Source organism: Amblyraja radiata, chromosome 5 (assembly GCF_010909765.2).
Source record: "Amblyraja radiata isolate CabotCenter1 chromosome 5, sAmbRad1.1.pri, whole genome shotgun sequence".
NCBI classification, from domain to species: domain Eukaryota; kingdom Metazoa; phylum Chordata; class Chondrichthyes; order Rajiformes; family Rajidae; genus Amblyraja; species Amblyraja radiata.
This window is the reverse complement of record NC_045960.1, coordinates 100,561,711-101,471,710: the sequence shown is the minus strand read 5'-3', so window position 1 is coordinate 101,471,710 and position 910,000 is coordinate 100,561,711. Positions and strand designations below refer to the sequence as shown.

At 43.3% G+C, this 910,000-nt stretch overlaps 1 protein-coding gene and 1 long non-coding RNA gene across 7 annotated transcripts; both read right to left on the bottom strand.

Annotated features, from left to right (window-relative positions):
* Window positions 1–25,655: 25,655 nt before the first annotated feature.
* Window positions 25,656–739,060, bottom strand: adgrb3 (adhesion G protein-coupled receptor B3). Of its 6 annotated transcripts, none has more exons than XM_033021883.1 (33): window positions 738,636–739,060; window positions 735,018–736,148; window positions 413,470–413,580; window positions 404,155–404,316; window positions 398,883–399,047; window positions 386,131–386,295; window positions 382,993–383,157; window positions 372,434–372,535; window positions 371,456–371,562; window positions 366,573–366,767; window positions 361,757–361,825; window positions 348,087–348,195; window positions 294,447–294,593; window positions 292,036–292,111; window positions 253,790–253,892; window positions 252,289–252,332; window positions 179,991–180,117; window positions 152,213–152,316; window positions 151,327–151,429; window positions 99,540–99,690; window positions 99,226–99,295; window positions 94,414–94,480; window positions 91,599–91,684; window positions 91,184–91,282; window positions 90,627–90,798; window positions 89,358–89,453; window positions 77,319–77,358; window positions 70,842–70,931; window positions 49,811–50,460; window positions 33,683–33,718; window positions 32,805–32,909; window positions 32,637–32,690; window positions 25,656–26,456 (listed from the first exon to the last, which is right to left on the bottom strand). In XM_033021883.1, the coding sequence occupies exons 2-33, from the start codon at window positions 735,805–735,807 to the stop codon at window positions 26,268–26,270; spliced, it is 4,749 nt and encodes a 1,582-aa protein (XP_032877774.1). In that variant the 5' UTR covers window positions 735,808–736,148; window positions 738,636–739,060; the 3' UTR covers window positions 25,656–26,267. The 6 variants fall into 6 exon arrangements, with proteins under 6 accessions (XP_032877774.1, XP_032877776.1, XP_032877775.1 ...); XM_033021885.1 differs by having other exon boundaries at window positions 413,491–413,580; XM_033021884.1 differs by having other exon boundaries at window positions 735,018–735,822.
* Window positions 700,281–715,865, bottom strand: LOC116973637. The gene is made up of 3 exons (XR_004412098.1): window positions 715,854–715,865; window positions 704,890–704,892; window positions 700,281–700,437 (listed from the first exon to the last, which is right to left on the bottom strand). It is a non-coding gene; the product is annotated as an uncharacterized LOC116973637 (long non-coding RNA).
* Window positions 739,061–910,000: the final 170,940 nt, after the last annotated feature.

The following is a 910,000-nucleotide window of genomic DNA, read 5'->3' as shown; positions in this document are numbered from 1 at the left end:
AGTGTGAGGTGTTGCATTTTGGGATGTCGAACAAGGGCAGGACCTACACAGTAAATGGTAAATGGTAGTGTTGTAGAGCAGAGGGATCTAGGAATACAGGTGCATGGATTCTTGAAGGTCGAGTCGCAGGTACATGTGGTCACAAAGGCTTTATTGTCAGATTATTGAGTATAGAAGTTGGGAGGTCAAGTTGCAGTTGTATAAGATGTTGGTGAGACAGCATTTAGAATATTGTGTTCAGTTCTGGGCATCATGGTATAGGAAAGATATTGTCAAGCTCGAAAGGGTTCAGAAAAGGTTTACGAGGATGTTGCCAGGACTAGAGGGTGTGAGCTATAAGGAGAGGTTGAGTAGGCTGTGTCTCTATTCCATGGAGCACAGGAGGATGAGAGGAGATCTTATAGAGGTATACAAAATCATGAGGGGAATAGATCGGGTAGATGCACAGAGTCTTTTGCTCACAGTAGGGGAATCAAGGACCAGAGGACATAGGTTCAAGGTGAAGGGGAAAAGATTTAATAGGAATCAGAGGGGTAAATTTTTCACACAAAGGGTGGTGGGTGTATGGAACAAGCTGCCAGAGGAGGTAGTTGAGGCTGGGACTATCCCATTGTTTAAGAAACAGTTAGGCAGGTACATGGATAGGAGAGGTCTGGAGTGATATAGACCAAGCGCAGGAAAGTGGCACTAAGGTAGCTTGGACATGTTGGCCAGTGTGGGCGTGTTGGGCCGAAGGGCCTGTTTCCACACTGTATCACTCTATGACTGTATAGTATCTACCTCAACTACCTCCTCTGACAGCTTGTTCCATTTACCCACCACCCTCTGAATGAAAGAAATTGCTCCTCAGGTTCCTATTGAATCTTTCCCCTCTCAATTTAAACCTATGACCTCTGGTTCTTGATTCTCCTACTCTGGGCAAAGGACTGTGCATTCACCCTATCTATTTCCCTCGTGATCTTATACACCTATAAGATCACCCTTCAGCCTTGTGAGCTTCAAGGAATAAAGTCCCAGCCTGCTCAACCTTTCCATATAGCTCAGGCCCCCACATCTTGACAACATTCTTGTAAATCCTCCCTGCACTCTTTCCAGTTTAACAAAATCTTTCCTATAACAAGGAGACCAAAACTGAGCACAATACTCTAAACTCGGCCCCACCAATGACTTATACATGTGCACAATAGACAATAGGTGCAGGAGTAGGCCATTCGGCCCTTTGAGCCAGCACCGCCATTCAATGTGATCATGGCTGATCATCTTCAATCAGTACACCGTTCCTGCCTTCTCCCCATATCCCCTGACTGCTATTTTTAAGAGCCCTTTCTAGCTCTCTCTTGAAAGCATCCAGAGAACCTACCTCCACCACCCTCTGAGGCAGAGAATTCCACAGACTCACCACTCTCTGTGAGAAAAAGTGTTTCCTCATCTCCGTTCTAAAAAAAAGTGTTTCCTCGTCTCCGTTCCAATGGATTCTAGTTCTAGTGAATTCTATGCACATTCATATCCTGGATGCAAGTGGCCCTAAATTAAAAATGCATTGTTCTCACATCCCAGCTCCTCTCCCACATTCCCTACACCTCTCTCTCCCTCACATCCTGCCTCTCTCCTTTCCTCACACTCCCACATTTTTCCCTCCATCACATTCCCTCCATGCCTTCTGCTTCCCACCCTCCGTCACACCCCATCGCATTCACCTCTTACCCCTCCCTTTATCCTTGGACCTCCCTTGTTCAGATCTCCACTCCTCTCCCACACTCACACTCAACATCTCCCTGCTGCTCCCCCTCCCTCACGTCATCAATTATCTCTTTAAAGATGGCACAGTTGTGCAGCAGGCACTGCTGCTGTTCCCACGCACATCAGTACGACTGTCCCCCGGTTCCAGGATTCCTGGAGAACTCTGATCCTCTTTGAAACATGAGATGCCATATTCCTTAAATGACCTGGCAGTGCAACACTTGCTCAGCACTGTTTTACAATATCACAGTGCAGCGTAGGTTCACGAGATTGATCCCTGGGATGGCGGGACTGTCATATGAGGAAAGATTGAAAAGACTAGGCTTGTATTCACTGGAGTTTAGAAGGGTGAGGGGATATCTTATAGAAACATATCAAATTATAAAAGGACTGGACAAGCTAGATGCAGGAAAAATGTTCCCAATGTTGGGTGAGTCCAGAACCAGGGGCCACAGTCTTAGAATATTAGGAGGTCATTTAAGACTGAGGTGAGAAAAAAAAATTCCACCCAGAGAGTTGTGAATTTATGGAATTCCCTGCCACAGAGGGCAGTGGAGGCCAAATCACTGGATGGATTTAAGAAAGAGTTAGATAGAGCTCTAGGGGCTAGTGGAGTCAAGGGATATGGGGAGAAGGCAGGCACGGGTTATTGATAGGGGACTGGTGACTAAAATCAGCCATGATCACAATGAATGGCAGTGCTGGCTCGAAAGGCCGAATGGCTTCCTCCTGCACCTATTTTCGATGTTTCTATCAGCGTAGATTGCGTGATTATGTCCCGGGAGTATGATTTGAACCCTCAACACAAATGAAAGTTCCGCTATTGACCAAAAAAGTGTCACCAGGGTTTGAGTCTAAGTTGAAAAAACTATTTCCTAAAACAAATAAATCAAGTGTGGTGGTGCTTCTTTGGCACAAATACAGAACTTTCTTGTTAAAGGATAAATGCGAATTTCAGATATCTTTACAGCATATTCAATTGGCCAGGGCTGTTCCAGTTTGCAGGGTCCTACTCCCAATCAAGCAACACTGATCCCCTTAATCCACATTTGGATCAATGTGAGCCATCTGTCTCTGTCTGCTTGGGTGGACTCTGTCTTGCTTGATCTGCAGCTTCACTCCACAACTCCTTGATGCAGTCATGACTATTTTGGGGATGAAATGCCCAACAGCCAAAATCACCATTGCCGGGCATCTATGCCATCATACAGGCTAATATGATTCAATACTTAAAGTTAATGCTTATGAAAACTCATCTATTCCTTAGGTAGCTAAACTCTCCAGTGTGTAAAACCCAGTGTGTTGCCAGTAATGTTCATTTCTTGATGGCCATAAAGCACTGTTAAATAAAAGTGCTTTCCATTTTAATTAAAATTCTACAAGCACAGCTGTAAAACCTGTGCAGATCGATCTGGTGTGATGATGTAGAAACGTCACGTGAACATGACCTTGTGAAACTGAGTGGTCCAATTTCATCTCTGTGTGCTGAGGGGATGATGGACACAAGGTGCTCATTTTTGGTTATTGGGTGATATCATGAACATGATGCTCCTAACACATTAAAGTGGTTGGTGCACACTTGGTAGTAAGCTCTGATGCAATTTTCAGTCCACTCCCTTCTCTCCTTAAGGAATCTGGTGTTATTTCTCCTTTGGTTGCTTAATTGCGACTGATAGAAATTTCCAAGGATTTTCAACCCCCTGACCAGAGATATTTCCATGTCTAAACAAATAAATAAAATAAAAAATAAAAATAAAATAAATAAAATTAAAAAATTAAAAAGTCTTAACCATAAATTCTATAAACCAAGGAAATACTCCAGGGCAGCACAGTGCTGCAACTTGTAGAGCTGCTGCCTCACAGAGCCGGGTTAAATACTGACCTAGGTTGCTGTCTGTGTAGAGTTTGCATGTTTTCCCTGTGACAGCGTGGGTTTCCTCTGGGTGCTCAGGTTTCCTCAAAGACGTGTGGGTTTGTAGGTTAATTGGCATCTGTAAATTGCCTCTTGTGAGTAGGGAGTGAATGAGAGAGTGGGATAACAGAGAGCTGGTGTGAACAAGTGATTGATGGTCGGCGTGGATTCGATGGGCCGGATGGCCTGTTTCCATGCTGTATCTCTAAATTAAAACTCTCTTGGCTGCTACAAACTTGCCAGAGTCTCATGTTCAAATTACAGCTACACTCTTAAGGGCCTGTCCCACGAACATGCGACTGCATGCAGTAAGCGCTACCTAACGTGGTCGCCTGAGCCGTATGGCCTCGCAGGGCCGGTCCCACTTCGCTTGCCGGAGCCGTATGGAGTTGTGCGGAGCTGGTCCCGACATCGCGCGGGGTTCTGAAAAACTGACACTGTTCAAAAATTCCGCGCGGCAACGGCCTGCCGGCCCGCAGCCGCATTGAGGCCGTACGCGCCGTCTCGATGCCATACACAACGTCTTGATGGCGTACGCATAGCGCAAACTTCCCGCGGACTTCGCTCGAACTTCACGTCAACTCGTAGAGGATCACTTGACCTCCGTGCGGCCCTCGCTTCCGGTTTGGTCGTGCTCGCCGCATGCAGTCGCATGCTGGTGGGACAGGCCCTGTACGGGGATCACTCAACCTCCGCGCGGCCCCCGCTTCCGGTTTGGTCGCGCTTGCCGCATGCTCGTGGGACAGGCCCTTTATTGTTAATTAATCTCAGTTTTGTTGGCAAAATCCAGTTCTTCTGGTGATTTTTTTATGCACCCTTTGAAACAAGCCTATTATTCCTTGAGGAAGTACTCTAGGTGTGCTCTAGGTGTGGTCTCAGTAAGGCCCTGCACAACTTCAGCAAGATATCTATATACTCATACTTCAACCTTCTTGCAATAAGTCAGCATAATATTTAGAACATAGGACTATGAGCAGTATGGCACAGGAACAAGCCTTTCGGCCCACAATGTCAATGCAGAACATGGTGCCAAGAAAAATTAATCTCATCTGCCTGCACTCGATCCATATCCCTCCATTCCTGTTTATTCATCTACCCGTTTAAAAGCCACTATTGCATCTGCCTCCACCACCATCCCTAGCAGAGCATTCCAGGCACCCACCACCCATTGCTTAAAAAAATGCCCCATGCATCTCTTTAACCTTTGCCCCACCCACTTTAAAGTTATACCCTCTGTCTTACCCTGATATTTCCACTCTGGGAAAAAGGTCTGACTGTCTATCCCATCTAGACATCTCATAATTTTATAATATCAGGTTTCCGTCCAACCTCTGGCAATTCAATTAACAGTCCGAGTCTTTCCAAACTCTCTTGATAGCTAATAGCGTTAGGTTTATTATTGTCACATGTACTAAGATACACTAAAAAGCTTTGTTTTGCATGCTATACAAAAACAGGTCAGGCATACTATACATGGATACAATGAAATCAAACTCAAGTACAATGGATAGACAATGGGGAAGATACAGAGTATAAAATATAGTTCTCAGCATTGTAGCTCATTAGTTCCATATACAAAGCCCAATGTCTATAATGGTGTAAAAGTGAATCGGACAGTACTTTAGCTTATGGAAGGACTGTTCAGAAGCCTTATAACAGAGAGGACAAAGTTGTTCTATTCTGCATCCCCTCCAAAGCTTCTTCCTGCAAAGGGGTGACCAGAATTTCACGCAATACTTCAAATGTGGCCTAACCAAAGTCTTAAAGAGTGGCATCATGACTTCCTGACCATTTCACTTAATGCCATGACCAAAGAAGACAAGCATACGGTTTACATTCTTTATCGCTCTATCTACTTGCATTGCCACTTTCAAGGGGGCTATGAACTTGGACTCCAACTACTGTTGAGGGTCCTGCCATTAATTGCATCCTTACATTTGACCTCCCAAAGTGCAACACCTCACATTTGCTCGGATCAAACTCCATCTGCCATTTCTGCGACATTTCTGAGGGTGATCTATATCCTATGTATACTTCAGCAGCCTATCTCACTGTCTGCAACTCCAAGAATCTTGGTGTTGTCTGTGAGCTTACTAAACAACCTATCTACATTTACGTCCAAATCATTTATATATATATAAACCAAATAACAGAGGTATCTGCACAGATCCCTATAAAACTGTACTGGTCACAGATCTCAGCCAGTATAACATCCATTGGTCCATTCTCTTTCAAATGGAAATAAGTTATATCCTGAAGTATCCTCTCTGATAGCTTACCAGTGACATGAGGCTCATTGGCCTACAATTCCCTGAATTCTTACTACTTCCCTTCTTATACAAATGAACAGCATTGGCTGCTATCCAGTCCTCTGGGGTCTTGCCTGTGGCTGGAGAAGATACAAAGATCTTTGTCAATTATTGACCCCCGCAATCAGGTTGCATCTCTCTTGCATCTCCCAATAATCTGGGATAAATCCCGTCAGGCCCTGGGGATTTATCCAGCTTAATGCTCTTCAAGTATCCCATCATCACCTCCTTCTTGATCTCAAACTTGCCCCTAGCATATTAGTATTTTCCTTTTGTAGTATTAGTATTCTTGTTTTATGTACTTGGATTTTGATGAGAAACGGGGTGAATTCACACTAAATATCTAGTTGTTTAATTTCTCTTAATTTTCTGTTTTTTATTTGCCGTGATAAAGAAGCAGTGTGGAGTGGTAAATAATGAGCCTGTAGCCTTCCAGATAATATGGTGATTGGTGAGGTGATAGGGTGCAGACTGTCCAGCCTATGGTGATGTCAAGTTAACATGTGAGTAGCAAAAGAGGTAAAAACATGCTGGGATCATGAAATACAACTTTGGTAGCAAAAACAGGAAGGCAGATTACTATCTAAATGGCGTCAAGTTGGGAAAAGGGGAAGTACAGTGGGATCTGGGGGTCCTTGTTCATCAGTCTATGAACGTAAGCATGCAGGTACAGCAGGCAGTGAAGAAAGCGAATAGCATGTTGTCCTTTATAAGAGGAGCCGAGTATAGGAACAAAGGGGTCCTTCTGCAGTTGTACAGAGCCCTAGTGAGACCACACCTGGAGTATTGTGTGCAGTTTTGGTCCCCTAATTTGAGGAAGGACATTCTTGCTATTGAGGGAGTGCAGCGTAGGTTTACAAGGTTAATTACAAGGTTTACAAGGGACTCATATGCTGAGAGAATGGAGCGGCTGGGCTTGTACACTCTGGAGTTTAGAAGGATGAGAGGAAATCTTATTGAAACATATAAGATTGTTAAGGTTTTGACACGCTGGAGGCAGGAAACATGTTCCCGATGTTGGGGGAGTCCAGAACCAGGGGCCACAGTTTAAGAATAAGGGGTAAGCCATTTAGAATGGAGACGAGGAAACACTTTTTCTCACAGAGAGTTGAGAGTGTATGGAATTCTCTGCCTCAGAGGGCAGTGGAGGCAGGTTCTCTGGATGCTTTCAAGAGAGAGCTGGATAGGGCTCTTAAAGATAGCAGGGTCAGGGGATATGGGGAGAAGGCAGGAACGGGGTACTGATTGGGGATGATCAGCCATGATCGCATTGAATGGCGGTGCTGGCTCGAAAGGCCGAATGGCCTACTCCTGTGCCTATTGTCTATTGTCTATAAAAAAAATAGCAGGCGGTGGAAGTCTGAAACAGAATGCTGGATATACCCATTGGATCAGGCGGAGATCGCAACATCTACAAGAAGGTTGAAGTATGAGTATAAGGAGATCTTACTGATGTTGTGGATGGCTTTAGTGAGACCACACCTAGAGCACTCTGTGTGGTCTTGTAGTACCTCCTCAAGGAATAATAGGCTTGTTTCAAAGGGTGCACCAAAAAATCACCAGGAGAACTGGGTTTAATTACCAGCAAAACTGAGATTAACTTTTATTACATTAACTTTTAATGCCGCTGTGCAAAATGGTGAAGGAGGGATGGCTGAAGTAATAAAGAGTGAGATAACATGGCGGAGAGACTGGATCTTAGCCCATGATCAAGAAAAGAAATAGCTTGGATGCACCTAAGAAACATGCAGATGAAAATGGTGGGAGTCATTGAAAGGGTGCCGCAGATGTGATAAGATGATGTTACCATCTTTTAAAATAAAAAATAGGAGAATGGAGCCTTTGTGTAAATAGCAACAGACACAAAATATTTGGTTAACTCCTCCGTTATTTCTCTGTTCCCTGAAACCTCATTACTGACATAATTCTCCTATTCACTCTGTTAATTCAGACTCATGCTTCTTTTTCTATATATATTTATGACACTTATTTTTCTATATTCTATATTCTTCCCAAATTTACCTTCAGTTTATTTTCTATTCCTTACCATTTTCTCCTCCTTTGGTGGATCCTGAATTTACCCCAATCTTTGTAAACATCACAAAACTTTTAAGTCCTATTACATTTCTCTTGCAATTTACCGGTAATATCTCCCTTGATTTCTTTGGTCAACCATTTTTGGTTAATTTCTCTTTTGGGATATTTTCTTCTTACTGGGATATATTTTTGCTGAGTTCATCAATTACCTCCTTAAATATTTTCCACTGCTTGCCTATTGTTTTGTGTATGAAAGAACTGTAAAACTGAAGAGAGGCATAACATGTTGGAGTAACTCAGCTGGACAGGCAGCATCTCTGGAGAGAAGAAATGGGTGACATTTTGGGTCGAGACCCTTTTTCAGACTATTGATTTTCCTGTTAAGCTATCTGCCTAGTCCATCGCAACCAACTCTATCCTTATTCCATTATAATTCCCGATATTTAAGTCATATTTGAAGGTTTATGACCCATTTCGATTTCTTAAACCAAATACAAATTTCTTTCATGATATTGTCACTACTTCTAGGAGATGTTTTACTCTTCATTAGACCTGCCACAGTAACCATTGATGGATGATTGATTATAACGTCAGTTGCCAAAAGCATCAGCTCTGTGCAAATGTATCAATAAAAAAGGAAAGAGGTCACAACATAATGTGCCCAAGCTTGCTGACCATGTAGAAACTGGGAAATAAGCTGTGCAGAGGCTACAAAGTGTCTACAAAGGCATGGAGATAAGTTAATGACACTGACAAGAGCGTGATTAATGAAGAATAACAAGGGAAATGAATGGAAGAATGGAGAAATAGAAATTCTTAAAGGAGCAAGAGCAGGCCCTTCAGCTCTGCATCTTGGTCTGCCATTCAATATAATCTTTTATCTTGGTACCATCTAGTATTCATGAAATACATCAAAAACATTGTTATGAAGTTGGAACAGTGATATTAGTCTTGGGCTCTGGCAGCTTAATCTCTTAAATACATAAGACAAGCATGGCATACTTGGAATCAAGATGGTAAACCATTCCTTCACTCAATTCATTGCAAGTATATTCTTCCTTAGGTGGCTAAAGTCGCGCATATCTCTATAGATCTCCCCTGGGCTCAACATGATACCATCACAAAGAAAGCTCATCAATGTTTGTCTAACAGTTTTGTTTTGGGGATTCTTTCGTTTTTCTATGTGGGGGAGGGGGGAGGGGTAAAGGGGAAACCGTTTCCCAGTCGCTTCCTGGCGAGGATGCGGCTATTTCTCAGAGTCGCGCCCTCGCCCCCCACCTCGGGGCCTACCAGCTGGATTGGAGCGGCCTTTTCTACCGGAGACCTGGGACTGGACCAGAGCTTCGGCAGCGGCGGCGCGGCGCTGGATTCACCGCGGAGCGGGTGATAACTACTTGAATCGCCGTTTTGGAGCTCCGGAGCGTTGGGCCCGCTGCTCCAACATCGCAGAGCTGTGGTTCACGGAGTTCCCAGCGCGGGCGGCGCTGACCGACATCACAGAGTCCCTGGGGCCCTTTGCCGAGGGCCGCCAGCGGGAGTCTCCGCCCGGCGCGGCCTGGGGACGTCGGGAGCTGCGGACTCCGGTGGGAAGCGGCCGTTTTGGAGGTCCAAGCCGCTGAGGTTGGCCTCCAGTCCCGACGTCGGAGAGCCAACATCCCGGCGAGCGGGCATGAGTGGCGGGCTGACCGTAGCGGCGACTGTGGAGGGCTCCGGAGGCCTCGACCATGGGTGAACATCGAGGAAGAGACTGACTTTGGTGCCTTCCCTCACAGTTTGATTCTGCTGTGTGGGGATGTTTTATGTTTAAATCTATCGTGTGTTGTGTTCTTTATTTTAGTGTATGGCTGTATGGTAATCACATTTCACTGTGCCATCTGGCACACGTGACAAATACATGTATCTTGTATCTTGTATTTTCCTAGAAGATTGAGGAGAGTCGATATGATGATGAATATTTCAGTAAACCTCTACAGATGTACGGTAGAAAGCATACTAACTGCTTGCACCATGGCCTCCAGCCTAAATATTGTCCTTCCTCTTCCTCCGATCAGTAAACCTGTCATGAATCCATGCAAGCAAGTCACTGTTAATCCTGTGCATCTTAATCTCCTGGGGGACTTTACTAACTTCTGGGGGACTTTACTAAATTCCCCCATGGAATTTCAATTGCTTTACTAAAATCCAGAAAGCCAACATCTGCCGCCCTATCCTCATCGATCACTTCCACAAATCTGCCATGTACAAAGCCATGCTGACTGTCAATAATTAATCCATTTCAATGGGATAAATCCTATCCCTAAAAATCCTCTTCAATAGCTTCCCTACCACCAATGTGAGGCCCACCAGCCTAGAAGTCCTTGGATTTTCTCTACTTCGCTTCTCAAATAGAAGGACAACATAAGTTACTCTCCTGTGGCTCGAGGTGCATTGTGTACACCTATCGATGTACACAATTGTTTTGCACTATAATAGTCTGGTTACATGGTATCACTGATTATTAATTGATTGTATTATTGATTATTTTATTTATTTTGTGTATTTATTGTGTTAATGGTCCTGCAGCAAGTGAGAATTCCATTCTTCCACTGCTGGTAAATGTATCAATTAAACTCTCTTGCCGTTAACTTTCAGAGTGCAAAGTTTCAGACTCTTCTGAACACCACTACTTTTTATAGAAGATATTGATAACATTCCATCAATTCTGAATAATGGTGGGGAGGAATCATACACCATCGCCATCAATGGAGAATTAGTCCAAAGCAAACAAAAGGGTCTGGAGACAGAGATATCTTTTGGCCAGGAGGATATGCATCCTATGTTCCTTAAAGAAATGCGTACCAAGATATTAGCTTGATAGTGCACGTATAATTAAAAAAAACCCTTATATTCTGGTAAAGTACCTGAGGATTGGAAAACCCTTAATGTGATGCCCCTGTTCAAAAATGCTGAGAGGCATTTAACAAAAGAATGATTTTTCCAATTACATCCGTTGATGGAACAATGTTAGAATCAATTATTAATGAAAGAACATTTGAATAATCATGGAATCGTAGAGTCATGCAGTAGGGAAACAGAGCCCTCAGCCAACTCATCCATGCTGGGCAAGACCCATCTAAGCTGATCCCATGTGTCCATGTTTGGCCCATGTCCCTCGAAACCTTTCCTCTCCATGTACCTGTCCAAATGTCTTTTAAATTTTGTCATTGTAAATAACATAATCCAATTAAACAACTTCATAATGGGAAAATCATGCCTGACATACATATTTGGTAGGTGGAATTAATTCCAATTTTCAATTGAATAATATAGCTCCTTGCATTAGTTGGTTAAAATATGTTTATCCGGCTTTGGGATGTTTGCAACTCATAGGCAACATGATAACATGTTTAAAGTACATTACGTTTTGTGAATTATGCCCCTGTCCTACTTAGGAAACCTGAACGGAAACCTCTGGAGACTTTGCGCCCCACCCAAGGTTTCCGTGCGGTTCCCGGAGGTTGCAGGTGGTTGCCGGAGGTTGCAGGTAGTGGAAGCAGGTAGGGAGACTGACAAAAAACCTCCAGGAACCGCACGGAAACCTTGGGTGGGGCACAAAGTCTCCAGAGGTTTCCGTTCAGGTTTCCTAAGCGGGACAGGGGCATAAGGATGTTGCCACACTGACATAAGCTTGCGGCTGAATTACAGGAGACAGTTTTGATGAACTTGAGTTTATTGCACTGCTCATGGTTTGTGCTAAATAATCAGTTAACTTCAACGATAAATCTGTCACCTCCAGCTTTTATAGGACTATTAACAACACTTGAGCAAGATGAAGCATTGGCCTTGGTGGAGGGATCATTCTCATTTGTCATGGTCACTGCAGTTTAATCTCTAAGGAAATGGCAACTATCTAAATAACTGGTTATAAATGAAAGCTAGACCTTACTGGGCAGTGTCTGGGAGGAGCCATCATTCAATGACCTGCTTGCCAGACCAGCGGGCAGTAAATGGCTACAGTACAGTTAGCTATACTTGCCATTATTGTGGGTGTGCAATAGTTTAGCTTACTTTAGTTTATTATCAGGTGTACCGAGGTACAGTGAAACGCTTTTTGTTGCATGCTAACCTGCTCGCCTGCATGCCCCGGGACTGGCTGCAGTTCCCAGGTCGCGAAAACGGATTGGAATAAAAATACGCCTGCGGACCGGATGATTTCTGGTTACGTTCCGGATCCAGCCCGTGGGCCGTAGGTTGGCGACCCCTGTCCTAGATGTTAGGCCTCATTGTGTCGTCCCCCCCCACCATGTTTTAAAAGCGATTTCCACTTGATAAGAGATCAGGGGGTGTGACGAGTGCCTTGGGAACGGCACGAAAAAGACTATTAAAAAGAAAACCATTGTATCTTGGAGAAAGTACAAATAGGAAAAAAAAATCTGAAAGTAAAAGTTGTGGCATTGGAAGATTTCACGGGCAACTGGGCTGTCATGTTCAAAGTTATTGCAAAGTTCAGAAGAAATCAAAGAATGTAGGCCTTTGTACACAGAGTTGTCGAGTACTTGCCTGTGGAGTTTATTCTGAGGATTTGAATGCAATTATCGGGCCTCACTTGGGAAGAGCATGCAATTTTAGTTTCGTGAAGAGAAACCACTTTTCCAAAGGTTGCAGAGAATTTTCAACAATAGTACAAGGAGTAGTTGAGGCGAGCAGCATTGAAGGGAAAGCAGGTGTAAGTAAACAGTAAGAAGTGGAACCTGCTGAGATGAAGGTCAGAGCAGAACGGGGGCGGCACAGCGGCAGAGTTGCTGCGTTACAGCGCCAGAGACCCGGGTTCAATCCTGACTGCGCGAGCTGTCTGAACGGAGCTTGTACGTTCTCCCCGTGACCTGCGTGGGTTTTCTCCGGTTTCCTCCCACACTCCAACAACATTCGGCTTCGGTTAAATTGTAAATTGTCCCAAGTGTGTGTAGGATAGTGTTAGTGTGCGGGGATCACTGGTTGGCACGGATTCGGTGGGCCGAAAGGATTTCCGCGCTGTATCTCTAAACTAAACATATTCGCTGGCAGAGAACAGCGATGAGGATGGCCAGCTGACCTGCTGTAAATGCAATATAATTCTTCTTTAACATAAAATGTAAATGCCTGTGAATGTGAAGAGAAAAACCTAGGTAATAAGCCGGATGGGCGTTGCTGCAAGATTAGTAAACACTCACTGGCCTAGAAATTGTTTTTTTTTTTTAAATGGATTGTCAGTTTAACTGTGAAGATTGTTGGGCCGAAGGAACTATTTCCCTGCTGTCTATGACTCAGGCAAATGAAATGTTGGCATTTATCACAAGAGGTTTTCTCTACAGTTTGCATCTCCTTATCTCAGATAATAGATACGTGCCACAGAAATAGTGGAATGGGCATTTACCAGATTCCTGGTAAACATAGAAACATAGAAAATAGGTGCACGAGGAGGCCATTCGGCCCATCGAGCCAGCACCGCCATTCATTGTGATCATGGCTGACGTCTCCAATCAATAACCCGTGCCTGCCTTCTCCCCATATCCCTTGATTCCACCAGCCCCTAGAGCTCTCTCTTAAATCCATCCAGTGATTTGGCCTCCACTGCCCTCTGTGGCAGGGAATTCCACAATTTCACAACTCTCTGGGTAAAAAAGTTTTTTCTCACCTCAGTCGTAAATGGCCTCCCCTTTATTCTAAGACTGTGGCCCCTGGTCCTGGACTCGCCCAACTTTGGGAATATTTTTCCTGCATCTAGCCTGTCCCGTCCTTTTATAATTTTATATGTTTCTATAAGATCCCCCTCATCCTTCTAAACTCCAGTGAATACAAGCCTAGTCTTTTCAATCTTTCCTCATAAGACAGTCCCGCCATCCCAGGGATCAATCTCGTGAACCTACGCTGCACTGCCTCAATCACAAGGATGTTTTTCCTCAAATTACAACTGCAGAAGAACCTCTCTACTCCTATACTGAAATCCTCTTGTTATGAAGGCCAACATTCCATTAGCTTTCTTCACTGCCTGTTGTACCTGCACGTCAACTTTTAATGACCGGTGTACAAGGACACCCAGGTCTCGCTGTACCTCTCCTTACCTAACCTAACCCCATTGAGATAATAATCTGCCCCCTTGATTTTGCTGCCAAAGTGGATAAACTCACATTTATCTATATTATATTGCATTTGCCATGCATCTGCCCACTCACTTAACCTGTCCAGGTCACCCTGCAACCTCCTAACATCCTCTTCACAGTTCACACTGCCACCCAGCTTTGTGTCATCCGCAAACTTGCTAGTGTTGCAACTAATTCCCTCTTCCAAATCATTAATATATATGGTAAACAGTTGCGGCCCCAACACCGAGTCTTGCGGCACTCCACTCGCCACTGCCTGCAATTCTGAAAAGGACCCGTTCACTCCTAATCTTTGCTTCCTGTCTGCCAAACAATTTTCTATCCATGTCAACACCCTACCCCCAATACCACGTGCTCTAATTTTAGTCACCAGTCTCCCGTGCGGGACCTTATCAAAGGCTTTCTGAAAGTCTAGTTACACTACATCTATACTACAAGACTGTCATAGAGAAGGGGGAAAAAAAAAGGATTTTCGAGATTTGTAGTCTCTAAGGTTCAGAGGATTGTGAGGGGAATTAACTGAACCAAACAACAAGTCTTGGACAGGTACACAAAATTGCTGGGGAAACTCAGCGGGTGCAGCAGCATCTATGGAGCGAAGGAAATAGGCGACGTTTCGGGCCGAAACCCTTCTTCAGAACCCAGAACCCAGCAATTTTGTGTACCTTCGATATTCCAGCATCTGCAGTTCCCTTTTGAACAACAAGTCTTGGACAGTCTGGATCCATGTGCAACTGCAGTCACAGTGCAGGGTTGTTCATTACAAATCCTCGCAGCTACCAGCAATTGGCCTCTCCTTTGCAATACGGGATTAGCCAGCTCTTAATGTTACATGCAGCAATACAAGTGCTACTATACAGAAGATAATCACAAGATGCTGGAGCAATTCAGCGGGACAGGCAGCATCTCCGGAGAGAAGGAATGGGTGATGTTTTGGGTCGAGCCCCTTCTTCAGACTGAGGGACAGGGGAGAGGGAAACTGGAGATATGGAAAGGTGAAGTGTGAAAACGACAGATCAAAACAGACGAGGATCAAGGAAATGTAGAATGGTTCACTGTTGACAATGAGGCTTATGAACAGTAAAATTAATCAGGAGGACAGTGAAACTAGTCAGAGAACTACAGTGGAGGAGTGACGGAGAGAGAGGAAAAGCAAGGGTTACTTGAAGTTAGAAAAATCAAAAGTCATACCATTGTGTTGTAAGCTGCCCAAGCTAAATATGAGTTACTTAATGAATGGATACAGTGATAATGTGATGGTGGAGGTGGGAAAGTGTTCCAGTGGTTCTGAGGGACGTCTAAAGACTGGTGAAGAACAATGGACACAGGAGGTATGTTCTCTGTTTAAGTAATATCCACCTACCCCTCACCTCTCTTTCCCTTGCCCCCACTCCAGACACCCTGCTCTGATCCCAGAGTCTCCTACTTCATTTTACTTGATCCTACACCCTACACCCTTTCACCTGTATCCCTCCCTCTGGCTTTACATTTCAATCTTCTTCTTTCTTTATCTGACACCCTTTTGTCTCCATTTCAACTCTAGAGTTTGTCACTGACTCCCCTCATCTGTATCCAGCTATCTCTTCAGGCTTTGCCCTTTTCCCATCTACCCCACCCCCAGCTTTCTTCCTCCTTTGTCAGTCCCACCAGAATTGTCAACTATCCATTCCAAACCACAGATGCTGCCCGACCCGCTGAGTACCCCCAGCACTTGTCCAACAAATAATCCTCCGCCATTTCCGCCACCTCCAACGTGACCCCACCACTCGCCACATCTTCCCATCTCCCCCTATGTCTGCCTTCCGCAAAGACCGCTCCCTCCGCAACTCCCTTGTCAATTCTTCCCTTCCCTCCCGTACCACCCCCTCCCCGGGCACTTTCCGTTGCAACCGCAAGAAATGCAACACCTGTCCCTTCACCTCCCCCCTCGACTCCATTCAAGGACCCAAGCAGTCGTTCCAGGTGCGACAAAGGTTCACCTGTATCTCCTCCAACCTCATCTACTGCATCCGCTGCTCTAGATATCAGCTGATTTACATCGGGGAGGCTAAGCGGAGGTTGGGCGATCGTTTCGCCGAACACCTCCGCTCAGTCCGCAATAACCTACCTGAACTCCCGGTGGCTCAGCACTTCAACTCCCCCTCCCATTCCCAATCCGACCTCTCTGTCCTGGGTCTCCTCCATTGCCAGAGTGAGCAACACCGGAAATTGGAGGAACAGCACCTCATATTCCGCCTGGGTTGCTTGCGTCCGGATGGCATGAACGTTGAATTCTCCCAGTTTTGCTAGCCCTTGCTGTCTCCTCCCCTTCCTTAACCCTCGAGCTGTCTCCTCCCATCCCCCCCGCCCTCGGGATCCTCCTCCTCCCTTTTTCCTTCCTTCTCCCCCCCCCACCCCCCAACAATCTGAAGAAGGGTTTCGGCCCGAAACGACGCCTATTTCCTTCGCTCCATAGATGCTGCTGCACCCGCTGAGTTTCTCCAGCATTTTTTTGTGTACCCCCCAGCACTTTGTTCTTTGGCTCAAGAATCCAACATTTGTGGTTACCTGTGTCCATTTTAGGTTAGTGAAAGTTGGCTATTCTGGGAGTTGATAAAAACCGTCATTTTCCAGATCATAAATATTCAGACAGCAGCTGACAATGAGGTGTTGCATTACAGTTTGTGCCCTTTGTCAATTGGAAAAGGTAAAAAACGAATTACTTGACCAGTAGCCTAAAGCATTCAGCAATAGTCAAGGTTAAGCCAAATTGTGACTTTACACCCACATTTTGTTGGGAGTTTGTGTTTAGATTTTAGAGATACACGTGGAAACAGGCCCTTGAGCCTACCACAATCACCCCACACACTAGGGACAATTTTACCGAAGCCAATTAACCTACAAAACTGTACATCTTTGGAGTGTGACACAAAAAGCTGGAATAACTCAGAATTTACGTCTTTGGAGCGCGGTAGGAAACCGGAGCACCTGGAGAAAACCCACACGATCACAGGGAGAAGGTACAAACTCCGTGCCCCGGTGCTGTAAGGCAGCAACTACCGATACACCACCTTGCCGCCCAACTTGTTTGAAGGATGTTCCAGGGCATTAATTGTTGCAGTACAGCAATATGTTTAATGGAGAAATCTGGGGAGTGTGCCCTTAACGGTTCCAGAAAATATTCTAAAGCATTCACAGGTCCTTAAATAGTTTACATGCAGTCACTGGAATGGCTGGAAACATATCATCCCTTTTATTCATGGGAAATTCAAATATTCAAGCCAAATGATTAATAGACAGGAAAACCATTCTAGTGATGTTGTGACATAAGAATAACTATTGGCCAAGATAAAAGGGAAAATTCTTAACTATTCTCCCGAATGGATGGCATGAGTCATAACAAGGCAAATTGTATTTGATGCAATTAATATTTGGGATCTGGGGAGCACTGTCGGAGTGTAGCATTTAAAACCGAGGCGGGTCGCTGTTTGAAAGGAATGATTTGCAGAGTAGGGGATTGGGACAAGCTGGATTGTTCTGACATAGAGATTGTGCACAGTGCAATGCAGGGACTGTGAGGCAGTGAAGCACACATTACTATTTACTTGAATGAAATATATCAGGACATATCTCTTTCCTCAAAGACCAAGAAACATTGGGAATGATTTACCAGGCAAATTGTTCAAGGTTCAACAATCTGAAAACAATCATGAGCAGAACTTTCTCAGTCCCGTTAATTATAAATGGGCACCGTTCCCAAGATGCCAATTTCCAACCAGCTAAGGCCAACACTACCCTGACGAATGTGCTGAGTGCTCAAAATTAATAGCCTTGGGAGACTGTCAACTAGCGGGGCACTAAACTAACACTCCAAAGTTCTTTGCTTTGCACTGGAAACAGACAACTGAGAAGTGTGATTTTAAGATTCACCAACAATAGACATTTTAACCAAATGCACATTATTGACCTGGACTTTAGCTGAGTTTATCACCTTCATTGCTGCACGACTTGCTGAGTATTTACAGCATTTTCATATCAGTTTTGCAATATCCACAGTGTTTGTCTTTGTTAAGATGAGCGTTTATTTTGTGAAATTTGAGCCGGGGGAAAGACTCTTAAAGATAGCGGAGTCAGGGGATATGGGGAAAAGGCAGGAACTGGGTACTGATTGGGGATGATCAGCCATGATCAAATTGAATGGCGGTGCTGGCTCGAAGGGCCGAATGGCCTACTCCTGCACCTATTGTCTATTGGAACTTTAAATGAAAATAATTTTTCTTCCTAACAGCTCTAATTATCAGTTTTTAAGTGCATACTTAATTGGCAGAGATGAGATCAATCAGACCTTGAACACAGCTGCTAAATTTATCCATTCAAATCTTGGTGTGTCCACATAATAGTTCAGCAGTCCAGAACTACTATCTATCTCATTGGGGACCCTCGGACTATCTTTGATCGGACATTAGTGGCTTTATCTTGCACTAAACATTACTCACGTTATTCCCTTTATCATCTGTACATAGAAAATAGGTGCAGGAGGAGGTCATTCGGCCCATCGAGCCAGCACCGCCATTCCTTGTGATCATGGCTGATCATCCAATCAATAACCCGTGCCTGCCTTCTCCCCATACCCCTTGATTCTGCTAGCCCTCAGTGATGGAAATGGGTTTTAGGAACTAGGGGTACTCTAAGGTCCGTGAGGCTGTGGTTGGGAAAGAAGGGGGTGGAGGGGGGGGGGGGGGGGGTTATGTGTGGTCATACCCATGTAAGAGTACAAGAATGCATAACTTGTTTAATGAGTATTTATAATATAGTTTATTGTGTATTATATGTCATAGCTGTTTTCTTGCCAATGGAGGAGGCCCAGATTGGGTCAGATTGGGAATGGGAGGGGAATGGTGTGAATTCACAGCTTTATCCTGCCCTACTTAATCCAAGGGCGCGCGAACGAGTGGACAGACGGACGAAAGCAATGATCATTGAGTGGAATAGGTGACATTTCGGGTCGAGACCCTTCTTCAGACTGACAGTCAAGGGAAAGGGAAACAGGAGATATAGGCATATCTTCCATTCATTTGTCCTTAGTACCATCTATATCTCTTGTTCCTCTTTCCCCTGACTCAGTCTGAAGAAGGGTCTCGACCCCAAATGTCATCTATTCCACTATGATCGTTGCTTTCGTCCGTCTGTCCGCTCGCCCTTGGATTAAGTAGCGCAGGGTAAAGCTGTGAATTCACACCATTCCCCTCCCATTCCCAATCTGACCTTTCTGCCTTGGGCCTCCTCCATTGTCAGAGTGAGGCCCAGTGCAAATTGGAGGAACAACACCTCATATTTCGCTTTTGAAGCTTACACCCCAGCGGTATGAACATTGACTTCTCTAGCTTCAAATAGCCCTTGCTCTCCCTCTCTCTCCATCCCCTCCCCCTTCACAGTTCTCCCACCAGTCTTACTGTCTCCGACTGCATTCTATCTCTGTCCCACTCATCCCTGACATCAGTATGAAAAAGGGTCTCGCCCGAAACGTCACCCATTCCTTCTCCCCAGAGATGCTGCCTGTTCCGTTGAGTTATTCCAGCATTTTACACAGATACATAGATAATAGGTGCAGGAGTAGGCCATTCAGCAACTTCGAGCCATTCAATGTGATCATGGCTGATCATCCACAATCAGTACCCCATTCCTGCCTTCTCCCAATATCCATTGATTCCACTAGCCCTAAGAGCTCTATCTATCTCACTTTTGAATGCATCCGATGAGTCGGCCTCCACTGCCTTCTGAGGCAGATAGCTCCACAAATTCACAACACTCTGGTGAAAAGGTTTTTCCTCATCTCAGTTCTAAATGGCCTACCCCGTATTCTTAAACTATGGCCTTGGTTCTGGACTCCTCCAACATTGGGAACATGTTTCCTGCATCTAGCATGTCCAATCCCTTAATATTTTTATGTTTCTATAAGATTCCCTCTCATCCTTCTAAATTCTAGTGGATACATGCCCAGTCGTTCCATTCATCCATCATATGACATTTCTGCCATCCCGGAAATTAACCTCGTGAACCTACGCTGCACTCCCTCAATAGCAAGAATGTCCTTCCTTAAATTAGGAGACCAAAACTGCACACAATACTCCAGGTGTGGTCTCACTAGGGCCCTGTACAACTGCAGAAAGACCTCTTTGCTCCTATACGCAAATCCTATCATTATGAAGGCCAACATGCCATTAGTTTTCTTCACTGCCTGCTGCTTCTTGCAAGCTTACTTTCAGTAACTGATGTACAAGTACAATCAGGTCTCGTTGTACTTCCCCTTTTCCTATCCTGACACGCTACAGAAGAAGGGTCTCGACCCGAAACGTCACCCATTCCTTTGCTCCAGAGATGCTGCCTGACCCGCTGAGTTACTCCAGCATTGTGTCTACCTACCATTCAGATGATAATCTGCCCCTTGTTCTTGCCACTAAAGTGGATAACTTCACATTTATCCACATGATACTGCATCTGCCATGCATCTTCCCACTCACCTAATCCATCCAAGTCACCCTGCATCCTCATAGCATCCTCTTTACAGTTCACACTGCCATCCAGCTTTGTGTCATCTGCAAATTTGCTAATGTTACTTTGAATTCCTTCATCTAAATCATTAATATATATTGTGAATAGCTGCGGTCCCAGCAACGAGCCTTGAGGCATCCCACTAGTCACTACCTGCCATTCTGAAAGGGAACCGTTAATTCCTACTCTTTGTTACCTGTCTGCCAACCAATTTTCTATCCATGTCAAACCCTATCCCCAATACCATGTGCTCTAATTTTGCCCACAAATCTCCTGTGGGGGACCTTATCAATGGCTTTCTGAAAGTCCAGGTACACTACACCCACTGGCTCTCCCTTATCCATGTTACTGTCTACCTGAACTTAGTTGTTAGGGATAACGTTCATTTCTTTTCATTCATTTTTGAATGACGTATAATTTCAATTCAATTCAAAATGTACAGGTCTATTACCAAGAAGATTTTGGAACATTTCACATTGTTTGTCAATGCTCTGCATAGTCTACTCTTCTGCCTCACTTTCCCAAAGTTTACTTAAATTTAGAGCCTTGTTTTCTGACTCATCCTTCTCCCTTTTAACCAGTATATCGAATACCATTCAACGGTGACTGCTAGCCAAGTGTTACTGCACCATTAACTAATTGACTAACTCAGACTAATTATTCATTATTTTTGTTAGCTGAAGGAAATATAATTCCAGAAAAATCGAACACAATATTCTAACTATGGCACAACCAATGATTTATACAAGTTTTCTATTAGCTTCTTAAGCATTATTTCCCATTTGAAAATGTAGCATAGCATTGGCTTTTGAAGGTTTGTATATCTGAAGCCTGATTTTTTAAATGTGCACATTTTATGCATCTCCTTTCCCCAAAATACATCATCGAGTTTTCGAGAGTGGGCAGAGCGGGGGAGAGGCACGGAGGCAGAGAGGCACGAAGGCAAAAAAATAACGTGGAATAATAAAATAATGTGACTTTACCTGAGCCTGTGCTGTGCTCCGGTAGCCCTGACAGTGAGTTTAAGAAATTCTCCCTTGAATTTTATTTAAAGGAACACGGTGTTAAAACACAATTACATTTACTGAGGAATGTGGATCGATGTATTGATGATACATTGTATAACTACTGTTAACTACTGGCTGTTAACAAGTGCTAACAGTGGCCGTTAACAAATCGTTTTCGTCTGGGTTGAATAAAGTGAGAAACAGCTTTAATCTTTCTGCAGTACTCATTAAACCCGAGCTGGAAATTGAAAACTAGGGGAACGCCGTACCCCTGCGTACCCCCCATTTCCATCACTGCCCTAAGAGCTCTATCTAACTCTCTTTTAAATTCATCCAGTGAAATGGCCTCCACTGCCCTCTGTGGCAGAGAATTCCATAAATTCACAACTCTCTGGGTGAAAAGGTTTTTTTCTCATCTCAGTTCTAAATGGCCTCCCCTTTATTCTTAGACTGTGGCCCCTGGTTTTGGACTCCCCCAACATCGGGAACATTTTTCCTGCATCTAGCTTGTCCAGTCCTTTTATAATTTGATATATTTCTATGTGTCCTCTCATCCTTCTAGATTCCAGTGAATACAAGCCCAGTCTTTCCAATCTTTCCTCATCTGACATTCCCACCATCCCGGGGATTAACCTTGTGAACCTACGCTGCACTCCCTCAATAGCAAGGATGTCCTTCCTTAAATTAGGAGACCAAAACTGCACACAATACTCCAGATGTGGTCTCACCAGGGCCCTGTACAACTGCAGAAGGACCTCTTTAATCCGATACTCAAATCCTCTTGTTATGAAGGTCAACATGCTATTAGCTTTCTTCACTGCCTGCTGTACCTGCATGTTTACTTTCAGTGACTGGTGTACAAGGACACCCAGGTCTCATTGTACTTCCCCTTTTCCTAATCTGACACCATTGATATAATAATCTGCCTCCTTGTTCTTGCCGCCAAAGTGGATAACCTCACATTTATCTACATTATACGGCATCTGCCATCTCACCCTACATGTCCAAGTCACCATGCAACCTCCTAGCATCCTCTTCGCAGTTCACACTGCCACCCAGCTTTGTGCCATCTGTTAATTTGCTAGTGTTATTTTTAATTCCATCAACTAAATCATTAATATATATTGTATAGAATATGACGGATGGCTCGCCTGTAATCATATATTGTCTATCCGTTGACTGATTAGCATGCAACAAAAACTTTTCACTGTACTCGGTATACGTGACAATAAACTAAACTCAGCATGGTATTGCTTTCAGATTCTGAGCATTTTACAACATTTTCCGGAGCAGAGAAAACACAATTGTTGAATACTGTTGGAGGCAATTGTATTAACTGCAGGCAAGCACAGAGTGAACCATCCTGTGTAACCATTCGAGGTAGGTCTTTTACCAAGGAATGCGCATCAGGGGAGAAGCTTCAGTCTGAGTGCAGGAGGAGATGTTTGGAACATAAATGTATAGAACAAAAACACAGTAACATTCATTTGTGAGCAGCATGCACACAGGCTACTGGGGAGAGATGTTTGATCTTGAAGCAAGGACTACATGAAAAGGTCATTCAGTGTGAGACTGGCCATCCCGCAAAGGCCAGAGGGATCTGTGTACTCAAGGGCTGGAGGGTCAGTCTTCCTGGAAAAATAAACAGAAAATGTAATCAAAGTCAAAATGACAACACTTATTATTTTATGTGCTCTGATTTGTATGTTTGAACAAAAAATGACATTGCTGCGATGTTAAATCAAACGAAGCCTTATTTTTCAGCACATTCAGCTTGGGCTGGAATGCTTTAACTGCCAGGGCCTAAAGTCCAAATCTGTCACTGCCTGTCGCTACCTCTATCACTCAGTCGGATTTCAGCTGATCTGGGGCCTTAACTCAGTTTAACCAGCTTGGTTCTGCAACCATGCTTACTGCCTTCACCCGACAGAAAACAAACCTACCAGCTCGTCTTGAAAATCGTCCCATATCATTCTTGTGGAGTGTTTCAGATTCCCATTACAGTGGGCCAGGCAACACCTCAGGAGAAAAAGGGTTGAAGTCTGAAGAAGTTCCCACCCGAAACGTCACCCGTTCTCCTGAGATGCTGCTTCAAATTCTTGGGCGTGCACATCTCTGAAGATCTTTCCTGGTCCGAGAACACTGATGCAATTATCAAGAAAGCACATCAGCGCCTCTACTTCCTGAAAAGATTACGGAGAGTCGGTTTGTCAAGGAAGACTCTCTCTAACTTCTACAGGTGCACAGTAGAGAGCATACTGACCGGTTGCATCGTGGCTTGGTTCGGCAATTTGAGCGCCCTGGAGACGAAGAGACTACAAAAAGTAGTAAACACTGCCCAGTCCATCATCGGCTCTGACCTTCCTTCCATCGAGGGGATTTATCGCAGTCGCTGCCTCAAAAAGGCTGGCAGTATCATCAAAGACCCACACCATCCTGGCCACACACTCATCTCCCTGCTACCTTCAGGTAGAAGGTACAGGAGCCTGAAGACTGCAATGACCAGGTTCAGGAATAGCTACTTCCCCACAGCCATCAGGCTATTAAACCTGGCTCGGACAAAACTCTGAACATTAATAACCCATTATCTGTTATTTGCACTTTATTAGTTTATTTAATCATGTGTTTTGTAGTCAATGCCTACTATGTTCTGTTGTGCTGAAGCAAAGCAAGAATTTCATTGTCCTATCAGGGACACATGACAATAAACTCACTTGATCTCACTTGAACTTGACCTGCTGAGTTACTCCAGCATTTTGTGTCTGCCTTCCATTGTTGGAAAACGCAGCATTTGGAGAGGGGAGTGGGGGGGTGTTGAGCAAGGGGAGAAGGGCAAGAAGTGAAGGTTGAGTGTGGGCATTGTCAAGATGATGATTAAAGAATACGATGGTGGTTATGAACAAAGGGAACCATTAATAACGTAAGAAAAGGTAGTTGTGTCCACAGCTTGAAGCTGACAATGGAGGGGAGAGAGGCAAAGTTGATAGGAGGGGTTGTCCCAACTCTCATGAGTAATCCCAGAGTAGCAAATCAATCTTCAGAGAAAGAGAGGTACAATATAAACTATGATTACAGTTGAAGTCCACTGTAGTTAAGACACACATTGAATATCCATCTTCACTGGCTGCAGAATGACATTTTCTTGTCCCATCTCCTCAAAGGGAAGGTTGGGAGAATAAAATGTGATGAGTAAAATGGGATGCTTGATGGTCAGCATGGATTCGGAAGGCTGAAGGGCCTGGTCCATGGTCTATCACTCTAAGATGCTGAGTGCCACTGCTACGTAGCTGCACCCTCCAGCCATTGACAATGGCTCAGCCACACAATATGCATTGGCCCACTGTTCCACTAGGGGTAAACCTGCTTATCTTCTTCCCACCTGTTCCAGCATCATCAATACCCAACTTAACACTCTTTACAGTCACCAAGGTAAAATTGACTGCCCAGATACCAAAGGGAAACGGCAAACGGTGAAAGTGACCATTTATGAAGTAGGTATGAATTTCAGCTATTTTTCACATTAAGATACTGTGTATTAATATAGCTCAGTGCTTAGAAACAAAGTAAGTGCAGGAGTAGCCATTCAGCCCTTCGGGCCAGCACCGTTCAATATGATGATGGCTGATCATCCAGAATCAGTACCCCTTTCCTGCTTTTTCCCCATATCCCTTGATTCCGTCAGCCCTAAGAGCCATATCTAACTCAAGTCACTTCATGAATAGCGCAGTATGGCCAAGGATGTCCATTTTGAAATAATGTAAGTACAGCAGCAAATGCAGCAGCAGTAAGTAGCCAAAGAAACTGAGGAAGCTTCTGAGAGCTAATGTATTATTTGGAACCCGTGTACACTGGTGGTCTTCAGGCTGACCTGAATTTGAAGTTTAAAACAAAATAGTGTGCAATATCTGCATCCAATGGCCGAGGGACATTTGAGACATCACCAGGAACTGCTCCAACTGTGGACTGGTCTATAAAATGTAGGAAGTAGATGAAACTAATATGTAGACAAAAATTTATTTACACCATACAACATTTTAAATATTTTATACACGTTTGCAGCCAAGAAAGCTATTTCTGTGCTTTCGTGTGAGATCTGCAATAATAAAGATGTGAAATATATTATTCATATAAAAGTGAGAGTATTACTTTATTGCATTGAAAGCAATGAAGAACGTAGCTCAACAACCATTCATTTAAATGACAGAAAATTGTTTGCTTTTATATTATAAAGTAAAAAGTGTAGTAATGGCCAAACAGACTGTTATAAATCTTAAAAACTGCATAAATATATACATTGCGCTTCATGGTGAAGTTTTCTTTTTAAAACTAAACCAAATGAAGCTAGTACAACATGTATCTTTGCTTGAGGTTTATCTATAAAGATTACCTTACAAATTCATTCCACATTAACGTACAACACATGATGGTAATAATTGTACATCTTGTATTCTCACTAAATAAGGTAGTGAGAAATGTTAAAGACATGGACATCTTATTCCTGGTGCATAAAGTCCCTAAATTACTCTAAGAGAGTCCAGACGTACAGACCAGGTTTTTTGTAAAAATTTCTGAAGTGCAAGTGCAAGAGATTTCATTTATAATTGACTTGAATTTAAACTTCAGTTTGAAAATCCCCTTCCTGCACATCTAAGGGTATAGAGAGACACTTTTCCCATTCAGCTTGTCTCAATTCTAATGCTTCTTTTGTGTCTGTATCCAATACATTCATTGGCGCATAGTGTTGGTAGTCACTAGGGTTCTTGTAAGTGTCCCATTCATGCTTGCTGGGTGTTGGGTTGTCCTGTAAAAACACATGAATGCAGCATTAGTGGTACTTATTGATTTTAACTTCACAAAGCTTGCTGTAATGTTTAAGTATCATCAAAGGGATATCATTTCAGACAGGCAGCCAATACAATTTTAAAAACTCATTTTGATGTTGTCAAATACCTCTGTGGCCTCATCTCTCCTTTCATTCATGCCCTCCTCCATCTCAGCACTCTCTCTAACTGTTCCATCAATAGTGACCATGCCGTTAGCTACAACAACCACAAACTCTTGTAGAAACATAGAACCATAGAAAATAGGTGCAGGAGTAGGCCATTCGCCCTTCGAGCCTGCACCGCATTCAATATGATCATGGCTGATCATCCAACTCAGTATCCCTGTACCTGCCTTCTCTCCATACCCCCTGATCCCTTTAGCCACAAGGGCCACATCTAACTCGCTCTTAAATATAGCCAATAAACTGGCCTCAACTACCTTCTGTGGCAGAGAATTCCACAGATTCACCACTCTCTGTGTGAAAAATGTTTTTCTCATCTCGGTCCTAAAAGACTTCCCCTTTATTCTTAAACTGTGACCCCATGTTCTGGACTTCCCCAACATCGGGAATAATCTTCCTGCATCTAGCCTGTCCAACCCCTTAATAATTTTGTAAGTTTCTATAAGATCCCCCCTCAATCTTCTAAATTATAGCGAGTACAAGCCGAGTCTATCCAGTCTTTCTTCATATGAAAGTCCTGCCATCCCAGGAATCAGTCTGGTGAACCTTCTCTGTACTCCCTCTATGGCAAGAATGTCTTTCCTCAGATTAGGAGACCAAAACTGTACGCAATACTCCAGGTGTGGTCTCACGAAGACCCTGTACAACTGCAGTAGAACCTCCCTGCTCCTATACTCAAATCCTTTCGCTATGAATGCTAACATACCATTCGCTTTCTTCACTGCCTGCTTGTGGTATTTTACCCCCAAATTCATCACTTTCCACTTGTAATGCCTTCCTTAAACACCACATCAATCTCCTAAGAGGGAGTAGGCAAAACTAATTTGCAGTCTTTTAAAATACATTAACCATTTTAGTGTATAAAATTGAGAGTGTAACAACAAAGCTCTATGGCACAACATCTTTTTATTTTGTTTGTGATGATCCAGTAGGGCACCTTTGGATGTTTGTCTATGATAATTAGCCATAAAAGTGTGTGCCCGTTGTGCAAGGATGCAGCAATCGGAACAGTAGACCCCTTCAGTCCCATGTTTTTCAAGGGAAAGAGCCATGGTTTTCAAGGGAAATTGGACACTTGGTTCGGAAAAAGAGGGAGATCTACAATAATTATAGGCAGCATGGAGTAAATGAGGTGCTTGAGGAGTATAAAGAATGTAAAAAGAATCTTAAGAAAGAAATTAGAAAAGCTAAAAGAAGATATGAGGTTGCTTTGGCAAGTAAGGTGAAAGTAAACCCAAAGGGTTTCTACAGCTATATTAATAGCAAAAGGATAATGAGGGATAAAATTGGTCCATTAGAGAGTCAGAGTAGACAGCTATCTGCAGAGCCAAAAGAGATGGGGGAGATATTGAACAATTTCTTTTCTTCGGTATTCACCAAGGAGAAGGATATTGAATTATGTGAGGTACGGGAAACAAGTAGAGTAGCTATGGAAACTATGAGATTCAAAGAAGAGGAAGTACTGACACTTTTGAGAAATATAAAAGTGGATAGGTCGCCAGGTCCGGACAGGGTATTCCCTAGGACATTGAGGGAAGTTAGTGTAGAAATAGCAGGGGCTATGACAGAAATATTTCAAATGTCATTAGAAACGGGAATAGTGCCGGAGGATTGGCGTACTGCGCATGTTGTTCCATTGTTTAAAAAGGGGTCTAAGAGTAAACCTAGCAATTATAGACCTGTTAGTTTGACGTCAGTGGTGGGCAAATTAATGGAAAGGATACTTAGAGATAATATATATAAGCATCTGGATAAACAGGGTCTGATTAGGAACAGTCAACATGGATTTGTGCCTGGAAGGTCATGTTTGACTAATCTTCTTGAATTTTTTGAAGAGTTTACTCGGGAAATTGATGAGGGTAAAGCAGTGGATGTTGTATATATGGACTTCAGTAAGGCCTTTGACAAGGTTCCTCATGGAAGGTTGGTTAATAAGGTTCAATGGTTGGGTATTAATGGTGGAGTAGCAAGATGGATTCAACAGTGGCTGAATGGGAGATGCCAGAGAGTAATGGTGGATGGTAGTTTGTCAGGTTGGAGGCCAGTGACTAGTGGGGTGCCACAGGGATCTGTGTTGGGTCCACTGTTGTTTGTCATGTACATCAATGATCTGGATGATGGTGTGGTAAATTGGATTAGTAAGTATGCAGATGATACTAAGATAGGTGGGGTTGTGGATAATGAAGTAGATTTTCAAAGTCTACAGAGAGATTTATGCCAGTTGGAAGAGTGGACTGAAAGATGGCAGATGGAGTTTAATGCTGATAAGTGTGAGGTGCTACATCTTGGCAGGACAAATCAAAATAGGACGTACATGGTAAATGGTAGGGAATTGAAGAATGCAGGTGAACAGAGGGATCTAGGAATAACTGTGCACAGTTCCCTGAAAGTGGAATCTCATGTAGATAGGGTGGTAAAGAAAGCTTTTGGTGTGCTGGCCTTTATAAATCAGAGCATTGAGTATAGAAGTTGGGATGTAATGTTAAAATTGTACAAGGCATTGGTGAGGCGAATTCTGGAGTATGGGGTACAATTTTGGTCGCCTAATTATAGGAAGGATGTCAACAAAATAGAGAGAGTACAGAGGAGATTTACTAGAATGTTGCCTGGGTTTCAGCAACTAAGTTACAGAGAAAGGTTGAACAAGTTAGGGCTTTATTCTTTGGAGCGCAGAAGGTTAAGGGGGGACTTGATAGAGGTCTTTAAAATGATGAGAGGGATAGACAGAGTTGACGTGGATAAGCTTTTCCCACTGAGAGTAGGGAAGATTCAAACAAGGGGACATGACTTAAGAATTAAGGGACAGAAGTTTAGGGGTAACATGAGGGGGAACTTCTTTACTCAGAGAGTGGTGGCTGTGTGGAATGAGCTTCCAGTGAAGGTGGTGGAGGCAGGTTCGTTTTTATCATTTAAAAATAAATTGGATAGTTATATGGACGGGAAAGGAATGGAGGGTTATGGTCTGAGCACAGGTATATGGGACTAGGGGAGAATACGTGTTCGGCACGGACTAGAAGGGTCGAAATGGCCTGTTTCCGTGCTGTAATTGTTATATGGTTATATGGTTGTATCATTATACAACAGGAAGGCTGCTTCAATGTTGGCTTTAGTACCACTTTCCTGCACTCTTCCCCTTCCCCACGACTCCCTTGTCTAATAAACTGCTTATACAATTAAAATAGTCTTAGTTGTTGCTTTCTCATCCTTAAAAAGTAACAATCCACTTTTTTTTGTTTATTGGAGTGCATTTATCCACAAGAGATGCAGTTTTCCCATCATCAGCTGCATTTCCAGACCCAGTTAGAATGTGCGTCCAGTGGCGTTCATGTCTGCAAGCTATGTATCGGATACCAAGCAAGAGCACTGCTCAGCAATTAAGACTTAATTCACCTCCCCCCGTAGAAGCCTCATTGGAGATTCCAGGATTGCACTTTGCAGAATGGCTGGGAAACAATGCTCGCAGAAAATCAACTGCTGCAGCAGCATGAGGGGGCCTCAGGTTCACTTTCTCTCTAGTCAATCACAATAGATTGTGTAGGTGGCTCAATGCCCCACAAGTCTTCCTTCCAGAATGGTGTGTGGGGCATAATACAGGAATACAATTAGGCTGTCCCCGCCTTTGTCTCTGTACCACCATTCAGACAGATGACGACTTAATTCCATTAACCCCAACTTTAAAATAACAAAAAATACACAGTTGCAATCTTACAAATCTACAGGGAGAAAAGCATTCCTATTCACTGACAGTCTCCACGTGTAACCAAGGGCATTGATTTCCCTTTGAAACCTGTGGGTGGCTAGTCAAAATAAATGCATTGTATTGCATGTCTGAAGAAGGGTCCTGACCCAACATGTCACCTATTCTTTTTCCCCCCAGAAATGCTGCCTGACCCACTAGGTTACTCCAGCACTTTGTGTCTAATGCCCCTGTCCCACTTAGGAAACCTGAACGGAAACCTCTGGAGACTTTGCGCCCCACCCAAGGTTTCCGTGCAGTTCACGGAGGTTGCAGATGGTTGCCGGAGGTTGCAGCTAGTGGAAGCAGGTAGGGAGACTGACAAAAACCTCCGGGAACCGCACGGAAACCTTGGGTGGGGCGCAAAGTCTCCAGAGGTTTCTGTTCAGGTTTCCTAAGTGGGACAGGGGCATTACTATTGTATTCAATAGTTTCTTCAGTTTGTTTGCATCTGCTGAAGGAAACCCTGAGGACTGAGGTTTGTGTGGTGTGTGAAGCAAGTTTTTAACTTGGACAAACCACGTGTTTGCTGAAGGAGCTAATAACTAACCAGCAGCCAATCATTTCATTTCAAGGAACAAATTGCCACAAGAATCAATGATGCAACATGTGTGGTTAACCAAATATTCTATTGTACCGCTAAAACAATTATGTGCAATGCTTGTGTCCTGTGGGAATGTTCCTGATGTTTTCAATTTTTAAATTCCTATTCCAATATTCAAATCCCTTCATAACCTTACCCTCTCTATTTCTGAAATCCCACAACTGTATAACATATCCTTGTTCCTCAGCTGTGGTCTCCAGTGCTTTTCTATTGGTACCTGTGCCTGCAGCTACTGAAGCAAAGGCTCTGGAATTTCCTTTCTACATCTCCTGATTATGCAGTCCCTCAGGACTACGGTTGCCTTGCTTCCACTCCAGTGCTGTTGGCTGAATGTTGATTGATGAACCCATATAGGAATTGCAGATATTTCCACTGATCATGGGGCAGGGGGTGCCCTGGTGCATTTTGTTTGCAATGTGGTGCATTTTACTACAGGCCTTCTGTACTTCCAAGCACTTGAGGTTCACAGTGCCATCCTGAAAGTTCTCCAAATGGAGTGAGATGAATCAGAAATTCACAGAAGAGATAATGTAGTTGTTGCACTACCCCAAGGAGGCTTTGAGGACTTCTTGAATCTTCCTTTGACTGTCCAGTAATCTCCCCTCGTGATAGGGCTCAGAATGGTGTCTGTTTCAGGAGTCTGGTATTGAGCATGCAGATTCTGTAGCCAGCTCATTGAAGCCTAACTGAATGTATTCAGGGTCTGTGTGGTGATGATGTTGGCTTGCTTATCTTTTTGTAGATATGGAGCAAACTGGTGGTGTTTCTCCAGCTTTGAAGTGCCTGCTGGTAGACCAAATCATAGAAGTGAATGGAAGGGGAGTGATCATTACTGCCTTGCACCATGGTAAAGCAGTCTGCCCCTCTCGTGTACCCTTTGGGGTGTCCCTTTGAACTTCCCTCTTTGACACGACATTTTGATAAAGTTCCAGTTATACTACATAAAGGTTTTTATGAATGTAAACTGATGTTGGCATGATTTTTGTGTTTACCCACTTTTCCCCAGACAACCTTTGCCTCACCTCTGCTGCCCCTTTATCAAGGTTTACTGATTAACAGGACGTCACTTGGGTAGCTAAGCTGGTATTGTGGGAATTGCACTAGAGAAGACAACAGTGGGCTGCCTTCAAGGCTGGTTGTGCACTTCAGAGGGAAATTAAAAGTCAATTGCATTGGAATAACTTCCAGGCCAGTTCGAGGTAAGGGTGATAGACTCTTTTTCTCAAAGTCCTGGAGGGGCATTCAAAACAACCAGACAGCTCTGTGGTTATTGGGAATTGGACTATCCTCGATCGGACTTTGCTGGCTTTAACTTGCACTAAACATCATTCCCATATCATGTACCCACACACACTGTAAATGTGATTGTAATCATGTATTGTCTTTCTGCTGACTGGATAGCATGCAACAAAAGATTTTCACTGTACACGTGACAATAAACAAAACTTTAAAAAAAAATCTACTGGAACTATTCTTTTATTCCACATTAATGAACTAACTGCACCCAGTTTAGATCAAGTATGGAAGACAGGAAGCAGAGATGCATAATGTAGTTATGGTGGGATGGAGTACATGCACATATGGTTGTGATGCGTTCAATACAAACAGACATAATCACTTGAGCTGCAATACTTACACTTCCACTACCCCTTTCGTACATAGCTGCTGACATGGCCCATGTTTTCTCATTCTTTAGAAGCAAGCAAAACAACCAGTGAATACATCTGTACATGATGTGTTGTAACATTCTGGTATTGCAAAAGTTTGTTTCAGTCGTCCTGTACATAAAAAAATCTGTACATACCACACTGCCTGTACCCGGAGGCTCACGGAACCTATCCAAAGTCTGGAATTTTTGATTGAGTTCCTGAAAGAGTTCCATGTGCCGCTTTCTTGTGTGCATGACTTTCTGCGAACCAAATAAGATTACACCATTTGCCATTGTGAACTTATGAAAAATTGTACAAATCAAAAATATGCAATTACAGGAATGAGCCTAGCAATTAAAAATGGGAAATCCGCTCATTTTGCAGCAAAGTTTCCGAGAGAACAAGTAAAGAAATATATTTAAATAACAATTAATGTCAGGAACATACGTTAGAAAATAATAATCGCACAATGAATTTTAATAAGTGCACACGCATTGTCAATGTACGGACTTTGTAAAAAAATTGGTGTAACCTTCACTGTGTTATCTCCAAATGATGAGTAGGCATGATTGTGTTAAGTATGCAGGACAGTTGTATTGAGAGTGGCAATTTGCCACTAAGATTTGGTTCTATTGACTTCAGTGGGACTAGATGTTGGGACTGTTGTACGCTACTCTGCCCCACTATATTGCATGTTTAGTGCAAGTGAGAGTGGACGAATTTCTAGTCCTTGAGTCTGAGTGGAAAAGAACCAATACTGGAAATTGAAGAATAAGCAATAAAAAAAACCTTCCAGACATTCAAATACTTGTTGAAAAGTCGTTGAGAAATTGCGTGCACTCAGAGTAATCGCTGGGGAGGCGCTGGGAGCTGGGGTCAAGGCTGTTTTCTTTCTCCCTATTGACCAGTATTGCTGAATTCCCAAAGAGGTCAATTGACATAACTGTTGGCTAGTTGTATGGGTGAATCCATTTAGGAAAATGAAAGTGTTGTGCATTTTAGATTCATTTTATTTTTGGCCCCCGAAACTTACTTCAAAATCCAGGTCTGAATAACGAGACTTTCTTCTCTGCAAAACATCAAAGGATTCATTAGATGGGTTTAGGTGTGCATGATTTTGAAAAACAATTTGATCTTCTAATTTTCGCCCCATTTGTTAAAATGTATTTTAAGATACATTTCACTGGTGCAATGTTAAAACAGGTTACTGTATCAGACACATTCCAATTATGCAGTTGATGGAGATAGAGAATTGGATAAAGTTCCGGTTTCATACGTTCATAGGTTACAGGAGCAGAATTAGGCCATTCGACCCATTAATGGGGCTGTCCCACTGTACGAGCTAATTCAAGAGTTCTCCCAAGTTTCCCCTGGAGAATTACGGTAATAGCCGCTCGTAGGTACTCGCGGCTCTTGTGGACATTTTTCAACATGTTGAAAAATCTTCACGAGCTTACCGCGTTTCCCAAGTACCTGCCGTTAGCGTTACGAACCGCTAAGAGACGTTCTGAGTTCCGATGTACCCGCGACGTACATTCTACGTGCTTATCATGAGTTCAATTTTTTTTAAACTCGGGAGAGCTCTTGAATTACCTCGTACAGTGGGACAGACACTTAAGTCTACTCCACCATTCAATAATGGCTGATCTATCTTTTTCTCTCAACCCAATTTCTCCTGCCTTCTCCCCATAACCCCTGACACCCGTACTAATCAGGAATCTGTCAATGTCCACTTTAAAAATACCCAATAACTTGCGAATGAAATACATTATTTATTTTATCAGTACAGGTACTACCTTATTATCCTGAACATCATATGTTGTGAACAATTCCTCTGGACAAAGGTGCCCCCTTACTAAATATAGGGGTCGCATAAGACCCTGACAATGTGCTTCAACATTTCTGGGCCAGAGAGGGGACAAATTAAGATGTAGAGACAAGAGGCTGCACATGCTGGACTCTGGCGCAACAAACAATCTGCTGGAGGAACTCAGTGGGTCAGGCTGCATCTGTGGAAGGAGGTGACATAAGATTATAATGGGATCTTCATCAACTGAGCCAATGGGCCAAGGAATGGCAGATAGAGTTTAATTTAGGCAAATTCAAAGTTTGTATTTTGGTGAAACAAACTAGGGCAGAACTTGCACTGTAAATGGTAGTGCTCAGAGGAGTGTTGCAGAACAGAGAGACCCAAGGGTACAGGTACATTGTCCCTTGAAGTTTCAATTCATGTAGACTGGGCGTGGAAGGTGTTTGGCATGCTTGCCTTCATTCATCAGGGCATTGAGTACAGGAGTTGGGCCATTATGTAAAACTATGTCCAAGACGTTGGTGATGCCACATTTGGAGCACCATGTCCAGTTCTGGTTGCCTTGCTATAGGAAGGATGTCATTAAACTGGAAAAGATGCAGAGGATTTACAGGGTATTGCCCCAGTTCAGCGTGGAGGCTGATTAATTGCCCAAATTTCCATAAATGCAAGCAGCAGAGGACCATTCTCCAGTTCCCTGACATCATGCACCCCAGGCCACAAAATTACATTGGATGCAAGGTTTCAAGGTGCTAGCATTCATGAAAGTCATCTAACTGTGTAAGGGAACAGTGACCTTGATGTAGGAAACAACTGCATAACATTCTCTGATTCTTTGTGGCAATCTATAAGAAAAGTAATGGAGTTCTTTGCTTGGCTTAGCAATGGGTTAGTGATTGCTCGATAGTTCTGTCGCCACTGGCCAACAGCTAAAAGCATGATAAAAACACAAGCCAACTTTATATGAGCAACTTTACAGTGAGAACAGAAGTAGACCAATAAATTAATGGTGTTTAAAAAGCTTAAGAATTGATAACAGCTTAATTGGGAGTGTTCTCCGATATGGATTGATTAACCGCAGAATCGTGAATCAGGAAATGTTTTGAGAAGCTCTCTGTGGCAATTAAACTGTGAAACTCACTAAAACCAGATCTTTGTGATATGAAGAAACCAAGTTGCAAAGTAACATTCTCTCAGTATCATTACTCTGATTGGGAAATTACCCCACTTTATTCAGACTCAAGGTCCTAGAAGCTCAATCAACTGAAAACAAGATGGCAGACCTTCTAGTAATAAGAAACAATGGGTTCACTCTGAAAAATCCAAGACCTCAACAGCAGAAGAGTTACTTTGCTCATGAGTCCCAAATTAGAAAACGATCTGGTGCGATAAATCACATTCTCCTTGGAGTCTGATTAGCTCAGTTGGTGTTTGGGGAACCCTGACTTTCTGAAGGATTTGGTGAAAATCAGGTACAACAGCAGTGATAGCCCAGTCTGAAGAAGAGTCACCCATTTCATCGCTCCAGAGATGTTGTAGCGATGTTACAAAACCTACCTTCAGCGGCGCTGCAGATCTGCCACTGGCTGTGTGTGCGACTACTGCGCCTTTGAGGGGGGGGGGGGATTAAAATGCAGGTTTGTATCGCTTGTCGGAGAGGGATTTCCTCGGGCTGCTAGTCAATGAAGAAAAATTGATCGGACTTCCGTTCCCGTTTAAAACTTTTTTTTTGATTTGCTGGACAATTTAATATTTGGATTAAAGTAAAAAGCCAATTTGAACGCCCTCAACGCCTTCAACGTGACCGATCGTAATATCAGGACAAAACAAAGGGTAAGTCGTGTATTTCACATATAATCTTGCTTCTTGGGGTGGCTTTAGTCTAATTTTACGACTCAAAAATGTTATTTAGTCACCAAACGATTCGGCCATGTCTTTGCCTGCCGATATGGGGTTAAAATTCACGGCAAAGGCAATGTTCCAATCGATCACATTCCAGAAACACCCACTCACAAGATGATTAAAATTATCTTTTTTTTTGGACAATCATGTCATAAATCGTATATATTTTGTGTAATTGTCTATCCATAATCAATATTTTTATACTAAATATCCACAACAGTTTTAGTCACATGTATTGTGCATAAAATAATAATTTTGATTATATTGAGAGTGGATGTTTCTAGATTAATTTATGGGAATTAAACATTAAATTCCTTCCAATTGGCATATATGTTAATGACAGTGAGATTTAAAAATCATGTTATATTGTCAATTCATGTGTGAATGGGATTAGTTTGTTATTTGGATACTTAGGCTATTTAAAAAAATTAGCCTTTTCTTAAGAAATGGATAGATGTTTAGATCTAGTAATTGAATTTAGATGAATTTAATTGATTAGATGAATTTAATTGAATTGATGAAACTGATGAATATGATTTTTTTGTTGGGTATTTACTATTTGTTTTAGTGTTTAACTTTATCATTTCTACCTTTTTTCTAAAACTGCAAATAATAGCTTGTTTCTGTTAATGCTGTTCAGTGTTTTTTTTCTTTACATTTTAAACAGATGTCTCCGAAGAAGAAATGCAAAATTGTCAATCCAAATGCCCAACAAAAGAGACTGATTTTGACAGCATTCGCAAAGATTATCCGAATTTGGACTACTCCAAATGTGATGATCTACAGGGCATTCTTAATGGGAAAGTAGTGGGCAGAAAGGCATGTCATGAGTGGTTTGAAGAGCAAAAACCTGTTGTTTACAATGCCAAAATTGAAAAGTTGAGGAAAAACATGGTGTACAGAGTTGCTTATTGGTTACAATCTGAGGAGAATGATGATGCTACGGATTATGATATGCCAATGTACCAGCTAGCAACTGATCTTCTCCATAAAGACTTGGTCTATTGCTAGAAATTGTAATTTATTTACCTATCTGTTACGGACTTACATTTTTGAATTTTCAAGGCAGTCTGGGGGTTTATTACTATTTCCGTCACAACGGTCAATTTTGTAATTAGCTACAATTAGGTAACTAACTAATTATATGCTTTAATTTCAGGTCATCCAAGTAAGATGTTTCATATTTGTTTCAGAATGCTTCAATCTATAATAACTGAACATTTCATTCAGTTTTCTTAATTTTAAAGAATGTTATGTGCTTTTGACTGTCCTCGATCACAGCTTTTGTGTTAAGTCAATGGAAAAGCAATAGGGAACAAAATGCTAATTTCCGAGTATGAAAATGGGCATAATTTTTTTAATAATGAAGATATGAAAGTGAATTAGGTATCAAATTAAACTTCTTTTCATGCTTTATCTTTTTTTTTTTAATTTTTAAATTTGGATTTTTATTAGAAGCTGTGTACTTTTCATGCTTTATATGATGGGATAAATTGTAGATTTGATTTTTTAAATCTCAAAATTTTGTAACATTGCGAGTCTGTCCCGCTGATTTACTCCAGCATTTTGTGTCTAAATTCAGTTTAAACCAGCATCTGCAGTTCCTTCCTACACATAACCCAGGAACAACTATCTAATGAATGTGGAACTCAGAGAAGACTATGACCCATCAAAGGGACCCTGGGAGAGAGGGGTGGAGAGGGGGGGAGGGGCAGATAAAGTGGGGGGGAGAGGAGGGAGAGGTGGGGTGAGAGGGCTGCGTCTTTTGAATAACGGGGGGAGGAGGGAGAGGTGGGGGGGGGGGGGACATCACTCGCAGAACGCAGATCCAAGATGACAGCACGCAGACCCTTTGTGACGGAACTTGCCGTTGCAATGTCTATTTTGTAGTCGCAGCTTAAACCTTTTAGCAGAGTCCGAAGGCCATGTACAAGGTGATTCCAAAATTCCCTTTTGAGAAACAGTGATTTCAAATATGTTTCAACATAACACAACTGACATCTCTAGACAGCACTCAGACAGAAATTGGTTTTGGTCAGCTTTCTTTCAGTACAGGTGACCTGCACTCCTTTACGCCAGAGATTTAGTTAACAGAACTTAACATCAGAAGAAGAATCAACAACAATATGGTTCTATTTAGGTGCTACTGAGAGGGCTAAGGTTCTACCCCCTAGTCCATATCTCTGCTCTCCAAGTCCATTGTAGACAAGCAGACTCAAAGCCTGAGAACCTTCTTGACAGCTGCAGAAAATTGTGCACAGTTATTAATAATAATGTTTCTTATTGTGAAATATTGGCATAATGATACTGAGGATAAACATCGCCAATCATTCTGAAAATAAAGCTCCCGGTAGTTTTCAATTTGATCTCAAGCACAACTGTACACGTCTGGTCAGAGATGCAGCGAGTTTGACCAATCTCTGCAACTTCCCCTATGCCTATTCTGTTCTCTGATTGCACCAGTAGGGAAGACATCAGCATTTTCTATTTGAACCGAGTTATCTGTGGAAAGGAGATTTGGTCACTCCAATTACACGACTTAATCTTCCAATACCACGGCTGTCGATCATGATGTATTAAGTCTTTATAGTTGTTAGAAGCTCAGAGGATACCCGAGAGAGTGTATGAAAACCCGGATTAAAGGTCTGATGGGGGATTTAATATAATAAACCACTGAAAGCAGATTAGAGGAAGAATTTCAAAAGACCGCCGTGTCAAGTTGGTAAAGAGAGCCGACTGCAGCCAACTCAGGCCTGCAAGGAGCCAGGGAAAAGACATCAGGCAGTGGAACAGTCTGAGCAGAGACCAATGGATGGCACTAGCAGGCTTAAAATGAGCACCCTTACAATCCAACAAGAATCTTCTCTTGCTGGACATGGGAGGAGAGATATCGAGAGCAGCTGATTGCACAAGTGAAGTGCACGTTGTGTGAAAAATCCCCACCCCCTCCTCTCACCTCACTAAAATCAGAACAGTGCAGGGATACATCATAAAGTTGTGGCTGGACATTCTGCATTGGAAGTCAATGGAATCCTCATATCAGTGGATGTGGGTGACATCCGCTCAACAAATGGGTTTCAGGAGCCTTTAACATTATAGTCACCTGATTTGCTTGCAACTTTTGAAGGAACATTAATGTTGCAGCCTGCCTAGCTCTGTAAAAGTTGTGGCTGGTTACTGGGCAAAGTATGGCAATGGCCATTTTCCAAAGTGCACTCCAGAAATTTGGCTAAACAGCAGGGAGATAGCAGTAGACACAAAATGCTGGAGTAACTCAGCGGGACAGGCAGCATCTCTGGAGAGAAGGAATGGGTGATGTTTCGGGTCGAGACCTTTCTTCAGATGGCAGTGCCAGGTGTACAACTATTCAGAGGCAACAGAGGCTGGTACAAAGTAACAAGAAGATAGTGCTGTCTGTTACAAGAGAACACTGAGACAGTGGAACCTGGAACATGACAACTTGAAGATAGCAGAAGGTAGACAAAAAATGCTGGAGGTACTCAGCGGGTGAGGCAGCATCTTATGGAGAGAAGGAATTGCCGATGTTTCAACCTGAAACATCGCCAATTCCTTCTCTCCATAGATGTTGCCTCATCCGCTGAGTTTCTCCAGCATTTTCTGACACCCTTCGATTTTTCCAGCATCTGCAGTTTTTTCTTATACAAGAAGATAGCACAGGCTGGTATAAAACAAGACGACAGTAGAGGGTGGTACAAAGCAACACAGAAACAGCGAGAGGTGGTACAAGACAAGAAGGAGACGGCAGAGACTGGCAGAAGAGAACACATAGACAGTAGAACTTGGGAGAAGCCACCAGAGGATGGTTAATAACAAGAAGACAAAAGAGTGTGGTACCAGCCAACAAGGAGAAAGTAGAGGGTGGTACCAGATAACAAAGGAGACAGCAGATAAACACAAAATGCTGAAGAAGGAATCTGAACCGAAACGTCACGTATTCCTTCTCTCCAGAGATGCTGCCTGACCCGCTGAGTCACTCCAGCATTTTGTGCCTATCTTTGGTATAAACCAGCATCTGGTAAGGTACAAGGTAAGGAGACAGTACAGGGTGGTATGAGAAATCAGGAGAGAGTGGAGGGTGGTGCAACCAGCATGGAGACAACAGAATATGGTCCAAGACAAGGAGACAGCAGAGGCTGATACAAGAGAACAGAGGCAGATGAGGCAGGAACAAGACAGAAAGCTAGCAAGCAATGGTTTATTTCAGCCCAGAGGTGCAAATTTGTGCAAATTCCACAAGCAACGAATGAATAAATGACATGTTGACCTTGGCTTGATAAATGAGTGTTGACGAGAATATCAAAGCTCCCGGCTCTGCAAGCGATTCCAGGAACATGATTACGTACACTGAAACAGGCAGCAAGAGCTGGAAGGTAATAATACCACATAAGGCTTTAGAACTCATCACAGCCTTGGACCAAACTTCAGAAAGAAAGTGCTGAAGCCCGCAGGTGAGACTCCCAGTTGGAGAAGAGGTTCCAAGACATCATGACTTTGTTGTTATATTTCTGTAATGGCAGGCTAGGGCCGGGCTAGGGTCTGGCCTAGGGTTTGTGAATAACCCACCCGCTGCTATTGTCATTTTGGCTCCGTTGAAAGATGTGATCTAACAATCAGACATAATCCATGCTATAAGGAAGTGTCCATTCAGGAAATCGGTAGCATCTTGGAAAGTATCTGTGATTAGGTCCAGGGTGATGTGCGTCTCCTTTGCTGCAAGAATCCCTAAGACCATGGTGTAGTTTTTGTGAAACCAGAGTGTCCAGGGCCTCGGAATCACCTGTGTGTAGCACCTTACTTATCGACTATAGCTCCACCTTAACACCATAATCCCATCCAAACTCATCTCCAAACTCCTGCAAACACCTAGGAATCAGCAACCCCTCTACCACTGGATCCTTGACTTTCTGACCCACAGACTACAATCAGTGAAGGTGGGTGACAATACTTTCTCCAAAATAATTCTCAACGCCTGTGCCCCAAAAGAATGCATTCTCCATCCTCTATTATACTTCCTTTGCGGCTCCTATCTGGCAGAAAATACAGAAGTTTGAAAGTGTGCCCTACTATACTTTAAACAGCTTCTTCCCCTCAAACCCCTGTCCCACGGTACAAGTTCATTCCAAGAGTTTGCCCTGATTCGAACTCTGAGATTTACGGTAATGGCCACTCGTCAGTACTCGGGGCTCTTGTGGACATTTTTCATCATGTTGAAAAATCTTCACGAGTCTTCCCATGCTTGACTTTCTGATCCACAGACTACAATCAGTGAAGGTGGGTGACAATACTTTCTCCAAAATTCACCTTTGGAGGGTAGCTAATGTAACCCCACTTTTTAAAAAGGGAGGGAGAGAGAAAACGGGGAATTACAGACCAGTTAGTCTAACATCAGTGGTGGGGAAACTGCTAGGGTCAGTTATTAAAGATGGGCACTAGTTCCTCACCTAGGCTTCTGCAGCAGTACTTCCGGTTCATATGGACTCGAAACCAAGAAGGGCAAAGGTAGAAAATGCCTTGGAACGCCGTCACCATCAGGTTCCCCTCCAAGCACAATCCTACTTGAATAATATGTAGCCTGTAAATTGTTGCTGGGTTTAAATCTTGGAGCAACCTCCCCAAAATCAGGATCGAAGCCGGGTCCCTGGCACTGCAAGACTGCAACTCTACCTCTGTGCTACCGTGCTGCCCTGTCTAAGGGCGCCCGCTATCTGCTGGCTGAGTTGGTGCAAAAAAATTCCATGACTCCATTTTGACGGGGATCAGGTAAGTTTACCCCATGGTCTGGCCAATGTCAATTCACCAGCTAACATCATGAGAAAAGAGTAAACTCTTAAGAAGGCAAAAGGGAGGGAGAGAGAAAACGGGGAATTGCAGACCAGTTAGTCTAACATCGGTGGTGGGGAAACTGCTAGAGTCAGTTATTAAAGATGGGATAGCAGCACATTTGGAAAGTGGTGAAATCATTGGACAAAGTCAACATGGATTTATGAAAGGTAAATCATGTCTGACGAATCTTATAGAATTTTTCGAGGATGTAACTAGTAGAGTGGATAAGGGAGAACCAGTGGATGTGTTATATCTGGACTTTCAGGAGGCTTTCGACAAGGTCCCACATAAGAGATTAGTATACAAACTTAAAGCACACGGTATTGGGGGTTCAGTATTGATGTGGATGGAGAACTGGCTGGCAGACAGGAAGCAAAGAGTAAACGGGTCCTTTTCACAATGGCAGGCAGTGACTAGTGGGGTACCGCAAGGCTCAGTGCTGGGACCCCAGCTATTTACAATATATATTAATGATTTGGACGAGGGAATTGAATGCAACATCTCCAAGTTTGCGGATGACACAAAGCTGGGGGGCAGTGTTAGCTGTGAGGAGGATGCTAGGAGGCTGCAAGGTGACTTGGATAGGCTGGGTGAGTGGGCAAATGCATGGCAGATGCAGTATAATGCGGATAAATGTGAGGTTATCCACTTTGGTGGCAAAAACAGGAAAGTAGACTTTTATCTGAATGGTGGCCGATTAGGAAAAGGGGAGATGCAACGAGACCTGGGTGTCATGGTACACCAGTCATTGAAAGTAGGCATGCAGGTGCAGCAGGCAGTGAAGAAAGCAGATGGTATGTTAGCATTCATAGCAAAAGGATTTGAGTATAGGAGCAGGGAGGTTCTACTGCAGTTGTACAGGGTACAGTATTGCGTACAGTTTTGGTCTCCTAATCTGAGGAAAGACATACTTGCCATAGAGGGAGTACAGAGAAGGTTCACCAGACTGATTCCTGAGTGGTGAATCTCTGGAATTCTCTGCCACAGAAGGTAGTTGAGGCCAGTTCATTGGCTATATTTAAGAGGGAGTTAGATGTGGCCCTTGTGGCTAAAGGGATCAGGGGGTATGGAGAGAAGGCAGGTACAGGATACGGAGTTGGATGATCAGCATGATCATATTGAATGGCGGTGCTGGCTCGAACGGCCGAATGGCCTACTCCTGCACCTATTTTCTATGTTTCTATGTTGGTTTTCTCCAGATGTTGCAGTTTCCCTGTGCACATTCTCCCTGTGACCGTGTGGGTTTTCTCCGGGTGCTCCAGTTTCCTGCCACATTCCAAAGACGTACACGTTTGTAGCACAATTAGCTTCTATAACTTATCCCTAGGGTGTAGTAGGATGGACCTACACAGCTGTAGGGGGACGATGTATGGGGAACGCTGGTCGGCACGGACTCGGTGGGCCAAAGTGCCTGTTTCCACACTGTATCTTTAAACTAAACTAAACTAAACGTGACAATAATAAACTTAAATCTTAATTAGCAAGCAGACTGAAGCTGCCCATTATCATTGCTCTGAGGTTGGAAGCAAATGTTCATCAGCCTTCATATGCTCTCTCTCCTCTGGATACAAACAGAGGATATCCATCTGCCCCATTGGGACTAAGTGCCCCAGTTGGTGTTATCCTACAGCTGAGCCCAGCACATTGATGCAATCACAAGGAAATCTCTCCAACCCTTCTACTTGTCAGTTCACGGAGATATTGCTGAATACTCTGTTGAACTTGCACAGGTATATGGTAGAGAGATAGTGACTGATTACATCATGGCCTGGTTTGGTTACTCAAATACCAAAGAACGAAGGTGGCTACAGAATGTGAAGGTAGACCTTGTCTGGTCTATCAAGGGTACTAATCTCCTCAACATCGTAATGATCTATAGAATGTCCTACCTCATGAAGACAGCAAATATCAACAAAGACCCACACCATCCTGGCCAAGCTCACTTCTTGCTGCCACCATTGGAAGGCACAGAGACTGAAATTCCACCACTATACCACTGTGCCGCCCTTCATAAAAAAGGCACAGGTGTAGTGAGGTTCAGTGAAAAGCATTGCTTTCCATGCTATCTAGATCAGATCATCTACATATAAATACAATCATGTCAAACTCAAGTACAATAGATAGAGCAAAGGGGGAAATACAGAGTGCAGAATATATAGTGTATGTAGAGGAATGCTCGTTTAAACCGTTGACTTAAAATTCTGGAGTAACTCAGTAGGACAGGCAGCAACTTTGGAGAGAAGGAAAGGGTGACGTTTCGGGTCGAGACCCTTCTTCAGACTGAAAATCACGGGACAGGGAAATTAGATATATAGATGATGATGTAGAGAGAAATAGAACAAATGAATGAAAGATATGCAAAAAAGTAACAATGATAAAGGGATAAAGCTGTAGCTAGGTGAGAACGAAAGCTGGTGTGACTTAGGTGGGGTAGGGTTGGAGAGAGAGAGGGAATGCAGAGCCGCTGCCTGTCCCGCTGAGTTACTCCTGCATTTTGTGTCTATCTGAGTGTAGAATATAGTTCTCAGCACTCAAGAAGTGCCACCATTGGAAGGTAGAGAAGGCTGAGAACTGCTTCTTCCCATAAATCATCAGATTCTTGAATCACCCGCACAATCCTAACCATGACCCTTCCTCAGCACCAAATCACGACAGGCTTTGCACTATTGTAGTGCTATCATGGTCTGGTTCAAAGATCCTATAGCAAACAAGATAGATCACTCGACGAAAAAGACGTAGTACGGTCATGGGCAGATTCATGGGTAATTTTCGGCCCCATTTCCGTAACCAGCTTCCGTCTCCGCACCAAAGATCCCATAGGATACTAGTGCGGAGACGGAAGCCGGTTATGGAAACATCCTCGTAAAAATAAAAGTTATTTGGGAAAAATCTTCTCCTCATTTTCAGAATTATAATTTATTAACACAAACTGTTCCCCCGCAACGTTGATTACACTGCGAGTCTGGTCGGGTCGGGTCGGGTTACTGAAATGGATGAAAAAAAGGCCCACGTTCCGCTCCGTTGCATACTACACGTCAGCCCATTGCATTTAGAAGGAGTGGTCTATCTTGCTTACTATAGGATCTTTGGTTTGGTTTACTGAGAATAACAAATAATTTATTGTATATTTATTTGTTGTTGTTGTCGTGTATAATGTGCCTGTGGTGCTGCAGAGAGTACGAATCTCGTTGTTCTGGTTCAGATCCGGTGCATGTGACACAATAAACTGACTTGAATCTCTTGGTTTTACTGACTTCCATAATCTGTAGAATTAACAATCCTGACACAAGATGCAATTAATTATTCAAATGGTTTCTATGCATCCGTAAGCACCAAGTACAATAAAAACTTAAGCAGGATTTAATAATGTGCAAACGTACACTAAGTCTTGCGCTGTCCCTACTGCTCTTCAACTGCCCACTAATAGACCTGCTCTTAAATTAGGCTGTGGGCCGAGCATCAAAAATGTGTCTAGAAATAGGATTTCGTGACCCAAGTCACCAAACTACATGAAATTTTCACATATTGTGTAAAAAAAAGTATATAAATCACCCCTGACACTCGATATGAAGAAGACTTGCACATTTTTTATTAAATTAGAGAAAAACCGGAAAAATTTTGGGTAATTTTTAGTCCAATCAAAGCACATTTAACATTGAGTTGTCTGCCACTTGGCCAATCACGCGCTTTGTTTCAGGCTAGCACACAAAATGGCTGAGGGGGCTTCACTGATGCCTGTTTTACTGGAGATTCCGATTTGTTGTTCTGTGGAATAAATGTCGTGGAAACTTGCAGCAGGTAAAACTTACCGGGAAAAAGTGCTCCGATCGCGGGACATAGGTACTCGTGGTAAAGTGAAGCCGCTGTCTCAAATAATAAGCGGCCGATTCGCGAACGCGGAGCTGCGGATCATCTCCGCGGGCGGGCAGGGTGGGGGGGGGAGGCTGTACATAGTGCCGTCTATAGCGGCCGTTTTCAGACCCCGATAACGGGAGAAAAACGGAGGGATATCTGACCATTTCTCACTGCAATGGAAGCCTATAAATAGCGATCGATATCCCTCCGTTTTTCTCCTATGCACTATGTACAGCCTCCCCCCCGCCCGCCCGCGGAGATGATCCGCGGCTCCGCGTTCGCGAATCGGCCGCTTATTAATTGAGACCGCGGCTTCACTTTACCACGAGTACCTATGTCCCGCGATCGGAGCACTTTTTCCCGGTAAGTTTTCGCAGGCAGCTCCGAGATTAGCTGTTAAAGACTTATTACTCTACAACAGGCTGGCATTAGTGACAATGTTTAATTGACTGTGTTATTGAAACATATAGTATAGGCCCGCAACTTCATGAATGAATGAATGAAGTGAATGAATGAAGTAAGTGAATGAATGAATTTATTCACATTATAAAAGGGTGCAATTAAATTAATTAAACTCCATACAGATAGATTTTCATAAATTCAGACTTTACATCTTACCTTTTAGTTAGAGTAGGTTCCTGACTGTCTTAATCTTTGTGTTCCAGGACCTCAGCAGGGGCTTTGCTTTCAAGGCTTTCTTCCACTTCCTCAACTTAGCAGCACTTTCTTCAGCCTTTTTAATGCTTTTCCCACTAAATACAATTACCTGCTGCAAGTTTCCACGACATTTATTCCACAGAACAACAAATTGGAATCTCCAGTAAAACAGGCATCAGTGAAGCCCCCTCAGCCATTTTGTGTGCTAGCCTGAAACAAAGCGCGTGATTGGCCAACTGGCAGACAACTCAATGTTAAACGTGCTTTGATTGGACTAAAAAATACACGAGATTTTTCCGGTTTTTCTCTAATTTAATAAAAAATGTGCAAGTCTTCTTCATATCGAGTTTCAGGGGTGATTTATATAATTTTTTTTACACAATATGTGAAAATTTAATGTAGTTTGGTGACTTGGGTCACGAAACTGCAGAATAAAGCTCCTCGGCCCACAGCCTAAATGGAGTGGGTCCTCTGCTGTGAATTCTCTCAACTTGGTTGATTGCTAAGGTCCCAAGGCCCATTGCAGCACACCTCATAACTGTTCAGCCCAATAATAGATCAGTTTGATCTAACGCGGACCCAGCACAGCCCAGCATATACCAGTCTGGTCTGGCACAGGCCTAGTGTAGCCCAGTCCGGCCTAATACAAGGTCCAGCGCTGATCATTTTAAACCAGTCCAACCTGGACCCGGGCAGAGCACAGCCCAATATAGACTAATCTGGCCTAGCACAACGCCCATCACACATCCCTGAAGAAGGGTCTCGACCCGAAACGTCACCCATTCCTTCTCTCCAGAGACGCTGCCTGTCCCGCTGAGTTACTCCAGCTTTTTGTGTTTATCTTCGGTTTACATCAGCATCTGCAATTCCTTCCGACACACATTCCAATATTGCACAGGTTCCACCATAGCCAAAGATAGACTAGTGCAGCCTAGCACAGACTTTAGAGATACAGCGTGGAAACAGGACTTTCGGTCCATCGAGTTTGCGCCGACCAGCGATCGCCCCATACATTAGCATTAGCCTACACAAGAGGGACAATATTACAATTTTACCAAAGCCAATTAACCTACAAACCTCATAACAGGGCTCAGCCCAATATAGACCATACTGATCAAGCAGTGGACCCAGCGCAATCTTTGGAGTGTGGGAGGAAACCGATGCACCCAGAGAAAACCCACGCAGTCACAGGCAGAACATACAAACTCTGTACAGACGGTACCCATAGTCAGGACCGAACCCGAGACTGGCGCTGTAAGGCAGCAACTCTAAAGCTGTGCCACTGTGCTGCCCATACCCAGCTTAGCCCAATATACACCAGTCTGGCCTTGCACAGTGCCCAGCACAGCTCATTGGATCCCTGTAGTATTGGACCTACACAGCCCAATAACAGTTCAGTCTGGAGTATCACAGGGCCCCGCACAGCCCACGGTTCAGTTTAGCACAGCTCTATCCAGCCCTGTAGACCTCCACTAAACTCAGCTCAGCATGTTCCAGCCTAGCACCTCTCACAGCCCAGTCATAGCATAGCCCGGCCCTGCATAGGCCCCAGCTCAGACCAGCTTTCAGCCCAGAATAGAGCCAAGTGCAACACAGGGAGTCACCCATGATGCTAAATGGAAGACTTACCCACATGTTAGTGGCCAGAGCTAAAGTCATTCGCAGACATTCAGAAGCAATTAAACATACATACTGTTCAAACCTTTAAAGACGTAAAAATAAACAGAATCGAGGAAAGCAACGGCAATGAACTTAATTTGATTTCAAAATTAAAATGTTGCAAAGGTAAATTATCATGCACTTACCCTTCATCACGGGAGCATCTGCTCTCCTTACAGTAGGCAGGGGTCACAATCGCAGTTCCTTATCTAGGTGCTGGGAATCTATGGAAGTGCACACTCCACCACTGGACTCCATGAGGAGGCAGTGCCGGAGTGCAATCAGAAACTCTCAGCAAATGGCTGTGCACAGGATCAAGACCTCCGCATCTGTGTAGGATTCCCAAGCTTCCACAGGCTCACAGAGGGAAACACCAGCAGTTCTACACGGAACCACAGGCAGTTCTTAGACCTCTCCACACAATAATCCCGCAATCCATAAACAGGTGATTTAAAGGTATTCCGTGCACACTAAAATTGCAAATTGAATAACTTGTACAAACTGTCGCATTTGATCCTTAAACATCTTGTACAGATGATAACATGCAACATCAAGCTGTTCTCTACAATTTATAATATATTCTGTTGTAATCTTTTCCCACCTCATGCTCTCTTGACAGGGAAGAAGCCTGTACAAATATTTGATGGCCATAACCCGATAAGGAGAAAGTCTTAATTCTGAACTTGTACTCTTGGGATGGGAGGAAGCAATGGGGAACCAGGTCTATTCAAGGTCTAGGCTTACAGAAGACCAACAGTAGGCATGGTATTAAATATAATAGTCTAGGAACTAGAATCCGGCTTGGACTGGGAATCCCACCTTTGGCCACCTCCTGTGTCGTAGCAAGGGATGGGCTGGTTGGACAGTTGAAGGTTCCTGGTTAGGCCCACAGGGAACCACCATGTACAGCTCAGACCCTGGGGTCTTCTGCCATCTTCAATTCATCCTTTTTTTAAATCAATTCAATTACACTTAGAAAACCCATGATAACCTTCTCCAACAATGATCTGACACAAGTTACCCAATCTGTTTAATCCGCTGTCTGTTTTAGAAGAGCCAGTGAACTTCTATTGGCAATATTCGTGGATGATAGTTAATGCATGCACATGGTGTTCTTCACCTGCCACTTCAGTAGCGATGCTATTACAAATAATGGAAATATAAATAGACAGAATTCTAGAAAAGGTGAAATGTTGACTGTCAGTTCTGGCCAAAGTTATTTAAAGATTTACAGAGTTTACTTGGTTATTTCCTTCCGAGGGCTTTGACGACTAAGATAGAGCTTATATTGGATTAAAATGCAACCACCATGATATGACACAACACATTATCTGCTACAAACAAGCACGTCAAACAACCCACTTCAATGGGAGATCATCACACGGACATCACCAAAACACATTTTCTATGTTGTTCTGGTGCAGACCTACTAACCTCTAAAGAACTCATGGATACTGTTGAACCTGTTTCACTCCTTGATAATGCAGTGTTATTTTCATCAAGTTCTGAAACAATGAAGTTCTTTGCAGCTGACCGGGATTCATATGGTATATTCTGTTTGTGTTCCTGTGCGGCGAGATGTTGATCTAAATTGAAGGTGATGTGATCCATCATGGGCGCACTTGTATTAAATTCAGGGTTAACCTTAAAATGCATTAACCTATCGTGTGGCATGCCTTCCATGCTGATATTTAATTTGCTTTCATCCTTAATGATAGGTTGGACATTTGCGGAGCCTCTTGGCATGACAATGTAGTCACTCTCCATCATCCTCTCTTGGGCCTGAGCCAATTCAGCGTCCCCAGCTCGTAGATTGTCGTCAGTGCATAAGTAGACTGTCCGTCGCAGTTCACAGTTGTCCTTCTTTATACACTGCTCAGTCAACTCATTCATTCCAATTGGCACATGCATAGTCGGTGGCTGTTGTATCAAAACTTTAGAAATCATATTTCCTGGGAGAGTTGAAAAATTCATGCCTTTGGGATTCATCCCTTTCTCATCTTCATCATCGTTCAGAGATATCCTTGCCAGGGTGCCGCCTGTAATGGTAGCAGCTCGACAGCTTCCCATATCCTTGTGAAGGACTGTGGGTCAAAGAATCACCAGTCAGAAATGAAAATTCAACAACGGCTAAATTCCTCTAATTGACCTTGTGGTTCTGTCTCGTGCATTAAACATACTGTCACGTTGTGTTTCATTTTATTTCACCAAGTAATTTTCCTTCAACGAAGGCAATAACTCCAAGCTAATGATCATTAATACTTAACAGTAATCTCATAATTAGAATGTAACTGTGCCACGTACATGGGTTGCGTTTGGAATTACAATGTGAGAAAACGGTGGTTGGTGGCTAGAAACAAAAAACAGATTTATCTTCTGGTCACTTTAATCGATGATGCTTAATATAATGCTTCATATGTTAATGTGTGAATTTAAATCCATCTTTAATTCCATAAATTAAGATGGAACACATTTATTTAATATATACCTCTCCTTATATTAGTAATTTAATAGCCGGAAGCTAACGAACACAAATAACACAGAACAGGTTGACAGAACATGAAATTGAAGGATTACAGTAGTTCTTACTTACTTCACATCTTACGTCACCATAATGTCATTTTACAAGGTTTATTATTCAATGATGGCTAAATTTCACTATGCGGAAAGGATAAATTGGCACAGATCTGACACTGTGTGTTCCAATATAGTTAAAAGTACATTCCGATATGACCATGGTCAAAGAAAAAGAAGCCAACATACATACAATAGCAAAATGCCACAGAAGGGGGCCAATCCACTCCGTACTGAGTCTGTACTGGCCATATGTGAGGGCAATCCAGCCCGTATACCTGCAGCGTACTTCTTTCATTTACATATCCTGCCCCTTGTTTGGATGTTAGAATGAAATCTGCCTCGACTACCATTAGAAATATAGAAACATAGAAAATAGGTGCAGGAGTAGGCCATTTGGCCCTTCGAGCCTGCACCGCCATTCAATGTGATCATGGCTGATCATCCAACTCAGTATCCCGTACCTGCCTTCTCTCCATACCCCCTGATCCCCTTAGCCACAAGGGCCACATCTAACTCCCTCTTAAATATAGCCAATGAATTGGCCTCAACTACCTGGTGTGAAAAATGTTTTTCTCATCTCGGTCCTAAAAGACTTCCCCTTTATTCTTAAACTGTGACCCCTTGTTCTGGACTTCTCCAACATCGGGAACAATCTTCCTGCATCTAGCCTGTCCAACCCCTTAAGAATTTTGTAAGTTTCTATAAGATCCCCCCTCAATCTTCTAAATTCTAGCGAGTACAAGCCGAGTCTATCCAGTCTTTCTTCATATGAAAGTCCTGACATCCCAGGAATCAGTCTGGATTACCATTCTTGTATTACCATTCTTGTAAACGAACACCAGAATGCTGGAAATAAAGCTGCTAAAGTCCCAGGCTTGCTCCAATATCCAGACATAGATGATTCATCTTTTGGATCGATCTGTGAACAGCTCAAAGGAAAAGTGCAAGCATAAGGGCATTTAAAAAAGTGCCTGATTTCCCCTTTCTTTCACACACTTTTGCTTCTGAGCTACAGAAATGCTGAAAATTAGAAAGTAGGTTTGTGTTACTGGGCAGAGCCTATAGCAATGAGAAATCCGGCAATATTGTCCCAACCAAGTGGCAATTTTACTTGGAAGAGAGGAGTGCCCTCTGAAACGACCAGGCAAACTACTCAGTTGCATAAAACTGCTGAGATAGCCAATGAAAACAAGCTGGGTGAATCACTCACCATCAGCCTAGATTCTAGACTGGCCAAAAAGCTATCATACCCAGTGTACTTTTCAATATCCTCCTCTCAAACACCTGGGAAGTATCAAAATGTTCATAGGTGACCCATGATTAAACAATCAACAGCCTGATATAGTCAAACGTAAAAATTCAAACCCAATAGTCAATAACCAAGTCTAATTCCATAACTCTGGGCGCCTTCTGAATTGTGGTGCAATGTTATCTGATCAAGATGGATTCCATGGCTTTAACTCCACACCCCATGGCATCTCGTGCATTAGAAACATAGAAAATAGTTGCAGGAGTAGGTCATTCGGCCCTTCGAGCCTGCACCACCATTCAATATGATCATGGCTTATCATCCAACTCAGTATCCTGTACCTGCCTTCGCTCCATACCCCCTGATCCATTTAGCCACAAGGGCCACATCTAACTCCCTCTTAAATATAGCCAATTAACTGGCCTCAACTACCTTCTGTGGCAGAGAGTTCCAGAGATTCACCACTCTCTGTGAAAAATGTTTTTCTCATCTCGGTCCTACAAGATTTCCCCCTTATCCTTAAACTGTGACCCCTTGTCCTGGACTTCCCCAACATTGGGAACAATCTTCCTGCATCTAGCCTGTCCAACCCCTTAAGAATTTTGTAAGTTTCTATAAGATCCCCCAATAAGATAAGTTCTTGGTCTGCAGCCTTTAGTTTAATGCTCTTTAGGGGCTCATTCAAGTACTTCTTAATACAATTGAACTTTCTCTTTTTACTGCATTTTGATACATATTAGAAATCAACGCACTTTTAGGGTGAAAATTACTCGTCAGCTTTCATTCTTTTGCCTTTTAATCTCTTTACATAGAACCTACGTCTTCTGGGTTTTGGTCTCTCTACTAAGAGAAACGCAAGGCTCCTCATAATTTTATCAAACCTCTACAAAATATGCAATCATTGTCTCAACAATGTCTCTGGATACTTTCAAGAGAGAGCTAGATAGGGCTCTTAAAGATAGCGGAGTCAGGGGATATGGGGAGAAGGCAGGAACGGGGTACTGATTGGGGATGATCAGCCATGATCACATTGAATGGCGGTGCTGGTTCGAAGGGCCGAATGGCCTACTCCTGCACCTATTGTCTATTGTCTAATGCCATGCTGACTACTCTCACTAAGTTGCTTACACTGATATTATATGATAGTCCTATAAATGCCTTTTGTATCCATTACTCCATTTTAGCAATGATACTAGGTTAATTATTTTCTTGTCTCCTGGCAACAATTGTAACTAGAGCGACTGGGATGATTATGGACATGGCCTCCAGTGGCTGAGATACATTTAATCCAATCTGTTTTCAAAGATGCTAAATGCCTTAATACTTTCCTTCTTTGTGTGTTCATCTCATCCAGTATTTCACAATACTCCTCCTTTACCACATTCTATTATTAAGCTGATCACATATATTCATCAGGAACCACACACATATATTTTACCTCCACAAACATTACAATTTTGGTCTTTCATAGACTGTATTCTTTCATTACCTATATTCTTGCTTATTAGATCTTTGGAATTTTGTAAATTATTTTAGTCGACAATATATTTTTCAAGCTTGGCTTTACTAATTCCCTCTTTAATGTCTGATGCATTTTTAAAATCTATCGAGGCTTTCTGCACTTCTGAATGCTCAGACACAAGATTTATGTCCAATGCTACCCGGTTTGCTTCCCATCATCCATGCCACTTTGAGACTATTACCATTCCTATCTGCGGGAATATTGTTCCTCCCAAGACTCACTATCTCCTCCTGAACCCTCTAGCTGCGCTGATATTGGTATCCCCTCTACCAAATGTACTGCTCTAAGGTACAGATTTGCCTCACTACTTTTAGGTCGAGTTATTGACTAAAAAATTATCCTGAATTCACTTTGAACTTGCATAGTTTCTCACAACTGTGACTTTACTGCATAAGCAGTTTTTGGAACTTCGTCCAACTACTGATAAGGACCTTGAGCTTTTGCTGTTCACCCACCCCTCCAGAGTGCTTTGCAAACGTTTTAGTGATCTTGTCTCCCAAAGAGACAATAATTAATTTGAGAATCATGATGGTGACACACAACCTTTGTATTCCCAACTCTGGAATTTCCCAGAAGACGACACATAGTGCTGGAGTTCTATCAGTGGAAAATAATTAATCTAAAAATACTAATAAAATTTTCAAACAAGAGGACATGACTTCAGAATTAAGGGACAGAAGTTTAGGGGTAACATGAGAGGGAACTTCTTTACTCAGAGAGTGGTAGCGGTGTGGAATGAGCTTCCAGTGGAAGTGGTGGCGGCAGGTTCGTTGGTATCACTTAAAAATAAATTGGATAGGCATATGGATGGGAAGGGAATGTAAAGTTATGGTATGAGTGCAGGCAGGTGGGACTAAGGGAAAAAAGTTGTTCGGCACGGACTTGTAGGGCCGAGATGGCCTGTTTCCGTGCTGTAATTGTTATATGGTTATATGGTTATATGGTTAAATTTAACGCTCGAGGGCTCCTCAGCCTTTGCGTGATATAAAAATTAGAAGGGAACATTTTGGCAATTTATGGTTTGACCATAAATATATAATTTGAAAGTTTTAAAGAAGAACTTATGAATTAGCATATTTTATTACTATTTTCAATCGGAAACATGGTCAAATTCAAGTATTAATTTACATGGCCTTTCTAACCCAAAGCTGCTGCTGCTGCTTCAATAGGATACTGGCTCTGATACACTGATTAGCTTGAAACCCACTGTGGATGTTGGCTCAGATTCTGTTGGCAATCCTACAAGGAACTACGAGCATTGCTCAGCGGGGAGTCAGCAGGATTTGGGATTCCTTTGCAAACGTGGAAATCCCGAACTTCCTGGCCAACCTCTGCTGGCGTTTCCCAACTGGAGATTTGCTCTCGGATCCTGTGCCAAGTGAACGATGATCAACAATTGCAGGGAAGAAAGAGAAAAAGAAGGTACGATCCATTTGTAAAAGTTATGTGTTTTCTTATAACTAATTTATAAAAACCTCAATAATTTTATTAACTGAAACCATGTGATTATTTCATTTAGAAACAGTTTTATTAGATGATTCAGAAAGAATGAAATCCTTTGATGGCTTTGATAGCTGGGAAGCCTAGAGATATGTTTTTACATATCTCTAGGGGGTGGAGATTGACTGCTTGCAGTGCCCCCTGGGGATGAAACACTACCCAGCCACTCACCGGGTGCCTGATTGAGAAAAACTATCACAATGCACGCATTCAGCAAATGCTTTGCAATCTTGCAGAACCCAGGAGTGATCTTCTCTTGTGCGTGCTAAGGACACCAGTCTAACTCCGTACCTTGACAAGGAACAAGCCCTTCAGCTTCACAGGCAATGTCTGACACTTGGATTTTCTTTAATTCCTTCTAAAGCAGGAGGCACAGAACCGTAGGGCTATACGGCACGGAAACAGGCCTTTCGGTCCAACATGTCTGTGCCGACCAAGTTGCTTATCTGAGCTGGTCCCACCTGCCTGCGCCTGACCCCTATCCATGAAACCTTTCCCTTCCATGTACCTGACTAGGTGTCATTTAAATTATTTTTAGGAAGGCGTTGGGGAGGAATTTCTTTAGTCAGAGGGTGGTGTGGAATACTTTGCAACAGAAGGCTGTGGAGGCCAAGTCAGTGGATATATTTAAGGCAGAGATAGATAGATTGGAACGGGTGTCAGAGGTTATGGAGAGAAGGCAGGAGAATGGGGTCAGGAGGGAGAGAAAGATCAGCCACGATTGAATGGCGGAGAAGATTTGATGGGCCGAATGGCCTAATTCAGCTCCTATCACATGATCTCATAGTTGTACCCACCTCTGCCACTGTCTCCAGCAGCTCATTCCATATACACACCACCCTCAGTGTGGAAAAAGTTGCCCCTCACAATAAACTGTTCACCTTTCTCTTGCCCTTCATGGTTTAATGTACCTCTATAAAGTCACTCCTCAGCCTCGGCTACTTTAAAATATGTTAAACACGCATGTTCAGAGGAACATTCTGCTTAACTGTAACAGTCCATGGTTTTTGAAGAATACTTCTATTTCGAAGCCTAGAACCATGGCTGGATATAAATAATGTTTGATGATATTATGCAGTTACAATATCATAACAGTGACTACAACCCTCACCCCACCTTCTCCAAGCCCACTTCAAGATGTAAATTTACAATCCTTCAGATACAACATTCAGAATTATAAAGGATTCCCATGAAGGACCCCACCCACAAGCATCCATGGTGGATGTAACTTATACTGTTCCAGGAACAGAAGTTGTGGTGAACAGAGCCTTGTTTACCCATTGTACTCAACGTTTCCACAGCTTCCTTACTGGTTTACTGTAGTAACCCATGCCAGCATCCATTCACCTCACAAACACCTTTCCCAGAAGAGTTGCACGCCTGCTCGTTTTCATTAACCACCATCTATTCACCTATTTATCAATAGTCTGCTTGCCTGTCTCCCTGCCAGCCATCAGACTTTATAAAACAGGAATGTCATAATCCTGTAACCCTCGCATATTCTTTTTAAGTTGAAATATTTTAGCAACCTCAAGTGTGCAGCCAGAGAAGGAGAAATACAGCGTGATCCCGTATCATCCTGTGTTCTACTCAACTGGGCCTTACACTGGCAGGAAACGTTGTCTAAAGGAAGTGTTCAGGAGCACAAGGAAGCTGGAATGGAAGTAGACACCTGGCTCCTCAGGCCTGTCCTGCCTTTCAACATGATCTTGGCTGATCTGCCCCAGGTCTCAACTCCTCCTGTGTGTCAGCTTTCCACTGTCCACCATTCCCTGACCCTTCTAAAAATGTATCCACCATCTTAGTTCAGTTTAGTAGAGATACAGTGCGGAATCAGGCCTTTCGGCCCACCGTGTCCGCGCCGACCAGCGATTCCCGTACACTAGCACTACCCTACACACTGGGGACAATTTATAATCCTTAATCAAAGCCAATTAACCTATTAACCTAGGAAACTGGAGCACCCGGAGAAAACCTATACGGTCACAGGGAGAATGTACAAACTCCATACAGACAGCACCCGTAGTCAAGATCGTACCCAGGTCTCTGGGTAAGGCAGCAACTCTACCGCTGTGCCACTGTGCATCTCTTTAAATATTCCTGCTGATCTAGCCTCCACAACCCTCTGGGGTAGTAATTTTCAGAGACTTGTCACCCTTCGATCATTTTTATCTATTTAAACTCGAGTGGTGATGGTACTTTTGGTCTTACTGATTGCATGTCACCCACCCCAAGGCTTGCCCGCTGACTATGAATTTTAGAATTAATAAATCATGGGCAGTGCATTTGCAATTTGCAAATTTGCAATTTGTGCCACAAGAGGAACTAGAAAATAAAATAATAAAGTTAAAGGCAGTTCACGTTTCTTCCAGCGTTTCTCTTTCAGCCTGAGGCTTGCTGCCAATCAAAGCTCAGAGGCACTGAAATATCTCAGCAGAGTTGGATCGCTGCCAATGCAAAGGCCAGAAGATTTCTCACTCCAATGGCAGAGTGAAGGGCTTGGGAGCTGCTGCCTCACGGCCCCCAGTGACCCGGACCCAATCCTGACCTCCGAGCTGGCGTGTGGAGACGGCATATTCTCCCTCTGACTGTATGGGTTTCCTCCTGGTTTGCTCCCACATCCCATAGATATGTGGATTGGAAGGTTAATTAGCTGCTGTAATTTATCCCTCGTATGCAGGTAAGTGGTGGAGTCTGGAGTTATGCGAGGAAAATAAAATGGCATTAATGTAGAAGTTGTGTAATGAGCTGCTTGATGTTCAGTACATACTTGGTGGGCCAAAGGGGCTGTTTCTGTGCTAATTGACTCTATGACTCTGGACTCAGCCATGTGGGAGAATGCGTGCAGGGGATATTTTGACAGTAAAATCTCTGTGTCAAAATCTAATGTATCTTTGTATTTTGCCCTTTGGTGCACTCTGTATTTTTCCCTTTGCTCTACCTATTGTACTTCACTTTGGCTTAATTGCATTTGAGTGCAGTATTATCTGCTTTGATCAGTATGTGCCACAATAATAAACCTAAACCTAATGCCTTCAAGACAACTGCGTTTCAAACCATACCAAAACCTTTGCAGACATGTACTAAACTTTATTGACCATTGCTCACTTCATGAGGGCAGCCTGTACTTCTGCAGAATCACCTTGCACTGCAACACCCTGTGCAAGGAAGAGATTCCACAATGTTATCAGGGATGAGGGACTTCAGTAACGAGCTGGTACTGAGACTCATTCTTTTCTATATAAATTGATATCATGTTCAGGACAGCAAGACATTTTGTCAGAGCAGATTACACTATTCCCCCTGGTGAATGGGTCAATAATGGAAGGTCTAAAGAGCTCTGACAAACTGGCTAGCTGGCACAAGAAAAGAGTATATTCTTATTCGGGGAATTCTCTGAAAAGCTGATTCTGTAGGTAATCTCTTACAAGGAGTTGTACTTAACCGCAAAGAGACACACAAAAATCAGGCTTATGGAATGAGTCCTGCAGCGAGCAGAGGGCAGGATCACCTTGTCCTGCACTGTAAGCCACTGAGATTTTAAGGATGTTGAACCTGCCATCTAATTTAATAACGGTGAAAGCCTGGGGATTTTTTTAGAAGCCTGAGGAAACTAAGCTTGATTCATGAATAATTCTCATTATAAAGGCTGGAACATTTATGATCTCCACCAGCATCAGTTGCTTATCCACTCCTGGTAGTGGGAGACAATTACTCTTTAAATACGCCGTACAGAAGGGACAAGGCGAGATAAATTATTTGTATGTAATATTGTGATATTAATGATCAAGGGAAAATAATTGCTTATTATGCTACCAATATTCCCGGCTAGAATGAATGGTTGGGTAATACCCCATCCTCTGTGCCTGGAACACTGCAAATGCATAGGATTGATATAATGTGCATTACATTTGTCCATTCACTGCATTTTTGTGAAGTTATTGATCTAATAACTGTGCTTTGCCTTTTTAAGTACATACCAAAGATCGGCATCAGTAGCAAAACCAGCATTTGTTGCCGATATCACGTACGTCATGCTGAGTAGATAATTCGGCTTATCTCGGGAGTGTTTGCTTTATTTTCAATCGTGAATTCTGTTTACTGTCACTTGCAAGAGAGTATGTTAAAAAGACTCATTGGACCCTTGCAAATAGACTGCTGTTTCCAGTCTCCCTTAATGTGATGGATTACACAATGGGATTAGCACTCTTTGGCAAATTGAAGTAATGCAAAACGGCAGAACGGAACATTGCACGAGGTTTCAGTGGGCCAATAATTTTAGACAAACTATTACCTTAACAAGCATTAGATTTTTAAATAAAATGTTTTTCTTGAAAAATGTTAATACTTGCCTTTATCCCTTTTATATCTGTTGGATGTTTAAACTGCAGGTTTACTGCAATTGCTTCTTATTTTGTTCAGTAAATATTACATTTTTGAATGTTAGTTTAAGATTGTATCAGGATGTATCTTTCTCGCAGCTTCCTATAATCTGGTTTTAACATTTCTGGGAAAATAGTGTGCTGGCCAAACACGCAAAAATATTAACACGCTGTGCCGTTGGGCAACACAGCATGACATCTCCTACTCTACATAGCGTAAACCACAGGATGTGGCTAATTAACCAGTAACAGGTAATCCAAAACCATGTAAAAGGAACCCTCAGCATCATGCCTCTGAAGAATGAATGGATGGTGTATTGCAATATGTATAAATAACATCTATCTATATATTACTAAAAGTCTGTTCTTGACCGGTTTTGGCCATCTGTGCTGCGATTTCCGAGAGAACGCCGCCACCTACGGCCGTCATTTTTGGCCACCTTGCTCAGAGCCCCCCCTCCGCCGTATGTGTGCCGAGGATTTTTCCCGTCGATGAAAAATGACAGAGATATTAATGATTTTACAAAATTCCCCATTCTCTCTGCTGCCCCTGCTGGCGGCAGGGGGGAGGGACTATAAAACCAGGAAGTGGTGTGCCTCAATCAGTGTCTGCAAGCTGGAGGAAGGCAGAGGGTCACATTTCTCTGAGCTGTGAATAACACTGAGCACATGTCTACTCAAATTTAAGTGTCCTTAGTGGTTCTAAAACGCTTGCAGAATGTGTCTATTGGTTCTAAAATGTTTGCAAAAAGTATCTCTTTTGGTTCTACAATGCTTGCAGAATGTGTCTTTTTGGTTCTAAAATGTTTTTTAGGTTCTCCCCCCTTTCCTCTCCTCTCCCCTCCCCCCCTCCCCCCCTCTCCTCTCCCCCCCTCTCCTCTCCCCCCTCTCCTCTCCCCCCTCTCTCCTCCCCCCTCTCCTCTCCTCCCCCCTCTCCTCTCCTCCCCCCCTCTCCTCTCCTCCCCCCTCTCCTCTCCTCCCCCCCTCTCCTCTCCTCTCCCCTCCTCTCCCCCCCTTTCCCCTCCTCTCCCCCCCTCTCCCCTCCTCTCCCCTCCTCTCCCCAACTCACCCCTCTCCTCTCCCCCCCCACTCCTCTCCTCTCCCCCCCCTCTCCTCCCCCCCCCTCTCCTCTCCCCCCCCTCTCCTCTCCCCCAATCCTCTCCCCCCCTCCTCTCCCCCTCCTCTCCTCTTCACCCCCCTCTCCTCTCCCCCCTCTCCTCCCCCCCCCTCTCCTCTCCCCCCCTGTGGGTGAGTGGTGGAATATTTGCTCCTTTTACCTCATAAACAACCTATCTACTGATGCATAGCCCCCAACTTGCAGTCACATCTAGAGAGGGGGGGGTGGGGGGTAGAGAGTGAGGGCAGAGAGAGAAGGGGCAGAGACAGAGAGAGACAGAGAGAGGCGCTGCTGCTCCGGGCATGCAAGGAAGGTGAGGAACGGCACTCTCGAGATCCTGGGGAGGTGGGGGAGAGGAGGGGGTAGGGAGGGATAGGGGGGAAAGTGAGGAGGAAGAGTGGGGGAGTTGGGGGAATAGAGGGAGAGGAGGAAGGAGTGTGGGAGGTAGGGAGTGGGGAATAGAGGGAAAGGTGGGCAGTGAGGGAGGTGAAGAGTGGAGGAGGTGCGGGATAGAAGGATGGGAAGGGGGTAGGGAGGGGAGAGGAGAGGAGTTATTGAGGGAAGGAGATAGTGACTGAGGGTATGGGAAAAGAGAGGGAGGGAGAGGTGAGGGAGGGATTGGGGAGGGGAGAAAGAGAGGGGAAAGAGGAAGGAGGATGAAGAGGAGGGGTAGGGAGTGCTGGGGGATACGGGGAAAAGAGCCGTGCCTGCGCAGTTGGGGGCTATGGCTGAATGGTGGAATATTGCGTTGGGGGAACGGGTTGCGTTGGGGGAACACGTGCGTGGTGGAAACAGGTTACTTTGGGCAAATGGGTGAGTGGTGGAATCTTGCGTTGGGGAACGGGTTGCGTTGGGGGACCAGGCTTTCCATGGGGGCTGTGGGTGAGTGGTGGAATATTGCGTTGGGGGAACGCGTTGCATTGGGGCACCAGGCCTCCCGTGTGACAGGGACCCAACGGGTCCCACTTGGTCTAGTTGTATATTAAAAATAAGGGATCTACTGAGCAGGTAATCTTCACTCTACAACCTTCACAGCTTTATTGTAGCATAATATGCTGAAGCTTCCTCCCTTGAATATGCAATGTCAAAATTTGGGAAGTGAAATTAAGAATGGTCACAATAAACTTACTAATAGTGGTAGGTTTGAAGGAGCATCTTGCCTTAAGGGATCAAAGTGCAGGGAAGTTTTCTCCAAGAGATAAGGGCCTGGGTAATGAAAGGCAATTCCTCTATGGTGGAGATCAGGTAAGCAAGACACCAAATTAGAGGATGACTCTTGCATTAAATAGTTATTGGTCTGTTGGAGACCCAAAGAGGCAATGGTTCTTGGAGAAAAAGAGGGATGGTTCTTGGAGAAAAGTGAAAGTTGAGCACGATTCCTGAAATCAGAACGCACTGAACTGGAGCCACATGATGGCATGACGTTATGCACCGATCCACACGTGATCCATTGTAGTAGCTGTTGGAACTAGCAGATCAAAGGCACCTTCAGTAAATATATGGTTTGTTTCGAAGATTGACACAGTGCTGGAGTAACTCAGCGGGTCAGGCAGCATCTCTGGAGATAAAGGATATGTAATGTTTTGGGTCAGGATCCTTCTCCAGACCGAAGAGTAGTGATCCAAAACGGTACCCATCCTTTTTCTTCAGAGATGCTGCCTGATCCGCTGAGTTAATCCATCATTTTGTGTCTGTCTTGGGTATAAACCAGCAACTGCAATTCTTTGTTTCTAACTTTCTATATCAAGTTTGTTTGGTCATTAATTTGGTTCTGTTCTGGGTTTTTTGGCTCCATGAGAGGTGAATAATTGTAGAAGCTGTCTAAATCCACAAATTGGGGCATGTGCCATGGAAATCATAATCCAATTCAGCTCTCCATGTAACCCGTTAAGACAACAGAACATAGAGCAGTACTGCCCAGGAAACAGGCCCTTCAGCCCACAATGCTTGTGCTGAACATGATGCCAAGTTAAAACTGATCTCATCTGCTGGTCCATGACCCATATCTCTCTCTGTTCCCTGTACTTGCATGTGCCTGTCTAAAAGCCTCTTAAAAGCCACCATCGTATATGCCTCCACCACCACCCCTGAATAATGAACAAGACTTCTGCTGTCAGAATGTAAAATCAAGCATGTGGTATATATTTTGGATAATCAGCCATGATCATGTTGGGTGGCAGTGCTGGCTCGAAGGGCCAAATGGCTTACTCCTGCACCTATTTTCTGTTTCTCTGTTTATTACATTATAAATTTATAATTCACTCACTCTTCGCGTTAGAATAAAGGCCAACAGAAGTGGGGACTGCTGTGCAAGAGACTTCCTGCGTGTATTCAATATAGTCCCAGCAATGGGGAACTATTGAGGGTAGTATTTCTACACATTCTGCATAAAAGTGGAAAGGAAAAGTAAAGACTGGTGGCATTCACAATGTCAAGGTGACTGTGAAGCACTTCAGACATTGCAATACTTCTGTGGTGATTAGCGTAACTTTGAGAAAGACAATGACTGCAAGTTCAAACATAAGATTAATTATTAGTATATTTAATTTATATATTGGCTTGGGGAAAATTCTCCTGATCTTCGTCAAAATAGAGCTGAGGGATCTTTCACTTTTACCTGAAAAATGGGATGGGACCTTAAATTAAGATCTCATCGAAGAGATGGCCCTCTGACTGTGCAGTGCATTTGTGTGTCAGTGGATTTAGTGCTCAAAACTTTACACTTTACATTACTGAGGCCTTCGTTCTGTTTACACAAATGAGTAACAGAACGAAGGCCTCAATGTACAAGCTAATCAGCATCCTTAAACATTAACTGAGCCATATCTCAATTTTAAAGCTTCGGCGAGGGTCAAAAAGATGCATTCAGTCAATATATCAAGGTTAAGTAGCAGCCTTTAATGAGGCAAAAATATGCAATGCGTTCCTCAATATAACCCAGGGGAAACATCAAAATAATCTTGCACATGCACAATCATTCCTTGTGATAACCACCCTCTCATCCTGATGCAAACCAATTGACATGGCTAGAATGAGGTGCTACTGGATTTCCTGCAAAGTTTAATCATACACCCTCCTTCCCACCTAATGCAGATGAAAGATGCCATGTCACGACTGTTCATAGAAACATAGAAAATAGGTGCAGGAGTAGGCCATTCGGCCCTTCGAGCCTGCACCGCCATTCAATATGATCATGGCTGATCATCCAATTCAGTATCCTGAACCTGCCTTCTCTCCATACCCCCTGATCCCTTTAGCCACAAGGGCCACATCTAACTCCCTCTTAAATATAGCCAATGAACTGGCCTCAACTACCTTCTGTGGCAGAGAGTTCCAGAGTCACACCACTCTCTGCGTGAAAAATGTTTTTCTCATCTCGGTCCTAAAGGATTTCCCCTTTATCCTTAAACGGTGACCCCTTGTCCTGGACTTCCCCAACATCGGGAACAATCTTCCTGCATCTAGCCTGTCCAACCCCCTAAGAATTTTGTAAGTTTCTATAAGATCCCCCCTTAATCTTCTAAATTCTAGCGCGTACAAGCCGAGTCTATCCAGTCTTTCTTCATATGAAAGTCCTGACATGCCAGGAATCAGTCTGGTGAACCTTCTCTGTACTCCCTCTATGGCAAGAACGTCTTTCCTCAGATTTGGAAACCAAAACTGTACACAATACTCCAGGTGTGGTCTCACCAAGACCCTGTACAACTTCAGTAGAACCTCCCTGTTCCTATACTCAAATCCCTCTGAATCTAACCAAGTTAATGTGGGCTGCCTGGCCTTTTTACTTGAATGAAAATACAGAAGCAAATTGTTGTGATGTCTTCATTCTGGTCCACCCCTTGATGTCCTCAATTCCTTAAAATGTCCCCATTTACCTGCAACCAGAACTTAAATATGGCAGAGAACTGAGGGCCAAGCCAGGATATTCTTGGTTGCTGGTCCTCACTGGATTGATACCGAGCCGAGGAACTGTTGCGACCCAAAACATTTACATCCATTCATAGAAACATAGAAAATAGGTGCAGGAGTAGGCCATTCGGCCCTTCGAGCCTGCACCGCCATTCAATATGATCATGGCTGATCATCCAACTCAGTATCCTGTACCTGCCTTCTCTCCATACCCCCTGATCCCTTTAGCCACAAGGGCCACATCTAACTCCCTCTTAAATATAGCCAATGAACTGGCCTGAACTACCTTCTGTGGCAGAGAATTCCACAGATTTACCACTCTCTGTGTGAAAATGTTTTTCTCATCTCGGTCCTAAAAGACATCCCCCTTATCCTTAAACTGTGACCCCTTCTTGTTCTGGACTTCCCCAACATCGGGAACAATCTTCCTGCATCTAGCCTGTCCAACCCCTTAAGAATTTTGTAACTTTCTATAAGATCCCCCCTCAATCTTCTAAATTCTAGCGAGTTTCAAAGATGTATCTGTAACTACTGGCACTATTACTGGTAGCTGCTGATTCTAGGTACAGGAGGCAGCAGGAATAATGTCCTTCAACCCACTCTATCATGAAGACCATCTTCCCTGATCATCCTCTTTCACTTTCCCTCACGGGCAGATACATATCCAAAGCAGGAGAGAGCTAAGGCACAGGCTGAGGTTCCAGCTTGTGCCAAATTCAAGGTGTAACTTAGTTTAGTTTACTTTAGAGATATAGTGCGGAAATAGGCCCTTTGTGCTACCGAGTTCGCGCCAACTAGCGAAACCCGTAGACTAGCACTATCCTACGTTTAAGGACAATTTCCAATTGTTACTGAAGCCAAATTAACCTACAAAATCTGTACGTTTTTGGAGAGTGAGAGGAGACTGGGAAAACCCAGTAGTCACGGGGAGAATGTAAAGACTCCGTACAGACAGCTGTTGTCAAAAATGAAACTAATGGCACAGGGTTTGACAATAGGAGACCAGGTGCAGCACCATTTATCATAAGGACACATTTGTACGCTTTCCCCAGAACTCATAATGTCGCTTTGAGCCACTGGAGGTGCAACATGGATAAAAGAACATTTGTTCAAATTAAAACAGTCACAGACAGGAGCTTCGCCTGTCAAATGGTGTAGCCGTTTTATAGAAAAAAAACATTCAGCACCCTAGAGTGCTTGATTGCAGCAGTGTGCGTGGGGACCTCCATCTCATGGATGGGTAAGTAGAGAGAATGGAAGGATTGCAGATATAAGCGATAGACCAGGATACGGCAACAAGAAGCCTCTGTTAAGTCCAAACACGTAGGGAGAAGGGGAAGGGAACTAAATGGAGTAGATAGCTGCAGTGATTCCAATGTTCTGAAATGAGAATCCCACAGTGTAACATTACGTCACAATCCTATAAACAGCATCAACACCATTCAGAAGAAAAATGATTAAGCCATACAGCACAGGAACGGGCCCTTCTGTCTACCAAGTCCATGCCAATCATTGATTGTCTGAATTCAATTACCATGCTCCATTGCTTTCTAAGCATTGGCAACTCAAATGCTTGTCCAGATACTTGTGGGTACTATCGGTTTCGATACTTGTGGAAACAAAATGTGGTGTAAGTATCTGCCCCCACCATCCACACGTTCCTCACTCCATCCACCCTCCGGATGAAAATGTTTTTTTATTCAGATCCCACTCAACCTCTTATCCCTCAACCTAAACGCATAATCTCTGCTATGGGGAAAAGTGTCTTATTATCTACTCTCTCCGTGCCTCTCATAATTTCGTGTACCTCAGTCGGGTACTCCCCATCCTCCATTTAAGGCTGTTTGGCATTATGCACCTCTATTCTTTAATACTTAGCAGGTCCCTCACATGATGCACATCTTCCCCTTATTAAGTCCTCAAAAGGGTATCACATGGGAAACAGGACATTTGCAACGATATTGCAACTGACCTATTTCAGTTCCGGTGCAACCTGTGCATCTTGTACAGGTCCCACATTCCCCAGAAATGGTCCCAATGATCCAGAAATCTACAGCCCTCTTTTTACAGATCATAACACATTTCATTACACACATTTATCCGAGCCATTCTATCCTTTTACTCACTCGCACATGGCAATTCAAGCAATTCAGAGATTACAGCCTTTGAGGTCCAACTCTTTCATCTACTACCTTGCTCTTTAATTTCATTTTACAGGATCTTATTCCTCTTTTATCCTGCATCTGTACCAGAATGGTGCACAGACACAGGCTATTTACCCAGGCTATAATGCCATAAGCTGTTCTGTGACATTGCTGACCCTGATACAAGGGAGGCAACACACATCTGAATTCACATATGTGACTCCAGAGCAACTCCCTGTTTTCCATACCATTGAATCTCCAACTATAAAACCTTTGGACTCTTGCACTTCCCTGCTTGTGCAGCCGAGTTGGAAGGGACATCAAATGTAAAAAAAAAAAGGTAATTTGAAAATGTCTAAGTTGAGTGCAAGAATAAAAAGATAATGAATTCATGTATGCACTATATGAATTGAAAAATGCGAAAGATATAATGCTTTCAGCAAAAAAACAGCTATGCTCCAGGGTACTTTTACTTTGTGCATATCTTGGGCTGCACTGAGCATAGGTTATTCCAAAATGAATCACTTATTATTTTAATTTTCTCTGACAAGATCATTCAGTGTTAAATAACTCCACTGCTGCAGATCTAATGGATTGTAAAAACAACCACGGCAGATTATTTAAATAAATCTCATCACTTTTAAATTAATATTACATGACCTTCACCTCAATATTTATACAGCATGTGTTTTATCTTTGATAGTATAATTCAATTGAAATCAATTTACTTCAGTGTACACTGCGTGAAGACAGCCCATGAGAAGGGCAGATACAAAGCATGTGTCTGGATATTCATGCCTACAGTTATCCCAAACTTATTCCTTTGCACTGTTTCACAGCATTTCAGAGAGCAGTCAGGACTCCATGCTGCGACAATCTAGTGTGTCCAAAATCTTGAGGACATCGGACCATGGGGTAAAGATTTGGAGGACAAGGGCCATCCTCTGGTTATCACTTAGAATTTCAATCACAAAAGACGATTCATACATTAGAAGCCATGTTTCCAGCTGTAACCCAATTGCTTGGGCTAAGGGTGTTGAGAAACAATAACTGGGTGGTTTTGGAGACAGCTTGCCATAAAATGCAGAGCAGGAATTAAAAGATGTATTAATCTAGTGTTGGGGCAGGAGTAAGTGTGAGAGGGAGGGAGATGCAACATTGAGAGATCACATCTGGCCGGCAAGTTAGTGAACAACTTATCGGCCTTGATTCCAATGAACAGTCCTCTACTTTCCCATCCTCTGAAATTCCCATCCCACCTATCATCTACTGCTGATCAACTCGATCCCAATAATCGAACACAATACCACACCAAATAAACAATACAAGCTATCCTTGGGCATTACATTATGACAAAGGTTAGGCAAGTATCTACTTATTACTCTTTTTGTTGCCTCTTGATCCTGCCTTTGTCAGCGCATGTGCTTCTGTGCATAGGCATCTTAGTGGGTGCAGTAAACCTGACTGCAGGCTGCTCGAGTGTGCGGGAGGTTGCAGAGGACATGCAGGAAGGCAATGACTACATCAGGGTCTGCAGAGCCTGGCTGTAGACTACTCTGCCTTATTCATAGCAAAAGGATTTGAGTATAGGAGCATTCATAGCAAAAGGATTTGAGTATAGGAGCAGGGAGGTTCTACTGCAGTTGTACAGGGTCTTGGTGAGACCACACCTGGAGTATTGCGTACAGTTTTGGTCTCCAAATCTGAGGAAAGACATTCTTGCCATAGAGGGAGTACAGAGAAGGTTCACCAGACTGATTCCTGGGATGTCAGGACTTTCATATGAAGAAAGACTGGATAGACTCGGCTTGTACTCGCTAGAATTTAGAAGATTGAGGGGGGATCTTATAGAAACTTACAAAATTCTTAAGGGGTTGGACAGGTTAGATGCAGGAAGATTGTTCCCGATGTTGGGGAAGTACAGAACAAGGGGTCACAGTTTAAGGATAAGGTGGAAATCTTTTAGGACTGAGATGAGAGAAAAAAAATTCACACAGAGAGTGGTGAATCTGTGGAATTCTCTCCCGCAGAAGGTAGTTGAGGCCAGTTCATTGGCTATATTTAAGAGGGAGTTAGATGTGGCCCTTGTGGCTAAAGGGATCAGGGGGTATGGAGAGAAGGCAGGTACAGGATACTGAGTTGGATGATCAGCCATGATCATATTGAATGGCGGTGCAGGCTCGAAGGGCCGAATGGCCTACTCCTGCACCTATTTTCTATGTTTCACCACTTTGCTTTTGATAAAATATATTATTGATTTATACCTAAATGTAGGGGTCCTGGTAAGGAATCTGGGACAGTAATTGTCCATGTGGTTGAGAGCAAGGATGAAAGCTGTAGGAAGATAACGATGATCTGGTCAATTGAGCAGAAAGGACCCAAATGGAATTTAATCCAGAGAAGAGCAGGGGAATGCTTTCTTCTTCTGAATCTGTTTCTTCGCACATAGCATCAGAAGGAAATTGGAGAATTCAATGGGAATGGAATGATGACAAGCGAATTGCAGTGTGAAACTAGAGGAAGGAATGTAGGTGGAGGAGGAGGGGAGAAATGGATGCAAGGCCAGATGGGGCACAAGGGACGGAGGAGCAGGCGATAAGAAAAGTGGGGTGCGGTGGAAGAAGACAGAGAGGGGAGATGTTGTGATTAGTTCCTAAAATGGGAGAATTCAGTGTTCAAATCTTGGGTTGCAAGCTACCCAAGTGTGGCTTACAACCCGTATAGATTTTAAATTCTCCAACTTTAGATAACTACAATCACATCTCCCCCCCATCGCCCTTCTGCCCATTACACCCCTCTTCCCTGTGCCTGACCGGGACTCACACCTATTCCCCCCCCGCCCACCTTTCAAGTACATTCCTTCCTCTAGCTTCACAGTTCATAACGCTTCAATCCTTTTGTCTCACATCTTTTATCTTTTCATCTGTGGCCTTTGTCCAACCATCTATCATAATCTCCCCTTCACTTGTATCAACCTATTCCCTGCCATGCTCTGTCCTGTTCCTCCTCTCCTCTAGCTTTCTCATCTTTTGCACTTTCTAGACATTTGGCACAAAGAAGCAATTTGAATATAAGTTTTGACTGTCATTTCCTGGGATTCACTTCACTGAGAGAATGCCAACTCCATGAAATAGCTAAATAGCTTTGAGGAAACATAAATTATTCCACATTTCTAATACAAGATAGTTGCGGCTGCAATAACATTTCCGAGGGTAGACATTCACAGTAATTTAAGGTGACACAGTCTACAACAGAATAATTTGAATTGCAGACACCCCAACTGCAAGCTTCAGAGTGCTTGAGAACAACAAGATTTAGCAACCACCTTCCCCTCCATTTCCTGCAATGCCAGCTCTGTATTTTCATTTCTGTTAACTTGTTTGCTGTGGTTTCTAAAAAAACTACATTAATAGTTTTGTTTTCTATCACTTTTAAAAATAAGTTTTTGCCATTTAAAAAAAACAGCAAGTTACTGTATTTTACTAAATTCATGAAAATACCATGCTCTGTAGAAGTACCTTTACAAATGTTATAATATAAAAAGGAAGCCATTTTGGTTTAGCCATTCAGTAAAAAACATCATGGCTGCTAAATTCCCCTCTCTATTGTCTTTCCATTAAAGTTACATAAAGGAGGGTTTCAGAGCAATGGGAACTCTAGAATGGCTTAAAAGGAAATGTCCATCCAGTCCATCATGCTTGTTCCTGCTTTTTGAGAAATATCCAATTTATCCTACTCTTCCCCAACACCCCCGCACATTTTGCATTACACATTTATCCAATCCCCTTCTGAAAGTTCCTATTAAACCCTGCTTCCGCCATCCTCCCTGGAAGTGTATTCAAGATCATATCAACATTTATTGTGAAGAAAAGATTCTCTTTACCACTACTCGAACTGTTTTTCTAATCAACTTTAATCCGTTTAATTGTATTTTAACTGATGCGTGTGTTCATATGTTCACTTTTACATGATGACTTCTGCTGTTCTGAGTTTCTAACAAGACAGCAACAAGACAGGAAACAAAAATAGCACTAAATCCACAAACCAAACAGAACTCAAGATCACCTGTGCTTGGATAGTTAGGCATCATTTTAGTATGGCCAGTTCTACAAAAACTCTTGATCTGGGATGATCGATGGTGCTGTTCAAGATGATCTTTGGTTTGGCATATCCAAAATAAAAGAAATAATACTGTCATCAATACCAAATGATTACATCCGCACAACCCTCCTACCCTCCAATTAGTAAACCGAACCCCATTGAAAAGGAGTACAAATACTGGAAAATGAAATATGGGAGATGCAGAGATGGATGAAATCTAACAAGGTCTTGTTCAGTTGATATGAACAACTCAGTTCAGGAAAGTGCTCAAGTGAACCCTCAGCATTTCTCACAGGGATAATCAATGTGAGCATAACAACGTTATTGATGCAGATGCACTTTTGTACCTGGTTCAGGACTGAATAAAAAGTTACACAACTAGAACTTTCAAGCTCTGCACATTTCTGGCGATTCAGTTTAATCTTGGAGATAAATTTATTTAAATAGAACTGGGCAAAGACAACAATATATAATGGATTTATTCATAGCTTTCCCCAAAGCTAATTCCTTGGGTCAATCATTCCCTGAATCACGGTTGGATGATGGCAATAATTCAAAACAAAGACTGAAATGAGCGAAGCAATCTTTGATGCTGCTGCTGCTGGACCTGCTCTGAGAATTAGGAATAAGTCCAAGTGCTAGAGTGTGTTCTTCTGAGCGAAGAGCTGAGGCAGCGGGGGAATAGAGGAAGTGTTACTGGCTGTGTGCCCGGGAGCTAAGGGATATATTTCCACTCTAACACACCTTTCCCTTGGACAAATCATCCCACTTCCTCAGAAAGACACAGGTATCAGTGGTGTTAAGCCTGTTGCACATAGTTTCCACGTAGAAGAACCAGGATCTAAGAGTAAACATTCATAAACACTCCCAAATGGGATGGAATGGTATGTTAACATACATAGCAAAAGGATTTGAGTATTAGAGCAGGGAGGCTCTACTGCAGTTGTACAGGGTCTTGGTGAGACCAAACCTGGAGTATTGCGTACAGCTTTGGTCTCCTAATCTGAGGAAAGACATTCTTGCCAAAGAGGGAGTACAGAGAAGGTTCACCAGACTGATTCCTGGGATGGCAGGACTTTCATATGAAGAAAGACTGGATAGACTCGGCTTGTACTCGCTAGAATTTAGAAGATTGAGGGGGGATCTTATAGAAACTTACAAAATTCTTAAGGGGTTGGACAGGCTAGATGCAGGAAGGTTATTCCCGATGTTGGGGAAGTCCAGAACAAGGGGTCACAGTTTAAGGATAAGGGGGAAGTCTTTTAGGACCGAGACGAGAAAATCCTTTTTTACACAGAGAGTGGTGAATCTGTGGAATTCTCTGCCACAGAAGGTAGTTGAGGCCAGTTAATTGGCTATATTTAAGAGGGAGTTAGATGTGGCCCTTGTGGCTAAAGGGATCAGGGGGTATGGAGAGAAGGCAGGTACAGGATACTGAGTTGGATGATCAAACCATGATCATATTGAATGGCAGTGCAGGCTCGAAGGACCAAATGGCCTACTCCTGCACCTATTTTCTATGTTTCTATGGAATGATGACGCACAGATTGTGCTGTTGCCTCATGGTTTCAGCAACTTGTGTTTGATCCTGACCTTCAGTGCTGCCTGTGTGGAGTTTGGATGTGGGTTTTCTCCAGCTGTTTTGGCTTTCTGTCACACTTCAAAGATGTGTGGTAGATTAGTGGGCCATTGTAAATCACTCCCAGTGCAGGTGATTGGCAAGGAATGCAAGGTGAGTTGACGGGCATGTGTAAGAGACAGTAAGATGTCAAGTTTCGGAAAAATATGAAGGGAAACGTGAATGATGGGTTTACTCCCCCAGGAGCCAGCATGGGTCGAATGGGTTGAATGGCCCATCTGCCTCAGACAAAGTAAAAACCACTGACTATTTGCATTCTTGCCAATTCAACAGCAATGAACAGCTCAAAATATTCCCTGAAAGTGCAAGAGGCCTGATTCATAAAAATGAATAAATATTTTGTTGGAAAATCAATGCTATTTGCATTCACCACCATCCATACAATAATCAGCTCGGGCTACGGAGAGTGCATACTGAAGTACCATATGACCTTTGCTGTGCTCTGAGCTGTCCTGATGTTGTTAAGCTTCTGCAAAAGGCCGCAGTGTTGCATTTTGGATTCTTGCCATGACATTTACACATTATTTTCAAGTGCACCTCTGTGGTTACCTTTCATTTGTAAACCCTAATACGAGAATTTATATCATGAATTTTGATTTAATGCAGCTAATGCAACCGTCTCCTGACACATTCCCATTAAAAAACAATTGTGAAAAAAATATTGTATCTTTTCCCTTTTTTTTTGAGCCGTTTTAAACCAAACAAATTAAATTTGTCTGCCTGCCACTTTGTCACTTCAGACAATAATATACCATTTAATGACCTCGTATGCCTCGGTTCCAGTTTCTCTATTTTCCTTCTAGATTTTCTCAAGATTCTGCCTCATGTTTTGGACCTTACAGTCACTCTGACCACTTAAGCAGAACCCATTCTCCCAGTGTGGGTCAACACTCGAGTAGAAATCTGCAGGGATTCAACTGATCATTACATGCAAAATCATTCTGGCTTTATATCTAAATTATGCAGGACATTAGGGAGCACTTGTAGAAAGCGGATCCTTAAATACAGTCAGCAATCTTCATCCATTCAGCAAATGATCATTCCCTCAGCTAAACATCGACCTGTAGGATGCCTGGAAGTTGCTGAACAGCCATCAGGAAGTGAATCGTCTGTCTGATTCATTATTAGTTGGGCCACAAACGGTGGGTGATGGAAGGGAGGGTCAAATCTCCTCCCGAGAATAGTGTCTTACTGCAGATCAACCATTGCAGACAAGGGAGGCCTGGTCTGATGTGGACAGCACTCTTGGCAATAAACCTTGGTAGGAACTGATGCATGAACTGGGAAGTTTCTTTACCACATTTTGGGGGGGAAATTCTTCAGTTAAGGGGAAAAAAAAGTGAAATGTTACAAATAAATATTTGATCCTGATGTTAAAAACTACAGCCTGTCAGCCCATGGTGCTTCTGCCAGTACCTCCAATTGGTAGTCCACATTTAGGGGAAGGTTTGGATTGGTTTACCACAGTGATGTGAGGAAGGAAATTTTTTTTTTCCAACAGGGTTTCCTCGCAATAGAGTCTGGAACCTCCAGCAATCCTGGAAAGGTTCACTGCTTCTAAGCTTCTGCAATGCATGAGGGCCAAGGTGCTGTTAAAGCTGGGCCAGTCCTCAACACTGTATGCACTTAAAGGTTCTCCACCCCACTGTGGAAGAGCAACAAAGTCACCTACAGTTTGGATTGTTTGTAAAACAAAGGGGGCTTGGTGGGGTTGTTGGGGAGAGGGTAGTGGTGGTGGTGGACAGTCAGGTCGTGCTCCCTCATGAGGTTTTTTTAAAAAATCAAAGAGGCCTTTCAGCCCATCAAGTTTATGCTGGCTCATCACTGCAGTCATTCCATTCCCTCCCCCCACTTCTTTGCCTGTAACCTATTCTCCCTCATTGTATGTCTATTTCTCAAGATTCTCCCACCAGCCGCCTGCAGATGCAGGGTAATTTCCAAAAGACAATTAACCCACAAACCCGTACAGGATTTGGGATGTGGGAGGAAGCCGGGTGGATCATCCAGGAGAAACCCACATGGTCGCAAGAAGAATGTGTAAACTCCACACAGGCAGCACTGGAGGTCTGCATTGAACCCAGGTCAATGGAGCAACCAGGAAGCAGATCTACCAGCTGCGTCAGACCTGGGTTGTAGGAACTACAGCCAGCTGCTCAGAAAAAGCATCAAGCCCATGGCCAGGGGTGGACCTTGGGCATAGAAGAGAGTGTGGAGTCATGAGGCTCTTGACTGCAGTGATGTGCCAGCATAAACGGAGTCAACAGTTGGACTGGGAGTGGATGTTTATGGGTTACACTTTTTCTCGCGGAGAGTTGTGAGTCTGTGGAATTCTCTGCCTCAGAGGGTGGTGGAGGCAGGTTCTCTGGATGCTTTCAAGAGAGAGCTAAATAGGGCTCTTAAAAATAGCGGATATGGGGAGAAGGCAGGAACGGGGTACTGATTGGGGATGATCAGCCATGATCACATGAAATGGCAGTGCTGGCTCGATGGGTCGAATGACCTACTCCTGCACCTATTGTCTATTGTCTCAATGGAGAAATGCATGAGGGGTGAATATGCAGCTTCCTGTATTTGAACATGAATGGGATCTGACTTAAGTGGTACACCTTCCCAGCTACTGGGCGCACCTAGGATATGTACTAATAACCAAGAAGAGCTAGCCATCCACTCATCCTGTCACCAAATTCTTCACAAAAATTCAGGCATGTAGACAATATAAATACTGTGCAATGTGTCAGAATTTCCAAACCACCATCACTTCCATGATAATTAACTACATCGGGTATTACACAATCTCCTCCACTTTGAAGCCCTTTGTTGTAAATGCTTAGGTTTCAAAAAAGTGAAAAACCATGAAATGTCAAAGTCTTTCTACCTCTTCTACAGCACATATTTCTCATGCATGTATTAATATGGGCACCAAGGTTCACTTATGCTGTGCTAATGGTGAAAGCAGACAAGGTGCAGAGACAGGGAAGGTATGATGCATCACCACAATTAAAATGGTCATCAAATCTCTGTTACTTTGCCTGCCATATTAATGGTAATTTAGTTGCTTCTAGCTTTACTTGGCTGATAAATCCTTTAATCTCCCTGCTCTGGATGACTCATTTTCATGTGTCATCTTGGAAAGAAAATAAGAAGTAAGAACTGAATTAGATTAGTCAGACCTGCACCGAGATTGATTGGGACTGAATTATATAAGGTTCACTTTTCTGCTCTATGGGAAAATTTCTTGCTTACATGAACCTGCATTGTTCTCAGGCTGGAATAAACACCAAGATGACAGGAACATCAGATAATTCTAGACATCCACAACCTGATTCATCTCAGTCCCAAGTCAACCTTTCCCAGTGTTCCTAGTTCATTTTTTTTCACTCATCTCATAGTGTCTATCTTGCCCAGCATTCCAGAATCTAATGCCCCTGTCCCACTTAGGAAACCTGAACGGAAACCTCTGGAGACTTTGCGCCCCATCCAAGGTTTCCGTGCGGTTCCCGGAGGTTGCAGGTGGTTGCCGGAGGTTGCAGGTAGTGGAAGCAGGTAGGGAGACTGACAAAAACCTCCGGGAACCGCATGGAAACCTTGGGTGGGGCGCAAAGTCTCCAGAGGTTTCCGTTCAGGTTTCCTAAGTGGGACAGGGGCATTAAGCATGTTAATTGGATTGGGTCCCTAATTGGTGAATGGACTGTGATGTATAATTATTTGTACACGTTGCTGCTGCTGTGTGTTACAATCTGTGTATTCACAATCGCTCAATGCTAGCTGTTGAGTGACCACTGTGAACATAGTGCTAACAATGCTTAGCAATGCTACTGCTGTGCAGTTCAGCAGAGAATGGGAATATTCAGCGGTTAGCATTAGCCAACATTGGAATTCAGACCTAGGTGAGGTGCAGCATTACTGAGACGGGTGCTGGCAGGAGTTATACATCTTGGAGAATGGCACAAGTAAGGAGAATTGGCTCCTTACTTCACACTTCCTTTGGAGGCAAGGGTCAAGCGACCCTCTGGACACACTGCAATGGCAAACAGTGGTATTCATCACAGGAGTTATATCTTGACCTGGCTGTTATCTAGCAGTCTCAGTCATGTTCAAGGTCAGTGAATCTTCAAATGCCACCACTGCTACCCGTGACATACACTCAAAACTCTCTTCAATGCACCACATGGCCATCACCACCTCTGTTAGTCAGAGCTCCTAGCTGATGTTCCAAAGCACCAGAAACATCCAGTATGTACTTCTAGTTAGCACATCTATGAACATCCAATCCACCTCTCAGCACTTGTAGGCTCGGCCAGCTTTTCAACCCAGTCGGAGGCAGTGCCCAACCCCCTGTCAATACCGCCTGTTACAATAATTCCTTGAAAATGTACAATGTTGCAACTAATTCAGGGTATTCTCCACCAAGAGTTTTGCTTGATGCTTTTGCATCACAATGATCTGACGGCTCTAGCAGAATATATGCGATACATGGGGCAACTCAACTCTGTCATGGTAACTGTGGGCCAGGCCAGGTGTTTGATCAATCTTTGACCTATGCTGAGGTTTGGCACTAGCTGCAGTGTGTTATCCAATGTTGCCACATTGCCTGACTACATCATAGCAGCTATGGTCAAATCCACCTAGTTCCACGGTACACCTAACTTCGCCACTGAGATCAAAGAGGAAGGGAAGGGTTAAGACAGATTGGGAGAGGAGCACAATGGGAGGTTGAGACATTGTCAGCTTTATGCCGCTGACTGAAATAGGACAATCCCTATTGTAGTTAATACACGTATATTTATTCTGTCAATTCTTACCTGACCGACATGCAATGTCCACGTCCTTTTCAAAGTCTGTCTGTTCAGAACAAATCAGAAAAATCCATTAAAACGTGAATGGCAACAATTAAATAAAAACAAGCAGACACAGTTGCTGCCTGACCTGCTGAGTTATTCCAGCAATTTGTGTTTTAAAATAAAAACATGCATTGATTTCTATTAAAAAATACTGAAGATAACTTTGCTTAACTTCCAATGAACCCAAGTTATTCTGAAGTAATTCTGAGCTATTCCGAATAAGTCTGAAAAAGGGTCCCGAAACATCACCTATCCATTTTCTCCAGCGATGCACCCAGACCGGCTGAGTTACTCCAATACTTTTGTGTCTATCTTTTGTATAGACTAGCATCAGCAGTTCCTGAGTTACAGCAGTTTCAGACTATTTGGAGCCTTTGGAATAAGTTGCAGGGTGCATTTTGCAGGTTATGAATCGGCTTGGGAAGAAGGCAAGTAAAACGGAAATATGGAGGATGATGGATAATTTCAAATGATAGTTCATTGTTCTGCCCTGTACAGAGCAGGTTCTTCACATTGCACTCATGTGTCAAGTGATGAGGACAGAAAATAGCTAGTAAATCCAATTCAACCTGCAATCAGAGAGCCTTTATAGTATGCCTGGAATTAAAAATGAATCACTTACTGGAAGAACAAAGTCATTTTTTTAAATCAAATGAAAAGAACTATTGAATTAGATTATTTCATGGGAAGATGCAGGTTAAGTTCACAACTGAGACAGCACAAAGCTATTGAAAGGATGAATGCGACTGAACTCGAAATGAGAGTACCAATTAGCACAAGCCTCATGGAACAATAGCTTTGTGTATAAATAAGAGAAATTAAATTCAAACAGCATGCAAAGTATGTGAAATCTCAACATAAGTCAAGCTTAAATGATTGACTTTCACAAATTGATTGTTTGATTTCCATTATGACCTTTTAGAAGTACTTTTGTGAGTCAATGTTGTTATGAGCTTGGGTCAAAGATTGGACTGAGTATTAAAAGCTCCAAGCCAGGCTTATGCTAATATTAGCAATTTTCTGTGCTGGGAACTAGGTCCTGTCCAATGCTCCCAAAGCTGCATTTTGTTGAAGTTAGTCTTCCTATGGGTAATATTTTAATTGCTTTGCTTTGATTGATAAACAAAATTAATGCAAATGAGCCCTAATTTTCCAAGTAAGGAGTGAAACAATGCAGAGAAGCTGAGGGTTTGCTGTAAATTGATTTCCTTTAATTTTGTTATTAGAGTGTGAATACAAATGTGCAGGCTGTTGTATAGGGCACAACAGCAAGTCCCTTATCCAGGCTTCTTGTGCTGCAGTGAAGTATAATGACAAATTTATTTTTGATACACTGAATTTCTGAATTTTATGCAATATCAAATGAAGCAAGCAATATACATTCCATATACATGTAGGAAAGAACTGCAGATGCTGGTTTAAATCGAAGATAGACACAGAATGCTGGAGTAACTCAGCAGGACAGGCGGCTTTTCTCTGGACAGAAAGCATTGGTGATGTTTCGGGTCGAGATACATTCCACATTCCAAAGGAGTCAAACAGCATTTAAGTAGATAGAGTAGCTACACAGAAGAGTGACAGTAGACTGTATAAATCAAGTTCAAATGACAATAACATGTCTACTTAGAGAAGAATTTGCTGGCTGACAATAGAAGCAATCACATTAAGTCTCATTCGAAGGGCAGGAGATTGGATAATGCTGCTACTTACACTAGCATTAGGAGGTTGCTTTGAGTTGTGTTACAGCAATCGAGATTCTTTCCAATTCTGCCTCCCTCCTTTGGGAATAGAGGCTGGTTTCTAATTACCACCCTCTCGGATGAGATCATGTGCTTACAAGAGAACTTCCAGAAGACCGAGGCAGAATCATAGATGGGTTGCCTGTGTCCATTGTCTGTATCAACGACAATGACCATAGAGGACAGATGTAGTGGAATAGCTCAAGTCAGGCCAGCTGGTCCAATAATCCATCACACCAATATTGTCAGGGTGACAAAGCATTCTGTAGTGTTTATAAATCAGTCATCTGTGGATAATTCTTCCCAGATATAGCGAGCCATCAATAGAAACATAACCTGGCAATATTTTCAGATGTTTATTGCTGTTGACTGAGTTCAATGACTAATGTCCATGGCCGTAAGGGATGGAAGATTTTCTATATGTAGATGTTACGATCAGGTCTTTCAGGTCATTCCTCATCAACCGTAAATGTTAACTTTGTTTCTCTCTGTGTTGATGCTGCCCAGCCCACTGATCATAGACAGTGCTGTTCTGTTTTAGTTTCAGTCATTAGCTGAGGTTTCAAGTGCCTACTGTTGTTGGACAAGGAGAATGTGAGGTGGGTAAGTATTACAGCTCCAAGCCTGGCTGGTGCTAACATTTTGTAAGGTTTTGTGCTGGGAGCTTGGTCTTTTCCAATTATATCATTGGCTTATTTTTTTTTTAAGTTCATTTTCCTATGGGTATTTTTTTAATTGCTTTCCTTCAGTTGATAGGGTTTCAACCACCAAATGCCAGGAAAGAAAAATACTATGTGGTCTGAACATGATGCGTTGGTGTGATATCAAGGTACTGATTATACTGATGGATCCATGCAGAGCCACTTCAGTGCAGTGCTTGGGGAGCACCTCGCTGCAGAATGAAATGCCAAATATGTTTCAGACACATATTTAAAAACATCCATTGAACAATTCTAAACTGTCTGCAAAGCTAGCGTTCAAACAAATATTTAACAGCCAACAAGCATAATGACAAAAGGTGAAAATCACTTTTGACATTGCAGTTTGTGGAGCCTTTATGTGTACACAATAACTGGCATCTGAATACAACCAAATAGCAATTGCACTGGCAATTGAAAACGCCTTAAGATATTATGGGGAAGCAAACACCACTGTAGAAATGTCAGTACTTCCTTGATTCCCTCTAATCCTTGAACAGAGCTCAGAATAGAATAGAATAGAATAGAATCTTTATTTGCCACGCAACCAGGGTTGGTGGTATTTGGGTTCGGTACATGATGATACACTGCTTTAGTCACATTAACACATATAACAACACAGATCATAGTAATAAAGTGCATCCATACCACATCACAAATCACAAATCTCACCAACAGAACATAGTGCAAAAGAACAGACAAAGACCATAGACAAGACACTATTTACATCAAGAGTCCTTAGTGTTGTCTGTTATTGGAGGGAATTGAGTGTTCTTATTGCTGAGGGGAAGAAGCTGTTTTTAAAACGAGTGGATTTTGTGGCAAGTGACCTGAGGCACCTCCCTGAAGGGAGAGACTGGAAAAGGTGGTTTGCTGGATGGGAGGGGTCCGAGATGATCTTCATTGCCCGTTTTGAGGTACATTGAAGGTAAATGGAATGGATTGAGGGGAGGGGGGAGTTGATGGTCCTGGAGGCCTTGGAGACAATGCGCTGTAATCTGAAGCATTAATTGAAACATTAATTTTCAAATTATACACCACAAATTACAGTATATGATGGCCATTCACTTTCTTGCACTGGTTTATTGCTATCAAGAGGGTGGGTGTGACCCTTGCAATCAATGAGCATAAACATTCAAGCTGAATTCAGTCTCTCAATATGACCTTTTAATACTTTCAAAACGATGGTAGCCATCCATTTGAAGTAATACACACCAGACATATTATTACCATCTTGCCTTCCCTCAAAGTCAAACTATGACAGGGTTGAGCTTTTGCAGAAAATGAATGAATGATAGTTCATGGCACACAGTTCTGATACCAGGACACCTGGGAATGTCAGAGCATCAACTGATTTATAATGACAGCCAAAATGCAACACAACTGATCGGAGTAGATTTAGAGAGCTTCTAGATATGCCAGGTGCATATCCCTTACTGTCTTTGTCCAGCTATCAGCGTTCTCCTCTCCCACACAGAGATCAGAGACAGATACTCTCCGCTGATGATGTGCATCCCATGTGACACCGGTAAGTGCTAGGGGAACCGATTGGTTTCCTGCTTTCTTAGCTAGGGTTAAAGTAACCAATACATAAATGTGGAATAAGTAGGAATATGTTAACTCATTCACATTTGAGGAGAATAAACAGAATCATTGAATGTATTTGATCTATTGCATCTTTGGCTTTTATGAAATAGATATTCAATAGATATTGGCTTTCCTCCTTTATCCCAGAAGGCTCAAAGATTTCCCCTTTGGCTTGTTATCCAATTTATTTTTGTAAGTTACTATTAAATATTGTTTTCCCATCATCTCAGGCAGAGCATTCCAGAATCTAACATCTTGATGTGCACACAATATACCCCAGACAGTCTTACCTATTTATTCTGTCCAAACACTTCTTAATTTTGGATCTATCTTTTAAATCTATCCTTACAGCTCCTTGGTCTCAAGAGAAAAGCTCCAGCTGCTTTGGGCTGTCCATCTAACTCTTTGTTATCTTGAAGATTCATAGGCATTTTAAAGAGAGAGAATAGGTAATATGCAAAACACAAAGTGCTATAGGAACTCTGTGGGTCAGGCAGCATCTTTAGAGGGAATGTACAGATGCCATTTTGAGTCAAGAGCCCTCTCTAGAGATCTGACCTGAAATGCCACCTGTCCATTCCCTCCATTACCTGACCCGTTGAGTTCCTAGAGCACTTTGAGTTTTGCTCAAGATTCCAGAATCTGAAGTTCCTTGTGCCTGCAGAGCAGATAATATTACAGACAGAGCCTCGCACTGCTAGTCATCAAACTGTAACTGCCACTCACTCCCTCTCTCGTGCTGATTTTCTCTTTCCCTTTCAGACACTGCATATTTTCTATTCTTGTCTCAGTCTGGATTTGGACATGTCATCTTGCATTTTAAAAACAAAAAAATGCTGGAAATACTCAGTAGGTCAGGCAGTATCTGTGGAAAAATAAACAGCGCAAATTGTTCAGGTCGATGAACGTTCATCCGAGTATCTGAAGTGCTAATTCTGTATCTCTCCTCTCAGCCTGACCTGCTGAATATTTTCAGCATTTGTGACTTGATTTCCAGTTTCTAGCCTTGACAATATTTTATAGTTGCGCGGTGAGAACACTTTGTGACCCGACTGTAAGTGTAGATGTCACATCCAAGACTAGGACAAGTTGATTAAAGGTCAGGCCATATGCACACTTTCACTGCTTTATCATCTCACACAGTTTCATGAACCAAGTCTAAAGTATCCTCAATGATCCATAGAGAGCTGTGAATAAGTATTAAGCAGTGGCAAGAATATATATTTTCCGAATGAATTCTCTGTGTCAGCTCCGATATGGCATTAAAATGCATTTCCAACTATTTCTTTTGGACAGCCACTTTATTGCAAGTATTTGAATGTTACATCACATTAAGGACTTTGCACGGCAAATAACACCAAGCTTAATAGTGTAACAGTTGATATCATTAACTGCTCAGAGTTGACAAATGGTACAGCGATTGTCTTGGCCAAAATAAATCGCTCAACCAACACCTAAAAGGCAAATTATCCAGCTGTTCCTCTCATTATTTCTTGGACTCAAATTGGCCAAAAAACAACTTTGCACCAGTGGCCACACATGATTCAATGGCTGTAAAGTGCTTTAGAAATGTCCCAAAGTGTTGGAAGTGGCCAAATAAACACAAATTATTTTATTTCTAGTCTAGGGATAGTTTGGGACGCAAATGTTATCTGAATGTAATCTGCCCAAGGTCACAAAGCATTGCGCTGTGAATTAATGCATGATACAAGATAACACTATGGAGTGTAATACACTCCAATGGCCACAGATGAAACAGGCCCCAGGATTACATTAGTTCTAAATGCCAGCTGTAAATTTGCTTGCCTGGCATCGAATTTCCATGAACACTCCCAAGATGTGCTCATATCTATCATAAACTATCTCTCCGTTTGCCATCCTCTCCTCTTCTAACGAGAGTGAACAAAGCATCTCCTTTGGTCCTGCTCCAAAGATGCATGTCAAAAGGGCCACCAGGGCTAGAAAGTGGAGAAGATTACAGTACTTGGTGCTTTAAGTGACTTACTGTTCAGTGCATTTACCCTGCATTAAAGAAACTGAGCTCTCCTCTAGGCAATACAGCTTGCAAAGGATATACCAGCCCTGGAACTAGTACATTGCAGAGTCACCAGAATTGGCCACTGCAAATCACCACTGGTGGGTGTATCGTAGTCGTGGTTCTGGTGGATTCTGGGGGAGGTTAATGGAAAATTGAAATAATATTGGTGCAGGTGTAGTGTAAGTGAGTGTTCGATCATTGTCCTGGACTCAGCGGGTCTAAGGATTTGTATCTGAGTTGCATGACTCTCTGACTAATGACAACAGTGTTATATTTGTGGAGAGATGGCTTCATCTCGGATTCCCCAGTATCCATAAAACTAATGACCTAGCCGACATCCTTAAACACCTAACTGAGGCATTAATAAAGATTAAATGTTTTTTAAAAATTGGCCTACAGGACTGAGACGAGATTTCTATATTCAGAGATTGTCAATTTTTCAAACACTCTGTCTGAAAGTGTGGTTGTTTGAGAATATTCAAACATCATTGAATATTATGAGACTACTTGCACTGATTATTGGTGAGACTGATAGCTTTTTGGACTCCATGTACGTTCACAAGTTCAAGGAGTAGAATTAGACCATTCGGCCCATCGTGTCCACTCCGCCATCCAATCATGGCTGATCACTACCTCCCAATCCCATTTTCCTGCCTTCTTCCCATAACCCTTGACACCTGTTTTAATCAAGAATTTGCCTATAGTAAAGTATGGTAAGTTAATCAGTGTGGCACTGAAAATATGACATCTACATGTTTTGGGCCAAATTCTCCTAGTTATTGGTCAGGCCCGTACGAAGCTTTTCAAAAAGGGGGGTGGCATGACTGGATTACAAAAAACGTAATGTGAAATAATGTGTGCGCTGCGCACATCACGAGCACGAAGCGTGAAGTCCCTCAATGCCGGGGTCCAAGGCCCACTTAAGGGCCCTGAAAGCTCAGGGGTTTTAGATGCTCTCTGATCCATTCTGAGCCTTGTTTTGGAGCATTTTTTGCACCAAATTTATGACCAATATTTCAGAAATTAACAGGAATCTGAGGTAGCTTTTTCACGCAAAGGGTGCTGGGTGTATGTAACGAGCTGCCAGAGGAGGTAGTTAAGACTGGGACTATCCTAATGTTTAAGAAACATTTGGACACGTACACGGATAGGACAGATTTAGATGGATATGGGTCAAACGCGTGTGAGTGGGACAAGTTTAGATGGGACATGTCGGTCCGTGTGGGCAAGTTGGGCTGAAGGGCCTGTTTCCACACTGCATCATTCTATGACTAAAAAGTGAAGAAGAAAAATGCATGTAGATAAGTAGAGCAGATTTGAAAGAGGAGTGAAATGTAAAGGCAGAGAGAGGTTTATGGGTGGCAAGGAACATAGGAAAGGAGGGGGAGAGTGAGCTTGGGCAGATGGGTGAAGGGAAAACAGTCACAAAGTGCTGGAGTAACTCAGCGGGTCAGGCAGCATCTGCGGAGAATATGAATAGGCGACGTTTCACAGAATGCTGGAGTAACTCAGCGAGTCAGGCAGCATCTGTGGAGAACATGGATAGGTGACATATCACAGAGTGCTGGAGTAACTCAGTGAGTCAGGCAGCATCTGTGGAGAACATGGATAGGTGACATGTCACAGAGTGCTGGAGTAACTCAGTGGGTCAGGCAACATCTCTGGAGAAAAGGTATAGATTATAGTTCGGGTCAAGACCGTTCTTCAGTAATATTCATGATGTGCCATGCATAGACATTCCTGAATGTTACCCAAACCATCGTGAGCTACTTTGTTACGGTGCTTGCCCTCTCCTATAACGTCTCTGCTGCCTTGGGTGATGCAGGACAGGACACAAGCTTTGGGACATGGTGTGAAGCTGTTGCCGTCTGTCCCAGCCTGGTAAAAACCTGGATGGAGTGGATTTGGAGAGGATGGTTCCACTAGTGGGAGAGTCTAGAACCAGTGGCCACAGCCTCAGAATTAAAAGACATTCCTTTAGGAAGGAGATGAGCAGGAATTTCTTAAGTCAGCGGGTGGTGAACTGTGGAATTCATTGCCACAGACAGCTGTGGAGGTCAAGTCAATGGACATTTTTCAGGAGGAGATTGATAGATTCTTGATTGATAGGGGTGTCAGAGGTAATGGGGAGAAGGCAGGAGAATGGGTTTGAGAGGGAAAGATAGAGTCATAGGGTGATAGTGTGGAAACAGGTCCTTCGGCCCAGCATGTCCCATCTGCATTAGTCCCACCTGCCCACGTTTGATCCATATCCCTCCGAACCTGTCCTATCCATGTACCTGTCTACCTGTTTCTTAAATGTCACAACTACCTCCTCTGGCAGCTTGTTCCATACACCTACCACCCTTTGTGTGAAAAACATACCCCACAGATTCCTATTAAATCTTTTGCCCTTGACCTTAAACTTATGTCCTCTGCGCCTCGATTCACTTACTCTGGGCAAAAGACTCAACCATATCTATTCAAATCATGATTTTATACGCCTCTATTAGATCGTCCCTCAGCCTCCTGTGCTCCATGAAATAGAGTCCCAGCCTACTCAACCTCTCCCTATAGCTCTGGCCCTCTAGTCCTGGCAACATCCTCATAAATCTTCACTGTACCCTTTCCAGTTTGATGATATCTTTCCTATAACATGGTGCCCAGAACTGAACACAATACTCTGAATGCGGCCTCACCAACTTCTTATGTAACTGCAACATGACCTCCAAACTTCTATACTCAGCCTGGCCCGCTGAGTTACTCCAGCACTCTGAAACGTCACAGAACAGGGCAAGATTAGCAAGTTTGCTGATGATACAGAAGTGAGTGGTTTTGCAGATAGTGAAGATGGTTGTGAAAGATTGCAGCAGGATCTGGATCAATTAGCCAGGTGGGCAGAGGAATGGTTGATGGTTGCATGGTTCCTTGAAGGTCGTGTCGCAGGTATATCAGGTGGTCAAAAAGTATTTTGGCACTTTGGCCCTCATCAGTCAGAGTATTGAGTATAGAAGTTGGGAGGTCATGTTGCAGTTGTATAAGACGTTGGTGAGCGCATTTAGAATATTGTGTTCAGTTCTGGGCACCATGTTATAGGAAAGATGTCAAACTGAAAAGAGTACAGAGATCCCCATCCTGGATCAGTCCAATCAGGGTTTTGTCATCCACAAACTTGAGAAGCTTGACAGAGGTGTCTGTGGAGGTGCAGTCATTGGGTGTGAAGTGGTGATTGGAGTGGGGTGGGTGTAGAAGGGCCCAGTCTTTGCAGACTGAGGTCAGGCTGTGAGTGGGTGTGAAGTGGTTGGGTGGAGTGGGAAAGGTTCCACTCTTTTCATACTGGAGTCTTGCCTTAAGTAGGTGTGAAGTGGTGAATGGGAAGGAGAGGGTGCCGGGTCCATTCTTTGCAGACTGGGGTCTGGCTGTGTTTGTTGGGGAGGGGGTACTAGGGTTACGTTTCTGATTTTCAAGCCTGCAGTAATATTCATTCAGGTTGTTTGTCAGCTGACGGTTGTCCAAAGAGCGGGGGGCTTTCCTCTTATAGCTGGTGATTTCTTGCATGCCCTTCCAAACTGAAGAAGAATCACTAGCTGAGAACTTGCTCCTCAACTTCTCAGAGTATCTTTCCTCGACAGCTCTGATTCCTTTTCTCAGCGCTTTATCGATTAGGCTATCTTTTAACTCTTTAACGATTAGGCTATCGGCTTGACGCATATTTGCCCCCAGCACTCCCCCCCTCCCCCCTCCACCCGATCTCAAAATGGAAATGTTACATCTGTATATAATGATCCCATTAAAATGTGTATTTATGTCACAAACTATGGAATTCATATTTTTCAGTATTGTTATCAAGGAAAAGAAAGCAGTTCCAATTGTTTGATATTATTTGATATTGTTTAATATTATTCTCTCCCCCCCTCCCCCCTCTCACATCCCCCCTCTTTCTTGCAGGGGGGGGCGAAGATGTAGGTGGCGCGGGCCCAGCGGGCGGGGGGAATGAAGGTGGCGTGGGCCCAGCGGGGGTGGCGTGTGCCCAGCGGGGGTCAGCGAGGGTGGCGTGGACCCAGCGGGGGTCAGCGGGAGTTGCGTGGGCCCAGCAGGGGTGGCGTGAGCCCAGCGGGGATGGCTTAGACCCAGCGGGGGTCAGCGGGGGTGGCGTGGACCCAGCGAGGGTGGCGTGGGCTCAGCGGGGGTGGTGTGGGGGGAAGATGGCTTGAGCCCCGGCGGCAGGGGGAGGCGAGGGGAGTGGGCTCCGCCGCAGCGGCGACTGGTGTTGGGGTTACAGTCGTTGGGTTCAGATTCAGCCACTCCCGCCCAGGGACGAGAGAACAGAGAACTGGCCGTTTCCAAAGTGGAAATATTGATTTATTTTTTTTCTCGATTTTTTTTTTTTTTTTGGGTGACTTTTTTCTTAAGGGAAAAAAAGGGGGGTGCGGTCGCACCCAGTGCACCCCCCCCTTCGGACGGCCATGTTGGTTCTTACTAAATTTTCTTCAACTCAAGGTAAAAACTCTGCCATGGTAGCTTTGCAAAACTCACATTTCAGTGTCTGGCTCATGGCTCAAGAGCAGTACATATGAATCAAACTCATCACAGATATTTTGGTTTCAAAGTCATCAGTCTGGTTAGCCTTTAAATAATGCGTGGGTGGCAATCACTGACAACCGACATCTCTGACATGGAAATTATTGCAATCATGTAGTTTTAACTCTTTAGGTTTTGAATTTTCAGGGAGATGTCAAAAATAACAGATAAAAAATGTTATCTTCTCTCCTTTCTTTTATTCCGCTTAGAAACATAGAAAATAGGTGCAGGAGTAGGCCATTCGGCCCTTCGAGCCTGCACCGCCATTCAATATGATCATGGCTGATCATCCAACTCAGTATCCTGTACCTGCCTTCTCTCCATACCCCCTGATCCCTTTAGCCACAAGGGCCACATCTAACTCACTCTTAAATATAGCTTCTTCTCATTCTTCTTCCCTGTTTCTTAGAGTAAATGTATTTACTTCAATTTGCCTTTCTACCCAGTCATTACTAATTATCCTTCATTTTCAATATCTCTTGCATTAGTTCATTCATGTCTCAGATATTGAATTCCTCACCGCACCATCATCAGCTGACAGTCTCAACAAAAATGTTCGCGCTGAAGAGTGCACAAACAAGTCGAGCTTAGAAACATAGAAAAGTAGGTGCAGGACTAGGCCATTCATCCCTTTGTGCCAGCACCGCCATTCAATATGATCATGGCTGATCCATCTAAAATCTGTACCCCGTTCCTGCTTTCCCCCCATCTCCCTTGATTCCTTTAGCCCTAAGAGCTAAATCTAATTCTCTCTTGAAATTAGCAGATTTGCAGAATATGCGATACCTTGAATGGATGGCTTGGGCAACATGCTTGGGCAAAATCGACCTCAACATGTGCTTTTATATAAATATTAGAAGTAAAATCATTGACTGTTCTCTTATGTGTTGATGTGTCCATTGGGAGACTTAGATCAGTAATCTCTCTGTACTGAAAGTAATGGGGATACAAAATACAAAACCACATAATATATATTGCTTGAGTCAACCTTCAGACTTACTGATCCCTTGCATTAAGCTTGTTTGCCAGGAAAAAAAGTTGAATTTGAAAACATTATGTTCCCCAATAATCTGATCAGTCGTCTGCCAAATAATAACAACCATGTGAACTTAACCCAATTTTAACCCAGAGAAAAAGGAGATGGTTTAAATTTGGAGGCCCACCTTCAGTTACACTGAAGACAACAGAGCATAAAAATGGGCCAGGATAAAGGGGTGACCTACGTTAACCTGTCTCAGTACATTTGTCAGGCTGAAATTATATGGTATAATTTGCCTGGATAGGGCACAAAAAAATGTTTTTCATTGGATCTCAGTGCACATGGCAATGGTAAATCAATAATAATACCAGCAAAACGAAGGGAAAAACTGATACTAACCATAATCCGAGCATGACCATTTGGAAAAGTGCCTGCAGTATCTCCAGCCATTGGATCCTGACAGTTCCTCAGCCGACATCGAACAGCATCTTGAACCTGTTGATCCGAAAAATAACGTTAAGTTGATGTCGAAACATAAATGCACACTAAGCATGCCGGAAGTTTCGAAAGGTTAGTCTGCATTATAATCAATTTACAATCAGTGTAACTGATTGGATTAAATATGGGTTAGAAGTGCTATGCACCTGGATATAGGAGATGGATTTTTTTCCTGTATCATTGGAGTCATAGAGTCATAGAGTGCTAAAGTGTGGAAACAGGGACTTTGGCCCAACTTGCTCATGCTGGCCAACATGTCCCAGCTACACTAGTCCCATCTGCTCGCATTTGGTCCATATCCCTCCAAACCTGTCAACCATGCCTCAGCCCACTTGACCAATTGATCAAGATCCTGCTGCAATTTTTCATAACCATCTTCACTCTCTGCAAAACCACCCACTTTAGTATCATCTGCAAACTTGCTAATCTTGCCGATAGTATACAAACAGTAACGAGCCCAGCACCAAACTGTGAGGCACACCACTAGTCACAGGCCGATAAGCAACCATCCACCATCACCCTCTGCTTCCTTCCATGAAGCCAATTTTCTATCCATTCAGCTATCTCTCCTTGTATCCCATGCGATCCAACCTTCCAGAGCAGCCTACCATGCGGAACCTTGTCAAATGCTTTGCTGAAGTCCATGTACACAACATCTACAGCTCTGCCCTCATCGACCTTTTTGGTCATGTCATTCATGAGGTTGTGTATTTCAACATGAATCTCCATAGCAAATAGAGGGAGTGAATGTACAAGCACCACCAACATAACATTACAACCAGAGAGATGGGACTGGGTATTAGACAGATGACCCTTCATGTCTGCTCCACCTTTCCGTAAGATCATGGTTTTTCATTTACCTCAAACGTTTCCCTTCCGATACCTATACCTTTTGTACCCAAATATCTAATTTATCTCATTTTTGAATATACTTCTTGACCAAGCATAACATCCCTCCAAACATTACAGCGCTGGGGCAATCTTATTGTGGGTGAAAGGATGGTTATGAAGCGGGGCTGATTGTGGAAATATTGCTCAGCTACGATGGCACAACCACCTTGGTGGTAAGCTTCACGTGCTTGTCGCTCTTTATCTGCCCGCCATTTTCCAATGTTTATTTTATTACTTCCGCTGGTTAATGCTTACTGCCGGCGGTAACTGTCCACTCACCTCTCTCCTCAGGACGCAGTGCACCATGACAATGACAAATCCTTGCAGTGAGTCAAACACAGCAAACAGGATCTGAAACAAGATGGATCGCTTGTCGGTCATTGCCAGCACTGCTGACATCCAGGTCAGAGCGAGGAGGGGTAACACCACACAGGAACTCCACAGAGACGCCCTGCACACAAACAGAAAGCCCATCAGAACTGGCCAGACACACGATTTTACACGATATTAAGTGTGACGTAAATTACAGATTTAGAGATAAAAAAAAGTTAATGTTTTTTCCGAAGACTTCAATCTGTACTTTACAGTTCTTGATATTCTATCCATCTCTACAGACACCTGGATTTACATCTATTACCTTTCCAACAGTCATTTGAAATTAAATGTTTATATATTTCCATAAAAAGAATCTATGATTACCAAAACAACAGTTTAATTATCTGGGCAGTTTATATTTATAACGTTTTAAGTCTATGTATACACACACACACATATATATATACATTATACATATATTATATACAGAGAGATACAGATTTAAAATGCTTGAGACTAACATGGCATTACTGGCAGTGGTGGCTGACAAGGCTGTCGTTGAAACAACTCCGCACTTGGAACATTTGAGGGTCAGGCCGCTATGGGGCTCACTCATCTGACTGGAACCAAATAAAAATTCAACAAAAAAAAGAGAAAGATTGCAGCTTTAAAATAAAAGCATCCAGCACCCTCAGGAATTAAAAGAAAATAATATAAGTGTAAGAATTCTCCATGGTAAATATGATAATTACATTACACCACACGAGTAAGAAAGCCATGCAGAATCTGGATCAATGTCAAATACATTTAAATTAAGAGGTGAAATACTATGATATACTTAATGCAAGGTATATGTTCTTTACAGCATCTTAAGAAAGCACTTGTCATGAGCATTTAAAAAAAAAAACAATGAATGTTTCAGCAGTCACCACCTACCCTCCTCTATGTTTTAGCTTTTTATCTAGGATTCCGTCTCTTGACACGAGTTTATTAAAAACTAAAATGCCGATCACCATGTTGACCTACGAAAGAAGAAATGCTTTTTGTCATCTTTATGCTGGGTGGACCACAACACTCATCACTGTTTCCTCACAGATCCACAACCTTTAAGCTCTGAAGCCGCTGCTGCAGCTGCTACTTTCACCAAACCTGCTGCGCAGCTGTGACACAGAGCATTCGGATTTATTTGCAAAGTTCTGTTTTCAAACCTGTTACTCCTCTTTTCGTTTTTTTTAAAAGCCCCGCTCTACCACAGGCACCAGTTACTACTCAATTGGGTTCTCAGGATTTGGGAGTGTTGCCAAAGTGCTCTGAGAAGTCACTGGATCAGGGGAGCATTTGGGGCGATAGTGCTCCCTAGTCTATTCGCTCAGAGCACTTCCCTTGGCCTCAACAATCAATGTGCTCCATCACAACGACAGAGTGGCCGCAGCATTGGTAATTTATATCAGCTTGTCAGACTTACTCTGTACTAGCCCCCTAACCTCCCACAGTGTGAAGTGATACGGGGCAGGGAAACACCAGGTTACCTTCGATATCCCCTTACGTGACACACCTTTGGGCACATTTGACGCTGTTCCACCGTTTCAAGTGATATTCCCCATCTATACTATTAAATTAAGGTGTGCTGTTGGGTCCTCAGAGACGAGGAAATCTGAACAACAATTCCTTGCTTATGCTTCAACTGAATTTGGATCTGGTAACTACCTGATCCCACCCAGGATTCCATGCCCATGTTACTTAATGCAACACACAAGTGCCTGTGCATTAGAGCAAAATAAAAACCTCAACAAAACAACAATGCCTTTTTAGGGCAAATAATAAAACCATTGCCATTGTTGTTTAATGTGCTGCATTTACACCAGCATCCTTAGTGTAAACAAGGAATGGGATAAGGTATCCCTTGCAGTAGTGCTAACTCAATAAGAAAATATATCATCTCTGAGTATCTGAATTGCATTACACAATTCCTGAAAGTGGAATCATATACCTCGCTAATTATGTCTTTGCTTTCCTTGTGTGCCTTGAGTTTTGCAATACCTTTGTGGGCAAAGTGGATGGTGTGGCTTTTACTGTGGGACGTGCCCGGCTAGAAACTCCACTGTGATCTTCCCACCAGTGATTCTGATGGCTAGAGTGTGGAGTGCTCTGATGTGCACTTTAGTGAGGTTTGAAACAGCCAATTGCCACTTTAAACTCAAACAGACATGGCAGCATCTGCTCCCATGTGAAACCATGTCACATTCAGAGTATCCGCAATGACCCAGAGAATACCCTAAACCTTCCCAAACCTGGCTGCAGCCAGGGAAATATCATCTTCCTCGCTGCTCTAAAAGCTCAAGCATCCACAGATATTTTTCTTTGCCATAATTAAAAATAGACGATGCTTGTTGCAAGTGTTTCGTCTCTGAATTTAGATAGCGGGTCACTGCAGTCATGGTTGGCACCAAACAGACTGCAGGATGAACTAATTCCCCCTCCCCATTGTTCTCCCATGCAAAGCCAGCCTGACTCTGAAATATAAACAGAAAATGACAGTAACACTTGGCAGGTCAGTCAGTGTCTGTGGAGAGATATAGAGTTGATGTTTCAAGTCATTTGATTTATATCTTAAACATAGACTCTTTCACTCCCCACAGCTGCTGCCTGACCTGCTGAATGTTTCTGCCACTTGATTCTTATTGCACATTTTCAACTTCTCAGGACATTCTTTTAGGAAAGAGATCAGTAGGAATTTATTTAGTCAGGTGGTGGTGAATCTGTGGAATTCTTTGCCACGGAAGGCTGTGCTGGCAAAGACAGTGGATATATTTAAGGCAGAGATGGGTAGATTCCTGATTGGTACGGGTATCAGAGGTTATGGGGAGAAGGCAGGAGAATGGGGTTAGGAGGGAGAGATAGATCAGCCATGAATGAATGGCGGAGTAGACTTGATGGGCCGAATGGCCAATATTCTACTCTACTTTAGGGAGTACAGAAAAGGTTCACCAGACTGATTTGACACTTACAAAATTCTTAAGGGGTTGGACAGGTTAGATGCAGGAAGATTGTTCCCAATGTTGGGGAAGTCCAGAACAAGGGGTCACAGTTTAAGGATAAGGGGGAAATCTTTTAGGACCGAGATGAGAAAAACATTTTTCACACAGTGAGTGGTGAATCTTTGGAATTCTCTGCCACAGAAGGTAGTTGAGGCCAGTTCATTGGCTATATTTAAGAGGGAGTTAGATGTGGCCCTTGGAGCTAAATGGATCAGGGGGTATGGAGAGAAGGCAGGTACAGGATACTGAGTTGGATGGTCAGCCATGATCATATTAAATGGCGGTGCAGGCTCAAAGGGCCGAATGGCCTATTCCTGCACCTATTTTCTATGTTTCTACGTTTCTATGTTACTCCTATCACTTATGATCTTATTATTTTGCTGCTATATAGAGCTGACTGAGATTGCAACGCGGGCGCTGAAGGCATCTCCCCACCAAGAGTAGGGACCTATCAATGCAGCCAGTTACTTAATATGCTTCACCTACATAGGAATTTTATAATTGAATACATTGTTTTTAACAAGCAAAAATAACCCCCACCCCCCCCCCCCACCCCCAAGATATTAATCACATAAACAGAAAAAAGGCACATTGCATTGATAAATTAGTCACTTTATGAAATATCAATACATGCAATAATCAAATTGCCTCAATGGCGTTTTAAGTGGGATGTGCAAGGTTTAATGATAAAAGCGCATGCATATTTGTTTTACCAGAACAACAGCTGCTGCAGGTCCAACAAATGCATATAAAAGGCCTCCCTCCAGTGACAGCCAGCAGCTGTGAACATAAAAATAATAACCAACACATTAAAATTAGAAGGGTGCATTTAATTAATCATCAGTGGGCAAATTCAAGAGCAGACAGATTCTCAAATGGTGCACACAAAATTAATTGCAATGGAGTTCCAGCATTCAAGATCCATGGGCCTCTTCACTAAAAATGGACCTGAGAAACTCTCTAACTGAGAACATCTATGATCTACTAATATATATCCAATGTCTCACTCATAGGAGAATATCGGAGTCCCTCCAGGGGCCAGGCCAACATTCATCATTAAAACAATGCCATAAAATGGCCAAAGATGGACATATGAGGAAAGTCATTCTTGCCATAGAGGGAGTACAGAGAAGGTTCACCAGACTGATTCCTGGGATGTCAGGACTTTCATATGAAGAAAGACTGGATAGACTCGGCTTGTACTCGCTAGAATTTACAAGATTGAGGGGGGATCTTATAGAAAGTTACAAAATTCTTAAGGGGTTGGACAGGCTAGATGCAGGAAGATTGTTCCCGATGTTGGGGAAGTCCAGAACAAGGTTGTCACAGTTTAAGGATAAGGGGGAAATCTTTTGCGACTGAGATGAGAAAAACATTTTTTACACAGAGAGTAGTGTTCTCTGCCACAGAAGGTAGTTGAGGCCAGTTCATTGGCTATATTTAAGAGGGAGTTAGATGTTGCCCTTGTGGCTAAAGGGATCAGGGGGTATGGTGAGAAGGCAGGTACATGATACTGAGTTGGATGATCAGCCATGATCATATTGAATGGCGGTGCAGGCTCGAAGGGCCAAATGGCCTACTCCTGCACCTATTTTCTATGTTTCTATGAATTAGCTTCATATCTCTTCTTTGTGTGGTGGTGCCTTTGCTGGTACTGAGGTGCCATGTTTTCCTTGACTTGGGGCCCTGGCTCTATGGGTGTTTTCCCTGGTGGGCCATTGACCAAAGGATCGATGATGTTCTGCTGCTGCACCACCCCAGTGTGCACACTAGAATATTTACCACTGGCCATTTTTATCTTTTACATCTTTGGCCATTTTATGGCATTGCACACTAGAATATTTACCACTGGCTTTAACCCGGCACTCCCATTGAAAGCAATTTGAGGGACAATCTCTCTGTGTTTTTATATTAATTCACAGGAGTTCGGTATTGCCGACAGGGCCGACATTTGCCCGAGAGAATGTGGTGGGAAACTTCTTGTAGTTCTTCAAGATTAATTTAATCAAATTATTTCCTTAAATCTTGCTGTAGGTCATCACCTGCATTTTCACTCAAAGTTACTATCATATTGATAATCTTCATTTGCTAGGCACACACCATTATTTTCAACGAACTGCCCATCCAATAATTATGGATCTGCCCATTGTGATCATGCTCAATCCACTGCCTAATGTTGATGTTAGCTCTTCACATATTTCACCCCAACTGACCAACGAGAAAGCTGTGGATTACTCAGAATTACTCTGAAGCACAGCCATTATAATGTAGGTTGATCTGGCAACCCTGAGAGGAAGAGGGATAAATCTAAGGAAACCAGGGCTATGGGTTGTCCATCATTACTTTTTGCCAAAACGGACACGATGCCACAGTGGCAGTTACTGCCTTTCTGCTCCAGAGACCCGGGTTCGATACTGACTACGGGTGCTGGTCTGTACGGAGTTTGTACTTTCACACTGTGACATGCATGGGTTTTCTCTGAGATCTTTGGTTCCCTCCCACACTCCAAAGACGTACAGGTTTGTAGGTTAATTGGCTTGGTATAAATGTAAATTGTCCCTAGTGTGTGCAGGACAGTGTTAATGTGCGGGGATCGCTGGTTGGTGCGGACTTGGAGGGCCAAAGGGCTTGTTTCCACGCTGTATCTTTCAGCTAAACCAAACTAAACGAGACATGCTATTCTGAGCTTGGCCATGGGAAGAGTACCAGGAGGACTGAGGTAAGCATTCAAAGATGTGCTCAAACCCTCCTTGGAAAATACAACATCCGCTCTGACTTCTGGGAATGTCTGGGGCACTATTGCCCGAGGTGTAGGAATGTCCGGGATGGCAATGAGAACCTGATGGGTGTTTTGGATCAGGAGCACATCGAACCCCTACCTAAGCAGTGCTCCACCTCATAAATGACCCACACGTTATTCTTTCAGGCATCTCCTGCACCATTTATTGGACAATCTGGGCCCCACATTGGCCTCATCAGTTACCTTGAGTCATCCTTGATCCTGAGAGACTGCCTGAGAAGTTGACTTTCTGCTGAGATGCAGATGGCTGAGTTTAAATCTAATTTTGTTTAAAGCAAAGTAATTAACAGAACTGAACTGAACTGTGGCTGACTCAGGGAACTCTAATTATTGATTCACACAAATACATTCTTTAATGATTTAATGCTTCACTAATTTTGGCGAAATCCTCTCCATGTAAGTGTGCTTGAGATGCACCGGTAATATATGCAAATCTTTTTAAGATGCAGAAAGAAGAATGAAGTAAGTGATCGGCTGTTGATTTCCAAGGCGTTGGGTAGGGAACAACCACCCCTGTAACAATAGGGGTTCTGAACAGGGAAAGGGAATGCTCAAAGCTAACACAGAGATGGATTGCTGCTAAGTCCCAACATATCCATTTGCAGCTGACAATCAGGCTACTGCTCCTTTTCCCTAGATGATGCTGAACGTCTGAATTGCAACAGCTGCATTCATCCATGCCACCCATGGTCAACTCTTCCTCTCACTTCCCTTTAGGATTTAGTTTAGTTTAGTTTAGAGATACAGCGTGGAAACAGGTCCTTTGGCCCACCGATTCCACACTGACTAGTGATCAGCCCATACGCTAGTACTAGGGACAATTTACAATTTTAACCAAAGCCAATTAACCTACAAACATGTACGTCTTTTCAATGTGGGAGGAAACCGGAGCTCTCAGAGAAAACCCATGCAGTCATGGAGAGAACATATACATACTCTATACAGTCAGCACCTGTAGTTGGGATCGAACCTGGGTCTCTGGCGCTGTTAGGCAGCAACTCTACTGCTGTACCACTGTGCTGCTGCTGTGCTAATCATAATTGGACCAAGACCTCGTCAAGGTCTGGAGACAAGAGATCTTGGATAGAATGGAAGGGGCTACAAGGAAAATAAGAAACCAAATTAGTAACCAGCATGGTTACACTGAAGATAAGAGACTGACTGATTATTTGACTGGTTGGGACCTGGATTCTGCTGCATGGAAGTGGATAGATATTAAACTGCTTGCAATTAACATAACTTGCAACTACAGTCCCTGCTCTGAAGGAAGTCAGCAGATTTTCAAGTCATAGGGCAAGATTTTGCCAAACAGGTTGCAGAAACCTGATCCATGGCAAAGGTGTTGAAAGCACAGCAATAGTTTAAATCAGGCTATGTTAGTGGGAGATGGAAAGGCAAACGTTTGGTGTATTTACGGGTGAGAACCCACATGGACTGACACTGCATCCTCATGTGATCATTGATTGGTTGGGGCTCAGCTCAAGACAGCTAGAAGCTGGAATGGTTGAGAGGCTTTTCTAATGAAACTACAAACGTAAATGGGATTTCCACTACAGCTCTGGTGGACATATGCAAGCATCCACAGAATGAATATTTATAACATTCATTGTAAGTTGTAGTACATTTTTTTACATAAAACAAAATCCAATTATTTTAAATAACCAATCCAATCAGAACACCTGTAACTACAAATGCAAAATATTGCGAACAGCCTTATCACATACACAAAAATAATGTTGAAATTATAAGGAGTAGCAATTACAACATATACCTAATTAAGCTCAGCATTTAAATCACATTCAGCAAGTAACATATTACACAAATATCATTTTATTGTTGGGAAACACAGTGTGAATTATGGGTGAATCCACAGTAATTCTGACTCCCGACTTTTAAAGCTATTCTTTTATTTGTACACTGAAAAGCTTCCTGTCTCATCCTCACAAATACATAATTTAATTGCAAAACATAAAAGTTTCCAACTCCAGACACCAATGTATTCTGGGTGAGCGCTGGCTGTGGGAAGTTGGGCCAGGTTAATGGTAGGGGGTTGGATCAGGTGGTGGGAGTGGGTAGGTTGGGCTAATGTGTTCTTTATCATTGTACCGCTGCTGGCAAATTCATTTCACTTGCACTTTATGTTCAATGTGATGAATAAAACCGTATTGTATTGTATTGTATTGTATTGTATTGTGTTGAGGGGTGCATAAGTGAGCAGACAAGCGAGATAAATGTGTTCAATGTTCCTTCAATTGCATACTTCCATTTGTGAGCACAGGGGACATGCTTAGTGTGATGTGTTGAAAGGGGCCAGTGAGTTGGGGATCCGTAGGAAGAACTAGTCAAAGTTTGATGAGATGGGTCTTGTACTGTTATCATTTGTGCACTGTCCAACTGCACATGGACACACACAGGATTTCAAAGGGCATTAGTAAAGAAAAGTAATTTTCAAATGTCACTGCCTCGCCATCTTCTGTGAAATGGTCTTCTCACCCAGGTGAACCTACACCCAGTTCTTTTGCGAATAATTGTGAGGTGCAGTGCTTCGTATTCCAGAAAGTGAGAGGAATTCAAGGCAAATAGATCGGGAGGTATAGGGAAAACCTGCTGATCCTGGCCTGACACCAAAAGCCTTATCTTTAGTCCCTCTAATTTGTCGAGAACAGTAGATGTTGACAGTAGCAGGCAGCTGTAGAAGAAGCCAAAGAGCTTTGATGCAACTTACTAATTTGATGTACCATATCCTTTAGCCTTTGTAAATCCCATAGATATTGCCACCACCAATGCAGGCAATCCTGAAGAAATAAATTATATTTCATAAGAAAACTGTATCACTGCACATAAGGAGGAGCACAAATACAACCTTTTTTTCACATGATGGTCAAAGATGGGCCAATTATCTCTCAAAATACTTATTTTTGTGATATCTTCAATAAAAGGGGAAAGAACATTTAAAAAAAAAAAAGCAAAATAGGTTTCTAAGGAATACATAAATGTAGTTCACCACAATGGAACATTGACATGGACATTAATGCTTACCCCAGCCAAGGCATAGAAAGCGTTTGCGGATGAGCCTTGTTCTAATCTTCCCTGTGACCGCCATGTAAGATTGCCAAGCCTCAGTCAAAACCCAGCAGAAGGAAGCCAGAAAGAAGAAATGCAGAAAGGCAGTGGTCATTGTGCAAACACCCTGTGCACACAAAACAAACAATTTCCTTTTTAGCGTGAATGGCTTGTGTCCCACCGGAGACCAAGGTCCTAGCAGTTCATCAATATTTATTGCCCGAGTCACACATGTTAAAAAGATGAACTAGGCACAAAAGGACTACTGGCTCTCAGAGCTTTATCTAAATCAAATGTATACCTCTGGAAGCAGAGGGGTGGAAAATAATACTGTACACCAAGCACTTGGGTCCCTGTGCATCAGTTACTCCTTAAGCACTTCACCCAACACAAAGTACTGTGATCCTTCTCTTCAATTCATATAATAGGCCCATTAGGTCCACACCTACCATCAAGTACCGTTTATACTAATACCATTTGTGAGCTCCTGATCCCTGGCATTTGTGCTTTGGTGTTTCAAGTACTCCTCGAGATGCTTCTTATCTGTTGCAAGAGCTTCTGTCACTGCCATCAATTCAGGCATGGTTCGAACCACCCTCTCGATGAAAATCATCCTCCTCAGATCCCCACAAACCTCTCACCCCATACCATAAATCTAGTCCTTCTAGTATTGGACACATCGGCTACAGGAAAACATTTCTAATTTCAATTTTTTGTTATTCAAAATTCTGCACACCATTACCAGGTTCCCCGTCGCCCTTCTCTGCACAACCTAGAACCATGTCTTTCCTCATAACCAAATTACTCCACCCAGATAACACTCTGCACCTTCTCCAGTGCAATTCTTATAACGTGATGCCCAAAACTGGTACCCCAGCTGCGGCTGATCCAATGCTCATAAAGTCCTTACATATTATGTCCTGGTCTTACGTTCTATGTCCTGGCTAATGAAGGTAAAGTCTGAAGAAGGGTCTCGACCAGAAACGTCACCCATTCCTTCTCTCCAGAAATGCTGTCTGTCCCGCTGAGTTACTCCAGCATTTTGTGTCTACCTTCGATTTAAACCAACATCTGCAGTCCTTTCCGACATAATAATGAAAGTAAAGGTCCTATTATGCCTTATTATACCGTGGAAACAAGGAACTGCAGATGTTGGTTAATACCAAGGAAAGACACAAAGTGCTGGAGTAATTCAACGGGTCACGCAGCATCCTTGGAGAAACTGGATGGGTGACGTTTCGGGTCGGGACCCTTCTTCAGACTGAAAGTAGGGAGTAAATAGCTAGAGGCGAGAAAAGACCAGGACCAAATGCCTGAGGTAATTTGTGGCTGGGCCCTGATCTTTGTAACTTCTAGGAGTAAAACTAGGCCATTCGGCCCATCGAGTCTACTCCACCATTCAAACATGGCTGATCAATCTTTCCCTCTCAACCACATCTCCTGCTTTCACCTCATAACCCCTGACACCCTTACTAATCAAGAATCTATCAATCTTCCTTAAAAATATCAATTGACGGCTTTTTACAGCCGTCTGTGGCAATGAATTCCAGCTCTTCACCCAACCCCCCCATCCAACTTTCAGACTAAAGGGTCCCAACCTGAAATGTCACCCTCTTTCTCAGAGCCTGACCCACTGAGTTACTCCAACACCTCATCTACCTGTGAACATGCATTCATCTGACCTTCCCTCTTATATTCCTATACACACTTGCTGGTGAGACTAGAAATAATCCTGATTGTAGCCTAGAAGGCTCCGCTCTTCTATCGGCTTGCTCCCAAAATACACGTGCAGGACCTCATTCCTCTTTTTGCTTCCCAATACTTCTTCCAAGGAATATGACAGTTCAGAGCCCACAAAGTGGGAAGTGAGTAGAAGAAAAACTCGAGAGGTCAAATAAAGGACATGCATTCCATCATGCTTCAGATGACTGATGTTATTTTAGGAATAGTGAGAGCAATACCAGCTACCTATTACAGGTGCACAACCTTTTATCCGGAGTTCCGGAAACCGAAATGCTCCGAAAACCGGACATTTTTTCCAGGATGTCGTCTGCACACCAAAGCTCGCGTTTGGCGCCAAACTTGACCCGAAACGACCCACGGCCAACCCAGGTCTGTACTACTGTAGCGGCTGCCTCCTCCCCGGAGACCGGGGAGACACTTAAACATCTGTAAATCATTGCTTAAATGTTAGTCAGTTAGTTTGGAGGGCTTTATGTGAAGGGGGGGGGGGGTGAAGGGGAAAACTTTAATTCTTAGTCCCCTACCTGGTCGGAGAGGCGGGGAGCGGGCAATGCCTTACCGGGTCGCCGTGCAGTAAGCTCCGGAGCGCTGTGGCCGCCGACTCCCAACATCGCGGAGCTGTGGCTGCGGGCGTCCGGCCGCGGGCGGCGCCGGTTGTAGCTCCGACCCCGGCAACTCTACCCCTGGCTGCGCGGCGCTCCAAATCCAGCGCCGCCCGCAGCCGGACGCGCGCAGCCCCAGCTCCGCGATGTTGGGAGTTGGCGGCCACAGCGCTCCAGAGCTTACCGCACGGCGACCCGGTAAGGCATTGCCCGCTCCCCGCTGGTATCTCAGCGCTGCGACGCCGCCGACTCCCAACATCGCGGAGCTGGGGCTGCGGGCGTCCGGCCGCGGGCGGCGCTGGATTTGGAGCGCCGCGCAGCCAGGGGTAGAGTTGCCGGGGTCGGAGCTCTAACCGGCGCTGCCCGCGGCCGGACGCCCCCAGCCCCAGCTCCGCGCTGTTGGGAGTCGGCGGCTACAGCGCTCCGGAGCTTACTGCACAGAGACCCGGTAAGGCATTGCCCGCTCCCTGCCTCTCCGACCAGGTAGGGGACTAAGAATTAAAGTTTCCCCCTTCACATAAAATCCCTCCAAACTAACTGACTAACATTTAAGCAATGATTTACAATGATTCCCCGGTCTCTGGGGAGGAGGCAGCCGCTCCAGACTTTTCCGCGCTACCTACCTAATCTTTTTTTTTTTTTTTTTTTTTTTTTAATTTATTTTTTTATTAAAGGTAATCAATTACAATGCCTCAAACAACTTTATATCAAATTAATTCAATTTGCATTAAGTAAAACACTAGTAATACTTATCTACTATTTTTTTAGAAATAATGATAGAGAAAGAATAGAACAGTTATAAATCATTAAGAGAGTGATTAAATAATAATTTGATTATATATAAGAAAGAAAAGAGAAACGAAAAAAAAAAAAAAAAAAAAAAAAAAAAAATTTTTAGTAACCACAATATGTATTATTAATAACACTACTACAAGTGATAGTATCAATAAAGACATATATGTAATTCCAATATAAAAATGAATTATTCTCACCAAATCCCGCAGGGTGCACGTCGAGCTGTGTTGCCAAGAACAGCTACTTCTCTAAATACTGTATATATGGAGACCTCTACCTACCTAATCTACGCTAAAAATCTTCCATTCCGAAATCCGAAAAATTCCGAAATCCGAGAAGTGTCTGGTCCCAAGGCTTTCGGATAAAAGGTTGTGCACCTGTATTGCTAAAAGGTAAATTAGGACAGAACACCAAGCTCCTTCTTGATTCAGAATAAGATGATTAATGCATGAATTAAAAAAGTTCAAACTTTCCCAGAGCTTCATGAATCAATTTGCCAAAATAAGCTGAATGTAAGTAGATGGAAGGTTGAATTTGTGAAGTCAATGGAATATTGTGCATTCTCTAAAGTTGACACACAGCTGTATTCTACAACTATTTTCTGAGTTTAATTTCTGGTTTTGATGCCATTGTTTACTTTCTGCATTATCAATCAATAATTTAGTCATTTTAAGAACAATGAAGAAAAAGATACAAGAACTTTGAAAATGTAATCTATTTAAGCTGCTCAAATGATTTTTAGAATAGATACTATGCAATGTAATTATATATTTTTCAGTTCAGGTGGCTAAGAAAGCTGGCTAACAGTACACAAAAGTCATGGATCAAAGCAAATTAGATTATTGCTGACATTGCACCATTTATTCCCAGTCTAATCATTTGATTACTGCACGTTTAAGGTTGTGTGCTTTTAGTGTAATCTCTGAGCATTACTTCAGAGTTCAATGATGTACAAACTCTGCATTTCAAGTCCTAAATCAAGGCTATTCTAAGCTTACAGACATGCACCCAAACCTCCGCAAAGTGCTTCTTTATGCAGCTTACTACATCGTTTCCTTACTTCCTAATTCCTGTCATCCTTGTCTTTGGCCCTCACGAGTGTCCCAATTCCTGTCTAATAGATGAATAATAAACCAAATACAAATACCAATATTCTCCATTAGAACATAGCTCAGATACTTTGCTATATTGAAAGCCCGGAAGAAGACAGTTTTATTGTGGCATCTTATCATCGACTCAGAATGTCCCAAAGTGCCTCAAATGCAATGAAGATAGATACAAAATGCTGGAGTAACTCAGCTGGACAGGCAGCATCTCTGGATAGAAGGAATGGGTGATGTTTTGGGTCGAGACCCTTCTTCTGAGTTACTCCAGTGTTTTGTGTCTATCTTTGGTGTAAATCAGCATCTGCAGTTCCTTCCTACACATTAAATGCAATTAATTTATTTTAAAGTACAGTATGTCTGACTATAAGCCGTCATCTTCATATACAAGGGATGTGGATGCCACTGGTAAGGATACCATTTATTGTCCATCTTTATCTGTCCCCTCGGACAATTAAGAGTCAACCCATTGGTGGGTCTGGAAGAGGACAACCCAAGGAAGTACGGCAGATTTCCTTTTCTAGAAACAGTGAACCAGTTGGGGTTTTAATGGCAGTGGAGTAGATTGTGTCCAGTGTTAAAGTTATAGTCCAGATCTTGAGCTTAGCTCCAAGAATGGAGCACCCACAACAAAATCCTGATGGATGATGGCGATATGTGAATGAGGATGGGTTCCTGTTCTCCTGACCTCTGAATACTAGCCCAGTTAATTAGGCCCTGTTCACGGAAATGGAAACAAATTATCAGCTGATCTTTGTCTTGACAGTGTCGTTCAAGAGATGATTTTGTTCAGATAACTCTGTTCCCATTCACTGGGATGTACAAACACAGTCTGTTGTAACAGCACCAGCACATGGCTTGGTTAGAGACACAGCCAGCTCTGGAAACATAGGTCTTCAGTACTACATCTGGGCCGATGTCTGGCCCACAGACTTTGTTGTATCCAATGTTTTTCTTGACATCACATTATTTTTTTTGAATTGATGGAAGACTGGTTTCAATTGTTTGGGTTCTCAGGGGGAAGCCAAAGTGGATCATCTATCTGGCTCTTCTGGCTGAACATATATCTGGATATATCAGCTTTGTCATTAGTCAGTGATAGAGAACTGTATCTCTCTATAAATTGATAGAGAGATACAGCATGGAAGCAGGACCTTCGGCCCACCAAGTGATCATCAGCTACCCTACACTAATCCTATTTTAATTTTAATTTTTATTATCCTCGAAGCTTTTTCATCAAAACTCTTCCTCATTTAGAACACCACTCACCTTTATCTTCTCTGTTCGAAGAACCACAACAATCTCTACAAAGCAAATCTTCATGTGGAATAAAAGCTACTGCACAATGCAAGCACATGTGCTCTCACACTCATAATAGGTTGCAGGATAGATGCTCAAATGTGCTCCTGACATACACCATCTAAACATTCCTTGGTTGCTGGCAGGAAAAGATGTAGTCTCACTGTGGGGAGCAGAGCCACATACTGTAGTAGGAGGCAGAGATAATGTCAAGCCTTTGGATAGTTTTGCACAGGTCACACTGAAAATCATTGCTACAGAATGTATTAAAAATGGGAAAGAGGAAATACTTCACTCCCAGACCAAGTTCCACCTGTCTCAGACTTGCACAGCATTACTGGGTCTATGCCATCCATCATGCCTATCCACACTAACCCTGCCTGCTTGCATTAAATCCACATCCCTCTCTGCCTTGCTCATTCAGGTACCTGTCAAATGTTGTTACTGTTCTGCCTCCATCTCCTGCTTTGGCAGCTGATTGTCGTCACTAACTCCTCATTGTGTGAAAGAGAATTACCTCTCACCTCTTTGCGATATATATAGAAATGACTTGGGCGTAAACATGGATGGGCTGGTTAGTAAGTTTGCAGGTGACACCAAGATTGCTGGGGGGTGGAGGCTGTCAAAGTATACAGCGGGATATAGATCAGCTACTGAAAAGGGCGGAGAAATGGCAGATGGATTCGAGCAAGTATGAGGTGTTGCTATTTGTGAGGATGAATGTAAGGAGAAAATATACAATTAATGGCATGACATTTACCAGCATTGATATACAGAGGGATCTTGGGATGCAAGTCCATAACGTCCTGACAAGTAGATAAAGTGGTAAAGAAATCAAATGGTATGCTTGGTTTCATAGGTTAAGGCCTTGAGAATAAAGATCAGGAGCCATGATTCAGCTTTATAGGATTTTGGTTCAGCAGCATTTGGAGTATTGTGTGGAGTCCTGGTTGCCCCATTTCAGGAAGGATGTGGAGGCTTTGGAAAGAGTGCAGAGGTTTACGGTTCAACAGTCACTTGTCCCATTTAAGGTACAGTGAAATTCGTTTTATCATATACCAGAAAAAAAGCAACAAGACACACACAACATAAAAGTTAACATAAACATCCACCACAGCGGATTCCCCACATTCCTCACATTGATGGAAGGCAGTAAAGTCTAATCTTCTTCTCTCTTTATTCTCCCGCAGCTGGGGCTGTTGAACCATCCACAGTTGGGGTGATCAAAGCAACCGCAGTCAGCGGTCGAAGCTCCTGCGGCTTGGAGCTCCCGAAATCAGTCCCTAACCAAGGGGAGCGAGCTCCACCATGTTAAAAGTCCCCGTGATTGGAGATCCGAGGTCGATGTTAAGTCCTGCAGGCTCCCGTGGTTGGAGCTCCCAAAGTCGATCCCCAGCAAGGGGCCGCCAGCACCTCGATGTTAGGCCGCAGTGTGGACGGAGATACGATACGTTTTTAAAAATCGCATCTCCGTCGAGGTAAGAGATTAAAAAAAGTTTCCCCCATCCCCCCTCTCCCCTCCCCCCCACATAAATCAAGCTAAAGAACACTAAAACATACATTCTGCTGGAGAGGCAGCCATTACTGCACCACCCAGTGGATATTATCAGAGATTTAGCAGCGAGATGCCTGTATTAGACGTATTGAATACAGGGAGAGGTTCAACAGACTTGGATTGTTTTCTCTGGAATGCCGGAGGTTGTGGAGTTACCATATAGAAGCATATAAATGAGAGGCATAGATAAGGTAGACAGTCAGGCCCTTTCTCTCAGCATGGAGAAATCAAATACTAGAGACATAGGTTTAAGGTGAGAAGGGCAGTTTAAAGGAGGTATGCGGAGGCAAATTTTCAGAGCACCCAACACCAGTCCCTGAGGTACACCATAAGACATAGGAGCAGAATTAATCCATTCAGTTCATTGAGTCTACACCATTCAATCATGGCTCATCTAGTTTTTCCTCTCAACCTCTTCAAGAGAGAGCTAGATAGGGCTCTTAAAAATAGCGGAGTCAGGGGAGAAGGCAGGAACGGGGTACTGATTGGGGATGATCAGCCATGATCACATTGAATGGTGGTGCTGGCTCGAAGGGCCGAATGGCCTACTCCTGTACCTATTGTCTATTGTCAATAACCCCAGTCTCCTGCCTTTCTTTCTGTAACCTTTGGCACCCTTCCTAATCAAGAACCTAGCAATCTCTGGCATAAAAATACCCAATGTCTTGGGTTGCACAACCGTCTGTGGCAATGATTTCCACAGATTCACCACCTTATAAAGAAATTCCTCCACATTTCTACTTTGAAGGAATGTAATTTTATTCTGAGGTTGTTCCTTCTGGATCTAGACTCTCCCCTGTGATCACAAGCCTCGAAGCCAGAAACCAACTTTCTACTGGCACTCTCTGACCCCTTCCACCATGTAAATCTTGCATTTAATTGGCTAAACCTTCCTGACGATGGGGACCTTGGCAAAGACTTTGCTGAAGTCCAAGTCTACCACCCTGCTCTCATCAATTCTCTCGGTCATTTCTTTAAAAAACTCAAATCAAATTCACAACGCATGATTTCCCATGCACTAAGCCATGTTGACTATTCCTACTAAGTCCTTACCTATTTCCAAATGCAAATAAAACCTGTCCATCAGAGTCCCCTTCAGCAACTTTCCCTCCACAACAGGCTCACTGGCCTGTGATCCCCTGGCTTATCCTTGCTGCCCTTTTGAAATAAAGGTACCAGTATCTCATCCGTTGATTACGGTGAAACAAGTCTCTGCCAAGATCCCAGCAATCTCCTCTCTTTCTTTCCATTACATGGGTGCAAGATGCACCTGGTCAGGTCCAGGGAATGTATCCATTTTTATGCATTTGAAGACATGCATTCTAACATGTCCTCCTTTGAAACATTGCTATGCTGCAGCAGTAATGGCACAGGATCACATCACACAGAATACTGTAACATGTCAAGCCAAGAACATATCATTTAGATGCATGCTTTTGCATATTCCACTCTATCTCACAAGAACTTCACACCTGAGATCACATCGGCTGGGCAAGTCAGGTTGTGGCCTGGAGCAGGCTTTCCCATGAGCAGGAACCCAGAGCCTGAGGAAATCCCCAGAACCCCAATGGCTAAAACATCTGGGAGATTTGGGAAATTCTTCTGTACAGTCACAGAACGATTGGACAAGGAGCACAGGCTCTACTTACCTTGTGGCAAGACAGCACAGTGCCACAAAAGGCAAGTCCACCCACAATACATGGATAACCTAACCAGATTAGCTCAGAAACCAGGAGCACAGATGTGGAATGGATATCGTACCCTTGAGTATTTCGCAGTACGTAACAGAGAGCAATTTCATTCTCAACAAGTTTATTTCAGGTGATTGCCTCGTATTAGGTCTAAAAATTTGTAAACAAAATTATTTGTCCCTTCAATTACTAATGTGACTGGTACTGCAGTGGAGGCTTATGAAAGTGATTAATTGCTTCATGAAATAGAACCAGAACCTGAGAGTATCATTCACCAGACCGGGCAGTATTTGTGGAGACAGAAACACAGTCAACATTTCAAGTCAACAACTTGTCTCTCTCCACGGATGCAGTCTCATTGGTTAAATATTTCCAACAATTGATGTTTTTAATCTAGATTTACATCATCTGCAGTTTCTTTGAGAAGTTAGAAATTTGCCCAAATCTACAGAAAAATATTCACAGGACCGTTGTTTTCAATGACATCCAAATGTCGTTGACAATTTTAGTTGCACAAGCTAAACACACATTTACCTGACATGATGCATATTATGCCCAATGCTTCAAGTCTGGGCGGCTCAATATTATGGCATTAAACTTATAATAGGCTTTCACGGAAAATAAACTCTTGACCATGAAAACCAGCAGCACATAGTCAAAGAGTGAAAACTCATTACCAAAATAAAAACAATGCACAGCCGACCAATTTGCTTCTCAGAGCGATAGAGCAGTGAAGATCTCATCTGCATTCAGAAGTGAAAAAGCATCACTTCAAATGAATGTGTCACTCCACTTCTCCAAGTCAACTGTGTCAATTGCAAACAGCTTCTTTGACAACATAAAATCTCTTCACCATTTGGTCAGTTTTTAAACTCAAGGCTGAACAGCCATGGTTTTGATAGCATCAGGTTTCAGAAGATTTGTTTAGCCAAAATCTGGATTTTGAGGATGTAAAGGCCTTTCCAAATTATTTTGAAGAGCAGCGTCCTTGCCAATATTTCATCATCAAGTTATTGGGCTATATCATATTACTATTTATTTATAGGAGCTTGCTATACAGTATGTAAATTGACTGTCATATTTCCTACATTATCACTTAAAAATGCATTACTGGTTCTATGCCACTTTGGAACATCATGTAGTATGTTCCAAGCAATTGCAAAGTTTCTCTTTTATCATTTAGTGGAGGTGGTGATTGATATTCATTAGATCAACAGATCAAAAACCACACACCAGCAAGGTCCAAATGAGTTGAATGACTAGAATTAGTTAATGTGGATATGTTTACCAGGGTTGGTGGCTAAACAGCCATGGTATTCTTCAAATAATATTGTGCGATTATTCTGTCCAAACATGCATACGAGGTCTCAGTTCAATGCTCATCCACAGAACAGCATCTTTGACAACATAAAATCTCTCTGCCATTTGGTCAGTTTTTAAACTCAAATCTAAGCAGCCATGGTTTGGAAAGCATCAGGTTTCAGAATATTTGTTTCCAAAATCTGAATTTCTTTTCCTTTCAGTTGCTGACTTACTGGGTCTTAATCTTATGCTTTTACAGTTTGCATTTCATTGTTTAACAGTTGTAAATTTTATTATTTATGTATTTATTTTAAGCCTAAAATACCTTGGGGGCTAAACCTGTTCTCCCTCTAAAAAAGGAAGAATGATCACGATGTCCAATGCACAAACTTGATGCTATGCTAAACTAACATCACTGGCCTACCTTTCAACATGGAACCATTTTTTTGAGCAGCTGACAACATTTAAAACTAACTTGCACTTCTTAAAGCAATAATAATGAAGGCTTTGGTGTGGAGGAAGATTTGTGGTTCAACAGTGACCACACTGACACTCGCATTTATTCTAGTGGTAAGAAAGTCCAGGACCACATGGGAGCGCTGTCCCTTGTCGTCAGAGCGCAAGTGTGATGACGTTCGCGATCTGGGCTTGTCTCGGCAGCTGAGTCCTGGTCTTCGAAGGAGGAGCCGTGGCGATCTCAGGCTTCTTCCTGCAGTTGCTCCTTGCCACGAGGAGGCGCTGATGGTACAGGTTTCTTCCTGGCAGCTCAGCTTTGAGCTTGAAGGGGCCATGCTGGCAGTCTCTGGATTATCCTGGTGGCCAGACCTTGCCTCTGTGGGTGTGTGTGGCCGCAGTCACTCGTTGTCTGGTACAGGAAGAGGTTCTGGCATCTCAGGCTTGCCCCAGCTACTCAGACGGCCTTAGGTAAAGTAGCTTGCTGTCCAGGGCAGTCCTGTCTTGACCACACAGTGGCACTGGTGGTCTCAGGTCTGTCCCAGTAGGTCAGACCTCCTTGGAGGGAGGCAGGCCACTTAATCTCCCTTCCTCAGTCTCTTCTTTCTTTCACTTTCTCTTCTGCTTCCTCTCCCATCCTCTCCCTTCTCCCAGTCTCCTCCTTTGGCACCAAAGCCTGGGTTTTATAGAGAGCGGGCAGACAGGGTTCAAGTGGCCAACCAATAGCAATAATGTTGGGAACTGGCCTCTCCTGGCCTCTCAGCCAGTTATAGTGGTCAGAGCAGCACCCAAAGAAGATGGCGCTGTCACAAGGGAGAATACCTGATCCCTCCATTGTAATCACTCCATTAGACAGACTGATGCAGTTCTGATGCAAATAAACTGTCTGAAGCTGCACAATTTAATATTTAATCCAGAAAACTGCAATGTGCCCAGTTGGAAGATGAGGCACGATTTCTCAAACTTACATGACGACTCATTATAACCATGTAGGAGGCAGCAGACAGCAAGCTCAACGTGATGTGCTATCCCACTCTCAGTCTGACCTTTCCCACTCCATCTCACCATTTCAGAGCTGGCCATTTCTGCAGTCAGTCATGAATTCTGGCTGTTTATCCTCTCTCCATCATCACATCCTGACATGTTGAGCATGTCCTACAGACGTGTATTTCAATGTTTGTCACGTTCCTTTGTCTGTATTCGCTCCGTTAACTGCCTTCATCTCAGAGCTTTTGACCTATTCATTTCCTTTGCTTAGCTGCCTCCCTCAATTAGATGGGTCAGGGACACTGTGGTTCCTGACGGTGCACGAGTTAGCAACTGTTAATTGGAAAACTTCTCATTTATCTCAACTCCAAATGTCCCAAGGGTTTTAGCGAATAATGACAAATATCCTACAGCATGTGGCAAGTGTGATGTTATCATCAAGATGGAGTGAAAAGATGACTGTGACAGCTGCCCAGAAGGGGATTTGTGTGAACATGCGAATCCCCCACTGACTGGTGCTACCCTTCTGTTAATAGCCTGTCCCACTTAGGCGACATTTTAGGCGAGTGCAGGAGACTCTGCGCTCGCCTCATGATCGCCACATGGTCGCCACATGTTCGCTGGTGGTCTCTGGTGAGTCTCCTTCATGGTCGCGAGGAGTTCCCGCATTCTGGGAACTAGTCGTGGCCTCAGTACGGTCGCTGCAAAATTTTCAGCATGTTGAAAATTTTTCTGTGACCAAAAATTGGTCGCCATGGAGAAAATCGATAATCCTGTAGTCGTAGGTGCAGTTGTAGTGGGGGCGCCATGTAGTTATAGGTAGTCGAGGTAGTCGTAGGTAGTTTTAGTTAATCGCCTTTGCTGACCGGTCATTTTCATTGGCTCATTGGGGGAAAAAACGTAAGCAGGAGTTTTCAGAACCAAGGATAACCGACCGGTAAAGTTAAATGCTCGCCGAACTTCACAGCTGCGTATCTCTGGCTTATTAAAAGTTGTCTGGCTTCTTAAAAGTGTCTCCACCGCTTCTCTTCCCCCCCTCCCCCTCTTTTACAGGACTTACCGTACACTGAGCCAGCCAAAGATTGTGTGTGTGTGTGTGTGTGTGTGTGTGTGTGTGTGTGTGTGTGTGTGTGTGTGTGTGTGTGTGTGTGTGTGTGTGTGTGTGTGTGTGTGTGTGTGTGTGTGTGTGTGTGTGTGTGTGTGTGTGTGCGCGCACGCGTGTGTGTGTGTGTGCGTGTACGTGTACGTGTGTTGCACTCTGACAGTCGACGTTCCAGTTCCCGGTTTTCCAGGCGACTGCTGGCGAATTGGCAGTCGCCGGCAGTCCGCTGAAAAATCGCCTAAGTGGGACAGGCCCTTCACTCCCCAAAACCACAGCTGAATCACACCTCTGTGAAAAACTTCCCCACATTCTCACAAGCATTCATTCAGCGAAAACCGTTGCATAAAAAGACCCCTATTAGTGACATTAAATTATAGAAACTTACAAAATTCTTAGGGGGTTGGACAGCGTAGATGCAGGAAGATTGTTCCCGATGTTGGGGAAGTCCAGAACAAGGGGTCACAGTTTAAGGATAAGGGGGAAATCTTTTAGGACAGAGATGAGAAAAACATTTTTCGCACAGAGAGTGGTGAATTTCTGGAATTCTCTGCCACAGAAGGTAGTTGAGGCCAGTTCATTGGCTATATTTAAGAGGGAGTTAGATGTGGCCCTTGTGGCAAAAGGGATCAGGGGGTATGGAGAGAAGGCAGGTACAGGATACTGAGTTGGATGATCAGCCATGATCATATTGAATGGCGGTGCAGGCTCGAAGGGCCGAATGGCCTACTCCTGCACCTATTTTTTATGTTTCTATGTTTCTATCTCTTTTGTAAAAGTAGCCATAACAAGAGAATTGCTCTCCAAAATGGAACCAGAGAATTAGCTTCAAGCTTATTTCCGCATTCAAGTAATTGTTTCCCCACTATGTGTGTAGCATGTCTTGCTCCATCACCACTAACACTCTTACTGTCCAAATGCTTCACAAACTCAGTCTTTCAAAATTCATTAGATCCAGCACCCGCAAACCTTTTACAGGAGACATTTACTTTTGTAAAACATGCTGCATGATTGCATTCCCAAGTGTTCCTGTTGCCAATTGCATCAATATGCTCTTTTATTTTGGATCCTCCCGCCACAAGAAACAGCTTTCCCATATCCACCTTTGACAATTCCATTATCATTTTAAATAGCACAGTTTATTCAGTGTTTGACTTTCTACACTCAAGGCAATAAAGGCCAGGTTTACCTGCTTTCATGTGCAACCCACCATCAGTCCACTGAATCTGAATAGTCTACACTCCAAGGCTTTCTTTCATGTGATGAAGAGAATAAAATTTAGTCTGAGGAAGGGAATTAAACCCAAAGCGTCACCTATTCATTTTCTCCAGAGATGCTGCCTGAACCACTGAGTTAAGCCCCTGTCCCACGATGCAAGTTCACCCAAGAGCTCTCCCGAGTTTAAAAAAATTAAACGTACAATGTACGTAGCGGGTATGTAGGTTGTCCCGTAGCGACTTGTAATGCGAATGGCAGATACTCGGGAAATGTGGCAACTCGTGAAGTTTTTTCAACACTGTGAAAAATGTCCAAGACTTTCCCGAGTGCCTACCGTAGTTACCGTATTTCCCGGGTACCTGCCGTTTGCATTACGAGCCGCTACGAGAGATCCACGAGGTCCCACCTTCCTGCTGCGTACATTCAACGTACTTACCACGAGTTTGATTTTTTTTTAAACTCGGAAGAGCTCTTGAGTGAACTCGCATCGTGGGACAGGGGCTTAATATACATATAATGGCATTGAATATATGTGATGCATACATATATTGTACCATAATTATGCAAGTAATATCTTGATGCTGATAGTCTGGCTCAGATGTTGATGGTCGTTGCCATTATACATTTGAAATAAGAATGATAATTCCCAGGAGGCACAATTCACAGCCCAGAATTGCAAACTAACACTAATTCACACCATTTCCTTATTCCAAATAGGTTTATGCTGTAACTCGACATCAGGTTGCTGTAGGCAGGGGGTTTTCGTGGTCAGTGTGTATATATATATTATTTTGTAGGAAATGATTGCAGATAATGATTTAAATCAAAGGTAGACACAGAATGCTGGAGTAACTCAGCGGGACAGGCAGCATCTCTGGAGAGAAGGAATGGGTCACGTTTCGGGTTGAGACCCTTCTTCGGACCAATATATTATTGTAGTTGAGGGAGTGACATGGCACATGCTAATCCTGCCTGGTGTTTTTGGCATTGACACAGAATGCCTGAAGTATGAGGGTATTTCACCGCCCAAAACAGGTAAGCATGGCTTAATGAGCACAATCAATAAATCCCCCCCCCCCCCCACAATACCTCCCAAAAACTAAAATACCTCATGAAGATATTTCTTTATTTTTGGTTAAAAAAAAATACTGAATCCTATGATAGTAAGTACATTAAAATTAATTAATTAGCCAAGTAGACACTTTAAGTATTTTCAGATTTAATACAATTAATTGAAGGATCGCTGAGAAAAACACCAAATCTTTTACCGAAGATAGATACAAAAAGCTGGAGTAACTCAGCGGGAAAGGCAACATCTCTGGAGAGAAGGAATGGGTGACTTTTCAAATTGAGACCCTTCTTCAGACTGGTTAGGAATAAGGGAAACAAGAGAAGTAGACGATGATGTAGAGAGATGAAAAACAATGAATGAATATGCAAAAAAGTAACAATGATAGCTGTTTGTAGGGTGAAAACGAGAAGCTGGCGTGACTTGGGTCGGGGAGGGATAGAGAGAGAACGAATGCTGGAATTACTTGAAGTTAGAGAAATCAATATTCAAACCACTGGGCTGTAAGCTGCCAAAGTGAAATAGGAGATGCTCTTCCTCCAATTTGTGTTTGGCCTCACTTTGACAATGGAGGAGAATGGGCAGTGTGGGAATGGGAAGGAGAATTAAAGTGTTTAGCGACTGGGAGATCAGGTAGGCTCAGGTGGACTGAGCGAAGGTGTTCAGCGGAACAATTGCCCAGTCTACGTTTGGTCTTGCCGATGTATAAGAGTCCACATCTTGAACAACGGATACAGTAGATGAGGTTGGAGGAGGTGTAAATTAACCTCTGCCTAACCTGAAAGGACTGTCGGGGTCCCTGGACAGAGTCGAAGGAGGGGGTATAGGGACAGGTGTTGCATCTCCTGCAGTTGCAGAGGAAGGTACCTGGGGAGGGGATGGTTTGGGTGGGACGGGATGAGTTTTTTACTGATGTTTCAAATTACCTCTTCAATTAAACCATTTTATCTAGCACATAGATTATTTGTATTCCAAGGTCTAACCTCATTATTTAAGTAATTTTGCACCCACTGATAAACTAGAAAGTGAAACAAGACAATGCTACTTTCTGCTATCTCTTGTGACCACTGTCTGTGCACACCTTGAGCTTTTTTTTTGACAGAAATAGCATTGATAAACACTCAGCTTGCATGAATAATAGCCTACCTAGATTAAAGTTTATGCAGAGGGCTGTGCGTGGTATGTTTAAAGCAACAAAAGTCAGCAGATTACGGGAACTAAATTAAGAAATTAGCCTAATAAACACTCCGCATAATTGGAAGCTACTAAGATATCGCTCATTCGACTGCAAACACAATACAGGAGAGCAACTGCAGTACCCATCTTGATCTGCAAATTATTGACGATAGACACAAAAAGCTGGAGAAGGTTCTTGACCCAAAACGTCACCTATTCCTTTTCTCCAGAGAAGCTGCCTGACCTGCTGAGTTACTCCAGCTTTATGTGTCTGTCTTCGGTTTAAACCAGCATTTGCAGTTCCTTCCTACACATCTCGCCTGTAAAATTATTGGCCAGTTTTGTTTATGCAGATAATCCAAGGGATAAAGAACAGCACATTCACATCAGGGTATCAAAGCATGCTGCAGACAATGAAGTACCTTTGTAGTGGAGTTACTGCAGAACAGCATGGGCTTTTAAGGGGATAGACCACGTTAGAATGATTACATAATAAGATCAGATTTCAATAGATGTCTTCACCTGAGTATTGAAAATGACAACTGATATGTTAGAATATCTGTTTAGATGATTAAAGGAGTTGAAGGGGAAAATATAGACATGTTTTTTCTGGCCATAACAAACTGTGATGCATCCAGATAGGATGCTTTCTGTGCAGACTCTTTTTTATTTGGGAAGTGCAGGTTTCAGGCTGTTTGGGGGGGGGGGGGGGGGGGGGATTAGAGATAAAGTGGAAGTGGAAAATAAGGATGGGAAATCAATATATACAAGCCAAGAAGTTCTAATAGGTTCATAAGAATCCACCAGTGCAGAAATAATGTGGTGAAGCAACAATGATTTTGTTTAATAGTTTCACTGAATCAATTATCAGTTGAAACCAAGACAAAGGCCTTGGTTGCCACAGCACAAGTGTTTCTAGTATATTAAAAATTACCCCTCTCCTCCACTTCCAAAGATAGGGTGAGGACAACAGCTGAAGCTTCTATGGTGTGTATGGCTTGGAGTTGGAGCATAGAGCGCAGACTGGATGGAGTCGAGTGAGAAAGGGTCATTGATGGCTAGATGTGAGTTGCAGGGGCAGGATTATCAACTTCATGTGCTTGTTGAAGAGGAAGGGACTGGGGTTGAGGTTTTATGGAGGAGTGGAAAATTGGAAGCTGGGAGTTATGGGGGAGCTGGGGACTGGAATTGGGAAATGTCAGAGAGTGGGAGATTGGAGAATGGGGATTGTGTGGGGAAAGTGGGGCAATGGGAGACTGGAGATTGTGGATGAACAGGGGCCATTGAATAGGGATTGTGGGGAGATAATCAGAAAATGGGGATTGTGCAGTAACGGGATATCAAGTGGGAATTGTGGAAGACCAGAGAGCGGGATTGTGGGGAGTTGGGAATCAGACTGAGGGGACTGTAGACGAGTGGCAGGCTGGATGATCAAATGTTGTGACAGAGTAAAAGATTGGAGACTGCGGAACATAAAGGTGAGGAAGATTGAGCAAAATATAAATCAGTACTGGCAAAGTTGAGGGAGAAAACTAAACTAAATTGTGAAAGCTATTCCCAGTAATGAATGCCAATATCCTTGCTTTAATTGCGGGGGGTATCCCCCAATTTCTATAATATGAACAAGCCGTCCAAATGTCATCCGGTCTTAATTCACCTTCTGTTTTAAAACTGAAACTAATGGGCTTGTCTCACCAAGGCGATTTTTCAGCGGATTGCCAGCGACTGTCAAGTTGTGCCTGAAAAACCGGCAATTGGAACGGCGACTGTCAGAGTGGAACACACACACAAACACATCGCTTTCTTCACCAGCCCGTTGTGCAGGCGGGGAACAGGGCAAGCGGGGGGAGAGCTCTCTAAAAAATTCACACAGTGCAAAGCCAAGGTGAAACAGACACACAGGAAAGTTAGATCTGGGATAATGAACAGGAAAGTTGGCGCTGTAAAAAGACGGCTAAAGCACAGTGTATGGCAAGTCCTTTATAAGAGGGGGGAGAGGGCGGGGAGAGGGGAGAGAAAGGGGGAGAAGGAGTGAGAAGGAGAGGAGACAACTTTTAAGAAACCAGAGATACACGGCTGTGAAGCTCGGCGGACATTTAACATTGCCGGTCGGTTATCCTTGGTTCTGAAAACTACTGCTTACCTTTTTTTTCCCCAATGAGCCAATGAAATTCATCGGTCAGCACCGGCTACAACCTACGAGAACCTCCGAGAACCTTCGACCTCCTGGCAACCTATTAGGACCTCCTGGCGACCCACCCACGGCTCGAGAATTCTCGCTACTCTCCATGGCGGCTTCATTCTAGTCGCCGCTAATTTTTCAACATGTTGAGAAATTCACGGTGACCATAATGAGGCCGCGACTAGTTCCCAGAATGCGGGAACTCCTCACGACCATGAAGGCGACTCTCCCGCAACCACCCGCGAACATGTGGCATCTGCATAGTCTCCGACAGTCGCCTAAAAAGTCTCCTAAGTGGGACAGGCCCGTAATGGTATAAAAAAAACATTGGTGTTCTGTAAAAGAGCCTCATGTTTTCCCATGTGTGTTATTCCCATAGCATTAGAGAAGGGAGCTGTGGACCATGAGCTGTGTTTCCATTCAGATCAATGGAGCAAGGCTTCAGAACCTGGCTGTGTGTGAGCTTGACACAAAATGTATTGTCTCACAACCTACCACAGCTTTCAAACAGAAAGTGACAAGGAGTGACTGGAAAACGTCAGTAGATAGAGTTATATGTCCCTGGCAGCATTTAGTATTGTTCAGCTGCTCCATAAAAAGGCTTTTTTTTCTTCTGCAAGGTAATAATCCTTCACAAAATCTCTGCAGAGTTTTGTATATCATTTAATAAAGGCAGCCTGCCATACAGCTTGAATACGATTATTCACCGTGTAATACGTTCAACTCACTTTACCACGTTTGACTCTCTTTTATTCACTCCGGCGGCAGGATCTCACAACACTGGGCACCATTCAACCCCTCATGCCTCTGCCTGAGCTTGGGTTTACCCATTTGTCCTGGTTCCCACTCCTCTTCCCAAACAGAGTGTTTCATTTCCATGAAACCTTCCATTCACCCACCAGTTAATCGATTTCCATTTGGTTTAATTCAATTTTCAATGTTGCCCTTGTAGCAGCAGACTCTACAACACAACCTCTGGTTGCATGAAATTAAGATTCTTATTTACCTACTGGCTTCTTTGCAAGGTATTCTAAATTGCTGTTAAAAATAATAACCACATTGTTATATAGGACTTCTGATGATGTAACTGACCCAAGCAGCCAGTCCAGGGCATAACCAAACAAAAATGGCCAACATCTAAACCACATGAGGTCTGCTGGACATAGGATTTAAGTCAGATTGTTAAGGAGGAGGGAGAAGAAGGAGGCAGTGGGATTAAAGAGGGAGTGCCAGAGTTTAAAGCAAAGGCATATGGCACAGCAGTAGAGTTGCTGCCTTACAGCGCCAGAGTCCAGGATTCGATTCTGACTGCGAGAGCTGTCTGAACAGATTTTGTACGTTCTCTCTAAGAAAGCGTGTGTTTTCCCCGGGTGCTCCGGTTCCCTCCTGCACTCCAAAGACGTACAGGATTGTAGGTTAATTGGCTTCGGTAAAGATTATAAATGTTGTGTAGGATAGCGTTAGTTTGCGGGGATCACTGGTCGGTGTGGACTCGGTGGGCCGTAGAGGCTATTTCCACGCTGTATCTCTAAACTAAACTAAACATAGCAGCTATCAGTTGCTCAGATGCACATATTTGTTAACAGCCATAGGTGACAGTGTGCTGAACCTGCTAATGCCACACGATGCCCTTTAGAGACGAGGGCTCAGTTTGACTAACCTAGACTGTCAAACGTTATCCTAGATCTAACCCATGTGGAACCTGACTCGGGAGTACTCACAGCCTCATCTTTGTCGTTCACTGCCTTGCTCAATTCAAAAATACATAAAACTATTTAAATTAAATATTTACACAACTAACTCTAATGATCAGGCACTGCAGTAGAGCTATCCATCTCAGTAACACCGCATTTTTGATGTATCATTGCATCTTCGGCAGAGAAAAGGATTTGAAGGCTGGAGTAAAGATGCCTTATGGCAGCTACTGTATGTAAAGCCTGAGTCAGCCTGTATCTGGACTAAAGTGAATGCATCACCTAAGTGGTTACTGGACAAAACTGGAGTGCACAGTATTCGGGTAATATACTGGTGTGGTTTGAGGATTAGTTAACAAACCAAAAAAAAAGAGGAATTAAAAAAAATCCTTTTTGTTTTGGGAAACAATAAGTAGTGAGGTGAAGAAGTCAGAAGAAGGGTCTTGATCCAAAATGTCACCTACTCCTTTTTCTCCTGAGATGCTGCCTGACCCGCTGAAACATTCCAGCATTTTGCGTCTATTTATAGTTGTGGGGTGAGGCAGGGACTGGTGCTGTGGGCCAGATTATTCACAATCTATATCAATGATTTGGATGAAGGACTGACTCATGAGCAATATATCCAACTTTGCTGATGAAACAAAGAAAGGTGGCAGTTAAATTAGGGGCTTTGCGGGGTACGGATAGGTACAGTGAATGGGTGAGAACGTGGCACATCAACATAATGTAGAAAATGGTGAGGTTGACCACAAAAAATAAAAATGCAGAGCTTCTTCTATACACCAAGACAGAAAGCTGTTTGTATTTAGAGGGAGCTGTGTGAGCCAGAAGGGAATTGAATGGTGGCCGATTAGGAAAGGGGGAGATGCAACGAGACCTTGGTGTCATGGTACACCAGTCATTGAAAGTAGGCATGCAGGTGCAGCAGGCAGTGAAGAAAGCGAATGGTATGTTAGCATTCATAGCAAAAAGATTTGAGTATAGGAGCAGGGAGGTTCTACTGCAGTTGTACAGGGTCTTGGCGAGACCACACCTGGAGTATTGCATACAGTTTTGTCTCCTAATCTGAGGAAAGACATTCTTGCCATAGAGGGAGTACAGAGAAGGTTCACCAGACTGATTCCAGGACTTACATATGAAGAAAGACTGGATAGACTTGGTTTGTACTAGATGCACGAAGAGTGGTGAATCTCTGGAATTATCTGCCACAGAAGGTAGTTGAGGCCAGTTCATTGGATATATTTAAGAGGGAGTTAGATGTGGCCCTTGTGGCTAAAGGGATCAGGGGGTATGGAGAGAAGGCAGGTACAGGATACTGAGTTGGATGATCAGCCATGATCATATTGAATGGCGGTGCAGGCTCGAAGGGCCGAATGGCCGAATGGCCTACTCCTGCACCTATTTTCTGTTTCTATGTTTCTATGGAATTATAACGCACAGATTGTGCTGCTGCCTCATGGTTTCAGCAACCTGTGTTTGATCCTGACCTTCAGTGCTGCATGTGTGGAGTTTGGATGTGGTTTCTATGAAAGCCAATGTCCAGATGATGCAAACAATTAGGGAGGCACATGCAAGATAGACACAACATGCTGAAGTAACTCTGTGGGACAGGCTGCATCTCTGGAGAGAAGGAATGGGTGACGTTTCGGGCTGAGCCCCTTCTTCAGACTAAAGCGGCCTTTTCACGGGGCGACTTGACGCAAGAGTTAACCGGAGTTTAACATCGTGGGAACCTCGTGCGATAACAGTACGGCATTCGTGGACCACCGTGGACCACCGTAGCGCTAACGGCAGGTAGTCGTGTAACTTGGTCACTCGGGAGAAAATTCAAGAAAGTTTGAATTTCTCCAAGATTGACTTGTACACTTGTGGTTGAGCATTGCAACATTATATGAACGTAGTGGCCAGTGCGATATCCGTAATAACTCTTGCGGGTACCGTGGGAACTCCTGCGAACGGTGAACCCGGAAGCTGGACAGAGGGGACAGAAGGTGAGTAAAAATTATCTTCTGTGGGATTGAATTTAAAAAATAAATAAAAATAAAGATTTGCATCCGCATATGGACATCAACTTATTCATGAATTATGTTAATGAGATTCAAGAAAATAACTATAATCTTTAAAAGGGACTTTAAAAGGGACTTTACTGAAGGGTTACGCATTTTTATGGTCCGTGAGAAATTTTTCACATGTACTTCTTTGAGAGATACAGGTCGGAGTCCTCGGGTCCAGGGGTCCGGAACGCTACCAATCAATGTTGTACAGAGACCCGTGTAAGGAATGAACTGCACATGCTGGTTTAAACCGAAGACAGACACAAAAAGCTGGAGTAACTCAGCGAGTCAAGCAGCATCTCTGGAGAAAAAAAGCTGATGTTTCGGGACGAGACACATCTTCAGACTCAATTCCGATTAGGCTGTCTGAAGAAGGGCTCCGATTCGAATCGTCACCTATTCTTTTTCTCCAGAGATGCTGCCTGACCCGCTGACTTACTCCAGCTTTTTATGTTTTTCTTCCCAGATCTGACTTACCTGCTGAGTTACACCAACAATTTGTGTCCTTCTGTGCGTATTAACCAGCATTAACCAGCGTCTGCAGTTCCTTTAGACATTACCTAACTTCAGATTTTAGAGATATAGCGCGTGGGAACTTCTGCGAACGGTAAACCCGGAAGCTGGACAGAGGGGACAGAAGGTGAGTAAAAATATCGACAAGGGAACATGTGTCCTTCGAGGACGTCCCACCTAATTGTCATTGTTGGATAATCTTTTTAACAGGAACACTTGCAGAGATGGCTCCCAGAAAATCTCAAAGAAAGGGGGTAAAGCGTGTCAGAGATGTTGCGCTATTCAGTTTCTATATTGTTTCAGTTTCTATATTGTTTCAGTTTCTATATCTATATTGTTGCTCTATTCAGTTTCCCAGGGGATCGGGACGGGACTGGAGTTGGGAGGGAAAGGTGGGGGAGTCGAGGGAGAGGAGGGGGAGACAGATGGGGGTGTCTTCATTTACTGGCGGCGGGTGTCTGTCACTGAAACAGGCAGGTGAGATTTCACATCCACCTTGTGTGTGCCTCTCTCTCTCTCTCCCTCCCTCCCTCTTACACAGGCTGAGAGACTCTGCCTCTGTGAGTGTACGTCTCTTTCTCCCCCTCTCCCACACACAGTAAGACCGAGGTACTGTGCTCAGTCCATCTGTGTCTCCCACATACACAGTAAAATATGTCTCCAAATGAGCCAATTCAACCAAGGGAGGATATATATAGTGTGTGAAAAAAAAAGTTACATCATTTGTGTCACGTGTAGTTCACGATGTTCATTCAAGATTTAACGCGAAAGCTCGGGAAACGGACAAGTCACTCGCACAAATAACAGAAATGCCGAGTACCGTGGGAACTCTTTATCTACCCCCGTTATATCGTGCGAGACTCGTGCTGGACCACGACCTCTTCACTCTGGTGACATCTTGCGTCAACTCGCCCCGTGAAAAGGCCCCATAAGGGAAACATGTAATGTGGCCATTGGTGCAGGAGTTATGCCCCTGTCCCACTTAGGAAACCTGAATGAAAACCTCTGGAGACTTTGCGCCCCACCCAAGGTTTCTGTGAGGTTGCAGGTGGTTGCCGGAGGTTGCAGGTAGTGGAAGCAGGTAGGGAGACTGACAAAAAACCCCGGAAACCGCACGGAAACCTTGGGTGGGGCACAAAGTCTCCAGAGGTTTCCGTTCAGGTTTCCTAAGTGGGACGGGGCATAAAGGTGCCTTACTGCAATGATGGTTCGCTTTGGCAAGACTGCAGCTGGACGATTGTGTATGTGCCAGGTCTCTCCCTCTATGAAAGGATATAATTGTCAAACATGAAGTGGAGCAAAGATTCACCAGATTGATTCCTGGGATGGAATGACTGGCCGATGAAGATTGATTAAGCAGAATGAACCAGAATTCTCTGGAATTTAGAAAGAGACATGATCGTATTGAAACATATCAGGGCTTGACAGAATGGATCGAGTATGATGTTTCCTCTTACTGCATACCAATGTTAGATGTTTGAAGAATGTAAGAAACAGAAGTAAACCTTTGGCCCTTCATGCTTGCACCATCATTCAATAAGATCACAGCTAGTTTTTTTTACCCAGGACCACTTTCCTGCACCAACCCTAGATTCTCTTAGACCTCTTAATAACTACATTTCAGGGGTCTGAGTCTCAAAGTCAGAGGTAGGCCAATCAGGATTGAGGTGAGTTACATTTCTTTATTCAGAAGGTGGTGAATCTTTGAAATTTTCTGCACGTGTGTTGTGAAGGCTCACATGTTGAATATATTCAGGACAGAGATGAACAGATTTTTAGATAATAAGAGAAAATAAAGAGACATGGGATTAATGCGGGGGAGTGCTGCTGAGGTTAAGGATTATTGGATAGCAGAGAAGCCCCTAGGGATCTAATGGCCTAAATCACATTTATGTTTCTTATAGACTTCAAACGTCAAAAATGAAACATGACAACCACAATTTTGTACATGTTAAAATCCAAAGGAACTTGAAACAAAGTCACCAGTCCTAGAATATTGCCCCAGCTGAAATTGTGGCACAATAAGTATTGAGTCCAAAGAGGTAATCCCAAAACCAGTTCTCGCACGGAACAAGTGTCAGGAACTGAGACCCAGGCCTCTCCAGCTATCTAACTGGGAGCACAAACATATCATTTCACTTACATCCCCCTGTACCTGGCACCATTTAATGTAGTAGCATTTAAAACTATAGTAAACAAATACATGACCTTTTAAAAAATATATTGCCAACAATAAATGCCAACAAAAAACTGAAGTAAAAGCACACCATTTAATTCTATAATCTTTAGTCAGAGGGTGGTGAATCTGTGGGATTGCCACAGAAGGTCGTAGAGGCCAAGTCAGTGAATACTTTTAAGGCCGAGATAGATAGATTCTTGATTAGTACAGGTGTCAGAGGTTAAGGGGGAGAAGGCAGGAGAATGGGGTTTAAGAAGGAGAGATAGATCAGCCATGATTGAATGGCGGAGTAGACGATGGGCCGAATGGCCTAATTCTACTCCTACCACTTATGACCTTATGACTTTACATTGTGAAAATCAACAAAAATGCAAATGCTGTAAATCTAAAATGCTGGAACTATTCACCAGGTCATGTCACATCTGTGAGAAAATCTAATTTAATATAGATTATATACATTTATATTTCATTGTATATACATTTTGTTGAATTGTTGGACCAGACCAAAATATTGTTTTTGTATTTATCAGAACCTTGACATAAATATTTAAAGAGTGGCGTGCTTCGGCTTGGCATAAATATAATGACTATTTTAGAGAAAAGATTAAGGCAAATTGATAACTCTCCAGCACCATGTTTCATTCCATTCTTGGAATTATGTGACGCTTTCAAGACCAGTCTAGGTCATTGTAATAAATTCATTAAAAAAAACAGGGGCTGACTGGACAGTCAGCTGATCCTGAAAAGTCAGCCAGGGCAAGGTTCAACCTGCTTTGGAAACTGCAAAATCCTGTTTTGCAACTGAGCGTTGCCATACTGATGTTAAAATTAAGTACAGGTGCACAACCTTTTATCCGAAAACCTTGGGACCAGACACTTTTCGTAATTCGGAATTTTTCGGCTTTCGGAATGGAAGATTTTTAGCGTAGATTTTAACGGCTGGCTCAGTGGTAGAGTGCTCGGCTCATATCCGCAAGGTCGCGAGTTTGCGCCTCGATCCCGGCAGTTACTCGATCGCGAGTTTGAGTCTTCAATGTAGTTTTTTCTTGCAGAATAGGAGAGAATAGGGAGGGTTAGGCTGGGATCATTCTCTGCGAGATGATCTTAGTGCGGGAGACAAGTGTAGGAGAGGTGTACTGACTGTGTGGGCAGAACTTTGGAAGTGATTGCCCACCATTCTCAAAAGCCGCTGTGTCTCCCTGTCCCTCCGACTCCAGAGGAATCCGCTCCCCGATGGGCCGCTACGGCGACAAGTGGCAGTTCGCCCACAGCCACCCCAAGAACAAGACGTACCTTGCACACCATCAGCTTCTGCCCCTACGGGGAGCATGTTCCTCTGGAGTTGGAGCGGGGCTGGGCTGGAGTTGCTGATCTGGGATCTCCGTGCTTGCAGTGGGCCTGGGGGTCGGTGTCCCGATGAGGGGGCGCAGCTCGGGCTGTGGGCGAACTGCCACTTGTCGCCGTAGCGGCCCATTGGGGAGCGGCTTCTGGTGGTCCTGACGTCTCTCAGCTCCTGTCCAGGGGGGTGGCCGCCGCTGGAGACGTCACAGCCCGAGCTGCGCCCCCTCATCCGCAACCCCAAGAACAAGACGTACCTTGCACACCATCAGCTTCTGTCCCTACGGGGAGCGTGTTCCTCTGGAGTTGGAACGGGGCTGGGCTGCTGCTGGCTGTGGGTCTCTGGGATCTCCATGCTTGCAGTGGGCCTGGGGGTCGGTGTCCCGTTAGTCCTGACGTCTCCAGTGACTGGCACTGACCTGGTGGCATCGCCGACGTGAAGACAGTGCAAAGCCCCCGCGCCGGTGCAATGGGCGGGGAGCTGGAGAGGGGAGGGAAGGGGTCACACACATGGCCGGGAAGCAGAGGGGTGTAGGTGGGGTGAAACTGAAGGGAGCGACAATCTGCTGCTGCCTGCCCGCTGAGTTAAAAAGTTCCCACGCAAGACTCATGATGCACTGTGTATCGTGAGTCTACCGTGGGAACTTTTTAACTCAGCGGGCAGGCAGCAGCAGATTGTCAATTATTAACCCTCCCGCGCAATATACCCTCACCTTCTCTTTTATGAATGAGGATTTAGTTCCCCTTTCCTCGAGGACCGACCGGAGGTTCCGCTGTCACCTCTGCGGGCCGCCCTCGGTGAACGTCTTCAAGGACCTTTCTTCAAGGACCGAAAAAATGTCCGCTATTCGGAGCTTTTCGTTATTTGGAATTCCGGATAAAAAGTTGTGCACCTGTAATATGCACTGTGTCATTTATCTCGATAAAAATCGTGTGATGTCAGTTATCCTAACCTTGAAGGACAAATATAATTTGTTCCCCCTATCTAGAGGAGCGGATGTAACATTGTGGAGCCCAGCTGTGCACTCAAGGAAATCGGAACGAGCATCAGAATGCGGTCCTGCATCATTCTAATTTCATTCTGCTCATTCTCACCATGGTGACCAAAGACAGGAAGCTCCCAGTGGCCCTCAGACATGAGAGCAATAATGACAAAGCTGCCACCGCACCGCGACTATTTTAGTCCCACGATGTACATCCAGCAGAATTAATACAAAACTAAATTGGTGCATGCAATTGGGAACCATGAGCGGCAAATAATTTGCACTGCAAATCTAGGACGATTACAAAAACATGCACGCATACATCACAGCAATACAGAATCATCAAACTTCCATGCCAGTATCTTTCACGTTATCAGGATTTCCCCAAACCGCATTCTAGCCAGTGATGTACCTTAAAACACCAGTCACTATTGTAAAACATTCAACTGCACACAACCAGCTCCTACACAAAGACACTGCCATTAATGACCTTAATGAAGAAGGGTCTCGACACGAAACTTCACCTATTCCTTCTCTCCATAGATGCGGCCTCACCCGCTGAGTTTCTTCAGCATTTTTGTCTACCTACCAATAATGAGCAGGTAACCTGCTCCAGTAATGCTGGGTGGGAAATAACTATTGGCCATCACTACAAGAAAGATGATCTGAAATGGTGCTGAAAGATCATACCATTTTATTGGTATGGAAAATTGCCCTGATATGCCTGATCACAAAAAGCAGGGTAAATGCAATCTAACTAACTCCCATCCTCAGTCTGCTCTCAGTGAATGCTAAAGTGATGGAATGTATTCCCGACGTTGTTAACAAAGGTACTTACTCGCCATTAGCTATCAGATAGAACTTACTCACCAATAGCCAGCTCACTGATGCACAAGATAGACACAAAATCCTGGAGTAACTCAGCGGGTGAGGCAGCATCTCTGGAGAAAAGGCATAGATAGGTGATGTTTCAGGTCTGAACCCTTAATCAGACTGAAGATGGGTTCCAACCGAAACATCAACTATTCCTTCTCTCCAGAGATGCTGCCTGACCTGCTGAGTTACTCCAGCATTTTGTGTCTTTCTTTGTTGCATCTGCAGTTCCTTCCTAAAGACTGATGCAAAATTTGGGCTTCTTCAGATCTCATCACGGACTTTGTCTAAACATGACAAAAGAGCTGAATTCCAGAGATGAGGTGGGAATAGACACAAAATACTTGAATAACACAGTGGGTTGGGCAACATCTCTGGACAAAAGGAATATGTGAAATTTCGGGTTGGAACCCTTCTTCAGACTGAAAGATAGAGGAGGCCAGAACAAAACTGTACCACACAGGAAGAGGCCCTTCGCCCCACAATGTCCATGCTGAACATTTTGCCAAATGAAGCTAATCTCCTCTGCTTGCACAACATCCACATCACTCCGTTCCCTGCATATCCAGGTGCTCATCGAAAAAGCCCCTTAAGGGCCTGTCCCACGAACATGCGACTGCATGCGGTGAGCGCGACCAAACAGGAAGGGGGGGCCGCGCGGAGGTCGAGTGAGTGACGTGAAGTTCGAGCGAAGTCCGTGGGAAGTTCGCGCATGACGTACGGCGTCAAGACGCTGCGTCCGGCGTCGATACGCTGCGTATGCCCGTCGAGGCGGTGCGTAAGCCGTCGAGGTGGCTGTGGGCCGGCAGGCTGTTGCCGCGCAGAATTTTTGAACACTGTCAGTTTTTCGGAGCCCCGCGCGATGTCGGGCCCAGCTCCGCACAACTCCATACGGCTCCGGCGATCGAAGTGGGACCGGCCCCGCGAGGCCGTATGGCTGAAGCGACCACATTAGGTCGCGCTTGCCACATGCAGTCGCATGCTCGTGGGACAGGCCCTTTAGTTGCCAATATTGTATCTGCCTCCATCGCCATCCATAGAAGTGCGTGCCAGGCACCCACCACCCTCTGCGTGAAAAGATTGCCCTGCATGTCTACTTTGCTCCTCTCACCATTAAAAAAAAATACTATTGCTAAAAGAACAGATCAGAGGCTAATCAGCGAGTGGAGAGACATCTCTTGATGCCTCAAAGCCTTTCCATCGCCATCAGAGCTTGTCCGGGCTGTGATGGGTATTCTCTTGTGGATAGGTAAGTACAGATTTTACTTCGGAGTCACGTGAGTGACTACGTGAAGAACCCCGCCAGGACGCATGCGTGTCATATCGCTTTCACGCTTGCGAAACGACAGGCGGGTGGAGCGTTCCCCCGCAGCGGTAAGTTTGAAACCGCGACCTGCAGGTAAGTGATTTACTCTGCGGGAGTTTTTTGTTCCCCGCGCTGTTTTTACACAGGGGGGGGAGCTGGACAAAATAGTGTCCACAAGTGCTGCGAGTAAAGCTGGCTGGGGAGGACCGCGAAGTTGCGGGAGCCAGCAGCAGCTGAAAGCACAAGCCCCGTAGGTGGGATCAGCTGTGCCGACTTTTGGTCCCGCGCCGGCCAGAACACCACGGCCGGGCGGGATACTATTCAGAATGGGGCCGTCGACTTTGACAAGTCGAAACGGCAGGAGGCGGGGTGGAACGACGTTCCCCCGTAGCGACAGTTTAAACCTGGACCTGCAGGTAAATGAAACTGCGGTCTTTATTCTCCCCATACTGTTTCACAGGTGGGGAAACATGGAGAGCTGTGCAAACAACGGCAGGCGGCACAGGAATCACCCGTAAGGGAACAGCTGTGCCCGACTTCGCTCCCGCACCGGCCAGATTAAACACCATGGCTGGGCGGGAGACTATACAGAACGGAGCCGTTGGCTTTGACAAGTCAAAACGGCAGGAGGAGGGGTGGAAGGACGTTCCCCCATAACGGCAAGTTTTAAGCCTGGACCTGCAGGTAAGTGATACTGCGGTCTTTATTGTTCCCATACTGTTCTACAGGTGGGGGAAACATGCACAAGGCAAAGAAGTCGACCAGAGCTGCGACAAAGCTGGCTGGGGAAGACCGCGGAGTTGCAGACACCAGCAGTGGCCGGCGGCACAGGAATCACCCGTAAGGGAACAGCTGTGCCCGACTTCGCCCCCGCACCGTCCAGATTAAACATTGCGTCTGCGCGGGAAGGCAAGAAGAAAACCAAAAGAATCGTTGACTGATGAGTCCGACTTTGAGCAGCCGCGAGCGGCCAGCGACTGTGAGCGCTGGAGCCGGTTGGAGCAGCTTATGTAGCCGAGCTCCAACATGACAGACTCCGGGAGATGGAGTCTAGTCACCGTGGGGATATAAAAAACACCCACAGCAGCACCTTACGTAGGGCTGCACAGTGCATCTCCCTCGTCAGAGGGGAGTACTGGGGGGTCAATTCTGGGTTGACCCTGAAGAGGGGTTTTGACAAACAAAACTACAAGTGTGCAGGGGGTGCAGGAAGGCAAAATCTACTGGTCATGGTGTCCAAATACATACAGCCAGACCACGATGGACACCACTGCAAAAATACCTGGGACCAGGAAACTGCGTATCCCTGAATGTTCCAGTCGTGGAAATAGCATCTGGAAACATGTCGGAGCAGGACTTAGGAAAGCCCTGGGGCTCATAAAGGCGACAACATTAAGGATCTCCTACAGCCAAAGACAGCACCCTTATGCACCCACCAGCAGAACAAGAGAAGCTGGTGAAAGCTCAAAGGCCGGGCATACAGGACAGCGGTCTTTTAGACCATAGCCCAGACCGGCCTTCCTGGAAGATACGCAAACCCCCAACCCGAAAACAAACCCAGACACCGGTGCCTCAACCTCCACGAAGACCACACAGAAGAAGCAAACTTCCACTGGTAACAATGGAGGTAGGTGGGTCTGGTCCCTTACAAATTATAGGAAGAGTGGATAATACACACATTGGTGGGAGATTACACTCTTTTGGATACATGGTGTATATCAACTACAGACACTTATATCCTAAGCAGTATCCAGGGATATACCATTGAATTGTGCAAAAGGGGTAATGGGTAAACCCAACATGATTGGCTGGAATTTGTGTCTTATATCTTTGCCAAAAACAAAATAGATGGTGACAGTCGCATCATCATCGAATTGACCAAATTGAATACATTGTACTATATATTCAGTACAAAATGGGAACTGGTAACTGCTAAAGAACTGATTTCCATGGCTAGCATCGACCTAAAAGTGCCGACACGGACTGATCACAAACGTTATTTAAAAACATTCAACTGGATGGGGCAGCTCTGGCAGTATAGAGCTCTACCAAATACATAATCATATGATCATACTAATTGTGGGCTTAACTTTGGAGTTGGCCTAACTAGCTGTAACAGCCACCATACAATTGGGTGAAAACTGGGGTTATCATCCATCCAGTTAAATCTAAACTAACGCCTACCAACATAATGGATTATTTGGGGTTCACTATTGACAGCTCACATGTCGGTGACTTTACCAAAGGACAAGGCTACAGTCTTAACTGAGGCCTGCAACAATCCCACTGACATCAGTGAACCGTCTATCAGATTGGTAGCAAGGGTAAATGGCATATAGTGTCTGCCTTTCCAGCCACACAATTTGGACCTTTGTATTACCAAAAATCTACAAAGGGCAAAAATACAAACACTCAAAGTTAATACTGGTCATTTCGACAGACCAATAAGCCACCAATCAAAGCTTATGGAATTAAAATGGTGGAGGGATAACATTCGGCATTGTTCCAACCCTATCGTTATCAGCAAACCCTTAGTGGTGCTACAAACTGATGCCAGTGCGCTTGGTTGGGGTACTACCAATTTCCATCTCCATCTGTGGAGGTAGATGAAAGGCACAGGAGGCATCATTATCACAGACACTGGGCATAAACTACCTGGAAATGTGGGGTGCGTTCTATGGCCTAAAGTCATACTGCTCTGGGATAAATCACCAGCATGCTAGACTAGAGTGACAATCTGACTAATACAATTTGGTAATGGTGTATCCAGAGAAATATTTGAATATCAGCTACTTACCTACCAGGTAACCCAAAATTCAGTGACAGACATCAGGTCACGCAAATTCAATAAAATAAGACTTAATCACCAGTTACTAAACTGTGTTTCTTATGAACCAGACCCTGGGACAGCAGGGACAGATGCTTTTCACTACATTGAGGGGGCAATTGTTTATCTATGCATTCCCTCCTTTTCTGCATCATCAGTCGGGTATTACGGAAAATACAACAAGACCCAGCGTCTGTTAATTGGTAGTGCCGATTGGCCTACTTAACCATGGTTCCCTGTGATACTCGACATGGGTTTTAACCATGTATCACCATCCTGAAACAACCAGATTATTGGTTCATCCCGTAACAGGGGAACCCATCCATGTCATATACAACAAACCTATCAATTTGTAGAGTCTAAAGAAACCTCTACTGCAACTGGGACTGGCGGACCGAACATTGAACATTATCTCAGCGGGCCACAGACAGTCCACCAAAAAACTATATCTGGTATACATCAGGAAATGGGAGATATATTGTCACAGAAACAACATCACCTACAGTTCGATGAACATAACGTCTGTTCTGGAATTCCTGGCAGGCCTCCATTATGATGAGGGGCTCAGTTACAGTGCCATTAACTGCGCCAGAAGTGTCCTTTCAACATATCTATGGCGAGGATCAGAGCATCATTCTGTTGGGACTCACCCCTGGTAACCAAACTTATGAGGGGAATTTTTAATATCAATCCCCCAAGAACCAGGTACTCTCTAAAATGGGATATGAGTATTGCCCTAACGTTGCTAAGGAATTGGTCTCCAGCAACAGCTCTGTCCCTGCAAAGACTGACGGACAAAACAGTCATGCTGATGGCTTTGGTCACGGCACTAAGGGTACAGTCGTACATAAGTTAAGGCTGGACTATATGACTTCTTCAACAGGAATATAACGTTTCATATTACGAATTAGTCAAACAGAACAGACCGGGATCATCAGGCCTCAAAATAGAATTTAGGGATTACCCTACAGATATCGTCTCTGTATAATAAGAAAATTATTGTTATATATGGAGAACACCAAAAACATTTGCGGCTATGAGATGGCACTACTAATCAGCCACAAAAAACCCACAAAAAAGTGTCGGTTCAAACTATTTCCAGATGGCTGAAACAGGTTTTAACAACAGCTGGGGTGGATACTAACATATTCAAATCTTATTCCACCAGGGCTGCAGCTACATCGGCAGCTATGGAGTTGGATGTACCAATGAACCAAATCCTCGAGACAGCAGGATGGATCAGGGGAAAATGTTCCAACTATTCTACCACAAACCAGTAGTTAAACTGGAACTTTGCAGAGTCAATTTTAAGTTCTATAATATAATTTCACCCCATAAATAGGGGCTATAATTTGTTGTTAACAATTTATCATGGATTTCAGTGTTGGATTCATGTCTAAACATGTTAACACAATTCCTCCCACAGTCAATTAAGGCAGATGTGATGCATGGACTCGTTTCCACGGCATGAAATCACAGAGCTTTGAAATCTTCACGTAGTCACTCACGTGACTCCGAAGTAAAATAGTAAGATTAAACGAGAACTTACCAGTTCGAAGTTTGATCGCTATTTTATGAGGAGTACGTTGAGGGAATACATGCCCTCCGCTCCCACCCTTGATCATATACTCAACTGGTATTTTCTTCTCTAATCTTACTATGTTCAGTCATTACAGTTATCTGTGATTTCATACCGCTGCTTTGAAGAATGACACACATGCGTCCTGGCGGGGTTCTTCACGTATTCCCTCAACGTACTCCTCATAAAATAACGATCAAACTTCGAACTGGTAAGTTCTCGTTTAATCTTACTATTAACAGCTTTTCAGCAGAGGCATAGTGCAGGCTCTGGGTTGTGAGGGAGCTTCTGAGAGGAGGACTGATTGGTGAATAGCAGCTGGTGGAATTTTATACATTTCTGTGCTGCTTCAAAGAGAAAGCCATAAAACATGGAAACAGGCCCTTTAGCTTAACTTGTCCATTCCAACCTGGATTTGACCCATATTCCTCTAAATCTTTACAAACGTTCTTCAAATGTTGTAATTGCTTCAACTACTTCCTCAGGCAGCTTGTTTCATCTCCATACCACCCAGTGTGTGAAAATATTGCCCTCAGGCTCCTATTAAATCTTTTCCCTCTCACCTTAAACCTACGCTTTCTTGTTAGTGATTCCCCAGGAAAAAAACTGCATGCATTCACCCTATCTGTTCCCCTTGTGATTTTATACATATCTATAAGATCACACTCCAGTCTCCTACACTCCAGGGAATAATGTACTAGCCTGCTTACCCTCTCCCAATAACTCAATCCCTCAAGTCCTGGCAATATCCGCATATATCTTTTCTACAGTCTTTCCATCTAAAAGGCCTTCTACGACAACTAACAAACTCAAAGTGCACTGCGTATATTGGCACTAGCCTTGTGCTTCTCCACCGCTGAATATGCCTGCCCAGCATTGAGCAGATCATGCCTTGCACGTAAAAGAGACCATATCCTCAACGAGACCTTCAGGATAGTGACTGGGTGCATCAAAACAACCCCCGTATATTGCCTTTATGCCCTCTCTGGGATCGTTCCCCCTGACATCCGCAGAGCAGTCACCACAAAAGCAGAGCGCACAAAGCAGGCCAATGACAACCGGCACTCACTCCATGAACACTCTGCTGCCCAGAAAATGCTCAGCTCCAGGAGCAGCTTCCTGGACACCACTGAAGTACTGGAGACCACCCCAACTGATGCCAGGATTACTGAATGGCAGAACCAGTGGGACAGCCTTGGCAGCCAGACAACCCAATGGATGGAGAGAGGCATCACCCCAGACGAATGCCTAGCTACCGGCCACCATCAACCGTGGGCTGTCTGGAAAACACTGAACCGCCTGCGGGTCGGCGAAGGACGTCCATGAAGGTGTCCATGAAGAAATGGAAAATAACAACTTCCGATGCATGTGTGTGTGTGTGTGGCAAATCCCAAACCATGGAACACATCATGAGATGTAGCCAAGCTCCACAATGTACCGAAGATGACCTGGCCGAACCAAATGCCGCTGCGCTCGCCCGCGCCAACCACTGGAAAGACGTGATATAGAAGATGGCTGGACACGAGGAAGAATCTAAATGGCATCTTTCCTATTGCCGGTTGACCAAAACTGAACACATACCCCATAACACAATGCAACGTACAAACTCTGTTACTCCGTAACGGAGTTTGTACGTTCTCCCTGTGACCATGTGGGTTTTCTCCGGGTGCACCGGTTTCTCCCCACATTCCAAAGACGTGTACATTTGCAGGTTAATTGGCCTCTGTAAATTGTCCCTAGTTTGTCGGATAGAACTATTGTATGGGTGATTGTTGGTCGGCTTGGACTGTGGGCCAGAGGGCCTGTTTCCACACTGTATCTCTAAAACTAAAACTAAATACTCCATGCAATATATCATCCCAGCTTATACCCATCAACCAGTCTAATGAAGACTAGCAAGACAAAAGCCTTCTTCACCATCCTGCCTACCAGTGACACTACTTTCAGGGAATTATGTACTTGTACTCTTCCATGTTGCAAAACCTATAAACTTAGTAATATGTTTTAAGGCAACAAACCCTCCCTCAACGCCAGCAAGATGAAGGAGCAAGTAAATGACTTTAGGAAACGGTGTCAGCATCAATGGTGTACCTGAATAGGCCACAAACTAAGTGCCAGTTGATAGGATTGGTGTAGATAAGTAATTGATGGCTGGCATAGCATGGTGGGCCAAAATGGCCGTTCCTGTGCTGTATAACTTTGTAAATCTAGGACAGCTCTGAAGAAGCTTGTTGCCAACTGGCACAAATCAGCCTGCTTGCCTGCTCTTCATCTATTACCATAACATTAATTCCTTCCATTATTGGTTCACTGTGACTGTGAACCAATAATGGTTCATAATTTCATAAGTCATAGGAGCAGTAGTAGGCCATTCGGCCCATCGAGTCTACTCCGCCATTCAATCAAAGCTGATCTATCTTTCTCTCTCAACCCCATTCTCCTGCCTTCTCCTCATATTCCTTGTCCCCCTTACTAATCAAGTATCTGTAAATCTCCGCCTTAGAAATACCCAATGACGCTCTCCACAGTCGTCTGTGGCAATGAATTTCACAGATTCACCACCCTCTGACTAAATAAATTCCTCCTCATCGCCTTTCTAAAGGTATATCCTCTTATTCTGGGGCCATGCCCTCTAGTTCTAGACTCTCCCACGTGGAAACATTCTCTCCACATCCACCTTATCTAGAGACCTTTCACTATTTACTCAGATTCAATAATGTCCCTCCTCATCCTTCTAAACTCCAGTGAGTACAGGCCCAATGTCACCAAATGCTCATCTTAAGTTAACCCAATCATCCCCGGGATCATTTGCGTAAACCTCCTCTGGACCCTCTCCAATGCCAACACATCCTTCTGCAGATATGGGGTCCAAAACAGCTCACAATACTCCAAATGCAGCCTGACCAATGCCTTATAGTGTCTCAGCATTATATCCCTGTTTTTGTATTTAGTCCTCTCAAAATAAATGCTGACATTGCATTTGCCTTCCTTACTACCAATTCAACTTTCAAATTAACCTGTGTAAGAAAGAACTGCCGATGCTAGTTTAAATCAAAGGTAGACACAAAATGCTGGAGTAACTCAGCGGGACAGGTAGCATCTCTGGAGAGAAGGAATGGGTGTTGTTACGGGTTGAGCCACTTCTTCATACTGATCAGTCTAAAGAAGGGTCTCGACCCGAAACGTCACCCATTTCTTCTCTCCAGAGATGCTGCCTATCAAATTAACCTTTTGGGAATCCTGCACCAGCACTCCCAAGTAACTTTGCATCTCCGATTTCTGATTCCTGCCCCATTTAGAAAACAGTCTATGCCTTTATGCCTACTATTAAAATGCATGACTGCATACTTTGCTACACTGTATTCCATCTGCCACTTCTCTGCCCATTCTCCCATCCTGTCCAAGTTCTTGTGCAGAATGCCAGCTTTCTCTACACTACCTCCACCTGTTTTCGTATCATCCGCAAACTTGGCCACAAATCCTTTAATTACCTCATCCAAATCATTGACATAAAACGCGAAGAGTTGGGGCCCCAGCACCAACCCATGTGGAAACCACCAGTCACTGGCAGCCAACCAGAAAAATCCTCCTGTATTCCCACTCTTTACCTTCTACCATTCAGCCAGCCTTCTACCCATGCTTGTATCTTCCCTTTAATACCATGGGCGCTCATCTTCTTTAGCTGCCTCACATACATAGAAACATAGAAAATAGGTGCAGGAGTAGGTCATTCGGCCCTTCGAGCCTGCACCGCCATTCAATATGATCATGGCTAATCATCCAACTCAGTATCCTGTACCTGCCTTCTCTCCATACCCCCTGATCCCTTTAGCCACAACGGCCACATCTAACTCCCTCTTAAATATAGTCAATGAACTGGCCTCAACTACCTTCTGTGGCAGAGAATTCCAGAGATTCACCACTCTCTGTATGGAAAAAATTTTTCTCATCTCTGTCCTAAACCACTTCTCCCTTATCCATAAACTGTGACCCCTTGTTCTGGACTTCCCCAACATCGGGAACAATCTTCCTGCATCTAGCCTGTCCAACCCCTTAAGAATTTTGTAAGTTTCTATAAGATCCCCCCTCAATCTTCTAAATTCTAGCGAGTACAAGCCGAGTCTATCCAGTCTTTCTTCATATGAAAGTCCTGACATCCCAGGAATCAGTCTGGTAACGTCTCCTTATTAAAGGATACATTATGGTAACCACAAAATGCACAGCATTTTCTTTCCTAGGCCATTCCAAAAGTTCCTTCCAATCCATCACCTCTACTGACAAGATGGACAGGGGCAGCAGGACTTGGGAACACATATAATTTGCAGGTTCCCCTCCAAGTCACGGAACATCTCAACTTGAACATACATTGCCAGTGCTTCCTTGTGCTGGAACACCCTGCATGGGCTAACAGAATCAATGGAAGGACTGCAGCAATTTAACAAAGTGTTTCCTCATCAAACTTCTCACAATAAACTCGAGATGAAAAAAATAATCCATGGCCTTGCCAACAATGCTAAAGATCTAGCTACTGCAAAAAAAACATGATTAATTTCCGTTTTCTCCCTCAGGTTGTATTCATAGAACCCGAGCACTTGGCAAAATCAACTGCTCAAACTTGACATACACAAAGAAGAACAACTGATTCTAATTGCTCCTCTTGGGTCCAAGGGTAAAAATGCCTGTATCTGCAGAGTTGCTATGGCAACATATTTTACAGTACTTGATTGCAAGGCCACTTAAGTTTCACATAGAAATGAATCAGGATTACATTAAATAAAGATATTTTCAAGGAAATGCTAAGTGCTAAAATTTGGAACTATAAGAAAAGTTAAAATCATCAAAATGCTTATTTATCACATCAGCATAGAAGCTGATTTTTTTTTAATGACAGACACCAGCGTTGTATTAAAGGCCTTGTATGTGTCATTCACTTGCTACAGGCATTGCACATTCACGTATCACACAATAGCTGTTATGCTCCATGCATCACATTTCAACACAACTTCTGCAGCAATATGAAGATAGACACAAAAAGCCAGAGTAACTCAGCGGGACAGGCAGCATCTCCAGAGAGAAGGAATGGGTGACGTTTTGGGTCGAGACCCTTCCTCAGACTGGTCAGGCAAAAGGGAAACGAGATATATAGACGATGATGTAAAGAGATAAAGTCCAATGAATGAAAGATATGCAGCGCTGGCTTGTGCAGAAATACTGCAACATTCCCATAGGAGTTCAGTTGTTCTGATATAAAAGTATGGATATGTTATGGAGAAGGCATAACTAATAATTTGGAAACATCTGCGTCCGGGAGGTTTGGGGGTTTAACATGCTTAACATGCTTCTATAAAATTTATTTCTTAAGAACAATGCCAAGGACAGTTTTACAATAAACTGCAGAAGGAAGTTATCTTCATCGGTTTAGACACAAAATGCTGGAGTAACTCAGTAGTCAGGCAGCATCTCTGTTGAAATGGAACAGATGATGTTGAGACCCTTATGCCCCTGTACCACTTAGGAAACCTGAACGGAAACCTCTGGAGACTTTGCGCCCCACCCATGGTTTCCGTGCGGTTCCCGGAGGTTGCAGGTGGTTGCCGGAGGTTGCAGGTAGGGAGACTGACAAAAACCTCTGGGAACCGCACGGAAACCTTGGGTGGGGCGCAAAGTCTCCAGAGGTTTCCGTTCAGGTTTCCTAAGTGGGACAGGGGCATTATGTTACTCCAGCATTTTGTGTCTACCTTCAGTGTAGACCAACATCTGCAGTTCATTCCCTCACATCTTCATCGGCTTCCTTGCTTTTAAGGCTCTCCACACACTCAGCCCTCCCTATCTCCCCCAGTGCCACAGCTCTTGAGATCTCATTAGCTTTCTAATTTAAGACTTGGTCATCAGCTGCCCAGATTCTGTTCACTGGACTTCTCCCATCTAAATCGCATCCTTCTTCTCACCATTCGGATTGGTTGTGACCAGGCATCTTCTTTATGTAGTTCAGAGTCAAACAGGGTTTTAGAATCACTCTGGTGAAGTACCGTGTGATGGGTACTGGCACTATATAATCGCAAGTTGTGATTCGTAAACTGTGATGGAAAGAATGTTTCATTGATGCAGTAAGCAGCATCCTGCCCGAGGAAACTGCAGCTGCTTTTGCATCGTGTGTGATCTGCACTGATGCCAAGTCTGACTTGCGCAGCCGACTGCAAGTTAAATGTGCTAATCTTGCTGCTGTGAGGTTACGTTCAGTGAGTGTTCTACTCCTGCATCTCGGGGTACTCTTGCATTTTGAAGAGATATGCCGTTTGAAAGGCTGGATGCACCAGTGAGCTATTATTTATGGTATCTGCATACTCCTTGGTCAAGACCTGCTCAGGATAGTAATGTGAAGGTAGACACAAAATGCTGGAGTAACTCAGTGGGACAGGCAGCATCTCTGGAAAGAAGGAATGGGTGACGTTTCGGGTTGAGACCCTTCTTCAGACTACTATACGAAACGTCACCCATTCCTTCTCTCCAGAGATGCTGCCTGTCCTGCTGAGTTACTCCAGCATTTTGTGTCTACCTTCGATTTAAACCAGCATCTGCAATTCTTTCCTACACACGGGTTAGTAATGCTGCATTTACAATTATGCTCACAATTAAATGCAAAAAAAGAGACTATCCTATTTAATGTCCATTCTTTAAACTGAAAATGAAACAAATTTTTACTTTAATCTGCAAATGTATTTTGATTTTATACAAAGCTTGGAACTGTTGTATCATTTGTGTTCTTCCTTGGAAGACTAATATTATTCCCAGTGAAAAAAAAGTCATTTAGAAATCTCCGTTATGAACTTTCCATGCTGTCACTGTGTTCTAATCCATTCTTTCCCAAATCCCCAAATTGTCGTATTCCTTCCTTCAGCCCATTCCCTTCATCTGACATCTTCCATACTCTTTCATCTGAATACACCGTTCCTACTTGTACTTTTCTGCCTCTCTGTTCAATCTCACTGGTTAGATTTTTCTCCAAATTCAAATCCGTGCAATAAAAACAAGATTATTTTCACAAGCATTGTAAGAATCGGTATTCCAATGTTTAGTATCTCGTTTCAGATATACAGTGCTCACAATATATTGTCATTTCTTTCAGTCTTTACATGAATCTTCTAACCTTTTACTTTGGACATGGAAGAATCTGGCTAATATGTTTTAAATGTCCCACTTGAAATCAGGGTCACTGCACCATATATAAGTGTGCTCTGAATTTTGATAGTATAACATGTAAATGAGGCAGGGAACAATTAGGCAAAGATTATTTAGTTTGTGATTTCATAATTTGATAATCATTCTTCCCTTTTTTGCAATAGCTCAGCAAACCTGAACACCTTCCAAATGTTCTACACACATCTGCATGGAAATCATCTGTGCAATTTCTCGCCAATTGTGACTCTCCTATTCCAAATTTTTAGGGAGATGCTGGTCTGAAAAATAACTGAGATCTGGTAGATCATTACTCTTTTTGAGTGTCATGCAGATTGTAAGATTTAGGTAAGTAGGTATTGGTTTTAATGCAACAATTTAGCTTATCAACATCTGTAAATACCCAGCCATAGAATAAGTAAAAATGGCACCACACTGCTCATTAAATAATATAGTGGAATAATTAGTCAGTTAAATTTACGCTACTAAATATGTTAAAATAAAGTCAAAGGAAGGAATGATGCATGAAGCTCAGCAAGTTTGTTTTTTAAATGCAGAAACACAGAGGTTTGGAAATTTAAAAAGAAACTCCTTACAAAATAACTCAGCATCAGGAAAGCAGCAGTTCTGTTGTACATAAGAGATAAGTAAGGCGTAAAAAAAAATGTTAATTTTCTGTCCTGCCATAAGGTAATTATGCATGCTAGAGAGAATAAATAAATCCACCAGAAACCAGATGGAAGAGGATTGATGAGAGTCAGGAATTTGAGCCAAATATGGAAATGGGTGCTGAAAATAAAAATGCTAAGGATCACGGAGAGAGCAGGAATATTCTTGTCCTTCCGTTCACAAGACGTATCAGGAGGTTTTATAACATGAACTGAATTCAAAGAAAAGATTCACTGAAATTGATCTATATCAAACTCGTTACACAGACATATGTGAATTCAAAGGCTTGGGTAGTCCATGTCCTCATAATTAAAAAGAGGAAGCAGTGATATCCAAAGGCCCATGTTCAGCTTACAGGGCATCTGTATATTTAAAATATATATGAATAGTTCAGCCAAAGGCTATTTATTTGCTGAATGGTGGAATGCAGGTCTGGGTTAGAAAACTCAAGGTTATGAGTAGGAGTGAATGGCTGTGCTCAGAGACTTCATTGCCTTCAGCCAATTGTCCGATGTGCCATATGAACCTGCTTGGGTGGAGTGTTATCTTTGTTTAATGTGTGCGCTGCTCAAGTGGCATGATAATTGAATAAACAGATTTTAAAGCTTGTTTTCACTAAGTTGCTCTGCATCATGAATCACCACATAGTCCCAGAGTGAGCGCTGCTCATACAACACGCCTCAACCTTCAGTCCCGGAGCTTCCTTCCAGTATTGTTCCATCCTGGCAGTCCATCAGGACCATGACAGCTCCCAACACAGTAATCTCTCCTCACGTGCCTGTCTTTCCAATTCATTCTATCTCACGAGCCCATCAAATCCCCATTGATCCTTTTGGCACTCGGGAGGGAACCTGGCCATTTCAACTGGTGCATTTCAGGCTGGCTAAATGCTTCTATAGTCTCGGGTACGGTGAGGGGCGCAGGGCAGCAGTGGAGTCATCACCGTGAGAAAGCATGTGGAAAGTGGAAAAAGCAGGAGCATCTTGTTCCTTCCATGTGAAGGTAAAATGATGGAAACATCTGCAACTCGATTTCCTGGCTAGGAGGCTCCTCCGTGGAATGTTGTAGGGAAGGTGTATGTATAGGTTGCTGTCACAGCTTCCTGAAGCACATCCAGGTCCATAACATCACAATCATGCCCAATTTCAAACCTTTATCTGTGGCTATTATGGGTTATCCTTTTTCTAGCCTGAGGAGTGAAGTCCCCTCGTTTGAATTAAAAGAAAAAGAGAAGCGCTGTGGCCTGCGTATGGCGGCAGGAAAACGGGTGTGCTGGTGTCTTCACTGAAGACACATGATGTTAATGCTTTTGATATTCAGGAATAAAGGACCTCTGCTGAAGCATGCTGGCTACAACGGACTGAGAACGGGAACATTCGCTCAAGTCAGTTCTGCATTTCCATTCAGCCACAATTCGTTCAGCTTGAACAGATTGCAATGCCGTTGATCCATGTCCCTTGATCCCACTGTGTAACGAACACCCATCAGAGGGAACAGCACAGATCTAGTCCTTTACCCAAGGATGGACAAAATACCATGGAGCAGGAGTGTTATAGGCTCACTGCACCAGGCTGACATTCTCTGGGGTTCAGATAATTGAAAGGTGAAACAGTCATGAGGTGGCTTCCATTCACTAGGTGGTCTTGGATCAGAGTCCAAGACGAAAGGGTTGATGATTTAGGAGAGGAGATTTTTAGAATATCTATAATTTTTTAATTATTTGGATAACTTTGGATACTCATTTGATGAGTACATTCCTACCTGATCATTAAGGTAAAAAGGAGGCAGTTTAGTCCATCAGGACCATGATGGCTTCCAATAGAGTTATCTCATTAGTCCTATTCTCACTCTCCTCATGTGCCTGTATTTGCAATTCATTTTCTCTCACGAGCCCATCAACTCCCCATTGATCCTTTTGGCACTCGGACACATTCTAGGAGCAATTTACAGTGGCCAGATAACCGACCAATAGTTCTCTGGGATAATGGGAAGGAAAAGATGCACTTGCAAGAAATCTGCACAGTCACAGGAAGAAACATGCAAGGTCAACTCAAACTAACCTGTCACTAAGGTGCAAGACAAAAGGATTATTTGCTACACCACTACACCAGTGAATTAAAGGCTAAAATTATTGCTTTTCAGGTACTGTAAAGAATTAAGGAATATAGGAATTGGGCAAAAAATGTAGCTGAAGACGAGGGACATCATAGAACAGTTCTGTACAAGAACAGGCCCTTCAGCCCATAATGTCTGTGCTGAACATGATGCCATGAACCTGACCATGCCTTGTTTCCAATGAGTACAGGTGAAGATTTCCTCAAATTGTTAAAAAAACATGTCCCAAAAATAGATGATTGCACAGCTGCAACTTTACACTATTTACAGACAGGCTGTAATTACCAATTAGTAACTGAGGTTGCTGCATTAGACAGAGCTATGTTTTGAAGAGGAGGATAATGTCAAATGCTTAGTCACCCAGAATACGACAGCTCTACACAATGCTCACAGTGCTTGCGGGCAAACATTTCGAAACCTCTTCTGGTGCAAAGCATGTTAACACAGCAGCATTGGTGTTTTGGGAATATTCATGTAGAGGTTTGATGGGTTGTGAAAAATTGCTCAGCATACATGTCATTGTAAGTTTGCACCAACAGGCACAGTGGGGCTTTCAAACGCATTGTTACTGTTTTAAAATTTTACAAAGGTTAATAAACTCCCTTGTGAGTGGGTGAGAACTATTACACGACAAAATGCAAGCTCTGAAGGTGGCACAATGGTGACATTTTTGGAGTAGCAATAGCTGGCATCTGGCTATGTTGACGATGAAAGAGATTCCCATAATTAGGTCAAAAAGGAAACAAATTATTACATGCAAGGATTTGATGATGTTCATGACTTTTGGGGTTGTAAGCGAATGGTATGTTAGCATTCATAGCAAAAGGATTTGAGTATAGGAGCAGGGAGGTTCTACTGCAGTTGTACAGGGTCTTGGTGAGACCACACCTGGAGTATTGCGTACAGTTTTGGTCTCCAACTCTGAGGAAATACATTCTTGCCATAAAGGGAGTACAGAGAAGGTTCACCAGACCGATTGCTGGGATGTCAGGACTTTCATATGAAGAAAGACTGGATAGACTCGGCTTGTACTCGCTAGAATTTAGAAGATTGAGCGGGGATCTTATAGAAACATACAAAATTCTTAAGGGGTTGGGCAGGCTAGATGCAGGAAGATTGTTCCCGATGTTGAGGAAGTCCAGAACAAGGGGTTTAAGGATGAGGGGGAAATCTTTTAGGACTGAGATGAGAAAAACATTTTTCACACAGAGAGTGGTGAATCTCTGGAATTCTCTGCCACAGAAGATAGTTGAGGCCAGTTCATTGGCTATATTTAAGAGGGAGTTAGATGTGGCCCTTGTGGCTAAAGGGATCAGGGGGTATGGAGAGAAGGCAGGTATAGGATACTGAGTTGGATGATCAGCCATGATCATATCGAATGGCGGTGCAGGCTCGAAGGGCCGAATGGCCTACTCCTGCACCTATTGTCTATGTTTCTATGTTTCTATGTAATACGGGTAAACTGTATCAATCTGAGATGAGACCCATCATGAAGCTTACGATTATTCCTAATTGTTTTATTTCTGATTAGGATGCGGCAGTAATGTTAAATCATACAGCTGGCTCCCAAATCTAGGCCACCGAGATAAAGTATAATTAAACTCTCCATAATTTTCACATCTGCTTAAATAAGAAAACATCTAATAAAGGGGGAGATGGGCCAGTCAAGAAAATGTGCAAGGGAGGTAGATTTGTACTGATTTAGCTATAGTCTTACAATGTGGAAGCAGGCCCTTTGGCCCAACTTGCCCACACCAGCCTACATGTCCCATCTACACTAGTCGCACCTGCCTACATTTGGCCCATACCTCTCTAAACGTTTCTTATCACTAAATGTGATTTGTCTGATTATGTACACTGAATCATTGTGAAAGGGTGTCCATGAGGCAAGGTGAATGCGTGAAGAGATCATTCTGATCTGACCATTACTTTGCCTTCACTTATATGCTCATAAAATTAATAAAGGCATCTCCCTCAAGGTTAGTCCAACAATGGATATATTTGCCTCAGATCTTGTTGGACTCAATTAAAGGTAGAGATGGCCAATTTGTTGACACAAAGGACTGCAGGTGTTGGCTTACAAAAAAAAAGACACAAAGTGCTGGAGTAACTCAGCAGGTCAGGCAGCATCCCTGGAAAACAGGGATGTCGCCTTTCCCCTTCCACTTGTATTAATTCCTCTGGCTGCACACTTCACATAGAAATATAGAAACATGGAAAATAGGCGCAGACCATGGAGTAGGCCATTCAGCCCTTCGAGCCAGCACCGCCATCCAATATGACAGTTGTGTATTTGGATGCTTAGAACAGACTTAAATACGGCTCGAACACGGGAGTAATCTTACAAGCTTCTTTATTCCAGGACGCCACCTTGAGTCTCCCCGTGCACATGCGTACTTGCACAAGACATCACAAGGTATCACATCTACTAATTACATATGCTAATTCTCACATACCTAACATTCCTCCCCCTTTAACTTGGAGGCAGGTAACACCATTTCTATTACATACAACGCAATGACCATGGCTGATCATCCAAAATCAGTACCACGTTCCGGTTTTTCCTCCCATATCCTTCGATTCCCTTAGCCCCAAGAGCTAAATCTAACTCTCTCTTGAAAACATCCAGTGAATTGGCCTCCACTGCCTTCTGTGGCAGTGAATTCCACATAATCACAACTCTCTGGATGAAAACATTTTTCCTCATCTCAATCATAATTGGCCTACCCCTTATTCTGTATCTAGCCTGTCCAATCCTCTAAGAATTTTATATGTTTCTATAAGATTCCCTCTCATCCTTCTAAATTCCAGCGAATACAAACCCAGTCTACCCATTCTTTCATCATATATCCTTGGAATTAACCTGGTGAACCTATGCAGCACTCCCTCATAAAACAATAATGTCCTTCCTCAAATTAGGAGACCAAATCTGCACACAATACTCCAGGTGCCTATGATTTTCTTATATCCTGTCACACAGTTTTGCTTGTTCACCTCTGGCCTTTTTCAAAACATTTACCAATCACCCCCCCCTTATCCCCCAGCCACCCTCCCCTATATCCACCTATTATTTGTCCCCCCCCCCCCCCCACATCTCTTCCCAGCTTTCTCCCCCCAATCAGTCTGAAGAAGGATCTCATCCAAAACGTCCCTATCCATGTTCTTTAGAGATGTTGCCTGACCTGCTGAGTTACTTCAGCATTTGTGGTCTTGGTCAATATGTTGGTCCTTTCCTGAAAATGTTTCAATTGTTCATTTATGCAACATGATCATAGATGTCTGGATCAGCTTCTCGTGCCTAGTCCAAACTGCATCTTAAATCAGTGGAAATAAGAGTCCTTGAGCTCCTGCAGTCTTGGTGAAGGCATTGCCATTGTGCCATCCAAAATTTAGACTTCCCAATAACAAAGAAATGGAGAAGAAGAAGAGGAAACACTAATGTATTAGCAAGTCAGGATGATGGCCTGGATGGGAGCTTGTTGCTATTGTCCTTCTTTGATACTGTAGACAGTGGGCATGGGAGGGACTAATGTGCACTGGGATTAACAACAGACACTGAGCCCTTTGCACCACTATAAATGGGAGTGAATGTCTGAATGGTGCATTGCAGAGATTACTTTGTCCAGATAGTGTGAATTGTTTGTGAAACATCACCCATTTGGACCACAGCAGAGAACCAGTCTGGAATCATTCCAGTCCCCAAACTGGTTTGTTCTCTCAGGTTGTTCATCTTTAATATCATATCGTGATAATTCATTGTCTCCTTTGTTTCCATTTTGAAATTTGTTGAGCAGATTGTATATCGTATGTAGAAAGAATGGGGCCTCCTGTGCTAAACATCATGCACATCTACACACACGGGTTTTCGTGGGTCCTTGTGTCAGAGATCTATTGTGCCTTGCGATTTTATGAATTTTAGGCAGAGCCGGACTCTCCAAAAGGCAAACACTCAGCTACACCCACATGCAATAAATGCAGCACAAAAGTAAGCCAGAGATGACATGGTGTCAATATGTTTCGCTAATGTGAACGTTCACCACACAACAGATGACTCTGGTAAGACGGTTGCCCTGTCAAGCCAAATAGACCCACAAAGGCAACCGGAGAGAATTTTTCTTGTAATCAGTGTAATCTCAAGTAGCACCCCTGGCCCAATGCAGAGTGGAACAATCAAGATGTGGAAACAGTCTCCACCTGACTCCATGCAATTTACAGGGATTTAATTCACAGGGATTTGAATTGAGAAATGAGGGAAGATACAAACCTCACAAAGATATATTTTTTCTCCCCCTTTCAAAAGAGTGTATTTTCATAGGTATAAGAGCACGATGACAAATGTTAATTTGGAGGGACCAAAAAAGTTATTCTGATATTAACTTTGTTCAGCTGAGACCATAGAGGTGTTTTAAAAAGAGAACATGTCAAAGCCAATGCTGATATGAAAAATATCTCTACTTGTAAATTACCTGGTCACTCACTGCTGGATATATTTGTCATATCTCGCTGTCTGCCTGACACCCATAACATTCATTTGTAAATTGCCAGAATCTGCAAGCAATAACTAACTCCGATGTTTGTGAACTAGACCTTTGAATAATGAATTTTCATTAAAATATCTCAGAGACCGATGCTTGCCAAGACAGTGAAATCAGGTAAATCACATTATTGTCTGAAAAAACCCCACATCTTTCTTGAATTATGTTCTCAATCATTTCAAGATAGAGCTAGATAGGGCTCTTAAAGATAGCGGAGGCAGAGGATACGGGGAGAAGGCAGGAACGGGGTACTGATTGGGGATGATCAGCCATGATCACATTGAATAGCGGTGCTGGCTCGAAGGGCCAAATGGCCTACTCCTGCACCTATTGTCTATTGTCTATCCACGACAACTGCATAGATACGCACAGCAAGAGACAGGGAAGATAGACACAAAATGCTGGAGTAACTCAGCAGGACAGGCACCATCTCTGGAGAGAAGGAATGGGTGCGACCCTTCTCCAGAGATGCTGCCTGTCCCGCTGAGTTACTCCACCATTTTGTGTCTATCTTCCATGTAAACCAGCATCTGCAGTTCCATCCTACACCCCAGGCAGGGAGTTCAGACTGATAGAAATCAAACCCATAGGACTCAAAATATCACACAAATGTTCAGCATATTCTCTACTAGGAACAAGTTGGAAGAGGCAACAGCCCTCCACAACATGTGCATCCCATCCTCTCCACGGCCGTCCTCAAACCCTGCTGTGCGCCAGACCTTGTCCATGTTTGTCCAAAGCAGGAAACACCACTCGTTGAAAACCCTATGTCAAGTTTCTGCATTGTCCAGCTGTTGAACAATCTCATGTCTTGGCTCTCTGTGAAACAAAGTTATGTCTTCACAGGTAGAATTCTCACAGTTATTAAGCATTATTTTTCTAACTGGTTACTGACTTATGATACATGCAATAATGCAAAACACAACCACTGCACCTTTGAAATCTGAAATATCAGTCGACAATGCTGTTAAGTGCCAGCTGCTCAGTCAGCCTTAGTCTGGAGAGAAATGGCTTCAATGCCTCGGGTCAATGACCCATCATTGGATCTGAAATATATTGTCAACCTGAAATGCTGCCTATGTTTCTCTCAGAGAGGAGCTTTGAGTGATTCTCCCCTTATTTTAAATGAAAGCCAGTGACTGGAGTTTCAATGAAAAATATCTCCACTATCTGGTCATTCACTGCTGGAAATATTTGCCATATCTCCCTGCCAGCCTCACGCACATAACTTTCATTTACAAATTGCTAGATTCTGCTAGCAATAACTCAGACCTGCTAGCAACAACTAGCTAGTCAACACAAGGTGGATGAGCAATTGAGTTATTATCTCACATGCTCTCCTAACTTCCTTCTCAGCACTTAGACGTTCTGGTCTAGAACCACATAATGACCTCAGTGCATTTATAATTGCAATTTACTAGCTTGCAGTTTACTTAATCATGAATATTCTTGGGAAGCTGAGGAGCGCATTTTTCTGGCGATATTAGCATAGGCTGTGTGCTTAAAAACACCACATTCTGCCACTTTTACCTGTTCTACCAATAGGCTGGCGGTACTACAACACCAGCTTCTGTTTTGGTTCAAGCACTATTGTCTGTCGGAACCTGACATAGACAATAGTCTATGTCCTGAATTCAAATGGACAAGGATGCATGATATGTGTGGTGCATATGAGTGTGTTTGCATGTGCCTGTCTATGTGTGGAAAGCTAATTGCTGAGACAATATGTATCTGACCTGGGAGTGTACCATGTTAAAATCTTGTGCAACGTTCACTTACTGAGTAGTTTTAATTTTTTTTGTTTCATAGATACAGCGCGGAAACAGGCCCTTCAGCCCACCGAGTCTGTGTCGACCAGCGATCCTCGCACATTACCCTACGCACACTAAGGACAATTTACAATTATACCAAGCCAATTTACCTACAAACCTGTACGTCTTTGGAGTGTGGGAGGAAATCGAAGATCTCGGAGAAAAACCCATGCGGTCACGGGAGAAGGTACAAACTCCATACAGACAGCACCCGTAGTCAGGTTCGAACCCGGGTCTCCGGCCCTGCAAGCGCTGTAAGGCAGCAACTCTACCGCCTTTGAGATGTTTCTTTTTTCTTTTTTTTTAAACGTATCAAAAATAAAACTCAACAGTGTTAAATCTGCAAATATCAATCGCAGAAAGTAGAAAATGCTGCCAAGCTGGCAGCCTGCTGGAGACAAAAGACCGGCCAAAGGGTTGTTCATGATTCCTTTATCAAAAGGCTGCATGAGAGGCCATCCATTCTTAGATGCTGTCAGATTTCCTTCACAATTCCATCATTTCTGTTTATTCAACCAACGAAACATCGTAGGTGAAAACAGCCCTGGGCAGTTCCATTAATATTGATCATTAGATTTGGATGCTTTTGTGATGTACCAGTAACCTAGCCTCATAATTTCACACACGTTCCTTCAACATCAAATGGCTCCAGTAACACTGATAAACTCAAGATTACAAGATCATTACAACTCTACTTCTATTGGCTTAATCCAGTTAATTTATCCAGAGAAATCCTAATACTCATTCCATCACAATGTAAAATGTAATTTTTAAAACCATTTCCAAATATTTGTGCGCCCACCAACTCTTGGATCACTCCTTGCATCAAGATGAACATACTGGAAAAATGTTCCCAATGTTGGACGAGTCCAGAACCAGGGGCCACAGTCTTAGAATAAAGGGGAGGTCATTTAAGACTGAGGTGAGGAAAAAAACTTTTTCACCCAGAGTTGTGAATTTATGGAATTCTCAGCCACAGAGGGCAGTGGAGGCCAAGTCACTGGATGGATTTAAGAGAGAGTTAGATAGAGCTCTAGGGGCTGGTGGAGTCAAGGGATATGGGGAGAGGGCAGGCACGGGTTATTGATAGGGGACATAGAAAATAGGTGCAGGAGTAGGCCATTCGAGCCTGCACCGCCATTCAATATGATCATGGCTGATCATAATTCAGCCATGACGATCAACCATGACGATCAGCCATGATCACAATGAATGGCGGTGCAGGCTCGAAGGGCCGAATGGCCTCCTCCTGCACCTGGTTTCTACGTTTCTATGCTGATATCAATGCCAACGATAACCTCCGAATGACCCTTTATCCAAGATGAAAGAGCAAAGTGTCTCCGGCCTTGATTCAAAACCCAAACCATGAACAACCGGGAATCAAGCTTACGAGTGTTCTCTGCACTCCTTACTCCATTTAATTAGTATCTCACAGGGTCTGCCAACCAAAGCAAACTTCCACACATCATTACAAGGAAGGTAATACTGAAACTCTACCTGAGCCACTGAGCAACAACAACCTGGTGCCGGGTGAATCATGCCTATAGCAATGTAAATACATGTAATATATTTAATCATTCTAAATGCAAAAACACACAAAATTCCACATTCATGTAATGTCACATCGCAACACCCAACACTATTTCTTCAAGTTATACATTCATCAAACTACATGGATTCTTTTTGCACCACTGGCCACTGATGCAGCAGCCACTGCCACAACCCGCCACAACATAGGGAACAGCATCCGTCTCCCTCATCACACCATTTTTTCATTTCAATCTCCCATTCTCGAGCGATAAAATAAGAGGTGGCTGCAAACTGCAGACTTTGGCACCTTATTATGAGTCTGTGTTTGTCCAACCACGATCAGGATATTGGATGAGATGATGGAGAGACAGAAGTTTATCAAAATAATCGACCTTTCCGATCGGATGTACCTGAGAAAAGATAACACAGATCTGCCTATTAGTTGGGTTGGTGCAGGGGAAGCAATAAACACAGATCTCTCAAGTTAATCATCTCGAGAGTAAAACTGATCGAGGCTCTATTTTTGGAAGTAGTAATTTGTATTTAACTCAGTTTGCATAATGTAAATGAGGACAAAGAACACCAAAAGAGATGCAAGTAAACAACAGTTTCAAAGGAGCAAGGCACAAGATAACAATTATTATTCATACTCTTTTTTTACATGAAGCTAATTGGAGTGCAAAATAATAAACTATTTAACAGTAAGTGATGCATTATAACTCCATCTGGCAAACCATGTTTTACTTATCCAATTGACTTCACTTGGTTTCCGCTTAATTATGCTAAACAAAGAACTCCATTATTACATAATTTGCCACACAACCAATTACCGAGAAGGCTTCAGCACCTTCAGGTTAGCCTCAGCAGAACATTGGGAAGAAGAGTTTAATAAACATTTGGCTAGTGAGCACAGAAACTTCATAATATAGTCAGTGAGAGAACATAGACTTTATTGTGATGAAAACCTGATTATGTCAGTCCCTGGATAACAGTGATGATGAGAATAACCACTTCAGTCTTCTAAAAATACTTCTGTGCAATTCCTGTCAAACCGTTGAAGACTTGCCTCCTTGAAACATGCAATAATTAAGACCGTATGTAAATAACTTTACAATTAAACTGGCTAGGGTTGCTGCAGGTTTTAGTTGCTGACAGGCCAACAATGGAATAAGCTTTCAATCAATGGTACACACCTCCACAACACAGCATAGACCACTGCTAGAGTGATGAGGGCTATACAGGAAAGACCACATCCTACGATTAGCGTGACCGAAGGCATATCAGCGTTGTCCATGTTCTGTGGAAAATAACCAGAAATAATTCAACAACACTTGTCCTCCTTGCAGTAAACATTTTGTTATAATATGATTTCTTGAATATAATTGGAATTAAGCCAAAACCCAGGCCATTTTTATTTATTTATTTTAAATATATATTTTTATTAGAAGCAATGTACAGTAGTATAGACCGCGGCATATGACAACATACATTTAATGTAAGGTACACAAAAAAGCTGGAGAAACTCAGCGGGTGCAGCAGCATCTATGGAGCGAAGGAAATAGGCAATGTTTCGGGCCGAAACCCTTCTTCAGACATACATATTTTTAAGACATTCTTCAGACAGACATTCAGACAGACATACATAATATACATTTAATGTACTTCTATTTTTAATTTAACAAGAGAAAAGTAGAACAAGAGAGAAAGAGCGCGAAAGAGAGAGAGTGAAAGAAATAGTGAATGTGTAAACCCCTAGACTAGCAAAAAGTGCAGTCCAGGAGTGAATGAGTAAAAGCCTATAGAAGAGTAAGAAGACAAAAACCAAAAATAATAAAGAAAAAAAAGAAAGAAAGAGACCCTTAAGTGTTGATATACCTGCTTCATTTCTCACCACACCCATCGCCCTGTTCGTGAATCGGGTTAATTCCAGTTGTATTGCACCATACTATACTTGTAATAGAAACATACAAATAGGTGCAGGAGTAGGCCATTCGGGGATTGTGTAATATTTCACAAAATCCCCACTTTGTGTTCCATAACTGTAATATAATTGGGGCTTTACCAGATATACAGTGAAAAAGATTACAGGGAAAATAAGAGAAAAAAAAGTATTGTGAGCTTAAAGCATCTTATATGATTTGTATCCTAAAGTCATCCTGCATCTTCTTCACATATAATAAATCAAATCTCTTCATTATGTTTCAAATTCAATTCCTGCACATTTTTAAGTCAGTAACTTATTTTAGTTTTTATTGAGTTTTGCTTAATTTCATTTGGAGATGGAAACTCAATTTTAATGGATGATAACATAAAACATTAGTGGAAGCTGAAATATTCAGCTTCATTCTACTTCTGCATACACATTGCTTGCAATGTCTTCAGAACTATTTTCGCAATAACATGCAAATGCAGTCGAGTGTCAGGACTTGAACCTGTGGTTTAAAGATGTTATCATAAAATATTCATATGACATTTTGTAGACAGGAAAGTCAAATATATACCATTATTTCTGCACAGATTGGACAAACACTCATTAATTACTCTGTTCTGTCAGTACACCATCGATAGTGAAATGCAAGATAGACGCTTTTCAACTACAAAGTACAGCTGTGGGGAACACCAATTTCCTTATGTTTGAACAATAATACATTTACATAGCGCCTTTACTGCAGTAAAAGACCCAACATACTTCATAAGAGCATTTTAGTCAGAATTAGGTCACAGCTACTAAGATATTATGGAGAGAAGCCATTCAAAGCTGAAGGAGGAAGAAAGGTTCGCAGGATTAGTGTGATGTGATCTGAAATAGATCATTACTTTTTTCCCCAATCTGTTAGAAAAATAACTTCCTAAAGCTAGCTGTTAGCCTTTGAAACATTTAAATGTAACTGCAATTTTATTTACAGGTTGCAAATGCCAAAAAGCACTGTGAAAAAAAACTTTCCTTAACCTGGCCATGTATTTGTTTTTAATGAATGGTGTAGCTCCAAAATGTATTCGATGAAAGCAATAGGGAAGGCTGTAAGCATTTTTCCAATGAGATTTGAAGATGACTTCTCATATATCAACTGAGTGTTCTTGGAACACGGGCAAGTAATTGGATATGCAACCAGCCAATTTATTCTCCAATGTTTTTGCTCACAAAGATCTGATCCACACAGGATGTATTCCCTTCTCTCAGTAGGCTGTGGCGTTTCCTACTGATACGTCCTACTTTCGTGCTCATGTTTTTTGTAATTTTATGTTGTAACTCACCTTTCAATGGTGCGCTCATCCTCAAAGTATAAATCTTTATGTGCATGTGGCGAGTACATTGCCATCTGTATCACTGATGTATGATTTTTCAATGTACCATGCCTGAAGGTTCAAATGTGATCAGTCCTTTCATCAATGCATGATACCACTCCACCTCTCCTAGGGTGAGCACAGATTTTTCGCATGCAATACCATTTGTAATATTAATGATTCTTTATCTGTTATCCAAGAGGAAATATAAAGAAATAATAATGTAGCAACAAGAAAGAAAATTGAAAGAAAATTTAGGTCTGTCAATCGCCATGCGTATGCAGATAAACAGGAGCCTGGTCTGCATTTCAAAAGAAGGAGCAATTAGTTAAAGGGGCTGTCTCACTTGGGCGTCATTTGCACCACATCATTTACGCGTCGCGATGCACGTATGGCGTGCGGTGAGACGTGGTGGTGTAGGCAGTGACGCGCGGTTTCTCAAAATCCTCGCCCGCCACCTGTGTTACGCGCAAATGACGCCCAAGTGGGGCAGGCCCTTTACAGATGATAAAACATATTTGGAGGCAAGAAACAAATCTCGGCTCCTCCAATGGTTCAACTTGTAGGCAATGCATGAATATAACACAAAATAAAAAATTGAGAATGCTGGAAATACACTGCTGGGCAGACAGCACCTGCGGTAAGAGAAATTAACATTTTAAGTCGAAGGCCCTACATCAGAACCAGGAAATGCTATTTGCAAGTGAACACGTTTTAAGTTGAAGAGAAGGGGGAAGAATGGAGGGATTAAAGGGAATACCTGTAATTGGATAGAGACCAAGAGAGACTGAATGACACAAGTATTTCTGGTGTCAACTGAGGGCTTTGAAGACTTGTTAATCATAATTGATATGACCAGAAGAGATGTAAATAGAAATATGAATGAGAAGAGAAAGAGATAAAAAAAAGTGCGGGGATTGTGAGACACAAAGCACAGTTGCTGGAAAACTGAATGAAAAGAGAATCCACAAAATAATTGACTGGTCAGGCAGTATGGTGCGGAGAGAAAACAAAACAAAGTCAATGTGACATTTTGATAATCTTACATCAGACCTTGTCAGTCAGAATATGGGATGCCTCAACATGAGCTAATGATGGGCTTTGATGAAATGGATAAAAAGCCAAATGCAGCAGGTCAGAGCGAGATGTGGAGCTCAATAATAATTTCCATTTATATTCCCACCAGACAGATCAGCCATGATTAACATGCCTTTCCCTTATGCCCCTGTCCCACTTAGGAAACCTGAACGGAAACCTCTGGAGACTTTGCGCCCCACCCAAGGTTTCCGTGCGGTTCCCGGAGGTTGCAGGTAGTGGAAGCAGGTAGGGAGACTGACAAAAAACTCCGGGAACTGCACGGAAACCTTGGGTGGGGCGCAAAGTCTCCAGAGGTTTCCGTTCAGGTTTCCCAAGTGGGACAGGGGCATAAGTGGGACAGGGGCATTACTCTCTCAGCCACCATCACTACTACTTGTCTCATCCAGTCTCTCTTCGTGTCCACTCGGTCACAGAACTTTCCTATATTCTCTCTACCCCTCTCTCTTCTCTGCAAATTGAACCATATTTGATCTCTAATTCATCCAGATTTTAACAGGTCAAATCTCTCTTTTTCTCTCTCTCTGTCTCATTTCAAATATTACCAACCTTGCCAAGTACTCCCAACATCATCTACTTTATTTCTTAACTCCATTGTTTTGTTTTTTTTCACCATTAGCAGCTGGGCAAGTTACCAATATCAGGAGTTATAATTATTACCTTTGAAATGTTCAGAGTACCATTTATAGGCGTTGGGGCTAAGCAATGAAGAAGTCAAAACTAAACAAATATGCATGGAAACATGTTCAAAATTTATTTCCAAGTGTGGCTCTTAAACTGTAAGTTCCTGGGGGATATTTGCTGATTTTTCTTTCCCATAATTAGAAAGAAACCCGTGTTACTGGCCAGGTAGCACGATGTTTGGTTCTTGCTCTGCTCCAGACAGTTTGAATTGGCACACAGTGGATGTCACATTTTACAGGTATGATATACCATCTTTCTTACTGGCATTTGTATCCAGAATTATCAAGGCTCAGACTAATTCCACGCCTTTAAAGATCAATGCAGCATAAGTAGATTATCTAGGCAACATGTTCTCCAAATCCTTTTTTTTTTACATCAAATTTTTCTATTCAAAAGCTTCTCCAACCATGCACTAAGCCAAACCATTAATTCAATAAGCGAGTTCGGTATCTCGATAAATGCAAGGAATCACGGGATTTCTCAAAGGTAAATTGAGATTTAAAAAAAAAAGCGAATGCAGTGCTGCATAAACTGTGTATAAATTGTGAACTATTCTACCAAGGAATTAATCTAGAATTCTGCCACTCAATAGCTTCCTTTCTTTCAAATCCACACACTACTTACACAGTCCCAGTTCTAGTTCACTTCATTAATCTGCAATTATGAGATATTCAAAAAGTTAAAGAATTTATTTTCATTTAATCCTTAATGTGTTTGCTACTGGAATAAGAAAATATTACTTGTGTTTGAAACATTTCTTATCGTTATACATTATTTATGTGTAAAAATATATGTAATCTGAGGCAGGCAGCGACTGCATCAGTGTGATGTGGGCTGATGCTTCACCTACAGGCAGTGTGAATGTACCGTTAAGGTAAAGATTCATCTCCGAGGAAAACTGAGTACAGGGTTGGCCCTGTGAAGGAGCCGCCAATCCGATATAAGACATTTAACTGCGAAATGCCTGTCCTTTAGTATTGGATAGATTGAGTGGAGGGTCTGTGCTGTTCCAAGTTTGCAGTGGTTGCGGTGCGTATCCCCAGCCATCTCGCCCAGTGCACGTTGAGCAGCACAGTTCGCCAGCCCTTGTTAGCAGAGGCTCTCTGTGCAGGTGTTACCCGAAGCCTAAAGGTTTTGTGGAGGTTCTGTGTTAGGATCAGGCACGCAGCGAGCTAGCGTGAGGGCTGTCAGATCAGATCAGCCCAGGTTGCCGAGTGGCCGAAGGGCAGATTTTATTGGGTCGTTATTAAACTGTTCCGTCTGTTCGGCATTTCCAGCTCTTTCTCTCTCTCCCAGAACCCCCACCCCAACTGTTGACAAAGTCTGACTGCGAAAATGCTCCCACTCATATTACGGGTTGGCTCCGCATTTGCCCACTCGCTGGGGCGGGCGGTGCCTCCTTCAAAGAGAGTGAGAACAGGTCCTGTCAGCTGGGGAGCTGCGACCCACTCCTGAGTGAAGCCTCTAGTTTGGCTGCGGTTCAAATGGGTGCAAATTCTCATAATTATCACCGCCCAGTCACTCGGATGGGGATCCCAATTGCGTGCCCTGACACGCTGGAACCAACCCCAGAGGCTAAAGCGACAGCATCTTTATTTAAGCCCACCCACTTCGAAAGTTCAAGCAGCTTGTGCAAATCCAATCTGAACTTTCCAACCTATCCCCAACACAGCACATTCTCCTCTTTTCTTTCAATCCAAGAAGGTTGTTTAGATAGGAATGTAAGGACTGTCTCAAATTGGTTGACTACACAACTTGTAATTCGAGTAAATCAATATCGAATTTGAATGGCTGTGACTCAGGCTAATGCCAGGGATTTGATAATTGACAGGTTCGTTCCAGGCATTCTTGCATTTTCAAGGCTGGTGCTGTATTGAGTCAATAATTTAAATAGATGCAATTGTGGATTTGTGCAGCCTGCAGTACGCTGTGGCCTACTGCTGACATATTTGATGGATGCATTTATTTATAAATCTCATTGAAATTAATACGCAGGCCCGTACACAAACAGTAGCTCAGCTGGTGAGAATGCTTATCCCGAATGACCCATGACCTGGGCATGCGCCGTTGTAATACCGAACTCTCTTATATAAGCAACCTTCTGTTGCATTTGTTTTGGGATGGAATGGGTCTGTGGGTAGTGTTGGTGGACAAATTAGGTAACAGAAGCAACTGGAAACAAAAGTTACTTTTTGCCCTTTGAGCACAATTATGATGATGATATTTTTGTTAAAAAATATAACCTCTCCACTCAGATCTGTGTTCTCTATTTATGTACTTTCAAGGCATTGCAAAAATACACTTTGCCCGTTGTTGTTTCTTACGTGAGTTGCAGCTGAAATGAATGAATGTTTTTTAACTCAGAAGAATCCTGCTCGCTTCCATTGCTGTTCCAGAATTACGCTCGTTTTGCCCCAAAGATAGGGAGGGCACAAATAAGAGCAACGAACACAAGTCTGGTCCACAGACTGGCCCTCAAAACTCTGTGCTAATTTATCAGGTATGCTTCGCACATCCATTATTCAGACCGTGATTCCAGATTGTTGCTGTCACGATTCAACATCAAAAGGTACAATTTATAAAAATGTAACAGCATCAAAAATTCCAATAGTCAATTGAAAATTGCAAATAAATGTTCAGTGCTATCAGAATAACAAATATCTCCTTTGATGTAACAATTCACCTCAAGGCACTTCACAGGAGCATTATCAGACAAATTTCAACACCAAAAAACGAAATGAGTCATTAGGAAAGATGGCTAATAGTAGGTGGGGATATTTAAAGGAGCGTCTCACAGGGAAGGTTTGGCAAGGAACAGGAGATGAAAGCGTTCATAGTTTAAGGCATGTCCACCCTGGAGGAGCAAAGATTAAAAGAGACAGGATCATAAAACAGATATTATAGAGAGTTTTGGGAGTGGAACAGATCAGACAACTATGGAGGAGTTGAAAACAAGATGGGAATTTTTTAATCAAAGTGCACAGCTGGGAGCCAAAGCAGATTATCCAATGATGCGAGCTAGGACATTGGAGCAGGATTATGGATGATATGAAGATTACCTGGGATGCCACTCAGGAGATGGTTAAAATGACCAGGCTTGTACTTGCAGTGGCCGAATAGCCAAGGACAGTCTTAGGCCAAGTTACAGACGAAATTGACAATAGTAGATACAGTGCAGCCACACTGTCAAAAGGCAAATTGCAGGATTCCATTATTCCATGAATAATCTGGATCCATTTTGGATAGCTAACAAGGTTAGGGATGGAAGTTGCGAGTTGGAAGTTAGGGGGACAAAGTTACTAACAGGGACCAAAGGCAATGCTTCTTTGTTTCCAATTTACAGTTGGAGGGATTCTCTGTTTATGCAGTACTGGAGATTGGACAGGTCATCTGACCATTTGGAAACTACGGCATGGTTAAACAAGATGGCGACGAGGTTGAATTCAGAGAAATAGCATGCATTTGAAACCAATTGTGTTTGCAGGTGACGTTACAGTGCAGCAAGCAGATGAGAGGTAGTCGAGAACCAGGACTGATCTGCAGGGCCACCAGGAATAATAGCACAGGAAGCGACGCTATGCATTGCATCTCTTTCTACGACGACCAAGAGAACATTGAGCGCAGTCCCACCAAACTGGTTGAGAGTGGATAGTCATTGTAGCAAAACTGTGTGGTCAAGCAGGCCAAGAACTTCAGACAGGTTGAAAAAGACATGGAAAGATGCTTAGGATTTGTCTTGGAGGATACTATAGGGTTTATTTATTCAGGTCAAAACAATTGTGGTGCATTGCTAAATATCATCTTGTTTTGTGAATGTAGAGTTAAAAAAATCACAGCTCAAAAAATACAAAAAATACAGAATTAAAAAAATACAGCAAACTTAATACGACATTTCTCATTAAAAGATATCAGGTATATAGCACAAAATAATGGACATTGGGGAATTATATTATTACTACTAACTGCAGTGCTCATAAAAGATTAGAGTTTGATATTCATGGTTTATGTTACCGCTTGAACCTCTTAATTGGGCGAAGGCAGTGAAATCTACTCCCTGTTGTCCATTACACGGTACAACATTTTGAGAGGTATAAGGAAATAAGGTCCTTCTCTTCAAGAAATTCAGGTAATGCCATTTAAATGCATGAAGACAGTTCAAGGAATCTCATTATCAGCAAAGCCCCTGAGGTCTGGCACCACTTGTCACTGGAACAGATTTTCACTTTGTGAGGTGGTGTAGAACAAGAGAGAGTGAGTCAGCCCACTTCACATTGCTTCAGATATCTGACACCATTGAAAGCAATGGAAATTTAAGACCAAAATTAGAGGAGATATATTTGAGCAAGCAGCTCATTTTCTCCATTACACTCCCTTGCACATAGTGCTATAGATATTGCGATAGTGTTGTTCAACTTACTAACTCTGCTGTTTCTAGGTTCCGTGTTGCTTACGTTTCTTCTCATCATTGGTACAACTAAAACATATGAACTGTAAGTGTTTACATTGCAATAAAATGGTTGAGTCAATATTAAGCATCACTATTGCCCACATTGCTAATTATTTTCCTCTCTAAAGCAGTCTCTAATTAAATCAATTCATAACATCAGAAGAAATTGAACCAGGAAACAATCTGGCCTTTCAGGCAATATTCTGAGCTGAGGGTTAGATCCAATGTTATGATCACAATTTATCCTTCAATCAACACAGTATTATCTGGTCTTTATTATTTTGGCTGGGACTTCCCTGTGAGATGCCAAATGCTTTGCATGGAACAACTAGCAATTTCCTACATAAGCATCAGGAAGCCTGCAGGGATGTAGAGGCATTTAATCGTAAAACGCCCTGGAAAGGAAAAGACTACAACAAGTAGTAAACACTGCCCAGTCCATCATCGGCTCTGACCTTCCTTCCATCGAGGGGATTTATCGCAGTCGCTGCCTCCAAAAGGCTGGCAGTATCATCACAGACCCACACCATCCTGGCCACACACTCATCTCCCTGCTACCTTCAGGTAGAAGGTACAAGAGCCTGAAGACTGCAACAACCAGGTTCAGGAATAGCTACTTCCCCACAGCCATCAGGCTATTAAACCTGGCTCGGACAAAACTTTGATTATTAATAACCAATTATCTGTTATTTGCACTTTATCATTTTATTTATTCATGTGTGTATATATTTATATTATAATATATGGACACATTGATCTGTTTTGTAGTAAATGCCTACTATGTTCTGTGTGCTGAAGCAAAGCAATAATTTTATTGTCCTATCAGGGACACATGACAATAAACTCACTTGAACTTGAACTTGATCCTGAAAACTGCAAATGTTGGAAATCTGAAGTAAAAACTGAAAATGCTAGAAAAACTCCGCAGGTCAGACAGCATCTGTGGAAAAGGAAACCTAGTTAACATTTTCGGGTCAATGACCTGATGAAAGATCTGCGATTTGAAATGTTAACTCTTTTCTCAGTCTGACTTGCTGAACGTTTTCAGTATTTTCTAATTTCAGTTCTGAGCATCTAGACTAGTGCTCGCTGGAACTGTGCCGGACTTTTCATGTATTTCATGGTCAAGGTTCCAACATTCAGCAATGATGCTGGATTTAGTTGAGAGATGCAGCATGAAAACAAATACTTTGGCCCGCCAAGTCCACACCAGCCATCGATCACCCATTTTCACTGGTTCTATGTTATCTCACTTTAGCACCCACTTCCTACACACCAGGAACAATTTATAGAGGCCAACTAACCTACAAACCCGTACGCCTTTGGGATGTGGGAAAAAGCCTGAGCACGTGAAGGAAACCCTCACAATCACAAGGAGAAGGTGCAAATTTTACACAGACAGAACCCAAGGTCAGAATTGAACCCCGGTGCCTGGTGATGCAAGGCAGCAGGTCTACCAGATGCAATACTGTACCACCCTCAACTGGATTACCAGCAGATTAAAACAAATCGGAGGACAGATTGTTCCCTGTTTAAATTCAAAAGTTGAAAGTCGGTGCCTTCAGAAATCCAATACTGAAGAAGGGTCTCGACCCGAAATGTCACCCATTCCTTCTCTCCAGAGATGCTGCCTGTCCCGCTGAGTTACTCCAACCTTTTGTGTCTATCTTCTGTTGAAACCAGCATTTGCAGTCTCTTCTTACACATTTACTCTTAACCCTATGCTGGGTGACATGAGAAATTAGCTTTTTAATTCCCAATGTACCAATGTACTTTGCAAATTTTGAATTCATCAAAGACCTTTGTTTGGAATTGGCAGAATTGTGGGAACAGGTGCAGATTCATGTGTGTGAAAACATATCTGAAAGCCTTAGTTTACGTTTCTGCGCAAAGTGGGTAAAGAATGTGAGTGCAATAAAATTACCTTCTTTGACTTCACTAGAAAGGAACTGCTGTGAGGAAGAAAGGCAACTTCAGATTGAAGATTATCTTATTGTTATGTGCACCAGGGTGCAATGACATTCCTTGTTCACATGATGCTCACAGTGTACACAGCATACACTATCTTAAATACAACAATATTTAGAATGAAAGGTACACAAAAATGCTGGAGAATCTATGGAGAATCTATGGAGCGAAGGAAATAGGCAACGTTTCGGGCCGAATTGCCCAAAACGTTGCCTATTTCCTTCGCTCCATAGATGCTGCTGCACCCGCTGAGTTTCTCCAGCATTTTTGTGTACCTTCGATTTTCCAGCATCAGCAGGTCCTTCTTGAACATATTTAGAATGACACTGGGAAAACGGTATACGGTCTAAGATTGTAATGTAAAAGGATACTGTGGTAAAATAACACAAATCTAGGCAATTTAGTTGAAAATTGGGATTATCAAAGTTTGTTTTTTAATTAATAAATATATAACGTCCTATCATCCTACCATTTGTAATAATTTGGACAATTCTTTTATTGTTTTGTTTTCCACAGTTTTTGAACATCAAGTAACATTCTCAGTTATTTTCACTGTACCTCGGTACACGTGACAATAAAATGCCATTGAACCATTGAGTTTATGCCAGCTGGCTAAGCCAAAGGTAATGTCTCGACCAGCTTTGAAAGCACTTAATAGTTTTAGTTTGTGGTTGGTGCTTGCCCTGCTCAGTCGCATGAGAGCACATTCATCCAGAGGCCCAGTGCTGGTCATGGCTTTCAGATTTGTATTTATTTTTTACTATTTATTGTTATTTATACCAAAATGCATTGAAATTCCTTTCTCACATGAAGCACAAAGTGAACAATAAATACAACATGTACACCAATTAAAGCAATGACCAATGCAAAACGGTGCAAGGATTGTAATGCAATATGATGTAGAATGTAAGTAAAATGTAATAAAGAAATAACCGAATGAGGTAGAGTAAAAAGTGAGTAGGTGGCAGGGGGTGGCCTGGAAGGTGGTGTGAAAGAGATGATTGGTTCAGGAATCTGACAGCAATGGGAAAGGAGTTGTTCTTATGTCTGAAGGTCCAATCTTTCACACCATTATATCTTCTCCCCAAAAGGTGGAAGATAAAAAGGGAACAGTTAGACTGGCAGGCATCCTTGATGATACCTCCAGCCTTCCTGTGTAACATGTCATGCGGATGTTGGAGTGGATAGAAGGAAGTGATGATCCAGTGATGGACAAGGCTGTGCTCACTCCTCTCTGCACATTCAGGTGGTCAAGGGCCGAGACATGTCCCATCAACTGCTCTCAATAGCACAACTGTAGATGTTCAGGAAAATCCTAGTGGACATGCCAAATCTTCTCAGATGCCTAACAAAATAAAAAAATCCTGAAATGCTTTCTTCATTACCTCATCAGTGAGAAGGTGCCAATATGGATGTCAAGAAACTTGACGTTGATGACCATCTTTACAGCAGCTCCACTGTGACGACAGGGTTGTGTTTACCCAGCATCTCCAACTCCCCCACCCAGTTTCTTCAGGTTACCAAGCAACTCTTTCACCTTGAGCAAAAAAACTAAGTGCCAAAAGAATTCAGTGGATCAGGCAGCACCTTTGGAGTAATGGGGAGATAATGTTTCAACTGGTGCCCGTCTTAAGAATGATGTGGAGCAGGAGAATGATGACACAGAAAGTGCAAGAAATGATTTTGTATTTCTGACTTCAAAGGCATAGTTGTTGATCCGACACCATGGCACAAGGTTCTCCATCTCTTTTCTGAACTCCGCCTCATCATTATTGTTGGTCCGGTCAACGGCAGTGATATTGTCGATTAACTTACAGATCGAGTTGGTGCTGTACGTGGCCACAAAGTGATGAATGCACAGGGAGCAGAGCAAGGGATTGAGCACCCAACCTGGTAGAACACCACTGTTGCAGTGCAGTTTGTGGTGGTGGAAATATTATGACCATTTATAACCGATTGAGATCTGCCGGTGAGAAAGTTCTGCAGCCAGTTGCAGGCGGAGGCTCCAAAGCAAGGTCCAGAAGATTAGAAAAACAAACTCAAAGTGCTGGAGTCAGTCAGCGGGTTTCTCTGGAAGTTTAGAAGTGAACTCATTCGGCATTGTGGCACTGAAGGCTGTGCTGAATGATTAGCATCCTGACATAGGTGTTCAGATTGTCAAGATGATCCAGAGCTACGCCTAGTGCAAGTACAGTTCCAATTCCAACACGTAGGAACGCAAGACGCTGCAGAGAGTAGAGGACTCTGTCTAGTCTTTCATGGGCATAGCCCTCTCCTCCATGAATAGCATCCACATGATGCGCATGTACATGATCAAGGATCTTCTCATTGGTAGCATGAAGCAGGAGGCATCTTCTCATTGCCAGCATGAAGTCATCTTCTCATTGGTACATAGATACATAGACAAATAGGTGCAGGAGTAGGCCATTCGGCCATTTGAGCCAACACCGTCATTCAATGTGATCATGGCTGACCATCCACAATCAGTACCCCATTCCTGCCTTCTCCCATACCCCTTAATTCCGCTAGCCCTAAGAGCGCCATCTCACTCTCTTTTGAATTAATCCAGTGAATCGGCCTCCACTGCCTTCTGAGGCAGAGAATTCCACAAATTCACAACTCTCTGTGTGAAAATGTTTTTCTTCATCTCAGTTCTAAATGGCCTACCCCTTATTCTTAAACTGTGGCCCCTGGTTCTGGACCCCCCCCAACATCGGGAACATGTTTCCTGCATCTAGCGTGTCCAATCCCTTAATAATTTTATATGTTTTTATATGATCCCCTCGCATCCTTCTAAATTCCAATGAATACAAGACCAGGCGCTCCATTCTTTCATCATATGACAGTCCCGCCATCCTGCGAATTAACCTTGTGAATCTACGCTGCACTCCCTCAATTGGTAGCATGATGCAGGAGGCAAAGCAGCCTGAAGTTAAACACCACCAGTTTCAGGAACACCTACTTTCAGGTTATTGAACCAATCTACACAACCCTAATCCTACTTGAACAGAATATTATGGCCCACTTTTTGCATTACCACGGACTTGTTCCTTTTTTTCCTTATTGTGTTCTGTGCCGATAACTTGTTTTTGCAGTCTTTTTCTTCTTTGCTGTCTTGTATAATTTATGGATATTTATGTTTTGGGTGTTTTCAGTCTATATGCCTGCAATGCTGCTGCATTGAAAATATTGCTTGCAGCAGTATTGCAGGCAAGCCTTTCCAATGTATTTTTGTATATCACTGTACTAGTGAGTACAACAATAAGCTCGGAAGGACGAAGACTCACTTTTCCTGGATGCAAATTCCAAGGGGTCTTGATTGTCCAGATGACCGGGACATACTTTAGACATGGCCAAAGCACTTCATGTGATCGATGTTACAGCTACTGGGCAGTGACAACTTTGCAGACTCCCTCGTTGAGGAAGCCACCGCTGGAAAACCTGCTGAAGGCAAACTGACTACCAATGGTCTCATAGCTACATGGGTGGAAATTAACTGCTGTTTCCTACCACACTGTGATGGCTGTGAAACGTACCATATACATTGTTATCACGAGATTGGCAATTGTGAATGTTCCAGCACTGAGGAAACCAATGCATTTGGGCAATTCTTGGTTCCATGATTAGCTAACTCCCAAGGATGGAGCGTTGAAGAGGAGACAACCCTTCAAAAAAAATAAAAGCTAGAAATATTTATTTATAGTGCTAGTTGATCGGAACTTCATAGTGGGAGTGATCAGAGTCTGCCATGAGTATGCAGCCTCTGAAAATCTAGAGGAATTAGAAGAGGTCAGGTCCTGACACAAATAATCCTCTCCATGCATGGAGACACAAGGCTGAATTGCTTAGTGTTAAAAACTGAAACTTAAAAAGCCTTTGCTCCATCTTGTCCTGCAGAGTTAGCTCTGGGTTATTACTCCAAATGAAGCCAATGCTGACTCTCATAAATACCTCAGAAAAAAATGTACTAGTAAGTGGAGCCAGAACACTTAGAAATTATAAAGGAGGTTTGAAAGACATTAATCTTCGGTAACTCTAATATATCCCGAGATAGATGGTGGAATGTACACACCTAACTAAATGATGTGAAAGAGACCTTAGTAAATTTTAAAACACTGTTCTCGCTCTGTTGCAGGAAGTTCAGAAGCCATTGCATAAGGATTACTCGAACATGTTCAGCCTTGATATTTTAATTTATCTTGACAAAAATATCCTGAGGTAATTGTGCTTAAACAGCAAAGACACATGAAAGTGTCTATATCTGCTACATATTACATAAATCTACATATTGATTCATGCACTCACCCCATCCTTGCATACAGAAGACCCCTGGTGATTCCTTGGCCCAGATTTTGCTGCAATTTACCAGCAGTTCTAGTGTAAGCATTTTGTTTTAGCGTAAATGCTGGCAGGTTATGGGACTCCTGCGCAAGAGAAGATGTCCCGAATTTACTGGCCAGAGGTTTTTAGTCTTTATTTTAAAGGTACAGCGCAGAAACAGGCCCTTCTGCCCATCGAGTCCGCACCGACCAGCAATCCCCGCACATTAACACTATCCTATACACACATTAGGGACAATTTACATTTATACCAAACCAATTAACCGACACACCTGTCTTTGGAGTGTGGGAGGAAAACGAAGATCTTGGAGAATACCCACGCAGTCACGGGGAGAACGTACAAATTCCATATGGACAGCACCTATAGTCGTGATCGAACCCGTGTCTCTGGCGCTGTAAGGCAGCAATTCTACCGCTGCGCCACTGTGCCGCCACCTTAGCTGTCGGCTATTTCTCGACTCATTTGAATGGGAACCATAGGGCTTATATGGAATGAGCTGCTGGAGGTAGTTGAAGCAGAAACTACAACAACATTTTTTTTAGGGTGGACATGGTGGTGCAGCTGCAGAGTTGCTGCCTAAAGGGCCGGTCCCACCAGCATGTGACTGCATGCGGCAAGCTCGACCTAACGTGGTCGCTTGAGCCGTACGGCCTCGCGGGGCCGGTCCCACTTCGATCGCCGGAGCCGTATGGAGTTGTGCGGGGCTGGTCCCGACATCGCGCGGTGCTCCGAAAAACTGACTGTCCAAAAATTCCACGCGGCAACAGCCTGCCGGCCCGCAGCCGCATTGAGGCCGTACGCACCGCGTCGACGGCGTGCGCAGCATCTCGACGCCGTACGCAGCGTCTCAACGCCTTACGCAGCGTCTTGACGGCGTACGCCTAGCGTGAACTTCCCGCAGACTTCGCTCGAACTTCACGTCAATTCGTACGGGATCACTCAACCTCCGCGCGGCCCCCGCTTCCGGTTTGGTCGCACTCGCCGCATGCTGGTGGGACAGGCCCTGTACGGGGATCACTCGTCCTCCGCGCTGCCCCCGCTTCCGGTTTGGTCGTGCTTGCCGCATGCAGTCGCATGCTCGTGGGACAGGCCCTTTACAGTGCTTGCAGCACCGGAGACCCGGGTTCGATCCCGACTACGGGTGCTGTCTGTATGGACTTTGTACGTTCTCCCCGTGACCTGCGTGTGTTTTCTCCGAGATCTTCGGTTTCCTCCTACACTCCAAAGACTTACAGGTATGTAGGTAAATTGGCTTGGTATGAATGTAAAATTTGTCCCTAGTGTGTGCAGGATAGTGTTAATATGTGGGGATTGCTGGTCGGCACGTATTCAGTGGGCCGAAGGGCCTGTTTCCGCGCCGTATCTCTAAACTAAACTTATTTAAAAGATATTTGGACAGGTACATGGACGGGAAATGTTTAGAGTGATGTGGTCAAATACAGGCAGGTGGACCCAATGTTGATGGCACCTTGTTTGGTGTGGGAAAGCTGGGCCGAAGGGTCTTTTTCTGTACTGTGTGACTGACTTCATGGAAGAATAAATTATGTTTTTGTCAATGTTCTTAACTATTTCAGTATTTATGTTGCTTTTATTGATAAATAATTTTACACATTTAATTCTTGTCAAATGTTTCTGAATGCCTTTGACAAATGGAAAAGCTGGTCTACCAATGTCCACTCATTGTGTTCTTCAAGACACTGCTACCACTCAGAGTCTCCCCACTTGGTTCCAGTGGGATCTGATCTGAAGTCGTATGTTTGAGGGAATGGAACATGTAATTGGCAAGTAAAGACATTGAGCCACGCTCACTAAAAACAGGACATTACATGAGCTGTAGGTTATCTCCCTTAACTTTATGAACATTATAGCCATATTTTTTGGGGCATTAAATGTCAGAACAGACAGATTATTTTTATCTTCTGTTATCTTGAACCAGTGTTGTGTGTGACTAAGAGGATGCTATGAATGAATTATTCTGAAGGCACAGTCTCTAGCTGAATATTTATCATCATAACAGCAAAGCTGTGAGAAAATAGCAGTCGATGACCGAGGCAATTGAACATCATTCACCCTCTAGCATATAGTGGCACTCCTTTTTATACAATTGTAGTTTAACATCTGGTCTAAAAGTGACACTTCCAACAATGAAGCACTTACTCAGTTCAGCACTGAGCCATTCAGTCAAATTAATCGTTCAAGTCAGGGTTGAATGTCGAAACTCCTGACTGAGAAATGGCATTTCCACTCACCGACGTTAAACCAACATTTGTCAATTTTGCTCCAATATGCATTATTGATGTACATCAAGAGCTGGTGTGAGATTGGCAGGGAAATGGAGGTCCCTAAACTCTGCACGAGTGCTTAAAGGAGATGATACACCGCAATTTTTTTTTTAAACTGCAGATTCCAGAAATTTGACATAAAATCAGAAAGGTCTCCGACCTGCAATTTTAACTGTTTCTCGTGCCGCAGATTCTGCCCAACTTGCTATGTGCTTCCAGTATTTTATACGAGGCATGTCAAGCCTGATGCATTGGTGATCTAAACGAAAATGGCCTTACGCTTTTACAATAAATGGCAACAAATGCTGGCGCCATTTGGTTTCCCCAAGCCGAACCAATTATAAACTGATAGTTTGATTTGAATTTTGGAACATTTTGGAGATTAGTGTTGAAGATATTTATAAAGACAAGTTAACACATAATGGGAGCTGCTTCCCACACTAAACACTTATTACAGTGGGTGTTCAATGTGGCAAAGACTCTGGATAAAGAATACGAAGACTTGTATAATTACTTATCCTGTGCTGTGTGAAACTCATAAATCAACTGCTTGGTTCTGCTTTAAAATGCTTTTACCATTGTTTGAAAGCTAACCACGTTCAACCAGTTGCCACCAACAACAATGTGACAGATGATCAGTCACTGTGTTTTTGGCAAGTGTTATTACCGATGGAGTGCATACCATGATTCTTGAGAACTCCCTGTGGTTTTACTAAATTACCTCCTGTATTTTTCCCCCCCATCAGTCAGAAGCAACTGGAGAAACCACAGTTTAATACTGTTGTACATCCATCGATGGTCCTCTCTATACTTTCTCTGCAACTTCATGCTGCTCTCCATTCTGTATGTGATCCCTGCACTCTGGCCAAGCATCCTTAAGTTTAACTGGTCCCCATTTCAGCTGGTAAGGTGCTAAGCTCTTGAATTTGTTCAGGAAACCTCTCCCATTCTCCATCGCCTTACCACCTTTCAATGACTTTAGAGGTACAGCGTAGAAACAGGCCCTTCGGCCCACCGAGTCCGTGCCGACCAGCGACTATCACTATCCCAAACACGAGGGGCAATTTACACGTTTTTTTTTGCCAAAGCCAATTAACCTACAAACCTGCACGTCTTTGGAATGACAAAGGTTCATGATCAACCAAGACAAGATCAACCACTTGCCTGCCAGCTTTAGGTCACCCACCCTCACACTTTCTTTGGTGACAGCCGTCAGATAGCCAGCTGTATGAAATGCCTGGGAATGATTAAACAAGCAATAAAAATAAAAGGTATTGTTTTTAATATTATCTCTAAAGTAGAACAATAGGACAGCAGTTGTTCAGCACTGCATTGGATCACTATCAGATCAGTTATCCAAACTTTTGTTTTCACCGATCACACAATTTTCCACTATCAACTTCAGGTCATACATAAGTAACCCACACACAGCATAAACCTCAAGCTGTCTGTGGCAACAGATTGCTGGAATTCCAGTTCACAATGTGCCCACTATTGAGACACCTTCACAACAACTGGATTTTTGCAGACTTAACATTCACAAAGCAAACCAGCAAATATGGTGCATTGAGATTCAAGAATTCTGGCTACTCACAGGTCTAAATACAATGCTAAAGTCCTGGAGCGGGGCTGGATGCTACAACCTCCATTGGTCAGGTGGACCGAGCTTGCAGTCCCCAAGATTGACATTCCTTTGATATCATGCAAGGATAAAGGAAATGTCCTTCCTCCAATGGAGTATTTAAACTGCACTTGCACAAGTGTCTCTGCCAATCTGAACATTTCATACTGATCATGGAGTGCTCCACATTGATTTTGTAGGAACCTAACAGAAATGTAAACATGAAAGACAGAAATCTCCAGCTTTTCATCCTATCAATGCATTATTTAAAATGCAATCTGCAAACAGAACTACAGCTGTAGGAACAGAGATTAAAGCTATTAGTGATCAGACCTAATCCCTGGAATACCTGCTTGGCACTTGGAGGCTTTGAGAAGGACTCCATTATGCTAGAAAACGTGGTGGCAGGGAAGGCCTGATGGAAATGTCTGTGCATTTGACCCTTCCCTCCCCACCCAGCATCCTTCTGGCCAATATATGGTCACTGGAGAACAAGATGGAAGACCCAAGAGTGTGACTGCTGTCTCAGAGAGATGTGAGAGACTGCAGAGTGCTCCGTTTCACAGAAACATGGCTCACGCCCAACTCTCCGGACATGGGGCTCCAGCCCGCGGGTTTCTCCATCCACCGCATGGACCAGGCGACAATATCAGGAAATGGAGGAGGTGATGCCATCTGCTTCATGGAAAACTCGTCATGGTGCTCTAACATATAACCATATAACATATAACAATTACAGCATGGAAACAGGCCATCTCGGCCCTACAAGTCCGTGCCGAACACTTATTTTCCCCTAGTCCCATCTACCTGCACTCAGACCATAACCCTCCATTCCTTTCCCATCCATATACCTATCCAATTTATTTTTAAATGATAACATCGAACCTGCCTCCACCACTTCCACTGGAAGCTCATTCCACACAGCTACCACTCTCTGAGTAAAGAAGTTCCCCCTCATGTTACCCCTAAACTTCTGTCCCTTAATTCTGAAGTCATGATGTCCTTGTCCCCAATATGACAACTATGCAGAACCTCCCGTTATCGCTTCCGAGATGGCGAAACTGTGTAGCATAAGTGGCAATGACGCATCACTGACAGATGAGCTCAATGCCTTCTAAGAATATATTGTAAGGGAGAACAATGACACACCTACACAAACTCCCACAGTCCCTGACGACACGGTGATCTCGTTCTCTGAGGCCAATGTCTGAGTGAGTACTCAGAGTACTCAGCCAATGTCATAGAGCAGGATCACATGAAGCATATCCTTCAAGAGGGTGAATCTACGCAAAGTGTCCAGCCCTGACAGTGTACCTGACCAAGTGCTAAAGTCCCATGCAGACCAACAGGCTGGAGTATTCAAGAAAATTGTCTTATCGCTTATGTGGTCCGATGTTCACATCTCCTTCAAATGGGCATCAGTTGTGCTGCTACCCAAGAAAATGATGGTCTGCCTCAATGACTACTAAGAGGCATATACATCCAAGAAAATGGACCTTTATACCTCAAGAGGTCGGCTATGGCTTGAATAACCTCTGCCTCAATTTGTTATCGTCACAAGATCATCAGCAGATGCTATCTCATTGGCTCTCCACTCTGCTCTGGAAGATCAGAGAACAGGATCACATAGAGCAGTTTGTTTTTCATGGACCACAGCTCGGTACATTACACTCTGTACATCCCTTTGTAACTGGAGCCTTCACTTCCTCATTGCCAGACCTGAATCAGTGCAGATCGATAACAATACATCCTCCTCACTGACCGTCAACACAGGAGCATCTCAGGTCGGTGTGCTCTACTCTATTTACACCCATCACTAAGTGCTAAGCACAGCTCCAAAGCCAAATCCACTATTGTTAGCTGAATCACAGGTTGTGGTGAATCAACATACATGAGGGATCGAACACTAGGTTGAGTGGTGCTGTAACAAGAAAACACTTGCTCAGCAAGGAACCAATCGTTGTCTTCAGAAAGGGGAAGTCAGTGGGTTGGCTTTGAAAAGAGTTAACGGATTCAAAATCCTAGGTGTTAACCTCTCCAATGATCAGCATATAGATGGAATCACAAAAAAAGGTGGGCTGTGCATTTACTTGATTGAAAATGTGAAGAGATTTGGCATGTCACCAAATAGACAATAGACAATAGGTGCAGGAGTAGGCCATTACGCACTTTGAGCCAGCACCACCATTCAATGTGATCATGGCTGATCATCCCCAATCAGTACCCCGTTCCTGCCTTCTCCCCATATCCCCTGACTCCGCTATTTTTAAGAGCCCTATCTAGCTCTCTCTTGAAAGCATCCAGAGAACCCGCCTCCACCGCACTCTGAGGCAGCGAATTCCACAGACTCAACACTCTCTGTGAGAAAAAGTGTTTCCTTGTCTCCGTTCTAAATGGCATACTCCTTATTCTTAAACTGTGGCCCCTGGTTCTGGACTCCACCAACATCGGGAACATGTTTTCTGCCTCCAGCGTGTCCAAACCCTTAACAATCTTATATGTTTCAATGAGATTCCCTCTCATCCTTCTAAACTCCAGAGTGTACAAGCACAAGTACAAGTATAAGTGCAGAATGTATCCTAACAGGTTGCATCATGGCCTGATGTGGTAGTTCTAAAGTACAGGGATGCAAGAGGCTGCGGAGAGTGGTGGACTGCATGAAGAGCACAACTCTCTCTATGATTGAAAGCATCTACATGAGGTGCTGCCTCAAGAAAGACGTAGGGGTGTCAGGGGTTATGGAGAGAATGGGGTTGAGAGGGAGAGATAGATCAGCCATGATTGAATGGCAGAGTAGACTTGATGGGCCACATGACCTAATTCTACTCCTATCACTTATGACCTCATTTATCATCAAGGATCTCCACCATTCGGGCTATGCACTCTTCGCAGTGCTACCATCAGACAGGAGCCACAGAAGCCTGAAGTCCCACACCACCAAGTTCAGGCACAGCTAGTTTCTTCAACCATCAGGTTCTTGAACTGACCTGCACAACCATAATCCAACCTCAGTGATGGAACAGTACAGACCGCCTCTGGCAATACCATGGACTTGTTTATCTAATCATGTTTTTGCACCAAGTCCTTTGTATACTATTTTTCACTGTCTTGGATGAATTATGCTCTGTGTTGTCTGAATCTACGTGCATGCGATGTTGCTGCAAGCAAGATTTCCATTGTATCTGTACGTACATTTGCCAGTGAACTCAGCTTAACTTCCCTTGTTGATTGTGCATGATCTTCCCTGCATCCACCTGGGTTTCATTCATGTGTTCCTGTTTCTTCCCACATCTCAAAAATGTGCTGCCTGGTAAGTTAATTAGCCTCAGACAGTGAATTAGTGGGCGAGTGGTTGAATCAAGGGAAGGGAGGGGCGAGTGGTAAATTGATGGAAATGCGAGGAGAATGGGTTAGGGTAGAATGCAGGATAAGAATAGGTGATCAATGGTGAACACAGACTCAGTGGGCTGCAGAGCCTCTTTCCATGTTGCATCCCACAATGAAACAAAATTCAAATTGTTCTAACAGGATTCAGACTAGGTAATTTGTTATAAGAAAAGCCTGTACATGAGATGTGAAGTTTCATATTTTGCTAAATCAGTTTACTTGTTTTATGCTCTATGTTAGAACTTCAAAAGGCAATGAATTTCAGTGATGGACTGCAGTCCAAGCCTGACTCACCATATGGATAATGAGTTTAAATTTCGAAGTCATATGACTGTGCCCTGCAGTACATAGACATAGAAACATAGAAAATAGGTGCAGGAGGAGGCCATTCGGCCCTTCAAGCCAGCACCACCATTCATTGTGATCATGGCTGATCGTCCCCTATCAATAACCCGTGCCTGCCTTCTCCCCATATCCCTTGACTCCACTAGCCCCTAGAGCTCTATCTAATTCTCTCTTAAATCCATCCAGTGATTTGGCCTCCACTGCCCTCTGTGGCAGGGAATTCCATAAATTCACAACTCTCTGGGTGGAAAAAGTGTGTGAAGTTCAAGGCTATTTTCTTTCTACACCATGTATGTTAGCAACATCTAAATAGTCTTAGCAATCCTTCTATTCCTCCACCCTTTGCCAGGAGGGCCTAAAGGCCTTTTGCTTCTTTCAGATTCAGTCCCCTCTACAACTGCTATCCATCTGGTTTAACTTATTTTTACATTGTAATGACATAGAAAATGCTGGAAATACTCAGGTCAAGCAGCATCTGTGGAGAGAGAAAGAGGGTTAATGTTTCAAGTTGGTGGCTCCTCGTAAGATCATCAATGTAAAGAATTAACTCTTTCCATCAACCTAGAGATGTTGCTGGACTGACCGAGTATTATTGGCTTTTATTTCAGTCATCCAGCAACTGCAGCTTTTTGCAATGTACAATTTATCTTTTGACCAAATTCATTTCCGCTGCAAATGTGCTGCAATGGAAACTTTACTAGTGCTAGATGTACCAGCCACCTCATGGTGGATGTGAAGAGCTGGAAGTGAGAAAAAACCCCAGAATAATCAGGGCCAGCCACAAAGGAATGAAGGGACAGAGGTTTAGGGGTGACATGAGGGGGAACTTCTTTACTCAGAGAGTGGTAGCTGTGTGGAATGAGCTTCCAGTGGAAGTGGTGGTGGCAGGTTCGATTTTATCATTTAAAAATAAATTGGATAGGTATATGGATGGGAAAGGAATGGAGGGTTATGGTCTGAGTGCAGGTAGATGGGACTAGGGGAAAATAAATGTTCGGCATGGACTTTTAGGGCCGAGATGGACTGTTTCCGTGCTGTAATTGTTATATGGTTATATAAGGCAGTGCCGGGTAGGCTCATTGTTGGCCAGGGAAGGTCTATTCTCAAGAGGAAAACAATGTGGAGAACTGTGGAACTGGTAACATGAATTGGGTGGAGGCAGGGATAAAGGTGGGGGGGGGGGGGAGGGGGAGGAATAAGTAAAAATTAATTAAAATTAAATAATTCAATGTTCATACAGCTGGGTTGTAAGCTACCAAAGCAAAATATGATGTGCTGTTCCTCTAATTTGCACGTGGCCTCACTCTAGTGATGGAAAAAGTCAAGGACAAAAAGGTCAGTATGGGAATGGGAAGGGGAGTTGAAATGGTTGGCAACTAGGAGATGCCGTTGGCCTTGGTGGACCAAGCAGAAGTGTTCGGCTGGTCGCCATGGCAGAATTTGGTCTCTCCGATGTACAGAAGCCCACATTGGGAACACCAGATGCACTAGACGAAGTAGGTCTATGCGAACCTCTGTCTAACCTGAAAGGACTGTCGGGGTCCCTGGATGGAGTGAAGGGATGAAGTATAAGTACAGATGTTGCATAGAAACATAGAAACATAGAAAATAGGTGCAGGAGTAGGCCATTCGGCCCTTCGAGCCTGCACCGCCATTCGATATGATCATGGCTGATCATCCAACTCAGTATCCTGTACCTGCCTTCTCACCATACCCCCTGATCCCTTTAGCCACAAGGGCCACATCTAACTCCCTCTTAAATATAGCCAATGAACTGGCCTCAACTACCATCTGTGGCAGAGAGTTCCAGAGATTCACCACTCTCTGTGTGAAAAATGTTTTTCTCATCTCGGTCCTAAAGGATTTCCCCTTTATCCTTAAACTGTGACCCCTTGTCCTGGACTTCCCCAACATCGGGAACAATCTTCCTGCATCTAGCCTGTCCAACCCCTTAAGAATTCTGTAAGTTTCTATAAGATCCCCCCCTCAATCTTCTAAATTCTAGCGAGTACAAGCCGAGTCTATCCAGTCTTTCTTCATATGAAAGTCCTGATATCCCAGGAATCAGTCTGGTCAACCTTCTCAGTACTCCCTCTATGGCAAGAATGGCGAGCATCTCCTGCGGTTGCAGGGGAAAGTACCTGGGGAGGCAGTGGTTTGCTGCTTCCTGATCTCATCATGAACTGGAAAACATTGTCAATTGTGCTTAGATTTTTACACCTCCTATATCTTAACTTATCTCCCCATTTCAGACTAGTTACCAGTATCCCATGTTCACAGACTCCCACAGCTACCTCGCACCCTGCCTCCTGCAAGCACACCATTCCATTCTCACAGTTACCCCAGCTCCGTCATCACAATTCTACCAATGCTATCTTCCACACCAATGCTTCTGACATGGTTTCCCTTTGCATCAACTGATAATTCTGTTACAGGGACCCTCAGGCAGGTCCGCTCCATTTCCCAACCTCTCACTGCTTCCCCTCACCCCTGGAAGCAATGCACAGTTCATCTTCTCCTCGCCTTCTGTTCTACAAGCCAGCACATTTAATAGATCATCATTCATTTCTTCTCACACCTCCTGTGTGATACCTCCATCAAGTATATATTCCTCTTCCTCTTTCAATACAGTATTCTGAAAGGACTGTTCCTTCCCCAACAATGGTCCACTTCTTAATCACTGTCAAGAGCCCCTCCCCTTCCCTTCCCAAACGCCTTCCATAGACCACTTCTGTTAGTTGATCTCTTGCCCTCTACTCTTCCCTCTTTGATCTTTTCTACTGTCTCTCTTTTCCCTGCAACATAAAAATAGTTCATCTTTTCATTTCCAAGATTGACAAAAAGACGTTAACCTGAAACTGTCTTTTTTCATCTTCAGAGAAAATGTCTGTTCTGCTAATATTCTCATATACTTTGCTTCTAATTTGGGTTTGTAACTGCTGTTTCATTTTTGCACATTCATATTTTCACAATGTTGGAGGCCGTTCTATGCTTGTATTCAGAGAAATCCCATTCCGCCCATTTATTTCCTTCACATTTATTTCCACTCACTCACAGAAAACTTGTTGTTTATCCAGCCAAATCATCCAGTGGTAATTTACAGCAGTCAAATATCTTGACAACCAGCATCTCTATGGGATATGGGAGGAAAGTGGAGCTCCAGGAGGAAACCCCCACGGCTACAGGGAGACTTTGAGAACTCTGTGTGGAATTCCTGGAATTCCCTGCCACAGAGGGCAGTGGAGGCCAAATCACTGGATGGATTTAATAGACAATAGACAATAGGTGCAGGAGCAGGCCATTCGGCCCTTCGAGCCAGCACCGGAGAGTTAGATAGAGCTCTAGGGGCTAGTGGAATCAAGGGATATGGGGAGAAGGCAGGCATGGGTTATTGATTGGGGACAATCAGCAATGATCACAATGTATGGCGGTGCTGGTTTGAAGGGCCGAATGGCCTCCTCCTGCACCTATTATCTATGTTTCTATGTTTCCACCAAATCCATGCCAACCACCGATCACACTAGTTCTAAGTTATCCCACTTTCACACCCACTCTCTACACATCAGAGACAGCTTTATCGCAGTCAATTAACCTACAAACCTTCACTTTTTTCAGATATGGGAGGGAACAGGAGCACCTGGAGGAAACATATGCGGTCACAGGAAGAACGTGCAAACTCCACACGTGCAGCATCCGAGGTCAGGATCGAACCATGGTCTCCAGTGTTCGATCCTGTGAATTCTACCAGCAGCACCACTGTGTTGCCCTTGCATGATTGAGGTATATGAAGACAGGCTCTTTGAACCACCAAGTCTCCACCAACCACCCAGCACCTATTTATAATAATCCCATTTTGTTCTCCCGATGTTCCTGTCAATTCTTCACAGATTTTAGGCAAAACAGGAGAAGTGATTAATTATTATCTATAACAGGTCTCAACTCAGACATCAGTTAGGTGCACAATCTCAACTGAATCCAAATAGGCTTGATAACTAAAATTTTCATCAGATTCATCCTAAAATTCTTGTGTCATTCAAACCAGCATCGGTACCAACTCCTTTGATCTCAGTCCATCCAGCGACTAATGTTTCACACTACAGCCGGTGCAGCACCCAGAACAGATAGTGAGGCACACAAACATGCTGGAGGAACTCAGCGGGTGCAGCAGCATCCAGCATGTTTCTCCAGCATGTTTGTGTACCTTCGATTTTCCAGCATCTGCAGTTCCTTCTTAATCACAGACAGTGAGGCAAGTGGGAGGACACTTTTGTGCCATCACCCCTTCTTGACGTAGAACATGAGACGATAATATTCTGCTCCAGGACAGTCAAGTGGGGTTTAGAAATAAAATATCATCTCAGAAGTAAAACAGGTCCAGAAGATTATGATCCATTTGAGTCTTTGGAAAATGAATGTTTGATTGCCCGAGATCATTTTTAAATGTTGCCCCTACCCTGTCTGGCAGGTCTCCAGCCTTTTACTATTATCCAAAACTTTCACTTAACCCCAGAATTCATACCAGCATAATACCAACAGCTTGTTTAAAACATTGTAGCAGTACCGAATATCATCATTGCAAAGGTCAAGTTCGCAGGGTGACTCCAAGCACCTTTGGGACAGTTTTCTCCAGCGTTAAAGGGATCAGTGCTTTTTACTCACGTCACGACAACAGACATTGGGCCCCAAGCCCCTTCATCCTTTACACATCTCACCCAGCAAGACGGAACAGGGATCAGTGGAGCGTTGGGGGCAGCTGCGAGAAGCAGGTCTGATCTCTCCTCGCCCCACACAACACACAGCTCTACACATTTTTGAGAGCTGATACCCTTGGCTATTTCCTGTGGGCGATTAATCAAGCGCAAGGTGCTGCTGAATGATATTTCATTTTTGTTAATGCATGAACGCGCAAGTTGTCCCTTTGCAATGAGTGCGAATTACAAAAACGGTGACAACGTGGGGGGCTAGTCCAGAGCAAGATAACCCTCACAATTGTGCGGCACCTACAAACACCTACACACACACACACACACAATCTCTTCGCGTTAACGTCTCGGGATTTTTCGATTACTTTTTCAGAGGCATTTTTTAACATATCACAATTCTGGAGATGTGGACCAATGCCCCACGGGGCAATAAAATGAACTTATTCTCCAAAACCCGTTAATAACCCGGTCAATAGGGATACAAATAAAAACCCCACCATGCTCCTCGAGTGGAGTGGAGTGGAGCAGGTGATCACATTTTAAATATATATTTCCACAATAGGTTCACTCCCCCCCACATCCACCCCCAGGATTATTATTTTGCCCGGTGCAACACAAGTAATCAATGATTTACTTAACCGCACATGACGAGAGGATTGATCAGCAGCGGGGGCCCGTCCTTTACAGCCGCTGGAGCAAACGAGGAGGGCAGGGAGGTGGGAAATCAGCATAGCTGCCAGCTCTTTTCTTCTCGTTTTAACACAAAAGGACATTTATCAAATCATATTTCTTTTATTTTGGAGGGTTACTTACTATTTCTCGGGGTTGGTGAGCCAAAATGGCGAATGTCGAGAGGCGATCACACAGGCATTTGGTGTGGGATGCATCGGTAAGCACAGTTTTGCATCCCAGAGTGGACCAGGCTCCGGCAGACTCGTTCCTGGAAAAGGAATACATGAGATGTGACGGGCAGTAGGGAGAGAGGGTTGTGTGTGTGTGTGTGAGAGAGAGAGAGAGACAGGGCGCGCTGCCACTTCACCTCCACTCGCATGGAGGGGGTGGCTTGAGGCTGGGGCTCTGCTGTCAGCCAGCATCCCCCCAGCGCAACAAGGCTACAAAAGAGAAAGACACACACATACACAAACACATATTAAAGGCTGTGTACCCCGCTGCTGTCCGACTGGAGCGGCATTAGTGGAGAGTTAGCCGCTGGACGCTGGCGCGCTTCCCCGGGGAGGCTTTGCATCGTGGAAACGGGCAGCATCCGCTCGCTGCAAGCGGGGGGGGGGAGGAGGAGGATGAAGCGGGCGGGGAGAGGGAGGGAGGGAGGGGGGGTGGTCTTTACTGCATGACTACTTTCGGGGCGAGGAGGAGGCGAAGGGAGGGATTGTTATTTTGTGTGTGTGTGGGTTTTTTTTTTGCTAAACACACACACCGGCGAAGGTGACTCGCCATGCACGGAGTAAGGGCGGGTGGAGATGGGTAGGTAGGGAGGGAGGGGAGTCCCGTGTCCCCTGTCCCGCTCCCCGGGTGCTGGGTGCTTGATCCGGAAGGCTGGAGGGGTGACGGCGAGCCCCGCAACTACTCCCCGGCTCAGGTCTCGCCACCGCTCCCCCGACTACGCTCGCAGATGGTACAAACCACACACACACACACACACACACACACACACACACACACACGAAGTAACCAGCGTATTGCAAAGAAATTATATTAATCAGATAGACGCGAACAATCTGCTTATTTATCACGTTTTATATTCCAAATGCATTCGCTGGAACCACAGCTGAGAGTGGTTTGGGTGGGGAAACATGGAGATTATTATCTTTCTCCTATTTATAGACCCCCCTCATCATTACGGATCGCAAAATTACCCGATTTAATAAATATCCCTCGATCTCTTTGCGGGAGCAGATTGTATCAGATCCCAAAGTGAAACTGATCAGAGCACAAAGATGAGAGGGAGAGAGATGATTCCTTATCTCATATCTGCGTTAACGTTACACAGTGACCAACAAAGTGCATTGCAGTCGGCAATGTGATGAACCTTGCAAATTAACCCCATCACAGCAATTATGGATGAAGCGTGTACATTCACAACCCCGACAGCAGAAAGACAACTCTTACAATTTAACTTGCAATACAGTGCAATTCCCCTTGCACGTCCAACCCCATCGGAACATCCACTTTTGTATAGGATGTTGTCAGTTTTCTTGACAAAATGTCAGATTGTAAATAAAAAATATTACAAGATCGTAAGCACCAATTATATAGAAAGTGAATGGCTATACTACTTTTCCACTGTCACGAATCACTGTGCCAATTTGCAGTGAAAACTTTTGTTTCTCGGGATGGGTCTTGTAACAAGTCACCACCAGCGTGTTTACAGGTGCTTCAGAATAGCTGCTGCCTGGAATGCACTGAGTATGTGGTAGAGGCAGGTACATTCAGTAGCTGGACAAACACTTGAATTGGCACGGCATGGAAGCCTACAGAACATTAATGGGATTAATGTAGATAGGTCCTGATGGTGGAATGAAGGGCCGGTTTCTCTCCTTTCTTCTTATAATATAATAAGTAGGATTAGATGTTGTCCATTCGAACTAGCTCTGCTGACCTACTAGATCATACCTCTGATTCTCACAGTTCCCTGAAATCTGACCCCTGTTCTGAATGAACTCAATTAGTGAGCCAACAAAATCTCATCCCCAAAATTCCAAAAGTTCACTACCTTTTGTGTTGCCTCATCTCAGCCTTAATCCTCTTGTTGCACGTCTTATTCTCAAACTGTGCCACAGTCTTGGACCTCACGGTTTGGGGAATAGCCTACCTATATCTATCCATTTAAACAGCGGTAGAGTTGCTGCCTTACAGCGCTTGCAGCGCCGGAGACCCGGTTTCAATCCTGACTACCGGCACTGTCTGTGTGGAGTTTGTACGTTCTCCCCATGACCACGTGGGTTTTTCTCCGAGATCTTCGGTTTCCTCCCACACTCCAAAGACGTACAGGTTTGTAGGTTAATTGGCTTGGTGTATGTGTAAATAGTCCCTAGTGTGTGTGGGGGATGATGCTAATGTGCGGGGATCGCTGGTCGGTGTGGACTCGGTGGGCCGAAGGGCCTGTTTCCACGCTGTATCTCTAAACATAACTAAATCCTGCAAGCAATTTTGACATTTCAAGGTCATCTGTCATTCTTCTGAACTCCACAGAATGAAGTACAATACTAGCCTGCTCAAATAAGCTCATACAACAGACTCGTCATCCTAGGAATCAGTGCAATGCTGCACTCTCTCACTATCTGTTTGTAAGTAAGGGGTTAAAAATTGTGTGCAATATTTCTCATATTGTCATACCAAGGATCTATACAATTGCAGTAATATCCATACTCATAACTTCCTACAGTAAAGGCCAACATACCATTTGCTATCCTAATTGATTGTTACATCTGCACCATCGCTTGTGTTCGGTGACTTGTGTACAAGCAGACTCACGTTGCACTTCAAGCTTATCCTCAATATCACCACTTTAAAAAATGCTTAGCATTTCTATTTGTTTACTGAAGTGGGTAACTTCACGTGTATCCATGTAATACTGCATCTCACTCAGCTTGCCTAGGTCTAACTGAAATCTTTGCATCCTCATCGCTACTCACCACCCACTTTGTTGTGTGTTATCAGAAAGCTTGGAATGTTACATTAAGTCATGTGAGTCAAATCATTGCCATGGTTAGTAAAAAGCACCGATCCCTGGAGTACCATCCCAGTTACAGCCATCCAGACACCAAAGAACGCACTTGTACCTTCGCTCAATGCAAACCACTATATTACCTGCAATCCAATGTGCTCTAACTTTGTTTAGAAATCTCCTTTGTGGGATCAATTCGAAAGCTTTTTAATAATCCAAATATTCCACTTCACTTGGTTCCCTTTATCTATTCTGCTCGATATATCCTTAAAGGATTCTGATAGATTAGCCAAGTATGAATTTCTTTTCATAATCCCTTGCTGACTCTACTCAGTCATATCCTCATTTTATACATGTCTTGGTGTTATGATTTTGAGCCCCTTCTGTAAAATGGCACGATAGTGAGAGAAATAGAACGTTTAATTTTGATTTGTTTAATTCAGACACCAGCTATTAACAAGCTTTTCTCAGTGAATGGAGTGGAACTCACTCCACACGGAGTAATTGAGGTGAACACCAGAGATACATTTTTAGGGGGAGGATAAATTAGCACAAAAGAGTAAAAAGAGTAGAACGCTTTGCTGATCAGTTTTAATGAATCCAGTGGGAAGAGATTCCTGTGAAGCGTGAACACTGGTGTTGACCTAATGAATTGACTGATACTTTCCAGGGCTCTACATTTTTGGAGAGGAGCTTGTGTCTACAAGGACGCAAGTGTTTGAGTTTGTGCAGCGCTGGCTGTTTTCTTGTGGGGTCTTCTTCTTGCGTATGGTATGCACAGCCTGAAGTTGCAGGTCAACTTTTTCTATTTGATCTATTTGTTTGTGCATATTGGGTTGATTGCATTAGTCGAAACAGGGTGGACCACGTGAAGGTTGCAATCTCCCACCCCATTGTGGGGTGCATTAATAGATATAGTGACATGATTTAATGAATACACCGATTATTTTTGGGCTAAACATATGAATTTTTGCTGCAATGTCCAAAGGATTGGCATGATGATCCAAGAGCGGAACTCGCTATCAAAACATGGAGGGGACGGGGGACACAATTTTTTGGCGGCCACGTGCGCATGCGCACACTCACACACACACGCGAGGCTTTGGAGGCTCAATCCAGAGCGGAGATTTTAAAATCGGGATAACGAAAACTTGGGGGGGATGTCCCCCACCTCTCAAAACACGGGGGGGACGTGTCCCATCTGGCCCCCCTCCCCCCCGGGTTTTCCGCCCCTGTGATAATAATAATAATGGATGGGATTTATATAGCGCCTTTCTAATACTCAAGGCGCTTGATCACTGTGTACTTGATTGAGGGGGGGATCTTATAGAAACTTACAACATTCTTAAGGGGTTGGACAGGCTAGATGCAGGAAGATTGTTCCCGATGTTGGGGAAGTCCAGGCCAAGGGGTCACAGTTTAAGGATAAGGGGGAAATCCTTTAGGACCGAGATGAGAAAAACATTTTTTCACACAGAGTGGTGAATCTCTGGAACTCTCTGCCACAGAAGGTAGTTGAGGCCAGTTCATTGGCTATATTTAAGAGGGAGTTAGATGTGGTCCTTGTGGCTAAAGTGATCAGGGGGTATGGAGAGAAGGCAGGTACAGGATACTGAGTTGGATGATCAGCCATGATCATATTGAATGGCGGTGCAGGCTCGAAGGGCCGAATGGCCTACTCCTGCACCTATGTTCTATGTTTCTATGTTTCTATGTTACTCCAACCCATGTGTATAAATGGCAGTCTCAGGCCAGTAGGACAGAGTGCAGTAGATTGGTGCTGGCAATGATAAGCTGAACATCACTCATGCAAGCCCTTCCTGCCACTGAAGACTGAGCACACTTACTGTCGGAGAACTGAGCCCCGTGTCAATTAATTTCGGAGAAGTCACTTCAAATTTTTAGAAACACTCCTCTGTTATTTTTCTTCTGTTCAAGGTTCAGAATGATGTACATATCTCCTTTGTCATTAAAATGTATCACCTAAGCAAAGCTTGTGGCTGCTTTTTACTGAAGTTATTTCTTTGCAGGATGAAACTTACCTTGGATAGACCCAAACCAAAGAAAAAAACTATAGTCAAGTTAACTCAAGTTAACTAGTTAACAAAGTGAACTAGTCGAGTCAACTCAAGTTTATTTGAAAATATGTACATTGATTTCTCTTTCTATGTTCACCCCAAAATATTTCACAGTCAATGAAATACTTCTCAATTTTATCACTATTACGATGTAGACAAACACGACAGCCGGTTTCCAGTAATCAGCATCCCACGATTAACATTTAATAAATAATATAAATTTCAAATAATGCAAAAGAAGAAACCACATTTGAGTAGTTATTTGGGGCCTGACGCTCTTGCTTGAAACGTGCTGGGAGGTTTTAACATCCAACAGTGGGTGCAGACACTGTAATGTTACATCCAAAATTCGATGCATCCAGCACTGAAATAAGGTGTGCTCCCCTCTCTAAAATGACCCGGAGATTTTCAGCACCGTACAAAATCATACAGTGCTTTTCTTCTACTTTTAAGTCTATAGTTTGCCTACTAACAATTATTTGATGTCGCAGTGCGTGCTCTGAAGTCTGTTCTACTCAGGGAAAATGCTTACTCTCAGTATGTCTCCAACAGCATGAGTGGGAAATAAGGAAACTCACTTTTATACTTGGTGATTGGAGGCAACAACAGGTTTTGTTTCAAAAAATACAATTGAATAATATGGGCAGGCTGAACTTAATCAAATTAAACATTGGAACAGAACCAATAAATTATCTGGGTCAAAACAATCAAATTAACATTAAAAAATGGGTAATTAGATTTGTGCTGGGCAATGAATTCCCTTGACAGAGATTTCTATAGGAAAACAAGCCCTCTCAAGCTGTGAAAACACCCCTTCGGGGGCAATATAAGCATAATCTGGCTCTGTTTCTTCCGATCAAGGAGGCAAAACCAGGCAAGCGTTCAATTGCCACAACATCACTAATTTATAGAGCACCTTTATTACAATAAACCATTCCAAGGTGTGCAGTCGTTTTAATGCACTGAAAGAGAGATTAGGCCAGGGAATCAAAAGGTTTCATATTTAGGAACAAATTGAAGGATGGTCTGGTAGAAAAACAGAGAGATTTAGAGAGAAATTCCAGAATTTAGGACCACCAGTAATGCAATAATTAATGTTCAGGGATTAACAAGAAACCAGAATATAAAAATGCAGAGATCTCGGAGGCTAGAGAACTGCAGGAGGATGCTGAATTGGGGAAGGTGATGCCACATTATTATTTAGTTAATTAGGCACAGCTCACCATGAAGAACTAATGTATAATATTACTATATAATCACCACTGCACAAAATAGTGATGGACCAATGAACTCCGATGGTCCACTTGCTTTAAACCCAGCAATAAATATTAAACCGACAGATAATAGTGGTGTCTACAGAGTTTATCTAAAAAAAACCTTGAATAAAGCGCTTAGAACTTAGTAGAACATTTTCAGGCTAAATTCCACCGTTAAACACATTTTCCATTCATAGTGATATCATTTCTTATTAAAAGTATGTTTTTCTTGACTGAATTCCAATTTAGACAGCAAATTGTTTTGGTATGTTCTGCTTGAAAAGCTGTGAAACTCAATACACACAGAGGCAACTAACTGATCAGACAACAAACTAGTACCCCAGATGGAGATGCATGTGTTTTTCCTGGAAATTTGATTGCAGGAATCAATGAGATTCTGCAGCAATGAAGGAAGAATTTCTGAAGCATTTCACATCAGAAATTGATGTAGAAGATTTTGAGAAATCTTTCATCGTGTTTTTGTTATCATTTTGGAAGTAATAGTTCGGAAACTCTGAATGAGGAGGGAAGAAAATCATGATGCCTCTTAAATAATACACTATAATTGTCTAACCCAAGACCAGATTTCAAAAAGTCTGGTTGGATCGTGTGCTGGCAGAAAGCCTTTGTATTACGCTACTCGTGTGGCCAATGATACTACTAGATTTTTTTAGAATAATATTTTTGCATATTACTCTGGTTACTCTGAAAGGAATTTGATATAAATAGAAGATTTTCTTGCATATCTGAATCTTAATGAACGCCTGAGACTGAGATCTCTGTAAACTGCTAGAATTAGACAGAGAATCTGAGATTATAGTGAGCCTTGGAGTTATGAATGGCATTGTGTGATCTAACACTAAAACGGCCAAACTTAGCCAACCTGTAGAGTCTCACGTGCAACCCAGTGAGTTGGCATTCTTTGAATTCCAAATATAGAAGGATGGGGTTTCTCCATCCCAAAAGGATAATGATTGCAAAATGAGCGGATAATTTAATTTTTACATAAGATAAATGAACTTTTACTTAAATTGGCAACACTTTTAGATTTGGCTACCATTCTTAATGTTCATTTTAATAACTATGTTTAAACTATGCAATCATTTGACTGGATTTTAACACCTGTGAAATGATTTGATAGTTTAAATAACAGGGTGTTACCAAATGTATTAGGGAAAGAAAATGCAATATTATTTGTCAATGGGTCTGAAGAAAGGTCTCGACCTAAAACGTCCTATACCCTTTCTCCAGAGATGCTGCCTGATTTGCTGAGTATCTCCAGCATTTTGTGTCCATCTTCAGTGCAAACAACCTTCTGCAGTTCCTTCCTAAACATTACTCATAGTGGTTTGTATGTATTCATTAAATATTCAAGCTATCAACAATGGATTTGTGGACAGTTTAAGATACGTGGAACAAACTGACCAAAAGTAGGCAATGCATATGCCCTTTCACAAGCATCATGCAGTATCAAGAATTTTATAAATGGATTATTTAAATATCCCAGTCTCTAACTCTTTCATTTGAAATAATAGTTATCAATTCCAATATTTGATTCTTCAGATACTCATTCTTCATGCATAAGCATAAAATTTCCCTACACTTTTTGGGACATCCTGTTCAGGCCCAACCCTGTACACTTTCCTTGCAATTCACATTCTCCAAAATGCATCAGTGAAAATCAATGGAAACTGGAATATTGAATGGTTTTCACAACCCTGCTGCACACCTCCTCCACCTCCCCAACCTTAGTCAAACTCATCAAAATCAATTGAAATCCGAGTTGAGTAAGGCTAACTCACGACAGACTGAGAACCAAAATGGTACACAATCTCACTGCGTCTCAGTGAGCAGCAATTAGTTTTGGGAACAGAAAACTGGTGATGGAAGGAGACATATAATAGAATTGAATAGAATTTACTTCAGATACAAGGAAAATATGCTAAAATACCTTTAATTTACCTGTGGAACAATAAGAGATATAGATATTTTAGCACATCTCTGAATAGTCCACCGTCTTGTAAATTAGTTGAGAGCAGGAAAGAGGCAGTGGCACTCTGCAGCTCCAATGCAAAGCCAAAAAGTAATAAATAAATGGTGGGAAGATTATAGGATCCTGGCAATCTGAGGTTTAGGATCAGGAGAAACATTGGATCAGTCTTGCCCTAGGTTGTTATTGATGGACTTTTGGCTCACCAGTTGAAGGGGCTCAACATGAAGGTTGGTTGAATGTTGAATTGCTATTGTAAGTGGATGGGTTAAATGTGGATGAATTATTAGTATTGGTTTATTTGTATTATCATGCATGCTGAGATACAGTAAAATACTTTGTTCTGTGTGCTATCCAGGCAGATCATACCATACATGAGCACAATCAAACTCTATATGAGTACAACATGCAATACATAAGGGGAAAGGGAATTGTGAAGCATATAGTGTTACAACTATAGAGAACATGCAGATTAAAAAAAGTAGAATTGTCAGTTAAAATGAGGAGGTCAGAATTGGAGGAAGGTTAGATCTTGCTGGGTTGCCGAACTGAAGAAGATTACAGCGGAAATATCGATGTGGAAGGGGGGCATTTGAAATGCAGGTGAGAATTTTGAAATCAGCATTTTGTTTCCATGAAAGGAACTGTATTTTTAGAGGCAGTCTCAGCCACATGCAGGAGAGTTAATTTCAAGTGCAAATCACATTTACTAATGATTCCAAACCAATGTAATTTGTTTTTGAATAATATCTGTTAATGAAACATGATTTACATTCTGTTAAATCCATAGATACAGTATCATCTTGAGGTGCCATCATTCATTCTGCATGTGAAGCATACATGAAACCCGGCATCCTTCCAGCAGATCATTGTCCTGATGCTAGGTTTTGTTGCCGAAAATGCCTTATAAAATTTCCAACTCATTTTTCATGACTTTAGAACAATCCCCTGTTTTCAATATCACCAACTATAGTCATAAAATCTTTAATTTCCTTAATCTAGACAATGCACTAAAAATCATAACAAACTGAAATGGATGCTACCTTTACCAACCATGATTTATACTACCCACCTTTTACTGAATGTTGTGTTTGAATGTTTGCTTTCTGAACATAACATAGTAGTGAAGGGAGTTCATGGTGGCGGAAAGAATTAATGTTTGCGATGGAGAATTGGCTGCCAATCAAGTGTGCTGCATTCTCCTGGATGGTGTCAGGTTTATTGAGAATCATTGGACCTGCACTTAACCAAGAAACTGAGCAGCATTCCTGTCTGAAGAAGGGTCTCGACCCAAAATGTCACCTATTCCTTCGCTCCATAGATGCTGCCTCACCCGCTGAGTTTCTCCAGCATTTTTAATCTACCTTCGATTTTTTTAACATCTGCAGATCCTTCTTAAGCATTCCATCAAACGCCTTGTAGATGGCTTAAGGCTTTGACTGTCAGCAGGAGATTTTTTTTAAAATGGGATTAATATAGGATTAGTGTAAATGTTTGGCACAGACATGGTGGGCCAAAGGGCCCGTTTCCATGCTGTATCTCTGTCTGGTTTGGGGACTGCAAACCCTCCGACTGGAAGTCCGTGCAGAGAGCCGTGAGGACGGCTGACGTGCGAGGCTTTGGAGGCTCAATCCAGCGCTAAATGCAGCTCAACTCTGCCTGTCTCACCGGGTTAACTACAGCCCTGTCTGGACTGACAGGATACCGGCTCTATTTCTCCGCGCTGGCCATATTTCCCGCAAGTCCAGGAAGGCTGTAGGCTCACCTGGCGGGACAGCCAGTAGAGCTGGGTTTAGCGCTGTTTCTCTGAGCTGGCCCGTCTGATTCCCGACCAAAGATCCTATAGCGGAGGATCTTTGCTACCGACCTCTCTGGCCACCCGTGGGGGGGGTTACTCGGGAGGGGACAGGACAGCGCCGCAGACCCGGCTGGGATCGATCCTGGCTGTGGATGAGGCGCACGTCTGTGCCACGTCTCCCTGCTCGAATCACTCTATCCTCAGTCCCACCCCCCCCTCCCCCCACTCCTCCCTTCTCCAATCATCGCGCCGAATGATTATGTCCCGCCCCCATTGCCTGCTGACCGACGTCTCTCTCGTCCAATCGGCGCCCTCGATCATCAGTCCCACCCCCACTATCTCACGGAAAGCGGAGATTTTACCTGGTTTTAAAATCCGGATTACAAAAACTTGGGGGGATGTCCCCCACCTCTCAAAACATGGAGGGGACGTGTCCCCCCTGCCCCCCCCCCCCCGGGTTTTCCGCCCCTGCACTCTGCTGCCCTCGGGCAAAAGGTATCGCAGTATAAGGAACATAACGGCCAGGTTTTGCAACAGCTTCTTCCCCCGAGCCATCAGGCTCTTGAATTCCATATAATGTGCTGCAACTATTATCTATTTTATCTATTTTATCTTTTTATCCATTTTATCCTTTTGTTGTTTTATGTTGCACGGTGAGCCAGATGCAACGAAAATTCGTTCAAACTTGCATTTGTTGGTGTATTTTCGAATGACAATAAACTCTTTGATTGATTGATTGATTGATTGATTGATATCTCTCTATGATTCTACCAACTAAAGTGAGTTACTTGTTGCAGGATACCTAAACACCACCCTGTTCTTGATGGTATGGTATTAATGTGCCTGATCTACTGTATGTTTATGATGTGATGTGTATGTGTATGTATGTATGGGATGTTGGTTGAGAGGATGGTAGGGAACTCAGAGATGGTAATGCCATTGTGTATCAGAGGTAGAGGTTGGACTCTGCCTTATTAGAGGTGGTCTTTGGCAGACACTTGTGTGGAGCAAATGTTACTAGCCAATGTCTGAATATTGTCTTTGTCCTTCTGTGTGCAGACATGGATTTCTTCATTTTCGGAGGAATTTCAAATGGGATTAAATATTCCGTAATTAAATGTTATGCGATAAGAAAGGACTTAGATTAAGTAGCTGAAGATAGTTGGGCTTTGAACACTGTCTTGAGGTATTCCTGCCCTAATATCCTGCGGCTTGGCCAGCAACCACAATCATCTTCCTATGAGTGAGGTTATGACCCCAAATGGTGCAGTATTTTATAGGCACAAGGACCTGCAGATGCTGGTTTACAGAAAAAGACACAAAGTGCTGGAGTAACTTAGTGGCTCAGGCAGCACCTCTGGAGAACATGGATAGGTGACATTTTAGGTCGGGATCCTTATTTAGACTGCAGTGTTTTTCCTTATGAGACTGGTTAATTTTTGATTGATCATATAACCATATAACCATATAACAATTACAGCACGGAAACAGGCCATCTCGACCCCTCTGTCTCTTCATATCACCCTCGACCAAATGCTGATTTGACATTAAGGATAATGACCGTACCTCTGTAATTTAACTCTTTGGTCCCTGGTTGGTTTAAAGTTTTGACGAAGTTGGGAACTAAAGGGCCTGTCCCACTTACGCGATTTTTTCGGCAACTTGCCGGCACCCGTCATAGTCGCAACAGGTCGCCAAAAAATGTCAAAATGTTGAAAATCCAGCGGCGACCAGAAAAAGGTACGACTCTGTGGGCCACTACTCATGACCCCGCGACATACCATCACTCACCCTGACGGAGATGCATTTTTTTTCCGTACCGTATCTCCGTCCCCATTGCGGCCTAACATCGTGGAGTTGGCGGTGTTTCCTGGAAAACCCACTCAGCACTCCAAGCCGTGGGAGTCTGCAGGACTATAACATCGCGGAGCTTGCGATCCCTTTGCCGGGGATCGAAGCTCCAACCGCGGGGCCTGTGGACTCTAACATTGTGAAGCCCACAATCTCTGGTAATAAGAAGAGGCCGATTCGGGAGCTCCATGCCGCGGAGCGAGCTGCCCCGACGCGTGAGTTTCGATCACCCCGACGGGGGCTTCGATTATCGGCTGCGGTGACTTTGATTGCCCCGACTGCAGATGGTTTGACTGTCCCGCCCGCGGGAGAACAAAGTGGAAGAAGATTGAACTTTGTTGCCTTCCATCACAGTGAGGAATGTGGAATCCACTGAGATGGATGCTTATGTTAATTTTTATGCGGCTGTGTCTTGTTGCTTTTATACAATACAATACAATACAATTCAATTTATTGTCATTTGGACCCCTTGAGGTCCAAACGAAATGTCGTTTCCGCAACCATACATTACAAAACAAAAAGACCCGAGACACAACACAGTTTACACAAACATCCATCAAATCGTTGTGATGGAAGGCAAAAAAAAACTTATCTCTCCACTGCACTCTCCCCCCCGATGTCAGAGTCAGAGTCAAAGTCAAAGCCCCCGGCTGGCGATGGCGATTGTCCCGCGGCCATTAAAGCCACGCCGGGTGATGCAAGGTCGCGCACCGGGTCTTGGTGTTAGAGCCCCCGGCGTGCGCTCGCAAAGTCCCGCAGCCATTCCAAGCCGCGCGGGGCGATGGTGTAAGGCCCCGCTCAGGTGCTCTTCAACCCCGCAACTCGGGCGGGAGAAGGCGCCGTTGCGGAAGCCCCGAAAAGCGGTCTCCCAGCAGGGACCCGCGGGCTCCCGGTGCCGCCGTCCACCAAACCCGCAGTTGCAGCCTCCGAAACTCCGGAGGTCGGGTGGCAGCAGCGCTCCACCACAGCTCCACCCGCTCTGGACTCGGCCAGCCCCGTGACGGTGAGTAGTCGGCAGCTCCGCAGCTGGAACCCCAGGTCGTTCCTGTTGGAGGCCGCTCCACGTTGCAGCCCCAACGACAACGGAGAGCCGACAAAGAAAAGGTCGGGTCTCCCGTGCAGTGGAAAGATTTTAAAGTTACCCCCTCCCCCCCCCACACATACCCCAACAAAAAAAATAACAAAAACTACATAAAAACGAGACAAAAAATAATAAAACACAGACGGACTGCAGAGGCCGCTGCTGACGAGAGTCGCGCCGCGCACCGATGGTATGGGTGTACGGTTTCACTTGGTATAGGTGTACGGTAACTCAAATTTCACTGTACCCTAATTGGTACATGTGACAATAAACTGACCTTGACTCCTTGAAGAACAGCTTATTTACATCACCCATCTCCCTCAGCAGCAATCTACTATGCACCATTATGGTCTGGTCACCTGGTATTAGTGATAATTTATTGTATAATTGATTCAATTATTTAGTTGTAGCACTGTGGCAGTAATATGCCTATAATGCTGCAGCACAAAAGGATGTAATTGTTCTGTGCACAGTGCATATTGACAATTAAACACTTGACTCTTGGGCATGTACATTGTTAATTGCAACTTCTTCGGCTCTACTTTCTCTGTACCTTAATTGGTTAAGTGACAATAATCGCGAACTTGAACTTGAACTGTAGAAAGACACGAACATGCCACATATTTTGATTTCAGCAGCCCAGATGAATGTCACATTGTACATTTCTTCACAATTCGGTAGCCTTCCACCTTTTTATTTTACTTATAGGGTGTTGGCACTATTGGCGCTACCAGCATTTATTGACCATCAGTATTTTATTGTCCAATCAGCTGTTACTGACTGCCATCCTAGAGAAGCTGCTATTTTAATGACCTGAACTCCCCTCCAAACCTTCCCTTAGCCTCCTTAGCCTCCCTGTTATCATTTTCACTGCTCCCACTCCCAAACCACTTAAGGGGTGATTAAAAATAACCAAGAATGACAAGAAGGGAGGGGTGCAAAGCTGGGTGGGACAAAGCCGTGCAAGGAATAGGGACAGACACCTCGGGCTTGTGGAGAGAGAAGAATTGTTAATCGGAATTTGTGGAAGGGCAAAAGTGAAGAGAGTGAAGGTGGAGAGAAATGGGGAGAGAGCAACTGAAACATAGAACAGTGCAGCACAGGAATGGGCCATCTGTGGAATTATTCTGTAGAGGCCAAGACATTGGATATTTTTAAGGCTGAGATAGATAAATTCTTGATTGATACGGGTGTCAGAGGTTATGGGGAGAAGGCAGGAGAATGGGGTTAGGAGGGAGAGATAGGTCAGCTATGATTGAATGGTGGAGTACACTTGATGGACCGAATGGCCTAATTGAGGGGGGATCTTATAGAAACTTACAAAATTCTTAAGGGGTTGGACCGGCTAGATGCAGGAAGATTGTTCCCGATGTTGGGGAAGTCCACGACGAGGGGTCACAGTTTAAGGATAAAGGGGAAATCCTTTAGGACCGAGATGAGAAAAACATTTTTCACACAGAGAGTGGTGAATCTCTGGAACTCTCTGCCACAGAAGGTAGTTGAGGCCACAGTTCATTGGCTATATTTAAGAGGGAGTTAGATGTGGCCCTTGTGGCTAAAGGGATCAGGGGGTATGGTGAGAAGGCAGGTACAGGATACTGAGTTGGATGATCAGCCATGATCATATTGAATGGCGGTGCAGGCTCGAAGGGCCGAATGGCCTACTCCTGCACCTATTTTCTATGTTTCTATGTTCTACTCCTATTCCTTATGACCTTATGGGTCCGAATGTGGCAAAAATGTTTGTGCCGAATGCGATGCCAAGTTAAACTGATCTCATCTGCTTGTACCTGATCCATATCCCTCTATTCCCTGCACATCCATGTGCCTATGTAAAAGCCTCTTAATTGCCACTATTCTATTAGCCTCCACCCTGACAATGCATTTCCAGGCCTCCACCATTCTCAGTGTAAAAAAACTTGCCCCGCACATCTCTATTAAACTTCCCCCCTCTCACCATATAGTACTGTCCTCTAGAACTGGGCATTTCCACCCTGGGGAATAAAGTCTGGAGATGAGATCTGAGTGAGAGAGTGACTGGGAGGCTGTGAGATATATTCAGAGATCGGGACTATGCAAAAATGTATTCTGCATCCATCGACAAAATGAAACAGTTCCCTGTAATGCAAATGACATTTCTGCATGAATAAATGAATCATGGATATTTCTTTCTGATACAGCATAAACTATCTGAAGATCTAGAAACAGATCCATAACATGTACCTTGCTTGTCTGCACAGTAAGAGAATAAAATTAGGTAAAACTTGAAGCTTTGTTACTTGGCTGGTAAATGAGTTGAGTAGATTACCCACCAGTGTAGAACCCATCTGATGGTATTCTCCACTGAATTTAATGTTACAAAAATTCTATATCGTGATAGTGTATTCCCAAAGTGAATGGATATGTTCATCAACCTAGTGAACCTCATCACTGCATTTTTCTGAAGCAATTACAGCTTTATGGGAGAATCTATTGTCATTTCTGTCCTCTCTGCTCTTCAATGGACTTTTGCTGAATAGGTTCACATTATTTGCTGGACTAATGACTATCTCCAGATCCTCCTCTTTGGCTGAGGCAGCAATATCAATGGACATTCTGTTTCTTGATAAAACAAAACCCCAGCAGGAATCTGCTGTTGTTAACAGCCTATACATCAAGCATGACATTCCTGTGCCATTCTTAGGGACTGGTGTGTGCTCAGAGCTATCAATAGACAGAAAATAGATCTTGTCTCCATTTTGAAGAACAGCTGGTGTATCCCTAGTGGCCTGACCAATATTTGTTCTTCAATCAACATCACTGAGACACGGTCACTCTGCCATTGGCGGAACCTCTGTGCAAATTGGCTTCCCTGTTTCCCATATAACAACAGTATCTAATCTTATACATTGTTGGCTGTATCGTGCCCTGTGCCCTGTGAAAATGCTCTGTTAACCCAAGTTTTTGTTCTGTGTTGCAGGAATAATTTCATTGTAAAATGAAGTGCCAGTTTTCATGTAGAAACAAACATAGAAACATAGACAATAGGTGCAGGAGTAGGCCATTCGGCCCTTCGAGCATGCACCGCCATTCAATATGATCATGGCTGATCATCCAACTCAGTATCCTGTACCTGCCTTCTCTCCATACCGCCTGATCCCTTTAGCCACAAGGGCCACATCTAACTTCCTCTTAAATATAGCCAATGAACTGGCCTCAACTACCTTCTGTGGCAGAGAATTCCAGAGATTCACCACTCTCTGTGTGAAAAATGTTTTCCTCATCTCGGTCCTAAAAGATTTCCCCCTTATCCTTAAACTGTGACCCCTTGTTCTGGACATCCCCAAAATCGGGAACAATCTTCCTGCATCTAGCCTGTCCAACCCCTTAAGAATTTTGTAAGTTTCTATAAGATCCCCCCTCAATCTTCTAAATTCTAGCGAAGAACTGCAGATGCTGGTTTGTCCCAAATACAATATAGACACATAGTGTGGAATATCTCAGTCGGTTGGATGGCATCTCTGGAGAAAAAGGATAGTTGACCCTTCTTCAGACTTGAGGTGGGATAGTAAAGGGGGAGAGGGGGTGGGGTTTGTGTGAGGAGCTGGTGTGAAAAGACCAGGACCATTCAGGGCTATACTGAACTATGTTGAGGTAATTGTGTAGGAAGGAACTGCAGATGCTGGTTTACACCGAAGATAGACACAAATTGCTGGAGCAACTCAGCGGGTCAGGCAGCATCTCTGGAAAGGAACAGGTGAGTCTGAAGAAGGGTTCCGACCTGAAATGTCAGCTGTTCCTTTCCTCTAGAGATGCTGCCAGACCCGCTGAGTTGCTCCAGCACTTTCTGTCTCTCTGTGCTGAGATAATTGCCTGGTCACTGCTTGCAAATGTTTCTCATCATTGGTATGTAAATCCGAAATTGAATTGAACCAGAGAAAACCACATTACCAATAATTTCCATATTAAATCACAAGCCAATCGCAGAACTGGACAGGGCTCCTTCTGATCCACATTAGTGCTTCCAATGTTAATCATCATATAATATGTGTGTCGATCCCTAACAACATCAATTGAAGCTCCCAAGTCCAGAAAATGAAGGTCATTGAATATTTATAGGGAAACAAGAAACAGAACATGCTACGTTATTCATTTAGGGGTCTTTTAAAGGGATGCTCCTGACATTGTGACCCTTCACAGGGCAACTCTAAATCTCAGTGGATACCGCTCATAAACATTCCCAAAGTGTGCAGTCTCTGCTCAAACTGGCAAAGTGCTTCTTGGAGAATCCAACCAATAACTAAAAATGGTAAATATTCATAGCAAAAGGATTTGAGTATAGGAGCAGGGAGGTTCTACTGCAGTTGTACAGGGTCTTGGTGAGACCACACCTGGAGTATTGCATACAGGTTTGGTCTCCTAATCTGAGGAAAGACATTCTTGCCATAGAGGGAGTACAGAGAAGGTTCACCAGACTGATTCCTGGGATGTCAGGACTTTCATATGAAGAAAGACTGGATAGACTCGGCTTGTACTCGCTAGAATTTAGAAGATTGAGGGGGGATCTTATAGAAACTTATAAAATTCTTAAGGGGTTGGACAGTCTAGATGCAGGAAGATTATTCCCGATGTTGGGGAAGTCCAGAATAAGGGGTCACAGTTTAAGGATAAGAGGGAAGTCTTTTAGGACCGAGATGAGAAAATCATTTTTTACACATTGAGTGGTGAATCTGTGGAACTCTCTGCCACGGAAGGTAGTTGAGGCCAGTTAATTGGCTATATTTAAGAGGGAGTTAGATGTGGCCCTTGTGGCTAAAGGGATCAGGGGGTATGGAGAGAAGGCAGGTACAGGATACTGAGTTGGATGATCAGCCATGATCATATTGAATGGCGGTGCAGGCTCGAAGGGCCGAATGGCCTACTCCTGCACCTATTTTCTATGTTTCTAATGGTGTTACGTTTGGCCAGCAAGAGGTTGGGACTGGGTGAGTCATGGGGCTGCCCCACTCACGTGACTTTTTAGGCGACTACAGGAGACTATGAAGTCGCCACAAGGTTGCCACATGTTTGCCGGAGGTTGCTGGGCCGTCGCCTGCATGGTGGTGAGTAGTTCCCGCATTCTCGTAACTAGTCGCGGCTTCATTCTGGTCGAATCTGACACCATGGTGAGTAGCGAGAATACTCGTGACATGGGTGCAGTGGTGGTGGGTTGCCAGGAGGTCGTAGGTTGTCATAGGTTATCATAGGTTATCGCCGGTGCTGCCCGATGAATTTCATTGGCTCATTGCGGAAAAAAAACGTAAACAGTAGTTTTCAGAACCAAGGATAACCGACCGGTAGTGTTAATGTCCGCCGAGCTTCACAGCCGTGTATCTCGGGCTTCTTAAAAGTTGTTCTCCACTCCTTCTCCCCACTTCTCTCCCTCTCCCCCCCCTCTTTTAAAGGACTTAAGTGACCCTTCCTGTACACTGTGCTTTCACCGTCTTAATTACAGTGCCAACCTTCCTGTTCATCGCGGTGTGTGTTTGTATCACATTGGCTTTGCACCATGTGAATTTCACTCAGACAGCGCTCCCTCCGCTTGTCCTGTCCCCCCACCTGCATAACTGGCTGGTGAAGGAAGCGATGTGTGTGTGTGTGTTCCACTCTGACAGTTGCCGTTGCAGTCGCTGTTCCAGTCGCCGGTTTTTCAGTGACCTACTACGACTTGACAGTCGCCTGAAACATCGCCTAAGTGGGACAGGCCCATTAGGTGACTACAGGAGGGTGGTTGGCAATGGGAGAGGAGGCGCAAATAGGCTCTTTCTCCCACAGCCTCCCTCTCCCACAAGGTAGGAGCTGCTGGTGCATGGCCACCTTGAAGACTGTGCCTTTCAGGATAACAACTTTCTCTGCCATCGGAGCAGCAAAATGGCATCAGCTGCATTACAACGATACTAGTTCCCCTCCCATCCTTGCACAGTTCATGACCCTTCACATCGTTCCAGTATGACCATGCTTACACTGTAGTTTTGAATACATTTTCCAATCACTCCGTAAAACCTGATTTGGTGCCACTGCTACACAACGCAATGTTTCAACACTACAAAGATAGACACAAAAAGCTGAAGCAACTCTGCTCTATTTCAACACAACAAAATAGGTGAAATTCAATTTCTGGCTAATTAGTATCAAACTTACCTAGTATCTGTAATGAATTAAAAACTGGATTTTTAATTCTTAAAATATGAATAATATGAAAGAAACTCTAACAAAACAATGATAATCCTATTTATGAAGTGCTATGGTGGAATATAAACAGAACTGTTTGAAAAGTCATATGTTTACTGAAAAGATTCCACAAGGGTTTCATATATAAGGCTAGAGTGGGTGACACAATGGTAAAGTAGGAGTTGTTGTCTTACTGCACCAGAGACCTGGTTTCGATCCTGACTCCGTGTGTTGTCTGTACGGAGTTTATATGTTCTTCCTGTGACCATGTGGGATTTCTATGGGTGCTTTGGTTTCCTCTTAGTTTCCAAAAACGTGCAGGTTTGTAGGTTAATTGGCTCCTGTAAATTGTCCCTAATGTGTAAGATAGAACTAGTGCACGGGTGATTATTGGTCAGCGCAGACTCAGTGCACCAAAGGACTCGTTTCCACACTGTATCACGATACCTAAACTAAAATTCCTACTCTTTATTTTCTCTCCTTTAACTAATCCTCAGTCAAAGGCAGGGGAAACTACCATGGGATCTTAAGCTGTGGAAACTACCATGGGAAGTTGGCAGTCTGAAGAAGGGTGTCGACCCGAAACGTCAGCCATTCCTTCCATCCAGAGATACTGCCTGGCCCGCTGAGTTACTGCTGCATTTTGTGTCTATCTTTGGAAGTCGACAAGCAGTGCATCCCTTGATCTTCACAGTGACCTCCATAAAAACCCTAGGATGGAGGCTATGATGTCCTGGACATGGCATGACTTCACCAGCCACCACCTTCCCACCCTGACAGGGAAATCTTGCTGTTCCTGCATACCTGCGGATTTCACATTGCCCTCATCAGAAATTTCAGATCCCATTGAACCAGTGGAGGCAAGATATCTTTCATCTAGAGGGATCAGTCAAGAAGGATATGGTACATATTGACTACACAATTTTGGCTAGAAATGTCAAAACAAGTATTTTATATAACGATGAATAATCAGGCTTCACACTTCACTGTGTATGATTTTTTTTTTAACTTATTCTCATGTCTGGTGTTTTTGTGGGGGACTGGGGTTTCATTATATAAATTTATCAGTCTACTGTCGAACTAAAGTTTCCTCTATCCTTCAGTCTTACTTGAAGTCGTGATTTTGAACTCACAGTGTAGATTTAGTTGGTTACCAGCCTGCATGCATAATAAATGTGTATTTCAGTACTTGGACTATGTTTACCTTTACACTTTTCTTTCAATGTAATTCTGTAATTAAATATATATCTTGCCTTTAATAATTGGGTTTAAAAAAAATATAATGCAATAAACTCAGGACAAAAACTGTAATAAAGTAGCTAAAGTAGTAATTAATATAGAGTTTGTGTCTGTGGTTGCTTCTTGAATACAAACATCCAATTTGTTTGGCAGACTTGGCAATTGAGAAACAGCTCACAGTCTATGAAGGGGAATTCTTGATCCCCTTTCTAGCTGTGAACAGCAAGATAAAGCTCACAACCACACACAGTCATTCAACAGAATTGGTGCGGGAGCCAGAATCATCTTTTAGAGAATTAAGATGTTGCACTGAAATGAAAAAAAAAAAATGAAGCAGATATATATATATATATATATATATATATATATATATATATATATAAATTGAGTTATTTGAATTGACGAAAGACCAGATTATAAATATGACCCTCTATGTTCATTGTATTGAAAAATAAGGCAGTGCTTGCAGCAGGAAGAGGTCGAGCACCTTTTGCTGCCGAGAGCAGCCCAATCATCCTGAGTGTGGGAACTTTACAACGGTGGATGCAAGGCAAACACTTTGCTCAAATGCATACTAACACAGCAGTGTGGTTTGAATCAGAAAGTATTCTGCGACATTGATCGACGAGCATGGAATCATTGAGGAAGACGCTGGAGATATCTCCACTTTGAAATGTGCCTATGGATCTTTCAGTTAGCGTGTAGGCCCTTGGTGTTACATCTGAGCTGGAAATATTTTGACAGTGCAAAACTCCTCCAAATACACCACAGGTATCAGCCAAGATATTTGTTGTTGAATCCTCAGCCTTCGGAGACATGAGCGCCACCAACTGAGCCGTAGGTGACTCTTACTGTATGAAAGGAGCTACACAAGTTCAGATCTGTGTTGTTGATTGCAATGAACTTCATCGTAACAAATGCCTGTTCAGCCTGAGATTGAAGAAATGCATTTGAGATAGACATCAGTATGTGGATCATATGGAGATACTTCCTGTTTTCCATAATATGACATCTTGAAAGGAGATAAAGCGCAAAGTGAACATAAAATGTTCAGATTGCTGACACAAATTAATGTCAATACTGGGCACAAAGTCTTATCTACAACAGGTCTGAATTTATAGCAGCTTGTCTCAACCTAGCTTCCACAACTGAAAACGATGTTCAGTTCTGTGAATTTATTATTCAGACCTAAGATGTCAAGGTCTTGAATTTATCCTTGTCACTTTTTGTTGAAGCAACCAAAACACATCAGTGTCATTTTGAAGGTGGCATGCCTGAATTGGTGGGTAGTTTTCTAAATGCATCCTTAGCAACATAATTAAATGCCCTTGAGATGCACTCCATTACTTGATTAGTCCTGTTGAAAACAGCTTTACATTAACTTTCAGTGAGCGGTTGATGATTGCAGTGAAATATTTATCTTCTTCACAATTGGCAAAGGAATTCTGTTCATTCAAGGCCAGATAGAGTTCCACCAAATGCTTGACTACCTTTATCATAATTACTTTTGAAAACCAGTGTGCACTGCCTTCTGACAGGATGTATATTGTTATATTTGACATGACTTTTCAAGAAGAATTTTGTTTAAACTTTTCTCAGCAGATCAGTTTCCGTACTCTATTCCTTCCTAGGCATCAAAATATGACAGCAGCTAGAAATCAAAAATGAAAACATATGTGGTGGAGAATTTCAACAGGTCAAGCAGTGTATGTGCAGAGAGAAACAGGGTTATCATTTGCAGTTGATGCCATTTTACCAGATAAAAGGTTTGTCATGAATAGATTCGCAGTGGGCGCGGGGTGGAGGGGTTTATCATGGGATAGACTTGATGTGGGTGTGACTTATAAAGGGAGGGTCAGGTGATGGGGAGGGGGGGGGGCTTGCTGTGGCCGTGGCATATCACGGGAGAGGATTGCTTTGGGCATCGCTTATCATGGGAGGGGCTTGCTGTAGGCATGTCTGATCGGAAGAGGGGCTTACTGTGGGTGGGGCTTATAGTGGGTGGGGCTTACAGTGGGTGGGGCTTACAGTGGGCGTGGCTTTCTATGGGCAGTGCTTGACGTGGGGAAGGCTAGTGGTAGGTGAACCTTCTTCTGGACATTCTGAATTTGTAGTCAGCAGGGCAGTCCTCTGCATATCGCCGACTTGGATGTGTTGTGCATACTAACATGCGGTTAGTGCCCCCTTAAAACTGTCTGGTGAAGGTGATTTGACTATATTGTTGTCTAGTTTATTCCATTCCCTTAAGGTTCTTACAAAGAATGAGTTCTTATAAATATCTGTCCTGGCAAATGGGGTTTCTACTTGCATATCATTTCTCTTTCTTGTTCTCCTTTCAGTTGAGTACATTATGTATCTATCTGCAGTTATGCCCAGGAATCTTGTACAACATGGCTAGTCTGTTCCTTGCCCTTCTTGTGTCCAGCGTTTCCCACTCCAGGTTGGAGAGCATCTGGGTGACACTGCTACCTCTATTGTAGTTCCCGATGCGAAAGTGCGCTGCTTTCCTATGTACCCCTAGTTTGTTGATATGACCAGTTTTGTAGGGTCCCAGGCGCATGAAGTGTATTCCAGTAAGGGTTTAACCAATGTTGTATATGCTGTGGTTTTCACTTCCTTTGGGCAGAACCAGAGGTTTCGTCTAAGGAATCCTAGTGTCCGGTTGGCTTTAGTGACCGTATTGTCCATATGTTCCCCCCAGGAAAGCTTGCTATCAAGAAGAACTCCAAGGTATGGTTGTGAAGTATTTGTCCACAGAAGACATAGTCTCGAGTAGGTGGTTTCTTCTTGTTTGAAATTACCATAATTGAGCACTTGTTTGGGTTGAAGCTCATCTTCCATGTGTTTTGCCATAATTCCAAGGACTTAAGGTCTTCATAGCAAAAGGATTTGAGTATAAGAGCAGGGAGGTTCTACTGCAGTTGTACAGGGTCTTGGTGAGACCACACCTGGAGTATTGCGTACAGTTTTGGTCTCCTAATCTGAGGAAAGACATTCTTGCCATAGAGGGAGTACAGAGAAGGTTCACCAGACTGATTCCTGGGATGGCAGGACTTTCATATGAAGAAAGACTGGATAGACTCGGCTTGTACACGCTGGAATTCAGAAGATTAAGATCTTATAGAAACTTACAAAATTCTTAAGAGGTTGGACAGGCTAGATGCAGGAAGATTATTCCCGATGTTGGGGAAGTCCAGAACTAGGGGTCACAGTTTAAGGATAAGAGGGAAGTCTTTTAGGACCGAGATGAGAAAAACATTTTTCACACAGAGAGTGGTGAATCTGTGGAATTCTCTGCCACAGAAGGTAGTTGAGGCCAGTTCATTGGCTATATTTAAGAGGGAGTTAGATGTGGCCCTTGTGGCTAAAGGGATCAGGGGGTATGGAGAGAAGGCGGGTACAGGATACTGAGTTGGATGATCAGCCATGATCATATCGAATGGCGGTGCAGGCTCGAAGGGCCGAATGGCCTACTCCTGCACCTAATTTCTATGTTTCTATGTTTCTTGTAAGGAGTTCATATCCTCTACATCAGTGACAGATGTATATACAAGACAATCATCTGCGAAGAGTCTTGTTTTACTATTTATGTGTTCAGGTAGTTCATTAATGTACGTCAGGAACAACAGTGGTCTGAGGACCATGCCTTGTGATACTCCTGACGGTACTTGTTCTTCTAAAGAAATGTTTCCTTCACAGGCCAGCCTCTGCGTCTGGTTTGTGAGAAAGTCCCTAATCCAGTTATGTAGACTATTTCTGATGCCATAGTAATCCAGTTTTCCTAGGAGCCTTTCATGAGGAACTTTATCGAATGCATTTGAAAAGTCCAGGATTGCCATATGTATAGATTTCCCCTTATCTAATGCCCTTGTGATGTCATCAATAGTGACAATAAGTTGTGTTTCCGTTGAACGTTTTGCTCTAAAGCCATGTTGTGTCCACCAGTATCCCATTCTTTTCGAAATGGTTCATGATGTGAGAGTGTATGAGAGTGAAGTTTTTTATTGTAGATAGTGTAGCAGCGCCTGCTGGCGCACGCAGATATTGAACCTGGCGTTCGGAAGTCGCGGTCACGTGACTCGGGAGGGGCTGCTGTGTTCGCGCAGTTTCGCTTTCGCGCCACAGTTGTTTTGCTGACCACCGTTGTGATCAGACGTGTATGCAGAGACCTGTTTGCTAAGGAGTGAGTGTTCAATAAAAACCGTTCGGAAAACTTAGTCGTCGTTTCTGCATCTGCTAAAATAGACACAAAAAGCTGGAGCAACTCAGCGGGTCAGACAGCATTTCTGGAGAAAGGAATAGGTGACATTTCGGGTCGAGACCCTTCAGACTTCGTGTCGAGACCGTTCTTCAGACCCGAAACAGCACCTATTCCTTTTCTCCAGAGATGCTGTCTGACCCGCTGAGTTACTCCAGCTTTTTGTGTCTATCTGCGGTTTAAACCAACATCTGCAGTTTCTTCCCACACACGTGGCTTATTGTGGGATGAACGACCATGTGTGTGTCTTATGGAGGTGCTTGCTGTGCACGAGGCTGTCATGGTCAGGTTTGCGGTGATCGGGGCTAGGCTTGAGTCAGTCTGCTGTGGGCAGGGCTTGTCTCTTGGGAAGAATAATCCCATGCATCAGTTCTTTGGAGTTTCTGGCCTGGTAAATTATGATTTACTTTGGTGAACTAGTTGTGCTTTCTGCTGACTGCAAGAACACCAAATGAACTAGTGTTATATGAGATGGCTAAGCATCCCTACAAATATGTGGTGGTCATTTGGCAACTATACATTAATCAAGAATCCTGTTTGCTCTCTCGGGATGATGTAAGTGATCCCTTGGTAATATATCAAGGAGAAGCAGTTAGCTTTGGCCAATATTTATCCCTTGACCAAATTATCTGATGAAATATAATCAACTGAAATGTCAATTCTGTTTCGCTGTCCGCAGTTGCTGTCTGAACTTCTGAATATCCCAGCTTTCTCTCTTTTTATTTATGGTTATTTATTTTCTTGCAGTAGATAAAATGAGTGCTGAATTTCCTACATTGGAAATAGACAAAGCTTCAGAAGCAACAGAGTGTCTGTGAAACATACTGGGACTGCCTGAACTGGTAAAAATGCAACTGAAACACATATAATTAATTTTGCTTTGTCTTTGATCTTGCTTGTGAGGGGACACACTTGTTGATGTCTTCTGCTTGGAGTCAACACACACTTTGCCTTATTATAAAATCTGCACCCCACTGAGTACAACATCTAATATCTCTAGTTATAGTAGCTTTACCCATTTGAAACCACTGTTCTCAAACATAGGACAGCGCAGCACAAGAACGGGTTCTTCAGCCCGTGATGTCTTTGCCCAACATGACGCTAAGTTAAACTAATCCCTTCTTACTGCACATGATCTATATTCCCGAATATTCATGTGCCTATCAAAACGCCTCTTAAATGCCACTTTTGTATCTGCTCTGCTTCTTACCGCGAGTTACTTATTTCTATTAGTTTTATAGACATTCCATCAAATGTGATAAGACAGCTTGTAAACGTTAATGCATCTGATTTAATAAACTTGAGTTGTAAAACTGGAAAAAAAAAGTCAGACCATTGCTCTGCATTAAGTTATTAATTATTGCAGAGAATTAATAATTGGTAGGCTATGAGTATGTTCACACTTCTGGTGAAGTAAGGTGACAGCTCCTTGCAAGTTCCCAGCAATGTAGCTATAAAACAGATTTATTGTTCAACAGAAGAAGCTGCAGCATGAGGCAAGCAACTAATCCATTTGTCCTGCTGTGCCATTCAGTAACGTTGTGGCAGATCACCTCTTGGCTTGGGTCTGATCTGGTCCTTGACCCCGCTATGGGTCATAAACCCACCTGGGGCTGGAATACATGCAATGAGTCATCCACCACAGGTCTCTGCGGTAGCAGATTCCATAGATAACCAACCTTCTGAAAGCACAGTGGCGCAGCGGTAGAGTTGCTGCCTTACAGCGCCAGAGACTCGGGTTCGATGCTGATTACGGGCGCTGTCTGTATGGAGTTTGTACGTTCTCCCTGTGACCGCATGGGTTTTCTCCGGGTGCTTTCAGTTTCCTTTCTCATTCCAAAATGTACAGGTCTGTAGGTTACACAAAAATGCTGGAGAAACTCAGCGGGTGCAGCAGCATCTATGGAGCGAAGGAAATAGGCAACGTTTCGGGCCGAAACCCTTCTTCAGATGCTGCTGCACCCGCTGAGTTTCTCCAGAATTTTTGTGTACCTTTGATTTTCCAGCATCTGCAGTTCCTTCTTAAACACAACAGGTCTGTAGGTTAATTGGCTTTTTGTAAATTATAAATTGTTCGTAGTGTGTAGGATAGTGCTAGTATATGGGGTGATCGCTGGTCGGCGCGGGCTTGCTGGGCTGAACGGCCTATTTCCATGTTGTATGTTTGAGGTCTAAAGCATAAAGTCCCCCTCCTTTCTGTTAGAATGAAATGATAACTCAGTACTCTGAAACCATGTCCAGTGGGTTTAACTTTCTCCCTGAGGTGAAATATTTTCTCATCATCCACCCTGTCAACCCTCACCAGAGTGAAGTTTTTTGATACCAGAACCTTGTATGTTTCAATAAGATCAACTATCATTCTCTTAAATCCCATTGAGGATGGACCCAGCCTAGTGAACCTTTATGTTCCATTTCATCCTTGGAACTAGCCTGGAGAACTTTCTCTGTGCTGTCTTCATTGCATGTAAATCCATCTTGAAGTACGGAAAGCAACATGACTCTGGGTATGGACTTGCCTGTAAAGTTGCAGCCAAGATATCCCTGCTTTCATGCTTCATTTCCTTTACAAGAAAGACTAACGTTCCATTTGACTTCCTACTTACTTGCGATAGCTGCACAATATTATTCATTAGTATCCTCCAGTTAATATTATTCAGCTCTTCTTGCACATAACTGCACATTTCCCCATATTAAACTTCATCTGCCAAAGTATTTATTATTCTTACAGTATTAATGTCAATCAATTGAAATAGTTATATTCTGGTATGAGGAGTAGTGTGAAGTAAACCGATTAGCTGTCTTTATACTTCACCAAATCTGATTCTCCGTTGAAACCATTAGAATAGAACAGTTTGTACGGAGTTTGTATGTTCTCCCCGTGACCGCGTGGGTTTTCTCCGAATTTTGGGCTTCCTCCCACACTCCAAAGACGTACAAGTTTGTAGGTTAATTGGCTTGGTATAAGTGTAAATTGTCCCTAGTGTGTGTAGGATTGTGTTAATGTGTGGGTATCGCTGGTCGGTGTGGACTCGGTGGGCCGAAGGGCCTGTTCCATGCTGTATCTCTAAACTGAACTAAATTAAACTAAACTAAACTAGTATAGCACAGGAACAATGTTTGTGGTGAACATGAATACCAGGTTAAACTGTTCTCATCTGCCTGTACATGATCCATATCCTATTCCCTGTACTTCCATGAGTCGATATATAAGTCACTCAAATGCCACTGTCGTATCTGTCTCCACACCACCCTGATGAATTGAATTCTGGGCCCCACCGTTCTCTGTGTAAAAAAAAAACTTGCCACACACATCAGCATTAAACTTTTCCCCTCTCACCTCACAGCTACGCCCTCTAGTGTTGGACATCTCCACCCTAGGATAAAGGTTCTGACTGTCCACCTGATCTATGCCTATTTACTGAGAAGTTATCAAACTGATGTTTCGCTAAACCTAGCGAGTTCCCTTCATTGGGTTGGATTAAAATAAGTCTCACTAATGTGAAACATTAATGCAGGAGCAGTACAATAGTTCAGTGAATCATTGTCGTGTACCCAAGTTATGAGTATTAAAAGCATTCCTCTTTCAGGAGATTTCAAGTTGCTGAGCAGCAGGAGTAACTATCCTTAATGGCAGATCTGATCAACAGGATAATTTAATTAGAAACATACTTTCCTAATTCATAGCTTTTTACTGCATTAGTGCAATGATATTTGGTAGTTCGTTAATATATTACAGTAATAGCTCAAGTACAATTTATTGATTCAGGAGACCTCATATGTCTCTTGTGAACTGGTGCTACACTGAATGTAGAAGGTGGATACAAATAAATAGACAAGAAAATGATCAGTGCAATGAATAGGCTCAAATGTCATTTGAGGGTTAGAGGAACAACAGAAAAGATAGTGTGCAATAGTGAGAATTTGCTTCTGGAAACTTCTAATTTAATTATTTAGAGAGTTAAGGGTCATACAGTACAGAAACAAGCCATTTGGTCCATCTTATTCATGCCAACTAAGATGTCCCATCTACACTAGTCCCACCTGCCCATGTTTGTCCCATATCCCTCTAAACCTTTCCTATCCATCTATGTCCTAAAGTTGTTTAAATATTGTTATAGTACATGGCTCAACTACCTCTCTGGCAGCTAGTTCCATATACTCACTACCCTCTGTGTCAAATATTTACACCTCAGTTTCCCCTCTCACCATAAACATATGTCCTCTAGTTTTTGATTCTTCTACTCTGGGTAAAAGACACTGTGCATTCAACTTGTCCGTTGCCATCATGATGCTATACATTTCCATAAGATCAGACCAGCCCTCCAAGGAATAAAATCCTAGCCTGACCAACTTCTTCCTATAGATCAGGCCCTCAAGACCAGGCAACATTTTAATAAATCTTATCTGCACTCTGTGCCAATGTGCTGAAAGCCTTCTTGGTCACCCTATCTACCTGTGATGCCACTTGCAGAGGACTATGTACCTCTACCCCTAGATCCCTCTGAACTACAACACTCCCATGAAAGCCGTATGAAATTCTTGCCTTCAGCAGCGGGGTAATGAGTTTAGAACTCAGGAAGTCATATTGCAGGCTCGAAGGGCCGAATGATCATATTGAATGGCGGTGCAGGCTCGAAGGGCCGAATGGCCTACTCCTGCACCCAGTGGCGGACTGGCCAGGGTGTCAGCTTGCCCGATGGCAAGTGGGCCCCTGATGAAGTGGGCCCTCTATATCAAGTGGGCCCCCTTTGTCTCCTGACAACCAATATCTTTAGACCCAGTCCGCCACTGCTGCACCTATTTTCTATGTTTCCATACAGCTTTATAGAACTTTGGTTAGGGCACTTTTGGTGTAATGTGTGCAGTTCTGGTCAAATTATTGCAGGAAGGACGTGGAGGCTTTGGGGAGGGTGCAGGAGAAGTTTCTCAGAATGCTGCCTGGGTTAGAGGATATTCGCTAGAAAGAGAGGTTGGACAACCTACCACTACGGTGCCTCAGGAAGGCCGTCAGCATCCATAAAGACTCATCACACCCCTGTAACGGTCTGTTCGAACTACTTCCCTCCGGCAGACGTTACAAGGCCTCCTACGCCCGAGCCACCAGACTCAGAAACAGCTTTATTCCAAGAGCTATAGCAGCTCTGAACCGGCCCTGATGAGTGGCCACCACCCCCCTTGGACTGTCTCCCTCGGATGGTCACGACACACAGCTTATTTATTTATTTTACTTTTCTTTTTCATCAGTTGGAGCTGCATACTAAATCTCGTTGCACTGACGTGCAATGATAATAAAAGATATTATTATTATTATTATTATTAACTTGGATTGTTTTCTCTGGAACATCAGAGGCAGAGGGGAGAGCTCATATATGTATATAAAACGATGAGAGGCAAAGATACAGAAGACAGTTCAAACCTCATTCCTTGGGTGGAAGTGCCAAGGATTAGAAGGCATAGCTTTAGATTGGGTGGAGGAAAGGTTAAAGTACAGGGCAAGTTTTTAATACAGAGGGTGTTGAGTGCTTGCAACATGCTGCGGGTCGGTGATGGAGACAGATACTACAGTGGCTTTACGAGACTTTTAGAGGGACTCATGGATATGGAGGGATATGGATCACATGTAGGCAGAGGCAATTAGGTGCATCATGGACATGGTGGAATGAAGGGCCTGTTCCTATGCTATGCTGTTCTGTGTTCTATTGAGTGGCTGGAGCTGCTCTCAGCTCAATAACTAGAAACTATTTCATCAAAGCAAAAAAAAAGTGCTGCAGTCTGGAAATCTGAAACAAAAATAGAAAATGCCAAAAGTACTCAGCAGGTCAGTCAGATACTATGGGACAGACAAAGTTAATGTTGCAGATCAGTCAACTTTCACCAGGCCTGCTTCTCTGCTTTCACAGGCACTGTAATTATGTGCCAGGTCCAGATAGGTTTCTGAGCAACTGTGACCATTCAGGATCTTATACATTGAGCAATGTGATATGAATATAGACACAAAAAGCTGGCGTGACTCAGAGGGGCAGGCAGCATCTCTGGAGATAAGGAATGGGTGATGTTTTGGGTTGAGACCCTTATTTAGACCCAAAACGTCACAAATTCCTTCTCTCCAGAGATGCTGCATGTTTACTGCAGCTTTTTGTGTCTATCTTTGGTTTTAAACCAGCATCAGCAGTTCCTTCCGACACAAATATGATATGAATGTTCCCTTCCAGTGAGTTATGTTCTGAACTATAACTCTTCATATACTCTGCGTACCACCAGGTACAAACTCTGCTGAACATTCTACATATAACCTGATTAAACAATTTTATTGCCCTCTGAGGTTTATTTTTCTGACTAAGTTCCTTTCGCTGAGAGAAACCTTGGATAAGAAAATGAGGTGAAGGTGTGGGATTAAATTCAAAAGTTGCATATGAGTACAAGCACTGATTGACCACACCAGATCATCACTTAAGGAGACACAAGACTGGAGATGCTGAAATTTTGAATGAATTTGAAAGCTGCTGGAGGAATTAGGCAGATCAGATGAGAAAATCATTTGTTACAAAATTCTTAAGGGGTTGGACAGGCTAGATGCAGGAAGATTGTTCCCGATGTTGGGGAAGTCCAGGACAAGGGGTCACAGCTTAAGGATAGAGGGGGAATCCTTTAGGACTGAGATGAGAAAAAAAATGTTCACACAGAGAGTGGTGAATCTCTGGAACTCTCTGCCACAGAAGGTAGTTGAGGCCAGTTCATTGGCTATATTTAAGAGGGAGTTAGATGTGGCCCTTGTGGCTAAAGGGATCAGGGGGTATGGAGAGAAGGCAGGTACAGGATACTGAGTTGGATGATCAGCCATGATCATATTGAATGGCGGTGCAGGCTCGAAGGGCTGAATGGCCTACTCCTGCACCTATGTTCTATGTTTCTATGTTTCTACACAGAGAGTGGTGAATCTGTGGAATTCTCTGCCACAGAAGGTAGTTGAGGCCAGTTCATTGGCTATATTTAAGAGGGAGTTAGATGTGGCCCTTGTGGCTAAAGGGATCAGGGGGTATGGAGAGAAGGCAGGTACGGGATACTGAGTTGGATGATCAGCCATGAACATATTGAATGGCGGTGCAGGCTCGAAGGGCCGAATGGCCTACTCCTGCACCTATTTTCTATGTATCTATGTTTCTATGACCCACGGGTCAGTCTGAAAAAGGGTCCAGACCTGAAACATAATTTCCCTCCACTAATGCTGCCTGACCCGCTGAGTTCCTCCAGCAGTTTGCTGTTTTGTTCATTTGTTAATGTTGTCTGAATGTGAATTTGTTTGTGGTTCATGAGATGCTCTGTGTAATAAGCAGATACCTTGTCTTGAGGATTTCCAGCTATGGCAGTCAGAAGCATTCAAGCCTAGCTGTGCAACCAATTTACACTTCTTCCTGTTACTGCTCAAACTGTCACTCAATTTAATATAACCTGACCATCATATTTCTCTCCCATTTCAATCCAAACTTCTATTTTCACTATCCCCTGCCAAGCTCACGTCGATATTCCTTCTCCTCACCAACTCAATCTTCCAACAGTCAGCCTGCAATCTTCCTCACCTGATCTGAAACTCTTCATCACCTCATCCCAAATTCAGATTGACACTTGATTAAGCCATTCCCTATCAAGCAACATTAGCACATGTTCTTTCATATCAACCAAAGTCTAGTCTTCTAAGCCCCTACCCCCTATCAGTCTGAAGAAGGGGTTTGGCCCGAAACGTTGCCTATCTCCTTTGCTCCATAGATGCTGCTGCACCCGCTGAGTTTCTCCAGCATTTTTGTGTACCTTCGATTTTCCAGCATCTGCAGTTCCCTCTTTAACATCTAGTCTTCTAATCCTTGGTTTCTCCCTATTGAGATAGCAGGTGGGTCAGAACCTGTCTGCCTTCTCAACTATTGTTCATGATATTTTCCCTTTCTTGATTTTCTCTTCTCAGTTCTTCTAGTTCTCTTCTTTACAGTCTACGTTTGTTGATCTTGTTGCGAGGTAAATATTGACCAGGGCACTGGGCAGAGCTCTATAGCACCTTTAGAAAGAATGTCACAGGACCATTTACACTGGAGCTGAAAGGAGTACCTAGAGAGTTACAGCTGACATCCAGCATAGTAAGAGTTTGCACAAGTTCTGTTTAAGACCTTGTTAAAACTCCAGGCTTGTTATTTGTCAGCTCAGTTGGAACCCATCTCCTGGTGTTTCTGGTTGTTTGAATCACCTTGAACCCCATAACGTCCTGCACCCCAGCTCGATTCCCGTACCTCTATACGTACGGGAAACCATAGGACTTGTTCCAATCTGAAGCCCAATCTGGACATCTTTTTGTTCTCTCCTAATGTTCCTGGAAAAGGAAAACCCCCAGGAAAACAGGAGAACTGGGTCGGAAATTAAACAACACTGCTCCTGAATTTCTTCCCTATGCTGTAACAGATTCGCTCATGAGAACACAAACAGAAACACAAAACCTTTCAATGCAATCCTCCTACCAACTTTAATAAATCATCTGCAGTAGACTTTGCATGACTGCATTAACTAGTTTTATTTATAAGCTTTACTAAACTAAAATCTTAAGGATTACAGCAGACAATGTTGCAGAGAGATATTTCCCTGCCTTTCTACGTTGTTCTAACAGTGCCTGAAGTAGATTAGTTAACATCATAACCAGTCCTGAATTTTGAGAGGCTCACTGATAGAACCTTGGGTTGATTTTATGGCCCACAGTTATTGGCATGTACTTGTTTATTGAGGAAGAAGTTAAACCATTATCCATCCCATCTGCCCTCTCAGGTGGAGGTAGAGCAAGTATCCTGGCCAATATTTATCTCTTTGCCAATATAAATAAATTAGTTTAGCTGGTTATTGTTATTTTGCTCATTGTGCATAATTACCTACATTATGATAGAGAACACGTTTCAAAGAAGGTTTAATTGGATAAAGTACATTTCAGAATAACTGCCAGTCTTATTTCTACTTTTAATTTGATTGCAAGTTTTGAACAATGAGGGATGGGGGCTGGTGGTAGGCATCCAATATTTGGCACTGAATCTTGCCAGATCTCAGGCATGTTGACCAGCAGTATCCTGAGAGGGGATTTGAGTGGGGGTGGTCCTCCATCTGTTAGTGTGGATTGGGAAAATTGGCACTGCGACCAGAGATTTAAGAACTTCTCAGTGTGGTTTATTTGTGTTAAATTTTGTAATTTTTTTAAAAGAGGTGACAGCCTATTGTGTTTCCTAGTCAATTCTGGTGTTTGGAATCACTTCTTCAACTAGGTTCCCAAAGGGGGTGAGTAGGAAGCGTGTGAAGCTTCCATTGAGAAACACACAATCAGCCATTTTGACAAGAACAAAGAAGCTGCTTAACAATCTGTTGAAGCAGCAATTAGACCATGACCTGCACCAGATCAGAGATATAATGCCTGCCTCTGGTCTCGTGAAATATTGTCAAACCGAGGATTATTTATTCATTTATTTTTATTGAATCCAGTTTTTATAAAACTCCCTTTTGAACATAGCAGTGAACCTTTCCTGCTGCAAAGGTCTCATCTTTGACAAAGATGTATTTTTGCGGGTCAGGCAGCATTTGATTGGAATTTTATCTATTTCCTGTACCTCTACTCTCACCAACTCTCATCCTTGACAGTACAGAAACAGTTCCCCAGGTCTACCACTTCCAGCTTCTACATTGAATGTATTTAAACATCTCGCAACTCCCCTTTCTGAAGAAGGGTTTCGGCCCGAAACGTTGCCTGTTTCCTTCGCTCCATAGATGCTGCTGCACCCGCTGAGTTTCTCCAGCATTTTTGTGTACCTTCCCCTTTCTGCTGCCCTTTCCTATTATATCTCCTTGGGCCACTTTTCCATCCCCGTCTTTCTGCATTTTCCTATGCAACTGCAGAAGATATCAGGTCTATCTTTACCTCTTTTCCTTTTCCACCATGTAAGAGCCCAAACAGTCTTTCCAGATGAAGCAATTGACTCACTTGCACCTCTTCCGAACTAGTTCACTCTATTCCAGTGCTCACAATGTTGTCTCCTCTACATTGGAAAAACCAAGCACAGATGGTGTGAATGCTTTGGGAAGCTCCTGCATTCAATCCAAAAAGGCAATTCTGGACTCCCTGTTAATTCTCCATCCCACTTTCACTCTCGCCCGGACCTATCTGTCCGCAACCCCCTGCAGTGTTGTAACAACATCTAATGTTGGCTTGAGGAAGGCTTGAGGAAGAGCATTTAATTTCTGTTTGGCACATTTTAAACTTTCGGGTTTGTAATTGAATTCTACAGCTTCTGGAAAATTACTTTCTTTGTTTGTAACAGAACTACCCCATTCTGTCGTCAGCCATCGATCAGTTATTTCGGTTAAATCGTCCTTTACTACCTTGCCTCGCCTAATCTGCCAGTCATTCCCTTATTCTGCACTTCACACCTTTCACATTCCATTGTTTGTGTTTCCTCTCTGAAATGTTAATCTATAATGATGACTTCATCTGTGGTTTAATCCAATGGTAACCCTAGCATGGACTGAGCACAAATATTTCCGTTGCCCTATATCCTTCCCCCACTCTCTTTGCAAACTATAATTAACAGATTTTTTTTCTCATTCCCAATCCCAATAATGGTTTTCACCATGAAACATTAATTCTGTTTCTTTTTCCACAAGTGCCCCTTGACCTGCTGAGTGTTTACAGCGTTTTCTCTTTTTTATTTCAGTCTTGCATCATCTTCTGGTTTTGAGTCATAGAGATATAGTCATATAGCATGGAAACAGGCCCTTCAGCCCATCCTGCCCATGCTGACCAAGATGCTCCATATACAATAGTCACCTGCATTTCGCCATTATTCCTCTTATCCCTTCCGACCCATGTACCTGTCCAACTGTCTTTTAAATGTTGTTATTTTACCTGTCTCAACTACCTCCTCTGGCTTGTTCCATATAGCCATCACCCACTATGTGGAAAAAGTTGCCTCTCAGGTTCCTATTAAATGTTCTTCTCTCACCTTAAAACCCTGGTTCTTGATTCCCTTACGCTGGGTAAATGACTTTGTACATTTACCCTATCTATTCCTCTCATGATCTTACACACATCTATAAGATCACTCCTCATTCTCCAGTGCTCCAAAGAATAAAGTCCTAGCCTGTCCAACGTCTCCCTATAGCCCAGGCACTCAAGTCCTGATAACTTCCTGGTAAATCTTCTCTGCACTCTTTCCAACTTAACAACATCCTTTCTACACAGGGTGACCAAAACTGAACATAATACTCCAAATGCAGCCTCACGAAGGTGTTGTACAACTGTAACATACCATCTCAACTTCTACACTCAGTATTTTGATTGAAGGTTAATCTTCCAAAAGCCTTCTTGACTACTCTCAAAGAATTACACCACTTTCAAGAAACTATGTACCTGCACTCCTAGATTGCTCCACAACACTTCCATGGGCCCTGCCATTCACTGTGAAGGTGCTGCCATGGTTTGGCTTTCCAAAATACAACTCATCACACTTATCTATCTTGTTTAAACTCCTTAACTGTCCCTACAGAACACTTGCCCAACTGAAGAAGATCCTGCAGTAACTTTTGATAACCATCTTCGTTCTCTACGAATCCACCCATTTTAGTGTCATCTACAAACTTTTGCATTTACATTCTCATGTAAATGTTATTTGAATTTCTTTTTCCAGGTGTATTTCTGGTAATTCATGTTTGACATGGTGCCAGTCATCATAAATCTATACAGTTGATCTTGATATTAGTCTTCCTGCTATTGGAAACTTCATTTATTATTTTGTTTCTATTTAAACTCATCATGATCTAAAACACTTCTATCAAATTGCCTGTTCCGCTAAGGAAAACGTGCCTGACTTCTCTAATCTTTATTCACAACTGAAGCCCCTCATTCCCTGCTACCTTTCTCATCAATCTCTTCTGCAACTTCTCCATGGCATTGTTATCATTCCTAAAAATATATGCCCAAAATTGTCCACAAGCTCCAGACACAATTGTTAAAGTTTAACACCATGCACGTGTTGTGTTAAATCTCTTATTCAATCTAACGCTTCCCAAAATGTATGGCCATATTTCCTTGCATTAAATTTAATCTCCAATATCCTGATACTGTATATTGTTTTTCTCCTTGATATTTATTATTGATCTCTCTCCCTGCCTCCCTCTCTCTATCTCTCCCTTTCTCTATCCCTCCCTCTCTCTCTATCTCTCCCTTTCTCTATCCCTCCCTCTCTCTCTATCCCTCCCTTTCTCTATCCCTCCCTCTCTCTATCCTCTCAGGGAATATGGGGAGAAGACAGGAACGGGGTACTGATTGTGAATGATCAGCCATGAACACATTGAATGGTGATGCTGGCTCGAAGGGCCGAATGGCCTACTCCTGCACCTATTGTCTATTTATTGTCTATTGTCTCGATCCCTCTCTCTCTCTCTCTCTATCCCTCTCTCTCTACCCCCCACCCCCCCCCCTCCCTCACCAGTGAAAAATAAGTCTTAATCGCTACTATTTTTTTGTTTCATTGCCAGTTTTGTAGCCGTTGCCTCTTTAATCAAGTGGGACTCCTTGGTGTTTGCATATATTATTATGGCATTAATGTTTTTTTGAGGTTTTTACACAATGCATCAGCACAGTACATATATTGTGTGCATTTGCCTATGTAAACTGTAGAATGGTAAATTGGAGATGCATTGCAAACATATCTCCATGTGATATTTCTTAAAACGCAGGGGCATTTTGCAGAACCAAACCATAAACGTGATATAGGATCAAAGTCAGAATGTTAACACCCAATTAAGTCTAAAATTGGAGCCAACAGCCTTTTCAGTGTACAAGTGCCACATCTAGTTGGCGCAGTGATGATATAATTACCATTTTGTCCCTTTCTCTTAAGTACATGAGCTATTTATTTTTAATCACTGTCTTCAAAGTTGATATTTAAATAAGGCAAATGTGATTCATGGACAAACTGCTGTAAAAATACACACTTATGTCAATTGCAAGGTAAATGTGGCCACATTATAACGCCATCATTGTAAATGATGGGTGAATCAGTTCTTGAGTAGCAAGATGTCACACAAATTTTCTACTGAATATGAAAACCTTGTGAAATATATTTTAAAGTAATAGCTGCCAAGCCAAAGAATATCTGGCATATGGTGGGATTAATTACAGCTACAGTTTATTTTTCCACTAGCTTATTTTATCTACACTCTATTTTGTGCCCATTAAGATGAAGGATATTATTGTTGGACTGATGTAAGATTTTTCCATTTCAGCTTGCTGACTTCTAGTGTTACGTACTGCTCACCAGGTCTGAGTTATGAGTAGAGGTTTCCCTATGGTGTCTGCCCCAGACTCAAAGAACAGCCCTCTACAACACGAATATGCCTGGGGTGGTACACAAGCCAATATTCCAGTCCTCAGCACTGGAAAATAATACAGATGAACTTATAAAGCGGAGCAGAGAGCAAAAGAAAGAGGAAAGAGAAAAACTCTTGAGCAGAGAAGACCCAAAATTAACCACAAAATATTTTGAAGAAAGAGGTAGTAAAATGGCCAAAGTGATATTTGCAGGATCAAAATAAAAGATGACAGAAGGGACACCTTGCAATAAAGCAGCACTTTTTCAGGTTGTTCCTATCCGCTTTACAGCAAAGATGTAATTATGTAGTTTGTGAAGTGTAGTTACTGTTTCTAAATAAAATATGTAGAAGAAAATTTGCACACCAGAAATCTCCCACACCCAGAATCCAGAAACAGACCCTCCCAAGGTCACGAACACCCAACTTGTGTATCGCCTGTGCATATGAGGGAGCAATTGGGAGGCAGGCAAGATGGATTTGCTGTTTGGTGCTGGGGTGCAGGCATCTTCTGCTAGGTGGTAACTCGGTTCACAGCAATACTGTTCCATTTTGCAGAGAAATCTGAAAGGTCCAGTTAAATACTGGTTTAACCCTATGCTGCCCTTGGTTGGCCTACATTTTTATTTACCGTAAATATATTGCTGGGGTACTGTATTTCTGACTTGCCGACTGTTTGGGTTATGGACAGTTCTTAGGAATGGAACCCTCTCGAAACTGTGGAGAACCTGTACTCTGTTCCAGTGAAGGATTGATGCAAGACTGCACACTAGGGAGTATTAAGGAAGCATCTGGACCATTGGTGACAAGGTACAGATCTATGTCTCAGTCAGCCTCCGTGGGCAGATATAATTGGCCACTCTTCTGGCCCCACAAGAAAGGGATATCACCCCAAGTGGCCACATGAGCAGCAAGGATGCAATGTATAATGATAGTTTTGTGAACACTACATACCTGTCTTAGAATACAGGGGAGGTTCTTAGAATAAAGGGGAGGTTCTTAGAATAAAGGGGAGGTTCTTAGAATAAAGGGGAGGTCATTTAAGACTGAGGTGAGAAAAAACTTTTTCACCCAGAGAGTTGTGAATTTATGGAATTCCCTGCCACAGAGGGCAGTGGAGGCCAAATCACTGAATGGATTTAAGAGAGAGTTAGATAGAGCTCTAGGATCTAGTGGAGTCAAGGGATATGGGGAGAAGGCAGGCACGGGTTATTGATAGGGGACGATCAGCCATGATCACAATGATTGGCGGTGCTGGCTCGAAGGGCCGAATGGCCTCCTCCTGCACCTATTTTCTATGTTTCTATGTTTCTATAACGCGAATGTATGTATTTTTAGCCGCAGAGAATGAGTTTTTGCACAGTTCTTGGTTTGTCTATATTTTTTATTATTCTGAATAAAGTTTATTTTTGAAAAATAAAACTATATTGGCTGCTTTGTGAACAATTCCCGCAGTCCCTGTAAGAACTGTTGGCTAGACCATTCAAGACCCCATTACCATCTCATTTATTTATTCATTCGTGTTTTTGCATGATCAGCATTTATTGCCCATCAGTAATTGCCCTTCTGAAAGTCACAGTGAGCTGCCTTCTAGAACAACTGTGTTCCTTCTGGTGAAGGTATCAGTTGGGAAGGGTATTCCATGAATTGGACCAAGTTACGATAGAGGACAAGTGATATACTTCCCAGTCAGGATGGAGGGGAAGCTGCATGTGGCTGCTGCCCTTATCCTTGGTGGCAGAGATGTTGGATTTGGGAGGTGCTGTCAGAGTGAACCAAGAATGCAGAGCACACACTAACCCCTGTCACTGCACCGCCCATACCCCTCACCTCTCACCCCATTGATGATGTAAATTTACTAAATAGGTCCTGCAAGCTCAGTGAGATGCTTAACTGAATGTCCACATGGGCTTCCATGTATTTCTGGGGGACAGTGCTGGCCTCCTGTTTACAGGTTGCTTGAATGGGGAGGACCTTGGGAAGCAAAGGGACCAGCATTGCATTTCATTGAACACTTACTAGTCACTTCTTTCCCCAGTGTCGACTGAAAACATATCCTGTACAGAGTTATGGATGGACACAAAATGCTGGAGTAACTCAGCGGGACAGGCAGCATCTCTGGATAAAAGGAATGGGTGGCGTTCTGAGTCGAGAAGAAGGGTCTCGACCCGGAATGTCACCCATTCCTTCTATCCAGAGATGCTGCTTGTCCCGCTGAGTTACTCCATCAATTTGTGTCTATCTTTGGTGTAAACCAGCCTGTGCAGTTCATTCCGAAACAGAGTTATGGGCACAGGGGCACAGTTAAGGGGTTGGACAGGCTAGATGCAGGAAGATTGTTCCCGATGTTGGGGAAGTCCAGGACAAGGGGTCACAGCTTAAGGATAAGGGGGAAATCCTTTAAAACCGAGATGAGAAAAACTTTTTTCACACAGAGAGTGGTGAATCTCTGGAACTCTCTGCCACAGAGGGTAGTTGAGGCCAGTTCATTGGCTATATTTAAGAGGGAGTTAGATGTGGCCCTTGTGGCTAAGGGGATCAGAGGGTATGGAGAGAAGGCAGGTACGGGATACTGAGTTGGATGATCAGCCATGATCATATTGAATGGCGGTGCAGGCTCGAAGGGCTGAATGGCCTGCTCCTGCACCTAATTTCTATGTTTCTATGTTTCTATAACAGAGTTATAGACGACAAGAGAAAAGATGATAATAAGAGTGTATAAAACATTGGTCAGGTCATTATGAATGACCAATTATGAATGACCAATGACCAGGTCACAGTGTGCTATTCTGAGCATCCCATCCCACAGCAGAAACATGAAGGGCAGGTTCACCAAAATTATGTCAAGAGTGGGAACGTACAGTTAACAGGAGAACCCTGCAGCACTACTGAATGTAAAGTAAATGACATTAACGATGCTTCATAATTTATTGTGGAAGATATGAAGTAAGTAGAATTTTAACTGGCTGGCAGGAAGCTTGTCACAAAAATTCATACTTATGATTGAAGGGAAAATAGGTAGAAAGTTGGGAACAAAAGAGTTATGGCAGGAAGATTTGTCTTGGATTGGAACAACAGTATAGCTCCGGGCTCTAATTATCGTGGCATTTTTCTGTAGCAGAGTGATATAATCGGAAACCATATAGGGCATCATGCCGGCTGACGGAGCCCCAGAATGGGTGAGGGCATCAAAATGGCCAAATGTGGGTCAGAAATGAAGTTTCCCAGGGGTCAATGTATACATAAAGCATTTGGACCAGGCATAAGAGTGCAGGGTTGTTTTAGTTGCATGCTAATATCTCTTGATATCCTTTTCTTCAAATGCAGAGTAGATATCTGTTTGCATGTCAGCATTTGCATCTCAAATAGCACTGCATGGGTTTGATAATTAACTAATTATCCGGGCTCTAATGTGATTGATTTCTATACAGTAGATTTTCTATATCCTTTTATACTTTTTGCCGGGTGCACTCAATAATATCCCGTCACTGTGCTGAATTAATTTCGAAGGAAGTCTAAGGAAAATCTGCCACTCATCTACAACATGCTGTGTTGAATTGCACTTTTTGTTCGGCATTAACCATGGGCTCACAGTAAGTACATCTAGTTGTCTATCTATCCACCTTGTTAAGCGTGCTGTTTCCTCCAGCTCTGTCCAAAATGTAGCTCAATATTGTAGCCCCATGAATTCTTCCAATATCTGGCATCCAACTAGGTTTACTGCTCACTGAAATCCCATCATCCTTCCACAAACATGAATTCATGCCGAGCAGATTGCATGGCTATTTTGATGGCCTCGCCCATTGTAGGGCACCATCAGCTGGCATGATGCCCTATATGGTTCCCGATTATATCCCTCAGCTACTGAAGAATGCCATGATAATTAAAGCCTTGAGCTATATTGTTGTTCTTCGTGCAAGAGCAGACAGTTAATCCAACAGGCAGTTCTATTTTGGGCCTTGCTTACTTAGTTGACATTGGTCCACGAGAAGCAGGTCACCCATCCACCCACATGACTGTGATGTTCTCAGTACAGCCTCGGGGTATTATTAAATATATTATCTCATTGAGGTATGCAAACTTTGTGGAAGGTAGATGCACTGGGAATTTGCTTGGGACCGAGATGAGTTATTTAGGGCTGACATGAGCAGAAATTAATCCACTCAGAGTTGCAGGCTTTTAAATTCTTCGAGGACTGTGGATGTTCGGTTTTACCATGTGAAGTAGTGATTTACTTTGTCCAATTTAGTGCTCTGTAATTTGTGGCTGATATCATGGCTCTTCTTACGGAGTAAACCAGGTAATCGGTTCTGTTCGGTGCCAGCATGACCTTGAGCTTCATAAAATCTGCCTCACTCTGCTCCCATCTCCCTGCCCCCGAGCTCCTTCACTGTTCTGATGAAGCTTGGAGCACCTCTTTTGAAATTAGACACTTCACATTGCGTTTAACAATTTACGACCAAGACCACTGCTCTTGTCATTGGAATGTAATTGGGAGGCAGTCATTGGAATGGATTTGGCTTTTTGTGCCATTCACACCTTCTCACCCCATACTTTGTGTCATCAACTATATCATCATGTGCTTTTACATTGTGGCGTCTATCCTTTCACCATTAGTTCTTTCCACCCTCTTATCCCATCGTTGACCTTCCCTCTTGTCCTTTCCTCCCCTCCCTCTTTCACAGACTCTGAAACTTGCCAGACTCACGAACATCTTGTTCTTTTTGCTGTTTTGGGCAATGTGTGCAATTTTGTGTAGGCTATGTATAATGTGCGTTTTTGTGTGCGGTCTGGGTAAATGTGCCTGTGATGCTGCTGCAAGCAAGATTTTCATTGCACCTGTACCTCACCATACTCGTGCAAAGACAATAAATGGCTTGACTTGCTTTGATTTTCCACTTCTGAAGAAAGCTCATCAGTTCCATAATGTTAGTTTTTCTAGCACCTTACCTCCTATCGATTCTCGCCTGTGTGGTTTTTCTTACTGGATGAACATATTCAAGACTGTTATACTAACTGAGGATCTTCAAAGAAACTGAGGATCAGTTGGAAAAACATTGTTGGTTTCAAAATCGGGATAGACCTGAGAGGATAGGAAGCCTATTCCTGCTCCCATGTTTTAACTGGATTAAATTTTGAGCGATCTTTGAAAATGCATCATCACCTATTGGAAAGATTGAATGCATGCTGCTTATCTGGCGATTTGTCCTTGTCTCAAGACTTACATTTAGTGTACACAAAGCTCAGAGAGTGATCAGATGATAAAAAGGTGTAATATGATAGACAGACAAAAATAATCCCTCTTGTGAGGAAGTGCAATGTTAATGGGAATGATCTTGAAATAATAGTTGGGGTGATATTACGAAGCACGTGGCAACAGAAAGCAATAGCTAAGTCTGAACCTCTTCCTCCTGTTAAATGCTGCCAAGCTAAGTCAGTCAAAGACGGTGTTATAAATGAGGATGTTCGATTTTGCTTGGGTAAAGGTATGAAAGGTTATGAACGTGGGGCAGGTTGATTGGAGCTAAGATACGAATCAGTCATGAATGGTGGAACTGACATGATATTCCGAGTGTCCTCATCTCACTCATATGTTTCAATGTATTCCAAAAACAAATGAAGTGTGACATTCAAACAAAAAAAGTACAGGCTTGATACAAGTTGAACAAACTCTGCAGTGAAACTGAGTGAATGAAGATGGTTGAACTATATAAAAAAATGTCCCTGTGCACAGAAATATCTTGACCTTCCCGTCACTGAGCTAACAACGCTGTAGTTGATTGATTTCTTAGTGGTGAGAGATATTGTGATAAATAGGTCACAAGCTGAAGATGAAAACACCAGAGTGGCTCAGAGGAAGAAATTGGAATATGCAAGGCAGGTGGGAGCAGTGATATGCACTTTTTGGGGTTAGGAGTGGAAGTCTCAGCAAAAACAATAATGCTGCAGAAAAGTCACATTGGAATTCATTACAAATGAACTCCTGAGGTATCATGCATCCCTGCTGCAATATGCATGGTGTCGAAGCCTTCGAACATCTGGATGCTTTCCTATTCCTGGGAACAATTCATCTGGGAAGTATCTACCACAGTTCAAATCTGTATCTTCTCCTTTTGGTGCACATTCATTTAAAATAAAATCCAATTTGCATTCTCGTTTCAGAAAGGAACTAGGAATAAACCCTTCAGCCCCTCCTAACTATTCTGCCCTTCAGCCACTGTGTAACTCAACTACTTTCACTCACCTTGGTTCCATGTTCCTTAATATCCTGAGAAAAATCTCAGCCTCAATGCTCATGTTGTTTATCAATGTATACCATGAATGATTTGTTTTTTTTTTGGGGCGGGGTGGAGGTGAGAATGGGTCTGAAGAAGGGTCTCGACCCGAAACATTGCCCATTCCTTTTCTCCATAGATGCTGCCTCACCCGCTGAGTTTCTCCAGCAATATTTGTCTGCTGGGAATGAGGGTGCCATCTTGAAGGCACCTTGCATCCCAGAGGGTATATTCGCTGGCCTGTGTAAATGCTGCAGCACAGCCAGGAAACAGAATATTTATCATGTGCAGTTTTGGTCTCCTAGTTTGAATTGTGTGCAGTTTTGGTCTCCTAGTTTGAATTGTGTGCAGTTTTGGTCTCCTAGTTTGAATTGTGTGCACTTTTGGCCTCCTAGTGTGAGAAAGGACTTTCTTGCTATTGAGGGAGTGTGGCGTAGGTTCACCAGGTTAATTCCAGGGATGGCAGGACAGACACATGATGACAGCATGGATCAGCTGGGCTTATATTCACTGGAACTTAGAAGGATGAGAGGACACATTTTGAAACATATAAAATTATTAAGGGATCAGACAGGCTAGATGCAAGAAAAATGTTTGTGATGTTGGGGGAGTCCAGAACCAGGGGTCACAGTTTAAGAATAAAGGGTAGGCTATTTAGGACTGAGATGAGGAAAAACCTTCTCACTCAGTGAGTTGTGATTCTGTGGAATTCTCTGCTACAGAAGGCAGTGGAGGCCAATTCACTGGATGTATTCAAGAGAGAGTTAGATATAGTTCATAGGGCAAACAGAATCAAGGGATATGGGGAGAAAGCAGGAACGGGATACTGATTCTGGATGATCAGCCATGATCATATTGAATGGCGGTGCTGAAGGGCCAAATGGCCTACTCCTGCACCTATTTTCTATGTTTCGATGTTTATTATAGTTCAATTATTAGATTGAACACATGCTTTTGTGTGACCATCCTCCTCCTCATTTGTCAGAGCCGGCAGAATAATATCACAGTAAATTTTGATGAGAGAAATAAATTATTAAACAATAAAGGGTGAAGGAAATAGCAATTATAATTCAAGATATTAAACTATTATCATTATTCGACATATCCAATTGTGTGTAGAAGAAACCAATTAATATTTCACAACAGCAGTTCTAAACGGTGAGATTCATGTTATTCTTAGATAACAATTCTTACTGGCTACCGAAGCTATCTGCCTGGCATTTACTCATAATAGTATGTCGAGGTTGTGCCTTTAGATTAAAGAAACATCTCACAGAGTGATAAGCCATAGGATGTTGCATTGAAGAAATGAAGGCTTGGGTAGAGGTGGCCATAATCTTCAAATACGTTGAAGAATGCCTTGGAGGAAGAAGAGCAAGTGCACAGTGGGGGTGGTGAAGAAGGAGCTGCCAAACGTGGGATAAAGGGCAAAGAGGAAAGTGGCATGAGTCCAGAAACAGAGGAACGGCGTGTTGAGTGTATTCGTTACAATTGTGGCAGGTTAAAATTGGCTATGATTTGTATTTAATTCTTAATGATCACAACTGAATCATTGTATTTATACCAACTCCTAGACAAAGATGCTTCACATCATGGATAAAACGTGTCAGAATATCCTCTTTTTTAAGAGTGCTTAGAAACATAGAAAATTGGTGCAGGAGTAGGCCATTCAGCCCTTCGAGCCTGCACCGCCATTCAATATGATCATGGCTGATCATCCAACTCAGTATCCTGTACCTGCCTTCTCTCCATACCCCCTGATACCTTTAGCCACAAAGGCCACATCTAACTCCCTTTTAAATATAGCCAATGAACTGGCCTCAACTACCTTCTGTGGCAGAGAATTCCAGAGATTCACCACTCTCTGTGTGAAAAATGTTTTTCTCATCTCGGTCCTAAAAGATTTCCCACTTATCCTTAAACTGTGACCCCTTGTTCTGGACTTCCGCAACATCGGAACAATCTTCCTGCATCTAGCCTGTCCAACCCCTTAAGAATTTTGTAAGTTTCTATAAGATCCCCCCTCAATCTTCTAAATTCTAGCGAGTACAAGCCGAGTCTATCTTTCTTTATATGAGAGTCCTGACATCCCAGGAATCAGTCTGGTGAACCTTCTCTGTACTCCCTCTATGGCAAGAATGTCTTTCCTCAGATTAGGAGACCAAAACTGTACGCTATACTCCAGGTGTGGTCTCACCAAGACCCTGTACAACTGCAGTAGAACCTCCCTGCTCCTATACTCAAATCCTTTTGCTATGAATGCTAACATACCATTCGCTTTCTTCACTGCCTGCTGCACCTGCATGCCTACTTTCAATGACTGGTGTACCATGACACCTAGGTCTCGTTGCATCTCCCCATTTCCTAATCGGCCACCATTCAGATAATAGTCTACTTTCCTGTTTTTGCCACCAAAGTGGATAACCTCACATTTATCCACATTATACTGCATTTGCCATGCATTTGCCCACTCACCCAACCTATCCAAGTCACCTTGCAGCCTCCTAGCATCCTCCTCACAGCTAACACTGCCACCCAGCTTCGTGTCATCTGCAAACTTGGAAATGTTGCATTCAATTCCCTCGTCCAGATCATTAATATATATTGTAAACAGCTGGGGTCCCAGCACTGAGCCTTGCGGTACCCCACTAGTCACTGCCTGCCATTGTGAAAAGGACCCGTTTACTCCTACTCTTTGCTTCCTGTCTGCCAGCCAGTTCTCTATCCACATTTAAACAGTGCAGTTCCACATTTAAACAGCATTAAACATTCCCTTCTGGATCCTGAAGAGCTGTATACGATTACAGTTGTGTAAAATGACCGTGGGTCAGGAGAAGACAAAATAAAATCTAACATACACATCTTGACATTCAGTCGGTAGCTGAAACTGATTCAAGATGTCAGCAGCTTCAATGTATTGATTGCAACTAAATCAGCTTCAAAAGGTTTGGATTCCAATCGCTCTCAAGACTTAAGCACAGACCTCAGGCTGACCCCCATTCCCGCAGAAGGATACTATTTAGAAGACAAAGCAGAGTTTTCTTCTGGTGCTCTGTTCAATGCATCGTTTCAAAAATCACCATAGAAGCTTATCTGGGTAATATTTCAATGCTGTTTGTGTGACCAGCAGCAAGTTGTGGGCCGAAGGGCCCGTTTCCGAGCTGTACAAATCTATGATGAGTAGCTTTAAAAATCTTTGGAAAGTTACTCTCAACAGTCAAAGGGTCGTAGATTTGTATAGCTCAAATCCGGGCCTTTTGGACCATCGCATCCATTATATCCATTTACACCAACTCATGAATTGTGTTTTTTAAAATATAATTTATGATGCTTTTATGTGATACTAGACCAAGTGCAGACCCGTTGGGTCTGGTCCCCCAATGGTGTGATCCCCCAACCCAATATTTGTCCAATGGAACTGAAGCCGTTCCCAAATGTAAGATTCCAGCACTCCCCTGCCTCCCTCAGCAGTGGATTAAAAAAAAAATCAAATTGCACCTCCCCTGCCTGCTGCAGCAGTGAAAGGTTCAGAGTGTTCCTGTCTTGCAAGTTTGTTTCGAAGTGTGTTGGAAGCTGTTTCGAAGTGTGTTGGAAGCTGATAGGAAGGAGCAGCCGTCAACAAATCAAAAGGCAGAAAGTCAACGAATCAAAAGGCAGACAGGCAGCCGGACGGACGGATGTCGGACGGATGGGGCGAGAGTTTTATAGAATAATAGATAGATACTAAAATTTTATATGTACTTTATGATGTTTTTTTAATATGCAATGCATTTTTATGTAATGTTGCCCCTTGTCTGGACCTCGAGTCCATAATAAAGTTTATTATATTATTATTATTTGCCTGCACCATGTCTGCATCCTTACTTGAGTAGGAAGGACATAGAAGGATCGGTGCAGGCAAGGAATCTAAATGTCTCTGAAACATAATAATTGTATCTAATTCCAGCACCTCCTCTGGCAGTGAGTTCCAGATATCAATCATTCTGCGTTAAAACTCCTTCCTCTCGTGTTAAACATCTTAAAAGATTTATTTACATCAAAGTTTTTCTTTTCAATTAGAGTCTTATACTTGAGGAAGACAAATAAGACAATCTACTATTAGATGGGATCTTGGTGCAATATATCTGACAATGCATCCCTTACTCAATGGTGCACTGCAGTGTACTTAGTGTTATCTGCTTGTGATTTGAGCCACTCCTTCATGATTCAAAAATGAGGACTATAAAGTGGCAGCAAGTAAGACTTTCATTATTCTCTTACCAGTAGTGAAAGATCATCATCTCTCTCTCTCTCCCTCTCACCCTCTCTCCCTCTCTCTCTCTCTCGCTCACTCGCTTTCTTTTTATTTTAAATGTGGGAGCTACCAACTGAGATGTGTTGATGCTGCCAGGGAGCAAATTCAGCACCACTTTTACACTCTCTGCAAGGAAGCATGTAGAGTACTGAAGTACTTACAGCTTCAGACTGGTGTGTTTACTTCATACAAGTCTTCTCCACCTCTCTCCAACAAGTGCCTCCCCCTTCTTCCTGAAGTTCCACCATCTACTTACTGTGGCTAAAGGCCTTTCTTAATTTCCCATCGGTCTCACTACTTGTGTGGACCTTACCTCTGATTTCACCCTCAAGTGAGAGCAACTTATCTATGTCTCCCTGTCAAATGTTTTAATGATCTTAAAGATCTCTTAATCTTCCTTTTACAGAGTTATGATAATTGATCCATTCAATATTGTTATGATCCCTTGGTTCTGGTATAATTTGGGAAAAAAGTTCTTCCTCGAATGCCCCGTGTCTTTTAATGGGAGCAGGGTCACGCAAACTCATGCAGCATGGAAACAGGCCCCTTTGGCCCAAGTTATCCATGTCAACCGAGATGTCCCATCTAAGATAGTCCCATCTTCCTGGCCCACAGCGCAAGGAACTCTTCCTATCCATGTACCTGTCCAAATCTGGTTCAGCTATAGAATCTGTATACACAGTGCCTTCTTGTTGAGTCATTCCCTAAAGTATGTGTCTTATTATATAGAAAATAAGTGAGTGACGCAAATTGTATTAAATGTTGTAATTGTATCTGCCTCACCCACTTCTTTGGCAGCTCGTTCTATATACAAACCCATCTGTTTGAAAAGGTTGCACCTCGAGTTCTTATTACATCTTCTCCAGGTATGATATAAACAAGCTCCAACACATCGAAGATACTTTCTCTGTTCCAATACTGACCCTCAAAATATGAACACCAGATTTCTTCAGATTATTATGCATGCCTTAAATTCTCCACCTGTTTATTAAATTGTTTTGTTTGATGTTGCTTTCTGTGCAGTTACACTCGAGTCTCAGAAGACTGTGCCTGCTGAGTGTACATCCAGCTTAAGTGCATTGATTTTTAAATGTCCAACATTTCATTTCTGTGAAGCATTTTCAATTAAGTACATTCACCCATCATTGTAATACAATCTGCGTCACTCACCTATTTTTTATATAATAAGGTACAGGCTTTAGGGAGTGACTCAACAGGAAGGCACTGTGAATACAGATTCTATTGCTAAATCAGATACCGTTATGAAGCTTAGAATAAAAGTGGAGGATTTTATTTTACAATCAATACACACATGAGTACTGTGATATTTAATAGGTTCCTCATCTCATAGATGCTAATTGTATTAACATTACATTTTAACTTATTAATTGGCCACATGGCTTCGCAAAACCGATGGGGAAGTCTGAAGAAGGCAAGATCATGGACTAGCGGGCCAATGTCTGGCGTTAATATCCATTCACATTTTGCACTTCAGTCTCCATGTTGCAGTGGCATAATGGCACAGCGGTAGAGTTGCTGCCTTGCAGTGCCAGAGACCCGAGTTCGATCCTGATTATTGGTGCTGTCTGTACGGAGTTTGTACGTTCTCGCTGTGACTGCACGGGTATTCTCCGGGTGTGCCAGTTACCTCCCACATTCCAAACATGTGCTGGTTTGCGGGTTAATTGGCTTTTGTGAATTGTCCCTAGCCTGTAGGATGGAACTAGTCTTTGGGTGATCGCTGGTCAGCACAGGCTGGGTGGGCTGAGGGCCCTGTTTCCACGCTGTTTCTCTAAACTAAAACTAAACTTAAAGTTACAGCATGGAAACAGGACCTTCAATCCACTGGGCCCACGCCGACCATTGGTCACCCATTCTATGCTATCCAACTTTCTCATCCACTCCCTATACACAAGGGGCAATTTCCAAAGGCCATATAACCTTAAAACCCGTATCTCTTTTGGATGTGGGAGGAAACCCACATGCTCACAGGGATAAAGTGCAAACTCCACATAGACAGCATCCAGCATAGTTCTCTGCGCTGTGATGTAGCTCCACCAGCTGTGTCACTGTACGCCAATAATCCATGGCAGAGGTTGTGCTCCAGCTATTGGTGATCTGCAGCAGAATCCAAGAGGTTACCCCCTCCCCCAGCAACCAACTCCTCACTCTCTCGCGAAAAGATATACTGTTGGAGGAACAGTATCTGTTAAAGGATATGGACAGACAAGGGTTATGGCCAGAACTGTTCTTCAGAGAGTGTCTCCCTCCCTATTAAAATGGCCACCTCTAGCTCGTTGAATAAATAAAAGAGAATATCACAAAATGTTTGCTAGATCTTTAGGTTTGTCTGCACTTGGCTGATGCAATGGTGCCACAGGCTGGAGATATGCCTGGAAGTTTCTTTACATAACCTCGCATTTCCATCTGTTGTTTTTCTACACTCCAATCCATCACTTCCATTTACTCTGTGCCCTGCCTTCATTTAGGTATACAATCTGATCAAATACAAGCTAGGAAATCTGCCTAGCCCAGGGTCCTTACTCAGCCCTTGCCCCTCCTACATTAGATTAATTCACCAAAAGGCAGAATGAAGAGAGGTTCACCTTAAACCATAACTTACCAAAACCTGTGGGCATGTCTGAAGAAGGGAAGATCAAGGACTAGCAGTGTCCAAGCCCAATGTCTGGCATTTGTATCCACTCACATTTAGTCATTTCAGACTCCATGTTACCTCTTTAAGTTTAGTTTTAGTTTAGAGATACGGCATGGAAACAGGGCCTTCAGCCTCCTGAGTCCACGTTGACCATAGGTCACCCGTCCACACTATTATCTCACTTTCTCGTCCATTTCCTACACACAAGGAGCAATTTACACAGGCCAATTAACCTACAAACCCTTTGGGATGTGGGAGGAAACCGGAGCACCCAGTGGATATTTTTAAGGCAGAGATAGATAGATTCTTGATCAGTACGGGTGTCAGATGTTATGGGGAGAAGGTAGGAGAATGGAGTTAGGAGGGAGAGATAGATCAGCCATGATTGAATGATGGAGTAGACTTGATGGGCCGAATGGCCTGATTCTACTCCTATCACTTATGACCTTATGACCTTATGAAACCCATCCCTCACAAGGAAAATGTACAAACTTTGCACAGACAGCACCCAAGGTCAGGATTGAACCGGGGTCTCTGGTGCAGTGATTGAACCTGGGTCTCTGGCGCAGTGACACACCAGCTCAGCCAACTGCACCACAGGGCTGCCCAACATTGGTAATGTTAATCTCAAAATGGGGCTCTTTTATACTGAATGTACAGCCAGGTTACTGAAACACACACAAAAACACTAGTCCTTAATCCAGTACATCGCATCTGGGCTTAGTTGTATTTGGAACCTATCCACTAACCAATTAACAACCCTGAGCAGATGGTTAAAATGTTATAAATCTGGATTTGGTTTTAAATAATGGCTTCGTTGAGAAGTGTGTTGTGAATGTAATGTTAATATATTTTCAAAATTTGGTATTCTTAATTATTATAACATTGCAGATGCCGTACAGCTAAATAAACATATACTGGAACTACTCAACAGGTCAGACACCATGTATGGTCAAGAGAAACTGAGTATTGATAACACAGTTGGTGAACAGTGGCGGGAGAGGCAGGTGGGAGGAGGGTGGGGGTTGTGGGTGGGGAGGCTCGAGTGGGCAAGTCGACAGAGTTTTGAATGGAGAACATGAAGTGAGGTGAATCTCTCACGCTCAACGCTCCTTCACAGGTTTACCATTTGTCTCCCCTCGTCACCCACCCACCCATCAGCCTCTCTCATAACTCTCCACTTGCACAACTTTTGAATGTCCAACTGTTCCAATTCTAATAAAATGTTGTCATAAAAACAGAAAAATATGAATTACTCGACAGGTCAGGCGGCATAGAAACATAGAAACATAGAAAATAGGTGCAGGAGCACAAGACAGACACCATTGTGCAGATGCCGAGAAGTGTGTTCAGCTCTGGCTGAACAACTTCTAATCTTGTGTGTGGACTCGATAAGAAGAAGAAGACCAGAACTGAATTATTGAATTTATACCAACTCCTAGACAAAGATGCTTCACATCATGGATAAAACGTGTCAGAATATCCTTTTTTTAAGAGTGCTTAGAAACATAGAAAATTGGTGCAGGAGTAGGCCATTCAGCCCTTCGAGCCTGCACCGCCATTCAATATGATCATGGCTGATCATCCAACTCAGTATCCTGTACCTGCCTTCTCTCCATACCCCCTGATACCTTTAGCCACAAAGGCCACATCTAACTCCCTCTTAAATATAGCCAATGAACTGGCCTCAACTACCTTCTGTGGCAGAGAATTCCACAGATTCACCACTCTCTGTGTGAAAAATGTTTTTCTCATCTCGGTCCTAAAAGACTTCCCCCTTATCCTTAAACTGTGACCTCTTGTCCTGGACTTCCCCAACATCGGGAACCATCTTCCTGCATCTAGCCTGTCCAACCCCTTTAGAATTTTGTGAGTTTCTATAAGATCTTCCCTCAATCTTCTAAATTCTAGCGAGTTCTGTGGAAAAGTAGAAATATTTCAGATCATTGACCTTTCATCATAACTGAAAGTTTGGGGGGTACTGAAGAAAGGTCAATGATATTTAGAGGGGTGTGGCTCAGTGCAAAACCTCCAGCCCACTGCATGTTTACTGCAAGCAACTATGAGTTTCACCCCATGGACATTTGTTTTTTACTTAACATCATAGAACATAGAACAGTACAGCACAGGAACAGGCCACTAGGCTTGTGCCAAACATAATGTTAAGATAAACTAATCTCATCTGTCTGCACATGATGCCTCCAATCGATTACTTCAGTTAAAAAAACATGAATGTTGAAGAAAATTGGTAGTTATTAATGCAGTCAGTGAAAAGCACTTACGCTTCTGAAATGATTTATTTCTGCCATCCATGATGTGGAGAGAAGGGACTCGGGAAATGCCAGAGAGAAGGAACGGAGGGGGTCATTTGGCCTTTGTGTGGTGATGTGTGGCAACCAATAGCAATTCTCTGGGCGGTTTTACTTTCTGCCGATATTAATTTCTGCAAATGAATACGATGCAGTGATATAGCAGATGCCGACATTAAGCAGAATATCGGAGGTTAAGAAAAGGTTTAAAGGAAAGATTTAATGCAGGAAGATAATTTATATTAGGTTTTAAGATATAGTAAGTGGGGGAAAGTAATTTGCAGAGGCAGGCGCACCAGCAATTAGGAGATAGAGATATGAGGTAATTGACAAAAAAGACAGCTTGGGGATGAAAATTATTTTTACACTGTGTAATGATGCAGTGGAATGTACCTCCTGAAAGGAGGCAGATTCAACAGTGACTTCCAAAAGGGATATATACTTAAAAAGAAAAAGCAAACTGCAGGGCTGTGGGAAGGAGCAAGGGAGGAGTACTAATTGGTAGCTTTATCTGCGACTGAGAACAGGCACCATGTGCGAAATGACTCCAGCGCGTGAGGCGTTGTTCTGAGATTCAAAGTGTAATTGAATATGGGCTGCGTAAATGAGCACGATGCATAAGTGAGTGTGGTGTTGTGTGCTTGTCATAGCAAAGGCTGGAAGATACTAATAAAGTAAGCTGCATACTGACTTACAAATGTAGACTTGAGAAACTATAGATCAAATTGGACCTGGGCATTTATTGCATTTGAACATTATTGCCGCAATGACTCAGCCATCGTGTTCAAGGGCATTGGAAATTTATAGCTATTCCAGGTATAACAAAATAAAAGTTCCTATGATTAACTTCATTGGAAAGTACATTAAAATGTTCTGCATTGACTATTAAAAAAATTTACTTAAATTAATAGATTCTACTGAGTAAAAACTGTCTCTGTTGCAGATGCTGCTGCTTAACATTTGTTTTTGTATTACAGCAATATATGGAGTCATTTTAATATGTTGAGCCCAAAGTGCCTCTAGTAACACAACCTGCTTGGTTGAATGTGGGCGATCAAATTACTGACATTTAAAAAATTCTATTATTTTCAGAGTAAAAAATAATTCAAAAGCCATGCCAGTTCTTTGGCATGAATTATTACATAAACATAACTCCAACTGAGTTAAATTAATCCAAGCTTACATTAAAATCTGCAATATATCCATACAACAGAATATTCCACAATTTAAAGAGGGCTATGTAACAACTTTTTTGTGCACTGATAGAGGTGGACAATAGGTTGTTAGCTATATTATATAATTCATATCACCATGTGACTTGCTCCCTCCCAAGCCTCAGACATTATATTTTTTCAGTGGGTTGACTGGTGTATCTATTCTCACTAAAAAATCACCTTCCTTCAGCCAATTTAAAAGCTGCTTTGATACCTAAATGCCGGTTCTTGCCAAACATTTGAAGTTGGGAAAATGATAAACAAATAATAAACAAAAATTTGGAAACATAATGATGATTTTTATATTAATCTTCACTTGCTAGAAAATGAAGGGCAATTGCTGAGAGTTGGCAACTCTCGTGTACGTGATTAGTGTGGAGGCTTTCTGGGATGTTTCACCTTGTCGCAATTAATAGTAACATTTCTCATTATAAATACTAATTGTTCATGTGTTCTGAATTAGAATTGATGCAATGAGCTGCTAAGAATAGCTCTTGCCAAACCTCTAGACCCAGCAGATTCATGTCAGATAAATCAATCCATATGAAATGTCAAAGTGGATGGGCACTGCTTGCCTTTGATGGGGTTGGATGGCCAGACCTGGGAGGTCACATGTTGCTAAAGGAGTTTGGTCTGTAATGCCCCTGTCCCACTTAGGAAACCTGAACGGAAACCTCTGGAGACTTTGCGCCCCACCCAAGGTTTCCGTGGGGTTCCCGGAGGTTTTTTGTCAGTCTCCCTACCTGCTTCCACTACCTGCAACCTCCGGCAACCACCTGCAACCTCCGGGAACCGCACGGAAACCTTGGGTGGGGCGCAATGTCTCCAGAGGTTTCCGTTCAGGTTTCGACAGGGGCATTAGCTTGCCATCGTAGTTTGCAATTCTGACAAATAGATGCGAGTCCAGGAGGGGCACAGGGAGGGGGTGGGAGTGGTGGGAGAAAGGGGTGGGGTTATTAGAGGTTACCTAAAACTGGATAATTTCATGTTCATTCTGTTGGGTTGGAAGGTACCCAAGAAGAATATGAGGTGATGTTTCTCCAGTTTGTGTGTGGCTTCACTCTGGCACAGCAGGAGGCCCAGGACAGGCAGGTCAATATGGGAATGGGAAGGGGAGATAAAATGATTAGCAACTAAGAGTTCTAGTGTGCCTTGGTGGACCGAGCGCAAGTGTTCAGCAATACCGTCGCCGAGTCTACGCTTGATCCACTGACTTTGTTTGCTTTGAACAGCAGTGAAACAAATGGAAAAATTGCAGAGATCTTCCCACATTACTTGTCTTCTATCCAGACTTTCATTTCATTCTGTGAACTCTGCAAGTTTTCCTTCAATATTCTTCTTGCGATTCCACCCTAGACCAGCCCAAGTTGTCAATTTACTCAAGAATAATGAAAGTGAAAATAAAAACTGCAAATGCTGGAAATCTTAAATAAACACGGAATATGTTAGAAATCTTCAGTAGGTCAGGCCACGTATGTGGAAAGGGAAATGGAGCCAATATTTCAGTTTGAACCTTCTTTATCAGAAGTCATATTTAATGCTTGGTTACATCACATAATCATACAATGATAAAAGTAGCCATTTTGCTCCAAGGTACTGTATTGACTATTGAAAAACCAATGCAATTAATCCGGACACTTCTGTTTTGTTTTCCAAATAGCTCTGTCAATTCCTCCTTTTGCAAAAGCACTTTGGATTCCCCTTAGTTCCATTAAATTTCTATCCTATATATCATAGACACAGAAAATAGAAAATAGATCAGCACAGCACAGAAACAGGCTGTTCAGCCCACAATGTGTGTGTCGACATAATGCAAAGTTAAACTAATCTCCTTTGCCTGCATGTGATCCACATACTGCCATTCCCTGACTATCCCTGTGCCTATCTAAAGCCTCTTAAATGCCACTATTGTATCTGTCACCCCCACCAACCATGGCAGCGTTTTCCAGGCACCAACCAGTCTCTGTGTAAAAAAAGCTTTCCCTACCCATCATCTTTAAACTTTCCCATCTGACCTTAAACCCCCCTTGACTGATTTTCTCTCTGGGGTGTTCGATTGGTCAGGGTCTTCATTCTCTGTTCATGTCCTGCCAGAGGGCTGACAAGTGCTCACTGGTCGCGCATATCTTTGGCTAAAGCAGCTTGCTCTGAGGATAATGTTGCACAAATACAGTGTTTTAAATGGTGATGTGGACCTATAATCACTGAGATAGGGATGCAAACCCACGCTGCACCAGTGCTATTTTTTTAAACTAACATACACTGTGTTTTATGCAAGTAAATGATGGACCAGCAAGAACCCAACGGGAAGGTATGCTAAAGGGCCTGTCCCACTGTACGAGGTAATTCAAGAGTTCTCCCGAGTTTCCCCTGATTCGAACTCGGAGAATTACGGTAATAGTCGCTCGTAGGTACTCGGGGCTCTCGTGGACATTTTTCAACATTTTTTGCGTTTCCCGAGTACCTGCCATTAGCATTACGAGCCGCTAAGAGATGTCCCGAGTACCGATGTACCCGCTACGTACATTCTACGTACTTACCACGAGTTTGATTTTTTTTTTAAACTCGGGAGAGCTGTTGAATTACCTCGTACAGTGGGACAGCCCCTTAATGCTACACAGGAGGGTTTAAACTAGATTGGCAGGTGTGGAATCTCGTGCTGGACAGAGGCATGAGAGAGGCTAGAAGTTGGTATGGAGGGTAATGTGGGGAAGGTTTGTGGATAGATAAGGCAGGTGAAAGGCGGAGAGCGAGGAAGGAGGGTTGGTTTAAACTGCCTGACAGGTAAGGCAGGTGAGCTTAGGGCATGGATAGGTACGAGTGACTGGGATGTTGTAGCCATGACTGAAACCTGGTTCAGGGAGGGGCAAGACTGGCAGCTCAATGTTCTGGGGCACAGGAATTTAGGAGAGATAGGGGTGAAGGAAAAAGAGGGGGGGGGGGGGTTGCATTGTTGGTTAAGTGGGATATCATGGTTGTGTTCAGAGGTGACATTACGGGCGGTTCGTCTAGTGAGGCGAGATGGGTGGAGCTGAGGACCAAGAAAGGGATGATCACCTTGTTGGGGGTGACTACAGACCCCCGAATAGTCAATGGGTATTAGAAGAACAATGTGCCGGGAGGTTGCACACAGCTGCAGGTCAAATCAGGTTGTTGAAGTAAGGGATTTTAACTTTCCCAATATAGACTTGGAAAAATCATAGCGTGAAGGGTTCAGATGGGGTGCAATTCCTCAAAAGAGTTCAGGACAGTTTTCTTAAGCAGTATGTGGAGGCCCCCACATGTGAGAGGGTGACGCTGGATCTAGTATTGGGAAATTGGGAAGGGAAAGTTAATGAAGTGTGTGTGGAGGAGACTTTTGGGATTAGTGAACACAGTTTGATTAGTTTTAAGATAGGTATGAATAGGGATGGAGAAGGTCCACGTGTTAAAATGCTCAACTGGGGTAAGGCCAACTTTGAGGGTATGAGAGAAGGTCTCGCTCAAGTTGACTGGAGCAGGTTATTAGAGGGGAAAGGAACATCAGCCAAGTGGGACGTTTTTAAAAGTGTACTGAAGAAAGCTCAGGATGGGTACGTCCCTGTTAGAGTGAAAGGGAAAGCAGGCAAACGTAAGGAAGCTTGGCTGACGAGGGAAATTGAGACGTTAGTCATAAACAAGATGGATGGATGGGACAGGTATAGGCAGCTGTGATCAAGTGCATCCCTGGAGGACTTTCGGGAACTAAGGAGTAAACTAAAAAAGGAAATCAGAAGGGGAAAAAGGGGCCAGGAGATAGCGCTGGTGGGTAGCATTAAGGACAATCCCAAAATATTTTTTTGAAGACGTGACCAAAAAGGTTGATAAGGACAGAGCTGTAGATGTTGTGTACATGGACTTCAGTAAGGCGTTCGACAAGGTTCCGCATGGTAGGCTGTTCTGGAAGATTAGATTGCATGGGATCCAAGATGAGATAGTAGCGATGTTACAATACCTACCTTCAGCGATGCAGCAGTTCTGCCACTGGCCGTGTGCGCGACTTTGGTGCCTTTGAGGGGGGAGGGCGGGATTTAAATGCCATCTTCTCCTGCCTGTCGGAGCAAACTTTCTCAGGCTGTTCAGCTGCTGCAGAAAAATCGTTCCGACTTCCGTTCTCGGAAGTTTTTAAAAAAAAATCGCGGGACAATTTAATCCCTGGAGTAAAATAAAAAGCTACTTCTAACGCCGTCAACGCCTACAACGGTACGGATCTCACGTAGGGGACAAAATATAAGGTAAGTCGTTTATTTTACATATAAACTTGCTTCTTAGGATGACTTTAATCCAAATTTCATTGGCGAAAATGCGATTTTGGCCCCATATGAACCAGCAGTGTTTTTTCTGCCGATATGGGGTTCAAATTCACTGCAACCGCAACATTCCAATCGATCGTGTTCCACAAAAACCCACTCGCAAGATGATTAAAATGGCCATTAATTTACGGGAATTAAACATTAATTTCCTTCCATTTGTCCTATAAATTCATGACAATGAGATTTAAAAATCATATTATATTGTGAATTGTGTGAATGTTATTTGGACCCAGGATATTTAAAAATGTTAACCTTTTCTTAAGAAATGGATAGATGTTTAGATCTAGTGATTGAATTTTGGAATTAGCTACAATTTGGTAACTAACTAATGATATGCTTTAATTTCAGGTCATCCAAGTAAGATTGTTTCATATTTGTTTCAGAATGCTTTAATCTATAATAACTGAAAATTTCATTCAGTTCTCTTAATTTTTAAGAAAGTTATGGGGTTTTGACTGTCCTCGATCACAGCTTTTGAGTTAAGTCAATGGAAAAGCAATAGGGAACAAGATGCTAATTTCAGAGTATGAAAATGGCCATAACTTTTTTTAATACTGAAGATATGAAAGTGAATTAGGTGTCAAATTAAACTTCTTTTTATGCTTTATCAGATGGGATAAATTGCAGACTTGATTTTTAAAATCTCAAAATGTTGTAACATTGCTAGAGATAGCTGAATGGATAGCAAATTGGCTCCTTGGAAGGAAGCAGAGGGTGATGCTGGAAGGTTGCTTCTCAGACTGGATGCCTGTGACTAGTGGTGTGCCTCAGGGTTCGGTGCTGGGCTCGTTACTGCTGGTCATCTACATTAATGATTTGGATGAGAATATACAGGGCAAGATTAGCAAGTTTGCTGATGATACAAAAGTTAGTGGCAGATAGTGAAGATGGTTGTGAACGATTGCAGCAGGATCGAGATCGAATGGCCAGGTGGGCGGAGGAATGGTTGATGGAATTTAATACAGAGAAGTGTGAGGTGTTGCATTTTGGGACGTCGAATAAGGGCAGAACCTACACAGTAAATGTTTGGCCTCTGGGTTGTGTTGTAGAGCAGAGGGATCGAGGAGTACAGGTGCATGATTCCTTGAAGGTCGAGTTGCAGGTTGATGTGGTCAAAAAGGCTATTGGCACTTTGGCCTTCATCAGTCAGAGGATTGAGTATAGAAGTTGTGAGGTCAAGTTGCAGTTGTATAAGACGTTGGTGAGACCGCATTTATAATATTGTGTTCAGTTCAGGGCACCATGTTACAGGAAATATATTGTCAAGCTTGAAAGGGTTCAGAAAAGATTTAGGAGGATGTTGTCAGGACTAGTGGGTGTGAACTATAGGGAGAGGTTGAGTAGGCTGGGACTCTATTCCATGGAGCGCAGGAGGATGAGGGATGATCTTATAGAGGTGTACAAAATCATGAGAGGAATAGATCGGGTAGATGCACAGAGTCTCTTGCCCAGAGTAGGGGAATCGAGGACCAGAGGACATAGGTTCAAGGTGAAGGGGAAAAGATTTAATAGGAATCCGAGGGGTAACCTTTTCCTACAAAGGGTGATGGGTCTATGGAACGAGCTGCCAGTGGAGGTAGTTGAGGCTGGGACTATTCCATCATTTAAGAAACAGTTAGACAGGTACATGGATAGGACAGGTTTGGAGGGATATGGACCAAGCGCAGGCAAGTGGGATTAGTGTAGCTGGGACATTGTTGGCCGGTGTGGGCGAGTTGGGCCGAAAGGCCTGTTTCCACACTGTATCACTCTATGACTCTAACTGTCTTCTTCTTTCAGCTTGTCCAATGCAAAATCAATTGATAATGTCAACAGAGGTGGCTCATCACCTCTCCCAAAGCAAAAACAAAATGAATCGCCCTCACCTGCCCAACCACCCTGACAATTTTCTGTAGTAATTACCAAGTGCACGAGCTGAAACAGGTCTGCCCTCAATGAACTGCCCTCCACTGTAAGTACAGGTGCACAACCTTTTATCCGAAGATCCAAATAACGAAAACCTCCGAATAGCGGCCATTTTTTCGGTCCTTGAAGAAAGGTCCTTGAAAACGTTCACCGAGGGCGGCCGGCAGAAGTGACAGCGGAACCTCCGGTCGGTCCTCGAAGAAAGGGGAACTAAATCCCCATTCATAAAAGAGAAGGTGAGGGTATATTGCGCGGGAGGGTTAATAATTGACAATATGCTGCTGCCTGCCCGCTGAGTTAAAAAGTTCCCACGGTAGACTCACGATACACAATGTATCGAGCAACAGATTGTCGCTCCCTTCAGTTTCACCCCACCTACACCCCTCTGCTTCCCGGCCATGTGTGTGACCCCTTCCCTCCCCTCTCCAGCTCCCCGCCCATTGCACCGGCGCGGGGGCTTTGCACTCACTGTCTTCACGTCGGCGATACCAGCAGGACCGTGCCAGTCACCGGAGACGTCAGGACCAACGGGACACCGACCCCCAGGCCCACTGCAAGTACGGAGATCCCAGAGACCCACAGCCAGCAGCAGCCCAGCCCCGTTCCAACTCCAGAGGAAAACTGCAAACTGGCCAGAGACGTCAGGACCACCAGAAGCCGTTCCCCGAGCTGCGCCCCCTCATCGGGACACCGACCCCCAGGCCCACTGCAAGCACGGAGATCCCAGAGACCCGCAGCCAACAGCAGCCCAGCCCAGCCCCGCTCCAACTACAGAGGAATCTGGGTTGCGGATGACGGGGCGCAGCTCGGGGCGTCGTAGGGGCCCATCGGGGAGCGGGTTCCTGTTGGTCCTGACGTCTCCGGCCACCTGCCACCCTCCGGGAACTGTACCGCCCTTGCAGGAGAGTGGGGTTGTTTGCAGTTGTAGAGGAAGGGGGCAAGGGCGGTACAGTTCCCAGTCTCAGCTCCAGTCCAGGGGGGTGGCCGGAGACGTCAGGACCAACGGGACACCGACCCCCAGGCCCACTGCAAGCACGGAGATCCCAGAGACCCACAGCCAGCAGCAACTCCAGCCCAGCCCCGCTCCAACTCCAGAGGAACACGTAGGGGCAGAAGCTGATGGTGTGCAAGGTACGTCTTGTTCTTGGGGTGGCGGATGAGGGGGCGCAGCTCGAGCTGTGGGCGAACTGCCACTTGTCGCCGTAGCGGCCCATCGGGGAGCGGATTCCTCTGGAGTTGGAGGGGGAGAGGGGTATTGTGCTATTTGATCGCCCCCTGCTATCCCAGGGACAGGGAGACACAGCGGCTTTTTAGACTGGTGGGCAATCACTTCCAAAGTTCTGCCCACACAGTCAGTACACCTCTCCTACACTGCATTTCATACAAACATTTATTCTGCAAGAAAAAACGACATTGAAGTCTCAAACTCGCGACCGAGTAACTGCCAGGATCAAGGCGCAAACTCGCGACCTTGCGGATATGAGCCGAGCACTCTACCACTGAGCCAGCCATTAAAATCTACGCTAAACATTTTCCATTCCGAAGACCGACAAATTCTGAATTACGAAAAGTGTCTGGTCCCAAGGCTTTCGGATAAAAGGTTGTGCACCTGTATTGGCATCTGTTCCCAGAGGCCTACTACTCTCCAGGGAAAAAAACACCTCTTGACATCTAACCTAGATAAATGGCATCGTACCGATTAAAATGTGATCTTGTGTCCTCCCTAATCTAATTAAATACAATAAATTTCCAAACAAAACAAGATGCATTCCCTTAGGTACACACAATTGCTGGGGAAACTCAGCGGGTGCAGCAGCATCTATGGAGCGAAGGAAATAGGCGACGTTTCGGTAAAATTTCGGTAAAATGTTCCTTCGATATTCCAGCATCTGCCGTTCCCTTTTGAACAAGATGCATTCCCTTTATTGTCTTACAAATCATGTTTCAATGGACAGAAACCTGCAAATGGAATTTTACTCATTTTCCACAGTTGTTCCACCCCTCCATTATTTTCCCTATCGTCAAATTGGTATAATCGATACATTGGCCACACCAACGCTGATGGCCTTGTAGCCATGTCCCAGTGATTTCTGATATGCCACGTCCTCTCAACTTCGAGCTCTGCATTTATTTAGCTTGTTCCTTCTGTTCTGTGGAATTCTTTGCCACAGAAGGCTGTGGAGCACGTCAACGGATATTTTTAAGGCAGAAATAGATAGATTCTTGATTAGTACGGGTGTCAGGGGTTATGGGGAGAAGGTAGGACAATGAGGTTAGAAGGGGGAGTTAGATCAGCCAGATTGAATGGCGGAGTAGACTTGATGGGCCGAATAACTTAATTCTGCTCCTATCACTTATGATCTTATGACCTGTGTTGATTTATAAATGATGCTTATTGGGACCAGACAACTATTTGACCAAGAAAAATCCAGTAGCTACTAATAGAGGCATCAGGAGCTACTAACTTGGCATTAAAACTGTGAAAAGTCTTCAGGAGATGGGGAAGGGGAAGTTGGAGATCAGTTTGAAGCAGGAGGTGGTTGAGTTGGAGAGCGGGAAGTCGAGAATATGTTTGAGGCAGAGAGGGTGAGGTGGAAGAGTGACCCAGGGTGAAGGGTGAGCTGGAGAGGGGCTTGAGTTGGGGACAGGGTAAGTTGGGGAAAGAGGTGAATCTGGAGTAGAGGTGTGTTGGTGGGAGGGTCGAACTGAGAAAGGAGTAAGTTTAGATGAGGTTGAGTCTGAGGAAAAATGTGAAATGGGGGAAGGATGAGTCAGGCAGTGGGTGACTTCAGAAAAGGGATAAATCAGATGGAGAGAGAGGTGGGGAAGGAGTTTTCCCAGGAAAGGTGAGTTGAATTGGCGGAGCAGTTAATTTGAGAAAGGATGAGATGAGGAAGGTTAAATTGGAGGATGGGATGAATAGGGGGCAGGTGGAATAGGTGAGTGGGAACACCGATGAGCCGGAGGGTGGGGTTCGTGAGGGAGGGGAGTGGTGGGGAGGGGTTGAATCAGAGTGGGGTGAATTGGGGGTGGTCAAGAGGAGGTGTCATTTGGGGAAATGGGTGAATCAGAGGCAGTGATAAGGAGAATGGAGACTGGCTTCCAGGGTAAAGGTGAGTTGGAATGGTGAGTCGTGTCAGGATGCAGTTGGAAAGAGGGGTGAATAGGATGAAAGGAATTGAATAAAGGTGAGAATGGAGAATTGAGTCGAGGTGGGATGATGAGTAGGGGAAGGGGTGAATAGACCTGATAATTTGGGGAAGTGGTGAGGAGGAGGGGCGTGTCAGCATTTGGGATGAATTGAGGAGGTATGATGGGAAGAGGGATTAGTTGGGAGGTGAGCTGAACTGAATCTTCAATAGCCACAAACAATGTACAGGAAGACTGCAGGTTAGCTAAAGTTGTTTTTTTTTTTAATTTAAGGAGGACAGAATGGAAAAGCCAGATAACGACAGGTTGGTGAGCCTTGCATCAGCAGTATGGAAATTACAGGAAAATATTCTAAAGGGCAAGATTAATTTTCATTTGCAAAGGCAGGGCCTAATATGGATAGTCAACATGGCTGACTCACTCAATCGTGTCTCATTAATTTGGTAGCATTTTCGAAGAGGCAACAAAGAAAAATGGTGAGGGCAGGGTAGTAGATGGGGTTGCAGAGTCATACAGTACAGAATGGCAATTGTTTTGTCTGAAAATCCTGTCTTCTTCTGCCATGTGACTGAATTGCTCCAGCTTTCCCCTATCCTCTGCATTTACTTGGGAACGGCAGGGTTTCTGGGCTTCCCTTTGCAGTTGCATGGAGAGGCTCCATTGGGTATTGGCAGCTTCATTAATACAAAAACCCTCTGTATTGGCTTCAGAACAAAGAACATATAACTGAGAGCGTGTAAGGTGGAAGCACAGGAACAGGCCCAACATATCTGCGCCAACCATGATGCTAAGCTAACTAATCCCATCTGCCTGCACACGTGCCATCTGCCATATCCCTCAACTCCATGACTATACATGTGTCTCTCTAAGTGCCTCTTAAACGTTGCTATCTTATCTGCTTCAACAAACTCCCTGGCAGCTCATTCCAGGTACACTCTCTGTGTAAACAAAACTAGTCTTTTTGCATATCTTTAAACTTTCCCCCACTCGCCCCATGCCCTCTAATATGGGACATTTTGAGCCTGGGAACAAGACAACAGGATATAAACCTGTTAGAAACCTGAGTGGAGAAATGGCAGATGGAGTTTGATTTGGCAAAGCATGAGGTGATGCATTGTGTAGATCAAATGCATCAGGAAAGTGTACAGTAAATTGGGAAAAAGGCCAACTATCCACCCTATCAATATCTCTCATAATGTTATATACTTTCATCAGGTTGTCCCGCAGCCTCTGACACTCCAGAGAAATCAATCAAATTGTTTCTAACCGCTAATAAACTCCAATCCAGGCAATCTCTTCTCCACCCTCTCCAATGCCCCAACATCCTTCCTGTAGTGTGATTACTAGTACTGCACACAATACCTCAAATGTGACCTTACCAACATGTTATACTGCTGCAACATGACTTACCAACTTTTAAACCTATTCCCTCAACTGATGAAGGCATGTAATCATATGCCCTCTTTATCACTTGTGAAGCCACTTGTGAAGCCACTTGTGAAGGTCATCCCAAAATGTATCACCTCTCCCCTCTGGATTAAATCCCATTTGCCATTTCCCCGCTCAGATTTCCAATAGATTTATATCTTGTTGTATCCTTTGACAATCTTCTTCTCTGGCCAAAACTCCACCAAGTTTCTTTTTGTCTACAAACTTACTTTTCAGACCGCCTACATTTGTATCCATATCATTTAAGTACATCTCAAATAGCAGAGATCCCAGCTCTGATCTTTGCAGGGCACCACTAACCACACTCAGAAAACACCCCCACCAATTTTATATTCAACTTATCGACTCACTTTACCAAATCCTCTCCCTAAAGCATCCACTCTCCCCATTCATATCGAGCTTCCATTAGTATCATAAAATCATAGTAAATGGACAACACAGAGGAAGGCCATCCAGTCCATCATGTCAATGATGGTCAATGGAGAGCTACCCATCCTTGTCCCACCTTCCAGCATTGGGTATGTAGCTAGTCTGTGATGGGAGAGCAAAAATGGAATCAACATTATTCCATGCAGCTACCTCTAATTGTTTGTAAATAAGCCATTAACAAATTAGCTACGGCCTCTAAATTTGCCCAATTATTCATCCAATTCATTAACTCTCACAATGCAACAATTATTTTTCCGTTCTTTTCAAAAGACACCGTGTGATAAGAAGTCAATCATCAAGGTAAAGAAGGCACAACTAGAACAAAAGGAAAATTACCTCCCATTGCCAACAAATAACCATGGGGCTAGACAGCGGCAGGCCATCCCTTTGAAATCTGCAATTATGCATCCCCTCAATAATCCCAATTATCATCTGACCTCCTGCTATTGCAAACCAATCTTCCAATAAGTAAAGTGACAGGTTGGGAGGACCCCTGATGAGACTCGGCTGTCTGGCCATCTGCATGCTTCTGCTTGTATCTGTGCTCTCTTTGGAATAGGATGGGTATGAATGTCATTCGAGAGGTGAATGGCTATTCAGAGAGTGGGTAGAACAGGAATGCAGGGTCTTGAGGGAGTCTACCAGTGGATTTTGATCATCTCTGAATTGCAGGGAGGTAGAGTGTATTGTTTGAATAAGAGCAGGCAACTAATACAGGAATTAATAAAATAATTTTGAAAGGTGAAAACATGGTTGGGCTATTCTCCATTGGCCGGGCTGGTCAGGCAGAGCAGACTGCCCAGAACGGAGTTCATTTTGTAGTTTACCATCTGTGGGTATCTGCAGGGGAGGATAACCTGTCCATTGCAGAACTCGCTTGCTTTTCATGTCATAGATTTCAGTGAATTACAAATCAGGCATATTCTACAACAGGCAGGCAGGTTTTCATCTTGAATGCCATGCTGAGAGTGAGTGGAGGTGAAGAGTGTGCTCTGTCTTTCTGCCAATGTAATTTTATTTGTAATTTGTAATTTATTTATTTATTTAGGGACAGTGCATATTAATAGACATTTACATGTAATACGCAAGATTGTAGCCAGTAGCTAATTTCCATCTTTAGTCCCTCTGGTAACCAAGGTAAACACATCACAACACAATCAATCAATAAGAAAAGAGACAAAACAAAAGACAAAAACAAAACAAAACAAACAATAAAGTAAAAAAGTAGCAATAAAAGAGTACCATAGGATAATTTTAAGGTAGATTATGATTGCAGTTTTGATTTTGCAGTAACCATGTTTTTAGATGTTTGGTAAATGAGGTAAGGGTTGGCAGATCCCGTATGACGCATGGTATCGCGTTCCAGGTCTGCGACGCTCAATATGAAAATACTGACTGCCCAAAGACACTTTTCCTAAACGGGACTATACAATCACCCCTGGAGGCTGCTCTTGTCGACCTATTTGTGTTTTTCTTTATGAAGTCCTTTAACGGAGGTGGGGCTAGTCCACGGAAGATTTTGTAAACCAAAATCGAGTCCGAATATTTTATTACGTTTTCCCAGCTCAGCAGATCAAATTTCTTCAGGATGCTACAGTGATGGTACATTCTGGGCTTTTTGTCAAGAGTTTTTAGGGCTTGTTTATAAGCAATTTCAACAGGCTTTAGTGTGGACTTACATGCCAGTGACCAAGTTGTTATACAGTAGGTCATGTATGGCACAATCATTGCATTAAAGTATAGTTTGGCTGAATCAATAGTTAAATTATTTCTAATATATCTAAAATTGGACAAATTAAATTTAATTAAATTTACTGTTCTTTTCACCTGTTGTTTGAAACAGAGCTGTGAATCGATCACGATTCCTAAATATTTAAACTCATGTACAATTTTAAGTTTTGTTCCATGTACAAACACATCAGGATCTCCATCAGTACCTGCCTTTTTGGAGAAAAACATACAGACAGTCTTTGACACATTAAGATGTAGATCAGAAAACTGCAACCAGTTTGACACATTAATCATAGCAGCTGATAGGTCTTGTGCAGCTTGATGTTTGTTTTTGGCATGTACATACACAACTGCATCGTCAGCATACATCTGGCAAGTTACATTTGATGTACAGCTACTTGGTAGATCATTAATGTACAGACTGAATAATAGCGGTCCCAAGATTGAACCTTGAGGTACACCAAGAGGGGTTTTAGAAGTTGCAGATTTACTGTTGTGCACTCTAACACATTGTTTTCTCTGTACCATATTTGACTCAATCCATTTCATCGTGCTCAAAGAGAGGTTAAAATAGGACAATTTGGTCATCAAGATCTGGTGGTTCACAGTATCAAAGGCTTTTCGTAAATCAAGAAAAACAGCTATAACACCACCTGCATCAATTTTGGACTTCAGATTTTCCAAAAGGAAGCAAAGTGTCGTCTCAGTGGAGTGATATTTTCTGAAGCCAAACTGCATTGGGTTTAGGGTATATGGACTATTGTTTAAATGTTTAATTATCTGTCCTGCAACCCATTTTTCAGCTATTTTGGAAATTGCCGGGAGAATGCTTATTGGTCTATAATTACTAATTATAGTGGGATTTCCTGATTTTAAAATTGGAGTTATTACTGCAGATTTCCAAGAATTTGGGAATACACATTCGTTTATGGACTTGTTGATGATGCTGGTAATTGGAGCAATGAGTGACTGCTTATGAGCTTTAAGAAACATTATATCCATACCAAAAGCATCTTCGGCTTTTGAATTTTTAAGACGACAAATAATCCTGTTAACCCATGGCTGAGACACTTCATTCAAAATAAGAACCGGAGAAGCAGTGTTCAGCGGCATAGCATGTCGGACTGCGGAACAGGAACTATGAGTCAAGTTCTTCATAGAATCTATAAAATACGTGTTAAGGGCTGTTGCAATCTCATTTGGATCATTAGTCAGATTTTCATTTAGTTGCAACTCCCTAATGTTCTTGTTGATGATATTATTTCCAGTTAGTTTCCTTATGTTTGTCCAAATCTCCTTAGTATTACCTCTTGCATTGCTTATTACATTAATAAAAACGTTTGCCTAGCATTCCTAAGGAAAGCAAACAGGCAAATTTTCCATCACTTCATTGACGATGTACTCACATGCCCTGCCTAGCCATTGTTTACTGCTGAGCTGCCAGTCTGAGTATAAGATGAGGGGAAGAGCATCACAGCACTTACATTGATGGGTTTTGCCCCTCACTTGTTATTCTTCAAATATAACTTTGCACCTTCTTAACTTCCCCAGCAAGGGTTCATTTGGTAGCAGTCTCTGAGGCAAAAGTTTACAGGTTTAAATGCCAAGTCCAGAGACCTCAGTGGACAAGTTTAGACAAAGTCTCACCATGTGCAAGCTACAGTCTGGAATAAGATTGATCATTTCCCAGTTGTCCCAAAGTGTACCAGTTCAACACTCTCCAGAATACAGAAATCCACAATTGTCACCCCACCCAAAACTGCACAAATACCTCGTCTTCCTCGACATCAGCTCCGAACCTGTGACCTCCTCCAAAGGCAGCAGATGTCAGATGATCTCAGTGGATAGTTTCCCTCCTTGACTTGAAAATATATCGCACTCCATTCATTATTGCTGGATAATGAATGGAGTTTGAGTATCAATTCATTCTACGGATGAAAGGATAATCGTTGCCCATCTAACAATGGGAACAGGTTCATTAGCTTAAGTAGGCATCTCACTACCACCTCCTCAAAGGTAATTTGGAATCAGCACTAAACACTAGCCTTACCCTCAATGTCCAAGGGTTGAATAGAGCACCATAATACTCATCACACTTGCTAACTTTTATTTTTAGGTAAAGTGCAAATATTTAACCAATGGATTATTACACAATGTTTACTTTATTTTGGTTTATTCTAATAAACTGATTATTATGCGCTTTTATTTTTTCAGCTTTGGAAATTATTATTGTAATATCAATTGTCATTTGATGCGTGCTGTTGGCATAAAGTGAACTTGAGATTCATCTATTGCAGAAAATGCTGTTAAGCTGCCTTATTTTTCTGTTCAGTGGTTAATTATTCACAGTGGGCTATCGTGTAAGTAGGTGATATTTTGAATGAGCAGCTGAATATACATATTCCTTGGTTTTCTTTGCATTTAGGTGACTGGGAGTCAAAATCAGTCAGGTTATATAATGGGACCGATGCCATTAAAATCTGGTTTCTGCCATTGATCGTAGCTGAATATAACCCACCCAGTTATCTAATTAACATAGAACATGGAACATAGAAAAGTACAGTACAGGAAAATACCTTTTGGCCTGCAATATCCACATGGCAAGCTCACATCTGCCTGCTTATTCCATTCCTAAAGGTGAAGGGTCTTGCTGTTAACTGTATATTTCCCCCTCTTAAAGTGCACCATCTCTTACTTGCGCAGATTCCCTCCATATCCATTTGCCTATCTAAAAGCCACTTAAATTCCTCTTAATCGCCACCACTCCTGGCAGCACATTCCAGGCACCCCCCACCCTCTGCGTATAAAACATGCCCAACGCATCTCCTTTAAACTTTCACTTTAAAGCTATGACCCTATTTATGTCTCTCATAATTTTACATACTTCTATCAGGTCTCCCCTCAACCTACAGCATTCCAGAGAAAACAATCCAAGTCTGTCTAACCTCTCCAAATAGATAACACTCTCTAATCCAGGCAGCATTCTGGTAATGCACCCTCTCCAAAGCTTCAACATCCTTCCTGTAATGGGGCAACCAGAACTGTACACAATACACCAAATGCAACCTAATTAAATTCCTATAGAGCTGTATCATGACTTATTTACTCTTAAACTGTATTCCCCGATCAATGAAGGCAAACATCCCACATGCCTTCTTTACCACTCTATCTACTTGTTTAGTTTGGTTAGGTTTCAAGGTGCAGCATGGAAACAGGCCCTGTACTCCACTAAGCCCATGCCAACTCTCGATCACCCATTGCCATTAGTTCTATATCATTCACTTCCTACACACTTGGGGCAATTTACAGAGGTCAATTAACTGACAAATCCGCACATCTTTGGAATGTGGGAGGAAACCAGAGAACCCAGAAGAAATCCACACGGTCCAAGGGGGAACGTGCAAACTCCACACAGACAGCACCCGAGGTCAGGATCGAACCCGAGTCTCTGGTGCTGTGTGGCAGCAGCTCTACCAGCTGCACCACAGTACCACCCACGTTCAGGGAGCTATGACCCCAAGATCCCTCTATTCTTTAATACTGTCAATGGGCTTGCCATTAACTGTATACTTTCCCCTTACATTCAACCTTCTAAAGTGCAATATCTCATACTTGCTTGGATTAAACTTGATCTGCCAATTCTGGTAGCTGAACTGTGTCTTACTACACATTTTGATAGCCTTCCTCACAGTTCACAAACTCCAACAATCATGTTTTTTTCTGAAAACATATTAACCAACCCATCTCCAAGTCATCTATATTTATAGCAAACAACAGCACGAACCCTTAAGGAACTCCCGCCTGTCACAACTATCTAGCCAAAATTATTGTCTTCCAGCAAAACCCTCTGTTGTCTATTAGTACACTAATGCTGACTCCAAATGGCTGAATCCTGTGCATCTTAGTCTTCTGGGTCAGCCTGCAATGGGGGACTTTATCAAATGCCGTACTAAAATCCATATAGACTACAACCACCGTCTTACCCTCTAGGATCACATAATTCTGAGCAGGAATTGCACACCAAGTGCTACGCCATCAATCTGGTGCCTTGACTCATAATATCTCTACCACTCAATGAATGATTGCCTCTACCAAAGCAATATCAAACAGAGTCCATATTTAAGAGCAGACATGAAAACCGTGCAGACACTGAATCAGCTCACATAATATTCCATCCGCAAATGAATTTTTAATACTGACTCAACATACATGAAACTCTCTGCCAATGCAATTTTACGAACTCTATTCCTTAGTGTATGATGCAGAAGTGATTATTGCTATATGGCTCTTTTGCATACTGCAGACATACTGTAGTTGCTTAATCACCATTGTGTTTGCTGGAATTAAGGTACAATGACAAATGGGGAAAGATCTCAGGTCAGTATAGCTTGTTACATAGAACTGTCATGCTAGTTCCATCACATCAAGCAGGTTCCACAATCCACCTCATTTCTTGGAAGAGGTAAATACATTTGGAAAAAAACCTTCAGACAATCAAAATAATTCCAAAGAATATGACTTTCCTAAATAATGAAGAAATAAGAGTGTATTGTTACTTACATTTTGCCATAATCCCACAGTGCACAGTATGGATTAAAAGTTCCCTAAAAATAATCAAAGACAATAGTTATAAGTACACCTCCTCAATACACTCTTTTTGGCCAATGAGATAGGCCACAAAAAATGGTCTGCTTTCATCATAATTTCTTTGGGTGATAAAATAAGAAGTTACCATTATCACTAATATCCACATCCCAGGTATACATACACCATGTGGAGGATGGAACTCCAGATGCTGGTTTACATAGAAAAAAGACACACAATGCTGGAGTAACTCGGTGTGTAAGGCAGTGTTTATCGGCGACCCATATGAAAAACACACGCATGGTGAAATCCAACTTTATTCCATTAAGTATACAGGAACATTAAAACAGCCAGCTGCTCACGTCTGGGAGGGAGGGAGGGGGGGGAGGGAGGGACGGGGGGAGGGAGGGAGGGGGGGTGGGGGGGGGGGGGGGGGGGTATTCTGGGAGAGGAGAGAGAGAGAGAGATAGAGAGAGAGAGAGATGAGAGAGAGGAGATAGATAGAGAGAGAGATAGAGTATAGAGAGAGATAGAGAGAGCTCTCTCTCTCTACTCTCCTCTCTCTCTCTCTCTGCTCCTCTCGCGCTCTCTCGTTCTCTCTCGACTCTCTCTACTGCCTTCTGCTCTCTCTCTCTCTCTCTCTCTCTTCTCTCTCTCTCTCTCTCTCTCTCTCTCTCCTCTCTCTCTCTCTTCTCTCTCTCTCTATCTCTCTCGCTCTCTCCTGCTCTGCTCTCTCTCTCATTCTTCTCCTCCTCTCTTCCTCTCGTCCCATCATCTCTTCTCATCTCTCTCCTCTCTCTCCTCTCTAACTCTTCTATCTCTCTCCTCGACTCTCCTGCTCTGTCCTCTCGTCTGCTGTCTGCCGAGGCTACAACCTAAAAAGCTTCTCCTCTCGCTTCTCTCTCTCTCTCTCTCTCTCTCTCTCTCGCTCTCAGAGAGAGAGAGAGAGAGAGAGAGAGACTTTGTGTAGTACTATAATACCATGTAAAGGGTGGCATGCACATATGTGTGGTGAAGGTTATAAATGGCGTGAATTAATAATGGTTAATCTACAGGCTGCATCTCTGGATAGAAGGAATGGGTGACATTTTGGGTCGAGACCCTTCTTCAGACTCAATGGGTGATATTTCGGGTCGAGACCTTTCTTCAACCCGAAATGTCACCCATTCCCACTATCCAGAGATGCTGCCTGTCCCGCTGAGTTACTCCAGCATTTTGTGTCTTGTACATACACCATGATTGGAACATTACACCATGAATGGTAGGGTTCCAGGGTGTATTAGGAAACAGAGCACAAGTCCTTAAAACACCAATGATGGCAGCAAATGTAGATTCATTGGTGAAGAAGGCAAATGTATCTGCTGGTATGATGCTTCTCAACTCAAGATTATCCTGTGCAAAACTGACGGGTTGGTCTTGGGGGATGGAGGCTCCAAGTTTCCTTGGAGCTGCATGTGGTGAACTTGGAGATACTTACATTCGCCAAGTGAGCCAGTTCGATCTCCAGCAAAGATTCGCTAATTTGTGGTTCCGGTCTAACTGTTACAGCAATCACTTTCGAATTCACAACTGTGTAATTTCTGGAATAGAAGAAACAAAAAGAGGAAACATTGAACAAAACAATTGTACCAAAGAAAATAAACCGGCTCCTTGAATTCAGATTCTTCCCCAGAAGCAATTAAAGTTCAAGAAATAGTTAAAGTCATAAACTCCGGAAGTCACACAATACAGAAACATGCCATTCGACTCAACATGGCCATGTGGTTATCTATATTAATAGACAATAGACAATAGACAATAGGTGCAGGAGTAGGCAATTCGGCCCTTCGAGCCAGCACCGCCATTCAATGTGATCATGGCTGATCATCCCCAATCAGTGCCCCATTCCTGCCTTCTCCCCATATCCCCTCACTCCACTATTTTTAGGTGCCCTATAGTTCTCTCTTGAAAGCATCCAGAGAACCTGCCTCCACCACCCTCTGAGGCAGAGAATTTCACAGACTCACCACTCTCTGTGAGAAAAAGTGTTTCCTCGTCTCCGTTCTAAATGGCTTATTCCTTATTCTAAAACTGTGGCCCCCTGGTTCTGGACTCCCCCAACATCGGGAACATGTTTCATGCCTCTAGCTTGTCCAAGCTATAAACAATCTTATATGTTTCGATGAGATATCCTCTCATCCATCTAAACTCCAGAGTGTACAAGCCCAGCTGCTCCATTCTCTCAGCATATGACAGTCCAGCCATCCCGGGAATTAACCTTGTAAACCTACGCTGCACTCCCTCAATAGCAAGAATGTCCTTCCTCAAATTAGTGGACCAAAACTGCACACCAAAACTGTGGTCTCACTAGAGCTCTGTACAACTGCAGAAGGACCTCTTTGCTCCTATATTCGATTCCTCTTGTTATAAAGGCAAACATGCCATTCACTTTCTTCACTGCCTGCTGTACCTGCATGCTTACTTTCATAGACTGATGAACAAGGACCCCCAGATCCCGCTGTTCTTCCCCTTTTCCCAACTTGATGCCATTTAGATAGTAATCTGCCTTCCTGTTTTGCTACCAAAGTGCTACCAAAAGTGCTAAAAAATATTATTCTCATTTACCAACAATCAGTCTATACCTTGGTGATTCAAGTACCAGTCTAGATACATCTTAAATATCGTGAGAGTATCCCCTTGCCAGATTTCAACCACCATATGGGTGAACATTTTATTTCTCAGATCCTCATTAAACCTTGTAGTCTTTACCCTAAACCTATTCCATTATGTTTTAGAAATCTGTGTTGCGGAGATGTTTACTATTATCACTCCCATTTATGTCTTTGAAATTTCAGTGTACCTCTGTCAAGAACGGGTCCTTTTCAGAATGGCAGGCAATGGCGAGTGGAGTGCCGCAAGGCTCGGTGTTGGGGCCACAACTGTTTACCATATATATTAATGATTTGGAAGATGGGAATTAGGAGCAACACTAGCAAGTATGCGGATGACACAAAGCTGGGTGGCAGTGTGAACTGTGAAGAGGATGTTAGGAGGTTGCAGGGTGACCTGGACAGGTTGAGTGAGTGGGCAGATGCGTGGCAGATGCAGTATAATATAGATAACTGTGAGGTTATCAACTTTGGTGGCAAAAACAAGGGGGCAGATTATTATCTCAATGGGATTAGGTTAGGTAAGGGGGAGGTACAGCGAGACCTGGGTGTCCTTGTACACCGGTCACTGAAGGCTGGCGTGCAGGTACAGCAGGCAGTGAAGAAAGCTAATGGAATGTTGGCCTTCATAACAAGAGGATTTCAGTATAGGAGTAAAGAGGTTCTTCTGCAGTTGTATAGGGCTCTGGTAAGACCACATCTGGAGTATTGTGTACAGTTTTGGTCTCCTAATTTGAGGAAGGACATCCTTGTGATTGAGGCAGTGCAGCCTAGGTTCACGAAATTGATCCCTGGGATGGCGGGACTGTCATATGAGGAAAGATTGAAAAGACTAGGCATGTATTCACTGGAGTTTAGAAGGATGAGGGGATATCTTATAGAAACATATAAAATTATAAAAGGACTGGACAGGCTAGATGCAGGAAAAATGTTCCCAATGTTGGGCGAGTCCAGAACCAGGGGCCACAGTCTTAGAATAAAAGGGAGGCCATTTAGGATTGAGGTGAGAAAAAAAACGTTTTCACCCAGAGAGTTGTGAATTTGTGGAATTCCCTGCCACAGAGGGCAGTGGAGGCCAAATCACTGGATGGATTTAAGAGAGTTAGATAGAGCTCTAGGGGCTGGTGGAATCAAGGGATATGGGGAGAAGGCAGGCATGGTTTATTGATTGGGGACGATCAGCCATGATCACAATGAATGGCGGTGCTGGCTTGAAAGACTGAATGGCCTCCTCCTGCACCTATTTTCTATGTTTCTAAGTTCTCCCCTCAACTGCATACATTCCAAGGTAAACGAACCCAGGTTATACAGTCTCTTCTTTTCATGGAACTCTCCATCCCAGGCTACATCCTGGTAAATCAGTTTGTGGGTGAGGGGAGACTGACTTGCTTTCTACTCTCCACTGCATCAGGCTTGGGTTCAATGCTTGTATGACTTTGCCATTGGTTCCTCAATACTTAGAGAATGGAGCAGCTGGGCTTGTACACTCTGGAGTTTAGAAGGATGAGAGGGTAGCTCATTGAAACATATAAAATTGTTAAGGACTTGAACACGCTAGAGGCAGGAAACATGTTCCCGATGTTGGTGGAGTCCAGAACCAGGGGCCACAGTTTAAGAATAAGGAGTAAGCCATTTAGAACGGAGACGAGGAAACAACAGAGAGTTGTGAGTCTGTGGAATTCTCTGCCTCAGAGGGCGGTGGAGGCAGGTTCTCTGGATGCTTTCAAGAGAGAGCTAGATAGGGCTCTTAAAAATAGCAGAGTCAGGGGATTTGGGGAGAAGGCAGGAACGGGGTACTGATTGGGGATGATCAGCCATGATCACATTGAATGGCGGTGCTGGCTCGAAGGGCCAAATGGCCTACTCCTGCACCTATTGTCTATTGTCTACTCCCTAAGGCCCTACCATTCATGTGTAGGTTCTACCTCTATTGATCCTACCAAAGTGCAGCTTCATCCAGTGGACCTCTGGATGATAGTTGCTCATTCACAACCAATTCAATTAATTTCACATGGTAGCAAGAAATGGATAAAGTCATTGGATGCATCAAAGGCTGTGGACCCTGACAACAATCTGGCAGTAGTACTGAAGACTTGCCTCAAGAACAGACCTGGACAACCATAATACTATCTCACAGGACCACCTCTTGCAGTATCGTGGAATTGCTTTCTAATTATATATTTTTGTACTAATGCCTTGTTTTTTGCATAGTCTATTTAATTTTACTGACTTGAGAATGTATGTGTGATTTGTATATAATTCATGTGTGTGTATGTTGTCTGAGTCTATGTGCCTGTGACAATGTTGCAAGCAAGATTTTAATTGCTTTTAACATCATGGTATTTATATGGCGGTCCAGTTGAGTTTCTGGTTTGTGATGAAACCTAGGATGTTACTAGTCGGAGAGCTGATGACAGTAATGCCATTGAATGTCAATTGTGGGGATTAGATTCTCCCTTGCAGGAAATAGTCATTGTCTGTCACTTGTGTGGCATGAAATTTACTTGCCTCTTATTAACGTTATGCATAAAAATGTTTCCTTTGATTCATTAAATATAACCAAGGCTGACAGATGGACCCAGCTGGTCTTTGGATCTTTGCACCTGTTTTTCTAACATTTTACATCTCTTCAAAGTGGTTTGACACATTTTCACATAATATGTATAACTGAAGGCACTATTATATTGCATATTGCTGATAGTGAAAGGGGTACAAGGGTATATTGAGGATAGTCTCCTGAGAAATTAATATCACATTGTTCGTGCTGATGTGACCTCAGTTCTGCAACAGCAGTTTTTGTTGCTGTCTGTTATCAGTCAGTTTTAAATGCCATTGACCCGAAATATCAACTCTTTTACACTGCGGCTAGTCCCAGCTAAATAATTCCAGCTTGCTTTTTTATGTTTTTGATTCCAATTATCTGGGATTCTGTGGAATGTCTGTCTCCCTCTCTTCCATGAGATCATCTATGTGCATTAATTAGATCTTAAAATGCAATGTTGTTAATTCAGAGATTTATCCTCTAAATGTCTCTTTTCTCACTTTTCTTCACTTGCCCTCCCTCAACCCACATTCCTAAATCTTTCGTTTTAACATCAATGCTGCAATTAATGGAATGAGTATGTGCTTTTTTTATGCGGCTGTTGATTTAATTTCACTCCCAACTGTTGTAATGCAAATGACTTCTTCTGTTTTGAAACCACATCGGTTTGAAATAAAAAGGCACCGTGGAATTGTTCTTTGTAGCTCGGCATAAAATTAGCCACATCTTTCAACTTGTGCAATGGTGAAACAGCTTGGATAAAAAAAGCAAATTAAATTTAGTTCAAAATGAGGAACGAAAGTTGATTGCATTGTTAGAGCTCAAAATAACAATGGAAGTTGCTTCGTTTATACATCGTTTTACACTGTATTATATTTACATATTCTGCTGTGCTGCAGCAAGTAAGAATTTCATTGTTCTATCTGGGACAAATGACAATAAAACACTCTTGACTTGATATAGTGCAAAATCTTTTTGTTTTCCATTCATAGTTATAATATTAGTTTTTCACTTTTTATTTGCATTAAAATTCATTTTTCTCCCCCACATGTCTGCATTTTGCTCCTACTTCAGTAGATGGATTAATAATCAGGCCAAAACAAACCAGTACTTTAGGAAAGATGGTATGCAATTTCTGCGGGTAAATGCACATATCACATTTTTAACGAGCTAACTGCAAGTTGTAGATCTGGTTGTCACCTATTCACCTTTTTCTGCCAATACAAACACAAAGGAAAGCGCGACTGTTTCAAGAAAACTTTCCATTGACCACAATACTGATCACCTCATATATAACGAATGGACACTGCAAAGAGTCTAAAATAAAATCCTTTCCGTAATTGTAAGAGGCAAAGAGTTAATTCCAGTGCTCACTGCATGCTAGGATTATACAGACAGTCAATTGCGACTTTAAGCAAGAGAGAGATGAATAACTTGCAGGGGTACTTAGAAAGAGCAAAGGAATGGAAGTGATTATATTTTTCTACAAAGAAGCTGCAGAGACTCAGAGGGCTAAATGGCTTCCTTCAAGGCTTCATAAATGAAAGGTACGATTGTTAGAATAAAATGGGAATCAAGGGATATGGAAAACCGGCAAGAAAGGCCAAATGCAGGGAGGTGGGACTAGTGTAGATGGGACATGTTGGTCGGTGTGGGCAAGTTCAGGACAAGGGGTCACAGCTTAAGGATAAGGGGGAAATCCTTTAAAACCGAGATGAGAAGAACTTTTTTCACACAGAGGGTGGTGAATCTCTGGAACTCCGTGCCACAGAGGGTAGTCGAGGCCAGTTCATTGGCTGTATTTAAGAGGGAGTTAGATGTGGCCCTTGTGGCTAAGGGGATCAGGGGGTATGGAGAGAAGGCAGGTACGGGATACTGAGTTGGATGATCAGCCATGATCATATTGAATGGCGGTGCAGGCTCGAAGGGCCGAATGGCCTACTCCTGCACCTAATTTCTATGTTTCTAAGGGATATGGCAAACCGGCAAGAAAGGCCAAATGCAGGGAGGTGGGACTAGTGTAGATGGGACATGTTGGTCGGTGTGGGCAAGTTGGGCCGAAGGGCCTGTTTCCACACTATATAGCTCTCTGACTCTCTATGACACTGTGGAAATGAAGCCAAGATCCGATTAGTCGTGAACTTACTGAATGGCTTTAGAGGATGAATGGCCCATTCCGCTACTAATTCCCATGGTTTTATGTTTTTTTTTATCATGTATTTAATGGCAAAGGTGATTTTTTTTAGTTTCATCTTATTATCACTTCTCTTTAATATTTTAAAACCGTTTCTGTGCAGTCTCAGGTGCAACAGTGGGCCCCTCCCCGATGAACTCAATGCATTCTACGCACACTTTCAACAGAGGATCAGTGGTGGAATGCCACCCACTCCACCAGTCTCAGGTATGCCTATACCAACAGTTACAGTGGCTATAGTGGTATACATCAAATTGGCTTTCCTGATAGTGGACCCATGGAAAGCAACTGGTTTGGATGGTCCCTGGTCGCGTCCTCAGGATCTATGCAAATAAGTTGACAGAGTATCACAGACATCTTTAACCTCTCACCACTTGGCGGCACGGCGGCACAGCTGGTAGAGCTGCTGCCTCACCAAACTAAAGACCCAGGTTCAATCCTGACCTCGGGTGGTGTCTGTGTGGAGTTTGTACGTTCTCTGATTGCGTGGGATTCCTCCGGGTGCTCTTGTTTCCTCCCACATCTCAAAGGCATGTGGGCTTGTAGGTTTAATTGGCACCTAATGTGTAGATTGCTCCTAATGTGTAGAAAGTGGTCGAGAAAGTGGGATTATAATACAACTAGTATGAATGGATGATCGATGGTTGGCATGGACTCAATGGGCGAAGGATATGTTTCTCTGCTGTATCTCTAGACAAAATTAAACTACTCCAATCTGAGGTTCACAAAAACACTATCATCATGGCGCGGATGTGGAATTGAATGAGAGATTCTTGGTGTTAACATTACCAATAATGTGTCATGGACCAACCATATTGATATAGCAGCCAAGAAGGCATGCCAGCGCCTGCACTTGCTCAACAGTCTTGGTTTGGGAACAGCTCTAGCCAAGACAAAGTAGTTGTAGATGTAGTCCAGTCCATCACACAGGCCAGATATCGCACCATTGACTTCATCGCACGTCATGTTGCCTTGGAAAATCTGCCAACATGATCAAAGACTTGCCCCACCCCAGTTATTTCTTCTTCTCCCTGCACCCGTCCGGCAGAAGCTTGCAAGCGCACCATCAGACTCAGGAAGATCGTCCCAGCCGTTTTCTGCCCTCTGAACGGTCCTTCCTTCTACCCCATTGAGGACATTGGACTTTGCCTAAGGAACTGATGCTCTACAATGAATTACAAGACTGAGAATTATATTCTGCACTCTCAATCTTACCCATCTGTAGTACTTGAGATTGAACTGATTGTATCTATTTACAGTATGTCTGAAAATAGATACAAAAAGCTGGAGCAAGACAGCGGGACAGGCAGCTTCCAAGAGATGCTGACTGCCCGGCTGAGTTACTCCAGGTTTTTGGTCACCGAAAATTTTCAACATGTTGAAAATCCAGCAGCGACCAGAACAAGGTACGACTCTTTGGGCGACTACTCACGGCCATACAGGCCTCACCCCGTGACATGTCGCCAGGGTGTCGCCTGTATGGTCGTGAGGAGTTTCCTAGCCACCCAAAGAGTCGTGGCGTCTTTCTGGTCGGCGCTTAATTTTCAACATGTTGAAAATTTTCGGCGACTTATGACGGGTGCCGGCAGTCGCCTATGTTTAAGCCCTTGCATTCGGATGATCGAAACTCCGGCGTCGGGACAGATCGGAACACCATGGAGCTCTTGATGTTGGCCCCATCTTACCGGAGCCCGTGGCTTCATGGTGTTAAAGTCCACAGGCCCCGCGTTCGGAGCACTTTCGCTGACGTTCCTCGGCAAAGGATTGTCCACTCTGCGATCTCCGCGCCCGCGGCTTGAAGCTCCGGGTTAGTCTCCCGGAAAGGCCACACCACTCCACGTTGAAGGCCACAGGGGGGACGGAGATGTGACACAAGAGAAAAATCGCATCTCCGTAGAGGTAAGTGAATGAAAAATGTTTCCCCCGATTCCCCCCTTCCACTCCCCACATAAAACATACCAAGAAACATTAAAGCATACATTTAAGACATAATCAAAATAATAAAAACAGAGAAGAGACGAGAGGCTGTTGGTGAAGCGGCCATTACGGGTGCCACCCAGTGATCACCTTCAAGTTGAATCCCATGTTGAAATGTATCAACCTTCACTATAGTCATCAGGAAGGCTGGCTCCATCCTGGGGGGAGAGTTGGAATCGTGGGAGGTGCTTTTGGAAGGGAGGATGCTCCTCAAACTGCGGAGCATACTGGACAATACAGCTCACCCCCTTAATGACACACAGGTCAACCCGAGGACTGGGAGTACCTTCAGCAACAGACTGGTTCTACCAAGATGCAGTACAGAACGCCACAGGAGATCCTTCTTCCCCGTGGCTATCAAACTGTACAACTCCTTCCCCTTCTGTCGTGGGGTAGACTGACTCCACTCCCCCTCCCCTCCCCCCTATCCCCCCTATCCCCCCCCCAATCTTTGCACATCCCCAATCCTTTCCACTCTTTACGTTAATTTCATATTTCATGTAGTTTGTGTTTTTTGACTGTTGGCAGATCAAATTTCCCTCCTGGGATAAATAAAGTTCTGTTGTATCGTATCGTATCGGTTATGAGTCTCAATCCTAGAACTCTCTTAATATTAACATTGTGGTAGTACCTCCACGAATGGTCTGCAGTGGTTACACAAATCGGCTCTCACCACCACCATCCCTGCGAACAATAGGGGGGTCGGCAATATTTTTCCCTTGCTCATTATGCCCCACCTGGGAATGGATTCAAAACGTCGTCATTATACAACATTTGGTCTTCACTAAGATACACTGTGGATAAAGGTACAACCTGGGGCATCGAGAACGTAACCTGGTATCTATATTCCCAACAACAATGTTTCTACTTCAGGTGTTGCAAAGTAGAAGGATTCATTTATATTTTACTGTTAATTATAAAAATAAAGTAAAGCCAATTACAGATTATAAAATTGTGTGCTATGTTAGGAAAGATTTTGGCTTGGAGCTTCTTGCTTCCTGAGCATCTCTGTCAGCGAGATAAACTTCACTAGGAACGTCAAATTAAAGAATATCTTGGATATATCTTCACATTCACACCTTCACCTCTCCAGTTTTAAGTCATTGACAAATGTGGAATGATAAAAGTACAGAAGGAGATTGTTCCGCTCATGATGGAGCTTTGGGGGGGAAATTCAATTCATCCCAATCTCAATGTCTGTCCTTGTAATCATGTCCCCTTCTCCCCTCAAAGTACTCATCTCAGCCCCTATTAAAGCTATTATTGAATCTGTTCCTGTCTCTTTCCATTTCAGTGGAACACAAATCACAAGAAGTTGTAATGTTTCCACAGGTCGACTGGTTCTTTCTTGTAAATCTGTATCCTCAGGTTGTTGACACTTTACTACTGGAGACAAGATTATGAAGGCATTGACAGAACATCCAAGAGGAAATTGGTCACCTCCATCAAACCTGTCTTCTCACTCTTTGTGCACTAAGAATAGTCTCGATCCGAAACGTCACCTATTCCTTTTCTCCAGAGATGCTGCCTAACCCAGTGAGTAACTCCAGCTTTTAGTGTCTGTAATGAGTCAACTCGAGCACACATCAATATACAACACATGTTTATCAAATCTACTTACAGCAAGGATCTGCAGATGTTACATCTCCGAGCTGCTACTCATACTAACTAGCATAAGCAAGCTCTTGATAATATGAAGCACATAATAGGCGGAGTCACTACTAACAAACATTATAATTGGCTAGTATGCAACAGCCATTCTACAGTGTCTATTTTCCAGCTCTGACAATGTCTATGGCTCAAGTGCAGCTCAGACTCACGATCAAACTTTTGTTACTTCTCTGCATGACTATGCCAATGCACTTAACACAAAGCGTTGGAGTAGTTCAGTGGGTCAGGCAGCATCTCTGGAGGGGCAAGGACAGGCAATGTTTCGGGTCAGGACCTTCATCAGACTCGAAACATCACCTCATCATCTCCTCTGGAGATGCTGCCCGACCTGCTAAGTCACTCCAGCGCTTTATGCTCTATGCAAGATTCGAGCACCTGTGCCTCCATTGCCAATGCACTCCTGGCCATCTTCAGTAAACTTACCATTTATAACTGTCATCTGTATTTTCATTTTCATCTTCATTCCTTTTGATTGCTGTTTTCTGTTTGATTTAAATTAAGGCACTAATTATCAGTTTTTTTGTTCATGTTTTCCAATCCTTTTGTGGACTCTTGCATTCCTACCTCTGTGATCCCTCTACTCTACTTTAGAGAAACAGCGTGGAAGCAGGCCCTTCGGCCCACCGAGTCCCTGCCGACTAGTGATCACCCCGTATACTAACACTAACACTAACACAATTTTGCAACTTACCGAAACCAACTTAAGGGCCTGTCCCACGAGCATGTGACCGCATGCGGCAAGCGCGACCAAACCGGAAGCGGGGGCTGCGTGGAGGTCGAGTGATCCCCGTACAGGGCCGGTCCTACCAACATGCGACTGCATGCAGCGAGCGCGACCAAACCGGAAAAGGGGGCCGCGCGGAGGTCGAGTGAGTGACGTGAAGTTCGAGCGAAGTCCGCGGGAAGTTCGTGCGTGATGTACGGCGTCAAGACACTGTGTCCGGCGTCGAGACGCTGTGTATACCCATCGAGGCGGTGCGTACGGTGTCGAGGCGGCTGTGGGCCGGTAGGCCGTTGCCACGCGGAATTTTTGACCCCTGTCAGTTTTTCGGAGCTCCGCGCGATGTCGGCTCCACACAACTCCAGCTCCGCACAACTCAATACGGCTCCGGCGATCGAAGTGGGACCGGCCCCGCAAGGCCGTACGGCTCAAGCGACCACATTAGGTCGTGCTTGCCGCATGCACTCGCTTGCTCGTGGGACAGGCCCTTAACCTACATGCCTGTAGGTCTTTGGAATTTGGGAGGAAACCGGAGCACCCGGAGAAAACCCACACGGGCACAGTGTGAACGTATAAACGGCATACATACAGTATCCTTAGTCAGGATCAAACCCGGGTCCCTGGAGCTGTAAGGCAGCAACTCTGCCCCACTGTGCTGCCCTGCTCATCCAATTCTTGTCTCAGTTGCCAAGGCTTTAATTTAAGGAATTCCCCAACACTCAACTCACTTATCTTCTTTGAACTCACCAAACAACTTTAGCCCGCCCTGCTAATATCTCTTTAAGTGTCTCAGTAGGGCTAAGAGAGATTTTATTATATCTAAGATGCTATAAATACAAATTATCGTTATTGGTTACATGCCAGTCATTTGGTTTATATCTATTCCACTTATATTTGCCAGCTCTCTTGTTTAATAAGCAGAAGGAAAACGTGAAATGTGAATTTTTGGCTGTGAACTTTACTTTATAAAAAAATATAATTAACCGAATTTAGGAATCGGATTGTGAGCCAAAGATTCTGCATTTTTGCTGAGAGTTTTTTTTTTAAAAGGTGGCTGTATTCTCCAGCAAATGTTGTTGTTCACAATGATAACCATGGTACAGAAAGTATTTATAGCCATCCGCCATGTGTTGCTGTGTTATTTTCTGTTCAATCATTCTCATTATTCATGGTGCTGAAAATCATTATGTGGTCCAGAGGAAACACTTGCCTAAGGATTGGCAGCTACCGCAATGTAAATCAATTTAACCTGAAATAAATTATCAGTTGTCAGCAAAGGTGTGAATATCTTAATGAGCTTGACGCCAAGTTAGCTTCTTCACATTTTCCCGTCGCTGATTTTGATTTATGGAGATGGGCAGTATTTTCAAAAACGAAATGCCAAGCTTCCCCGCAGCACAGAGAGAAATCTCCATCTTCAAAACAGCGTGTATGTCCTTGGGCTTCACATGGGAGAAGGGCAATCACTCTTGCTGTAAGACTCGCATGTCCTCTCTTTGTGAAATGTGCTCACAAGTGGAATAATCTCTTGAGCATACTATTGCTTATTGTATATTAAGTTGTTGTGTTATTGCATTCATGTGCCGATGAAGCTGCATCCAGCTAGAATTTCCTTGTTTTGTTCCTGGTAATATGATAATTAAACACCCTTCAATTGAGTCTTGACTCAGGTTGGCACAGCGGCGCAGTTTGTAGAGCCACAGCTTCTCAGAACCGGAGACGTGGGTTCAATCCCGACCTCGGGTGCTATCTGTGTGGACTTTGCATGTTCTCCCTGTGATCACGTGGGTTTCCTCCTGATGCTCTAAATCTCCCACACATCCCAACGATGTGCAGGTTTGTAGGCTAATTGTCCGCAGTAAATTGCCCTCGTGTGTACGTGAGTGATGGAATGTGGGACAAATTAATGCGTGGACTCTGCCTTAGCTCAGTGGGCCAGGAGGCCTGCATCCATGTTGTAGCTCTCGATGACCTTTGCGCATTTAATCTGCTTTATTTAACGTGGCAGTGTGGCTGACAGATCATAACCCGCACCTACACCCCAGATGAATTTGATCTTTTCAACGTTTTCAATAAAATGAAACAAGAAGTGCTGGAAATACTCAGTAGGCATCCAGCACCAGTGGTAGTTTGCTTTGGCATTTCAGTTTAATGGTTGTAAAAGATTGCAGCAGGATCTTGATCAGTTGGGCGGAGGAATGGTTGATGGAATTGACTACAGAGAAATGTGATGTGTTGCATCTTAGAGAAGTCTAACAAGGGCAGGGCCTACACAGTGAACGGTGGGCCCCTGGGGAGTGTTGTAGAGCAGAGGGATCTCAGAGTGCAGTTTCATGGTTCCTTGAAGGCCGAGTCGCAGGTAGATAAGGTGGTCAAAAAGGCTTTAGGCACATTGGCCTTCATCAGTCAGTGTACTGAGTATAGAAGTTGGGAGGTCATGTTACAATTGTCAGACATTTAGAGTATTGTATTCAGTTTTAGACACCATGTTATAGGAAATATGTTGTCAAGCTGGAAAGGGTGCAGAGATTTACAAGGATATTGCCAGTACTGGAAGGCCTAAGCTACAGGGAGAGGTTTAATGCATTCAGACTTCATTCCTTGGAGCGCAAGAGGATGAAGGGTGATCTTATAGAGGTGTACAAGATCAACAGAGGAATGGGTAGGTTAAATGCACAGAGTTTTTTGCCCAGAGTGGGGGATGAGGAACCAGAGGACATAGATTTAAGGTGAGGGGGAAAGATTTAACAGGGACCTAAAGGGCTTCTTTCATACACAAATGATGGTGGGTATATGGAACGAGCTACAGGAGGAGGTAGTTGAGGCAGGTACTATCATACATGCAAGACACATTTGGACAGGTACATGACTAGGGTAGGTTTATGTGGGACTAATGTAGATGGGGCATGTTGCTTGGTGGGGGCAAGTTCGTAAGGGTGCTGCAAAGTGCTGCACAGGCAATCCAATACTACAGAAATGGGCATTCCAATGACACAGTTGGTGAATGAGTTGGGTACGGGTATGTACCGGCACACAAGATCAGTTTACCTTTGCTTCATGTTCAGCACAGACATTGGGTGCCGAAGTGCCTGTTCCTGTGATGTACTTCTCTATGGTCTACGTTCCAACCTGCCTTGGCTGGTAATGGCTACATTGTGGAATGCATGCACTTCCTCATGTAGGTTGCTGGATCTTAGCAGGTGGGGCTCAGTTTACACTGGCTCTCAATAAATGGCGTCAGACATGATGATGTATTCCTCTGAACGTTGCGCAAGGTTTTGATCTGAAGCCATTGGTAGGATTTTAACTAAGCACTTCTAATTGCCAGGGCCAGCTGACACTTAAATCAAAGTCAAAGTCAATTTTATTCGTCACATGCGCCCAAAGGTGCAGTGAAATGAATTTGCCAGCAGCGTTACACTTAAAAAGAACACATTATACACAATAAGATTTAACACAAACATCCATTCTTCACTGTGGTGGAAGGCAGCAAAGTTCAGCCAGTCCTCCTCCTTTGTTCACCCGTGATCGGGGCCATAGACCCTCCGTAGTCGCCGCTACAGATGGCCTGATGTCCAGGCCCTCTCGTTGGGATGATCTAAACTCCGACGTCGGGATGGTGGAACTTGGGGGTCCCGAATCGGCACTTTCCTACCGGAGTCCGCGGCTTCGGGTTGTTATAAGCCGCAGGCCGGCGGTCGGAGCTCTTCTCCGGTGATCCCCAGCGAGGGATCCTAGGCTCCGGTTGGTAAGTCCACTCCACGCCCGCGGCTAGAAGATCAGCGGACCATGATGTCATCAACACCAGGCCAGCGATCGGAGCACTCCTCTCTGGCGAACAGGCCCACTCCGCGATGGAAAGTTCACTCTGCACCTGCTGCCGATACTCCGGGCCCGACTCCGGCAAAGACCGCTCCAATCCATGGTGTTAGGCCGTGAGGGAGGCGACATGGAAAAAGGTGCCTCTCCGTCGAGGAGGCGAACGAAAACAATTTCCCCCTTTCCCCTCCCCACCACCCGCCACATAAGACATACCAAGAGACAAGCAAACTAACACTAGACACACCAAAAAAAACAAAAAAGTAGAAGTAACGAACACGCTGCTGGCAGGGCAGCCATCTCATAGCGCCCCCACCGACCGGTGTTCCATGTGTTCCATGGTCTAGCACGCAGGAGTCAATGTCACACAAAAGTGGTCTGGAAAGGAATGCCAGTGGAGCTTGAATAGTACATCGCAGAGCCTTCCAATCCTAAATTGGATAGTTATATGGATGGGAAAGGAATGGAGGGTTATGGTCTGAGCGCAGGTATATGGGACTAGGGGAGATTATGTGTTCGGCACGGACTAGAAGGGTCGAGATGGCCTGTTTCCGTGCTGAAATTGTTATATGGTTATATGGTTATATGGTTCTCAGGGTGATTTTTTAAATGAAGTGGCTAATAAATGTTTGTACATCTCTACATAATGTGAAACCTTTCCGGTAACGTTTATATCTATGATGTGTAGGAAGGAACTGCAGATGCTGGTTTAAACCGAATATAGACACAAAATGCTGGAGTAATGCTGGAGTAAGAAGGAATGGGTGAAGTTTCTGGTCGGGTCCAATCTAAAGAAGGGTCTCGACCCAAAATGTCACCTGTTCCTTCTGTCCAGAGATAAGCTAATAGGCAAAAAGAATAAAAAGGGAGTTGAGATTATTTTATATGCAGCAAGTTGTGCTGATCAGCCTGAGAAACATAGAAACATAGAAAATAGGTGCATTCGGCCCTTCAAGCTAGCGCCGCCATTCAATATGATCATGGCTGATCATTTAAAGTCAGTACACCATTCCTGCTTTTTCCCCCATATCCTTTGATTCCTTTAGCCCTAAGAGCTAAATCTGACTTTTGCTTGAAATCATCCAGTGAATTAGCCTCCACTGCCTATTATGGCAGAGAATTCCACAAATTCATAACTCTCTGGGTGTAGAGGTTTTTCCTCATCTTGGTCCTAAATGGCCTACCCCTTATTCTTAAACTGTGACCCCGTGTTCTGGACTCCCCCTACATAGGGAACATTTTTCCTGCACCTAGCTTGTCCAATCCCTTAATAATTTTATATGTTTCTATAAGATCCCCTCTCATTCTTATAAATTCCAGTGAATACAAGCCCAGTTGATCCATCCTTTCATCATATGACAGTCCCGCCTGGAATTAACCTGATGAACCGACGCTGCACTCCCGCAATAGCAAAAATGTCCTTCCTCAAACTAGGAGACCAAAACTGCACACAATACTCCAGGTGTGGTCTCACCAGGGTTCTGCAAACATATTTAATAGTCACTATTAAGAAGATGCTGAGGAAACATTTGAAGGGAAACATTTAAAGTGCTACGGGGAATAAGAAGGATATTGAGACTTATTGGATGGTTTCCTATATTGTCTCAAACTGTGAATCAGTGATTCTATAATCCTTTTAACAACTATTTATGGTATCAAACATTGAATTTAACAATAAGATGATGCAGTTTTAATATTATTGCTTGTAAAATCATTGTCAAAATCTCAGTATCTTGATATTCTAAACAGAAATATCAGTCACCTAAAACCCATTATGCTCCTGCTACACATAATAAACAAATTGGTTTACCGTGTTTAGATTGCTATTGTAATTTTGAGTGTCATCAAACGATAGAAAACGATACTTATTGACAATCAAACAACAAGCTTGGGATAATGGTTAATTCTTGTTCAAATAAACACATTTGAAATGGCCATAAACATCCTGGGTTTCCAGAAAAATAAATCTCTTTGGCATTAACTAACGTAAGTAATTGCCATGTTGCAGATACTGCATGTGTACTCTTTAATTCTGTGTTTCACACTGAGACTGCCTTGTTTCCTTTACTGTCATTAATGAAAACAAATTTCTGTGTCCCTTCTGGTTGGACCACGTGACTTGCACACAACAGACGTCCAAAGCTGTAATATTGTGCCCAGAGGCCAAAAAAACCCCAAAGGTGATAAATCAAACGTGCTCAGAGCCTTGGAGCTGCAGTGTTCCCATATAATAAGTAACTGTGAATGTTAAAGTGACATTCAAATGTATCATAACTTGGGGATTGGTCTGGTATCAAGAAACACGTTTTACTTGGCACTGTGAATCAGACCAGACTACAAAATGGAGTTCCTCACCTACAGAATGTGCCTGCGTCTACATTTTTGCCGACATTGTCAGAAGTCGGACTTTATGGAAGGTTAATTGTTAGCATTTTTTTTTTTTTTTTATAGAGGATGACTCCTTGCTGTAAAATGGCTGAAATTGTTGCACCAGTTACCCTCCCCTCAGTGCCCAGAAAGTCCCATGTTTGGTATCAGTTTCGAGCATGTAGCTTGCCCCCGACTGAGGAGGTTGTGTGCTTGTCTGAATCTCGAGTCTGAGTACATGTCACTCTGGCCTTGAAGTGCAGCACGGATGCAGTCCCATCGCGTTGCAGCTCTCACCTCTGTGACCAATCGTTAAAGTAAGAACCTGGCCGTCCTAACAGGTGGGTGTAAAATATCCATCTGAAATTAGAAGACTCGGCGAAACCCCTGAGCTGCAGGTAACTTTAATCCCTTAACTACACTCAGGTTATCTGGTCAATTATTACATCCCTATTTGTGAGAAATAGCTGAAATTAGCTGCCATGTTGTTACATGCAGATTCACATTCCCTTTCGTCTCTCCCAGTTTTCTCTCATAAGTTCATAAATCATCGGGGCAGATTTAGGCCATTTGGTCCATCAAGTCTCCTCTGCATTCAATCATGGCTGATCTATCTTTCCCTCACAATTCCATTCTCCTGCCGTCTCCCCATAACCCCCGACTCCCATACCAATCAAGAACCTATCAATCTCCACTGTAAAAATATCTCAAACTCTCCACCTTAAAATTCTCCCCACCCCCAACAATCAATCTGAAGAAGGGTCTCGACCTGAAACGTTACCTCCCAATGTTCTCCAGGGATGTTGCCTGACCCACTGAGTTACTCCAGCACTCTGTGCCTTTTTCTGTAAACCAACACTTGCAATTCCTTGTTTCGACAGGTAGAAATCACAAGTCTAATTCCAGGGATGCCGAGACCACTAAATGAGAATAAATTAAGTCGACTAGATTTATACTTACTAGAGTTAAGAAGAGTGAGAGGGGATCTAATGACGCGTCAGTGCCAGGCAAACTGGCTGTGGGGAGAATGTTTCCTTTAGCTGTGGTATCTAGAACGTAGGGCTAGCCTGTTAGGGCAAGAGATTTAGGAATATGATGAAGGTAGGAACCTATGGAATCCATTACCACAAAGGATCCTAGGTGCCAAATCACTGAATATATTTGAGATGACAGCTTGATTTCTGGACATAAACATAGAAACATAGAAACATAGAAAATAGGTGCAGGAGTAGGCCATTCGGCCCTTCGAGCCTGCACCGCCATTCAATATGATCATGGCTGATCATCCAACTCAGTATCCTGTACCTGCCTTCTCTTCGTACACCCTGATCCCTTTAGCCACAAGGGCCACATCTACCTCCCTCTTAAATATAGCCAATGAACTGGCCTCAACTACCTTCTGTGGCAAAAATGTTTTTCTCATCTCGGTCCTAAAAGATTTCCCCTTTATCCTTAAACTGTGACCCCTTGTCCTGGACTTCCCCAACATCGGGAACAATCTTCCTGCATCTAGCCTGTCCAACCCCTTAAGAATTTTGTAAGTTTCTATAAGATCCCCCCTCAATCTTCTAAATTCTAGCGAGTACAAGTCGAGTCTATCCAGTCTTTCTTCATATGAAAGTCCTGACATCCCAGGAATCAGTCTGATGAACCTTCTCTGTACTCCCTCTATGGCAAGAATGTCTTTCCTCAGATTTGGAGATCAAAACTGTACGCAATACTCCAGGTGTGGTCTCACCAAGACCCTGTACAAGGTATCTAAGTATCTGGAGTGCGTCTGCAATATGGTATTGAGAACGAAGATTGGCCACAATTGCGTTGGATCACATGGCAGGCTAAAAAAGTTGAATTGCTTACCCCTGTTACTATTTTATTATGTTGCTTGGTAATAGTAAATAAACTTCAAAAATGATTTGTTATTGGGCATCCTCAAGCGTAATAAATGCTTTAAATATGTACATTTTTTTCCTACTTCTGTGAAATATACTAGATATTGCAACAGTAATGCTGGTGAAAATACATCATGAAGTTTAGCTCCGAGATATTAATGTGGAAATCTTCAGGTTGTTGCCATTGTTCTAGCCCTCCTCCATGGACCGTATTGCCTGTATCCTCCTCAGTTGCGACAGAAGGATATTGCTTGAATTTCAGATATTTACGAATAGTCAAACTGCAAAACACCCTGGAAACCATTTTCTTTGTTATGAGTTTTTGAAGCCAATACTCAGTAATTCTAAGTTGTCTGGCCCTAAAAACCTTTACTGATAAGTACCATAATTTCCTCATGTGATTATTTTCAAATAGAAAGATTTTAAAGTAGACAAGCTTAGGCTATCAATTGGTCGGCATCATAGTTAAACTTAAGCACGTGCATCTTTAGTTCATGGTAAACCGACACAGACACAAATATGATCAACATTTCCATCCCAGCTACCATAAGGAAGAGAACGGCTCCATGATGAGTTTTAAAAGCAGGCTGTGAGCTGAGAGGAAATGCTGAACAAATTGGCTGTACAAACTTACAGAAGGCATTTAGAATTTACCTAATCATGTTCTTCTCTGAACCCCTGTGGTGTGGCCACCAACAAGCCTGGATTTTGCTCTGCTAACGGTTCTGATGTTTACCGCTTTTGAAGGTTGGTGCGGAGTAAACAAGACTTAGCAGAATCATATTCATTAGTTGGCCGTGTGCTTATAAAATAAGAACTTTCCCCGTCTCAACTTTCTTGTTGTATTAATGGTTGAACATCAAATGGAATGACATTTTTTAAAAGGACCGGCATACGAATTTAAAACAAACAGGATAAAGATAGAGCAAACATTGGTGAGATAGACACCAAAGGCTGGAGTAACTCAGTGGGTCAGGCAACAACTCTGGAGAAAATGGATAGGAGACTGAAGAACGGTCCTGACCCTGAGGATGTGCTGGGTCTGGAGAGGGTCCAGAGGAGGTTTTTACAAGAATGATCACAGGAATGAGTGGATTAGGATATGATGAGCGTTTGACAGCATTGAGCATCTACTCGCTAGAGTTTAGAAGGTTGAGGGAGGACCTCATTGAAACTTACAGAATAAATGAAAGGCATAGATAGAGTGGATGTGGAAATGATGTATCCACTGGTGGGAGAGTCGAGGACCAGAGGTCACAGCCTCAGAATTAAAGGGCAGGTGATGAGGAACTTCTTTATTCAGGCGGTAGTTAATCTGTGGAACTCATTGCCACAGAGAGCTGTGGAGGCCAAATCAGTGGATATTTCTAAGGCAGAAATAAACAAATTCTTGATTAGAACTTGATTAAGTCAAGTCAAGAACTTGATTAAGTCAAGTGTTATGGGGAGAAGGCAGGAAAATGGGATTAGGAGGCAGAGATCAGCCATGATTGAATGGCGGAGTAGACTCGATAAGATGAATGGCCCGATTCTACTCATATAATTTGTGAGCTCGTGACCCAAAACCTATCCATTTTCTCCAGAGAGGCTGCCTGACCCATTGAGTTACACCAGCATTTTGCATCTATCTTTGGTATAAACCAGTGACTGCAGTTCATTTTTATTGCTAACATAGGTGAGTTCAGTCAGTCAAATTATCATGAATTTTTTCCTACCCCCTCTCCAGAGCTTTTTTTGTCCTACCCCCTCCCCTGACATCAGTCTGAAGAAGGGTCTCGAGCCGAAACGTCGCCAATTCCCTCTCTCCATAGATGCTGCCTCACCCGCTGACTTTCTCCAGCATTTTGTATCTATCATGAATTTGGTCTTTGTATTATAGAATGAAGAGAGTTCAGGTAAAACTTTAATAACCTGAAAGAAGTTGTGCATTGGACCGATGCCAACCCACACATATGGGGGCCTACCCTTCATCAGGCGTTAAAGAACAAACCTGTACAATGGGGAGGGATTGCCAGAGTAATCGAGTGGCAATCGATATCCATAGCAAGTTGTGTTCTGAGTCAGAGAGCGAGAGGCATGTGCAAGATGAAATCACAGTTACAATTAAGGTTTAAAGCTGTGCAAATCATTGGAGAACAAGTCACTTCAGTGCAAAGTACATTGTAGTACCTTACGTCATATAATCCATGTTGCTTTCATGTAATATATTTATTGAGCTTATATTTATGGCCCCGCCACCCTTCCCCCGCATCAGTCTGAAGAAGGTTCTATTAACATGATATCACAGAGAGCTTGTCTGCTGGACCCAGAGGGTTTCGGCCCGAAACGTTGCCTATTTCCTTCGCTCCTTAGATGCTGCTGCACACGCTGAGTTTCTCCAGCACTTTTGTCTACCTTCGATTTTCCAGCATCTGCAGTTCCTTCTTAAACCCTTATATTTATGGTATTTTGTTTGTGGTGTTTGCTTAGTCTTAAAAAACATTCAAACATTTATTCTGGCTTGTTGGCCCCCCTCGGTCATGACTGACCGTGGGTGATGCATCTTGGTCGGATGCAAGCCTGGGCGATGTCATATGGAGGACAGGCTGTCGCCCATGCAGCACGTCCCCCCTCTCCACGTCGCTGATCGATCCAAAAGAACAGGAGGGCCGTTACAGTTTGGCACCAGCGCCGTCGCAGGAGCTGCCAGAGCGAGGTTGTAGACAACGACAAACTGCCTTAGGGGCTCCGACTCCGGATTTTCTTGAGGTTTACTCCTGGAGCCTTTTCCATGACTGGAATTGGCCACAAGGCAGCGGAGGTTTTAAATCAGAGTTTTCCCTCCCCTAGATGGACTACCTTCCCAGGCTGACGAGCCCCATCTTCCCGAGACTCGTGGGGGCGGGAGCATCTACCTTCCCGTGCAGGTCTATAGCACCTGCCCAGCTTGACAGTTCTGTGAACCCTGATTAATTTTACCATGACTGGTCGGGATAGGTATAAAGGGACAAATTCCTACGGTATTAACAGGTGTGGTTAAACTTAAATGTGGATATACTTTATCAATGTATTGATTGTGCATCATGAATGAAGAAGGTGACCTCTTAAACATTGCTGCAGACAGCACCATCTGATGATCTATTATCTAAATGGTGGCCGACTAGGAAAAGGGGAGATGCAGCGAGACCTGGGTGTCATGGTACACCAGTCATTGAAAGTGGGCATGCAGGTGCAGCAGGCAGTGAAGAAAGCGAATGGTATGTTAGCATTCATAGCAAAAGGATTTGAGTATAGGAGCAGGGAGGTTCTACTGCAGTTGTACAGGGTCTTAGTGAGACCACACCTGGAGTATTGTGTACAGTTTTGGTCTCCAAATCTGAGGAAGGACATTATTGCCATAGAGGGAGTACAGAGAAGGTTCACCAGACTGATTCCTGGGATGTCAGGACTTTCATATGAAGAAAGACTGGATAGACTCGGCTTGTACTCGCTAGAATTTAGAAGATTGAGGGGGGATCTTATAGACACTTACAAAATTCTTAAGGGGTTGGACAGGCTAGATGCAGGAAGATTGTTCCTGATGTTGGGGAAGTCCAGAACAAGGGGTCACAGTTTAAGGATAAGGGGGAAGTCTTTTAGGAACGAGATGAGAAAAACATTGACTTCTCTAACTTCAGGTAACCCTTGCTCTCCCTCCCTCCAGACAGCACCATCTGATGAGGTTTTTAATCAAACCACTTATTGCTAATTGTATCTGTAATCAGCAGCCAGCATGGGATTGAATGAAAGATAGACACAAAATGCTGGAGTAACTCAGTGGGACAGGCAGCATCTCTGGAGAGAAGGAATGGGTGACGTTTCAGATCGAGACCCTTCTTCAGACTGATTGAATGGAGCAGAATCCCTCGTTGCTGCTGGGCTGAGGTTCTTGCTTGGGAGCTGTGTCCTGGTGGTAGGTCGGGAGCAGTGGCTGCTGGGAAATTATGGGTCACATGGACTCCGAGCTGTGGCCCCTTGCTTCTTGCTGAGGAAAGCTGGCCTTCAATTGCAATTCAGTCATGTGGCTGGGCCAGGCTTTTTTTTTTAACACAAAGGATGGTGGGTGTATGGAACGAGCTGCCAGACGAGGTAGCTGGTACTGTCATGACATTTAAGAAACATTTGGACAGGTGGATGGATAGGATAGATTTGGAAGGATGTGGGCCAAATGCAGACAGGTGGGGCTAGTGTAGATGGGGCATGTTGGTTGGCGTGGACAAGTTGGGCCGAAGGGCCTGATTCCACGATGTATGACTCTACGAATCTATGCCTCTTACTGCTCTATGCTTGTCCTCTCCCATAGTGGCATCCAAGAATCATCTCCCACCTTGTCACCCAACTGCTGGAGAAGATGGCATCCAGTGATGAATGCACTGCTTCAGGCATGAGCATGATCATTGTGCTGTCCCTACCATGGCTGACATACTGGCTCTTTCTGCAGCAGTGTCCCACCTGTGATGGTGAAGGCAAAACTGGAGCAGGAAGAACATGGAAATCTGAAGGCTGGACAACAGATAATAGGCAATAGGTGCAGGAGTAGGCCGTCGGAAACATGGAGGTAGTTACGGAGAGGGAGCGCGAGCCCCTGGAAGGATTAGAACACGTCAATGAGAATATTAAATCACATCACTAGAGGTTGTGAAACCAAAGCTTTTTCAAGTGGACCATCAAAGTTTAAATTGGACCTGTCACAGATATCACTTGAGAGTCGGAGGACTCGCGGCTGGGAGCAATGAAGGACCCGGCGTGGGGAACCGCTGTCAGGGAGAGGGTGGGGGGGGTAAGAACAAATGGGGACCTAGGGCTACTTTGTAAGTGCTCTTTACATGGGGACTATTTGCATACCTGGGTATGCAAAGAATTTCACTGTGACGTGTCACATGTGACAATAAAGTGTTCAATTCAATTCAATTTAAAGGAACTTGATATAGGTGTAGCAAAGAGGAAGGTGTGCCAGAGGATCTGTCTGATTGTGACTGGTACAAGCAGCAGTTAGAACACTGCTCTTGGTGCGGAGATGTCGGTAAAAGGTCAGAATATAGGCTACAGCTGCTTCCAAATAATATATAATTCACTCACATGCCAGAGTTTTGTAGTCCAAAGGAAGAAGTGAAAGATACACATAGTCCCACATTTGTGGGGTCTCAGATCATGTGTAGCACAGAGGTTAGTCATTTAAGGAAGGGATGGTGTGGAAAAAAGACATATATGTTCGGTGGAGTGGAAGAACAATTGGTTCAGTTAATTTAGATTTCGACAGGTGGTTTAGCAAAAAAAAGACATTATCTGTCACATCTTATACACCAGGCAATTACCAGGAGGCTTTACTCTTAAGTGTAGCCATTCAAAACAACCTGCTGACAAAGTGTATTGCACATTATTTCTGCATTATTCCTGTGGTAATAGAAATATTTGGAGCAACCAGTCATCTCAGCTGCACTATTTACTGTTCATGCAATCCATTACTCACTGTTATGGGCAATGGTTTGCTGCTTTAAGAAACAATACGATGGCACTGTTGGAATCCATAACATTTCAGGCTGAGCAGTGACAAAGGAGAATAGCAGAAAGGTCAAATGGTGGAAGCGCAGCTCCATTAATGTGAGTTAGTTCAACAACGTGAAGGGAATCACGGAGATCCTCCCTAGTAATCAAAATATAAAGAAGTCTCGGCACAAGAGGCAGATAGATATTAACTGAAAGGAATCAGCCTGAAGAGCTTGAATCTGCTTCAAATATTATCTGTCTCCCCGAGTTAAAGTCACCTTTGCTGAGCAGTCAACACGTCTGAGTAACCCGACAGTCAGAGCAAAGACTGAATGGCCCCAGGCTTTGCTGTAAATTTGTAGGATTCACCCTGCACCATCTGTACACCGCCGTAGGTACACAGCTCTCTCGTCTCCTTCAGTAGTCTAACCTTGAATACCGATCCAAACACTGGTCGGGTAATGTAAGCCTGCCCTCAACCTATTCTCCAACAAGTTACCAGGAAAAGTTTTCAAAGCAATATAAAAGGACAGATTATATCACCGAGCTATTGGTCTAGGTCTATTATTGTCATGTGTACCGAGGTACAGTGAAAAACTTTGTTTTGCATGCCCTTCAATCAAATCTGACAATACAAAAAAATAAATGCAATCAAGCCAAACTCAAGTACGATAGGTAGCGTGAAGGAGAAAATATAGAGTTCAGAATATGGTTCTCATCATTGTAGCGCACCAGTTCACTAGACTAGGTCCAATGTCTGCAGTGGTAAAGAAGTCAATTGGACAGTACCCTAAAGCTAATGGAAGGACCATTCAGAGGAGAAGCTGGTCCTGAGACTGGTGGTGCACATTTTTGAGTTTCTGTACCTTCTGTCCGGAGCAGGGAGAAGAAGGAATGACCGGGCTGGATGCTGGCATGGTGGCTCCGTTGAGATTTAGTGATGAGCTGCAGTTTGTGCATCTGTGCATTCCAGATCTCCATGGATGAGCTCTGCAGCAGACCGAGCCCTGCGAATGTGTTGTAGGTGCATGTCTGAATGTCTTTGAGTACTCGGGGGTAAATCATATTGTCACAGGGAGACTGGTCAGCACGCAACACAAAAGCTTTTCGCTGTACCTCGGTACACGTGACAATAAACTGAACTCAAACTCAAACTCAAACATACAAGCTCCACCCAGACAACACCAGAGATCAGGACTAAATTTAATGCAGGATTGATCCAATTAACTGATGTAAAGAAGATGAACACGTAACCAATAATCTAACTAATGCATTAAGTAGATTCCAAAGAAAAGGTTGCAAGCAAATTACAAATAGGACAGATAAATAGCCTTTGCTTGTAGTCTGGTGCCATGCATAGTCTCCCATTCATTGACTCCATGGGCATTAACCCAGGCAGTTCTCAGAGTCCATTTGCTTCCACGTGAATCCTTCCCCATCAGCCACCCAATACTTCCAATCTCTACTGACTGCACTTTACATGCGGCTTCTACAGTACATCTTTTCACTTCTTTCTTTTTTCTCAATGTGTTGATTGAATCATTGCAAATCGATCCCCACTGCGTCTTTGATTTGGCAATGAAAAATGTATTCCTTTCAGTCTTCGAAAATTTCACCAACGATTAACATTTCCTATCCATGGTGCCTTGGGACGATGGTCTTTATCTATTATTATTTTGGTTTCATTAATTCCTTAAATGGAACTTCTCCACTTCAATTACTATCGCTGTCTGCAATAATAGAAACATAGAAACATAGAAAATAGGTGCAGGAGTAGGTCATTCGGCCCTTCGAGCCTGCACCGCCATTCAATATGATCATGGCTGATCATCCAACTCAGTATCCTGTACCTGCCTTCTCTCCATACCCCCTGATCCCTTTAGCCACAAGGGCCACATCTAACTCCCTCTTAAATATAGCAAATGAACTGGCCTCAACTACCTTCTGTGGTAGAGAATTCCAGAGATTTACCACTCTCTGTGTGAAAAATGTTTTCCTCATCTCGGTCCTAAAGGATTTCCCCTTTATCCTAAAATTGTGACCCCTTGTCCTGGACTTCCCCAACATCGGGAACAATCTTCCTGCATCTAGCCTGTCCAACCCCTTAAAAGTTTTGTAAGTTTCTATAAGATCCCCCCTCAATCTTCTAAATTCTAGCAAGTACAAGCCGGGTCTATCCAGTCTTTCTTCATATGAAAGTCCTGACATCCCAGGAATCAGTCTGGTGAACCTTCTCTGTACTCCCTCTAAGGCAAGAACGTCTTTCCTCAGATTTGGAGACCAAAACTGTACGCAATACTCCAGGTGTGGTCTCCCCAAGATCCTGTACAACTGCAGTAGAACCTCCCTGCTCCTATACTCAAATCCAGCTTCTTATACACTTGTTTTTGCCAGTGCTTATTGTGTTTAATTTCCTTTGCTCTGCATTATCAGTATTGAAGGCTCAATAACCTGCCATCTGTCACTGTTTTGCATAGCCCAAGTCAATCAAGTGATAACATAACTGGAATGGGAGAAAGTCTTCCTTGAACCTGTGGGGCTACTCCTGAAGAAAAAAGATTGTTGCCCTGTTTGGGCAATAACATAGAAAATGCAAGGCTTGCTCCAAGATTCTGTAAAGCCCATTACTGCACAAACTTGGGGTGGCACGGTGGTGCAGCGGCAGAGTTACTGCGTTACCTGGGTTCGATCCTGACTATGGGTGCTGTCTGTACGGAGTTTGTACCTTTTCCTCGTGACCTGCGTGGGTTTTATCTGGAATCTCCACTTACCTCCCACATTCCAAAGATGTACAGGTTTGTAGGTTAATTGGTTTGGTAAAATTGTAAATTGCTCCTAGTATGTAGGATAGTGTTAGTGTGTGGGGTCGCTGGTCAGCGCGGACCCAGCAGGTCGAAGGTCCTGTATCTGCGCTGTATCCCAAAACTAAACTCTCATTGGCTAGCTGGCTGACTATCAGTTACACTCTCTCTTCTTTCAGATCTGCAGTTTTTGAATGGATGATAATTCTGTAAACTAGCCCGATTCATTCTTTGAATCAAAAGTTCATAAACCGTAGGAGCCAGAAGTAGGCCATTCGGCCCATCAAGTCTACTCCATCATTCTATCGTGACTGATCTATCTTTCCCTCTCAACCCCTTTTTCTTGACCTCTCCCCATAATCTCTGGCACCCTTAAAAATCAGGAATCTGCCAAGTTCAGCCTTAAAATTATCTATTGACTTGGCTTGAACAACTGCCTGTGGCAATGAATTTCACAGATTTACGACCCTCTGACTGAAGACATTTCTCCTCATTTCCTTTGGAATGCAGTTTATCAGTGAAAGGTTTTTCAAGTTCGGTGTGTAGGATAGTGCTAGTGAACGGGTGATCACTGGCCGGCTTGGACTGGGTGGACCAAAGGGCCTGTTTCCATGCTGTATGTCTAAGAAAACCTAAAGCGCAGTATAATCTTATTGAATGTGGCAACAGGGAGAGGGACCAATGGCAGGAATATTAAAATCCCATTGTACACGTCCTCACTGTAATAATACAAAAATCAGAGAATATCCATGGCAAGGGCTTCACAAGCTCCCGATCGTTTCTGCTGAACCTTTCTCTCTGAAAGGTTGTTGCCTGAAGCTGCAGTTAATGTGCAGAAAGTGCAATGCAGAGCTGAGTTGCTGCTCTGAGTTGGTCGAACACGCAATTCCCATTAGTCCAATAGCAACCTTAGGCTGTGACGGGGGTGCGGAGGGGAAGGTGATGAAGGGAAATGGTACTCCTGCAGTAAGCTGAGCAATTGGTGCTATCGAGAACAGTTACTGCTTTGTGGATTCTCACAAGCCTTTCTTCGTAAGCAAACAAGTTATTTTAATTCAGTGGATAAAAAAAAAACAAAGCAAATACTGAAAATGTACATAGACACAACTTGCTGGAGTAACTCGGCAGGTCAGGCAGCATCTCTGGTGAGAAGGAATGGGTGACGTTTCAGGTCGAGACCCTTCTTCAGACTGCTGCCTGTCCCGCTGAGTTACTCCAGCATTTTGTGTCTATCTTCGGTTTAAACCAGCATCTGCAGCTCCTTCCGACACATACTGAAAATGTCCAGCTCGAAGTTACTATCAGAAGCAGTAACTTGAGTCTATAAATCAGGCAGAGTTGTTCACCAATTCCACAAATGGTTTCATCCGAGTGATTTTTAATCAATTTCCTCTTAAGTTCTAACTCATCTGTAACCTGTTAAGTAGTTCCTCCTGTCCTAACACCCTTTGGGAGATTTGGTTGTAGGCAGAGATTAGGATGGGTTGCATAGGCCTCAGTTTGCCAATGGAAAGGCCCATGTACAGTGACATTCCCTGGCAATGGCTGCCACCCAAGGTGAAGAGGGACAAGGACTTCTCTTCCCACACAAAAGGTTATTGAGGGTATCAAGGGACAAATGCCGGGAGGAAAAGCTACAAGAGACTGCAGATGCTGGAATCTGTGGTGAAGTGCTGGAGGAACTCAGCGGATCAGGCTACATCATCAGACTGATGAAGGGTCCCTACCTGAAGAGCTGTCTGTCCAGGACTTCCCCTGTTACTGCTAGTACTGTTCAGTTCCTTCAGCACTTGTGTGTTACTCAAAATGTAGGAAGGTGATACTGACCTAAGAGCTCAGTGGATGGGCACAGTGTGACAGTGGTAGAGTTGCTGTTTTATGGCGCCAAAGATCCGTGTTCAGTCCTGACTACATGTGCTGTCTGTATGGAGTTTGTACGTTGTCCCCGTGATCGCAAGGGCTTTCTCCGTGTGCTTGGGTTTCTTCCCACAATCCCAAAGATGTGCATGTTTCGACTTTCGGTTTCGGCTAGCGAGACTCGGCTTGTACTCGCTAGAATTTAGAAGATTGAGGGGGGATCTTATAGAAACTTACAAAATTCTTAAGGGGTTGAACAGGCTAGATGCAGGAAGATTGTTCCCGATGTTGGGGAAGTCCAGAACAAGGGGTCACAGTTTAAGGATAAGGGGGAAGTCTTTTAGGACCGAGATGAGAAAACATTTTTTCACACAGAGAGTGGTGAATCTCTGGAATTCTCTGCCACAGAAAGTAGTTGAGGCCAGTTCATTGGCTATATTTAAAAGGGAGCTAGATGTGGCCCTTGTGGCTAAAGGGATCAGGGGGTATGGAGAGAAGGCAGGTACAGGATACCGAGTTGGATGATCAGCTATGATCATATTGAATGGCAGTGCAGTCTCGAAGGGCCTACTCCTGCACCTTTTTTCTATGTTTCTATGTTTGCATGCTAATTGGCTTAGGTAAAAATTGTAAATTGTCCCTAGTGTGTAGGATAGTGCTAGTGTATGGGTGATCACTGGCCGGCTCGGACTCGATCGACCAAAGGGCCCGTTTCCATGCTGTATGTCTAAAAAAACCTAAAGCTCAGTATAATCTTATTTGAATGTGGCAACAGCGAGAGGGACTGAATAACCTGCACCAGATCATTATTTCTAATATTCTCATTTCCTAATTGCTTTCCCTGGTGAGCTGGCTGCACATTGGCATTTGTGGCACAAATATTTAAAAACCTGTGGTGCCAGAGTTTGAAGCTTGAGGGCTCCGTCTTGGCCTATAGCTGCGTTCCCATTAAGCATCTGGTACCATTCGAGGCACAGACACGTGTTTGACACATTATCAAGCGCCGCCTATCAGTTTGTTTAAAATCCTTCTGCGATCAGCTGGTCGAGCACATTATTAACTAGTTTACAGGTGATGAGAATCAAAGCTTCATGTCATACTCAACGTTTAAAGTTTGGCCAGATGTGCCTTATGTAAGACTATACCCTGCTGGAAGGGCTTACAGGAATAACGTAGCATTTTCCTGGTGGAATTGACTGCATACCCAGCATCAACTCATCGACTTATCAACCTAGAGACAAAATAGAACCTAGGGTTTATTTCCAGCTTGTTCATTTTCGAATGGATCGGCTCAGCTGTGTTCAAACTACACAGCAAAAAACCATCAACGGGGGAACAAAGCTGTATGTCTTCCGATACATTTGACTATGACATGGTAGAGCTTTGATTCGAATTACGCAGTACAGTCAAAATAACAAAAGTATTTGTTTAATCTTAAGAAGTTCACGTGCCCACTGCTTTATTAAAGATATTAGTCAATATGAACAGAGTTGCAAGTGACTGGGTCAATATTGACGATGCCTTCCGAGCACGGTTTCGTTGAAAGATGATCAATAATTAGGGGCATTATTGCACAGAAATGCTTAGACTTTTGCTAATTATATCAGAAACAATGCTTAATGATCGGCACTTAAATTTCAATTATATTCATCACTTAAAGATTAGTTGGTTTATTATTTTACAATAATACAGCCTCAAACTGCTGCTGTTCCCTCTAATTGGCCAGAAATATCATAAAAATCTTAGCATGTGTGTGAGCCTGTCAATAAATTAACATAAAGCCTCCAGGAAGAATACAAGCAAACAAAGTACCTAGCTGAACCACTATCTTGTAAATTGTCTTTTTCCAAAGAATACTGACAGGTAGTGTACTCGCCGAAAAAAAATAACATCCCGTAGAGTTCCTGCCTGAGTAATTAGGATGTCTTCTTAACTTTACACTTTCGTTCGTTCACAGATATAATGTATTGTAAAATCATAATGATTACAGTGCAGTAGGGTACCATTTGGCCCATTGAATATATGGTGCTCTGTGGAGACTCCTTTCTTCCATCACATTGCTTCACATTTGCCACATCCCTCCAAATTACTCTCGTGCCTTCCCAGTTCTCTATTGAAAGTCTTCCACCAAAACATGCAGGACTGTGGGTTCCAAATAATCACTTGTGCATCTATTGTGCAGAAAAGATTTTGCTCAGCTCCCTCCATATCTTTTGCCCATCATTATCAACCAGTCTTATCAATAAACATTAGATAATAGACAATAGACAATAGACAGTAGACAAAAGTGCTGGAGAAACTCAGCGGGTGCAGCAGCATCTATGGAGCGAAGGAAATAGGCAACGTTTCGGGCCGAAACCCTTCTTCAAACAATAGACAATAAACAATAGGTGCAGGAGTAGGCCATTCGGCCCGTCGAGCCAGCACCACCATTCAATGTGATGATGGCTGATCATCCCCAATCAATACCCCATTCCTGCCTTCTCCCCATATACCCTGACTCCGCTATCTTTAAGAGCCCTATCTAGCTCTCTCTTGAAAGTATCCAGAGAACTGGCCTCCACCACCTACTGAGGCACCCACAGACTCACAACTCACAACAAAAAGTGTTTCCTCGTCTCCGTTCTAAATGGCTTACCCCTTATTCTTGAACTGTGGCCCCTGCTTCTGGACTCCCCCAACATCGGGAACATGTTTCCTGCCTCAATCGTGTCCAAACCCTTAACAATCTTATATGTTTCAATAAGATACCCTCTCATCCTTCTAAACTCCAGAGTGTACAAGCCCAGCCGCTCCATTCGCTCAGCTTATGACAGTCCCGCCATCCTGGGAATTAACATTGTAAACCTCGCTGCACTCCCTCAGTATCAATAATGTCCTTCCTCAAATTAGGGGACCAAAACTGCACACAATACTCCAGGTGTGGTCTCACTAGGGCTCTGTACAACTGCAGAAGGACCTCTTTGCTCCTATACTTGACTCCTTTTGTTATAAAGGCCAACATGCATTAAGGTGCCAGATGGTGGAGGGCTCTACCCGAGCCGGCTGCCTGCCCCTTTTCCGGGGATACGTCCGTGCCCGGGTGCGGATGGAAAGGGAATACGCCCTGTCTACGGGCACCCTGAGGGAGTTCCGCGATCGCTGGGCACCGAGGGGGGTTGAATGTATCCTGGACAAGGATTGCAATATAGTTGTTTAGCAGTTGCTTAGCATATTTCTTTCGTCTTGTATTATGATGCTGTTTTGTTTTATTGTATTGTAAATACTATTTTAATATTTGAATAAATATTTGATTAAAATAAAAAAAAAAAAAATTTAAAAAAAAAAAACATGCCTTTCGCTTTCTTCACTGCCTGCTGTACCTGCATGCTTACTTTCATAGACTGATGAACAAGGACCCCCACATCCCGTTGTACTTCCCCTTTTCCCAACTTGACGCCATTTAGATTGTAATCTGCCTTCCTATTTTTGATACCAAAGTGGATAACCTCACATTTATCCACATTAAGCTTCATCTGCCATGCATCTGCCCACTCCCCCAATCAGTCCAAGTCATCCTGCGTTCCCATAGCATCCTCCTCACAGTTCACACTGCCACCCAGTTTTGTGTCATCTGCAAATTTGCTAATGTTACTTTGAATCCCTTCATCCAAATGATTGATGTACAGTATATTGTAAATAGCTGCGGTCCCTGCACCGAGCCTTGCGGTACCCCACTAGTCACTGCCTGCCATTCTGAAAGGGACCCATTAATCCCTACTCTTTGTTTCCTGTCTGCCAACCAATTTTCTATCCATGCCAGCACTCTACCCCCAATACCATGTGCCCTAATGTTGCCCACTAATCTCCTATGTGTGACCTTATCAAATCTCTCCTGTACCATGTACCATCCGCTCATGGGAAGTGCTTCTGTTTTCCAACTCTGAACGCATAACCTGCACACAGTCACCAACCCCATGACTGTGCCAGTCCGAAGAAGGGTCCCAACCCATAAGGCCACCTGTCCATTCCCACCACATATGTTGCCTGACTCCGAGATCCTCCAGCACTTTGTGCTTTACTGAAGATTCCAGCTCTGCAGTTTGTCGCGTCACTACCATTAAAGCTACAATCAACCTGTTTTGTTCCATGGAGAAGAACCCCAGACCTCTCCAGTCTAACCCTGGAGCTGAAACAAACTAACACACATTTATAGGCATAGTGGATTGATTGAAAGGATAGGAAATCTCCTGAACAACGTGGTGTAATTCAAGCACCTTGGAGTGGTGTGTTTTAATTGGAGCCGATATCCAAACAATAGAAATTGTTTTTGGTAATGGGGTCAATCTTCCTCGCTGATATCAATTTAGTTTTAGAAACAGAGAAACATAGAAAATAGGTGCAGGAGGAGGCCATTCGGCCCTTCAAGCCACCACCGCCATTCATTGTGATCATGGCTGATCGTCCCCAACCAATAACCCGTGCCTGCCTTCTCCCCATATCCCTTGATTCCACCAGCCCCTAGAGCTCTATCTAACTCTCTCTTAAATCCATCCAGTGATTTGACCTCCACTGCCCTCTGTGGCAGGGAATTCCACAACTCTCTGGGTGAAAACATTTTTTCTCACCTCAGTCTTAGATGACCTCCCCTTTATTCTAAGACTGTGACCCCTGGTTCTGGACTCGCCCAACATTGGGAACATTTTTTCCTGCATCTAGCTTGTCCAGTCCTTTTATAATTCTGTTACGTTTATTATTGTCATGAGTACTAAGGTACAGTGAAAAGCTTCTTTGTTGCCTGCAGATGCAGGATAAATAAAGATTTAAAAATAGTGGAGCGATGGTAATGAGTGATAGCAGATTGACTGGATAGAAGAAAGACTGGATAGACTCGGCTTGTACTCGCTAGAATTTAGAGGATTGAGGGGGGAATCTTATAGAAACGTACAAAATTCTTAAGGGGTTGGACAGGCTAGATGCAGGAAGATTGTTCCCGATGTTGGGGAAGTCCAGAACAAGGGGTCACAGTTTAAGGATAAGGGGGAAATCTTTTAGGACCGAGATGAGAAAAACATTTTTCACACAGAGAGTGGTGAATCTGTGGAATTCTCTGCCACAGAAGGTAGTTGAGGCCAGTTCATTGACTATATTTAAGAGGGAGTTAGATGTGGCCCTTGTGGCTGAAGGGATCAGGGGGTATGGAGAGAAGGCAGGTACAGGATACTGAGTTGGATGATCAGCCATGATCATATTGAATGGCGGTGCAGGCTCGAAGGGCCGAATGGCCTACCCCTGCACCTATTTTCTATGTTTCTATGTTTCTATCCACTTCAGGGACCAGCACATAAAGAATCACCTGGCATTGGCACCATCTTGGATCAACATCGCACATTCTTGGACCAACAGCCAGGTGAAAGCCCAGTTTACAGAGCCGGTGTTGTTCTCAATCTGCAGCGGTGTATATGCTCACCTCTGTGCTGTTTCATTGCACAGAATTCAATAAAGCAGCATGAATTTCCAGAAGATCCTTTCTTTCAGGATGGAACTACCCTTCCTCCTCCCCTTCCTCACATCGAGCCTATGCTTGGTTCAACGGAGATATCAACAGGGGCAGAGAAGAAAGGAAGCAAGTAGGTATTTATTATTTATGGGGTTAGTTTTACTGATCTTAATTGATGCATCGGATGTAGACCTGCATCCTCATCTATTTATATACACGTCTTAAAAAGTAATGAATTTTGAAAATAAAAACAGAAAATACCATGAAAACTCCTTAGTTTTAGTGATACAGCATGGAAACAAGCCTTTCATCCCACCGAGAATGCACTGCCCAGCGATCACCCCATACACTAGCTCTATCCTACACACTAGGGACAAATTGCAGAAGCCAATTAACCTACAATCTTGCATGTCATTGTAATGTGGGAGGAACTGGAGCACCAAGAGAAAACCAACGCAGTCACAGGGAGAACGAACAAACTCCATGCAGACAGCACCCATAGTCAGCATTGAACCCGGGCTTCTGCCGCGGTAAGGCAGCAACTCTCCCGCTGCGCCACTGCGCCGCCCACAAACTCTGCAGGTCCGTGGAGAGAGAAACAGCGATACCAATTTAGGACAATGATCTCTCGTCCGATCTCAAAGCTGTTCGGTGGGCTTTGATGCCCTCGAAGGTAATGAGACAAATCTTGCACCCTACTGAGTCTGGGAGGTGGGGTCTCAAGGAGGACCGTACCCAGAACTACGCTGGAACACTCAGCTTAGTCCGGGGCAAACACCCAACAACGTTTGGAATATCTCCTGCCACACATTGGAAAAAAATTAAATAACCGACTGATGCAATCGTCTACAGCACATGAGGATGAATGAGTACTTGGAGTAGGATCATGAACCTCACATAGGATCATGAATTTATCTAGATAAACATTTTGTGTAAATTTTAAAAGGTAGCTAAACAACAGGGGATAATTGAATTGAATTGAATTGAATACCTTTATTGTCATCAGACCTTACGGTCTGAACGAAATTTCGTGCCTGCAGTCATACATACAATCATACAATAATAAACAACAATAAACACAAATTAACATCCACCACATCCACCACAAATTGCCTCCACCACAGCACCTCCTCACTGTGGTGGAGGCAAATATCTTAGGGTTACTGTCTCTTCCCTCCTCTTCTCCCTCTGCGCTGAGGCGCTTCCCCACCGGGCGATGGCACAACAGTCCCGCGGCTCACCGAACCCCGCAAACGGGCCGGTTCAAACACCGCGGCCCGGGGGTGGTCGAAGCTGCCGCCCCCCAGTCCAGCACACGCAGCCGCTGGCCCGCGGCTGAACCCAGGACTCAGGTCACCGCCTCAGAACGCCGTCCCAGCCACCGGAGCACCGTTCCAGCCCCGAGCCGGATCGCCCTCACGTGAGTGCCGCTCCTCCCTCGAGCTGGGCCACTCCGACGGGAGTGCCGTTCTCCCTCGGGCTGGGCCACTCCGACGGGAGTGCCGTTCTCCCTCGGGCTGGGCCACTCCGACGGGAGTGCCGTTCTCCCTCGGGCTGGGCCACTCCGACGGGAGTGCCGTTCTCCCTCGGGCTGGGCCACTCCGACGGGAGTGCCGTTCTCCCTCGGGCTGGGCCACTCCGACAGGAGTGCCGTTCTCCCTCGGGCTGGGCCACTCCGACGGGAGTGCCGTTCTCCCTTGGGCTGGGCCACTCCGACGGGCCACAGCCCCTCACGGGAGAGTCTCTCAGCCCCTCGCCAGGCCGCTCTCATGAGAGCGCAGTTCCAGCCCCGGGCTGGGCCACCCTCACGGGAGCGAGCTCAGGGCAAGTCCGGTCAGCTGCCTCCAGTCCCGAGGTCGCCAGCTCCGCCATTAGGCCTCAGCGTAGACAGAGGCAGAGAAGGGGGATACGACAAAAATGTCGTATTCCCCCGAAGGGAGAGACAGCAAGCCGCGTTTCACCCCGCACCCCACCCCACATAAACACAACCTAAAAACCAAAAACGTAACTAGACAAAACGAAAAAAAACAACACAAAAAAGTAAAAGACAAACGGACTGCAGGCGAGCCGCAGCCGTTCCCAGCGCCGCCAACTGGAACAACGACAGGGTAAATAGAGGGCCTTCCCGACCAAGAGCATATTCAGAATAGAAACTGAACAATGGGAGCAGTAAGCATCTGCCGAAACAATATTGAATAATTACAGTAACTGCATTAACACTAGGGACTAATTACAGATTCCTTTTAAAATATAAGGTATACATCTATCTAAAACCTGCTGATTTTCTGCATGTTATTTATAACACAGGCAGAGGACATTCAGCACCATTTCACCTGTGCAGGAAAGGAAACCCCACCAAGTCTATACCCTCCTCGAAGAATTAAGTGCATAGACCTGCAGGTCATGGATGTCTAAACCCACATTCAAGTACAGTTTAAAAGCTTTTATCACCCTTTCATGCAGTGAGTTTCAGATCCTTACTCCCCTCAGGGTGAGAATGTTGTCGCCCAAATGGTTCTGCACCTATTGTTTCAAATGTATACCACTCCCCACCCCATCAGTTTAACCTTTAGGGGATGGAAGCTCATAGATATGCACTATCTCAGCTTCTTCTGTCCCAAAGAACAATACCACAACCTATTCAAAAAAGAGCAGAGGTGTTCACTTGGTTTCACTCTCTACAGTCATTGCTTGAGCTTCTGTGAATAACTGCATTTGTTGGTTTTATTTCCAGCTTTATTCCTATTTTTTTCCTCGCAGAACTTTTCAATTCTACCAACATCTTTGCAAATCTTCTCTACATCCATTTCAGTCGGATCACAATTTTGGGCGTTAGTTTTAATTCGAGTTTTATCTTTTAGCGAATAGTATTTCGCAATTGGCAAAAAGCAATGTGAACATCTGCAGCATTGCTAGACGACTTCACAGAGTAACAATGCGATGGCAGAGCAGCGTGAAAATGTAAGATCATTCCCCTGATACACAAGTTTGGTGTCACTAAATGTGACTGGTATCATGCACCTGAAACGTCCATGCAGTCATCCACTGTTCACTGCATGTTACCACTATTGCTCTGCTTTTATTGGGATAACTTGCTCTGGTTTCTGTTCCCATTGCAATTCAAAGAATATTGGAAAAGCAGCCAACATAATCAAAGACATGTCCCATTCCAGTCCATGCTTCATCTTCCTGTTCCAACCAGGTAAAAGGTATAGAAGCTTGAAAGCGCGCATCACTAGACTCAGGAACAGCTTCTTCCACTCTGTTATCAGGCTTCTGAATGATCTGTCCAATTCATCTCTACCCTATTGTGTACTATGTCTATGGAACTGATGAGCTACAATGCTGAGATCTATATTCTGTACTCTGAAGATACACACAGAATTGTATCTTCCTCTGCGCTACCTATTGGAACTGAGATTGACTTTATTGAATTAATATATAGTATTATCTGATCTGGTTGGATAGCAAGCAAAACAAATCTTTTCTCTGTACCTCGGTACACGCGACGATAATAAACATAACCCCTTAACTTAATGAGGTACTGTTTCTGAGTAAAGTTGTCAAAGGGCAACTTGAATGTCCAGGAGCGGAAAAGACTGCAAACAGTGGTGAACGCTGCCCAGTCCATCACCGGCTCATATTGTTTACAGTGTACTACGTTTACATATTCTGTTGTGCTGCAACAAGATTTCATTGTTCATGACAATAAACCCACTCTTTACTGTTGATCATCTACCCTGTCCCAACTCCAGCTCTTTTCCTCCTGTAGCCTTGTCAGTGGTGCTTGTTTCTGCATTTATTATTTGAAGGCAATGTTACAATTATGTATCGTTACTTGTTAGAGTAATAGTTAGTTATGTTATTCAAGAAGTGTTGACATGAACCATGAAATTGATAAATAAGAAAAAAACATTACAGCAAAGGATAAAATATATTATTTAAAGGCCTCTATAAATTAAGTAACCCACAGTATAAATAAAAGACAATTTAATATTGGGATTCATGGTATCTGTGGGAATTGTTTGCGCAAGTACACGATTTGAAATATTGGCCTGGGTTAAAGACCTAGCGCTAAGAGCCACAGTGAAAGAGATAACAAAATCCACTTAAAGTATGATTTAAAGTGGCTTGTTTCTTTGTTTAAAAACAAAGAACATTCAGAGTAAATCAGCAGGAGCATGGAAAAAAGCAACAAAAAAGCATCAGCAGGCACCTCAGGCTGATAAACAAAGGCCGTCTGTCTGTCTTACCTTGGGGAGGGCAAAATAAGTCCCAAGTTCTTGTAAAATATCGTGCCAAGTACAAAAACAGAGGATTCATCCAAGTCTGAAAAATAAAGATTGTACATTACTCAAAGAGGCCATTTAACCCAACATACTCTTTCAAAGACTTGTTCAAAAACCCCATTGTCCAACCACATCCCCTAAGCCTGGAATTGTTCTTCTAACTCCATTTCTGATATATTTTCCGAATTCCTTAGGTTTGTTAAATATTATTTTATATCAGCGAGGGTTAGTGTTTCTGCTGAGGGGCTTTGATTTGTCTCTCTTCAGAGTCCCACAAATCAAAAAGTCATAAGGTCATAAGTGATAGGAGTAGAATTAGGCCATTCGGCCCATCAACTCTACTCTGCCATTCAGTCATGGCTGATCTATCTCTCCCTCCTAACCTCATTCTCCTGCCTTCTCCCCATAAACCCTGACACCTGTACTAATCAAGAATCTACAGTGTATTCAGAAAGTATTCAGACCCTTCACTTTTTACACATCTTGCTACGTTACAGCCTTATTCATAAATGGATTAAAACATTTTTTATCATCAATCTACACACAATACCCTGTATTACAAAAGTGAAAACAGGTGTTTAGAAATTTTTGCTAAGTAATTAAAAATAAATAACTGAAATATCACATTTACATAAGTATTCAGACCCTTTACTCAGTACTTTGTTGAGGCACCTTTGGCAACAATTACAGCCTCAAGTCTTATTGGGTATGCTACCACAAGCTTGGCACACCTGTATTTGGGTAATTACTCCCATTCTTCTCTGCAGATTTTCTCAAGCTCTGTCAGGTTGGATGGGGAGCGTCGATGCACAGCTATTTTCAGGTCCCTTCAGAGATGTTTGGTCGGGTTCAAGTCCGGGCTCTGGCTGGGCCAATCAAGGACATTCACAGACTTGTCACGAAGCCACTCCTGCATTGTCTTGGCTGTGTTTTGGGTCATTGTCTTATTGGACGGTGAACCTCCGCCCCAGTCTGAGGTCCAGAACGCTCTGGAGCAGGTTTTCATCAAGGATCTCTCTGTACTTTGCTCCGTTCATCTTTCGCTCAATCCTGACTAGTCTCCCAGTTACTGCCGATGAAAAACATCCCCACAGCATGATGCTGCCACCAGCATTCTTCACTGTAGGTATGGTATTGGCCAGGTGATGAACGGTGCCTGGTTTCCTCCAGATGTGACGCTTGGCATTCAGGCCAAAGAGTTCAATTTTGGTTTCATCAAACCAGAGAATCTTGTTTCTCATGCCTGTTGGCAAACTCCAAGCGGGCTGTCATGTGCCTTTTACTGAGGCGTGGCTTCCATCTGGCCACTCTACCATAAAGGCCTGACTGGTGGAGTGCTGCTGATATAGTTGGCCTTCTGGAAGGTTCTCCAATCTCCACAGAGGAACTCTGGAGCTCTGTCAGAGTGATCATCAGTTTCTTGGTCACCTCCCTGACCAAGGCCCTTCTCCCCCAATTGCTCAGTTTGGTCGGGCGGCCAGCTCGTGGAAGAGTCCTGGTGGTTCCAAAGTTCTTCCATTTAAGAATGACGGAGGCCACTGTGCACTTCGGGACCTGCAATGCTGCAGAAATTGCTTTATACCCTTCCCCAGATCTGTGTCTCGACACAATCCTGTCTTGGAAGTCCACGGACAATTCCTTCGTCTTCATGGCTTAGTTTTTGCTCTGACATGCACTGTCAATTGTGGGACCTTATATTGACAGGTGCGTGCCTTTCCAAATCATGTCCAATCAATTTAATTTACCACTGGTGGACTCCAATCAAGTTGTAGAAACATCTCAAGGATAACCAATGGAAACAGGATGAACCTCAGCTTAATTTTGAGTGTCATAGCAAAGGGTCTGAATACTTATTTCAGTTATTTCTTTTTAATTAATTTGCAAAAATTTCTAAACACCTGTTTTCGCTTCTTCATTCTGGGGTATTGTGTGTAGATTGATGATAAAAAAAAAGAATTTAATCCATTTTAAAATAAGGCTGTAATGTAACAAAATGTGGAAAAAGTGAAGGGGTCTAAATACTTTCTGAATGCACTGTATCTATCTCTGCCTTAAAAATATCCACTGACTTGGCCTCCACAACCTTCTGTGGAAAGTAATTTCACAGATTCACCACCCTCTGCCTAAATACATTTCTCCTCATCTCCTTCCTAAAAGAACGCCCTTTAATTCTGAGGCTATGTCCTCTCCTCCTAGACTCTCCCACTAGTGGAAACATCCTCACACTGGAAGCAATGGTATTAAGAACAGTGAAAACCATTCTCTCACCAACCCTCTTCAGAGTATGCTGCTTTATCAAGCTCGCCCACACTAGGGAGGTACATTACTGATTATCTGCAGAGAAGTTCAAAGAATTCTAGAAAGAAATACTGCACCTGGCGATGAGGGTATGAATATGTTTTTTGGAATAATAATTTTGTCTTCAGAGTTCCTTGCCCAGTCGACCATTCCCTTCCTTCCTTTCATGGGGAAGTTGATATCGGTCAGGACGGATGCTGCAGGCAGCTTGTGAATGCTGGCCACTGAAAGGGAACCACAAATATTTGAATTGGTCAAAGGTGTTCATTAAACTTGCAATCTTTATTTTTCATTTTATTTAACCATTGATATCTTCATGATTGAATAACTACTTCCGTTTGCAGCCCTGGAAGTGTATCTGCAAAGATAAACTACTTGCATCCTCAGGAGATTCAGGAACCATCAGAACTTGAGAAACAGAAGCGGGATTAGGCCCGCCATCTCTCAAACCAATGCTATTTGAAACATGGTTAATCTTTGCATAAATTTCTTCCTGACACTTAGATCCCTTTTCATCAGTGTCCAAAAATCATCAAAGTCCTGGAACTGAGCATCCATAGGCTGTCGAACAGGAGAATTTTAAAGTAGAGTTCCTTCTCATCTCTGTCTGAAATGGCTTACCACTAACTGAAATGGTGAACCCCATGATCCTGATTCTGCAGTTTTGTTCAAAATTGCCTCCCTGAATCGCTCTGACTGCTCCTTTGATGTTTTCCATAAAACCTATCTGGAAAGTGAAGCACTTTCTGTTATGTGTGTTTTGTGGAGGGGAGTGGAAGTGAGGATGAGAGCAAAATGGTCACTTAGTAGCCGCCAAAAATGTTTTTGTGGCTGTTTTCAGAGGAAAAATAGAGCGGGAGCTTTGTCAGAAACTGCAGGCCCAGGCCCCTCCCAAAACCGGGGGTTTTAATAATCGACACAAACCACCTACAATCACAATCATACAACTTGGAACCAGGCCGCTTGGTTCATCATGTCCACTCCAAGCCAAGTATCTGCCTGCTAATGGGAAAAGGGCTGAGTTGATCCGTTCAACTGACGGGGGTTTGGCGATGAATCTCAGGATCATATCCTGGGGTCCTACCGAGTCTGAACCGGCCTGTTCGCGGAGCACGGTTGAGCCACGGGACTAACCTACCATCATCCGGTGGGGTCACAACATCGGAGGCCTGAATCGCCTCAGCGCAGAGGGAGAACAAGGAGGGAAGAGACAAAGACTTAAGACTTTTTGCCTTCACAGTGTGGATGTTAAATTTGTGTTTATTGTGTGTTTTGCTATTTTATTATATGTATGACTGCAAGGCAACAAGATTTCGTTCAGACCGAAAGGTCTGAATGACAATAAAGTTCCTAGATTCCTAGAAAATATCCGACCTGCTGTTAAGCCTATTAAACTTTTTTGAAATGCTTCCTTTTGTCAAAAACATTAAAAACCATTTGAATTATTTGAAATTATATTTAAAAATTCAAATTTGTGATAAAGTGATTCAAAACGATTTTTTTAAAGTCTGGGGGCAATGTTAATGGAGTGGTGCGGTGGGTGGATGGGGATTATAACCAAACCCTCTCTCTAGAACATCAGTGTTCCACCACGGGACAATGCCAGGTCTGGTCAGGAAGGAAGGCAACACGCGATGGGAACCCATCTCCTGCTCAGCTCAGACTTCCTTCTCTTACAACATAGAACATAGAAAACTATAGCGTAGGAACATGCCCTTCAGCCCACATAGTTTGTGCCAAACATGATGCCTAGAGAAGCTAATATAATCTGCCTGCACATGATTCATACCCCTCCATTCCCTGCATATCCAAATGCCCATCTAAAAGCCTCAAACTCCACTATTGTATCTGCATCCACCCCCTCCTCCCCCCAATAGTGTGTTCCAAGCACCCACTACCCTGTGTAGTGTGTAAAAAAACTTGCTCTGTACATCTGTTTTAAACTTTGCCCCACTCATCTGGGGGAAAAGGCTCTGACTATCTACCCGATCTATGCCTCTTACACTTTTATATACTTCTATCAACTTCTGCTGTTCCAGAGAAAACAATCCAAGTTTGTTCAACTTTTTTTAGAACTGATGCCCTGAAATGCAGGCATTATTCTGGTAAACTTCTTCTGCACCCTCCAAAACCTCCACTTCCTTTCTAGCTGACCGCAACAGTACATAATACTCTAAATGTGTCTGATCCAAAGTCCTATAGAGTTGCATTATATTAATAATAATAATAATAATAATAATAATAATAATAATAATAATAATAATAATAATAATAATAATAATAATAATAATAATAATAATAATAATATCTTTTATTGTCATTGCACATAAGTGCAACGAGATTTGGTATGCAGCTTCTAACCGATGTAAAAAAAAAGAAATAAATGAACTGTGCGACGTGACCATCCGAGGGAGACAGTCCAGGGGGGGTGGGGGGCACTCAGCAGGGCCGGTTCAGAGCCGCTATAGCTCTGGGAATGAAGCTGTTTCTGAGTCTGGAGGTTCGGGCGTAGAAGGCCTTGTAATGTCTGCCGGAAGGAACTAGTTTGAACAGTCCATTACAAGGGTGTGAGGAGTCTTTATGGATGCTGACGGCCTTCCTGAGGCAACGTGTGTGGTAGATGCCCTCCAAGGCTGGTAGCTGTGTCCCAATAATCCTCTGCGCTCTGTGGACGACGCGCTGAAGAGCTCTCCTCTCCGCCTCCGTGCAGCTGAGATACCACACAGAGATGCCATACGTTAATATGCTCTCTGTGGTGCAGCGGTAGAAGGTTGTCAGCAGCTGTCAGCAGTCACTTCCTGACTCCTATATCCAATTCCCTGAACACACAGCCATGGTCATCTAATAAAGTATGAATCAATCAATCAATCAATCAACATGCTGAGCCATCAACAGCTTAAATACACCAAATGCCGAAGTAACTCAGCGGGACAGGCAGCATCTCTGGATAGAAGGAATGGGCGACGTCTTCAGTCTGAAGAAGGGTCTTGACCCGAAATGTCACCCATTCCATCTATCTGGAGATGCTGCCTGTCCTGCTGAGTTACTCCAACATTTTGTGTCTATCTTTGGTGTAAACCAGCATCTGCAGTTCCTTCCTACACAACAGTTAAAGGACAATGTTCCCACTGGGCTGCTGGATGTTGGATAGAATGATTGGACTCGGAGGGACACTGCAGACTAAAGGGAGTCACATAGCTGTGCGGATCAGACAGAACAGTGGAGTAAAGACCAGAGATGAGATCAACCTACATTTTATTGAACGGCAGAGCAGAGTTGAGGGGCCACATGGCCTGCTCCTGCCCCAAATTGGTATTGCACACAAACGGAAATCTGTAAAATATTGATGAGCATCACTCCATTTCCATTGTAGGTCAGGCAACGAGCCATGCTGATGGTGTGTGGAGGGGCCATCAACTCCATAATAGTGAGAGTGAAGTGAATCTGCCTGAATTGGTTGATGACTTTCGAGGAGACGTGATTAGAGATGATGGGTTTGGGGGCTGGGGGGGAGAGAATGCAGGCATTTGTGGATAAACGTAGATTAAAAGTGCTCCAGCACTGTTCCAGCTAACTTGCTGGATAATGTAGTTTGCCAAATTGACCATTTTTTTGAAAGGGAATTAGAAGCTTCTGAGCAGTTGCACAAAAGAGGAGAGAGCAGGCAATTCCACTGACAGGTGAGCTTGAAACCAGTCCTCCTGCCTGATTAATGCATCCACAATTGCTTGATGGACGACACACGGACACATGGTAAGACTGCTATTAAATCAAGCCTCTCTTGATGTACTCACGACTAGTCGCTCTTCATGGAAAAGCTCCCAGTAATTGCAGAGTTTTGATGAGTGACACTATATACATAGTAAATGGAGGCTGATGTGCCAGATTTAAAAGAGAAGGACTTGCTCAATTATTCCACTCAAAATGCTTTCCACATGTCTTCTGATATTTAAATCCTTACTTTCCTCCATTGCTTTATTTTTCACAACATTGATGACTTTAATATGCCATGTTTCCTTATCTCTGTGGAAAGTAAGGGGGAAAAAAAGTGATGATCAGTTCTGACTGATCATCTACCTCATAAACCAGCCCTATCTCCATATTTCCTTCTTCCTTTAAAATGTAAAATCTATTGATTTCTCTTTGCATTGACTGAGGCGTTGAGAATTCCACAGGTTTGCCACTCACTGAGTGAAGACATTTTTCCTCATTTCAATCTTAAATTGCTTACTCCTTAGTTTGAGACATGTGATTCCTAGTTTTAGACTTCTCAGCCAGGGAAACCTTTGTGATGTTTGGTGGACTGTGTGGGGTGGGAGGACCCGTTGCTCCTCCCGTGCTACAGGTGGCACTGCACAGGACAAAGGGAGATGTTTTGTATATAGTTGATCCTGTCTGTAGACAGTGTGTGTGCAGCCATTTTGAGTTGTCTTGCTGCCAGCATTGGGTAAAGTATTAAAGTCTTCTGTTGTAAATTGAAGACACTCAAGTTTTGTGCAGACCTAGAAAACGAGCACGAAAGTGGTGTCAGGAGTGGGATACTTCGGCTTGCATCCAAATACCCAGATAAGAGCCTATTTTTTACCTTTAAAAAAAACAGAATTCAAACTAACATGTCTCGGCAATTCTATTGTTTCGATCGCGAGCGAGAAAGGTGGTCATCGTATTTAATGCTCGCTGAGTTTTATATTGAAAGTATGGCAATTATGACTGACAAGAGGAAGAAGGCTCTCTTGTGTTCATCAATGTCTCCAGAAACTTTTGCACTGCTTCAAAATTTACATACAGAAGTAACTGAAGTTTCATATGCTGAAATCACAACGGCTTTGCAGCTGCATTTCGAAGAAAGTCGAAATTTCCTCGCAGCTCGCCTTGATTTCTACAGGACGGTGCAAAAGGAAGGGCAATCGATCACCGGATTTCTTGCCGAACTTCACACCAAGGTAAAGGCACGTGATTTTAAAACTCAATGCTGCGAAAAGTGCCAAGACAATGCATTGCGGGATAGACTGGTCATGGGCTGCAGGCATTCATTCATCCAGCAGGCGATTCTCAAGGAATCGGACGCCTCATTGAAGAATGTGCTGCAGTGTGCTAAGATGGCCGAGCTGCTGAGTAAAGAACTGCACAAAATGGCCGGCGAAACAGTGTCAAAGCTCCCTCAGGAGGTGCATACAGTTCGTCAGACTCATCTGCAACGCCAGAAACCACTTGATCAACCCAGAGCAAATCTGGAGAAGGTGGGACAGTTTCAGAAGAGCCGTCCCCCTGTGGGAGGAGGATCGAAACCCTGCTACTGGTGCGGCTCGACTGCCCGTGATAACCGTGACTGCCCGTATATAGAGTCCATTTGTTATGTCCGTTACCGAAAAGGTAATCTCCAGGCAGTGTGTCAATCCGTAGGAGAGCTGAGAACGGGCAAGAAAGCGCAAAACACAGTCGACCAAATCATGAAGACCATTTCTATTGAAGTGCTCAAGGTGTCTACAATCACCGACAAGCCGAGGATTTCGCTGCAGGTCTTGAACATCGATCTACAGTTCACATCTGGGAGAGGATCGGATCGCCGAAACTGAAACCGGCCAACATCCGCCTTTTCGGAAATGGACGACAGCCCATTCCCACGAAAGACAAACGCACTGGCGCCGTTTCCTGTAATGGTCTGACACAGATGTTGCCGCTGATCGTCGTTGGTAAAGAAGGTACATCCCTGTGCGCCATCGACTAGATCCATGCTTTCAAGCTTGACGTGAACGCCTTGATGTAAGATAGATCAACTATGGCATTGTCATCTACCACGGATTGCAACATGGTCAGCAAGTGCGAGAATAATCTGCGAAAACAGGACGTCGATTGGCACTGGTCCAACATTGGGTAAAGTATTAAAGCCTTCTGTTGTAAATTGAAGACTCTCATGTTTTGTGCAGACTGAGAAAAAGAACACAAAAACCTTCTCCCCATATTTACTCTGCACAGCCCTCTAAGAATTTTGTACACTTCAATGATGTTGCCCTTCATTCTTCTCAACTAAAGAACAGAGGCCCAGCTTTCTCAATTACTCCTCAATCTGACTGATTTTATGGAGATCCTTGAGAAAGTACGCTGTGGATAAATGCGGAATGGGTAGGTGCACTAAGGTTTCTAGAAATGATTCAATTAGATTATCTATGCTCCTCATCTCTATAATTATAAAACTCTGATCTTGGATGTGGATGTATTTTTGTGTGTGTGTGTGTGTGTGTGTGTCTTGTTTGTCTGTGATTCACATCTCCTCGAAAACACGACGCGCTAACGGTGAAACTGTTACATATTCCAATGGAGATTTACCACATGATTTCAAAATTCACCTCATCTGAAAATTTGATTAATTAATTCTTGAGTTATTTATTAAAATTGTTCACACAGATATTAAATATTTTTTAAAGCTAACGAGTTGATGATGTCACAATGACTCTGCTCCACGTGGCCCACTGCAGTGTTTCAATGTGCAGCCCGCTGAGCATTTTCTTTCGTGCACTGCGAGTTACGTCCCCCCCCCTCCTCTCCAAATCCTCTCCCCTTCCCTCCACCTTCCCCCTCTCCCCCAATTCCCCCCCTCTTTCTCCCCACTACCCCTCCCCATCCCTTCTTCCCCCTTCCCCCTCTCTCTCCCCCATCCCCCTCTCTCCCTCCCCTTCCCTCCACCCTACCCCCTCCTCCCTCCTCCCCTCCCCGACATTCCCCCTCCTCCACCCATGCCCCTCTCCACCACCCCCTCTCTCCCCCTACCCCTACCCCTCTCTACCTCAGTCCCCCCCTCCCCCTCCCCTCCTCCCCCTCCACCCTCCTCCCCATCTCTCCTCCCTGTCTTCACCCCCCCTCTCCTCCCCCCTCTGCCCCTCACCTCCTCCCTCTCCTTCCTCTCCCCCCTCTCCTCTCCCCCTCCTCTCTCCCCTCCCCCATCTCCATCCCCCCCTACACCCCTCTCCCCCCCCTCCACCACCTCCCTCTCCCTCCCCCACTCTCCCTCTCTCACTTTCTCTGCCCCACTCTCTCTGCCCCTCTCTATCTGTCTCTGCCCCCTCTCTCTCTGCCCTCTTTCTCTACCCCTCCTCTCTAAACGCGCCTGCAAGGTGGGGGCTATGCGTCGGTGGATAGGGCGGGGATGGGGAAAAAGGAGCCAATGAATAATAATATAATATCAAAGGCGATGGTTAGTGTGTCTGTGGGATGGTTAGTGTATGTGTGTGTGTGTGTGTGTGTGGGGGGGGGGGGGGTGGTTAGCGTGTGTGTGTGATGCTGCAGCCCCCCCCCTTCAGAGGTGAGTTGAAGTTTAGAATATTTTTAAGGATTAAATAAAATGGTACCCAATAAGTAAGAGGGTGAAAGGAAACGTTAGGTGGACAGGAATGTGGAAGTAAGATTACAATCAGATCAACCATGATCTTATTAAATGCTGGGCCGGCTTGAGAAGGTGAGTACCCATTCATTGCTCTGAATTCACGTATTGGGTGTCAGACTTGTCTTCCCAGACACCATTATGGTGAATCTTCACTACATCTCTTCTATAACATATATATTCCCTATCAGAGAAAGAGACCAAAACTATACACACCACTCCAGGTGTCTTCTCACAAAGTGCTTATGGAATTGTAATTGGGTATATTAATGTTTCCAACCTCTCTGCTACTTGAACCCAATGCTTGGAAACATCTTAGTTTCTCCACTCTGAATTATCTCAAGACTAATAACATCCTTTATGTAAGTTAAATAGTTCATCTTCTCATAATGGCTGAACATTGATCTAATAATGGATGCACATTGATCTAATAGCAATTGTATTATGATTAAGTTCTACATTGCATTTAAAGGAGTGAAATTCACAAAATGATACAAAGGCTCTGGATTTTTTTCCAGTTAACGGCTAAAACGGCAGTTCAATGGGAGATGACAACAGAGATTAATGTGATGCAGGGCCAGTTTATGGCAGTCCTCCCAAGAGCCAATTAGCTAATACTGAAGAGCAAGGAATTAAAGACGAATTATTGGTTAGGAAATTGTCTGAGCAGCAGGAAATAGTAGAGATAATAGGATGGTATTTGAATTGGCAAAATGGAACTTGTGATATCCCGCAGGCATTTGTGACGGGGCTGTAATTGTTTGCTGTAGTTATTAATAACCGATGTGCGGGTAGAGAGCATATAGCTAGACTGCGGACAGTGCAAGGATAAGTGACACTAAAAGCAGGGTCGATTGAAGCAAAACAGATGTGAATGGATTGAGTGAATCAAACTTTCTGAAATGGATGTCATGGTAGAACAAATTGAGACTTTTCACTTTATTTGGAAGTGGTGAAAAAACCCCCCAGTGGTTTAACCATATATAACCATATAACAATTACAGCACGGAAACAGGCCATCTCGACCCTTCTAGTCCGTGCCGAACACATAATCTCCCCTAGTCCAATATACCTGCGCTCAGACCATAACCCTCCATTCCTTTCCCATCCATATAACTATCCAATTTATTTTTAAATGATAAAAACGAACCTGCCTCCACCACCTTCACTGGAAGCTCATTCCACACAGCTACCACTCTCTGAGTAAAGAAGTTCCCCCTCATGTTACCCCTAAACTTCAGTCCCTTAATTCTCAAGTCATGTCCCCTTGTTTGAATCTTCCCTACTCTCAGTGGGAAAAGCTTTTCCACGTCAACTCTGTCTATCCCTCTCATCATTTAAAAAACCTCTATCAAGTCCCCCCTTAACCTTCTGCGCTCCAAAGAATAAAGCCCTAACTTGTTCAACCTTTCTCTGTAACTTAGTTGCTGAAACCCAGGCAACATTCTAGTAAATCTCCTCTGTACTCTCTCTATTTTGTTGACATCCTTCCTATAATTAGGCGACCAAAATTGTACACCATACAAGGTGTGTTTAGCAGAATGATGCCAAGAACAGCGGGTATCAGGTGCAGGGACAGGTTCGATAGACTTGGATGTTTTTTCCTCTGGAATACCAGAGGTTGATGGGAAACCTGTTTTGGAGTATATCAAATTATGAGAGTCATAGATAGGGTAGACAGTCGAAGTCTTTTTCCCAGAGTGGAAATATCAAAGACTAAATGGCAAAGTTTAAAGGAAATGTGTGGGGCAAGATTTTTACACAGAGGGTGGTGGGTGCCAGGAATATGCTGCTCAGGGAGGTGGTGGCATTACAGAGACTTTTGGACAAGCACATGAATGGAGAGATGTGGATGATGTGCATACAGATAAGAGTTGGTCTCTGCACCATGTTGGGCACAGACATTGTGGGCCAAAGGTCCTGTTCTTGTTCTGTACTTTTCTATGTTCAGTGGGAATTCATTTACATCAATATAATTAAAAGTCTCATCTTGACCACTTCCTGTCTGCGCTGTACATTGATTTTAGAAAAAGATCTACCCTGTATAGCTATGATTTTTGGCCATCTTACTCACAGTCCTCCTCCGCTGAGCCAGTCCCGAGGATTTTTCCCATCGATGAAAAGTAAAAAAGTTATGAGTGTTTAAAAAACCTTGAGATCAGCTGATTGGTCCTCTCGCATGTCAATCACCGCAATGAAGGTAATGCCCCTTCCGGGGGGGGGGGGGGGGGGGGGGTGGGCAGGACTATAAAACCCCAGATGCCTGGACGTGAGTCAGTCACTCTACAAGATCACGAGGGAGAGGTCACGACTGTCATTCTAACTTGTGAATCAACTGAACTTGCAATAAATGATTTGTTAGCCTTTAATGACAACGCTAGGAGTTGTTTGGCCTGCTGCCCTGCCTGTGATTGAAAGTGCAATGCTTAATTTGAAATGAAATAACCATATAACCATATAACAATTACAGCACGGAAACAGGCCATCTCGGCCCTACAAGTCTGTGCCGAACAATTATTTTCCCTTATTCCCACCTGCCTGCACTTATACCATAACCCTCCATTCCCTTCTCATCCATATGCTTATCCAATTTTGAAATGAAATGACAATGCCATGAGTTGTTTGGCCTGCTGCCATGCCTGTGCTTGAAACTGTGTGTGTGTGTGTGTGTGTGTGTGTGTGTGTGTGTGTGTGTGTGTGTGTGTGTGAGTGAGTGAGTGAGTGAGTGAGTGAGTGAGTGAGTGAGTGAGTGAGTGAGTGAGTGAGTGAGTGAGTGAGTGAGTTAGTTAGTTAGTTAGTTAGTTAGTTAGTTAGTTAGTTAGTTAGTTAGTTAGTTAGTTAGTTAGTTAGTTAGTTAGTTAGTTAGTTAGTTAGTTAGTTATTATGTTGGGGGACCAGCCCTCCCCAATGAAGCCGGGACCCAATGGGTTCCACTTAGTGGGATAGACAGAGTTGACGTGGAAAAGCTTTTCCCAGGGATAGACAGAGTTGACGTGGAAAAGCTTTTCCCACTGAGAGTAGGGAAGATTCAAACAAGGGGACATGACTTGAGAATTAAGGGACTGAAGTTTAGGGGTAACATGAGGGGGAACTTCTTTACTCAGAGAGTGGTAGCTGTGTGGAATGAGCTTCCAGTGAAGGTGGTGGAGGCAGGTTCGTTTTTATCATTTAAAAATAAATTGGATAGTTATATGGATGGGAAAGGAATGGAGGGTTATGGTCTGAGCGCAGGTATATGGGACTAGGGGAGATTATGTGTTCGGCACGGACTAGAGGGGTCGAGATGGCCTGTTTCCGTGCTGTAATTGTTATATGTTATATGTTATATGTTAGTCTAGTATATAATTAAACAGGGTAACAAAAGCTTGCCTTTGCACCTGGAAATCTTGCATTTAATTTAATTGTTTATGGGATGTGTGTAAAATCCCCATGTGTTGCTCTTAGTTGGTATTGACTGCTATTGTTTGGTTTTGGTTTATCATGTGTTCTGAGATACATTGAAAGGCTTTGTGTAGGATGCTATCCACGAAGATCCTATCATACATGAATACAATCATGCACAAAGAATAGGTAATGCAAAGAGAAAAATAAACAAAATGCAAAATATAGTGTTATAGCAATAGCGAAAGTGCAGATAATAAAAAAAAGTGCTAAAAGTGCACAAGGTAGGTTGGGAGATTCGGACCACACTCTTAGCTTCTGAGAGGTCCTTTCAGTATCTGAGAACAGTGGGGATTTGCTGAGAAAGTAAAGTCAAATATTTATGTAGTGAAATTACAAAACACTTCCACACACAGAGTAAACAAGTGGAACACTTTTCTGCTGTTGATATTCATCAGGTCAATTGTTATTGGGATTGATAGAGTTCTAGTTTTAGCAGAAGTGTTGAAGATCAGGTTATAATGATACAGGCCATGATAGATCAGCCTTGGCCATAATGAATGTTTGAACAGACCTATGAAGCTAAATGTCTGATGCTGCAAAATTACAACTGCTTCCATTTCCTTTTCTCTGAAAAGGAAACTAATCTTTGCTGCCAACAACCATTTCACACTAGTTAACATTAATGCCACCTCACCAGGGAAGCTTAGTTTAGTGGGTCGGGTACTTTTCGGTGCTGCCGTTCCGGCGCCGCTGTTTCGGCGCCTCCGTTTTGGCGCCGCACATAGTTAATGCTTATCACCGAAACAGCGGTGCTGAAACGACAGTTGCATTTCTGACATTTGCTTGGTGCGGTGAGCGAGGTCAGTCAGTTTCGAAGAGTTTTGAGGGAAGCCTGCAGTTTGGTAAAAGTTGTCGGTCTCTGCTGTTTTCCCAGTGCTGGAGCAGGGAGGCTTGTTTGTAGAATGGGAGTGAGAGCTTCCTATCGCTTTTATACACACGCGCTGGGGGTATAAAAGCGATACCTGTTTACCTTGCTTCATGTTTCGGGCAAGATACTGTTCTTTTTGGAGTAAATATATTAAAATGCCGAAACGGCGGCGCCAAATGGTACCATTCCGTAGTTTAGTAATACAGCACTGAAACAGGTTCTTCGACGCACCGAGTCTGCTCCGACAGCACACGAATGCTATCCGACACCCACTAGGAACAATTTTAGAATTTGACCAAGCCAATTAGCTTACAAACCTGTACATCTTTGGAGTGTGGGAGGAAACCGGAGCTCCCGGAGAAAACCCATGCAGGTCACGGGGAGAACATGTAAACGCCATACAGGCAGCACCCTTAGTAAGGATCGAACCCGGATCTCTGGCACTGTAAGGCAGCAGCTCTACCGCTGCGCAACTGTGCCGCCCATGCTACTGGTCCAAATGCTCAAAATTCTGCAGCCTTATCAATTTGCTTACACCCTTTCGTTGTATAACCTGGCTTTGGTGATAACTTGGAGGGGGCTTTTATTCCGAGTTATTGTGGTTTTCCATTTCCATTGCAAATGTCAAATCTCATATATCAGGACCTGAACATTTCTGCATCACACCAGTTAGCAGAATGATGACAGTTGATCCCACTAAATCAGACATTTCTTCTAATCTGTAATTAACCTCGAGACATGCTTAAAATCCATTACTCTATAATTGACCTAAAAAAAAATCCCATAGAAATGAAACTCCTCTGGCCTTAGAGCAATATATCAGGTTTCATGCAATTGGTTTTGGTGGAAGAATTATTGAGACTATGTCTGACAATGTTTCAGGCAATGCATAACTCACATACAGATACGCATTAATATGGAAAAGACAAGGATGATCCATGGTGTAACCTTACTCTTAACTCCTTTCAAATTTGAAAGGTTTCCATTAATGTGCACTCTCTTCGATTAGCTCTTTCTTTAAACCCTTGTCTTCACTTCTATTCTAGGCCTTCTTGTTATTTAAAGACAATATAGAACCAATCAAATATCGAAGTAGGTGCCACAAAGCCATTAATGTATCTGGCAGGTTACACAAGGGATAAGCTCAGGTTCAGTGCACCCTTGGACACATAGAGATGTAGAGGGAGAACAGCAAAGGACAGCACAGAACCCTGAGGAGCACCGATGTTGATGGTTAAAGTGAAGCCAATAAAGCCCCTGTCCCACTTGGGCGACCTCCACCTCGAGTTCTGGCGACCTTGCCCACGATCCATAGTCGCAGGAAGGTCGTAGGAGGTCTTCGTCACTCTCCTTCATGGTCGAGAGTGGTCTCCACGTGGTCGAGGCTTCAGCTAGGTCGCGGCGTATTTTTCACGATGTTAAAAATGGACCGCGACTAAAAATAGGTCGCCGTGGCAAAAATCGATACTTTTTTAGTGGTAGGTCTAGTCGAAGTCGGTCGTGATGCTAGTCGTAGGTACTCAAAGGTGGTCAAAGGTAATAGCTCCGGGGTGAAAAAAGGTCAGTAGAAATAAAAATGTTATTTAAACAGCAGCTCGTGACCTCTGTCACTCCAGGCATGTTCATTCATAGCTGGAGATTTTTTTTGGAGAGGAGACTTGTGTTTTAGAGATGGCACCAAAAAGCAGCAGCGCGGGGGGAGGGCACAACCCTCAAAAAAGCCTGCCATGCAGGTGTTGCCCACCCAGGAGGAGGAGTGGCAGGAGGTGATGCCACAGGAGGTGATAATGCAGGAGGAGGTAGCCCTGCATGAGAGACCCCTGGAGGAGGAGACCAGGGTGGTAGTATATGTCCCCACCACCACCCCATTCTTCACTGCCTCATTTGAAGGCAGCAAAGCAGCCCTTTCTCCTGTGTCTGACAGCATCAGAGGCAGATGCCCCATTGGTGGTGAGGGAGGGTTGGAGGAAGGTCATGCCCTACACCTTCACCAGGCAGCAGGAGGGGGACCTTGAGGAATGGTTCCAGCAGAATGCCATCCTGTACGGAAAGGAAAATGAGGGGTACAGGGATAGGGACAAGAATGGCATGCTTGCCATCCACTGCCCCACATGTGTGCTTAAAGTTTCATCTTTTGTCAAAGCCCAGCGCCATTCCCTTCCAGTCATCTGGTGTACTGGGACAGTCCATCACATCATCTCCATTCACCCATTGAGACCTCTTCTTGTGCTTCCTCTTCACCCTTGCTCTTCCCCTTCTGCCTTTCTTAAAAGGCTGCTGAAGCAAAAGGGCTACTGCAAACAGCAGCAGTTGTATTTTCCTCCAAACCAGTTCCTTCCTTGCTTGCATGGTTCAGAATGATTACAAAAAAAACTAGGGAGACATTTATTAGTGAGAAAAAAATGCAGACATGACATCATTTTATCAGGTGATCATTTGAGCTGCGAACACTCGTCACTGGTCATTGTTGGTTTTCGTCGTGGTCCTCTGAGGTCGAAGGGGGACGTGCTCATTCGCGGACCAATTTGCCAGAGACCATCCTCGAGTAAAACGTACATGGTCGAAGCCAGTCTTCAACACAGTCGAAGCAGGTCTTCTTCATAGTCGAGGGAGGTCTTCAACATAGTCGCAGTGGGTCGTACACATAGTCGAGGAAGGTCGTAGGACGTAGGTCACCGCGACCTTGATTTTTTTTTTAGTCGATTTAAGGTCGCCAGAACTCGCGGTGAACGTCTCCCAAGTGGGACAGGCCCTTAAGAAGCCTCAAAAATGAATAGGGCATATTTTTCTGAACCCCATTGACATTGGTCTTCATTTGGAAAGGGTGCTAGATTGGCTGTTATTAATAACACCAATATTGGAAGAGTAGAAGATTTATGTTAATATAATGTTCTGAGGAAGTCGGCGAAATAAATCAGCATAGAGGGGTTTGCTTTACTGTGCCCTCTCATTGCCTTGCTACTAAACTTAATTTCAGTCTCTTGAACAATTAGGGAACAACCTTGTTCAAGTAGTGGTACAAAGCAGCAAACATGGAAGAGGTTGACTGTCAAGAACACCGAGCTATGATATTGACTGGAGAAGTGGGTTTGACTGTGGTAACAGAGAGTACATTGCGGTATAATTGATCCATGATTCTCAGCAATAAGTTGACTGCATTCATTTCTGCTGCAAACCACACTTCCCAAAGGAGCACTTTCAGTAGAAACACGATGGATAGAGCAGTATAAAGGAAGCTAATCCTTTGCCCTTACAGTCACTTCATCCTTAAAGTCACTCTTCGGCAGAAATGCAAATACAATTATGAAGAACGAACAGATCTAAGGTTATTGATTAAACAAATAAATTGGCCAGTAAAGCCCAAATGGCTATGAAATAACTTTTGTAAAATTTTGTCCAGGATCCATATAAACAGCAATTTTTCAACACCAAATGTTTAATAATACTTTGAAGTGAGAAAAAGAACAATTTGCAATGGCTTGAGTTTTGGAGACAAATGAATTGGACATTAAGTTTGCACAGTTTCTGAACAGCACTCAGAGAAGAGAGTCTTTTGTCCGATTATGCGTAAGTATTTGAGTTCTGAAGGCGCAATGTAGCTTCTCAATCTCTTTCCGCAAAGCTGGATATTGCTGCTGCTCACATCTCCCTAGCACAAAGAAACATTGGAACTTGCTCTGATAGGACAATCTTCATTTCTCAGAGACAGCAAATTACTTGTCGAGTAGTTACAGCTATTACATAATAAATGGAGCCCCCAACATGGAGCCCCCAAATAAATGGAGCCCCCATTAAAGATGGAGCCCCCAACAGCAGCATTATTGCACTTAAGTGTCAACTATACACAGCAGGAAAATGTCATCCATCCGAATGCTGTTCCTTCAGGATGATTCTCAATCTTGGAAATATCATTTTCTTTGAAGTTAAGATTGCATTGAAGATGGGTGACATTTACATGAAGCTCCTCCTGAAACAATTTAAATGACCTCTTATGAGCATTTCTGCTTATTATCTATCCATTGCAATGCGAGAAAGTCATTAGTACTGAAACTCATTTGCTCATCAGTGCTGAAAGTCTCCCGTCAATCATTGCCAAATCAAAGAAAATCATGGAACTACTGATGTTTATTAGGTCTGACACCACCAGCACAGCTGTGAGTACTAATAAAACAGGTACGCGTGGCAAAAAACACAGTGCTGGAGTAACTCAGCGGGCCAGGCAGCATCTCTGCAGTACATGGAGGGGCGACATTTTGAGTCAAGACCTTTCTTCAGACTGATCATAGCAAGGGAGAGAAAGCTGGAACGGAGGTGGAAGTGGGACAAAGAAAGGCAAGTATTAGGTGGATACAGGACAGGGAGGTTCACTGGCAGATGAGTGGAAAATGGCAAGAGGTGAAATAAAGGAAACAAAAGACTGTGATATAAGGAGAGAAAGAGTGTGAAATGTTCAAGTTCAAGTGATTTTATTGTCATGTGTCCCTGTATAGGACAATGAAATTCTTGCTTTGTTAAGCACACAGAAAATAGTAGGCATTTACTACAAAACAGATAAATGTGTCCATATACCATGATATAAATATATACACACATGAATAAATAAACTGGTAAGTGCAAATAACAGAAAGTGGTTGTTAATAATCAGAGTTTTGTCCGAGCCAGGTTTAATAGCCTGATGGCTGAGGGGAAGTACTATTCCTGAACCTGGTTGTTGCAGTCTTCAGGCTCCTGTACCTTCTACCTGAAGGTAGCAGGGAGATGAGTGTGTGGCCAGGATGGTGTGGGTCTTTGATGATACTGCCAGCCTTTTTGAGGCAGCGACTGCGATAAATCCCCTTGATGGAAGGAAGGTCAGAGCCGATGATGGACTGGGCAGTGTTTATACTTTTTGTAATCTTTTCCTCTCCAGGGCGCTCAAATTGCCGAACCAAGCCACGATGCAACCGGTCAGCATGCTCTCGACTGTGCACCTGTAGAAGTTAGAGAGAGTCTTCCTTGACAAACCGACTCTCCGTAATCTTCTCAGGAAGTAGAGGCACTGATGAGCTTTTTTGATAATTGCGTTAGTGTTCTCGGACCAGGAAAGATCTTCAGAGATGTGCAGATTAATCTTTCAAACAACTTCAATCTGGACAATGTTAGAGCTACTGAATTTGCCCAGGAATTTGAAGTTCTTGACCCTTTCAACCATCGACCCGTTGATATAAATGGGGCTGTGGGTCCCCCTCCTACTCCTTCCAAAGTCCACAATCAGTTCCTTGGTTTTGCTGGTGTTGAGGGCCAGGTTATTGCGCTGGCACCATATGGACAGTTGCTCGATCTCTCTTCTGTACTCTGACTCATCCCCATCAGTGATACGCCCTACAATATAGTGGTGTCGTCAGCGAACTTGATGATGGAGTTCGCACTGTGGTTGGCTACGCAGTCATGGGTATAGAGTGAGTACAGCAGGGGGCTGAGCACGCAGCCTTGAGGTGCTCCCGGCCAGAATAAGGGATGTGGGTGGAAGAGGATTGGGGGGGGGGGGGGGGGGTGTAGGTAGGGGAAAGGGGGGAATAGTGGGAGAAATTGTGCAGATTCAGGAGGGTCACATGGAAGAGGGGGGGGGGGGGGTATAAAAAGAGGGGGGGTGGTTGGTGGGTTGGTTATTTACCTATAATTGAAGAATCCAATGGTCATATCTTTGGCTAACTCACAACCCAACGGTATAAGCGTTGGATTCTCCAAGAAAAATAAAGTGACCTGTCTCAATGTATTCAGTAGCTCTAACATTGTCCAGATTGAAGTTGTTTGAAAGATTAATCTGCTCCAGCCTACTAGACAATCTATATCACTTGTTTTTTGTATACAGGAAAAATAGGCGAAAAAAGTCACCATCTATAGGAAGGATCTGCAGATGGTGGTTTAAACCGAAGAAGTCATCATCTTCCTTGCACTACATTCAGTTCTGGATCACCTTGAATATAAAAACATCTCAGTCTGGATGGTATTCATTGACTGTAACTCAGCTTTCAACACCATAATACTGATTAACCACATCTCTAAATATTTGGACCTTGGCCTTGGGGCCTCCATCTGCTTCTGGACTTCCTGACTGTCAGACTACAGTTGGTTAAAGTGGGTTGCAATCTTTCCTTCACCTTAACTCTGAACAGGGGTGGAAGATTGCAACCTTCACGTGGTCCACCGTTTCAACTAATGCAATCAACTCAACGTGCACAAATAGAACAAGTTGTCCAACAACTTTAGGCTGTGCACGCCACACAAAAGAAGACGCAGAAGAACTCTGAACAATGGTGCTCCTCAGCTGCAGTGTTCTTTGTCCTTTGCTGCACTCCCCCTTCATCTCTGACTGAGGTCACTTACAACACCAACCCTATCTTTAATTTCACCGATGATAGCAATGTTTTGAGCCGAAAGGACAAAAACAATGAGGTACAGGAAAGAGGTCAATAACTTTGTATCATGGTGTCAGGACAAGTACCCAGCACTCAACGTCAGCAAGATAAATGAGCTGGTTCCGACCTAAGGAAGCAAGGGGATGAACACAACCATGTCTCATCAATGGACCTTCTCTAGAGATGGACAACAGCTTCAAGTTCATAAGCATCCATATCACTGGCAATCTAACCTGGTCAGTTCACATTCACATCAGTGCATAAAGTGCATCAGGGTATTTACTTTCTTGGGCATCTGAGTACATTCAGCATGTTCACAAGGATTTTCTCGAACCTTTCCTGTTTTGCACTTGTCATTGTATATATTGTTGTATTCAACATTACTCAGTAAAACACTTTTATGCAATGAACTTCATGTGAATAAGAATTTTGATTGCTCCCTGGAATATATGACAATCAAAAAATTTGAATCTGAACCAAAATCTTGCAGCAGATTTCTCCTACTCCCTGATCTTGGATGTCACCAGAACCATTCACCTTAAGGCCTTTTCATAGATATGGTCCAAATATGAACAATATAGATGAATTCCAGTGTTGCCTGTAGTACTGAGGCAACCTTTAACTGCATGGCTTCAAGGGGCCACAGTTAAAGTAAATCTCGCCCATAGCTGGAATCATATCTCACACAATGAAAGAAGGTTGGAGGTCAAACACCTGAGCGACATGATAGGACTGCAACAATACGTAGGGAGTGTCCCAGGCCCAACTCTCATTTGCTTCATCGATGGCATTTCCTTTTTATAATTTCAGAAATGAGGATTGCAGCATTGTACAGTTTTCAGTCCCATTTGTAATACGTCAGTACCTGAAACAGCATGTGTCACTATGCTGCTACACTGGGGCAAACTCAGTCAGCGTCATTCAGCGTGGAAACAGGCACTTCAGTCCAACCTGCCCACACCGACCAACATGTCCCAACTACACGAGTTCCACCTGCCTGCATTTGGCCCATATTGCTCCAAACCTATCCTATCCATGTACCTGTCTAATGTTTCTTAAAAGTTGTGATAGTCTCTGCCTCAACTACCTCCTCCGGCAGCTCGTTCCATACACCCACCATGCTTTGTGCAAAATGGTTACCACTCAGGTTCCTATTAAATCTTTCCCCCCTTACCTCAAACCATACATAGAAAGCTGAATACATAGGCATAGAGTTAACATAGTGTACACTGAAGCAATGATCATCTGAAAAAAGAGTGGAAGAATGCTCCCATGGTATTGAACTGCATTATGATTATTGACTCCTCAACCAGAAATATCCTGAAGGCTCATTGTCACTAAAATCTTTGAGTTTACAAGAAACATAGAAACATAGAAATTAGGTGCAGGAGTAGGCCATTCGGCCCTTCGAGCCTGCACCGCCATTCAATATGATCATGGCTGATCATCCAACTCAGTATCCCGTACCTGCCTTCTCTCCATACCCTCTGATCCCCTTAGCCACAAGGGCCACATCTAACTCCCTCTTAAATATAGCCAATGAACTGGTCTCAACTACCCTCTGTGGCAGAGAGTTCCAGAGATTCACCACTCTCTGTGTGAAAAAAGTTCTTCTCATCTCGGTTTTAAAGAATTTCCCCCTTATCCTTAAGCTGTGACCTCTTGTCCTGAACTTCAGATTAGGTAGGTCAAAGGTTGGGTATACCGTGGTGAGTTACTCTGCTCGCAATTCCCTAAGGCTTTTGCACCATCTGCAAGACATATCAGGATTTTGATGGAATTCTCTCCACCAGGTTGGATGAGAGCAGCTCCAAGAACAGATAAGCCTGTCCCACTTTCCCGAGTTACTCACGAATTCTCCCGAGTTTTTCCCTTGATTCAAACTCGGAGAATGTCGGTAGTGAGTCCGTAGATATTTCGTAGCGGCTCGTAATGCCAGCCGTAGGTACTCGGGGCATCAGGCAAGTCGGGACGTTTTTTTCAGCATGTTGAAAAATGTCCACAAGAAAAAAAATAGCCCCGAGTGGGCTGGCATAACGAGTTTGAATCAAGGGGAAAACTCGGGAGAATTTATGAGTAACTTGGGACATGGGGTTTTAGGAAGCTCAGCACCATCTAGCGGAAAGTAGTCCACTTGCTTGCCACCACATCCACTGCCCCAAACATCACTATTTCTTTCACCGTCTTTCTGTAGCTGCCGAGTGACCAATGTACAAAATGTTCTGAAACAACACTTTGGCAGCAGTTTCTAATCCTGCAATCTCTATCATCCATAGGCATAAGTAGCAACTTCAGCCATGTTTGTTCCAAGACAATTACCATGCTGATTTAGAAATCTGTGCTGTAAACAATTCCAGCAATTCACCACTTTCTCAGCGGCAATTAGCGAGAGGGATTACAATGTCAGGTCAGCTGGTAGAGCCCACATCTTATAAATGAACTAAAGGCTTAGGCTATAGCTCCCAGGGAGTTACATTGGTCGTGGGTATTAGTACAATTTCAAAGTAAATGGGATATGAACTGGCTGTCAATGTGCTATCATCAACAGTATTTTGTGCAACTGCCCTGAGACTAATTAACATTCACAATCCCATCCTTGCCCCAGCCATAAATCTATGGAGTGGTGCTAGGAAGTGATTTTGCTAAGACAAGGCTGATGACTATGCACAATAATCTAAATTGAAAGATGAACACTGGAAACTCTCAGCAGGTCAGGCAGCATCTGTACACAAAGCTATTTTTGAAATCAATGAACTTACATCACTTCTGATTGAAGTTTATTGATCACAATCTTTATCTGTTTCTCTTTGCCTCTCAAAGAGTGATTAATCTTTGGAATTCTCTACTCCAGAGGGCTCTGGAAGTACAGTGATTAATTGCATTCAAAGCAGTGAATATTAAGCAAATTAAGAAATAAGGATAGGGCAGGAAAATTATACAAATGTAAAAAGATCAATGGGGTTCTGGATGAATGGCAAAGCAGGTTGGAAAGGCTTTACTTGTTGTGTTTTACACTAATGTCTGGCTTTTTTGCAGTCTTTTTCTTTTTACTTCCTTGGAGAATTTATGCGTCATTTATGTATATTTATGTTTTTGTGTGTCTCAGTAATGTGTCCGTGATGTTGCTGCAAGCAGGATTTCCATTGTGCCTGTACTTCACTGTACCTGTGCCTGTAACAATAAACTTGACTTGGCTTAAACTAACATCCAAAAACATTTCAGAAAATGTTTGATCAACATGTGCAATGGAGTGAATATGTTAGTGAGGTGGAAATCTTGAATCACCTAGGGAGCAGTTTGTATGTACAGTTTAGGGTTAGGTTTACAGTGCAAAGCTTTGTTTTGCAATGCTATACAGTCGAATCAGGCAATACCATACGTAGCCAAACAAGTATAATAGGTATAGTAAAGGAAATGATATAGAGCTCAGCATTGCAGCTCAACAGTTCCAGAGACAAAGTCCAATGTCTGCAATGGGGTAGAGGTGAATCAGACAGTACCTTAGCTAATGGAAGGACCATTCAGAAGCCTGATAATAGAGGAGAACAAGCCATTCCTGACATCAGTGCGCTTTCAAGCTTCTGTATCTTCTGTCCGACGGGGGCGGGGGAAAGAAGACGTGATCGGGATGAGACAAGTCTTTGATTATCTTGGCTGCTTTTCCAAGGAAGTGTGAAGTGTAGATAAAGTCAAGGATGGGGTGTCTGGTCTGTGTGATGGACTGGGCTACATCCACAATGCTCGACAATTTCTTGCGGTCTTGGGCAGAGCTGTTTCCAAACCAAGCTGTGATGCAAACTGACAGTATGCTCTCGATGGTGCATCTGTAGAAGTTTGTAGGACTCACTGGCAACATGCTGAATTTCCTCAATCTCCTGAGGAAGTAGAGACCTTAGTGTGCCTGCTTGGCTGTCACTTCAATGTAGTTGGTCCATGACAGATCATTTGTAATATTGACTCTAAGGAACTTGAAGCTCACACCCATTTCCACTTCAGCACCATTGATGTTGATTGGAGCATTATCCCACCGTGCTTCCTGAAGTTGATAGCAAACTGCTTTGTCTAGCTGACATTGAGAGAGAGGTTGTTGTTCTGACACTATGTCACTAAGTTCTCCATATCCTTCTTGTACTCCGTCTTGTCATTGTTTGTGATCGGATCCAACACAAGTTTGGTATAAACTGCAAACTTGTAGGTATGAGCCGGATTTGACCGCATGGTCATGAGTACACAAGGAGTATAATAGGGGGCTGAGAATGCATTTTTGAAGATATGTTGTCACCCATCCTCACTGATTGTGGTCTGTGGGTCAGAAGGTCAAGGATCCAGTGGCTGAGGGAGAGGGCACGGACTCAGCAGGAACAGAAGCAATATTATAAGCTGAAGCAAATCTTATTTTTGGAATATTGGCCTCAGAAATTGCCCAAGTAAAAGTTAAATGAGATGTAAGGATCAAGCTGTAGGATGAGTCAGTGGGATGAGCAAACTGTTTTAATTTATATGTTCACAGGTTTGGAAATTGCTGGCTAGGCCAGAATTATTTCTTATTCCTAATAACAACTGAAAAGAGTGCCCATTAAAGAGGACATTAAAGTCAACTGTGATCCTATGTATAGTATGTGGGATGATACATTGACTACCAAATTTCCTTTCTTGAAGGACATTAACTAAACCTGCTTGTTTCATAGCTAAACTCAATGTTACCGGCCTTTTATTCCAGTATTATTCTATTACTTGAACTTCAAATTTTCAGCTGCCATAATGCCTCCAACTCAACAGTCCAGCGATCCATTTGCTAGTCCAGTAATTTAAACCATTATCCGCAAAATCCCCACATTGCAGGAAGGGTCGCTGTCTTAGAAAGAGCCAGCATTTCATGAAGGATTGGTGCTTGAAGAAATATTGAATATTGTAGGAAGAATCAATGCCAAAGGATCGATTCTTTCTCCAACACGTCGTACAGAACATTGTAGTCGGGGTGGCGTTAAAAGCAGTGCCAATGCTATTGACAGAGTCAATGTCAAAGGACAGGTTGCAGGGAGAGGCTGACAAACATTTCTGCAGACTAAAGGTTGTCAGGGTCCATTTGTTTGCAAAAGAACACAATGGGAAAGTGCTGAGATTGTCATTGCTATAGGCGAGCTAATTACAAATGCTTTGATTAACAGAAGTACTTCTCATCATAAATTTAAATAGGTAGGAAGAGGAGAGCTCTTTAAAGTCACAGATGGACAATCTTTTTGATGCACCACTTTCAGGAAGGAAACGGCACAAAGACCAAAGTACAGGCTTCAAATGTTTAGCATTTAAGCAAAGTTAACTAACGATCTTGAGAAGAGATGAGTGCCAGTAAAGATCTAATAAAAGCAATGGCTTCAGTTGCCAAAATTAATTTCCCATATTTATAAAGTTTTACAATCATAAAAGGAAATAGAATAGAAAAAACATTATGAGGGTGAAACATGTTAGAACATGTTATAAATATACAGATCGTCAATGGATTAAACTAAAGTGTTCACTTTGAACTTTAAACCATGAAGGAAATTCAGAACAGCTTGGATTATTAATGTGCATTCTATAAATGAGTACAGCATTATTAATGAGATTACAAGAGTAATACATTAGAAACATCTTAAAAACATATTTGTGGGGAAGTAGTAGGAAAGGATGTGGGTTAAAGAATGAAAAATGGCTTTATTATTAATGAACGCATTTACTATTGAACGTCTGTAACCAATGAGCATGGATATAAAACTAAAATAATGGGTAGCTTAAAAAAAGGAAGGCTTTTTACGAGATTGGACAAACACGATGGTTTTCTCTGGAGCATTGGGGTCTGAGGGGAGGCCTAATAGAAACTTATAAAATCACGAGACATAGGGAGAGTAAAATTCTTTATTCCAGGGTAGAAATGTTAAATAGTAGAAGGCATAGCCTTAAGATAAGAGGGGGAAAGATTAAAAGAGATATGCGGGGAAACTTTTTTGTTTACACAGTGGTGGGTGCATGTAATGCACTGCCAGGGGTGGTGATAGAAGCAGATAATAGAGTGATGCATCAGAGGCTTTTAGACGGGCACATGATATGAGGGGATGGATGGATATGGAGGCAGGCAGAGGAGTTTAGTTTAGTTTGGCACCATGTTTGGAACAGATATCATGGGCCAAAGGGCTTGTTCCTGCACTGTACTGTTCTGCATTGATAACATTCTTAAGGGGTTGGACAGGCTAGATGCAGGAAGATTGTTCCCGATGTTGGGGAAGTCCAGAATACAGGGTCACAGCTTAAGGATAAGGGGGAAAAATTTTAGGACTGAGATGAGGAAAACATTTTTCGCACAGAGAGTGGTGAATCTCTGGAATTCTCTGCCACAGAAGGTAGTTGAGGCCAGTTCATTGGCTATATTTAAGAGGGAGTTAGATGTGGCCCTTGTGGCTAAAGGGATCAGGGGGTATGGAGAGAAGGCAGGTACAGGATACTGAGTTGGATGATCAGCCATGATCATATTGAATGGCGGTGCAGGCTCGAAGGGCCGAATGGCCTACTCCTGCACCTATTTTCTATGTTTCTATGTTTCTATGATCAACATTTGATGATCTTCAAAATATGATGAACTGGTACGCAGGTTCGGTCCTTCTGAGGAAAGGTTGCCCAACTGGCCATTGGGTAGGGGTTTCAATGATTTATGTACTGTGGCTATCAAAGAACACTGATTGTCAGGATAGTGTATGATTTGCAGATTGCAGTGTCCAATGTGTCTGGATCGAATTCTCAGACCTGGCACAAAATCCTGGTCCATTATCCCTGCCTCCCTTTAAGCTTCTGAGACCACAACAGGCATCTCAATGAACTGGAAAGATGCCACCCAAGCTGTCTCCACAATGTCATCCAGAATCCACTGAAAGGAGGTGAATCTACAGTAACTCTCCCAGGCCAACATTACCAGCATTGAGGCCCTAGTTACACTCAGTCAACTACAACGGGCAGGCCATTTTTTTTCCATGCCCGACAACAAACCTCCCAAACAGACTCTCCATTCTGTGAGCTCTGCCATGGGAAGGGAGTATCAAGTGTGCTAAAGCCTTCCTTGGAGAAGTGCAATGACCCTAGTGTCTCTGGGAATGCCAGGCCCATGACCACGCAAAGTGGAGAAGGATCATTTGAGCTGAGATGGAGAACCTTGAGTCAGAGTAAATTATTAATGTGAGTATTCTAAATAGAATTTCCCATCACTTTACAGATGAGTATATTGGCTTGGTATTAATGAACTGAATTGAATTTGAATTGCTTTTTTGTAAATAAGACATACCAGGACAATTTTCCACAACATCCAAGAAATGATAGCGTGAACTGCCCTGGAAGAGTTTGGCTGGGGGTATAGCTAGTTCTGAAACTCAAGTATTCTGTACTATCATAAGGTCTTTGTTATATTCAGCGTTCTCAGCCACTTCTTAATACCACATGGAGCAAATCAAATTGGACGAAGATGACTTTTGTGATGGGAGGTCTCAAGTGTCTTTTGATATTTACATATCATTTTCTCTACCCCATCAATTTTCTAATGTTCATACCCACATTCGGGGTATTTTACAAAAGCCAATCAAACTAACAACACACATGGTCGCAAGGAGAACATACCAACTCCACATAGATGGCACCAAAGGTCAGGAATGAAGTAGGATCACTGAAGCTGTGGTGGCACATCTTTGCCACCTGCTTTATCACTGTGCTACTTCAAAGGTAACAAAACTGAATTAGATTTTGGTGCAGAAATTGATTTTTCATGCTGTTTCCCGGTAACAACCTGTGAAATCTAATTTTCTAAGGTATCTTTTGTATCTACGAGAGCTCCTGGCAGAGCAGGTCACAATGGCAAGGGAGATAATTGCTTATCACTGGGCTATACCACAATGAGCTTAGCCTTCTTACTGATGGAGGGTAATGGGAAAACAAGAAGGGTTGGACTCGTAGGGTTGGCTGCTTGGCATTTATGACTAATCATGAGAACCGTCAGTTCATCTCAAGACAAAGCCAAAAGGTTGTACAGAAACAGGTCCGTTGGATCCACCATGTCCTTGCCAATTTTTTTGCTCACCTATATTAATCCCAGTTGTCCATCTTAGGTCCTTATACTTCTGTGCCTTTCCTCTGTATATGACTGTCTGAATGCCTTTCCAATGTATTGGTTGTAATTGATTCCCGCCACCTCTCCTGGCAGTGATTTCCTGATACTCTCTGTGTGAAAAGAAATTCCCCTCAAATACCCACTTCAACTCCTTTTTGATATATATTTATATCTGCATAGAAACAGTCTGTGCTAACCATCAAGCATGATGTTACACAAAACCTACACCATTCCTGCTCTCTCCATGCATTCTCTTCAATTCCCACTGATTCTACCACTTCACACTAGACACACTGGGGAAATATACATTTGTCATTTAACCTAGTGACCCATATGTCTTTGCAATGTGGGAAGAAATCCGAGCACCCAAAGGAAACCCATGCATAAACAGGGTACAAATGCCACACAAACTGCATTGGAGATTAGGATTAAATTTGAGTCGCTGGTGCTGTGAAGTAGCAGTTGTACTAGAATGTGCTACTGTGCCACCCTAAAGAATGTCAAGGGTTTGTCTGCGGACTGATAGGTGGATGAATTTAATCACTATTTACTCACATTCATACTTACCTGTAATATTGCTGCTGAATATAAATGGCATTTGATGAATGTCAGAGACTTCACCCATGTGGTTGCCATAGCTGCGATCCACAGTCTGAGAGCAACAGCAATATCCAAGGCTACATTATTGAGTCTGAAGCTTTCTGTTGGGACGAGTGCAACCAATTGCTGTTGCAACTTCACCACAGACTTGCCTGTTTAGAATAGGCAGGTGTGACCAGATGCCAAAAGAAAAGGTCATATTGCACCAGCCGGCAGATCCAAGGCTAAGCAAAACACAAAGTGCTGGAGAAACTCAATGGGTCAAGCAGCATCTGTGGAGTGAATGGACAGGCAATGTTTTTGGTCAGGACTCTTCTTCTGACCGATGAAGGGTCCAGACCCAAAGCATCACCTGTTCCATTCCTTCCTCAGATGCTGTCTGGCCTGCGGAGTTGAATTCCAGACCATTTTGTGGTTTGCTTGAGATTCCAGCATCTGCACTCCTTTGTGGATCCAAAGCTAAAGCAAGCAGCAAAACATATTCCAGTGACAATTTGAAATGACAGAAGAAGTGAGGACTTCAGAGTTTGGCAGTTCATTCAGACAATTGGGAACTGGGATTATGCAGTATTATAACACAAGAATCAATAACTGTGGGCAGCAGAGGCTTATGCATAATGATGTTGATTAATTGACCAGTTCACTGACATGTGAAATTATATTGTTTGATATTGCAAAGGTCATATACCATCGACCTTGGCATTGTAAACCTAGTCTAGTGAAGCGTTATGCACAGTGGGCTGTAATGCTTAAAGTAGCTTACATGGTGGGGGTGGGGTGGGGGGTTAATGACAGAAGATCGAATGAGAAAACATATAGTTTGTGAGACATTTTTGTAATTGGATGATGGGGGGTTGATTATAAGAGCCAGCAATTCATTTAGTACAATTAATATTTTTTGAAGTGTGTGCATTTCTGTGCGTGTGGCTTTGTGTGTTGCAGTCAAATACTCTGTACTCTGATGAATAACATTTATGTTTAAACCAGAGACTGTGTGATTACATTAAACCTATAAATGTTGAACCCATTTATGAGCATTTATCTAGCTTTGATTGCCCATGGGTTTCATAACTTATCCTGCTCATGTACCTGTAAATGATTAATATTACTCCTGCACAGTTCATTGGTTAAGCTGCACATCTTCGATGCTTAGCATTAAAGACCACAAAAATAATGCAAATGATAATCGTGGAGAAAAAAAGCCATTGATTTTGAGAATGTAAACTGGTTTTATTTGACAAAAAATAAATAGGCTTCCATATGCCAATTTATGAAATAAAACCCAAATTCCGCACATAGAAACATAGACACATAGAAAATAGGTGCAGGAGTAGGCCATTCGGCCCTTCGAGCCTGCACCGCCATTCAATATGATCATGGCTGATCATCCAACTCAGTATCCTGTACCAAGAAACCAAGAACCAAGATGGGCCGAATTCTGCTTCTCTCACTTACAAACTTATGAAGCAGAAACATAGAAACATAGAAATATAGAAAATAGGTGCAGGAGTAGGCCATTTGGCCCTTCGAGCCCGCACCGCCATTCAATATGATCATGGCTGATCATCCCAGTATCCCATCCCTGCCTTCTCTCCATACCCCCTGATCCCTTTAGCCACAAGGGCCACATCTAACTCCCTCTTAAATATAGCCAATGAACTGGCCTCAACTACCTTCTGTGGCAGAGAATTCCACAGATTCACCACTCTCTGTGTGAAAAATGTTTTTCTCATCTCGGTCCTAAAAGACTTCCCCCCTTATAGAAACATAGAAACATAGAAATTAGGTGCAGGAGTAGGCCATTCGGCCCTTCGAGCCTGCACCGTCATTCAATATGATCATGGCTGATCATCCAACTCAGTATCCCGTACCTGCCCTCTCCATACCCTCTGATCCCTTTAGCCACAAGGGCCACATCTAACTCCCTCTTAAATATAGCCAATGAACTGGCCTCAACTACCCTCTGTGGCAGAGAGTTCCAGAGATTCACCACTCTCTGTGTGAAAAAGTTTTTCTCATCTTGGTTTTAAAGGATTTCCCCCTTATCCTTAAGCTGTGACCCCTTGTCCTGGACTTCCCCAACATCGGGAACAATCTTCCTGCATCTAGCCTGTCCAACCCCTTAAGAATTTTGTAAGTTTCTATAAGATCCCCTCTCAATCTCCTAAATTCTAGAGAGTATAAACCAAGTCTATCCAGTCTTTCTTCATATGAAAGTTCTGATATCCCAGGAATCAGTCTGGTGAACCTTATCTGTACTCCCTCTATGGCAAGAATGTCTTTCCTCAGATTTGGAGACCAAAACTGTACCAATACTCCAGGTGTTGTCTAACCAAGACCCTGTACAACTGCAGTAGAACCTCCCTGCTCCTATACTCAAATCCGTTTACTATGAATGCTAACATACCATTCGCTTTCTTCACTGCCTGCTGCACCTGCATACCTACTTTCAATGACTGGTGTACCATGACACCCGGGTATCTTTGCATCTCCCCTTTTCCTAATCGGCCACCATTCAGATAATAGTCTACTTTCCTGTTTTTGCCACCAAAGTGGATAACCTCACATTTATCCCCATTATACTGCATCTGCCATGCATTTGCCCACTCACCCAACCTATCCAAGTCACCTTGCCGTCTCCTAGCAACCTCCTCACAGCTAACACTGCCCCCCAGCTTTATGTCATCCGCAAACTTGGAGATGTTGCATTCAATTCCCTCATCCTAATCATTAATATATATTGTAAATAGCTGGGGTCCCAGCACCGAGCCTTGCGGTACCCCACTAGTCACTACCTGCCATTCTGAAAAGGAGCCGTTTACTCTTTGCTTCCTGTCTGCCAGCCAGTTCTCTATCCACATCAATACTGAACCCCCACTACTGTGTGCTTTAAGTTTGCATACTAAACTCTTATGTGGGATCTTTTCGAAAGCCTTCTGAAAGTCCAGATATAACACATCCACTGGTTCTCCCATGAAACAATCAGATGCAAAAGATTGTCAAAAAAATGCATTTCTTGCCAAAACCTGAATCCATAACCACAGCTAAAATGGAAATAAACAAATTTTGGGAAAAGAATATGTGCGAAAAGAGAGAGATGTAAGACAATGTCAAAGACAACCAGAGAGCTGATCAGGATTTGATTGGTCCCAAAAAGGCTTTTCCCATGTTCCAGAATTCTTTAAATCCATCACGCTCATTGGCAGTAAGTTGTAATCAGGAGAGAAGAAAAATACATCTCTTCATTCAGACACGGACATGCTTTTATAGAATTGCTTCAAGGGAAAATTCATTATTTTCAATCATATTGCCCATCCTAGTGTTTAGATTCACAAAATCGTGAGGGTTTCTATATTTTTGTACAACTGGTAAAATAAACAGAAGAAGAGTTCCACAATCTCGCTACTCTCTAGGCAAAGAGGTTTCCCCTCAATACCTGGCTGGATTTATTAGGTCCATTTGAACAACATGTTTCTGTGGCTGATTTGGAAAATAACAGAAGGATCAATCAACCATTGATCGCTATTATTGATATGGATCAGCGCATCGCTCAGATTTGCACTGTCTGGTCACCTGGGGGTTCTCCCTGGGACCACATGGATTCTCTTGGGTGCTCTGTGTTGCTCCCACATCCCAAAGATGGACAAATTATTAGGTTAATTGGCCACCGTACTTTATCCCGAGTGTAGACACAAAGTGCTGGGGTAACTCGTGTGTTAGGTTCAGGTTGGAACTGATGAGCATGCAATAGAGAAAGGGTTGTAAGGAAATAACTAGGGGGATGGGATTGATGGGAATGCTCTGAGAGTTGGCTTAGGTTTGATTGGACACAGAAGGAAGCCGTTTGTCCTAACTGTTATGAGAAACATAAGGGAAAAGAAAGGGCCATCAATCAAAGAGATTAGATTAATTTAATATATTGTCATATACACCAGGGTGCAGTAAGGATTCTTGTTCGCGTGAAGCTCAGAGTAAACAGTATAAACAGCAATGATTAATACAATGACAGGTGGAAAGTAGCAGAAATAGTGCAAATTGTGGTGCAAAATCCAACTTTAGTTTAGAGATACAGCGTGGAAACAGGCCTTTCAGCCCATTGAGTTTGCGCTGACCCACAATCACCCGTGCACTAGTTCTAACCTATACACGAGGGACAAGTCAAGAAGTTTGGGGAAGTCCAGAACTAGGGGTCACAGTTTAAGGATAAGAGGGAAGTCTTTTAGGACCGAGATGAGAAAATCATTTTTTACACGGTGAATCTGTGGAATTCTCTGCCACAGAAGGTAGTTGAGGCCAGTTCATTGGCTATATTTAAGAGGGAGTTAGATGTGGCCCTTGTGGCTAAAGGGATCAGGGGGTATGGAGAGAAGGCAGGGATGGGATACTGAGTTGGATGATCAGCCATGATCATATTGAATGGCGGTGAAGGCTCGAAGGGCCGAATGGCCTACTCCTGCACCTATTTTCTATGTTTCTATGTTTCTATGACAACGTGCAGAAGCCAATCAACCTACAAATCTGCTCGTCTTTGGAATGTGGGAGGAAACCAGAGCATTCGGAGAAAACCCCATGCGGTTTTCAAGCTAATACAATCACAGTTATAATGCAAGTAAAGTTAAGGGATTAACCGATATTCAATGCAGAGTGCCGAAGGGAACATTGAAAGTTGCAAAGAGTTTAAAAAGGAGATGCAGTCCGTGAAACTCCAGCACAGGACTGACTACCTGTGCACTAGAAAAACAACATGAAACAGAGATGAGTTAAATGATTCTACAACCAAATAGTTGTACCGCTCTACAACCACCATGAATGGCAATGGATAATTTAAGTTAACTGTAGGTAAAGTGTCCAAGAACATCTCTTTCCTCAACGAAGACAGAGCCCAGCATTAGAGTGTTATAAACAGGCAGGCACATTTACAACCAGGTTCAGATGTGCTAAACAGAAAACTTATCTCATCTTGGTGCTGAGAACCTGCTCTTACAGAAGCCAGTCTTCAGCCAGTTTGAATCTCTCCACATGATAATGCTTGTGAAAACGTTGTATGGCAGAGGCTGTGGGATCAGACAGTTGAGCTGTAGCACTGAAGACATGCTCTCCAGAATGAGCAGTGCCCCTCAAGCCAAGCAATTCCAATACAGTTTCAACAGCGGCATCTATGCAACACTCTACACTATGACAAAATAATATTTGCACCATCACTAGAGTGCCAGACAGCAATGTTACCAAGAGGAACTCTAACCTTCTATCTTGGATATTCACTAGCTATGTCTTCGCCAAGTTTTCCACCACCAACGGAGACTGTTTCACCCTTGTCCACAACCTTAATTGAACCAGCCACATGAATATCATGGCTACAAGTGGAGGTCAGAGGCTAGGTGTCCTGTGGTGAATGTCTCATCTTCTGACACCTGTATGACTTTCCACCGTCTACAAGGTACATGTCAGGATGGAATACTCAAATGACTGCAGATGCGGAAATATGAAGCAGAAATCAAACTGCTGGAGGATCTCAGTGGGTCAGGCAGTAGGACTGCTGTGGTGGTCCTGTGTGGACCAACTGGCTGGAGATTTTACGGACATTTTCAACCTCTCACTTCTGAGGTCCCCACCTGCTTTAAAAGGGCATCAATTATACCAGTGCCCAAGAAGAGTAAGGTGACGTGCCTCAATGACTATCGACCAGTGGCACTAACGCCGGTGGTGAAGAAGTGCTTTGAGAGGTTGATCATGAAGCAAATCAACACCTACCTCGACAAAAACCTGGACCCACTGCAGTTCGTTTACCGCCACAACAGATCAACTGTGGATGCGATCTCGCTGGCCCTCCACTCCGCACTGGACCACTTGGACAACAAAAACTCATATGTCAGGCTGTTATTCATCGATTACAGCTCGGCATTTAACACAATCATCCCCTCCAAGTTGGTTACCAAACTCGCAGAACTGGGTCTCTGCGCATCCCTCTGCAATTGGATCCTCGACTTCCTCATTCACAGACCACAGTTTGTTCGTATTGGCGGAAATGTGTCAGCCTCGATAACAATCAGCACGGGAGCACCTCAAGGCTGCGTGCTCTGCCCCCTGCTGTACTCACCCTATACTCATTACTGCGTAGCCAGTCACAGTGCGAACTCCATCATCAAGTTCGCTGACGACACCACTATTGTGGAACGTATCACTGATGGGGATGGGTCAGAGTATAGAAGAGAGATCGAGCAACTGTCCATATGGTGCCAGCGCAATAACCTGGCCCTCAACACCAGCAAAACCAAGGAACTGATTGTGGACTTAGGTAGGAGTAGGAGGGGGACCCACAGCCCCATTTATATCAACGGGTCGATGGTTGAAAGGGTCAAGAGCTTCAAATTCCTGGGCGTGCACATCTCTGAAGATCTTTCCTGGTCCGAGAACACTAATGCAATTATCAAGAAGGCTCATCAGCGCCTCTTCTTCCTGAGAAGTTTACGGAGAGTCGGTTTGTCAAGGAAGACTCTCTCTAACTTCTACAGGTGCACAGTAGAGAGCATGCTGACCGGTTGCATCGTGGCTTGGTTTGGCAATTTGAGCGCCCTGGAGAGGAAAAGACTACAAATAGTAGTAAACACTGCCCAGTCCATCATCGGCTCTGACCTTCCTTCCATCGAGGGGATTTATCGCAGTCTCTGCCTCAAAAAGGCTGGCAGTATCATCAAAGACCCGCACCATCCTGGCCACACACTCATCTCCCTGCTACCTTCAGGTAGAAGGTACAGGAGCCTGAAGACTGCAACAACCAGGTTCAGGAATAGCTACTTCCCCACAGCCATCAGGCTATTAAGCCTGGCTCGGACAAAACTCTGATTATTAATAACCCATTTTCTGTTATTTGCACTTTATCAGTTTATTTATTCATGTGTGTATATATTTATATTATGGTATATGGACACACTTATCTGTTTTGTAGTAAATGCCTACTATGTTCTGTGTGCTGAAGCAAAGCAAGAATTTCATTGTCCTATACAGGGACACATGACAATAAACTCACTTGAACTTGAACTTGGTTCAAGCAAGTGGCTCAAGACCATCTTCAGAGGAGCAATTAGGGAATGAGCTGACCTGGTTATTGACATGTTGCAAAGAAATGAAGGAACAGATTCATACACAGCAAAGTTCCACAAGGCATAATGCGATAATGAAACGTATAACATAGAAACATTGAAAAATAGGTGCATGAGTAGGCCATTCGGCCCTTCGAGCCAGAATTCAATAGGCCCATTCAATAGGCCCATTCATGGCTGATCATCTAAAATCAGTACCCCGTTCCTGTTTTTTCCCCATGTTCCTCGATTCTTTAGCCCTAAGAGCTAAATCTAGCAATGTTACAAAATTTTGAGATTTAAAAAATCAAGTCTTTAATTTATCCCATCAGATAAAGCATGAAAAGAAGTTAAATTTGACACCTAATTCACTTTCATATCTTCAGTATTAAAAAAGCTATGGCCATTTTCATACTCGGAAATTGGCATCTTGTTCCCTATTGATTTTTCATTGACTTAACACAAAAGCTGTGATCGAGAACATTTAAAAGCCCATAACTTTCTTAAAATTTAAGAGAACTGAAATAAATTTTCAGTTATTATAGATTGAAGCATTCTGAAACAAATATGAAACAATCTTACTTAGATGACTTGAAATTAAAGCATATAATTAGTTAGTTACCTAATTATAGCTAATTACAAAATTCAATTACTAGATCTAAACATCTATCCATTTCTTAAGAATAGATTAACATTTTTAAATAGCCTAAGTGTCCAAATAATATTCACACAAGAATTCACAATATAACATGATTTTAAAATCTCATTGTCATGGGTTTATAGGCCAAATGAAAGGAATTAAATGTTTAATACCTGTAAATTAATGGCCATTTAAATCAACTTGCCTGTGGGATTTTCTGGAACGCGACCATTTGGAACGTTGAGGCTGCATGTGATTTAGTCCCCCATATCGGCAGCAAATACACTGCCGGTTCTTCGGGGAAAAAAATCACCGTTTTGCAACTTAAAATGTGAATTAAATGCATCTTAAGAAACACTTAAATACATAAAAATAAACTACTTTGTTTTACCTGTCCCCTACATAAAATCCGGCCCCGTTGTCGGCATTGACAGCTTCAGAAGCTGATTTTAAAATCACTCCAGCGATTAACTTGTTGGGGGAATTTTTTTTAAAAACACAACGCACGTCGCAACGATTCTTTAGCAAAATCTTGCACTCCAACAAAATATAATCCAGGACCAGGTCGGAAAAAAAAAGCGTTTTAACCCCGCCGCCTCCTCAAACGCGCCAAAATCGCGCACACGGCCAGTGGCAGAATTACAACGCCGCTGAAGGTAAGTATTGTAACATACCTACTAAATCTAACTCTCTCTTGAAAACTGTGTTGGCACTCCTGAGTGAGACATCGCATTGACCAGGTCACAAAAATAAAGGCCTCCTGCTCTTCACCAACCTGTGCCGTGGGACCGATCACATTTATTTCCACGGCGTAAAGGTGTCAGGTCAGATTTATTGCACACCTCAGGAGTATGGTGTGATCCCATGACTTTCTGATTCGGAGGTGAGAGCGCTTCCCAATGTACCATGCCTGCCCGTACAACACCTACTTAAAATACAAAGCATTGATTTCAATCGGCTATAGTCAGAAAAACAAGCTTTGCATTTTCCTTGATTTAAAAGATTTATTATCATTTTAATATAAAAATAGGATATCTCAATTGCTCTTGTTAATTAACAGTAGTTCCTTTTGAGCTGATAAGCATATTTGATGCTGCAGAAGCAATTTGCTCTGAAGCATTCTCCCTTTTAAACCCTTAAAAATGTTTTTAAAGTTTTACCTTCTTTTCATTTAAATTGGATACAAAATGTTTGCATAATGAAAGAAAATGAAAACACAGAATATTTGATTGTCATGATCAAGATTAATAAATGCTGATTGATCACAAGTGCTTGCTAATGTTGGTATTCAGGCTCAAAACTGCTCTGTTGGTCAGAAAATTACTTCCACAGAAACAGGGACTCCAACCACTTAATACAACCACTTAATAGCTCGTGTCACTCCATCTTAGCTCTCTGACCACCTTTATAAAATATGTCAATCTAACAAATGAGAACCAATTCACAAAATGCTGAATGGTTGGGTCAAAATAAGGTTCTTGTTCTTAATGGAAATGCCTTTGGAACAAACTCCCTGAGAAGAGGTGTAAACAGCTGAGGAATCCACTTGCATCTATCTGTACATTGAGAAATAATGCACGTGGATTGTTTCAGAATTTAGTTGTTTGCATAATCACAAATTCTAAGGACCAGACACTTAGTTACGTCAAATTGAACTGGCAGGACAAAATTAATGAAGTATGAATTTATTCAAAACAGCCATCAAATTCAGGGGATTAAAAAAGTAATCTTCGAGTTGTGAATCTCCTGAACTTGCTGATAAACTAATCTATCAGCGAGATTCTCTGTTACTTCTAACTACTTGCTGCTTTGACTGACTGGTTACCGTTATGTTTACAACCTGAAGTTACAAACTACTAATTCAATTATTACTCCTGTAAGTTCTAAAAGAGTAATTATTCTTTTCGAATAATCGTCAATTTCTAAAAGAGTAATTATTATTTTAGAATAATAGAAGGCTGTGGAGGCCAAGTTAATGGATATTTTTAAAGCAGAGAGAGATAGATTATTGATTACTACGGGTGTCAGGGGTTATGGGGAGAAGGCAGGAGAATGGGGTTAAGAGGAAAAGATAGATCAGCTAGGATTGAATGGGTCGAATGGCCTAATTCTGCTCCTATCACTTATGAACTTATGAGCTACAAATAGAACTTATATGCAGCAGAAAGTGAACACCAAAAACATAAATTTGCACAACGTGTTAATATCAAACACTAGAGTGTGCTGCACAGGAGGAATTATCAAATTAGGTTTGATTCAAAATTGGGACGTCCAATTTTAATGGTATTAGCCAGGAACTTTCAAATGTTGAGTGAGGCAGAGCTGTTTGCATGAAAAAGGACATCCAATAACTGGGAGGTAGACAAAAATGCTGTAGAAACTCAGCGGGTGCAGCAGCATCTATGGAGCGAAGGAAATAGGCGACCTTTACGGCAGAAACCCTTCTTCAGACCGAGTCTTTTAAATGTGAGAGTGCAAGAGATCAGGGCCAGCATGTTCCTGTTAGAATGGTAGAAGTAGGGAACTCTCAATGCCTGAAGAAAAGTCAGGAAAAAATTGGTAACTCCCCTTCCCATTCCCATACTGACCTTTCCGGCCTGGCCCCCATCCATTGCTCTAGGCCACACGCAAATTGTAGGAACAGCACTTTAAATTCCACAGTAAATGATAAATCCCTGGGGCATATTGTGGAACAGAGTGACCTAATGGTGCAGGTGAATAGTTCCTTGAGAGGAACGACAATGTCAGACATATGGTGATGAAGATATTTGATATCTTTGCTTTCATCTGTCAGGATATTGTGTGCAGAACTTGGGACATCGTGTTACAGCCGTACAAGATGTGTTGGGAAGGCCAATTTGGAGTATCATGTATTTTTTTGGTCTCCCTGCCACAGGAAGGATGTTATTAAACTTGAAATGGTGCACATGAGATTTATGAGGATGAGACTAGGTCGGGAAGGTTGAGTTCTTAGAACTCCTTAGTTTGCTGGATTGACTGGGTCTTTTTTCCCCTGGAGCATAAGAGACTTACTGTGGTTTATTAAATCGTGAGGGGCATAGTCTTTTCCTCAAGGTAGGGAGTCTAAAACTGGAGGGCATAGGTTTAAGCGAATGGAGAAAGACTTTGAAGGGTTGGGGGGGGGCAACTTATTTTTTACACTCAGATGCATACATGGAACAAGCTGCCAGAGGAAGTAACAGAGGGGGGTACATTTCCAACATTTACAAGACACTTGCCAAATACGTGGATAGGAAAGATTTGGAAGAATATGGGCCAGGCACTTGGTCAGCATGGACATAATGGGCTACAGGGCCTCTTTCTGTGCTAGATAGCATTATGACTGTATCTTTTAACATAAATAAAATCAACTAATAATGCAAAAAAAAAATATTGAATAGCAAAGTAAAGAGAAATAATTGAAAAATGAAACTTACCTCATTGGTGCTGAGAGCTGTGCTATTACCGTTCACGGATCCTGCATCAGGTCCAACCCAGCCAAAACTCACTAGAAATACCCCAGCAAGCTCCTGGTCTACTCTTGGACTCCAGGCAGTTTCCAATGATGGAGCACAGTGATAGACCTCAGCCAGTAAACCTGGGACATCTGCATTCATTTAAGAGCTTTGAAATTCATCCACACAGACTGAGAATGGCTGGTGGATCGAAAAACAGGTTGAATTCGGGCCACTGTGATAGATGAATTGCCCCATCAGTGGCTACCACTGCCAAAGCCATAAGCTCAGGAAATCCTTCCAGCGTTGACTTGCTTCCAATCTCCTTGTTTAAAATGCTTCTTAAAGCAAATCTATTAGTCACTCTATGGATTTATGAGATTTGCCGTCACTTTTTTGTTTGATCACAATCATGAAGGGCCTTATGACACTCTGAAGTGGTTAAGAAGCAAAATACATGTAGTTTGTTGATGTTTTTATAGGTTTCATAAGAGCTCGTGTTCAATACCTTATTGTGCATCTGTCGTTAATGTGAATGCCCCCAGCTGGCTGCCAGCAGTACAAGCTGTTCCCATTCTAGCTGGCTTCTAATCAAGAAAGCTCCAAATGCTGCAGTGCTCACAAGACTAAAACAGACAATTCAGCACAGCAGACAAAACAAACTCAGTGTAGAAACAGTGCCAATGAAGATGGCAGGTGAATGTGCAGTAATTAGGCCCATGCCAGATATTCAGCACTGCGGTGCCCTGATTGAACACCACCACCAATGACGTGAACTGTTAGACTGGCCCGAGGGGCACTAATTACACAACCCGTCTCCCATGTTCCTGTCGTCGGGATGCTTATCTATAAGAGAAGCCCCAATTCTAGACAAGATATCTGGACTAGTCTGGGGGTGCTGTCTATCTTGAACCTCTGTACACCACCAGCATATGGCGATCCCCACCATTCGGAGAGATTCCTGTGGGTTGAAATTCCTTGCCTCAATTAAATTGTGATTTATTGAAGCTTGGCGCGGCTCTTTGCAATGACAAATATTAATCATCAGAATTGCCAAGACCTCCTACTTGCAGCCCAGGCAGTTCCTGGTGAAAATAACAAACGAGCACATGAAATAGTTTGTCGATCAATTTTGTTCGGCTGCACCCGAAAACTAGAATTCTAAAGTTTTGTTTCAAGAGGGAACGCATAAACGTGGAGTTTAGGTGTATCTCATTGAGCCATACAGCGTGGAAACTGGTCGACACAAAATGCTGGAGTAACTCAGCGGGTCAGGCAGCATCTATGCAGAGAAGGAATGGGTGATGTTTCGGGTCGAGACCCTTCTTTAGGCTGGTCTTTTGGTCCAATCTGTCCATGGCAACCAAAGTGCCCATCAAAGCCAGTCCCATTAGGCTGAAGTTATCCCATATCTTTTAAGACCTTTAAACATTTTAAATGTATTTTAAATGGTGTAATTGTACCTGCCTCCACCACTTGCTCTGGCAGCTCGTTCCATATACTCATTGCTCTCTGAGAGAAAATGTGCCTCTAAGATTTCCTTTAATCTTCCCTGCTCCCATTTAGCTTTTGAATCGCCTAGCCCAGATGTAGGAATGTGAATATCGACCATCTCTATGCCCTTCCTGATTGTATACACCTCTATAAGGCCACCGCTCATGCTACTTCCTGCCGGTGAAAACAGTCGGAACCGGCACAGTGGCGCAGCGCTAGAGTTGCTGCCTTACAGTGCCAGAGACCCAGGATCGAACCGGATAACGGGTGCTTATCTGAATAGAGTTCGTACGTTCTCCCCGTGACCTGCGTGGGTTTCCTCTGGGATCTCCGGTTTCCTCCCTCACTCCAAAAACATATAGATTTGTAGATTAATTGGCTTGGTATAATTGTAAATTGTTCCTATTGTGTGTTGGTTAGTGTTAATGCACGAAGATTGCTGGTCGGTGCAGACTCGTTGGGCCAAAGGGCCTATTTCCGCGATGTATCTCTAAACTAAACTAAACTAAACTGATCTATCTGAAGAAGGGTTTCGGCCCGAAACGTTGCCTATTTCCTTCGCTCCATAGATGCTGCTGCACCCGCTGAGTTTCTCCAGCATTTTTGTGTACCTTCGATTTTCCAGCATCTGCAGTTCCTTCTTATAAACTATTCTACCGTCTGAAGAAGGGTTCCGACCCAAAATTTCACCCATCCTTCTTCTCCAGAGATTCTGCCTGACCCGCTGAGTTACTCTAGAACTTTGTGTGCATCTTCAACCTATCCAATCTCTCCTTTTAACTCAAGCCCTCTGTAGATGGGTTATGCATGCAACCTATAATGTAGTTACCTCATCACCACTAACCACGCCCCATCATATTAGTATAACTGTAGTATCCTCCCTTTGTTCCTCCCACTAGGTTCCAGTACGCCTGAAGGCTGGATGCAGTCAGTGCTGGGACGTGTGTGCCACGTGCTACATTAAACTCACAGTAAAGCTTACAGTGTGTCAGTAATCACTCCTTTACACCCTCCAACACAGGCATTAACCTTGTGAATCTTTTATGCACCCACTCTCGAGGCTAATCACATCCTTCTTATAGTGTGGAGATCAGACCTGCACACATTACTCCAAGCATGATCTCACCAACATCTTGGACTGGATCCTGGAAAAATGGAGATCTATTTTCTCTGTGACTATCAAACTGTACAATTCCTCCCATTTCCGTCATGAGGTAGGCTGTCTCCCCATCCTCCCCCCATCGTTGCATATCCCTTATCCTGGACTTTTCCACTCAATAATTTAATTTCATGTTTGTGCAATATTACATATGTGCTGTGCAATAACTGGTCACTTAAATGTCATCATGATTATAATGCACAATGACACTTTCAATGCCTTGACTGTATCTTTTGACTGGTGGCAGACCAATTTCCCTCTGGTGGTATCTTATGGTATACAGTGGTATCTTATGGTATCTTGCCCCACCTTTTGCAATCAATGCCACAGCCAATACAGACAAGTGTGCCATACACCTTATTCACCACCCTGTCTACCTGTGTTGTACTTTCAGGGAACAATGCACTTGTATCCCTGGGTTTCTCTGTGCAGTAACACTACCCTGCACCCTGTCATTCACTGTGCATATTCTGCAAACCTTCCCCAAACACATCACTTTCCACCTCTCCTGAATTTGTTCTGTCTGGGACAGATTTGTGTACCAGGGTTAACATGTAGGTACAGTACATGTTGCTGGAGTTGAGAAACTGAGAAAGGGAAGCATTAGGGTTGTGGCGAGACACTATTTCATCGCACGAAAATAAAACCTCACGTAATATAAAGGCAAGCAGAAGTCTACTTTAACTTGAGAAAAGGTTGTGGAAACAGATGGACGCTGAGATAGACGGTACAAATGTAATGTTTATGGTTATATTCATCCACCTGCCATTCTCTTGGACTACAATTGTAACTTCTGTAGTTGTATTAAAAGAGTATAAAATACTGCCACTGTGTGTGCAGCAGGGTGCATTGGGCAGGCAGGAAGACGAGTGTTCCTACTGTGACCATGGAAGCACAATAAATGGAAAGGAAGAAAGGAAATAAATAACATTCACATCCTCTACAGCCAAAAAAATACTTCTTTGTAGGTTGTTGTGGCTGTTCTAATGAAGGGAATTCTGTAGCCGATTTGTTCACATCATATTCAGATATCATTCAAGCAAGCTGTTATATTAATGATGGTGTCTTGGGCGAAGAAAAATTGACCAGAATGAAGTGATCTCCAATGCTCTTCTTCACAATAGTGCCGTGGGACATTTTTGCCACAATCAGAGAGAGCGGAGGGTTGACTGGTTTAAAGGCTCACCCAAAAACATATCTCTGATCATGCAGTGCTTCTCCACAATCAAAGAGCACAACTCCAAATGGACATGTTTCCGCTTCATTCAACATCGCAACACCTGCTGTCTGTTCACAGTTCTGAGACATGGAAGGACAATCTTTGGTTGAGGGTAAAAACATTTAAGCAGTCCCTTTCAAGGCAGCACATTCTATTGCATCATCTTGTTTAGTTTAATGACATTGTTTTTGAAGAGAAAGCTTAAGCTAGAGTTTCAGAATAAATTCAGCATTCCTTGCAGGGACCAACGATAGAAACATGTTTATAGTTTAGTTTAGTTCAGAGATACAGCGCGGGAACAGGCCTTACGGCCAACCGAGCCCGTATCGACCAACGATCCCCGCACACTAATGGGCCTGTCCCACTTAGGCAATTTTTCAGCGGACTGCCGCCGACAGTCAAGTTGCCGGCAGTCGCCTGAAAAACCGGCAACTGGAAAGGCGACTGTCAGAGTGGAACACACTCACAAACACATCGCTTCCTTCACCAGCCCGTTATGCAGGCGGGGGACAGGGCAAGCGGGGGGAGCGCTGTCTAAAAAATTCACATGGTGCAAAGCCAAGGTGAAACAGACACACACCGCGATGAACAGGAAAGTTGGCGCTGTAAAAAGACGGCTAAAGCACAGTGTACGGTAAGTCCTTTAAAAGAGGGAGAGGGGGGAGAAGGGGAGCGAGGAGTGGAGATTACTTTTAAGAAGCCAGAGATACACGGCTGTGAAGCTCGGCGGACATTAACATTATGGTCGGTTATTACTGCTTACCCTTTTTTTTCACCAATGAGCCAATGAAATTCACCGGTCAGCATCGGCTACAACCTACGTGAACCTCCGAGAACCTCCTGACAACCCGTTAGGACCTCCTGGCGACCCACCTACGGCCCGAGAATTCTCGCTACTCTCCATGGCGGCTTCATTTTAGTCACCGCTAATTTGTCAACACGTTCAAGAATTCACGGTGACCATAATGAGGCCGCAACTAGTTCCCAGAATGCGGGAACTCCTCACGACCATGAAGGCGACTCCCCGGCAACCACCCGCGAACATGTGGCGACCATGTGGCGACTGCATTGTCTCCTGCAGTCGCCTAAAAGTCACCTAAGTGGGACAGGCCCATAACACTATCCTACACACACTAGGGATAATTTATATGTATACCAAGCCAATTAGCCTACAAACCTGTGCATATTTGGAGTGTGGGAGGAAACGAAGATCGCGGATAAAACCCACGCAGGTCATGGGGGAACCTACAAACTCCGTACATATAACCATATAATATAACAATTACAGCACGGAAACAGGCCATCTCGACCCCTCTAGTCCGTGCCGAACACATAATCTCCCCTAGTCCCGTATACCTGCGCTCAGACCATAACCCTCCATTCCTTTCCCATCTATATAACTATCCAATTTATTTTTAAATGATAAAAACGAACCTGCCTCCACCACCTTCACTGGAAGCTCATTCCACACAGCTACCACTCTCTGAGTAAAGAAGTTCCCCCTCATGTTACCCCTAAACTTCAGTCCCTTAATTCTCAAGTCATGTCCCCTTGTTTGAATCTTCCCTACTCTCAGTGGGAAAAGCTTTTCCACGTCAACTCTGTCTATCCCTCTCATCATTTTAAAAACCTCTATCAAGTCCCCCCTTAACCTTCTGCGCTCCAAAGAATAAAGCCCTAACTTGTTCAACCTAACTTGTACAGACAGCACCCGTAGTTAGGATCTAACCCTGATCTTTGGTGCTGTAAGGCAGTAGCTCCATTCGCTGCACCACTGTGCTGCCCTAATATTGGAAGACTCGAGTAGTAGCTCGCTAATCTGCGCATAGAGCACAATTCCCTGCTTGAGACACTCTCTTTTTAATAGAATATAAACTTTTGATGGCTCACCATTCCGTGGGGTTCTGAACAGCTGATTAATGCACAATATAATACATCCTCCACTCTCAAACTCCTGACCTACTCATCAATCTGCTGCATGAGACACCTTTCCAATCTCTGATTGCTGGACACCTGATCAATAGACATTAAGCAACCTAGAAAGATTGAATAGGAAAGCTAGAAATAAATAACTCTTCTGAAGATCAGCAACGAGGCCTCAGTCAGGTTTGCCCTTCCTGTGTCAGCATTTTGTGAAATGTCCTCATCATACTTGATGAAATGCCTGAACATCATACTTTTTTAAAATTTTATTTTATTTAACCTTTATTTAACCAGGAGAGGTCTCATTGAGATTAAAAATCTATTTTACAAGAGAGTCCTGGCCAAGACAGGCAGCAGCACAGTTCCATAGTTACAGACAATAATTTAAAAACAACAGAGAACATATAAATAGAGTCACAGTCAGAACAACAAAGCATGTACAGACAGAAGAGCCCGCTTCAACATCATTAAGAAGGGATTTAAATCTGTTTAGAGAAACCAGCTCCTTAAGTTTCAGTTCATTCTGCAGCTGGTTTCATGCGAAGGTAGCAGCATAACTAAATGCCCTTTTCCCCAGTTCAGTACGGACTTTAGGTACAGTTAGTAAGAACAAGTCCTCAGAGATAAGTTCCTGTGCTTTTTCGAATTACATACTTCTGCAGGTATGAAGGAAGAACACCGAGGATAGTCTTATAAATAAGGATATGCCAATGATGGAGTCTGCGGGTGGACAGGGCAAACCATCCAACTTGAGCATACAAAGTGCAGTGGTGCGTGAGGGTTTTAAAATTAGTAACAAATCTCAGTGCTCTGTGGTAGACCGTGTCCAAAGACTGTAGGCATTTTGAAGATGCATTCATATATAAAACATCACCATAGTCCAACACAGACATAAACGTTGCAGCAACAAGTCTCTTTTTGGCTTCAAAAGAAAAACAAGATTTGTTTCTAAAGTAAAAACCTAATTTTATCTTTAGTTTTTTCACAAGTTGCTGTATATGAGGTTTAAAAGAGAGAGAATCGTCAATTATAATTCCCAGATATTTATATTGAGACACAGATTCAATCACAGAGACCTTTGTCAGGGAATCCGGGGTAAAAATAATGTAATGAGGACACAGCTTCCAGTTATAAGTTATAATGCCCAGTGTTAATGCCCAGGGATTGCAGGTCGTTGCAGAATTGGTGGTCTGTAGGGCCTGTTTCCACGCTGTATCTCAAAACTAAACTGAACGACTGCAGGTAGGCACGGTTGCCTCATTTGTTGCAGAATTCCACATGGAAGGGAACATAACACAATCGTCGGTGAACATGCCCACTCATGACGCCGTGCTGGAGGGAAGGACACTGATCAAGCCGTTTAGGATGGGCGAGTCTGGATCACGGCCATGAATAACTCATGATGTGAGGTCCTGTGGTGGGATAATCCATCTCCAACAAACACAGCCATTGTCTGAGGTTGCACTCAAGTTCAACTTCAACTCAGGATGCTAGCTGATGCTATCAATAATAATAACTTGATAGAGGTCTTTACAATGATGAGAGGGATATACAGAGTTGACGTGGATAAGCTTTTCCCATTGTGAGCAGGGACGATTCAAACAAGAGGACATGACTTGAGAATTAAGGGACAGAAGTTTAGAGGTAACATGAGGGGGAACTTCTTTACTCAGAGTGGTAGCTGTGTGGAATGAGCTTCCGGTGGAAGTGGTGGAGGCAGGTTCGATTTTATCATTTAAAAATAAATTGGATAGGTATATGGACGGGAAAGGAATGGAGAGTTATGGTCTGAGTGCAGGTAGATGGGACTAGGGGAAAATAAGTGTTCGGCACGGACTAGAAGGGCCGAGATGGCCTGTTTTCCATGTTGTAATTGTTATATGGTTATAATAATAATAATAATAATAATAATAATAATAATAATAATAATAATAATAATAATAATAATAATAATACTCCTACTAATAATAATCATCATCATAACTGCAAATATTACTCTGCTGATCAAGATGGGAGAGAAGCAAAAGAGGGGAAGCTATAGGCCAGTTAGCCTGACTTTAGTAGTTCATAAGATTTCAGAATCCATTATACAGGATGAGGTTTGCGAGCACTTAGAAGCACATGATAAAATAGGCCGAAGTCAGCGTGGTTTTGGAAGGTGCGATCTTGCCTGACGAATCGGTTAGAATTCTTTGAGGAGGTTAATAGTAGGATAGACAAAGGAGAGTCTGAGGACATTGGATCTTCAGAAGGCCTTGGATAAGGTGCCACAAGTGAGGCTGCTAAAGAAGATGCGAGCCCATGGTATTTGATGGACGATACTAGCATGGATATCAGGTTGGCTGGATGGCAGAAAGCAGAGGAGCAATAATGGGGGCTTTTGCTGGTTGGCTGCCAGTGACTCGTGGAGTTCCGCTATTTTTCACATTATATATCAATGATTTGGATGAGGGGATTAAGGGCTTTGTGGCCAAGTTTGCAGATGATACAAAGATGGGTGGAGGGGCAGATAGTGTAGAGGAAGCAGGGACTCTGCAGAAAGACTTAGACTGGTTGGGAGAATTGGTTAAGAAGTGGCAGATGGAATACAGTGTAGCAAAATATGGAGTCATGAATTTTGGTAGGAATAAATCCCTAGTGGCGGCGCGGCTCTGGCTGCAGCGGCTCTCCGGCAGTCCTGTTTGTTTTGTGTTTTTTGTGTTATTTATTTTCGTTTTGGTTAGTCTAGTTTTGGTTTTTAGTTTCTGTTTTGGGGGGGGTGGGGTTGAAACGGGGCTTGCTGTCTCTCCCTGCGGGGGAATACGACTTTTTTGTCGTATTCCCCTTCTCTGCCTCCGTCTGCGCTGAGGCCTAATGGCGGAGCTGGCGACCTCGAGGCTCAGGAGGCAGAGCCCACCAGGACTCGCACTGGGCTCGCACTGGGCTCGCTCCCGTGAGGACGGCCCGGCTTGGGGCTGGAACAGTGCTTTCGTGAGGGGCTGTGACGCTCCCGGGAGGGCGGCCGGCCCGAGGAAGGAACGGTGCTCCCGTCGGAGTGGCCGAGCTCGGGGAGGTACGGCGTTCCCAGCCCGAGGGAGGAGCGGCGCCCATGTCGGGGCAGCCCAGCCCGAGGGAGGAGCGGCGCCCATGCCGGGGCGGCCTGGCGCGAGGCTGAGACGGTAACGGCACTCACGTGAGGGCGATCCGGCTCGGGGCTGGAACGGTGCTCCGGTGGCTGGGACGGTGTTCTGGCGGCGGTGGCCTGAGTCCGGGGTTCGGCCGCGGGCCAGCGGCTGCGTCAGCAGGACTGGTGGGCGGCAGCTTCGACCACCCCGGGCCGCGGTGTTTGAGCCGCGGGACAGTTGTAACATCGCCCGGAGGGGTATCGCCTCAGCGCAGAGGGAGAAGAGGAGGGAAGAGACTGGAGACCTAAGACTTTTGCCTCCATCACAGTGAGGATAGGCTGGGTGGACTCACTGTGGTGGATGTTAATATGTGTTTATTGTTGTTTTTTATTGTATTGTGTTGTATGTATGACTGCTTCAATTTCGTTCAGACTTCGGTCTGAATGACAATAAAGGCTATCTAATCTAATAAAGGCGTTGACTATTTTCTAAATGGGAGCAAATTCAAAAATCGGAGGTGCATAGGGACTTGGGAGCGCTGGTGCAGGATTCCCAAGGAAGTAAAGAAGGCAAATGTAATATTTGCATTTATTTCGGGAGGTCTATAATATAAAAACATTGATGTAATGCTGCGGCTTTGTAAAGCACTGGTCAGATTGCATTTGGAGTATTGTGAGCAGTAATAGGGCCTCAACATTACATCAATGTTTACATATTCTAGTCCTCTCGAATTGAAGCAGTAATAGTAATAGGAGAATAGTGAGATCTTGGGCCCCATATCTGAGGAAGCATATGCTTGCTCTGGAGAGAGTTCAGAGGAGGTTTACGAGAATGATCCCAGGGATGATTGGGTTAACATATAATGAGCATTTTGATGGCACTGGGCTAGTACTCGCTGGAGTTTAGAAGGATGATGGGGTACCTCATTGAAACTTACCGAATAGTGAAAGGCCTGGATAGAGTTGATGTGGAGAGGATGTTTCGAACCAGAGGGCATACTGTTAGAATAAAAGGATATGCCTTTAAGAAGGATATGAGGAGGAAATCCTTTAGACATTGGTTCATGAATCTGTGGAATTCATTGCCAGAGACAGCTTTGGAGGCAAAGTAATTTGGTATTTTTAAGGTGGAGTTTGACAGATCCTTGATTAGTAAAGGGTTTTGGGGAGAAGGCAGGAGAATGGGGTTGTGAGGGAAAGAAAGATCAGCCATGATAGGCTCGATGGGCTGAATGATTTATTAAACTCCTATGATTTATGAATTTGTGAATAATCCAGTCATTAAATTAATCCCCATCTGCTCCACAAGAGATCAATACCAGTTCAAAGAAGATCAGGGTAGCTCCGCTGGGTATTCTGAACAATTGGTGCAATTCCAACCAGAAGATGGTTTACCTTGATTCTGGGATATTTCCATTCCTGGCCTTGGTAAGACTTGGGAATGAGCTCAAGTTTTGTTGATGGCATCCCACGCATGTGAGGTTAGTGACTCTGCTTGTTAGCTTTCTTTTTTCATGGGGGCACCCAGCAGAAGTGTTTGCATTTCAAGCACAAACATGTCCATAATTTTAAAGAGTTCAATGACTTCTGATCGGGATGTTAACATTTAGTGCAAGGTAAAGAAAGCAAAGATAGTCCGAGGGACATCAAAGAGGTAGATAGCAGTTCGGCACTGCTCTCTGGCTGTGGTAGGATGATTCAGTTGCCTGTAACAGCTGGGAAGAATCTGTCCCTGAATCTGGTGGTGTGCGCTTTCACACTTCTGTACCTTTTGCCTGATGGGAGAAGGGGGAAGAGGGAGTGGCCAGGGTGTGACTCGTCCTTGATTATGCAGCTGGCCTTGCCGAGGCAGCGTGAGGTATAAATGGAGTCAATGGAAGGGAGGTTGGTTTGTGTGATGGTCTAGTCTGCGTCCACAATTCGCTGGGATTTCTTGCGATCCTGGACGGAGCGGTTCCCAAACCAATCTGTGATGCATCCTGATTCGGTGCTGAATGCACTGAATCATGATCACATCAGCAAGTTATCCACATATCAATTAGTAACATTCCTAGATTTATAGCATCACCACAGAATGCATTTCACATCCTCCTACATAGTGAATGCTAATTGGGGCAGCGAATACTCAAAAACCTCATGAATTGTGGCGGAAAAATGTTCTATGTTCTATTGAATTTTTTCACAAGTCACTTTCTATGAAGGACATGTTCAAAGCTGGTGGTATGGATGAGTACATTGGAGAGGTGAATATTACATTCCTACTTCTCTCCTTATTTTGGGTGTGGGACCTCTTCATTACCTCCACACCATGTGGATATTCACATGTACGCCTTGTTATTCTCATTAACCTTACTCAGCGCACCTTCACTTTTTAACCACACCATTCTACTTTACGTTTTCCTCTTACCTTCTTCACTATAAGTTGCCTGCCTCTCCCAATCCTCCACGCATCTTGACATATGGCTTGATGCTTCTTTCCAATTAAGTCCAAGCCATTGCTCACAACACTCATTAACCTCACTGCTAAATCACTGGTCACATTCCAGTCGGGGTGTACTTCATCTTGTTCAGACCATCCTACCCGAACGCTGCTCCCAGACTTCCTCTGATCTGAAGGCTTGTCTTGTTAGTACTCATTAGTGTGTGGCACTGCCAGATTATTAACGCTGAAGACTTGCTCTTTAATTCCTCGCAGTTTCTGAAACCGTGCATGGTCCATAACTCTTTCTGTCTACACAGTGTTGCTCCCCATTCATCAAAACCCACTATCCTGCTGGAAGATTTCTGCAGTGCCCATCTGGTATTCTTGTCCACTCTTTTACCCACGCACTTACCATCCTCCTGTCCTGTGTGTGACAGAGGGGTGACCACAGCAGTTAGGTACTTACTTGTGAAACTGATGCAGCACTCTGGTATCATTGGGTGCACCAGATCAAGACCATGCAAGTTTCCAACAACATGTGTTCATGGTGTGCATTTAACACCATGAAGTATTCCCCGGTGGTTGACTCAAGCGTCACCCAATAGAAAATCACACCAAGCCACAATGTTTGTATTCATTCGTGACAAGTGGATGTTTTACCTGAAGGTAGCAGGGAGCAGTATCATCAAAGACCCACACCATCCTGGCCACACACTCATCTCCCTGCTACCTTCAGGTAGAAGGTACAGGAGCCTGAAGACTGCAACAACCAGGTTCAGGAATAGCTACTTCCCCACAGCCATCAGGCTATTAAACCTGGCTCGGACAAAACTTTGATTATTAATAACCAATTATCTGTTATTTGCACTTCATCATTTTATTTATTCATGTGCGTATATATTTATATTATAGTGTATGGACACATTGATCTGTTTTGTAGTAAATGCCTACTATGTTCTGTGTGCTGAAGCAAAGCAAGAATTTTATTGTCCTATCAGGGACACATGACAATAAACTCACGTGAACTTGGAAAAAAAAAAAAAGGCTTTTATGACAATATCATATTTTCATTCTTACTGTTACTGACTTGCTTGTCTATATATTCCATGTTTATTTCATTTACTTGAATGCCCATCTGCCTTGATGGAATATTGACTCATCTATCCGGACCAATGATACATCCTTAATAGGTACAAAATGCTGGAGTAACTCAGCAGGTCAGGCAGGATCTCCGGAGAAAAGGAATGGGTAACTATTCGGGTCGAGACCTTCACACCAGTCTGATGAAGGGTCACCGCCCGAAATGCCGCCTATTCCTTCTCTCCAGAGATGCTGCTTGACCCGCTGAGTTACTCCAGCATTTGTGTCGATCTTGGGTGTTAACCAGCATCTGCAGTACCTCTTACACAATGAAATATCCTATATTAGCCTCTAAAATTCAGCAGGGGTTCCCCTTGGCTCCATGGCCAGTATTTTACCTGTGGTGATCCTGCCAAGCTTTTGTGTGAGTCAGAGAAGGAAGTGAAGAGCACCTCCTGGTGCAAGTCCATGAGCTTCTGAATACTTGGTATATTTTGTCACAGTCCACATGTGTGTGAATCAGAAATTTACATTTTCCTCTTACCTTCCCCACAATAAGTTGTCTGCCTCTTAAAATCCCCCACGTATCTTGAAATGTGTCCCGATGCTTCATTCTAAGTCCAAGCCATTGCTCACAACACTCTTGGCCAGCAGGGCTTGAAGACACTCATGAAGGCCAGTATGATTGCCCAACTCTCAGGTCTAATACATTGGAGGGATGATCTATTGAGAGCTATTAATCTCTATTCACTGTAGACATTCCAAATATGAGAATGTGCCATTTTGACCAATTTCCCTCCTGGGATTAATAAAGTTCTATTGTATCGTATCGTATCGTATCATGCCCTGCTGACATTCCAAAGGGCACATTCCCATATTTGGAATGTCTATAGGGCATAGAAATTAAGTACCTGGAATAGGATATGAGTTGTAATGTACTGAGTTGGGTGATCAGCCATGATCATATTGAATGGCGGTGCAGGCTCGAAGGGCCGAATGGCCTACTCCTGCACCTATTTTCTATGTTTCTATGATATCAGAAAACATATCTTCATAGTAATATCTCAAACCTATGGGAAAAGTGTGCCTTTGTACATATGGTTATATATGAGGGAAATTAGATTGTCCCATTGATGTGGCAACACTGTAATGCAACACAAACTGATCATTCATCCGGAGTACCTTGAGATTTAGACAGGAGAGCAAATATCAAATATTCCAATGGGAAGAAGGGTAATTTAGCCTGTGAAAGCTGTCCCTTCCAGTATATTAATTGACTGGATCCGGCAGAATATGCGGAGGAGATCATCATTTGGCGGTCCAACGGGTAGGAGGGTGGACCCAGCAAAGCGTCGTGGAGCGCAATGTTCACGCAGAACACTGGTGGCCATCCACTGCATCCTGACCTATTGCCAGCCGTCTTGACTATGTCTTGCCACTGGATCCAGATAGACCGGGGCGAGAGAGTGAGGCTGACGATTAGCGCAACTCTCCTTCACTTTAATCCAAGTCAAGCGCAAATCATGTCGTCAGGACCCGTACCGCCCAACTGGGTGAAGCAAGACCACAGGAGCGCATGCAGCTGAGAAGAAGCGCACTGCAGAAGCTCAGAGGAAACGCGCCGCGCGCAAGGCTCGAGCCACTTCAACTTTTACTGCGGCACCCACCCAACTGAGTCCCAGTTGTGGCGAGCCTTCTGGGCCTGGATCGGTCTCGCCAGTCACCTCCAGACCCACAAACAAAAACACTGAAGCCATGGACTTCTTCGACTACGAAGGACGAACAACAACAACATTCATTGCAGAGCACAGCACTCAAAGTTTTGGTGCAAAAACTCACAGTTGTGAAAAGATTTCACAACACTACACGACATTATGGTCCATGCACCATAATGAAGCTACTTGGCCCATCACACCCATGTTGCCTCTGCAAAAGAGATATCTAATTAGCTCCCTGTAATTGCACCCTCCTACTTAGTCTTGAATGCTTCCTTTTGAATATATATCGAGCATCTATTGAATCTTACAATTGAATCTGCACTCTCATTTTCTCACAATTCACTGTACAAAAAATTCTCATATCTGCTCTTATCCTCAGGGTGAGTACCTTAATTCTAGGACCCCTGGTTGTCCACCCTTCTACCAACGAAAATAATTCTCCTTGCTTATTATTTCAACACTACTTGACATTTTGAACACATCAGCTAACCTTCTCTACTTGTAAGAGATCAGTCAACTCTTCTTATTGTTTCAACACTGCTTATATTTTTGACCACATTAGTGAACCTTCTCTACTTCCAAGAGATGAATCAACTCTTCCGTCCTCCCCATCACTAATTAATATAAGAGATGCAATGTCTTCTCGAACCAAACACAGCATTAACATTATTTTATAATTTTTAACATAAAATTATTTCATTTTCCATCAGTGCTGACAAAGAAGAAAGAGTAAACATGACATAGCAGAGATTGCTATTTAAGGAAGTAGGTGTAACCAGACCTGCAAAGTTAAAGGCCTGTCCCACTTGGCCATCATTCGCGCGCCATTTACGCGACCTGCTAGCGTGTGGGTAGCGTGTGGTTAGCGCGTGAGTTTCGCGGGACGGGCGCATGGAGTGGTGTGGAGGAGTGTGGAGTGGCATGGACGAGTGTGGACTTCGTCCTGCACGAAATCTTCGCGCGCCACCAGCCTGTCGCGTAACTGACGGCCAAAGTGGGACAGGCCCAAGACCTTGGCATGGCGCAACATCTCACCTCCTACAGCAGCAGAAGCAGGCAAACGATCGCCGAACTCGGCCTGGGGCTCACGGCCGTTGCAGATCCGGATCCGCCCCCACTCCTACTCCCAGAGTGGGGCCAAAACGATTGGAGATAGACACAAAATGCTGGAGTAACTCAGCGGGACCGGCAGCATCTCTGGAGAGAAGCAATGGGTGACGTTTCGGGTCGAGACCCTTCTTCAGACTGAAGAAGAGTCTCGGCCCGAAACATCATCCATTCCTTCTCTCCAGAGATGCTGCCGGTCCCGCTGAGTTACTCCAGCATTTTGTGTCTATCTTCAAATGACGTCACGCGCTCCAGGCGGCTGTGCGGACGCATGATGACGCGCGCGACCGTCGCGCGTCAGTCACTACCTGCCTGTCGTGTAAATGACGGCCAATTGGGTCAGGCCGTTTAGGCTGCACAGTACGAATAATATCTCAAACCGTCAAATCCTTCGGAATTTGCCTAAACCACATAATTGTTTGCTATGATAATACAAAGAGCTTCTTTTTGAGAAGAGTTAATCACCAACAAATGCCAGTCAGAAAACATTAGCAATCTCACCCACCTAAGTTTCCAGTCATTAAGTAGGAATTGTGGAAATCCATCATGCCCATGCCTACAACATGGACGAAATCTTCAATAACTTGCATTAACTCCACCGATCCAGGGTACACCTGTGCAGAAAGGGAAACAGAATACAGCTCTTAAAATTGATGTCTCCAGTTCTCAATTAATGAGTTGTCAATATCCAAAAGAAACAGACATGCTTTTGCAAACTATGTAAACTATTTCCTTGAGATGAGCATGCCACAGACAGGAGGGGGAGGGATAGGAGATGATCTGAGATAAATGCCATCAATCTTAATGACGCTAGTCGAGTTCAACCTGTTGGCGTATACATCAACTTGAAAATGCTAACTGCTGCCAGCTCTTCTTTCATTCGTTTTTTCCTGTCTGTCCTGGGCCTCCTCCATTGCCAGTGAGGCCCAGCGCAAATTGGAGGAGCAGCACCTCATATTTCGCTTAGATAGTTTACCCCCCAGCGGTATGAACATTGACTTCTCTAATTTCAGATAGTCCTTGCTTTCTCCCTCCTTCCCCTCCCCTTCCCAGCTCTCCCACAAGCCTACTGTCTCCGTCTCTACCTTTCTTCCCCCCAAGACATCAGTCTGAAGAAGGGTCTTGACCCGAAACGTCGTCTATTCCTTCTCTCCATAGATGCTGCCTCACACGCTGAGTTCCTCCAGCATTTTTGTCTATCTTCTTTCATTCATTGTTCTTTATCTCTCCACATCAAGCCTATATCTCTCATTTCCCTTATCCATAACCAGTCTGAAGAAGGGTTTCGACCCGAAACATCACCCATTCCTTCTCTCCAGAGATGCTGCTTGTCCCGCTGAATTACTCCAGCTTTTTGTGTCTATCGTCTTTAATTTAGTTTCGTTTGGTTTAGAGATACAGCGCGGAAACAGGCCCTTTGGTCCACCAAGTCCGTGCCGACCAATGATCCCTGTACACTAACACTATCCTACACACGCTAGGGACAATTTACAATTATACCAAGCCAATTAGCCTAAAAACCTGCATGGCATTGGAGTGTGGGAGGAAGCTGGAGCTCTCGGAGAAAACCCATGCAAGTTCATGGGGAGAAAGTACGAACTCCGTACAGGCAAGTACCTGTAGCCGGGATCATAGAAACATAGAAATTAGGTGCAGGAGTAGGCCATTCGGCCCTTCGAGCCTGCACCGCCATTCAATATGATCATGGCTGATCATCCAACTCAGTATCCCGTACCTGCCTTCTCTCCATACCCTCTGATCCCTTTAGCCACAAGGGCCACATCTAACTCCCTCTTAAATATAGCCAATGAACTGGCCTCAACTACCCTCTGTGGCAGAGAGTTCCAGAGATTCACCACTCTCTGTGTGAAAAAAGTTTTTCTCATCTCGGTATTAAAGGATTTCCCCCTTATCCTTAAGCTGTGACCCCTTGTCCTGGACTTCCCCAACATCGGGAACAATCTTCCTGCATCTAGCCTGTCCAACCCCTTAAGAATTTTATAAGTTTCTATGATCCCCTCTCAATCTCCTAAATTCTAGAGAGTATAAACCAAGTCTATCCAGTCTTTCTTCATAATACAGTCCTGACATCCCAGGAATCAGTCTGGTGAACCTTCTCTGCACTCCCTCTATGGCAATAATGTCCTTCCTCAGATTTGGAGACCAAAACTGTACGCAATACTCCAGGTGTGGTCTCACCAAGACCCTGTACAACTGCAGTAGAACCTCCCTGCTCCTATACTCAAATCCTTTTGCTATGAAAGCTAACATACCATTCGCTTTCTTCACTGCCTGCTGCACCTGCATGCCTACTTTCAATGACTGGTGTACCATGACACCCAGGTCTCGCTGCATCTCCCCTTTTCCTAATCGCCACCATTTAGATAATAGTCTGCTTTCCTGTTTTTGCCACCAAAATGGATAACCTCACATTTATCCACATTATACTGCATCTGCCAAACATTTGCCCACTCACCCAGCCTATCCAAGTCACCTTGCAGTCTCCTAGCATCCTCCTCACAGCTAACACTGCCCCCCAGCTTAGTGTCATCCGCAAACTTGGAGATATTGCCTTCAATTCCCTCATCCAGATCATTAATATAATATATATTAATATATATTTTATTCTCTGGCTTTCGACACTGGCTGAGACATTGCTCCTGTTCTTAGTGCTTTTAATGTCTTTTAATCTTTACTGTTTTTAGTCCTTCGTTTTACGGTTTTTAATGGTTTGTAATAACTTTTTGTCCATGAGTTCTCATGTACAGCACTTTGTGGCAACTGCAGTTGTTTAAAGCGCTTTATAAATAAAGTTTATTATTATTATTATTATTGTAAATAGCTGAGGTCCCAGCATTGAGCCTTGCGGTACCCCACTAGTCACTGCCCGCCATTGTGAAAAGGACCCGTTTACTCCTACTCTTTGCTTCCTGTTTGCCAGCCAGTTCTCTATCCACATCAATACTGAACCCCCAATGCCGTGTGCTTTAAGTTTGCTTTAAGATCGATCCTGTGTTTCTGGTGCTGAAAGGCAGCAACTCTACCGCTGCTCCGTCGTGCCACCCACTATTAAAGCTTAACTCCACTTTATTATTTTTTCTGTTGCCTTCATGAAATATTTCTATCCTCATGGTTACAAATAATGAAACACTATTTTTCAGTGAAGATGATTGAAGAATTCTTTCCTCAATAACACTGATGATATTATTTTTAAAATAGACCCCAGAACTATTCAATGAAGTTTGCAGAGAAGTCATGGTTGTAAAGTAAATAACTGGATGTATAATTTAATAGATGCTACTGAATAACAAGACACCCTTTTTTGTAATTAGACCATTTGCTGGGATTTGAGAAATACACCACAGAATCAGGCCCGAATGCCCACCACATTATGCTGACCATTGAGTGTGCATCTCCACCAATGCTCTCTACTAGCACTTGATCTGTTGCCTTGATGACACTTTCTTTACATATTTCTTAAGTGTTGTAAATGTAGCTGCCTCCACGACACTGCCTCAGATAGCGCATTCCAGATTCCAACCACTCTCAGGGTGAAACTATTTTTTTCTCAGATCCCCACCAAATGTCTTATCTTTTACCCTAAACCCATGCCCACAAGTTTTAGACAACTCTCTTATGAATAAGGTTTCCTATAATCGACCCTGTAAACCTCATTTTATATAACTCTATGGTCACCCCTCAGCCTCCTCAAATCCAAGGAAAACTTATCTGCTTATCTGGACTCTCCTCATAACTGAAACTTTCCATCCCAGGCAACATCCTGGTAGACCTCCTTCATAGCCTCTCCAGTGCAACCTTGTCCTCCTATAATATGATGGCCAAAACTGTACACGATACTCCAGTTGTGACCTGACCGAGGTTTTATAAAATTGGACCATAACCTCTTGAGACTTGTATTCTAAGCCCTGTCTAATGAAGGGAGGTATTCTGTATGCCGTGTTCACCTCTTTACTACCTGTGTTGCCACTTTCAGGATCCTGCAGACAGTTTCAGCAAAGCATCTTGGTTCTTTTATGCTCCCAGGGGCCTTGTATTCATTGTGTATATTCTACCCTTGTTGTCCTCTCAAAATCCATCATCTCACACTTACTAGGATTAAATTCTATTTTCCATTGTACTGCCAATCGTACCCATCATTAACTAGTTTTGTTTGAACATCATCAAGTAATTTGAACTGATAGTAATGTTCTTATCCATTCAAAGAATTTAAAGATAAGGTTCTTCAGTTTGTTGCAAGATGTAATGTGTTTGAGTGTTTTTTCAGGTCTTTTAGTTTTTTATTCAATTTATAACCAGATACCTAGATAGGAAGTAACTCAGTGGGTTAGTCAGCATCTCTGGAGAAAATGGATAGGTGACGTATTGGGTTGGGCGCGTTCTCCAGACTGATTGTGACAATGAGTCTGAAGAAGGATCCTGATCCAAAATGTCACCAATCCATTTTCTTCAGAGATGTTGCCTGACCCACTGAGTTACCCCAGCATTTAGTGTTTATCTTAAGTATAAATTAGTGTCTGCAGTTCATTTTTATTACCTAGATAGGAATATAGGAACAGACATATGTCTAACACAGTGGTTCTTAACCTTTTCGGCACTAGTACGCGCATATGTGAACAAAATACTGTATGTGGTATGTACCTTTGTTAGGTTCCTAAACACGGGCTCCTCTTCAGATTGTTTACCTTGTTGTGGTGAAAAGGCTTGCGTGATCCCATGATTCCGAGAGCGATGCCGTCGGAAGCACCTGCTTCTGGTAGGGCCGCCCATGGCGGTAAGTTCAAGGATGAGGGTCCACACTAAGAACGATCCAACCTACAAGACCTCAACGGCGGACCAGGCGGACAAAGTTATCTTGACCTCAAAGTTATCAGCTCCAATCGGCTTGGTTCCCTCGCCATTGGAATGAGTTGATTGATTTGTGAAGGACCGTGTGCTCCTTGGAGCGCAACATCAAGTACACGTTAAACAAACACACGCACAGGCGTCTTCATTCTGTGAGCAGCGCAAAACTTCTCAAGACTTTCGGCGATTGGGGAAGGGCGACGGGAGCAGGCCACATGATGGCTGGAAACTCCTAGTCAAGAACCGACACGGAAGTGGTGAATACTTGATTCAATCGCTCAACTTTGGACAGAAGCAGGAACGTTGTTCAGTAGCAGTATTCATGTCTGAGCAGCCCTGTTTAGGATCCACTCTGCTCAACCTGAAGTGGGAAGGGGCTAGAAAAGGTGCCCTAAAAATAGTCTGCTTCGCCTCATCCTGTTTGGAAAGCCGCATCCAGAGGGATCACCATCATGTGGTCGAAAACCATCAAGAAGCGAAACTATGAAACTCGGAACTTGGAATATACGAACTCTGATGGACAACCCAAACTCAGACCGACCAGAGAGAAGAACTGCCTTTGTTGCTCGGGAACTCCAAAAATTCAGCTTTGACATCGGTGATCTGCGTGAGACCCGCAGAGCTGGAGAAGGGCAATTAAAGGAAGAACAAGGTCAATACACCTTTTTCTGAATCCTAAACAACCAAGGATCCAAGGAGTAGGTTTTGCCATCCGAAACAGCCTACTTCAGAAGCTGACAGAGCAAACACTGGGAATCAACGAACATCTTGTGACTCTACGAATCCAGCTCGTCAGGAACCAATACACCACCATCATCAGCGCCTATGCTCCAACTCTGGACACTGAAGATGAAGTAAAGGAGAACTTCTACGCCCAACTTGGCCACGTCCTTTCCTCTGTTCCCAACGACGACAAGATCATTCTCTTAGGAGACTTCAATGCCAGAGTCGGGAAAGATCATAGGCTCTGGACAAGAACAATCGGCAAAGAAGGAGTTGGCAAGGTCAATGCCAATGGAACACTCCACCTCACCAAATGTGTTGAACACAACCTGGTGATTACAAACACCTTATTTCGGCAGAAAAACAGGCACAAAGTCTCCTGGCAGCATCCATTCCAAATACTGGTTGATAAATGAAGACGTACCAAGAGACTTTAGAGACTCAGCAATCGTTACCATCTACAAAAGGAAATGCGATCGATTTGACTGCGGAAACTATAATGGAATTTGCCTATTAGCAACAGCAGGCAAAGTCCTCGCCCGCATCATGAACAACAGACTCAAACCTTTAGCCGAGAAGATCCTTCCAGAGACACGAGCTGGTTTTAGACCATCACGTGGAACAGCCGACATGATCTTTACAATGCGTCAACTACAAGAAAAATGTTGTGAACAACGTCGACCTTTGTACATGGCATTCATTGACCTCACAAAGGCCTTTGACTCGGTATCAAGGGAACTCTTATGGAACGTCCTATCACCTTTGGATGTCCTGAAAAGTACATTTGAATCCTGAGACTTCTCCATGATGACATGCTTGCCACAGTCATGGCCAGCAACAGCAACTGTGAGCCGTTTCAAGTCAGATCAGGAATGAAAGAGGGATGCGTGATTACCCCAACACTGTTCACCATCTTCATTGCGACAACCATCCACATCTTCAAGGACGACCTACCCCCAGGAATCGAAATCGTTCACAGAACAGATGGCAGACTTTTCTATCTTGCCCGTCTCAAGTCCAAAGCTAAGAAATCTCTGAGCTCCCTCATCGAGTTCCAATATGCAGTCGACAACTGTGTTGCAGCTCCCTCAGAAAATCATCTGCAACAGATCCTGACTGCCTTCAACAGTGCATACACGAAACTTGGACTCACCATCAACTCCAAGAAGACTTAGGTCATCTACCAATAGTCACCAACTGAGACAAATTGGAAAGAACCGTCAATTCAACTTGGTGAAACAACCCTGGAAAATGTGGATCACTTTCCGCACCTTGGAAGCCACCTCTCCTCCAATATCGACCTTGATGACGAGATCTAACATCGTCTTAAGTGAGCAGGAACAGCTTTTGGACGTCTTCGAACGAGAGTCTTTCCAAATCGTGACATCCGAACAGACACCAAAATGTTAGTGTACAAGGCAGTGGTTATTCCAACGCTCCGGTATGCATCAGAAACCTGGACATCATACCAACGCCATCTGAAAACAGCTGAAAAATTCCATCAACGATGTCTTCGAAGCAGCTTAAATATCAGTTGGGAAGACAGAAGAACCAACATCAGGGTGCTGAATGAAGCGACAACATCTAGCATCGAAGCCTTCGTCATCAAGAACCAACTAAAATGGGTCGGTCATGATGTTCGGATGGAAAACGAGCGTCTACCAAAGCAAACCTTCTACTCCCAGCTTAAAGAAGGCAAACGTAAAAGAGGCGGACAAAAGAAGAGATTCAAAGACGCCTTAAAAGCCAGCATGAAGAAACGTGAAATTGACATCGACAATTGGGAAACCAATGCCAAGGACAGGAAACTCTGGCGAACCATCATCCAAGAGGGATCAGCGACCTTCGAAGCCAAGAGATGTGCAGAATTAGAAGAAAACGGAAAGAGAGGAAGCCTGATCTGCCATCTGGAATTACCTGTCCTGAATATCGAAGAACTTTCAAAGCCAGGATTGGACTCATAAGCCACCTGAGAGTAAAAACAACATCCTCGACCTCGAGGGATAGCCGCAATGAAACATGGGCTCAACAAATCGATATGTTATTTGTGTCCCCCTCATGACCCCCGGCAAAGCCACAAACGACCTTCATAGGGGGTCATGACCCCCAGGTTAAGAACCACTGGTCTAACAGGTCCGGAGATTATGTTATTATTTGGTTAGATAATGACCAATGATGACTATTGTTTGGTTACATTGGACCTTAAATTCATTTACATATCTTTGTTCCATATTTCTAAATGAAGGGAAGAAACTGACATTCTCACTGCTCTTTGGGCATCCTTGTTGTTTCTAATCTCAGCCTTGTTCTAACTGTAAGATAACAACCATGTCTGCAATTGTTCTGCGGAAGATAATCTATCAAAACCTTTTATTATTTCAGATACCTCAATTCAATCACTGTTCAACCGTCTACATTTCAGAAAATAAAATCTAATTTATGCAGCCTGGCCTCATCAAGTTACCCTGATGATCTAGCATCACTCAGATGAACCTGAGATGGTGTAACTGTGAGGCTAATGCACCATTCCCGAGAAAGGGCATTGAGAACTAATCTCCAATGAGGTAAAACCAGAGCTTCAGACAACCAAAGCACAGGTGTCACTCCCTTATGTTTTATCTTATTTGAAATAAAGGCCTACATATTATTCAACCTCATTCTTTTTGGAAGTCTGTACTAGCCTCCCCCGCCCTTCTCCTCTGCTGCCTTAGCTCACATCCTGACTGTATTCCTCACAGCCTTCCTCCTAACCTCATTAAGTGCATCTTGCCCTGCAGGTTTGTCATGACCAACCTCTGTAGAACCTCCCTCTCTGTGTTTTGTTATAATGATGATTCTCATTTAGTTAACTGAGCACGATTCCCTCGCCCCACCCTTCTCCGTTTTACCAATTCCTATGCACTGAATTCCTGTTAATCTAGCCCTTATTCTGAGCTCATCTGATCCCATTCCAGTGATAGACACAAAATGTTGGAGTAACTCAGCGGGACAGGCAGCATCTCTGGATAGAAACGTTGAGACCCGAAATGGCACCCATGCCTTCTCTCCTGAGATGCTGCTTGTCCCACTGAGTTACTCCAGCATTTTGCATCTATCTTCGATGTAAACCAGCATCTACAGTTCCTTCCTACACATCCATTCCAGTGATGTTCCTCCAAACGTTAAGAGTCAACAATATCAGCTAAATAAATGCCCACTCCCCTGACATCAGTCTGAAGAAGGGTCTCGACCCGAAACGTCACCCATTCCTACTCTCCAGAGATGCTGCCTGTCCTGCTGAGTTACTCCAGCTTTTCATGTCTACCTTCAGCTAAATACTCATTACCTTGTTGACCCATTTCATTTAACCATATTGGTGCGGTGTTTTGAACATGACTGTTTAAATCTTGCTTATGTTGGAGTGTCTCTTTAAGGCCATGATTCTGGAACTGATATGGTTATCCAGGCAATTTCACTTTCCTCCTCCCAACAGTTTTGCAGTCCTTAGACAGTGTTTGGAGTGTTAGGGGGGAAGTGGTGGCGCAGTCGAACAGCTGCGGCTCGCCTGCAGTCCGTCTGTTTTTACTTTTGTTGTTGTTTTTTTTTGTCTTGTTTTAGTTACATTTTAGTTTATTAGGTTGTGTTATGTGTGGGGGGTGAAACATGTTTTTATGTCTCTTCCTTCGGGGAAATGCGACTCTTTTTGTCGTATCCCCCTTCTCTGCCTCCCTCTGCGCTGAGGCTTAATGGCGGAGCTGTCGGCCTCCAACTGCGACCGACCTCGAGGCTCCGGAAGCAGAGCCAGCCAGGACTTACCAATGGGAGGCTGGCCGAATTCGGAGCTGTGGCGGCGTTCCAGTGTTCCGGTGGCTGAGGCGGCCCGACTCGGGGCTGAGGCGGCGTTTCGGTGGCTGAGGCGGCCCGACTCGGGGCTGAGGCGGCGTACCGGCGTTCCGGCCGCGGCGACCCGAATCCGGGGCTCGACCGCGGGCCAGTGGATGAAATCGTCGGGAGCTCGCAGGTCACAGGCTGGTGACCTGTTTTTACGGAGCTCCCGCGGCAACAGCTGCGTCCGCTAGACTGGAGGGCGGCATCTTCGGCAGCTTCGACCACCCGGGCCGCGGAGCTTGAACCGGCCCGTTTGCGGAGCTCGGTTGAGCCGCAGGATTGACTTACCATCGCCCGGTGAGGTAACAATATTGGAGGCCTGGATCGCCTCAGCGCAGAGGGAGAATAAGTAGGGGAAGAGACAGTGACTTTAAGACTTTTGCCTCCATCACAGTGAGGAGGTGCCTGGTGAACTCACTGTGGTGGATGTTGATTTGTGTTTATTGTGTGTTTTGTTGTTTATTATTATATGTATGGCTGCAGGCAACAAAATTTCGTTCAGACCGAAAGGTCTGAATGACAAATAAAGGAATCTAATCTAATCTAATCTAATCTAATCTAGTTAGTATTACTCCATTCAATATGACAACATATATTTATTTATTTCCAGAGCTAACTGAACTAATTTTCATGATAAACTTTGATTACCTAGATTTCTTCCTTTCATTTATCTTTTATCATTAAGTTTAATTATCCTATTTACTTCTCTTATAGATGTCAATTCTTGTTTATTTAAATGTTATTACTTTTGGAAAATGCCAATTAAATTTTTGCCTTTGGTGTTTTGATGACATTTTTTAAAGTTGATTTATCCACTAAATATGTATGTTAAATGGATAATAGGTTATAAATAATTAAACACTAGAGGAATCAGTGCCATTTACTGGGGGGGGGGGGGCTCTATTGGGAGTAGATGGAATGTTCCCCTTAGCCAGAGTTCCACCAGATCTCCAACATCATGATGGCTAGTTGGGTGAAGGTTCCATGATTGTTATTTTGTTAACGGAGCATTTTCCCCTTTCTCCACCCCTCTCCTTTTTTGCAAATTCCCGTTAATCTAGTCCTTATTCTGGGCTCATCTGATTCCATGCCAGTTATGTTGCTCCGAATGTTAACTGTCAATAGTACCAGCTAAATACATGGGATGTGGGGTGTCAAGAAGCAACCCATTGATGTCCACACAACAAACAGTCGGCTTCTTAAACTGGAACAGTCAAAGCATCATTTGAGCACTATTTCCTCTGTGTGATAACTTCACAGGTTAATGTAAAGTTGCCATCAGTAAACCTGTTTGTTTTAGTTCGATTTATCCAAGTGCACTATAAACAAATTATTGACAATGTACACATCAGTAAGTTATTTTATGCACCCAAGAATGAATTCACTCAACTGAATGGTATTGCTCCGATTCATAGAATCATATAAAATAGGTGCAGGAGGAGGCCATTTGGCCCTTCAAGCCAGCACCGCTGTTCATTGTGATCATGGCTGATCATCCACAATCAGTAACCCATGTCTGCCTTCTCCCTATATCCCTTGATTCCGTTAGCCACGAGCTCTATCTAACTCTCTTTTAAATTCATCCAGTTAATTGGCTCCTGTGGCAAAGGATTCCACAAATTCATAACTCTCTGAGTGAAAATGTTTTTCCTCATCTCAGTTTTAAATGGCCTCCCCTTTATTCTTAGACTGTGGCCCTGGTTCTGGACTCCCCCAACATTGGGAACATTTTTCCTGCATCTAGCTTGTCCAGTCCTTTTATAATTTTATATGTTTCTATAAAATTGCCTCTCATCCTTCCAAATTCCAGTGAATACAAGCCTGGTCTTTTAAATCTTTCCTCATATGACAGTCCCGCCATCCCGGGAATTAACCTATGCTGCACTGCCTCAATAGCAAGGATATCATTCCTGAAATCAGGAGACCAAAACTGCAAACAATACTTCAGATGTGGTCTCACCAGGGCCCTGTACAACTGCAAAAGGATCTATTTTCTCCTATACTGAAATCCTCTCGCTATGAAGGCCAACATTCCATTAGCTTTCTTCAATGTCTGCTGTACCTGCATGTTTACTTTCAGTGACTGGTGTACAAGGACACCCTGGTCTCACTGCACTTCCCTTTTTTCCTAATCTGACACCATTGAGATAATAATCTGCCTCCTTGTTCTTGCTGTCAAAGTGGATAACGTCACATTTATCTACATTATACTGCATCTGCCATACATCTGCCCACTCACTCAACCTGTCCAAGTCACCCTGCAACCTCCTAGCATCCTCTTCGCAGTTCACAAAGCAACCCAGCTTTGTGGTATCTGCAAATTTGCTAGTGTTACTTTAAATCCCATCATCTAAATCATTAATATATATTGTAAATAGTTGTGTCTGCACCACTGTGCCTTGCCACTCACTACTGCCTGCCATTCTGACAGGGACCCGTTTATTCCTACTCTTTGTTTCCAGTCTGCCAAATGAGACCTTTAGATAAACTTCCACAACTGCACCATAGAAAGCAAACTGTTGTGTCGAATTAAGCTTAGTTTTGGAACAGCTCCGCCCAAGACCACAAGAAATTGCAAAGAGCTGTGGATGTAGCCCAGTCCATCCACATAGACTGGACTCCATCCATAGTTCATGCTGTCTTGGAAAAGCAGCTAACATGAACAAATATATTTCCCAGGTACACAAAATTGCTGGAGGAACTCAGCGGGTGCAGCAGCATCTATGGAGCGAAGGAAATAGGCGACATTTCGGGCCGAAACCCTTCTTCAGACTGATAGGGGGTGGGGAAAGAAAGAAGGACAAAGGGAGGAGGAGGAGGGGCCCGAGGGCGGGCGGATGGGAGGAGACAGCTAGAGGGTGAAGGAAGGGGAGGGGGGGAGGGGACAGCACGGGCTAGCCAAATTGGGAGAATTCAATGTTGATGCCAAGGGGACGCAAGGACCCCAGACGGAATATGAGGTGCTGTTCCTCCAATTTCCGCTGTTGCTCACTCTGGCAATGGAGGAGACCCAGGACAGAGAGGTCGGATTGGGAATGGGAGGGGGAGTTGAAGTGCTGAGCCACCGGGAGGTCAGGTAGGTTATTGCGGACTGAGCGGAGGTGTTCGGCGAAACGGTCGCCCAACCTACGCTTGGTCTCACCGATGTAAATCAGCTGACATCTAGAGCAGCAGATGCAGTAGATGAGGTTGGAGGAGATACAGGTGAACCTTTGTCGCACCTGGAACGACTGCTTGGGACCTTGAATGGAGTCGAGGGGGGAGGTGAAGGGACAGGTGTTGCATTTCTTGCGGTTGCAGCGGAAAGTGCCCGGGGAGGGGGTGGTGCGGGAGGGAAGTGAAGAATTGACGAGGGAGTTGCGGAGGGAGCGGTCTTTGCGGAAGGCAGACATGGGGGGAAGACATGTCTGCCTTCCGCAAAGACCGCTCCCTCCGCAACTCCCTCGTCAATTCTTCACTTCCCTCCCGCACCACCCCCTCCCCGGGCACTTTCCGCTGCAACCGCAAGAAATGCAACACCTGTCCCTTCACCTCCCCCCTCGACTCCATTCAAGGTCCCAAGCAGTCATTCCAGGTGCGACAAAGGTTCACCTGTATCTCCTCCAACCTCATCTACTGCATCCGCTGCTCTAGATGTCAGCTGATTTACATCGGTGAGACCAAGCGTAGGTTGGGCGACCGTTTCGCCGAACACCTCCGCTCAGTCCGCAATAACCTACCTGACCTCCCGGTGGCTCAGCACTTCAACTCCCCCTCCCATTCCCAATCCGACCTCTCTGTCCTGGGTCTCCTCCATTGCCAGAGTGAGCAACAGCGGAAATTGGAGGAACAGCACCTCATATTCCGTCTGGGGTCCTTGCGTCCCCTTGGCATCAACATTGAATTCTCCCAATTTGGCTAGCCCGTGCTGTCCCCTCCCCCCCTCCCCTTCCTTCACCCTCTAGCTGTCTCCTCCCATCCGCCCGCCCTCGGGCCCCTCCTCCTCCTCCCTTTGTCCTTCTTTCTTTCCCCACCCCCTATCAGTCTGAAGAAGGGTTTCGGCCCGAAACGTCGCCTATTTCCTTCGCTCCATAGATGCTGCTGCACCCGCTGAGTTCCTCCAGCAATTTTGTGTACCTTCGATATTCCAGCATCTGCAGTTCCCTTTTGAACACAAATATATTTCCCACCCTGGTCATTCCTTCATCCCCCTTTCTACTGGACAGAAGATACAGAAGCTTCAAAGTGCACACCATGCACAACACCATATTCTGGACAGCACCTTCCCCTCTGTTTTCAGGCCTCATGGACGGTCTTTTCATAAGCCAGGGTACTGACCAATTCTCCTCTACCTCATTGTAGATTTTGGACTTTGTCTCGGAACTGTGTGTTATAATATTGAGAACCACATTCTGCTCCCTGAATCTTTCCATTTGCTCTACTTATTGGAGGAGTTTGGCTCGACTGTATTTATGCACAGTATTATCTGACTAAATTGGATAGCATGCAAAACCAAGCTTTCCACTGTACCTGGTACACATGACCATAATAAACCTAATCCTAAACCTGCCTGAGTCCGCCCCATCTTCAGCAATAAGCTTTGGCCGAAACATACCTCTTTAGACTCTCAGTTACCAATCTTCAAAATTGTGTTCCAAGTCTATCATGTCTTTTTTTACCCTGTTAGTACAGTGTTTGTAGCAAGTTTAAAAGTTAAAGACATCAAATACATTTTAGTTATACCTGTTGCGCATCTTCCCACTTCTCCCTGTTTTCCTCTTCAAGAAGATTGCTGATGATTTGAAAGAAATTCTGTGGAGAAATGATACGATTCACTGAGATCCGTGAAATATTTTTGAACTTGGGAAAATGAATATGCAAGTTCAAGTCTAAAATTGCGATTACTTTGGATATTACACATATTCTTTATTAAAAGCTGAAGCATTCATCTTCTAACATCTCATCGCATCAGATTTTAGTTTATGGGCCTGACATTTCAGAGCCATTGCTGTAATAGCAAATCATATAGTAATCCAAATATATAAACTGCACCACACATTACTTTGTACAACACGAAGTAATATTATTGAAATTTGCAGAAGCATTTCATTTTTTCCCCTGACAGGAAATTAGCCAAATGCTCCAAAGATTTAGAGTCTAGAAATGCTGGGAATCCTTGTGAAAGAGATTGAAAACAAGTGTATGTTTTTCTACCACTTTATGTGGGCATTGATAGCTCATCTCCACCCTCATACCACTCCAAAGCTTGAGAATAGGATACACTTGTGGTACATTCACCAAATGTTGCCTGGATTAGAAGATCCTTCATCCAATAAACTGTTTATCAGGAAACACCTCACCTGGGGTCATCTGTTGCCGGCCATGATTTGTCCCTTCCAGTTCTTTTTCTCATCCACTGTTTATGTCCCGTTCCCCTGTGCATTCAGTCTGAAGAAGGGACCTGACCGAAAATATCACGATTCCATTTTCTCCAGACATGCTCCAGCCTGACCTGCTGAGTTACTCCTTCATGTTGTATCTATCTTAGGTATGAGGCACGGTTGGACACACTTGGATTAGTTTTCTCTGGAGCATCGGAGGTTGAGGGGAGATCAGATAAAAGTGATGGTGCGCCTCAACCTACTCATGTGTCAATACATTCACAAGAGTCAAAATGAAGCCAAATCTCTGCTCTTGATAACCTGGAGGGACCAAGTGTGTCCCAATAGCACCATTCATTTCCACACTCTGTGAATGATGCAAGAATTGGCTTAAGAAACCTTCTCAAGGATGCTCAATTTCCAGTAGTTAAGGGCCTGTCCCACTGCGGGGACCTAATTTGCGAGTTTAGAAGAGTTTTAGAGAGTTTAAAAAAGTGTCTGGTCGTGTTGTATCACCGAAGTAGAACTACCTCCTACGACCTCCTTCGACTATGTAGAGAACCTCTTAAGAATATGTAGAAGACCTCCTTTGACAATGAAGAAGTCCTCCTTCGATCTCCTTCGACCTCCTTCGACTATGTTGAAGACTAGCTTTGACTAGCCTCGACTAGCTTCGGGAAAATTGGACACCAAGTAGTGGAGAGTGAAGACGACCTCCTTCGACTACCTTCGACTTTACTAACAGTATCTACGACTATCTTCGACTACCTTCGATTAACTTCGACTACCTTCGATTACATAGAAACAGAACATAGAAAATAGGTGCAGGAGTAGGCCATTCGGCCCTTCGAGCCTGCATCGCCATTCAATATGATCATGGCTGATCATCCAACTCAGTATCCTGTACCTGCCTTCTCTCCATACCCCCTGATCCCTTTAGCCACAAGGGCCACATCTAACTCCCTCTTAAATATAGCCAATGAACTGGCCTCAACTACCTTCTGTGGCAGATAATTCCACAGATTCACCACTCTCTGTGTAAAAAATGATTTTCTCATCTCGGTCCTAAAAGACTTCCCCCTTATCCTTAAACTGTGATCCCTTGTTCTGGACTTCCCCAACATCGGGAACAATCTTCCTGCATCTAGCCTGTCCAACCCCATAAGAATTTTGTAAGTTTCTATAAGATCCCGCCTCAATCTTCTAAATTCTAGCGAGTACAAGCCGAGTCTATCCAGTCTTTCTTCATATGAAAGTCCTGCCATCACAGGAATCAGTCTGGTGAACCTTCTCTGTACTCCCTCTATGGCAAGAATGTCTTTCCTCAGATTACCTTCGATTGCCTTCGATTACCTACGAATACCATGCCGACCTACTATGACCTACTTCGACTAAACCTACGAGTAAAAAGAATATCGATTTATTTCCATGCCGACCTATTTTTACTCGCGGACAATTTTCAGCATGCTAAAAAAAAGCCTCGACCAAACTGAGGCCTCGAGTATCTGGGGACTACTCCAGAGCATGAAGGAGAGTTATATAGACCTCCTAGAACCACGCTGCGAGTATGAGTCGAGGGCAAACTCTTCGAAACTCGCAAATAAGGTCCCCACAGTGGGACAGGCCCTTTATTATTAGTGCAAACCTGCTGAAGAAAAGTTTGGTCCTGACTATGGTTCCTTGCACTGTATAGGGACTTGAACTTCCCACCCTCTATGGCCATTGTGTATATTTAGATTCTAAGAATCAAACTTAACCCTTTACGGCAAATGATTTACTCTGGAACAACTTATCATGATCAATGAGCAGCTGAAAGAATTGGCATTGCAAGGATTGCTAGGTGTTTTGCATAATTATATATAGATGTAGAATTAATTTGGAAATTAGATTGACGATTAAGACGTTTCTAAGATATCATCAGGTTGTGATGGCTACAGCTCCAGCAACAGGGTCAAGGTGGTGGAGCGTTACCTTCCCAGTATCTGAGGAGCCTTTAACGTATTACTAGCAGATTGAAAATCCGCTCCAATAAATTCACTGGGAACTATATTTTGATAAGTGCAATCCCATGGGAAAAATGTTGGGAGGAAAGCCAGATCAAGTTTATAGCACAAGTTGTCAGCTTTTCCCTTTTCCATTAGTCTGAAGGGTCTCGACCCGAAACATCGCCCATTCCTTCTCCCATCAGTCTGAAGAAGGGTCTCAACCCCAAAATGCCACCCATCCCTTCTCTGCAGAGATGCTGCCTGTCCCGCTGAGTTACTCCAGCATTTTGTCAAGTCAAGTCAAGTCAATTTTATTTCTATAGCACATTTAAAAACAACTCTCGTTGACCAAAGTGCTTTACATCAGTGCAGGTACTAACGTGCTACATACAATGGTACATACATAAATACAACAATACATACATAAATACATACATAAAGCGCTCCCTCAGAGGACCTCAAGAAACGCTTGTGTGTAGAAATAGGTTTTAAGTCTAGACTTAAAGGAGTCGATGGAGGGGGCAGTTCTGATGAGAAGAGGGATGCTGTATCTTTTTCCCTTTTCAGATACTGTTTGGCCAGTTTTGCTGATTCATCTTCACTTGTGATATTATTTTCTCTCCTTATCATTCCCACTTACTGGTGACTTTTACTCAGTACACCATTCGTGGGGGGACACTTTCCCTTTTCCTTGTAACAGGCAGAAACAAGGAACTGCAGAAGCTGGTTTACCAAAAAAGGCACTAAATGCTGGAGTAACTCAAGGGGTCAGGCAGAATCTCTGTAGAACATGGATAGGTGTTATTTCTGGTATCCTAGTTGAATTACCAAACCTAGAAGGAGAGGTCCCTATTGGTTTCATATAATTACTGAATCTCAAAAACATATGGGACCAGGCCATTCCACCTACTGTTGTTTCCCAGTCCCAGTAAGTTCTTCACACTGTGTTTTTGATTTTCTGTTTTTGGATTGAATTCTGTTTTTAATTTGTGTCTCTGTGATGTCTTTTTTACCTGTTCTATTCCGATTATATGTTTTTTTTCCGATTACTATGTAAGGTGTCCCTGAGATGTCTGAAAGGCGCCCATTAAATAAAATTTATTATTATTATTATTATTATTATTATTGACTGCCCCACCTAGCTCCGCACACCTGCGGTTGATCATCCAACATGTTTTGATCTTCCAACAGGTTTTCCTTGGAATCTCGAAGATTAAGGGGAGACATAGATAAAATTACGAGGGCAGACAGTCAGAACCTTTTTCCCAGGATGGAAATATCAAATATTGGAGGGAATAGTTTTAAGGTGAGAGGGTCAAAGTTTAAAGTAGATGTGCGGGGCATGATGATTTACACAGAGAGCGGTGAGTGTGAGAAACATGTTGCCACGGCTGGTGGTGGAGGCCGATTCTACACGATTCTAACTTTACACGGATTGATTTTGGATGATCAGCCATGATCGTATTGAATGACTGTGCTGGCTCGAAGGGCCAAATGGCTAAAGGGCCTGTCACACGAGCATGCGACTGCATGCGGCAAGCGCGACCAAACCGGAAGCGGGGGCCGCGCGGAGGTCGAGTGATCCCCGTACAGGGCCTGTCCCACCAGCATGCGACTGCATGTGGCGAGCGCGACCAAACCGGAAGCGGGGGCCGCGCTGAGGTCGAGTGATCCCGTACGAGTTGACGTGAAGTTCGAGCGAAGGCGTACGCCGTCAAGACACTGCGTACGGCGTCGAGACGGTGCGTACGCCCGTCGAGGCGGTGCGTACGGCCTCAATGCGGCTGGCCGTTGCCGCGCGAAATTTTTGGACACTGTCAGTTTTTCGGAGCCCAGCGCGATGTCGGGACCAGCTCCGCACAACTCCATACGGCTCCGGCGATCGAAGTGGGACCGGCCCCGCGAGGCTGTACGGCTCAAGCGACCACGTTAGGTCGCGCTTGCCGCTTGCAATCGCATGCTCGTGGGACAGGCCCTTTACTCCTGCACCTATTTTCTATCAATGTCTATGTCTATGACTGCACCGGAAGTCAGTATTGGAACAACAATGCTGCGGGCAGGTCTATCAGCTGCCCCCTCTGCCGGCCCAAGCAGACTCTGCTCCACAGCTGGTGAAGGCACGAATCACCCCCTAAATTTGCAACAGCAGAGTTTCTGACAGCATTTCTCTGGCATGCAGACAGAGGTATTTACCTGAACATCGTCGGATGAAGGTATGTAACTTGCTCTTTTAAACGTGTCGGTGACATTCCGAAGAATTTCAACACAGGCCAAAAGATCCCCACCATAGAAGTTCCTTCTTTGGGTTAAATCCAGGAGCGTTTTGGTTACTTGAGACATTCCTTCACCTGCTAGTGTCCTCTGTCCCTTTGCAAGATGTTCCTTAACCTAAAGGAAGCAGAGACATACATGAGTTTAGATAAAAAATAGTCTGGAGCCATTCTAGCCCCTCCCTTCCTCCCTCAAAGTTATGGAGTGTTTGTTGGAATGCAGCTCCCCAAGGGCTTGTTGCACGCCAGCACTTTTAACTGACCATTGCTTTCCTTTGAGTTGTTTTGTTATTTAACACCCTACCTATGGCCATCACTGTTGGACTTGAATCTACTGTACATTCACCTCATACCCACACGAGCATGGAGCGACAGCAGACAATGGAGAACCAAAGGCTTGCCCAGTTATATCCATTTCAACACAAGGGTACCAAGGCTAACTGTGGCATTAGAGCAGCCACCTTTGAGCAGGAATGTTTTGGATCAAAGGGTGACAATTCTAACCCCAGAGAGTGTGCTGATAGCCAGTAAGTTCATGGTTGATCAGTACCATAATCTTATACTCCTCCTTTATCTCCTACTCATAATACACCATCAAATCCTCTCTACTCCAAACTGGCCTGGTTCTCTAAGCATCATCAGCATCATCAGACGTTCTAGGTGGAAATAAACCTGGATCTGCGCTCTCTTTTGTGTTTTTTTAATTTTAATTTTATTAGAAGTAAGTACAATAATGTGGTACCTTGTAGATACCTAATGTATATTGACATATTACATTTTATGTACAACCTCTTATTTTTTTTTTAGCAGTGAAAGAAAGTAAAGAAAGAGGATACGAGAGAAATAGAGAAGTGTGTGATATTGAAAAGTGAGAAGAAGGAAAGGAGGAAAGAGAGAAAATAGAGAGAGAAAAAGAAGAGATAGAAAACAGGAGATTGAAGGAGAAATAGCTATTTATTATTCTTGACCACCCTTCACCCGATACTGAAATAGTTCATTTCTCCGGTTATGTTGCACCATATGCTTGTAAGAAGCTCTCTTTTGTGTTAGGAGGTGCGTGCTGATTACACTCTGAAATGGCTCAGCTCTCAAGTTAAGCCCCTTCTCTGTGACTGCCACCAGAAAAAAACTATTCTCCCTATTTACTAACTCTATCAGATTGCCCCTTCGAGTCTCCTGAACGGTGCACGGATTTTGGGGTCTTAGGCCATAACTTGCTGAAAGTGGCACCAAAAGTGGATAGAGTGGTAAAGAAGGCATATGGTATGCTTACCTTCATTGGTCGGGATATTGAGTACAAGAGTCAGGGAGTCATGATGCTGCCTTCGCTCCATAGATGCTGCTGCACCCGCTGAGTTTCCCCAGCAATTTTGTGTACCTGCTTTATAAAATGTTGGTTTGGTTGCATTTGGAGTATTGTGTGCAGTTCTGGTCATCACAATGCAGGAAGGATGTGGAGGCTTTGGAAAGGGTGCAGAGGACGTTTACCAGGATGATGCCTGGATTAGGGGATAATAGACTCAAGGAGGGGTTGGACAGACCTGCATTGTTTTCTTTGGAACACTGGAGGTTGAGGAGAGACCTGATAGAAATATATAAAATGATGAAAGGCACCAGAACCATTCATCTAGGGTGGAAATGTCCAAGACTATAGGCCATAGCTTTAAGATGAGAGGGGAAAAGTTTAGAGGCGATCTTGCAGAGCAAATGTATTTATACAGAGTGTCTCGTGCGAGCAGCTGGGGGTAGTAGTGGAGGCAGATACAATACCATTTAAGAGGCCTTTAGAAAGGCACATGCATATGCAGAGAAGCTATGTGTAGGTACTGTAGATAAGAGTTGGTTTTGGCATCATGTTCGGCACAGACATGTGGGACTAGTTCCTGTGTTGTACTAGTCTATGTTCTATTGTCACTGCAATCCACATTTATGCAACCTAACCAGCCAATATGACTCCTTCGACCCATGCTCTGTTTGTTTTTCACACAGCGTGGTGAATCTCTGAAATTCTCTGCCACAGAAGGTAGTTGAGGCCAGTTCATTGGCTATATTTTAAGAGGGAGTTAGATGTGGCCCTTGTGGCTAAAGGGATCAGGGGGTATGGAGAGAAGGCAGGTACAGGATACTGAGTTGGATGATCAGCCGTGATCATATTGAATGGCGGTGCAGGCTCGAAGGGCCGAATGGCCTACTCCTGCACCTATTTTCTATGTTTCTATGTTTCTATGTTTGATACTTGTGAGCTGAGATTGGACCTGGGCTCCAGATGGTTTGGAAAGTTGAGGAATAAACTCGCCTATCCATTCGGAGAGCTTTTTAATGTTTTCATTTGCCAGGTAAAGTGAATGATATTATATACAAGGAAGTATTCATGCAGTGGCAATACTTCAGTGTTTCTGAAATCCTCATCTGTGATCACGGTACATCTGGTGGTTCACAGTTGACAAGGACTGGAAGTCTACAAAGCACCAATTAGGCCCTCGTGCATTAATATTCAAAGATACACATCGGCTAAAATCTAATTGAATTGTACAGAACAAGCTTGAAGGCTGGAATGACCTACTTTTATTTCTATGGTTCTACATTGCTATACTTAATTAAATTGTAGTGTGCTCCACCAATTTTGGCCCCTTGTACTAGCCTGATTTAATCATTTCAATATTGATGATGTCTTCAGCTTCCTGGCCCTAAGGTCCAGAATTATCTGCCTTAATTACTCAGTCTCACTTTTCTCTCCTCCTTTAGGATGTGTTTTGTTGGTTGCTAGGTGGGGGAATGCAGGTCAGTCGCAGCCTAAATCATGCCAGTGTGCAGAAAGGAACTGCAGATGCTGGTATATACCAAAGATAGTCACAAAGTGCAGGAGTAACTCAGCGGGTCAGGTGGCATCTCTGGAGAAAAAGGATGAGTGACGTTTCAGGTCGGGACACTTCTTCACACTGGATTGTCTGAAGAAGGGTCCTGACCTGAAACGTCACCCATCCTTTTTCTCCAGAGATGCTGCCTGATCCGCTGAGTTACTCCAGAACTTTGTGTCTATCACCACCCCAGAGAGGCATCGTACTCTTTTCTGAAGCAGGCTATATCTTCTGGTTTACAGAAGGAAGGCCTGCAGTTACAGAGCACTTGGCTCGTTAAATGGGTTCAGTTCCAAGACAAATGTTTGGCCCCTCACGACAGAGATGAAAATAGGTTTATTTGAGAAGACGGAGAATGAGTAGAAGAGATGAAGAAAGGGACCTGAGGGGCAATGTTTTCCACACGGAGAATGGAACGTACATGGAACGGGCTGCCAGAGGAAATGGTGGGCACAATTAATAACATTAAATAATAACAGGTAAATTAATCTGGAAACTTTAGAGGGATATGGGGCAGGTGCAACTCAGTTAGGCAACTTGGCCAGCATGGGTGAGTTAGGCCAAAGAGCTTGTTTACATGTTCTATAGCTTTATGTCTATGAATAAGTTTCTTCTCCAAGAAGGTGGTTGGTCATTGCAATTCCCTCCAAAAAAAGAGCTAGGGAAGTTAATTTGCTGGGAATATTCCACTCAGAGGTTTTTGGCTATTAAGGGAACCTGGGATTACTGTCAGAAAGTAGTTCACAGGTAAAAGAGCAGAACATGATTTTATGAATGACAGATCATCATTAGGGGCTGACTGATCCACTTCTGCTCCTATTTCTTTGGTTTCTACCTTCAATTTAACTTTAACAATGTCCAGAAGTTTTTTATAGGCAGTGGCGTACTTCTGAAATATGATCATTCTTATTACGCAGGAAACATGACAGCTGATTTGTCCCAGAAAGAGCAATGTAATACTGACCAGACAATCTGTTCTAGTTTTCTTGAGTGAAGGATAAGCATTGGTGAGGGAACCAGAGATAACTTTCCAACCCTTTTTTTCAGAAAAGGCATCACTGTGAGAGACAGCAAGGCCTCTTTTTGACATCCCAACTAATTGGCAGCACCACTGCCAATGCAGCACTAACTCAACGCTGCATTAGTATGTCAGCCCAGATTGTGCCTATGTCTCTGGTGTAGGGAGATACAAGAGACTGCACCTGCTGGAAATTGGAGAAAACAAACTGCTGGACGAACTCGGCAGGTAAAGGAGATTGAGTCCAAATTAGGATTGAGACCAAATGTTCTGTTCCTGTGGTGTTTTACAGTCTATGTTCTATTGTCACTACAGCCTACGTTGATGCAACCTAACCAGCCAATGTGACTGCTTTGACCCATGCTGCGTTTGGCTGATACTTGTGAGCAGAGATTGGACCTGGGCTCCACATGGCCGAGAAAGTTGAAGAATAAACTCGCTCAGCCATTCAGAGCTTTTTAATATTTTCATATACCAGGTAAAGTGAATGATATTATATACAAGGAAGTATTCATGCAGTGGCAATATTTTCTGATTTTCTATTGAGTCCGTTTTTTTCCAGTTACTAACTTTCTTCTCTCACCACAGATGCTACTCGACATGCTCAGTATGTCCGGCAGTTTCTACTTTCCAGTCATATTGCTATTTTGCTATTCTAAGTGAATTTAGTATCTCAGTTATTTATAGTATATTTGTTCAATTATTTAAGAACAAGTAACTGATACTGTCTTTATTAATTATTTTATTTTAAAACCTGCCAAGCTAGATTCCAGATCAAACCTGTTCTCTAGTTGTTCATTGATTAATAAACTACCACATTTTGTGAGGATTTTCCAGGCACATTTATCATCAGTTAAATGCACAGTAGGATTGCTTCATTTCCAGTCACCTTCAGTGAACGAGAAATACTGCTGCTGACTTTGCACCTACTGTATGCTGTAAGTGTCGGTACTCGTTGGAGATGCATCTTCCAAAGCTGGGTGACTCCCAGTACGCAATTCCAGTACGATCAAGAGAGCAGCGTCGACTAGTAGTGCCTGTAGGTCGGAGAAGAAATAGATGGCAGCAGTGACACAGTATTGCATAGAAGGCAATGGATGTCAATGGACTGCTTAAGGCACCGAGTTAAAGCAACTATAACTTGTTTAGTTTAGTTTTGAGATACAGCCCGGAAACAGGCCCTTCGGCCAATCGAGTCCGCACCGACCAGCGATCCCTGCACATTAACACTATCCTACACACATTAAGGAGATTACCCAGCCAATTTACCTACATATCTGCACGTCTTTGGAGTGTGGGAGGAAACCGAAGATCTTGGATCTCGGACCAGCACATGGTCACGGGGACAATTATTATTATTTTATTATTATTTAATTCTTTATTTCGAACAGAATAAAAGAATAAAAAGCAAGTGTGAAACAGCATACAAAAAACAAAACAAGAATATTTATAAAGTGTCATAAACAATATCTATAAATAAATGAAATCATATGAAAGGAGCAGGAAGGAGCCAAAGCTTATTAATTCCCACCCCTTAGTCAACTGCTTATAATTATCTTATACAAATTTAGCAGCTATATGTACACCATATGTACACCAGCAGCTATATGTACACCAAATTATTTACATTTATATACTAATCAAATATTTACAAAGCCATACAAAAAAGAGAGAAAAAAGAGACAATGTACAAACTGTACAGACAGCACTCGTAGTCCGGATTGAACCCAGCTCTGATTGATTTCGGATAAATCATTTGATCAACAAAATTCTCAAAAGAGCTGACTGACGTTAAAATTATGAAGGAATTCTAAAAGAGGATGAACAAACCGACATGGAAGAATTCTCCATATTTTGTGAGACTTCATCACAAGTAACTATACAGGATGTCATGTGCTTTCAGTTTACCTGTTGCATTTGGTGGGCATCTATTGAATGCAAAGTCCCCCGCTGCTGTTCTCCTCCACACCATCGCCATCAGATAGTCTTCACGACATATCTCGTAGGGAGCTGAAATGAACGATAAATTATCACCAGCAGTCAAGCTTCAACCCATGACAATTCAGAACACCAGACAGCATTGAAATAGATCCCATGGCTTTTTTGAAGGAATGATATAATTAGCCTGTCTGAAGAAGGGTTTCGGCCCGAAACGTCGCCTATTTCCTTCGCTCCATAGATGCTGCTGCACCCGCTGAGTTTCCCCAGCAATTTTGTGTACCTTCGATATTCCAGCATCTGCAGTTCCTTTTTGAACAGATATAATTAGCACTCTGTTTTTCATCCCTGCAAACTTTCCCCTTTTAACTATTTATTTAATTCCCATTTGAACATCATGAGTCCATGTGCTTTCATTTCTCTCGGCAACCACACAATAGATCATTACAAACATCCTTTAGACTTTAAGAGATACAGCAGGGAACCAGGGCCACTGAGTCTGTGCCAACCCGCGATCACCCCGTACACTACCACTATCTTAAACACTAGAAAAATTGACAATTTTTTACCGAAGCCAATTAACTTACAAACCTGTACACGTTTGGAGAATGGGAGAAAACCGGGGCACCTGGAGAAAACCCACGCGGTCAAGGGGAGGACGTACGAACTCCATACAGACAGCACCCTTAATCAGGATCGAACATGGGTCTCTGGCGTTGTAAGGCAGCAACTCCGCCACTGTGCCATCCAACAGTGCAGAACGGCACCACCACACAATTGACTTGATTTCCAAATGTGGCTCGGTGGCTTGCAGCTCTGGAGACCGGGGTTCGATCCCGACTACGGGCGCTGTCTGTATGGCGTTCGTACGTTCTCCCCATGACCACGTGGGTTTTCTCCAAGATCTTCGGTTTCCTCCCCCATTACAAAGACGTACAATTATGTGGGTTAATTGGCTTGATATAAGTGTAAATTGTCCCTAGTGTGTGTAGGATAGTGTTAATGTGCGAGGATCACTGGTCGACACAGACTCGGTGGGCCGAAGGGCCTGTTTCCGTACTGTATCTCTAAACTAAACTAAACTAAACTAAAAATGATGAATCCACATGGTTCCAGTTTGCTCAGCCATCACACAATAGACCATTACAAATATACTCCTCACCTCCTTGCTGACGTGTTTGCCAATTACTTAGCATCCATGGCCTCAGGTCACTGATTCACCCGGCCACTGCAAGCAATTGCACTATCTGCATTATCAAAGCTCCAGGCTCAAATGACAAGATATCTACTACTCTCGCATGATCCCTATACAGAGAACTGATAAGTGTGATGGAAAATAATGCTTATCCTGTTTGCATGTTCCAAGATTTAAATTTGTGTAATAGCCCTGTCCCACGGTACGAGTTCATTCCAAGAGCTCTCCCGAATTAAAAAAAAATCAAACTCGTGGTAAGCACGGAGAATGAACGTAGCGGGTACGTCGGAGCTCGGGGACGTCTCTTAGCAGCTCATAACGCTAACGGCAGGTACTCGAGAAGACTCGCTAACGGCAGGTAAGCACGGAAAGACTCGTGAATATTTTTCAACATGTTGAAAAATGTCCACGAGAGCCCCGAGTACCGACGAGTGGCCATTACCGTAAATCTCCGAGTTCGAATCAGGGCAAACTCGGGAGAGCTCTTGGAATGAACTTGTACCGTGGGACAGGGCTTTAGTCTCCTTCATGGAATGGACTTGGCATTTCCTTTAGTACCTCATCGAAATTAAAATTTAATAGAAGGCGTTGGCAAGTAATATCATTGTGGATATGAGCCTCCATGGTGACCATGGAGTTTTGCTGGACAGATAGGGCTCCCTGGGTAACAATGCAGACTGTCAATTTTTAAATGATTTTCTTCTCTCTCCCAATGTGGTGAAATCCAGTGAAATGAACTGCAGTGACAAGATGACAACCCCTTACAACTAATCTTTCCATAGTGACCTCTAGACCTCTTCTGGCCTCTATGGCTCAGACCTAACCTTGCACACAGCAGGCCGCCTGTCCTGCTCGCCATGGTGACCCAGAGATGTAGGGAGAGCCACAGCGTGCCCATCACAAATCACGGCTGTGCTGCTCATTCTCAGATGGACCACTACCAGAGGCAGCTTGGATAAAGCTTCTCTCTTGCACCTTTGGCATGTTTAGTTTAGTTTAGAGATACAGCATGGTAACAGGCCTTTCGGCCCACCGGGGCCGTGCCGATCAACGATCCCCTCACATTAACACTATCATCCACACACTAGGGACAATTTACACTTATCGCAAGCCAATTAACTTACAGACCTGTACGTCTTTGGAGTGTGGGAGGAAACACAAGATCTCGGAGAAAACCCACGCAGGTCATGGGGAGAACGTACAAACTCCGTACAGGCAGCACCCATAGTCGAGATCAAACCTAGGTCTCTGGCATCGATGTGCGGTTTAGATATACAGAGTGGAAACAGGCCCTTCAGCCCGTCGACACCGCGTTGACCAGCCAACAATCACTGATACACTAACTATTTCTATCCTACACACTGCGGAACATTTACTGAAAGCAATTAACCTACAGACCTTAGAATCTCTAGTATGCGGGAGGAAACCAGAGGCCTTGGAGAAACCCCATGCAGGTCCCGGGAGAACGTCCAAACTCCGTACAGACAGCACCCATGGTCAGGATCGAACCTGGGACTCTGGAGCTGTAAGGCAGCAACTCTACCGCTGAGCCACCGTGCTGTCCACTTAGCATCTTGGCCATGGCAGTGCCTTTCCCTAGCCTTTAAATGGGCTGAACAGAATCTCCCCTAAGATTAATCCTTGCCATCTAGGATATGGAAGGCACGACTGTAGACTGTGGGTGGCATAGTTGTCCAGGTGGTAGAGCTGCTGCCTCACAGGGCCAGAGACCCGGGCTCAATCCTGACTAAGGGTGCTGTCTGTGCAGAGTTTGCATGTTTTCCGTGTCCACGTGGGTTTCCTCCGGGCGCTCCGGTTTCCTCCCACACCCCTGAGACGTGCGGGTTTATAGGTTAATTGGCCTCGGTAAATTTATCTGAGTGTGGAGGGAGTGGATATGAAAGTGGGCAAACATGGAACTAGTGTGAACGGGTGATCGATGGTCAGCGTGGACTCGGTGGGCCGAAGGGCCCGTTTTCATGCTGTACCTCTAAACTCAACTAAAGAGGTGATCGGCAACAAGCAGTTAACGTGTGCGTTTCCACTGTCCTGCCATGGGCTTCTTTGAAACACAGGTCGCTGGAGAGCAGCATCCTCAATGCCCTGGAGTATACACGTCAGAAAAGGAAGGATGGGCTGTGGAGTAATCATTCACTCCCACAGTGGCGCACTTTCCCTTTGGGAGGTGAAGCAGCAGGATTGCAGGAAATCGTTGTTTTGTCTCTTTTAAATTGACTAAAAAAAAAATTGACTGGTAGATGTGAGAGAGTTTAGGCTGAAAATTTAGAAAATAGGGAGATGAAGAAGAAAGCTAATCTCAACTTTTTTTTGAACAGCCCCAGAAATTAAATTTGCTTCCTTCCATTAAATCTCTCCTCTCTCACCTTAAATCTATGTCCTCTAGTTTTACACTCCCCTACCCTGGGAAAAAGACTGTGACCATTCAACTCATCTATGACCCTCGTGATGTTATAAACCTCTGTGAGGTCACCACTTAACCATTTACATTTAAAGTCCCAGCCTATTCAGCCTCTCCTTATAACTCAAGCCCTCCAGTCCTGGAAACAGCCTCATGAAACGTTTATGCATTACTCCCTGCATAATTTCATCCTTCCAATAGCTGGGTGACCGGAATGTCACACAATACACAACGTGTAGTTGCACGAATGAAATACACAGTAACATGGTTTTCCAACTCCTGTACTCAGTGCCCTGACCAATGAAGGCAAGGGGGCAAATACCTTCATCACCCTGTCTACCTGTATTGACACTTTCAGGGCACTTTACATTGAGTGGGTCTAACAGAATCACCCTCAGCATCATCCTTGCCACCCAGTGTATGGAAGGCATGTCTTCCCTAGACCACCCTTTCCTATAAAACTCCCCAGGGCCCTACTATTTGCTGTGAAAGTTTTGCCCTGGTTTAATTCACCAAAGTGCAACACCTCAAACTTGTTGCAGTTGGAGTACTTGGAATATTGTGTGTAATTTTGGTCTCCTAATTTGAGGAAGGACATTATTGCTATTGAGGGAGTGCAGCGTAGGTTCACCAGGTTAATTCCTGGGATGGCAGGACTGACATATAATGAAAGAATGGGTCGACTGGGCTTGTATTCACTGTAGTCTAGAAGGATGAGAGGTGATCTTATAGAAACATATTGGACAGGCTTGATGTTGGGGGTGTCCAGAACCAGGTGTCACAGTTTAAGAATAAGGGGTAGGCCATTTGGGACCGAGATGACGAAAAACCTTTTCACTCAGAGAGTTGTGAATCTGTGGAATTCTCTGCCACAGAAGGCAGTGGAGGTCAATTTACTGGATGTTCACAAGCGAGTGTTACATTTAGCTCTTAGGGCAAAAGGTATAGAAACATAGAAACATAGAAAATAGGTGCAGGAGTAGGCCATTCGGTCCTTCGAGCCTGCACCGCCATTCAATATGATCATGGCTGATAATCCAACTCAGTATCCTGTACCTGCCTTCTCTCCATACCCCCTGATCCCTTTAGCCACAAGGGCCACATCTAACTCCCTCTTAAATATAGCCAATGAACTGGCCTCAACTACCTTCTGTGGCAGAGAATTCCACAGATTCACCACTCTCTGTGTGAAAAATGTTTTTCTCATCTCGGTCCTAAAAGATTTCACCCTTATCCTTAAACTGTGACCCCTTGTTCTGGACTTCCCCAACATCAGGAACAATCTTCCTGCATCTAGCCTGTCCAACCCCTTAAGAATTTTGTAAGTTTCTATAAGATCCCCCCTCAATCTTCTAAATTCTAGCGAGTACAAGCCGAGTCTATCCAGTCTTTCTTCATATGAAAGTCCTGACATCCCAGGAATCAGTCTGGTGAACCTTCTCTGTACTCCCTCTATGGCAAGAATGTCTTTCCTCAGATTAGGAGACCAAAGCTATACGCAATACTCCAGGTGTGGTCTCACCAAGACCCTGTACAACTGCAATAGAACCTCCCTGCTCCTATACTCAAATCCTTATCAAGGGATATGGGGGGAAAAGCAGGAACGGGGTACTGATTTTAGATGATCAGCCACGATCATATTGAATTGCGGTGCTGGCTCGAAGGGCCGAATGGCCTACTGTATTTTTCTATGATTCTATGTTTCTAAACCACCCTTCTGTTGTGTATTAGGCATCATTGAAACTTGATGCATGAACAAAGAGTTGTGTAACACAAGTCTGATAACCTGTTGATTAACTTTATTTCATAACTGAACTGCTCTATGATCCCGTTGTCATTTTCATTGCAGAAAATCTCCCGCTGCAGTGTGTCAAAGAGCCACACTTCCAGCGACCAAAACGTTAAAACAGAGAACAGACATCCTATAATTATCAGCTTCAAAGATCTTGCGGCGTAGAAGAACACAGTTAAATCAATAAATGGAAAGAGGCAGGGTTAGTCATTGTTCAATGTCAATTCGAAACGATTAGGAAAGGCAGTAATCATGGGCAGATGGCCTCTTGCTACTCAACATCTTGTCTCTCAGACACACAGCACAGCACTAACACAGCATACATTTCACCAACCCCATCATCTCTACAGTGGCATGAAACACAGCTTAATGCTTGGGATTAATAGCAAAATCACCAGTTTCAAAAGCTTTCATACACAAGAGAGAGGAAATGGGCAAAACATGGACATCAGCACTAAGGCAGGACATACACCCTTGGGCCTGATCCACTATTCCATTGGCACAAGAATGGAACGTCATTACATAAAATAAACACATATGGCAGATCTGTATTTAATCCATTTGGTTCTATGCCTCTAAATAGCCTCACCCAGTAAGAGTCTCCACATTTCAGGTTTAATGTTCACTAAACTCTCTCCCACCGTGAATCCCTCACCCCCCCATACCCTCCCCCCCCTCCCCCCCTTCAACCTCAACAACCTTGGGAGAAGAGTTCTACATTTCCACAAACATCTGTGTGACAATTTCCTTGTTGCAATATGCTGATATTTGCCTCTTCTCTATTTGTTCTGTCCTCCTGTTTTTGACATTATCCATCAGGGAATACAGTCTTGAATTCCCTATCGTCTTTCTGTATAAATCCATACATCATCCTAAATTCCTAAATTAGGTTTTGACAGTGTAAAGAGAAGTAGTATCATTTACAAGCTAAATGGTAGAGCCCTGGTAAGTGTTGTCGAACACAGAAATTCGGGAGTACAGGTGGTGGGTGTATGGTACCATCTGTCAGAGGAGGTAGTTGAGGCAGAGACTATCCCAATGTTTAAAAAACAGTTAGACAGGTACATGGATAGTTCAGGTTTAGTGGGATATGGACCAAAACGCAGGCAGGTGGGACTAGTGTAGCTGGGACATGTTGGCCCGTGTGGGCAAGTTGGTCAGAAGGGCCTGTTTCCACACTGTATCACTCTAGGTGCATGTTTTCCCGGAAATGGCGAGTCAAGTGCACACTGAGGTGAGGAAGGTATTTGGCATGCTTGCCTTTGTTAGGAAGGGTATTGTGCAAAAAAAGCTGGGACTTCATGATGCAGTTGTACAAGTCATTGGTGAGACCACACTTCTCTGGTTGCCCATTTATGGGATGAATTTCATTAAGTTGGAATGGGTGCAGGAAATTCACCAGGATGTTATGTGGACTTAGGGCCCATCTGCCATAACTGAAATCTGTTAGAAAGAGATCCGTAATGTGCGGGGATCGCTGGTCAGTGCAGACTTGGTGGGCCGAAGGGCCTGTTTCCTGCAGTATCTCTAAACTTAACTAAACTAAGCAGAGTGGCAGATTAGACCGTTCAGAGGGTGTTTCAGAGTCAACCACATTGTTGCAGGGCTCCAGTCATATGTGAGCTGCATTGTCCAAGGATGATGGGCTTCATTCCTACTGAATATTTTAGTTTAGTTTAGTTTAGTGGCACATCACAGAAACAGGCCCTTCGGCCCACCAAGTCTGCACTGACCAGCTATCCCCGCACATCAACACTACTCTATGGGACAATTTTGCATTTATATACCAAGCCAATTAACCTACAAACCTGTACGTCTTTGGAGTGTGGGAGGAAATCGGAGATCTTGGAGAAAACCACGCAGGTCACACTGAGTACATACAAACTCTGTATAGGCAGCCCCTGTAGTTGGGATCGAACCCGGGTCTCTGGCGCTGTAACAGCTGTAAGGCAGCAACTCTACCGCTGCGCCATCGTGCCGCCTAAATATGGAAGCAATGTGTGAGATTCCCTGTCCATTCTTCACCCATTTCCTTCTGAATATTGAAGCCATATGCACTAAGTGCCATCAGTGAAATTTAAACTCGGTCTCTCTGGATTATAATCTAGGTTTGCAGTTTACCAGTCTAGCAGCATTATGTTACCTCTGACCAAAACATGAAATTCTACGCAAATTCAGCAAATCTTTTATTCATTGTCGGTTTAAGCCGTTTTCAACAACATATTCTTCAAACCGTATACACTCCATCCTATAGCAAAGGAACAGTTAAAGGACAACTTATTAGGTCCTCCGAATCAAGGAGACATGGTGAAGGAAGAGTTTCCACACAGGGGGCAGACCTACAGTCACCTGTAAACTTGATAGGGAGTCAGCAATGTCATTTATGTTTATGTTATATATGATTTATGTTTTTATGTGTTATCCAAGTCTATGCTCCTGTGATGCTGATGCAAGCAAGACATTCATCATTCCTGTGACTCACCAGATTCAGGCTCTCTGTCAGCTCCAAACTGCTTTTAACACTGTGCAACGTAACCTGTGTGATTTAAAACTTGTTTTAAATGCTGACAAGACAAAGCTCATGCTGTTCACTAAAGCTAAATCAAAGCCCTCGGACCTCCCTCCTATCACCACTTTGCAGGGCTCTGTGGTTGAATCTGTGTCTCAATATAAATATCTGGGAATTATAATTGACGATTCTCTCTCTTTTAAACCTCATATCCAGCAACTTGTGAAAAAACTAAAGATAAAATTAGGTTTTTACTTTAGAAACAAATCTTGTTTTTCTTTTGAAGCCAAAAAAAGACTTGTTACTGCAACGTTTATGTCTGTGTTGGACTATGGTGATGTTTTATATATGAATGCATCTTCAAAATGCCTACAGTCTTTGGACACGGTCTACCACGGAGCACTGAGATTTGTTACTAATTTTAAAACCCTCACGCACCACTGCACTTTGTATGCTCAAGTTGGATGGTTTGCCCTGTCCACCCGCAGACTCCATCATTGGCATATCCTTATTTATAAGACTATCCTCGGTGTTCTTCCTTCATACCTGCAGAAGTATGTAATTCGAAAAAGCACAGGAACTTATCAGCTCCGCTCTGAGGACTTGTTCTTACTAACTGTACCTAAAGTCCGTACTGAACTGGGGAAAAGGGCATTTAGTTATGCTGCTTCCTTCGAATGGAACCAGCTGCAGAATGAACTGAAACTTAAGGAGCTGGTTTCTATAAACAGATTTAAATCCCTTCTTAATGATGTTGAAGCGGGCTCTTCTGTCTGTACATGCTTTGTTTGATGATGTTCTGACTGTGACTCTATTTATATGTTCTCTGTTGTTTTTAAATTATTGTCTGTAACTGTGGAACTGTGCTGCTGCCTGTCTTGGCCAGGACTCTCTTGTAAAAGAGATTTTAAATCTCAATGAGACTTCTCCTGGTTAAATAAAGGTTAAATTAAAAAAAATAATTCATGCATTTACAACAAACTCGACGACTTGACTTGGAGGAAACTGTTCTCACAGAAATTGATTTGTTACAAGAACTGGCTGCTGAAGGGAGCCGTTGAGACAAACAGCACTGAATCATTTAAAGAAACTTGAAAAAGCATAAGGGAGACAGAAGAAAACTGCCATTTAAATAGGGCTGGTGGCTGGAGAGCAAGGGCAGGCTCGTAGAGCAGAAAGTGTGGCAAAGACCAGATGGTCCGCATCACTTGCTCAACTCGACTCAATGTTTCCAATGGGATTGGATACAATGGAGGATGGGATTGCAGAGAACCTGGTAATTTTATCAGAAATTCTTCCCACTAACGAAATTTCGTACAAACTTTTGTTTGTTTGAATGACAATAAAAGGCATTCTAATTCTAATTCTAATTCTAATTCTAATGGCCAAAAGTAGATCACAGAATAAAGGCCTGTCCCACGGGCATGCGACTCCATGCGGCAAGCGCGACCTAAAGGGCCTGTCCCACGGGCATGCGACTCCATGCGGCAAGCGCGACCTAACGTGGTCGCTTGAGCCGTATGGCCTCGCGGGGCCGGTCCCACTTCGATCGCCGGAGCCGTATGGAGTTGTGCTGAGCTGGACCCGACATCTCGTGGCGCTCCGAAAAACTGACCGTGTTCAAAAGTTCCACGCGGCAACGGCCTGCCGGTCCGCAGCCGCCTCAACAGCGTACGTACCTCCTCGACGGGCATACGCAGCGTCTTGACACCGTACGCACCGTCTCGACGCCGTACGTCACACGCGAACTTCCCGCGGACTTCGCTCGAACTTCATGTCACGCACTCGACCTCCGTGCGGCCCCCGCTTCTGGTTTGGTCGAGCTTGCCGCATGCAGTCGCATGCTTATGGGACATGCCCTTTAGGTCGCGCTTGCTGCATGGAGTCACATGCTCGTGGGACAGGCCCTTAATGTGTTTTCTTGTGATAGAAGCAAGGAACTGCAGGTGCTGATTTACAACAACAAAAAAGACATAAAGTGCTGGAGTAATTCAATGGGTCAAGCAGTATCCTGGTGAATATGATAGGTGACTAATCGGTCTGAAGAAAAGTCCCGACCGGAAACATCTCTTATCCATGTTCTCCAGGGATATAGCTTGACCCACTGAGTTACTCCAGTACTTTATGTCTTTCTTTGCTGTTTTGTGATGTGGTGTAAGGGATAACCATTGGAGAGGGCACCAGATCTGTCCCATCTACTCTTCTTTGAATAGCATGATAGGATTATTTTTTACATCCACTTGACAGGGCAGAGGGAGCCTTGGTTTAGCATCTCAGTCATCCCAATATTCCCTCAACCCTGGGGTTTGTGATCGATTTTTGTGATCAATTGCTGGAATAAGTCTATAACCAATGGATTTTGGATGCAGAGGCAGTAATGTAACCACTGAGCAGTCATCTTAGGATAGGCAACAATAAGCGTTGTGGCTTCAGCCTATTCCATTTTTGGTCATTGATTATGTGAACGTTGTGTGAAATGGATACAGTGTTGGTTCATATTCACACAGATCGTAAAGTTTTGTTCTTTTTAATGTATGACCGAAATAAACCATTCATTCTTTCATCTTGAAATCCTGCGCTTGGTTGTTCTTTGTGTGAGCACCTCTAGACTTACCCGGACACCTCTGCTCGCTGCACTTCTGAATCTCTTCACCGAGTCCTTCGCAAGGCTTTCCCGTGACGACCAGTCCCTGACACACACGGATCCTTCTCTGCCAGCCACCATCACACGACTTGGAGCATCCACTCCAGTGGCCCCAGGGATTCCACTTCCCATCCTCTTTAAGGTGTAAGAAAAGAGAATGGAGAGAAATGAAGACAAAGTCAGAACTCAAGATTGATAATGTTCATCCTTTGCTGGCTTCGAAAGTTAGGCCAATCTATACTTCAGCTTAGTGAGCACCGAAATGGACTGGAAAAACTGCTGGAGGCAAGGAGGCTGTATTGCAATGGAGCTAACGGTATTCAGCTGTTGAGCAGCACACATTATACACTTTATTTTTCACCATGCAATATTGAGACTAAACCCTATGTTTTTATTGTTCATTGCAGTCTATCTACCTGTTCCAGTTCTTTTGCAAATGAAGTGGCAATTCAGCTGCTGAAGAAAGCATCTGTCAGCACAGATATGAAGGTTATCAGAGGGCCAAGGCACTTCCCTTCTATTTGGCTTTATCACTGCAGTACGTGAATTGCCTTACCTAGTGGGCATTTGTGGCAGTGCCCTGGAATGGTTCAGGTCTTATCTGGCAGACAGAACTATGTGTGTAAGCCTTGCTGGTTTTGAATCCTCCTCCGCTCCTCTGTCATATGGGGTTCCACAGGGCTCAATTTTAGGGCCCCTGCTTTTCTCACTGTACTTACTTCCTCTGGGTTCCATTCTTAGAAAGCATGGCATCTCTTTTCATTGTTATGCTGATGATAGCCAACTATATATGCCGCTGAGGAAGGAAGATGCTTTCTCTGTCAAATCACTTCTGTTATGTCTTGATGACATTAAGTCCTGGATGGCCCTAAACTTTCTAGGTTTTAATGAAAAGAAGACAGAGGTGATAGTGTTTGGTCCCAATGGCTGCCGTGAACCTCCCCCTGTTGACTTGGGTCCCCTGGCACTGTATGTGAAGCCAACAGTTTTAAACTTGGGTTTTAAGATGGACAGTGATTTTAAATTAGATCATCAAATAGGCACGGTAGTTAAGTCCAGCTTCTTTCATTTAAGGCAGCTGGCAAAGGTGAAGCCCATTCTTGAGCGGCAGCATTTTGAAACAGTAATCCATGCCTTCATCACGTCTAGGCTGGATTACTGTAACGCACTCTATTTTGGAGTTACTCGATCTTCCCTGGCTCGTCTCCAGTTGGTTCAGAATGCTGCTGCTCGCCTTTTAACTGGAACTCGAAAGAGGGAGCACATAACGCCAATTCTGGCCTCCCTCCACTGGCTGCCGGTGTACTTTCGAGTTCATTATAAGATTATTTTATTCGTTTTTAAATCTTTAAATGGTCTCGCCCTGCCTTACCTCTCTGAGCTGCTTCATCCCTACGCTCCTGCCCGGTGCCTCAGGTCAGCTGATCAGCTGCTCCTGGACGTACCGAGGTCTAAGCGGAAGCTCAGAGGGGATAGAGCCTTCTCTGTTGCTGCTCCGGCACTATGGAACACTCTGCCGTTGCACATCAGACAGGCCCCCTCACTGTCCATCTTCAAAACCAGTCTTAAAACCCTTTTCTATTCCTTGGCTTTTGACCCTGCATGAGACTTTGCTCCTGTTTTAGTGTTTTTAATGTTTTTTATTGTTTTTACTCTCTTAATGTTTTTATTGTCTTGTAATAATTTTTTGTCCATGTCCAATTAGTCATGTACAGCACTTTGTTGCAACAGTGGTTGTTTTTAAAGTGCTCTATAAATAAAGTTATTATTATTATTATTATTACCTCTGCTTTTCTAGATTTGACGGCTTGCTTCTACTGTCCTTACAAATCAATACCCTTCAAATGGTAATGTGGTGATATTTCAACCCAGCAGGGGCTTTAAGCTAGGTGATAAGCCCATGGTATGCAGTGGGGTAGAAGCTTAGTCACGGGGAGCAGGTAAGTCACATTTAACAAACCCTTGCCATTGACGGTGGTCTATTGGATGGATGCCTGGGTTTCAGACCATCCTGAAAGTATTTCATTCATTAGAAGAGTAAAGCAGGAAAATGTCAAAAGATTGAAAGGGGGATGATACAAAGTATATGTGAAAGGCATTGAATGGTGGCCTTTGATATGCTTATGCCTCTCAGCAGTGCCAAGCAGTAGAGTGACGTGTTCCTGTCTCCCACGTACTATACGTATCACATAATTTGTCTGTGACATGTTAATAATTATTGACAGATGATGCCGTAGGCATTTACCACATCAGATTCCTGCTGGGATTTCAAAGCATATATCTGGTGACAGAACAAAATGCTGGAGTAACTGAGCGACACAGGCAGCATCTCTGGAGAGAAGGAATGGGTGATGTTTCGGGTCCAGACTCTTCTTCAGACCCAAATGGGTGACGTCTCAACCTGAAACATCACCCATTCCCTCTCTCCAGACATGCTGCCTGAGCCGCTGAGTTACTCCAGCATTTTGTTCCGTCACCGGATGCATACTTTGAAATCCCAGCAGGAATCCAATGTGGCAAATGCTGACAGTATTTGAGTATATCTTTGATTTAAACCAGACTCTGCAGTTCTTTCCTACACATATGTATCTGGTGATCTCAAACCCAGTCCTAAAATATTCAATCCCCAAAACTACTTTGAACAGTTTATTTTGAATTTATTGGTATTGTGTCGGGGAAGACTTCAAGATTCAAGAGAGTTTATTGTCATGTGTCCCTGATAGGACAATGAAATTCTTCAATCAAAATGGCAGATGAATTCTTCCAGTTACAAGATCAATTATGGAAACATTCACAATGCCAATAAATTCTGTGTTTTATGATTCTGCTTCACCCGAGCTTACAGTCTTGTCTTTCCTCGTCCTTTCGATCGTCATTGATTTCCATTCTCAGATAAGCACGTTGTTACAGAACTGGGCTCCCTCTGCTGGAAATGCTTGCAATTACACAGGATAGTCAACGACCTCACATTCTGACTCGGTGCAGACCACGCACCTAAACTCTGCTCTGCTCCGTCACTCCAATCCGAAGAGAAACACCCAGTAATCTGGTGATTGATTCTCGCATGCTGGCTGTAAATCTGTTGCTGCAGAGGCAAGCACCCCTTACCTGTGCAGTCGGAATTGAAGCATTCTCTGCTCTCAGCCCAGTGTCCCCTGCACTCGGAGCCACCGTGAGCTGCTGTCGTGCACTGGCGGGTTCTCTGCTGTGTCCCATTGGAGCAGGTCACCGAGCAGTCCATCCAAGGACTCCACTCTTTCCAATGCCCATCAACTGTAAAAACAGAGTGCGTACAAAAACATAATTTACAATTATGTTGCTGCCAATTAATCCCATAGGCACAGTCGAGTCACAGAGTCCGAACGTCTTACAGCGTGGAAACAGGCCGCTCAATCCAACTTGCCCACCCTGGCCCATATGTCCCATCTATATTAGTCCCACCTGCCTGTGTTTGGCGCATATCTCTCTAAACCTGTCCTATCCATGTACCTGTCCAAATGCTTGTTAAATGTTGCGATAGTAATTTAACATATTTTTTTGCTCTTTCATTGACATGCCTTGTCCCTCCCCCTCTAATTTTCTCTCCTTGTGCTTCCACGCCCAAAAGGTGACGAGGCGATGGTTCGCATCAGGGAAGTAAACCAAATGTTGCAGCACCATGCCGATAACTTGCCTTTGTCCTTCATCCTTCTATTTCCATTTCAATAGTGGGTTTCAGCAACCTATCTGCCAGGACCCCAACCAGGTTCAGGTCCTGCTGACCTCCCCATCCAACATGTACGATAAAGTTCTCAGCCACCCCTGGTCTCACCCCTCCCAATACCTATCTACATCTCTAACCAACTCTTGATTGCTCCCCTAATATGTACCATGGTACTGTACTGTGAAGTGTCTCTTTGTAGTTCGCAAAATTGTTAAGGATTATGTAACTTTAATTGGTGTCCTTCTGTTGCAGCCACATATTCTGAGTTGAAGGACATTCTTGCCATAGAGGGAGTACAGAGAAGGTTCACCAGACTGATTCCTGGGATGTCAGGACTTTCATATGAAGAAAGACTGGATAGACTCGGCTTGTACTCGCTAGAATTTAGAAGCTTGAGGGGGGATCTTATAGAAACTTACAAAATTCTTAAGGGGTTGGACAGGCTAGATGCAGGAAGATTGTTCCCGATGTTGGGGAAGTCCAGAACAAGGGGTCACAGTTTAAGGATAAAGGGGAAATTTTTTAGGACTGAGATGAGAAAAACATTTTTCACACAGAGAGTGGTGAATCTGTGGAATTCTCTGCCACAGAATGAAGTTGAGGCCAGTTCATTGGCTATATTTAAGAGGGAGTTAGATGTGGCCCTTGTGGCTAAAGGGATCAGGGGGTATGGAGAGAAAGCAGGTACAGGATACTGAGTTGGATGATCAGCCATGATCATATTGAATGGCGGTGCAGGCTCGAAGGGCCAAATGGCCTACTCCTGCACCTATTTTCTATGTTTCTATGAATGATACGAGGAATAATGGACTTAACGTTTGTGGAAAGACGCTGCGTACGGCATCAAAACACTGCGTATGTCCGTCGAGGCGGTGCGTAAGGCATCGAGGCGGCAGCGGGCCGGCAGGCCATTGCCGCGTGGAATTTTTGAACATGGTCAGTTTTTCGGAGCCCTGCGCGATGTCGGGACCAGCTCCGCACAACTCCATACGGCTCCGTGGATCGAAGTGGGACCGGCCCCGCGAGGCCGTATGGCTCAAGCGACCACGTTAGGTCGAGCTTGCCGCATGGAGTCGCATGCTCGTATGCCAAGCCCTTTAGGTCGCGCTTGCCGCATGGAGTCGCATGTTCGTGGGACAGGCCCTTTACTTAAGACATATATGTTGAGAAGGAAACATTCAAAGCAACTACTAAAGCAAATACAGCATTAAAAGAAAACGCAAACTTTTCCCTTTCATCTCTTGTGGAAACCATGTAGGAGAAAAAATTCTAACTGCAGGATGGAGAAGAAGTATGGCCTGTCCACCATTACCAGCAGCGAGGCTTTGAAGTGCCATTTGAAGTGTATTGCACTGTCTAACCCCTGCATCACAATCCCTGAGAGTGCAGGATTCACTCAGGATCACACTGCAGAACCAGCCTAGACTCTTGTGCTTGGCTCCCAAATGAGAACCTGAAGAAGACTGAAGAAGGGTCTCGACCTGAAACTTCACCCATTCCTTCTCTCCAGAGATGCTGCCTGTCCCGCTGAGTTACTCCAGCATTTTGTGTCCATCTTCAGTTCAAACCAGCATCTGCAGTTCCTTCCTACACAGAATCTGAGCCCTCTTGACTCCGATATTGAGATGGTATAATTATCACCTGGTTTCTACAAAGGAAAGTCTTATCTGAAATTGGGATTGGTATATGACTGAGTGAAAGCCTTGTGCCTAGGAGGATTGGGAAATTGTGACCGAGATGTTCAGAAGTAAATCTATCATTTTTAGGACATGGAAAGTCTTCTAAAGCCTCCAATATATCTGGCAGCAAACTCAATGCCAGGAATATGATCCTCACAATGTAGGTCAGACATTGACATGCAATGGCCACACTTGGTACAGAGTCTGAAAGTCAATTGAACTCCAGTGAATGAACCGCCGCGCCCTGAGAACATGAAAACTAAAAGCAGTAATAAGGCATCTGATCAGGTTTGCTCTCCAACCAACATGATTATGGGTGACTAGACAAAGTGCAGACCCGTTGGGCCCGCTCCCCCAACGCAATATTCCGCCAAACTGCTGCGTTCAATGTTGTGCCGTTGTTGGCTGAAATTAAGTTAAAGTGAATAAAGTGAATAGAGGACCCGTGGAGGCGTTTGTAAAGTAGGAGGAAAGTTACTCGTGGAGATGTTGGGTACCTGTTGACCCAGGCAAGTACACGCGAAAAAAAAAAATGCCAATTAAAAAAAATATGAAATTCAGGATCCCATTGTGACGTCGTATGCTGCTGACGGGCAGCGCAAGTGGAAAAGTGAGTTTTGTAAAAGTGATTTTTGTAAAGTTTAAAATGTCAATAACTTGTAAAATATACCATCAATCTGAACGAAACTTCTTTCATTTACATCACAGGACAATGGTGAGTTAGGTGGGCCAAAATTGTAGTGCTATCATGTACTGTTTTGGCAGTATTTCGGGGGGGGGGGGGGACACGCACACACACGCATATGTACAAACAAACAAGATGAGAGGTTTAGTAATATATAAGATATCTCAACTCAGCACCAAATCCCCACACGAATGCAGTATCTCTCAATTCCCTTTGTTTCTAAAAGTCTATCAGTCTCTGTCTGTCTTGAATATACTTAGCTATTGAGGCTGTCCCACCCTCTTGGGTAGAGATTGCCAAAGATTCACCTCCATCTGGGTGATATTTTTTCTCACTTGTGTTGAAAGAATGAACCTGGTTCATAGAAATCATCCTCCCTGCATTTAACCTGTCAAGCCCCTTACAAATGTTATATATTTCTTTGGGGTCTGCTTTTAATTTTTTCTAAACTCAATGTCGCTAACACTTGTCCACTTAATGCTTTCTTACGCAACAAACCTGCTATCCCAAGAATTAATCTGGTAAGCATTCACTAAATTCCCAATATCGCAAGTACTTCATTCTTTAAAAGGTCACGCCACCCGTACACAATGTTCTGGAAGAGGTCTTAATCGGAATGTCTGCTTTTGTATTCGGATCTTCGTGCAATGAAGGCTACCATTACCAATTATCTTCGTAAACACTTCCTAAATTTGCATGCTATTTTTCAGTGGATGGTATACAAGGACACACAGGTCCCTCTGCACACCAAAGATGGACACAAAAAGCTGGAGTAACTCAGCGGGTCAGAGTATCTCTGGAGAAAAGGAATGGGTGACATTTCAGGTCAAGGTCTGAAGAAGGGTCTTGACCCGAAACGTCACCTATTCCTTTTCTCCAGCTTTTTGTGTCTGTCTTTGGTGTAAACAAGCATTTGCAGTTCCTTCCTACACAATCCCTCTGCACACCAACACCTTTCAATCTCCAATTGCTTAGAAATAATGATTTGCTTTTATTAAACCAAAGGGAAAAAAATCATGAGAGGGATAGATTGGGTGGATGCACAGAATCTCTTGCCCAGAGTGGGGGAATCGAGAAACAGACAGCATAGATTTAAGGTGAAGCAGGAAAGATTTTATCTGAATCTGAGAGGTTAACTTTTATGCAAAGGATTGGGGCTGTATTGAATGAGCAGCCAGAGGAGGTAGTTGAGGCAGGGGCTATTAAAATGTTTAAGAAGCAATTAGACAGGTAAATGGATAGGGCAGGTTATGGACCAAACACAGGCAACTGAGACTAGTGTAGATAGGACACGTTGGTCGGTGTGAGCAAATTGGGCCAAAGGGCCACACTGTGACTCGAAAATTACATCACATTTTCCCACATCATATTCCATCTACTATGACCTCCCTCATTTGCTTAACCAGTCTCGATCCACTTGAAGTTTCTCTGCATCCTCCTCACGGCCCAAATTACCACCTGGCTTAGTACGAGCCACAAACTTCAAAGATCTACGACAGTTGTAAATTCCTAATTCTGGTACTCCCCACCTCACAACTCCATGGGAGTGCCTCTAGCGCAGTGACTGCCGCAGCTCAAAAAGGTGGAACACCAGCACCTCCCAAAGGGAGAGTTGGAAAGGGCAATAAATGCTGGCCTTGTCTGTGATTCCAACCACCACACTGATTAGAAACAGACAAGATACAAAACAAAGTATTTTACTCAATCACAGTGACCTGAAATGGTATGTTAACATTCATAGCAAAAGGATTTCAGTATAGGAGCAGGGAGGTTCTACTGCAGTTGTACAGGGTCTTGGTGAGACCACACCTGGAGTATTGTGTACAGTTTTGGTCTCCAAATCTGAGGAAGGACATTATTGCCATAGAGGGAGTGCAGAGAAGGTTCACCAGACTGATTCCTGGGATGTCAGGACTTTCATATGAAGAAAGACTGGATAGACTCGGATTGTACTCGTTAGAATTTAGGAGATTGAGGGGGGATCTTATAGAAACTTACAAAATTCTTAAGGGATTGGACAGGCTAGATGTAGGAAGATTGTTCCCGATGTTGGGGAAGTCCAGGACAAGGGGTCACAGCTTAAGGATAGAGGGGAAATCCCTTTGGACCGAGTTGAGAAAAACATTTTTCACGCAGAGAGTGGTGAATCTCTGGAACTCTCTGCCACAGAAGGTAGTTGAGGCCAGTTCATTGGCTATATTTAAGAGGGAGTTAGATGTGGCCCTTGTGGCTAAAGGGATCAGGGGGTATGGAGAGAAGGCAGGTACGGGATACTGAGTTGGATGATCAGCCATGATCATATTGAATGGCGGTGGAGGCTCGAAGGGCCGAATGGCCTACTCCTGCACCTATTTTCTATGTTTGTATGTTTCTATGAAATGTAGTGGGGAGGCAGATTTAGTGGGAACCTGCAGGTGATACTGGGTAAGTAGTTGATTTGCAAGGCAGTTGTGGAAGGGAGTAAAACTAACGGAGCGGCTCTTTCATAAAGCAGGTGGGGCCAAAGGTCTTGTTTCCTGCTGTATTATTCCAGGATCTTCATTCCCCTCAAGAAGGGTCTCAACGTGGAACTTCACCTATTCCTTTTCTCCAGAGATGCCGTCTGACCAGCTGAGTTACTCCAGCTTTTTGTGTCTACCCTTCATTCCACTAACTTTGGTTCAGTGACGTGTTTTGAATTCGGTGCCTCAAGGTCCTGGAGGAGATGGCTCTCTGTCAGTTCTTCCAGTGTTGTGACTGACATGAAAGGCCAGCTTGTTAAGCTAATTGGGAATTGATATTGGCTCACAGGCAGAGGTTGCTTTACAAAACAAAAGTGGTGCAGGCAGAGACATTTTCATTGGAAACACAACTAATAGACGTAACTTAAAGTGAAGTGTTGCAAAACTGTTTAATTTGTATTGCAATGTTCAAAGTATTTTAGCGGTGTGTTTAAAAATAAATGTGAGTCAATCTATGCGGATTGAGACTTAGAAACATGGCCAGCCCAGTATCCTGACAACAAACCTGTGTTTCTACACTACAAGTCTAGAGGCTGAAGGGTCCTGACATGAAACGCAGCTGTCTGATCTGCTGAATTACTCCAGCACTTTGTATCTTTTTTTGATAAACCAGCATCTGTAATTGCTTGTGTCTATGTTTAAAATAATAGAGTAGAAACAAATCCTGGCCTGTTTTTGTATTGACCTTGGTGCTTTTGTACTAAAAGAGTTAATCCCTGAGCACCAGTCTCCTAGGAGACTGCCACATACTGTCACTAATTATATGCTGTTAAATCACATCAAAGGGTGATTAACTTTAATGACCAGAAAACTAGGAGCATTACAAATTGGGAGCATTGACCTGGCACCTGATTCTCCTTTGCTGTGTATTCCTGCATTTAGATAATTTTAGAGGTGTGAAAATCTGAGCACTCAAATGAAAATACTAATTGCATGAAAAAAAGACAGAAAGCTTTTAAACTCAATCAGACAAATGTTTGTAAGAATTAACAAATGTAATCCTCAAAATATTACTTTTGAAATATAACACTACTTTTTTCCACAATCAGGTTTCAAATGCTCCAATTGATTTAAGGATTATTAGTTATGAATTCCTGAGATATCTACATTCCTTGGTTCAGACCATGCTGGATGCCCAGTTTTCATTGCTTTTTTTTATTGGCTGCTGCAGTCCAGAGCTTTTATAATTCCCTCCTCTCACATCTTTGAACTATGTCTGAATATCTTCTATCTAAATACTCAGACGATTTAACTGCATAAACATGCCCAGTTAATGATGATCATCGCTGATATTAAATCTGCTCCTTTGCAAAAAGCGTCAACAAAACCTGTCAGCAAATTGATTCATGCTCCCATCAATGCCAATTAAATTATTTTTGATCCACTGCTGTCATATAAAGAGTCAAAAAAAGAAACAATCCTCCCCTTTAAACAAGACTTGCTGCATAAATCCGTCAAGCCGGGACTAATTTTCTTTACTTCCATTGGAAATATATTTCCCCTGAGCCCTAGACCCTAGATTCAGCTAAGAACGATCATGGGAAAATGAGGCTTCAGTTTTGTGAAAGGGTACAGAGAGATTTTGTTGTTGAAAAATGTTTGAATCTTGAATGGGTAGACAGGGAGAAGGCATTTCTGTAGGCAGGATGTATGGTAGTGAAACGACATGGATTTGAGATAATTAACTGGCAAAAATAAATCCAAGAGGATATGTAGCAAGGTGCAATAATTTTGGATGAACTGCCCAAATATTTATGGGTACAGATTCAATAGTAATATTATGGGTAAAGGTAATTAATTTTAAGGGCAGGTATGTGCAGTGCTGTGGGGGGTTGCAATGGATTTATAGAGCTCTGTTAGGTAGCTGTCGCAGGTACAAGGGGGTGAATAGCTGCCTTTTGTGCATATGGTTCTGGGACACTTTCAGAGTGATTCAGAATCACTTGATGCAGAACCCACTTCCACCACTTGATGCTGCCAGTTCCCTTCACAAACAGTAAAGGTATAGCCATTTCCAAATCATACAAAGTTACCAACTGCTGGCTTGAAAACATAATATTAAAAGCATTTATGAGTTGATTCCAAAACATCTATTGGGGAGATGGCATTTTGCACATGCAGTTTCAATGCATAACTTGCCCTTCTGAACTCATCTAAAAATACTGAGCAAATCGTATCTAACCCCAGCAGTTTATTCCTAATTCCTAAACCAGCAACATGTCCTTTTCAAAATCCATATCTCTGTTTACAAATATGTGGTACTTCTATCCCTTTCTCCTCTACCCGAACCCTACACCTCCAGATTCAGGGACAGTTTCTTCCCAGCTGTTATCAGGCAACTGAATCATCCTACCTAAATCAGAGAGCAGTCCTAGACTGCTATCTACCTTATTGGTGATCCTCAGACTGTCTTTGATCAAACTTTACTTGCTTTACCTTGCTCTAAGTGTTATTCCCTGATCATCTATCTATGCACTGTAAATGTCTCGATTGTAATCATGTATTGTCTTTTGCTGACTGGATAGCATGCAACAAAAGCTTTTCACTGTAACTTGGTATACGTTACACTTAACTAAACCAAATTGATCTGAACTGAACTGTACTCTCCTCCACGACCTCTGGCAGCTTCCATTTCTCACCTTTTGCATATCCCCACTTTACATCACTCAAGCACTAAACTACTGAAATTCCTAGACCTGACTAAATCCTGCTGCCTCTCAATAAAAGCCACCTCTCCAATGGTAGATCATCGGTCCTACTAACTTCCTATTTTGCCGATATGTCCTTGAGATATTTTATTATATTAAAGCCAAGAGTTGCCATCTCGTGCAGAGGAGGGCATGGTCAATTGGCACCAGCCTCGGACAAAAGGTGAAATGAAAATATTGGGAAAAGAGCACGAGGTGAACAGCAGGTCAGTCAACATGAGTCAAGGGAACTGAAAATGGGAGGCCCATGGCTGGGGGAGAGTGGAATCACTACTTTTCCAACAGCAGGACAGAGCAAGGGAGTTGAATTGAAGCAAGCATAAATGTGTTGACCTCTGGAGAAAGATGCTTTTTCACATTAATGTGAAGTAATTCCCTGGTACTTGCCTTTTCCTCGCTGCTAGTCATGTCCAGCATGACGTTTTAGTTCACGTTTCGGTGCCTTTTAAATGCATTTCATATTTTTCTCCCCTAGCTGGCTGACTTCCCAAGCATTCTCTTTATCCTGTATCTGTGCACTGTGGATGGCTCGAGTGTAATTGTGTACAGTCTTTCCGCTGACTGGTTAGCAGGCGACAAAAGCTTTTCACTGTACCTCAGTAGATGTGACAATAAATTTAATTAGACTAAACTAAACTAAGTGTGGTGTTGGGTGCTGGTGGAGCCTACTTTGCAACCCAAGAGCAGATTGGCTAATACCCTGATATGTTTTCATGAGTGTGAGACTAATTAAGCAGAAGCAGCAGAATGAAACAAAATATATGTAACATGCAATTATTAATGAAGTCACTGAGAGAGGTAATAAGCTATAGTTTTGGCATGTGCATAAAGCAAACGGACTTCCTCTTACACTCACCGGCCTCGGAGTTTAAGATTCACATGCTAAATGTGCAATGCGGTCATGGGCGCTCATACTAAGTTAGGAAAGTAACTCTTCATATCGGGCATTGGTGTAACAACATCTGAATTACTGTGTGGACTGTGTCGTTATTTAAGGAAGGATGTTAATGTAATGGAAACAATTCCAAGATGGTCCCTAATATGAAGGATAGAACTAGTGTACGGGGGATTGTTGGTTGGCACGGGTTCGGTGGGCCGAAGGGTCTGTTTTCACTCTGTATCCCTTAACTAAACTAAGATAGTGGACTAGACTAATATCTGGTATGTACGGGAGGCCTTAGAAATTAAAATGGAACGAGCCGGGTGCTGGAGTTCAGCAAACTGAGACACCATTGAAATATATAAAATCCTGAGTGGACTTGACAGAGAGGATGTTTTCTCTTATTGGAGAATGTCGATCTAGAGTTTACTATTTAAAAATAAAGGGTTGCGTATTTAAGATAGAGATGAGGCATCGAATGTCATACTTAAGTTTTCTACCACTCTTGTGCTAACGTCAATCAGTCAAAGCAGCCATTAAAACCTCACCTGCCCTTTGAAATTCAATCCTCATAGCAACACAACAAACCGTGAAACTCAATAAATCGGTTCACTTGGAGACACGAAAATCTACAAATATTGGAATCTTAAATGAAAAATACTGGAGGAACTCAGCTGGTTAAGCAGCATCCGTATATGGAAATGGACAGACAATATTTCTGGTCATGTCCCTTCAAATTGATTGGGTCACTTGATAGTAGCATCACAGGAAAAAATGTCCATTAAAATAGTTGCTAGTTGGCCATAAAATATGATTGATGCAATTAATTTATTAATGGCCATGAAAAAACAACCCCATATTCTGGTGAAGTGACTGCACGTTAGGGAAATATTTTTACCCCAATAATCATCATTTTTGGCTGAAGCTATCCTTTTAGACCTCAATGGCACTTCAAAGATCAAAGATGCAATGCCATGGCTAGGTTAGTCCATGTAAAGAATTATCAGTTCATTGGAATTTGGCAAAGGTACATATGTAGAAGAGTGAGAGGTAACTTGACCAAAATATGTAAAATGTTGAGAGGCCTTGCCAGGGTAGACATAGAGAGGATAGTTCCTTCAAATGGAAGAATTTGGGACTAGAGAGTTATTATTTAAAAATAAGTGGATGCCCATTCAATGGACAGTTCACATGCAATTATTATGGCTTAAAAAGTTGGAACCAGTTCAATAATGTCATTTAGAGGTGGGAAGATTGCGGCTTTATACAGTCCAGTCCTTTCATAACTCAAGTCCCACGGAAATATTCTTAACACTTGGCTCAGGTTCTGTGTCTTATCTCGGAGCAAGAACATTCTTGTTCAACTCAGGTGCATGTAGATGATTACATGGTATTACTTTATGGAAAAGCAAAGGCACTATCCCATGTGCCTAAAACCGATGCCTATCCCTCAATCAATATTTTTGAAAAATCAAATTATCTGATCCTTATCACGTCAATGTTTGAGGGAGCTATCCATTTATACATTGGCTGCTACATTCCTTCCATTACAATGCTGGTGACACTTCCATATAACCATATAACAATTACAGCACGGAACCAGGCCATCTCGGCCCTTCTAGTCCGTGCCGAACACGTATTCTCCCCTAGTCCCATCTACCTGCACTCAGACCATAACCCTCCATTCCTTTCCCATCCATATAACTATCCAATTTATTTTTAAATGATAAAAACGAACCTGCCTCCACCAACTCCACTGGAAGCTCATTCCACACAGCCACCACTCGCAAAAGAAGTTCCCCCTCATGTTACCCCTAAACTTCTGTCCCTTAATTCTCAAGTCATGTCCTCTTGTTTGAATCTTCCCTACTCTCAGTGGGAAAAGCTTATCCACGTCAACTCTGTCTATCCCACTTCAAATGTACTTCAAATGTACTTTGTTCATTGTGAAGTGCTTTGAGGCACTCTGAAAGGTCCATGTAGGACACCACATAAATATCCATATTTATTTTTAATTGCCCTATAAAATGAACTCGCAAGCCGATGGATTGCATTAAACCACTACCTGCAGTTTGTGAGCCTCTTCCTCCGGAAACTAGAGATGCGAAGTGTATGCGAGCCTAACCTTGACATCTACATAATTATCATGGACATTTAGAATCGTAGATTCATAGAAATGTGCAGCACAGAAAGGGGCCCTCTCTGCCCACCATGTCCATGCCAACTGTGCTAACTATCTACTCGAATCCCATATTCCTCTATGCCTTTCCTATCTGAGTACCTGTCCAAATGTGTTTAAGCACTATAATTGTATCTGCCTCTTCCTCTGCCAGCTCGTTCCAAATAATCACCAACCTCTATGTGAAAAACATACCCTTCAGATCTATAAATATATTTTCTCTCACCTTAAACCTGTGCCCTCTTGTTCTAGACTCTCTTGCTCTGGGGAAAAGACTGACTACTTATCCTAGATATGCTCATTGTAATCTTATAAACATCGATAAGGTTGTCCCTCAGCCTCCTTCATTCCAAAAATAATGAATCCAGCCTATCCAATCTTTCCATATAACTGCAGCCCTCCAGTTTCAGTGAGAAGATAGGAGAATGGGGTTGAGAGGGATAATTCGGCCCATCAAGTCTACGCCATTCAATCATGGCTGATGTATCTTTCCCTCTAAGCCCAATACGCCTGCCTTCTCCCCATAACACTTGACTCCCTTATTAATTAAATATCGATCAATCTGCCTTAAAATATCCAATGACTTGGCCTCTACAACTGGCTGTGGCAATGAATTCCACAGATTCACCACCCTCTGACTAAAGAAATTCCTTCTCATCTCGTTTCAAAAGGCACATCCTTTTATTCTGAGGCTGTGTCCTCTCATCCTCGACTCTCCCACTAGTGGAAGCATCCTCTCCACATCCACTCAATCCAGGCCTCTCACTATTTGGTGAGCTTCAATGAGGTCCCCCTCATCCTTCTAAACTCCAGCAAGCATAGGCCCAGTGCCGTAAAAATCCTCATCATATGTTAGCGCAATCATGATGAATAGCAGGTCATTCTCGTAAACCTCCTCTGGACCCTTTTCAACATCAGCACATTCTTCCTCAGATATGGGGCCCAAAACTGCTCACGATGTCTCAGGATGTGAATGATGGCAAGTTGCATTATTATTGATGGAGACTTTCAATATTGTCCTTCGGGGCATCTTTATAAAACTTAATTTCATAGCTGCTTTATTTAATGACAACTCTCAAACAGTGGCCAGTTTCCACTGTTTAGCACCTCGTCCACTTCTGAGGCATGAGGCAAAAGCTTTCCCTCACTAGGCTTTACAGGGCGATGAATTGCGGATCTTTTACCGTGACTTTAACCAATCCTTTCAATAACCTAAGGAAAATGATTGTTACAAGAAGCAAGGAAGCATTACTTTAAAAATTAGATTAAAGTTGCTCATGAATCAGAAACCCTCTCACCCAAAAAAGCAGTAAATGGTTTGGATTTTCAACCGAACATTTCAGAATGGATGAAATATAGTTGGGCAAGGGTATTGAAGGGAATGAAACAACGGCATTAGCATGGGGTGAAGATATGGATCAACCAATACCTGACTGAAAGGCCGCGTGGAGCTGAGGGATGAATGGATAGTGCCAGTAGCATAACAAACAATCGACAAGCTCTTTAATGACTGTGTTGTACTAACCTGGGCACAAAGCGATGTTGCAGATCTTTGTTTGTGACTCTGGCCCATCACACACGCGCCCACCATACTGAGGAGAACTGCATGATCTAGACCTTGTCCGTTGGCCTCTGCCACAAGTAAATGAGCATAAGCTCCAGGGTGACCAGTCTTCCCAGATTCCATGCACTACAAAAGAGTTTGTAAAAACAGAGGTTAGACACAACAATCAGAATAATCTTGAAAAGATGATATGAACATCTTAGGATTCCTCAAGACCTGTTAGGGTGTGAGTGGAAGCAGGAAGGGGATCAGGTGGGAACAGGGAGGAGGGGTTGAGGAGTATTAGTGGTATCTGTCGGCACAGTGTGTGTGGGATGGTGTTCCCTTCTGCCACACACCGCTAATAACAACTCTTTAATTATCCCTCACCATTTTCCCTTCTGCACCCACCAGTTGCAGGGAGGAATGAAGAGGGGTGGGGGTTGGGTGGGGAGGGCAATTTGGTAGATACACTCCAATGTACTCCTGGAACAGCCAGAGAGTGGGAAACCAATATTCGTAGCATGGGTAGTTTAGTTATGAAGATCTGTAATTTTTACTGTCTATCCAAAAAACACATAAGAATCATTTACTTACACAATGATTAACACTTTGCAGGTTATTAATTATCAAATAAGGGATACAACATGTCATTCTGTAACATGAGATTATAGGTGGTCACATCAGTGAAAGGTGTGATAGTGCACATATGCTTGAGTTAGCATCATTTAGTGATTGATGGCAATCCCATCACAGAGACTTTACAGGTAACTTTTCAACAGGGCGATCTAACATGCAATTTGCAAGAATACTAAGCAATTCCTCATAAGGAAAGAGGGAAGCATATGGGAAGGTTGATCCTTATCTATGTTACTGGTTGGGAAGGGGTTCTGGGGGAGGCCATGAATTAAGATCATTAAGAAATGTGTTTGGGTTCAGAATGAGGAAGAAACAAGTTCATAGAATCTCAATGAAAATTAAACTCAAGATGTCTATTTAATGTCTATCATACAGATCGCAAATGTTTTTGTTATTTTTATTTATTTGTTCTCATGGCATGGAGGGTTTTGAGAATGTCTCTTCCTTAATTGCTCGTGAATTAAGAGTCAACTGTATGTGTGGGCTACAAGTCAATAACGGTGATAGAGGAAGTCTAATGGAAATGCATCAGTGAGTCAAATGGGATTTTTTACAGCAATTTTGTAGCTTCATGGTTATCACAATTGAAGTTAGTATTTTCTTCTATTTAGGTAACAAAGTATTTCAATTGCCACATTACCCTGTTGGGATGTGAACTCCCAGCAGTAGCCCAGACTCTGAATGCTGGTCCAGTAACTTAACTGCTTATGCTACCGTTCACAACCAATTTATTAAGAGCAATGAAGGGTGTGATTAAATGCTGGCCTTGCCAGTGATGCATATGTCCTATGAATGAATAGAAATATGAAAACTAATGCTGCAGCACTGATAGAAAGGGCCTTGTACCGAAGAGCAGGCAAATGATAGCAGAAACCTAGGAGGGAAAATGAAGGACATTGGCCTGATCTAGAGAGTCAAGGTCGTTTAGAAGAGTCTGAGGGCAGATGTTTAGGGGCGTGGATGGCGTTTTGAACAGGAGAATTTGAATGAAGTTGGGGAATGGAGTCCATAAATAGTTAGCCAGGGCAGGAATGTGGAATTGTGTGAGTGGTATTATGCATTGGGCTAAAAAAAAAGTGGAACTTTTGGAGGGGGCTGGGACCAAAAAGGGTCAGGAAAAAGCTGATGTAAATCCAATACATTTAGGGAGGAGACTGGAGCTGGAACCAAGTATTTGATGTGGTGGATGTAATAATCCTAGATCAGTGCAGGATGAAACATCTGATTCTGGGTGAGGAAGGATTTGAAAGGTGGAAATGGACTGGAGATCCCTGCCAAGGACTGAGGACAACCTCTTCAGTTTTACTGTGGAGGTCAAGTTATAGTATTTCTCAAACTTGATCTCTGAAGGGCAGCTCACAAAGTGGTAAAAGGTAGGAAGCTGAGAGATGGTGGGTAGCTTCAGCGAGTGTCAAGCATGTACGTGGGGCAACAGATGGTGGCTTCAAGGGGCATGACCGGTGGAAATGGTATCAAGTCCTGATAGTGACATTGCAAAGGGCCCAATTCAATCCATGGGGCAATTAAGATAGGAGCCACAAGCTCATGATTAATGCAAGAAGATTTGAATGCTTGGTGCATAATTGGGAACTCTAATAGGGTGAGTGAGCACTACGGTACTTTCCATGGAATAAACTGAGTTAAAATTGTTCCATTGTTTTTGCTTATTAGCAGGACATCAATTTACATAGTGATTAAAGGAAGGTATTTTCCTTGATTAGAAACAGCTACAAATGGAAATATTGATGGTGTTTTGCATATTTTACACATAACTGGGGAATAACAAAAAAATAAATAACTAATATGTTATATACTGATGTGGATTGATAAATCACAAACTGCATCACTGGCAGCATCAAACACTGTTGGAGGAGCATGTAGGTGACACTGTGAATCCCACACACTTCTGTGTCATCAGAAAAGGTTCATTTCTGAAGGGGATTCCAAATTAGTGAAGTATTGCTTGGACGTTTTATGAAGAAACAGCATGAGCAAAAGCCAATTTGTGCACTAATAACTCACAGCTGGGGAAGAGCTGACTGCATCTTAACCTGGGCCTGCTGGCTCAATCGGACGGACACGGCAGAGAAGGGAGATAACGTTTGGCACCTCGCTTAAGCTCTCCGCCCCTGTTCCCGATAGTGACCGATCCACCAAAATAATCACTGAAGAAATGCCAAAAAATGTTGGTGTAACTCAAGGGTTCAGGCAGCATCTCCGGAGAAAAGAAATAGGTGATGTTTCAGGTCGAAACCCTTCTTCAGACTCAATGTCTGAATGTTAATCTGGACCCAAAGTGTCACTCATCCCTTCTGTCCAGAGATGCTGCCTGTCCTGCTGAGCTACTCCAGCGTTTTGTGTCTATCTGCAGTGTAAACCAGCATCTGAAGTTTCTTCATTAATGTTAATCATTGTTTGATATGTGACGGCTGAATACCAAGTGCATTAATATTTCAAGTTTGCTGTAAAGTGTTATGTCGGCGTTGGATGACATAGTGGTATCATTAGGTCAGATTCTCACAGGGAGCCAAAATGAGAATCAGTGCAAGCCAGTCATTGCTCTCAGTAAACTGGAAATAGATCAACCTTGTTATTGCCTGAGGAGGGGAGCATGGTAGCGGTGAAATCACAGAGGATTTTAGATATTAAACAACATATATATCAAAATTAACAAAACATTAGGGGTTTCTAAACAAGAGTTCCTGATTCGCTATGAAGACCTGACTTTACCATTGTTGATGGTGTTGATGTATCATGGGCCGAGTATCACTCCAGGGGCGTATTCCTGGAGGCTGATTGTGTGCAGGTTATTCGGCAATGCAGGCTTCACATCGGAGTCTGATCCAGCTTTCCACAGTTTTTCCAGAAGGGATCACTGGAGACAGCTGAAACACTGGATCATTTCCCGTTGCATCACTCTTCAAGCCCAGTGAATGACAATCATGGTGTCCCGATTGCCCTACCAGAGATAGGCAGGGGGTGAAGCAAGGATCCTCTGGCCTTTGGCCCCGCTGAATGGTTTAAGCTTGCCATTTGTGTTATACTTTACCGTGTTCCTCTGGCCATCAACCACAGTTCACCATGCTGCTGGGGAGGAGGGTTTGATTTGAATGCTTTGTGCTTGCTGTTAGTTTTCAACTATATTTATCTGGCAAGTAATTGTCCAGCAAGAAATAACTTCCCTCTGCCGTGTGGCAGAAACTGAATGAAGGCATTTAAGTTTGAAGAGCTTAACTTTTCAGTCAAATCTTTCAATTTAATTCACCATATCCCATTCCTTGGAAGGGGAGCCAGCCCTTTTATTGCAGAAATAAACTGTGATCTGAAGGGAGGACAGTGCCAAACGGCAGATAATTTGTTTTTAATCCTGGCCATAGACTCTATCACCACTTCTGCCCTTTTCTCCTCAGGACTGTGCACAGCAGCAGAAGTGGGATGTTCAATGAGACCAGCTCAGAGGTGTCCTCTAAAGGGGACTTAATGAAGCACTCGGTTGCCTCAAACGGCAACAAAGATCACTACAGAGACTGTGGCTCTCTGAGAGTTTGGCTTTATCCTGGGGACTGGAGGTTGACGAGTGGCGTGTCTCACCAGCAGGCACCTCCTCTGCAGGAGCACAGCCAATTGCACAAGGTTTGTGCTGCTATTGAGCTTTGAGGACATTGGGATGGAAGTTATTTATCCTGCCATATCTGCCAAGATCAGTTACACTGTGGCAGTCCTTCCCCTTTTCTGTTCAATATCACGTGTATTATAACCCAACCCTGATGCCAATGAATGTCTGTCAGCTTGCATGCCTGGTACGCTCCTGTGCTATATTTTATGGGGGAGAAAAGGGACTTGAATTAAATTTGTCTGCTGTTATATAACAGACCTTTCCTGCATTGGGTAGGAATGCAAATTAGGTTTGATTTATTCTATTCCAGTGCTAAGAATCCTAATCAAATGCTAACACGCTCTGGCAGTTCATAGGATCCATTGCCATTAAATATATATTATCCTTGCAGTGAATATTTTTCACTTTATTTCCTCAACGCTCTTAGTTCCACTGTGATGACGTGGCTGCAGTATTTACGATGGAACTTGAACAAAACAGCAAGTCATTTTAAAATATTCAGACAATCTCTAGCAAACAACAATGTCCTGGTTGCGTGCCAGCTCGCTTTCAGAGAAACCACAATGTAAATAGTTCAGGTTCCACAGGAACATAAATAAATAAATAATACTGAACAGGCATCTGTACAAAGTGATGGGGCATAGTGACAATACATACTCCAATTTACCTGCTGTTGTAGCCTAAGCAGTGTCATCTGCTGAGAGGCCTAATTGAAAAAAAAAATTGATTTGACCTAGCCGCACACAGAGTGTGGGTCGTACTGTATCATGCTGGTCAAAAGCAAGTCACCGTGACACCAATTCAAAAGGTTTTTAGATTAGCACACTGCTTTAAGCTTATGCAGGTAAAATGTCCAAAACATTTAAACATACTGAAGAAAAAAAACGAATGGTAGCAGGAGCAAAATGCAAGAATGTGTGAATGATTTTTGGTCTTCTTGTCTATAGCTAGTCATAGAATTAAACATCCATACTTTTACTCATCCATTGCTAACACTACCTGGACAGAGGACAGTGTTATTGCAAACCCTTGATTCTCTTAAAGGCACGCTGCACAGTATCCCGTAAGATGATACACAAGCTCTGGTTCGCACCTGCGACCCTTGACCACATGTTACTGAACACATACTCCACTGGGTCCATTCTTCTGTAACAGGGTCTCCTGTATATAAAGAGTGACATAACAATTATTAAATAGCAGTAGCCTCATTACAATAATACAACAATTCTAAGAATAAACAAGGCAGAGACGGTTAACAATCTGGTGGCAGAAATAGAAACCATAATCGAGAGGAAATTGAAAGGAACAGCTGTTAAGATTTCCTATTGATCTCAGAAACTGGATTGGAATGATGATTACTGGGAAGATTCAGCCTATACAGTGCTGCGAGTCTGAATCCCGCAACAAGTGGCTCCTGATCGATGGTGCCTTGCTAGGTGTGATTGTTTTTTAGCTCCTGTAGATACATTTGAGATGTCTTGGGGCTTGGGTGGAAATCAGCCACAATTTAAAAATGGAAACAAACTTCTCCAGTAAGCTTATAAAGTGCCCTTGTAACTTCAGTGGACTGTCCTAATGCTTTATTGAACTCATTGTCTCTGTGCTGTGAATTCCCGCTGCATACTGTGACAAGCCTAAGCGGTGGGCGGCATGAAGAAAAGTGGAGAGAAGAGCTGGAGGGATCTCCCAACATTATATTTCTGAATCAGACAGGGTCTTGGCTCCAGACTTCCACCTTCCTCTTTCCCCGCTTCAGTGCAAAGGTATATTTGCAGTCAAACTATAATCTATGGCTTGGTCTGGAATCCCATGTCTTTTAGAATGGAAATCTATTTACATTTGTGGTGGTCATGACAAAATTAATAGTGGTCAGGAGACTGATGTTAATAAGAGACAATGACATCTCAAGGGACAACAATTGAGTCTCACTAACACTTAATGAAAGTTTGGTCCATGTGGTTGGTTATTATGCACCCACTGAATATGCGTTATGAATCGCTAAAATCTAATTTGTTTATCAAATGCACTGACTCATTAATGACAAGGTTATACATTGTCTTATGCTTTGCTCAATGGTTATCTTTGAAAATAATGAAACAATACACGGGAGCCTAACAATAACTACAATGCCCCCCAATCAATGCGATCACTTTATACCTGAAATCTAAATTTTAAAAAGTATGTGCTTTTTACTGAAAATAACATATTTTCAAGGCTTCGGTTCCTCATATCCAATCTCTGACACCTTTTGTTGTATCATTCAAATGGGGAAGTGTCATTTTTTGTATGGGTAAATTGTGCAGCAAAGATCGGTAATTGGCAGCGACCTCCATATGGGTTCACAGCCCTAAACCAGACAATGGTATGGCTGGTGTTTGAGTGAGATCAGTACCTCACAACTAGAATGTTGCTCCATGCACCATATAGTGGTCTGAGAGGAACTGCAGTAGAGGTTAACCAGAATGATACCTGGATGCTATTGGTGGTGTGCTATGGTGTTTGAAAGCCTTAAAAGTGAAATGATTGTGCACAGTGGCGCAGTTTAGCCTTTAGACTTTAGAGATACAGCGCAGGACCAGGCTTCAGCGATCACCCCATACGTCAGCACTATCGTACACAATTGGGGCAATTCATAATTTACAGAAGCCAATTAACATACTAACATCCTCCTTTGTCCTTCCTTCTCCCCGCCACCCCCTATCAGTCTGAAGAAGGGTTTCGGCCCGAAACGTTACCTATTTCCTTCGCTCCATAGATGCTGCTGCACCCGCTGAGATTTCCAGCATTTTTGTGTACCTTCGATTTTCCAGCATCTGCAGTTCCTTCTTGAACATACTAACCTGTCTGTCTTTGGAGTGTGGAAGGAAACCAGAGCACCCAGAGAAAACCCACGTGGTGTGGTCACAGGAAGAATGTAGAAACTCCATTTGTGCAGACTGCACCTGTAGTCAGAATTGAACCCTGGTCTGGCGTTGTAAGGCAGCAACTCTATTGCTGTGCACTGTTCATCGGGCACTGTCGGTCTAGAGATGGCGCATTCTCCTTGTGACCATATGGATTTCCTCTGGGTGCTCCGGTTTGTACCCACATCCCAAACAACATGTGGTTTGGTAGGTTCTTTGGGTGCTGTAAGTTGCCCTTTGTGTGAGTGGTAGAATCTTGGGGAATTGATAACAATATGGGGAGGATATGGTTGGATTCGATTAGTATAGGGTCAGTGGACGTGGGTGGTTGATGTTCAACATGGACTCAGTGGGCCAAAGGGGTCTGTTTCGGTGCTGTATCTCACTATCTACCTATCATGGTGAAAGAATAGAGTGTATAGAGAAACACTACTTGTGTTGCTATTGGAGTGTAGGCCTCAAAGTTAGTTTCAAGTAGGAAATATTTTATGCATTCAAAGGATGGAATTAATTTGGAACGTTGATTTGAAATCTGAGATTTATTTGTTAACCATATTAAGGAAATGAGGAAAATATAGGTAGATGGGAATAAGTTAGTGATCCAATCGATGGGCTAATTGGCCAACATCCAGTTCAATTAACCACATGCCTGGCATGCAAAACAAGGCAGTTATCATAAAGAGGGACTTGTACCCACGATCGATGCCTACATCACCAGATAGTCAAAGGTATCTGGTCCAAACGTGGAGGGTCTACCTTGCTAGCCTAAAGCAAACTTGATTTCAGCGATAAGTCCTGAGCAGTGATGGGCCACTAGGGAAACCCTGCCCCTAAAGACTTTGACAGCCTTCAAGCTTTGCAAGTTGTCAAAGTTGTTAAATGTATCAGAGTGTCTATGATATTGAACCAAAAATCAACTAAAACATTTAAAAATAATTCCAAATATCAAACAAACACAAATCATTAAAAAGAACAGTAATTTGGCAGATGGATAATTTTATTTTCTGCACCCCTACAATCTACATCAAAATATATGGAGCAGTGAATCCTGCGTCAGATTTAGCCCGGTACTGGATCTGAAAACAAATTCATTGCGTGAAAGTTGGGGAATTTTCAGAAAGCAACTGTCTACCACTGGTCTCCACAGTGGGTCCAACAGTAGAGCAGATTGCAATGTACGCCAACCATTGCAGAATAAGTTAGGGACTACTGCAGTTACGGACCTCTGCAGAGTGTCAAATGCAATGTTGGGGCTTTCTGCATTTGATTATGCATGTGCCAAAGTCTGCAAAACCCTTGCTTTCAAATGGGTGGGTGCTGCCTGCTCTACCTGGAACTGCTATTGCCATTAGCCTTCCCTCTTCAAGATACTGTGTCAGATCCAGCATTTTGCATTTTTATTTCAACTTGAAGACATTTTGTTTCAATTTATTAGAACTGCTCAAAACGTTCTCAGTTAAAGGATAACTGAGCACACTTGGTTAATGCAAAGAAGACGAAGAGTCAAAACAATTGGATTTTCAGTGGGCTGGGAGGATGTAACCAGTGGAGGAGCTTAAGGATCAATCCTTGACCTTCCATTATTTACGATTTAAATGAATGACCCAGAGGAGGGAGACTGACCCAGTCTGTGAGGTTGCCAACAATATGAAGAAAGGTAGGAGGGAGAATATTTGGAAACTGCGAGAGGATATCGATAGGTTGTGCGAGAAAGCAAAAGCCTGCTTAATGCCAAGTGTGAGTCATGCACTTTGACAAGCAGAGTCTAAAGATAGACTATTATCTAAATGGCTGAAAGATCGTAAATGAGTGAATCTGGGTGATAGATCTGGGTGTTCTTGTGTATGGATTGCAAAATGTTTTACAGCCAGATGTTATACGTGGTTAGGAAGACAAATGGCATATTGGCCTTCACTGCAAGAGGATTGGCGTTTAGAAATAGGGAAATATTGTTACAATAGTACAGGCGTTGGTGAGGCCACACCTAGCGTACTGAGCCCAGTTTTAATCCTCTTATTTAAGAAAGGGATTGGAGGCAGACCGAAAGAGATTCACCTGCAACTTATTGGAATGAAAGGCCTGTCCCATAAACCACGAGCATCCACAGGTCCTACCAAGGTCCTCCCAAGGTTATGAATGCCTGTCTTATGGACACATAGTGTTTGAGTAACTGGTGGGAATGATTTGCTGGCTGCTGCGGAGCTGCAGGTATTTTCTGCGGGTGGAAACAGGGCGTTCCCATGGTTTTCACATTACACGTGGGGTAGGATTGAGCCGAGCAGAGGTGGGAGCACTGAGCAGACTCCGCCGCCCACTCACTGAGACTTTGAGGCTGGCTGGTGCCTGCTCGCCCCATGCCCGCTAGTTCTCCCATCACAGCTGTTTCTGTGATCCTCTCCCGTGCACTGCTTTTGTTTGTTTCCAACTTATAGACTGTTTGGGTGATGGACAGTTCTTGGGAACAGAACCCTGTTGTAAACTGGGGACTTCCTGTCAAGAATTCAGATGTTCATTAGTTTAGTTTTGTGATACAGCATGGAAACAGGCCCTTCGGTCCAGTAACTTCACCCCGACCATCGATCACCCATTCACATAAGTTCTATGTTATCTCACTTTCGCATCAACTCCCTAGCCAACAGGAGCAATTTACAGAGGCCAATTAACATAGAAACATAGAAACATTGAAAATAGGTGCAGGAGGCCATTCGGCCCTTCGAGCCAGCACCGCCATTCATTGTGATCATGGCTGATCGTCCCCTATCAATAACCCATGCCTGCATTCTCCCCATATCCCTTGACTCCACTAGCCCCTAGAGCTCTATCTAACTCTCTCTTAAATCCATCCAGTGATTTGGCCTCCACTGCCCTCTGTGGCAGGGAATTCCATAAATTCACAACTCTCTGGGTGAAAAGGTTTTTTTCTCACCTCAGTCTTAAATGACCTTCCCTTTGTTCTAAGGCTGTGGCCCCTGGTTCTGGACTCGCCCAACATTGGGAACATTTTTCCTGCATCCTACAACCTACATTAACCTACAAATGCACTTGTCCTTGGGAGGAAACCAGGCATCCTCAGAAACCCACACATTTACAGGGAGAACGTGCAGACTCCACGCAGACAGCCCCCTGAGGTCAAGATTGATCCCAGATCTCTGAGGCAGCAGCTCTATCAGCACTTTGGAGTTAGAAAAATAAGGGGTGATTTAATGGAAACATATAAGATCTGGAGGGGACAGGACACATGTCAATATGTTTCTGCTCGTGGAAGAATCTCGAACAACAGAGTTACAAAATAAGGGAGCAGACTTTTAAAACTGACCTTGTTGTACCTTTTTCTGCAGACGGTGATGGGTTTCTGGAATTTTCTTTCTGGGGGTATTGTGAAGTCTAGATTATTGGAGTTATTTAAGGAGGAGGCAGATCATATTTTGCTGTGGGGATCCAGCACAATGGAAGAGTTGAGACCTGGAGCAGATAAGCCCTGATCATATTGAATGGAAGGAGACAGGTCAAGAGGCCTACTCCTTCCCCTATTTGCTTACGCTTTGAAGTTCTTAGGTGTTTAACATGCAGAAGACAAAGGATTTTTTAAAGCATTCAAACAAAAGCAGCAAAACTATTTATTTCATTAAGGAAAGTGGAAGCAAAGAATCAATACTGTTTCAGATATATGTCATGGTAGGAGTGGAGGAGAGGGGTGGGTATGAGTGGGGAAGAAAGGAAAAAGAGGAATAGCTTGTCTTCAAAATGATACCAAACAGCAAGGTTGAACAAATTGGAGTCATTTTTTTTTAATGAACAGAAATTATTGCTGAAATCTACCATTAGCAATCTAAACGTGTCCAATGTCCTGCCTCTCTCTCTGGTTGTTCCAAACAGATCATTTTGTAAGACTCTTGGGTCTCCTAATCTGAGGAAGGACATTCTTGCCATAGAGGGAGTACAGAGAAGGTTCACCAGACTGATTCCTGGGATGTCAGGACTTTCATATGAAGAAAGACTGGATAGACTCGGCTTGTACTCGCTGGAATTTAGAAGATTGAGGGGGGATCTTATAGAAACTTACAAAATTCTTAAGGGGTTGGACAGGCTAGATGCAGGAAGATTGTTCCTGATGTTGGGGAAGTCCAGAACAAGGGGTCACAGTTTAAGGATAAGTGGGAAATCTTTTAGGACCGAGATGAGAAAAAAAAATTCACACAGAGAGTGGTGAATCTCTGGAATTCTCTGCCACAGAAGGTAGTTGAGGCCAGTTCATTGGCTATATTTAAGAGGGAGTTAGATGTGGCCCTTGTGGCTAAAGGGATCAGGGGGTATGGAGAGAAGGCAGGTATAGGATACTGAGTTGGATGATCAGCCATGATCATATTGAATGGCGGTGCAGGCTCGAAGGGCCGAATGGCCTACTCCTGCACGTATTTTCTATGTTTCTATGTTTCTATGTTTCACTGTCTTTGTAAAACTCTGGAGCTGCTATTTTATGAACCCAGTTAAACTAAAGTCTCTAGTTCTTGCATTCCTGTGTGCTCGCAGCAATTTAATCAAAATGGACAGCAACCTGGTGAAATAGTTTGGGAAATTATCAAAAAAGAGGAAATGAAACCTATTTCCAACTGACGTGTTGTTTAAGAAGGAACTGTAGACGCTGGAAAATCGAAGCATTTGCTTTGTGCTTGTGCTTAAATGAAGTCAACACAGGGAACCGATAATTCTGCCAGGAAAAAATGATGCTTCATCTTTCTTATTACCTACTAAACTGGCAATTCTTAGAATTGCATCTCACTGTGTGGTTTAATTGAGGGTTTGAATTTAATTTCAATACTGACATATCTAGAGATCGTTTTAATGAAATTACTGAATTACTCCGCGGTAGAGTATTTTATTTTACCTAAGCCTACAATAGCTTTTTTTTCCCCATAAACGTTCAAGTTATTTTATTATAATAAACATTAAAAAAGCACACATTAATTCAGACAGAAATGGCAGGATATAACGTTCCACTCAATTTAAAATGCCTTTTTGTGAATTAATTCCAAACCTAAAACATTAAAAATATGTATTTGTAGAAATGGCCTTGCTTAATAAAATTAAAGCCAAAAAGTGCAGCATTTAAAAAAAAAAAAATGTTGGAGTTGAGTTTGAGTTTAGTTTATTGTCATGTGGGCGGCACAGTGTCACAGCGGTAGAGTTGCTGCCGTACAGCTCTTGAAGTGCCGGAGACCTGGGTTCAATCCTGACCACTGGTGCTGTCTGTGTGGAGTTTGTATGCTCTCCCCGTGACTAAGTGGGTTTTCTCCGAGGTCTTCGGTTTCCTCCAAAGATGTACAGGTTTGTAGGTAAATAGGCTTGGTATAAGTGTAAATTGTCCCTTGTGTGTGCAGGGTAGTGTTAATGTGTGGGCTCGGTGGGCCGAAGGGCCTGTTTCTGCGCTGTATCTCTAAACTAAACTACCGAGGTGAAAAGCTTTATACACTAATCAGGCAACATTTGTGAAGAGAGAAAAACAAGGTTCCATTTGAAGTAAATGAGCTTTAATCTGTTGTATTGCAAAGCCATCGACGTAAATCATTAACTCTGTTTTTCTCCCATCAGGTGCTGCCTGACGTTCTATGCATCTTGAGTATCTTCTGTTTTCATTTCAGATTTTAGCATCTGCATATTTTTTGCTTTTCATTCTCTTTAAATTATAGTTTGATGCTGAGACAGATTGGAGAGAGTGCAGCAGCAATTTGACATATTTTTTATATGTGTGGATGGTCCTGTTGCTCCGATTCCTTGGATGAAAACAACAGTTACATGAACACTAAGTGCAGTTATACACCAATCCTGAACTAGCGCACTTCGCAGCAAAACTGTCCACTGATTCTGGGCCGGTGCCAACAAAGTTAGAAGCACAAGCATGAAGACATGAAAGTTTAAAGGCAGGAAGCATGCAAAAGTAAAGATAAATGAAAATACTAATTTGCATTTGAATATCCTGAGACTCAGCACTTTGGAGAAGCTACTTACCATAATCTGACTTTTGTCAGGTAGGATGTTGGCCAAACTGAACTGAAGGCTCTTCAGCACAGTTATATGTGTCATTCCTTGGCTGGCTGGCTGGCAGAAAGGGTGCACCTTCATTCTAGGCAGCTAATTTTGTCAATCGCTTCGTCTGCTCTTTATCTACTAACCCAACCCTTTCTCTTAGCTCTGAACTCCAATGCCATGACAATTTCTTCGGAAGCACTTCTTGCTAATTAAAAACGCTTCTCAAGCGCCAGACTCCTGGGAAGCCTGAATGAAACGGGACAGGTGGGCATTGCCCACCATTAATGCCACTGAATGCTAATCTTGAAATAACTAACCATCTCCAAAATTTGGACGTAACCATTTCAATGTGCTTGTGCTTGTGCAAATCTGAATGCGTTTTCTTTAAAAGTAATAAACTTCCATGTCACGAAACCAAGAGGAAATAAACTGAAATAAACCTTTGTACAGTCTAAGAATATCAGAATGAACAGCCTGCAGTAAGTGAGAGTTTGGCAAGCTGCCCATTTCCTCAGTCAAGGAAGGATAACAGTTGTACCCCCAAACCATACTTAATAAGAGAAAATAGATGAAATGTTAGCAATTTGAACAGATGTATATATTCATCAGAGGTGAAAAATATGAGTTTGTTAAGCTTTTTAAATGATTAATATGTTAATTACAATTGCTTGAATTGAAGCAGGCGTTAATATTGCCTTGAAATCTTAATGTAAACATTATTCTACATCACAAGTCCTATTGAAGCTCTGGTAGCATGCACATTCTAGTTCTCTAACAGTAAACACAAAGTGACAAGATGAATGGCTACAGAGATCCTGGGGTAAACATTAACCAAATCCCGAGCAGGAAATCCATGGGACAAGTTGGCTTGACAGTGTAAGTAAAACCAGGTGTATGTAAAACCAGTGTTTCACTTGATCCCGTGTATTTCCTGACACTCGGGATAGGTAAAGAATTCCCAGCACTGTGACTCCCACGAGGAACTCTAAGCAAATGCACATAAGGAGCATAAGCACTCACACACAAACACTTGTTTCAAATTTCAACAAACTCAGTTCATGCATCAGTTTGGAGTATCATATGTTCAAAACTAGTGGAAGCCCGTGTAAATAATAAGAATAATTTTAATGTTTCCATGCAACATGTGTTTTTAGGACTCATTCTACTCTTCCAAAATGTCATTGCCAATTATGAATGCCTTCAAAATAGCTTCCGACTTGAAGGTACTTCTGGACACTTTGAGGTGACTGACCATAAAGAATACAGTTAATATACAAGAAACATCAGCTGAACAACTACAAGAAAAAAAAAGATTTATGAAAACATGCAGTGGGTTTGTTAAGTTGATCAAATGAAGACAGGTAGAGACTATTGAATTAATTACCAGTACGTGGCATAATTTTACCAGCATCAGCTTGTTCCTGAGGGACCTTTCTCTCATGAACTGATCGAGGTCGCTGACTTTTTATTGTATGCTCTTTCATCATTCCAAATTCTAAGGACAGAATAGAGGTTTATGAAAGCTCCAATGATTGCACAATTCACACATTCACATTTGTATCTTATGCATTTTTACTGATCTTAATGACAAGGTATGAATATAAAACAGGTTCAGAATGTTGTACTTCTTATTCCAATCCGTGTATTAAATCAAATTACACGCGCTCGTTGTAGTTTTGTCGCTGGATTGGGTGGGATTGGGATTTTCCTCGCGCTCTGGAAGTCAAATTTCTCCACAAATCCCTGACAGAGGCTGCTTAGTTCTGCAAGCATTGTTCCTGATGGCAGTGGCGGACTTGACAGGGTGTCAGCTTGCCCAATGGCAAGTGGGCCCCTGATGAAGTGGGCCCCCTATATCAAGTGGGCCCCTGATGAAGTGGGCCCCCTATATCAAGTGGGCCCCTGATGAAGTGGGCCCCCTTTGTCTCCTGGTAACCAATATTTTTAGACCCAGTCCGCCACCGTCTGACGGAACTAAATCGATGAAAAATAAAATTGATGAAGCTCATTGGCAGCTGAAACATCAACTGTTTCTCTCTCCACAGGCGCTGCCTGACTTGCTGAATATTGTCAGCATTCTCTTTTGAGTAAGGGTGATAAATTTTTGCAGCAGGTTTTAAGGCTGTAAATGTCAACAGTGCATAACATGTAGATATCTCAAAGAGACCCTTTTAAGTAAAATTACATTTGATGGGTAACTTATATGGAATTTACAGAACTGAACTGCTCGTTTGACTAAATTATTCTCTGCCAGTATTTATGCACTTCACAGGCTTCCAAGTATCACTGATCATTTCACATTATTCCCATAACTTTCTGATCCCTTATCCATTCCTCTGTTCAAGTTAATGAGCCTCCACCAACTGCAACAGCTATGCCTTGTGGTGTCAAGGTCCATGTACTTAACAATCTATGGAAACATTTTCCCCTGAATTGCCCATAAGAGTTATGAATGATTGTTCCTTTCCCCGTATATATTAATCTTGCTTCCCCTTAATGATTAAAGGTAGCTAAGTAAGCATTCACTTTCATTAAAAACTGCATTGATTGATTGTACATCACCTTAAAGGTGAAGCTTGGCTTGGGTCTAAGTCTAGGGTCATCAAGTGTGGTCGTTTTACAGTAGCAAAAGCAGTAAACTTATGTTCAGGATTTCCTCAAATGCAAACATTCATTCTGGGGGAAAGGATTACATTAGAACATAACAACATAAATAGCACATGAACAGGCCCTTCGGCCCACCATTGCTGGGCTGACCATGATGCCAAATTAAACTAATCTGATAACTCTCTATTCTCTGCCTATTCACGTGTCTGCCTAGATGCCCCTTAAGTGTTGATAATTGTGTCTGCATCGTGACCTTCCCTGTTAGCACTTTCCACGAACATACCACCCTTAAATACAAATCTCTTTTAAAATCCCCCCCCCACCTTAACCTATGCCCTCTAGTATATGACTTTCCCATCCTGAGATTCTGAGAATCCTGAGATTCTCTCTCTGATTATCTACCCTTTTTATGTCTCCTATAATTTTATATCCTTCCATTAAGTCACCCTTCAGCCTCTGGCACTCGAGCGAAGTCAATCCGAGTTTGTCCAATCTGTTCTTATAGCCAATATCCTTCAGTCCTGGCAGTATCCTGGTGAACCTCTTCTGCACTCGTTCCAAAGCTTCCACATCCTTCCTGTAGTGTGGCAATGAGAACTGTACACCAGACTGGAAATGTGGCCTAATGTTTTATACAGCTACAACATGACTTCCCAACGTTTACACTCAATGCCCCAGCTGCACATTATCCAGGCTAAACTTTATCCGCCCTTCGCTGCTCAAATTTCTAACTGATCATTATCCTTGCTAGAAATTGCCATGATAAAAATGACACCCCCTAGACTAACAATTGACAAGTCAATAAAAGCAAAGATTCAATTTGGGAATAATGGGGAGACATGTGCCAATTTGTCCCAATGCCCACAATGCATGATGTCCTTTAAAGGTTGCCATGTTATTCCACTGGTGTCGATAATTTAATGAGTCTAGCATTCCCACTGAAAACAACCCCTGCCCACTTTAGTCCTGTCTCCACCTCTAAATGGGAAGGAGATTATTGAGGCAGCCAGGACAGGAAGTCACTTGAGGTGCCCCCATAGTGCGCAGCTTGAGGTGCCCCCATTGTCATCAGGGCAGTCGATGTGCCTGATGATCTTGTTTCACCAACTACTGCTTGGAAATCTTCGTGGCAGAGGGGACCCGGGAAGCCCCAGAGGTAGGCCCGAGGCACTGCGGACGGAGATGGCCAGAGGGATTATCACTCCTAGTCAGGCCCGAAGGGCTTTGATCCATTGCCATGAGAAATTTAATGACCATTCATGTCTGATCAACGCACTGTGAGTCCAATCACACACCTCGTAGAGTCCTTCCATGCATCTTATACCATACACTTATAAAATCACACACACACACCAGGTCACAGACTCTTCTCTTCTTGTGGGAGCCTGCCGCTTGCAACTACAGATTGCAGCAGCAGAAACGTGGAGGGCAGACTACACCCATATTGTTAATACACGGGGGAAGGCATCAGCTGCCATGGAACCAGTGCTATGTCCAGGATCAATCTGGGTATAATGGTGTGACCAGACCAACTCCAGTTTCTCGGATCCCACCTTCCCCATCATCTCCTACTTCCATCAAAGTGTAACCGTCAAACGGGACGTTCTTGCCTTGTCCCCATCCACTGATCTTCCCGAGATGCACCAGATGCAAAGGATAAATATCTGATTTCCCAATTCCCAGCTCGGACTCTCAATTAGAGGGCAGCATTGCGAAATTCTGCATATGCTGAATCCCCAAGCATGCATTGCAACATGCTTGCAGGGGGAAAGGGGGAAAGGGTAGCCAGTGTATCTACTGACCAGAGAGGGAGTACACCTATGTTAGAGAACACAGACGTGGATTTGCTTTGAAACATTTGCAGGTGGAAGCGGATAGGCTTGCATGTCTGGTTATCAGTGCAATCTTAATCCAGCTCAATAGCTCGTGTGAGACATCTGGGAATGTGGAGGGGTCCACATCTAACCTTACACACTTTTTCTCTGAGCCTGGAGTCTACTTATTCCATGCAAGATTTAAGTCAATGAAATCAGACAGGGCCTTTAAGGCACGAAAGAAAAAGCTCAAGTGGGCAATTAGAAGGGCCAATATGGGCCGCAGAATGGCTCTGGTGAGTTGAATTAAAGAAATCTCAAGGCATTTTACACATAGTTTAAAAATAAAAGGAGAACCAGTGAGTAGGTTGGACAAGATTAAAGAAGGGAATTTATGCTCGTAGTCAGGGGGTGTAGGCAAGATACAAAATGAGTACTTTGCATCTTTTTTTCATCAAGGAGAAGAACATGGAGTGGGGAAGTGTGGATAATTCTAAAGGCAGACACAAAAAGCAGGAGTAACTCGGTGGGACAGGCAGTATCTGGAGTCTGAAGAAGGGTCTCGACCCCAAACGTCACCCATTCTATCTCTCCAGAGATGCTGCCTGTCTCGCTGAGTTACTCCAGCTTTTTGTGTCTATCTTCAGTTTAAACCAGCATCTGCAGTTCCCCCCTACACATTTTGTGGAGAATACTAATCAATGATGGCATTTTGAGATTTTAAGAAGGAGGAAGTGTTGGGGCTCTTGATGAAAATTAAGGTGGATAATTCTCCAGGACGTGATGTGAGCTATCTCAGGTTATTGAGAGAGGCCAAAGAGGTGATTGTGGGAGTCATCACATAGTCTCTTCCCTCGCCTCAGGCATGTTCTCAGAAGAGTGGAGAGTTGCTAATTTTGTACCATTTTTAAGAAGGTGGAGAGAATCCAGGCCAGCAAGTCTCATGCCAGTGATAGGGAAATTATTGGAGAGGATTGTTCGGGGAGGATTTGCTTCCAATTGGACGAGATTGGGTTAATTCGGGACAGTCAGCATGGCTTTGTACATGGCATGTCTTGCTAACCATATTGAGTTTTTTGAGGAGGTGATGAAGGTGATCAATGAGGGTCAGTTGGCGGATGTTGTCTCCATGGATTTTAGTGAGGCATTTGATAAAGTCACCCAGTGGCTAAATTGCACAGATTCAGAACCAGTTTAGACACAAAAATCTGGAGTAACTCAGCGGGTCAGGCAGCATCTTTGGAGAAAAGGATAGGTGAAGTTTTGGATCGAGACCCTTTTTCAGATTGAAAGTCAGGGGAATAGGAAAGGGAAAGTCAAACCGATTTACTGATAGAAGACAGAGGGTTATAGTGGAAGGGCAATATTCAGGCTGGAGTTCTGTCACCCGTGGAGTTCCACAGGGAGACACAAAATTCTGGAGTAACTCAACGGGTCAGGCAGCATCTCAGACTGAAGAAGGGTCTCGACCCGAAACGTCACCCATTTCTACTCTCCAGAGATGCTACCTGACCCGCTGAGTTACTCCAGCATTCTGTGTCTACCTTCGATTTAAACCAGCATCTGCAGTTCCTTCCTACACAAGTTCCACAGGGACCTGTGCTGGGAAATCTGCTTTTTGTGATATATATATTGGTTAGTAAATTTGCAGATAACGACAAGATTGCTAGGGTTTTGGACTTTGAGGAAGACTGTCAAAGTATACAGTGGGATGTAGATCAGCTACAGAAATGGACAGAGAAATGACAGATAGAGTTTAATCTGAGCAAGTGTGAGGCGTTGCCCTTTAGGAGGTCGAATGTAAAGGGAAAATGGCATGACCCTTGCAACATTGATATACAAAGGGATCTTGGGGTCCAAGTCCATAACTCCCTGAAAGTGGAAACACAAGTAGATAGAGTGGTAAAGAAGGCAAATGTTATGCTTGCCTTCATTAGTCGGGGGATTGTGGAACTCCATTGGTCACAAAAATAACCTTTTCCTTGATGCTCGCCCAGATTTGCCACACAATGTCCATCTGCATTGGAGGGTATTAGCTATAAGGAGAGGTTGGACAAACTTGGATTGTTTTCTCTAGAGTGTTGACGGTTGACCTGATAGAAGCACTGTATACAATTATGAGGGACATACATAAAGTAGGTAGAATCTTTTCCCAGGATGGAAATGTCAAATACTTGAGGTAGAACTTTACGATGTTGGGTGGAAAATTTAAAGAAGATGTTTGAGGAATATTCTTTAATACAATTATTTATGCATAGAAACATAGAATATAGGTGCAGGAGGAGGCCATTCGGCCCTTCGAGTCCCCACCGCCATTCATTGTGATCATGGCTGATCGTCCCCAATATAGAAACATAGAAGATAGGTGCAGGAGGAGGAGGCATTGAATGCGTAGCCCACATGAAGTGGTAGCAGTAGATCGTAGAGTGATATTCAGACAGGTGTATGAACAGGCAGGAAAAGGGAGACAGTCCAAGTGTTAGCATTTAGAATTAGTTTCGATTGTTATCATGATTGGGGCAGACATGGTAGACTGTATGGCCTATTCCTTTTCTCTGTTCAACGCAACCCTCCTCATAGCATGAAACAAACATACCAATTAACAGCAGCCCTTTCTGACTACCCCACCACAGTCGTTCCAGGTGCGACAGAGGTTCACCAGCATCTCCTCCAACCACATCTATTGCATCCGCTGCCCTAGATGTCAGCAGATCTATATCGGTGAGACCAAGCGGAGGCTGGGCGATCGTTTCGCCGAACACCTCCGCTCGGTCCGCAATAACCAATCTGACCTCCCGGTGGCTCAGCACTTCAATTCCCCCTCCCACTCCGTATCCGACCTCTCTGTCCTGGGTCTCCTCCATGGCCAGAGCTAGCAGCACCAGAAATTGGTGGAACAACACCTCATATTCCGCTTGGGGAGTCTGCATCCTGGGGGCATGAATATTGAATTCTCCCAATTTTGTTAGTCCTTGCTGTCTCCTCGCCTTCCTCAGCTCTCGAGCTCCTCCTCCTCCTTTTTCCTTTCTTCTCCCCGCCACCCCCCCCCACCCACCACCCCTCATCAGTCTGAAGAAGGGTTTTGGCTCGAAACGTTGCCTATTTCCTTCCCTCTATAGATGCTGCTGCACCCGCTGAGATTCTCCAGCATTTTTGTGTACCTTCGATTTTCCAGCATCTGCAGTTCCTTCTTAAACAATTCAATAAGATCTAATGGTCTGATTAGTAAGTTTGTGGATGACACAAAAATTGTTGGAGTCGTAGATAAAGAAGAAGACTGTTCATAGGTACATAGGGACAGAAATCAGCTGGAAAGTGGGGTGAAGCAGTAGCAGATGAGATTTAATCGAGACAAGTGTGAGGAGATGCACTTTGGGAAAGTAAAATTCTGGTAATAGGATTGATATACAGAGGGATCTAAAAGTGGTGATACAGGTGGATTGGGTGGTGAAGAAGGCATATGCCATGCTTGCCTTCATAGGCTGAGGCATTGAGTATGCGAGTTGGATGGTCCTATTGCAGCTCTACAAAGCAGAGGTTGGAGCATACTTGGAATATTATGTATCGTTCTGGTCACCACACTTCCAGGAAGGATATGGTAGCAATAGGAATATCCAAGGGCTGCCTAGAATGGAGGATGGTGTATAAAGGAGAGATTGGAGAGGCTGGGTTTATTCTCGCTGAACAGTGATCTTCTAGAGTTACTAAAAGCATGAAGGACATAGATTGGAGAGAGAGAGTGTTTTTCCCAGGACAGGGGTGTCTAGAACTAGAGGGTACAGGTTTAATTAGAGGGGGGGAAATTGAAAGAAGATCCAAGGGGCAGTTTTTACACATAAAGAGTGGTACTTATCTGGAATTATCTGCCAGAAGAGGTGGTAGAAATAGATACTATGACAGCATTTAAAAGGTATATGAATAGGAATTTAAATAGGAAATGAGATGAGGGAGATGTGCCTAATGTAGGCAAGTGGGATCAGCGTAAATAGGCATTGACATAGTGGGCAGATAAAGCATGTTTCCATGCCGTATGATTTGAGAAGATTACAGCTGATTGAATTTCAGCCTTTACTTCATATTCCCGTGGCACCCTTTCACCCCTTTGACTCTCCAATAAAATTGCAACTGATTAATAATCATCTTAGCAGAGCTTGTCACTGAGTGTAAAGAACTACTTTTCAGTGCGCAGTCTGCACCAAACGTTAATTCCATGGCTGTTCTTAGACTTCGGGGGTTGTTGTTTGATGTTGCTTGTAGATTAACACCACAGTTGCACATTATGTACACGGGCATGTCACGGGCATGGGGGCAGCTGTTCACATATCTCTGAGACTACTGAGCTCACACTAGCAATTCACAATCAATTTTACACTCAATAGAAACTTGACAGCACAACATAATAGACAATAGGTGCAGGAGTAGGCCATTCGGCCCATCGAGCCAGCACCGCCATTCAATGTGATCATGGCTGATCATCCCCAATCAGTACCCCGTTCCTGCCTTCTCCCCATATCGCCTGACTCTGCTATCTTTAAGAGACCTATCTAGCTCTCTCTTGAAAGTATCCAGAGAACCAGCCTCCACCGCCCTCTGAGGCAGAGAATTCCACAGACTCACAACTCTGTGTGAAAAAGTGTTTCCTCGTCTCCGTTCTAAATGGTCTACCCTTTATTCTTAAACTGCGGCCCCTGGTTCTGGACTCCCCCAACATCGGGAACATGTTTCCTGCCTCTAGCGTGTCCAAACCCTTAACAATCTTATATGTTTCAATAAGATAGCCTCTCATCCTTCTAAACTCCAGAGTGTACAAGCCCAGCCGCTCCATTCTCCATTCTCCATAAACATATGTTGGGCGACTGAATTTCTAAACCCGTATCCACCTGCAGGATAGAATTCCATGCTGTTAAAAATGTTGGCATTCAAAGAAAAGTATGGGATTATCGGACCGATGGAGATAACACAAGGCCTTAATAAAAAGTACTGACAAAAGCTGGGAAAGTGAAAATGGAAAATGTTGCAGACAAAGAGCAGCTTTGGCATCTGAAGAGAGAGATGACAGCTAAATAGTTCATGTACTAAGTCCGTGTCTTATCAATGTTGACTAAAGGGTTTGGCCAAAATACCCTTTTCAGTTCTGCTTTTTATCTTCAATAATTTCAGTTTATGTTGTTGTGCTATGCTTTCCAAATCAGGAGGCATATGTAGAGGTCAATGTGCTGAGGAAAGGAATAAAAGGCTGTACAGATGGGATGAGATGAGGGTGGTGTGAAGGGGAGGAATTGGTCATTTGAAAAATAGCTGTCAATTATAGTAACATCATGTGCCCTTTTGAATCACTGTTGTCCTGTAGTGCAACCCAGTTCAACACTCTGCCTCTGCACCTTGCAAATGGCCTGGATTGATTATGTTCCAAAGCAAAGACTGCTGGAGTTGCTTTGCTGAGATGAACTTCGATCGTGGTGAACCACTAATGGGGGAGTGTGCCAATTGGGTCATTGCCTACATCCAATGTGGGACAGAAGTGGTGGTGATTTTGATTCATGGTTATTCCAGGCAATGCAGCCGCGAATGGGGAAAAGACTGCACCTCAGGCCAACTGGTCTGCCTCTTCTCTGGCATCATCCGTCTATATCCAAAATCTGAGAAACTCTCTGTTGCCTACTCATTCTTCACAGTCTTCTGCCTGAGGAGACTGAGCAGTATTATCCCAGATTATTTTTCTCTCATTGGCCCAATGTTGTTTTTTTTTAACTATTTCTAAGCCAAGGGGTCATGTAGCCGTAGTGGGAGTGGGGAATGGGGAGTTAGGGAGGTGTTTGTAGGCAGGAGCAGGAGTGGAAGGAATTTGGTGGTCATGATGTTGCAGGAAGTATGTACTTCTCACGCTCTAGTTATCATGGTCTGCAACAGGTCTAAAGGATGGTTATTTTCTACCTATTATAATGGAAATAGTTTGATTTAGTCTAGTTACATGTAGTTTAGTTCAGCTTATTGCCACATGTACCGAGGTACAATGACAAGCTTTTGTTGTTGCGTGCTATCCAGTCAACCAAAATACTACACACAATTCCAAGCAAGCCTTCCACAGATACAGGATAAAATGAATAATGTTTAATGCAAGACAAAGTCCCATAAAGTCCGATTAAAGATAGGTTGAGGGTCTGAGAAGAAAGGTTTTGTGATAGTGATGTAGTCGTGCAGGAGGAGAATAAAGGAAAAAAATGTTAGGAGCTGCAGAGCCAAAGAAGACTTTACGTACATATCCGTTAGCATTTAATTAGATACAGAATAAGCTTCAGAAATTGAAAGGCCTACTTTGGTAAATGGCCAGCCTGACCTTACAGGATTGACGTGTGCACAGGGAAAGAAAATGGTGTTCAGGGTTAATTACCAAGTGAGAATTCTCTTAAAAAGTTCCAAGTAATGCACCGTTAGCTCTCAAATAGTGCAGATACAGCCATTTCCAGGGCAGTATTCATCAACTTCCTTCAGATTGCATGCCTCAGTGCAGACAACTTCTACTTCAATCACAATTCAATAGCTAAATGAATGTATCCAGAACTCCTCCTTGTCCTTGGAGGACAATGCAAATGGTGATTTCAATTTTTCAAAGGCATTTTCCCCAAATGCTAACTGCTGAAAGAACTCGATGACTCAGACAGTATCTGCAGAGACAAAGACATGGTCGATGTTTCAGGCTGAGATGGTCAACTGACCTTTTTGTTCCCATCCTGAACATGGACATTCATACATCAGATGAATAGATCCCAACCATCCTTCCGCCACCACCAGGAGTGTGGATACAGCATCAGCAAAAGGCATGTTGGTTCTTTCAAACACTCGTTGCAAGAAGCATCGTGATCGCAGAAATGTACCGATGCAATATGACACCAAAAATGGTACTGCTATTTAGAAACAGTATCATTAACAACTTCAATAGCACCATTATTGTGGAAAAATCACATTCAGAAAAATAATTAAGTCCTTTCGAGTGGATATAAGCAATTCCATAATCTAACACTTATCTCTGCCAACATCACCAATAACAAATTAACTGTCATTTATTTCATTAACATTTCTGGGACCTGGCTGTGTGTGAATCACCTGTGGCTTTCCCCACAGATCAGGTACAAAATCTTTTGGTGCAACCTTCTGTTGTGAAAGTAACCCAATAAACAATCATTCTTTCTTCCGGGACAGTAGTGGGACAGCACAGAAGAAGACAATAATGTCTAAACAAGCAATCCCTTTCCTATCCTTTTGGTATCATTGGTTATCATTTTTACTCGGGACAGCCTATACTTTAAGAATGGAGAGCACGGAAAGAGCTTATTGGTCCATTGTGTCTTTGCTGAGGAGGAAGGATTGATCAAATTAGTTCCACATTGTTGATCTTATCCCAATTCCCAGTAGCAGTGGTGCAGTTGGTGGAGCTCACAACACCAGAGACCCAGGTTCGATCCTGACTTTGAGTGCAATTTGGGTGAGCTTGTACCTTCGCCCTGTGACTACGTTGGTTTCTGCTGGGTGCTCCGGTTTCTTCCCCCATCCCGAAGTCATGTGGGTTTATAGGTTACAATTGGCCTCTGTAAATTGCTCCTGGTGTGCAGGGAGTGGATGCGAGTGGGATAATAGATCCGGGATAACAGCATGAATTTGGCGGGCAGAAGTGCCTGTTTCCATGCTGAATCAATCAATCAATTAATAAATGAATTTCTCCCTTCAAATACCACAGCCAATAGAAACATAGAAACATAGAAATTAGGTGCAGGAGTAGGCCATTCGGCCCTTCGAGCCTGCACTGCCATTCAATATGATCATGGCTGATCATCCAACTCAGTATCCCGTACCTGCCTTCTCTCCAATGTCACTGTGAATCTATTTCAGCATCCTTTTACATTATTATCGAAATGACTGCATAATAAAACAACTCATTACTCCCCTGCTTTCTTTTGCCAATTATTTTAATGAACTTTCCTCTCTTTCTGTTATTAAACTGCAGAGAGAGCTTTAATTCATCTTCCCTTCCACTCATTTCTACCTTGCCGCGCGTGTACAACCCTCCCACACAATGAACCTTGACCACTTTACCTTTATTTTCCAATCATGGAAATGCCATGCTTATTTTTGTAAACATTAGATCAAAAATATTAGAAGCAAATATAAAAGAACACGGGCAAGTGAATCAATTGATGCCTTTTCTTGTAATCTAAAAATGCTCTGTAGGCCTGCAATGATTCATGACTTATTCACAAATAATAATCAGTTTGATGCCTGCGATAATATTAAAACAAAAATTAAATTGCACACATTTTAACATGTTATGGTCTGAGACGTTGGGAAAAGACAGTGAAAATCAAAGCCGCGTTCCAGACAAACAGGGTTTGAAATCTGGGGGGACAACTAAATCACAAGCACGGGGAAATGCAATAGTTGGGGAATGAAGAGGCAGAAGGAGGTTTGATGGAAAAGAGAGAAGGGAGAGTGGAAGTAAGAGGGAAGGGTAAAGAGAAAGAATGAATAGAATGGGGGAAGAGACAGGGAGATGAATGGAGGTAATCAGAATGATGAGAGAGGTGATGGTGAAAGATGAGAGAGATGGAAGCTTGAGAGGTATTATTGGATAAATAACCATAGTGCATGTTGAAGATAGTATAGACTGCGCTGGTGGTGGAGGGCAGTGGGTGGATGTGTGGATGCCAAACAGGCAGGCTCTTTTATTCTTTGTTCACTAAGCTTTGTGAATGTTGCTAGAGAAATATAATATACAGGCAAGTGAAGAATATTTCATCATGCTTCAAGACTTGTGTCTTGCAGATGATGAGAACATCTAGAGTTGTTACGTGGTGAATCACTCATTGCAAGATATCCGGCCTCTGACAAGGCCTTATTGCTACAGCATTTATGTGACTGGAGCACTTGAGTTTCTGGTGAATGCTGACCCCAGGTTGTGGATTACGGAAATAGTAATAACACTGAGTGTAAAAGGATAGGTTGTTAGGACATAGAACAGTGCAACAAAGGAACATGCACTTTGGCCCATATTATCTGTGCAGAACATGATACCAAGATAGACCTATTTCATCTCCCTGCACACGATCCATATCTCTACACTACCTACATATCCATGAGCTAAAAAGCCTTCTAAATGCCGCAATCATATCTTCCTCCTCCAGCACCATACCTGGCAGTGCAATCCATGGACCCAACACATTCTGTGTAAAAGATTTGCCCCGCACATCTCCTTTAAACTTTCCCCCTCTCATCTTAAAGCTATCCCCTCTAATCTATGACAATTCCACTCTGGGAAAAATATTCTGACTGTCTCTCCTCTCTGTGCTTCTCATAATTTTATATACTTCTACTAGGCCAACTGGCAGCATTTGCGGAGAAAACAATCCAAGTTTCTCAATCAGGCTGAAGAAGGATCATGATCCGAAACGTTACCTTTCCACTTTCTCTAGAGATGCTGCCTGTCCCACTGTCCACCACTTTGTGACCTTTTCCAAGTTTCTCCAATCCCTGCTTGCACAAATATCCACGAGTCAAGTATCAACATACTTGACTTGGTATTGGGAAACCACCAAGGACTGGTGACTGGTACTTTACCAGTTGGATTGTCCACATACTAATTTAGGAAACTTTCTTTGATACACCTACTGCCCCGTCTAAGCCTTTTGCACTAAGTAAGTCCCAAGTCAATATTCGAGAAGTTAGTCATCCACTATGACAACCCTGTTGCTTTTGCATCCTTTCATAATTTGTCTTCATATCTGTTCCTCGATCTCCTGATGGATATTTGAGGACCGTTAGAGTGATTGCACCTTTCCTATGTTTGAGCACTATCCATATTGCCCATGGTATGTCCTCTCCGAGTGTCGCCATGACATTCATGTTATGGGACTTTCTCTGACTGCAGATCATGGTTGTTGTGGTTACGTCACGTTGTCACGTTATCTGCTACTCAATAGCCCGTGTCTGAAGGTTGTCTGCATCTTGCTCCATGCAGGCACAGGCTTTTTTTTTGTATTGAGAAATTGTGAATCAAATTGAATATTCTGCAATATTCAGCAAATCTCTCAACTTGTGATCTCGTGAAGGAAGGAGGGAAGGTGATTGATCTAGCAGCTGAAGATGTTTGGGCTTGAGGATGTGCTGGGGCTGGGATGACTGATCACAACCAGTTTCCCTTGTGTGAGACACAACTTCAACCGTGGAATGTTTCCCTTTGAATTCAGATTTACCAGAACTCCTTGATGCCATTATTGGTTCAATGGTTTATGTATTATCACATGTACCAAGGTACCATAAAACATTTTTTGTTGTATGCAGCTCAGCAAGACTATCACCATACATAAGCATAATCCCCCAATTATTTCAGAATGTACAGCCCACTGAGTCCATATGCAAGAGGTGCCAGTGGTTAAATGCTATCTGTAAGGTGAGGGCATTCACTGTCAATGCACCACTGGAGTTCAGCTTTTTGGTCCATGTTTGGAACAAAACTGTGATGAGGCCACGAGTCAGGTGGTCCTGGCAAACCCAAACTGGGCTCTGCTGACGAGCAACTACCTGATGGCAGGTTCTATCACTTTATTGTTATGAGCAGAATATTCAGAGGTAAATAGCTGGACCGATTTGTCCTACCCAGGCAATTTTCCACATTGTGAGGTTGATGCCAATATTGTAACTGCATTCAAGCACCGAGTTCTGGAGTACAGGCGTTCAGTAGAGCAGCTGGAATATTGTCCGCTCCCAAGGGTTTTGGTGTATACAAGTGATACTAAGGATTAGCTGAGGCCAGAGGAGACTGGCTATTGTGATGGAGGAGATCTCAGGAGAAAGGCAGGATACAACACCCACTTCCCACATTTGGCTGAACATGTTCACGACTGCTTCAGCCTGGTCTCTGGCACTAACTTTGGGAATTTCATTGTGAATGTGACAGGAGCATCCACCCGCCATGAGCACTTTAATTGTCCACCACTATTTTACAATCAGATGTGGTAGAGTTTTGAGAAATGAGATTGTGAGATCGAGCCCTTGCTTTTCCATGCTGTCTTTGCTGTTTAACACATGCAGTCCTCAGTGGCCCCTCATTGTATTTAGTTCTGCTTGATTCTTCATCTAGCATGCTCATCTGCACTCCTCACTGACCCAGGTTGATCCACTGGTTTGATAATAAAGCTCGGGTGAGAGATAAGCTGGGCCTTGAGGTCACACATTGTGATTGTGGTCATTTCTGTTGCTGCTGCTGTTTTGCCATTGCTCATGAAAGCCCATTTCATGCTGCCAGATCCCATCTGATGAGACCACACCTAACCCAATTTATAGGGCAACACAATACGATAGAAGGTGTCTTCACTATGAAGACGGGACATCACAAGGATTGTACAATGGTTACTTTTATACTTTAGAGATGCAGCACGGAAACAGGTCCGTCAACCCACAGAGTCCCCACTGACCAGCCAACACTGAAACTATCTAAGTGCAATTTACAATTTTACCAAAATTACCAAAGTCAATTAACCTACAAACCTGTATGTCCTTGGAATGTGGGAGGAAACTGGAGCAGCCAGTGAAAACTCATGTGGTTTTATAAAATATGTCATGGACAGGTAGACTAGAGAGGATAACGACAAAATGATTTATTCCTTGTATCTTGGGTGGGCGGCGCGACTCACGTTGCAGCAGCCTCTGCAGTCCGTCTGTCGTTTTTTTAATTTTTTGTCGCGTTTGAATGTTTGAATGGAGTTTAGTTTAAAGTGCTTTTTTTTTAACTGGGTATGTGTGTGGGGTTAGGGTTAGGGGGGTGGGGGAAACTTTTAAAATCTTTCCCCTGCACGGAGAACCCGACCTTTTCCCTGTCGGGTCTCCGTTGTCGTTGGGGCCTAGCACCGTGGAGCGGCCTCCAACCGGAACGACCTGGGGCTCCAGTCGCGGAGCCTGCGGACTTACCCACCATCGCGGAGCTGGCCGAGTTCGGAGCGGGAGGAGCTGTGGTGGCGCGCGGATGCGACCCGACCCCGGGGATTCGGAGGCTCCAACCGCAGGTCTGGTGGACAGTGACATCGGGAGCCCGCGGGTCCCTGCTGGGAGACCGCTTTTCGGGGCTTCCGCAACGGCGACTTCTCCCGCCCGAGTTGCGGGTCGAATATTACCTGGAGCGGGGCCTTACATCATCGCCCGGCACGGCTTTAAATGGCCGCGGGACTTGTTAGCGCCCTGCCGGGAGCTCCAACACCAAGACCCGGAGCGCGGCCTTGCCTCGCCCGGCGTGGCTTTAATGGCCGTGAGACACTTACCATTGCCCGCCGGGGGCTTTGACTCTGACATCGGGAGGAGAATGAGGAGTGCAGGGGAGAGATAAGACTTTGCCTTCCATCACAGTGAGGAGGAAATTCACTGTGATGGATGTTCGTGTAAATTGTGTTGTGTCTTGGTTCTTTTTCTTGTGTGTATGACTGCAGAAACCAAATTTCGTTTGAACCTCAATGAGGTTCAAATGACACAAATAAATCGTATTGTATTGACTCACTTATCACTTGCTGCAGACCTAATCTGGCAGCTTTGTCATTCAGAACTTGACCCTCCAGGTTAGTGATGCTGCTGCCAAGCTGCTATTGGTGAGTGACCTCCCAGTCACTCAACTATTGGTGAGTGACCTCCCAGTCCCTCAGCCTGCTACCTTCAGAGTTTATTTTATGTGTTAACATAGAAGCGCTACTGTCTCTACTAAGAACTGCCTACATTTGCCTGTCATCCTTTAACCCCACCTGATGCACCAAACCTTCCAACCCACTGATTCACCACCCGACACCCAATCTTTGTTCCAAGCTTCCAGTGTCCATCCTGACCCGCGATCTCATTTCTGTTTCCTCAATTTTGCCCCCAGGTCTCTGACCTCTCTGCCTCACGATCCAATATGTTCAGCCCTTTATCAGAGAAGCCAAGCTCAAGCATCCCTTCATCAAACCCAGTCCTCCCTGGCATCCACTTACAAGCCCATCACTCCTCTCACCTCCATGCCTCAAGTCAGCCACTGGTTGTTGACTGAACCTGACATCCCAACCCTCTGCTTATGGCCCTTGTTCTCTCTACTTCCGAACACTGCATCCTGGCCCACAGCTGCTCTTGACCCCTGGGCAAGGACCCCCCCCCCCCCCACCAATTGATAAAAATTTGAAGTTGCAACCAAAAGAATGAAACTTCAATTGGCTTGCTGTTTCTAGCACCATTTAAAAACAGAATGCTTGTCCCCTAATTCAATGTTGAAATTCTACCTCAACATTACTTTCCTGCAGTTTCTTGATTCCCTTAAAACCTAAAAATCAATTGTTCTCTGTCTTGAAAATACTCGACGACTGAGCCACTAGTTCTAAAAATTCACCACTCTTCGGATGATAACATTTCTTCTCATCTCTGTCCTGCTTGACTGACTCTTTATTTACTAACTGTGACCCTGGTTCTGCATATCACAGCAGAGAAAACATCAACTTCATAGCGCCCCTGTCAAGCCAGGAATACTGTACATTTCATTGAGATCACCTCTCATTCTATGAAATGTTACGGTTATGGTGCAGTCTGCTTGATTCCCATCCTAGGGCATAGCCCATCCCATGGAATCATTCTGGTGAATCACTGTTGCAGGCCCTCCTTCCTTTCATAGGGAGACCTGGCCAAAACATAATATTCTCGCTATGGTTTCACCCGGGGCTCTATATAACTGGTGCAAAACCTTTCTAATTTTGCACTCTAATCTTTTAATATTAGTCACAACACCAGCCTTCAGTTTAGTTGAGTTTAGTTTAGAGATAGCATTCCTCGCATATTAACACTATCCTACACACACCAGGGACAATTTTTACATTTACCAACCCAATTTACCTACATACCTATGCGTCTTTGGAGTGTGGGAGGAAACCGAAGATCTCAGAGAAAATTGCCGCAGGTCGCGGTGAGAACGTACAAACTCCTTACAGACAGCACCCATAGTTGGGATCGAACCAGGGGCTCCGGTGCTGCAAGTGCTGTAAGGCAGCAACTCTACAGCTGCGCCACTGTGCCGCCCTAACCGACCCTCTAACCTGAATTAAGAAGGCAAGAAGTATGTTGCCATTTATTTTAATATGTTGAACTTGCATGTTAACTTCCATTGATTGTTTGTCATGTACATCAATGATCTGGATGATGGGGTGGTAAATTGGATTAGTAAGTATGCAGATGATACTAAGATAGGTGGGGTTGTGGATAATGAAGTAGATTTTCAAAGTCTACAGAGAGATTTATGCCAGTTGGAAGAGTGGACTGAAAGATGGCAGATGGAGTTTAATGCTGATAAGTGTGAGGTGCTACATCTTGGCAGGACAAATCAAAATAGGACGTACATGGTAAATAGTAGGGAATTGAAGAATGCAGGTGAACAGAGGGATCAGGGAATAACTGTGCACAGTTCCCTGAAAGTGGAATCTCATGTAGATAGGGTGGTAAAGAAAGCTTTTGGTGTGCTGGCCTTTATAAATCAGAGCATTGAGTATAGAAGTTGGGATGTAATGTTAAAATTGTACAAGGCATTGGTGAGGCCAATTCTGGAGTATGGGGCACAATTTTGGTCGCCTAATTATAGGAAGGATGTCAACAAAATAGAGAGAGTACAGAGGAGATTTACTAGAATGTTGCCTGGGTTTCAGCAACTAAGTTACAGAGAAAGGTTGAACAAGTTAGGGCTTTATTCTTTGGAGCGCAGAAGGTTAAGGGAGGACTTGATAGAGGTCTTTAAACTGATGAGAGGGATAGACAGAGTTGACGTGGATAAGCTTTTCCCCACTGAGAGTAGGGAAGATTCAAACAAGGGGACATGACTTGAGAATTAAGGGACAGAAGTTTGGGGGTAACATGAGGGGGAACTTCTTTACTCAGAGAGTGGTGGCTGTGTGGAATGAGCTTCCAGGGAAGGTGGTGGAGGCAGGTTCGTTTTTATCATTTAAAAATAAATTGGATAGTTATATGGACGGGAAAGGAATGGAGGGTTATGGTCTGAGCGCAGGTATATGGGACTAGGGGAGAATACGTGTTCGGCACGGACTAGAAGGGTCGAGATGGCCTGTTTCCGTGCTGTAATTGTTAGATGGTTATATGGTTATATGATTCATGTACAATGAGAGCAAGATGCCCCTGAACTCCAGTCCCTTTCAAACATGCACCATTTAAAAGTGATACATTTTAAATTTCTATTTATGTATTGCGCCTAAGTGGATGACCTTAATTTTTTTCCGCATTCATTCCAATTGTCCTTGTGTTAACCATTCATTTAACTGTTTATATCATCCTGAAGCTTTTGTGCAACCTCTTCACAGCTTGAACAACTGGCCAAGTCTGGCTGAGCACCAGATACATTTGATTCTCTTGACAAAGACATTGGAATAAATTGTGAACAAGTGCAACTCACAGCAATAGACAATAGACAATCGACAATAGGTGCAGGAGTAGGCTTTTCGGCCCTTTGAGCCAGCACCGCCATTCACTGTGATCATGGCTGGTCATCCACAATTAATACCCCGTTCCTGCCTTTTCCACAGATCCCTTGATTCCGCTATCTCCAAGAGCTCTATCCAACTCTCTCTTGAAAGCATCCAGAGGATTGGCCTCCACTGCCTTTCACTGGCAGAGAATTCCACAGATTCACAACGCTCTGTGTGAAAAAAGCTCTTCCTCATATCCGTTCTATTGTTGTGGTCTCCAATAATCACAGCTTGTTGCGGTCTCCAATAATCACTGCAACACACTTGGCGTAATGCACTGAAGAGCAGCCATGCACACCATGCAACCAACTCCTGGCTTGAGGGTTAAATCCCATTCAGCTCCTGACTCAAGTTGTCCATCTCCGTGCACCATTTATTTCCCTCTATTCTCCGTTTCCTGCCCATTAACAGTACTCATTGTTTAATGGACCGACTGAGGTATATCGATAAATAGCAAAACAGCGTCCAGAATTCTGGAAGGTTGTATTTGCTTAATAATCTCTTCATTAGAATGCACCAGAATGAAATTGGTAACTCTTTTCATCATGGTCGTTATTTCGTAGCTAATATCAAGCGGGACCTAATGCTGCAAAACCATGTCACTCGAAGGGTGAATAAGTTATTGTTGTTTAATGTTGAAAACTTACAAGAATTTTCTCATGAAATATCATAGGACTTCAACACAATTTAGACTGGAACAATGGAGCCTACTGAGAGATTTTAATATATGATAAACCTCATTTCAAAATTAAATTACTTCATGTGTATCTTCATTTCACAATTATAATCATAACATTGAATATTAACTAATTCATACATTAATTAGTCCTCATTATCCTATTTTAACTCTGGCTCCTCACGATTTCCATTATTCTAATTTATGGATCTAATTTGCCACAGCAGTAGATCAGTGGGTTTACTCACTGCACTGTATGGAAGAAGAGAAGACCCTACGCTTGTGTTTCTATTGCACCTTTAATCCAGTATAATAATGGCACGTTTAGAATGTCTACGTTGTTTCCAATATAGAGAAAAATATCAGAAAATTTGAGATCCCTTACTGTGACCCAATTCCTCAGCCATTCAAAATTATCCAACATCAGAACAGCATCCAGAGGTGATTACTGGGAATATATCCTCCACCTTGTGCCAACTAAGATCCTTTACCCCCCACCCAACCTCCACCCCAACCTTATAACCCCAGTAACTCTCCGTCTCATGTGAACACCACTTGCTCCTGGGCGTGTGTGGAAGAAATGTTCCTGTTTGACAATTCTAGAGTTAAAACTTGGTACTCGCTTGTAATGTCTCCATTGTGCTTGCCTGTATGTTCCCTCACTTCTTAGGAGGGAAGTACTTACAGGTATCTGCAGCTGCAGATAACCATCCCCTATATATTAAAAAGCGAATGAACTAAATAAAATAGCAGGGTAAAGGTTACCACGCTGCTCTTGTTATTCTTATTTTTGTATCTTATTGCAAAGCAAAGCATGACTTTGGTCATGTAGACTTGCATGTTCTGAGGTATACAAGACATCGCTGAACTACTTGTAGCAGAGTTTGGCTCCAGCAGGTAGACAAAAGTGCTGGAGAAACTCAGCGGGTGCAGCAGCATCTATGGCGTGAAGGAAATAGGCAACGTTTCGGGCCGAAACCCTCTGGCTCCAACAGACAGGCTCTCCGTGATATGACATTAATAGAACCTCGCAACCTCGAAGTCTAGTTCCGACAGTGTTTCCTTAAGTAAATTCCCTGACAGCGTGTAAGTGTACAATAGATAGGGAATTCACAGGTCGAATACATCCAGAATTGTTAGCCTTCCTTTAGGGTGTTAAGGGTGGTGGAGGTTCTAACATTTTGCACATTTATTTCCACTCTATGCCTGATTTTTAAACCACCATTCTGATGAAGTTGACCCCTAGCCACCCTTTGCTGTCTTTCTTATTCTATTATCTGATATATTACTGGATTTTATAATATTTGACATTCTTACCCCATAAATAGGAAAGGAAGAGAAAGAATGTCTAACAGCAATATGTGTTTCAATAGCACCTTTAATATAGTATAATAATGCTGAACAAGATTTGACAATGACTTGCAACAGGAGATATTAGTGCTGTTCCTTTAAGGAATCTCTTAAAAGAAGAGAGGTGAAAAGAAAGATCGTGAAGGATCCTCAGCTATCTATGGACTGGCAATTAAAATTGGAGATACAACATATGCCCTGGAAGAGGCCAGACATCCCAAAGCTCTATAGGGTTGGTGAACATAAGGAGATGTGAGGCCATGGTGGGATTTGAACACAGGGATTGAGAGATGTTAAATTGAAGCTGTATAATTCTGCAAGTGCAAAGATGGTGAATTAATTGGTCTTGGTTGAGTGAAGGCACTGGGAGCAAAATTTACAGAAGGCGTGAGGTGGAGACCAGCTGGAGGTGCAAAGAAACAGACACAAATCTGGAGACATTTGATAAAGATATGACTGAGAGTTTTCGCAGATAAGCTGAGGCAGAGATGGAGTTGGGCCTTGCTACAGAAGTGGAAGTCTTTGTTATGCCATGGATAATAAATCTGTAATCCTTTTGCTGTAATCTTTTTGAATTAGATTTCAGGATATGGGCATTTTTCCTGAGAGGTGGCGGTGAGCTGCTTTCTGGTAAAGTTATACAAACTGTGCAGTGGGGTAGGGAGTTCCAGAATTTAGACCCAGCAATAATGAGGGAATGGTGATGTACTTCCAAGTCAGAATTCAGGTGGTGGAATTCCTACAGTTCTCCTCCTCTTTGGTGGTAAAGGTTGCAAGTTTGATGTAGCCAAGGCAATTATAATGCATTTAGTAGATAAGTATGAGGTGGTGCATTTTAGAGGGTAGTGGGGATCAAATAAGGGAAGGGTAACTATTTTGAGTGATAGTACCTTGGAGAGTATTAAGGGGTCATGAAATCTAGCGGTACGTCCAAAGGTTCCTTCCACCTACAGTATATCCCCATCGCTGGCTTTACATTTCACTATCTTCTCTCCTTATGTCACGTTCTTTTCTCTTATACCCATCTTTGCCCTTTGCCCAGTCATCTGCTAATCAAACCACCCTCTCCGATGTCCACCTATCACTTGCCAGGCTTTGTCCCACCCCCACCTCGCTTCCAGCTTTCTCCACCTCACTACAATTAGTCTGAAGAATAGTCCCGACCCAAAATGTCGCCGATTCATGTCCTCTATAGATGCTGCCTAACCCACTGAGTTACGCCAGCACTTTGTGTCTTTTTTTGAAAAACAGCATTCGTTGTTCCTTGTGTCTGCAGGTTTAAATAAAAATGACTCTCACCAACTCTGTCACCAACAGGGTAAATCTCAGTTTCTGGTCAAAGCCCTGATTCTTAATCTCAGCTAGAAGTTGGGTTGACTATCGCTGAACTGTTTCTAACATATGGACATAAGTTATACACGATTGATCTTAACTGTAGATGGTGGCCCAGGGGGGATAATTCTAGCGATAACTACCTTTCAGAATCACTTCTTGAGACTTTGTGTTTATTTTGCTGGCCGTACAGTCAATGTTTGTTGTTTCCTTCAATCCTTCCACATGCTCCCCTCATCAATCTTGTCATCTGCTCCCCATTGTTTATTTTCTGTATCTATTACCTTTCTCCAATCTTACAATTGGAGATCATACAATTATACAATGGCAGAACATGTCCTCGGGGCTGACTGGACCTCACACATTGCAATGGAAGTTAGTCATTTATTTTCTTTGAGTTTGACCTAAATAAAGCTGTGCAGCTTCTTCAGTTGAGATTTGCTGATCTTCTGAGAGTATGCAATTTAAGATAATCAGGTGGAGGTGAGAAACATAAATTCTGCATGTATACATAGTGGAAAATGCTAAAGGGCCTGTCCCACTGTACGAGGTAATTCAAGAGTTCTCCCGAGTTCTGCCCTGATTCGAGCTTGTGTAATGGACATAGCGGGTACGTAGGGGCTCGTACATGTCAAAAGTAACTATTTTTTTCATCACGAGTATTTATTTTACTCGTGGACATTTTTCACAGTGTTGAATAAACGTCACGAGCTTATCGGATTTCCCGAGTACCTACCGTTACTCGTGCGAGCCGCTACGTGACATCCACAAGCACCTACATACCCGCTACGTACATTACATGAGCTCGAATCAGGGGAGAGCTCGGGAGAACTCTTGAATTACCTCGTACAGTGGGACAGGCCCTTAAGTCAACAACAAAACTATACCAGACAAACATATGAAGAATGAATGTAACATTCTGAATATTCAAACTGCATATCACTGTTCTCAGGCCAAGCCGACCATGTTGTTTTGAGGTCTAAGGGAACTTTGTCACAGATTGTAACAGATTGTAAAGAATAAACATGGAACACAATGATTCACTCCACGATTTCTGCTGGTTATATTTTGCAATAAACTGAATTTACAATTTGTAGTCTGAAACAGATGGGCTGTCTTCTTTGTACATGTATAAAAGAGCTCTCAATTTACTTTATCCCAGTATACGTGTCAGCATTTTAACAAATCATTGTCCACCCTCAGTAAATTTGTTGAAATAGTGCCTTAGGCCAATTTTTCATTCACATGAAATGCCAAATCATCTTCCCCAGTCTATTGTCATTTCATTGCTCTAACATGCTGCTCCCTACAGCACTTCCGCCATATTAGCTCCTTGGCCTATATTCACACAAAGCCACTAAGAAAAGCCATGTTATGGGACTTTTCTGCACCCATGTTCTCATACATCACCATGGCCAATTCTGATCACTTGCTTCGATTCCCATTGTCCACAATCCACATCCGCTCTATCTGGGCCTTTCACTATTCAGTAAGTTTCAATGTTTTCAAGAGAGTTAGGTTTAGCTCTGAGGGCTAAGGGAATCTAGGGACATTGGGGATAAAGTGGGAACGGGGTACTGAATTTGGGTGATTAGCCGTGATCATATTGAATGGCAGCGCTGGCTTGAGGGCCAAAAGGCCTACTCCTGCACCTATTTTCTCTGTTTCTATGTTTCTTTGTAATCCCTTACAAATCCATGTCATTATTTATCCATCCTAAATTGGAAGAGTGGGGTAGAAAACTCTCTAAAACACTAGCAATAGCTCTGTTATCCTTCAATAATAGTTCTGGTTCTAACTATCTTCACCTCTGCCTTCAGTGTCATGTATGCTCACTGCTCTTATTTCTGAAATATCAACCCTGTTTGTACTTCCCCTCCCCTTCTCTGCACAGAGGATGAAGTGAATCTAAACTTAATTTGGAAGATGTTATCAATTGCCTTCTGAGCAGAGCAAAGAGCTAAAGGCTGGTGGAACGCAACCGGTCAGACAGCATCTGTGGAGGGAATGGTCTGAATATGTTGTGGGCATTGATGGACAGAATTGATATACAGAGGAATCATGGGGTTCAAATCTACAGCTCCCTGAAAGTGGCGACGCAAACAGACGGAGTGGTAAAGCAGACGCATGGTAATGCTTGTCTTCATCAGTCCGGCCTTAAGAGTGAGATCGGGAAATTGTGTTGCAGCTTTGTTGGACTTTGTTTAGACCACATTTGGAGTATTGCGTGCAGTGCTGGATGTGAACAATTTGGAGAGGGTGCCGATGAGGTTTACTGGAAAGCTGCCTGGATTGGAAGTTGTTATCTATAAGGAGAGGTTGGACAAATTAGGATTGTTTTCTCTGAGCAGAGGTGGATGAGAGGAGGTCTGATAGATATATACAAAACTTTGAGAGGCATAGTTTGGGTAGGAAGTCAGGATCTCTTACCCAGGCTAGAATTTAGAAGGCTGAGGGTGGATCTTATAGAAACTTACAAAATTCTTAAGGGGTTGGACAGGCTAGATGCAGGAAGATTGTTCCCGATGTTGGGGAAGTCCAGAACAAGGGGTCACAGTTTAAGGATAAGGGGGAAACGTGGGCAGACGGGACTAGTGTAGCTGAGACAATTTGGGCCGAAGGGCCTGTTTCCACACCATATTATTCTATGACTCTATGACCTGTGGTGTTCATCCACAAACTGCATTTGTAATTCCATCATCTTGTGTTCACTACTTCCTAGGCAATCGTTAACCACAAGATCATCGATTACTTGAGACCAAATCTTAACTAGAGATTGAAAGGTATTGCTGTTCAGAAGGACCTGGGTTTCCATGTATATGATTCACAGAAATGTGATATGCATGTTCAGCAGACAATGAGGAGGGCAAACAATATGGTCACCTATATTGGAAAATGATTTCAGTATAAGTACATAGATACTTTTTTCCAATTATGCAGTGCCTTGGTGAGGCTCTGCCAATCTGATCCTCATATCCAAGGAATAATTCACGCGATTGAGTCAGTCCAGAGAAGGTTCTCTAGAATGATTCTTGTAATTACGGCTTTATGCGATGAGAAATTAAGGAAAATCACGTTTAGTAGGACCAAATGAGTAGGAATCTTTCATTAACATACTTGCAGGGCTTGTAGTGTGTAGAGTGGCTGTGGAAAGCATCTTGTCCGGGAATATTACCATCTGGGTTGGGAATTGCTCTGCCCAGGACAAGAAGGCTCTGCAGAGAGTAGTGCGTTCGGCCGAACGCACTATGGGAACTTCACTCGCCCCCCTGCAGGAACTATACATCAGGAGGTGCAACTCCAGAGCCAACAATATCATGAGAGACCCCTTCCACCCCTGCAACGGACTGTTCCAGCTGCTACGATCAGGCAAACGCCTCCATTGCCATGCTGTGAGAACGGAGAGGTTGAGAAGGAGTTTCTTCCCAGAGGCCATTCGGACTGTAAATGCCTTTCTCACCAGGGACTAACTATACTGAACGTTTTTCCTTCCAATATTTATTATGTAAAAGAATATGTGTGTTTATGATTGTGTTTATAGTTTGTTTGGTTGTTTGTTTATTTGTCTTTTTGCACAAAGTCCGCGAGCATTGCCACCTTTCATTTCGCTGCACATCTCGTATGTGTATGTGACGAATAAACTTGACTTGACTTGACTTGATTAGAAGAATGAACGGTGATCTCATTAAAATGTAGATTTGTCAGGGCCTTGATGGGTTGGGGGCAGAATGGTCATTTCCCCTGACTAGGGTGTCTAGGGGTGATGATCTCATAATAATGGGTTGATCATTTAGGACAAAGACCAAGAGGAATTGCCTCACTTACTGTGTGGAGAAACTTTGGAATTCTCTAGAGAGGCTGATAGTATGTTCAAGTTACAGATTGACAAGTTTTTATATATTAAAGAAAATACAGGAAATGGGATTAGTGAAGGAATGTGGTGGCAAGAAAAACATATTAATCCTTCCTCATTATACGAGACCAAATCTAAACCAAAGATTGAAAGATATTGCTGTTCAGAAAGACCAGGGTTCCCACATTGAATGGTGGAGCAGACATGAGGGGACCTATTTCTATATCTATTTCTTAAATTCATATGTAACTTTGAGGTATTTTAATTATATCTAGATATCTACATAATGGTGCAATCGAGAAATAACTGTTAATAGGTTGAATAGTGTGGGAGGTGGAGTGTAAATTGCGATGTATTGCATTTCGTCCATATGGCTTGTTTCCGCACCGGAAAACATTTGCAATTCAATATTCAGAGGTTCTTATTTTCTCTCTTTGACTCAAAGCAAACTTTCTACAGTCTCTCGTAAAATAGATTTCTCATCATTCCATTCCTATATCGCATTCCTAGATTAATCCAGCCTTTAGACATTTCTCATGCATCAAAGTTCTAATTTAATGCCATATTAAATCCAAATTCAATAAGAAGGCACCTCTTACAGTTGTCAAATGCAATCTCAGACTGACCACAAAAAGGAATGACCAGCTATCTTCAGGCTATCAACAAGTCCAGTCTCATGACATAGTCTCTGCCACTTATTAAAATCTACATCATGGGAGAGTGTCATTTGCCTGTGCAGAGTTATAAAATTGGAGTTTGTCCTGTGCTTTGCAACATAGAACAGCAGAATGATTACACAACAGAAAATATTCCACTCAGAACATGCTGCCTCTGTGTAAAAAGCAATCTGGCTAATTTCACTCCCCACATTGCTCACTTCCAGACATTCATCCAGTTCCTGTTCGTACACTGTCAAATGTGATAGGAGCAGAATTAGTTCATTCGGCCCATCAAGTCTACTCTGCCATTCAATCATGGCTGATCTATCTCTCCTTCCTGACCCCATTCTCCTTCCTTCTCCTCGTAACCCTTGACTCCCATCCTAATCAAGAATCTATCTATCTCTGCCTTAAAAATATCCATTGACTTGGCCTCCACAGCCTTCTGAGGCAAATAATTCTACAGATTCACCACCCTCCTCATTTCCTTCCTAAAGGAATGTCCTTTAACTCTGAGGTTATGACCTCTAGTCCTAGACTCTCCCACTGGTGGAAACATTCTCCCCACATCCACTCTAACCTAGCATTTATGTTCAATGAGGTCCCCCCTCATTCTTCTAAACTCTAGCGAATACAGGCTCAGTGCTGTCAATCTCTGTATCTCTGTATCTCAATCTCTGGCAGTGTATCCAGAATGCTCCAGTTATTGTGACCTTGTTGGTCGAACTCTGTGGCTTTCAAATAACGTATGATGCTGGATACTCATTTAATCGTTTCTCAGCCCATCTTGCCGCTTCAGCAAATAATGTACATCCAGATCTCTTGGTCCTCGATTCCTTCTTGGGAACGTACACTTTGGTTTATTCTGCCTCTTCTGTTTCTTCCTCCCTGAATGTAACACTTCCCATTTCTTGGCATTACATTCCGTTTGCCATCTATTATCCCATTTCACTGGTGAGGTACAGTGGGCAGGATGATGTGATGAAGGCATAAAATGATAAGGGGGAATGCAAATATGGAGCAGGGGAAATGGGAAAATATATTGACCAATGGAATATGATTCCTGCAGATGTGTGGACAAAACATCAAATTCAGAATGGAAGCACGTTGACTCCATTGGGACATTTAGCACAATGTCCATGATGTCCACTAATTTTTAGTGTGTTTTTTATAGTCCTTCGTTTTACGGTTTTTAATGTTTTTTAATTGTTTGTAATAGCTTTTTGTTCATGAGTTCTCATGTACAACACTTTGTGGCAACTGCAGTTGTTTAAAGTGCTTTATAAATAAAGTTATTATTATTATTATGTTCTCTTGCGGCTGTTCACTGACGGTTCTCGGTTCCTCCTGGGAGCTCCAATTTGTATCAGTAAATTGAATTTGGGCATTGCATAAAAATGATAGAGCCATTACATGTGTACCTGATTCCAGGCAGTCCTCATCCATTATAACATGATTAGTGCCTGATACAATAATGAAGCCAGTGCATTTTTACTTAGAAATGATTGCAACTGTGACCTGCCCTGTGTCGAGTTGCTTCTCATAGCAGGTCAGGACTAACCCATGCATTTTCATTTAAAACAAATGTTTTGCATAAGTTTTTGGTTTTGGTACCCTGCACTTTAGTTCTGGCCATAGAATGCACATCAAATCGAGGATGCTTTATAAAACATAAGAATCCTATATATTTTTTGTAAACCGTCTTGCCCTTTCTATAGAGTAAGATAGAGCTCTAGGGGCTAGTGGAGTCAAGGGATATGGGGAGAAGGCAGGCACGGGTTATTGATAGGGGACGATCAGCCATGATCACAATGAATGGCGGTACTGGCTTGAAGGGCCGAATGGCCTCCTCCTGCACCTATTTTCTATGTTTCTATGCCACCTGGCCCTTAACTTCACTCAACCTCTACATTATTATAAAAATGGTCCCCTTTTCTGTTTGCAATTTAAAAACAAACATTAAATGGAGACCAACACTCCTCAAAGGAAACCAGCATAGGACTTCAAAATTGAGTCACTATCTACTGGGTTTTACATCTTATGATTCAATATAAATGAAGACAATTAAAACAGATTTACACTAGCTGAAGTATGGAAGTTATATTTCCCTCTTCTCCCTTAAAACTGCAGATGCAGACTGTAAAATTAAAACCACAACTATAAAAACTATCTTACTCTGGGCTTTATAGAAATGATTCTAGACTTTACATCCATTGCAGAAAATCAAAGTTGATGTGGCGGGGTCTTATTTCAGCAGAGCTAAATTGTGGTAGATTTCCACAAAAACATAGATTGTTGTATTTATATTCAACTGTGGGGCAAAAGTTCAAAACGATGTATCCAACTCAATTATTGAATTTAGATAAGGTTTCGTTTGAACGCAGTCTCTGAATTAACGGTATGACAGGGAAGTAAAGGAGCTGCTGTTGCAGGGACATTCGACCAAGAGAAATGTAACATGAATAATGGTGACAAAGCTGCCATATCAATCACAAGAAATAGGTGCACAGATCTCAGGGCATCTGTGTGGCAATCGAGGATCACATTAATGTCAACGTGCTGTACATCGTCACACCTTAAATGAGGCAGAAACACAAATGGAATAAATTAATTTTGATCGGAATTGATTCAACGGTTGCTCACAAGGAGAGGAAGAAGAACAGGGATTGCTTTCCATGGTAATCAATATTAACATTGTACATTGCTTTCTTGGTTTAAGCATTCTTGACAGTGATACAGTATTTGCTAATCTTCCGTACTCAAGTACAGGCGCTTCTCTGCAGGAATTGCCGGACCAGCAGGTTCTGGAACAGCTTCTTCCCTGCGGCTGTTACCCTACTTAACTCTGCACCATGGTGATTGCCAGTCACCCCCTCCCCCTCCCCCCTCCCCCCCCCCTCCCCCGGACACTCCTTCCGCAGTGACTGATCTCACCCCCCCCCCCCCCCCCCCCCCCCCCCCCGAAAATGGCACTAGTGCTACTGTATATACATATATATATTTTACTGTTCCATTATTCTGTGCTCGCTCTTCTGGGTGAGATGCTAACTGCATTTCGTTGTCTCTGTACTTGTACACTGCGCAATGACAATAAAGTTTGAACCTGAATCTGAATCTGAATCTGAATTTGCACAGACTTGTTTACAAATAAAGCATGTTATACTGCGGACTGCCACATAGACTGTGCCCCATAACAGTGCCGCTGACTTCCTCAGTACTGGAAGAATTGCGAGTTTAAAATCTGATCCATGACCACATTGTCTATTGCAGAGACGAATGCTAACATGGGGACACAGTAAATATGAGATTAAACATCATTACAGTAATATTATTAGTACACTCCCACTGGGGATTGGTAGAGAAATATCACTCCTAATTTTCTTCAGAGTATTTGGCATTTGGAATGCGTTAATAACACCCTTATCAATTTATAGCGCAGCCCAGCAGGGTTTTCTGAACAAGGATCATCAATAACAAACTTACTTTTTTTATTGGTTTTATTGAGTGCTTATTAATAAGTATAAAAGGTACACAAAAATGCTGGGGAAACTCAGCGGGTGCAGCAGCATCTATGGAGCGAAGGAAATAGGCGACGTTTCGGGCCGAAACCCTTCTTCAGACTCTGTATTAATTATATTAATACTATTAATAAGTATATCCTGGTTCTTTTCTCTTTCCCTATTTCTCTGGAATATACACAAATGTGAATACTATTCCCAGCCTTTCCATGGCTGCAGGCTGAATGAGCTAGAAAGCATGTTGAGCTAGAAACATGTGTTAAAAGGGTATTCCTGCGAGAGACCGTGTTGGGTGGAAGGGAGACCCTTCACTGCGCAATTATACTGTGAGTTCCAAGCCATTTTGAATGATGGAGCAGGGTGAGAACATTTTGGAGGTGGGAAAAAAATCCATAGACAGTTCAAGCTTCACTTAAACCAAACTGACGTTTTGATAAAATTGAGCGCACTAAAGCGACAGAATTTCTAGATCATTTACTTCAGGGCAACATCAAAGCTCCTCGTTTCTATTAATACCTCCAGACTCCCATCCCCATTTCTAATACTTAGCAAATTTGTGTATCAGCTCTGTATTCCATTTTCATAAAATTTCCATTTGTAATTTTTAAACTTCACTCAGTACCATTCTCTTCCTCATCCACTATACAAGTTTACATCCCCTCTAGCATCTTGCTCACTTTATTCCTGAAATTAAAAAAAAACCAACTTGGGCTTGTGTACTCTTGAATTTGGAAGGATGATACGGGCATCTTATTGAGACAAATAAGATTATTAAGGGTTTGGACGCGCGAGAGGCAGGAAACATGTTCCCGATGTTGGGGGAGTCCAGAACCAGGGGCCACAGTTTAAGAATAAGGGGTAAGCCATATAGGATGGAGACGAGGAAACACCTTTTTCACACAGAGAATTGTGAATCTGTGGAATTCTCTGGCTCTGAAGGCAGTGGAGGCCAGTTCTCTGGAGGCTTTCAAGAGAGAGTTAAATAGATCTCGTAAAGATAGCGGTGTGAAGGGATATGAGGAGAAGGCAGGGACGGGATACTGATTGGGGATGATCAGCCATGATCACAGTGAATGGCGGTGCTCACTCGAAGGGCTGAATGGCCTACACCTGCACCTATTTTCTATTGTCTATAGTCTATTAATACGTTCCTGTATATTGGCATTTTCCCTTCGTTACTAACTAATCCTGTCTCCAGTACTCCTCCTGAAATACCTAGTTAATGAACATTCTTCACTTAGCTGTCATAAGTTGTTCCGCCTCACTCTTTCTCATCACTTAGTTACCTTCTCCTTGGCCTTCGTTTGAAAGTCAGTTGAATTGTCAGTCTGGTTTGGAACCAAATTCCCGTAGGTCACAGACAGTTGTTGCTCACAGCTCAGGTGGTAAGCAGTAGGTTGTGTTTAAAAAAAAATATAAATTATGCAAAGCTTTGGAGAATGCTTGATTCCATATGTCTCTCTCCCAATTTAGTCAGATACATCTTGTAATTAAAATGTTACAGTGAATAGTAACCTCAACACAAGTTTGAGCCTGATGTTTCCTTTTCTGATTCTTCAACAACTGAATATGTGACCTAAATGTTAATCAAAACTCATCACAAAGTTCACACATCACTCAAACGGTCTCGGTTTTTACACTTCCACCATTGAAACAAGACCACTCCTATGGAGGAGGCAATTAAGCTCCCTCGGGAATTCTATATCTTTTTAATCCCCTTTTAAACATTTAGCAATTTCCATTCTGAATGCTATTATGGATTCTGCATTCATAATTTCTGATTGGGCACTTTTCATCTAAACTTCCCACAGAGAAAAATCGCTCCTAAAATCCACTTTTGTTGCATAGGAAATTACTTTACATTTACACACTCTATTTAGCAAAAGCTTTGAATAGCTTTATCACAGTTCTTCCTCAGTTTCTTTGTCCCAGCGAAAAGGTTTGTTTCCATGTAGATCATTTTGTTTCCTTATTGATCGTAACTTCATTCTATTTTCTTTGTAACTTTACTTTCATTCCTATTTTCATTGTGCGTCCCTGTTTTACAGACAGCTTGAACACATTCAAATGCAGTAATGAGCTTTCAAAATTAAATCTGAGAATATAAAAATCTATGTGTTTATGCCCATGGGGTTTGGTGGGGGGAGGGGTTCTCATTGGGAGCCAAGGTCTTGCAATTAGTTCTGGGATGTTGGAGCACACAGAGTGAAGTCATTATATGCATGGAAGAAGATGCCTTTGTGTGCAGTTAAAATTGCTTTATGAATCATGCAGAGCATGAAAAATAAGCAAGCTCTTGCAATGTTAAAGAAGCTCTCAAACGACTTGCAGAATTATATCTAATGAAGTCTGTTAATATTTGGGGTTAGCCACTGAAAATGGATTATTGCCTGAGAACGCACACTCTTTACGACAGGCTATGTGGTAAATTAAATAATTCCTCTTGCTCTAATTAAGTAGATGCCAAGTATGCACAAGGAATTAATGGATATCTGAGCAAATACTTTATTTTGTCTAACTTGCTATGTGATGTTGGAACCTGAGTACCTTCCAGGTACAGATTGTTTTGCTTTTAATTTTAAGATGCCACTTAATCACCTTGTTGAAGCCTGGGCAAAGTAGAAAGTGGCTGAATCGCAAAGTCACTGAGCAAATCTAATGTCCAATGCCACAAGTCACATGAGATAATTACCTATCCCATCCATTCTCTCACAAGCATATGGGACATTTGGACAGGTACATGGATAGGAAATGGTTCGAGGGATAAGGGTCCAATGTGCACACTGGTATAGATGGGCATCTTGATGAAGTTGTGTTGAAGGGTCTGATTCCACGCTGTGTGACTCTATGACCACAATTGGTACCTCCATAATAATCTGTCTTTCCTGATGTAGATGTTGAAAGAAGATTTCTCTTGTATGCAGGGGCTGAGGAATAAAATCCTCACAATAAACAAACAGAAAGTTCTCTAAGATGCGGTTTTATTCACTTCTCAAAACAAGGCTGAGGACGTACAAATACTGAATGAGGAATCCCTTGGCTCTGGTGACTAGTTTCAGTGTGTTGCTTGCCTGAGCTGAAATCATAAGAAATGTAAGTGGATTGCTGGAACAAGAGTTGTTTACTTAATCTTTCAATTGGATGTGGACCACATGAGCAAAGACACAATTGTCCAGGCTGGGAAAGAGACACATTCGTGACCTGCTATGGTCTGCGTGGTGAATGAAAGCAGTAAAAACGCACAAAAAAGGAGCAAAAATAGACCGTGTGGCCCTTGGGTCTGCACCGCACTTCCATAAGGTCCTGACCGATCCTCAGTGCCATTTCCTTGCCCTCTGTGGATTTTCTGGTGAAGTGGTCTAGCCCCATGAATACAAGCGATTCATCGCTGATGATTAGCAACAGCTTCCGACCACTCACGAAGGGGTGAAGAGCAGCCCACCAGTTCACAGAAGCTGCTGACTACCGAGGGCAGCTGGAAATGAAGTTTTATCGAAAGTAAAACTACAAATTGGCCAACAGTTTGGTTGCACAGCTCACAACTTTTTTCCGGATCTCAGTCAATGCATTTTGTCTATAAGGCTTTCCCCTGATTCTCCTGATTCGAAATCGGAGAATTACGGTAATAGCCGCTCGTAGGTACTCGGGGCTCTTGTGGATATTTTTCAACATGTTGAATAAACTTCACGAGCTTACCGCGTTTCCAGAGTACCTGCCGTTGGCATTACGAGCCGCTAAGAGACGTCCCAAGCTCCGACGTACCCGCTATGTACATTCATCGTACTTACCACGAATTTGATTTTTTTTTTAAACTTGAGTAAACTCGTATAGTGGGACAGGCCCTTAAGTCTATTATTACACAATGTGCAGAACCTCCCTCTCCACCTTCATAACTCACTGAATCCAGGTCTTACATTCGTAATGAGATTGTATTTTGAACTTAGTTATTGCTCATCTTACATCTTCAACCTTCTTTCTAAAGAAAACAAAGCTGTTATCCAATCCCATCCTTATAGTAAAATTCCCCTTAAAGTCATCGAGTCATACAGCCCAACTTGCCCACACCGATCAACAAGCTGCATTTACACTTGTTCCGCCTGCCTGTAATTGACCCATATCCACTCCACCCTGTCCAGCACAACCATGGCATTTTTCCACCAGTAATCAATGTATACGTTGAGTACATGCAAGATATGACAAAACAATATTACGTTACATGAATTCTAAAATAAATCAATTAATTTCTTGATGAGATAGGCAGGACTTCATCAGAAAACACACACAGGCACTGCAAAACATGCTCCCGATCTACTACTCCTGTAGAAAACACAAGTACAAATACATTTTCTCTCCTCAGTTTCTCGGCCACTCTTTGTTGACGGAAGGACTGAGTGACTGGATCAGCTAATGGAATTGGGGCTCAACACCTCCCTGTGTGCCTGGGTCCTGGACTTTCTCACCGCCAGGCCCCAGGTAGTCAAGATGGGAGGGAATACATCGAAGTCCCTCTCCCTGAGCACAGGATCGCCCCAGGGTTGCGTCCTCAGCCCCCTATTGTACTCCCTGTACACACATGACTGTGTGGCTAGGTTCAGCTCCAACTCAATAATTAAGTTTGCTGATGACACTGTGGTGGTGGGCCTGATCTCAGACAACGACGAGAAGGCCTACCGGGAGGAGGTGGCTGATCTAGCACTCTGGTGCCAGGATAACAGCCTCCTCTTGAACATCAAAAAAACGAAGGAGCTGATCATGGACTTTAGGAGGGCACATCATCCGAGGACGTACACTCCATTGAGGATAAATGGGGATCCTGTGGATAGGGTGAACTGTTTTAAATCTCTGGGAGTCCACATCTCCAAGGATATGACATGGGCATCACACGCCTCAGCACTCGTGAGTAAGGCAAGGCAGCGCCTTTACCACCTCAGGCAATTGAGGAAATTCAGCGTGCCTCCGAGGATCCTCCAGTGCTTCTACGCAGCGGCGGTGGAAAGCATCTTGTCCGGGAACATTACCATCTGGTTTGGGAATTGCTCTGCCAAGGACAAGAAGGCTCTGCAGAGAGTAGTGCGTTCGGCCGAACGCACTATGGGAACTTCACTTGCCCCCCTGCAGGAACTATACATCAGGAGGTGCAACTCCAGAGCCAACAATATCATGAGAGACCCCTTCCACCCCTGCAAAGGACTGTTCCAGCTGCTACGGTCAGGCAAACGCCTCCGTTGCCATGCGGTGAGAATGGAGAGGTTGAGAAGGAGTTTCTTCTCAGAGGCTATTCGGACTGTAAACGCCTATCTCACCAGGGACTAACTCTACTGAACGTTTTTCCTTCCATTATTTATTATGTAAAAGAATATGTGTGTTATGATTGTGTTTATAGTTTGTTTGGTTGTTTGGTTGTTTGTCGTTTGCACAAAAGTCCGCGAGCATTGCCACTTTCATTTCACTGCACATCTCGTATGTGTATGTGACAAATAAACTTGACTTGACTTGAAGGTACACAAAATTGCTGGGGAAACTCAGCGGGTGCAGCAGCATCTATGGAGCGAAGGAAATAGGCGACGTTTCGGGCCGAAACCCTTCTTCAGACCTTTGACTTGACTTGACTTGGGTGGGGAACCTTTTCATGTTGGAATGCCACATTAAGTTAGCTGTAATCTAACAAGGTCACATCCAAGAAACTTCAATTAGATATACTTCAAAATGTACATTATTTTGTTAAAATAACCCTCATGACTTACTAATGTTTTAATTGTGGCCGTCAGTCGGGGAGGATTATTTTGTTGAATCTTCTTTTACTCTTTGGTATTTTAAATACGTTCACTTTAAGATAAAAATAAAAATAATAAAAGACGAACAAAAACATATTAATAAAAATAAAAGGATTCGTTCTACAAAATTTGAATTCATTCAAAAGGCCGCACTTAATGGCCTAGAAAGCCGCAGGTTCCCCACCCCTGGACTGGATCATTGCAGGACTTCTCTGTGACCAGCAGAGGGTGCTTTTTCTCCAGCCAATGGGAAGAGAGTGCAGATGCCACAGAGCAGTCATGAGGAAGTGCCATTGGAGTCAGGGAGAGCAGCAAGGCTGCAGAAAGTTTGCTTGCGAGACCATACGTAAACTTTTCCAACGGTCCTAGGAGTGATAAACAAGGTCACACCACTGTCAAAAAACGAGAAGTTAGCCTCCATTCTCAATTTGTCTGCAGAAACAATACCTACCCAAACATTAAATATTTCCATGATACAGCAGCTTCACTATACCATGTGCAAATAGTTGACCCTTTCGTTAACTTTCTTGAAAAATTCTCACTGTAACTGAGCCAATACATTATAACTGTAATTCGGCAGCCTAGCCAGCAGTGTGTTCGTCCTTTCGACTTTATTTTTGTTTGTATGTCTAAATGTATGTTTTAGTGTGGGGAGGATGGGGGAAATAGGGGGAAACCGTTTTCAGTCACTTTTATCGACGGAGATACGACTTTTCTCATTGTTGCATCTTCGCCCCCCCCCCCCCCCTCGCGGCCGAACAACTGGATTGGTGCGGCCTTTCTCGGAGACTGGCCCAGAGTTTCAGCAGCAGGGACGGCACGGACTTTAACATCGCGGAGCTGGGTGATCCTTTGCTGGGGATCGCCAGAAGGAATGCTCCGACCTCCGGCCTGCGGACAATAACATCGTGAAGCTGCGGTCTGCGGAGCTTCTAGCCGCGGGCGCGCCGTGGAATTTCCATCGTGGAGCCTGGGATCCCTTGCCGAGGATCACCAGAAGAAGTCCTCCGACCGCCGACCTGTGGTCTATAACATTGTGAAATCCCAGTCTCCGGTAAGAAAGTGGTCGATTCAGGAACTCCAAGCCGCAGTGTGTGTGTGTTCCGATCTGTCCTGATGTCGGAGTTTCGATCATCCTGACGAGAGGGTTTTACACCGGGCTGTCCATATTGGCGACTACGGAGGGTTCAGGGCCCTCACCACGGGTGAACAAAGGAGGAAGATTGACTGAACATTATTGCCTTCCATAATGATGAAGAATGTTAATTCCACTGTGGTGGATGTTTACGTTAAATTCTATTATGTATTGTGTTCTTTTTGATTGTATGGCTGCATGACAAGTCAAATTTCACTGTACCTTAATTGGTGCATGTGACAATAAATGTGAACTTGAACTTGAACTAATTTACTACATTTGGTTCAAAGTTATGCCACCTTCTGTACAGGCATCAATGCACTTGGTTTTGCTTTCTGTAGGAGTAATCTGCCACATATTAGCTTTCAGAAATACCTGCACAGTGTTGCAGCCTCTGTGCCCGGCGAGGCACATCGCGAAATCTGCTCCGTGCTAATGTCCTTTAAGGAAGTAATTCCTTCATTATACTTGATCCCACCTGAAATGAGATGGGTCTACAATGCATGATGACAAGGAAATCTACTGATTAATGTTGTCTCGTCCTACTCCTGCACTTTTTTTTAATGTTTCTATGTTTCCTGGTGTATCCATCAGATTATGGTGGTAAGATCTAGAAATCAGCTTCTCCTGCCTAATGAAGAGGGCTAAATGTATTCTCTCTCCTGCCCTCACTTTTTTCCAAAAGCTTACCCGATCAGAGAGTGAGCCGCGGCCAAACCTTCACTGGGAATCTTAATCCAATTTCATGTTGCTTGGTCTTTCTGAGGACTGGGGTTTCATCATAGAAACCTAAAAACGTAGAAAATAGGTGCAGGAGTAGGCCATTCGGCCCTTCGAGCCTGCACCGCCATTCAATATGATCATGGCTGATTATCCAACTCAGTATCCTGTACCTGCCTTCTCTCCATACCCCCTGATCCCTTTAGCCACAAGGGCCACATCTAACTCCCTCTTAAATATAGCCAATGAACTGGCCTCAACTACCTTCTGTGGCAGAGAATTCCAGAGATTCACCACACTCTGTGTGAAAAATGTTTTCCTCATCTCGGTCCTAAAAGATTTCCCCCTTATCCTTAAACTGTGACCCCTTGTTCTGGACTTCCCCAACATCGGGAACAATCTTCCTGCATCTAGCTTGTCCAACCCCTTAAGAATTTTGTAAGTTTCTATAAGATCCCCCCTCAATCTTCTAAATTCTAGCGAGTACAAACCGAGTCTATCCAGTCTTTCTTCATTATGAAAGTCCTGACATCCCAGGAATCAGTCTGGTGAACCTTCTCTGTACTCCCTCTATGGCAAGAATGTCTTTCCTCAGATTAGGAGACCAAAACTGTACTCAATACTCCAGGTGTGGTCTCACCAAGACCCTGTACAACTGCAGTAGAGCCTCCCTGCTCCTATACTCCTTTGTGGTCGACAGATGGCACAATGGGCTAAGTGTTCGGCTGGCAACCGGTAGGTAGCTGGTTCGAATCCCGCTTGGAGTGCATACTGTCGATGTGTCCTTGGGCAAGACACTTCACCCACCTTTGCCTGTCTGTGTGGATGTAATTGTGTGAAGCACTTTGGGGTCAATGCAAGTTGACTAAAAATGTGCTATATAAATAAAGAAATTTAATTTAATTTAAATACTCGATTCCTCTTGTTATAAAGGCTAACATGCCATTCGCTTTCTTTACTGCCTGCTGCACCTGCATACCTACTTTTAATGACTGGTGTACCATGACACCCAGGTCTCGTTGCATCTCCCCCTTTCCTAATCGGCCACCATTCAGATAAAAGTCTACTTTCCTGTTTTTGCCACCAAAGTGCATAACCTCACATTTATCCACATTTATCATTGGTTTACACCTCACATCACTTCCTCTACACTCTAAGCCACAGAAATGCTGTTGGGACCTTAGTGAGGTCCAGTGATCATGGGTCAGACCAAGCTGGGCAAAGTCCACTGGAGTGACAGTGAAGTTCACCCTCTCTCAAAGATTGGAAGCTTTGCTTGAATTGCTTATGCATACATGTGTTCAAGGACCAGGAAGCCTCTGCCCTTCCAGAAATGCCATCCATAAGACAATAAAGACCCACCAAAAGCCTCAGTTTGAACCTCCTGATTTAATTGGTAGAAAACTTGCTTGCCCTGCTGTGCCGTAGGTCCAGCCAAAATAAATTGTAGCCAGCCCGTTATCAGAGGATCAAAGTATGTGGCTTCTCCTTGTCATCTTTCCTTCAAAGTGAAAAACCCTCTGAGGAAGGTGGATCTAAAATCACTTTGTAATTTTACAGAAAATTAGCCAGATTTGTGAATAGAAAACATGTTGTGACCAAAATCACAGATATAAGGTGTTGGAGTTATTACTGGTGTCTTTTGCCACACTCTTCTGGGACTTTGATTTCTTTTGGGGAGATGGCAGAAGTTTCCCCAGTGGATGGTTGGATCTGGAACTTCAGAACACTTTCCAACAATTTGATTCATTTGATGCATGGTTAACGGTGTTGGAAGATTATATCATACTTAATAACCACTTTCTGAAGATTCCTTTCTGTTTTTGGTGCATAAAATGTCAGTAGGTGGGCATCAGAACTCATCAAACTTTGCACATAATTTTCACAGTCAAAGGTTTTCATGATGTGTGCTTCAAATGTTCTCCAATGATTCAACGATATTTTATTGTCACATGTACCTAATTACAGTGAAATGCTTTGTTTTGCATTCAACTTGGTAAAATGATACAGCAAGCCCCACCTGGGCTGTATACAAGAGTCGCCATGTTTCGGGCGCTGATAAAGTTACAAAAAGTTAATCGGACAATTTTGTCTTCTGTTCGCAGCGGCAAACCAGGCCTGCACCGCAAGTGACAGCATGTGCCCCTCCCCCCCTCGTGTCCCTCATCATTCTCAGCAGCCCCACTGCCGGGTACCCCCTTCATTCTCTGTGGGGTCCCCCCAACTGGGTATCCCCCTTCGTTCTTGACAGCCCCTGCCAGGTAGCTACATAGGGGGCTTTGTGGTAACATATCTTAAAATGATTTAAATGTGGCTTCCAAGGGTTGAAATTCCCCCAGCAGCTGGGTTTTAGATCTAAGTTGGGTTAGAAAACCAAAGTCACACCAACAGATTAATAGAGTAGAAGTTAAATGCATGCGGAGATTAATTTCAACAGAAATTGGGGGGAAAAAAAGAACCTAATTCAGGATGCAATTGAAGTAGTGAGAATATTTCTGGTTTGTGTTTCTGGAAAGGTGCTTGAGGAGATGCAAAAATAAAAAGATTAATTACAGTTGCAGCATAATAGAGAGGTTATATCTCCCAGGAAAGAAAAAAAAAGGATTTTCTAGAACTTTCTTTGAAGAAAAGTGTTCTGCAGAATGATTAAGAGATCACGAGCCAACATATTCCATTTACAGATGGAACAGAGGGCCATCGATATTAGGCAGTCACAAATAAATTAAATAATTTTAGTGGAAAGATTTGTAATCAAAGACTGCCAAGATTGTGGCTACCAGACTGGACAGCTTAAACACATTTAAGGGGAAGTCAGTTAATGAAAGTAAAAGGAATATAAGTAGTCAGATAATGGATCAATTGGACTGAATCGACTCTTTCCATGCTGTAAATAATTCAAAAAATAGTGTTTTGATGGGACATCTGGATAAGTGTTCTTCAGATAAAGAACGTTAGTTTGGCATTCTGGAAATCATTTTCTCTCATTAATTTGGTGCTAACTGTTCAGATAAATCATGCAAGGATTCCACCTGATTAAGCTGATGGATTCTGCACTGGGAAGGAGTCCGTTTATTGAGTGATATGTGGAAGTTGTAGGGAGAAAAGGGGATAGCGGTGAGGTCAGGCTTTCCACTATAAACTGAGGCAGGTAGCAATAGAAGCCTTTTCATCTCTGCTAATAATCATTTTTATGTACTTTTTATGGTAAGGTTTTATTGTGAAAAAGATGTTGATACATTGCTGAGCTAAAGGAATATAAAGCAAACCTCACCTTATAGCAACAGCAAAGTAGAAGATATGGAGTGCTTGTGTTTCACTGAGCTGCCATGTGTTTCATCGTGGTGCCATGTGTGTGACATTGGTGCCGTATGTTTGACCTGTGACTGTCGTGCTAACCCCCAGTAGAAGGCCCGGCATGCCCGCCGCGGAGCCGGGAAGCTGCTCTTGAGAGGGAATCCGCCGAGCCCAGCCCCTGCCCATCCCCAGGAACCGGAGAACCAGTGAGGAGGGTGGAGAGAGTTAAGATGACCGCAGTGGTGGACGCAAGGAACAAAGGGGCGGAAGAGGACCCGGGGTCTTACCTTCCGCACCCTCAAGGTTGGTTGTGGGAGGCGCTCCGGGACACAAAGGCTGAACGGTGGCCGGGCAGGGAGAGGGACAACAGTTCACTGGCCAATGTGAGGATCTGGACCATCGCAACACCTGGAGGCCCTGTAGCAGCCGAGGGCTCGACCAAATTGGGTCCCGCTCCAGGAGATCGAGCACGGCAACCAGACGTGGCCTGTGGTGGCACAGAGTGGTGGAGGAGGCCTACAACATCACATAGCCAGGCCGACCCTCTAACTCCACTAGGACAATGGGGCCTTATAGCAAACTGCACTTAACACAATTTAGACTGAAAATGGTGCTAAAACAGCTGGATTATTTCTGCACACTTCTTATTTAATGTAAGTTTGTGTTTATGTAGAGTACTTTACTGAACTGTATGCAAAAAAAAAAAGAGTTTCACTGTATCTCAGTACATGTGACAATAAAGAACCATTGAATCTTTGAACCAATGATTCCTGGCTACATTTTTCATGACAGATTAGATCTCAGAGCTACTTTCCAAAACTTAGTTAGCAAAGTCTCAATTGAACGGTTAGAAGACAAAATAACAAAATTAGAAAATTATGCAAAGCCTTCGTCAAGGAGCCACAGAACTGTGATAAACTAAAGTCTGGCTGAGTTCCTCGTTCACAGTGCAGGTTGCAATACCACGAGCCAGTCACAGGTGGCATCTGGGTCTAATCCACCTCAGTTAGCAAACAGTCTCAACAGCAGAAAAGAATGTCTTGGTTGCTGCTGGACATAAATTTCATGTCCAGGAGGAGCCTTTGACCTCAGTTCAGATGCAATAGTAAACCTCAAAGGCGAACAACAAGAATACAAACAAAAATGTTGCCTCACTCACATTTGGGCAATCTTTCTACTGTAAACAAAGGCAGGTAGCAACAGGAAGAGCCTTTTCACATCCCCTAATAATTCCTTCATGTTCAATTAACTGTTGTGCATCTGAACTTCATATCTGTTTATTTGCTTCGTTTCCGTGATATCACCAGCAATAAAAATCCATTGATCAGTCCTGAAAGCCACAGTTATTGTGGGGCATGGAATTTTAGGTTTCACTTACAGTGCTTTGAACAAATTATTTCATTGTTAATTTTATTCCTTTCTCCACAAATATTATCTAACCTGCTAAACATTTGCAGCATTCTCAGTTCTTGTTGCAAATTCTGAGCACCTTGCACAGCATTTTGCTTCTTGCCCAGTATTATACATACTACTTCCTCAGCAAGCAGAGACACAGTTTCAGTTACCCATTTCAGCCATAACAACAATGACAACAAAACGACATAGCCAATTGCAAGAATCTATAATTAGGTCCTGCTTTGACATCCAGCAGTGTATTTATCAAAAGCAAAACACTGCAGCGCCAGAAATGGAAAATAAAAGCAGAAAAATGGTGGAAATACTCAGAGGACGAGACAACATTAATCATTAGTTATTGGAATCACACAGCGAGAATACAAGCCCTTCAGTCCACCGAGGCTGCACCAGCCATCAGACATCCAATTAGCCTTATCTTCCAGTAATCCCATTTTAGTTTCTCCACATTCTTATCAAAAGACTATTGCCTACCATCACAGTGAGGAATGTGGGGAATCTGCTGTAGTAGCTATTTATGCTAACTTTTATGTAGTTGTGTGTGTTGTTATTTTTTTTGTTTGGCTGTATGGTAATTCGAATTTCACTGTGCCTTAATTGGTACACGTGACAACAAACTGACCTTGAAACCTTCAAACTCTCCAAAGATTTTACAACCCCCCAAGGATGTAAGGGTGATTTACAGTATTCTATTAACCGATCAATCAGCACCTTTTGGGATGTGGAAAGAAACTGCAGCATCCAGGAGAAATCCACGTGGTTAGAGGGAAGTACAAATTCTATGTTGGCAGAACAGGACATCAGGGTTGAGCCTGGATCTTTGGTGGAGCTTTGAGACATCCACTCGACTGGTCTCTCGCCATTGCACCACCACCATGGGTGGAAACCAAGTCACTACCTCAGAATTCTCAAAATGGTTTGAAGTCCTAATGCATTCCTCATATTTCACTGCGATATACTAATACTTAATCACAATGATGCCCTTCCTCAAATTAGGAGACCAAAGCTGTACACAATACTCCAGATGTGGTCTTACCAGAGCCGTTACAACTGCAGAAGAACCTCTTTACTCCTAAACTGAAAACTATGGAAGCAAAGGATCTGAAGTTATTGAATTTGACTGCGATATACTAATTAGTATATCGCAGTGAAATATGAGGAATGCATATGCGTATGATTATTCTGTATTTAAGATGAACACTTTGTTCTGTTTCTTAATTGCAATTCAATATCAAATTCAATAACTTCAGATCCTTTGCTTCCATAGTTTTCAGTTTAGGAGTAAAGAGGTTCTTCTGCAGTTGTAACGGCTCTGGTAAGACCACATCTGGAGTATTGTGTACAGCTTTGGTCTCCTAATTTGAGGAAGGGCATCATTGTGATTAAGGCAATGCAGCGTAGGTTCACGAGATTGATCCCTTAGATGGTGGGATTGTCATACGAGGAAAGATTGAAAAGACTAGGCTTGTATTCACTGGAGTTTAGAAGGATGAGGGGATATCTTATAGAAACATATAAAATTATAAAAGGACTGGACAAGCTAGATGCAGGAAAAATGTTCCCAATGTTTGACGAGTCCAAACCAGGGGCCACAGTCTTAGAATAAAGGGGAGGTCATTTAAGACTGAGGTGAGAAAAACTTTTTCACCCAGAGAGTTGTGAACTTGTGGAATTCCCTGCCACAGAGGGCAGTGGAGGCCAAATCACTGGATGGATTTAAGAGAGGGTTAGATAAAGCTATAAGGGCTAGTGGAATCAAGGGATATGGGGAGAGGGCAGGCACGGGTTATTGATAGGGGACGATCAGCCATGATCACAATGAATGACAGTGCTGGCTCGAAGGGCCGAATGGCCTCCTGCTGCACCTAGTTTCTATAGTTTGTTTCAGAATTAGTCATTCCTGCTGTCGGGCATCTACCTGAAATACTAACTCCGTTTTTCTGTCTCTGCTAACATTGTCTCATATACTGTATGTGGCATTCCCTACAGTTCTGTTTTGCATTTCAAAACTTTTAATTATTTCTTTGTTTTGCCTCTAGAACTTCCCTCATTAACCTGTCAATCAGAGTGCTTCATTAATAATTTAATTCACGGCGGCCCTGACCTCATTATTTCAGGGATATTCCATGTGGTTTAGGCATCTCTCCATCCACCATCCTTATCAGCTTAAAACTAACTTGATCTCTCTCTTAGGTACACAAAATTGCTGGGGAAACTCAGCGGGTGCAGCAGCATCTATGGAGCGAAGGAAATAGGCGACGTTTCGGGCCGAAACCCTTCTTCAGACTGATGGGGGGTGGGAAAGAAAGAAGGAAAAGGGGAGGAGGAGGAGGAGCCCGAAGGCGGGCGGATGGGAGGGTGGGAGGAGACAGCTAGAGGGTTAAGGAAGGGGAGGAGACAGCAAGGGCTAGCCAAATTGGGAGAATTCAATGTTAATGCCATAAGGACGCAAGGTCCCCAGACGGAATATGAGGTGCTGTTCCTCCAATTTCCGCTGTTGCTCACTCTGGCAATGGAGGAGACCCAGGACAGAGAGGTCGGATTGGGAATGGGAGGGGGAGTTGAAGTGCTGAGCCACCGGGAGGTCAGGTAGGTTATTGCGGACTGAGCGGAGGTGTTCGGCGAAACGATCGCCCAACCTACGCTTGGTCTCACCGATGTAGTCTCACTTGATCTCTCTCTTTCTTGGTTCAAATAAAGACTCTCTGACCTGAAATGTTAATTAAACCTGTTTCTCTTTCCACAGATACTGCCTGGCTTGCTTTTCCCAGTATTTTCAATTTTATGTTAACAAACAAGCACACAAATTTGAAAAGGAATAGGATAAGAAGAAAGGTTTTGACCCGGAATGTCACCTATTCCTTTTCTCCAGAGACGCTGTCTGACCCACTGGGTTGTTCCAGGTTTTTGTGTCCATCTTTGGTTTAAACCAGCATCTGCAGTTTCTTCCCAAACATACTAATTTGAAATCCTAATGGGCCTGTCCCACTTACTTGACTTTTTCAGCGACTGCCGGCACCCGCCATAGGTCGTTGCAGGTCGCCGAAAATGTTCAACATGTTGAAAATCCAGCGACGACCAGAAAGACGTTACGACTCTTTGGACGACTGAGGAGACTACTCACGACCATACCCTGGCGACATGAAACCTGAATGGTTGTGAGTAATCGCCCAAAGAGTCGTACCTTGTTCTGGTCGCCGCTGGATTTTCAACATGTTGAAAAGTTTCTGCGACCTGCAACGACCTATGACAGGTGCCGGCAGTCGCTGAACATGTCGCGAAAGTGGGACAGGCCCATAATTCAATACTTGCACAACAATACTTGCGTACAGTTTTGGTCTCCTAATCTGAGGAAAGACATTCTTGCCATAGAGGGAGTACAGAGAAGGTTCACCAGAATGATTCCTGGGATGGCAGGACTTTCATATGAAGAAAGACTGGATAGACTCGGCTTGTATTCGCTAGAATTTAGAAGATTGAGGGGGGGGATCTTATAGAAACGTACAAAATTCTTAAGGGGTTGGACAGGCTAGATGCAGGAAGATTGTTCCCGATGTTGGGGAAGTCCAGAACAAGGGGTCAAAGTTTAAGGATAAGGGGGAAATCTTTTAGGACCGAGATGAGAAAAACATTTTTCACACAGAGAGTGGTGAATCTGTGGAATTCTCTGCCACAGAAGGTAGTTGAGGCCAGTTCATTGGCTATATTTAAGAGGGAGTTAGATGTGGCCCTTGTGGCTAAAGGGATCGGGGGTATGGAGAGAAGGCAGGTACAGGATACTGAGTTGGATGATCAGCCATGATCATATTGAATGGTGGTGCAGGCTCGAAGGGCCGAATGGCCTACTCCTGCACCTATTTTCTATGTTTCTATGTTTCTATCTGTCTCTATTTCATTGCAGGTAACATCTGCCCTTTCTATCTGTACTACAATGTCCATCTTCTTTGGAATCAGAAACATTCTTACAGGATGTAGTTACGGGGCATGTAGTTTAGGCAGGGTGTGGTGACTGCCTGGAACACACTGCCAGGGTTGGTGGTGGGGACAGATATGAGAGTGGTATTCAAGAAACTTTTGGATAGGCACATGGATATGCAGGGAATGGAGGGATATGGATGATGTGCAGGGAGCTAAGAGTTGGTATTGACATATGTTTGGCACAGACATTGTGGACTGACAGGCTAATACATCGGTGAGACCAAGCGTAGGCCTGGCGATCGTTTCGCCGTACACCTCCGCTCGGTCCACATTAACCAACCTGATCTCCCGGTGGCTCAGCACTTCAACTGCCCCTCCCATTCCCAATCCGACCTTTCTGTCCTGGGCCTCCTCCATGGCCAGAGTGAGCTCCACCGGAAATTGGAGGAGCAGCACCTCATATTCCACTTGGGCAGACTGCACCGTAGCGGCATAAACATTGACTTCTCCAATTTCCGGTAGCCCTTGCTGTCTCCTCCCCTTCTCAGCTCTCCCTCAGCCCTCGGGCTCCTCCTCTTACTTTCTCCTTTCTTCTCCCCACGCCCCACCCTACATCAGTCTGATGAAGGCTTTTGGCCCGAAAAGTTGCCTATTTCCTTCACTCCATAGATGCTGCTGCACTCGCTGAGTTTCTCCAGCACTTTCGGCTACCTTCTAATTCCTGTGATGTTCTGTTCTATGTTCTAATTTGAGAACCAATTGAGATGAATCTGCATGTTGCCAATGGCCATGATCACACCAATGTCTCTACTTGCTTAAAAGGCTTAGGAAGTTCGGCAAATCCTCACCTACGATGCGCCATAGAAAGTACTTTATCCAGATGCATGATAGCTTGGTTTGGGAACAGCTCCATCCAAGACCACAAGAAATGTCAATAAACTCTGGACGCAGCCCAGACCATCACACAAACCTACCTCCCTTCCATTGACTCCATCTACACTTCACGCTGCCTTGGCAATGCCCCCGGCAAAATCAAACCCGGTCACTCCTTCTTCTCCCATCTCCCATCAGGCAAGAGGTACTGAACTGTGAAAACACATAGAAAATAGGTGCAGGAGGAGGCCATTTTGCCCTTCGAGCCTGCACCGCCATTCATTGTGATCATGGCTGATCGTCCCCAATCAATAACCCGTGCCTGACTTTTCCCCATATCTCTTGATTCCGCTAGCCACCTAGAGCTCTATCTAACTCTCTTTTAATTTCATCCAGTGAATTGGCCTCGACTGCCTTCTGTGGCAGAGAATTCCACAAATTCACAACTTTCTGGGTGAAAACGTTTTTTCTCATCTCAGTTTTAAATGGCCTCCCCTTTATTCTAAGACTGTGGCTCTTGGTTCTGGACTCCCCCATCATTGGGAACATTTTTCCTGTATCTAGCTTGTCCAGTCCTTTCATAATTTTATTTGTTTCTATAAGATCTCATCCTTCTATATTCCAGTGAATTCGAGTCACATACCTCCAAATTCAGAGTGTTTCTTTCCAGCTGTTATCAGGCAACTGAACCATCCTGTCACCAACTAGTGAGCAGACCTAACCGACCATCTACTTAATTGGAGACCCTCTGAGTATTTTTCACGAGACTTTACTGGATTTTATCTTGCACTAAACATTATTTTCTTTTTCCTGTATCTGTACACTGCGGACGGCTTGATTGTAATCATGTATAGTCTTTCTGCTGACTGGATCGCACTCAACAAAAAAGCTTTTCACTGTACCTTGGTACGCATGACAATAATAATCTAAAGTAAACTAAACTGAGCCAGATGTGTGAGTGAATGTTAATTGCACTCAGTGCATTTTCTCATGAACACATCCACACTCACACACGGCAAGTTGTGGATACTTTAGCTGCTAATATATGTCATTTGTAAATCACTATGCCATAAACAAGCAGACTGAGTCAGTCCCAGGTGTAATAATTTAATCCCAACTCTGCTGAATTAAACAGGTGCTCCATTTGGCTCACACCAAGTACTGTGCTTTGTGCTTTCAGGGTTAATGCCAGTTCACGACAATGGTTCAATTAGGAGCTGCTCAAATATCTCACTATGGTGTCTACATCACTATAGCAGCTTGACAACATTATTGTCTGCTGCTGTTTCCAGAGATATAGCGGCTGAGATAATAAATTCATGCAAGTTGGAGCATATTGAGCATTAAATGAAGATTTTAATGCAAGTGGGAGCAGGTTGAGTATTAAATGGAGAATTGAATGCAGGTGCACGAAAATTCCACGTGTACCACCCAAGTTGCAACCCAACATGGTAGAGTATGCAGGGTGATCAAAAGGGAATAAACGTAAAGGATTTATTTTCTTGGTTTCTCTCCTTTCCTGAAGTCGGGGAACTCATACCAGGTTGGAGGGACTGCAGTGGGAGCAACCATCTCACTCAGGTGACTGATAGGAGGATAGGAATTAAAGGAGACCTTTCAGTCTCTGTGTTTATAGATAGAAAATGCAGAAAAGACTCAGCATGTAAGGCAGCGTCTGCGAAGAAAAGCACAGACAGGTCCAAACCCTTCGTCTGAACTGGGAAACAGTGAAAACAAATTATGTTTAAGTTGTAGAGAAGGAGCTGGGAAGATAGGTAGAACAAAGGGAATATATTTAATAGGATGAGACCAATTAGCTTAACTGGACAATTGGACAGCGGGAGTAAGATTATGTAGAAACAAAGAACGCAGATGCTGGTTCACACAAAAGGACCAAAAATGTTGGAGTGAATCAACAGGCCAGGCAGCATGTCTGGAGAACACAGGTGATAGAAACATAGAAAATAGGTGCAGGGGTAAGCCATTCAGCCCTTTGAGCCTGCACCAACATTCAATATGATCATTGCTGATCATCCAAAATCAGTACCCCGGTCCTGCTTTCTCCCCATATCCCTTGGGTGCTTGTGTAAATGCTGAAAGGTCAACTAATTCTCAAGGGGCATCTGAGCTGAGGACATCTATCCCTTGGTTGCCCTACCTTTGGTAACAGACTCATTGGGTGATGTTCAGAAAGAATAAAGATACCAAATCATGTCTTTTCTGATCTTGTTGAACTAACTATAGTCCCACTCCTATACCCATTCGCATAACCAAATAAGCACTGATCAATGCAGTGTATTCCAGATTTAAACCAGTACTTACACTATTCTGCTTGCTCGGTATCATCCCTCCAGCTGACGATAGTACTGGAACATATTTAAATATAACTTTTGTCTACCTTCGATTTTGTAGCATCTACAGTTCCTTCTTAAACACAAATGTTTAGAATTTTGTTGCATATCCTTTACATGCAATGACGACTTGAAGTCTGCGATTCATGGACATCACCAGTTGCTGGGTGTCTTCTCTGGTGATGCTCTGCCAGGTCTGTATTGCAGCCATCTTTAGCTTATGCTTGTTTTGGGGGCTAGTCCCCTTCAGTTTTATCTTCAGCATATAAAAAGCATGCTCAATTGGGTTCAGATCGGGTGATTGAAGGCCAATCAAGAATTAACCATTTTTTAGCTTTGAAAAACTCCTTTGTTGCTTTAGCAATATGTTTGGGATCATTGTCTTGCTATAGAATGAACCACTGGCCAATGAGTTTTTAGGCATTTGTTTGAATGAGCAGATAGGATGTGTCTATACACTTCAGAATTCATTATGCTACTACCATCAGCAGTTGTATCATCAATGACGATAAGTGAGCCAGTGCCTTCAGCATCCATACATGCCCAGGCCATAACACAACCACCATCATGTTTCACAGATGAGGGGGCATGCTTTGGATCTTGTGCAGTCCTTCTCTGCTCCACACTTTGCACTTGCCATCACTCTGATATAAGTTAATCTTCGTCTCATCTGTCCACAAGACCTTTTTCCAGAACTGTGGTTGCTCTTTCAAGTACTTCTTGGCAAACTGTAACCTGGGCATCCTATTTTTGTTGTTACCCAGTGGTTTGCATCTTGCAGTGTAGCCTCTATATTTCTGTCATGAAGACGTCTGCAGACAGTGGTCATTGGCAAATCCACACCTGACCCCTGAAGAGTGTTTCTGATCTGTTGGACAGGTGTTTGGGAATTTTTCTTTATTATAGAGATAATTCTTCTGTCATCAGCTGTGGAGGTCTTCCTTGGCCTGCCTGTCCCTTTGCGATTAGTAAGCTCACTAATGCTCTCTTTCTTCTTAATGATGTTCCAAACAGTTGATTTTGGTAAGCCTAAGGTTTGGCTGATGTCTCTAACAGTTTTATTCTTGTTTCTCACTCATAATGGATTATTTTACTTTTATTGGCACAACTTTGGTCCTCATGTTGGTAAACAGCAATAAAAGTTTCCAAAGGTAATGGAAAGACTGGAGGAAAGACTAGGTGCTGAGTGCTCTCTTATACAAGATTCAAGATTCAAGATTCAAGAGGGTTTATTGTCATTACAGCCGTATAGACAGTACACAGTGCAATGAGATAGCGTTACCCTAGAATCTCGGTGCTACATAGAACACAATTGGACAACATGCTACATATATAGATATACTACGCTATACACATGGTGCATTAAGGAGGCATTTAAACACCACCTGAGCAATTACAAACACTTATGAAGCCATGTGTTCCAAACATTATGGTGCCCTGAAATGGGGGGGGACAATGTATAAACACTTCTGTAATTTCTACATGGTGAAATGTATAAACATTCCAAAATGTATAAAAATGGCCTTTAATAAAATCTGACAATGTGCACTTTAACCACATGTGATTTTTTTTTCCTATTACAAATCTCAAATTGTGGAGTACAGGGTCAAATAAATAAATGATGGGTCTTTGTCCCAAATATTATGGAGGGCACTGTAACTCCGTTTTCAACATCTTTTACCATCAACAGTTTTCTCAGTGGAAAGACAGACTGAATGACAGAAGGGTTGGGAGAATTTTGAGACAGACCCCAGTCTGAAGAAGGTACATTTTGTAATCCGGGGACACTGCGTGAATTAGGAATTCTGCCTGGAGATCACTTTATATCAGCTGTGGTCAAATTGAATGATGGGACAGGCCCGAGGGACCTATTTTCTTGTGTTCTTGTTTGTTCCTTAGGAGTCAAGAAATTCGGCATCTTTCCAATGACTCTTACAAACATCTACGGATGCACCACAGAAATCATACAATTGCATCACATCTTGGTTTGGGAATAGCTCTGCATTAGACCACAAGAAATTGCAGAGAGTTATAGATGTAGCCAGTCCATCATACGGACCAGACTCCCACCTTCCATCCATGTACAAACTCCATCTACACCTCATGCTGCCTCAGAAAAGCAGCCAACATAATCAAAGGCTTGTCCCACCCCAGTCATTCCTTCCGTTCCCTGGATCCATCAGGCAAAATGTACAAAGGCTTGAATGCAAGCACCACCAGTCTCAGGAACAGCCTCTTTTTCTCTGTTAATGGTCCATCCATGAGCTGGGGTACTGTCCGATTCACCTCTACCCATTTGCAGTCATTGGACTTTGTCTTTGGAAATGATGCACTAAATGCTGAGAACTATATTCTAGACTTTTTATCTTCCCCTTTGCTCTATCTATTGTACATGAGTTTGACTTGATTATATTAATGTATAGTATTATCTGACCTGAGTGGATAGCACGCAAAACAAAGATTTTCACCGTACCTTTGTACATGTGACCAGAATAAACCGAAGATAGAATGGGATATCCAATGAATGGAAATACCATAGCATACCCTTTCATATAATCTATGCTGCATTTAAACCTGTCTTTTATCTTGCAAGGTGAAAATAAATTATCTCAACACCTATTTGTGCTGTGCATTATTTTACCTACTTGTTAAAGAGAAAAGGTGAGGCAGGCAGAAATGCTGACCGTGGCTTCACACTATGATGTGATGGAAGCAGAGAAGGCAACTATGGAGCATTCCAAACTGTGGCCCTGACTGAGCAAAATCAACAGCAAAATGCAACAACAGAGCATCTTGGTATTTCTGAAGGCAATGATACTTTGCAACATTGCCAGACTTCGTAGCACAACTGATCATTTTGTGCAGTGTGCTGCAAGCTATGCTTCGTTTAAACCTGGCACCAATCTTCATTATTTTTTTTTCTGTTCAAGAAGGTGCTGGAATTATAAAAGATTTGGGTTTAAAACGATTATCTGTTATCCATTTTTAAAATATCAGTATTATTTACTATTTGATAAAATATACCAATGCATATGAACATTTCCACACTGTTTTAAGCATGATAATCTAAATGTTCCATGAGTTTTTAGGAGATGGAAGGGTTGTTAAAAATGTGGAGTGGGATGACAGTAAATCACAAATTCTTGGCATAAACTTGACAACAGCAGAATATTCTTCTGCTATTGGTGCCTCATCTAAATCAGGGATTCCTGCCACGTGTTACAAGCACAGATCTTGATGGGAGACATATGGACAAAGAGAATGAAATGCACATAACAAGGAGGGAAAAAGCAAGCTATGTTTTTTTTAAATAGTTTCTCTCCATTGTTGCTCATTTGAATAGATTTAATTTGTATATACAAGACTTCGGATAATTTGCCGAAAACAAAAATCAGGATATTTTACACAGAATCGGCTTGGAGTCCATCGAATACGTAAAATGAAAGGTGCGATCTAACCATGATGTGTTTAATGATGCAATAGCAAAACGACATCCTCTGGCAGAGGAATTCAAAACAAAGATCTATTCATAAAATTAGAGTTCACTTGTACTAAAGTGAAGCACCGTTTCCACATAGAGGAAAAACACAAATATGGAATTTTCTCTCTTCAAAAAATGGCTCACTAAGCAGTTCAAAACAGATTTGATAATTTTTCATTATGCAATGAAATTAAGGGGTGTAGAACCAATTCCATGTTAGGTTGTCAGAATTAAGATGTAAATTAGCCATTTTTAATTGAATGGCAGAATGGGCTCCAGGGGCTAAAAAGTCACTTTGTTTTGCTTTGTTTCTAACTAAGGATGCTGGAAGACAAATCAGTTATGGACAGTTATCCAATTAGGAATATTACTCAATTAGGTGTTAATAGGCAGATATGTGACAGGAACTGGCCTGTTTTCCATAGTCTGGTCATGAAAGATCCATTTGATGAGAGTGATGTCAGATTACATTTTCCATCCATAATGAACTGAGCTGGATTTTAACAGGCATACAAAGCCAGCCAATAAAAATGCTCAAATAGCATTTGGCCGACATCTTTGACCTCTCGTTACTCCAGTCTTAGGTTTCCACTTGCTTTAGAAGACTACTACCATCCCGGTGCCAAAGAAAGGTATATAGAAAGGAAATATGGTGGCCGACTAGGAAAAGGGGAGATGCAGCGAGACCTGGGTGTCATGGTACACCAGTCATTGAAAGTGGGCATGCAGGTGCAGCAGGCAGTGAAGAAAGCGAATGGTATGTTAGCTTTCATAGCAAAAGGATTTGAGTATAGGAGCAGGGAGGTTCTACTGCAGTTGTACAGGGTCTTGGTGAGACCACATCTGGAGTATTGCGTACAGTTTTGGTCTCCAAATCTGAGGAAGGACATTATTGCCATAGAGGGAGTGCAGAGAAGGTTCACCAGACTGATTCCTGGGATGTCAGGACTGTCTTATGAAGAAAGACTGGATAGACTTGGTTTATACTCTCTAGAATTTAGGAGATTGAGAGGGGATCTTATAGAAACTTACAACATTCTTAAGGGGTTGGACAGGCTAGATGCAGGAAGATTGCTCCCGATGTTGGGGAAGTCCAGGACAAGGGGTCACAGCTTAAGGATAAGGGGGAAATCCTTTAAAACCGAGATGAGAAGAACTTTTTTCACACAGAGAGTGGTGAATCTCTGGAACTCCCTGCCACAGAGGGTAGTCGAGGCCAGTTCATTGGCTATATTTAAGAGGGAGTTAGATGTGGCCCTTGTGGCTAAGGGGATCAGAGGGTATGGAGAGAAGGCAGGTACGGGATACTGAGTTGGATGATCAGCCATGATCATATTGAATGGCGGTGCAGGCTCGAAGGGCCGAATGGCCTACTCCTGCACCTAATTTCTATGTTTCTATGTTTCTATGAAAGATTTAGAGGGATATGGGCCAAACAGGCAGGTGTGACATGCGTGGATGGGGCATCTTGGTCGGTATGGACAAGTTCGGCCTAAGGACAGGTTTCTATGCAGTATGTCACTATTAGTCTAACAATAAGGAGCATGTCTTAATGATTCCTTGTGAATTGCTCCTGGCAATTCGCTCATCACAGCAACAAGTCCACAGCTGATACCATCCCCCTGGCCTTACACTTATCCCTAAAACATTTGAATAACAAGGTCACCTATGGCAGACTTCTATTTATTGACTATATCTCTGTGTTCAACATCATCATTCCAACCAAACTCATCTCCATACTCCTGGACCTTGAACTCAGCAACCTTCTCTGCAATTAGATACTTGCTCAAAAATGTGCAATGACCTTACTCCATTGTTAGAGACACCACTTCGAACCAGCCCGGTGCAAAATGACACGTTTGGTGCCAACTTGAGGGCATTTTTATGGTATGTCATTCTACCAAACAGAGGCTAAGCTGAGAATGGCCAAACATATTTCATTTAGGATCTAGGCTGGTTAAAGAGGATGAACAATTTCACATTCTGCAAATTTAATTTTCAGATATTTAGCAGGGCCCAGTAAAATTGTGATAGTCAAGACGTTTGTGCCTTTACATTGCCAAACTTGATATTCAAGGCTTTTGGATATCACTTGTATTAATAATCAAACCCACTTTCATTTTACATTTTTTTATGACTTAAACAGCAGTAAAATAAATCTTCCAGTGATCCCTATGAGTTTAAAGAGAGCAGTTCTCTGGCTACGAACATACCCTTGTTAGACACAAAAAGCTGGAGTAATTCAGCGGGACAGGCAGCATCTCTGGAGAGAAGGAATGGGTGATGTTTCGGGTCGAGACCCTCCTTCAGACTGGTTAGCGATAAGGGAAAGGAGAGATATAGACGATGATGTGGAGAGATAAAGAACAATGAATGAAAGATGTGCAAAAAAGTAACGATGATCAAGGAAACCGGCCATTATACGCTGTTTGTAGGGTGAAAACAAGAAGCTTGGTGTAGGGGAGGGATAGAGAGAGATGGAATGTCGGGGCTACCTGAAGTGAGAGAAATCAATATTCATACTACTGGGCTGTAAGCTGCCCAAGCAAAATATGAGATGCTGTTCCTCCAATTTGCGTTTAGGTCTCCACTCTGACAATGGAAGAGACCTAGTATAGACAGGTCTGTATAGGAATGGGAAGGAGGATTAAAGTGTTTAACAGCCGGGAGATCAGGTAGGTTCAGGCGAGCTGAGTTACTCCAGCTTTTTGTGTCAATCTTCGGTTTAAACCAGCATCTGCAGTTCCTTCCTTACACAACATACCCTTGTCCCTGACCCCCTGGTGTTCAGCATCCCTACCCAGTTCTATCTGCACTCCTGGTCCACTGGTTAGATCCTGCCCCGCCAACACTCTGGCCCTTCAGTTTTACTTGTGCACCCTACTTGTTTTGGGACCTTCGGCTCACATTCTGCACTAATGGGTGATACTGAACAACGGGATTTGTGAATAATCCAGATGCCAGATTATCAGAGTTTCACAGTAATATTGCATCAACTATGTGTCTATCTTCATTATAAACCTGATTTTATTTTTGCTCAAGCTATGTGATTTGTAAACCAGACACATTTTATTCAGATGATACTTCATCCTCCCTTTTCTCCAGAGATGCTGCCTGACCTGCTGAGTTACTCCAACACTTTGTGTCTATCTTCAGTATAAACCAGCATCTGCAGTTCCTACCTGCGTGTGAATTTTATTCAGCCTCTATTGTTGTATTGTGCATGCTTCAGTTTGTTAATTCTGGCATGGTTGCCAATAGTGACAGAACTAGCAGTGAGTTTACCAGGTGTTTTATCATGTGAGACAGGATCAGGCTGCACATAGACAAGCTTTCCTGACTATTACATACTGTGCATGTTGATGGAACCCGAAGGACACCATGATTTAATGGGCACCATTCAATCATTCTGAAATGAATGTGGGCTGATATATTGATATTCAGTGGTTTGTTAGTTGCAAAGATGATACATAGGATGAACAGTAGGCCCATTTTATTGCTTCTCAAAACCTCACAGGTGACTAAGTCTAAGTAACAGACAGGAATAATCAGATGTTCTGTTGACAATGATAAATCCTTTGTTTGTGGCAATCCGATTGAATGGCGAAAATGTAGGAAAATCTAGAGAGTAATCCTGGCAGACCTTCACACAAAGAATCGATGCAACTGGATACATTCAGTGTGGGGATGGGCGACATGGGGGTCTAAAACATCTGGGGAATACAGTCTTATTGAAGCAATTCAGCTTGTTCTCAAACAGCATCTTAATTCAACTATTCAAATCTATCTTTCAATAATATCATCAATTTTCTTTTATGAACAAGCAGGCTGAATAATTTGATGAATTTGTTAGATGTGGTCATGCAAACTGAAGAACATTGACAATATGTCTACCTGTATATCATGTCAGACAATTAGAATTTGTGCAGCTCTGAAAACATTTAGATGGGCAGAAGGTTATTTTTATTTATTTATAGTTGACGCTGGTGGGCCTCAGTAAAATTACAGAAGACATTTCGGATTCGTGCTGCTTTGCATTTCACCTTCAGTGCCTTTCCAGACCCAGATAGCTACTACTCCCTGAAGCAGAGATTGAGTTTAAAATTCAATAGGCTGTCTCAATTTCCAAAATCCTTCTTTCACAATTGATTCGGAAGTTATTAAAAATGCAACGTTCTGCAAGTTCACACTGCCAAAAATGTTGAAGGATTGCTCCAAAGTAGCTGACATTTGCAATATGGGTGAAAATACAGTCTTTCAACTTCACTTTTATGCAGCAGGCTGTTTGCAGGCCACATTGAGGCTAGCTGTCCATTTCCATCTATCGCTGTCTCTATCAATCAGGCCAATCTACTATTTCCTCATGCCTGCTTCCCATTCCCAGAACCAGCAGAGGATTCTCTTTGTCCACACTTTCCACCCCATCTCCTTCAAAAAATTATCCTCCACAACATTCAACAACTTCAACGTGATGCCAAGTCCAATGGATGCTTCCCCCTCCTCCTTAGGAAGGATCATTCCCTCTGAGGCACATAATTCCCTTGTCACGGTTCCTTCCCATGTGACTGTAGGAGATCCTGTACAACTCCTGTACTTTTATCTCCTCTCTCCCCAGTTAAGGACACCAGATGCTCTTTCCACATGCAACATCAGTTAACCTTTGTTTCTTCAATTTAGTATACTACAATTTTTGCTCAAAATAGTCTCCTGTGTAACACTTTGAAGAACACTTCTCTTCAATCTTTACGGGTGGATGCAAGTTTCCAGTCAACTGCAACTTCAACTCTGTCTCATTCCATCCTAATTCCTCAGCCCACCTTTCTTACTTCTTTTCCCACCTTAGCAGACCTGTGTTTGTGCCTTCTGAGATGGTGAATGAAGCCAGTGTTGGACCCATATATGCTTCCAGTGATAGTATAGGAGGCACCATATGGAGTGGCTGGGTCGGTAGCTTGTGAAGTGGTGCAGCTCATCCACCTCTTATGCGTGGCCTATCAGCCCTCCCAAAGCATAGATAGCATCCCAAATCCCCCTTGTCCACTTTGAGCAGTTAAGAGCTGAGGATTCCCAGGTGTTTATGGGAAACACAGAAACACAAAAAACACAGAAATTAGGTGCAGGAGTAGGCCATTCGGCCCTTCGAACCTGCACCGCCATTCAATATGATCATGGCTGATCATCCAACTCAGTATCCTGTACCTGCCTTCTCTCCATACCCCCTGATCCCTTTAGCCACAAGGGCCACATCTAACTCCCTCTTAAATATAGACAATGAACTGGTCTCAACTACCTTCTGTGGCAGAGAATTCCACAGATTCACCACTCTCTGTGTGAATTTTTTTTTTCTCATCTCGGTCCTAAAAGATTTCCCCCTTATCCTTAAACTATGAACCCTTGTTCTGGACTTCCCCAACATCGGGAACAATCTTCATGCATCTAGCCTGTCCAACCCCTTAAGAATTTTGTAAATTTCTATAAGATCCCCCCTCAATCTTCTAAATTCTAGCGAGTACAAGCCGAGCCTATCCAGTCTTTCTTCATATGAAAGTCCTGACATCCCAGGAATCAGTCTGGTGAACCTTCTCTGTACTCCCTCTATGGCAAGAATTGCATTTCTTCAAGGAGTCTTTGAGCGCATACTTAAATCTTTTCCTCCATTTACCTGGTCATATCTTCCTCTGGCAGAATTTGGAATAGAATTCATATTTCAGTATTCTAGTGTTGGGCATGAGAACACTGTGGTCAGCCCAATTAAACTGTCTGAGTATAAATAGATAATTCGTATGCTGGGAATGTTGGCCTGAGAAAAAGAATGATGGTGGTTTGCTTATCCTTCCTGTGAAATTGTGGGGGCAACATTGGTGATACCTCTCCAGTGCTTTGAGACTCTGATTTATGTATCTGAGTGTCAGGAGCATTGCGTAGCTGTCTAAACTCTTGGCCTTGTGCCCAGCTTGAGATGTTAACACTCAACTAACCTTTTTGTCAACGTCAATGGCTACTCTGCCACATTGTTCCACTGTTTCTCCAAAGCTGAATATAAGCTCGAGAAACTGCTTCTCATCTTCCAACCAGACACACTACAGCCTCTAGCCTGAACAATGAGTTCATCAGTTTCAGATAATCAGTATGACTGGAATTTTAATTTCAGATTTGCAGTAGTCACTTCACTGCCTTTCATTCTCCAAAGCCACCTTCTTCTGAATTACCAGCCATTTTGTCACTCGATATCTCCTGTCTGCTGTGCTGTGTTTATGAATCTCTGTATTATTTTTGTTTCCAAACCTTATTTTCGTTTAACTATTTCCAATTTGGAAGAAAATTTGCAAAACTGAAGCATTCACCTTGCTTCTTTCTCAACGTGTGCTGCCTAAGCCAGCATGTACATTTTTTTTCCAGTTTGTATTTTATCCTAAACTCTTTAACCAGTGTAAATAATTTCTCTCCCTCCACCCTGTTAAAACACCAAGACAAACTGAAAATGGTGATATCCAATTTCCAGGAAATATGGACCTGGTTCTGTTAATCTTTCTCTCTAACTTAATCATTAGACAATAGACAATAGGTGCAGGAATAGGCCATTCGGCCCTTCGAGCCAGCAAGGCCATTCAATGTGATCATGGCTGATCATCCCCAATCAGTACCCCCCATTCCTGTCTTCTCCCCATATCCCCTGACTCCGCTATCTTTAAGATCCCTATCTAGCCCTCGCTTGAAAGTATCCAGAGAACCGGCCTCCACCGCCCTCTGAGGCAGAGAATTCCACAGACTCTTGTGGAGAAAAAGTGTTTCCTCGTCTCTGTTCTAAATGGCTTACCCCTTATTCTTAAACTGTGGCCCCTGTTTCTGGACTCCCCCAACATCGGGAACATGTTTCCTGCCTCTAGCTTGTCCAAACCCTTAACAAACTTATATGTTTCATTAAGATATCCTCTCATCCTTCTAAACTCCAGAGTGTACAAGCCCAGCCACTCCATTCTCTCAGCATATGACAGTCCCGCCATCCTGAGAATTAACCTTGTAAACCTATGCTGCACTCCCTCAATAGCAAGAATGTCCTTCTTCAAATTAGGGGATCAAAACTGCGCACAATACTCCAGGTGTGGTCTCACTAGGGCTCTGTACAACTGCAGAAGGACCTCTTTGCTCCTATACTCGATTCCTCTTGTTATAAAGGCTAACATGCCATTCGCTTTCTTCATTGCCTGCTGTACCTGCATGCTCACTTTCATAGACTGATGAACAAGGACCGACAGATCCCGTTGTTCTTCCCCATCTTCCCAATTTGACGCCATTTAGATAGTAATCTGCCTTCCTGTTTTTGCTACAAAAGTGGATAACCTCACATTTATCCACATTAAACTTCATCTGCCATGCATCTGCCCAGTCCCCCAACCTGTCCAAGTCACCCTGCATTCTCATAGCATCCTCCTCACAGTTCACACTGCCATACAGCTTTGTGTCATCTGCAAATTTGCTAATGTTACTTGGAATCCTTTCATCCAAATCATTGATGTATATTGTAAATAGCTATGGTCCCAGCACCGAGCCTTGCAGTACCCTACTAGTCACTGCCTGCCATTCTGAAAGGGACCCGTTAATCCCTACTCTTTGTTTCCTGTCTGCCAACCAATCTTCTATCCATGTCAGCACCCTAACCCCAAAACCATGTGCCCTAATTTTGCCCACTAATCCCCTATGTGGGACCTTATCAGTTAGGTTCTTGGTAACATTCCGATAAGTAAATTGTGTGCTGTATGGAAAGAAAGTAATGTTGTGAAGGCATAGAGTCCAGAGCTGCCTTGTACGCTAGCTGTGATTGAATTGGAACCTACCTTGTTCTCTTACATTCCAGGCTAGGTGTAGAATTCAGTGGGGTTTTGTGATTATATGTTTCTACCTGTCTGCAAGGTATTAACAATTAATGTGCCTATACCTCTGAGACACTGTGGATCCTCACTGCTTCCCGTTTTTCAACATTTAGAAAGAACTCCATTCTATTTCATGGGATCTAAGCTGGATGACCTCTTATTGGACTACAATATATTCTGCACAAACTCATTTACGCATTAAACTATTCTGCTCACAAGCATCATCATTTAATCTCTTTATGTACTTTAATGCTTCTGTCTAAGCCACCTTTCTTTTCATCATTTGCAATCTTGAATAAATAGCTTTTTATCGCATCATCTCATTTGTTTACAAGGATGCTACTAACTCCTGCATCAGTGCTGATTTTCACAGCACTCCATTTGTCACATCCAGCAAATGACAGTACCTATTCGCAATTTCTTCCATGTGTCTCCAATTCTTGGCTAGGTCAATGAGATTCAACTCTAGCTAACAGTCGTTTGGGTGTAGTTTTACCAAATGCCTACGAGACGTCCACATAATCAATATTACCTCACATCCCCATGTCTCCACTTTAGTCATCTCTTCAAAAAATTCTATCAATTTCCTTCACCACAATTTATGCTTTGTAAATCAATGCTGACTATCTCTGGTGAACAGAGACATTTCAAGGTTTTATTTTACTCCATCCATTATTATTGACTTCAACAGATGCCTGACAAGTGCTGTTGGACTAACTAGTCCTTAAATTATGAAGTTAGTAAGTTACAAAATGGACTCTGCTTGTAGGTTAGAAGTATACAAAATGGGTACCTTACCTTGCCCTTTAGCCTGATTAGTCAGCTAGATTGAAATGTACAGACACTGGGTACCTTCCACTTTAGCCTGATCAGTCAGCCAGATAGCAATGTACAGATGCTGAATGTTCTAGGTCAGAAGCAAGATTGCTTGAATCTGCAGAGATAAGGAATGCTCCTTCCTTGAGCAAAACCATATATGGACAATAGCTTTTCTGAAATCAGAAGAAACTACAGAGCTTTAACATTACCATCTATGGCCATGGCAGGACTCTCTAGGAGAATGTTCTGTAGATAAAGAATTGCTGAATTAACCATATAACCATATAACCATATGACAATTACAGCACGGAAACAGGCCATCTCGGCCCTACAAGTCCGTGCCGAACAATTATTTTCCCTTAGTCCCACCTGCCTGCACTCATACCATAACCCTCCATTCCCTTCTCATCCATATGCCTATCCAATTTATTTTTAAATGATACCAACGAACCTGCCTCCACCATTTCCACTGGAAGCTCATTCCACACCGCTACCACTCTCTGAGTAAAGAAGTTCCCCCTCATGTTACCCCTAAACTTCTGTCCCTTAATTCTGAAGTCATGTCCTCTTGTTTGAATCTTCCCTATTCTCAAAGGGAAAAGCTTGTCCACATCAACTCTGTCTATCCCTCTCATCATTTTAAAGACCTCTATCAAGTCCCCCCTTAACCTTCTGCGCTCCAGAGAATAAAGACCTAACTTATTCAACCTTTCTCTGTAACTTAGTTGTTGAAACCCAGGCAACATTCTAGTAAATCTCCTCTGTACTCTCTCTATTTTGTTGACATCCTTCCTATAATTGGGCGACCAAAATTGTACACCATACTCCAGATTTGGTCTCATCAATGCCTTGTACAATTTTAACATTACATCCCAGCTTCTATACTCAATGCTCTGATTTATAAAGGCTAGCATACCAAAAGCTTTCTTTACCACCCTATCTACATGAGATTCCACCTTCAAGGAATTATGCACGGTTATTCCCAGATCACCTCTGTTCAACTGCATTCTTCAATTCCCTACCATTTACCATGTACGTCCTATTTTGATTTGTCCTGCCAAGGTGCAGCACCTCACATTTATCAGCATTAAACTCCATCTGCAATCTTTCAGCCCATTCTTCCAAATGGCCTAAATCACTCTGTAGACTTTGGAAATCCTCTTCATTCTCCACAACACCTCCTATCTTGGTATCATCTGCATACTTACTAATCCAATTTACCACACCTTCATCCAGATCATTGATGTACATGACAAACAACAAAGGACCCAACACAGATCCCTGAGGCACCCCACTAGTCACCTGCCTCCAACCCGACAAACAGCCATCCACCATTACCCTCTGGCTTCTCCCATTCAGCCACTGTTGAATCCATCTTGCTACTCCTGCATTTATACCCAACAGTTGAACCTTCTTAACCAACCTTCCATGAGGAACCATGTCAAAGGCCTTACTAACGTCCATATAGACAACATCCACTGCTTTACCCTCGTCAATTTCCCTAGTAACGTCTTCAAAAAATTCAAGAAGATTAGTCAAACATGACCTTCCAGGCACAAATCCATGTTGACTGTTCCTAATCAGACCCTGTCTATCCAGATGCTTATATATATCATCTCTAAGTATCCTTTCCATTAATTTGCCCACCACTGAAGTCAAACTAACAGGTCTATAATTGCTAGGTTTACTCTTAGAACCCTTTTTAAACAATGGAACAACATGCGCAGTACGCCAATCCTCGGGGACTATTCCCGTTTCTAATGACATTTGAAATATTTCGGTCATAGCCCCGGCTATTTCTACACTAACTTCCCTCAATGTCCTAGGGAATATCCTGTCAGGACCTGGAGACTTATCCACTTTTATATTTTTCAAAAGTGTCAGTACTTCTTTTACTTTGAAACTCATAGTATCCATAGCTACTCTAATAGTTTCCCTTACCTCACATAATTCAATATCCTTCTCCTTGGTGAATACCGAAGAAAAGAAATTGTTCAATATCTCCCCCATCTCTTTTGGCTCTGCAGATAGCTGTCCACTCTGTCTCTCCAATGGACCAATTTTATCCCTCGTTATCCTTTTGCTATTAATATAGCTCTAGAAACCCTTTGGATTTACTTTCACCTTACTTGCCAAAGCAACCTCATATCTTCTTTTAGCTTTTCTAATTTCTTTCTTAAGATTCTTTTTACATTCCTTATACTCCACAAGCACCTCATTTACTTCATGCTGCCTATAATTATTGTAGATCTCCCTCGTTTTCCGAACAAGATGTCCAATTTCCCTTGAAAACCAGGGCTCTTTCCAATTTTTACTGTTTCCTTTCAACCAAACAGGAACATAAAGATTCTGTACTTAAAATTTCCCCTTTAAATGTCCTCCATTTCTCTTCTACAACCTTCCCATAAAACAAAATGTCCCAGTTCACTCCTTTTAAATCATTTCGCATCTCATCAAAGTTAGCCTTTCTCCAATCAAAAATCTCAACCCTAGGTCCAGTTCTGACCCTCTCCATAATTATATTGAAACTAATGGTATTGTGATCACTGGACCCGAAGTGCTCCCCAACGCATACCTCCGCCACCTGTCCCGTCTCATTTCCTAACAGGAGGTCCAGCACTGCCCCTCCTCTCGTAGGTACCTCTATGTATTGCTACAAAAAACTATCCTGCACACATTTTATAAACTCCAAACCATCCAGCCCATTTACAGAATGTGTTTCCCAGTCTATGTGTGGAAAGTTGAAATCTCCCACAATCACTACCTTGTGCTTACTACTAATATCTGCTATCTCCTTACATATTTGCTCTTCCAATTCTCGTTCCCCATTTGGCGGTCTATAATACACCCCTATAAGTGTTGCTACACCTTTCCTACTTCTCAGTTCCACCCAAATAGCCTCCCTAGATGAGCCCTCCAATCTATCCTGCCAAAGCACTGCTGTAATATCTTCCCTGACAAGCAATGCAACACCTCCACCTCTTGCCCCTCCAATTCTATCACACCTGAAGCTACGAAATCCTGGAATATTTAGTTTCCAATCACAGCCCTCCTGCAACCATGTTTCACTGATCGCCACAACATCATACTTCCAGGTGTCTATCCAGACTCAAAGCTCATCCACCTTTCTTACAATGCTCCTAGCATTAAAATTTGCACATTTAAGAAACCCCCCGCCTCTTATTCTCTGTTTATTTCCTTTTTCTTCTTTCTCCTCTTGTGTCCGAGTGCTTCCCTTTTCTGCTTCCTGCCTCCCATTCTGTCTACTAGCTTTCTCTATTTGAGTCCCTCGCCCCAACCATTCTAGTTTAAAGTCTCCCCAGTAGCCTTTGCAAATTTCCCCGCCAGGATATTGGTACCCCTCGGGTTCAAGTGCAACCCATCCTTTCTGTACAGGTCCCACCTTCCCCAAAAGAAGTCCCAATGATCCAGAAACTTGAATCCCTGCCCTCTGCACCAGTCTTTCAGCCACGCATTTATCCTCCACCTCGCTCCATTCCTACTCTCACTGTCGTGTGGCACAGGCAGTAATCGTGAGATTGTTACCTTTTTGGTCCTTTTCCTTAACTCTCCTCCCAACTCCCTAAATCCTCCCTTCAGGACCTCTTCCCTTTTTTTACCTATGTCATTGGTACCTATATGTACCACGACCTCAGGCTCCTCTCCCTCTGATTTCAGGATATCTTGGACGCATTGAGACACGTCCGAGACCTTGGCACCAGGGAGGCAGACCACCATCCTGGTCTCCCGACTGCGTCCACAGAATCGCCTATCCGACCCCCTAACAATAGAGTCCCCAATTACTATTGCCCTCTTCTTTTTTTCCCTACCTTTCGGAGCAACAGGACCGGTCTCTGTGCTGGAGGCCCGTCTGCTGTCGCTACCCCCGGGCAAGCTGTCACCCCCATCCGTACTCAAACAGGAGTACTCACTCGTCCCTGCCTCTGCCCCTTGCCCTTCCTTAGCGTGACCCACATGTCTCTCTCCCGTGGTTTTGGAGTGACCACCTCCCTATAACTCCTCTCTATGACCTCCTCACTCTCCCTGACCAGACAGAGGTCATCGAGCTGCTGCTCCAGGATCCTGCTGACTGTTGGGGTCTAGGTACATCTGTTTGAACATTACATCTTTGTGTGGAACACGAGCAGCTCTGTGTCTGAGTTGTCATACTCAGAGTTGCCTCGCACACCTGCCTGAGCAAAACAAAGTTGTTACTGCTTTACTAAGTTTATTGTGTGGTTGTCTTTTTGAAGCAAATCAAACTTTAACAGTTCACTATCTTGCGTGTTATAAAATAACGGACTGACGTATACTTTTTTTTGATCTGACTGAACTGTTCCAGAAATAAAAGAACTTGGGAGGAATGTAGTTTTGACAACCACAACATTTCCTTTCAATTATTTTAATTATTTTAATAATGGCTGAAATGTATCACCTGTGGGCTTTAGTACATTATTGATTACTGTATTATTGTTATGTTCAGTGCTTGCATTAATTTGGAATGATGCTGTCAAGAGCCTACTCCTTTAGCAAAACTACATGTATCTGCACAGAATTCACAGATTGGATTTAAAGGTTGGGTGCCCACATCTAAGAATAACCCTGTAGTTCTTCCACTGAAACTCATAAACCCACTCAAAGCAGATGGACCTTCACATCTACCTCTTCTGAAGAACAGCATTAGAAATAATGAAGTTTTATGCTCCACATTGGATTACAGTAGATTATGTATAGAAGTCTCTGGAGTGGGCCTTAAACCCACAACAGTCTCATGCAGAGTAAAAGTGTTGTACATTGCCCAATTGTCATATGCTTCAGTAAATTAAAGAGAATACCTCAGGGAGCAATGTATTCTATTCTGATTACTTGTGAATAATTTGGTGTTTGAAATGGCATCTCTGCTTGTATAGGAAACTGTTCTGGCAAAGAGAAGCTTCAGAAACATCAGCGACAGCCTGTTCCTGAAATCACTGTGGGGGGTGGATCATGAGGTGTCAGCTAATGTTACAGCTATTGCTTCCAAACCTCTGTAGTCTTTTTTAACTTTTAATCCAACCAAACAAACAGGTAAACAAAATTGCTCATATGGCCACCAAGCGTTGCCAGATAGTGTTAGTCCCTCTGTGGGAAAGGCTTAGGAAGATGCCCTGATCAGTGCCAATTTGCTTTCTTCATTACAAAGAATTTCATTAAATTTACAGCAGAGTAACAAGCGATAACAGACCAACAGGTGCAAGCTGGTGCTGAAGTTTCACAAGCCATAGGCTGTGGAGCACAGAAACAAGCCCTTTGACAGACCATGTCCTTGCTGCCTTTTGTACCTACTGCACTAATCTAATTTACCTGAAATAAGTCCGTGGCCTTCCATGCCTTATTGATTCAAATGTGCCTCCACAAGCACCTCAGGCAGCACGTTCCAGATTTCAACCACAGTGTGTGGGAAAATGCCCCTCCTTCTTTAGGCCTGTCATTTCACAACCCTCCCAGAGGATCCCACCATTTACTGTGACCCCTATAGATCAGTGTCACTCATGTTATGAGTCATGCTTTTGTAGTTACGCCCACTAGCTTTACAGTAACCCTCCCTGCCTAGTTCCCGCATTATTAGAAAAACGTGCTGGCATGAGGTTACCTGTGCTATGTCGTTAATAAAGTCTTTGGACCTTTATCATGGTGTCATGATATTCAGTTATTTGGACAGCCGCAACATGGTGTCAGAACTGGGATCCGAACCCACGCCTCCAATCTAATATTTCATCACTGTAGCGGCAGATTTTCAGGTAATTAGCACCTTAGCCGCTATTTGGATGAGAATGGTTGAAGGGGGTGTCTTCTAAACGCATGCGAGCTTACTCACAGAGACCTTCAGAGCCTCTTCTCAGATGTGGCTTCAAAACACAGTCTTTTGATGAATAAATGCTTTATTGTTGATAGAAAACAGTGAGATACATCCAAGTTTCTTCCAACATTACTACAATCTTCTCCGAACTCCAGCTTATTACTTCAGACATTAGAAAACTCCTCGTGTCTCTGTAACACTGGCAAGATCTGGCATGTGGCCCGCATGGCCCGCATGGACCCCGCATGGTAGAACCTTCCCCATCGTCTCTCCAAACTAATCTAAAAACTAAACTTCTGCGCAAGCATCTAAGCTCCAAACACGCCCAAAAACACGTCATAAATCCCACCCACAATATAACGGGCCGTCTAAAATTTAAAGGCACATGCCATCATGTCATCAATGACATGCAAAACAGGCCAAATGGCCACTACAATCACCTTGCACCGTGGAGACTTGGAGAAAGGGGAGAGGGAGAAAGGGGAGAGAGGTGTCAGAGATAGTCCAAATGAATTTGAGGACAGGGTGGATTTAGATTCACTTGCACTTGCACAGACTGAATAAGGGTCTTGACCCAAAATGTCACCCTTTCCTCCTCTCCAGAGATGCTGCCTGTCCTGCTGAGTTACTCCTGCAGTTTGTGTCTATCACTGCCTATGCATTCTATCAATGTAATAATGTCAAGAAGGTGAGAACTGGATAATTAAATGTTAGCATAAAAGACTGACCAATTCTTGGACACATGGTTGATAATCATATATCAGAAGTAGAGGCTAGTTGATCAGCTAATTCCTGTGCCTGGTACTCGAAAGAACTCTCTTTTCTCACTGATCTTAAAATTATCCGTCCTTCAAGTAATTTTCCAAATGCCTCGCCGATGCTCACATTGAATTTCCTTCCACCAACCTTCCAGGCAGCACATTGCAGTACATAACAACTCACTGGATAAAATATTCTCCTCACTTCTTCTCTGATTCAGCTGCAACCTCTTGTTGCTGCCCCCCCCACTGCAAGTGATTGTTTTAATTGGGCATTCTTTGATTTGGTGCCATGCATGTCAGGGTGATTCCAGAACTGTGCAGTGTAATTAAAATCCATGTGCTCTCGGTCATCTGGGCACAGAGGATAAAAGGCACCTTTCCGTGGGCTTCCAAATCCCCAGCAAATAGTGTAAAGGAAGGTCTTCAGGTAAGCGCCGTTAGTTCACTGCTGTGTTTCCATGTCTACGCAGCTGCTGTGCAGTACTAGAATAAAAACAAACTGCCTCCAGTTTCCAAATTTGCTGCATTCCTTTTTTTTAGGCCGGCTGTTTCTAAATTCATATTCTTTATTCACTTCAGAACAAATGATCTATTTCCATATAATCCTTTCCTTTCAGCGACCTCTGTGCAGTTTCCACAGATTCGGAACCTCACAATGGTAAAACGAAAACACAAAGAATCCCTCGTGACTTAATTTTTCCTTTCCCTGAGGTGATTATTCTTTTATGATCCGCAATCAATTTGCATCCAAAGAGTTTGATTGAGAGAAAACAGCAAATGCTGAGAGGTGTTAAAATTACAAACCATTTTTATTTATAACTGTGGGGAATTTCTGTTCCAGTAAGATGTTAAACAACAGCCTCTGCACCTAGTTCACATTATTGCCTTGAGCAATAGATTCCTGTACATTTTGGCCGAAACCTTTGGTATGTCTCATGCACTTCTGTACAAAGTTTCACTCTCGTAGGGACTGACTTGGTTTGAAGCAGAGTACCTTCTCCTCAGATTCAAAGTGCTTTTAATTATATGCGTACAATTAATTCCAACCATAATTGCACCAGCAGCAAGACTATTAAGATGTCAAAATAAAATCGTAAACCCAGTTGCACCAGAGTAATAAACTCATCTAAAAGGAGCATGATAAAAATGAAAGTAATCTTCTCTAAAGGAAAAAAAACAAAGCTGGAAGGATTATGTTTTGTAGGGTTTCATATATTTAAGATGTCTGATACTATGTATCCTACAGTGTTGTTGTAATATTTTACTGAGCACATCTTACATTTACTTCTGCTCCACATTGTACAGACTGTGATTCAAGTATGAATATTATATATTTATTCACTATAACTTTCTAATTTTAACTGGAATGCATGGGTCAAAAGGCATGAGGTTTATATGGAACTGGGATGAAAAGTTAAATATTTTATTTAATAATATTCGATTATCAATTTAATATTAACTGTTGTGTTCTCTAAAATTATGAGAGGAATATTTTGCATCAAAACATTAAAGATAAGGCTTAGTAAAGCAGTTAAATTTGCAAAAAAAAAGACAAGGAATCAACTTCCTCTCTTTAGGTGCATTACACTCATTGATCAGATGGAATGGAATGGGAAATAATGATGAGGTGATACAAAAATGAATGACTACACAAATGACCACACCAGTTTGAAGAAAATAAAACATAAAATCATCTGATTGATTCCTGGCTTGGAGGGATTGTCCCACCTGAAGGGATGAAGGAGACAAGGCCTAGAATCAAACTCAACAGCGATAAGACAAAATTCCTCCTCATAGGCTCCAAAGCCACACTCAGCGAAATCATTAACCCTACTCTCACCATCGACGGCACCACTGTCTCCCCATCTCCCCAGGCCCGCAACCTTGGCGTGATCTTTGATTCCACACTCTCGCTTGAGCCTCACATCCGCCATGTCATTAAAACCTCCTTCTTTCATCTCCGCAACATCGCCAAACTCAGACCCTCTCTCACACCGCCTGCTGCTGAAAGACTCATCCATGCCTTCATCTCCTCCCGACTGGACTATTGCAACTCACTTCTCCTTGGCATCAGCTCCACCTACATCAACCGACTCCAACTGGTCCAGAACGCAGCCGCCCGACTCATCACCCACACCAAATCCTGGCATCACATCACTCCAGTCCTCAAAAAACTTCACTGGCTTCCCATCTCCCACCGGATCACCTACAAAATCCTGGTCCTCACCTTCAAAGCCTTCCACCATCTGGCCCCCCCATATCTCACTGACCTCCTCTCCCCCTACCAACCCTCACGGTCCCTCAGATCCACATCAGCCGGTCTCCTCTCCATCCACAAGTCCAACCTCCGCAGTTTTGGGGACAGAGCCTTCTCCAGGGCAGCTCCCAGGCTCTGGAACTCCCTCCCCCAACTGATCCGCAATTCCGTGTCCCTCACCATCTTCCAGTCCCGCCTCAAGACCCATCTCTTCACCTCTGCCTATCCTTAGCCCCACGTCCCCGTCCCTTTTCATCTGTGCATTAATTGCCTCATACTGTGTTTTGTATTGAATTCTGTCTTTACTTTGTGTACTAGTCATGTCTCTACTATTTATTTCATTCCCCTTACATGTTTTTCCTCTACATGCTCAATTTTTGTAAGGTGTCCTTGAGACTCTTGAAAGGCGCTCATAAATAAAATTTATTGTTATTATTATTATAGAATTTAGAAGAATTTTATGTGACCTTATAACCAGATAACCATATAACAATTACAGCACAGAAACAGGCCATCTCGGCCCTTCTAGTCCGTGCCGAACACTTATTCTCCCCTAGTCCCATCTACCTGCACTCAGACCATAACCCTCCATTCCTTTCCCGTCCATATACCTATCCAATTTATATTTAAATGATAAAATCGAACCTGCCTCCACTACTTCCACTGGAAGCTCATTCCACACAGTTACCACTCTCTGAGTAAAGAAGTTCCCCCTCATGTTACCCCTAAACTTCTGTCCCTTAATTCTCAAATCACGTCCTCTTGTTTGAATCTTCCCTACTCTCAATGAGTAGGGACATACCTTGTCCAAGTTTATTGCCATGTGCACAAGTATGGTGAGGCTCAGGTATATAATGAAAATTCTTGCTTACAGCAGGCTGAGACGATTGCATAAAAACATATAACAGGGCTGGAGAGGGTAAATATAAGGACAATATTTATCCTGCCTATGGACTCAATAACTATAGGTCAAAGCCTCAATGTGATGGCTCATCCGTTCAGGACTGAGACGAGTGGAAATGTCTTCATCCATAGGAAGACCATACTTTGTCATCCTCTACCCTGCTGGACGGAGGAGGCTCATTTACAGCCCATGTTAAAACAGAGCTTGATAGATTTTTGTATGTTAATGAAATCAGGGTACATGGGACTAGCGCAAGCGGTGCTGAGTAAAAAGGTCAGGTATGATTTTCTAGAATGGTGATGTGAACATGAGGGATCAAATGATCTTCTCCTGCTCCATGTCTGGTGTTCCAAGTCACCTGGTTTTCCTTCCATTGATTTCAACTAATAATGCAAGAAAGATTGGCAGCGCTCTACAAACCTACATCTTGTAAAAATTCATCCCTGGTTTGCTCGTAGTTTGTTGCAATTTTTGTAGAGCATTGAATTCCTTGTCATACATTGACTGTTGTGTTTCAATAGACAATTGACAATAGACAATAGGTGCAGGAGTAGGCTGTTCGGCCCTTCGAGCCAGCACCACCATTCACTGTGATCGTGGCTGCTCATCCACACTCAGTACCCCGTTCCTGCCTTTTCCCCATATCCCCTGACTCAGATATCTTTAAGAGCTCTATCCAACTCTTTCTTGAAAGTATACAGAGAATTGGCCTCCACTGCCTTCTGAGGTAGAGAATTCCACAGATTCACAAAAGTCTTTCCTTATCTCCGTTCCAAATGACTTACCCAGTATTCTTAAACTGCCCTGGTTCTCGACTCCCCCAACATCGGGAACATGTTTACTGCCTCTAGCGTGTCCAAACCCTTAATAATCTTATATGTTTCAATAAGATCCCCTCTGATCCTTCTAAATTCCAGAGTATACAAGCACAGCCGCTCCATGCTATCAACATATGACAGTCCCGCCATCCCGGGAATTAACCTCGTGAACCTACACCGCACTCCCTCAATAGCAAGAATGCCCTTCCTAAAATTTGGAGACCAAAACTGCACATAATACTCCAGGTGTGGTCTCGCTAGGGCCCTGTACAACTGCAGAAGGACCTCTTTGCTCCTCGACTCAACTCCTCTTGTTATGAAAGCCAACATGCCATTCACTTTCTTCACCGCCTGCTGTACCTGCATGCTTTCCAAGCCTTAACATTGCCTCTTTCCATCACCAAGCTCTCCCTGACAGGCCACAGTCCATACTTCTTCCCCCCTACCTCACCATTTTCATCTGTCCCGCCTCTTTCAATGGGCAAGAAAGAACTGCAGATGCTGGTTTAAACCGAAGATAGACACAAAACGCTGGAGCAACTCAGCGGATGAGACAGCACCTCTGGAGGAAAGGAATAGGTGACGTTTCGGGTCGAGACCCTTGTCAGTCTGTGCAGTTCTCCAGCATTTTGTGTCTATCTTTCGCCTCTTTCAATTATCTCTTTAAAACTTAACCCATTATTCTAGTCCCTCAAAGGTCTTCCATTAGACTCTATTCTATTTTTAGCTTTCTTTAAGCGAAACACCAAAATTTAATTTATTTTACAAATGCAGGCCATTGTTGATTCTGTGGTGTCAAGTTGATTTTCTGGGAGAGCGACTTTAATTATATGTTATTTCAGTTAGTATGCTTCTGAGTGCTGAACTCTCTCATGTCTACTAAGTAAATACTACAATTTAAATGCAGCGCTTAAATGAATAACCAAAGTGAATACATTACTGTAAATATATGGATACGATGGATCCAATGTGCACCTACTACAAGATGCACTCATGGCAATTTACCAAGATTGCTTTCTCCTGAACCCATGACCTCAGAAGAGCACAAAGGACAAGGGCAACAGGCACACAGGGAAATCTACTTTCATGTGAAGATCAAAGAGTAACCCTTGCATTCCCTCTCTCTCTGTCCCTCCCCCACACTAGTCATCCTATTAGTTTCACTGTTGTCCTGCTCAGTTTCATTGTTTATCACCTTTTCATCGAAACATAGAAAATAGGTGCAGGAGTAGGCCATTTGGCCCTTCGAGCCTGCACCGCCATTCAATATGATCATGGCTGATCATCCAACTCAGTATCCTGTACCTGCCTTTTCTCCATAACCCCTGATCCCTTTAGCCACAAGGGCCACATCTAACTCCCTCTTAAATATAGCCAATGAACTGGCCTCAACTACTCTCTGTGGCAGAGAATTCCACAGATTCACCACTCTCTGTGTGAAAACAAATGTTCTCATCTCGGTCCTAAATGACTTCCCCCTTATCCTTAAACTGTGACCCCTTGTTCTGGACTTCCCCACAGCCAACAATGGACCATTGTGGGCTCCACCATTCCTTGATCTTCATTTCTGTCTTTGTTATTTTTCTTTTCATAACTTTCACCTATTTGTTCTTTCTATCTCTAAAAAAGGTCTCGACTCGAAACATCACCTATTCCTTTTCTCCAGAGATGCTGCCTGATCCGCTGAGTTACTCCAGCATTTTGTGTCTCTCCAAGGTAATTTTGAAATGTGCTACTGCTTGTGCATTCAAGGCAACTCGTTCCATAAGCTTAAAGTCTCCACCTAACTCCCTAACTGGTAGATTCTTCAACTTATAGGCAGTGGCACTACCTTCACAAACACAGTTAAAATGGCCAAGGAATGCTAGCCTTGACAGTGATGGCATGGACATTTTTAAGAAGTCTATCTTTGTCCAAACATAGAACATTTAATTCTTTCTACGTTTTACCTTATTTTTCCAGCTTCTTAGAACGGAGACAAGGAAACACTTTTTTGCACAGAGAGTTGTGAGTCTGTGGAATGCACAAGAATGGAGGAGGCCGGTTCTCTGGATACTTTCAAGAGAGAGCTAGATAAGGCTCTTAAAGATAGTGGAGTCAGGGGATATGGGGAGAAGGTAGGAAAGGGGTACTGATTGGGGATGATCAGCCATGATCACATTGAATGGTGGTGCTGGCTCGAAGGGCCAAATGGCCTACTCCTGCACCTATGGTCTATTGTCTATTCTCTTAGGGATATGGGCAAAATAGTTGAATCAGTGCCAGTTAGAACACAACATTTCACAAAAATGATTGGACAAACATGGATGGTAGGTTTGGCCAGGAAAGGATTATCGTCCAAAGTAGGGTCATCTGGAGTTGACAGTCAGATTAAGCTACAAAGAGGAGATAGAAAGCTGAAGGCTTTTCTCAGTCTCGGAAGGTGGATTATAACTTAAACAGAGTGTTCCAATAAACTCAGTTTCTCTCACCATGGGAGTTGTGTTCTCCTGATGATTTCCAACAATAAAATGCTTCATTTAAGGAGACAAGGCCGTACGGAAGGAGCTTTCAGCAAATACATTTTGGTTGATGAAACATTAGGCTAGAACAAGTAAATTAAACCAGACTTGTTTACCTTGTGCGGAGTACTGTTAGGCAAGAGTAAGATATTTGGATGTATGTAGTATAATTTTATTTTAACACTCATTCTATTTACACTGCTTTTAGACCAGCATGTTCAAAATTTCAAGCCTCGAAATGAAACAGCTAATTTTGGTGAGAATCATTCACAAATACTGGTGTGGGGTTTTGTGGGTTATTATGGAAAATAAAATCTCATGGTATAGAAGGTAACATATTGGTGTGGATACAAGACTGAATGGCTAACAGGATGGAGTGAGCAGGTGAAAATGGGTCTTTGACTGGTTGGTATGATGTAGTAAGTGTTGTGCTACACAGATCTTTTCAGAATCTCCATTTGTCATAAATAAAAATAAATGGATGAATGCAGCAAAGGTATTATTGTTAAGCAGCTCGTGCAGCTCTATAGGACTTTGGTTCAACTGCATTTGGAGTATGGCATGCAGTTCTGGTCACTCCATTACAGGAAATATTTGGACACTTTGGAGGTGGTGTAAATGAGGTTTACCAGAATGCTGACTGGACCAGAATCAGAATCAGAATCACACTTTATTCGCAAAGTATGTTTTGCAACATACAAGGAATTTCATTGGATTAGATGATTTCAGTACAGAGAGAGGTTGGATAGACTTGGATTGTTTTCTCTGGAACATCGGATGTTGAGGGAAGACTTAACAGAAGTATATTAAATTATGAAAGGCATTGATAGAATAGACAGTCAGAACCTTTTTTCAAAGGGTGAAATGTCCAACAAAGAGGGCATACAGCACATTCAGAACATATTCAGACTCCTTCACTTTTTCCACATTTTGTTACGTTACAGCCTTATATGGATTAAATTCTTTTTTTTTAATCCCCACATACCCCCCAGAATGAAGCGAAAACAGTTGTTTATAAATTTTTGCAAAGTATTTCGAAAGAAATAACTGAAATATCACATTTACATATGTATTCAGACCCTTTGATATGACACTCAAAATTGAGTTTAGGTGCATCCTGTTTCCATTGATTATTCTTGAGATGCTTCTACAACTTGATTGGAGTCCACCAGTGGTAAATTAAATTGATTGGACATGATTTGTAAAGGCACATACCTGTCTATATAAGGTCCCACAGTTGACAGTGCATGTTGGAACAAAAACCAAGCCATGAAGACGAAGGAATTGGCCGTAGAACTCTGGGACAGGATTGTGTCGAGACAGATCTGGGGAAGGGTATAAAACAATTTCTGCAGCATTGCACATCCCAAAGAGCACAGTGTCATTCTTAAATGGAAGAAATTTTGAACCACCAGGACTCTTTATAGAGCTGGTCGCCAGGCCAAACTGAGCAATCGGGGGAGAAGGGCCTTGGTCAGGGATGAGACCAAGAACCCAATGGTCACTCTGACAGAGATCCAGAGCTACTTTGTGGCGATGAGAGAACCTTCCAGAAGGACAACTATATCAGCAGCACTCCACCAATCAGGCCTTTATGATAGAGTGGCCAGACGGAAGCCACTCCTCAGTAAAAGACACATGACAGCCCGCTTGGCACCAAAAGGCACCTAAAGGACTCTCAGACCATGAGAAACAAGATTCTCTGGTCTGATGAAACCAAGATTGAACTCTTTGGTCTGAATGCCAAGCGTCATGTCTGGAGGAAACCAGGCACCACTCATCACCTGGCCAATACCATACCTATGGTGAAGCATGGTGGTGGCAGCATCATGCTGTGAATATGTTTTTCAGCGGCAAGAACTGGGGGACTATTCAGGATCAAGGGAAAGATGAACGGAGCAAAGTACAGAGAGATCCTTGATGAAAACCTGCTCCAGAGCATTCTGGACCTCAGACTGGGGCGGAGGGTCACCTTCCAACAGGACAACGACCCTAAGCACACAGCCAAGACAATGCAGGAGTGGCTTCATGACAAGTGTGTGAATGTCCGTGATTGGCCCAGCCAGAGCCCGGACTTGAACCTGATCGAACATCTCTGGAGGGACCTGAAAATAGCTGTGCATCGACGCTCCCCATCCAACCTGACAGAGCTTGAGAAAATCTGCAGAGAAGAATGGGAGAAATTACCCAAATACAGGTGTGCCAAGCTTGTAGCGTCATACCCAAGAAAACCTGAGACTGTAATTGCTGCCAAAGGTGCCTCAACAAAGTACTGAGTAATGGGTCTGAATACTTATGCAAATGTGATATTTCAGTTATATATTTTTAATTACTTTGCAAACATTTCTAATCTAATTTTTGCTTTTTTATTACGGGGTATTATGTGTAGATTGATGATGATAAAAAAATGAATTTAATCCATTTTAGAATAAGGCTGTAACGTAACAAAATGTTGAAAAAGTGAAGGAGTCTGAATTCTTTCTGAATGCACTATAGCTATAAGGTGAGAGGGGGAAAGTTTAATGGAGATGTGCAGGGCAATTTTTTTACACAGAGTGTGATAGAGGCCTGGAGTGGTGTTGGAGCCAGGTATGATAGTGGTACTTCAGGGGCATTTATATAGGCACATGGATGTTCAGGGAATGGAGGGATATGGATCATGTACAGGTAGATGAGATCAGTTTAACTAGGCATCATGTTCGCCACAAACATTGTGCACCAAATTGCCTGATCCTGTGTTGCACTTTTCCATATTCAATGATCTATGGTAAATTTGATGAAGATACAAAGGAACCGCAGAACACAAAGTTGCGAAGGGAATGGAAAGAGTCAATGAAAGTGTGTAAATAAATATCTGACAAATGGAGCAAAACAGAATTAGTCTCTTTGATGGTTCAAAGAAAAAAAGAGAGAAATTATTTAAAAGACAAGAGATAGCCGAACTCTAAGATACAGAGGTACCTGGATGTCCAAGTGTATGATTAACAAAGGGCGATATTGCAGGTATGGCAGGGAGCTAGGAAAGCCAACTGAATGTATAATTTATTACCGGGGTATTATTTATTGCTCAGGGAATCTAAGGAGTTTATGCTTCAGTTCCATATGGCCTTGGTGAGACCTGATGTGTACTGTGTCAATCACATCATTGCATCGGAAGCAGTTCGGAGAACATCGAGTGGAGTGATACATGGAGTGGCCAGGTTATCTCATGAGGAACGATTGGATAGGCTTGGCCAGAACTTGGAGGAGTGAGAGGAAATGTGAATGAAATATTTAAGATACTGGGGAATGTGGATGTTTTCCCATGTGGTGAGTCCAGAACTAGGTATCGATGCTAAAATAGAACAAATCACCCGTTTAAGATAGATATGAGGCAACATCTTTTCCCTGAGCACCATGTATCGTTGTAACTCTCTTCCTCAAGCGGCAGTGGAAATAGAGTAATACTATATTCTTTGAGCAGAAATATGTAGATAGATTTTTATATTCACTTATATCTGTGTAGAAATAGGCTCTTTATTCAGTAGGGCCCATGAGGGGTTCCAGCCAAATAATTACACCAATCCCACTTCCTTCCCCTTTACCCTATGTTCCTGCAACTTATTCACTCCTACATGCCCAGCGACTCTAACCAACAGTAAGGGCTATTTATTTCTGTGAACTAATGCCCCTGTCCCACTTAGCAAACCTGAACGGAAACCTCATGGAGACTTTGCGCCCCACCCAAGGTTTCCGTGCGGTTCCCGGAGGTTTTTGTCAGTCTCCCTAATGGTCGAAAGTGGTTTCCGCTTCTTTTATGTTCCTGCGATTATTTCAAAAAATTCAAAATTCAAAATTAGGTTGCCGTTTTAAAAATCTGGAATTTTTTAGTCGAAGCTGGTTGCGATGCTAGTTGAAGGTGGTTGCCGGAGGTTGCAGGTAGTGGAAGGTCTTACCTAAGTGTTCAGGTTTCCTAAGTGGGACGGGCAATCCTTATCAAGATCTCTTTGAAACGTGGAAGGAAACCACAGCACCCATAGAAAATCCACATGGTCACAGAGAGAAGGTTCATACTTCATGAAGAAAGCTCCAGAGGTCAGCATTGAGTCTCTGGAGTTACGAGACAGCAGCACTAACCGCTGCACTACCTCGCTGTGCCCACTTAAGAAACGAATGGGCGATAGGTTATTGAGGTAGATATGAAATTCTCGTATTCGATGGTGAGTGGCATACTCCTGCTTCTACTTTGAACATAGTAGGCAAGTTGGGGGGACCCGCCATTCCTGTCACTCCCATCACCCAGCCCCAAAGCAGCTGAAGTCAAGGAAGAGCTTCCTCCACGCAGCCCAGCCACTGTCACAGTCTCCTCAAGTAACCAGCCTTGTGGGGGGAAATAAAACACAGTGAAAACCACCCCCACGTAAAGATGCCTATCCCAACCAAAGAACAGCTACCACCTGGTCACAGGTGTGATTGGAAGATCTGGAAGTCCCTCAATAGGCTTTGTTCCAGGATGGGCTGATGCAAGACCAATATGAACAAACGGGGCTACGCAGATGCGGCAGACACAGAATGTGAATGTGGAACATCAGTACAATCCATGCCACACCTACTAAGATACCCACTACTTGGTGAGCAACGCTGCCTGGAAGATGTAGTGGTGGCAAACAAAAAGGCTGTCCTCTGTGCAAGAGCCTGGCCGAACATTTGAATCATAGATGGTGGACACGAAAGAAGAAGACTTTTTATGTTTATGTGTAAATATAATGTCTAAATAAACGGCACTGTTTATTACATGCTCAAAAAAGGTGAATGTGTTCACACTAAATGGTGACAAGGAGAGGACATGCACATATTCTACTTCACTTTTGTATTTTCAGCATTTGCTGTATTTTGATTATTTTCTGCACATATCAAACACTGATAACTCATAAGAGAAACTGATTTACTCATGTTAAATGTGCACATGCACATATTCCCTTTTGCCTCGTGTGTGGAATTCTCTGCCTCAGAGGGCGGTGGAGGCAGGTTCTCTGGATGCTTTCAAGAGAGAGCTAGATAGGGCTCTTAAAAATAGCAGAGTCAGGGGAATGGGGGAAAAGGCAGGAACGGGGTACTGATTGGGGATGATCAGCCATGATTACATTGAATGGCGGTGCTGGCTCGAAGGGCCGAATGGCCTACTCCTGCACATATTGTCGAATGTCTATTGCCTGGTCAATAAATTAACACCAATGAACACTTATATGGAGCACAGCAACCAACCTTGAGCCAAATAATTTTGCACCCATAGTGATCGTTAAATAATGTATACCAATGATGTATACCAAAGGTTTGTCACTAGATTTGAAATAAGGTATCCCATCTTATTAATGATCTCTGTAATAAAGTGCTGCTTTCTTTCTGCAGAGCTCCCCTAAAGCTGACCCAACACCTGTCCATTAAATAAAGATCTCACACAATCCTATTCAACTTCTCTGTTGCAACAAGTTAAGACGTCAAACATATTTAACCATCTGGTGCTGCAGTATGTCATTTTTATACATGGTTTTTGGCTGACATCTGTTTTAAATATCTGGGAGCCAACAGTCAAAAAGGTTGGAAAATACAACGTTTTCTGACAATGCCAGCAGAAAACCAAGATCATGCATCACTCTGAACAAACAATGTTGCATTAGTGACACTGAAACAATAACAGCAAATAAAGTGCATGATATCATGCAAGTTATTTTGAGGATTCCAAGATCCTAATTATAGAACATAAACTTGCAGTCGTTTAGAAACAAGGAACGACAGATGCTGGTTTAGGGGAAAAAAGGACACAAAGTGGGCCAGGCAATGTCTCTGGAGAACATGGATAGGTGAAGTTTTGATAATAATAATAATAATATATTTTATTGTCATTGCACATAAGCGCAACGAGAATTGGTATGCAGCTTCCAACCGATGTCATAACTTAAATAACTAATAAAATTTGGATTTAGATATCCAGAGAACGTGGATTGTAAAAAGAACAGTAAAACAGTCAAAACAGTTCGACAGACTAAAGTGCAGATGAGTCTGTGCGACGTGACCATCCGAGGGAGACAGTCCATGGGGGTGGGGGGCACTCAGCAGGGCCGGTTCAGAGCCGCTATAGCTCTGGGAATTAAGCTGTTCCTGGGTCTGGAGGTTCGGGCGTAGAAGGCCTTGTAACGTCTGCCGGAGGGAAGTAGTTCGAACAGTCCATTACAAGGGTGTGAGGAGTCTTTATGGATGCTGACGGCCTTCCTGAGGCACCGTGTGTGGTAGATGCCCTCCAAGGCTGGTAGCGGTGTCCCAATAATCTTCTGCGCTCTGTGGACGACGCGCTGAAGAGCTCTCCTCTCTGCCTGTTGTTTCTAAAGAAAGGTCCCGACCCAAAATATCATCTGTCCATGTTCTCCAGCGATGCTGCCTAACCCACTGCTTTACACCAGCATCTTGTGTCTTGCGGTTGAATAATTAGTTTAGAGTTATCCATGTGAAGCATATTTTACAAACCATTTTTTTTGGAGATAAAAACAGAAAATGCTGGAAATATTCAGCAGGCCAGAACACATCTATGGTGAGAGAAACGGAACTAACGTTTCAGGCCAAAGGTTTGTCACTAGATTTGAAAAGGAAATAGAAGAATCTTGTTAAACTGCATGGAGGGTGGGGAAATGCTGCATCTGATAGTGTCAATCTGAGTGACCATGGAGATAAGCTGCAAACAGCATTATTTGGTCAATTTGAGAATGGGAGCAGTTAGAGTGTGAAAATGCAGACAAAAAGAATATGCAGATTAAATAATGGAGAAGTTGCAAATTGCAGAGCAGGAAGAAATGTCCAGCATTGTATGTCCATCATGGAATAAATTTGAAAAAATAACAAAGTGAGCCAATATCATAGATGGACATAGAAACATAGAAACATAGAAAATAGGTGCAGGAGTAGGCCATTCGGCCCTTCGAGCCATTCGAGTAGGCCATTCGGCCATTCAATATGATCATGGCTGATCATCCAACTCAGTATCCTGTACCTGCCTTCTCTCCATACCCCCTGATACCTTTAGCCACAAGGGCCACATCTAACTCCCTCTTAAATATAGCCAATGAACTGGTCTCAACTACCTTCTGTGGCAGAGAATTCCGCAGATTCACCACTCTCTGTGTAAAAAATGATTTTCTCATCTCGGTCCTAAAAGACTTCCCCCTTATCCTTAAACTGTGACCCCTTGTTCTGGACTTCCCCAACTTCGGGAATAATCTTCCTGCATCTAGACTGTCCAACCCCTTAAGAATTTTGTACGTTTCTGCAAGATCCCCCCTCAATCTTCTAAATTCTAGCGAGTACAAGCCGAGTCTATCCAGTCTTTCTTCATATGAAAGTCCTGCCATCCCAGGAATCAGTCTGGTGAACCTTCTCTGTACTCCCTCTATGGCAAGAATGGCTTTCCTCAGATTAGGTGGCAAGAATGTCTTTCCTCAGATATCTGATACAGACATAAATCATCACCCCTGTTTTGCCCTATTCTCCCAGCTGCTTAACAGTCTTCATTTTCCTCCTTCCCAGTTCTAACGGAAAGCTTTTGACCAGAAGCATTAGCTCTGTTATTTTTGCCACAGATGCAGCCTGACCTACTGAGTATTTCTAGCATTTTAGCTTTATCCCAGATTTTCATCTCTTTCAGTTCTTCTGGTTTTATTTTCCAGTTTTTTGACATTTCTTTTCCTTATGCTTCTTTTCTTTTTTAGCTTTTTTTCACATTTCATATCTAATTTTGTTTTAGTTCCTTAAATCTCAGTGATTAAGAAGATAGATTGTGGATCACCAGAGGGCCAGTTGTTCTAATTATATGTTTGTATTTCAAGAAATAAACGATCAACAATATTTTTGAAGTGCAGGTTGAGGATTTTTTCTTTTGTTGGCTGCGTTTATGATATTTTGGATGTGGAGTGATTTTTTCCCTTGAGGGAGAATCTCAAACTAAAGATCATTGTTTAAAAATAAGGGGTCGCAAATTTAAGGCAGAGATGTGTTTTTTTTTCTCTGAGAGGGTCGTAAGTCCTTAGAACTCTTTTCTTTTTTTAAGATAGAGGTAAGTAGGTCTTTGATAAGCAACGGAGTGGAAGATTGAGGATAAATGCGAATGTAAAAATGGAGATTAGCCAAGATTTCATTAAATTATGGTATAGGATCGAGCAGCCAAATGGTCTATTCCTGCTCTTTATTCATATGTTTGCATGTTCTCTACCCCAGCAAGTTCTGGAGTGCTGAATTTGTTGTAAAAGAGATGGGATTAGATTTTTGCCTACATTGCATAAACAATAATCTGTTGTGGCTGACCACAAAGCCTTTACAAATCCGTTACAAAGCTACATTGCACTGAAACAAGAATGACCAGATGGGTTCTGTAAAGATGAGTAATCCCTGTGAATATGTGGGAAAAAATGGAAATTTACCACAGAATTTGATCTCACCGCACCAGAGAACCATAGAAACATAGAAAATAAGTGCAGGAGTAGGCCATTTGGCCCTTCGAGCCAGCGCCGCCATTCAATATGATCATGGCTGACCATCAAAAATCAGTACACTGTTCCGGCTTTTTCCCCACATCCCTTGATTCCCTTAGCCCCAAGAGCTAAATCTAACTCTCTCTTGAAACCCATGTTTGATCCTGACCTCGGCTGCTGTCTGTGTGGTGTTTTCTCATTCTCCCTGTCATTGCATGGGTTTCATATGGGTGCTCCAGTGTCCTCCCACACCCCAAAGACATGCAATTGGCCTCTGTAAATTGACCTTTGGTTGTAGGTAGTGGGTGCAAAAGTGGGATAGTGTAAAACTGTGGTGAACGTGTGATCAATGGTTAGTGCGGACTTGGTGGTCTGAAGGGCCTGTAGATTTTTAATAAATTCAATCAATATTTGCAGCACCACTGAAAAATACAAGTTTTGTAGAAAGGATGCAGCAAAAACTATTTGAATTGTGACATGAAACTTAAATTATGCATCATATTTGGTTGCAGAAGAAATATCATTGAACAAATCATTGTGATCATCCAATACACTCCTGCATGATACAAAGGAGAACATGCAAGAAATAGCATATCTGCAGGGTGGCTGGACTTTATGGAGACGAAAAATAAACAGAATATTCTGGAGGGCAAATTTGCTTGTTACTTAGAGATGGGAATAGATAAAAGAACTGGTGATATGTGACATGTCATTCAGCAAATCTATAATGATAAAACAATGCTGTCAAATATTTAAGCCAGGGATCAGTTGGGGGAATAGTTATATGTAATCCTGAAGAAAACTGCTTATACTTGCTGACACAAACCGCTGGATATTGTTAGTTTGTACTTTAGCCAGCAATCTGTGAAACAGCAGCTGGCAGTCTCAGTCTCACGTCATTGTGTGCAGGTTACAACAGTGAGCTCAAAGCCTGGCCCCGCTTAATACCTTCTTCATTAGCTCTGCACAACTTTCCTAAGGGAAGATTTTAAAGCTCTCCTTGCTATTACTCAGTTGTTCTATGTTGTCCTTCCATGACATTTCCTTTGTTCAAAATGAAAATAAAACACGAGAAGTGCTTTGATTTAGAAATATCAAAGATGGCAAATTGCAATTGTGCAGTGAAGAAGGGTTTCGGCCCGAAACGTTGCCTATTTCCTTCGCTCCATAGATGCTGCTGCACCCGCTGAGTTTCTCCAGCATTTTTGTGTACCTGCAATTGTGCAATTGTAAATATGACCGATCAAAGTTGGCAGTGCTCGACTGCAACATTTCCTGGAAGCGAGAGATAATATTGCATTGCTTGCAGTGGTTAGGTTGTTAATTCTGCTTGCTGCAAACCATCATGTCCATTGTCTTCCATAGCTAACAGCTGGCTTGTTTCCCAAGTGTATGCTGATGTTGTGACAACACTGTTGACTGCTTTCTCTCGGGTTTCATTAATTGATCCATGCATCCAAAGTACTGCTTTGGAAACTCAAATGTCCACTTATCTTCCCCTGTCCTTGCCAGAACTACTCGTATCCAGAGCGCTAGGCTCAGGAGTTTGAGGTTTACAGCAAAGATATTTTATCAGACCACAAAAATGGTATTGATTCTGCTTTTCAAATCATGCTTGATCCTTTTTCGTGTTCATGGGCTGTGAGATGTACCAGCACGTTTGTCTATCCTGATCAGAGATCTGGGGTCGGTCCTAACTACAGGTGCTGTCTGTATGAAGTTTGTACGTTTTCCCTGTGACTGCGTGGGGTTTCTCTGGAAGTTCCGGTTTCCTTTCACATTCCAAATAAGTGTAGGTTTGTAGGTTAATTGGCTTCTGTGAATTGTCCCTAGTGTTTCAGATAGAACTAGAGTATGAGTGACTGCTGGTCAGCATGGACTCGGTGGGCAGTAGGGCCTGTTCCACGCTGTATCTCTAAACTAACCTAAACACTGGGATCAATTTTGTTCTTGTGTGTCAGTTCTCCAACAACCCTGTTCATTTTCTCTGGATGTCCCTGGTTAAATTTAATCCTCATGGAGTTGTCCTTTATGCTCGAACCATTAAAGCAGGGGTCAGCAACCTTGTTCTGCATAGGGGCCGGGACGCATGTCTGTGAGCGGATGACGGGCCACATCTATCACGTGTACACACGGATCCCATCCCCATCCCGCCCTGGATGGCAGGCATCAAATCGCATGTTCGCAGAAGGTAGACAAAAATGCTGGAGAAACTCAGCGGGTGAGGCAGCCTCATACAATCCTTGCATGACTCACCCGCTGAGTTTCTCCAGCATTTTTGTCTACCTTCGATTTTTCCAGCATCTGCAGTTCTTTCTTAAACGTGTTCACAGAAGGTGTGCGGCCGTGCCGGCGGCTTTGCGCAGGGTGCGGTACAGCCAGAGCTCGGCCGCTGCTCGGGGCGCTCGGCAGGCCGGATTATTACGGGGGGAAAAAATCCGCCTGCGAGCCGGATGATTTTGTGTTACGGGCCGCATACGTAGATTGCTGACCCCTGCATTAAAGCATAGTAAGAAAGATGATCAATGCCCAAGACTAGAACATTTGACCCCACCCGACAAACAAAGACATAACTAAGAGTAGGAGTACGGCACCTCGATCCAACAAATATGTACCTATCTCTATCTTAAATATATCTTCAGATCTGGCGTCTATCACCATTGGGTGGGGGGGAGGGGGAATTCCAAATCCTCAGGGAAGACATTTCCATGCACTTCCATTTTCAATGACCGGATCCTTATCTTGGAAGCACAAGAAACTGCTGAAATCATGAGCAAGGCACCAAGTCCTAGAGGTCAGGCAGCATGTGTGGTCAGCAGGTCAGGCAGTGTGTGTGAAGGGAATGACCAGAAGATGTTTCGGGTCGAGACCCTTCTTCAGACTTATTTTGTAGATATGACTCCTTGTGAACTCTTGCCAAGATCACAGGTTGGAGTTCGTGTGCACTGAAGCAAGAGAGGTTTTAAATTTTCTGCGCAACACTGCAAGACGTTTAAAACTTTTATTTGTTTAAAGTCATTTATATCTGAAACATATCTAAACGAAGGGGTCTGATAAATTCAATGTTTTGCTAACAACAATGAAAGCTTCAAATTAATTTGCTGTGAACAAACTCTGGTACAGCTACTTTCCCAGCCCAGTGTTTTGATAAGGGCAGATGTGATCGTGCTTTGGAAACCCCTTGCAGAGAAAAAAACAGGGAAGCAGCCGCCTTTGCCCTGGGTGTGGCAGCACTTTGTTTTCCTCACTCCTTGCTGCCACATCACTGCCATCTACAGGGATTACTTTTCTTAGTCTTTTGATTATATTCATCTGACCGTCCGTCAGGTAATCAATAATTCAACAGATGCTTCCCATGAGTTGCTCACTGATGCAATGCAGTGTTTTCTTCATCTGGTTTTCGAATGCTTCTGATTGTTCCCACTTAAAGTTATTGAGGTCATTTAGGAGCATGTCTTATCACGACTGCTATGACCAGGCTATGCTTCAGGTCAACATTTTGATCTGATCCCCACCAGCTACTATCTATCATCTCAATAGGTTGTAGAGTGACCAATGATGAGGGAGTAACAAGGTGCTATTGTTCAGATAGGATGCTCAACTAGTCAACATCTACTCTCTGAGTGGATGTAACTGGCATTGTTTGATGAACAGTGGCATTCTGATGCCCCAAATAATACCTATTGCTCAATTCATATTACTGGTGCAGAGTCCAACGCATTGACACCATGGCCTTGAAAGCACACCAAAGCCTTTGCTTCCTCAGAAGACTAAAGACGTTTGGCATAGATCCCAATTTCTACAAATGCAACTTAGAAATCATCCTGTCTGGATGCATCACATCTTGGGTTGGTAACTGCACTGCCCAAGACACCAAGAAATGGCAGGAAGTTGCAGATGATCCTGATGGTGCAGCAGTCCATTGCACTCCAAGCACGTACAGGTTTGTAGGTTAAGTGGCTTGGTATAAATGTAAAATGGTCCCTAGTGTGTGTAGGGTAGTTTTAATGTGCAAAGGATCGCTGGTTGGTGCAGGTTTCCAAGCTGCATCTCCAAACTAAACTAAACCAGTATCAAAGCACCATGACAGAGAGGTGATAAAGGCGGAGTACGCATACACCACTTGAGAAGAAACTGTCCTGACTCATTGAGTGAGTTGAGTATAACTGCCACTATCCCACAGAGAGTGGTGAATCTCTGGAACTCCCTGCCACAGAGGGTAGTCGAGGTCAGTTCATTGGCTATATTTAAGAGGGAGTTAGATGTGGCCCTTGTGGCTAAGGGGATCAGAGGGTATGGAGAGAAGGCAGGTACGGGATACTGAGTTGGATGATCAGCCATGATCATATTGAATGGCGGTGCAGGCTCGAAGGGCCGAATGGCCTACTCCTGCACCTAATTTCTATGTTTCTATGTTTCTATCCACACAGCTGCGTGGTTGATTACCCCTTTAAAAAGGTGAAGTTGTTGTGCTGATTGTTGTTGCTATAACCTACTTTTCATAAGTTATAGGAACAGAATTAGGCCATTCGGCCTATCAAGTCTACTCCGCCATTCAATCATGGCTGATCTATCTTTCCCTCTCAACCACAATCTCTTGCCTTCTCCGTATAAACCCCTGACACCCTTGCTAATCTAGAATCTGTCAACCTCCACTTCAAAAATACCCACTGACCTGGCCTCCACAGCCATCTGTGGCAATGAATTCCACAGATTCACTATCTTCTGCCTGAAGAAATTCCTCCTCATCTCCTTTCTAAAGGTATGTCCTAATCTGAGCCCATGATCTTTGGTCCTAGACTCCCACTAGTGGAAACATCCTCTCCACATCCACACTATCCAGACCTTTGTTGTGGATGATTTATGTTGAATTGTAACCAGAAATATGCTATAGAATGCCAAAGAGAAAGAAGGAAATCCACATTGTGGGGGATATGCATCACCTTTGTTTTTTTTAAGCAGAGTGAAGAGAAGACAAGTGCAATGCTGGTGTTTATCGCAGTCAGCAAATGGTCGGGTCATGCCTGGCCCGACAGCACTGGGCAACAGGTCACATATTTGATCTTATTGGTTTGCCATTTTTCTACAGTAGCACCATACCCCTGGACTTTAGTATTGTGTGATATGTTCATGGGCAACTGTGACTGCTTCCTTCAGCTTACAGTTTTTTTGTCGTTCCGTGTTATTCATGCAGCTGTGACAATATGTAGCATTCCAATCGCCAACAACCAACACAAAAAGTGAAGTCGAACCTTTGTGTTTTCAGAATATGGGGCAAAGTAATGTTCTCATTTTCCACCCAATGCCTCTTGCCCTGTCCCTCACTAATGCTCATCTAACATTACTTATTGACACTAATATTTCGTGACTGTAAACATGGATGAAATGGTTTGGATTTGCTTGTTTAATACTTTATATTTTTCTCTGATTATAAAAGTGAACTGTGATATGGGAAGAAGGTAGTGTAAGGATTTATTTACATAGTGCTGCTATCTTTCATGACTATGCAACTGAAACCAAAGTAAAAGGTCAGAGCAACATCACTATAAAATTTCAACTGGGCACTTCCTGCCCGAGGTCCCCCTGGTGTTCCTGATCCAGATTCACCTCAGCTGTACTCGGTTTCCAATTTAATATTGCTCTTGGAACACTGCAGGAGAACGTGGACTAAGTTGCATGGCTCTCTAATCAGGACCGCATGCTTTATTAGTGCTGTGGTGGATTGGAACCTCTATTAATTTCAGTCCCTTACTTTCTTTTGATTCTTTGGATTACTCCTTCCCAACACTATGCTGACCTGATTCCCCTTGATCTCGCTCCTTACCCAATGAGATGCAGGCTCCAATCCATCATACTTCCAAGCCCCCAAGTGCAAATCCTCCATGGCCTTAACATTTCAATCCCTAATAGTCCCAATAACTCAAACCTCTTACTCTGCAATGCCTCAAATCTCCAATCCCTAATGCCCAATCTCCTCATGCCTCCAAAGTCTCTATTACACTATGTCCTCCCAAGGCTCAGGTCCTGATGTGACAATGTTCCCAACTTCTTGTGCAATCATCTCCCCAACCCAGCCACTGGTGGATGTTAATATGTGTTTATTGTAGTTTTTTATTGTATTGTATTGTATGTATGACTGCTTCAATTTCGTTCAGACTTCGGTCTGAATGACAATAAAAGGTAATCTATTAATCTATCTATCTATTAGTTGAAACCTGCCCCAATCCACAACACTGATTCACAGCACAGAGCCAGTAATCTGGCCCATCTCCATCTATATTTCTTGGAAAGCCAACTCTTTCCTTCTCCCCATGAGCCCCGTCACTGCAAATTTGTTCAGTAGCACACAAAATGTCAGGTGTTACTGAAATGTACAGTTGTACAGAAATGCCCATGTCAAGTGTTGCTATTGGCATCTCACTGCAATGACCATCTATGTGACTGGAATTTCTAGCCAATGCTCGCTCCTTTCATTCCCTTGGCATTGAACAGGCAAGGTTTGGTTTATTTGAAAGCATTGGGCTGTGGAACATCTCATCCATCAGCCAGCTTAGCATGAGTTGTCTGCAGAATTTTGCAGGCAGATGATCATTTAATGGGAATAGATCGGATGTTGGTGTAAAATCTGTATACCCTAAAAGAGCCAGATTATTCAATGTTTCTGCTGCAGCTACAGCAGTGAAATTCATAATCGATACAGTGTACAAGAGGCCCTTTGGCTAAGGTGTCCTTGCTGGATCTTTCCCAGAGGAACTCATTAGTTCTGTCCAAAACTACTCCCCTTTAATTTTGTTACTTTGCAATTTTTCTTCACCATATATTTATCCTAAAGGCCAGCAGTGGAACCTGCCTCCACCACATCCACATTCTAGAGTCTAATCAATGCTATGCTACTTCTCCTTCCCTTTGCAACTGGAACATCTTCTCATTTCCACTCTGTCCAGGTCCTGATCATTTTATTATTTTAATCAGATTTCCATTCTGTCTTTGCATCTCCAAATAAAAGAGTCCAATCTTCTCTCATCTATCGCTGCAACTCTAATCCCTCATTCACGAACCAATATTGTAAATCTTTTCTGGACCCTCTTTAAAATTATTTCTTTTATATGATGCCAAGAACTGAACTTGCTATTCCAGATGAGGCGGGAGCAGTTATTATGAAAATTCAGCTTAAATGCCTTGCCTTTATTGATAGAGCCAGAATCCTTCATGCCTTCTTAACCACTGTCTGAATTTACACCACCAATTTCAAAGACGTGCACACCCATCTGTTCCCTCTGTTCCTGAACCCATTTTAGGACAATATCCTTGATTCTATATTGCATCTCTTCATTCTTCCTACCAAAACACATCATCTCATATTGCACTACATTAAAATTCATCTGCCGTGCGTCTGCCCGTTCCGCCAACTTGTTAATATCCTGTTGCAATTTATCATCATACATGCTGTCCACAATACTGCCAAGTTTTGTGTCATCCGCAAATTGAGAAATTATGGCTTTCACCCCACCCAGTCACCAGTTACAAGTAATTGTCAGACAGAGCCCTGAGGGTTTCACAGTCAGATGTGGAGATGCTGATGGAAGAAATGAGTGCAAGGAGTTTTCCCCTTGAATCTACTGCTGTGCCGCAGAATGTTGTTAGTTAGGATTGGTGAGAGGCAACTCAGCGGGTTAAGTGTTGGCAATATTTCTCTCGGATAATTACTGCAGTCATATATAACAATGGAAAAATCTATGCTGATGACAGCAGCATTCACCACGATGATATTCTCCATTATACTTGTGTCATCTTTGCCAGCCGGATGCCACTGCTGTCACTGGACAATCCATCATTTATTTCTCAATTTTAATGGTCTCCAGTCCATCACACACATTCATAAAAGCTGTCATGAACCAATTGTTTTCTCCTGTGATCATCAGGCATTTTAGGGCAAGTTGGCTTAGATCTGGCAATAATTGCATGCTTAACAGAGGAGAATATGTCCCACAAACGGATGGAGCTAATCAGCACAGTGTCATGTTGTGCCATTCTTTCAACACTGAACCCTGCCGCCTCTGACAGCTTGATATAAGAGAGAAAGATTGATTGGATTAATTGATTGGTTGATTGATTGATGGAAAGATATAGCATGGAAAAAAAGTCCTCCGCCCCACAAAGCCCACACTGTCATCGAACACCCATTTACACTTGTTATATATTACTCCACTTACACATTCACACCCTGCAGTCCAAGGGCGTTCTAGAGATGTGTAGGTTAATTGGCTTCTGTAAATTGTCCCCAGTATGTAGGATAGAACGAATGCATGGGTAATCATGGGTTGGCACAGATTCGGTGAGTCGAAGAGCCTGTTTCCATGTTGTATCTCTAAACTAAGACCAATTAACCTGCAAGCCTCACATCTTTGGGATGTGGAGGAAACCTGAGCACCTGGAGGAAACCCACGCAGTCACAGGGAGAACATGCAAACTCTACACAGACAGCAAAGAAACATAGAAACATAGAAAATAGGTGCAGGAGTAGGCCATTCGGCCCTTCGAGCCTGCACCGCCATTCAATATGATCATGGCTGATCATCCAACTCAGTATCCTGTACCTGCCTTCTCTCCATACCCCCTGATCCCTTTAGCCACAAGGGCCACATCTAACTCCCTCTTAAATATAGCCAATGAACTGGCCTCAACTACCTTCTGTGGCAGAGAATTCCAGAGATTCACCACTTTCTGTGTGAAAAATGTTTTTCTCACCTCGGTCCAAAAAGATTTCCCCCTTATCCTTAAACTGTGACCCCTTGTTCTGGACTTCCCCAACACCGGGAACAATCTTCCTGCATCTAGCCTGTCCAACCCCTTAAGAATTTTGTAAGTTTCTATAAGATCTCCCCTCAATCTTCTAAATTCTAGCGAGTACAAGCCGAGTCTATCCAGTCTTTCTTCGTATGAAAGTCCTGACATCCCAGGAATCAGGAATCAGCAACTGCAGTCAGGATCAAACCCGGGATTTTGATGATGGTATCAGGCAGCAGAACTACCAGCTATGTCACTGTTCCTCTCCCCTCCCCAGTACAGCTGAAGAGAAATCTTGAGTACTGCCCTTTTGGATTTTTTTGTGTATTGGCAAGAAAGATGAAGATTTTAAACCAGCGATGGTGACAAAATGTTCCCAATTCAAGATAGCATGCAAAGTGGCATCTGCATTCTTCATTCTTCATTATTTTAAAAGTGGCAGAGGCTGGGGTATTGAACGAGGCTATTCAGGGAAGCTGTAGTTTATTACAAATATCACAACAGACAAGGAAGGGTATACTGCAGGTACAAAGCATCCTTCCATCTTTTCTTGTTCAACTTTCATGGTTAATTTTGGCTCAGTGTCCCAATGTAACACAGGTGAACATGAATTATCAGCCTGCGCTACTGCTCCCATCCGATGTATCTTCACTGGTTGTGATAGAAATAAGGACAGGGTGAGACCGGAAATGTTGCACTGGCGATCCACACCTTACATCACTGTCAGTGGCCTCGCAACAAATCAGACACATAGGACATACTGCTATCTGTGGTGCTGCCATAAATACTAATCTCACTTCTTGTTCTTCTGCATGTTTTCTGAGATTGTTAACTGATCGGGAGACAGTATGTTGATCTGAAGCAAGTGAACCATTGGTATCAATGCATTGCCGTCTATGTTAACTGCACCATGCATGTGTCTAACAACCAACATCCCTCGTCATTAGAGAACGTCTTTGGAGCTGCTCCCTCTTCATCAGTGTAAATCTGCTGGAAGTGATGCTTGAAGCAGCTGCAGCTCCGAGAACATTCTAAATCGAGGGGAAATGTTCAATCCCAGAAATAAAGACATAAAGGAGAGCAAAGAGACAAGCAGAGTGAGTACATCTTCAGTACCAGAAGCTCGACACGATCCAGTCCCAAACTGTCTGAGTGACTGGTACCACTACCCACAGCCTGAATACTTACTCCCTGCATCAATCACCCGAGCACAGTGGCTGTGGTGTGTACAAAGCAGAAAGCAACTGCAGTGCAGTTCCTCACATCAGCTATTCCTGAACCCATGATCTCCATTGCGGAGGAGGACGTATAGGAAAACCTCAACCAGAAATCACAGTTCATCGTGCTTGGAAATACATTGTTGTTCCTTCAACGTTGCTTATTTTACATCTTGGACATCCTTTCCAAGCAGCATTGCTCACCAGAAGGATTAGCAAGTTTGTGGATGACAGCAAAACTGGCGGTGTGGAGGACAATGAGGAAAGTTGTCTAAAGTTAACACAGGATCTAGGTCAACCCGAGAAGTGGGGTATGGAATGGAATTTGGATTTGCTGATAGAATTTAACTTGGATAGGCGTGAAGTGATGCATTTTCAGAAGTTAAACCAGGTCAGGACATGCACAGTGATTAGTAGGGCCTTGCAAAGTGTTGAGGAATAGGGAAACTTACGGGTGCAGGTATGTTGTTCCCTGAAAGTTACTCAGATTAACAAGGTGGTGAAGAAGACATATGCCACTCTTATCTCCATCAGTTGGGACATTGCGTATAAGAGTCAGGACATCATGTTACAGCTGTATAAGACATTGATGAGATCACACTTGGAGTATTGTGTACAGCAGGCAGTGAAGAAAGCGAATGGTATGTTAGCATTCATAGCACAAGGATTTGAGTATAAGAGCAGGGAGGTTCTACTGCAGTTGTACAGGGTCTTGGTGAGACCACACCTGGAGTATTGCGTACAGTTTTGGTCTCCTAATCTGAGGAAAGACATTCTTGCCATAGAGGAAGTACAGAGAAGGTTCACCAGACTGATTCCTGGGATGGCAGGACTTTCATATGAAGAAAGACTGGATAGACTCGGCTTGTACACGCTAGAATTTAGAAGATTGAGGGGGGATCTTATAGAAACGTACAAAATTCTTACGGGTTGGACAGGCTAGATGCAGGAAGATTATTCCCGATGTTGGGGAAGTCCAGAACAAGGGGACACAGTTTAAGGATAAGAGGGAAGTCTTTTCGGACCGAGATGAGAAAAACATTTTTCGCACAGAGTGTGGTGAATCTGTGGAATTCTCTGCCACAGAAGGGAGTTGAGGCCAATTAATTGGCTAGATTTAAGGGGGAGTTAGATGTGGCCCTTGTGGCTAAAGGGATCAGGGGGTATGGAGAGAAGGCAGGTATGGGATATTGATTTGGATGATCAGCCATGATCATATTGAATGGCGGTGCAGGCTCGAAGGGCCGAATGGCCTACTCCTACACCTATTTTCTATGTTTCTATGTTTCTATGTTTCTATGTTTTGGTGCTATAGGAAGGTTGTAATTATGGAAGAGAGGATGCAGAAAGGGTTCACAAGGATGTTGCTGAGACTGGAGGACTTGAGTTATGAGGGGAGATTAGATAGGTTGGAACTGGTTTCCTTAGAGCGATAGAGGGTGAGGGGTAATCTGATAGAGGTGTTAACTGTAACTCAGTAAATGTGGCAATAATAGAAATGGAACATCGAAAAGGCACTGCACTTCGTACCACAATACCTGTGCCAAACATGATGCCAAGATAAATTACTCTTATTTGCTTGCACATGATCCATATCCCTCTATTCCCTGCATATCCATGTGCTTATCTAAAAGCCTATTAAATGTCCCTATCATATCTGCCACCCTTGCTGCTGTTTCAGGCATCTACCATCCTGAGTATAAAAATCTTGCCGCATTTTTCTCCTTTCACTATATTACAGCATACATGACTATGCCTCTGCCGAGTGTCAGGGGTTATGGGGAGAAGGCAGGAGAATGGGGTTGATTGAATGGGGTCAGCCGTGATTGAATGGGGGAATAGACCGAATGTGCCGAATGGCCTAATTCTGCTCTTATCACTTATGAGCAATAATAAATTAATGCCAATATCAAGATCTTATTTTCCATCTGGGCACGTGCAACCTTTTGGAATGAATATTGAATTTCCAACCTCAGGTACAATTCTCTCTCATCAGTTCCTGTATCTTTGCTCATGTTCCTTTCACGTCACTATCTTCAAAAAGCCTTGCTAACAATCAGTACCTACACTCCTTGTCACCCGATCCCTCTTAACTTATCACCAGTCTTTTATTTTCTGGCTCGCTCTTAATCCTAGCTGTTTTAAAATCTCTAAATTCTAACACTTCACCTCTCCTCACCGTTCTGAGGCCAACCTGAAATATTGACTGTTTTTTACCCCATACTTGCTGTTTGACATAGAAACATAGAAACTAGGTGCAGGAGGAGGCCATTCGGCCCTTCGAGCCAGCACCGCCATTCATTGTGATAATGGCTGATCGTCCCCTATCAATAACCCTTGCCTGCCTTCTCCCCATATCCCTTGACTCCACTAGCCCCTAGAGCTCTATCTAACTCTCTCTTAAATCCATCCAGTGATTTGGCCTCCACTGCCCTCTGTGGCAGGGAATTCCATAAATTCACAACTCTCTGGGTGAAAAAGTTTTTTCTCACCTCAGTCTTAAATGACCTCCCCTTTATTCTAAGACTGTGGCCCCTGGTTCTGGACTCGCCCAACATTGGGAACATTTTTCCTGCATCTAGCTTGTCCAGTCCTTTTATAATTTTATATGTTTCTATAAGATGCCCCCTCATCCTGGCTGAGTTCTTCCAGCATTTCTGTTTTGGGTTTGGCTTCCAACATCTGCGGTTCTATCTGTTTTCCCTCTTGAGTTTTGTTGACTTTTCATGGTAATTTCGAAGCTGATTGCTAAGCTCACATGTGCTGGGATTCAATGTGAACTTATAATGGAATCTTCACAAACCCTTTATTTTCCTGCCTTACAATTTCCTTGCTGCATTTTCCTTACTTGCCTCCCTTTCAGCTGGATCCACTCTTGCATATTTAAATCAATGAAAGAATTATTGAATTATTTTGAAAGAATCATTAAAAGATACGGTGTGTGGGAAGGAACTGCAGATGCTGGTTTAAACTGAAGATAGACACAAAATGCTGGAGTAACTCAGTGGGACGGGCAGCATTTCTGGAGAGAAGGAATGGGTGACGTTTTGTGTTGAGACCCTTCTTCAGACTGAAACAGCATGGAAACATGTCTATCAGCCCAGGTAGGCCATGCCAACCATCCATCTCACGTTTGCATGAATTCTATATTATCCCACTATCTTATCCATTCACTCTCACATCAGGGGCATTTTACAGAGGGCAATTTACCTACAAACCACATGTTTTTGGGATGTAATAGGAAATCAGAGAAACCGGTGGAAATGTACCCACTCACGGGAGGAATGTGCAAATTCCACAAGGACAGCACCTGTGGTCAAAATAAAAATCTTGGTCTCAGGCACTTTGTCTACCAGCTGCGCCACTGTGCTGCCCTGTAAATTTCCAATACGCACTGCATTCTTTGCAGCTCTGAATTGCCGCCTAATGGCACACAAAACCTATTGAGACAGTTCTCAGTTTCTAGTTTTGTGTCCTAGCCGGAGAGAAGCTACAATCTTCACTGCACTTTTCACAGAAGAGGAAAATGCTTGTTGTTCTGCAGGGATACATGAATCCTGCCTGCTTTGCTTGCATTCTGCACTCTCTCATTTATGTGAATATCATTCAATCAATCATTTTTATTCAATCAATCAGTTTTATTCGTCACTTGCACATAAAGTGCAAGTGAAATGAATTTGCCAGCAGCGGTACAATGAAAAAGAACACACAAAAACACAATAAGAATTTAACATAAACATCCTGATGGCAAGCCCACGCCGCGCCCGCGGTAGAAGTTGGCCGCAGGCCGGTAGTCGGAGCTCTTCCCCTCCCGGGTCCGCAACGAGGGATCCCAGGCCCAGGATGCCGCGCCTGCTGGAGCTCTGCACACCCCGGCTTCAGGCTGCCGCGGGCCGGCGAATGGAGCGCTCCCCTCCGGATCTCGGCGACGAGAGTCCACGGTGCTCCCACTGCTGAAGCCCCGGGTGCGTCTCCGGGAAAGGCCGCACCGATCCTCGATGTTAGGCCATGGTGGAGGCGACATGGAAAAAGTCGCCTCCCCGTGGAGGAGGCGGCCGAAGCGGTTTCCCCCTTACCCCCCCACACCACCCCCCACACAAGACACACGAAGAAACATTTAAAACATACATTGAAACACACTAAAAAAATTAAAAAAGTTGAAAAAACTAACGTGCTGCTGGCAGGGCTGCCGACTTTCAGCGCCCCCACCGACCTTGAATAGCGATGCAAAAAGAATAATCTAATCCATATCCATGGATTAGGACAAGAACATCTACCTGTATTCAATGTCGACCATCGATCACCGGTTTACACTAGTTCTATGTTGCCCCATTTTCACATTTACTCTCTCCATACCAGGGGCAATTTACAGAGGTAGATTAGTCTCCAAGCCTCACATTTTTGGAATGTGGGTGGAAACCGGAGCACCGGAGAAAATCCACACGGTCATAGGGAGAACAAGCAAACTCCACACAGACAGCACCCAAGGTCAAGATTGAATTCTGGTCTCTGGCGTAAAGTGCTCAGAGTCTGAAAACCTTGCACTTCAGGTCAGTTTACAATTGTTAACAGACAACACAAGAAAATAAGTAGGAATATTGTTGGGTTGTGTGGAGATTTCTAGTTGCAGTTCTAAAAAAGTTATTTCTTTAGTATTGGTTGCTGGTTTTTTTTCTCAGTTTTAATTTTTCTTTTGCTGTACATTGTTCATTATCAGCTAATGTGATAATTTACTGAGCTAATTCGTCACAGCTGCTGTTCAGTTTCAGTCTTTATTCAATATATATTACCTGCATACATCTCCATATACTTTAACATCAGCTCCCCTTCCTCCCACTTTCAGCCACCAGATCCCTACTACTGAATATGCGAGACAATTATAAGCATACCAAACCTTTTTTTAGTAATCAATGAGGATATTTTTTAAAATAATTTTAATTTGAGCTTTTTTTCTTCTATTGTTCACAAAATAATAATTATAGTTGTGAATATCAGCAAGAGTGAGTGCTAGTTATTTCTAACGGGCCTGTCCCACTTCTGCGATTTTTCAGCGGACTGCAGAGACTATCAAGTTGCCGGCAGTCGCCTGAAAAACCGGCAACTAGAACGGCGACTGTCAGAGTGGAACACATACACACACAAACACATCGCTTCCTTCACCAGCCCGTTATGCAGGCAGGGGACAGGGCAAGTGGGGGGGAGCGTTGTCTAAAGAATTCACACGGTGCAAAGCCAATGTGAAACAGACACATACTGCGATGAACAGGAAGGTTGGCGGTGTAAAAAGACGCCTAAAGCACAGTGTACGGTAAGTCCTTTAAAAGAAGGGGGGAGAAGGAGTGGAGACAATTTTTAAGAAGCCAGAGATACACGGTTGTGAAGCTCGGCGGACATTTAACATTACCGGTCAGTTATCCTTGATTCTGAAAACTACTGCTTATCTTTTTGTCCTCAATGAGCCAATGAAATTTACCAGTCAGCACCGGCTACAACCTATGAGAACCTCCAAGAACCTTCAACCTCCTGGCAGCCCATGAGGACTTCCTGGCGACTCACCTACGGCACGAGAACTCTTGCTACTCTCCATGGCGGCTTCATTCTAGTCGCCGCTAATTTTTCAACATGGATTGTTCACGTTGAAAAATTCACCGTGACCATAACGAGGCCGCGACTAGTTCCCAGAATGCAGGAACTCCTCACGACCATGAAGGCAAATCCCCGGCAAACACCCGCGACCATGTGGCAACTGCATAGTCTTCTGCAGTTGCCTAAAAGGTTGCCTCAAGGGCCTGTCCCTCTTACGCGACCTTCACAGGTGACTGTCGGCACCCGTGATAGGTCGCCAAAATATTTAACATGTTGAAAATTCAGCGGCGACCAGAAAGACACTACGAATCTTTGGAGACCTCTCACCACCATAGGAGACCCCTAAAGGTTTGCGTAAGTGGGACAGGCCCTTAAGTGGGACAGGTCCATAACACACACAACTGGATACTGTCAGGTTACACACAGCATAAAGCTCATTCTCCTTCAACAATGTGTTTGAAGGTCCATTGGAAAAGATATTCTCCAATGCATTCTTTGAATGAATACAGGATATTTCTGTTTGCCTTACCAGAACTTCTTAAGATAAGTCAGGATCTTGCTGCAGCAGATATATGCCCATAGAAACTTGAATTGGATATATTATCAGGGATTCTTACACTAACATTGAGAAGAAGCTCACATTTAGAAACTTGAACATATAATTTAGGAGCCTTTGTCTCGTACTAACTGCCACAATTAAAAGCCTCAATTATTCCTGAAAAGCATTTAAAGCTTTGCACAATATTATTTGCATTTATATAGTGCCTTTCATAACCTCAGGGTGTCCCCTGCACTTACAGCCGCTTCAATATTTGTGAGATAGAAGATCTGTTGCCTCTGCCGCAGTCAATCTGCAATAAACAAGTTCCTATAAACAACAACATTACAACCAGATAATCTGTTTCTGTGATATTGATTAAGGAATAATTACTGGTTGAATTTCCAGGAATAGCTCTCTTTGAAGGAGTTGCAGGCTATCTTTTACATTCAAGGGGGAAGCAGGTAGGCTTTTGTTTAGCATCACATCTGGTCAATGCCATCTCTGAGTGCAGTGCTTCCACTTTCCCTCTGGATTGAGGCTCAAATGTATCACTTTTACCCCTGACCAATGGATTGTTGGTCTTCTTTCAAAGGGCGGCACTCTTCTCATCCTTCACAAGACCTTGGAAATATTACTTCACAGGCGAAGAAATCTTTTTTCATCACCTTGCATTCATAGAAACATAGAAACATAGAAAATAGGTGCAGGAGTAGGCCATTCGGCCCTTCGAGCCTGCTGATCATCGCTGATCATCCATTCGCTTGCACATGAATGACTTTTCCCCAAGAGGAACCATCAACAATGCCTCACCTGAACGAGTGCACATGAAGTCAGCTTCATGAGGGGTTTTAATTGAAAGCAAATGTGAGTAATTGTTGGATCACAGCTCGGATTAATAAGAAGTTGTCTGTTTGCTGATTGAAATATATCGAATCACTAGGACAGAAGAATTTTCTTTGAAAAAAACATGAAAAATGCATGTTTCAATTAATTTTATTTTTAGTTTATTCAACTGGTTTAAAAGCAGCAAATGCAACTGCACAATCAAGTGAAATAAAAAGTCAGTTTAACAGTCACTGCCATGAGAGGAACTCAAGAGAAAAATCCACAAGAGACAGCAGATGCTGGAATCCGGAAATAAAACTGAACTCTGTAAGATTTCACTGGATCCAGCATGTAGGATGGAACTGCAGATGCTGGTTAACACTGAAGATAGACACAAAATGCTGCTGGAGTAATTCAGCGGGTCAGGCAGCATCTCTGGAGAAAAGGAATAGTTGACATTTCAGGTTGAGAACCTTCTTCAGAGTTCTTCTTCAGACTGAAAATGGCTCGACCCAAAATGTCACCTATTCCTTTTCTCCAGTGATGCTGCCTGACCCACTGAGTTACTCCAGCATTTTGTGTCTATCTTCACTGGATCAAGCAGCATAAGGTGATATTTTTGAGTTGAGATACTGCATTAGGACTGCGATGGAAGAGGAAAGTTATCCAATACATAGCAGTACCAAGGGGTGGGGAGGGTGAGATGAGTGGGCGGGATAGAGATGGGTAAGTGATAGGTGGAACCAGATGGGGAAAGGATGTGCGCAGAGGGATTCAGGTGAGGTGAAGGGGGAAGTAAATGGAAAATAGAACAATGGGAGAAGAAAATTAGGTGGGCAGGTGAGTGGCAATGTGTGGCAATGTGTGGCTTAGCTCAAATTAAAAACTTGAATAGTTATACCATTGGGTTGTAAGCTATGGCCGCCATCGCATCTTCCCCTCCTTCTGCTTTTTGAAGGAACCACTCTATTCATGCTGCTCATCCCTCAAACATCCCCTTTCCACAGGCATTTATCCTGCAAACACGGCAGGTGTAGCACCCAACAATTTGCCTCCTCCCACCATCAGGGACCAAACCGGCCCTTCCATGCCAGGCAGAAGTTCACCTGTACCTCTTCCAACCCCTGATCGACTGCATTTGCTGCTCATGATGTTACCTCCTCCACCTTAGCCAAACCAAATGCAGACTTGATGACTATTTGCTGAGCACCCCTGCTCTGCCCACAATGACTGTCTTGTGTTTCCAGATGCATATCATTTTAACTTTTCACTCTCACACTGAACTGTCTGTGCTTTGACTTCTCAATTGCTATAGGGAGGCCAAATGAAAATAATAATTTTATTTTTTAATAATAAATAATTAATATTATTATTTTATAATGATAAAATGGGATAATAATATTTCCCATTCCACTTGGATAGCCTGCAACCCAATGGTGTGAACATTGAATTTTCCTGTTTTTAGGTAAACCATACCCCTGGTATTCTCCTCCCACGCACACTAATCCATCTAATTTTTCTTTCCCTTTCTTCACCTTCCACGTCTCCTCTTCCCCCACACAGTTCCATCTGCCCATCATCCCCTCCCCATCTACTTTCACCGATCACTTGCCAGCCTCCATCTCACCTCCCTTATACAGCTATATATTCACTATTTCCTCGTCCCTCTCAGCATTGCAAGGTAGGGAATGTTGCATTATGCCTTTTGCCTCCACAGATTCTGTTTGACCCACAGTACTTCCAGAATTCAGCTTTAATCATAATTGGCCTCATGCAGGTAACCTTGACTAATATTTCAAGTGGCTGAGATGTAACCCAGATGCCTGACTGACAGGCTGACATAGTCATGGGTTGGACAGGCTAGATGCAGGAAGATTGTTCCCGATGTTGGGGAAGTCCAGAACAAGGGGTCACAGTTTAAGGATAAGGGGGAAATCTTTTAGGACCGAGATGAGAAAAACATTTTTCACACAGGGAGTGGTGAATCTCTGGAATTCTCTGCCACAGAAGGTAGTTGAGGCCAGTTCATTGGCTATATTTAAGAGGGAGTTAGATGTGGCCCTTGTGGCTAAAGGGATCAGGGGGTATGGAGAGAAGGCAGGTACAGGATACTGAGTTGGATGATCAGCCATGATCATATTGAATGGCGGTGAAGGCTCGAAGGGCCGAATGGCCTACTCCTGCACCTATTTTCTATGTTTCTATGTTTCTATGTCATGATCAGAAGCATTTGTAGGAGAATCTACTGGGCTTTTATTCAATAATTATCAGGACTGATTGTTTCAGCCACCGTGTACCGTTAGTCAACTTTATTAATATTTGGGGATTAGCCATATATCGATCTAGATAACATTACTTTCACACGCTATTCACAAATCAACACACTGAGTGGAGTATGACGAAATAAAAAGGTCACTTACATTTTGGGAAGGGCAAGTTGAAAAAAGATGTAATTTCACATTGTACAATTAATTGAAGCCCTTTGATAGTTGATTGCTGTTCTGGTAAAAGGGCAATGAATCTGGAGATCCTGGATGTGAATCATGCACAGGGTGAATTTGAGATTGATGAATGTACTTGACATCAAGAATGAGTCACACAGTCTTCACATTCAACACTAGCTCAGGAAGGGGCACTAGACACATATTTCATCTTATCGCAGCATCAAATCCATCAGTACTTTGGCTACAACGATCACTCATGCTTATCGCAAGTTTTACTGCCATCATACCAACCCTAAGGATCTCGTTAGACAACTCATTAAACATTCTCTGCACTTGCACAGAATATTGCTGTCAACATAGGAATTAGTCCTGCAGCTTCCACTGGCATGAGACCAGAAATGAGAACCCATCGGAACATAGTTCGGCACGGACTAGAAGGGTCGAGATGGCCTGTTTCCGTGCTGTAATTGTTATATGGTTTATATGGTTATACAGTGCCATGGATTTTACAACCTCCCTTCCATTGACTCCATTTATACCTCAAGCTACCTCGGCAAAGCCAGCAGCATAATCAGGGACAAGTTGCACCCTGGCCACTCCCTCTACACCCCTCTCCCTTTTCGGGCAAAATGTATAGAATTGTAAAAACGCACACCTCCAGATTCAGGGATAGTTTCTTCCCAGCTGTTATCAGGCAACTGAACCTTCCTATCGCAACTAGAGCACAGTCCTGATCTAGTAACTACCTCATCAGGGACCCTCGGACTAAATCTGATCAGACTTTACTGGCTTTATTTTGCAAATACGTTATTCCCTTATCATGTGTCTGTACACTGTGAATGGCCCGATTGTCATCATAATAGAAACATAGAAACATAGAAAATAGGTGCAGGAGGAGGCCATTCGGCCCTTCGAGCCAGCACCGCCATTCATTGTGATCACGGCTTATCGTCCCCTATCAATAACCCGTGCCTGCCTTCTCCCCATATATCCCTTGACTCCACTAGATCCTAGAGCTCTATCTAACTCTCTCTTAAATCCATCCAGTGATTTGGCCTCCACTGCCCTCTGTGGCAGGAAATTCCATAAATTCACAACTCTCTGGGTGAAAAATGTTTTCTCACCTCAATCTTAAATGACCTCCCCTCTATTCTAAGACTGTGGCCCCTGGTTCTGGACTCTCGCCCAACATTGGGAACATTTTTCCTGCATCTGGCTAGGCCAGTCCTTTTATTGTCTTTCTGTATTGCCTTTCTGACTGTCTGGTTAGCATGCAACACAAGCTTTTCACTGTCCCCCAGTACACGTGACAATAAACTAAACTAAACAGAGGAACCAATGTCTCAGAACATATAGATTGTCTTTTTTGTGTTGTTTTTTTGTCTAGTTTAGTAAATGTTTTGGTTATTAGGTGGTGTTATGTGTGTGGGAGGGGGGGGGGGTGGGGGTGGGTGAAACAGGGCTTTCTGTCTCTCCCTTCGGGGGAATGCGACTTTTTTGTCGTATCCCCCTTCTCTTCCCCCGTCTGCGCTGAGGCCTAATGGCGGAGCTGGCGGCCTCCAACCTGCGACCGACCTCGAGGATCCGGAGGTAGAGCCAGCCAGGACTCACCAACGCGAGGCTGGCCGTGTTCGAGCTGTGGCGACGTCCGGGCAGCGGCACGACTCGGCGCTCCGGTGACGGCGGACGGCGCGGGGCTGAGACACTCCCGTGCGGGCGGCACGGCTACCGGCTGGAAGGCGCTCCCGTGTGAGCGGCCTGGGTCCCGGCTGGAAGGCGTTCCCGTGGGGGCAGCCCGGTGCGGGGCTGAGACGCTGCCGTGTGGGTGGCCTGGCTACCGGCTGGAAGGCGCTCCCGTGTGAGCGGCCTGGGTCCCGGCTGGAAGGCGTTCCCGTGGGGGCAGCCCGGTGCGGGGCTGAGACGCTGCCGTGTGGGCGGCCCGGTGCGGGGCGGAGACGGTGCTCCGGCGGCTGAGGTGGCGTTCTGGCGGCGGCGACCTGGAGCTCCCGTTGCAACAGCTGCGTCCGCTGGACTGGAGGGCGGCAGCTTCGACCACCCCCGGGCCGCGGAGCTTGAACCGCGGGACTGATACCATCGCCCGGTGGGGTATCGTCTCAGCGCAGAGGGAGAAGAGGAGGGAAGAGACAGTAGCTCTAAGACTTTTGCCTCCATCACAGTGAGGAGGTGTTTGGTGAACTCACTGTGGTGGATGTTAATTTGTGTTTATTGTGTTGTTATTATTACATGTATGGCTGCAGGCAACAGCATTTCGTTCAGACCGAAAGGTCTGAATGACAATAAAGGAAATCTAATCTAATCATCTAATCTACTAAATGTTGCACACAGTGAAAATATGAATATTGAACAATATACTTATATAGCACGACCAAAATTGTGAAATCACTCCAGTCAACCCACAACAGCAGTGTCAAAGTAAAATTACAAGTAGATGAGACGCAGAATATAAAATGTTTGTTGAAAAGGACAAGAGAAGGTAATTTGAAAAGACGCTTCAGTTGAAACATCAGCGCTGGAAATTAGAAATTTAAGGTGAGATTTGACTATTCAAAGTCAATTAAGGTTTAGGTGCGAGTACATTTAGAAAAACGATTTCAAGTAGCAGAAAAGCTGGTAAACAGAGGAGAAAGGTTTAAGAGGAAAAAAAGTCAGGAATATTGTTTCACAGAGCTGACATGGGTACAATGGGCCAAATGGCTTCCTTCAGGTCACTGATTGTAAGCCTTCATGACAAATGATACATCTGAAGCCCCTGTCCCACTGTACGAGGTAATTCAAGAGTTCTCCCGAGTATTCCCCTGATTCGAACTCGGAGAATGTCCGTATCGGGTCCATAGGAGTTTGTGGATGTCTCGTAACGGCTCGTACAAGTAAAAAGTAACCATTTTTTTCATCACGAGTATTATTTTACTCGTGGCCATCTTTCGCAGGGAGGAATGTCACGAGTTTACCGGATGTCCCGAGTACCTACCGTTAGCATTACGAGCCGCTACGAGACATCCACAAACTCCTACGGACCCGCTACAGACATTCTCTGAGTTCGGATCGGGGAAAACTCGGGAGAACTCTTGAATTACCCCGTACAGTGGGACTGGGGCTTGAAATTGTTTGTGGGTTCCACGAGGGGAATCCTTGCCAGGCTTTCCTCAGCAGCGAGAAACATGGAATGAAAATTAGAAGATGTTACAGATTCTGGGACATACAGTATGAAATAAGAACAAAAAATGCTGAAAAAATATCAGTAGTCTAGGTGGCATTTGTGAACAGATAAACAGTTAATGTTTCAGGCTAAAGATCAGAGATGAGAATGAAAAATAAGCAAGTTGGTCCAAGTAGTACAGAAGTTTGAGGAGAGCAATGGTGGAAGAAAAGTAATGCCTATATTAGGGTAAAATTATTTTACAGACATTCCCTTTAGGGCTCTCAGCACTTCGGAATACCCATCCATCACTGCAAGGAATGAAATTATTCGGTAAAATTTACATTCCATTTTACAGGGCTACAATTATTAGTTTCCTGAGGAATATGTAGAAATGGCTGTGTTTTGCTAGATTAAGGAATCAATAATGAAAACATACAAATGCAAGCCATTGAGAAAAGTGATTTCTGAGAATGTGAAGTGGTTAATAGCAACAGGAACTAACAGCTCACTGAAAAGCATTTCCAATAATGAGTGTTTAATGTTTCTGAAACAGTCAACGAGCCTTTTACTACTGGGATAAATGTTAGAGTTTATTAACCTATCAGTGAAATGTTCAATTGGAGCACAGAATGACTCAAAGAAGGCAGGGGAATTTCTCTTCATTTCCTGATGCACTGCCATTCTATGCATTAACACTAAGGCTCACGCCTATAATGGTTGCTTGAGGCATGCAAGGCACAAGGCCCTTCAATCCTATTTGTGAACACAATTTGAGAGCGGGAGGAGGAATGAGATGGAATGAAAAAAAGAACCCAAATCCTCATTGCTGGATCCCTGTTCTGGCTTAACTGTCACCACTAAAACAATATAGACACAAGGTGCTGGAGTGACTCAGTGGGACAGGCAGCGTCTCTGGAGAGAAGGAATGCGTGACGTTTCGGGTCGAGACCCTTCTTCAGACTAGAGTCAGGGGAAAGGGAAATGAGTGATATAGACAGTGATGTCGTGAGATATAAAACAAATGAATGAAAGATATGCAAAAATGTAACGATGATAAAGGAATCAGGTCATTGTTTAAACAACATTGCGGTTTCAGTCTCTGGGATTAGATGTTAAACTAAAACCCCCTTTGCTCTCTGAAGTAAAGGTAAATGATACAGGGAAAGTTCTCCGTGCCAATATTTATTTTGCATTGAATGTTTTAAGACATGATCTTTGGGAATTGGTTCTGTGATATGATCTGGTCATCTGTCTCTTTTCTGTTGATGCTGAAGAGCTGCTTCAGCAAATTCTGGCCCATCCTGGTTATACATATTCAATTTCCTTGTTTTGCATTCTCCTGGTAGCTTTACAAGGCTCTGCAGCTGACATGGAGTCCTGTCAGTGCTAAGTGGGCAAGGATCAGGTTTAAACTGTTCTGCCCATTTAAAGGGACATTGTACCATCTGGGAAATGTTGGAAGGTGCTGTTTGAGAAAGAGAATTCACAGCCATAGAGATTGAATGGCGTGGAGGAATAGCTTCTTAAAATGACCTGATTAATGTCTGCCTTAACTTTCTGCAGTTGTTTTAACACTGGAAATGCTGCTATTTTGTGAAACTCATGGGAAGAAGAGAACTACTCCTGTTTTTACAAGACCAAAAGAGGAGCAAAAAACAAATCTTCCTGCATTGTGTGGAATATCTCTTCCTTGCCCCAAGTTGTTCAATGTGTTGATAACACCAAGGACAAGGGTAAAGGTTTTGGCTTATTATTGTCACATGTACCAAGGTGCAGTTAAAAGCTGTTTGGTGTGCCATCCAATCAAATCAGATAATGCATTACATAAATACAATCATGCCAAACTAAAGGACAACAGGCAAAGGGAAAGACCAAGACTGCAAAATATAGTTCTCAGCATTGGAGCTCACCAGCTCCAATTCCAACATCCAGGACTAGGCTTGTATTCACTGGAGTTTAGAAGGATGAGGGGTTATCTTATAGAAGCATATACAATTATAATAGGACTGGACAAGCTAGATGCAGGAAAAATGTTCCCAATGTTGGGCGAGTCCAGAACCAGGGGCCACAGTCTTAGAATAAAGGGGAGGTCATGTAAGACTGAGGTGAGAAAAAAACTTTTTCACCCAGAGAGTTGTGAATTTATGGAATTCTCTGCCACAGAGGGCAGTGGAGGCCAAGTCACTGGATGGATTTAAGAGAGAGTTAGATAGGGCTCTAGGGGCTAGTGGAGTCAAGGGATATGGGGAGAAGGCAGGCACGGGTTATTGATATGGGATGATCAGCCATGATCACAATGAATGGCGGTGCTGGCTCGAAGGGCCAAATGGCCTCCTCCTGCACCTTATTTTTATGTTTCTAGTGGATTGCGGAGAATTGGACGGTTTCGTAGTTTATGAAAGGGCTGTTCAGAACCCTGATAAGAGAAGGGAAGAAGCAATTTCTGAGTCTGGTGGTGTGGACATTCAAGCTTCTGTATTTTGTAAGAAGGATTGACCGGGGTAACAAAATGATGGAATGCTGGTTACGTTACTGTGCCAGTAAGCTAGAAATCCAAAATTCAAATATCACCCTGTGAATTTATATAAAACTATGAATTGTTAATGATGATCATAACATCACCAGACGATTCTCAAACCTCACTATGTTTTTTCACCAGTGTGGTGGAAAGGTCTTAAAAGTCTTCTGAAGAGGTCCAGCAAGTTTCTTAGTTGACAGACAGGGATGGGCAACAAAAACTGGCTTTGGCCAAATCATGAAAAATGAATAAATACATCACAATCTGCAATTTACTCAACAAATTCTGCTCTATACAGGAACTACCTTGGCAGATGGCCATCCAATGGATTGATCTAAAGACTAATACAATCCAGATACATCTGCAGAGCTTCTGCCAATCTTATCCCGGGGGGTCTCGACCCGAAACGTCACCCATTCCTTCTCTCCGGAGAAGCTGCCTGTCCCGCTGAGTTACTCCAGCATTTTGTGTCTTATCCCTGCAACAGTGGTCCTCTGGTTTCCCCCACCAGAGTAATATCATATTTTTATTCTCACATAGACCTGTGAACACTAATTACTAAGGGGATTGGAGTAAAACTCTATCAAGAGCCTTTTATTAGGATTTTTTCACTGAAATTACTAGTTATCCAGAATTATTATTGATATGACAAGCTGTTTGGGTAACCATCTGTTTAAATATACTTTTTTTGGAAAATAAAAGTAATTTGCTTTGAATTGTAAGCACTGGTGAAATGTTTGAAGAGTTAATTTGGCAGAGGGGCTAAGATCAAATGTACAATAACCCTAACCCTAACCCTAAACGTACATTAATGTCTGCTGAATCAAAGTGATTCATGTAAGGTTAGGAACATTATAGATTCTACTATTGTTAATTCACTCTCCTCACATTGGCCGTGTCCAACAACTGAGTGCTTCTTTCCCCAGCTGAAGGTATTAGCATATTTAAACAAAAAATCCTAAAAAATGCAAACAAAGTAGAAACAGAGGTATCAAAGACATCTGCAGTCTGCATTTGCTTAAGTTAACGAAATGGATCCACATGACTTTGAAGAAATCTATTAGAATTAATATAAATAGATGTAAAATTAAGTTTTCCTCTGGCGTTGCTCAGGGAAAGCTGGACATTGAGTCATTGTAAAAGGAGCAGAGGAAGGATGCAATGATCAGTGAGTTGACTATTTATAGTGAGTGATGCACTAAAAAACATTTTTAAAGAGAGTCAGGATTCAAGAATGGAAAGTCAAGCGTGTGCAAGATCATAAGATTTGTAATTTGGCCCATCAAGTCAGAGTAGACTTGATGGGCCAAATGTCCTAATTCTATTCCTATCTCTTATAATAGGAATAGAATTAGGCCATTTGACCCATCAAGTCTACTCTGACATGCAATCGTGGCTGATCTATCTCTCCCTCCAAACCCCATTCTCCTGCCTTCTCCCCATAACCTCTGATACCTGTACTAATCAAGAATCTATCTACCTCTGCCTTAAATATATCCACTGACTTTGCCTACACAGCCTTCTGTGGCAACAGAAGAATTGAAGAATACAGTCTGTAGAATGGGACTATGCACTATATTCTTCTATTTGTATATTGGATATGGTTTAACTTTGAGTGTTCAAACTGTTGCCCTTTTTACACGCTGAAGGCTTCTGCATATCTATAGCTAGAAATAATAAAACAGTTTAATTGTTCCTAGTATGGTAAATTAAGTTGATTATTCTCCTTAGAAACAAGAAACTACAGATGCTGCTTTACAAAAAGTGCCGGAGTAACTCATCGGTTCTGGCAGCATTTCTGGAGAACATGGAGAGGTGATGTTTTGGGTCGGATCCTTCATCAGACTGATTGTGGGGGGTGGGGTTGTATGAAAGCAGGGCAGAATAAAGCATGGGAGGTAATAGGTGGCTACAGATCAGGGATGGTTCTGATTGGCAGATGGTTCTGTGCAGTTAGAAAGAACCCTGGTTCACTCATCCCTTTCCACACAAAATACCCCCTCCCAGAAATATCCCCCAAAACTGCAAGAGATTTTACAGATGTCCCTATACCACTTTCCTGGCCTCCATTCGGGGATCCCTGCAGTCCTTCCAGGTGGGGCCCTAACCCTAAACCTAACCCATTCCTCCCTCCCTTTATATTTATTTCCCTGCAGTCCTACAACATATTCTCTCCCATAAGACCATCAACACACCTTTTAATTATTTTCCCACTTACCTGCACTAAGGTGTAATTTACCGTGGCCAATTAACCTACCAGCACAACCTTGGGAGGTGGGAGGAAACCATTCACAGTTGAAATAAGGAACCATTTGAGTCTGAAGAAGGGCCTCTACCCGAAACGTCACCTATCGATGTTCTCCAGAGATGCTTTCTGACCCGTTGAGTTACTCGAGCACTCTCTGTCCTTTTTTTAAACAGAGAAAACGTGCATGGACATGATGGGCTGAATGACTTTCTTCTGTGTCACAAGAACTAAAGGACCTGTCCCACCTTCACAACCTAATTCATGACCTCTGCCGAGTTTGCCCTTGACTCATACTCGCAGCATGGTCGTCATGAGGTCATAGGAGATCGCAGGAGGTCGTAGGTAGGTCATAGGTAGGCCGTGATGCTAGTTGTAGGTACTCGTGGCATCAAGTAGGTCGGGGCGTTTTTTCTAGCCTGATGAAAAATGTCCACGAGTTAAAAAGGTCGTGAATTAGGTCGTGAAAGTGGGACAGGCCTTAGAGTTTCCAGTGCTAACTTGTAGATTCCTTCGCACAACAAAATATCCGGACCATGCAGTTAAATTAGATGTAACCCTGAGTAGCAGAAAATAATTCCCATCCAGTGGGAAACTTTTTTTTTTCTGAAAATATTTTTTATTGGAGATAGAAACTTAACTCCAAACTTTCCAGTTGGACTTTTGCAGTGTAAGAAATAGAGCTCAAGTGTAAAACTCCCTGTAAATGATGTAAAAAATGTTAATGTTCAGGCTCGCTGCTCTGAAAAATTACAGTCCTTATACATTGGCAAAACCACCAGCTTTTTACAAATTGCACCTCGCATGGAAAGGACAAATGTCCAGATTATATTTTTTGCTAAGACGCTCTGCAGCACAGTGCAGCCTCACTGCTTATGCCCCTGTCCCACTTAGGAAACCTGAACGGAAACCTCTGGAGACTTTGTGCCCCACCCAAGGTTTCCGTGCGGTTCCCGGAGGTTGCAGGTGGTTGCAGGTAGTGGAAGCAGGTAGGGAGACTGACAAAAACCTCCGGGAACCGCACGGAAACCTTGGGTATGGCACAAATTCTCCAGAGGTTTCCGTTCAGGTTTTCTAAGTGGGACAGGAGCATTAATCTGCACGCTGCTCACATAAAGACTAATCCTTCCTTGCATCCTCAATGACATTGCTGTCTAGCATTGAGATAACCACAGGGATAAAATGGTCATGGGCAGCACAAGAGAGGAGGCATCGACAGATTCCTGACCCAATACCTTAATCATCTAGGAGCACACACGCAAATCTACACATTGCTGAGGAAAGGGTACAATTCATTAAGTCCTCACTGAGATCTTTGACCTCCAGCACCTTCAGATGGAGTGTTTGCACTTGCGTAAGATACTTAGATCATAAGATACTTAGGTAAGTCAAAGTCATGACATGGTTCTCTTAGACCATAAGAACACTCTTCCATCATTGTACCAGCCATTATAGAAGCATCCACAGGCTGCAGTTGGCAGGAAGTATTGTGAAGACAAAGACACCACAGATGTTGGAATCTAGAACACACAAAAAAAGAATAATCCAAGGACTCAGTAGGTTATGCAGCATCTGTGGAAGCAAAAGATGCAAGTCGACATTTTGGGTTGAGACTTGAAACAGAACTGAAAAGGAAATGGAAATATTGTCAATGTAGAACAGTAATGAGGGAAGGGTTGGATAGGGGCTGGTAGGTGATTGGTGCAGCTAGATGGGGAGAGGATGAGGTGCGGATGAAACCAGAGGAGGGAGGGATGAACAAAGGGAAAAGAAAACTAGGTGAACATGCGAGTGTGTGGAGGAGCAGAGTGCCAAGTGCGTGGGTGATGAAATTGTAAAAGTCATTGTTCATACCATGTACGCTCCCCAAGCACAATATGAGATGCATACAACCCAATGGTATGAGCATTGACTTGTCCAATTTCAGGTCGCCCCCGGTGCTCTCCTATCACCTAATTTTCTTATCTTTGTCTTTATTCCTCTCATCACCCTCCCCTCACCTGGTTCTATGTGCCATCAACCCCTGCCCATCTGGTTCTACCCATCGCCTATCAGCCTCTTTGCCAAGTCTAAATGTGAAATGTCGATTTCCGCCTTTTATCTCCATGGATGCTGCTTGATCTGCTGAGTATTTCCTGTATTCTGCTGCATGTCCTCTCTTTAAGGACCCACTCCTAAAATCGCACACTGAGGCTCTGCAATAAAATGAAACCGTGTCACACCCTAAAAATGACACGGCACATAATTAAACAGGGAAACCCAACAAGCCTGACTGGGAATTTTGCAACATAACATTGCGATTGCTATGGGACATTTTAAAGCAATGATGGCATACTATACAAGAACGCAGAACATTGATCATTACAGCACAGGAACAGACCCTATGGCCCACAATGTTTGCACCGGACATGATGTCAAATGAAACTAATCTCTGCCTGCATGCGATCCATATCCTCCAGTTCCTTGCATATCCATGTCTTTTCTAAAAGCTACTTAAATGTCACGGTCGTACCCGCCTCCACCACCACCCCCGGCAGTGCGCTCCAGCAGCCACCACACTCTGTGCGAAAAACTATACTGAAGATAATTTCTGCAAGAGTGAAAAGCATGACAGAAGTTTCTCAGCTCCAACAGGCGATTGCACATTGATGTGTGAAAGTAAAATAATCTGGAATAATGTTATTAAGAGGTCTCCAGAGACGGTGTAACCATATAACCATATAACAATTACAGCACGGAAACAGGCCATCTCTGCCCTACAAGTCCGTGCCGAACACTTATTTCCCCCTAGTCCCATCTACCTGCACTCAGACCAAAACCCTCCATTCCTTTCCCATCCATACACCTATCCAATTTATTTATTTATCTATTCGGTTATTTATTTATTTATCTGTTTATTTATTTATTTATTTATTTTTTTTGGATAATGTTCATGTCCTGCGTTCTTGTGTAGTATGCTATCACTGTTTTTAAAAAGTCCCACGGCAATCACAATGTTATGTTGCAAAATTCCCAGTCAGGCTTGTTGGGTTTCCCTGTTTGATTTTGTTAATTGATCAGTTCACTGAAAACTAAAATTCACACACTGCAGGGAGATACTACAACTCCACAAACATCTATATGGTCTTTCAGATGAGATATTAAACAGTCTGCACTGTGTGGATGTAAAATAATATTGTATCTGGGAAGCTCCAGTTGGGATTCAGGACAATATTTATTCTCCCAACCAATACCGCACAAAAAATAATCTGATGATCTCATTGCTGTTTGCGGATCCTCGCTGCGTGGATATTGCTTGCAGTTTATGAAGGATTATTAACGGGCTGTCCCACTTGGGCGACCTAATCCGTGAGTCCTGGCGAGTTTGCCCTCGACTCATACTCGCAGCATGGTCGACACAAGATCGTCGGAGGTCTTTGTAACTCTCCTTCATGCTCGAGAGTAGTCCCCGTGTACTTGGAGCCTCAGCTAGGTCGCGGCGTATTTTTCAACACGTTAAAAAATGCCCGCGAGTAAAAACAGGTCGCCATGAAAAAAATCGATACATTTTTTACTCGTAGGTTTAGTTGTAGTAGGTCGTAGTAGGTCGGCATGTTAGTTGTAGGTAATCGAGGGTCGTCAAAGGTAGTCGTAAATAGTCTTCTTCATAGTTGAAGGAGATCGAGGGAGATTGAAGGAGGTCGTCTTCACTCTCCACTATTCAGAGTCCAATTTTCCTGAAGTTAGTCGTAGCTGGTCTTCAACATAGTCGAAGGAGGTCTTCAACATAGTCGAAGGAGGTCTTCAACATGACATTTTTTCAAACTCTCCAAAACTCTTCCAAACTCGCCAATTAGGTCGCCCAAGTGGGACAGCCCCTTAACAATGACGGCAGTTTCATAAGCTTTTCATGGCTGTCAAGACATCCAGAGGCAGAAAAGGGCACTGTATAATTACATCATTGTTAGTCTAAACAAATGTATATTTTTTACTTGCAAGTATAAAATATCCTGGTCTGCTAATGATACAAAGTGAGGAGGGAATGTGGGGTGTGGTGCAAGAGCCTGTTAATTAAGTTGGAAAGAAGATAAAATGGATTACGATGCAAGTCAGTGCACATGCAAGAAGAGTAGAGAGATAGATCATTTGTTTTAAAGTGTAAAACTAAGAAATGTTGATATAATGAGGGATCAGGATCTGTTGTTCCATGAAATGCAGAACGTAGCGTACAAGTACAGCAAATAATTAGAAAGACAAATTATATGCTGGTCTTTATTGCAAGGGGAATGGAGCAGAAAACCAGAGAGGTTTTGCTGAAATTATATGGGCTTATAGTTTTAGTTTTCTGTCCTAATGTCTTCCTTGGAACTGTTGTAGCATAGATTAATTCCTGAGAAAAGATGCCTTTCTTACAGGGGAGAGATTTGAGCAAAATCAGCCAGTACTCAAGGGATTCAGAAGAATGAGATATGTAAGATTCAGAGAGGGAGTGCAAGGATATTTGTCAAGATACCATGTCTTCAGATTGGGGTCGAGATAACAGACAAAGGTGAGGAGAAATTACTTCTGCCACAGGAAATCTCTGGAATTCTCTATAATAGAGGACAATGAATGTTCAATTATTGAGTGGATTTAAAGTTGAGATTAATAGGCAGCAAGACATTCGATGGGTAAATAGGAAATTAGATCTGCAGATCAGTTCAATTATGATCTTATCAAGCAGTGGAGATGTCTCAAGGAGTCACATGGTCAACTTATTTATCACGTTATGCCCCTTTCCCACTTAGGAAACCTGAACGGAAACCTCTGGAGACTTTGCGCCCCACCCAAGGTTTCCGTGCGGTTCCCGGAGGTTGCAGGTGTTTGCCGGAGGTTGCAGGTAGTGGAAGCAGGTAGGGAGACTGACAAAAACCTCCGGGAACCTCCGGGAACCGCACGGAAACCTTTGGTGGGGTGCAAAGTCTCCAGAGGTTTCCATTCAGGTTTCCTAAGTGGGACAGGGCCATAACTTTCTCAGATGTCTCCCTCTCCCTCTCCCTCTCCCTCTCCCTCTCCCTCTCCCTCTCCCTCTCCCTCTCCCTCTCCCTCTCCCTCTCCCTCTCCCTCTCCCTCTCCCTCTCCCTCTCCCTCTCCCTCTCCCTCTCCCTCTCCCTCTCCCTCTCCTCTCCCTCTCCCTCTCCCTCTCCCTCTCCCTCTCCCTCTCCCTCTCCCTCTCCCTCTCCCTCTCCCTCTCCCTCTCCCTCTCCCTCTCCCTCTCCCTCTCCCTCTCCCCCTCTCTCGCTCTCCCCCCTCTCCCTCTCCCTCTCCCTCTCCCTCTCTCCCTCTCTCACTCCCTCTCTTCCTCTCTCTCTTCATCTCTCCTTCTCTCCCTCTCGCTCACTCTCTCCCTCTCTCACTCACTCTCTCTCACTCTCTCTCCCTCTCTCTCTCCCTCTCTCCCTCTCTCTCTCTCTCTATCTCTCTATCTGTCTATCTCTTGGAATAGATAGGGGTTTGGACAGAGATTTTTTATATCCAGGCTGGTCATTGATGAGGGGGTACATGTGGTACCTTCATTCAAGAATGTCAGAAAGAACAAGCCATGTCATTATAGGCCCAGTGAGTCAAGCATCAATGACAAGGAAGTTAGTGGAAAAAAAGTTGAGGGATAGGAATAATCTGCATATGGAAAGGCAGTGATTAATCAAAGGTTGTCAACACGTGTTCATTAAAGGGCCTGTCCCACTTGGCCGTCATTTACGCAACAGGCCAGTAGTGACTGTCGCGCGCGTCATTATGCGTCCGCACAGCCACCTGGAGTGTGTGAGGTCATTTGGTGATCAGCCACGATCACATTGAATGGCGGTGCTGGCTCGAAGGGCCGAATGGCCTAATCCTGCACCTATTGTCTATTGTCTAAACCCAGTTTATGATATTTACCCAGTTTATGATATTTATGGTGATTTTCAAAAATGTTCCAATTTCTTGAGTGGTGCTAACAATTGGAAAAACTGCAGATGTAATGCCCCTATTCAAAAAAAGCAGGACTGGCAGCATCTCTGGAGAGAAGGAATGGATGATGTTTCAGTCTGAAGAAGGGTCTCGACCCGAAACGACACCCATTCGACCCGAAACGTCACCCAGTCCCACTTGGCCATCATTTACGCGACACGCCGGAGGCACACGAAGATTTTGTGCAGCACGAAATCCTGGCGCACTGCGCAACACCGCGCGCAACTCCACACTCCTCCACGCCACTCCATGCGCCCGTCCCACGCTACCCACACACTACCCACACGCTACCCACATGCTACCCACACGCTACCAGGTCGCGTAAATGATGCGCAAATGATGGCCAAGTGGGACAGGCCCTTAAGGGAATATCCTCTCTGACCAATCTGACTGGATTTTTCAGAGTTAACAAAGTTTATCGATGAGGGCAGTGTGGTTGATATAGTCAATGAGGACTTCAGTAAGGCTGTTGAAAATGTCCCACGTCAAAGGCTCGACCAAAAGGTCAAAGCTCAGGTGATCCAGGGCAAATCAAATCCAAAATTGTCTTGGAAATAGGAAGGAGAGCAGGTTGAAGATGGAATGTTTTTGAAATTGGAAGCCTGTGATCAGTAGTGTGCCCCAGGGATCACTGCTGGAACCCTTACTGCTTCCTATGTATATTATGAATAGCGGTGTAAATGTAGGTGGTATGATTAGTTATTTTATAGTTGATATAAAAATGGTGATGTTGTCAATAGTGAGCAGCTAATCCTAGACTCTACTATGAGACAGACAAGTTGATAAAATAGACAGAGTAAAACTAGATTAATTTTAATCACGAAAAGTGTGGACTAATATGTTTTTAATACATTAATAAGACCGGAACAGATCAGATCCAATGAATGGTTGGACCTGTGGCAGTATTAAGGAGTCGAAGGACCTTGAGGTACATTCAAGTATCCCTGAAGGTGGCAGCACAGATAGATAATGTGGTTTTGCCATGAAAGGATTAAATATTAATATTCAGTTTATTTTAAAACATTTCCAATTATAAATACTTCCTTGCCCTGAAAACTAAATTACTGTATGCAATTGTGAATCCTTTTACTACAATAACGACTTTGGGGGGAAAAAAAGGTTTTCAATAACCCCGAGGCCTTAAAGTAAAAGTATTAATGAAGGTACAGAATGTTACAATTTTATGGGATTATTATTTTGAAATGAATACGCATGTTGATGTAAGGGCCTGTCCCACTTGTCCGTCATTTGCTCGTAATTTACGTGACATCATTTAAGCGTCACGATGCACGCGTCGTGACACGCACGTGATGCGCGCATGGTGCGCATTACGCATACATGGTGCGCGATGACATAGGCAGTGACGCGCGGCTGCGCGCGGCATCGCAGGATTTTGTGATGTACAAAATCTTCGCGCACCATCTGCATGACGCGGAAATGACGGCCAAGTGGGATAGGCCCTGTAGATGTTATAAATGATGATATGAGTATGTTTATGTTATTGCGAACTATGATGTTTTAAATTCCATAACTAAGCCTCATTTTCAAGAATGTGTTAATCAGGAGAGTAAAACTACAGCTGAACGATCTTTAAGTTAAGGTGTTGAGCTACTTAATTATTTCAGATTCCACCTTTTAATTTGGAACCTATACCTCTCTTGTGTTTAGAAGAAATCTAAGCAAGTTTGTTTGCATAAGTGGATTGATTCACTTTACGGTATTTTTAATTGGTAAATCGCAGACCACAATCAGAGATCATTTCAAGCAACATGAAATTTAAACATATGATGTGAGAGAATGTGAGAGAATTTGCTGTGATTTAACAAGTTTGAACCAGGTGTGTGTGAGACAATTTCTGAGAGATCGAGTTATACATATGTCCTCATGACATAGAAGGAGGCCATTTTAGGCATTGTGTCTCCCGCCAACTCGCAATGCTATCTCATTCCTCACTAATTCCCTTTGTAATCCTCAGTGTTACTTGTATGAATGTCAGTTTCCTGAGTGGAACCTTACCTGATTAACGCTTGATTAAAATGCACCACTCCAAAGGTTCAATTACCATCTTTGCATCATGAATCACCATGAGCTGTTTTTCTCATTGGACATGCGTGCAATGAACTCACTTCCTGTTGCAATGATTGCTTGGAACATTCTTGGAGATATTAGGATATGTTGATATAAGGTGCATCTATTATTGATCCATTCAGCTCCAGAAGATTATTAGTACAGCTGTGCAAATAGAAGATAGTGTCTCTCAACAGACCACAGCTCCAAGCTGGAAACCGTTGTTATCTTTTTTATATTACGGATTTTATTCACTGATTTCCTCTCTCTTTGCTTCCCTTGCTACTGCCCCTCCTGATAATAATCAACACTTAACCTCCTATTTACCAGCCACCAGCAACTTACACTTGCCCTATATGTCACCAACTTTCGATCCATAACCCTTTTTGTCATCCCCAGATATATTCTCCACAATCTCCTCAACGTGTTGGTGATGGAAAGGCCTTTCTGTTTGGGCTGTGCTAGAAAATTGTGAAAATCTGGAAAATCCGGAAATTGATTAACAAGGCTCATGGTGCAATGGTAAGGAAGATTCAGTGGGACCAAGGTGCTGCTCTTGTAAAGGTGCTGATGAATTGCTAGGTTTCTGTCCACTCAATTCCAAACCTGCTCCTTTAACTTTCTGGAAAAGCTTGATCAGAAAGACAGAGAATTATCTCCCAATTGAAACCTTTTGAAATAAAAGCCTTTCACTGTACCTCAGTAGACATGACTATAAACTAAACTGAACTGAACCTGAACTGAAGTGAACAATTGCTTCCTTCTTCCTGTTTTGCTATCCATTCAATTCAACCATTATTAGGACACGGCATTGAATTTGTAGAAAAGTTGACATGTCTGCAAGTTAAACATTATTGTTGGTTAAGTAATAAACCCAATGAAATGTTGTTTAAATATTTTTTCAATCAAAATGATTGGTGTTTTAGCATTATCCTCATTTTGTTCGCTTTCCAGAAAACTAACTGAGCTATTTTATACATTAATTGCATGATGGTGATATAGCCCTAATTAATTTTCATACCCAATAAGCGAGTTCGGTATTCCGAAAAACACAAGGAATCATGGGATTTGTCAAAAATGCTGGAAAAACTCAGCGGGTGAGGCAGCATCTATGGAGCGAAGGAATAGGCGACGTTTTGGATCAAAACCCTTCCTCAGACTGTTCAAAAGGGAACTGCAGATGCTGGAATATCGAAGGTACACACAATTGCTGGGGAAACTCAGCGGGTGCAGCAGCATCTATGGAGCGAAGGAAATAGGCGACGTTTCGGGCCGAAACCCTTCTTCAGACTGATGGAGGGTGGGGAAAGAAAGAAGGAAAAGGGGGGGAGGAGGAGGAGCCCGAGGGCGGGCGGATGGGAGGGTGGGAGGAGACAGCTAGAGGGTTAAGGAAGGGGAGGAGACAGCACGGGCTAGCCAAATTGGGAGAATTCAATGTTAATGCCATAAGGACGCAAGGGCCCCAGACGGAATATGTGGGGGGGTGGGGGTGGGGGGGTGTCGGGAAAAAGAAAGGAAGAGGCGGAGACAGTAGGCTGTGGGAGAGCTGGGAAGCGGAGGGGTAGGAGGGAGAAAGCAAAGACTTCCTGAAATTGGAGAAGTCAATGTCCATACCGCTGGGGTGTAAACTCCCCAAGCTAAATATGAAGTGCTGCTCCTCGAATTTGCGGTGGGACTCACTCTGGCCATGGAGGAAGCCCAGGACAGAAAGGTTGGTTTCGGAATTGGAGGGAGTGCCATCATTCCAGGGTCTCCCCGGGAATCTCCGGCTGCCCCCTGCCAGGGATGTGAAACTCGGGAGGGGACGGGGATGGTCCAGTAGCAATGCAACTCCGCTTGCAGCGCCGGAGACCCGGGTTCGATCCTGACTACGGATGAAACACAGGTCTGTATCAAGGCTGCCAACTCTTACATAGAAACATAGAAACATAGAAATTAGGTGCAGGAGTAGGCCATTCGGCCCTTCGAGCCTGCACCGCCATTCAATATGATCATGGCTGATCATCCAACTCAGTATCCCGTACTTGCCTTCTCTCCATACCCTCTGATCCCCTTAGCCACAAGGGCCACATCTAACTCCCTCTTAAATATAGCCAATGAACTGGCCTCGACTACCCTCTGTGGCAGAGAGTTCCAGAGATTCACCACTCTCTGTGTGAAAAAAGTTCTTCTCATCTCGGTTTTAAAGGATTTCCCCCTTATCCTTAAGCTGTGACCCCTTGTCCTGGACTTCCCCAACATCGGGAGCAATCTTCCTGCATCTAGCCTGTCCAACCCCTTAAGAATTTTATAAGTTTCTATAAGATCCCCTCTCAATCTCCTAAATTCTAGAGAGTATAAACCAAGTCTACCCAGTCTTTCTTCATAAGACAGTCCTGACATCCCAGGAATCAGTCTGGTGAACCTTCTCTGCACCCCCTCTAGGGCAATAATGTCCTTTCTCAGATTTGGAGACCAAAACTGTACGCAATACTCCAGGTGTGGTCTCACCAAGACCCTGTACAACTGCAGTAGAACCTCCCTGCTCCTATACTTAAATCCTTTTGCTATGAAAGCTAACATACCATTCGCTTTCTTCACTGCCTGCTGCACCTGCATGCCTACTTTGAATGACTGGTGTACCATGACACCCAGGTCTCGCTGCCTCTCCCCTTTCCCTCAAGCAAACTCTCACGCCCTCACGCTGATCAGAAATTTCTCACGCTCAGTGGTGAGAAATTTTGTGATCGACGAAAATGTAAAAACTCGGATAAACTGCATGGTCCGCGGGTGTTGGAGAGCAGGGGCTGCGGGAGGGATGGGAGCAGAACCAGCTGCGGGAACAGATGCGGGGAGCCGGGACTTGTGAGTGTTTGCACGTTGTCGAGTGTTTGCGGCGCTGGCGAGTGTTTGCGGGGCTGACGCTGCAGCTCCGGCCATGGAGCACTCCGGACAGTGCAAGAGTCCCGAGCCGCGGAGCCGACGGAAGCATTGTGCCGCTGCCGCGAGAGTCTCTGTGCCGAAGGGACGGACTCTCAAAGGGAGGTGGAGAGCGAGAGAGGGGAAGGAGACAGGGAGACAGTGGGGAATGAGAGGGGGGTGAGAGGAGAGAGAGAGGAGAGACAGAGGGGGCGTGAATGGAGAGAGAGAAGAGGGAGAGGAGGGGAGAGAGAGGTAGGGGAGAGAGAGAGGGAGGTGGGAGAGGGGGGGAAGAGAGAGAGGGAAGAGAGAGAGGGGTGAGAGGGAAGAAAGAGGGAAGAGCGAGGGGGTGGAGAGGGAGGAGAGGGTAGGAGAGAATGGGAGAGAGAGGGGAAGAGAGAGGGGTGGTAAAAGAGAGAGGGGAGAGGGGGAAAGAGAGAGATGGGGGGCCAAAGAGAAAGAGGAGATAGAGACAGAGGAGAGAGAGAGAGGAGAGAGAGAGGGGGAAGAGAGAGAGGTGAGAGGAGAAACAGAGAGGGAGGGGAGAGTGGGTAGAGAGGGAGAGAGAGGGAGAGATAGAGAGGGAGGGAGAAAGAGAGAGAGAGGGAGAGAGAGGGGGGAAGAGAGGGAGAGAGAGAGAAGACGGGGGCAGAGAGAAGAAAGAGAGGGGGAGAGGAGAGAGGAGAGAGGGGGGAGAGAATTAGGGAAAGAGAGGGGAGAGGGGGGGAGAGAAAGGAGAGATGGGGCGAGAGAGGGGGAGAGTGAGGTGGGAGGGAGAGAGGGGGAAGAGAGAGAGAGGGAGGGGGAAAGGGAGGGGAGAGAGAGGGGAAGAGAGGAGAGAGAGAGGGCGGAGAGAGAGGGAGGAGAGAGAAAGAGGATGAGAGAGGGAGAGAGGGAGGGGGAGAGAGTGAGAGGGGTGAGACAGGGGAGAGAGGAGAGGGAGAGGGGGAGGGGAGAGAGAGAGGGGGAGGGGAGAGAGAAGGGGAGAGAGAGGGGGGTTGAGAGGAGAGAGAGCGGAAGAGGGGGAGAGAGAGAGAGGGATGAGAGTGAGGTGGGAGGGAGAGAGAGAGGGGAGAGAAAGAGAGGTAGAGAGAGAGGGGAGAGAGAGAGGAGAGAGAGAGGGGAGAGAGAGAAGGGGGGAGAGGGAGAGGGGATAGAGAGGCAGGGCTGCCAACTCCCATGCATTGAGCGTGAGAATCACGCATTTCACCAAATTCTCACGCGGATCACAAATTTATCTCGCTCTGTTGGGAGAAATTCTGTGATCAACGAAAATTTCAAAACTTATATCAACTGCATGGGCCGCGGGTGTTGGAAGCGGAAACAGCGGCGGGGACAGATGCGGACGGGGAGCGGGGCTGGAGAGTGTTTGCCGGGCTGGCGAGTCGCTCACTGCAGCTCCGGCCATGGAGCAGCCTCAGTGCAATAGTCCCGGGCCGTCGGAGGCGTCGAACCGTTGATTCTCTGTGCCGAATTCGCCCAGGTGACCGGCATGGATCAGGCTGCGGCTCGGTGCATCCTGGAGGACAACCAGTGGCTGCTGGAAGTAAGTACCAAGCACTGGCTAGATACGGTGGAAGATAGTGGACTTCAAATGGGGGTGGTTGGTGAAAACATCCTGCTTGCCTGCTAGATTTTCACTTACTGTAACTGCAGGAAAATGTTCCCGATGTTGGGGACGTTCAGAACCATGGGTCACAGTTTAAGAATAAAGGGGGGGCCAGTTAGGACTGAGATGAGAACAAACTTTCTTCACGCAGAGAGTTGTGAATCTGTGGAATTCTCTGCCACAGAAGGCAGTGCAGACCAATTCACTGGATGTTTTCAAGAGAGAGTTACATTTAGTTCTTGGGGCTAACGGCATCAAGGGATATGGGGAAAAAACAGGAAAGAGGTACTGATTTTAGATGAATAGCCATGATCATATTGAATGGCAGTCCTGGCTCGAAGGGCTGATGGCCTATTCCTGAACCTATTTTCTATGTTTCTATGCTTGAGTATATGGCAATAAAACTCGATCACTTGATTTTGAAGCATTCATGCATGGTGGAGGTATAATGTAGTCATAGAGTGATACAGTGTGAAAACAGGCCCTTCGGTGCAACTTGCCCACACCCGCCAACATGTCCCAGCTACGCCACCTGCTTTTGGTCCATACCTCCAAACCTGTCCTATCCATGTATCAGTCTAACTTTTTCTTAAATGTTGGGATGGTCCCTGCCTCAACTACCTCCTCTGGCAGCTTGTTCCATACACCCATCACCCTTTGTGTGGATAAAGTTACTCCTTAAAAAGTTACCTCTTAAAAATACTTCATACAAAAAACATTGAAATCATACTTCTACAGTGCACTAAAAATTATTTGAATACATCAAATTTCAAAAAGTTCCTATCCTGGGAGGGGGGACACCCTCCTTCCACACCCTCTCCCCATTCGGTTGCTCCACTCCCTCACCGGGTACCCCCAAGGCCAGTGATCAGTGATTGCACAGCCTCCCCCCTTTCAAAAACGCTCCAATCCAATTTAAAGCATATATATTGCATTCAAGTGTAAGTTAAAAGACTCGCTACAGTATGCACCATATTGCACAATTTCAAGCTGAAAAATGCAAATGTTCCATACCAATGGGATGGGGACACCCTCCTCCCCCCTCCAGTCGCTATACTTCCTCGGGCTTGGTCTCTCGCAATTTCTCACTCCCAACTCTCACCCAATGTTGGCAGCCCTGCTGAGCTGAGCTGCCGAGAATGTTTATCGCAAATGACCTAATACCTGGGCATGCACAGTCGGAATACCGAACTCACTTTTTACTGCTGCTGCATTGACGCTGCTGTTTTGAACTAATTTGGTTGTAATTTCTTGCTTCATACTTCACTAGCACAGACTCCAGAAAACAGAGGGAAGGCCTGATCACAGTCTTTATCATTAAAAAGCTTTGATTAAAATGCTTAATGATTAACACAAAATGCTGATATGCATATCTTTCATGCATTTGTTCTCTATCACTCGACACCATCGTCTAAATCTCTAGTTTTCCTTTCCCGTGACTTTCAGTCTAAAGAAGGGTCTCGACCCGAAAAGTCATCCATTCCTTCTCTCCAGAGATGCTGCGTATCCCGATGAGTTACCCCTCATTTGGGTCTATATTCGGTTTAAACTGGCATCTGCAGTTCCTTCCTACACAACTTAATGATTAAAATGGTTTGATGTGGGTAAAGGGAGAGAAAACTAGCACAGAAGTCCAAAGATTAAAGTCTCTGATGTAAGGGAATTCAGGAGCAAATTATTTCCCCAGAGAGTAAGCAGTATGGGGATGATGTAGTTACACCCACACAATAGTCCTCACGCCCCCATCCTCTCTCAACACCCACCATCCCCCCAACAGACCTCGCCTTGGCCTCTGTCCACTCCCCGGCCCTCCTCTGACCACAACCCACACCCTTGTCGTGCCTTCACCATCCCCCCTGACCTCCCCCTTTCTGATACGGAACGGTCTGTCCTCAACATTGGTACCCCTCCGCCCCCACCTCAACGAGTTCAGGGTCCGCCACAATATGGAACTTTTCTTCTGTCGCCTCTGCCTCCACCTCCGTGCCTTTTTCTATGGGAAGGAGTCCTCACCACCGTCTCCACCAGTCCCCCTCCTCTTGGACTCCCCTGAACGGACTTCTACCATCTCTAGATCTCTTTATTTCCAACTGCCATCGTTATATCAACTGTCTCAACTTTTCCACTCCCCTTACCTACTCTCACCTCACCCCCTCTGAACGTACAGCCCTCCACTCACTCTGCAGCAACCCTGACATTATAATCAAACCTGCCGACAAGAGAGGTGCCATGGTAGTCTGGTGCGCTAACCTCGACCGGGCTGAGGCCAGGTGACAACTCTCAGACACCTCCTCCTTGGACCACAGATGAGCCCCAGACCTTAATCTCAAACATCGTTATTGATTTCATGCCTTCCACAACCTCCAAACTAAAGGGCCTGTCCCACTTACATGTCCTTGGCAGGCAAATTACGCTACCTCGTGTTCGCGTTGAGGCGCACGGGCATCGTATGGCCTCGTGGGGTTGGTCCCACTGAGAAGCGACGAGGGGTATGTAGTTGTGCGCATCATCATTTTGTAGCGAACAAAATCTTCTCGTGGCAACGGCCTGTTGCGTAACTGACAGCCAAAGTGGGACAGGCCCAAGACCCTGGCGCGACACAATGTCTCACCTCCAACAGCAGCAGAAGCAGGCAAACAATCGCCAAACTCGGCCTGGGGCTCACGGCCGTTGCAGTCCGGATCAGCCCCTCTTCTACTCCCAGAGCGGGGCCAAGAAAATTGAAGATGGACACAAAATGTTGGAGTAACTCAGCGGGACCGGCAGCATCTCTGGAGAGAAGGAATGGGTGACGTTTCGGGTCAAGACCCTTCTTTCAGACTGAAGAAGAGTCTCGACATGAAACGTCACCCATTCCTTCTCTCCAGAGATGCTGCCGGTCCCGCTGAGTTACTCCAGCATTTTGAGTCCATCTTCAACTGGCGTCACGCACTCCAGACGGCTGTGCGTACGCATGAATTCGCGCGCGACCTTCGCGGCACAACGCGACCACGAGGTCACGTAATTTGCGTGCCAAGGACACGTAAGTGAGACAGGCCCTTTATCGTTTCCCAGCCCCGCACAGACAGTTTTTACCTTCTCCCCAAAATCCACAAACGTAACTGCCCTGGCAGATCCATTGTTTCTGCCTGCTCCTGTCGCATGGAAATGATTTCCAAGTACATCAATTCCATCCTATCCCCTCTGGTCTAATCTCTCCCGACCTATGTCCAAGATACCTCACATGCCCTTCGTCTCTTTAATGACTTCCGCTTTCCGAGCCCCGACTCCCTCATCTTCACAATGGACATTCTGTCACTCTACACCTCCATCCCCCACCAGGAAGGCCTTAAAGACCTCTGTTTCTTCCTTGACCGCAGAATCATCCAATTTCCCTCTACTAACACTCTACTAGCTGGTCCTCTAGCTGGTCCTCACCGTTGACTCCTCCCTCTGCCTCCAAGTCCAAGGCGTAGCTATGGGCACATGCATGGGCCCCAGCTATACCTGCCTCTTTGTACGTTATGTTGAACAATCCCTGTTCCAGGCATACACTGGCCCTATGCCCGAACTCTATCCCCGTTAGATTGATGACTGCATCGGTGCTACCTCCTGCGCCCATGCAGAACTCATGGACTTCATCAACTTCATCACCAATTTTCATCCTGCACTCAAATTTACTTGGACCATCCCCGACAGCTCCCTCCCCTTTCTTGATCTCACAGTCTCCATCACAGGAAATAGACTAATGACTGACGTATTTTACAAACCCACTGACTCCCACAACTATCTAGACTACACTTCTTCCCACCCTGCTTCCTGCAAAGACTCTATCCCCTACTCCCAATTCCTCCGGCTATGCTGCATCTGCACCCAAGATGAGGTTGTTCCACACTAGAACATCCGAGATGTCCTCATTCTTTAGGGAACGGGGGCTCCCCTCTCCCATCATAGATGAGACCCTCACTCGTGTCTCCTTGGTATCCCGTTGCTCCGCCCTTGCTCCGCCTCCCCCTAGTCACAAGAGACACAGAGTCCCCCTAGTCCTTACCTTCCAGCCGTTGCATACAACATATAATCCTCCGAAATTTCCGCCACATCCAACAGGATCCTACCGCTAGCCACGTTTTCCCATCTCCTCCCCTTTCCGCCTTCCGCAGAGACCGTTCCCTCTGCAACTCCCTGATCAACTCATCCCTTCCCACCCAAACCACCTCCTCCCCAGGTACCTTCCTCTGCAACTGCAGAAGATGCAACACCTGTCCCTATACCTCCTCCCTCGACTCTGTCCAGGGACCCAAACATCCTTTCAGGATAGGCAGTGGTTCACTTTCTCCTCCTCCAACCTCATTCACTGTAACCGTTGTTGAAGATATGAACCCTTATACATCGGTGAGTCCAAATGCAGACTGGGCGATCGTTTCGCAGAACACCTTCGCTCAGCCCGTCTGAACCTATCTGATCTCCCGGTAGCTGGACACTTTAATTCTCCTTCCCATTCCTACACAGACCTTTCTATCCTTGGTCTCCTCCATTGTCAGAGTGAGGCTAAAAGCAAATTGGAGGAACAGCATCTCATATTTCGCTAACAATGGCCTGTTTGCTTTATCATTGTTACTTTTTTGCATATCTTTCATTCATTGTTCTTTATTTCCCCACATCACTGTCTATATATCTCCTTTCCCTTATCCCTAACCAGTCTGAAGAAGAGTCTCAATCCGAAATGTCACCCTTTCCTTCTCTCCAGGGATGCTGTCTGTCCCGCTGAGTTACTCCAGCTTTTTGTGTCTATCTTCTGAATTATCAAAAGGTAGTATCACAGGAAGGATATGGCAATAGGGTTGGCAGTGACTCATATGGAAGCATCAGTACCACCATGAACACGTTGGGTTGAATGACTCATTAAGTGATCAAGGGAGAAATATTACACGATTATATCAATTTAATTTTTAACAAATATATTGCACTGCACAAATGGACAAACACGAAGAAGAAAAATTCTGATACAATCTTTAAAAAAAAACACAAGGGAAAGGCAGATGATAAACACTTGGCTGCCATTTTGAAAGACACCTGTCACTGTTTTGACAAGAAAAAAATATGCAAAGTAACATATTTGAACTTACATTTTTGAGTCGATGCAAAAACCATTGACAAATGGTCATGATACCAATTATGACGGAATAATTGAAGGAATGTAAGAAACATTTCCGTGAGCGACATCTGACAGATCAAAGTGCAATGGGACTTGTTAACTGAGCTATAAACATATGGTCAGTGAGTGTCCCAGAGAAGAACAGGTTTGAGTATCCAGCACTGATTTTTCAATAATTTATGATGAAAAAACCCTTGCTTCGGATGGATTTATAAAAAAAAATGATAAACAAGCAAATACAATATTGTATTTGTTATGTGAATGCATTAATCTCAAAAATGACTCAGCAATTCTTATCTTCGAACTGAAATAGACATAGAAACATAGAAAGTAGGTGCGAGAGTAGACCACCAGGTCCGTCGAGCCCGCACCGCCATTCGCTCATGGCTGAACACTAAACAAACACCCTTACCCACAAACAGTAGACACAAGACACAGAACACAAGACACTATCCTCCCCTTTATACCGCTATCACCCCTCTCCACCCCAAGAACCGCGTGATCTCCTGGGGGAGGCAAAAAACCGGATAAAAACCCAGGTCCAATTCGGGAAAAAAATCCGGGAAATCCTCTCCGACCCCAATCCAGGCGATCGACACTTGTCCAGGAGATCACTCAGGTCTTACTATACTAACCATACCTAGGTCCATATCCCTGCCCTCTCCCCGTAGCCCCTTATCCCCTTGGCAGCTAAAAAAACATCTATTTTAGACTTAAATATATTTAACGTTTCTGCTTCCACTGCTCCCTGGGGCAGTGAATTCCATAAATTAACCACCCTCTGGGTGAAGAAGTTCTTCCTCATCTCAGTTTTAAAAGAGCCCCCCCTTATTCTGCAACTATGTCCCCTAGTTCTAGTTTCCCCGATCATTGGGAACATCCTCGGTGCATCCACCCGATCAAGGCCCCTCACGATCTTATATGTTTCAATGAGATCGCCTCTCATTCTTCTAAACTCCAAAGAGTAGAGTTCCAGCCTACTTAACCTTTCCTCATATGTCAATCCCCTCATTGCAGGAATTAATCTTGTAAACCTTCGCTGCACTGCCTCCAGGGCTAGTACATCCTTTCTTAAGTATGGACCCCAGAACTGTACACAGTATTCCAAATGTGGTCTCACTAATACTGTGTACAGCTGCAGCAAGACCTCTGTGTTTTTATACTCAATCCCCCTAGCAATAAAGGCCAAAACTCCATTGGCCTTCCTGATTGCTTGCTGCACCTGCATACTAACTTTTAGTGATTCATGTACTACTACCCCTAGATCCCTTTGCGTTGCATTACAACGCAGCTCCTCCTCATTTAGAAAATAACTTGCCCTATCATTTTTTTCCCCAAAGTGAATGACTTCACATTTATTAGTATTAAATTTCATCTGCCAAGTTGTTGCCCACTCACCTAGCTTATCTATATCCTTTTGCAGACTCTTCCTATCCTCCTCATCCCCTACTTTTCCTCCCATTTTTGTATCGTCCGCAAATTTTGATATATTACACTTGGTTCCCTCCTCCAAATCATTTATATAAATTGTGAACAACTGGGGTCCCAGCACCGACCCTTGCGGAACCCCGCTAGTTACCGGTTGCCATCCCGAGTATGAACCATTTATCCCCACTCTCTGCTTCCTATTTGTTAGCCAATCCTCTACCCATGCTAATATATTACCCCCAATCCCATAATTTTTTATTTTTAGCAATAGTCTCTTATGTGGCACCTTGTCAAAAGCCTTTTGGAAGTCCAAGTATACCACATCCACCGGTTCCCCTTTATCCACCCGGGTTGTTACTTCCTCAAAGAATTCGAGCAGATTCGTTAAACAGGACTTCCCCTTCACAAAACCATGCTGGTTCTGTCCGATGAAGTCATGTTTATCCAAGTGCCCCGTTAGTGTTTCTTTAATAATTGTCTCTAACATTTTACCCACCACCGATGTTAGACTAACCGGTCTATAGTTACCCGCCTTGAAATGTTTAGACTTGCTCACTGGTTGGTTTGATTTTGCTAAATGGAGCACAATATTGCATCAGGAGCCACTGCTAAACACAGATTAATGGATAGTGTTTTCGCAATTTCGTATCGGTATTATTACAAATTCAACACAAATCTACATAGATTTGCAAGGTAGACTGTTCAAATGAATCATAGTTTTACAGCCTAGTGATTAAAAAAATGGGAATTCAATTATTGTTCCACTTTTCTATGGAATTCTGCCATCCTTGTAATTTTCTCAATATATGCTCATGGTCTGGTAATTCAGTTTGTGTACTTAAACTAATTCATTCAGAATTATTCTTTCCAAATGCTACCGTATTAAATGTATCTTGAAAACAATCTAGACAATGTGCTTTGGCATTCTAAAATTAGGTTGGATGGTACTGTTGCTAATGTGCACAAAGCCACTGCCTGTTCACATTTTGTTTTAAGAAGACCTCTCTGATAAAATATTCTACCAACAATAACCTTGTTTCAGACTTCCATCGTATTTGCGAGTGATATAAAACATCTCCTGACATTTGAACAGTTCTAAAGCAGATTAGCATCAAAGTAGCAGCCAAGTGTTTATCGTCAGCCTTTCCCTTGTGTTTTTTTTAATAAGATTGTATCAGAATTCTTCTTCTTCGTGTTTGTCCATTTTGTGCAGTTATATTTATTAAAAATATAAAATTGATATAATCGTGTAATATTTCTCCCTTGGTCACTTAATTTATCATGAAAGAGCAAACTCTGGCTTCAACAAACTGAGTGGAGAAAATGTGGAAACTCTCAGTCACACAATACAATCGAGATAGATAATACAGATGGATTTGACGGAAAGATGGATGAGATGAAGATGGATGGGAGAAAGCTTGCACAAAGCATCACCATCAGCATAGACTTATTCTGGGCCTAACTTTATATGGGGTTTTTGTTCCGAATAAATGTTATTTACAATAAATGGTTGCATTTATGCAATCTTATTTAGCTTGTCCCATAACTTGCCAGAGACAAGATAATGAAGTTATTGCACATGTCCCATGTACCATACTTGGCTCAGAAAATGGAGACAGACATTACATCACATTCCCCGACACAAATGCAGCTCAATATCAGCAGACTTAGTCATAACCCATTTTGGGGGAGGGGGGGGGGGGGGGGGGGGGGAAGCAAATAAAATGTCTTCAAATTTTTTGTGGGGAAAAAAATGGATATTGTCTTTGACTATAGAAAACCCATTGCATCTGCTTCGGCAACATTTGCACCAATCAAACTATGTTACATCCTCTATGCTTCTTTTTACCAATTACCTTAATTTGTGTCCTTTTGTTACAGGCATTCTGATGCTGGAAATAGTTTCTACACCAAAGCAGCTCCAGAACTTCAAAGATTTCTGAAATAAGCCTGAAAGCTCCTTATAAGCTGCTTTGTATTTCTGGTGCATTTGTTTCTGTTTTAGATGTTAGTTTTTTTTAGGATATAACAGAAAAATAATTGAAACTTGTCATGATTAATTGCCTAATATGGAAAGCGGCTCGACAAGGTTGATGTCAACATCCCTTGACGTGAACTCTTGTCTGTTAGATCTGTCATATGGAGATTGCTTTTGGTTTTGGAAGAAAAAGCTCAGAAGAAATATGGGACTAAATTGGTTGTCAGGTGACTGTGAGAGTCAGATGTATAGATATTATTTGCCAACCTACCACTTTTGATATGTCAGTAGTCAACCTGTCAATCATCGAGGGAAAAATAAAGCTGAACTCTAACCCGAGAATAGAGCTATTGAATAAGACACCATCAATTCTTGCAGAAAGAAACCGAGTTGTTGGTTGAAGAGGAGGAGTTTTAAAGGATGTGGGAAATTAGCTGGAAGTTGAATTATGTCAGTTGATTCGGAGGAAGGATAGCTCGTTTTTGTGCTGTAATCTTGCATGTGCACTGAGTTATATATGGCAACAAACTGTATCCAGGTGACCAGCTCGAGAGACCCATATGCTGTGCATCCTACAATTACTCTTCTTATGAAGGATGACATAAAGGTAGAGGAAAATGGTTAGGTTTCTATGAGGGATGAGGAATTCTTCTTGGAATAGAAACATATCGAGAATATGTTCAAAGTTCTGAAAGGTTTTTGCCTGGATAAATAGTGACACATTATTTCCACTGACAGGAGGATTGCAAAGAATATGGTAACAACGTTGTATGATATGCTTGCCTTCATCAGTAGAGGCATTGAGTGTAATAGTCAGGAAGACATGTTGCAGATTTACAAATCTGTGCAGTTTTGATCATCAGATTACAGGAAGAGTTATTTAGTTTAGTTGAGAGATACAGCGCGGAAACAGGCTCTTCGGCCCACCGAGTCCGCACCGACCAGCAACCCGCGCACTCAAACACTATCCTAGTAACACACTAGGGACAATTTGCATTCATATCAAGCCAATTAACCTACATACTGTATGTGTACATCTTTAGAGTGTGGGAGGAAACCAAAGACCTCGGAGAAAACCCATGCAGGTCAGAGGGAGAATGCATGAACTCCGTACAGACAAGCACCTGTAGTCAGGATCGAACCCGGGTCTCTGATGCTGCAAGGCAATAGCTCTACCACTACGCCACCATGCCACCTTTAAATTTAACCTCCCCAGGTGCCATGGTGGATCTTGAACTCAAGTCTCTTGATCAATGCTTCAGAAGTCTGACTGCTAATCCAGTAATTTAACCACTATACCTGAGAAGTGTTGGAATCAGCTATGATAGTGGTGTTTAAAATGTTTTTCGATAAACACATGGATATGCAGGGTATGGAGGGATATGAATCACATCCAGGCAGAGGAGATTAACGTGGCATCATGTTCGGCACAGACATTGTGGGCTGAAGGGCCAGTTCCTGTGCTGTACTGTTTTATGTTCTATATTCCAAATAAGTAATATAAGCAGAGGCAAACTATTCGATCTCTTGGGGCCTCTTCACATATCAGTAAGTGCTCGGTTGATTTTTGCACCTCAACACCTCATTTGTTCTCAACTTGTATCCCTTGATGTCCCAGCAACCAGACGTGCTAAATTTAAGATAATTGTTGAAATATCCTGAGGAGAAATTAGCTCGTTGTAATGCAATATGTTGCTATAATTTGGAACAGACTCCGTGAAAAGGTGATGAAAACATCTCTGGGAGTAACTTTCAACAGGAAATTAAATAAAAATTGAAAAATAAAAATACTGCGCAAGATACAGGACCTATTAGCCAATTGTTGCATTGGTCTTGCTTTATTCCATCCGTTTCAATGGTTTGACAACCTGCATAGCAAACAATGATCATAGAATCTGAGACACAAGATACAGCAAATACTGTAGATGCTGGAATCTGGAGCAACAGAGAAGAAAGCTGCTGGATGAACCCAGCAGGTCAGACAGCACATGTGATGCCAAAGGGACAGTTGCCATTTTTCAGATCGTGATTGAGAGTCTCGACCCACAATGTCAATCATCACTGTGCCTCTACAGATCATGCCTGGCGCACTGAGTTTCTCCAGCAGTTCATTTCATGGTCATGGAATCTGAATTGTTCCTGCACAGAAAGTGAACATTCAGCCCATCAACCTGATGATGCGGTGATTTGATAGAGGTACTGTATTTACAATTGTGAATGGTGGTAAGGGTATCAAAAGTGAGAACATAGGGTTAATATGAGAGGAAGGAATTACATAGAAACATAGAAAATAGGTGCAGGAGGAGACCATTCGGCCCTTCGTGCCAGCACCGCCATTCATTGTGATCATGGCTGATCGTCCCCAATCAATAACCCGTGCCTGCCTTCTCCCCATATCCCTTGATTCCACCAGCCCCTAGAGCTCTATCTAACTCTCTCTTAAATCCATCCAGTGACTTGGCCTCCACTGCCCTCTGTGGCAGGGAATTCCATAAATTCACAACTCTCTGGGTGAAAACATTTTTTCTCACCTCAGTCTTAAATGACCTCCCCTTTTGACCTAGTTTGAATTTGCAATATGATGTTGTGTACCTTTAATAAAATCACCTCTCAAATATCTCTGCTCCACAATTACTATAGCTCTGCCAGACAACCAAATACTCATGTGTGTTGGAGTGGTTTTGGGTTGGAGGCCATTATGCACTCAATGCATGTTATGGTCCTTTAAATTCAATGGAACAATGTGATGTAGCAGCACATTAGATTTAATAGCTCACATGCTCTGTAGCATAACAATAGGTTCATTACAATAGGTTTAATAACTCACATGCTCTGCAGCATAATTAATAAGTATTAACAATGCAACACACCAGAGATGCATGTGTTAGATGTGCATGAATCATTGCATTTCACTTAATGTGCACTTGGGTGCCATTTTCCTTTCATTCGTAACACAAGGGGGAAAGCATTGTCCTGCATAATCACTCTAAGTGCATTGATGAATCAAAGTGACAGCTATAATGGAGAACCTTCCAATATATAAATCTGCAGCAAATATTGCTTTTCCTCATTTGGTTTATACATTACAGGGCTTTTGTACAATTGCATCGTATTTGCAACTGGTTCCTTGAATGTCAGAATGCTTTCAGTTTGATGTTTGAATTAATATGTTCGGGATGGTTTCTCATTTTACTATCCTGGGTTAAAATTGTACTTAATATAATTTAATTGTAAAGGGGGGTTCTACTCTTCCATTAGAAAGGTGACCTTGAATTAACTTCCCTGTCGGCGTGTGAATTTGAGTGCTTCAGGCATTAAATTACTGTGAACAATAACGATAGGATTCTTAACTTTGTAATTATCCCCAGATCTGAGCCTTGTACTGTTTTGGCAAATTTGTAACAAATTTAAGCACCTTGGAAACTAGATATTTTTAGTATAATAAATCCTTCTTCTCACTTTCCACTTCTGCCATATTCTGCAATGTCAATTCATAAGGTTTGTATCTCACTCATTTCCTTGTCAGGCCAGTGCCCCATTCTTTCCCCATATCAAATAGTCAAGCACTATTACCAGGCCATTTGCCACCTCCAGAGCACAGGAAGTTAAGGAGGAGACACTCAAGTGACACTAATGGACATTCATCCAACTGCATCTCAGATATGTGCATTCATATGGAATCCAGGATAGCTTAGATAAAAGATTTGGTAACGATGTGTCAACAAGCATGAATTGGCATCTTCTGAAGGTTGACAGATCTTATATATATGCACATACATATATACATATACATATACATACATACATATATGCACCTTAATGGTAGCCAATATGCCAACCCTCAAAGGATACATATATCTTTTCACACAGAGAGTTGTGAGTGTGCATATTCTCTGCCTCAGAGGGCGGTGGAGACCGGTTCTCTGGATACTTTCAGGAGAGAGCTAGATAGGGCTCTTAAGGTAGCGGAGTCAGGGGATATGGGGAGAAGGCAGGAACTGGGTACTGATTGGGGATGATCAGCCACGATCACATTGAATGGCGGTGTTGGCTCGAAGGGCCGAATGGCCTACTCCTGCACCTATTGTCTATTGTCTATTGATACCAATTTGGACTGTGAAGCAGTCTTCAGATGGCAGGATATAGACCTCAAGGTAATTGGTGCTTGAAACATCAGGCAGCCCTGGGGAGCCTGGTTCCCACATTGCATTTAACTTTGTATGGAGCCTGGAACCCATCCTCTCAGTGCAGAAGGAGAATCAGTCCAATGAAAGCATCCGGTGGGCGGCGCGACTTTCGTCAGCAGCGGCCTCTGCAGTCCGTCTGCGTTTTTATTATTTTATGTCTATGTTTTTATGTAGTTTTTGTTATTTTTTGTTGGGGTATGTGTGTGGGGGGGTGGGGGTGGTGTGGGGGGGAGGGGGTAACTTTTAAATCTCTCCCTGCACGGGAGACCCGACCTTTTCTTTGTCGGGTCTCCGTTGTCGATGGGGCTGCAACGAGGAGCGGCCTCCAACAGGAAGACCGGGGGCTCTGGTGCCGACTACTCACCTCACCGTCGCGGAGCTGGCCGAGTCCAGAGCGGGTGGAACTGTGGTGGACGCTGCTGCGACCCGACCTCCGGAGATTCGGTGGCTGCAACTGCGGGTTTGGCGGACAGTGACACCGGGAGCCCGCGGGTCCCTGGAGGGAGACCGCTTTTCGGGGCTTCCGCAACGGCGACTTCTCCTGCCCGAGTTGCGGGGTTGAAGAGCTCCTGGAGCGGGGCCTTACACCATCGCCCCGCGCGGCTTGGAATGGCCGCGGGACTGCGAGCGCCCGCCGGGGGCTCTAACACCAAGACCCGGTGTGCGGCCTTGCATCACCCGGCGTGGCTTTAATGGCCACGGGACAATCGCCATCGCCCGCCGGGGGGGGGGGGGGAGTGCAGTGGAGAGATAAGTTTTTTTGGCCTTCCATCACAGCAATGTGATGGATGTTTATGTAAATTATGTTGTGTCTTGGGTCTATTTGTTTGTAATGTATGGCTGCAGAAACGGCATTTCGTTTGGACCTCAAGGGGTCCAAATGACAATAAATTGAATTGTATTGTATTGAATTGTATTGTATTGTATTTAGATGTTGCAGTGACTGATGGTAGTGAACACAGTTTCTATTGCAGAATCCACGGAAAATAGAGATGCCACAATGCCCTTAGGTCAACACGAAAACTCAACCATGCCACCATTATGGATGGAGTTACTCTTGGAGTCTCATCCTTCAGTTAAATGTCCATGCAATTCTAGGCTGTCACCATCTTGGGCTTCTGATGCATTCAAGTGATGCAGGTTTCATGGGCTGAGCCATCGTTAGTTGTCCACAAAGGTTATGGTAAACTACCTTCTTGAACCACTACAATCTTTGAGGCGTGGGCTTGGGGAGAGTGTGTCAGGATGCTGACCCACTGGTGAAGGAATGCCAATATATTTCCAGGTCGATATTTATAAGGTTTGTGGCTACGAGGGCAATTTCCAGGAGGTGATGTTTCCATGCTTTTGTTGTTCTTGTCTTTCTAGCTGGTAGAGGCCGTGATTTAGGAAGGATCTGTCAAAGGACTTTCAGTGAGTTGCTACGGTGCATCACTGCTACTGGAACAGCTTGGCTAAAGATGCACAAGTTCTGGAGCACAACCCATCAGGACTATGACCAGAATGTTGTCAGGGCCTCTCACCTTTGATGCATCTAATTACAGATGATGCATCTGGTACTTAGTATCACGGGTGTGATAGAGGCAGACATCGATCATGATGGGTACCTCTGGAGGAGGCCTAGATGGATCATCCACCTGGCACATACCATGTGCACATTAGGATGCTCACAAAACGTTGGTCAAAAACTTACATTTTAATGATCATCATAAAGGATTGGTAATCTGAGGAAAGACATTCTTGCCATAGAGGGAGTTCAGAGAAGGTTCACCAGACTGATTCCTGGGATGTCAGGACTTTCATATGAAGAAAGACTGGATAGACTCGGTTTGTACTCGCTAGAATTTAGAAGATTGAGGGGGTATCTTATAGAAACTTACAAAATTCTTAAGGGGTTGGACAGGCTAGATGCAGGAAGATTGTTCCCGATGTTCGGGAAGTCCAGAACAAGGAGTCACAGTTTAAGGATAATGGGGAAATCTTTTAGGACTGAGATGAGAAAAACATTTTTTACACAGAGGGATGAATCTCTGGAATTCTCTGCCACAGAATGTAGTTGAGGCCAGTTCATTGGCTATATTTAAGAGGGAGTTAGATGTGGCCCTTGTGGCTAAGGGGATCAGAGGGTATGGAGAGAAGGCAGGTACAGGATACTGAGTTGGATGATCAGCCATGATCATATTGAATGGCGGTGCAGGCTCGAAGGGCCGAATGACCTACTCCTGCACCTATTTTCTATGTTTCTATGTGAATTACGTTAAGAGTTTCGAGTTTTGGGAATGGAAGCCATGTTACCCGGTGGACACAATAAACTAGAGGAAGGTCAAGAAACCAGAAATAATGGACATCCGGTGTCTTGGAGACCGGGGGTTACAGAATTAAGAATATTTAGGCCATTCTGTGATGGGAATTGTAACATTGAGGCATTGTTGGTCTGGACATCAACATTGGTCCCATATCGTGGGTAGATATGAAACAGGACCTGGTGTCAGTGCAACAGGTTCCTCTCCCTTCAGTTGACAGTGAGGGCAAGGTAAACAGTTGATTGTGTTACCCTGAACTATTTTGGTTAATGTGGTTGAGTCGAAGTAAATGAAAAAAAAATGCATATGCTTGAAATCTGAAATAAAAACAGAAAATGCTGGAAATACTCAGCAGGTCAGCAGCATCGGAGGTCTAATGTAGTGTCATTGACCTGAGACATTAACCCTGTATCCCTCTCCACAGATGCCACATGATCTGTGAAGTGTTTCCAGCATCTTCCATTTTTATCTCAGCATTAGTTATTCACTAGAGCATTTCAAGTATCTTTGTAATCTGAAAAATGAAAGATATTGCCAGAGGACATCTTTGTATGGGCTAAATTGCTGCTTGTTTAAAAAATGATTGTAATTACGATAAAACATAAATTGTACATAAATTTAAGTAAGATATTTAAAGCATAAATTTGCTTTACAAAACAAAGTTGATGCTCAATGATTCTTTCAGGAAATTGCTTTTTGCAAATGTAACAGCTAATTTCAATAATTACTCAACAATTCATTTCAGATTTTTTGATGAGGATATAGTTTGAAAATGCATCTTTGAGATCAGATATGATAGGCAATACAAACTTCTCAGTAATGATAGAATCCATTGCTTCCAAGCTAGCAATAAAAACTGACAGTTAGACCTGGAATCTTACACAGTCTGAAGATCTTTATGCTTTTAGGAGTTCACAGCCTTCAAACTTTCAAGATAATAGGATGACGGCCATTAATGCCAACTTAATTGCATTTTTTCATCTCCAGTCCCCATTGCGCTTCCTCCCTGGCCACTTGAAGGATTAACATTAATTCATCAAAGACAGGTCTCTACGTATTTTAAGCATTCTGCCGCAACCATCCAAGCAAATTTGTTTCAATGGGTTTCTCATGAAAAGCAATCAGCCTGTCCGATTAATGCATCTATTTCTCCAGTGAAGACGTAGACTTTTTTTATAAACCCTCACTATTTCAAGTTTCATAAAGGCAGACATTTCTCCACAATGACACATAAACTCTCACACTTCAGCAATGCCTAACGTTCAGTGCAAAACATAGATGTGATCGTCATTACTAAATAATGTTGAGTGCGAGACTTCTTTCAAGTGTTGGGTGATAGAATTCCTCCAGTTATTGCAAATGATGCAGATTAAGGTTCTGCAATCTACATTATCATCTGTCCTATTTTAACTACATCATGGGAGTACAGAGAAGGTTCACCAGACTGATTCCTGGGATGTCAGGACTTTCATATGAAGAAAGACTGGATAGACTCGGTTTGTACTCGCTAGAATTTAGAAGATTGGGGGGGGATCTTATAGAAACTTACAAAATTCTTAAGGGGTTGAACAGGCTAGATGCAGGAAGATTGTTCCTGATGTTGGGGAAGTCCAGAACAAGGGGTCACAGTTTAAGGATAAGGGGGAAATCTTTTAGGACCGAGATGAGGAAAACATTTTTCACACAGAGAGTGGTGAATCTGTGGAATTCTCTGCCACAGAAGGTAGTTGAGGCCAGTTCATTGGCTATATTAAAGAGGGAGTTAGATGTGGCCCTTGTGGCTAAAGGGATCAGGGGGTATGGAGAGAAGGCAGGTACAGGATACTGAGTTGGATGATCAGCCATGATCATATTGAATGGCGGTGCAGGCTCGAAGGGCCAAATGGCCTACTCCTGCACCTATTTTCTATGTTTCTATGGCCATTTTTTGGATTTTGAAGTGAATAAAATTATCAAAGTACAGATTTTGAAATAAGGTGATGAAGTGCTTTCAACAATAAAAGGGTGGAAAGAAAAGCCGAAATAATGTTTGACATTGATCACTTTAACCTCCCGCTCCCAGTTCTGAGAAATGGTCTTTGTCCTGAAATATTTAAGTTGTTTCTCTTTCCGCAGATGCTCTTTGACCTGCTGAAAGTTTCCAACGTCATCTGTTTTTGTTGCAAATTTGTAGCGTCTGCAGTTTCTTCACATTTTCATTTGGTCTATATTTTGCTGGATTCTGACAAGTTTTTCCTCTCTGCAAAATTACTTTACAAATGTTTAATCAAGTCAAGTGAGTTTATTGTCATGTGTCCCTGATAGGACATTGAAATTCTTGCTTTGCTTCAGCACACAGAACATAGTAGGCATTTACTACAAAACAGATCAGTGTGTCCATATACCGTAATATAAATATATACACACATGTATATATTTGGCTATCCTTCTCCACCATTTTGTGGCAGGTTTCAGCTCAGAACATTTTCTTAGTTGTATTTAGTAAACATGCTACGTAGAAACATATGCTCATTGAACTCTGAATTTCAGAAGTTCAGTTCACGATGCAGATCAAGATACATGTTTATAGTGGGCCTGCTGAAGGCAATGTATCAAAATACAGCACCAGCTTTGTTTGACAGCACCACCAACAGCTTCAGTTCCAGGGATTTCTGTAGCAACTAATACACCCCCAGATCTTGCAGTTTTTCTCTGCACATTATCACAATGTGCATTTAATGTTTAAAACAGTTAATAAAACTCCACCACCCAATGTTGCGATTGATGCAATTTCAATTCCTTTTAAGTTGAATGTTACAAGAGAGTCAAGAGCCAAGTGTCAGGATGTCATATATTGTTGTACGTCCCAACATGCAACAATTAAATTCTTACTTGCAGCAGCTCAACAGATATGTAAACATAGAACTCAGTAAACATCCATCATAAACAAATCATATTTGTTCAATGTATAAAACATTATCAAAGTAAAAATAAGTGTAAACGCATAAACAATGCCTCAAGTCCCTAGTGCAATCAAGGCAATTCGTAGTTCGGAGTTTAGTTGGTGTTCACAGTGTTTAATAGCCTGAAGGGTGTTGGGAAGAAGCTGCTCATGAATCCGGATTTCAGGCTCCTGCACCTTCTTCTCCATGGCAGGATTGAAATGAGAGCAGTGCTGTGCACCCATGATAAAGCTGGCTGCATTTTTGAGGCAGTAAATCCGGTAGATCACTTCGCTGGTGGGGACGGACGTCAGTTGGATGGGGCAGTGTTCACCATGTTTTGTAATCTTCTTTGTTCTTTCAACTTTGCCAAGATCATTATTGTAATCACTGATTCTTTATCACAAATTGCAAAATATTTTAGTAAAGTTATGTGGGAATATATTTAATCTTAACTTAAGCAGACCATCAGTGGCCTCTTCAAAGGAATGGCAATTCAATTCCAAGCTAGGGTTCAGCATCCTTGTCTCTGAGAGAAGATTGCGAGATAGAAACATAGAAACATAGAAAATAGGTGCAGGAGTAGGCCATTCGGCCCTTCGAGCCTGCACCACCATTCAATATGATCATGGCTGATCATCCAACTCAGTATCCCGTACCTGCCTTCTCTCCATACCCTCTGATCCCCTTAGCCACAAGGGCCACATCTAACGCCCTCTTAAATATAGCCAATGAACTGACCTCAACTACCCTCTGTGGCAGAGAGTTCCAGAGATTCACCACTCTCTGGGTGAAAAAAGTTTTTCTCATCTCGGTTTTAAAGGATTTCCCCCTTATCCTTAAGCTGTGACCCCTTGTCCTGGGCTTCCCCAGCATCGGGAACAATCTTCCTGCATCTAGCCTGTCCAACCCCTTAAGAATTTTGTAAGTTTCTATAAGATCCCCTCTCAATCTCCTAAATTCTAGAGAGTATAAACCAAGTCTATCCAGTCTTTCTTCATAAGACAGTCCTGACATCCCAGGAATCAGTCTGGTGAACCTTCTCTGCACTCCCTCTATGGCAATAATGTGCTTCCTCAGATTTGGAGACCAAAACTGTACGCAATACTCCAGGTGTGGTCTCACCAAGACCCTGTACAACTGCAGTAGAACCTCCCTGCTCCTATACTCAAATCCTTTTGCTATGAAAGCTAACATACCATTCGCTTTCTTCACTGCCTGCTGCACCTGCATGCCCACTTTCAATGACTGGTGTACCATGACACCCAGGTCTCGTTGCATCTCCCCCTTTCCTAATCGGCCACCATTTAGATAACAGTCTGCTTTCCTGTTTTTGCCACCAAAATGGATAACCTCACATTTATCCACATTATACTGCATCTGCCAAACATTTTCCCACTCACCCAGCCTATCCAAGTCACCTTGCAGTCTCCTAGCATCCTCCTCACAGCTAACACTGCCCCCCAGCTTAGTGTCATCCGCAAACTTGGAGATATTGCCTTCAATTCCCTCATTCAGATCATTAATATATATTGTAAATAGCTGGGGTCCCAGCACTGAGCCTTGCGGTACCTCACTAGTCACTGCCCGCCATTGTGAAAAGGACCCGTTTACTCCTATTCTTTGCTTCCTGTTTGCCAGCCAGTTCTCTATCCACATCAATACTGAACCCCCAATGCCGTGTGCTTTAAGTTTGTATACTAATCTCTTATGTGGGACCTTGTCGAAAGCCTTCTGGAAGTCCAGATACACCACATCCACTGGTTCTCCCCTATCCACGCTACTAGTTACATCCTCGAAAAATTCTATAAGATTCGTCAGACATGATTTACCTTTCGTAATTCCATGCTGACTTTGTCCAATGATTTCACCACTTTCCAAATGTGCTGCTATCCCATCTTTAATAACTGACTCTAGCAGTTTCCCCACTACCAATGTTAGACTAACTGGTAGCACATTGAAAACTGATAGGTTCTGTTCTGGAGATAGCAAGAATTTGTCTTAGTTTTGAACATAAAATGTAAATGTGATGTGTTTCATCTTGTACGCATCATGCATATATCCCCAGTAAATGATCATAGAATGAGCCAGATATATTTAGAGTTCTCCACGTATTCTGCCTATCACTCTGCCCGATACTGCATGAAGAACACATAATGGCTTTAAGTGGCTCAAAGCAGTCACTGCTTCGATTTAGTTGTGCATTCATTACGGCTGGATCAGTCACAGTGAATCCAGACTGGAAGTGACCAGACTTAATTTTAGACTCATACACCAAATAATTAATGGGTTGATATCATTATGTTAGGCCTTGCAACTATAAAAGCAGGAATGAAGCAGGATGGCAGCACAGATGCATTCGAGCAAAACACGGGAGGCTGTCATTTCTTGGAGTCGAATGGGTGAACATATATTTCAAGGCAAATAGTAACACTGAGATTGAGGGTAAAATGGTAAACCTGATAAAAATGAAGACATCAGCACATTGAAAACTGATTTGACTAATGAAGAGGCTTGGATTTGTATGGCACTTAAGCAGAGCTCCTGTGGCAAGACCAAATATTCTTTCTTTGCTGAGCTGCAGTGTGTAATTGGTTTACCAGCTAGACTTCTGGACAAGACATCCAGAGAAATGAATTCAGATCCCACCATTCAAAAATCAAATGCTAAAAATAAATGCAAATTTGGTGTCAATAATGAAAAAAATAGATTTTCATGAATTGTGATATAAATGCATTCAGAGGAGGAGATCTGCTCTCCCACCCATCACTGACCCAATATAGTTGACACAAACGTCTCAGTTCAAGGTCAATTAGATATGGATGATAGATACTGCCACTGGAGGTGACCTACAGATGCTGAAAACAAATACATTTTTGATAGATTGCTTTAACCAGGCACTTAAGGAATCAGAGAAAATTACTAATTCTGGACCAGGAACCAAAGGACAGGTCATACTATCAGTGAATGAATAATTTATGAAACAAATTTGTCATGACATTGTAAATTTGAGGTCATCCTGAATTGATTGCTGATGGATGAGTTTATGTGCTGTTTAATAGACAAATTTGTTCTAAATCATTTAATTAGTAAGATTTTACAATTGGCCATGCTGGCGAAGTAACCACGTTGATGGAAATGGCTTTGAAAATTTTTCAGAGTTATGCACTCTGTAAATTGTTAATGCTAAAGGAGTACATGATCTCATAGTAGCGACATTGGGAGCTCCAAAATTAAACCCCATTGGTAAGTTCATCAGAATCATACAATGTGGAAACAGGCCCTTCGGCCCAGCTACCCCACGCTGACCAACATGTGCTATCTACACTAGTCCAGCCTGCCCCATAACCCTTTAAACTTATCCTATCCATGCACCTGTCCAAATGATTTTACTACAACTGTGACGGCAATAGTGAAGGTGATACAACAGGATACAGGTTATAAGAACTGGACTGATTTGGACACATGTTTGCATGAAAACATAAGACTATAAAAGCAGTGTAGGCCAGTTCGCTACCCCAGACTGCTCTGTCATTCCACTAGATCATAACATCCAATCTCAGGCAAAGATCAGACAAATGTAGTATAATAATATAGAAAAAAATCGATTGTTGTATTTTTTTAACAGGAAAAATATAATCTAAATTGTGAGGGATTGTAGGGCTTTGAGTACATGGTACATGGTCCATCACTTTCTCACTTTCTCCAATAAGTTTATGTTTTAAGTTTAAGTTTATTGGCCAAGTATGTTCACATACAATGAATTTGCCTCGGTGCCCCGCTCGCAAGTAACAACACGACATACAGTAACAATTAAAAATGACACATAAACATTAAACGTTAATAATAAAACATTATAGTTTAAACATGTGAATGGAATAAAATACCAGGGCAAAAGGAGGCTACAGACTTTTGGTTATTGAGTAGAGCTACTGCTCGTGGAAAAAAGCAGTTTTTTTTTTTAGTCTGGCGCTATGCATTGACTTGCCGTACCTCTTGAATATAAAACTTTCCCAGCACAGACATTATGATCTGTACAACAATCAGTACAGCATGAAATGGGACCATTCAGTGGTTATGCCCAAAGAACAACAAAACAGAGTTATGGAAGTCACAACCCAATGGCATGAACATTAAATTCTTCAATCTTTGTTAATTACAACCCCCACCATTTTTCTTTCTTCCCTAACCTTCCCCTTCATTCCCCATCCCCTCCTTGCCCTATTTCGGACGCTATTATTAAATATGTTACTGCTGGGAAAAGGGAAAGAAAAAAAGAAAAAAAAAAAGAAAAAAAAATTAAAGGTAAGCAGGCAATGTAAACTTGTTTTGTGAAAGAACAATCACTTTGGCCAATTTGCTTTTTAGCAGTTCTCTGGGGAAACAAACTTTGTTGTGGATAAAGGGAAATAAATAAATGGTGGGTTTAGCTTTGGTAGATATCCTCAGACCATATGTTAAAGTGCTGCATCAAGACTATTTCAGAAAATAAAGGCTCATGATGTAGGAGGTAACACATTAATGAAGCTGGAAGATTGACTAGTAATAGGAAACAGACCTGGCAAAAAGGGTCATTCTTTGTTTGACTACTTGTAATGAATATTGAGCCACAGAATCATCAATGGTTTATATTCTATATCAATGGCTTGAATGAAGGTGTGGTTGCTAAACTGGAAGATAAGTAGCAAAGTAGTGAAGTGGCACAAAGAGGCTATTAAGACGTGCATGGAAAAGGCACAAAGTGCTGGAGGAACTCAGTAGATCAGGCAGCATCCCTGGAGAACATGGATAGGAAACGTTTCAGGTCGGGACCCTTTTTGAGGCTGGCGGATTGGTTAAGTGTCGGGCAAAGAACTGAAATACGGTGAATAATAATGTGGCAACAATGTGTCCATTTTGACAGAAGAATGTAAACAAGCCATATTATCTAAATTGTGAGAGACTACAGGGATCTGGGAGCCCTAGTGCATGGTATATTTGGTTTATATGCAGTTACTACAAGTAACTGGGAATGTTACCAGAATTATATAGATTATTAATAGGATCATTGAACATGAAATAGGATTTTGTTTCTTCTATTATATAGTGCATGGGGGAGAACCTATCTCCAGTTCTATGTATAGCTATAGTATTGGGCTCCTCCCAATATGAGATGAATTTCTTCAAAATGAACTTTGATAGAATCAAGTACTGAGCTCCTCCAGTACTTGATGTTTTAATGTGTTCCTCCAGTACTTGGTGTTTATCGAGTTCCTGAGTTCCTGTGGTACTCGCTGTTTACCAATTACTAAGTCCTCCATTATTTGGTGGTTTGCTCAAGATCCCAGCATCTGTTGTTTCTTGTGTCTCCAGGCTCATCTGGTGGAGATGTTAGCCCCATCTCCTTCCTGTTCACCCAGTTTGCTGGGGGGGGGGGGGGGGGGGGGGGGGGGTGGTATCACCTATATTTTGAAAAGCATGGAAGTTATCCCTAATCCTGATCATGTTTACTTCTTTGTCAACACCCTGGCAAGAGATTCATGCAGAGTCATGAGATTATCCAGTGTGCAAATCGGACATGACATTCTGGCATCATATCAATCTAAAAATGTGATTAGATCCAAAGTCTAGTGTGATGTTCCAAGGATATAAATGGCACAATATAAATGCGCATTATTATTTTATTTTTAAATCCGCGTGAAATAAAAAGTATTAAAATTTAAAACCTGCAAAACGTAGGCAGTTGCAAGTAGTCTAGCTGTGTTTATTTCTGTCCCTGTCTTTTCCAATGGGAGCTTTACATTTCGATCTCATGTTGAGTGAAACACATTACAAAAAATCTTGGCTTAGTTTATTTAAAAAGACAGAGTTTGACAGGTTTATGGTCGTAAATGGAAGTAAATCATTGGATTTTCCCTAGAATATATTTTAATTGATTTGCACAGAAGAACACGGATATCATTTTTATAGCATTTAATATTATGTATCTATTCAGACGGGTGCAGTTACCCTTTAATGTTAGTTTATGTAGTTGATGAATATGGAAAAGCACAAATTGCACGAAATCCATCTTCTATGTGAACAGTTTTGTGCTACATTTATTAATCCCATGGAAGATGTTACATACAAATAGACTAATTTAAGGCAATCTGATGATCTTCACTTGCCCATTTGGCAGCAAATTGTGTTTTCAAATTTACTTTTTATTTCTTTCAGATCTGTACATGGGTTTATGCGCTGGGGCAGGATTTGTACTGGCAGCTGAGGCTGATGCAATAACGTAGTAATTAGACAAGCACGAGCTCAAACTAAGAGGCTTGAAGATCAATGGTGCCTATTCTCAGTCTACCTCTATTGGCAGATTTTTGTAGCTGGTTTGGAATTCAAAGTCAAAGTCAGACTCTGTCTAGTAACTGCCCAGCAGTATAATATATTTCAAAATTATGCATCTCAGTTTTTATGGTCAAGTCAGAAACACTGCAGCTGAGGCACCGAGTGGCTTTGGAGCAGGAACAGCAGCAGGTTTACCAGAGTGGCTAAAATGGGTAAATTCCAAGGTCAGGTGTCATTGTCGATACTTTTACTTCCTTGATCACGGATGATTAAGGACTCGAGGACCAACCACTGAACCCATGGCTACAAGAGAACAACAAAGCCTCCAACGACTAACCAATTTCTACAAAGCACCGTGGAAAGTATCATATCTGAATGCATCAAAACCTTCTCTGCCCAAGACCGCATGAAATTGCAGAGTTGTGGATGTAGCCCCGCCAATCACACAAACCAGCCTCCCACTCCCCAGCCATTAACTCTATCTACGCCATGTTGCCTGAGGAAGGGAAAGCAAAGCAACCAACATAATCAAGGACTCCAGTCATTAGATTGTTTTATTCAAAGCACCAGAGGCTGAGGGGAGACCAAATAGCAGTTTATAAAATGATAAGAGGCATAGACAGGGTAGCATTGAGATCAGAAAGGGAAAGTTTAAAGTTCAAGTGAGTTTATTGTCATGTGTCCCTGTATAGGACAATGAAATTCTTGCTTTACTTAAGCACACAGAAAATAGTAGGCATTTACTACAAAACAGATAAATGTGTCCATATACCATGATATAAATATATACACACATGAATAAATAAACTGATAAAGTGCAAATAACAGGAAATGGGTTATTAATAATCAGAGTTTTGTCCGAGCCAGGTTTAATAGCCTGATGGCTGTGGGGAAGTAGCTATTCCTGAACCTGGTTGTTGCAGTCTTCAGGCTCCTGTACCTTCTACCTGAAGGTAGCAGGGAGATGAGTGTGTGGCCAGGATGGTGTGGGTCTTTGATGATACTGCCAGCCTTTTTGAGGCAGCGACTGCGATAAATCCCCTCGATGGAAGGAAGGTCAGAGCCGATGATGGACTGGGCAGTGTTTACTACTTTTTGTAGTCTTTTCCTCTCCAGGGCACTCAAATTGCCGAACCAAGCCACGATGCAACCGGTCAGCATGCTCTCTACTGTGCACCTGTAGAAGTTAGAGAGAGTCTTCCTTGACAAACCGACTCTCCGTAATCTTCTCAGGAAATAGAGGCGCTGATGAGCTTTTTTGATAATTGCGTTAGTGTTCTCGGACCAGGAAAGATCTTCGGAGATGTGCACGCCCAGGAATTTGAAGTTCTTGACCCTTTCAACAATCGACCCGTTGATATAAATGGGGCTGTGGGTCCCCCTCCTACTCCTTCCAAAGTCCACAATCAGTTCCTTGGTTTTGCTGGTGTTGAGGGCCAGGTTATTGCGCTGGCACCATATGGACAGTTGCAAGGAAATGAGCAGGGCAAGTTTTTTATATAGAGAATGGTGGGTGCCTGGTATGATAGTTGAAGCAGATAGAAAAGTGATGTTTAAGAGACTTTTAGATAGGTACCTGGATACGCAGAGTATGGACGGATATGGATCACGTACAGCAGATTAACTTGTCATCAAGTTCAACACTTGCTGTGGGCCAAAGGGTTGTTCCTATGCTGTATTGTTCTATGTTCTATGATCTTAATATATCTGTTAGATAAGCACCATGGTAATTTTGATCAAATTTTGAATTGGTCAGTTTATTTCAAGTAGCAGCAGATCATTGATCAAATGTCTTAAGAGGGAACATGATTAGCTTTCTTCATAATCGTGCTGCGCAAGCACTGGACTCTTTGCATTCTCCTTTCTCTTACGCTATCTGCCAACTGCACGTGGTGTGCTGTGGTAGCTATGAAAATTAGGGAGTTATTTGTATTAATCTGCAGGCAGGTAACCTATATTTCTTGTCCAATGTGAGGGAGAGGCCAAACGTTGGTCTTTTGAACAAGTTCATCCATACCTCTTTGAACATTTTACTGGTGAAATAATTCTCTCTTTAGCTTCATAGTTCCAGGCAGGTTTATTTATTTTTTTCTCTTTACATATAAATTGACCATGCAATTGTCAGAGGAAGAAGTACATATGAAATACTCTAAGAAATATTCCATGCAATACATAGCAAATAAATAGTGCAGTTTAAAACAAGGGACATGCCAAAGTGCTTTGAAGCAATTGAAATAATATTGAATAATAGCTAGATTGCAAAGAACAAGTTGTATTCCGTGCAGTTTGATGGATGAAGCATAGAAGTCATAGAAGTCAAGAGCAAGAACAGCCATTCAACCCTCCATGCCTGTTCCATCACCCGTTATGAGTGGGGCTGATCATCAAAGTTCATTTCCCATTGGGGTTAGGGTGCGGGAGGGAGGGAGGTAGGGAGGAAATATCACCACGGGTAGATGTGGCGTCGATGTTACAGTGAGAGCAGCCATAACCTTATTAAATGTAATCCCACTGAAGGGCTTTGTACTCCTAGTTTTTAGGTTTGACTGTGAAGTGGGCCTTAAGGCTGGGCATGTTTTTGAGGCAAATGTGACGCTCCTGTGACAAGGCATCAGCCATGCAGGTGCTCCTAATATCAATCACAAGGGATTTTTTCAAGCACATGTAATGCGCTGTTTTACAAAGTACTACCTAATTAGTGAACGGCAAGTGATTGTGTAAGTTTTCAAATTTGCATCATAAAGTGCAGCAGTGCATGATCATGCAGCAAGATTGAATCTTTGACAATCTGATCATTTTAATCAGTATTTTAAATGTCTATGAAAGTCTTCCTATTAATAATAAAAATCTCTATTAATCGTTGGAGCCCTATACTAGATAATCCTGAAATTGGCCCAGTCTCTGATTAGAGTTATAATTGCCTTCTTTCTTCATTTGATGAAAACGCTGAATAATACATGTTACCAAATGCATCACAATGTACGATTTGAGAGCTATGCTTTAAAAATAAATCCACCATTGTCATAACGGCTTAATTTCATGTAATATACTGCAAGTTGCATCTTGCGAGAACGGAGAAAATTGGAGAGGTTGGCATGGCAACACTTGTCAAAAAGATCATCCAGATTTGTGTTTCTCTGGCATTTTTTTTTTGCTTAATTCAAACACAAAGTAAACTGTGCATAGTGTAATATTTTGTGCCAAATCCCAAATTACTATCACTTATTGCACTCTTTAAAGACCTGGTTTCCTCACTTTAATTTTCATCTCTGTTTCCTATGCCAAAGCAAGTGTCTGCCTCTGTTTTGTGGATGTTTCAATACCTTTTCAGCCTGATGGATAGAAATGGATGGATAGAAAATTGACATGGATAGAAAATTGGTTGGCAGACAGGAAACAAAGAGTAGGGATTAACGGGTCCCTTTCAGAATGGCAGGCAGTGACTAGTGGGGTACCGCAAGGCTCGGTGCTGGGGCCGCAGCTATTTACAATATACATCAATGATTTAGATGAAGGGATTCAAAGTAACATTAGCAAATTTGCAGATGAAACAAAGCTGGGTGGCAGTGTGAACTGTGAGGAGGATGCTATGAGAATACAGGGTGACTTGGACAGGTTGGGGGACTGGGCAGAAGCATGGCAGATGAAGTTTAATGCAGATAAATGTGAGGTCATCCACTTTGGTAGCAAAAACAGGAAGGCAGATTACTATCTAAATGGTGTCAAGTTGGGAAAAGGGGAAGGACAACGAGATCTGGGGGTCCTTGTTCATCAGTCAATGAAAGTAAGCATGCAGGTACAGCAGGCAGTGAAGAAAGCGAATGGCACATTGGCCTTTATAGCAAGAGGAGTATAGGAGCAAAGAGGTCCTTCTGCTGTTGTATAGGGCCCTAGTGAGATCACACCTGGAGTATTGTGTGCAGTTTTGGTCCCCTAATTTGAGGAAGGACATTCTTGCTATTCAGATTCAGATTCAGATTCAGATTCAATTTTAATTGTCATTGTCAGTGTACAGTACAGAGACAACGAAATGCATTTAGCATCTCCCTGGAAGAGCGACATAGCAAATGATTTGAATAAATAATAATAAGTGATAATAAGTGTCCGGGGGGTGGGGGGGGGGGTGATTGGCAGTCACCGAGGTACGTTGTTGAGTAGAGTGACAGCCGCCGGGAAGAAGCTGTTCCTGGACCTGCTGGTTCGGCAACGGAGAGACCTGTAGCACCTCCCGGATGGTAGGAGGGTAAACAGTCCATGGTTGGGGTGAGAGCAGTCCTTGGCGATGCTGAGCGCTCTCCGCAGACAACGCTTGCTTTGGACAGACTCAATGGAGGGGAGCGAGGAACCGGTGATGCGTTGGGCAATTTTCACCACCCTCTGCAATGCCTTCCGGTCGGAGACAGAGCAGTTGCCATACCATACTGTGATGCAGTTGGTAAGGATGCTCTCGATGGTGCAGCGGTAGAAGTTCACCAGGATCTGAGGAGACAGATGGACCTTCTTCAGTCTCCTCAGGAAGAAGAGACGCTGGTGAGCCTTCTTGATCAGAGTTGAGGTATTGTGGGTCCAAGAGAGATCATCGGAGATGTTGACTCCCAGGAACCTGAAGCTAGAAACACTATTGGGGATGATCAGCCATGATCACACCTCCGTCCCGTTAATGTGGATGGGGGTGTGCGTGCCGCCCCTGGACTTCCTGAAGTCTACAATGAGCTCCTTGGTCTTCTTGGAGTTAAGGGCCAGGTTGTTATCAGCGCACCATGCTGCTAAGTGCTGGACCTCCTCCCTGTAGCCGACTCATCGTTGTTGCTGATGAGGCCAATCACCGTTGTATCATCTGCATACTTGATGATGGTGTTAGTACCATGTACAGGTGTGCAGTCATAGGTGAAGAGGGAGTAGAGGAGGGGGCTCAGCACACAGCCCTGTGGAACGCCGGTGTTCAGGGTGAGGGTTGAAGAGGTGTGCTTGTCTAACCTAACAGACTGGGGTCTGTTGGTTAGAAAGTCCAGTATCCAGTTGCAGAGGGAGGGGTCGATGCCCAGGTTACCGAGTTTGGTGATCAGTTTTGATGGTATAATGGTGTTGAATGCTGAGCTGTAATCAATGAACAGCTCTCTTGATTATTGAGGGAGTACAGCGTAGGTTTACAAGGTTAATTCCTAGGATGGCGGGACTGTCATATGCTGAGGGAATGGAGCAGCTGGGCTTGTATACTCTGGAGTTTAGAAGGATGAGAGGGATTTTATTGAAACATATAAGATTATTAAGGGTTTGGACACGCTAGAGGCAGAAAACATGTTCCTGATGTTGGGGGAGTCCAGAACCAGGGGCCACAGTTTAAGAATAAGGGGTAAGCCATTTAGAACGGAGACGAGGAAACACTTTTTCTCACAGAGAGTTGTGAGTGTGGAATTCTCTGGCTCAGAGCGCAGTGGAGGCCAGTTGTCTGGATGCTTTCAAGAGAGAGCTAGATATAGGTATGTTGCAAAGCCTACCTGAAGCGTCTTTGAAAATCTGCCGCTACGGGTGTGCGCGATTTTGGCGCCGTTTAGAGGGGGCGGGTTTAAAACGCGATTTTTTCTAGGCTGTTCAAATCGAAGATGTTCAGCCTAGTTAATTATTAACGAAAAATCGCTGGAAGACCCCGTCGCAAAAGCTATTATTAGGTTTAAAGGCCTTGAATAATAGTTATAGTAGTTTAAAAATCAATCTCTAAACCCGCGACCACCAGCAACCGCAGGGTCTCATAAAGCAGACAACTGAAGGAAGGTTGTATATTTTTACATTAAAAAGGGCTTCTAAAGATCCCGTTATACAAAGTTTACTATTGCGAGTAGCTCATTTTGGCCCCATTATATCGCGCAGTATTTTTCTGGGCATTTGAGGGCACAAATCTACCGCAATGTGAACGTTCTAAACCAGCGCGTTCCATAGGGACCCACTGGAAAGCTGATTTAAATGGGCATTTATTTACAGCAATTGAACACTGAATTCCTTCCATTTGGCCTATAAATTAATGTAAATGAGATTTAAAAATCATGTTTTATTGTGATTTATTTGTGAATATTATTTGGACATTTAGGCTATTTAAAAATGTTAATCATTTATTAAGAAATGGATAGATGTTTAGATCTAGTAATTGAAGTCTGAAATTAGCTACAATTAGGTAACTAACTAATTATATGCTTTAATTTCAGGTCATCCAAGTAAGATTATTTTATATTTGTTTCAGAATGCTTCAATCTATGATAACTGAAAATTTCATTCAGTTCTCTTAATTTTTAAGAAAGTTATGGGCTTTTGACTGTTCACGATCACAACTTTTTTGTTATGTCCATAGAAAATCACTAGGGAACAAGATGCTCATTTCCGAGTATGAAAATGGCCATAACTTTTTAAATACTTGAGATATGAAAGTGAATTAGGTGTCAAATTAAACTTATTTTTATGCTTTATCTGATGGGATAAATTACAGACTTGATTTTTAAAATCTCAAAATTTTGTAACATTGCTACTAGATAGGGCTCTTAAGGATAGCGGAGTCAGGGGATATGGAGAGGAACAGGGTACAGATTGGGGATGATCAGCCATGATCACATTGAATGGCGGTGCTGGCTCGAAGAGCCGAATGGCCTACTCCTGCACCTATTGTCTATTGTCTATTGAATCTTGTGATGGAGCTTAAAAATTAATGTGCCCATGGTATTCAGTTGAAATAAGGTTTTATCTTTTTAACTTGTAAAATATAATGCTGAATTTTTAATAACTACATAGCCTGACATGATGACATATTCGCTTTGTTTCCTTTTTGGTCTCTGCCATCAATTTTCTTTTCAACATTCATGTTTGTTCCTTGGTGTCCCACTTCATTCTCCTCCAGCAGTATGTAAAAAATAATAATAATCTGTGAAAAAAATTAATATCCCTAATATGAAAAATACATCACCTATCTTTTCCGAGCCCTTGATGTGATTAAGTATTCATGTACAAATGTACGGTCTAACCTTGAAGGACAGCTCCATGGGAAAGGATTTGCTATTCATTTAATATGTTCGAGTAATTTATGCTGCCTTTTTCTCTACATGACTGTATTTTATTTGAGCTACATCATTTCATTACGTTCATATGACTCACTGGGTAATGGGCTATTGATTTTAGAGTATGAGTGCAGCCATAGACAACACTGTATCAATAGAGTTTGTGTAATTATACGGGTGAATATTAAAAATAAAATGTGAATTTGAACCAAAGAAACAATGGGTATTCAGCTGTGAATTTGCATAATTTACCAAATTTCACAAGGGCAGACCCTTGTGAAATTGATCTGTTCTCCTTTTTGGACAATGGCATGTAACAGCAATGCAGCAGGAGTAGGATTTCCAAAGGTTGTTGTTAAGTGCAGATTGGTCAAAGTTCAGTGGATGCCTGGAGACCAACCAAAGATATCCCATTGCAGAGTTATTTACACACAGTCTTTTTGAATTCAAGCCCCCATTGATAAATCCACTTGGTCATATTGCACAAACAATAAACAATAGACAATAGGTGCAGGAGGAGGCCATTCGGCCCTTCGAGCCAGCACCGCCATTCAATGTGATCATGGCTGATCATCCCCAATCAGTACCCCGTTCCTGCCTTCTCCCCATATCTTCTGACTCCGCTATCTTTAAGAGTCCTATCTAGCTCTCTCTTGAAAGTATCCAGAGAACCGGCCTCCACCCCCTCTGAGGCAGAGAATTCCACACACTCACAACTCTCTGTGAGAAAAAGTGTTTCCTCGTCTCTGTTCTAAATGGCTTACCCCTTATTCTTAAACTGTGGCCCCTGGTTCTGGACTCCCCCAACATCGGGAACATGTTTCCTGCCTCTAGCGTGTCCAAACCCTTAACAATCTTATATGTTTCAATAAAATCCCCTCTCATCCTCCTAAACTCCAGAGTGTACAAGCCCAGCCGCTCCATTCTCTCAGCATATGACAGTCCCGCCATCCTGGGAATTAACCTTGTAAACCTATGCTGCACTCCCTCAATAGCAAGAATGTCCTTCCTCAAACAAGGAACTGCAGATGCTGGTATACCAAGGAAAGGCACAAAATGCTGGCGTAACTCAGCAGGTCAGGCAGCATCCCTGGAGAACGTGGATAGGTGATGTTTCAGGTCGGGACCCTTCTTCAGACCCTTCAGTCTGAAGAATGATCCTGACGCGATTCGTACCTATCCATAATCTCTAGAGATGCTGCTTCACCCACTGACCTACTGCACCACTTTGCATATTTCTTTGGTCAGATTTTACATGTTGCACCTCGCTACTAAAACCTGAAACCACTCTCCATTGGCATATGAAGACCATTCTTATGAAAATGGTTCTTTCCCAATTTACTACCACAATGTGCTTCTTCACTATTGACTTTAAGCTCTTCTTCTTGCCAATGAAACATAAACCAAGGGAATAGTTAGATCTCAAGCCGGGTGTTGAGATCTCTTCAAAGATCTGTATCAATTTCACATCCCACCTCCCTTACCCAGCGTGCCTTTTGAAGGGATTGTTCCTTGAATACACTGTGGTTGTAGCCATCTTACTCAGTGGTAAAAGGCAGCATTTAAGGAGGGAATGGGTAGGTGGTGCATTGGATCAGGACCCTTCTTCTGACCTTAAGTACACATGAGCAATATTTCCCTTTACAATGAAAATGGAATTGAGAAATGTACTTGATTTAGCATACTATTCATTTTACTCAGATACTGCTGTACATTAAACTTTCAAGTGATTGCATCAACTTATCAACCCCATATCACCATCCTTGGTCTTGGGCACAGTCGAATAAAATAGACTCCCCTATGAATAGTGTGGATTTTCCCTTATCCATACTGTTTTCAGAACGATAGGTAATGATAAGTGTGAGTCATCCTCAGGCATTTTATTGAGATCACACATGGGTCATCATGACTCTCTCTCTCTAATCTCAGCAATCTACTTGGGGCATTAAGTGGTTTCAAACCTGGTGCTGCTGCAAATGATGGCAGAGGTGGCTGTGCTTGTGCACCCAGTATGAAAACTCCCCTCATTTATTTTTAAGAGCTGGCTGCTCTTTCATTTCCTGTAATACATTTGAAGCTCGCAAAGACGGTGGCTTTTGCCCCTCCCCTGTTCATATTTCACTTTTCACTCAAAGGGTGGGGTGTATGGAACTAGCTGCCAGAGGAGGTAGTTTAGGCAGGGACTATCCCAGCATTTAAGAAGCAGTTGCACAGGTATATGTTAAGGACCGGTTTGGAGGGATACGGACCAAACGCAGGCAGGTGGGACTAGTGTAGCTGGGACATGTTGGCCGGTGTATGTGGGCAAAATGGGCCGACGAGCCTGTTTCCACATTGTATCACTCTATGACTCTATGATATGCCAGCCAACCCTGGGATGCACTAATGGACACCTCTACATACAAACAACCTCCCATAATATTATTAAACTCAAATGTCCAATGTATGTACATATGTTTGTTCCAGCAAATAGTGGAACAAATTTCCTTCCTCTCTCACTCCACTTTTAATAATTGTTCTTTCTTATCAGTGTAATGGGTCTTTGATGCAGTTCAATGTATTACTGTGGTTTCCATATTGAGTGTTTTTTTAATTTTGTATATTTTCTGGTTTGCAGCCAAAATTAATGACTGCAAAAACAGGACCTGTTTGTTACCCAGGGAAGACCTGGACTCTCCCTTTGCCTCTCTCAATAATGGAAACGTTCCTGAAAACAGTTACAAAAATGTAACCTCCAATAAAGCATTGGTGTACCTCATCTTGGAAGTGCATCTATTGAGGAAGACATGTCCTTTATATCAAATGAAACGCTGCCATGCTAGCAGAGAGCAGGATATGGAACATCAGCTGAGCCAAGGCATAGTGCTGTGTTCACCTCCTGAAGCAATAGTCTGAATGAAGAAGGGTCTCGACCAGAAACGTCACCTGTTCCTTTTCTCCAGAGATGCTGTCTGACCCGATGAGTTACTCCAACTTTTTGTGTCTATCTTTGCAATAAACTGATAACAGTATATGAGCTACAGTGGAACTGAAATGAGCACAGAGGAACTATCTAAACTTTGGATAAGTATAACTACCACCAACTATAATTTTGTTCCAAACAGGTTAGATCTACTCATTCTTTGAATGTCTAACTTAGCTCTACTATTTGTTTGCAATGGGTTGGCCACAGAGCTATCTACACATAGTTGAATTGCATGGGCAATTACCCAATATCCCATTGACATTCGCAAAGCTGTTGGACACATTGATAAACTGAAAAACCAAGCTGTTTGAGAAGGTGACAACTACACTAGGACTTTTTCCGCTTTCCTGTCAGAAATAAATACATGTTTTTGATCAGTGTTTTATGGATTATGCAACTAAATAGAGTAAATGGATGCAAGGTGCAAAACATCTCTGATCCAAGATAAAATAGTAAGATTAAACGAGAACTTACCAGTTTGAAGTTTGATCTGTATTTTATGAGGCGGAACGTTGAGGGAATACGTGAAGAACACCGCTTACGACGCATGCGTGTCATCCTTCAAAGCAGCGGTGTGAGGTCACAGAAACACTATAATGACCTAATATAGTAAGATTATCAAAGAGATACCAGTTTAAGATATGACTAATCGAGGGTGGGAGCGGAGGGCACGTATTCCCTCAACGTTCCTCCTCATAAAATACAGATCAAACTTCAAACTGGTAAGTTCTCGTTTAATCTTACTATTTTACTTCGGAGTCACGTGAGTGACTACGTGAAGACTTCAAAGCTCTGTGACCTCATGCCGTGGAACGAGTCCATGCTTCACAACTGCCTTGGTTGTGGGGAGAATGATGTTAACATCATTAAACATAATACGATATTGAAACCCAACTGTAAAATATTAATTCCAATTATTGCCCCTATTTATGCGGTGAATTATATGCAGAACTTAAAATTGTTTCTGCAATTCTTCCAGGTTCAATAACTGGTTTGTTATAAAGTCGTTGGATAGTTTCCTCCGTTGACCATTCTACTGTCTAGAGGGTTTTGTCCATTGGTACGTCCAGCTTCATAGCTGCCAATGTAGCTGCAGCCCTGATGGAGTAAGATTTAATTTTTCCTTAGAGTCCACTCCAGCCTTTGTCAGGACTAGCTTAGCCATTTAGAGATGATCTGGACTGTCACTGTTTTGAGTGGCTATTAGTAGCTGATAAACGAGACATTTCTTCCCTCTGATGATCTAGCATACTTTATGTATGATAGTAAATGAGTTATAATACAGCAACGACCATCTGTCGTATAGGCTCTGTACTTTGTTTTTAGGCCTGCTGACCCCTGTCTGTTCGGTTTGACCCTTTGATTGATGTGACAGGTTTAAATCCCTGATGAAATCATCATGTTGTCCAGCCTTAGTTTCTGTAGTGACTGGACTCTTTGCGCCGTGACCAAGGCCATCAGCATGACTGTTTACATAGTCAGTTTCTGTAATGACAGAGCTGTAGCTGGAGACCAGTTTCTTAACTTGGTCAGTACAAACTCACATCCCATATATGAATGTACCTAGTTCTTGGGGATTAATTTTAACATTCCCTTAATGAGTTTTGTTACCAGTGTGTGTGTCCCCACAGAATGTCGCTCTGTACCTTCGACAGGTATGTAGACAGAGCACTCCTGGCGCAATTGTGGTACTATGACTAAGCCTCTCATCGTAATGGAGGCTTGCCAGGAATTCCAGGACAGATGGCTGTTTATAGATCTGTGGGTGATGATAATAGTTATGAACGTACTTCCTATTTCTAGAGAATACCAATTACTGTTGAATGAGTGGACTGTCTGCGAACCGCTGAAAAGATTCCGCCTATGGTCCGTCAGTCCTAGGTGTACAAGAGGTGCTTTCAATTGTACAATAAATAGGTTAATATAGATAGTAACATGGGTAACTCTCCATGTTGCTAGAAAGAACCAGTAAGTTAGGTCTATGATGGATGGTGATGAATGGTTCTGCCTTCTACCACCGTTGATTATACTATGTTGTTTATTCTTATATGGCTGCAGGCAATATCATTTCGTTCAGACCTAAATGTCTGAATAAAATAAGAATTCAATTCAATTTACAAATAGAGTTGGCCAGATAGTCACGTGGTGTCGGTAAGTTTCTACCCATAGTTGACATACTACTCCCGGTGTCCATAAAACCTGTTAATGTTAGGTTAATGTCAGGTTATGAACCATGCCTAACAAATGTACCCACATCTAAGATGAAGTGGCAACCACCTCTGATTATGATAAGGATATTTAGTACACAAATTTCTGTGATTCTTATTGGATGTCTCCATAACATCTATAATGTGTGTACGTAGTTTAATAATGCTTCAATTTGTTGCTTCCTTGTCTGAATGACGTTCAGTTCAGTACATGCTGAACTAAGGAGCAAGTAATGAATACCTCCACATTCTATATCAGTGGTTTGGGAGGTTTGCATATAAGGCCAGTGCATCCTGGTGAACTAGTGTCATGTTTATTTCTAATAGTGCGGCCGTTAATATCCCGCTGATAGGACTTTAGAACTTTCTTTCGGTTCAATACCTTGTCCTGTTATGTTTTTGGTTACTGCTAAGACTAAAGGATCCAGCAGTCTAATACAATTCCTGATAGATAGCATTCCCATCTCAGGATTACACAGTAATGTCTGTTCCAATAATGTCTGTTTCAGGGGAACAAAAGCACACCTGTGAGTAAGGCTAACTGGTCAGATTTGAAGCCAGCATCCTGACCAACGTGTCTCCAAATACTTCAGTTAACACTGGCCACATTCAGAGCCCCACAATTTCCCGCAGGTAAATGTCTTGCCAACACCTCAGCAAAGGTATTGGCTTGCAGGTGATGTGTAGACATGTACTTTTATCCAACCGCTCCTGCCGACCTTCGTGCTCTCGGGCACTAGTCGCACGCGGGTTTTGCCGCAGCCGGTCCCCATGCCTGCGGGCATTGGTCGCTCCCGGCCGCCCCATATAATTTGTGCCGTTGCTCGCAGTCCCGGTACTCCCCGGCACCTGTCGCTGATGGCCGAACATGCTGCAGCCACTCGTACCGGTTTCCCAGCTCCGCGAAAGTGGCCGCTGCTGGCTGCGCTATATCCTGCAGCTGCTCATCCTTACTTCGGTATCGGTAAGTATTATCCGGAGGCTGTTTCTCCACATCACTTTTGCAGTGGTGTGCTTTGCGCTTTGACTTCCCGCCCGGTCTAGGATTTGATTTTCCCGGCGCGGGGTTTAAATCCGGCACAGCTGATGTCTCCATACAAGTTGCCTGTGCCGGCGGCTGCTGCTGCAGGTCCCCGGCACCTTCGCCACTGACGTCCTGCAGCTTCTTTACAGCCTTTCTACGCGTTGCTCTGTCCATTTCCTACACAGGGTGAAATGCAGAGTCCACTTTCTCCCCTCCTTCAGGGTTATGTAAACCTGTGCCTTGGTCAGGGTCTGACCAAATTTGGTCCTGCCCACTCTCCTCCGAGGAGTAAGAGATATCTTGCGGCCCCACACGGGGTACCGCTGTGGGACTTACCTTTTGCCCACTATGGCTAGCCTCCATATTTCTGGGACTGCCACCATGGAGGAGCTCCTCCAGCCGTTTTGGTGTGATTTGCACTCGCTCCCTTTCGGGAGATGGTGGTGCTGATTCTTTCTTTCTTCCACCCGTTTTGGTGTGATTTGCACTCACTCCCCTTTCGGGAGATGGTGGTGCTGATTCTTTCTTTCTTCCACCCGTTTTGGTGTGATTTGCACTCGCTCCCTAATTGGGAGATGGTGGTGTCGACATTTGTTGCTGTGCCTCTCGCTCCCTGCTGCTCTGTCCGCTCGTGGCTGCTCCTAAAACCCCTCCAACCGACCCCCAGTGCGCACGGGCACTGGTCGCTCGCGGCTATTCTGAGTCGGACTCCTCGAAGTCAACGACTCTGATTATGCCTACCTCTCCCGACCAGCCGGGGCCGGCGCGGGAGCGAAGTTGGGAGCAAATTTGGGAGGGAAAGTCGGGAGCAAAAGTCGGGCGCGAAAAACCGGGAGCAAAAGTCGGGGGGGGGGGGGGGGGGTTAAGTCTGGCACAGCTATTCCCATTACAGGAGTTCAGCCTGTTGCTGCTGTCTGTTTCCCCCCCCCCCTGCCTCTGCGGTGCTCCAGCTGGTCCAGCGGGTCCAACGTGTACTCAGTGCTCTCGGGCACTGACCGCTCGCCGCTATTTTTAGACCTGCGGAACCCCTGTTAACGCGCCAGTTCCGCACCTTCCAGCCCCTCGGATCCATGAATTATTAAATCCACTAAACGACTTGTGGGGCTGTTTCCGAGTTGTCGGGAAAACTGCTCCAGCGACCGTTGTCCTAGCGCTAAAGTCGGCTCCGTTCCTGTTTAAAAGCAATTAACGGGCCCCGGCCGCTGCTGGCTGCCTGCAAATCTGCAGACTCTCCCCAGCCAGCTTCATCAGCCTTCTAGATAAAAAAGGGTAAGTAAAGAAAACGAAGTTCCCTTGCGTTCCTGTTGCAGATTCAACCCCTGCCGATTTGGAGGAACGTCCTTCCTCCAGCGATGACGAGTTCGAATGCGTGTAGCGATATGACACGCATGCGTCGTAAGCGGGGTTCTTCACGTAGTCACTCACGTGACTCCGAAGTAAAATTAGGCCGAGGGAATCACAACTGCTTTGTGCCCCTTTGCAAATTGTCACCTCCCTGTTTGCACAGGGCTCACTGCTGTCCATCCTTTCACCACCCACCTCCTGTAAATGGTGGTGGCAATAAAGGGCCTGCATATTGCTTTCCCTTACCTCCCCTGCTATACCTTGGATCATAATGTGAGTTAGGTTGGCTGTCAGAGGTTATGGGGAGAAGGCAGGAGAATGGGGTTATACAAAATTAGAAAATAGGTGCAGGAGAAGGCCATTCGGCCCTTCGAGCAAGCACTGCCATTCAATATGATCATGGCTGATCATCCAAAATCAATACCCTCTTCCTGCTTTCTCCCCATATCCCTTGATTCAGTTAACCCGAAGGGTTATATCTAACTCACTCATAGGAGGAAGAGATAGATCAGCCATGATTGAATGGCAGAGTAGACTTGATGGGCCAAATGGCCTAATTCTACTCCTATTCCTTATGACCATAGCCATTACCCATAGGTTGCCTCATTGTCATGGCTTCAAGCAGAAATAGCAGGGGCTATGACAGAAATATTTCAAATGTCATTAGAAACGGGAATAGTGCCGGAGGATTGGCGTACTGCGCATGTTGTTCCATTGTTTAAAAGGGGGTCTAAGAGTAAACCTAGCAATTATAGACCTGTCAGTTTGACGTCAGTGGTGGGCAAATTAATGGAAAGGATACTTAGAGATAATATATATAAGCATCTGGATAAACAGGATCTGATTAGGAACAGTCAACATGGATTTGTGCCTGGAAGGTCATGTTTGACTAAGCTTCTTGAATTTTTTGAAGAGGTTACTCGGGAAATTGATGAGGGTAAAGCAGTGGATGTTGTATATATGGACTTCAGTAAGGCCTTTGACAAGGTTCCTCATGGAAGGTTGGTTAAGAAGGTTCAATGGTTGGGTATTAATGGTGGAGTAGCAAGATGGATTCAACAGTGGCTGAATGGGAGATGCCAGAGAGTAATGGTGGATGGTTGTTTGTCAGGTTGGAGGCCAGTGACTAGTGGGGTGCCACAGGGATCTGTGTTGGGTCCACTGTTGTTTGTCATGTACATCAATGATCTGGATGATGGTGTGGTAAATTGGATTAGTAAGTATGCAGATGATACTAAGATAGGTGGGGTTGTGGATAATGAAGTAGATTTTCAAAGTCTACAGAGAGATTTATGCCAGTTGGAAGAGTGGGCTGAAAGATGGCAGATGGAGTTTAATGCTGATAAGTGTGAGGTGCTTCATCTTGGCAGGACAAATCAAAATAGGACGTACATGGTAAATGGTAGGGAATTGAAGAATGCAGGTGAACAGAGGTATCTGGGAATAACTGTGCACAGTTCCCTGAAAGTGGAATCTCATGGAGATAGGGTGGTAAAGAAAGCTTTTGGTGTGCTGGCCTTTATAAATCAGAGCATTGAGTATAGAAGTTGGGATGTAATGTTAAAATTGTACAAGGCATTGGTGAGGCCAATTCTGGAGTATGGGGCACAATTTTGGTCGCCTAATTATAGGAAGGATGTCAACAAAATAGAGAGAGTACAGAGGAGATTTACTAGAATGTTGCCTGGGTTTCAGCAACTAAGTTACAGAGAAAGGTTGAACAAGTTAGGGCTTTATTCTTTGGAGCGCAGAAGGTTAAGAGGGGACTTGATAGAGGTCTTTAAAATGATGAGAGGGATAGACAGAGTTGACGTGAATAAGCTTTTCCCACTGAGAGTAGGGAAGATTCAAACAAGGGGACATGACTTGAGAATTAAGGGACAGAAGTTTAGGGGTAACATGAGGGGGAACTTCTTTACTCAGAGAGTGGTGGCTGTGTGGAATGAGCTTCCAGTGAAGGTGGTGGAGGCAGGTTCGTTTTTATCATTTAAAAATAAATTGGATAGTTATATGGACGGGAAAGGAATGGAGGGTTATGGTCTGAGCGCAGGTATATGGGACTAGGGGAGAATACGTGTTCGGCACGGACTAGAAGGGTCGAGATGGCCTGTTTCCGTGCTGTAATTGTTATATGGTTATATGGTTGTCTATGTAGGCTGGGGTGCACTGAAATATAAATGTTAGATGAAATATTTGGTGTTGGGTCACATTTTGCTGTAAATGCTGACGCCGGATTTTGATTGGAAAATTCACTGGTTCAAGTCTACCGGAATTGTTCTTTATCCTGTCGTTGTTATACCTTAAAATATCCAGTCTGATTTACCTTCAAATATAGGCGTGGTGAGGTGGAAACACTGTTCTCTCTGCCTGTCAGAAGCCTCTGTTAAAGGGGTAGAAACATTATTTAAATTGCTGATTTAAAACTGGAAGTGTGGAGGACACACAGAGAGCCTGGAAAACGTGGTCACTCCATGTCCTTCACGCTGCATTCACTGGAAGTATTGACTTGCTGTTGCAGGAATATCAGGCTGAGACAGTTATTTGGGCTGTTACATCCAGCTAAAATGTCAACCAAGTTAAATAGACAAATCACCATGGATAAATAATATCAGCAATAAAAGACCATAGAAACCTTCAATTTTACTTAATTATTCAATTTTTAAAAAATGGCTGATGCTATGTCTCAAATCCACTCTGCTGTTAGATTCCAAACACTCTGATACAGTTCATAAGATCATAGGAGCAGTATTAGGCCGTTCGGCCCATTGAGTCTGCCCCGCCATTCAATCATGGCTGATGTATTTTCCCCTATCAACCCCATTCTCCTGCCTTCTCCCTGTCTGTTGGTGCAAATATCTATTAATCTCAGCCTGAATCATAGCAACTCAGCCCCTTGATGTGGAGAATTCTGAAGATCTGCAATCATGCAAGCAAAGAAATGCCTCATCACAGTCCAAAAACGTTGGATCCTCTGAGAGCCTGAGAGCCTAGCCTCCAAGTTCTTAACTCTGCAGCCTGACAGAGCAGCCTCTTGACATCTACCCTGTGAATTATTCTCAGTACCTTATATGTCCAAAAGTAATCACTATCTTTTTTAACCCCCGTGAAAAGAGTCCATTCAGTCTGTCTTTATAGAGTAATTCAATATATTTCCTTATAGGGACAAAAATTGCATACATTTGTCCAGGTGAAGTCTCAGCAAGACTTCCTTACTTTCAAACTCAAATCCTCTTGCAATAAAGCCCAATTATTATTTGCTTTCCTTATGGCTTGCCTCACTTGCAAGTTCACTTTCTTCATCTCCTGAACTGGCACATGAAAATCCCGCTCATATAACCATGTTTTTTTAACCACTTCAAATGCATTTTCTGTTCATGTACCTCTGCACAAAGTCAATTGCTTGCCATTTCACCACATTATGCTCCGCCGGTCCTGACCTTATCTATACCTGCTTTAACCTGACTCTGCATTTTTTCAGACTCCACATCGCACATTTTCATGATCACCATATATCATCAGAAAACTTAGAATCTTTATAATTTCATATAAATGACAAATGACTGAGAAAACCAGACTGGTCCCTAGGTCCCCATGAATAACAGTCAGTCATCTTAAAAGTGCTCAGTTTATCCAAATTCTCTATATTGTCTCCTTTACGGGCCTGTCCCACTTTCACGACCTAATTCACGACCTCTGCCGAGTTCGCCCTTGACTCATACTCGCAGCATGGTCGTTACGAGGTCGTAGGAGGTCGTAGGTAGGTCGTAGCAGGCTGTGATGCTAGTCGTAGGTACTCATGGCATCAAGTAGGTCGGGGCGTTTTTTCTAGCATGATGAAAAATGTCCACGAGTAAAAAAGGTTGTGAATTAGGTCGTGAAATTGGGACAGGCCATTTAGCCAATCTTCCATCTATGAAAACACAATACCCCCAACCTAAAAATCTCCCATTAGAAGCAGCAGCCTTTTGTGTTTTCCCTGACAAAATGCTTCTGAATATGAAAGAAAGTTTATCCACCATCTACAGTTATGTCCTTAACTGTTAAATTGGCAAATTCTACTTTCCCTTCATGAACGATGTTGGCTGTGACTTATCAAACAATGATTTTCTAAGTTTCCCCTTATTGTGTTCTCAGATATAGATTATAATCTATCTTCCAAGTCTTCTTTGAATGCAAAAAAAGAAACAACGTTCTGGACAAAGTCGTGCAGGGCCCTCCTTAAACCTGCAAACAACCCTTCCTTCCTTCCTTCCTTCCTTCCTCCCCGCTCCCCTTCATCCTGTCCCCCATCTGGACTTGCATCAATTTCTACCCTTCCACCTACTTTCCCCGGAGGGGGGGGGGGGGGGGGACTGCTTGAAATGACTATAAAAGTGTGCAAACACGGCATGGACAATGGCAGAGGTTGGGATCGAACCAGGGTCACTGGAGCTGTGAGGCCGTAGCATTATCCACAGTGCCACACTGTGTTAACCTATTATGGAACTCAGGCAGAGAGGTGAGAGTTAAAATACAGATATTTTTGCTATAATATCATACTGTTCCCAATAGACCTGTGACAATGAATTAGCAGCTTTAGCCACAGAGAGTTGAAGAGCAATTACACAGAAATGAAATTAAACCAGATAATAATTGAAGTAGCATACAGTACAAAGGTAAGACCACCCTGGTATAAGATTTCTTCTGCTTTGTTTTCAGTTCAGCTCCAGCACCTTCATACACTCCCAAGTAATTACAGATTCATCTGGCTTTGAGATGAACAAGTGGAAGTAGATGAGCCATGGGAGTCATACGATAAGTGGCTGACTGACCCAGATTCCAAATTAAACACGCAAGCCTACGTAATTTGCACCCTAGATGATTATGGCACAGAGTGCCACTGTAATGATGGAGCTCCCCATTTTCAATGGGATCTATAAGATTCAGTCAGATTAGCAGGCTAAAAAAAGATACAGAGTGCTGGAGTAATTTAGTAGGTCAGGCTCCCCCTCCCTCTTCCTCCTCATATACACAACCCACCCCACCCCTAATTAATCCCCCTCCCTCTCACCACTGCCCCACCCAGACGCACACTGATTTCTCCCCTCTCCTACCCTTCCACCTACATTCCTTCCCTCTAGCTTCACAATTCACAAATCTTCTACCCTCACACTTTCTGCCTTTGCAACTCTGGTATTTGTCCAACCATCTACCTATCATTTAAACCCTCCTTGCCTGTGTCAACCTGCCAGGCTTTGTCCTGCCCCTCCTCTCTTCCACCTTTCTTCAACCCCCTACAATCAGTCTGAAGAAAGATCCTGACCCGTAACGTCACCTCTCCATGTTCTCCTGAGATGCTGTCTGACCCTCTGAGTTAGCCCAGCACATGTTCTGTTTGTTTGTGAACCAGCATCTGCAATTCCTTATTTTCACGAGCTCACTGGTTTACTTAAATATGTATAAATGTTATGAAAAAACTGTTCTCAAATGCAGTGTTTAGAAATAATGTAACATTACAACCTTATTTAAGATTTAAATAAATATACAAAACTTTAATAAAATATATGAGGATGGAATAAAATTAAAAATGTGACGAATTCTTGAGTTCATATTTTAAGTTCCTCTGTTAAGTTTTTTTTTAACTCCTCTTTGTTTTCAATTTACATCTCCTTCTGACAGATCATCACACGTACTATCGCAATGTTTACGAAACATTTAGATGGATAGGACAGATTTCGAGGGTTATGGGCCAAATGCAGGCAGGTAGATGGGCATGTTGGTCGGTGTTGGCGCTGAAGGGCCTGTTTCTAAGTTGTATGTCTCCATGACTATCATCTGTAATTCAAAAGGCCATCATCACCCTCTCTCAGATGCCACAACTGCAGTGGCCCCACCTTCTCCCCACTCTCTTTGGTGCAATTTAAATATGATCAATATTTCCGATCAAGTGTCACAGAGAGATAAAGCCAGAAAACAGACCATTGGTCCCGTTGAGGTCTACGTTGACCATCCATCACCCCTTTATACTGACCCTACACAGGTCTAATCCAATTATATTCCCTGCCTATTGTAGCTTCTTCCCTAAAGCCATCAGGCTATTAAACACTGCAACCTTGCCATAGAGGGAGTACAGAGAAGGTTCACCAGACTGATTCCTGGGATGGCAGGACTTTCATATGAAGAAAGACTGGATAGACCCGGCTTGTACTCGCTAGAATTTAGAAGATTGAGGGGGAATCTTATAGAAACTTACAAAATTATTAAGGGGTTGGACAGGCTAGATGCAGGAAGATTATTCCGGATGTTGGGGAAGTCCAGAACTTGGGGTCACAGTTTAAGGATAAGAGGGAAGTCTTTTAGGACTGAGATGAGAAAATCATTTTTTACACAGAGAGTGGTGAATCTGTGGAATTCTCTGCCACAGAAGGTAGTTGAGGCCAGTTCATTGGCTATATTTAAGAGGGAGTTAGATGTGGCCCTTGTGGCTAAAGGGATCAGGGGGTATGGAGAGAAGGCAGGGATGGAATACTGAGTTGGATGATCAGCCATAATCATATTGAATGGCGGTGCAGGCTCGAAGGGCCAAATGGCCTACTCCTGCACCTATTTTCTATGTTTCTATGTAACCTCATATAGGCTCTGAACTACAATAGACTATTATTATTGTTGCACTGTTTTGTTTGTGTTTTGAGTAGGAATGTATGTGTAGCAAGTAAGAATTTCATTATTCTATCTGGAACATATGACAATAAAACATTCTTGACTCAACTCACTTCCACACAAGGGGCAATTGACAGCAGCTAAACATTCACAAAGCTGCATGTTCATAGGATGTGGTAGGAAATCTCCAGAACACCCAGAGGAAAATCAGAGTCATAGAGAGAGTGCACAGACTCCACACAGACAGCTCCCAAGGTCAGGATCAAACCCGGGTTTCTGGCTCTACCACAGTGTGCCATATTGCTGCCCCATTAAAATCTGAGACATTGACTGTTTTTTTTGCCTTCACAGATGCTGCTGGATCTGCTGTGTATCTCCAGCGTTTTTTGGTTTTGTATTAGTAAGTATGTCTCTTCTGGGTGCAGCTTTACCTGCCCTTCACTGAAGGGTCCTGACACGAACTGGCTCACATCGTTCCTGTGTCTGAGGTGTGCTCTGCTGGACCCCACTGGTGACCGAGGGGAATGTGGCCCAGCACACAACCTTTTGACCAAGGATCTCAGACTCCAAAGGGCTCAAGCAATACCAGATATTTATATGATATAAATCAGTCCTTGCACCATATCTTTTTTTAGTTTTAGTTTAGTTTAGAAATATAGTGTGGAAACAGACCCTTCGGCCCACTGACTCCGCACCGACCAATGATCATCCCTGTACTATTTCTATCCTACACTCGGGACAATTTACAGAAGCCAATTAATCTACTAACCAGCACGTGTTTGGAATGTGGGAGGAAACTAGAGCACCCGTAGAAAACCCGCGTGATCACAGGGAAAATGTACAAACTCCATACAGACAGCAACTGTAGTCATGTTCAATCCCAAGTCTCTGGCGCTGTAAGGCAGCAACTTTACCGTTTGGGGATAGAATTTCCTTTACTGGCCTGTTGTAAATAGCTAACTAAATGGGTGAACATTTAAACTCAAAACTATTCTGAGGGCTAATCTACATTCTGTTTTTTTTTTGTTTTTGCAGAGAATTGCATTGCTAACTTTCTGTTTTTCATTTTAATACAGGTAGTTGTTAAATTAAGTTTCAACCAGAATCTTATGGTGTTGGACCATATTTCCATTGCAATGAATGTGGTTAATCGTGTGGTACATGGCTAGTGTTTACAGTCATGCCAAAGCACTGATGTCAGATCAGAGAAGAGGATGATTTTATTATGCACATATTTATTTTGATGTGAACAGGAGTAAAATGAATTCAGAGATCCAGAAGTGAAACAATTTAGTTACAGCCTTTGAACGTGATACCAGCATGTGGGTAAAAGGCCATACATAAACATGGCACAAGCATGCAGAGACTGTTCTTACCCAAGTGATGTCCAGGAGCTAACAAATTAAATGGGTCACAAATTTGTGTGGCACTAAAGAGTATTAGATCTGGTGAACAATTATAAAAAAGCCATCAGCAATGTTCATAAAACTCCTCTCTGATGATCAGTCATAAAGGTTCCATTAACTAATTCAATAGGAAGGAAATAATTAAATTCCATAAATGAAATTTAATCTTGCTCCAATTTTGAAACAACGTTCCTCGAGAAATAGTATAGAAGTGTGAAAACACACACGTCCACATTCAGGGACAGTTTCTTCCTAGGTGTTATCAAGCACCATCCTATCACCAATTAGAGAGCGGTCCGGAGCTAATATCTACTTCATTGGAGACCCTCAGACTATCTTTGACCGGACTTTACCATGCACTAAACGTTATTCACATTATTCCCTTTATCGTGTATCTGTACTCTATGGATAACTCATTTAGAAACATAGAAACATAGAAAATAGGTGCAGGAGTAGTCCATTCGACCCTTCGAGCCTGCACCACCATTCAATATTGATCATGGCTGATCATCCAACTCAGTATCCTGTACCTGCCTTCTCTCCATACCCCCTGATCCCTTTAAACACAAGGGCCACATCTAACTCCCTCTTAAATATAGCCAATGAACTGGCTTCAACTACCTTCTGCGGCAGAGAATTCCAGAGATTCACCACTCTCTGTGTGAAAAATGTTTTTCTCATCTCGGTCCTAAAAGATTTCTCCCTTATCCTTAAACTGTGACCCCTTGTTCTGGACTTCCCCAACATCGGGAACAATCTTCCTGCATCTAGCCTGTCCAACCCCTTAAGAATGTTGTAAGTTTCTATAAGATCCCCCCTCAATCTTCTAAATTCTAGCGAGTACAACCGAGTCTATCCAGTCTTTCTTCATATGAAAGTCCTGACATCCCAGGAATCAGTCTGGTGAACCTTCTCTGTACTCCCTCTATGGCAAGAATGTCTTTCCTCAGATTAGGAGACCAAAACTGTACGCAATACTCCAGGTGTGGTCTCACCAAGACCCTGTACAACTGCAGTAGAACCTCCCTGCTCCTATACTCAAATCCTTTTGCTATGAAAGCTAACATACCATTCGCCTTCTTCACTGCCTGCTGCATCTGCATGCCTACTTTCAATGACTGGTGTACCATGACACCCAGGTCTCATGGCATCTCCCCTTTTCCTAATCGGCCACCATTCAGATAATAATCTACTTTCTTGTTTTTGCCACCAAAGTGGATAATCTCACATTTATCCACATTATACTGCATCTGCCATGCATTTGCCCACTCACCCAGCCTATCCAAGTCACCTTGCAGCCTCCTAGCATCCTCCTCACAGCTAACACTGCCCCCCAGCTTCGTGTCATCCGCAAACTTGGAGATGTTGCATTCAATTCCCTCGTCCAAATCATTAATATATATTGTAAATAGCTGGGGTCCCAGCACTGAGCCTTGCGGTACCCCACTAGTCACTGCCTGCCATTGTGAAAAGGACCAGTTTACTCCTACTCGTTGCATCCTGTCTGCCAGCCAGTTCTCTATCCACATCAATACTGAACCCCCAATACCGTGTGCTTTAAGTTTGTATACTAATCTCTTTTGTGGGACCTTGTCGAAAGCCTTCTGAAAGTCCAGATATAACACATCCACTGGTTCTCCCTTATCCACTCTACAAGTTACATCCTCGAAAAATTCTATAAGATTCGTCAGACATGATTTACCTTTCATAAATCCATGCTGACTTTGTCCAATGATTTCCCCACTTTCCAAATGTGCTGGTATCCCATCTTTAATAACTGACTCTAGCATTTTCCCCACTACCGATGTTAGATTAACTGGTCTGTAATTCCCTGTTTTCTCTCTCTCTTCCTTTTTAAAAAGTGGGGTTACATTAGCTACCCTCCAATCCTCAGGAACTACTCCAGAATCTAAAGAGTTTTGAAAAATTATCACTAATGCATCCACTATTTCTGGGGCTACTTCCTTAAGTACTCTGGGATGCAGCCTATCTGGCCCTGGGGATTTATCGGCCTTTAATCCATTCAATTTACCTAACACCACTTCCCGGCTAACCTGGATTTCACTCAGTTCCTCCATCTCATCTGACCCCCGGTCCCCTGCTATTTCCGGCAGATTATTTATGTCTTCCTTAGTGAAGACAGAACCAAAGTAGTTATTCAATTGGTCTGCCATGTCTTTGTTCCCCATGATCAATTCACCTGTTTCTGACTGCAAGGGACCTACATTTGTTTTAACTAATCTTTTTCTCTTCACATAATTATAAAAACTTTTGCAGTCAATTTTTATGTTCCCTGCCAGTTTTCTTTCATAATCTATTTTCCCTTTCCTAATTAAGCCCTTTGTCCTCCTCTGCTGGACTCTGAATTTCTCCCAGTCCTCTGGTAGGCTGCTTTTTCTGGCTAATTTGTATGCTTCATGTAATTTGTAATCATGTATTGTCTTTCCGCTGACTGGTTAGTTTGCAACAAAAGTTTTTCACTGTACCTCAGTACATGTGATAATAAACTAAACTAAACAGCTCTGAATGCACTTTGCTGTAGTGTTGGGAAAGGTGGTCCCTCATTGACAGGACCAAGTGACAAAATGCTGAAGGCAATGGGATTATGCAACTCGGGCACTCTCAAGGTGTCTGAAGTTTGATTCTGCCCTGCACTGGCATTGGCTGAAGATCATATGGCAGGACTTTCAGCAATCCAAAGACTTAGGCCAACTCTTTAATACCAGGTAAGTGTGATATTCTTCTGTCCTTTGGATGAGATGCTGACATGAGGTGCTGTCTGCTCCCTCATGTGGATGTAAAAGATCACATGGCTCCATTGCTAAGGGTACTGGAGTAATCCCTAATGTCCTGGTCAATATTTTACCCTCAGTCAAAAACACCAAATGATCGTGTTATTGTCATGTATCTCACAATTATTAAATTGCTTTTTAGTGAACTTGCTGTGTGCTATTAATTTGAAATGTTTCCAATATATAATACTAACATCAATTCTAAATTACTTAAAGCAGTTTTACAGTGCATTGAGAAGTTGGAAATGTTCTGCATAAATTTCCACTAGGATTACTGCTCCGAAAGCCCACGGATGTCAGAAAACAATTGTGCAGTGTCTGCTTCTGGACAAACCTACAGAAACTGCCACACAGCATAGACATGTCCCTCAAAGGACATGTCCCAATGCTGCTTGATCCCCGTACACACAGAGACAGTTCACTGCTTGGTAAAGGGCCTGTCCCACGAGCATGCGACCTGCATGCGGCAAGCGCGACCTAAAGGGCCGGTCCCACCAGCATGCGCCTGCATGCGGCAAGCGCGACCTAACGTGGCCGCTTGAGCCGTACGGCATGCGGCAAGCGCGACCAAACCAGAAGCGGGAGCCGCACGGAGGTCGAGTGAGTGACATGGCGGCCTGCCGGCTGACAGAATTGCCGCGCAGAATTTTTTAAACTCGGTCAATTTTTCAGAGCCCCGCACGATGTTGGGACCAGCTCCGCGCAACTCCATACGGCTCCGACTATCGAAATGGGACCGGCCACGCGAGGCCGTACAGCTCAAGCGACCACATGCAGGCGCATGCTGGTGGGACCGGCCCTTTAGGTCGCTCTTGCCGCATGCAGGTCGCATCGGGACGACAGATGGCACAATGGGCTAAGTGTTCGGCTGGCAACCGGAAGGTAGCCGGTTCGAATCCCGCTTGGAGTGCATACTGTCGTTGTGTCCTTGGGCAAGACACTTCACCCACCTTTGCCTGTGTGTGAATGTGTGTGAATGTGTGTGAGTGATTGGTGGTGGTCGGAGGGGCCGTAGGCGCAGATTGGCAGCCACGCTTCCATCAGTCTGCCCCAGGGCAGCTGTGGCTACAGAAGTAGCTTACCACCACCGAGTGTGACTGAGGAGCGAATGAATAATGCGATGTAAAGCGCCTTGAGTATTAGAAAGGCGCTATATAAATCCCATCCATTATTATTATTATTATTATTATCCTCATGAGACAGGCCCTTTACGTTCCAAAGCCATTGTTCAAAGATAGCAATCGCAGAACTGAAAATACATTGGATGCTAAATCAAGTCCCTACATCCAACAAAATATATTTATTTCAAGAACATGTGAAGAAAAAATGTGCCATTTCAGTGATAAAGCAAAATATACTGAAACAGATGCTGGGGTTAGGGTTGCCAACTGTCCCGTATTAGCCGGGACATCCCATATTTTGGGCTAAATTGATTTGACCCATATGGGACCACCCTTGTCCCATATATGACTGCTACTACTTGGGTCGAGGGGACTGTCGGGTCGGAGTGCCGCGTCCGACCCCATCTCACTCGTCCCGACGTAGTGCAGCAGCAGTGCCTCGCCCGTGGCCCCGTCGGTCGGCAGCTTCGGGCCTTCGCTTACCGCCGACACCACCACCCCTGGCTTGTGCTAGATATGTCGAAGATAGATATATAGTTACGAATTGTCATAATTGTCATCAGCTTCCTTGATTCCGGTTGATGTTAGGCTAGAGATGGTAAGGCAAGATATTTTATTCCGCCTGTCTGAGTCTCCCATCTTTTTCCCCCAGAGTTAGGGTGGAAAAGGTCCAGGTGGAAAAGGTCCAGGATTGATATTTTTAACTAGATGGGTAATCAAATATTCATCAGTAGCAAATGGATTAACACAACTGTGAAAACATTTGCAGTGCCCGTGACGAGATGACATGCACTGCTGTTCTGTGCGAGAAGAAATAGTTGACAGTAAGTGATGTTTTTTCTTTGCCTGCTCAGTACTTGGAGAACTCCACTGTAGTTCATCTCCTTGTCTCATTTTACATAAGCTTGTAGACATGATTTCAAGTACTATACAGATTGGGTTGCACAAGATCCAATGTAAGGAAAGCTATGCTGTCAAAAAGAGGGTGATGGTAGGAGTTTGTTACTGGGATTGGATACCTGTGACTAGTGGTGTCTCACAAGGATCGGCACTGGGAACCCTTGTTCGAAAGCACCTACTTGAGGCTTTGTCTGAAAGAGGGGGCATCTATCATCAATGATCCTTGCCATGATCATCATCAATGATCCTTGCCAATCAGCCAGGCCATACCCACATCTCACTGCTACCATCAGCAGGAGGCTGATCTATCTCTCCGTCCTCACCCCATTCTCCTGCCTTCTCCCCATAACCGCTGACACCAGTACTAATCAAGAATCTTAGGCTTAGTCTTAGGCTGCAGAAATATATCAATGTATTGGTGAAATGAGCTGAAATTTGACATGGTTTAATCCAAACGAATACTAGGACATACACCATAAATGCTAGGTCTCAGGGAGCACTGAGGAACATTAGGAAGTTGAAGTCCTCAACCACAGATTCTTGAATGTGGCAATACAGCCAAATAACAGAGATAAGAAGGAACATGGGATACTGGCCTTCATTAGACAGGGCATTAAATACAGAAGTTTATAAGACTTTGGTCAGATCTCAGCTGGAGTACTGCATGTGGTTCTAGTCACCATGCTACAGAAAGAATGAACTGGAGAAGGTGCAGAGCAGATTCACCTGGAAGTAGCTGATGATGGAAGTTTGGTTATGAGACAGGAGAAGCTAGGTTTGTTGTTCCTGGGACAGAAGGGTTAAGAAGGGACATGATTTGAGGTATATAAAATTATGAGGGAAGAGATAGGGCAGACTGCAGGGACCATTTCCCCATTTCAGAGGTAGATAACTGACAGAATGTACCGGCTGGGTTAATGACATATTTTAAGATGTGTCTCTGCTTAGATACAAAAGGCTAAGGAGCAAGTGCTGGGAGGTGGGATTAATGTGAAAGGGTGCCCACTGGTCAGCATGGATGAGTCGGGCTGAATAACTTGTTTCCATGCTGTACAAATCCTTAGTTCAATGATGAAAAACAAATGCCCACCAGTATGGCAGTTTCCTGCCACATTTATCGTTCAAATAATCACCAGTGGCAAACAAAGTAGGTGGCACAGTATCAACTGTGTGGTGTGGCTTCATCATACGTTCAGAATATAGAACAGATTTTAGTGCATGAAAATCTGAGACAAAACAGTGAGTGAGTAACCGTATGAATTAGATGGTATCAACAAATTGCTTTTGTCTGTGACACTCAAAGGTTGGACCATATCACGAAAGGTGGTAATGTTAGTTCAGAAAGATATTCAAAAAATGCAAACTGAACACAACAGATCATTATTAGAAGAGCAGAATTGAAATTAGTTGCAATTACATTGTTATGCCACAATATTTGCACTCAAACCTGGGAGTGTTGTGCACCTTTGGGTCCTAATATCCCAAACAAATTCAGAGGTTCTGGAAGAAAGGAACATTAAAAAAATAAGGTTTTGGCTTTCCGAAAATATTGAACAGGCTGGAATCCAAATCTGGAATTGTGGTGACGCTTTCAAAGTCTTAAAATGATGAAGTGTTGTGAAGAAGGCGGGGTGCCATCCAATATCACTGAGTAGATAACGCCAACGGGAGATTTGAGAGAAATTTCTGTCATTATAGAGTGGCTTGCGAGCACAATTTGGCTGAAAGTGAGCTGCATAAATATTTTCAAGGAAATTATAGATGTGACCACGAGGGAGAACATGAATATGTTGCGAGATGGGATTAAGTAACTTGGGTGTACCCATGCACAGCTTAAAATGTTGTGATGATCTGTTGTGTAAATGTTATGCTTTTCTGCAGTATTTGCATATAATGTATTTCTAGGCATTGTATTGGTTTTGTGAATTGATGTTCTATATTTCCCTTTGCTAAATTTGATATTTTTTATGTATACCTCACTTAACTCCACCCAAGATGTATCTTTTCAATGTAGATCATAACAACGTAAGGAACAGAGCAGAAGCAGGCCATTTGGCCCCTTGTAACTACTCCACCATTCAAGAGGCAATGGCTGATCTTTTATTTTTGGAGCGCAGAAGGTTAAGGGGGGACTTGATAGAGGTCTTTAAAATGATGAGAGGGATAGACAGAGTTGATGTGGATAAGCTTTTCCCATTGAGAGTAGGGAAGATTCAAACAAGAGGACATGACTTGAGAATTAAAGGACAGAGGTAACATGAGGGGGAACTTCTTTACTCAGAGAGTGGTAGCTGTGTGGAATGAGCTTCCAGTGGAAGTGGTGGAGGCAGGTTCGATTTTATCATTTAAAAATACATTGGATAGGTGTATGGACGGGAAAGGAATGGAGGGTTATGGTCTGAGTGCAGGTAGATGGGACTAGGGGAGAATAAGTGTTCGGCACGGACTAGAAGGGCCGAGATGGTCTGTTTCCATGCTGTAATTGTTATATGGTTATATGGTTATATTTTAAAGTCAATTTATTGCACAAACCTCATATTTCCCGTTAATAACAAAAAAAATCCACTCATCTCTGTTTTGAGTTTACTCGATGACCAAGCCTCCATGACTCTCTTGAGCAGAGAATTCTGATGGTTCATGAGCCTCTGGCTGAAGAACAATTTTTTAAATCTGAATTGTTGACCTCTTTCTGTCTCTGGCTTTAAACATTCCAACAAGCGCAAATATAATGTCTTCATCTACCCTGTCCAAATGTTGATGTTCCCATGAGGCCATCTCTCAGTCTTCTAAACTCAGCGGGCCCAGTATGCTTAATTTTTCCTCATTGCTCAATGACTCCACCCCAGCAATCAGCCTGGTGAACGGGGTGGGAGATTGCAACCTTCATGTTTCGACAAATGCAATCAAATTGGTGTGCACAATCAAATAAGATTAAAGTTGTCCAACAAATTTAGGATGTGCACGCCATACGCAAGCAGAAGGAGAATCCTGGTGAACCTTCAACTGCACTTGCACAATAATATTCTTCCTTAACTACAAAAACCCAGTTATAGCTAGATATTAACTCCTTTCGTGCACGTTATTTTAAAAAAACACTCCATCTAACTATTTTGTTGTGTGGCAAGGCAGATGCCCATATACTTTTCTATATTATATTCCAAGTGCCGTATCCTTTCCCATTCATTTAAGGTATTCTTAATCTGTGAAGCCCATCCATCCATCCTCTTCACAGTCTACAGGTGTGATACCTGCGATACCAGGTCTGTATCATACTCGATTGCTCATCCAAATCACTTAACAGTACATAGATTGAGAATAGGTGGGTCCCCAGTACTGTTCTGTGTGCCCTCCTCCTACATGCCCAGCCACCCAACAAAGAAATGACCCATTTATTCGTGCTGTTTTCTGCCCATGAACCAATCCTTCAACCATTGTGCACTGATCCCATGTTCTATAATTTTGTTGACTAATTGATGGTGTGTAACCTTATCAAAGACATCATGCACGTCACCTGATTTACACTTATCTATTCTGCTAGTTAAAACCTCAAGAAAATCAGTTGTCAAACAGGTTATCGTTTTCATAAATGTTTATCCATCGAATCCTATTATTATTTTCATAGGGCCTTGTTGACACTATACTTCCTAACAATTTCCCTGCAACTAAAGGTCTAATTAGATTATTGTTCCCAGCTTTCTTTCTTTCCCCTTGGTACTTTACAATCTGTGGAAACCAGTCAAGAACCTGTAGAATTTTATAAGATAACAACTGCTGTATTCATTATCTTTCCTTCAAAATACTAGGTTGACATCATCAAATCTGGGGATTTATCATCTTTCAGTCCCTTTAAATACTCAAATAATATATTTGATTTTTTTACTTTCTTCAACTTCAACATCAATATACAGTTCTCCGTTGTTCCCAGGATGTTTTTGTGTCGTCCATAAAGACTAACACAATGTTTTTGTTTAATTTCTCTGCCTCTTCTATATTCACTGGTATAATGATTCCTACCCATTCTGTGTGGAATCCACATTGACGTGCTATTGTCTTTCTTACATTTTTATTGAAGTGTCCACAGTCTGCTTTTATATTCCTTGGTAAACTATACTCATTCTACTTCCCCTTTCCTGGTCCATGTGCTGATGCTCCTATGTAGAATTCTCAGGTGTCGTTTTGTGGCATTTCCTTTGATTTAATGCCTTTTTAATTTGATGGCCTTGCATGGACTACTTTTCCCATTGGGTTTTTGTGACTTAAAGGGATATTTATGATTTATAAACTGAGACCAGTTCTTTAAATGTTAGCTATTGCTTGTCTGCTGTCATATCTTTGAATGTAGGTGCCCAACCTGCCTTAATAACCTCACAGTTTGTGTTATTTGATTTAAGCCTCCGGTTTCAGATTTAATCATCTTCAATCTTTCTACAAAATTCAATTTTATTATGTTTGCTGTCCTGAAAGGCGCCTTAGCTCTTGGATTTTCAATTAATCTGTTCTCATTACATAATACCAGAATCTGTGGCAGATAAAACCTACGGTTTAAAAAACTTTCCATATAATTCAATCCTGTGACTCAGGAAAGCAAGTTTTTGATTCATCGGTTCACCTCCTGGGCTTGATTATTTCCTCTTGTGACTTAGTCGGCTAGGAATACTGTGCAACTATTGCTTTCTCTAATATATTCTTTAATGCTATAGCAATATAATACAGCATCTAATTTACCATGTTGACTGCTGCTCCAAAATGACAGCATGCATTAAGTGCCAAACCTAATCAAATCCACAAAATCTTCATTTCATCCTTAACTTAATTCAGCGACTGACATTAAGCAAACTGCTTGTTGTTTTCTTCCGATGTGCAGTTAGGTGCACACATCAGGGTTGCATTTTATTTTGCACCGTGCAGTGCATTTATCGATTTTAAGATCCCAGAAGAAGACACAAAGTGCTGGAGTAGCTCAAAGGGTCAGGGAAGCATCTCAGGAGAACAAGGATAGGCTAAAGAAGGGTTCTAACCTGAAACATCACCTATCCATGTTCTCCTGAGATGCAGCTTGACCCATTGAGCTATCCCAGTACTCGGTGTCTATATTTGTAAAGCAGCATCTGCAGTTCCTGGTTTCAATATGGGACCAGACTGATTCCTGGGATGTCAGGACTGTCTTATGAAGAAAGACTGGATAGACTTGGTTTATACTCTCTAGAATTTAGGAGCTTAAGAGGGGATCTTATAAAACTTACAAAATTCTTAAGGGGTTGGACAGGCTAGATGCAGGAAGATTGCTCCCGATGTTGGGGAAGTCCAGGACAAGGGGTCACAGCTTAAGGATAAGGGGGAAATCCTTTAAAACCGAGATGAGAAGAACTTTTTTCACACAGAGAGTGGTGAATCTCTGGAACTCTCTGCCACAGAGGGTAGTCGAGACCAGTTCATTGGCTATATTTAAGAGGGAGTTAGATGTGGCCCTTGTGGCTAAGGGGATCAGAGGGTATGGAGAGAAGGCAGGTACGGGATACTGAGTTGGATGATCAGCCATGATCATATTGAATGGCTCAAAGGGCCGAATGGCCTACTCCTGCACCTAATTTCTATGTTTCTATGTTTCTAACAGTTGAATTTCAATGTGATCGAGTCATAGATTCAGAGTCTTGCAGCATGGAAACAGGCTCTTCGGCCCAACTTGCTCACAACGACCAACATGTCCCATCTATCCCGCCTGCCTGCACGGCCCATGGCCCTCAAAACATAGAAACATAGAAATTAGGTGCAGGAGTAGGCCATTCGGCCCTTCGAGCCAGCACCGCCATTCAATATGATCATGGCTGATCATCCAACTCAGTATCCCATCCCTGCCTTCTCTCCATACCCTCTGATCCCCTTAGCCACAAGGGCCACATCTAACTCCCTCTTAAATATAGCCAATGAACTGGCCTCGACTACCCTCTGTGGCAGAGAGTTCCAGAGATTCACCACTCTCTGTGTGAAAAAAGTTCTTCTCATCTCGTACCCCGTTCCTGCTTTCTCCCCATAGCATAGAAACATAGAAATTAGGTGCAGGAGTAGGCCATTCGGCCCTTCGAGCCAGCACCGCCATTCAATATGATCATGGCTGATCATCCAAAATCAGTACCCCGTTCCTGCTTTCTCCCCATATCATAGAAACATAGAAAATAGGTGCAGGAGTATGCCATTCGGCCCTTCGAGCCAGCACAGCCATTCAATGTGATCATGGCTGATCATCCAAAATCAGTACCCCGTTCCTGCTTTCTCCCCATATCCCTTGATTCCGTTAGCCCTAAGAACTAAATCTAACTCTCTCTTGAAATCATCCAGTGAATTGACCTCCACTGTCCTCTGTGGCAGAGAATTCCACAGATTCACAACTCTCTGGGTGTAAAGGTTTTCCCTCATCTCAGTCCTAAATGGCCTAACCCTTATTCTTAAACTGTGACCCCTGTTTCTGGACTCCCCCCAACATTGGGAATATTTTTCCTGCATCTGGTCTGTCCAATCCCTTAAGAATTTTATATGTCCCTCTCATCCTTCTAAATTCCAGTGAATATAAGCCCAGTCAATCCATTCTTTCATCACCTCTCACATTCATGTACTTGTCTAAATGCTCCTTAAATGTTGAGATGGCTCCTGCCTCAACCACCTCATCCGGCAACTGTGAATTAGAAAGGCTACTAACCCAGAAACATAGGTTTGATTTCCAGGGCAACATCGTGTAGTGTATAATACTGTCTGTGCCTCATGCGTTACCAGGTCAGAAGATTCAAGTTTTTTCAATGCAGAGACATTAAATGTGATTTACAGTTCTGAGAGTGTTCTATATTCTCAGAGATGTTGTTCTTTATATGAGGCAATGAGACAATGCTTCACCAGTCTTTCATGTTTTTTGGATATTAACAAAGAATCTCAGGGCATTATATTGGGGAAGAGCAGGGTGCTCCTTCCTTATGTTATGGGGGGGAGGGAGCATTTCCCCTCCCCAGAGGAATGTTTCTCTACCTCTCCAAGAGAAGAGGTCATCCTCTCCTTGTGAGCTGCAGACACCAGCATCTCCCCAAACCTTCACCCTCCCGTCCTGAGAATTGTTCATCCTTACACCAAAATCACTAATAAGTTCATAAATTTGAGTAGCAGAATTAAGCCATTTGGCCCAATCAGTCTACTCCGCCATTCAATCATGGCAGATCGTTCTTTCCTCCTAACCCCATTCTCCTGCCTTCTCCCCTTAACCCCTGACACCATTTCTAATCAAGAATTTGTCAATCTCCACCTTAAAAATATCCATTGACGGGCTCCACAGCCTTCTGTGGCAAAGAATTCCACGGATTCCCCACCCTCCGACGAAATAAATTCCTCCTCATCTCCTTTCTAAAGGTGCGATCTTTTATTCTGAGGTTATGGCTTCTGGTCCCAGACACTCCCACTAGTGAAAACATCCTCTCCGCAATCACTCTATCCAGGCCTTTCACTATTCACTAATGGCTTCAATATTATCATTTTGCTTTGTGGGATCTTGCCCTGTGTGAATATAGACTATACAGTTTTCTATATTGCTGCTATAATGCAGTAATACTACATATTAAAAAATACCAAAACAGCATATAATGTACTGTGGCGTGTTTTGAGATTCATAAAGACCCTGTATAAAGCTTATCATCCCAGTAATTGTATACACCGATCAATTTATTTCCCCTCACTACAATGTGAAAGAAAGTCCAAATGAAAATTTAAATTGCAGGTTAGAAATATAGACATAGAAACATAGAAAATAGATGCAGGAGTAGGCCATTCGGCCCTTCGAGCCTGCATCGCAATTCAATATGATCATGGTTGATCATCCAACTCAGTATCCTGTACCTGCCTTCTCTCCATACCCCCTGATCCCTTTAGCCACAAGGGTCACATCTAACTCACTCTTAAATATAGCCAATGAACTGGCCTCAACTACCTTCTGTGGCAGAGAATTCCAGAAATTCACCACTCTCTGTGTGAATTTTTTTTTCTCATCTCAGTCCTAAAAGACTTCCCCCTTATCCTTAAACTGTGACCCCGTGTTCTGGACTTCCCCAACATCGGGAACAATCTTCCTGCATCTAGCCTGTCCAACCCCTTAAGAATTTTGTAAGTTTCTATAAGATCCCCCCTCAATCTTCTGAGGTTGTGCTTCTGCTGTGTACAAGTAGCTTTCAAGTATGGTTGTTCACATCAAGCTGCTTATGTTGGCACGGGATAGGAACACACTTTCACTGCAGTAATACAGAGGATCCAAGTGATCAAACAAAAGTTATGTCAGCCAATATGCCCCATCTAAGCCAATCACAATTTATCCGGATGTGGCCCATATCTCTCTCCTATACATGTATGTATCCAAGTAGTCTTTTAAATGCTGTTATAGTACCTGCCTCAGCTACGTCCAGTGACGGTTCGCTCCATATACCCACCACCCTTTGAGTGAAAAAGTTACCCCTCAGGCTCACATTAAATCTTTCCCCTCTCACCTTAAACCTATGTCATCTGCTTCTTAATTCCCCTACTCTGGGTAAAAGACTTTCCTCTGATTTTTTGGGCCCATGGTTTTTGTGCTTCCATCTGCCTTGTTGAGCCCTGGTTCCCTCTCATCTGCTACAACCCCAGCTCCCTTCTTGCCCATCAAGATCCCAGTTCCCATACTCTCTTTCCACTGACCCTAGTCCGACTTTCCACATTCTCTTCAAACTGTTTAAAAAAAAATAAGGTCATTAGTGATGGGAGTAGAATTAGGCTATTCGGCCCATCAAGTCTACTCCGCCATTCAATCATGGCTGATCTACCTCTCTCTCCTAACCCCATTCTCCTGCCTTCTCCCCATAACCTCTGACCTGTCAATGGCTGCACCTACCCTAAAGGCAGCAGAATGGCACAGCTTGTAGAGCTGCTGCCACACATTGCCAGAACCTGGGTTCAATCCTGACCTCAGGTGCAGACTGTATGCAATTTCTTGATCTCCCTGTAATCCCGTGGGTATCCTCCACCTGTTCAACTTTCCCCCAAAAACAAGCAGGATATTCGGTTAATTGGCCTCCATAAATTCCCCTTTATGTGCAGTTGACTTGTAGAATCTGGGGGAAATTGATAACCATATGGAGAGACTAAGGTTAGATTAAATTAGTATGAGATTAGTGTAAAGGGCCTGTCCCACTTACGCAATTTTTTCGCCGACTGCCAGCACCCGTCATAGGTCGTTACATGTTGCCAAAAATGTTCTAAAAGTTGAAAATCCAGCGGCGACCAGAACAAGGTACGACTCTTTGGGCGACTACTCACAACCATACAGCTTCACCCCGCGACATGGTGCCAGGGTGTCGCCTGTATGGTTGGGAGTAGTCTCCTAGTCACCTAAAGAGTTGTAGCATCTTTCTGGTTGCCACTGTGACAGGCCCTTAAATGGGTGGTTGATGTCCAAGTTATCACATTTACACTAATCTCATACTAAAGGGCCTGTCCCACTTACGTGTCCTTGGCACGCAAATTACTCGACCTCGTGGTCGCGTTGAGGCGCATGGGCATCGCATGGCCGAGCGAGGCCAATCCCACTGAGAAGCGCGGAGGGTTATGTAGTTGTGCACGGCATCGCGCGGGGCTCCGAAATTTTTGTAGCGAACAAAATCTTCGCGCACCAGTGGCCTGTTGCGGAACCGACGGCCAAAGTGGGACAGGCCCAAGACTCTGGCGCGACGCAACGTCTCACCTCCAACAGCAGCAGAAGCAGGCAAACGATCGCTGAACTCGGCCTGAGGTTCATGGTCATTGCGGTCCGGATCCGCCCCCACTCCTACTTCCAGAGCGGGGCCAAGAAAATTGAAGATGAACACGAAATGCTGGAGTAACTCAGCGAGACCGGCAGCATCTCTGGAGAGAAGCAATGGGTGACGTTTCGGGTCAAGACCCTTCTTTTCAGACTGAAGAAGGGTCTCGACACGAAACGTCACCCATTGCTTCTCTCCAGAGATGATGCCGGTCCCGCTGAGTTACTCCAACTTTGTGTCCATCTTCAAATGACGTCACACGCTCCAGACGCATGAAATCGCGCGCGATCTTCGCGGGACCGTCGCGGCTCAACGCGACCACGAGGTCGCGTAATTCGCGTGCCAAGGACACGTAAGTGGGACAGGCCCTTAACTTAATTGGGTCTATTGTAACATGGAAATGGTATTCTCCAGCCCAACAAAAGAACACGATCATCATGAATCAATCATAATGAACTCCATGGTTCTTTTCTGTCATCTAAAATGTTCCTTTTCTTGCTCCATTTTTACAATAGCTGGATAAATTTGATGAGCAATAATCTTTGGTGACATCTGGAATCTCTGAGGCCATTTGATATATAATCTGGAATCATCATTATTACTTGCCTCGATGCTTTCTCAAACAAGGTGCTGTGGGTACATAGTATTCCATGTGTGAGATATGGAGGAAAGAACAGCAGATGCTAGTTTAAAACAAAGGTAGACACAAAATTCTGGAGTAACTCAGCGGGACAGGCAACGTCTCTGGAGAGAAGGAATGGGTGATGTTTCAGGTTGAGAGCCTTCTTCAGACTGAAGTGTGTGAGATACCCTGGCTGGGGGATGAGAGAGAAAAAGATTCATATTTGGTGCTTCGTATGAAACACATGTTTCCAGTGTTTTCAGTGCCATTTGTATCTAACACTGCATCGTGAAGATGCCACTGAAGTCATTGGAACCAAATGTACAAAGCCTGGTTTCAAAACCTGGTCTGTTCTTGATTTCTTTTTTATCTCCTTAATAAGAGTCTAGTGTTAAATTGTCATATGTACCAAAACGGTACAATGAAATTCTTGTGGGCCTGTCCCACTTAGGCGACTTTTTAGGCGCCTGCAGGAGACTATGCAGTCGCCACATGTTCGCAATTGGTTGCCGGGGAGTTGCCTTCATGGTCGTGAGGAGTTCCCGCATTCTGGGAACTAGTCGCGGTCTCATGAATTTTTCAACATGTTGAAAAATTAGCGCCGACTAGAATGAAGCCTCCAGGGAGAGAAGCGAGAATTCTCGAGCGTAGGTGGGTTGCCAGGAGGTTGAAGGTTCTCGTAGGTTTTAGCCGGTGCTGACTGGTGAATTTCATTGGCTTATTGGGGGAAAAAAGGGTAAGCAGCAATTTTCAGAACCAAGGATAACCGAATGGTAATGTTAAATGGCCGCCGAGCTTCACGGCCGTGTATCTCTGGCTTCTTAAAAGTTGTCTCTACTCCTTCTCCCCCCTTCTCCCCCTTCCTCTCCCCCTTCCTCTCCCCCCTCCTCTCACCCCCTCTTCTAAAGGACTTACCGTACACTGAGCTTTAGCCATCTTTTTACAGCGCCAACCTTCCTGTTCATCGCGGTGTGTCTGTTTCACCTTGGCTTTGCACCGTGTGAATTTCTTTGCCTTTTTTTGCCCTGTCCCCCACCTGCATAACGGGATGGTGAAGGAAGTGATGTGTTTGTGTCTGTGTGTTCTACTCTGACAGTTGCCATTCCAGTTGCCGGTTTTTCAGGCGACTGCCGGCAACTTGACAGTCGCTGGCAGTCTGCTGAAAAATCACCTAAGTGGGACAGGCCCATTACTGCTACAGGCCATGCAGCAGTACAACTGGTTTAGGAACACAGTACTTAATGGATAACATAACAAAAAATTAAATAAACAAAACACCCAATAGAGTGCAAAACAAAACAAAGCCCGAAGTCTCAAGTGCAACTAGTTTGTAGTTGCACTAGTTGCACTGTAGTTGCACCCCCCCCCATCAGTCTGAAGAAGGGTTTCTGCCCGAAACGTTGCCTATTTCCTTCGCTCCATAGATGCTGCTGCACCCGCTGAGTTTCTCCAGCATTTTTGTGTACCTTAGTTTGTAGTTTAGTTGGACTTGGTAGTGTTCAATAGCCTAATGGGTGTAGGGAAGAAGTTGCTCCTGAACCTAGACATCACCGTTTTCAGACTCCTATACCTTCTTCCTGATGGCAGAAGTGAAACAAGAACATGACCAGGGTAATGTGGGTCCATGATGATGCTGGCTGCCTTTTTGAGGCAGTGCCTCATATAAATCCCTTCTATGGTTGGGAGGTCAGTACCTGTGATGGACCGGGCAGAGGTCATCACATTTTGTAATCTCCATCAGTCTTGGCGGTTCAAGTTATTTCCTGGTTGCCCTTCCCATCAGAGAGGGGAAGCCAAACAACCTACAACTAAATGAATCTTCATCAACGGGCCTCATGAAATAAATGTATTTTACAGTCCCGTACCATATACTCCACAGCTGGATTACATTGGAAAACACTATTTACACAAATTATGTGACTATCATAATATGAACATGATTTGGATACATTGCAAACTTATTCAGATTGGATTCTCATTATGTTAATTGTAATACATGCAATCTTCCTATCAAATTACAGTTAGATATTTCCTTGATTAGACATTTTCAACTCAAACGATAATATGCCATTTTACTGTTATACTTCTTATCCAATGCTTAGCTTCAATGGAACTATTTTCCCAGCAATCTTTTACACAGGCAGTCAATGATATTCTGCCCAGTCAACATTACAGCCTACAACACATTTTGACATCACAGAGTTGTCACCAGCACTTTAAATTAAGAACAAATAGCCAATAAATACCAGGAACTAACTCTGAAGGAAGATCATCTATTTCTCTCTTCACGGATGCTGCCTGGTCCCTAGAGCATTTCCAGTATGCTCTGTTTTTATTTGATTTTCAGCATTTGCAATTTTTTTTTGCTTTTCAATAACTTAGTCCAGCACATTTGACTAAATCATCGGTAAGCAACACATTTGAGGCCCCTAATCATTAAGAAGTGATTTGCATTCTTCAATAACTCTCCAACTTGAAGTGTAGTCATTTTGCAGTGGTGGGGTGGGGGATGGGGTGAGAAAGCAGCAGCCAGATTGACATCCAGCAAAGTTCCCAAAGTTATTGAACATTTGGGAGATAAGTATTAATAGAAAATGTGATACAGCTTTTTATAACTTAAAGATGAAAAGAAAGCACAGTATGTTCAGCATCCAACACTGGAGCCTGAAAATTACTGGCAGTAACAGGAGCAGGCAAGCACTCTGTGCTTGTGACATTTCTCAGCCTGCTTTCATATTTTTAAAACCTCTGTTAACTAGTGGATTAACACCCTTCCTTTTAAAATCGACACAGGAATTTATTAACAAAGGATGAATGGAAAAAAAAAGAATTTGCATTTACACGGCATCACATCCCGAAGCCCATCGCAGCAAAGTAATTATTTCTGAACGTTAATCAATGCAGGCAAGCAGAGCAGGCGGACTGAATAAACACAAAATGAGTCTAATGTTACATTCATCCAGCATAGCTGAGGAAAGAATATTGGACCAAATTCAGGTCTTTTCTCTTTAAAAGTAGGGTTGGGATATTTTACACCTTCCATTCTGTTTGTACCTGTAGTTTATTTCCACATGTTCCATTCGGTTTGTAGTTTGTTTGGTTGTTTGTTTGTTTGCCTTTTTGCACAAAGTCCGCGAGCATTGCCACTTTTCATTTCACTGCACATCTCGTATGTGTATGTGACAAATAAACTTGACTTGACTTGACCTCATTGCCATCACAGACTGGTTGCATTTTAGCATGTAAATCAAAGTAAAAGTAGCTTCAAACTGCAGTACCCACTGGAGCATGTGACCAGGCTCCCTCCCTGGGATGCCACTCTGATCCCTACCACTGGCTGACAGGCCGGGAGTGGCCAGTCCCCGGGCAGGAAGAAGAAAGGGAGAGGTGGAGACAGTGGGCTGTGGGAGAGCAGGGAAGGGGGAAGGGGGGGGGGGGGGGGGGGAAGAAGGAGAAAGCAGGGACAACCTGAAATTGGAGAAGTCAATGTTCATACCGCTGGGGTGTAAACCACCCAAGTGAAATATGAGGTGCTGCTCCTCCAATTTGCGGTGGGCCTCACTCTGGCCATGGAGGAGGCCCAGGGCAGAAAGGTCGGATTCGGAATGGGAGGGGGAGTTGAAGTGCTGAGCCACCGGGAGATCAGGTTGGTTATTGCGAACCGAGCGAAGCGATCGCCAAGCCTACGCTTGGTCTCACCGATGAAGAGAATAAAGATTATTGCCACTTGCCGAGGTACACCAAAAGGCTTTTGTTGCATGCGTACCAGTCAGTGAAAAGACAATACATGATTATAATTGAGCCATTTACAGTGCATAGATACATTATAAGGGAAAAACGTACCTGCATCTAAGGCCAGATGCATAATCTAGGACGAGTTGCACCCTGGCCACTCCCTCTTCTCCCCTCTCCCATCAGATTCAAATTCAAAACGTTATTGTCATTGTGCAGTGTACAAGTACAGAGACAACGAAATGCAGTTAACATCTCACCCAGAAGTGTGAACACTGAATAATGGACCAGTAAAATATATATATATATAGCAGTAGTACAATTTTGGGGGGTGGGGTGGGGGGGGGGGAGATCAGTCATTGGGGGATGGAGTGTTCGAGGGGGGGGGGGGGTGATTGGCAATCACCAATGTGCAGAGTTAAGTAGGCTAACAACAGCCACAGGAAAGAAGCTGTTCCTGAACCTGCTGGTCCGGCAACGGAGAGTCCAGGATTGGGTTGCCAGAACAACTTTGCATGCACCCTGACAACGAGGGATAATGTCCCTGTGAGGTCTTAAACTTTATTGTAACTAGATAAAATGTATCACGCGTGTTCCACACTACTGTGTGTGTTGGTGTGCTCAGTGCTGAATCTGGTGTCATCAACAATGCCACAAGTAATTACTTTTAAATATCTATGTGTGCGTGTGAGTGGATAGTGAGAGTGCTGGAAATGATCAAGGCCTCCATTGATCTGCATTTCTGAGGTGTTAGTCTGGACTGCATTATCTTTAAACAGAAGACCACTGGCTCCCAGCACTGACTGGGCTGATGCTTTCCTGAATTTGCATGCCTGCATTTTGCAGCACGAGACAGGAAATTGCTGTCTGCTGTTCTGATGCCAGGCATAGTGCAATGCCTAGTAGAGCTCTTGCCTCAGTTGATAATATTGGCCAATTTAGTATGTGACAAAATGGAGGATTTCTGCCTTTGCAGAACCTGCTTGTCATCTTTCTGCAAAAGCTGCAAAGCTATGAGGCTCATGATTCCAGAATGTCTGGGAGGAAGCTAAGCACAGGGTGATGTCCAGATGTCCCCTCTTTTGTTAATATGTATGTGGGTTTTGCAGAAAGAGCTGAGCCTTGCTGCAAATGCATGAATAGGATTGGTTGGGGAAAGGTATGTTATAATACCACAGTTAACTATGTTGCAGGGTCTTTGCACTGTTATCTTGCGATTGGCCAAGGTATGGAGCCTTCCTCGAATTGTTTATGTTACCTGGTTAAATGTTTCTTTACTCAGGGGAACTGTCTTCCATTAGAAACTTTATGTAGAAACAATGTAATGTATTTTGAGATTGGGCTAGGCAACTGTCAATTAAAGTATTGTATGAGGTCGTACACTTTTGACGAGGGAGTTGCGGAGGGAGCGGTCTTTGCGGAAGGCAGACATTGGGCTGTCTCCTCCCACCCTCCCATCCGCCCGCCCTCGGGCTCCTCCTCCTCCTCCCCTTTTCCTTCTTTCTTTCCCCCACCCCCCATCAGTCTGAAGAAGGGTTTCGGCCCGAAACGTCGCCTATTTCCTTCGCTCCATAAATGCTGCTGCACCCGCTGAGTTTCCCCAGCAATTTTGTGTACCTAAAGTATTGTATGATCTTTTTTGTGATTGGTTTGTAGGGGTTGCCCGCCCCCTTCTGGGGTAGCACTTGGGACTTTGCTGACCATCTGGAGGTGTCTATTTGCATGAGGCTGAAGGGCTTGCACAAGTAGAGACCAGGATCGGACCCATGTGTTGGTTAGGTATCGTATAGGTAGTGTGTTTGTGATTGAGAATAAAGAAGTTTAGTTGATCCAGTGCTTGACTCAATGATTTACTGAACCAGACTAACTGGGTGAGATTAGGAGCATAATTACACAGTGACCTGACCAATCCAGACCACTGTGTGGAGTCTGCGTGTACTCCTGCTCACCATGTTGGCTTCCGGTCGAGGAGCTGGCCGACTTCGGAGCGGGAAGAGCTGTGGTGGCGCACGGCTGCGACCCGACTTTGGAGCTTCGGAGGCTCCGGCCGCAGACCCGGTGGACAGGAGCATCGGGAGATCGCAGGTCCCTGGTGGGAGACTGCTTTTCGGAGCTCCCGCAACGGCAACTTCTCCCGCTGGAATCGCGGGGTTTATAGGACTCGGAGCGGGGCTAACATCTCCCAGCGCAGACTAACGGCCACTAGACTTACCATCGCCCGCCAGGGGCTTTAACATCGGGAGCCCCAGTCGCCTCGATGTTGCAGTTGGACTGCTGGACCGCGGGAGAAGAACAAAGGGAAGAGATAAGACTTTTGCCTTCCATCACAGTGAGGAGGTGTTGGAGATTCACAGTGATGGATGTCTGTGTAAAGTGTGTTAAGTGTAGGTCTTGTTTTTTTTTGTAATTGTTAAGACTGTAGAAAATGCAATTTCGTTCAAACCATGCTGTTTGAATGACAATAAAAGGGCTTCTATTATATTCTCTTCTATTTCCTGCATGCTGCTCCAGTTTCCTTCCACTCTCCAAAAACATGTTGATAGGTTAATGGGCTACTGTAATCTGGCTGGTGTAGTTGGGAGATAGGAAGATCAGTGGCATGTAAGAAAACATATGTGGGGGATTGGGACTGATGAGAGCATGAATCGACTGAGTGGCCTCCTACATGAGAAATATGGAAGAAATGCATGTGTGGAGTTCAAGGGCGGAGTTAGGTCATGCTGAGCTGAGGGGCCACATGTGAAGTGTATCTGCCCTCTCAGCATTATACTAACCATGGTTTGAACATCCAGTGAAAGGAATAGCGTTGGTAATCTGCAATGAGGAGGCAAAGAGGTTGATTTCCTCCCCCCCATATGCCAAAGGTCAGAGATGGAGGAGCAAGAACAACAGGAGATACATATCAGGATTAGACCTCTACTGGAAGAACACTGAATGTCAGCAAAGAAGTCCAATCTACAAGGACTTCCACTGACAGAACGGCAAGAACATTTAATTTTAAGAGCAACCTTCTAGTCTTCCCTCTGCCTCAGTTGTAAGGGACATGAGCATATCTTATGTAATGTCTAACATAACCTCTTGATTATAAAGTATGCAAAACCTGTTTCATTGATGTGTAGGAAGGAACTGCAGATGCCGGTTTAAACCGAAGATACACAAAAAATGTTGGAGTAACTCAGCGGGACAGGACTGAAGAAGGGTCTCAAACCGAAACGTCACCCATTCCTTCTCTCCAGAGATGCTGCCAGTCCGGCTGAATTACTCCAGCATTTTGTGTCTATCTTCAGTTTTTATTGACTACTGGTTCAGCGATCGGGAGATGGAAATTGCAGAGTACCTTAAAAAATAGGAGGCATGGGGTGGGAAGTGCTTTGAAGTTTAACTTAACAATATGTTTTTACCCACAAAAAAAAGGGATCACCTGCACGAGAGACCACCCTTCATATCATATGCATTTTCTGCTCATTCCCTCAGTCACACAGCTGTACAGTCAGAACTGCTGCTTGATGAGCTGGGAGTGAATATCAGAGAACAGATGAGATTAAGGGGGCTTCAACATTACACCCTTAGTTGTGCCTCATTTAAGTTTAAAAGATGCAGTGAGAATGTCTGAGATACAGTTGCAAAGTTTATACCAACCACACTTCTCCGCCACATTTACATTTTTAACATCACTGCTACATGCGCAGGAAATCGGTTCATATTACAAGATGGGAACAGATTAGAGATGTGAAAGTTCTCTTAATTCAGCAATTACTGTACCTATGAAAGCTACATAATTATGCAATTTTAATTCGCTAATGTTTTATGATAATAAGTAGAAGTAAAATATGCCTGAAGAATCGTGCACTTCTAAATGATTTAGTTTGCTCCGAGTTCATTTTCCAGTGAAACCTGCTGATTTTTACTATTTTAATTATTTTTTTGACAAGGGTCGAGATAGCCATGAGGGAAAGTTAAAATATATAGTGATGTGAATAGCAAAAGATGGGTTAGACGTGATTTCTGTGAAAAAGACAGTGGCAACTGCTTGTATATTTGACATGGTTTCCACTAACTTTGCTTTTCTGAACTACTTTCTGATAAAGTGCAATGCAGTTAGTTGTGATTATGCTTTAAATTCATGTTAATTCACTTTACGATATTACTAAATGCCAATTTTAACACTTTCAAAATTGGAGTGTCCTTGGAAAAACTTCATGAAGACAGGAAAATGTGTTGTTGTGAATGTAAAACACATTTAATTAAAGCATCTGTGAGTGTTCACTCCTATTTTTTCTGAAAAGTTTTGATAGTGGCAAAATTGTAAGTGGTGTCAGCAGTTGGATAAACTTTGCTTGGCTCAGAAAGCCCCCAATGTCTACTTTTCCTCTAATTAGACGGGCTGGAGGAACAGAATAGGGAAGACAGATTTTTCATCGATGGGCTAATTATCAGAGGACTAATCTTTTCAGCTCTTTGTTGCAGGCAAAGCAAATATCTAAAACAGAGTACGTTAGATTTTGTGCATTTAAATGTGCTTGCTTGAATCATCATGAGTCATCATTTGTTGACATTTAACCAAAAAAGCACTAAGTGCCAGAGTAACGCCGGGTCAGGCAGCACCTCTGGAGAACATGGATGGGTGATGTTCTGGGTCAGGACCCTTCTGGGCGATTTTTCAGCGGATTGCCGGAAACTGTCAAGTTGCCGGCAGTGCACTGAAAAACCGGCAACTGGAACGGCGACTGTCAGAGTGGAACACACACAAACGCATCGCTTCCTTCACCAGCCCATTATGCAGGTGGGGGGACAGGACAAGACAAGCGGAGGGAGCGCTGTCTAAAAAATTCACACGGTGCAAAGCCAAGGTGAAACAGACACACACCGCGATGAACAGAAAGGTTGGCGCTGTAAAAAAGGGGGGGGTGGGGAGAGATGGGGGAGAAGGAGTGGAGACAACTTTTAAGAAGCCAGAGATACACGGCTGTGAAACTCGGTGGACATTTAACATTACTGGTCGGTTATCCTTGGTTCTGAAAACTACTGCTTACCTTTTTCTTTTCCCCCAATGAGCCAATGAAATTCACCAGTCAGCACCGGCCACAACCTACGAGAACCTCCGAGAACCTTCGACCTCCTGGCAACCCACCTACGGCTCGAGAATTCTCACTACTCTCCATGGCGACTTCATTCTAGTTGCCGCTAATTTTTCAACATGTTGAAAAATTCACAATACAATACAATACAATACAATTTATTTCTGTCATTTGAATCTCATTGAGGTTCAAACGAAATTTGGTTTCTGCAGTCATACACACAAGAAAAAGAACCAAGACACAACACAATTACACAAACATCCATCACAGTGAATCTCCTCCTCACTGTGATGGGACGGCAACCATAATGAGGCCGCGACTAATTCCCAGAATGTGGGAACTCCTCACGACCATGAAGGTGACTCCCCGGCAACCACCCGTGAACATGTGGCAACTGCATAGTCTCCTGCAATCGCCTAAAAAGTCGCCTAAGTGGGACAGGCCCATTCTTCAAACTGCTGACAGATACATGCACAGCCAAGGTGACGTGCTTAGATATGGATCTAAATTAATCTTCAGCTCAGCCGCATTGTTTAAATGAGGCACAGGCGAACAAATCTAAAGAACTGGATCAACAAAATATGAATGAATATGAACAAATATGAATGAAGCAGATAGTTCCAGTTGAAGTGCCATGATGGATTGTATCATACCCTTCTGTAATTCGTCATCACTTCAGTGAGTTGGACTACCTTTTGGATGATACATTTAAATGCTGGCCTCGTCTACTTTCTTCTGCAGTCATAAAAATATATTGTTATTTTATGAAAGTTTCTGCAGCTTAGCTGCTGTTTATCCTCCAAAATTACAAAAACAGATTACATGGTCATTTATCTCACACACATTTGTTGCATTTTTCTGTGTAAATTGAATATTACATTTCCTTCTTCATAATAGTGACTACAGCATAAAATACAATACTTCATTGAAAGCCCTCAGTTATATAAAATGCAAAGCAAGTCAATTTGTTCTTTAATTCTACTTGTTCCAAATAATGCAAAATTATGTGAAATCAAATTGCAAATATTGAAAACATAAGTAAAATGTAATCTATCTTTAAGTGAAACAAGAAACCATATGATTTTACTTTGGAGTCACGTGAGTGACTACGTGAAGAACCCCGCTAGGACGCATGCGTGTCATATCGCTACACGCATTGCAACGAGTCACAGCAGGGGGAATGATGTTCCCCTTTAGCGGCAGAATTTAAAAGCCGGGAACAGCAGGTAAGGAGACTCTGCGTTTTTCCCACTTACCTTGCAGGTGGAAAGATGGACAGATCCACGAGAAAGAAGGCTGCGAAAAAGCTGGCGGGGGAGAACCGCGGAGTTGCGGACAGCCAGCAGCAACAGCAGCAGCCGACGGCACGCCAATCTCCCGAAATGGGAACAGCTGTGCCTGACTTCGCTCCTGGACCGGCGAAGCCGGGTGGGAAAGCGAAGCAAAAAATGGACCGAATGCCAGACTCCGATGAGTCTGACTTTGAGCAGCCGCGAGCGGCCAGTGCCCGTGAGCACCGGGGCCGGTTGGAGCGGCTGCAGGATGATGAGCAGCCGCGAGCGGCCAGTGCCCGTGAGCATTGGAGCCGGTTGGAGCGGCTGCAGGATGATGAGCAGCCGCGAGCGGCCAGTGCCCGTGAGCACCGGGGCCGGTTGGAGCGGCTGCAGGATGGGGAGCAGCCGCGAGCGGCCAGTGCCCGTGAGCATTGGAGCCGGTTGGAGCGGCTGCAGGATCAGGAGCAGCCGCGAGTGGCCTATGCCCGAGAGCATAAGAGCCAGTTGGAGCGGCTGCTGGAGGAAATACTCCAAAGTGGCAGGCTCTGGGAGATGAAGGCTAGCCACAGTGGGCAATTATTAAGCCCCACAGCAGTACCCCTTGTGGGGCTGCACAGTGTCTCTCCCTCATCAGAGGAGAGCACTGAGGGTCAATTCTGGGCTGACCCTGAAGAGGGCAGTGAACAACATACCCCTAGTATGCCTGGGGTGACAGAAAACATGCTGGACATGGTGTCCCAGTTTATCCAACCACCCCTACGGACCCCCCAGTCGGCCAATACAAACCAGAGCAAGCGCAAAAACCAGGAACACCCAACATCGGTCTTTTTTGGCCATGGCCCAGACCGACCGTCCTGGGAAATGCGCAAGCCTTCAACACAAACCCAACAACAGACCCAGACAACGGCGCCTCAACGTCCACGGAGGATGCCGAAGAAATAACACACCTACCACTGGTAACCATGGAGGTAGGTGGGTCTGGTTCCTTAAGAATTAAAGGGAGCATGAAAGTTGGTGGGAGATTACGATATTATTTGGATGCATGGAATAAGATAACTACCGACACTTACATTCTAATCAGTATCCAGGGTTATACCATAGAATTTATACAAAAACATAACCCTCCAGTACAGCATGTACTGAACCGAATGTTCGTGCTCACAGGCATAGAAAAATCTAAAGCACATGCTGAACTACAGCGGCTATATAAAAAAGGAGTAATTGAACACACCCAACACAAATCACAATAATTCGTGGCCAATATCTTTATAAAAAACAAGAAAGATGGTGGTTGCCGCATCATCATCGATTTGACTACTTTGAATACCTTTGTACAATATATTCATTTCAAGATGGAAACCTTTGTTACTGCTAAGCAATTAATTTCCGAAGGCTACTACATGGCAAGCATCGATTTAAAAGATGCTTGCTATACAGTACCCATAAGAGGTGACCACAGATGTTATTTAAAATTCAACTGGATGGGTCAGCGTTGGCAATACAGGGCACTACCTAATGGGCTGACATCAGCCCCCAGGTTATTCACAAAAATTTTGAAACCAGCCCTAGCGTTACTGCGAAAACAAAAACACATGGTAATGGCATATCTAGATGACATATTTATTGTTGGCAAAACTTTGGAATTGACTAAACAAGCAGTAACAGCCACAAAACAATTGTTTGAAGAACTGGGATTTATCATCCATCCAGTTAAGTCTAAATTAACGCCTTCAACAAAAATGGATTATCTGGGGTTCACCATTAACTCAGTTCTCATGTCAGTGACTTTGCCGAAAGAAAAGGTTACAGCCTTAAAAGAGGCTTGCAGTGAAATAATTGACATCACCAAACCATCCATTAGACTGGTAGCTAGAATAATTGGGAAAATAGTGGCTGCATTTCCAGCCACACAATTTGGACCTTTACACTATCGAAATTTACAGAGAGCAAAAATAAGAGCACTCAAAATTAATGGTGGCCATTTTGACAGACCAATGAAGCTACCAACAGAGGCCATAATGGAACTAAAATGGTAGGGAACACAACATCAAGTATTGTTCCAATCCACTAATTATCAGCAACCAGTCTATGGTACTACAAACTGATGCCAGTGCACTTGGTTGGGGAGCTACCAATTCCATCTTCAGCTGTGGAGGGAGATGGAATACACAGGAGGCATCATTATTAAAAACACTGGGCATAAACTACCTGGAAATGTTAAGTGCATTCCATGGCCTTAAATCATATTGTTCAGGGTTAAATCACCAGCATGTTAGACTACAAATTGACAACACCACCGTGGTAGCATATATCAACCATATGGGTGAAAATAAATCGACATCATGTGACAATCTGGCCAACACAATTTGGCAATGGTGTATCCAGATAAATATTTGGATATCAGCTACCTACTTACCAGGTAAACTAAATTTAGTGGCAGACACCAGGTCACGCAAATTCAATGAAAACACTGAATGGATGTTGGATAAAAATGTATTTGCTGAAATTACAGCACGATATGGAACACCAGATATCGATCTTTTCGCATCCAGGCTCAATCACCAGTTATCAAATTATGTTTCATGGGAACCAGACCCTGGGGCAGCAGCAACAGATGCATTTTCGCTGCATTGGGGGAAATTGTTTATTTATGCATTCCCTCCTTTCTGCCTCATCAGTCGGGTATTAAGGAAAATACAACAAGACTCTGCGTCTGGCATTTTGATAGTACCCGATTGGCCTACTCAACCATGGTTCCCGGTGATACTAGACATGGTATTAGAACCATGCATCACCATCCATCACAGACCAAGTTTACTGGTCCATCCGGTAACACAGGAAAGTCACCCCTGTCATACTCATACAAACCTATTAATTTGTAGAATTTGAAAGCGCCACTACAACACCTGGGACTGACGGACCGAACAATGGATATGGTTGCATCGGCCCACAGACAGTCCACCAAAAAACAGTACTTGGTGCACATCAAGAAATGGGGGAAGTACTGTCACGACAATAACCTCAACCACAGATCAAACAACATTCCGTCAGTTCTGGAATTTCTGGCAAGCCTCCACTATGATGAGGGCCTCAGCTATAATGCCATCAACTGCGCCAGAAGTGCCCTGTCAAACTACCTGTGGCAAGGAACAGAGCGGCATTCTGTAGGGACACACCCCCTGGTAACCAAACTCATGAGGGGCATTATCAATACTAATCCCCCAAGAACCAGGTACACCCAAATTTGGGATGTGAGCATTGAATTGACCATGTTGAGAAACTGGTCTCCACCTACAGCTCTGTCCCTACAGACACTAACAATGAAAACGGTCATGCTGATGACTTTGGTCACGGCACAAAGGGTCCAGTCACTACAAAAACTAAGGCTGGACAACTTGACTATTTCATCTGGGAATTTGACTTTTCATATCCATGAATTAATTAAACAGAACAGACAGGGATCAGCAGGGCAAAATATAGAGTTCCGGGCCTACCCGACGGATGATCGTCTCTGTATAGTAACTCATTTACTATTATATATGGAACATACAAGAATCATCAGAGGCAAAGAAATGGCACTGTTAATCAGCCACAAACAGCCACACAAAAAAGTGACAGTCCAGACCATCTCAAGATGGCTAAAACAGGTCCTAACAAAGGCGGGAGTAGATACTAACATTTTTAAATCTCACTCCACCAGGGCTGCAGCTACATCAGCAGCAATACAGTTGGATGTTCCAATGGATCAAATCCTCAAGACTGCAGGATGGTCAACGGAAAGAACGTTCCAACGATTTTATAATAAACCAGTCATTGAACCTGGAACATTTGCAGAAACACTTTTAAGTTCTGTAATATGATGTTACCCCATAAATAGGGGATATGATTTGGTGTTAATAACATTTTTGTTGTTTCAATATCATATTGATATCTAATGATGTTAACACTATTCTCCCCATAATCAAGGCAGATGTGATGCATGGACTCGTTTCCACGGCATGAAATCACAGAGCTTTAAAATCTTCACGTAGTCACTCACGTGACTCCGAAGTAAAATAGTAAGATTAAACGAGAACTTACCAGTTTGAAGTTTGATCTTTATTTTATGAGGAGTAACGTTGAGGGAATACGTGCCCTCCACTCCCACCCTTGATCATATACTCAACTGGTATCTCTTCTCTAATCTTACTATGTTTAGTCATTACAGTTATCTGTGATTTCACACCGCTGCTTTGAAGAATGACATGCATGCGTCCTAGCGGGGTTCTTCACGTAATCCCTCAACGTTACTATTCATAAAATAAAGATCAAACTTCAAACTGGTAAATTCTCGTTTAATCTTACTATTAATGATTATTTACAACTATACAAATTAAATTTTTGGTTGGGGCTGATGTAAATTGACGTAGTTTAACAGATAACTGAAAAGGAGGAGATAGTCATACAGCACGGAAACAGACCCATGCTGATCAAGATACACTAGTCTCACCTGCCAATGTTTAGCCAATATCCCTCGTAACCTTTATTATCCATGTACCTGGTCAAATATCTTTTAAATGTTGTTAAAGTGCCTGCCGCAACTACCTCCTGTTTTGGGGGGGGAACTTTTACTTTTCTACGTGGGGGAGGGGGGCAGGGTAAGGGGGAAACCGTTTCCCAGTCTCTTCCTGGCGGGGACTCGACTATTTCTCCGAGTCGCGTCCTCGCCCCCCACTTCGCGGCCTACCAGCTGGATCGGAGCGGCCTTTCCTGCCGGGGACTGGGAACCGGACCAGGGCTGCTACAGCGGCGGCGCAGCGCCGGAGTCACCGCGGAGCGGGCGATGCCTACCTGGGTCGCCGTTTGGAACTCCGGAGCGCTGGGCCATTGCTCCAACATCGTGGAGCTCTGGTGCGGAGAGCTTCCAACGCGGGCGGCGCTGACCGACATCGTGGAGTCCTGGGGCGCCTTGCAGAGGGTCTACAGCAGCAGTCTCCACCCGGCACGGCCTGCGGACTTTGGAAGCCGCCGACTCCGGTAGGAGGGGGCCGACTCTGGTATCCACGCCGCTGAGGACGTCCCGCAGCCCCGACGTCGGACTTGTATCACCCCGGCGAGCGGTCCTGGACATCGGGCCGCCCGTAGCTTCAACTGCGGAAGGCTTGGGGAGGCCCTGACCACGAGGAACAGTGGAGGAAGAGACTGACTTTGGTGCCTTCCCACACAGTGGGAAACTTTGATTCTGCTGTGTGGGGATGTTTTATGTCAAATTCTATAGTGTGTTGTGCTCTTTATTTTTATTGTATGGCTGTATGGGAATTTCATTTCACTGTGCCATCTGGCACATGTGACAATTAAATGTATCTTGAATCTCCTCTGGAGGCTCATTCTATATTCCCACCACTCTCTGTGTGGAAAAGGTTGGGCCTTGGGTTCCCATTAAATCTTTCCCTCTCACCTTAAACCTATGTCCTCTGGTTCTTAATTCCCTTACTCTGGCTAAAAAGGCCCTGTGCTTTCCCCCTATCTGTTCCCTTCATGATCTTATACACCTCTATAAGATCACTCCTCAGACTCCTGTGCTCTAAGGAATAAAGTCCTAGCCTGTTCAACTTTTCATTTTTGCTCAGGGCCCTCAAGAACCGGCAACATCCTCATAAATCTTCCCTACAATCTTTCCAGCTTAACAAAATCCTTTGTATAGCAGGGCATGACCAAAACTGAACATAATACTTCAAATGCGGCCTCTCCTTCGTCTTGTACAACTGTAACATAAAATTCCAACTTCTATGTGTAGGAAGGAACTACAGATGATAGTTTACACTAAAGGTAGACATAAAATGCTGCAGTAACTCAACCGGACAGGCAGCATCTCTGGAGAGAAGGAATGGGTGATGTTTTGGGTTGAGCCTTCTTTAGATTGAGGATCAGGGAAAAGGGAGACATAGAGATATGGAAGGGTAAGGTGTGAAAATACAGATCAAAGAGGACGATGATCAAGAAAATGTAGAATGGTACATTGTTAGCTATGGAGAAGGTGACAAATAGGCATACAATTGGTAATATTTATTCAGGTAGGTAATTAAACTAGTTGGAGAACTAGGATGGGGTGGGGTGGGGAGTCAGTGGGTCAGTCTGAAGAAGGGTCCTGACCCGAACCATCACCTATCCATGTCCTCTGTGGATGCTGCATGACCCGCTGAGTTACTCCAGCACTTTGTGTCCTATTTTTAGTAAACTAGCATATGCAGTTCCTTGCTTCTACTTCTATACTCAATACCCTGATTGATGAAGGCAAATATCCTTTTTTGACCACCGTATCTACTTGTGATGCCCCTTGCAGGGAACTATGTACCTGCATTCCTAGATCCCTTCACTCTACAACACTCCCTAGGGCCCTGCCATTCACTGTAAAGGACATATCCTGGTTTGACTTCCCAAGATGCAAAACCTTGCATTGATCTGCAGGAGATGACAATAAAGTAATGATAAATGCATTTGCTGTGAGCACATGAAGTCACTTCGTAATTTGCCCTTCGCTTTTATTTAGTCTGCTGCTTCAGCCTCACTTCACCAATTACATTTTTCTTTTCCATTGCATTAGTTCAGCTTATTTCTAGTAAATTAGTTGTGGTCTTCAGCATCACTTTTCTGCACCAGTTCTCCATTCATGCCATACATTTATATAATTGGTATTCATACCTGTGCCGTTGCTTATTATATGTTTAATTGTAAGTCTGTTTACTGTTAAAACAACATTGTTATTATTCATTCTCCAAACCTGCAGTGATTTCTGAAAGTAAATTGCTCTGTTACATTTGTATCCCTTCCCTACAAGGCTGTGAACAAACAAACCTGAAAGAGCAAGTATCAAGGGGTATATCCAAAATTCTTAAGGGGTTGGACAGGCTAGATGCAGGAAGATTGTTCCCGATGTTGGGGAAGTCCAGGACAAGGGGTCACAGCTTAAGGATAAGGGGGAAATCCTTTAAAACCGAGATGAGAAGAACTTTTTTCACACAGAGAGTGGTGAATCTCTGGAACTCTCTGCCACAGAGGGTAGTCGAGGCCAGTTTATTGGCTATATTTAAGAGGGAGTTAGATGTGGCCCTTGTGGCTAAGGGGATCAGAGGGTATGGAGAGAAGGCAGGTATGGGATACTGAGTTGGATGATCAGCCATGATCATATTGAATGGCGGTGCAGGCTCGAAGGGCCGAATGGCCTACTCCTGCACCTAATTTCTATGTTTCTATGGTTGTCAACTTGATGCGAGTGGAACCTGTGGAGGAGGCCAAACTGACCAGTGGAGAAAAGGACTGGATGTTGCAGTTGTGACAAGGAGCAACCATAAGGGGGTTCCTAATCAAAGAGAAGGTAGGCAAAAATGCTGGAGAAACTCAGCGGGTGAGGCAGCATCTATGGAGCGAAGGAAATAGGCGACATTTCGGGTCGAGACCCTTCTTCAGACTGATATGAGGGTGGGGTATGGGGGGGGGGTGGGCGAGAAGAAGAAAGGAAGAGGCGGAGACAGTGGGCTGAGGGAGAGCTGGGAAGGGGAGGAGAAAGCAGGGACTACCTGAAGTTGGAGAAGTCAATGTTCATACCGCTGGGGTGTAAACTGCCCAAGCGAAATATGAGGTGCTGCACCTCCAATTTACGGTGGGCCTCACTCTGGCCATGGAGGAGGCCCAGGGCACAAAGGTCGGATTCGGAATGGGAGGGGGAGTTGAAGTGCTGAGCCACCGGGAGATCAGGTTTGTTAGCATAGGTGTTGGGCGAAGCAATCCCCAAGCCTACGCTTGGTCTCACCAATGTAGAGCAGCTGACACCTAGAGCAGCTGATGCAATAGATGAGGATGGAGGAGATGTAAGTTAACCTCTGCCACACATGGAAAGATTGCTTCGGTCTGTAAGAGAGTGACTTTAAAGGTAATGTTCACATCAGTAGGTTGCAACGTGAATCATCCAATTTGGGGATAACAGATTTGGAACGTACTGTTGGATAGGGTATTTGCAGTTGATCTTTTGGTAATTTGTAGGTTGAAGGTGGAGGAAAGGTAGGCGGCTAGCAGGAACCTTCAATAATAATCTCGAGGTGGCAGAGGTTAATTTCATCATTTGGCGATGGAATGAATTGAAGATAGGCAGTGCTATGTCAGCAGAAGTGGATAGGATAAGGAATGCAAACCTGATGCTTCAAGATCATGACTTTTCCTCAGCAGGAGAAAGTTACCGAGCTGATTTATTGTAATCCCAGTAGGCAAGGATCAGGGAAGGTTTCATATATATTGAAATTAAAAGTATGTTCTCGGGGGCATCATAGCCAAGCTCACAGCCTGAAAGTTGGCAAGGCAGAGGAGCAACTGAATCTCAGCATGATCTTTGTAAATATGACTCAGTCACACTCTGTGGAATACCTCAAACACAGAGTGAGGGTATGGGCCTCGTAGTACTCGCTAATTACTCCGTCTGGTTGTGCTGTAGTAAGGTATAACATTGTTCTCTAATAGCTACTCTTTTATGTTTTTCAGTACTTCAGTCCCATTTAATTCTGCATGATTTCACATTGCTAATGAATTATTTATTTAGCAACAGATAATAATAACTTATGATCTATAAAGCCAATTTAGCCCTGGCATCTAGTTTTAACAATTACAAGTTTAGGTAATTGGTTTACTGCTAATCAGGTCATTGCGATTTTGCGATGAGATCATCTATTGGTGTTTTAATTCAATTCAATGAAGTTCTGCGAAATTGTTTATGAAGCTGTGTGTGTCTCAGGCTCTTGATGTTTCTCCTTAAACTCCCTACTTCTACCTCCTTTTACTTGATCTTTAAAATCTACTACTTTTATTTTGTTTTAAATAAATGCATGGCTGATAATATTCACCAGAGAAGCCTTGGGGGATTTTAATGCTGTTGCTGCTTGTGGAAAATTATGTATTTTTAAGGGGAAAACTAAAATCAATTAATCCACTTTTTTTTTTACAGCCACTGTCTCTCAAGATTCAACCCAATGTTATGATATTGGCTTCTATGAAATTCAGAGCAAGAATGGCTCATTTAGCCTCTCAAGACATTTTCTCCATTTCATTAAGTAATGGTTACATAACCTGCAATACTCTTATCTAATAATATTATGTCAATCACACATGAATTTTCTAGTTAACTTCTAATCTCAGCAGCCAGGGAACTTTAGTGCAACTTCACAAAATTACCCCTGAGTAGCCTCATTCTAAACTTTCTGATTCTTCCCTTTTGTTTTTTTATTATGGAGCCAGCCATACTCCCAATCGAAAAACGATTTTTAATTTTTAAGTAAAATTGCAAATACTCAATTAAAGAAGGGGAATAATATGGGGTGATATACATCCTCACACAAATAACAGCCTTGTGCTAAAATTTTATCATTCCTTGCTCGATTCAGCACATTACTTAAATTCTGAATAACTTGGCAGAGAGTGATTGGAACTCCTAACTCCTAACTCTAGATCATCAGTATAATATGATAACTGTATAAGTTTTATCGGACTTGGCTAAAATAGATTGTTCCTTGGGGAATCATCCTGCTGATGTCTGCCTTTGAGAGGCTGCCCTCATTCAATCTGACTTGCAGTTTTCACAATTTATTTCATCAGCTACACGAGAATCAATGGCCAATTCTCTGACCCTTAATCATTACACCTTCAAAAAAATCTTATGTAATCTAACTGTAGTTAATACGTAGCTGCATTTAATTCCAAGAATTGTGCTCGTTCATGGATAGGCAGCCCTCCTCTCACTGATTTATAGTAAGCCTTGATTTTAAATCTTAGCATACATGAATGAGGCCTCCGTTGTTCCTTGATTAAAATGATACATACATAGCAAGGGCGTAAATTATTGATTAAATTACACAGTGGTGTGGCCTTTCTCAACACGCCTTCACTCATTTCTAAGGCATAAAATTGCTTCTGCCCCCTCAGGGCTACAATTAGAGGCAGGAGAGCACGAACATATCGGCAAACTGGTGTCAACTCCTGACATCATAACCCTCAGGTGGCCCAGATCCTACAGGGCTGGGTGCTGTTAAAATGTATCTGTGATTATGTTGCTGGAAGTCACTCAATAAATCTTTCAGATTGAATGGGATTTTACAACATTTGCTCCAACCCAGTACATGGTGATATTTCTCCCCCAAGCTCCTCCTCGCATGTTTCTGCTTTTAACCTTATGAACAAAGCCTTGTATTTTTCCTTTACTGTGTGCTCATGTGGCTTTCTCTTGAATGAATCTTGCAATTTACTTTATCCACTTGCTGTAGTACTGATTTCTACATCCTCATCCCTCTATAGATAAAGTAAGTCTCCCTCAAATTGATTTTGGGTTTATGAGTGACTGTCGATATGACCTCTAGTTTCAAAATTATTATTTCTATCTCCATTCTATCGATCCACTTTAGAATCTTAAAGACCTTTAAAGCATTATCAGGTCACTTCTGATCCTTCTACATTCAGGATGTAAGAGTCCCTTCTAGCAAACTCTTTCCTAATAGTTATAAACTATGTTCTGGTATTGTCTTTGAGCCTTTTCTGCACCTTCTTATGTTTATATGATTTTTTATATCATGGAATTCAGTATTGTACTCTGTATTTTAAACACTAACTTTGCCTCAAATGTGCGTTCTCTGAACCTTGATTCATCAACTTAAGGGACTTAAAACATGTATACCATATCCCTCTGTTCCTGCACACAATTTAAAAGCTGCAATTCACCCTGCATCGTCGCCCTTAAAACATATATCACTTCACAATCAATATTAAATTTTACCTGACATTTATCTGCTAATTTGTTCATCCTGTCAGTGTCCTCGTGAAGCATATTACTCTACGCCTCACTATCTGAAAGATTCCTATAATCTGTAAGTTGTGTTATGTTACACTGCTCAGCCATATTCAAATCATTTATTTACCAAAAATAAATCATGGTTTTGGTATTTGCATTGAGGGAATATCTTTATTTACCACAATTCTTTGTTTTCTGTTCTTAAGTCAATTTCTAATTAATAATAATAATAATAATAATAATAATAATCTTTATTACGGACTCAAGGTCCAGACAAAGGGCAACATTACATTTAAAAAGAAATGCATTGCATATTAAATATCATAAAGTACATATAAAATCTTAGTATATCACTTATAAAAGCATCATAAATTATATATATTTTTAAAACACAATACATAAGTTAAAAATGCTGTCCTTTAAACTTACATTCTATTTGCCTCGATTTAATAAGTTCTTTTGATGATGGGATTGTCAAATGCCTTCTAAAGATCCCTGTAGACATTATCTAACAAATTCTGTACCAACCTTCCATGGTGTTACTTCAAAAATATTCCCAGGATATCCCAACACTAGTTTGAATAAATCTGTGCTGGCTCTCCTTTATTAACTCAATCCTTCCCAAGTACAGGCACTCCCTGACTTATGTAACAGGCGAGTTATATAAACTCACACTTACCTAAGCAATTCTTTAAGCCCACTGACGCTCATGTGGTCTCTACGTCAGAGCTCCTCCATGGTCTCTGCATTAGAGCTCCCCCCTTGGTCCCTGTGTCTGATCTCCCTCGTAGTCCCCGCGTCGGAGTTCCCATGTGGTCTCCGTGCCGGAGCTCCCATGTGGTCTCTGCGTTGTTCTCGCATGTGGTGTCGGCATTGAATAATAAATTTACATGTGCGCCGTGGCAGTTCCATTCCTGACTTATGTAGCATCCGACTTACGCAATAATTTGCGGTACATAACCCTTATGTAAGTCGGGGAGCGTTTGTACTTACTAATATTGTTGTTTGATTTTTGTTTCAAAATCTTTCCCACTACTGAGGTGTATATCATACAGCATTATTGGGCATGGCCCTAAACTCTTTTTGAACAAAGATGTTAAATTTCTAATTTTCCAATACTTTGCACAACACATTTTCTCTTATCACATCCCACCCTACCCTTCAGCCTGCATCACAATTCATATCTAAGGAGGGAAGATTGGATGATTATGGCAAACCCATCTGTAACCTCATCTTAATTGTCCTCTGCAATCCCGTCTGAACCAGCATTATCAAAGAAGAGGAAAATGCCAACACAGAGGTTGTATAGATAAGGGATGGAATAACATTGACAAGGAAGTGGGGCAAGAAAAAACAGCAAAGTCAATGACACCACAGTATTTGAGTGATTGTGAAGCCCCTTGGGCTGTTGAAAGGTGCGTAATAATCGAAAGAACCAACTCTCTTAAAAACAACAACTTCCATTTATACTGTGTGTGTAAGGAAGAAAAAACATCCTAAGGTAGTTAACAGGATTGCATCAAACAAAAATGGACACAATAGCAAAGCATTTTGAATGGATCATGTTACATGGCATGTTTCATGTCACTCGACATTTGATAACATATTAGATACATCTGAGTGACCATAAAGACCTTTGGGACATTCAGAGATGTTAAAGGCTTTAATATCAATGCAAGGTTTCCTTCATCAGTTTTATGATGAGTGACATTGGTTCACCACCTGACATTGGAGTCATGGTTTACTTTTATAGCGGAAACTCAATCTAACCTGATATTGCCAAGTAAGTATTGCAGTTGCTGTCCTTTGACTGAGAGGGAAAACGGGGGCTTGTTACTGCTCTAGTATTTGGAATCTGCTGCTCACAATCCAACTGGTACTTTCCCTTGGTAAAATAGCTACAACAGTTCAAAATGTGACATTTGTGATAAAATGCACTGGGACATCTGAGGTTATATAAAGTGCTATATAAATATAAGGCTTGCTTTCTTTTAAATTGATTGAAAATTAGTTTCATCGTTATAACTGCTTTGAGGGAGCCGACCCTGAGCAAACCACTTTAAACTGAGAACTGTGGCTGTCAATTGGGACTGAGCACAAGTTGTTCTGGTAGCTCTCTGTCTCTGGAACTCTCAGTCTCTGGAACTCTCTGTCTCTGGAACTCTCTGTCTCTGGAACTCTCTGTCTCTGGAACTCTCTGTCTCTGGAACTCTCTGTCTCTGGAACTCTCAGTCTCTGGAACTCTCTGTCTCTGGAACTCTCTGTCTCTGGAACTCTCAGTCTCTGGAACTCTCTGTCTCTGGAACTCTCTGTCTCTGGAACTCTCAGTCTCTGGAACTCTCAGTCTCTGGAACTCTCAGTCTCTGGAACTCTCAGTCTCTGGAACTCTCTGTCTCTGGAACTCTCAGTCTCTGGAACTCTCTGTCTCTGGAACTCTCAGTCTCTAGAACTCTCAGTCTCTGGAACTCTCTGTCTCTGGAACTCTCTGTCTCTGGAACTCTCTGTCTCTGGAACTCTCTGTCTCTGGAACTCTCTGTCTCTGGAACTCTCTGTCTCTGGAACTCTCTGTCTCTAGAACTCTCAGTCTCTGGAACTCTCTGTCTCTGGAACTCTCTGTCTCTGGAACTCTCAGTCTCTGGAACTCTCAGTCTCTGGAACTCTCTGTCTCTGGAACTCTCAGTCTCTGGAACTCTCAGTCTCTGGAACTCTCAGTCTCTGGAACTCTCTGTCTCTGGAACTCTCTGTCTCTGGAACTCTCTGTCTCTGGAACTCTCAGTCTCTGGAACTATCTGTCTCTGGAACTCTCTGTCTCTGGAACTCTCAGTCTCTGGAACTCTCAGTCTCTGGAACTCTCAGTCTCTGGAACTCTCTGTCTCTGGAACTCTCTGTCTCTGGAACTCTCAGTCTCTGGAACTCTCAGTCTCTGGAACTCTCTGTCTCTGGAACTCTCAGTCTCTGGAACTCTCTGTCTCTGGAACTCTCAGTCTCTGGAACTCTCTGTCTCTGGAACTCTCAGTCTCTGGAACTCTCAGTCTCTGGAACTCTCTGTCTCTGGAACTCTCTGTCTCTGGAACTCTCAGTCTCTGGAACTCTCTGTCTCTGGAACTCTCTGTCTCTGGAACTCTCTGCCACAGAAGGTAGTTGAGGCCAGTTCATTGGCTATATTTAAGAAGGAGTTAGATGTGGCCCTTGTGGCTAAAGGGATCAGGGGGTATGGAGAGAAGGCAGGTACAGGATACTGAGTTGGATGATCAGCCATGATCATATTGAATGGCGGTGCAGGCTCGAAGGGCCGAATGGCCTACTCCTGCACCTATTTTCTATCTTTCTATTACAGTTGTACATAAGGAGGGTCATAACTTTGTTTTTTTGGAGTGGTGAGTTCTGTTGCAGAAGACTTAGATAAAGTCTACACTGGGGCTGTTTAGAGAAGCTGATGATGAGTAGTACATAATTTTCATACATAAATGTTGTACATTTGAAGGGTCTCAACCCGAAACTCAGTGGGACAACAGAGATGTTGCCTGTCCCGCTGAGTTATTCCAGCATTTTATGTCCCCTGCTGTACATAACATTGGTTAGGCCATACTTGGAATATTGTGCGCAGTTCTGATCACCACACTACATGATAGATGTGATTAAGCAGGGTAATAATGCACAGAGAAAGGTTTACAAGGATGTTGCCCAGACCAGAGGGCTCGAGTTATCATAAGACATTGGATAGACGGGGTCTGTTTTCTCTGGAATGAAGAAGACTTAGAGGTGCCCATTTACAGAGATAAGATGGACAGTCACATTGTTTTCCCTAGGTTAGGGGATTCTAAATCTAAGAGGGCATAAATTTAAGGCAAGAGAGAGGAAGTTTGAGTAGAATCGAAGGGGTCAATATTTAGCACTAAGAGTAGTTGATGTTTGGAATGACATGCCTGAGGAAGTGGTGCTAGAAGGAGCAGTAATGGCATTTCAGAGGCATTTGGACAAATGTTTTGAATGAACAGGGCATTAAGTGATTATGGAATTACTGTATGCGAGTGGGATTAACATAGATAAACATAATGGTTGGCATAGATGTGGTTGGCCAAAGAGCCTGTTTCAACATCGAACATTGCTACAGCTCTGTTGGATGGTAGATTAGTGTTCAGCTGAATCAATGCCAGCCACCTAATGTAACGCCTCAGTAATTCTAGGCATTGGTTGGACAGATTGCTGAACAATTGCAAAGACTGCTCTATGTTACCATGAAAGCAGCAGTCCATCATGCACAAAGGTAGTCTGCACTGTCCCCACTGCACTTGGATGTTGAGTGGCTTAGGTCAAACTGCAGTGGAAGCTGAGACATCAGATGCCTCATGAATAGAGCCAGGATGTTTAGGCACTAAAAAACACTGAAATAGTCTGGCAAACAGGCAAAATAAAATTACAAAAAAGGCACGAAAAAGGCATTTATTGACCAAAAAGGCATAAAAAGGTATGTATTTCCACCACCAAAATATGGTTTAAAATAATAATATAAAGGTGTACTACATTTAATGACTACATTAAAGTTGCCTGGTTGCCCATAATTACTAGCATTTTTTTCAAATTATCTGGTGTTAAACTATGCCGTTTGTCAGACAGAATATGCTTCAGTTGTGAAAAACCTCTTTCTACCTCAGCTGAGGTCACTGGTGCATACCCAAAACAAGCTACAGACTCTATATTCATGTTGATATCTTGTGCATTACAACTGCCTTTGAGAACTTTAGCTATGTTTTGTAATTCTACAAGATCTTTGTTAGCTATAATCACTCTCTCGCATTTTCCTTGTATGTCTTTACCTATATCGCCAGGAACTTTACAAATATCGTCAATTACTTTGTTGAAAACCTGCAAGTTATTCACTAATGTTCGCCACGTTTCTCAAGGGAAGTGATAGCTTGTGGGAAGTTTGCAAAATTGGAAGCAATAAACACAAGATCACGGAGGGACTTTTTCTGCATGATTTCACTGACGATCCTGACTGCAACAGATACTTCTTCTTCAAAACAGTTGACGATTTATTTTATCGTGGAGCCGCGGTTCTGCGGAGCGGCCAGCTGCGACGTTTGAACTAACATCTCGCCGAGATCACCAGTGTGCGGAGCTCCGTCTGGCGTGGTCTGTTGGCTTGGAAGCCGCAGGCTCCGGTGGGAAGGCGGCCGTTCCTGGCACCCCAAGCTGCTGGGGGTTCTCCCGACGCCGGAGTACCATCACCCGGCGAGAACATCGGGCGCCGTGGCGGCGACTGTGGAGGCCTCAATAGGCCCGACTATGGGTGGACAAGAGGATGGGGACTGGACTTTGTGGGGGGATGTTTTGGTGTTGAATTTCTTTATGAATACTGTGTTGTATTTTTATTAGTGTGCTGCATGGACATCAGAATTTCCCCTGAATAAGGGGATTAATAAAGTATTTATCTATCTATCTATCTATCTATCTATCTATCTATCTATCTATCTATCTACCCTCTGGTCAAAGTACATCAAGTGAAGATGTAAACAACTGAGCAATAGTTGAGCTGTTTGACTTCTCCAATACTTCCGATGTCACCAAATACTCCTTTGATGGTTGATCTACCGATGACCACTTTGGCAACATATTTGTTGAGATCCATATTTTGTCACATGAAACTTCATCTCTAATTTTCTGCACAATGTTGAAGTTGCTGTCAACATAATTTTTCCGTAATGATGACTCGCTTGGTATATGGTCCTCTGTGTATTTCTCTAAAAAACCTCTGAGAGATTTGTTACTCCAATTTCCACAGTGGAATTCCAGCATCAATGAATGCCTTGCACAGATCACTCGGAAACTCAGATTTCCGACTGGAGCCAGCATTAAATGTAGTGAGGAGACAAGCTTGGGTATTTTGCTTGGGTAGTTTACACCCCAGTGGCATCAACATTGACTTCTCTAATTTTAGATAGCCCTTGTCTTTTCCCTCCTCCCCCTCCCCCTTCCCAGCTCCCCTTCTAGTCCTACTATCTCCGCATCTTCCTTTCTCCCCCCCCCCCGCATTAGTCTGAAGAAGGGTCTCGACCCGAAACATCGCCTATTCCTACTCTCCATTGATGCTGCCTCACCCGCTGAGTTTCTCCAGCATTTTTTTGTCTACCTTCGAATTCTCCAGCATCTGCAGTTCTTTCTTAAATAGACCCTGGAGAGGACTAAACCAGCAGGCAGCGGCACGAATGAATGAACGACTGACAGTGGGGCCCCCGGTTTCGCCCCGGTGGTGGAAGTTTACTTATAAGTTATACTATGTTAACACGTTAATAATAACATGGTAACTTAGAAAACGTCATGGTAATCACGGTACAAATAGAGAAAATAGCACAACCTTTTAGCAAAACGGCAAAAAAGGCTGATTTAGGCACTCGATCGTGAAAAAGGCATTATCCTGGTGAAATCATCAAAAAAGGCATGACAAGGCACTTATGGCATTTATGGCCAGATCCTGGCTCTACTCATGATGGTTAGATTAGCAAATATGCTATTGAGGTTACCAAATCTTTTCCACTGTGTAAAAAATATGCTTCAAACTCCATGCAAACCCCGAGAAAGATTAGTGTTGAACTTAAATATTGCTCATAAGACTTCAGGCAAGTAAAATCATTTAGTTTTGTCTACACATCATTGGCTTCATTAAACTGCCGCACTGTGGACTTTATCTAAATCCTCTGCAACAGAACTCACCACTCCAAAAAATACAAAGTTATACCGTATTTTAGTAAATCTTTCTCTGAATGTTGTTTTTTTAAAACACCCGTAGTTTTCCTCTCTCCAGCAATGAGGGTGTGCCTTCCACTTTCAAATAGTTTCTTCTTCTGGGTATCCAACTGTTGTTTTCTTTTGAGAGTTATATTGACAATTTTAGTCTGTACCCTACCCCAGCCACTTCCCTTCCCCATTACGCCCTCTTTTTTTTCTGCTCTCTGCAAAATAAAACACATTAGCACGGCACAGTGGTGCTGTGGTAGCGTTGCTGCCTAATAGTGTCAGAGACCTGGGTTCTATCCTGACTGCGGGTGCTGTCTGTACAGACATTGTACTTTTTCCCTGTGACCGCGTGGGTTTTCTCTGGGAGTTCCAGATTCCTCCCACATTCCAACGGCGTGCAAGTTTGTAGGTTAATTGGCTTCTGTGAATTCTCCCTAGGGTGCAGGATAGAACTCGTGTGCGGGTGATCACACGGACTTGGTGGGCAGAAAGGCCTGTTTCTCTGCTGTATCTCCACACTAAACAAAACTAAGATATACTTTGGTACACAAAAATGCTGGAGAAACTCAGCGGGTGCAGGAATATACTTTGTACAGATATACTTTGTTTCTGTTGAGCTGCTATTGAGACAGATACATTGGTCTTCTGTTGGTTTAGATGAGCAAACAGGCTGTTGAGGTGGACTATCTTTTATTATTGTAAATAATATGTTTCAGGCTTTATCCAAACCCTACGTGCATTAGATGTCTAGTTTCTTCAAAAATGAAGAGAAAAGTAGTGTAATACACACGAGCACACTTACAACATTTCCCCCATCTCAAACACTTCTTTTGGGTTGTTGCATTAATAACAATAATAGTCAATGTAGTTCACAGCTTATTTGTTATTTGTACCAGGAATAAGCACGGAGCTGGTGTTTTTGGAATGAAGTCTGTGGCAAGGACTGAATCCTTCAATATACGTTGGGAAGGAAATTTCAGACAAGCAGTGATACATTCCTGTGTTACATGGGTGAGAAATGGGAAGCTTTGGGATACGAATGAGGGTACGTTTGTGCAAGAAAGCCAGCATAGGTCGGCATGGTGGTGCGATGGTAGAGTTGCTGTCTTTCAGCGCCAGAGACCCGGGTTCGCTGCCGGCTACTGGTTGTATCTGCACGGAGTGTGTACATTCTCCCCGTTACCGCGTGGGTTTTTCTACGGGTGCTCTGGTTTCCTCCCACACCCCAAAGATGTACAGGTTTGCAGGTTAAATTACTTTGGTAAAAATTGCAAATTGTCCCTGGTGTGAAGGATAGTGCCAGTGTACAGGGAGATCACTGGTCAGCACCGACTCGGTGGGCTGAAAGGGCTATTTCTACACTGTATCTCTAAACTAAACTAAAGTCGTTGACTGGGTATGATGGGATGGATGAGAATGGAACCAGGTGAGTACTGTTTCTTTCAGCTGGAGCTTAAAATGCTTAGAACGGGTTCTAATTACTATGTTGGTTGTAGTTAAATATTTATCTTGAGGCGTGTTTATCATTTACCTAATGTTTTAGTTTCCCAATACATTTCTGCTTATTTTGCATCAATAGTAGCTAGATTGCAAATTACATATCTAATCATTAAATCTCTTTTGTTTCCTGTGCTGTGCAATAATTGAAAAATCTTGTTGAAAATCAGCTTATTTGCATCCTACTGTTTTGCTCCAATCTATCCAGTTGAGCTCAGTTAACATTCCTGATGATCTAAATCAGATGTAGTTGCATTCAAGTTACACGTTATTTTTAGTTTTGTTCTTTTGTCAGGAATTGAGAGTGGAATGGAAGTGACCTCTTCCAGTTGGTCTCATTGTGCTTCCACAGTTCCAGCAATGTGTTGCATTGCAAGGGGCCAGCATTGCAACAATTGCAGGTCCAACTATCAAAAAGAGCCAGTTCAAAAATATTTCATAGTCAGCCTGGGGACTTTTAAACTTTGCATCATGCCAATGCCCGTGAAATTATCTCTGTGAAGTGGATTCTGACTTATTCCCCTGCCTCCACAGCCATCTCAGTACAGTGACTACACGCCTCAGTTGCACTGCACATTTACCACTGATGCAAAAGGAAAGGGCAGCAACGTTCTCTGGAATCCTGGAGAGACTGATAATGTCTGCCTAAAACTCAGTCTTCCGCCATGCTTCCTGATGCCCCGCAAACTGGAAGTGCACAAGATCAGAGTTTTAGCTATGTACTAGACTAAGTGGGACCTGTTGGGTCCCAGTCAGATGGGAGGCCTGGTCCCCCAACGCAACCCATTCCCCAATGCAATATTCCACCACTCACCCGCTCCCCCACCGCAACCCGGTCCCCCAAACCAATATTCCACCACTCGCCCATAACTGCGCAGGCGCGGCCCATTTCTCCTCATCCCCCAACACTCCCTCCCCCTCCTCTTCATGTGTGGGAGGGGAGGAGGGCAGGGGAAGGGGGGGGAAGGAAGTGGGGTATGTGGCGGGGGAGGAGGAGCGGTGAGGGGGTGCATGTGGGTGGGGAAGTGTAGGAGAGGGGGAGAGGATGGTGTGGGGGGAGGGGTGTGTGTGGGGGGCATTGTGGGGGGTATGGGCAGGGGGGTTTGTGAGGGGTCAGGGTGTGGGGGAGGGGCGGTTGTGAGCGGTGGGGGGTTGTGGGGGAGGGGGTTGTGGGCTGGGGGGGTTGTGGGGGGAGGGGGTTGTGGGGAGAGAGAGCTCGAAGAAAAGATGGGGGAAGAGCCATGGGGGACAGGGGGGTATCATGGGGGAGGGGGGGAGGGGGGCAGGAGTCAGCAAGGGGGACCGGAGGGAAAGGGACTGGAGCTGGCGGTGCGATGGGGACTCCCAGCTCCCACTTCCGGTCCCTCTGAAAATTGTGTCCAGTTGGAAACTTCCTCCGGATATCTTCAGCTCCAGTAAAGACGCGATGGCACAGGAAGGGGCGGACCGTCCTGGGGAGTGACAGGGGAAAAGACCAAACCACGGCGCGCTGACTAGTAGGAGAGGAGATGAATCTGTGCACGCGCGGTTTTTACGATTTTTAAACCTCGCTAACTTTTACATTATACCACTGATCGGAACAAAACTTAGTGCACCCGCAGTATAGGAGAACGGTGAGTGAGCTGGCAAAAAATCATAGCGCTATCGCGTACCGTTTTTGCGTAAATCGAAAAACCACTCAAAGCCGAAGATAACAAGATCACAATTTTATAGATAGATAGATAGATAGATAGATAGATAGATAGATAGATAGATAGATAGATAGATAGATAGATAGATAGATAGATAATAATAATAATAATAATAATAATAATAAATACTTTATTGATCCCCTCAGGGAAATTCAGATGTCCAGAAGCTCCCAATCAACAAACCCACAGATTCAAAACGAACGCAGACAGAAAATACATAAAATACAATGTGGACACTACCTGAGAGCAATAAATACTTAAAAAGACCAATAATTAACAGTTAAAAATTAATAATTGCAAAATGCATCCCCCTACAGCCTAGCGGTCCGAATTATAAAATCTAATGGCTGCAGGGGTGAAGGATCTCCTGAACCGCTCCGTTCTACAGGGCAGGGAGAGGAGCCGGTTGTTGTTCCGAGTGCTCTTTTGACTCTCCAGAATTACATGTAGGGGTTGCCCAGGGTTTTTCAGGATGACCTGCACCTTGTGCCTCATACGCCTCTCAAGCACCTCCATCCCAGAGTCTACTCTCCCCTCCAGCACTGAGCCAGCTCGATTAACCAGTTTGACCAGCTTCCTATTGTTTTTTGCACTAATGCTGTTGCCCCAGCAGACAACAGCGTAGAAAATAACGCTTGCAACCACTGTGTTGTAAAACATGTGCAGCATATCCTTACACACATTGAAGGATTTGAGCCTTCTGAGGAAAAAGATAGATAGATAGATAGATAGATAGATAGATAGATAGATAGATAGATAGATAGATAGATAGATAGATAGATAGATAGATAGATAGATAGATAGATAGATAGATAGATAGATAGATAGATAGATGGATGGCAGGGTACATGCCAAACATGGGCAAATGGGATTCACTTAGATGGCCATTGTGGTCAGAGAGCACAATTTTGGCCAAAGCGCCTATCATTCTATGACTAATAAACAAACAAAAATCGACTCAAATTCAAACATGTCAATTAATAAAATAACAGCTGTGATCCAAATCTCTTCAAAAATAATATTTAACCGGCATTGATTAGTTGCCATTCTGAAACCTATTTGGTCAACATGACAACCTTGTATTAGTTCCCTGTCAGCTCTTAATTCTGCTACATGGTTACCATAGGTACAATTATTGATGATTAATTCACTACCACTTTGATCAGTCGTATTTTCATTCTCCTTTCGCAATTTTTGATTGTGCATTAATTTGTGTAAAGATTTTGACGACATTTTGCTGTAATGTGACAACGGTATATTTTGTCAATGTATATAATTATAGATTTTTAATGAACCAAGTGGTTAGGTTGGTCGAATGATTAGTTGCTATTCTGAAAAATATTTGACCAACATGACAGCCTTGTATTGGTTCCCAGTCAGCCCCTAATTCTGCTGTACGTTTTCCAAGTGGTTAGGTTTTACCATTAGTAAATGTGCACTGATAAAATAACAAAGCATGTTTTATGCAGTGCTTAAATAAAGGGCAGTGAGGAGTGTGGAATGAATCTCCTCAGAGACCTCATCCCCTCCACTGAGATTTCTTTGGCTCTGTCCAAATTATAGCTGTAAATTAATATTTCTGATGAGCTGCAGAATGGGAGAACCAGCGGAACTGATTCACCTCCATTTGACATCATGGAACTGTTTGTCAGCTGTAATCAGTCAGTAGCCACCTCAATAAGTTTAAAACATACTTTGGTGAACTTTTTGTGCTCACAGAGTAGCATTTCACCTCATGTGTTGGTGAAGAACCCACTCCCCATACCGTGCCAGTGTAGCATTCACTTCCATACTGTGCCACTGTAGCAGCCACTGCCAAAGCAATGCCAGTTAGAGGGAGTTAGATGTGGCCCTTGTGGCTAAGGGGATCAGAGGGTATGGAGAGAAGGCAGGTACGGGATACTGAGTTGGATGATCAGCCATGATCATATTGAATGGCGGTGCAGGCTCGAAGGGCCGAATGGCCTACTCCTGCACCTAATTTCTATGTTTCTATGTAGAAGCCGATCAGAATAGCACCCACCTCCCAGAGTGCACAGAATGCCTTGCAGTAGTGTGCATTGGTTTGTTGCATGCTACGCGCAATGGAAATTTAACTTAAGAAGCAAAGATGTGAAGCAAGCAGGGTAATGCAGATCGGTACAGGTATGCCTGTGTCAAGCAAACATTGCACCATAATTCTGGTACACAGGAAATTCAAGAGTGTTTTATTGTCATATGGCCCGGAAGGGACAATGAAATTCTTACTTGCTGCAGCGCAACAGAATATGTGAATATGTAAACATAGTACATAACGGGGAAAAAAAAGAAAAAGTTCAATAAATAACAAATATAGTGCAGATAACAAATAATAATATAGCATTTTGCAGTTCAGTGCTCAGAGTTTATTCATTGTTGTGTTTAATAGCCTGATGGCTATAGGGAAGTAGCTGTTCCTGAACCTGGACGTTGCAGTTTTCAGGCTCCTGTACCGACTTCCTGATGGCAATGGTGAGATGAGTGTGTGGCCAGGATGGTGTGGGTCCTTGATGATTTTGGCTGCCTTTTTGAGGGGGGAAGGAGATATCAAGGGGGAGGGGGGAAGGAGATATAAATAGGATTGTGGGTCCTCAAACTTCTCCTACCAAAGTCCACAATCAGTTCCTTGGTCTTACTGATGTTGAGAGCCAGGTTGTTGTGCTGGCACCATTTGGTCAGTCGGTCGATCTCACTTTTATACTCTGACTCGTCCCCATCTGTGATTCATCCAACCATAGTGGTGTCATCAGCGAACTTGATGATGGAATTTGCATTATGTCCGGCTACGCAGTCATGGGTAGAGGGTGAGTAAAGCAGGGGGCTGAGCACGCAGCCTTGATGCCCTCTTAAAGCAGGTGGGAACCTCAGACCTCAGAAGTGAGAGATTGAAAATGTCTGCAAAAACTCCCGCCAGTTGGTCTGCACAGGTCTTGAAAACTCAACCGGGTATACCATCAGGTCCAGGCTCTTTCCGAAGGTTCACCCCCCTGAAGAATCTTCTGACGTCGGCCTCTATGACAGTGACTGTAATACCGTCAGGGTGAATGGGGGCTCCGTTCAGTGTTCAAGGCACATCAGTGTTCTCCCTATCGAACCGTGCGTAGAACGCATTGAGTTGATCAGGGAGTGATGTTTCGCTGTCGTTTGAGCCGCCTCCTGATTTCGTCTTGTAGGAGGTGATGGCATTCAAGCCCTGCCACAGTTGCCGAACATCTGTCTTATCATCCAGCTTACAGCAGAAGTCCCTTTTGACCTTTTTGATGACCTTACCAAGTTTGTATCTGGACTTCTTATAGACCTCTGCATCGCCAGACCTGGATGCCCAGGATCTGGTCTTCAGAAGAATGTGGATCTCAAGGCTCATCCAAGGCTTCTGATTAGGAAACACTCAGAAGGTTCTTGTTGGAACGCAGTCCTCCACACATTTCCTTATGAAGTCTGTGACGACTGTGGCATATTCATTCAGGTCCGTTGCCGAGTCCCTGAACATTGCCCAGACTCAAAGCAGTCCTAGAATTGTTCCTCTGCCTCCCCCGACCAACTCTAAATTGCCTTTAGAGTCATAGTCATAGTCATACAGCATGGAAATAGGCCCCTTGGCCCAACTTGCCCACACTGGCCAACATGTCCCAGCTGCACTAGTCCCACCTGCCTACGTTGACCCCATCTATATAACTATTAAAAGTCTGATCTTGTATATTTATTTGTGTATGTGTGTTTGTGTATAATCACATCTTCTCGAAAAAGTGCTGCGCTAACTGTAAAATGTTTACATATTCCGGTAGAGATTTTTTCCCTGGAGCCCAACATCACCTTATCTGAAAAATTCATGCTTTATTTCTCGAGTTATTAATGAAAAATTTCAAATATCTGACAAAACTTGGTAACATTTCTTCCATCTGCACTGGCAGTTACTGCAATGACGTCACAATGAGATCCAAATCCTTGCTGGCCCTGCTGCAACAATGTTGCAATCACTGAACACTGAGTCCTGCCAGCAAGTTTTTAAAGTTTAAAAACGGGGAGGCTGAACAGGAGGGGGAGGGAATGCTGGGGGATGAGGGGAAATGAGCCGCCCCAGTGCAGTTGGGGGCTAAGGGTGAGTAGTTGTTTGTAAATGATCCACTACAACATACATGGTAAAACATATGTTTCAGAAATACAGAGCATTTAAGTTGCACAGCCGTGCTCACGAAGTTCAGTATTCGTTCTGCTAGCTGGCTGTCAGCATTAGTGTAGTACCATAATACCATGTAATGGGTGGCATGCATTATATGTGTAGTGGAGATTATAAATGGCATAGATTAATAAAGGTTAATCTACAGTAGTGGAATATTGTGTTGGGGGAATGGATTGCGTTGGGGGAATGGATGAGTGGTGGAATATTGCATTGGGGGAACGGGTTGCGCTGGGGGACCAGGCCTCCTGTGTGCCAGGAACACAATGGGTCCCACTTTGACTAGTATCTAATTAAAAGTTGAACAGCTTTTAACTATTTGGGGTTTTAGTTTTAGAGATACAGTGTGGAAACAAGCACTTCGGCTGACTGAATCCGCGCCAACCAGTAATCCCACACTATCTGACACACCTGGGATAATTTACAGTTTTTCCAGAAGCAAATTAACCTACAAACTTGCATGTCTTTGGAGAGTGGGAGGAAACCAGAGCACCCGGGGGGAAATCCATGTGGTCATGGACCCTTTGGTCCACCCAGTCTGCACCGACCAGCGATCACCCCGTACACTGACACTATCCTGCACTATCTCCATAGATTGTCACCTTGTCGTGGTGTAGAAGCTTGTTTGGACCTGAGATCCTGAGAGCAATGACATCTTGAGCTATGCTCGTGGTAGGGCCACCCATGGCGGTAACGTCAAGGGGGAGGTCTCTGACAAAGAGCAATTCAACCAAGACCTCAATAGTGGAACAGGCGGAGGACGATGGCAGACCTTAGTGGAACATCACAACGGCTGAGAAAGCGGATGAAGGCTGCAGCAGAAAAGGGTGTGCGGTCATCTTGGACTCCATGCCCCTGGATACCGACCCAGATCTGCAAGGACCGCAGGGTGGCTATCTGTGCATCGGTCTCCCCACGTTAAACAAAGTCATGCACAGGCATCCTCCATATACGGAATAGCACCCTGGAGGCACCCATTGTCAGCCATGACCGAAGGGGGCTTAAGATCCTGCACACCAGGAACAATGATCCCATTTTTACAAAAGCCAATTAACTTACAAACCTGTACGTCTTTGGCGTGTAGGAGGAAACTGGAGCACCCAGAAAAAACTCACGCGGTGACAGGGAGAACGTACAAACTCCGTTCAGACAGCACCCATAGTCAGGATCAAACCCGGGTCTCTGGAGCTGTAAGGCAGTATTCTACCATTGCGCCTTTGTCACATCTATTGATCCGATTAACTGCTTGTACCATCAGCCCTGCAAATCATTCCTTATCGATATTCCTTCAGCTCAATTCTGAATCTGCTTTCACCACCCAAATTATAACAGCAAAATCTATTCAACAATAAATAAAATCATTCAATATTTTTGTGTTTTGTTCACTTACTTTGTCTCATTGATTTATTGACTCTCCTGCTAGTGGAGGCAATTCCTTCCCATCTACATTTCATTGGAAAAGAGGAACTAGCAGGATTGAATTCAGAAAAATAATTCGAGAATTTGCGAATTAGCAATAATTTACTTACTTGTTTCAAGTCTGCTCACACGGAGCAGTCTTGTGTTCCTTTCGTACAGCCGACAGGAACTTCTGAACCTCAGTTCCTGCGGCTGCAACAACTTTTTGGACGAACTCCGTCTCACTCCTGAACTAGCCAGAACAGACGCGAACACAAGCACCGCCATGGATGCCGAGGTGGGTTAAAGGCTAGGTTAGAGCTAGCCCCACACAGGCTAGCGATTCCAAGCCTTTTCCTCGCCAACGTACGCTCACTGGCAAACAAAATGGACAAACTCCGGCTACGGATTACCTCCCACAACTGGATCAAAGTGCAGCATCTTGATCTTCACAGAAACATGGCTTAACACCGACGTTCCTGACAGCGCCATCGAGCTAACGGGGCGTCATATACTCCGAGCGGACAGAACAACAGACTCCGGTAAGACCAGAGGTGGGGGTCTGTGCATTTATGTAAATAAAGCATGGTGCACGGACTCCACCATCATCGAGAGTCACTGCTCAGCTAACCTAGAGTTTCTCATGGTTAAATGCAGACCATTCTATCTGCCCAGAGAGTTTACCTCCGCTGTTGAGTTTACCTCCGCCTATATTCCTCCTGATGCTAATGCCAAGCTTGCAATGAAAGAGCTGCATACTGCCATTAGCAAACAACACTCACAACCCACGAGGCAGCCTTCATTGTTGCGGGTGACTTCAATCACTCCAACCTGAAGACTGTACTCCCCAAATTCCACCAACATGTTTCCTTCACCACTAGAGAAGACAAGATACTGGACAAAGTCTACAAAAACATGGCTGAAGCTTACAAAGCCGTCCCCCTCCCCCTGATCACCTTTCATTGTTCCTGCTCCCAAAGTACACCCCACTCATCAGACGGGTTAAACCCACAATGAGGACAGTTAAAGTTTGGTCAGAGGAGACGGACTCCACATTTCAGCAGTGTTTTGGAAACACTGACTGGAAGGCGTTTGCAGCCCAGGCCACCCTTGACTCCCACACGGACATTGACTCTTACACATCCGCTGTTTTGGAGTTCATAAACTCCACCATTAACAGTGTCACCTCCCTCAAACGGAGTACCACATTCCCGAATCAGAAGCCATGGATGAACAGCGAGGTCAGGCTACTGCTGAAAGCACGGGACACCGCTTTCAGGTCAGGCGATGCCTGAGCCTACAGTTCAGCCAGGGCTAACCTGAAGAGGAGCATCAAGAAGGCCAAGCATAGCTACAAGCTAAGGATTGAGGAGCACTTCAATAACAACTCCGACCCCGACGCATGTGGCAAGGCATCCAGGCCATCACGGATTATAGATCCACCACCCCCACCCCCACATCCAGTGACGCCTCCTTCCTTGAGGAGCTTAACCACTTTTATGGTCGCTTTGACAGGGACAATCTAGAGACAGCCATCAAGGCTGTGCTACCTGCTGATCACCAACCCCTCACACTCACCCCCTATGATGTGTATGTGGCACTGAGCAGGATTAATGCACGAAAGGCTGCTGGCCCTGACGGCATCCCCTGACAGCTGACAGACATCTGGACTGACATCTTCAACCTGTCACTTGCCCAAGCAGTTGTCCCCACATGCCTTAAAACCACCTCCATCGTGCCGGTGCCAAACACTCCACTGTGGCGAGCTACAACGACTTCTGCCCAGTTGCACTTACTCCCATCCTCACCAAGTGCTTCGAGAGGCTGGTCCTGGCACACTTCAAAGGCTGCCTACCTCCCACACTGGACCCCTACCAGTTCGCCTACCACAAGAACAGGAGTACAGAGGATGCCATCTCCATGGCACTTCACTCCGCCCTCTCCCACCTCGACAACAGAGACACCTACGTGAGAATGCTGTTCATCGACTATAGCTCAGCATTTAACACCATTATACCCTCAAAACTGATCACCAAACTCAGCGACCTGGGCAACTGGATATTGGACTTTCTAACCAACAGACCCCAGTCTGTTAGGTCAGACAACCACACCTCTTCAACCCTCACCCTGAACAGCGGCGTTCCACAGGGCTGTGTGCTGAGCCCCCTCCTCTATTCCCTCTTCACCTACGACTGCACACCTGTACATGGTACTAACACCATCATCAAGTATGCAGATGATAATGACGGTGATTGGCCTTATCAGCGACAACGATGAGTCGGCCTATAGAGAGGAGGTCCAGCTCCTAGCAGCATGGTGCGCTGACAACAACCTGGCCCTTAACTCCAAGAAGACCAAGGAGCTCATTGTGGACTACAGAAAGTCTAGGGGTGGCACGCACACCCCCATCCACATTAACGGGGTGGAACGTGTTTCCAGCTTCAGGTTTCTGGGGTCAATATCTCTGATGACCTCTCTTGGACCCACAATACCTCAACTCTGGTCAAGAAGGCTCACCAGCGTCTCTTCTTCCTGAGGAGACTGAAGAAGGTCCATCTGTCTCCTCAGATCCTGGTGAACTTCTACCGCTGCACCATCGAGAGCATCCTTACCAACTGTATCACAGTATGGTATGGCAACTGCTCTGTCTCCGACCAGAAAGCACTGCAGAGGGTGGTGAAAACTGCCCAACCTATCACCGGTTCCTCACTCCCCTCCATTGAGTCTGTCCAAAGCAAGCGATGTCTGCAAATGGTGCGCAGCATCGTCAAGGACTGCTCTCACCCCAACCACAGATTGTTTACCTTCCTCCCACCCGGGAGGCGCTACAGGTCTCTCCGTTGCCGGAGCAGCAGGTTCAGGAACAGCTTCTTCCCTGCGGCTGTTACACAACTTAACTCTGCATCTTGGTGATTGCCAGTCGCCCCCCCCCTCCATTATTCTATGTTCGCTCTTCTGGGGAGATGCTAACTGCATTTTGTTGTCTCTGCACAATGACAATAAAGATTGAATCTGAATCTGAATCTGAAATATCACCAAAAATTGCTAAAGTGCCAATAAGAATGAAAAGTGCAGAAAAGTACCATTCTTTTTGAAAGAATGAAGATATATGAAAACATATATGAACAGAGAATTTCAAGTGACAAATTGTATCTGCCTGAAATATAACAATAGTTACTGACTGAAATGTGTGATTGCATTGTGCTTCTGTGAATCAAGGAAACCAGGGCAGAATTTTACTTGATTTAATTATAGTGACCCTGAAATAATATAGCGATGTTCAAAATAGAGGCAAAAATTAATAACAGGAAATGCTGGAAATGTTCAACACCTCAACATGTGTGGAAAGAGAAACAGATGTAATACTGGGAGAGAAAACGTTGGCTGTAAATCAAGAATTTCATTGTTCTGTTTGGGACCTATGACAATAAAACAATCTTGACTCTTGAAGCTGAGGCGATGAGCAGGACAAGGTTAACTACCTCTGACAGGGCGAGGTCAAGGTTGCTGTGCAGATAAGTTGCAGAAGTTGTGCCAGTCAATCGATTAGGGCAGGCAGTTTAGAGAGTGTGAATGCGTTCATATCCAAATTTCTGAGATGTGGGCAGTTATAGAATGGGAATACAGACAAAGAAACGTGGGAATGTGCAAAATGCAGGGCTGTAGGATAAGTTCTGCTCCTGGAGACAGAAATTGAGCCAAAATCACCAGTGGATAATAAACGGCAGAGATGGCCAGTTCTGATACAGAGATAAAAAGCGAGTTAACAGAGATGGTAATATTTAATATGTTTGTCTAAAAGGTTGCAACATGCCTAGCGAAGATGAAGTGTTGCTTCTCGACCTTACACTGGGATTATTTTAATGGTGCAGGAAGCACAGATAGAGGTCAGAATGAGATGGAGAATGAAGGTAGCGTGCACAAGGGAGCTCTGAATCTCTCCCGCAGACTGATTGTAGATGTTATGAATGCAGTTACTTATTCGATACAGGCATCATCCCGTTTACAAATGGCCTCCATTTCTCCAGACGCCCATCGGTTGATTTTGTCCGTAAGTGCAGAATAAACAAAATCACTTGATATGGTAATCATACCTCCAAAACATTGGAATAAACGGCACCAAACGCACCTAAGACTGTTAAGATAGAACAATTATTGCAAGCGATGAGACCGAGGAAACTGGTTCTGCTTTTCTGAGAAACAAATGTATGTAAACAATGTTCCCAGGTTACCACAGTGTTCCGTTCCTGAGAATATTTCAGAACGCAAGACGTCTGTAAGTCTGAGGTGAAGAAAGACAGTGTGTGGGAGAGGATCACAGAAACAGCGTGATGAGTGAGCAAGCAGACATGCGAAGAGCGGCTGCCAGCTCACCTCACTGACTCAGTGAGTGTGTGAGTGAGCCTGTTCAGTGCTCCCAGCTCTGTTCAGCTTGACGCAGCCACTGAATGTTGCCTCTCAGGTGGGGATGAAGGAAAGTGCCCAGAAGTGCCCAATTCCCATCTGACAGAAGATGTCTGTAGCCCCGCAGCACCCAGCAAATGCATCCGTCTACATCCCGCCAGTCTCCTACATGCTTGTTCATACGCATGGGGGTCCATAAGTCGAGCGTTTGTAACTGGGGAATTTTATGTACATTGGACCATTGTATTTTATAATACATTGGGAAGCACAGTGCCGCATATGGTAGAGCTGTTGCCTCACAATGCCAGATATCCTGGCTTGATCCTGACTTGGTGTGCTGTCTGTGTGGAGTTTGCATAGTCTCTTTGTGACTGCGTGCGTTTCCCCGAATGCTCTAGTTTCCTCCCACATCCCAAAGATGTGTAAGTTTGTACGTTAATTGGCCTCTGTAAATTGCCCCTAATGTGTAAGGGATGGGATAATATAGAACGAGTGTGAATGGGCATGGACTCGGTGAGCCGATGGGCCTGTTTCCATGTTGTATCTCTAAATTAAACATTATGGGACCTCATTCGTATGTGTGGATGTTCATAGATCAAGCATTCATATCCTAAGTATAACCTATATTTAGCTTCTCCTACTTACAGGAGATCACATTCTGGACACAAAACACACTACTATAGCTTTAGAGAAGTGCAAGTGAATCATTGCCATGGCTGAAGTACTTTTTGGGTTTCCGAGGAAAAAAGCCACTAATTAGGGAAGTTGTTGAAGACAAGCAAAGATATATACCTGTGAAGTGTGACTTAAATTGGTCGGTGGGAAGAACCTTGTAGAAACCTAGAGGGAGAAGAGTAGAAATAGTCCACCATGAACATGACAGGAAATTCCAGCAGAGAAAAAATACAACCTCGATATGACCATGATTGCAGGCATTCAGCATGATGGAATTCCTTCTGTTTGTGACGGCAACCTAATATTAGCATGTATCCCACACTGTAAACCCAGAAGTTATGATAGGTTGTAGAATCAAGGAACTGCAGATCCTAGTTCACTCAAAAGGAAATAAAGTGGTGGAGATAACTACGTGGGTCAGGCAGCATCCCTGGAGAACGTGGACAGGTGAAGTTTTGGGTCAGGTCCCTACTTCAGACTGATTGTGGGCTGTGGGGAGAAAGCTGGGAGAGAGGAGAGGCAGGCCAAAGCCTGGCAGGTAACAGGTGGAGACTGGTGAAGGGGGTTTGGCTGACGGTTGAACCAAGGCCAGAGGTTAAAACAGAAGGAGCGAGATATAAGGATTACAGATACCAGTAATCCAACATTTGTATGCACTCTTCAATTAGTAAAGTTTACTAAAAAATTTACTTTTTTAAATGCAATGTGAATGGGTTTTTAATTATGTATTGTAACAATTTCTGCAGCATTTATTCTTTGGCCCTGAAAATCTAATTTTAGATGAGAATGCGGATGACTTTAATTACCTGTAAATTCTATTCAATTGAGCTCCCTTTTCAGACCCACGCTCACTAAAGTTGACATTTGCTGAGCATAATAAGATCATATAGTTTTCCGTGTCAAATCGCTGCACTCCTGAAAATTCAGTACGCATGTCTAATCGTGAAACGTGCTTATGCGGACGAGCTGTTTACCACAATGGATGCATATATTGTGTCCACTTCAATGTTTCATTAGAGTATTGCCATGAGAAATTAAAACAGTCAATGGGTCATTACAATCCAGCCATTTGTTTTCACAATGCTAGGATCATAATGCAAATGTGCAATTTTTGTGGGCCTTCCTTCAACAAGCTCCAGCCAGCATCAGGAGCGTCTTCAAGTTAGGTCTCCTCACATTATGTTCTTGTTATCTCAAGCCCTGACCTCCTACAATGGTACTGATCCACATCAATCCTCAGGCATGTGGCTCCTGGATGGCTCAACTCCTCCTTCCCTCACTGCAAAAGGATTGAATTCCTGAGGTAGACAAAAATGCTGGAGAAACTCAGCGGGTGAGGCAGTATAGAAACATAGAAAATAGGTGCAGGAGGAGGCCATTCGGCCCTTCGAGCCAGCACCGCCATTCATTGTGATCATGGCTGATCGTCCCCTATCAATAACCCATGCCTGCCTTCTCCCCATATCCCTTGACTCCACTGGCCCCTAGAGCTCTATCTAACTCTCTCTTAAATCCAAGTGACTTGGCCTCCACTGCCCTCTGTGGCAGGGAATTCCATAAATTCACAACTCTCTGGGTGAAAAAGTATTTTCTCACCTTAAATGACCTCCCCTTTATTCTAGGACTGGGGCCCCTGGTTCTGGACTCGCCCCGCATTGGGAACATTTTTCCTGCATCTAGCTTGTCCAGTCCTTTTATAATTTTATATGTTTCTATAAGATCTCCCCTCATCCTTCTAAACTCCAGTGAATACAAACCTAGTCTTTTCAATCTTTCCTCATATGACAGTCCCGCCATCCCAGGAATCAATCTCGTGAACCTACGCTGCACTGCCTCAATCACAAGGATGTTCTTCCTCAAATTAGGAGACCAAAACTGTACACAATACTCCAGGTTTGGTCTCACCAGAGCCCTATACAACTGCAGAAGAATAGTGGACCGAATAGTGGGCAGAAATGCATAGAAGCATCTATGGAGCGAAGGAAATTGGCAACGTTTCGGGTCGAAATCCTTCTTCAGAGGATTTCAGCCAAAACGTTCCTGACATGTCTGCCCTGTTGTCACCAACTACTGACCAAATACTACCTAACCACCAAATGAAGCCACCGATCAACTAATATAACTCTTACATCCTTCATTGTCATACGCCCCTTCTCGCCAACTTGCTCCACCTGAACCCCTGACTGGGAAAGCATCACGATTTATTACCAGCCGCTGAAATTTCCCCAATCATCCCTCCTTCACATCTGTGAGCTGCCCAGCCTTCCCCTCCACCAAATGTTCTATGCTCTTATAATCCTCCCCCTTTGGACTCAACCCTGAACTTGAACCGACATCACTTGCACGCCCTACTTTAATACAATGTGTGCAATAAAGGCTTTTCTTACTGTAGGTAGCTCAGCATTGCTCAGAGATGGTCTCCATGAAACATACAGAAATCTTATGTGTCTGGTTAGAGGCTCTCAAACTGGTGGATCACAGTATGGTCGTTAATACACTGCCAATCTTTATATAATGGTGATATAAAGATTGGGATAAAAATAAAAATTAATTGATATAAAAATTTAAATAATTAAAATTAATTGATATAAAAATTAAAATTAAAATAATCTACCCCATGCACTCACATCCAAACCACTACAATTCACATTACAAGGGTGGCATGGTGGCAGTGTTGTTGCCTTACAGCGCCAAAAACCCAGGTTTGATCCTGACTACGGGTGCTGTCTGTACGGAGTTTGTACATTCTCCCCGTGAACTGCATGGGTTTTCTCCGGATGCTCTGGTTTCCTCCCACACTCCAAAGATGTACAGGTTTGTAGGGTAATTGACTTTGGTAACAATTGTAAAATTGTCCCTTGTGTATGAGGTAGTGTTAGGTTCATCCCTAAGAGGCAAGAGGTGGAGGTGTTGCATTGCTTCTCAGGGAAGATATTACAGCAGTGCTTTGGCAGGATAGATTAGAGGGCTCGTCTAGGGAGGCTATTTCGGTGGAACTGAGAAATGGGAAAGGGGTAGCATCACTTGTAGGGGTGTATTATAGACCGCCAAATGGGGAGCGAGAATTGGAAGAGCAAATATGTAAGGAGATTGCAGATATTAGTAGTAAGCACAAGGTAGTGATTGTGGGAGATTTCAATTTTCCACACATAGACTGGGATACACATTCTGTAAATGGGCTGGATGGGTTGCAGTTTGTAAAATGTGTGCAGGATAGTTTTTTGCAGCAATACATAGAAGTACCTACTAGAGAAGGGGCGGTGCTGGACCTCCTGTTAGGAAATGAGAAGTACCTACTAGAGAAGGGGCGGTGCTGGACCTCCTGTTAGGAAATGAGACGGGTCAGGTGGCAGAGGTATGCGTTGGGGAACAGTTCGGGACCAGTGATCACAATACCATTAGTTTCAATATAATTATGGAGAGGGTCAGAACTGGACCTAGGGTTGAGATTTTTGATTGGAGAAAGGCTAACTTTGAGGAGGTGCGAAAGCATTTAAAAGGAGTAAATTGGGACAGTTTGTTTTATGGGAAAGATGTGGAAGAGAAATGGAGTACATTTAAAGGTGAAATTTTAAGAGTACAGAATCTTTATGTCCCTGTTCGGTTGAAAGGAAATAGTAAAAATTGGAAAGAGCCATGGTTTTCAAGGGAAATTGGACACTTGGTTCGGAAAAAGAGGGAGATCTACAATAATTATAGGCTGCATGGAGTAAATGAGGTGCTTGAGGAGTATAAAGAATGTAAAAAGAATCTTAAGAAAGAAATTAGAAAAGCTAAAAGAAGATATGAGGTTGCTTTGGCAAGTAAGGTGAAAGTAAATCTACAGGGTTTCTACAGCTATATTAATAGCAAAAGGATAACGAGGGATAAAATTGGTCCATTAGAGAGTCAGAGTGGACAGCTATCTGCAGAGCCAAAAGAGATGGGGGAGATATTGAACAATTTCTTTTCTTCGGTATTCACCAAGGAGAAGGATATTGAATTATGTGAGGTAAGGGAAACAAGTAGAGTAGCTATGGAAACTATGAGATTCAAAGAAGAGGAAGTACTGACACTTTTGATAAATATAAAAGTGGATAAGTCTCCAGGTCCGGACAGGATATTCCCTAGGACATTGAGGGAAGTTAGTGTAGAAATAGCAGGGGCTATGACAGAAATATTTCAAATGTCATTAGAAACGGGAATAGTGCCGGAGGATTGGCGTACTGCACATGTTGTTCCATTGTTTAAAAAGGGGTCTAAGAGTAAACCTAGCCATTATAGACCTGTTAGTTTGACGTCAGTGGTGGGAAAATTTATGGAAAGGATACTTAGAGATAATATATATAAGCATCTGGATAAACAGGGTCTGATTAGGAACAGTCAACATGGATTTGTGCCTGGAAGGTCATGTTTGACTAATCTTCTTGAATTTTTTGAAGAGGTTACTCGGGAAATTGATGAGGGTAAAGCAGTGGATGTTGTATATATGGACTTCAGTAAGGCCTTTGACAAGGTTCCTCATGGAAGGTTGGTTAAGAAGGTTCAATGGTTGGGTATTAATGGTGGAGTAGCAAGATGGATTCAACAGTGGCTGAATGGGAGAAGCCAGAGAGTAATGGTGGATGGTTGTTTGTCAGGTTGGAGGCCAGTGACTAGTGGGGTGCCACAGGGATCTGTGTTGGGTCCACTGTTGTTTGTCATGTACATCAATGATCTGGATGATGGTGTGGTAAATTGGATTAGTAAGTATGCAGATGATACTAAGATAGGTGGGGTTGTGGATAATGAAGTAGATTTTCAAAGTCTACAGAGAGATTTATGCCATTTGGAAGAGTGGGCTGAAAGATGGCAGATGGAGTTTAATGCTGATAAGGGTGAGGTGCTACATCTTGGCAGGACAAATCAAAATAGGATGTACATGGTAAATGGTAGGGAATTGAAGAATGCAGGTGAACAGAGGGATCTGGGAATAACTGCACAATTCCCTGAAAGTGGAATCTCATGTAGATAGGGTGGTAAAGAAAGCTTTTGGTGTGCTGGCCTTTATAAATCAGAGCATTGAGTATAGAAGTTGGGATGTAATGTTAAAATTGTACAAGGCATTGGTGAGGCCAATTCTGGAGTATGGTGTACAATTTTGGTCGCCTAATTATAGGAAGGATGTCAACAAAATAGAGAGAGTACAGAGGCGATTTACTAGAATGTTGCCTGGGTTTCAGCAACTAAGTTACAGAGAAAGGTTGAACAAGTTAGGGCTTTATTCTTTGGAGCGCAGAAGGTTAAGGGGGGACGATAGAGGTCTTTAAAATGATGAGAGGGATAGACAGAGTTGACGTGGATAAGCTTTTCCCACTGAGAGTAGGGAAGTTTCAAACAAGGGGACATGACTTGAGAATTAAGGGACTGAAGTTTAGGGGTAACATGAGGGGGAACTTCTTTACTCAGAGAGTGGTGGCTGTGTGGAATGAGCTTCCAGTGAAGGTGGTGGAGGCAGGTTCGTTTTTATCATTTAAAAATAAATTGGATAGTTATGTGGACGGGAAAGGATTGGAGGGTTATGGTCTGAGCGCAGGTATATGGGACTAGGGGAGAATACGTGTTCGGCACGGATTAGAAGGGTCGAGATGGCCTGTTTCCGTGCTGTAATTGTTATATGGTTATATGTTTATATAGGTTATGGGGATCGCTGGCCAGCGTGGACTTGGTGGGCCGAAAGGCCTGTTTGCATTCTGTATCTCTAAACTAAACTAAAATGTATAATCAAATCATGGTCCCAGTATTGAGCTGCATTATTCGCCATAGTCCACTCTCATCCAATCTCAAAATGGATGTTTCACGCGAGTCTGACTTGCGCCGAAACAAATTCTTGACCCTTTTATTCTATAAGCCTCAGTTTTGCAAATCAAGCAGGCTCTGGACACACATTGAAAATAACATGCATGGGAGATTAAATCTACTTAATAATTACACTGTATGTTTCATTGGTCCGTTAAATAATTAATAAACACTCATCTATGCGGGTCACAGCATGAACTAACTAAGTGCAACGCAGACTATTTATTACATTAATTACTCTGCAAAGCAGAGGTAGGACAGTTAAGCCATTAGCTAAAATCAAGATAGTTATTATGGTATCTCTTCAATGTGTACTCTTTAAAAATGCCATCTCCTTGTTACCACCTCTAAACCCATGTTCTGCTGATGATCTTGTAGATAACTTTAACTCCAAAATTGTGAAAGTTATAGATGTCATTGCACTGTTACGGTTAAAACAATTTCTGGTAAGCAAAAGGCACCCTGGAGAAAAACTGCTTTTGTAACAGCCCAGAAAAGAGAATGCCGGAAAGCTGAGCGCATCTGGCGGAAAACAAAACTTCATATTCACCATGACATCTATAAAGAGAGCCTCCGTGCCTACAATTTAGACTTAAAAAGTGCTAGAGAAACATTTTTCTCCAATATCATTAACAACAACACTAATAAGGCAAAAATCCTATTTGCAACTGTTGACAGACTGACCAACCCCCCAACACAAATACCACCTGAATTCCATTCCACGCAGAAATGCAATGAGTTTGCATTATTTTATACAGATAAAATTGAAGGCATCAGACGTGCCATCAATATCACCGCTTCAAACAAAAATGTTGGATCACCACCCTGTTTAGGCAAAGGTAACGTGGCAATGATGACATGCTTTAATGTCATAGACTCTAAAACTCTTGTGGAAACGGTGACACAACTAAGGCCATCCACCTGCTGCCTTGATGCTTTACCTACCAACTTCTTTAAGAATGTTTTTGACTGCCTAGCAATAGACATACTGCAAATAGTTAACAGCTGTCTTCAATCAGGCAATTTCCCAAAAGCCTTGAAAACTGCAGTTATTAAACCTCTTTTAAAAAAGCGGAGCCTAGATGCCTCCATTATTAACAACTATAGACCAATATCAAACCTATCTTTCATATTTAAAATAATTGAGAAAGTTGTCCTCCAGCAACTTAATCACTTCCTGGCTTCAACTGGCTGCTACGACAACTTCCAGTCAGGATTTCGACCTCTTCATAGCACCGAGACCGCCCTTATTAAAGTTGTAAACGACATCCGTCTTAACACAGACTCTGGCAAAGTTTCAATATTAATGCTATTAGACCTCAGTGCTACATTCGACACTGTTGATCACTCAATACTTTTGGACAGGTTGGAAAAATGGGTGGGGCTTTCAGGCACAGTCTTAAGTTGGTTCAGGTCATATCTACAAGATAGGAACTCTTTTGTTTCCATTGGTGACTTTGTATCAGAACCAACCAACGTGACGTGTGGAGTCCCGCAAGGTTCGATCTTAGGGCCCTCTTTATTCAACATCTACATGCTCCCACTAGGGCAAATCATGCGAAATAATAATATTGACCACCACTGCTATGCCGATGACACTCAAATCTATGTAGCGCTATCACCAAATGACTATCGCCCCATAGATCTGCTGTGCCAGTGCATTGAGCAAGTCAAAGACTGGATGTGCCAAAATTTTCTCCAACTAAATAAGGACAAAACGGAGATAATTGTTTTTGGTGCTAAAAAAGAAAGGCTTAAAGTAACCCAACCCCTTCACTCTCTGTCCCTGAAAACTTCAAACAAAGCCAGAAATCTTGGGGTCATTATGGATTCAGATTTAAATTTCGACAGTCACATCAAATCAGTAACAAAATCGGCCTAGTATCACCTCAAAAACGTAGCAAGATTAAGAGGACTCATGTCAGCTCAAGACTTAGAAAAACTTGTACATGCCTTTATTACTAGTAGGCTAGATTATTGTAACGGTCTCCTTGCAGATCTTCCGAAAAAAACTGTCAGGCAGCTACAGCTTGTTCAGAAAGCTGTTGCTAGAGTTCTAACAAAGACCAAAAAATTTGAATACATTACACCAATTCTTAAATCCTTACATTGGCTCCCTGTATGTCAGAGAATTGATTTCAAAATCCTGCTGCTCACCTATAAATCACTACATGGTTTAGGACCAAAGTATATCACTGACATGCTTCCACTATATAAGCCTTCTAGACCGCTAAGATCTTCTGAAACCAATCTGTTAGTGATTCCCAGAGTAAATACAAAACATGGGAAAGCAGGATTTAGTTACTATGCAACAAATAGCTGGAATAAACTTCCTGAAGATTTAAGACTTGTCTCAACTTTGACCACTTTTAAAACAAGACTGAAAACTTTTATGTTTACTTTAGCTTTCAGCTAAATCTTAACTACATTGCACTTTTAACTTTTGCACTTTTTATAATGCATTTTTAATTTTGCTTTTCTTTTCTTTTAGTTCTTCTATTTTATTTCATTTTATTATTTCATTTTATTGTATGACATGTTTTTATGTGAAGCACTTTGAGTCTGCCTCGTGTATCAAATGTGCTATATAAATAAAGTTGCCTTGCCTTGCCTTGCCTATCTCTTGTGCCTTAAACTAAACACTAGTAGTTCATCCTCTGAGTTGCAAGGCGATGAATACAGTCGTGGTAGGAGATGCTTTTACAGTCAGATTTTGATCTGAACCTATGCACTTGGATAAATTCATCTTCCGGGAAAGAAGAAAACATTAGGTTGAAAAGGAAAAAGTTTGTAAACTAGGAGGTAATAGCAAGGAAGCAGCAATAGGTTAATATTTAAAAGGGGGGGGGGGGGGGGAATTGGTGAATGGAACTGTTCAAAATGCTCACCCAAGGAGATTTCAATCCAAGTCGTTGAATGATGATGACCAGAAAACATATCTCCAAACCACATGACCTTTTAATATTTGTAAACTGTTCAGTGAGTAACTTGAAGTATGCAAGTGGATTTAAAATTCCAAAAGAACAAATACATGAGATATAGCTGGTGATGAAAGCAGAAATTTACAAGACAGTGAGTCCCTTTCCTTTTCTGTGCAGTTGGATGGCCATGGGAATGTAAATAAGCCTCAGGAATTAAAACACTCCTGCTTCACTCTTAAATCGCATAGCCACTCACTGAGTCAAAATTACAGCCTTAGTAACTCATGGATTAACAGGCATCAAAAAAAGTCTGCAAAAAAAAAATCTTCATTAAAACTCATTTGGTCTTACTATTATCCAGCGTTACTGAAGACGCTGCTCCAGCTTCATTTTCACGCACCTCCCACTGGGCTTCACCAGATTTTCTATTGTTTGCCATGATTTCAAGTTGGTTACAGATCTCTCCAGCAATGCCCATGAAGTTGCACAAAATAAGAGAAATTCCAAGATCATTTTGCTCGCGTCCATAGAGGGAGTACAGAGAAGGTTCACCAGACTGATTCCTGGGATGTCAGGACTTTCATATGAAGAAAGACTGGATAGACTCGGCTTGTACTCGCTAGAATTTAGAAGATTGAGGGGGGTTCTTATAGAAACTTACAAAATTCTTAAGGGGTTGGACAGGCTAGATGCAGGAAGATTGTTCCTGATGTTGGGGAAGTCCAGAACAAGGGGTCACAGTTTAAGGATAAAGGGGAAATCTTTTAGGACTGAGATGAGAAGAACATTTCTTACACAGAGAGTGGTGAATCTCTGGAATTCTCTGCCACAGAATGTCGTTGAGGCCAGTTCATTGGCTATATTTAAGAGGGAGTTAGTTGTGGCCCTTGTGGCTAAAGGGATCAGGGGGTATGGAGAGAAGGCAGGCACAGGATACTGAGTTGGATGATCAGCCATGATCATATTGAATGGTGGTGCAGGCTCGAAGGGCCGAATGGCCTACTCCTGCACCTATTTTCTATGTTTCTATGTCCTCTAAGTTGTTCCAACAGCCAAAGTGTTCACTATCTTCTGTTGGGGTAATTTAAGATTAGAAATGTGTGGCCTCTCATTTCTTGAGAATGTCACTCCTCATAAATAAAGTGTGGAGTTGAGGGTGGGATAGACAGCTGTTGACATTAACATTGGATTCACAAGGGACTGACTGCAGATGCTGGAATCCTGAGTAAAAATACCAAGTGCTGGATGAAGTCAGTGGGTCGGGCAGCATCTATGGAGGGAAATACAGTTGATGGTTCCGACCCAAAATGTTCTCTGTCCATTTCCCTCCGCAGATAACATCAATATTGAAAATGCCATAAAACTATATTAGTCCATAAACTGAAGGTTCATTTATAATTTATCCACCATCTGAGTCTTTTATCCTGCTCCTGAGCATTGACATAATCAACACATTGCTCAGGGTTGATGGTCACAATCAGAATTTCAGCAGAACATATGAATTAAATTACTTTGGTAATTATCTGCTGAACTACTATTCTTCCTGCTTTCCAGGTTTAAATTTTAATTGCCGACTTATTAAAGTTTCCAGTGTAAGTGGTCACTGAGAAATTATAATTACCATGACAATCCCGAGTACAATTTGATTTATTAAAACAAAATATTTGAGGAAATTAAAAGGGATGATCTTGAATCTTCACTTCTATCACCACCAGAAACACACGTAGATGATAAAAGCATATTTCATTTCATACCTAAATTATTTCATTTAATGGCAACAGGGTGATCTTCCATTTTTTTTAAATGGCCTTTTATAAAATGTTTTCTTTAGTAAAACATTTCCCACCGCATCACAGTTTACCCAATTATATTAGAATGCCAACATTTTACTGTTGTATACTACAGCACATGTATCATTCATGTTTATTAAATGTTCATGTAATATCGATCTTTTATCAAGATTTACACCATCTTACATATAAATTATAACAAGTACTTTAATGTTTGTACAAAAGACCCATATATTTAATGGGCTATAAATTCTCCAGAATGCCAATGGGAATGAATATTGGGGAGAGTGAAAATTCGACTTTCATCTGATGCCACTTATTTTATACTACATAATAAAGACAAATTTGTGAAGCCAGAGGAAGGAATTTGACGAACATTGCATTCTGACCACCAAGGCTGGCTGGACCTCACATTTACTAAGGATTTTAACTCCTCTTCCCATTGCCATCTTGATCTTTCTGTCCTGGACCTCCTCCATTGCCAGAATGAGGCCACATGCAAACTTTAAGAACAACTCCTCATATTTTGCTTAGGTGGCTCACAACCCAAGAGTATGAATATTGAATTTTCCAATTTTAGTTAACTAATCTACAAACACCTTCTTCCCCTTCACTCCCCCCTCCTTTTCCCCCTCTCTTTCCTGTGCCCCACCTGGATGCGGTTCCATTTCTCCATTTCCGCTTCCCCCATGTATATTCCTTCTGGCTTCACATTTCATGCCTTTTTTTAATCCTTATTTCATGTCTTTTATATTTTCATCTCTGACCATCTGCCTATCAACCCCCCCCCCTCCGCTCCCCTCAACCTGCATCCACCTATCATTTGCCAGACTTTCTTTCTTCCAGTTTTCTACCCCAACCAGCCCTCTACTAAAATCAATCAGAAGGGACTTGACCCAAAACGTCACCTCTCCATGTCCTCCTGAGATACTGCCTGACCCGCTGAGTTATACAGCACCTTCCTTGTAGTAAACGATAATTCTCAGAAGTAAAATCAAATGAGGTGAAGTTGCAGTGCATAATGGGATATTAGGAATGGTGATGGAAAAAATGGTTAATGAGATTTAATTTAAATCACCTTTTTATGAGAGTGCAAAAAGATGTGTTTCAGATGGTCAACAGTCTTAATATGTGTTACTCGGTCATAAGGCTGGCAATTATATGCCCTCCTGAATTGTTAACAGACTGTAATGATGAAATCACCATGGCAGTACTGATTGCAATGTCCTGCCAGAGATGTGTGGAGTTTCAATAGAGACTACAGTGAGAGATCAGCAGAATGCTGGCCTCTTCCACAACCCCCAACCCAACCCCAACTCCCAGGCACCCTCCCATTCACAACCTGCATCTGCAGAACCTGGAATAGCGAAAGGTGGTGAGGGGAATACTAGGAGAAAAAGTGAGCATCAAAGTCCATCAATGTGGATTTCTAAGGGCTCAATGATGCCTGACCAACTTGGTCAGATTTCCTGAGGAGATCAGAGATAAAGACGAATGTGGTTTGTATGGATTTTCAAAAAGCAATTGATCAGCTGCCACGTGATGAAACTCACGGCAAAGGTAACGACCCATGAAATTGAGGGCAACGTGGGCATGCAGACAAGACAGATGGTTAAAGACCAGAGGGCCCAGGATAAAGATTAACAGATGAATTCCTCAGTCTGGAAATATAGGAGGTAGTTTCCCATTGCGATCGCCGCTGAAACTGATCTAATTTACAACATATGCGGTGCTCTGGATTTATGATGGACAATAAAACCGTTGATGCTTCGATGCAGGTGATTTGACAAATCATGATATGGATAATGAAAGTGTGCAAGAAGATATGGTCATGAAAGCACAGTGTTCAAAGGCAAAGAATATGAAGTCATGTTGTTTGGAGTTAATAATAAACTGTCTTTAAATCCAAACTTTATTAGGACATGGGACTTCACATTTACAATTAATAAAAATATGACACCAGCACATAAGGAAAAAATAAAGGCTGTTGATTCAAACGTTTGTTCAAACAGGTAGGTATAAAGGAGCCACCTAAAGGTATTCAGGAAGGTAGAAACATAACGGGTTGAGGGGGTATACAGGGTTTAACCCCAGTGAGTGTATCGAAGTTAGGATCAGTGACCTACATGGCACCTACATTTTAGTTTAGTTTTGTTTATTGTCACATTTATTGAGCTACAGTGAAAAGTTTTGTTGCGTGCTAACCAGTCAGTGGAAAGACATTACATGATTATAATCGAGCCATCCACAATGTACAGATACACGATAAAGTGAATAACTTGAATAAAGTTTAATGCAAGATAAAGCCAGTAAAGTCCGATCAAAGATAGTCCGAGGTTCTCCAATGAGGTAGATAGTAGTTCAGGACTGCTCTCTAGTTGTGGTAGGATGGTTCAATTGCATGATAACAGCTGGGAAGAAACTTTCCTGAATCCGGAGGTGTGTGTTCTTCACACTCCTATACTTTTTTTCCAGGGTATGGAATTCAAGTTTGCAGAAATTGGGGAAGGGATTTCAATGAAGGACTTGAAGGTTAGAATGGGAGTTTTGGCATGGGCGTGGTTCTGGCCTCAGAAAGAAGGTAGCTCAACATGAACAGAGGGGGATAGTGATTGGGAATATTTCAAGCTTCAGGGAAGTAAAAGTTATTAAATGGAAAGTTTGTAATGTGATAAAGAAATGAAAAAATCTGATGTTGAAAAGCTGGTTTACCAAAAAACTTACATATCTCGCTAAAACTCACCGGTTTCATTCAGAGATACAGCGCGGAAACAGAGCAGAAACAGGCCCTTCAGCCCACTAATCATACTGACCAATGATCCCCGCATATTAACACTATCCTACACACACTAGGGACAATTTACATTTATACCAAGCCGATTAACCTACATACCTGTATGTCTTTGGGGTGTGGGACGAAACCAAAGATCTCAGAGAAATCTTAGGTTTGTAGGTTTTTTGTACCGACAGCACCCATAGTGGTGTCTGTATGGCAGCATCTGGCGCTGTAAGGCAGCATCTCTACCTCTGCGCCACTGTGGCGCATGTTGCGGATGTATGGTGGCCAAGCATGATTCACAACTGGTTACTACTAAGAGGCTTCCCCATATAACCCACCGCCATGTGTTCGGTGATGTGCCAAAGCAGCTTGCAGCCACTGCAAATATTTTATGGGAAGGGGCCACAGTGTAAATTCCTCTCACATTGGAAGTTATGTTTGAACCCAGGATGTGTTGTTCAAGGGTTGTATACAAAATAATGTAACTTGCAATGAATGTCATGACATATATATTTGGTTTTTGTATGAATATGTTTTGAAATGTAGAAATAACATAACAAAATCACTCTAGCATAGGTTTGCTCTGCTATACTTCATGACTACCTGCTAACTAGAATGATGAACAAGGCCAATTTTCTGGTTGGCTTGGTGAAGAAATTCATCAATATTAAAGATACAGAAAATCTAGTTTCCTTGTTATCAGGCAGAGCATAAATTATTAAGATCATTAGGCATCTGGAGAAAAATAGTGTTTTCTTTTGTGTATTGCTTATTACACTGTTCAGATGTCAGAATTTAGCCATTAGTCACCTAGTTGTGAGCAAGACATATCTACTGAATGTCGTGAAGGATTACATCTGAATGTGCAAGATGAAAACTGTAGGCCCTTAAATATATTTCCTCGATTCTATATACCAGTTGGCAATGAGCCAAGAAAACGGAAGATTATTGCAGAGCTGATTTTATTTATGTATGTCAGTAACACACTAAATCAATAAAGGCATTTACATGACTTTGTGAAGGAAATGGAGTTCAAAATCTCCCCTTGTTTCTTTTCTGCTTCCTCTTTCCATTTGAGTTATAAGTGCTACGTTACTGACCTTGGATGGGGCTGTTGGCAGTTATGATAGTGTGTCCCGCTGACTGGTTTAACCATGATCTCTCATGAGTTAACCAATACCAACTAAAAGAGGAAATTAAATGTTCAAATTGATTGTGCTTCTAAACTAAAAGGGTCATCATTCCTGTAGGCTGCTTCAAAGAAAAACTGTCTGTGCTGGAAAACAGAAATTTCACCTGTCCATGCCCTCCAAAGATGCCCTTCAATCTGAAGTCCAGTCTCTGTCCAAAATATTTATTACAAATCAAATAGCTCTAAACCTTCTCCTGGTGGCACAGGGGGGAGTTTGTGCAGTCCTCAACAAATCCTGCTGCATCTTCTCTAAACAAAATTGATGAATTGAGACTGATGTGAGGATTATTCAGGAGCATATCTGTACCTTGCACAAGATCTCGGAGGAGGAGCCCTTTGACTGGTGGTAGTGGCTCACAGCCATCGTGAGCTGGGCTGGAGGACTCGTTAAAACCATTTTAAAGTCTGCTATTATTATCTTGTTGTTGTCGCCATGTATGTACTCTTCCTGCTGTTCCTCTGCCTCACGCGAGATCTCTGCTCACTATCAAAACACCGCTCCCATTCCATAGCCGCGCCCCATCCTGTCATGCTTCAACAGAATGCTGATCGCACCTTTGTGAAACTCATGAACATCATCCTGTATGACGATACCGACTAAAGTCTTTCATGTTGTCCTGTTAGGACGAAATGGGGAATTGTGGGGACTGAACCGTTCTTCCATCTTGTCATAATCATGGGCAGCATTTCATACTGTGGGAACTGAACTCTAACTCAGCAAACTTTTCCCTCGGCGCTCGGCTAGGTATGTGTGGCCACGCTACTGCACGAAGTTAACAACGTGAGCACCACATGCCTTGTTTTCTTAGTGATAAGGCTGCGTTACTAGAAGTAAAGGCAGAAAGGGCAGCACGGTGGCACAGCGGTAGAGTTATGCCTTACAGTGCTTGCGGCGCCAGAGACCTGGGTTTGATGCCAACTACGGTTGCTGTCTGTTCTCCCTGTAACCGTGTGGGTTTTCTCCGAGATCTTCGATTTCCTTCAACACTCCAAATACGTACAGGTTTGTAGGTTAATTGGCTTGATATGAGTGTAAATTGTCCCTAGTGTGTGTAGGATAGTGTTAATGTGCGGGGATCGCTGGCCAACGCAGACTCGGTGGGCTGAAGGGCCCGTTTCCTCGTTGTTTCTCTTAACTAATACTGGATCACAATACCCCAACGGTGTGAACAACTGTACGTGACCCACTCCACATATGTCCCTGTTAAAAAATGATATAAAAGGGCTGCATGCTTTGAGTATGTACAGCAGTCTCTTGATTGACTGTTTCTCTTGTCTGTCAAGTTATTGCTAATTGCTTGCGAATAAAGATATAGTTAACCGTCATTCACGTCTCACATAAATTATTCCAACATATTCCTTCAGCAATGATTCTGTAAAAGGAAAGTAGGAAGCAGCAACAAGAGTATTAAATAGATTCTTTAGCAAGTGAAAGTACTCAATAGTTGACATACCAGCAAGAATGGACAAATCGCGGAAAGGGCTTTATAAAAGGGTTTTTTGAAATGGATGTGGGGTGCTTTAGATGTTTAACATTATGAAGGCGTTCAATACAACAAGATATAGAGGTGAAGAGCACAAAGTCTGGAGTAACTCAGCCGGTCAAGCAGTATCTCTGGAGGACATGGTTAGATGCAGTTTCAGGTCAGGACCTTTCGTCAGTGAATTTGAAGAAGGATCCCAACCTGGAAACGTCGTCTTTCCATGTCCTCTACAGATGCTGCCTAACCCGTTGAGTTACTCCAACATTTTGTGTTTTGCACAATGTTCCAGCATCTGCAGTCCTTGTGTCTACAAAGATGTGGAGGCCATTTCCACTTATGGGAAATCAAACAACTTGTACTCGTACAGATAAGCTGGTCGCTGAAAAACCCAAAACTCTTCAACCAGAAAATCGTTTAAGTGGAAATAATAAGACATTTGTCAGGTGTCAGGCATTTGATGAATGCAACACCTAGAACTCTCAAGAAGCCGAACAACATCTAGCTAAAGCGGATCATTCCATTGTCATGCCATCCGTCATCCAAAACACAGATGCATAGTGCTCTGCAATTAACTTTCCCTGGCTCCTCCAACAGTACCACTCAACCCCGTAAATCTGCCTTTGAAAGTGATAAAGGAAGCATCACATTGGAACAACAGCACCCGCAGACTCCTCTCCAAGTTGCATCTTAACCTGAAAATATATTAATGGTTCTTCAGTATTGCTGGGTTCAAATCTTGTAACTTACAACTGGTGCGCCTTCAACAGAAGGCTCTCCAGTACCATCTCAATGGCAACTAGGGATGGGCAATAAATGTAATCCTTGCTAGTAAGATCCAGATAGTCAAGAAATTAAGAAATTAAACAAAACTATATTTGCCCTAAGAATTGGCACAGAAAGAAACAACTCAGAGACTGTGGTAAGCCCAATGGAAAGCCATTACTTTGGAAGTGGGTGCAAGGAGAAGATGAGTTGAGGTAACCTGCAGTATCATTTGTTAACGCCTTGAGGGGGGGCTTATTTTCATCCTGGTTATACCTTCAAATCAAAGTTAAAGCAGGAAAGCAAAAGGGTATGGTGGTACAGTTTGAGTTTTGTTTTCCAAATTGTCAATGCTGTTCAGAACTGTTTCTTAACTGTGACAATTGGTAATTTCCTAAAAGCCGGTGCATTTCTAAAGATACACATGAATGAAGAATGGATCTGCCTAAATCTGACATCCATGGTGGTAGAGGAGAGAAGGACTAGGAGGGTAGGCCAAGAACTGATGGATGAAGGCTGTTCACGGCATACGTGGGGAGTAGCTCTGGCCCTTCCAGATGTGGACACTTTCTCCTACATTTCAGAATCACTGCTCATGCCACTCTGTACCCCAAAATAGTGATCAGTGTAATAGTGATTTAGGTGTCAGCCTCAATTCAACCAGAAACATTCTTGTTTTATGAGACAAAAGGCTGTAGGTTCTTAGAAACATAGAAACATAGAAAATAGGTGCAGGAGTAGGCCATTCGGCCCTTCGAGCCTGCACCGCCATTCAATATGATCATGGCTGATCATCCAACTCAGTATCCTGTACCTGCCTTCTCTCCATACCCCCTGATCCCTTTAGCCACAAGGGCCACATCTAACTCCCTCTTAAATATAGCCAATGAACTGGCCTCAACTACATTCTGTGGCAGAGAATTCCAGAGAATCACTGTTTTTCTCATCTCAGTCCTAAAAGATTTCCCCTTTATCCTTAAACTGTGACCCCTTGTTCTGGACTTCCCCAACATCGAGAACAATCTTCCTGCATCTAGCCTGTAAGTTTCTATAAGATCCCCCCTCAATCTTCCAAATTCTAGCAAGTACAAGCCGAGTCTATCCCATCCCATTCCATCCCATTCCATCCCATTCAGGACCCATCCCCAGAGATTTGAGCCCAAAAGCCTGGAATAACACTCCACTATGGTACTGAAGGTGTACGGCTATCCCAGATAAGCTGTAAGCTGACATCCTGACTACCCTCTTAAATATTCTATAAAATCCCATCATTTTGGAGAAATGAAATGCCAAACAATAGGAGTAGCAGTAGAAGTAGGTCCCTTAGACCTGCACCGCCATTTAGTGTGATCGTGGATAATGTATGCTCACCCCGTATCCTCTTCCACGCCAAAACCCTTAATTCATTGATCGATCAAATATGCATCTGTCGCCAACTTAAATATAACCAATTATCTGACCTTGCGACAGAGAGTTCCAAAGATTCACTACTGCTTGAAAGAATAAATTCTTACCCACCTCAGTTTTAAACGTCCCTCGTTTTACAGCTATGTCCCCTTGATCATGACCGTCTGACAAGTGAAAACATCTCAATATCTACACCGGACCTTGTATGTTTGAACAAGGTTGTGCCTTATTCTTTTAGATTTTAAGGAGAACATCCAAGATGTCTCACTTTTATTGGTAGGACAACTCTCTTTATTGGATATTAACCCAGTAAATCTCCATTACTGTATCAGTTTTTAGGTCAGGGGACTAAATGTCTGCACAGTATTCCAGGCGTGGCCTCACCAACATCGCCACAACTGAAAAACAAACATCCACATTCTAAAACTCCAACCTCCCTGTTCCCAAACACCAATCCATTTGCAATAAAGGCCAACGTGGCATTCTTAACTGTTTGTTGAAACAAACTTAGCTGCCCACTAATTCTTTGTGATCCATGCATTAGAACACTTACATCCCTCTTACATCCCTCTGAACCTCAGGCATTTGCTATTTATCTCCATTTAGATAATAATCTGCCCTTTGATTCCTCTCACAGAAGTGCATGACCTCATACTTCCCTGGATTAAACTCCATCAACCAGGTTTTGGCCCAATTACTTAATCCATTTGTATCTAGTTGCAAAATCAAAATATATCGATGCAAATAGAACAGTTCTTCCAGTATGCCTTTGCCTGTGTGTGAATGTGTGTGAATGTGTGTGAGTGATTGGTGGTGGTCGGAGGGGCCGTAGGCGCAGATTGGCAGCCACGCTTCCGTCAGTCTGCCCCAGGGCAGCTGTGGCTACAGAAGTAGCTTACCACCACCGAGTGTGACTGAGGAGTGAATGAATAATGCGATGTAAAGCGCCTTGAGTATTAGAAAGGAACTATAATTCCCATCCATTATTATTATTATTATTATGCTGAGCAAAATATATCCCTCAACAAATTTGTAAAAATTAACCTGGCCATGGTAATTTCTTCCCCTGAAAGCTTGCTGTTTACAATTTAGCTGCTCTTTTTTATATTAAAGAGTTCAAATATGTTGTTTTGGCTGCAAAGCAGTGTAGGGTGTCCAAAGATCCTGATGAGTGCTGTATAAGTACAAAGACATTTTACACACACATAACTAACAATGCATTTGACTGCCAGCTCCAATAATTGAGTACCAATAGATCCAAATGCTTCCAGCTTTATTTTGTTTGTTTCCAAGAAAAATAGGCCTGGAGGGAGATGCCAGATCATGTATTTATAATAAATGTATGCTGTGAGATTAATTTAATTGTAAGTATGATAATCAGTTATTGTTAAATCCAAGAGTCAATTATTCCATTGCCATCGTTTTGGCAGATGGTCAAAGGCACAGTTAGGTTCGGGGAATTGTTCTTTGGGTTGAGTCCGCACAGGAGAATTATAATGAATATAGTTTAATTGATCTATTCTGATATGTCACAGAGGAAAGGGAAGCTCGGCCCTGCAGGAAGAGAACATCACAGGCAAAACGACAGCTTATATAAAAGTGATTGGTGCTTTGAAATTCTTTCCACCAGTAAAATGGTTGTCAACCCACTAACAAAAGTAATTTCTTATCATCTGACATAAACCAATAGGCTTTGCAAAGAGTGCAGGGAAGGTTTACCAGAACGCTGCCTGGATTAAGGGGTATTACCTACAAGGAGTGGTTGGACATACTTGAATTTTTTTTCTGGAATGCCGGAGATTGAGGAGAGATCTGACAGAAGTGTAGAGCATTCTGACAGCCATAGATAGGATAGAAATTCAGAACCTTTTTTCCCCCAAGGGGGAAATATCAAACTAGAGAGCATAGCTTTAAGGTGAGAGGAGAAAAGTTTTAAGGAGATGTGCGGGGCAAGCTCTGAACTACAATGGACTATTATTATGATTATTATGATTATTATTATTATTGCACTACTATTGTTTGTTTTTGAGTATGTGTGCATGTAAGTGTATATATATATATATGTGTGTGTGGATATATATATATATATATATATATATACTAGACCAAGTGCAGACCCGTTGGGTCTGTTCCCTCAACGTGCGGTTGTGGGGGGGAGGCGGCATGCAGCGTCACACACACTAACTATCCCCCCCCCCGCACTCACGCTAATTACCCCCCTTGATATTATATTAATATTATTAATTTGCTCCTTTTACCCCATAACCACCCTATCTACTGACGCATAGCCCCCAACTTGCAGTCACATCTAGAGAGGGGGGGAGGGGGGGGGGGGGTTAGAGAGTGAGGGCAGAGAGAGAAGGGGCAGAGACAGAGAGAGAGACAGAGACACAGAGAGAGGGGCAAGAGGGAGAGGGGGTGGCGAGGAGGAGAAGAGGGAGGGTGGGTGAGAGGGGAAAGGTGGGGGTTGAGGGGAGGAGAGAGAGAGGGTGAGGGTGAGGGGGAGAGAGGGGGGGGGAGAGGTGAGTGGAGGGGGGGAGAGGGGAGGGGGAGAGTTGAGGGGAGGGGGAGAGTTGAGGGGAGGGGGAGAGGTGGGGAGCAGGGAGGGTGGAGGGAAGGGGTATGGATGTGTGGAGGAGAGGGGGGTTTAGGGGAGGGACGGTGGGGGAGGGGATGGAGGGGAGGTGTGGGAGAAAAAGAGGGGAGAAAGAGCGAGGGGGGAGAGGAGAGGGGGGGGGAGAGGAGAGGGGGGGGGAGAGGAGAGGGGGGGAGAGGAGAGGGGGGGAGAGGAGAGGGGGTTGAGGACAGGGGGGGGAGGTGAGGGGGGGAAGAGGAGAGGGGGAAGAGGAGAGGGGGGGAGAGGAGAGGGAGAGGGGAGGGGGGAGAGAGGAGAGGGGGGAGTGAGGGGGTCTGCTGAGAGGGGGGTGAGGTGAGGGGGAGAGGTGGGGAGCAGGGAGGGGGAGGGGGGGTGGAAGGAAGGGGGCAGTGGTGTGTGGAGGGGAGGGGGGTTTAGGGGAGGGACGGTGGGGGAGGGGATGGAGGGGAGGAGGGGGAGAAAAAGAGGGGAGAGAGAGAGGGGGGGCGTGGAGAGGAGAGGAGTGGAGGGAGAGGAGAGGGGGGGAGAGGAGAGGGGGGAGAGGAGAGGGGGGAGAGGAGAGGGGGGAGTGGAGAGGGGGGAGAGGAGGGGGGGAGAGGAGAGGGGGGGAGAGAGGAGAGGGGGGGAGAGGAGAGGGGGGGGAGAGAGGAGGAGAGGATAAGGGGGGGGAGAGGATAAGGGGGGGAGAGGAGGGGGGAGAGGAGGGGGGGGGGGGGGGGAGGGGGGGGAGAGGAGAGGGGGGGGGAGAGAGAGTGCCTTTTTATTTCAACCCAAACCCCCCAAACAACCATTTGCAGGCAGTGCTTTTTTACTTTAACCATATTTTCATTTTCAAACCACATTAAGGGTACTTACTCACAGTTGTGTGAACATGTGTTCAGTGTCATTCACAGCTCAGAGAAATGTGACCCTCTGCCTTCCTCCAGCTTGCAGACTAATTGAGGCACACCACTTCCTGGTTTTATAGTCCATCCCCCCTGCCGCCAGCGGGGGCAGCAGAGAGAATGGGGAATTTTGTAAAATCATTAATATCTGTCATTTTTCATCGACTGGAAAAATCCTCGGCACACATGCAGCGGAGGGGGGCTCTGAGCGAGGTGGCCAAAAATGACGGCCGTAGGTGGCGGCGTTCTCTCGGAAATCGCAGCACAGATCGCCAAAACCGGTCAAGAACAGACTTTTAGTAATATAGATGTGTGTGTGTGTGTTGTATATGTATATGTATATATATATGTATATGTATATGTATATGTATATATATGTATGTGTGTGTGTGTGTGTGTACTTGTGAGTATGTGTATATATACACACTGAACTTTTTTTTCTCTCATTTATCATATTGTTTACAGTGTACTATGTTTACATATTCTGTTGTGCTGCAGCAAGTGAGACACTCTTGACTCTTGTGTCTTTATTTCTAGATATACTTGGTGCCACTCCCTTTCGCATCATTTAATGAGGGATTATCCCTGAACTTGATTGCAATGAAAGAGGGAGAGATATTGCAGGCCATGAGGTTATAAGTTCTGCTGCTGTACCTTTCTGCTGCTCCTTGTGGTCTACATCACCTCATAGATGTCCAGCTTTGAGCTGCCAGACCCTTGCTACGTCTATTCCTCTCCGCACATTATTTGATAGGATCCTCAGTATGAAGCTATGACATTGACTCTAAGCTTCAATGTCATAAACCATCACATCGTCTGTGGTCAATTCTACCCTTCTTATCTTGTATACATGCACCTGCCACCGGTAGATTGGTAAGTACAAGGTCAAGGAGATTTATTTCTTGTGTTGTACTGAGAACTGCATGGGCTGGGAGTGCCTTTACTGTGTTTGAATCCAGTGTCTAAGTTCAGGCTGGTGGTCTATTGCATTTAATGCCGGGACGGCACGGTGGCGGAGCAGTAGAGTTTCCCCCTTACAGCGCTCGCAGCGCCAGAGACCCGGGTTTGATCGCAAATATGCGCGCTGTCTGTACAGAGTTTGTACGTTTTCTCCATGACCACGTGGGATTTCTCCGAGATCTTTGGTTTCCTCCCACACTCCAAAGATATACCATTGGCTTGGTATAAATGTAAATTGTCCCTAGAGTGTGTAGGATAGTGTCAGTGTGCGGGGATTGGTGGTTGGTGTGGATTTGGTGGGCCGAAGGGCCTGTTTCCGCGCTGTATCTCTAAACTAAACTAAACTAAAATTTGATGCAACCGGATGGCTTGTTAACTCTCTCATGGTGGTCAATAGGGGTCAAAAGCTACGGTGGGACTGACTAACTTAGGTTACTTAGGGTTGGCACAGTGGCACAGCGATAGAGTTGCTGCCTTACAGCGCTAGAGACCCCGGGTTTGTCCTGACTACGGGTGCTGTCTGTACGCAGTTTGTATGTTCTCCCAGTGACCGCGTGGGTTTTCTCCAGGTACTCCGCTTTCCTCCCACACTCTAAAGATGTACTGGTTTGTACGTTAATTGGCTTTGGTAAAAAAAATGTAAATTGTCCTTCGTGTGTAGGATAAACACTAGTGTTTGGGGTGATCTCTGGTCGGTGGGGCAAAGAACCTGTTTCTGCGCTGTATCTAAAATAAGGTCTAAAGGTCAGGATATTAGACACGGAAATGGATTTGTTTGTCAGTCTGTTAATACCACTCTCAGGGTTTCTGATCCTAGCTTTTAATTGTGATGTTATTTAATAAACTGAATAGGAATTGTCCAGCTGCTGTGTCAGGGTATGAAATCTCTCCAGATTTTTAATCCAGTAACATAACAACTATGCCACAGTCTCCTTGACATTGGCTGCCTTCCTCTTATTCCATCCAACCACCTCTGGAATTGCACAAAGGCAGAGCAAGAGCAGACAATACAGATAATAATCAGCAAGTCAGGCAACATATGTACAGAGAGAAACTTCAGTTTCCTCAAATGTTGCCAAATCAGCTGAGTATTTACAGCATTAGTATTTTTTTTAGTGTTTAGTGTTTTCTGAGTCATTCGTAACTGTCACTGTATGTCATGTTGTTACTTGTGGGCGGAGCACCAAGGCAAATTCCTTGTATGTGAATACTTGGCCAATAAACTTACTTACTTACTTCATTTTTATTTCCAATTTCCAGCAGCTGCGATATTTGGCCTTTAAGTTGGTTGATTTATAACATGTGATCTGAACCAAAGCAACACTTCAGAATGTGCTAACATTTCCCCTTGATATAACACTCTGAGGATCCTAGCTTTACGAGATATTTTTATGCAACTCAATCCAATTTATCTGTCATGCACAGGCATTGCATGTGTTAGGGATGGAAATTTGACAAGAAAATAATGGAATTTGCAATGAGGCACCATTTGCTGAAGATACAAGAGAAGACTGCCTCCAATTTGTGCTGGATGGTTCATTAGTCCTTTGACAGAAGAACTGTGAGCCCTGCCTCCCACTTTGTAGCAGATTGCAGCTAACATTAGGCCTTAACCATTTTCCATACCTATTACCCAATCTGAAGAAAGGTCTCGACCCAAAACCTCTCCCATTCCTTCTCTCCAGAGATGCTGCCTGTCCCGCTGAGTTACAGCAGTATTTTGTGTCTATCCCCAATGTTCTACCTTGGACTCATATTTTGTAAGGTCACGTACAAACTTAGCAAAGATGACTCTATCTCAGGCCTAAGCGATGATTCATACATTCAAGCAGAACCTTTTTTCCTTTAAATATCCTAGCTAATTATAATAACATCCCCAATCCTCCCCTCCACGCCCCACCCACCCTACATACATATAAAAACCATGTTCCCTCTGTTCATAACATTTATACAACTCCACATCTGTAATTAGGTTTGAAGTGCGATGGATAATCTCACTATTGTGCTTGAAGAATCTATCCAAGTCTCTTGGATTGCTGCTTTGTAGTCACTGCCAAGTATCCACTACTTTCCATTTACAAATCCTTGCTTCTAACCAATTGCGATTTCAAAATTAAACAACTCAAAAATCTTCACTTCTTACTTTCTCATTGAAGTGTCTTCTGTAAAATACGTGTTACAAGTGCAAAGATCTTATTAAAAACATGTATGAATCATTGCTTAGCCGTCAGATAGAGTCATCTTTGTTTGGCTCTAAGCTCCTCATGGAAGGTCAACGTAGGTGTACTTGGCTTATACCTGGGATGAGGGATTTCAATTATGTGAACAGACTAGAAAATTGTTCACTTTCAGTTAGGAATTGATTTCATAGCACTGTTCAGAACCATCAATGGTTGTAACAGAATAAAGAAAGAGAAACCTTTCTCACTGGCAGGACAAAAAGCAGTTGCAATAACTGGCAAATCATTAGAGGGGAAGATGATTTTTCTGAAACACTGTTGTTAGCTGGAAAGCAATGTCCGATGGAGTAGTGAGAGTTGATTCGGTAAGAAAAGAAAGTCTGACACAGATGAGTGGGGAAAATTGCAGGGACCGAAAGATCATCGCTGATTGCCATCTAGAAAATTCTCCCTTCATTGCAATTTTGCCTGGTTATCGAGCTATTGAGACGGGGGTGGTGGGGGTTTAGGTCGTGGGGGCAGTGAGGAGAGAGAGGGACATCTGTTGACAAGAGTGATGAGCATCCTCACGGTGCCCTACACAATGGTCATTTGGAAGCATCAGAGGAGGGGTCAGCTCCTTCAGGAGGGAATGGGAAGGAAAATTGAGCACAGAGTGTTCAGAGCGACACTGAAAATGATTTAAGAATAGAAAACTTGGTCAATGGAGTGATGCATGGTCATAATAAATCATTCTGAGAGCTGCAGTGATTTTCATTCAGAACTAGATCCTTTGTGCACTCGTCTGGACCTCTCGGCCGCTTCTCTGCATTAATGGTTCCATTCAAGCTGTGGTGCACTGAGTCTGTGTGTGTTGCTCTGTGCCTTCACCAGCCCTGATTTGAATACTGAAGCTGAGCCAGTTTTCAGCCGAGCTTATATAACAAATCTGAGCTGAATTCAATGTAGAACAAGCAACCCCATTCAGCTGCTCCAGGGCTTAAAATTCCAGGCCGTGTTCTGGCATGGCTGACAGGCAGAACCATTGGGCTGTGTTTTATTTCCTTTTAGTTTGTTCAATCCATGTTGAATCATTTAGTTTGTCTAGGAAAGGGACCATTCTGTGCTTCAAGAGAAAGTGTTCACAAGGGATACCAACTGGGTTGCTGGCATCTTTAGATAATAGCACGGCAGAATATATGCAGGGTACTATGGTGGACGCAGAATAAGAATTACTGTGCCTTAAGGGCCTGCTACCGACAACCGCCAACCCATTAGGATGACCACCTATGACCACACCCACGACAACCTAGAACCACACAGGCAACAACCTATGACAACCAAAGTCAACCTACGTCCACAAGCTACGACAAGCAACGACCCTGTCAGCGACAACTGAAGACAATTTAGTCACCGGTACCGGTTGCCAGATGACGTAGGTAATCGCAAATGGAATTCACCGGAGTCAGCACCCTGCGACAACCAACGTCACCTGGCGACAACCTGCGTCATCCTGGCGACAACCTACGACATCACCTACGACAGGAGAAGACAAGCTACATCAAGCCCACAGTCGCCGAAACGTTTTGAACATTTCAAAATCTAGCGGCGACCAGAAAAACGTTACAACTCTTTCGGCGACTTGAAGAGACTACTCACGACCATACAGGCGTCACCCCGCGACCATGTGAAAATAGCCGAGTCACCTGTAGTTGCCGAAAAAAATCGCCTACGTGGGACAGGGGCTTTACATATTTAATTGTGCATAAAACAGCCGTACAGTAATGGGATGGTTGTCGCCAATCAATAAGAATATCCCACTGCTAATTGTGTCAAAATTGTTGGCGACACATATGGCCACTTGAAAGGGGCAATATTTCCTTAAATATGCAAACAAGGAGGCTGCTACCATTGAAGGACCCCCATTGAGAATTTAGTTAATAGCAAGGATGTTAGTGTTTACTTTGGACTTTAGACTTTAGAGATACAGGGCAGAAACAAGCCCTTCGGCCCACCGAGTCCATGCTGACCAGCAATCGCCCATACATTAGCTCTACAGTGATCATCCTTGTCCAGCAGCCAGCAGTCTTCTGCAGTCTCTCTTTGCAGCCTCCAGAATCAGCTCATTTAAGAATTAATTTTTACCAAATAAAAATAACAGGAGCAGTGCCTCATATTCGGAAGGCATCTCTAACCCATTCCTTGACTGGTATCCCCTTCCAGTGCTGATCCAAGAGCCTATTTAGCCCCAAGGACTAGGCAGATGATCACCAAGAAATGATTGCCATGCACGTCAGCCCAGATCTACCTACACAAACAAAACCCGTACAATTACTATGGAATGAAGGATTTCTGCATGTATTCTTTCCGAGGAGGCGAAGCCTTTTGGGCTGCCGATTCCTTGAAGCTAGCCCATGTTCTGTACACTATAATCCTTTCTTGGCGAGGTTCACTGCCATCATCACAGTCCATATGGCACCAACAATTCACATAATCACTGCCTCAATCCTTCATTAACAGCACAGTGTCATCTAAGGCAATGCGAGAAGGTAGAATTAGATGCAAAAAAAGCAACAGTGGATTCACAGGTAGAAGACTGGTCCAGCTGGGTCATGGTGATTACAAATTTACAGTTGGTAGTTCACTCTGACATTCATTTGATGGTGAAATTACACTGAAAATCTCTTACATGCAATTAGTATTTTTTGTGTTATGAAATAGGAATGAAACAAATTGATCCTTATCGAGTCGAACCTTTTCTGCTCACCAACACGAGCCGGCACGGCCATTAGTGAAGTCTCTCTTCAGAGGCCTTTTTATTTCTCTTTTACAAAGAGAGATTTATTATATAATCCTCAGTTAATTCTTCAGAAATATACCTGCAATCACAACTTCAACCTGAAACATGATCAGCCTTGTCTGGGATATACTCCAGCCCTGTGAAACTCACCCAGCTTATAAGGCCGCAAAGAGTCAGTGGACATTAAATGCTTCCTTTGCACAAACACCAGGGCACAGATGTATCCTCAGAAGCGGGACGGGCAGGCAGTCGGCTTAGACGGAATCCTTGGTGGCATGCTGCCTGGACCCGTGAATGACCACCATGGCCAGACCCAGAAACAGATAGAAGAGGATGTAACCCAATTAATTGCCCATTGTTCTCCTGCCTCCACACTGGGAGCTCATAGATCACGAGATTGGGGGCTTGGTCATAGAGTCATAGAGTGATACAATGTGGAAACAGGCCCGTCAGCCCAACTTGCCCACACCGGCCAACATGTCCCAGCTGCAGCTCCATCAAAAAGCCAAGCATGGGCTACAATCTCTCACACTCCATATGCACATGAAACATGAACTCTCAGAGGACTTCGTTAATAATCGCTATTACTAACATCAGAGAGAGGCAATTCAAAATAACAAGGCAGGGCAATCAAGATTAACATTTTCAGCCTCTGCTTCATGTGAATTTAGACAGAGGATTATTTTAGATTTGTTTTACTTGGTCCATTCATTTCCCTGATCTCAATAAGGTCATTTGCCCGAAACCTAATCAATTTTTGTCACTCTTTCAAGTACACGAAATCTTGGACAGTGCGGCATGGTGGTGCAGCGGTAGAGTTACTGACTTACAGTGCCGGACACCCGGGTTCGCTCCTGACTACGGGTGCAGTCTGTACGGAGTTTGTATGTTCTCCCCGTGACATGCGTGGGTTTACTACAAGATCTTCGGTTTCCTCCCACACACCAAAGACATACAGGTTTGTAGGTTAATTGGGTTGGTATACATGAAAAATTGTCCCTAGTGTGTATCTCTAAACTAAACTAAATATGCTTCACCAGTGTAACTCTGACAAATATTTGATATATATATATGGCATGCATTACATGCTAATATGTGAATCACATACACATCACATACACAGGCATACACATACACTTACACACAACGCACATGTGCATACACACGCGCGCACACACTCATAATGATAATTTGCTCTTAGTACATCGCTTTATCCTGCAGGATTCTATATTAGGAACGTGGGTCAGGGATCCATGTGCCACCACAATCTTTCATCTGTTCAAACTAACTGATGGAAAATTATCCCCGTGTTACCACTCTGTGCTCAAATAGCAATTACTTGGTGCAGTCATGCGAAGACATGAAGCTATCACTCAGATCCCTAAACTCGCAACTTTTACTGCATTTCCGTTGCATAATACCTTCCCGAATAGTTTATTTTACTTTCATCGAGACTGGGAAATGACCAAAACCAAGAGGACTGTTGTTGAATTTATGTGAATTTATGAAATTCCCGCCAGAGGGCAGTGGAGGCCAAGTCACTGGATGGATTTAAGAGAGAGTTAGATAGAGCTCTAGGGGCTAGTGGAGTCAAGGGATACGGGGAGAAGGCAGGCAAGGGTTATTGATAGGGGACGATCAGCCATGATCACAATGAATGGCCGTGCTGGCTCGAAGGGCCGAATGGTCTCCTCCTGCACCTATTTTCTATGTTTCTATGTTTCTATGAATCACCTCAGCTTTGATGCGTGAAGAGACTGAATCGTTGACAATCCACAAGCCTGAGTGGTGCACAATCCAGTCTCGACTGCAATTCCGCAGGAAAGTGCAGATGAAGGAATAGCAAAGCAAGGGCATAGTTGGCAAAGGAGGTCTTGAACAGCCCTGGCGTGTAATTTATAAATCATCCGAGAGACAATGGGTGTCGTTTACAAGGCTGGGATTTATTGCCCTTCGCTCATTGATCTGGTTGAATGATTTATTGGGCCAATTCATAAGACAGCTAATAGTCAACCATGTTGGAGGGAGGCCAAGGGAGACACAGGATGTCTGAATTCCTTTCCTAAACAGCATGATAAAAATACCTAGAAACTACCTTTTACGACAATCTGAAGCATCCTATTTCTAGTTAAGAGGTGGATTGTGAGATGTGAAACTTTCAAAATATACATTCGGCAATTGTGAGGGAATTTGATTGTGACTTGAATAATGCACATTATTTTCAAAACAAGCTTTGCCATCCATGTGAATTCCAAATGTGACCGTAAGGATAATACTCACTGAGGATAGCAGCCTTCAGAGTCAAAACACCACAGTCAATTATTAATCTCTTCTGAACGCTGATCCTCATTCCTGGCGTTTGCCCAATGCAATCCTTCCCTCTTATGAATGTTTTCAAACAGAGAGGACTGGTGTCAGCCTCACACTTTACATAGTTTACTGTTGTTCAGAGGACCGATCGCATAAATATGTGAATCCCTTCAAGGCAAAGGCAAGTGGAACAGTGAACAGATGGTTCATAGGACAAGTTGGCACGGAACGTAAGATTATGGAGCTGCAAAGAGGTGATTAGCTGGAACAACAGTCTGTATAAACCATGAAAGGGCCTTGTAAACACAGATGAAGAGTTAAATATTTACTGGCATGGGAGATTTCATACTATGGACAACAATTTTAGTGTAATATTCAATTTTTCCTTGGTAATGACATGGGGCGTTCTCCACACCCTTTTCTAGTCAAACTACTGTTAAGGAAAATGAAAATGAAAATGAACAAAAAAAACAGAGACTTTGTTTGAAAGAGGATTGTAACAATTGTGTTATCTGGTAACTTGGCAGCTACATTCAACCTCGTTCTGGCATTAATGAAGATTGGCACCTCTGCAGCACGAAAGCTTATTAAGAAGATGGTGTCAACTCAGCTTGCAATATTGCTTCTGACCTAGGATGGTGTGGCTTTGAAACATCACCCATTCCTTCTCTCCAGAGATGCTGTCTGTCCCACTGATGTACTCCAGCTTTTTGTGTCTATCTTCATCTTAAACCAGCATGTGCAAGTTCCTTCCTACACATTCTGGACTGAAGTAATGGGTAATGCTTCCCCACTGAAGTTGCACTCTCTCAAATTCACCTTCAAAGGTAGATTCATTTGCTCCTTTGGTGAGCATAAAAGGCATGAATTATTTAAAGAAGTGCAAAGAAATTGTTGCGTTATCCAGGTTAATAATCCAGGTTAAGCGACTCCTAAAATAGATGAGTTAGCGATCAATTGCATTATTTTATTTGACCTCCTGTGCTTCCTGCATTACAAAATGACAACACATCAATACGATTTCATTGATTGTAAAATACATTTGTGTTGAATTGGGTGTGAAGTAACAAAATGTAATTGAAAAGTATTTAAAGCACTTCCCGAAGGTGGGATAAACTTCAAGGAATTATAAATAACATGGAAACAAGGCAAACAATTACAGAGAAACAATGTTCAATTTCATTTATTACAGCAATTTGCAAACAACTCTTGGTATATCCCGTCCTGGAATGAATCAGTCCTTGAACACCATTACACTTTCTAAGAACATTTAATGTGACACATGACAATAAACTCACATGAACTTGAACTTGAACTTGAACTAATCCTGCCATTAAGTTATGTCCGAAGATAGACATAAAAAGCTGGAGTAACTCGGCAAGACAGGAACAGGCAGCCTCTGGAGAGAAGGAATGGGTGACTTTTCGGGTCGAGACCCTTCTTCAGACTGAAAGCCATGGGAAAGGGGAACAAGAGATATAGACGATGATGTAGAACGATATAGAACAATGAATGAAAGATATGCACGAAAAGGTAACAAAGGAAACAGGCCATTGTTAGCTCTTTGTTGGGTGAAAACGAGCTTATCTTTCATTCATTGTTCTATATCTCTCTACATCATCGTCTATATCTCTCGTTTCCCCTTCCCGTGTCTTTCAGTCTGAAGAAGGGTCTCGACCCAAAACGTCACCCATTCCTTCTCTCCAGAGATGCTGCCTGTCCCGCTGAGTTACTCGAGCTTTTTGTGTCTATCTTCGGTTTAAACCAGCAACTGCAGTTCCTTCCTGGACATTATCTCCTACAGTTTTCTACAATGTACATTACTTGAAGCATTGCAACTCACTTCCCAAATCCAGAGAAGTAATTGAATTGACTTGTGACTCTGTTGCAGATGCAGTGAGTCTGAGATGAGGAATCAAATAGGCAGATGGTACGCTTGGAGAATTGCCAAGAAAGAGGTCAGAAATCCGACAACCTGGAATGGCGAGCATGTCAACCAATCCACCCTTTGCAGTAGAGGCCTCGTCCTGTTGAGGAATCCCCGATTTTCACGATATTACAACTCAAATAAATCCTTCCATTTGTTTACATTCTTTTTCAAGTCATTGTATGAAATGAACATGATATTAATTGCTCAGACTAGTTCAAATTTACTTGCCAAAACTAAAAACATCTTACCGAGGTGAATTGTTATCCACCTGCCAACAGAAGTGGTTGTACACCAGGTAGATTTAAACATGAGAGATGTCGCACCTTGCAGATGGACCATGACCAGATCTCATAAAATTAGGACATCATGTTTGTAATTTCCTCAGCATCTTTTCAACACTGGTAAATTGCATTGCGTTTACATCCTGGAAACAGGCCATTTAGCCCACTTAGACAATTTTATATCACTTCATAAGAGCATTCTTGTGCCCCATTTCATCTCACCCTCTGACCTTAACTTTCTGCTTCTCTCCTTGTCTTTCTGGATCTTAAATGCACCTTGCTTATTTGCCTTCGCTTCTGCTTGTTGAAATCTCCTCATTGTCGCGCTGAATTATAGACATTTTACTGGAATTATTAATCAAATCTCTCATCTGCAGTCCAACCATATCCCATAAGGATACTCTTCCAAGTCTACTCAATAGAGACATTTATAACTTAAGAGACATTATTTGCTCACTCCATTGCCTTTTCACTTCAGAAGAGTGTTACAGTCCATTTATACTCTCTCACTCGTTCAATATTTTGAATATGATTATTGCAACAATTATCTCATTGCTCCTTATGTTGATATTCTGTAGTAATCCAAGCAATCTTCTCATGCATTCCTCACCATAAAAAGAGGGGTACATTGTTTTACGATAGGATTTATTTATGGTCATGAATGACAGTGTTAATGGAAGCAAGCATGGCACTTCAGAGAATCTTATAGCATTGTAATGGTGCCAGTAATATTGAAAGAGCTATCCAATTAGTCCCAAATTCATCGGCTCTTTCCCCATAGCTTGGCTGTTCCTGTCCTTTAAAAATATTTGAAGAGCCAACCATTTCCTTTTATAAGGCTCAACCTCAGTACCTCCCAAATGCTTTGCCAATTAAGTACCTTTAAAATGTGGTTACTCTTGTAATTGTGTGAAATGTGCCAGTCGGGTGATTTATGCCCTACACATGAAATTGAGCAATTATTAAACATTTTGTACTTGCTTCCCGGAGAGCTAAACAAAAAAACATGGACATATAGTTATGGGAGGTTAATGTAAATGTGATATTATGCATTGGTGCATCAGTGTGAATATTAAAACATGCTGCATCAATGTGAATATTTATACTACATTGTAATAATATGAATATTTACATTTGTAATGTACTAATGAATATTGTCGGACCATTTATATTACCACTATCATTATGTAAATTGCTAGACTGATACAATATAGTACAGTGTTGCTCACCTGCGCTAACTCAACACCACCTCCTAAAACAAAGACTTCTATAGCCGAGAAAGATAAAGGCTTCAGGCACATGGAAACACCAATAATTCCCCTCCAAATCTCGCACCATGCTGACTTGGAAATAGGAGACAGAAACAAAGTGCTGGAGTAACACAACAGGTAGGGTAGCATCTCCAGACACAAAGGATGGGTGGCGCTTCAGGTTCGAGCCCTTCTTCAGACTGAAAGTAGGATGGGGGGTAGAACTGGAGGTAGGAAAAGCTCAAAACACACAAGGGCTGGCAACAGAGGGCCAAGGAAGGTTGGAGCCCATAATGGCCCATTGCTGGCTGGGGAAGAGGTGATAACAAAGGGGTACAGGGATGTGAACAGTGGATGATCAGGGTAGGGGCGCAGGTGAGAGGGAATACAGGGGAAAAACACTGCTGTTCATTCATTGTCATTGGGTCCACATCCTTGAGCCTTCCTCCCTATCAGAACAGTGGGACCATCTTCACAAGAAGGATTGCAGCAATTCATGAAGAATGCCCATCACCACCTCAAGGGCAGTTAAGAATAAGCAATAAATGCAAGCCAAGTCGACGACCCAAAACATGCATAAATGAAAAGACCAGAGCCATATCACTCGTATTACTCTAATGCTGTATGAATAATACTGCTGAAAACTAGAACCACTGCAATTCACATTGTACTAAATAGTCCAATGCAAATATTTACCAGAGCAATGTACAAGTGTGAATATTACCCAGCACCACGCCTGCATGAATATTTAAGTATGAATATTATATTAATTCTATTTCAGTTCACAGTCATTTGAAATGAGAATCTACTCCAGCAATGCATAGATAGAGTCATACAGCATGGAACCACGTCTTCCAGCCCAATGTGCCCATGCCGACCAAGATGACCCATCTACACTAATCCTACCTGCTGAATTCAAAGGTTTCAAAGGGCTTTTATTGTCACATGTACCAATTAAGATACAGTGATATGCGAATTACCATACAGTCATACGGAAAAAAAAGCAACAAGACACACACTACATAAAAGTTAACATAAACATCCACCACAGCAGATTCCCCACGTTCCTCACTGTGATGCAAGGCAAAAAAGTCCAATCTTCTTCCTCTTTATTCTCGAACCATCCAGAGTTGGGGGGATCAAAGCTCCAGCAGTCGGTTGTTGAAGCCCCCGCGTCGGGGCGAATGAAACTCCCATGTCGGGGCAGTCGAAACTCCCGCGACTTGGAGTTCCTGGAGGCGGTCTGTGACCGGAGACCGCGGGCTCCGTGAAGTTTAGTCCACAAGCACCCACGGTTGGTGCTCCGAGCTTGACCCCTGGCAAAGGGATCGCGAGTTCTTGAAACCATGCAACAGCAAAGGCCGTCAAATCCTCAATGTTAGGCCGCAGTGCAGACGGAGATACGACATATGGAAACAAATCGCATCTCTCCGTTGAGGTAGGGGATAAGAAAAAGTTTCTCCAAACCCCACCCCCCACATAAAACAAACTAAAGAACACTAAAAACATGCATTTAACACATACTATTAAAACATAAAGAAGGAAAGGACAGACAGACTGTTGGCGAGGCAGCCATTTGGACCCTATCCCCCTAAACCATACCTATCCATGTACCTGTCCAGATGTCTTTTAAATCTTGTTAAAATATCACCCTCAACTCCAGCAGCTCACCACCGTATGAATATGATGTCCCTCAGGTTCCTGAGGGATAAATATTAAATCTTTCCCCTCTCATCTTAAACCTATGGTCCCTGGTTCTTGACTCCCCTACTCCAGGAAAAGAGACTTTGTGCATTTACCTTATCTATTCCCCTCATAATCTTATACAGCTGTAAAAGATCATCCTTCATTCTCCTGCACTCCAAGGAATAATGTCCTTGTCTGCCCAATCTCTCCCTGTAGTTCAGAACCCCGAGTCCTGGAAACATTCATGAATTTTCTCTGCACCCATTCCAGCTTCACAACATCCTACCTATAAAAGGGTGACCATAACTGAACATAGTGCCCCAAATGCAGCTTCATGACTTCTACAGTCTCATCAAAATCATTGATATGCAGTAAACCACTAACAGCAATGGCCCAGCACCGATCCCTGAGACACACCGCTAGTCACAGGCCTCCTGTCCAAAAGCAACCTTCCACCATCGCCTTCTGTTTCCTTCCATGAAATCAATTCTATAGTCAGCAAAGGTCACCCTCAATCCCATGCGATCTAACCTTCCAGAGCAGCTTACCATGCAGAACCGCATCCAAAGCACGTCAATGTGAATAAAAATGCACCTCTGCAACAGCGTGAATACTTTCACCAGCACTGCACCATGTAAAAATGTACACTATTTACACAATTATCTACTGTGTAATAAGGGATATTTACACACAATAAAATAGAAATGCAGATGCTGGTTTATACCAAAGATGGAGACAAAATACTGGAGTAACTCAGCGGGTCGGGCAACAGCTCATTATATGTACATGTGTTGTTTTGCCGAAAATAAGATTTCCAGATATTTTTAAATGAGTGAACCGGTCTGACCTTCAAGTCATAGGCAGTCGTATGTGGATTTTCCAAACAGACAGCTCCTTATCACAAAATCAAAATGCGCCAGTTATTAAAATATGATGTATACTCAATAGGTCAGGCAACATCTCTGGAGGAAGAAACTGAGATTATGTTTCTGTATCATGTTGAACTCTCCTATATGATTTCTGCTTCTGAGACTTGAGGGCCTGATCAGTCTGAATCAATATTTTCTCTGCCTCAAACCTCTATTGGGCCGATGAATAAAACTGGCCTTTTACACCCATGGCAACTGCCCTGTTGCCTTCTTTGCCATCATTATCTCTTGGACTTTCTGTGTCCAAATGCTTTGTTATTATGTGGGTGAATTCTCAAAATAAAATAGCTGACCAGCTCTCCATTTCATTTCAATTTATAGTTTAGCTTAGTTTAGAGACGCAGCGCGGATACAGGCTATTCGGCCCAACCAGTGATCCCCGCATAGTAACACTAACCTACGCACACTAGAAACAATTTTTACATGTACCAAGCCAATTTACCAACGTACCTGTATGTCTTTGGAGTGTGGGAGGAAACCGAAGAACTCTGAGAAAACCCACACAAGTCATGGGGGGAATGTACAAACTCTGTACAGACAGCACCTGTAGTGGGGATCGAACCCGAGTCTCCGGCCCTGCAAGCGCTGTAAGGCAGCAACTCAACCATTGTGCCACCGTGCCGCAGTAATTGACCCAGTAAAAAACATTTGCCTTTATTTTATTCGGTTCCATTATTGAGTGTACATTTGCTATCTTCATTGCCTCCAGTAACAGTCCATACTATAAATGATATTACATTCTGTGGCGTTCCCGGTGACTTGCATTGTAAGATTAAATCTGACCCACTTACAAGTCTGCACATGGTTCGCCTCCATGCCAGGGAATCAATCCAGGACGTGTCTGACTCTCACAATGATTATATTACCACAAGATGCCATCTGCCTCTTGCATTCATCCAATATTTGTTCAAGATTTTATCAATAAGCTCAATTAAATGTACAGTATATTGATAATGCATATGCAAGTTAACTTCTTAATATAAACTGCTGAACAGTCATCAAAAGATTTCTGCACCTTTCTACCCTAACAACATATCAATGTGTCTTCTCCAATATAACAACTCTGGAATATTTTATTGTCAGAAAGATATCCCAATACCCACACATTTTTATACAATGTCTTTCACCTCTGATGTAATTCCCAGCCAGCATAGTGATTGTTGGGCTGTTGACAAGTAGCTGTTCCCTCTCTGTACTCTTTATCAGTTACACTTATCGAGTTGCGTAGCTACTAAGGATGAGAGCACAATTGTCCTCATGCTTTATACTTCTTTCCATTCGTAGGTTCCTTGTTGTCAGGTTGCATTTGCCCAATAGTACAACATCGGGGGTTAAGGGGAGAATAGTGTTAGGAGGGAGAGATAGATCAGTCACGATTGAATGGCAGAATAGACTTGATGAGCCAAATGGCCTATCGCTTATGAACTTATCCATGACATTGTTTTAAATTTGTTTTGTACCTTGAAGCTTCCTAGAAAAATTATTTTCAGTTGTTTTTCACGTTGTGGTCATTGTCTATTTTGCACTGTAACTCTCTTCCTTCCTGCTACTTCCATTGCAGTGAAGACCTGTGATGAGTGTAGGGCCACCTGTTCCATTTAGTCTCTGGCTGGATTCAACCTTATAATTTGACTCCTCACACCCTTGTAATGGACTGTTCGAACTACTTCCCTCCGGCAGACGTTACAAGGCCATCTACGCCCGAACCTCCAGACTCAGGAACAGCTTCATTCCCAGAGCTATAGCGGCTCTGAACCGGCCCTGCTGAGTGCCACCCACCCCCCCTGGACTGTCTCCCTCGGATGGCCACGTCGCACAGACACATCTGCACTTTAGTCTGTTTGAACTGTTTTGACTATTGACTGTCTGAAGAAGGGTTTCGGCCCGAAACGTCGCCTATTTCCTTCGCTCCATAGATGCTGCTGCACCCGCTGAGTTTATCCAGCAATTTTGTGTACCTTTGACTATTTTACTGTTCTTTTTACAATCCATGTTCTCGGGGTATCTAAATCTAAATGTTATTAGTTATTTACGTTATGACATCGGATGGAAGCTGCATACCAAATCTCGTTGAGCTTATGTGCAATGACAATAAAATATATTATTATTATTATTATTATTATTATTATTATTATTATTATTATTATTATTATTATTATTATTATTATTATTATTATTATTATTATTATTATTATTATTTAACTTCATACTCACCCTTACATCAGCTTATGTGACATTGTGGACTGGCCTTGCCTTTTCACGATATTCCCTGTCACTGATCCTATCTCCTCTCACTAGAATGATTTGCATTTGTTACATTCCTTCCATAAGCTCAATGGTTTTCCTTCAGTTATTCATGCTGTTTCCCACAAGGTATTCATAATCACACAGCATGGAAATGGGTCCTTTGGTCCAACTAGTCCTGACCGACCAAGATGTCCATGTACACTGTCACATATGCTCATGTTTGGCCCTTAGCCCTCTAAAACCTTTCCCATGAATGCATCTATCTAAATGCCTTTTAAATGTTGTTATGTTACCTGTCTCAACTACTTCCTCTGGCAGCTTTGTTCAATATACGCTCCACAATCTGTGTGAAAAAGCTGCCTTTGTTAAATCTTTCCCCCCTCACCTTAAACCTATGCTGTCTAGTTCTTGATTTCCCAACACTGGGGGGAAAGGCTGTTACTGATTTTTCTGCCTCCTGTAGCTGTTGCCGGCTTAAGCAGAACAATGCCGTTAGCAATTCACTTATCAGCTCTGGCTTTGAACAGCTCTGAGAGGATTTAACGCACCTTGCCGAGAGAAAGACTGTTCCATTTCACAGACACGACTCAATCCACCATTTTTATTTTCACTTACATATTGTTGTGGAATAACAAGTCCCTCAGTGAACTATACGTCTCCCCAAACACACCTGATGGTCCAGAAAAAACTGTCCTCCATTTCATTACCTGGAGGATTGCTATAATTCTCAGAGGCTCTGAGAATCTTTTGCAGTGTCTCTCCTTGTCAGCGACCAGCCTGATACAGTAGACACTTCTCTTCTGTTTTCCTCTCTTTAATGATCATTGCCAATTTGATACAGAGAGAAAATTCATCCTATTTCTTACCTATTGAAGTTATCTGCCTCAAAAGGCAATTACTGAAGTTGCTTTATCTGTTCCACCCGCCAGTACATTGATCAATAGTGTGCCATGTAAAGACCAAAATCCCGCCTGGTGTTTCTCATCAATCATTTACACACCTATATGTACACACAGCCATACGAACTCCATTCAAACAGACAAATCCAGAGTCTGCCTCACCGCTTACCCTCTAACCCCGACAGCATTCTGTCACATTTCTTAGCACCAAATCATGCATTCAAGAAAGAGTGATGTAACATATCAGACTGCTTTGTGACACCACTATCTGCAGTTATTGTTCTTTCATTCAATAATGTTATCACATTCTATGGCTCTCAGGAGATAAGGTAATTTCAGGCTTACTTAGAAGTCCATGTGCGGTTTCCCCTCATCCCCGATCATGCCATGGGACCTGGAGTTGTTTGATTCCCACAGTTACTTATCACCATGACATGGCCCAACATCCCTCCCACTTCCACTGTCAGAGCTCTAACAATCTCCCTCCACAGCAACATACTCCTTGTCAAAGACAAGACACAAAAAGCTAGAGTAAGTCAGTGGGTCAGACCGCATGTCTGGAGAAAAGAATAGGTGACGTCTTGGGTCAGACTCTCAACCCAGTTTCCCGACCATTGTGACTTATAATCTCATCCCTCAATGCCAAAGACCAATACTTATCCCATTGCTTTCATCACTGAGACAGAGGACAAGGCTGTTGCCGTGGCACTATTTGCTGGATCTGGTTGTGTGCAAATTAATGCATTGTAAAAAGGACTAGACTTCAAAAACATATTTCATGGGTTATAAGACACCCTGGGCTGCCAGAGGTTATGAAAGATGTTTTCCAAATGCAAGACAGTTTCTGCTTGGAACTGTGTCTGTGGTCACCCTGTCTCTGAAGAAGGTTAGCTCGTGTTTCTATAGAGGTTGGGATTGGGTGAACGGGAGAAAACTGCGTCCTAAATTGTGTATGTTTTAAGAATTGCTTTTATTGCACACGTCCATTCTAACTAATAATCATACAGCGGAAGGAAAAGTCCTCCAGGAGCTAATGCTTTAGAAAACAATACATTTTTAAACATCCCTTTGTGTTTAAATACAAATAACCAATCTTTTAAAATGTTAACAAAGCAATTCTGTTAATATGGCAGAAAATGGATTTGTCATTACATATAAGCACTTCCAATCTGCCCTGTAATGTAAGCTGTTAAATATATACTGATTCAATGCCGGTATAGCTAGCAAAAGGTTGTGTAGGTTATTTTCGGTAATTTAAAATGAGGCTAATCACAATGTGCCCAATGATGTAAAATATATCTTGAATTTACAAGGCTATGGTAGTTTTATACTTAATAATTTCAACAAGCTTGCAATTGAAGACTAACTGGAACCAAGTAATTTGTTTATGCCACCCGAAGTAAATAGAATTCTGCTTTGACATTAAAACTTAATACTTGGATTTTTTTTTCTTTACAGCCTGTGGAATTGTTCATCCCACTACATTCTAGTCCACAATGAACAGATGGTGGAGATAACTGGGCTTTGCCAATGTTCCCTCCAATAGGCAACATGCCACAAGGGAGCACCCAGAAGGTGGTCTCTCCGCAGTTGTCCATTTCTCATTAAGAAGCAGTGCCCACATTCTGCCCTGTGCCATTAAAGGCTGGATAGGAGTTACCGAAAGCTGTTGACATTGCCACAGAGGAATGTAGCTACGATCCTGCAGCTGCCATTGTACTGATGAGCCACCTTTTAAACGTGGAGCAAAAGCATTCCTTCAGCATGCACAGCGACCGATATTGGCAGCAATCTATAGTGACAAGGAGATGATAGTTACATCCAGTGGCAAGATGCAGACACCAGAGCATAATGACCAATAGAAACATAGAAACATAGAAAATAGGTGCAGGAGTAGGCCATTCGGCCCTTCGAGCCTGCACCGCCATTCAATATGATCATGGCTGATCATCCAACTCAGTATCCTGTACCTGCCTTCTCTCCATACCCCCAGATCCCTTTAGCCACAAGGGCCACATCTAACTCCCTCTTAAATATAGCCAATGAACTGGCCTCAACTACCTTCTGCGGCAGAGAATTCCAGAGATTCACCACTCTCTGTGTGAAAAAGGTTTTCCTCATCTCGGTCCTAAAAGATTTCTCCCTTATCCTTAAACTGTGACCCCTTGTTCTGGACTTCCCCAACATCGGGAACAATCTTCCTGCATCTAGCCTGTCCAACCCCTTAAGAATTTTGTAAGTTTCTATAAGATCCCCCCTCAATCTTCTAAATTCTAGCGAGTACAAACCGAGTCTATCCAGTCTTTCTTCATATGAAAGTCCTGACATCCCAGCGATCAGTCTGGTGAACCTTCTCTGTACTCCCTCTATGGCAAGAATGTCTTTCCTCAGATTAGGAGACCAAAACTGTACGCAATACTCCAGGTGTGGTCTCACCAAGACCCTGTGCAACTGCAGTAGAACCTCCCTGCTCCTATACTCAAATCCTTTTGCTATGAATGCTAACATACCATTCGCCTTCTTCACTGCCTGCTACACCTGCATGCCTACTTTTAATGACTGGTGTACCATGACACCCAGGTCTCGTTGCATCTCCCCCTTTCCTAATCGGCCACCATTCAGATAATAATCTACTTTCCTGTTTTTGCCACCAAAGTGGATAATCTCACATTTATCCACATTATACTGCATCTGCCATGCATTTGCCCACTCACCCAGCCTATCCAAGTCGCCTTGCAGCCTCCTAGCATCCTCCTCACAGCTAACACTGCCCCCCAGCTTCGTGTCATCCGCAAACTTGGAGATGTTGCATTCAATTCCCACGTCCAAATCATTAATATATATCGTAAATAGCTGGGGTCCCAGAACTGAACCTTGCGGTACCCCACTAGTCACTGCCTGCCATTGTGAAAAGGACCCGTTTACTCCTACTCTTTGCTTCCTGTCTGCCAACCAGTTCTCTATCCACATCAATACTGAACCCCCAATAAATAATAATAATAATAATAATAAATACTTTATTGATCCCCTCAGGGAAATTCAGATTTATTTTCAATACATAGAAACATAGAAACATAGAAACATAGAAAATAGGTGCAGGAGTAGGCCATTCGGCCCTTCGAGCCTGCACCGCCATTCAATATGATCATGGCTGATCATCCAACTCAGTATCCTGTACCTGCCTTCTCTCCATACCCCCTGATCCCTTTAGCCACAAGGGCCACATCTAACTCCCTCTTAAATATAGCCAATGAACTGGCCTCAACTACCTTCTGCGGGAGAGAATTCCACAGATTCACCACTCTCTGTGTGAAAAATGTTTTCCTCATCTCGGTCCTAAAAGATTTCCCCTTTATCCTTAAACTATGACCCCGTGTGCTTTAAGTTTGTATACTAATCTCTTATGTGGGACCTTGTCGAAAGCCTTCTGAAAGTCCAGATATAACACATCCACTGGTTCTCCCTTATCCACTCTACTAGTTACATCCTCGAAAAATTCTATAAGATTCGTCAGACATGATTTACCCTTCATAAATCCATGCTGACTTTGTCCAATGATTTCACCACTTTCCAAATGTGCTGCTATCCCATCTTTAATAACTGATTCTAGCAGTTTCCCCACTACCGACGTTAGACTAACTGGTCTGTAATTCCCCGTTTTCTCTCTCCCTCCCTTTTTAAAAAGTGGTGTTACATTAGCTACCCTCCAATCCTCAGGAACTACTCCAGAATCTAAAGAGTTTTGAAAAATTATCACTAATGCTTCCACTATTTCTGGGGCTACTTCCTTAAGTGCTCTGGGATGCAGCCTATCTGGCCCTGGGGATTTATCGGCCTTTAATCCATTCAATTTACCTAACACCACTTCCCGGCTAACCTGGATTTCACTCAGTTCCTCCATCTCATTTGACCCCCGGTCCCCTGCTATTTCCGGCAGATTTTTTATGTCTTCCTTAGTGAAGACAGAACCAAAGTAGTTATTCAATTGGTCTGCCATGTCCTTGTTCCCAATGATCAATTCACCCGTTTCTGACTGCAAGGGACCTACATTTGTTTTAACTAATCTTTTTCTCTTCACATATCTATAAAAGCTTTTGCGGTCAGTTTTTATGTTCCCTGCCAGTTTTCTTTCATAATCTATTTTCCCTTTCCTAATTAAGCCCTTTGACCTCCTCTGCTGGTCTCTGAATTTCTCCCAGTCCTCTGGTAGGCTGCTTTTTCTGGCTAATTTGTACACTTCATCTTTTGTTTTGATACTATCCCTGATTTCCCTTGTTATCCACGGATGCACTACCTTCCCTGATTTATTTTTTTGCCAAACTGGGATGAACAATTGTTGTAGTTCATCCATGCAGTCTTTAAATGCCTTCCATTGCATATCCACCGTCAACCCATTAAGAATCAATCGCCAGTCTATCTTGGCCAATTCACGTCTCATACCCTCAAAGTTACCTTTCTTTAAGTTCAGGACCCTTGTTTCTGAATTAACGATGTCATTCTCCATCCTAATGAAGAACTCAACCATATTATGGTCACTCTTGCCCAAGGGGCCACGCACAGCAAGACTGCTAACTAACCCTTCCTCATTACTCAATACCCAGTCTAGAATAGCCTGCTCTCTCGTTGGTTCCTGTACATGTTGGTTTAGAAAACTATCCCGCATACATTCCAAGAAATCCTCTTCCTCAGCACCCTTGCCAATTTGATTCACCCAATCTATATGTAGATTGAAGTCACCCATTATAACTGTTTTACCTTTGTTGCACGCATTTCTAATTTCCTGTTTGATGCCATCCCCAACTCCACTACTACTGTTAGGTGGCCTGTACACAACTCCCACTAGCGTTTTCTGCCCCTTAGTGTTTCGCAGCTCTACCCATATCGATTCCACATCCTCAAAGCTAATGTCCTTCCTTTCTATTGCGTTAATCTGTTCTCTAACCAGCAACGCTACCCCACCTCCTTTCCCTTTCTGTCTATCCCTCCTGAATATTGAATATCCCTGGATGTTCAGCTCCCAGCCTTGGTCACCCTGGAGCCATGTCTCCGTGATCCCAACTATATCAGTCATTAATAGCTATCTGCACATTCAACTCATCCACCTTATTACGAATGCTCCTTGCATTGAGACACAAAGCCTTCAGGCTTGTTTTTACAACACTCTTACCCCTTATACTATTATGCTGAAAAGTGGCCCTTTTTGATTTTTGCCCTGGATTTGCCGGCCTGCCACTTTTACTTTTCACCTTGCTACCTATTGCTTCTACCCTCATTTTACACCCCTCTGTCTCTACGCTCACACATTTAAGAAACCCTTTCTCTTTAACTCCATCCTCCACTATCCCATTCGACACCCCACCCCCCTTATTCAGTTTAAAACCACCCGTGTAGCAGTGGCAAACCTGCCTGCCAGAATGCTGGTCCCACACCTGTTAAGATGCAATCCGTCCCTTTTGTACTGTTCCCCCTTACCCCAAAACAGATCCCAGTGATCTAAGAATCTAAATCCCTGCCCCGTGCACCAGTTCCTCAGCCACACGTTCAGGTCCCGTATCTCCCTGTTCCTGCTCTCGCCAGCACGAGGAACTGGAAGCAAACTGGAGATAACAACCCTGGAGGTCCTGCTTTTCAGCATTTTTTCGAGCTCTCTAAAGTCACGCTGCAGAATATTCATCCCCTTCTTTCCGACATCGTTTGTACCGACATGCACTACCACTTCCGGCTGTTCACCTTCGCCCTTGAGGCGTAGATATAGTCAACTGTGATCATTTGCAAGATTATTCTACCGTTAATGTAACAGAGAGGGGGAGAGAGAGACCAAGCACTGGTGAGAGTGGGGGCGAGAGATTCAGAATGGGGACACCAGAGAGCAGCTGGAAGCAAAGTTGCCAATAGCATAGCAATTAAAATCAGGCTGCATGAACGGACATGGGTTGGAGATGTCTGTAATTTTCACAGGGTTCTCTCAAATCTGTATCTTTGCCTGAAGGAACTTAGAGTTCAGAAGAACAGAAGTCCATAAGTCCCAGGATCCCTGAAGATGGCAGCACAAGTGGAGAAGGTTGTGAGGAAGACCAGCAGAATGCTTACCTTCACCAGCCATGGCCCAGAATATAAAAGAAGGGAGCTCATGGCACAGCTTTATAAAACATTGTTTAGAGTTTAGACCACAGCTGCAGCACTAAGCAGCACATCAGGGGAAGGGCACAATTGCACTGGAAAGGCTGCAGAGACACTCACCAGATTATTGGAGGCACAAGAAAAAGGATATCTTCACAACTCTGCTTTTTGCTCACGACTGACCCACTGAGCTCCTCCAGCACTTTTTTTTTGCTCAAGTGTCTGAAGAGGAACCCAACTTGAAACATTGTCTGTCCATTTCCTTCGCACATGTTGCCTGACCTGTTGAGTTCTTCCAGTACTTTGTTTTGTTTGACACCAGAATTAATTTAGACTTTAGAGATACAAAGTTGAAACAGGCCCTTCGGCCCACCGAGTCCACACCGACCAGTGTTCACCCAGTACACCAGCTCTATCCCGCACACAAGGTCGGGGCCAATTTACAATTTTTGCCGAAGCCAATTAATCCACAAACCTGTACGTCTTTGGAGTGTGGGAGGAAACCAGAGCACCTGGAGAGAACGTACAGACAGTACCTGTTGTCAGGATCGAACCCGGGTCTCTCGTGCTGTAATGCCCCTGTCCCACTTAGGAAACCTGAACGGAAACCTCTGGAGACTTTGCGCCCCACCCAAGGTTTCCGTACAGTTCCCGGAGGTTGCAGGTGGTTGCCGGAGGTTGCAGGTAGTGGAAGCAGGTAGGGAGACTGACAAAAATCTCCGGGAACCTCCGGGAACCGCACGGAAACCTTGGGTGGAGCGCAAAGTCTCCAGAGGTTTCCGTTCAGGTTTCCTAAGTGGGACAGGGGCATAAGGCAGCAGCTCTATGCTGTACCACTTTGTCAATGCAAAAAGACAAAATACAAATACATTGCCCCAAGTCCCGAGTGCATTCGAGAAAATTCTTTGTTTGGAGTTTATTTGGAATTTGTAGGGTTTGATAGCCTAATCATTGTTGGGATGAAGCCACTCCTGAACCTGAACATTACAGTTTTCAAACTCCTATACCTGCTTCTCGAAGATCCCTAGCCTCACCTCTCCAGTCTCTCCTCATTACTTAAATATCCTCAATCTTCTCTGCACCCTCTCCAGTGCTAATCTATGTTTCCTATATATAGCATGGGAACCAAAACCGCAGCTGAGGAATGACCAATATTTTATACGGTTGGAGTATATTCCTGTATAACCATATAATAATAACCATATAACAATTACAGCACGGAAACAGGCCATCTCGACCCTTCTAGTCCGTGCCGAACACATAATCTCCCCTAGTCCCATATACCTGCGCTCAGACCATAACCCTCCATTCCTTTCCCATCCATATAACTATCCAATTTATTTTTAAATGCTAAAAACGAACCTGCCTCCACCACCTTCACTGGAAGCTCATTCCACACAGCTACCACTCTCTGAGTAAAGAAGTTCCCCCTCATGTTACCCCTAAACTTCAGTCCCTTAATTCTCAAGTCATGTCCCCTTGTTTGAATCTTCCCTACTCTCAGTGGGAAAAGCTTCTCCACGTCAACTCTGTCTATCCCTCTCATCATTTTAAAAACCTCTATCAAGTCCCCCCTTAACCTTCTGCGCTCCAAAGAATAAAGCCCTAACTTGTTCAACCTTTCTCTGTAACTTAGTTGCTGAAACCCAGGCAACATTCTAGTAAATCTCCTCTGTACTCTCTCTATTTTGTATTCTCTGTCCCAACCAATGACACCCAGTGAGTGGGAGATTGCAACCTTCACATGGTCCGCCCTGTATCGACAAATGCAATCAACCTGACATGCACAATCAAATAAGATCAAATAGAACAAGTTGCCCTACAACTTTAGGCTGTGCACGCCATACGCAAGAAGAAGAAGACGCCACCCAGTATCCCATTTGCCTTCTTAATCATATAATTTATCTGTTCTGCCACCATCACACCTGCAACTATCTTTAGGCTTGCATGTCAAGGTCACCCTGTTCCTTAGTGTTCCTTGGCCTGATGTTAGCATGCAACAAAAGCCTTTCACTGTTCCTCGGTACACGTGACAATAAACTAAAGGTAGACACTAAATGCTGGAGTAACTCAGCGGGACAGGCAGCTCCTCTGGAGAGAAGAAATGGGTGACATTTGGGTCGAGACCCTTCTTCAGACTGATGTTAGAGGAGAGGAAAATACATAGATAAGGAAGTGCAAGGTGTGAAAATAAGACAACGGAAATGAGGATCAAGGAAAATGTAGAATAGATCATTGTTAGCTGGGAGAAGGGAGAACTTCTTCAAAGTAGACATACCTTGGGGAGATTTTGCAATGGAGCAGCCAAAATGTGTTGGCAAGAACTGAAGATACTACCCAGCATCTGCAGTTCTTTCCTGACGATAAACTAAACTGAGACAAGGTTCAGTCACACTCCTTCACTCACTGGTCTCTCTACAAACAGTCTGCAAAACAGACACACATCAACAATTCCACCCCCACTGAGCTTTTAACACTATGGTAATCCCACATAATATTAAGGAAATTGAAATCCCCTGGTATTATAATGTTATTTTTATCACAGCTCTCTGCTATATGTCTACATATCTGCACCCTTATTTCCTGTTGATTATTTGGTGGTTCGTTATTATATCCACCTTTTGTTCCTAATCTCTATTAATTTGTGGAGTCTTCTTGGATAAACTCCGATAATCCTAAAGTAATGTATTCCTTGACTCGCTAGAATTTAGGGGATTGAGAGGAGATCTTATAGAAACTTACAAAATTCTTAAGGGGTTGGACAGGCTAGATGCAGGAAGATTGTTCCCGATGTTGGGGAAGTCCAGGACAAGGGGTTACAGTTTGAGGATAGAGGGGAAATCCTTTAGGACCGAGATGAGAAAAACATTTTTCACACAGAGAGTGGTGAATCTCTGGAACTCTCTGCCACAGAAGGTAGTTGAGGCCAGTTCATTGGCTATATTTATGAGGGAGTTAGATGTGGCCCTTGTGGCTAAAGGGATCAGGGGGTATGGAGAGAAGGCAGGTACAGGATATTGAGTTGGATGATCAGCCATGATCATATTGAATGGCGGTGCAGGCTCGAAGGGCCGAATGGCCTACTCCTGCACCTATTTTCTATGTTTCTATGTTTCTATGTTGACCAACAGCACAATGCCACCTCCTTTACACCCCCCTCAGTCTCGCCTCAGCAATTGTATACAGTGTGACACCAACTCCCAGTCCTTCTGCAGCGTTCAACCATATCCCAGCGCTGGGCAACGATATTACAGTCACATGTTCAACAGAGCTTTGAATTAATCTAGTTTACTAATCAGATTCCTTGGATTAATATAGATGCGATTCAGCTTTGCATTCCCCTCATGTGCATTTACCATCCCCTTCCCCCTTCCCTGCTCTGCCTGCTGAACTTACTAACGACTTATTCGCTTGGTGACTCCATCTTCCTACCTGAACATCTACCCTTTCCCAATCAACTCAGCTGCAACCTTCCCCAATAGTAGCTGCAAACCTTCCTGCTCTATCAACCCTGCTCTGTCTATCCTATTTAGATGAATGTAGCGTGGAAGTACCATCATGCTGAGTAGGATAGACTTAGAACAGAGCCAGCAGCTAAAAAAATCAGCCATCTGTGGGGCAAAAGCAGCAGAAGGCTGCTAACACAATCTCCAACCGATTGGCATGCAGCTTAACTAAGTCTGTGGAAATGGAGTGACTAATGCTAGTTCAATGAGAGTTGTAAATTAGCAAGGTGAAGCAAACCATTTTTCAATACTGAACAACACAAATTCTAAAAATTTTAATGAGCATGGTTTAGACAATAAATACAAAAAGCTGGAGTAACTCAGTGGTTTCAGACAGCATCTCTGGAGAAAAGGAATAGGTGTTGTTTCGGGTGAAGATGGGTCTCGACCCGAAACGTCACCTATTCCTTATCTCCAGAGATGCTGTTTGACCCGCTGAGTTACTGCAGCTTTATGTGTCTATCTTCGGTTTAAACCCGCATCTGCAGTTCCTTCCCACACAAGGTTTAGACAAAACTGAACAAACTTTGCGGTACCCAATTTGAAATTCTGGTTAATTAACCATAGAAACGTAGAAAATAGGTGCAGGAGTAGGCCATTCGGCCCTTCGAGCCTGCACCACCATTCAATATGATCATGGCTGATCATCCAACTCGGTATCCTGTACCTGCCTTCTCTCCATACCACCTGATCCCTTTAGCCACAAGGGCCACATCTACCTCCATCTTAAATATAGCAAATGAACTGGCCTCAACTACCTTCTGTGGCAGAGTTGAATTGTCCACGTCCACGTTCTGACTATCTGATCATTGACTGTGCCAGTTTCCTCATGTTGCTGGAACCAAGGAATCTCCCAGTCGAGGTGTTGCTGGACAATCCCTGCCAGTCAGCAACCAAGTTCCACTAACAATGACTTATGGCATACTTCTGGCTAATCTACAGGATATCTGACTCCCTGGGATGATGATGGAGTGATATGGGAAGGTAGGACTTGATTATAAGCAGTGAAGCTTAACCTGCTCATGGCACAAAGATGGATGCAAGGGTACGTTGGAAAGAGAAAATAAGGTGGCCACAAAGGAATGTAGCTAAGATAAGTAAGTAGGCAAAAATTTAGTAATTAGAGCATAAGGTGGGAAAATGAGAAATTGACAATTTTGGTTGGAAAAATAAAAAGAATGCTATCTAAATGGTGAGAGATTCCAGAGCTCACTAACAAGTACAATGGGCTAAAGGGAAGTGATTTAAGAAGGGCATCAGGGCAATATTTTCACTCGGAGGTAATCCCGATGTGGAACGAGTTGCCAGAAAGAGTTAAACAAGTAGATACAATTACGACTTTTAAAAGACATTTGGACAGATAGGAACTTAGAGGGTTATGGGTGAAATCCAGGCAAATAAGCCTAGTTCAGTATGCCCTCTAGGTCGGCAGGTGAAGGCCTGATTCCGCGCTGTATAACTCCATGGTTCTGTGACTCCAAAGCCTAGTCTCTTGGTACTGCAAACGTTAGGAAAACCAATTATTTTATTTGCTGCAAGAAGAATTCAATATATACTAAATGGTTACATTTCAATTATGTATGAAATTAGCGAGATCACATTTGGAGCCCTGTGTTTCATCATAATCTCCTTATTTAAGAAAGAATGGTAGTGCATTGGAAACAGTTAAAAGGTTTACTGGACTAACAACTGGATGGTCAGTAAAAGTTGGAGTGAATTCCAAAGAGAGCGCGCAGTCCTGAATGAAACATTTAAGATCCTAAAGAGTCTTGACAGATGAATGTAGAAAAATTGTTTAACCATGTGGGAAAGACTCGAACTGGAGGTCACAGTTTAGAAAAAGGGTTCAACCAAATCAGACAGCGATGAGGTGAACTTTTTTCTACTTTTAGAGAGTGGTGATGGTTTGGAACTTTCTTTCTCAATAGGCTATGGAAGCAGAGTGATTGAATATATTTTAAGCAGTGGTAAATAGATTCCTAATTAGCAAAGGCATGAAAAGTCGCCATTTGGAAATGGAAATGTAGTACTGAGATTACAATCAAATTAGCCATGAATTTAGGGTGGTACAGTGGTGCATCGGTAGAGTTGGTGCCTGACAGTGTCAGAGACCCAGAGACAGTGTCAGAGACCCAGACCCAGCAGTTGTCTGTACGGAGTTTATACATTCTCCCTGTAACCACATGGGTTTCTCCAGGTTACTCTAGTTTTCTCCCACACTCCCAAGACATATAGGTCTGTAGGTTAATTAGCTTCTGTAAATTATAAAATATGCCAAGTGTGTAGGATAGTGACAGTGTACATGGGGTGATCGCTGGTTAGCATGACTCGGTGGGCTGCCATTCATTGTGATCATGGCTGATCGTCCCCTATCAATAACCCGTGCCTGCCTTCTCCCCATATCCCTTGACTCCACTAGCCCCTAGAGCTCTATCTAACTCTCTCTTAAATCCATCCAGTGATTTGGCCTCCACTGCCCTCTGTGGCAGGGAATTCCATAAATTCACAACACTCTGGGTGAAAAAGTATTTTCTCACCTCAGTCTTAAATGACCTCCCCTTTATTCTAAGACTGTGGCCCCTGGTTCTGGACTCGCCCAACATTGGGAACATTTTTCCTGCATCTAGCTTGTCCAGTCCTTTTATAATTCTATATGTTTCTATAAGATCCCCCCTCGTCCTTCTAAACTCCAGTGAATACAAGCCTAGTCTTTTCAATCTTTCCTCATATGACAGTCCCGCCATTCCTGGGATCAATCTCGTGAACCTACGCTGCACTGCTTCAATCACAAGGATGTCCTTCCTCAAATTAGGAGACCAAAACTGTACACAATACTCCAGATGTGGTCTCACCAGAGCCCTATACTCTCACCAGAGCCCTATAAATGACTGTAAATGACTGTAAATTCACTCTTAAACTCTCTCCAGAGCCCCTATAAATGACTGTAAATGACATAGTTCTGGCCTTGCAGTACAAGTCAAAACAATATCATCATATCAGTATAATATTCCAACACAATTTAAGATCATTGATCATTTTGTATCTGTAATTCCACAGATTCGTAACTCTCTGCGTAAAAACGTTTTTTCTCCTCTCAGTCCTAAATGGCCTACCCTTATTCTTAAACTGTGACCCCTGGTTCTGGACTCCCCCAACAGCGGGAACAGAGGTTTGAACTCCTCTGTCACATGATGTCATGGTACTTTCATATTTAAAACAACCTCCATTCAATGTCTATTCCTCTTCTTTGTGTTGTGCCTCAGTAACGTTTTTCAAAAACAAACCTTAATTTTCCACGTGCTTGCTGAAGACATCCATATCATTCAAACCCCATTTTAACCTTTCCATTGCAAGGTTCTTGTCCAACATCCAGTATGGGAAGTGCAGAGATTTATTTCAACAAAGCATTGGGAAGACGGCTACACACTCCGAGCTTCACACCACCTACCACTGCTGTTACTGTGTTTGCCAACTTCCACCTCCCTAACGTTGCCAAGTTATACTCGTGGTACAGCTCATCATCTGGTGCTGAAACTTTCATCCAGATCTTCATTACTTCTCATCTCTTTGACTCTCGATGACTCTACTTATTTTCAGCCACTCTTGGTCATGTTGCCTTGCTACAGAATTTGTAAACTTGATGTCATCCAAATTTCTGCAACCCCTTTTCTAACGAGCACCAAGTCCCATTCAACTATCACTCTGGAGTTTGTTGATTCGTACTGTCTCCCAGTTAAGTAAAATCTTGACTCTCGGCCTTATTTTCAAATCCTTCCATGCCCTGTCCCTCCTTCGATCAATACTCTTGTCTCACCCCCCTTGCTGTAAAATATCTGTATTTTCCCATTCGAGCTGCTTCCCCATTCTGGAATTTAATTACTCCACTATTCGTGACCAAACCTTCAATTGGCAAAGCCGTAACCTCCCCAAATCTCTCATCAATCTGTGTACTTTGAATGGTCAGATATCTTGTACTCGCTAGAATTTAGAAGATTGAGGGGGGATCTTATAGAAACTTACAAAATTCTTAAGGGGTTGGACAGGCTAGATGCAGGAAGATTGTTCCCGATGTTGGGGAAGTCCAGAACAAGGGGTCACAGTTTAAGGATAAGGGGGAAATCTTTTAGGACCGAGATGAGGAAAACATTTTTCACACAGAGAGTGGTGAATCTCTGGAATTCTCTGCCACAGAAGGTAGTTGAGGCCAGTTCATTGGCTATATTTAAGAGTGAGTTAGATGTGGCCCTTTTGGCTAAAGGGATCAGGGGGTATGGAGAGAAGGCAGGGATGGGATACTGAGTTGGATGATCAGCCATGATCATATTGAATGGCGGTGCAGGCTCGAAGGGCCGAATGGCCTACTTCTGCACCTATTTTCTATGTTTCTATGTTTCTATCTGGCCATTTCCACACAGTGTCTTCATATAGATCCATAAGAAAATCCATCAATTTTGTTTTGTATTGTTTCGTTCAAGTGCCTTGGGACATTCTTTTGCTCATTACTTGTAAGTGCAGATTGTTGGTGTGGTGCAGCTTTAGAATCAACCATGATTCAATGAGTAGAGCTCTTCCTTCTGATCTGTGTTGGAGTTTACATCAGAGACCGAAGCACAAGTAGTTCAGCTCATAGTGCAACATGGAACCACATGGGAGCTGTAGAGCTGGAGAAGCTTTCTTTCAGATGAAGTACCCGCTCAGATGGAAGTAAATAACCCACAGCACTACTTTAGTGATGAGCAATGCCATTACACCAAATGGTTTGATATATATCTCACACACACACACATATATATATATCACACAGCCAATTGCTGAAACATCAGTCCCACTCGCATTACCCTCAGTGGAAGTGTGGCTGCCATGCTTCCTACATTTCAACATTAACTGCAATGGAGCGGTTAAAGTGTCCTGAAGTTGCGAGTGGCACGAGAAAAATGCAAGTTTGAAAGATCGCACCTTTGACAGTACAGCACTCTCTGTCCTGTAATGAACTGTTTCTATTAAATGTGCACACAAAATTTGACCCCTCACTTAGTCGTGAAGTCATGTGAATAACATTAGAGGACATAGATTTAAGATAAGGAGTCAGACATTTAAAGGGGATTGAGAAGGATTTATTTTGGAGTAGTGAGTAGCTGGTGTGCAAATAGTGAGTGGCTGGTTTGCACTGCTGGAGAGAGTGGTGAAAGCACAGTAAGTTGACAGTATTTAAGACGTGTCTTAGAAGGCTGTTGGTCAAGTACTGTAAGATGGTATTAACACAAATGAGTGACACTGGTCAGCATGGATGTGGTGGGCTGAACGGCCTGTTTCGATGTGATATGACTCTTTGAGTCGCAGGTGTTATCTACAAATCGAGAGATACTGCTATCAAATCTTAAAAGGCCAATTTGTACTTCCTACCGGAATGATGATCTCCTCAATACGATTCTTCTATTTGGCATAGAAATGGCCACTTCTGCCACCTTGCCCAGGCTGACCTTTTTTGCTCATTTACACCAATACACTCTGCACTTAAATTTAAAAAAAAAGTAAATGCTCGAAATATTAATTGGAGCATCTGTGGAGAGAGAAACAGATTACATGTTTCAAGTTGAAGTCTTCTCATCATCCAAAGATCAGTGATCTGAATCATTAACTGTTTCTCTCTCCACATATGGAGTACTTTAGCCTCACGTACCTTTAGCTTTTTCCGTTTTTATTCTACATTTTCAGCACCAAAAAAGTATTAAAACTTTTAATACTCTGAGTCAACATTCTGATTCACAGCAAAACTGTTGACACTTCATAAAGTTCAACGTTTAATAATGATGCACCTGGGCTTCTCAATCTACTCCAGCTTGACAATGGAACAAAAACTTGTTTAGGTGTGATGCATTTAATTATCTGGGATTCAGTTTCATCAAATAGGAATTATGTGAAAAGCATATTCACTGCATTCGATAACAGTTCCACTGAAACTGTAATAATATGTCTTGCACCAGGATATTTTGATGAGGTGGTATTATAGGTAAGGCCTGGTGAATTAATGTGTTTATTTTTCAGTACAGCGGCAAATAAAAAATATTTAAGGATATTTAGGTTGAGGCACAGAGGAGAATGTTTCAATGAACTGTTAATAGGGATAAGTTAGATATCATCTTGGTGAGTGCAGATGTGGTAGGACAAAAAGTCATGTTTCCATGCATTATACATACATAGTATGTGTTATATGTTCTATGTCAAATCATCCACCCATGGCATTAACTGTGTATTCTCTCTCTCTCCACAGATGCCATTTGTTCTGTTGTGTACTTCGAGCATTCTCCTTTTAGTTCAGATTTCCTGTAACTGCTGCACTGTCTCTCATAATTCCAGCATATTTTAAGGTCGTAAGTAATAGGAGCAGAATTAGGCCATCCACCCCCATCAAGTCTACTCCACCATTCAATCATGGCTGATCTATCTCTCCCTCCTAACCCCATTCTCCTGCCGTCTCCCCATAACCCCTGACACACGTACTAATCAAGAATCTATCTATACGAGCTTTAAAAATATCCACTGACTTGGTCTCCACCGCCTTCTGGGTCAAAGAATTCCACAGATTTACCACCCTCTGACTAAAGAAATTCCTTTTCATCTCCTTCCGAAAGGAACGTCGTTTAATTCTGAGGCTATGACGTCTAGTCCTAGACTCTCCCACTAGTGGAAACATCTTCTCCACATCCACTCTATCTAAGCCTTTCACAGCCTTGGACAGTCTATGAAAGTAAGCATGCAGGTACAGCAGGCAGTGAAGAAAGCGAATGGCATGTTGGCCTTTATAACAAGAGGAATCGAATATAGGAGCAAAGAGATCCTTCTACAGAGCCCAAGTGAGACCACACCGAGAGTATTGTGTGCAGTTTTGGTCCCCTAATTTGAGGAAGGACATTCTTGCTATCGAGGGAGTGCAGCGTAGGTTCACAAAATTAATTCCCGGGATGGCGGGACTATCATATGCTGAGAGAATTGAGCAGCTGGGCTTGTACACTCTGGAGTTTAGAAGTTTGAGAGGAGATCTCATTGCAACATATAGGATTGTTAAGGGTTTGGACAGTTTAAGAATAAGGAGTAAGCCATTTAGAACAGAGACGAGGAAACGCTTTTTCTCACAGACAGTGGTGAGTCTGTGGAATTCTCTGCCTCAGAGGGCAGTGGAGGAAGGTTCTCTGGATGCTTTCAAGAGAGATCTAGGTAGGACTTAAAAATAGCGGAGTCTGGGATATGGGGAGAAGGCAGGAACGGGGTACTGATTTGGGATGATCAACCATGTTCACATTGAATGGCGGTGCTGGCTCGAAGGGCCAAATGGCCTACTCCTGCACCTATTGTCTATTGCCTATAAATCTTCTCTGCCTGTTGAAGCTGCACTCATCCAGGCAAGTGGAGAGTATTTCATCACGTTCCAGATTTGTCTCCTGTGGGTGCAGAATAGTCCTTGAGATATCAACAGATGAGCCACTTGCTTCGGATGCCCAGTCTCAGACCCGATTTCAGAGCCACGATATTCGTGTGGTGGTTTAGTTGAATTCCTGGAGAGTAATGATCCCCAGAATGTTATTTGTGGAGAGCTCGATGGTAATCCCATTGAATGTCAAAGGTGGGTAGTTAGGTTCTCTGTTAATAAAGATGGCCATTGACTGCTACTTATGAGGTGTAAATGTCACGTGCCAACTTCAGCCCATGCCTGATCATTGTCTAGGTCTTGCTGCGTGCAGGCATGAACTACTTAATTTGCTGAGGAACTGTGAGTGGGATCACAAGTTACTAATTGAATTCGGTAAATATTAAAAATTGGCCCTCGTGTGTAGGATAATGCTAGTATACGAGGGTGATCACTGGTCAGCACGGACTCAGTGGGCCGAAGGGCCTGTTTCCTCGCTGTTACGCTAAAGAAGTCTAAAGAATCAAACTGTGCAATTATCAGTGTACATCCCACTTTTCAAATTATGACCAATGAAAGTCATGTAACAAAGCAGCTGAAGAAATTTGAGCTTAGAAACTGTCCAACCATCTTTATAATGCCTCTTATCTATAAACATTCTGTAGTGTGGGAGCATTTGGTTGAGTGGGTAAAAATCCAAAGTGAGGCAAGCAAGTAACAGACTGGCCATGATATTTTTATAAAATGATGATGCAGCCAACAAATTAAGTTTAATTTTAGTTTAGAGATACAGCAGGGAACATCGAGTCCATGTCGAGCCGTGATCCCTGCACACTAGCACTGTCCTATACACACTACGGCCAATTTACAAATCTACCAAGCCAATTAACAAACAAACCTGTATGTCTTTGGAGTATGGGGGGAAACTGGAGCACCCGGAGAAAACCCACGCAGGTCATGGGGAGGAAATACAAACTCCATCCAACAATACCCACAGTCAGGATCGAACCCAGGTACTTGGCGCGGTAAGGCAACAACTTTACCGATGCGCCACCGTGCCTCTCCAAGCAGACAGTGGTCAACGTTTACAGACTGTACTAAGTTAGCAAGAGAATACTCAGAGAAATTTGTGGATCACAATATCTGGGAAATTCTCTTCCGATGCCTCCAGGTAATAGAATCATCCACCTATCTCCTGTGCAGCTTTGTTTTGCCAAGCAGGAGGGAGATAACAATCATAGAATAATATGGTACAAGCCAGATGGCATGTGGATCATTGTATGAGATATGCCCTAAGTGGCGAGAAATAGATGTGCAAAATATTTTAATGAAGGTATTCTTTACCGTTCCTCATTTAAAAAGGTGCTGTGAGTCTGTAGCTCTCCCAGTGTGTACTGTCTAACTTGTTTCCGCTTGGTGTCCCTAGACATCTGCATCTTGTAATACAAGTGAGAAATCATTGAGCCAGGATGGGTACACACCCACCCTTATGGATTTGTAAACTGGTCAGAGCAGCTTTGCAAATATACCTTAATATTTTGGCAGGACAAATCAAAATAGGACGTACATGGTAAATGGTAGGGAATTGAAGAATACAGTTGAACAGAGGGATCTGGGAATAACCGTGCATAGTTCCTTGAAGGTGGAATCTCATATAGATAGGGTGGTAAAGAAAGCTTTTGGTATGCTAGCCTTTATAAATCAGAGCATTGAGTATAGAAGCTGGGATGTAATGTTAAAATTGTACAAGGCATTGGTGAGACCAAATCTGGAGTATGGTGTACAATTTTGGTCGCCCAATTATAGGAAGGATGTCAACAAAATAGAGAGAGTACAGAGGAGATTTACTAGAATGTTGCCTGGGTTTCAACAACTAAGTTACAGAGAAAGGTTGAATAAGTTAGGTCTTTATTCTCTGGAGCGCAGAAGGTTAAGGGGGGACATGATAGAGGTCTTTAAAATGATGAGAGGGATAGACAGAGTTGATGTGGATCAGCTTTTCCCTTTGAGAAAAGGGAAGATTCAAACAAGAGGACATGACTTCAGAATTAAGGGACAGAAGTTTAGGGGTAACATGAGGGGGAACTTCTTTACTCAGAGAGTGGTAGCGGTGTGGAATGAGCTTCCAGTGGAAGTGGTGGAGGCAGGTTCGTTGGTATCATTTAAAAATAAATTGGATAGGCATATGGATGAGAAGGGAATGGAGGGTTATGGTATGAGTGCAGGCAGGTGGGACTAAGGGAAAAAAATTGTTCGGCACGGACTTGTAGGGCCGAGATGGCCTGTTTCCATGCTGTAATTGTTATATGGTTATATGGTTAATATGCGACAAAATAGGTTTTGCACCGAGGACAGATAATGCTTATACCTTTATTCCAGCAGCTGAAATAGCAGATCAAAGTGAAAATAGTCTTTCTGAACACGATTTGGAATGGAGACTAGACTGCAATTACTTGCAAACTGAAGGTTATCTTGCAGCATATTGTACAGGCATGGGAACCAGGATAAGGTGTGGAATGCTAATAATGGAATGAATCAGAATGCTCATGATTCTACTGAATGACAGAGCAATCTTGAGATGGTGGTGGGAAGGGAGGAACGAAAGAGTGGCCTTGTGCTGCACCTAATTTATAAGTTGTATCTATCTTCATACCACAATAACAGGTCGTTCATTTTAATATTCCTATCTTAATTCTAGAGGCACTAAATGTCTTTCTGCACCAGTGTTGAATGAGGAAATTGGTACACGAGGTGCTGCCTTATGGTGATGGTACAATGGAGAATGTGAGGAAAGACAGCCCAGGCTCACTACGTCTCAGTGGGAGGGGGTATTCTCACTTCTGAATTACAAAATGCAGCCTTAAGTCACACTCCAGAGATGAGAACATAACGCTCCACGCTGACACTGCAGTGAGGATGTGCTGCTTGGCTCAAGATGTTACATTTGGGACTAGACATCAGATGGTGACTCAAAATGCTCTCTGACCTCAAAGTAAAATAACTCCTTATATCAAAGAGCAAGATAGTTATTCTGTGTGCTGGACTCTATTCATCCAGAAAAAAAAATAATCTGGAAAACAAATTCCCCGTTCATCACTATCTTGTCATTTTGATGGGAGGGAGTGGGAATGGCGTTTGCTGTGGCAGGTTTGCTGTTTCATTTTCTACATTCTGACAGTGATTCTAAATCAAAACTCTTTTATTGGTCGTAGATCAATTTGGGATTATCCTGCGGCGATGAGAGGCGCAAGAAAGATGGAAGCTCCTTATTTCTTTGTCCATTGTGCCATTGGCATTGCAAACATTCATCTATTATGTCTCTTTCTTTCAAATCTATTAATCTGAAATTGCTATCCTTCTTTTTCCCTCCAACATTTGATCAAAATACCAGATTCAGTTGTGCCATTTTGCTGAAATGGCAACGTAAAACGAAAGGCAGTTCCTGATCTGATCTCTTAAGAGTATGGAAGCCAAGAGGAATGATGCTATTTTAATCAGGCAGTCTCTTACAGCTCAAGCATCACACTCTAGATGCACTAAAGGTCTTTCTGCACCATTTGGCGTAGTAAAGCTCGTAAGGTTGCTGCCTCACAATGCCAGGGACCCGGGTTTTACCCTGACCTCGAGTGCTATCAGTGTGGGGTTTGCACGTTCTCCCTGTGACCAGGTGGGTTTCATCCGGGTGCTCCAGTTTGCTCCCCACATCTCAAAGTCACATGGGTTTGTACATTAATTGGCCTCTATAAATTGCCCCGAATGTGGGTGCAAGAGTGAAATAACATAGAACTGGTGTGAATGGGTGATTGAACGTCAGAGTCGACTCAGTGAGATGAAGAGTCTGTTTTCACACTGCATTTCTAAACCAATACTCTGGTCAGAGCATTCAAGTTCACATTTATTGTCACATGCACCAATTAAGGTGCAGTTATATTTGAGTTACCATACAGCCACACAAGTAAAAAAAGAACACAATACACAACAGTTTTAACATAAACATCCACCACAGTGGAATCAACATTCCTCACAGTGATGGAAGGCAATAAAGTTCAGTCATCTTCCTCCTTTGTTCACTCATGGAGGTCGGTACCTTGAACCCGCAGCACTGCCTCTGCCGACGGTCTGCTGTTCAAGCCCTCTCGTCGGGATGATGGAGACTCCAGCGTCAGGACGGAACGGAAACACTCCGTGGCATGGAACTCCCAATCGGCCTTTTCTTACCGGAGACTGCGGTTTCACAGTGTTAAAGTCCACAAACCCCGCGGTCGGAGCACTTCCACAGCGATCCTCGGCAAAGGATCGCAACTCCGCGATGTTAAAGTCAGCGCCACGCTTGCGGCTTGAAGCTCCAGGCCAGTCTCTAGGAAAGGCCGCACCAATCCATTCCCTCATTAATGTTCCCTGTAATCTATGTTTCCCCACATTCCCATTAACTTACTCCAGGTTCTTCATTCACCTATATACTAGGGGTAATTTGCAATAGCCAGTTAACCAACAAACTACCGAAGAAATGTGTAAAAAACAAATCTGTCAATCCTGGATTAGGTTTATGATCTAATGTTAATTTTGACTGAACAAGGAACTCAAGCAATGCAGGAGCCTTGATGAAGCAAACACACTGTACAAAGCAACACTGAGGTGTTATTAACTTGGTTCTGTGGAATAACATTTGTAAAAGCACGTTTCAGTACTGATATTCCACATGCATCCTCAGGCCATGTGGCAAATATTGCAAACTGCAGATGTAGGTAATGTAAAACAAAGACACAAAAAGTTGAAAAAACTCAGCAGGTCAGGTAGCATCTGTGGAAAGAGAAACAGCTGACGGTTTTGATCAAAGGCCCATCGCAAGAACTGACCCAAGGAACTGCAGATGCTGATTTACAAAACAAAAACAAAGTGTTGGAGTAACTCAGTGGTTCAGTCAGCATCTTTGAAGGACATGGATAGGTGACATTTGGGTCAAGTCAAGAGAGTTTATTGTCATGTGTCCCAGATAGGACAAAGAAATTATTGCTTGCTGCAGCACAACAGAGTATTGTTGGGACCCTTCTTTAGACCAATTGTAGTAGGGGGAAGAAAGGTGGGACAAAGCCCAGCAAGTGAAAGGTAGATATAGATGAGGAGATGGGGGGTTGATTAGCAGATGGGTACAGAAAAGCGATAGATGTAAAGAAGACAACAGGTTACAAGATAAGAGGATTGCAATGTGAGATCAGAGTAACGGATATAGGTGGAAGGGGCAGGAAAAGGCGAAAGGGAGGCAGGATACTGGGGGAAATGGGTGCACTGCGGAATGGGGCACAGGGAAAAGAGGAGAGGAAAAGAAGTTCGGGAGTTGGTTTGGTACCTAAAATTAGAAAATTAAATGTTCATGCCATTGCGTAAGCCACCCTAACGGAATATGAGGTACTATTCTAAACTAGCCAAGTGACACAAAGTCACTCTAATAAACAGAAAGTTTATGGAAGTGCAATGTGTGGGACAAACAGAGAGTGCAATAGAGGGAAATTCCGTCGTCATTGAATGTACGGTTAAGCTCTTACATTTGTGTGAAGATAGACACAAAAGGCTGGAGTAAATCAGCGAGTCAGGCAGTATCCCATGAGAAAGGGAATTGGTGATATTTCAGGTCAAGACCCTTCTTCGGACAGGTTTGCGTGATGTTGGACAGTTTGGCAAACTGGGATGTGCTGGGCAGGTCAGAATATACAAATGAAAGACAAAAAAAAAAGAGGAAGAATGGCAAGTGCAAGTGGCCAGTCCTGACACAAACAGAAAGAGCATAGTATCTGAAGTTGGAGAATTTGATGCTGAGTCTTGCAGGCTGCAACATTCCCAGATGGAAAATGTGATTACATTGGGTCTAATTGTATCGGTGCAAGGGGGTCACAACAACGAGGTCACAGCAGGCCAGGGATGGCAAATTAAATAATTCAATAAAACTTTGGACTTCATGAAGCAAGATCATTAGTGATTATCCACACAAAAAAAATCAAAAGATTTTAAAGTATATAATTTTGAAGTTATAAAATTTTGTATCAGATATCCATTGATGATTCGAGTGAAATTGACTCTTCAATCATAGTCACAAAGTTTTCCCAGATTTGCATATTTGTCTAAGGCTAATATTCCCGAACAGTTTATGGTCAAATTAGTCCAGCAGAGTTCCACTGTGAACCATTTTATTGGATATAACAATAACAGAAGGCTTCGGAGGCCAAATCAATGGATATTTTTAAGGCAGAGATTGATAGATTCTTGATTCGTACGGGTGTCAGGGGTTAAGGGGCGAACGCTGGAGAGGGGTTGAGAGGGAGAGATAGATCAGGCATAATTGAATGGTGGAGTAGACTTGATAGGCCGAATGGCCTAATTCTGCTCATATCACTTATGAAAATCAAATCAAGTAACAGCTGTGTGGCCGCAGGCACAGTAACAGTTAAACGTATTTGAGAAAATGGATGCAAATGGCAGAAAATCAATAATATAGAATAAGAACTTGTTTTCCGCATAAACTAAATTACAGCAGAACTCTGTGTTCCAGCTCAAGACAGCATGATTGGTTCAAGATTACTTACTGAGATTGTGTGCACATGTGCAGCTCGAGAGGCAACATTGCAAGGATGGCACATTGTGAAGGTTTTGCCTCCACCAGACAAAATGTCTGATGCTAAACGACAGGCTTTGACATTTTAATAGATGTGAGAAACAGAGCAAGAGATGAACATTCATCCCATTTTGCCCTCAGGGGTTTTATTTAAAAAAATCAGATTGGTCCTCTCCTCTGGTGTACAGTACATCTATGCTCTGGATTTTTTTCCCCTCAATCTCCTTGAAAAATTATTGTTGAATCTGGCTTCAGTTCTTTTCTAGTCCCTGAATTCTTGATCATAACGCCCTGCTGGGTGAAAGGGTTCCCCACTGCTTTTAATTTTCACCTCACTAGCATCCCATTTTTCAGTGTGAGCAGGGGAACAGTGTAATACTCTAAGGATGAAAACTGATTTCAAAACTGGAATAATCTTACAAAAACATTTCAGTGTACTGCTTTTGAATGTAAAATTAAACATGCAGGTAGAGGAAGCAATTATCAAGACAGATTAAGAGGGTGGGGGGGGAAGAGGGAGAACAGAAGTGAGGAAATATTCATTGAAGGCTTTGGCGAGTTCACAAATATAACGTCAGAGGCTTAGTGTCAGCACAGCACAGAAACAGGCCCTTTATACCAATTTGTCCATGCCGACCAAGATGCCCCATCTATGCTAATCCCATGAGCCTGCGTTTGACCCAAACCGTCCAAACCTCTCCTATCCATGTACCTGTCCAAATGTATTTTAAATGTTGTTATTGCACCTGCCTCAACCTCCTCCCCTGGTAACTTGTTCAATATACCCACAACACTTTGTATGGAAAAAATTACCCCTCAGATTACTATTCATTCTTTCCCCTCTCACCCAAATCTATGTCCTCTGATCCTTTATTCCTCTACTCTGGGTAAAATATTCTGTCTATTCACCCTATCATTCCCCCTTGTGTTTTTATATCTAAGCATCTGAAGTTGAGAAGCCAATTACAGACGGGATCCCACAGGTCAGTAATGTGAACAGGGGTGGGAGGTTGCAACCTTCACGTGGTCCACCCTGTTTCGACTAAGGCAATCAACCCAATGTGCACAAACAAAAGATCAAATAGAACAATTTGACCTACGACTTTAGGCTGTGCACGCCATACGCAAGAACAATATCAGTAAAATCAAGGAAAAAAGGGGGTTTACACATCTCAATTGCAAAATGTATACTATACATGGAACTAACAAATTTCTCATCTTGAACACAAAGGGCTGTAGAGGGCTGTAGAGGGCTGTAATGCCTTTAAATCCAGGGACACTTCTGCCTACAGTGCGGCCAGGTCGAACCTGAACAAAGGTATAAAAAAGACGAAAGACATCCACAGGCAAAGGGTGGAAGACCACTTCAATACCGCGGACACCAGAAGCATGTGGCAGGGTGTCAGGGACATCACTGACTACAAGAGCAGCCCCGCCTGCCCCTACAGTGATATCACACTGGCCAATGAGATGAACACCTTCTTTGCCCGCTTCGAAACTGGCAACACCACCAGGAGTGGAATAACCCCGGCCATGGCGGGGGGACAGGCCTTATCACTGAGCACTCAGGAGGTACAGTGCGCTCTGCGTAGGATCAATTCACGCAAGGCTGCAGGCCCGGATGGTGTACAGGGAAGGGTACTAAAGGACTGTGCTGTACAGCTGGCAGAAGTATTCACTAGAATCTTTAACCTGTCTCTATCTCTGGCAATGGTCCCCAAGTGTCTGAAAACAGCTACCATAGTGCCGGTGCCGAAAAAGTCTAAAGTCACCAACCTGAATGACTACCGCCCGGTTGCCCTAACTCCAATACCAATGAAGTGCTTTGAAAGGCTGGTCCTCTCCCACATCAAATCCAGCATCCCTGCCTCACTGGACTCTCATCAATTTGCATACAGGGCAAATAGATCCACAGAGGATGCCATCTCTCTGGCTCTTCACACTGTCCTGACTCACCTGAACAGACAGGGCACGTACGTGAGGATGCTCTTCATTGACTATAGCTCTGCATTCAATACGGTCATCCCCACCAAGCTCACCACCAAAATTCCACCAGCTAGGCCTCAGCTCACCGATATGCGATAGGATCGTGAATTTTCTGACGGAGCGACTGCAGGCAGTGAGACTGGGCCCGCACCTGTCCTCCACTATCACCCTGAGCACCGGCACACCACAGGGCTGTGTACTGAGCCCCATGCTCTACTCCCTCTTCACTCACGACTGTGTTCCTGCATTCGACACCAACACCATCGTCAAGTTTGCAGGTGACACAACGGTGATCGGGCTGATCACCAACGGTGATGAAACAAAATACAGAGCGGAGGTGCAGAACCTGGCGGACTGGTGCGCATGTAACAACTTGTCACTAAACACCTCCAAGGCCAAGGAGCTGATTATTGACTTCAGGAGGTCCCATAATGGAGAATACGCCCCAATCTCCATCTACGGGGACAGCGTGGAGAGAGTGTCCAGCTTTAAGTTTCTGAGCACTCACATCTCAGAGGACCTAACATGGTCCAATAACACCGCTGCGCTGGTCAAGAAGGCACAGCAACTACTGTTCTTCCTGAGGACATTAAAAAAGACTGGTCTGCCCCAACAGCTGCTGACAACCTTCTACCGCTGCACCACAGAGAGCAAATTAACGTATGGCATCTCTGTGTGGTATCTCAGCTGCACGGAGGCAGAGAGGAGAGCTTTTCAGAGCGTCGTCCACAGAGCGCAGAAGATTATTGGGACACCGCTACCAACCTTGGAGGGCATCTACCACACACGGTGCCTCAGGAAGGCCGTCAGCATCCATAAAGACTCCTCATACCCTTGTAATGGACTGTTCGAACTACTTCCCTCTGGCAGACGTTACAAGGCCTTCTACGCCCGAACCTCCAGACTCAGGAACAGCTTCATTCCCAGAGCTATAGCGGCTCTGAACCGGCCCTGCTGAGTGCCCCCCACCCCCCATGGACTGTCTCCCTCAGATGGTCACGTCGCACAGACACATCTGCACTTTAGTCTGTTTTGACTGTTTTACTGTTTTAATGTTCTTTTACAAACCATGTTCTCAGGGTAACTAAATCTAAATTTTATTAGTTACTTAAGTTATGACATCGGATGGAACCTGCATACCCAAATCTCGTTGCGCTTATGTGTAATGACAATAAAATATATTATTATTATTATTATTATTATTATTATTATTATAAGTTGATCGCGGGCTGCTTCAGCAGCTTCTGAAATATTTCTAAACAGGAGCCATCAAGATAACAAAAGATTTCTGTTCATAAATATTAAAGTCATACTTTCTGTATCTAAATCAGGATAACGCCAGATTTCTGCCTCTATATCAGGACAATCCAGGTTTGCAACCCTAAATCACAATAACATGGGCTTGAAAATCAAACGTGCAGTTGTTGCTGGTAATCTGAAGTGAACCTGACACAATAAATGTTTTTGACATTTGCTTTCCTTTGCTCCTTCCCATCCCTACACAGACCTTTCTGTCCTAGGTCTCCTCCATTGTCAGAGTGAGGTTAAATACAAATTGGAGGAACAGCTTTTCATATTTCGCTTGGGCAGCTTACAGCCCAGTGGTATCAATATTGATTTCTCTAACTTCAGGTAGCATTGGCATTCCCTATCTCTCTATTGCTTCTCGTTTTCACCCAACAAACAGCTAATAATGGCCTGTTTCCTTCATCATTGGTAGTTTTTTGAATATCTTTCATTCATTGTACTTTACCTATAGATCATCATGTATAGATCATCATCTATATCTCTCTTCCCTTACCAGTCTGAAGAAGGGTCTCGACCTGAAATGTCATCCTCTCCAGAGATGCTGCCAGTCCCGCTGAGGTACTCCAGCTTTTTGTGTCCATCTTCATTATAAATGTTTCTCTTTCCAAAGATGTCACCACACCTGTGGTGTTTCCAATACTGTATATATGGCCTTTCTGCCCTTTAAGCCTCCAAATCAGAATAATGGGGATTTATGCTTTAAATCAGCAAATGCTGGTTTTAGGTCCTATTGGAGTAGTACAGACTTTCTGGCCATCAACCTTTACACCCCTTGTCAGTCTCTTTTCAGCATATATCACCTCACGTTGGTAAGAATGTTGAACCTCTGCAATCCTGTTTTACTGGGATCCATGTATCCCAGTTTGGGGTTCAGGGGGCCTGTTATTCCAATTTAGGAGGCAGAGAAGCTATGTTATTCCAGTTTTAGGCTCAGAGAGGCTCCACTATCCTGTTTCACGATATAGAGGGCCAGAAGCCCGTAATTCTGAATTAGGCTGACAGGGAGGGGAGGCTCCTATTATCAGTTAGGACCACAAACCCCACAGCATTGTAATGCAGGCATGAGAAACCATGTACAGGGTCAGAATGTTGTGTGCAAAGGAAAAAGCATATGGGTATGGAGTGTGTTGAGGGGAACTGGTGCCCATTGTAGTGAGGAAGGTATCTGTGATAGTGAGATTGTCACCAAAGTTTCAGACAGAAGAAAACAGTGGGGAATATCTGAGCCTATTATCAGGCAATTGTGTGGTGGCAGCTGAGGTTATAAAATGCCCAATAACTGACTGCTGGTACACATGGAAGATAGTTATGATCTGAGTCACCTATGACAATAATGATCAATTCTAAAAAGGCACCCGCTTATAACCGAGATCTCTTGATAGGAGCAGTCATGGCCCACATCCAATCATACTTCTTCATACGCTAATCTTCTTAGCTCAACCAAGCATTGCCAATACACTCGAGCTCAGAGATAATAATGATGTGTCAGTGATATAGCAACACTGCTGACAGCTACATCAGCACCTGGTTAGACAAAATAATTGATCAAAATTGGAAAGATGTACCATTATAGGGCAGCAGGAAGCAATCTCCCTACCATTTTATGCTGAATTGGTACATGGTTCGCATTTCAATAATATTTTCCTTGTGTCTTTGGGCACTAAACTCCTCAATGTACTTTAAACTGATGGTGTTAACCCCCCCCCCCCCCCCCCCTCACTTGTATGTGCCTTTCACTTGCCAGGCTTTGTCCATAACCCACCTCCTTTCCAGCTTTCCCTCCCTACTACTATCAGTCTGATAGAAACATAGAAACATAGAAAATAGGTGCAGGAATAGGCCATTCGGTCCTTCGAGCCTGCACCGCCATTCAATATGATCACGGCTGATCATCCAACTCAGTATCTTGTACCTGCCTTCTCTCCATACCCCCTGATCCCTTTAGCCACAAGAGCCACATCTAACGCCCTCTTAAATATAGCCAATGAACTGGCCTCAACTACCTTCTGTGGCAGAGAATTCCAGAGATTCACCACTCTGTGTGAAAAATGTTTTTCTCATCTCGGTCCTAAAAGACTTCCCCCTTATCCTTAAACTGTGACCCCTTGTTCTGGATTTCCTGATGAAGTGTCCCGAACCTAAAAGTCATTTATCCATTTCCCTTCCAGAGATGCTGCCTGACTTGCTTAATAACTCCAGCACTTTGTGTTTTTCTGGAGTTTTACAATATCTGGAACAACTACTGAGTTTGTTTCCTTGATTTTAATTCAGATTGTAAACATATTTGTGATTAAATTGCTTGGAAGGCTCATATTAATATTTACATGAGTGGAGACTAGTGGAGACATTAATGTTGAAAATCAAAAAGAACTCTGCAGGTGCTGGAAATCTGAAACAAGAACAGAAAAGGCTGGAAATACTCAGCAGTTCAGGCCACATCTGTGGGTAAACAGAGTCAATGTTTCAGGTCAAAGATATTTCATCAGAATTGAAAAGGAGCCATAAGATCTTGTAAAGCTGTAGGATGATGTCTTGTGTTTGTTAATAGAAAAGGGTTAAATAAAAATCTTTCTCAAATAAAACACGATAAATGGTTGAAATAAGGCTGTTTCCTGGGTCTGTGTAAATTATAGGATACACCTTACAACAAAGTTTAAAAAAAAATCAATTATAACTATAACTGAGCATCTTAAAAATCTAAGGTAGACACAAAATGCTGGAGTAACTCAGCGGGACCAGCAGCATCTCTCGAGAGAAGGAATGGGAGACGTTTTGGGTCGAGACCCTTCTTCAGTCTGAAGATACTCAGCAGTCTGAAGAAGAGTCTCGACCTGAAACGTCAACCATTCCTTCTCTCCGGAGATGCTGCCGGTCCCGCTGAGTTACTCCAGCATTTTGTATCTACCTTCGATTTAAACCAGCATCTGCAGTTCTTGCCTACACGTCTTAAAAATCTAAATCACTTAAAATTGATGTTATTTAATGATTGTCTAAATGGATAAAATATTAAAAAGCTTATGTCGGATTCTGAAGGTACTGCAGCTGATACAAGTGGAAGTCATCTGCAATTGATAAAGGTGACTCTGTTACTTCAGGAAGAAGCCTTGGCATGGCTCAGTGGTTCCCATAATGAAGTCTATCCAATAGCTGCTCTCTAGAGAGAAGTCATGAGATCACAGCTATCAATTCAATCCTTTAAACAACTCGAAAACGAACTATACTGTATTATTCTGTCGTAAAAGAAAATACATTGAGCCCTAAAAATGATATAAGATAGAAAATAAATTGGAATTGATCCAATCGGACTGTTTTTATAAATTACTTTTCTAGCCTTCATTTTCCAGCATTACATGACTCCATTTAAAACTGCCTTCTTTTCACAATCTTGCAGCCTCAAATGAGTTGTTTACCCATTCTCATGTATAAAATATATTGCTCTACACAATGCATTTACAACAAGTGCCTCACCTCCCAAGTCCTCAAAGACACCTGTTGAGTGAATCCCCTGCACTTCCCTGGATGAGTCCAGTTCCAACAATACACAGGAAATTCAATGTCATCTGGGACAAAGCAGTCTACTTGACATGCTAGCCCTTTACTCTATCTGCCAAACGTACATTGTGACTACTGTGGGTCTCCAGAGGATGCATAACATAAATCTATCAAATCTTCCTCAGCCACAACCCCCCAAGTTCACATCTTCTATCATAGAAACATAGAAAATAGGTGCAGGAGTAGGCCATTCGGCCCTTCGAGCCTGCACCGCCATTCAATATGATCATGGCTGATCATCCAACTCAGTATCCTGTACCTGCCTTCTCTCCATACCCCCTGATCCCTTTAGCCACAAGGGCCACATCTAACTCCCTCTTAAATATAGCCAATTAACTGGCCTCAACTACCTTCTGTGGCAGAGAGTTCCAGAGATTCACCACTCTCTGTGTGAAAAATGTTTTTCTCATCTCGGTCCTAAAGGATTTCCCCTTTATCCTTAAACTGTGACCCCTTGTCCTGGACTTCCCCAACATCGGGAACAATCTTCCTGCATCTAGCCTGTCCAACCCCTTAAGAATTTTGTAAGTTTCTATAAGATCCCCCCTCAATCTTCTCAATTCTAGCGAGTACAAGCCGAGTCTATTTTGTGTCCATTTGTTCCCATTATTTTGTTTTTCCATGAAAATGTATAGAAAATAAGAGGGGGTAGGACCAGAAAAGTTTTCGAACTTCTTCTTACCCCTTTAGAACATGAACAATATTATTTGTATTATTTGAGTTACTTATTTGTTTGTTTTCCTTTGTGTTTTATTTTATTTTTTTATTGCTTACAAGTTTATTTGTGTTTGTATTTTTTAACATGTTCAATAAATTAATAAAGTAGTAAGTAGTAAGTCTATCCAGTCTTTCTTCATATGAAAGTCCTGACATCCCAGGAATCAGTCTGGTGAACCTTCTCTGTACTCCCTCTATGGCAAGAATGTCCTTCCTCAGATTTGGAGACCAAAACTGTACACAATACTCAAGAAGAATGAGAACAAAAAATGTATGAGATCATCATAATTTCTAGATCCTCCATAACTTGACCATATTTCCTAGCTTGTTTGACACTGGGTCAAAATCTTGGACTCCATAGTCAATAGAACTGAAAAGACTCCCTTCACCAATTTGCATTTGCAGTTCATTGGGAAGACTCACCACTACCTCCTCAAGGACAGTTACATTAGGTAAATAAACACATACCGTGCCATTTCAAGGTCCCCCATAAAACAATTATAGTCAAAAAGTTCTCAGATTTACCGAAATTGTGTTCAGAATAAGCACCTCCTGTCTATCTGTATCACTTCCATGCATCCAGTCCTTGAAAGCTGGCAAAATCAGAACTTCCAATGTGAGGGTCCTGATGCTTTGCAGCAGAAAACACACTGGAAGTGCTGCAGACCGAGAGAATAGTTTGACAATTAATTATTATTTTATTAATTTATAGCTTACGTTCAAAGCGCAGGACAAGAGAAATAATAGGGATTGCAGATGCAGTGGCTTAACAAAAAAGAACATTAAAACTTGGAGTAAGCAGCAGAATTGGAAAGTATTTCAATATGTGTTTATTGTGTGTTTTTGTTATTTTTATTATATGTATGACTGCAAGGCAACGAAATTTCGTTCAGACCGAAAGGTCTAAATGACAATAAAGGATACATAGATACATAGAAAATAGGTGCAGGAGTAGGCCATTTGGCCCTTCGAGCCTGCACCGCCATTCAATATGATCATGGCTGATCATCCAACTCATACTTTGACTTTGACTTTAATATTCCAGACAGCCACAACATTTCTCACAGTTAAGGGCCTGTCCCACTTGGGCAACCTAATCCGCGAGTTCTGGCGAGTTTGCCCTCGACTCATACTCGCAGCATGGTCGACACGAGATCGTAGGAGGTCTTCGTAACTCTCCTTCAAGCTCAAGAGTGGTCTCCTCGTTCTCGAGGCTTCAGCTAGGTCCCGTCATTTTTTTTCCACATGTTGAAAAATGCCCGCAAGTAAAAAAAGGTCGCCATGGGAAAAAAAACAATACTTTTTTCACTTGTAGGTTTAGTCGGTAGTTTAGTCGGAGAGCAGCACTGACACAATGGGTAGGTAGTAGGTCATTGTAGGTTAGCATGTTAGTCATAGGTTATCGAGGGTAGTCAAAGAGAGTAGAGAGTAGTCATAGATAATAATAATAATGGATGGGATTTATATAGCGCCTTTCTAATACACCAGGCGCTTTACATCGCATTATTCATTCACTCCTCAGTCACACTCGGTAGTGGTAAGCTACTTCTGTAGCCACAGCTGCCCTGGGGCAGACTGATGGAAGCGTGGCTGCCAATCTGCGCCTACGGCCCCTCCGACCACCACCAATCACTCACACACATTCACACACAGGCAAAGGTGGGTGAAGTGTCTTGCCCAAGGACACAACGACAGTATGCACTCCAAGCGGGATTCGAACCGGCTACCTTCCGGTTGCCAGCCGAACACTTAGCCCATTGTGCCATCTGTCTTCATCATAGTCGAAGGGAGGTCGAAGGATATCGAAGGGTCTTCATTCTCCACTATTCGGTGTCCAATTTTCCCAAAGTTAGTCGTAGCTAGTCGAAGCTAGTCTTCAAAATTGTCGAAGGAGGTCTTCTACATAGTCGAAGGAGGTCTTCAACATGTCATTTTTTCAAACTCTTCTAAACTCGCCAATTAGGTCACCCAAGTGGGACAGCCCCTTTAACAACAAAGGTTGAAACAGGAGTGGCGCATGAAGGCAGTCAGCATTAGCAGCATTGCAAATTGAAGCATAATATGTTACCAAAAAGATTTAGTAGGTTTGGTAAAAGGCAGAAATTGCATGAAATGGATTTCATTGTTGTTAGTAAAAGGACCCAAGAGATGGATGCTTTGATTACTGAAAAGCTAGAACTTGTGACAATCCTAAGAGCAAAACCCTAGATGGATCTCATCTGGATTACTGCACCTTTTAAAGGATGCTTGGGCTAGATTTAGCAAGATGCCAAACATTAAATTACAAGGTGAAACTGAACAAACTAGGATTGCACTCTAGGGAAATTAGGGGCTATGTGAGTGGGCATATGTGAGAGAATAGATTGCACAAAAATAAGTTGGGAGGGCTCTGAGAGCCAGTACTGACACAATGGGTGCAAGTTCCTATTTCTCCATCATTAGAAAATAAATATGAACAAACAAACCTATCAAGTAGAAAATGCCAAGGCAATCTCAAAGTGTGGCCAAACTGGAGAAAAACTACCAAAAACAAATTGTAACTGAAACAAACATACAAATCTATAAAGCTATTCCAGTCTCTTCCACAGAATGGATACTGGGGTAGAAATGTGAATGAATAAATATGAATACTCTACAGGATGTGCATTGGATATTGCAGCTAATATTACATACTGTACATTCATGCCCTTCTTAACTATTCTTGAGAATATAGGTGTTGAGCAATCCACTTGAACATCTGCTGTCCATGTGGCGATGGTATGCCCTTGTGCTTCAGGTTGGGAGCTCCAGTATAAAGGAAAGCAGCAATGAAGAAACATCAGAATATTTCAAATCAGGGATAGTGTGACTTTGCAGGCGATAGTTGCTTGCAACCTGTTGCCCTGAGGGAGCTTTGGAGATACTGTTCAGGAGGCCTTGGTAAGTTGCTGTACTACAATTTGGCCCAGCCAATGTGTACTCGTGGTTGGGGGTGGGTATAGTGGTGGGAATGGGAAGGTGGACGTTTCAGTGGTGGGAATGGGAAGGTGCACATTTCAAATTAATGTTTTAGTGGGGGATTAAGCATGCTGCATTGTGTCCCATATACCACTGAGATTTTTTTAAATTGCTTAATCACATATATTTGACCCACTCCCACTTAAAGCACTAAAATAAATGAACGGATGAAACACTTTTTAGCAATATTTGATTGAAGAAGTAATACAAGTCATGATAACAGGATTAACTCCCCTGCTCTCCTTCAAAATTATCATCCACCTAAAAAGGACAATGGATTTTCTCATTCGGAAGATGATGTCCACAACAGTTCAGCAGTAAATCAGGTCTGAAGCAGGGTGCCAGCATCTTGAGTAGAACGTGAACTGACAATGTGATCTAATTCAGAAGTAAGAGTTTACTTTGGAGATAAAGCATGGAAATAGACTATTCAACCATCAATCACCCGTTCATACTAGTTCGGTGTTATCCCACTTTCACATCCACTCCCTCCACATTTAGTCTAAAGAAGCTGATCTGAAGTGTAACCCATCCTTTTATCTCCAGAGATGCTGCTTGGCCCGCTGAGTTACTGCTGTTCTCCACTGAGTAACCCGACAGGTTATGGGATATATTGGGTAGAAACAAAGATGCTGGTTTATACCAAAGATAGGCACAATGTGCTGGAGTAAGTCAACAGGTCAGGCAGCATCTCTGGAGATAAAAAGGATGGGTTACATTTCAGGTCAGGTTTCAGACTGAAAAATGTCACCCATCCTTTTTTCTCCATTGTTATAGGATATACAAATAATAATTTCGAGTATTTGGGCTATATATGATTTCATTCAGTCTCATATGATCTCAAACTGAAAATTTGTTTAACAGACACCTCCTGACTGGACCATCTTTTGTCTATTTATTTTCAAAATGGTGGTATTAATGGACAACTACCCAGAATTCCCTGGTCATTTTTTTTTTTTTAAACAGAGATCTTCACTAATTTAAGATGGATGCAAATGATGGATAAAATGAAGTTTGTACCACAACAGTGGGCAGAGCAATATCATGTAAATGTATTGTCTATAAGTTTGAATTTAAAACTAATACACTTTCTGGAGCACTAGTATGGGTGTTGTGGGCTGAAGGGACTGGTTTCCAGAGGGCTAGTATGGACATTGTGGGCCGAATGGATTCTTGGGCTGGCGGCTCAGTCACTCCAGCCCGTTGTGCTGGCAGCTCACTCACTCACGGCTGGTGGGCTGACAGTTGACTCATGGCTATCCCTTGAAATTCCATTTCAAGCAGGGTGCAAGGCCACCAAATTCAAGTGCATATTCTTACCACTTCAAGCAGGATGCAAGGCCACCAAGTTCAAGTGCAGTTTCATACCACTTCAAGCAGGGTGCAAGGCCACTAAAGACAGCGAGTCGTGACCTCTCCCTCCTCCATCTTGCAGAGACTGAGCCACACCCACACTTCTGGGTTTTATAGTCCCTCCCACCAGAAGGGGTGTGGCCTTCATGGCGTGATTGACAGGAGAGAGAATCTCAACATTATTTAAACACTAATAACTCTTTTATTTTTCATCGATGGGATAAATCCTTGGCACCTGTTGAGCGGAGCGGGACTCTGAGTAAGATGGCCAAAAATCACAGCCGTACGTGGTAGCGATTTTTTTTAATCAATATCAAGCGCAAACAGGAAATGGTTAAGATTAGACTTTTAATTATATAGAAGTCAAGGCAACTTTAATTAGGCAAGGCAACTTTAATTAGTCAAGGCAACTTTAATTAGGCAAAGCAACTTTAATTAGGCAAAGCAACTTTAATTAGGCAAAGCAACTTTAGCATTTCCAAACCAAAGCAACACAGCTTTAGCATTTCCAAATGAAAGGCAACACAGCTTTAGCATTTCCAAACCAAAGGCAACACAGTTTTAGCATTTCCAAACCAAAGGCAACACAGCATTAGCATTTCCAAACCAAAGGCAACCCAGCTTTAGCATTTCCAAACCAAAGGCAACACAGCTTTAGAATTTCCAAACTATATTTTCAAACCACATTAAGGGCACTGACAGGTCAGTAAAACCACTCACAGTTTAGTATGACATGTGTTCAGTGTTATTCACAGCTCAGACTGAGAGACGTGACCCTCTCGCTCCCCCATCTTGCAGAGACTGACTGAGGCACTCAACACTTATGGGTTTTATAGTCCCTCCGGAAGGGGCGTAGCCTTCAGGAGAGAGAATCTCAACATTTTTTAAACACTAATAACTCTTTTATTTTTCATCGATGGGAAAAATCTTCTTGTCCTGCGCAGTGGAGGGGGACTCTGACTAAGATGGCCAAAAATCACAGCCATAAGTGGCAGCTATATTTTTCTAAAATCAATATACAGAACAACAGGAAGTGGGCAAGATCAGACTTTTAGTAATATAGATTAAGGCAACCCCATATCATATTCACATAAAAGAGAAAACAGATTCCTACCGTCGCTTGGCTTCAGACTCAATTATGTGGTAAAAATACCCTCTGGATTCATATGTCATCCTACATCCTGGTGGCACAGCATTTAATGCTGTTGTCACACAGTTTCAGGGATTTGGATTCAATGCTAACCTCTGAGGTTATCTGTAGAGTTTATACATTCTCTTTATGACTGCATGTGTCTATTAAGATTCATCCCCACCCCAAAAATATGTGGGTAGTTTATATGGTCTGCTGTCAGATTCTATGTGCCTGAAATTGATGTAGCAACCCGTACAAAATATGACAGTATTTTGAGTATAAATTGGAATTCTATATTCAGTGACTTTTCAGCTATTTTTACAAGATTGAATTAGCAACTGGGCTGATGCCTAAATTGGGCATGCTCTCTCGATGCATTGATCATCATCAGAAATGTCATTTAATTCCACTGGTTTCCGTGCTTTAGAACAAGCCAAAATGTGGGCAATTCTTTTGGTTTCAAAAAAATATTAGAACATAGAACATAGAACATAGAAAAAGAGGTGCAGGAGTAGGCCATTCGGCCCTTCAAGCCAGCAACGCCATTCAATATGATCATGGCTGATCATCTAAAATCAGTACCCCGTTCCTGCTTTTTCCCTAAATCCCTTGATTCCTTTATCCTAAGAGCTAAATCTAACTCTCTCTTGAAAACATTAACTTTGATACCGTAGGCTCTCATCTTCCTTAGCATCCCCACGTGTGGCACCTTATCAAAAGCTTTCTGAAAATCTAAGTAAACAACATTTACTGACTCTCCTATGTCTATTTACTTCTTCAAAGAATTTCAGCAAACTTGTCAAGCAAGTCCTCCCCTTCACAAATCCATGCTGACTTTGGCCTATTTTATCGTGAACTTCTAAGTACTCTGTAACCTCATCCTCATAATGGACTCTAAAATCTTACCAACCACCAAAGTCAGACTAACCAGCCTATAGTTCCCACTATTCTGCTTTGCTCCATCTCTGGAGAAAAAGGATTGGTGATGTTCCGGGTCAAGACCCATCTTCATACTTGCCTTCTCCTTCAGTCCCGACCCAAAGTGTCACCTATCTTTTTCCTCCAGACATATTTCTGGCATATTTCCATTCTGCTCAAATGTAAGTAGCAAATGGTTTTCTGTTGTTTTAAAAATTCACCAGTCAGTAATTTAAAGTCAGTTTACCTACAGGTAGTGAATGGATTGTACGCTCAGTCTTTTGTGATGCATTTCCAATTTGTATTGAATTGTTCTTAAATGTATGAAAAATTATCTTTTAATGGGAAAGATTTAAAAAACAATTCTTAACACACTGCCAGGTTCAATTGGTTTCTGGCACTTGCTTATAACCTAGCAAGACTTTAATGGAAATTTTGAAGAAAAAAACTTCATAATGTTACCAAAGTGGATTTTTGATGAAACGGGATTAACAGCGACCTGGTCGTAAGGATTCAGAATTGGCTGACTGACAGAAGACAGAGAGTTGTGGTGTACGTCCAATATTCAGGATGGAGGTCTGTGGCTAGTTGACTTCCACAGGGAGCTGTGCTGGGACCTCCGCTGTTTGTGTTATATCATAAATGAATTGGATGCAACCATAGAAACGTTGGTTAGTAAGTTTGTGATGATACCAAGATTGGTGTGGTCATAGACTTTGACTAAGGCTGTCAAGGGATACAGCAGGATATAGATCAGCTACAGAAATGGGCAGAGAAATGGTAGATGGAGTTTAATCCAAGTAATTGTGAGGTGTTGCACTTTGGGAGGTCAAATGTAAAGGGGAAATAGGCAATTAATGGCATGGCCCTTAACAACATTGTTATCCAGAGGCATCTTGAGGTCCATGTCCATAATTGCCTGAACTGGCAACACAAGTAGATAGAGCTTTAAAGAAAGCATATAATACGTCTGCTTTCATAGGTCAGGGCTTTGAGTATAAAAGTCAGGAAGTCATGCAGCTTTATAGGACTTTGATTTGGCCTTATTTGGAGTATTGTGTATGGTTCTGGTTGCTACCTTACAGGAAGGATGTGGAAACTTTGGATAGGGTGCAGAGAAGGTTTATCAGAAGGAAACCTGGATTAGGGGGTATTAGCTACAGGGAGAGGTTGGATAGACCTGGATTGTTTTCTCTGGAATGCTGGAGGTTGCGGGAAGACCTGATAGAATTATATATAATTATGAGTGGCATAGATAAGGTAGATAGTCAGAACCTTTTTTTCCTGGGATGGAAAGATCAAATACTAGAGGGCATAGGTTTAAGGGGCAACATTTAAAGGAGCTGTGTAGAGCAACCTTTTTACATGGAGGGCGATGAGTGCCTGGAACGCCCTGCTTGGGTCAGTGATTGAGGTAGATACAATAGTGGCATTTTAGTGACTTTTGGATAGGTATATGGATGTGCAAGAAATGGAGGGATATGAGTTATATGCAGATAGATCAGAGTTAGTCTTGACATCATGTTCGGCACAGACATTGTAACCAAAGGGCGTGTTCTTGTGCTGTACTGTTCTGTGTTCTTTGGTTTAACTCTGTACGGAGTTTGTACATTCTCCCCGTGATCATTCGTGGCTTTCCTCTGGATGCTCCGGTTTCCTCACACACTCCAAATACTTACAGGTTTGTAGGTTAATTGGCTTGATAGAATTATAAATTGTGTGTAGGATGGTGTTAGGGGATCGCTGGTTGGTGCAGACTTAGTGGGCCAAATGGCCTGTTTCCACGCTGTATCTCGAAAATAATCTATCTGAACACATGTCACAACCATTCTGGTGTCTCCTGATTGGGTCTGTGGCCCGTGATCAATTTTGGTTTAAAATATTCTATTGAAATGCTTGGTGGGATTTTGCATTTGTTAAATGTGTTTTATTGTTGATGTGGAAAGACTTGGACTGGAAAGGCAGAGCTTTTCATAAAACCAAATTGCTGGAGGAACTCAGTGGGTCAGTGGATGGAACCCTTCCATGGACTTAAGACTGTTCTGTACAATTTTAATTAATGTAAACAGGGAACAAGAGCCATTGCCAAGTCAGGTACAATAGTATTATTTCATTCAAAGCATTGACTGAATTGTGAGTACGAATTATGTGAGATAATGCATGGCAGATTAATCTTCTGTGCAATAGATTTAATCCATAATTACAGCAATTGCTATGGGTGTTCTCTTTATCAAGTAACCCATGCAAAATAAGGAGGTTAACATCCTACTAATACCTACAAATTTGTAAAGCATACATATCAAAATATTAAAAATATGACACAGGAATTGGAAGCTGAGCCCCCTTTGAGTGGCGATATTTTCACTCTTGCTCATTGTCTTAGAGTGAGTTCTGGGATTCACTGTGCATGGAAGTTTTAATGCTGATTTTTGGTTAAAATGTTAAAACAAGGTAGCACTCAAGAGATGTAAAACAAAACCACATGCAATGGAATGATTTGCAGTTATCTGACCAATATTTATCCATCAATCATTAACTGGTGCTTTGTTTAATTGCAGTTTGTGCCACATTTGCATGAAGACATTGGCAAATATGTTTGCACATTAAGCACAGAAGTTACAACACAGATTTCAGCAAGTTCAGCTGACCATTGTCCTTCTGTGCCATGACACTGAATTATGTCTGGAACAAGAGCTTACACTGAAAAATGATCCATATTTCTATTCATTCCAAGTTCATTAAGTTATATCTTTTTTTTAAAATGCAAGATATTTTGGTCATCCTGCATTTATTTATTTCAAATATTTTTATAATTTTAAAATTATGCTTCTTTTATTATTAATGGTCGTTGCGCTTGTGAACTCTTAAAGGACAATAAAGAAAATAACCAGAACAGCATATATGGTGGCGGAGCAAATAATCATCACTGTCTCCAACCAAACATGAGGTGGTGCAGGGAAACATTACTGAGCTTCACAAGAACTAAAATGGTGATGATGATACATTACTTCAATCTACACATTGGTTCAGTGTTGCTCTGTAATTGTTTTTACTCTAAGCTATCAAAGAGGCAGAATATGCTGGAGGCATACTGCTTGCAAATGGTCCCTTCAGTCTACCGAGTCCATGCCAGCCATGGAGCACCAATTTACATAGGTATGTTGCAAAGCCTACCTGAAGCGTCGCTGAAAATCTGTCGCTGCGGGTGTGCGCGATTTTGGCGCCGTTTAGAGGGGGGCGGGTTTAAAACGCGATTTTCTCTAGGCTGTTCAAATCGAAGATGTTCAGCCTAGTTAATTATTGATGAAAAATCGCTGGAAGATCCTGTCGCAAAAGCTATTATTAGTTTTAAAGGCCTCGTATAATAGATATAGTAGTTTAAAAATCAATCTCTAAACCCACGACCACCGGCAGCTGTCAGGGTCGCATAGAGCAAATAATAGAAGGTAGGCTGCTTATTTTTACATTAAAAAGGGCTTCTTAAGATCCCTTTATACAAAGTTTAATGTTGCGAGTAGCTCATTTTGGGCCCATTATATCCCGCAGTAATTTTCTGGGCATTTGAGGGACAAATCTAGCGCAATGTGAACGTTCTAAACCAGCGCGTTCACAGGATCCCACTAGAAAGCTGATTTAAAATTGACTTTAATTTACAGCAATTAAACACTAAATTTCTTTCCATTTGGCCTATAAATTAATGTAAATGAGATTTAAAAATCATGTTTTATTGTGAATTATTTATGAATATTATTTGGACACTTAGGCTATTTAAAAATGTTAATCATTTATTAAGAAATGGATAGATGTTTAGATCTAGTAATTGAAGTTTGAAATTAGCTACACTTGGGTAACTAACTAATTATATGCTTTAATTTCAGGTCATCCAAGTAAGATTATTTTATATTTGTTTCAGAATGCTTCAATCTATGATAACTGAAAATTTCATTCAGTTCTCTTAATTTTTAAGAAGGTTATGGGCTTTTGAATGTCCACGATCACAGATTTTTTGTTATGTCCATAGAAAATCAATAGGGAACAAGATGCTCATTTCCGAGTATGAAAATGGCCATAACTTTTTAAATACTTGAGATATGAAAGTGAATTAGGTGTCAAATTAGACTTCTTTTTATGCTTTATCTGATGGGATAAATTACAGACTTGATTTTTTAAATCTCAAAATTTTGTAACATTGCTAATTTACATGAATCCTATTTTACTTTCTCCATATTCTCTTCAAGTCCCAACAGATTCCACCATTCACCAATACATGAGAACCAGTTTACAAGTGGCACCAGAGCACCTGAAGTAATGCCATGTGGCCACGGGATGAATGTTCAGACTCTGTGAAGATAGTACTGGTCTGGATTGATCTGGGTCACTAGAACTGTGATGCAGGAGTTTCACCAGCGATGTGATTGGTTCATATTTGTGAATGTAATTTCTGGGTACTGTTTAAGGATGCTTATCTACTTTCTGGCCATTTGACCCAATCCATTTACACCACATAACCAAAGAACATGGATAGCTAAATATAGCTTTTGGTATATTTTTCTCTTTTGGCCGTATACCCTTTTTCAACATCTCCGCATGAGGATGTCTTAGAGGCAGCACATGGAGAGTGAAATAATGCTAAATCTTTATGTCTTTATAATAAAAAATAGAGTAAAGGGAAAGGCTGGCACAATTAGGGAACCCTGGCTGATGAGGGAAATTGAAGCTCTGGTCAGGAAAACAAAGTAGGAAATGTCAGGTGTAGGCTGCTTGAATGAAGCAAATCCCATGAGAAGTATAAGGGAATTAGGAGGGCAAAAATACAGCATGAGATATCCTTGGGAGGTAAATGAGAATCCGCCAAGATGGGGGCTGGGTCAAGTTATTTTTCCGATATATTAAAGATTTATAATGTAGCTAGAATGATTAATAAGTTTCAAAATGACATCACAATTGGTTGTGGGGTGTATTGTGAAGAAAGTTGTCTAAGGCTACTTCAAGATCTAGATCAACTTCGAAAATAGGTCAAAGATAAAATTTAACTCGGACAAGTGTGAAGTGATGCATTTGTTACGTTAAACTAGGCCAGGATGTATACGGTGAGTGACAAGGCCCTCGGGAGTGTTATAGGACAGAAAATCCTGGGGGTACAAGTACATAGTTCTCTGAAAATGGCAACACGGGTAGACAAGTTGATGAAGAAAGCATTTGGCAAGTCTGAGCATTGAGTGTAAGAATTTGGACATCAGATTGCAGTTGTAGTGGCTGTTACAATTACAATGTGTTAAAGAAATTTGGACAGGTAAATACATAGGAATGGTTGAGAGGGATATGGGGCAAATGTAGGCAAATGGGACAAGCTCAGGAAGACACTTTGGCTGGTGTGGATTATTTGGGTCAAAGGGCCTGTTTCCTTGCTTTATACCACTATGAAGAAACGGATCATGGTGATTGTGGACTCAGAATAATTTGTTGAGGATGAGTTCAGAAGTTAAACTGTGGTATATTTTTGATTCTTCAGCTCCTTGTAAATACATTAATTCCACCACATTGAGCAAATAATGAAACATGGTAGAAAAGTTTTAATACATTGGATAGGGAAGCCCTGTTTCCACTGGGAGGAGTATCAGTAACTGGAGGTTATAGATTTAAATTAATTGGTTTAGTCCTCTGGTGAGGTAGAATTAATTTATATTATCCATCTGGAAGGCACTGCATGGCAGGGTAGTGGGGGAAAAACTATATGACTTCAGGGAATGTGCAAGTTAGTGGAACTAGTTGGCTAGGTCTTCCATAAAACTCGCACAAGTAGGAATGGCTCTTCTGCATTATATAATCCTACTTCTTTATAACATATTGCAACTTGGAGTTGTCTAATGTATGTGCGGCTTGCTGAAAGTGTTGGGAAATGTCTTCTGTTTGGCTGGATGCATGAGGGGGAAGTGGCGGAGCCTAATGTTCAGACTTGGCCCAGAATCTCTCTGCATTTTGTCAGCCAATGCTACTCCTGCAGATACACTCACTGAGATATTCAACTGTTAGTAAGTAACAGGAGAAAGCATTTGCCAAAAAACAAACAGAGAAAGGAAGACAGGGCAGCACAGTGGCACAGCGGTAGAGTTGCTGCCTTACAGCGCCAGAGACCCGGGTTCGATCCTGACTATGGGTGCTGCCTGTATGGAGTTTCTATGTTCCCCCTATGACCGTATGGGATTACCCATGTTCTCCGGTTTCCTCCCACACTTCAAAGACGTACAGGTTTGTATGATAATTGGTTTCTCTTCATTGTAAATTGTCCCTAGTGTGTGTAGGATAGTGCCAGTGTACGGTGTTATCGCCAGTCGGCACAGGCTCAGTGGGCCAAAGGGACTGCTTCGATGCGCTATCTTAAATCTAAAGTCAAGTTGAAATTGCTAAATAACATTCTAGATATACAACTCAAAAATTGCATCATATGGTTAGTTGGATGTTAAAGGCTTGGAGGCCATGAGCCAACCTCTTCACTGATCAATTAAGTTGTGCCAGGCGTGCTTTCCACCAACCTACTGTTGGTCAAGGGTATCTCAGTTGCTGTCTTTCTTGTTGAAACCATTTGATGCCATTGTAAATCATAGTTTTACTCCCCTTGGTCTCCACAATTCCCTGGAGCTTTCAAACCTTTCAAATGAAACCATAGCAGGATTAAGCTATTGCAAAGACAGTCATAGTAATGAGAACTCTTTTTCTTGATCCTGTTTTATGTGCCTTCAGAGAATATAGTCTCTTCTACAATGGTCTATTCTACATTTTCCTTGATCTACGTCTCTTTTGATCTCTTACACTTCCTTAACTCTGTAACTCCCTCTCCCCTGAAGCTCAGTCTGAAGAAAGGTCTCGAACCAGAACGTCACCCATGATCCGGAGATGCTGCCTATCTCGTTGAGTTATTCCACCATTTTGTGTCTATCTTCGGTGTAAACCAGCTCCTTCCTATACATAGAACAGTACACTGCAAGATCAGGGCCATCGGCCCATAATGTCTATAGCGATCATGATGCGAACTTAAACTAATCTAAAAGCCATCTGTCTCCACGCCCCCCATAGGCAGAGCATTCCAGAAACCCAGCACTCTCTAGTCCTTGCCATTTCCACCCTGGGAAAAAGATTCTGACTCTCTACCCTTCGATGCCACTCAGAATTGTTTGTAGTTCTAGATAGGAAATATATGCAAGAAATCTTGATTTGTTTTATGTCCCATTAATTCACCAATAGTCAGCAACCAGTCAGCTATAGTTCAGTGGGAATGTCAGAAGGCCGTGTGTGTGTTTATAATTCACAGTCCATAAAGGTAATAGTTAGTGAGGGAATGCCAAGGTTAATATAGTTTAGTTTAGAGATACAGCGTGGAAACGGTTCCTTTGGCCTACCGAGTCCATGCCAAGCAGTGTTTGACCTCATTTGGACTACGCAGTTGCAGCATGGGACCCATACACAAATAAAAACATTTCATCCATCGAACGTGTCCAAAGACAGGCAGCTCGATTTGTTACTAACACCTATGAGAGAGAAGCGAGTGTCACCAAATGTCTGAATTCTCTGGGGTGGAACCCTCTCCAAGACAGACGTGAAGCTCACCGTTTGACCTGTTTTTACAAAATGTTAAATGGTCAGCTCGACACATACTACAAGACCTACACCAAACCCAAACCAATTAGGAGCAGACGAGGGCATTCGATCCAATTTGTGATCCCAGCTACAAAGACAGATGTGTACAGCAATTTGTTCTTCCCCCGCACAATTAAAGCATGGAATAATCTCCACCCTACTATAGTTACCCAACCAGATGCAACTAAATTTAAAGTAGCTCTTTCTTCCCAATAACCCTTCGCCGCATATACAAGAAACAATTTAAGTCTAACCAATCACGTCCTATATTTAGAAGGTCAAGTCACATGGCACATTTTGTATGCTGGTTGCACTTCCAATTGAAATGAATGAATACATTGGCTCTTAGTAATAGAATATCAGCTAGTAACCAGCATGATGACCACATCATGCTTCAAGACAACAAAATGTCCAAAATGCTATGAGATTAATTGAAACTTTGGATGCCAGCATAAATGTAAGTTATTTATTTGTTTTACTTGTCAAGAATACCTTGGCTGCCTTGAAGGCTATATTGCCCCGCAAGATTTGGTGGGTAGCAACTAGAAGGAGAAACTATGGCTACTTACTCCCTTTCAGCCTCGGGAGCCAAGGCGGCTCAAGAAATGGCTGAAGTTGGCAGAGAATAAAACACCACTAGATGTGCTATCATTAATTGAGTTACATTGATTTATGTTACCTTTGTGGACTGAGCAATGCTTTTAAGCAGTAACCTCATTAACATCATCAGCTCTTTTTGTTCAACAAGAAATATTCAAAACGCTATCCACAAAGAGGTAGTAAAATATGATAAATTTTAGAAGAGGCCATAATGTTTTGTAACTTAGATTTCTCAAGGGGGTTCTGATTGCAACACATTCTTTAAGGGAAGCTTTTTGTTGGAAAACATAGCTACTTACAAAAGGAATTGACCTTGTCCAAAATCAATAATATTCACATTTATATAACTGCTAAATGATAAATCGTTATGACTGTGCAACCACTTTGTATTGAAATCATGTTTTCCACATAAAACATTCACTGTATCAGAAGCAGTATATCAAGAAGCTAGCAGACAGAAAATTAATGATATCAGGTTTAATGAATAAATAAGTATTCCAGGCAGTGGAATCTTTGGAACGGTCAAAATAATTGAAAAGGAGGGGTGTCACAGATTGGAAAAAAGACAAAAATGCAGCTGTAGAAAGTAGGGATATCAGTAAAAATGAACTAACAGTGTTCTCATTGAAGAATGCAAGTCTCTGCTTTGATAAACTACAGTTCTCCTGTTTGTACTAGTATAAATGGGAGATAATAAATATGGAAATCAGGCCAGCGTGTGATAAAAATAATATAATTATAATCAAAGGTTATAATTTTCACTTTGGCTAAGATAAATAATGGGGCCTTGGCAGCGGAGGCAATGAATTTCTAGAATGTTTTTAGGACAATTTCCAGAACAAATAAACAAACAAATGAACAAACCATACTTGATTTAGTAATGAGTATGGAGCCAGAATTAATTAACAATCTGGTGGTTAGGGATGGTATGTTGTTTGAGAGAAACCATGTCTGAAGTCTGAAACCATGATTTTTAATTTACATTAAGACAAGCATCAAAAGGAATGAGAAATTGATTGACCACAGTGGGCTGTCAAATGCATAGACAGAGGTTGATATGTTTTCCAAGAGCTCTTTGGCATGAAACAAAATAATTATTTGCTCCTGAGAGGCAATGCCCTCACAGCCATTGTTAAGATGGCATCACGCTAAAAGAAACCTGATACATAAAAGAAAAGAAATCCCACTGGATTGCATAGCGATGAGGAGCAAAAAAAAAACCGAAAGCATTAAAGTAATTCACACTGCAAAATAAGAATGTGAAAAATTCTGCAGGTGATCTCTAAATTACACCAGAAATTTATAAATACATTCTAAGATAAAGAGTGGAACCTCAAGGCGATTGAACACTAATGCAGATGGACCAATAATTGAAAGGTCCACACATTTTCATGGAAGTGGTGCAGAACAATACACAAGGCACACGAAAGAACCAAAACGTCAACAGGAAAAACCAAGTGAATTCACAATATTTAACCATGATTAGGGAGAAAATAATCCTCCAAGTTCATCTACAAATTTGCAGGACACCGTTGTATTGTGCTAGATTTTGGAACAATGTTGGGACAGAGCAGAAGAAGATGAGCCCAGTAATATAATGTCAGCAAAGGTGAAAGAGCAAGTTATTGACTTCAGGACGCCAGATCGTATACATGCATCAGTCAGCAGCATTGGTGCCAAATTGTAGAAGGTTGAGAGCTTCGGGTTTCTAGGCATAAATACCATCAATAATTTGTCCTGGAAACAACCACATTGAAGCTACTGCCGAGAATGCATGCCGATGTCTCTACTTCCTCAGAAGACTAAGGAAGTTCAGCATATCTGCAATAACTCTTACCTTCATCTGCAGATGTACCCTTGAAGGCATCCTATCAAGATGCATCATAACTTGGATTGGCATCTGCTCTGCCCAAGGCTGCATCAAATTGCAGAGCTGTGGATGGTCCAGTCCAACACTCAGATCAGACCCCCCCCCCCACCAAAAACCATCTGCACCTTGCTGTGTTGGGAAGCAGCCAACATCAAGCACCAGTTTCTACCCTCTCTCAGGCAGGTGGTACAAAAGCCTGAAAGCATGACACAATGTTTTTCACTGCATCTCGGTACACATGTTAATAATAAACCAATACCAATGCCTATCATGTTTAGTGTTGCAAAATCTTGAGGACCAGACAGTTTCAACCCTGTATGAATAAAAAATAGATCCATTGCAGGTGCCAGACGAATACATATAATGGGACAAAATGGGTATAATGTACATGTTGTTCAACCGATTTAGGATCAGTTATTAGAAATTTAATCAAATTTATCAGAGACAAAGCAAATAAATACTCCAATATGTATCAGTTGACCCAAAAGAAGCAGCACAGATCTGATAGGAAGGTCATGGCTGGATTTTAAATGATTATCACAGGAAGACTGTCGCTCTAGATAGCGCTTACATCTATATCATCACATCATATTACTTATTAAAAGTCTATTCTTGTACGTGTGTATATGTGTATAGGTGTGTGCATATGTGTGTGTTTATGTGGTTGTCTTTACATCTTCGCAAAAACACTACGCAGTAACGATTACATTTTTACATATTCTGATTGACATTTTTCCCCTCTAGGCAGAGAACACCTTCACTGAACTGTTTATGCTTTATTTCTCGACTTATTCTCGACTCATTACTGATTAAAAGTTTTAAAAAATCAAAAGACTTTGAATTTAAAATGACCAGCTTCAACTCATGACGTCACAATGGCTCGGCTAGCAGTGATTAGTTTCACTGAAGATTTAATCCTATATTTTACGTTATTCGCGATTAAAGCTTTAAAAATTCAACTTTCACAAGATGTTTACATATTCTGATTGACATTTTTCCCCTCTAGGCTAAGATTACCTTCACTGAGCATTTTATGCTTTATTTCTCGACTTATTACTGATTAAAGGTTTTAAAAATCAAAAGACTTTGAATTTAAAACAACCAGCTTCAACTGATGATGTCACAGTGGCTCGGCTAGCAGTGTTCAGCTTCACTTACGTTCGGGAATGGTATGAGTTGGAGGACCATGCCTCCCGTGGGGGCTACGGGTAGGGAATGGGTGTGTGGGGGGGGGGGGGGGGGGGGGCAGACCGAACTGGTCTGCATTTGGTCTAGTATATTACTAAAACCCTCATCTGGTTTGTTTGGATGTCTGTGATGAGTGAGTGAGTGAGATCCTGAAATTATGCCAAAAAGGTACACGACAGTGCTACAATTTTTGCACCACCTTACTCACAATTATCACGTGGTGTGTTTTCAATAAGTTTCGTTCAGATTGATGTTATATTTTACAAGTTATCACATTTTTGAGATTACAAAATTACAAAAGTTTGATAAAGAATGACTTGAACACTGCAGTGGCAGTTGCAGTGACAGTTGCAGTGGCAGTTACAGCTATGATGTCACAATGGGAGGAGGAGGGAATGCTGGGGATAAGGGGAAATGAGCCGCCCTGTGCAGTTGAGGGCTATGGGTGAATGGTGGAATATTGGGTTGGGCAATCGAGATGCGTTGGGGGGCCAGACCTCCCGTGTGACAGGGACCCAATGTCTCCCATTTGGTCTAGTAAATACTAAAAATGCATTTGATTCGCATAAGAGATTGTTAAAAAAATCTGTAAGCCTAATAATTGAAGGTATTTTTCTGTCATAAATTAGTACTTGATTCAGAAATCAGAGAGAAAAGTGATAAAATTACTTTCTTTATGACAGTATATAAAAAGTGTCATTCTCAGACATCTGTGCTGGGCATAACATATTTGAATAGTTATATATATATCCGTTTTCAGACAACATTAAGTACAGAGGATGAGTAAGTTTGATAGGTGCAACAAGAAGCTACAAAGCGATACAGATTGAGTGGGAAAAACATTCTGCCAGGTGGTGTTTAACAAGGAGTGTGAGGTCATCTTCCTTGGCGCCAAGAAAGACAAACTGGTTATTTTCATTATGGTGGAAGACTAGCAGCTGTGGAGATATTTAAATATCCAACTGCACAAAAGACCAAAATCTAAGCAGAAATGATCATCAGAGTGCTTATTGTACATGGGTATTTGTTTTTGCTGAAATGGTTTAAATTGCAAGGATTGATGCTGTTGGACATGCTCATAGTCAGAACTCATTTTGGCACCAAATGTTAGGGATGCTTTTTTTGGCCAAAACATGTATGAATTCATAGTGTTAGATACTTAATTGAATGAACTTTTCAAGACTGAGTGAGATATTGCAATGGGCAAGTATTTGGAACACATGAAAGGATTGTTTATGTATAGATCCACCACAAGAACAGGTTTGAATATCCTACAAAAACTAAACAAAATGCAGATGCTGGAGATCTGAAATAAAAAGAGAAAATACTGGGAATTGTCAGTCAGGCAGTAACTCTGGAAAGAGAAACAGTTCACGTTTCAGGGTCTGTGACCCTAGTTTATTTATTTCCACAGATGCTGCCTGACCTGCCGAGATTTTTCAGCATTCTTTGCTTGAATTTCCTACCCTGTTTCTGAGATATAAAGAAGTCCAGTATGTTCGAATCCACGTAAATCTCTTCTAAAATTTATATCTCCTCAAAATGCAATGTAAACCTCTCTCTTGATAAGCCAGGGAGACATCAGCTGCTTTTTGACCATTTCAGGCACTTAAAAGAGGATGATTCTAGCTATTAGAATCCGATTAACTCTGATTCATGGTTTTGTTTTTTTAGTGGCTAATGCCTACAACATAATTTTTTGCCTTAACTGTACTTTGGGAGATACGCCCATAATGAGTCGTTTGACTTTAAAAATGAGATGGTGCTCATGTGGGTTTGAGCAAGGTCTATCATAAACACATGTTAGATTATTATCTGAATGGTGTCAGATTAGGAAAAGGGGAGGTGTGCTTGTACATCAATCACTGAAAGAAAGCATGCAAGTACAGCAAGCAGTGACGACAGCTAATGGCATGTTGGCCTTCATTGTGAGAGAATTTGTGTTTAGGAGCAAGGAGGTCCTACTGTAGTTGTACAGGGCCCTGATGAGACAACACCTACAGTATTGTGTGCAATTTTTGTCTCCTTTTTTGAGGAAGGACATTATTGCTATTGAGGGAATGCAGCGTAGGTTCACCAGGTTAATTCCCGGGAGGGCAGGACTGACATATGATGAAACAATGGATTGCAGGGCATGTATTCACTGGAATTTAGAAGGATGAGAGGATATCTTATAGAAACATATACAATTCTTAAAGGATTAGACAGGCTAGATGCAGGAAATATTTTCCCGATGTTGGGGAAGTCCAGAACCAGGGATCTTAGTTTAGGAATAAGGGGTAGGCTATTTAGGACTGAGATGAGGAAAAACTTCTTCACCCAGATAGTTGTGAATCTGTGGAATTCTCTGCCACAGAAGGCAATGGAGGCCAACTCACTGGATGTTTTCAAGAGAGGGTCAAATTTAGCTCTTAGGGCTAAAGGAATTAAGGAATATCGGGAAAAAGCAGAAACAGGGTACTGATTTTAGATGATCAGCCATGATCATATTGAATGGCAGTGCTGGCTGGTCTACTCCTGCGCCTATTTTTCTTTGTTTCTATGTTAGCTGGAGGGAAATATTAACCCGACTATTATGCCTTGTTTCAGTGTGCATTCAAAATTAGATTGTACTTTATTGAACAAATGACATTACTGGCTAGGGAGAGGAACAAAAACAATAAGTTGGGACACATTTCTGATCAACCGCTCACAATCTTAAACTCATCTGCTGTACCAAGCCTGGAGTAAATGAGATTAAATAATAGGGCTGAAATGGATTATACACTGCATTAGATATGATTCATTTCTGCTCATCATTTGTAATGCAAGATTAGTATATGAATCTGATGTATGTGAAACGAATGAGCCAAAAGTTTTTTTTAGCGCAGTTAGCAAATTATTTGGGACGTCTTTCCCCTTGGTTTAATTGCATCCACCTTCAAATATACTCCAGTCTCGGGGTAACGTGTTCAAATTCCATCTATATATCAAAATCGTTGTGCCAACGAGCAGCTGTGTTAGTGTCACCACTAGAGCATTGGTTAACAGGAACGGCCATCTCACACACGTAGACTAAGCACACTGTGCAAGATCATTTCAATACAGATTTCGGGTGTTGCAGCAAGGATTATTAACACGTTAACTATTTACAGTTTGAGGGGAAAGCGTTGAACACATGCAGTCACACCACACACAGATGGAGGTCCTTGGAAGAGCTGTCTGTGTTTATGTACACGCACGACCTTGGGAGTGAAGCTCGCTGCTAGAACACACAGTTTCAAATCGCTGGGCACAATATAAAAGGTGTTCATTGCCTAAATCCAGGGGCGACAGTATACCGATATTAAACGTATTCAATTCCTCCCTTGCCGACATTATAACATACATCTCTGCTCTGAACTGCTACACCGAAGCATTAAGGAAAATAGCCATCCGAACATCCAGATCATTTGGCTGGTTTTTTTTTAATCATATATAATCACAATTGCGAAGATTGTAAATTGGTGCCAATACAGTTTATCTGTAAATGTCAAGATTGTAACAGCAGCATAAAAAGCCAACAGCGGGGTCTGTTGATATTGTTTTTTCTCTGAGCGCATTGATTTCGTTTCATCTATCGCTGCACTTTAGCTGTTAGTTGCATGGGATTTCACGTTTGGAATGTGGTCCTGATTCTGCCTGGGGTCAAGGATGTGTTTTTTTAAATTGTTGCTCTAAACGAGGTGCGCTGTGTGAGGATGTTTTCGGTGCCGTGTCGGCACACAGTGCAGCGGTCCCCGGCGGGAGCGGCGGCCGGCCGGCCGGCCGGGAGGGCTGGGCGGGCGGGTGTGAAGCGGAGCTGTGGCCGGTGCCGCCTGGGTCCGCGGGTAGGAGGCCGCTTCTGTGCGCTTGCTGCAGAGGGCGCACATGTCACACGAATGGTGCGTGGGGGGACGGAAGCAGCGAAACGCCGCTGGCCGCCAGGCTTGGCTACGCTGGACACGGGTAAGACTTCTGCCAGCCAGACCACTGTAACACCTGCACAGTTAATGCCACTCTTGTGCTCCCCCCCCCCCCCCCCCCCAAAGGCCCTGGATATCGAGACCGCAACTCTCTGTCCCGCTTCCTTATGGAAATTACTTTGAAACCCTTTATTATTATTTGATGGAATAACAAATGACTCTGTTTCCCCACCATTGCAATACGAATTGAATTGAATAAATGTTATTAGCCAAGTATGTATACATACAAGGAATTTGCCTTGGTGCTTTGCTACAACAAGTAAGCAACAACACGATATACGGTAAACAATTAAGAATAAAACATTATAATTTAAACACGACGTTCCCTCCCACTACCCTTCGGGATTAATGGGAAGGCCCCTCCGTCCAATGCACCAAATCCAGGGCCGTGCAACGCCGCGGAAATCAGTGGTGGTGACCGCTTTAAAACGTTGTATCTCAGTGTCAGTCACTCGGCCGCCGCGTCCCTCGTTTAACTGCGGCGACGCGCGGTTTCGCGGGATCAGAATCTCAAGCCACTGAAGGTGACCATTCGGGCCATTGTCCCTTTGAACACCCAATTCCCTGCTCCTTGCCCGGTGACTTATTTGCCCTGCCCCAGGGTAGATATGTGGAGGGTCTCCACCTGCAACGGAGACTGGGTAGCTCTCTCGTTAATTCCCTGCCTAGACTCAGTGGGATGCCCCGCTTGTGGCGTTGCGAACAAATCAAGCGAGCAAACACAAAACATCTCTGCGAAAGAGCATCAAGAAACTGAAGATGCTGGAAACTGAAGAGAGAAAAAAAACAAACAAAGTGCTGGAGGAACTCAGCAGGTCAGGCGGCGTCTGTGGAGGGAATGGACTGACGGCATTTCGAGTCGGGACCCTTCTTCAGACTGAGGAAGACTGATCGGTCTGAAGAAGGGACCTGATCCGAAACGCCGTGTGTCCATTCCCTCCACATATGCTGCCTGGATTGCCCAGTTCCTCCTCCTGCGATTACTTTTATGCGAAAGAGCCTTCTCGGTTTCGGCCAGGTGATTGGGAGGGACAGAAGGTTTCGTAATCCGGCGGTGAACTGCTAAGTTTCACAAGACTGGGTTGCCAGGACGCGAACACCAACAATCAGTACTGCAACTGCTGCTCACTATAGCAAGGTATTAACAGGAATACGGTAACGGTAACACTGAGTATCCTCCACCATGGAAACAGGTCCTTCGGCCCAACTCATCCATGCCGACCAAGGTGCCCCATCTAAACTTCTCCAAATGTAATTTAAATGCTGTTATTGCACCTGCCTCAACTACTTACTCTGACAGCTTATTCCATATACCCACCCAATGTGGAAAAAAAAGTAACCCCTCGAGTTCCTATCGTTGTAAATCTATGCCCCCCCCCCCCCCCCCCCCCCCATATCATGATTCCCATTCGCTGCGAAAAAAGACGGCGCGTTTAACCTACCTATTCCCCTCGCGATGTCATACACCTCTACAACCTCTCCATATAACTCAGGTCCTTGAGTTCTGACAACATCTTTCTATGCACCACAACATCCATTGCAATTAACTTCTAGAAATACAAGGGATCGTGCAGCTTTCATATTTATTTTTTGTACGCGCAAACAGGGCAACTGGGGTACATCATTTTAACTTCACCCCCCCCCCCCCCCCCCCCCCCCCCCCACCACTGATTTTTGGGTGAAATTGATCATCCTCTGGGGAAAGGCAGCTGCATAAACTGGCACTCAGCAAGCCCAGAGCGGTGACTCTAACGCCGTTCCATGGGTTCCGACTATTGCATAAAGCGTACAACAGGTTGATCCCCAGCGATTACAGTCGTGCCTACGCAACTCATTGTTCTTTCACAGCTCACAGTTCCGTAGTTTGCAGGTGGTTATATGATGTTGGTAAAATAAGGATTCTCTCTCCTCCCCCAGAGTGGGTTATTCCGAACTGACAGCCTTTTTCTTGCGTTGAGAAATTCCCAGAAGGAACGTGCAATGTGGAAGATATTTGTTTTATTAGGTTAATTAATGTTGCTGTGTGCTTCACCTAGACCTCAGTGATGTTACAACATCTTCACCGGGCTATCAAACCAGCCTCTCTGCTAGTCTGGATGCAGCGAGTTAACAACCGTGTTCCTAGATTAACACTGATTTTGGATATTCCAGGAAATGAACCACCCCCCCTCCCCCATTGGTATGAGTTACACTGGAAGCTCATTCGAGCGAGGAAGGAGGCAGCGTTGAGACAGATTATTATTCATATAACTTCCATAGGCATCGGTTAATCTATTGCACAGACAACAGCGTTCTATATCTCGGCAATTCCCTCCATAAAGACAACATGCAACAGCATTTGTGACTTAAAGTGATACGAGAGGACACTACATTTCTTGTTCGCACTCATTAATAGGCATATTCACAGATTGAATCATTTCCACCCCACTGGTTGTATGCATCATCTCTCTAGTCCCTGTGCTCCTCCTACATGTCACGTTTAATATGAGCACCATGGTTTTATTTTCTTCACGTGTTTCCTTTCACACATACTCAGAAACCCACAGGGATCTGCCGGGATTCTGGCTTTGTTCTACTATGTAAAATAAATGAACTCGCACATTCCATGAGAAAAAAAAATGAATGTGAAAAGGCCCAGGGAATAAAACACACCCTCTTCATCAAAAAAAAAGTATAAATAAGTTTAAGGAAGCAAACTTGCCCTTTTCATGTTAAAAATCTAAAAAACCCATATTTAACTTTTCTCAGCTTTATCGCTTGGGAAAGATTCGAAATCTGTTCAACGTAACAAGTCTTATTCTTCAACGTATCCACAACCCAAATAATTATGTACAACATTTACAACAATTAGAGTACAAATTATTTGGCTGCGTTTAATAAACTCCAGTGTTTTGAGGGCAAACAAAAGTTTCAATGCCATGGGATAAAATGAGGGCGCCTACCTTTTCTGGGCGCTCGCTTTCCATCGGTCAGGTTACATGTGTGAGAGGCGTGGGGGCGGGCGGAGAGGCATCCCTCTGTATCCGCATTGAGTGGTAATACCATGTCGAGCCCGTCCACCCCCGTCATCACATCCTGCTGACAATTGCACTTGGCGTCCATCACTCCGCATGAGCCCACCTCCGGCTCCTTCTTGTCGTCTCCTTCTCTCCCTCCTCCACCGTCTCCTTGCCCTCTCTCCTGGCCCTCGGCTCTCAGGCAACTCTGCAACCAGCCGCAGAGTACCTGGCAGCCGAACTGGCTTGGGCTCACCTTGTTCAAGACCAGAAACTCGAACGCTGGCCGTTCGCTCTGCCCCTTGCCCCGGGCTTGTCCCGCCGTCACCTCGGGCTGAACCATGCGGCGCAACTGGACGAAGTTCTTGTCAAACTCTAAAAACACAAGCATACTCCTCGCCTGGCACAGGTGAACGACGGACTTGGCGTTCCTCAGTAGGTCCCGGATCTTCTCAGGGGAGTAGTGGTCGAACTGATAAGCCCATAGGGAGAAGCTGGAGCAGCCGTGGTCCCGCTTAGAAAATTTCACGTAGATGGTGTATTTGGTCGGATCTGGGTTTTCCAAAGTCCAGGTGCAGTTGGTGGAGTTTTGAGGAAACAATTCGTTGAGCGAATATGATCCGTAAATGACTCCTTTCACGAAGGCGGAGCACAGGTCCTCGGCAACGTTAAATCCAACCATAACCAGGAGATGGGTTGCAAACACATAAGTCATCAGGTCACCAAAGGCCCTCATCCTATGTCATTTGGCCTGGGGAAGGGAAGAAGATTAGAATGCAAGTAACAGCTCAGGAAGGCCAGCGCTGGCTCGTCGCTGACGAGCGGTGATCAACGACCCCGCGTGATCAATTCCCCATTAAAAGTTGGGCTCCCATTCACACGATGACTTGGATTCTACACTGAGGGTTGTATTTGTTTGATGGCTGGGAAAACACCGCCGCCACGCGGATGTTATCCCAGTGCGTGTATGTTAAGCGAGGGGAGCTGAAGTCAGTAATTACACACACCACGAGAAGGAACCAGTCCCCTTCTGATACCTAGAGTTTAACAACGCCGCTCCGTCATCAAATCTGTCGTCTACCAAATTAATAAAAGTGGGACAAGTTAGAACGTTAAACACACATCGCTATAAAATAATGCGCAGCATAATATAATCATCCATCGCCGATCAATAAACCACATTTAATGAAGTGTTTCTTTCCCACTTAACCATCGTGCAGGCTAGATTTAAGACGCGCCGCTGAGTAGGCGATTAACATTCATTTTAAGGATGGCGATCACCGGATACAATCTACACGCATTCGTTGCATCCGCACACAGACCCTCGCTCCGAGTCCTCCAGACACGGAGATCGAAACGACAGTTCCACTGAATGTGAAAACTTTAAATTCTGCAACTTAAAGGGAATTGCGTTGGGCAGTTCGGCAGGTGCAGTCCCCTCTCTGTAGTGGGACTTTTCCGGTTATCTATACTGCCCGAATTTCTAAAACGTTGTACAAAAAATATCAGCAGGAGGCAACGGCGCTCCGTTTTTCTTAGAAATAAACACATGCCAGATCCAAACAGATTGGCAACGCGGAGGCTGGGATCTTCCAATTGCAGGGTTGCGCTGTTTGAAGTAGATTCTGCTCTTGTTTTCTGCATTTTATAATTATTTTAATAGTCCTTTCTCAAGTACCAGTAATTTGACTTTTCAATAGGTTGTGCAAATCTACTGCACATTCGTGATTTTCCCGTGTCCAGTATGTAAAGTATTCCCAGCACATCCATAATATTATAAAGATATGGTAATACTGTGTCGGCTATTCCCGAGTTAAGTGTGCTGGGTTGTCGCATCCCAAGCGGTGATCAAACCTATCTCTCAGAGCTTGTCTAAACCAGGTTAGATAACTAAAAGTTAGAGGGATTAGTCGGCGCTATAAATGCGTCTAAATCAGTGTTCTAAATGTCATGCTTAGCACGAAAAGATGGAGTCAAGTTTCACGCGGTTTACGTTTGCCACTGTCCATATTGATGTGTGTATAATCCTTCCTTCAAAGTTAACCCCGCGTCATCTCGCTGTGCAAGGTGTTTTGCAGTGCGTCAGAATGAACTTTCTATTCTTTTAGTGATCATTCTTTACATTCCTATTCACGTCATCTGGTGGGACCATAATGTGTAAACAATGCGCATCCTCTGGAAATATTAGCTAAATTAGGAGGCCCTGCGCATTCTACCCGAACTGGCGATTGAACAGAGTTCTTGTTCCCTGGTTGAATTGGTCAATGCAACAAAAATAAACTCGTTTGGTTCGGCTTGGAGTGTGGGAATCGCAATGTATTTCACCGACTCCGAGAGATTCACCAAGGTGGTCATAGCCATGATGTTCCTAGCTATTCGCCTAGGATAGAGCTCCTGCATTGATTCTTAGTAAACCTGTTAACATCGACTGCATCCCAAAGCTGTGAACGCAGCCTTAACTTAAGCAAGTGGATGGGGCTAGGTGCAAGGACCGTGCTGGAGTTTGAAAGCTTACAGTTAGGAATTCAATTATAACACTGCTCGGGATTTTACAAGCCGCAAATATTGCCGCAAATCCCCTCGATCCGGCTTGTCTGTTCTTGTTAGCTTTAGCTCTGCGTTATTGGCAGACAAAAGTTCTAAAGCATCTGATTAAAATAGGACTTTGTAATTAAAAAAATAAATAATAAAAATAGGGGCTTGCATTAAGAAAGCGAAAGTAACGCGTCCCCGGCTCCTTGCGATCGGAGACCCTGTTAAACCCTGGTTCGTTGTGTGGAGCCCAAATTCTAAGTAGAAGTGATGTAGGCGCGCACCCTCCCCCTGAGTCACCGCCGGTCGACCAGAGGTTGTCACAGCAGTTTCGCAACCTCATCTCCACTCTGCATTATTTAGCCGAGCCCAGCGGGCCCCACACGGACCAACGTCCCCGATTCTCTTTGCATGTTTCCAGAAGTCTCGCTACCCCATTAAAATCAGTTATTTTTTTATCTACACATATATATATAAAAGTTTGCCCTGTAATGCATTGGGTTAACGTGCCCGCAGTGTCAAGTGGCGGCCAACTTAAGGCTGAGGAGAGTTTCCTGTCTTCGGATATTTATTTGAAGCAGGTTTTTTTTTAAAGCCCAGTTGTCCAGCGACAGCGGTCCCCACAAGTTTATATATTTAATAGCAGCGACGGTGTCTATCCGTGTTATACATAGTCGGCGCCAGAGCCCCGCTGTCTGCACAAGTTATTCTGGATGCTGAGACTCTCGTACTGGCTCACTTCCATCTCAACTTCCCCCACAAATACGTTTCTCATCTAACATTTCCCACGCGCGATCCGGCTCAAGACAACTTAATCGTTTAAAACTGCCAAGATCCTTGGTCTCCGGGCGTGTACTTAAAATGAAAATACGCGAAAGGGACAGTTTTCGGGGGATTAGCACGGTTGGTTTGCGAGGTTATGAGAACGGTGGCTATCACCCACTGAAGCAGATCTCGGGTATATATATATATATATATTGTTTTTACACGCATACAATCCGTGGTAAGCGAGAATGAACGGCTGCCTCTTACCTTCCAATCCGAAAACTGTGCCTACTTCTTCACAATGCTAGCACATATGCCCAGTGTGGAGAGGGGAAATTTCCATTCCTCGAATTTAATGCTTTCCATTTTACCCCTAAAAAAAACAATCAACAATTGGAACCGGTCCTTCTGAAATCCACGAAACTCCAGCATGCATTTGTACTGGGAGATTTTTTTCCTCTCCCTCTTGCTCTCCCGTAAGTAGAACCGTCAAAACCCTGTCCGATGGAGTAGGAGGTCTGGGGGTTTTGTTTTTTTTTGGAGAAACGGATTATGTTGAAGGATAATAAAAGGTTACGAAATCATATATATATTTTTTTAGAAAGAGGAAAAGAGAGAAAGCGGCTGAGATCCTCGCTCGCTGCGGAAATAGATTCAGATCACTGGCGGACTCTCCCGAGATGACATGGAGGAAAAAATCCTTGGCTGGTGAAGAGAAGGGGGGGGGGGGGGGGGGGGCGCTGTGGAGGAGTGGCGGGTGGAAATATGTTAAGAGTGGTGGAGGCTGGTACAGTACAGAGAGAGAGAGAGAGAGAGAGGAGAGCTGACTTCGGCATGCGGCTGCGTTCGCGCGTCACACTCGGTCGGATCAGAAGCCGTATTAAGGCGTGCGGAGCGCGTCTCCCGTGGCATCTACAGCCCGCAGACTGTGGCAGGACCTGGCCGAGCAGGTGCCCCGGGGGAAGGGCAGGGTGTGGGGGAGTCAGGAGGGGGTGGCAGAAATCAAATAGCCACCCCCCCCCCCCCCTGCTTCCCTCGCCTTATATTGTATTTATTGAGCCCAAGTCCAAACCGGTTGGGTTTGTGTTAGCGCGGCACCGCCGGTTGGCGCAGTGACAGCTCTCTCCTGCCCGCTTTCTCTGCAGCCTGGCCAGGTTGTGGTTGGCAGGAGGTGTTTACCCATAACTTTCAGGGAGCCGGGGGCCAGCCTGAGGGTGGACACGATTCAGAAGCTGAAGGGTTGCATCTGAAAGCGAGAGCGGGGTCTTCACACTTGCTGGGGTTAAGGAGCGAGAGAGACAGAGACAGAGACAGGGAGAGACAGAGAGAGGTAGAGCGGGGGGGGAAGTGGAGCCGTTTCTTCGGTGGTTTGATCAAAGCGGATTGGCCGCGAACTCGGCGAGGCTGAATGAAGTTTAACCGTGCATCGGCGGCACGGCAGTTGCCGAGGTTCACCCGTGATGAGAGATTGGTGGGTCGGGAGTCACTGGAGAAAGGTTTATGATACAGTTTGTTGGGGGGGGAGAGGTGCTGCAAATGCTCATTCCACTGAGATCGGCAACCCGGCTCCAGCATACAGAGAAATAGCAGATGGGGTTCTCGCCCACATGAGCCGCGGGCAGTCTTTGGCATCAAAGCCACTCAGCGAGCGACCAGTCACTATAACGGGGGGCGCATTAACGACACACGGGTTAGCTATGAGACGCACGCTGTGCCCTCCAAATGCGGATGGCACGCTGGTTATTTTCAGGAGCACGGTGACACAGATATTTTACCGCAGGAGAACACAGAAACATTTATGGGCCAGCCAAGCCGTGTTAGTGCCGAGGTGCGTGTGTGCGGGGGGTGGGGGGACGCGTGTAGCGCGGAGTCTCAGACCCCTGGTACCCGTGCACTGCTGCCGAGCAAAGCCGGTGAACAACTGGCCGGCCGAATGTAAATAAACACAACGGGTGGCAGGCAGGTGCCTGGCAACTCGGTCGGTGCAGGCGACACAGATCGGCTCTCGGAGGATTGGGTTAGAGAGAGCGATCTGACGGAGTAGTTTGGAGTTGGGGGGAGGAGAGGGCTGACTGCTGTGGTCTGCTCTCTCTCAGCGTGGGCACGGCGGGAAGTACTTTGCTGCTCTGACTGAGTCACCAGAGCTACGCGTCCTGATCCCCAGGCAAAGATTAAGCGGCGGCAACCCTCGGATTCGGGTCCCCAGACATCACAGGGCGCTGGCCTTGGCTGTAATCCCGGGCAGGTCAACTGTAAAATCTCTGCCGCCCTGATCCCCCCTCCCTCTGATCCGATCCAAGTTCAGACAGAGCCGGCGCACACAGCATCTCCCGCTTCTCCCCGCCCTCTCCCTCCCCACCTTGTCTGTCGCTCCTGCTTTCATGCTGGTCATCGTGTGGCATCAAGCCTGTACTCGGTTTCATCTGAATTCTTAAATTATTCAAAAGAAGACACGCTTCGAGAAAGCATCTCCTAATAGACCAGTGCTGGAAAGGCATACACATATGTGTGTGTGTGTGTGTGTGTGTGTGTGTGTGTGGAGCTGTTGCTACTTGGGGGCGCGCTTTAAAGGCGACTCAAGTTGGGGGTTTTTTTCGGTCAAATGTCGTCCCGCTGCCACTATTGGGCGAGACGGGAACGCAGGCTGTCTGGCTCTGCCCAGCGCCACTCGCCCCTGACCCTCAGTCACACCCCCCTGAGGTTAACCGGCATCTCCTCGCCGTAGATCTGATAATACTTTCCCTCAGTTCCTTTCGCGTGTATTTCCCCTCACATCTCCACTTCACGGGCCTTCCCTGTTGCAGGTAACGGCCTATGTGTTTCTCGTGGACAAGGACATTTATTTATTACAGGTAGACAAAACTGCTGGAGAAACTCAGCGGGTGCAGCAGCATCTGTGGAGCGAAGGAAACAGGCAACGTTTCGGGCCGAAACCCTTCTTCAGACTATTTATTGCAATGGGCGGCGCCTGCATGTGTAATATATGCAAACATAATTTCACTGGTGCAGTTGCATAGGTGACAAATAAAGCACAATTTAATCATCGAGATTGCTATTTTCATAGAAACATAGAAAATAGGTGCAGGAGGAGGCCATTCGGCCCTTCGAGCCAGCACCGCCATTCATTGTGATCATGGCTGATCTTCTCCAATCAATAACCCGTGCCTGCCTTCTCCCCATATCCCTTAATTCCACTAGCCCCTAGGGCTCTATCTAACCTTCTATCCGGATGGTTAGTTCAGTTTATTGTTGTGACATGTTCCGAGGTACAGTGAAAAACTTTTTTTTACATTAAGGATTGCCAGTGCTAACTATTATGAGAAAACCCCTTGGCTTTAAAACTCCCAGTTTACTCTTCCCATCCAACTTCATCACATGCAAAAGGACCCAAAGTGCTGGAGTAACTCAGCGGGGCAAGCAGCAGCTTTGGAGAACATGGATGGGTGACGTTTAGGGTGGCCCAACCCCGGATGCCTGACCCACTGACTTACTCCAGCACTTTGTGTCCATATCTATAAACCAACATTTGCAGTTCCTTGCTTCTTCATCACATGCAAAACAGAAAACTGTGGAAACATTCAGCAACTACAGAGAGTATGTAGAAAGAAAAACAAAGTCAATGTTTCAGGTTGAAGACCCACAGGCTCTTGGACTTGAAGCATTAACCCTGCTTCACATTCCACTGATGCTGCCTGACATGCTGAGTGTTTCCAGCAATTTCTGCTTTTGGTGCAGTTTGCCAACATCTGTGGTGATTTCAATTTTCATCTCAGCCAAGCTGCATGGCCTCTCTCACTTTCCATCCAACTACTCATTCACCTCCCAATGAAGGCATCTCAACAATGTGTTTCAACTCCTACCTGAGTAAAGATGTTCTTCCTCCTTTCATTAGATCGCTTCTTCATCTGACCTCAACCTTTGGATTTGCCACCTCTTGGTCCATCCAATCAAATAGTCTCAGATCCTACAGCAGTGATCCCTTAGTACCATCTATTTAATATTTCAGGAGAGTGAAATTGCTTGATTAACCAGTTAAATACTGTGTCCGACCTCTCCGTCCTGGGTCTCCTCCATGGCCAGAGCGAGCAACACCGGAAATTGGAGGAACAGCACCTCATATTCCGCTTGGGGAGTCTGTATCCTGGGGGCATGAATTCTCCCAATTTTGTTAGGCCTTGCTGTCTCCTCCCCTTCCTCAGCCCTCGGGCTGTCTCCTCTCACCCCTCAGCCTTTGGGCTCCTCCTCCTCCTTTTTCCTTTCTTCTCCCCGCCCCCCATCAGTCTGAAGAAGGGTTTCAGCCCAAAATTTGCCTGTTTCCCTCGCTCCATAGATGCTGCTGCACCCGCTGAGTTTCTCCAGCATTTTTGTGTACCTTCGATTTTCCAGCATCCGCAGTTCCTTCTTAAATACTGTTCCTTATTGAGTGCTTTTTGACTCAACCTAGAGTTTCAGACGCATTCTAATTCTTTCTCCAATACTTTAAGCCATCATCCACTGCCCTCTCCTGCCAGATTGGTATCAAGGTATATGGCCCATCTTCATTCAGTTTTGAATTTGAACAGTCTCACGCCAACATTGATATTTTGCTGTCTTTTTCAAGGTATATTATGACTTGGTTAGCATTCAACGATAAACTTTTCACTGTACCTCGGTACTTGTGACAATAAACTAAACTAAATTAAATTACCAACATACTAAAGAAGGATACTTATAGCAGACAGGTTTAGTCATTGTACTCCTAAATGATCAGAGAATGCTGGAACGAAGATCAGATGAACAGAGACAGTATGAAAAATATAAACTCCATTCCCCTTCATTCAAACCTAGCTCAAGCTGACTGAACCAATTTCGAGTTTCAGGTTGTGTTCTAACTTTGGTGGTCTCTTGTGATTGCCATGATGGGAGTGACACAAATGCTGCAGTATCAACCCAAGCAAAAGCCTACAGGTCAGGTCCCATTCTCCACCTCTCCTTAGTATCAGATCTGTCATTGTCAGAAAATATATGATCACACATTCTCCTCATTTTTAATGAAACAGGGGTTTGAATTATTCAGCGATTTTCACTGAAACAAAATACCGGATGCCCACAATTTATTTTATCAATGTTGATTTGGAATGAGGCCATTGTAGAGCATAATTTAGTTAAAAGGAAATGAGAAGAAAAGCAAGCTATCAGCTTGTACCCCTAATAACCATCATTTAACACTTTCTCCGCAGCTGACAAACCACTTCTTGTTGCAAAAACTGCAATGTTCGGTATTACAATACAGTGTTCATGTAAACTGTTATGCAGCTATTTTTAAAATCATGTTTAATTGGCAATGCATTACATCCACTTCTGTTATCTGTAAAGCAGAACGTTCTTTCCATTGAGTCCCATCTGATACATATGTCTCAGTTTGCAACGTTGGGAGCATTGCAGTCTGAAATTGGTGTAGCTGAGATCTGACAGGAGTTTATGAGTTTAGTTTATTGTTACGTGCACCGAGGTACAGTGAAAAACGTTTGGTACATGCTAACTGGTCAGCAGAAAGATAATACATGATTACAATCGAGCCATCCACTGGTTACAGATACTTGATAAAGGGAATAACGTGAATAAGGTTTAGTGCAAGATAGTCCAGTAAAGTCTGATCAAAGATAGTCGTCAGAGGGTCTCCGATGAAGTACGATGACTGAGTTACTACCACACTTGCACTAACTTTTGCATTGTACTCTGGTATAAAGGGGATTTAGAAACAAAGGGAGCAGGGTGGCATTTTGGCAAAAATCTTTGAGGCTGATAAACGAGTTGAAAAATGCTGTTCAAAACACATCTGGGTTTCTTGAGCTAAAAACAAATTCCTGAGGGAGCTCAATGGGTCGGGCAGTATTTGCAAAGGGAATGGACAGGCAACATTTCAGTTCAGGATCTTTAGATTGACTGTTCAATCTGCAAAAAGTAATCTGTCCAGTCCACTCCACAAACGATGTCTGACCCGCTGAGTTCCTCTAACACTTCATTTTTTGGTCAATATTGCATTGTCTGCAGTTTTGTCTGTCTCCATTTGGGTTTCTTGACTTTTGGAGGCACAAAAGCCTTGAATTATGCTGAGCTTTTATGTAACAACCTTTAGGTTTAAGATTCATCTGAAGTATTACATAGAAACATAGAAACACAGAAAATAGGTGCAGGAGTAGGCCATTCGGCCCTTTGAGCCTGCACCGCCATTCAATATGATCATGGCTGTTCATCCAACTCAGTATCCTGTACCTGCCTTCTCTCCATACCCCCTGATCCCTTTAGCCACAAGGGCCACATCTAACTCCCTCTTAAATATAGCCAATGAACTGGCCTCAACTCCCTTCTGTGGCAGAGAATTCCAGAGATTCACCACTCTCTGTGTGAAAAATATTACATTACATTACAACATAATGTTTATGGAGGACCATCAAGGTTTTAGAAAGGGTGCAGCAGAAATCTACGAGACTGGCACCAGGGATGAAAGACTTCATTTGGGCTAAAGGACTAACATAATCTGGGGTTATTTTCATTAAAGTAGAAAATGTTAAGGGGAGATTTAATAAAGATGTTCAAAAATAATTAAAGATTTTGATTGAGTGACTAGTTACAGAGCGAGAGAGAGCAGTGAGCAGAGGATGTAGATTAATTAAAATGGTAGCAGAACTGAAGAGAACATGAGGAGAGTTGTTTTCTGCTGAGCATTGTTGTATTAGGGAATAAGGTGCAAGACGATGTAGATTCAACAATCATCCACCGTAGGGAATGCTGAAATATTTGAAAAGGATAAAGAGCTGGGGAAAGAGCAGGGGAATGAAAATAATTAGACTGCTGTCAAAGAGACACAACAGTCTGAATGGCTTTCCTCCATACTCAATCATTTACGCTTTCATTATTTATATACCAGCATTCTACATGCTCAGTATATATATAATACATCTTACAATCAATGAATTACATTTTACATGTTGTTACTGTAGTATGAAATTCTTCAGCCAGTTTATGCATAGCAATGTGACATTGACGAGATAATATATTTTAGTGATGTTGATGAAGGAATAAGTATTGATTAAATAAATATCTATTGCTCTTACATTAGAAGGCAGGCAAGGATGTAGTTTAACATGTCATTGGAGGAAAACCACATTTGACATTGCAGCAGTTCAGTACCGTTCTGGAGTGCTTGCTTAGATCATGCACTACTGTCTTGAATCGGGGGCAAAAACACATGTACAAAGGCTATACAGAACAAGGTCTGAAACACACAAATTGTTTTTATTCAACTTACTGGCCTTCCTGGTAAAATATTGATTTGTGCACTTATTTGGTAAGCGATGAACATGATGCACATTTGTTAATCGTGCATGTTATGTCCAACCCTGGAACATTCAGCAAAAGGTATTTTGATTGTAATCTGCCCCGATGTTGCACGCAATTCACTGAACTGCATTGCTAACACAGTAATCCCAATGCATGGTTTCTGCTGAGCAGAGCCTGTTAAATAATAAATGGTTCTAATCAGGACCAAATGTCTTGTGTGGAGGTGAAATATCATTTTGAACCACTGAGTTACAAAATGATTTATAGCATAACTTAAGGAAAACATGATCTATTTTTGAAAATGCCCATTAATGAAGGCGTGCACATATATGGATTCATGCAAGTGTTAGAGTAAGTGATGTTACTGAGTTCTAGTGCCCTGGAGGCTCCTTTCCTTTCTGGGCAACCGTACTTAAACTATTCAAAATCTTAATATTTCTCCACTCTCTGCTCCCCATTCTAGCTGCTCACTGAGCTTCCTCCATCCTCTCTTTGTTGTGAACATTTTGTTGCTAGTGAAAGGCTATGGTTATGTGTGTCTCTGAAGCTATTATTTTTTAGAGTTTCTTAAAAGGATCCTGTTCTCCATTGGGATCTGAGCATGACTCAGCCTATGCCTTCAATCATCCTCCTAAAAGTCTCATGCATATGTTTATTCGTGAGCATTTGATCACGCATTTGCGATACCTCGTTGAATTTAAATTCTAATAGCTAAAAATTCAAGCTGACAACCACTGATCATCACAAGAGGAAAATATTTCAACAAACACCAAACAAAATTGCTGCCTTTATTTCTGCATTATCCAGGTGGCAAACATGCAAAGCTCCAGATGTGAGTTTGCAAATGCTAATACTACATGCAACAGATATAATTCACCACCTCTCATCAGTAGCGTCATGTTTCTCATCACTGGGAACATTCTTTTTAACGAGAGAGAGATTACAAGTCGATTTTTATTATGCTATGTCATTTAGTGCCATTATTATCAGACAAATAAACATTTTTTTTATAGATATGGATGATTGTCGGTTTCAGTGCAGCAGTGATGGTTCAGTCATCCGGAACTCATTTCATTGCTGTCCACGACGGCACATCAAGCCGATATGTGTCTTTGAGCAGGCAATGCCTCAGATGAAGCTATTAGATCAATAGAGTAAATAAATTTGTGTTTAATATCAACTGCAGAATGTTATTGTTTGTTTCCAAAATTAAGCTGTTCAAGCAGAGAGTCAAGGAAGACAGGAAAATAGAATCAGCTCCTCATAGAAGGAGGTTTAGGCTTGAAGGGGGATGTATCAGGATGATACCAGGGCTAGAAGGATTACATTGTAAAGCTTGATTGCTCCTGTTATTTTATTATATTTTAAAAAATGGGCAGTACCCAATTACAACATTTATGATGATTAAAGGAGTTAATCATTTTTTTTAGTTTTAGAGAGCCAACATGGAAATATGCCCTTTAGCCCACCGAGTCCATGATGACCATCGATCACCTGTGCACTAGTTCTCAGTCCTACAACTCTAGGCACAATTTACAGAAGCCAACTAACATACAAACCTGCATGTCTTTGGAGTGTGGGAGGAAACCGGAGCTCCCGGAGAAAACCCACGCGGTCACAGGGTTCAAACTCCGCACAGCCAACACCTGAGGTCAGGATCAAACGTGGATCTCTGACGCTGTTAGGGAGCAGCTCTCTTGTTGAGTTGTTGTACAACGCTAGACAGTGGAGTAGACAGAAGTTCTTTCCTAGGTCCAAAACATCTTAAAATGATAGCTTAGGTTTTCAGAGTAATGACAAGAAACACCCTTCACATAGTGCAGCGATTCTACCGTTCACTCCCCTGTAAACTGCTGACCTGGAAGAGTGGGCGGAGGGTGGAGACTCAATAGAAATGATCAAAGCTGGCATTGACAGATTTAGAAACTTAGAAACATAGAAAATAGGTGGAGGAGTAGGCCATTCGGCCCTTCGAGCCTGCACCGCATTTCAATATGATCATGGCTGATCATCCAACTCAGTATCCTGTACCTGCCTTCTCTCCATACCCCCTGATCCCTTTAGCCACAAGGGCCACATCTAACTCCCTCTTAAATATAGCCAATGAACTGGCCTCAACTACCTTCTGTGGCAGAGAATTCCTCCGATTCACCATTCTCTGTGTAAAAAATGATTTTCTCATCTCGGTCCTAAAAGACTTCCCCCTTATCCTTAAACTGTGACCCCTTGTTCTGGACTTCCCGAACACATGGGAATAATCTTCCTGCATCTAGCCTGTCCAACCCCTTAAGAATTTTGTAAGTTTCTATAAGATCCCCCCTCAATCTTCTAAATTCTAGTGAGTACAAGCCGAGTCTATCCAGTCTTTCTTCATATGAAAATCCTGCCATCCCATGTATTTGTTAGCCAGGGGGGGGGGTATTGAGAGATGTAGAATCAAAGTTTTAGTGTATATGAATAAGAAAGCCATGATGAAGCTTTATAGGACTTTGGAACTTCTTCCAGAATTTCTAGCTCCCTTTAATTCTTCAATGACTTTCAATTTCTCAGCCTCCATTGCCTCATCATTCCATGGATGTCCAGTCCCTTTACATCTCCATCCCGCACCAGGAATATGTCTGCCCTCCGCTTCTTCCTTGAACAGAGCCCAAATCATTTCCCCTGCAATAACACTCTCATCCACCTGGCAGAACTTGCCCTCACCCTTAATGACTTCTCTTTGACTCTTCTCACTTTCTTCAAGTTAAAGGTGCAGCCTAAGGCACTCACATGGGCGCCAGCTATGCCTGCCTTTTTGTTGGTTACATCATAACAGTCCTTGTTCCAAACATAATGTGCAGGAAGGAACTGAGCCTCAGTCTGAAGAAGGGTCTCAACCCAAAACGCCCCCCATTCCTTCTATCCAGAGATGCTGCCTGACCCGCTGAGTTACTCCAGCATTTTGTGTCTATCGTGTTCCAAACATACACTGGCAACATTTCCCAACTCTTTCTCCGCTACATCAACAACTGGATCTGGGCTACCTGCTGGACCTGTGCAGAAGTCATAGATTTCATTAACTTTACCGTCAGCTTCCACCCTACCCTCAAATTACTTTTACTATCTCTGACACCTATCTCCCCTTTATTGATCAGTCTGTCTCCATCACAGGGGACAGACTATCTACTGATGTCTACTACAAACCTACTGACTCCCACAGTTTTCTTGACTCTGCTTCTTGCAAAGATGCAATCTCCTACTTTCAATTTCTCTGTTTCCACCAGATTTGCTCATAAGGTGAAGCTTTCCATCCTAGGACAGCTGAAAAGTCCCCTTTCTTTAGTATACGTGGTCTACCCCCTGCTGTCATAGATCGATCCCTCACCTGCATCTCACCTGTCCCATTGTTCTGTTCTCATTCCCCCTCTTCCCAGAAGGAATGAGGGTAGTGTTGCACTGGTTTCACCTTTCACCCCATCAATCTTCACCTCAATCTCTGTCATTTTTGTCAACTCCAAAGTGATCCCTCCACCAGTCCCATCTTCCAATCCTCACCCATTTCCACCTTCCACAAAGACTGCCCCCCCCCCCCCCCCACAACTCCTTTGTTCACTCATCCCTCCCCTCCCAAACCACCACCTCCTCCTGTACTTTCCCCTGCAACTACTGGAAATGCAACACTTGTTCCCTATACCTCCTCCCGCATCTGCATTCAGGGACTACAGGAGTCCTTACAGGCGAGACAGAGGTTCACATGCACCTCCTTTAACCTGCCAGAATGAGGTAACATGCAAACTGGAGAAGCAGACTTTGTGTAGCTTACAACATAGAAACATAGAAACTAGGTGCAGGAGGAGGCCATTCGGCCTTTCGAGCCAGCACCACCATTCATTGTGATCATGGCTGATCGTGTCCCCCTATCAATAACCCGTGCCTGCCTTCTCTCCATATCCCTTGACTCCACTAGCACCTAGAGCTCTATCTAACTCTCTCTTAAATCCATCCAGTGATTTGGCCTCCTCTGCCCTCTGTGGCAGGGAATTCCATAAATTCACAACTCTCTGGGTGAAAACGTTTTTTCTCACCTCAGTCTTAAATGACCTCCCCTTTATTCTAAGACTGTGGCCCCTGGTTCTGGACTCGCCCAACATTGGGAATATTTTTCCTGCATCTAGCTTGTCCAGTCCTTTTATAATTTTATATGTTTCTATAAGAACCCCCCCTCATCCTTGTAAACTCCAGTGAATACAAGCCTAGTCTTTTCAATCTTTCCTCATATGACAGTCCCGCCATCCCAGGGATCAATCTTGTGAACCTATGCTGCACTGCCTCAATCACAAGGATGTCCTTCCTCAAATTAGGAGACCAAAACTGTACACAATACTCTAGATGTGGTCTCACCAGAGCCCTATACAACTGCAGAAGAATGTTCACAACCCAATGGTGTGAACATTGAATGCTCCAATTTTAGGTAACAAAGCAAACCTTTCCCCCCTTGTTTTCCTCCTCTCTGGAATGGATAAGGGAGAGCCAGTGGATGTGATGTATCTGGACTTTCAAATAGCCTTTGACAAGGTCCCACACAAAAGATTTGTGTGCAACATTAGAGCACAAGTTATTGGGGGTAGGGTATTGACATAGATAGTGAACTAGTTGGCAGACAGAAGCAAATAGTAGGAATTAACGCATCCTTTTCAGAATGGCAGGCTAGTGGGATGCCGCAAGGCTGAGTGCTGGGAACCCAGTTATTTACAATATATATTAACGATTTAGACAAGGGAATTAAATATAACATCTCCAAGTTTGCGGATGACACAAAGCTGGGTGGCAGAGTGAGCTGCAAGGAGGATGCTAAGAGGCTGCAGGGTGACTTGGATAGGTTGGGTGAGTGGGCAGATGCATGGCAGATGCAGTATAATGTGGATAAATGTTAATTTATCTACTTTGGTGGCAAGAACAGGAAGGCAGATTATTATCTGAATGGAGTCAGATTAGAAAAGGGAAGGTCCAATGAGACATGGGTGTCCTTGTACATCAGTCACTGAAAGTAATCATGCAGGTACAGCAGGCAGTGAAGAAAGCTAATGGCATGTTGGCCTTTATTGCGAGAGGATTTGAGTTTAGGAGCAAGGAGGTCCTAGTGCAATTGTACAGGGCCCTGGTGAGACCACACCTGGAGTATAACATGCAGTTTTAGTCTCCTAATTTGAGGAAGGATACTCTTGCTATTGTGGGAGTGCAGCGAAGGTTCACCAGGTTAATTCCCGCGAGGGCTGAACTGACACATGGGGAAAGAATGGGTCGACTGGGCTTGTATTCACTGGAATTGAGAAGGTTGAGTGGGGATCTTATAGAAACATATACAATTCTTGAGGGATTGAACAGGTTAAATGCAGGAAAAATGTTCCCCATGTTGTGGGCGTCCAGAACCAGGGGTCACAGATTAAGAATAAGGAGTAAGCCATTTAGGACTGAGATGAGGAACGACTTTTTCCACCCAGAGGGTTGTCTTGGAATCCTCTGAAACAGAAGGCAGTGGAGGCCAATTCACTGGATGTTTTTAAGAGAGAGTTAGATTTAGCTCTTAGGGCTAATGGAATCAAGAGATATAGGGAAAAAGCAGGAATGGGGTACTGATTTTAGATGATCAGCCATGATCATATTGAATGGCGGTGCTGGTCTGAAGGGCTGAATGGCCCACTCCTGCACCTATTTTCCATGTTTCTCTCCTCCCTGTGCTCCACCTATACCAATTTTTCACTTCCCCTGCCCCTTACACCTACATTGCTTCCACTGGCGTCATAATTCACAACTTTTCAATCCTTCTGTCTTTTCTTAGATTAGATTAGATTAGATATAAATTATTGCCACACAACCAGGGTTGGTGGAAATTTGGGTTGTCAGCAGCAGTACAATAATAAAGAACACACAATAAAACTGTAACACAAACATCCACCACAGCATTCATCACTGTGGTGGAAGGCACAACAATTTGGCCAGTCCTCCTCCATTTCCCCCCCGTGTACAGGACCAGAGTCCAGTCAGTCCAGGATCGGCTCTTCCTCATCCTCACCGGAGACCGCGGCTTTAGATTGTTGTAGGCCGCAGGCCGGCGGTCGAGATTTAAAGTCCCCGCCACAGCCAGAAGCACCGTAGACTGCAGGGCCGGCGGTAGAAGCTCCCCTCCAGGGGTGATGGTAAGTCCATGCCGGCCCCGCGGTAGAAGTTGGCCGCGGGCCGGCAGTGATGGCTTCTTCTTCCCCCGGGTCCCCCACGAGGGATCCCGGGCTGTAGACGCCGCACCAGCTGGAGCTCTGCAGACCGCGGCTTCAGGCTGCGACTTCAGGCTGCCGGCTGCCCCGGGCCAGCGAAACGGACTTTCATCTCTGGGCTTTGTCCAACAATCTGCCTATCAAATCCCCCCATATCCACATTCCCCTATTACCTGCCAGGGTGTGTCCCGCCCCTCATCTCTTCCAGCTTTCTCCCCTCTCCCCCTCCCTCACCAGAACACAGTCACTCTGAAGAAAGGTCTCAACCCAGAATTCTGAGAGTTGCTGCCTGACCCGCTGAGTTACTCTCAAACTTTGTGTCTTTTTTTAAGAAGACTTTTGTTAGACCACGTTTGGAGTATCATTTGCAGTTCTGTTCACCAGCAAGGACGTGGAGGCTTTGGAAAGGGTGCAGAGGAGGTTTACCAGAATGATGCCTGGCATTAGCTACAGGGAGAGGTTAGACAGGTGGATTTTTTAAAATCTGGAACGCCAGAAATTGCAGGGAGATGTGATAGAATCATAAAAAATTATGAGAGGAATAAATAGAATAGACAGTCGAAACTTTTTCCCAGGAAGGAATAATCAAATACTACAGGGAATAGGTTTAGGGTGAGAGGAGCAATACTTAAAGGAAAGGTTTTTATGCAGAGGTTAATGAGTGCCTGGAACCTGCTGCTGGTTGAGGCAGATAAGATTGTGGCATTTAAGAGACCTTTGGATCGGCATATTGATAGGCACTGGATGGAGGATATGGGTTATATGCAGTCAAATAAGAGTAGGTCTTGGCATTATGTTTGGCACAGATGTTGTGGGCCAAAGGGCCCATTCTTGTGCTGTACTGTTCTAGATTCTTTATTGCAGGTTAAGATAGACATTGGCTGCAATCTAAATGAAGGGTAGTACCTTCTCAAACTGATCTTTGTTCCTATTTTCTAATTTAAAAGTTGAAGTGAATCAAACAGATCAAGCATTAGTTTTCAATAGTTGTAAAGCATTAATGGGAAGGGACATGAGGGAGAAACAGCCAGTTAGATAGCTCCAATAAGGAGCATGATCAGGCACCATGTGATGGAGAATCATTCTGTATGCAGTGGGATTCTAGGATGGCATAAACAAGCTTCCTTAGGTTAGGAGCTATTGCGAGTTACTGAACAAATGTAAAGAAATGAACAAGTTTTATACAGTTTTAAGACTGAGGTCATTTCTTTGTATTTGCTAACTTCTCATGGAGAATTAATTCAGTATAAGGATTGCTGATTTCAATAATGTGTATTAATTAAAACATTTTTTTTTCAAGTTTTACCTGTTTGTTCACTCCTAATAAAAATGAGCAGTAAAATTTTATATGTATTGTGGCATCTGTCGAGATGTTGGGTGGACAATGACTACACTGACTCTCGTAGTAGGGTGAACTCGCATAATATGGTTTGTTACTAAAGACTGACAATAGTGACAAGAAGGACAATAGTTCATAATTTCCTAAGTTCTAAGAGCAGAATTCTAGGACCATTCGGCCCATCAACTCTACTCCATCATTCAATCATGGCTGATCTATCATTCCCTCTCAACCTCATTCTCCTGCCTTCACCCCATAATTCCTGACACCCATACTAACCACGTCAAGAAGATCTGGGTTCACACAGAATCGTGGTCCTTCATCACCACTGAGGAGGCACAATTAGTAAGGGTCCTTCCTCCTTGCTGGAGGGACCTTTGGGGGTGTATAAGGAGTAGGGCTGACCAGGTGCAGATGAGTTGGTCCCTTATTAATCACTAATTGGATGCAGTGGTGACTCATTTGCCTGTGGCCTCAGCTCAGCTCAGTTCAGAGTGCTGGTGTGTTCTGGTAGCCAGGCACTGTTACAGGGCTACTTCAGGTGGTCTGCCTGTGTCAGGGATGGAAGTGGGACTTGGGGATGGTATGTAACTACAGTCAATTGTTATTCCAATATGTATTCTGCACTTTTGTAAATAATGATGCAGCAATTTTAAAAAGTATGTAGTAGGAACTTCTCTTTCTGCCTTTGAGTCTCTCATTGATCTATCCATTCAGCTCGACAATTGTGAATGACCTTTGAATCATTTCAATGTGGATATATTACACTCTTTTAATATAACTTTAATTAGCAGAAGTTGGAGAGGTATAATGGAAACAAAGCAATTGCAATTATGCTGCTCTTTTCAGATCGTCTTTGAAAGATCCAGCATGGAAACAGGTCCTTTGGCTCACTGAGTCCATGCTGACCATTTACAACCCACTTGCATTAATCATATATTAATCTAATCCAACATTATTCTCTCCACACTGTCATCAGCTTTCCCCAGATTCTACCGCTTACCTACACACAAGGAGCAATTTGCAGCAGCTAATTAACCTACCACCACATGTCTTTGGGATGGGGGGGGAAACTGGAGCACCCGGAGGAGACCCACACAGTCACAGGAAAACTTGCAAAATCCCCAAAAGCACCACCCGAGGTCAGGATTGATCCCAAGTCTCTGCATTGAGGCAGTGGCTCTACAAGAGGCTCTGTGCTGCCTAAACGCCAGTAGAATACCTTGTGATCAATATTACCACCAAGGTACCTGTTTAGGCTTCATTTTTCAGATCTAAAATAGGTGTGTACATGAGTCATGACACATTCTTGAAATTATATTTTTACATTGTTGCACCCCCCCCCCCTCCCCCCCTTATTTTCTGGTATACCACTGTTTCTCACATGTACATTACTTCCATCCATCTCGCCACCTACAGAATTAATAATTTACAGTTACCTATTAACCTAACAACACAGGAAAGCCCACATGGTTACAGGGAGTCTGCACAAACTCAACAAAGACTACTCTGGAGGTCAGGATTGAACCCAGATCACTGAAGCCACGAGGCAACTGCACTACCTGCCGTGCTGTCAACATTACCATCTGATTAAGCAAAACTAATCATAAATCTCAGGCTATTTTATTCCTCGTAATTTCTAATCATGCATTTTATACTATTGCATTTAACACAATTGACACTTCTTGAATCCAATGTCTCAAACGACTATCAAGGTGAATAGCTCTTATTAGCTCTTTACATGCAATCTCTCTCAATACTGTGGTTGGGATTTTACAATTTGTCGTTAAGTTACAGAGGAGAAGTAAATTGTATCTTTCGCATTAGGCAGTCACCCACAGCCAACATTAACTTGTTTGTTTTTTTATTTCAATTGCCCAGAACAAGGGGTCACAGTTTAAGGATAAGGGGGAAATATTTTAGGACCGAGATGAGAAAAACACTTTTTACACAGAGAGTGGTGAATCTCTGGAATTCTCTGCCACAGAAGGTAGTTGAGGCCAGTTCATTGGCTATATTTAAGAGGGAGTTAGATGTGGCCCTTTTGGTAAAGGTATCAGGGGGTATGGAGAGAAGGCAGGTACAGGATACTGAGTTGGATGATCAGCCATGATCATATTGAATGCCGGTGCAGGCTCAAAGGGCCGAATGGCCTACTCCTGCACCTATTTTCTATGTTTCTATGTCTATGTTTCTTCAAATGATCTATTTCAACAAACTAAATACTGTATGTATTAAGCACTAAGTACTGAGTGTTTGTTTCAAGCTAAATATTTGAGCTAAACATTGCAAGTGATCTTAAACCATACAGAAATTATGTAAAGTAATGCCCGGGCTGCCCATAAACCGATCAGCAGTTGAAATATTTGGGTTGAACAATTGACCTCCCTGCCTTTTCAAATAACAACTGATTGAGCTACATTTCCAGGAATACTCTTTTTCTGCCACGTTGTTATTATTAATCTAGTCATATTTGTTTTTTTACTCGTAGGAATCTGTGTGGTCAATGTTTGCGTGCTTCTGGCATCATTGTTTCATCAGCCAATGTAAATTGTGCATATTGGTGTAATATGCAGTTTTTACTGATGTCATGACCATGCATATTAATTTGGATCACTGCCATTTGATGTCAATAACCACAAAGAAAGCTGGCATAACAACCTACCAGTAGCAAATGATCACGGTACATGCTTCAAAGGAAATTACCTGAGGTACCTACAGTGATGGTAGTCAGGCTGATAAAAAGCATGAGACAGCTTTGTTAAAGCACTCTAATGATCTGAATGTGGTAATATAAGCATACCAAATTTTCATAACTAACACACTATAATAGTGAACAGCAATTCTAAATGCCAAATGCAGATTATTAAAATCTAAACAGATATAAGTAAACATAGAACCAGATTTTTAAAAATATAACCTTCTTAAAATATGAAGCACAAATTATGAATACAGTTTGAGCTGAAAGTTATGTATATGGATCTGACGGTCTACTCACATTGCCAGTAGCTTCTGTGAAGTAGAGAATCTTTGCAAGTGAACAACTTTATAAGGAGGTCATTCATCCCATTGTTTGAAGTTATTTAACATCAGCGGATCACATGCATTATCTGTAGCACGATAGGGTCAGGTTTTCGACTGACCTTTGCGTGCTATTCTAAGTTCAGTGCTGCATTGAAGAAACCAGTTGCTACAATTGCGGATGTTTTAATTGTCCTGTAAAACGGATTACACGATTAAGGTATTTTTAGGATTTAGGGTACCATACCAAATTTGTAAGATTGCCTCATCTGAAAAAAAAAATAAGGTAAAGAATATAAAATATTTTGTTTGCTGGACCACAATCTCTTAAAACACTATGAAGAAGAACAAAACTATTAAGCTCGTTGCTCGGTTTTGTATATATATGCAAATATATTTTAATGTATATCTTATTATACATTCATGTTTGCATGGGTATGGCATTTGAATGAGTATGATGTATTCTTCAATGTTGCAATACTCCAGCTGTCCCTTGGTGAAATCATTGCATTTTGCAAGGCTTTGGTTGATTATAATCTGATCATATCATCTGCCATACATGACAATTGAAACATCTGCAATATTAGCATCATTTATCCAATATATATTATTTCTATTTCTGATGGCGAACCCAGAAAAACCCCTTTATTCATGCTGGTTTTTCATTGATTTGGTAGTTCCTCACGGCAGTGTCCTTGGCCTTGTCATCTGCACTTGCTCCATCAATGATTTTCCTTCATCGGTCAGAAGTTTACCGATAAGTGCATAATGTTAAATTCCATTTACAAATCTTCAGTACGTGAAGCAGCCAAGGCCTGCATGCAGCAAGTTCTGGACAACCTCTAGGCATTGGCTGATAAATTCATGCCACATGACTATTCAGTTCATAGACACAAAATGTTGAGTAAGTCAGCGGGACAGGCAGCATCTCTGGAGAGAAGGAATGGGTGACATTTCGGGTCGAGAAGTACGGTCAGCAAAGTAACGGACTTGGTTGACATCCCGTCTCCCACCTCTAATATAGATGCCAAATGCTGGAGTAACTCAGAGGGTCAGGTAGCATCTCTGGAGAAAAGGAATAGGTGATGTTTCGGGTCAAGACACTTCCTCAGACTCAGACTTCTTTAGGTCTCGACCCGAAACGTAATATATTCCTTTTCTCCAGAGATACTGTCTGACCTGAAGGTAGGCACAAAATGCTAAAGTAACTCAGTGGGACAGGCAGCATCTCAGGAGAGAAGAAATGGGTGACGTTTCGGGTCAAGACCCTTCTTCAGACTGATCATTTAAACCAGCATCTGCAGTATTTTCCTGCACATACGATCTGATCCGCTGAGTTACTCCAGGTTTTTTGTGTCTATCTTCGGTTTAAACCAGCATCCTCAGTTCCTTCCTTCACACCCCACTTTAATACTTGGGCTTCTATCAGTGTCTCTGCTGCCCTTGTCCTCCTCAGTGTTGGAGGTTGCAGGTATGGGAGGTACTGCTGCAGAGGCTTTGGCAAGTTGCTGCAGCGTGTACCATCGATAATTACTTCAATAAAATCATTTGAACTGAAAGGCAGGACATGAGTGTAACCAGTGAATAATACTCTCCCACATATCTAGTGATTATAAACAAATATAAATTTCTCCCTCATCATATAATCATCATTCATTAGATCCAATACTGCATGCTACGTCAAGTCTTTTAAAAAAGCTTGTTTTAATATGTTGCAAAGTTCCTTTGCCTTGATTGTACAAAGATTAGGATGCTTTACAACTTGTCATCTTGTCCTGTCATTTGCAAAGATTTTTGTATTGAGCCTCCCTGCCTGCCGTGTGTTCCTACTAGGCAAATTAGGACTAAACACATGAATCAAATTCTATTAAACAAGTTATTGACTAAGTATTGTATTGCATCCTGCTAAAAAGAATGTACTGTAAATTAATAGGATTCGCAGTCGAAGATGCAATTGAATTGAAATCATACTGTGGAGATATCTGGAACAGATTCCTCATTCCTTGAATTTAATCTATTGCTGAAGTTCCTTCTTTAAAGTGAATCCATAGAAAAGCTAAATTCTTACCGGAATGGATTAGAATGCCCTAGAACAAAGCTTTCGAAGGAAATCCCCTCCTCAGCCGATTGAGGTGCATGAGAAAACTAGACTATTTGCCAATCATTCATCCTTGAAAGTGTGAATAGAGCTCATGATGACGTGTAAACATCTAACAGGAGTTCCAGTGAACTGCATCAACGCCACACATAATCAGACTGGATTTATGTCAGTCCGAAGAAGGGTCTCGACCCAAAATGTCACCCATGCCTTCTCTCCAGAGATGCTTCCTGTCCCAATGACTTTTTATGTCCATCTTATGTCAATCGGGCATGAAATGAAAAGTTTGTAAGTAAATTCAGCTGCGGTAAACTGAGTTTAATTTTATAGTGTTGCTTTCATTTCCCTCAGATTTAATTTTGCATTGGAGCAATAAAAATAGAAAATTTTAGGCCAATGTTGAAAATACTCAGCAGCCAGGTCAATGACATGACAGGTAAAGATAGGTTTGAAGTTTAGGGTCTTTTATTTTGCCAATTTGTAATATTATTTCAGACTTTGATATGACAGAAAAGGAAGCCATGCGTTCCATTGATTCTATGCCAGCTTACATTCTCATTCTACAGGTAATTTCTCCTGTGACATTTTAGTTTAGAGATACAGCAAGGAAACAGGCCCTTCGGCCCACCGAGTCTGCACCGACCAGCAATCCCTGTACATTAACACTATTCTACACACACGGGACAATTTACATTCATACCAGCCAATTAACCTACAAACCTGTACATCTTTGGAGTGATTGAGGAAACTGAAGATCTCAGAGAAAACCCACGCAGGTCACGGTGAGAACGTACAAACTCCATTCAGACAGCACCCGTATACGGGGTCGAACCCGTGTCTCTGGCGCTGTAAGGCAGTAACTCTACCACTGCACCACCATGCAGCCCCACTCCTGCTCACTTTCCCATGGGCTCTCCCCAAATATGACCACTCACCCACTCGAGACAATTGACAGGAGCACATTAACATACTGATCTTTACATCTTTGGCATGCTGGATGAAACTAGAGCACACAGGGGAATCTCACATGGTCAGATGGAGATCATGCAAACTCCACACAGGTGGTAGCAGAGGTCCGCAGAGCAGCATTAAACCTGGTTCAGTAGGCAGCAACACCTCCTGCTCTGCCACTGTGCCGTAAAATCATCTTTATATATTAGGCATGGTTTGCATTTACCTGCAAGATGGCATTGTCATAAAGACTAAGGTGACAGTCTGAGCCTGAGGCAACAGCCGGCATGTTTATAGTGGTCACAGGTCGTGGTATTCGTGGAGATGGCTAGAGTCAAGACGAGAGAGAGAGAGAGAGAGAGAGAGAGAGAGTTTTATTGCCGTATGTCATAAGAACTGGCAAATCTTCTTGGGCTAAGATCAGACTTTACAGAGAATGACGCTGGGGTGTAGTGACTCGTTGTGACTATTATGCTCATGCATGGTATGATTTGACTAAGCTTGCAAAACAAGCATTTTGCAGTATCTCTGCACATGTGACAATAAATACTCTAAACTAAACTGATTAAACTAAACTAGTGATGATGTCTATTCATGACCTGGTGAATTGCAGTTGATGATATGTAGGATGGCTGATCTCAATATATAGGCACCTGGAACGTTGCCTATTTTCTTTGCTCCATAGATGCTGCCTCACCCACTGAGTTTCTCCAGCATTTTTGTCTACCTTCAATATATAGGCTCATCTGTTGTTCAGCCCTGATATCGACAAGTTTTAAAAAGCTCCCTTTCACCTTGTTTCTCTCAAACAATGTCACTTCAGTTACTGGGCCAACCCGGTAACACAAATGATGCTGAACAGAGTATTTTACCGAGTAACTTCAACCCTAGCAGGCAGGTTCTATTGGCATGTACAGAACTATCTGGCCTGGTTCTACTGCTATTCTGTATTGAATATAAACATTGATTAAAATGGAAGTAGCAATGTTGGAGATCCCCATTCTGGTGGGGTTTTTTCTATCTGCTGACATTATCATGTTAATCAGGTGCTCTTTTTCAGAATATTTGTCACTCGAACCATCACTGCATGAGTGCTCCTGTGGTAATACTATAAGATCTCTGCATTGTTTATATTCATTAATGCGGGCTCAAATCTCATTAATTCTCTTCATTCCTCCTTTCTCTCCATTAATCCCATTGTAATTCTTCATGAATTGCTCATGACTGGCATTTAAAGATGCATTTGTAGAGTCAAGCAGGACAGGAGACCATTTAGACCCTCTGTGCATGTGCCTGCTCTTTGAATTATCTGTACAATAAATCCTTGTCTCTCCCTCCAGGCCTGTGAATATTTTCAAGTTCGAGTCAATTAATTTATAAAAACTAGCAATTGTATTATGATTACAAAAATTCTTTCTTTTGCTTTTCGCTAACTCTTTTGATTGTCTTCTTGGACCCAACTCGTCCCAAAGCAATACCAAACGTAAACAATCAATTGCTTTATACTTGCACTGCAGGTTTCTTTATATCTTTATAGTATAATTAATAGCCAGGGGAAAGTTTAAGCCAGGAACTGCTATTGGAGACTCTGGGCTCTCAACAATGATTAAGATGGGTTCCTCCAGAAATATGTCCTCAGATCAGTTCTGCTTGCCATGATATATTAGGCTCTGCTTTTGAGGAGGAATACAATGCACATACATTACTGCAGAGCACAGTTAATGCTACCAATCCAAGAAAAAAAATTTCCCTCTCAGTCTATTCAATTGAGATTGTTTTTACTCTGTTTGAGTCGGCTGTTGTTTGTTGAGTAATGGCTTTATGGAGATTTTAGTTAAGATTTCCCAGAAATGATTTGCTTGGTTCAATGCTATACAAACATAAGGAAGCTACTTCCTATGATGAGCATATCCACAAGAAGCCGGGGAAAACCTGAAAATTGGACCCTAGCTATAAACGACATTGGAAATTCAAAACACAAATGCTATAAACTTGCCCCTCAGGATCCTATTAAATTTATCCCCCCTCACCTTAAACCTGTGTCCTCCAGTTCTCAATTCCCCTGTTCTGGGTAAAAAAGACTGTGCATTCACCCTATCTATTGCTCTCATGATCTTATACACCTCTATAAGATCACCCCTCATCCTCCTGTGCTTCAAGAAATAAAACCCTAGCCTGCTCGAGCTCTCTCTATAGCTCCAGCCCTCGTCCTGGCAACATCCTCGTAAATCTTTTCTGTACCCTATCCAGCATAACAATGTATTTCTTATCGCAGGGTGATCAAAACTGAACACAACACTCAAAATGTGTCCTTACCAATGTCTTGTACAACTGTAACATGCTCTCCCAACCTCTATACTCAATACTCTGCCTCATGAAGGCCAATGTGCTGAAAGCCTTTGAGACCACCTTGTGATAGAATCTCACTTTCTTATCTTTACTGCAATTCCTACCTGTGCTGAGGATGTGTTTAGATTAAGCTTTGGCTGCCATACATGTCACATTAAAAAAGTCATGGGTTTTATCTGGCCCAAGAGCTGAGACCGAACCATTAGTGGGGAAACTACTTGGGTTTGGCTTGATTATATACATACATGTCTGATTTAATTGGATAGCATGCAGACAAAAGCTTTTCACTGTACCTCAGTACACAAGTCAATAATAATAAACCTCAACCAAAAACATTGATGCGTGATACTAATAGTACGAATTCCACAACCGGATTTCAATGGAAGCCTTAGGAAAATATGGGCTGAGAATAACAATCTTTTTTTCTTGGAATTGTGTCAATTATTTCAATATCAAATGAAAGATGGAAGCCACATGGTTTGAGATAATCACTTGAAGTGTGAAAACACACGCCACCAGATTCAGGCACAGTTTCTTCCCAGCTGTTATCCTACCACAACCAGAGAGCAGTGCTGTATTACTATCTACCTCTTTGATGTCCCTCAGACTGTCCTTAACCGGACTTTGCTGGCTTTATCTTGCACTAAAAATCCATATTCTTCAGTTTTGTCAACAATTAAATTCATCTAACCAATTAAATTAATCTAAATTCAATTACTCGATCTAAACATCTATCCATTTCTTAAGAAAAGGCAAAAAAATTTAAATAGCGTAAGTATCCAAATAACAAATAACAAACTGATCCCACTCACACAAGAATTCATAAAATAACATGATTTTTAAATCTCACTTTGTCATGAATTGATATGCCAAATGGAAGGAATTCCCATAAATTAATCCAGAAACATCCTCTCTCAAGATAATCAAAATCATTATTTTTTGCACAATACATCTGACTAAAACCGTACTGTGGATATTTAGTATGAAAATATTGATCACGGATAGACAATAACACAAAATATAGATGATTTAGATGTTTTTATGACATGATTGTCCAAAAAAATAATGAATTTGATTATCTTGAGAGTGGATGTTTCTGGAATGTGATCGATTGGAATGTTGCCGTTGACGTAAATCTTAAACCCATATCGGCAGGCAAGACATGGCCGATTCGTATGGGGGCCTAAATAACATTTTTCACATCATAAGATTAAAATGAAGCCACACCAAAAAGCAAGATAATATGTTAAATAAACGACATACCTTTGGTTTTGTCCTGATATTGCGATCCATGATGTTGAAGACGTTAGATGATGCTTTTAACTTCAATCCAGCGAAGCAATCGTCCGGCAAATTAAAAAAAAAACGGGAACGAAAGCGCGAACGATTTTTCTTCATCAGCTAGCAGTCCGAGGAAATCCCTCTCCAACCCACCCCCCCCCAAAGCCTCCGGAATCGCACACACAGGCAGTGGCAAATCTGCAGCGATGCTGATGGTAGGTTTTGTAACAATGTTACGTATTAACCACTCCCCCCACCACTAATTATAACATCTATTTGGTCAGTAATACATTTATTTCAATTCCTTGTCTTTTCAATTTAATTGGCATTCTTTCAGAATGCCTAAATTTAGTTTTTAAATGTTCAAGAAATTATGCCACATGGAAGTGATAAGATTGCAACCATGTGATCAGCACTAACAACGATGATTGTAGCCATCCCATTAGAACAGGGGTTCCCAACCTTTTTCATTCTGTTTACCCCAGGCAACTTTACTAGCACATAACAATGTTATTTTACTTATTTATAAACAACTAATGATGAACAGGTACACAAAATTGCTGGGGAAACTCAGCGGGTGCAGCAGCATCTATGGAGCGAAGGAAATAGGCGACGTTTCGGGCCGAAACCCTTCTTCAGACTGATGGGGGGTGGGGAAAGAAAGAAGGAAAAAGGGGGGAGGAGGAGGAGCCCGAGGGCGGGCGGATGGGAGGGTGGGAGGAGACAGCTAGAGGGTGAAGGAAGGGGAGGAGACAGCACAGGCTAGCCAAATTGGGGGAATTCAATGTTGATGCCATAAGGACGCAAGGACCCCAGACGGAATATGAGGTGCTGTTCCTCCAATTTCCGCTGTTGCTCACTCTGGCAATGGAGGAGACCCAGGACAGAGAGGTCGGATTGGGAATGGGAGGGGGAGTTGAAGTGCTGAGCCACCGGGAGGTCAGGTAGGTTATTGTGGACTGAGCGGAGGTGTTCGGCGAAACGGTCGCCCAACCTACGCTTGGTCTCACCGATGTAAATCAGCTCACATCTAGAGCAGCGGATGCAGTAGATGAGGTTGGAGGAGATACAGGTGAACCTTTGTCGCACCTGGAACGACTGCTTGGGACCTTGAATGGAGTCGAGGGGGGAGGTGAAGGGACAGGTGTTGCATTTCTTGCGGTTGCAACGGAAAGTGCCCGGGGAGGGGGTGGTGCGGGAGGGAAGGGAAGAATTGACGAGGGAGTTGCGGAGGGAGCGGTCTTTGCGGAAGGCAGACATGGGGGGAGATGGGAAGATGTGGCGAGTGGTGGGGTCACGTTGGAGGTGGCGGAAATGGCGGAGGATTATGTGTTGTATTTGCCGGCTGGTGGGGTGAAAGGTGAGGACCAGAGGGACTCTGCCCTTGTTGCGTGTGCGGGGATGGGGAGAGAGAGCAGTGTTACGGGGTATGGATGAGACCCTGGTGTGAGCCTCATCTATGGTGGCGGAGGGGAATCCCCGTTCCCTGAAGAACGAGGACATTTCCGATGCCCTGGTATGAAATGTCTCATCCTGGGAACAGATGCGGCGTAGGCGGAGGAATTGGGAGTAGGGGATGGAGTCTTTACAGGGGGCAGGGTGGGAAGACGTGTAGTCCAGATAGCCATGTGAGTCAGTGGGTTTGTAATGTATGTCGGTCAGGAGTCTGTCCCCTGCGATGGAGATGGTGAGGTCAAGGAATGGTAGGGAAGTGTCGGAAATCGTCCAGGTGTATTGGAGTGCCGGATGGAAGTTGGTGGTGAAGTGGATGAAGTCAGTCAGTTGTGTGTGGGTGCAGGAGGTGGCACCAAAGCAGTCGTCAATGTAAGATGATGATGAACAGATACTGGTATACCAGAACCAAACACAGTCAGTCAATGAGAAAAAATATGTACAAATTCAGAATCAACAAATTTACCCCCTGGGTAGGCACAATTTACCCCTGGGGGGTATATTTACCCCAGGTTGGGAACCCTTGCATTAGAATGAGATTTCACGTCTGACAATGAAGAATTGGCATCACTATTAGCTAACAATAGTTGGTAGTTGAATCTGATAAGTGATGCATTTTGCAGTCATCTGCAACCTTTGGAAACATTTTTTAAGTTTTGTTTTAATTACAGAAAGTATAAATTACCAAGTTCCACTGACAATCTGGCAGGTGATATGCTGGGGAGATGATTTGTTGTGTTCCATGCCTAGAAAGTGATGACTGGGAAACCCTGTGATCTTCTTAATTAAGAGGAGCAGTCATTTACATAAACATAACTAAATCTCCTGACTTTACATTAAGCTGGGGATGATCATTATTTAACGTCAGCAAATTTCCACTTGTCTTTCAGAGGTACAGACAATCTCTTCAGAAGTAACATGTTTCAGTCATTAAATCACTATGTTTGTAGTTGTGATTGTTTACACCCATCTCTGCAAAATATATTTTAACTAGAGTAACTTTAACAAAAAGCTGCCATGAGCTCTGCTGAAAAATTCTTTGCATCTGTAAGTCTTGGAGTCTATTTTTCAGGCAGAAAGATGATGGCTGTCTGTACAAAGTGTGATTATTATTAGTGAAAGTGTATTAGACTCAACTCAATTGAATTTGCCCGATTAATTCTGAGCTGCTGGAGGAACAGCGGGTCAGCTGGGCAGATATGTGTAGTTCTGAAATACAGGAACATTATAAAGGTTTAATTTTATGATGTCCCTTCCTTGCTGCACTCATTCTATTGAACATCCCTTAGTAATTTGAAATTCACCATGCGAAGGGCACATTCAGAATAATATTAAATGCTCCCCTATAAAATTTATTATACCTCTCAAGTACATATGTTATGAGGAATGAGACACCAATTATCTGTCACAGTGAGCAATGGGAGATGTAGAATTTAAAATTCTCACCATTTTAATGAAGGTACAAGTCATTCCTTTTACTACACCATGTGACGGCTCCTTTTTTTGGCCCCGTAAAAATGTTTCTTATCCTATAAAAATTAAAGAAAATGGTTTACCACCTTGTGCATGAACCTGCACTAAAATCAAAGAGCTGCAATGGGTTCATTTGGATAGCTCTCGGGCTGCTGTTGTGAATCATTAATAAGTGTCCCTTTCTCTTATGATCTACCTTTATGGGAAGGTGAAATTTTCTCACTCGGCTTTGAATGGAAATGCAGGAGACTTCACAACCATTGAGTTCATATGTTAGTAGATATTTTCCCCTTGTCTGAATATCTTCAGTAACAGCAGCCTTGATAGAATCAACAGTTATCAAATGCATTAAATATATCTGCTCAGATAGCTGAAATAGTATGTATTTTTTCCCAGCAGTGTAATAGAAACATAGAAACATAGAAATTAGGTGCAGGAGTAGGCCATTCGGCCCTTCGAGCCTGCACCGCCATTCAATATGATCATGGCTGATCATCCAACTCAGTATCCCGTACCTGCCTTCTCTCCATACCCTCTGATCCCCTTAGCCACAAGGGCCACATCTAACTCCTAACATCTAATGGTCACTGTGCTGCCCTGCCTGGCTCAGTTAACCCTATGAGGACCAATCCCTTCTTGTTCTTTACTGTGCAGTTCACAGGGAAGCATTGCATTTGCTCATCCAGTCACTTATTCCAGAGTATAAATGCTGTAAGGCAGCAACTTTACTGCTGCACCACCATGTTGAGAGTGTGCTGGCACACTGTTTGCGGGAGCAATCAATATGAAACAAGAGATGTAACTGCAACTGAGCCGAATTACAGTTGCAAAAACAGAAAATGATTTTTTATCCTATAAAAATGAAAGAAAACAGTTTACCTTCCTGTGAATGAACCTGCACCAAAATCAAAGACCTGCAATCCTGCGCTGTATTCAGCCACATGGTAAGCAGGCTCTGATTACAGATTGTTTCACTCAGTAAGTTGTTGTGATCTGAAAGATGTAACTTGTGAATGAGGTATAGGACTACCTTTATGGAGTAAAATAGCCATACTGGCACTGAACAATTGATTTTGGAGATATGGAGGTTCTCACACAAGACCATTTAAAGATTCTATGATTTTTAAGATTTTTTTCAAACGACTAAGGTGTTTAGTTTCAGCTCTTAATCACATTCCAATGTCAACTTTCATTTCAATGCAGGTGAGCAGAGGGACCTTGAAGTGTATGGCGACTTATCAGTAAAGCCCTTGTCCCATTTTCACAACCTAATTGGCGACCTCTGCCGAGTTTGCCCTTGACTCATACTCGCAGCGTGGTCACAAGTGGTCGTAGAGGGTCTTCGTAACTCTTCCTCATGCTCGTGTGTGGTCTCCGCGTACTCATGGCCTCAAGTAGGTCGCGGCGTTTTTTCCAGCCTGATAAAAATTGTCCACGAGTTAAAAAAAAAAAAGGCTAGCATGGAAAAAAGTGATACTTTGTACTCGTGGGTAGGTTGTGCTGTAAGTAGTCGTAGATAGTCGTAGGTCGGTAACTGGCCCGAGAATAAAAATGCAAACATGACATAATTTTATCATGTGATCATTTTCCACTCATAGCTAGTCGTAGTTGGTCTTAGGTGTGGAAGACTGAGGTCGTAGACATAGTCGGAGGAGGTAGAAGACATAGTCGTAGGAGGTCTTTTACTTCAGCGAGTCAACACGACCATGACATTTTTTTCAACTCGTCTAGGGTCTCTAAACTCGCGGATTATGTCATCCAAGTGGGACAGGCCCTTAACAGTCACAGGAGATAAATATATTATACTGTAAATATGAAGCCTGTGATATATTCAAAGTTGGGCACAAATGAGAGTCAGAACCACAGAGAAAGGTTTGTAAAGATTTTGTTGAATGTTATTAGGGATGTGGGGCTTCAATTATGTTGGGAGAACAGAGACACAGGAATGGTTCTCCTTTGAGTAGAGAAGGGCAAAAGGTGATTTACTATGGTTATTTGAAATTATGAGGCATTTTAATGGACATATTCTTTCCTGTGGCAGTAGGGTCAATAATCAGAGGACACAGGCTTAAGACTATTGGCAAAAAGCCAGGCGAGATAAGATATTGTTTCACTCAGTGAGTTGTTGTGATCTGGAATGCACTGCCTGAAAGGGCAGTGGAAGCAGATTCAATCATTCTTCACAAAGGAAATTGGAAATACTTAAAAAGAAACCGTTGTAGGGCAATAGGTAAGAAGAGGATTGAAAAGTGCTTTCAAAGAATTGACGGTTACAATGGTCGAAAGTTTCCTTCTGTGATGTATGAATTTATGATTTAAGGACAGTAGAATTTCTTCTGCGTGATTCATGTTTTGCGGTGTTGTGGGTCTCCGTTTTTACATATTTCATGATGGCAACAGGCACATTAATTAAAAAGACCGCTGGAGAAAACGCTGTGAGTTGTCACAGAGCACAAGCCATGATCATTATGTTTTAGGTCATCATCCTCAATGCAAATAATGGATAAAGAATAAACGTTATAGACTCATCTCCCAGTGATATCCACTGGCGAATGTTTGAATAATGCGAAACACTAAACCCTTTGGGGGCATTGTGTCTGTGATGCTATCACTTTGTTGTTGATTATGTCAGTATCTGCTAGAGACCAAGCCACAAACAGTAGAACTGGCCTGATGGAGGGACTAGCAACCGACTAGCAACCGACTGAGCCCAGGGAGCTGGTAGATCTGGGGAACTGGCATGAGAAAGATACAAAAGCCATGACACAAACTGGCGAAATGCAAGTGGTGTAGGTTTAAATCATCTGCCTCTAATAAATCAGAAGAAATTGTCAGGTGGGGGAAATGGACTGCAAGGAAGAGGAATAGATCTGAGTGCATTTCCTTATTTAATGAATTCCTCCCCACAAAGGTTATGGCATTTTGTTAACAGATCCCACAATCCAAAATATCGTTGCTTCCAGGTGATGTGACTAGAGGGTCCAGTGGGGGTATCGGGAATCTGCTTCTGCAGTCAAGGGCAGTTTGCTAGCTCTTCTACCGTTAAAGATGTGTCAGTTCATGGGTTGTTGTCTGAATGTGGTTTGCCTGCCTTGATGAATTAGATAAAAGTTCTTGTAAATGCTAGTGAGTTTATATGCATGTAAATTAAGCTGTTCAATTGTAAAAAAAAAAGTAGATTGAATCTGCCTTCGTGTTCAATAAATGTAACCATGGGTATGCAGTAATTAAGCTTGTACTGAATTATGACCAGGAAGAGAACATGCTTTATGGCCACATCCTCCCATACACACTTTGTCTCCATTGTGATTGTGCAGAGGCTCCTCGATGACCATTCTTCTAGGTGGCTCTCTCCTGCACAAATTGCCTCCTATGGTATCTCTCTTCTACAAAACAAAGCAGTAGCTCAGTAGGTCAGGCAACATCTCTGGAGAACATAGACAGGTGATGTTTCGGGTCGGCATCTTTTCACAGCAATTTTATTCCTGATGTGAAACGTCACTTATCCATGTTCTCCAGAGACCTGACCTGCTGAGTTACTCCAGCACTTGTGTCCTTTTTTTTGTACACCAGCACTTGCAGTTCCTTGTGTGTGTGTGTATCTGTCTCTTGCTGAATCTTCTCCTAGAAAAACATTCTCATTCTCCGAAAGGACCTTTCTCCCACGGAATCTCTCTTCTACAGGTCTTCTCTCTTGCAAGTCCTTTCTCCAGCAGTGCTCTCCAATCTTTACTTACTTCCATCTTATTGGTTTTGGCTCACACAGAGCATCTCTCCTCCAGGATCTTTCCTAAGTGGGATCTATTTGTTGTGCATGGCCTCATTGTTTCAGAACCATTCATTAAGAGAAGCTTTCTTGCTGGATATCACTCCCACAGGACTGCTCTTGCACTTGATCTCTTCTCACCAGATTCTCTCTCTTGTTGGGCCACTCGTCACTGGGTAGTTGTGTTCTTGAGGATCACTTTCTGGCAGAACTGTAGAGTTTTCTTTCCATTTATCACTTCAACATGATTCTTCTTCTACATTATCTGTCACGACATCTCTTAAAAATGCCATCTCTAAGGACATGTTCCCTTTTGTCTAATCTTTCACCATTAGGAATGCTTTTCCACTGTTCCCCACTTTTACAGATCCATTCTCCCGATGGTGTTTCGTCTGAAGTATCTCTATTCTGCTCACCATCTTCTGCAGCATAATGCTTTTGTAGGATCTGCTGGATATTTCTGTTGTTGCAGAACTACAGATTACCAGGGATTATTTTTTTTGTAACTTTTTTCGACAGGACTCCCTTCTGTTGGACATCTTATCTTGTACCTCTTGTCTGCAGGACCTCCATTTTACATGATCTCCCATTCATAGCACACAACTTCTGCAGTGACAATCCTCTAGGGAGCAGCATTCTGAAGGGCAGCTCCCCTTCTGAATCTATCTTTTGTTGGGCCTTTTTTCTGCTTCTGAATCTATCTTCTACAGGATCTCCCCTTTATGGGACGACTCCTTTGCATCTCCCCTGCAGACACAATCTTGTGAAGGATCATTCATCCAAACCACATAAGTGACTCCTGTTTATCACTTCTGTATGATCATCTTTTGCAGGATTGCTCCTCTTCAAACTGCCTTCTTCAGGACCTCTCACCAACAGGACCACTCCCCACTACACAATCTCTCCTGCTATATCTCGCTCCCATAGGACCTGTCAGAGGACTTGTCTTTTGTAATACTTCTCTTATCCAAGAACTAACATTGTCTTGTTATCTAACTTTAAGAGTTCGCTTCTGGAGGATCTCTATTACTCGGCACTTTTTTTCTGTGGGACCTTGCTTCCAGAGGAGCTCTATTTTTTAACATGTCTCTTCTGCGTCATTTTCCTTCTGTTGGGTGTCCGTTGTGTGCCCTCATCTTCACTCGGACTATCTGTGGCAGGAGGGCCTGAGAAACAGTGTCCCTTTCCTTGTCTGTTCCTCTCATTGTCTTTATCCAAATTACAGTGTAACTGATGACCGTGTGTTGAGTCATTCATTAAACGTTGAAGGCAAAACTTTAATCAGCATAAAACATCTTTGCTACTTGAGTACAGGATTCCTGAAACTACTGCTGGGTATTTCCTGGATTTTTGTTTTTTTTAATCTATTACTGACGTGCATTTTTATTTGTGTAGGAAGGAACTGCAGATGCTGGTTTAAACTGAAGATTGACACAAAAAGTAGGAGTAACTCAGCGGGACAGGCAGCATCTCTGGAGAGAAGGAATGGGTGACGTTTCGGGTTGAGACCCTTCATCAGACTGGAGACGTCTGCAGAAGGGTCACGACTCGAAACGTCACCCATTCCTTCTCTCCAGCGATACTGCCTATCCCGCTGAGTTAGTCATAGAGTGATACAGTGTGGAAACAGGCCCTTCGGCCCAACTCGCCCACACCGGCCAACAGTGTGTCAGCTACACTAGTCCCACTTGCCTGCGCTTGGTCCATATCCCTCCAAACCTGTCCTATCCATGTACCTGTCTAACTATTTCTTAAATAATGGGATAATCCCAGCCTCGACTACCTCCTCTGGCAGCTTGTTCCATACACCCATCACCCTTTGTGTGAAAAAGTTATCCCTCGGATTCTTATTAAATCTTTTCTCATTCACCTTGAATCTATGTCCTCAGGTCCTCGATTTCCCCTACTCTGAGTAAAAGACTGTGCATCTAACCAATCCATTTCTCTCATGATTTTGTATACCTCTATAGGATCTCCCCTCATCCTCCTGCGCTCCAACCCCAGGAGCCTACGGAATTCCATCATGGAGGTGGTGATCCCTTTGCCAGGGATCGACCACGGGAGCTTGCGGACTTTAACATCGTGGACCTCGAGATCTCCAGTTAGAGCCGACTTCGGGAGCTCCAAGCCGCGGGAGCTGCGATCGTCCCGTCGGATCGTTCGACCGCGGGAGAAAAATTAGAGAAGAAGATTAGACTTTATTTCCTTCCAATACAGTGAGGAGTGTGGAATCCGCTGTGGTGGATGTTTATGTTAACCTTTATGTAGTTGTGCGTGTTGTTGCTTTTTTTAATATGGCTGTAGGTAATACGAATATGACTGTACCTTAATTGGTACACGTGACAATAAAATACCTTTAAAACCTTTGAACTTCTATACTCAATACTCTGACTGATGAAGGCCAAAGTGCCAAAAGCCTTTTTGACCATCTTATCTACCTGGGACTTGACCTTCAAGGAACCATGCACCTGTACTCCTCGATCCCTCTGCTCTACAACACTACCCAGAAGCCTACAGTTTAGTGTGTAGGTCCTGCCCTTGTTTGACGTCCCAAAATGCAACACCTAACACTTTTCTGTATTAAATCCCATCAACCATTCCAGTTGCTCCAGCTTTCTGTGTCTATCTTTGCCTTTTTATTTCTTGTACTCCAGCATGAAACAAAGTGTGTAGGAAAGAACTGCAGATGCTGGTTTAAATCGAAGGTAGAAACAAAATCCTGGAGTAGCTCAGCAGGACAGGCAGCATGTCTGGAGAGAAGGAATGGGTGACGTTTCGGGTCGAGAATCTTCTTCAAAACAAAGTGTGATTGCTTTTTGAGCACGTAACCTTCTGCATAACTTTGTATACATCTTTCTTCTGCGCAGCACTGGAATAGATAGGCACAGGTCACCTGCAGTGTAATAACTCAGCCCAAGATTTCATTGAAATTATTTTTTCTTTCATTTTTTTAGTTTTACAGAACGATTATCCAGGTTGCAAGTCATGTTGAGAATTAGTTTATGTTATAATAGAGCGATTGTTTCTCCTTTCTTTTTCCTTCTTTTCTAGGGTCTACTTTCTTTCTTTACTTCCTTCTCTAACTTCTTTTCTAAGGGGCTTTCTTTTCTCAACACTCTCTTGCACCTTCACGACTCTTGTGCACTTTCCTTACTTCCTTTACTTCTATCTTTTTCTTAAAGCTCAAAAAATGAAGCAGTACAAAAAAATGTATTAAGACATATGTGTTGTGTATTATTTTAACTTACCGTACTTCTAATAAAAAAAAAAAATGTTGAGAATTAGGTCATAAACAGTTGTAAAGAACTGTCATAGTTTTGAGATCACAAATTGTTTCTCTATTATTACGCCCAACATTCTTATTTCCTTCCTTCACTTCCCGCTTGCCCACTGAATTTCTTTATTACACTCTGTTCCACCTCATGATGACACTGGCTCAATGTTGGAGCATATTATTCACAGTCTGTGGATCTTGACTCAAGCACGGGTAGAAGGGACTTTGCTTCGTTAATGTGCTATTAAAATCTCATTATATTGGGACATAGTGGCCCAACGGATATTTCTCTTCCCAAACATTATTTATACTTGGGCACAGGTTAAGACAAAAGTATTACTCCCTTGTGCCAAGATCAAGGTAATAGAGAAAGATTCAGGAATCCATCATGCCGAGAAGTTATTACCAGTGACATGAAGGATCCCAAGGGGTGGGCAATGATGCACAAAAAAATTACCTACGTCCCAATTGGAATTGCCAATGCCATGCTCGAATATCCTATAGTTAATAAAGTTCTTGTGAAGCACTGATGTCCACCAGTTTAAATTTTTCAATTACATGATCTGAATGTAAAGTCAATATCATAAATTTGTAGACTGGCAAGACACAGACACGCACCCTTTGTCCCTCCATGTTCATGCTGACCTTTTTTGCCCATCTTTACTAATCCCACTTTCCACATTAAGACAGTATCCTTGTATTCATTGCACTTTTATGTATCTGTCTTAATGTATCTTGAACATAATGATTCTAACAATTCTACCATCTCCTCTGGCTGCAAATTCCAGAAATCAACCGCATTGTGTAAAATTCTTATTCCCATTTAATTTTCTTCCTCTTACTGAAACCTACGCCCTCTTGTATTTGATACCCCGACCATGAGAAAAGACGCGATTATCTCCCCAATATATGCCTCTCATAATCTTGTATGCTTCTGTAAGGTCACCCCAAAGTCTCCTTCATTCCACGGAAAATAAACTTGGACTGTCCAATCTCTTCCCATAACTAAAGTCCCCCAATCCAAACACCAACCCGGTGAATCTCTTCTGCTGTCTCTCCAGCAAAGTCACATCATTTCCATAGTGTGGTGACCAGAACTGCACACAATTCACCAAGTACAGCCTAACCATCATTTTGTAAATTTGTTACATAATGTCCAAACTCTTGTGAAGGCCAATCATGCCACATGCCTTATTCACCACCCTATCAACCTGGGTTGTCACTTTCAGGGAACTATGGACTCCAAGGTCTCTTTTTATCAATATTCATTTGTGCCTTAACAATTGCTGTATATGTTCTATTCCTATCTGACTTCTTAAAATATATCACCTTGCACTGATTTGAATTAATTTCCATCTGTCAAAGTTCTGCCCAACCTTCCTTCAGATCCCAAACCTACTACAGTCAAAGACAACCTACTTCACCATCCCCAATACTGCTAGGTTTGTATCACCCATAGATTTACTCATTTTATCTCCTATTTTTACATCCAAGTTGTTAATATCATATCATAAACTTATTAAAAGTCTGATCTTGTACATGTGTGTATATGTGGTTGGCTTCATCTTCACAAAAACACTATGTGGTAACGATAACATGTTTACATATTCCGATATACATATTTCCCCTCTTGGCCGAGAATACCTTATCTGAACATTTTATGCTTTATTTCTCGACTTATTATCGACTCATTACTGATTAAAAGTCTAAAAAGGTCAAAAGACTTTGAAATTAAAATGACCAGCTTCAACTGATGATGACACAATGGCTCGGCAAGCAGTGATCGACCTCACTGAAGATTTCATCCTATAATTGACAAGTTATCTGCGATTAAAGCTTTAAATATGCCAACAAGATTTTTACGTATTCTGATTCACATTTTCCCCCTCCAGGCCGAGAGCACCTTCACTGAACATTTTATGCTTTATTTCTCGACTTATTACTGATTAAAGTTAAAAAAAAAATCAAAAGACTTTGAATTTAAAATGATCAGCTTCAACGGATGACGTTACAATGGCTCGGCTAGCAGAGGGAGGGCGAATTGCGTGTTGCAATAGCACCAATATCACCATGGACCCAAAGCACCCTTGCCACACTGTCTTTTCACTCCTGCTATTGGGAAGAAGCTATAGGAGTCAAAACTGTAACATCCAGGTTCAGGAACGGCTACTTCCTAACAACCATCACGCTATTGAACACTACAAACTTCAATTAAACTCTGAACTACAAACTGCCTTGCTTGCCCTAGGGACTTTGGGCTTTGTTTGTTTTTTTCTGTTTATTATATTACCTGTTGAATACTGCATTTACAAACCTGTTATGCGACTGCTGCAAGTAAGAATTGAATTGCTCAATTTCAGGATGGATGACAAAAAAAAACACTCTTGACTCTATCTTGACTCTCCATAAAATTCTGGGACAAATCACATCTGGCCCTGGGGATTTATCTACCATTATAAACTACACTACATCTAACACCTCCACTTTCTTAAAACATGTGCTCCAGTGTGTCAATCCTCCACTCTCTATATGTATGCTTCCATGGGCTGAATACCAATAACTTTTGTCCATTCAGAGTTATTCATTCCACTCTTAGTCCAAAGACGAAGCCCTGCATTGCATGAGGACCATGTTCACCCTACTGCTGTCAGAAGACCAGAGCAACATTTAAATGTGAGCAGTTGGCAAAAGGGTTTGAATACTCTGTTGTCTCCCTGTCTCTCAGAATTTTAGAAAATCAATGAAGTTGCAAATTAAAATAATGTTATTCTATTAAAAATGATTAAATTGATTAAAATATTTAAAAGTATGTAAATTACAGTTTTAAAGCATTACTAGACCAAGTGCAGACCCGCTTGAGGGGTGGGGGGTGGGGGTGGGTGCTAAGCCCCCCCCCCCCCCCCCCCCACACACACACAGTTTTAAAGCATTAAAACAGTGAAAAAACTCTCATAATTTATGTTATGGAAATCGCCTTATACTTACCATGTTGTTCAGAGCTACTCCTTTCCATTGAAATTGTGGGCTCATTATCCTGAGCATAAGTTTAGTGTCTCCCAGTCTAAAACATTAAAGTTTGATAATCTGGCACCCATGGGAACAAAGTGTTGGACTAGCAGATTTTCCAGACTATTGGGTGTTCCTCTTCTTAATACCCACACAATTATATTTCACATTTTTTGCATGTTAGCCTGTGGTAGAATGTGACCATGTGTGCTACCCCTGGGTGCTAGTTCCCTCCCATTTTACAAAGACCTGTTGGTGTGTAGATTAATTGGCCATTGAAAACGTCCCCTAGTGGCGATGAGTGTTAGAATCTGGGGGGTTGATGGGAGTATAGGGAGAATGTTACAACGTAAGTTAATGAGGGGGGGGGGAGATCTTCTTCTTGCGTTTAAGGCAACAGAATTCTGCAGCACGGTGATGCCATCCGATTCGACTTCCATAGGTGCCCGCCCTAAAAAGAGCGCATGCTCCAGGGTTGTCGCCAAGCTGAGGATGCATTTCTGCTGCTGTCTCTGTTTGTTGTCGTTTGCCTGACTAAGGTCAGTTGGCAGGGCTCACCACGGGGAGGTCGACAACATAAGCCCCAGGGGGATGAGATTACTCTGTGAATGTGCACTGATCAATGGGTAAAGTGGCCTCCTACTGTATCATAATGAAGCATAGAAATATGGATGTCCTGATGCAACAATAGAACACATCTGGCAATAAGCCGACCCATTACTTAAAAAATTAAAATGTAGAACAGGCAGCATCAGTTGAAGAGAGAGATGAAATCAACGCTTTAAAAATAAATGATATTTCACCAGTACTGGAAGAAGTTAGAAATCCAACATGATTAAAGGATGGTTAGTGGCAGGGGAACTGAGAAGGGGATGTAAGAGTGAAACTGGAAGTCCATGCAAAAGTAGGTGGGGAAAGGTAGGAGAGGTTAATTAACAAAAGGAGTGAAATGAATGGCAGAAAACAGATGGCAATAGGACAAGAAAAGAAGCAGAATATAGTTTACCTACTTTCCTTTGGCTCTGTACTTGCATCCTTTTCAATTCTGACCTAAAACAAGAACTACTTTACTCACCCCCAATGTTGCCTGACCTGCAGAGTACTTGGTGCATTTTCTATATTCATTTTGGATTACCTCCATGTGCGATATTTTATTTTTGTTTCTCATCGATTTCTTCTGATGAAAAATACTTCAAGGAATAAGGGTGATTCTTCAATCAGAAAGGTGTAAGGCACTTGACATTTACATTTTCTCCCACACAATGATAGCAATATTGAGAAAAATGTGGGCTGCCATTTCAACACTTGCAGATGGAGATAATACTAATCCAGCAACTTGTTTTTAATGCATGTTATTCCTTCCTGCCATGTCCGATCTTTTGCCACATTATTGATTTCATTCCAGGTTGCCGACATCTTACAGAATATGCGCAGTGTTGAATTTTGAAAGAGGTGCTCATAGTCATTTGTTGTTGTCGGTAATTAATAACACTGCTACGGATCAATTTTCAAGGGTGATGATACTAAAAGCAAAATGGTAAATATGATTGCAGCATATAAGCATTTAGGTTAATAATCAAGTACTTTTGAAGAACATTTTGTAAGGATCCCAAGATATCCCTCATTATCTGTTAACTCTTCATATGCTGCAGCTAACATTTCTGCATTTAAAATAAAATAAGATTATTATTAAACAGCATGAAATTAAATGATCAATCAGCATGATCAGTTTGATTCAAAGGAACTTGCAGGTTTTTACCATTTAAATAATTGCAATGTAGAAAATAAACACTTCTGACAAAGGGACTCGACCCAAAACGTCACACATTCCTCTCCAGAGATGTTTAAGAAGGAACTGGAGATGCTGGAAAATGGAAGGAAGACAAAAATGCTGGAGAAACTCAGCGGGTGAGGCAGCATCTATGGAGTGAAGGAAATAGGCAACGTTTCAGATCGAAGCCCTTCTTCAGACCTTCTCTCCCCTTCTCTCCCCTTTTCTCCCCTTCTCTCCCCCTCTCTCCCCTTCTCTCTCTCCCCCCCCCCCCCACCCTCCGCGCTCTCTAGAGGACTTACTGTACACTCTGCAGGCGTGTTTTAACTTCCTGTTCATCGCGGGTGTGAATTTCAGACAGCGCTCCCCCGCTTTCCCTTTGCGGTGTGTGTGTGTGTGTGTGTGTGTGTGTGTGTGTGTGTGTGTGTGTGTGTGTGTGTGTGTGTGTGGTCGATCCAGCTCGCGGTTTCATCGCTAACGGTCGATCCAGCTCGAGCTTGAAGGTGGAAGAGAGTCACGGAAAGGTCGTGTTAGTGGGACAGGCCCTTTACATTTAGCTCTTACGGTTAAAGGAATCAAAGGTATATGGGGGAAAAAGCAGGAACGGGGTACTGATTTTAGATGATCAGCCATGATCATATTGAATGGCGGTGCTGGCTCGAAGGGCTGAACGGCCTACTAGTGCACCTATTTTTCTATGTTTCGAAGTTTCAACACCAAAATGATGCTGTCTCACCTGCCCACACGCATATATTCATTTCCCACCAGGGGTCACTGGAGAGTAAGAAGGAGCAGCAACTAGTTCTCCACCTAGTTAGAGCTGATAATTGTTTAAATAGTACATTTAATTGCATAGGGCCATACAACTTTGAGGTACAAGATGCAGAACAACATAACTGGAGCACAGCATATTTAAAGATGAGAAAATCCATTTGGCCCATTATAACTCATTCCTAAAGATTCAATGTTTATATCGATTATGGCATGCAATTAGTTTTTTAAGCAATTCAAGTGATATTACCTTCATTGTCCCATTTTGGAATTGTATCAGTACATTCACCATTCTGATATGAAGATGAATTTTTGATTATTGGTCTTAAAAACATATTTTATGAATCTGAGGTTATGGGGTGTCAGAGGCTATGGGGAGAAGGCATGAGAATGGGGTTAGAAGGGAGAGATAGATCAGCCATGATTGAATGGTGGAGTAGACGATGGGCTGAATGGCCTAATTCCTCCCCAATCACTTATGAGCACGTGCATTCTGGATCCACCCCTCCTGCTCAATCTAAATTATTTCATCCACTTTTCTTTATTGCAATTTTTATTTAGTGTGTTTTTTTGCTGTGATTATGAGATCAGAGAATAACGCCGTACTATCAATCTTGACCACTATTTACTAATGCAGCACAGACTAGCAATTGATATCTCTGATTCATTGAATTTGTTAATTCACCAGGACAATGCCATGGTTACAGCTTGTAAAGAGTCACGATATGTCTGTAGGATGTAGATTAGAGGGTGGGAATCATGGAATGGGGTTCATGACACACTTACCATCTTTGTTAAGTGTGAGCAATTAGCTAATTAAATTAAATTAATGTTTCTGCATTATTGCTGTATGCTGTATTCAACACTTGGAGTTGTGGGGAATTAATCACCATTGAATGCTTACACCTATCTTGTTACCGTCTTCTCAACACGGATTTTGTTGTGGTACTATTTCACAGATTAACAATTGATAATCCATCCAATGGGCTATCCTAGCTGTAAGATTCATAACTGTGCAGTTAAGGGCCTGTCCCACTTGGCTGTCATTTGCTCGTAATTTACGCGACATCATTTACGCGTCACGGCGCATGACGCGCTCGCCGTGACATGCACGTGATGCGCGCATGGTGCGTTGTGATGTAGGCAGTGACGCACGGTCGCGCGCGGCTCACCGGGATTTTGGGATGTACAAAATATTTGCGCGCTATCTGCTATCCTTTACTGGCTTTGCTGCAATCAAACCTGAAGCATCCTCATCAATGCTGGAGTAACTCAACGAAACAGGGGGCAACAGGAGGGAAGAAATGGAAGCAGAATTTTGTGTCTATCGTCTGTGCGACCAGCAGCATCTGCAATTCCTTCCGACGCAATGGGCGGTGGCAGTGAAGCCTCGGCGATGATAGTGGAGCCTCGCGATGATTGGGGCCTCGACAGTGGTGAAGCCACACAGCAGCGGCAAAGCCTCGTGGGTCGACCCACGCTCGGTGGTGGTTGAGAGCTGTGAGGGGTGGGGGGAGGGGAGGAAAAACAATGGAGGACCCGGCGTGGGCCAACTGCTGTGAGGGAAGGGGGAGAGCAACGGAGGACCCAGCGTTGGGGAACCGCTGGGGGGGGGGGGGGGGGGGGGAGAACAAAAGGGGAGCCGGCGTACTTCGTAACTTTGTCAGCGCCGTAGGTGGCCGCTATTTGCATTCATTGGGTATGCAAGCAAAGAATGTCACTGTGCCTTATCACATGTGACAATAAAGTATTCCATTCCATTCCATCATTCATCATTTCTCTTGAAAAAGTGCTGAATAATTACTTCCCATGATCCATTCTCCCTTGATAGACACAACGTCTTGTAGTAACTCAGTCGGCCTGGCAGCATCTCTGGAGAAAAAGGATAGGTGATGTTTCAGATCAGGACCCTTCTTCTGGCTAGTGGTAGCGAGGTGGGCCGGGGAGGGGGGGGGGATGAAGAGCTGGAGGTGAGAAAAGACCAGGACAGGCAGGGCTGGCCTTTGTGTCTATCTTTGGTGTAACCAGCATCTGCTGTTCTTTGTTTCTCCTTTCTCCCTCAACTCAGGGAGAGAAGACCAGCTGCATATCTGGCAGACTATCAGAACTATCAGCAGATATCAGCAGTCTTGACACGATTGTTGATATAATCCAAGGATATTGTAGTCCATGTGGGGCAACTGCTCAATGGATAAGATGACACGGCAATTAAGGGATAGTCTCTTAATTATGTAATAGAGCTACAGTCTGAACATTGGGAATACATATTTACTTTTATGGTCCATAACAAATAGAACAGAGGCTGCTTTGCCTTTCATAACTGCATGATGCCCCAAAACCTTAAATAGTCATTGATGTTTTTTTCTGTGTTGAACCTTCGGTAATATTGTGGCGGTTGAGCACAGAACTTACTCGCATTGAGAATTGCAAACCTTTGTTTGAAATGCTGTTAAAATTCAGGTGCAGCCTCTGTCAACAATCAACATTCACTGAAAGAACCAATTGCATTATGTCCACTAGTGGAAGGATACATGACTTTGGTGGATGGATTCAGAACCTGATGGAATATGTGGAGCATTCTTTGTTCCGGTCCACACTGACCTTATAACATTTTCCAGTATATATAATAATATTATGGAAACTCATCTAATGGATGGGATTTATATAGCGCCTTTCTAATACTCAAGGCGCTTTACATCGCATTATTCATTCACTCCTCAGTCACACTCGGTGGTGGTAAGCTACTTCTGTAGCCACAGCTGCCCTGGGGCAGACTGACGGAAGCGTGGCTGCCAATCTGCGCCTACGGCCCCTCCGACCACCACCAATCACTCACACACATTCACACACATTCACACACAGGCAAAGGTGGGTGAAATGTCTTGCCCAAGGACACAACGACAGTATGCACTCCAAGCGGGATTCGAACCGGCTACCTTCCGGTTGCCAGCCGAACAAAATGATGCTGCATCATCTGTGGTGATGCAGCAGTTAAATTCCTGACCCAGTGAACTATATGCCTGAACTAAATTTTAAAGACTGACTTCACATCCCATCACAACTAATGTGGAATTTAAACTCAATTAATATTCTGAAAGGTATGAAAGAAAATAATCTAATCTATGTAATAATGACTTGGAAAACTATCAGCTCATTGTGAAAATCTCATTTACTTCACTGATGCTATTTAGGGAGGAAATAACTCATTTTTATCCAGCCTGGTCTGCATGTGGCCCCTGACCTACCAATGTTCTTGACTTTTATATGTGTAGGAAGGAACTGTAGATGCTGGTTTAAACCGAAGATAGACACAAAATGCTGGAGTTACTCAGTGGGATGGGCAGCATCTCTGGATAGAAGGAATGGGTGATGTTTCGAGTTGAGACCCTTCTTCAGACTGAGTCAGGGGAGAGGGAGATACAGAGACAAGGAAGTGTAAGGTTTTAAAACGAGACAGCCGGGATGGAGTTAAAGGAGAATGGAGAATAGATCATTGTGAGCTCGGAGAAGGTAACCACAAAACAAACAGAGATAAAATGTAATAGAGGACAGTCAAACTGTTCAGAGAACTGGGAGAGAGGGAAAGCAAGGGTTACGAAGTTAGATAAATCAATATTCATACCTCTAGGGTGTAAATTGCCCAAGCAAAATATGAGGTGTTGTTTCTCCAATTAGCGCTGGGACTCACTCTAACAATGGAGGAGGCCCAGGACAGAACGGTCAGTGAGGGAATGGGAGGGGGAGTTTAAGTGTTTAGCAACTGGGATATCAGGTAGGTTTAGGCGGACTGAGCGGAGGTGTTCAGCGAAGTGCAGGCTCAACGTTCGAAATGTCACCCATTCCTTCCATCCAGAGATGCTGCCTGTCCCGCAGAGTTACTCCAGCATTTTGTGTCTTTCTGCTTGACATTTTTATATCCTTTTATATATCCAAGCCACACAGTTGAATCAATGTTCAAGCACAGAAAGAAAGAATGAAACCAAATGGATCACTGGCATCGAGCGGAACACCAAATTTGGACATGACAAAAATGACTTTGCAAAGTCCCTTTCACAAATATCTGCTTTCTAAATTACATAGAAACATAGACAATAGGTGCAGGAGTAGGCCATTCGGCCCTTCGAGCCTGCACCGCCATTCAATATGATCATGGCTGATCATCCAACTCAGTATCCTGTACCTGCCTTCTCTCCATACCTCCTGATCCCTTTAGCCACAAGGGCCACATCTAACTCCCTCTTAAATATTGCCAATGAACTGGCCTCAACTACCTTCTGTGGCAGAGAGTTCCAGAGATTCACTACTCTCTGTGTGAAAAATGTTTTTCTCATCTCGGTCCTAAAGGATTTCCCCTCTATCCTCAAACTGTGACCCCTTGTCCTGGGCTTCCCCAACATCGGGAACAATCTTCCTGCATCTAGCCTGTCCAACCCCTTAAGAATTTTGTAAGTTTCTATAAGATCCCCCCTCAATCTCCTAAATTCTAGCGAGTACAAGCAGAGTCTATCCAGTCTTTCTTCATATGAAAGTCCTGACATCCCAGGAATCAGTCTGGTGAACCTTCTATGTACTCCCTCTTTGGCAAGAATGTCTTTCCTCAGATTTGGAGACCAAAACTGTATGCAATACTCCAGGTGTGGTCTCACCAAGACCCTGTCTTGGGATTAGGAGAGCTATCTCACAAATGAGTCAAACTAAAGACATTCTTGAAGAAACATTATTTGTAGGCAATGTGCCAAATCCTCCATCACAATCCCTGGTGTACCTTGCCCCACTGGTAGGGCAGATCCACTGAAGGGGTGACAATATGAAACACAGGAAGGAGTCCAGGGAGTCCATAGTTTGGACTTTAGACCCATGAAGTGTCACGACTCCACCAGGAAGAACGCGAGCATAAGAGGAGTGACATTGCCAGGCAGTGGGGGCACTCAGGCCAAAATCTACCTGTACATAGATGATGTCACCATCTTCTGCTCGGATCCAGGGTCGGTCCGCAGATTGATTAGCGTCTGGGACCAGTTTGAGTCGGCTACGGGAGCCAGGGTGAACCGCAGGAAGAGCGAGGCCATGCTCTTTGGCAACTGTCCCGACCGTTCCTCCATCCCCTTCACCATCAAGCCTGACTTCTTGAAGGTGCTGGGGATCTGGTTCAGGGGGGATGAGGCATGTGACAAGAATTGGCTGGAGCGGATAGCCAAGGTGGGGAAGAAACTGGAGCTGTGGAAGCAACACTCCCTCTCTATAACGGGGAAAATTTGGTCATCAGATGTGAAATGCTCTCGTGGCTGATGTACTTAGCGCAAGTGTAACCTGTCCCTCCCTCTTACGCCACAGGGATCACCCGGGCTGTCTTCCAGTTTATCTGGGGGTCGAGGATGGACCTGGTGCGACGGGCCACAATGCACAAGTTGGAAGACAACGGGGGTAAAAGCGTGCCCAACGTCGCCCTCACCCTGAAGGCCACATTCGTGGCTGCATCAGGCGGAGCGTAGAGCCAAGGCACCTGGGCACCAAGTGTCACTACCTGCTGAGGTTCTACCTGTCCCCGGTGTTGCGAAGGATGGGCCTGGCGCAGATGCCATGCAATGTGCCAGACAGCTGGACATTGCCGCACCATCTGTCGCTCCTGGAAAGGTTCTTCCTCTGACCACAGGTCCTCTGACCACAAGTCCATCGGGCAGTGGTCAGCACGGAATGTCCTGCAGGCACTGCAGGGAAAGGACTCGATGGATCCGGTGGCGTGGTTCCCAGAGCAGACTGCCCAGCTTGTCTGGCAAAATGCCTCATCGCCAGAACTCACCACAAGCACCAAGACCTGGCTTGGCTGGCGGTGAGGGGAGCCCTCCCAGTCAGATCCTTCCTGCACCATCGGAACCTCACTACCAGCGCATGCTGCCCTGGGGACGGCTGCTATAGAGAGGAGACCATTGCCCACCTCTTTGCAGAGTGTGGATTTGCAAAGAGAGTCTGGAGAGGTTTGCAAGGGTCCATGTCACAGTTTATTCCAAACTGCTCCGTCACTGAAGATTCTGTGATTTATGGACTGTTCCCAGGGACGCATTCAGAGACTGACATCGAGTGCTGCCGGAAGATCATCAAGATGCTCTTTCGTCTGCCCGAGCGTTGTTCACCACCCAGTGGGGCGAGATGTCCGTCGGGGAATGTTGACGACTGGCCCGCTGCAGACTGCAGGAGTACGTGCTGAGGGACTCACTGAAGCTTGGTGCAGCCAACGCCAAGGCTCGGTGGGGGAGGACCACAGTCTAGGTTACCTTCCGCCGCTGGACATGAGGGGCTGGGTGTGGTGGAGATGACCCTCAAAATAAGGGAAGAGATTCCACGCCAGTGGGCCACATGAGAGGCAAGGGTTGGGGATAAATTTGTGAAATTCGAGAAATGTGTGTAAACTGTATTGAATGTTTGTATGGCCTCCGAAAATGTTGGATGAATATTTTGCACGGTTCATGTATTGTATATACTTATCACCTGAGTAAAGTCTATTTTGAAATATATTTTAAAAATGAAGTGTCACAACATCAGCTCAAATGTGGGCAAGTGTACAGTTAAAAAAAAGTCAGCGCAAATACTATATGATTACAATCAAGCCGTCCACAGTGTACAGATACAGGTTAAAAGGAATAATGTTTAGTGCAAGGTAAAGTCTGATTAAAGATAGCTCGGAGGTCTCTAATGAGGTAGATGGCAGGTTAGGACTGCACTCTAGTTGGTGATAGGATGGTTCAGTTGATGAATCAATGCTTTTTCATGTTGAACAAACAAGGGTACAGAATGTACCCTGGGTCGGGGACATCAATGTCCAAGTTGAATGAGTCCCGAAAGATACTGGTAGCACTCCAGATCTGTGGCAGGTAGCGAGTGAACAAAATGAGGAATGACAATAGCACCATCTATCACTTTGCTGGTAATTGAGATTGAGCACCAACATGTGAATTGGCTTTGTCCTCACCGGTCGACCTGCGGTAGATGCATCCATGACAGTGGTGACAACAGCAGAGTTGTTCAAGATATGGCAGCTCACAATTGCATCTACAAAGGACCAGCAACAAAGGCAGAAATTTATACCACCACAATCTGCGATCTCATGACGTGCGATCTCTCTCAACCTCCTGTTACTATCAAGCCAGGTGGCCAGTAGCATCTCAAGAGTGCGTGCCAAGAGCAGCACCAGGCACAGACAATGATGAGGTGCCAGTCTGGTGAAGCTGCATTACAGGACTATACATCAGACGGTTAAACATTTGAGTAGCACCTAGTAATCATTTCATGTCCTGGTCCACCCTTCCATTCTGCCCGTTCATGGCCCGTTTTGCAAATCACATGTGGTCTCAGGCCCTCTCTCCAGGTGAACCAGTCATTTATTTGGTTTCCATTTTATATAGTAATGTATACTCACTTTTATGCTGCTTCCCATATCTTGGGGAAACCAAATTGGGTGACCACTTTGCTCATCAAATTCATTCAGCCTGTGCGATCCAGACCTTCCAGTCACGAACCATCTGTGGGATTTCATCACCCCATTTCCACTGTAACCTCTAACAACATAAGCTCACTGTACAGCACCTGAGGCTTACTAGTCATTCTGAAGTCTTTTCGACTCAATAGTAATTGCCCAAAGCATAATTCCTCACACTTTTTCAGACAGCAATTGTTTGCAATAATTCTGCTTTTGCTATTTGCCTCTCCTCTTGACCCATATTTTTAATCTTTACATCCCATTCTCATCTGCCATTTGCCTTCCCTGTGGCCATGTAACCTTTCCTGCCTTCCACTCAACCATATAAGAAGGGTCTCGACCCAAAATGTCACCTATTTTCTCCTGAGATCCTGTCTGACCCACTGAGTTACTGCAGCTTTTTATGTGTCTATCTTCGGTTTAAACCAGCATAGGCAGTTCCTTCCTGCACATATATCTTCTCCTCTTGTTTACTCCTATTTTGAGTGTCACTGATCTGAAACATTAATTCTATTTCTCTCTCCACCAACACTGCCTGACCTGCTGAGTATTTCCAGCATTCGCTGTTTAAATTTCAAACGTACAGCAAATTAATAATTTTACCATGGAAACAGAAATTTTGGAATTATCAACCCGTGCCTTGTAATTAACGCTACTTGTGGACATGCCAAGAGGCTGTACAGTTGTTAAGCAGATGTTTCTGGGTGGCAGATAGCAGGTGCATTCACAGCAGACAAATTTCAAACAGCCTAGCTCAGAGATTTGTAATAGTAAGCCTTTCCTTTCATACGCGAGTCAGACTGGAGTAAAGTGATAATTTTTAAGCTTGTGGCACACACTTGGCACAGCTTCTGGCTGTGAAAGAGTGCAGCTTTCTAAATGCTCATGTTTCATGGGCAGACTTGGACGTTACTGATCCACTGTGGAAAGAATGACTCGAGCAAAAAATTAAAGAAATCCAGAAGAAGCAAAATCTTCGAAAATATCTGTCGTAGCAGACAGAAATTTGTTTGATTTGCCATTTGATGATTATTTCAGGACTTTCATGACTCCATTATCCCATAAACTGGATTCAAAATACTTTTGAATTTCACAACAACAATAACACACTTTGAGGCGGTTGTCAGGGCAACACTGCACTGTCTCCAAAAGTTGTCTCACCGTTGTCCTTGAGAATGGTGGCTCGTAATATGCTGCTGAATCCCCGAAGATAGAGTCATAGTGCAAAACATGTCCAATTAGCCAATCTCCTTGTGTGGTTTTCTCCCTGAGGCCACACTCACTGTAGTATGTCTCCCAAAGGCTGCAATAAACCATTGCTGCCATCTCTAATTCACCTCCACCCCTCACCTTACTTGCTATATTCCTTGTCTCTTGTTAGTTGTTTTATTCCATTTCAAAGTTCACCTCTCTTCCCTGTCTCGTGGTGCTCATTACTCTTCAGAAACTATGCAACCATTTTTTTTCTATTACCATCACATTAAAGAAATCAATATAAACTACAAAAGAAGACTCAGAACAAAATCTTCTGTAAATAGAATGAGCTTCCATTTATGTTGGTGCCTCATCCACCAATCTAAACATTTTGTTGATGGTACATATTACAGCTAAGGCATGCAAATATACCTCAGTTACTTGCAAAAGGAAGACCTGTGCACGAGGATGGAAGATAAAGAGAAAAATGTTGAGTGAGGAAAGTGAGTTTCCATTTACTTTGAATGATGGGGACACGATATTCAGAATGACTATCAGACTGGAATCAACAAAGACCATCTCGTTGTTCACTCCTTAAGGCTAACTACATTAGGTTGACTTTGAGAACAGGAATAACAGATAGAAATGATTACTTACAAACACAGAAACATAGAAAATAGGTGCAGGAGTAGGCCATTCGGCCCAACGAGCCTGCACCACCATTCAATATGATCGTGGCTGATCATCCAACTCAGTATCCTGTACCTGCCTTCTTTCCATACCACCTGATACCTTTAGCCACAAGGGCCACAACTACCTCTTAACCCTCTTAAATATAACCAATGAACTGGCCTCAACTACCTTCTGTGGCAGAGAATTCCAGAGATTCACCACTCTCTGTGTGAAAAATGTTTTTCTCATCTCGGTCCTAAAAGATTTCCCCCTAATCCTTAAACTGTGACCCCTTGTCCTGGACTTCCCCAACATCGGGAACAATCTTCCTGCATCTAGCCTGTCCAACCCGTTAAGAATTTTGTAAGTTTCTATAAGATCCCCCCTCAATCTTCTAAATTCTAGCGAGTACAAGCCGAGTCTATCCAGTGTGAACAGAAACAAATGTGATTGTGACAACATTGCTTTAGCCAGCTGTACTGAATTTAGTAGAAAATGCCTTGCAGTCACATTTCCATTCAATGTAAATATACTTAATACGAGCATATTTTGTAAACAAGCTTCATCATCTTTGCATAACCAAGGAGCACAGTATTCCGAAAAGATCAAAAACACTCACACATTACCTTTCATCTTCAGTCTCACAGAAAATTAATGTTCACGTAGGTGTCATCTGAATCTGAATATTGAAGTGACTTGTCCAATGGCATACTCTGTAACACATGTTTATTTATAGAAATTCAATCAGCCGCATCTGTGGCCAGCTTATTGAACCATGTTGTTACAGGTTAGGAGCAAAAGACTGCAGAAGCTGAAAATCTGAAACAGAAATTGAAAATGTTTGGAGTTATTTAGCTGGTCAGCCAGCAACTGTGGAGTCAGAAATGGAGTTAATGTTTCAAGTTGATGACCTCAGCAGAATTCAAAATATCCCATATCGAATTCATGTCTGAAATGAGCGTGGAGGCTGCTTTCTTGTGATCATTTAGAGTTATTCATCATTTCAGTTGAAGCCATTATTCTTCCATGGTTGCCAACAATTTCTTTCTTCAGTCAGTCCATGGTCACCACATAAAAAAAAAAATTAAAGGGTATTTCCAGCAAAGCTACATTTATTGCTAAATCGTTAATTGCTTGCAGGAAGATTAACATGAGGTTTGTAGGGAGGTGTGGTGAAGGGTCATCTAAAGAGCCATTTTTAAGAAAGGCTGGGGTCATGGTGTAATGGTTAAATGAAGGATTTGTCATCTGGGGACTAGACCAAAAATTCAGAGACCAAATTTCCTATCATATAAAGGCAACCAGGAGCCGTTGGTGAGGGAGAAGTGACGTCCGAGCAGTGAGTGTAAAACCCATCGTGGGGCTTGTTTCAACAGAGGCCCAGGAGCCGTTGGTGAGGGAGGAGGAGCCAAAATCTGCAACGTTCCATTCGCAGATCACACTTCAAATTAAGTGGGCTTGAGGAAGCCGCTGATTGGTCGAACGGACTAGAGGAAGCAGTTAATTGGCTTGTATCCCGGGTAAGGCTTTGTATTGTATCCAGGATAAGGGGGGGGAGAATGAGGGCCGGGCCAGTTTTCTGTTCTGGATGTCAGATGTGGGAGGTCATGGAGTCTGAGTGCCCTCCAGATGTCCACATCTGCACCAGGTGCGTCGAGATGGGGCCCCTAAGGGACCGTGTTAGGAACCTGGAGCAGCAGCTCGATGACCTCTGTCTGGTCAGGGAGAGCGAGGAGGTCATAGAGAGGAGTTATAGGGAGGTGGTCACTCCAAGACCACGGGAGGCAGACAACTGGGTCACAGTTAGGAAGGGCAATGGGCAGTGGCAGGGACTGGTGAGTACCCCGGTGGCTGTACACCTTGAAAATAAGTACTCATGTTTGAGTACGGTTGGGGGAGACAGCCTACCTGGGGGTAGCGACAGCGGCCGGGCCTCCGGCACAAAGACCAGTCCTGTTGCTCAGAAGGGTAAGGAAAAGAAGAGGAGGACAATAGTAATAGGGGACTCTATAGTCAGAGGGTCGGATAGGCGATTCTGTGGACGCAGTCAGGAGACCTGGATGGTAGTTTGTCTCCCTGGTGCCAGGGTCAGGGATGTGTCTGAACGTGTCCAAGATATCCTGAAATGGGAGGGAGAGGAGCCTGAAGTCGTGGTACATATAGGTACCAACGACATAGGTAGAAAAAGGGAAGAGGTCCTGAAAGGAGAATTTAGGGAGTTAGGAAGAGAGTTAAGGAGAAGGACCGCAAAGGTAACAATCTCAGGATTACTGCCTGTGCCACGCGACAGTGAGAGTAGGAATGGAGCGAGGTGGAGGATAAATGCGTGGATGAGGGACTGGTGCAGTGGGTATGGATTCAAGTTTCTGGATCATTGGGACCTCTTATAGGGAAGGTGCGACCTGTACAGAAAGGACGGGTTGCACTTGAACTCGAGGGGGACCAATATCCTGGCGGGGAGATTTGCAAAGGCTACTGGGGAGACTTTAAACTAGAACGGTTGGGGGGAGGGACTCAAATAGGGAAAGCTAGCAGTCAGTGTGTGAGGCAGGAGGCAGAGAATGGTAGCACTCTGACCCAAAATGTAGGGGAGAAAGAAGAAAGAGACAATAAACAGAGAATAAGAGGGGGTGGGTTTCTTAAATGTGTATATTTTAATGCTAGGAGCATTGTAAGAAAGGTGGATGAGCTTAGAGTCTGGATAGACACCTGGAAGTATGATGTTGTGGCGATCAGTGAAACATGGTTGCAGGAGGGCTGTGATTGGAAACTAAATATTCCAGGATTTCGTTGCTTCAGGTGTGATAGAATTGGAGGGGCAAGAGGTGGAGGTGTTGCATTGCTTGTTAGGGAAGATATTACAGCAGTGCTTTGGCAGGATAGATTAGAGGGCTCGTCTAGGGAGGCTATTTGGGTGGAACTGAGAAATGGGAAAGGGGTAGCAACACTTGTAGGGGTGTATTATAGACCGCCAAATGGGGATCGAGAATTGGAAAAGCAAATATGTAAGGAGATCGCAGATATTAGTAGTAAGCACAAGGTAGTGGTTGTGGGAGATTTCAATTTTCCACACATAGACTGGGAAACACATTCTGTAAATGGGCTGGATGGTTTGGAGTTTGTAAAATGTGTGCAGGATAGTTTTTTGCAGCAATACATAGAGGAACCTACTAGAGAAGGGGCGGTGCTGGACCTCCTGTTAGGAAATGAGACGGGTCAGGTGGCAGAGGTATGCGTTGGGGAACAGTTCGGGTCCAGTGATCACAATACCATTAGTTTCAATAAAATTATGGAGAGGGTCAGAACAGGACCTAGGGTTGAGATATTTGATTGGAGAAAGGCTAACTTTGAGGAGATGCGAAAGGATTTAAAATGAGTGAATTGGGACATTTTGTTTTATGGGAAAGATGTGGAAGAGAAATGGAGGACATTTAAAGGTGACATTTTAAGAGTACAGAATCTTTATGTCCCTGTTCGGTTGAAAGGAAATAGTAAAAATTGGAAAGAGCCATGGTTTTCAAGGGAAAATGGACACTTGGTTTGGAAAAAGAGAGAGATCTACAATAATTATAGGCAGCATGGAGTAAATGAGGTGCTTGAGGAGTATAAATAATGTAAAAAGAATCTTAAGAAAGAAAGTAGAAAAGCTAAAAGAAGATATGAGGTTGCTTTGGCAAGTAAGGTGAAAGTAAATCCAAAGGGTTTCTACAGCTATATTAATAGCAAAAGGATAACGAGGGATAAAATTGGTCCATGAGAGAGACAGCTATCTGCCGAGCCAAAAGAGATGGGGTAGATATTGAACAATTTATTTTCTTTGGTATTCACCAAGGAGAAGGATATTGAATTATGTAAGGTAAGGGAAACAAGTAGAGTAGCTATGGAAACTATGAGATTCAAAGAAGAGGAAGTACTGACATTTTTGAAAAATATAAAAGTGCATAAGTCTCCAGGTCCGGACAGGATATTCCCTAGGACATTGAGGGAAGTTAGTGTAGAAATAGCCGGGGCTATGACAGAAATATTTCAAATGTCATTAGAAACGGGAATAGTGCCGGAGGATTGGCGTACTGCGCATGTTGTTCCATTGTTTAAAAAGGGATCTAAGAGTAAACCTAGCAATTATAGACCTGTTAGTTTGACGTCAGTGGTGGGCAAATTAATGGAAAGGATACTTAGAGATAATATATATAAGTATCTGGATAAACAGGGTCTGATTAGGAACAGTCAACATGGATTTGTGCCTGGAAGGTCATGTTTGACTAATCTTCTTGAATTTTTTGAAGAGGTTACTCGGGGAATTGATGAGGGTAAAGCAGTGAATGTTGTATATATGGACTTCAGTAAGGCCTTTGACAAGGTTCCTCATGGAAGGTTGGTTAAGAAGGTTCAATTGTTGGGTATTAATGGTGGAGTAGCAAGATGGATTCAACAGTGGCTGAATGGGAGATGCCAGAGAGTAATGGTGGATGGCTGTTTGGCAGGTTGGAGGCCAGTGACTAGTGGGGTGCCACAGGGATCTGTGTTGGGTCCACTGTTGTTTGTCATGTACATCAATGATCTGGATGATGGTGTGGTAAATTGGATTAGTAAGTATGCAGATGATATTAAGATAGGTGGTGTTGTGGATAATGAAGTAGATTTTCAAAGTCCACAGAGAGATTTAGGCCAGTTGGAAGAGTGGGCTGAAAGATGGCAGATGGAGTTTAATGCTGATAAGTGTGAGGTGCTACATCTTGGCAGGACAAATCAAAATAGGACGTACATGGTAAATGGTAGGGAATTGAGGAATGCAGTTGAACAGAGGGATCTAGGAATAACTGTGCACAGTTCCCTGAAGGTGGATCTCATGTAGATAGGGTGGTAAAGAAAGCTTTTGGTGTGCTGGCCTTTATAAATCAGAGCATTGAGTATAGAAGTTGGGATGTAATGTTAAAATTGTACAAGGCATTGGTGAGGCCAATTCTGGAGTATGCTGTATAATTTTGGTCGCCTAATTATAGGAAGGATGTCAACAAAATAGAGAGAGTACAGAGGAGATTTACTAGAATGTTGCCTGGGTTTCAGCAACTAAGTTACAGAGAAAGGTTGAACAAGTTAGGTCTTTATTCTTTGGAGCGCAGAAGATTAAGGGGGGACTTGATAGAGGTCTTTAAAATGATGAGAGGGATAGACAGAGTTGACGTGGATAAGCATTTCCCACTGAGAGTAGGGAAGATTCAAACAAGAGAACATGACGAGAATTAAGGGACAGAAGTTTAGGGGTGACAGAGAGTGGTGGCTGTGTGGAATGAGCTTCCAGTGAAGGTGGTGGAGGCAGGTTCGATTTTATAATTTAAAAATAAATTGGATAGTTATATGGACGGGAAAGGAATGGAGGGTTATGGTCTGAGTGCAGGTAGATGGGACTAGGGGAGAATACGTGTTCGGCACGGACTAGAAGGGCCGAGATGGCCTGTTTCCGTGCTGTAATTGTTATATGGTTATATGGTTATAACTGTGACATTTGAATTCAAATGTATAATCTGGATTAAAGGAAGCCCCATGATGAGTGATCATGATCACTAACCTTGGATTGCTGGAGTATCCATTTAATTCATTATTTTTTTATGCCAGAGGATATCTACTGCTTATACAGTATGCGGCTCCAGAGCCATCCACAAAAGTCATGTCAAGGATATTTAAGGATGGACAATATCTGTTGGCTTTGTAAGTGAAGTTTACACCAAATAAAGAAATAATGAAGGAAATTCCAAAACTTTGGCTCAATGGTGATCACCCATGGATATATTTGCATATCAGGATGGTGTGTGGATCAGAACCTGAGATGGCTGATGTCCCCTTACGCTTGCAGCGATGATAATTTTCAGTGGTTGATATCACGTGTTTGGGCTGTGCAGTTGAAGAAAACTAAGTGAATTTCTAAAGTATATTATTCACTGCAGCCACAGGTGCTGGCTTTGAAATAATAGTCTAATGGTGGATAGAGTGCTTGAGAGTGCCTGTGAGTATCACACAGCTCAATACGTTGAGAAGACAGTTCGATAGGGTAGCACAATGGCACAGCTGGTTGAGCTGGTGCCTCACAGTGCCAAAGACCCGGATGAAGAAAGACTGGATAGACTTGGCTTATACTCGCTAGAATTTAGGAGATTGAGAGGGGATCTTATAGAAACGTACAACATTTTTGTGGGGTTGGGCAGGCTAGATGCAGGAAGATTGTTCCCGATGTTGGGGAGGTCCAGGACAAGGGGTCACAACTTAAGGATAAGGGGGAAATCCTTTAGGACCGAGATGAGAAGAAACTTTTTCACACAGAGAGTGGTGAATCTCTGGAACTCTCTGCCACAGAGGGTAGTTGAGGCCAGTTCATTGGCTATATTTAAGAGGGAGTTAGATGTGGCCCTTGTGGCTAAAGGGATCAGGGGGTATGGAGAGAAGGCAGGTACGGGATACTGAGTTGGATGATCAGCCATGATCATATTGAATGGCGGTGCAGGCACGAAGGGCCGAATGGCCTACTCCTGCACCTATTTTCTATGTATCTATGTATCTAAGACCCGGATTCGATCCTGACCTCGGGTGCTGTCTGAGTAGAGTTTGCACGTGCTCCTTGTGATCCCATGAATTTCCTCCGTGTTTTCCAGTTTCCTCCCACATCCCAAAGATGTGCTTGTTTGTAGGTTAATGGGCTTCTGTGAATTAACCTTTGTGTTTAAGGAGTGGACGAAAAACTTGGATAACATAGAAGTAGTGTAAAAGGGTAATTAATGGTCAGTTGATCCAGCTCACATGGTATGAGTATGTGAATGTTTGAAGTTCTTTTAAATGGAGAGACACAGTAATCTCGTTGTATGTAACACATGCAATGACAATAAAGCATTCTGATTCTGATTCTGATTCTGAGCATGGAGTCAGTGGGCCGAAGGGCCTGTCTCAATACTGCATCATTAAATTAAATTTAATTATTATGGACAGTTCCTGACTGCTGCGCGCCAGGAATGTTGCTTGCTTTTCATCAGCCCATGACTGGATGTCTCCCCAGGTCTTGCTACACTCTTCTTCTTGCAAATGAAACATAAACCAAAGGAATAGTTAGATCTCAAGTCGGCAGATGCTACAGGTAGATGCCGGTAGATGTGTAGTTAAGGGCCTGTCCCACCAGCATGCAATAGCATGCATCTAGCATGACCAAACGTGGTCGCTTGAGGCGTACGACCTCGCGGGGCCGGTCCCACTTCGATCAGCGGAGGCGTATGGAGTTGTGCGGGGCTGGTCCCGACATCGTGCGGTGCTCGGAAAATCTTGCAATGTCCGAAAATCCCACGCGCCAGCGGCCTGTCAGCCCGCAGCCGCATCGAAGCCGTACACAGCGTCTCGACGAGCGTACGCAGTGTCTTGACCTCGTACGCAGCGTCTTGACGTCGTACGCCTAACGTGTCCCGTCGTACGCAGTGTCTTGACGTCGTACGCCTAACGTGTCACCGCCCGACGCCGTGTGACGTTTAAATTCAGTTGGCCCGTCTCCTGCCCAGCTGATTGGTGAGTATGATGTCGGGACCAGCCCCGCACAACTCCATACGCCTCCGTGGTCCGAATTGGGACTGGCCCCGCGCGGACGTACGCCTCAAACGACCACATTTGGTCACGCTAGACGCATGCAATCGCATGCAGGTGGGACAGGCCCTTAAGATACTCGTCGGTAGATGCCGGTAGATGTGAAGTTAGATGCTACACTAAAGGGCTTGTCCCACTGACGCGACCTTTCAGCGACTGTCTTCGACCGTCAAGCTTGAGGGCACTCGCCTGAAAAACCTCGAGCTGGATCGACCGTCAGCGATGAAACCGCGAGCTGGATCAACCGACCGCACACACACACACACACACATCGCAAAGGCGGGGGCCAAGGAAAGCGGGGGAGCGCTGTCTGAAATTCACACCCGCGATGAACAGGAAGGTAAAAGACGGCTTCACAGTGTACGGTAAGTCCTTTAGAGAGTGCGGAGGGGGGGAGGGAGAGAGGGGGGGGGGGGGGGGAGAGAAGGGAGGGGGGGAGAAGGAGTAGAGACACTTTTAAGAAGCCAGACAACTTTTAATAAAGTTTGTCGGGCATTTAACTTATCAGTTAACTTTCCTTGGTCCTGAAAACTTGAATGAGCCAATTAGAATGCCCGGTCAGCGAAGGAGATTGCCTATGGCTGCCCTCGACTGCCTGTAACTACCTAGCGACCCAACTCCACTGCACTACGAGTTAAAAAGTACCATGCAGAGTGAAAATTTTTCCTCGACCAAACTGTCGCAAGTAGGCGGGAACTTCCCTCGAGCATGAAGGAGAGTTCCAGTGACCTCATAGGACCCTCTAGGACCACGTGTCGACCATGTTGCGAGTTTGAGTCGAGTGCAAACTCTTCTAAACTCTCAGAGTAGGTCGCCACAGTGGGCCAGCCCCTTAAGGCATGGACTGTTTTGTTAACTGAAGAGTTGCAAATGGACTTGAACATTACAATCAAGCGGTGGCTATTGATGAAGTAACCAAAGAGGAACATTAACTCTGTTCTTGGGCAGGGATGTGCAATATCAACAGCTACAACAATTATCTTTTGTTCATGATATGACTCCAACTACTGGAGTGTTTTCTCATTGTTGCGTATTGACTTTAATTTGCTTGGGTGTTTTTGATGCCACACGCAGCCAAATGCTGCCTTGACATCAAAGACACTGAGTCTCAACCCTGGTTTACAATTCAGTTCATACTTCCATGTTCAGATCAAGTAGTGAGGTCTGGAGCCAAATAGTCCTTGAGGAACTCACATTAAGAATTAACCAGCAACTTATTGATGAGCAATTGCCTCTTGACACTTTCTATCATTTTACCTAAGATTGAAAGTAGACTGATGGGATGGTAATTATTGGGATTGGATCTCTCCCGCCTTTGGGGACAAATCCATGATTAATATTGTAAGTGCTGTCACTGATAATATCAATCATAGCTCACATATTGAGAAAGTAACTTATCACTGGAAATCACATTTGGAAGCTAGTCTTGACATATCTTCAATGTTTATTATGAGAAATGTTTATATCAGTGCTTGTTAAATTGAAATAGTATTCAGATTTGTTAAAAAATAAATTGAATTGACCTGCTGTGCATTGCCTCAGTTATGCAAAAGTACCAATGCTTACATCAAATAGAAGCCATAGGATAACTTTTGTTATGCCAGGTACACCAATTGCAACTTAGAGTTCTCCTTCAGAAGTATTTTTAGCTTCTTATATTTTGCTAACAGTGCACCGTCCCATGTGTGTGGCTGGGAAAAATAGATACTCCTTTGGAATAAGGATTAAAGACAAATAATCAGATGAACTATGATGACCTTGCAATGACTTGTTCTGGCAGGAGATGTGATTTCAGCTTCCAACAATGAGAAACACACACCATTACAAATTGCATTTTTATAGCCCCTTTAACATATTAAACCACCCCATGGTACTCAACAGGGGAATTATCACATGAAGTCTAATACCAAGGCACACAAGAGAACTGATTGAGAACTTGATCAAAGATGTTGGTCTAAATGCTTGTCCTTTATTGAATTCCCCTTTTTCAACAGCATCCGGTGACACTTTATAACCATAAGGCTCTATAGAGTTGCAACACATTGGTATTCTGTGCACTTTTCTTCATCTGATAAATATGCAGAATGCAATCCAATTTCTAGGCTGCATTTTCTGAGATATCATTAGTTGGATCTAAAACCTTTCAGTCAATCATAGTCCGCGTAATAATAATCCATTAACGCTTTACAAGCAGCCAATACACCACTTAATTTTTTTTTCAATGTCCAACTGTTTGTTAATGAAGCTGAGTGTGTGACTGTTTTACATAAAGTGGTGTGATAACAAGTGTCGGAGCTTGAAGCACAATTGAGGTGCTATATGTACTGGGGCTGTCTGATTTAAAATAAATAGAAACAGTTTTCTGGCAAGTAAAACATTTCTCAAAAACAATTTCAGAAGTCTCATAGTGTCACTGGGGCAGTCAATATGGTCTTGATAGCTTGGGAAACCTGGCTGAAGAATTCAAAGGATTCAGTATAATAAATTCAACTACTTGAATTTTTTTCAGAAATATTTATTTTAACCAAAGAATCAGTAGGGCCAAGCTTTGGTTTAACATCAGTGTAAACATCGAGTCCGCTCCGCCATTCAGTCATGACTGATCTATCGTGTTCAAGAAGGAACTGCAGATGCTGGAAGATCGAAGGCACACAAAAAGTCTGAAGAAGGGTTTCGGCCCGAAACGTCGCCTATTTCCTTCGCTCCATAGATGCTGCTGCACCCGCTGAGTTTCTCCAGCATTTTTGTGTACCTATGACTGATCTATCGTTCCCTCCTTCCCATTCTCCTGCCTTCTCCCCTTAACCCCTGACACCTGTACTAATCACAAATCTGTCAGTCTCCACTTCAAAAATACCTAATGACAGCCTCCACAGCCATCTGTGGCAATGAATTCCATAGATTCACCACCCTCTGACTAAAGAAATCCATCCTCATCTCCTTTCTGAAGGAACGTCCTTTTATTCTGAGGCTGCACCCTCTAGTCCTGGAATCTCCCGCTAGTGGAAGCATCCTTTCCGCATCCACTTTATACAGGCATTTCACTATTTGGTAAATTTCAATGAGGTCCCCCACACATCCTTCTAAACTTCAGCGAGTACATTGCAGAATATTTCAACTCTGAGGTACCATCCAGCAGCTCTGAACTTGACAATACCCCAGTAATACCTTCAGATATATCAGGCCCAGATGAGCTTCTGTCCAATTTGCCAATGGCATGTGATTAGCTGATAATAGTTACATGGAATGTCAGTGAGAAATTAATAGACTTTCTCTTGCAGGAGAACTTTGGTGATTTGATAGTACTTATCACTTTCCAGCTCCTGCTGAAATGTTCTAATGTTTTCTTTTGTGTGCAGGTATGGATGACATTGGCTGAGCCATATTAATGAAAGGCAAGCTTCTTGGTTGAATGGGAAGGATATCATTGTATATCCAGGGAGGGCTTTTGGTCATCTCTTCCTATTTTGATACAGCCATGGACAAGCATTTAGATCAATAACAAGTATTTGTGTGCATCCTCTTCATGGCAATGATGCCACAAGTGATGATATGGTGAGAGACCCTCACTGGAACCTTCTAGAATATGCCTCCAAAGTGGTTCAAGCTTTAAACTCTGCTTCAGATCCACTTGAATATGATGTGTGGGTGTGAATGCAATGGTGATCTCCATTGAGTCTTGAATGACTTTGTATCTCTAATAACAGTGCGCAACTCGGTTACTGATGCTTTAAATGGAGTCATGAACACCAATTCAGAGGACACCTGAATATGTACATGGATAGGAAAGGCTTAGCGGGAAAAGGGCCAAACATGGGCAAATGGGACTAGCTTATATGAGGCATATTGGTCAGCATAGAGGAGATGGACCGAAGGTAGACACAAAATGCCAGAGTAACTCAGCGGGACAGGCAGCATCTCTGGAGAGAAGGAATGGGTGACGTTTTGGGTTGAGACCCTTCTTCAGATTTAAACCAGCATCTGCAGTTCTTTCCTACACAGGTGGGCCGAAGGGTCGGTTTCCATGCAGAAAGACTCTATGAATCTATAAAGGCCTTTCATTGTCCCAGCTGGAACTTCATATTTCAGCATGTGCTGGCACTGCCTACTGCTCCTTACAACCCAGCTGAAGAAAGGAGCTCACCTTGAATAGACAGCTTCCCGCACTTCCTCGATTCAGTAGTACAATGCAAAGATTGGGAATCTTGACTTGCGTCCGCTGCAGCTATCATGAAATGAAGAGACTGAGGGCTATTGCAACCTTATGCCCCTGTCCCACTTAGGAAACCTGAACGGAAACATCTGGAGACTTTGCGCCCCACCCAAGGTTTCCGTGTGGTTCCCAGAGGTTCCCGGAGGTTTTTGTCAGTCTCCCTACCTGCTTCCACTACCTGCAACCTCCGGCAACCATCTGCAACCTCCGGGAACCGCATGGAAACCTTGGGTGGGGCGCAAAGTCTCCAGAGGTTTCCGTTCAGGTTTCCTAAGTGGGACAGGGGCATTAGGTGCCACAAGTCTGTGGCTGCAGCTGTTCTAATGGCAGGTAGCACGCCTCAGTGACCATCCCTGAGAGAACCTTAGGCTTCAGGCACATTGTTATTCCAGCATTAAAGATATACTTCTGTTTTTATTTTTTATATACACACTTCACGTTTTTCTACTCTCTACCATCTATTTTTCCACTCTTTCCCCTTTCTATTGTTTTCTTTTTCTTGTCTTGCTTACTTCCTTCTCATAACATAAAACTAGAGGTTGTACATAGAATGGATTACGGTATGACATAGTTGGCACCTAAAATTAGGTGCCACTGTATTGTTTTGTATTGTATTAGCTTCTAATAAAATAAACAAATTAAAAAAAAAAAATCTTTAAAAAAAAAAGAAGAAAAAAAAGATATACTTCTGAATTATTGTTGCACGATAGGTGTTCCTGTCCAGAGCACTCCTCCTCCGATCTTTAAGCCCTTTCCCACTCTCTGTAAAGAACAACACAGGACTAATATCTGAGTTCTCATTTCTCCCACTGAAAGGGTTTTTCGTCTCTTCAGCCTCAGGTACATATATCTTGTGTGCTGTAAGTCACTCACATGACAGATCTTACACTGAAGAAAGACACAAAGCGCTGGGGCAACTCAACTGGGTCACGCAACATCTCTGGAGAACATGGATCATGTCAAGTCAAGTCAAGTCACATTTATTTATATAGCACATTTAAAAAAACAACTCTCGTTGGCCAAAGTGCTTTACATTTGTTACAAGAATAGTATAAACAAACAAACTACATATATACATATAGCCCTCGCTCAGTGGACATCAGGAAAGGCTTGGGAGTATAGATAAGTTTTTAGTCTTGACTTAAAGGAGTCGATGGAGGGGCAGTTCTGATGGGAAGGGGGATGATGTTCCACAGTCTAGGAGCTGCAACCGCAAAGGCGCAATCGCCCCTAAGCTTATGCCTAGACCAAGAGCCCCTGAGATGCTTCCCTGACCCTCTGAGCTACTCCAGCACTCTTCTTCTAGGATTCAAGTGTTTGATTTATGGGAAAGAGTCCAATTGACAAGGACTTAAAATCTAGGACTTCAGTAGAAGGGTCTGACGAAGGGTTCTGACCCAAAACATTACTTATCCATGTTTCCTGGAGATGCTGCCTGACCCACTGAATTACTTCGGCACTGTGTGCCTTTTCTTTGTAAACCGACATCTGCAGTTCCTTATTTCCAGATCTCACACTGCCTTACGCAGCATTTATGTAATTAGGATGCTTGATGGTTGGTATAGCCTCAGTGGACCAAAGGGCTTGTATTGTTGTATGATTCTTTAACTCCAATCTAGTGATGTCTTCATCAATTCCCTTGCAGACCCCTTTAAAGAGCATAAATTGAATGGACCAGGGAACTGGAGGTTCTTTGTGCTGTTAATATCACACTTATATTGAGCTTGATATTATTCTGTGTAGGAAGGATTGTAGCTGGATTGTCATCATCCATTTGATAGTGGTGTCTTTCAAGAACTGATTTCATCGACAGCCGACTTTGCAAACCTGTACTGTACGTGTGAAACTTAAGGTTCCTGATGACTGAACCAGATGAGAAATGCTAAAAAGGTGCACACATGATTCATGGAGCAAAACCTAAACCAAATCAACACCTGTAGTTCTAAATGGCTGAGTAAAATTCAGCCAAATCTATCAGCCCTTATTTGTAAAGTGCAGGCTACTTGTGCCTTACCATTGACTTCTGCAGAGCTGTTCATTTTTCTTGCATTCCTCAAGCTTTGGCAGTTTGCTCACTACATGTATTGACTGGTTGCCATTACAACACTGAATCTTGTGCAGGACTTATTGGTCTCGTTAATGTTCCTCTCAGTTTGCACTGAGAATGCTGCTAACAACAGTGGTTGGCTTTCTTTCGCTTGCAGCAGAATATAAACCAAAGTGAGTGAGAAAGCAACTTGGCATTGAGACAGCACAGGCGACATTTCACATCTAGAGCTGTGCCTGGCAAACAACCTTTCTTATTTTGCTCCTGCTGCCATACATTCTAAAATATCTGAAGATGGTGTTAGTTTATCTCGTTTCTCCAATCAAGCATCAATGCCAACATGCCACCATTTAAAGCCCCGATTATTCTCAGTCAACTACAGCAGGCTGGTCACAGAGAAAAAGATTTGAGGATGTGCTGAAAGCCTCTGGAGTAAGTGCAATATCCCCACTGTCCTGTGGGAATTCTGACCCACGACTGCTGAAAGCGGAGAGGAAGTCTAGTTTAGTTTATAGTTGAGTTTAGAGGTACAGCAAGGAAACAGGCCCTCTGACCACTAGGTCCATGCTGACCATCAATCACTCAAACACTAGTTCTATGTCACCCCGCTTTCGCATCTACCCACGAGGGGCATTTACAGAGGCCAATTGACCTACAAACCTGCGCATCTTTGAATGTGGGAAGAAACCTGAGCACCCAGAAAAAAATGCACGGTGTCATAGGGAACATGTGCAAACTCTGCACTAGACAGCACTCGTAGTCTGGGTCTTTGGTGCTGTGGGGCAACGGGCTCTACCCTCCTGTTGTTGGGACCCTCAAGGCCATGAATCAGGACTCTATTAGTACCTAACACACTATCCGACTGCCTGCCATGCCACCTATTTCCTGCCCCATCTCTGGAAGGATCTACAAGTCCCAAATTGGCCTCATTAACCGCAGCAGAAACCTGAAGAGGGGAGGATCATCCTCTATTCTCAGGGACTGCGCTGGAAGAAAATCAGAGAGATGGGTGGGCTCTCTATCAGGTACTGGTCTGCCAAAACCCATTAGGCAAATGTATTGAAGATGAAGCTGATAAATGAGCATTACCCAATGCCACTATGAGGTTTTGCAATGGTTATTTGTTCCACTAATGAACAAATGCATTATCCTCGCACACAAACCCTAGGTTTCAATGAGGCACCAGTTAATTTATTTATTATTACCCATTCCTGCTGTTGTAGAGGGCACAAGTGCCTACAAAAGAGTGTGGAAAGGCTTAATAATCTGATTTAATATTTGTATCTTTTTCACATGTCTATCTTTACTGATTGATAAAGTTCTCTTAAAATTTTAATGGATAAAGATTTTGTAAAACTCGCATGAACTGAATGTATACACAACAGAAAAATGCGACCTATTTTATCTGTAAAGTTACTCAAGAGATAGAGCACTTGTAACTTTTGATTTATCTAAGGACATTTATCCCATCTTGTTGCTCACTGCAACCTGTTTATTCCATGATGTACTGTGTTGTCTCATGACATCTGATTCACAGGTAACAGCTCTACTGGAAGTTGCATGTTTGATCTATGAAACTGGGTGGATGTGAGGGAGTCCCAAATGAGGGTGGTGGCTCTGGAAGGAGTCAGAGGGTATTAGTGGAGGGTTGTTTCTCAGATGGGAAGACTGAGATCAGTGGTATGGCACAGGGGTTGGTGCTGATCCTCAATTCCCTGTCATATATGTTAACAATTGGGATGAGAAGGTAGCAGGCATGATGAGCAATCTTGCACTAGGACACCTAGAATTGATGGTGTGGTGGACAAAGAAGAAGATTATCTCAGGTTACAGCAGGATTTAGATCAACTGGAGACTCGGTATGTTACCATTTATATGTCCCCCCCATGTATTCCACCTGCCCATCACACATACACACTCTCTTGCTATTAGATCTCTCCCCTATCCCATTGTTCACCCCCCACCCCCCCATCTGTTGATCCCACCTGCCAGCATCCCTCCTTATTTGCTTCCACTCTTTTCTCATCAGATTCCAGAATCTCCAGCCTTTTGTTCTCCACATTCGCCCAGTCTCTGTATCTATCTCCATCCTTTTCCTCCCCATTGAACTCTTACCTGACAATCACCGCCTCCTCCTCACCAGCACACACCTACCGCTAGTTAGTTCTCACTGCTCCTTTCCCCTGCCTCTTTTCACTTGCTGCATTCCCGCTACCCTGTTGACCCGAATTATTAACTGTACATTTCCCCACCACAGATGCTACCTGACCCGCTGAGTTCCTCCAGCAGCTCTCCTCTTGTTTTGCTCCAGGTTTCAGCTTTCACAGTCTCTTGTATCTCGACATTCTTGCCATAGAGTACAGTGTATAGTGAAGGTTCACCAGACTGATTCCTGGGATGGCAGGACTTTCATATCAAGAAAGACTGGATAGACTCGGCTTGTACTCGCTAGAATTTAGAAGATTGAGGGGGGATCTTATAGAAACTTACAAAATTCTTAAGGGGTTGGACAGGCTAGATGCAGGAAGATTATTCCCGATGTTGGGGAAGTCCAGAACAAGGGGTCACCGTTTAAGGATAAGAGGGAAGTCTTTTAGGACCGAGATGAGAAAATCATTTTTCATTGGCTATATTTAAGAGGGAGTTAGATGTGGCCCATGTGGCTAAAGGGATCAGGAGGTATGGAGAGAAGGTATGGGATACTGAGTTGGATGATCAGCCATGATCATATTGAATGGCGGTGCAGGATCGAAGGGCCGAATGGCCTACTCCTGCACCTATTTTCTATGTTTCTATGTTTTTATGATAATAAGAACATAATTTGTGTTTTTTTTAATCATATTGCTAAAGTGATAAGTACTTGTATGGTTACCAGGAAGAATGGTGCACTTTCTCTCCAGAATAATGCCTTGAGATCTTGCTGCAGAAGGTGAGATTGCTGACAGTGTAGCATTCCCTTCATACTGCACTGGAACCCAGCTGGTCCTCAAGTCTGGGAGTGGGGCAAAAGCCCACAGTACACTGATGCAGAAGCAATTGACACATTGGCCAGTTTGCTGCTGCAAGTAAGAATTTCATTATTCTATTGTTGGTACCTATGCCAATTAAGCACTCTTGACCCTCTTATTCACAGAGGTTCTGCTGCCAATGCTTTTCTCTTTAACACGAGATGTACCCAAAGAGTTCCTGTACAACTATGAAGTTAACAATACGGGCACAAATGTGTTGAACAAGAGCACACTGTAGGAGACCATGTGCCTTCAAAATCTGGTTCATAATTATTATTTTTTGGTCTCAGTTTTCCATATGAATGACGCTGGGATAAAGTGAAAGCTTTTAACAGAGGAATTAACTTCAGGTTCCTCCTCATTAAAAATGTCATGCAGCTGATTTCTGTAATTCGTTCTGCAATGCTCAATGTATTTTGAATGCCCACATCACAAAACAAACTACTGTTCAAATCTGTTCTGACAGAACTTGTATTGTGGTCTATCATTTTTTGCATGCCTCTCCACCGCTGCTGCTGCAGTCTGGTTTGTTCTTGTTTTGCTTTCCTTTCTGATTACATTCGTCATCAGTCCTTGGCTACGTGATGCAGATATTTCCGATTGACAGATTTTGCTCCTTTCCTAGTCAATTCTCCCATATGATATAGGTCTAACTTTAGCTTGGTGCAATGCTTACCTAAACTGCGATAAGTTTGCAAAGACACAGATGGGCCTTCCCTAGAATAAAAGACAGAAAGAGCTGGAGCAGCCGCTGATTTTTTTTTAACACATTATTTTTAAACCAGTCAGTAATGAAAGATTGAAGATGTCCGCAAAAACTCCAGATAGTTTGCTTGCGCTGATTTTGAGAACACTACCAGGTACACCATCAGGTCCGGACCCTTTCCAAGGATCTTTTCCCATCGGCCTCGGTGAATGGGATTGCAATGCTAATGGGGGCTATGGGGGCCCAGGAAGCCACATCAGTGTTCTCCCTGGCGAAGCATGCGTAGAATGCTTGGAGCTCATCTGGGACTCGTGCCTGATTGTCGCTTGTGCTGACCCCTGCTTTTTGCTTTGTAGAAAGTGATGGAATACAAGCCCTGCCACAGTTGGCAAATGTCCATCCCATCCTCCACTTTGAAGTGAAAGTCCATTTGAGCCTTTTTGATGGCCTGATCAAGACCGTATCTGGACTTGTTATATGAATCAGCGCCGCCAGACTTGAAAACCCGGGATCTGGTCCTCATAAGATTGCGGACCTCCTGGTTCTGGTTGGGGAAACTCTCGGAAGGTTTTCGTGGGAACGCACTCCTCCACACCTGGAGCTGGAGTATTGTGTGCAGTTTTGTTCCCCTAATTTGAGGAATGACATTCTTGCTATTGAGGGAGTGCAGCGTAGGTTTACAAGGTTAATTCTCGTGATGGCGGGATGGCAGTCATATGCTGAGATAATGGAGTGGCTGGGCTTGTACACTGTGGAGTTTAGAAGGATGAGAGGGCATCTTATTGAAACATATAAGATTATAAAGGGTTTGGACACGCTAGAGGCAGGAAACATGTTCCCGATGTTGGGGGAGTCCAGAACCAGGGGCCACAGTTTAAGTATAAGGTGTAAGCCATTTAGAACGGAGATGAGGAAACACTTTTTCTCACAGAGAGTTGTGAGTCTGTGGAATTCTCTGCCTCAGAGGGCGGAGGAGGCCAGTTCTCAGGATACTTTCAAGAGAGAGCTAGATAGGGCTGTTAAAGATAGCGGAGTTAGGGGATATGGGGAGAAGGCAGGAACGAGGTACTGATTGGGGATGATCAGCCATGATCACATTGAATGGTGGTGCTGGCTCGAAGGGCTGAATGGCCTACTCCTGCACCTATTGTCTATTGTCACACATTTCCTTATGAAGTCGATAACAATTGTAGGCCATTACCAGGTCCTTGAACATCACTCAGCTCAGCCTACTGAGTCCAAGCAGTCCCAGAGTCGTTGCCCTGCCTCCCTGACCAGCTCTGTGCAGTCATCACTGCTGGGGCTGTGCTCTTCAGTCGCTGTCTATACCCTGGAAGGAGGAGCACAGCCAAGTCATTTCTCAAAGTGAGGGAGATGGCATCTGCAGTTCCTTATGTCTAGATTTTATTCCCCAACAAGGTCTGAAGCATTTATACTTCATAGATTCGTTTGAGATTGCTTCAGAACCCATTTGTAATGTAAAATAGTAATAACCAGACTCTCGCAGTGCGCTCAATTTTAATGTGTCCCAATGAAGATCAGATGTGTGGGTTGGGGGGAGGGTGCAGGTGAGTGTTGAGTGCTGTGCTTTATCTGCTCCTATCCTGCCCAGATCTGGCCAATTGGTATTTGACACTAGAAGTGGTGAATCTGTGGAATGACACTAGACACTGAAGTGGTTAATCTGTGGAATTCTCTGCCACAGAAGGTAGTTGAGGCCAGTTCATTGACTATATTTAAGAGGGAGTTAGATGTGGCCCTTGTGGCTAAAGGGATCAGGGGGTATGGAGAGAAGGCAGGTATGGGATATTGATTTGGATGATCAGCCATGATCATATTAATAATAATAATAATGGATGGGATTTATATAGCGCCTTTCTAATACTCAAGGCGCTTCACATCACATTATTAATTCACTCCTCAGTCACACTCGGTGGTGGTAAGCTACTTCTGTAGCCACAGCTGCCCTGGGGCAGACTGACAGAAGCGTGGCTGCCAATCTGCGCCTACGGCCCCTCCGACCACCACCAATCACTCACACACATTCACACACATTCACTCACAGGCAAAGGTGGGTGAAGTGTCTTGCCCAAGGACACAACGACAGTATGCACTCCAAGCGGGATTCGAACCGGCTACCTTCCGGTTGCCAGCCGAACACTTAGCCCATTGTGCCATCTGTCGTCCCTGCGCCATCTGTCGTCCCATATTGAATGGCGGTGCAGGCTCGAAGGGCCGAATGGCCTACTCCTGCACCTATTTTCTATGTTTCTATGTTTCTAAGCAGCAAGGACACTCCCTCAGACCAGTGGAGCCCTTGATAAACACTCCGATTGGGGTTTTGGTGACATGATCGGTGATTAAAATGTTGTCTTAACCTGAGGGCAGTGGAGAGAAGAGTAGTGATGCCATCAAGAAGTTATTTTAGACCTGCTAGGAATAGGATCCAGAGTCAGCAGTGCCCAGACACAGAGCTTGCCCATCTCTAATCACCGTTGAGAAGGTGGTGGTGAGCTGCCATTTTGAACCAATACAGTCCCTTGGGTGCAGGTGCTGCCACGGTGCTGTTGGGGAGTATGTTCCAGGATTTAGAACCTATGCCAATGACAAACCTGTCAAGGACACGTATGACTCGAAAGCAAACATGTTGGTTTCTCCACTTCTTCTCCACATCTTCTAAATGGTAGAGGTTGTGCACCTGATGGTGTTGTTGAAGAATGATACATATCTTGCAAGGACACAATCTCCTTATTGACAGGTTACACAATAACACTAACCATATAACCATATAACAATTACAGCACGGAAACAGGCCATCTCGGCCCTACAAGTCCGTGCCGAAGAACTTTGTTCCCTTAGTCCCACCTGCCTACACTCATACCATAACCCTCCATTCCCTTCTCATCCATATGCCTATTCAATTTATTTTTAAATGATACCAACGAACCTGCCTCCACCACTTCCACTGGAAGCTCATTCCACACCGCTACCACTCTCTGAGTAAAGAAGTTCCCCCTCATGTTACCCCTAAATTTCTGTCCCTTAATTCTGAAGTCATGTCCTCTTGTTTGAATCTTCCCTATTCTCAAAGGGAAAAGCTTGATCACATCAACTCTGTCTATCCCTCTCATCATTTTAAAGACCTCTATCAAGTCCCCCCTTAACCTTCTGCGCTCCAGAGAATAAAGACCTAACTTGTTCAACCTTTCTCTGTAACTTAGTTGTTGAAACCCAGGCAACATTCTAGTAAATCTCCTCTGTACTCTCTCTATTTTGTTGACATCCTTCCTATAATTGGGCGACCAAAATTGTACACCATACTCCAGATTTGGTCTCACCAATGCCTTGTACAATTTTAACATTACATCCCAGCTTCTATACTCAATGCTCTGATTTATAAAGGCTAGCATACCAAAAGCTTTCTTTACCACCCTATCTACATGAGATTCCACCTTCAAGGAACTATGCACGGTTATTCCCAGATCCCTCTGTTCAACTGCATTCTTCAATTCCCTACCATTTACCATGTACGTCCTATTTTGATTTGTCCTGCCAAGGTGTAGCACCTCACATTTATCAGCATTAAACTCCATCTGCCATCTTTCAGGCCATTCTTCCAAATGGCCTAAATCACTCTGTAGACTTTGGAAATCCTCTTCATTATCCACAACACCCCCTATCTTGGTATCATCTGCATACTTACTAATCCAATTTACCACACCTTCATCCAGATCATTGATGTACATAACAAACAACACAGGACCCAACACAGATCCCTGAGGCACCCCACTAGTCACCTGCCTCCAACCCGACAAACAGCCATCCACCATTACCCTCTGGCATCTCCCATTCAGCCACTGTTGAATCCATCTTGCTACTCCTACATTTATACCCAACAGTTGAACCTTCTTAACCAACCTTCCATGAGGAACCTTGTCAAAGGCCTTACTAAAGTCCATATAGACAACATCCACTGCTTTACCCTCGTCAATTTCCCTAGTAACCTCTTCAAAAAATTCAAGAATATTAATCAAACATGACCTTCCAGGCACAAATCCATGTTGACTGTTCCTAATCAGACCCTGTTTATCCAGATGCTTATATATATTATCTCTAAGTATCTTTTCCATTAATTTGCCCACCACTGAAGTCAAACTAACAGGTCTATAATTGCTAGGTTTACTCTTAGAACCCTTTTTAAACAATGGAACAACATGCGCAGTATGCCAATCCTCGGGGACTATTCCCGTTTCTAATGACATTTGAAATATTTCTGTCATAGTTCTGTAATAATGAACTGCACATGTGCCAAGGCCATCTTAACTGTAATGATAGGTTACAAAGTGTATTGGTTCTGTAATAAAGCAGGTCTGTAATGCAAGGTAGAACAGTTTCACAGGTTTAGTAATAAAGTCGTCTCTGTATTGGCAGATTCCACAGTGACACAGTTTATGTAATAAAACAGAGTCTTTAATAACAGTTTACAAGGTGACACAGTTTGTCATAAGCAGGCTCTACAATGTCGTGCTTCGCAGTCAGACTGGGTTTGTAATGTGAAGTTACAGAGTGACGCAGGTTACACAGTGATACAGGCTCTGTGTAATAATAGGTTATCCAGTGACAATGGGTCTGTAATATTACATGCAATGACAGTCTATGCTGTGACATCAGTTATATATTAGCATGGGCACAATTTCTACACTGATCGTGTATATGGTATTTCTTCAATTACAATGGGTGTAGGAACTGCACACCGTCTACATTAGTAAAACGACTAACGGATATTACCTTGACATAATTATATCTCCCTTAATATTATCTATTGCCACTGGACTGAATTGAAATGGCAGCAGCTGCAATTCATTTAAACTGAGCAAGAAGTCTATTTTACGGGTGATATTGAACATTAGAAGCTGATCAATTGTGCATTGAAAAGCTCATCCTTCGTTTTTTAACTACAATTATAGCAATTATCTTCCTAATCCTCATTTGGAAGTATCGATGTTGATACTGTATCTTTCAACATTCAGGAAATGGCCAACAATGAGCAAACAAGGCGTCACTTTGAAAAATAGTCAACTGCTGTGTGAATGTGGACTCCTAATCGGTCGTTTGTGAGCTGAGGAGAGGAAGCCCCTCATTTCTTGGCATGTTTGCTGCTGCAGGGGACATTACCTTAATTATCTACCTAACACGTTCTTTTCTTTCCTTTCAATTTTTCTGTTGCCTGAAGGCTATGACTGCATGAATAATGCAAAGCAGACGATTTGATGGTAGACTGAGGGACTTTTACACTTAGGATGGGAAACTTACTGAAATTAAAATGAATAACATCCAAGCTCCAGACTTAAAGAGAACTCGAGATACTTTGGTCTGAGTTTATGAGATTCATTAGTTAATGGCAGCCAAAAGGATTTTTTTATGAAGAGCAACTTTTTGTTTGCTGGAAACAATTAGAAACAATTTATTAAGAGCCATGCACACTTTTAATAACCTAGCAACTTATTGTATTAAAACTTCAACCAGGCTAAAGGCATGAACAATGTCATAGCACAAATAGAGATGGTTGCGGTTCTCAGTGATATGCTGTAGTTCAATGCAAATATTTATGCACTGATCTTTGTTGTAAAGCTGTCAATGTCGGTCCGTACTAGGATGCAAGTTCTTCATAAAAATGTAAATATCACAAAATAGTATCATGCTCATCAAAGAAAGAACATTAATTCTTTCAAATTAAAATAAATGGTCAGTTAAAACAGGTGGAAGTTGCAAAATTGGTAGACTCACACTTATTTCATGCAACTTTTAGTATCAATTGTGATTATGTGGTACTGCACATTTTTATTAATTCACCTATAGAACAAGAAGAATTGAGAAGAATTCTTAACAAAACAAAAGCTGCCTTTTTGTGAGGGACTTTGGGTCAAGAGTGGGAATAAGGTAATGGACAAAAGGTCAGCCATGCCAGTGGCAAATGGTGCAGCAGACTAAACGGGATCAATGACCTGTTACTATGTTCTTCATGTTGATCTATCTCCCTCAACACTCCTGTGTCCACTGGCCCAACCCAACAATATCGCTGCTTTAAAATTCTCATCCTGATTTGCAAGTCCGTAGCTTCTAGCTTTGTCTCCGGGTCACCTCGTCCAGTTCTGCAAACAATCAGGATCGTCAATACTGGCTTCTTGCATAACCTGGTTTTCATTCCTCCACAATTAGTGACCACCTCATTGTTGTCTATCCATCCCCTCCACCGATTGGTCCACTGAGTTACTTCAGCATTTTGTGTTGTGTCCATGATTCCAGCATCTGCAGTTTCTGTATCTCCAGTAGTGACCATTTGTTTGGCTGCCTAAATTTCACCCCTCCCCCGCCATATCTTTCCACTTTTCTCTCAGCCCCTAAGTGTAAATATGCTCTTCAATAGCTTACCCCCCTAGTCTAGTTCAGGAAAAAACACTGACTCAAGCACTGGACCAACTAAACTTTATTTTTAGAACGAACAGCAAATTCCACAATATGATACCTGAACCACCGCGGGTTGGTTGGCCAACCTCTGCCTGGCCAAGCCCTTCAGCCTCCTGTAAGTAGACACACTCCAAAAGGTCACGCGGTTCCAAGCGCCCCTCCAGAATATCGACACTGATCTAAAATGGGGCTACCTTTTATATGTCCACGAACCTTGAGGGGCCGAACTACAAAGAGGTGGTCTCTTTACAGTCCAATCAAACTTATTAATTACATCAATACATTATTGGCAATTCCCCAAACCAATTACAGAGTCTCCCATACAATGTTTCTTGCAGAAGCTTCTGGAAGGAAGCTAACTAACTGAATAATGCAACATTTACCCTGGAACTCAAGCCAATCCTGCCAGGGTTTAAATTCTTGGCCAATCAACAAACAGCAGGGTAACTTGCAGCAATCCAATCAAAATCATGCATTCACAATACCTCTGAGTTCCTTCTGCAAGATTCTCCTACGTAAAGATACTTAGACTTGTTTTTATCTAAGGGGCTGATCTGGGACCTAGACTTCCCAGCACCAGCCGGCAGCTCGTGGCTTCTTCTGCAGAATTGACCATCAGGCCTTGTGAATGCATGGATTATGTACTTTATTTTGGCCCTCTTTTTGCTCTAGTTTGGCCAGGATTTACATAAGCACTCTCTTAACTTCTACCTCTGAATGAACTTTAGTCATTTGTCTGAATATTTCCATGTGTGTGCTTGATTACATGGCTGAGAAATGGCTTGGGAAACATCATACGCCGAAAACAAGGTGTGACGTGCTAACTTTCTGTAAATATGTTATTTATTGCCTATAATTATACATGACCTATAAAATATTGGAGAGTTTGAAATTAGTTTAAGTGGGTGATTGATCAGGGGGTGGTGGAATGCTGCCGTTCATGTGGAGTTTCAACCTTTTCGGTTCAACCCTATCAAGGCAGCTCAGTCACAACTTGAAAGAACAGTTGCAGTTGCATTTTCTAATGTCCCTCATCCATCAGGGCAGGAGATGAAAAATTGTTCTGGTTTCTTTACCATAACATGCTTATGATTGGTGTTCACTTGTGTGTTTGGGTGCCAGGTGAACTTCTATGGTGCCTGAGATGGCGCCTAGTAAAACATGGTGACTCTTGTGTATGGACTCTGTGTTGTCTACTATCCTACCCTTTTATATTTAGTATGACTGTGCCTAATGTATGGTAGGATTGTCACTGAACATTATGCAAAAAAATAATTTCACGGTACATGTGACAATAAAGTACCATTGATATGGTGTTGATAATGGGAAACTGGAGTGAATGGGAGGGGAATCTAACCTATTTTCCATCTTGGGTGGTTGGAGAATTACTTTTGATCCTCCTTGACTAATTTTCTGACTTGTATTTTAATAAATATTTAGGATTCAAATATTTAGGATCCTCTCTACCACACCAATACATTGCAACTTTTGCAATGGAATTGCTGGATTCTAACAGTAGAGATAGTGCCCATTGTGCTTGTGCCAGTATTACAATGGGCTCTTCGGAAAAGGGTAAATAATCAACATCAAATGGAGCATCCGGTAGAGCTGTTGCCTCAAAGCACTAGAGACGCTGGTTCAGTTCTGACTTTGGCAGCTGTCTGTACAGTTTGTTTGTTCTTCCTGGGTTTCCTCCGGTTTCTTCCCTCATTTCAAATATCTGGGGTTGTTGGTAGGTTAATTGGTCACTATAAATTGCTCCTATTGTGAAGGGAGTGGATGTGAAAGTGGGATAGCATTGAACTAGTGTGATTGGGAGATCGAGAGTTGGCATGGAACCGGGCCGAAGGGCCTGTTTCCATGCTGTATCTTTTAATCAATTCACTCAAGCGCATATTGAGATCCTGTTGCTTCTCCGAAATGAAGCACAAATGAAATTTGAATGAAGTAAGGTTTGACCTGTCTGTAATGTCTTTAATAGGCAGATAGAGAATAGATCTTCAAATGGCAACAGCTGACACTGCCTGAAGCAAAGGAAAGAGAGGGCATCTTATAGAAACATATAAAATTATAAAAAGGACTGGACAAGCTAGATGCAGGAAAAATGTTCCCAATGTTGAGGGAGTCCAGAACCAGGGGCCACAATCTAAGAATAAAGGGAGGTCATTTAAAACTGAGATGAGAAAAAACATTTCACCCAGAGAGTTGTGAAGTTGTGGATTCTTTGCCACAGAAGGCAGTGGAGGCCAATTCACTGGAAGGAGTTTAAAGAGAGTTAGATAGAGCTCTAGGGGCTAGCAGAATTAAGGAATATGGGGAGAAGGCAGGCATGGGTTACTGATTGTGGATGATCAGCCATGAACACAATGAATGGCGGTGCTAGTTCGATGGGACAAATGGCCTCCTCCTGCACCTAGTTTCTATGTTTCTATGAGGGAAATTGGCAACAGTGCTGGGCCATTCGGTCCTTTCTATCACTTCACAGTTCAGCTAGAAATCTTCTGATCTCTATCTCAGCTCAAATTAGTTGCCTATACTCCATCAACGATGGTACTGACAAAATCTAATAGCTTCATTCATAGACTGAGCAGCAGCTTCAATTCCCCAGCCACAATTTCAGATTGCACCAATGTTTAACATTTTAGAGCATTTGTTAAATGAGTGAAAAGGAGTGGGGGTGAGTATGGCTGTGAGGCTGTTGGGCACATCGATGATTTTGTCCCTGACATGTGGTCCAGTTTGGTGTCACGCTGTTACTTTCAGAAGCGATATGTGCCTCTTGCACATGTGAATTGCACATGTGCCACTTGGGATTTGAAGGATTTTATTTAAATGTTCCATAACTGCTTTGCTTCACTGCGGCCAAACCAGTGCTCGCAAAGTGTTGCACCTAGTGCAGGAGGCAAGGCCTTTGACTTTCAATTTCCCCCAATTATTCAATAAAATGCAAGAATCTAGGGTGTTTCAGCTCAGAGGAGCACGGTGAATTTTAAAGAGAAAGAGGTCAATAGATTTTGGATATTCTGGAGAATCAGGGAAAAAGGGGTTAATATAGGAAAGTCGTGCTGAGGTAAAGGATCAGCTACAATCGTATCAATTAGTTAAACAGGCACAAGGGGCCGGCTGAACCACTCCTACATCTATTTGTTAAATGCTCCATTGGTAAGGTCTTTTTCTGAGCATACAGATAGCATAGCATAATAGCACAGCATAACGTCATTAAACAAAGCTGACTCCTTTTTAAAAACGGTTCTTGATAAGAAGCATAGTGAACATAGATTTAATATGGACGTTACTGGTGGCTTCCACAGACTCCATTTGATTAATTTGAACTCTCGCAATCTCATTTCGCACAGACGGTGCTTGCCAGGATAGCTGAGATTTCCGTTATCACTAATCCCTGAGTCTAATGGACACTTTATCAATCCTGCTCATTAAACCCACAATATCTCCATGTGTTATATGAATTAACAAAACTCATTACATTCTGGCAGTTCAAGCCTTCATTTTTCAAATTCCAACAAGACTGTATGTTTTTCCTTGTATAAAACATGCATCTGCAAATTATCATGCAAAGCAAAATGAAATAATCAAATGAGGTTAATTTGGATTATTTCAAACTAACTTGAAAATTGTAGACTCATGTTTTTAAATCAGTAGATTGTGGATTTTTAGATACCCTTCTATAATATTCTCTGCTGTAACATTGGAATAAAAATTATATTACAACGTATAATATTTCAAAAGAACCGGGTTAGAAAATACATGCCCTTAAACTCTTTCTGCAGCCCTTTAGAAGAGAAGAAATTTAATCAGTCCTCCTGAATCAAATGAGTCGTATAAACTTTAACCTAATTCATGTCATTGTGTAAGAGCCAGTTAGGAGTGCTTTCTGTAAGATGATGCAAGAACTAACTGAATTAATAACCTTTTCAATGTACAGTAGCTACATCTGTGTGAGGTTAGAGAGGAGAGCACAAGCTGAATAATGCGTCTCTGCTCCTTCCATAGGCTGGTTTATGTGTCCTGCATGTTAGTATTCAAACCCATAACAAACAATTTGTTACAAAAACGATAGCTGGGATGAAAATTAACTTAACAATGGGAAATTAGGAGGTGGATTTTTGTTTTCTAGTGGATGTGAACTCAATTGTGATTCACTCTTTTACTCAAAGCTGGCTTTAGGGATTATTTCTTCCCTGGGTGGTATGAGTCCCCTGTGAATATTTCCATTTTATGCATTGCAATTTATGCCACTATATAGACAACACAGGACAATGTTTCTACCTTTTAAAAAAACATTTGATTTATCCTGCACTACATGTGTGGATACTGATTTTTTATTTCTCCTCCCCCTACCCTGTTCTTTAAAGCACTCTAGCTTTCATGAGCAAAGCAGTGCTGGAGGCCATGGTGGAGATGCAGTCAAAGTTACCCAGTGCAGGGTAGAAGGAACATCTAGGTGTGGCGATGTAACAAGGCCAACTTGCATCTATCAGGCAAATTTAATGCAGAAAAATCCTCCAAGGCATGTCATAGGATTGTTCTGAAACAACATTTGACACTCAGCCATGAAAGGAGCTATTAGAGCAGATGATTGAAACCTTTCTCAAAGCTATGGGCTCTAAGGAGAATGTTATAAGATGAGAGAGAGTGGAGAGGCAGCAGGGTTTTGGAATGCAATGTCCAGAGTCTAAATCTGTTAAAAGCAGAACTGTCAATAGTGGTGCAAAGAACATTAGGGATCTCTGCCGGGTAATCCTCAGGAAACTGAAAGGATGAGGGTAAGAATAGGAAAAGGAATTTGACTAGGCACAGTGAAATTCTTGGCCTACATACCCAATAACCGCCACCTACGGCGTTGACAAAGTTACAAAGCACGCCGGCTCCCCCCACTTTCTATGAAGTTAAGAAAGTTGAAACATTTCTTGCATTTGTCTCATATATTCAAGTCAGAAGATGCATAAAGTCTGAAAGACAAGAACACAAGAAAGTAGGAAAACAAGGAGGCCCCCGGGCCTCACAAGCTCAGTCCACCCCTCATGGCTAGTCTATGCTGACCTCAACTTCTCTTCAGTGCCAGTTCCTGTAACCTTCAATTCCTTGATCTAGACATTCATCTGTCTCCACCTCAAATATATCCAATGCTCGAGCCTCCAGAGTCTCACCACTGTTGAGAGAAGAAATTTCTACTTACCTTTGTTGTAAATAACTAGCCCCTAATTTTGTAGCTATGTTCTATGTTCCATGACACTTACATTGGTGAAAACATCTCAACATTTACGTGTCAAGCAGATTTTCCATCTGTCACCCACCTGCACAACAAGCTCACTTTCCTTTCCTTAACGTTGTTGAGAGAATGTGGATAAACATGGATCTGTCGATGGTTAGAAGACATAGAATGGGAGGAGGCAGGAACAGAGTGGAATGTTGGCAAAGATCATTTGGGACTCTACAGACTATTTCCTCTAATCTTTAGTAAGAGCAGCCAATGGTTCAAGTTATCTTCTAAACATTCCACAGGGTCTTTGAAATCTATCCACATCACATTAGCATGCTTTAAATATCATCTGCATGCTATTTTAAACACTCAGTTCTGCTATATTCTCTGTGCATGAATAACTCTGCACTGGATTATGATGATGAGCTAGCCCCTGAAATGAGATGTCGATGGTAAACTTCTATTCTGTGAAATAGCCATTTCATACCATCCTGTTGTAAGTTGAACCCACATTGATAAGCAGAATAATAGGTTTAAAAGAACTGACAAATGAGTTCCACTGTTTTCTGGAATCTTGGGGTTGTCAAAATGTAGGATGTTTCAGCTGGGGGCTAATTTCAGATGATAGACAGAAGTTCGCCTTTGCTAGTTAATGCTAAGTGTGTGCTGCACTCCAGCTGTACTTGCCTCCTGTGATGGAACTGACTACGAAGAGAAATGTAACAGGTGGGCAACACAATGAGAAATAGTTCATGAGACTCTGCTATTATTGTCCATATTTGGATCTAGGAATGATGTGCTTCCAGGCAAGAGGTGAAAAGGAAATTATCCATACGGTGTGTAAGATGCCACATCTGGAGTTTAAAGGAAGCAACTGTGGAGGTATTGATGAAATGAAAGATGGAAAAAAGGCAGAGAGACCTCTTGTCATGGCATTAGTGTAGAATTAATGGACAAAACTGAGGATCATTTTACAATATTACCACCTCCAGCAATGGGACTCAAAAGCGACATAATGTATCTCCAATTTGTAGCAAGAAACATAAGGATGTAGTTATCTCTTTGGTTGAGGCAGAGATTAATGACCTTTCTAAGGTGGACGACAGATGGCACAATGGGCTAAGTGTTCGGCTGGCAACCGGAAGGTAGCTGGTTCGAATCCCGCTTGGAGTGCATACTGTCGTTGTGTCCTTGGGCAAGACACTTCACCCACCTTTGCCTGGTGTGTGTCCTTGGGCAAGACACTTCACCCACCTTTGCCTGTGTGTGTGAATGTAATTATGTGAAGCACTTTGGGGTCAATGCAAGTTGACTAAAAATGTGCTATATAAAGAAATTTAATTTAATTTATAATCTAAAATAGTGTGTATATATTTTTTTAATGTGCTGAGACTGTGTTCTGAAAGAAACTGGCGGAGGAGTTTCTTTACAGAACTAACAGGATTTTGTTTCTGCTCATGACACTAATCCATCCAATCAACTAATGTCTTGAAGAGCTTCACAGCAAAGAGATATTTATTTGGTCGATCCTGCCTGGACTGGTTTTCCTAATGACATGAAGTGTTGGAGTAACTCAGGCAGTAAAGTGCAGGCAGTGAAGTGCAAGCAGTAATGTGCAAGCATCATCTCTGGAGAACAGGTGACAATTCTTCAGACCATTTTTGGTAAACCAGTGTCTGCCGTTCTTTGTTTCTATTTCTCTCTTTCTTAATGACGTATTTGTTTGGTCTGACTCTCCATTTGTTGAAACAGAAGTGCTCAATTAAATGGGCCCTGGGGTTAATGGACCACAGGCAAAACAAAATGTTTCATGGTCCATGGTTTGCAATTCACAAGGTTTTGGAAGAAGAGCTTGTTTAACATTCAAGATTTTATACAGCCTGCCTTCCTCCGCCAGCACCACTGATTCTCACCCCATTAACATGCAGGTACATAATGGAAAATGTTCTGTCTTCTTCACACAGAGAGTTGTGAGTCTGTGGAATTCTCTGCCTCAGAGGGCAGTGGAGGCCAGTTCTCTGGATACTTTCAAGAGAGAGCTAGATAGGGCTCTTAATGATAGTGGAGTCAGGGGATATGGGGAGAAGGCAGGAATGGGGTACTGATTAGGGATGATCAGCCATGATCACATTGAATGGCAGTGCTGGCTCGAAGGGCCGAATGGCCTATTCCTTCACCTGTTGCCTATTGTCTATTGTCTTAGCATTTCCTGAGCTTGCACACTAAGATATGAATCTCAGCCCATAATGTTCCATTCCAACAGAGTTACAGAGTGCATAAATCCAGTGTCTGCACTGACCATCCAATACCCTTCCACACTAATCCTATTCTTCCTCTTGCAATCTTGTTAACTTCCAACACCTTTAAACAATGAGGTGCTCAATTATCTTGTCTGGCTCCTAAATGGGATTGCCAAATTGGGAAAATCCCCTTCCATTTATGCAGTCAAGTTAGCATTCCCTAGAGACCTGCTGGAGGAAATGAAAGAAAAATATGAGTTCATAACCAAAGTAAGTCCCAAGGTGTTTTTACCAGCCGAAGAAGCAAATATTTAGTTGTTGCTGCAATCTAGGACACATAGCAAAGCTCCAACAAAATGAGAATTGTTTTTTTAAATGTTAGTTAATGGATAAATACTGGCTGTTTAGACTTCTTTTGTTTGAGGATCCAATAATACTAATGAAGTTTGCACATGACCAATCAATAGATTGGAAATTTAAAATGCCAATGCAAACTCTCTGTCAAAGTTGCTATTAATCTATCTATGTACTAAAAGTCTCATCATGTGTGTTGTATGTGTGTGTGTTGTATGTATGTTTAGTATCTTCCTCAAAATGCTACGTGCTAGCACTTAAGTTTTTACATATTCTTACTCACATTTTTCCTGTCCACGCCGTAAGCAGATTCACTTAAGATTTAATCCTATAATTCACAGGTTATTGATGATTATATTAAAAAAAGCCAAAAACTGCTTGTCACAGAGAGCCTTTTTTTCCAGCAGCTTCCAGTGATGATGTCACAATGGCGCTCACAGTGCACCAATCACAATGGCCTCTCAAGCAGCCGAGTGCCACAATTACATCACAATGGGACGTTGCCAAGGGTAACTGCAGCAGAAGGAGAGATTGCCAAAGAAAGCAGAGAGAGGCGAGCTTGAGACCGTGTTCCACGTGTATATGGAGTGTGTGAGGTTGCTGCCCCTGTACGCGTATCTGAAGGGGCTGCTCCTCAAGTTCTGGTTACATTTTAGTCCCACAATCCTGGTGTTTGGGCACAAGGCAGGGAGTGGGGAGGGCCGATCGGGGTGGGGGGGGGGGGGGTCTTTCCAGATCTTTCAATGGGAACCAGATGAGAATGAGGGCTTCCATCAGTGAGTCTCCAGTTCAAGGCCAGCACATCGGTCACAGCCATCCTAGTGCATGAGAAAAACCCAATATACACTCAACAAATTGCTAATAAAAAAATTCTAATCAAATTTCAGAAGATGCAGAAAGAACTAGAATGACCACAAAGACAGTGCTTCAAATCGGAATGTTAAATTTGGACAAGGATATATTTTCAGTAGCTATGTACTTTGATACTTGGTTCCGGTCTAATTTACAGGCACAAGCTTCAGTATCTCCACAATGTAAATCAATGAGATTGTGGTAGTAAGTCAGAGCTACAAACACTACATATGGCATCTCAGTTTGGAAGAGTAACTGATGCTATTGCATAATTCTCACTTTGTTTCTTCTAGACAAATAAACCACTGCTAAGTGTTGTGGTAGTGTGTAAGCTAATCCCCAGCGATGACCTTGTTTTGCCCCTCGGATCTTGTGTTTGTTTAGCTGGTAAGAGAAGAATATGTATTATTGGTTTCAAGTGCAACCAGGCCTTAACATCAAACGCCCAAGGCCTCTGGTCTGCGTGTGTAGATGGAAAGTGACTTCATTCATGTAAAGATCTGGAAAATGTACTCCTTTGAGTTCAAATGAATAGCCCTTTCATTATGAAATGCTGATTCTGCAGTGCAAGGTTATGGGAGGGTGTTAGCTGGAGACCTGAGCTCCATAATGATAATCTTGGCATTTTCTGCATTGTTTTCGTGTTGGTGTCACCATCTCCATCCTCTGCATATTTCCAAGGTAGATGGATCTCTGTGGTAGCACCCATGCCACACCAACATGCTGTTTGGCATAAGACATACAGCAAACCTGCTCTCTCTCTATCGGATTCCCCAACACAATCCCCTCTTTTAGCTGTTGCCTCTTAAACTTGTGCTAATTTTTTTTAGTCTAGATATCATTGTATGAATTTGAAACTCAGCACCAAAAGGAGCATCCAAAGGATAAGATAGATATAATGAAGAGGAGTGACTAGCATGTGGCAGGGAATAGAAGAACAAAGAACAGTACAGTACAGGAATAGCCCTTTTGCCCACAATATCCATGCCGAACATGATTCTAGCCTGATGAGAAATGTCCACGAGTAAAAAAGGTCGTGAATTAGGTTGTGAAAGTGGGCCAGGCCCTTTAGTTAGTTAAACTGGGCTGAATGGTTTGTGTGTGTCCAATATACTCAGTTTTATGTCATTGAGAAACCCTCTCTCGTTCCTGAGTGGCCTGGAGATTTTGGTAAAATGAGCAAGACACAGGTGCCTGAGTACCAGTCCATTTCTTCCTGCTGGCCTGGAATCTGGCTTAACTCAGCAGGAAACTCCTCCAGATTGTTATATTTTGTTTAAACAATACCAGGCACGTCTTTGACTTTGGATGTTTGTGTAAATCAACTCTTATCGATTCAGCCATCCGTCGGAAGTCTTTTACGCTTTTCATTGCAGTCACTGACAGAAAACAAGCAGGAAGAAGATGGGAACTAGTATTTTCCTTCAAAGTATTCATTTAACATTGATTAATTTCAGTCATATTTCACTTAATGGATCCAATGATTTTATGACAAGTTTTCTTGAATAATTTAGTGTACAATTAACCTCATCGTTTTAAAATTCTATTTTATTCTTAATAGAATTTCCTTGTTGCTGCTTTCCAGACTGTTGCTCATCATTAATACTTTATTGAAGAAATCAGCAAATACTACATTGGATTGAGGGGGACATAAAAATGCTCTGGTCATCAGACTGATATTGCGTTTACTGCATCTGAGCCATTTAATTTTGCCAAAGCTGCTGCTTTTCTAGATTGTAAAGACCTTAGTTAGCAAAGGTGTGGTTGGATACAAGAAATGTGAGCTCGATTGGGAGCTCACTTGAAGATCTGGTGAAGGAAGGCACATTGAGTTCCTTGCAAATCATATTGTTCTTGGGGTCATTGCGTCACGCAGCAAGGCTACAGAAGAAGGATCTTGACCTGAAATGTCACCCATTCCTTTTATCCAGAGATGCTGCCTGTCTCGCTGAGTTACTCCAGCATTTTGTGTCTACCTTCTGCCCTTTGTCCCATTGATTTTTGTCAAAAGTGTTTAATTGCCATATGTACCAACAATGGAATAAATAAATTCTTACTTGCAACAGCTTAATAGGCCCAGAAACACAATACATGCATATAAATAATCAAGAAAATTCAATAACCTAATAACCTAGAGCAAAATAAAAATTGAAGTCCACAGTATAACCAAAGACACAGTCTATAGGAGTTCACAGCTGTGGAGTTTAGTGTTGTGTAGTTTGCAAGAGCCTGATGGTTGTTGGGAATAAGCTGTTCGTGAATCTGGTGGACACAGCCTTTATGCTCCTGTACCTTCTTCCCGATGGTAGGAATGATATGGAAATGTGAGCAGGTTGGTCCACAATCAAGAACTAATTTTTACACCAATCCTGGAGTAATCCTATTTCATCCTCTCCTCATCACCGTGTACTCACCTCAGCTTCACCAACATAGCAAAAAGCCATATCAGAGTGGCCAATTAACCAACCAATGTTTTTGGGATGAGAGACGAAACCAGAGCACCTGGAGAAAACCCATGTGTTTTCTGAGCAAACTCCTCACATGCGGCACCAGAGCTCACTGCTTCGCTCCTAATTTTAATTTTCGTAATTAATTCAGCCATTCATTGTACCCCTCTCTAAAATCTAATTCACAATGAAATCAATAACTACCAATATTACACTGTATCCCAAGCCCATTATTTCCTGTGCATCTGTGATCCTATGACTATTGTGGGATTCCACCTCCCTGTAAAGATGGTGAAACACAGTTTTCTCGTGAGAATGCCCAATGAGATTTTCTGCCTTTTGCAGTGGATTGTTAAATCCTTTATTTGGTATTATCATTTATAGCCCTGTCCCACGGTGCAAGTTCATTCCAAGAGCATTCCTGAGTTTAATAAAAATCAAACTCGTGGTAAGCACGGAGAATGAACGTAGCGGGTACGTCGGAGCTCGGGGACGTCTCTTAGCGCTAACGGCAGGTACTCGGGAAGACTCGCTAACGGCAGGTAAGCACGGGAAGACTCGTGAAGATTTTTCAACATGATGAAAAATGTCCACGAGAGCCCCGAGTACCGACGAGTGGCCATTACCATAAATCTCCGAGTTCGACTCAGGGCAAACTCGGGAGAGCTCTTGGAATGAACTCATACCGTGGGACAGGGGTTTTACTACCACAAAAATAAAGCTGCAGTTCAGTTCGCATTTTAAATCCACTCGAGTAATGAGTTGGATTGCTTCTAATCCTCATCATAACTCCTGCCAGTTTGGTCCAGCAACTAAAAAATTAACAGTCCTGGTTTTAATATTTTCAATCTTGTCCAACCCATATGCCTTTTTTTGGGGGGGGGGGGGGATGTTACTAATTTCCACTACCTTTGTGTGACATGCTGCTATTGCAAGCCGACTGACAAACTCTAATTTTAGCGCAGGGCTCTTTTGGTCGGGACCCCTCCACCAGTGCAAAGTGTGGCAGAGGAATTAGTTTTTGAAATATGTACTGGGTAATTTAACATAGGAAATGGGGCAGGGGTCTGTCATTTGGCCATTTGAACCTGTTCTACCATTCTATAAGTTCCTGGCTGACCTACCTCAGCATTACTTTGCTCACCCTGGCCCCACACCCCTAAATTCCTCTAATAATGAATGCGATGCGTATTAAATAAAATCAATGACTGAGTCTCCACAGTCCTCCAGGGAAGTGACTTCCAAAAGATTTACCGCCAGTTGAAAAAATACTTCTCATCGCAGTCCTTAATGGCCTGGCCCTTATTTTAAGGATGTGACCCCATAGTTCTGGAATTGTAGCTGGGCCATGATTAGTTTGGTAATGCTTTTGTGAAGAATTGTGGTTTATCTTGCTACTTTAAAGATGTAACATCAATAAATGCAGCGTTGTTGAACTTCTGTCGCGACTCATTTCGCAGAAACAATCTGCAATCAATCGCTCAGATTTGGCAGAACAAGCTTGATGAGCTAACTAGGCTACTCAAGTTCCTCTGGTCCCACTTTAAGATGCAGCTGAAAAATAACACAACAAGGCATCAAGTCACCTTATCAATAAGTTGCAATGGAAACTTGGCAGGATGTTATTTCGGAAGTGAGATTGATGAGATGGTCTGCATGACAGAACGGATTAGGCATGATCTGTGGAAAATTAGGGATGGGGGGGGTTCACTGGTCACTTCTCAGGCCATCCATTTTTTGTTAAATCGTATGAGCTGTGTCTAATGTCTCTCCAGTGGTAAGTAGCCTGCAGGCTCCTCTCTTGAATGCCCTGTGAGTGATAATAAAGCAGCAATTGCAAATGTGCCTGGCTAACGCAATGGCACAGAGTTCCACAGTTAAATCAAACAGCTTATATGAGATTTTAACTCAGTAACTCAAAATAAATTGCCAACGTTTTAACTGCACATTTCAAATACTCAGTTCACATCTCTACAAGTACACAAATAATGTCTTTTAGGCATGTTATTGTATCAATCTTACAGAAATATGGAAAATCATTCAACACCAAATGGTTCAGCCCTTCATTTTCTTAGTTTGCTTGCATTCACCATATCAAGTTTCTATTCTCCTAACCCCTGTTGTTGTACTGAACTGGACAATCGGTACACTGGAATACAGGGCCTTGGTGAGACCACACCTGCAGTATTGCGTAGTCTTGGTCTCCAAATCTGAGGAAAGACATTCTTGCCATAGAGGGAGTACAGAGAAGGTTCACCAGACTGATTCCTGGGATGTCAGGACTTTCATATGAAGAAAGACTGGATAGACTCGGCTTGTACTCGCTAGAATTTAGACGATTGAGGGGGGATCTTATAGAAACTTACAAAATTCTTGAGGGGTTAGACAGGCTAGATGCAGGAAGATTGCTCCCGATGTTGGGGAAGTCCAGAACCAGGGGTCACAGTTTAAGGATAAGGGGGAAATCTTTTAGGACCGAGATGAGAAAAACATTTTTCACACAGAGAGTGGTGAATCTCTGGAATTCTCTGCCACAGAAGGTAGTTGAGGCCAGTTCATTGGCTATATTTAAGATGGAGTTAGATGTGGCCCTTGTGGCTAAAGGGATCAGGGGGTATGGAGAGAAAGGCAGGTACAGGATACTGAGTTGGATGATCAGCCATGATCATATTGAATGGCGGTGCAGGCTCGAAGGGCCGTATGGCCTACACATGCACCTATTTTCTATGTTTCTATGTTTCTATATTCCATAGTTATTAGTGGAGTCAGTGCAGTAATTTTCTTTGCAGTTTTCAGTTTCTGGGTGTAGCTTTCTTTAGAGTAGGAGCATGCAATATCACTCGTACATCTTTCTCCTTCTCTCTAGCATGCTACCTGTGACTTTCCCAGACACAACCATCCTCAAAGACACACAACATGGTTAAACAGAGAAAGAACCTGGTGTCCAAACCTGTCACCTATTAGCAAACGGAACATTGTTGCACTATTTTTCTTCCTAATTAATGGGACCATTTCTTGTCATCGATCCAACAGATCTATTTTAAAGTTTATGCTCAATGTGACTTTTCTATCTTCTCCCTTTCATTTAAGCCCACCAATTAAATTCCTAAACCTTTCTCCATCACATACACCCACTTCTGCTTCAATGCATTGTTGTTCACCTGAGCGATTCATCTCACATTCCTTCTACTTCTGGTAAATTCCCTGTGACATTTATTTCTGATTTACCTGGTTAGATACAGAGATACATAGAAAATAGGAGCAGGAGTAGGCCATTCGGCCCTTTGAGCCTGCACCGCCATTCAATATGATCATGGCTGATCATCCAACTCAGTATCCTATACCTGCCTTCTCTCCATACCCCCTGATCCCTTTAGCCACAAGGGCCACATCTAACTCCCTCTTAAATATAACCAATGAACTGGCCTCAACTACCCTCCGTGGCAGAGGGTTCCAGAGATTCACCACTCTCTGTGTGAAAAATGTTTTTCTCATCTCGGTCTTAAAGGATTTCCCCTTTATCTTTAAACTGTGACCCCTTGTCCTGGACTTCCCCAACATCGGAAACAATCTTCCTGCATCTAGCCTGTCCAACCCCTTAAGAATTTTGTAAGTTTCTATAAGATCCCCCCTCAATCTCCTAAATTCTAGTGAGTACAAGCCGAGTCTATCCAGTCTTTCTTCATATGAAAGTCCTGACCTCCCAGGAATCAGTCTGGTGAACCTTCTCTGCACTCCCTCTTTGGCAATAATGTCTTTCCTGCACTTGCTATCAAGTAAAAACATTTTCTTTATATCTAAATCTATCAAAGGATTGGAAAGAATTGAATAAGCCAACCACCAATAATGTTTGAAGAGAATAGAACCCCAGTTTATTATATCTTTCTTGAGCTGGTTTCATTCCATTCAATCGGGCAACACTGTGGCACAGCTGGTAGATCTTCTTCCTCACAGCTCGAATGTCAACGGTTCACCCTGATTTCTGCTGTTGTATATGTGGAATTTGCATGTTCCTCCTGTGACTGTGTGGGTTTCGTTCCACAACCTAAAAATGAGCAGGTTGCTTGGTTAATTAGGCATAAGCGAGTTCAGTATTCCGACTGCGCATGCCCAGGTCATAGGTCACTAGCTATAAAACAGTCTTGGCAACGGCGGTGTTGCATTGTGTGCTGGCTTGCGTTTCGTCTGTAGTCGCGGTCGGCTCTCCGTCGCTGCGGGTGCTGTTAAGTTGCTGTTGGGCCGTCTGCATCCCCTCCCCGGTGTCCCGTCCCTGTCCGGAGGTGTCCGGGGTGGCCCTGGACTAGCGGGGCGGCCCCAGACTTGCAGCCGCTGGCTCCAGCTTGGCTCTGCCTATCCCGCTGAGATGGCCCCGGCAACCCTCTACCTCCACCCCCCTCCCCTCAGTCCAACCGAGATCCGGCTGAAGATGGGCAGCCGCCGGGCGACTCAGGGCTGCTGCTGCTGGAGTCGTCCTGGTCGGAGAGAGAATCTGCGGATGGCCTCCTGCTGGCCATGGAAGGCCGGGCGCCCGCTGGAGCTGCGGCTACTGTTGGTGATGGTGGTGCTGGTGGCAGCTGCAACCTCCTCCACCTCCCTTGCCCAGCCCCAAGCCCAGAGTCCGGGCCAGCTTTAACTCCAGGTTGGGGCTGAAGACGGCCCACAGCGCGGCCCAGTTGAGCGTCAGGCCGAGTCCAGGCTGGCGCTCTTGCGCTCTGGCGCTCTGGCACTCTGGCGCAGGCGAGACTGGGGCCATCGGGGATGTGGATAAAGTGACAGCAGTACCGTAGGGGCAGAAGCCAGTGGTGTGCAAGGTATAGCTTGTACTTGGGTAGCGGCTGAGGCTGTGGGCGAACTGGCACTTGTCGCTGTAGCCGCTGCAGGGTGCGGGTTCCTCTGGAGTTGGAGAGGGGTTGGCGCTGGCTGTGGGTCTGTGGGTTCTGTGGGTCTGGGGCCGTTGCTGGTGTTGGGGTTGGCACTTCTCCGCGCTGGGCCTGGGGACCGGGGATGGTCCAGTGGTGGTTCGGCAGTGCTTGCGAGCCTACCTCCCACTCGGTCTCCCTCCTCCAGAAAAAGGTACGACTCTTAGGGCTCACGGCCAAACAGGCATCACCCTGCGACATGTCGTACCTTTTTCCAGTCGCCGCTGGACTTTCAACATTTTGAAATTTTTCGACGACCTGTTGTGACTATGCCGGGTGTCTGCAAGTCGCCGAAAAAATTGCGGTGTTTGCTTTTTTTGGAACAGTCCTCTTGACCTTGGGGTCACTATTTTTTAGCCATAGTGCTTTCAAGAATCTGGTGTGTGGCGTGGCTTCCTCTAGTGTTCTATTGCTTCCCAAAGAATCAGACTCTAGGAAGGAATGTAGCAGCAATTTTCTGGGGAAAAAATACTCTCTATGATGGAACATCAAAAATTCTTTAAACAATGAATACAGAGATAGCAACACCTTTTTATCAGGAACCTTGGAAAGTGGGAAACTACAAGATATCTAACACTTCAAAGTGAAAAATAAAACTATCTGTTCTGAAACCAGGCGAGGAGTGAAATAATTAAAGTCAGGTTTGTAATATAACAACTATATTTGTATGGTACTGTGAGCCACTTTACAAAATTCATTACTTTTAGTAGTCGACTAGTACCAAAATGTAGCTGAATCACCGCATAAATTCCTTAAAACTTTGCTAAGAAGAACTGATACAAGAACTCACGACAGTTAAATTATGAGAACAGGTTTGCACAAAAACAGGGCTGTTTTACTGGGAATTTAGAAGATTAAGGGAGATTTAGTTGAAGCTTTAGATATTAAAAGAAAATTATCGAGTCTATGGAAAGGGACTACTTCTGTTGATTGGAACATTCCGGACCAGGAGAAGCGGGCTGAAAATCAGATCCAGGTCTTGGGTTGTGTCCTGCAGCAGTTAAGTTGCAGAGAATTGGAATTTGCGTTCTTATTGTCCTATGCAGAAATACAGTGAGCATATAAAGGCATAGCACAGGAACAAGCCCTTCACCCCACATTGTCTGTGCTGAACCTAATAGAAACATAAAAACATAGAAATTAGGTGCAGGAGTAGGCCATTCGGCCCTTCAAGTCTGCACTGCCATTCAATATGATCATGGCTGATCATCCAACTCAGTATCCTGTACCTGCCTTCTCTCCATACCCCCTGATCCCCTTAGCCACAAGGGCCACATCTAACTCCCTCTTAAATATAGCCAATGAACTGGCCTCAATACCTTCTGTGGCAGAGAATTCCAGAGATTCACCACTCTCTGTGTGAATTTTTTTTCTCATCTCGGTCCTAAAAGATTTCCCCCTTATGCTTAAACTGTGACCCCTTGTTCTGGACTTCCCCAACATCGGAACAATCTTCCTGCATCTAGCCTGTCCAACTCCTTAAGAATTATGTAAGTTTCTATAAGATCCCCCCTCAGTCTTCTAAATTCTAGCGAGTACAAGCCGAGTCTATCCAGTCTTTCTTCATATGAAAGTCCTGACATCCCAGGAATCAGTCTGGTGAACCTTCTCTGTACTCCCTCTATGGCAAGAATGTCTTTCCTCAGATTAGGAGACCAAAACTGTACGCAATACTCCAGGTGTGGTCTCACCAAGACCCTGTACAACTGCAGTAGAACCTCCCTGGTCCTATACTCAAATCCTTTTGCTATGAATGCTAACATACCATTAGCTTTCTAATGCCAGGATAAGCTGATTTCATTTGTCTGCACATGATCTATGCCTCTGCATTTGCTGCATATCCATGTGCCTATTCAAAAGCCTCATAAACAAGGCAGCTGGCAGCATGTTCAAGACACCCAACATTCTCTGTATAAAAAAACCCGCCCCAAACATCTCCTTTAAACTGTACCCCTTTCACTTTAAAGCTATGAACTTTAGTCTTTGACATTTCCATCTTGGGAGAAAGGATCTGACTGTCTACATTATCTATCCTTCTCATTATTTGATGTATTTTTTTATCAGTTCTCCCCTCAACCTCTGGCATCGCATAGAAAACAATCCAAGTCTGCCCAATCTCTCCTTATAGCTAATACACTCTAATCCAGGCAGCATTCTGGTAAAGTACGTATGCATTTAAAAATCTTGCCCACAGCAGCATCACAAACACATGGACTCAGACAATGCACAAAACATATATTTTACATGAATTTACATTTACATTTACATGAATAATGACACATAAATTCACTAGGAAAGGCTGTGCCACAACAAAATCATGGTCTGATATGGAATTCCCCTAAATGTAAATCCACATGTTCATGGCCATCAAATCCTTTCAAACTACCTTAAAGCTTATGTTTCGTATTAATGTCTTCCACATTCTCAAATCTAAACCTAAATCTGGTTCAATTAAGAATAACATCAACTCAAGACCTTCTTAACCTTTGATTTTCCAGCGTCTGCAGTTCATTCTTAAACACTTCCTTTACCTGTGATTGGATTGATTAGGAACAGTCAGCATGGAGTTGTGCCTGGAAGGTCATGTTTGACTAATCTTCTTGAATTTTTTGAAGAGGTTACTAGGGAAATTGACGAGGGTAAAGCAGTGGATGTTGTCTATATGGACTTTAGTAAGGCCTTTGACAAGGTTCCTCATGGAAGGTTGGTTAAGAAGGTTTAACTGTTGGGTATACATGCAGGAAGAGCAAGATGGATTCAACAGTGGCTGAATGGGAGAAGCCAGAGGGTAATGGTGGATGGTTGTTTGTCGGGTTGGAGGCAGGTGACTAGTGGGGTGCCTCAGGGATCGGCGTGGGTCCTTTGTTGTTTGTCATGTACATCAATGATCTGGATGAAGGTGTGGTAAATTGGATGAGTAAGTATGCAGATGATACCAAGATAGGGGGTGTTGTGGATAATGAAGAGGATTTCCAAAGTCTACAGAGTGATTTAGGCCATTTGGAAGAATGGGCTGAAAGATGGCAGATGGAGTTTAATGCTGATAAATGTGAGGTGCTACACCTTGGCAGGACAAATCAAAATAGGACGTACATGGTAAATGGTAGGGAATTGAAGAATACAGTTGAACAGAGGGATCTGGGAATAACCGTGCATAGTTCCTTGAAGGTGGAATCTCATATAGATAGGGTGGTAAAGAAAGCTTTTGGTATGCTAGCCTTTATAAATCAGAGCATTGAGTATAGAAGCTGGGATGTAATGTTAAAATTGTACAAGGCATTGGTGAGACCAAATCTGGAGTATGGTGTACAATTTTGGTCGCCCAATTATAGGAAGGATGTCAACAAAATAGAGAGAGTACAGAGGAGATTTACTAGAATGTTGCCTGGGTTTCAACAACTAAGTTACAGAGAAAGGTTGAATAAGTTAGGTCTTTATTCTCTGGAGCGCAGAAGGTTAAGGGGGGACATGATAGAGGTCTTTAAAATGATGAGAGGGATAGACAGAGTTGATGTGGATCAGCTTTTCCCTTTGAGAAAAGGGAAGATTCAAACAAGAGGACATGACTTCAGAATTAAGGGACAGAAGTTTAGGGGTAACATGAGAGGGAACTTCTTTACGCAGAGAGTGGTAGCGGTGTGGAATGAGCTTCCAGTAAAAGTGGTGGAGGCAGGTTCGTTGGTATCATTTAAAAATAAATTGGATAGGCATATGGATGAGAAGGGAATGGAGGGTTATGGTATGAGTGCAGGCAGTTGGGACTAAGGGAAAAAAGTTGTTCGGCACGGACTTGTAGGGCCGAGATGGCCTGTTTCCGTGCTGTAATTGTTATATGGTTATATGGTTATATGGTTATATGATCCATATGACCATTGTTATATGGTTATATGGATCATACATGATTCTACTTACAGTAAAATATTCCAAGGTGCATTTGAAATTGCAATTTGACACAGAGCCATATAAAGCCATATTAATCTGATGGTCAAATAATTACTCCAAGAGCTTTAAGAAATGTTTGACTCTTTTCTTTTTTTTTAAATTTATATTCTTATTAGAAGCAGTGTACAATAGTATAAACCACGGCATATGACATAATACATTTATTGCACATCTTCCATTTTAATCTTAACAAAAATGAAATAGAAAAAGAGAGAAAGAGCAAGAAAGAAAGTGAACGAGAGAGTGAATGTGAAAAAATAGAACCCCTAAACTACCAAAGAGTGTAGTCACAGAGTGAGTAAGTAAAAACTTAAAAAAATAAAAAGACATAAACGAACAATAATTAAAAAAACAAACGTGTTGATATACCTGCTTCATTTCTCACCACACCCATGACATTTTTGACTCTTCCCCCAAAACTCTTCCATCAGTGGGAGAGTCTAGGACCAGAAGTCATAGCTTCACAATTAAATGAAGGAGATGAGGATGCATTTCTTTAGTCAGAGGGTGGTGAAACTGTGGAATTCGTTGCCACAGAAGGCTGTGGAGGCCAAGTCAATGGATACTTTTAAGGCAGAAATAGATAGATTCCTGATTAATATGAGTCAGGGGTTATGGGAAGGCAGGAGAATGGGGTGAAGAGAGAGCGAGAGATAGATCAGCCGTGATTGAATGGCGGAGTAGACTTGATGGGCAGAATGGCCTGATTCTGGTCCCACCACTTATGAACTTATGAAAAGAGAGAGAACAGAAAAGTAGAGGGAGAGAGATGGTCAGATCAGATGGGGAAATATTAGTTTAAGGCTTTTAAAGTTATTTGTACAATTTGTCTTGCAGAAAGGTGGAAACGGGATATGCACAAAGGTGATTCAGGAGAAAATATATATAAGATATTGTGCTGCAGGGGTCAGAAGGTTAAAGGGAAAAGGTGATGTGGGGATTTGGAAACAAAGATGAGAATTTTAAAAGCTGAGGCATTACTAGACTAGATACCAAAGCGTCCTGTAAACTTGGGCCGGTGCATGAGTAACACCTGTAGAAAATTAAGATGCAGATGGCAATATTTGGTTCAAACAGTGTGAGCCTTCTGCAGGCAAGGTACTGAAGGTGCTGGAAATCTGAACAATCTTCTCACAATCACACTATATTTCTGTCCTTCCAAACTTCATCACATTTTTCTTTGCAAAACTGCGGCAAGTTTTATCAAGATTCTATTTATATACTTGTCAGCAAAAAAAAAGTATTCTGTCGACTTTTCCAAGGTTGGTATGAAATATTATATTCATAGGCTCTGTGCACTTTCACATCTCCTGTCCCAGAACTACGAACAAGCACAATGGCCAAGAGTAAAACAACTTAAGCTATTATGTGTAATGTAGAGATGACTGGACACATACCCTGGGTAGTTTGGAATGACAGATCTGTAAAATACCAATGAATGAAAATGACCCCAGGTAGCTGAAAGTGACTCTTGTGTCAGGCTCATACAGAGGAGAACAAAATGAAACAATGAAACATATTCACAAAGGAATAGGAACATATGTTATATGAAGAACGTTGCTGTTGCTAGTAGATATAAATGATATACAATGCATTTTTAGTGGTTATATATTAGACAGGACAAAATGATTCTTCAGTGACTTTTCACATGAAACATGGTGTTTTCACAGCACTCCAGATTTATACTTATTGTTGCTTGCCATAATAGATTCCCGAGGGATCATCCAGAATCGTTATTATACACATATATTTATGACTGACTAGCCAGAGATGTAAAATCGAATAAAAGGTGAACTGCTTCTGGAGGACTAAGAACATGAGTGTGATCGCACTTCAATCACACTCACTCATCGCGCCTCCTTTGCCCAAGCAACAGCCGATTTTCATTGCACCTTTTTTTTGTTGGATGATTTCTATCACAGATTTAATGCAGCCATGAACTTCAGCCAAATGTGCAACACGTTATATAAAAATTAAAGCAATCAGTGCATTAAAAAAATATGCAAGGGGCAGAAGTATAACCAAAGTTGATTTGAGATAAAGGATATTTGAAGGTAAGTATTTCTAGTGCAGAATTGTTTGTTTCCCGATCAAAGATTGGAGCACTCCCTCATTCCATTTTCTCGTGCATTCGACAATGGTCCCTTTGACGTTGATTGGACATGGCAACTGGCAAGATAAACAATTGGATGCATTATCTTGGCAGACTGTAAAGATCCCCAATGGCACTCTTTGGGGCATTGCTATTTGACATTAGTAACTGCTATATGACGCTATCTTTGCTTACCGATGATGCTGCAGTTTGGACATAGGCAAAATAGAAAGAATGGGAAGGAAACCAAAGGAAACGAGAGAGAAGTGAAAAAATGATATTATTATATCATTATAAAGTTAGATATTATAGTTATATTCATACCATATGGTGTATGTCATCTGCATCATTGTTATTTTTTATTTGCATTTTCCATAATAATCTGATTTGATGGCAGAGAATTGAATTAGAAAATGCCTCTTATTTATCTTTGACAAATAATCAAGTTAAAACAGAAACCTCAGTCATTTAGAGCCAGGAATTATGCTTAATTTGAATGATTTTAAGTAGGAAACTATAAAAGGCTGATACTGCTTTTAGCGTCACCATTCCATTATCTAGACTGAGCACTGAACTAAATTGAGAGTGAATATCCATTGCTTATGATAATGTCCCTCATTTGATTAGAAAGATTATTTTCGAATATTATGGTTCCCTGCTGAGTTTACATTGTACCAGTTCTCTCATCTGCACTATCCTTACTTTCCCTTTGTCTCTTAATAGATCTGTAAATTAAATATTTTTACTGCCTGACTCCCATTTAAAAACCCATTCACACCGCTTTAAGCAGACAAGCCTGATGAAACACCCTTTGATACAGCCATGAGAAGGTTGAAGTATAAATATCACTGAAACCGATAAATAAAACATAGCCTCTCTAGATGAATAGGATCTTCAACACAAAGCCATTTGTTTTTACCTAAGACACAATATTCCAAGTGTGTGCACTTCAACCTACCCCACTTATCTATGTGCATTTTGTATACATTTCACACTATATCAATTTATATACCGATTTATTGGGATTATAAATGGTTTGCAAAATGTAAATATAAAAGTGTATGGCAGGGCTTTGACAGCATACACAGTGCAGACTTAGTACCGGAATAAAATAACCAATTCAACTAATATTCGTTCAATTTATCGCTCCTGTTTTTATTCCTTCCCAACTTGGAAGTCTTTTCAGTATTTTTGACTTTGAAATCTAGCACACCGACAGATTCATATATTCTCAACATCTAGGGAAAGCAGCGATGTCATGGGTAATGACAATGTAGGCACTTTTCCCTTCGTTATTCTCAGGAGAGTCATGCTCACTGCCTCTGGGTGCTTTCAGGTTCCAATTCGCTGCATCTCCACCTGGAGACTTTTGAGTGCTGATCTGTCTGCTTTTCGAAAAGGTAATCTCTCACTCCGTGTAATTTCCCGTGCTGTAATCAATAATACGCTAATAAATATAGGTTGATTTCTAACACAGCATATCAAAAGGAGCAAACACGTGCCTGACATCTGACTAATTCTGCCTTATTTCTCAGTGAATAAAGGTGATAAACCTTGTCTGACAGTGTCCAGTCACAGCATGAAGGACAAATTGTTCACAGCCACTGCATTAGTTTGATATATGAGACTCCTTTGGTCCACAAAATAAATCACCTTCCTTCCAGATAAATGTAAATATATGAACACTACAAGTTATAACATTACACGATAATTTGATTCTCCTTCACCACGTCCTTCAAACTTACCGAGAAGCTTTGCAGGCTGTGTCAAAGATAGAATGGCTCAGAGTTTTAAGCTTCTTCAAATAAAGACTTGCAGAGTAGAAGAAAACAAAGGATGAAGGATCAAGAGTACAGTATAATCGTACATTATTAATTTAACCCAACCACCACTGAAAATACAGCAGTATAACAGATCTCACTCTGCCTCCTTTGTCTATTTCTCTGGCAAGATGTCCTCGGCCTTGCTCCTCCACTGAAGTCTCCTTCTCCTCTCTCCAACACTCCTCCTCCTCCTCCTGGTCTAACCCTGCCAGCCTACTACACCAGCCTACTATCCTCTCTCAACCTGTTCATCTCCAGCTGCTGGCGCGACATTAACCATCTCAAGTTCTCCACTCCCCTTACCCACTGCATTTCCACCTCCTCCGAACGCACATCCCTCCACTCACTCAGCAGCTGACCCAATATTGTCATGAAATGTGCTGGCAAGGGCAAAGACATTGCAGCTTGGCAAGCTGATCTCCACTATGCTGAGGCCTGACACCAGCTCTCGAACACCCCCTCGTATCTACTCTTTGACCATGACCTCACTGACAAACACCGGGCCACCATCTCCCAAACCACCACTGATCTCATCACCTCTGGTAATCTTCCCTCCAACCATACAGTTCCCCAATCCCACAGGGACATTTATTTCTAACTCCTTTCCAAAATTCACGAGCAGGACTACCCCGGCAGGCCCATTGTTTTTTGCATGTTCCTGCCCCACCAAATTCATCTCTAAATGCCTCAATTCCATTTTGATCCTCACTTGCCCTGTTTCTACCAACCTTATTCGCTCTTCACCAATTCAACATTTTCCAGTTCCTATTTCCTCAACTTTACCATAGATGTCCAATCATTTAACACCTCCAATCCCCATTCGGGTTATTCTTTGAGCAGAGACTTAATCAGTTCCTCTCCACTAACAATCTCCTCGACCTGGCAGAATTTGTTCTCATCCTCAACAACTTCTCTTTTGACTCCTCTTGCTTTCTGCAAGTCAAAAGTGCAGCCATGGGCACTCACATGGGCCCTGGCCATGTTATGTTGAACAGTCCTCTTCCAAATGTACCTCGGCACCATCCCCCAACTCTTTCTCTGCTACATCAACGACTGCATCGGGGCTTTCTCCTGCACCAATGCAGAACTCATCAATTTCATCAACTTTACTATAATTTCCAGCCTCCACCCAAATGCACACAAATTTATCCCACCATCCTTGTCACTATGCTCTTTTCCCATCTCTCATCACTCATCTCCCAACCTTGAGTCCTGTATTTCCCTTTTTTCCCCCCTCTTCCCCACCTCCCCCCCTCCCCACCCTCCCCCGACCTCTGCCGGCCCCATTCCATTCATATCCCTCCCTCCAGATTTATATTTCATTTCTCCACTTCTTTCCTTATCTGACATCCATTTGGCTCCTTTTTACCTCAATCATTTGTCACTTACTGCACCCATTTGTCAATTGCTCCTTCCTCATCTGTGTCCACATTTCACTTGTCAGGCTTTGCCCAACCCTCAGCTTTCCTGATTTTCTCCCCCACTTCAAAATTCTGAAGAAGGATCGCAATCCAAAGCATTGTCTGTCTGATGCTGCCTGACTCACTGAGTTGCTCCAGCACTTTCTTTTTGCAACAGACAAAACTCTGGAGTGCTTTGAAAATATATTAAATGAAGACGTCATTCCGATGCCCAATATTTCCTGGTGTATTTTTTTTATTCATGCGCCTGTATGATTATGGCTTTAGCAACGCCGAGGGGATCTTGGCTCTATCTTGGACAAAACAGGCTACTGGACCGGGACCCCATCCTCTATCTTAAAGCTGAGTTCCAACACCTCCTATGACCGTGGGGACCATCCACAAGGTCCACTGAAGCCACTCACCAAGAGATACTTGGTGCCCCTCTCAAACCTTCAGCCCTGCCTTGCAACTGGTTCAAGGACTCCAGGCAGGAGGGATCACTTCAAAGTTCCTATCCCAATCAAACAGATGACATAATGGCGCATCTGATAGAGCTGACACCTCATAGCACCAGATAATGGGGTTCAACCCTGACCTCGGGTGCTGTCTGTTTGGAGTTAGCACTTCATGCCTATGACCGTGTACGTTTCCACCGGGTGCTCCGGTTTCCTTCCACATCTCAACAGTGGTGGCTTGTAGGTTCATTGGCCTCTGTAAATTGCCCATATTGTGCAGGTAAGTGGGATAACATAGAACGAGTGTGAACGGGCGATCGATTGTTGGCGTGGCCTTGGTCAGCCAAAGGGATTGGTTCCATGCAGTATCTTCCGATCAACTAATCAAACGCCAACCGGACTTGGGAATACATTGCCAATCCTTCATCAGTGATGCATCTAAATCCCAGAACACCCTGACATATAACGGTTGGGAATTACCTTCATCGTAGTTTTTCTAAAGAACATGTCTCCATAGTGTTGATGTGGAACGAATAGTAACTGCCAGCTTTACTTGTGATTCCCATCCTCAGCATCAATTGAAAAAGGCTGATTTTCAAACAGCTATGATTAGTTATAGTCATTTTGCCTTGTATATTGCGTGAGACCTTTGAAGTGATGTTACTATTATCTGTTTTGAGTTTTGACAGTTTCCTGAAGATTCAGCTGCTTTGAAGATTGTATCTCATAATAATTTTCATGTCACCAGTGCCATTGCTTTTGATGATGAAGGCGATGCTTTGACCTGAATTGCATCATGGAGGCTGTGCGCTAAGTTGATCATTCAACATGAGATTTCTGTAACATATTTGTTTTAACCAATGATTGAAAGTATCCCATTCTTTACTTTAAATAAGTTAACTCCCACTGATATGCAAACGCACGAAGCACTGCATTACATATGCTGCATAATCAGCTTCACTGAGCAAAAAGACAAAGTGCTGCAGAACTCAGCAGGTCAGGCAGCATCTGTGGAGGGAAATGTACAGATGACATTTCATATGCCATAAGGTCATAAGGGATAGGATCAGAATTAGGTCATTCGGCCCATCAAGTCTACGCCGCTATTCAATCATGGCTGATCTATCTCTCCCTCCTAACCCCATTCTCCTGCCTTCTCCCCATAACCCATGACACCCGTAAAATGAAAATTTCCGTCTGACGAAGGGTCCCAACCCGATACATTGTCTGTTCATTTCCCTCCACAGATGCTGCCTGAGTTCCTATTGTATTCATCCAGCACTCTGTTCTTTGCTCAAGATTTGAGCATCTCCAGGCTCTCGTGTCAGTGAGTGGCCAGCAATAATAATAATAATAATAATAATATCTTTTATTGTCATTGCACATAAGCGCAACGAGATTTGGTATGCAGCTTCCATCCGATGTCATAACATAAATAACTAATACAATTTAGGTTTAGATACCCCGAGAACATGGTTTGTAAAAGAACAGTAAAATAGTCAAAACAGTTCAAACAGACAAAGAAGTTTATCTCTCTCTGGGTCACTTCAGTGCTAGATTGCACAGTGCTGCTGAGGATATTTGAATTTAGCTTCAGCCTTACCTCGGAAGAAATTCATTCCTGCAATTCGGCATATTTGAAACTAAAGAGAAAATCAAACATGATTAATTTTGAAATACATTTGCTTTTGGTTTGTAGCTGGAGGTTCTATTTGTAAGATTAACTGTTTGCTCTTCATTAATCTGCTTCTTGGCTCTTTTAGACTTCCTGCCACATCTTGATTGAGACTATTCATCTCCATTTAGCTTCATCTAGCCTCTAGGTTGAATATATATATATACAGGGAACTAGCATCCTGAGTGCAGAGGTGCTTTTCTGAAAGAGGTAGAACAACAATATCATAAAAAATAAGGAAGTATCATAATATTTGTCATAATTAGTTATTTTAATAATGTCAGCTCAGCAATTCTTTCTACTTCATCAGTATTTCTCAGTACACAAATGCAGAGATCAGTTTCAATGGTGAAATATTGCAGAGAGACCAAATTCTTTCTCAGCAGGCATTTGAAAGCGGTACCCGGACGTGGCGCCGATGGATGAGAAGCCGAAGCAAAGAAGTGGAAGGCAAATAACCGAATGGAAACAAAGCCGAAACGCCAACTAACCGAAAGGGCGGGACGCCTAAAAGCCAACTGACCGAAATGCCACTCTGACGAAACGCCACCTACCCGAAAAGGTGGCGTCGCCTACAAGCCAACGGACCGAATGCTGCTCAACAGAAAAGTCAAATAACGGACATGACGTTGCCGGGGGGGCGGGTTGGTCCAGAACCCCGTGTCCATCACATCACTGTGGAGGGATGAACATTGTCCCACACCTCCGCTCCACCCGACCCACAGCTCGCGGAGGGTGGCCGTGTGAGAGTGGGGGCTGTCCCGAGGGATGCGCACCTTCGGCCGCTTACAACTTGGTGCTTGGGTTCAAATTGCCCATTCACCTATGGCTTGTGTGGGAAAATGACCCCAACACTCCCGTCTTCCCCTTCTCTCTCCCCTCTTCTCTCTCTCCCTTCTCTCTCCCCATCTCTCTCCCTTCTCACTTTCCTCTTTCTCCCCCTCCTCTCTCTCTCCCCTCTCTCTCTCCCCTTCTCTTTCTCTCCCCTCTTCTCTCTCTCCCCCCTCTCTCTCTCCCTTCTCTCTCTCTCCCCCCTTATCTCTCTCCCCCTCCCCTCTCTCTCCCCATTTCTCTCCCTTCTCACTTTCCTCTCTCCCCCCCTCTCTGTCTCCCCTGTCTCTCTCCCTTCTCTATCTCTCCCTTCTCTCCTCCTCCCCTCCCCTCCTCTCTCTCTCCCCCTCTCTCTCCATTCTTGCTCTCCCCTTCTCTTTCTCTCCCTTCTTCTCTCTCTCCTCCTCTCTCCCCCCCTCTTCCCCCCCTCCTCTCCCCCCTCCTCTCTCCCCCCTCTCTCTCCCCTTCTCTTGCTCTCCCCTCTTCTCTCTCTCCCCCCCTCTCTCCATTCTGTCCCTTCTCTCTCCCCCCCTTCTCTCTCCCCCCCTTCTCTCTCCCCCCCTTCTCTCTCCCCTCTCTCTCCCTTCTTTCTCTCCCCTTTTCTCTTTATTTCCCCTCTTCTCTCTCTCCCCCTCTCTCTTTCCCTTCTCTCTCCTCTCTCTCTCTCCCCCCTTCTCTCTCTCCCCCACTTATGCAGAGCGGCCATGGAAGTTGAGAAAACTGGCACTGACAGCAAAGATAGACACAAAATGCTGGAGTGACTCAGTGGGACAGGCAGCATCTCTGGAGAGAAGGAATGGGTGGCGTTTTTGGTCGAGGCTCTTCAGACTCAGTCTTCAGGTCTAAAGTATGGTCTCGACACGCAACATCACCCATTCCTTCTCTCCAGAGATGCTGCCTGTTCCGCCGAGTTACTCCAGCTTTTTGTGTGCATCTTTGGTTAAAACAGTTTACAGATTCTGGTGTTTTGTGCGTGGGAGCTTGCTGTGTGCGTTCCCAGGGAGAGTGGGGGCTGTCCCGAGGGATGCGCACCTTCGGCCGCTTACAACTTGGTGCTTGGGTTCAGATTGCCCAGTCACCTATGGCTTGTGTGGGGAAAATGACCCCCACGCTTCCGTCTCCTCCTTCTCTCTCCCCTCTTCTCTCTCTCTCCCCTCCCTCTCCCCTCTCTCTCCCTTCTCTCTCTCCCTTCTCTCTCTCTCTCCCCATCTCTCTCTCCCCCTCCCCTCTCTCTCCACCTCTCTCTCCCTTCTCTCTCTCCCTGTCTCTCTCTCCCTTCTCTCAGAGAGAGAGGAGGGGGAGGGAAAGGAGGAGAGAGAAAAGAGGGGAGAGAAAGAGAGAAGGGGAGAGAGAGGAGAGAGAGAGTGGGGAGAGAGAGGGGGAGAGAGAGAAGAGGGAGATAGAGAAGGTAGAGAGGGAGAGAGAGAGAGGGAGAGAGAGAGAGAAGGGAGAGAAAGAGAGAAGGGGAGAGAAGGGAGAGAGAGGAGGAGAGAGAGAGAAGGGAGTTATCTTACAAAATCTTATAGAAACTTACAAAATTCTTAAGGGGTTGGACAGGCTAGATGCAGGAAGATTGTTCCCGATGTTGGGGAAGTCCAGAACAAGGGGTCACAGTTTGAGGATAAGAGGGAAGTATTTTAGGACCGAGATGAGAAAAACATTTTTTACACAGAGAGTGGTGAATCTATGGAATTCTCTGCCACAGAAGGTAGTTGAGGCCAGTTCATTGGCTATATTTAAGAGGGAGTTAGATGTGGCCCTTGTGGCTAAAGGGATCAGGGGGTATGGAGAGAAGGCAGGGATGGGATACTGAGTTGGATGATCAGCCATGATCATATTGAATGGCGGTGCAGGCTCGAAGGGCCGAATGGCCTACTGCTGCACCTATTTTCTATGTTTCTATGTTTCTATGAGAGAGATGGGGAGAGAGAGGGGAGGGGGGAGAGGGAAGGGGGAGAGAGAGAGGAGGGTGAAGGGAGAGAGAGAGAGAAGGGAGAGAGAGAAGAGGGGAGAGAGAGAAGAGGGGAGAGAGAAGGGGAGACGGGAGTGTGGGGGTCATTTTTCCACTCAAGCCATAGGTGACTGGGCAATCTGGACCCAAGCAGCAAGTTGTAAGTGGCCGATGGTTCGCATTCCTCGGGACAGCCCCCACTCTCCCACGGCCACCATCTGCGGGCTGTGGGTCGGGTGGAGGGGAGGTGTGGGACAATGTTCATCCCTCCACAGTGATGTGATGGACGCGGGGGTCTGGACCAATCACTGATGTTCTGCCACCTGACAACGTCATGTCCGTTATTTGACTTTTCTGTTGAGCGGCATTCTGTCCGTTGGCTTCTCGGCGACGCCGCCTTTCGGGTAGGTGGCAGAGCGGCTATTCGGTGAATTTGCTTTCGGTTAGTTGGCTTTTATGCGTCCCACCCTTTCGGTTAGTTTGAATTTAGGCGTCCCACCATTTTGGTTAGTTGGCGTTTCGGCTTCGTTTCCATTCGGTTATTTGGCTTCCACTTCTTTGCTTCGGCTTCTCGTCCATCGGCGCCACGTCCACACATGTTTGAAAGCAAATATTTAGAAGGGAGATGTCAACTGAAAATGACAAACTATGGTTCTGTGTTCCCATATCTAAATCAGGATGGCCTCTGGGTTCTGTATAATTCTGTAGAACACGAGAAAAGGCCAACAGAGTCTATTTAGCGGCCAGCAAAATCACAATGGGTCGTTAGGGTCACCCCACATCTGCCTGGTTCATTAGGTACAACACGAGGAGCTGGTGGAACTCACCAGGTTAGGCAGCATCTGGGGTGGGAAGGGGCAGGCATTTTCAGGCTGGGACGCTTGTGCAGACAGATTCAGAATGGGTTTGAGGTATGCTTTCCCAAATAAATCAGGATGAGTCGCTTACTGCTTCTACCTACTCAAAGAGCCAATAAGGGATTCTCTTTACTGGCGCACTCCACCCCACTAGCCTCCACATTCAGCAATAAAATGTAGGCACAAGCAACTGCAGATGGTGGGTTACGAAAAAAGACACAAAGTGCTGGAGTAACTCAACGACTCAGGCAGCATCCTTGGAGAACATGGATAGGCAACATTTCAGGTCAGTACCCTTCTGCAGACTGATTGTAAGTAAGTAAGTAAACTTTATTTATATAGCACATTTTAAGTCAACTTGCATTGACCCCAAAGTGCTTCACATAAATTAAATAATAAGTTCCATTGCAAACCATAGAAAAAGGTTTTTAAAAAAATGAATTAAAAAATGGACACAACATATTATAGAGTTCAACACAAACGTCCCCCCACAGCAGAATCAAAACATTTCCACTGTGGGGAAAGGCACCAGAAAGTTAAGTCCTCTTCCTCTGTGAAACACCCAAGGTCAGGGCCCATCTGTGGCCGTGCAGCCAGTCCGATGATTTTCAGGGCCCTCTTGCCGTAAAGATGGAACATCGGCGTCGGGTGAAACATTCCTCACCATTGTAGTAGAGGGAAGAAAGCTGGGAGAGAGTCGAGTTCAGGACAAAGCCTGCCAATTGATAAATGGATACAGGTGAGTGGAAGTGGTTCGACAAAGGCCAGAGAGACAAAGACAAAAGGTGTGAGGAAAGGGTAGAAGAGGAGGTGAATCCAGAGAAAGGAATATAAATGGCCTGAAACCACTCTTGTTCCCACTCTCTTCCTTGTGCTCCACCTGGATGTGTACCCATTTCCCTTTCCTCTTGCCCCCCTTATGCCTTGCATTACTGGGGTCTTGGGATTTCATCTGCCTTTTACACTAATATTGTTTGTTTTTTACCTACTGAAATGTTTTGCTGTTTATTAGGGAGTACTAGACTTAGTATTTTATTGCAGGTACACAAAAATACTGGAGAAACTCAGCGGGTGCAGCAGCATCTATGGAGCGAAGGAGATAGGCAACGTTTCGGGCCGAAACCCTTCTTCAGACTTTAGAATTTTATTGCTCCGTGTAAGAATTTCATTGTTCTGTTTTGGGATATATGGCAATAAAACACTCTTGACTTGACCCTTCCTTCCTCCGGCTTCACATTTCATGACATTTGGTTGAACTATTTCCAATATAATGCTCATTATGTGGTCTTCTCTACGGGGAGGAAACTGAGTATGGATGGATTGGTGACTGCTTTCTGATAACTATCGTGTTTGTAAGCATAACCATGAGCTCCCAGTTGCTCATCACTTTGAATAATCATTTGACTCGCCGACCTTTCTGACCTTGGCCTCCTGCATTATTCAAGTAAAGCTCAACATACGATCAGGAAGCAGCATCTAATCTTCTGAACAGGAACATCACAGCCTTCTGGGCTCAACATTAAGTTCAACAATTTCAGATAATGAGGAATTCCAGCAATTTCAGATTTCCAGCACTTTGAGTAATTTTAGATCATCATTTTGCATTTTCAATTCCTCCAGGCTTTAGTTACCTTGCTTTATCAGAGCCTTTTGGTTTAATCTCCCCTGTCCTCCAGCATGTGAAGCATCTTCAGTTTTATTCTTTTCTCCTTACATTTACTCTCTGCTCTTTAAATTCTGTGTAATTCTAACTATTGATAAAGATCATCATTTTAAATGTTATGTCTGGAATGGTGTTGGGGCAGCGTTGGTAAATATATATATACTTCGTTCAGTAAACCAGTAGTGTGTGCATTGATTCTGCATATTTTAGCTTTATTGTTACTGAAGAAGGGTCTTGACCTGAAACGTCACCCATTCCTTCTCTCCAGAGATGCTGCCTGTCCTGCTGAGTTACTCCATCTTTTCGTGCCTATCTTTAGCTTTATTGTTGTTTTATCTTTACAAGTTGATGGTAGTGAGCTGACAATGAAAGGGAGGCAGAGCAATGGGGGACTAAGCAATTAGAGAAACAATGATTGATTGAAAAATATAGCATGGAAACAGGCCCTGCAGCCCACAGAGTCTACGCCAACTATCGATCAGTTATTCACACTAGTTCTATGTTATCCCACTTTCACACCTGCTCCCTACACATAAGAGCCATTTGCAGAGGCCAATGAACTGACAAACCTGCACATTCTTGGCATGTGGGAGGAAACAGGAGCACCCGGAGGAAACCTATGCAGGCACTGGGAAAATGTACAAACTCCATACAGCAGAATGTGCGAACTCCACACAGACCGCACTCAAGGTCAGGATCAAACCAGGGTCTCTGGCACTGTGAGGCAGCAGGTTTACCACCTGTGCCACTGTAGTTGTGTTAGAAAACATAGAAAATAGGTGCAGGAATAGGCCATTCGGCCCTTCGAACCTGCAGACAATTTTACATTTTTATCAAGCCAACAAAATCAAGCCAATTAACAACCAGGTTCAGGAATAGCTACTTCCCCTCAACCATCAGGCTATTAAACCTGGCTCGGACAAAACTCTGATTATTAGCAACCACTTTCTGTTATTTGCACTACCAGTTTATTTATTCATGTGTGTATATATTTATATCATGGTATATGGACACATTTATCTGTTTTGTAGTAAATGCCTACTATTTTCTGTGTGCTTAAGCAAAGCAAGAATTTCATTGTCCTATACAGGGACACATGACAATAAACTCACTTGAACTTGAACTTGAACGTCTTTGGAGTGTGGGAGGAAACCGAAGATCTCGGAGAAAACCCACGCAGATCACGGGGAGAACGTACAAACTCCATACAGACAGCAACCCTAGTCGGGATCGAACCCGGGTCTCTGGCGCTGCATTTTGCTGTAAGGCAGTAACTCTACCTCTGTGCCACTGTGACTATTTTGTGTTGATTTTGAACGAGTCCAAACTAGGATTAAATAATGGATTTGATGAAAGTGACAGAGGCCTGATGCAATATGTGCAGTAGAGGATGCATATATGGACATAAAAAAGACATGCAGCAAAATGCCACAAAAGAAAAAACTAACCCATGGGTATTAAAGGGATAGCTGCAGAGCAGTAAAAATTGATGTTTATTGTTGAAAATTATACACTGTTTTTTATCGTTATAATCAATACTTTTGATATATTTAATAAATAGGATGGGCATTCTGGGCATAGCCACAGGCATTGCAGAAAATATGAAATTTTGAAAGAGGAACAATAAGGAGAACAAGATCCTTCAGCAAATCGTTGATACAAGATGAAGCCGGCAAATAAATAGTTGATCAAAGTTAATCCAGAGGAGAGTGAGGTTATGCACTTTAGTCGGAAGAATGAGGGAAGGAAATGATAAAGGGGTTGTAGGAACAAAGTGCTGGGAGTGCATTGAATGTTGCAGGGCTAGTTTTGTTGAGGTCTCATAGGCATTCAGGATGCTTACTTTTATAAATGACATTGAAGCAAAAGGAAATATATTATTCTAAGTCTTTTCAGATAGTATTGCAAAGAGAGAATAAGATAAAGCTGTTTCTAAAGAACGTAATTAAATATCAAAACAAAGTTTAGGTGATTTTGTAATGCACGATTTGAAAGGATGATGTAAGCACATTCAATGACTAACCCGATAAAGGCAATTGGATGAAAACCAAGAGAAAAAATCTGCCTACTGCATTGTGGCACAATCTGCACAGCTTTAAATTAAACTAAATTTTGAGTTCACTTGGAATGTCACCACACTTTGCCATCAGTCCCTCGTTATCGTGCTCCGGGATATTGACTTGTGTTGCAGATTACACTTTTCAGGTGAGCCGTTAAAATTTGGCTTGGTCCAAAATCCAAGGCAATTGTCAAATTGCCATCGAGCCATGAATAGTGAGCTGGGAGTTCTTCCCAGCAGCTCCACATGTATCTATTCCTTGATCAACATCATATTTAGATCATTTGTGAAGCTGAGAGTTGAAGCAGGGGGTACACAAAATTGCTGGGGAAACTCAGCGGGTGCAGCAGCATCTATGGAGCGAAGGAAATTTGGGGCAGGATGGGTGTAGGGTGGGGGGAGAGGGGTGTGTAGGGGTGGGGGTTGGTGTGGGGAGGTGTAGGGAGAACATGCAGACAATACGAAGTGGGGCCAGGAATGGTAACAGGATTGGGACTGATAAAGAAGGAAGGAATGGGACTGGGTAGGAAGGAACTGCAGATGCTGGTTTAAACCAAAGTTAGACCCAAAATGCCCAGCGGGACAGGCAGCATCTCCAGAGAGAAGGAATGGGTGACGTTTCGGGTCGAGACCCTTCTTCAGACTGGGAGCAGACGCAGGAGAGGAGCAGGGAACAATGATCGGAATCAGCCGGGAAAGTGGCGGGAATAGGCACATGCAAGACATCAGAACCAAGGGAAGGAGAGTGGGGCGAGGTCGGGGCTGGAGGGAGGGCAGCAGGGATTACACAAGTGGGACCAGAAATGTGGGCAAGGCTCGGGCAGGAACGGTCCAGTGATCCATTCACCTGACCCAGCCCAAGTTGCTGTTACATGCCAGACTAATCCTGGGGCTGAGCGGGTAAGCAATGGATGAGTGGGAGACTGGCAAGATAACTAGATGGATGGTTAGGTAGAAATATCCAAGAGGGGGATTGAGATGAGTGAGGCTGCCCCATGCAGTGCTCCTGTCTGTTTCATGTTATCACATGAGTTGTGTCGACTACAGATGAAGTTCATCTGGATGACTCAGGACATAGCCGCAGTGGATCACCCACTCAGCACTTCTGGCTAAAGTTTGTTGAAAATGCATGTACGTGCTATCTATCGTTAAGATTGGGATGTCTCTGGAGTCTTCTCATTTCGCTCATGACCAGATCTGGCAGGACTACAGAGCTTTGGTCTCAGCTCTTCAGACAGTTAAAGCTAATTTCAGCCTCCAATTAAGCAGAATGGTGAACACTCAATTCCCCAGCTGTACAATCCATCATCCTCCTACGGCCAATCTATCGGATGAATCATTTACTGCTTAACTTTGGTTATGTTACCTGCATATAATTATGCTGGAGAGCGTGCCAAGGAGTTTCACTGGAAGGTTACCTGGTTTGGGGCACATGAGTTAGGTGGAGAGATTGGATCGATAGGTCTTGTTTTCCCTGGAGCAGAAGAGGCTGACAGATGACCTGATAGAAGTGTATAAGATTACGAAAGGTGGAGGTAAGGTAGATAGTCAAAATCGTTTCCACGTGGTGGGAGTATCAAAAACAAGAGGGAATAGGTTTAAGGTGAAAGAAAGTGGTTTTAAAGAGGTAAATGGCCTGTTCCACGAGCATGCGACTCCTTGCGGCAAGCGCGACCTAAAGTGCCGGTCTCACCAGCATGCGCCTGCATGCGGCAAGCACGACCTAACGTGGTCGCTTGAGCCGTACGGCCTCGCGGTGCAGTACCCACTTCGATCGCCGGAGCCGTATGGAGTTGTGCGGAGCTGGTCACGACATCGCGCGGGGCTCCGAAAAACTGACCGTGTTCAAAAATTCTGCGCAGCAACGGCCTGCCGGCCCGCAGCCGCCTCGACACCGTACGTCATGCGCGAACTTCCCGCGGACTTCGCTCGAACTTCATGTCACTCACTCGACCTCCACGCGGCCCCTGCTTCTGGTTTGGTCGCGCTTGTCGCATGCAGGTGCATGCTGGTGGGACTGGCCTTTTAGGTCGCACTTGCCGCATGGAGTCGCATTGTCGTGGGACAGGCCCTTAAGTGTTTTTGGAGAGCATGTGGTGGAGTCAAATACAATTACTGTGCTTAAAACGCATTTAGACTCTTCTAATTGAATCTCCTCCTCACTGTGATGGATGTTTGTGTAAATTGAATTGTTTGTATGTTTTGTAGGAATTATCTTTGTTTGTATGGCTGTGGAAACTGAGTTTTGTTTGAGCCTCACTGAGGTTCAAATGACATGTAATAAATATTGTATTGTATTGTATTGTATTGACTGTGCTGAGAATAACATGGAATTAATGTAAATGAGTACTTGATGGTCAGTGTATTCTTGTGAGCTGAAGGGCCTATTTCCAGACCATATGACTGCAGGACGACAGTCCTATTTCAGTATTGACTGTCAGTCTCAAGTCTGTTTGGAAGTCAACTTATAACATCCTGAGACAGAGTCAGGAATGACACCAATGAACCATAGCTAATACAATTACATGTCTCCATGCGTCATTGCAGGGGTACAAGTGACATTCACTGTTTAAACTTTCCATTTTCAAATTAAAATGTATCTGGATGGGACCACCTATGAAGTAAACCATTTTAACAATAATCCCTTTGGGCATTGGGCTCTTTTCCACTCAGTATCACCTTCTCTGTTTTCCACTCGTTGCATTCCCATGACATTTCATGGTCTTAGCAACACTTCAAAGCTATCAGCTTGAGTTAATGCCCTAACTACCACGTTGCTTTTATGACTTCTCCTATTTACTTTGAAGCGAAACGAATTCTCATGTTAAGAGAATGGCACAATGCAATATCCCTTCATTGGATTATTCTAATGATGAGTGATATCTGATCGGAAATTAATTTGGACTACTGATTTATATGATTTGTGAACCAGGACTGAACGATAGGAGACATTGGTGCTCACAAATACTAGACCATATAGATTAAGTAACTCAGTGGAACAGGCAGCATCTCTGGAGAGAACAAATGGGTGATGTTTCGGGTCGAGACCCTTCTTCAGACCCGACCCGAAACGTCATCCATTCCTTCTCTTCAGAGATGCTGCCTGTCCCGCTGAGTTACTCCAACTTTTTTTGTCTATCTCCGGTTTAAACCAGCATCTGCAGTTCCTTCCTACACAGACCATATAGTTTTTTTCTTTGCTGCAGGTTCACAGGGGAGCAATGAGATGCGGCAACTGGAATGTGGTTAGTAAGCTGAGAAAGGGACTGAATGAACTAGAATAAAAATGTGACTGTCAAAGCAGTAAGTGAGGAATGTGGAGCCTTTCAAACAAGAGATGGTTCAGGTGTGAAGTAGGCAGTCCCATGAGTAGGAAGGTAAGGTCATTTAAAGCTGGAACTCCCTGGGCATTTAATGTATAGAGGATAAATCAGACAGGAAAAGGAAGCTTATGACAAATGTAAAGTGCATAATGAAGCAGAGAACCACGCTGAATAAAGGAACTACAGAGGTGATCTAACATGGAATAAGTAGGATAACGAGAAGATATGAGAATAGATGTGCAAGAAACAAAAGAAGCCTCTTATAAACATAAATAATAGACCTTAAGCAAAGGTCGGCCTGACAAGGGAATGAAAGGAAAATATTTTCGGCAGATTCAAAGGGCTGAGGTACCAAATGAGCACCTTGCCTTTGTCTACACTGCAGACAAAGTTGTTGCCAATGCGGCAGTACAGGAGGAAGTGAGACTCTCAAGAGAGAGCTAGATAGGGCTCTTAAAGATAGCGGAGTCAGGGGATATGGGGAGAAGGCAGGAACGGGGAGAGGCGAGCTTGAGACCGTGTTCCACGTGTATATGGAGTGTGTGAGGTTGCTGCCCCTGTACGCGTATCTGAAGGGGCTGCTCCTCAAGTTCTGGTTACATTTTAGTCCCACAATCCTGGTGTTTGGGCACAAGGCAGGGAGTCGGGATTGGGGATGATCTGCCATGATCACATTGAATGGCGGTGCTGGCTCGAAGGGCCGAATGGCCTACTCCTGCAACTATTTTCTATTGTCTATTGATACTAATGCCGCTTTGGGTAAAAATGAATTAAAAAATGTTCAGCAGTCCAGATGCGGTTTGCCCTAAATTGCAGAAGGGAGGGAGTCGGAATTCTCAGGTGCTGCTCAGTTCTCTTCATAGATGAATAAAGGTTTATAGAGGTGAATGCAGAAGGAGAAGTCTAAAATAACTATGGTTAGTTCTAGGGACACTGGGTCAAAATGAATTGGCTTTCAGAAATTGGCATTTAATGGGTGGCACATTGGCGCAGCAGTAGAGTTGCTGTCTTACAGCTTCAGAGACCCGGGTTCGATCCTGACTACAGGTGCTGTCTTACGGAGTTTGTACATTCTCCCTGTGACCTCGTGGGTTTTCTCCGGGTGCTCCAGTTTCCTCCTAGCCTTGCAGGTTTGTGGGTTAATTGACTTCTGGGAATTGTTAATTGTGCCTGGTGTGTGTAGGATAGTGCTAGTGTTTGGGGTGAACGCTGGTCGGTGCCGACCTGATGGGCCGAAAGGCCTGTTTCCACACTCTTTTTCTAACATCAAACATCTACTGTAACTGTTTGAGCTGTTGGAAGTCAACTCAGAACTACTAAAACTGAAGATAAACACAAAGTACTGGAGTAACTCAGTGGGACAGGCAGCATCTCTGGAGAGAAGCAATGGGTGTTGTTTCGGGTCGAGACCCTTCTTCAGATATTCAGACATTCAGACTTCTTCTGAAATTGAATTATGTTTAGTCAACGATCACGTTTTTTTCACCAAGCATCGGAGATGTTTGATGAGAATACTGTAGTATCATTGATGGATATCAGTGCAAAAGAGAAAGCTGAAGCATTTGAAAGTCTTCAGCCAGATGTGGCGGGTGGACGATCCACCTCAGCCTCCTTCAGTAGTCACCAGCATGATCGATTCCAGTTTAGAGCCAATATTGATTCCCTCTACACCCACATCATTTTGAAAGACAGATAAAGTCATTGGAGGTATCCAAGGCTATGGGCCCTGACAAAATGTTGGCAGTAGTAGCGAAGACTTGTGCTCCAGAATTGCCTCCCCCTTGACCAAGCTGATCGAGTGCAGCTACAACATGGGCTGTCAAGCTGAGCAGCGACCCACTCAGAGAAGTTCACTTCAGGTTCGGTCGAAGCCACTTAGCTGATGACCCCATCACAGCCTTGGTCCAAAGAGGGCCAAAAGTGCTGAAGTCTAGAGTTGAAGTGGGAGTAACTGCCCCTGATATTGATGCAGCATTTGATAGACATTGAGGCATTAGCTAAATTGGAGACAGTGGGTATCAGGGGAAAGAACATCCACTGATTGGAATCACGTCAAGCACAAAGGAAGATGGTCGTGGTGGTTGTAGGTGTATCATCTCAGATAATGAAGCAGTGCGCATCCAAGTGCAGCAAGACCTGGACAATACCCAGGCCTGGGTGGATACATACCAAATAACATCTGTACCAGACAATTGCAAGACAATAATGATATCCAACAAAATAAAATCTAGCTACTACTCCAGATACTCAATGTCATTACTATCACTAAATCTGGTCAATGGTCAGGAATAGACACATCTATATAACTAAAAGTCTCATCTTGACCACTTCCTGCCTGCGCTGTATATTGATTTTAGAAAAAAATGCCACCCTATATCGCTATGATTTTTGGCCATCTTGCTCACAGTCCTCATCCGCTGAGGCAGCCCTGAGGATTTTTCAGATCAATGAAAAATAAAAAAGTTATGACTGTTTAAAAAATCTTGAGATCAGCTGATAGGTCCTCTTGCCTGTCAATCACCATGATAAAGGTAACGCCCCTTCCAGGGAGGGAAGAAGTATAAAACCCCGGATGCCTGGATGTGAGTCAGTCACTCTGGTAGATCACGAGAGAGGCCACAACTGTGATTCTAAGCTATGAATCAATTGAACTGTGAGTCTGCAATGTACTTGCAATAAATGATTTGTTAGCCCTTAATGAAAATGAAATGAGTTGTTTTGGCCTGCCCTGTGCTTGAAACTCCAATAGAAATGGAAATGAAATGAAAATGCAATGAGCTGTTTGACTTGGGCCTGCCCTGTGCTTGAAACTGCAATGGAAATGGAAATGAAGTGAAAATAATGAGGCGTTTGGCCTGCCCTGTGCTTGAAACAGCAATGGAAATGGAAATTAAATGAAAATGCAATGAGCTGTTTGGTCTGCCCTGTGCTTGAAACTGCAATGGAAATGGAAATGAAATGAAAATGCAATGAGCTGTTTGACCTGCCCTATGCTTGAAACTGTAATGGAAATGAAAATGAAAATGCAATGAACCGTTTGGCATGCCCTGTGCTTGAAACTGCAATGGAAATAGAAATGAAATGAAAATGCAATTAGCTGCGTGGCCTGCCCTGTGCTTGAGACTGCAATGGAGATGGAAATGAAATGAAAATGCAATGAGCTGATTGGCCTACCCTGTGCTTGAAACTGCAATGGAAATGGAAATGAAATGAAAATGCAATGAGCCATTTGGCCTACCCTGTGCTTGAAACTGCAATGGAAATGGAAATGAAATGAGTTGTTTGGCCTGCCTGAAACCACTAATTTCAGCCCACAAGGCCCCTATCTGCCGTGAAACCAGTCCCTTTTGCCCAAAATGCTCGTATTAGCCCATGAGGATTATTTTGGCCCAAAAGGCCCATGCCAGGTCAGGAAAAGTTGAGAAAAAGTGCCTTTCACTGAGATTTCACTCAGATTTATTTTTAAAGTCCCTTCAGCCCATCAGGCCTGTACTAGCCCAGGATGAGTTCCTTTGGCCCATCAGTAAGTATTCCCCCTGCAAATATTAAACCTCACCCCAGTATTTTTCTCCCTCCCTTCATTGGCTCCTGTGAGATCCAGGCCAGGATAGACTTTCCTCCTTCGTTGCTGCGATCTGCAGAAAAAGATGAAAAATGTCTAAAATTGATTCTCCACCCCCTCCACCTTCTCTCTCACAGAGTCTCTCACCTGTTTTGGGCAGAATTTCTGGCAGTTACTGAGGCCTGAGTGACTGAGCTTCCAGCCCACCAGGCCTGAGTGACTGAGCTTCCAGCCCACCAGGCCTGAGCGACTGAGCTGCCAGCCCACCAGACACGAGTGACTGAGCTGCCAGCCCACCAGGCCTGAGTGACTGAGCTGCCAGCCCACCAGACATGAGTGACTGAGCTGCCAGCCCACCAGGCCTGAGTGACTGAGCTGCCAGCCCACCAGGCCTGAGTGACTGAGTTGCCAGCCCACCAGGCCGCGGTAGAGTTGTTGCCTCACAGCACCAGAGGGCAACCTATGTGGAGAGATAAACAGTGTAATGTTTCAAGTCGAGTTAGGACAACCTTTCTTCCCCTGGATTCAACCAGTGAATTCTGTTGTGTTGCCTGCAAAATATTCATCCTCTGCATTGTCTGGAGATTAGAACTGCACCCAGTGTTGCAAGTCAAGTTTATTGTCATATTCGTAAGTACGATCAGGCACAGATATAATGGAAATATTGTTTACTGCGGCATCAAAGGCATTGGTCATACCAAGGATCTATTTAATTGCACAAGATTTCATTAGTCGTGTTTTACATAGTTGCTGATAGGGAATGTCACAATGGGAAGAGTTGGAGAATTTTCTGCGCCTATCTCAGCAGTAATGTCGAGGATTAGCTGCATCTCTGAGCTTGTATTATGCAAGAAGTGGTGACTCCAACTCTTTGGAGCTTCACTGAGCTTGCAAAGGCTGAGAATAATGAACTGAGAAGTTATGCACTGTCATTCAGTGTTTTACCTTTAAAATTGATATAATTTCTGCTTTAAATCATATGAACATATCATTTAATTGTGCAGATCATTGCAATGCACTGCAGAAGCTGTCTCTATCCTAGGAATGTGTGTTCTTCTCTATTGTGTCTCAGCATCCAGGCTACATTTAGTCGTGGCCAAGTAAAGTACATAAAATGTAATTCACTTCATCAACTTTCATTTGTCGTTTGCAAGCTTTATCAAGTCAGGATATTCAAAACCACTTTTAATTCTTGGCCAACAAACCATAAGTGAACCATATTTCCTTTGATAGATACAAAATGCTGGAGTGATGGGTCTGACCCACGGGCAAATTTTTGGGCGACTGCCGGCGACTGTCATAGTTGTAGCAGGTCACCGGAAAAAGCAGCGACTGGACTCTGTCTACGACAATGTCTACAGCAACCAACCACCTAGTAGATGTCAAGCTACGGCAAGCTACCGACAACCAGCAACCCATTAGCATGTCCATCTACGACCACTCCTACGAGAACCTACGTCCACCCGTGCCAAGCTACGACAAGGTATGACCCTGTCGGCGACAACTGAAGACAACTTAACGCCGGTTGACGTAGGTTGACGTAGGTTGAAGTAGGTAGTTGCCAATGGAAATCACGGCAGGAAGCACCCGTGACAACCTATGTCATCCTGGCAACAACCTACATCATCCTGGTGACAGCACTACGTCAGGCTATGATTGTTGGCATCAAGCACACGGGCGCCGATTGTCGCAAAAATGTTTTGAACATTTAAAAATCCAGCGGCGACCAGAAAAAAGGTACGACTCTTTGGGCGACTGAGGAGACCATACAGGCAACACCCTGGCGACCTTGAGGTAGTTGTCTAAAAAAATCCCCTAAGTGGGACAGGCCCATAACTCAGCAGGACAGGCAGCGTCTCTGGAGAAAACGAATATTGGCGTTTCAGGACGGGACAATTCTTCCTTTCTTTCATTTTGCTCCTGGAGCTGTGGGATAGTCAGAGTGAGGGTCTGCTGGTGCCGGCTCATGGCAGCCAGTGTGGAACGCAGGGCATGGAAGGAGAATTGTTGCAAGAAGCGGCGGATTGACTGTTGGTATCTGTTATCACGTTTGGGTCCGAACTGGGAGGTCTGGAACCAAATTTGATGCCACGAGGCACAAAATGGATGCTCAGGTAAGAACCAAGGAAACACACATGACTGTGATAACGAGTTTGGGTTAAATGTTGTGCGAGAAAGGAAAGAAAGATTGGTTCCGACCCGAAACGTTATCTATTCCTTTTCTCCAGAGATGCTGCCTGTCCCGCTGAGTTACTCCAGCAGTTTGTGTCTATCCTCAGTATAAACAAGCATCTGCAGTTCCTTCCTACACATATTTCCTTTGAACACAGTTGTGGAATGTGAAGTTTGTTAGGCAATTCCAAATCCATTGATTCTTTTTGCCTTGGAGACCAGCTTGCAACAACATTTAGTAAGTCCAATACTCTTTCAATTAAAAAAAAAATACTAATTAGGATGAAACTTAATTGAAATATATATCAGAGACCTTTACTACTATAATCTAACAGGCTGCATTTACTATCCAATTAATGACAAAATTGGCTGATTATTTTTCAAATGTGGGGAATTTTCAATTAAAATCTTTAATTTTGCATTGGCTTTTCTATCCTTGCAAAATCAAGATCTCACATGGAAGACAATAGAGGCGTATAAGAGCTGAAAGCAGATTTAAAAAAAAATTGGAACCAAAAATGGGTGTTCTATTTATGTACAGGCATTTCGTTAAAGACTTTATGCTTTAAAAAAAAAGCAAAATAAAATCTCAATTTCTATCAAATGACACAGTACAGATTGAAGACAAGATATTTGTGTTAGCTTCTGCAGCGAAGAGTGCAGTTTGCACTATTTTCCTTTCTCCATTCTAGTGACTAGTGGGGTACCGCAAGGGTCGGTGCTGGGACCGCAGCTATTTACAATATACATCAATGATTTGGATGAAGGGATTCAAAGTAACATTAGCAAATTTGCAGATGACACAAAGCTGGGTGGCAGTGTGAACTGTGAGGAGGATGCTATGAGAATGCAGGGTGACTTGGACAGGTTGAGGGACTGGGCAGATGCATGGCAGATGAAGTTTAATATGGATAAATGTGATGTTATCCACTTTGGTATCAAAAACAGGAAAGCAGATTACTATCTAAATGGCGTCAAGTTGGGAAAAGAGGAAGTACAATGGGATCTGGGGGTCCTTGTTCATCAGTCTATGAAAGTAAGCATGCAGGTACAGCAGGCAGTGAAGAAAGCGAATGGCATGTTGGCCTTTATAACAAGAGGAGTCGAGTATAGGAGCAAAGAGGCCCTTCTGCAGTTGTACAGAGCCCTACTGAGATCACACCAGGAATATTGTGTGCAGTTTTGGTCCCCTAATTTGAGGAAGGACATTCTTGCTATTGAGGGAGTGCAGAGTAGGTTTACAAGGTTAATGCCCGGGATGGCGGGACTGTCATATGCTGAGAGAATGGAGCGGCTGGGCTTGTACACTCTGGAGTTTAGAAGGCTGAGAGGGGATCTTATTGAAACATATAAGATTGTTAAGGATTTGGACATGCTAGAGGCAGGAAACATGTTCCCAATGCTGGGGGAGTCCAGAACCAGGGGCCACAGTTTAAGAATAAGGGGTAAGCCATTTAGAACAGAGACGAGGAAATACTTTTTCTCACAGAGAGTTGTGAGTCTGTGGAATTTTCTGCCTCAGAGGGCGGTGGAGGCCAGATCTTTGGATACTTTCAAGAGAGAGCTAGATAGGGCTTTTAAAGATAGCGGAATCAGGGGATATGGGGAGAAGGCAGGAATGGGGTACTGATTGGGGATGATCAGCCATGATCACATTGAATGGCGGTGCTGGCTCGAAGGGCCAAATGGCCTACTCCTGCACCTATTGCCTATTGTCTATTGTCTATTGTCTTTTGTCCATTCCTTACATTTGCTGCCTGTGAATTGAGCGGCACCACTCTAGATCTGGGGAATTTTAAAGTAGGCCAAATGAAGCATCCGCACCACAATCACATCCTCACATCTTTTGCCCATGGAATTTGTGGAGGCTGTGAACAATGAGCACAGCGCAGGCATGATGCTGCTGTGTAAGTACAAATACAAGGCCAAACACTTTGGGGAATCGAGGCAACATTTCAGGTCGATGACCTGTTGTCAGTTCAGATAAACCTCAAACATCAACTCAGTTTCTCTTTCCACAGATGCCGCCTGACACACATAGTGTTTCCAGCATTTTGCATCTTGTTTCACATTTACACAAACAAGTGCAGTTTTAGAATTTTTTCTTTTGGGGGACTGCCATGTAAATAGAATATAGTTGGTACAGAACAGGGATAGGCCATGGCCCGCGATATCTGTGCCATCCATTAAGCTATTTTCACCTAACCCCATGTTCCTGCACATGGTCTATATCGCTCCATTCCTTGCCTGTTCATTTTCCTGTCAGAATGCCTCTTAAACATTGCTATTGTACCTGCTTTCACCACCTTCCCTTGACAGGCACCTACCAATGTATGTGTAAAAACTTGCTTTGCCAATCTCCTTTTAACTCTCCCCCTCAAGCCTTAAATTGACACCCTCTAGGATTTGACATTTTCACCCTACGAGAAAGACACTGACTTTTTATCCTATTTGTATTTTGCATAAGTTTGTATATTTCTATCAGGTGTCCCCTAAGCCTCATATGCTCCAGAGAAAACAATCCTGGTTTATCCCAATCTTTCCTTTAAGGTAACACTCTCTAATTTAGGCAGCATCCTGGTCCTCATTTGCGCTCTTTCCAAATTCTTCCTGAATTCTCTACATTCTTCCAGAAAAGCAGTGACCAAAACTATAAAGAATACTCTAGAGTTATAGAGTGATACAATGTGGAAACAGACCCTTCGGCCCAACTTGCCCACATCGGCCAACATGTCTCAGCTACACTAGTCTCACCTGCCTGTGCTTGGTCCATATCCCTCCAAACCTGTCCTATCCATGTACCTTAAACTTTCGGATAGTCCCAGTCTCAACTACCTCCTCTGGCAGCTTGTTCCATTCACCCACCATCCTTTGTGTGAAAAAGTTACCCCTCAGATTCCTATTAAATCTTTTCCCCTTCAACTTGAACTACCTCCTCTGGTCCTCGATTCCCCTCCTCTGGGCAAGAGACTCTGTGCATCTCCCCGATTTATTCCTCTCATGATTTTACACATCTCTATAAGGTCACCCCTCATCCTCATGCGCTCCAAGACATAGACCCAGCCTACTCAACCTAACAGAGACCCAGCAACAGCAGCAGCGCCGCATCTTGGCACCAACCCGGAGCATGCGCCCTTTTTAGGGCGGGCACCTACGGATGTCGAATCGGATGGCATCGCCCTGTTGCAGACTTCTAAATGTGACTTTACTAAAGTTTTATACATCTGTAACATGCCTTCATAAATGTTATACTCGATACCCCAACTGATAAAGGCAAGTATGCCATTTAACTTATTTACCACCATATTTACTGATGCTGCTACATGTAGGAAGCTGTAGACTTTCACCTCAAGATCCCTCTGTACATCAATGCTACTAATTACCCTGTCAGTTGTTATATGATGATGGTTGAATCCTTGGATTCCCAGGGTTCTCCTTTACCTGTCTCTCTAGGATAAGGATAGCAAATTAAGGGAACCTTGGAATGTCAAATTTGTAAATTCGGACAAATAGAAAAAAGGAAGTGCAAGGGTTAAGTGGAAGGAATCAGACGGGGCCTTTGAGGAATATAAAGGAAGGAGGAAATAACTCAAGTGGGTAATTAGAAGGGCCAAAAGGGGCCATGAAATGGCTCTGTCAAATGGATTAAAGAAAATACTGATGCTTTTTGCGCCTATATTAAAAAAAAAGAGGACACTCAGGGAGAAGATAGGACCAATCAAGGTTCAAGAAGGGAATTTGTGCTTGGAGTCTGGGATGTGGGCGAGGTACTAAACTAATGCCCCTGTCCCACTTAGGAAACCTGAACGGAAACTTCTGGAGACGTTGCGCCCCACCCAAGGTTTCCGTGCGGTTCCCAGAGGTTGCAGGTGGTTGCCGGAGGTTGCAGGTGATGGAAGCAGGTAGGGAGACTGACAATAACCTCCGGGAACCGCACGGAAACCTTGGGTGGGGCGCAAAGTCTCCAGAGGTTTCCGCTCAGGTTTTCTAAGTGGGACAGGGGCATAATACTTTGCATTGTTTGTACTAAGGAGAAGGACATGGAGGACAGTATGATCAGTGCGGAGTATACTAGTATGCAAGGGCTCTTTGAAATTAAGAAGGAGGAGGCGTTGAATGTCTTGATGAACAATAAGGTGGATAAATCCCCAAAACCTGATGGGATCTATCCCAGATTTTTTTGAGAGTGTTAAGAGAGGAGATTGTGGGAGCCTTACAAAGATCTTGGCATCTTCTCTAACCACAGACAAAGCCCAGGAGTACTGGAGAGTAGCTAAAGTTGTTCCTATATTTAAGAAGGGAAGTAGAGAGAATCCGGGGAATTATAGGCCGTTGAGTTTCACGTGAGTGGTGGGGAACCTATTGGACAGGATTCTTCAGGACTGGAGGTACTCCCATTCAGAAGAGAAATGGTTAATTGGGGACCGTCAGCATGGCTTTGTCGACGACAGGTCTCGTCTTGCAAACTTGAGTGAGTTTTTTGAAGAGGTGACAAATGTGATTGATGAGGATACAGCAGTGAAATCTGTCTGCATGGATTTTATTAAGGCATTTGATAAAGTTTCCTGTGGTAGGCTGATCCAGAGGATGAAGATGCATGAAATGAACAGTGACTTGGTGGAATGAATTCAGAACTGACTTATAGAAGACAGAGCGTTATGGTGGAAGGAATTCAGGCTGACATTTTGTGACCAGTGGAGATTGGCATGACTTACTTGTCCCTCCCCCCCACATACACCCCTCCCCCCTCCACACACCCACAACCCCCCTTCCCCCATCTCCCCTTCCCCCTCCCCCTCCCCCCTACCTCCACCCCACTCCCCCCTCCCCCCTATCTCCTCCCCCCTCCCCCCACCCTCCCACTACCCCCACACAACCACACCCCCTTTCCCCCACCCCCCAACACCACCCCTCCCCCACACCACCTCCACACCACCCCCTCCCCACCACCCCCTTCCCCACACGTCCCCCACCCCCCCTTCCCCAGACCCCCCTCCACCATACATTTCACCCTCCCCCACACACCCCCTCCCACACACGTCCCCCCTCCCAAACACATCCCACCTCCCACACTTCCCCACACACACCCCTCCCCCACCCACCCCCCCCTCACCCCCCTACACCCCCCATTCCTCACACACCACCCCCTCTACAGGAAGGATGTGGAGCCTTTGGAACGAGTGCAGAGGTGATTTACCAGAATGCTGCCTGGATTGGAGGGTATTACATACAGGAAGAGGTTGGGCAGACTTGAAATGCCAGAGCTTGAGGGGAGAGCTGATAGAAGTATATAAAATTATGCAAAGCATAGGTAGGGTAGCCCGTCAGAACCCATTTCCCAGTTTGGAAAAATCAAGTGCCAGAGGTCATAGCTTTAAGGTGCGAGTGGTAACAGTTTAAAGATGTGTGGGGCAGCTTTTTTACACTGAGTGTGTTGAATGGCTGGAACGGAGTTGGAGGTTGAGGCAGATACGATAGTGACATTTAAGAGATTTTCAGACAGGCAAATGGGTATGCAAAGAATAGAAGGATCTGGATTAGGTGCAAGTAGGTAAGAGATGGGTTTGGCATCGTGTTCGATGGAGACAGTGTGGGCCGAAAGGCCTGCTCTTGTATTATACAGTGCTATGTTCTTTAATTTATTGTTATTTAATGATTTCATAATGTTATAGGGCAAGTGATAAATACATGTTGTTTCTTTCTTTGATATTTCCCAAAGAGCCAAACTGATTGACTTGAAATGTCAGGGGACACCTTTCTGATCTCATGCCTTTAGAAACATAGAAACATAGAAATTAGGTGCAGGAGTAGGCCATTCGGCCCTTCGAGCCTGCACCGCCATTCAATATGATCATGGCTGATCATCCAACTCAGTATCCCGTACCTGCCTTCTCTCCATACCCTCTGATCCCCTTAGCCACAAGGGCCACATCTAACTCCCTCTTAAATATAGCCAATGAACTGGCCTCGACTACCCTCTGTGGCAGGGAGTTCCAGAGATTCACCACTCTCTGTGTGAAAAAAGTTCTTCTCATCTCGGTTTTAAAGGATTTCCCCCTTATCCTTAAGCTGTGACCCCTTGTCCTGGACTTCCCCAACATCGGGAGCAATCTTCCTGCATCTAGCCTGTCCAACCCCTTAAGAATTTTGTAAGTTTCTATAAGATCCCCTCTCAATCTCCTAAATTCTAGAGAGTATAAACCAAGTCTATCCAGTCTTTCTTCATAAGACAGTCCTGACATCCCAGGAATCAGTCTGGTGAACCTTCTCTGCACTCCCTCTATGGCAATAATGTCCTTCCTCAGATTTGGAGACCAAAACTCTGCCGCTTATTAATGCATGCACATTAGCAGATTAGACAGGTAACCTTCATTTAATGCTGGCCTTGTTAATGAATAATACTTTCCAACTTGCAGTTAATAACGTGAGCAAAACTCTGGATGCTCAGATGAATAATTCACTTACAGAACATCGGCAACTGTGAGTGACCAGTGAGGATTACTAATTGCCTTTGCAAACTTACCCACAGCTTTGAGATTTGCTTCACTTTGAGCAATCTTCTCTTGCCGCCCCCCCCCCCCCCTCCCTCTCCCCCCCCCCCTCCCCCCTCTCCCAACCAATTTACAATCAGTTTGTGAACAGAAGGACAAGCTGTGCAAATGACGCCAATAATCTAACTTTCTTTTAGATTTTATTTTGCAATGTGTAAAGTTGGCCGCAGCAGGATCTGGGTGTAGTGCCAAAGTGGGCCATTGGATGGTGGAGGAGCAGATGGAAGAGATGAGTGCAAAGACAATTCAGTCCTGTGCCTGCTGCTCAGACATGAGATGTTTTTGTGCCAGACACAGCTACCATATCTCCATTGAAGATGAGCATTTAATGGGGGTTTGCACTAAATGAGGACATGGTCAAATAATATTTTAGGAGCGGGAGTAGGACCCTCGAATCTGCTCTGCCGCTTATTAAAATTATTGGTATGACTGTCACCACATTGGTCACTCCGCTACAATGCTTGTGCATCTTGGCACATTTTAGATACTATTTCCCGAACAATAACTTCCCCAAATAACATTCAGGAAACCTCAGGAATAAGAAAGAAAGATTTATCCCAAATTCAAAAGGTAAGGTGCCTGAGTAACTCATGGGATCAGGCAGGATCTGTGGAGGGAATGGACAGGCGACATTTTGGGTCAGGAGCCTTCCTCGGACTCACCTGACCCTCTGAGTCACTTGCGTTTTTCTGAAGATTCTAGTATCGGCAACTCCTCGTGTCTCCATTTGCTCTTAATTGATGCTTTCATAACCGAGGGACACTTTAGAATGCCTCTTAGCCAATGAGGTGTTTTGTGAAGTGTGGTCACAGTTACGATACTGTTTTAGTGTAGTTCATTATGGGATAAATATTAGTCAGGCCAAGTATGTTAAGTCCTCTATTCTCCCTTAGAATGTTTCTCATGATCTTATTGTGTATCCACCTGAATGCAAATGTCCCTTGATTATTGCAAATGAACCTGCCTGCATTGGTGGGTTAGCAATGGAAAGTCAATAGATTCATGTTCTTGTGCGACAACATCTCTGATGCTCCATCCTAGGCCCAGCACATTGAATTGAATGCTATTTATTGTCATTCAAACCTAGGTTTGAACGAAATATCCTTTCTACAGTTTTTTACATTACAAAACAATCCAAGACCCACACTTAACACAGTTTACATAAACATCCATCACAGTGAGTCTCCAACATCTCCTCACTGTGATGGAAGGCAAAGTCTTTATCTCTTCCCTTTGTTCCTTCTCCCGTGGTCCAGCAGTCCAACTGCAGTGTCGAGGCGAACTGGGGCTCCGATGTTAAAGCCCCCGGCGGGCGATGGTAAGTCCTGAGGCCGTTTAAGCCACGCCGGGCGATGTTAGGCCCCGGCTCCATGTCCTTTAAACCCGCGATTCCAGCGGGAGAAGTCGCCGTTGCGGAGCTCGGAAAAGCGGTCTCCCACCAGGGACCTGCGAGCTCCCGATGTTCCCGTCCACCGGGTCTGCGGCCGGTGCCTCCGAACTCCAAAGTCAGGTCGCAGCCGCACGCCACCACAGCTCTACCCGCTCCGAAGTTGGCCAGCTCCGCGATGTCAGTTCCGCAGGCTCTGCAACTGGAGCCCTCAGGTTAGTCCCGGCCGGAGGTCGCCGCCGGCTCCACGATGTTAGGCCCAACGACATCCGAGACCCGACAGGGAATAGTCGGGTCCCTGCACAGGGAAGAGATTTAAACGGTTTCCCCCACAGCCCCCCCACCACCCCCCACATATACACAGCTAAAAAAAACAAAAAAAAACTAACTCAAGACATGCATTTAACAAGACAAAAATTAAAAAAAGACAGACGACTGTAGTCGAGCCGTTGCCGTTAGGCGCCGCCACTCCCACATTGATGCAATCGCAAAGAAAGCTCACCAATGCCTCGACATCTCCGAGGTTTGAGGATTTTCGGCATGTGCTGAATGTTAAACTTCTACAAGTATACCGTATAGAGCACACTGACTGGTGGCATCACAGCTTGGTAGGGAAATTGATAAGCTCAAAGGTGGCTGCAGAATTTGGTGGACATTGTCCTGTCCATTGTAGGTACTGACCACACTATCCAAGTGATCTACAGTAGTGCTGCCTCAAGAAGGCAGCTAATATCAGGAGCCTGCGAACTGTTACCTCCAGGTTCATGCACTCCCTTCAACCAACAGGTTCCTGAACCACCGGCACAATCCGAATCACAACCCTACCTCAGCACCAAACCACTATAGACTATGGTTGCTCTACATACTGCAATTTAAGACTATCATGGTCTAGTAATTTAGAATAACTTGTAATTAATTTTAATTTTTGTGCCTGTGAAGCTGCAGCAAGTACGATTTTCATTGTTCCGGTTCCCATCCACTGCAGAAGACAATTAAACGCGGTTGACACTTGAAATATCTCAATTAATTTCTCTTTTATTTTGCATACTCAGGAAATTGTGGACCTAATCAATCCTGCCTGGTTCCCCCCTGCCTTTCTCCTTTAACCCTTCCAACACTCTCCACCACCATCACCTAGATGAATGCAGCTTTGTGGATCTTTGGTTGTCCCCTCCTAAAGTCAAGCATCAGCTTCTCAGTCTTGCCAATTTGAGAGCAAGATTGTTGTTGTGGCACCATTCAACCAGATTTTCAATCTCCCTCCTGTACTCTGACTCATTGCTAGCCATTATGTGTCCAACGCCAATGGTATCATCATCGAATTGAAAGATGGCATTGGAGTTGTGCCTGGTTACACAGTCAAGGGTATAGAGAAAGTAGTGCATGGGGACTGAGCACACAGCCTTGACGTGCAACTGGTTTGATGGTTATTGAGAAGGAAATGTTTGTTACCAATTTGTACTGATTATGGTCTGCCGATGAAGTCAATGATCCAGTTGCATGGGGATGAACAGAGATCCAATTCTGTCAGTTGAATGAGAAGTTTACAACAGTGACATTGTAAAATAGGTGCCTTTTCTTTGAGTTTATTGAAATGCTGGTCAAGATTTGTTGAGGTAAACAGGCATGGGATTAACCTGGATCAACTACAGAAATCAGGTTTAGTTTAGTTTATAGATACAGCGTGGAACCAGGCCCAACTAGACCACACTGACCGAAAATCACCCGTACACTAGTTCTACCTTATCCCAGAAAGTGAATCATCATGTTATTGCTTACATTAAGATTGCTGTAATCTCTCAATTTCAAATCGCGGCAATTCACTGCTGAATGCTGATAGATCATCGAGTGGAAGGAGGTGTTGTTAAAAGAAATGGAGATTCATGAAGCCATTCCTGCAGTGTTTTGGTGGGAATAAACAACTTGGATTTCGATACTGAGTGTAAGATCATCTCTTCGCTCTCCAATAAAATTATCAAGGGCATAATTTGGGTAGACGGTACTTATCCCAGGGTAGTGGAATCTACAACTAGAGGACATAGGTTTAAGATGAAGGGGGAAAGATGTAAAGGGAACTGGAGGGGCACCCCGGGAAAAAACTTTGGATTATCTCATAATTTAATAAACTTCTGTCAGGTCTCCCCTCAAACTCAAATGTTCACAAGGTTGATTCCCGGGATGGCGGGACTGTCATATGCTGAGAGAACGGAATAGCTGGGCTTGTATACTTTGTAATTTAGAAGGATGAGAGGTAATCTTATTGAAACATATAAGATTATTATTGGTTCGGACACGCTTGAGGCAGGAAACATGTTCCTGATGTTGGGGGAGTCCCGAACCAGGGGCCACAGTTTAAGAATAAGGGGTAAGTTATTTAGAACGGAGATGAGGAAACACTTTTTCACACAGAGTTGTGAGTGTGGAATTCTCTGCCTCAGTGGGTGGTGGAGGCTGGTTCGCTGGATACTTTCAAGAGACAGCTTGATAAGGCTCTTGAAGATAGCGGAGTCAGGGGATATGGGGAGAAGGCAGGAACGGGGTACTGTTTGTGGATGATCAGCCATGATCACATTGAATGGCGGCACTGGCTTGAAGGGCAGAATGGCCTACTGCTGCACCTATTGTTTATTGTCTATTATCTATTGTCTACTCTCCTAAACCTCCACATCTTTCCTAATTGTATTGTGGAGCCAAAATTGCTGCTTAGTTTAGTTCAGAGATTCAACAGGGAAACAGGCCCTTTGACCCACTGAGTCCACGTTGACCATCAATCCCTCACTCATTCACATGAGATTTTAAGTTAGCCCACGTTTACATCCATTCCCTACACACTCGGGGCAAACCTCCAAACACACACGTTTTTTGAAGTGTGGGAGGAAGCCAGAACACCCAGAGGAAAGACACATAATAATAATAATAATGGATGGGATTTATATAGCGCCTTTCTAGAATACTTAAGGCGCTTTACATAGCAATGTTACAAAATTTTGAAATTTTAAAATGAAGTCTGCAATTTATCCCATCAGATAAAGCATAAAAATAAGTTTAATTTGACACCTAACTCACTTTCATATCTCAAGTATTTAAAAAGTTATGGCCATTTTCATACTCGGAAATTAGCATCTTGTTCCCTATTGATTTTCTATGGACATAACAAAAAAGCTGTGATCGTGAACAGTCAAAAGCCCATAACTTTCTTAAAAATTAAGAGAACTGAATGAAATTTTCAGTTATCATAGATTGAAACATTCTGAAACAAATATAAAATAATCTTACTTGGATGACCTGAAATTAAAGCAAATAATTAGTTAGTTACCTAATTGTAGCTAATTTCAGACTTCAATTACTAGATCTAAACATCTATCCATTTCTTAATAAATGATTAACATTTTGAAATAGCCTAAATGTCCAAATAATATTCACAAATAATTCACAATAAAACATGATTTTTAAATCTCATTTACATTAATTTATAGACCAAATGGAAGGAATTTAGTGTTCAATTGCTGTAAATAAATGCCCATTTAAATCAGCTTTCCAGTGGGTCCCTGTGGAACGTGCTGGTTTAGAACGTTCACATTGCGGTAGATTTGTGCCCCCAAATGCCCAGAAAAATACTGCGGGATATAATGGGCCCAAAATGAGCTACTCGCAATATTAAACTTTGTATAAAGGGATCTTTAGAAGCCCTTTTTAATGTAAAAATATACAGCTTACCTTCATTTGTCTGCTTTATGAGACCCTGCGGTTGCTGGTGGTCGCGGGTTTAGAGATTGATTTTTAAACTACTATAACTATTATTCAAGGCCTTTAAAACTAATAATAGCTTTTGCGACGGGGTCTTTCAGCGATTTTTCGTTAATATTTTACAAGGCTGAACATCTTCGATTGGAACAGCCTAGAGAAAATCGCGTTTTAAACCCGCCCCCTCTAAACGGCGCCAAAATCGCGCACACCCGCAGCGACAGATTTTCAGCGATGCTTCAGGTAGGCTTTGCAACATACCTACTTTACATCGCATTATTCATACACTCCTCAGTCACACTCGGTGGCGGTGAGCTACTTCTGTAACCACAGCTGCCCTGGGGCAGACTGACAGAAGTGTGGCTGCTAATCTGCGCCTACGGCCACTCCGACCACCACCAATCACTCACACACATTCACACACAGGCAAAGGTGGGTGAAGTGTCTTGCCCAAGGACACAACGACAGTATGCACTCCAAGCGGGATTCGAACCGGCTACCTTCCGGTCGCCAGCCGAACACTTAGCCCATTGTGCCATCTGTCGTCACCCACAGGGACCACGTGCAAACTCCAAACAGACAGCCCCCAAGTTTAGAGGGTGCAGCTCCACCAGCTGCACCACTGCACTCAAATATGAATGTTTTTTTGAGTGAGAATTATTTATGTTCCTTGGGTTGAATGGGAACTTTGATGCTTCAGCGCCTGAAGCTGTAGGTTGAAGATCCACCTGAGACGATTGAGCTCATTCTAGGCCTGCAGCACTTCGTAGTGGACTGCCAGCGATGCTGTCTTCTTGATAAGACTTTAGACCAAAGCCTTATTTGCTCTTCAGGGCGAATGCAAGAGGTCCGATAGCTACACTTTGAAGAAGCTATCAGGGAAATTAATATTCTCTTTTTACACACAGCATCACACAAATAGATGATCTGTTGTTAGCATGTTGCTATTTGCGGGAGCCTGCTGGGTGCAAATTGGCTGCTATGTTTCCCATATTATCACAGTGATTACATTTCAAAGGTACTCAGTGGCCGCAAATCACCTTGAGACAGCCCATGGCTGTGAGAAACATTAAACATATGAAAGATTCTTCCACCTTTAAAATCGTTCCTTTAATCGTGCTGACCATAAAAATAATTTCATTCCTCGAATGCAATCCTCATAATTTTCTAGTTGGGCTAATTTAATCCTGTCTATATCAGAATAATCTAATTTTCCATATAAATGACTACTTTATGTTATTGAACAACACGCCCTGGGATTCAATATTATATTACCGCTTTCTTCTTAACCCTGAGTATAATTACTTTTCTGACCACTCGCTGAAACTCTAATCTTAGCAGCATTGCAACTAATTTCCTTGAAACCAGGTTCCTTGATATCTAATCCTTCTCAAAGCACTCTTTCTTCACAGCAGTCAAAGATAATTAGAAAAAGGGATAAATTACACCTTTAAGTGGCAACCAATTGACCCCTTCAGATGTTTTACTAATTGGATGTTAATTCTATGTTACAAAGAATCTTGGTTTATAAGGCAACTTTATGGTGATATCTGAATGTCTACTGTTTAGCTGTCATGTCTACTCAAAGAATGCACTACAAGAGTGGAACTCCTTCAGACTGTTCATGTCCATGGAAACTTATTCCAAAGCCCTTGAATTATCAACAGAATATTTTGGTTATGTTTCTGCTCTGCAAAGGACATCAGTCTGAAGAAGGGTCTTGATCCAAAATGTTACCTGCCCATGTTCTCCAATGATGTTGCCTGACCCACTAAGTTACTCCAACGCTCGTTTTTTTTGCTCAAGATTCCAGCATCTGCAGCTCCTTGTTTCTTCTATTTGAAATATGTCTGCTGCCCACAAAGATAGAAAATCTGAATTAGATGTGTAGGATGGAACTGTAGATGCTGGATTAAACCGAAGATAGGCACAACATGCTGGAGTAACTCAGCAGGACAGGCGGCATCTCTGGAGAGAAGGAATGGGTGACGTTTTGGGTCGAGACCCTTCTTCAGACTGATCTTGAAGAAATATTTTGACCCGAAATATCACCCATTCCTTAATTTCCTTCTCTCCAAAGATGCTGCCTGTTACTCCAGCATTTTGTGTCTATCTGGACTATGATGTTTGGAGACAGTAACTAAATTCTTGGGAATAGAGATGCAAACATTACATGCAGAGGGTGAAGTGCTCCAAAGCACATGCTGGACAGGTTACCTTGGTTGATTTGAATGGTGATAATGATATTAAGGTCATGGGTGCATTCCCTGCACATGCATTCATTTTCAGTGAAGGTGGCACAGTGCATTTATACTGCTCATGACGTGATATTGTGACACTCTGATGTTTTCCATAATTCAACCAGGTTTTTTTTTTTGCTGACTTGAATGATTTTGAATGTTGGCATAGCTGAGTAGATAAGATACATTATATTTACATTTCTAAACTAAATCTAGAAAGGGTGCAGTTTGCCCATCAATGGGAGATGAACAGGAGCATCTGCAACATTTACTTCAATGCTCCGAGACTAAAGAAGGGTCCAGACCCGAAACCTCACATATCCATAGTCTCCAGTGATGCTGCCTGACTGGCTGAGTTACTGAGTGTCTTTATTTTCTGAATAATACAGGGTAACACTGTTTTGGAAGATTATACAACTTTCCAATGGAATGTGCTTCCTGCAGATATTTGAGTAACTATTGCTGACTGGACTGGTATCCTTACACATGCAACCCTTGTTACACTTAACTTAATCAATGGAACCAAACAACAGTCTATTAAAACAGCCTGTTTTACAAATTGAAGACAGTGTCTGCTACTTTAAAGCACTGAGCTCACCCCTGGTGAATGTGACAATGTTTGATTTCATGCATAAAGTTCTTCATAAAAAATCTGTGCCTCGAGGTTGCATCCATGTCTCAATACAATATAAACCACTCCACAGCTATTATTATTCAAGAGTCAACACCAATCTCTGATTATTCCATACCATGTAGAAATACAAGTGCTAATATCTACTGAGACGTATGGTATAGAAGGAGGCCATTCAGCCCATCATTACTGTCCCTGCTCTTAGAAAAGGCAATTCAAATGGATCCGTGCTCTTTCTCTTCAACGATTTAGTTTAGTGCAGAGATACAGCGTGGAACCAGGCACCAATTATCTGAAACACTGAGTCCATGCCACCAATCAGTCACCCATTCACACTAGTTCTATGTTATCCCACTTTCTCATCCACTCCCTACATATTAGGTGCAGTTTTTCCAGTCCAATTAATGTACAAAACCACACATCTTTGGGATGTGGGAGGAAGCCAAATTAAACATATGCGATCACAGGGAGTATGTGCAAACTCCACACAGGCAGCACGCAGGGGCAGGATCAAACCTGGGTCTATGGCATTCTCCTATTATCACACTTAAGACTCTTTCTCATCCCGTTTCTTTAAAATGTCTTGCTAACAGTCATTACTCGTGACTCTTATCACTTGATCTGTCTTAATCTATCACCATATGGTATTTCCTTTTACATCTGACTCCATCCCCTCAGCTCAGCTTTTGAAACAGTAAACACTCCACTCTTCTCCCCGTTTTCAAGAAGGGTGGCATGAATGGTAGCTAACCAAAAACATTCATTGATTTATCTTTCCACAGATGCTGCCAGTCTGGCAGTCTAAATTCTTCCAGCACTTTTTGTTTTTATCCTTTTCCCTTTTGCAAGTGATTGAATCAATTTCTACTTCCTATACCCTGCAAAGGTGAGAACCAAATTATTTTTCTTTCCAATTGTTTTTATTACTGATCCACCACTTTCTAATGGCACAGCAATAACACACTGATGTATGAAGTGTCAACGAGATCAAGATGGATATGAGCTTTCTTGGTAAATGGGGTTCTATTTCAAGACAAGGAGAAAGATATATTACCTGAACAGCGTGATGTCTACATTTCTGTGACATCATGTAAGCATCGTCCTTTAGAAATGATTACCATCAGAGTGTAGTGTCGTCTGAGAAAGTTCATAATTCTTCACCGCGCAAAGCAAAGCAGAGAGAAAAGGACTGGAAAGTGCAACCTGCAGTCTGTGATGCCTGCCCTGTGTCACCCATAATCTAAATCAAACTGGCAGATGCACAAATATTGGTCAGGACCCTTATAACATTTGTGGCTATGTGGTTTCTGCAGGATGTCTAAAAATAAAGATAACCTATCAGTGTCACTGGGAGAAAAATTGCTTTTCATTGTCCTTTGCTTAAAGTTGGAGAGCGTAACATGTTTTACGAGCAAATTCTCGTGCAGCTTCTGCTTTTTCTCACGTAGTCCATTTTAAAATAAAATTTGCAACACATTTTATGTGCTGAGGTAAAACAGCCAGAAATAGATTGGTATCCTGCTATTGGAACCAGCATGCTCAATAGCTTGCCACAGTGGATGCAACCAAAGATACGTTGTAAATGAGGACGATAATCAATGAGTGCCTTTTATATCTGATAGGAACAGGTTAGGCATAATGGAGAATATTGATTGTGTTACTACACAAATTGTTTGCAAAGTTTGTTGCATGCTAAGGATTTTGTGGATTTTCACATCTTAAAGTAGCAAGCCTGTTCCATTAGCCTAGGTGTTGTCAAAAATCTGCAACATTAGATGCAGCCTGAACATCAGGGCAATTCCAACATTCCACTATTTGATCGGCGTGGGCACGTTCGTCTGGAGGGAATGTTTCCGTGCTGTATGACTGTGTGACTCTCCATCTTTTGGAAATCATTTTAAATCTGTGGTCCTTAATGCTTATCATTAATCAGAGGTTTCAAGATCAGAAAGATTTAAAAGTGAATTAAGGGGCAAACTATTTCACAGAAAGTGTGTATCAATTAAATGAGCTGCCTGGGGAAGTGATTAATGCTGGTACAATTATGACATTTCAAAGGCGCTTGGACAAGTACATGATTGAAATGGTGTTAGAGAGATATGGTCCAGGCGTAGGGAATTTGGTTGGCATGGACGAATTTGGCTGAGGGGCCTCTTTCTATGCTGTTTACCTCTCCGAATTATCTGAATGGTGGCCGATTAGGAAAAGGGGAGATGCAACGAGACCTAGGTGTCATGGTACACCAGTCATTGAAAGTAGGCATGCAGGTGCAGCCAGCAGTGAAGAAAGCGAATGGTATGTTAGCATTCATAGCAAAAGGATTTGCGTATAGGAGCAGGGAGGTTCTACTGCAGTTGTACAGGGTCTTGGTGAGACCACACCTGGAGTATTGCGTACAGTTTTGGTCTCCTAATCTGAGGAAATACATTCTTGCCGTAGAGGGAGTACAGAGAAGGTTCACCAGACTGATTCCTGGGATGTCAGGACTTTCATATGAAGAAAGACTGGATAGATTCGGCTTGTACTCGCTAGAACTTAGAAGATTGAGGGGGGATCTTATAGAAACTTACAAAATTCTTAAGGGGTTGGACAGGCTAGATGCAGAAAGATTGTTCCCGATGTTGGGGAAGTCCAGAACCAGGGGTCACAGTTTAAGGATAAGGGGGAAATCTTTTAGGACTGAGATGAGAAAGACATTTTTCACACAGAGAGTGGTGAATCTCTGGAATTCTCTGCCACAGAAGGCAGTTGAGGCCAGTTCATTGGCTATATTTAAGAGGGAGTTAGATGTGGCCCTTGTGGCTAAAGGGATCAGGGGGTATGGAGAGAAGGCAGGTATAGGATACTGAGTTGGATGATCATCCATGATCATATTGAATGGCGGTGCAGGCTGGAAGGGTCGAATGGCCTACTCCTGCACCTATTTTCTATGTTTCTATGACTCTATTACTCAATGCTCTGTGAAAGAGACACATAATCTTCAGCTGTCAAAGAAGTCTCATGACATCAGGGCTCTGTGATGGAAATCAATGACAATTAAGAGACCAGCTGCTTTATCTTTGTGTGTTTTTTTTGTTTTATTTTTGGATTCATCTGATTGTTCAACATTTCACAACCGTGTTAACATTTGCGAGCGCTTTGGGGCATTTTACTGTTTGAAAGCACAATTTGATTGCAAATTGTTGCTGCTGATTTGTACAATTATGCAGGCCATGTCATTCCTACGTTAGGCACCAGGCTCCTGAAGCAAACACTATTCTAAGCTCTGACACGGGATGATATTACCATCTGCGCAATGAAACGATTCAAGGATACTTTTCTTCAAAATCAGTTTGAAATGTGTAACATTTCAACATTCCTCGGAAGCCCTGACTCATGAACACTCAAGGTGGAGAAGGAGCATTTGGAACGGGGCATTAATCTTAAATCCATGCATCGAAAGCACATAGAGGACAAGCAGAACAGAAACTCACTGACAACTCACCTGCCGGCCACATCAAGTCCTTGCTGTCTCGCTTATGACACAACCTGTGCACCCATAGCCATTAACACTGACACATTGAAGTAAAGTGGAAGCAAGCCATCCTTAATCTAGAAGGTTTAAGAAGGAACTGCAGATGCTGGAAAATCGAAGGTGGACAGAAGAAACTCAGCGGGTGAGGCAGCATCTATGGAGCGAAGGAAATAGGCAACGTTATGGGCCGAAACCCTTCTTCAGACTGATGTGAGGGGGGGGGGGGGGGGGGGGGGCGGCAGCATCTCATATTTCGCTTGGGCGATTTGTACCACAGTGGTATGAATATTGACTTATCTAATTTCAGGTAGTCCTTACATAGAAACATAGAAAATAGGTGCAGGAGTAGGCCATTCGGCCCTTACAGCCTGCACCGCCATTCAATATGATCATGGCTGATCATCCAACTCAGTATCCTGTACCTGCCTTCTCTCCATACCCCCTGATCCCTTTAGCCACAAGGGCCACATCTAACTCCCTCTTAAATATAGCCAATGAACTGGCCTCAACTACCTTCTGTGGCAGAGAATTCCAGAAATTCACCACTCTCTGTGTGAAAAATGTTTTCCTCATCTCGGTCCTAAAAGATTTCCCCCTTATCCTTAAACTGTGACCCCTTGTTCTGGACTTCCCCAACATCGGGAACAATCTTCCTGCATCTAGCCTGTCCAACCCCTTAAGAATGTTGTACGTTTCTATAAGATGGCACAATGGGCTAAGTGTTCGGCTGGCAACCGGAAGGTAGCTGGTTCGAATCCCGCTTGGAGTGCATACTGTCGTTGTGTCCTTGGGCAAGACTCTTCACCCACCTTTGCCTGTGTGTGTCCTTGGGCAAGACACTTCACCCACCTTTGCCTGTGTGTGTGGATGTAATTATGTGAAGCACTTTGGGGTCAATGCAAGTTGACTAAAAATGTGCTATATAAATAAATAAATAAATAAAAAAATAAAAAAAAGATCCCCCCTCAATCTTCTAAATTCTAGCGAGTACAAACCGAGCCTATCCTGTCTTTCTTCATATGAAAGTCCTGACATCCCAGGAATCAGTCTGGTGAACCTTCTCTGTACTCCCTCTATGGCAAGAATGTCCTTCCTCAGATTAGGAGACCAAAACTGTACGCAATACTCCAGGTGTGGTCTCACCAAGACCCTGTACAACTGCAGTAGAACCTCCCTGCTCCTATACTCAAATCCTTTTGCTGTGAATGCTAACATACCATTCGCCTTCTTCACTGCCTACTGCACCGGCATGCCTACTTTTAATGACTGGTGTACCATGACATCCAGGTCTCGATGCATCTCCCCCTTTCCTAATCGGCCACCATTCAGATAATAGTCTACTTTCCTGTTTTTGCCACCAAAGTGGATAACCTCACATTTATCCACATTGTACTGCATCTGCCATGCATTTGCCCACTCACCCAGCCTATCCAAGTCGCCTTGCAGCCTCCTAGCATCCTCCACACAGCTAACACTGCCCCCCAGCTTTGTGTCATCCGCAAATTTGTAGATGTTGCATTCAATTCCCTCGTCCAAATCATTAATATATATCGTAAATAGTTGGGTTCCCAGCACTGAGCCTTGCGGTACCCCACTAGTCACTGCTCCTCCCCTTCTCAGCTCTCCCTCTAGTCCTCTGGCTCCACCTCTTCCTTTCTTCTTCCCAACCCCACATCTGAAGAAGGGTTTTGGCCCGAAAAGTCGCCTATTTCCTTTGCTCCATAGATGCTGCCTCACCCGCTGAGTTTCTCCAGCATTTCTGTCTACCTTAATCTAGAGGAAATGCTTAGGTGAAAGAGTAATGCCTTGCCCACGTTTTCAACTGTTATACTCAGATATAAATATAAATAAAATATTCACAACAAATTATTTTCTTGAGATTTGTTCTTGATATCGGAATTAAAAATAAACATTACATGAGACTCACTGTTTTTTGAATAATTAATCATTTTAGGTAGAGTCCGCATTATAGATTTCCCCATATTGTTATCTTGTCCATAGCTTGGTTGGTATTCTGAGTTCATTTCAGTTCATTGCTTCCTGCAGAAACTCTCCTGCAGAAAGCCATTCACAGACAGTGCTAAATGGAATTGCCAGGCACAGATCTTCTTTTGCTTTTCCATCAAATGCAAATCAAACCCTTTTAATAGTAAGATTAAACGAGAACTTACCAGTTTGAAGTTTGATCTGTATTTTATGAGGAGTTACGATGAGGGATTACGTGAAGAATCCCGCCAGGACGCATGCGTGTCATTCTTCAAAGCAGCGGTGTGAAATCACAGATAACTGTAATGACTAAACATAGTAAGATTAGAGAAGAGATACCAGTTAAGTATATGATCAAGGGTGGGAGCGGAGGGCACGTAATCCCTCATCGTAACTACTCATAAAATACAGATCAAACTTCAAACTGGTAAGTTCTCATTTAATCTTACTATTTTACTTCGGAGTAATATTGTCAGGTGAGGAGGTCATGTTGTCCAGTCTAAGTTTATGCAGTGACTGAACCCTCTGTGCCGTGACCAATGCCATTAGCATGACTGTTTTTAAAGTTAGTCTGTGTAGGGACAGAGCTGATGCTGGAGACCAGTTCCTGAGCGTCTTCAGGACAATGCTTACATCCCAAATTTGGGAGTACCTGGTTTTTGGGGGATTAGTATTAAAAATTCCCCTCATGAGCTTAGTTACCAGAGGGTGAGTCCCTACAGTGTAACGCTCTGTCCCTTGCCATAGGTAAGTTGACAGGGCACTTCTGGCTATGTTGATGGCACTGTAACTGAGCCCCTCATCATAGTGGAGGCCTGCCAGATATTCCAGAACAGACGGGATGTTCATGTTTCTGTTGGTGATGTTGTTCTTATGGCAGTTCATCTCCCACTTCCTGATATAGACCAGATACTGTTTTTTAGTTGATTGTCTTAGGGCCGCTGAGATCATGTTCACTGTTCGGTCCGTTAGTCCCAGTTGTAGAAGTGGTGTCTTTAAACTCTACAAATTAATAGGTTCAAACATTTATGGCATGGGTGGCTATCCCCTGTTACGGGATGTAGCAATAAGTCTGGTCTATGTGGGATGGTAATACATGGTTCTAACACCATGTTTTGTACCACTGGGAACCATGGTTGTGTAGGCCTATCGGGTACTACCAAAATACCAGACGCAGAGACTTGTTGTATTTTCCTTAATACCCAACTGATGAGGCAGAAAGGAGGGAATGCGTAAATAAACAATTTCCCCCAATGCAGCGAAAATGCATCTGTCGCTGCTGCCCCAGGGTCTGGTTCCCATGAAACATAGTTTGGTATCTGGTTGTTTAGTCTGGATGCGAATAGATCGATATCTGGTGTTCCATATTTTGCTGTAATATAGGCAAATACTATTTTGTTCAACATCCATTTGGTGTTTTCATTAAATTTGCGTGACCTGGTGTCTGCCACTAAATTTAGTCTTCCTGGTAGGTAAGTGGCTGATATCCAAATATCTCTCTGGATGCGCCATTGCCAAATTGAATTAGCCAGATTGTCACATGATATCGATTTGTTTCCACTCATGTGGTTGATGTATTCTACCACGGTGGTATTGCCTATTTGTAGTCTAACATGCTGGTGATATGTCCCAGTACAATATGACTTAAGGCCATGGAATGCACCCAACATTTCCAAGTAGTTTATGCCCAGTGTGAGTAAGAAAGATGCCTCCTGTGCAGTCCATCTACCTCCACAGCTGGTGATGGTATTGGTGGCTCCCCACCCAAGTGCACTGGCATCAGTTTGTAGTACCATAGAAGGGTTACTGACAATGATTGGGTTGGAACAAAGCCAGATGTTGTCTATCCACCATTTTAGTTCCGTTTTGGCTTGGATTGGTAGACTCATAAGTCTGTCAAAGTGACCTGCATTAATTTTGAGCGCTTGTATTTTTGTTCTCTGTAAGTTTTGGTAATGTAGAGGTCCAAATTGTGTGGCTGGGAAAGCAGCCACCATTTTACCAATTACTTTTGGTACCAATCAGATGGATGGATTTCTGATGTCAATGAGGTTATTGCAAGCCTCTATTAAATCTCTAGCCTTTCCCTTAGGTAGTGTCACTGTCATGTGAACTGAGTCAATGGTGAATCCCAAATAGTCCATAGTAGTGGACGGTGTTAGTTTAGATTTAACTGGATGGATGATAAATCCCAGTTTTTCAAATAGCTTTTTTGTGGCTGTTACAGTTTGTATGGCCAATTCCAAAGTTATGCCCACAATGAGTATGTCATCTAAATATGCCATAACCATGTGTTTACGTTTCCGTAGAAATGCTAGGGCTGGTTTTAAAATTTTTGTGAAAATCATCTATCAGGCTATCATCTGGGGGCTGATGATAGCCCATTTGGCAGTGCTTTATACTGCCACAGTTGTCCCATCCAGTTGAATTTTAAGTAACATCTGTGGTCACCTCGTATAGGTACTGTATAGTAAGCATCTTTTAAATCGATGCTGGCCATGAAGTAACCTTTGGAAATTAATTGTTTAGCAGTAACAAAGGTTTCCATATTAAAGTGAATATATTGTACAAATGTATTCAGTTTTGTCAGATCGATGATGATGCGACAACCACCATCTTTTTTGATTTTGGTAAAAATATTGGACACGAATTCTAATGGTTCGTGTTGAGTTATCTCAATTACACCTTTTGTGTAAAGTCGCTCCAGTTCAGCTTGTGCCTCTGATTTTTCTTTATCAGAGAGCACGAACACTCGGTTCGGTATATGTTGAACTGGAGGGCTGTACTTGTGTATAAACTCTATTGTATATCCCTGGATACTGCTTAAGATGTAAGTATCGGTTGTTAACATGCTCCATGCATTCAAAAACCAGTGTAGTCTCCCCCCAACCTCCATGCTCTCCATATCTTTTAGGGAACCAGACCCACCAGGTTTACTTCTTTTTGTAGTTCTTCCGCTGTTGTTGTTGCGCTGGTGTCTGGTTTTTCGGTTTGGTTGGCGTTGGGGTTCCCCGCATCTTCCAAGAAGGCCGGCCTGGGCCATGGCCTAAAAAAGACTCATGTTTGAAATACCGTGCCTTCGAGCTTTCACCAGTTCTGCTGGTGGGTTCGTAGGGATGCTGTCTTTGGCTGTAGTGGGTTTTTGTTGGTGTTCCTTTTTATTAATCCCAAGTTTTTGGCTTCCTCATCGAGCTCTTTTAACTGCTTCGATAGGTTGCCTCCGAACGAGAGTATGGGTGGTTTTGTGGTCCCAGGTTTGTACAGTCCCGCGAATTTGGGATTCAGTGTGGGTTGAAGTGGCACTTTTCCTGATGTTATTTATTTCATGCTGGGTATTGCAGAATAGTGCCAGTGCATCTTGTTGGTCCTGGGACATATCCCTGTCGTCCACTGTACGGGCAAATGCTGTTATCCCCGCGGTCAGTAATTTCAGTACTTTTTGCAATTTTACATCCATACTCCTGACTCCTGTTCCAATGTGTTTCCATATACAGTTGTTAACTATTGGAACGTTCAGAGATATGCAATTGCCCGGTGCCAGGTGTCTTCCTGTGGTGTCCAGTACAGCCTGCTCTTGTAACTGGTTTAGAGACATGTAGTCTATACTGGCACCAAGCTTTGGTTCCAGATTTTGTCCAGTCTGTTCCGGCTGTATAAAATTGGCCACCATATCCAGTAAGTTCTCTTTTTCCTGCACCCCATGCACACTTGTCTTTTCTTCTGCGGACCCCTCTTCCAGGTCAGCCCAGAACTGACCCGCAGTGCTCCCCTCCGATGAGGTAGAAACACTGTGCAGCCCTTGAAAAGGTACTGCTGTGGGTTTATCATAGGGCCCACAGTGACCCGACTCCATCCCCCGGAGTCTGTCCGTTGGAGCAAATGCTCCATACACCGCTCCATTCGGCTCCAGCGCTCTCGGTCGCTGGCCGCCCGCGGTGGTTCAAAGTCGGACTCCTCCGAGTCCACGACCTTGTTAGTTTTGTGTCTAGCCTTGCCGCCCGGCCGCGTGGATTTGGCCGGTGCGGAGGCGACATCGGGCACAGCTGATCCCACAACGGGTGATCCAAGTGCCGTCGGCTGCTGTTGCTGGCTGCCCGCTGCTCCGCGGTCCTCCCTCACCAGCTTTGTCGCAGCCCTTGTCTTCTTTGTTTTCTCCATTTCCCTACCTGTAGTTGGGAAAGGAAACAAAAAAGACCGCAGAGTAAACCCTTACCTGCAATTAGCGGCTTTTAAACTGCCGCCGCGGGGAAACGTCCTTCCACCGCGTCTGACGTTTCGCAATGCGTGTAGCGATAGGTCACGCATGCGTCCTGGCGGGGTTCTTCACGTAGTCACTCACGTGACTCCGAAGTAAAATCCATGTCCTCTTTGGTGCTCATTGAAGAGGTATTTATAGAATCATATCACATCAAAACAGGCCACTTCAGCACAACACCCCCATGCAGACCAAGATGCTCCATCTAAGCTCGTCTCATTTGCCCACGTTTGGCCATGTTGCTCTCAACCATTCCCATTCATTCACACGTTCTTTTAAATACTGTTATAATCCTTGCCTCAACTCCTTCCTCTTGCAGCTTGTTCCATATACCCATCATCCCCTGAGTGAAAAGGTTGCCCTTTAGGTTCCAAATAAATCTTGCCCCTCTCACCTAAAACACATGCCCACTGGTTCTTCCAAGTGGAGAAGGAGATCTGTGCCACATGTCATTGTTTCCAATGTTTGGCACAGTTATAGACCTCTTTAGTTGTGTTTCTACCACACGTTAAAACTGTAATATGGCTAAGTAATGATTTATTTCTGTTTAATTTTACCTTTCTACTCTGGAGTATTGTGGGACATTGCCCACATGGAGGTTCATACCTATAGACAGCAACATCAGAGAAGAAAGTTGCATTGGAAAGAGAAACATTGGAACTTTGCCACGTTAATGAAGTCTGATTATTTTTTTCAGGGACAACTGGTTTATGCAGAGAGAATATTACTAATGATTTCCTCTTGTGCCAACCATGTCAATTGTGTGAAAACTCAGGAGTGTAAACTTAGGTTTATGAGGTAAAACAACCCACTGTTTTGAACAAATTAGACAATCCCTTTGCTGGGCAGAGTACTTCTCTCCTAAAACATCTCCACCCTTCTCTCCTTCATCAAGGTTTCCCTTAAAACCTATCTTGTAAACTCCCCCTCCCATTCCCAATCCGACCTCTCTGTCCTGGGTCTCCTCCATTGCCAGAGTGAGCAACAGCGGAAATTGGAGGAACAGCACCTCATATTCCGTCTGGGGACCTTGCGTCCGGATGGCATTAACATTGAATTCTCCCAATTTTGCTAGCCCTTGCTGTCTCCTCCCCTTCCTTAACCCTCTAGCTGTCTCCTCCCACCCTCCCATCCGCCCGCCCTCGGGCTCCTCCTCCTCCTCCCCTTTTTCTTCCTTCTCCCCCCCCCCCCCCCCCCCCCATCAGTCTGAAGAAGGGTTTCGGCCCGAAACGTCGCCTATTTCCTTCGCTCCATAGATGCTGCTGCACCCGCTGAGTTTCCCCAGCAATTTTGTGTACCTTCGATATTCCAGCATCTGCAGTTCCTTTTTGAACAACCTCTTCTTGTGCCTCCTTTTATGAATAGGTGTCAAATTATGATATTTCTGTTTCACTGTGTTATTTGCAGCATAGTCATCGTGACTGGAACGAGTCTGTTTTGAGATCCAAGCACTTTGTCACAGGATCCCTCACAGTAGATCAAGTGACTCCCACTGAACATAATGACTGTGGCTAAAAGATAATCCTGTGCTCATGATAAGCCAGCAGCAATTTGCAATAATTGAATGAATAGATCAGTGAAGAAACAAAAGACTGTCAACATCTGCAGAGTTGGCAAAGAGAGGAAAGGGAACACCACACATTATATCTTGTTTAGAAAACAGTGAGCAAGACAAATTTACTCTCCTCAGGCTTGTTTCCCAGAGTATAGAAGAAAAAATGTGGCATTGGACCCAGGAGGGTGCAAAGGTATCTCGGTATAGAAACATAGAAAATAGGTGCAGGAGTAGGCCATTCGGCCCTTCGAGCCTGCACCGCCATTCAATATGATCATGGCTGATCATCCAACTCAGTATCCTGTACCTGGTTTCTCTCCATACCCCCTGATACCTTTAGCCACAAGGGCCACATCTAGCTCCCCCTTCAATATAGCCAATGAACTGGCCTCAACCACCTTCTGTGGCAGAGAATTCCAGAGATTCGCCACTCTCTGTGTGAAAAATGTTTTTCTCATCTCGGTCCTAAAAGATTTCCCCCCTTATCCTTAAACTGTGACCCCTTCTTCTGGACTTCCCCAACATTGGGAACAATCTTCCTGCATCTAGCCTGTCCAACCCCTTAAGAATTTTGTAAGTTTCTATAAGATCTCCCCTCAATCTTCTAAATTCTAGCGAGTACAAGCCGAGTCTATCCAGTCTTTCTTCATATGAAAGTCCTGACATCCCAGGAATCAGTCTGGTGAACCTCCTCTGTAGTCCCTCTATGGCAATAATGTCCTTCCTCAGATTAGGAGACCAAAACTGTACGCAATACTCCTGGTGTGGTCTCACCAAGACCCTGTACAACTGCAGTAGAACCTCCCTGCTCCTATACTCAAATCCGTTTGCTATGAATGCTAACATAACATTCGCTTTCTTCACTGCCTGCTGCACCTGCATGCCTACTTTCAATGACTGGTGTACCATGACACCCAGGTCTCGTTGCATCTCCCCTTTTCATAATCGGCCACCATTCAGGTAATAGTCTACTTTCCTGTTTTTGCCACCAAAGTGGATAACCTCACATTTATCCACATTATACTGCATCTGCCATGTATTTGCCCACTCACCCAGCCTATCCAAGTCATCTTAGAGCCTCCTAGCATCCTCGACATAGTTGAAATAAAATCAGAAATTACTGGGAACACTCAGCTTCTCAGGCAGTATCAATCAAAGATCCTATAGCGGAGCAAGATAGGCCACTCCTGCGAAATGCAATGGGCTGACGTGTAGTACGCCACGGAGCAGAATGTGGGCATTTTTTTCCGTCCATTTCAGTAACCGGAACCTACCCGACCCGACTCGCAGTGCAATCAACGTTGTGGCGGAACAGTTTGTGTGTGTGATATAGGGTTAGATTCATAATTCTGTTAGCTCATAATTCTGTTAATTCTTGTTAAAGAATACAATATTTATTAATTTTGACTGGCAATTTTCTTTTTTAATGTTTTTTAAATCATTTCTTTTTAAATGACTCACATGCTGTGTTTGAGTTGATTTTGTATTACACTTGCACTTACACATTCATCTAATCACACTGTTCACAACTGCAGTATTTGGGAAAATAATAGCAATATGAAGAATCCATTTGCTCTAGCCCTGGAATGTTACTTAATGTTTTTGTGTCTATGGAGTTGTTTCTCAACAATAAAATGGGTCTGGTCTTCCCAATAGCCAGAGAGTGGAATTAGATCTGTCTGTAATGGTGGGGTTATCTAAATTAAGTATTTCACAAATTAAATTTGTTTTGAGCAAGATTTACAAATGATGTATAGCTGTATGTACAGGCAAATATTCTCTTGCGTAAATTTGGTGCGTGTGCAGATGTGGTGAAGATGTTGCTATTTAGAGCATACTGCACACCACTCTACACTGCGCACCTGTGGTTGAACTATGGAAAGACAAGTATGCAGAGACTAAAGGTGGCATATAACGATGCCATGAGAACACTGCTAAGGCAACCTAGATGGTGTAATGCCAGTAATATGTTTGTGGCTGCAGGAGTCAGTACTTTAGAAGCTATCCTAAGACATCACATGTATAAATTCATTTGCAGGATAAATGACTCTAAAAATGTGCTTTTTGTGGCCTTGTCAAACATAAGGATTAGCACTACACGCTACGATTCCCAGCTGTGGAGACACTGGTATCGTTGTCTCGTTGTAGGACATTGATCATTCTTTAAATCTGGATTTTTAACTTATGTATTGTGTTTTAAAAAATATATAAATTATGTTGTTTTTATGTGATATACTAAGATTTTATATGTATTTTATGATATTTGATATGCAATGCATTTTTAATGTAATGTTGCCCCTTGTCTGGACCTTGAGTCCGTAATAAAGTTTATTATTATTATTATTATTATTATTATTATTATTATTAAGGATGGTTTTATTCAGCGAGAATACAACTGATTAGATTGTGCTGGAAAGAACACACATACATAAATGTGATATAGATGTATATAATAATCTAACACACACATTTACATGTCTTCCAATTTTTATATCCAATGATGAACTTTATTTCAGACTAGACAAGGGACAATATTAAATTAAAAAACATTGTAAACCTCCCCGCAACTTCACTTTGGTGTCTCAGCCGTTCTGATCTGGGCCAGACTCCCCGCACGCTGTGGAAGGAACATCTTTTCGCTTTTATTGTGATTTATTTCTCTTTTTAACACTGAATATCTGATAACGACACATTAGCAGCATATGGCACCAATATTGCACCAACCCACTCAATTTTTAATAATTCATAATAGAAATCCATTAACATGGTTAACACTTTATTTCTGACATGCATAGTAAGATTTACATAAATCACATTATTCTGTGCGCGAGATATAGAGGGTTTCAGTGTTCAGCATATCAGCTAACCAGTGAAAGTGATGTACAATTCAACATCTGTAACACAATGATAGCCCCACCCCTGCTTACACCAAAGAGCAAAACGTCCAACGTAGATACAATAATAAATAAATCGCCATTTGCATTGTTTTGCGCAGCCAACAAATCACAATTTCACACAATGTAAATAAGACGGCAGTTATTTGACAAATACCCCGCAGTTCAGTGTAGGAGATCATGTCGGCGAGTATTCTGTACCCACTGTCGACATCTGAAATTACAGAAAATATCATGGTCAATATGTTCTTATTCTGCATTAAAAAACAGAGAGGTAGAAAAAAATGATCTTGAGAAGATATTTACAAGGATGTTGCCATGAGGCAACTAGTACTCCTGCACCTATTCCAGCACTACCTAAATGGCGTCAAGTTGGGAATAGGGGAAGTACAACGGGATCTGAGGTTCCTTGTACATCAGTCTATGAAAGTAAGCATGCAGGTACTGCAGGCAGTGAAGAAAGTGAATGGCATGTTGGCCTTTATAACAAGAGGAATCAAATATTGGAGCAAAGAGGTCCTTCTGCAGTTGTACAGAGCCCTAGTGAGACCACACCTGGAGTATTGTGTGCAATTGTGGTCCCCTAATTTGTGGAAGGACATTCTTGCTATTGAGGGAACGGCTGGGCTTGTATACTCTGGAGTTTAGAAGGATGAGAGGGGATCTTATTGAAACATATAAGATTGTTAAGGGCTTGGACACACTAGAGGCAGGAAACATGTTGGGGGTGTCCAGAACCAGGTGCCACAGTTTAAGAATAAGGAGTAAGCCATTTAGAACGGAGACGAGGAAACACTTTTTCTCACAGAGAGTGGTGAGTCTGTGGAATTCTCTGCCTCAGGTGGAGGCAGGTTCTCTGGATGCTTTCAAGAGAGAGCTAGATAGGGCTCTTAAAAATAGCGGAGTCAGTGGATATGGGGAGAAGGCAGGAACGGGGTACTGATTGTGGATGATCAGCCATGATCACATTGAATGGCGGTGCTGGCTCGAAGGGCCAAATGGCCTGCTCATGCACTTGTTGTCCATTGTCTATTGAGGCCTCGACTGTGTCTGAGACAAAGGGGAGCACCCAGCTCAAAGATCTGAACTATAGTGAAAGTTCGGGCAGACTTAATAAAATTCTCAGTATAAAACAGAGTCAATATGTTCTTATTCTACATTAAATAACAGAGAGGTAGAACAAAAATGCTCTTGAGGTGAAGATTTTTACAAGGATGTTGCCATGAGGACTCAACTATCTGAGCTCTATGATCTAACTACACTGAGAGATTGAACAGGCTAAATAAAATTTTCAATGTGCCACAGAAATAATAAATGTTTCCTTACCTTTCCTCCTTAACGGGGAACCTGAAGAAAGACAAGTCGGGTCGCCTACATTGCCGATTGGAGCAATTTACCGCAGAGCAGAATGCAACACTAGTAGACGTGGACGCCATAGCCAAAGCGAAGATTCTTTGGATTTGAGAGCGGAGGCGGAAGCAAAGATCCTATCTTTGGGCGGAAGCAAGATGGACGGAGCTGGTTACGAAAATGGGTCCTATAATTACCCATGAATCTGCCCATGACCGTACTACGTGTTTTGCGTAGTAGTCCATCTTGCTCCGCTATAGGATCTTTGCTATCAATGGAGCATATAGCAGGGTTAGCAATTCAAGTCAATAACCTTTTAGATGTAGACTTCCTTCGAGTGTTGAGATCCGCATGCAGGGAAGGGAGGAGTTTAAGGTACACATGCACACTTGTTGATAGCCAAAAAAGCTGCAGTAACTCAGCGAGACAGGCAGCAACTCTGGAGAGAAGGAATGGGTGACGTTTCAGGTTGAGACCCTTCACTGGTGGTGCCGCTGCAGATCACGAAGGTATCACCACCTTCACAAGGGCAATTGGGGATGAGTGATAAGTACTAGCCTTGCTACTGAAAATAACATGTTGGAAAGAAATGACTTTCATATGAAGAAAGACTGGATAGACTCGGCTTGTACTCGCTAGAATTAAGAAGATTGAGGGGGGATCTTATAGAAACGTACAAAATTCTTAAGGGGTTGGACAGGCTAGATGCAGGAAGATTGGTCCCGATGTTGGGGAAGTCCAGAACAAGGAGTCACAGTTTAAGGATAAGGGGGAAATCTTTTAGGACCGAGATGAGAAAAACTTTTTTCTCACAGAGAGTGGTGAATCTCTGGAATTCTCTGCCACAGAAGGTAGTTGAGGCCAGTTCATTGGTTATATTTAAGAGGGAGTTAGATGTGGTCCTTGTGGCTAAAGGGATCAGGGGGTATGGAGAGAAGGCAGGTACAGGATACTGAGTTGGATGATCAGCCATGATCATATTGAATGGCGGTGCACACTCGAAGGGCCGAATGGCCTACTCCTGCACCTATTTTCTATGTTTCTATGTTTCTAAATAAACAGTTTACCCGATGCCTGAGGGATGTGTTAACCAGTATATTGGAAGAAATATTGTTTATCCTCAAATGGTATCATGGGATCATTTGAATCCATTTGATGAGGCCATTTATTATGTTTAAATTAAAAAAATGATAATACAGAGATGCATTGCAGAGTGCTACTGAGTTTCAACCTGGATTATGAATCTACAGTGGGAATTAAATAAAGATCATTCAAAGCAGGATTGGAATTCACCATTTAGCCAGAGTTGACTCGTATTTGTATTTGTTCAATAAGCAGCTTGGTGGGGACAATGAATGTGGTTTCTTCAGCATTGTCCTCATCTGAGGAACAAATCATAGCACTAAAAAACATTCTTCTTTCCAAGAGGAATGCAGTTCCTGTTCATTTAGGATGCCACATGTTTAAAAGGTCCTTGCTTTAGAATGCTAATATGTATTAACGATTTAGACGAGGGAATTAAATGTAACATCTCCAATTTTGCGGATGACACAAAGCTGGGTGGCAGTGAGCTGTGAGGAGGATGCTATGTGGCTGCAGGGTTACTTGGATAGGTTGGGTGGGTGGGCAGATGCATTGGCAGATGCAGTATCTATATTACTAAAACTCTGATCTTGACCGCTTTTGGCCCACTGTGCTGCGATTTCTGACAGAATGCCGCCACCTACAGCCGTCATTTTTGGCCATCTCGCTCAGAGCCCCCCTCCGCCTTCCGGGTGCGGAGGATTTTTCCCATCGATAAAAAATGAGAGACATATTAATGTTTTTACAAAATTCCCCTCTCTCTCTGCTGCCCCTGTTGGAGGCAGGGGGAGGGACTTTAAAACCTGGAAGTGGTGTGCCTCACTCAGTCTCTGCAAGATGGAAGAAGACAAAGGGTCATGTCTCACCGAGCTCTGAATAACACTGAACAAATGTCTACTCAACTGTGAGTCCCCTTAATGTGGTTTGAAAATGAAAATACGGTTTGTTTGAAGTAAAAAGGCACTGCCTGCAAATGGTTGTTTGGGTGCTTTGACTTGAAGTTAAAAGGCACTACTTACTGCAAATGGTGGCTTGGGTGCTTTGGCTTGAAGTTGAAAGGCACTACTTACTGCAAATCGTGGCTTGGGTGCTTTGGCTTGAAGTTGAAAGGCACTACTTACTGCAAATGGTGGCCTTTCAACTTCAAGCCAAAGCACCCAAGCCACCATTTGCAGTAAGTAGTGCCTGTCAACTTCAAGCCAAAGCACCCAACTTCAATAAAGTGTTATTAGTTTTTTTTAAATGTTGAGAATCTCTCTCCTGTCAATCACGCCATGAAGGCCACACCTTTTCCGGTTGGAGGGGGAGGGATTATAAAACTCGGAAGTGTGGGTGTGGCTCAGTCTCGGCATGATGGGGGAGCGAGAGGTCACGGCTCTGTCTGAGCTGTGAATCAACTGAACACACTGAATGTCTACTGAACTCTGAATTTGGTGTTTTGCGTGGTTTTATGGTGGTTTCACCCTGTATGAAATGGTATGAAGCTGCATTTGAATTTGGTGGCCTTGCACCCTGCTTGAAGTGGTAGGAAACTGCACTTGAATTTGGTGGCCTTGCACCCTGCTTGAAATGGTAGGAAAATTGATTTGAATTTGGTGGCCTTGCACCCTGCTTGAAATGGAATTTCAAGGAATAGCCATGAGTCAACTGCCAGCCCACCAGCCGTGAGTGAGCTGCCAGCAGATCAGGCTTGAGGGACTGAGCTGCCACCCCAAGAACCCATACCAGCGCTCCAGAAAGCCCTCCCACTGGCCACCAATATTGGAATTGGTGGAGAGGTGAAATATTGCATCGGGGGATCAGCCCTCCCGTGTGAACATGGGACCCAACGGGTCCCGCTTAGTCTAGTAATGTGGATAAATGTGAGGTTATCCACTTTGGTGGCAAGAACAGGAAGGCAGATTATTATCTGAATGCCAGAATTATCAGGTGAGGCAGAGGTTCACTTGCACCTCCTCCAACTTCATCTATTGCATCCAGGTGTCAACTTCTCTACATCAGCTAGACCAAGCGCAGGCTCGGCGATAGTTTCGCTTAACACCTCCGCGCAGTCCGTCTTAACTTACCTGATCTCCCGGTTGCTCAGCACTTCAACTCCCCCTCCCATTCCCAATCTGACCTTTCTGTCCTGGGCCTCCTCCATTGTCAAAGTGAGACTCAGCGCAAAATGGAGGAACAACACCTCATATTTCGGGTAGTTTACACCCCAGCGGTATGAACATTAACTTCTCTAACTTCAAATAGCCCTTGCTTTCCCTCTCTATTCCCTCCCCCTTCCCAGTTCTCCCACCAGTCTTACTGTCTCCGACTACATTCTATCTTTGTCCCACCCACTCTCCTGACATCAGTCTGAAGAAGGGTCTCGTCCCGAAAGGTCAACCATTCCTTCTCGCCAGAGAGGCTGCCTGTCCTGCTGAGTTACTCAAGCATTTTGTATCTACCATTATCTGAATGGTGTCAAGCTAGGAAAAGGGGAGGTGCAACGAAACCTGGATGTGCTTGTATATCAGTCACTGAAAGTAATGACTTGTTGGCCTTCATTGCGAGAGGATTTGAGTTTAGGAGCAAGGAGGACCTACTGCAGTTGTACAGGGCCCTGGTGAGACTGCACCTGGAGTATTGTGTGCAATTTTGGTCTCCAAATTTGAGGAAGGACATTATTGCTATTGAGGGAGTGCAGCGTAGGTTCACCAGGTTAATTCCTGGGATGGCGGGACTGACATATGATGAAAGAATGGGCTTGTATTCACTACATTTAGAAGGATTAGAGGGGATCTTATGGAAACATATAAAATTCTTAAAGGATTGGACAGGCTAGATGCAGGAAAAATGTTCCCGATGTTGGGGAAGTCCAGAACCAGGGGTCACAGTATAAGAATAAGGGGTAGGCCATTTAGGACTGAGATGAGGAAAACATTTTCACCCAGAGGGTTGTGAATCTGTGGAATTCTCTGCCGCAGGAGGCAGTGGAGGCCAATTCACTGGATGTTTTCAAGAGAGAGTTAGATTTAGCTCTTAGGGCTAACGGAATCAAGAGATATGGAGGAAAAAGTAACTGGATACTGATTTTAGGTGATCAGCTATGATCATATTGCATGGAGGTGCTGGCTCGATGGGCCAAATGGCCTACTCTTGCACCTATTCTACTATGTTGCTTTGTTTTAATCAATAGGAAATTGCAAGTCAATGTTTCAGTGGTAATTTGGTAACATAAGGTTTGCACAGACATTGTTGTACAGTATTTGTTTTCAAATGTATGAGCAAGTCATGGATTCATTGCACCATTATTGCCATTTGAAAATTCAGCAAACTGCCATTCTACGAATAGGTTTGCAATTAAGATACGCTTTTCATTCCCATTAAGCTAATTCCATTGGCACACCAAGCTTTCGGTTCACTGGGCCAGTGCAAAATCTAGCTTAATGGATCCCTCTCCTGGTAAATTTTATTTTAATGACTACTGCAAATGTGCTGAATAATTTTGTAAATATCCAACACTTGCAAATGTGTTTTCATTTTCAAATATGTGTTTGTTTGCTGTGAATGGGTTTGAAGTGTTCCAGAATTCCTTCCTGCTTGATGGCTTTGGCTTCAAAGTATATGCAACTACTTTTAACTTCATTGCTTTAAAGACTGGCATTTTTATTCATTGAATATATAACGTGCTGAATGTCTTGTGTGTAAGTGTGAGTGTACCTTGAAGGACTCGGTGTACCATAATTTTTCTCTTCCTGTACCATAATGGTATTACTTGAACTGCATGTGTAGGGAGATGACTCCCTTAAATAAACAATATGCTGTTTGTTGTTCTACCTTTGTTATTTGCCTTAGAACCCAGCAAAACAAATGGCCTATGATGCTATGCAAATAGTGCAATTTATCTGGATAATTGTGAACAAATAATTATCTTAACGCACAATTATCACTTGCCTTATATATGTCTTTGAGCAATGTTAAAAAAGGAGCAAACATTTGTGGGGTTGTGTGTTCACACTGCTATTTGTTATAAATGATTTCTAGCAAAGCCTTAATTTGTTGAGGCTGAAAGCTGGCTCCAGGCACAGCTGGAGCTTCTGGACCGAGAGGCAGAAGTGGAATGGTCCAGGATGATAACTGCGTTTTTAGCACCACGTTTAATACCTTTCAGAGCTCTGCTGGCTTCCAACCTGCATCCAGCCTGATGACGTTCTCGTTCTCTTTTTAAAGGTCGGGTATTTCTGCGCCGCACTCTTCTCATTCGTGACTTGGCCTTGCCTTTCTTCAGTTTTATCCTTCCAGCTGAGTGCTGAGGAGGGAAGACAGAACTGTTGCTGCAGCTCTGCTCCGTCTCTGCACAGTTTACAACCAAGGCATTCTTGCCCTAGAAGAAGTACAGAGGAGGCTCACCAGACTGATTCCTGGGATGTCAGGACTTTCATATGAAGAAAGACTGGATAGAGTCGGCTTGTACTCGCTAGAATTTAGAAGATTGAGGGGGGATCTTATAGAAACGTACAAAATTCTTAAGGGGTTGGACAGGCTAGATGCAGGAAGATTGTTCCCAATGTTGGGGAATCCAGAAGAAGGGGTCACAGTTTAAGGATAAGGGGGGAAATATTTTAGTACCGAGATGAGAAAAACATTTTTCACACAGAGAGTGGTGAATCTCTGGAATTCTCTGCCACAGAAGGTAGTTGAGGCCAGTTCATTGGCTATATTGAAGGGGGAGTTAGATGTGGCCCTTGTGGCTAAAGGTATCAGGGGGTATGGAGAGAAGGCAGGTACAGGATACTGAGTTGGATGATCAGCCATGATCATATTGAATGGCGGTGCAGACTCGAAGGGCCGAATGGCCTACTCCTGCACCTATTTTTATGTTTCTAAGACAAACTTTGTTTCCCTTGGCTTGGTTGGTTAGTTTAGAGATCAGACAAGCCATTCGGCCCATTGAGTCTATGCTGACTATTGATCACCCGTTCACACTAATTCTATGTTATCCCACTTTTGCATCCACTCCCCACATGCTCGGGGCAATTTACTGAGGCAAATTAACCAACAAACCCACACCTCTTTGGCATGGGGGAGGAAACTGGAGGACCCATAAGAATCCCACACGCTCACCGGAGAACGTGCAAACTCCACATGGCCAGCACCTGAGGTCAGGATGCAACTTGAGTCACTGGTGCTGTGAGGCAGCAGCACTACCAGCTGCACCATGTTGACTCCGTTGTAGAGTTTTGCTGCCATGGTTGAAAGAATCCTGTTTTGGGACCAGATATTTAGCAGATGTCCCTTTCCACTACCAAGGACGTTTGGGGCAGTCGGAGGCCTTTAAGCACCAGTGAGACCCCATGTAGCATGCTGTTGTCATGCTGATCCCTAACCTTCTTCACTCCATGGTAACATGTCGGGACAAATCCTCTGGCTTCTGTTGTGTGGTGTAGTGATGATGTGGTACAGGGTAACAGCTGATCAGGAGATGGCTTCACACAGTGCATCAGGTGCAAAATCCAAGATGCCAGGCATTGGCGGACAGGGTGTTAGTTAAAGAACAGGAGTCAAAATGTAATGGTGCAGTGAGGGTTTGTAGGTTAAATGGTCTCAGTAAATTACCCCTAGAGTGTTTAGGGAGTGATGTGAAAGTTGCATAACATAGAACTGATGTGAATAAGAGATTGATGGTCAGCGTTGTCTCAGTGTGGTGAAGGGCCTGTTTCCATGCTGTACCTTTAAAGAAAAGCTAATCCTAATGTGTGAAGGGGGAATGAGGTGCCAAGGTGAGGAGCATATAAGGATATGAATTAGGAAAAGGACTAGACCACTTGATCCCTCAATCCTGAAAAGCCATTTTTTTAAACCTGATCGTAACTTCAATTTCATCTTCTTGTCCACTCACTTTATTCATTCAACTAGTGTGAAGAAGTGTCTCAACCTGAAATGTTGTCTGTCGATTCCCTCCCCAGATGAACACTACACTGTTCCTCCAGCATGTTGTGTTTTGCTCAATATTGCAGCATCTGCATTATCTTGTGTCTCCCATTAACCATTCACCCCTTGTTTATATTATCCACCTCTGTTTTAAAAATATTCAAAAGTGAGGTGACATGTAAATTATCTGGTTAGTCCAATGTATAAATGAGTGAAATACAGGAAGAACTTCACTTAAGAAGGCAGAGTGCTGGAGTAGCTCAGCAGATCAGGCAACATCTCAGGAGAACATTGATAGGCGATGATTTCGGTCGGAACCCTTCTTCAGTCTGAAGAAGGAGGCCAAGCCGAAACATTGCCTATCCATGTTCTCCTGAGATGCTGCCTGACCCATTTAGGTGCTCCGGCACTCTGTGTCCTCTTTTGTAAACCAGCATCAGCAGTTCCTTGTTTCTCCAAGAACTTCACGTACATTACAGACCAAGCCCCCACTCTCTGCTTTCACTGAGTCCAGAGTAAAGGGCCTGTCCCACGAGCATGCGACCATGCGGCAAGCGCGACCTAACGTGGTCGCTTGAGCCGTACGGCCTCGCGGGGTCGGTCCCACTTCGATCGCCGGAGCCGTATGGAGTTGTGCGTAGCTGATCCCGACATCACGTGGGGCTCCGAAAAACTGACCGTGTTCAAAAATTCCGCGCGGCAACGGCCTGCCGGCCCGCAGCCGCATCGACGCCGTACGCACCGCCTCGACGGGCGTACGCAACGTCTCGACGCCGTACGCAGCGTCTTGACGCCATATGCCACGTCTTGACGCCATACGTCACGCCCGAACTTCCCCCGGAATTCGCTCGGACTTCACGTCACTCACTCGACCTCCGCGCGGCCCCCGCTTCTGGTTTGGTCATGCTCGCCGCATGCAGGCGCATGCTGGTGGGACCGGCCCTGTACGGGGATCACTCGACCTCCGCGCGGCCCCCGCTTCTGGTTTGGTCATGCTCGCCGCATGCAGGCGCATGCTGGTGGGACCGGCCCTGTACGGGGATCACTCGACCTCCGCGCGGCCCCCGCTTCCGGTTTGGTCGCGCTTGCCGCATGCAGGTCGCATGCTCGTGGGACAGGCCCTTTAGAGATGCCATGACACAGCTTCAAAAAAACATGCGGAGAGATGTCCTGGTCAAGACTTATCTCTTGACTAGAATCAGAATCAGACAGAAACACATGTCCGTTTCTAGGCAGCTATTTAAGCTGCCTATCTGTGGTGATGTAAGGAAATTTGGCAGGTAATGGATGCACAGTGAGTTTCACCAGCTGGAATGGCCCTGGCAAGCTGATTTGAATCGTTGTAATTCTTGACCCTCTGCTCTCTCTGTGATGTGGTATTTCTTACATTCGTCTGCAAGGCCAGGGACTGAAGCAGATGGAAAGAAAGCCCCACGAGTTACCTAACTAAATGGATATTGGCTCTCTGCCATGCACTGTCGTGGTGAAGATCCAGTATGGTATCCCTCAGAAGAGTTCTGGATATGGGTTGGAAGTTGGAACAGCCTGTGGGATGAGGGTGGCTTTCTTTGATGGAGTGATGGAGGGATTGGGGAGTAAGTAACAATGGCCTCACATACGTTTTCTTCTCTAATCCTTCCCTGTCTTTGGTTAGCGCATGATGAATCTGCTCAGACCCAACAGCTGTTCAGCTCATTACTAACTAGGCTGTGGTTGGGATTCTTCCACTGGTATTAGAAACCTCCAGGGCCCATCTCAAAAAGGCATTTGTGACTTTAGTAAGGAAACCAACACCTGTGGATTTTGGGCACAGGCCAGTCCCCTGTTAAACTGTTATATTCCACGCTAATTAAAGGCCTGAGTAATAGCCGAGGTAGATATTCTGCCATCACAATGAATGCATGTGCTGTTTCCCTTTCAACAGGACAACATATATGCTCAGGGAAGGAAGCTCCTGATCTTTGGGTATGTAAAATAATTATTGGGGTTTTTAACCTTGTAATGGACCAAAGAGTGAAAATGTGCCCAAATGGGAATGCTGCAGGATAACGACAATAACACCAGTCTATATCAGAAGTGTTGAATTTTGATTAATGTTGTCATTAATGCTATTTCTCTTCGACCCTCCTCCCCCCCCCCTCCCCCCCCCCTCCCCCCCCCCCCCCCCCCCCTTCCCCCCAAATACTCAGCATTGCCAGCTGAGTATTTCCAATTTTTAAGTTTGAGACTTTAGAGATACAGTGTGGAAACAGGCCTTTTGTCCACCGGTTCTGTGTACCCATAGATCACCCCGTACACTAACACTGTCCTACACACTAGGGTCAATTTCCAATGTTTATAAAAGCCAATTAACCTACAAACCTGTATGTCTTTGGAGTGTGGGAGGAAACCGGGGCGTCCGAAAAATGCTCTTGCGGTCACGGGAAGAACGTACAACTCCATAAAGGCAGCGCCCGTAGTCAGGATTGAACCTGGGCCTGTTGCGCTGTAAGGCAGCAACTCTACCGCTGTGCCACCGTGCCGCCTTTTCGTTTACCAGTTCCTGTGTGTAACGTCTTTAACAGCCAGCAATGCTCTACCCTTTTATTCTCCTTTATTTCAAATATCTAGCAACGATATTGTTTTACACCTCATTGTTGCAACATTAACCTTTCTTACCCCCGTCCTCATTCATCTCCTAACCACATCTCCCGAGAAAAATCATCTGAAAATTACAGACCGTTGCCACCTTCTCCACCATTTTACAATACAGTTTCTCTTGATTCCCTGGCTGTCACAGTCCTTCCCTTTGTCCTCTCTACTCGTCCACCCTCCTGCAACAAGTAGAAAGAAAAAAAATGTTTTTCAAACTTTTCAGAGTTCTGATGAAAATTCATCCATCTGTAACATTGACTTCATTTCCCTTCCCACAAGTGCTGCTTGACCTACAAGCATTTCCAGTATTTTTGTCTTTATTTCAGATTTCCAGAATCTGCATTTTGGAGGCCGGGATCAGTGCAGTTTGTTTTAGATTGAGAGGAACCACAGCCAGCTCTGTTCATTTGTTGCACCATGTGTGTCATTTGCATTAATTGAATACTCATTACTATCCCATTAACAGGCATTCATACTATTGGCTAGAACTCTTATTCATTTTGCAATTTTGTTTGCCAAATGCCTTTGTCACGTGGAAACTAGATGTGACCAGCAGTGTAATGAAATCAGTCTATCATGTGTAACATTGATGCATCTTCATCAGCTTGGAGATCAGATGGTGAGTCTGTTTATTTTATGATGAGATTTTTTTGCTCATGATTCAAATAGATTATTTTTCAAAGAAAAAATAGTGGGGAAAGAAATGGTGTTTGATTGGTGTGGGTATAGTTGATGGAAGCTGATGGTGTGACAAAATATCCCAGAACCATTTTTAACCCAAGGTTGGCAAGTCTACCCTGTCAGGAAATGCTTGCCACACTGAGTATAGTTTAGTTTAGAGATACAGCAGAGCCTTTTGGCCCACCAAGTCCGCAGCAACCAACGTGTCGCCTGCACTGTAAATAAGCAGCTCCACCGCTGTACCGCCGTTACTCCAGCATTTTGTGTCTATCAAAGTAAAAACGTCTTTCTCTCTGCAAAATAAGGAGGTACCAACAGTCTTAATTCTCTGCTCAGAGTCACAATAAAATTTAACCGCTGACAATACAGTTTAACAACGAATGGGACGGAGATGAACTGCCCTTGCCACCCAAATTCTTCACCAACCTGCCGCACACTCACCACCACCAGTGCTGTGCAGGACATGCGATGCATGTGCTGTATTGTAAACTTTAAGTAAACCCGAAAGCAAATTGCTGGTAGTCGTGTTCCATGGCCTCATTTTGATATCTAATATTTGTCTTGGTTGTGACATTTGCTTCTTCCGAAGGTACAATAGTAAAGCTGAGTGGAAGGGTAATGAATCATTACAGGTGGGAAAATTATGCTTGCATTGCTGAAAACGGCTTACTATTAATCAGAGGGGACTGTGATGTTGTGGAGGAGCGTGATTCTGCTCCTGCTCGGGAGCTGTGTGAGATGTGTCCAATGTGATAATTCCAGAGACAGAGCATTCCTTTGTCACGTGCGTGTACAGAAGGAAATAAGACCGGCTTTTTCTTGCTTTATTTTCTGGCGCAATCTTAATGGATATTATTCTTGAATAAAGCCCGGTGAAGCTGCATTGAATGGTGAAATCTCTGCATCTGTGTCACATCACTGTAACTGCGCAAGAAGAACAGCAAATGTTCTACCTGTCATTTTGAAATGCTGAGGAACTCAGTAGTCCATGTGACAAAAATATAAAATTTCCAGCTCAGATGCACGACATCCTAGAGTTGTTGTAATTTTGACTTTGTGAGTGATATTGAATCGACAACTGTTACAGGTATCACATTATTTTAATTTTGATGTAATTTCAATTTGTATGTTTATTGGCTAGTTTACATATTGGAATGCGGATAACATGCCGTTGGTTAATGCACCATAAGTACTGTATCAGTAAAGTAAAATAAACTCTCATGCAAAATGTAATGAAATACATAAGTGAAAGTGCCAGTTCTGAGTACTGATCACTGGAACTCTACGTCCCCCTCCCATAATGGTGTGATGTGCTATCATGCAACTTTCATGGATTGGATATTTGAGGGGTACAGAACCAAGATAAGGGACAGAGTTGAGATACAAAGCAGCTGTGATCACATTGAACGACACAAAACAATTCAGTGAGGTGGCACTGTGGCGCAACTTTGCTGCCTTACAGTGTCAGAGACCTGGATTCAATCCTGACTACTGGTGCTGTCTGTACAGAATGTAAACCTTCTCCCTGTGACCACATGGGTTTTCTCTGGGTGCTCTGGTTTCCTCCCACATTCCAAAGACTTGCAGGTTTGTACGTAACTTGGATTTTGTACATTGTAAATTGTGCCTAGTGTGTAGGATAGTGCTAGTAAATGGGGTGATTGCTGGACGGAGTGGATTTGGTGGGCCAAACGGCCTGTTTCCATGCTGTATATCCAAAAGTCTAAACATTTCTTAAGACTACTGATTGCCACTAAAGCTTCAATCCATATCCCCCTTTCACATTCTACAATTGTTTATTTCAGGGAAAATTTGCCATATACCGAATCTTCCCCAATAATTATATTTGCATAACCTAAATGCAGTCGTCAATAGACAAAAAGCAGCCTCCCAACGTCCATTGCATTAAAACGTCTGTGCATTGCATTGGCAGAAGCGTCAGAAAGCAGAGAATGCAGGCTTAAAATCATTGAGGGAACAGAGCTACATGTATGCTATTCCATAGAGAGACACAAAATGCTGGAGTAACTCAGCGGAAGGCAGCATCTCTGGAGAGAAGGAATGGGTGATGTTTCCGGTTTGGACCCTTCTTCAGACCTAAGAGTCTGTGTCTATCTTCGGTTAAACCAGCATCTGCGGTTCCTTGCTACACATTTCTACTACTGTTCACTGCCTACTGCATTACTCTGGGTGCAATGGCCTAATGAGGGCGGTCAAAGGAGGTTCAATAATAAATTCTGAGGGGGGAAAAAACAATATTTACTTATATCATGTGCTTATATGCGCTTACATCATATGATGGAGAAAGAGCAAAGTTATTGATCTAAATGGAAAGCTCTTTCAGGCAGATAGCATATAAATGATGGGCCTTCCATGCCATCTCCTATCTCCTATCTCCTATCTTCTCATAATTAAAACTCTGATCTTGTGCTCTACCGGTTTGTGCGATCTTTCTATTTGCGCAAAAACGGTATGCGAGAGCGCTACGATTTTTTGCCAGCTTACTATCCATTCTCATGTGCAGCAAGTGCAACAAGTTTTGTTCCGATCCGTGGTCTATTGAAAAAGTTAGCGAGGTTTCAAAATCTTAAAAACCACACAGATTGATCTACTCTCCTGCCAGTCAGCGCCGCTTGGATTGGCCTTTTCTCCTGTCACTCCGCAGGATGGTCCATCCCTTCCTGTGCCATTGCGTCTTTACTGGATCAGAGGGAGGTCTCCAATCGGACACAATTTTCGAAGGGACTGGATGTCACCAAACGGAAAGTGGAGAATCTGATCCCGGCGCAGGAGAACGTACTGCGACCAGCGCCCGTTGTGAGTCCCCATCACACGGCCAGCTTCAGCCCCTTTCCCTCTTGATCACCTCGCTGGCTCCTGCCCCCCTCCCCCTTGTTACCTCCATCTCCCCCGTCTTTTCTCCGAGCTCTCTCCCCCCGCCCACCCCCCCTCCCCCCACAAACACTCCCCTACAAACCCGCACACATACCCCTCCCGCACCAACACCCCTACCCCCCCACCCACACACACACCCCTCCCTCGACCACCTCCCCCGCCCACACACCCCCCATACCCCCACAATCACCCCCCTGCGCACCTGCCCACACACCACCCTCCACCACATTCCCCCCTAACCCCCCCCGCCCACACACCCCCTCCCTCCCTGCCCACACACACCCCTCCCCCCTCAATCCCCCCACAATGCCCCCGCCCTCCCCCCACACCCACCCTCCCCACACATCCCCCTTTCCCCCACACCCCCTTCCCCCACAACCTCCTGCCCCAACCCCTCAGCCCCACCCCCCCTACAACCCCCCATCCGCAAACCCCCATTCCGACCACACACCCCCTACCCCCCCGCCAAGCACCACACTACCCCCCGCCCACACACCCACTCCCCCTCTGCCCACACACCATACACCCCCTGCCCATGCACCCCCCTCGCCCCACAATTCCCCCCCCCCCCCCACCGAATGGAAATGAGCCGCGCCTGCACAGTTAGGGGCTATGGGTGAGTGGTGGAATTTTGCGTTGGGCAAAGGGTTGCGTTGGGGGACCAGGCCTCCCGTGTGACTTGGAGCCAACAGGTCCCACCAAGTCTAGTAAGGCTAAGTGGGACCTATAACTATTCAGCTTACCATTGATGAATAAATTCAAATGCCAACCAAGTTTATAACTTCTGGAACAAGAATGAGATGCAGCTTCTTGTGACAGCTGATTGTTGGAATGCACCAAAATAATTTTTTGTTTATTTTCGTCAATATCGCATGAATTAATCCAGCAGCACCACTCCAGTCAAGCTAACAAAATCATCCCCTTATTGTTAAGTGACGCTGGCAGCTGTGCACGCTTCCTTTTGTACATCGAGACAAACATCTGATTGCTAATTTGAAAAATCCATTGCAATATTTAGAGTAGGAATGGAGGCTTATAGTGCACAAAAAAATAATAATCTGCCCTTTTAATACTCCCACACAGAAATGGGACATGGGATGGTTCCCTTCGGATAAATGGACTTCATACTGCGGCTGCATTTTTAATTAAATTTTACACTGTCGGGAGCTTGGTTCAGTGGATAATCACTCTCACCTCTGGGCTCCAGGCCCACTCCAGAGCTTAAAGCACAAAATCCAGGATGACACTCCAGTGCAGTACCTGGGAAGTGCTCCACACCTGGAGGCTGTCATCATTTGGATGAACCATTAGACTCATCTTCCTCATCAGCTGAATGTAAAAAAAATCTGTATCACTTTCTGAAGAAGAGCACAAGAGTTTTAGTTCAATATTTACTGCTTCAGCAGCATTTTCATAGAGAGATACAGCACTGAAACAGGCCCTTTGGCCCACCGAGCCCTGACTGACCACCAACCACCCATTTACACTCATCCCACATTAATCAAATCCAACATCTTATTCTTTCCACATTGTCAGCAATATTACACAAGAGGCAATTTGCAGCAGCCATTTAACCCACCAACCCGCTTGTCTTTGGATGTGGGAGGTATTCGGAACACCTGAGGGAAACTGTTTGGACACAGGAAGAATGTGCAAACTCTGAAGATCTTTCCTGGTCCGAGAACACTAATGCAATTATCAAGAAAGCTCATCAGCGCCTCTACTTCCTGAGAAGATTACGGAGAGTCGGTTTGTCAAGGAGGACTCTCTCTAACTTCTACAGGTGCACAGTAGAGAGCATGCTGACCGGTTGCATCGTGGCTTGGTTCGGCAACCTGAGTGCCCTGGAGAGGAAAAGACTACAAAAAGTAGTAAACACTGCCCAGTCCATCATCGGCTCTGACCTTCCTTCCATCGAGGGGATTTATCGCAGTCGCTGCCTCAAAAAGGCTGGCAGTATCATCACTGACCCACAACATCCTGGCCACACACTCATCTCCCTGCGACCTTCAGGTAGAAGGTACAGGAGCCTGAAGACTGCAACAACCAGGTTCAGGAATGGCTACTTCCCCACAGCCATCAGGCTATTAAACCTGGCTCGGACAAAACTCTGATTATTAATAACCCATTATCTGTTATTTGCACTTTATCATTTTATTTATTCATGTGTGTATATATTTATATTACAGTATATGGACACACTGATCTGTTCTGTAGTCATGCCTACTATGTTCTGTTGTCAAAGCAAGAATTTCATTGTCCTATCAGGGACATATGACAATAAACTCTCTTGAACTTGAACTTGTACAGACAACGCCCAAGGTCAGGATTGAACGCAGGTCACTGGTACTGTGAGGCAGCGGCTCTACAAGCAACATCACTGTGCCACCCCTCTCTTTTCTAGAATACAAAAAAAACATACTTTATATGCTGGAAACTGGAAATGAAGACAAAACGTCTGGAGTCAGTCTGATGTTAAATTTAGTTGAGGCTGAGGCACAGCTTGTAACGCAGGAGAGACAGCAGTCTGAGGTGGTTGCTGGAGGCTTGCAATGGTGCAAAGGTCCCACCATGCAGAATCCAGTCCAGTGTTGTAATCTGATATTCTTCACACGCAACAGTTAAACTGCAAGGTTCCAGGGGCGGGGTTCCATAACATCCCTCACACCAGAGGGGTTTGACGAGGAAGAAGAACCGGAGCTCACCACACTCCGGGCAACTACCAAGTAGAATTTGGCCATTGGAAATTAAGAATATCATTTAATTGGATCAAGACTCTGCCAGTGGATGGTGGGCCCATATATGGAGATTGTACTGGCTAATCAACATAGAAACATAGAAACATAGAAATTAGGTGCAGGAGTAGGCCATTCGGCCCTTCGAGCCTGCACCGCCATTCAATATGATCATGGCTGATCATCCAACTTAGTATCCCGTACCTGCCTTCTCTCCATACCCCCTGATCCCCTTAGCCACAAGGGCCACATCTAACTCCCTCTTAAATATAGCCAATGAACTGGCCTCGACTACCCTCTGTGGCAGGGAGTTCCAGAGATTCACCACTCTCTGTGTGAAAAAAGTTCTTCTCATCTCGGTTTTAAAGGATTTCCCCCTTATCCCTAAGGATGCACATGATCTGTAGATGGTCGGAAGATGAGACCCGACCCAAAACGTGATATCCATTTCATCCACAAATGCTGCCTGAGCCACTGAGTTCCTCCAGCACTGTGCGTTTTGCTCATGATTCCATCACCTGCAGTTCCTTGCATCCATCTCCATATACTTTCTTCATGTGCCTCGTACTTTCTCTTCTTCCCAGAGCATCGTCCTCTGTGAAACATGGAAAAACTGGAGCAGAAGTGGGTTGATCGGCTCTTTGATCCCTCTCCTCCATTCAGTGCAATCACGGGTGATTTAGTCTTTAGGGGTACAGCCCGGAAACAGGCGCTTCAGCCCCCATCGATTCCACGCCGACCAGCAATCACGCCGTACACACAACACTATCCTACACACTAGGGATAATTTACAATTTTACCGAAGCCAATTAACCTACGAACATGTATTTCTTTGGGGTGAGGGAAGAAACCAGAGCACCCAGAGAAAACCCACGTGGTCACGGGAAGAACCTACAAACTCTGTACACAGTTTTCCGGAGCTCCCGAAACAACAGCTTCGTCCGCTGGACTGGAGGTTGGCAGCTTTGGCAGCTTCGACCGCCCCGGGCCGCGGAGTTTGAACCGGCCCGTTCGCAGAGTTCGGATTCAGCCGCGGGATTAACTTACTTACCATCACCCGGTGGGGTTACAACATCGGAGGCCTGGATCGCCTCGGCGCAGAGGGAGAACAAGGAAGGAAGAGACAGAGACTTTAAGACTTTTGCCTTCCATCACAGTGAGGAGGTGCCTGGTGAACTCACTGTGGTGGATGTTAATTTGTGTGTTATTGTGTGTTTTTGTTATTATTATATGTATGCTGCAAGGGCATGAAATTTCAATAAATGAAAATAAAGGTTGGTAGTGTTACCTACCTACCTACCTACCCACCTACCTACCCACCCACCCACCTACCTACCTACCTACCACCGACCTACCTACCCACCTACCCACCCACCCCACCCACCTACCCACCTACCTACCTACCTACCTACCCCATAGACAGGATCGAAAAGCTGGGTCTCTGGTGCTATAAGGCAGCAACTCTACCGCTGCACCACTATGTTGACCCTGTGATTAACCAGGGTGATCCTCTTTCTCAATACCATAATCCTGCTCACTCTCCATACTTCTTGGTGGTTTTGCGATTGCAGGACATGCAACAATAACCCTTTTGCTTCCTCCCTTCCGTTGGTTCAGGCATCGTAGTTTGGGGAAAAAATACATCACATATTTGAAATGATCTATTAGGCAATTGTCATCAGGTGATTGTAAATGTATGTACTTTTTAATTTTGTTTGGCATGTCAGTATTTAATCCCCTATATGTTGAAGAGTCCAAAAGCAAACTTTGGGTGTTTAGCAGAACACCTTCAGCAATCCTAATCTTCCAGCCATCTGTTACTTGAATTTTCTGTCTTCCACCACCTGCTTCTGTCTTCAGCCTGCTGATCCAATGGAATTCGATATGAGCCCAAATAAAACCACCACGTCTTCAAACTGGGCACCACAAGGACGAGTCTTTCAGGTAATAATTCTACCGCTGCCAATTACTCCTTCCCTATCTGGAGTTCTTGGATCATTATTACTTCCTTTACCTTGCACCACCATCTTCCTTTTTGTCAAAGTCATTTCTCCTGTTGCTCTTCGATTGGATGTGGATAAATGTGAGGTTATCCACTTTGGTGGCAAGACAAGACGGCAGATTATTTTCTGAATGGTGTCAGATTAGGAAAAGTGGAAATACAACGAGACCTGGGTGTCCTTGTACATTAGTCACTGGAAGTGAGCATGTAGGTACAGCAGGTAGTGAAGATAGCAAATGGCATGTTGGCCTTCATAGCGAGAGGATTTGAGTACAGGAGCAAGGAGGTCCGACTACAGTTGTACAGGGCCCAGGTGAGACCACTTCTGGAGTGTTGGGTGTAGTTTTGGTCTCCTAATTTGAGGAAGAACATTCTTGCTATTGAGGGAGTGCAGCATAGGTTCACCAGGTTAATTCCTAGGATGGCAGTACTCACACATGATGAAAGAATGGATCGACTGGGCTTATATTCACTGGACTTTAGAAGGATGAGAGGATATCTTACAGAAACATAAAATTAATAATGGATTGGACAGGCTGGATGCCGGAAAAATGTTCCCAATGTTGGGGGAGTGCAGAACCAGGGGCCACAGTTTAAGAATAAGGGGTAAGACATTTACAACCAAGAAGAGGAAAAACATTTTCACCCAGAGAGTTGTGAATCTGTGGAATTCTCTGCCACAGAACGCAGTAGAGGCCAAAATCACTGGATGTATTCAAGAGAGATTTGAGGGCCTGTCCCAGATAAGCGATTTTTTAGGCGACTACAGGCAACTAGGCTGTTGCCACATAGAAACATAGAAAATAGGTGCAGGAGTAGGCCATTCGGCCCTTCGAGCCTGCACAATGCCATTCAATATGATCATGGCTGATCATCCAACTCAGTATCCCCTACCTGCCTTCTCTCCATACCCCGATCCCTTTAGCAACAAGGGCCACATCTAACTCCCTCTTAAATATGGCCAATGAACTGGCCTCAACTGGGGTCGCTGGGGTGTCGCCTGTATGGTCGTGAGTAGTATCCTCAGTCGCCCAAAGAATCGTAGCGTTTTTCTGTTCGCTGCTGGATTTTGAAATGCTCAAAACTTTTCGGCGACAGTGGCTTGAAGCTAATGAGCGCAGCTTGACTTCTCCTGACGTAGGTGCTGTCGTTGGTTGTCGTCAGGGTGACGTAGATTGTCACGGGAGTCAAGAGTGTTTTATTGTCATATGTCCCGGATGGGACAATTAAATTCTTACTAGCTGCAGCACAACAGAATATGTGTATATGTAAACATATTACATAACGGGGGAAGAGAAAAAAAGGAAAAAGTTCAATAAATAACAAATATAGTGCAATAATAATATAGTCTTTTGCAGTTCAGAGCTTATTTGTTGTTGTGTTTAATAGCCTGATGGCTGTTGGGAAGAAGCTACTCCTGAACCTGGTTGTTACAGTTTTCAGGCTCCTGTACCTTCTACCTGATGGCAATGGTGAGATGAGTGTGTGGCCAGCATAGTGTGGGTCCTTGATGATTTTGGCTGCCTTTTTGAGGCAGCGAGTATGATAGATCCCTTCGACGGTGCGGAGGTCAAAGCCAGTGATGGATTTGGCAGTGGTCACAACTTTTTGTAGTCTTTTTCGCTCATGGACGTTCAAGGTGCCGAACGTTCAAGGGCCACGATGCAACCAGTCAGAATGCTTTCTACACACAGTTGTCGCCAGTTGACGTAGGTGCTGACTTTGATGAATTCTATTGGTGACCACCTACGTCAACCTACGTCTGAATTGTGTTAAGTTGTCTTCAGTTGTCGCCGACAGGGTCGTAACTTTGTCGTAGCTTGACGCGGGCGGACGTAGGTTGTCGTAGGGGTGGTCGCAGGTGGACGTCCTATTGGGTTGCCGGCTGTCGGTAGCTTACCGTAGCTTGACATCGACTAGGTGGTAGGTTGTTGTAGACATTGTCGTAGGGGGGGGACCAGTCGCCGGTTTTTCGGCGACTTGCTACAATTATGACAGTCGCCAGCAGTCGGGGAAAAAATTGGCTGCGGAACAGACCCAGATAGATTTAGCTCTTACGGCTAAGGGAATCAAGAGATATGGAGAGAAAGCAGGAACAGAGTACTTATTTTGGATGATCAGCCATGATCATATTGAATGGCAGTGCTGGCTCGAAGGGCTGAATGGCCTACTCCTGCACTTATTTTCTATGTTTCTCTAATTACTTCTGCTGCATCTGTTAATTTCTCCAGTTCTGATGAATGGGCATTAGGGAAATATTTCTCCCTCTCCCTCTCTTGCTGAGCATTTCCAACATTACTTTGGACATTTCTAGCATTTCACTGAGCATCACTTCAGATGTTCAGCTTCCTCAACATGTTCCTTTGGTGTTGGTGGGGTAACAGGCCAGCTCCCTTATTTTCACTCTATTCTTGTCTGAAGGGCAGGAGATGAGTCTTTAGGCCTTGCAGTCGGAAGCATTGAGTGTTTGATGCGTTGGAGAGTTTTAGGCACCTGCGTGTAATCAGTGTGCTGCCTGCTGCGTTCTGCCTGCTGCGTTCGGGAGATGAGAGCTGGAGCTGGAAGACAAGTGAAAAGTCATGTCATAAATTGAAGTCAGAGTCATACAGCACGGAAAAAGGCCCTTTGGCCCAACTTGCCCATGCTGACCAAGACACCCCACCTACACTAGTCCCACCTGCCCGTATTATCGCTGTAAACCTTTCCTATCCATGTACCTGGCCAAGTGTCTTTTAACCTGTTCAGTGCCAAACCTGAGTATACTTGGGCCATGGCCTATAGTGCCTCTTTTTTGACAGTGAACAGGTTAAATGTTGTTATAATACCTGCCTCAACTTCATCCTCTGGTAGCACGTTCCATATACTCACTACTCTCTGTGTGAAATAGTTGCCCCTCTGGTTCTTATTACATTTTTCCCCTCTCACCTTAAACCTATGTCTTCGGGTTCTAGATTCCCCTGCTCTGGGTAAAATACTCTGTGTATCTACCCTATCTATTCGGCTCATGGACTTATACACAACTCTAAGTATTGTATTGTATTGTATTCAATTTATTGTAATTATCTCATATTAGAGACAACAGTTTCCTTACAGTCAAGTATCATAAAAAATAAATAAATAATAAATAAATAAAACATATTTAAAAAAAGCACAAACACAGGAGATCCCCGGTAAGGCATCGCCCGCCCCGCGATGTATCCAATGCTGCGCCGCTGCTGCTGCTGGAGCTCTGGTCGGTCCCGGCAGGAAAGGCCGCGCCAATCCAGTAGGTAGGCCGCTGGGGCGGGGGGGGGGGGGGCGAGGATGCGACACGAATAATAGTCGCATCCTCTCCAGGAAGCGACTGAAGGACGGTAACCCACTCATCCTCCTGCGCTCCAAAGAATAAAGTCCTAGCCTACCCAACCTCTCCGTATAGCTCAGGCCCTCAAGTCCTGGCAACATCCTTGTAAAATACATCATGACTGATGTGTTCTGTGGCCAAACACCTTACAGCCATCCCCACATCCCATGATTCCTGTGATTCCTATTTTAGAAATTAAATAATTGATCTCATATTTGAAATTAACTGTTAACTTAGCAAGAGTGCCAAATTTCTACCATCATAGAAACATAGAAACATAGAAAATAGGTGCAGGAGTAGGCCATTTGGCCCTTCGAGCCTGCACCGCCATTCAATATGATCATGGCTGATCATCCAACTCAGTATCCCGTACCTGCCTTCTCTCCATACCCCCTGATCCCCTTAGCTACAAGGGCCACATCTAACTCCCTCTTAAATATAGCCAATGTACTGGCCTCAACTACCTTCTCTGGCAGAGAATTCCAGAGATTCACCACTCTCTGTGTGAAAAATGTTTTTCTCATCTCAGTCTTAAAAGACTTCCCCCTTATTCTAAAACTGTGACCCCTTGTTCTGGACTTCCCCAACACCGGGAACAATCTTCCTGCATCTAGCCTGTCCAACCCCTTAAGAATTTTGTAAGTTTCTATAAGATCCCCACAGATTATAGTTGTACAAGTGTTTTCTCACCACTCTTTAAGCTCAACCCTTATTCCCAGATACCCCATCAGGAGTAGCGGTGAGGATTTGGGGAGGGCCTACCTGTAATAATTTTCCTCCATTGAAAAAATCATCAAATTATTGCCCAGCCTTTTCCTTTTATCCATTTTTCCTTTATAACCTGACATCTGCAATCTCGATATAATTTTCCATGTTAACGAAGTGAATCAGATTCAAATTAGTTTATTATCATATGCACAGGCGTGCAATACAATTCCTTGTTCACATGAAGTTTACAGTATAAACATTATAAAAACAGTCGTGATAAACACAACGAAACAAACGAAAGGGCAAAACTGCAGAATGGTGTGAGGTTGTACTGCAATCTGAAGTAGTGCAAAAATATATTAAAGAACAATGTCGGAGTAACCACATGAGGTAGAGATAAAAGTAAGAGTATGTGGCCATGCCTCCGGGAAGAAGGTGCGAAAAGGTTGACACAAAATGCTGGAGGAACACAGCCGGACCGGCAGCATCACTGGAGAAAAAGAAAAGGTGATGTTTTTTGTGTCAGAATTCTTCTGAAAGTAGAGGTGAGGGGGGGGGGGGGGAGGGGATAGGAATTAAACTGGAGGCGAGAATAGGCCAGAACAAATGATAGCCAGCAACAGATGACCTCAGGGAGGGTGAAGCCTATACTGTCACATTGTTGGCTGGGGAAGATGTGATAGCATGAGCGATACAAGGATGCAAAGTACTGGAGCGGGTCAGGCGACTATCCAGGTCCTTGTGAGATGCTGCCAGGCCCATTGCATTCTTCCGACGCTTTGTGTTTTGCTTAAGCTGTCCGTGAGTCTGGACTTCAAAGGAGAAACCTATCTTACGGTCTGAAATTTTTTTCTGACCCGAAACATCACCTGTTTCTTTTCTCCAGAGATGCTGCTTGACCCAGAGTTACTCCAGCATTTTGTGTCAACCTTCGGTATAAGCCAGGATCTGCAGTTCCTCCTTATAACATTGGAGGAGTTTTCCAATGCAAGTCTCAACTATGTGCAGCTGTAGTCTTGTATAAAGAGATGCAGAGTGGTACACAAACCTATAGTCGCCAAAGAACAGGTCGACAGGCAATTTTCTGCTTCACAGAGCTTGGATCTTTAAATATCTAGATCTAGGAAGGATCTCATTGTTGTGTGGAGAATGCAGAGGCGATTAACTGGAATGCTGGATTTGGGGATGAGCTCAGCAGAATGCCTGAAGAAGCTGAAGCTGAGGCTGCTCTCCTTAGAGCACTGAAGATTACCGGAGGATTTAACAAAAGCATCAGAATTACCAGAGGTTCAACAAAATAAATAAAGAGGAACCGTTTCCACTGACAAAGGAGTTGATGACCAGGGGGCATGGATTTAATCTAATTGGCAAAAAAGCCAGAGGTGAGATAAGCAAAATGATTTTATACAGCAGGATCTCATTGGTATAAAATGTAGTGGAAGAAGATTTATTCATAACATGCAAAGGGAAATTGGATGGATGCTCAAGGGGAGAAAAATATGGGCCAGATCCTCTAGGTAATTCCAAGCTGAACTGATAATCAGCCCTTTGACGGGCAGCAAAGTAAACATAGAAAATGAGTGCAAACGTTGGCCATTCGGCCCTTCGAGCTAGCACAGCCATTCAATATGATCATGGCTTATCATCCAAAATCAGTACCGCATTCCTGCTCACTCCCCATGTCCCTTCCATGGCATTCCATGCATGGGTTGTCGGATATACGAGTCCAGAACATGAGGGATGCTGCATCAGTCGGTATGTTCTAAAGCCGGGGCCCTGCAATGAATAAATTATACTTTATTATCACATGTGACGTGTCACAGTGAGAATCTTTTGTTTGCATACACAAGTATGTAAAGAGTCGCTACAAGTAGGGCAATGACTAAGTTACATGGTATTCCATCTACATGGTATTCAATGGTCCTTCTTCATTCTCGGTGGCCCCCGACACCGGGTCCCTCCTTATTCTCGGCAGCCCCCCATGCCAGGTCTTCCTTTGGAGTCCCATCTTGTTCAGATTGTTAACAATCAGTCTGAAGAATCTCCTCATGGATCCCTCATTATCTTGATTGGGGATTTTACGCCTGTGGATATCAAAGAATGGGAAAGATAAAATAATCTGCCTGAAATTAGTTTTTTTTTTTTTTTTTTTTTCTCTCTCTCTCTCTCTC

Coding starts and splice junctions, on each gene's coding strand:
- adgrb3 (XM_033021883.1), bottom strand. CDS start 735,807: ATGAGGGCCTTTGGTGACCTGATGACTTATGTGTTTGCAACCCATCTC. Junction 383,158..386,130: donor CTTCAATTCCGACTGCACAG/GTAAGGGGTGCT, acceptor TACACCTTAAAG/AGGATGGGAAGTGGAATCCC. Junction 371,563..372,433: donor ATGCCCACCAAATGCAACAG/GTAAACTGAAAG, acceptor TCCGACCTACAG/GCACTACTAGTCGACGCTGC.